The sequence below is a fragment of the Ischnura elegans genome, chromosome 6, assembly GCF_921293095.1.
Source record: "Ischnura elegans chromosome 6, ioIscEleg1.1, whole genome shotgun sequence".
NCBI classification, from domain to species: Eukaryota; Metazoa; Arthropoda; class Insecta; order Odonata; family Coenagrionidae; genus Ischnura; species Ischnura elegans.
This window is the reverse complement of record NC_060251.1, coordinates 75707537-76652732: the sequence shown is the minus strand read 5'-3', so window position 1 is coordinate 76652732 and position 945196 is coordinate 75707537. Positions and strand designations below refer to the sequence as shown.

Here is a 945196-nt window from a genome sequence, read left to right as displayed (position 1 = left end):
TTAGTAATGTACTACGCGTTTCAACCGTCAGGTCATTTTGTAGTATAATGTAGAAGGATCACATTGTACCTACTTGATAATAACCTAAGGGTCGAAACGCTTGATACATTATTAAATAAATTAGTGGAAAATTTTTTATCTTTCTTTTTAATTAAATCAGAATTTTCATTCCACTATATCTCACCTGTCTCAATCACTTTCATTAATTTGAGGCAATAGTGCTTCTTAGTCGTAACTTGTGCGAAGGAGAGCGTGAAAGGTTAGTGGTTAGAGCACTTGGTTGCTGATCGAAGGTTCCATATTCAAGGCCCGGTTGAAGTTTTGCCACAGCATAGGCATAAGCCTCGAGGGAAAAGATCTTGCCACCGTATCCTGAATGTGTGAGTGTTACGGCGGCTTGGTTCGGTGTGAGCTCTCGCCTCAGTCATCCAAAACCAACCTTCGGATATCATCACTGAGTGAGTAAGTGGCGTGACCGCGCCGATTTTGACCGTTTATTTATCATAAACTACTCTCATTTGTTCATCTCAAATAACGCGAAATAGCTTGGGACCATTTACCTACTCGTTGAAAGTCCTGCTGTTGGTGTTTTATTCCATATTCAGTTATAATCGAGACATTCAGATCATAGCGAATTTTCAGTAACCTCAAGTGATTCAGGGTGCAGCTATTGTGTAGATACGAATCGGCAGTTATGTCTTTTTATCAGCCCTTTCTTGACGAGATAAACTTGGAAAATTAAGATTATGTTGTCTTTCAGGTGGTGCGGGCCGCATTGGTGGGAATGTAATGGCGGTATAGACTAACTCGAAAAAATTCGTGATACATTACAATTAGCGGGGATAGATTCAGGAGTTGAAGATACTTCAGCTAAAGGTGTTTAATTTTTCAGGCTTCAGTGGTGGTAAGAATACAAAATCAAAAGGCCAGCATAGCAGAGCAATGTGGTTACACGTTGGATACTTGAAAAACACTCTCAATTTTGGCTCAACGCAATCTGCCCGGAAGAAGAAAGACCTGTAGTGCATCGCAGCCAGCCGAACAGAAGCCAAAGAGCGTCACCAGGTAAGTTATAGCACATTTTCTTAGGTCTACCGTGCAGTAGCTGATTATTTTTCACCCTCGCCGTAGGTAAAAAATGCAGTAGAGCCTGAGGAAATAATATTTCCTCGTGAAAAACAGAAGGTTCTTGCATTAACCCTTTATCGCTGTCTTTTTTTTTACTTTATCCCTTTTTGAGCGTTGTTTGAATTACGATTCTTTTTTGCAATCATTGAATTCAATTAGGTTTCTGTCTCTTAGAAAAATACGTTCGTCTAATTGAAATCTCCTGCCGTTTTTTTAACGTCTCGCCTCCAGGAAACGTATGGGTGTTCTTATGGAAACAATTGTTTGGCAGTAACCACTCGTGGTTCACTCTTACTATTGCCTTTTTTTAATCGGGGTGTTGTTCATGGACAGTAGTAGCTCTAAAGTTGACGCCTTATAAAAATGCCGATATTATTATTTTATGAGAAACTACTGCTTGAATGTAAGTAGTCGTGTTCTGGACATATTTTAATTCTGTTCATTGCGTATTTTATGTATCTCCTGCACCCTCATTCGCTATTTAAACTGGCAAAATAGCTGCAAACGGTTTTAAATATCAATTTATTTATCAGATTCAGGCAATACCTACAATAATTTACTGTAATAATATAGTTTTCTCTCACAATTATTATGCGATGTTTTCATTCAGAAGGTGAAAAATGCCGTTTTTTCCTATGTTATCTGCATCAATTATAGGCACGATAATATGCTCGTTTTGCAATAAATTTGATAATGCGCATTTATCTGAAGTTCCTTTTCCTGTAGGACGCCAAGAACGGATACAGGACTCGTCGAGGGGCTTATTAGAAATTTTGGTGCTTCTGATGACCATTGAGATTTGGATTTTATTTAAATAAATAAATAAAAGATCGTAGCACTTTTATTTATTTGAATATGTCTAACTTCCACCAATTGAAGCCTGAATCTGTTGAACTTATTTGAATTTTACTTGAAACAAAACGGAGTTCTCATTAAGTGTTGATGTTAAATTTAGAATCCACCGGAATTAAATGTGGTTTAATATTAGAAACCGTCAAGTTCAATAATGTTTCTTTATCAAGCCAACTTAGTATCACGAAGCCTTTTGGGGGATGGTATATCCCCGTCGTCCATTCACCGTCTCTGTAGAAGACTCTTATATTTTTATTTTACTAAGGCCAGCCAGGTATGAATTAAATGTTATCTATTTTTTTGCCGTGAAACCTCATTAATGAGAGGAAAAATTAATCAACTTCTGCTCGTGATCAGTCCAGCGTACGAAGCGAGCGGACTGGTACAGGAGGCGGATCGTGGTCCGGAAAAAAATGTGGTGACATGGGAGATGGGCCAATGATCTGATTTGGCCCCCGTTAGGTCGACGTTTGATAAACGTCCGGCGCTGTGAGGTGTAGCCAACCAGTCTCATAACTCGGGCGCCTAAAAACGTTTAATTTAAGATTTCGCTCTCCTCCCGTCGCTATAAACCAAAAGCTTCCCTTAAAAACCCTCCTCGGTTTTCCGGACCCGACTATAACTGCAATTTCTGGTTCCGAAATCCGTTGTGGGGAGAATGAGAAGGAGACGTGAACCCCTCTTCTCTCAGCCTAGAGCTAAAATGTATAATATCCGGTTCCTTCAAAGCGATCCGGTCTAAATACGTGGCGAGAAGGTAGGAGTAAAAAAAAACAATAATAAAGATCAAGGAAGGAGTTTGAGGCGACTCGGAGGCATTTCGGTAACATTTTTTTCTCGGTTGCCGTCATGGTGGGGGTTGGTTATATTGAGTCCGTTCTCGCGGCAGTTAGGCTACAGAATTATTGCAGACCTCCAGATAAAACGAAATCCAGGCACTTTCGACCTGGTACATCCTCGGCGTTAAAGGACAATTGGTTTTTTCACCTCGAAGTCGACCGCTGCTGGTGTGATCCACTCTCTCTCGCTTGATGATGTGTGTTGTGGATTTTTAACCCGTAAGGGAACTTCGCCTCGTCCTAAAAGGGTGATAAATTGTCATGGCCGCACTTGTTCGGGAAGAGAAGTTACCGCATACTCCATTAACCCCGGCGTGAGTGGACATTGGCTTTCCCGTCTCCTCAGGAGGGGGGAGTTTGTTGGGCTTCTCCAATGTGGTGTGCACAGCGTGGTAAATTTCACGGCTTGCCCAAAAAGTAGTTTTGGTTCCTCTCGGATCATTACAGGTGGAGAGGTTGTTCGAATATTTTTCTTTCGTTTCAATCCTCAGAAAGTGTCTAACTCTGGATTGCGAAATATTAAGTGGGTTCTTTGTGATGCCTCTCGGGCATTCCAAGTGATTTTTACACGCTAGAAAGTCTTTCTCTGATTTTGCTCAAATTTGGAGTATGCAGTAACCCTCATAAGTAACCACAGTCAGTAAAAACAATCGGTAGATTAAAAAAAAAAATTACCATAAAATTACAGGACGCCAAAAATTTGAAATTTATTGGTATTTATCTTCATGTGCACGCACGCTTGTAACACTATTTGTAATATAGGTACGGAGTTTTAGTGTACTAATCTAAAGGAAATAAATGGAGCTTTAAAAAATGATGCTAAATTGCCTATTTGTATGAATTTTCAAACCATGGGCCATGCACTTCAAAGTTATATCTTGAATATACCATCATGATCCTCAGTTTCAAAAAAAATTTATGCGCATTATTACGAATGATTTTCATACCAAATTTTATAACCTACCCTAGAGATATATCGGCTCCTGAAAAATTGTCATGGGAAAATTAAAGAGGCACGGCGGGTATCAGAATTTTTAAATAATATTTCTAAAATTCACATAACTATGAGACATGTGGACGATCCCAAAAACATTAAATTGATTTAAAAAATGATAAAATTAGTCGTCGTAGTCGTCAGGTCTTACGCTATTACCGCATCCTTCGTCAAGTTCTTAGAATGCATGCCTATTTTTGCTGGAGTATCATCTGGAGTAAGTCATTAATTCCTGAGAACACTACTTCTAATGAATCTTGTGGTTATTAAATGTCAAAATAAAAGCCTTAAAAGAAAATTTGGCGTAAATAGCTCATGATGATGAAGAGTTAAGAGATTTTGGTGAGGGATAAAAACATCTTTCATTTCCTGGTAAATAAACAGTTCAGCTCAACCCTTGGCCTCTTAATAGTCTGATGACTATGAGAGAGAGGACAATAAAACGTTTTAGCAGGTAATTATTTTAAATTGGGGCTTTAAAACTATTTCTTCCTCGGAGGAAAATAATTTCTTCTGTTTTTATCTCCCAATGACACTTGCTTCCCGTGTGATAGCATACATGCCAGGTTATTCACTGTGATTTTTACTTTGATTGTCGGAGACTACATTTTTCTTAACAGGGAGAGACAAAAATTGTCCATCAGTCTTGGAAAACTGCCCCAACGTTACGTAATTATTCAAGGTTAATCGCTGTTAAGGTTAATGTCCCTAAAATATTATTTGACTGCGGAAAAGGATTTCAAACGGTAGAAGAGCAGCGTTAGCATGGTATTTTCATGGAAGTACATTTAAGTTGCACCTGGCCTTTTCTTTTCAACTTTATTTACACAAATGTGTTATTTCCATGATATAACACACTTTTAAATTGCGTCATTGCAAGCCATTCCTGATTTTATTCATATGCGTACATAATTAAAAATCAAATAGCCAGATTAAAACGCCAAAATTCATAAATCACTGGGGACAATATACCTACTTGAGTGATAACCATAACCGGAAAATGGCTGGCTCCTCATTTGCAGCAGTAAAAAGTAAGGCAGGGATTTTTGAGGCGTGCGTTTGTCATTCATAATTTACAATTTTTAATTAAAAAACAACAAAGAAATATTTTTGAAGATAATCTATCATCAATTATTGGTAAATTGGTATATTCACTCTGAAGTAGATCAAAATGTAATGAAGCTGATATTAACCTATATAGTATTATTTTGGGTATACACCCAAAACATAAGCAAATACCATTAATAAATAGCGTGTCTTCGGAGTACCCGGTTCTTATCATTTCCTGCCGTAACTGTACGTAGTCTTGGTATGACTGATTTTGTATTTTCGTCCATCCCCTCTATATTAATGGAAAAATCGATTTCAATTAGAGTAGTAAATCGAAATTTGATTGTCAAAGGTCGAGGAAATCGCGATCAAGATTTGAACTTCGAGTTTCGATCCAAAATCGATTTTTCAACTTCGATCTTGACCGTTTCTTTTGATCTCAGCGGCGGCAGCACTGGCCTATGATAACGTCATCCTTCCCACGTGAAAGGCTTTACCTCTAAGGCCGGTGGAATTGGAAAGGCATACCCTCGATTATCAAGAAAGCATCTCAATCAATTAACCTTACTTGAAACTTTAATTAAACCCCAATGGTTCCAAGCGGTCACCCCAAAATGTTAATGTGCGCTCATTTGTCAATTTTTACCACTAATTATAATTCAAGCATAAATTTTTGGATTTTTTCTACGACTCAAATGTGTATTTTGCGTGTTTTTCTTTTGAATAACAAACATTTTTTGGTACAAACTGTTATATTGTGGACCGTCGATTTTTTCGATTAATAGATCGCTTGGTTCAAATTTAGATATTGTTAAAAAATCGAGGTTTTAAAAATCAATTACTTGCAGAATCGGAATGAATTCTATGTAGTTTTTTTAAGACTTAAATACGTATTTTGAGCGTTTTTCGCATTAAAAGTTAACATGTTTTGATGCAAACATTTGTTTTAAAACTGTCTATTTTTTCGATGCATTGATCCTTTGGTTCACATTTCGATTTTGGTTGAAAAGTGGAGATTTTAATTTCGATTAAAAATCGATTAGGTGCTCGAAAAATTGGCTAGTTGAAAAATCGATTTATCGAAAAATCGGTCAATCGAAAAATCGATTGCTCGAAAAATCAACTGCTCGAAAAATCGATTGCTCGAAAAATCTATTGCTCGAAAAATCTATTGCTCGAAAAATCGATTTTTCGAAAAATCGATACCGACTGACATTTTTCCATCACTCTATTAGCGCACTACAACCGAATCGTTCAGAAATCTTCCTGTCCCACTCACGACCAGCAAACTAGCTTCAAATCTTATCTTCTTCATTTGTTTCTCATCCCGACTCCTTATTTTTCATCCCCTTCCACTTCTCCAGCTTCCACAGGTTCCTCGCCCTCCGCTGACAGTCTCCCATCCCCCAGCCTCCTTCAATCCCTTTAGGCCTAAACACTTTCCCATCCCAAATCACTCCACTTATCTCCGAATACGAGCCACGCCGACTTGAATGACGGCTTCCGAAGGAATTCGTAGCACCGAATACCGTGTTTCGTCTTGCACGTGTGTGTGTGAGCCTTCTTCGGTCGGCTGGAAGAAAATATTTTTTTTCTTTTTTGGTCAGGTGGAAAATTTTTTCGGAAAGTACCCCACAAGTCGTCCATTCATTGGATATTATTCGACTGCCCATTCTGAGCGTTGTGTTATTTCCTCCGACCACGATTTCATTTTTCATACCATCGTCCGCTCGAGGAGAAGTGGTTTAAGGGGGAAAAACGTCCGCGATTGTCTTTTATTTTGGGGTCTGCTTCTATTTTCGTCGATTTCTCGGTTGAAGGCTTGAGTACCTTGCGGTTATATGAGTTTGCGGTGTGAGGAACTGACCAGGATTGGTGGTCTTCGGTAATGGCTTAGCAAGAAACGACTCCGAGGGGGAATGTCAGAAAGAGTGGCTCTTTGAAAAATGCTCTCCAAAGTAAACTAATTGGAAAAATTTTTTATGTAAAATTTACGACATATTATATATATATATATATATTACCACCCCCCTAGAGCTGAAGGACTTGGAACAGGCATGCATATGGGCTTTCCGTGCGTTTTCTGGTCCAGGAATCAACCGCGCCCATTAGAAAGAACAACCAATCCCCGTCCACCGTTTTTCCTCCCTCCATCTTAGCCCTCTCCCTTGCACCCTTCCTTATGCCCTTTCCTCACTTTCCCTCCTCTTCTCACTTGAGAAAGATGGGCTGCGTCCCATCGAAAATTTGTAAAAACAACCTTTCCCCGTAAGTTCCTCACTTTTATTTTATTTTTCGTTTTTCTGTCAATTTCTAAGTTTTTTTGTGTGCCCACCCTAGGGCAAGAAGAAGTTCCTTTACATTATTTATATATATATATATATATATATATATAATATATATATATATATATCACCTCATTGCTGATAAACAGTTTCTTTAGCGTGCTCATAGTAATATTTCGGTGCCGACGGGCTAAAGTCCTCGCCTGCCAAACAAGAGGTCGCGGGTTCGAGTCCCGCCTGGGCTGGTTTCCCCTGTGCAGGGCATAGTTGTTCGTGTACGAGCAATCGTTAAATTTGTTGATTACCCCGATATAAAACGGCTTTATTCGGTGGTTTGGGAGTACAATGAAAATTAAATAACGATACCCCCAGTTGATGGAGATTATGGAACGGCTAATTTTTAAGTGACTCGTATAAAATCATCTTGGAACCATAATATATTTCCAGGACCCATAGAAACGTAAGTATAAATGAGATATTTTTCCGGATGAATATGTATGGGATTTCGTTCCATCTCAGACAATATAGGACTTAAGTAACTGTTTGATGGATCACAATCACACTATTTACGCTTGGCTGAATTATTTCATACATATTCAGGCAAAATGGCTGTTGTCTTGGCACCTTCCGCGACACGCCTATACGTCTATTGTGCCATCTTGTGGGGTTAGGTGTAAATGTATACATGATATTCTTTCCAACTCATCGAATTCATGGTACTTCGATTGAAATCTTGTTTTAATCAAACGGTTATACTGCAGCAACCCAATTTGGGGTCGCAGTACCTGTAAATAATCTCTACGGAATCCCTCCACTACTGCCGGAATTTCAACTCAGACTATTCGAATAGGACGCCAATTTACTTATCAACCCGATGCCGTTCTATGCATTTGCTCAAATGGTTTCTCAGCTCAAGAAGGATGAAATCCCTTTAATCCCTTTACACTGCTGACACTTTGGTTATTTCCTATGGTTGGTTACTTCACGTGAATACCTTCACGTTCCTTATTTTAGTTCAAATCGGCTCGCACACCAATATTTTAAAAGTATGGCTGTATAGTGATAGTTTAATATAAATATACCCGCCTTTCGATCAAAAGTCAAAATTCAAAGATTGATTTGACTGAGCTCTGTACTAAGCTCTCCTATCAGCTAATCTGTGCCTATTTAAGCATTTTTTTCTCCTTTATATCATTAATAACTTATCCTTCGAAACTCACTTGGGGTTTCCACTCCTTGTCTTCATCTGGTGTGAACGTCTCGTGATGAGGCTCCTGAGTGGCCTTCTTCAGATTGTTTTTTGAAGGTTTATGTTTTCCTCCACTCCTATGAGGACCTCTTAATTACCCACGTGGTAGTAAAAATGCCGTGCCATGTCCTTTAGACTATGGACCTGCGAGGACGTAGCAACTTGCTTTCTGCAACTCTAGCCTTGTTCCTCACGGGGCACTGCAGTTATTCCTGTTGACCGCCGCACCACCGAGATCCGTCGCGTAGTACATGGTAGGCATCTATCCCTACTTCTACTTAATGACATCATGCCACGGTTAAACATTCAAAGCGTATGACTGAGAGCGTTCCCCCGAGCGTTGAAATTTCGTCGGTGTAATTGCAGCCATTACCTCCTGCTGAATAAAATAATGCAGAAGAAAAGAAATAACACGATATACTGCAAGCTCTTCCTTCCCGTTTCGAACGATGCCGTCAAAAGTACTGTCTCTCTTTCGTACCATCTTGCGTTCTGCAACTCTGACCCTATTTCACGCGTGGCACTAAGGTTATTTCTGTTGACCGCCGCACCAGCGAGATACATTGCGTAGTACATGGTAGACACTCATACCAAATTCTAGCCCATGACATCATGCTACGGTCACGCATTCAAAGTGCATGGTCAAGCCAGCTTTTGCCCTGGGCGTTGAAATTTCGTCGATGTAATTGCCGCCATTATCCCCGGCTGGAAAAAGGATGCAGAAGAGAAGAAATAACTCGATATACTGCAAGCGCTTCCTTCCCGTTTTGAACGATGCCGTCAAAATTACTGTCTCTCTCTCGTAGAAACTTGAGTTCATACTCCCTATTTCCCGCGTTGCACTAAGGTAATGCCTGTTTACCGCCGCACCAACGAGATTCGTCGCGTAGTACATGGTAGGCATCTATCCCTGATTCTACTTAATGACATGATGCCACGGTTAAACATTCAAAGCGCATGGTAGAGAGCGTTCCTCCTGGCGTTGAAATTTCGTCGGTGTAATTGCAGCCATTATCTCCTGCTGAATAAAATAATGCAGAAGAAAAGAAATAACACGATATACTGCAAGCTCTTCCTTCCCGTTTCGAACGATGCCGTCAAAAGTACTGTCTCTCTTTCGTACCATCTTGCGTTCTGCAACTCTGACCCTATTTCACGCGAGGCACTAAGGTTATTTCTGTTGACCGCCGCACCAGCGAGATACATCGCGTAGTACATGGTAGACACTCGTACCAAATTCTACCCCATGACATCATGCTACGGTCACGCATTCAAAATGCATGGTCGAGCCAGCTTTTGCCCTGGGCGTCTAAATTTCGTCGATGTAATTGCCGCCATTATCTCCGGCAAAAATTGCCAACTACTCATTAAGTCAATCTGCTAATAAAGCTAGAACACACAAAATATGCTGTTAAAGATACTAAGAAAATCCGGAAGCATGCATTGAGGAATACTTGGTGAAATCGTGCTTCGGTAACGCATTCAAAGCACATGGTTGAGGCATCGTTGCCTTAGGCGTTGAAATTTCGTCGATGTAATTGCCGTCATTCTCTCCGGCTGGTAAAATGATGCAGAATAAAAGAGATAACATGATATACTGCAAGCTTCTCCTTCCCGCTTTGAACGATGCCGTCAAAAGTACCTACTGTCTCTCTCTCTCTCTCTCCCATTTTCTGAGACTCCTTGCGGTGTGCTAACAGTTAAAACTTATGAGCGGCGACAGCGTCTTCGTGTCAATGGCACTCCGGGGAGAAAGACACAGCTGATTCAGAGTCCTTTTAAAATGTGGCCCGTCTCCTCACCCGATGTCTCGTCTTTCTTCCCTCTCGCCAGTCCGGGCACCCCAACCCATTTGCTTTCAAACGCCGTGAACTCCTCACACCACGGCAGGCCTCCTGCTACCACTGCTCCTCAACTACGATCCTGCATGCTGTCTCCCTCTCCCCTTTCCTTGCCCACACCACGCCTCTAATCGTCAAATTTAACTTCACGAGGGATTCCAAATGGACGTGACACTTCTCCTCACGCTGTTCCTCTATCGCGTCCATCCATAACCTCCTGTGTCCTGCCCGTCCGGAGCTCTTCTGCTCGGTGCTGTAAGCGGCCAAGCCTAACTCTTTCGTCTCTGCTCTTTTCTCGTTCTATTTCTCTTATTTCCACAAAGCTTCCTCTCAAGGATATTCTTTTTCAACTATCGCTGTTTGACAAAATCCAGATATTAGATATGCCTTAGAATAAATATCGTGATTGAAATAATAACTTTCTTTTCTCTTCTATGCACACTTAATTTGCAATTTTGGGCACTGTATTTTCTTTATACGTTTTGTATTTTTTTGCACTCCAGCAGTTGGGCGAAAGTGTATTAGTGAAAAAATATTTATGCACCGCGGGCCAAATAAAAATTCAAAATTTGGGATTATTTGTGAATGAGTGAATCGGCAACCCTAAAGTGAGGCGAAAGTCTTAAATTATCAAAAGTATTATTTGATATTTATTTCTTGTTTGATTGCATGATGAGTAATTAAAATTTTAATAATAATAATAATAATAATTATTATTATTGCTTAGGCAACCAACCAGTAACCGTGCTACTTACTGAGTTATTGCAAAGCAAATTCTAGTTTACGTAAATTTTAGTTATTAGTATTAAAAATTGGCCAAATTACGTATTCAACTTTCCATAGACGAAGTTTTAAGACAGCATAAGCTGACAATTAATAGTTCTTTTGAAAAGGACACATCACTCCCAATCGATATTTTGTATTTTTTCTGTTTTCGTGACGTGTTGTTCATTTAACATTGGGGTTAATATCCTGAAATTTTCAATTCATATTGATTGGTGAGTTTGAAAATTTGGCATTATCTCTGATAGAAAATAGTCTAAGAAAATACTTGGGTAAACTATTCAAATTACAAGTAAGAGAAAACGTTGAATGGGGTCTGTTGTACACCTCGGAAATTTCAGATTATGAATGAACACTACGTCATGAAAAAAGATCGTCCGAACGGAAGGGATGAGTCTCGTTTTATAAGACGCGTCGTCAATGATTATATTTCCAATTACAACTTTCCTCGCCATTATTGATTTGAACACAGCTTCATTTCAGTTTTTCTGATGTATTTTGCTTTCATTGAAAGCATGTATTTGGCAATAGCTCAGAAGGAGTTTATTTTTCTCTGACCCTCTTCAGGCTGTGTGCGGCAAGCATTAGGGATTCAGTGCAGGATTACACAATCCGCGAGCTAAAAATACTAGCGGAAGCGGCACGATTCGTAAAAAAAACTACTAAGATCGAACAAAAGGGATAAAATACCTTTTACACACGAGAGGAGCTGCTAGAAGCTCGAATGCTACTGCTTGGCTTTGATTTCTTGCGCTGTCGAGAATTAATACATATCAAATGACACGGAGAATACCATCTCAGGACAGCACTTTATTTACAAGGATTCGAATTCCGTCGGTGGCGGAGATTTTTCATAAAGTGCTCGATCCCGACTTGCTTTGTGAAGGGCACTTCGAGTATAGCACTCCCTTCGTTATAATAGACGTTGAACCCTGGTCCTCTTGTCACCTTTCGTTATTGGTGTGGGAGCAAGAGGGCTTCCCACCCTAAGGATCTGGGTTCAAAGCCTGGAGGTGGCAGAGGTTTTTCAGAGATTACCCGATCCCTGATTGCTTGCTGTGTGGTGAGAACTTCAAGTATAGTACTCCGTCCGTAGGATGGGACGTTAAGCTGTGATTCAATTGGCGCCTTCCGTTAAGAGCAGACTAATGATAACACTGGGTTTCTCTCCAACATTACTTGCCCCTCCCTGGTGGTGTAATGACCTCTGCTGTCGGTTGCCTCCTCAAAAATAAATTTACACAAGACCATTGCGTGGTGATTTTTGAGCAGTTCATGATCAGCCATGTAAAAGTGAGCAAAACAGATGCAAATATTGGCTAAAATAATCGAAATCTCTAGCATACCATTTAGTAAAGACTTTCTTCTGTTACATTCAACAAATAAATTGAATAAAAATACTAACTAAAAAGTGTTTATGAATTTTGAAAGTACAGGGTGTTTCAAATAGAATATACGTATTTCAAATGCATATATTTATTTAACTTAAATATATATGAATATAAATTAATCTTTAAACACATATTTACGAACATCTCAAGTTCATATTAATGAAGTTCTATGTGTCCTACATCAGCGACACGAACAATATCACATCGAGACTCTAATTCCTCCCATATTCGGGCGAGCATGTCCTTTTTCACAGATGTTATGGCAGTACGGATCCGATTCTTCATCTCTTCCAGGTTCTGTGGGAGTGGTGGTAAATAAGCGTTGTCTTTAACGAAACCTCAAAGGAAGAAGTCACAGGGTATCGAATCCTATGACCGTAGAGCCCAACTGAGACGTGCTAAGTCGTCAGCTCCTTGACAACCAATCCAACGGTTCGGTAGAGTTTCCTTCAGATATTCACGCACTTCGCGACTCCAGGGAGTGGATACCCCGTCTTGTTGAAAAATGAAGTTGTCTTCGTGCTTCCTCGGATACAACCGAGGCGCAACGATCGGTAGTTTGGACAAAATAATACTTTGAAATACGTATATTCTTTTTGATACACTATGTATTTTACGTATCTATGTCTAGGCATTAATGGGTTAATAATAACTGAAGTCATCCGTGGCGACTCTTCGTCCTCGTTCTGTTGCCTTCTCCCGCGTCTTCGTCGCCGTGTCTACCTTTCCTTACCTATCGTCGTCATTCCTCGGCGCACCTACTTCCCCCTCCCCTTTCAGCTCGCCCAACCCACATCGCCAACTCCCCCTTCATCTCCGATCTCCTCCTCTCCATTGACCCGCCACCCATCTCCTCAGTCGGCTGGGTGCTGCGTTGCCAAGTGGAAAGTATTATAGGTGGGGGACCTTGCGTCAAGACGTTTGTGCTTATACGTCGTGCCGTCGACTCGCATCGCACGCGCGTGCTGTATAATGAGGGATTGGGTAGAAAAAAAAACTTAACATCTCGGAGATATTTCTGGGATGGGTTGTGTCCCTCCTTTCTTAATTTTTCTCTTCTTTTCACTTTCCAAAAATAAAAATATCAAGGAAGCAGAGAGAGAGAGGATGAATGAATATATCCGTGAATACATTTATGTTAACCACGGGACTGCTTCTGGGTTAGTTCACGTGAGATACGTATCTTTTTTTGTGGGGTACCGGGTCTCGGTGGCGGTGGGGTAAAATCCTCGCCTGCCAAACCGAGGGTCGCGGGTTCGAGTACCGCCAGGGTAGGTTGTCTCTATCCGTGGAATGGATGTTCTTGTGACTTTAAGGGCCAGTTTTATAATATCTGGTGAACGCTAATCATAAGATGAAGTAGCCCATAGTTTCATCAAGAGGTGTTTGAAAGTACTGGTTAGCTTCTGTATAAGATCAGGCTTCCAGCCAACCAGATCTTTCAGCCACCACCAGATAATTTAGAAGGTTGCACCACCTCATGGGCGTACCCAGAATCAAAACTAGGGGGAGAGGGGGCAAAACTAGCTGTGGTCGTTCAATTTGTAACTTTTTGCTCTGAAAAGGGTGATGAAACCAAAATTATAAGGAAATTATGACAGCAATTCATTAGTTTTTATAATTATTTGCTTGAATTTTTTTATTATTTTAGTTCCATTTCTGATACTAATATCATTTTTCTTCAAAATTTGTTCATAACTCTTGTTTTGAACTAAATTTATTTTCGCTTCTAAGGGGGGGGGGGGGGCAGTTGCCCTCCCTGCCCCCCGTTGGGTACACCCATGAATCACTTAATGGCTAGTGCTGACCAGACATTATGAAACTGGCTAGGTTAGTTAAATAATATGAAAATCCCGGTGTAAAGGCCAAATAATGGTGTTCTGCTTGGTGTGGCGATTAATAAATAACGAGAAGGATGTAAAATGGACTTTTTATAGTTAGAATGAAAGGAAGTGGTAGTACCTTATGTGATTTGAAAAGCTATATAGGTATGTTTCATAAGGGATAAGGGGCTGTCGGTATGATTCGCAAACTTCCCCGTGAGAACTTAACCTTATCCGGTAGAAAAACTTTAGTAACATCTTTGGCATCTTACCTATGTGATAAACCATTTCAACATCATCGATCTCTTTTCCCATTCCTGAAAATTCTTAGGATAACTAATTTAGAGAGCTTAGAAATTAATTAGAATATGAAAACCAGTATTTTACCGCTATTTTGATTATGCTCAAGTTGTTCACGTAACCCATGCATAGAAAAACGCTTAATATATGAGATTCCCTTCCCGCCTCATCTGTTCCTGCTTTTCACTTTCCATAAAAATGTAGCATTGAAAATGAAAGTGAGAGATATAAATGATTAAATCAATGAATATGTGCATTTATGTATCCGCTCTTGAGTTTTTCACTGAGAATGAATATATCATGGAATGTAATGGGATGCCAAGGGTGTGGATGCCTTTTTGGCAAGATGTTTTTGTGTTTATGTAATTTCACCGGGATACGACCAAAAATTACCATTAGAGATATAAACAGCAAGAAATGGATGTATCTTGAGGTAATTAAGTCGATGCGTAGGATCAGTTTCATCATCTTATGGCGAATAAAGTGGAATTACTCGCTTTTTATATAAGTGGTCAATTATTTATTGAGACGACAAACATTGTATCTAAATAATTTAATCTGTGTGTATGCAGAGTCAACAGTGTATTTGAAAGTAGTTTCGGAATAAATTATCATGCGGATATAGGAAAATTGCATCTTGACATCTCACCTGTAGATGACTTTATGGGTTGTGCAAACATACTTATCGTAATTAGAATTAGTATCCTACCGATTAAGTTAGGTTTCCATGGAGAACTAAGAAGATTTATGACAGCCTCCCTTTCCTTGACGTACTTCCCTCTACAACTCACAGTAAGGCCTACTCCCTTTCGATATGTCTAAAAATCCTATTCCCTTCCTTCCTATCCCTCGTTTACCCAACATTCTATCCTCTGACAGCAAGGGCGTACGCAGGATGAAAACTAGGGGTGGGGGAATCCATGGTTGTTCAAGTTGTTGATAAGATTTAAGCATGGGAAAGGTAATTGAAATCACCACTTTAAGGAAACTGTAACAGCTCTTTGCTGGTTTTTAAAGTTATTTCCTTGAAAAATTATTATTTTCCTTAAAGATATTTGCGATTTTCGCTTCTACAGGGGGGCAGCTGCCCCCCCTTGTTCCTCGCTGGGTACGCCCATGTCTAACAGTGTTAAAATCCCCTCCCCGCTAAGTACTCCCTCCATTCATACCTTGTATCTGCTTCGTATCTCATCAATAATTTGCCTCTCCTCATCCACCATGTCCAGCACTTCGTCGTTTCTCTTCCTCTCGGTTCTCTTCACCTTCTCCATTGTTTACTACACCCGTTCTCGTAATAATTTTCAATAATAACGTCTACTTTCCAGAGACAAATTCAGCTTTAAGTTTAGTTACTTTCCCTGTATCAATCCATATGATTGCGCCCCTGACTCCAGTCACTCAATATGTTCAGTTTAGAACGATGTACTGCCGGAAGAAAAATTGGACGGAGGAAGAGAGGAAGTTCATGAGTGAGATCTACATCACTTAAGCCCCATTCGCTCCTCTTTGCCTGCTTTCCTTTGTGGAAAATATTTCACCTTTCCTCGCAGAGGATTAAAATGCCTGTAGATGATTAAATAGCTATAGATTATTTAAGGGTGGTGCTAATATTTTTATCGTAATAACTTTTAATAATAACATCAATTTTCAGAGAAAAATTCGTCTCTAGTTTAGTTACTATTCAGTCTAGCTTCCACCCTTACTTCAAGTACCTATTACAATTTAAAAGTACTCCAACCATTAAGGTAGGTTTGAATGGTGCACTTAAGGAGAATTCTGGTAGCCTCCTCTTCCTTCATGTATGTCTCTCTTCAATTCACAGTAAGGCCTACTCCCTTTCATTCTATGCTCCATATAACGGCGGCCCTGACTCCAGCAATCTCCGATTTGAATGCATTCAGTTTCGAACGATGTCCTCCAGAAAAAATAGCGCGGAGGAAGAGAGTAAGTTTTTGAGTGAGACCCACTTCACTAAAGTTCCATTCGCTCCTCTTTGCCTGCTTCCTTTTTGGACGAATTTTCACCTTTCCTCGTACTCCTCCTCCCACTCCATTCTCCTCTCTCCTTCACAAATACTCACCTCCACGCTTATCCGAATCCTTGCCGAGAAGTCATGTCACCTGCAACTCCTCCGCACTTATTCATTCCACGGAATTCTTCCTGGGTCGAGTTTAATTTCTTTTTTTGCCGCGCGAGGGAGAGAAAGGGCGAATTCAATGCCGAAAAACATTTGTTAGTGACGTGGGGCCTTCCTTCTCTCGCGCCACACTCGAGACCTTTGATGAAGAGCCGCTCCCAGGACATCTGTCCCGTGAAATCTATTGAACGCGTATCTCTTCCTTCTTTCCACACCTTGCTACCTTATTTTTAATATCATGGGAAACTTGAATAGGGGATAAACTTTCAGTGTTTTGCAAATTGCAAAAACGGGAGAGATCAACCTACACAGCAGTGAGATAATTAGCTCTTATCGCAAAATTACAATTAATTAATTACATTTACATAGTGTAACGAAATATTCAATGCCAACGTGCAAAAATTATTACTTAAATAAATTTTGAATGTTATACGATTTACCTTGTTGAATTTCTAATGTTACTACCACTATTAGTACTTACTAAAATACTACTTTGTTCTTTTGAATTATAACAAGCTTTGAATTGATTACAACTTGAGTTCCTTGCAAATTTTATGAATACACAAGTTGAGATAGCATGGATATGGGACCACACTTCATCAGAGTCCGATATAGGTTTCAGCATGGTATACCTTAATCAGACAACAACCTGTCGGGTTGCTTAGCCTAAGGCGCGGTGGTGGGAATAATTTGAGAAAAAAATATGGTGAGTAATGAACAAGGATGTTTGGGATTGGATTAGTTCTGGGGGTGGTCGCGTCAAAAAGACAACATTTTGAACGGAGAGTTTAAGGTGGAGAGTTTCTGGAGGTTGATAGTATACGATGAAGGAGATATGAACAGGAGTGACATACTCGATCATTGTAAAGTTTAATGGGGCATTTCTCAATGCCAAATCCTGCTGATTAGCCCAATTTACGTCTTTTGTGGCTATAATTAAAATATAAGGTTATAAACTACACTAATGTTGCTCCTTACATTAATGTTAGCATATTCCAGAGGATTCGCCATTAAAAAATCTCAGCGCTCTTTCGCTCTGATTTTAAAACGCCTCTTTCTAGAATTTATGACATTAGAGGTAACATACTGATTCAGGTAAACTCTAAATATTTCCAAATGGTTGTTTTGTATCAAAAAGTATTTTGCCTGATGTCGTGGGCCATATAATAACACCTTTTTTATCAACACCATTAATGAGCTTGGGCAGATTATTACCATAAATTCACCGTATGAACTAAGTGTGGACTAACGATTTAGTTATTTACGTTTGCGCATTATCAAGTACTGTTCATCGGAGAAACGCCGGAGCCAATTTTCTGTACAAAAATTATAAAAAATCACGCACATAATTTTATGGATCTAATTTTAGTTTCATCGCTCTACACGATAACTTACCTAAAATAAAAATCCATAACATAAAACGGCCCGACACCCTTATCCTTTCTATTTTCTCCCCGGTATCGTTGAGACTTTAATGTTTACCTGCATAAAAATCCTTTTCCACCAAATTTATTAAAGAAATTTACGAGAACAGGATACCATTGATTGCTTTCGTTCTCTTTGTTCTTGACATATGAGCATTTATTTAATTATATTCTATACCCTGTATTTATTTAGAACGTATATGAGTGGCAGAGGATTTGATGCAATTGATTAAGAAACCTCCTTTGAACACGCTCAATCGTTTTATCACCATATATCACTATTTCTTTCTTCTCCACTCCCTCCATGACCCGCGCAGTCTTTTTACGAGGGCTGTGCTCCTCGAGTGCGTGGTGTGTTATGGTATCTCTCTCCCGGCCTGTCCTTTTTTATCTTTCCGCGTCATCGGCGAACTTTTGTGTCTTGCCCCGTCTGCCTCCTGTGACGGTGCCCGTTTAAAATGGTAATTGTTGACACACTGCCGTGTCATGAGCTCTCCCTACTTGCACATCTCTTGTTTCTATTAGGCCTGGATTCCGAAGCCTTGGCCTCCGGTAGGGAGTGTTCGTTCGGCGCGGCTTTAAAGAGGACAGTTACGACCCGTTCGGGTAGACAATTACCGGATGTAATCACGGGCTATTTTGGGCGAAACGTCGAAAACGTCTTTGTCGCGAGCAACGTGCCTGATCTTTGATGGATTGTGATTTGAATGCGTGGTACTGTTATTTTTAAAGTAATCTACTGTTAAAGGTAGGTTTGTATGGAATATTTGCGAAGTTCTATGATAGTATCTCTTTCTTTCATTGACTTCCTTCTTCAATTGACTTTAAAGGCTGTTTTACAGGGGGTACGTTCTTGCCCAATTTGACGTGTGTACAAAGGCGCAGGCAAAATTGCGTCGTGAGAAGCGGTGAATTGCTGGAATACAAGCGAGACTGTGAGGACGTGTGATGATATAGTAGCCCATGTTCTAATTCCGTTCGTGCATTCGCACCATTCCACGCCTTAAAGAGTAATTAATTCAGTTTTAACCTGAGCAATTCTGATCCCTGTATAATATAGCCTAAAGTTTTACTCCATTTCATTCTATCTAAAAATCCAGTTCTCTTTCTTCCTCTTCCTAGTTAACCCAACATTCTTCGCTCTAAGAATATTTTAAATAAAAGTCTTCTCTCTAAGACTATTTTAAATATCTCCCCCGTTCATCACTGTCCATCCTAACTGTCTGTATTTTTTGTATCTAATGAAGAACTTAATGTCCGTCATGTCCAGCACTTCATCACAATCCTAAAATTAATACTGCCGCTATACATTTTCCAATTTTCCAAGCTAAGAGGGTGGTTTGATAAGCCTATGACTTCTTGAGTAAAATAAATTTTTTCGACAGAAAAGTGTTTTACTTCTGTATCAACATAGACTCCTTTTAGGCCATACACTAAGTTCAACGTTTTTTCAACTTCATGATTTGTTCTAAATTATAGCATTTACCAAGGCCCTCAAAATTGACGTTTCTTTCATTGACAACCTCTTGGTTCGACCCAAATATCTTACCATATAGCAATTTTTTTATATTTGGAAACTGAGATTAGTCGCAGAGGCTTAATTTTGGAGAATATGCTGGGTGGGTTAGCAGTTCGTAGCTTAATGTATGGATTTTTGCCATGGTGACTAAACGCGTGTGACTAAACGCGTGCACACGTGCATTATCTTGACGGTACAGTTCTTTTTTATAATTCAAATATGGTAGTTTTTTCCTTCAAATCAATATCGAATCTATCCAAAAGCTCTGAATAGTGTGTGTCATTTTTTCCTAAATGAAAATAGTATATTTGAATGGCGTCTCTAGCATCCCAAAAGCTGTGGCCATGACCTTGTTGGCCGATAGACCCACATAAGCCTTAGACTCGTACGTTCGCCCACAGAAACCAACTTTCTTTGGTCTCTGCTGTATTGCGATGGCTTATGTTTCGTCCTCGGTTACGAAACGGCGAAAAAACGTGTTCGGATTGCATTTGAAAATCGCCAAGCAGCATCGCACGCTTTTTCATGGCCAAATATTCATGTAAAATGTGAAATAAGCGCTCATTTCTAACGTCACGATCCCTTTGGGGCGTCCTGATCGTTCGACGTTACTTGTGCTGGTACGACCACAACGGAATTCAGTAAATCACTTTTTCATCATTGAAATTGATGGCGCAGAGTTTTCATAGTATTGAACAAGTCTTTTCTTGGTTTCGGCGACAGTTTTTTTACGCAAAACATAATGATAAGTTAGTGCACGAAATTCAATTTTTTCCACTATCGTTAAAATTCGCAAGGTTGACCGTTTTACATGGCTGTCAAACGCAATATAAACTACTTAATTAGGTCAAAAATTTCACAGCTGTTTACTATAAGAGATGGAAACTAACGGGAGTATTGTTTTATTAATAGCTACTACGTGATAAATGCAAAAAGTCACTTACTTATCAAACGACCCTCGTGTTTACTTCAGTTCCCTGAAAATGTTTTCTCTTGTGTCCTTCATCTGTCCCAAATGTGCTGTTCACTCAGTTTCATTGAACTTTATTTGCTAAATTTTCCTTCGAGATTTTATAATTAGTAGATTTTATCATGGGTATTATAGAGATAAAGACCTATGTTCCATTTTATCTATGAAATTTTGTTATCTGCTTGCTGTAATGTGTGCTATTATTAAGAAATCACGCTCGAAACCTAATTTTCCTTGAAGTTTATTGCAAGCTTCGTTCGTGTCAAGAGAAAATCACACCCGATGAATATTGATTTGCGATAGTATGGGCAACCTTTGGAGTCCATTTTATTGGTCAAGAGGGTTAGTCACGAACGGGAGACGTACCCACTCTGAAATTGACTGACATGCCTTAAAATCGAGCGCGGTGTGGGATGGAGTCTATGCGAATTGACGATGAAGCATCTTTACTCATTGTTGAGTTTCATGTCTGACATACCATGCTTTCTAATACATATATATATATTGTCTTTTGGTGTATCTCCCTCGCTGAAAGCCCATTTAAAATGCATCCTGTGTGAACCGCAACTGTAGGTGATCTTCAAGTGTCTTTTGTAAGCCTCTAATTATTATCTTCAGATCAACAAATTTAGACCAATTACACGGAATTAAGAATGGCTGCCAAGCTCCCTCCGGATTTGAAAAGTTTAGTGTCGTAAATTCTTGTCTTTGATAAAAAGGGGAACCAAACTTACCACAATGACTTGATAGGCTGGTTGTAAGGATATCTTCAATGCCGTGTGTTGCGTATTTATACATGGGGATTATTTCTTTATTAAAATATTCTACCTATTAAGGTACGTTTTCATGGAGATCTTAAGAAATATTCTGGGAGCATCCTCTTCCTTCATGTAATTCCCTCTTCAATTCTTAATAAGGCCTCCTCCTATTAATTGTATCTATAAATCCTAAAAGATGTCTCCTTCTCGGCTTCACCTTGTCCATTTTTCTCCACTCCCACATTTAGAACGCCCCCAGTCTTCCCTCGTCCTCCTTCCTAAGTTTCCAAGTTTCCGAACCATAAAGCACTACACTCCGTATCATATTATTCAACAACCTTTTCTTTAACTCTTACTTAACGATCATCACGTAAGCTCCTTCCTGTTCACGGAAGCCCCCTTTGCTAACGCGACTCTCTTCCCGATGTTTTAAAACAGTATCCGTTAGCCTCTAACATGCTAACTAAATAGTTGAACTTCTTTATCGGCACAAATTTTTTTTCTGCCTACTTTACTTCGATTCGAGGCTAAAGGAAAAAAAATGAATAAAAATACGTATTATGAGGATAAGACTAAGCCTCGTAGATGTTAACTTCACAGCATGGTATTTCTCCATATATTTATAATTGCACAGACGGAATTTTGGACCAGGGGGAGTCTGGCCCTCTCAACATCATGTTAATTTGCCCAAAAAAGGTACGAAATCTGTACATTCAAGTACAATGAAAACAAATAATCTGTTGTCAGAGGCTAATAGGGTGGTTTCCTTCATCAAAGAAAACGAAATGAATTGATTGCTATTCGTTACCCACCATTAGGGTATTCATGATACACAAATTATTTGGTTTTAGAAATCCCAGTTTAGACGAATGGCAATGGTCAATTTTATCCTCATTTGAAAAAGGCTAGATTGGCGCCCACGCGATGCCACTCCACGTGACGTCACAGGGACCTAATTTCTATACGAGTAGATAGGAGTTTTACATCGTCTGAAATTACCAATGCATGCATGAGTCACAGAGCTCAGGGAAACATCTCTTAATAATCACGTATTAAAATTGTCTAAGGTCGGAAAGTTTCCTTCGTTTGATAAGGTATTAATAATCCATATTTAAGCCAAGCGCCAACCGCTAGCAGGGTACTCTGCTACCTGCTAGCAGCCTGCGTCGTATCAGCGCACAAGCTTCGCCTCAAGGTCACCTCACAGGGCGGCAGAGGGAACCAGATATACGTCACACGGACTTTTCCCATCATTCCTAATTAGCCGTCGCGTTTTCGCGCGCTTGAAATTTTTCACTTATCGTTTAATCGCGAAAAATAGGTATCGTCATTCGAAAATCTAAGAGCGTGAAATGCGTACTCCAGGAGTAATAATCTATCGATTAAGGCAATAAAAAAGAATAGGAAATCACCCTATTTAAGCAAACAGGTACTCTCACGTTTCACTTGGGGGTATTTCATAGCCACTTTAACCTCCGGCAGAATTGCTGTCCCCCCCAACATAAAACTCTAAACTTCGTATACGTATATACATATGCTTTAGTGACTAAGGCTGTCAACGCCCTCGGCGGAGGGATCGCGAACTTTTGACTCTTCGGTCACCGCCTCTTCGAAAGTGGTCCCCCACTCACTTGGTCTGGGATGTTGCCCGTGTCGCCGGGTTAATGACTTGTCACCGCTCCTCAGGGCGTGTCCGTGACTCCCTACGTACAGACGGACGAAGCCGAGTTTCAAAAACGGTCGAAACGTCTTCTGACGAAGTTCACGATCGAGATGAACTGCTCGGTTTTTATAAAAAAAAAATCATTTCATTCTTTAAATGGGTTCTCATAGTGATCAACATGCTTTGAAACGATCCAGTTGCCGTAAAATCCGCCGTGGTATTGTGTTCCGTGGACATGGTATGTATATCACTACCGAACGGTTAAATAATGTGTCAGTAGTTTTCGTATTTGCGGCAGTGATGGAAATCCAAGATTTTTTATTGGTTGTTAACGTGTATGAATGTTATTTTCGTGTCAAAATTTTCTTTAGAAATTTTTAACTGGTAATTGCGACGGATAATAATAATTATTCAAAGCTAATATTCTTTATAGTCCATTTTAGAATCTATGTTAGTTATATAAACCTAAGGTATTAAGCATATTTAAATGAATTTACTCGTTTTTTAAATTTAATTATTTGAGAAAGGACGGTATTCTGTAAAGGAGAGTTATTGTCTTCAATTTATAACTGAATATAAATTTTTATGTTTTATCCAACGCATTCTCCGATTTTATTGCTTAGTTTGTTGCTTGATATTTCAATACATTGTAAAGTTGCCACGATGTTTTCATTTCAATGTTGTTATTTAGGCCTTACAAAGTAATACCATTTAGCTTATCTATACCGCATACTTATGTAGAATTTATAAAAATCGACAAATAATAATTAAAACTATTACTAATAGGTACAGTTTCTTCTCCTGACCTTCCTTATTATTACAACAATGTAGTGTTTATGATCTTGGAGTATAGGTCATACTCTAAGATCATAAACACTACATTATTACTAATAGGTTAATTATGGTTTCAAGAAAATCATTAAATAATGAAGATACAATTAACGATGGTTTAGGTACATGTTCCAAGTATATTTTACGCCCAAAATATGTAAGTAATTGTAGTTACTTATCCAATATTTGTCAGTCGTGTTCCTGATATTTTTTCATATCATTATCTAGTTTGTGATATTTTCTTTGACTTGCCATGCTTCCTCAAGAAAACTCTCTCGCATTCATCTTCAGAAAATACCCCACGTTTTCTCCTTTTCCACGATTCACTCCTACTTATTTCCGGTCCAAAGCCATGGGCTTTTTTCGGGAGCCAGCTTGTCTCCCAAGATCCGAATCAATTGTGAATGCATAATGTATCAGCGCATTAAATCCGTGAAAATGAAGACGGTCGGGTCATCGCGTTCAGGTTTCGCTCCATATAAACCTCACATAAAGGGAAACACCGCTTTGAAATGCACATAATTAATGTGGTTTGCCACCAATGTACCCTACTTACCCAACCGCCTCCACCTCTTCGGAAAAAACAACCCTTCCGAGTCGCAATCAAACTGTAATCGCTCAATAAAAAGAGCATAAAAGATGCAAATTTCTCCTGAGTGTTGGGAAACGAGATTCTGTTTTGAGAAACCTATGGCGTGGCGTGCCGTACCGACTTTCACCTTGAAAACGGTCCGTGACGATTCGCCAAGCGAGCCGCTTAGTCATCTTAATTACCCCCGAAAGAGTTCAATTAACTCATGTTGATACAGAACGCAAATAGGGTGGTTTCCTATTATTTTTTTATTGCCTAGATCAAAAGATTATTACTCCTGGAGCACGTATTTCATGCTTTTCGATTTTAAATGACGGTATCTCTTCTTCGAAATTAAATGAAAAGTGAAAATTTTCAACCTCGCGAAAACGCGACGGCTAAGTATGAATGCTGGGAAAACTCCGTGTGACGTCGTTCTGGTTCCCGCTGCCGCCCTGTGAGGTGACCTTGAGGCGAGGCTTGAGCGCTGATACGACGCAGGATGCTTGCAGCTAGCAGAGTACCCTGCTAGCTGGTAGCGCTTGGCTTAAATAAGGATTATTAATACCAAGGCAAATGAAAGTAGTTTTGTGTAATTTTAGTTAAACTACAGACCTTAAATGAAAGCATTCATTTAACACGGCTTTCAAATGACGCTTAAAATACCCCTTAGTTTTATATTTTGTTGACATTGGAAAGAAAGTTTTTGGTAATCGGCATTACTCGTCATGTTGCATTAATGAAGGGTGTGCCTTACTTTAGCAAATTTTCAATTATTCTTAGTATTAAAAAAAATAATAGCTTTTAAACCCCAAATCCTACACACCACACAGCTTCAAACCATAAGAATGCTCTTTTTTTAAACTTAAGTTTCTTTCACTCAGGTTATACCGCTAAGGTGTTATCAAGGATTTCTTTCATCCATGCTTTGGCTTACGAAAAACTTAATGACTACTTTCCTCAGTCCTATTCAAAATATTTTTCAGCACCTCGCTCACTAAAGCACACGTTTTTTAGCTCTTAAATGAAAAAAAAAAATCAGTTTAAGTGGCTGCGTTGTTTCGGAACCTGTCCGTTTTTGTGAAGATTATGTTACAGCCTCTGCTTTTAACGGTTTCTGCCAATAATGGAGTCGTATTTCACTCGGAGGAACTCAGAAGAATGAGACATTTTTTAAACCATTTCTAGCAGGTAATTTTTGATATTTTTCGCTTGCAGTCGTTTGGGATCGTAAAATATTAAGGGCTAGCTCGATTGAGCCCACGGAAGATTGGGAGAAGCTTTTAAACTGGATTCCCGTCAGGACCCTCGACGAAATACTGTAAAAAAAACGAGAAACTGGAGATCGTTGAACTTATTTAGTTCAAGACTTTGCCCATGTGACTGTACGATTCGTTGATTTCCAGCTAGTGATGATGAGACACGATGCTAATATAATGAGTCGTTTTATGCTGGGAATAAATCTCAAATAACACAAAGGTACAATGTAGGTATATCCTCACTTAAGTACTTTCCTTTGCTTAGATTTATATTCGTGTTTCCACATTTAACTTCAGGTTGATCGAAAGATAAATCTGGGGTACAACTTATTATTTAAAATTTCACTGTTTTGTCATTATATTTAGTTAATAATTTATTAGATTCTCGTATGTACCTGAATGTAGTGTACCTAGATAGAGAATTATTAATTTTTGAAATTAAAAATGCTCTTTATATTCGAGTTTTAGTCGCTACATGTGACAACAAAAGATACAAATTAGGTACCAAAGCGACTCGGCTATGTCCCCTCCGCTATTTAAGATTTATGACAACACTTAAGTGAGATTCGCACCCACGATGTAAGTTTCTTACGTAACTGATCATTCCCTTACGGGCTAATGCTTTCACTTTAAGTACGTATTTCTCTTCTTCGACATCCTTCATTACCATTTCCATCCGAGGTTTGCCTTTTTCATAGTTGCTGTCCACCGGTTATTCCAAGATTGTCTTCATCAGACCTTATGTCTCCTTTATCTCCTAATGTGTCCGAATATTTTTTCTCGTCTTTTTTATTAAATAATACCTTATTCTGTCTACCTATTATTTTACCTTTATCGTGACTCATTCGTTCGATCAATTTGAAATTTATCATACTTATATGTAATTTATATCCTGTCCTATGTAACTAATTCGGGGCCATTCTTTGTCATTCATCCTTTCCACTTGTCCTTCTACGATTGTTTTCATCAGGCCATCATGTCTCATACCGTGGCCAACTAAGTTGATCCTTCTCCTCCGAGAGGTTTTTGGAAGAATTCTCTTTTCTCTCACTCTCCTTAGGCCAACGGAAACCACCAAATTATTGTCCCGAGGAATCGCAACTACTCCAATTTTAAAGAATCATGCATGGTGACTAGTGCTCCATGACAGTGAATTTCATTCATACTCCCCTTCGTAATGTACTTTTTTATGATAGCGGTTCTTTCAAGTTTGCTGGGTCCCATGAGGCGCCTCTAAGGATTGTCAACGGTCTCCTCTTGGATCGTCGCCCTTTTCGACACGAGCATTTGGGAAGGTTCCATTGACAGCCGTCTTTACGAGACCACCAAAAAACTTGAGACCGGGGTAACGGTGCTCGGGGAGTTCTGAAAGTTGCCCCGTAGGAACTGCGCGTCCTGGCGCCACGTTGTCTATCTTCCCCTTAAATTTGAATAAAAGTGCATTAAGTGAGGAGTAGGAGGTAAGTGGAAATGCCAAATAAATGTCTGGGTAATATGGGTTTATAAATAGGCTTGGGTTTTATAAATGGGATTAAAAATGAGGTTATAATTAATATGGGTTTATTTGGATATTAGCATGATAATAATAGTTTATTTATAGAATTACTTACGTGAAAATGGAATGATTGTGATTCAGTTGAAAAATAGGCAGCAATCTTAAGCCCTTATGCATATTCATGTACAAAATGCTGGTAGTTACTGTTTTTAGAGGATAATCATGTTGACTTTAATTTGTTGGGATTTTTATTAAAAGCTTCAATAAATACTAGTGGTAATTTTGTATTAGAATTTGATTTTTATATGTAGACGGCAGGTGTCCTAACATCCCCTGCCACACGCCACTCTACATATATAGATGAAGCATTTCATTTTACAGCACGAATAACGCGTCCCTTTCCAATTCGATTAATTTTCCGAATATCGAGCTCCTATTCTCTGTTTATTTTTTCCCGTGGTTCTCTTTTAAATGGCAGGTAATGAAATGATATTTTGTGATTTGTAATAAACGTAGAACCGTGAAATAAAATGTAATTATTAAATATGGAGAGCACAGCCATCACTACCCGAATAAAATCATTTTAATCCTTCCAGTGCATCATGTTTCATGAATTATGAAGTATTTATGTATGCTATATATGCTTAAGCATTTTTAAGCTTTCATAATAAATATATTGTTCCTCTAAATTGTGCTAAAATCATGAAAATCCTGTTTCGAGATACACTCATCATTGCGCGGTTTGGCGTCGAAAGTTCATGACGAGCTAGACTCGTCATTACGGAGCAAGGGGTTAATGATTGCACTTAAGACTTTTCTTTGAGACCGAGGCCCACGATGGTTCCTTGAGTGGGAAACTGGCTAGAGGAGGAAAGCGTGGAGATGAGCGAGCGGTTGTTTTTTTTCCTCTGGGTGTTTCCTGGGCGCATCGGACGGTCGAATGGGGCCCATGGGAAGGTGGGACAGGGCGGGGTGGGCACGGCGAGAGAGAGAGAGAGAGAGAGGGAGTTCAGTTTTGGAGGTTAGGTTAGGCCGTAGGGTGTGCCGACGTTTTAGGGAGGTGTCGCCTTGGTATCTTCTCTTTTTCCTCTGCCTCAACCATCCACCTCCTTCCCTCCCCCCTGCCCGTGTGGAGTGGTACGCTTTTCCGTCGGCTAGAGGGAGTTTGGGCGGAGGGAAAAGGGTGGTGGAGCGGTAGGGTGGGTGGACAGGTGGGGTGGAAAGGCTGGAGATTACGGGATAGACTCAAGAAACCAGTCGGAATCTTCTTATATTATTATTTTTTCTCTTTTTTATCCTCTCCACTTCCTTTCCTCACTGCCATCTTTTGCCTCATCCCATCCAGTTTTGTCTATCTCTATGAGCTGGAGACAAGTGATGGTAAAATTTCAGCCGGAATCGATTTTTCGAGTGATCGATTTTCAATCGAAATTTGATGTTCTTGCCTCATCCCATCGTTGGAGGCTAATTGTGGTAAAGAGTCAGTCGGAATCGATTGTTCGAGTAATAGATTTGTTATTGAAATTAAAAGCTCTAATTTTCGACAAAAATCGAAATTTGAACCAAAAGATTGATTAATCGCAAGAATGGACGGATGTTGAAAAAATACAGTGATAGACTCAAGATTCCACTCGGTATCTTCTTATATTATTATTTCTTCTCCTTTTCTCTTCCACTTCTTTACCACACTGCCATCTTTTGCCTCATCCAGTTTTTTCTATCTCTATGAGCTGGAGTAAAGTGATGGTAAAATGTCAGTAGAAACGATTTTTCGAGTTCTTGATTTTTAATCAAAATTGAAAGCTCGACTTAATAACATCAAAATTTGAACCAAAGATCTATTGAAAACTATCATGATTTGGTACAAACTGTTTTATTTTAGAACAATCGATATTTTTGATATTTTTGCCTCATCCCATCGAGCTTTGTCTACATCAATGAGGTGGAGCCTCTCTGGAGACTCAAAGACGAGGTTCAATGGGATGAGGCAATAGATCAAAAAAATAAAAAAATCGACGGTTCTTAAAAAAAAATAATTTGTGCCAAAACTTTGTGGGTCTTGAGATGTAGTTCAGGTCAAGTTTTAAATCCCTCTCTAAGTATAAGAATTGCGAGGCATTTTTCCGTAAGTCAAAAATCGAGTTTAACTTTCGGAAGGAATCTGGTTGGTTTCTTACCAATAAGGAAATATGTAGCTATCCTTGATTCGCCGAAGATTTCTTTATGGTGAGCTAACAATAAAAGCTATGGGTGGATATGTCTTCCATTCTATTATGTTGATGATATTTGCCAATGATGCTTGTAATAGGTACCTACTACAGTGGTAAGGAAACAGTGGATCAGCATGTGGCAGAACATTATTTCTAATATTATCGCTATTACCATGTTTCACAGAGTCTCTAATATTTAGTGCTCTTACAGGAATACTTTTACGCTACTTTTCGTGACTTTTCCAATGCTACGGAATATTATAGTATCAATGAGGTTAAATTCGAGGATTCATAAATATTTAATAGAGGTATCAACCTAGACAGTAATTGTCAAGGTGGTAATAATTTCAGTTCAGAAATTCTAACCTAGCTAGGTATTTTTCTAAAATTCCACAGAATAAACTGGATTGCATTCATTTTATTGGAATGGAATCCTTAATATTAGCCCACCAATGGGTCTAGCCTGTTCCAGTAGGCCAGTCGTATTTTGTCTTTTTTGGTGATGCAATGCATGTGTTATCATTTTGAAATTTTCAGGATGTGTTTAGCTATCCGTTAAAAGTAGTGTATCTGTTAAAATATGTCTCAAACTTAAAAAAATAACAATTTAAAATGTACCAGGATGAATTTTTCAAATTTAAGATCCAGGCAAATGATGTCGAGGGTGTATTTTATTTGCTTTGAAAATTTTGAGGCAATACGATAAACTTTATGTAATGGAAAAATACCAATCCAGCAGGATTTATACGTTCTCCCTTTCGTCTGTTTTTCGCCAGAGCAATCAAGTATAAACCGAGGGCCAGGGACGTAGACAAGGGGCGGTGCTTCGGGGGCTTCAGCGCTCGCCAAATTTTTTTTCCCATATGGCGAATACCCAAGATACATACGAAGAGATGGCCACAAGTCTCGGGAATTTTATCCTCGACACTCCACTTTCCCATATAGTTACATTTCAAAATGATGATGCCAATAATCGACGATGAATTAAACTTTCATGCTTATGTAAATGAAATACATTGCTGATTTAATGAAACTACCGGTTTTAAATTGCGTGTGAATTTGCAACAAAGTACCAATATACAGCATAATAGTAAATACGCATGCTACTCAATCAAATGCTTGGCAAAGAGCCTGCCACGTGTCGATGTACAATTACTTCCGCTTTAATAACCTATTCTCATGGCCATTATGAAGAATGAGAGAATACAAGACTAGACACGTGTAGTCGAACCTTGGACTCCTATTCTGAGAAATCCTTCCGCCGGTGACGTAGCGAGGGGGAGGATCCGGGGGTCCAGACCCCCCAAAAATATTGAGACGTGCTAAAAAATAAATTAAGGACGGAGCAGGGGAAGTCTACAAATAATCAATTAGCATACGGCTGTTGAAAAGGTTTGTTTTTTGTATAAATTATTATTTATAAAACGATACGTTTTGGCTCGGCCGCTTGTCTAGTGCAATGGTGGTTTTTGTATAGCTCGGCGATTTTTGACTGTGGGCTGTACATACACTGTCTTAACCCATTATCTTTAATCTCATAATATGCTTAAAAATGAAGAGATGTCGTAATTATCTGGGTGTACATTTGCATATCTATCACCAATGTTACATTTTTCCACATCCACATGAGATTAGAAAAATTTTCGCTTTAAATTAATTGATGTAGGTACAAGATTTCGCCTGAAATCTTTAATTTTTAAGAGACCTCATGTGAGACCTATCGGAGGTGATGGGTTAAAAGAAAATAAATAATTGATTTACTATCTTAAAAGAAAAAATATTGAAAAATCATGAATTTACAAAAAAGTTTTTTGAAAAACGAAGTTTTATTTTTGACTACGAGAAATTTTAATATAACCCCTCAAATATGAAATAATATTGAAAAAGTATTGACAAATTATAGATTTATAAAACCTTTCTTTGAAAAATGAAGATTTTTGGTTAATGAAATGTGTAAAAATTAGTTTAAAACCGTTTCAAGTCGTATCCCGGTCAAGACAAATGATTTTTTTGAATGTGAAATGTTCGCACATTGTTCAAAATCCTCTACATAGTACCCTGTTTTTCAAAGCTTTCCCCCCTGGTTTTGAAACCCCCCCTCCACCGAAGGAAATACCTGTCTACGCCACTGCCTTCCGCCTCCTCGCGGCTCATCTTCAGACTCAGAGAATCCCTCCCCATTTTTTCGTCCGTGGGCGCCGTCATCATCAATGGATGGGTGGAGGAAGGTTTGGGCTGGCGGAGAAGAGTGGGGGAAGGAGGAGGTAAGGGAGTTTTTGGTTCGTAAATGGAGGTTGTTAAACCGTGAGCCCAAAGAGACGGGGATGGCTTAATAAACCTTCCTCGCCACCTGCATCATTTTTTATCATCTCGTCTTGAAAATAAATTATCCAGTGGTATATGACCGCAAAAGATGGGAGACGGATAAAAAAACCGTGGAAGTAATAATATTAAGATGCGTCAATTTTAGGGGCTCATCACGGTCCGTAGGATGGCCGGCGAGATCACGTTAGTTGATCGGATGGTCACGCTTAACATCACTCTAGTCTCGTGTCAAATGATCCGGGTTCGAATACTTGGAGCTCAAGGGGAATCATGTTGTTTTCGGTGCCATGCGTAGAATAATAGTTTGGAGTATGGGGTAAGGAACCTCTTTTCATTCCGTCGGGCGTGTGTTTAACTTAGGGTGAGGCAGAGGCGTAGCCAGGAATTTCGTTCGGGGGGGTCCAAACCCAAGGGGGGATATTTAAAAAAAAAGTCACTAGGTATAGGGTTTTAAAGTAATTTTAACGCTTTTCACTATAGAAAAAAATTCATTTCTCAAAGAAAATAATTTGCAAATTCTTTATTTTTCAATATCTTGTTTTCTTTTATGAAGCAAAGTAATCTTGATCTTATATTTCGGGCAGGGGGGATCCGGACCACTGGATCCCCCCTTCGCTACGCCACTGACGTGAGGTCGAAAATACTAAGATTTTCACGTAAATGTTTCGTAAGTAACTATTCAATCTTAAAAATCTAAAAATAGTTACTTACTATTTAGGTGTATGAGTCGCAAGATATTTTAAAAAATTCTGAAAGCTTAGTAGCGCAACCGGAATTAAAGAGTTTAGATAAAAAAGATCATTCTCCCTAAGGCGAATGCAAATCACACACATTGGATATTTATTTCGCAATGAAAGTAAAAAAATGAGTAAAAATAATTGATGATCATGATTGATCGCGTCGTGCACATGTGAAATCAGTAAAAAAATCTAAATTATTTCAAGAATTTTATACATTGTAGCTTTGTTAAGTAAGTGCATGCTGTTTAAATCCAGCAATCTAAGACTAATCGTTATTCCAATTACGAGGTATCTTTAATTTACGAAGCTGCATCAATGTGTGTGGGAAATCTGTGGAAAAGCAATGGTTTTATATCTATTACTTTTCATTGTGAAACCTTTTCTGAACAAAACTTCCCGAATTCATTATTACCATAATTAGAGATGCGTGAAAATCGCAAATGTGATAAATGCGATATAGATGCGATGTGCGCAAATAAATGCGACTTAGAGGAGATGACTGGACTTTTATGATGTTTTTACGCAAATGTGCCTTTTCGACGGCAAAATTCGTACATTTTGTGCCGAGCGCAGTTTAAATGCTACGCCGACTCTCACCACTTAAAACATGTGAGCGACTGGCCAGCTGCTAGTTGGCTGGGTCTCTACGCGGCCGCGAACTACAAGTGGGCGCGGGCAAGCTACAACTCCACCACTTCTTATTACTTAATTTATTAGTGTTCTACGAGATAATTATTTAAAATATTCTGTTTTTTTTTTGTTATATAACTGTGTTTCACTACATTTTATCGTCATCTACCTCATTATGAAAATAAGAAATAGACGCTACAAAATGCAATAAACTGTTATTGAAAGTGCGATAAAATAAAAATGAAAGTGCGATTTTCACGTATCTCTAACCATAATTATTATTATAGTATTCTACCAATTAAGGTAGGTTTCCATGGAGTATTTAACCCTTTGCGGTCCAACGTCGAGGCTGGCTCAGGTCTTACTTCGAGTTGAGCTCGACATCAACGAGAAGCGATTTATACAAGGGCAATGTTTCAAGAGATTACCTGAAGTGAAGAAACAATTTATAATAACCTACATTTGGAGTATGCTTCTATACGGAAGTGAGGCATGGACAATGACCGAAGAGGAGAAAGCAAGGATAGAGGTCTTCGAAATGTGGTGCTACAGAAGAATGATGAAGTAAATGACTGAGTTGGTAACGAAGAAGTCCTAAGAAGAGTAGGAGAGAGGAGAAGCCTCATGAAAACCTTAACAAGAAGACGGAACAACCTTATAGGCTACATCTTGAGACATGATGGCCTGATGAAGACAATCGTCGAGGGACAAGTGGAAAGCAAGAACGGAAAAGGAAGACCTCGAACAAAATATATGGTACAAGAAAAGAAGGATGTGAAAGAGAAGAAATACGTAGGGGTGAAAAGATTAGCTGATAGGAGAACTGAGTCAAACCAATCCTAGGATTGTTGACCAGTGATGATGATGATGGCCTGATTTGCCGTCAACTCGAAGTTCGACCTGATGCTACGACAAGCCTAGTGCTCGTAGCACTAGACTGGTCGAGCCAGCCTCGACGTTGGACCGCAAATGTTTAAGAAGTGATCTGGGAGCTTCCCTTTCCTTCCAGCACTGCCTTCTTCAATTCACTGTAAGGCCTACTCTCTTTCAATCTATCTAAAAATCCTATTCTTTTCCTTCCCCTCCCTCGTTTCCCTAACATTCTACCCTCTAACACTATTTTCAACATCCCCTCACCGCAAAGCACCAACTCCATCCATACCTTCTGTCTCCTCCGTATCTCATCTAAAAGCTGCCTCTCCTCGCCAACCATATCCAGCACTTCGTCGTTCCTTTTCCTCTCCGTCCATTTCACCCACTCCATTCTTCTCCATACTCACATCTCGAATGCCTCCAATCTTCTCTCTTCTTTCCTCAGTGTCCACGTTTCCGCACCATAGAGAGCTACACTCCAAATCAAACTCTTCACCAACCTTTTCTTTAAACTCGTACATAACGATCCTCTCAGAAGCTCCTTCCTCTAACCATAATGTATACTGAAAAATACCGGAATGCCATGGCCAAGGTAAAGTAATTAAAAGGAAAAAAAAGTGATGTGTGCTGTGTGAAGCTATACGCCATGGTATTGAATCCCCTTAATGCTTCGCCAAAAAAAATACTTTTCATATCCGATTCGAGATACCATCCTGCGACCTTTAGGTGTTCATGCCAACGCGATAATTTCCATGAGTTTCTCGGTCGGAGACTAAATCCAAACGCCACTTATCATAAATGTTGCGATTGAGCCAAGGTCATCTCCCGAAACAGCTGTCGTTCCGACGTCTACAATTTCAAACATTTTCGAGCTAGTGTATTTCCTTTCCAAGCGGCCGTGTTTTAAGAGGGCACCCAGAGTTTGCTATACATGTTCACGATGACGTCTGCCGGACAGGACGTAAAAGAGAGTTGACCCCCCGGAGTTTTTGACTCCTGACAAGTTTGTTTAAGAGGTTGCCGGGTTTCACGCCCCACCCCATTTCTCCATCCTGCTGCCCTATTACCCCCTCCACTTCCGCCAGGACCCAGGCTGGACGCGGGTTGACCTTTCGCCGTTGACGCGCCACTCGGCGATAAATTACGCCCGGGATCAATTTAAATCATACGCCAGGGGACCCAGGAGCCGTAAGAAAACATGTCCGGCCGTCTTGGGTTCGAGAGAAACACAATGTTTGGTGCGTTGACCGTGAAAAGGCGCTGTTTTCCCATTTTCGACGGCCCAGGTGATGAGATTACGTCTTTTATCAAAGACAAACGCTGAAATTGGGACCTCATTGCTCATTGCATACTGCCAGTAAGCTAAGTAAATTGTTTTCCTTTGGGTTCATCTTCGATGGCTATGTTCAATGTTGTTCGAGAATAATATCCCAGAGCCTAATTGTAAAAAAATTATCGTGAAAAATATGTCAAAATTATTTGTTGGGAATTTTTAGTTTTACTATACCATGTCATTGCTTCAACGAGGAGTCCAGTGACCAAGTTGATAGAGGGTTTTGCTTCTGACCTCTACGGTTCTAATTCTAAAGCTCCCGTGACACAACCCCTTTCGGTGTGTTGTAGTCCTGGGGAAAGAAATACGGTCTAGAATGTGTGTAGCATGGAGCGAGCTCTACCCTCATCTATCCCAAGTAATGGTCTTGTTTATGCTCTGAGTGAGTGAGGAGATTTTAAAAATTAGCTTGCTTTAAATGCAAAAATCACGATAAGGGAACTTAAAATGGCTCTCTTGAGCCGTCCATCTATTATACTGAAATATCAAGAGTAAACTCTATTTAAGAGTAAACTCTGGCATTTCTATAATTACTCATCTTTTTTAATTCATTGCTAAGAGAGATTAGCTAACTTTTTAATGATTTATTTAAACCGATTTAGGTAGGTTTACATAAAGTCAATCACCCTGACTAATCCAATCTCCAAATTGAACTTCCCTCTTCAATTCACAGTTGGGCATATGCCCTTTCATTCTGTCTAGAAATCATATTCTCTTCCTCCCACTGCCACGCTTGCATTACGTTCTTCCCTCTAACAGAGTTTTCAACATCCACCACTATTATACAGAGTGTTTTTAGAGGAATCTGCAATACATTAGGAAGTGGTGAAGGAGACGGTTTTAAGCATTTTTTGCCCATAAATACGAGGTCTGAAACAATTTATCTCGAAACGGGTGACATTCCGCAATCGTATTGTGGATATTCGCTCAAAGCTTTCGTTTAATTTAGCTCCAAGATTAATTGTTTCAGACAATTATGATCGCTCGTTTTCGTCCAACCTTAATTATTTAATGTCCTTAAAAATCCAGAGTATTGACCCATTATCCGCGTCATGCAATTTTTTTACACAACCAGTAGCGTGCGGTCTGGGAGACCGCAATAAATTAAATAACCATGAAATGTTGCATCGCAATTTTTATTGCTTATTTTAATGCTTCATTAGCTGCTTAAATATTCTAAAACTTGAATTTAATATTATGTATTAGCAATACGAACCAATTTTTCAGTAAAAAGTATTATTGGAAAGAGAATATAAAAACTGATCTCAGAAACACTTGAGTTGTTATAATCGTATTTTAGTATCAATATTCCAGTTTAAACAGTTTCAAAATACTCAACCTTCATCCAAATACATACATCAAATTGCAAAAGGCTGTAATAATTTCAACCTGCCATATCACGTGAAAATTTCTCAACGCAATTCAATACTAAAGAGTTACCTAGGTGAGAACACGTGCTCTTTACACTAAAACAACTCAGTGAAAACTGAAGAAAATTTAAAGGCAAAAGAATAATAATAAAATTGATAACAAAGGTATTTTACTATTACGTATTTTCTTAAGCAGTGCCAGAACGGCGTTCGACATTATGACACCACTGGTGATCTCTCCATTCAAACCCTATCTCATCTATAAATTTCTTCTCCTCGCTCACCTCTTCTAGCACTATGAAGATGTAAACATTGAGATATCGCCTGCATGTCTGTTGGTTTCAACCGCTTATTAGCCTCGATTTCCGTCAGTACGTCCACCGAACATGCTCAAATGAGCTTCAATTGATTTTCACAATTTTTGTGCCTAATCATTCCACCCAGTCCGGACGCGGAATTAACATGACCGCTCAAAATAAATGGCGGGGATAAGTTTCCAAGTCCCACGCCCCGACTCGAGCCGTTGATATCGTCCCGTCCGGAATATCTCGTCACTCGCTCGCACTCACCCATCAATTAAACGTGGGCCGAGGGGGAAGAAATGAGCCTCATCATCGACATTACACAAATCACGAGTTCTCTTTAAAGGGATATATGACTGTGAAATAACGACCTCCGGTTTGTTTTGGACCGTCTTCAGTCGTGGGGAGGAGAAGAGGTGTCCGTCCACAGTCGGCCAAATTGCTTGGTCACGCAGGCCTCCATCCCGACTCTCCCTTCCAACGTGGTCTCTCTACCACCCACCCACTTCTAATGCCTCCCTCAACCTCTCCCCTCAGTCTCTCCCTGTCTTAAGCCTCTTTACCTTTTTTCCCCCTCCTCCAACGCTTTGACAAATCGAGTTGGACGTCATCCAACTCATGCGAGGCTATAGGCGGACCTCTGGCGCGCGGAATTCCACGGTGCAGACAACGGCTCGCGGGGAAAATAAAAAGGCCTTCGTCGGTCCACCCGGTGGTGTACAATGCTTCGCGTAATAGGCACATCCAACAGGTCCTATCAGTCTACGACTCGTATCTAGGTATGCCGTGTTCGATTAGGAACATAACAGGTAGCGGGTACAGCACCTTCACTTTCCTAAGAAGTTTAATACCTAATAATGCTATGAAAATTTTCTTGTATTTCCGACGTCTTCCGTTGTCAATAGTTACCACAACGATTATTTTTTTATCTTAAAAGAAATTTTGGATTCTATTTCATATTGATCACTTTTTCATTTCGGTCCATCACAACTAAGTAACTGTTGTTTACCAGATTGAATTATGTAGACGTAATTGTCCTTTAATTAATTTTAATCCGATCCGGGTTTCAATGCTCTTAAATTTCATCATCATCATTAGTCAACAATCCTAGGATTGGTTTGACACAGCTCTCAATTCCTCTCTCCTATTCGCTAGCCTTTTCATAGCGAAATATTTCTTCTCCTTTACATCCTTTGTAACTTGTCTTATATAACTCATTCGGGGCCGTCCTTTGCCCATATTCCCTTCGACCTGTCCTTCAACGGTTGTTTTCATCAGGGCGTCATGCGTCATAATGTGGTCAACAAAGTTTTCCCGTCTTCTGCTTAAGGTTTTTAGATTACTTCTCTTTTATCCCATTCTTCTTTCTCTCATTTTCTCGTTACTTACACGATTGATCCATTTTATCTTCATCATTCTTTTGTAGCACCACATTTTGAATGCTTCCACTCTTGACTTCTCTGCTGCTGACCTGGGAAAAATTTAAATTTAATGAATAGAAGAAGAAGCATCTTAAATGTTAATTATTGTTAATTCAAGACGTTTAATGCCGTCAGCTGAGGTAACCTTTTCCCATTTCCAGATTAATTTGACCCAGAGACATAAAAAGATTCATAGTTTTGTATTTTACCATGTGCATTGAGTTCCTGACTTAGTTCTTGCCTTAGTCGATAGGTAGCTTAACTGTCTTCACTCCTGAATCAAGGTTCATAAAGGAACCAAAATAAAATAAATTTGTAGCATAAAATCGAGAACCGTTTGAAAACGGTACTCTAAGTGGTATTTTGTTTGGGGTACCTTTGCTCCAACGCATGGGTCAGCACTAGATTTATGTGTTTTATTTGACTGGGTCAATGAGTTACCCCAATTCAAGGTAATTTTAGCCCAAATTTTCGAAAAAACTTGTTATTGATATTTGTTCGAAATTTTTGAAAAAAAAAATTGTTTTTGAGTTTCAAAAACAGCCTTAAATTGAAGGTACGTAACCTATTAATAATTTAATCACTTAATATTTATTTTTTGCTAATTTCAAAGCTTCGATCTTGTTTTTTTCCAAGAAACTATGACAACTTTGGCCACAGTTACCCCAGTTGACGGTGCCTAATAAAACTATAAACCTTTTTTTGTATTTCCCACGTCTGTCATTGTCAATGGTTACCACAATAACGCTCTTCGACGCTTTTAATTATCATCGGGTTGTTTGTTTTATCAAAATTGTAGTCTATTACAGCTAAGCAGCCTTTATATACCAGAACGAACCAATTGCATGCAATTTTCTTTCAAGAAAATTTTAATCCGATACGGGTTACACTGTTACCACATCGTCTTCAGATTATATGCGCCATGTTAGCCTACTGCAATAATTGTATGCATACATTTTATTATTCCACCAAAACACAGTCTCCTCTGCCTTCATAGTTACCTCTTTTTCAACTTTTGCTGCAATTTCAGGTGCCCTCTTTCTGTAACGAGAGCAGATTTTTTCCCTAAAAGGTCGCATGTAGAACATAGTTGTCTCCCTCGAATAGAGCCACGCTGTCATAGTGAGAGTTCACTTATCTGCTCTTTCTTTGAGAGGTGCAGTAGGTTTCATTAACATTGAAATGGGAGTCAAAGATGCCATAATGTCACTGAGAAAATATCAGTCTCAATCATTCCACCTGTAAGGTTGGCCGTATTCGTCTGATTGAATCTCTTTAACGATACGTTTTGGAAACCTACTGGTCTTTTAAGTAAGGCCAAGATGAAAAAATATACTTGTGCGTTTATTTTTTTACAGAAACATATCCTTGGGATGCATTTATTTGAAAATGCAGTGGATTGGGGGATCAATGTGGATAGATTGGCACACCAGTTTATGGAAATTCACTTTAGCGAAGTGATTTTATGCGATATGATAATTTTATTCAACGCAGTGTTCATTCACGCGAATTTTACGAGTTTTAACGTTCGCATACGTTAAGAAATAAATCATAGCCGTTTAGTTGGGACGAATTATTCAAAAATATATCTCCCAATGGGTGATAGTACTTCCTAAAATTATCTTTCTTAACAGTCACGAAGGAAAAGCCCTAATTAACATGAGGAACTAAAGTCTATAATTGAGGAATTTGTCATAATATTTAATGAGGTATAGTGCTCTTAGATAACCATCCCTCCGGTGTTCGTGAACGCTGGTGTCTATATCACGAAATAAATGCAATGTAACTGCATTACTTTTTACCTTTATGACTACAGTGCTTTAAAGACATTTCTAAGAGAATCACATCGGTGGTATGGGCTTGCCCTCGTCCTCTTAGTTGAAGTGGGTCATGGGGCTTGGCGTAAGATGAAATTTCGCCAAGGTTGTTGACGGAGCGCCGGCGCTAGTCGTGTGCACGGTGGGTCAGTGATCGGCGCACACTTTCCTCACTTACTGCCTCACGGCTCACGACTTGTGTAATCACGACTCTGGATTCTGTGGGCTGCACCGATGAGACTTGGATAAAACGGTTAATTACTGCTTCCTAAGATAAAGCAGTACTCGTTATCTTGGAAGGGCAACGACCCGTGCCAGACTGCTACTTGGTGCAATTTTAGTTGCAATCCGTTTTGAAAAGTAGAAAAATACTATGCCCTATCAATTTTATTGCACTCAGTATATTCGTCTGGTATTTCATGAAATTCATTGATCACGGTTTAAAGTATTAGTGTCGTTATTGCGAACCTCGTGGTCGGTGTTTGAATAGAATATTTGTGGTATATAAAATATGCAATTCCTTTTTTGGGAAATCCTCTTAGCGACGCCTGAGGGATTCTCGTTAATCATTGCTATTTTACGGGAAACTTACTAAAACTGTAAGCCATCACTTAACTGGTGGTGACTTGTAAATAAACAAAATATTTTTTAAGTCTTCAAACTTCTAAGTTATACTTCTAAGTAGATATTACATTCTTCACTAGTCTTACTTATGAACAATTATACTCATTACCTGTATTATTTTTCTGATTGCTAATTTTTTTCACATTATTCTGCGCGGCAATTGCGCGTTCTTAAAGCTTTCCCGATAAACTGATGGTCCATGCTATTTATCGTAAGTGTGCCATAGCACAATATTAGTTTTTAACACACTGTTTCTTATCGAGACTCATACTCTTTGTTCATAGTTCTTGAACCAATCGATGCTTGATACTAGTTGTGCGTCTTCCATCACATTCTGTGGTGGTGCTTTGGTTCATGCTTCATTAGCGCTTCCAACGAAGAAAAATACTTTCTCCTGCTGTCTTTCTTGCTTAAGGAAAATTTTGGTTTCTATTCCACATTTATCTCTGTTTCATACAAGTATTTACTTTGAATTTTTATTCTATTTTAATTTTGAATTCTCGCGTCACTTCTTCTTCTGTTTTTTTCAACTCCTTATGCTATTTGGAATACTCTGAAATATTGTATGCGAAAAAAATTTACCTACACCTATTTATCCCGATATATATAGACATTTTCGTTTTCACGGAAACAAAGAAAAAATATCCATTAGTTCATTTTTTATTTCCATAAAGCTATGGTGAAGTAGTATAACCTCCAATAGACTCTCGAATGATTAAGTTTAGTTAATTATTGGCTTAAGTGAACATACCTTGTAACAAGCAAAACCGAATACCATATAAAGCTGAAATAATAAATATATGCGGAGATAGCAAATCGATTTTCTTGGCAATCATCTACGGAAAGGAGAACACATCACGAAGATAGAGACACTTCACCTAGACCTCATATGGTTAATATTTATTTACCTGCCTGTAAATAATTATCGGTCAAACAGAAAAAACAGGTTTTGAACATATTTATTGGTTTAACAGGTTTTAATCCATCGATGGCCCAGACTGAGTGCATTATTCTCTCTATCATTAATTTCACTATCTATTAAGAAACCGACTCCTGAATTGTTTGTATTGCTGTAATTTTCTCGTCTTCAGAAATTTCCGATTGAATTACTATCTTTCTACACATGAATACCCATCTGACATAACGTTAATGAAATGAAAAACTTTGTTGTAATCCGATTTATTTTAAGGCACGGCTAGTTTCGACGTAGCGGCTCATCCTTGGGTTTCTGATGGGATATCATGTCTGACGCCGCTGCATCGAATCTAGTCGTATCTGAAAATAAATTGGTGGAATACAAGAAAGCTTTTCATTTTATTAAAGTTAAAATGAACTTCCACAAAACTGAGCCTGAGACAGTAGCAGTGGCGGATACATATGGGAGGCGCAGGGGGCGCCTCCCACCCTTGCGGGGCCACCTTCATTGCCGAACATTGCAGAACCAAAATTGTACCTTTTTTGTAGCATAAGATGGAATTGTCTTGTATATGTGTATAATCTGTTTAGATATAACTTTATTGAACTTTGCATGTAATTTGATTATTTTTCATTGCAATAAAAGTATAGGTAGATCAAAATATCTTTTGCGTATTTTCTTGAGTATCGAGTATTTTCTGTGTCCGCTACTGGACGGTAGAGATAATCTATCTGACTGACTGCTTGACATTGTATACTATGGATATGCTGAACTAATATCTTAAGGTTTTTGGAACGCGCCTATACCCACCTATTCTGAAATAGCATGTCTTACTATAAGGAGAACCAACCGACCATCTTTCTGCGAAGTAATTTTAGGCGGAGTCCATTGTTCCGCCAGTTGAAGGCGTAATTGCGTATAGCTCTCCTCTAGAAGAATGAGAAAAAAAGGCCTGGCTTATGTGACATAATTGAATCAAGAGGCGGTGTAAATCGTTTCTGAATTGGGGAAAGGGTTATCAACGAGTTAACTCAAGGTGAGTGACTGGGGCCACGTTGGTCGTGTACGGCGCCGCGAGGGCCGCACACGTTCCCCGCCGGAGTCGACCACACCCCGCCCGCTTTTCCCGTCCTGCCAACTACTCCCTTTGTCACCTATCATAACTCCTCTTCCCTCGCTCATAAACTGTTCACTGCATCCATGGGCAGATGTGAAACGTCTAACTCCTCCAAACCGCAAAGAATTTCACACCGAGTCGTCAACTCTTTGTAATGTCCCTGTTGTTGCTTTGGAGTTAATCGCTACGCCCCTAATAAGCAACACGATTATCCTTTATACCGTAACCTAGGTTATGTCAAAAAAGTTTTCATTGAATGTATAATACGGTAAATTCCAGTTAATTGGCGCATTTACACTCTTCGCGCTTCTCCATTAACATTCCTAATTCAGCATTACTCAGTCTCGAACGTATGCTGAAGTGCAACGAAGAAGACTGATTCAATATTAATGCATAATTCATCTGTTACCTTTTATGTAAACTGTAAGTATAGCAAAATGCAAAAATAAAAAAGAATATTTTTCTTTGGAAATCTGAGAGTAGGTTAAAAATTACACATTTCTCATGTCTGGGAACCTGTGAAACTGAAATAGAATACGTGATCATCGTTATTTCAGCGAAGAGAGAAATATACAAATCGATTTGGTATATTGTTTGAATCATTGAATGTCTTTGCGTGAATGCTGGAGAAATGCAACCAATGAGTCGCGCGATTAAACGGCTATTTAACCCAGTCGACCGTGGGAAACTCAAGATAATTTCTTAAATATGGTGTGCTCGTAACATAAAAACATTTTCTGTGAAAATTAGAAAGGGTGCTTTTATTCATTAAACTATTTTACATATGACCGATTGCAATATGCTTCTTTTATCTTTCATTCTACTAAAAATTTCTTCATTTGATATTCGGTTAGTCCACTTAAACCCATCAGGCCATAGGTTCATAATTGGCCCAGCAAAACCGAAAAAGCTGAACCTATGATATAAGGTTTTCAAATAAGAAAAGTGAACATTGATGAATCTCACGACTGGACGACGGCAATCACCCAGCGCACTAGTCTTTTTGCGGAAATCCTGTCGCCGGCGAGGTGGCTGCCTAGTCGACGACTGTCACGAATCTTCAAGGAGGCAGGCGCCTTCCCGCCCGCGGGGTGCAAAGGTGCGGCTCCTCAATCCCTCGGGATGGGTGGGGACGGGAAGGAAACGAGGAGGAAATGTAGGAAGTTGCGCAGGGATAGTGCGTGATCAATAGAGATGGTGGAAGCGAGATAAGGCGATAATAATACACCCATCCGATTGGGATCCCATGCGTGCATGAGGTGAGGGGATGGGAAACGCAGATTGCATAAGCCTGCAGCAGCAGTGGTGACAGTTGGCGCCATTGGCCCACGCTTACTGTCACCGCAATTGCGAATTGGTGATGCTTATTGAATGGGAGGATGTTAGGGACACAACTGCAATATTTATTACGCCAAAATATGCCGTTATGACGATAAGGGCTGAAAAAGTTTTCAACCCTCAACAGGAACTTTGCGCAACGGACTCGGATAGACGCATATTGCCACCGCAATTTATAATAGGTAATGCTTCTTGAATAAGAGGATGTTAGGGACACAACTGCAATATTTATCGCGCCAAAATATGCTGCTACGACGATAAGGACTAAATTTTCTTCAACCCTCAACATGAACTTTACGCAACGGACCCAGGCGCTAAACGCCACGCAATTGCGAATAGGTGATATTTCTTGAATGGATCAATGAATATTTATCGGGCTACAATATGCCGCTACGTCAATAAAGGCTAAATTAAAAATGTATTCAATACTCAGCAGAGTATTACGAAATGGAATCCGTTAGATAATCAAAATTTTATATGGGAATCACGATATTTTTTCTGCCGGATATCATGTCTGTCATAGATACGATAACTGTATAACTGAGAGCTAGGTTCCGGAAGACTAATATGGGTTAAGTTTCATCACTTCACGGCATAAACTTTCATTGAAGTAACTACCTAATACGATTCAATGCTATTGGTAAATGATGGGGGTATTTTTCTTCTCCATATCTATTTAATTTTAATAACTTGCAAGACCAAGGAGTAAAAATTAATTTCTTACTTCATTTATAGCATTACTTGCATATGTGATTCTTTCCAGGGGTTACTTTGCACATAATTACATCATTAATAATGAAAGACACTTTGTTACTTCCACAAAATTCACAGTTTCTATTTAATTACCGGTTTCGGCTATAACACCATTTTCAAATACTATAAGTATTAGTAATTAATAGTATTTGAAAATGGTATAATAGCCGAAACCGGTAATATAATAGAAACTGTGAATTTTGTGGAAGTAACAAAGTGTCTTTCATTATTAATATGGAGCCCTTCCACCACGTAAATGCTTCAAGTTTCGATATAATTACCTACATCACTTAAAAATGATATGAAAAAAATATTTATTTATATCGCACTGATTTGGTCCTACTATTTTTTAAGAAAACAAATGAAATTTTTGGTAGTAATCTATTCACGCTTTATTTTGAGGATTTTTTTATATTAATTTTAAAGCTTTATACTATTGTCAATTAATTAAGTCTAATGAATTAAGTCAATAAACTAAGTCAATTAACTGACTTAGTTTATGGACATAATTTATTTGACTTAATTAATGACTTTAGAAATTTTAGTCTCTCAAAATGGAATCTGGTGGCATTGGTTTGTTTTGAATAAAATATTCAACTAAGTCTCATCATGAGGTATTAATTTATTGTGAAAAAAATTCCACTGTAATATTTTTTTGACCTGTCAGGCATACCAAAGATGACATCCAATGAGAGATTGTTGCGAAATCACAGAATTAAGTTATTCATTTCGATTTTAAATGGTTTTTAGGATTGCCTACAACTTCGCGAATCAATCAATCTCCTTGACTACATCCTTTATATTAGTCCTGGAACCATTTCCTGTGCCTTTGCCCGAGTTTGCCATTCCCCCTTCCATTAGCCACTATGTCCTAGCTCCGGCTTCCTTCCCCGTCACTCCTCGCCGACATCCCCTCAACTCATCAGTCACTTCTGCCGTAGTTAACCCCACCTCCGCGCGCCCTCGGACCCTTTTCATATTACGCCGAGGACGCAAATCGCCCTTCATTCCGTCGACTGAAAGGAAATTATTGCCGCACATCGGAATGAAAGATTGAACATAGTCACACCATAGCCACGGACATTATAGCAAATGACTTTAGTTGTCGCATCCAGCCCCTTCTTTCTCAGACTGCAAGTGATCCTCGGCTTTCTAACTGCATACCAAGCGGTCATTTGTCCCTTTGTTTCCGATATTAACTCGTTTGCGAGTTTCAAGTTTGCTCTGAGCTAGTTGAATTGTCCTTAGTTACGATCTTCTTCTTAATTTGAAGGAAAACATATCGCCCATATAATTTTAAGCTGAATTTCAACATTTTTGGTAAATATATAAGGTTGATAAAAAAGGGATAATAACTTTTGATGGCATTGAAAATTTATTGTAAATGGTCGGTATTTTGTATTAAACACACTTGGCATCATATGTGTTGTACATTACACGTTGTATTTCATCTTACGGTCAATTCAGTTATGATATTAGTACGCACAAAATGATTTTTTTACGCACAATTTTTTTTTCTCTCTAGGTATTTTGGTTCTATGTGTTTTCATTACCGCAGTTTATGAAATTTGAAGTTAGCCTAAACACAGGCTCATTACCTTATAGGCTTCCTTACTTCCTTGAATGGATATGATAACCTGTAAAATTATCTGTGCATGGAAGAATAAGTTATATTATATTTTAGTATCCATTTGGAGTTTGAAATTTAAGTTGTACTACGCTTTCGGTTAATTGCCCTCCAGTTTTGGAATTAAGTTGCCTGTGAGCTATGTATGCAATTATTGTTAAATTACTCGTAGTTTCATTTCTTTAAGGGCGTGAAGATATTTCTTTTAAGAACTGTTTACAGCTGCGTTTTTATACTTTAACATTCAATTTCTATCAGCGTTTCAACTGATATGGACTCTGTCAGAGGTCACTTTTTAACACAACTTCCATCCATCGTTTGGGGGTAAAAAAATGGATTTTTCAAAAATGTCATTTTTCGAATCTAGACCATTTGATGCGCCGAGAAACCAATTTTCAGACTTCATAATTTTGGCCAAATCGTGCAATCTCATGAATTATTATCTCGATAACGGAGGGAGACACGGTGTTGCGTAATTAGGTTCAACAAAAATCGTAAGAACTGTCAGAGTGACCAGAAAATACCGCAGCCCCTATACCCAATGGGCCTGGTGGGGACAGAGCCACCCAGCGAGTAAAAACATTTTGTAATATACAATTAATTTTAGTATTTAAACTCGTATAAACCCCTCAGCGTACTTTACCTGTATCCTTGATGTTCACTCGTCAAAGCGCTAAGTCCCCATGCATTCGCGAAGGACGAGGTGGTCTAGGAGAAGGAGCTGGGGTGAGCTCTACCAAACTAACCTTATGGTTGGATCACGGAGTTAGTGAGTGAATATCATGTTAATGAACTAGTCCAATAAAAATTAACTATACTTACTCAGTTAATGGTGTACTGTTGTCTTAAATTAAAATTATAAGGTTATGTAATATGGATAATGGCATTTGAATAAGACCATATGGTATTTCCCCAAGTCCTCTTTTTATTCTTTCCATTTATACATAATTGTGATTCCATAAGTCCATTTTGATCAACTATTTGCTATAGGGAACTGTTCGGAAATAGTAATTAGATTTCAGATCCAGAAAAAAATTATCTCGTTGATCGGTAGAAAATATTTTTTTACGTATTTATAAACTCCGAAGATTTTAAGCGGATGTAGATCAGTAGAGTCGGACGGAGATGGCTCTTTTAGTTTGCCCGACGAACCACGGAAGAAGATTGTGGAGACTACAAAACCAAGAGGATTCGCAACTCTTCCTTTCATCGCCGGCACCACAGAAAATTTCGGGAGAATTCTCAACAGACACGACAAAACACCGAGATACTGTGATTTAAAGAAGATGGGCCAAATTCTTCCAAAATTCAAAGACGCAATCCCTGATTTACAGCATGAAGGAGTATATCACATCCCATGAAGCTGCGGACAAAAATACGTCGGACAAACTAAAATTGCCATCTCCGTCCGACTGAAAGAACACCGAAGGACTCTCAAAAATAAACATATTGAGTAATCGGAAGTAGCAGAACATGCGTTCAATAATTTTAAACACAAGATTGAGGAATCATGGTTCTGGCCAGGGGCGATTTTATTTTCCTTGCATCATTCGTGAGGCTATTGAAATCGCAAAATCAACAGAAAACTTCGATAGAGATGATGGACACGCCTTAAACACTATCTGGAAAAGACTTGTACGAAAAACAGAACGCCAAAAATCGAGGTCCTCGACGCTGATTGGTTGAGCCACCGGTTGGCCACCCCGAAGGTGGTACACATAGCGGGCCATGTCCATCTATCAGACCTGATCTGAAGATGTGACCAGCATAGGCCACGAAACGTCATCTGGACTCAAATTCAACGCTGCTAACCCGAAAAGCATTGGAGAGATATGCAATCCAGCGCCGCGAAAGCCTCAAGCGGAAATATGTGAAGTCATTCTTTGTCACTCATATTGCGGTATTCTCGGCCACCCACAGCATTCCAGATCAGCAATGCCCTTCACTAAGCCTTCACCTTGTTCCCGCCCTTATTGCATTGTCCACTTCGATGGTATTCACTTCTCTTATATCATTCTCCTACTTTGTCTTTACACTTCACACACAAACGATTCATTCGTTTCTCATTTATCTATTTATTACTCCCACGATTATTTTAAAAAATTTTGATGTGAAAAATCCACAGAGACAAAATCATTCGCCTTTCTGATTCGGATTCTGGTCAAGGCGAATGATTTTTTCTCGATGGATTTTTCGCACAATTGTGCAATGCGGGTGACTTCCGTAAAAGTTATCACCGTGGCTAGTCCCAGTATACTTTAAACTAAAATTTTGATGTCAATAAATGATGAATATCAGGTGATGTAACTCTAGCAGCGATTTATATTATTAAACCTCTGCTATCCATTTTCAGAGCAATGTTATGAGGGCTTGCTAAAAAACCATGAAAACAAGTTTCCAGCGTTTCGACTCGAAGAGGCTAACATTGTCGAGGGAATATGTCAATTCTGGGAACCAATGGAAACGAGTAGGCTAACCAAATTGGTTTTTGTGTAATGTTTCGTAGCCTGCCGCGTGAACGGCGTTGAAATATATATAAAATGCCATGAGAAAAAATTCCTCTGGTCCTGGATTCGAACCACGGACCTTTGAATTTACGGCCAGATCCTGAAAACCAGATCCATGGGTCGATTCCCAGCTCAGGGGAATTTTTTCCCATGCCAATTCATGTAGGTACACACTGGTTTTATTTAATATAACTTGCATCATGTGTTTTCAAGCTATCTCAATATCTATCGAAGATGAGTAGAAGCACATATGACAAGAACAGTTTTTATTCTGCATACCTCTTCTTAAGTATCAAACTTACAGATGACATACGTGAACAAGTGGAACGTAGCGGCCCACTAAATAGAGCGCTGGGCTACTGATTAGAAGTACTCGCGCTCAGAAACTGAGTGTATCCTTAGAAATTCCTTAACAAATACCTAGTGGTGCGAGGTGGCAGCGTGGAAGTAGCTTGCTTCCTTAATCTGTGATTCCAAAAACCTGTGGAAAAAACCTCAGGGCTTTATCACTGACTGAGTGAGTAAGGTTTGCTTACCGTAATATTACTTGTAGTAAGGATTTATTATTATTAAAGTATTTTACCGATAAAGATAGGTTTTCATGGATTATTTAAAAAGATTCTGGCCGCCTCCCTTCTTATTTAATATACTTCCCTCTTAGATTCTTAATAAGGCCTACTCCTTTTCATTCTATCTAAAAATCCTTTTCTCTTCCTACCTCTCCCTCGTTCACCGATCATTCTACCCTGTAACACTGTTTTCAACATTCTCTCCCCGTTAAGTACTCCCTCCATCCATGCCTAAGTAAGGATTTAAAATCGGAAAAATGATTGTTTCCATGTTGTCCTTCGGTATGCAGAAGCGTACACAATTTTCATGTGTTTTTAGCAACGTTATTTAAAAAGGTATGACCAAATCTCCAGAAACTGTCCCTAAACAACATAAATCACTTCATTTATCCCTTTTCATATACTTGTCCACCTTTATTCCAGCCGTGAGACGACTTCCTTTCTCCCACCCTGGAATTTCTTCATTCGTTTCTTCCCGGGCGCTCTTTCTCCTTCGTGGAATCTCCTCCTTTTATTAAAAAAACTCGAGAAGTGTCGCCCAGCCCCGTCCTCGCCTACACGTTGGGCGGTGGACCAGGGCGCCGAGGCGATGGTTGCCAAATGATGTGTCTACTCCCCACCTCGCTATATATACCCATCCAAGTGGCGAATGAAACGGCCGGGAACACACGAAAATAATGGCCAAGGTGTGGACGTTTAAAGCGATCGAACAGCATCGGAACATGGTCGTTGTCATAACGTTACACCCATTCATTTCGTTTTCCTCCACTCCGTCACGATCTTTGTACCATTAACCTGCATATCGATGGCTGAGTTCTAAAAACACGTATCTCAAAATTTGACCGGTATGAGTTAATACTGCTAATAAACAATAAAATTTAAGCAAAAAAAACCTCTTTGTTTGCAAATGTACATGATTTTCAGTTTTATGTATTTTTGGTTTTTAATTTCAATTAAAATTATGTACAATTGAAAAATAAATCGTTCTTTTGCTCTCCTGAAAATTTGCTATTTTTGAGATACGTGTTGTTAGAACTTAGCCATCGATATGGAGAGCTGAGAAACATATTGGTGTTGGTCAATAACTGTTGATTTTGAGATTTCCATGGAAATCGGCTCCAAAATAGTCTATCAACTCAGAAATACAATGGTGCAAGTCACGGTTACACTTGGGACCGCCAGTTTAGTAGCACATGCTGGGAGCCCTCAGCACAGTTCTAACTACTTTGTAAGTTATTATTTAATTACTGAAAAACTTTGGTATTTGACTTACACCGATGCGTTTTGAAGCCCTCCATATCTCAACTATCCTTTATCTCCATTTCATTGACGAGTCTGTAGCCAAAATTTTTTGAAGGCGATTAATGGGGTACATAAGCTTTTGCTGTGATGTGAAAATAGGTTAAAAAACAGACTTTTACTCCTTATGGCTGATCTAGGAAATATCAATCTGGAGGTATAGCTATTAAATATGTTGTCCTATTTAATCAGACATGATGGCCTGGTGAAGATAATCGTCGAGGGGCATGTAGATGGTAAGAAAAAAAAACGAAGACCTCGGTTAAATATATGTATATGAAACAGAAAGATATGAAAGAGAAGGAATACATAGGAAAAGGTTAGCTGTTTGAGAGCTGATTGGAGAGCCGTTTCAAACCATTCTTTGGACCGTTGACCAGTGATGATCATTTAAACACACTTAATGGTAGAGTCTTATACACTGATCGAAGTGATTCCGATCGGTTGTAATTCATTACGAGTGGTTTACTAATCGATTGCATTTTTTGTGATTGAAATGATCTATTTTCCGACGATACACACAAGAAAGCCCCAGTATCGAGTCGTCGGAATGAAAATCTTAAGCAAAATAATTCCAATCGCATTGCCAACTGCTCTGAATCAGCCATGTGTAATGAAATTGTTCGGTATAATTCCGATAAGTGTCAAGCAGAAACTGATTTTATCATTTAAAATCTTTGGTTACAGTTGAAACCATTCCAAACCAAAGAAGTGTTTTATGAGAAATTCCATTCATAGATACCTTAATTTCATCACGGAAGTTCACTGTTTGATTATTTGCTTTCTTTACAAGGTATATGATCGTTGATCTTTACCTTCAGTTTTGGAGAAAGTTAGCTGGGCGCAGAGTAAAAAGAGTAAGGGAGTTATTGAAATAATTGATAAGGAGAGAAAACTGATAAAGAGATTAGTAAGTCGAAGAATTGAATGTAGCGAGTACTAAGCGGGGAAGGTATGCTAATGTCCTTGGTGTTGGGAATTAATTGGATCAACGAGGTAAAGGGAGAAGATTAGAATTCATGGGTAGAAAGAAGAGTAATAGACCGTAATTTTAACCGAGGGTAGCTTTTCTATGATAGAAAGGGCATACACCCGGGGTGATACGTAAAGTGCACCATTTAAACCCATCAAATCTTGCAGAATATTTACTTTGACTTTATTTACATCAGTATCATTTCTTTCTCGCAATAATAAGGACTAATACGCTAAGGAAAGTATCTAATTATGAAACTATTGTTCTAAGTCGTCGTCTATCATTGTCTCAGTAACATTTCTTGCTTTTTCTAAATGTCGTGTGTCAAATGTGCCATATGTGTATTACTTAAGATGAACTATACTATAACTAGTCAGCTTGCATTAGATTTTACCGTGATATACTGCAAGTTTACCTTTATACCTGAAAATTAAATATCTTTTTTGTTGCAAATCATTTTAAATTGCTTGGTTCCACTAGCTTATATTCAACTGGATAGAATATTTTATCAAAATTAATGTCATATAGATTCTTTTCAACTTTTGTGAAGATTGATCATTGAAATTGTAGAGTTGGCTGGGAAATTTAAATTCCTGGTTCGCAATGTACGATATTATTATTGGCAACCTTGCAAGCCAATCTCTTCAATGACGGTTTCCTAGCAACCCGCTTCTACAGGGGCATTATCCTCTCTCCTCTTCCTCTGACTGACGCTAGACTTATAATATCGTTCCACACCATCGCTTGCCATCGTGAAAATAGTTCAGTTCAAACTCATGAATCGGTAAACCCTGGAAAGCGGAACGAATGAAGCTTCATGTTATAGCTCCAAGGGCGGATCCCTGGGCATCTCATGAGTGTGGGTGTCAAAATAGAAAGGTGGGAATGGGGATGGAGAATTCTTCTTCATTCCGAGCTCTCTCGCTTCTAGACCAGAAGAGAACCATCGTTCCATAACGAGGTACGTCATCTGTTTTAGACCCTCGGGCACTCCTTATCCTCTTCAGACCTGAAAGTCTATCTCACGAAGAAAAATTGCGTTCCCCTCACTTTTCTATAGAAATAGAACTGAAGGATATTAATCCTCTTAAAAAATGATTATTTTGGTGACTATGATCCGTACTATTAGTGACTATGATACCTAAGAATGATGCAACAATTACAAGAAGAGGGTTTTATGCAAAAATAAAATGCATGCAAAATTGCATGCACAATTGCATGCATTCAAAGTATTGATGTTAAATAAGGTCATGTTCATGAAATCAAGTAAACTAGTATGAATAGATGACATTCACCTTTTCTAATGCCAGTCATTGTAGAATAAAACCGAATCTGGAATCTCTACTCATCAACCACGGTTGATAATAAAGAGAGAGATGGTAAACAGCTGAGCATCTTCAAGCGACTTAGGTATACATAGCATATGATACAAGCGGCGCTCAGCACTTGGATCACGAAACTCTATAAAAAAAAACCAGATGTATCATGTATGATACACTGGAATTGATAGTTTGGGGCGTGATTTTAATAACGACCAGTTTCGTCACTGTATGATATCTTTAGATCCAAACACAGGATACAAGAAGAGTACAGATAGATACTGATTAACATACTCAGCTGTTTTCCATATCTCTCTTGAATATCAAGCGCAGTTTATGACGAAAGATTCTAGTTTTGGTGTTATTTTATAATGAGTGATATTACAGAAGGTGAGTGCCAATTATTCCCACTATTGTATTTGATTTCGTTAACATAACCTTATTCAACATCAATACTATGTACGTATGCAGTTTTAATCTTTTTGCATAAAACCCTGTTCTTGTAATTTTATTTTTTATTTATTTATTTCCAAATTCCCCGTAAACAGCACATTGTGGCCTTTTACAACGGGTCTTCAACATTAACAAAGTACAGCACAAACATTCATGCCCTGGTTAGGGATCGCCTACCCAGGTGGGATTCGAACCCACGACCTTCGGATTGGCAGGCGAGGACTTTACCCCATCGCCACCAAGGCCGATAATTGTTCCATTGTTAATTTTATTGTAATTTCTGTGCGAAATCGTCAGATGCAAATAATGTTACAGGGAAAGTATCTATCTGTACTCTCCCTATATCCTGTATTTGCACCTGACGCTGTCGGACAGCGACGAAAATGGTCGTTATTAAAATCATTCACGTGAAATTTACAAGGTTTTTTTTATTCAACATGGTGCACTGGAAGTGAGGAGGTTATTAAAAGATCCCATCGCCAGATTTCATCTGTTTTTATCCTCCCCAACAAGCGTTTCCTTTGCCAAACCACCTTCATTCTCCCTCGCTCGCGACTCAGCCCTGCCCATGCAGAACACTTGCTATGCCCACGTTATGTGCAATGATTTTTTCCGTTAACCCGCGGTCCGCTCCGTCCCGCTGGTCTCGATTTTAATCAAGCAGCACATCCGTTACACGTACGCAGGTGAATATGTTTGAAACAAATGACGCTTGAAGCGCAGCAGTCGTACTAACTCGTGGTGAAGGATGTGGAGGATATTTCTTTTTCGTGCCAGTTGGAGGATTGTGTTGATGCTAAGGGGATTCCGTAGGGGACAAGGGACATGTTTTATCCGTCTGCTTTCTACCCCTCAATTCGTCTCAGTAGGGGTGTAGCGAGGGAATTAGCCGTTGATTTTAAAATAAGCACTCATCTCTTTCGAATTTATCATTTTTGTAACATTATGTATAAAGAAGTATAATCAAAACTTAAGATGCGCAATGAGAATTTGTTGCCATATTCTAATATTTAATGGCTCTTGATTTTCGATAGGAAAATGATATTTGTTATCTACCTACCTATCCGGTTGAAAGTTTTTTTTAATGAAACACTCATCACCCGCTAATAAAACCTAGTCCTTGAAATGAATCACAAAATCAGACCGCAAATTGAAAAAAAAGAGTACCCATACAAAATGTACTGAAGACAAATTTTAGCAAAAGCCATTTGACAACTTTATATTTCCAATCAATCCCGTTATAGTTGAGGTATTTTACAATATTTCTCATTTTTTTAGGCTGAATAAAGAAAGCATTCTTTTCGACTTGTCTGCCTAAGGTGGTGAAATTGGCCAGATTCAATTGCACTATTTTTTCCGGGAGAATCTATCTTTCTACCGCGTCAATCCTTCCTTTATCTTCTTTGCGCCGCCTCCTCTTCGCAGAAGCGGATTGTGTCGTGCTGTGAGCTCCGCAGGTGCGCCCACCGCTTGAGGAATGCCATCAGCCTATTCCGCGCTTTTATTAAGCCGGTGAATTCGACGGTAGGAGTAAACGTCAGGCTTCAATCTCCTCGATGGATGGCTGCCCTATTGTTGTCCGACCCTCTTCTCGTTTCTATCGTGCGGCTCCTGACGACCAGGTGCTGCATACACGTCTTCATCCGATCTTTGCAGCATCAGCTTACCAACGTTTTCCTATTTATCAATGTTCGCGTGTCGTTTACCGAATGCACTCCTCATATTAGGGATGTTTTAGCTCGTATGACTCGTAGACACTTGGGAGTATCAATTTTGCTGCACTATGATGAATGGGTTTTTATCACCTTGATCAATTACCAGAGAAATGTTTATCTTGTATTTTGACTAATGGTTTGGAAAACCTATGATCTATTTTTGTCGACTACATGTAGCTCAGAATTCGTTTTGCGATTGCTTTCATTCTATTTTTGTAAGTAGTACATGAATCTTTGGTCAATGCATCTCTCAGCAACTTCTTAGAGATGATTTCAATGGAAGAGGAATACATGCATTAAAGATTAGCTTTATTACAGCATCCTGCACGTTTTATGTTGTCAAATCTACGTTAGTGCGTTTACTAATGTATTGAATATACATTTGTTGTATTAATTAAATTCCAAATGGTATTTTTATCTTTATGTGTGGACAATAGTGTGCCAAGACACATTACGATTAATTTGTAATTATTTAAATAAGTTCCAACGCACATTTGGAAATAAAAGTTGGCATTAGGAAATTTTCACGAGAATTTTAATATGTTCACGGCTTCCAACTGTATGTGTATCGAAATTTTTTAATAGCAAATGCAAGCAGTATAGATGTTGCTGAATGACCACCCAGAAAAAACAGGAGAGGCGGGTTTTGAAGTTATTAAAACGATAAATAGCTATTTAAAAAATAAATTTAGCATAAAATATTATTTCTCAATCAATACCTGGACTACGGTATGTATTGACCTACGATAAGTTTCTCGTTGCTTATCGGTGAAATAATAGCTCTTTATGAATATTTTGAAATAATGATGCTGATGATTACTCGATCACCGTTCCGTAATGTACAAGTAGTAGAGCAGATTAATGTGTAGGCTGTTGGTGGACGGTATGATATACCTATCTTGATTCTGCCACTTCGACTCACCCTTCACCTTTTCCCCACCTCAATACGAGAGTGTCAATTTCTCAACAGCTTCTAGCGATGCTAGGTCAAGGCTTAGCGGAGATGTTGGCTGATACGGCACTGCATATACCTAGTGTGCAGATGCCCTAATTACACATGGTCGTACCTATATGTCGGGTACAATCGTGTTTCAATAGAACTCCCTCAATTGTCCTTAATTACATTGGTAAATTATTTATCTGGATAATTATTTTATCAATAAATAAATATGAATTAAATAGTTAGGGAATTGAAAGAAGATCACAAGTAAAATTGAGCCATAGTTATGCGTTTTCACGGAGAGGTTGTATCTCATGTTACCTATCTGAATTCTTGTGGAGAAATAATTTCTATTATAAATACAAAATGCTATTTTGGCTTTCGATATGTAGGTATAACACCTCCGCACAACCATTACGCTATTACCCTAATTTGAGGAAGAGGAAACCAGTTTTTACATGTCTCGTGCAATGATCCAAACCATCCTTTGAAACTGGGGTGTACAAAAACCACTTTTCTGTCTTTCTATGTAAGTTCTCAGCTTCTCAGAAATGGCAAATAATACTTCAGCCACCACCCGCTCACTCCTTGCTCAGAGTTTGAACCCAGAGGGTGAATGAATGGTGGAGGCTGATATTTTGTGGAAATTCATTTTAGGATATGAAGTAAATACTTTGCACTTTTTCTCACAAATATTCATTTAAAAAGGACTCAAAAATTTTCACTGCAATGTAGCATCATCAGCACTAAAGTATGGTTATTTTTATGTTGTGATTTATTCCAGCATGGTTAACTTCTAAGTTGGTCCTGATGATACTGCATTGCAGTGAAACACGTTTACTCCTTTTGACATAAATATTTATGTGGAAAAGTGCAAAGTATTTTACTTCCTAATACAGAGGAGAGGCGAGGGCAGATCTCACCACAGACAAAGCCTCTGGCTTATAATTTTTCACACATTCAGATTGAGGGTGTCGTTTCCTTTCCCTGGGCCACTTTGCGCTTCGAGGATCTTTTACTTGAGGGTGTCCACAGACTTCAGCCGTGATTTGAACCCTGACTTACAAGGTTACCTAGCTTTTTTAGACATCTTGCCAGCCCAATTTCATCGGCTTTAGGTGTTGAGTGAGCGACCTCAATACCACTGCTCCATGAATCTTACACGGGCAGTCTAGAGAGTCATTTTCTTCGCAGGGTCGACGTCATCCGCGAATTCCATTGTCGCTCGATGGGTGTCATCGTGGAAGCGCGCTCAATCGCTGAGTAAGGAGGCGCCGGCATATAAGGACGGGGCGTTTCCACACTTCGCGTCTCTCTCTCTCTGCGCTGTCTCTATGGCGATCCCCGCTGCGCCCTTGTCGTCCGTCTCGCATATTTCCTCTCGCTCACTTGGGAGAGCGCCAAACTTAAATGCGTCTCCGGGATCGATCTGGGCGCCACCTCTCGGCAAGGATTGGAAAGAGTGATGACTGTCCTCTTCCCTGGAGGGTAAAGTTGAAAAAAAAAATCAAAATTCTCACGATTGAAAAAGATCGACGATGAAAGGTTTTTCACAAGTGGACGCTGTTACACAAATTAAAAAAAAATTAGATCACGTTTCCCTGAAAGCCAGCCTAATCCACTTGAATTTTTATGGTATTATATGTAAAAATCAATTAATTCGGCTTAGAGTTGAAATCACTCTTGCATCGATAAAAATTCGAAAAAAAAGAAAATTATAGAAAGCCCCATGGCATTAAGGATTTATACTTTCCATGGAAATAACAGAAAATAATTGGTAGAATACGTTTACGTGTGCACCCGTAAGTGTACTTTTTAATGGAAAAATTCCAGAGAGGTAAAATAAAATGCCTTTGCCGGGATTCGAACCCGTAAAACACGGAACTCGAAAAATAATAAATTTAATTTTTATTGAAAGCAATTTGTAGTATTTTTCATTTAATCCACACATACAGAAAGTGCTATTAACCAAAATGAGCACTAAATCATAATATGTATAAAACATCACAAACATGAATTGTAAATAGGTTTGAACAGGTAGATTTTGATACTTGAATAGAAAAAAACGGCAATTTTTCAAAGATGCTATTCCAAACATGGGACTAGTTTACCCCTATTACATGGGGGTAAACATGGGGGTAGTTTACCCCTATTACTCTCTCTATTAGACTAGGATGACTGCTGACTTTCTGGCACCACCGAAGAAATTTTTTTACTTCTACAGTCGAATTATTGAAAATTTCCGTGAAAATATCCATTCTTTCTTGAATGAAGTGATATTAAAAATTTATTGCGACTATCATTCTGACATTTAAATGAGTTGGGAGAGAGATCTGATATTGAATTCAAAATTTCAATGTTTCAGAAAACGAAAAAAACCCTGGTCTTTCGTCTGGCCCAAATTTAGCTATTTAGTTTTTAGCATAAAGAATATTTGGCATGTTGGCTTTGCTACATGAATCAAATTCCATGGAAAGTTCGGTTTACATTATGAAATTTATAATTGTCACGTTGTATGCTCTTTAGACCTTTTTCTGTACTTATTCTTGATACATCGATGTTATAGCGAATTTATGTGGTTGGGTAACATGTAGGTTTCAGAATCAGCTTTCATTTACGATGCATACCCTATGTTCATGCGTGATTTTTTCATTAGAGATCGTGATATTAAAGGTAATTAAGGTAAACGAAAAATTATTTGTAACTTATATTTTGTTTCGGTTGCTGAATTAGGATTCGCGAGAGGCTTGGTGGTTAAGTGGTGGTTAATATTACTAAAGCAAATGAGAACATCATCTTAAAAGAGCACAAGATTCCCATGTCCATGAAAAACAATAAAATTAGGTTTCAGTATGAAACGTATAAAACAATGTATTGAACATGTCAGTGAAATCTTGCGAAGGCTAATTAGTGTCATTCATAGTACTTTGCTTTAAATATAGCTCTTAATGCAGCTGGTTCTTTTATATTTTAAAGGAAAACATGCCAAAAATTCACGTGCACATGTTGTACCGTAAATTGCCTCCATTAGCGAGCTGTGTGAGGTTCTAAAGACTTCAAACTCAACTGTGGCCTTGAAATAGAGTATCTAAAAATTTTGTGCCCTCCTTGTTTTGATTTCAACCTTCCAATTTCATTTTTAATAAACCCCTTCCACTTCAATTTATTTTCTTAATGCCGTGGTTCTATCCTCTATTTATGTTTTATGTGTTTCTTTTTTAAATTGAAATGTAGTCAGCGAAAATATTTTTCTAAATTTTAACTCGACGTTGAACAGTGAAATTAAAATTGATTATTATTTCATATTGTTCACGAACGAACCATCTTCCCATAACGAGAGCACAGGTATCGCTACTCGTATAAAATCATTTAAGTCCTTACAATGCAGGGGTAGATCCAGGATTTTTTATGGGGGGGCACAAGGGTCTGACAGGTCTTCTAACATTTGAGGTTAAAAACAAAATATAACAATTACTGTGGACAATATTCTCTTTGTTTTGATATTAAAGTTATAAATATTAAATCAAATAATTGAGGCTCCGTAAAAACGAAATAAAACGAACGTAATGACAACCGTGTTAAAAATCATGTCTATTTTTTAAGCGTCTGGGGGGGGGGGGCACGTGCCCCCATACCACCTATCCCTCTGAATCCGCCAATGTTCCAATGCATCATATTTCATGATGTATGGATTATTTATGTACTATATGGATGTTTTAAATTTGTTAACTTTTAAAATATCTATATTGTCCCACTAAATGGTGCAATAATTATGAAGATCTAATGACAAGCTACACTTGTCGTTGCGGTATTTGGATTCGGAAGATCATGGCAAACTAGACTCGTTATTTCAGAGCAAGGAGTTAAGAGACAAACTAACTTTGAGGTCTGCTCATTTTGAATGCATGCTCTCCGAGGGCGTGAATCCAGCCGTCCTCTGCCTCATTTACCTGGCGGCTTGGCTGGAGCGAGAGTGAGTGCCTGGCCCCGCAGAACCCTCAGGCGACGCGCGATAGACTACTCCGACGGTGCAAGGGCGATATTCTGTTCACTCTCGCTGTGATTCCCATCGATTGGGTGCGGAGCGATCGCCGCTTTGTTTACAAGTCACTCACGGACTGTATCGCTGTTGGCTCGCTTTACGGCGCTGCCCATTTGATCGACTCGCTGCTGCATTCCGTCAATCAAGGTGTCCGCCTACGATTCGAACCGTATACCATCTTCCTACAACATCTCTGATGTATTGTTTCGCGAAAGATATGATGTGAGATGATAGCCTTTTCAAAAATATAATTTAAATATCATTAAAACGAAGGGTGTATCCAGTACTTTATTCTGGGGGGAGGTGCACAAGGGTCTGATAGGCAAATGGTCTTCTCATATTTGAGATTACAAACAGTATAAAACTGTTGATTTATAAAATATTTTCTTTATTTTAATATGAAAGTTGTTTGGATGAAACTATATCATTGAGAATAAAATCAACTGATTTGGGCGTTACTTGGTGGAACGATGAAATGTTCATGGTGAAACAAACCCAGTACTATTCCACAAACTTTTTATTATTAGCTGTCGACTAGTTTCGACGTTTATACCGTATATTACTTGATAGTGCTGGGTTTTGTTTCACCATGAATATATCATTGAGGTTCCGTAGAACACAAAACATAACGAACTTAATGATGATAATATTAGCAAACTTATCTAATTCTTTGGCGTCTGGGGTGGGGTCAAGGGGCCCGTGCCCCACTCCTTAGTCTTCCTATGATAATAACTGATAATTTAGTTTAACCTTTATCGTCAGTGCGGCCACAAAAGAGATCACCTCATGTTTTCGTTTATGGCCTTGCGATCCCTTTAGGGACCACTGAGACACACTTTGTTTAAAATCGGCTTATAATGAGTTTCGTTGCTGAGAGAGTGTAAATATTTTTTTAGGCTCCTGGAATGACACACGCTAAGATCAGAAAATAGGTTACCCTTGGAATTTGACTTAAAGCCGTCCTTAAATGGTTAAGTAATAGCAGTGGGCGTGATTTGGTGGAAATCCTTTATTGTAGCAGTTGAAGGAATACAAACCTTGCTTTTTCCACATGATGACCATGTCAAAGTTTTTATTCCTTCAACCCCTACTATACAAATACTTTTATTAATCATAATAATGAGTCAGTGTTTCTTCAATGAATTGCTTTGCTTCTACTGCTTGGAAGCCAGTGGTCCATTCTTCAAAATTATTAACTCTAAAATATCTGCAAATGCCTACTCGTTAATATTCAATGTAGAAAATACTGTCTCATAAAGTAAATAGTAGACTATCAATGTATTCGTAAAAGTATCAATGTTTTAATAGCTTCAAAGCTCTAAAGAAAATTCCAAGGGATATTTTTGGTTTCGGTGAAATGAATTATTTGAAGCCAAAACTGTTACTATATTCACAAAAATAGGTCTTTTTTATTTCTGGTAGACATTTGCCCATTCAAAACTACTGAGATTAATGCATTTGTTCATATCTCCTGCATTGCTTGTTATGTGAGCTATTTGCTATAACTAGCCTATTTTCGGTAAGTACTTAAATTAATTCTGATAGCCTAGCATAATCTATTTTCTAATACAATTGCAGTTAGTGACTATGTCTCTAGATGTATCAACTTTGCTTTCAATGAAAAAACCAGATTTGAAGCATAATTTATAAGGACAGTTATGGTTTTACGTATGATTATTCCTTTAGGGCTCATTAGTAACCTTCGCAATCACCATGTCAAAAGTTTTTCAGCGGTATCCATTCGGTAGCAGCCTTCAACCGTCATAAATAGACACGTAAGATGCGACGAATGACATTCGCAATGCCTGATGACTTGGTGGATTCTACTGTACAGTACAAGCAGCCTACCTGGTCAAGAAGAGACATGTCACGATGAATGAAATGCACATTAGTCTCTTTGCCATGCCTGAAAGAAAAATACGATTCGAATATGTGTGACTCGTCTAATGGCCTTGGGATAACACACGTCCATTTGGCATTGACTTGGCGAATCTATTCGCATTACAAGTTTCGGTGCTAGCGGCATGAGATTTACGTTTTTGAATCAAAAGTGCCGAGCGTTGGTGCATCGCGACATAAAAGCGCAACACGTGCCGCAATCGAGTGACGGAGATAGAGCGACACACGTGGTACATGGGAGGAGAGGCAGCGAGTGGGATACGGTGAAGTGTTTGTGGGGAAAACTTCGTAGGAATGTCTAGGATAGAAGACGTCACGCGTGACTTCTGCTGCCACTAAATGACTCATTGAAGTGGAAATGTATTTAGCCTGCTCGCTCCATGACTGGGTGACATCTTGAAATTATGTTCGGTAGGTAGTATGGTATATCATGGCCGCATTCAAGTATCTTGTGACGTATGGTATAGAGTGTTTAAATAAGAAGATGTCACGCGAGACTTGTGCTGCCAAGAAATGACTCATTGAAGTGGAAATAGATTTAGCCTGCTATCTCCATGATTGGGTGACATCTTGAAATTATGTTCGGTAGGTAGTATGGTTATCATGGCCGCATTCAAGTATTTGGTGACGTATAGTATGGAATTTCTAGATAAAAAGACGTTACGCGTGAATTTTGCTGCCAATAAATGACTCATTTAAGTGGAAATGGATTTAACCTGCTCCTTCTATAATTGGGAGACATCTTGAAATTAATTTTGGTAGGTACTATGGTTTATCATGGCCGCATTCAAGTATTCAGGGACGTATGGTATGGAATGTCTAGATAAGAAGATGTTACGCGTGACTTTTGCTACCAATAAATGACTGACTCATTGAAATGGAAATGAATTTAACCTGCTCGTTCCATATTTGACATTATGGACATCTTGAAATTATGATCGATACGTTTTACGGTATATCGTGGTCGCATTCAAGTATAGTGTGACATATGGTATAGTATGGTATTCGGAGGAGGACACCAACAGATGAGGTCATTTGCAACATGAGGGAAGGATGGAGAGAAACCCAGCGTTAGCATTAGCCTGCTTTTAAGGAAAGGCTCTCATGGGACATAGCTGACGTCACATCCGAGGGACGGAGTTTTGAGCTTGAAGTGTCGCTTGAAATATGTACCACACAAAACACAAGCAGGGATTGGATAGTCTCTGAAAATTTACTTCCTACAACGAGATTTGAACTGAAGTCCACGGGGTGGGAAACCAGCAATCTAGCCACCTTACCAAACCGATCCTGTGACATATGGTTTGCTGGAACTACATGCTGAATCAAATATGATGAATTCTTGGAATCACGTATTCTAAATTATTTTAAATATCAGAATATGACAATTATCGGGCATGATAAAAAGTAGGTACCTTAGAAAATTGTGCGCCTTAAAATTTTTTACGACCTTGGTTTTGAATGCACTGCAATCATTTTATAAGAAAAGCTTTAATTACAACTTTTTGAAAACGATTGCAGTATAGCCGAATCTGAAATTGTATATTAATTTTTAAGTGTGATATTTACTAAGATAACCTTTCGTCATATCTGTAACAACATTTCACTAAATCCCGACTTCAATCATTAGTTTTATTTGAGAACTTTATCTCTTAATATGAATACAACCTTTTGAATTGCCGGTTTACGTGCAAATTTGGGACTTAGAGATCCGTCTTGCAACATTTAACAACCGACGATATTTGTGAACTTATCTTTAGATATTATTTACTTCCATTTATGTATTCTCATCAATTGCATAGCAAGTATAAAGGAACTTGGGCATGAGGAATTGGTTCTAAAAGTAAGCAAAAAGAAAGAATGGCGAGTGAAAAATTGGTAACAGATTTTTTTAAATTTATTAAGTTGTGAACCGCTTGTAATTCGGTGGACGAATGCCTGATATGCTTCATCGATTGATGATACTTATTTTAGAGCGTGGTAGAGAGGATGATATTTTTGAAATGACTAGGTCACACAGAAAATTTAACGAAAGAGATATTTCCTAATGTGTAGGTTTAGCAAATGTTTATTAGCGCATAAAATTAATGTTGAAAGATCAGAAATCAAAACAACGCTGAGATAAGATTTTATGATTTTTTAAGCCAATAGCACCCCTCACCACATGCTAATGGAAGCGAACAACAAGATAGCATGTGCATGCTTTTTGAAATGCTGTGATGATCGTTATATTTCAAACATAATTCTCAAGATTACATCGGTAATCCCATCTTTTTCTTCTTAAGATCAGCAGCATTTTCAATTAAACGACATTTTCGTGATTTCACAGTACATTGTACTGCATTACACGGGTCTTTTTCAATAGTTACGTCGATAGTTTATGCTGCGATCCTTGTTATTGCCCGTGAAATAGGTCAGGAGCAGATTCAGTATCAATTTGGGGGGTTCATGATCCAAATCCACACTCCCTTATGTCCAATGAATGGGGCACATATTATTTTATTCTTCAGTTCATTATGTACAATAGTGAGGTCTACGCTCTACTTAAAGTGCAACTCAAATTTTTCTCACGTTTGGGAATTGTAGCCATGTATTTGCTTATAACTGCCCTTTGCTCATTTACAAGAATACAAAAATAATTAAACTAATTACAAAAAAATTGATAATATTTTTGGGGGGGGCATGCCCTCTGTGACTACCTTACCCATTTGTTCATCTTTTTCATCTATTTTTCAGCATAAATTCGCAGAAAAACCTTTTAATATACAGGAGTGTAGCATAAGTACCATTAAATTGACTTCGCGTGAGCACGAAGATGAACCGTGTTGAATACTGAACAATGTTCACGGGAGGGAAACCGATGTCTCTAGAATTATCAGCTTAAGTTCTCTCCCCGACAACTCTCATAATTTTCCCTCCAGTGGAAATGAAAAAAATGCCGAGTGAATAATCACCCACACTTAAATTCCGATTTTTTAAGGAATAATCTTTCCTCATGGGCTTCCATCAATTTCTTTGCCCGTCGCTCAATCTTCCAGCCCGGAAACGATCCTTCCAGTCGTGGGTGTTGTTTCCGAAAAACCAATCATTTATGATCGGTGGGGACGGCCGTTGTCGCCAGCGCAAAACCAAATCCCCGCCCGCCCTCCTCCACAACCAGCCAGCCTTTGAATGGATGGGAGGCCGAGGGAGTTGGGAGATGTAGTTTATAGAATGGGGAAGGTGTGGAGAGGTAAAATGGGGTAAGGTCGGAAGGAGACACAAGGTCATAGGGAATGAGTTTTTGTGGGTGAAAATTTTCCATTTATGCTGTATTTCATTTATGCTTTGTCTGAGAATCATGCTTTAAGGCCGTTTTACACGGGGCACGGAATTGCGCAGGTTAGAGCTGCATTAATTTCTAAAATGGCGTGGAATTGCGCGAATGCAGGAACTAAATTAGAACAGGGGCTATTTTGCCGTCTCGCATCCACGCATTCTCGCATGTGTTCGAGCAATTCACAGCTTTACGCGACGCAATTTTGATTGCGCCTTCGCACGTACGTCAGATTGCGCAATTCCGTGTACCGTGTAAAACGGCTTTTAAGCAAAAAAAACTCATATTTTGAAATTGACTACCCCATATTTTCCTGTGCTAATTAAAATTAGAAGAGAGCAGTGTTTGAAAGATGCGGAGGCTCCCAGAAACCTACTTTAATCGGTGGAACACTTCAATAATAAATAAAAGTTATTAATGATAGCAACTCTAGTTTTTAAATGTCATACCATTTCCATCCATATTACTTTGAGTATTGGACGTTCATATGAATGACCATTTCTCTTTTGAATGGTGTTTTTTTACATATGCACATACTGAGGTTAGTAAATATAAAGTAAAAAGTAGCGTAAATAAAGTAAGAAAACAAGTAGAAATATTCCTGCTGGCTTTACAAGCATAAAATAAACACATTAGGATTATACTTAGCGGATTCGAGTATTATTAGTAGAATTTCGGAAATTGAGTAATTTTGCGAAAATTTTCCGAGATTAAGAATTTCAAAAAGAAAACAAACCGTCCAGTTTTAAGGAATTACTACGCAGAATTCTACTGCTTGTATGCTGTAACCATTTTTTCACTAAAGCAGTGTGTTTTCATGTATTGTGTAGGCCCTTATGAACATTTGCATCTATCTCACATTGCAAGATTTCACCTTAGTTTTTTTTTAGGAATAAAGTTTTAATTTTGAGGAACATAAATTTTAAGGAATTTCTGCGCCATATGACCTGAAAATGTATTTTTAGATGGTAATTCATTAGTTTTAAAAGAATAATTATTTGTTGCATTAAAGACAAAAATGACCATTTGGGAGGAATGGTCCCTTCTTATGAGATTTGGGAATACTCCAATAGCTCACTCATAGAGGCCGGTCGACTTCGAATATGAGCATTAGTAACTCGCATAATTTTCATTAATCCATCGATAATCGCTGTAATTACAATTATAATTTGGATAACTTACAAACTTGCAATCAATGTGAACTGTTATCTTCGGGTAAGTGAGGGAACGGTGTAAAGTCCAGGAGAGGAATAAATTTTGTTACTCAGCTGCTGCACGTGATCAAAAGCCCGATTGACGTTGTTTTGCTCATTGACCACGTGCCGCACGTCTAGTTCCAGTGTAGGTAATGGCACCAGAGGAGAGACTCGATCCAACGACCTCTGCGATAGCAGGTGGACCTAACTCACCAGACTGCTTCAGCCAGCTGCAGAGTGGAGAAGTGACTGGGGCTGGTAGAGCAAGAAGGATAACGGGAAGTAAATTATATAATGCCGATAAAAAGTTTAAAAATACTTTGCTCGAGCGGAATGGATTGAATGTACTAATTGAATTTTTGCTATCAAAGAGCTCAGTACATGACGAGAAAAGAAAATAAATTGAACTCATCTACACATTAATAATATTTGAATACATTTTTGTTCGTCATAATTTATAATAATTATATTTTAAATAATATTGTAGTATTGTTGCGATGGATTCCCTTCGTTTTTTGTTGCATTAACTCCAACAAATTGCTGTAGCCGGTGGAGTTTTATAGGTATAAGAAATAACAAGAAATGGAATTATGTAATCATAGGAATACAATCGTTCATTTAATTGCCATCCATGTGGAGTAGCAGTAATGAGTCGTGTTTGAACAGATATTCTGCAAAATTCCGTTATTCCGTTTCACAAGTTTGTTCCGTTGGGTTCAAATGTTATACCTTCCTTGCGTCTTTCTTCCATCCCAATGATATTCTAGTTTATTGTCATTTTGTTACGCACAGTTGCTGCCGTTTTACTTGGCGCACTTTCAAATTATTCAGTCCCGTTTCCATTATTCTATTTTTACTCGATAAATAATGGTAAAATAATTTATAACATGTATTCAAGGTATTGAAGATAAAACAGAGACTAATTTGTGGCTATTTCGTTTTCTTTGTGTTTGAAACAGTGATAGAACTCTGATTGGATTATATATTAATTCCTATTAAGTTTTTGTCGCCCAAGAAATGCGTTCATTAGTCAAGGGAAGGATTTTTACAGTAGATTTTGGTTGAAAGAGAAACCATTGATGAACAAGGTAGAAAAATTCCAATACATACTTCGATCAAAAGACAATTTCCATTGAATCCACACTAATTCAGGTATCTGTTTTTAAACTAGAGTTCGATCATTACGGTTGTGTCAGCAGAGAGGCCTTTAATGTTGATTTTCAACATAAGCAGAGAACGAAATCGATTCTATCGCATCATTCCTGAATCAATCTTTACCTTATGTTTGATTTGGAGAGCAAGTGTTTGTCCAGGAAAATGTTCCAGGCTTATTCCAAAAAAGAACCTAAAACAGCATTTCTGTCTGAATTATCCTCAAGGTAGATGTATCTAGAGATACAATCGTTTCGCTGGCAAATGGAGAATGTGTAGGGAGTTGACGTAATGACAATGTTCGAAAAGCGAAGATGCCGTGATTTACTGCACCTCTGTGACAATATTCAATCGCATCTTGAACTGAATCCCTGAGGAAGTTGTGAGGGAGGAAAGTGGGAGCCATACAAGCAAATATGCTGAATTTTTGTCAATGATCCCCTAATACTACATCCCATGATAGTTAATTTTTCGGATTAGATATCCTCATGCTTTTTCAGGTCGTCACGAAAAATAAAATGTGCATATGTACGCACGTTTAAATGTGCGAAATATAAAATGTGCTTTGAGGTGCAAAAGGAGACTTGTCATAGAGGATAAAAGCACATCACGAGAGATTTAATATCGGTTGATCTAACCGATTTATCCCTTTCAACAGTAACCTTATACCAGTCTTGTTAATATCATCTGTCATATCTTGAAGTTGCGATGCTGAAGGCTTGTTTGAATGCCTCCCATAAAAACGATTCGAAGCATAATAAATAAATGGTGGTAAAACTAGTCGCATATCTTATCGTGAATTGGTTGAAATAAATTGATATCTCGGTCCAATCAAGTGGTTTTTCTACCACAACAGCTCAGTCCTTCAGTGTTTAATCGCGACAGGAAATCGTAAAATTAAAACTGCTAGCATTGATGATTAGATCTATTAGAATTATTAATATTGGTAAGCCAAGTAAGGGCAGACTGGGGACATTTTGTTGCTTATATTTTTTATACTAATCTGTATTAACTTTACGAGTCAACCATGGTGCTATTAAAGGTGATTTGACTTGAATTACTGCGTTCATTTACCAATTGCTCAATATGTTGTAATTGATAAGTTAAATTCGAGTCAAGATACCTACGGTGTTCGAATATTTTATCAGTTGTTTTTGTCAAAACGGCATTTATTCTATGGTATGGTATGGTTTATACATTTATACTATAAAAAATTTCACATTTATAAATAGCCTAAATTTTTCCGAACCGCGGTACTTTTGATTTTCAGTCGATGAAGTGTAATTATGAGAGCATGCTTTTGAATTTTCATGAAAATAATTTAAAAATAAAAATTTCATTTATTTACATACAAAACTTGGTCCTTCTAAGCCATAAGACTTATCAGAAGTTCCCATTTCTACTAAACAGTGGCATATTGCAGGTATAATATTTAAAATTCCAACGTTATAAGCAAATTCAACAGCAGTAACATTGCACTAAACATTGTAGTATCATTGTAAACCAAAATTGGGGAAATTAATATTACTTATAAATAACACGTAATTTCAAGACGTTACAGGTTCACAGTTTCACTAGCCATCTATTGTTGCACTTTTCTTTTAATTTCGGCAAAGGATTTTAGATCTCACAGTCTTTTTGGCTGCGGAGGTCAATTTTAGGATTTTTTTTACCTCTTGCCTGGCGAATTCCTTAATTTTCCGTCAAAAACTACTTGTCTATTCAAGAGCATAGTAGCTTGAGGATTGAGTAAGGAGGACATCTGAAATGAGCAGACTTGTCTTCTTTGACGATTCTTGAATGGGCCAGCGCCGCTGCAGTGCGCGACATGTCGCTCGTCCCCTTGCTTCGGCTACGCGTGGCCATCGTCCTTGGGACATCGCCGTCGGCGAGACGCATCGTCTTGTCTATCCGATGACCGACGTTGCTGGAAATCACGGTGCGGACGTTTGCTTTCCCTCGCCAAGTTGACAATATCGCGATTCCCGCCTGACCAACGATCGTCGACTAAGGCCTGTATTTAACGTAGCCTTATGGAAGAAACACGACTGAACCCGTTCGAATAACCCGTTGACAAAAATTTTTCAGGAGAGAATTTATTTTATGAAAACAAATAAATGCAAGATTTGCTAATGCACCGCAAATAATAAGATTAGTAATTGCTATTTACTGATGTCTTTTTTTATTTTTTTACCTTAATTTTTTATGTTACTTATCGTCTCGGAGTCAAAGAATTATATGCATATTTATTCGGCAACGTTTCGATATATAATTTATATCGAAATTTCTTCGGTAATTTTTTAGTAAACATTCATTAAACCAAAATGCTTCACCAGTAAACAAATATTTGCCAAAAAACCCTGAAGAAGATAATAAAAATATATCGAAACATGGCAAATACTTTTGCATATAATTCTTAGACTTATACTCCGAGACGTTAAACGGCATTGTTATTTATGCACTCAATGAGAAATTTATTACCATCGCTGTATTATACCATAAATACTTATCATCTCCGAGTCAGACAAAGCTCAAGCCCAGATGATTGACGGTGACAACTATAACTTTAAAAAAATTCCTATCTCGTCTCTAGGATTGATCTAGAATAATGTATAACAATAAGGCAGTATTACTTTTCAGAATATAGTCCAATGGCGTATTGGAGATCGAACCTGATGTACTCAAAGATTTCTGTCTTCAAATCATGTAAGAGTTGAATAGCGTCTCTCCTCTGTGATCACTGTATTTCCTTCACATTTCACGTTATTCGCTGTATCAGTTTGTAATTTTCCCGTACTGTGTTGATACTGTACCAGTTTGTAATTTTCCCGACTATGTTGATGATGTATCAGTTTTTAGTTTTCCCGTACTGTGTTGGTACTGTACTAGTTCGTAATTTTCCCGTACTTTGTTGATACTGTACCAATTTGTAATTTTCCCGACTGTACTGATGATGTATCAGTTTGTAGTTTTCCCGTACTGTGTTGATACTGTACCAGTTTGTAATTTACCCTTAAATGAAAGTAGAAGTTAAAAAGATACTTGAAGTTGTGATGATGAGCCTATTAACCAATAACGGTTAAGCTATAAACTCAACAAAACCAGAAGCACAAAAGGCAATGAAACATTAAAATTTATATTTTCCTATTCAATATTACTTCAAATATTTTACATCAAGTTCCCTCAAGGTAACGTAATACTGCTCTTTTTATGTTTTATTAATGTCCATATTATGCTACACATTCGAATTTTTTTTTCAAAATTCATTTTTTTGGCATATTTTTTCATAATTTTAAATTTTTTAACCGTAATATTTTAGAGCGGATGGCTCGTAAAGATTGAGATAATGTTTTTTACTATCCTCTTTCAACAATGATAGGAATATATGATGAATTTTATGCTTTTTCAGGCGATTGAAAGTGCAAAAATAGGTCAAAATTACTTTTTAAAAAACATTTTATAAGCTACCAAAAATTGACCGGTAGGAAATCACTACGAGTTCGATCGTTCCTGACTGTTTTCATCGCCCAGAATAAACGCTTCACGCGGTGACACCACCTATCATGGACCTTGTTTACAAAATAAATCCCCACGGAATTTAAATGATCGTGGTCTCATCGACAAATCCAAACATCTGCTCGGCATTCAAAGCACAGAAGAATGACAATACGGCTACATCAAGGCATCTCGGAAACGGTGAGGTGGCTCTCCTTTGATTGGCTGCGGAGATCATGAATATTCAATTTGCCCAGTTTTTTTTATCCCTCACCCGGAAAGATTAGGCACGAAAACCAAACACGTCGGGATATCGTTACCTTACGGTGAGATACTGCTCCTCGTCGTGTGATTGTTAAACGAAGAAGAAATGCTTCTGTGTGAAAGGCATGGACTCGTAATGACTTTGAGGTGTATTCGCACATCAGTCGTCGCGTGCTTAGAGGTTACCAGCCGATTGCATTACGGGTGTAAACATGCTAGTGGGGACGATTGGATCATCAAAAAGAGCAGTGAGTCATGAAAAGTTGAAAGAAATACGACTAATAAACTGTTGGAATAAGTTTGACTTTTCAAAGAAATGGTTTACATATCAAAAACAAAAAACAGATGTAATAAAAAAACAGACATTGATAACCTCAGTAAAATTTATTTTTATTTAATCAATCAAAATTAATGGTAACTAGGTGTGGCAATACCTTAGTAACACAACATCAATAAATATGTACAAAGTTAAGAGGTATGTCAAAATTTTTTGTGTATTCTATTATGTTCTTATATATATATATATATCCTAACTCCCCCTCCCCATACACCTCTCCCCTTACCCCTCTTCTCCCTCTTCCAATCCTCTCCTTTCCTCACCATTCATACTTCAGCTGACGAAGAAAAAAAAGAAAAGTTGGACACGATAAAGGAACATACATATGGGTATCACTAAGATGACTGGAGTTTCGCTCTGCCTTGAGGGAAAAGAATGACTCATTTGTTCGATAATTTTTTTAGCTTCTGTCCTATTTCTGTTATAAAGATTATTTTCGTATTTTTTCGATTTATTTTATCAATCCAAATTATGTGTACCGCGGAATGGTGGAGAAGCATTTTCATCTTCTCAATCGAAGTAAAATATTCAAATGGAATAAAAAGGTTTCAAATAATGATCATATTTGTCCTGCGTCTTAAATATCAGGGATCTGTTTGAGAAGAAAAAGAGAGAAGTTTATATCTAAATTCAAAGAGAGGTGACTTATCTCACTTAGAATTATCACCTTTCGAGGTAGAACATATGATTAAAAATTGCATTTCAACAATTGAAAAAAAAATTTTTTATATTAGCAATTAAGGATCATAAGTCCAAAAATTCATGAAATCGCAGAAGAACGTGATAGTAAATGAGTTTTAAATTTTGATTTTCAATATGGGTATGAATGGCCTACTCCGTCCTTCAAGATATAATTAAAGGGTAGGGGGCAAACTGGAATGAATGGCAGGTATGTAAGAGGGGTAAATGGGTGGTGTATGCGAGGAGTAGGGATTGGATGGTGATTTGATAGACGAGAGAGTATGAATGAAAAACTCTTTTTGCGGGAAGAGCACAGGGAGGAAGGAGTAGGGAGATAAGACGAAGGAAATAGAGGAGGAAAAGATGTTGGAGGATGAAGAGGAGGAGAGTTGTAAAGGGGGAGGGATGGGTTAAGAAGGGCGGGACACAGGTAAGGTGAAGGCTCACGGGAGACGTGGCAACGTCGCAATGTAAGGTCGAGAAGGAGACGTCGCGTCGCGGCAGAAGTAGGAAGGCTGGACGAGGTGGGGTGGACGGAGAGTGAAAAAGAGACATTGAGAGGTAGGCAGCCAAGAGTACTGCATTTTGGGAGAGAATTTTTTTTAAAGGCTGGTTTAAAGACAGTGATAATCATGTAGAACTACAGCCATGTAGAATTAAGTTAACCCTGGAATTTACCTGCGTGCCTCAGTAGCGGATCTTAGGATGGGAGAGGAAAAATTCATTCTCTCTATACTCTCCTCCATTAACAAATCCAAATAAAATATGAAGTATACATATTTTATTTAAATATACATCAGAGATACTCACTATTAATCTAGAGTGGGAGTAAAATATTAAATCAAAACAAATAAAATATTAAATATATATATTGAAATAAAGGAAAATAATTAATTGTCCCAGTCAGGCCGTAATTTTACCCTCTGATTTCTCTCTTTTTCCATCTACCACAGCACCGCTGCCCTCATCTTTTTCTATTATATGTTCCTATCCCTTTCTTTCTTTACCTGGATTTATTGCCTGAATTTATTTATTTATTTATTGAAATTAATATACGCATAAAATATATATTTGAAAATATTAAAATATTTAATATTTTATTTGGTTTGATTTAATATTTTTACTCCCGTCTTCATAGTAATAAACCTAGAGGTATATTTCTTCATTGTGTCCATTTTTTCATGATTCACCAACCTTTTCGATGATCCAATCATCCCCGTTGGCATGTTTATATCCGAAAATATTTTTTGCTGAAGCTAATTAAGCAGTGGAGCCAGTGATGCATAGATGACGTGCCAAATTTGACCTCCAGTTAAGACCCTCTTTAACGAAACGAATGATAATTATCTTCATATAGTATGTGGCATCTCACACCTCATACATTTGATTTAACTCCTAATCATGGGTATAGATTCCATATCGTTTAAACTCATTGGGGATCCCCTACTATGATGATTGATGTATGTTTCCTTCTATCACTTATACCAGTTAAGGAAAACATTTTTGCTTTGGCTAATTAAGCAGTGGAGGCAGGTGATGTATAGATTACGTGACGAATTTGACCTCTGGGTAGAGAGCCTCTTTAAAGAAACGAGTAAATAATATTTTCAACGAGTATTTGGCTTCTTGCACCTTATAAATTTGATTGCACACCTAATTATGGATACGTATTCCATACCTTTTACACTCTGTGGAGTTCCCCAATTATGATTTATATATACACCTCTTACTTGTACCAGCCAATAAAATCGGTTATCGGTGAGCTAAATTAAATCAATCGTACCAATTAAGATTTTAGTCGGACTAATTTATTCCAAACTATTTTAGGTACATAAAAAGGGGGTTTATGTATGTCCTCGGATATTAAATGAAAAAATGTGCCATTAAAAACGTGTAAAACTAAAACAAAAAGAAATTAAACTGATTTCCGCCGTCACAATGTTGTCTTTTAGCAAAATAATATTTTACTATCTATCATAAAATTAATGAGAAGTTCTAATAGCCTACAGAAACTCAAACAGTAGCTACGTTACCATGACTTTTTCATTATAAATCAAGTCCTTAAATATTTTGCACACCAAAATCATGAGAATTTTGACCACTTCTAGGGTGACCCAATACTTTAAACAAAAAATTAAAAGAAAAAGAGCATTTTCAAACATCGTTATTCATTGGTGAAAAGATAAGCTATAACAAATCAGAAATTTAGAGATATTATAATTATTTTTTCCTAAATATAGTTACTAAAAGAGTGATTTTATTTGAAAAAATTTCACGTGAACGTGAAAATAAAACGTATTGCATTTAATACGGATATATTTGCAATTAGAGGTTATGTTAAAGGTAAACATCACAACTTCGTATTGTAGATACTTCGCAATCCAATCTGGGTTGGAAACTGCATCAAACGAAGATGTATGTGTACTAGAGTTTCCAATTCTCCTCATGTTTCAATTCCCAGTTACGGTCGCATTGAAACTAAATTGATTTGACTTCAACTACAGAATTTGAAGTTTTTGTTTTACTTTTATCGCGATTCGTATGGTAGGTAAGTATATAAATTTAAATCACAGTTATGATAAAGATAAGAATTACGCCTTATAAGGCTCACTGTGGAACGTAATGGACCCGATCCGAATTTGAAATAGTTACATACGCAGGTAAACTATGCTGAGACACACGATACCATTAAAAATACCCAGTGAACCTTGCAAAGGATATTATTAATTATTTCAAATAATATATCTTCCAAAAATATTGTTCAACATTCACTTAATGAAGATCTCCAACCGTGATTTGCCGTTAGAATGATGGGAGACGGCTCTTTGCCTCTAATTCACTGAATATCAAAAGGTGATGCCTAATCTGCGAAATGCCTTCTTTCGCGAGCGTTACAAACGTGTGACGCTAATTTCTCCCAAGCTGAACGGAACTCATTTTTATGAAACCTTTGCAGCGAGTCGGAAAAGAATACGGAGAGGAAGTACAAGGTGTATGTAGTGTTCATGTCGGAGGTAAAACTCGTATTTGGCGGAAATCTTTAATGACCGGAAAAGCCGAGGTGGCTGGGCATGTTGTCAGGTGTAGTGGGCCTGACCATATTCGGGGGAAGGAAGAGAGATTGAGCGAGGTATCCGAATGTCTTGTCTCCCTTCCTTTCCGCCGCGGAGTGTGAAGGCAACCGTTTCATGAGAGTGTGTGTCAGTGGTAGATAAAACCTTAGTTTTGCCCCGATATCAAAATTTTTCTATTGGATAGGGTCCTTCACTAGGACCAGAAATTAAAATTCATCAAAAGAATAAAAAAAATGGAATGGAAAGGTAAATTACGACGGCAAAATAATAACTGCGAATCTGTGTTGCCACTGCAAACTATGATGATTTTGGGGGACCACGTTTTAATTCCAAAAGTCTATTAAAATGGTTATAAATCCTGCATCTCGATTATTTAAGGCTATTATATGTCTTTATTGAGATATCTCCGCTGAAAAATATGATTCTCCTTCTCTAAAATATTTAAAAATATTTAGTTGATTTTTATATAAAATAATCGAAAATTTCTGGCAAAAATGATTGATTTTCGCATCAATATTGGCACCCGTTTTATGAGGGTATGTGTGTAGTGGCAGATAACACCTTAAGAGTTGGCCCAGCATCATAAGTTGTCTATTAAATGGGGTCCTCCACATACACCTGAAATACAAGGAGGGAAAGATAAATTACGATGGCAAAAAATATTCGTATCTGTATTACCGCTTACTGCAAAATTTGATGATTTTAAGGAACGTCATTTTTAGTCCAAAATTCGATTGAAAAAAAAGTCATAGATTCTCCATATTGATTATTCAAAACTAGAATTCGTCGTAACTGAGGTAACTTAGCTGGAAAATATGACCACATCTGCATAAAGGTATTTAGAACTATTTTGTTGATTTTATTGTCAAACAATCAAAAGTTCAGGAAAAATTGCTGACAAATATGAATTTAGAATCAACAATGAAAATCATCACACCAGCAAAAACAATATGTACCATTTTAACGGCTATTTAGGAATAATTTATCTTACATATACGGATGAATAACCCATCTCATTATAGCGGGTTCATTTGAGTTAAATCCGAGGAGGAATTTGCAGATAAATATAAAATAACTTAAGGGCAACAAACTTTAATTCTTGCCATCATTATCTTGTAACAATTCTTAATGCAACAACATATCACAAACGATGTGGAAAGATAGCCTTTTGACAGGACTCAAGTTCAGCGCGAAGAGAAGGTGATGTATTAGAACTACCGTAAAATCCGCGAAAGATTGCAACCAGAGTGACTACCTATCCAATCTTGTTCTCGTATGATGGATACTTTCCGCTCTCGGCCTTCATTATCTTTAACCTTATCTCCATCCTCGATTTTCCTTCAGAGACAGTTTCCTAGCTGAATTAGATAAAACGCGTTAAACAGGTTTGACGCCCATGGGTTTTCTTTTGAACTCAATGGAAGAGAAGGCTTACGTGTGGAGTTATCATCGCAGCCATGTAAAACTGAAAAAAAATGTTGCGGTATTCTTTTTGGTGTTAAAAAAATATGTCTATCAGTCTTAATTTTTTCCGACGAATTTTAATTGAATGACTTCTCAAATAGAGGCAGCAATAGTAGTAAAATTTGAAAATATTAGTTGGCTTAGACAGTTGTTAAGCCTTAAAACCAAATACACTACAAAATTAGTGCCAAGGAATGGGGATATGTGCAAGCAAGGAAGAGTCACGGGTAGTTAGGAGTGATGGGCTGTATAGAATAAAGAAGATAGTCTTTCTGCTGAACGATTAAAGGTACCGTAATCTTTTTACGCCTTATCATTAAAGAATACGTAATCTAATTAGGTTTAGTAAGGTCTGAGCTACCGACTCCGGACAAGGGGTTTCATATTCGCAATGCAGTTTTCAAGAAGAATTTATCGGACATGTTTATTTTTCCTGTTCCTCGATTAGTAGTCAATTATTTAAAAAAAATCAACATATTGATTACCATTCAAGAATAATAGTTGGCTATTTTAACCACCAGATTTCAATTCCTGTGAGTTTAGGTGGTGTATTTTAAGGGAACAAAGGTTACCGCTTTTAGCTTAGCAGCAATATCTAATAAATTCATGTTATTGTTTTCTCACATGCTTGATTAAAGGAGAGAAACTCACTGTCATTTATGATTGTCTATAGCAATAACATAGATGAGGGTTTACTCCGGATAACTCAATGCTGGGCTGCTTGTTTTGAGGCACTATCAAAAGCGTCTTTTCTATTTAAAAAGAATACATAATCTGTGATGGATTCATTATGGAGTAAAAGGTTCATGCAATGATAAAGTTATGTTAAATGAGTGCATAAACATCTCATATATCGTCTTTCGCTCGTAGGAAAATATTTGCTTTAGAAATGATTATCCACAAATTCTTCCAACTTGGAAAAACAATTATTAGGACCATTGTGTGCTACGCAGAGCAAGCAAAGTGGGTGAAGACCGTGAAAACACCCTAAGGTGATCTATAACGTGCATGACAAATCGGCGATGCTAATTGAATGGAAAAGAAAAGGGACACAGAAAGGGAGAATGGTCTGAAAGGAAATTGAGATTGGCAGTGGGACGATACAAGAGCTTTTGTGAGGTAGCAAGCAGCGGGCATCGCGGTAACCAGGGGGGGGAGAGGGCTGAGTTGAAAGGTGGAGTAGGAGGGAGGAACAATCTGTCCAATTGTTCGAATGTCTGATGTCTACATTTTGCACGCTTCCGTTGACTGACCGCTTAGCGCTCGGGATGTGCCTTTTGATGAATGACTCCAGCAGGCTCATTATGCCCTCGGAAAAGCGAGGAGGGATGGGCGGGCGGTGAGTTGAGGACGCGAGCTACAACGCACAGTCATGCTGCCCAACTCGGCCCTCGTTCATGAGAGCCCGAAAAAAAGCCCGTGACAAGACGGGCCAAACGATCGTCGGACGCCATCTGCCGGTCGAACGTCCTGGCTTCCCATGAGGTGCTGAGATGTCCCGGAAAAATGATTTGGTCAAAATGCCTCGGTCTGGCTTATTTGATAAAGTCGCCGTTTTTTAATGAGTGGCTGACTTGTGTATGCGTGAAGGCTTATTATCTACGTGGGCGATATCTTCGGCCTCCAATGTGAGTCCCGAGCAGTTCGAAAATTCTACAGAGGAAAAAAGCATTTGCCTTTATGTATTTCCCCGAAAATTACAGGAATAAAATCTGCCATTAAAACTGCAAAAATAATATGAAGAGAAATTAAACTGATTTTCTCCGTCACAGCAAAGTGGGTGAAGACCGTGAAAACACCCTAAGGTGATCTATAACGTACATGCCTTTTAGCGAAATAATCGTTTGCTACCTAGCATTAAATTAATGAGAAGTTCTATGAGCCTGTGGGAATTCAAACGATTTCTGCAAACAACAAAGTTCTAGGTGCCTGTGGGAGGTCTTACGTTTGGAATTACGTTACCATGAATTTAACATTAAAAAAATCAAATATTTAAATATTTTGCACCCCAAATTCATATGAATTTTGACCACTTCTAGGGTGACCCCATACATTTAACAATAAATTTAGAGAAAAGGAGGCTGTTATTTTCAAACAGGGTTACTTGTATGGTTTCGACCTTGGTCCCCCGATTCCCGGTCGAATTCTTTTGCCAGTTAGACTACAAAAGCGTCATTCGCCTCCTTTCAAATTTGTGGAGTTGCTCGGTAACTTGTTAAGCACTCGACGGGTGATATGGGAATATGATCGGGTTCCAATGCCGGTGAAGGCGAAATATTTATTTTCTCTGTGGAATTATCGCATATTTTTTGCATTGCGAATGACTCCGTAAAGTTATCACCATGGCTAGTCCTGGTGTATGGAGTCCCGATCGTTAAAGTCTCTGGCATTGCCGTGCATGGCGGACTGTCGTCTTTTAGGGAGTCTAATGTGGGGATTTGAATTGGCGATGGCACGAAGTTTTCGTGATCGAAGCGTATCAGTTTTGAGGAAATCATTGAAATTATCATAGCCACGACTTCAACATTTCCCACGATATTTTCGAGCATTAAAAGGTAAAGAATTACTGAAGTAGTACCCTATTCAGTGAGGTCTATGCTTGGCGAAGCCCCTAAAATTTTTCTTGTGAAGTTTCTTTAAAATCGTCATTTTTTATTCCTGAGGTCTTCAAGTTTTCGTAGCTACAAAACTTTGAGGAAATTTTGAGGCCGCAGCTAATAATGTTTCCGACCGTGAAATTTTTAAGGAATTTCATGAAAGATGTTGATATTTGTTTTGCGGGAGACGCCGTCCGCGTAGATATTTGGAATATTCGATATTCAGGTAGTTGGTGATATCAGAGCCATTGAGTTCAGCGCTGTTGATTCTCTACCAGTAGATTTTTTGTGCCTAGATTATTACCTAAGGGGATATTTTTTCTGTTGTAACTGAGGCCATCGCCGAGGGTTAGATTATTTATTCGTTCTCTGTCCTGAAGATTGGGTTCAATATACGCCAGATTTTTTGATTCTTTTCTGCAGAAGTCAAATCTTAGATTAATGCCACTCGGAGGGCACTTCAAGTGCCGAATGTGCTTTTGAGCCGCAATTTTTTAAAAATAGTTCCACAATTGCCCAGAGTTTCTCTCCAACAATTTTTTTAATGAAAATGACCGAAGCTGCCAGTGAATTTCTTCAAAAATGAACATTTCTGTGAAGGATAATTTTGACAGAAGCTGTATTGAAGGCAAATCTAGAGTCTGAATGGCTAGTTGCATTATTTTAAAATTTACTACCTCCATTACACCAAGAAACAGCAGCTTGTATCTCGCAACATTTCTTAGCCTAATAAACGATTAATGGCTGCAAGGAGCAACTTAGTATTAATGAAATAATTCAACGTCGTACTCATTAATGGCTAAGGAAAGAGAATGGTCGTAGAAAAGAATTAGGTGGGATAACGTGAAGGTGTAATTGAAATACGATGAGAAAAAGGTGATTAGTTAAAGAAGAAGAAAATCGACAAAAGGAGACAAAAAACGTACTCACTCACATAGCAGATTTTCTCTAAGGAACGTTAATATCTCAACTCGCTCACACATGTAGAGCGTTCATGGGTTCATATGCTTAATCATTAACTTTAAATGCGGATAGGGGCATATTCAAGACTTTACCGCCTTTTTCTTAATGCTGCAATATCAAGATGATTACACATTCATAATAATTAGTATAGAATATATGCATTCTACCCCGCGATGCACATCGATGAGTGAGGTGCGGAAGATATTACAACAACAGCCATTTACCTGCATATGTTCTACAAAAGTAGGTTTTGCATCGGTGGTGTGATTTGATAATGGCTTCACTTCAATTGAAGTCTTTTGTTGTTTTAGAGAAAAATTAATTCTTTTATCTATCTGATCAGCGAGAATCTTTCTTTATTTTCGTTTCTATCAGACCTGTAAAAATGGTTCAGTTAAAAAATGATTTTCTCTGCCGCAGTAAATGGTATGTCTTCTTAAATACTCAAGCAATCTAAATCCACCCTACGAGACTCCAGCAGCTCCCAACCTAATTTGTAAAAACGCATTGCTCTCTGTTCCCAGTACCTTAGGAGATTATCATAAAATTTCAAGAGCAAGCCAAGATAGAGATAAAGAGTTTCCGTAACACCTTAACACTGGAAAAATTTCAACTAGTTCAAGAGTTTCCAAATTAACAAATCCTTCCTCTTTTGAGTAAGCATCATAGCTCCTATGGGTAACCACAATTCTAATCGATATGGTCACTGAACGTATAGGATTATTCTTTTAGAATTCTGAGAATTTGAAGTTAGGATGGCGGGGATACCACCCTAAACACCTGCACGATTTTATTCCCGAGGAAAGTGAATAAATGACCATTAAAAAAAGGTAGCTTTTTCAAGCCTGATAAATGACTTTTATATTGAGTTTTTTTCGTCGTTTCCTTCTCACTCAACACTTCATTGTCCTATTTGGTTGGAGGCCAATGGGATTGGGGAAGTGGAGTGGGAAGGAAGTAAGGAAACGGAGAACAGTGGAAGGGGTGAAAGGAAACTCCATTCCCGCCATTTAGGGGATGCCATAACTTGAGACTCCGAATTTTTTTTTACGACTTCGCCGCCTTCATTGTCATCTATTTATTGTGGACGCGTAAAACAGTTCGGTCGATGAGAGTTTGGGAAAGTGGTGATGGTATAAAAGTTTCGGGAATCGTGACCATGAGTAACATTGGTGTTCCATTTTTTTTCGGCGAATGCTTTTCCTACTCAAAGATATAAAGAAGGGCATCAGAAAGGACTATCCACGGGACGGTAACAAAAGAGTGAAGTCATGTCTAACCGTGGTGGGAAATTTTCTCATGATGCTCAATGATGTGGATATAGAGCATGGTTGCTAAGCTTGGGGAAATCCTCGTTGCAGTCAGGTACTGCTGACGATAGTATCTTTTTAGTATACTTTTAAATAAAGTTGAAACTGTACATGAATCTAATTGATCTCTTGGATCGACTAATTGTGGTAGTATGAATTTGTGTTCAGATAGGTTTATGAGTGATTCTGATTCTTAAGAAAGTTTTTTTTGAGGAATTGTTATGCATACTCGGATTCATACTATTCTTAATTTAGCGCAGAAAAAATATACGTTATTCTTACTTAGAAATTTCTGAGATGATTTTATTCCTGATAAAGATTATATTCTTCTTTTACCGGGAGACGGGGAAGTCGCGAAGAATGTATGAATAGTGAAGAATGCGTCGGTAAGACTTACGTGGACGGTTCGAGTAGGTCAAACTGGCTCTTTCAAGGCACAGAAGGCATAGGCAATACCCAATTGTGAGCTTAGTGGAAAATGTAGTTGCTCGCGCTGGCCGTGGGGACCGACTTTAGAAAGTGACTGTACAATGGGCCGGCCCTTATTTTTCAGAATTGCGAAAAGTTATGTTTTCCTGGTCTCAAAATGATCCAAATGAGGTTTGTATTCGCGTGTTAAAACTTGGTTACTTTAAAATAACGGCAACCCGTGCCCCAAGGGCCCTAAGTACTAAGGACCCTCAATTGAGTTTTTTGGGGCCAAAAAAGCGCTATTCCTATGTAAAACGTAAAAGTAAAGTCCTTGTTGTTCTATTCTTAAAATGAACGTCACGTTCAGGATAAAGTATTTATTTCACCACTTTTCTCCTTACATCCTAAAAAACTTAGCACTTCCTATCCTTTGCACACTATACAGAAGAACTATCTCTTTCTCTCCACAGTGATCTATATTCGTAAACTGACTGCCCCGTTTCTTCTTCCTTGAATATCTCTATCTACTATTGAGGCCCTGGAGCCCTGCTCATTCCCTTCATTCCTTTATAATTCATAGACACAATTGCATCACATGCTCATAATATTTTGTACATAAAGAGCACTTTGGAACAAAGCCTGCTGGAATGGTTCGCGGCCGTATGGCGGCAAAAAATCAAGGTTTAAGGGGTCTGTACCCAGTACATAGGACGGCGTTAAAGGGTTAAAATTGACATTATAGGCTTTAACAACATTAACCCTTAAACAGCGGAGTTTTTTTTCGGAGTTTTATTATGTTTTTCCGTTAAAAACTGATTGATTACCTCCTAAGGATTCAGATAAACACTTAGTTTTAAAATTCTGTTGATTCGTTCTTGCTAGAGGGGGTGTGCCCATATGGGCACGCTAGCCGTTCCGGCCACCGGTCTGCATTCTGCAGAAGAGTCGCTCGAACCATCATAATTCTTATTTTTACTGCGTGATACGCCATATATTTTCGCATTTACCTATAGTACTTCTTTTATTTGGCAATTTGAAGTAATTTCAAGTCATTATACTATATTTTTTTCGGTTTAAACATTTTTTTGGCTGTCCAAAGATCTTAACAGTATATAACACAGATTTGAAAACAGTTATTGAATAAAAAAACACGTTATCGATGAGTTTATTAACAAAATTAGTCCTTTATTGCTGGTAGAGTTTTTGAATACTATATATTGGGTTTTCAATTGCCGAGTATTATAGTTAGAATTTCATTGAAGGCAAACACCAGGGCACTTAGCACAGTCTGAGCGCGCGCGGGAAGAATATTCTTCATAAGAACATCGGCGTCTATGAAACGGGACAAATTGGTTATCCCTGCCATCATACCTTATGTCATCAGACTGGCTATGATTAGTTGCACTTGATAGGGAATATTAAATACGACCACCAGCTCTGGAAAAGGTACATTTTCGTTACAAAAACACTCGTGCAATCTCTCGCCTAAAGGTTTACTGCGGTATATTTGAACCAGAATTTTCCATATTGATCCAGACATTTACAATGACAGCATCAAGGAAATAGCTTCATGTGGACCATCACCATTTTTTCCTCTGATAGCATTCCTGTACCTGTTGATATTTTGATCCGTGAGATCAGTTCCGCCTATCTAAATATTGTATATAGAGCTGCTCTGCCACTGCTGGCTGCCTAACTTGTACCATTTTTGAGGTAACACGCGGGAATCTCGTGACCTTTGTGAGTGGGTGTACACATTGGCAAGGTGACTTGACAGTCACTACCGAAAAATCATTCTATCTAACAACAACAATATTCCATTTTTTCTCCCGTGCGAAAGCATGGGAGGAGCGGGGCCGCTTAGCTAGCTGTTTTTTCGACCTTTGAGTATCCTTTTTCTCACAACTGTTCCAGTAGCCTCACATCCTTGAGATTTTAACTGACTTATAAGAGGAAAGCTAGTAAACCTATTGTCAAAATAAATGGAAAAGATTTATCGCTTGCTCTAGTAAATTGTCCAACATGATAAGCAAATACGAAGAGCATTTACCTACGAATTTATGGTAGTTATTTTTTTCTTCAGCACTCAGTCCCTGCTATATGCTGAAGTCCACCAAGTAATCTTGAGGAGCATTCAAGCACTATATTTTAAAGCCGAAACTTATAGTTTCACCCCGTATGAACTGTTTGTAGCCATGATTACCAAAATATTTTATCATGGATTCATCATGTTTTAGCTTTCTCATCCTTAACCCTTCCACCATGCACTTGATTGTTGGGTATGCATACCAGTGGTAGAAAATAGCCCTATCATTCTTCATACTGGATAGTTGAGCAAAGTATAACGCAAGCACCATGAATAAAAGTGTTGAATAGTATAAAATGTATTTTTGTACTAAAAATTAATGGAAATATTACAAAAAAATACAGCAAAAAATATTGAAGTCGTTAAAATGGAGTGATATAAGAAAAAAATGAAAGATTGACAAAAAATTAGCGTTTTACATCGAAATTATTTGATAACAGACCCAATAATGACGTTTGTAGCGAAGGACACCAGCCAAAAAAGACACCCCCGGCTACCGGCTAGCGTGCCCATATGGGATCATCCAAAAATAAATTCAAATTCCTTGTTTCATACGAAAGATATCACAATACTGGCAAAAGAAACCGAAGTTGACATCATTCATTATGAGGATAAGATTAAATACTTAGCCGAGTATAAAAAATAAAAAGGAAAAAAATCGCATTTACTGAAGACATTTCGCCATTTTTCCTCTTTTTCCACCTCGAATAGAGTGAGTAAGAATACCCATCATGCCACAGTCAACTGCTGGTACAAATGCTGGCCGTAAGCACACGAACCGAATAAAGTGATACATTGTAATCATTTTTGGAGAAAACAGCATGCTCTATAATGTTTGGGTCGGAATTTATACGAAATTATTTAGACCACTGCAGCTGTGCCCATATGGGCACGCTAGCCGTTCAAGGGTTAATCATGACACAAGAGGAACAACCTATTCAATACTGTACCACTAGCATGTAAATCTTGTCACCAGGAGCAAAGTCTTTGCCGAGGGAGGGGAGGGGGTGGAGGGGAAGTCTCTAATAAGTGGTGCGGGACGTACCTCAGCGGTGCCGCGGTGCGGGGTGGCGCCCTGGGGGGGATTGCATTACGACGGACGATATCTCCTAAACGCTTAGAGATAGGTTAAAACAAACAGAAAATCGGCCCAATGAGCCTTTACTTTTACGTTTTACATAGAAATAGCGCTTTTTTTGCCCCAAAACACTCAATTGAGGGTCCTTAGTACTTAGGGCCCTTGGGGCACGGGTTGCCGTTATTTTAAAGTAACCAAATTTTAACACGTGAATACAAACCTCATTTGGATCATTTTGAGACCAGGAAAACATAACTTTTCGCAGTTCTGAAAAATAAGGGCTGGCCTGCTGTACATGTAAATGAACCTTGGTGCTTATTATGTCATCGTGATTTTTTAGCTAAGGAAGGCCATCTCTTTGAGTGAGAAATGGTCCAGAGACTTTTCTTTATACGACGCTTGTAGGCAGTGGAACACTGTCGGGAGATGCGGCTTACCCGTGCCTTGGGCTTAGAACTCTGCATCCCTCTCGGTGCGAATACCCGCCGTCATTCACAAATCACCCCCTCCGTTGCCACCGCCACCCTCCTAATCCACTTCACCCTCATTTCCCTCACGGCACCCTTATATCTTCTCGGCCCACATGAACCCCTCACTCTGATCGCGGTTTTTAAATGAATTCCAACCCTCCTCTGCTGTGTGAACCCCTCAACCTACCCCACTCCCCTATATTCTTCTTTTTACGAATAACCATCCCCCAGAGATTCAAGTATCGATGCATCAAGCCTCACGATGTTTTAGCCCAGTGCATTGAAAACTCTTGCTGTCATAGAACGAAAAAAGAACCACAAGTGTCAATTTTACCTCAGTACGGTTTCTTTCCCTTCCTTGAACAGCTAACAACTACTGTAGCTATGTATTCCTGTTTTAAAATACGTAAAACAAGTCGAGATTGTCTATATGATGATATACAACTTCTTTTAGGAAATAACTTGGAATTTCGATAAGGAGCTATACATGCTTGCATCACACTAATGTATTAATTTTGACGGCATCGAAGTAACGATATTCTAGGCCAATGTTTCAGCCATACCTAGGCTAAGGCGCAATTGAAATGCTCAGTATCAGAATGCAAGAATTGGCGATCGCGATAACTAATATGGGGACGATAACTACCGTCATTTCGGGTGCAACAAAAATATAAGGTTTCACAATGCTCAAAAAAATATTGTGATATTTCGGATGTTATTTCTTGATGTTTTACCTGGTGGCGATTTTTACTGAAAGATAAATAAATGTGTATGATCTTGGGTAGGGAGTCATGGAAAACATCAACCGGTGGAAAACACAAGAGACTTTTCTGCAGATAAATTAATGCATTTCATCGCAATATTCGTTATGGTATTTTTATCGAATGCGGTGATTTTAATTTTCTATCGGGTTCTGCACCATAACTTTCCTCGGACCACTGTGTAGCGTCAGTGATCAAAAATAATTATAGAATCCCCGAGATAGTTTAATATCGTAATATTTTTCAATATATTGCCAAGACTTGGGCCTATTCTCCCGTCAGAATACTCATACTCAGTACCTCAGCTGTCTTTCCTCAAGTCTGCTCCATGCCCCTATTCCCAGTTCTCCCATCCCCTTCAGGACCATTGTCTTCCGCTCCCCTCACCATTGCGTCACCCCTAGGCACCGTAGATGCGAGTAGGGAAGGGTGTCCCGTCCTCTTTAGGGAATAAGACTATTCGGATCCTCACCGGAGCTCACACACTAACAATTTTTGTTCGTCTCGTTTCCCATTAAAGAAAATTGGCCCGTTTAAGTCGACGTCGTAAGGAGGAAAGAGAGGTTGAAGTGGAGGGGGTTATTTTTTCCTTCTTTTTCCTATTTTTCTTTGCTATATATGCCTTTAGTGTGTTCCCTCTCTCTTTCTCTCGGTATTTTCCAGAAATTTGACACTTATGCATACTTGTCTTATAGTTTCAGATGTTTTACCGCAGATGATACTCTCACAGGTTGATGTTGTAAACGTCTAGGCATCGTTTAAGTTTTCTGAAACGGTAAACACTGGTCTCATAGAAGTTAGAACAAATATTAATGACTACGACCATGAAATAATATTTTCATGTATCATGGAAGGACTGACAAGTTCAATTTTGATATTAATTGATCTTGTATCACTGTACGTGACAAATAAGTTTTATCTAAAAGTATTTTCATTTTTTACCCATGGTTTGACTTATATAAGCAATGTCTGCAAAACTGATGGAGAAACGTGATTTTTTAATTAACTTTATCGGTAAGGTTGCTTGATTTTTCTTGGGGTCCATCTTAACCATAAGTTTATGTTTTATATAAGTGTTAACGTAAAATCTCTATGCTACTGGGAATTCAAAGAATAGTCATCTTTTATAGTAACTGAGTGAAGTACAATTGATTTTGTTTTTATATTGATGCATCATAATTAATTACTGTATTTGTGAATTTTCACATAAATCTGTAAATTTTAAATATAGTGTTCCAGCTACCTTGAAAAGGCCTCACCACTATTTATTTCCATTTTTAAAAAGTTTCCACAAGATTCAAAATAAGTAATTTTCACATATGTCGATGAAAAGGTCATTAATGGGTGATTATTTTAGATGCTAAAAAATGGGCTTTAAGGATGTGGGTAATTTAATTTAATATGGCGTATTTCTAACATTATTTCCTTACTCAAAATATTTTGAGGCAAACATAGCAAGATTGTCATTATTTGAGTGCGTGCCATCCTCCGTGAATGCATTATAGCATAGAGACTCAGATGAATTGGGAGAGTATGAGTCTAAATTTTTATTTTCAACATGTATCCTAAGTTACTCTATCCGCAGAGATTTTTATTCAATACGACATACATATTCTGATTGCATTATGCATCTGTATCGTACAGGCAGCGCTGTGCAAAACACTAAGGGAGGCCTTAGGTGTCTCTTTTTCTTTTCTCTTTCACAAGACTCCTGTCTGTTACGAGCCTGCGAGGCGGAACCGGTCTGTTTTAGGAATTCAAGAGAGTTATGTAGTTAAAGAAATAATGAGTATATCAATTTATTAACTTCGGTCGAGGTGTAATTAGAGACAATGGTTCAAATATCCATCCATCCATATCGTAGGTGGTCTACAGGGAAAGTATTGACCAAGTGGGTAGAATGCTTGGCCACTGCTCGAAAAGGCAGGGGACCGATACCGAATGAAGACTTCAAAGCAAACAAAAATCTCTTAAGTTTGAGGTGGTCCAGGGTGATCTCTCTAACCTGAATAAGTGGATTTTTCACGCCCGTACTTAAGTCCGGAGTGACATCTACACTCGTATGTCCATACCTACGCTGCGTTCTAATTGAATCACTGACAGAGAATGTAAAACTTTACGACTTTCGTGTTTATTTCTTCCGGTTGATGGACGTGAAATAAGAGTTTTTTTATATTTTTTACTTCTTTTTGAATGTATCTTAACCTTAAAAAATCATCTTGGTTGCAGTTACCTTCTCCACGAGTAGAGGAAATCGATGGCAACTAATTAGTTATCCTAGAAAACATGGATACACGCCACGTAATACTAAGGAGAGCTACCTCTTTTAGACAAAAGTCATGCCAATCCATTTTCAACCACGTCACGTTGACTTCTTCTGGTTGATGGACGCGAAGAAAGAGGTATTCTATATTTTACATTTATTTTCTTTAATATTTCTTCAGGTAAAAATTTCACCGTTGTTGCATTTGCTCTCTCCACTTCCTGAAAAATTAAATGCCAGCGAAATATTAATCCTAGAGAGCATTGATAAACGTGACGTAATACTTGGGAGACCTACTTCTTGGAGCCAAAAGTCATGCCAATCCTGTCGCAGCCATGTCACCCTCCAGCCAGTCTATCTTCGACCCCACCCACCTCGCACGCTTCTCCATTCAGTAAGACTGCTGTCCGCAACGAACCTTAAAAAAGCAGCAGCCGTCTCCAGTTCGGGGGTGGGAAGTCAAAAAAGGCGGGGTGATGGAGTTTAAGAAGTAATGGGCTTGTCGAGCTATTAACTACGGCAGGGGTATAATGAGAGGGAATGGAAGGAGAGGTTAGGGAAGAGAGAGGGTGGTATATGGTCCATGCCCGAAGCGGAGGAGGAGATGAAGGAACAGAAAGTCGTGAAAGTAAGGGAGGACCGCACCCTCAGGGCAAAAGGGAGACACGTCAGGGGTTGGCGCATGGAATTCCTGCCGTGCAGCGTCGTGGGAGGGTGATCCCTTAGGGAAACGGACGTATAGACCGTTTGAAGAGTGGAAGGGGACATTGCAATTTTAGAGGTGGGTTGGTTAGGGGGCTATTGAAGCCTTGGAAAGCAGAATGGGACGTGAGGCCAGTAGGGGGTGGATTTTTTTCACCCTTGAAACGACTATGCAGCGTACGTGGCACAACCGAGGGCAATTTTTTTTCTTAAGTCTCCCCGCCGTTAAGGGTGGAGGGTTCTCGAAATTATTGGTTCCTTTTTTTTTTAAAAGAGGAGCACGTCGGTGGGGGTGAAGTGGCTTTTAAAAAATCGTACTTTCCGACTGAAGTCAAGTGACGATGGTTACTTTATCGGATGATCGCGTGCATCCACTTTTGAGGGTGGACCTTCATTGTTGGGTACGCCTATTTCAGTCGTGGATGGTGCTACGAAGCCCTCAGTGCTCATATATGTCTAAAAGATGGACGCCGCATAAAGTACGGGATTATACTCCCAGGAGCCTAAAAATTTCGATTCCTTGTAAGATTCATTTAAGCTCATTATCTTTAAGTTTTCAGCTTGGCATAATAAATAATTTAAAACTTCATTCTGGATACATTAATTTAACCTAATAATGTATGTTCAGATGAAATTAGGTCCTTTGACCACCATGCAATGTCACATTTAAGCAAGCACTTATTTAGTGACACATTTTTACTTTTGGAGGATATTTTAGATCAGGATATATTAGCACAGTTTTCCAATATTACATTCAAAAGCAAAATGGATTTTCTCCTACTTCTTTAGATGCGTTGATAGTTATAAATTGATATTGTTTATGTTAATTTACCAACATATTCAAGATGACTCTAAGGGGAACTATTAAAGTCAGGTTTTGCTTGAAAGGCTAGTTATAAATGAAGTAGAATATGTAGCAGTATTTCTGAATATTAACTATGGGGATGTATTTTTTTCATAAATTGTATTTAAGAGAAAAGGATGAGAAACTTTGAGGAGAGTAGGTATTGTTCCAGAGATCTGGGAAATAATTATGGTAATAGCGGTGATATCATAATAAATGAATTCTTGTAAATAAAACTTGGAGAGCTCAATGTGTTACTTGCATTGTTATAAGTGACTTAGTAGTATGCCATGAAGCTTTCTCTACCAAAATAATGATTTCCTTTTTGCCGATCCATAATGTAACACACACATCAGGTGAATAACCATTATCTGCCAGAAAATGATCTTGCATGGCGTAATTTTTCTCTCTCTACTATTTTTGGAAGTGTCAATGATGTTTTATTCACTGCGTAAACAGGCAGAGTATTATGTTTAATCGTGGCAGTAACTTTAGCAAAAATGTTGCTGTTGCTGACCTGACTTGGATATGATTTATACGTGGTGAAAATAAATTCATTGGAAATTTTCAAAGCAGTTATTTTCACCACTCATTCCATGTTCTTTCGCTTTTGTTTCATTGTTTTATTCGTTAGGGGAAACATTTCTAAATATCTAAATTCATTAATAAGAAATATAACTAAATAGCCTCCGAATTCCACGTATTTACGTTCACAGAGCTATTTGAAAAGTTCGCAAGAGTCACTAGCTGCAGTGTTGTTCCTATGTTGTTACATTTGATCTTATCAAAATTTTTACTTGTAAATGTCGACATTTTGATTTCTAGTAAATTCACGTGACTTTTGTGTGATAATCGTTTTCACCTTAGATTTTGGTGCAGCGTAAAAGAAGAAAAACTAATCAAACGGAAAATATTTTTAAAAACTTCGCTAAGTTCTGTAGCGGGGTCGGAAAAATGAGAAGAATTGGCCATCATACTTTGGACAGGAGCCGTTTAAGAATTCGAGGACCCATTCTCATTTTTATCTTCCAAATGAAGAGGGGCCGTGACATATGGTTTGACATAAAAAAGAGTTCCATTGGTCATTAAAAATTATTGTATATGCCGAGGGAGATGGGGATGGTTTCTTTGGGGCGAAATAGGGTCGGTGATCGCTCGATGGGACCCGGAAGAAGTAGCGCGAGTTGATGATGATGAGCGGTTGGCAGGGGGTGCCTCGGTACGAAAATAAGTTGCAATGGTACGTGTGCATGGCGAGGAATTGTTTCTGGCGTGTTGGAGCGAGGAGGGGGGAGTTTAGAGAATGGGAATTGGGTAAAAGGGAGGGTAGTGGGTGGAGGAGGGTGTTGTAGGAGGAAGAGCGCGTAATTATTTGCCCCGGTGGGAGTAGGGGAACAGTCACACGAGCGAATTTCATCCCGCGTAAGGGAATGAACCGTTTAAAAATGATTCTCATGGGAGAATAGGGTAGGGCGGTAAAGAGAGGGTGGGAAGACGGTATAGAGAGGGGGAGTTGATGGGGAGAAAGCAGGGTTTTCTTTCCCTGGAATGGGTACAGCGAAGGGGTCTCTCGCGTCAAAGCTGCTTCTTCCACCTTTTTATTGCCCCTTATTTCTCCTCCCCATAGAACCATATTCCGCTTTCTTTGCCTGCAGAAGGCAATTTTTATAACACCCAACCCAGTTCTACCCCCATCCCAGTCGTGTCATTCTGAAGTAGTTTTATTTTTCTTTTATCAGAATTTTTTGCTGGTAAATCTTATACATTATTGTATGACAATAAAGAATATTTATAATCGATAATCAAAAAGTTTAATAACTAGAAATCCAAATATATGCGATTCCTGAAGCGTCGTAAGCATGGTCTGAAGTAACATAATTTTTCCTTTATCTTTTATAAGATTGTTTTTGTGAATCTTATTCATTTCATTATTTTTTACAATTAAGAAGATTTTTCATCAATAAAGATTTGTTTTATAACAATAATTCTAAAGATTCAAGATTCAAGATTTTTAAAGCTTTATGAACAACGAATGTAAGGCTCTAAGGTAGGAAGTGATAACCAGCAGCAGGTAGAGAAATTGGCTGTGAATATGTCTAGGGGTTCCCATCTGGTTGTGCACGGCATTTTTGCCGGGGTTTCGATGAACTGCAATTCGTGAAATCGAAACTACTATGAGACTCTTCTTGCAGGTGATGATGCATATATATCGAATCGAAATTTCGGCAGGATAGGAGTGCCTTACCCGGTGGGATGCCCTAGTGACATTCACGGCGGCCACTGTTCACCTCCTTCTTTAGGCAGACAAATTTAACAATTTCGGCAGCACTTTAAATGAAAACGGAAACAGACGTAAGGACAATAGAAAAAGAATTCCCTCAGAAAACTGATCTGAGTGTTTGTCATCTGGCTTGATAGGCTTTACGGCGGGGAAACTTGGGCGCTGAGGAAAGAGGAAGGGAAAAGACTGGAGGCGTTCGAGATGTGGGTGTGATGGAGAATGGTGATAAAGTGGACGAAGAGGGAGAGAAACGAGGAAGTGCTAGACGTGGTAGAGGAGAAGAGAACACTTCTAAGTGCGATACATATAGTATGCAATAGATTTTTTAGATTTTGCTTTAAAATTTCAGCAAATTACAATTTACAATTTCAATTTACACCGCTGTAAAATTTCAAAATGCAAATGTAAATTGTTCATGTAATAATACTATAATAATACTCAACATTATATTATTTGATGCATAAAAATTAAAATTCAAGTACAAAAACCACTGATGAAGGCATCAGTAATGAATTATATAACAAAAACGTGCATCAACACAATTAAATGATAATGTACATTTTTTTGACCCCTTAAGTGCCCAGATGTATCTTAAGATACGTATAGGATTAAGTACTATACAAATGTTAGAGATTTTTTAAAATATTTTTTCGCACATCAGGGGTGATGTCTAATCATAATTTAAGCCAAAAAAGTAAATTATTTTGAAAAAAATCTTCTGGGCATTAATGGGTTAATGAACAGGTAAAACAGTGGTTAGCGGGGATGTAGTTTGTTGACAGTTTTGTTTTTGAACAAAGGCTCATGGTCAAACCTTGAATGAAGCTATCCTACAACCCTAGCATATATCCTCGCAGTTCGAGTTGACCCGGAGGAAGGAGCTTCCTAGTCACCCTGAATATGTGAAAGCCGCTCGTCTGCCTTATCCTAGTGTCAGTTTTAATCTCACTGATTCAACCAAATCTTGCGCTGAAGAATGGAGAGTGTGACACTGTGTCACACTGTGACAGCTCTGAGTGAGCGTGTGGCGTGCTTCGCATATTGTTTTGAAGAGTGTTTTTGGGTTGGAATATCAAGCAATCAACTGAAAGCCCTCGCGAACCTCAGTTCAATTTTTTCCTGGAATCTATGGTATATTATATTTATTCAATTCAAGGTAGTAGATCTATCTGACAGCGCTAGATATTTACTGTACTGCTAAAGATATATAGTGCATGTAACTAGTAGAAAAAACTAAAATATGATTGTTCTTAGAGGTGACGAAGTTTATTGCATGGATTAGAAGATGAAAATTTACCATTTTAGTCGTGAAGTGCCTTTACTTAAGGAAAAAATACCTCTTGTTGACACTTATCATTGGCCGTAAACAGTTTGGAGAATAACACCAAAATACACGCGCTCTTGTGAAGCTTTACTGTAGAAGCCATTATTACTGTCTTGCTACTACTAATATTCTAACAGCTTAAATGGTAATTTTTCTTTAGATTCCATTGAGTTTTACATTATAATAGCAATGAAAATCAATTTGAACAAAATCTTTATTTTTTTAAATTTGGGGCTTCGGCATTTCGAAACGGTTTTTCCACTGTTTATCGGTTTAAGTTAATATTCATGGAGCATGCTACTTATCAACACAGCTAGTCCATGGAATATAAGACGTAGATTTTCCCTCCGTATTAATGACAGAAAGGAATCAAAATCATCGGGTTTTCCACCGGGTAATTGGCTCTATGACTCCCTTCATGACATGGAGCCAATTACCTGGTGGAAGACCCGATGATCCTTTATGCAACTTGTCCATGTCATGTTATCCATTAATACCATTGAAAAATATATTTATAATAATATGTCCTTCATAATTAATTTTTTGTAGCATGTATCAAAATAGCCTAGTATATTTCATCATTACAACTCACTCCCACGCCATTCTTAGTTTCTTCCGCATGAGCCCCAACTATCATGGAAATCCCACCAACTCGAAGCGCAAAAATATTTCTCCGCTTCTCCTGTCGATTCGATCTCTCCATCTCCCGCTCTCTCCATTATCGACTTGATTTATTGTCCCCGTTCCGTGATGAATTACCCATCGGCGACTATTATTTGTCGCATAGCTCATCTTAAACGGTGAAGGGTCTCATTTTCATTTCACCCCTTCCCTCCCGCGGCCAAGAGATTGCGAGATTCCACCACGGAATGTCGTACACTTTTATATAAATATCGAGAAGAGGCACAATCCCTCGCATCGAGAGAGCTCGATGAGGTTCCTGGAGGAGAAAGCCGTGCCTAGAGCGTTCAAGGCCAAGAATTATTGCTATCGACGCGAGGGCTTCAATGGCAATGCGCCTGGACAATAATAATAATAATACCGGGAGCTGCCTTGTCTCCGCTGAACCGAAAAGGTAGGTAGGTAGCGCGGTGTTTCAAGACATGTTATGCCTACCTGCTTACCGAGGGAACGTTTCAACCGTCCAACCGGTTTGCAGGTGTTCCGCCAGGCATGTTGTCAATGGAGAAATGAAGTGCTGACTGGGAGGAAAAAGGAAAAGAAAGAATCGGTGCTTGAATTTGGATCAGTAGCAAGATGGAAAGATGTATCATGTCATTTTTAATTGGTTCTTTGGGATTGGATTTGTTTTTTTTTAACCTTTTCTTCCGTTTGCCCTTGTATTCATTCTCGCGGATGAACAGGCACGTCATTAAATGATACCTAGTCTGAAGTAATGCAGGCCAAGCGTGAGGCACAAATCTGCGAGTAGATTTTAATCTGGAAGGAGATGCTAATATTTGCCCCTCTTATTCCTCGAGCGGCGGTATAAAGTAGACGATTACATTTTACTTGCATATGCTTTTATGTGGTATGAATAGAATGTAATGGTTGAATCTCAGTAGCCAAAAGTACGAGCCCTAGGATGTTTGCAATCATAGGATGTAATAAAATGGAATGCTTTTTGAATGCAATTCTGTTACTTAACTATTCCTTCCATTTTTAACGATTTATATTTTTCAAACCCATGAAACAATTAACTCTATTTAAGGATACTCCTTTATGCTGTAGTTTGAGTAAATTTTCCTAATGAAGTCATTTTCTCTCTTCTGCAGAGTCCTATGATTTCCCTCTCATCTCTGCCAGAATTATTTCCATAAACTTTCTGGGTAAGTTATCATTTTATTTTCATTTTCAGTTTCAATCGAATATAAATTTGGAAATAAATCAGACTCCATTTTCTTTGCCTCTTACAGCGTCTCAATTTTTATTGATAATTTTGCATCTTATATCACGTATTTTTCATATTTTGGGATACAAACTTATTGTGTTGCTAATGAGGTTAAAAATCATTGCAAGTAAGTAGATAATAATGTCCGTTACGCTGCTAAGTAGAAACTTATATCACCCGCTGATTAAATCTTTTTGGTGGATTGCCCAAAAGTATTTGTTTCTGGAGTAAGAAATTCTTTTAGTTTTAAGTAGTATTTTTTCGCATGAGATGGAACTCATTTAATTTCTTAGCATATTCCGAAACGCTTCGGGTATAGATCTCACGAGAGCAATTGACCGAATGAATATCATCGTCTCATTTCCCATGATTTATCATGTTATTCAACATTAATTAGACAACGTTGAACGTTGATATATACATATATCGATATTTGTTTTAAGTTAAGTCTTTATATTTTCAAAACTTATTTGTGATAAGTACCTAAAATTAGAATTTTACCTGCGTTAAGCTCCGCTCCTTAATTTGCAAATATTTTCCTTCGCGAGCATCCTACAAATTATCCGCAATGAAATTCCATCATTCAAGACTAGGGAACTCGTTAAAAGTAATTTTTGCAGATAAGGCTCCTGTTACAAATATAATGCTTTTGATTGAAATTATTGAGCTTCTTGATGTGGATTTCACATTAAATAAATTATATCTATGAATTGTTATGCATTGAGAATGTTTTGTTAAAATTGTGAAATATCCCTAACGTTTCATATAAATTTTATTGCATTCAATTTTTAATGATATTATCCTTGTGCCATAATTTTATAATCGTCATGAGAACATTATGAAATTCATAAATGTTACTGTTGTATCAAAATAAAAGGGTTTAAATTTTGACTAACTTATTCTATGGGTTGGTATTTAATCCTCTATGTGCTGTATAGAGAAATTAAAAGATTACGAAAAATACTCAGTTAAAATAATATATACTCGTTTTGAAGGAGTGTTTTTCGTTATCGAAATGGAGTACAACAAATTTAACCTTGATACGTTTTACATTTGCCACAGGGAGTCTTCATAGAGCTCTCTAGCCATTGGTTTTGGTCTTGTTTCTAATTTGAACGAATAATTTTTATAGTAAATACAAGGTTTTTGGGCTATGTCTCCGCATCAATTTTCGGGTGGCCACAACGTTCCCCTACCGATGCTAGCCGCTTTTTAATGGGAATCTGATCGCAAATTGAAGATAATTGACGTAGCGACATAGCCCAAAATTTTTTTAGCTACCATGACGAGCTTCCGCGAAAGTTTTAGCAAAGAATAATATTCAATCTATCCCAAGTTATGTGTATTTTTGGAGCTTATTTTCATTTTGTCCTTTGCTCATCATGCTGTAGGTGTACTAATATCGGAGATATATTTTCACTGGGTTTCACTGAATCTCAAGTCGTCAAGGTTGTGCAAGTTTCTTAGTTCCCTAAGAGCAAAACAGCAGCTACTCCTTTGCGTGCGGTAATTTTCTTCTCGGAGGTTAGCCAAGTATTACTTACATCCGCTTGTCAACTGTGGGGAAACATCATGACCCGGAAGGCCTCAACACCCATTGGCGTCCCACTTCATTCCGAAGGACCTGAAGTGGACGACATCATTGCAGTCGCCTTCATGGGAGGGTGGAGAGCCTGAAAGAGAGGAAAAGAGAAAGAGAGGCAGTCGTATGAAATATTAACTATTGTGGAGGGTAGTTGTGGTGGAGACTTGTCTTGGGAGAAGTAAAAATGCAGTCGTCCTAGCGGCGCGACGAGTTTTCCCTGGCGTGGTGCGGACGCTGGTCTCGAGGCGAAGCGGGAAAGCCTCGAGAAACAGGTAAACGGCCTCTCATACAAGACGCAGAAACCACATGACGGATGAATCTAGCGTTTGGTCACCCAACTGCAATGAATCTCGGCTAGCAGGTTAAGGCCAGATCAGGCACTAACGCAAAATCAACACTTGAATGGATTTTTCATGGGAAATACTATTAGAAATATTCTCATATAAAATGTCCATTTAAAAATAGATAAAATTGCTGGAGAATGAATTCTCTCATACTCAAGTATTGATGTTATTCGTTAGACGAATTAGATAGGTGAAAGAAGAGCTTAATGACATCACTGTGAATTTTTTTGATCTGGAAGTTATTTTTTAAGCTAGAAGCGATGTGTCTTGCAAATTAAACTGCAATAAATTTTCAGCAGTAAGAAACATTGGGTGTCAACACTTGAATAGGTTTTTCTTGGGAATGCTTTTAGAAATATTAAGACATAAAATTTCCAATTAAAAATAGATAACAATTGCTGGAGAATGAATCCTCTTTTATTCAAGTATTGTTGTTATTAGTAAGACGAATTAGATAGGTAAAGGAAGAGCTTGATGACAGTAGTGCTAATCTTTTTATATGGAAGTTTTTTTTTTAATTAGAAGCTAAGCGCCTTGACCATTAAACTGCTACGATCTCAATCAATTCTCAGCAGTAAGAAATATTGGGTGTGAACACTGGAATAGGTTTTTCCTGGGAATACTTTTCCAAATTTTCCGATATAAAATCTCCATCAATAAAATTGCAAAAAAAGTGACCTATGACTGGAGAATCAATTTAAACTATCTCAAATATTCATAAGACCCGTAAGATGGATTGAATAGTTGAGGGAAGAGCTTGATCACAGGAGTGTGGATTTTTTGGTCCGGATTTTTTTTTAAACGAGAAGCGAAGCACTTTTCCCATTATACTACAGCCCTCTCGAAAAATGTTCTCCAATAAGAAATATTGGATTTGTGAAAAGAACGATTTAAGCTTTGGATGATAGTCCAGCAAAGGAAAAAAATATACCCGATATCTTTGAATTTAACAGCAACTTGAATTAGCTATATTAAGTCCAGCCTTGATGAGGCTGTATCGTTAACTATCATTAACTAATCACATAAGCTGCAGATTACAGAAAGCTGATATATTCGTTGCCTTTAAATTTAAGTAAATATGCTAAGTCATGAGTAACTGTTTTTAGTTTAACCCTACTTCATAATTAATGAGAGAATATTGAATTGCAAACAATTAAAAGCATCAAGTACGTCGCTTATAGATTGTGAAGCTGTTTTCAGATTACTATAATGGCATGCTATCGGGTGAAACATTAGTTGGTATAATCCGCACATCAATCATAATAGAGGAATGAAATTCCTTGTGATTTCATGCCTCCTCAAGAATATTTTTCTGGTTCATCCACTCATTGCTCACTCCCATTAGTCCTCGTGGAAAATTTTGCGAACCATCTTGGCTTAGGTCTTGCTTTCGATAACTTGGCTTAAAATGGCATAACTGAAAATGTGAGAGGGTATCTACAGTCTCACAACAAGTGAAAGCGGCTACATATAACTTGGTATGGCCATAATTAAAGAATATAACTTTTTATCTTGAACACAGCCAGTACGAACGAGAGCATTAATACCTATTTATAGTCAAATGCACATTCAAAAGTTTTCTTAATCGATTTAATTATTGACACATTATCTGCGCGGTGATTAGTTGAGTTTTTTACCAATGGTTCAAGAGAATATTAAGTTAGGTTAAGCCATGTTAAGTTTTTTGGAACGGAACTTTAACCACCATCTCAAATAATAGTCACCTCCTCAATGCTGTCATATACCTTCTCCTTTTCATTTTCCTCTGTAATTATTATTATTATTCATTTCATTCACGAAACGTTTTACTTTCCAAACATTCAAACTTCTGCCGTATTATTTGAAAAAAAAAATTCTCAAAAGAATGATTAGTTAGTTTGGTTAATTTGGTATTTCTTTTGAACCACGAAGTCACGGTGTAACCTCGATTGAGTACAATGGTCTCCAATACTGCGCGTCCGATTGGAATAGCAGCGTTGACGTGAAAGGCAATGAAAAAGCTTCCCGCTCGCTTTCCCGGGCCCGTATTAATTAAGCAAGTCTTCGGTTCCTCGACCGATCGCGGTGCAGCCGTTCTGATGACGGAATGTCACCAACCGCCGCTCTTTCTCCATTGTCACCCGTGACCCTTTTGTCCCACGAGTGACACATCCGTTCCCTCGTCTGATCAACCTCCACCCCTTTATGCCACGGGGTGCCCCCCACCCCCTTAGATACGGGGTAGTCCTCACCCCTTCCGCCATACATAAGTAGACAAAAGTAGAGTAGAAAAGACATCAATGAGAGATTATGACGGCGTTAGAACTCACAAATAGATTAGATGACTCGTAGTGCAGCCTATTAATTTATGTATGACTTAATCCATGTTTCTGAATTTTATTATTATTTCCAATAGCATGTGGTAGTATAATATGTTAGCAGGCGTGACGTTTTTTGTAAAGTATGGTGTGCATGTAGGAGTCCAATTGCATGCTGCATAATGCTGATTGATCAACCCTTGAAAAACACCTCGCTCGCAGGGTATTATGTAGGTGTAGATACGTAATTTATCGGCCACGTTCACATCCTACGGCTGTCGCAGGGCGAAGCTCAACCCATTCCTATCCCTTATATTTCTGGTATTGCTCTAAGAGGAGGCTATCTGCTGTTGATGAGACGCACAGATAGGTTTCCAGGCTGTCCTCCGGGTCAATTATTCTTCGCGACGGCATTTTCACTCGCATCCGACGCTTCAAACCTGAAGACGCCTGCTGCAATGCCGGCAAAACTGTTGTCGCGGAGAGGAATCGATGCCGAGGACAACCCGGAAGCCAAACTGCACCCACTGAACCACTCCGCGGAAGCCTCGATCAGCATTTCTAAATAGGACGTTTCTCTCAATTTTAGGGTAGACCCATATCAATTTTACCTATTCTAAAATATGATTTTTTACTCCAGTTATTTTTTAGATAAAATATTGAAATTTAAATTAAATTTTGAAGTAGGTCTAATCCCCAAAAACCCAAACAGGAATTATTACAGACGGATTCTGCGCCTTTCTTGCCTCCTCATTAAGCATTGCCTTTTCCAGCTGAGAAAAACACACATCATTTCGTATAATTCAATACTTTCCCGGCGAATGGAATGAATGAACTTTGGAAAAGCCTTGAGAATGTGCAACGAGACGGAACCTGAAACGTAGGATGCCTCATTTTTTCTTACCCTCGCGCAAACCCGAGAGAAGTTCATTCATTTAACAATTACATAATTTCCATGATGTGAAATTTTTGTGGATCTCACGATTAATTAAAGTCGCAATTCCTAATGACTGGTCGGATATCGGAGTACTCCAGTCCGTAGCCTATATTTCCTGGGACAATGCACGCTCCTCCCTTGCTGCAATTTTTATTTGAAACCGTTGGTAATGCCAACTGTCAGCCACCCATCCTTGCCCTCGTTCCGCGAAAGAGTATGGCAATATTCAAACTCCCACCGACAATGTCAAGAACTTTGGAATTCTCACGCCCTCTTGATCCCCAAGCCATGGTGAGCACCCCCTGCCCATGCTTAATGGACTGAGTCCTCCCACCCCACGCCCTTGCAACCTTCTTAATAAAGCCCTTTCCCCATTCCCCGCCGTGCTAGTCAGGATCTCAGTCCCCCTCCTAACCCTTTTTCCCTCCTTTATCCAACGCAATCCCTTCTCATTATTGCCTCCCCGCGCGGCATTCCTCCAGCGCAGGGTTGGGGGTCCCTGCTGCGGGGGTACCCGTCCCCGCCAAAATCCTCCAACCCCTTATAGACGTTCGAAATGGGCGAAATTTTTCGTGGATGAAGGGGTGATGAAGGGTGCCTGGGGGAATCGTATGGGTAAGACTCCTTCGCGGCAGGAGGTGGGAGGAGGGGTGGTGATTGGATGGGGAATTTAAAGCCTTTTGGCCCGGGATATTTATATGTGTGTGTTCGTACGAGTGTGAATCTGCATTCCCCCACGCAGTGAGACGTATTCCGGCTGTTCCGACTGTTACGGACGACGAAAGGGTTAGATTGTCGTCTCATGATGGGTGAGGGGAGTTCATCGTCGAGTTTAGGGTTTCCGACTCGTCCCAGCCAGCCTAATTAACCTCCAATGAATGGTTCACTCCGTTGTCCTTTTTATGGAATGATTTTTGTAGCTTGAATAGGAAAATTGAAGGACTTTTTCAGCTCTTATTTCGTGATTTTCGTACTCGCAACCTTGCTTTTATTTATTTCTATATACCCATCAGTGAAATGCAAAACATGTTGCTTCCGTATAACATAATATAATAGGGGAGAAAAATTCCTCTAAATTATGCAATCACCATATATTGTCTTGTAGAACATATTATAATTAAGTAAATAACATAAATATTATCAGCATTAAAATTACAAAGATTAATTCCAAAAAAATAAATTTGAATATTTACACGAAGCTACAAAAGATTCTGCATCATTTCTATTGTACATTATTGATGTTGGTATAATTTCCATATTTAAATTGTGACCAAGGAAAATGCAATTCCTTCGCGCGGTGAGACGTACCTATTCTGGCTGTTCCGGCTGTTACGGACGACGATAAGGGTTAGATTGCCATTTCATAATGGGTGGGGGGGAGTTCATCGTCAAGTTAAGGGTTCCCGTCTATATTCAAGCCGGCCCAATTAACCTCTGAGGAATGGCTGAATGTTGTCCTTTTTATGGAATGATTTTGTCGCTTGACCGGGAAGATTATAATGATGATAGGAATTTTTTCGCGCTTCGCTCGTGATTATGACCCTTACTACGTGTTTTTATCAATATTTAGAATATATGCATCTAAATACTGCATGTCTATCAGTAAAATTATAAACATGCTTTCGTAAACTGTTGTTTATTATTTAAAATATTATATCTTAAATATGTCATTAATATATATTGTCTTGCTGAGCATTTTATAATTGGGAACATGCATGAAATTTGTTCACCATGCTAGTAAGTCTCACTGAATAGAGAATTTTCTCACAAGTCCAAATATATAAGCCAAAACTCTCCTAGTATTCCACAAACGTCATTAAATGCTAATTAAAAGTGCTCAAATATCGCTTGAAGTCACGTGACCTGGAACGCCTTCTGACGTCATCGGACGGTACACCACTCGCTTCGCTAAGAGAGTAGAGCGGCAGAGCCTTAAATGTAAGATATCGAAGTAAAAATTGCAATTATTTTCGCCAAATTTGCGTTTAAGCACCTGTAGAGACCGATTTTCTATCCATTTCCTCTGTCCGTCATCGGTGGATACCGTGCGGTGACGTAACGCTCCGATGACGTCGTTTTTTCAAGCAGCCGATGAAGATTAGTTTTTAAAGACTCATAACTCAACTAAAAACATTATCCATCCGCCAGATTTTCTGTGAGTACATTTGAGATTGGCACCTTCTTATTATAGTACTTTTAAAAAATTGTGCATGTTCCCCATTAATGAAACAACATAAATATTCTCAACATTAAAGTTAAGAAGATTATTGAAAAACAAATAATAATTTTGAATTTTTACGCGACTACATTAGTTTCTATAATACAATTTTATGCGTAGTTCATTGTGAAATAATATCCGTATTTGAAACAAATTAAAAAAAAATCACGAGCATTGTGGTCAACGAAAATGCATTTCCTCCACGCAGTGAGACGTATTTCGGCCGTTCCGACTATTGCGGACGACGAAAGGGTTAGATTGCCGTCTCATATAAGTTGGTGGGGTCCATATCGCCGCGTTTGGGGTTTCCGTCTCAGCCACGTCGGCCTAATTAACCTCCGGTGAATGGTTCACTCCGTTGTCCTTTTTATGGAATAATTTATTCGCTGAATGGATGTTGAAATCGAAATGTCGGATGTCGAAAAATGGAAGGATTTTTTCCCCACTTTGTCCGTGATAATCGTACTCGCAATTTTGTTTTTTATCAATACCAACAATTTGGGCATGTCCTCAAGTCCTACATACTCTTCAGCAAAATTTAAAACATATTACTTGCGTAAAATATGTTTAAAAAAGCTAAAATATTCCCTAAATAATGTTATCTCCAAATCTTATCTTGCGGAGCATTTTATAATTAAGTGAATTGCATACATATACACAACATAACAATTGCAATGGTTATTGAAAAAATTAATAACTTGGAATATTTATGCGAACCTGCATAAGTTTCCGTTCTTGAATTTTTGCGCATTATTTATGCTGATATAATTTCCGTATTTTAAAATATTTAGACGGTGGCCACCCACATGAATTGTGAAATAACTGTACGGAAAACAATGAAATCATCGTTCATAATTCGATAGCAGTAAAAGTACATTAAGTATTAGTTTTTATGATTTAGAAATAAGGGTGTTTCAATTTATAACTTTCAAATATAATTACATTTCTTGATAGCTCAGATGAGATTATCTAACCATAAAAAGCGGTCTTAATAATTAGAAATTCCCATAGCTTGAGATCGGATAATTTTTTTGCAGTTATTATTTTACGTTATATTGTAAGAGAAGATAAGGTAAGATATCGTAGTAAAGGAGCATTTACATGCTATTAAGCACTGCAAAGGAGAAAACGCTCCTTTCCCGGCCAAACACTTGGAACATTATATTTTCCCGGAAATGTGTACCTACATACCGCAGCAAATCCGTTATTTAAAACCAATTTTGTTTGTTAAATCACTTTGATTTCCGAAATCAAAATCAAATGCATCAATTATCATCATCAATTCTTTTTGCTTTCGTAGAAGTGATTTTTTCCGAAATTATGCTCCACCCAGTGGTATAAATGCTAAAAAAAGCTAAATGCTTGCTTTACATTTTTTACCTCGCTCAGTGTTTATTGTTGAGGCATAATAAATGTCGTCTCAGCCGCTTCTGGACGGACCGAGACGTCTCCAAGGTAACGGGAGAGGGGAGGGGAGAGTCACCTCGCCTGAATTTCACTCCTAATCATCTGATTGGCCAATTTCGTTTTCGTAGTTCCTCATCCCATGTTGTAATTTCATCGCGCGGCAGAGGGGGAATAGATTTGCCCACTGGCTTCCTTGTCATAGGCGTACCTAGCGAGGTGCAGCTTCCCCCCCAAAAGCAATAATCGCAAAAGTCTTTAAGCAAAATCAGTACTGAATTGAAACTAAAGTATTCAACAAATTTTCTTTGAACCCATGAAAAATTATAAGTATTAGTATATATAAAGATATATAACTAAGATAAAACTATATTTTCAAGGAAATAATATCATAAACTAGTGTCATAAACTTGGCTTGCCCCCCCCCCCTCTTAGACTATGGCTTGCAATCCCCCTAGACCATGGCTTGCCCCTCCCTAGTTATGATCCTGGCGTTTCTTGAAAGATCTAAGGTTTTCCCGGCGAATAGACTGGAGGAAGAGCTATCGGGTTTCCCCTCCATACCCCTTGTTCCTTGTCACCTTCGGTCGGTGTCTCTCCTTTGTTTTGTTGCGCCGCCGGATTCAATGACCTTTGACCCTCGCGGAAACGTCAGCGTTTATTTACTTATTAACCTTGCCGTGTCACTCAATAATATCAAATTATTTTGTGCATTCAACTCTACTATGCAGTTGTACTCTACGTGTGAATGGAGTTATCATGACATATAGCTTTTTCGTATTCAACGCGGAAATGATTAAAAGACTATGAATATTTTGAAAATTCTGCTTATATTCGGTAACTCGATCATGCAAGTATGAATGGACCGTCACAGATGAAATATCGATGTGATAATTGAACGATACGATGAGAGTAAGGAATGTTCTTTGTTGTTTTGCATTTGTACCAATTGTCATTTTAGTAACGTAAAATTTATTCGCAAGGAATTTTACGACCTACATTTATATTATATATTTAAAAATATATCGTGGTTCCGTTTGTCTGGTCATTATTTGTCTCTAATAAGTATATTTTTTGGCATTGCTTTGTTCCAAGTGAAATTATACGTGATTATTAGAAAGTTTGTAAAATTGAATTTTTTCTTTTCCGTCGGTTTTCATTTCTTACTGTTAGTTTCAATTGAAGTGCGTTTAAGTTGTGGCGCGGATGGAAAGCGGGGCGATGCAACATTCAACTTGGTGACGATTTAGCATGCTGTGGGTGCAGTTTATACACGGGCTCGATAGTAGGTTAATCGAGCAAACATGTCAGAGATGGGAACTTTCGTATGGGGCATTGGCATGGACACTGTTGATTTCTGGCGAGGTGCTCAGGAGCGGGCCTCCGGTGCAGTATTTGGGGGTGAGTCATAGGTTCTGACTATGGGCGGGATGCTCGGGTGCTGAGCGCATGCATACCTTAAGGCTTTCCTACTCTCATGTATGACTAAGGTGCAAGGTCTGGATGGAGACTCCGGGTGCTGTGCTCGAAGGCAGGGTGGAGGCGCGGTGGCGTAATTTGGGTGCGGGCTCCTGGTACAGGGTTTGGCTTCAAGGCTTGGGTATGGGCGTGGGTGCGGTTCTCGGGTGCGGGGCTTGTTAGCGGGGCCTGGATGAGGGACACGACTGAATGTTTTTCTCGGATACGTAGCTCGGGTGTTGGGCTCGGGTGTGGGTCAAGGGTGCGGGACTCCGTTGCGGGGCTCCGGTGTGGGGCTCGGGTGCGGGACTCCGGTAAGGAGATCTGGTGCAAGGCTCGGGTATCGGCGTGGATGTGGAACTCGGGAGTAGGTCTCAGGTGCGGATCTCAGGTGCAGGACCTGGGTGCGTGGCTCCTGTACAGGGATCGAGTTCGGCACTCGGATGTGGGACACTAGTGCGGTATTTAGGAGCGGGAATTGGGTTTGGGGCTCGGGTGTGGGCTCGGGTGTTGGGCTAGGATGTGGGCCTCGAGTGATTGTTTTTCGGGTGCAGATTCGGGTGCATGACTCGGCTGCGGTCTCGGGTGCAGGGCTCGGTTGCATGGTCCCGGGTTCAAGGATCGTGGCTAGGGTTGGGGCCCGGGTGTAAGTATTGGATACGTGGCTGGGGTACGGAACACGAATGGAGGGCCTGGGTGCATTTTCAGAGATGGCGATGCATAGATGGACATCAGAGCGATGGTTCCAGGTGCGCATATTACTTATACAAATAATGCTACGCATAAAAATTCATGCCGTACATAACCAAATGCAGATCTCGCGATTTTTACAAGTGTATTTGTAGCTTCATACCAAACAATACGTACCCGCGTTCGAATTTTCCTTTCTGCTGATTTTTGTTCATACATGTAATATTGCATATTGTTTTTACACTGAAGGAACAATCACTGCGATCATTTTTCAAGCTTTGCACCCACCGCTGAAGAAATCAGGTCCTTTTAGAGGTCGGATCAGTCATGCTCGATTGGTCGTTATATCGATTTATGTTGATTTCCAGGCTTCACTTTTTTCTTGAAATTTTCATTGCATGTTTAAAATGGCTCTTGTCAAATATTGCCTATGATATGCGCTGAAACATCAACTGTGGAGATTCCCATTGTATGCCTGGGGAAAAATCTTTAGAGTGTTCACAGGTAGCTATGAAAATAGATTGCGAGATTCACGCAGTATCCTGTAAAGCCAAACGTTCGTGGTTTGACTCCCTGTCCAGGGGTATATATTTCTCGTGACGATTAATTTGAATCGCCACAATATGTGTAGAATATGAAATTTTCATGTTACTACCAGCGCGAGGTTTTTGAGATTCAAGCATTTCTTGCAGCGAAGATACATCATTACCTCCGTACCTGTCATATTTTGGCCTTTTAGGTGACTTATTATTCGTTTTGAATTTTATCGCCACGTTTCAATTTTCAGGGTACTGAGAGTTAACTTTTTCCTCTACCCGTTTCTTTTGTTCATATAATTGTATATCTGACAATTCTAGATGAGATGCAGAGGAGACAAATTATATGATGGAGCGAGAACTCAACGAGTAGGGGATGCTGGAAAAAATGTTAGAGGGTAGAATGGTTGGTAAACGAGGGAGAGGTAGGAAGATATTAGGCATTTTTAGATAGAATGGAAGCGAGTAGTTCTTACTGTGAATTGAAGAGGAAGTATATGAAGGAAGAGTATGCTGCCACAATTTTTATTTAGTATTTAGATATTAGGCATTTTCAGATAGAATGGAAGCGAGTAGATCTTACTGTGAATTGAAGAGGAAGTATATGAAGGAAGAGTAGGCTGCCACAGTTTTTCTTTAGTATTCCTTTGAAACTTAACTCAATGGGTAGTATGCTTTAATAATCAATATTCGAGAAAATATTGCTTTAAAAATTTCAAATTGGAGATATGGAATGATGTTGGCAATGGTATACCGTATATTTTTTTTTAATTTCGAGATGATTTGATGGATTTAAAAACTCCTTGCCAAACAAGACTCATTGATCGGTAACCAGTTAGGGCCGATTGTATCCATCATGAAAAATTTTAGGTGAAAGGTAAATCAATATGTAGACACTAGGCCAAAAAAAGATGTCAAATAGCAGTGATACGTTCTCTTCATAACTTATTTCCAAATTTATTTCCAATGGGTAACTCTAATCCCTTGATATGCAGTAGGTGCCGCTATCCTATCACCGCACTCACATTGGGATTCGGTTCTCAATTAAATGGCTCTCTCTTTCTTTTGGATAGAGAGCGCATTGGGAATTAAGTATAGCGACTCGCCGTCCCTTGGCCTTGGAGCAGATGTTAGGGATTTCAGTAGCAAGGTCTGGGATCATCGAATACGATTCCTGAACGCCTTCGCCGGGGAGGTTGAAACTCTCCGAGGTGAGATCAGATTGGGGATGCGTTTTTATGCGATTCTCAGTCACGCCTCGTTCTCTTGTCATTCTTACCTTTCTCTTCCATTCCCAAATATATCCTTTTGCTCTTGCTATTCCGCAAATAAAGGCAGAAAATTAATTGGGCCATGTGGCCCTGCTGTGAAAGCATTTATATCGTTCTGCGTCAACTCTCGAACAGGTTGAAGGAATAATTCTCGGGTGTACCACCGGGTGTGTTTTAGGTAATTGGTCCCAACTTTTCAAAGGCTGAGTCTGACATCGTCTTCAGTTGTAGAATGTGGAGCCAAATTCTTGTCGGTATTTTATTCATATTCTACCCCTGAAGACGGTGGTAGACTCAGCTTTCAAAGGGGATCAATTGCCCAAAACCACACTCGGTGTGAAATCCGAAAATTATTCTTTTAAAGCATATGCCGGGAGAAGCTCAAATTCTAAATCTCGAACAGATTTTAAAGCTTGTGATGATAACTTGTGGAAATTGAGGATGTTCATATAATAAAAAATCTCTCAATTTTTGCAGTTGTTTTAGTTGAAAAACATATTTTTTGGCAAGGTCATTGCCATTCAATGCGTGTTTTTTGTTTTACAATTAGATTGAGATGGTGATTTGGATGATAAACTACTGACAATCTATTATTGAGATTTAGACATCATTTAGACATCATAGACAGATATATTCGATAAAAAGGCATAGGAAAACATTTTGGTCATAATTATAACTGTCATAAATTTATTCTTTTGGAACAATAGTGCATATTTTGATAAAAAATTTGATGAAGAGATCATCGTTGAGGCCCTTGAGCGTGGGATTTTGTCGAAACTCGACCCGATTATGCTACCATCCAAAATATAATAAGTCAAATTAATGGAATTATGATTGGAATTTTGCGCAGTTTCCTTCTTGAATACATTGCCATTGTAATGTCGCCGTCTGGCTTTAGCAGATCCAGTTATAGGCGTAGAGTGATCGTCATTCCATTGTATCAACCTCGGTGGTGATCCTTCTCTACCTTACCCTCGCTCGTAGCGAAACTCTTTAAGACAGGGATCTTCAACCTTTTTTAATTCTTGGGACAAAAATCAATTTAACATTGTCCAGTGGGGCATAATGCTCCACGTCACTTTACCACCACATCAATAAAAAAACATTATTTCAAAGCTCAATTATATTTATTAGTTAAAAATTACAATAAATCAATGCTATTTTTGACATTTTATATTTTTGACTAGTGTATCCATATTTGGTTTTATATTTGTTATTGATTATTATATATATTGGGGCCACATGAAATTAGCCGGTGGGCCTCATGCGGCCTGGTAGTCGCAGGTTCAAGACTCTTGCTTTAAGAGGAGAACTAAACTTTTGCCTGCCTCGGAGGAAGAACCAACGGCCCCGAGAGAACCCTTAATCTTTCTCCATACCATCCCCATCCTTCGCCCCCTGCGACCTTTCTTTATCCTAACTCTCTTTCTTACTGTCCCCTCTTTTCTCCCACCAACCCAACGCGTTCCTATCTCCCTCCCCCACCGCCAGGAGACGTCGCGATCGCCATCTCCTCCTCCCTTTCGAAAAATCGTTCGCACTTTTTCGCCCACAATCTTCTGTTCTATCGCATCCTGCATCACATCAGCCTCGCATCCGACTCCTCTATTTCTTCTCGCTCTATTATCTGCTCCGTAACTCTTCCTCATCCCTTTTAACCCAGCTCGTGCTGTTCACAAAGGAGCCATACATAGATTAAAGCCACGAAGAAAGACCCCTCGAGCTATCCGTGGCTAATTAAGGCGAGAATTTAATTACGAAAGCAGGAAAGTCAATTTGCGGAGGAAGGGAAACTGAGGCAGGAAGAGATGGGTTGGATTCGCTGCAGCAGAAATCTCTCAACGCCGTCTATCGGGATTAAGAGTAAGCACGTGGGTGGGGGGAGGGAGGGGGTTGAGGCGTATAAGGAAACGATCTCTGGGTAGTATGGGTGGTTGGGTGGTTGTTGTCTTAATTCGAGAAATGGGGAAAGGATGAGGAGAGGATTGCTGGAGATGGTTGTGCTACTTTCAGCTGATATTTAAATTCCCAAATGGGAGATTTTAGAGGCGTTCCGATAAACTGAGTGAGGATACAAGGCTTTGAGGGAAGGATAAGCGTCGGAAAAGCATCAGGGCTCAGTCGAGAGTGTTTCATTGCTCTAATTCCTGGGCTTAAGACTGATTTCGATGACACGAAGACGGGTATAGCTTTTTAATATCCATTTTATCTTTAAACATAGAATCTGACATAATTAGTGAAACAAATGCCTATTGAAAGGCTTAAAGAGTATCGAATTGATTTATTATTTTTTGGAGAAGGTATCAACAAATTCTGGAAAATGAATCCTTATTGATCGTTTTTTCATTGAATATAATTTAAATTTATTCAGCAAATCCTTTATAAATAAGTATTTTCGCTAATATTTGAATGCAACATTCATATCATGGAATGTGATACATTTACTAAAAATTTGTCAGAATAACATTTATTCATATTTATCAATGATAAGAATATAATATGTTATTTTGGATTGATAATAAATAATTTGATAAAAGTTTTGATTCGCTAAATTTTTATAGGCGTAATTGGGTATGGGATTTTCCACCTCGGCATGGTTTTAGCTCAATGGAAAGGTATATTAGATTACCATCGCAGAATATATTGTCAACATTGTCTCTTACTTTTTCTAACGTGCAACGAATATACTAGACTAACAGCAGACATTCGTTAATAAGTATCACTACATTCATTATCAGGTGGAAAATTTCCCTCATTATTTCGACACTCAATTTTGCAAAATATAAAGTCCAAAATTTCTTTTAAATCTTTTAATATGCCATGAATTTACCAAATTATCGGTAAGTATGGGTTACTCAGTTAAAATAAATATATATTCAGGCGGAAATATTCCCTGATTATCTCGATACTCAATTTCAATGGGTGGAAATTTTTCTATCTCCTCTTTTTACTTTTCGAAGCCAACCCCACAGCGACTAAAAGCGAGACAGTTCGGATCGGAAGGTCGTAGGTCCAACGGGTCATCGGGGGACCTTCTCCTTTTCACTTCCCTCAGTAGTTTGTCGCCCTCGAAGTTCACGACACTAGAGGTCAAGGCGGAAATAGGGCACAGGAGTGGGAAACACTGTCTGTTCCGCCCGTTTGCTCTCGTCATAAGAGGTCTCCGGTATTTTCTTCACACCCATCCATTCTTTACCGGCTCTTTGAAGAGGCTCCCCCTATGGGGGTTGGGAATGGGAGCTGGAGAATGGGTATTGGCTCATGTCAAAGGTCACTCTGGGAGGGAAAAGAATGAGAAGCCACCGTGGGTCTTCCTTCTCTACCGGAAAAGTGGTTGTCCTATCTCGGAGCCATCACCACGTGACCTCCCTTCCTCTTCCTCCCTCGTGTCCCTCCCCGAGATAGCTAGCTGTCTTCTTAAAACTTCCCCAGTGTCACGCGGAGAAGACTCTTCTTAGTTTATCACAGTGTGAAGTCAAACCTGGTGCCTTTAGTACCTGTCGACCTGTCCTCTTTTTCAACATCGTTCAATTGTGTCTCCTCTTTGTAGAATTTAAAACAATGTCCGGTAGGAATTTAAAATAATGTAATTATTCCTAAAATGCTTTCCGATTTGATGGGCTTATCTTATATGATCGATGAAGTGCTGGGGGCAGAATGTATGGATGGATGGAGTATTTAGCGGAGAGGATGTTAAATAAGTGTTATAGGGTAGAATTTTGGGTAACCAGGGGAGAGAAAGGAATATATTAGAATTTTTAGTTAGAATGAAATGAAAAAAAAATGCGATTTGAAGAGGGAAATCCATGAAGGAAGGGGAGACTGCCAAAATACTTTCTAAGAACTCCATGGAAACCTGCCTAAATTAGTTGAATACTTTAATAATAATCTACGATATTTTGGGGTTATTTCCCTAACATTTAAAAATATAAGTTGTAACTGTGATTAAAAAACATTAGCAGTCCAATCAGATATTTTTTTTGACAAATCACTTTCTTTGTACATCATTAAAGCTACCAAAGACATCAATACACTTTTCTCGATGAATAGATAGTCTGCTCTATATGATTTTTTGTTTAAAAAGATTATAAATATGCCATTTACTGCCATGTACCCATAATAAGTTTCCGTTCCTCTAATTCTGGATATTTCCCCTTTTCTATAGTCATAGAATAAGTTTTTGTTCCTTTTTAGTCCAAAAAATTGCGGAAGTGGCGATTACTTCTTAAGAATTCTTTGATGTTACTTTTTTTTAGTACTAATTTTTATGATCTAATTAGATGGATTGGAGGTGTATTAATCTTTCATAGGGGTTGCTTTCGCGTTTGTGACGTCATAGCGTTGTTAATTATTTCTATCACAGGAAATATTTTAAGTACAAGACATTTTATTTGCCTTAACAAAATCACATTCCATAATGTAATTTGAACATATGATTAAGATAAAGGATTATTAGCTTGAGATTGATTAGGAAATAACTCTTTAAAACCATGTATAAGCATATATTTATGATAATCTATAATATTTGTAATCATTTTTTTGCTATAGCGTTCAAAAACATATATTAAATTTTCTTTTATATAGTACGAAAAAAATGTCATTTTCGTCATTTCTTTTAGTGCTTTTTGTGTGATCGGAAGATGACATCCGATTTTAATAATTCTTTTTTGTTTTTCTTGTAGTAACGTATCGCAACTTTTCCGCGGCGACACAGAATTTGCATTTTGATTTTTTCGCACAGCCCTTGGAGATCGGATAGTTCACTTATATACAACTACTTTTTTTATATAAAGTGACCCGGATTTCGATGAGTAATCATAGCCATGCGTTAATTATGAAGGTATTGGTGTAAGTAAAAGTAAACGATCCAAGAAACCACATATAAACACAATGGAATACTACATAGAAATGAGTGGGTGAATTATGTAATTTTTGACGATTAGAAAATCAATTTTGGGCTATCTCCTTCTTTCCACTGAAATAATTAAGAGCAGTGGCTTAACTATGGGGGGGAGATGGATCCCCCACCCAAAGCCTCAGAGAGTAAAAAAAATTATTTATAACTTTTTTCTAGTTCTGGCATATAATAAATGACAATACGATATTTTGAGGCAGGTAATTTTTCAAACATTTTACCAGATTTTGCCTGAGGGGGGAAGGGCCGCCATCCCAGGCCATTCCGTCCCCCCAGAAATAGTCCTCGTTACGCCACTGATCCAGATCATATATCCTCATCATGTCCTCTAATAATAACTAGTCCAGAGTACATCTATACAATATCATCGTATATCTTGATGCTGCACAAATTAAAAAATACCGATTTCCTCCAAGCTTGGAGGTTGATAAGAGTATTTTGAAATTTCACTCAGATAAATATTAATTTGTTTATATAAATGCATTTTCTCTTGTTTTTCTTCGCCGTTCGAATATTCGCGAGTTCTAAAATGATTTTAATATTTTCCTTTTTGTCATGTTGTTTTTCTCCGCATTACTCGCCAACCTTAATTGTACATATATATTCACTGCATTATGCTCTATTAATATCCCATGGGTCAAATAGGCCTACGGTAATGAAGTGCATTGCTTAGTATAAACCACAGTGCACTGTAACAGTTAAACATGCATGATTGTAATTTTTTTCATAAATTTATTTTCACTATAAATCCCTCTTTCAGTTTATAATGCCACAGTGGCCATAAGGCCTATGATAATATAGGGAATTGGATAGTATGTACCGGAGAGAACTGCATCATGCAAAGTTTTTCTTATAGCAATCGCTCAGGATTAATTGTACGTTATTGTATTCAACAGACACGTTCTTCAGTCACGACTAGGTTACGTCAGAGTGCAGTCCTGATCGTCCCTGACACCCCCTTCAAACCGAACTGGCGAAAGAACAGTGTTGTGCCCCGCTCGCCACCCCAGCCAAAGCTGCACCACTCCCCCAACCCCTACCGATTCCATCAATCATATTCCCTCGTCGAACGGTGCCTTTTGGAACGGCAGCCGTGGGGCAGAAATTGTTCGGTCGAAAAGGAAGGGGAGGGGGGTTTTTGCTGGGCGTATATCGCAACCCCCTTAGCCCCACTCCGCCTGTTTGCACCCTGGCTTAGCGGGCGACCGGACTTATCTGGCGGGGGAAGAGATGGGGGGAGCGCAGTGCATTGTGGCCTTATTTGTGGGAGTCGGGGAGTGTGATGAGGAAGTTTAAGGCTTTCGGGTTAGGGTTATACCGGAGAGAGAGGCTTGCACGGCCCGGGCCCAGGCCACAATGAGATGGGGATCACCATCATTCCGACTCCCCCAATACCTCCCCTTTCATGGATCACAGAACCCCTTCCACTTTCATACGAGGGGGCTGACCACAGGACCGGCATATAGCACGTCCAGGGCGGGTTAAGGGAGAAGGGAGTCGGGCGAGACTAAGCAGATAAATCAATGCCTCATACCCCCCTTATCCCGGGACGAAACATTCAGCCTACCCCAACCACCATATCTCCCGTCTATGCTTTGCTATCTATCATCCGAAAATGTAGCCACCCTTACGTTGCAACGAGGACTTTTCGCGTGCACACCCCACCCCACACTCCCGCATCGTGGCGCGCACACGCTGAGGGTAGTCAAAAGAGTGGGGGAGGTTTTGGTTTTTGTGTGTCGGGTGTTGTGCGCGGGAGTCTAGGGGGCTCTGCACCACGTGCCGGCGAGTGGCGATTCACTTTATTAGAGCGGGGCGCAGTGTAGACAAACTTATTTTAGGGACGACCGCCGGCTAACAAAGGGGCCATTGTTGTCGACGCTTAATTCTTTCCCCGTCGTGCGCTTAAAAGGACCTCAATGGCCGGGCTGACGTTTTGACAAAGCAGTTAGCTAATACCTTTCCAATGAAGCGAACGCAATGCCGCCGGCCGCGGAAAAAAAGGTTTGCTTCGTCATTCGGATTTTCGTTTCGTTTTTTTTTTTTTTTGAGGCTTTAAAGGGATACTTTGTTAGGGGTGAAACGGGTTAAATGCACCGCACCGGTAGACTTTAGGTGGTTCTATTATTTTTATTTTCCTCACCGCTTGTGTCGATTTGGTCGATGCCTTCACTATTTCACTGAATGGAAGAGATAGTGAATGGGACAATTGGCGAGATAAACGATTAAATTAAAGACTTCACGTAACCATGTATTTAGAACTATAGGCCTGGTAAGTTTCTACTACGCTGAATAGTAGGTTCCAAGTTAATTCGTTTACGAAAATTTCAACCACTGAAACCGTTTTTATTTTCAAGGAATGAAGCTATGGACTCGGTTTGGCCGATGCTACTCCTCTTTTGCTGAATGGAACAGATATTGAAAGGGATAATTGAAGAGAAAAACGTTAAAATTGAAGACTTAATCATGCGTGTGGCACAATACGTCTGGTAAGTTTTTACGACGCTAAAGAGTAGATTTTACGCTAATTCGTCTACGAAAACAGATTGAAACCGCTTTTTGTAATTAGGGGAAGAATTTTCAAGAAAAATATGGATTCTCGATGACCTATGTGTTTTGAGCTCAACGGAGACTTCTGACATGCAAATCCTCGTATTATTTTCCTTCAAAGTTATATACGTCATTGAGGTACAGTAGGAGTAACTATAGGTCTAGTAGCTATAGTTAGGCTATTGTAAACTCAGTTATAGCTTGAATTTAATAATGAAAAAATGCATTAAGTATATATTTTTTTGGTGAAGTATCTTTTAAAACACCACTTTAACCCGTAACCAGTGACGTGCAATTCTTGTTAAACTACCAGTGACGTGCGGTCTGGGAGACCGCAATAAATCAAAAATTCATAAAATATTGCTACGCGATTTTTACTGTTTTTTTAATTTTTCTTTGAATGCTTAACTAATTTAAAACTTATATTAAAATTTTTACACTCCCAATGCGAACCAATTTGTCATAAAAAATTGTGATTTGAAGCAGGATAAAAAAACTGATGCCAAAAACACTTGAATTATAATTATTATATTTATGTATCAATATGTCGCCAGATTCAAAAAAAGGCCTTAAATGTTAAAGTTGGAAGGCTAAGTAGTAAGTAGCCATGAAATTTATCCCGCTTATTCCTTTTCTTGATGCATTCTTAGTATGTGACGTGCGGTCTCACAGACCGCTAATCGATTTCAATTGCAAATTTACAGAAATTAATAAAAGGAACGTTAAATTTTAAGAGTGGGATGTCCTTGTTATGCAAAAATTTTAAGCTAACGAGAATTATAAATATTTTCAAATCTTAATTTTGAAAATATTCATAATTTTAGAAACGCAGCGGTCTCTCAGACCGCACGTCACCCGGTTAAGGGTTAAGCTACTTGTATAATATTAAATTACTGATGCTGTATGGATACCGTCTTAAGATTAATCTATGCTGTGGAAAGTTTTGGGTGATAACCATGAAGGATTAGTGGATAATTTCTAGATTCCCGGCTAGTATCGGACGATATTTTAAAATATTATTTCCTGAAGTTTAATCAACGTTTAAGCATTGATTTCTTCCGCATGATAATTTGAGAGAGCCAAACATGCATGAGTCTGGTAAAAGTATTGCATATACCAAACACCTCTTCAAATCAGAAATGACATGATCACAGCTGCGTATTTGGGATGTTGGAAACGGTCGTAATTAATAGCTTCTACTTAGAGATTTCAATAACTGAATAAGGTATATTCTAGGAATAAAATAACAAAGCAATGGAAATGAAGTGAGAAGGAAAATATTGCGGCGTCGAAGAATCTTTACCGGTTATAGTACTTGTGTAATCATCCGGCGCGGTATTGTGAAACTTCATTCTTCATGAATGAAATGTGATAAGCACACTATACACGTCCAGGATGATTTCCTGTCAGTTGATGGTATGATATTCATTAAGAATTCACGGATCTAGGATTTGATTAATGCATGTTTTCTTCTTCCAAAAATAGCAAATCATGGTATTTCAATAACTTAAGAGAGTAACTTACTTATTATCTTTGATATTGGTTATAATAATAATTGATTTTTCTTAATATTCAGAAGAGGAGAAGGTGGAAATAAATTGTATTGATCCTAGAGCTATTTTGGATTCACAGATATGTTAAGATGTTTCCAATTTTGCTAATTACGAATGTAAATAGACTGACACTTTAGCTGGGTGAACAATAAACTATTAGGTCAGCATTTTAGTGACTGGAGAGCAGAAAGATGAAGATGATAAGGATAGGATAGGTCGGTGAAGGTGATTTTAATAAGTATGAAATATGCAGGTAAATCATTCGCGCAGGAAAGTACCTGGTTAAATAATTGCGGAAGATGGTTAGATAGATAAATGCGGAAGCTCTATTGTTAAAGCTCAAATTAAAAATGCGATTCATGGATGTGGCCCCTACCTTGTAGAATATCATCATATATTGGATTTATTGGGACTTATATTATTATTTTCTCGTTTTCTTATTCATTTTCTTTCGGTTGTATCTTCGTATTTGTTGTAAAAAGTAATTCGTTTATAACTGACTTCATCTTATAATTTTCAGAGTAGAAGTAGTGGATTTTAAAAAGTTTTTCTCTGTATCAATTATTATTCAATTTACAAGGAAATACTTGGTTAAAAATTTCAAATTTGATATATTGTGAAACTATGGCAAACGTCCAATGTTGTACCCAGCAACTTTTAAGATAAAAGCATTAGTTTTATGCGATAAATACGGGACGATAAAGATGGGTATATCGGGAGTGATGCGTTTTTCTGAAATTGTCCCCATTTTAATTTCAGAAGATGCTTTGTAGGTGCTCTCTTCCTGGCACTCAATGCTTTAATTTAGAGTTTACTTCAATGTTAAGGGAGTACATTGGAAAAGAGTCTGATTTTTTAAATTTTCATTAAACATATTTGCGATCGGATGGAGCTGTAGTAAAAGGAGGGTCATTGAGTGAGGTAGTGGAAGAGAAGTGCTGGAATAGAATGAAGAAGCTTTTTGGCGATCAGATAAAAAAATGCTGCTCAAATATTATTCACATTAACTCAAATATTGACGCATAGCTTTCTTACGTGTTTTAAGTGTGTCGTGTGGCAGTAATTATGTTAATATTGCTGATGTTTTGAATACAGTGATTTTTTTTAACAAGTACCTTACCCGCTTATTCATCACGACTTTATTTAGAGTATAGTTCCTTGAGGCGAGATTTGCGGCGGTTACAGTGTTTCTTCCCAAATAACCTTTCATATTTTCATATTGCATGAATTATGAAAGTATACTTGAATCGAAATATTATCGCAAAATAATTTTTATTGCAAGACTAACACTTAAATTATGTGCATCGGCAAATAAAGCACGATGTCGCTTCAGTCTAAATTAGAAACTGAGATATCGTCTTCATTCTTTCCCACATAAAGACGTATTGGCCCAATCAGAATTTTCTTCGCTAGAACGGACACCCTTAGCATAAGCTGTGACCCGCCCCTGACGCCTTTACTGCCAGTTCCGTCCATCTTGTCCAAACCCAAGACACATTCTTTCCAGAGAGATGCCCCAGCCTCCTTTTATCGCTGCAAACCGTCAAGCTTAAATATCTCACACACTCTTCCTTCCTCTGTGCGTTATACTGTCTATTAATTTGAGTTTAGTTAGGCTTTTTCAGTGATATATTTAATCACCCTGATCATTACAAATGCGATACTTCTAAACGGCAATAAAAGTAACGTAGTCGCGCGTTACTATATATTGCCGTTTAGAAGTATCAAATACGTAATAGAGCTCTTCGAAGTTTTTTGTAAGTTTTTTTTCCAGTGATTGCCGCTGTCAAGGGGAAAGTAAACTATGCAATGATATTTTTCATGCCTATCCCTCATTGATGCATAAGTCATCACTGGTACTCTTCCAACTCTCTACCTCAAGTAATACTAATCTATCTCTTACCCTTCTATACCGTTCTTTCCGTCTTCTTATCATTCGACGGTTGTCTTCATCTACACGGGACTGTCATGTCTAATGGTGTGGCCAATGAAATTCTCCCCTTGTCTTACCACAGTATTCAGATGACTTTTCATTAATCCCTTTCTTCCTCGCTAACTAATGTAATAAGGAAGAAAACAAATTGTTTTAAAAACAAATCGCATCATCATTTTTCTTATATATCAAATATGAATTTTGTGCTTCCCTCAAAATACCTAAATTTAATTAGGATACGTAAATATCTCCTAGTGGCTATAGCAAGGATCAGTGACTCACATACAATTGAGCATCGTGTATTTCAGGTGTCTTGTGTTTGATCCCAATCCCGGGGGCTAAAGTTCATATACCAGCTATAAAAGATTTTTTTAAGAATACCAATGTCTGCTTCTCTGCTGTGCATAACATACTTGAAATACACAATAAAGTCCTTTAGATGGAGCAAGGACTTACGCTAAGTCGAATTTGAGCAGTCAATAGGGTAGTTTCCTTCATCAAAGAAAACGAAAGGCATATTGATTGCGATTCGTTACCCACCATTAGTGTATTCATAATACACAATTTATTTGGTTTTTGAAATACCGGTTTTGACGAATGGCAAGGGTCAAACTTTATCCGCATTTGAAAAAAGGCCAGATTGGCGCCCATGCGATTCCACTCCACGTGACGTCACAGGGACCTAGTTTCTACACGAGAGGATAGGAGTTATACATCGTTTGAGGTTACCAATGCATGCATGAGGCACAGAGCTCAGGGAAACATGTCTTAATAATCACCTATTAAAACTGGCTTAGGTCGGAGAGTTTTCTTCGTTTGATAAGGTATTAATAAACCTTTTTTAAGCCAAGCGCTACCAGCCAGCAAGGTACTCAGCTACCCACTAGCATCCTGCGTCGTATCAGCGCTCAGAGCCTCGATCAAGGTCACCTCACAAGGCGGGAGGGGGAACCAGAAATGCGTCGCACGGACTTTTTCCCATCATTCCTAATTAGCCGTCGCGTTTTCGCGCGCTTGAAAATTTTCACTTTTCATTTAATCGCGAAAAATAGATATCGTCATTTAAAAATCTAAAAGCGTGAAATACGTACTCCAGGAGTAATAATCTTTCGATTTATGCAATAAAAAAATAATAGGAAACCACCCTATTCTTACAAAGCGTGCACTATAATTGTATTCCCGTAACGGCTGGTTTCTTGACACCTTGCGACACACGCTTATCGAGGCAGCTATTAGACTAGCATGTATCGTACAAGGTGTTTCAGGAGAAACTGGCAATACTTCCGGAGGTGGTTGGAGGAGTTTGATTAATCTCAAACGGGCGATCTTATAGTGGATACTCGCTCAAAGCCTTAGTTTAATTATGTTCAAGGATAAATTGTTTCAGAAAATTATAATCGCAAATTTTCGCCCAAAATAATTATTATTCAGTGCCCTTAAAAATTCAGAGTATTAAATGAATTGTCGAAAAGGCTGGATAACTTGGTAACTTCAAAGTGGATCCAAAAAATGCTTTCATTGCCATAGCTTAGTGACCACTAAGGAATTATGACCCCATGTTTAAGGGTAAAAAATGCATTGTATCTCCCCTACCTCCTCCTGAAACATAGCAGTTTCCACCTGAAACGCCCTATACACAAATATATCTCCTATGAGGATTCATTCTTTAAAATATAATCCACCCAACCTCCTAAGAATTACTTTCTCTGTTTGTCGCTGTTTATAGCTGGTATGGTATTTGGAGGAGGCGACCGACAACTAAGGTCATCTGCGCTATAATGGAAGGAACCTTCTGTCTCTTCCGTGCGCCCGGCGTCAGCGTCGGCTCGGGGTCTGCTCTTAACGAAAGGCGCCAAGGGACCACGGCTTAACGTCCCATCCGACGGACGGAGTGTGGCGCTTGAAATGTCCTCCACATTGCATTAAAGCAGGGATCAGGCAGTCTATGAAAATTCTCCGCCACCACCGGAATTTGAACCCGAGCCCACGGCGTGGGAAGCCAACACTCTAGCCACCACACCAACCCGATCCCCTAGTTTATAACTTGGGCGCTACTAAGTTTAGCACTGCGCTACAAAAGAGGAGGGTGCGAGGTGTAGGAGGCAAGAGTTCGGGGAAAAAAAGAGATGGATAGGTCTGACGGGAAGGGTGAGAGAAGAAGGAAGAAAGAAAGAAAGAAGGAGGAGTAGGTGTAGGAGGAGGAGGAGAGATTGGAAACTCTCGTGCGAAGGGGCTACTGGACGATGCTGGTCACGGATTGCGAGCTACAAAATGGAAGGCAGTCAAACCTCCTCCTGACAGTACAATACCGTTTTGGGAGGTTGCAGCTCCTTCATGCCTGAGTGACTTAGAACAGAAGCCTGTCTTGGATTGCGAAAGAAGAAGATTGCGGGCCCGTGCAAGGAGAAGTCGTGGCGTAGGGAGAGAGATAGCTGGGTGGCGCGAGAAGCTAGTCGGGTGGACGTGTGGGAAAAGTCAGTCGGGTGGGGGAGTTTTTGTTATTTGTTTTCTTTCTTTTTTACTCCTTCTACTCCAAGAATAACTTTGTGGCGGGGATGAGGAGATAGATTTGCGGGCTGATCCTAAAAGCTAATTCCCATGGTAGCGAAAGTAGTGGGATGAAATACCCGGAAAATATCCTAAATTTCACTAACTCATTATTAAATTTGTGGTATTCCATTATAAGATTTCTGGGATACCATTTCTTGAAGAAGTGGTATAAGTAGCATTGTTATATCCAAGAAAACTTTTCCTACATTTGTCGACCTCGTGGTAGAGGGGATAAGTTTTCGCCTTACGCAGCGAAGGTCGCGGATTTGAGTCCCGCAAGGATAGGTTGCTCCTATCTAGGTAGTTGATGTGTGCGCAGGCCTCATTGTGCTGTTTTCGGGGGTAATTGAAATTTATAAAAAATAGCGAAATTCATCATGATCACATGCCAACAATCTTCAGATTGTTTTGATGCTGCCACAGTGATTTCTCAGTTAGCTCCCTCATATCTTCCTAAATTCAACCGGATGGTTGATTTGAATAGGTACGTTAGAGTTCACCCCGATCTAAGGCTAAAATTCCAACAATTAGAGTACAGGGCTAGTTCCTTTCCCTGCACCAATTATTACTTACTTAGAGGGTATATTTTCAAAATTTCTATATTTATACTCTGTCAGTATTTTTAGGGTGGCCAAAAAAAGTAAATATGATGAGAAACTACTTTATCGAAACGTTGCGTTTCTACCAGTTCAAATATTTTAATGATAATTCCCATTACAGACAAAATTATTCTACTCTATTTGTGGTAGGTAATAGAGAAAACCTGTGGGACGCCATCAGCAACAAATATTCAAATCAATGATTTTATTACTGGGAACAAATGCTGAATATTGAGTTCAGCATTCTTTCGGGCTGCATCCGCGTCCGTTGTTGAAGAACCACAACAGTTTCGCCAGCTCTCCTGCCAGCGTCCTCAGGTGAAGGATGAAGTGAAGCTTGAAGCCCTCTCTTATATAGTCAATTTTTGGCGCCAATTCGGTGGATTTCTTTCGACCAATCAGGGAACGTCCTCATATTTGCGTCGAATATACCTTTTCCACGCGCTGTGCAAAGGATAGCCATCCTCCCTGCTAAAGTTCGCTGGTCTTTTGACTATCTCAATGGCCTCTCTTATTATTCTCGGGAAGTACTTGTCTTCTCTCGCAATTATTTTGGCGTCGTCAAATAAGATTGAATGCCCGGATTCACTCCAGGCGTGCTCCGCGATGGCAGAGGCTTTGAACTGTTTGTTTCTGGTCGCTCTTCGGTGTTCGCTCATACGGGTGTTCAGCGCTCTGCATGTTTCACCAATGTACCATTTACCGCAAGAGCATGGCACTTGGTACACGCCTTCGGAGAGTAGTGGTGAAATTCTGTCCTTGGGCCCGGGTAGGATGTCAGCTATCTTAGTGACGCAGTTGAACCTGGTCACTACATCATGCTTCCTCAATACTCTCGCGATTTTCTCAGACGTCCGAGACGTTTTCTTTCGCTGAACACTGAATCTTAATTTAAATTTTAAGTGTTTCGGCTATATTAGCTGTACCTTATTAAAGGGTTTCTTCTGTAATTCACTTTTCTAGCGGTAAGATTGAATGTGGTGTCTATGAATTCAATAAAAATCCATGGAATACATATATTTGGCAGTGGTTTCCAACGTCATCTACATATCTACGGTCCATTATATAGCTTCCAATAAACCACTGATCCCTAGATGCGTTATTTTAACTAATTTAGTTTCTGGTGTCCTGCCTTAGGTACTTTTTGTACAACTCAAGAGAAAATAAAAATCTCTATTCAAATGCGGTTCCTGCCTGATTAAGGAACACTAGAGGGCCGAGATGTGTTGGGTCAAAAGTGAAAGACTGTGGAAAAAAGAATTCTCGAACTAACTGCTTCCATGACACGAATATTGCCGCCATTATCATTGCAACGTATAATACGCTTTCCCATTGTTTCCCCGCGAAGGTCATCATTTTTATAATGAGACCGACAGGATGGGGCACAGGAAGACTGTTAACACGGGTAACGAGTTGCAAGGCGGCAGAATTCTTACTCGGAAGAATTTCCAAAACAAACTGACCTAAGGACTCGCTAAAATAAGGAAGTGGTATTTTGCGCCTCTGTTGTGGACATTTCACGCTCAGTTTTAATATTTTTTACTCTAATCCAACATGCATAATGCCTTCTATGTGCTAAAAAGGACGCATAAACTCCGCTCAACCTCTCGTATTTTGCCTTTTTTCGTCACGTATAGATTCTTTGAAATGTAAGTTATTATCTTGAAAATTTGTAAGTGTATCTAGTATATCTTTGCCAGCAAACGTTTGTGTTTAAAATATGAAAAATCATCCGATCTATTGCTTAGGTCAAATTTTATTTTTTGAATCACCGGACAGTGGTTAATGATGGTACATTCTAAATACCTCTGCAAAGGAAATAAATTAAAAGTCTACATCATAATTTTATCTGATGTAAAATTTTCATATTTTAAACACATACTTTTTGACTAAGATCAACTCGATACGCTTCCAAAGTTTCAAGATTATAACTCTGTAAACAATCAACACATCACGCGTGAAGACTCGATAGGCAAGAGTGATGCGTCTTGTTGAAGTATTTAGCCACTCCGACATTCTTTTACCTCTCTTTCCTTTACATATTCTTTTTCTTCCGAAATATATCCACCCCTCGTACCTAGTACTTTAACCTCTTAGAATTTTCCAAGTCAGAATTCTAAAATTAGTGTGCATCCCTCACGTCATTCTTATGTCTTGTATCTTCACATTAAAATAGTCTTTACTATCAAGCATATTGTTAAGGCCGTTTTACATGAGGCATGTACTTGCACAATCTGACGTGTGTACGAAGGTGCAGTCATAATTGCGTCGTGTAAAGCAATTAATTGCTAGAACACATGCGAGAATGAGTGGACGTGAGATGGCAAAATAGCCCCTGTTCTAATTTCGTTCATGCATTCACTCAACTCTACGCCATTTTAGAAATTAATGCAGTTCTTACCTGCGCGATTCCGTGCTGCGTGTAGAACGGCCTTTACACAAGCAATAATTTCAAGTACATGGAAGTTTTTTTTCCAAAATAAACTTTACGCCGTCTGGGAACATATTCTTTTCCATGCATTTTTCGCTCACGCATTTTATTTTAAATTTTTTTATGTAAACTCTATCATCGATGATATATTTAACATCCGTCGTGAAATTAATTCCCGATGGTATTTTTTCTCCGGCCGTTAGAGTGGATAAAACAATGCGAGGGAAGTTAATATCATCCGTTAGGCTAGTTCAGCAGAAAATACGTGGCCTTATCTTAAATTTAAAATTGCCCGTTACGTCTGGAAAACTACAAGTTCTGTATCTTTCCATCCCATGGTAAGGTTACACACCGTCAGTCCGTCATTGAATAATTTGGCACGTCAATATTATATTTGCCATGCCAATTGAAGCTGCCTCTCCTGACCCACCATGTCCAGCACTTCGTCCTTCCTCTTTTCTATCCACTTTATTTGAAATGTACGTGGAATTGTGTTATTCTACGGTAATTATAGTATTAAATCTGACCAGTATGTTATGAACCCTAAGCCTACATATTTCATTGTATTTAATATCGAGTCCAGCCTCTATTTTATAAAATCTAGTCCATGTGTGTGGGGAAGAATAGAGAAGGTGAAGTGGACGGAGAGGAAGAGGAGCGACGAAGTGCGGGATAAGAATGCAAAGCATGGTGGATGAGAAAGAGCAGCTTCTACATGAGCTACGAAGGAGACAGAAACCTTGGATGGTGCGCGTATTTAGCGGGGAGGGGATGCTCAAAGCAGTGTTAGAGAGTTGGATGCAGAGAAATCAAAGGGGAGGAAGGAAGAGATTAGGATTTTTAGATAGATTGAAAGGAAGGAGCCCTTATTGTGAAGGAAGAGGAAAGGAATATGGAAGAGAACATAAAATATATGGAGTCGACCATACTACTTACTGAATGCTTCATGGAAACCTACCTTAATCGGTAAAATACTTTAATCTATATATATAAAAGAAAGTCGAAAATCGTGTTAGTTAGAACACTTATAACTCGAGAACGGCCGCACCGATTTCAATGAGATTTGGTTCTTTGGATTCGTCTCAGGCGGGGTTAACATATAGGCTATTAAAAAAAGGATAATTTCACAAAAAAAATTCATCTCTTTCCTATGGACATGCTTTTAGGAGTTATAGTAACACAACAATTGATAAGTCGGTCAAAACTACAAATTAAATAATTTGTTTTGTTTTTACCACTTTAATAACTGAATTTAGTAACAATATAACATTTTAATTACTAAATATATTCAAAATATTAATTAAATTGAAATTACATTTAAAAAATTTAATTCGAGCTAATTGTAAGCCCAGCCGTGGCCAAGCTCGAGTTGACACTTCACTACCGTGTTTGTAAACAAATCTCCAAGCAATTGTTGACAAACGGTAATGTCCGTGTTCCTGTCGAGGAATCGAGTAGTTTTAACTCATTTCCTTGGAATGATTGCAAATTAGTTTCAGTGAGCTCATCAACAAAGAGTTCCAGAATATGATTGATCACCAAAAGAATCAAAGATGGTTGATTTAGCGAGCAAGAACGAAGATGCGGATGACTAAAACGAGGTAAATTCAAATAGTTCGTACTTTGCATGAATTCGAATCTTTTAAATGTGTAACAAACGAAGACGAAATCACCAACTACCTATCTGAATATTTTAAGTCCTTGGACATACCCAGCTTACCAAGGCACGATTTACAGAAAAATGTAGTTTCTGTGTTCATGATCTTTCGAAGCCTAAACTAACCATAACTATCCAACGGAACGTGTTTGGTGTTTAAATAATTGGTAATGAATGTGATTTACGCAACTTCACTCAAAGGAAAATTCAAAGGTGAGGAAGTCCTTATTCCGTAGACTCCATTATCTCAACTCATATGCCCTTTTGAGATTAAACGTATTCAATTTCCAATTCGTGTTGCATTCGTAATAACGATTAAAAAATCTCATGGTCAGTCTTTCAGTTTTTGTGTTGTTTGTGCTCATGTGCTAATGAAAACCCATGATTTTCTCATGGTCAATTTAACGTGCTATGTTCACGAGTCGATAAACCATCCTCTGTATTTCTTCCTTCGCTTCAAGTGCGTAGCTAGGATAGGGGGTTTTGGGCGCAGCTAATACCACGGGTCTGTAGGGTATAGAAAACTCGCTAAGGTAAGCGGGAAGTGTGGGGGCACTTCCCCCAGACATTTTTTTAAGATAAATGGTTCAAAATAGTGGGTTTTGCGTCTGTGTGAATAGTTGAATATGTTTTGTTTGTTAGTCATCCGTCCCCCTAATATTAATAACAAAATCTTTCATATAAAAATTCTCTAAGCTCTTGGGGGGGGGGGGTTTATCCCCCAAAACCTCCCCTCGCTGCGTCACTGCTTTGCTTCGCTATATTTATTTAGCTTCATCCGCTTCATCTTGCGCCTGATAACAAAACAAAACTGTTGTTTCTCAGAAGGTGCTTGACGCAAGAAATTAAACCCGAATGTGTAGAGCTCACCGTGGTGCGTTTACGCATGCAGTACGTTTACGCAGTGCATTTTTTTCAAACAGAGATACTAAAACTGGCGCGCCTTAAGTCATTTAATGCGAATGCTGCCTCATAGGGGCTTTTCTTGCACGATTTTGAGCATCAGTCAAGCGTCGGTCTGGGGTCGTGTCAACCTGCCCCCTGAATGGGCCAAGTGTAGGCAACAGACTTGGACCTAAAAACATTTTTTTACACCTAATAACGCAAATAGCCAACAACCGAATGCGTATAATTTTTATTTCATGAACTGCTTTATTAAACCACAATTCCCAACATTTCTTAAGCTAAAACGTAATAAAATTTGCTGAAAAATATCCGCGTAGACGTGCTCCGATCCACCCTATATAGATTCAATAAAGAAAATGTCCTTCTGACAAGCAATTTTGGTACTCATTTACGTAGTTTTATTGAATTTGTATCCTTATTTCATTATAATAAATTAAACATGATTAAAAACGATACAGCCGCTCTTGATTTATAAATGGTGTAAGTAAACTTTAAGTTCATTGATTGTTAGGCGATACGAAGTTCGCCGGGTCAGCTAGTAATAATATAATTTGTAATTTACGTGCCATTTGTGTGTTTCCTCCGTTAATTATGGCTTTCATTCTAACCTATACATTATAAACACTTAGCCTACATATTTCATCATATAAAATCATAGTCTATGAAATTCCTTGGAAATTACTTGCCCTCTGGACCTTCACTGGCTGCAGGTGTGCGCGGCACGAGGTCCGGGGGATGAAGGCGATAAAACCGGAAAGGTTTTGGGGAACAGGGGAGGTCCGATGGGAGTGTTAGAATTCGGCAGTGACGTCAACTTCCGCCGTCCGAAGGAGACGTGCTGTCTCTCCTTGTCCATCTTCTACTTGACCTCTTCCCGTTCAAGGGTTTTTGATGCGGTTGGTTGGATAAGTGGGGAGGTGACCGACTGTGCTTTGACCAGTGGCGTAGCGAAGGATTGTGTCTCCCGAGGAAAATTGGAGGTGATGCAAGTAATCAAAATCAAGGGCAACTGGGAGATGTCATGCAATTTGGAGCCAGTCAGGCAAATTCGAGCAAAATTCGCTAAACTGTCAGAGAAAAATTGGATTATGGCGAAGGTCGATGAATTGGTCAGTAGTCAATGCAACCTTACGTGCGCTAGGACATATCCATGTAAACTCGTCTTGTTTTTATAATTAAGCCAAACAATTTGGTGGATAATAGCTTCTTTGGTGTAATTTGTTGCTCGAAAGATCCACAGAGAAGAAATCATCCGCCTTGACCAGGATTCGAACCCGGATCCCCCGATTTTCTGTCGAGTGCTTCAGCCAGTTAAGTTACCGAGGCGTCATTCTTCCCTGTGGATATTTTTTTTCTCTGTGGATCTTTCGCACGATTGTGTATTGCGGGTGACTCCCGTATAAGTTATCACCGTGGCTAGCCCCGGTGTACTTTAAACTAATTTATTGCTTTTCTTTTCTACTCAACGTTTTTGATGTCTGAACTTTATACTAATTAGTTTAAGTACTCTACCGTTCTTAAGAAGATATATTCTACGAGAGAACGATTTCCAGGAAAATCCTAATTATTTAGGAAAACATCTGGCAGCACAAGGAAATTTTCAGGGAATATGCGATTAAAAACTCAATGGGAAATTGATAAAAGTGTTTTATTTTAATAATATTAAAAAAACATTATCTATATTTCATCGAAATTAATTCTAGCACTCGCGCAACCCGTGGATAAGAAAACATATACGGGTATGTACCCAAACTAGGCATGAACATAGGTTTTAATACTTCGATATTTCCAGCTCTTTGTCAATGCTGACATTTTCATTGCACTAAAACCAGTCGCATCTTAGCGTTAGTCACTCGGAAACATGTTAAATGGTGAGTTTCTTACGTTTTATTTTTCCTTAGCACCTTTGCTATGAAGTGCCTTGCACAAGCTCTTTTTCAGAACGACACATACACTCTTGTAATATTCTAAAATTTTAAACCTCTCTTTCATAAAAAATTAATCACAGAATACGCTGTTAACTTTTGAAAATCCCGCGGCGGGGCGGCAGATGTCACTAGCGATCTGGGAGGAGTTGCAAAATAGCACCACCGATGGGTGAAATTGTTTCGTCGAGATGACGACTAGGGAAGTGAAAGAGGGCCGCGGGAGACGGACAAGACGTGGGTCAAAGGGTTCCGCGAAGGTTGCGTAGCGGGGGCCGGGGAGTCGGAAAACGGGAGAACAATTGACAATCGCATGATTGTTCCCGCTGGCCGGCCGAGTTCTTGAAACGTATAGCGCTCGCAGTCACGGACGCTCCGTCATTGGCTCGCTTTCCATTATAACTTCACGTCCAATGCCGGGGCTTCTTCCTTCATATAACCCCACCTCTGCCGACGTCCAGTTGTTCCTGCCTCTTGTTTACATATGGGTACAACGCAAAAACAGTGCGCGTGCACCCACTGTTTTATATGCTTAAGGTTGTCTGCCCACCACTGATGGCAAGCTAAGAACTGTGACCTGATTTGGTGCTATCCTGCCCTTCGGTCCGGCCTTATGAAGGCTCCAGTTGGGGCTACTTATCCATTGTGAGGATTTTATTGGCCGGATCTTATGCAATACCATTTTCATGAACTATATAAATCTTTCTGGAAGCGTGGTTGCATAGTGGATTGAGCGATTGGTTACTGGGATAAGGGTCCTGGGTTCTATCCCTGGGCCTTCGAACGATTTCTGACGAAAGTGTCCACGGCGGTCCAGCTATCATCATAATCTGAAAGAGTGAAATCACACATCTGAGTCTTGGTCTAGGACGAGATCTATCCTCACCTATTCAATAGTACTCTTAGGGCTGACTCTCTGAGTGATTAGCGATTCTACAACCAGAATGTTGAGTCAAACTTGCTAGTATGTCAGATTCAAGGGGAGGTATGGAAGACAATATACTTTTTGATTGGGAGGCTAGTTCCCTGTGCTGTGCTATTTTACGAGAAGATATACTTAGGAATACTCAGGGGCTTCAATTAGATAGAGAACCTGGATACTTGAACAGAACCAGTGGGAAATTTTATTTTGTGTGGAACATAATGCAAATGTAATTGTTGCAACTGTTCCCATTAAGTTTCATTGGGAAACAAAGTCAGAAATTAAACAAAAGAGGTGAAGTAATTTTAAAGCATGAATCTCATTATCCTAATTGAAAGAAAAAAGTCAATACTATCAGGGTCATGGACTAGCTGGCCTGTCTGAAGGTCAAGTTTATTATTCCGTCGGTGGTTGAGATAAAAGACATGTCACGTAAGAGGTAACTACATTAGCGTTCTGCGTTAAATGTTTCACGGCTATTAATAGTATTATTAATTTTATTACTATCAATAGGTTCACTACACTGTTTAATAATCAAGGTATTCTATATTTAATTTTCGAAGTGGGATTCCTTAAAACGTTTCGTTGATACCTACATGGCTATACGTACTTCACAACTTTTTTCAAGCTTGGTATTTTTAACTTAAACTTCTCTCACGTTTGTGACTTGCACTCCACACTCTTACACTTATGCACGCCATTCACTCCTTTACAATGATACAAAAACTATTAGACCAATTAAAATCAAACATTTTGATGAAATTTGGGTGGGGAGGGTCTTTACTCCTGAGAACCCCCTAAATTCGCCCCTGCCGTTGTATTTCCATCATAATAACCACTTGCGCTTACTACGGGATTAATCGGATTAATGGCTATTCCTTGATTCTCATATTAATAACATCTTATTCCTCTATTATTTCAAGTTTCCTCTATTCCATATTCCTCTATAATTTTATATTTCCCTTGTCGATAAATGACTGTTGAATAAATATCGCTTTATAGTTTAAGTTCAGAGATATAGGAACTCTCAAAACAATGAGCATTTACAAATGCTTTCGGTCTTGTGAATCATGCCCGACTTCTCCAAAAAATGAAAAACCTTACTTTTCCTGCGCAACAATAAATTGGTTCCACTCATACCTGAATTCCATTCGGAAATATCTGATCTATTTTGTACAAGTTTATTTTGTGACCTCTTTTGTATATGTAATATTCATCTTATGTTCTTAATGGACAATTTGTCCAAGAACAATAAATATTATTATTATTATTATTTTTTTTTATTTTGTTCTTTAATTTTCTTCAGTTTTCACTGAGTAGCTTTAGTGTTAAGAGCACGGGTTCTCACCAAGGTAACTCTTTACTGTTGAATTGGGTTGAGAAATTTTCTCGTGATATGACAGGTTGAAATTATTACAGACTTTTGCAGTTTGATGTATGTATTTGGATGGAGGTTGAGTATTTATTATTATTATTATTGTGAAGGTGAACTTGCTCCAAAGTAGGCAAAGTTGGTGAAATGGACCGGTCACGTCATGGAAATGATTTTTGGTATGCATTCGGCAAAACCTACAACGATTACTTGAAAAAGGGAAAAATTATTATAGGAGAGTGTCATGCATCATTATTGGACCGAATGATGAAAGAAACCAAGAGGAGAGTCCTCATTTGAGTCAGAAAAAGTTCCTTCTTCAACAAAAATATGCACGGTTAGATAATTGTGCAGATTCAATTGCCAAAATTAGGAATTTTAGCTCCCTTAGTTACAAAATTTACTGCATACATCTATTTTTGGCCTCCGATGAGCTTTTATTGTTTTATAATTTGAATAAATGGCTTGATGGACAAAATTTTATGCCTAAGGAGGCGGTCATCACCCAAGCTAATTTTTATTTTGAGGAGATCCCGAAATTCAAATATTTGGACGGGATAATTGCTCACAACAATTTATTGTGTTGAAAGGAGGCTTTGTTGTAAAACAGAAAAAAAATTAAACGACCTTTTTCTTATAACTACCTTTCTCTTATAACTAATGGAACGACCCTAGTACATGCTTATTTAGCTCTCGATCACAAGATCGATTAGTTGAGGTGCGAGGGGATATTTTCAGTAACAACTCTCTTTCACTATATCAGGTCTGACTTAGTGGAAAAAAATTACAGAAAATGGTTGATTTCCTCAAAAATTTAATGTGCAGCAGGTGAGCCCAATATTGGTGAAGAAATTAAATTTGTGTGGAAATTCACGATTGTTTTTTTTTTACATGAAATTTACTTGCAGTGACATTGGTATGCGTCACTGTGAAATTATACGCCTAGCATCAAATAATAAAAAATTTGGAGGTGTAAATTGGCAAAGTGATAAAAAAAGAGAAAACTATATTAAAAAGTTTTGTATGGGTTAATTTTCACGAAAGCCTCACGTGCCAACCAGATGACTCTATCAAGCAATTTCATAACAATAAAAGCCTGCGGCTTACTAAAGCTATTTCAAAAACCTGCCTTAGGATTCCGGTGTAAATCATTTGAATCTTCACCTTGAAGCAGCGACATAAAGCGACAAGGATCTAAAGGGAGTTATCCCCACGAGAAAGAATCCGCCCATTAATGAATGGGCAACCTACCGTGTCGCCGTCATCTTGTCATTTCAGTATTTTAACGCGACACTGGGTTATTTTCAGAGACTCGCCTTTCCGAACGATGTCGGGTCATGCTCCTACTCCTTTTCTCCTTCACATTTTTTTTTCTTTTTCGTCTTTCGAGTGCGCAGCGCCTAGCATTCAATTGTCTCCCCCGATGACGCGTCGTTTCGCTTCCCATTGTTTCGCCTGATCAGCATACGCAACCCAGAATCATGCCGCAGCATGCCACTAATGCTCCAATTTCAACCATACTTAATGGTGCCCACAGACGGTACCGTGACTCCGAAAGCACACCTGTCGTCTTTCTGGAAGGTGTGCGTTGAACAGCTCATTCCAGCTGGGAGTTTAAAAACTGTGTCCTCCGATTGTTCTAACTCAACTGTGCCACGTGCGCAATAAGCCACAAAAAAATGTTTTTTCCTGTCTCTTATTATATGGAATGCTTTAGGAAGAAGTGTGAGAGGAGAATTTTCCTACTGGAAGGGTCTTTTCGAGTGAGGAGGCAAGATTGTTGATCCCAATGTGTTGTATTATAGATTCAATACGTTTTATGCATGCATGTGCAATGATATAAATACCCCCATAATCCTTCTATTGGATAGGTTCATAAATTGCCTTAGTATAGTAGCATAAATTAAACACCCAACGGTGTGTTTCAAGGGTGATAGAGGATATTGTGCCAAGCTAAAAACATACCTTACCAAAGTAAATAAAACGAGAATACATTATAAGATATACAAATGTGAATTTTCTAACAGCGGCAAAAAGTTACAGTCATGTTTTCAGAATCATGCCTTTACATTATTACATAATTCGCTAGCTGACCCGCCGCCTCTTGCCACCTAATAATCAAGTATAGTTTCACCATTGATAAATTAAGATCGGCTGTACTGATTTTAACAATTTTTTACTTCTTACAATAAAATGATATAAAACATTCAATAAAACCGCAAAATTATGGATTAAAATGGCTTATTATAAAAACATTTTCTTTATTCAATCTACATCAAACAGACAGGGGGACGCATACGCGGATTTATTTCAATGAATTTTCCTAATTTTTGTTTTTACATCGGAAATTTTGACATTGTGGTCTTATAATAAAATAAACATTTTATACAGTTGTATTTATTTAGTTGTTGGGCTGTTTGTGTTTTTAACCGTAAAAAAAGTTTTGAGGTCCAAGTCTGATGCGTGAGCTTGCTCCAATCTTGGGGCAGGTTTACGCAGCGCCAGACTGATGTTTGACTGAAGCTGAAAATATCTTGAGTATAGCCCCTACAGACCAGAATTAATATGCTATGACTTATGGCGCTGTGGGTTCGGAAAAGTACACTGCGTAAACGTGCCCCGGCCTACCCAAAACATTCGGCTTTATTCCCTTGAGTCAAGTACCTTCTGATATGCAACGCGCGAGAACAAATAAATCGTGAACGGTTTACTAATACGTGAACATGCCACACATATTTGATCATGAAAAATAACATTGGTATTCCAACACAAACACTCGCCTTATAATTTGTTGATCGTCATCGCGAATGCAACACGATTGGAAATTGAATTTTTTTAAACTCTAAGAACATATCGGTTACTTCCTCGTACCTATATTTTCATTTAGTATAGTTGCGTGAGTCGTATTGATAATCAGTATTTTATTAACATCGAACGCATCGAATTTCATCGCATATATGTCGTTGGTTTAGACTTCGAAGCATTATGACAACCAAGCCAACCTTCTTCTGTTTGTTGTGCGGTAGTAATCTAGGCACTTCCAAGAATTTTAAAAATACAGGTGAGTAGTTGGTGATTTCGGCTTCGTTGGCTACATAGTCAAAATATTTGAGTGAAGGCAGTGTACCAGCGATTATATTATGAATTTCGAATGTGACGTCCTTTGAAATCCATATCTTTGTTTTTGTCCGCCAAAATTGCTCGCCATTTGTTGTTTTTGTGGTTATTAATCATGTTCGGGAACAATGTGTTGATGAGATCATCTTTCGATGAAGCGATGTGATAAAAATTCTTCGTCAGAAATACGGCCATTACCAATAGCCAACAATTGCTTCGAAATTTGTTTACGCACCCGGTTGCGACATATTTTTTGACGACTAAATATTATGTCAGATTGAATGCGTTGCGCGATTAATTATAATTAGATAAGTTTTATTTGGCTAGCAGCTCAATATATATTCAGTAAATTGCTTAAAAACATGTTTAATTGAATTTATTTAACTCTACACCCGTTGAACTTGATTGCTAGTATTATAAATTTTAGGTTAGAGTCCATTAGACCTCAATGAGGTCGGCATTTTGCCCGCTTAGTTATTGTGATTCAACGAAGAGGCTAGGCATTAATTTCCGTAAATTTGTAAATATTTTGGTTACTTAGGTTAATGAAGCATGGCTGGGGGGCAGATGGGGCAGACTTCCCCGGGCCTCAGAGTTTAGTGGTCGATAATTTAAACTAATAAAAGTTCAAATGCCATTTCTTTTCAAGGGCGGGGTTCCTCACACCCAAATACTACCACGGGCCACAATAAGTCTCTGGGCGGCCCTTAAATGTGGTATAGTGGTACTTGAAATATAGTAAACAACTTAAATAAGGCTGGAAGAGTTAGGAATAGATTGCCTTCCTGCGAATCATAAATAGCTAGCGCTTATTTCGGAGAGAGATACCAGCAATTATAGTTTTTTGGTGAAAATAATTATACATAAGTCTGTTTTGACTCATTTCCGTTTATTTCCCCTTACAATTAAATGGCCTTAAGTGTCCCAATAGAAGCTTTAGGCAATAAAACTCTTCCGTTTCCTATTTATTTACTCGTTATCTTAGTTTTATCTAGATCTAGGCGATTGTTCCAGCCTAGTAATTAGGGAATTGATGACTTAATTAATACTGATGGAATTCATAATGAGATACTTCATTCGCTAAGACCAAGGAGCTAAAATAATAACCTCTCTCACCTTTATAAACAAGTCAATTAAACTGTATACTTCTTAATCTAACATTTTTCTTGGACTCACCCGATATTATTTAGCGCTTCACAGGGAAGTTACAGCAGGGAAACTAAAAAATTATCCGAGTTATCTCCTAAAAACGGGTTCCTTCCGCCGGTCAATCTCAATCAAGTAAAGTTTATCTTTGCAGGTTAAGGGCATGTCATATTCAAGCAGCTGTTTTTGTCGTTTGTTTTTCTGACGGAATTACATCATATCATGAGGCATCAAAGTTTGTGTTCAATCCAAAATCAGATCTTTCACGATTATAGATGTAGCAGGTGAACTCAAATGAGCAAATAGAAGCTTGAAGTTGACGTCATGTGGAAGACTACAGAGCGAAGTTGCTTCAAAGCTCACCAAAGCGGATGATAGTAGGAGAGAAAACTTCGTATGAAGAGGCGTTGCGATTGGGATTAACTCCGCGTGTCTCCATTGCCTCAGACGACAGTTTTGCGGTCATTGCAGACGTCTTCTTCAGGTATTCAACTAACCTTTATGGCCGCTTTAGACGGGGAACGTGCGTGCACAATCCTACGTGTGTACGAAGGCGCAGTCAAAATTGCGTCGTGTGAAGCGGTGAATTGCTAGAACACATGCGAGAATGTGTGGACGTGAGATGGGAAAATAGGTGGGAAGGTTCATGAATTTGCGCAATTCCACGCCACTTTAGATATTAATTCAGTTCTAACCTGCGCTATTCCATTCCCGTGTAAAATGGCCTAAATAAGCGGACTGCTACATCGGCAAAACTGTCGTCCGATCAAATGAGTACACGCGGAGTAAATCCAGGAAGCAACGGCGCGGCGTTTCAAACAAATCATCCCGCAAAATCCTTAACATGTACTACCTACCCTTAAGGAGTAGGTTAATCGCATGATAAGACGATGAGGAAGGTAAGAATTGTGAAATTTTTGAAGTCTTACGAAGTGTTTGATTTTCCATTATTAAATTTTTTACTTATATTAGTTTCGTGGAGTATTTGATAATTTGAAAAGAATGTAATTGATTCTGTTAGTGATGTTTTTCGGGAATTCCCCGCGTACTTAATGAGTTTGTTGCCCAACGTTTCGTAGCCGCTTCTAGTCACTTTTTCTGAGGGAATGAGGATCCGCAGCAACCACGAAACGTCGGCCAGCAAAGAGGTACGTGGGACACTCCTGAAAATCATCATCAGCAGCTGCAATCACCCGTGAAAGCTTCAGCAAAGAAATGTAATTGAATTTATGTGAAAGTTTTCAAGGGTAAAACTGAATATTTTCAGCATTGATTCATCGATTATCTTAACAATTTATGTTTTGCTTACAGTAAAGATTTAATATGAATGGAGTCTTAGGAAGAAGTTAGTTAAGCAAACAACTTCGTACCTACTTAGATTTTTAAGGAATTCTAACATAAAAATCCTTCTACTTCATTCGACGGAAAGAATCACTTATAATTTAAAGATGGTTCTTTAACCTGTGAAATCATTAGTAATTTATTTGTAAGTCGTCACCAATGGTGAGTAGATGACGATTTAATCCGGCTTTGGCTATGGCAATTATCTCAGGGTCATTTTACATAGCATAAAAATCCTAAAGAATAAACACTGAAGGGAAATTAAAACGACCATAGTGTATGATTAAGTACGATGTTAACACAGAGGATAATACAATAAGTACTATGCATTAAAAAATATTTATCACGACTCTAGTTAATTTAAATTATATTTGCTCTGGGGGAGGAATGATATCGAAGTATTTGAGCTACAGATCAAGCTAGTTGAGTAGATAATGTCCATCCTTGAATGAATTTAATATTTTATTCATCACCTTTATTGAAGCTCTCTTGCACTTACATGGTGAAGTTAATGATTCATCCACGAGAGTCGAGCGAGGAATTTATTTGCCTCCTCTTCAGCTCATGATCGTGTTTTATATCGGTGCAATCGATTTAGTCCTTCTAATCAGTTATTCAGTTTTTTGCTCCGCTCCATATCCGCTCTAAAATCTGATCGACGTGTGCCTGGGCGAGGAGTAGTCGTCGTGTCCTTTAGTTGACATGGCAGGAGTATCCGTGGAATTTTTATGGCCACGCCTCGAGTGATACACTCGCAACATTTCAGCAGATTTGAATCCGCGATGCGGACCGTTTCAGCTGAATGCCAAAGCGCATTGATCGTGGAGCGATAGGCTTACGCCTAAGCGTTGTGAGGATATAGAGTTGACATCTCCGCGCATGTTGTCGACTAGGTGAAGTATTCACACCTCTTCTCTGTTTAAAAAAATAAAAAAAAACGCGCGAATACTTATCCATCTATTTTCTTGATATATGTTTTTTTATCACATCGGCTGGCATGGCTGCTGTACATGTCTACCAGCTTGATTTGTCGTGTATCCTTAAGGTTCAAATCCAAGCTGAATGGAATCGATGACATTCTAGATAATTTTGATTTCATTGGCATTGCGAATGAAATGTTTATTGGAAATATTAACAATATGTGTGTGCTGTTTCACTTTAACTGAACATTTGAGCGTTAGTATTACTTATATATTCTATATCACGGTGTTGCATTTTCATTTGAAAAAATCCTTTATTAGAAAACACCAGGTGAACAATTATTTCTTTGCCGTTGTAGAATAAATTTGGCCAATGGCGGTAAATTATGCGATGACTGAACAATATTAGTTTTCCCTGTGAATTATTTCGCTCATGTCTTTATACCGAAAAAAGGGCACGAGTTGGAACAAAGGTGAATTAAAGGATGAAGCTCATTTAGTAGAAAATAACGTGGATGATAATTTAAATTTTCAAATCGTACACATTGCAGCTTTGAAATCGGATTTCTTTTCACATTTTTTTCTGGCTTTCAATCAAATAGGATGAGTCATTTTTATTGTATACGAAATGCACTTACGGTCTATATATCACACACTTGGTGACCATCAATTACGCACAGTGTCAAGTAACCTATAATTCTTATGTTAATTCGTATTTCGGAGATGCGTGCGGAAGTGTTCCTGGGAGGCAGGCCAGGTAATATTTACCGCAATGTCCCAAAGCTGATTTTTAAGTAATTCTACCTGTAAATGCTTCCAAGGAGGCTTAATGTGCGGCGTATAACACTTTGTCCTCCTCCTCAATGGGCGGACAATACGAAGAACTGCCATTATTACATTCCTGGGCGGTGGGTAAATATGAATAAGATTGCAATAATTGATCTTGTGGCAAAAGTTTCATATTTTCGGTATAGCACTGCATAATTACCGTCATCAAAGGAAACAACACCATTGATGTCAATATAAAGCATGCCATTTGATGTAATTAATGCGCTTTTTCTTTCAATGATTCATCGCACTCTCAAATAAACATCAAAATACCGTTGGATCCCAACACACTATTCACAACTCTGAACCGATTACCTCTTTTTAACATTTTTCGTGCTATGGGAGTATAATTAGGCCAACGGTCCAAGGAAAAATCTTAGTTTCTCATTTTTAACAAAGTGGCACTAACCTCCAAACAAACAAATTAAATATTCAAAAGAAAAATCATTCTTCAAAATAAAACCAAACACTCATGCCACGCATCAAAGGTTGGTTGTGGAGAAACAACAAAAATGTATTGAAAATGGCCAGCAGTGGGGAATAGATCTGTAGTACTAAGGTCAGCACTGTATGTGTTAAGTTTGAATCTATTTCAGCGCTAAATTTAAGAATGAAACCTATGCCAACCGAAGTATCGTGTAAAGGGGTATGTATAGAGTGACAGAATCCTTTAAAGATGTTTTTCCACAGTCTCCTCAGCTACTGTCAACCCGGTCGAAGAGGAGCACTCCTCAATGCTTCGAATACTTAGGCTCTCACGCTGTAGATAGAAGGGGAAAATATTACAATCCCGAAGAGCAGCGAGGCACAGACGCACTCAGCGCGCTCTTGAGCGACGCACAATCGAGATTTGCCCCCGCAACTGGAACGGAAGAAAGGTCCCAGGGTTCGGTATCCACCCCCATCGAAAGATTCGATTCAAGAAAAATGGATTTCTCGTGTTTGGCCTCCCATACATATATGCATTCTCGTACATACAGCCACGTAATATTATTTTCTCCATCACCTCGTATACCCCCGCGTGCTGAGAGGCACTCCGAAATGGAGCATTCTCCTGCACCTTCTCGGTCACGCTTCGAATACACGTGTCTGACTGAGGAGTGAATAAAAAAATCGGGAGAGAGAGATATATATATAGAGAGGGGCAATGTTACCGCCCACGCGCCCCTGGACCCCCGCTTCATCAATACTCTCTTGTGCCGTCCCTGCCTGGCCACGCACGACCGAACTTCAGACTCTCGCGCTGAAATGTACGTAGTGAGCAAATGGAAGAGACTATTCTCTCGCAAGCTCTGAATCATATATTTTTTTCGTTTAATAATGGTCCGACCCCACTCCCTGAACCTCGAATTTTCCCTTGAAATAGTAATTTTTGTCCTCATCTCTTTCTATCTAATTGTAATAAAAATTTTATCCGAATGGACTTTCCGGTATTGGTATGGTATTTTATCTAGATGCACATACTACCACGTTAGCCGCTAAAAAGGCGCACGGCAGGGGGTATTAGGGCACCAGCTGTTTATTATGAAAAGCGAAAGCTCCAACAATACTACGACTAGCATTTATTAAAGCCTTTTATGGCTCGGGGGAAAAGAAATTCTCATATCTAACCGTTCGGCAAAATATCTCTCTCAATTTATCGCTTCTGTCGGATCTGGAAACATGGCGGGGCTTTAATTTGATGATCTCTATGCAGACAGTGTATGTCATGGAGGCGACCGATAGCTGAGGTTATTTGTGCCATGAGGAAATGTGAGAAAAATCCGGTGTCGGCATTCGTATGCTATTAACAAAAGGCACCAAGGGCACCACGGCTTAACGTCCCATCCGTCGGACGGAGTGTTGCGCTGGAAATTTCATCCACACATCATTCAAGCAGGGATCGGGCAGTCTATGAAAATTCTCTTCTACCGCCGGGATTTGAACCCGAGCCCATGTGGTGGGAAGCCAACCATCCTGCTGCAACACCAACCCGATCTTCAATGAACTTTTCTCGGGCTTGACTCTGGAGAAGACAATTGAAGTCATCTAAGTTGCTGACTTCAATTTTCTCACCAGGTTTCATGCCCAAGAAACATTCATTCGTGGTATTTGCACGGAAAAATATTGAATCATGAATAATAAAGATGCTCATAATTTTAATTTATTATGTATTTTGCGGATTTTAGGACCGAATTAAGGACACTTAGACATGACTCAACTACAAATAGCCATTTCCTTAGCGGTGAAAAACCGATCGCTGAAGAATTCGAACGAATTCTTAGTAAAACAGTAGTTGTATCATCTTACAACCGCCGAGACTGGTCTGTAATGTCAACAAGTGAAATACGGAGTGGCCAGGCTATACATAAATCGACATATATCCGATATTTTACCCATGACCTGAAATAATGTATGAAACGATTGTATTTCCACTTCCTGAGTTTAGGCGTGGTTGCCTGAGTAAGAGAACTTGGCTACTTATTGAAAGTCTCGGTATTGAAGCCTTTGGACCCGCAAAACTTTCTGGCGCAGAGAGATGGTTCAAGGAAAGGAACAGGCGCTCCACTATTCATTATACGAAAGTGTACACCTGTGGAATACCTCAGGTGAGCTTTCGGTTTGAAACACTGGCAACGAGTGATGAGATTTAGTGTATAGATGTATGTGTTGGTATTTTAGGCGATATATTCGTCCCATCGACTTTTTGTAGCCAATTACCAAATTCCCCAAGTAAAGCAGTGTTTTCTCTCTGTAACGATAATCAGAACATTGAAAACACGCTAAAACCTGGTGCTCTTTCTGGTTTCTGGAGTAAGTTTTATATTTTAAATCGTTGAGAGACATTTGAATTAGCTACCTATTTACTTTGCCAGCCTCGAATGATTTTGTTTAGTCTTAACTATGCGTTTCATTTCAGTCAGTAATCTCAGAAGCATCAGATTTGACTTACTACAAATTATGCAAAGGAATACGTCAGCTTAAAAAAGCTTATTGATGTATGTCACTCATTCATCATTACTTCTCTTTGGCCTTAGGGTAAGGTAATAAGTGGAGAGTGGACAGAAGATGAAATGACTCTCATTAGGCCTTTGCTTTAAGTTTCCTAGAGGCCTCAAGGATGCTTCGGTCACATCTATTCCTACTCAATTTGTTTCCTTGAAATTATTTTTATCATAATTACATTTTTCTGTCCACTTTAACGCTTCTCTCAAGCATGCTCAGACCATAGTCTGAAAGTGACGACTATTATCACTTGCCCTAAAATGTATTTCCTTTCCTGAAGATAAATTTTTCCCATAGATTGTCTAACAATAATTATTTTAGCTGAGAAGCACTTGTGGTGAATAATGTGGAAAATTTTAGTTTTTGCCCAACAACTTTTCAATGCATTGATAAAAAGACAATGATGAATTGAGAACACTGACAAAACACATGTTAAATATTGGATTTTGCACGATAATGGAATTGGGAGGTCAAATGATCTATATATCCAATTTGAATAAATCTTCCACAGAACGTACTGGTGCCAAAAACTCTCAAACTTGCTGAAAAAATCTTCTAAAAAAGGTAAATTTTTAATGAGGTGCAAACGTTTTTTTGAATTATCACTTTGGGCACACATTGTATATACTAGGGCAGAATACCTCGGAGTTATAGAATACCAAATGTGTTAACGCATTGAAAATCATTGCCATTGAGAGTACTTAAAACCTTTTTAAAAATATATCCTCTTATAATTTGAAACGGATTTTTTCATTAAACTGTATTGAGAATTTGAAAATTTTAAACGAATCATTGAATATAAGTATAGGGTAGAAAAAGACCTACCTACTAAGTATAGGGTAGAAAAAGACCTATCGTGATCATTAGGTAACCTATTCCTTCCATTTATTCAATGGTGAAACTGTTCCTTCATTTCTTTTGATATCCGTACAACTTCATGCATGAAGATAACTGCAAAAAATGCTGTAATGATGGGAAACGGTTCACGTATTGCTGCTTCCAACTGTAGCCAAAATTGAAAACGCAAATCCTAGTCTTAGGTAGCGTGTAGTATTGGAGGCGACTGCTCCATTTCAATATCATTTACCTATTATTAAGGCCGTTTCACACGGGGCACGGAATTGCGTAGGTTAGAACTGCATTAATTTCTAAAATGGCTTGGAGTTGCGCGAATGCATGAACGATATTAGAACGGGCTATTTTGCCATTTCACGTCCACGCATTCTCGCATGTGTTCTAGCAATTCACCGCTTTACACGAAGCAATTTTGACTACGCCTTCGCACACACGTAGGAACGTGCCCCTTGTAAAACGGTTTTTGCGAAGACTGCCCTTACTTTTTCCTGGTCTCGAGTATTCGATGCAAGTGGACTACATATAGGGGGCCTCAGTCCGTTGTGTTGACTCATACTTCTCTCGCTTTATAATTGGTTTCCAAAAATTTCCGCAATGTGGTAATGAGAGAAGATCGACTCACATAGTTTAAATTTTTGCAGTAGAGAATATGCAATCGAAAGGAATAACACTCACTCACTCACTTCCGTGGCTACTCATATCCAAGTCGATTTTTGACTCCGCTAACAAATTGTCTCCAAACTCCTCTTTCCTCCGCCATGTCAAACTCTCCCCCAAGTCTTTCAATGTCTTCAAGCACTTGGTCAATCTATCTTAGTCTTGCTCTCACTCTTCTTATCATTGCGTCCTCATCCCTTATTTTTACATGAACAAGCCACCTCATTCTCCTTCTCCTTATCCCACGGTTTCGGGTTGGAGTGGTGGCTGGAGTGTCGGCTTCCCATCCTGTAGGCTCGGGTTCAAATCCCGGCGGTGGCAGAGAATTTTCAGAGACTTGAATGCTGTGTGGATCGCAAGACAGGCAAGCAGCAAATTCAAGCGCAACACTTCGTCCGTCGGATGGGACGTTAAACCGTGGTCCCTTTGGCACCTTTTGTTAAGAGGAGGCTAATACCGACGCCAGGTTTCTCTCCACCCTTCCTTACCTGCCCTTCCCTAATAACCTCAGCTATCGGTCATCTACTCCAAAGACCATACCATTCTTATCCCAGCCACAATACTTGATCTTCTGAACAGGTTCCTGAGCTATCTATTTATCAGTATTCCTTCCTCGCTATTTTATTTTCATATGCTATCATCTACTTCTGGTTTTTGATTTTTTAGAGTCCATGCCTCCGTCCGATGCAAGAGAACTGCTGTATTATGACTGTGTATTCTAACTTTGTATTTCTTGACAGGAGTTTACTCTTCAATAATTTTGATTGGCTCCAGTAACATCTGCTAGCTGCATTTAACCTCATTTTCTCTCTCCATCTATTTTATTTTGGATGCTGATGGTAACTCCCGAATAATATAGTAATATATGTACTAATGTACAAATGGAACCTTAATAAACACAGTAAATTTTATTCTGTGGAATATTAGTTGTGGTCAACTGCCGAAATTATGGCTCATTTTTTCGTGACACTCTCTCCATTAGCTCTTCCGTCAGTGTCGCGAGTGGCGCATTTTTCAAACCCATCTTAATGCACGTCGGCTGACAGCACATTTAGCAAACAACTGTGAGCAATTTAATTTTTTGTTAAATTCGCGATTTGACCAATCAAAAGAGCAACATCTTTTTATTATTCATGAGAAAACTCACTGGGATCTGGGTGACCAGGAGGTGGAAAGACATCGACGTTTGTGGGAGTCGCTTTTCGTCGAGTCGTAGCTAGCAAAGGAAACCGCCTGGTCGGGAGGAAATGGACGTTAGCAAGGAAGAGAGAGGAAACCCTCTAATGATGATGCTCTTTTCGGCAAAGGACTCGGACGAATGGAATGGAATAATTTCGCTCCGGCCTCCCTTCTGCTAATTATATCCCGGCTTAACTCTTAATTTTGCGCACGCGCCGCCAATTTCTCGTTCCAGTTTGATTGCTTCAGTGCGGCTGTCAAATAATTATTGACTTTTACCGTTGTATATTTTTTTATGATGCGCCTGGGATACTTAAGTGTCACAATCAGGACGTATTATTATGATGTGGAAACTTTTTACTAGTCCATGTTAAATGATATGTTTTATTCGGTCAATTAGGGTGCCAGTGAAAAAAGAAAAACGCTAACCAGTGTCATTTGCGGCACGCTCTCTGCACGAGTTTGCTGACCTCTGATTAAAATGAAATCGGCCGGGTCTTCTTGGATATTTGCATACGTTCCTCCACAATTATTGTTCAAAATGAAATGACATTCAAATTATTTTAATGTTTTCATTGGCGTGAAAAGGGTGTCATTCATTCTGTAAGATTAGATGTAACAACGGAGAAATTTCTCTACCTTTCCGGCTTGCACGTGAAATTATTTTGTTTTTTATGCATGTAATTTTTTTCTGGTGAGTCCAATCATCCAAAAAGAGTCAGTATTTTTACTAAATCGTTTGAAGCAGCTGATGATAACTTTTTGTTGGTTTTAGATGTGGAATTTTAAATGATTGTGCTTTATATCTCAATGCCATTTACTCGCGTAAAAAACTGTTTCTTCCTCATGGAAAAAAATTTGAAATAAAATATTGATATTGAGAAAATATCATTGATTTTTTTCATATCATTTCATTCATTCATTAGTAATTAGTAATTAGTAATTCATTAGTAATGCAACCACCATGATTTATAATATGATTATCGCATCAGAATTGGAGGCCATCTCAAGTCTTAGGCAATTATGGTTCGTTTTTACACGTAGATAAAATTCTAGTTTTACACGTTACTCATAATTTATCCAAATGCGATAAACCTAAGCGATACGTGGACGCGTATTTTTTTGCCAAAACGTTTATAATATGCCCTTCGACGCTTGCTTAAAGTGTGACTTACTAATGAGATTGAAGGTATTATAACCATTGCATTTTTCAACCGGATGAAAAAAAAAATAGGTTCAATCAGAAGATATAAGTGTCTTATTATTGCGACCTATCCTAATCATAAATATAATATTCACCACCAATCACCAATAGTAGACGAAATTTTGGCCTCAAAGGACTAACGTAGAAAAGTTCTCATACCTCAATTGGACGATTAATAAATGGAATAGCTAATTTATATTTAACCGAAGAAAATGGTACGCATTTTGTAAAAGCCTACTGGTAAGGGATCGCCGTATCTGCTTTTGATTTAGTAACTATTCCTTTACTATTATATAAAGCCTTATGCCGTGACAGTGAGAAAAGTACTGCTATTGATTTTTAAGGCTTTCAAGGAAAATCGGTTACGGGTAGTGATAGTGAATTCACGCACGTCGGTCCTCTTTGTGGGTTACCAGCAACATACTTTCATATCATACAAAATACACAATTCTTGAGTGTTCATTAATCAGATGCAATGCAGATTTTGCCTCTGAGCTGCTTTTAATCGCCTCAGTATGGTAATTAATCGTGGGTTTAATCAATTACCAATGTCTTGCCTCTGCGCAAAGCTGAAATAAATGGTTCTCATTGCCACCTAAGGCGGCGTTTCTATTCCCAGATGACAGTTACAACTCTTCCTGGAGCCCCGTGCATTGCCCGTGCACCGATAACCTTCATTTGCTTTCAACTCCTCGAAGTTATAACTTTTTATTTGTGAAGGTTTCAGGTCACAACATTTTGTTTACTGTGCAATTAATTCTCACTCGCTGTTTCGTAACGTTTTCAACTTTTTTGTATTTTACCGCCGCTTTGGTGCATATTGATTGTTAATGCTTCCTTGGCATGGTTTTATTTCAAAATTATTATATAATAGCACTTGATTAGTATTTATATCTGTATACCTTAGTGTTTAATCAATCAGTAACATCAATATGCGGCGGTCACTTAATCTCGATTACGAACTTAATGTCTCTGAGCAACAGATATGGTAACATCACGATGTGTATTACAAAAAGCCAACTATCATAAGTTTTATTCACAAACTAAGGCGAAACATAAATATTTGCATATGCTAACGCTCAGCTTCTCAGTTACATGGAATAATATTTGCATCAAGCGTCTTAGTTATAAGACCTTGAAATCAGGAAAATATGTTTTTGCGCTGGGTCATAGTGAGGGATTTAAAATTCTCCGGACTATGAGTCGAAACCTATGCCCTTTATAAATAGAGCCCTTTTTAATATCCGTGACAATTTTGTCGACTTCCACTGTGTAATACATTGCCCTTTTACATCAAATAGGAATTATACCGTACCGAAGTGATAAGTGTAGGACTTTGCATTTCCGTTTTTATTTTATTTTAAAGAAATTTAACCACATACAGCATATGCCATTTTATAGTGGCCAGGTAACAATACATAAATTAGAGGACGAAGACGCAATATAACATGTAGAAAACAATAATTACATTTACAAAAACAAAAGGACAACAAGAAACTGCAGTGACAGACTACTTCGGTGACAGATAGGATAGGGAAAGGCTTATGAAGGATTTCAATGGAAGTGCAAAGGGGTCGATGTGTGGAGGGAGTGAGTTCAACACAGAAGTAATGCGGTAGAAAAACGAACGTTTAGTGAGTGAAAGTCTAGGAATGGGCATGTGGATTAGGGGATGAGAACGGGTAGGGCGGGGTGGAACTTTAAAATTGATAAAAGAGAGCAATGCTGGGCAGTCGATGGTGGAATTGAGAATCTTATAAATAAGTTTTAAATCAGCTGTGAGCCTATGGGTAGTGAGATTAGGGATGAAGAGGGAGGAGAGAATAGTATTAGTGGACATGTTGCGTTGAAAGGTAAATGACTTTAATTATCTTGCTTCAGCAAATTAGATATAAATGCTAGGTCGTACCTTGACAGTAAGCCTTACATAATGCGCTGCTGTTTTTTTGTATCCTCGTAAAGGCTAAAACTTGGTGCCCTAATACCTCCAGCCTCGCACCTATTGAGGTGACTTTTCTGGTTTGTAGATATAAGTGTGCAGTTGCCAGGCGCTCTACACACTGGGCCAAAAACTGTGTCAGAGCGACCGTAATTTGCAGCGAAGCAGGTACGGGCTGGTGACTTTACTTTCGTAGGGAATGCTCCGTTTTCTGCTACGGAGCGAGCTATTCCACCAATATTGTTTGGAGACCTGTGTTTGGAATATCTTTGGAATAATTGCTCGATAATTTGTGTGAGGGACCAGTCTTACCTTTCCAGAGTTAGTAAGGAAGTAATTGAAAAAATATCTTCTGGTGAGTGCGTGCCATTAACTCAAACGGAGGAGGCAAATGCTTAATAAAATATATGCAGTGAACACAAAACACATGCATATTAACTAAATAGCGCCGGATTGTGACCGAGTTTAAAAATTTTCGGACAATGCTAAAATAATTTGGGGAGGATTTTATTTTGTTTTAAAGTTTTTGCGAACGACGAAGTGCAGCACATAGTGGGTAAGGAGGGGCAGCTTCTATATGAGATACGGAGGAGACAGAAAGTATCGATGTAGTGAGGAGGGTTGACGACTATATAATTGAAAACTTTTTCCATTTCCTCATTCATCGCCTGATGATGCGACCTGCACGCAGTGCTCACTCCATCTATAGATTTCGACGACTTTCGGATGCAGCTGCGTATTGCGCGTTTTCATGCAAGCTTTCGCGGCCATTGCAGGTCGCATCATCAGGAGATGAATGAGGAAATGGAAAAAGTTTTCAAGACTCTGGTAATGTTGAGTCTTGATAATGCTGCAGTGCAGCGAAACATGTCGACTGTAGTTTTCATAAAAATGTTTTATGTGGAAAGTGCAAAGTGTTTCACTTCATATCTAAACCTGTAGATCTGTCCCCCAGTGCTGGCCATGTTACATAATTTTGTGTCATTTCTTAGCAGCCAACCTTTGATGCGAGGAATAGGTGTCTAGTATCATCTGAAAGAATTAATTTTGATCTTGTTTTTTTCATTTGTTTCTTTAGAGGTTGGTAACAATTTGTTAAAAAATGGATTTGAAATGAACAATTTGTTGGATCCCATTGCATGCAAAGAGTTAAATATGCCACTTTTTGAACACTAAATGCTGCTATTAATTTGTAGTAATAGTAGTACCTACCCTGCAAGCCAACTCAGGGTGTTTGGCAGGTGGTTATCAATCACCAGCATGCAGCATTCAAGGGGATACCTACATGCACACCGCACGGCCATTAAAATGTTACGAATACTAACAAATTATATCTCCGCATTCATGCGTAGTCAAAAGTTGCCAACTAATTATGAAGGTATTCTGCCTATAAAGCTAGAGAATGCGAAAAATGTTGTTAGAAATACTTGGAAAATTCAGAAACATGCGTTTACGAATTGCGTTGATTTAGTGGGCTACTCTACAAATTAATTAACCTATTAGTAAGTCCTAACGCAAAAATCGAAGCATTTCACGTGGCTTAAAATGAAGCCCATTGCACACAAAGTGTTGGTTTACATATTTTTTCTTTAGCCGGCCGCAATTCGCTACGCTGCAGCGTTTGAAGCGCTGCAGCGCGCTGTATTTGTAACTGTGAGACAGTTATGTCACGATATGCAGCTCCGGCTGGTAATCGGTGTTTTGAGTTTTGGCGTTAGTGTGTTATGTGGTTAATTTTGTAAATTTTGTATCAACCTACTGGCTGTGTGATTGCTCTTTTTGGCCGGTTGTATTTTAAGGGTGGGTTTTCTTCATAGTTCCATGATGGTTGTAGTAGCGTGTTGTGTGTTCTGTTTAGAGAGTGTTCGAATGATTTGGCTATGTCGTGTAGGCATTGCGTAATTATTTTAATTTTGAGATTTTGGTGTAGGTATGTAGTTGTTGCGGACGAACCAGGGGGCGCCCGTAATTGTTCTCGGAGCCTTGTTTTGTATTACTGTAAGATTGTGTAAACGGGTGTGTGGAATAGATCCCCAAGCCGGGTATCCATAGGTAAGCCGGATCATTGCCGTGTATAAATTTTTTTGGTGTTCAAAGCTAGATGGTTCATTTTGCAGGTCTATATAGCTGTGGCTCGTCGTGGGCCCGCGAAAGGGTGACTGCGGAGAGGTTTGTTGCGGGAGGGTGAGGTGGGGATCCGGTGAACAGGTGGGACGGGAGATCTCGGCCGTCGTCGTCGGCGGCGGTGGTAGGCGTGGAAGGCGGTCTTGATGGTCGAGGCAGACGAGGCGGCAACCGCGTCCCAGCGAGTCATGTGGACGGGGGAAGGAATATGGGGGGGGGAAGGGGAGGGGGATTTCACCTCGGAGATATCTTTAGCTCCTCCACCTCCCCTCCCACAACCACACGGAGAAGAAAACCCCTCCCATTTAAACTGCCTCCTCGGCACATCAAGTATCGGCCGGGAGTAATTCGGTAGCAAAGATGGCCTGCCCACCTCAATCTTCTGCGGCCCGCTCTCCGCTCCCCTACCCAGTCCTCCTTCTCCTCCCCCAACCCCTTTCCCGGCATGCCTCACCTTCAGAATCTCCCCACCCCACGCGAGCCTCCTCTTCACCCCCACCTCTTCGACGCGAGGAACGTGAAAAGACAAAATAGAAGGAAAGGTGTATCGGAAAGGCATTACAAAAAGGCTGACAACAACAGCGAGTGCTAGTGGTTTTCCTTCTCTTGCCACTCTGCCACTATCTTCTTCTTCCTCCTCTCTCTCTCTCCCCGCTACCTTTTTTCCTTTCCTTTTCTTTCACTCTCTTTCTCTCTCCTCCGTATCATCCTCATCCTTTTCCTTTTGCCCCCATGTCAGGAGTGAAAAGGAACGACCAGGAGGAATACATTATACCAACCCCACCACCCCAGTCTACCTCTTCCCCTCGCTCCAGAGTTAAGTTTTACACTCGACCTTCTCCTCCTGAACTCTTTCCACCTCCCACGCTATCATTCTGCCTCCCGAAGGATGTTTTCTCATTTTTTTTCCATTTAATCTTTTTCACCCCTTCTTTTATCCGCGTCATTTTTTTATGCTTATTTCACAACTCTCTCCCTCTCTCTCTGCCTCTCTCCATATCTCTCTAGTCTCCTATCAATCTTTTTCCTTTTCCTTGTGTACCTGCCGTGCAGTTTCCATTCTGAAATGTTCATTCTTGACACATATGCGAGACCTGCTTGCTGCCGCATAATTGAACGGATGTGTAAGTCTTAATTAAAGGGTTATATTGAGGCCATATGGTATTTCGTGCCAGAAAATATCGTTTTTGTATACAGATCCAGGAAAAAATTAGACTTTCTAAGGCTTCTATGGTTATGGTATTATTGTGCCACCTTAACAGTTGTCATTAATCAAACCACATCCGTGTCTTCAAAGGGAGTCGAAATCACAAATTTGTAATTACGACTACGGAGATTATGATTAGAATCGACTAAACCATGGAAATAATGATTAAATTCGAAATAATAGTTATTTCGGTAAAAAAATATAAATACTTTTAAATAAATTTAAAAAATTAGAAATAAGCACTTAAATGAAGAAAAATGGAGTTAATGGGTAAATTCAACAATTGAATTTTACCTTATTTCAGTAACATTTGGAGAAAATTTATTTTTGGTTGACTGTAGATCGAGATTAACGAGTGAGCTTCACGCTGTAGTCCGTGCGTTTCATCATCGTATGCTCATCAGGTGGTGAGAATAACATTATATTGCTTTACTATCTATCTCCACCTCAGATGTAATGGCCTTTGTACTTGAGGCCCAAAGAAATGTTTTAGGCATTGAGCGAGGCATTGTCGTAATTCCATGAGGGTAATCCATATACTGATGATACTAAATGTTACCTCTCCAATAATATCATTTGCGTCAGATATTTCGCTGTACTAGGTGGTAGATAAATTCATGAATCGCAGTTCCGAATAGGGTCCTGGTGATGCCGGAAAAAAAGCCAACCGTTGCATGTGAAAAACGCGGCCTAGAAAATAAACTAGCTAGCCAAGTGCAAACATCAAAGTATCTCGAATTTTAAAAAGAATTTAGCTGAAAATTAAAATTTGGCGTAAATGGAAGGTACTCCCTTCTCGAGGCCAACTTTGTCTGGTGAGACTTGATGAGACTGCAATTAAGTGGTAAATATTAATACTCAATTAAGATAAATTGAGTGAGCTGACTATTATTTTTTGCATAAATGCTGCTCGTATTTGAACGCTATAGCCTGTCCGAGAGGTCTCCCATCAGGTTTTGTGTCGGCAGGTAGGTATGTGTTGAATAACGTTTGTCGCTTGGATAATTAACGCCAGACACTACAGATAGGAAAACTACGGGTAAGATCGAAAAGAAATTGGAAATTTCTATCAATTACTATTGAATTTATTTGTGATTATGACTACGGATTTAATGATAAGAATCGAAATACGATTTATTTCTGCAAACCAATCTTATAAATACTAAGCCTACACTGATGATGAAATAGATATAAGCACTCGAATAGTGAAAAATGCAAGGAAAAGGTAATGTCTACTATTGCATTTCACCTTATTTAGTTAACATTAGGATTATTTGTAATTTTTTTTTGGTTCGCTGTAGCTGGAGGGTAAACCAGTCAATATTTGCTATGGATCACCGAGTGGGTAACGAGTAGGTAAGGCGAAGAAGATTGGGAGAAAAGAAAAGTCTTCAAAAAAGCCTTAAACAGAATTAGTTTAAAGTATACCGGGACTAGCCGCGGTGATAACTTTTACGGGAGTCACCCGCAAACTAGTCTAGAGCGAACACCTCTTTGTGTTCTATGTCCGGGCCTGCTCTCCGGCTGTGGCGCTGTGCGCACGATTTGGACTGCTTGTGCCATCATATGCTCAGCAGTCCAGCAACATCTTGTCCGGTAGTGTCCGAAAATATCCACAGGGAAGAATGACTCCTCGGTAGCTTAACTGGCTAAAGCACTCGACCGGAAATCGGGGGATCCGGGTTCGAATCCCGGTCAAGGCGAATGATTTTTTCTCTGTGGATCTTTCGCACCTTAAACAGAAGATGGGGCAACTTAATTGGCCACATTATGAGACATGATGGCCTGATGAATACAATCGTAGAGGGACAGGTAGAAGGGAAGAAGGGCAATGGACGGCCCCGGAAGAGTTACATAGGACAAGTTATAAAGGATGGATAAGAGAAGAAATACGCAGCTATGAAAAGGCTAGCGGATGGAAGAGAGGAATGGAGAGCTGCATCAAACCAATCTTTGGATTGTTGACAAATGATAATGGCTATTGAAAGACACTAAATTACTGGTTGGTTTTATTCAGTGGCTGGCAAAGTCAAAAACACTGGAAACAGCTGATTAATGAATTTGAGAGCAGGATTTCACCCGTTACCGGTGGTCTGGCCTATGGACAAAGGCTGGAAAAAGTCTGTGGGGGCACCTCCCTCTTAGTCAAAGCTCCAACTTGGTTTTGTATCTAAAATAATTAAAAAAGTTTAATATTTATTTGTTGTATCGTTGCCTATTTATCACGACTTTATATCACTACTATATATTCTATTTACGCATCTATAAGATATTTGTTATTCAAATATACAAAAAATTGTCTCGATTGTTTTCTGAAGGTGATCCCAACCAATCAGCAAAAGCCTCAGGGGTCACCTTATGCTCTAACCTTGTTTTGTATTAATTATATTTTGAGTCTCACATTCCTAGCTCGCGATTCTTTGTAAAACCGCATTACCTCGGTCTTGTTGTGATTAATCCTCATCCCATACTCCTCGCACCGTTCGTCTAACGCTTCCACTAGAGCCTGCAGTCCCCACGCTGAATGTCTGACGCCTGGTCATCGGTAAGTTTCGCAGAGAGAGATATGGGTATGGAGAATAATGGAGAAGGTGAAATGGACAGAGAGAAGGAGAAACGACGAAGTGCTGGATATGGTGGGTGAGGAGAGGCAACTTTTAGATGAGATACGGAGGAGACAGAAGGTTTGAATGGAGCGACTACTTAGCGGGGAGGGGATGTTGAACACTGTGTTAGAGGGTAGAATGTTAGGTAAACGAGGGAGGAGAAGGAAGAGAATAAGATTTTTAGACTGATTGAAAGGGAGTAGGCCTTACAGTGAAATGAAGAGGGAGGTGCTTGGGGGCAAGGGAGGCTCCCAGAATGCTTATAAAGTACTCCATGGAAATCTACCGTAATCGGTAGAATACTATAATAATAATAAATTGTTTAAGGATCAATAAAATATGCTATTATTAATTTTAACCCGTTATTGGTGGATTACAAATATAACTTATCATCATATGTAGCGAAGGAATAGTTTTAATTTAGTCGATCATTTCATTCAAATCTTTTGGTTGTGTTGGCAACCTTATATTCCCCTGCCATTCACCATACTTCTAATCATTTCCCACTCCATTCTACCACCTCAATGCCCACTCACCCCCTCTCCTCCCGTCCCCCCACCTCCCTCATTCCTCCGAGATGACAAGAATCTAATAAAGACTATAAAACATGCGGGAGTGGGTTAGGGTAAGATGATGGAGGGAGTTGGTTGAATCTCCCGTAGGAGTGGGTAAAGGTAGGTAACCTATAGGAATGGGGATGTGGGGATGTGGGGGGGGGGGGGAGAAGGAAGGAGTCGGGAAGATTGGGACCGGAGATGAAGTACGCTGCTACTGGTCGTGGCTTTGGCTCTTCTGGTCTTGACCTCTTACGAATTGCTTTAACGACTACCGACTGGATGAGAGCGGCCTCGCCAGTATGATTATCATTTTCGGAAGCTCGAAAATCTTTGTCGAACGAAAATTAAGGGTCGGGAAAAAAATCGAGAAAAAAAGGAAAGTGTTTTTTTTGTGAGAGCCATTTTGCGTCCGAGACAGATTAGGTATTTCCTTCCTAAATTTTTTTTTCGCTTGGCATTCGTATAATTATAGCGCAGTTGTTTTTACGTTTATCGTAGGCGGTGTTTAAGTTTTTAAAGCTAGGTGAATAGGTTACGCAGCTGTTAGAGAGAGGGCCGAATTGAAAATTAACCCGTACGATCTTTCCCTCATAATGGATTCATTTCGTCTTTCATTTTTTTGTCGAACCTACGAGCCAAAGAAATTAGAGCGATCAAGATATGGAGATAGGGGTCAGAACCTGATGTTATCAATTTTGCTGCCTTGACGAACTCTTTTCCGGAAAATGTTCTTGCGTTTCATTGCCCAGTAGCAGCTCTCAAACTTTATTAAAACGTTAAAATTTTCAGTTCTTGGGAAGATAGCGTGTAACATAAAATCATTCGATTGTGTTGATTGATATGCAAACAGCGGTTAATCCGGCGCGTGGAAAATTCTTCATCTTTGAAATTAATGCCGAGTTGAAGTGGGAGCTTATCAGCAAGTGTATCCTTTGCGAAATGAGAAGGGAAAAACGGGAATTTTTCTCCTTTGGTCGTACATGATTATGAAGATTAAATTTTCTGTGAATAATTTCAAGGTACGAATTTCGTTTTATAGCGTTTTATAGACTCTTTGCTCTTTGAAGTTGCTCCCCTTCAATTCCTGCTTGGGTTATTACCTTCTTAGTAAAAGGAAATATTTCAAGCGATTTAGTACTCATCTGTGTTGAAAAAGAGATGATTATTAAATGTCATACTGGGGTGGCAACATCCTGGCAGGTGATCATAGATTATTACCTTCTTCTTGAAAAACATTGGATAAGTTTACGCACTAATTTTTAGTTACATTAAATTGAAAAATACATAAGAAAAAATAAGGTGAAAATCGTACTCGTGATGAACATTTACTAATTTTGATGGATAGTGAAACTTTAAAATACTCACACAATCTTGACCTACAAATTGAGGTGGTGTGATGAAGCAATTCGTCAAAAATATTACGTGCATGAATCCTAGAAGTGAACATGATGCTTTTTTTCGTAACTTTCAAGCAATTTTATAGTTAATGCACACTTAGTTTAATAGTTAACGCACTGTTTGTATGTATGTACAGATAACATGGTGCCTGATTGCTTCACACTCAAACAACTGCATTTATTGGCAGTTCATTTTCAGCAGAAAACATAATTGAGTAAAAGCGATGAAAATTGGAAATACACTGTATAATTTTCAAGACTAGTGGACTAAAATGATACAGTGTATTGAAATTGGTCGACCATTAAAAGTTAAGTTGTAGAATGCGGAGGTGTTTATTTTCTTAACTTAAAACGGAATTCTGCAAGGCAACAATTCAGTGCATTAAATGTGTCAAGGCGGGATGACTTCGAAAATGTGATATTAAAAGGCTTTTTCACTTTATACGCATATTTTATATTGTTGGTTCCTACTGTATGGTATACATGACATAAATCCATTGAAAATAGTTAGGCCTATTGTAAAAGTGGTAATTTGCAGTTTCAACTCTTTTACCGGTTCATTAGGCGATCGATTGAAGGTGTCCTAGCCTATTGGGCATGGTGATTGTCTACTGAACCGAGTGTACTGGGTTCAAAGCTCGAATCATTCATATATAATCTTCGCTACGTGAAGTTTTCCAGGAAACTGCCCTGCCTGCCCGCCTGTTGGGAATGTGTGAAATTCACTATTGTGGATTATCAAGGAGAGAGCTCTACCCTAATCCGTCCAAACATACTTAATCATTGAGCTAGAGGGAGGCCGTTGAATACCTCTTGATATATCCACAGTACTTTTCCTAAATACAATATGTAATGTTTTTCACGTTCCATTCACGAGAAGAAAACCCTCAAATTCCAAATGAATCAATGTCTAGCTGACGTGTATTGAATATTTTTATATAGAAAAGAGTATTCCATCGGAATGCATCAGCTGATAAGGGGCATAAGTCCAAGCTAACGGCTGCAGTCCGATGTCAGCTGAGCCCACGGGCGTCCCATATAACCTTTCTCATTAGAGTACCGCCGTATTCATATATATATATATATTCCATCTCACGTAGAGGTAATTAAAATTCGCCACGACCAAAAGGCTTCAGGGCTTCTTCGCCCGCGCTTCGCTTTTGACAAAGGCCGACACGCAGGAATGCGGGCACCCAAGCGTGATATCTTTCCTGTAAAAGACGGCGTCATGTGAGACGTCGGCTCCCGGGAAGGTCCGGTTTGCTTCCGCCACAACACCAAGACAGGTTCCCGGGGAACTGTAATATACAAAAGTGCACTTCCCCCGCCGTTTGGTGAGCTCGGGGGGATCATTCGCACGTCGTTGCGACGGAAGTTTGGCATGATACGATGCTCATTAATTCCTCGACGCTGCGTTTAATTGCCAGTCACTTCCGTAGGATGCTCAACAGGGAAAGACGGTCGGAAAAAAAGGAAAAAAATAAGATGAGGAACGTGCGACGAAGATTTGCGCCCTTGACACTTTAAGGGTGCACGAGGTGCATTAATTCAGGGGCGTGCACCAACGTGATCACACGAGAAAAAATAATAATAATTGCGGTCACGGTGGAATGCACCGGAAGCATGTGGAAAGGTATGAATCATACGTGTTAGGACATAGCGACGGATGTAAAAGTCTTAAAGCGCATCCTGAGCACCGTCAAGAAATGGAAGTTTGACCCTAATATCTGTTAAGTCAATTTAAAAGTTAAAAAAATGTAAATTTCCACAAAAAGCCTTTTATAAATTTCGTAACGACTAGTAGTAGCACTTAGTAGGTGATTTTTGTTTTTAATTTGTTGATATATTTTTGGATGTAGAGTTTTAATCGTTTTTTATTCAGCATGGACGTGGAATGTCTTGATAGAAGTCTGTCTAAAATACTTAAAAGTGTATAGAGAGTTGATCAACGCTTAATCTGCTCGAATTCCAACATACTGAAAATGAAAAATTACTAGCAATTGACCACAAAAATGGAAAAGGTATCATGAATACAGCCTGTTCGGACCTAATCTCAGGTAACATTTGTTTACATTGCTACTTTTGCTGTATTATGGTAATAAAACTTTGACGTTTGGTAATCCTTTGAAAATAGCATGAACCTATGCCATTTGGTGAGGCTACGTTCAAATTTTACTATGATAGAAAATCAGAGATTTTTCTAAAATCTATTGAGCGATCTGGGATCATTACACACCTTTTTCATTTAGGCTGGGAGTGCCTAAATATACGGAGACTATGTGATGTCCTTAGATTGATTGCTTATTCAAGAATGGATACATGTAAGAGCGACTTGGTGATCATCATCTTTGAACAGCATTACTATGCTAGGTCAATAGTGTGAACATATCCAGCTAATGATCCAGACATAGTCCAGGATCAAAACTAGAGGTCCTAGGGAGGGGGGTCAGCTGCCCCTCCTGCCCTCCGCTGGGAACGCCCATGAAAATATCCCTTTTGGTGAGGCTATGTACAAATTTATAATTAAAGGAAATCATAGCAATTTTTCTTAAGCCCAGCGAGCGAACGGGATATTATACAATTGAAAAATGTGTGGGACAGAATAATAGGAAGGCAAGGCGTTCGCGGAGAATGGGGAAGATAACAAAGTACTGCAAAGTAATTGCTGAGAGGAATTGTTGAGAGTATCTGGGCAAGAATGGAAGATAAGCTGGATGGGCGAAGGATCGGATAAAGTAAGCCGGGATAGTAAAGGGTGCAGAGATTGTGCGTTGAAGGCGGCAGTAGGGACGACGCGACGTGAAGCCTGAGGTTCCCGGCGAGGTGTCCTCAAATAAAGGTTTGGCCGGGAGTGAGGAAGTGCTGGAATGTGTTTATTGGGGCGAGATTGATATTATCGGATCTCTCTCTCCGACTCGGGCAGCATGGCGGGAAGGGAACAGGGTGAGCGGGAGTAGGGGAAAGATGTGAAGATACGGTAAGGTAGTGATTGTTTGGGGTGGGAAGGTGAAAAGGTACTTGGAGGAGGGATAGTGCCGAAGAATGCACCAGAAGGTGGAAGAGAAATCTAGGAACAGGAATGATTCGAAGGAAATGATTTACTAGCAAAGATAGCTGCAACGAATTATAGGGGATCGTCGAAATATGATTTGATGCTCTCCCGGCGAATATTGTGTGTAAACTCTTCTCGGAATTCCACTTGATTTAATTATCCATATTAGCCAACTTTTCAAGCTCCGACACGAGGCTCATCTTCAGGGCTGTTGAATGTTGTTTTATTAAATCTCTGTGGGAATCCTGAGAAGAGTTTACCCTTAAAGGGGATCGTGTTGGTGTGGTGGCTATAGTATTGGCTTCCCACCCCGTGGGCTCGGGTTGAAATCCCGGCAGCGGCAGAGAATTTTCAGAGACCACCTTATCCCTGCTTGAACGTTCTGTGGAGGATATTTCAAGCGCAGCACTCAGTCCGTCGGAAGGGACGTTAAGCCCCTGTCCCCTTGGCGCCTTTCGTTAAGACCAGGCTAATGTCGACCCTGGGTTTCTCTCCACCGTTCCTACTATTCCCTCACGGCGCAAATAACCTCGGATGTCAGTCTCCTCATCCAAATACCGTACCATACAAAGTCTGTGGCGGTTGCGTCCACAGGTACTTTTGTGGCGGGCGGTAGTAAATATCAGCTCCTACGTCAAATGGTCACTGTCGGTGAAAATGGCCTCAGAAAATTGAATCACAGTCGTTATTAACAGCAAAAATTGAGCCCTAAAATATAATTAAAATATAGAATATGCATACTGAGTACATTTTTGGGTATTCATGATCTCATTTTGAGCAGACTCAGTGTCGTCGTCGTGTCAGTTATTAAGTTTTTTCCTCAGACTAATGCATGCTATATGTCTTTATTTTTTATTGCATTTGAACTCTTTATAGGTAGCTGCAGACATGTACATGCATTTAAAAAGAAATAATAGAACATTATAAACACTAATAGGAGATTAGAGAATGGATAACGCAGTAGAATGTATAAGCAGATTAGAGGGAGATCTATCTCAATCGAATGAGTGAAGTCTAGGATCATGAGCTGATACGATTAAATTTCGAAAACCAGATATAGTTTATTCCTTCTTAAAATTACACGTGTTTTATTAATGCTATTTGTGTCTTTGCTTTTCTCTTTAATTGACGTATGCACGATTTATTTGTTATTATTGCCTTCTTCATGTGTTCCCTGTAAATATAGTCTCCTCACCTGCCATATAATTTAACTTTTCAATCACACACTAGTACAAAGTTATTTCCATTTGGTTTTGTTATCAAATTCACGCTCTTACATGCAACTCAGTTATCCTAGGCATAAAGTCTGTGCGCATCCTCATTCTGCATAGACCGGAAAGAGGATGGATAATCGGAGGCGCCTGAATTGTCTATCTGAGGAAGATTAAAGAGTGAGTTGGGTATTGATTGAGAATGACGAGGAATTATGAAACAACGGATAAAAAGCGAGTGAGTCTTAGGTTGTTTCATAATGCGCGGGATAATGATGACGAATTTCCGCCTGCATGTGGTGACAAGTACAGCATACGGTAAAACGGCACTACCTGGGGGGTCAACTACGGTATCTTCGTTTCAATGATAGATATTCACTCTCTCTTGATTTTAAATGGATATAAAATTAAGGTTTATTTTTCTTGAGGGGAGAAAATTTAAGAAATATGTCGGCATTCCGTTTTTCATTTTAACAAAATAATTTAAATGACAAATGTTTTGAAACTCAATCTGCATTTTGTGATTTAATTGGATAGGCGTATTAAAATAAAAAGTATGTATTTTACCATAGTTTATTAACGTAAGGAATACGTGAACATTTCAGGTAGCCCAAGATAATTGTAATCTTTAATTAATTTACCTTACATAAAGCATTGGTGCTCATCTTTTCACCTCAAATTATAATTCATTTAAGGTGGGGGAGAAATTTTTACCAGGCATTGGTGTTGCGTTTCTTCGTAACAATAAAATTCAAGTCTCCTCCGCCGTTTGAATGAATTGTAACGACTCAATTATGAAGGAAAATATACATCAATAAGCTAAACTCTCATTTTAAAAAACAAATGAAAACGTTAGGGTTGTTTCCCTGTTTTTATGAGCTTGTTTTCATTAGAGTTTTGGTTCATTTTCTCGATTAGGTAGAATCTTTCACTGAGGCAAGGAATCGTAAGGAACGACCAACCAAACAAGGTCCACGGAAAACACCGAGAAGTGCTGAAAGCGCGGTGACACGCTAGGCACGAGTTCATTACGTCGTCAACCTATCTAAAGAAGGGTTTCAGGGTTTAAGTCGTCAACTTTTCGCGGTGGATACTTTGAGAATCAAGCGACGGATCGAAAACCGCCAAATACAGGTCTATTTATTTTTCTAACCTTATAATGATCAAGGAACCTGGATGGCGTAGTGGTCTGCGCAGTGGCCCGATATATCAACGAAGGAAATGGTGGGTGAAGAGAGGCAGCTTTATGATGAGATACGAAGAAGATAGACGGTATGAATAGATAGAGTACTTCCCTGGGAGGGGACGTTGAAAACGTTGTTAGAGGGTAGAATTTTGGGTAAATGAGAGAGAGAAAAGAAGAGAATAGGATTTTTAGATAGATTGAAAGGGAGTAGACCTTACGGTGAATTGAAAAAGGCAGAGCTGGAAGGAAACGGAGGCTCCTTGATTACTTCTTATTTACTCCATGGAAACCTACCTTAATCCTTAGAATACTATAGTAATTATATTGATTTGTTGACATAATTATCTGTATCACAGTGATTAGTTAATCCGTGACGTGTTTGAAAGACGACCATCAAATGTTTGGACTTTACAGGACAAATATTTTAAAACCAAATTTAGCCAAATTGATTAAACCGTTTCCTAGTTTTAGCTAGACAGATAAACAGCAATTGAGTTTTGCTCGTATAGATGAAGGTGATATGACGTTCACGGCAGTGGTAAAACTATGTAGGGGGATGAGGAGATGTATCCGCCCCAAATCCTCACAGAAATCAAAAATATTTTTAAAAAGGTTTCATGGATTTGATATAAAATAACTGCGTCTGCTCAAATTTGAATTTTAAGTGCCAAAATGATGTAAAATGCATAACCAGGAATTTCATTTTTCAAAAATTTTCCTGAAACCGCCGTTTCCTGAGGGGCAGCCCCCACTAGCCCCTCTCATGCCCCCCAAAGCCCCATCATCCCCCCAAAGCATATTCCTAGTTACGCCACTGGTTCGCGGAGTCATCTAGTCAACAACAAAATAGAATTTGCGAACGAAACCGTTCTTTCAGCAATTCCTTTTCCCTGAATTTGCAAACCTTAGATCCTCTTGAGACCCCCTCCTCATCTTCTCAGCTATTCCTTTGGCCCTTTATCTGTACCTTTGTCTCCCATCCTCAGCGTTTGATCCAACCCTCAACTCCCCTTTTCGTATCTTTTCCCTCTCAGACCCGGCCCCCCTCCCTCCACATCTGGCCTGCGCCGAGCATATCCTTATCTCCGCCGCTTTTCCTGCAATTTGCGCCCGGGAAATGGTACGAAGCCAATGCCCTGCAGGAGAGAGAGAGAGAGAGGGAAAGGGGTAGTGGAAAAGGCTCAGGACATCGGACGGGAGAAGTCGAGTGAACGCAGTGCGGTCCTTTCCTATCTCCAACCCACATCCCAACTCTGAATTGCATCTCGATCTCCTTCAATTAAGTTTTTTTTTTAATTACGGTGTATTCGCTGCGAAATTCATTAACTTTTGTTCGGAGGAGAGTACGAGAATAGACCCCACAACAGACACGACTGTAGGAACGCAAACGATCGTATGCAAAAGGTGTAGATGGATTTATTTCGCCAGAAATATTTAGATGTATTTGTGCATTTAACCCTATATAACCCAATGTTGCTTCTAAGCAACATCAAAAATGGATGAACTTTTAGCTCTATTTAGGAAATATCAAGTGATCAAAAGTTCCTGAAGTTCAGGGCAAATATTTGAAATTAAATCTATTATTATCTATTTTTCTGAAATTTGGCCTTAACTCCAGGAATTTTTTATCATTAACAAATAGAAGTCAAGACTGGAAATATCTAAACCACCCATTTTGTCGTGTAAATTTTAATAACGAAATATTTAGTTGCCACGATAGTTATAATTGAGCAAAAAAGTTTTCAAAATGAAAAATCTTGAAAATCGATTTCTCCCAGAATAAGTTCTGGGTTAGAAAGAGTTAAAGAAATTCATGCGGAATGAAGTTCATGGAGTATTTGAATAAAATACATTATTGTTGGAAGGAAAATTAAAATGGCATAGCTATATTGGCTTAAAAAATAGAAGCTATTGAGCTGTCGTATATTACTTTATTGAAAACACTGGTGTCATTAGGGTATATGATAATATAGATCAAAATACCTTCTCAAAATGAAAACTGAGTTAACAACTTGAAAAAGGCTGAATTTACTTATTTTGGAATTTAATAGAAATGTGCGTACTTCAAAATTATAAATTGAACTCGGCTCTCTGCTAATCCTTTATTTGTTCCACCTAGCAATTTTCTGCAGTGGTGTGTAATAGTATGTGAAATGGCACTATCCCCATGCAATAGGTGGTAATCTAAATGAAGGAATTAGCTTAGGAAGGTTAGAATTAAGCGATGGATAGGTAAAATAAGTATCCTGACTATCACGCTGGCTGCAATATCGAATAAAATGGTATTGTAATGAGAATACCAAGAGAGAAATGAATGACTAAGCAACAGCTTGCGAGCAAGAGCTAATTGCAATTAACAAGAATTTGTATTAATATATTGAAATATATGCTCTCCACAGAAGTACTCTCTGTACATATCATTCAATATGTACATGAGGGATATGATACTACTGAAGCAACTGTCTCTTATATTTTTGTCGTTGGTTAGATGCATACATGTATCTCCTGTTACAATAATTATACACTACCCTTTCAATATACTCAGGGTTCCTGACAAGGGCGTACACAGGATCATAACTATGGGGGGGGGGCAAGCCAGGGTCTAGGTGGGGCAAGCCAGGGTCTAGGTGGGGCAAGCCATGGTCTAGAAGAGGGAAAACCAAGTGGTGACATTAGTTTAGGTTATTTCCTCGAAAAAATTGTTTTATTTTAGTTACATATCTTATATTAATGCATATCATTTATCGTGGGTTTGAAGAAAATTTGTTGAATACTTTGGTTTCAATTCACTACTAGTTTTGCTTAAAGACTTTTGCGATTTTTACTTCTAGAGGGCATCTGCCCACCTGCCCCTCGCTGGGTACGCCCATGGTTCCTGACGATGTAACCTGGGTGCAGACCCTGACAGTAACCATTCTATGAAAACCGGATCGTGTTTTTTCAAACATATTAATGAAGTTAAAAATGTTTATTATTTCATTTCCAATACTGAATACCACGTTCGGAGCCTGCTCGGCGCCGGTCTCGCTGCTATCGTATGGTATGGTATGGTATTTGGAGGAGGCGACCGGCAGCTGAGGTCATTTGTGCCATGAGGGAAGGGTATGGAAGGAAGGGTGGAGAGAAACCTGGCGGCGGCATTAGCCTGCTCTTAACGAAAGGCGCCAAGGGGACCACGGCTTAACGTCCCATCCGACGGACGGAGTGTTGCGCTTGAAATGTCCTCCACACAACACTCAAGTAGGGATCGGGCAGTATCTGAAAATTCTCTGCCGCTGCCGGGATTTGAATCCGGGCCCACCGGGTGGGAAGCCAACACTCTAGCAACCACACCAACCCGATCCCCTCGCTGCTATCATATCCCGCCATAACGACTAAGCCCCGCATATGACTCGGAGTATGTGTATGAACAAGTGTGGGAGTGAGGGGTCGGACCTGCGTTCGGTGCTACTGTCTGCGGCGGACACCAACGGCTGCGGTCGGAAGCATATGAGGGGTTGGGGAACAGGCGGGAGGGGATGGGACTATGGAAAGGGTTGGTAGTTCTCGGAGTGCCGCCTTGCTGGTGGGTGGGCGAGCTGGAGACGAGTCTTGTGAGAAAAGAGGCGAGAACGAGTTGGACCACCGCTTCTTTCTCATCCTCCCCCACCCCATCTGCCGGCCGCTGGCCTAACTAACGCTTCTCGCCTCTCACTCCCTTATAAAAAAGAACACCCCCCCCCCCCTTAACCACCTTCGCTAGCTCGCTACCACCAACCACTCCCATCCCACTTCTTTTCTCTGCTTCTGGGCTTAATTAATGGCGAGAGAAAGAAAGGAAGAGAGAGAGAGGCTCGAGCTCTTCTTTTTTAACCCATTCCACTTCTATAAACCCTTCTGCCTGTACCCCCTCCCACCTTTTCCATTCCTCAGCCCGAAAAACCCCACCACCGCCTTCTGCGGGGAGGGAAATTCTCTTGGAATCTCCCCTCCCCCAGCACACTTGTCCCACCCTTGAGTTCCAGTTCATGTTAAGGTCTTCCCCTCTCTCTATATATACTCCCTCCCAGTAGACCATGCCGGGGAAAAATCTTCCCCACACTTCGTCCCACCCCCGAGTTCCTCGCCGTAATTAGGAACCCGCCCATGGCTGCCTCCTTCCCCAACCCACCCACCTTCACGGACTGACCACCTCACAAACAACGTGGAGGTTTCATTCCACCCCCGTCCACTTCAAGCCCCCTCTATCTCTCTCCCTCATTGCAAACACACACTTTTTCCATTGCTTTAACCTTAGTCTATCGAAACTGTCGGCCCTAACCGTGCCGAAATCCTAGGAAAATAATAGAGTAATTTCCTTCATCAAAGAAAACGAGAGGGCGATTCACTACCCACCATTAGTGTATTCATAATACACAATTTTATTGGTATTAGAAATCCCAGTTTAGACGAATGTTAATAGTCAATTTTAACCTCCTATGAAAAAGACTAGATTGGCGCCACTCCACGTGACGTCACAGGAACCTAAATGTTATACGAGTAGTCAGGTCGTCGGCCCTAACCGTGCCGCTTTCCAAGGAAAATAATATGGTAGTTTCCTTCATCAAAGAAAACAAAAGGCATTGATTGCGGTTCATTACCCACCATCAGTGCATTCATAGTATACAAATTATTTGGTTTTATAAATCCCAGTTTAGACGAATGTTAATAGTCAATATTAACCTCATTTGAAAAAGGCTAGACTGGCGCCCATGGGATGCCACTCCATATGACGTCACAGGGACCTAGATGTTATACGAGTAGTCAGGAGTTTTACATCGTCTGCGATTACCAATGCATGCATGTGGCACAGAGCTCAGGGAAACATCTCTTAATAATCACTTATTAAAAATGCCTATGGTCGGAAAGATTCCTTCATTTGATAGGGTAGTAATAATCCTTATGTAAGCTAAGCGCTACCTGCTAGCAGAGTATTCTGGTACCTGCTGCTAACCTGCATCGTAGCGGTGCTTCATCATAGCCTCGCACCAAGGTGGCCTCACACAGAGGAAGCCGGAACCACAGGGGCATTTCCCCGCATTCATACATAGCCGTCGCGTTTTCGCGCGCTTGAAAATGCTCACTTTTCATTTTATTGCGAAAATTAGATATCGCCATTTAAAAATCTAAAAGCGTGAAATACTTACTCCAGGAGTAATAATCTTTTGATTTAACAATTTAAAAAAATAGGAAATCACCCTATTATCGTTGGTATTCTGGTGTGTAGCGATTTACGAAGCGGAAACTTGGAAGCACAGAGTGGTGATGATGAGAAAAAGTTCGTTGTTGTCGTCACCGTTTGGATACTCTATGCATATATTTTTCGTCACTCAGTCTTGACTGAAGAGTCTGATTTGGGGTGTAACGAGAGAAGAGAGGAGGCGTTCGAGACGTGGGTGTGGGGAGGAATGGAGAAGGTGAAGTGGACGGAGAGGAAGAGGAACATACATCTACAACATCTACAAATTACCCTGCGAGCCACCTCTAGGGTGTTTGGCAGGGGGTGATCAATCACCAGCATGCAGCATGCATTTGGACTCCCACATGCACACCACACCGTCCAAGAAACGTCCCGTATAATAACAAACTATACTAAGTACTATATGCTGTTAGAAATAGAATATAGAATAGAAATTCAGAAACATGCAGTAAGTTTTACATAGGTTAGTAGGCTACACTACAAGTCATGCAATCTATTTACGCGTTCTATTGCTGCCGTTATAATCTCTTATTGATCGTGGAAAAAATGACATTCGGAATCTGTCTGTTCTGCAATGTATCTCTCTTATTTTATTTATATGATCTGATCTTCCGTAGTACGTTGGCGTCCGCAAGATATGGTTAACTTCGTCAGAAAAGACACTGCTCTTGAATTTATCTAAAAGGTTTAGTCTATTTTTCAATCTACGGTCCGACAGAGATTCCCATCCGAGTTTATCTAAGAGGTCAGTTACACTAACAAGACTATCGTAACGACCTTTCACATACCTGGCAGCTCTTCTTTGCACGCGTTCTAACTCTGTTATTAAGCCTTTTTCATGAGGGTCCCAAACACTGGCAGCGTATTCCAAATGTGGTCTAACGAGGGAAAAGTAGCTAATTTCTCTCACTTTGTCGTCGCACTTTCCTAATATTCTTTTAACAAAACCCATTTTACGATTAGCTTGACCGGTTATTTCTCGAATATGTTTATTCCACGATAGATCATTATTGAGTCTAACCCCTAGATATTTCACAGATTCAACTGCCTTTAACTGCGTGCCCCGAATGACATAGTTACGCTGTAGGGAGTTATCCTTCTTCCAGAAATTCATTACGACGCATTTTTCCAAATTTAATTCTAACTGCCAAGCATCGCACCAAGCTTGGATAGCAGCAAGGTCATTCGTTAGTTCATCTATATCTTTGCTGGAACGGATTTCTCTGTAAACTACAGCGTCGTCTGCAAATAATCGTAACTTACTCTGCACTACTTCGCCAATGTCGTTTATATAAAGAAGGAATAGGAGTGGGCCAATGACACTACCCTGAGGAACGCCAGAAGTCACTCTAACCTCATTGGAGACTGCACCGTCTAATACTACTCTTTGGACGCGGTCGCTCAAAAATTCTCTAATCCAGGAAATGACATCTTCGTCTAGACCGTAAGATTTCAGTTTTATTATTAACTTTCCGTGGGGTACTTTATCAAATGCCTTTTTGAAATCAAGAAAAATCGCGTCTACTGGAATGTTGTCTTCCCCGGAGACTAAAATATCGTGGGCGAAAAGCGCTAACTGAGTTTCGCACGATCTGCTTTTCCTGAATCCATGTTGATTTCCCATTAATAAGTTTTGCGCGTCTAGGTGTTTCATTACCGAGCTGACTACGATGTGTTCAAGGACTTTGCAAGAGATGGACGTTAAAGATATCGGCCTGTAATTAGATGGCTGTTCCTTGTCTCCACTTTTAAATATAGGCGTTACATTAGCGATTTTCCAGTCATTAGGTACTTCGTGTTGCTTGATGGATTTACTGAATATTAACTGCAAGTAGGGGGCAAGTTCTGAGGCTAGTTCTTTATATACGCGAGAAGGGATTTCGTCTGGACCAGGTGATTTATTTGGACTAAGCGATTTCAATATATTTTCTATTCCGAGCGTACTAATGTCAATAGCTGGCATCTTATGTAGACAGGGATTGTCATCGGTCTCGGGTGAGTTTTCAGAAGGCTCCGTGAACACGCTCTTAAAGTAGGAATTTAATAAATTGGATTTATCGTAACTGCTTGTCAACACATCTCCATTGTCGTTTCTCAGCGAACATACGGTAGATCGTTTACCTTGAACTTCCCTAACATATGACCAAAATGCTTTTGGGTTATCCTGTAACTGCTCTACTAGTGTTTTTCTTTTAAAATTCGTGAACGCATTCCTGAACGCTTCCTTCGTGGCGGCTTTAGTCATCCTATATTTTTTAATTATTAGCTCGCGTTCATTAGCGTATAAATCCGTGCTGACTTTTTTCATTTTAGCATGACACGCTCTCTGTCGCCTCAATGATTTTCTCACTTCCGCGTCGTACCATCTCGGTTCGCTGCCTTCTTTTACTATTTTACTAGGGATGTAGCTATTTATTCCCGAAGTTACGAGCGAAAGAAAAGCTTTCCAAGTATTCTCTACATTTAACTTTAATACTGATTCTTGAAACTCGGGGAAAGCATTTTTCATAGGACTCTTAAACCCATCAAAATTAGCTCTTTTAAAAATGAAAACTTTACGCTCTTTTTTAAAGTTTACAGCGGTATTTAGAGAAAACTTTGCAGTTACTACCCTATGGTCACTTATTCCTTCGACAGTGCCAACGTTTATTACCTGATGTGGTATATTTGTCGCTAATAAATCAAGAATATTTTCTCCTCTGTTTGGTGCGGATGCTATTTGAAACAATGAATTAGATGTGAAAGTGTGTAATAAAGCCTCGCAGATCACTTTATCCCTCCCACCAGGAATGAAGCTATAAGTTTCCCAATCTATAGAAGGTACGTTGAAATCTCCACCCACAATCAAGTTTCTTTCAGGATACTTGGATGCTACGCTGTTTATTTGATTTTGAAAATCCAACATTGACGTTATATCTGAGTTAGGTGGTCTGTAATACGAACATAATAAAATAGTTTTGAATTTTGGACATTTAATTAAACACCACACAGATTCAACGCTGGTCTCAGTTACGGTTATCGCTTGGCTGACGATTGAATTCTTTACAGCTATAAAAACTCCGCCCCCAACTCGATTAATTCTATCTTTCCGATAAACAGTGAACGATTTTGGGAAGATCTCATTGTCTGAATCATCATCTGTTAGCCAACTTTCTGTTCCAAAAATGACGTTACACTTCGTACTATGAATTAAATGGTGGAATTCGGGAATCTTATTTCTTAAACTACGGCAATTAACCACAGCCACGATTAAAACTTCGGAAGTAGTAATATTGCGATTCGGGAATAATTCTGATTTGCTTTTGTCGAATAGACTATTCACAGGCTCTATACCGCTGATAAATGGAAATGCATGTCTTATTGACACACTATCAAAATGACTTGAGCCTTGACTGCCTTTGAACGTGTTGCTCGTCTGACGCTTCTCGTGCTTAAATGTAATACCTGAAACGCTGATTTTTCTCTCTACTTCTCTATTCTCATTTCTGGAAGAATCTTTGTCTGTGAAAAGTTTTGAACTTACCCCTTTATTTTTCAACCCACTAAGATATCTACACTCTGCCCTACTCTCTACTCTAAAAAAGACCTACAGTGCTCAAATATGCTACTCGCTACACGACTAGCCGACTCGGCCGTGTAATGGACTCCCGAACGGTTCAGAGGGATCCGACACGATCGGATTGCCGGCCTAAGGTCCACGAAGGAGGCTCCGATGTCCGTGCAGAAACGACGCAGCCTCTGGTTTATGCCTTCCACTCGGCTCCAAACCAGAGAACCACGATCGATCCTCGGGACAAGACTACAAATCGAAAGCTCAATGCCGACTCCAATGGTCCCACCCACCCGCTTCACTTCGGAATTCAGATCCCGGAGGGAATCTAGAATTTCCTCAGATCCACGGAAGGTGGCATCATTGACGCCGACATGAGCCACGACCCGCAGTCTGGAGCACTTCGTGCCCCGTACCGCCGCACCAACCGCCTGCGTCACCTGAGGAACACCGCCACCAGGGATGCACCATGACGTTACACGGTCGCTTACACCCTCGCGGTCTGCCCTCTCCCGTAGAAGTGTTGGAGATGGTGGGTGAGGAGAGGCGGCTTCTAGATGAGGTGCGGAGGAGACAGAAGGTATGAATGTAGCGAGTACTTAGCGGGGAAAATGGAAGAGTGTCACTTAGAGATTAGAATATTGGGTAAACGAGGGAGACGAAGGAAGAGAATAGGATGGTCGAAAGAAAGGAAGTAGGCCTTATTGTGAATTGAAAAGGGAAATAGGTAAAGGAAGCGTAGCCAGCCAAAATGCTTGTTAAGTTGGCACTCCTTGGGAATCTGTCTCAATTGGTAGAATACTTTAATATTAATTCTAGTGTCGGGAGCCTTACGGTGCGGAATCGTGGAAACACTGATTGGGGAAGATGAGAATAAGTTGGAGATGTTCGGGATGTGAGTTTGCTACTATCTCTTTCATATTCTTGATTAGCAACTTTCTATCTTGATGGCTAAAGTTATGTCCTTATCTTGATTATATGCCTGTGTATTTAACACTGCGGTGGTATGTAAATAGAATGATGGCCGAAAACACATGGAAAATTTTCACCTTATCGGGGAATCGAACCACGGACCTTCAGTGTTTATTTCTTCCTTGGTGGCGCTGGCCGAGCCTGAATATCTTGGCCAACAAATTGGGCTGCATCTGGGGGAATTTGACTTATTAACTCCTCGCCAAAAACACTAGACATGAGAGTATCCTCGATAGCTTAGTGGATTGAGACTGCCCGAAAAGCAGAATGTCCGTGGTTCGATTCCCGGTCATGGTTAATTTTTCCATGTGTTGTCAACCATCATTTCATCTTCACGTACCGCAGTGTCATCGTCATTTGATTATATTCCTGTCTCTTTGATTCAAATTATATCTGTAGTTATGTTTGAGTATTTGCCTAAGGCGATGTGTGTGAATGTGACTTATATATTACCATAAATGAGGAATTAAGTTATGACCATATGTATGTGCTATATATGGGTATAGCTTGATTTTTGAAACTGATTGTAGGTAGAACTAGACATGGTTGGCCAGAAGAAGAGACTTCTGTTGGAGAGAGTAAGGTGAAAAAGGGTTTGGATTGGTGAAGGGTGTAACAAGCGAGGTGAGGATTATAAAAATAGAATTAGGGGGAACAATATTACATGAGCAGGGAAGGGGTAAGGGATAATGTGTTGTGGACGGAATGGAAGGGTATAGGCCTTACAGGGTATTGCAGAAGAAAATTTCATTTGGGAATGGGTGGCTGACAAGGGGATTCCAAAAAAGCACCATGTAAACCTATGCTAACCGGTTGAATACCTTTAATAATAAATCTTTGTATTCATACCGGCTTTGTGTCAATAAGCCATTAATCGTACATTCCAATGTTCAATAACGCTCTGCACCTTTCTCTCTCGCATTCTTGATAAACAACTTTTTTCTGGAAGTCTTAAGATATGGTCGCAAAGTCGCGTGAGCAGCTTGAATTTCTTCAGCGGAATCCTACCTCACAGTCGTGTGGCTTCCTAATGAAGGAATACAAGCGCTCTAATTGTAATAGGGAAAGTGTTGGGACTGTTTGGCACTGTTGTTTCGAGGGATAGGATAATAATCGTCTACATTGATATGGAATCATGACGATGGGGTACTTAGTTTGCATCGGAAATTTTATTAGCCGGAGTCACTGCTACCCGTTGGGTAAGGCTGGCTTGAAGTTGATGTTAGCGTCTGATAGTTTTATGTAAAACATGAAGGTTAGTATTGCGTTTATTTTTTTCCTAAATATTCTCCGTTCCTATATAGAAATGAAAATAATAAATTATATCCAACTCTACAGTTGTATGAAAATCATGGTATTTCTGCAAAAACTACCACGTTGGCTTTGGACAAGAAAATGTAGGCCAATAATATTTTACGGATATTTTTTCATCGTAAATTATGTGTAGAATAGATTTTTTAATAAATTTATAATATAAAATGAAGAATAGCAGGGATACCTATAACAATTTGTGAATATCTAATTGCAAAATTCAAATCACTCTTATTTCATTCAAACGAGTATAGAGTTTAAAAATATTTGATCGTAAAAATATTTCCCAGAATAATCTTATTTTAGATACTTACCACTATATTTGTTAGCTTTTTGGTTTTAGAGCATGAGATAAATGTGTATTATTGTTCGACCCTATTTATCATCAAGTCGAGCTGAAATTTTCAGCTAGCTTGAAATACTCACTCTACCGTTGAAATATACCAGGCTATTGTATAATACAACTTGATGCATTTGGTGTTATCTGGCTATTCTATGTGGATATGGAATTGCACAGATAATGAAGTAATTCGGTATACTTCCAAATAAATAATGGAAATTAATCTGTTGTAGAAAACTAAGTTACTTATTCATTTGGAAACGTAATAACTATGCCTGATAAAAACTTGTTTTGCAAACCATTTATTCCTGAATAACCGTTTTACTAATTTTGGCATAGATATTTTACATTGCAATGACAAAGTACTTAATTTAGATTTTATGGAAAAATTCGAAATTGCCAATAGCCCGGATGGACTTTGTAATGACGTTTTATTGTGTAATGACTCGCTTTTGTTAAAGTTAAGCATTCCCATGACGCCAAAATCCTGACCTTCACTCAAGCTCCACTTGTATGTTTTCTGTTATCGGCCTTCATTCATTTGTTCACCAAAACTGTTTCCCCTCCCACTTCCTTACACCAACTCCATATGCCCCCACCTCCTACCTTGGCATGGGTAGAAATACTGAGAGAGTGCTGGTTGTATCACCTCGAAAATAGCACATTGTGTTGAAACCTGGGTCGGTTCTGGAGTTCTGGAATTAAAAAGTGTGGAAATTACCACTTGTGTCATTTTATCATGGATATATCGTACTTCCGAAAAATCGAGCTTCAAACCATTTTGTACGGTAATAATTATGGTTTGAAAATTTCCTACTTTACACAGATTCCATGGTCGACCATAAACATTGCAACCATCTCAACATTGAAGGACACAGGTTTTCAAAAAAAACAAGTGTTGCTTCTCAAGGGAGAATGCAATGTAAGGGAGAGAAGAAGGTTAGGGAACTACTGCGTCAACTTGACTTTAAGATGCAAGGGAAAGTGTCCAATATGATGGCTCCGCTTAAGGGAAAGAAGAGATGGTTGGTGAGGAAAGTAACCCCTCCTCTCCCCTCTCTCTGCAATCTCCCCCCGCAACGAGACCATCACACCCTGCGATGTATCTAATTTTTTTCCTCTCTTTTTGTCTCATTCCACGCCACCATCCCCCTCCTACCTCCCTCCCCTCCCCAACGCACGCTGTCCCCACCCACCTCCGCACACCATCGACTCGCATTCCATCCTACGAGAACCCCAAGATGGAGATGGGATTTTACAATAAAATGCCCTTCGGTTAAATCGCACCGACTACTCGTAACTCAGATCCTCACCCCATTTTACTCCCGTTTTCTCCCTCCCCCACTCCCCAACGCACATCTCATGGAGATGGGACGTCCTCCAACCCCGCCCCCTTTCGTCCAATTTTCATTTTTTTTATTCCCTCTGAACCTCCTCTTTTCTCCTCCCATTTTCCACCCGGTGGCAAAGCCACCCACCCGTGCTCCCTGTCTTACGCCTTCTTCATTACCATGCAGGACCGTGGACGGTAGGCCGAGAGGGGTGGGGGGGTTTGACCAGTGGGATGGGGTATAAGGCGAGACAAGGCAATTGCGCGGGAGGTGGAGAGGGGGAGGAGGGGAAGTAAGAGAGTTCCTCCCCCATTGCTCAACCGATCCCTCACCCCCCCCTAGCTGTTCTTCTCACCTTCTTCTTGTCCTTCCTCGTCTTGGGCCGCGCTCCTGGTCACTGTCGTCTCGATCTCGCTTTTCTTTCTTTTCCTCCGGTACAATCACACAGTCTCCAGTCCTGAACCCTATTTCAGTACCAGGTCCAGGCAACCAATTATTATTTTACTTAGTAATCTACCCACCTTCTAGGAATATTACGGCAGCAGTTCAAATGGCAAGAGTTCTAAGGCGAATCTATGTGGGTGTTGAATTGAACAACTGAAGCAGTTATTTGGTATGCTTACAAATAAATAATCGAAATAAATCTCTGGAAGATAACCAAGTTACTGTTTCATTTACCTGCGTAATTATCGTGGTGTGCAAATTTTTAAGTCCAAGATTCTACTATAACTGATTAACATTGCAACCATCTCAAATTTGAAGGGCGCAGGTTTTCCAAAAATAATGATTACTCTTTACGCAATGAACCGCTTCTCGAATGTATAAATCTGGTATTTCAAACCAAAAAGATATTATACACAGCAGTTTTATGCTAATCCAGACTTGCTGTTCTTCTCGCTTCCTTCTTGTTCTTCCTCGTCGATTGGGACCGCTATTTTGGTCACTATCGTCTCAGATCTCTTCTCTTTCTTTAGCTTATTTTACCTACAGTACAACGGCCTCTGTACTCTATTTTTGGGATGCGTTCCGTGCAACCAATTATTATTTTACTAAATTTTCTAGTGATAGAGGTAGTCTTAGGGTCGTTTTATTCGGGGCTAGAACTACATTTCTTTCTCAATATTGCTTGCAATTACGCGAATGAACAATTGAAATTAGATCTGAGGCTATTTTGCTAACTCACGTCCATGCATTCTCACAGTAGTTCCGGTAATTTGACGATCTTCAATTCAATACCAGCAATTCTTCGAAGCAATTTTTTTCTGCGCCTTCGTAAACACGTAAGATAGAAAAATTACGTGCCCCGTGTAAAACGACCTTTAGTAACACTGCGGAAGCAGTTCAAATGAAAAAAATGCGTGAACTCATCAATGTACCCAAGCAATGATCTTGCACTACGAACCAAAAAGATATTATTCACGGCAGTGGTTAGGGAAATCCTGACTTGCAGCGTCTCTAGTCCTGAATTCTATTTCAGGACCAGGTGCAGAAAACCAATTATATTGTTTGTTAAATAAACTACCGATTGAGGTTGTTTTTAGGAACACTACGCCGGCATTCCAAATTGAAAAAGGTCCAATCTCCTTAATGTACCCGCTCTTCGAAATCACTGATCTTGCACTACAGACCACAAACGTATTATACACGGCAACGGTGTGAGCTGTTCTTCTCAAAAAGCTTACTTTCTGTTCTTACATTACTTCTTCTGTACGGGAAAAGACTCCCGTACAATCGCAGTGTCTCCAGACTTTTACTCTCTTTCAGGACCAAGTTTTGGGCGACCAATTATTAATTTACTATATCCCACATTATTTTACGATTTAAATTGTGTTTGCTATATAAGTAACACTTTTTGAAGTTGAGATGGTGAAGAGCTAGTGTTACCATAAAATTCTTCCCGGTCCTAGCTGAAGACTCACTTCCCCAGCAGTTGGCTCATTGCTTCCCAGGAGATGGGCTAGCGGAAAGACTTCGCACAAACAGTAGAAAGACGAATTGAGAACGCCAACATCACTTCAGAGTGCTAAAACCTCCTAAATATTCCCAACTTGCAAATGTGATCCTTATTTAGGTACAATGCTTAGCTGACCATCACTGATCTACTTCAAATGAGTTGGTTGCTAATAATTAAGCTGTACTTAATCGTCAGTATTCGTTGCGCGCAAGGAATATTTTGCGATTTTTTATGTTGAAGTGAATTTTACTGTCTCTAAAGATTGCTTTTTTTAGATTTTAGAAGTTCTAATGAGACCATTTCCATGATGCTTTTTGTCCTCCAATATCAGTAATTTTTTAGTTTTAATTCTCACTTTAAGGAAGAAATAATCGATTAATTTTTCCGGAAACAAAGAGTAGTAATGATATACGTGTGGCTTTTGTGGGGTAATGGAATCATAAAAATAAATTATTCATCCAAAGTTTACTTTCGCCCATAATTAGCTCTTTCTGAATAGTATCATGAAATGATGGTGTTTTTAGTGTCTAATTTATTGCTAATAAAAAGACGCAGGTACTTGAGATAACTATAATTCAACTGCATGGAAACTGTTCAGTAGCTGAATTCGATGTCAATATCATTTCCATATTCCAGTTTCCATAACTTCTTCATTTTTAGAGTAACTGTATAGACATGTCAATTTTCCTCTTACTTAATCAACTTATATCTATCCCATATCAGCCTTTGACTGTGGCCAAACTGCACTAGAATTATATTATACTCAAGTTGGCCGTACATTTTTTATTTAATCATTATGGATAGGTATATGAATTATAAAATGATAAGCATGTTTATAGAATTCAGCAAATAATCAAAATTGAATACACCGATACAAGCTTATTTCCATGCATATTTCTTGTATCATAAGCTCTCATATTAAGATTCAAAATTAATTCACCAGGGGTTATATAATGAGGTCACTATTTCTTTCTTTCCTCAGTGAAAAAAATAGAGATATTTTAGTGGCCATTTAATAGTGCCAATTATGGATATTGATGGAATTTTGTAAAGTGTTTTTCTATCGATTTGAAGCGTTTTACGAGTAAATTTGAAATTTTATGAGACTCGAAGCTGCGTAAATGAATTAGGATTTCAAATCAAGAGCTCTAAACATGCCAGAAAAATTATAAGGGAGCATTAATTTTGACTAAGCATATAAGCTAATTTATATGAAGTATCTCATTTTTCACCAATTTATTTCCTTCTAGCACTCACAGATGCAACATTTTAAGTCGGAATTCACTTAGAAATTGCAAAATGGAAAATAAGAAGTCAAAAATTGCTTTATATGTATTCATAGTTTTATTAAAATAAATTTGATAGGCTGTGGGGTAGCCAGGAATTTGGTTCGGGGGAAGGGAGTCAAAAACCAGGTTGGAAAATTGGTGAAAAACAGGGTGCTAAGTAGAGGGTTTAGAATTAATTTTATCACTTTTAATAATCGAAAAGACCTTCATTTGTCAAAGAAATCTTTTGTGAAGTCGTGAGTTTTCAATATTTTGCTTTCTTTTATGAAGGAAAGAAATTTTTTAAAAATATTTTTGGGGATACCGGATCTCTCGGGCATCCCCCTGGCATCGCCACTATTGACAGATATATATTGAATTTCCAGCTCTGATTAACTATTAAATAATTTTATATATTTGCCAAATATTATCTGTAGTATATCATTACTAATATGGAGCCCTTCCACCGCGTAAAAGCTTCAAGTATCGATTTAAATATTATCTGATTATTATTTTCTCGCCCTCTGTTTTAAACTGAGGTATTCTTTTTCATTGCAGGTTTTAACATATATTTTTACCTTGCGTGATAAACAAGAAACGTTTTCACTGTATCTTGTGGATCCTGAAACATTATTTTTGCCATATTACTTGGAAGGCGTTGAAAGAACTCCCTAATCGAAGGTAAGCCATCAAGAATTTTATTCAACACCTGTACCATTTCTTTGACACCTTTATTGCGGTGAAATGCTTAATATTAACATGCAAAGTGGTGAAATGAGAAATTAGCTGTAACGCGAAGTTTGGTATTTGACCCGAGATCTCGGATGTTGAAATCGCTTGGTAATTACATTTTCAATTCAAAAACTGATAATCTGCAGACCTCATCGATGATGTATATTTAGCATAATTTTAGGTTAGACTATGTATTTTAGTTAAAATTGGCGTTTGTCAGTTTTTTTTTTAAATGATCGTAAGGAATTCTAAAGAAACATCCCTGACGAAGTATTCGTAGATACATATTAACAGCCTTGAGAATATAGGTTCTATTTTTGTGCCGATCCTACCAATTAGGTCGACAAATTTTACCAACAGATGCTCCGATTGCAGGTGCTTGAACCAATTTCAGCATCTAAAAGCAAAAGATGATTGTAATTATTTTTTACCAAGAATAAAAATGATGGAAATGTTACACAATCTAGTTGAAAATGATAATAAGCTCCAATTTTAATCAAGTTAATCAGTTTTTAGTGACGTATATTCCATTTTCTTTTAACCTATTAGTCTCAAGATGAGGTTTAGGTGTAAAATTTGTTCTCTCTGTCTTAAAATTTACCTTAAAAATATTGCTAATTCTAAGAAGATGACATTATGGATAACTCAAAATATACCGTCAAATGAGTTTGGACCACCAAATAGGTTATGGACCATCAAATGAGTTTTCAAATTATAAACACCTTTCTTTTTCGGATTTTTCATATTTAAAAAAAAAATATGCATTTGAAATCTAATACTGGGTTCTTCATATATATGGCAAATTTTTGGCTTAACTTTGCGTTGTTACGAATAGAATTTCCGGCAATTTTAGTCAATTTCTTTACATTTAAAATGGTTCAACAGTATGTCTCTTTTCAGTTTTTATCTTAACTGAGCTGCAATTAAAATTAAAATATAAAGCTAATAAAAAAATTATGCGCATTTCGTTTGCTTCATAAGTAAAAATCTCTTGCAATAAGCTCTTGCAAAAAATATAGTTTTCAAACCAAAACTTTGATGCAACCAAAGAATAAATAAATTTAACAATTACTCCATACCGACTTCGAATATAAGTCATCCTGTCACTCGAAACGGAATAAAAAATTTGAGTATCAAATAAGCTGCTCATGACAGGTGGCTTCTTGGGAGGCACTATTTCTTAATTATGGTTAAACAAGACTAAAAGTTTTTTAAGTGGTAAAGCAGTATATTTGTGAAGTAACGTTGTTTGCAAAAGTTTAAGGCAACAAAAATCTCCGTCGCCACATGAGGTTCATTTGAAACTTTACCACATTGAATTTGTTAAAATGTTTCTACATCTACATTTAAATGATACCCTGCGAGCAACCTCTAGGGTGTTTGGCAGGGGGTGATCAATCACAGGCATGCAGCATGCAATTGGATTCCCACATGCGCACCACACAGTCCAAAAACGTTACGTATACTAACATATTATACTTCCAAATTCACGCATACGCAAAACTTGACAACTATTCATTTAAGTAATCTGCCGATAAAGCTAGAACACACACAACATGTTACTATATTTAATAATAAAATCCATAAACATGCATTAAGGAATATGTAAGCTACACTATAAGTCACCTAATCTATTTTTGAGTTATAACGCTGCCGTTGTAGTCTCTTACTGCTCATGGAAAAAAACGAAATTCTGAATCTATCTGTTCTACAATCTATCTCCCTTATTTATTGCTATGATCTGATCTACCGTATTATGTTGGTGTTCGAAAGGTATGGCTAACTGCAATGGAAAATACACTGTCTTAAATTTATGTAACGGGTTTAGTCTATTTTTCAATCTACGATCTAATGAAGATTAGGTTTGTGTTGATATTGAGTGTGTGGTCGTAAGGACACCCAAGATTTTAAGCCGCCTCAAGTGTAAATTATCCGTGGAAAATAATTATAGTATGATGCTTGTTATGTGGTTTGCCAAACCGCACCCGTGGAAACACCCACGGAGAAAATGAGAGTGCAAAAGATTGTAAGGAAGCGGCAGTCAGATAAGGGGAGCGAAAGGGAAGCTTCAGATAAGAAGAGGTTGAGTGAGAGGAAGAGGTGGAATGAGAAGGGACGGGAAGAAAGGAGTGAAAGGACAATTTTATTGCACTCTGGGACATGTCTTCCATGTGAGGACGTAAAAATAAATTGCGGGCATAAAGCAGCATCTTCGGCATTGAGGGAGGGAGGAGTAAACTTTTATTGCAGATCGAGAATGGCATGGGCATAACAAAATCTGATAGCTCTTCCTTTCTAATCCAAGTACAGTATTAAGCGGCATAATTGTAGAGCGTGCTCCTCATTGTAAATACTGACTAAGAATGGTAGGAGCCTTCATCTATTAAATTTTGTTTCAATTTTATTTTAATTTTGTAGAATTTACTCGAGTTGAAAAATTGCTTTGAAAGTGAAATGTTATCTTTCTATTTTTTCTATTTATTTTCTCTTAAATTTCGGTTTAAACGATTGAGAATCTGTTCTTTGATATGTTTTCGCAGAAGAAATGTACACATATTTCTATCTATATGTGCATATAACAATATCTGCGCTTCTCTTCTAATTTTTTAGGCACTGTAATATTACAAGGATTCATCTTACGCTAAAGTTTATTGTCGGTACCACTGTTCAACTTTTAGCAATAAATACTCTTCTGTCACAGAGTTCTTAATTCTCTAATTGCTTCTCTTAAATCCCGGTTATAATATGATAGAACTGAATCAATATTCGTACATAAACCGTATGATCCCCTTTTTTTCCTAAAATGCTTCAATACTCTTTGGATACGTCAACTGGAATGGTCAATGACCATATTTTATAATATCACCATGCCAAATATCCGTAAAATTTTTTACATGTTTTGGATAAATGGTATGTTTTTCCTCTAGTTTGGTTTTCATGGCAATGACGGCCCAGACAATGACCTCTCTCACCAATTTTTATTTAATGTTTATTTTAGCACTGAAAAATAAAGTGACTCATAGTTTCCAGTTTTCCTACCAATAGACTAATACTCCTTCCGATTCGAATTCTCCGATTCCTAATCCGAGCTATCTCAGTTCCCCTCTTAGCATTGTTATTTCAAAACATTTCTTGATAACGATCTTTTGATAAGTAGGTACTTACATAGTTACTTGCAATTTCGCATTTAATAGCACTAACTCTGCAGTTTTTCCTTACTATTTTACATCTGCCTATTGGTTTTTGAAAAAAAAAATGTTTTCATTAAGTAAGCAATTGTAAGATTTACGACCGCTACTGGTCCGTCAGAGGAAGTACAGGGAACAGAATTGAAAGATTTTGTGAGATAAAGACCATTCTTTTATTGATCCCCAACTTGATGTTGCTCTCTCTACATCTCGCACTTGACTCCCCGCTGCCAAGCTGCTTAGACTCCCAAGTCCACCTTAGGCGTCCCCACGTGATCGGTATTCACCTCTCCGATTCGTTGCCATCGCCGTGGCATGTGAGGCTCGTAGGTCGCTGATGTTGCAGTACCTATTGGTGGGAAAGGAGCGACCGGAAACCAGAGGGATGTGCAGGTAAGGTGCAAGCAGAGGAAAAGAACGGAGAGAGCGTGGGATGCTTAGGTAGGTTCCTTCAATATGAAGAGCCAGCATCCGGTCTCCTACATCGCCTTCCCGCAAAACAAAATTGGACACACAGTGGACAATTTTTTTTTAAGAAGACATTCAAGATGAAATACCACAATAAACCCAACACTCAATAAAACGTCTGTAAAAATCATACAATCCCGTAATACATAATCATTCCGACCCTTGATCAACAATACAAAGATTAAATACTAATAAACCCAGCATCAACAAAATTTCATTAAACAATGTTCAATCTCACAAGACACAATTTATTTCTTATTATTACGCGGTCGTAGGTTATATGCACCTTCGGCTCTCTCCTCGTTCACCACACTTTCTGCTGGCACATTTACACTAACGTCTTCGTTCTCTGAGCGTGGTCCGGCTTGGCCAGCCGCTCGCGACCTCAAAGGGTAGGGAGAGCGCGCGGGGAGGGTTGGTGAGATAAGGGAATTGTCGTCTGCGTCGGTGCTCCCGCAGTCTCCGCGGCCTTCCGCGGAATGTGCTTGCGCACGGAATGGGGAAGCAAGGACGTTGGTATCCTCTTCGCGGTCTTCTCTGGGATGTGCGTTCTCTTCCAGATTATCACTCTCGCTGGTCAGGGGACTCGCTGGGGGCACTGATGAGGTGGAGGGATAAACAACACTGGGAAGGGGAAAACAGGGGGGGTCTTCCACACTTGAACAGGGCGCACAGCTGGCTCCTTCGTCCTCCGTCGTCTGGGTTTTCCGTGGGCGCCCTCGACGTCGCTCCTGGAATCTGCTAGTTGAAGTGGGAGGGGAAGTACCATGATATGGTTTAAGCCTATTTTTGTGTACAACAACATTTCGAAAGGGAAGCTTCAGCCGCACATTTGTGTCCGAGAGAACTTCAATCACTTCGTATGGCCCCCTCCATGGGCAATGAAACTTCTTAACTCGGCCTGACTTAATTTGGGCATCACTCAAATACACATACTGCCCACACATGTACTTCACATCCCTGCATTTTTTATTGTACTGAATCTCTCGTGTTCTCTGCGCACTCCTACAACTATTGCGGCACTTCGACCTCAGATCCATCAGGATTTTCCGAAGACCCGTAACATAATCGCCGACAATCTTTTTACTCTCTCTGTCCAAACACTCGAAAGGGGTTTTCATTGGAAACCCGAATACAACTTCATGTGGCGAACATGTTGTACTACTATGCGTGCTACTATTATATGCTGTAGTTGCATATTGGAGTAATACATCCCAGCTATTGTTTTTAGAGTTTACGTAATGGCTAATCATAACCGCAATTGTTCGATGAACCCTCTCAATTCTCCCATTGCATTCCGGATGGAAGGGTGTTGTGCGTAACTTCGTAATCTTCAGTAATTTACACATATTTGTAAACAGTTCAGACATAAAATTAGATCCCTGATCGCTCAAAAGCTTACTTGGCACACCAAATTTCAAAACCCACCTATTCACGAAAGCCTCAGCTACAGTCACTGCCGACTGATCCGCCAAGGGGACCATGACCAAATACCGCGAAAAATGATCTAATATGGAGAGAATGTATCTGTTTCCACTCTCCGTCACGGGTAGGGGTCCTACCACATCGACCGCTACGAAATCAAAAGGGGCTTCGGCTTCAGGTAGCTTCTGCAAAGGCGCTCTCGTTCTACCATACGGGCTACGGCGATTGCATGACACACACTCTTTCACCAACCTTTCAACATGCGCTCGCATTTTAGGCCACCAATAGAGAGATTCTATTCTATTGAATGTTGACTGCGCACCTGCGTGGCCAAACAAAGGGTGCTCATGATACTGTCTGAAAACATCTAATCTCATTATCTCCGGAACCACTAGTTTCAATCCATTACGCGTATCTTTGTATAAAAACCCTCCCTTTTCTTCGAAACCTTGTGATGAACGCCACTGTTTACACTGCATATCCCTTACTTGCATTTTTGCTACGTCATCATCAAATATGGTGTCGACGAGCCTCACTTTACGACTCAAACAATCCGCGTTCAAATGTTTCTTCCCCGGTTTGTGAACAACGGAATAGTTATATTCGCCGAGCTTTAACGTCCATCGCATCAACCTACTAGAGGGGTCCTTCATACTGAAAAGCCATTTCAATGCTGCGTGATCTGTCACAATTTTAAAATTTTTCCCAAATAAATAAGGCCTCCAATGCTGAACACTCCAAATGATCGCCAGCAATTCTTTTTCAGTCGTGGAATAATTGATTTCCGCGGTATTTAGTTGCCGAGATGCATAGGCTATTGGATGCTCCTCTCCCGCGACCTCTTGTGATAAGACGGCCCCAAGCGCAAAATTACTTGCATCCGTGGAGAGAATAAAGGGTTTGTTAAAATCAGGGTATACAAGCACAGGGCTACAAGTCAGTGCATCCTTCAAAACACCCATTGCGTGTTGACAATCCGGTCCCCAGATAAACGCTGTCCCCTTCTTCAAAAGCCTTGTAAGGGGCCTGGCCAGCTCGGCGTATCGATCGACAAAGCGTCGGTAATAGTTGGCTAGACCGAGAAAAGATTGCAACTCTTTCACATTCGTTGGGGTTGGGAAGTTTTTCACCGCATCAATCTTTCCCGGGTCGGGCCGCACACCCTTTTTCGAAATAATATGGCCGAGATAATTTACCTGTTCTAAGGCAAAGTGGCATTTTTCAAATTTTAATGAAAGTTTTGATTCCCTCAATTTTTCGAAAACTCGTCTCAATCTCTCGGAGTGTTCTTTAATTCCGCTACTGAATACAATAACATCATCTAAATATACTAAACACTGTAAGGGTTTTAATCCGCGGAGCACTCCGTCCATCATTCGCTGAAAGGTAGCAGGGGCATTTCGCAAACCAAATGGCATTCTAGTGTATTCGTAGTGCCCACTCTCGACAACGAAACCGGTTTTAGGCTGCGATTCAGGGTGCATGGGTATTTGATGATACCCGCTGGTCATGTCTAAGGTCGTGAAATATTTACACCCCCCCAAATAATCAAGAGTATCGACGATATTTGGAATCGGATAGACATCGGGTGTTGTGATGGAGTTCAATTGCCGAAAATCTACACAAAATCTAAAATTTGGCTTCCCATCTGTGGATTTCTTGGGCACGATAACGACTGGTGATGCCCATGGGCTCTCACTAGGTGTAATTATCCCAGCCTCAAGTTGCTCTTGCACAAATTTCTCTACCAATGGCTTCTGATGGTACGGAGTGCGGTATGGGCGACGATATATGGGCTTTACCTCATTAGTAGGTATGTGGTGGTACGCGATATCTGTCGCAGGTAGATTTTCCTTATGACTAAAAAGGTCACAAAACTCCTCCAGAACGGGCCTCAACACATTCACCTCATCAGGCGATAGGTGACTTAGCTTGTCAGCAAAATTTAATTTATCGGTGACATTTTCTATCGTCCCTAATTGGCCAACTCTTACCACATCACTTTCGCCCGCCAACCCTGTAACTAGCTCGTCTACCGTAGCCAATAACGTCCCCTTTGGGAAATTCAATTCCTCTGTCCCAAAATTCGCCACTTGAAAGATAACAGAGTTATCTTCGCCTACGCTGCTCAAACTACGAGCCACGGCACACCCCTCAACATCCGGAATTATGGGTTCCACAATAACTTCGCGACCCTGAAAGGAGGTTTCACTTACAATTGTTGTTCTAATTATTTTTTCGCTACGCGGCGGCACAGATATAGGATTTGCTAACCTCAACTCTACATTTTTAATAGTTTTTTCGTGTCTTTTAGAACTACTGTCCTTCTTATTAGGGCTAATCTCGTCCTTCAGGTCCTGTTTCTTCTCTACTAGTTCCCCTGTTAATGGCCAACTATTTTTGCCAACAAAAAGTTTACTCCCACTCACATCAATTGATGCCCCATATTTCTTAAGAAAATCCAAGCCTAAAATCCCGTCAAATTCTGCAACTCGCTCAACCACTTGCATATTTACATCATACTTCACTGCCCCCACAAAAAAGGTCACTTCTTTCTCCCCGTAATTCCACATTTTTCCCCCAGCAATACCCAAAATTCTGACCGCAGGTGCTCTGATTTTGTCTGTTCCACATACAGCGCGCCTGATTAGGGAAATCTGAGCCCCCGTGTCTATAAGCATTTTACATTTTCTTCCTAAAATATTAACTACTGCCACCAAATCGCATGAATCCCCCCTACTGCCCACACGAGGTAGGATTACACTTACCAGGGGCCGGATTCGGCGGCTCTTCCGGCCCCAGCGCCGTTTAAATCTCCCGCCTGTTGGACCCCGCTGCGGCTCCTACAATCACGGGCCAGATGATCTCCCCCTCCGCAGATAAAACAGCGCCTTCCTCGGCTGCACTGCTTGGAAAGGTGACCGGGCTGCCCGCAGTTGAAACAGACGCGCTGGCTAGGGGCATGGAATACTCGGCGGGCGGGTGGTCCATCCCTTGGTCCCTCCGCCGGCCTCCTCTCAGTCTCCTGGATCCGGATGGCGTTAGCGATGGCAGCATCGAAGGTCTCAGGGGCAGTCAGTCGACACTGATGGCCAACCTCCCCAGTTAGCCCACGTAGGAACGTGTCGAGCGCCCGCTGATCCGCCTCGACACGTCGCTCCGCCACTCGTTCTGCCGGGCCCTCAGTGGAGTAGGTTCGCGCATTTATCGCCCGCACTCGGTCAGCGAATGCCTCAATGCCTTCGCCCGGTGACATGCGGAGGTTCGACAACACCTCCCGGAAAAACCGCGCGCTCTTTTTGGAGCGGTACCGCGCCGTAACGAGAGCCTTAAAAACTTCGTACGAGTCTGCCTCGCGGCATTCGTCTTTACTACGAATGAAAATATTAGCGTCTCCGAGCATACGCAGCTTAGCGACTCGCAATCTATCGGCATCGGACCATCCACCGAGATCTGCGATTCCCTCCAACTTTGAAAAGAAGGCGTCGACATCCTCCTCGACTTTTCCCGAAAACTCGCCAACCGCCGTGAAATATGCGAGCTGTGGTCGAGTTTCTGTCGCGGTTGCCGCGCTGTTATTCTTCAGCCTCTTATTTTCCGTTTCGACCACGCGGAGTCGTTCGCACAGTTCGTTCATGGCCTGCTGGAGCTCCACCTCTCGTCCACCTAAACTGATTCGAGAAGACATGGTCTTATCTTCTGATATGTATCCTCCTCTGACTAAAATCCGACACTTCTGACACCAATGTAAGATTTACGACCGCTACTGGTCCGTCAGAGGAAGTACAGGGAACAGAATTGAAAGATTTTGTGAGATAAAGACCATTCTTTTATTGATCCCCAACTTGATGTTGCTCTCTCTACATCTCGCACTTGACTCCCCGCTGCCAAGCTGCTTAGACTCCCAAGTCCACCTTAGGCGTCCCCACGTGATCGGTATTCACCTCTCCGATTCGTTGCCATCGCCGTGGCATGTGAGGCTCGTAGGTCGCTGATGTTGCAGTACCTATTGGTGGGAAAGGAGCGACCGGAAACCAGAGGGATGTGCAGGTAAGGTGCAAGCAGAGGAAAAGAACGGAGAGAGCGTGGGATGCTTAGGTAGGTTCCTTCAATATGAAGAGCCAGCATCCGGTCTCCTACACAATAGCATTTAATTAATATGAAATAGAAATAACCTTTACGAATTTAGTTCAATTTATGATGGGCAGATTTCTCTCTTTGGTTGAAGTAATACTATTTAAGTTTTCTGTGGAGATGACCGAGTGAGTTGGTCAAGTAACGAAGGTTGCAAAGTTCACACCCTTTGGACACACCCTGCACCCTTTTTCAAATCGCACGCGGAGAAAAGAAATTTATTTATTTAGTTATTCATGTACCACCGAAAATAGCAGCATTGGCCTTTCACACCGGGTTTTCGACTTAACCATTAAACATAAACGAACATCCATGCTTAGGATAGGGATAACCTTCCAGGGCGGGACTCGAACTCGCGACTTCTTGTGTTGCAACCAAGGACTTTACCCCGCCGCCACCGTGGCCGGAAAATGTATATACTTTAACATTTCTGAGCAAGGAATTACTCCGTCCTCGACCAATTCTCATCCCCCTGATGTTTCCTTCTACTCCTGCCCGTTACTTAGGTTCTCCTATAAGCCAAGCGTTCATGTTTGAAAGGTCTAGGGGCTCAGGAAGTCTCATAAAAGCTATTACATTAGAAACCCATTGCGATATATACAAATAATTATTTACTTGCTCATTTAAAATACTCATTATTAAGATGTATGATAATAAATTTAACCATTAGAATGAAGACAATACAGAGTTTCTTATTCTTCTATTCAATTATCGCCTGTGATAATATTTACCTTGATAATAACGATTTAAAAGATGAAATTTCACTTTCTTCTTTAATGTCAACAATAGGTTATTATATTAAGGCTAGATGGCGATACTTGGTGGAACTTTGTGACAGGAAACATAATAAAACATTCACTATTGTTTGTTCCACGTAAATTTACCTAACCGACCAAGGTTTCAACATTACACTATGTCATTTTCAAATGTGAAGATACACAAATTTTTGTTCTTAAAATTCTTCATAACTCGAAAATTTGTGTATCATCTCCTTTGAAAATGACATTGTGTAATACCGAAACCTGGGTCGGTTAAGTAAACTCCTATGGAACATAAACAGTTTATCTTTTGTTATGTTTCCACTAGGTTATCCCATTGGTAACCACGGCATTGCATTTGAAAAAAGGAAATTTGGGTTCATATGCTGTTGACTACCAACAAGCAAGGTTCAACCCCCGTTGCCGCTCTCGCCTCTTCACTCAGGCACACTGTTTTCACACGTTCTTCGAGGCGACCCGCTCTTCCCTGCGTCATTATGCAATACTCCCTTTCGCCCCGCACAATTTTCTCACCCTTGCCGCATTCACACCACGCCATCACGATTGTCCCCAACGCCTGTTCCTACCCTAAACGGTACACTTAGCACTCTCATTACCATCACAGCATCAAACTCTTTTTGGGGGATAAACCCCCCAGAGCTCAGAGAAATTTTTAAGGTTAATCCATTTTACTTAATTGGATCAGTATTACTTATAGCATAGTGTTAGGATTAATCAAATATCCCTCAGAAAGCCGTAAAACTCGCCATTTTGAACCATCATTCCTAAAATTTTCTGGAGGGCTCCCGCAACTCCTGCTTACCCTGACGGGTATGCAATACCCCCACACCCCTAAGTATTACTTGCGCCTAAAACCCTCCTAGCCTCAATGCCTAGCTGCACCCCTGCTCGTGACAGTGCACGACTGCAAACAAGAGCTGTTTTTTTCTCATGGTTAAATTTTTTGGGAGCGTGGTGGCCCAGTGGGCGGCGCGTTTACTAGTCGGAGGGTCCGCGTTCATATCCCAGCTTAAGCTATTGGATACCCCAAAATAAAAATCTTCGCAGGGAATGGAATTAGCCTTCCTGTGGCTCTATTAGAGGTGGTCTATTGAGTAGAGCTTTGGCCAACTAACCCAAGGTTTCAGAGTTCACAACCTCTCACCTACCACAAATCCTCGTTTTGGATTATCTCAGGGGAAGAATCTTCCCCCCTTCAAGCATACCTGACTACAAATAAGTTATTGCATTACTGATATGTACAGCGCATATTCTTTCAGTCTGCACTGTTTTAAAATTCAATAATAATTTATCTTCTGTGACCCATTCATAACTCCTCCAGCTTCAGTACGTGAGAGTAGAGCGTTGCATTCGCACACCTGTGGCATAGTATTGAGTGAGCCACCGACCCACCTCACGGCAATGAGTAACAGAAAATTTAAAATATTCTTGATTAGTAATTAGGTGTTTTTGGCAGTGTGATTGGTATTTGGGCCTCTGTGCGTAGTATTATCATTCTTATGAAAGCTTTAGCCTCCCGAACAACTAATCCTCTGAGTTTGAGATGATCCTTCTCATGTACTAAATATATTTAATTTTCGCTCCAGTAATTTAGACCGAGGTGAATTCTACCCTCATGTATCCAGAACAACCTCAGTGTACAAACACGGAGTAAGTGAATCCTTTAAAGTTTTATTATTTTTACCCCGGTCAACTCGAAGGATTTTTTTTTTTTTAGATTTTCCGCGCAATTTTTGCATTGCGGGTGACTTTCGTAAAGTTATCACTGTGGCTATTCCTGGTGTACTTAAACTATTCCTTATACCATTTGCCTATAGTTGAACACTCATACCACACTAATCCTACTAGTGCTATGTAGCCCGTGGAAAGAAATAACCCACGTGCACTTCTCTAGCTTATCTAAGCAGGAGGACCTCTTTACAGATTACTGATGTTAAAATTATCGAATTTTTAGATTAATACAGAAATTTGAAGGTGTTATTTTTTTAATTGCACTCTGATCCTATTCATTACATGTATTCCAAAAAAAATCTATCTCTATCTTTGAGTGTACTTATTTTGATAAACATCAGGACGCAAAAACGGATGACTACGAGGTAATTGCACCCTTTATTTTTCACCGCAATCTAAAAAAATTATGCATAATTTTGCCTTGGCTGAAAGATGCATGTGGGATCCCCAACGTTCAACGACCGTGGCTTTCCACAGTGGGAATACTTAGCGGATCATGCCGCGTTGGTACTCACGTGAGTTAGAATGTTATCTTCGAGGTAATTTTTTTCGGGGTGAAGTTCTCATTTAATATCATATAATTAAGGGAGGAGTTACAATTCATAATATTAAGTGGTTTTTTCTTACATTTTTTTCACCTCTTTAATTAGGAAGGGCTAAAAAGTTATTCTCAAATTTAATACGTCCAAGGTATGAGTAATAAGACCTTGAAGTCCTCATACTTAATATATACTTCACTTTTGGCCGTAATTTTGTGAGATGTGGGAAGCTAGACATTTTTATAACTGTCCAGCAAGATGCAAATAGTACGGTGTTTTTTTTTGTCTTGGATTTAAGGATGAAACAATAACTAGCTGATTTTCTGAGAAAATGCTTGCGACTCAGATTCCGATTTTGTCAGGATTTTTGATAAACTAAAATTGGACTGCAATAGCTGAATTTGCAATAATTGCATTGAGAAAAAATAACATTTCCCGCTATGTCTGTTTCATTAACTCTTCAAATAAATTATTTTTTCGCATATGTTGTTAGACCATGGAAAATGACTTCACGTAAAATTTTTTGTAAAATAATATTTAAGTGCACCTTCATATGGTAAGAGAACGATTCGGTATTATAGTTAATTTTTATTTTTCATCACTTGGTCTTATGATAGTATGGATTAGGGATTGTAAGTCTCTCGTATCATCATTAAAATACCAACTACGATAGTTTTATTCTAGAAATCGACGTTTTTAATGATTAATTTATTATTCTTTATCTCATATCAACATAATTTTATTTGCCTTGTTGCCACGACATGAATAGGGACTGTTGATTGAATTAATAATCCGTACGCATATAAAACCTATGAGTCTTATTACTAGAAAAAATGAGGGATTTAATAAAATTGAGAGAGTTTAGTAATACAAGTAGATTCAAGATGGATATGATTTACTAAGATAGCCCTAAGCGGTAAACGGTAGACAGCGTGAATGGCACGTAATTATATTCCTCATTTTGGGAGGGCTTTACCCGGAAGCTCCAGGTTTCTGAGTATCTGTGAGTCGCTAGATATTACTAAAAATTTCTTAATTATTGCTGCTTGTAGTCGCTTGATGAATTTCGTTTTTCTTTCCATTTTCGATGCATTCCGATCGCTTATTTCCCGTTCATACCGTATCTGATAGGCTTCCAATCAGTGGCTCCCAGCGTGTAACACGGCAGGGGCCATAAAGTCGTCACGTTATTCGAAGACGCGTCGAATTTAATTCGAACACCCGGTAGGAGTGCGACTGACAGACGAGGACGCGGGAAATGGCGATTTTGGATTCGTGTTTTATGGAACGGAGTCGCAATAAACGAAAGATTCGCCACTGGGAGCCGTTGCCATTTTAACTCGCCTCCTCCTTTCCTCCGGGATGTCTCCAAGTCGTGAAAACCGCGCCTCTTCGGAGAGTCAACTGCTATTCGAGTGCCATAATTTCGCGTGGGCCGGGTATACGATTGCACCGTGGATCTGTGGGTCCGTCGGACATTGGCGCATAAAACCTTTGAGTAACGGCGGAAGATAAGCCGCGGAAAGTGACGCAGGAAGCAACGAAGCAGGCAAGGATATAAATGCGTAAGAAAAGATCCTTTTCCTTTCTCCGTGGACACTTTCGTATTGGTATGCTCTTTGTCCTTCTCGAATTCTGCGCTGCGCGGAATGCCCATTCGCGGGTGCCGTTTCAAGATATTTCTCCAAGTTTGAATGTCATATGAAAGTAGATAATTGTGGGAGGAATGGCGGTCAACCATTAAGATATTGATGTTAGGTATTAGCTGAAGCAATCCCAAAGATTGATACAGTTAGAAAATTAAAAAAATTATTTTTAGGTAAAGTAGATTACAAATAGAGCATGGTATTATGGAGCTGAACTTAGTTACAGTGTTCTCCACCAACGCATTTAAAGTACTGACCATTCTGCCACTAGATCCGATTCCATCATTTAAATCAGTCAATATCAGTCTTTCAATCTCAAAATGGGTGAGATTACGCAATAGTATTATTTATACTCGCTCAAAGCTCTCGTTTAATTTCGACCAGAGATTGTTTCAGACATAATAATGGCACACCGTCTCTAACCTTAATTATTTAATATCCTAAAAAATGAGGAGTATTAACATAAATGTCGAAAAGACTGGATATCCAAGAAAAGCCCTTCTCGTGGCAACTGCAAAGTACATCCAAAAAATGTTGTGTTGCCATAGTTCAGTAACTAAAGAGTTGTGACTCCATTTTTATGGACAAAAAAATGCTTAAAAATGTCTCCCCTACCACCTCCTGAATTATTGCAGATTCCTCTTAAAAGATCCTACACCTATATATTTACAATACTCATCACTTTTGCTTCAATTATCTTGATATAACTAATTTAAATCAGTGAGGAGAATATCACTATTCTGGTGTTAGGTGAACAATCCCTTTTTAGGTACGGATCAAAAGATTAAAGTGAAAAAATGGACGAATTGGGGTAGAGAAACGATGGCTGGGTGAGCAAAAGACTAGGATAGGGAAAATTTTTGTCGCAAATATTTGGCACTTGTACGATTCCAGTTGGTTGTTAGGCGGAAGAATGTGCTGAGAAGGACCACATTAATGGGAGTCTACACCACCCGTTCCCAGCGGGGCCGACTCTTGATCATCGCCCGGCGATTTCGTCCCACGCCTTAAATCTCCTCCTGTTCCCGCAGCGGATATCAATATAATATATCATTATCATTTTATATCTTCCTCCTCTTTGTTATCGATTTTTATTTTTCCCATCCGCGCATTTTTCCTCACACCCATTATTCGGGTGCTCGAAAAATGGTGGGACCAGAAAGGAGTAGAGTAATAAGGTAATCGGTAAATCGTGTGGATTGGAGGATGAGAATGTTCCGCATTCCTTATTTTTTTCTACCCTACTGGTATTATTATTTTTTCACCGAAAATGAAAAGGAGGATGGATCGACGGAGGTAGAGTAGGGTTATTGAGGTGGGTAGAAGAGATATCTTGAGGAAATTCTCTCGGCCAGGAGAAGAGCCGGTGGGAGGATAAAGGGAGGTTGCTGTAGGATGAGGAAGAGAGGCGGGAAGAGATAGCAGGGGCAGCTCTCTCGGAGGGTCGGCGAAGGAAATAGACTCTAAATTACACGTTTGCTGAGATTGAACAATGTACGGTAGCCACTTATAGGCATCCCACTCATCGTCTTGCCCACCTCATAATATCCCCACCACTCTCAACCTCCCCATACCATCTCATACTCGTTTAGACCCTTACTCCCCGTACCACCACCCCTTCCTTCCCCCTCCCTTCCCCCTGATTTGATAGCTAGCATCTTCCAACCCCTTCTCTCTTCCCCCCACAGCTCCTCTGCTAACCTCCCAGCCTCCGCATCTCATGTGTTTATCCCCCATACTCCCGAGGAAAACGTTTTCTCCTCCCATCGGCTGCCGGTTCTACCCGCTATTACTCCGCCAACTACACTCCCTTGCCATCTTATACCTATCTCTTCTCCTCCTCCTCCTACCCCCGTCCATAACTCATCCCCACTCCCTCCCACTTCGTCCCATTCCACCTATTTTCTCTCCCATTCCGGGCATAACTCCCCACACCACTTCTAAGAATTCCCCCGACTCCGCGTAGAATGTGGTCCGGTGTTTCATCGCGGGATAAGACCTCCAGGGTGCATGATCCCTGATCTTGTAAGGTCTGGGTTCGAATTCGTGTTTCACGGTAGAATTCTTGAAGATTAAAAGTCAAAATTTCCTATTTTTTAAGGGAAATTTTAAAATTAATGCAAAACAATCTTAATCTATCAATGATCAACGCTCTCAATGATTTGATAAGTCCACGATTTTTTTTACCTTGTGCCCATATGTCTTTATCTTTATTCATCCACGGCGAGGATTGGCCCTCGCAGATGTTGTATACAACATATTTATAAAAACATTCGATACAACGAAACATACAAAACATGTACATTGGATCAAAACATTAGAAACACATACATTACAAAGATTACATTAATAATAAAAGAGAAGAAAAGTCCAGCTCAAAATATTCATGAATTGAGTACAGTGGATAATTGCACAGCCACTTTTCCAGCACATTTTTCAGTCTTGTGATGCACACTGATCTGGCTTTGCTGGGTAATTTATTAAATAATTTTACTCCCAAATTGTCAGACTGGTTGTTGGTCTTAAACAGCCTACAGTAATTAATGTTTAGGCTATTTTTAGCCCTAGTGTCATGAGAGTGGATGGTGGATCGTATGGGGTAGGTTTCTAAGTTATCTTTAATGTGCATAATGCTGCGAAACACAAAGAGGCTGTAGATGGTGAGGATATGAAAGTTTTTAAAAATTGGCCTGCAGTGGTCACGTACCTAATACTGGATTCGTGGTCGATTTCCAGTTCAGCTAATTAATAAACTTTACGTTTTTTAAGGTGATGGGGTATGCAGGAATCGAATTGTCAACAAGTTTATCCTTCATTCCAAGAGTTTCGTATCATATGCATACGAAGATTGTGAAAATGCCTGATTTATGGATGCATTTGTCCCCACTATTGACCACTCCGTTCCATTCCACCTATTTCCTCTCCCATTCCGGGCATAACTCCCCACACCACTTCTAAGAATTCCCCCGACTCCGCGTAGAATGTGGTCCGGTGTTTCATCGCGGGATACGACCTCCAGGGTGCATGATCACTGATCTTGTAAGGCCTGGGTTCGAACGAAAGGATTTTCGAAGAATTTAATTAACATCAAATCTACTTTTTTTAGGGAAATTTGAAATTGAACGGAAAATAATGTGTATCAATCTGCCGGATTTCAACCTTCAGGGTGCATGATCCTGATCCCGCGAGGCCTAAGTTCGAATTTGTGTTTCATCAAAGAATTTTCGAAGAATGGGACACATTATTTTTTAATTTTTTGGGAGAAATTTGAAGATGAACGGATTGCAAACCTTAACAACCAGTGTGCCAACGCTTCGCCTTTGAGCCCATGATGATTTGATTTACCACTGACTCACGTGTAATTCTAGATTCACGGTTTAATATTTAATTCTTTTAATCAATAAAATTTCCTTTTTTTTTAAGGTAATATGAGGTGCGGGAAACAAACTCGCCCCCCCAACACTGCGACCAATTCCACCTATTTTCTCTCCCATTTTGGGCATAACTCCCCACACCACTTCTAATAATTCCCTCGACTCCGCATACAATGTGGTCTAATGGTGTTTCGTCGCGGGATTCGACTTCCAGGGTGCGTGATCCCTGATATCTGGAGGTCTGAGTTCGAACCTGCTTTTCATGAGAGAATTTTTGAAGAATGAAACCCAAGTTCCACTAATTTTTTAAGGGAAATTTGAAAAAGAACGCATAACTATCTATATCTTCTAATGTTCCTACGCTTCGCTTTTGATAAGTCAACATGAGGTTCGACCTCCACGGTGCATGATCCCTGATATTGCAAGTTTTGAGTTCGAATTCGTGATTCATGAAATAATTCTAGTAGAATAAAACACATAATCCACTAATCCGCCTTTGCTGAGTCAACGCGGGGTTCGGCCTCCAAGGTTCTTGACTCCTGATCTCGCGAGGTCTGAGTTCGAATCCGAGTGCAGTGAAAGAATTTTCGGTGAATTAAACATATAATCCACCAATTTTTGAAGAAAAGTTTGAAAAAGAATGCATAGCAATCACTCTACTAATGAACCAAAACTTCGTCTTTGATGAGTCCACGATGATTTTATACACCACTAACCCACGTGTAACGCTGGATTTATTGTGGAATACCTAATGCAGTTAATTGATAAAATTAACGTCTTTTGAGGTCAAAGCGTGTGCAGGAATCAAATTATCGACAAGTTTACCTTTTTAACTTCGGGAATCATATCTAACACCTACGAAATCTGTCTAATTCTGAAAAATTCCTGTTTTATGGATGCATTATTCTCCTCATTCTCATATCACTCATCATCATCATCATCATTATAATGAGTCAGCAATTTGGAGGTTAGCATTCTGCATCTCTCCACTCCAATTTCCAATCAAATTATTTTTTATATTTGCATATTTCTTCTCTGTTACATCTTATATGTATAAAATAAAGTCGAAAATCGTGTTAGTTAGAACACTTATAGCTCGAGAACGGCTGCGCCGATTTTAGTGACATTAGGTTCTTTGGATTCGTCTCAGCCCCGGATAACATATAGGACATTAAAAAATAGGAAAAGTTCACAAAAAAAATTCAACTTTATCTTAGAGATATGTTTTTAGGAGTTGATTGTTAAGACGGTCAAAAAAATAAGAATTTTTTCGTTTTTACTAATGAATTGACTGATCTTTTTAACAATATTTAAAAAAATTTAAGGTTCAAACATGTTAACAATATTAAAGTAATATTAAAATAATATTAAAATAATTGAATTAGAGGTAAGCTCAGCTCGAATTGAGTTGTCAACAAACACATAACTACCGTGTGTGTAAACAAATCTCCAAGAAATTGTTGATTATCAGTAATATCCGTGTACTCTGAATGAATTCAAAACTTTTAACTTTGTAATAAACGAAGACGAAGTCACCAACTATCTATCTGAATATTTAAAGTCCTTGGACGCACCTGGCTTATCACGGCACGATTTACAGCTAAAGGTAGGCTCTGTGTTCATGATCTTTCGAAACCTAAACCAACCAAAACTATCCAACGGAACGTGTTTGGTTATTAAAAAAAACTGATAATGAAAGTGATTCACGCCACTATACTCAAAGGAAAATTCAAAGATGAGGAAGTTCTCAATCCGAAGATTTCATGATCCCAACTTATATGCCCTTTTGAGCTTAAACGTATTCAATTTCCAATTCGTGTTGCATTCGTGATAACGATTAACAAATCGCATGGTCAGTCTTTCAGTTTTTGTGATGTTTGTTCTCATGTGTCAGTGTAAACCCATGATTTTCTCATGGTAAATAATATGTGGTATGTTTACGAGTCGGTAAACCATCCGCTGTATTTTTTCTGTCGCTTCAAGGGCGCCGCTAGGAATTAAGGATAGGCGCAGCTAATACTGGCGGATCTGTAGGGTATAGAAAACTCGCCAAGGTAAGCGAGAGGTGTGGGGGGCCCTCCTCAGACATTTCTTAGGATAAAAGGTTCAAAATGGTAGGTTTTGCGGCTGTGTGAACAGTTAAATACTTTGTGACTCATCCGTCCCCCTAATATTAATAACCAAATGTTTTATAAAAAGATTCTCTGAGCTTTTGGGGGGATTTTAACCCCCAGAAACCCCCCTCTCTGCGTCCCTGCTTCGCTTCGCTTTTTTTATTTAGCTTCATTCGCTTTATCTTGCGCCTGGTAACAAAACAAAAACTGTTGTTTATCAGAAGGCGCTTGACGCAAGACATTAAACCCGAATGTGTAGGGCACACCGTGGTGCGTTTACGCATGTAGCACGTTTACGCAGTGCATTTTTTCCAAACAGAGATACTATAACTGGCGCGCCTAAAGTCATTTGATACGAATGCTGCTTCATAGGGGCTTTTCTTACACTATTTTGAGCATCAGTCAAGCGTCGGTCTAGCGTTGCGTTAACCTGCCCCGTGAACGAGCCAAGTTTACGCTACGGACTTAGACCTAAAAACATTTTTTTACGGTTAATAACACAAATAGCCAACAACTGAATGCGTATAATTTTTATTTAATCAATAAACTCTCATTTAATTTATAATAAATCAAATATGATTAAAACGATACAGCCGCTCTTTATTTATAAATGGTGCAACTAAACTATAAGTTCATTGAATGTTAGGCGGTACGAAGTTCGCCGGGTCAGCTAGTCTTAAATAAAATGTCCTCTTTCACTCATATTGGGGCTGACTTTGCCTTCCTTTCCGTCCACTTGACCTGTGATTTTGTCCATCAGCCCAGCATGCCTGTTGATGCGGATGATTACGTTATTCCACCTTCGTTTTTAGGTTTTGAATTGCTTTTCTTACCTCAATGTATTCCATGAACTTCATTAGTACTCTCTGTACCACATATTTCTTCATTACTCACACGGTTCATCCATTTAATACTCATCATTCTTCTATTGCATCATACCTGTTCCAAATACTTCGTGTCTTTACTTTTATGATGCACATGTATATCACACCAATAGTACATCTAGATATTTAATTATCTACTGAAGGAAGAAACTGCCTGAAGACTGTTGTATTGAATCACTGCAAAAACTCCAAAACATATGGGCCAAAAACATTCCGAGCACATGGCTTCAATATCCATTACACCGCTGTGGTGGGTACGTCTTTTTATTTATCACTTGAAGCTAGTGGAAATGCCATTTTAACATTGATATAAAAAATTTAGCCACTATCATGATAAAGCACGTAATTGTGCATCGTGACCCTCATGTCATAGGCCATATTATTAAAATACTTCTGGTTAATTGATCTAGTTGTTTTCGTCTCGCATGGAAAAGTCTTCCATTTCCAGACCGAACAAAACAAGCGCTAATTACCAGGACTTTCAGTTGACTCCCCAAATAACCAGCCATCTTCAACGCTCTCATTTTCGTCCTGGTTTGACCAGTTTCGCATATACTTAACACGCATGCATGCAACGTGAGTGATTCCTCTCCGCTTTCAATCAACGTTATCCCTATGTTATCTGCAGATCTCTGTCCCCTTTACCGGGTCGTTTAGCTAGGCAGACTGCACGGCTTCCCACCTTCAAGGTCGTGAGTTTAAGAAAAAAATCAAATGATTCTAGTATTCCTTTCCGAAACTTCTCAAACCGGGAATGGGTTATGCAAATCGGGAGTGGGTTATGGAAACAAAAACTCATCCGCGAGTGGGTGAAAAGTAAATGAGTGTTTATATTTTATAGTAATGAGTTTTAAATAAAGATTAACCTTTATAAATGGAAAAACTGTTTCATAACTAGTGCTTATGAGGTCAGGACAAGGTGAACAAAATTTCTGCAAACAGTGATCGGCGTGAAAAATTTTCATTCCAGCGCAAAGGCAAAGATTACAAAATTTCTTGTGAGAAATGGCAGAAGTTTTTCTGGTGCGATGAGTATACTAATTAATTATCTTAATACAAACTTTTTCCATTCCTTAAAAATAATACTATTTCACATGAATATTTCAAAAGTGAAATAATGCGCATAGGGTCTTAGTTGTTTCACAGAAAAACAGCATTTTATTGTCGGATTAACTTCATGTGGACACAGTAAACTGCATAATTTGAGGCAATTAATTGTCTAACCAGCTATCGTTGAATAGGAAGTCTACTTTGACTAAATGATATGAATTTCACGCTGTTGGTCTGGCCTTGAATTCTTTTTATCTTCCTAGCCTCGGTTTCTTTGGTGAGCTCAGTTACAGTTATCTCAGGATTATAGGTATTATAATAACCGCAAGGGTATCTGGTCAGTAGCCACCGTGTTATTAATTATCACCATGAATAGATTGCTTGATTATTATTTTCTCGAAATGGCTTCATATTTTCCGGGGATGGTAACCTGTGCGAGCGGTTTCCCTACCCGTTGTTAATATAACCTTTTAAGCTTGACCGTACGATGAAACGCTGATAGGTTTCTTTCGATTTATCACGGCCCGGCAGCGGAGCACCTTAGTGGTGAGATCATTTGCACTTTAACCCTTCCTCACTCTTGTCTGTGGCTGTTTAGCTGCTCCCAAGCATTTCCAGGATTAATAAATATTTTTTTCTCGTGAAAAGTACTGGTATGTTATTAATTACTCATTTTTCTCATGAGAGTACTTCCAGATATTCTCCGTTAACTAACCGGGCAGCGCATCAAATTACGCTTGCAAAGGACCATGGATTGAGTTTTTGTAGTCACACAATCACACTTACTTATTGCTATTAAAGTTAAATTTTTCCCGAGAGATATTGTCGAACAGCATATCAAATTAAGTTGATGGTTTGAGGCGTTACTTTATGGAAGTTGCTCATGATGAATGAAAATTCTAATTTGTTTTTCCTCATATATTCACATATATTATACCTGGAAAAACAAAGTACAATTTTCATTCATCATTCAGCATATTAAATGATAAAGTATACCTATGAGTATGATATATTTGCTTATAATTTACTTCTTATAAGGCATCACGAATTTTTCTTTTACCAAAATAATAAATCAACGTTGACTAAAATTTAAATAGTCTTTTCCAATTGTAGCAGTGAATAGGAAGCGCCTATCGTGGTACTCATGCAGCCCTTGGAAAAGAAAGCAACAGCTTTGATATTAATTAGATTTTCGTAGTTTCCCCATCTATCAATCTAACTTCTTTTGACTTCCCCATTCATTTACTCTGTTTAAGCTGCTTTAAAGACTTTGAAATTATTCGTTTGAAAATATCAGAGACTAAGAATCACGTTGCAGTTAATCCATTCGGTTTGATACGCTCTCATCGACAGCTAGAAGGCTACACCTTTTTTTCTCCTGAACATTTGGAAGTTTTTTTTTCCTCCAGCAGGATCTTGCAACCAGGAAAAGAAAGCATGGGAAAAAATCGAGTCTTTATCCGTCACACATCTCAGCAGTGTGGAGAGTCTCCACGGTCCGCCCCTATCCCCATTTGACTCCCGCTCAAAACCCTCCCCATTTGACTCCCTACCAAAACCCGCCCCATTTGACCCGGAGCGCGGCGCAACTGCTTTATTTCGCTTTATCTCCACTCCCTTTCATTTCATCAACTTTTTCGAATCCCCATTTCCTCTTCCCATCCTGGAAGCCGTGGCTTCCTATCTCGCCTCAACATCTCTCATACTACTCCCTTCCTGCTTCTGACTGTTCCTACTCCACTCTACCCCCTCCCTTATCCCTCCCACCCACAAAATCGTCTCCTTTGCCTCCCGCTAACCTCACCCGAACCTCCCATCAGTCTTTTGACGGTCTTCTTAAGCCTCGCACCTCTCCTGTCCAAACCACCCTCTACTTCTGTCTGGCTGCTCACACCCCCGGCACCACATTTTGAAGGCTTGCTTTTCCTCACTCGCAAGACTTTATATATACCACCATATTGCCACAATCTTGCTACGTCCAGCAATTTCTGTTACGTTTATGAATTGATGTAGATTGTCTACGGTTGGCAATATGTAGTTGGTGATTTCCAGCGATAGTTGTTGAATTATATGAAAGTTTGGAATGAATAGGGTAGTTTCCTTCATCAAAGAAAACGAAAGGCATTGATTGCGATTCGTTTCTCACCATTAGTGTATTCATAATATACAAATTATTTGGTTTTAGAAATCCCAGTTTAGACGAATATTAATGGTCAATTTTAATCTCATTTGAAAAAGGCCAGATTAGCGCCCATGCGATGCCACTGCACGTGACGTCACTGGGACCCAGATGCTACACGAGTAGTTAGGAGTTTTACTTCGCCTGAGATTACCAATGCATGCATGAGGCATAGAGCTCAGGGTAACATCTCTTAATAATCAACTATTAAAATTGCCTATGATCGGAGAGTTTCCTTCGTTTGATAGGGTATTAATAATCCTTATTTAAGCCAAGCGCTACCTGCTAGCAGGGTACTCTATGCTACCGCCATGCTCGGCAGCAAGAAGCCTTCATCGTAGCGGTGTTCATAGCCTCGCACTCAGGTGGCCTCACACAGCAGCAACCAGACGTCACACGGGTTTTTCCCAGCATTCATATTTAGCCGTCGCGTTTTCGCGCGCTTGAAAATATTCACTTTTCATTTAATCACGAATATAAGATATCGTCATTTAAAAATCTAAAAGCGTCAAATACGTACACCAAGAGTAATTATCTTTCGATTTAGGCAATTAAAAAAATAGGAAACTACCCTATTCCTTAAGCTTAGTTATTCCACAGAATCTTTTCTGAAATCACGGCGGATGAAATTCAACAGTCAATGTCATCTTTTGATGACGTTGGATGACAGATGATGACGTTAACTGTTGAAACCGAAGTCGTGATTAAATAACAAAATCTGTAGAAAAACAAATTTTAAGTCATTCATTCAAAATAGATTTACGTAGCCGATTGCCAATAGTCATTCATTTCTAGGATGAATTATTTGATTTACAATTTTTCCACATTAACTTCAATGATCGATGGTACACGATTTTCAATTGTAGCCACTTTTCAATTTGCCAAAAACTACATGGGGCATATCCGTATTTGTTAAAGGTTAAAAAACCATTCACAGGAATTTAGCGGGCAATTTTCCATAAAATCACATCTCATAGAATACCCGAATATAGAATAACCAAATTAGTGCAGTCTTTATGGCTGAAAATTTTACGTGCATGATGAGTAACTTACATATTTACACAGAGATAAACACTCGTTTGGTTCCGAAATTTACGAAGACCGTGGAACGACGTGTCATGAGGTCGTAACAGCGCCGCGGCGGTCGAAGTCGTCGGTTGACAGTCGGTGTTCTGCTTACGTCGATGGTTATGAAATATCAATGGCTAGATAGACTTTCGCTTGTAGATAGGGGCCAATTTCAGATCGATATTCGGTAAGGTATAAACAATTGGAAGGCCATACCCCTACGGCTGGAGATGGCCAATCGCAGTTTATCTGATCTTCCATGGCAAGAAGCCATATAAACTGCAAAAATTGGTTTAATATAATGATTTTTGTAGCCATCGGCAATACTTTGATCAGCAGTAATTGGGTGGCCTTAGAAAATCGTATGATTATCGTCAGTCTACCAACCTTCAACCTAGGTTGACCTTCCAATAGCAAATTCCTGTACGAAAATATGTAAAAGGTACCTTGATCTAACAATACCAATATTTGTAACGAAAGCACTTTAGATAGAAAAGATAGAAAGATTATTTATTATTCTAGGACTGATGTCCTCTAAGAACAAAACAATTTACAAAGCATATATACATACTTCAATATATTTGCTCAATTACTCATTGTGAGCAGTAATAGAGAAAAAAAAAGAAAAATATTATACAATATCCAATCAATGATACAAGTTTTATACAATGTATACAACGGTAAGACATACAATTTACAATCAAAATTACAGCGTGGTGGTAAGAAATAAGCTATAGACCTTTGACTTAAATAATTTCAGAGACCGAATGAATTTCAGAGATCGTTTTCAAAATCAGAAATGAACCCGATCTTGGGTAGTCGGTAAACAACACATAATAGTAAATTGGCAGAGTTAAAGAGGAAACATTACATTTCACGCATTGCGTATTACGATGTGCAACTAAAAAAAGAAAGTTGATGGAATTCAATTTAGTGATGAGTTTATAAGATTGATAAAAATTAAATCACTCTTAAGAGGCCATGTATATTTGTTGGATCCAATCGGAGTACAACGAAATTGCGTAACTAACTTTCCCTCTGCAAAATTAACAATAAAACCCATCTATGAAGAAATTTTTGACGTCTTGATTAAAAAAAACTGTCTTTCGTAAAATATTTGTCTAGTTTAGAAAAAATAGAATGCGTGCTTCAAGTCTAAGGTTGATTAACACTAGAACCGCGGACGGGACTTTTTTGTCCCATCGCCCTTTGCAAATGTTTGCCATTCATGTACTAGTAGTTTGATTCCTTTGATATTTATTGAATTTTACTCATTTTTTATGCTTTTTCGAATGGTTATAGTGAAAATATTGTACGATGTTTTGTTCGCGATAAAAACGACGATTTACCTAGAACCGCGGGATGGGACTTTTTTGTCCCATAGGGGGAAAACATACTATTTCAGTTTTTTTTGTACACTTATTTTGTATTTAGCATAATAACAGTTTATTACGAAGGGGATCGATGCACAGATACCGTTATTCTGCCAGTTAGAAGCGCAGAAGGGAATAAACTGTACACTGCGCCGGCCGCCTACTCACGCAGCGCCGGCCGCCTCACCTCTGCTCGGCGCGTCTACAGGTCTGAGCTTGCAACTAACACGTCAAAATAAGTTTACTGTATTCCTAGTAATACTTCATAAAACGTTTTAAACGTTACCTTAACACGTGTTTTGTTCACGCAAACCACAAAAAAACCGTCAATTATACTTAAACATGACAGGATCAACGTATTTTGTCAATGGGACAAAAAAGTCCCATGCCGCGGTTTTGGTGGGGTTGGAAAGTTCAGCGGTTCTAGTGTTAACTTATCTCCTAATATAAGGGAGGTGCATCAGGTCAACAACTACATACACTCAGCCTACTGGTTTTTCCTATATCTATATTCAGGTTTCAAATATCGAACGTTGCCCGCCATTATATCTTTTGATCTATCCTCGCCTCCTATTTCTTGTCTTGTTTTCTTCCTCATTCACTTTCTTATAATCTCCATTCTGCCTACGTATCCGTCTGTGTCAATTATGTAAAATAGTATGGGAAGGTGTTAATGAAATGCGATGACACTGTCTGCATTATTGAGCTCCCAGCAAAATTGATAATTACGGTATAATAATAACGTATCATCTTAATTTGCTAAGCTAGGTCCCTTTCAATGATAAGAAAAAAAACTGAAACCTATATATTGATACGTCAAAGGCAAACATGTGCTGTGATGAAAAAATTCATGACAGTTGTTTTCTAATGTGTCATTGCAGTATATGCACATTCAATGATTATTTTACTCACTTGCTCAATCGTAGGTTGGTTTGGATAGTTTAGAATCGAGCTCATTATGACAGACTAATCCAACTAATAGCTAGCAGAATAATATATGCCGTGTGAAATTCACACTTTTCAGTAAGCAACCACGCCTCTCTTTATAGTAATTTGCATCATCATTCGCATTGGAAGAGTTGATGAGGATATAGAAGAGAACTGCATGATTAGGAAGAGATTAGCTGATAAGAACACCAAGCTCCATGAAACCATTGTGATGACTGTTTACCGGTGATGATTATTGAAGATTGATCTTGTATTTTTTCCCCTTATGTTTCAGGAGTGTAAAATAAGGAAATCCTGTTTATTTCTATTCCCTTATAAAATACACTAGGTCGGTGAAAAATACACATTCAGGGAGTGCTTGAAAAATGGTCTGATACCTTCACTCCATCTGCCTCGTAGGTGTAGGGAGACCGATCTATCAATTAATTTTCTATTATTTAGTGTTTTTTGCTATTGTTGACCATTATCTTTTTGTTTTTTTCTGTATCTGATGACCAGGAACGCTAGGAGAATCAGGCTTTTTAAGCGATTGTTAATGTGTTTGTTTTGTCAGTAATGAAAATAACTAACTCTGAACATTTTCATTGGTGAAAGCCGACGTGAGAGCGAAAATTCGCCTTTGTAATACCACTTTATTCATTTTAAAAATATATTAAACAAAAATTGAAGCAGCAGTTATTAAGTGTATTTTTTATTTCAAGGAGGCCTTAAAAAAAAAAGAAATTTGTATTTTTTTTACGTAATGGAATATACTGTGGCCAATTTTTCCAACGCAATAAGCCTATGATAAAATCAGTGGGTGATTTAATTTGTTTGTGATTGGTCAAATACTGAAATATCGCTAATGGAGGATTCTTACCACTATTTCTATGTTCTTAAAGTATTAGTCAATCAAATAATACTTGTCAATATTTGGACTCGGTACGTCAGAGATCTTAGGTATGTTGGTATTATATATTTAATTAAAAGACTCCTCAATAAACTGCTTTTTTGTGGTAATTAGATATTAATACTGATTTGATCATGCCCAAAAAAAGGAGATCATCATGAATACCATTGACGAAAATTAAAATGTGAAATTTTGACTAACACGTGATTGCAGCTTGTATCTTAGGAGCATTAATGAACTCAACGACTTCTAGCTGTAAGTCCACCTATATTTAAGTACAGCCCAAATTATAAGTTCAATTTCAATTTCATATGCAATAAAAAGCTAGCCATGTATCCAAAAGCGAAATAATAGGTTCGAACATTTTTAAGGTAGCGGCTTTACCATTGTTTACACTGGTTTCCCATGGCATGCCTCCAGGCTGAAGCCCTCTCGAGGGAGTAATTTTTTTGTTAAATCATCGTCCGAGTTCTTTGTAATGGTAGTCTTTCATCAAAATGGGTTATGGCATCATTTGAAATCTTTCGCCTTGCATCTCAACTGCCACTCGTCTTTGCATGGCCACTCCTACAAACTTGCCCTCAGGGATTTCTCCGGTAGGCGTGGGAAAGAGCTCATGAACGTCTGCTACACATCGAAAGCGTGATCGGCGTGAATCACATGGCTTCAGTATTGGCCGTAGTCGTAAAAATACTGGAGACTCAATGGATCTTTTGGAGCAGCGTTGTCCTCGTTAGGTCGATGCGAACAGCCTTAAATGACGGTAATCTGGAGATTTGGCGTCATAAAACATCACCCACCTGAACTATTTCCCAGTGAAAAGAATGGTCGAATAAAATGCGGTTTCTAGGCATCACGTGAGAACTCAAATCGAGCATGACTTGGCAGCTTCTAAATGTTGAGGATCTCACGAAGGATATTTTCCAAATAAAATTCTCCATGTAAATCTAACTAAACGGGTTGAAAGTCATAAAGAGATGTTCTATACTAGATTCATAAAGAAGCCGTTTATCAATTAATTTGGAAAACCAAACTGAAGAGCACTGAGCAGATTTTATTTCAAGTGGTAATAAATTGTACAACTTGGGGTCCATATACAGAAAGCACCTCTTGAACAAAGTTATGTTAGCTATTGGCAGCTTAACTCTACAAAGACCACGGATGCTGTACCTGGAGATTCTTCCAAAAAGTATTGTTTTATAACCACTTCTTACAAAAAACTGTTTTAGAACTTTAAAAAAATACAAGTGCCTTAATGGAAGCAGATTCCACGATACTAAGAGAGGGTATAAATTTTTAGACCTATTTTTACCTTAAATACCTAATTCTAATTATTTATTTTTGCAGTAAAAACAATGGATTTAACGCATTTATATATTCAATTCCCCAATATACGATATTCTCAACTTTGAAACGAAATTTCATTTAAATGTCAAAGCCTCTCTCTCTCTTGTTATTATTTCCAATTTTAGGGTTTTCCGTAACCATCTCAAAATAACTTCTGGTTTCACCAACCCGAAGTCAATCTTAAGGCTCACTTTCTGAAAATTATAAATCTGAACTATCAATCGAATCACGATTCTTGGGTCCCTAAAGAAAGTGCACCATTATCATAGGAAACAAAACAACGTAGGGCCTATTATATTTCCCTGGAACTACAAACTGTCTGCTTTCATTTTCAAATGCTCAGTTTTCTTTCTTGCATTCATTCACTTTACAGTGGTTTTCGCGGGTCTGTTCCTTTACAGATTATTTCACAGGTCCTTTTTATTTGAATTAATTTTGGTTGTTGTATGGAGAATCCAAATTACCTAAAAAGTATTTTAACTTCGGCGTGAATGGAAATAACATTTTCATTAATTATTTACTTGTTGCATGATTAAAGCAAGAACTCTCATATAGTAGAAATGGTAATCTCATGTCAATATACTCATGTCTTTTAACAAGCACGCCTCGGGGTCTTAATTATTTCTATGCCTGATATGTCATTTGAATTAAAAATTTTCCACTTGAGAGCTGTGATAACCTTGGTAATTAAAAAGGATCCCATCACTTCTTGCTGCATTACTCATTTTATCGTAGAGTGTAATCAACGTTCACTTTAGATTAGATTCTCAGAAAGTGATTAAATTTATTTCAGTCTTGGATATGTGGCATACTGAGCAATTCTAACTGATGCATAATAATGAAATATTATCGTGTATTCACGTTTTTGATATTTTTATCTCTGAAACAACTTATTATTCCACGTGGCGTTTCTATTTCAACCTTGTACTCAGTATGGTTGCGTTTAATATGAGAAAATACAAGTTCGGCAACAAATACTCTGTGTTTTTTAAGAAAGTAAAGTGTGAGATTAAGCTTAGTCATGATTTCCCCTATATTTTCTGCACACAAAAAGCATTTTTTTCTTAGTGCAACTATATCTTTCGTACTGTAGGAGAGTGATATAATAAAAATAGGCTGGTGATAGTAACAGCACACTGTTTTTGTTCACTCTGATTTCCATTACACCTTTCAATTCAACGATAACTTCATGATTAATGTCAAGAGCCTTTGCACCCGCAATTTTTTACGCCACTCAATTCGTCGTGGAAACATTTGAGCAAAAAAATACGTTTTGATTGATAATCACTATTTTTTGCTGATTTCAACAACTTTTGACAAGTAGCTGCCTATCCCCTCTTTAGCTGTTAACTATGGACCTAAGAAAGCTTAGATTTAAGGGCATTATACAAAGGGATCTTGTTGGAATTTTTTGCGCTTGCATGGGTTTCAGTCTAATTCCCTTCTGTTGCAAACCGTTATAGCTAGTTTGAATATGAAATCCTTTTATCTTGAATGCGCGAAAATTTTGCGCTGAAAATGGTGGCCTTAGGTACACCTGTGGGTGGCATCGTGATCCAGAAGATGCCCTAGAAACGAATTTTATATTCATACGTATAATTTTTTTGTCATTGTAATTTTTTGCGAAACAATCTTAAATTATCCGAATCCTATCTTGATTTTTTTATCCTGACACTCTTTTCACTGGCGTACATTTTACTTTACTTTCAAGCTCATACGTGGAGTGCGAGTATTCTTTTCTTTAACTCCATTAACACCCGAGGATGTTTTTGTAATTACAGTATTCAACGTACGCGAACATTCATTTTTTATCGAATATTAAAGTATTTTCTGTTTACAATGATACTGTTTTGTGATGTGTCTGCATTAAGTACAGCCTTGTCATAAATCTATTAATTTGATTTGGGGGAAATATGGAGTTGAAAGCTAATAGTGTGACTATTGGTTCATAACGACATAAAATTATTTAAGTCTGCTTAGATCAGTCATTCGTTGTGTTTAGTTCACTCTTTAAATTTACTAATGGAAAGGAAGATAGTTTTGTCTATCGGAAATAATAAGTGTCATCTACTATGATCGAATTCAACATTGACGAGCGATTTATGCTGTGATTGAAAGGCTGTAGGAGTAAATGGTAAGAACGGAAAAGGAAGACAATTGAAACTAAAACAATTGAATAGAGATCAAAACCAATCTTAGAATCCTGGCCAGTGATGAGGTGTCTATTACTTTATTTTTTTCACTCCCCTTTGAATTACAATGGATACCTTCCGAAGATATATTATATCATTTTATTTTAGGACTTTTCAGTGAATTGAATGCTGAGAACGCAATAGTTTACCATGTACATCGCAAAAAAATATTGTATTGTTTGAAATTTCTTATCACGGTCATTTTCGTCTCAGAGGAGCATTTTCAAGTGATACGAGGCATTGCCATTGGATGGCGCTTTGAGTCGTAGGCAGCTGTGAATGTATGACAATGTGAAATTGTTTTGTTTAATATGCAATGTTTTTCTGATAACTGAGAATGCTATCCAAGTACTAATTATAAAGTCCATATTTGGAAAGGCCTCTTGATTGGATGGTGTAAATGTGTAAAGTAGTTTAACTTATTTGCTACCAATCGAAGGTAAATTTTGGAAAAAATTTAAGACGGGATTTCATTATTAATGCCTGACCAATGGGCTTAAACAAAATATGTGGAACAGCTAAAGAAGGATTTGAAAGACAAGAAATAAGTGGGTTTGAAAATATTACATAACGAGCATGATGCGCCCGCTCCCAGTGGGCTTCCCCCGCTCTTTTCAATGCAGGTCCACAGAGGGATAGGTGCGTTTCTAATTTTAAAACGTAGAAAAAAAGGCAGGGTCTTATGTACAAATTTAATTGGAATGTTCAGGTACAAATTGAGGTCAGAGGACCTCTTTAAACACAACATTGGAAGTAATAACACTCCCCTCCGTTAAACGCATATGATGGCTCATACTTACGTATCAACAGGAGACTTGAATGTGGAATTAGCCGCATTTTGATAAAAGTTATTTAAAGAATGGGAGATATTGTTGCAAATGAACAAATTTATCAGTTTGTGCGCCGTTAACGTCAGGAATATTTACCGGTTTTTGGTTTTATATTTTATTTATTTTTTATTTTTTTAAATTTAAAAACCAATTTTAGGAAACAATAGCAATATTTAGGAAGTATGATATGCCGTCGCATGTTCTCTGATTAATTCTGTGCATTTTGGTACTTCATTTGTAGAGTTTGGTTGCTTATACGTTGAGAAAAAGGTATCTATACAGTAGAAATAATATCGAAGATAGGAGAATTAAATGGAGAGCTGCGTCAAACAAATCTTAGGATTTTTGACCAGCGATGATGATGATGATGATGACAATCCTGCTCCGATGCGCTCCTCGCTTCCTCCTCACGATTTTGCATCCTTTCACCGCCAACGTTCGATGGAAATGTCCCCTTCCCCTCTCTCCCGCCCCTCCATCTCTCCATTCCCCCTCCCCAACCCGCTCACAAATACACCCGCGACCCTCTCACTGTCACCATGACATCCCAAACCCAACCTCATCTAATCCAAAACAATCGAACCGGAGGGAAAATTGGAATTGACAGGCGAATGATGAGATTTCCCTTCTTGTCACGCCAAACACCGCCAAGGCTCTCGTTTTCTGGGCGTGCACCGCCTACCCACCTCACGTATCAGGGACAGGGGGTGGGAGAGAAAACGCGAATATGAGGCTCACCATAAACCCTCCCGTAGGCTTTCACATTTTTGTCGGATGAATTCTACATCCTCTCTCGTCTTTTTCTTTTTTTTTAGCTCGCATCACGGAAGCAGCGGTTGTCCTATTCCCTTGTTTCCCTCACATCAGTCATTTCAACATCGCTCGCACTTTTTTTTGCGCTGCGGTCCAATCTACACTTCTTTTCCTCATGCATATTACCCACCTTCGCTGCCATATATTTCCTTTTTGGAGCTATTCTTAATGGCTAGTTTAGTTGGGCTCATTTTTCTCGTTGTAGCTTAGGAACGAACTTATCGGAACATTTTGAACGGGAATATTTCTCACGTGATACATGTCGGCTTATTTTCGGGTAGAGGCCTAGCAACGTTGACTCATCGGTTCCCTTGAGGTCATCGAAGTTTAGCAATATTAGGCGTAGACTTAGGAGGAATGGATGATAATTAGGGTGGTGCGAAACATATCAAACTTGTAATTTTTGGTTGTTTTAGTGAGGAAAAGCTAAAGATATGTGAGCATATTAAACGAGAGGGAATAATTAGTATGAGTGGATCAATTTTTATACCGTAGCATTGAGCTAGCTATCGAGGGAGTTAATTACAATTATTAAAAGAAACTGAGAAACTTGATGTATTTCTAAAATTTGAACGCTTTGCGTGATCAGAAGGTGTTTTAACATTGGAAGTTTTTCTTGTTCTCAAGTTATTTATCTATCGCTATTTTTACGCATTATAGCCACAAATAAGTACCTACAATTTTAATATTTTTTACACTACTGTAGTGCCACTGTTCATGCTTTTACCGCGATACTCTTGTTTGCTGGTTGAAGTTGGCAGGCAGGCACGGTAAACATGAGGTTTTCAAGATGGACCAAGAAACGTTTTTGAGCCAGGGAACCTGGTGAACCAAATACCTGTCATCTTCCAACCTGATTAATATGGAGGGTTATATCAACGTATTCAAATAAAATAAAATTAATCAAATGCTTAATTATAAGTAAGACATAGAGGAAATGCGAAATGGAGGTGAGTGAAGATAGGATTTTTACCAATTGAAAAATGGATGAGGTCTCAGTATTTGATGGAACTTGTGTGGATGGGCGCGGAATAGAATAAAACTTCTAATATCGGAAAGATCGAATAATCGAAAAATCACCAGCAAAAAAAGAGAATTATTTTATTTATTGATGAAGAAATCTCGATTTGAAAGATGGCATGAATATAATAATGGAATGGATAAATATGCTCCGTATATATAAGTTAGGCATCTAAGAAACATGTCAATTTTAAAGTAACCCGTGAGAGATTTTGCTGATATTATATAGAGCAGTGGTAGATGAGGTTCATGTTACATCATTTTTTATGAACGCACTGGAGCCATGAAACTTATTCTTGGAAAATTTTATAATTTAATATTTAGCCACCTTTTTTGGAATCCAGTCTTATATTTTCCACAAATTAACGCAAAAGAAGCTTGCACAGAGCTGTCATAAATCCACCCATATAACAGTATTTATTGCCCTAATAAGCAGTTCGTTTATTCCGTTGTTTCATTGGACCAGCATTTCCCATCTCATTCGTACATTTTTGCACGACTGCGGTGGCACTCCAATCAACACCCATCCGTCTCCCACACGATTTATCATCTCTCAATGAAATAATTCTTATTTAGAATACGAATAGCTCATTTCCGAATTAGCATAACTAATGAATAAGGCCCTGCGAATTCAGAGGAATGTGCATTGTGCCTCATATTTGCGAAAGTAAACTTGGGTGCCTCCACCATTTTTGTACCAACCTGTAAGGTCCACCATATAATTTAAAGAAATAATTGTCTCGACATTATCTTTAATGACTTCGTATAACTCTGAACTCCTTTTTTGTTTTCTGAGTTTCAACCTTTCCTCTCACGTCCTAACACCCCATATTTTTTCTGATGTCGTTGTTTCCCTGTTCCATATTGTTAGCCCCTGCTAGCGCAATTCAGTGTGACTTCCTGGATCGAAAAAACTTTTTATGACGGTATTGTTCACAACCCTTCTGTTTTCCCTTTCGTGCCAGTTCTCAGTAATTCGAGCGGTATTTTAGGGGTAGTGGGCGATCGAAAGAGCTGTGATATCTAAATATCGGCATTGAGTGGTGATGACTTCATTGCTACCGGGAATAAATCGTATTGTGATTGAAATAAGGTGAAGCCTCTTTCGCTGAAGAATTTACGCGACTGTTCGAAGGAGGAAGCCAGTGTTTTATTATTATTATCATCATTGGTAATCCAGTAGCATCGCAAACTGCCGACTCTGGAAACTGTTCACTGGAATTAATAAATAGGCTTCTCTACAATACTGCACTGAATTGGTCTTATTATTATTTTAGGTATTTTCGGGCTATGGTTGATTTACATGGAACATATTACTAAACATCCGGTTCCTCTCCCTTTTCACATTGAATTTTCTTCTTCTGTACGGCATAAGGCTCTTTATTCTTCATGCTGCGTGGTGTTTTATTATTATAATCATCATTAGAAATCCAGTAGTACCACTTACTGCCGAATCTGGAAGCTGTTCACTGGAATTGATTAATAGAATTCTCTGCAATATTGCACTCGATCGGACACATTCTTATTTTACGTATTTTCAAGCTAAGGTTGGTTTACATGGAGCATTTTAATAAACATCCGGTTCTCCTCCCTTGTCACTTTTAATTCTCTTCTTCAGTACGGCAAAAGGTTCATTATTCTTCATGCTTCGTAGAATACTATTCTCCTTCTCCTCTTCCCTCGCTTACCCAGCATCCTTCCCTTTATCACGTTCTTTAGCTACTCCTCTCTACTAACCTCGCCTTCCATTCAAACCAATTTTTTTCTGCTCCATTACTCCTCATGATGGTTTTTACCCTCACACACCATGCGCATCTTTTATCCTTTTCTTTTTCTCTCCATCATGGATATGGTGGGTGAGGAGAGGCAGCTTAAAGGTACGGATGGAGCGAGTACTTAGCGGTGATGGGACGTTGAAAACAGTGTTAGAAGGTAAAATACTGCGTAAACGAGGATAAGGAAGTAAAAGAACAGGATCTTTAGATACAATGAAAGCGAGTAGGCCTAATTGTGAATTGAAGATGGAAGTATGTGAAGGAAACAGAGGCTGCCAGAATGCTTCAATGTACTTTTTATGCTTCAATATGCCAAAGTACTCCATAAATACCAACCTTAGCCGGTAGAATACTTAAATAATTCTTCTCTACTGCCATATCTCAAACTCCCCAGTCTCTTCTCTTCCTCCCTCCTATGAGACTGAATTTCGATAGAAATATAATTATTTAAAAGGAATAAATCATTTGAAATAAATGGCTACAATATGTTGTTATCAGTTATGGGTAGTATTTCGCTTTTTATAATTGGTTTTTCCTGCCAATACGCTACGCGCTTTCCAAGACGCGTATGGATGCTGATTTTTAAATCTTTATAGTCACGTATTTCCATTATCTGGTCGAATCTCTTCTTTAATTTGGCACACTGCCTTTCTCTTTTCATCATATCTATAAACACTAATACTGCGTTGACTTCTTTCCCCTTCTAAGTTTATCTCTTAGTCTCACCAATGCAAATGTTTTATCAAATTCATAACTTTCAATGTCCAATTAGGTTTGTTTGTCTTTTTTAGGATATCACTTTTTAGCAAAGAGAATTTCATTACGAAATATATCATACGATCGATCAAGTTGCAACTCCGCAGCTTGCGAAATATCCGATGTTAGCCGACATTTCTCTTACAATAATATCCACAAATGCGGAATTTTAATTCAAGTGTATCTGTAGCGGTGATTTTACCTGACACAGGAGGTGTTAAACTGCAGTTAATTCGCTACATAAATTTAAGAAAAGATTAATATAAGCGAGGGTGATGGAAATGAAAACGGCATAGTAATTTTCTACACATTTATTCACCAAATGGGTTTCGACACTTAATTTGTTCAATTCACGGGTGCAACTCTGTAGGCGTATATTTTGATAATAGGTGTAAAACCGGTTGGGTAGTAAATGTTTTATGGAAAATTGCTTACTCGTTATTAGCCCCAGCATCATAGAGAAATTCAATGAATTTGAGCCGCCAACAGTTTAATTATTCACGATGGGTTCGTGAAATATCTTCTTTCACGAAATTTCATTGATTCATTTAATGTAATAAGGTATTTTTCGACTAGTCATTACTTTTTCTGGAGCTGCCAGTTCGCCAAAAGAAAAAAAAATATTTTGAAATTATATGGAGTTTTCCTGTCCAATTGCTTCAGAAATAATTGATCGAAAATATTTTAGGGATACAGAGTGAAACAATGATTTTAATCTTAAACAAGATTATAAGTGTAATATTTCAAACCCTGCCGCGTGAACGGTGGTGAAATATACAAGAATTGCCATGAGAATGGCAATCTCATGGCAATTCTTGTATAAAGATTATAAGTGTCGAAAACATGTCGTGTTGATCTTCGAGATTAAATATATGAGAGCTTTGAGTGAGTAACAACAATACAATCGCGCAATATTACCCATTTTGAAATTAATTATTTCATTTTTATATTATTAAGTATTATGGCGCACTTTCGTCCAACCTTCATTATTTTATGTCCAAAAAATCCAAAGTATTAAATTAAATGTCAAAAAGGCTACCCAAGATACTCAAGGATTCCATACAACAATCAGTTACTCCTTTAAGTAGACTGCATGAAACTAAATGAACAAATTTTCCTCATTGCCATACTATAAATAATCTTAATAAAAATGAAAAAGGGGAACTCAGAAGCCCTGGCGCAGGACAGGTAGTTCCCACGGCCTTAAATTGGAAATCATATTACGTGGTCTCAAGGCTCAAACCAACATTCAACCGAATATTAACAGAGCGAAATCAAGGAATACGGGCTTAGTGGCGTGATTTTTTCTTGATAGACATATCGTAAACAGATCTGATGCTCATTGACCTCATTTCTTAAATGAATTGATTAAAAATTTTCCCACGGTCTTTAGCATTTGCTCCATACCCATTTCGTAATTCGTAACAACGAGGGATCAGTTTATGAATGCAGCCAATGGAAAAGATATTTATTTAGTACGTCAGATATTCCTCTTCTTTCAAGGAAGATTGCTTACATTGAACAAAAAAAGTAGTGCATGAGTGATGTTTCTTCTGGTAACACTTTCTTGTTAATTGATTTATTTCCAGTTCCCCGTAAATAGCACATAATGGCTTATACATTAAGGTACAAACACTAACAATGCACGACAGAAACACCCGTGCGCAGTATAGGGACTATGCTCACAGGCTGGTGTCGAACCCGAGACCTTCGGCTCGGCAGGCGAGGACTTTAACCCACCGCAATCGGAGTCGGCAAATGCTATTTATTTTGTAAATAATTTATTCTATTCAAAAATACATAGGATTGTTGGTGAAATAATTTATGTCAAGAGTGGGAGGGGGTACAGACCGGAGTGATTCAGAAAATACTTCATATAAGCTTACCTTAAGCAGTGAAATAAATTAATAATACTAAAACTAAAATACTCTGTGCGATTCCTTTAAAATTTTCATCAACGACTAAAGCGTCATTTTCTTGAATCGGCACACCAAATATGATACGATTGTTACATCAGCAATGATGGACGATCATAGCTGTCGGTTCCCGATACCAAAACCGATACAACAGAAGGGTTTTATCGTTGTTTTGTTGAAATTGTTTGTATTAATTTTAAATGGTTGCTAATTCAGTGTGAAACGATGTACCTCAAAGCGACCACAGACCATAGGAGCCCGGTATTCAAGATTTTTCTCCGTGTCCTGAAGTGTTTAGTAATGCCTACACGGCAAGAGCGCTAATGTCTTCGCCAGAAAAACCAACGGAAGTTTTGCATGGAACAATTTCTTTCGAGAAATCGTTCACCGCCTTCCAACCACGTGTTATCAAAGATTTGTCCCGACGAATGATTACAGTGCTTCTTGGCCCAATGGCTCGAAAATAATGCAGGGAGGTACCACGCCGTCTGACAGTTCCCGGAACTACATTCATTGTGTTAATCTCGCTGGTTTCTTTCAGTTTTTTTTCGTCTGCACAAATCACATGTATCCCTCTCCTCATCCCATCACTTCCTTTGCGTTGTTCTTTTGGCTTCTTGAGTTCTCAAACTTAGACAAGAAAACGTGCCGAAATAAAGTCATTTCAACTTTTATTGGCTAGAGTGCGGTCACGACTCGAAGATAAACTTTTATTTTATTTCTTTTTTTCGCTAAACGTACAGTTTCAGCTCATTCTATGCCCTGTGGATAAGCCATAAATGTAGGCATATTTTTTTACAATTTTCATGACACCGTTCGGGTAACAATAAGACAATTTTAACTCAAAAGGTAACTATGCTCTATCCAGAACAGTAAAAATTTGGATTACAATCCTGTGGCTACTGCTGAGGCGAAAGCATGGGAGCTTAAAATCCTGAGCTAACGTCGGACCCAATATAATTCCATTGATATTCAAATCATTTTGGAGAGGAATGGATAGTGGGCGTTTGTGGTTTCAATTTCGTCGGCATTTAGTCGCTTTTTCTTCGATCATTCACCGCGGCCTTATATGCTTGCCATTTGTATTTTATGGCCCACGATCCGTGGCCACACAAACGCGTATGGAGTCATCGTAGCCGTGGAGCTACTGGGATACACAACGCTGGGATCCATACGGGTGCTCAGGTGGTGGCTCGCAATATTGCGTTCTCACGCGCATCTTTTCTTCAGTTGTTTATCTTCCCGCGAAAATAAAACCGTGGGCTGAAGCCACGGGTTTTCAACAGGGTCAGCATCACGAAAGGTGGGAAAAGTTGGGAAATCATTTAGCCCGTTCAAATGAACTTAACTTGGCGTAACTTGATTTATTTCGATCCAGACCAATTATTATAGGCAATTTTTTCATTGTTAGCATCAACCGTGCGTCAATCTTGCAATCAATTTTAAAGAATTTACGGTAATCATTTTTATTTCTCTTCACGATGGGCAGAGGTTTTGGGATTTTAAGAGGAGCTTGCCCCCCCCACCCCCCCCAATTAAAACGTTAATTTGTCCGAAAAAGGTAAGAAACCTGTGCATTCAAGTGCAGTGGAAACAAAAGATCATCAAAAACTAAAATAAATTTAACCTGAGTTAGATCTTAATATATTTTATTTAAATAATGCAAGCAAATTTTCCAGAAAAACTTATGGTAAGGATTAATTATTGAATACACTTTTCAGGGTTTTTCAGGGTTTCACTGGGGGTTGTTTCATAGCCTCTAAACGCCAGGATGGATTGCTGGCCCCTCCAGCATGATACGCTAAACTTCGACCATGCTGCCAATAGGAAAAATTAATTTCTTTGGTGCTGAATTATTTCAACATTTTTTGAAGTTTTATTTACTAATGACTATACAACTGATCATAATAATAAAACTAGTTATATACTGAACGCACTTTAATAAACATTGATAATATTTTAATTCTCGATTCTATCAAACACACACAGTGGTGGACACACGGAGAATAATGGAATTATGTGGAATGATGGTGAAACCGGGAGCTTTGGCCATGTATTGTGTTAAGACTATGCTGAGGAGAATTTATTTTAATTTATTCTTAAATTATCCATTTTCTTTGTCCAAAAATCGTACTACAATATAAAGTACAAGGAGAAGAAGCCACAACAAGAAGAGCTGTATAACAACATTCAACCCTTCGCCGATTTTTGAACTAAGAAAATGGATAATTAAAGAAAAAATTCAAGAGGATACTTAGAACATATAGAAGCCCTGAGGATGATTTTACATAAATCGAAACGTTGGCTATAACTTGGTTTCAATTTGACCTAAACTCCATGAAACATCATTAAAAAAAGGTTATTTTTTAGCTTTCTTCTTTATGGATTCACCAAGCAAAGTTGTTGTAAACAAGGAGCCATCAATATAAATTCAAACTAGATGCACACGACCCTTTTTCACGCAAACTTTTGAGGATTTACTTTACATTTATATAGAAGCTAAGCTGAAGCTATCATTTTCCCCCTATTTCTGCTATATTTAGGCTCAAAACTTCCGGACCTTAGATGCATAATGTTCAGCACTGAGGTACAAAGTAAATTGGCCGTATAAAGTAATTGGTAAATTGGAAAGGAAATTAAAAATATTTTAAATCCTATTTCTTAGGCTTTACTTAGTATTTGGCTCCTATTGCTTCTATTCTTCGTTTCATCCATGTCATGACAGTCATGTGCCTTTCACGACTAAAAATTTTACTCCAATGCGTACCCAAAAAGGATCGGTGCATGCTGTGTAGACATTTTGCTTCAGTAAAAAAGAATAGTATTCAAATCCATTTACGAAAGACCTAACATGATTTTCCGAAAGAAGCTTCTCTGTCCATTCGTGTTGCTATCGGCAAGTATCTCCTCAAATTTCGGGTTCCAGTGGTGGAAAGGATGGCAAAAAGTGTGGCCAGAGGGTTTGCGTGCTCGCTAACTGTTGCGATTCCCGCGTAATTGGTGTTCTAGCGGTGAGTTTGAGAAGAAGGCGAATGTGGGATGGACGGAAATGCCATGAGGAACGAGGTTTTTATTGTTCCCCGCGGTCAGTCCTTCAGTTTCATTTGATTGACGTGGGTGCTTTCCTACTGAGAGGATGCTGTGGATAAGTGTGGAGAGGAATTTGCTGGAGGAATTGGTGGCACCACAAGAAAGATTCGTTGGTCGAATTAAATAGTATAACAGCATTTAATATGTGTTTACGTTTAGGTACCATACATGCTAGCATAACTAGGTTCCTATGCTCCCGTTCATTTAACGTGATATTTTGACTTCAGTTGTTGAAGAATTTTAGTAGTTCCATAGAATTTATTGATAAGGACACATTAGTATCGCTCCTATTCTATCATTATTTCTTCTCGGCGAACTACTTGTTTTAAAAATACCTTTTTTTTTAGTTTTTAGTTTCCTTTCTTGAAATATCCTGGGCGTGGTTTCGTTAGGTCCATGCCATCATTTGCCTGTAACTCAAATTTGTAAATTTTACCTCAGTGTTTTCTTATATGTAAAGTTTTTATTACTAAGGTATAAGTAAGTGCTGAAAAGGGTCTAACCTTCACGGCCATAAATTACAAGACAGAACGAATACTCGGGACAACGTGTTAGTTTTAGATTACTTGAGTAACTTAAAGTATTCCTTTCGGAATGCTAAGGAGAAAATCATCGAAGAGCCAATGTGCATATCCACTTTTAGCAGAACATTGTTAGGTATCCTTGCAAAGCAAATGGTAAGCCAATAAGATCCTTGTGTATTTTGGTCGTTACCAACCGCAAAAGTAAACTTAAATCCAAATAGAGTTGCAATGGTATCGGAAACCTACACGTTAACAGCTCCAGAATGATTTGCCTTCAACAAAGTACAGTCTTTTATGGTTTTCTCCACGGGTCTCCGAGGAGCTCCCCTTCTTATAGAACAATACTTAGGCATGTTGTACCACCACTGAAAGCAGAAACGATGTTGTAAGAGAGATGTTTCGCCGAACGGAAAGGTGTAAGATTTTCTGTATTCTCCAGTCAATGAAGGACTTAATAAATACTTGGTGGAAAAACTCAGGCAGTGAAACCTCTCAGAACCTGCTGTTAAATGACTAGGATCCCCGTAAAGGTTTACGGTTGGAGTCGTTACACACGCTACATACCTACTGAGGTGGGTTGCGATATAGCTTGTAGATTCAGAGCACTGGTGAACAAGATGAGATATAGATTTTTGTCTAAAGGTCGTTTTACACGGGGCTTGTCATTGCGCAATCTGACGTACGCACGAAGGCGCAATCATAATTGCGTCGTGTAAAGCGGTGAATTGCTAGAGCACATGCAAAAATGCGTGGATGCGAGACAAAATAATAGCCCCTGCTCTAATTTCATTCATGCATTCGCGCAATTCCACGCCATTTAAGCAATTGATGCAGCTCTACCCAGCGCAATTCCATGCCCCGTGTAAAACGACCTTAATGCTCGAGTCACTCATTTTTTCTGTCCCTCAGAGTGATAGCTCAAGCTGTAGCTTTTTAGGGACCAAAGAAATTATCATTCGACTTATCATTTTCTGAATCACGAGATCGTTTTCAACGTCTCTTTTTCCATCACTTATACCGTCACTTTCCGTTATGACAACTCTCGTTCAATAAAAAGCCAAGCGTGGTGTTACAATCGGTATCAGCGGCCGTGCTCTCTGACAGGCTGGAGGACGGTGCCAGCGATGGCTTCAGCTACGGAAAAAGGGACGTGCCGAATGATGGAAAAAGGGATAGAATTTGCATCCCTCGATCCATCGTGGAAAATGATCGCGAGAAACGGTCATCTATTCCATTACTATTGGAGCGATCGCTGGATGTGTCCCTCTAAGCGATGGAAAAAAATTATCGAGTGATTCAGGCTTAAAAAATCTGAAGCATGCCCATGTGAAATTCCACTGTACTTGAAAATATAGGGGATCGGGTCGGTGTGGTAGCTAAACTATTGGTTTCCCACTTCGTCGGCTCGGGTTCAAATCCCGCCGGTGGCTGATAATTTTCAGATACTGCCCGATCCCTGCTTGAATGTTGTGGAGGGCATTTGAAGAACAATACTCCGTTCGTCGGATGGGACTTTAATCCGTGGTCCCCTTGCCGCCTTTCGTTAATAGCAGGCTAATTCCGACGCCGGGTTTACCTCCACCCTTCCTTACCCTTCCACCTTACCCTCACCTCTCCACCCTTCCTTGACGGCCTCGGTGGCGCGTGGGTAAAGTCTCTGTCTTCAACTTAGAGGTCGCGGGTTCGAATCCCGCCTGGGTGGTTTTACCATTATCCAGGGCATAGATGTATGTGATTGTGAAATAAGTCAATTGTAAGAGAGGGCTATCCAGTCCTTAATTCGCTTGTGAAATAAATACGACATTATTATCATTACTTTTTTTTTAATTTTCCGCAGCATTTTTGCTGGTTTTAGGTGAGGTACGGGTATCACCAAGCACTCTCGTCTTTTTACTCCGTGTTGAAAATTTTTCTGACAGTCCGACATGTATTTAAACTTCCTGCTTTTGTATTTATTATTGTATTTATTGTACTTATTATTATTATTATTATTACCTAACCTTCCCTCATGGCGCAAATGATCTCAGCTGTCGGTCGCCTCCTCCAAATACCATAACATACATGAAAATATAGATTACAGTTATGCCAGCAGGACTCCCTTAGGCAGGACTATAGCTCTCACAAAATCCCTTAGAAGTATTGATACTCTTTTGGTAACCTACTGTTGGGACTTAAAAGAAATAACCTGCAGTTGCTGAGGTGATAAGGCTGGTTGAGATCGTTAATGTACTTCTCATCTCATCACCTTCCCTCCACTTAAATTCCATTAGAGCCTGCTGCTCCAGGAACCGGAAATACTTTGGAATCAAAGAAGTCAAATAAAAGTTAAACTCCTGGCGTTGAATAGCAATAAAATCTTTTGTAGAGCTAATGGCGGAAAAAAATATTATTTGCCTCGTGGAAAATTTGTCATTCAGCGTTTACTACTTCACTCTACTAATTTGGGGTCCAGAGGAAATAGAGAGCCATATAAATTCCTCAATAAAACTGCAGAGTTCCTTAATGTTGGCGCCTGTTCCCTCGCTTGTTTTAAAAATACGAGGAAACTATGTCTCATGCTCCATTCTCTAAATTTATGATTGCTTAAAACTTTGATGGCAATATTGACGTGGTGTATCCGTACAAATTTGCCACCAAAAAAATTATCTTAATAATATACATTGTTCTCTGAAGAGTAACGATTTTGTAATTATATTTTTAACCAAAACTAACAGCCGAGTAATTAGTACCGAAGTGGATAAAGAGAAAAGTAAATGATAGTTTCGAAATGCATCTTGGGTTATTGACTAGGGTCTGGTTATAAGAGTGCCAGCCATAATTTTTTTCAGCCATCATGTTTTGAGACATTCAAATTTGAAATTTTGGTTAAATCCATAAATTTTTTTTTGTTATATAGCTAACAATACAATACATTAGCATTAAAACTGAATACTTGAATGTGAAATCATATGATAAGTTTAATCATAGGTAAACTTATGTGGCTTCTGTATTTTGTTTGCCAATCCAGTGGGGCCAAAAATGATGATTGCCAATTTTTTAATTCGATCCATTCAATTTCTCCATTCCAAAGATATTTACCCTCTATCCATTAAGACATTTCAGAATTAGCTGGCAAAGCGTAGAAAATGGAGCTATTAATCCAGTTGAAGAATTCTAGCATATATTCAACGAAAAAAACCTCAAATCTTTCGTCAATGACCGTTTCCATACGCTCGGCCCTGATGTGCGTGTTTTAAATAGTGAAAGTTTTCACTCGGAAAATCGTTGAGAAAGATAGAAAGAAGAAAGGTTTGATGAATACGAGGAAAAAGCTGAGCATATTGTGCAAATACGATCAACATCATGCATGACGCCCCGTGATGCTGAAGGTTACTCCTGCTTTTAATCAAAACTTAAATCTTAAACCTTGGATTACTGCAGAGGATAATGAAATCTCCGTGACGAGCTCCGGTGCACGCTACGTAATGATGACCCTCAAGGGGTCAAGTTCCTCTGGCTTCAGTCGGAAAACACCAGACAAAGCCGAGATCACGTGCCGACCAAAGTTTATTACCGCGGCGAATCCGGTGTAAAAAAAAGGCTTGGAGATGTGAGGATTTGAAGAAGAGAGAGAGAGGAGTAGGAAGGTGTGACGAAGAGCCGCCTGGGTGAGTGGAAAAATATGAGTAAGGGTGCTAAGTCAAATGCGGACGGGTGGGTTAAATGGGGTGGTGGAAATGGAAGACGAGGAGAGAGGTAATGGCCTGAGGGAGGGCGGTGTCACCTCAGGAGCCTAAGAACAGCAGGAAGGAGGGGTCCCAGGGAGGTGAGACAAAGGGAGGGAGGGATGGTGGTGACAAAGGTGGGGCAAGAGGTGTCTGAATGGCGGTGGGGACTTGGTTGTGTATAGGGATGAGGCACAATGGGTCTATGGCAGGGTGGCCACTCAGGAAATGATATGAGGATCTTTGAAGCCAAGGGATACAAGTGCAAGTTCTATAATTGCGGACATTAATGATTGGTGGGGTGCGCAACATTATTGTTGCAAAGGGATACAAGTGACCACAGGCGGATTTAGGGGGCACGCGTCCCCCCAAATCTATAAAAATAAATGTATTTTAGCTCACTTCAAACCTGAAGAACCTGCTGCAACGCTGTCGTAGGTAACTATCCAACGAATGTGAATCGACGCGTAGGACAACCCAGAAGCAAAGTGAATTAAGTACGCCAGTTAATGAATTACTTGACTCATATATTACGAAACAAAAGAAAACTGTCATTATTATATGTGAAACTTATTAAAATTTCCATATTAATAACTTTTATGTAAAAAATATATATTTCATAAAGTGAAAATATATTGTTTTCAATCCCAATTATTAGAAGACCGTTTGGCTGTCAGACACGCCCCAAAAATCCTATATTAGCCCTTGCATGTGACTCACTGGTTAGTAAAAATATATAGATTTAGTGATTCACTAGTATTCCTTTGCTACAGCAATGTTGTGAAGCCCATAAACCATTATGCGCACTTATCTTCAACAATATAAAAATTGCACTTGCTCCCCTTGGCTTATGGGGCACTCATACTGCAATCAATATTCTAGTATTCATATTAAAGTTTTTAAGAATGGATTTTCATTTCCACCGGAGGGTGGTAACAAAGGTGAGGCAGAGGAGTCTGAATGGTGGTGGGGGACTGACTTGTGTTTGGGCATGAGGCATAGTGGTACTATGGCAGGGTGGCCGCTCAGGAAATGATATTATCATCAATGCTTTAGCATTGATATTTCAGGTTTTCAACAATGGATTTTTATTTTCCCCAGCCATTTAAGTATTATATTTTCCTCGTTTATAGCATTATTTGGGGTGTATTGAAGCCTTGTGTTTAGGCGCTATCATGCAGATAATAGGGAATATTTTCGATAGTTGATATTTTCGTTCTACAACTGATGAAATTAGTTAATTTATCTTGTTTTCACTGTACTATATGTTACTTGTTTAGTCCTAACATGGAGGAAACTTAACTTAATTTCAATGGAGGAAAGATAGAAGCTGGGATTTAATATTTATTTCAGTAAGGTTATTTTTATTAGAATTATTATTATTACAGTAGCGATTTAGGTAGGTTTCCATGGAGTACTTGAGAAGCATTCTGGGAGCCTTCGCTACCTACACTCCTCCCCTCTTTAATTCAAAGTAAAGTCTACTCCCTTTCATTCTATGCTAAAAGTCCTATTTTCTTCCTTCCTCTTCTTCGTTTACCCAACAGTCTTCCCTGAAAGAATTTCCAACATCCCCTTCCTAATCACTCGCTCCATCAATACCTTCTGCCTCGGATTAGAATGGATGGGTAAAATCTAATAATTGAAATAACAAATATGTGATTACTTTAAAATGCAGATATTTTCATTAATTATCGTTGTTTCATTTGTGTTAAAATGGAAGGATGTTTGGTACAGGAGACGAATATTATGGATAGAATTAAACATCGTTATCCTTATTTTGAATTAAAGATAGAAATAAAAGATCGGTGCGGATGGTCGAAAGGCCAGGCAGATTCGTATAAAGCTTCAAGTTAACCTAATCATCCGTAGTTATGCCTAAAAATAAACGACGGCATACATATTTGTGAAATATCAGGATGTCCAGCAGCATGTAATGATTATAGGAGGTATATTACCGGTTGAGGTTTGCATGGTGTATTTTGTGCAGGCTTGTCCTTCCTTCGGCATTCCTCTTACATCCATTATTTAACTTATGTCTGTAACATTCATATGCATTAATCCTAATCTCTTTTCCCCCCTAACACGCTGACCTAACATTCTCCTCTCTCTTACATAGTATTTGGAATACTCTCCTCACTTTTGCTCGCACCATCGAAACCAGTTGTCTTCTCTTTTTTCTATTCGCAAAGTTTCCTCTCCTCCTCCATCATGCCTTGCACTTCCTACTTTTTTTCTTTCCTTCTTTCTCACCACCTAGACGAGATACGGAGGAAACAGAAGAAATAGACGGAGCGAGTTCTAAGCGGGGAAGTGATGTTGAAAAAAGTGTTGGAGGGTAGAATGTCAGGTAAACGAGGGAGAGGAAGGATTACAACAGTATTTTTCATCTACATCAACATAATACCTTGAGAGCCACCTCTAGAGTGTTTGGCAGGGGGTGATCTATCACCATCATGATGCATGATGCATGATGATGGTGATAGATCATGATGCATGAATTCCCACATGAACACCACACGGTACACAAAACGTTACGCATACTAACAACAACTTGCGAATTACTCATTAATGTTTTCTGCCAATAAAGCTAGAACACAAAATATATTATGTTAGAAATAATTAGAAAAAGGGATCAGTTACACTAACAAGACTTTTATTTAGAATGACGAGGGATAGGTCATATTGTGAAGAGAGAAGTACATGAAGGATTGGTAGTCTGTCAAAATGCTTCTAAGGTACCCCATGGGGACGTATCTTAATCGGTAGAATACTTTGATTGTCTTCCTTATCCCTTCCTCCATATTCTCAGCTCGAACGGCTCCAGTCCCATCTCGTCCTTCTTTCTCAACTTCCCAATTTCCATACTGTAAATCGTAACGCTACAGAAATGACTTTCTCAAAGTTTTCGCATCGTAAAGCGCTACGCTTCAGGTTTTTTCTTTGATTAATAGTAATGCATTCTTCAGCCTAGTATGCTGCTGCTCTCAATTTAGCCCTTTCCCAAGATCGCTCTTCAAGAAACATAATCACAGACACCTACACTAATATTCTATGTTTTACAAATTTTTTTAATGGTGTGACCAAGGTTTCGACAATGTGCACCGTGGAATTATACTAGGTTTTGAAGACTGACAGGTATAGTATGGAATCCTGGGTCAGACCATTGAAAAAAATTGTGGCACATACAGGATTATTGTACCTGTGATTAAGTTTCACAGTTCCACCAATTATTGCAATCCACCCTTAAGATGATTAGTTCCTCAAATTCCCTGATTATTCTCTTCCTCGTTTCCAGATAATCCTTCATATCGCATGATAAAGATTGAAAGTGAACAACATCAGATTTAAAAAAATATAATTCAACTGCTTTTATTATATTTTAGGATTTTTCCCTATTTTTTCCTCTTACTTTCAAGTTTATCTTAAGGTTAAATTCGAAGATTCCGGCGTAATAAAGTGCAAATTTTCCATATTTGGAGTAAATACTTGCAATTTTCCACGATAATAATCAAGGAAAATTGCGCGTTATTATTTAAATATTTCTTTTCTTGGCTCCCTAGGATTTCCTGCGTGTGTGGCCCCCCTGCTTTAGGATGAGGCGTAAGACATTTTTTTTCCGTTCTTCACCTGGGAGGAGAGAGCTCAAAGAGGCGACACATAGGGGGCGCGCGCGCGCCAGCCTCCTCCCACCGCCCCCCTAAGGTCTTAGTCGTCCTCGCGTAGGGACCTCGACGACAATGGAAAAGGCGTGTGGGGATAATGATTGGGAACAATGCGGGAGTGACTCTCAAAGAGTTCCACGCCCACTTCCTGCCAGCATGGTGAACGGAGTGGAGAGAGAGAGAGAGTTGGTGCGTGAGCTCTCTACGGTGGTGTGTGGTGCTGCGGGAGAAGGCGGAGGTGTATGAGGGTGAGGTATTTGAGGAGAGCTGGCTGCGACCTCCACCTCCCAACTCAGAATCATAGGCACCCGAGAGACAAACGCGTTATGTCCCGTGGTACGTGTCGACCGCCAACCCCATTTCCCCCCACCTTCTCCACGTCCGTCATACCGCCGCGCCGCCTCTACCGAGCGCCCGCGACGCTCCCAACCCGCCGCCGCGGTCGCTGTACGTGCCCACATGGGCGAGGTGGCGCGGGCAAGGCTGCAGGATGGTTTCATACCTAACTCCCCCCCTCCATCCTGCCTACTCAGGCCTTGCACTCTCGCCAACTAGTATGAGAGGTCAACTTTTTCGACATCGGGGAACAGCGAAACAAATGATAAACAAGATATCGTACTGCCCACAAAATATTATGAAGTTGCTCATGAAATATATTTCGATTTAATGAGATGTGATGCTTTGCCGGCGAATAATTTGGGTAAAATTTTTTTCGAGACTCCCATCGGGTCAAACTCTAAATTTTGCCAACGTATCGAACCCCGACTCGGGACCCATCCTCAGGGCTGCTGCATCTCGTTAATTAATCGTTATTGTCGTTATTTCATAAAACGACATTCAGCAGCCTTGGGACGAGCCCCAAGTGAGAATCCCGAGAAAAGTTTACCCACATGTTTCGATTGCCTTGCAATCGTAATCAGGTAATGGCACTGATAGGTCCCATCAGGTACTGGTGATGATAACAACCCAATCGAAACTCGTGTTGTGAGCTGTCAAATAAAATTTTATTGGCCCTAAGGTATCTTGAAAATAAAACATGGTGTTGATAAATTATTCAATGCCAATTTTTCCTGATTTTTTGCATGAGAAGAAATAGGTACTGAACGAACCAGTATGCGTTTGTGAATAATGCACACATAGTTGTTAGATACTGCGGTACTATCCACAGTAATATCGCGGCTAATTTATTCTGTTGGAATATAATAGATTTATCACAATCATTATGTGTTCATCATGTACTACCTTGAGAATGCAACGTTAATAATGATAAATGTATGCTTCATCTGGTCGGTTAATTTACGAGTGTGAGTAAAATTATGTCCTGGCATTGGATTTTATCCCAATTATTTAATACACAATTAGTTCAAACTATAAAAACGTTTTACTTATCCATCACCATATTCCCTTCAATGACACATTGATTTAAATAAAATGGGAGATGTGATTTTTCGATCGAATTTCTCTCCTTCTGAGATAGCAGAAAAACATAAATTCCATTCCCGAACTGCTACGGAGCAGGCACTGCTCAATTCTTTGCAATACTTGTGAATGCAACGTTACCTACCTAGGTGTTTAAGTGACCATTCTGGGGAAAAAATAGCATTTACTGGCTTAAACATTTACCATCACTTGATTCTTCCTAAAAATTGCGCTATTAAACAAAGCTAAAACCATTTATTGATTTGGAGGTGTCTTCGAATTTCCTGTTAGTACCTTATGTTTTTTTGGTTACTGTAGTATCTTGCATTCAATTTTCTGTTTTTGTTTTAATCAGAATTTATCAATTACTTTGTTTTTTTTTTCTCACCTTTTGAACCTTTGAATAGTAACTAATATATAATTAGCAGTTGGTTGTCTGCTGCGCCTGAATTCTAAAAAAACTCTGTGCTAAAATAGCAAGCATTCCAGTTCAAGGGAAACAGAGTGTAGGCATAATTGTCTAGCTTAGCTACTCGAACTCGGGAGTGCCTCAATGCAAACATAATAAGTAATTGATTTCGCGCTGACTGTAACCTGTAACTGGAACTGGACACAATGGAAGAAAGCTGTATATCTTCCAGGTTAACAGAGAATTTTGTTTTGAACTGGTGACCACATGAACCCGATTTGAATAGACGCAGTAATGGTAGTAAGGGGAAACGAATAACAGGAAATATCACCAACCTTGAACACCCCTCGATTTACTGCTGAATTTATGTAGGTAGAGAGTTTATATTGGTCATTCAGAATATCTTCATAACGATCCTATTCAATTTCTCTACAGCACTTGTTTGGTCTTTTCCTCATCATTGAAATATCAGTTTCGTTTTGAATTATTGGTAGTACTATAGTTATAAGTTGGTAATTTCCCTTATTCTGTGAGTCCCAGATAAAAGAGAAAACCAATCTTAGATTCAACACACGTCTTATATCATTCCTTAATTTATTATTGATTCCTTTATGCTTTTTATATACTACGTTCATCACGTTCAAAGTCTCCAAAATCTCCCTTCTCATTCTCTTTCGTTGATCGCCGTTTTTTTTCCTTATACGTACATTTTTTGTTTTCGTCGTGTATTCTCCTTGCTTGGCATACATGATTACTTCCTTTGATTTTGTTGTAATAGGTGTAAATACCTGGTCCCCAAGTAGACGCACGAGACATGAAAGGAAGACATCACGATCTCTCCCATTATTTGTACCGTTTGCCATGCTTGCAGTGAGTGGAGAGTTGCTTCAAACCAATGTAAGGATTTTGGACCAGTGGTAATGATGAAATGACGGGGCAAAAAGGGACCAATATGGGAGCTGAGGATGCAGCGAGAGAGGAGAAAATTTTCCTCTGTATAGAATTTGAATGAACATTTCCGATAAACCTCGAAGATAACCACGTAATATGAATCTGAAAAATTCGCATTCTGTGACTTTTTATCATTCATGAAATGGTAATATCGATAATATTGCAGCTACTTGGTGAGTTATCACTCTTTTCTTCATTGTGACTTGTGTAAAAAGTATCAGTATTATTTTCAATTGCTGTTAATCACATGCGTATATTACTTAACAATGATCAAAATGTATGCATTTTGAAGAAAGTTGAATAGTTTTCATTTATTTCCACCATCTCCTGATGTTCACATTAATTAATTTATTAGGTATGACTGTAATTTTATTTTTCCAACCAATGCCATTAACTTTACACCATCCTACTAAAAAATTATAGCTGGGCCAATCATAGTTCTCCAATGCGCCTGCTTAAGAGGCAAATAGTATACTATAACCCAATTTCTGAGCATTCATTTATTTTCCGGATGTTGCGTTTTTCTATAAATAGTGGATAAAACTGGTATTAAAACTCAATCATCAGGAATATAGCGTGGAGAATGTTCCCAACGTCTCATTTCGGTACATGAGAAAAAGATACGGAATGGCACGCTTATAACATTCGATGTTGTGACTCCAGTCACATCCATTGCTCTTTAGAAGGCTCTTCCGCACAGGTGTCGCGGAAAGGATCAGGTTGTAATTCTGACGAATGTAAAATTTAATAGCCCATAATATGGCCGTTAACTTAGGACACGAATCATTTTCCAATTTGTCAAGGGAAATTTTCCAGCACAAGGGGTCACATACAATAATAATTGGTATCGCTTAGCACTTTACCGTCATTTTCGCATGACAGTTACTAAAACATCTTCCCACTCTAGCGTAAAAAGATTAGATAATGAATTCTGACAGATCTCTTTCAGGTATTTGCAATATAAGGTATTTTGGAGCGCATTTTGCCAGACGAGCAGAGCATTGAGGTGCTGCATGAATGGTCCCCGGTTCATATTCCGCAGTATGCATTAGGACAGCCCGCAAAAAGTCCTCGAAGTGCGAGGTGATCCAGATCTAAGGAATTGGCCCATAAATGTGTGTAAAAGTAAAATGTGAGTTTCGGAGGCGAGTGGCTTTGTCCGGGGTGGGCTCTAGTTTTCCGAGTAAACTCACTGAGTGAGTGTAGTATAAATACTAGGCTAATAATAATATTGCTTGGGAAAAGTGTATAAAGACTGGGTAATTACACTTACTACCCGGGAAAACCTGATTATTTTGCCCAGAATTTTTCGATTTGAAATTTTTTTTTAAATTAACACAAAACAGCACAACACAGATCATCCCGTCGAGAAAACGGTTCATATGGTCGAGCATGTTACAGGACTATCTTTAACAGGACTAACTTTAACTTAAACATTAACTATGCAGCAATTGGTATTTTTTTGAACAGTAACAACTTACATACTTTGATCGTCCAACGTGTCCATTATTTCACTCCAGAGCATCATTAGTTTCACACTCAAAGTTTTGTTAGTACAGGGAACATAATGTGAAAATCGGCTAAACCCCTTGGGGAGTGATGTTTAAGTGCATTGGGCCTTCAAATGTGCAAATGCTGTGCTTCGCTAGAATTCTTGTTGGTGCAGAAGAGAATAACAATGTTTATTAAATTAAAGTGACAATTGTACTCACTTTGATTCCTGGAGCATTATGATGGAAACTGACTTAGAGTTTTAATATGAGGCAAAACAGCGTGACTAAATGTCGCAAAAAGTAAATAATATTAAATGAATGACTCAATGGTTTTATCTCAACCCTCGTCAAAATTCATCATAAGTTATCACGAATATGACTTAGTACTAAAGTAATTGAAGCTGGCGCGCATGAGTCTTTGATTAAACATTAACTCCTTATGTAGGATACTCAATGCTTAATTTTCCTGAAGAAAAATTTTACAACTCTAATTTTCCCCAGTGATATTCCTAACTAAATTGCGGTATAACATTGGATAACCTTCCGTGCTTTTCGTTTAATACAATCATTAATTCTGGTATTCACCTGTTAAATAACTCCATGTATATATTGATTAAGAAAGGCAATTAACAATATCATTCCGCAACTCGAATGAAATATTTATGGATTAATTTCCGGTAGTAGTAACTTACAACGAGCTTTTGTAACCGTGAATTGAAGGAATGGACCACATCCTATTTTGAAACTGGAAAAATATAGCCACAATATGTTTATGATAGGACGATGATTCAATGCATTTAGCTAGAATTTTATAAATTGGCTCTAAACACAGGGCGATTACCAACTTTGTTTATTCTCTGCACTTAGTTTCCTTGCAATTTATCTCGTAAAAATAGAAAAGATTAACATAATTTAATGATATGGATGACGTTACAACAGAGGTTGTGTGAAATTTTATGTGCTTTTAAGGCATGCTGAATGGATTCCTGGATCCCCTGCCACTATGCCTCCTTCAGAAGGGCTACTCATTCAAAACACCTCATATAAAAGTTCTCCAAGAACAAATGCGAGACATATAACATCATGGGAACACTAGGAAAGATTCAACACTAATCTCCTACTTAATCTTTTTTTCCTTTCAGGAAATAAGAGAAATTTTCTTGTATTTGTTTCATCCATGTTTACATAGGCTCTTTTTCAGTTAGTAATATTTCGCAGGTTTTTCTCTCCTCCCTTCTTGGGTGGGGGTTTTTCAGCAGTGATTTTTTCCGATAAAGACAAATTTCATAATCCTGAGTTTTTTTCCCACGTATGTACACATATTTTTACAGTTGGTAAATGTATCATTCATCACTCTGCATTTTTATGTTTTTTAAAGCATGCTTCTATGACTTTTTTTTTCGAATTGGACTGCAGTTAATTTCAACTTGACAATGTATTCCTCGACAAATATTTACTGCAGACTAGGAGTTTGCCGGAATATGCAACTTTCTAGTCCCAATTTCGCCAAGCATAGGCGAATAATTATTGTGTGCTTAAATACCAGACCACCATTTGAGCCTTTTGGGCTTTAAGCAAAAATATGTTCGCATTTAAGCTACATATCAGAGGCTAATAGTGATGGTAGTAATTAGGTTATTCCCACGTTTGTTCACGTCTTTTTACACTTGATAAATTTAATATTTCTTTTTATATTGTTTTTAAAAGCATAACTTATGTCTCCTTTCTTCGAATTTGAAAACTTTTAATTTGAAGAGTAACTTGACAATATATTCCTCGGAAAACATTTCATGTATGACGAGGGGTTAGATGGAAAATTGAGAGATTTGGACTTTCTCGCCCAACAAAGATGAATTATTATAACATGCTAGAAATACCAGACTAAAATTTTGCTTTTGGGCTTAAACCCTCCTAGTGACACGGTCCAACATTTCGGCTTTTACTTCTCTGCCGAAAAGTGCCACGGCTTTGATATAAGTAGTAGTTCAAATGAATAAAATAAGCAGCAACGAAATTGAAACTCCTGAATTAAAATTTCAAGATTATTTTAGTTAAAAATCTGTATCGTAAGATCAAAATAATAAAAAAACAGCATGATGATGTATCAAAAAATGACTCAACAGAAATTGTTTCTGTAAGTTGATAAATTTTATTTAAATACCTTTGGAAATTCTCGCCAATATCACTCCAAGTAAGTGGCACTGAGATGCTGAATAGCAAAAATGACTTCACATTTTAGCTACATGTCAGAGGCTACGGTGTTAGTAGCTGTACCTATATATGCTTATATATCTGCACGGAAAGGACTCGCAAAAATGGGCCATAAAAGTGAGAGGCAAATGAGCATGCATTAGCGCCTTTTTTTTCGGGAGGACGGCGTCAAAAATCAACGCGGCAGGCATTTGCATAACTGTACGTATTAATTACCTCCCGATATGAGGACGGCCAATAAACGCCCTCGACTACATAAAACCACCAGTTGTTTCTCGGTCGTAAAAAAATGGAGCCTACCCATCCCTTTTCCACCACCCTTTAGTGGGATTGAATCAAAAAGGGCACATTGATTTTTATCGCTTATGACCATCCGCAGTCGAGAGGGACTGATGGCCATTTTCCCCGAGTTGCGACATACTTTTCCCCCGCAAACAAACGAAGAACACAGTGGGCTGACCAAAGTGAGCCCGGCTAGGGGATTACAAAGAGATTATCGCAGCCCAGAACCCCCACTACTCTTATCCCGTTTTTTATTTCATCAATTTTATTTAAAATTCATTTTTACGACGACCCACGAGCTGGTAGAACCTTCATCATTCCTTGGAGGTTAAAAAAAAAAATAAAAAAACCATCTTTCCACCGTTTGCTACATCTCTCTCTTACACACACAATCGTACAATGTTCGCCATCCGACTATCACTCCCTTCCTTTATACCACAACACTTTTATCTTCTCCCACCATCTCCATCACTTTCTTTCCATCTTCATATCTAAATGCATCCCACTCCTTCTTCTCGTTCTTTTCGTATTTCTTTTTTTTATATTTTAGGGTTTTAAATGGAACCGATCCACTTGGCACCTGTTTGATTAGACCACCATAAACGCTAAACCACCGCGCAGCCACCAAAATGAACGACTTGCTTTTTTTAAATTTCTTTACGATCCACCAATCCCCCCCTTCTTCAACTCAGAACCATTAAGCTTTATTTTTTTCTACGTACATTAACCTCACCTTTCACTCTTCTCTTTCTTTTACAACATAGACAAAAGCTCAGGGCCACGTCCACGGCCTTTTCCTCACCTCACATCCTTATCTAGTACTATCTACGCTAATTTTCCCTCATATCGATTATTTCTGTCTGGTCTATCAGGAACTAGCTGAAGAGCACAATGATAAGCGTTAACGCCTATAAAATATATGCTTTGGGTTTATTTTTAACACGAATAAGGATGGTCAAATTTCACCCGTCTTGCATGGTTGAAGGTCGAAACCAAGAGAAAATACTTGCTTGATACATACCTCTACTCTCTATTCACATATGTCGAGCCTAGCTACCTGAAGAATTTTTTTTTCTTTCAGAAATGATAAGTCCTACATTTTACTAGAATGGCTTCTGATTTTCCCATCACCTCCCAGCACAGAACAACGGCTTATGAGAAATATTTCTCTGTTGTCGGAGCACAACTATGGATTAGTATTACATAGGATGGGAAAAACTCTGTATCTTTTTCTGTTTTCGAGAAAAGATTTTTACGATATACATATAAACTCTTGAAAACGTATAACTTCATTTGATTCTTCTTCCCTTTGATTTTTTATGCCATTTTTCCTTGTAATGTATCAGCCTACGCCTATATTTTCCATTAATAAAATTTGTGATACGTGTGAGCTCTTTTTTATGTTAAAACTACATCGAATTAATGGACAATGTCAAAGAATAATAAATCATATTATTATTATTATTATTATTCGATGTCTCAATCACCTCACCCCATTCCCTGAGATCTTTTAACACCTCTTTTAATGCCCAAATGCGAGAATCACTATTTCAAAGCGAAAGCTGAGAAATATTTTTTCTTCTCTTTCCCCTCGTGTGGATTGCTGCTGTTAACACGTCTGTTCTCCCAGTATCCTCTTCGGCCTCTCTCCGTTCTGCCTTTAATGTCTCGTGCTCGACGGCTCCCCGCGATTACAAGCGTTTCCTAAGCCACCGATGGTTTTCCCATCCTCCCCCCCCTTAAAGGTCCTCTTTCCCTCTCCACCTCATTCATCTACTTCGCTCTTTATTTTTTTGGAAAAAAATCCCTTTAGGAAAGAGGTGGATTAGCGAGGAATCGTCTGCTCGGTTTGTTTCTCCCATTATATGGGATATATATCCTCCCCCAAGCACAAGGCCTTTATATTCCATTACCCTTCCCCCTTTTTTTTACTGTCAATGTTCTCTTTCTTTTGCCGCTGAAGAAGAATTGAAAATTTGTAAAAGTTAAGCTTTGCTAAGTAAAATACTTTTTTCACAATTGATTTTGCTACTTGATCGATTGAAGAAATTCGTTTGAATGTAATCCAAATAAATGAGCGTAACCAAGTCAATTTCGCGCGTAACAGCCAACTATCTAATTATTCCTTAAATTAATGCACCACATTCCTAAGTAAGCTAGGCCAAAACAGGCCTACCACTCCTAAGTGCATAGCTAGGCTGTCTATATTTCTAGGATCATCACTCAAGATTTCTGTTAGATGATTGGAAAATAACCAATAATTGGAGTGAGTATTTATGCATTGGAAAACTAAGGCTTTTTTATTTTATTTTATTTTATTCCCAAACCACCGAATACAGGTCTCATTGGCCATTTTATGTCGGGGTATTTAACAAATTTAACAATTGCACGTAACGAACAACCATACCCTGGATATGGGAAACTTACCCAGGCGGGACTCGAACCCGCGACCTTTTTTGGAAGGCGAGGACTATACCCCGCCGCCACTAAGGCCGGCTTTATTATGATCATTAAAATAAATTTCATTGGAAGTGTGATCGTATCCTATTCTCCTTCTTTTTTTATCTTTTTTTGAAGACACTCACTTACATTTTATGTATTTCCCACGACCCTAGGATGTATTCGGATGTATTTGTAAATTAGTGAATTTTTAAAAAGTCATTCTACTATTTCATTTTCAATGTAAAACTAAAGTTTTAATACGAATATTGTCTAGGATTGGCAGAATAAGTATTACTCATCATTTATTCCATGCCATGAAAATGTTTACTCCTTTGGCAGGGTTTATAATCTAGCAAGTGTACTATGTGACGCATGTGAAAATAATAGTTCAATAACCAATAGATGGTGATTTTGGCAACTGCCGACGAGTATTTTTATGGCTTGCCCTTCGCAACCTTTTCACTAAAGAGTCAAAGTAAGCAATGCCAATATTAAGTAGTCAATCATCTTCTTACGACATTTTATACTGGTAAGAACGATGTAGCCACCGATATCATTACCGGACATCTTCATTGTGACTAATTACGAAAAATACGAAAGCGGACCAAGGGTTTCAGTACTTTGGGGATATATAACTTGAGTCGTTTTTACCATTATGTATGTCTCATGAGTCACACGGAATCATCTTTACCAGCCTTTTCCTCGAGGCATTTTCTTCCCCAAATCCTCATCTCACCTATACACCCAGCATTCTTGCAGGTGCGCAGCCGAAAATAATTTAATGATGGCACATTTTTTTATGCTCACCGGTTCAAGTGGGGCAATTTATCTGAAACAACGATGAAGTCGGCTTTTTTAAAAAAGGAGGTATTCTAGTTGACAGTGATAGTTACCTAGACTAGTTTTAATTCTGTAGAAGCTGAGCTGCGCTTCATGCACGAAAAGTCTGGCTATCGCACTCTTCTTTTTGAAAATCCCTTATGGACGTTTCTCCGGAGCGATTTTTGAAAACCCCCAGCCTCATTCCGTATAGTTTTGGATTACAATGGCATTCATTCTACTATTTCATTTTCAATGCCAGACAGATTTTTGACAGATTTCACTTTTTTGGCTGTAGTTGAAGTAAAAAATTAGCCATTTCAACTGAATTTGTTTCGTTTTTACCATTGACGACTGGAGGTTAGCTTATTTATTTATTTTTTGGAGTTAATTGTTTTTAAATCACGCAGTTTTTCACATGTCTGCTATTTTAACACTGGAAAAAAATGCCATTAGAACATCTCATAAAAATTTAAAAGAATTCAAAATTTTTTGCATTAGCCTAGTGAATGATTAATGGAAGAAATATATTTTGAAAGAAATAATTTTAATTAAAATAAACGAGTCTTCATATCACTCGAGTTTGACAAAATTTTGTTAGAAAACTAACTTTTTTTAGAGGTTACATCATTTTAAGAGAAAACTAATCTCGATATAATACCTTGCATTCTATTTCATTTCGAATAAATACTTTTACTAACAGGTACCAAACTCATATACCCGTAATCGCTTTCCCTCGCAATTTTATTGCCCTATAGTGTCATCACAATTTTAGTGAATTGAAAAATGATGTGGAAATTTTATGTCTCAATCTTGTCGAGGGAAAATATTGACTTGCTATGTAGTGAGTGAACTTGGAACAAGCACACAAGATAGAGCAAGGTATAAAAACATTGATTTATTGCCAAAGCATATGTGGAGATAACTTCAAATCGGTGCTATACATGAGCAGAAACTCAGCATACAAGCAGATCAATTATGTTCATGTCTCCTCCGAATGAGGTTGCGGTTACGTTTTAGAATGTAGCCTGATTGTCATCAATCACTGAAGCAAAGATAGAGGATGACACACGCCATTTTGACCATCAATCATCGATCAACGACAATGAAATAATACAATCTTGTTGATCGATGTAAAAATAAAAGAAATGATTAGTATTACAGCAGCCTACAAGTAACGCAAAATATTCATCTGAATAATGATGGATAGCAGCAGAGAAAGGGTAAGGTCTATATTTTTATGCCGTTAATTGAATAAACACTTCAAAAGGCTTTCTTCAGGGTTAAAGATTAACTGGTTTTTAAATCTGTTGATGTTTAACGCTGAAAGATCCATGTTTGGTCGACCTCCATACCTCGTTATTATAACGTTAAACCTATATTATATCACTCCAGAAAGATATATTGTGGGTATATATGTTTTCTCGTAACCTCCGTGGAAACGCAAAAATAAATTTAGTGCGGTCAATGGAAATATCTCATTCGATAGATGTAAATATAAATTTTGTAGAACACATTTGAAAGTATCTTGAAATTTTATAAGAATTTTAAATGGCATTTTATTTCTGTCGTTAACATTGCAGATATGTGACAAACTGCACTACTTACAAGCATTCGAATTAACAACTCACAAGAGATATTCTGATCATTTTTCCATTTTTAAATCCATCCAACTCCATCATTAGCTTTCTCCTTTTGGACATTTAGGTATGAGTTTTTTTTTGTCTTCAGCTGTTTATAACATTTTCCGATTTTGTTTTAATTTCCCTTTACCAATGCACCGACTCCGAGTAATGTATTTATCCTTAGCAGTATTACTCTCCGTACATTTTGTAGCCTGCCGATCATTTTATTTTTGGTTTCATCCGTGAAATTTCATCACTCATTTATTTCGTTATCAACATATCGCAAAATGCTCTTTTTTGTTCTGAATTTGCAGTGCTAACTTCGTATTAAAAAGTTCTCCTCGCCTACCACCACCTACAGTATTTTGGGCCCCCGCGCACTGGCTTTTAGGAAGCAACTATTTAGTTGCTTTGTGGAAGTTCAAGACACGGGAAACACACGCCTCGCGCACGGGCGACTTTTTGTTGAACTCGATGAAAATCCGTAAATAATGGAAAACGATGAAAGCCCCTCACTAGTTATGCTGATCCAAACCAAATAGTGATTCATTCCATTCTATTTATAACCTTTAAATATATACGTTACATGGATACACCTTTATTATTATTATAATTAAATAATTAGTTACAAGTCGACCATGAAGTCGGGTGGTGACATAAAGTTAGGTAGTACATTAAGACACAATAAAATACATAAACCAAAATACAAAACAAAATACTAAGAACCAAAAAAATTTTAAAAAGCCCTCAAAATACCATATTTTACAAAATACATGTCCTCATATACATAGCACCAAATCAGCAAAAAACAATACGTGTCTACATTTACATTGCCCTCAAAATCCATTTTTACACAATACTATACGAAGGCCAAAGTAAAAAAGACAAGAAACACCAAATTCAAAAAATATACGTTCATAAAGCCCTCAAAATTTAATTTTATTTATTCTATTGATAAATATAGTGGCGTGAGTTGGAAAGGGCTCAGAAAATATATAATGCGCTTTATAAATGAGTTCTTCTTTCAAACGATGTTAGTCACTTAAGCCCTCTCAGCTTTTTTATTGACTGAAGAAATGCATTTGAATTTAATGCATATGATAAAGCGCAAGCAATCTAATCCCGCACGTAACTTCAAACTATGTAATTATTCCATAAATTGATAGTCATCATCAGTGGTCAAATATCCTAAGATTGGTTTGACGTAACTTTCTACTCAATTCTCCTTTCAGCTAATCTTTTCACATCTACGTATTTCTTCTCTTTAACATCCTTCTTCACCTGTTCCATATATTTTATTCGAGGTCTTCCTTTTCCATTCTTGCCATCTACTTGTCCTTCGATGATTGTCTTAATTAGGCCATCATGTCTCAAGATGTGGCCTATAGGTTGTCCCGTCTTTTTATTAAGGTTCTCTTAAGGCTTTCCTTAACTCCTACTCTTCCTAGGACTTCCTCATTACTAACTCGGTCGATCGGTCGGGATTTGATAATTAAATTGATACAGAAATGTACCAAGTAACGTAAGCCAAAACTGGCCATCACATGGAAAACATAGTTAGATTGTCTATATTTTTAGAAGCATCACTCAATACTTAGATGATTGAATATTAAGAAACGTTCTTACGGCGACTAGTATTTCATGCAATGGGTGAGTAGATAAGTGCTTTAGGGATAACTTCCTTCATTCACTTTTTCACAATGTCCTCCCTGGAGGCAAAAAAATGATCACTCACCTTCGAATAGAATGGGAGTGAACCGCGTGCTATTGAGCCCTTGCCTCCATTCATAGATGCGGCGGCGCTTATGAATATGGCGGAAGGGGGAGGGGAGGGAGGAAATGAGGCTTGGAGAAAAAGGTTTGGGTGAGGGTGACTGTGTTGCGTAAAGGGGGGGTGTCTTGAGCGTGGGCGTCCAATGTTGTCGGCCTGAGAGGGTCTCCCCAACCCCTCCCCTCACCCACCCACCCCTTGGAATGTATCCGGGCGAACACCTGTTAGGCGGGGCGCACCCTATCCCCCCTTCCCCTTTAACGTACCGACCTCCTCCTCTATCCATTACCTGCACCCAGCCTACTCTCTTTCTCTTTCGCTCATCGTCATCTAACCTCCTCTTCTACACCGCAACTATGGATACAACATCGGCATCGATGTATCGAACTAGCGATTTCGATATAGCGAAAGCATCGGGTCAGATAATGAGATGATTATAGCTCGACATAGCTAGAATATTTCTGTCTAGGGCTGCATCTAAAATTTTCCGATTTCTTTTTATTCTCTGTTCGGCATCGGTGTTTCGAACTAGCGATTTCGATATAGCGAAACCATCGGGTCGGATAATGAGATGAATGTAGCTTGATAAAACGAGAACATTATAGTCTTCATCTGCTTCTAAAAGTTTCCGATTTCTTTTTATTCTCTCTTCGGCATCGGTGTTTCGAACTAGCGATTGCGGTATAGTGAAAGCATCGGGTCGGATAATGAGATGAATATAGCTCGATATAGCTAGAACATTTCAGTCTTCATCTGCTTCTAAAAATTTCTGACATTAATTTAATACTATATTCCCTCTTTTCAAGTGCGCCGTCGAGTATCGTATTTATGTATTTATGGTGTAATCGAGTAATGCACTTAAGGTGGTGGTATGGTATTTGGAGGACGCGACCGACAGCTGAGGTCATTTGCGCCATGAGGGTGGAGAGAAACCCGGCGTCGGCATTAGCCTGCTCTTAACGTAAGGCGCCAAAGGGGCCACGGCTTAACGTCCCATCCGACGGACGGAGTGTTGCGCTTGATATGTTCTCCACATAGCATTAAAGCATGGATCGGGCAGTCTCTTAAAATTCTCTGCCACCGCCGGGATTTGAACCCGAGCCCGCCGCGTGGGAAGCCAGCGCTCTAGCCACCACACCAACCCGATCCCCCGTAATGTATTTATTCTTAAGAATATTATCATGCATTTTGTGGCCTGAAGATTACTTTATATTTGGTTTCATTCCTGAAAATTCACCACAACTTCATTTCGTTTTCAATATATCACAAAATGCCCTTTGTTTTATTCAGAAATCGCACTGTTCACTTCTTATTGGAGAGTAATAATGAGAATAATTAAGAGCCTGTTGTGGATTACATCGTGGTCTCGGACACACTGGTCCCACGTCCCTAAATTCGTAACTGAACCATCTTAATAGAGAGGCCTTGCACGGGATAGTGGATGAAATGAGATGGAAATGAAATAAGGATAGCTAAATAGACGATGAGTGAGGACAAAATTTGACAATTTTGCATCGAAACGGTACTCCAAAAGTTGCCTCATTTGGCGTCAGACGGAGGGTGCTAGACCACTCGCAGTTAGCAGGCACAATAATACAAGGTACATCAGATACATATTATGAGGGGTTCGATTTGTAACTTCGAGAATGTATTACTTAATGTATTATTGATAGGAGGAGAAACGAATTCCTGCACCTATCCGATCGATAAAATATATCTCTTCTATGGCGTCCTAATTCACTATCGAATGGCTCAGTTTTTTTATCGTTTTGATTTTATTACTTTATAGCTTTATCATGTTTGTATTTTATATTGGTCGTTTTGCATTGTTGCTATGAAGTACAACATTGATAGAACATGTAAAATAAATGAACATTATTGCGGGCTGGTACGATAGTAGAATGCAGCTAATATGGCGTCCTAATTCATTTTAATATGGCTTAGTTTTTATCATTTTGATTTTATTATTTTATAGTTTTATCGCGTTTGTATTTTATATTGATTGTTTTGTATTGTTGCTATGAATTCATTATGTTCAAAATATGTTTTGTTGTCAATATGTCGGCATCTGTACCCCTAGGAACCTCTCTCTACTACACAGGAACAACAGCTCTACAAAATATGCGGAACAACATTCATTAAGACGAAGTTTTTTGCCCCATAGCCACCAACATTGTGTGAACGGTGTATGAGCTGTCAGTACCTACTTTTGAAAATATCGAAGCATCAGCCATTCGAACTTATACGGCCGATATGTCGGCATCCGTACCTCTACCATACTCTGTGTGCTACTCAGGAACTAGTGCTGGGCAATGGATGTGGTGTAGCATTCTTTTTTTTTGCCTGATAACTGCCAGCATTCTGTGAAAGGCGTATTTTGAGCGGTCAGTACTTTTGGAACATCAGAGCATATACCTCTCGATGTTTCATTGGCTTTATGTCGGTATCCGTACCCCTAACTCCCTCCATGTACAACAAAGGAACTACAACTCTACAAAGTATGTACAATATTTATTAATTCGAAGTTTTGACCTCATAGCTACCAATATTGTGAACGGTGTATGACCGATTAGTACTTTCGAGAATATCGGAGCGTCGTCCAATCGATGCTTTATGGCCAATAATTCGGCATCTGTATCCCTTCCTGCTTCTGTCTACGACAACTCTACAAATTATTTGGCACAAAATTCGTTGACGCGAGGTTTTTGGCCTCATTGCTGCCAACGTCGTCGTGTGAACCGTGTATGACCGGTCATTCCTTTTGGGAATACTTATCGAAGTTTCGACCACTCAATGTTTTATTGCCGATACCACAACCTCTTCTGTCCGCTCTCGACACAAAAGCCCGGGGACATGAGCTCTACCTCCAACTGCCAACCTGCACCTCCTTCCCCTTCCTTCCTTGACGTCTGTAATTAGCCAGGCCTCCACCCCGCAGCGCTGTTTGTCTTCCCTTCGGTGGTGAGTGGGTCTATCCCATGCCACATTCTATCTCTCCACGCAACCTCATCCCCCCCACTCCTACACCTCTTATCCCTCCTCATAATCTCTCCTCGCCTCATCTTCCGCCGCTTTTCCGCTCACCATAACAATAACCTTGCCCACCGCACCCACTCATCTTCACCCTTCAAATCCTCAACCCTCCCTCCCTAGTTCCCTCTCTCTCTCGTTGTCTCCAGCCGGCACCTTATCACTAGGCGTATTGGGGCTAGTGAAATCAGACAATGTCTATTTGCAGGAATAGAAGGATCAACAACTTTGCTATTTCGACAGAGTAATTTATTGACACCGACCATGGTTTCGTTACAGAGTAACATTATCAAGGTGTAACATTATCAAGGGGTCGGTGTCAATAAATTACTATGTGGAAATAGCAAAGTTGTTGATCCTTCTATTCCTGTGATTATAGATTTCCACCAAGTTACGCCCGCTACTATCAATTATATTAATCAATGTCTATTTATTTATTTAAGTACTTTGCCTATTAAAATAGGTTTCCATGGAGTTCTTAAGAAACATATCCTTCCTTCACGTACCTTCACTCCTCCATTTCTTTTTATCTAAAAGTCCTATTCTCTTCCTTCATTTACCTCGTTACCTAACATTCTACCTTTTATCACTTTTTTCAACATCCCCTTCCCGCTCACTACTTCCTCCATCCATACCTCCTGTCTCTTGAAATTGCTTCCTTCTATAGAGAACTCCTTCTATAAATAGTCGTTGTCTCCAGCCGGCTACTTATAACTAGGCGTCTTGGAGTTGGTAGATCCAGTCAATGTCAATGACCAAAATTTACGTATCGACTGTTTGCTTCTTCCGTGGAATATACAATAATGATATTGAATTCATCAGGTAGCGCTGTGTCCATTATTTACCTGTGCGCACTTCCTTGCCTGGACTATTGTCATCTCTGCTACCGGTCTCATCAGAAAGCGAATACAATTACAAATGCAATTACCATAAAGGTTATACAATTTTTATTAAAGTATTATACGGATTAAGGTAGGTTTCCATAGAGTACTTAAGAAGTATTCTGACAGCCTCACCATCCTTCATTTACTTCCCTTTTCAATTTACAATAAGGCCTCCTCCCTTTCATTCTATCTAAGAATCCTATTCTTTTCCTTCCTCTCCCTCGTTTAGCAAACATTCTACCTCGAACATTTTTTTAATCATCCCGTCACCACTAAGCACTCCCTCCATCCATACATTCTTTCTCCTCTTTATCTCACTTAGAAGCTCTCGTTTTCTCCAGCTGGCTCCTTATCGCTAGGCTTCTTGGAATTGGTAGATCAAGTCAATATCTAAATTACTTATTAGAGTACTCTTAAGGAAGGTTTCTATGGAGTTCTCAAGGAGCCAGAACTGTAGAATCCACATTGATAGTATCATAAAGGAATTACCCTAGGCTAAAGCGCCTATGAGCGATGATGAACAATTCTTTAAACCATAACTAAAGAACTAGCTAGAACATCGGATCGTTGTCTCTGGTACACTTGTTCCAAGTCTCTAAATTTACAATTGAACGACAATTAGATAGAAGCTGCAGGGGATAGTGGAGAAAATATAATGGAGAACAAGCAAGAAGAGCAAAATGGAAATACTTCATGTATTTCCCCCTTCAATTCTCAGTAAGGCCTCCTACCTTTCATTCTGTCTAAAAAATCCTATTCTTTTCCTTAGTCTGCCTCGTTTACCAAACATTCTACCCTGTAACACTGTTTTCAGCATCCCCTCCCCACTCACTACTCGCTCTATCCATACATTCTGTCACCTCCATATGTCATTTAGAAGCTCTCGTTGTCTCCAGCCTGTTCCATATCACTAGGCGTCTTGAGATTGGTGGATCGAGTCAATATCGAAGTCAAGAAAAAAAGAGGGTAGACTGTTAGGAGAACATTGCTCAGGAATGGGCAATTTCCTAGAAATAGAATAATTATGGTGGAAATAGATGATCATGCGATGAAAACAAAAAATATGAGAAATATATAATAAAAATCCAAGAGTTCACATAAAGAAGAAAACTCGGTGAAAAGATGAAATCAGCTTTAGAAAAGGATTAATTGAGGGGTGATCAAAGTTTTTTCTGTGGGTACTAAGAATGAATGAAGACTATTTTTCCACATGAGAATTTTATTGCTGACCTTTGAATGAAGCTTTAAGTACTGATTACTTAGTATGATTATTTTATACTGACGCAATGTATTGGAGTACTAATACACTCTATTTAACATCTCCAAAAATAATTTCTTCCCTTTCAAGCCTTTCCGTAATTCCTCAAATACGCGAGTGTCCTTGTCAGTCATCTTCCAAAATAACCAACCAGTAATAATTAACTCGCTAGCCCCACCCACTCCCCATCAGCAAACCCCCATTACTTTCGTTGTCTTCCCGGTGTCCCCAGCCGGCTTCTGCCCGCCAGGGACTTGTTTCCGAGGCGGCACCGGTTCCTTGTCAGTGAAGTTTTTTATGGTTGTCCACCTTAAGTTTTTTTTATGCTCTCGGGCATTTAGACGCGTGCGAGTCGAAAGCGTAGCGGGCCTTGACTGCGGTGGGTGCTATCGTCTAGTCCGGCAGCTGAGATCATCTGAGCAATATAGAAAAGACGGCTGCAATATGAAAGGCCGAAAAGCTAAGGAAAAAGTTCGGGCATGATGTGCGACTTCACCATCAAACTCCAAATTATATGTTTCAAACGTGATAAATAAAAAGAGTGTGAATGTGAAACTGGCGTGACTGTCTCTCATGCGAAAGGAATTGTGTGCCTGTCATTTTCGCGAGCCTTCAGTTTTTATTAGATCGATCTGGAAGTTTTTAAATCGATAGTCCGAGACGAGGAAAGATAATATCTTCGTTTCACATGTTAATGAATGAAATGTTTAATGTTTTTGTTTGTTTTACATTCTATTCTGTCTATTGTAATTATTTCCTTCCAAATTTCATTTTTTTACTCTTACCTGAACTTCTTTACAACCTAAAATTTCCTTCCAGTAAAATATCGCGGTATATCGGTTTGTGATATTGATATTTCGAGATATCGTGATGTTTCAGATATATTTTGATACATCTTACTTTACTTCATTCATTCACACGACGCCTTCAGCGCAAACATTCAAATAAATTCAGAGGTAAGGAAAGAAAGGGATAGGAGCATATATTAGAAAAAGGACGAGGACAACGGTGCTGTGGTAGATGGAAAAAGCCAGAAATCAGAGGGTAAAAATGCGACCTGATGTTTCTGTTATTTCGCTATATCGTGATGTTTCATAATTTCGATAAGTCGTGATGTTTCCGGTATTTCAACATATCGTGATGTTTTTGATATTTCGATATGTTTTGATGTTTCTGGTATTTCTTGGTATCGCGATGTTTCAGAATTTCGATAAATCGTGATGTTTCCGGTATTTCAATATATCGTGATGTTTCCGATATTTCGATATATTTTGGTGTTTCTGATATTTCGATATATTTTGATGTTTCTGGTATTTCTTGGTATCGTGATGTTTCAGATATTTCGATATATGGTGATGTTTTTTCTATATTTCGACATGTCGCCCTATTCTTACCCCTTCTTGGCACGGGGCTGCCTGCCTCTCCTTCCCCCCGCGCGACTCCGCCACCTGCCGGCGGGCCACCGCCGTCTGCCGCCCCACCCACCGCACCCGAGTGCTCGCTTCCTTTTGTTCTCCGCTCGTATGTAATTACTTGAGCGCGGAATATGGAGCGTCGTGGGGCGAATGCCGCTCCCCTCGCCCACTCGCGCCCTCTCCCGACAATAATCTCCTCCGGGTTCACAATCCGGTTGAAAGTCGACCCTGTCGCCGCCTCCCTCGTGGGAGGATCAGGGTGTCACCAAACTCCGCAATCCACTCTTCCGTCGCCCCGCATTGTCTGAGCGTTGTAGGCATGAAAGAAAGAAGAACATATTTCCATATCCACAACTCACATGACCCCTTCCCTCTACATCCATTCGGTCGATAAACCTTGTCTATGATAAAATTGGCCTCTGTACCTACTGAATTTTTAGGTAGTATGAAAGAGAGTAGGTCTTATTCTGAATTTAATAGGGAAGTACATGAAGGTGGGAAGCCTGCCAGGATGCTTCTTAAGTACTCCATGGACACCTACCTTAATCGGTAGAACACTTTGATAAAAAATTGAATTTGAATCATTAATGATCTGGTTATTGCTATCAAAGTACCACCACCAGTTCTACCAATTAATCCATTAGGGCATGAAGTTATTTTTGTTGAATATTAACGAGAAATTAATCATTATGACTTAAAGATTTCATTTCACATAAATCATGTAACTATAATTTTAAACAAATTACAGTTCTATGCATACTGTCCCCATTCGGTACATCGAACGTCATTTAACTGTGGAAATTAGGTAATTCTGCATAGATTCAGATAAATTTAAAGCTGCTTTTAATTTTTTTTATGGAAAATTTTTCAAATCACATTGGCTTCTGTCCCTTCCAAATCGGAATTCCCTTTGGGTCTATTAAAATAACTAGGTCTTCTATATTTATTATTTATATCATCTATAAATCCTATTCTTTTTCTTCAAATTCCTGTTTCTCTTCGTTCACCTCCCTTTTTCCATACTCCTCCATGCTCAAATCTCGATCTTCTGTAGCCTTTTCTCGTGCTCTTCCCTCAGTTTCCAAGTAAAAGGTTTGAAGTGCAACACTGCAGTTCAGACACTTCACTAACCTTTTATTTAACCTCTTGCGTAACGTAAATCAATTGATATGATTAAAAAGTAGAATTAGTGGATGTTAGAGGTATTACGAACAAATGTCGCAAAAGTTGCTTAATGTGCGAGATTCAGTATATGACACTAAGTGGTCGTTTTTGTCAAAAATAACTTCTCACTTGTGAAGAAGATACCCCTTGGTCCTGTTTCATTTAGCCTAAAATTTTTGAAATCTCTGCTATATGTCATAAAAACAGTTGTACTTGCACGGAAACAATAAACAACCGGTAATCGAAAAAGTGTCTTCGAAATGACTTTGAAATTTCTTCTGAGGCATAATGTGACTGACTTTTTCTACTTTTCTTGATGATATCATTTTCGTTTAGCCTCGTAAATTATGTTATTACGTTAACTTACGGTAATTAAGCAGCCCATTCCACTTGCCTTTTTTATGACTGCTCTTAAACGTAATTACTATTTGACAGTTTCCATAGTGTGAAGACCAGCGTTTTTTTCACCCTAGCAACTGCTCCTTGAATCACATTCATCGAGCAAATTTGGATGCTTTTCGTGATTTTGTAGCTTTCACCCCATTATGTTTTCTTTGTTCATCTTACTCTGTGTACTTGCTCTGTGTCTTATTCCCATATTTATTTCTGGACAGATAAATTTTTACACTTCGCATGCGTGATATCCTACCTGTCCCCACGTTGTCGTCAAGTGAGGAAGGTAAAAGGAAGTAACAAAACGGGTTGAGTTTCATGTGCAGAATAGACAAAGGAATGCGTGCGCATCCGAGGGGGCTTTACTGTTAAGGTACGCATAATGTCTTCATCGCAAACCAGCAAAGCGGAAAAGAAAGAACTTTAAAATGCGCTGGGAGATTCCTTAAGTGACCAGTAACATCGGGGCAGCCGGTATGACAAAGCTATGTGGACTCCATTGCGGTCACTAAAGTGGGATTTGAGTTGGGAATCAGTGGCACATGAGGGGGGGTTTTGAGAATAAACCCCCCCCCCCCCAGAGCTCAGAGAAATTTTTAAGTTAAGTCCATTTAACTTTATTACATTAATATTACTTATAGAATAGTGTTAGGATTTATGAAATATCCCTTAGAAAGCCGTAAAACTCATTATATATCCTAAAATTTTTATTGTGAGGCCCCACGCACCTCCCGCTTACCCTGACGGGTATTCCGTGCCCCCAGACACCCCAGTATTAGTTGTGCCAAAAACCCCTCCTAGCCTTGATTCCTAGATACGCCCCTGTTTGGAATGTAGTGACTTCTCCGAGCAGACAAAAAAATTAGATGGGGAAAATACGTTACTTTTCAATGGATGTATTTACGTTGTCTTCGTATAATATATCTTAACATTAAATATTTATCATAACTTTTTATCTACTTATTTTCCTAATCGCATTTTTTTATAAAAATGAGAGCCTGCTGGAATGAGATGCTTTGAATTTCAGAGATTCAGGTGAAATAGTCTGTATTTAAAAAAATGTAAATGGTGTTGAAACAATAAAACAATTCATCGTTCAAAGTTACAAAGTTTATCAACTTTTGTAGTCTTAATCAATATTTTTTTAATTTCAAGGATGAAAATTAACTCATATATTGTCAGCCTGATCACGTGTTATTCTATTAAACAATATTAATAACTATCTATATCTATTCCCAAATTCTTTGCTTAGGGAATAGAGAGAATGAGTGTTTTCTTATGTGACTTCTAATAAGCGAAAACATAGTAGATGAGAAATTCATAAATTCACTACTTGGTATTTCATCCTGTCGGATCGTAAATTGGCCGTATTTCTTGACTGCAAAATAATGCATGCAATACGCATGTTTATAATTTTTCCGTGCTCTATGTAGATACGCATGGGTCAAGTATTAGGCTTGATAAAGCCCCTAGTGCTTCTTGATGCTTCCAGTATGACTACGATGATGATTGCTGGCGAAAACACAAACGTGAGGGGACGTCTTTGGTTGAGAACTCTCGTGAGATCGGGATAACAAGTATTTGAGTGTCAAACAACATCCTGTCGCAGACGTCATGATTGATGAGTCAACATTAAAGTATTGTAATGAATCTGAAATCCCATGCGTTGTAAATTGTCATGAGAGGTCCTCGCGATGAAAGATTTGAACGCATAATAATTACTGTGGACAGAGTGGACAGAGCTCGTTGGAGGGAAAATTCTTGAATAAGGTAATATCTATGCTAAGTTCTTTTCATAGATAATTTTTCATTCTTGTTTGACTGTCAGTCCGTAAGGAGGTACTGAGGGAATAAATAAAGGCATTTAATATAAAGTGACGGGTGATCAAGCATACAGTTTCGATCATATGATATGTTTGTTCCTCCGTATAAATTGAAGGTCTTTTTTGGACATTTTGAAGTTGAGGGGACTAAACACAAGCGAAAAATTATATCAGTAGACTGACTTATTTTGTTAAGTTTCCGATGATAAGAACAGTCTCATTCAATTTCGTATGTTGAATCAAACCGAATTGGAATCACCAGTTTTTGTCACATCATTTAATACTTGACATGTTGAGCCATACTAACACTCTCTCCTCGATCTTAATTTGAAATAAAGCGATGAATTTTTTCATAAAATTTAACACGAAGAAAAACTAATTTCCTGCTTCGTAGCGAAGGAGAAATTTGATTTAAAATGAATGTGAAATCCCTCGTAAAACATACATAATGGAAAACTGCTTTACGTGTCTTGTCGCTGATATTGATTGATTCGAAACTTTTTGCCATTTTTATGATAACTCTATTATTATATTATATCCTATGGAGCATGGAATGAAATCAGAATGATATTTATTTTAATAGAATTGAATACTATTCAATATATGGTTACGAATGACGGATATTTTCCAATTTAAAATAAGAGGAAGGAATTGCCTCAGTTTCGTCGGTATGCTAGGAGACGTTGAGTTAGTTATTCGAGGTTTTTATAATTAGTTATTTATTCGAACATGAGAGTAATTTCGAGGTGTTGCAGTTGTAAAATATATATTTCATAGCTTATTTTGTGGATAAGTTAGATAAATTTTAAACTTTAACTAACGAATGAACATTAGGAGGACGGATTAGACGCTATGAATCTTCTATTATTTACGTAAAAAGATACGCCATTAGGACCTGTTGTCCAAAATTAACCCAGACGCTGACTTTCTGGTATTTGTATTTTCACAGGAGGGTCCCATCTTGATATGCAAGGGGCTTGACATATGAGGAGTGTAGCTACAGACGCAGAGATTGCTATTCAAGACTCCATGAAAAGTTTGGATTTCGGCCACCAATATTTTTCATAACAGCGCATCTACCGTTTACATGGTCAAAGAAAAGATATTACTTATAAAAGAATACGATCAGAGTAAATTGTAACTATTACTTGACCCTCGAGTACATTATTTGCCTGTCATAACAATATGCGACAAGCTTACATATCAATTATTATAACCGTGGGCTCTTCAAAACCTGCAGGAAATCCAGAAACCGGCAGCGAAAATGTCTAAATATTCGATCTTTCTGGTAGGCGACTGTTTTTCCTCCATAACTCTTCATGTTAACGTCCCTCGTAAACTGCTTCACGTTTTCCTTCCACCACTTTTCTCCATATTCTGCCCATTAACTACGCCTACGATATTTTCAACAGGCTGTAGTAAAGCTGTAATAACCAATATATTTTTCTCTAAATCCCTCAGATCTATCGTCAAGTAGATTTTTCATTGTTCATTTCTAACTCTTCAAGCGGGCGCATATTTTTTCGGCAATATGATCGTAATTATTCTACGCCAGAATTATGATAAAAGTTTGTAATTTCGTCTTTCTTTTTGTGGCGTTAATTGTGGGTAAATTATGTGCGGAATAGTTAACCAAATACATACTACTAATATTTTATGGAATCTCGTGCTCTTTGAACTCAAGAAGCGGCATTTTATGTAATAGTTTTCATAATTGATTCATGACAGGTCCCGTCGATTTAGCAACTTCTCTTATCCCAATTTATTAATATTTACTGCACGCTTAACACTGCGAGGATGGAAGTCTTGCCCTGCATATAAGGGCCAAGAATTTTTTCTTTCTCTATAAACTACAGGTAGAATCCTACAATCTTCTAATATTTTGCACAGAGAAAATTTCATTTAAATTCTTAAAATGCTCTCCAAAAAAAAAAAGATCTCCAACTCCCTTCACATATTTAAATAAAATCATTTGTTGATCAACTCCTTCGGTAGAAATTTCTATAGCCATGCTACTTCCTTTATCTTCTAAGTTAATACTTCCATATGTCTTTCGAATCTTCTAACACTTCTAATTTCCGTTTGGATCGAGTTACAACTTTTTTAACTTGTGTAATACATTTTAGCTTGTTATTTCTTTGTTTTTGCGGAAGCTATATCATTTTGGTTGTTGGGTGATTTTAATAAACAAATTATTCATGTAAGAGATAAATTGACAAATTAATTTGAAGATTATATATTAATTTTAATAGTCTTTTGAAGGCTATGAACGCTTTTTTATTGGAGAATGATTATAAGTAACATATTTCTTTTAACTTCTATCCATAGTAAGTAGGAAGGAGGTCTCTTTGGGCAATCTGAAAACTAGGATATTTTGAGTATTATTTTCTTCGTATCGTACAAATTTGATGGTGTGAAGTACTTCAAATAAATTTTATGGGCAAAGTTGTTGTTGATACTTTTTAAGAACACTAGAAATGATCTTATGCTTCATCGGTTTTACCCTCATAACAATCACAAATTTCACGACAAAGTGATTCTGGTTAACATTCTAAAGAAAAATTTATCTTAAAAAAGTTGAAAAATTTTTTCCTTAATATTTCTGATTTTATTAGATATTAATTTAATTTTACTTTTAATTGTCTCTTCTGGTCAGTGTATCCTCTATAAAATATCGAAAATATCTCTCAAGGCTGTGAGCTTCGGCTTCTACGGCATTTTTTTTGTAAGCTGTTTTGCGTAACTTTTCGTGTTTTCTCGTGTTAAATGCCGCTTATTTGCCCTAACCACCACCAACCAAACCCTCTCGTCGTATCTCATCATGCGACTGGTGTCTTTTTCATCGTCCCCATACCAAAAACATCTATGGAGCTCGCCTTCAGAATTCTACCAAATTGGACCTCTCCCCAAAGCAATATATTACGTTCCTCGAGGAAGAAAGAGTCGTATCCGTGGGCCATGTCATTTCACTGGTGTTCGTAAAACCATCATAGATTTCCCTTATATTTCATGTAAATTTATGAAGATTTGAATGAAAGGCTTGAGATTATCGAGCTTTGAGAATGTTTCTAGGTAGGTTATCAATGTATAGCTCAATCAAGACGCACCTCTGATGAAGTCTGAAGATCTTATAATACCACAAAGTATCCTAATTGATTTTAAAGTGTATCTCTAAGAAACCAAATGACTTAATTTGGATAGGATAAACTTTAAGTCTCATAATTCAGTTACTATGTTATAAATTTGATAGGAGTTTTCACAGAGTGAAGAATACATATTATATGAAGTAGCTACGGAATGAAGAAATTAGCCAACGTATATGACCTTTCTATTGAAATGACTTAAACGAGTTTTACGCTGGTTTAATGTTAACGGACTTGACTTCCTGTAAATTTATGAATAGAATGGTATCCTCCTGTAAATTATTACTCCACTGCTGAAGTTAATTTTGTCACTGATACCTACATTATTTGGCCAATGTTGTCTTCAAGTGTTTAATAAGTCAGCAATAAAAATGAACTCTATACTTTCTTGGACTTATTCAAGGTTTGAGATTATAGAATGGACTTAAGTTGGAGATTTCTCTCCTCATTTCGCTTTAAATTGGTAATAAAATAGCGAATCAGTAACTGAAATCTTGAGCGTTTTGGTAAACCTTTTTTTTCTCGCCTATATAGGTAAATTAGTTGACAGTAACTCACTTTACGCAAACTGAAACTGAAGGAAAGATTCTTTTATATATTAATTCGGCGAAACGATGAAGGGATATTGTCAATGTTTCAATAAAGCCATTTCTTAAAAAAAACATGTTTTAATAAATGAAATTTTCTTTTTCTCAGCAAAAAACTGTGGAGCAATCAAGTCATGGGGTGTAATAGAAGGTGATGCATGAGCTGTAGAAATGATACTATTCTTGGACGCCAGGTTTTATTGCATTTATTAGTATTTTTATTGTGAGTCAATATCCCCTGAGCTTAATAATCGCTTCCAGTGAGTCGGAAAATAATAACAGGAATCACATTACATCAGGAGTGAAGAAGCAGTTTTATGTTCAAGAACCTTTCCTACCGCTTTGAATGCCTCGAATTTCCTTTTTTAAACCCGTAATAATGTGAAGATGAGTCGTATACAAACATATGCTTAGAATGGAGAATTGATCCTTGGGATGTTAAAAGCACGAAAGTTTGAAAAAAAATGTAGGAAGCAAAAAGATACAGTAAATATTCTCTCCAAGGAAGATCAGAGGTGATCTCTTTACAACGGGCTATCGATGTGAAATACCAAGGTATTTGTTCCTCAGGTTCATTTCCTAGGTGTTGATCGCGTTAAATATATTAATTTTTGTAAATTCCTGGGTACAATTGACTTGCTTGGTAACTAAAACCCGAAATTCTTACTCTTACTCTGTGGTCATTCAAGTACAGGTCGATATTTGGCCTCCCAAACAAGTTGTCTTCAGACTCCTCTGTACTCCGTAATGCTAATCTCTCTCCCAAGTCTTCTCGTGTCTTCAGCCTCTTGGTCATTCCATCTTAACCTTGGTCTTCATTGTAGGCACTTTCCTTCTGGTTGACGTCTCCATACTATTCTAATCATTGCATCCTCCTCCCTTCTTCTTACACTACCAAGCCACCTTATTCTCCTACTTCTTATCCCAGCCACAATATCTAGTATTCTGTATAGGTCCATGACTTCTCTCTATTTCAGTACCCATTCTTCAAATGTAGGCAAATGTAACCTACTCAATACTTCATTTTCAAATACTATTAGCTTCTTCTTTGTCTGTTTTGTTAAGGTCCATAATTCCACCCCATATAAGAAAACTGGATGTATTATGACTGTGTATATTCTAATTTTTATATTTCTTGCCAGGAATTTACTCTTCAGTAAGTTTGAATAAATAAAATCTTAAATGAACTTCTTGAAGTACCACCTTCACGATTCACATTAGGTTAAGATAGAGCAATATAAATAAGGGTATTCTGTCCACCAGTCAGTTGGCGCATAGATAAAATCAACGCCAAGCCTAATTTTTCTCAGCATTTGGCGTTTATCGTTTACCACTTAGATAAAAAATAGTAGAATTTCACGAATTTATTTATGCAATTCATATATATATTTATGAACTAGTTCCATAAAGTAATTATCTATTATTCGCGATTTAATGAAATGTGAAAAATTTCAAGCGCGCGAAAACGCGACGGCTGGGAAAAGCCCGTGTGACGTCTGGCAGCTGCTGTGTGAAGCCACCTTGGTACGAGGCTATGAACGCCGCTACGATGCAGGCTACTTGCTGCCGAGCATGGCAGTAGCGTAGTAACGTAGGCGGTACCCTGCTAGAAGGTAGCGCTTGGCTTAAATAAAAATTATTAATACCCTATCAAACGAAGGGAACTTTCCCACCATAGGCAATTTTAATAGGTGATTATTAAGAGATGTTTCCCTCAGCTCTGTTCCTCATGCATGCGTTGGTAATCTCAGACGATGTAAAGCTCCTGACTATTCGTATAGAATCTAGGTCCCTGTTACGTCACGTGGAGTGGCATCGCATGGGCGCCAATCTGGTCTTGTTCAAATGAGTTTAAAATTGACCATTGCCATTCGTCTAAACTGGCATTTCAAAAACCAAATTACTTGTATATTATGAATACGCTAATTGTGGGTAAGGAATCGCAATCAATGCCTTTCGTTTTCTTTGATGAAGGAAACTACCGTATTCATAAATTAATGGTTAAATTTTGCAATCGAACGCTTGGGCAAGACGTTAATAAATGCCAAATATTTCGGCCGACTTCATTAAAAATTAAAAACTTCGTTATTGGTGAATGATATTCAGAATATAAAAAAAATACAGTTGTTAGAGAAACGATCCATTTAAAGTCAAAAGCGCTCCAAATGTCGCCCAAATCTTAAAAATATCGTTAAGTGTTGAAGGCTATAACACGAAAAATGCCTAACGTCATTATTTAAATTTAATCTGGAGAAACTTATGAGAGGATCGCTATGTAAGAAAGTAAAGAAAACGTTCGTGAAGAGTTTGATCTGAAGGGTAGCGCTTTACGATGCGGAAACGTGGGCACTTAGAGGACGAGAGAAGAAAGGAGACGTTCGAGATGTGGGAGTGGAGAAGAACGGAGAAGGTGAAGTTTAGAGATAGGAGGAAAGACGTAGTGCTGGACATAGTGGTTGAGGAGAGGCAGTTTTTAGATGAGATACGGCGGAAACAGAGATTATGGATGGAACGAGTAATGAGCAGAGAAGGGATGCTAAAAACAGTACTAAAATAATATTATCTAAACGAGAGAGAATAAGGAAAAGAGTATAATTTTTATATGGAATGAAATGGAATATATCTTACGGTGAATTGAAGAGGGAAGTACACGAAGGAAGTGGAGGCTTCCAGAACGTTACTTAAGTACGATATGGAAACCTACCTTAATCGGCAGAATACTTTAGCAACTAATTTTGGGGTCCTTTTTTGGGTAAATTATATTTATGAATACGCTACCCACTGAGTATTTACCCGGGCCAACAATCATCATGAGTGACAGGCACCAGTTCTCAAAGTGAGTATGGCTCTCTTTCTTGCCTTCCATACCTCCTGAATATTCTTCCTCTCTCTTACGACTTGGTCAGTCCTTAGAACCCACTCATCTTTCGCTTTTAACGCGGTCTTCCCTTCCTGATTGATCTTCTTCATTCCGCTATCCCAAGCCAAATAGATTACACTTTCACTCCATTCATAATTTATGGGCGCTATATATTTGGACCGCTCCTTAAAAAAAGAAATATCTTTACCTTTCTCTTTACCTCTTCTCGATGAGAGGGACCGAGGGGTTCCGACCATCCCTCTCCCCTCACCCCAAAGCTTACATTTCCTCTCCTGCGGTCAGCCGCATTCCCTCCTCTTAATAAACAGTCCCACCTCACTCCATACGGAATGTATTTCTCGCACGGGGATGCAACACCCGAAAAAAATTTTCTCGAGCCTCCCAATGTTTCTATTTTTTTCAGGGGCATCGAGTAGATACTTCAAGGGGGTAGGCTTGCAAGTACGCTGTTAAAAACAATTGCCATGGTATTGTATGTGATTTGTACGATGTGATTTCAGCAGCCCAAAATAAGGAGTAATGGATATCACAATAATTGAGTAAATACAATTTTACGAGTTAATTCAGTGTGTCTTTAGAAGGCATCGATTTTTTATCGATGTCATCTAAACGTAAAAATTTTATCTCTGCCATAGTGATTATGAGGCTAATTTAAATAAGAAACATGGAACATAATGAATGTAAATTTGTTTATCGACTGATTTTAGACAAAAATTAAATGCATTATTTATTTTTCAAACCAAATAACATTAGTGATTATTGAAAATTATTGGAATTATGGAAATGTAAAAGTAATAATGCAAACCGTTTGTTATTTTTTCCTGATTTACGTGATCACCACAACTGAAGAAACTATGAAGCATGCCTGAAAGCAATGACTACTTACTTCCTTGCCTTAAAATACCATATACGTTGTAATCGTACAAGAATTATGCTCCGAACAATGGCAAAAAAGATATTATTTTGCAAATCCGATATGTACGAGGTGACTTCAGTAGCCGTAAATAACGACTTACGAATATCGCATTCGTTCAGTCAAAATAATCACATTTCTCTTTACCGAGTCAACGCCTTGGATAGCAATCGGGACGTATGAAGTTTGGATCCCATCACTTGGGTGGTGTTGGAAAGATATTACGATAGATAAGGAATGTTATCACACGCCAGTAAGTAGTAATTATTATCAGGCACGCATAAGAAGGTATCTTGAGTTGTGATAATTACGTACGAGTATATTAGAAGTACGAATCAAACATTTGCGTCGTTAGTTTTATATATTGCCATAATTCGAATAGCTTAAAATTACCAATCATTATTTTTTTAATCAAGCATAAAAATTCTTTCAAATTACGTGTTCACGTGCTCTATATGTTTCTTATTTTGTTACACGCCTACTCCACTGTGCTAGAGATAGAAACTTATTAATCGATGTTTTTAAACGGTATCATCAAAGTGAAATTCTCAAGTACAAAGTGAGGGAGCTTGTAATTAATTTGTTCAACTCCTTTTTTGGTGAAGAGACTCTGTGGGACTAGCATACCCTTCTCTCTCTACGAGAAAAAAATGTCAGCAGCTAGATTGATAGCGCGCTGGTTCCTCATTAATTGTAACGGGCGTCGTAAAAATCCTATTTTCATGGTTTGTAATACATCCTTGGCGTAAGCGCCTCCTCTAAAGAAAAATGTGAATGCTAGAGAGTCTGAAGTCCACATCATACAACGATAAATTAGGTTTCAAAGTTTTTTATTAGTAATTAATAACGTTATAACGTCATCCTTTTTTTCTTGGGACGTCCGAAGGACAGATTTATCCTTATAAATAATATCTCAGGATTAAAGGTCATTTAAATTCCGGTAGCATTCATTATATGAGTCCTTCTAAAGTGAAAACATTTATTCTTAATTGCGGCGTTTTAATTTTTTGTGTTTAGCATCTTAATGATTCAGCAGGATATTTTGATTTAGCGTTGATTTATGACGCAAAAGATTAGGCACTTCGTTTTATTTGGCATAAAATTCGTACCCGTAAACAGACATAATAAACTTTCTCGACCACTATTATGGAGTCGTAATGGCGTAATCGCGGTAACACCCAGTAATTTCCTTTGCACTTAATGGCTCATGGATTCCATAAGACATTTGATATTAGTATCATATAATGCTTAAACTACCTATCAAAGTTTTACGCGGAATTAAGGTGAAGTCAATTCTTACTTAAATATTACGTAATTTTTAAGATAGATATATAAAAAATAGCTTTATCTCTCTAGGTTATGTAACCATACCTGTCAATTGTTCTATGCATTATCCTTTCTCTTTAACTTATATCATGCATTGTAATAGCATTGAATTTTTTACAGCTCATTAAATGCAATTTCGTAATATTACGATCGTAGTAATATTAATTTCCAATTGAAATTTCTTACTTCAAGCTTAAGAAAATCAAATCAGATTTTGAAGCGATGACCAATTTCCGATGAAATTTCGTGAAAAAAATTATCCATCTTAGTAATTTGTCTTCCTTAGACCTGTCCACTGAGGAGCCTTACCAAAATATATTACTTACCAATTTTTTTGCTTTATAATAATTAGGGATGGAAGGATCCAGTAGTTTTTTCGGATCCGGATTCGGATCAGATACTTCATTTTCCAAGCCGGATCTTGCGGATCGGATATTTTCGGATCCAAACGCATTTTCATATTTCTGCTATTAAACGAAGTAATTATTCAAGTACTTTCCTTCATAAAAGGAAACAAAATATTGAAAAATCATGAATTTACAATAGATTTCTTAGAAAAATGAAGTTTTTTCGATTATGAAGGGTGTTAAAATTAGTTTGAAACCCTCTACTTTGTACCCTGTTGTTTAAAAATTTCCCCCCCTGGTGTTGGACCCCCCCCCTAATGAAGACAATGATTTATGGTCCGTGTGATTTCGGAAAAAAAAACAAGGCACGGGCTGATGGACGGCCGAGAGTAGTTTCCTGAAATCTGCGACGTAGTTACTTTCGACGTGGTTATTATCCTACGACGCTGAGATTCCCCCGATGATTGTTCAATCTCTTTGGGAAGAGTCACACTATGTGCCAGTCGTATTTTACCTTTCTTATTTTCCACAGCTGAATTTCTGCTACGTAACTTCGGATCCAGATCCGATGTCTTCCGCGACTTTGGATCCGATGTATTCGATGAAGGGCAATATCCGCGGATATTTGGATCCGAGGTATCCGATCCGACCATCCCTAATATTTATGATAATTAACTTTCTTTCACTGCGCTCCCAGGAAAATTTTAAGACTCTGTGCTGGATACCAAAAAGAGAGACTCTTTTCATACAGAAGGTATTTTGATTGACTAGTGCGTTATTATATCAATTTCAGGGACAGAAATTTTTCTCAGGTCTCACACCGAGGAAGGTCCTCCATATCTCCTTCCGGCATTTTGGGTGTGCAACTCAGCCTTTGTCCTAAGGGATTAGAGAATCCAATGATTGTAATAGGCATGATTAGGTTTAATTAGTATTTACTGATTTCAAAATTAATGCCAAATAATATTCTAGGTGTTCCACAGATGGTGGAAATTTCAAGGGTATCACACCAACTAAGGTCCTCCATATCTCCTTCCGACGTTTTGGGTGTGCAACTCACCCTTTGTCCTAAGGGATTAGAGAATCCAATGATTGTAATAGGCATGATTAAGTGTAATTAGTATCTACTGATTTCAAAATTAATGCCAAATAATATTCTAGGCGTTCCACAGATGGTGGAAATTTCTAGGGTAACACACCAACTAAGGCCGTCCATATCTCCTTTCGACATTTCCATTTGCAACTCGCCCATCTTCCTCATTGTCTCCCAATTCGTCTTGGATTCCTGAATCCCTGAGGACGATGGGTGAGTTGCGCATCGAAAGGCCGGAAGGTGATATGGAGGACCTTGCCCGGTGTGAGACCCAAGAAATCTTCACTGCCATTGCTCGCCTTGGGGAAGAAAACAGGCAATATTTATAATTTCAGCAGTTTGGTGCATGGGGTGAAGAGAGTTAAAAGGGAAGTTTTGTTCACGAATAACTGGAGTTACTATTGTACCAAATACCTCATTTAAAAATCGTGCAAATTCCCTAGTGGATCTACACGGCAAAACCTAGGTAGCATAAATAAAAGTTTGTTTCATAAGAAAAAAGTATACTTCCAGCAAAGTGTCTTTCACAATGAGTCATGCTCGATGTAAATATTATTTCCTAACCTAAGTCCCGAATCGCCTTGCACTGTCATCTGCAAATTAAGTAAATCAGATCAGATTAATTAATTGATACGCAATTTAGATCAAATTTTATAACTAAATTATCCACATTAGAAATTTGATTTCATCAGTCCTGAGCACTTCAGCAAATTTTTATTTTTACACCAATTTTATTCCAAAGAGATTATTAATTATTGTTTTAATATTTGATAATATTTATACCAAAATATTTTTTAAGTTACAATACTTTCTGTTTCTACACCCCAATGAATATTTTAATAAGATTTGTAGAATAAAACAAAAGAAAGATTTTTTATACAGTACACAGGTATTTTGATTGACTAGTGCGTCAATTTATTTTATTTTTATTTAGTTAATTCAGAGAGATCTACTTGGTAAAACCGAGGTAAGTAGCAGAAATAAAAGATTGATTCATAAGAAAAAGTCCACTACCGGCAAACTGTCTTTCACAGTGAGTCATTCTCGACGTAATTATCATTTCCTAACCTTAATCTCGCATCTCCTTGCACTACCGTCACCAGGTTAGTGAATTGAAAAGATCAGATTTGTAACAAAATTATCCATCTTAGGAATTAGACGTCACGAGTCCTGTCCATTACAGAGCTTTAGCAAATTTTATTTTTTTTACCAATTTACTAGCTTTATAGTTATAATTATTAATTTTCTATTTCTACACTACCAAGAAAATTTGAAGCAGATATGCTGCGTACAAAAAACAGCCGATTATTTTAGTGTTGGTATTTTGACTGAGCAGTAAACTTTTTGCATGAATAGCTAGAATTACTTTAGTACAAAATTTCTAATTTAAAAATCGTGTGAATTTCCAGGTTTATCTACTCGTTAAAATAGCACGCAGGTACCCGAGGTAGCAGAGACTAAATTTAATTTTTATTTTACTCCTAATCCTCCTGAATACAATTCATTTTGAACATTTAACGTTGGGATGTTCAACAAATTTAACAATTACACGTACACGAAAAACCATACGCTGGGTAGGGTAAATTTACCATGGCGGGACTCGAACCAGTGACCTCTTATTTGGCAGGAGATTGCAAGTACGAAATTTGATTTAAAAGACAAAAATTCACCATCGTCAAAATGTCTTCCGCTACGAATCATGCTCGATATAATAATTACCTACTTGTTAACCTTAATCCCGCAATTTTAGATCAAAGTTTCTGCAAAATCATTCATATTAGAATTTGACTTCATGAGTCCTGACCCCTTGAGAAAATTTTTATTACCAGTTTATAAGTTTTAATTATTAACTTCCTGTTTCTACACTCCCAGGAAATTTTTAAGAAGATATGCAGAATACACAAAAGAGTCGTTTTTTATACGGTACCCGGATATTTTAATTGACTAGCGCGTCATTATACCAATTTCAGGGAGTTGGTACATGGGATGAAGAGAAATGAAAGGGTAGTTTTGTGCACGAATAGTTGGGGTTATTATGTAAAAAAAATTAATTTAAAATCGTGTAAATATCCAGGTGGATCTACTCGGTAAAACCGAGGTAGCAGAGATAAAAGTTTGCTTTAAAAGAAAAAAATCACCGTTGACCAAATGTCTTTCGCTATGCGTCATGCTCGATGTAATTATAGAACTTTATCAGAAACAAAAGTTTGCTTTAGAAGAAAAAAAATCACCACCGACAAAATGTCTTTCACTATGAGTCATGCTCGATGTAATTATTATTTTCTAACCTTAATCTCGCATCGCGTTGTACTACCTTCCGGTGTTTTTTTTAGAGACCACCCCTTCAAAAATCCCTCCAACTCTATTCGTGCTTTTTATTTTATGCGGGCCCTCTCTTTATCATCCCCTCCCATCTTCCTCCTGATTCCTTCCTCCGCTGCCTGTGGTTAACCCCACCTTCCGCCGCCTAAGGCATTTTAATCCCTCCACATCTCACCCGCGCCTCTCCGCACCTTAATTTTCTCAATTTTTCTTCAACACCACAAGGGTCCATCCGATTCATCCTCCCCGGCAAATATCTCTTCGCTATCTGTTTCCTTTCCTACATGGTTCCCTTCGAAGGAATGAGAAAGAGATTGAAAGCTTCGGCCAGGTGACTGATAGAAAAAAAATATCATCTATATGAGGATTTCCACCACAGATGTCTTCTGAATTTCGACAACCAGTAGTATTCCACATGGAAGGAAAATGTCCACAAATGTTGTCACCATTGTACTCCATGTTATGTTTTCATTGTGACACAGCTTGCCGTAAAAGTGGAGAGGAAGGTGCATAATATATACTAGTTTCCTGAACCTCATGTTTTGCTGCAGTTAAATCGATTTCGTATTATTTTTTTGAAGTGAGGAAAGAAAGTGAGAAAATTAAATAATAAAAGTTCTACTTGCCTATATGATTCGCCTTGCTACACTCTTTTGCTCATTCCCGTGATAAAAAAGCTGGACATTAGCATAACATAAGTTAGCTGCACGAATAAGTTCAATACATAAGATTTCAGTATATCTTCTTCATTTTATTTAAATATTTTTTGAAACATTATACAACATTGTCCAAGCTGCGGGCAGGAACTTGTTCATGTAGTAATTTTTTGATCAGGTTCTTTTGTAACAGAAAGTTTTAATGCTTTTATTCAGTAAACTTCATGCTATCGCTGCGGAGCGCATAATCAATCATGAATTCTTTTCCCTTGTACAGTTGAAAAAAATTACTTTAATAGTTAGAGCGATATTAAAAAGCAAAATTAGGACACACTTCATGAGGAATCCATGTTTTTAAGCTGTTTATAAGCTGATTGACAAATTGTATAAAGCTAAGACTGTTCTAAGCTAATTTTCAATAATTCTAAAGTAGCATATGGACGTTTTTGTTTTTTACCTTTACCAGATACGTTATGTAATCGCACCGCTCGTATACATTTTTCTTGTAAAAAATCTCCATATTATAAAAGCTGTGTAAATTTCTTCAGTATACTGGCAAACACTGCCATAAGAATCCTTTGATTGATAAGGATTGAAAAATTCAAAAACTATTTCGTGAAATGCCCCATACTTTGAGGACAATCAGCAAAGTTCATACGTTTGGAAGAGCTTGTTTTGAAATTTTCATGAAAATGTCTTTCACTCCTTTTCACGGGGAAATATCTAAAAAATTGAGATAAATTTAGTGGTGGAGCCTTCTTAATATAATATTCACCGGCCGCCTTTATGCCAACTCATCCAATACATTTTCTAACATAAGTATAAAACAAAAAGTAACATAGATCTATCAAAGAAATCACAGACAGTTGCCGGATGGTGAGACGACTTCCCATTTCACGCTATTTAAATGAATCATTTTGGTCGAGTTGAAGTAGCTCGTAGGGGATGACAATTTTAGGAGAAATTAGATAGAGATAGATAACCTGCTAAAAAAAAGGAATGTGCTGAGGCAGAAGAAGTATGGGGAAGAAAAATTATAAGATGAATATCAGTGAACGGTGCTTTTTGGGGGTGATAGGAGACGTTTCTGCGACAGATCATGTACACTTAGGATTTTTTTTGTGATATTTAAAATGATGTTGTTTCCATAGCAACGTGGCCTCGGAGATACGTTGCTTAATCCCAAACAGTCTGGATCCAAGTTCTTTAGACATTTCCTAAAAAATCCTCGTTATTCATGATAGCTCATAAATATGATCTTTCCTCCGTACCCTGAGCGTGAAATTCAACACATATTGTTTACAACGGGGTGAGACGGCGGCGTATCATTTTCGCTGTTATACTTAATGCACCACTGGGAAATAATACCTTGTAGCATCTATGAAAATTTGGGATATCTTACAGGTTTGCGGCGGGGTTCTTAAAGTCGTAATTGGGTGGTCTGTTTCTAGGTTTACTTCAATGAAAATTTACGTGACGGTTTGGATGTTTTGCCACGCCAACGCCTGGAGGATTAGGATTGTTTATGACTTCTTTGAATCATAAGTAACTGCACTCGCCTTGGTTATAATAGTATTGATTGTAATACCAATCATTATTTCTTGGTTTTGAAATTGACTGGTCCTACTTAAATTAGGAGCTCTAGATATATATTTCCTTTAATTAATATTAGGTTTTGACATTTACCGCCATCACTAACCTTGCTCTTAGCAAGAAGACTAGTACACTCTCTAGCGCTGTTTTGCTTGATGGACAAAGGAAACAATACCTAGTCACAAGAGCCTCTGTCTAATGGCCATGAAAAGTAGAGGTATAGCTTAGTCATGTGAATAGTTGCCCTGTAAGCCAAAAGGGAGGCGGTTTGATTCATGGCTCACTTTTCAATGCTAATTTATCTGGAAAATGTTATCATCATTATTGGTCAACAATCCTAAGAATGGTTTGACTTAGTTCAACGCTCAATTTTCTTATCTTTTCCAACATATTTCTTCTTTTTCACATCCTTCTTTACCTGCTCTATATATTTTGTTCGATTTCTTCATTTTCCGCTCTTGCCATCTATTTGCTCCCAGACGATTGTCTTCATCAGCCCATCATGTCTCAGTAAATGGCCTGATATATAGTTATTAAAAAGTGTAGTTATTTAGACATCATGTTTATTACAAACTTTATGCTGTCTCATATTCTACCTTAAATTGAAGTTCCTTTGAAGATAAAGAAATAAGCAATGCGTAATATTCGTGGCGGAAGAGCATTGCAGCGTCCATTGTACTCACCTTGTCCTGGCCCTAGTCCCTCGAAGATTGTCTTCATCAGACCATCATGCCTCAAGATATGGCTTGACGCATAGTTAGATAGTGAAGTTATTTAGATATCCTGTGCATTAAAAATTTTATGCTGTCTCATATTTTACCTTAACATGAAGTTCCTTTGAAGATAAAGAAATGAATATTGCATAATGGGCCAAAGGGAAATATTCCTAGTCACAAGAACCTCTGTCTAATAAAATCAACTGATTTGGGCGTTACTTAGTAGAACGATAAGATATTCATGGTAAAACAAAAACCAAGTACTGTTCCACAAACTTTTATTTTCTGTTGACAAGTTTCAACGGCTATAGCGTCATTATCAATACAAACAGTGTGTCTTGATAATGAAACTAGTCGACAGCAAGTAAAAGTTTGTGGAACAGTACTTGGTTTTTGTTTCACCATGAACTCTGTCTAGTATTTATGAAAATAAGGAGTCCTGTACAGCTTTGTAATATGTGCAGGGGTCCTGAAAACCCCTAGAGTGGAGTTTGATTCTTAGTTACTTTTCAACTCTAATTCGTGTGACAAATTTAATGCTGTTCAATGTTCTCCCTTAAAATGGAGTTCCTTTCAAGACAAAGAAACAAAAATGGCATATTATTCGTTGCGGAAGAGCATTGCCTCGTCCATTGTACTAACCTAGTCCTGGGTTTTAGTTGAGGTGGGGGTTTGACGAGCACCAAGAGCGCTTCTGCCCAGCGCCACACATTCCACGGCACCATTCGAACGCTAGAACGGCGGAGAGTTGGGAGAGAGGAAAAGAGAACAAAAGATGCCTCTCAAACGACCGTGATGATAATAATAATAATAAAAACGGGGAGTGGGTTGGGATTGCCCACCTCGGGGAAGGTAGGGGGGACCGGGTGGTTTTCATCGTTTTTTCGTGCGCTGGGTGGAAGAAGAAAGATCTCCTCTCCCTCCTTGATGTCGGTCCGGTGGCGAAGCGGTAGCATATCGCCCGAGGGCGCGAGACGTAAGTTATGAACCGGCAATCACCCCGCTCCACACAGCGCGGCGAAAAACCCTTTTCCCTTCGCTTATGTAAATTCCTTTCCCTTGGGGCTCCGAGAGCGACCGCCCCCGTCCATCCGACACAGCGTTCGCCTCATACCATGCCATGTATACCGTGCTCTTCCTTTCCATTCTTCGCCTCCTCTCCTCCTATTCTTCCCTGTTCACGCTCAACCTTTCGTGCACATCCACCCATAAAGCCTTTATTCGTGCACATCTTCTTCCTCGTACACCTCTTTGCTTGTTCTCCTATTTTCTGTGACCTTCAGTCTTACGGCGTGATATATATATCTGCGTCTACATACTACCCCGCAATCCGCCTAAATAGGAATGTGGCACCCATCTACACATAAGAAGCAAATGCTCAAAAATATGTTTATGCATATGGTGGATCGTGTCGAGTGGCATTCTTCCCATCCCGAGATGCCAGATTTGAACCCCGGTTTTGCTGATGATAATATTATACTTCATAATTTATTTATTTATTTCTTAAAACCTGGAGTCTATCACTTAGTGTCATCTTCAGGCAGGCGTCACTGTTTGAATTTTTCATGACGTATGATTTCTCGCAATTTATGTATTTTCTTTAAAATTAATTGTTATCTTTGTAGTTATTAATATATCATGTGTATCTCTATCATTCTAACAGATCCCTGCTGTTGGCCATTTTCCTCACCAATATAATCATTAGATTTCAGATGTATAACCATCAGCAATGTCTCTTCTTTTCCTCTCTCTTCCGAATTCTTACTCAACCGATTCGTTACTTGTGCATTTGTTATTATACGGCTTTTTCTCTTGTGCTACCGTAATTAAGCGGAAGCATTGATCGCACCACGCAAGATTAGATGATTAATTTTGGGGATCGCGTTGCTGTGGTGGCCAGCGTGCTCTTCTCATTCCATGCTGTGTACCGTGCTCTTCGTTTTCCTACTTCGCCTTCTCCCCTCCTCCTTTCTTTCTCTCTACACGCTTAACCTTTCGTGCACATCAACCCATAAAACCTTTCCTCGTGCTCATCTTCTTCCTCTTACACCTCTTTGCATGTTCATGTCTCCTCTTTCCCTGACCTTCAGCCCTACGGCGTGATATATATACATGTAGCGGATCATGTCGAGTGGCCACCTTACCATCCCAAGATGTCAGATTTGAGTTTTGTTGAAGATAATATTGCACCTCAATATGATTTATTTAAACTTATTTTATTCAACTCAATTGATGGGTGAAGAAGCTAAGGGGTATAAGTTATTTTTTCTCAACAGAGTCAAGTAGAGTGAATTGTTAGAAGAAATACACAAAACTTGGTTGCCAAGGGATACTAGTGTCTCTCTGTTCTGTGCTGACATCGAGTGGAAAATCAAATTCACTACTAAACATCTAGTTGATCTCGTTTATTTTCTATACCTAATTTCTGTACCTAACTCTGTGTAGAAAAAAGAAATCACTTGTACCCCTTGGCTTCTCACCCACTCAATTGATTACTTTCTTAAGATGAGGCGTCTATCACTTGATTGTATCTTCAGGTAGGCGCCACAATTTGATTTCATTCATGATGAGAATTTATTTCTTTTCTCCAAATGGAATTGTTACTGCGGGGGTTATTTGAATATCATTGGTGCCTTTATTATCCTCACATATCTCTGCTGTTGGCCATTTAACCAGTATAATCGTCAGATTTCAGAAATAGAACATCGAACAATAGAGGATCCTCAACTTAGTCTCCATATGTGTTGCCACCCACCGCGCTTTTAATTTGATTATTTAAGTCACCACTAGGGTCGCTGACGAGCATAGAGATCCGAATTTCACGGAAAAATAAGCTATAATCGATGTGCTTTACCAAAATTTACATTTATGAAGATGTGATCTATCAAGTCGTCTTATCTAGTTCTGGATAATTGAGGAGTCCGTGGAGGCCCAATTCTTGACGGAAAGAATCGTTCATTAGAGTTTTAATGACAAATAACCACGTGAAACGGATGCAAGAGGCTGTGAAGTAGCGGAGAAGCGGTGAGGCGTCGGAAGGAGTCAGTGACGTCAGTAACTTATCAGCCGGATCGAAAAACGGAAAAATACGGTCTCTTTGTTGTTCAAAGTATATCGCAATGTTATAAATACCAAGAATGTAGTTCGCCAAGATAAAATATTTGCTTTAGACGGTTTTGAACCCGGATCTCTTAATTACCGGTCTGGTATGGTAGTCAATGACACCACAAAGCTATCTCCTCAGAGCGAACTTGAATAACACGCCTGACTGGTAATCGCGGGTTCGAATCCTGGTTAAACTAAATGTTTTTTTCATGTTAAACTTCATTCCTGGTGTATATTATGTTGCACCCATGCGCGTGACTGAGTACAAAGTCGCTCGTTTCTTTCAGTAAATCGCAATCAAAATTAATATAAATAATGATGAACGAACCCTTTGTCACATGGAATCATTTGGCCAGACCATTATTCTTTTATATCTTAAAACTTGTTGTACTAAATTTTTGAGTCATTTATCCAAGAATTCCGGTAGCATAACTACTTGGAGCAAGACAAGGGGAGATGAATTATCAGTGACCTAGGTGAGTGGTCGTCGGGACATGTTTGGATTTGAACCTAACGGAGAAACGAGGAGCTGATCTTGCCACAAAATAACGGAAGAACATCGAATCATGAGCTTCCGAGAACGTATACTTAGCTTCATGAGTTACTGCACCAACGTTTATCGTGCTCTCTCTCCATACCAGAGTTATGAGTGATTGCAACATCTTACCCTCAATAAGGTATCGGAAAGAAGTATCCCCTTGGTTATCATCAAGCATCTTATATTTTTCTTCACTACTATTTGATAATTATTTCACCAATTTCACAATTATCTGGTAATTAACACGCCATGGATGCGCAAGGCAAGCTAATATACGTCTGTTACCAACCATGGTATAAAATCTGTATTTGCTTGGAAAAAAATTCTTTCAATTATAAAATTAAATCATTAAAACTAGAGACTTTCTTAAATCAAATGTTATTCTTCCGCAAAGGTTTCTTTATTTTCGGTAATTGCGGTAGAAAGTGTTATATTTCATGTGAAACTCTGCTTTAATTTTTCCTAAATACCATAAAGATTTCTAATTATATTTGTCACACATGATAGGACTATTTCAGGATAATCCTCAAATGCTGGTGATAATAAGAATAAAAGGTATCCATATTCTTGCTACTGCAATTTTTTTGTATTCGCTCTAGTCCGCCCCCATATTTTCTGCGGGGTTGACAAATTAAACAACATTAAATTCCCCAGTAATGCTTGCATTTATTCACAAGATCTTAAGAAGTGGCATGGAATGTAATATTGTGATCTACGGTACAGCAAACTGAACTGCGATTTATGGAACGACTTCAGAAAAAATATGGCTTTCTTTCATTCCATTTAGACAACATCACATTTTTTTCAGTTTAATCTTTAACCATTCATTAAAACTTAACTACTGAAAAAAATTTCCTGAGCACTTAGGCTACCAAACAGGGCCTTCCATTGTTAAACATGAGATGTATTCGTAGCTGTCACCAATTAAGCAGCAAAGTATGGAATAATGAACCACGTATTTTAGCGAATTAAGTGACTGGTAGTGCAACTTAAATGGAAATGTGACTTGCTCTAATATATTTTTACTGTCAGAAATGTTTGACGAGGTGATATTCACAGTAGTCACTTAACCGTGTAAAATGACATTAAATACTCCTTGCTTAGAAGTTTTCTTGCCTCCCGTAAAGGTTTTCTATTTACGATAAGTTGTGTCACGCTACGTTGCATTTCTTAGGTCTAAAAGAGAAGCTTGAGAAGGAATATGTATTTAATTTTGTATATTGGAAAATCATTTACGCATCTATCTGATATTTTGAATAGCTTAAATGAGATTGCCTTCGAATTCATGCCATGAAAATAAATTACTGAGCGTGGACGAGAGGTTGAAAACAGTATTTGAGGATAGATTGTTAGGTAAACGAAGGAGAGGAAGGGAAATAATAGGATTTTAGATTTCTAGAATGAAAGGGAGTAGGCCTTATTGTGAATTGAAAACAGTATTTGAGGATAGATTGTTAGGTAAACGAAGGAGAGGAAGGGAAATAATAGGATTTTAGATTTCTAGAATGAAAGGGGGTAGGCCTAATTGTGAATTGAAGAGGGAAGTACATAAAGGAAGGTGAGACTGCCAGAATTATTTTGAAGTACTCAATGGAAACCTACCTTAAACAGCATAATACTTAATAATGAATAATAATGTTTATAATAATTATAATATCTTCCTAAGCACACATTTGAACAACGACATGCTCGTGTAGAATGGTGTTTGGCTACGATACTGTGAATTGAAGACAGAAGTAAATAAAGGAAGGGGTGGCTGCTAGAATGCTTCGTAAGTACTCCATGGAAACCTACCTTAATCGGTAGAATACATCAATAAATAATGATTACAATAATTACCTACACACACATTTAAACAACTTTTAATTCCCGTGCAGAACGGCGCTTGACTACCGTATTGTGAATTGTAGAGAGAAGTAAATAAAGGAAGAGAAGACTGCTAAAATACTTCTTAAGAACCCAATGTAACCCTATCTTAATCGCTAGAACACATTGATAAATAATAATAATATATTATGCACACATTTAAGCAACAGCATTCCCGTCTAAAACGTCATTATACTCCTCAATGCTCAGCGGTTGCTTTGGTTACCTTCGTACGGCTCGCGTTTATGCCATAGCTCTTTGAGAGGCGGCATACGAATCATGTGCTCCATAAAGAATGAATAGCTTCCGTTCGGTTGAGTAGTGGCGGCACGCATTGGAAGTGGGGGGGGGGGCGAAGGAAGGCTTGAGGAAAGATGACGTATGGCGAGCAGGAATGGCTATTTAGGCGGGAGAGAGGATAAAGGGGGAGGTAAAATGGTAGCGGGAGAGAGAAGGTTAAATCGTGGCATGGAATCGGGGGTTGGGACAAGGAGTGGACTGGGATGAAATAATGATGGGTGTAGAGGTGGAGTTTATACGAGACCGTGGGGTGAGGTAGAGGATGAAGTTGGGGCAGGTGAGGTTGGGTGGAGGAGGCAAAGGCCGATAGGGAAGGGCCGTGAAGAATGGATTGGTGGATGGAGCATAAGGAGAAGAAAGATGAAGAAGGTAGTAGCGGAAGAGCAATATATTTATTCAAAAAAATCTGTTGGAACGGCCGAATGCAAAAAAAAAATGTTCGCTGGAATGCATGAATCGTTGCAGCCACGAATCGTGATGAGATGGCTACCGGGAAGGTAGAACCGGTATTTCCCGGTAAGCAATATCCACGCGGAGAGGGCAGAATGTTCATCTTTTATCACAGGATGACAAAAGGATGTGTTAAGAGCCCAGGAATTTAGATGTGTTTGTATCGAGTACTAACACATCTAAATTCCTATGTATAATATGGTACTTCCTCGAAAATTGAAGAAGTATTCGAAGTAGGCCAATCTCAAGCGATCAAATCTCTCTCAACTTGAACCTATATTTTTCTCATTTCGCATTAGCATCCTAGCACATTCCACCACACGCCTATTCAAAACGTGTGAAAGGTAATCAGTGGATTTACCATCGGGGAAAAAAGTAACATATATTGTGCCGTCACTATCGCGCAGCGGAAAAATAGGTTTCCTTTAAATGTGGTTGTTTTTATTTTGTCAATGAGGGAAATAAAACGTGGCAAACCATTCCATCTAGGAAGGATGAATCTTTGCAGCCGCAATTCGTGATGAAATGGCTACCGGGATGAAAGAACCGGCATTTCCCGGTAAGCAACATCCAAGTGGTGAGTGCTGTATGTTCAAGTTTTATTGCAGTAGGACAAAAGGACGAGTTATGAGGCCTGGCTCTCGGATATTTTTGTTCGGTGTGAATACAGTCCAACCCGGAAAAATGAAATGCTATAAAAAACTGGGTCGATCTCAAGCATTAAAATCTCTAACAGCACATGCCCATTTCATTTGTAGTCGCGTAGGTATAGGTTAACGGCTGGTGTGTCAGCACCCCTCCATACGACTGTTGAAGTGGCTTGCAGGGTAGCCTGTGAATATGGTGGCAGAGTAATCAATTCCCCTAATTCCGTTTTTCGATTTTGAGAGTTATGGTATGAAATTATTGGTGCCTTTGCAGGTACTTTCAAGTACAGGAATATGAGAGCCAGAACCAGATATCGAAATTAAATCAACAAAGTATCATTGATTTCATGAAGGTAGAAGTATTTTTCTGCGTTAATAATGACCAGACATGCAATTTTTAATTTTCACTTAAAATAAACTAAATTTTTCTCTAGGGTAATTTCCACACGGAATTTTTTTCAAAATGTGTTGTTCTCATGAAAATTACATTTTTTTTACATTTAACTTCATTAGAAAACGGTTAAGGTCATAAAAATATCCTCGCGAGTTTCAGCATTGCTCCATGCATGTAGACAGTGGACGTAACTTCAATAATAATACTTAATTCTTTAGTGCATTTTTGTGTCAATTTTTCTTTGGCTACAATAAATTCAAAGTTTCTTTGAAAATTCTCCTTATTTTAAAATTATTCGTATTGTCTGTAAAAGAATGCTGTGAAATCATATATTTTATATTTTAAATTGCGTGTACAATGCGTAACGTGGATGCATGATTTTACGTCGGTCAATGGTTAAGGTCCAACCGTGCGCCTAGTTTTAATGACTACTGCTTATGGGCATGGTCAAAGTGTTTGGGAGCCATTAATAAAAACGGCTTTCGTGCCTCAAGTGGTAGTGGCCGTAAGGCCTCCTTTTCTGGCCAGTTAGTTGGTCTATATCTGGCTGGGTAAGCCAAGTAGTTGATTCTAAAAAAAACATCATGAATAGAGAAGGCGGCAAGGAGTGGTTCACCTTGAGATTGATTCATGAGATCTACGACCTACGCTGGAAAATCAATCTTATTTTTTTCATGCAGAAGTTTTACTTTGGATTCCATTTTGACAAAGCGGTTGACATTCTAAAGTAAACCTTTTGGATGGAAAAATGTTTAAATCTTCGTCGTAATTCGTTACTAAAAAGTTTTGAATTATAATTGGCCGAATGCAATTTTTGACTTCGATTACATAGCTCGAAGTTCTTATCTGACATCGAATATTTTGTTATTTAATTTTTTATTTATTATGTATTTCAGATTTTCCGTCTATGCACACCTTTTTCTCTCAGTATAAAATATATTTTAGAAAATTACGGACCGTATATACAATTACGCTGAAGATATGGAGCTTACGGAAAGCATTAATGCATTTTTGAGTATTCGACGTATAGTTAAGAAAAAAATAAGAAAATATTGTAAAAATGATTGAAGGCGGTGTATCGATAGTGTTCCAGAAGACAAAAAGACAAAATCCTTTCATAGCTTTCACTGTTACGAAATCATAACATCCCAAATTATACGTATGTCTATCCGTGAAGCATTAATCTAGAATTTTATCAATTGATTTAATATAGACCGTATAGTTGCCGTAATAGTTACCGCTTCAGCCACCTTAAGCCGGATATGATTGCGCAAGAATAATAAAAATAATAAAGTATAAAGTTATTGGTCATGTGGCTGGAAGAATCAGGGACTGTGTCGCATGGCATAGCTTTAGTTGATTTTACTTACCGTACTTCATGATGTTGAGTGCCTTTTAAATACATCATTTTTATGGGATATTTCTTTTTACTTTTCAGTCGTAGCTCAGGAGTGATTGTTTCTTTCGCCAAAGAATTTTTAAGGGAAATGGACCCAAAATTCTGACTACAGATGTTACTCTGGTGAGTCCACCACTGCTTTCAAATTTAGTCTTTGATGACATGAAATATTAACAGGAGCTGCCACTGATCCATTTGTGATAGCAAAATAGGGCTCATGTATCTTTTACGCAAATCAAGATATTTGCATTCGATGACACTATCTTGTCATCTCCGTTGCATTAGAATATGGATCTCGGAACTACCAGAGATATCAGAACGAGATACTGGTGCACAAGTGGTCTCCTTTTTCACAGTAAAACTTTATTCTAGTACTATTCACGCCACTCAAAATTGCGCAATAGCTGCAAGAGTGGGTTAACGTTGTCAAAGCGAAGGGAAAATGCTAGTCGCTGGCATTCCCAATGTGATTCATGGAGTACAATAATTTTAATCACCACTCAGAAAGTATATCCGCAAGAAATTAAAGTTTTTACTTTTTCTATCACCACTATCATAATATCTAGGAAATTGTACGGAATTATTTCTTTGCCCGTCAAAAAGAACAGTATATAACAAATAGTTATTAACTCCATTTGTATTTTCTCATTTAATGATGACACATTTTCTTTGATTTCTAAACACAGTTTAAATCAGTTGTAATGCGTTTAGTTTTATCCGGTGGAACAAAAGTTATTATGACATGTCAACAATATTTTATTTTCGTATTTTATATGATCGGTGTTTTACCACATGCCTAAAGAGCTTCGACCTTCCCCACAAAATGATCGTTTCATGTGATAACCATTATTCCTTATCATGGTGCATTACTTCTGAGTTAAGCGCAGGTATTTAAAGATTTAAACGATTATTTTTTACTTCACGTTGTCCGTAAGTACACCATTTGCCATTTCATTAAGGTCTACTGCTTACCAAAAATAATGTGAAAATTGTTTTCTTCTCTTATTTTATTTCCTTAATCATATCATATATTTTTTGTTGAAAAACAGTATATCGTTATCCATTCTCGGCTGCTTCATGAGTGGAGCATATTTTAGCTTTCTTGGGTGCTTCTTGACTCTGTTGTACTAAATAATATCACCACCACCACTTCGTGGAAACGCCATTTATTTTTCATACGAGCTAAAAAACATGGAAATAAGCACCACTGTAGGAATAAGTCAATCAGTGATCTCCAAATTAGGTCAATTTCGGTGAGGGTGAAGTCAGGGTTCACGTGATTTGAGAATTTACTCTTTTCAACCTTGGTCACTTTTACAGAAACTTGCTCTTCTTTATAATTCCTCTTAGATCACTCTGAAACTATGAGACGTAAATTTTTGGTGTATTTTTTATGATGGGACTCTCTCATCTACTTCACCACTGTCTCCTGTCTGCTCAGGGTCTCAAAGAGGCGCAAATCGTCGCTGTAGACTTTTCTACAACATATATTCATGCAATTGCGACTCCAAATATGAAGATATCTCGTGGTGGATGCAAATATTCGACCTTTACCATCGAATAAAAACCTCCTGTATCACTGTATTTTTGGATAAATTCCTACTACATTACCTACTTAAAATGATTTAAAATATTATGAACTTTTTCACTAATGTGCGCTCGTAATAATGGACAAAACTCAAGCTATATTGAATTGTGTACTCATATTAAAGCAACAACAAACTATAACTCTTACAATATAAATGCACTGTTGAATAGATTTTTTTAAGAAATTTAGAGGGCCAATCGCAGTTGTTACTTTTTGAAGGTAACACTTCCCGCCAAGATAAAGTGTAGTGTAAAGGGATGCATCAATCCCGATCACCCGGCCTTTTTTCGTGACTAATTACTACAAATAAAGGTATGCCATTGATTTGAGATTTTTATTTTACGTGCTCTACACCTTTTTCAATATTTTCCCGTGCCTAGAAAATTTAACCTCGGCATTTATTTTTCCCAGTTTTTCGTGAACGTTTTATTGGCTGGGGGAACTTTTACTCATAATCAGATGTTTTTCTATCGCCTTCAACCTGTCGGTTGAGTTGAGTTACCCACCATTTTGCCCGCTTGCATTTGTCTTCCTTTGTATTTCGGTATTGTTTCATCCAACATGAGCTCTTCTTGTCACCAAACTTAGGTTAACTTCGGGCCTCATTTTTCATTTAATCTTAAGAGAACCTCTTCGGGTAATTACCAGGTATTCGTCTTCAGTTATGAAATTTTTTTAGGAGAGATGAGGACAATTGTTATCTGAAATCCACTCTAAACATCCTAAAAATTTCAAGGTGATTAAGAAAGGTAGAGGACCTTACCAGAGAACAGATTCGTCTTCAGATATGATATTTTTATCTCAGGAGAGATGAGGACAAGTGTTAACTGAAATCCACTACATATAACAAAAAAGCAAGGTGTTTACACAAGTTTTAAATCAGGGATTCGTCTTTAAAAAAACACAAAATTCGACTGGTCGAAAGGGACATGCTTCCTTTTAACCCTTTCTAACCCAGAGCTGCTTCTGGGAGAAATCAAATTTCATATTTCATTTTGAATGCATGAAAATTTTGCACTCAATCATAATTAGCATCGAAGTTAAATATTTTCGTCTTAGACTTTACAGAACGGATTATACATATAATAATAAATATTTCCTAAATATAACTGAAAATGTATGCATTTTTGATGTTGCTAAGGAGCAGCATTGGGTAATGATGGATCAAATAGAAAAAAGATGGGTCAAAACGTCCAGTTCCTTTCTTTCGGACTCCGGGGGAGCTGAAAGAGGAGATAGCCTTTTATACAGACAGATTACCCCATGGAGGAGGAGCTTCGGGGAATGGTTTTCGGTCGAGAAACATTGGGTAAATGTACTATATAGGGGGTGACCGGAGATTGGTGTGATCGCTTCGCGTCCCTTTTAAGAGGTGGGAGGGGTCAGTTGGGATTGTCCCCTTGACTCCTCAGTGTCCTGCCCTGTGACACCCAAGGAGTGACAATAAGGGAGCCAGCTCCCAGGGTGGGGACGTCTTACAACCCTCGCAGTTACTTCCTATCGTATCGGGGACCCAGTATGAGAAGCCAAGTGGGCGTTTGGGAGTCGGGACAAGGGCATGGCGTTGATCCCCCACTCGTAAAATATCGGGGTATCGATGGGAATCGAAGCTTTTAAGGGTTTTTGTCCGTGTGGGTGTGTGCCCACAGGAGAATCAGAGGGTCCGAGTGAGGGGGTGGTAATAGCCTTTGGTCAACGTTGGTTGACCTTTCTTCCCTTCTCCCGTTCCAACTGAGACGTTTACGTCTTGAGAGAGATATTTTGTGCAAGTGGGGGGATCGCATTGGATTGCTTGCCAATATATGTACCTCTATCTTCGATCTGAAGTTTTCTTTTTCGTCGAAGAGTGAAGCACTTTATTGTGTTGTAGGGTTGAGACTCAAGTGAGAATAGGGTGGTTTCCTATTGTTTTTTTATTGCCTAAATCGAAAGATTATTACTCCTGGATTACGCATTTCACGCTCTTAGATTTTCGAATGACGATATCCATTTTGCGCGATTAAACTAAAAGTGAAAATTTTCAAGTGCACGAAAACACGACGGCGAAGTATGACTGTTGGGAAAAGTCCGTGGTACGTCATTCTGGTTCCGGCTGCAGCCGTGTGGCGCTACGAGCGCCGATACGATGCAGGCTGCTAGTAGGTAGAAGAGTACTCTGCTAGCAGATAGCGCTTGGCTTAAATAAGGATTATTAATACCATATCAAAGGAAGGAAACTTTCCGACCATATGCAATTTTAATAGGTGATTATTAAGAGGTGTTTCCCCGAGCTCTATGACTCATGCATTAATTGGTAATCTCAGACATTGTAAAACTCCTATCTACTCCTATAGAAACTAGGTTCCTGTGACGTCACGTGGAGTGGAATCGCATGGGCGCCAATCTGGCCTTTTACAAATGAGGTTAAAATTGACCATTAACATTCGTCTAAACTGGGATTTCTAAAACCAAATAATTTGAATATAAAATCCACCTTGATAAAAAATTTACTTAATGAAAAAAAGATAAGCGCAGCGATAAAATTACTGTAGATTACGGTTTTTTGGGCCACTAGGTAATGAGACGCTTATTTACGGCAGATTTGCAGTTAATAAAAATTCCTATATGTTTTCCAGTTAACTGGAACATGAAGCTGTTTTAACGGCCTCTCATCAACGATGTTGCCGGTTAAAATCTTGAATAAATTCAATTTTTTAACACTATTATCCCATGTGTAATATTTCTAAACCTGCCGCGTGAACGGCGGTGAAATATAGAAGAATTGCCATGAGAAAAATTCCCCTGGACCGGGAATCGAACCACGGACCTTTGGCTTTCCGGGCCACTGCGCAGACCACTACGCTATCCAGGTTCATTAATATATTTGCCATGGGAATTAATTATATTAATTATTTATTTATTATTATATTATAGTAATAAATTATAACTGCCATGGGAATTAATGAACCTGGATAGCGTAGTGGTCTGCGCAGTGGCCCGGAAAGCCAAAGGTCCGTGGTTCGATTCCCGGTCCAGGGGAATTTTTTCTCATGGCAATTCTTCTACTCTATTATCCCACTCTATAGCGTAATGTTCACAGCTGTTTTATCCTGGACACCTATCCTCTTTCATCGTCTCTATTACCGCATCTTAAAATAAATACAACGTTTACTGAATGCTAGACTGAAGGCTTACACTACGAATATTACAAAATACGATCCTCAAGTCGGCCTCAAAAGGTGTAGTCACCCAGTACGCATTTAAATGGGTTTACAGAAATCACCACTCGCGTCTCTGACGGGCAATTTGATCCGAGTTAAACGGAGAAATGATGCATAATTACGGGTATCTACCGAAATTTATGCACATTATATGATGTTATCCATCATATTCATAAATTTTCCAATCTATTCCTTGTAATTACTAACATTTTAATGCGAAATATTGGAAAAAAAAGTGTATCTCATTGCACTCATTACCGCGCCGCGGATATTTTTGAGAACCTATTAAAATGCGACCGAAGTGGCAACAGAAATCAGCCTTCTGAGGGATGGATTTGGGCCTCTATGCAGTCCCCTTGGCTTAAACCTTCGCAGAGAGTCACATTCCTGACCATGTCTGGCCCAGGGTCAACCTTCTTAGCAGAACCAATCAACCCACCTTTGACCCTGCGGGCATTCACCGGCACAGAAACGTCGCGCCGACCCCTTGGGTGTAACGTAGGTACACAGCCGAAGGTCTTGACGGTCCAATCTCGGTGAAAATCGCTCTACACCTGCCCAGCGGGCGGGATCGTCCCAGTTCCGGAAGGGAGCAGCCAACCACCCACCTTTTAATTTGGGGGTCCTCTGGAGTGTTTAAGGTGGCCGGCCGGGGGTTGAACCATCCCCGGGACGTGGGTGAGGCAGCTTTGGGCGGGCAAGGGGGCGTGTCCGACAACAGACGATCGGAATAGCCCAGGTCAGAATGGAATCCGAAGAATTTCGACGGGTAGGTGAGGATGATAGGAAGCCCTGTCTGAATGTGAGAGAGGTGGCAGAAGTAGTTAATAAGACCGATGGCCTCCCTCAACATTAAAAATTTGACGGGGTGTATAACTTATCGTAAAAATTAGTGCGTAGTCCGTAGGAAACGTGTAAGAGGCTTGCTAGGAATCGAAATTTCTGCGCGTAGCAACCATCAGAACGGCATTAGATTTCCGTCTCGCTGCTGTGGTCGAAATTCTTGGAGAAATAGCCGCCGTCAGCAAAGAATGTAAACTAATTCTTACATTCCTTTCGGACACTGTATCCAATGAGCTACCGAACCATCAATTTCACAGATGGTAGAGTGGATGACCTGTAACTCTCGCCGGTGAAGCCAATTAATAACCATTTTCTCATATATTTCACGGACCTAAAGACAGGTAGACCTTATAGTCTCACAAGTGATCAATGGCTTTTATTACTGAATACCACAATTGATTACTTCATTTTTTTATGCAATGAGAATGTGGCACGTGCATAGAAACTGAGGGTCGGCAATATAAGGATGCAGTTTTATAATTTGGGCCAAAATATAATGCTGCGATGAATATATGTATTGATTTTACACGATTTTTACAGAAAATGTATACTTTCTGATGAGCTTTTGTTTACTATGATAGAGGAAAACCTAAGATCATTAAAAAAAATGGCTTCATCACGCATCAACATAAATCAATCACAAATGTTGCATCTGACCGAAGGGTAAGTTATGCTTTTCATCTTGTGAACAAAAGTAATGGGAAGGTATACTTTTAAGTGCACTTTTAAGAGCTAATACGCTTACATACCATCAAAAGGGGAAATTAAACTCTTGCGTTAAGCAGCATGAAGACACAAGCAAATTTATTCATAATGTCTCATAATGCGATTGAAAAGACGAATTAGTGAGAGTAGATAGCTTAATCTAGGAAAACGCTCGAATTTGCCTTGCTTTACTGGGTGTTTCAGGAGGAATTTGCAATACTTTAGGAGGTGGTAGGAGAGAAAATTTATACATTTTTTTCTCCATGAAAATGGGGTCGCAACTCCTTAGTTACAGAGCTATGTCAACGGAAAAATGTTTTGGATACACTCTGCTGTTACCATGAAATCGCTTTTCCTTGTGTACCCAGCCTTTTCGACAGTTTACTTAATACTCTGGATTTTTAAGGACACTAAATAATTAAGTTTGGACGTAAATTTGCAGCTATAATTGCCTGAAAAAATTAATTGTTATCTTAATTAAACGAATGCTTTGAGGGTGTACCACTGTATCGATAAAACGATCTCGCAATCTCTCCCATTTGAGGTTACTTGTTTCAGAAAAATATCCTCTGTGTAAAATATCTCAATTATGCTATTATTCCTCTGTACCTCTCCTCGCTCGGTTAGCATCCATCCATCGTTAGCCTTAATTTATGATATTTATTTTTTGTCCTCTTTTTCCGCCCGATAGTGTCTTAACGTACGTACAATGCACCTACTTCTCCTTCTTTCTATAACTATTCCATTTCCGCACACTGCCTTTTTCACCAAGCCTCCCTTGCCCCATTAGTTTCACCCCATAGTTGATTATTTATTTCCCTATGCATCATTTTACCCATCTCCGTGTCCACGTTCTTCCACTTCCGACGATCTTAAAATTATTTTACCATTTCCTCCGTTATGCACGGCTTGTATATCCTTCTACTCTCAACGTAGCCAATTGACTTCTTCACCGCTTTGACCATTCCAGTTTTAAATATTATCTCACCCTTCCTATAAAGCTTGAGTATTCTAAATCTCTTTGATACAATTTTCCACTAGTTTTTGATATTCTCTCCGCATGGTCCCCTTCAGAGCTTCTATATTCCATTTCCTCGCCTTTTTTTTCAATAGTCTCTTGAATCGTTGCATTTCATAAACACTTGGTTGTGGTTGACGTAGCATCCGCTGCAGGGAAGCTGGGCGAGTTTTTTACACTATTGTTAAACCTCTGTCTTACTATGATGTAATCTATCAGATATCGCCCCACATCTCCTGGAAATTTCCATGGGTATAGCCAAAAGATTTCTGGAGAATACATTAATTTTTACAACTAAAGGTCACCAAATATTTCAAAATAAGATCAGTAAAGCAGTACTGGTGCGTCCTATTAAGTGCTTATTACTCAACGGCAATGGTTCGAAGAAACAGCCATTAATTCGCACGGGACGACTTCTAAACAATGATGCTTTCCAACGCTGGGGTGGCGTGCGTTTCAGGATCTCAGTGCGACACAGCCCACCGATAGGGATGTGCTGTGGGAATGGTCGAGTGCTAGATGGAAGAAAACATTAGTGAAAGAGGGGATTAAGAAGATGTTTGGTAGTTGGGGAGAGTAGTGAAGACCCAAGCTGATTTAAAGGGGGTGAGTGTTCCGGTCTGTTTGCTTCCCGGATGTTGTTTTTAAGGTTTTACTCTGATCGGCCGTGGGGGGCAGTGTGAGAACGGCAAGTGATTGGGATGCACTTGCGGGGAGAGAAGCAATGGGGCAAGCGGGGAAACGTATTCGCCTCGGGACATACAGCGGCGGGATAATGGGAATTAGGTGACGCATTCGGTGGTTCCCCTTCGGTGAGAGAGCGAGGGAAAGGGTTTCGTATGCGTTCGATAAGAAGTAACATGCACGGGGGAAGTGACCATAGGGTTGATGCAAATGAAATACCCACTGAAATATTGAATACTAGCCTTTTAATATTCATCCGAGTCCCTGTGCTGAAAGATTTAAGCGCAGGTATGGCTTAAATTTCCCATTGCTGCAGAAAGCAGTTGTCTTCTCACTCAGAAGTTCCCGGCTGGTCCGGATCCAGGCGTGGGTAAATTTGTGGGACGAGGCTCATTTCGGGAAGCTAAGGCAATGTGGTATACTTTGAGGAAGGAGGATGAGGAATGATAAAAGACGCTCGAGGTGTGAGTGTTGAAGAGAATGGAGAAGGTGGAGTGAACGGAAAGGAAAAAGAACGAGAAAGTGCTAGGCAAGGTGGGTTTATATATATAGAGGAGACCATTGTTAATACTTACCTATCATCATCACTGGTCAGCAATCCTGAGATTGGTTTGACGCAGCTCATCATTCAATTCTCCTACCAGCTAATCTTTTCACACCAATGTATTTCTTCTCTTTCATATCCTTCTTAACCAGTTCCATATAGTTCATTCGAGGTCTTCCTTTTCCGTTCCTGTCATCTACTTGTCCCTAGACGATTGTCTTCAGCAGGTTATCATTTCACAAAATATGGCCAATAAGGTTGTTCCGTCTTCTTGTCAACGGTTTTATGAGGCGTCCCTTCTCCCTTTCCTCGTTACTTGGTGAATCCTTTTGATCCTCATCATTCTTCTGTAGCACTACATTTTGGAATAAAAAATGTACCTCTTACTTTTTAAATGCTAATTTTTGACAAACTGACAAATTTTAATTAAGGTCTTATGAGTATAAGTAAAAACATTCTGGATAACAATCAATTTTTGAAGCTTGACAAATGCTTTTAATTGATAAGGAAGCTTCCAGATAAGATATGGTAGTGGCTAAGAATTTTTTTGAAGGATTGAGTATATAATGGAGGGGGAATGCTAAAAAACAAATACTCATTTCTTTCCTATTCGCGTACCTGAAAATAGGTGCTCAACGAAAGATTGTTGCGCTGCTGGGTCGCAAAATTTGTATTAATTTCTTAAGTTATAACCTCAACTCAATAATGTGGATGTCGTGATATCTTGAGTTGGAGCTGAAATTCAAGATTCATCTACATCTACATGATACCCCGCAAGACGACTAAAAAGGCGTGCGGAGGGAGGTGTTAGAACACTAGCCGTTTACATAAAAAAGCGACAGCTTGTGCTATTGGGACTAGCTTTTATTAAAATTCTTTTAAGTTCGGGGGAAAAACGAATTTTCATACCTATCCAAATTATGATTTTATTAGCCTCAATAAAAGAATTTTTAATTGAATTCGAGGGAAGGTATTTCCTCTCTCTTCCTTGGTTTAGCGATTGCTCCATGAACTGTGCCTGATACCTTTGGACGACCATCTTCTTCGCACAAAACTTCATAGAACATCAAACGCCATTCATTTATATTTTTGTGTGCATATTTGCTCTTTTTCCTCACAGGCCACCTCCCCTCCACTCCCCTTCACACACTTATATACAATTAACACCTTTACTATTTTTTCTTCGTGATTGATATTTATTATGCATCCGACTTCCCATGATATGAGTGTCAAAGCGTAGCTACACAACTTTCGTTGGGCCAGACTTATGAGTCCGTTTTTTCAAAACGTCTTTACAGAATGGCAATGGACGTAGGTGTATATTTGAAGATAGGTAACGTCAGTGAATCCTGGAAATTATGAAATATATGGAATCTTATTACGTTTAACTTCCATTCGGTAGTGCGGTCAACTGTTTTTTTTACCATTCCTTTTTATTACTTACATATATGCGCAGTAGCACAAGCAAGAAATGTAAGTTCAGAATTTATGATTCAACCTGTAGGAAGGAAATAAAATGGCGGATAGATGTTGACCGATAAATGGAATGTTTGAGACCGAGAAAGAAGAGATAATATTTCTTGGCCATGGTAAGGGCTAGGTAACGTAAGCTTTTTGATAAGAATTATCGACAAACGATTATTTTGTTTCCTATAAAGACCTTCACGGAGTCGATTAGTGAAAGTAACTGTTTTTTAGGACTTCCTCAGCTTTTTTCCTATCACTAAACAAAGCAGACGAAAAAATGTGAATTATCATGTAGGAAGACCAGAAAATCCGTTTTTATTACGTATTGTTTTCGTTTTGTAGTGTTTCCCATTTGATAACTAATTATTTTCTTATTTATTGGCGACTTATTCAGACTACAATGCCAGAAATTATTTATAAAGTGTATCCTTAACTTTTTCTTGATTCTTGAGGTGACTTGCACGATTACGATCACGAGGCACGAGAAGCTCCGTTTTTGAGCGTGTACTCAAGTAGAAGTCATTGTTCTCCATTTTTTGGGTCACTGAGGGTAAAATGTCTTTCGAAACATTTGTATCTAGACGGGTATAATAAGTGGATATGTAGCCCTAAATCTCAGACAGTTGAGATAGCCTGGTGAACAAATGGTTATATGTGCACGACCCTCATTTTACCTAATGCCTTTTTCTTAAGTTCAAACCATATTGATGTCACTCGATTTGGCACATGTGACAAACAAGCCAACAAAAAAGGGTCAGTACGCGCATCAGCGACGCCAGGAAGACAGGCATCTCAATTATAGAGAAAAATATCGCCACGGCACCGTCACAAACCGCGGAACATAATGAGGCAGGTCTCATTTTATATGCTTTTGGAAAGTTTATTTCCGACAAATAACCTATCTATTTTCTAAATTGTTTCAAAAGAGTATATTTCATGCAAAATTGGGTTTTCAGCATATGAAAATACAGACGAAGCTGTTGAAGAAGCTGGTCTATGCCAATAGATTGAAGATTGAAAGCAATATTTTTCTGAGTAATAACATGCCTTAATTTCAGTAGCCTATCTTTTATTTCAACCGACGGCTCTCAGTTTAAAAAATTTGGCATCTTCCAAAATCGTATAGCATAAACGAATTGTTAGTCATGTTTACGATCTGTATAACTAGTATAATGCCTATGTAACGTAAAATATAAGGTCTTTACAAAATTGATGAGAAATTTATTTGCTAATTTATATACTTTCCACAAGTGACACCCTAACGGTCTATAGTTAAAGACATAATTACTAGTAGCGGGCGTAAGTTAGTGGAAATACTTTATCCTAGAAAAAGAAGAAATAAAAACTTGGCTATTTCCACATGGTAATTTATTGTAACCGACCATGTTTTCAACACAGTGTAACATTGTCAAGGTGAGTAGTTACAGGTAAATTGAGCAGTAGGTATATATAGAAAAAAAATCGCAATACCGTTTTACTCGTTGATGAATCCGTTTCCTTTCTGCATCTTTTCCCTTGGGCGTGCACGTTTAGTTCGTGATCGCTCTTTCGAATCTATAGGGGTAAACTGTGACTTGTCTTGTAGTGCATTTCAATTTATTTCCAAGGAGGAATTTTGGACGGCTATTTTACTGATTTCTACCCAATTGAAGCTAATTTCTTAGCCTTACACCACCTAAGCGCTAAAAGAAAGGATAGGATGCACTTACAAATGCACTTTGCAATTTTTTTGCTATGTGTACTGCTCAATTTACCTGTAACTACTCACCTTGACAACGTTACGCTGTAAAGATATAAGTTGACATTTGAAGAATAGATATTTAATCCATTTTTCATGGAAATGAATTCTATGGCTTTCTTTATTAATCAAAGGACTCCTTTCATGCGCAGAACTCTGCCAGTATAAATGAGGGTGTAAATATATGAATTCATTTGAATATAAATGGGCATTGACCCTGTAAAGAGACTTTGAAAAGATCATGCGGGGGAGATTATTTTCAAGGTAATAAATGTCAGGATTAAGCGGTGAATATCCCAAATAATACTCAAGCTCTGCAGTTTTTCTCCACTTCTTCAGGCCACGCCTACCCTAATTGGGAAATCACTAAATTGGAACTGGTTCTTTTTCGCACAGGGTCGGCTTGTATTCTGATTCGTGAGAAACTTGTGGCGTGGGAAAGGGCGTATCTTTTCCTGGTCAAGGTATCACGACATCGTTCACTAAAGTTACGTACTTCATCTTCACCATGGGAAATTCCTCATCCCAAGAATGGGGCTTTGTCCCTCTCAGCATAAAAAAACCGTCGTGTTTGAGAATTATAGAAAAATGTTATTTTTTGATTGGGTTGGCTTCCCACCCCTTTGACCCGCGTACAAATCCCGGAAGAGATTATTACACTTCTCAGCAAAAAAATAGGTAGTTAAAAAAATGCACGGCTACAATTTAGGGTGTTTCTGGCTAATTTTGGGTCGCTGAATCCGAATATGGACTCTGTTTTTTTCTATCACCCTCCATTTTTACGCAACCCCTAAATTGGGGAAAACAACCCCTTATCTAAACTTATCGCTTTTCACGGGAATTTTACTAATGTTGCCTGCTTCTGATTGAAAAAAACTGACGTTTTAAGGCTATCGGGGTCAAGAGAGAGAAAAACTTCACTGGGGTTGTAAAGGTTTAGGGGGTGAAAATTGAAAAAAAAACTTTAAAAACATTAAAATAACCATTTTTCTTCGTTTTTTATGACATATGATATGGTAGCTAATGGAAAAGTTTTTAAGGGATGAATGCATTGTTAACCCCACCTATTTTGTAAAGGATTAATATAACATAAAATATAAAAGGGGGATGAGAACTTCTAGGAAAAAGGGTGAAGCACAACTTCTAGGCTCGCATTTGCAGCAGTGGAATCTTTTGGCCGATACTGTCAATGTTTCTTACTACAGAGGCAGATAGTCAACCTTCTATCAATTTTTTTCATCGGATGATGAAAATGATGATCTGATTTTCTGCACTTATATTGAAGGAATGATGAGGGAATTAGCGATTGATAATGGTCCAGACCAAAGGTGGCTATTCATTGACTCGTCGAAGACAAGTTTAATGGTTGTTTTACTGAACAACGGCCACGATTTACCTTCGGTTCCTGTTGGATATGCCACTTTTTTAAAGGAAAACCATATTCCAGATTTTTGTGGCAGATCTTTATACCACCTCCTAAACCCCCTTCTATACCTTTTGTATACCCCCTTTCCCCTCTTATATTTTATGTTATATTAATCCTTTACAAAATAGGTGGGGTTAACAATGTATTCATCCCTTAAAAACTTTTCCATTAGCTACCATATCATATGTCATAAAAAACGAAGAAAAATTGTTATTTTAATGTTTTTTAATTTTTTTTTTTCAATTTTCACCCCCTAAACCTTTTCAACCCCAGTGAATTTTGTCTCTCTCTTGACCCTGATAGCCTTAAAACGTCAGTTTTTTTCAATCAGAAGCAGACAACATTAGTAAAATTCCCGTGAAAAGCGATAGGTTTAGATAAGGGGTTGTTTTCCCCAATTTAGGGGTTGCGTAAAAATGGAGGGTGATAGAAAAAAACGGAGGTCATATTCGGATTCAGCGACCCAAAATTTGCCAGAAACACCCTAAATTGTAGCCGGGCATTTTTTGAACTATTTTTTTTTGCAGAACAGTGTTATTTCTTAGACTGCCCGATCGCTGTTTGAGTACCTTGTGCAAGTTCAGCACTCCATCCTTAGGATTGTACTTGTGGTCCTCTTGGCTTCTTTCAATGCGGACGCCGGGTTTTTCATCACCCTCCCTCCTAACCCTTCCCTATGGCACAAACGACTTAAGATATACTGTTCAATTTGACTCAGCACCTGGACTTTTTTAGGCCATAAAAATAATGATATCTCCTTACTCTGGTTGAATATTAGTCTTCTGTTTGCCCGGTGCATATTGGAGAGACATTGACCATGTGCAATTATTTCAGCAATGCCATTGATAAGATACGAGTAGGACAAAACATTATTGCTGGCACTTCTAACAGTTTTGACGACAATGCCTAATTACTGGAATTCCTTGTAAATATGCTGGTAGAGCAGCGATCTGTGGGATTCTATCTGGATATTAGCTAAAACCGCTCCTTTTTTCAGTGCCGACATAAAAAAAAACAAAATTTATTTGGCGAACAAACAGGTGTAGGAATTCGTTTTTCTTAGAAACAGTGCATATCTCTGATAAACGCTGATTCACTTTCAAGCAATCTCATCGCAACCCACTTAAATCTATATATATGCTCTCTCCTCGCATGGGATAATAGCCAATATTCTATCACTCCTCACCGCACTACTATTGAGGAGGCCTGTGTGTTTAGTACCTAAGTAGATGAAGTAAGTAAAAGGTCTTTATTGAAGCTGGCTTGGACTATTTCAATAAATTTTTCATTAAGAATATTTTTCGATAATCCTGGTTTCGACTTTTTTGCTGGTCTCCCTCAAATATCTAAACAAATATCATTCACGCATTAGTTAATCAGATACGACGGGAAACTAAATTATTTTGCTTCGACTGTGCTATTAATAAATTGAGAAGCATGACATGGTTTCTGAAACCAAAGCCAAAATCAAGTTTAATTTTATAGTGGCAACATCTGATAAAGCTATAATCAGAATTTTCTAAGTAATTAAAGTAAAATAATGTGAAGTATCACAATTGTGTTTTTATAACGCATGAAAGTGAGTAATTTCCACGACACTTAACCTGTAATCTGATTATACGGCAACATGAATTTAAATTGCCTAAATGCTTTGAAGGTGTTTCCCAACCAAAATGGCATGGAAAATGCAACGGATTGGAGTGTATTCACCATTTAAGTAGAGCTTCAAATGGATCCATGTTTTTCAAAAGCATCGTGTCTATTTGAATCCGTCTCGAATATCTTTTCCACTTGCCCTTGGTGTGACTCAACTCGTATTGTAATGCCCCTCCCCCTTTTGCTACTTACTCGAACCCTAGCTGTAAATCCCACCCACAACTGTTAGCTGTACAACACGCTCGAAGCCTCTCATTGATATTCCTTCCACTCCAAATCCCCCTGCATGCATCTCGCTCTCAATGCGGTGCGCCTATTTTTATGATGCAACCTCTGCTGGCAACCATCGCGTCCTTGTCCCAGAGTGCATCGGAAGGACGGGTTGAAATGTGAATAGCCCCCTCCGTCCTTTCGTCTGCTCGGCCATTACCACGCATTCCTCTTTCCTTGGCATGGGCAATATTATAAATTCAATATTGCAGCACTACGATTTTTCAAACTATATTTTTCTGATACAATTAATCGAAAGTAGTAGCTTGAACGTGGTGGAGGAGGCTTCATATTATCAATGATGACAACTGGCTAACGCGCCTGACTCGCAATCGGGATGTCCGGGTTCGAATCCAGGGTAAGTCAAATATTTATTCATGGCAAACTTCATCCTTTGGTGTATTTAACTTTGCACCCGTGCGCGTCACTGCGTACAAAATCTTTTGTTTCATGCAGTTGAAATTCGTCGTCGCCGACCATCGGCAAAATAAAGGTTTTTTTTTCACTCTGAAAGTGGCTAATAATAAAATGTACGACCTTGTCTCATGTGCCACAGTGTGAGCTTGTGACGCCAACACCTTGTTCGGTATATCCCACCAGATCTCTCTGGGGGAATGGCTTGGTGGTGTAACTGGCTAACACGCCTGACCGGCAATCGGGCGATCCGGGTTTGAATCCCGGATAAGTTAAACATTTTTTCATGGCGACCTTCATCCTTTGGCGTGCTTAACTTTGTGACATCCACATTTTATTTAAAAGCTCCCTATTGTTACAACCATACGTATATTACGTTACATATTGCATACTTATCTTTCCATTAGAAGGTTTCCATTCCACGAAAAAATGTTATTTTTATAATAACCAATTGTAAACTTACAATTTGAATTTCCTTGATCATTTGTTCATAACTAACTTATTGTGTTAGTTCCTCGTAACGACAGTCAAAAGAAGTCATGGATGTCAACTTTGAAAAAAATCAATTCATGAGAGTGTCACATCGCAGCATCTTAAATTATGTAAATATTTAATAATAAATAATATTTCATGTGAAACTGTATATCAAAAGGCGGGTGAGAAGTTTAAAATGTTCGTAACGTAAGAAGGAAGGTTTTCTCTTATTTCACACTACAGCACTTTCAGCGAAAGGAATGGGGATAACTTGAGCAGAAATTCATATTTTCTTATGATGAATCTTTTTTGGCTTTATGAATAGGCACGTGCAAGTGAAAAACAACAACTGGAGATATCCTCACGTGAAATAATTCGCTGGCTCCTCATTGAAAACGCAACCCTGAAAATAAAGTCACCAAACCAATGTCATTGAACGATAATGTTCAACGTTTGTTATGCGTAGCATAACTTCTCATTCTCATTGACAGTTTTTAATGTCATCAGCTTCAATTTATGCACTTTATCAGCTTGACTCTAAAATTGATTATCAACAATCAATTTTAGAGTCAAGCATTTTTTTTTGAAAAACCACATCCTGATTTGCCTATTTATATGCAAATCCTAGTCTGAAAAAACTATTGGTCCCTTCGTCTTGCCTATCTTGGCGCACGAGTGTGTAATTTGCATAAGCACTTGATTTTGTGATTCCTGCTTAGGAAGCGGCCCTAGCAATGGGAATACCATTAACTTTTTACGCCCTTCTCACTTACCATATGCCGTCAGTTTCTCTTCAAAAATTGGTCTTTATACCGTCCATTATTTTCCTCGATCTCTACCTAGTGGACTGCGTAGTGGAGGCCCACTTTGATCTCATCCAAGGCTGATTTCTGTTGACCCATCGATCACATTTTAATCGGCTATCAAATATGTCAGCGGAGCGTGGATGAGTGCAATGCGATCCACTTTTTTCCAATATTTTGCATTGAAATGTCAGTAATTGCATGGATTAGAATGTAAAAGTTATGAATTTGATTGATCACAACCATCATGCATAAAAATTTTCGGGTAACACCCCTAATAATGCCTTATTTCCCCGTGATACTCGGATCACTATGTCCGTCAGCGACACGAGTGACGACTTTTGTAAACCCATTTAAATGCGCGGTGTGTGACAACACTTTTAGAGGCAGAATTGAGGAACCTCTTTTGTAATATATGCGATCCACCTTGCTCTTTCGTCTTGTCTCCGCTGCGCCCTGTGTGAGATAGCCGCCTGCTGTTTGCATAGCCTCATCAAGTATTCTTTTTATCCTCACATAGTTATCCTCTTCGGACCAGAGGTACACACGCGTGAACCTGCAATTATTATCAGTTTTTGTAATTATAATCCTTCTAGTGTGAATTTGTATCATTTAAACCCGCCGATGCACTTCTTTGTGCCTTGCATAGTACACGATTCTGCCACTACGTGCCTCATGTTTTTTGTTTTGCATTCGTAAAACAAGATGGATGACACAACGGCAATCAAGATTAGTGTATGTATTCAGCTGTTTAAAAGAAATAAATAATCATAAAATAAAATAAATAAAAATGATACCTTATGTTAGCATGATATGCAGAAACCCGGATCGTACTATTTAAAATAAAGTGTGGAATAGAACAAAGTATTTTTATTTATTTATTTTTAATGATGAAGCAGTTCCATAAAGTAACGCCGGAGACCGTGTCTTATATTAGAATTAATTAATGTTTATAAAGATTATATCATATGAATAATAACAAATTATTCTTGATGAGAATCATTTATTTGTATTATAGTAGTGCATAAAAATACTGTCGTAAAATCCCAAGTAGCACATATACCATTCTGTAAAATATTTTTAAATAAATATTTCTTTCAAATTTTACTCTGATGTTATTGTTTCGCTGGTTGTGAAAGGAGCCTGAAACATTAATAAAATAGCTCAGAGACTCATGGGTCTGAGGATGTTAAATATCCCCTGTGCCATACACCCTTCCTATTTCTGTGTAGTACCTCAGAGCATCTTCCCACTCCTCTCACTTATTTTCAGTGGCATCGACTCCATGGGACCTGAGGGGTCCCGAGCCCCCCCAAAAATTTGTTATGGTTATGAGGAAAAAATATGCCAACTTGTCGATTTCCCCGGAGTGTCCAGATATCGAGATTCGAGTTATCAGGGTTCTAATGTTCATCATATGACTCTTCTAAAATGCTTAAAAAACTCACAACTTATAAAATTTCCCGGTGCAAGACCTCCAGTTTAGGACCCCCAATATTTTTTGTTAGTCGGCATTCCTCGTTGTTTTCTCTTGGTTTTCCGAGGTTTTCTCCCTCTTCTCTAATTTGCTCGTTCTACTTTTTCTAGGATAGGCTAATAGAGGAACTAAGTATATACGTAATAGGTATGACATATTGGCAACCAGTGGACCCTACATGCCCCGCGACGCGGACTTTCGTGTCCTCCAGTCACGATTCTTATTAACTCACAATCGGTGTTTAGAGTAGGAGGTTTGTAGGAGGAGTCAAGGGTAGAGCTCACTTCTGATCAATTCATAGGCTTTTGGTGCCACAAAATTCAGGTTCAGTGGGCTAAATCTTTTTCCTCGACTTCCTGCACTCCAAAGTTATTTGTTTCTCCCAAGATTTGTACCTTGGACCCCCTACTCTCAACCCAATGCTCTCTTTTGAAGTGTCCTTCACAAGGCACTGAAGTAGGGATCGGACAGCTTCTGAAAAATCTCTGCCACCGCAGGGAATTGAACATGGTCCGGCTGGATTGTAAGCCAGAACTCTATCCACCATATCAACCCGACCCTTCGCTTACTCGGTGCACGCACCTGACGATCTGGCACTATTTCAGACTATATTGAAAGTTTCTCTGGAAGGTTTGCACGATAAGTGCATTCAAAGGTGACACCGGGAAGAGTTCAGTTATGGCTATTTCTCCGATGTACAAAAAATGGTAGTGAAATTAAAAAATATCGAATATCCAAACATCAAAATACCAAACACTAACAAAATAACAATATAGCAATAACAAAAAATATAGCAATAAATTATAAAAATTAAAACAAAAAATATTCCATGAACGGATAGTAGCTATGATGGTGAAAAAATCGATCAATAAAAAATAAAAATACCTCTCTCTTGTACCAGTATGAAAAGTATGGAAAACTAGAATGCTTGATGTGATCACGATATTTTTTCTACGACTGACCATCGTCCATTTTATGTCATTTTGACCCAAATTTACTGTAGCAGAACAGCGAGTGGTCAGGATGACTCGTGTTTTTGTGCAAAACGACGATAAACTTTATTCTTACCATGTTCGTGCAGTCCCTTTATTCCTCGTCGATGCTCTAATTCACCCGTGCAATTAATTTTACGGCCCTACGCTACCTCCACAACCCTCCTCTCTTTTTTTTCAGTCCCTTCCGCATGGCACTAATAAGTTATTCATCGCGCCCAACGGGCAAAATATGACCGACGCCTAAATTTGCATCCCAATCGATTCCCGAATTTGTAAAACAAATCGGCTTGCTGGACTTTCCACATCGTACTTACCAGGGTACGCTGTCTAACCCTTCCAAAATGACTCCTCCGATAGCCTCAACTCCGAGGAAAAAAAAAACATTCTGACTAACTTAGCCATAAAACGACTCCGTGAGGAGGGTTTCTTCTTCATGACTGATTCATTTCAGTTTCTTTCGTGTCCTGTCGTGGTCTTGGATGCTGAAAGCATTTTCAGAAGGAAAACTGCTGCGTAAGCAGAGAAGAGGGAGAAACAGAATAGTATTTATATAGAGAATAAAAGGAAATAGTCCATTACGTGAATTGAATAGGAAGGCTGTATTTGGGGGGCTGAGTTCTGTGGTATATTTAAAAATGTTGGTAAAATCACTCTGACAGTTTGAATGCCTTTAATAACAATATATCTATCCGTTTCATCAGGTTGGCAGAGGAGGAACTAATTAACCGGAATAAGATCATAGTGTATCTACTTAAAGTACGGTACATCGGAGAGAGATGGGGAGAGATGGACCCAACTGTAGGTTGACGAAAAAAAGACTTATTCCTATCGTCTATATGCCGTCTAAATACTTATTCCTTGGCTGAGTTCTTCCTTCCTTCCCTAGTAATTGCCCTTCAAGAATATAATTGAAAACACTTTCTAGTGATTTTCATAGGACTTGGTGCATAGTTGTTCCCGGTTTAGTGATAAATTATTTAAATCACGATTATATATACTTCTATTTGTCAATCAGGTGAATTTGGTGATAAGGAGAGGAACGATGAGCCAATAAATTTTCCAAATAAATGGATGTAGCCGCCGGAATACGGCCGCATACGGCCATGGTCTTTTGATTTTTGATTTCCACTATTGCAGCATTTTACTCCAAAGCCATGCCCTCGAATATCGAAAATCGAGAGAGCGACGCTAGCTCTTATTAGAGCTTAATGACGTCCATCGCTTAAATAAACGATAGTAAAAATAAAATTTAAATTGTATTTTAGGAAATGCACTCTCAGCTCTCAACCCTATTCAGTATTCTTTGAGTGAAAAGTAGACTGTTACTACGCTAGCTTGCTCTGTAAACAAACTTGTCGAAAACCCGTCGTGAAATGGTCATACGTGAACTGAAGCATGTATTTTGCTGGCAAAAAATGCTTGTATTGGGAAAGTCAACTTACTAGCATACTAAGCCTGCAATTAAACATTCGCTCGCTGGAAATTGAGTGTAAATGCTAGCAAATGCACTCATGTCGTCTTCTCGCGTCGTCCAAAAGCCGGCGAAGGACACCAGCTATTCTACGATAACACCAGAATTCCCAAAAGTCAAACTTCGAAATACTTCGGCGTAATATTAGACAAACGTCTCACATGGGCCAGCCATATCAAGACGCTGGCCGACAAGTCCATCGGAATCCATGCTGCATTATTCCCTCTACTAAAATCATCGTCTCCGTTGGCTCTAAAAACCAAACTTCTCCTGTATTCCTCAACCATTAAGCCGCTGCTAACTTATGCTTCGCCAGCTTGGTTACATGCTAGTGCATGCCACTTAAAGAAAATCCAAACGTGTGAAAATAAGATAATCGGGAAAATAATAGGCGCCCCTTGGTTCGTCAGCAACCGTCAAATCCTCAATGACTTAAAAATTTGCCCAATTTTGCTCTCACTGAAATCAGCTCTGACGCAATTTCATAAATCCATTTAAAAAAACAGAAATAGTTTAATAGAGAATCTGTGAGACTATGACCTTCCTTCCAAATCCACACATAGATATCCTAAATCAGCCCTTTCCCTCTTCCATATTCCTTTCCCCACCTAACCTTTCAATGCCCGGACTGAAACTTTTCTTCAAAAAGCACAACTTTAGTATATAAGCCAACCCCGTTCCGGAAACACCAGGAAGATAGCTGATTGGCTGGCAGCTTGGACAGAAGAGTACAAAGAAAACTCCGCTTGGCTTGGCTGGCATTCGCTCGCGTGCTGTGTTATATTTCTGTAGTTGCAACGTGACCTTGGATGGGGCGGATTTAGGGGGATAACAGGAGTAATGTCCCCCAAGTTTTATTATGAATGTATGGTTTTTACTATTTTAATAATATTTATCCCTGGATCAAGCCTTCGTATTGTTTACGTCGGGCTAATTTAAAATTCCAAATGTATATAAAATGAATTTGTAAAACAAAATTACGTCCTTTATGGTATTTTAAATATTTTTCCAGCTCCTTTATTCAAAAGATTGTGTTATATATTATTGTAAAAGTATTTATTAAAAATATTTCGATGAAAGTTTGTTTAAATGTTAATATATACATTGACTATAATAAAAATTTGAGTTTCTTTGTTCCAAGCGCAAAAATAACCTGATTGGAAGGTAAAATAAATATAGTCGTCAAAATGATGAAGGTTTAGTGACCACGTGAGTCAGAGCCAGGTTTAGTAATCTAGGGTAAAATTGTTTATGCCACCCACCGAATCCTTCGCCTACCTCCTCTACTCCGTTCCCTGAACTCGCTCTACCCGTAGTTCATATGTATGATATGTATGTATTTATGCCCCGACGTCATGCTGCCTGGAGAGCGGAATCGATCTAAGGATGAAATATTAATACAATTGCATGACCATCACAATTCAAGGCATTCACATTACCATTGCTAATGCCACGTGGAGAGGAGACGGGAGGGGGAGTTTGAATGGGGCCGGATCCGAAGTACGTAGCTGGGAGGGGGAGGCAATAGAATGGGGTCCCTTAGGGCCGGAGTGGTGGGGGGAGGTGACGTTCAAAGTGGAGGGGGTGATGACAAGGGCTGTTGTGTGCGAGTGTGAACGTGGATAACCCTGGGGTGGGGGCGAGGCGAGGAAGTGGCGTTAAGCCCAGATTGTTTGGAAAGTGGTGGAGGAAGAACTTCAGAGGAAGAGGATAGGTAAGAGAAAGAAAGGATTTTTGCCTGAAAATTTCTCTGTACAACGGTTAATAAAGGGGTGTTGACCATTACTCTGGGTAAATACTCTATTGGAGCTGTTGAAGTTGCTTCGGGTTTCCCATCGGATGAGGTTCTTCATCTTTGCCGACGTTTCGATTGCCGTGTCGTCCATCGTCATCAAGCCCTGATGACGATGGACGACACGGCCATCGAAACGTTGGCATAGATGGAAAACCTCATCCGGTGGGAAACCCGAAGCAACTTCAACATCATCATACGCCGGGAAAACCTCAGATCTTTCTTCACTCTATTGGAACGTCTCTACGTTATTGAGAGCTTTACTTCTCAGCCTTATTTATCAAGATTTAGGTACGTAATACATTAATTACGGTAGTGTTTTAAGCACATTATTAATCTTATTCTTTCTTCTGAAGTTTTCACGCAGAAAATATTATTTATGTGGCACATATTACCCCCTAATAGGACTTTAAATCTAATATAATAATATTGTAAGCGTTCTAAGGATCAAAGGTTGGTTTTTCTTGATACCATTTGCAAATTTTTCCTAACGTATCTAGAACAAACGACCTTGAACTCTGTTTTGTTCCATTCAAGCCCTTTGGATCAATTATGATGTTGAATTGCCCTCATTGAATTTGTTTTTTCACGAAAAATATACGTTGTAAGAAGTCATAGAAAGCAAAGTAATTTCTGCATGAGGTGTGTGTAGACGTAAAAATAAAGGTCACGTAAGAATTCGCCACTTTTTTTGCCAATTAACAGTATTTTTTTTAACTTAAATAAAACCCAGTTCAGATCTTTATGTCGATATTATGTATTCAAAAATTTTATTTTTCTCTGTCGTCCACATAATGCATTAGGGTCTCGTTAATTTATTTTCAAGGTCCTCTAACTAAGCATCAGTTTACATATTTAAATTTATGAGAGAGAAAGGAAATTCTTTCACTAGGGCTTATGAGACGAGAACTTTCAGGCATTGCGGCATTAAATGCGGAGAGCAGGTATATCGGACCATTAACCCTTTTAGACAGGAAAGCTTAAGGAGAAGGGACGTTATCATCTGCATAATTCCCTCCGAGCTACCTCAAGGATGTTTGGCTGGAGTGGGTTTCACTTACGTGCACGGAACTGTGCGAACCATTGTCATGGGAAAAAACCCTCTTAAACACAAATTGGTAAACGCAATGTGTGAGGCCCCTTCAATCATGCATCGCTCTCGGAACCACGTAGAACTACAGGATATATACTGAATTAAATTTATAGAATGACAAAACTTATAGATAAACAAAATGATTTTACTGCGCACAATTAGAATAACATCTAGACCTACGAGGTACTGTGGAAGCCACCATTTGGGTGTGTGGCACGGGGTGAATTCACAGCAGGCATACAGCACTCAACCTAGCCTTAAATAAACACACGCTCGCTGAAATGTCAACGTATATGATGATAATGATGCGCTTAATTTATTAACTGAACGGAAGAGGACGACAGGGGATAAATATAGAAGGAATGTAGCAGTGAAAAGAAAAGTATGTTTTCTGTGACTTTGACGAGAGAAGCAATTCAATCAAAAGAATTTTGGTCCCTAAAACTCCCTGATAATCTGGATTGAGAATGGCATATTAATTTTTAAGGGTTACATTATATTTCTTTTGCATTAATTAGGGTGTCATATCTCCATGCTGCAGCGCCATACGACCGTACCCGAAATAAATAGATACTATTCGGTGCGTCATGTATAAAAACCCTCATCAGCTGTTCAAAATGAATTTGGGCTCTTCGCTTTGCGCATGGTAAAGAACTAATATCGAATAACACTAATTTATGGAAACCTCTACGGCTCATTTTAATATTTTTGAGGGTATACCACTCGTAAAATTAGGTTTACCTGGAGCATATATCGAATCATTCCACCTGGCTTCCTCATCAAATTAAACATTCCTCTTCCATTCCCCTTAAGGCCCAATCCTTATACCTATTAAGCTTATTATCTTCTCCCTCTTTCCCTATTAAATCGAATTCAGTTAACCAATTGTTTATAAAATAAGTTATTTGGATTGTTTTTCTATGTGTAGGTTCGTTATTTAGAATTTAGGCATGGGAAAAAATGAGAACAAACTTGTAAACTTTCTTTCCCTCTCTCTCTTCGTATACTTTTAACCCTTTCGAACGTAGAATCACTGAGAAAGATGAGGAAGAGTCGGTAATGCATGGATGAGGTGGTGGGGGTGAGGAAGTAAGGAAATGTGTTTGAGGGAGTTCCTCGTAGAAGGGGGGGTGGGCGTGGGTGCGGGCAGGAGGGGGAGGGCGGGGGATTGGAGTAGGCCGGGGGCGGAGGAGGGGGGGGAGGATAGTGAGGCAGGCCCCAACCGTATCTCATTCATACTTTTGCATAAAGAGCAGGTTCCGTGGGAGGGGGGGGGGGGAACGGTTGGGGAAACCAGGCTTAGCATGCAAAGACCGTAGACACAACGCTATTTCGCCTGAGCCTTCCCTCCTCTCTCTCACTCCAGGCCCGAGAGAGAGGGAGGGAGAGAGGGGGGTGTTGGAGGGAGAAGAGGGGAGTGGGGCGGGGGCACCAACTCCCAGCATTAGCGGTAGGGATGCCCGGTAGTCATCGTCGTCTGCTGAACCGGGTTAGGAGCATCTTCAACCGACTCCCACAGTCCAGGCGAAGCGTTCGGTTTCGTCAAACTCTTTTCCCCCCCGGTTCGAAAAAATCGTGTGCACGCGTGGTCTGCGTAACGTCACGCGTGACGCCGTGTCTAACGGTCCGGATTTTCGCGTCCAAGTCGCCCCCCTCCATCCGCTATATCAGTGGTATCGTGTTTCCCCCTCCCTCTCTCTCTTTCCCCTCTCTCTCTCTCTCTCTTGATTCCCGCGGATTTTTCTTTCCGTTTCGCTTTTGTTTCAAGCTTTCATTTATATATCGCTTCTTTCAATACGGTATCTATGCGTTGAAGTTCCTCCAAGTTTCTCACACTCCTCTTTCTTATTTCCCGCGGATTCTTCTTCCCGTTTCGTTTTTGTTTTTTTTTTTCGCGTTCATTTTTTTCGCTACCTTCGTATTTTTTTCTCACTCCACTCCTCGTCACTTTCCCCTTCTCAGTGTCTTCTTCTCTTCCTTCACCCCCCCTCCAATCTTCCCCCTCCCTCGCCGAATCAGATGTTTTCTTCAAGTGTGGACCTTGCTCCATTCAAACGGAATAACACCCCCATTTGGCTGCGGCAAAATCTCTCGCTTATTTATCACTACTCGCGTTACGCTTCTGTGAACGAACCGGTATGTCACTCGATACCGTCAAATGTGATTCCCGCCTACCTCAACGGCTGCTTGTCACTTCAGTGTCCGTTTCTCCAACGGAAAGTGCCTTGAATTCTCGTGAGCGAGCTGTTCTGTGACCATCAGGCTGCTTCCTTCCATCATGCAATGCCCACTGGGAATACCAGAAGTGCAAAACCCATGGAGTTACCAGTGTTTCGGTTCATACAGTCGACCGACCACCATTGTGATCAAGTCTTCTATCGGAGTGCTCTTCGTGTGAGTTGCAGTGCATTTTCTGTGCCAATAGAGGACCTGAAATCGTATCATCTTCGCAGTCACCGCCTACATGTGTTGCGAAGGGTCTGAGTAAGAAGAGGAGGTGGAGTAATCAGCTGAACTGAGGGGAGAATGGAAGGGGAGGAAGAATGGGCACCACCACGCCTCCTCATCAGGACCGAAGACGGAAAGCGGAAGGCACGGGGGCGTAGCCACCACCACAAAGAAGTAAGCAGAATATAATAACATTGGGTGAATATAAGCGTTGCTCTCTCAGGTGCTTCTGGGTTTTCACCACTTTCGCTGATTGGAGTTCACAATTGTTCCTCTGGTAATACCAAGTCTTCAGGTCACCTTCGGGATATACTCTGCGTACATTCATTTCAGTTTACATCAGTCCTGCTTGTGTTTCCGCTACCTTCTTCACCTTATAGTCCAGATACCAGCCTGAAGGTGACCTAAAGACGTTAGTTGGAATACTAGAGATATTGTCACCTTCTTAGTCAAAATAGGCGTTTTACCTCTTGGGAACCAGGGCCAAACCTAGGCCAAGGGTTTTCGAAGTGGTGGGAGGCCATAGGTAATGCAGATCTAGGAGCAAATTCCAATCTTTTCTAAGATCTAATTTCAATGTTAATAGTTTTTTGCTGGATGTAGAAATTGATGCATCGCAGTCCTTCGTGCCACCTAACATGCCTAAAAAACTTGGAACGGGGCTATTGTTCTTTTTTTGCACTCACAGACTTGTGCATTTTCTTAGTAAAAATTCCCAAATTATGCAGTGCAGCTGCTGCTAAACTTCTGTCAATGCATTTTTGTGTACACTTATTGTTTTCGTAATTTGGATCTTGCTTATAGACTTTTTGTATTTTGGTGAAAACTAACCCAAAGCCACGTCCATAATTATCCATAGGTTGCCTTGAATAGGTAATATTTTGATATTCTTTACGCACGAATCCTCATACCAGAATAAAAATTACCTCTGATGAATATACTACGAGTTTAACTTGACTGGTGGCCCCCAATGAATTCGCTTAGTAAATGGAGTTGAGAAGGCTAGGTAACCTCTGAAAGAGTAAATGATTGTAAGGTTGTCACGATTGGAATTCGATGAATTTCTGTATTTGTCTAATGCGTCTTGCATAGATGCAGAAATAATATATAATAAATTTGCATAGACATAAAAAGTGTACTGTTTGAGTTATTGGCAATATTTGCAGATCTATTTGTACTTATAGATTTTTCTAAATATTGATACTCTTAGTAGCAGTTTTTGGTTTTGTAATTGGAACTGAATTTTTAAACTACATTACCAACGTGTTAAAATGTTAACATAAAATGTTAATGCTAATGTAAAATGTCTAAAACTTCATACTTATATTTCGGCTACATCACTCTTTCCTTAACATGACGGAATTTTGTAAAAACGATAGACATTTTTTTCTAATTATTTCATAAGATTGTTAACCTTTCAGTTTTCATTCTTTTTTAAATTTTTTCTTACAAATAATATCATTCACTGTCTTGTTTTTCAGATTTTAATCGCCATATCAAACATTTTTAAACCTTTTTTTCACGATTGTTTTAAGGACCTAGATACATTCCCCTCGTATCCTCTCTTATTTATGCTGCAATGTCTAATCCATTATTCGTTGTTGTTTAATGACATTATTTTCATTCTTATTTCATATTCAAATGTAAGAACTGGATAAAGATGGGCTGCACTGGTCTTTTAGAGCTTCTATTCTAATCGGAATATATTATAGCTGCGAAGGCTGTGCTCACATTAGCAATTCTTGTTCAGCAATGCCTATTTAAACTTCGTCTACAGCATTTCATGGCTTGAAATACTCAATTTTCCATAACTTCTCTTTCCTCCAACCCACTCTTCACCCTTCAGTAAGGATTTTCCGCAGAGAAACTCGAATTTCTCTAGACTATCCATGAATTGTAAATAGGCACTCCCAGCTCCAATCTCCCTTCCAGATTCTTTGTTTCTCTTTTCTCCGTTGCATTTTATACTTTTAAATAGCATATGATGTGTCTATTATCATGCATACAGAATTCTTGACGAATTTAGAGCACCAAGTCTTACTTAATATTATTATTATTTTATCTTAGTTTTATTAAATAAAATTTATGTTAACGTTATCAATGAATTCCATGTCATTGGACTTTTTATTTATTTTCGAAAAATATTTTACATCCATTCCCACAAAAAATTCACTTATCCTTTTGGTGAATGATTTTCAGCCAGTAGCAACTCGGAATATATGGAGAAATGATAATAGCCTTCCTCTGAGGCAGCTTTGCTATTGAATCTTGTTGAAAGTCAATGGAACGGAATTCATTATAATGGCTGTTTTCTGAGCAACACCGTATTTTAACGCTGTTTTCGAAAGCAGAAGCTTTTATACAACCCCCACTCCCCTCCTCCTCCTTCATCCCCCCTCCGAGGGTGAAATATATCGCTAGAGCCTCCTCTCATTAAGTCCAATCGTTTTTGTGAATACTTGAATCTTATGAATAGTGCATAAACGCCCGGCGGAAGGGGTTGGTGAGAGGGGGGCTTCATTTCCGCTGCCTCATCCGAATTCGTCCACCGTCTCCACCAAGACTTCTTCTTTCCTCAAAAAGCCGCTTCCTCTGCTATCTCCTGTCGTCTCCCTACTATCCTATACCCCTCCTCCTCTTACTACCCCGACCGCCAATATCCCTACGCCCTGTTCTGCAATTCCGATTCACACCACCGTATTCAAGCCCTCCCCTCTCTCTCGCTACTCTTGAAGCGACCCCGTTTCGCACGCATACTCCCTCCTCCCCTTCTATCTCGTACCCCCTTCGTACACCGCAACTTCGTGTCTCTTCCTGAGACCATAAAGTCCCTCACCCATTACCCACCCACCCAACACTTTCCCTGCATAAACATTAGGCACGCGATGCGTCAAATTGCCTTCCCCATTGCAAGTTAAATGAGACTTATAAATTATGTAAGTTTCATAGAAAGTAATAGAAAGTAACATTAAAACCGAGAATATTGTGTAGTAACATTTTTATCTTGGCCATAAAAATTTTATAAACGTGGAAAAATGCAAGTATTTATTTCAATATGAAAAATTGTGCTCCATTACCTACCCGAAATTTATTACGACCTAGGTTTCAATATCAATTCATTATATTAAATATGTCATAGTAACGTAGAAACCTGGAAGATGATGCAGTGAATTTAAAAACTAGGTCGTAATAAATTTTATAATCGTGGAAAATTGCAAAACTGGAAGGAAGGGTAAATTGCAAAATTGCAAGGGAGAGAAGTATGTATTTCAATATGGAAAAATTCTGTTCCTTCACGCTTGAATATTCAGATTTTTTCCGTACATTGTCATGATCTCTGATTTCTATTCCTCTGGGCCTACATCAGTGTCTGATTTGGCTATTTTAATTTGATTTCTAGCTAATAGAGTATTTTCTAATGAATGTAAACATTTTACTTTTGTGAATGATTAAAATACCCTGTTATGACCAGGGTCATCCGTGCTCAGCTTTACATGGGCATGTCCAGAAAATAACAAACAATTTTCTCAGGTTAAATCTATGGTAATATCGTAAGATCCTCTTTTGATCTACTTTCTCCCCGCACCTTTCCTTAGAGACTGCAGCTTTGTGTCCCTTCCTGAGACCATAAAGCCCCTCACCCATTACCTTCTCTCCCAACACTTTCTATGCATAAACAGGCACACGAATCGTCATTTCGTTACCCATCGCAAGTTAAATAGGGCTTAAAATTGATGTAGGTTTTCGTACATTTAGTAATAAATACTTTTTCTACAATCTTGAATATTATTACGACATAGGTTTCAATTTTTCTACATTCTCTTAAAGATGATATCGTAACAATAAAACTTAGGAGGTAACAAATTTTATAACCGTCGAAATTGAAAGTATTTTTTCAATGTGGAAAAATTCCACTCCATTACGCTTGTGACTTCGGATTTTTTTCGTAAATTTTCTGTGAGCTAGGATTTCTACTTCTCTGGGCCGTCATACGTTTATGATCTGGCAATTTTAATTTGATTTTTTTACTTGCTGGAGTATTTTCAAATGAATGTAAAAATTTTACATTTGTGAGTGATTAGCGAACCTAGTTATGAATGATCCTAGGTATCCATGCATAGAGTAACATGGGCATGTCAAGTAAAATAAAAAACAGTTTTCTAAGGGTTATTCTATGATGTTAATTCTTTGGGCTCCTATTTTGTCTAGTTTATTCCAGCGCCTTTCTTCATAGACCCTCTTCTCGCCCTGGAACCATGAAGTCCCCCACCCACTTTCTACCCTGCCGACACTTTCTCTTACACTACATAAATTATGCACCTGATAATGACACCTAGATGTCAAAAACAGGGTCGCAAAAAAACAAAATGTACGTGAAAAATACAAAGCATAACCAACTTCGTGCCATCTCCTTGGATTAGCACTGGCGAGAAATACCGAAAAGTATTTTAATTAAACGTAACATCTTAGAAAAAACATTTTTGTTGTTTTTTTGGTTATTTACATGCAATTTTTTTAAATTTCACTCATATCATATAAATTTTAACGGTATAACTAATCCTGATTTTCCTTCAAGTGCTTAGCTGCTGAAAAATTGTAAATTTTAACAATCAAGTACCCTAAAGCCGATATTTCGTGTGTGTAACTTTTCGGCTGAGAAGGAAAAACCGATATATAGTCCCGCGGCACTAAGTGGGTTAAAGCAATTTCACAATTTAACAAATTAACTGTCTCAGGATAAAAATACGATTGTATCTTCTTAAGCTCTCTATCTCCTCATATCTCGCACATCCCATCTTTCTGCATTCCCTACAAATCTATGTATCTTCCTGGAACGATTTATACCCTTACCTTCTGCCCCCTTCCACTGTCTCTTAATAAACATGAGGGCACGCAATGATGTCCAACGCGATGCATTGCCCATCACAAGTTGTTAGGACTCATAACTTTCTTTCGGCTATTTATATTTCGCCTTTATCCGACGAATGGCTAATTTAAAACTTACAGTGTCATAATAAAGTTCAAGGGTACTCAGATGTAACATTTTCCTGCATTTGCCTGAATCTCAAATGTATAAAGTATAATACTACGGAAAAATTCTAAAATTCAATTGGCAATGTCATACAGGCAAATGCTAAAAAGGGTCTCCTCTGTATAGTGCGATATTTTATATAGTTATATATAGTTTAAAAAGAGTAATTATTCATGAGAGAAGAACGTTTTTGTGGCAGAGATACTTTTTGAACTTACCTACGAAATGAAATGAATTGAATACAAGTATTGAACTTACGAATTTTTTTCGGGCGTTGATTAAGCAACTCGTATTTCCATGATTTTGGGTCTATAATACGTATGAATTAGTATATATTTCGACTTGCATTTTGACAATTATAGTGTTCCGAAACATGAACTAAAAACATTGAAATTTTAGTTTTAAGAATAAATAGGTGATATAAGTATGACAGCAATTGGCCAAGAACAGATTAACGTAGCCTCAGGATTGGAAAAATAAATAAAAATATCAGGCAAAATTTTAATACTAATGGCGATTTCATCTTATGTTTTGTCACGTAATTTCTTTTACCTTGAGAATAGAACACGAGTTCACTGTGGAAAATGGATATTGTAGTTAGTTTAATCATAGATACCCGAGAATTTTCCTTTCTCACTGTACTTCCTTTCCATACAACGTCATTCCGCACCTATTCTTGTAGCCTTTAATTCCCACACCCACAGCACTTCTAGCACTTTTCCTGCATAGGCATGCTGACAGTCATTATCAACTCATATAGGAAAACAAATTGCTGCATATACCGTAACTAATATACGCAACTCGGTTTAATTTACTCCTAATAAATCTTAAGGTACTAATTTGGCTACTCATATTTGCTTTTCCTGTTATTTAAAATTATTTAAAAACATATAAAGCAAATTTATTGCTTTGATGAGCAAAAAGTATGCCTAGGCATAACCAGCATTTGTCACGTACGGAGTCACATGTACTAATCTGTCAAAAAAATAAAATTGTCTAGTGTTAAAAATATTGTGGCACTCGCCTATTCCCATATGCTGAAACTATATCTGACCGTGTGATTGGGCGTATGGGAGAATTATGACCCGGTTCCTATATGGTGGATAAATTCTCTAATATTTTCCGTGACCTCTTCCCTCCTTTCTTAAATCACTTCTATCTCCATACACCACAACTCCTGGTCTCCTCCTGGAATCGTGAGTCCCTCACCCGTAACTCTTCCGACACTATGCACCAACATTAGTAATTCGATGGGCCTAATTGAATCGCCAAACATACTATATATATTCATATATTTAGTATAGCTTATATATTGCATCGATTTTCCCAAAATCTTCTCCAAAAAACTTCTGTAAATTCATGCCGTAGGGCCATAGAATTAGAATAAATCCATATAATTAATAATGAAAGCATGTTACCTGGTAAGCAAAGATTCCAAATAGGTAACCCTTAAATTATTTTTAGTATCTATAATATAATGTATCGTTTCAGGGCGTTAATTATGCTATATATGCTATGCTTATATTTTTTGATGCTCTTTTGAAGAGTCTCAAATAAAAATTACTAGCAGAAAATACTTAACTGCATGATTGTACGAGCAATCGGCTAACCCCTAACGTGGAAAAAGTTTGCCATTCACAGCATCATATGTGGTGCAAAATTCCACTGGTGTTGGCAATGTTATCCAAAGTCTAGTTGCTCACCTTCACCTTAAGAACGGAACTCGTTTTTAATGCAGAAAATGGATATTGTGGTCCAGTGAATAACAGAAACCTTCTTTCCTTGTTTCTCCCATTTCTTTCTTTTGCAATTGGATATTTTATCAGTGGAATTTTCACATGTTATGTACACATGCGAATGGCTACGTAAAGGCACGCCACTGGCTATTCCGCAATAATTTCCTTGAATGCCATCACATGGGTACCATTTTATTTAGAAAATGAATTAGATTTCTCAAGGTGAATATTTGGTCGTAGTGTCTATGTTCGGTGTTTCATCACTTCTCTTTGTTGTTAGGTAAAAATCGATTTTACTGAGAAACGATGGCAAATATGGGCGCTTGTTTCCAGTAATTAGCACGCACTCTCTGTGACCTTTAACCATTGTACCGATTTTTCGTTTCCAACCTCATCTCTCGCACCGTTTTTCAAAATCTGTTGCTCTCTGCCTCTTCTGGGAACCATAATTCCCCACCTTTCTTAACATTTTCTCTTCATAGACGTTAAATTGGCTAACCGCTTATCACAACTCGAAGGAAATATAAAACCCATTGCTCCACAGACAAGGTTATCCTATGCAATGGAGTATGGAGAAAGAAAATTTTTACTTGCACAATCTATCACGTACAAGAACAAAAAAATTTTTGATCGATGTGTGTTTCCATAGTTTTATTCCACTGATATTTCTATATCCTTCCTCGGTTGATGTAATAATTGAATATTTTGAATTATTAAGGAGAGCAAGTAGTGCCGATCAAACAAATTTGGCATAGCAAATACCCGAGAATCCATTCCACCAGTTGCCCTTTTTTTCTCATTTCAGTGCGAAGTTCATACAGACATTGGCTTATAACATTTCTTAAAAATGTTAATTACGTGTATTCTGCCACACATACTTACTGGATCTTTCAATCGCTTACATTTTAGTCCTTCTGACCTTGCAAAGATGCTTCAAGTACAATCCCATTCCAGGCGTAAAAATAACTTTTACTAACGCCAATATTCAAACGAAAATGTCTCCTTTAAAATAAAAGTATCCTTTCAACCATTAACCAGCGTCGGTCGGGAAACATTGGGGCACCCAAAAATTGACTCGGCGACATCGCCCAAAAGTTTTTATTGAACATACTGCTCATGCTTGAGATGAAATCCATCATGAGAGCTAAAATTTACTCTACTGGGTAAATCTACCGATCAATTGAGACATGCTTTATGACGGTTTATTATATGATTGATCTGATTTGAAATGATTGAACTGATTTGATGAGCGTAATGATTAAATAAATTAGTCGCGATATTATTTAAAATAATTCCACCATCTGTTACAGTTACATATTTTCAAGTTAAAACCGCAGCATAGTTTGCTCACGGATTCGTTCGCGTGCACTGAATCAGGAAAAATCGTAATGATACTCCGCGTGTGTTACGGTACCCGATTTGAACTTTATAATGGATTTAAATGACGAACTCTGTGGAACAGCCTTGATCTTTTTGGAGGTGAAATATAAAGTACTGCAGGTTCATCTCGTACAGTAAGACTTGTGCGAAAAATCCTCTGAGAAAAAAATGAGTCGCCTTGACCGGGATTCGAACCCGGATCCCTTGATTTCCGGGCGAGTGCTTTATCCAGTTAAGATACCGGGAATTGGACAGTTTGAGGACTATTCCAGACAAGGTGATGGACTGCTGAGTATCTGCTGAGGTATATGATGCGACAAGCAGTCCAAATTTTACGCACGGCGCCACAGCTGGAGAGGATGCCGGAACTTTGGACACCAAGACGTGTTCGCTTTAGACTAGTTTAAGAATACCGGAACTAGCCACGGTGATAACTTGAAGTCACCTGCAATGCACAACTTGTGCGAATCAGTCGGAAAGAATTTCAAGTAATTAAGTCTCCTGCATACTAACTTATTCATTAAACTTTTCCGCATTTGCAGCTTTTTCTGCTCGATGCTGATTCGCCAATCCTCAAGCCTTATTCTGCCGTTATTTCTTTTATAGTGGTATATTCTTTAATAATGGTAGCTCGTTTAGCTTGTCTTGTTATTATTATATTTGAATTTCTGAAAACAAAAGAGATCATTTCTCATACTATCATCCTTGACAGCTATTAATCCTATAATGGTTTGACGAAGCTCTCAACTCTGTATGGTGGTTTCCTATTTTTTTATTGCCTAAATCGAAAGATTATTACTCCTGGAGTACGTATTTCACGCCTTTAGATTTTTAAATGACGATATCTATTTTTCGTGATCAAATGAAAAGTGAAAATTTTCAAGCGCGCGAAAACGCGACGGCTAACTATGAATGCTGGGAAAAGCCCGTGGTACGTCATTCAGGTTCCGGCTGCAGCCGTGTGAGGCCACCTTGGTGCGAGGCTATGAGCGCCGATACGATGCAGGCTGCTAGCAGGTAGCGCTTGGTTTAAATAAGGATTATAAATACCTTATCAAACGAAGGAAACTTTCCGACCATAGGCAATTTTAATAGGTGATTATTAAGAGATATTTCCCCGAGCTCTATGCCTCATGCACTCATTGGTAATCCCAGACGATGTATAACTCCTGACTACTCGTATAGAAACTAGGTTCCTGTGACGCCACGTGGAGTGGCATCGCATGGGCGCCAATCTGGCCGTTTTCGAATGCGTTTAAATTGACCATTAGCATTCGTCTAAACTGGGATTTCTAAAACCAAATAATTTGTATATTATGAATGCACTAATGGTGGGTAACGAATCGCAATCAACGCCTTTCGTTTTCTTTGATGAAGGAAACTACCCTATTCTCTTATCGGCTTTCAACACCGACATAACACTCCTGTAATAAATCCTTCACCACCTTCTCTGGGTATTTCATCCGTGGCTTACCTCTGCTGTTGTTCTCTCCCATCCGTCCTTCAACGACAAATTTCATCGGACAATCGTGTCTTAAGATGTGACCTATTAAGTTTACTTGTTTGTCCTTATACAATAGTGTTACCTTTATTATTCCTCCTTAAATAATTTGCACTAGAAACTGTGCTCCTTGGTTGTTTAACATGTTATCGTATGTGGCATGAAGGTCATTAGCAATTTTTTATCAATACGGAGGAGAAAAATTCTACCATTTGTTTTTACTGAAGCGCAATCTCCATCAATAGGAATATATTTATCTCCTGTCCGGTTAAAACTTGGTTGCCGCTGAATGCGAAGAATTCCAGCGGCTGGTAGGGAAAGCGACTGTGGTGGGAGAACCTAGGAGGGGAGGCTTAGCGCTTCGGACTGATTGTGAATCATGCATAGGCCCTGAATGTATTCAATCCCAAAGCAAAAATTTAAAATTTTAATTTTAACAATAGTGTAGGAAGAAGTACTCTATGAGCAATTATGTTTTGAGGAAGTACCGGTAATCCCGGAATTCGTACATGTCCAAATCCGACAAACGCGCAGGTGCCACCAGGTTGTGGATTTCCTGTACACAATCCAACCTTTTGACCTAATACTCCTGCCGTATTGCCTCTGCGTAATCCATCTTGCGAACGGGTTGGCCTCTTATAATTGAACGTCTACGGCCCATGTACGGTTGAAATAAAATTAATTCCTCTAGGCCTTACCCTTTACTGGGCTTAAAAAGTCTCGTATGTTATGGTATTTGGTGGAGGCGACCGACAGCTGAGGTCATTTAAGCCATGAGGGAAGGGTGGAGAGAAACCCGGCGCGGCGTCGGCATTAGTATGCTCTTAACGAAAGGTGCCAAGGGGACCACGGCTTAACGTCCCATCCGACTGACGGAGTGTTGCGCTTGAAATGTCCTCCACACAACACTTAAGCAGGGATCGGGGAGTCTCTGAAAATTCTCTGCCACTGCCAGGATTTGAACACGAACCACCCGGGTGGGAAGCCAAAAATCTAGCCACCACAACCACCAGATCCCGCTTAAAAAGTCCTGAGACAGGAGAGACAAGGATAGGGTGTAGGAGGGTTAGTTAGAATCCTTAGTAATCCTTCCTAACTTCCTAGCACTCAAGCCAGTAAAGGGTACGGCCACGGTGAATTCATTTTCTTTCAACTCTTCTTCCTTTTTCCTTCTTTTTTCTTAGGTGACTCCTGCTCATGCGGCCGAGTCCCTTGCAATTATCAGCCTAAACTCATGAAAATAAGATATAGGTACCTTCGGGTCATCAACGGGAGAGATGGTCGGTTATTATTATTTTTTTTTACCGCCCCGAAAACAGCTCATCAGGACTTCTGCATCGGAGGTAATAACATGAAACAGCTACTATAAAACACAACCATTCCCTGGGTAGGGGCAACCTACCCAGGCGGGACTGGAACCCGCGACCTTCGGTTTGGCAGGCGAGGACTTAACCCCTCCACCACCGAGGCCGACAATGCTTTACCTTATCTGATCATAAGTACTGAACTTTTAACGTGACACCATCACGTTGACTACAGTTTTTAAATAATAATAAGTTTCTTTATTTTGTGGAAGTTCTATTTTGTGGCCCCGTCCCTATAAATGTTAGGGGGATGGAGAATTATCAGATCAATATTACGTTCAAGGACCGGCGAAAATGATTAAGTTCTAAATGACGCACGTTTCAGTATCTCACCAAGGTGAATATAAATGAATTGATTGAATCCTATTATTTAAGAACATCCTTGACAACCGCTCGATGTCCAGAAAATTTCTCCGTGATTTTTGTTTTTTTCGAAATATTTTTGGACCTAGTTAAAATTTTTGGAATTGGGGTATTTTCAAAAATATATGGCAAAAATCTAGCGGACGAGGAGCTGCTAAAGACGCACTCTTCTTTTCTTGCAGTGCTGAAATCTTCCCCCGTCCTACTCCAAAATAACTTTTTCGATGACACTGACCAGGACAACGGAGAGTTATTGTAAAATATTTTGCTATATAAAATGGTTTGAGAATGAAATTTCATCTTCAAATTGAAAATCATTTCAAAGGTTCCAAAATCGAGGGAAAGCCTGATTGTAAAAAATTCTCGTTATTCACCAAGATTGCGACTGGCGTGCCTTGCATCGACGAAAATAAAATATATAGGCGGAGCGGATTAATTCTTCATATTTCCAAAGTTGGAACTCCGTTCTTTTATTATTCTAGGAAACATTAGAGTATTGCTTATAAACCATTTCTCTGAGAAATAGAATAGGTAAGATCACTGTTGGGAAAACACATTGAGTAAGAAGTTACAAAAACCCCACGTTATAATTCTATATTTTCTCCGGAAATATAGGAGCTTCTGAGAGGATCGTTATGTAAGAGTTTAAAAATTAGGTTACTGAAGAGTTTGATCTGGAGTGTAGCTCTCTACGGTGCGGAAACGTGGACACTGAGGAAAGAAGATGAGAGAAGATTGGAGGCATTCAAAATGTGGGTATGGAGAAGAATATAGAGGGTGAAATGGTCGGAGACATGGTGGGTGAGGAGAGGCAGCTTTTAGATGAGATACGGAGGAGACAGAAGGTATGGATGGAGGGATTACTTAGTGGGGAGGGGATGTTGAAAATGGTGTTAGAGGGTAGAATGTTAGAGAAACGAGGGAGGGGAAGGAAAAGAATAGGATTTTAGATACCTATATTAAAAGGGAGTAGGCCTTAGTGAATTAAAGAAGGCAGTGCTGAAAGGAAAGGGAGGCTCCCAGATCACTTCTTTAATACTCCATGGAAACCTACCTTAATCGGTAGAATGCTATAATAATAATCCTGTCTTCGTGGCATGGACATGACTTGCAAACGTCCCAAAATGCGTTTCACAAAATAGTAACTGTTTATTTATCCCCTACAAAATCTATTCATTTCTTTAACTCATCCCTGCAATTCCTTTTTTTATTTATCGATTTTTATTCCTCTGTTTGCAAATACCATTCGCGATGTCTCTCTTTCTCTCTGGCCTAGTGTGTGTCCCTTGTATCTGATTTCCTAACTTTTTGTAACCATTCTCCCACTCTCCGTGTTTCACTTGAAGTGACTGACCCGGTTCATTCTGCAATTGACCCTAGCGCTCTTTGAGACAACACGAAATTTCCATTAACTCTCGCCATGTTAACGTAAATAAAATGGACCAATACTTCTTTTTCATGGACAGTGGCCAATAAAAAATGCACTTCCTTACATTCACCAGATTTTATTTGCCCCAAGATCCTTTATGTCTTTTAGGATTATTTTAAAGAGACCTGTTCACCCTCTAAATTACTTTAATTGCTTTTATACCTGTTATTTTTTCATTGCATGCCATGAAAGTTGTATAAATGTCCTGGTTTGATGAAATTAAATTTATTTACCTTAAGGGTATTTGTACATTTTGGGTTTGCACGAAACCACAAACTTAAGAATCCATAAATTAACTTGTCTTGAAAACTTTACCGTTGCCTCCTACGGTCCAAGCAATTCAATCGGTCAAAATAATTTCGTATCAACCATTTTTGTCAATTAATTGCTGACGTAAAATAGCTACAACAATAAATGAAAGTAGCCGATTGATGTCTGAAGCAAGAAACAACAAGCTCCTGTGTTCTATCTCTACCATCGATGGTAATGAGGTCTTTAAGTTCGATTTCGCTATTTCGATAATTTTGATTTGACATACTTAATATTATACAAGGGATATTTTATAAGCATTTATACTCTTAACTTAATTTGTGTGGCAGTAACGGATCTTCTTTATCGATATTTAGAATGAGAGCGATTTCACTCTCAAGTTTATAGTAAAAACGATTCCGATCAATAATTATGCTATCCCCCGGAAAGGACTTTGAAAATGTGGTCGTGGGAAAAAAACTTTTCTTGGCCGTTACAGATAATACCATGCCATAGTACTGTGTTTCATTAAGCAATTAAAAATGTAAGATTTGTTATAGTATGCGGGTTGGTGTGATTGTTTGGCATCTCACTCATGAAAAAATTTTAATCGTATCCTCATTAATGCTACCCCTATCGGAATTAATGCTAAGTTTCGGTATCATCGAAACTTGGGATTGTTTAAGATTTGAAGAGAACAGTGCAGCATACGAATACGGTAACTAAGAAGTGAAACGAGGAACTTCTTCGTGGAGGTCTGCGGAAATGCACGAAGTTAATCGCGTTTCTTTGCTAAGATATGCCCCTAAACGCGATAGCCCTGGTACGGGGGAAAATGAAAAAAATCTATACATGGAGTGTAAGATTTCACTTTTTCCCGGCGTATGATGGCGGTGAATTCTTCTCGGGTTTCCATCCGGGTGAGCTCCATCTCCATCGCTGCCGACGTTTCGATAGAATCCTTTTCTATCGTCATCAGGGCCGATGACGCGCAACACGACATCGGCCCTGATGACGATAGAAAAGGATTCTATCGAAACGTCGGCAGCGATGGAGATGGAGCTCACCCGGATGGAAACCCGAGAAGAACTCACCGCCTATACATGGAGTATATTTCCCACATCAAAGCGTTTTTGTTAGAACAAGAGCAGCAGCTATCAAAATACTTCACACATATTTACTTTTGGTCTATCACTTATCAATTTAATATTTTGATAGAATTTCTTTAAAACGTAATTAGAAATGTATACTCAACTTCTCAACTAACTGTTAATGAAGACTGATGTATTAACTATAGAGAATTTGTGGAGACTGACATAACAATGGTAGATGCTTTACTGTCTTATTAGTTGTAAATGAATGAAGTGTTCCCAGATTTTATTTCTTTTGCTATTAAATGGTATGATGTTTATATAGAACTTCGTAAATAAATTCAATAACAATAATGTGATAAAAATTTTGAGGAACATTGAAACCAATATTGGAGACTTTATTATTAATTATAAATATGAGTTTATTTTAACGCATTGATTTTTCACAATTTCTCGAACTAACCTTCGTTTCATTACTCATAAATGTCTTTTTATCCAAAGTTATTTTCGTCCAAATATCGTTACTATTTTAACATCTGATGTGCCCCACAATAACTTAAATTTTTCTGTTTTCAAGATGGTGGCCAAAATATAATATGGTACATGACTTTATTGAAACTGAGATATAGTATATTGCTTCTTACTCTTGAAAGTAGGAATTAATAAAAGGAATCACGGCGTTACTTCTGATCCACCCCGTGTCTCTGTTGTCTGATGGTCCTCATAGGATTCCCCTACTTTCCTCTTTAACCCCCTTCTCTAAAAAAGCCCTTCTTCCCCCACCAAACCCATGCCTCTCCCCAACCGTTCCAAGCCTTGCGGGAGATTTTCAATATCGTGGGACGCAGGCGTGCCGACAAAGCTGGCGCCATCTGCACCATCGGCCTCTTTTGTGTCGTGTTGCGCGTGTTTTGTGGTGGAAGCGGATGCTGCTGGCGTCGGAAGGGGTGGTCGGTGAGTTGTCCTTCCGTTATCCTCACGATGGACGCGAAAGATTGCAAGTTTTGTGGCTCAGGCGTCACCAAAAATTGTGACGAAAATTGGGAAAAAATACCCGGAACTAGTATTTCTATCGTTTATAATCGTGGAGTTACGGTTTATTTAGATCATCAGAATATTATGTAATGTATAAAAGCTGATTTATCAGATTCCATTTGCGTTTAGAATATATCTTGAGATTTATCCACGAAAAGAGATGATAACACCTAATAGCTTAATTGTTTTTAACCAAAACTTTCATAATTTTACTTCTAGTACGAGAAATCTACATCTACATAATACTCCGCAATCCGCCTAAAAGGCGTGTAGAAGGGGGTTTTAGAACACCAGCCATTTGCACATAAGAAGGAAGTGCTTTAAGTAAATTACGATTAGGATTTATTGAAGTCCTTTATGGTTCATGGGGAAAACGAATTCCCAAATACGAATTCCCGTTCTTAAAATGTCTCTCTTAATTTATAGTTTCAGTTGGACCTAAAAATATAGTGGGGCTCTAATAATATGTTCTCCGTGTCGCTTTTAAAGATATTCATTCACATTGTTCAAGCAATCTAAGCCTAGCGCGCAGCCTCCATGTCTACAACGGCTCCCAGCCTAATTTACTTAACATCTGGGTATCAGTGTCTGTACGCCCGTAGCAGTTTTCGACGAACCACGAAGCCTTCCTTTGTATTTTATTCAGTTCGCGGATTAAGTATTTCTGCGATGCTAGCGATAAAACTCTTTCGGAGTTTTGCTGCTGGTAGAAAAGTTAATTTATTTGTGGGTGATTAATAAGCTAGGTCTGCTCCTAAAAGAATCATAAAATAACGACGAACGATGTATCTTTTGTAATTTGACTAAATCCTGCTTAGATTACTACTTCTGTAGACATCAAATGTATTCCTTTCATTAATGCTCGTTGTGTTATAATTTAAATTTTTTTATTAAGCTTAACTTTTTTTAGGATAGACAGGTCTGTGGAGAAAATTAAGAAAAAGCTATCTAGCATTCAAAGTTTTATTATTTTCCGTTTAATTTATAGGTAGTTGACTGATATTTATTACGAAACTTTATACCACTCAATAAATGTGACTTATTTATTGTCATTTGATTACGGTAATGTACAGTCATCATTGCATTAATTGTATCGAACACTAATGTATGAAATCCAAAGCCTGATTATTTATATCGGTTTTAGTTTTTATATTGCGGCCATGAGGACACTTCTATTAGAGGCTGCATAGCCAGTAAAAGATGGTGCTTTTTCAAGTATTAGGTGATTGACCTTGGGAAGTTCGAATAAGATTAAAGTTACTCGAACCTGAAATATTATCGACGAGAGAAAAATTTATCCATACTAATACCCGTTTAGATAATTGTAACTGTAATTTACCAAATGGATGGGAAGATGAAATCATGCACAAAATAAAATCTTTCATTTTTATTAAGTAACGTATTGCAGAACAGGGTCTTCCAGGCTGTGGCTCCCGCTCGTCTTCATTTTCTGCAGTATACCACATAACAGATGAAAAAGAATTGAATTTTTTTTCGTTGACCGTGGCGCACCACATTGTCTCTGCAGTCACTACCGATTGTTTAGATAGGGAGCAGATTGCTATTGAGTTTCATATGAGAGCTGCATACGTCCAATACGTGGAGATTATCGAAATTGGAAGGCATCGAAATGCAGGACTCCGGCAAACGCAATGTGAAAGGCTCGTGTTTGAGGCAATTATGGAATGAAGACGCATAAATCACGTCAATCTAGCTGTAATAAAATATTTTTGCAAGTTTTCTTCAACTACACCCCGAAAACTACGATTTATAAAAATTTTATAGACGAGAAGAGGAAACCGCATATTGTGGGCATAATAAGACGTAAACATAATAACCTGTCGTTTTTCTTACTGCCCCTAAAATATCTCTCACTTCTTATTGCGAACAAATATTTATTTCTGCATTAAAACTATTGTTTACGTTTTATACGATTCAAACCAAATATCTAGATAACATTATTTCTCGATATGCTCACGAAATAATTTCCCAATGGAATATTTTTTTCAGATAAAAAATCATAATTCCTTTTCTTCATATTTTAATTTTCCTCCCACACTCAGAATTATAAAATTTTGCTGATAACTTTTAACTCTAATAAGCATACGCCTTTGGAAGAATTGATAAGTCACTTACTTCTCAACTTCGACCCCTTTTGGGATAATCCTTAAAAATGTGTCGCCATCTTCCTTTTGTAATATAGAACTTCCAGATCAACCTTAATCAGTGCTTCTCGGCTTTCTTCGATTGACTGCTTTGTTTTTTATTTTTTGGAAGGGGATTTCAATCTTTCAAATCGTGTTTGGTTCCCTTTGGCATGAGTAAAATCACTATTTGCACCACTCGATGAGGTCAAATTGGCTCTTTGTAGACACTTAAAGTACGAAACAATACGTCAAGGTCGAATTTGGATTAGTACGGAGACGATTACGCTCGTTTAGTGAGTTTAGCGCCGGACCGGCTTCATAAAACGGTAGCACCTTAGTTGAGTAGATGGAATATAAAGGTGCATTTACATAAATGCGTCTGAGCAGAGAAACGACAATAAAACCAAGGAGATTATCTGTAATTATCTTTTGTGGGTCAACTAACCCAATTCTTCCATTTCCTCTGGGAGTTAATTACTCTCATACACACGTCATTTTCAGCACGTACAGGATATGATACTTTTCATATAGAGACTTACATCTGGCCGACACATCATTCGCTGCGAAACACAATGATAATACTAATAATAATAATTTTAATAATAATAAACCATCGTTGAAAACGATCACTGTAAGATTTATTATGACCGATCGATTATCACCGATAAAACAGTCCATAGCAATACACCTGATCTAGTAGTGCAAGATAAAATTCACAATGAACGCACTTGATAGACTTTGTCGTACCTAAATCGCATAACATCAACAGCCTATACCAACAAAATGGAAAAGTATGAAGAACTTAAAGATGAAATTATGAGATTATGGAACTCAGATAAAGTACACATAATACCAATCATTATATCCGCCTCAGAAATAGCGCCTCATTCAATCCATCAAGGTCTTAAAACTATTGGACTGCCGAAAAACTTGTTCATTACAATACAAAAAGCAGCAATTTTAAATACATGTCTGACTGTCAGGAAATGTTTCAACGCAGGGTAAAAAGACGAGAGTGCTTGGTGATACCCGTACCTCGCCTAAAATCAGCTAAAATGCTGTGAAAGAATTAAAAATAATAATAATAATACGCCTTTATTAGGCGAGATTGAGACTAGAAAGTCCCATCTTATTACTTCTCAATCTTCAAGTCTCTGAAATTGTATGCGCAAGAATATTTCTCCCTAATTTCGGATAAAATAAATTCTTAAATAACTACAAGATTCACGCAAGCAGCCATGTTGGTGAATTTCACTTGTTTCGCGCGTCGAAAGTTGAGAAGATTTCAAATTCGGGCGACGCTTCTCACGCGAACTCACGCGAATTACTCCAGGCTTCTGATTAGCTGAAGATTCCGTTTTCGCATATCTTCGAATGAAACGCGTCCATGAAAACGTACCTTAAATAAAATATCCTCCCCGTCTTGTGAAGGAAATGACTCTTAATGAAATGACTTCTGTCACTTGCTTTTCCTGGAACCAAAGAGCTTAAGCATTCAAAATGGGAAAACATTTGTCTAATTCTATAAAATAATCTATCTTACTCAATGCATTGATAATAAAAAATAAGTATTTTTGCCATTTTATTGCATCTGTATCCGTGAATAATTTCATATTAAATATTGCATATTAAATAAGTTATCTTATCCAAAAATGCATGCTATTATGAATTGACGTTTATCAAGTTTTTGGTATCGTACCAGCACCTTAACGTACTTAACGTGCACCTTAACTGGTGCACCTGCACGACTTTCGTTTACCGTCATGTCGAATAAGATGGGCGGTATGAGGGAAAAGGCGAATATGATAATCTCAGGGAAATGGTGGGGTTATATTATATGCGTGTGTGATGAGAAACCAACTTATCGCGGCACTATGCTTCTCTCGTCAACCAGTGGTTAGATCGCGAAATGAAAGTGCTGGAGAAATAGTTTTAGGTGTTCTTAAGGGAAGTGTGACAGGAGTCCTTGGTGTGGACAGAAATTAGTAGGGCTAAAATCGCATATCTGTTGTCAAGCTGTCCTTCAATGCCCTCTTTGAGTTGAAACAAATTAGTATAAATAAATACTTAAAAATTAACCCACGACCGTTTCCTTTTGAGTCTTAGTCATGGGATTTTTGAGATGAGGTGTTAATTACACAAGCCAAAGGAATATTTTGGCGGCACCTAGATGGCTCTGCTCATCATCATTAGTCAAATCATGTAATATTTGTGTTGAATTATCGGCAGTCCATAGGAATCAGTTTTTAGTCTCCCGTCCCGGTCTTTTTACTTTTACTTTACGTTTTACTTTTAGGTCTGTGGGATTAAGGGATATCCATGGGGGCTACGACAACTTAGCAATTGTTAATCAACAAATAATTTTTTTTCGCTAGCATGTGAATTTTTTTATGATTTGAAGTTTATTCTTGCTTTACGAGACACAGATATTATCAAATAAATTATTACATGAGGCAAAAACCTATCAAAGTATTAACTTTTTCATGAAGAAGATATTAAAATGAAGATCAAGGTCCTGCTAAGTTAAAGGCTTGTGGTTATTAGGTTCAACCACAATCAATGTCATTTTGATCAATCTTAGTAACTCCGATTGCGGCATCCGTCATTCATGACCCACGGTCAAACGGCGCTCTCGTTGAAGTGCGGATCCAAAGACGGAACGAGAATTGAATAAGAAAGGGTATGCAAGGGTATGTATGGCAGAGCTGCCTCTCGACTAGGTGCTTCTTATCCATCCGCACAGGGGTTGCAGTTCGAAAGGAGTTCGCCGGAGATGGAGGAGGAGAATTTTTCCCTTCTTGAGGGAAGTGTGGCAGGAGGGGTGTGGACAGGAATAAAATTGGGGTGAGGAGGTGAAGGAAATAAAGGGGGATGGGTACGTCTCGATGAGTGAGTCTGAGGGTGGAGTGGGTGGAGAATTTCGTGTGTGTGTGTGTGTGTGGTACGCAGTGTCGCTGACTCAAGATCGATAAATGCAAATGAGAGGAGGATGAAGATGAGAGAGAGAGGGTGGGAGGATGCCGTTCAAGGGAGGGTCCAGAGGGGTGCGGGGGAGGGGATGGGCAGGAATAATGCGCTGTGGGGACGGCTTGGGCGTCTCTTCTTCCCAACAGCCCCTCGATACCGTCTCCGCGGTCTTCCTTCCACCACACATCCCACGAACGTCTCTACCAAGAGAGTCCCCACCATAGAGGAGGCTGAAAAAGGAGTTTTTTACAGTCTCCCTGGACCCCTGTGTAAAATTTTCACCTTATTTAACCATGTCGCAATACCTAGGATCTCTGTATAAAGGTGAATGTTACTCCGGTCAGTGAAATGCCCCGGCATCAATTTTTTTAAACTTCAAATTCTCTTTTATATCCTAAAAACCAAACTACAGATATAATAACATAACATCTTATATAAGTGGTTTGGAAGCCAAGGGGTACAGGTGAATTCTTCATTCTAAGCACAGTTAGGTACAGAAATTAGGTGTAGAAAACAAACGAGACGAATTAGATATTTGGTATAGTGCATTTTATTTTCCACTTAATGTCAGCACAGAACTGAGACTCATTCGTATCCCTTATTTGGGAACCAATTTTGTGTATTTCTACTAACAATTAACTGTACCTAACTCTGTTGGAAAAAAATCACTCGTACCCCTTGGCTTCTCAACCCCCTTTTAAGAATAATATATCGCATAATTTTAAGCAGGGAGATAAACGGGTCGAGGAAAAATTACTTAGCCCATTTCTAACATTTTATCTTGTCGTAGCTTGAATTATTATGAACCTGAAAAATTAATGCCAATTCTCTCAACGTGAGTGACAGGTGTAGTGGTATTTTGAAAAGATATCACTATGTCAGTCACGCAAGATGACACTTTTCCTAAATTTTTTTACAGTGAACGAACCGTATCGACTATTTAGTCATAAAAAATACACTGCAACAAAATTGACTCGCGGGTGTATGCCGCGTGGAGAAGTGCTGTGTTGGAGGTGGGTAGGAATAATGCCCTTTGGGGACGGCTTGTGCGTCTTTTCTATCTCCAGCCCCTCCATACGGTCTCCGCGGGATAGAGTAGGCCTTCCTTCCACTACGCATCCAACGAAAATCACTACTAAGACAGTTGCCACGACAAAGGAGGCCGAGAAAGGAGTTTTTCCAACCTTTCTGGATCCATACGTAAAATACCCCGTTCACAATATTTTTACTTTGCGTTGTTTCACTTATTATGTACCAGAAAAATGAATGGCAATTCTTTCAACGTGAGTAACTGTGACTGGCTAAGTAGAATGGTATTTGGAGGAGGCAACCTACAGTTACTATTATTTGCGCAATGAGGTAGGGGCAGGTAAGGAAAGGTGGAGAGAAACCCGGCGTCGGCATAAGCCTACTCTAAACGAAAGCCGTATGGGGACCATAAATCAATGTCCCTTCCGATAGACGAAGTGTTCCTCTTAAGATGTCCTCCTCACATCATCCGAGCAAGGATCTGGCCGTCTCAGGAAATTCTTTGCCACCGCCCGGATTTGAATCGGAGTACATAGGATGGGAAGCCAACACTAGCCACAACACCAACCCGATTGTCGGCATGAAGGCATTTTGGAAGTACCTACTTCATAATTTTAATCAAAAAAGATGGCATTTTTACTCAAATCTTTACTTTTGAACCACCCTTTTTGACTGTCACTTCACCAAAAAGTATACAGTAACAGACTTGAGATTCGGCCCTTTGCTGGTCACTTGATCATCCGTAAAAATTGGTCATAAAATGCCGGTCCAAATCTTCTGCTGCATCACGCCGCAATTACTCGAATGCCATCATGTGTCATGAAAGCTTCAATGTATAATAAGTTTGTTCTTACATAAAATTGACAATAAATTAACATTGACTTGATTTTGAAAGGAGGTACTGGACAAAATTTTCGTAAAAATCACTAACCTGTACGATTGAAATTAATTCCTTCAATCATAAATAAAATTTATTTCGATCTGCAATCTGTTTTCTAACACCTATGAGAGTCATTAAATATCTCGATGGACAATAATTTCTTCATTTCCACTGGTAAATTTAAGAGAAATTTGAAATTTTCGCAAATAGTATTATCCTAATGGAAGCAACGCCATCATAAGTTGCTCTGAACCAACGAATGCTCATTTTTGTGTTTTCAACTCTCTGTTTTGGCCGAATTACTGTGAACAATTATATAGGCTTGAGGGGGGTAGGAGGCCTACAATGCAAGGGGCCATTCTAGTTTTACATCAGTTGATTTTTGTCTTTTTCCATCCCTCGTTCTGCTTAGTAATTTTTTCCTAGACCCTTACCCAATGAATAAAATTTATGCTATACACTATGCTTTAATTATTTTTATTATATATATTATTTAAAAATATTATTTTTCTGCAATTTTGTTAGCAGGTAATATATGCAAATCCAGACTTAAAATTCCTTTTTGGGGAGGTTCATTTTCCAGAGGACCCTTCACCTATTGTCAGAGATCCTGGGAATTATGACATAGTTTTTCAATGTAAAATATCAGTACGGTTCGGTGGTGGTGCTAAAGAAGCTGCCCAATTTTCCATATTAAATTATGATCTACATTTAAACACTCTTGAATAAAACCTTGGAGCTATATCCTCCGACATTCGATTGATAGGCTCTTTGTAATAAAATTGCAACCAGCGATTTTAGGCTTTTGAGATATCGACTAATTTATAAGCTCTTCTTTTGCGAAATTAGAGAAAATAACCGCATCAAATTAATGCGATTCAATGGGAATGATATTAGTCATAAGGCAGATTTGTTATTAAATAAAGTGTAAGTTATAAAAAAAAACACCCTGCTAACATACAGAAGGCATGAGAAATCTGCCTAAGTCCGTTAATTGAGATAGATAATGAAAAACATATAATTTTTACGCAATATCTGTGAGGTTTTGATCTGTTTGTAGAAGAAAAATTATTTTCTTCATTTGTACTCAACTATTTTCTTGCGGTTTATGTTGTTAACCTGCGGCATTCTCAAAGATAAGGACATTCCAGGTGCATCAACCATGAAACTAGATGGTCGGAGGATCGTGCCAGAAAATACATGAGCCGTATTATCGTATGTTATCTCGTCGCAAACTTGGTTTCGTGGTTCTCCTTAAGCGCAAGGGCAGCGTGGTCGACGCCGCCCTCCTTGGTTAAGTTCTGGGCAGTGACTGCCAAAATTGTGTGTCACCTCGCGTTAGCCTAGCGGTCGCGAAGTCATAAGCCCCCTGTCACAAGTGTCATCGCGGTGCTCCTACTTTGGCCGCAAAGGGTTCTGACGTGGCCAGCCGTGGCGTGAAACTAGTGGCACCCATAATTTGCATACCCTTTTTATTACTCCCGGAAACAAATTGGACCAAGGAGGACTCTGAATATTCCACGGGTTGTTTATATATTGGGAAAGGTGAAGTGATGCGAGCAATGATGTGATACTGGCCAGATCAAATATGTGATTTTCCAGTACCGAGGTACAGGCATTGTTATTCGTAAGGTCGGAAGGCTTGCTTCATTGCGCTTTTGCTCTTTATTAAACCATGTATCTCCGATCACCTTTGCTGCTGTTATTTATATGATGATATATCAATATATATGTTAATGATATTTTTGAACTCTCTTAGATGTGACCTCAAGAAATTAATTTCATTCGTTTCTAGTTTTCTTCTGATTTTCTGTATTTCTTCTCGTCTGATGATGATTGATATGCTTGTCAATTTTTGTCAAGTACTGCGAATAGTACATGTAAGTATTTAATATTTCATGCTGTATCAGTTCCTACGCCTTGACCAATAATTTTCCTATTATTGCCTTCCTTAAATAGTATTTGTCAAAACAACTTTGTAATTGACGAGGAAAATTCATTATCTTCTTAATTGAGTGTTAAGTTGCGGTCTTCGGTGATTCGTAGATAATTTGCGTCATACCTGTGGGATAATTACCGGGCATAATAGTCATCACATTTTCTTTTTTTCATCCTGTCTACTATTTAGAGATCATTTTACAATGCATTGTATGAATTAATTTTGATAGTAAAATCTACGAAAATGCGAATTAAAAAAAATATTAGATCTGATAAAGTAATAGTTTTTGTACCATAAGTAATAAGCACCTCGCATCAAATTTTAGTTTATCGAATTAGAGTTTATCTTAATTATAATCATTTTTAAACTATTTTTGTCTCGTTGGAAAAGTAAAAAAATGATCTAAGCATGGGAATCATAGTTTTCAATCGCAATGCGAGTTTTTGACCAACCTGATGCTAATTTATGTTTCACCATTTTGTTACTCAACGCAAGGAAAATTCTGTATTTCTTGATCTCACTGGAAATAGGTTATCTACATTTCAAATTGTAGATCATGTCATTATTTGTTTAGACCTGCCATTTTAGTGTTATCTTGCATGGCTATTTTGTTTCGCGCTCTGTTGGAAACTTTGAAGATAGTGTTTTTTCCTAAGAGCTAAAACAGCACCCCAAAATCAAGTACATCAAATACTCATATCATAATCATTTATTTGTCTTATTAATGCGAGAGATCTATTTCCGTCCACTTAAAAATTATATTCATAGCCAAATCAGCGTTTTTATCGTTGAAATATTTTGGTCACTTCTGTGCTCTCTATATACCCCGCGGAATAAACATCGGGAGAATGTTTCTTGAAAAAGATTTATTGACTATATATATCATTTTAAACTAATATGAGTTGTGCGTATTGTAATAACTTAATATCATCTTGTCCAATTTTATCCCTGGGGGGATTCGATGTTATCATGTCCTCTCGTGTCGGTGGTTTTGGATAATTCACGTTGCGGCGTGTTCTCATCCAAATATTCCATGTCAGCGGTTTAATTATTTTCTCGCTAATCCTGTGGCGTTTCACGCTTTTGTGCTTTTCAATCTTTCGCTCCCATCGGAGTTTTGTCAGTCACGCCTCGGTTCCTTCATTTTTGTCCCGACGCGCTCCCCCTTCCCTCTCCTCTGCCGAAAAAAATATCACCCCATCCAACCCATCACCCCAACTGCTTTCTCCAGATACACCATAGTTAGGCTGCCACAAAAATATTTTTCCTTACTAAATATATAGCGTCCAACTATATCTATAAATTTAAAAATATTCTATTTGTCTGTCCGCTATGTGTTTCCATACAGCGGCACGGATTGAGACCAAAGTTAGTACATGGGTGAATCTCATGCACCCAACAACCATAAAGCTAATTTTGGTTGCGATCAACGCGTCTCATGCGTCGTTTTCTTATTAGAGTCTGCTACATCATGTCATACAACTTCTGCGGTTGGGCATCCTGACGGCTAGGCACACCTATTGACACGCTCTAAAGGAAAACATGAAAATCCTCTATGAACATGGTTTCCAGGTTCCAAGTATCCTACATCTCTGGGTACTATCCTTCCCGAGAAACGCCAGGTGATTTGCTAGTATTCATATAAGTTCCTTCTCTTTAAAGTGACGATGATAATAAAATTAGGCTGGTGATTGGACTACATTTTGAGTTATCATGAAATTAATTCTGTGATCGAAATTAAATCTCTTTAGTTAGTTGAATATGGCGAAAGGTCTGGATTGAACAGCTGGAAAAAATAAACAGCCGGATTTAAATGTAAGGATATAATTTTCTTCATCCTACGTGCGTTAATTTTACCATAAAATCTCGATGAACAACGTCTTTAATCGATTGTTGGTGTAAAAGTTTTTGGTTTGGTATTTCTCTAAGTGACCAGCGAAATCAGATTGTATGCTCAAAATTTGACCGTGTCGAATTGCGTTTTCAACCCATTAAAAATATGAAGACTATCGTAAAAATATTACCCCATTCAGCTCATCATCCCCACCTACTTGCTCCTCTGGATGCGCCATAGTTGGACTGCCGACTATATATTTTGTAAAAGTTGCTTTTGTTAATATTCGCGATAAAAATTAAGCTTAACCTGGTAGTCGGACTACAATTTGAGTTATCACCAAATAAATTTTGCAATTGAAATCTTTCCTGTGTTATTTGAATATAGCGCAACGTCTGTTAAAATAGCTGGGAAAAATATCTCATTCTACGTGCTCAGAACATTAAACTCGATGCACACCGTCTTTGCCCAATTGCTAGTTTGGAAGCTATGCTTTGGTAATTCACAGCAAAATCAGCTTGATTTCATAATATTTGACACCGCCAATTTGCGTTTTTATCCCATTCATTAGGAAGAATAAGATGGGATTTACAAGGTTCACAATTAGATTTTATTCGATAGTGAACTGCATATTTTCCTCCGGTAGAACCACACTTTTCAAAATTGCCAATCGCATTCTCCGCGCCCCCTTTTGCGTTTTTCTCAGGTCGTCAGCCGCTGATTGAGAGCACCTTGTCTCCCCATATGCAACAACTGGGCTATTCTCATCCGGAAGTTCACAGATTCAGAACCACAAACACGTGCGCACAACAAGTCAACAAAAAAAAGGAGAAGTGATTGAGCAACGGCCTACCTGTCCGCATCTCTCCATATATGGCACGAGTAAAATATCAGAAAAAGTTGTCTTTGCTACCGATAACCGCAATGTCTGCCATGAAAATTAGAAAAGAAAACGAGCTTAATCTTGTAAAGCAGAAAAATGTGTAAAAACCTCTTACGACATTTTCAAACGCCCCGATAAAGTACTGGTCATGGTGGGTGAGGAGAGGCAGCTCCTGGATAAGATTCGGAGGAGAAGGAAGATATAGATGGATCGAGTTCTTAAAGGTCAGGAGTGATGTTGAAATCGGTGTAAGAGAGTAGATTTTTGGGCAAGTGAAGGAGAGGTTGGAAGAGAATAGGATTTTTTAGATTAATTCTGAGGTAATAGGCCTTATTGTGAATAGGGTAGTTTCCTTTATCAAAGAAAACGAAAGGCACTGATTGCGATTCGTTACCCACCATTAGTGTATTCATAATATACAAATTATTTGGTTTTAGAAATAACGGTTTAGGCGAATGGCAATGGTCAATTTTTATCCTCATTTGAAAAAGGCCAGATTGGCGCCCATGCGATGCCACTCCACGTGACGTCACAGGGACCTAGTTTCTATACGAGTAGATAGGAGTTTTACATCGTCTGAGATTACCAATGCATGCATGTGTCACAGAGCTCAGAGAAACATGTCTTAATAATTACTTATTAAAACTGGCTAAGGTCGGAAAGTTTTCTTCGTTTGATAAGGTATTAATAATCCTTATTTAAGCCAAGCGCTACCAGCTAGCAGGGTACTCTGCTACCTGCTAGCATCCTGCGTCGTATCAGCGCTCAAAGCCTCGCCCCTAGGTTACCTCACTTGCGGCAGCGGGAACCAGAACGACGTCACACGGAGTTTTCCCGGCATTCATACTTAGCCGTCGCGTTTTCGTGCGCTTGAAAATTTTCACTTTTCATTTAATCGCGAAAAGTAGACATCGTCATTTAAAAATCCAAATGCATGAAATACGTGCTGCAGGAGTAATAATCTTTCGATTAAGGCAATAAAAAAATAATAGGAAACCACCCTATTCAAGAGAGAATTCCATGTAGGGAGGGGAGACTGCCAGAATAATTTCTAAATACTCAATTGAAACCTCCTTAAATAGTTTAAATGCTTTAATAATAACGCAACACTGTCGAATATTAGGCAATCAAGGTGATTTTTCTGATGTTTGTCAACTAATTTCATTGCTAATACTGAAGAATTTCATCCGTACTTATACTTTCCTAAAAATTTTTAGGACACCCTAGAACCCCATGTCTTGCTCTATCGTCCTCATCCTAATATGCTAAAGTCTCAATTTCCACGCGAGCTTCATCTTGAACCGCCAAAATACGACTCAGTTTGAAATAATTGCTGCAATTTACTTGTAAACCTTCAGTTATTGTGTATCCTCGACGGTAGAACTTAAAATGTAAGCACCTTCAGAATGTCTACTCTGCATCTAAACCGCGGTAACATAAAGTTTTTTTAGTGTTGGATAAACTAAGTTTATTTTTCGTACACCAAAGATTATCGACAGGAAGACGAGTCAGGCCACTTGAAGTAAGGCGTTGTTTGTTCAAGTCTTCGTAGTCTTTAGTCCTGGAAGTAAGATGCATCTTTCCTGCAGCAGACTTGGTGTCCTTACTGACTCGAACGGCCCCCGTTTTATATCCTCCTTGAAAAATGCTGCCGCATCTCCTCCCTCCATTGTCTTCTTCTTGAGAATATGAAAAGGGTACCCTTTCGCTGTCTGAGGAGCGGAATAATGGGGAACAGAGAAGAAAATTTAGTGAGCTGTAAGGGAGCGTTGTGTTGCTATGCAAGGGCTGGATGAGGAAATGTATGACTTCGATCAAGTGTCAAATTGGACGGAATCTTTCCAAAATATATAAAGCCTATGATCCTTCAAGTTTGTAATTGCCCTTTTCAAGTAATATCTTGAAACAGGAAAAAAGGACATTTGAATATCTCTAAAAACTTTGGGCCAAGACGCATCTATTTCGGTTATTAGTTATTTTTTAACAATTATTACACGTTTAAACGTAATTTTTTATCTTTAAGATTTCAGGGTATACAGAGTGGACCTCTGTCAATATTTGCGTGTTTGCTTGAAAATTTTAACCTGAGTATTTCTCCGAGGTTTTTTTCAAAAATATTCGTACTAGAGATATATGTTGGCTGGAGTTCTTTCTATATACCCTGAAAAATTCAATTGAACAAATAACATAGATTTAAAACAAGAACTTATTTGCGAAAAAAAAAGACTACGTTCGTTTGCAAGAGAGTGATACGTCCCCTTTAAAAGATTCTTACTTTTCGTTTGACAGAAATTTTTTGGAACGCAGTAATTAATTTAAAATCATCCTGAAATTTTTGGGTATACCGGGTTGATTCCTGTAAAAAAATACCCTATTTCAAGTTTGAAAATATTCCCTTGGTATTTGCTCGGCGGTAATATTTTTTTAATACTGGAGAAATCATTTCTGACTGAGAGGTAAAGATCATTTCTACATGAATGTAGAAAATCTCATTAAATTATTTAGAAGATTGGCACAGTGGTATTTAGTATATTAAAATAAAATAAATCCGTCAAAATATATGAATAATGGAATCGATGTTTTGCAATGAATGTATAGTGATGAGATCCTGGTGTTAGAATTAAATAATTTGCTCATTGGGTCATTCAATGTTTCGGTAAAATAAGTCGATTGCGAACCTTTCTTTCTTTTCTTTCACCAAGTTTGCACCCCTTTTTTCTAGCTTGAACAGTTGCAAATAGTTCATGGTGATAAAATTTCCATTATGAAAAAAATTAAAATTCCACTTCATTTAGTTTTATTTTTAAGGCGATCCAGGAGTTGATATCGATTTGATCGTGCTAAAATTCCTGTTAAAATTTGAATTCGTAACTTAATTTTATTTCCAACTTGGAAATATGTTACACAATTACCCCTAACGTTGTTCACTTTGTACACTAAGGTTTCTCGGGTTTGCCACCGGGTAAATGATTGCACGTTACATCAATTCTTCATTCACAAGATCCCCTGAGAATGAAGAGCAAGCCGCTCTTCGTAACGTGGGGAGACATGGAGCCAATTACCCTGTAGCAAACCCAGGAATCCTTTCTGCACTTGATTCGCCAGGAGAATCTAAGATCTTACATTGTCCGCTTTGTAATGTTTCATTAATTTCATTCAATGAATTCTTTCATTCGATTTGTAATTTGCTGATGAAACAAAAAAAAGCTTCACAATTTATTTATTCCTACGCTCACATTGTACTCTCGTGGGAATGTGAGTCACGTTCATTAAAAGAAAAAATATCTATATCATTCTCCTAACTCATTCTTCCTTAGCCCCTCAACACATCGCCACCCGAGCCCTACTCCCATGCTGAAGGAGCAATGGTCTTAGGTAATGCTAGCTGGGAGTCAATATGAGTAATGATGTTAAGCGTAACGAAGAAAAGAAAATTGACATTAACGGCGAATCTCCTTCAAATATATTACCTTTCATTGAGTTTGCAACCTTTTTTTCTAGCTTCAACACTTTCCAATTGTTCAAGGTACTAATAGAATTACCCTGTAGCAAACCCGAGAAACCTTCCCTCACTTGAAAGGCTGGGAGAATCTAAGATCTTACACTGTCCGCTTTGTTTTTTTCATTAATTTAATTCAATGATTGCTTTCATAATTTGTAATTTTCCGATGGAACAAAAATAGCTTCAAATTGTATTTATTCCTACGCTCGCATTGTACTTTCGTAGGAATGTGAGTCCCGTTCATTAAAGGAAAAAATATCTATATCTATCTCCTAACTCATTCTTCCTTAGCCCCTCAACACATCGCCACCCGGGCCCTGAAAGAGCAATGAAGCCAAATTCCGCACGTCATGAGATGACTTCCCCTCTCCCTCCCAGCCCCTCTCACTTAACGAGTGTCTTGCCTCCCCCATGACAATCTCCCCCTCCCCTCACCTCCCTCCCATCCATCCACAGCTCCCAATTCCCCATTCCTCATCCGCAGATGCCATACCTCCTCACACTCCCCACCTACGAAATATTTCCCTCACTCCCCGCTCCCTTTCAAACTCCACGGCTTCCCCCACCCCTACCTTCCCTCTCCATCTCTCCGCCTCACATATATCTTTGTCCCTAAGCCACCTTCTTGGTCCTTCCTCTCTCATACCACCCTCTCCCACTCCGCCCCGAAAGGAAACCTCACTATATTATCCCATTCATTCAACGGTCTCTCAGTCTTCAACGCTTCCTTCTCTTCCCTACGACCATGGTTAACTCCCTGCAGTCGACCCTCCTCTCGGGCGTCTATATACCCATCCCTTTCGTACCGCAAGCGGTTCACTAATTGCTAGATGATGTGAGCAAGCCTCTCTTTTGGTATTCGGTAGCAATTTGACTTGGGAAGTACAAAGGAATGGATTTTCGCACGACGTTTGGTCGGTTATTTGGAGGATTTATTCAACTGAAGGGGACTCCATAGAGGAGGCCCATTTCAATCATACACAATGTTGATTTCTGTTGCTGCTTCGGTCGCATTTTAATTGGCTTTCAAAAATTTGCGCAGAGCGGTGTTGTGTGCATAACAATCCACTTTTTTACAATACTTTGCCGTTTTAATAAGTGTAATTTCGAGGAATAGCATTGAAAAGGTATAAGTTTGATGAATGAAATCATCATCGATCTACCTTTCACTTGACACCCCTGATTATACCTTATTTTCCCACGACACTCGGATTAATTTGTTCGTCAGCGACGCGAGTGGCGACTTCCGTAAGCTCATTTAAATTCGCGGTGAGCAACAACACATTTTGAGGCCGACTTGAGGATCCTCTATTGTAATATTCGTGATCCAACTGTTGAGGTTCTACCGGTTGCATGCATACATATGGTCCCAATGGTTTTAATCCAATGTGTCGTAATCTATGAGGAAAACGTCTTTTCACCCTAAATGTTGGGAGATAGAGAGAGGGGGAGGATGGAAAGTCGGAGTGAATATTGGAGAGGATAATTAATATACTATATTAATACTAATATAATATATGATATATTATACTACCACGAAGTTAATAATGAGTTAGTGAATTCTAAAATTTGTAAATGCTCCAACAAAATTACGGCTAGCATTTATTGAGGTTTTCTTTATCGTGCGGGGGAAAACCGTGATCCTTTACCAACCCGTTCCGAAAAATATCTTTCTCTATTTACCATTTCTGTAAGACTTGGAAATGTAGTGGGGTTCATGCGTGGGGAGTAGCCTTCGAGCCTTTAGTGGATCCCAAATTAATTCACTTAACATCTGCGTAACGCTTTCTGAACACCCTTAGCAGTCTTTGACGAATCGCACTTCTTTCCTTCGTATTTTCTTTAGCTTCATGGATTAAGTCATTGAGAATTTGTGCGAAGACGGGATAGGGAAAACAAAAGTCATGAATGAGATGGAAAATGTCGCAGTTTAAAAAGGTGGAGACGCCAGGCTCAACGATTTCTTTCTTACAAATGCGTGAGTACTTAATCGTTATAATTCTAAACTTCCTTAAATCCATTCTCCCATAGTCCGGTTTGCCCGTAAAGTCAGCCTTCCACAGGTGTCTATTCCCCCCCCCCTTCCCACACTCCGCAAGCTGTTCACTAATTGCTTGATGATGTTCTCAAGTCTCTCTTTCAAAGCACGCATGTGGGCACATTTTTACTTGCTTCTGACCTGAGAAATAAATTGTGGTTCTGTCGCTGTTGGTGGGTCATTTGGGGGTCGACCGAAAACTGAGGTTATGTGTGCGTTGAGTGATAGGGTGGGAACTGCGGTGGAATATGGTAAAGAGCATGCATTACGTTCTTGGCAAAACAAGGTAAGAAATGTCTGTTCAATTTGTTTTGGCATTAAAGATGTTGGAGTCAATACTCTCAAGAAGAGTTTGACTCTTCTTTTAATTCTCTCTCTCCGGTAAGGAACGTTAACTTCTATGGTGAACTTAAAAAAACATCTAGCGCCTTCCGCTCCCTAACTTATAGGTGCTATACCTATTTATCACCCATGTTATCATCTCCTTCATAACTACGTTTACTTGCGCACACCTTTACTAAGGTGTGTCTTAATAATTGTTGTTGGTAATTTTTATAATTTGACAGACAACCAGAGTTTTATAAAAGCTAATGCTCTTTTGCTTACCTATGCTTTTTATGAAAATTTACGCATCGTCATAATAACAATGTTTTTTAGAGCTCAATTTGTCTTTTGTGACGCTAAAATTTATGGATTTTTAGAGTATCATATCACCAAATCTTACTTTATAACACTTATTCAATATTTTATCTCTACTCTTATTGTATAAATCGTCCAAATGCTATTGAATAATTATATCCATATTCTTGTCTATCATAAACAAATTAAATCATAGCGTAAGCTACTGTCTTATTTTCTTACTGTTAAGTACTCTTTTCTGTGCTTAACTGCTTTTTCTTAATACAACTATTAGTGGTCATAAATACCTGAACAAACTTAAAGACCTGAGTACTCATGGCTGCAGTTACTTAAGAGTACTTTGAGCATTTAAAAACCTTTTGCATCAAATTGAATTCTCTAATAGCTATTTCTTCTGCATATCTACATTTTTTTCGTATAATGTTTTCCCCAAGTATGACTTCTCCGCATAGGCTCCACACCCACCCGTTTTTTATAGCCATCTCCCTTCGGAGCCTCGCTCACAACCGGTCCAATATGTTAGGAAAGGCGATTGATTCCCTGCTCCCCTGCTCGGGGCAATTAATAAAGTTGAACCGCTTTATTGCGTCATTCAATAATTATTTGGTGGCTCGAAAAACAGCGTTTTTCTTAATCATCGGTGCCGAGGAGCACGGTAGCTTCGTAATTCAGGTAGGGTGACCTGTCTCTTAAGATCGGTTATCCTCCGTCGAAGTGGGTTTTCTTGGGTCCTGAAATATTATCTGAAACCCATTATGGAATAATTATAACTGGGATTTTTTTATCCTGGTTCTTTTAATAGCAACGCCTGCTTTATCTTAAGGACAAACCATAAATATTTTTTACATTCCCTAAAATCTTTATCTCGTTAACTTTAATTTTCTTCAGCACCACTAATTCAGAGAGTGAATATAGTAAGCAAATATGCTTACTTTTACTGTACAGTAAAATAATTAATATTACTCAAAGCGTGGTATAATTCCTATCAGACTAGGGATGTGCGAGTAGTACTTTCTTATCTCGAGTCAAGTCGTGTCGAGTGTGGTAATTCTTGAATTCCTAACAGCAATGCATAATGAAAGAAAATTGAACATTGTTTATCCACATGAATATTTATTTAATCTATTAATTTATCTAAACTATTATGTGATTAAGTAAATATTTATGTGGAAAAAAGTTCAATTTTCATTCATCATGAGTTAATTCCACAAAGTGACGCCTCAAACCACCAACTTCAGCAATGCATGCTCCAACATATTCCCACTTTTTTCCAATCCCTTCGCGAATTTTCTATTTTGAATGCCTAGCTTGATGTAAAAAGGAAAAGACAAGGAGAAAGTTGATGGTAATAGAGTCAAAATTAGGAGAAGAATGAAAAATAATGTTTCTTAAACAGTAACATAAGTGCAATTAAAATGAATCAACCTCTAGTAACACGTAGTCCATGTATGTATCCAAACTGCTCAGATGAAAACTCAACAAAGATATTTTTACTACTGTAATTAATATTGTATGCGTAAATGTTCCATGTAACGTTTGAATCTTTCAAATTCTCATGCAGGAAAACCAATTGTTCTTCATGCTCAGGCAGCAGGTTTTGACGTCTATATGTTACAGCATTACTGCCTGCAGGGAAATGGCTTTCGCAACACACTTGTGTAGCTGGAAAAGTACTTTCTTTCCAAAGTTTCAAGGTTTAGGAACCATGGGAAGTTTTATTAAAAGTTATATCAACGATTTATATGGATCTTGAATAATCATCGAATTTTAGTGAACGAGCGAACGAACTATGGAACTTAACTTTAAACACCGGAAAAACCGGCAGTGCCCACTAAAACATAAAAGTTACATTTTTTCATAGAAATCCTAACAATGTTTACGTATTCCCTCGGCGTTTGAGTAAAGAAGTACTTGACTGTTACGTGTACAGAAGCTGACACTCCTATGCACTAAGGCATTAGAACGACTTATCGAATTCATAAACGAAACGAACATCCCTGTACTAGACTTATATGTTTGTAAATATCTCATGCTACATTTTAAGGCTATTATCACTGCACTGGGCTAACATTATTTTTGTGCTGTATTTGCTGGCATTATTACATGCTAAAATTGTTATTTTTCCTCCGCTTTTGGAAAGTTTAATATTTGGATAATATCTCCTTGGGTACAGCGAACCAATTTGCATCTTATTTTAGGAGGATTTGGTCAGAATCCTCACTTCTTATTTACATCCCAGTAAAAATTCAACCAAAAAATCACTTAATATCATAATAAACTTAAAATGAAACTAGCCATCGCAGTCTTGAGCATACTACCTGATTCTTTAAAAATTTTATCACAATACGAATCAAAATTGAATTTATCAGGGAGAATTGCAATGTATGCATAAGCGTTTTTGGGGCGTCCTCCGGCATCGAGGTTCTTGTTACATGCATAACTATCCACATGTTACAAGAAGTGTTGTCCACTAAAACAATGAGTAATTGACGGACGTCTATCATCTAACTTTAGAAAAAATAAAAGGTGAAGTAATTTTTTCTGAGGTTTAATAGCTTAACGATCCAACACTGCCTAGGAAAACAATATTTCTCCAGGTAAGGAAAAGGGTGAGAACTGCTTCGTAAGGCCTGACTGCTTTTAACGTCCGCGTGTCATCGAGGGAAGTGGAAGGGCGAAAATGGATTAGGAGGGAAACTGGGAAGAGGGGGCAGAGATGAATGACTGCGTTGTAAAAGGGAAACCCTGTTGGAATGAGGATCCAGCGACCCCACTCCACAGCAAATCGGTTAATCATCGCAACTCCTATTAATAATCCGGGAAACAAGTCAATGCTTCATGAGGTAATATGTTACATGGAATTATTGGGACAAAACGTAAGTGAGATTTCCGAATTCTCTTCAGCAGTGGTGTAGCTGCATCTTCGTTAATGCATCAGTCAGTGGCGTAGCCAGGAATATCGTACGGGGGACAAAACGTAAGTGACATTTCCGTATTCTCTTCAGCAGTTGTGTAGCTGCATCTTTGTGAATGCATCAGTCAGTGGTATAGCCAGAAATTTCGTACGGGGTACGTCCAAAACCAAGGGAGCATATTTTTAAAAACAGGATACCATGCAGAGGGTTCTAAATTAATTTTAACACTTTTCCCAATCGAAAATACTTCATTTTACAAAGTACTTTTTAAATTCATTATATCTCAATATTTTGTTTTCTTTTAGGAAGCAAACTAAATGTGTTCAAATCTTTCGGGGGGTCTGGACCCCCCCCCTCGCTACGATCATCAGTTTTCCAAACAGAGTTAATTACTTCCCTCGCCAAAATTATACAATAAACTTTGGCTATAAGTATATTGCTTTGGCCAAGCTGAGTTTGTTAATAAATTGAGAGCCTGGTTGTTTCGTCACAAGAATGTCGAATTTCCCTTTGAGACAGTTACTTAAATTTCCTCAGCAAGGATTTTACTGGTTTATATTAATTGCGTGTAATCTTTTATTTTTAAATTTAATTTAATCACAATTTTTGTTTAATAATAATTTCCTATTATTTTATTTTGTTGAATTTTGTAATGGCTATTTGAGTTATTTGTTCACATGCTCTTTTTCATTGTATAAGGACACTTGTTTCTGTGATGAATCACAGATGATGTTTTAAACTTATTTATAAAATGTACTGTCAAGCACAAACTTATTTTCGTCGAATGGCAACCCCTACTAGAGATTGAATCCTCTGGGGTGCTTAATTTCACTGTTTGTTTATGTATTTAAGTGAAATTTTTGGGCAGTGAAATAAATATCGTTATTATTATTATTATTATTATTATATTTTTCCACAAAATTTACTTGGAGGTCTGCCAGCGTCGGGCCTTGCCAAGACGCTGCCTCAAGTTACAATTCATTTAAAAACAATCTAACTGTTCTACTTGTAGCCAGTATTACAGATTTTTGAATGTTATATATTGTGTTTCTTTTAATTTTTAATCTTTCAATTCCAAAATTGAGTGATGAATGTATTATTCCTGTTGATGATATTACTATAGGGATGATGGTGACCACGTCCTGTTTCCAGATAGTTTTTATTTGCCTTGCGAGGTCTTGATATTTTTGTTTCTTTTCCTCGTATTTCTTCTTAAGGTTGTGATCAGCCGGAACTGCTATTTCAATGATAAAGGTCTGCTTTTCTTTTTTTTATCCAGATTATGTCCGATCTGTTATGCTGGACAGGTTTGTCTGTGTAAATTGTGTTGTCCCAGTATAATTTGTGATTATATGTATGTAATTATTTGTATTATTATTATTATACTCGCCACATCGTGCGAAAACTAGACTGATTTTTGAATGATCACCCGTCTAGATAAGATTTTCTTGTAATAATTTTTTTTTGTTGAAGAAATCATGATGGAAGATCCCAAAAATATTTATTTTATTACTCTGCATACTAATATCGTAGGTATTGAAATAAATAATCGTGGACTTGACAGCAGCATATCTACCTTTGAGGGGTCAGGGAAACACCAAAAAGGAAAAATAATTTGCCATAACCGCGGTTCAAACCCAAATCTCCCGAATGGCGCTATTTGCTTCACCATTTGTGCTATAGAGGATTGTTTCCCTCTCTGGATCGTAGTTAATCGCAGTGTCCAAATATAGGTCCAGGAAAACTATTATTACTCCACGATAAAAACACAAATCGTAATTTCCACACTTTTAAGTCTATCTAACTCAAATATACGTCGAACTTCCACCTAATCAAGCCTGAAACGATTTTATATCATTACTCGATGGAAATTTTGAACTATTTTCTTTATTGAGAGTAGATAAATAGCAGCTACCTCTTTGTATTGCCACCGCACTCGGCACCTTTATTTCTATATTTACTCAGGCATTTCTGATCCTTCTCATAAATGTGGTCTAAATGATCCTTTTTGCATATTTTCCTTCTTTATTTTTCTCTTTGAAATTAATTTTACCTTCATAATTATCCTAAGTGTGACAGGTTTTATATCCCAGCTAAATGTTACTATTTATCTGTTGTTTCCCCGTCATCGGTCTGTAATACGAGTTTATTTACTTTTGAATGTAAGTAATACGTTATTACTTTAAAAGAAATATATTCCCTTACAAATACGGGGTTTAATTTAGGATTATTTCAGACTCTAATGACAACCATATTTACGGCTTTGTGTTGGAGCGAATTATTCATCACTATTGGTAAACATTAAGTTGAAAAGAGGGTATCATTCAGGTGAAGGTATTTAATGCTGAGAAGACCTTATGTTTCTACTCATTTGGCTCCTTTGGCTCATAGGTTTTAATTTTTTTGGATTTCGAAGATAGTGGCAGGTTTCGTAATTTTTTTATCTTTTATCTACATAAAACCCTCTATAATTCTTCAGGCTACTAATAGTCGCAAGGAGGAACGATTCATGTTAATTGTATATCACACTATGTGACTCAGTAAATGATAAGGTGATATGATTTACTAAAATAGAATTAGAAGTATGCAATGATTGAAAAAGTAAACGCCTATAGATGGCTTAATCATTATTGAGACGAAGGGAACCGTTAAAATGGATATCTTATTTCCTCAGAAGAGATTTGGGTCTCAGATTGACACGCAAAGTTTTCCACAGGCTTTCTTTCCAATTTCGGAACTATGGTTGGGAAAAACGGACATCATATTTCTGTAATCTAATCGAAACACAATGCGATTCCGGTTAGTAGGTAGAAATTTTGTACTTAAATGAATGCCTTGATGTTAAATCACCCCTATTTCAATCAGGGATGTTGCAAATGGTGTGTGGGGGTGTTCGAACCCCCTAGAACTCTTTGAGAAATACGGTCATCAGTGTACCCCTCTAAATAAACCCTATCAAATTGTACCACCTCTCAACTCTCCATGCTACCCCCAATTTTTTTATATCTATGATCTGGAGTTAATAGTTAATAATAATGATTTACTTACTACACGTAGGTATCCAACTTATGCTACTGTAAGGCATTTCTGCACAATGAATTATTTCAATTGGTGGTAGTTTTATTTATGCTTGTGGATATTTAGTTTTGTGTGACCTACTATTTGAAACAGAAATAAAACATGAGGGAAGACCAGGTTCACTTGTATTTGAAAGCCGGCCAATTTTTTGGCCGCAACATAAATAATATTTCATGAGGGTTCATGAAGGCTTTCTCTAGGCCGTGAGTCGTGCTGCGCATGTACAACTCGAAACATACAGTTCAAATGATGCCATGAGTTGTTTCCTGACGTGAAAATATAAACATTGTTACATCATTGGTCTTGCTTTACCTATGTTGGAACCATCTCCTTCGGTGGTGAATTTTTAAATGTGTTGTCGTATGTTATCGAAGAGTGGAAATATCGATGTCTAGTTCTATCGACCGAACTGTCGATAATGATATGATAAATAAGCCTAATTTACTCCTCGAACTTTACTTTAGAAGTCGACTACTACGCTCAACTAAAAGTGTTGTGAGTTACTGCGAATCACTGCTAATAGAGTTCGTATCTATTTAGGCCATGTTCTTATCAATTAGTTGCAGCAGTTCAACTTGAAACGCAGTAGTAATCGATGGCTATATATATACTGGTAAGTCTTGATTTGTTAACGAAGGAAAAGAAAATAATGTCAGATTGTTTTATTTTCAATTTATGCTTTGTGATGGATCAATGGTAAGCCAAAATTTAATTTCTTTTTTTTCATAAAGAAGTAAAGATAAAATTATATCTCCTTCTATTTTACAACTCCATTTATTATTTACTTATGTCACCACGAAGGATATTAACACTGTTGGGACATTTCTGTATTGATGATAGTTGCGAGATATCGTTTTGGGCTTCTATCACTGATATTAAAAGTATGGGGTGATGGTCGATATGCACCGCGCAAGACAGCATTTGAAGCCAGGCCGAAGCTCGTCCAGGTCCTCCAAGCTTGGCCGACTCCCAGGTGCGTAAATGAGAAAAAGAGCAAAATACGATGGAAAGGATTGTCGTCGTGACATTTTATTATTGTAGTATTTACCGATTATGATAAGTTTCCATGGAGTACTAAAGAAGCAACCTGGGAGGCTCCCTTTCCTTCCAGCACTGCCCTCTTCAATTCACTGTAAGGCCTACTCTCTTTCAATCTATCTAAAATTCCTATTCTCTTCCTTCCTCTCCCTCGTTTACCTAACATTCTACCCTCTAACATCGTTCTCAATATCCCCTCCCCGCTAAGTACTCGCTCTATCCAAACCATCTGTCTCCTCTGTATCTCATCTGTAAGTTGCCTGTCCTCACCCACCATGTCTTGCACTTCGTCGTTTCTCCTCCTCTCCGTCCATCTCACCTTCTCCATTCTTCTCCATTCCTACATATCTGTGCTAATGCAATTCGCTCTCTGAAGTTCTTACTACTGTATCCGTTTTCCTCTAATGTGCTGCGTAAATTGTTGAATTTCTCAACCTGCTCAAGCTTCTTCCCACTTACTTTTATCTTGACTGTCACATTCCTGGCTCGCGATGCTTTACACAGCCGCATTACCTTTGTCTTTTTGTGATTAATCCTAATCCCATACTCCTCGCACCGCTCGTCTAACGCATCCAGTCCCCTCGCTGACTGAATGATGAGAGCCTGATCATCCGCGAACCTTACCGATTTAAACATCATTTCCTCCCACTCAAACTCCAGCCATTAAGGAAGGAAAAGTAGTAACTGATTTGTTGGACGATATTTATTAGATTTAATTGCAATACACCTCTTCTGGTCCCAGCGGGATTATCAGGGAATAAGGGAAAGAATTTCGGGTCTTGCGAGGGCGCAGACCAACAAGTTACAGATTAGAGAGAGAGGACTATCCCGCTATTCGGATTCCCTGTATTTATATGGCATGCGGAGGCCGAAAGGGCGAATCGTTGGTAAGAGATGAAGTGAAGCCTAGCGATTAGTGCGCGGGTTTGACAGGATATTCTCACTAACAGCCCCGCTACTGCTCTCTATCAACCCCTCGCGACAGATAGAACATTTGAGATTAATAAAATTGATACATGGATCAACGTATTTGATCTTTCAAGTCGCAGCCTTATCCAAATTATAAGAGTGGAGAAAAATATCTAAATTCGCGCTCTTCCCCATGCATTTAAATGGAGCTAAACTATTAGAGGTCCATCTCAAGATAGCGTGATGAGTAATTTCATAGCTTCTCTCGGGAGTGGGATATAAACGTTCCGATTTTTAGAGCTCGGTGGCTACTGCTACAGCAATCTACTTCGATGTGGAAACCAGGCCATTTCGATCAATGAAAATATCAATGGCAGGTTCGATCAATCCAGCATTCGAATAGGCATATTGGGAAAGGGTATCAACGTTCTATTGTTCGGATTACCTACAGTGGCTTCTTCTAAACCAATCTACTTACAGTTAGACAAGGAAACCAGGCCCTTTCGATCAATCGAAATATCAATGGCAAAGTTGAGCAACCTAACATTCGAACAGGCCTAACGGGAGAGTAAATCAACGTTCCATCATTCAGGTACAGTGGCTATACTATTAATCCAATCTACTTGGACGTGGAAACCAGGGCTTTTCGATCAATCGAAATATCAACGGCAGGTTCGATCAACCCAACATTCGAACAGACCTAGCTGGAGTGGGCGGATGTTTGGGTCGTGGGGGTGGGTTGTGAGGGTTTGACAGAATAGGGGGAGGAGGGGTGCTAGCGAGACAATGGAATAGGACTCAGGAGGACACACTCCCCTTCTTCATTCTTCCACCCCCCCCCCACCATACCCCCGCCAACTCCTTAGGCTCGGCCATGGGCTGAGGGTTGGAGGGGGGTTTGGTTATGGCGCGGTGGCTGATGGGAACGTGGCTGCGGGAGGAGGAGGAGGAGGTGGGGTATGCCGTGGGGTTGATGGGGAAAGGGGAGTGGGACGATGGGGAGTGGTATAGGGAGCTCCTCGGGCGTGCCCAGACTCTGAGATTAGCTTCGAAATGTACGGTCTCCGTTTCCAGCTCGCCACCCCTTACACCCCCTCCAATACCCCATCCATTTCGTCTTCAACCCCTCTCCTTCCATCAAGTCTCCTCCTTTTCGGAGATCTTGATGCTCCAATAAGATCCTGTTTTGTTGCCTAATGCACGTTCACACTCGCGAAATCACGCTGGGAAGCCCATATACGCGCTATGGGCTAGATTACGACGGTTGCGATCCGGAGAAGGGCTCGTATTCGAGAACTCGAAGCGTGCTTGTTGTCATGTTCAGTGGGTGGTTTTAGTCATCCGTATTCCATAACGTCAAACCTTCGGTCGTGTAAATAGACGTCGAATTGATAATGTCAATCGAAGCTCTGTTGGATTTAATAATCATTTAAAATATTTTAAAGGTTTACAGCATTTTATTTATTTCATTAAAATCCAAAAACAGTAAATAAGACCTTTTACATTGGATTTGTGGACAAATAGTTAAATAATAAAATTTAACAAGAAACAACAACAGCAAATAACACGAATTAAATACTCTCAGATATCACGTATGTATGAACGCCTCAACCGCTCCTTTGTAATTTAGGAAGGGCGGAAGAAGGAGCTATTTAAAAAAGAAATTTCCTGATAGTGGTTGTAAATTATGAGATTGATGATGTTATATCAACAGAAGGTGCTTTGATGGAATTGCAGGTAAGAGGTAGCCGGTAGGTAAGTAAGTTCTGAGTCACAGATAAACGGTGGAGAGATAGATGGAAAATAGAGGACTTCCGTATTTTACAGCACTATTTAATTTATTTACGACCGGTTTCGGCATATTAGAAGTGACTTATTACGTGTCTAAGGTTTTTAAAGGAATTTATAATGTAAGTAATCGGTGGGTGTGATGCCGTGTGGGAATTTTGTCGAAAATTCAAAACCTTTTCCTGAGGAGTCTTGAGGGGTTTGTCTTAGGTCACTTAAGACACGTGCCTCAAAGGTCGCGCGGTGTATGCGTCACATGCGATGGAAACCTCGAAAATAAAAGTAAAGTTTGAAAAAACGTATTTATCAGTAGTTGAAATCGGCGAAAAGTTTTATTTCGTGATATCTAGAGATTGAGTTGTTTTTTTATTATCGTGTTGGTTATTTTTACCGCCTGCCTGCTCATAAGGCTTAAGTATAAAGAATGAATTTTCCTTGCTAACGAAACTAATTACGTTTTTATTTATTATACATGAAAAATACGAAAACAGCACTATATTCGCCTTTTAAATCGTGGTTCTTCAATAATGTCACTATTGAACGTATAAGAACATCCATGCCGTGGTTGGGGGAAACCTACCCAAGGGGGGCTCGAGTCGAACTCGCGACCTCTTGATTGGTAAGCGAGGAATATCAAAGAGGACAACTCCTAGCTGTTAAAAACTTTTTTCGGAACTCGAGTCTATTTCTGCATGGAATGAGTTCATTCCTTCAATTTCTTTTTTAAAACGAGTCCCCAAAATTTGTTTGTTTGAGGCATCTAACAATGAGAATTGACTTGTAATCTTATTAAGACCACGTTCCTCTTTCAATACAATAAAGTCACTGCCTATGTCGATTTTATTTAAAAACTTATCTCAGAAAAAGGTAATGAATTAGTGTTAAGTGTTCAGGACTAATATAAAAATATGAATTACATAACTAAATAATCAGTAAACGAGCCTTTGCAGGTAAAAATAGAGTGTAATGAAAGAAAAATATAAAAAAACGGTCCAGGAATGTTTTCTCAACAATGCAGAGTAATCACAATTCACACCTCCGTGTAATGGGGGGTGGCTCCTATAAGGTACCCCGCTGGATAGTCCGTGACTCCCAACTATAAATGGTGATAATGGTGGTTGAAAATTGTCCATTCGATTTCATCATTCTGCCATCCATCGTCCATTTTATTGTCGTATGAGGAGATATTGCAGCCATTTTAAGTATTGCATTTCTCCTCGTAGTAGCCTATTGAGATTTTGCAACGCGTTGTTGTCAACCTGTCTTTATTTCTTAAAAGTTTTCCCATACCTGTTTCCTCGTATTTGAGTTGACTTATGCCAAAATAATTATAATTATCTTAGGAATAAATTCTCATGTTAATCCCAATAGAAATAGAACTTTAGCGCAGCGAATAAGATACGCTGCTCGATCAGTGGTTTGTACCCTTAAGTTCTTCCAACAGACAGCTTATAATTTAGGGTCTTCTCTAATTTGTTAAATATTTACTCCTGTAAAATAATCCATATTTGTTGTATCAGTAGGAAAAATATCGAATTTGCGTCGAAAATATGGATTCGATACAGATTTATGTTCATTATAGATCATTTTAATAACTTATATTCTAATATGTCATTTATTTCCCTTCTTAATTCTCTTTTACAGTTTCAACACCATGTCATGTTCGAAATAAGAGGCTTGAGGATTTGCAATGGAATCTTCTGGTTACAGCTCACACGTCGCTTTCAGGAAATGGAGTGAATGGTTTGTACGATTTACATTAGCTACAAAAATGCATGAAATGAATGGTATGTGTATCCCATGCTCGTTAACTTCTCATCATACCCAAAGTAATCTCTGCAGAAGGGATAGTTAATATTTTTAGGTGGCACCAATATATCACTATATGTAATCGCCTGCTGTTCTCAATAGTTTACTATCGTAATTATTATAACGCACAGGAGTTGGGAATTTTTAATCCGTCGGTCTAAAAATGAGTTTTAGTTTTTATTAGAATTTCTTGGTATTTACGGGTTCTGAAAAGGCCAGGTGGACTCCGCAGTTGTTTGATACCGTCAACAAAAGATTAAATTCTGTGCGCTGATGTTCTGTGCGAAGTTGTATTAAAACCTTTCACCATCAAAGCCATTTAATGACTTTATTTGCATAAATACTTGCCAATTCATCAGTTGGCATTACCGTCAGAAATTATTTCATCATCAAACCGTATAGTGCTATGACCGGAAGTAAGAACAACATAGTCCCTCAAGAGATTATGCACTGGTAATCATGTCCGCGTCATGGAGAAACATGTAAACTGTCGTGCAAAAATTGCATCCACGACACCTATTCCCGTGATGGAGAAAGTGTTAAAAATTTGTGGAGTGGGATGTAAACAGTCTGTTGAAGTACATTGCTAAATTTGTTCTTACTATCTTTTTTATAAATATCAGCGTTTTTGTTGAATAAACACACAAATATATATTTAGTTTACTTGCTCAGTATCTTTATCCTCATTTGGCACAGCTAGTTTTTATCTTTTTCGATGATATACAATTTATTGCTTGCGGATGCTGTCGATTCTTGTTACTCCTTGAAATCATATATCCTTTCTGTCTTGGAATTCTTAAGTACATACTGGTGGCATTAATCTTTGAACGGGAAGAGAAGCTCTGACAAAGAATTTTTATTGTCTCCGATTGGTGTCACTGGCTTTCTACTTGTAAAGTGGTGCTGATTGATCAAGAAGCATAAATGTCTTTGATGGCTTGCAATTTCACCCTCAAGTATTTCAAATGGTTGTGCGTGTTGCAATGAATGGGAGCGTATCCTTGTTTATTTTGGCATGTAACCTGGTATAATAAAAATGCCAGCTGATATTTTTTCTTGAGCACTGTATGCCATATACTTTCGAAATATTCTCGGAGAAACTTGACCTTTCAACCCGTCTCTGAAACATCCCCGAGTAACATAAGTACCTTCTTGGATTCTACTGCGAGTGTTATGAGACACTCTTGGAAGAGTTTCGAAATCCTTCGCCTAGTGTAATTCCCTGTTATCGGTATCTAAGAAGATAATCACACTGAAAAACCTGTCATGTATTTATATGAGGATAATCTATGGGAGTTTTTGGAACACAGGTAGAGTAATAAACATCTATACCCTTTTTATTGGTGATATTATTTCCTAAATCCTTTCTTTGTTGTTATAGAAAAAAGTATTCGCCAGTTAGATAAGGTTTTTCTACATTTTTAAATCTCATTTCTAATTCTCTACTTTTTTCTGTATCACTGGTTTGATATTCAGCTTTCAAAGTAAAGTTTAATTGGGTATTACTGACGGTATTGAATTATTGTATATTATTTAGTGTGTAGAATTGGTGAACCTCAACTAACTCAAATAAGTAGTTGTGTGCTGATTTTATACGGCTATGATGACGCGTTAATACTATCGTGGCAACCTTCAAACCGCTTACCTTATCACATGGTGATTGATGCCGATAGTACCAGGGTCATTTTAGCATTTTCATTTTTCAATGTAATTCTTCTATTATGTTAGCTACATGAGCAAGGGGAATCATAGAAAATTATTTATTTCGAGGAAAATATCTTAAATTTCATGTGCAACGTTATTGTACCAGAAGACACTCCAACAATATTACAGCAATTCACCATATTGAATGAAGCCATTTTTTAATCGACTTGAGTCATTTAAAAACTACCATTTTTTACGGAGCGACCTCATACAAATAGCGACATTGATTGTTTCTCATTCCAGATGAAGTGCATAAGAATCAATACTGATATAATCAACTGATGTGTTCGCTTTCTCATTTACCTTCATATTCTACAGCATATTTTATGTATGCATCGAGTTTTTTGCTATGCTTGACAGGTGAAAATGTAGCATCATTTTAATTCTGATGTCGTGTTAGTAGAATTAATTCATGTGGTATATTTCTTATTGCACCACATTTAAGTTGGATTTTTGGAATCGGTGTTTCTTTGGATGCTAAAATTACAGCTCATGTTGGCGTGCTATTGGATGCTATGAATTCCAGCGTTTTGCTTCTTCAGTTGTAGGAAGATTTTTAATAGAAACATATTTTAAATATTTCAAATAAGAGAACAAAACTTTGTAAGGTTGACTTGCATATTTAAATAGTCAAGGCCCGGGTTTCGTAACGTAGTTACATCTTCGGGTTTCATTATTTTATTTCCAATATGGAGAAGTTTCTCATAGTCTAGCCTGAAGTTATCAATTATATATTAAATATTGCCGTTGATTTTGGAAATGGGTCACTCAGATGAGTGTAAACATCATTGAATCAATAGAGACAGATGCGAGAAGCTTGTTGAGAATCTATGACCCACTCGGATAGTGCTCGTGACGTCACTAAATGGTTCGATGAAGTTGTAAGGCCGTCGATTTTTCTCCGTGAATAGCTCGCGACATTGGTTGAGAATCGAAAAACGGCAAATAACTGCATCTTCATTTTCCAAGTAACAATGGCAATTTAAAAAAACGGTATGTGAGAGCCTAATAGTGTAATTATCCACAAAGGCCGTTTTACGCGGGGCATTTATTTGCGTAGGTTAGAGCTGCATTAATTTCTCATTACGGCGTACATTTCCCGAAAGGACGAAAAAAATTAGAATGGGGGCTATTTTGTTACCTCACGTCCATACGTTCTTATTGCATGCGTTATAGCAATTCACCGTTTTACGCGACGCAATTTTGAATACGCCTTCGTAGAACTAGAAAGATTGTGCAATTACGTGCCGCATGTCAAACGGACTTAAGAATTCTATGTCATGTAACTATGGAGGAAAGTAGTCAGAGAAACGGTCTCATGAGTTACTGGAAGAGGAGCCAGCTTTGCTGTGACGCATGTGGAGGAAATGACAGTATAGGGATATGCGGAAAGATTAGCCTGAGTTATAAATGAAGACAGGGAGGAGTAAAGGGGAATAAAAGGTAGGTATGTGGAAAGGGACATTGCAAAGTGAGGGAAAGGTTGGATGTATTACGAATGGTCGGGTACGGAGAGACTATGGACTCAGGCACGGCGGCATGTGTGCTGGGGCAAGATGAGGGAATTCCTGATACGAACATCTGAATGGGATGGGGCTGACGGCACAGGGTAGATGAAGGAGGAGAGTGTATGAATGAAAGGGGTATATAGAGACAGCAACACAGCGTTGGTGATGCTGATGCGAAATACACTTAACATTACCTCACGTCTCCTCTGTTCGCGCTCAAGGTATATCGAAATCCTCGAGTTGGACCAAGGTTAGGAACTGGCCCTCCTACCTGGAATATACTACATCTATGCTGTGTTTGGCGGAGGGGGATCAATTACCAGCACGTAGCATGCAAGAGGATTACCACATGCACACCACGTTGCATAAAAAATGTTGAGCATGCTAACAAAGTATATTTCCACTTTGATGCAAAGGAAAATATTGCTAACTACTTATGAAGCAATCTGCCTTTGTAGCTAGAACGGTATTCTCTATCCTCTAGCAGTGTCTCTACTTCTATAGAAGTCTCTCCACTGATCTAGAAGCCTCTTCTAGACTGAAAGTCTTTTCTGCTCTAGAAGTCTCTACTATTCTGTCTGTCGGTGCTCCATGACCTCTAGTGTCTCTCTACTACTCTAGAAGTCTCTACTACTCTGTCTGTCGGTACTCCATGACCTCTAGTGTCTCTATACTACTCTAGAAGTCTCTGCTACTTCAGGAGTCTCTAGTAGTTACTGTAGAAGTCTCTATCATTGTAGAAGTCTCCTCTACTCTAGAAGTCTCTACTACTGTAGAAGTCTCCACTACTGTAGAAGTCTCTGCTACTGTAGAATTCTCTGCTACTGTAGATGTCTCTACTGCTGTAGAAGTCTCTACTGTTGTAGAAGTCTCTACTGCTGTAGAAGTCTCTACTGCTGTAGAAGTCTCTACTGATGTAGAAGTCTCTACTGCTGTAGAAGTCTCTACTGATGTAGAAGTCTCTACTGCTGTAGAAGTCTCTACTGATGTAGAAGTCTCTACTGCTGTAGAAGTCTCTACTGCTGTAGAAGTCTCTACCACTGTACATGTCTCCTCTACTCTAGAAGTCTAAACTACTCTAGAAGTCTCTACTTCTCTAGCAGTCTCTTCTACTCTAAAGTCTAGTACTATCTGGCCTCTAGAGGCCTCTGAGGTAGAGTCAGTTGGAGTCGTAAGAGGTGTGGTGTTACCGATTTTTCTGAGGGGGATGGGTAGTGTGTCATGGAAGAGCGAGCAAAATTAGGACCCCTTAATTCGAAGCCCCGACTTCTCCGAGCGCACGCGCTGCGGGCCCAATTGACTCCGGAGACCGAGAGGGGAGGAGTCGGAAGGTCACGAGGGGTCAGCAATGCGACGACGGTGTCAATGGAAAGGCGATGAATGAGGGTGTTGGAATGGGAAGAGAAATACGTGGATGAGATCGGAGAATGTGGATCACCCACTTTTTTTTAAAAGGGCGGGGTTTTTGGTGTAATTTAGGTTCGTACAACAACGATGGCTTAATATGATGTCTCGCTAACACGAATAAAAAAAGTGCCTCTAAGCTTCGTTTTTATTTTATTTTTCCTTTCACTCAATGTCAAACTGTATTAAGTTGGTATTCGCTCCTTGTATTAATGCATAAAAATATGGTGGTCTCATCAACAAATCTCAATATATGTGTTAGTATGATTAACATTGCATATTTAAGCCATGATTATTGTACTGTAATGATTATTTATATTTAAAAATAGTTGAACATTCGCTGCTATAACTTTTTCTATCTAAGCACCACAGATCATTACTTTTTTTTAATAAATGTATCGGCTCCTTCATTAATTTTTTCACTGCTGATAAATATAGAATCCTACATACCTATTTTTGATTTTCGATCTGCTGCCCTCTTCCCTGAGCTACTAGCTGAGATAAATCGACAGCCTTAGCTCTTTTGGGGATAAGTTGATGACATCACTCACTCCTGTTGAGGAATACTTTGCCTCCACGCTACTCCGCGGACTCAAGCCTATCTTCCTCAAGTCGGTCAAATAAGTCTTGCGCATTACATCGTTGTTTACACTCTTGTGAATGACTCCCCTCGATAAAAGACGAGTAAATGAGCGAATGAGTGGAAATTCTATTTTGACGTCGCCAACTCATGAAAAGTGAGCGGTCACTGTTACGCATGCTGTTTAGATTATATGGTTTTAATATATTTGATTTCACCAACCGCGTATTTGAAAAGGTTTTGCAAAGGTCGCGAGCAGGTAGAAGTCTGAAATTCACGGAGAAATAAGCTGCCATTAAAACTCTTAACCAAAATTTATGTTCGCAATGATGCGATACATCCAATTGATAAATACCCAATGTTGTTTCTCGCGATCAGCCTTCAATAGGTTGGACTCCTCTATACAGTCCCCTAGCCTGTGAGGATCATCCTGAATACGATCGACATCTCGAAGCGCGCGAACTCCTCTCGCCTCTTGGCCGAAATCGAGTCGACATTTGATTGTGTTTGCGAATGAATGAAATTGTCAAGGATGAATGGAGAGAAGAGAGTGGGGGCGGGCCGAGGGGGTGATCTCTACGCCCCTCCCACCACCCGCCATAGCCCCACGGAACGCACCTGCAGTTCCAGGACACGCCGCCCGAGGGCTCTGTCGTTTGGCGTGAATCACAGCGGAGAGCGGCCGAGGAAGGTTTTGTAAGGCGACTTCCGAGAGAGAGACAACTACTACTCTCTAAGCCGCAACTAACATATGGCCGCGCGGGATGACATATTACCTCGGGAAGTTCATGTAGCAGTTGTTTAACTAGACGGATGAGGGGTGGAAGAGTGTTGGGATGGGGAAGGTTGGTGGAGAATTAAGCGGGAATGAGGAGGAATGGGATTGATGAAGGAATGAGGGGAATGTTAAAAAAAGAAGCGGGAACGGCGGTGTGGGTAGCGGTGTAGAGGCTGGTGGGTGGGCGGTTTTGGCGCGGTAAATGTTTCCTCCATTGGCTATTTTTGTTTCGCCATTGTTTGCTGGATTTTCTTTCTAAGGAGTTTTTCCCAGTCGTCCCCAGAACAGTCGTCGCTACTTTCGAAGTCCCACATTCCCTCTCGCGTCACTCTACCTCATCCCATCGCATCTCCTTCCTCACTCCACTCCCCGTTCCCTTTACGAGACGACCACCACCCCAAACTCCTAAAACCCAACCCACACTACACACACATTATTTTTTTTTTATCATTATATATATTTTTCCTTTTGTTTCGTCCGTACTGAGCTGTCTCTTTCCCCTCCCCCTCTCCACCTCCTCCTTCCCAAGCCCCTTGTGCTGAAGGGAACAGCGTGGAATACGAATTCATTCAAGTTGAAGGGGAAAAATCAAAAGCGTCGCGATGGCATGGTCGTTTTGGACCGTTGGTGGGTGGTGGTTCGGTGAGGAGGTAGAGTGGGGGTCTCTGGTGGTAGAGAATGGAAGCTGTGGGATGGGGGAGGGGGATTGCGGGGGAGAACAATGGACTGATGGTTGGAGGGTGAGGAGAAGGAGGAGGGAGTAACTGGGGAAGGGGGGAGTTGAGTTTCTTTCTTGCCCGTCGGACGTGACGTGGTAGATGGGGACGCGTAGATGTCGTCCCCGGTCTTGAGAATGGTATCCTTTTCGACTCCCCTCGGCATTTCCCTCTTCTCTTTCCCGTAGACTCGCAAGAGCTTGATGCCCGAGCCTCAAGCCCTTGGTCGCTCCTGATCCGTTGCGACAGCTCCGCTAGGTAGACGCTCCTTGGCAGGAATCGCTTTATTCCACGTGTTCTAGATTATCCCCCTGCCATTATCCATCGATTATGTCGTCTGTTACATCATTAGAGTAGGTTGGGGGAGTTCGAGTTGTCCCATTGATCTTGTGAGGCCCCGGACGCCGTGGTCGGTGAACCAAGTGTGACTGTAGAAATATTCTTATGTTGCAGTATAAACCTTTAATCGTTTTCCTAGTTAATATATCAACTACAAATGGTAATTTACATACTGAAACTACACTATCTATCATGGCTTTGACTTTTTGTGTCATTGTCAAGGTGTCACTCTGTCATATAATGCCGAAACCATGCTCGGAAGTGTAGTTTTATGTTAAAGCGTGAAAATTAGCATTTGTAGTTGATATTTTACCATGGATATATCTCATTTCCACCAACCTGACACGATTCTATACGTTTCCTACTGTTCATGTTTATAATATATCATAAAAAATACGGATTTGGATTAGGATTTTTTTATTGTACGATAGGTGTTGCAAAGTTAAGATATCAACGGAATCACTTGATACAGTGTACCTGATGATGCACTATGTTGGCAAAATCTGTAGGGTAGTGCACATATGTCAGTTTTAAGAATTCTTTGGTCGACACGAAGGTACTATTGATTGTTACGATAATGGATACATTCTACCAAGTTTAGCATGTATTAATTTATTTTTATAACACACCTCAAATATCATAATTTGCTCAAGATGATGCGTATTTTTTTGCTTCATAAAAAAGGCATAGGTTGAAATATAAGCAAATGTAATGGGAAAAAAAACACGGAAATTGGAATTCGTGGTGGCGATGACTCCATACAATTTTGAATCCGGGTAAGTTTTCATTTATTTGTTTTTTTAAATCCTTTTCTACATTGAGCCAAGATTTGTTTTAATGCGTGTTTTTATTGAGGTCAATTTTACATGAATAAAATTTTGATGAAAATACTTACGACAAAAATTGGCCGGGAAAATTTTCGTCGCAAGTATTTTCATCAATAATTTATTCATGTAAAATTGACCTCAATAAAAACACGCATTAAAACAAATCTTGGCTTTTTAGGCGAAAAAAACTTGTGCAAAATATTTCAGTGGAATATGATGATGGTTAAATGATGACGTTCCCCGCTAACTATTTTCCATTTTATTGGATTAAGTACAGTGGTAACATTTGGTGAGATACCTTAGATATACCATGATTTGCTGAGGTGAAGCTATCCTGGTACACTTTGTTCACGCTGTTTAATTCTTATATAGAAGAATCATTACAGAACCATTACCACCTCTTTTCCATTTATCAGGGTTTTCTTACTGCTTAAATTGAGACTTTTCTCGCTGGTTTGTTCTAAGTACAGAAGGCGCATTTTGTACATATTTTGATATGTCAAACGCTATATTTCAACATCATTACTATTGAATGCATTTTACGAGAATTGCATTGTTTCAAATAAGCAATTTACTCCCTTTGTATAAGCGGAAATGATTTCATAATCTTGTATAACATTCACATCGTAGTTAATCTTCAGTTGCATTCGGATCATTAGTCTATTTATGCAAGGGAATCATCAATTATCGTGAATTGTTCTAGATTTAAGTGAGAAATTTCGGGTATCTCAAGATTAGCTTGCGGATTGAAATTCTAAGGACAGTCCAGGTGCACGAGAGAGAAACTGTTGGCAGAATGTTGATGCCGGAATTCCTTTTCCGCTTATAGATGCCAGCAGCAGGGTCTGTAATTGGGAATACTCGACGAAACATGTGCCAGAGGGTCACATAAACTGGGCAACTTGCTACAGGCCAAGCGACACATTTTCGTCAGCGATGGCAAGTGAAACAAAACGAAAATGTTTCGTTTCGACCCGGAGGGAAACGGAAATACAAGGCCTAGGTTTAGTTTCGTTCCCGCACGAAATTAAAATCACCAAGGAGTTTAGAGATGTGGAACGAAATTTTACTCTCAGGAACGAAAGTAAATTAATCGAAACTCCGATGCTCATAGTTAAGTGTAGATCCCAAAAGTTGAGTGGAGGGGGATAAGAGGGAATGGTTTCGACCCTTTGCGTTTGACATATGTGTAGAGAGGTTAGAACATCGAGCTTAAAAACTGAATGGCCAGTTTGTGCTCACCGTTCTCCTGTTAGTGTTAAAAATACCATGCATCTAATCGCGGTAGGCCGAACCTCCACCTCATTCAATCATACTTCGTACTCGGTGTGTGGGTCGAAACTAAACTGTTAGAAGGTGAAGCACGTGGTCCATCCGGTGCGAAACATTATCTACGTTTCGTTTCGTCCCAGAGTTTTAGTTTAGTTTCGACCCAAAGTAGTCGTGACTTCGATTTAGTTTCGACCCTGAGTTTAGCTCCCCGGGTTAAAATCCATTTCGTTTCGTTTCTACATTTCGCTCCTGGAAACAAAACTATTGAAATTTTACTGGTTTTGACTTTCGTTTAGATTATATTGCCATCCTTGATTTTCGTACAAGTTTGAGGAATTGGTTTACGTTGCTAAAAACATTTGGATGCAGCCAATTTTTAGTCCTTTTTATCTTCACAAGATGGCATTTGATTTATTTTTAAATCCCGTTTCATTTATGCCTACGATTTAAAAAAATTGGCTCCCTGGAATATGTAGCTGAACTAGAGTTTCTTTTTTGTTTGATGCTGTTTTTCTTTTTTGCTGCTTTTTGTTTCTGTCAATGGAAATGAATCTCATGGCCGCACAAAAAGTTTTGATATTTGATATTAGGGCACTACTTTGAGGTTTTTAGCGTAATACATACGCGTGGTGTAAAATTTATTTTTAGTTTTAATTAGAGAAATCAATAATTCCAGTGGTTTGACTCGAAACATTCTTCATTGGCTCAGTTGAGGTTTTGAAATATCCATAATTTCACCTACACAAATAACCTTGTATGCAAAGCAGAACACATAAAGGTGAGAATAGAAATTTTATCCACTTATGACCCATAGTGATATTCTGAATAGTTTTCAATTGGCAGCCATTCTATTATTTTGACAGTGCCGTGTGCAATTATGCCGAAAGTAATACGAGAATAATTTTATGATTCATTTTTATTAGAAACGTTTGCAACTGTTACAAGGTGCCTATCTCCTTTTGATGTGGTATCAGTTTCCCCCTTCTCCCGGCTAAAACAATGTCATAAATTATCACAAATGGTTGCGGCCGCATTATTATTTTTCCTTTTTGAACCTCTAATTATTCCGAAGAATGAGTTGACTGAGAATGAGAGAGAAGAAGAATGAGAGACTCCTCGGAAAATTGTTTCGTTATGTTGTACCATTTCGTCTGTTGCTTTTATTGCATGAATTTTGTGTGAAAAAGCGTTTCAATGAAATCCCAGCAAACACAAATTGTAACCGATTTTAGTGCCAATTGTCTGAACTCAATGGTTGGTAGGTATAGTATTTAGAGGAGGCGACTGACAGCTGAGGCCATTTGCGCCATGAGGGAAGGGTATGGAAGGAAGGGTGGAGAGAAACCCGGCGTCGGCATTAGCCTGCATAACGAAAGGCGCCAAGGGGACCACGGCTTAGCGTCCCATCCGACGGACGGAGTGCTACGCTTGAAATGTTCTCCACAAAAAATTCAAGCTGGGATCAGGGATTTTCTGAAAATTCTCTACCACCGCCGGGATTTGAACCCGAGCCCACCGGGTGGGAATCACTTTAACTACCACACCAACCCGATCCCCAATATATGTATTACCAAAATATTTAATTGGTTTACTAAAGACAATCATAGGACCGACGTACTTAAATATCTTCACAATCGCAAGCAGAAAGTTTACTGGACGTAAATAGGTTCAGCACCAAGTTATACAATATTAGGTAAATTTATTATTTTATTTTCATTTTCGTACTTGCAGCGATTTTTTCAACCCAAATTAGTGATGTTGTTGACAGTATAATTGAGCGGTGATAGGAGTGAAAACTCATTCTCCCACAGTTTGCCGCTGGAAATGCTTTTCCTAGTTAAGCCTTCCCCCATCACGCCATAAGAGTGTTGTCATGAAAAACAATCGTAACGAAAATTTCTGACATAATTTTAGAAGCTTATTATCAAATTCTCGGATGGGTAAGGGTAATCGCGAGTTGAATCTTTCGAGACCAGTGTCTTGCGTGCACGCTGTGATTTTTAGGATCGCCTCTCATCAGATACGGAATCTTGATAGCACGTCATTCAACGCTACAAAACGAAAATATTTCTGTTTTCATTGTGAAACGAGGGAGGGAGTGGGGAGAGATGACTTGATAAAACCATGTCGTAACTATGCAGTAGTCCAATTCCTCATCCTCCGCTGATGAATAAATCTTATCTGCTGTGCAAAATCATCAAGAATGTATTGTTTTTTTAATTTTTTTCCCTTTGAAGGTTCTTTAAGTCGGTTCCAGACTAGCTTTATCTTGACCTAGCGCCATTTTGAAAAATCGTATCTTCTTCTCCTTGACCTGATATGTCTCAGACTTTTGTGAATATTTTAACGATTTTCTTTTTCATTTTTTGTGCGTATTTTAGTTTTCCTTATCAATATTTTTATCTTTTTTAACTCAGTAAAAATATTTTGTTACCAGCATGATCTAAATGTCACAAAATTCTTATATTATTGTAGACAAACCTTTTTTCTGAGCACGCGTTGAATTTTGTTAATATTTAACGATTTTCTTTCTAATTTTTTGAGCGTCTTAAAGTTCTCCTGATCAGCATTTCAATTATTTTTAGCAGAGTAAAACTATATTGTTACCAACATGGTCTGAATGTGGCCTCAGCCATATATTATTGTAGAAAACACCTTTGTTTCTGGGCACACGTTGCATATTTATCGCCAGCGTCCAACTCAATGCGTCTTGAAAGGTGACTGAACGTCCGAACACAACAGCTGTACTTGACGTAACTTGCATGGTTATTACTCTAATTGACGTATTCCATGAATTAAATTTCAAAGCGCACATTAGACATGAATTCTATTTTAGAAAGGAATTTTGATAGCATAAATTAATATCCTTACCACTGGGTATTTCAAAGGAAAATTTAAGGTTTTCTATGTAAAATGAGTATAAGACTTCCAGTGATGACGTCGTAAGTTGTTGAATGGCAAACGATTTTCTCAAGATTTCAACTCATAACTAAGCTTATGAAAACGCAAAGTTAAGCTTATAAGAACCTTCGATCATGCATGTGAATATATGTGCGCATACGTTACGATTTTTGGACCAGTGTTTTGCTCTAGTGGCGCATCTACTATTTACCAGATCAACGATACGAGTAAGGCTTTAATTGTTAATATTGATATGGCTTTAATAGGTATCATTTTAACCATGGCCACGAGACTAATGCTTGGCTTTACCTAGGTGGCGTTGACTTTACTCTCTTATTTATGTAATTCGGTAAAGCTGCATCATTACACCATAGCAATTCACTCATGATAAAATCACTAATTTGTTTCTTTGTCATTCATATTAAAAGTATATTTCAGCGAAATATATATTACTTCATTCACATTCACACGGCGCCTTAAGCGCAAACATACAGATAAATTCAGAGGTAATGAAAGAAAGGGATAGGAAAATATAATGGAAAAAGGACGAGGACAACGGTGCTGTGGTAGATGGAAAAATGCAGAAATCAGAGGGTAAAAATGCTACCTGACTAGGACTACTTCCGTAGAATACCTCAAATATCACTTTAATCTCGCTTCAGTTGCCACTAATTAAACCGAAACCCCGCAATATACCATTACTGGATAGTTAATTTAAGCAGCGCGGTAGAGAGGAAATTGGACGAGAAATTAGAGTATTCATGGAGCGGTCTCAATGCTTGAATTTTTAGCTCTTTATAACCATATCTTAAAACATGCAATTAAAGTGAATGCAACGTTCCGTCAGATTCTTCTTATGTCTTTATTAGGCTCTCAGAGTTTTTCATGCATGAAAATGACAGATTGGGAATAATTCCATCCAAACTCCGCGTGCAGATTTAATTATTCTGATGGGAGAAATAATCTTACTAGATGTTTATGAAATCTTTGATGAAGTGTGGAATGAATCGAGGCTCCTTATAGAATTGCACGCAGGAATGAATATGGTAAAAAATTAATTTTTTCAGATCATAAGTGTTTTTTAATGCCCTGGAATTATTTCACGGACTAATGATAAATTTCACTTTTATTCATTGTTTTTATACTATTTTACAATGCATCAGGGTATTTATAATATAAGTTTTTCTACTACAATGCATATATTATTGTAAGTAAGTGGTCCATATGAGAAAAGATATTAGAGTAATTTTGACTGAATGAAAAAATTATTATTTCTTGAACGTATTCCGTATGCACGAAAACAGATTATAATTTTTTTACCTACTCTTTATGCTGCAGTATAGGTAAGTATCGTAATCTTTTTTTTCATAATAAGAAATAACCCAATTTCATCAAAGACAGATAGACGATTATGATAAACATATGTGTTCCAAAACAATGATTTATCAATGCTTTATAGCAAGACAATTTAATTTCTATTTTAATTTATTTTAATTTTAAGGACCGAATACTAATCAATAGATTGAATGCATTTTTTGTAAAATGCATGGATTTTTCAAACTTTGCTTGACCTGTTGAGGGAGTATGCCACCAATTAATCTAAGCTTAATTGGATTAAACGGATGTTAGGAGGAGAAGACATTATGATAATATGATGGTTATTAAGCATGATATTAAAGCATGGTTAAAATCGGCTCTTTGTTTAGTAATCTTGGGTTTGGGCATGCTTTTAAATAGGAGAAGCGCCCTTGTGTCAACAGTTTCGTATTTAATTTAGCTTATTCATCCGGTATGTTTGTTTCAATTACACTCATGTGGACTAAAATATATGGGCATCTGTGACTCCTCAGTGCTTTATCCTGTTGTTATCCCTATCTTAATGGGATTTTTCCCCAACAGCTAAAGAACCTTAGTTAAATTATTCAACCAAAATTTTTCGTGTTGATAATAACAATGAATTCTTCATTTTTGCTTCCTTAAGTTCAAGTTTTATCGCAATACTTTGCAGAGTATTTTTATTCCATGTTTATGAGACTTTATCCATTAATATATTGCCTCTACTTTGTATTATACTTGATTTTTACTCTTTATAAGTGTTTGAAATTTTGTATTATTAAACAGTACATGATACTAATTCTATTACTTTCAATAAATATATGATGTCGTACATGAGTCCGAATAGAATAACAGCCTAATGCATGTTCACCTGAATAAATTGGAATAATTAATCAACCACGAAATTTTGTATGGGCGTCAAAACATTATCTACATAACTATTTCGTACCAGGAAAAATTAGTTTGGATAATTTTAATAAATGAATAATAAATAAATTTTCTTTCTATATATTTCGTAATGCTTCGTAAGGAGAAATAAAACATACACTAAATTACAGAGAACACTGAACTAAATAAAGTAAGTTCTCAATATCACTATGATAATAGTTTATTTTACTTCTTGGGTGGTATAAAATTAGGAAAAAAGTTCGTTTCAATTAAATATTGGTTTAACTATACTTATAACAAGAACTGTTTTTCTTATTGAACAGGATAAAAATGAATGGTTCATCAAAATGAACAGCTAAACCCACCTTTTCAATCAGTGACGCATCTACAAATCAACAAAGTGTTGAATGTCATAACATAGCCAAGAAGTGATGAGATTATGTAATTGTATTACTTATTGCTATCCTCCGCGAATAGCTAGTCTCACATCAGTTCGCTTCAATACACTTGAACTTATATGCATTCAATATTTTCGGTGGAAACATGTTTTAATTTTTATCCGTTTCTTTTCTCACAAAGATATCTTTATGCATGTTTGTGATGCCCTCAAAATTGCATCAACTATTGCACAAAAACATAAGAGAGAAACTTCATGTCAATTTTTATTGAGCTTACTTGATGATCGACAGCGGCGATCTCTTTTGAAACCAGTATCTGTATGAATTACTACCAGAATGGGAAGAAGAATTTTGAACGCTAATTTTGCTTGAAGAAGGGTGCGTGACTCAGTATCTACACGTGATTGCCTTAAACTTCTGTTTGAAAAGCACTACTTAATTGAAAATTTTGTTTTCCCGGTCGATATGAATCTTTGATGCGGCGACCATTTTCTATGGAGAAGTAACTTTCTAAACCCTGGCCCGTTGTGTGCATTCCGTAATTATTATTCTTTGTTCTGGAACGGCGGGATCGTTTATCAGAGCTAATTGTCGGAACATCTCAAGGCTCAGGGACTTCGATAAAATCTCCCTCTCACTCGCTATTTTTTTAGGGACACGGGAGCACTACTCGCGATGGGGTCATGTGGTCGTTCGTGATAAGACACGCTTGGTAAATCACGTTCTATAACGCGCAGTTGTTTTTTTTTTGTTTGCTCAACAGTTAAAATGGTGGATGACTCAGTTTTGGTGATGATTTTATGATTAAAATATCATAAAATTTACAGCTAACATTCTATCTGAATAAAAATATCCAATGCACAATACGTGAATGATTTCGATGTTCATTCGCAATGAAATCATTAATGCAAAAGGTATGGAAAACCGTCACACAGGATTTTGAACTTGTTCGCATGTTTTTTTTACTCTGACCAGATTCTCTTTGGCGTTTGATGATTGGATACACACGGTTGCCATATAAAGAGCTAATTTTCGGGGCGAAAAAAACATTTGATATACATGGAAATTTGTATGAGTTCAAGATTTAAAAACATTTTGTTGGAATGATGAGTAGTGCTGTAAATATGCAGATAATTATCTGTTTTATTTTGTTAATCACTGTGTTATAATCTTGATAGATGGCTCGAGTTTTTTCACTTTCCTTGTAAATTGTTTGAGTTTTTTCCCTCACGAACTGGTGTTTCAGACAAAGGGTAATGATGGAAGTTTTATAGTGGGCGGTCGTTTTTTGTGTGGAAATAGCAGGATAAGCTATTGGCATAGAATTTCAAGAGAAGATGGCAATTTTGAGCCGAAGCTATGCGAGATGCTTGTGCTAAGTACTCAAAAACCTTTAGCGCTGTCGATGAATATAAAAATGGAGCTTTTTCACAAATTTATCTTTCTACCATTTACCTAGTGACAGGTGAAATCCATTTACTTTCGGAGATATCAATATCCATATTTATTTGCGCACCATAAGATGACATTGGTAAGCGCAGATACCTAGAGCCCTAGGTGTAACCGATTTTAAAACATACTCGGGAAAAAACAATACCTACCCATATTGTGCAAACGGCACTAAAAAGCCTTATTTGTATCCCATATTTACTGGCAATATTTTCATGCATAGGTTGGAATTTCAATTTATAAAATACATTGGCAAGCCAGAAGATAACCTGCGAATTCAATTTATATTAGTAAACAGTGAATATCTTAAAGTAACGTCGGTTATACATGATAAAAAATATACTTCAAATTACCATTTGAAGTTTGTACTCTATCGCATTTCCACCAATTCATGCCTGAAACAATTTCATATGTAACGTCGGTTAATTTCAACGGCACCATTTTTCATGAATTGCAGGTTTTAATTATTACGCAAAGTCTTTCTGAAGATATGAATATATATGCTTACAAGGGGGTATCCAGGATCAAAACTAGTTGGGGCAAGCCGTGGCCATTCAATTGTAACATTTTAGCACAAGAAGGTTAAAGAAACTAAAATTTTAAGAAAATTGTGACAGCAATTTATTAGTTTTTATTAATATTTGCTTGGATAAATAATGATTTTTATTTTAGATCCCTGTCTTTAACGTATATCATTTTTCTTCATAAGGAAATTTCTTGGAAACGTTCGTATTGAACTAAAATTGAAATAAAAACTTATTTTCGCTACTAGGGGGGCAGCTGCCCCCTCCTGCCCCCCGCTGTGCTCGCCCATGTGTACTTATTTCATGCCAAGTACAGTTGTGTTTAGCTCAACCTAAGTTTTGTGTATTCTCGCGATTTGATCTGGAGAATTTGTAAAATACCTTGGTGTACCAGAAGACAACAGGCGAATTAAATATATACTAACAGTAGAAAATAGTGAATATGTTCGAGTTACGTCGGTTAATTTCAACACCACCACCTTTCTTGATTTGCGGTGTAGAATTATCATGCAAAGTCTTTCTTAAGACTACAAACATGATCAGTTTATAACGAGCACGGATGTGTTTTTGCGCATCCTAAGTTTAGGGTATTCTCACAATTTGATCTAGAGTTTTAATTTTTCTAATGCGGAATCAATTTATTGTAGTAAACAGCGAACGTCTTCGAGAAACATCGGTTAATTGCGACACTACGATATTTCTTGAATTGGAGTGTATCATTATTATGCAAAGTTTTTATTTAGACTACACATATAATTAGTTTATGTCAAACACAGATTGTTTTGCGCATCCTTAAGTTTTGTGTATTTACTCGCGGCCAATCGGCGTCTGCCGGTTGACGGCTGCGCACTCGGCGTTTCAGGCCCGGCGGTAAGAGCGGGCTCTCGGGGAACAAAGGAAGCCCCATCGCCGCTTCAATCTACCAATCCCTACGAACGCTTGCGTCTCTGGTTTCTCATGTATGGGTATCACCATTTTGTGAGCTGCGATGCACTCTTGCCGCTCATCAACCTCTTACGAAGTGATAGTCACTCGATATTACGTTTCACTCCCGTAAGATTGCACACATATGTTTAACGCCATTGCTTAGGCTTATACGAGAATTCCGTCTCGAAACTCGGACGGAATTGATTACTGAGTTGTTTTCCTAAATTGTGAATTAAATTTTCATTTGAAGAGTGCCAAGCAATGAATTCAATTGAGTTGTTTTCCATAGTTAGCGGGAGTCTGAGCTTATGTAACACTTTGTTATTGAATAGCGCAACTTTGTTGTTGCATTAAAGTCAATTTAATAATTTACTCTTTTCCTCTCGAATATAATTTTTTTGAGTAATTAATGCCTAACTTTAGATACATATGGTAAATCTGAAATGTAACGGTAGTTAAATAGGGAAGTAATTACTTTGTCGCGGTTATTGCACGTGTCAGATCAATTATCCTCAATTATATCCAAATGATGTAAATATCTTTATCTATTACTTATGCATTCTGCCAAAGCATTTTTTTCTGGAAGATGTTATGTTTAACGTGTTGTGTCTACAACAAGCATATTATGAATCTTTCTACTTAAAAGACATTGCCTACAGTTCGACGTTAAATATACAAAGAGTGTCTCGATGTTTTCAAGGATTTCAACTTCATCTGAGACACGAAGGTTTTAATTCCTTTTTTTTTAATTGATGTATTGTAAGTGTTTGACTCAGCATTAAGTTCAGTTTATAAATTATCAGTAGGAAGGAAATAAACTGTGACCGGGTGAGTAGGTACAGAGTTTGTTTACCTCTAAAATTTGTGGTTTTGTAATGTGCGAACTATGAGAGTGCTTTTCTAATTTTACCATTGAAAACGACATTCATCCCAAAACTTCTTATATCGTTGCTTTCCTTGCAAACATACCATCTCGTTTATATGTAATGTGGCTTAATGTATGTGAGTTTTACTGATTTAAAATGAAATGTTACTTAAAATCTTGATAAATCGAGAAGACTTATAACTCTCTTGAACGACTATATGGTCGATAGATATATGCCTATGTTTTTGCAATAACTTTCAGTGATATTAGAAAACAATGAGACAGTCTTTCGCCTGGTAACGCCAAAATAATATCTGAAATCAAATAATAAAAATTTTAGTCATTCTTTACATCATCTTTGGATTACATATATTCAACGTCATTGTTATTAACTGAACAACTTATAATTGTATGCGTTATATTTATCATTATTTGATTGAGTATTGAAAATTATTATGCTCAAAGGTAAGGGTGAATGGTTTTTGATGGTGATTAATTCTCATTTTGTAACCGTTTGATCCCTGTGTCATCCTGACATGGTATTCATAGGATAGACCATTTCCATTTTTTTGCTTCAAAGGATATTCAGCAATCAAATTATTCTCTAAACTCAACAAAATGCATGGAATAATTTCAGGACAAGTTAGGGATTGTCATGCATCCGCTTCTGGTTATTTCAGGAGACAGCGCCGAATTTACATGCAGCTGTCGATGCTACGCATCACCTGTCAAATGAGATCCAAATGGCGTCCAGTGACTATCAGAAAGAAGCTATTTTTTGTGAACTTTGCGCATGGGCCTTCAAATTAATTTAGGAATGAAATTGAAAAAATTCTGAAAACGTTCTATTTAAGTAAATTAGCTGTAATAATTGTAGATGAATTACTGGTATTCTCTCTCATGTGGAGATACATTTACCACCCTAGTCAGTACATTGGTATTTTTGGTTTAGTAATTTTTCATGCAAATTGTTAGATATTGTGTATATATGTAGCATTACATTTATCCAAATGATTATTTATCAACGCTTCTTGCTGTCTATAATAGATAATAATATAATTTAACAATTTAAACGGCGTTAGTATGCATATGTTGGGCATATTTACGCAGCCTTAATTGAAAATTTTTGACATTTGGTGTTACTTATTATATGTTGTGGATAAATTCCAAGTCTTTAACTCAGAACGAGAACGATGTGATGTATTCAACTACTAATGAGAGGTTATGGAATCATTGGTCAGGTATTCCCTTAAAATTGCAATTCCCCTATCGATTCCCCATAAATTTGAGAAACATCGGAGTGTCCCCTGTAAGATTTAAGAATGTCAAGTTTAAGAATGGAATCTTACCCCTCGAGAGTCATAAATAAAACAAGCGTCGTAAGGCAAATGCACGTTGAATCTCCAATCAGTGGGGCAGATAGTTCGGTCGCAGTCAAAGGCGCGCGTAAAAATAGCGACAAGCTTCAAAGATTTGACTGAATTTTTGTCTCGTGTGTTTGGGAGTGCGAGGCGTCGTGGAATATTAAAGTGGATGTTGTCTGCTGTTATGTCTCCCGGCCGAACGCGCCGCCACCGGCGCCAGACTTTGCACTCCTTAGAACCGTGTCCCGGGGATAGGGTTATTTGAATAAAGGAGGAAACCCAGAGGGAGAGAGTAGATCCCTTGGTTAACCCACGGCTTGTGAAGTAGGGTCGCGGAGACCTTAAAACATTACTCTGTCGAAAAATTGTTTGGCCACGCCGCCGTCGGTTCCCCCACCTGCCAATACCTGCCTGCCATCGATTTGTGGGAAAATGGAGTGAGATGATGGCGAAACAAGCACCTATTCCGTATGGAGTCGCTTCAGGCTTGACTCAGTGAAAATAATATATATCCATGAAAAAAATATAAATAAGAAATGGTAATTTCCATACTTAAATAAATAACTTCACTACCTACAATGGTTTCAGCACTCTATGAACCTCGAAACGTTGTGTACCTCTATGAATATCCATGGCACACTGTGTCGAAACAATGGCCTGTAGTAGAGTTATATATTTTAGTGTAGAAATTACAATTCGTTATTTAAAATTTATACTGGAAGTACCTCTTCCACCTATTTTGATTCATTTTCGTTGTTTAGGTATCCATGAAGTTTAAGTTGTACATCACCAAGAGCCCAATTCAACTCTTCTCACAAAAATGTTAGCCTCGGAGTTTTTTTTCGATTTGATTAATTTCGTAGAAAATATGTTTTGATTGTTTTATACGCCTTTCGCCCTCCAGAAAACATGATAAATTCTGTGTGATAAATTAGTGATGATGACGGGTAAATTTCTCATTTGAAATCGCGATTTTATCACTATATTATGAAATATAAATTGATCTTAAATCATTCACATTTATCGAGGCATTCCTACCAGTCAAGCTTATTTGTAAATGTTGGGCCTGTGTATTTTATATTTAGTAACTGCCGACCTTTTTTTATAAATTTAATGTAAGTTTTTGGAATTACTTGAGAGTATCTACAATTATATTTATTATGTCGTTCTTAAGAAATTATTGGACGCAAATAATTTCATCTTCGTGGCTCAAATACAGGCTGATAATTCTGAATGCATCGACTTAAATTATCCATTAGTGTCACTATTTGGTCCATTTGCTTGCATGAATATATTGCGGCATTGCTAAATTTAACGGTTGAATACACATGCGTCAGAGGAATATAATTCTACAGATAATGCTGATATACTATTTAAAGACAAAACTTTCTGAGTAAACTTTTTTTAGTATCCACACCTAACGGAAAACCTTATCGATGTCTATACGGTTAGCGACTGAAAACCATTTTCTGAATGTGCTCGTTCCCCAGGTAGAAATATAAATTTTAAGTGGTTAATTTTTTTCGAGTTTTATTTGTTTTAGTGCATTAAAATAGAACAAATTTGTATATATTTTCCGTGAGTAACTATCACTAGTGCAGCGCCGTCGTCTCGCTGAATCCCGACCATTTTCTCGTTTCTGAGGTGGCTTTCATTCCCATTGTCCATCATAGCGGATATTCTCTTTCCTTCGGATTGATAAAAGAAATGAAAGTAAATAAAAGACTCGTGTGGGTAATACGAGTATTGAACACGAATGGCGGATAGGTAGGTACCGACCGAATCCTCTTGTGACGCCCGAACAAAAGCTCATTTCTATTCCGAGAGTTCACCTATACGTACGGGAAGGAAAAAGAAGAAAAGAAAAAAAAAAACAAATCATAAAAAAGTCCCGGATCATGGATGGAACTCTCCACACTGGATCCGTGATTGTGCGTGTCTATGTCTCCGCAAGCTAGTGAATGTGTGTGAGTGAATGTAACGTACGCAGAGAGGTTTTCATCCATCAGCACGACGCGGTGTGGTGGCGGGAGGGGTTATTTTAGAGACCGCTGCTGCCACCTATCCGCCGTTCTGCCTACCGCATCGTTTCGTTTCCCGCCGCCTGGTGGCGGGAGGCGCTGGGAGCACTCTGGTGGAGGGGGAATCTATTCTCTCTCAGCAGCACCGTGAGAGGTCCGTCCACAGCGGAGGCAACTCGATGACAACTGCCTGGCTGGCTGCGCTCTCTCATACGCAAGGATAAGGACCCGAACACACACATGGCGAAAAAGCTTCCCCCACCACGATTCTACCCTCCAATGCTCCCCCTACAAGTCTCCACAGACTCAACCCGACCTCTCTCTCTCTCTCTCATTGACACCCAGACTCGAATCCATTAATTCTCCGATACTACGGCGTCCTCTCCCCGGAAAGTGAGGAGTTTGCGGGCATTAGCATATTTTGGGGGAGAGGAGTTCGAATAACAACAGTCGTGGGGTGATCAGTGATTTCTGTGTCGCTCCGGAGTGCGAAAAATACTCATCAAAGCTTTCGGGAATGATATGTTTTTGTTTTTTTTTCCTTTTCATTGGGAAGGAGGGGAATGATGGAGTAGGCATGGAAGAGTAATGTGGTGCTAGTTCGTGGTATAAATACGAATAGCTTCGCGAGATGCTGATTAGATTCTCAAAGCATTAGTGACGATTAGGATGGAATTCCGACTTTTTTCTCTCGTATTGGTGCGAGGTTCTGTCCTTGAAATATGGCAATTTTTTGTATTTGTTTCCCATCTTTGCTTTCATCTTCCTTGTGTCACTTTCTATCTGCAAACCATTTTAGAACTGCCATTAAAGCTTAATGAAGTATTTTTTTTTCCGAAACGCGCTAAATATTATATTTGTAGCGATTAGCTGCTAAATAAGTTCTAGTTCCTACTGATATTTTATATCTGCAAACCATTTTGGAATTATCATTAAGTCTTAATGAAATATTATTGTTCCGAAACACGCTAAATATTATTTTGGTAGCAATCGGCAGCTAAATAAGTCCTCGTTAATGCGTCCATTCAAGCGTTATAAATTTTGAAGAAAAAAGAATTTTACATTCCGAAAAAAGGTGGGAAAGACAGCAGTGTTGGTTTCCTTTTGCTAAAACCTTTTGAAGAGTTTATCAGAATTTGCAAAGGAAATGTTTTGAATCTGAAGTTTAAAGTTTTTCCGTATACAGGATGCTTCAAAAGGATTTTGCAATACTTCAGGAGGCGGTAGTGGGGAAAATATTAAGCATTTTTGTCCATTAAAATGGGGCCGCAACTCCTTAGTTACTGAGCTTTGGCAACGGAAACATATTTTTGGGTGCACTTCATAGTTACCATGAAAATAGTTATTTTTTGTGTATCCAGCTTTTTCGAGATTTTATTTAAAACTCTGGAGTTTTCAGGTCATTAAAGAATTAAGGTTGAAAAAATTCCATTATTTATCTGAAACAATTAACCTCAAAATGGGTGACATTGAGCAATCATATTGTTGATACTCGCTCAAAGTTCTCGTTAAATTTAACTCAAATATGTGTACTGTCCTCCAGGAGCGCAGCTAAAGCTTAAGACTAGGGGGATTTTAGACCCCCCAATTGGTATGGAATACCCGCCAGATGCGGGGGCCCTCCCCAAGGAAAAGTTAAATATAATTGGTTCGTAATGATGAATTTTACGGTTTTCTGAGAGATATTTTATCAATCCTTACACCCTTCTATTAGTAATATAAATCCAATTACGTAAAATGAATTAAACTTAAACATTTCTCTGAGCTCTGGGGAGGGGGTTGGTTTATCCCCCATAATCCCATCCCTCGCTGCGCCTTTGCTATCCTCTGACATTCAATTTTTCGATGTAGTTGCATCTCATGAGGACAGCCTATAACCGGCGAGTTCTTCAACTTACAGCATCGTAAAAACAGAATATATAGCTGATTTAATTAAATGCACGACTTTCCATTGCTTACGAATAGACAGCTAAATTTCATCGTATATAACCCGCATCCCACCCAAGCTCCCCAAAAAAAATGTTTGTCTGGCTAACAATGCTACGTTTTTCAATGCAATGTTTTTGCGTTGAATTGACTTGGGATAACCCAGCCTTTAAAGTGTGTGGTCGCACTTCTATTTCAAACTAAATTGTGGCCACCGGCTTCATTGTTCGCGCAATGCTCTAGAAGGAAACGGAAAATTGGCATATTACTCACTTCATTCATCCAATTAATATTTTCCCAGTCTTTTCCTTGCGCGTCTACATCTCGTTATGAATTTAGCATGAGTCACGAGAGTACTCTTCGTCGCAAGCGAGTGTGTACGCAAGGCTTCCCGGCTGGCAGTCCGTATTTCATTCCGCGTAGGTTCTCATCGTGGCCGAATCAAACTAATCGGCTTTCTAAGGTGACGGGGGTGGGGATTTTCCATGGAATGTGGTGAGGGGTGGTATTAGAGGAAGCCAGGTGAGGTAGCTGGGAGAGGGGGCGCACATAGCCGGCCTCTGACGAAGCCCGATCAAGAATGGGAATGTCTGGCACGTGGAAGAAGGTGTAACATGGGAGAGGAACATAAAAATGATTCTTTAGTGGCGGCCTTAGCATAAATAATGGGCTCTTGGCTAAAATTACTCCCTCGGGAGTGTTAAGTTTTTATTTTCCTGTTTAAAATTCCTGTAATTTCGATTCCTAGTTTTTGTGTTTGCTCGTTGGAGGCTAGATGTTAGAACTTTCGCGTTCCATATGCTGTCAATTATCGATTGATAAGTGTTTGGGTTAACCAGCGTATTGTGGCTTAAAAGTCGTAAACGTTTCTTCCCTTCTGCAACCTTTTTTAAAGGACACATTAGTCCTGAATAAGTCTCCGGGAGAGGGGAAAAACGTTGACCATTAATAAACCAAACACGTGGGTTAACCAAAAAATTTATCAATTGACGTTGGAGTCCATTGATGATGATGTTTATTATTTTGATCGTTGTTCAACGGCATGTTGGATAGGTTATTTTTTACATTAGGGAAGTACATTAAGGGAGTAGAGGCTGCCAGAACACTTCTCAAGTACTTCATTTAATAATGAAAAACAATTTTTTACTTCATTTAAACCTACCTCAATCGGTAGAATACTCTAATAATAACTATGACTTTAAAAGTTGGTCTACATGACGGGAGAGTCGTCTCCGTGTTTTTCCCAAGCCGTCCCTCACGTATTGCTTACGCGTTATATGCATTTGAAGATCAATTTGACTTGAAAGGGTTGTGAAAACGGTGCAATTTGACCACGTTCTTCTCGCTTTTAGACAAAGCTTCATTTCAGAGACAGATAACCCTCGCTTGACTCCCTCCCTAAAGCTCCAAATATTCCACCCCGAAGAAAGCTGTGAAGCATTTACGGGTTTGCTGAGAGTTCCGCACTAAACGAAGAAGCTAGCGAAACATATTTTGAAGGTCGCTGTATAAGCGAAACCAACACGAATGATACAGGCAGGAATTTCATTACATTGCCAAGATGGGGTTCCAGTATTTTTCATACTCCTTATCGTATGGTGAAAAATGCTTTCAACTGTAGATGAGTGTTCACGGTATTTTGTTGTCATGCCTTATATCACAATGCACCTTAAATTGATATGCACATTTTAATGATTTGATATAAATCACCATTTGTCTCCAACTTCACCTGTTTCGTCGGCGTGGAACATGTGAATGTGATGATACATTCATTTTCACATTTTTTTATGTGTGAGCCGTAGAACAATCGATCATTCTCAGCAATTTATTTTTAATTTACATTATATTATTTCATTCCAGGGATTCACCCCTATCTTATACTAGTTCTTCAATTTCCCTACGGTCGGTACATGTCTGAAGTGCCTGCCCGATATCGTCTGGCGCATAAAATACGACGCGGATATGCTAATCACTTGTAAAATAATTCAATACATGTTTTATCGTTGTCGTGGAATAGAAATTTCTCAAAATCTCACCATATTCAGATGTACACATATCCATTGAATTTTTATCGATACATTTCGAAATATGTTAGCTTTCTTTAAAAGGGTGTGTTCCTCTGTTTATCTCCTCCCGAGGCTGAATAGGTTCAGATGTTACTTCTCGCCTATGTTCTATGCCTATTCCTATTAGTGAAATCATTTCACTGTAACATGAATACTACTATATAAATAAGTATGATTTTTATTCACTATTTTCCATATTCAATATTTTAGCGAACTCAGTAGTGGATATTTAGACATTGGGATAAAAAATTTAGAGATTTCTTACTCAACTATAGGAATATTTTAATAGAGGGACTACGCATACTGGGCCTTGAGATCACTAATTTTTATTAGTTTTTGCGAGCGTGTTGATTTTTTAATGCATGAAAATGAGGAGGAGACAAGGAAAATTCCTCCATTCCAGAAATTACAGGGCGATTTGTGGAGAAAGCGGTAAGACAGAAATGGGCTAACACATGGAATTTCCGTTTGAAGTCAGGGAAATTCCGTTTTCTTTATAAATACGAATAAAAATAGTCATCTTGAGACAAAAATTGGTAGTAAATATTGATTCGAAACTCGCCATACTCGTGAAGGTATTTGATACAGTCAAGTCTTCGATTTGAAGAGGCTGGTAGTAGTGCTGGAGAAACTGTTGTCTTTGCCACAGCAACCGACGCGGTTGTAACGAAGATTTTCAGGTATTTCCCAAGATAGTGTTCGAGATGTTCACAGGTTTCCGAATGTAAGATTTCAGCATTTATTAACGGTTCTGTGATCACTCCGTGGTTGAACTCGAAAGCTTTTTTTTTAATAGGATGGGGCAGCGCTGACCCCAGAAAAAGATACAGTGGTGTTATTAAAACCATATCAATGGTTGGGGGGCCATTTGATTTCCCTGTACTTCCTTGCACAACGATAATTTCTGAATTCCATCTCGGGACCCTTCTCTCAGTTTTTATCACTATACTCACTAAACGACCAAGTTAGATTCTTACCAAAACAATGAAAACTTCAGAAAAGCTTGTGACGTTTGTACCTTTTCATTCAGCTTCCTTTCTAATATATTCCTAGATTAATTTACTTTAAGTTCCTTACCGGCGAGAAGGTTTGAACTGAGTATTGAAGCAACTTAGGAGTGCTTAGCTACGGTTACTGTTACTTGGTTAGTGTTTGGTTACTGTTACTAGGGTTGGTTGATTAGGGGTAGTTGGTTGGATTACTGGCTCTCTGTGGTACGGTCTCATTTCTTTGGCGATATCGTTACTCATCTTAATGTAACGGTGCATGCCGCGAGGTGGTGAAATGCATCGTCCAAATCTATTAAAATTTGTACAATTACTTTTTTTATTTAAGGTATTCTAAAAATTTAAATGGGAACATTTTGCAAGTATTCCTGAAATCCATATATTTTGAGTGATGTGATATGATGATGCCAGACCGTGAGATAAGTGTGGTGTTGGTTTGTGCAAGCGTGTAGATGTGGACGTGGCGCAAAAGATGAAGGCAAGCTCGCTGTTTGAAGTGACAGGCTTGACGGTTTGGGGGCAGAGGGGAAGATGGAAGCGAAAGTAAACTGGGAGCAAGTTAAAGAAACGGAATTCCCGAACGCCGCCACCATTTTGACGCGCTGGGGCAGGCCGGGGTGGAATATTGTGGGGGCGAAATAGGCGGGGGTTGGGGTTGCTAACGAAGCGGCGTGGAACGGGGGATGAACCGTGAGGGGGCGGTTTGCGGTGAAACCTTGAGGGGAACTGACACAGGAGGGAGATGATAATGTGAACGGAGGGGAAAGGGTAGGCGGGAAGGAAAGGAAGGGGTATATATTGTGGCAGTATTAGCAGAGGTGCCTTCACATCACATGGTCACATGACGTTAACAAAGGGGTGTTCAAAATTTTAGCTCGCGTCGATCAAACCATTCAGCTCCATTCAGGTTTTGTTCGAGTGAATAAAATTCATGTCAAGTTATAAAATGATAATAATAAATAGATAAAATTTAAGTCTTCTAATAAATAAAATTCTCGTGCCAGAGTTTTTGTTACTAAACTCCTCCAAAACGGCTTGACCGATCCCTATGATATATTGTGTGTATATTCAGTAGGTCTGAAAATAGGACGTAAACTATTTTTTATTATTCCACAGGGCCCAGGAGGCCCTAGAATGAGCCCTCAATCTTTTCCATAAGGAATTCATGTCATGTTTTTTATTAATGCCTGCAGACCTGTTTCTTTTGCATATTTTATTAACGGTAATGGTCACATATAGTTAAGCATATACCATTGAAAATAAATATAAATATACATTCTTAATGTTGCATTCGAATTTCGTTTTCAACCTGATTTACGATGAATTTTGAAAAAAAAATCATAAAAATACTGAAATTTTAGCGTTTTTGGGCCCCCGCGCACTGGCAACTTTAATCACCGGCAACTAAACAATTTAATCACCCAAGAGTTGCTCGTTACCGCGCACTGGCGATTAAATAGTTGCCCCTCAGCTCAGTTTACAATGGATCTCGTGAAAGCAAGTTGTGTTGTTGCGCTCATTTTGAGACAGCGAAAAAATAAGCAAAGGAACAAAAGGTTTTGGGTACAGTATTTGTCCTTGAGGACTATCCTCTTTTTAGAGGATTTTACATAAACTATACTGTACGTAAAATTGGTAGGAGAACTTTCGTTTAATCTAAAATGTTGTTGCCTTTAATTCCAATTCATTTATCAAGTTTTTTAAAAATGATCACAAATTCAATCACCTAAATATAATAGATATCTCAATCAAATTAAATAAATCTGGTTTATATAGGTACCAGGAATGATCTTCAATAGCTTTAATCGTAAATTGGGCACTAGAGAAGCTGTGAAAATGGTGGAGTGGCTATTTAATATGGGACCAGATATCAGGGAAGATATACATCCATCTAGTTATACATGGAAAGGAGACTAAACTATTGAAAAGAAACTATGTTGGATCGAGAAACACATGAGGAGGAAACTCAAGAAAATTAAATATGACGCGAGCTAGGACGGATTGGGATGCAGTCAGTAGCGTAAATATGGGGGGTGAGGGGATAATTCCCCCCCAAACCATCGGAGAAAAAAAAAGATATTTACAAAATAACCTAGTATTGAAATAAAATAACTTTATCTGCTTAAATATAAATTTTTAGCGCCAAAATGATGTGAAATGTATATCGAGGCATGTCATTTTTCAAAAATTTTCCCACCCCATGCCATCTCATCCCTCCCGCCCCCAAAGCATATTCCTAGTTATGTGTCTGGCTGCAGTACAGCATTCTTTGGATTGCCATCACGATTTCAATACTGTGGAATCTTTGGGTATACATATTGTTTTCTTGTTTTTGGTAATCCTCTGTTCAGAATCACTTACTTATCTTTGACATGTAAGTACGATTCCTCTATTATATCCATGATAAATTTGAATGAATTTTACATTATTTCCGCCTTATATTAATTGTAATTTGCTTCGTTCAAACAACTTTCATTTTATAATGCTCACTAGTTTTAAAAAATGTGAAATTTATAAGAACCTGAAAAGAACCTGAACCAGAAAATAAAGAAGAACGTTAGGATTATATTTCAGCATTAAATTTTCAACGAAAAAAGTGGTTCTATGGAGTAACCCACACCTGTGCAGATTAGCTCCAAATTCGCTGCAGGAACGATTGGCGCCGCCTCAGTCGAACTTAAGACTCGATTTTTTGCATGGATTGCCGAATCTTTCCGTAAGGGTAAATGACCGTTGGTTGTGAATTTGTGGCTTCCAAATACAATCCAGAGCTTGTTCAATAAATTTAAGTACCGCAAATAATCCCAAAAAGGTAATAGGGCCAGAGCAACATTTGCAGTAAAATTGAGAATTAGGAAGAAAGAACGGGAGGAAAAAAGTAAAAGAAATGGTGGCGTCGAGTGAAGGTGTAATGCACATACCGAAGCGGGAGGATACATCAACCTACCCAATGTGGTTTTTTTTAATAGGAATCCTATTTCAAACAGCAGAAATGATTGAAATAATTGAAGGTGACGACTTGAACGAAGAAAAGGAAATGAATCAAGATCAGAAACGTAGATGGAATGCAAGAAATTCCAAGGCCCAACAATATATAGTCTCTACGATAGAGATCCGTGGTCCACCATGTAATATGCTGTGAAGCAGTGGTAGCTGGATAACCAGAAAGAAGAAGTATAGGAAGAAAAGAATTTCGAAGAATCTCAAGAGTATGAAGAAAATGTAATGAAAGGAATCAAATGAAGGGAAGGTGTAACTATGTAAGTAAAACATTCTGAGGTAGTTGTTTATTTACATAATGCAAGTAAGTGAATTTGTAAATATATGGCTTCCAAATACAATCCAGAGCATGTTCAGTAATTAATATTACCGTAAGTAACCCCAAAACTTAAAAACTATGAGATCTTTGCAAAACGCGTCCAGCAAAACACTTTCCAAGATGCGCTCCGAACAAGGGCCGTCAAGCAACTGAAAAGTTGCCAGTGCGCGGGGTTGGGTAAGCATCCACGCGATCTATTCCTGCCGGCAACAATTTAATCACCCTCAGAATAGGTCCGGACGCAATTATTTAGTTGCGGCAACTAAAAAATCGCCCGTGCGCGGGGCCGCAGTCAATTTCGTGTGTTTCATTTGAACTTCCACAAAGCAACTAAATAGTTGCTTTAAAAAAGTTGCCAGTGCGCGGGGGCCCTTTGTCTTATTGTCCCCTTGACGACCGTCAGTATTGTTTATGTTGTTTGTAATCTGTTTCTAAGTTTATTCACGAAATACATCCTTTGCTACAGTTGTTAAATAGTTCAAGAAGCTTTCTGTCACTCACTAAAGTTTAGGGCCTAAATCGTTTTCGGCCATTATCAACGCTATCATACTTAATACTTGCAAAATTTTTGAGAATCATTTTCAAACACTTGCCTTCATTCCATGTTGAACATACGGCGATGAGATCAACGATTGCTTGAAATCTTCGCCACTGTGGCGTTGTGTTAAAATGGTGCAGCTGAAAGTAAATACGCGCGTTCAAATGCTTCAAATATATATGCTGAAACATTCCCAATACACCTGTCAGATATCGGCTATAGAATAAAATAATGGATGCATAAAAGTGTCGAACAATTTCTCTTCAATCATAGATTCGTAAAATTCTTTCATTGACTAGATTTTTTCCGATATACACACAAACTACTGGAATCATGAGTGGCTGGTGGAAAGAGCCATTTTAGCAGCAAAAAAAGTGGCATTCAACGATTTGAAAGATACGACAGTTTTGCCCGGGGACTTAGTATCATGAATATCTATCGATACAGTTTGCGACAGCAAACGAAGCTGTAAATTTTCCTAAGTCTCATGGCCAAACGATGACTATTAGTGGCGTAGATTTAGGCACACCATGTTCTTCACACGGACAATTATAAGTGGCATGTTCTCGCGTGGGTAAAGCATCGAGTTTGTTTGAGTAGGCTAAAGATGGTCTCAATAAAAATATCGTACACTGCATTGCACTAAGAGACTATGTTTATTTTTTAATGTCGTAATTTATGACAGAGATATACTTTAAAATTTATTGATGGAGATAATGAAAGTATAATGAATTCAAAAGATGAATGCTGATGGGTACTTCCGCGGAGTGGTGCAGCATGCGCACTAACAAGGTTTTCGGGTTCACCTACGCTTCGGTTCATCTTCGTGACGACAGTTTAACCAACGTTGCAGCTGGCGTCTTCAGATTCGAAGTGTTCGGGCAAAAACCTGCATCAAACACTTCGAACCTGAAGACGCCAGCTGCAACGCCGGCGAAACTATCGTCATGAAGATGAATCGACGCGGAGGTCAACCCGGAAATCAAAAGGTGAATGTTTGGTGTTTAATTATTTTTATAGGTCGTCATATTTCACAACGCACCATTCCTCTTTCAGTCATACACCACATCCCAACATACTTACAATAGAACTACTCCAGAAATAATTTATTTGGCAAAACAACGTTCGCTGGGTCAGCCAGTTATAATATAATAAAATAATGTTTTGTTTTTTTCCGGAGAAAAATGGCAGTGAAGATTTCTCGGGTCTCAGACCGCGTAAGGTCCTCTGTATCTCTAATCAACGTTTCTACGTGCAACTCGCCCACCATCCTCTGGGATTCAGGAATTTAATGACGTCCCAAGCTATGACAAGTCACTACCAACATCTTAATTTACTGAATCCCTGAGGACGATGGTTGACTTGCACATCGAAACGACAGAGGGAGATATGAAGGACCTTATCCGGTATGATATAACGGCTGTGTCCTAATTGTAGAACATGTTTGTCGGCAGCGAAAACCTTAACATTAGAGTCAATAACTATTTGGCTTCCAGGATGAAGATTTGAAACCATATAGTTTTTCGGGGAATTTAATTGGTAGGTAGTGCATTAAAAGCAACGAGATACCAATAGTTGAGATAATTGTATCTCAACTAATGTTATTGTAATAGTTTTCTCATCCTAATGCATTATGTTATGTAACTGAGTCATTCCAGCCTAATTTGACCAGGTGTTTGCCCCTTTCGGCCAAATTTAGCGAATCGTATTCACTTGATTGGAAAACGAAAACTCATTTAATGGATGCCACGCTATATAAAGTGTTTCAATGTTTTCAGGTTTCAGATCCAAAAGGTTTGTCAGGTTCTTCACCAGCCTTTAATTTCCAAAGGAGAAATTTTAAAGAGAAGGTGACTGACTGTACACGGATATGCTACGGCATAGCGGTCCAAATGCTAAAAAAAGTTCAGTGTTTTCCAACGCTATGGATGAAACCCGTTTTACAACTACTCTTGATAGCACATATTGGTCCTTCCTTGCGAATGAGGAACTTGCATGGGTCGTAGATTGCTCTAAAAACTATTTTGAATAAGTCAAATGAATACATTAGCTCGCAAAAATACCTTCAGTTTCTCCATTCAACATCAAAAGAAATAAAAAAATTGCATTTAAAATCGAGAAAAATTTCTCTGAGCCGACCACTGCGCGAAGACACCCGAGCGTTGCCGAGGCCAGGCGTGACGTCATAGGTGCCTAAACAACCGTGGGGAGTAGGGAAATACGCTGAGCGCTTGGAGTAAAATTTGTTTTGAGGGAGTATTTAGCCGCTAATCGTCACTTTATTTTGTTCTGTTATTCTTGGGCAAGTTTTCCTATTGCTATTGTGCCTAGATTATTACTTGGGATATTAATAATGCGGCATCGGGATGATGAAGTACAAGCGTTTCACTTCGTGTGTTTTAGTTATCAGAAAAATGGATGATAACGTTGCCACTCGTTCGAATAGTACACCTGAAATTCATCTACGTCTACATAATACCCCGCAAGCCGCCTATAAGGCGTGTGGCATGGGATGTTAGGACACCAGCCTTTTTTTAGGACACCAAAAATTGATGCCATGACCCTCATGGAATTTGTTAAGACAAATTATTGCTATACGTTGGCGGCAAATCGAGTTGTGAAAGAAACTTGTAATACAGCAGGATAACGATCGTAAGCTGTGCTGTTGACATTAGAGTAAGCTGTGCTGTTGAATTTGGCAACGCCGGATTAGCGGAGAAGGTATTCCTATCCGTCCTACGGTACGAATTCACAGCAAAACAGTCTGCACACAATTCACAAAACAGTCTGCACAAAACAGTCTGCTACAATAAAAAATATAGCGGGAAATAGGCAAATACTCTTATCAAAAACTGGATGTCACTGTCACATTCTTATATTCATCACGTACAACTTACAATAACAGAACTCGTTATGATGAATACAACTATTTATTCACTGATTTAAACCCTTAAATTAACCCACACAAGTGACACAGGTGACATTTCTCACTACTATTCGTTGAAATAATGGAATAACAAACTTCACACACAGTTTTCATTTCAATAGCGTGATCGTGAAATATCATATCTACGGTGAACAACGGAGATTAGCACGCCACTGACAATTTTTACACTACTGTTAGAAATTTATCGATAGCGTAATAGCACTTTTTACAATTCAATCACGATGGAACACTGATAACTCTTGGCCGATATTTTTCAGCCTTGTCAAACTTTGTGCATTACAACCACTGGCACTGTGATTATTAGCAGTAGCTTAACGGGAGATGTCACGTTGAAAATAACACTATTTTGGCACAAAAATGTTTCTAGATGTCTCCAATCAGCGAGCAAAAGTTGCATTGAATGGAATTCACCCCATAATACAAGCACAGACAGTCCTGAACGACGAATTCTCCGGTACCTACGAATAAACGGATGAAGTTATTGTATATAAAAGCTAAGCGGACATCAGTAAACATCAAAATCCTTCTAATTGCATACTTAAATGAATTATATGCCGTCGATAACATCAACTTACAATTAACGTATCTCCCTTCCAATGGCCGTGGCTCAGACTCCTACAACGATGTTATTTAGGTATTATAGAATTTTTGGTTTAACTGCTCCAGTTTTATATTTTATGCCCGTACTCAGATATTAATATTATAAATAATGCAAAATATGAGGGCTTCCAAGCCTCTATCGTCGGATATTTATCTTTAAATATAAAATAATCAACACGTCTAACAAACGAAGCTCTCACAACTGCTGGCAACTATTACAAACAATCACAACAATAGCTTCGCGTGATGTTTAGGCACCTTTGACGTCATCGAGGCTTCGTCGGCAGTGGCTTGGGGGTGAGGTAGTTTTTCCCGCGCTTTAAAATTCGTAATATTTATCATTAAATATCTCGCGAAGGAAAACTCAGATAAACATGCGGTTTTCTTTGTTGTATTCAGAAAATAATTTTCTATCCGCCTGTGAAATAAAAAAAATTCATGCAAGTTCCCCATTATTTTATCCTTTTATCCTGTACCTGAATTGCAGAAAACTGCGATAGCCTTAAGGCGTAACATAAGTTTCTGTAGGAAGGAAATGAGTGTAGGGGGCCGCGCGGTTGAGAGGGAAGGGGGTAGATTAATTTAAGGCTTAAGTAATTTAAATAAAGGCACCCTATGAAAATATATATTTAAAATGTATGTATAAAATTTAAAAATTTAAGCTGCACGATAGTAAAAGCATATGGATAGGATTTACTAGGATAGCTCTCAGCGGCGGGCGGCAAACACCTTAAACGCCAAATATTTTCCTCATGTTAAAGGTTGGAATGGGCTCCATGTACTTCTCTATTTCGTCCCGCCAGAAAGTATAGTGATGAAAAAATGTCGGTGAAAATCGTTTATTCGATTAATTAAATTTTAATCGTTAGAAAAAGCTCGAATTTACCACAAAAAAACGATATTTGAAGCGAATGATCGATTAATAGAAAAAATCAATGGTTAATAAAAAAACAGTTTGTACAAAAACAAGTTTATTATTCATTCGAGAAACTCTCAAAATGCACACTTGAGTAGCAAATCTATTTAGAATACATGCATTAATGATTAGTTTTAGGGTCACCGCTTGGAACCATTCGGCAAAGGTTTTTAATAAAGATCAACTGATTGAGATTCTTTTGTTGATGTTAAAGGACGTACCTATCTAATTTTGCTGGCTTCAGTGAGAAGTATTTCACCTGGGAAAGATGTAGTTATAATAGACCGGTAGTGACATTGCTGAGATCAAATGAAATGGTCAATATCGATGTTGAATAATCGAATTTTGATCGAAATTCAAATATCATGGCTTGATACAGATTTCTACGATCTATGACTATTAAAAATCAATTTTCGATTATAATCTAAATCATTTTTTCCATCAGTTATATGCTCGTAATTTTGCCTGTGATACTATTGATAAATATGAATAACTTTATAATTGACTACTTAACTTTTTCCTGGTGTATTGACTCCTGGTGATTAGTAAAAAACCTTCAAAATAGTCCTCGGTGCTTACCATGCCTAGGGTGCTCATTGGAAGAATTTTTCGGAAGGGAGCTTAGATACCACCTTTTCCGATTCCCCTGCTTTCTTACGCACCATTGCGACTATTTTCGCTGCAAGTTCGTTGTGGGCTGGAGCTTCGGGAGCGAACGGGCGGGAGAAGAAAAGAGGTGACTGTCACGGATGGAGACAGACGGACATGTGGTGACGAATGGGTCGAAATCCGAGGGAAAAAAAGAAATTCCAGTCTTTTCCAGCGGCGTGGAGGAGAGCCCTTGGGGGATAGGGAAAGAAGGGGGGGGGGACGTTGCCCCCGGGGGCGGACAGGGGGGTCTTGTGTGTATCTGCTGAGGCGGAAGGAGAGAACCGGCCGGCCCCCGCGGAACGGAAGAGTGAACAGTGAGGGGGGGCCAAGGGGTGCCCCCAGGGGCACGAGAGGTGGTTGACAGAAGAGGGGGGGGGGGTCAGGGTTGAGGGGTGAATTTCTGGGGGGGAGGGGTTAGGCCTGATCAAGATAGTGCAGTCTCCCACTCCTCACTTGAGATGTAGTGGGGAGATTTGAAAAGGTGCGGGCGTCGAGGGGTTTGAAGTGTGTCCCCGGGCCAAAATTGTCACCCCGTCGGGTTCATTAGTTCCGTATTCGATTTTGGAATCGTAGGGAAATCCACGTGACTAGTGTCCCAAACATTTTAAATTATTTTACCATCAATAGCTTTTAACCATTTTTTATTAGCGATTGCGAGCTTAAAAATATTATTTACGTAATTTATATTCATCCTCAATACATATTTCAATTTAAAAGAATTAAATGACAATAGAGTTCTCCTTTTTTTACAGATCATAGTTTGAGCTAGACTTGAACCAAATTTACAATAACTTGACATGGTGTAGCTTGCATTGCTTTCTCCCTTTCAATCGGTGTTCACGATGAGAAAGTTCAGCTATTCTCAGCTTATGGTTTCCATTAGTCGAGTTAAGCCAGTTTAAGTTGTTATGAAACAACTCTTCTCAAATTAAAATCTCATTTTACCGACTCGATCCAAGTAATGTTCGTAAATGGTTCGTAAGGCTTGACTCACAGACTTTTTCCCTTAGCTTTCTTTACAAAATACCAATGCAAACCACTGCTTTCATACTGTTTACATTCTCATTTGAGATGCGTATTCATATCATGGTTTGCAGCCGATTCTTTTGTGTTTCCCATTCACAACGCGACTAATGAGAAATGCTTTACCAGTGATCGGGGTCAAGCTCCTCATGACTGAAAATGTTAGCTTTGATGCTGGGACCAAAATTATTTCCGAGCAACGCAACTTGAGCTTAACATGATCGAAGATACACAGTTACAATCATTTTAATACTTGTTAAATCTTCTTTTCCACCGGGCATCCCTGAGGGCAATGGTAAAGGTAGCTTTCGAAACGTCGGCGACTACAAGCTACTTACCCGGTGGAAAACCCATGAAGATTTCTCCAGTATCAAACGCCGGGAAAGAACAAAATCATATATCATTTCAATAGTTGAATAGGAATGATGTCGGTTGAACTATACTTTTAGATGGACGGTATTTCAGCGTATCGTATCGTCTATCTCCTCCACCAGTCGGCCGAGACTCGAGTGGACCTCCCACAGACAAACCCTGCCACCTTACCGCTTTTTCAAAAACCCTGCGTGGTATCGCTACGATAGACTTCTCCCTCTCCCCTCCTCCATCTCCATGGCAAGCCATGACCTCCCACTCCATCTGCATAGCCGCGAAAAATCCCTCCCAGTCACCTCGGGCTAAGGGAAGGAGAGAGAGGTTCTCTCTCGACACACCAGACTCCCCCTTTCCAACACCATTGTGCCCTTATGTCACTCTCCCGCTACCTTCTCTTGACTGGGGAAGTCGTTTAGCGCGACTGCTGCCGTGGTTTGTCAAAGAGGAATAGAGAGGAGAGGGAGCTTTAGAGTCGTGGGACGCATATGCGGATTCATTCCGGTCGTGGGAGTGCAATGAAACAAATGGGCCGCGCGACAAAGGAAAGACTGGTGCCCCGAGCGATGCCGGAGTTGCTGGGCGCGAGTATAAAGCGGAGCAATGTCACGGCGTGAGATGCACTAAGCCTCTCGCTAACTGCCTCCTTGTTGTCCGTCGCTACCGGCGAATTAATGGATTGGCCTCGACGAGAGTAGGGCGTCGATTTGCATTCGGGGCTACCGCAAGGGAGACGGGAACTGGAAAAAAAGTTGAGTGTAAGTTAACGAGTTGTAGAGTTGCTTTTAAGGGAGAAATTCTTTCGATTCAAATCGATTCCGCACGTCACTTCGTTATATTTGATATTTCTCAATAAATAAGGTGGTGATAATTTTTTATGAATACTCTTCAGTTAAAAATACGATTATGGAAATTTGAAACGAACTGAATAATCTCAATACTTTAATGGACAAGCCATAGCCAAGATTCTCGGGAAGTAGTTAGATATTTTTTTGTACGCACAAATGATCTTGGCCGGGCAATTTCCCAGTACCTCAACATGAAAGAATGGATCACGTATTTACATAATATAATCCTCTTTAATATGCGGTTTGCATAAAGCCCTACTGTAAGGGAAACGAAAACTGAATTTATCCTAAATCTTCTTCAATTTCAAAAAAGAAAACGAATTATAAGTTATTGCACTTGGAAATCGTTATTAAAATTTTCGAAGATAGGCAAAGTCCTGGGCGTATAAGTAAGAAACACTTTTTATGGCGCCAAAAAATTATTTTAGTAATTTCACAGAGCCAATAAAATAATTTCAATATTTGAATAGTCATTCTAGACAAGATTCCCTGTTAGTGACTATGATATTGATTTTTTCATCTAAAAGAACGGTAAACATAATATTTACTTCTATATAAGACCATTATCGGGGACTATGAATTTTCCGCTTGCGCACTGAATTATGTGCATAAAAATGTATTTGTTAAATTGTTCTGCTGATAATATTCGCTTCTCCTAGTGATTCAACCTGAGGCCTGAGGGTTGGTTTAGATATGTGATGGTAAGGCTCAATTCAAACGAAGCCACAGGCGTGAAATACCAAATTTTCAGAGGGTCTAATTCCTATCTCTTTGCCGCCTCGCACTTCAAAGATTTTATTTTAATTTGGGGGTTATCCGAAGTTTTAGGACTAAGTTCTTTTATGTATCAGAGACTCTTCGCGCAGCAGCCCAAAGCTCTTCCCCCTTGGCCACCACGTTCCTCCACTTTTGATTGCCTAAAATAATACATAAATATTTAGAAATTTTGGACGTTAATTATCACTTTTTCTCAATTATCGAAATGATAGTACTTCGCGCGTTACCATTACAGTCGTTTCTGCTTCAAAATTGGCGAGAGCAGTTTTATCAATAACAAACACTTTGTTACTTCCACAAAATATTGATAAAAATTTCTATTTCATCTTGTTCAAACTTCAAGACAAGGATGAAGGAACTCAAGGCGTACTGGAATAGCAAGGATGATACGTCAGCTTTCGCCCGGCACCTCTTAGAAATGGGGCACCAAAGCAGTTTAGATCCAGAAATACTTCATTTTACCAGTAAAGGAAGGAGTATGGATGCCTTGGAAATCCGGGAGATAGCAACAAACGGAAACCTTGTTAACGACATAACCTTTCCCAACCCATCCCCCTTATTACTGATCACCCTCCGAAATCCCCCACCCCAACCCGAATGACAAACTTTGATTTCCCCCTTCCCTTCCAGGAATTTATCAACCCCAATCCATTAACAACCATAGTATAAATAAATATGTCCCCTCCATATTTATATATTTTCTGTATTAAATAAAGGTGTAGCAGCCGAAACAGGTCGATTAAATTGAAATGTTTATAAATATTTTGCGGAAGTAACGAAGTATCTCATAATGTGGAGCCCTTCCACCACGTACAAGCTCTAAGTTTCGATTTAATGGCGAGAGGAGGACCATCCGATCAACTTGAGCACACAGATGACTAGAATGGCAGTTGACTAAACTCTTAGACAGTACGAAAACGGTTTAAATTGGCCAGACAAAGCACCAAGGCTCTTTTAAGTTAAGTTCCCCACTGCGGCGCACTGCTGGGGGCCACGAATCTTTGCCCCGCTCTGCCCCTGCGTCCTTCGCGCTGTTCGCATGCCTTCGGGGATAGCCCGAGGCAGAAGGCGGGGACTGCGTGCCATGTCGAATTTCGGGAACGAACACACACAGATGAGTCCCTTCCCCTTCTTTACTCCAACCCTCCACTTTTACCCGCAACGCAATGTGTCGCGTACTCCTCACAGTCAGCGGTCTCTTCGGTGTACGCCTCGCGGGCAATGTCGTGGTCGATTCCCGAGAGAACCACAATTGGCGCCTGCCTTTTCCCCCCATTCTCAATTGCCCCAAGTCTTCTCTGTTAAAACCCCTATTGTGTTCATCCCATCTTCCGGCCGAGTGAATCAGGCCTATTCTTCTCCACCCTCTCTTCAAATCTATTGCAATCTTTCTTTCCTTTCTAGTTCCTATCAGTTCCTCTCTCTCTCTCTTGCTGCCTTTACATGTTATCCCAGAGAATGACATTTGTTGGAAACACAAAAGCAATGAAGGTTACGTTAGTTTCAATGATTTGGACTTGTGGTGAATTTTTGTTAGTCAGCAAAGTAATGTGAAGTTGCCAGGAGCGCGTTCAAACTCGCACCTGCTTATACTTTTTATTATATTACATCTCCAGTTTGTCTAAATGAACTAAATCCTTTTCCATCGCTCAAATACTTTCAGCAATTTGTAAGTTCATTGGAATTGATTCTCTAGTATTACGAACAAAATTCGGGATACATCTCTCGATTGTGGTGTGCAATAATTTCATAAAAATAGATAGGATTTGAACTTTTCTTGATTTAGTATGGTGTTTTTAATTTTTTCGTCTCTGCCACAGGTTTGTAATGCCTGAAGTTCGCTGAGCGTTAACCATGTGGCCGCAAGTATTAACACTAAATATCTCTTTGCTTTACAGCTTCTTAATTTTTTTGTTCAGTACCTTTATAATTCGGACCCCGATGGGAGAAAATGTTAGAGGATGATTTTTTGGAAAATACGTTTAAATATTCCTATAAGCGATTTCGCATCATAGCAAAGTTTTGTTCATCATGGTTGAGTAATAGTAAATTGTAATGCATTAATTCAAGCTGAGCCCGAATCGCAACGATCTTATATATCAGTCCTTCTTTTATGGTTATGGGTCTTTGATCCATGCGATGCACTCCTTTTTGCCATCGCTTTATTTCAATATGAAACTCGATTGAAGGGATGCTTTTTTCTTCTCTTCCATGACAGAAGCTTTGAACCATTAATTACCCTTGGTGCTGCGCGAGATATAAGAATATTCCTTGAAAATAATTCTCAAGTGAAACTGATCTTTCACATGACTGACATTGGAGCATTTATGACCTAATTCAAATTTGTAATATGAATTAAGTATGTTGCCTTGTGAAAAAGGTGGCATATATCTGCTGATGATCTACCTATCATTATTGCTGTTTAAAGTTGTTGATAATTTTAAAACTTTCAATGGAAAATATAGTAAAAGACATCTATCATGTTAAATTGATTAACGGGGACCCGCTACATTTCAATATTTTTAATGCTTCCCGAGAAAAAATCATCGCAGTTAATCAGAAAATTTTGAGTGTCATAGTGGTCAAATACACAAGTTGCATCAGCATAAAATATTGCAAATATATTTTAGCCTTGTAACATGAAAGATTAAATCTTTCAGGATTGACGCTGCGATGCCGAAATTCGGCGGACCGCGTCGTAATTGTGAAAAAATTACTTACAATTAGTTTCAAGTTTTAATATGTATTCATTAATACTGTAGCTAGTCCTGAGCAGAGATGTTAAAATCGGGGCCAAAAAAATACTAGGCATGCGAGGCAGGGAACTGGATAGGATAGAGTTAAAGGTACGAGTCCATATTGTGAATTAAAAGCGAAGTAAAATTTGGGATAATATACAGTCCGTGTTGATTTACGAAATACCTCAAGTAAACGTACCATAACAGGTAGAATACTTTCATGGCAATTGTTCAGCATTACATCAGTCTATTGGGGATCGGGTCGGTTTGGTGGCTTCCCACCACGTGGGTTCGAGATCAAATCTTGGTAATGGTAGCGGATTTGTTGCGACTGCCCGATCCCTCCTTGAATATGGTGTGGATGGCATTTCAAGCGCAACACTCCGTCCGTCGATGGGACATCAAGCCATGGTCCCTAAGGCGCCTTTCGTTAAGAGCAGGCTAATGCCAACGCCGGGTTTTTGTTCTCTCCAAACTTCCATTTATACCCTTCCCTTATGGCGCAAATGACCTCAGCTGTCTGTAGCCTCATGAAAATACCGCACCGTATATATCTACGTCTTCATCATACTTCTTCTTAACCCGTAGATGTTTACGTCTTCATCATACTTTCTCTTAATCCGTAGATGCATTAATTTCTAAATAAGTACCTATTAATTATGAAAACAATTTTTCTTTATAATATATATTCAGAAAGGCTTCAAGTAGTATATTTCAATTATTCTTTCAGCTTTTTTTTAATTTTTACGGAAAAATGATAATATTTTTCACACATGATACATTATAGTTATAGAGAACTTTTACATCAAATGGATATGCATAATAGATTTGCCGATTTTCCACAAAACGTTTTCAGTTCACATATTCATTGAAAACTTCTCATTGGCGCCAGTACTTTTACTGATCAATGACACGTTCAGGTAAATCCTTTTACTCGTTTATCATGCGGGGAGCTGACTTCCTTCAACACCTTTGGCAAATTTGCAACCTACTTACTGCTTCGAGAACCACATAGTATAACGACGGGTTGCATCATATCTGTTACACCATGCGTCAGAGAGGAAGAATTGTGCCCTTCAGAAATAACCGTTAATGAGTGTAATGAAAAAATGATATATATGATAAAAAATGCCGTGAAGGGTTAAAATATTGATGTTTTTACCAATCTCTCAAATTTTAACCAGCCGAAGGGGCCTCTTCATCATGGGACGAAGTCTCTCCCCCACCTATCTCGACTGACAAGCGGTTTTATTAACCGTTTCACATCCCCGCCATCAAAACCACTTCCAAACTAATGAAACACTCGCGTGCGTCGAGGGCATGCCTTTAAGTGGATCCGAAGAATCACAACCTACCTCTTCCCTCTAACTCCCTTTGCATCGTGGCCCCCAACATTCGAACCCCTGTGGGATCCCTGATGTTTTTCAAGCAGAGCGAGAAATCCCTAGTTTAATATCCGTAAAAAGCTTTCCCGTGTTGAAGTGTAAGGGCGATAGCGGATGAAGAGTGCTATGCAATTGACGGGAAGCTTTAGACCGGGGGAGAAGTAAGTCGTGACACGTGCCATCCATAGCGCCTCATAACGCGGTGCCACTCCAGGCTTTTGAAAGGTTGTGCTTCCTTCCTCGTGCCACAAGCTAACTTCCATTCTCGTTGAGGGGATAATTGAATCATTCGTTTTGGGAAGGGGTGAACTTAAAATTTTTAGGGTTAGGTCACGGTTTTACCTGCTACAGAATCATTCAAAGGTCATTTCTGCTTTCGCATATTTTGTACAGGAAAATGAAAGTCCGTTTTTTAATGGCATACCCGTGAATGAGAAGAATTTTATATAATACAGTATGGGTTATAATGATTTGTTATTTTTTTTAAGTTTCAAATTGTGGGGCATTCTCTTAATTTTTTTCTTGCCATATTTCATTTCGAAAGGTTATTGTTCCTTTCTCGTGCCATAAGCTAACTTCCATTCTTGTATAGGGGATAATTGAATCATTTGTTTTTGAGAGAGCTCTAATTAATTTTTTTTCGCTTGTTCACATGTGTAAAGGGTTAATAATAATAATTTTGTCTTTATTTGGCAACTGAATTTAGGGCTACACAGTCCTTGGTTACAATAAAGCTGATGGACACGCACATACGTCCATGCCCTGGGTGGGATAACATTTACCCATGCGGGATTCGAACCCGTGACTCCTGGATAATGAGGCAAGGACTTTACCCCGTCGCCAGCGAGACCAAGGGAGGGTGTAGTGGAACAGTTTTACCTTATAGAGATTAACTCGAAAGTCGTCTCTGCATTCGCAAATTTTGTGCAGGAAAATAAAAATGCTTTCTTCAACGCATACCCTTGAAAGAAAATAATTTTATAAAATGCAGTAATTTTATATAAATGTATGGGTTATAACTAATTGTGCAATTATCTAAGTGTTAAAATGTGCGATATTTTCGTGATCTTTTTTACTTGACAATTTTCATTTTGAAAGGTTGTGCTTCCATCCTCTCGCCACAAGCTAACTTCCATTCTCGTCAAGGGGATAATTAAGTCGTTTGTTTTGGAAAGATGTCAACATAAACATTTTTCTCGTGTCTTCTTATGAATAAAGGGTTGGTGTAGTGGAAAATAATCACCTGCCACTGAATAACTCAAATATTTCTTCTGTTTTTGTAATTTTTGTTCAGGAAAAACGCCTTTCTTCAATATATACCCTTGAAAAAGAAGTTTATATGATACGGTATGGGTTTTAATGACTTATTTTTTTAGGTGTCATGTGTGAGATGTTTTCTTGTACAACTTAAAAATTAAAACCAATACTTTATTATTTAAAATTCCTTTTCTTCAAGGGTATGTCATTGAAGAACGGATTTCCAATTTCCTGAACAAAATTTGCGAAAGTAGAGGCTACCTTTGTGTCATTCTATGGCAGGTTAAACTGTTCTACTACACCAACCCTTTACTCATAAGAAGCCACGAAAAAAATTAAGTTGACCCCTTTCCAAAAAGTTTCTTCTGAGTAAAAGGTAGGGTTACTAGAACCTGCCACCTGAGGTCAATCTTGCTTTCGAAAATTTTGAGAAGGAAATTGTTCATCCGTTCTTCAATGACATGCCCTTGAAAAAGAAGATTTTTTTAATAATTCCATATGGTTCAAAATGATTTGTTAATTTTTTGGGTAATTCTATTTTTGGGATTTTTTTCTTGGAAAATTTCATTTTGAAAGGCTATACTTCCTTTCTCGCGCCACAAGCTAGCTTCCATTCTTGCCGAGGGGATAACTGAATCGTTTGTATTGGGAAAGGGTCGACTTTTAAAAAATCGTGGCTTCTGACGAGTAAAGGGTTGTGTTACTAGAACACTGTTCTAAGAACAGCTTTGCCTGCCACAGTATAACTCCAAGGTCATCTCTGTTTTCACAAATCTTGTGTAGGAAAATGGAAATCCGTTCTTTAATGATGTACCCGTGAAAGAGAATTTTTTTTTATATATTACCTTCAACATCATCATCATCATTAGTCAAAAATGCTAAGATTGGTTTGGTGCAGCTCTCCATTTCTCTCTCCTATCCGCTAACCTTTTTCTAGCGACGTATTTCTTCCCATTTGTAATACCTTATCAGTTATAATAATTTTTAATTTTTTTACTTGTCAAAATGTGCATATCTATCTTGATTTGAGATATGAAGTGAAACACTTTGCACTTTCCACATAAAAAATTTATTGCACTAGAGTCACATAAAAAATTTATTACACTAGAGTCTATGTGGAAACTTATGTGACTTATGTGGAAAGTGCAAAGTGTTTCACTTCATATCTCATAATGGATCTCCACAAAGTACCTATCTGCCTCATCCATCCAATTCTATCTTGATTGATTTAATCAGGATATTTCTCTGAGTTGGTCATCATTAGGCATATTTTCCCTTTATATGGATATAATACGCACTTATAAGTATCACTTTACTTATGGGGCCACTCAAACATCAGTAGGTTTTTGGCCTCACCAAAAATATATCGCCATCTTTCTCTTTCTTTCATCCATGCTGTCTCTGCTCTCAATTTTTTTATGTCCTTCCGCACTTGGTCCTGCCATCTCAGCCGAGGCCGTCCCACAGATCGCTTCCCTCGAAGTAAACTTTCTGATACCATTATTAGAATTGAGTCCACATCAATCCTCTTTACATGAACATCCCATCTTAGCTTCCTACCTTTTATTTGAGTTATTCTATCTAGATCTTTATATAGTTCCCTAAGCTTTTTGTACGTCCTGATCCTCCACAAACCATTTTCATTAATGGGACCATAGACGGTTCTTAATATTTTGTTTTCAAATAGCATTATATTCTTCTCTTGATTCTTAGCTAATATCCAAGTTTCAGATCCGTAGAACCGTAATGTTAATTCTGAAATAACATAATTTGGTAGCATGATTTAGTAATGAGGAGCGTGGCTGGTGATCGAAGAATCTAAAGCTCAAATTCATTCTGGGTGAAGCCTTTAGATACCCCCAAGCAAACATCCTCCAAATGCGAGACAGCCCTGGAAAAGGAATTCTCCCCCTACCATGAATGTTTCATATTCACTCATATCTATTTGACTTATTATGCGGTGACCACTATCCTGACATATCCAAACCTGCGTTCTAGTTAAACAATTGACTAAGAGTAATTTATTGATGAGTTTCTTCAATGTATTGGATAAAAGGTTTTTTTATAAAAATACGTTATTTTGAAAAAGTAATAAGAATATATTGATGTCGTAGAAACCGAATATTATTAAGGGTTATTGCCACCTGGCCAGAAAAACTTTCTGCTATATTGTTGCCAAATTATTACTTCTTTAGAAGTTCTACTATGAAAACGACTCTCATTTTTGTGTCCCAATCCAGTAGCCAGCTCTAAGTTCAGATTGTATTCCATTATCGACAATACAACCATATTTGAGTTATTAAGTAGTGAATTATAAAAATTATGTCAAACCACATTACCTGCATGAAAAGAGTGCAGTGGTCATCTGAGTTGGCTAGATAAAAGTTTTAATAAAAATAAAGGGAAGAGATTTGCAAATTATATGCACCTTCAATATGCTTGTTTAACTCCATGGATTTCGTCTATTATGGGAAAAACGTTATTTAAAACTTGAATTCTTTTAATCGCCTAGTTTCAAACCTCCCTCCTCCATCAAAAAGTTTGCCACGATTATAAGCCCAGCCAATGAAAAAAATCCTTTCCTTCATATGTCGAAAGGAAACCAGCAGATGAGAGTTGAGTGTCCTTAGGGATCGACCCTTTTCCCTTCTCCCGTGGGACGACTTTGGAAACTGATGTCGAAGGGCAGGGAAAGGCACTCAAGCTCTACACCTTTTCTGTCACTTGTCGCTACTTAACTGTTCAGTGGGACCATCTGTTCAACCTGCCGCCCCCATCCATGGTTTTTTCAAGTGATATTCTTTCTGTCAAATGATAGGTAGTTGTAGGTAATCATTTTAATTTTATTTGAATTAGATCTTCTTGATTTATCCTCATTTATCTTTCCAGTATAAATAAGGCAATAAAGCTCGTTATTACGTTTAATTGATTTTATATGCACATATTTTCAATCCCTGGGCGGTAAAAAGCCCATTTATTCAGGATTCGAACCAACGACTTCAATATTAGCAGTCGAGTATGTTACCCCATCGCCGCTGAGGTCAGCAATGCAATTATTTACAACAACTCGTTGATTGACTTGATTATCTGTATTTTTGATCGTAATACTCTGTAATGCTGTTCATATTTCTTATTTTTTTTGCATTAACATCGAGGAACTAATAATTTGATCCACTCTCTTCCGAGGCGTGCATTCAACTCATCCTAGTATATGCTTTCATTTTAGGTCTTAATATATAATATAGTTTACCAATCATTAATATGTATAGTATGTGAATTGCTGAACTCGAAAAAGAGGAATTTTGGCATAAGGCACCATCTTAATATCGCAATCCAAAAGAGACTGTGAAATTTTGAAAATGGGAATTCATCCCGTTGGTACTATATGCCTATTTAGGTAGGGTTGTATGAAGTAATTACGAAGAACTGAAGCATTCCGCATTTTTTCGTACACTTCAATACTTCAGTCGCATAAAACAAAAAACTATTAAGTAATACGTTTATGGTATTTTCATAGTAACCCTTGTAGGTGGTGATTTTATAAAATAAATTGTTGGCTTAACGTTTTTGTTTTTTAAAATTCTACTCGCTATTTCTTCATGAGTTCTTGAAGCGAGTGGACTTATCTTGTTACGTTATGTTATTGTATCACAATTTTAAAGTACATTCAATCATAATTTTTGACTACTAGTAAGTAAGTTTTTGAAAGAAATGGATCGAAATATTTAAATTTTGTAGTTCTTTCGTCAAGTTCAATTTAAAATTATCGATTTAACATGAATGGATGGAGACGGCACGGTGGATATTCACTGAGGAAGCAACTAAAACCAAAGATATCTTATCATTTAAATAACTAATACCAACCATTTCGGGACGCTAATGTACACAAAACTCCGCGGGCCACTTCATAATTTATGCTGAAACCTCGGGCAATGTTTGGGTCTGGTTCGATCGCCCGGAAGGGGGAAACTGAGGACTTCCGGTGTGCCGTAAATATTTATTTTGAGAAATTCTCCTCCCCCTTTTAATTTATTTCGTCGTGTTTGTTTTTAGGATATTGGTTCGGCCTCGGGGGCAATTAATCGCGCTTTTGCGGGGGCGCCATAATGCCTTCAACTGTTTTCTCCTTATCGCCATGACGCTAACCCCCTGCACGGTCACTCACATCCTATTCTTCATACGGTTCTTTCGAAACCCTCCCTCGATATATATTTGCCCCTCCGCCAACCCCTGCAGGCTGCTGGGCACATATAAATCCACCCTCTTTAGTGGGACAGCCGTTCGCGAACACCACCCTATCAACCCCGTGCTATAGGTTCCGAGACTGTACAGATGTGGATGCGTTTGGTGCGAGGGGGGGGGGGGTTGCATCTGGATGGACCCTGGGGGTGGAGAGATAGGGGGTGTCTCGCCGGGGTACCACAAGGGTGCCCCGTAGGACCCCTCCTCTTTCCAACTCCCACAAAGCAAAGGGTGGAAAGCGGATTTTCCGATCCGACACCTTCGATGTGAGAAAGCCCCCAAACGCTCCGGCACCCTCCTCCTTTTGAACCCCGGCCGCCTCACACCACGGTATTGCTCGCGGACCAAAAAAAAACCGTAGTCCCCGCTACGCAAACAGACATGCCTCCCTCACAATGGGTTCCAGAGTTTGCGGGAGCTATTTTATATCGCCTTATGCAACCCGCCCGGCTTTTTCAGGAGTGAAAGATAGGAGAATATCCAAAATAATGCTTCAGTAAGGTTTCTTTCTTTCCCCTGTCTTCCAAGCGTTGTATGTTGAGGTCAGGTTATATTTCGTGCAAAGTGCATCCAACGATTCACAGCTATGCGTTTGAGATTGTTTTTTTGGCTTGATGATATGCATTTGGCTTTCGGGCACTATTTTGATTTGCTGTAAGGAACTCCGCTGTTTGTTAATTTTCGTTAGGGGAATAGTTCGATTTGCTTTAGCTACAAGCATGATTTTATATGATTTTAAATATATTTAGAATTCTCTATATTAGTGTCAGATATTGAATTTAAAATTTTAACACTTTCGGCCCTCTGTTAGTGTAATTCATTTTGAACTCGAATCAATCAACTAGGCACCCTCTATTTTATTCACAAATTGTCTTTGCTAGACACTAGGTTTCGTCAAACAGTAAACATGATCAGGTCAGGTCATGGCCTGATTGTGGTCGCCAAGAGGCGAACCAATCGTCTATTCAAGACAAATTAAGTTAAAGTTGATACCGAAGTTGATTTTTTTAGTCAGCTTTCCATCGAAATATTTGCCATGGATTTTATTTGCAAACGTTTTTCCAGTTTTGGCCGTAAGTAATGCCGGCTGTTAACCTAACAGTGGAAATAATCATTTCCCAAGGATTCAGGAGATCAGGCATTAAGGCTTGAGAGAGTCCGCTATTTGACAAAAACGGATGTTGGTCGATGTAACATTTTTGCGACAAACTGTGTATGAAATTTATATTTTAACCAGCTCAGTAAAGAAACGGTCCCAAGGCTTTTGATTAGCTAACTTTTCCAGTTTAGGTTTACAGTAATTGTTATTAAAGAATTCTACCGATTAAGGAGGGTTTAGATGGAGTACTTTATAGGCATTTTGAAAGCTTCACCTTCCTTCATATATTTCCCTCTTCAATTAACATTAATGCCTACAACCTTTCATTCTGTTTAAATATCCTATTTTCTTCCATCCTCTCCTCGTTTACCTAACATTCTACCCTCTAACACTGTTTTTAACGTCCCCTCCCTGGTAAGTATGCCTTCATCCATGCCTTCTCTATCCTCCGTATCTCATCTTAAAGCTGCCTCTCCTCACCCACCATGACAAGCACTTCATCGTTCCTACTCCTCTCCGTCCACTTCACTCTCTCCATTCTCTTCCACACCCACTCCTTGAAAGCCTCCAGTCTTCTCTCCAGCGATATTAGCAGTTTTCCTTAGTCGCAATTTTTTAGCTTTGTCCTCACACACGCGTACTGTTCTGATGAATCGAGCACTCTATTTGTAGTTACTCAGGGAACGGGACTGATGTTTATCATGAACTCCTCATCTTTGCACATCTCTCATTTTAGAGATAAAATGTGTATGAAGAGCGTATTTTAAATCCGCTTTGTCAAGAAACTTCCCCAACAGGCTTCATTAGCAAACTTTAACTTTAACTAATTTAATAATTTTCCAGTTTCGGTTTCCAGTGTCATCAGCGGTTTCCAAAGTTACCAGTTTTTAACTTTGTCCTCACACGCGCACTACTCTAATGACTCTAACGATCTGTTTGTACTTATTCTGGCAATAGGACCAATGTTCAGCCTGAACACCTCATCTAGCCTTGAATATCGTATTTTCCCATGGACGTGACGCCGTCGCGTCGGTGTTACGAAACAACAATAATGGAGAACTCCAGGGGGGATAAAAAGTGGAACAGTGGGGATTGGCCATATATCTCCGTGTTGGGTGCGTGCGAACGGCGGCTCCTCACTTGCCACCGCCAAGATATGTGTGTGGGGTTGGGCTTATCCCGCCTCCTATACTCACGCCCGGTTGCATTGCGGTGGGCGTGCGCGTCCCTCCGCTTTGATCGTTGTCTCTGGGACACGCGCAATCACCAACAGACCTAGCACGCCTGTCCGGCTCCACTATCCACTCCCCATCATACGAGCGCGCGCTTATTTATATAAATGTTCCGGGAGCGGGGTGGCCGGTGTCAGGTCCTCGCTTCCGCGCCTTTCCTTTGGCGGTTCGACGAAGCGGAAGGGCACGCGACTCCCGGGTGCGGGACAAAGGCACCCGCGCACTCCATCCGTCGTCTCCCGCCTAAATCTCTTCCTCACTAGCGCGCGGCATCAAGATCCTGACGACCTAATAGAGAGGTGCGAAGATTTTATTGAGGTTGGGAGGTTGGGGTAGTTTTCCAACGCCTCCCATTAATTACACTTCAATGTTCAACTATGGTAGAGGACGAGATACGGCGGAACGAAATGACGAATTGAAGTAAATAACTCTTTTCTAGAGGGCACTTTTTAAGTAAGTTTGTTAGCAACCAAGTAAATTTCTAAGTAACTATATAAGTTTGTAAGCACTATGCCTAAATCTATACCTCCACATTGTGCGTCATCAAGATCCTGACCCCTAAAAGAGAGGCGCGAAGATTTTATTGAGGTAGGAGGAGAGAATTTGAGTTTTCCAGCGACTCCCAGCACGCACATATCAATGTTAAACTGTATTAGGAATGGCGTCACTTAACGAAAACGATTTAACATAATGAAAAGTGAAAAACTTTGTAATTTCACATGAATTTCTGACTGCACGACCAACGTGTCAGCGTGGCACGCATTATCTGGTACATTTGAATCGAAGATAGAGAATGTCTGTCTTTCAATCTTTCTCCATACGTCGCGATGTCGATACGTGTAATGACAAACAAATTTTGCCATTGAATATTCAGTGCAACGTACATAAAAGCTTAATTTACTTATGTTCGCATCGAAGTATCCCAGGAAGAGGTCGGCTTGTAATCAGCGTCAAAATATATTAGTAAAAGTGTATCGCCTGTGTAATATGTAAAGTACTAAGGAGAGAGGCGCGATTAGGGAAAAATTGATTCAACCAAAACTAGAGCGTTATCTCGCTACTACACTGATTTGGTCGGAGATTTCTAGAGTATCTTTCTTCTTCTTCCGCTATATGTATGAATTTCCTTTCCATCTTGGAAAATAAGGAATTGAAAGGAAAACAAGGCTATAGTCCATAAAATTTCGGCACCCAAATCCGTTTCTCTAGCAAGTGATGGCTTATAATTTAGCGTATCCATATTTTAGGACGGCTTGAGGGGTATTACGTACGTTTTAATGAGCGTATAACTGTGATTGGCGGGAAATTTTCTAAGGGTTCACGCTGGTTGATAACTTCCATGATGGTCGAATTTTCTTGGAGTTAGACTCTCATCGTCAATGGGTTTGCAATTCGAGACTCAAATCACCGATGGCGGCGCTGAAGGCGATGACGTCATTTGCCAATGTGGCCGGCGCATCGAGGATAGTGTTGTGATGATAGCATTTGTGTAATGGGATGAATCCTCAAGCCCCAGCATAAAATATGGAAGAAATTGTCAAGGAGATTTTTCTTGGTTTTGAGGCGGTATTTCGATACCTAAGGGAAATGACATATTCCAATCAAGATTCAGGAAGTTTTAAACTATAGCTGAAATATCGACATCGAGCTCACGCCGATTACACAAAGGTTTTTTAATGACCATGAATGCGTATCTCCTAAAAAAAACACTTTTCTTAGCTGGGTAGACAAGAAAAAGTGCAATGCATTGGATACCTAAAGCGCCTAAAACCCTCAAGCCTTCGTCATTGTAAATGATTAATTATAGTTCTGAATGGAAACTAAAAGGCATCACACATAAATATGAATGCATAAAATATATTACTTACCACGTTATGATAGATTAATACCTAAGACACAGCATGAGAAATTATAAAATACCCAACAATGCCAGCAACCCAAACATGCCAATTTTTCAACGTGGTTTTATGAGGTACCTAACCTGCTTGGTATCCTCTGAGCTCTACTTCGGAATTCGGCCTGTAGTCAGCGTCTCACTTAATTCGTCTGGAACCTCAAATAGGGTGCAGGAACAGAGCAAGACTTTTATCGCTTTGAAATAGACTCACCATAGAGTACGTAAACCAACGTGATTTTGAAAATCGTTTTAATTTACGCCATTTCTATACCATCCAACATGGAAATTCATGGCCAGCTTAGAATAAATTCGTCATGAAAAACACATTTTGCTGGAATTTGATTGGAATTATCAAGTGCGTATGCTGCCAATAACTCCATCAAGCTATCTTTCTCTTGAAAAAATAATTTAGATCGGGTTTCCTAGGGAAAGGTCGTGGATATCATGTTATCGTGGTTAGATAGGAGTAAAGGCTGTGCCCGTATAAAGACAAATACTCCACTTTGCCATAATTTAACGACGGTCGTGTTACTAATTTCTGCATGTTATTTGGGCAACTACGATGTTAATATTTTCGTTGATACTTTTTTCGTTTGGCGTTTTATTAAGTGTTTTCCTATGATACTTGTAAGTATGATACAACGGTTGGTCTAAAATTTTCAATTCCTTTGCGAGCGAACATAATCCTTTGAGCCTTCACCTTGTTTCCAATATATGTGACATCGATATTTAACTTAGGAACGGTAAGCGGTGGCATATTCATGGAGAGAGATTGCTTAGGCTCAGAAGAAGGCCTCATTTCCGCTCCGGTACATGACCCTGGTGAGAGCTCATATGCACTTTAGTGGAGGGGGCAATGTCACCACGCTATATATATTGCACATTCTCATCCCAAGGGGACGGAAAAAAGTGATGGTCCATTTGGGATCATTTGTTCCCCTCGTCCAGCGGGTGGCCTGCACCTTATATGTCCTCCATTTGCACTCTCCCCACCCCTAGTTACGGTAAGAGCCCATCCTAGAGCCCCCCTTTGGCCCTTATTAGCTAACAGCCTCCCCTCTACACCGCACCCGCTAGCAAAGTGGCGTTCTCGCCCGTAATGCACTGCGAAGACAACCAATTTATCCCTGGATCATTTTGTTTCCTTACCATTACTCTCCTTTATTTCAATTTGAATAGTCCTATTTCCACTGTTATTAAACATATTGTTGTTTGCGTCATTGTTTTGGCATTTTTCCCTGAAGTACGCGTTTTATTTTACCCGCCCTGTGTCTATCATCTTTGTCATCTAGTATTCCGTATCATTTGGCAGTATTAAAGGATTAGTAATTTTATTTTTCTTAATTCTTACTTCATTTACGAACTCGTTAGCTACAGTTACTTATTTAGTCCTCGGAAATATGGTATCTATCCTTGCAAAAACTTTAGGGAACCCAATTCCTAGAGTTTTCTCTAAAAATATTCGTGCCAAGCCATCATTTCAAAGATGTGGTTTCCAACTAGTAACCGAACAGTCTCATGTGGTCCTTCAGAGCCCTGGTAGTGGTCCTTCGTTTAAATGAAAAAGTGGCATATGATTCAATTTGGTTTTTTTCAAGGTAGTAAATTCTGTAAATACTGATGAGGAGTACAGTTTAGGATAGCATTGGTCCTAAAATTTTAAATTTTAGCCTCATTGATCCCAAGCTATGTGCAGCTCGGGAACCTTTGTTAGGCAATAGTTAATCCTAACGATTTGCTTACCTGACTGAATGGTCCCATGTTTCTTCGTCCTAAGAACCATTGTTTAAAATGACTAGTTGAGCAATAATGCTGGGTACTCATCAAAAGGTACAAAAAAAATCATTGGAATTAGGTTTTGATTTTATCTAGTATTCATGTTTTCTCTAGTCAGAGGCATTATATATGTCTTTTACATGCATTTAGGTTTTTTATTCCACGATTTTCTTCGGAGATGAGTAATGGTCGTAAAGGAGGGAAGAGGGAAATATGATAATATTTTTTCAGTGGAGGGAAGTTAAAGAGGAGACATGGCGAGACGCGACGTGGGAGATTTTGCAAATCACGTAATGGGCAGTGTTTCCCTTGATTCGCACGAGACTCTCGGACAGACCATCTCCAATGGCTTTCCGGTCAAACGATACGCGTCTGGATAGTGAGAGTGGGTGGGGAATTGGAGTGTAGGTAAGCTGGAGGGAGGAGGTGGAAAGCGGAGAGATTATCTTTGGGTGTCATGGCTTAAAGTCTTGTTCACGACAACTTAACTCAACATAACTTAAGGCTTTACTCAGTGAAGCATATTTCCATTTCTGAAATTAACATGAAACATAAACTGCAACTTTAATTGCACCAAATAGCATTTGCAAATAATTGTTACAATGGTTTATTTTTTTACTATCACGTACTAAAGTTATAGTAATTAAACTGTTTAAGAATGACGTTTTTCCATGAACAATAAGACACTATGACGGTAGCGTTAGAACTCACAAATACATTAGATGACTTGCAGTGTCACCTACTAACTTGTTTATATCTTAATGCATGCGTCTGAATTTTCTTTTTATGACTAATAGGATGTTTTGTGTGTGCTAGATTTATTGGAAGATTACCTTGTTGAGTAGTTGGCCTCTGCATGAATGTGGTAGTATAATTTGTTATTAAACATAAAGTTTTTTGTACCGTACGGTATGCATGTGTGAGTCCAATGGCATGCTGGTGATTGATCACCCCCTGCCAAACACCCTAGAGGTGGCTCTCAGGGTATTATGTAGACGTAGATTTACCGAGGCCGGCAACTTATAGGTTAAGTTACGCCAAGTTGCGTTGTTGCGAACGGGGCCGTACTTCAGCGGGCGAGCGCTGGATGAGGATCGGTGTGGCAGCATCGTTTTCATCGCTTGCCAGAGCTTTTATTTCGCTTCCTTTTCATCTCTCACTAAAGCTCTTTCTTTATGGCCTACCCGGGTCGTTCCCCCCTCATCCCAGCCATCGTCACCGGAGCCTTCGTACCCCACCTCCTACTTTAGCTTCGATCCTTACCCCCCTTCCCCTTGCACCCTCTATAGCGAAGTTTACAAATGCCTCGGAAACCGGACCAGCCCGCCAAGAGAAGCGCTATCGCATGCGGCGTTGATTGACCACCGTGGAGTGCGAGCGTGCTAGAGAAGCGCTGCTTGGATCCTGGTGACGGTTAATGCTAGTGGTCGCATTTGCTTCGGTGGTGCTTGTCATTTGTGCAGAGGGGAATGCGGGAATGAGAAAAGGGATGTATTGTAGAGCGCTATCGGCTTAACTACTTCTAAATGTAGGAACAATAATAATGACACTCATTGACACTTGAAATTTAACATCAAATAGTAAATGATCAATGTAGTGTAACATATTAAAAAGTTAATATATAAACTAAAGAATTCCTTTCATCCGTTTATAATTATGTCTTTAAAAAAATATATAATTGGTCCTGCTAAGTCCGTTAGGGCTTATCAGCGGGTGACAGTTTTTCAGTTCATCTGATGTATTGAATTATCATTTTGATGTTCTTAATAAAATTGCTCACTTTTATTATAATATCATGTTTTTATTTTATCGCACATTGTACAGTTGATTTATCTGATTATTTATTTCAATAGCCATTCCTTTGCTTGTTCCTTGATTAATATTTTAGTAGTTTTGAAGTTCATTACACATTGATGCATCAAAGTTTTCATTTTCCACAACAATTATGTAGTAAGTGAAAGATATGCAGTTAAAAGATTTCATTGGAGAGTTGCGTGGTACCAAATCTACGGATTGAAGACTGTTGATGATGATTTTAATCAGTGTATGCTCATCATCGTCATCATCATTGGTGAACAATCTTGAGATTGCTTTGATACAGCTCTCCGGTCAATTCTTCCATCATCTCATCTTTTTAGACCGACGTACGTCTTCCCTTTCACATTCTTCTTTACATGTTGCATTTATTTTTTCAAAGTTTTCCTTTTCCGTTCTTGCCATCCACTAGCCCCTCGACGATTGTCTACATTTGGCCACCATGTCTCAGGGCATGGCCTATAAGGTTTTTCTGTCTTCTTGTCAAGGAATTAAGTAACTAATCCTTGAACGCGCATCGGATATATCTTGTATGTGCGAGAGGAAAATAAATCACAATGTGGGTTGCTTGTGTCATATTCTCTCAAAGTATAACGTTACGTATTCTCGCGAACGTTGGTTGTAAATTAGTTTCTCTGTGAGGTTTGGGAACTGGCTATCATGTAATATACGGGAACTTGATAGCATAAAAGATTCTTGTCACTGTGAATTTGTGAAATTGTGGAGAAGATACGGCATAGATAGAGGATTGCAATGGTTCGAGAAAAAGCAAGAAAGACACCCTAGAAACCGTGTCAGAGGAAATGACTTTAGTTCAGTGAGGAAGAGAATTGAATTTATAGAGAAAACGAAAAGGAATAGGTGCTACTCGGAATAAAAGAGAAGTTGATTTTGAGATGGAGGTAGGATTATTCGCTAAATTCCCCACGCAAATATACTTTAATGAGTAGAATACATTACTTTATCATTTGATTTTTATTTTTTGACATATTCCTATACCACTGAAAACAGCACTGTTGGCCTTTTCTATCGGATTTTTTAGCTTAACGATCAACGTATATGGACATCCATGCCCTTGAAAGAGGCAACCTACTAATCGATACATTAATAATTAACAATACATTAATTTTATTTTTATACAACTAACGATTGGGCGTTTTTTGGAGTCTAACTACTTACAAAAATAACAAAACTTAGTCGAGAAAACGAGTCATACAACTAACAAAAAGGTGTATTTTGGAGTCAACTCCCAAATGGACGTCATTAATGTATATTAAAAACAAAAGCGGACCCAATACGCTTCCTTGCGGGACCCCTGATGTTACCGCTATCTCCATAGAATATCCTTCACCTACTCTTTCCCTTTGGGATAGGACAGGTGAAAAAAGTCGAGAGACATGCGCTGAAAAACGCATGATGTAGGATAACCCAGGACGAGACCCAGTTACTGGGGCTATCGCAAGACATTGCTGAAGTCATCCTACACCTACTCTACCTTTAAAAAATTCCCTAATCCATACTTTAATCCTACCACCTATATGCAGCCTACTTATTTTCCCTCTCAATTGAACGTGTGGCACTCAATCAAAAGCTTTTTTGAAATCAATGATGACAGCATCAATTACTCTGCCCTGATCCAGGACTTCAGCAATGTCTTGCGATAGCCCCAGTAACTGGGTCTCGTCCTGGGTTATCCTACATCATGCTTTTTTCAGCGCATGTCTCTCGACTTTTTTCACCTGTCCTGACAGTCCCAACAAAATTTGGCGGTCGCATGATTACACGAAAGATTCCCTGGGCTCCACGTATCACGTATAACATTCCAGCCAGCGTGCGAACCGCAACCGACCCACGGCTACACGCAAGCCATCCTCCCACCCCTCCTGATACAACTCCCGACAGCCCGTGGACCCATCCTATCCGGTCTTTCCCTTTCACTTTTTCCGTCCCCTTCACAGCATCGCTGGAGAACGCCATTGCACGCAGTGCGTTGGGGAGAAGGCCACCCCATCGCCCCGTCCGGAACTGTGACCAGCATTAGCTTAAATTAACCGTTGCGACTGGCTACGCGTGCCTCATTTCAACCCCCTCATTGCCCGACGACCCAACTCCCCCACCCCCACACGTCAGACCATCCCTCCCGGTGACTCTTATATATTTACCATCCTTCCCCACCCCCTAGCCATAATTTTTTTTTCCTCCGTTCCCCCAGGTCTCCACGCATTCGTTCCCTTCTCAAACCCGGCACGATTCTCCCTTTCATTCCCTCATCCCCTACCCCCGCTCCTGTCCCATCAAAACCCACCCCTTTTTTGCATCACCACGAAACGGTGTTGGCCCTATTGCTGCCCATGTGATTCTGTTCTCTTCTCTATTGGTATCATAGGTTTTCATGAAATTCGTTCAGTACTTTTTTGGGACTTGGATATTTTACTGTACTGATTCATTTAAATGCTCTGGTAATAGGCCGATGACACCGAAAACTATTGCCCACCGCAGCGGACGTGCTGTACATCGAGTCAGCTGGAAACGAGTCTGTGAATCTCTCAGAACACACCAGCTACTGAATCAAGTTCGTCCCAATTCCGCTCGCAGATCACCAAATCCTCTTCTTAAGCATCGCCATAGGTTTATAAGTCCAAAATCTTCTAATCTTTTTTATGAACGGGAACACTTTGGCCCACTTTCTGATGTAAATTCTATGGCATGGTATTTTACCTTCTGATATTTATTCAGCGTGAAATGCTGTAGAATTTATATTAGCAAGTAAATAAATAGTGTTAAAAATACATAGAGTTTCATCAGCAAAAACACTTATGCTTTCATCTATATCTTTTCCGCAAGGTCCCTTTATAGGCGTTTGGAGGGAGGCATTTGGACATCAGTCGTTAACTTTTTCGAGTGTACTAAATCTCTTTGGTACACGCAACGAGAGATTCAACAACTAGATGTTGACCTAGCTTTTATTACATCTTCGTTGTTCGACGGAAAAGTAATCCTTATGACTATCCTTTCCTAAAAAAAATCTCTTATTTTATCGCTGCATTCAAATCTTGAAATATCGTACGGTTTGGCGACATTATTCTCCATGCCACTCTGAAATATATCTTTCTTAAGTGCTACAGCTATCAAATTCTAAACTTTGCACGTAGGCTTCAAATCTTTACCAACTCCGGCCTAATTTGCTTGAAATCTTAATGCATGCAAGTAAAGCTTAAGGCATGTCAGTGAGAGAAAAATTGTTCATAATTTCCATAAACACGTAGGACTACAAAATAGATACTTGTGAAAGAGTATGATATGAGTATACAATTGAGTGAGACATGTAATTCAAATTTTCTACGGTGTTTCATGTTGTTATCCGAATTTTGGCTGCTTTCCGAATCCACCGCGTGCTTTTTTGTCGGTAGTTCTGTTTTCTGTCATTGTTTATCGTAGGGGTCGCATCTAATCAAATCAACCTGTCTTCCCCGATTGAAATACTCACTAACGACTTGTGCTATCTTTTAGAAAGTTAAAATGTTTAAAAAGTAAGCCCTATACAACCTACCTGACTCAAAAATTTAAATACTTGTTACTTTCTTATACTTAAGGTGAAGGAAATTATTGACAATAAGTTACCCTGAAATTTTCAGGTGACAGAGTAATTTTTAAATCAGTAATACTTCACCAAAAATACAATACGACCGATCGCAAGAGAGTGATACGTCCTTTGAAGAGATACTCGTTGATCTGCTCAGTACTGCTGATATTCTGGACTATTGTTGTATCGTCAGTTGTCATTTGATTTCGAACTAACGACAAAACTATTGGTATCAAGGTATCTCAGAGTGATTTTTTTCTATTGACCGCATGAACTTCGTCACTGATAATGGTCTTATGCAATAGTTACTGTCACTTCGACACGAGGGCTTCCCCTTTTTTTATAACCTTCTGAGTTCAATATCGTCATTAGTCATTATTTTTTTCTGCTCGCCAGCTCAGCGATGACTCCTCTGGGCCCTTCAAACTCCGTATCCCACCGCTTGGCTCGCCTTCTGTGAAATTTATGTGTTAGCACGGATGAGGAAGCTCTATATGTCTCACCCGACAATGGACTCCTCGAACAATAAGCACTTGCGCGTGAATACTTGCCGGGCTATGTGGAGGAGGAAATGAGTTGCCGCTCGCTTCTTAGGAGTATAGGCTATGTGAGTGTGTTCCCATCTGAACATGAAGAACGTGTTTTCTAATAAACTTTGTCGGAAATCTTTAGTGCCGGGAGTCGAAGTAGGGGTTTTTACTTGTCTACTGGAAAATTTAATGGCGCAAGCTTAGTGCTATCAGCAATGTCTCCGTACAGATGCGGCTTAAATGTGTGGTAGCCTTTCCGATTTGGTTGACCAAATATATTGATGGTCGTGGGTTCGAATTCCGTCAATTTTTTCTTCAATATTTTATCATGGCTTTTAACCACAATTTATCCATATTTTACCTTAAAATTGTACTGGTTTAAGTTATTAAAGCACAGCTAGTTATTGCCAATCGCTATGACTCCTTTATCGATATTTCCTAAAAATTGTTCAAATAATAACAGCTCAAAAACGTTAAAATGAAGAGATAGCGTAAAAATAATTTCTATATCAGGTAAAGGTGATCAAAATCTAAACGATTTCAGATCATTTTTGTATCAAATTTGGATGAAATAACGACGTTATTAATTTCTTTTTTCGATTAGGGACCCCTGTGCGGCGCTCGCGCTGGTAGTTCGATGTACGTATTGGACGAGGAAATTGCGTGATGCTGTCCAGTTCTGAGTTGAAGACTATGAAGATGCTATTAATAGGCCATTTTTCGTTTTTGCTCTGATTGAGCATAACATTTTAATTTAGTCAATGGAGATTTCTTTATATTTCTTACTTTGACGAAAATGCTGATATGATTATGAGAAATAATGTAATTTGTGGAGCCATTAGGTAACTCCTTGCTTCGTCGTATATGGAATAAAAATCTTATTCTTTTAAAATCAACAAACACATCGAGGATGTTGACAAATTAGCGCCACATATTACCCCCCATGTGTTTTAATATTAATTCCGCCATGGGTTTTGTGAAATCTTCAGTAAAAACCTAACGGTCAAAATGCACTTTTCAGTATTTTATTTTTTCTTTCAATCTTGGTATATTTTTCAGGAAGAGAGGATATAGGATTAGGTAACATTAATTGCTACTTCCTCCACGCATATAATCGTAGCATGCAATGCATATTCCAAATAGATAAAAAAATTCCATTTACTTTTCTTAAATATTAAATAGCCATTTTTAATTGGTATATGGAGGTATCATTTTGCCCCTAATTTACTCTTACATATGATAATGTTGAAAATAAGTTTTAGTTTGCATTTCATGTGCAGATCTAGTGGACGGAATCAAACAGTTGTGGTAATTTTTCCCCTTTTTCTTTAAATTCTCTCTATTGCCAGCTCCATTTTGAGAAATTTTCACTTTTTATTATCGCAAAAAGACGTTCCATAAAATAATCTAATTGTGAATTTTGTCTGCCTTCGGGGGTATCAACCCCTGAGCAAGCATAATATAGTAAGTACGTCAATTATTGTCCACTATCTGCCCGGAAATGAAGAAAGATCTAGTTTTTCACAATAAATCAATTGTGTTTATTTTTCTGCAATCTTCCTCTGGATGAGCAACTCCATCTCCGTTGACGTTGTGGCTGTGACTACAAAGGGGCCTCATTTATTATCCTCAATATGTTTCAATATCAATTCCGTCGTCATACGGAATATCGAATTCCGAAGGGTGATCACCGAGTCGGTATTCGTAGCATCGGGGATCGGGATGGTTTGGTGGCTAGAATGTTGGCTTTCCAATGGGTGGACTCGGCTTCAAATCCCGGCGGCGGCAGGGAATTTTCAGAGACTGCCCAATCCCTGCTTGAATTTTATGCGGAGGACATTTCAAGCGAAATAATCCGACCGTCGGATTGGACGTTAAGCAGTGGTCCCCTCAGCGCCTTTAACTAAAAGCAGGCTAATGCCGACGCCGGGTTTCTCTCTATCCTTCCTTCCACAGCTTCCCCTCATGGCGCAAATGACCTCAGCTGTCGGTCGCCTCCACCAAATACTATGCCATCTTAACGTCGGCAGAGATGGCGTCACTCACCCGGTAGAAGGCCCGAGAAAATTTCACGAAGTGCCCGGAAATGGTTAGTTTTTATGTAGAATAGATCCCTGTGTTTACCATGGTTGATCGATGATTCTCAGCGCTTTTCCTGCATCGCTGAGTTGGGTGCAACCTGAGATACACCTGTCATGTCGGTGCTAAAATGTATAGCTACCACCCGACTCTTGAACGCACGGTCGTAAAATATTCTCGCTCCAACATCAGGCATCCACTCTTATTCCTGAACGGAGGGCATAAGAGCTTCATTGTTTATTATCGGCTCGGCTGCTGTGGCGTGGTCTTGCGGCCGGAACACGAAGACTGTGAAATGTACTCACACCTGTAATGCAACGATGCGTCCTTAAAATTTTCGGTCGTAAAGCTCGCAGTAAAATACTTAAAACCCTTTATTTGTCTGTCCACATGGAGTACAGTCATTTCCTGTAGCAGAAGAGTAAACAAAGGGCATTGGGAATGGATCGAGGAGAGTAAAAAGGATATGTGAGACTTGGTAGGAGGACTAGCCATTGGAAGAATCAACGTATGCTAAGAATAGAAAGAGGTGTGCTCAATGGATGGAGCTGTAGACTGCTTATCGAGGGATTCTGGTTTCAAATCTCGGGTGAAGTCTTCGGAATTCCCCAAACAATATAATAGTGGAAGTGAGAGGTGGCTCAGGACCACCTACCATAAATGTGTATCTCCTGCCTATGGTTTATTCTCGGGTGAGCTGAGTGAGATTATGTAAATGAAATAGAAAGATATAGAACGCATATAACTTATTCACTTCTTGGCTTGAGATGGCTTTAGGAGCGGAAATTTATGTCTCGAAATCTTGAAATTCTGTTAAAATGTTATCTAACGAGTTCTAACAATCGAACAATTAAACTCTGGGTAATTTAGGTCGAACTTATTTAAGATATTCACGACTTTAACGAAAACATTGATTTGTATTCATACGTTCTCCATGTGTTTATAATTTGCTTTCGACGTAGATTTTAGTTGCACAGTTTAAAGTTACTTGCTGTGGGACATGGCCTTCAACCATTTACTTTTAATGGCTACATGAAAGATAAATCAGAATGGGGAAGTCCACCTCCGCGTTGGCCAAACAGGCTTCCCGTCGTATCTCACATTCGTCACCTGCTTCAAAATACTCGGTCTCTCCGGCTTTAACCTCCATATCATCATTTAGTACCACATACTTTCATAATTGCAATGCATGCATTAAAATAATTTGATTTTTAGGGACTGAGTGTTGCTTATGAAACCTCTACGTATCCAACTTGATGCTGGATAAGATTGTTTTAGGAATTCTCGCAGCACGAAATAATGCTACGTAATGCACATTGCCTTCTTGCTTATTGCCTACGTTGCAAAATTCCCACCTTAGTGTTTACTTAGCACGAAAATGGCTGCTATTAAGTACTATTCTGAATTTTAGGCATGGTACAATTGTGTCCCTGTTATTTGAATTACTTATTGTCAAGTATAAGTATGTTTTGCAGATTTCTGGAAAAATGGTTAGAAAAATAACCCAACCCAACCATTGGCCCCTATGGTAAATTTTTTTCCTTGCCTCCTTCGTATGCCGTCTTTAGAAGTATTAATTAGCTTGGAAAATAAGACTACGATGAACTCTGTGGCGGTGGAATTTTTGTAACTAACCTCAAAACGGATTAAAAAATTTATGAAGCCATCAATCTTTGAAAATCTTTTTTTTTTCAGTCTAAGAATTTCTCTGTTCCTATTCATTCATTAAGTTACCTACATATTTTCTTATGGTCCTTGTTCTTGCCAAGATTTGCCAAAAAATGAGGTGGAAGGACTAAAGGGAAAATATTGAATAAAAGATGACGGGAATCCGGAGCCAAATTAATTTCGTGGAAGAAAACCAAAATTCCTGATTCCCGTAGACTGGTGACCGTCAGAAAAGCTATCGATGCGGTAATTTTTTGGGGTTTCATTGAATCTATTGGAAATAAATGTGGTCCTTTCTCGGCAAAGAGAGGATATTTACTTATATTTTCTAAATAATACAGGCTCGTAAACTTTTATTTTTATGCGTGTGAATACTTTCCTTCTTATATTCGTGATATTTTCGGAAAATTCTGCTTTAATAAGTTTTACTTCTATCCTTTTATTTGATAAATTGCCCCATTATCGAAAATTAGGTATTGTAAAGTCGTCTACGCCATTAGCAACGTAAAAAATATTTCGTAAAACATAATGTGGTCGCATAAGCTACTAATAAAATTTAACCCATATTACTTGCGATGCAAGAGATGGATGCCGGAATTTTACCTATAAATGACGCAAATACTTAATTTATAACAGAAACTGTTTGGTGATCTGATTATTAAGACTTTTGAACAAAAATCTGTTTTTGAAAAAATGATAAAATGTATTTGGTAATCTTTTAACAAGCGTGGCAGCATTAAAACGTTGCAACTTGCAGCACATTCCCACTGAGCTTCTAATAATCATTGAATCTAGATGTAATTGAGTCCGTTTTGCATTGCATGAAGCTTTTCGGAGATATTTCTGTATTCAAATCGCGCAAGTACCGTTGAATCAATTGTTTTTAATATTTTAGTTAAAGACCTAGATTAAATTGAGAAAACATTTTAACCATGATATGTGTGCATTAAAATTCGATTAAATAGCCCGGAGAATGGATGATTCACCCCAGTTAGCTCCAAGCCAAGTGTATGGAAGAATCCAACCGAATTCACGGGCAATTTCCGCTTGAAAATGAATTATGTTTGCGGAGTCCGTATAATTTTGTTTCCGTGGCACAAAAATAATACAGTTACATCGTTTTTAATCCTCGTTCAGACGAAATCGCTATTCTGCTAGTAAAAATTTTTACGAAAAAATCATTGTTTATATTATTCAACTGACCCAAAGCCCCCTTTTTTACATAATATGCTTGTATCAGTTTGTGCCATTGACATCTACTACTTCGTTGGCGAGATGCAATTTGCAGTAATCCGCTGCCATTGGTTGGATATGCGTTTGCCAGGTACATCAGTAATAGTGCTTCATCGCCGTCAACCCTCGTGAAAACCTACGCGCTATTATTCCGCTATTATCAAATGTTACGAAAAAATCATTTCTTATATTATTCAACAATGTCCCCATCTTTGACATAATATGTTTGTATCTTTTTAGCGCCGTTGTCATCTCCCACTCTGGTGGCGAGATGCAATTTGCAGTAATCCGTAGCTGTTGGTTGGACATGCGTTTGCCAGGCAGTCTGATTTGCCGTGTTTGTTGGAGACGGAGGAGCAGGCGGAGGGAGGGAGGGGTTGGTACACAAACGCCGCCGGCGGTGTAGGTCCCGACGCGTCACCGTCCCATATGGCGACCCATGGTATGGTACACGTCGGTTTCCCCGGAAGGGTGTAACCGGCGGGTGTTGTCGGCCACGATACGGTGGCACCGCCGGGGTTGCTTCGCGACGCTGCCGACGCCCGAGATGTGACGAAGGGAGGGAGTCTAGTGGGTGGGTTGGACGTATCCTGGGAATGACATGGGATTTTGCGGAATTTGGAAAAAATTAAAAATCGCAGAGGGCGGCCCTTCTGCTTGAGTGATTCTAAGCCTAGGTGTATCCATAGTATGGGTATATATTTATTGAAAATGTTGGCCGGAAAACAAATAATTGATGAATGAAACTCCTGTAGGCGTCATTTAAAGGAAAGATTTCATTTTGAAATAAAATGTAATTGCACTTTCCCACAATAAATCAATTCGTACGATGCGTTTTGGCTCATAGAGCCATTATCTGGTGCAAGACATTGCAGTACATAAGAACATCACAAGTTAGGTTTGTACCAGATGATGGATCTGTAAGCCGTAACGCGTCGTACGATTTAAATTATTGCGGAAAAATGTAATTACCCATTATCAATATGCCGAACTTCAACTATGTAATGCCTGAATCAGTTGACCTTATTCGAAAGATTTCACATTTAATTTGATAATGCTTTGTATATCCTACAGACTTTGCATATATCGGTATTTGCATATTTGTTTATTTTAGGTCAAGAAGGTTTTGAAGCATAACTATGACGGAATGTAAATTGTATTATCTAATTTATGCGTGATTATTTAAAGTAGGTAAATACGTTGCGAAACCATTAACTTTTTAATTGCGATTATTTGCGTGGCATTGATTATATGAAAGCCTTCCACTCCCTACTATGTGCAAATTGTTAGAACTGAATTCTTCATGCGGTTCATGTATTTGTATATATCAGGGACATTTGAAGGATTTCCCCTTTACAAATCTAATTCCTTCAGCTACCTCTTTCTCTTATTCCTTGTGTTTTAGTTTACCTCCCCCTATTAGTTATCTTTTGGTCTTCCTCGAACAAATTTTCCATCATTTTTAGTTAATACGCAATTACTGATATAGTTAAACCACCGGGTCCTTCCTCTAGCGTGGAAACTCCTAAGAACCATTTCTTTTCGCATTCCTCTGTAGACCTCTAAGTTTTAATTGCCACCTCCTTCAATGCTTTTCTCGTTTATTTTATGTTTTATATACTTGTGTCTAGTAATTCTGAAGTATGCTGGTGATGTTCTTAGATTGGATGGATTTCGAATAGCAGCCGATAAGTCTTCGATGAATGAATCAGTATTTTTCGAAAGGAGTTAAAAGTTCCTGGCCTAAGACGTTAAATGATACATTGCAGAAATATGTGGCTGATTCGATAATATGTCCTAGTTACCCTATGTTATGCCCACATTTTTTAGCTGAAAGAAAATAAACTCCCCCAGGCCTTACTCTTTGCTGGGCATAGAGGTGGGGGATGGGAAGTTAGAAAGATGACAGTGGGATATTACGCAAAAATTAAGCTAAAACAATATGACGCAAACAATGGCGCAAGCTCACTTACCTAACTGATTTGCTCAAAGGAACTTTCCGCGTAGGCCTCAATTATACACACACTCAGATTTGCGAAGCTTCCGATTAAGCCAGTGGCCCACTAACACCAAAGAAAGACACAAAAAATATAAAACTATGAAAATCACGGTCACATTCATCCACTTCGCGGATTTTCTCAAAGGAACAAATTTCCGTAAAGAGCTGTAGATCGTTCAATAACCTCTATCCACATTTTGACTTTTCTTAGTCTTTAATTAGTGCATAGCTTCCTTGAATGTTATGTTTCAATACTTCTTCACGAAACGAAGAGATCTCTACCAAATTTTTTCCGAGAATTTGACTCTTTTTAGTCCGATTATTATTTTATCGGATCGAACCTCATAAAAATTTGGGTTCTAGTTTGTTCTTCCCTCCAAATTATATGCGGATCATTCGTAGACTTTGAGAGGTGGGGATAAGACAATAAGAGGTTGAGGGGAAATGGCGAGGGATGCTTTGTGGGAGGAGGGCTGAGAATCAGGAAGGTTGTGGCAGCATACGCGGATGTGGAAGCCACCCCGACGGCGGCCGCATATGTCGTGACAAGCTCAAAGTAATGGAGAGAGGGGATCCCGTGGAAGTGGGTGGCTCGGGTCGGAATTCGAGAAGAAAAAGTGTAGGATATTGGAAGGGTGGGGAATATCGGAGGATGGGCAGGAGGACGGTGAGTGGTAGCCGCGCAGGGTGGACCATTCCATTTCACCGCACAAAATGTATCTCATCTCCAGAAATGACCACGAAGAATAGGCGTCTGCTAAATCATAAATCATATGCCTTTGGAGTTTTGGCAGATTTCACTGACCTGCAAATTTCCATGTTCTAACCATTGCTTGAAATTGTGGTGCAGGTTTTAAGAAGGCAAATCGAGCTGGCTAATCGAAATTCATAAAAGCGAGAGGTACAAGCGAAAATTTGTATAAATTCTTATAACATTGCCGTGGCAATGTATAAGAATGTATAACATTTTAAAAAGGTTTCTACAATTTTTTCATAGGGGACAGTACAGGCTACACATAGGAGTCATTTCTATCACATAATTTTTCACTTTATTCTTCCGTTTGACAAACTTCATCAACTGCTTCTATATTTCACCCGGTGTCTTCCTTTCGTCCTTACCAGTAGTGCTCCAATGATTTTTTTAAATAGACCATCGTGTCTCGTGATGTGACTGATTACGCTGCCTTCTTTTTCACTCTGATATAAAACATTTTTCTAGACACATATCTCTTTGTAATACTTCTAAATTATCCATCCGATCAATCAATTTTATATTCATAATTCTTCTATACTGCAGCTTATCGAACGATTCAACTTTGCTTTCTCCTCAGCTCTCAACGACTATGCCCCACTGCCAAATAAATGAGAATGTTGGAAATGCGACTACTGATGAATTTGTATCCATGCCGAGGCTAAATTCTCAGCTGAGGTTAGACTCGTGTTTTTTTATAATACCCATTATCGCTTGAGTTATTCTGCTGAGTATTTTCTGCCTTCTTCCTCCATCTTCAGTCACTCGTCAACCCCTTCAGCACCTACTCTTTTTCTAGTAGTTTACCGATATTTTTAGTTTGTTATTTCTAGTATTTTGTAGATATTTTTAGTTTATTATTTCTATTTGTTTATCGATATATCTGCTTTCGTTGTGTAATCGCTTAAAATGCTCTGTCGAGATGTGTAACTAGTTTTCATCGCTACTCATCGATTTCCATGATATAAGCGCGTTAAATTTGGATGCACCATTCGTCATGTTTTCTCACGTTGATGTTTGTGCGAGTTGTGTTAAAAAAGAACGGGAATATAATTTTGTTTTTAAAATACATTTATTTCTTCGCCTGAATTATTGTTATTGCCTTCAAAATAGTCCGCGTTAGATGTTATACACTTGTTCATGTTCTTCTTCCAATCCTCCAAACGCATCTCAACCTTTCTTTGGAATAGCCTTTAGCTCTGTCAGTGATTTATTTTAATGTCGTTTATGCTAATAAAATGAAGACAAGAAAACATTATCATACTTGATGGACATGTATACCAAGATAATAGAAAAAATTGGCAATCGGACTCTCCAAACTCACGAGAAATTTTAAAATTTAGTGCCTTTTATTTTCTGAGCATATCTCGTAGTTTTGGGAGCTTGCACACGTGGATTCAAATTTTTAAATCTGTAAACATATTACAATGTGTGCACAAATATGCCAGAAATACGAATAATTTACATTGCCTATTGTCATTTTAATTTCTTTTAACACGAATGGATGTTGTCGATGGGTATACAATGTTTTCGTACACGAAGTTGAGGTAAAGTGATTTAGAATTCCGTGATTGCATTATAGATCTACATAACCTAACAGATTTTTTTCCTGTTTTCAGGTTTAGTATATGGAAATATTTCGTGGCATGATCAACTCTAGAAAGTCATTCCGGAAATTGTGGATGAAGAATGTAACTAAAATTAAAAGGTAAGTTGCTTCAAAAGTAACCCAGAAATTTCAGTTGATATTTTATATATAAAATAAAAATCAGGTTTGTTATGATTACTTAGAAGTATCAATTTGAGGCAATATTCCTTCATTAATTTGAGCATCGAGTATAGATGCCTGTAATAGCAATGAATGGACAAGGAATAATAGTTTCGTTTATCATAATTATAATCTCGATATAGTCCATTACTGCCTCTTGCACATAATTTTATTATTAAGCGCTTTGAATGTTGAAAATAATATTTCACGTAATGGAGCGTTCGTTTTTTAAAACTCTTGAAACTTTAGATAAAGCTGATGATAACTCCGTAAAGGTACGCCGCTCCACTGGGTGGTGCACGGTAATGTTTAGAATCTGTATGTATTCGCTCATCTCACCAGTTCTAGTACTAAACCAATACAATTCATTGATTCCAATCCTTTTCAAACACGTATTTGCTTCCCTTTGATGGCAAGTTATTTTATCCTAAGTGGTATCAATGGATGACATTTCATCGTACTATTCTATTCCTCATAACCTAAGCCTACTCTATCGCGTCTTAAAGAAGGCTACTGATGAACTTATATTTTGGTTTTTGAATTTATGCCTTAGCAACGGCTGCTTGCCCCTAATAATAGAAAAATAAAAATTAAGGATGGTCGGATCGGATACCTCGGATCCAAATATCCGCGGATATTGCCCTTCATCGGATATATCGGATCCAAAGTCGCGGAAGACAACGGATCTGGATCTGAAATTTTAAATAATACCTTCAGTGAATGTAACGCCCCATAAGGGTGGAAAGAGTTTCGATTCTATATTCGAATGCGCCGTCGCATGCGATTCTTGTCCAACTCATGAACCGTTTTGTTTGAAAGCTCTCGCAGAGGTTACGTAGGAGAATTTCAGCTGTGGAAAATAAAAAAGGCGGAATACGACTGGCACATAGTGTGACTCTTCCCAAGAGATTGAACAACCATCGGGGGAATCCCAGCATCAGGATTTGAACATGTATCCGGCTCCAAAAATCAAGGATCCGATCCGAATCCGGATCCGAAAAAAGTCCTGGATCCCTCCATCCCTAATAAAAATTAATTCAATCTCCGATCGTTAATTAAAAGGTCCTCTTAGTGATGACACCACACTTGGCTGGGATGATGTAGTGAACTCGTATATTGAATTAGTCTCTATTAGCGTGAAATGCGGGATGGAAGGGCATCTGTAACTGATTTAACTTGTACTCGGTGATGTTAAAGGGCCCCACAAGAGCTTTCCACCTCACTGAACCCGTCTTCCTCTATGAAGAATCACTATTGGGCTCATTTCGAAAGCATAATAAGAAGACTGGCTTGGTTGAATTCTCTGTTGAAGTATTTGCGAGTTGGAAAAAAGTTACAAAAAGGTTTAAAGGCACGATGAATTACTCCCCTTTTCTTTTCAATATATCTCCCCACGTCTCCCGTTTCCATTGTCATGGTGATCGTCGCTTCATCCGTCTTCATAACATAATTGCGCCCGCGCACGGGGCACATGAAATCGTTCGCCCCCAGGGTGTAGCCAGCCTATTGGCCCCCCGCGGCCAAGGGCCGCACGTCGTGTTCACCGCCATGCAACCTTGACTCTCATTTTAATCCGAAGGGGGGTAATGAAGCCACAATGAAGAGGGGGCCCCGCCACCCCTTACGCACGCGTGCATTTGGGCCGCCCCCCGGTCACGCCACACCCCGTCTACCCTCTCTCTCCCTATCCTTCCGACAATCCCTTTATTTCCATTCCTCGCACCTATAGCCACCCAGCGTATTTATGGGGTGGTTGACGCGGTAACTGCCTGATTTTAAGGAGATTCGAAAATAAGATAAATTAAACATGCATAGGAGGATAAAAATTTCATTGGTCTTGAGTATAGGACTACAAGTTTGGAATGTATATTTATCATATTCGATTAAATAATTACATATGGTTACTAAAAAAATTTGCTTTTCTTTTCATGAAGGAAAATTATTTTTTATAAATAATAAAATTCCAATTAGTGTCTAAACTAAATTATACTTCTCTTTTCTGTGGTGTTTTAATTTGCTCAAAGTATACATCTATCAGCGAAAATATGCTCATAACATTTTCGCCAATAAAACTTTTACTGCGAATATTAACAATTATATTTGTCCTGTGGAAGGAATGACTATATGATTCCTTTTCTAGTACTGATGCATGATGTGTGAGCTTGTAGTTGAGCTGTTGCGGTCTACTGTTCTTAAATTAATTCTTTTCAATTTTAGGTGATCATTTCTTAGGTTTTCCAATCCAAAAGGCTTGGTTTTTCAATTTTTTTGATCAAATTAGCTAAACGTTCTTCAAGCCGTATATATTTTATGTAACATACATCATATTAATTTTTGATAACTTTTATTGAACTTTATTTTAGAACAAAAATTGACTATTGGCAGAAACCTTCGTTCTATGTAACAGTAAAATCATTTGAAGTACTGGAAAATTAAAGTAGGACTTTTTGCAATTGCATAGGCTCAAATTTTATTCGTTGAGCGATTAAAATTAGTATAATTATATATTTATCTACTATAATATTGAAGCAATTTAATTCCATTATGAAGCGTTCGCACGTATACCATTTTAATGATTAATTACCAAGCGTTTGAACATTGTAACAATGGTCATTTAACAGTTTTTTGATAAAATCAGCTGTATTCGAGTTTCTCCGATGTATTTATTAACGATGTCCTCGAAATTATGGAATAATTTCTACGCTCCGTAATAATTTAAAATGCTTGTCTTCAGCTAAGGGCGTTGGATCTCAATTTCGGCGTAATGAACCCGTTCGTCTTCCCACATAAAGCCCTCCCTCCAATCCTCCCGCTATTAATCGCACCGCACCAAACCACCACCACGGGGCTTGCCTCCCGGCGTGCGAGCACGGCCTGTATAAAGGCGGAGTCGCCACGAGTCATTTAACCTCTTCAATGAAACCATTCTGCAGTCACACTCCGGAGCGCGGCCCCTCGGGCCACCCTCGCCTTGTGCCCCATCACGCGAAAGAGCTACCACGGCTGTCAAGTCCCCGACACCCTTTCAATGTACCACCCCTTGGCCCTGCATCCCGCTGAGAGACGTCCAAATATTTCCACTCTCGCGCCTAATCCTTTCTCTTGAGGAGGTTGATACGAGAGGCGAAATATCTCTCTTTCATGGAATTTTCCATAATCAGTAGTTCACCCACGTTTTACAATTGACTTACGATGGATTTGATGCACGATTTAGTCCGCGCTTTTTAAAATTTCGTTAAGTAATTTGATGTTGTCCATTCATTTATTATTGCAAAAAATTCTACCGATTAAGGTAGGAGTGGAGTTCCATGGAGTACTTCAGACATATTCTTCCTTCCGCATACCCTTCCTTCATGTACTTCCCTCTTCAATTCACAATAAGGCCTACTCCCTTTCATTCTAGAAATCTAAAAATCCTATTCTCTTCCTGCCTCTCCCTCATTTACCTAATATTCCACCCCCTGACACTGTTTTCAACATCCCTTCCCCGCTAAGTACTCCTTCTATCCATACTGTCTGTTTCCTTCGTACCACATCTAGAAGCTGCCTCTCCTCATCCACTACATCCAGCACTTCGTCGTTCCTCCTCCTCTCCATCCACTTCACTTTCTCCATCCTTCTTCATACCCGCATCTCGAACTCTTCCAGTCTTTCTTAGATCTCTTTTTTGGGTATCCACGTTTCCGCACCGTAAAGCGCTGCAAACCAGACCAGACTCCTCATTACCCTTTTCTTTCTTAACTCTTGCATAGCGTTCTTCTCATAAGCTCCTTCCTGTTCACGAACGCCTCCTATGCTAACGCAATTCTCTTCCTCATATCCTTACTGCTGCACTCGTATTTATTTATAATCAGTGGAAATTTCATAGTTACAATGCACGATATTTCGTATTATTTGGCTCTGTCACCATCTCTAAATGGATTGGCGCTGATGCTCTAGCCACAGATTCCATGTCCCGATTATTCCGATGCCCGCGATGGAATTCACTTTACGGTTGGTCGTCCGTAACTGATTAGTATCGTATCGCTAGCGTGTATTGTAAGCTACTACATTTTACGTGGTCACCTAAAGGCAAAAGAAAATTATTTACGTGGAAGTATTTTTGTAAATTCTATTTAAAAATCCACGTATGTACACGGAACGTTATGTGGTAGCTACTCTAATCAGCACAATAAAAACGTTCATTATTGCCAGAATATATATTATAACCATTATCAAAACTTTTCCAAATGGTAGGATTAAGGTTGATTTATATTTTGCGTCCAAATCAAAAAGATTACATAATACAGCACCACGACGGTAGCCGCTCAAAAATATCACTTCATGATCTCTAAATATGAGTAGGTATGGGTTCAAATTACTAAATGTTTCATTGTTTTCTTAAAAGCAGACGTGATGGCGTAATGAATAATGGAAAATTTATTGAAAAGCCCGAGCTCATTTGGGAGAATATGTACCTTTCATTTTCATAATTATTCTCAGAGTATACCAGCTTTATATCAGGTTTGTGCAAGTACGTCATAAATAATTAAGCATTTATCAGCATATTTTCTGTTCTCTGATAAGTATTGCCGCAAAATTCCGTAGGTATATAAATCATGTTTTTTTAGGAAATTTATCACAGAAAACCTATCGTTTTTGTGAGCTGCAATGGATGAATTTAAATTAAAAACTTATACTAAAATATTTTCATGAAGATGACTTATACTTCGTCGCGCAATAACCTTCTTTATGTGGTACTCTAAGCATCTTCGCCCTCACGAATTCTTCCCCCATTCTTCTTCACTCGAGCGTCCACGATAATCCCCAGATTTGCGCGGATTTGAGAATCCCCTAATGAACGACCTCCCCACACCACCACAGGACGCGTCGCCAAGAAATGAGACAAATGACGATCGCGGAGCGGCGGGGTGTAACGTTTGCCTGGGTTGATGGTGTGCGTTAAGAAGGGAGTTGCTTTCGTCCGGATGGCTGGCTGGTGTGAGGGGAGAGGAGGATTTCGACGTCGGAAGAGCGGAAAGAGTGATCAGCGGATCAGAAGAATGGGATTGTATGACTTCTTGCCGCGTCCCAGACCCACTAGCACCCTTCTCCCCCCTCATCTGAGGGATATCAGGGTCTTCCTTGCCTTCAGAGTCCACGGTTCACATCTTTTAATAAGCTCCCCCAAATATTCGTCTCCCCTCATACCAAACTCCCTGCTGAAGAAGGGGCGAAATGCTACGAAGCCGCGTATTCGGTGAAATGGGAAAAAAATATTTAATTCTTTCCCCTGTCATCCTCCTTGCTTAGGTTTTTCGTCTTAATGTGCCCGTCCTGGTCTTACATAGTGTTTTATGTCGGATCCGCTTAATGTAGTGGAAAAGTCTAATTCTCAAGGAGTTGAAACATTGCTTTATACGCGGGAGAACTCTTTCATTAAATTATCTTTGAATCCCATTGAGTGAATGTAGAAGTTCATGTTCAATTTGAGTGTAACTATTTTCATGGTTCATCAAATTTCTCTAAGATAAACTATTTTGATCAGTGACTTCTATATCACTTTTTCAAGTGAGTTGGTAGATTTGATCTCTGTTTGAAAGAAAAAAAAACACACATAATATGCCTCCTAGCTATAGTATTCAGTTATGTGTTCTGAACGATAATTGAGTAGAAGATGGCGAGATTATTAATGAGCGATGTCATCTGCATACGTATCAAACCTAATTTTTTCTCTTGGTAATGATGGATAGATTTAATTGATAGTTAATTTTCCTGTGCCTGTGCACGTCACATTTTTGTATGTTCACGGAATTTTTCTACGTGAACTTTTTCATTTCCACCATTATTTACTACTTCACTCCACCATTTTCATTAATTTTAACGTTTTTGTGTTATATAGATCACAAAGGATTATAAGTTTTGGAAATAAATAAAAAATCATGATCGATATATGTCCCACTGTGAATATCCACTTCTGGAATCTGAAATCCCCTACCTAAAAAATGAATACCTAAAAAATGAAAAGGATTGATTCATCACGTGTTGCGATTATTGTCCAAACCGAACGTTTCCAGGAATTTGATCACCCTGTGGAAGGATTCCATGACAAGGCATTCGATATTTCGGTATGGAGGACGATGGAGAAATGTACAGAATGCAAGGAGGTTGAAATACACTGGAGGGAGTACCACTGGTTTCGAGTGGGCAGCAAAGTGTGGCAGGAATGAGGGTGCTTGGGCAGCAAAAGCACGCCTACTTTGACCAAAGCATTGACAATACCATAAGGGTCAATCCTTACTATTTGGTGATATATTTGGTCATAAATCATGAATAAATTAAAATAAACTATGGAACACGCACTGTAAACCTTTTTTTCGTACTTCATCGGTAGGCTTCGTGAAGCTATGTCTCAAACATCTTTTCCCTGGAAAAAATTATTATCTATAACCACGGTTACGTACTACCACCAGCTCAGCTGAAAATACATTTTATGAGTGTAAACTAGTCATTTTCTTGCACTTATTCTGATATTTTACTTTATTTTAGCCAATGGAAATCTATTAGAGTACAAAAGTATAATTTCTAGGATTTCCCCACCAGTAAAGTGCCTAACAGGACACAGTTTATGCATCAATAGAAGTATCGCGAATAAAGGGAAAACTTTGATGACAATTATCGGATAAATACTTGTTATTTAGGTGGCATTTTTCACTAAATGTAGTGCATTTTCAGAACAAAACTGAGCCATCTTAATATATGCGGTGGAGACTTAGTCAAAAAATTTCCAAACCAAGATGGTGGAACTTTGACCACCGAAGCGTTGTGTGTGAGGATAGAAACTTAGAGGAGATAAGGTGGAGACGGAGGGTTTGGAAGGAGCGAATACTAATTTGAGAAGCGTACTTAAACATAGTATTGCAGTGTGGAATGTTCGCTAAGCGAAAAAGGGGAGGAAGAGAACTTGATTTTCAGGCGAAATGCAATGCCTCGATGGGAATTGAAGATGGTAGTTAAATTTGAGGTGTTAGACGAGTTAGACCGGAGCATTTACCTAAATACTCCATTTAAACCCACCCTTCCGGTGTAATACCATTAATAATAACCCAGATATATATTACGTTCGAGGTACGGAGGAAGCAGAAGTTAAGGATGGAGGGAATACTTAGCGGGGAGGGTATGTTGACAACAGTGTTAGAGGGTCGAATGGTAGGTAAACAAGGGAGTGGAATGAAGAGAATGGGATTTTTACATAGAATAAAAGGGAGTAGGCCTTATTTTGAATTGTATAGGGAAGTACATGAAGGCAGAGGAGGCTCCTAAAATATTTCTGAAGTACTCCATGGAAACTTACCTTAATCGGTAGAATACTTTAATAATAATTGTGGTAATAATTTCCTTGTGTTAAAATAAAACTAGTGTTGTCATATTGAAAAAAAATAAATACTTACCTCAAGTCAAGTTATGCAATAATGGTAGTGGTGATAATCTCGGTGGAGGCGGGGTAACGCCCTCGCCTGCCAAATAAGAGGTCGCGGGTTCGAGTCCCGCCTGGGTTGGTTTCCCCTGTCCAGGGCATAGTTGTTCGTGTACGTTTACTTGTTAAATTTGTTGAATACCCCGATTTGAAATGGCCAAAATGAGCTGTATTTGGTGGATTGAGAGTAAAATAAAATATTAAATTAGGGTTCTTAGACTAATACACTTTGAGTTTATAACCTGAACCATCAGTCATCTTGTATTTTACATCACCAACCGACTACGTAAATTTCAATTTTTTTCGCAGACGGTTGGCAACTCAGGTTTCGGGAGGAGACTACACGAGTGAGGGTTGGTCTTTTGGTGGGGAGGTGAGTCGGAGAATATTTTTCGGGATAAGGAGAAGGGAGGGAGGAGGGACCGCTGAGACAATACGGAGTCGAGCGAGACAAAGAACTGTCCTCTCCTTATTCTTCTTCCGTTCCGAGAACTTTTGTATAGCGTCGAAAGATTTATCGCCGTCCCCCCATCCCCTTTCGCCTTTTTGGGACTCTCTCTCTCGGGAGAGGAGAGGCGGTGTGGGTTTGCCAAGGAATGCAGGAAGGAGATGAGTCAGACGAAATGGAGGGGGGGCGATGCTTAGGAGGGGGTTGGGTAGGTTCCGCGGAGACAACGGAATGGTGGAAAGGGTAGGACAAAAGGTAACTTTTTTGTTTCATTTTTTTAAGGGGAGGTAGGGATGATACGAGACGTCTGCGGTGACACTTGGGGGGAATGGGGTGAGCGTTGGAGGAGTTGGGTATGGTGAGTTAAGAGGGAGACAGGTGAACTTGGAGAAACAGGAGTTGAAATATGATTTGCGGGATCTTTACTGCTGTAGAACCAGGAAGAGAGGCAACATAGTGATAATAGAATTTGGTCATATTAGCTATGATATCTGTTCTATGACCACTAACCCTTAATATTGCACCGTTAACCTTCTAGTGGTAAGAGGAGACAGGTGAATGTGGAGTAACAGAAGTTGAAATATGATTTGCAGGATCTTGACTGCTGTAGAACCTGTAAGAGAGGCAACATAGTGATAATAGACATTAATCATATTAGCTATGATATCTGTTCTATGACCACTAACCCTTCTTATTGCACCGTTAACTTTCAAGTGGTAAGAGGAGACAGGTGAATGTGGAGTAAATGGAGTTGAAATATGATTCACGGGATCTTTACTGCTGAAGAAGCTGGAAGAAAATCAACGTGAAGGTAATAAAATTGACCAGAGTCGCTATGATATCTTCTCCATGTCCATTGATCCTTAATATTGCGCGGTGACCTTCTAGTGGTGGTGCTAATAGGGGACAGGTGAATGCGGAGTAACAGTTAATGCCGAATCATAATTCGGTTTAATACTTGATGTGAGTCTAATGATTTTTGGGAATTTATTTATAAAATAATTATTCGCTAACAAGAATATTACAATTTGCTCCACAGAAATTGCCTTATTCCGTTTATTTATTCATTTTGTTTCGCACTTGGAAGTTGGACTATTCTTGGAACAAAGCTTCGTGGAGGCATTCAGGATGAGCATCATGAAAGGTACGGATGGCGTCTTTGCACACGAAAGGAATAGGATTCACGTCCTATTTTGATGGAAATCCCTCCGTTCTGCAAAAGAAAAACGACAACGGATCCGAACCGAGAGCTTAAGAGCTCAAGTACCATTAGGATAAATACACTGCGTGTAGGGTATTTTTGGGGTAATTTGATTTCCATCTCACTTATTTAAATCGCGAGTTATTTTTAAGAGCTGTTGCTGGAATAATTACGGCGAAATATTGAAGTAAAAATTGAAATAAATATCCGATTTGATTGAAAAATCGAAATTTTAAAAAGTCTTTATTTTAGCCACCCTGGTATTTTAATGAGGTAATGTCCTAGGATATGTTTTGTTGCAGGAATTATACCAAATAACAAATTTGAATCTGGTTTAAAGAGCTTAAGACAGCAAAATATGGTTTTTGGGAGCCTGTGAAATTTTTTTGTGTTTTCAATTATTTCATTGGCTGATCATTAAAATAAATAAGAACTCTTTAGGGGGTTAGGTGGTAAATTGACCGAATGAAATAGATTGCCTAAGGACATTTTTCTTCCATTTTTAATTAAATAATGTCATTCATGGATGTATTTTCCGCTGTAGAAGAATCACCTCATATGCTGAATGCATTGATTGCCTCTTGTTGCCTCATTCATTTGCTTTTTCCGTCACAAAATGTGATTATCTATGTTTTGTGATGGTACATTCAGGGGGTATTAATTGAAGAGAAGAAACACTTCAAAGACGACGCAAAACCTTGAAATTTGAAATGAGTTGACTCACCATGAAATTTTCTGGGTGAATGAATTCAATTTTTAGATGAGATACGGAGGAGACAGAAAGTATGGATTACTTAGCGCGGAGGGGATGTTGAAAACAATGTTAGAGGGTTACTATTACCAACCCTGCTATTCCTCGTTTACCTAACGTTCTAAAGTCTAAAATTATTTAAGCCTCACCTCCCAATTTAGAACTTGCTGCATTCATACCTTCGCCACACCCACATCCATACCTTGGCCACGCCACGCCACACGGGGCACGTGCCCCCCCCCCCCCCCCATACGCCCTAAAAATGTGCAAGATTTCATACGGTCCCATTATCATTGCGTTCGTTCTGTATTACGAGGTATCCTTGTGTCCCTCGCCAGAACAAAATCCTGGATGCGGCCTTGCTTGTGCCCCCCCAGAAAGAAATCCTGGATCCGTCCCCGTTCCTCAGTGTCCACGTTTCCACACCGTAAAGAGCTACACTCTAGATCAAACTCTTCACTAACCTTTTCTTTAAACTCTTACACAGTGATCCTCTCATAAGCTCCTTTCTGATCATGAACGAATGAATTTCTTTTCCAACGCAGTTCTCTACCATATGTCATAACTGCTATATTCGTTTCCCCTCTTATGTGCTGCCCAAATATTTCAATGGCATTTAATTTCTTTACTTGCTCAATTTTTTCCCCACCAACTTTACCCGTGAGTGTCACAATCCTAGCTACCGTTGCTTTACAAAACCGCATAATCTTGGTCTTCTTGTGATTAAAATCATGCTATACCCTTTCAACGCTTTATCGACTTGTGGTGATTGATAAAAACTAGTGAGATCGCCGTAGTTATGAGGAGAGCGGTGGTGTGTGGGAGTTGAAGGCGACGCGACAGGCGGGCTTGTGCAATCAATGGGACATTAAAGTCACACAAAAGGACTCTGACTAGGGTGGGTCTGAGAGACAGGAAGAAAAGGACCCGAAAAGGATTTACAATGAATGGGAGAGAGGTGAATTGGCGGCAGGATTTTGTGAACGGCTTGAGACTCGCATGGCTTTTTGGGTGGCCGATGGAAGAGATAATGGTGACACAATGGGGCCCAACGTTCTATAACGAATCGGGAAATCCCTCACTCGCAGCTGTGGCGACGGTGAAATGCCTGTAAAACACATGGTTATTTGTGATATTTTGTTTTTCAATGCTGTGTCGGATAACTTTTCCATGTACTAATTGGCGGTACTTAAGGTGAAGGAAAAGGGGAACCTAAAGTGGCCAGACGTCCCGGTTTGGACCGCTTTTGAGGGCGTCCCGTCGGTTCCCGAGAATTCTCTGTAAAGTTACGGTTTCGTGCAAAAGTTATAGGATTTATGAATTTATGATAACAGTTTATAACAGACTGCGTAACACAATAGGTACGGAAGAAAGAGTTTAGAGTTTAGTAGGTCAAAAAAGGAAAACTTAAAAAATAGAATGATTATAGTAAAAATAATCTTTGTTTTGATTTAAAGTGATGATTTGATGGTTTGAAAGCCCATTCCCATGGAGTAAGGCTATAGGTTTCGGTCTAGGGCAATACATTAATGGCCACCCTAGATGAAGTGGACAGAGAGGAGGAGGAACGACGAAGTGCTGAACATGGTGGGTGAGGAGAAGTACCTGTTAGATGAGATACGGAGGATACAGAAGGTATGAATGGAGGGAGTTCTGAGTAGGGAGGTGATACTGAAAGAAATATTAGACTTTAGAACGTTAGGTAAACGAGGGATAAGAGGGTAGGTAAAAGGATTTTTAGATTGAATGTTGGCTAAATGTGAATTGAAGTGGGGAGTACATGAAGGACGGATATGCTGTCAAAATCCTTCTTAAGTACTACATGGAAAACTACCTTAATCGGTAGAATACTTTTATAATATTCTTTTAAAAAGCCTTTGCCTCGTGTAACGTAATTATTTTTATGGAGAGTGTTGGCGGCCCAGCGTTGGACTACTGATCGTAGTGTCTTGGGTTCAAATCTCTGGTGAATCTTTTGACAAATCCTCGAAATCCTTGGTACGAGTAACACAGAGCACGTGGCCGCATATCACGCTGCCGCGAATATGTTGTCTCGGGCATACGGGGCTTTTCTGTTATGTTATTTTCACCGTATTGCTAATGTATTCTGTAAACTCTGGATGTCATCGGTCCCACTGTAGTACGCTAGGGTTGTCGGCATTGAGGAATGGAGACGTAGAGAAGTAAGGATGCAGAAGGACCATGGAGAACTGGGAAAGAATAGGCAAAAAAGGGACGAGATTGATGGCTGACGGGCAGGAGGGAGGGTGGTCCAGGGCGTACGGGTGGGTTTTGGGGTGGAGAGGGTGAGTTTTAGTATCCCATGGGGACGGTCGATGGATTTCAATGGCAAGCTTTGGTGAACGAGTCTCCGATCGCATGATGGATTGCCTTCGCACAACAATGTAGTTTCTTCTTCTTTTTCTCCTTCTCATTTCATTCCGTGTTCCACTCCCCCACACACGATGACCCGCTCCTCGATCCGCTCCCTCTAACATTCGACCCTATAGTCTTCTCCCATTCTCCTCCGCGAAGGCGTGTAATGACTTGCCTCATGGAGCACACGCCACGTTAATGAAGGATATCGGGGTGGAAAAAGTCTTTTATCTGAGAGGGGGAAAGAGAGGCGGAATCATGACGGAAATTCTGAAAAGATCTGAGAGAGGAGAAGGAACGGTTGTGTCACGCGTTGGGCCCTTTCATTTGATGCGATTGGTGATTTGTATCCCGTTTGAGTTAAATTCGCCTTTTCACGTATATAACGACCATTATACTTATATCATAATTTGATCGAATAGAATTATCGAACGTATCATTAATTTTCGTTCGCCAAATTTTCTTATGATCAGCTTTTAATGCGTAGTAATTTATGGCTTTAGTTCCATTAAAATGTTAAGGACATGAGTCTAATTTTATCTTGAAAAACAGGAAAAATTAAGAATAAATTAGGGAATGGAAATTTAAATATTACCGTGAATTATTTCTTTGAAATATGGTACTCGTACTGATCCTTGCCTTCTTACGTATGAGCTAACAAATTACCATAAAATTTCTCCGGTGAACTTCTTATGTTTTCGTTAAATTTTCTTCCAGTTCTAAATGCTCATTAAGTTATCGGCTTTGGTTTCATGGACATGTTAAGGCTGTATATTTAACTTTATGCGAGATAACAAAGAAAATGCAGACAGAAATTATAAAATTGAACGTCTAGCATTACTGTGCAGTACTTCTATGGTAATTAGTACCCATTACTGATTTTTGTAATGCATTGCTAGTTGGTTGTATGCGAGCATTCTATACTTGGTTCAAGGCCATTGCAAAATTTCTACGTGATTGCGTGGCAATTTAGTTTGCCAAAGCAATTTCCAATCTCAAGAGTATTATAGCACAGGATTAAATTAGTTTATCTTATGGCTATCGTGTGCTTATCATGTAGTCTGAACCATATTTATAAATAGAATCAAATACATGTCATTTAAATTCTCATATACAAAGATAACTACTCTGTTTTCGTTGTCAGTTCTTTAAAGTTTTAGGGTTAATATTTAATAGCAGTTAAAAATACTTCTATGAATTGCGCAGAAACAAAAATTCCGTAAATTAAATTTTAAGTAAGTATGAAATGTATGGATGTACCAAAGGAATTAATGCAATAGTCAAAACACTTAAGATGGATATGAGAGCGACCACCCTGCCATCTCAAGGGGGTGAATCAATTTTTTTTATGAAATCTCGATAGATTGATGTCTTTTACCTGGCTTTAATGTTAGAAGTTACTGCTTTACCGTTAATGTTGATGACAACTTTGATCAATTAGTCCGTTAGGATAGCGATTGCGAAGAGAGAATGAATAGATTGAACGCTGATTTATCTATTTATTTAATCTATTCGAAGGAAAATTTGAAACCGTTTAACTTTCAACGCACTGCAAATTGATTGTAATGGAATATTACCAGAGGCAATGTTGATTTTATCGCACGAAAATAATGTAGTTTAGATAAATTTAATCATTTTTTCTCACATGCCTGAGGCGATAAAAAATTCTCTTTCGCTGCTGTGATTTCTTTTACTATTTCACATTTTATTTCAAACAAACGAGAGCGAAAACTTCGTTATTTCCGATAAATTGAGCGAGAAAATTTTTCACTTTATTTATTTAAAATGTAAGCACATTTCAAATTTTGCCTGTCTCCTTGGCGGTGAGGTAAAGTCTGCGCCTGCCAACCCGAAGGTCGCGGGTTCGAGTCCTGCCTGGGTGGTTGCCCCCATCCAGGGCATGGATGTTTGTGGTCGTCCTCCGTTATTGATTGTTGTAAAATCTTCCCTGTTGTAAAGGCCTGTGTGCTGTTTTCAGGATGATGAAAAATAAATAGTTTCGCCTGACAGATTCAATCCAGATTTTCTTCATAGTTTTCCCATATACCTCCAAGAAACGTTTCGGCAGTATCGGCGCATTTCTGTGTTGGCGATAATTGCGACTTGTCTCTTTTGAATTACTCTCTTATCGAGAATGGTAGTTAATAATACCTGTCGTTTTGCTCACTTTGTTAAATGGTGAAAATTATTTTGTAACAACGCGTTTCGAGGTGTAGCTTCATCCTGAGGCCAAATTATTTCTAGCATCAGAGTGAACGGTGGAAAGGTTGTATCCTCATCTGTTCATTCAACCTATTCATCTATAGAAAGATGGTGCCGGTTACTTGGTGAGTTGTTTAAACACTGACCTTGTATCATACAGGCCTTTAAAAATATATTTATAATAAATGCATGATCTAGTAAAAATAAACCAGTGGTGTAGCGAGGGGGGAGGTCTGGGGGTTCCGGTCCCCCCCTCCCCTCCGGAATATGAAAGCACAAGTACTTTGCTTCATAAATGAAAACAAAATATCGAAAAATCATGAATTTACAAGAAATTTATTTGAAAAATGAAGTTTTTTCGATTATGAAACATGTTAAATTAGTTTTAAACCCTCCACGAAGTACCCTATATTTTTTAATTATCCCCCTGGTTTTGGAACCCCCCCCCTCTCTCCCCGAACAAAATTACTGGCTACCCCACTGGGATAAACACCATTTATGCAATTCCAACGGAGATATTAATATCTGTTTGTGCCTTCATGAGGTTTTTCATTTCCTATGATTTTTTAAATAAGAATCGCATTGTAACTTTTGCTATAACCACATAGCCATTTGTTCATAGTCCACTCGCAGTGATCTGTGTAAATAAATGAATTCTACATAGTCCACCACGTCCAGGATACCTCAGTTGAACCTTCTGTCATACCAGTCAACTTCAACTCGTAAACCAAGATTTGCCTCTGGGATGGGACTCTCTATTCATCGGCAAAGCATCGTAATAAATGCTACAACGCATCTTTCCATTTCTCCCCAGCACATATGCGAATGCGGGCCATGCGTTCATCCCCACGCTTCATGGCGGGACATCATGACCGATTCCCTTTAAACACCAGTACGGTAAAATATATAAATCGGAGCGGAGGGATGAGAACCGATAGAAAGTGGCGGGGGAGGGGGGGGTCAGTGCACAAAAAAGAGGGTATTGAAGCAGGATTTGAGGGGAATAAAAGATAAGGGGTGGGAGACGCAGGAGGGGGGGGGCAGGGTCACTCCTTTTTATCGCGATAGGGTGACGCGAAGGTGTCGGGCTCCCTAGATCGTAAAGGGTGTGACCCTGAGGGGTACATGTGTGTCGCAGACTCTCTGGCTAGCTTCGGGCTGCGTGCTAGGCTTTCGGGAGCAAAAGGAGCGGGGAAGAGTTTTGCGGTGCATTGTGGGAGTGCTGGCAATTTGACGGCAGTTGCCCGTGGACGTGCTGTGAAAAGGGCTCAGAGTGACGAATGGGTGTTGCTCAGTGGGGAAAGGGAGCGGGTGGTTGGCCTGAGGGTGCAGAGACGGTGCATGAGTGTGAGGGAGAGAGAGAAGGTGGCCGGTAGATGGCGGTGCGATATGAGGAGAAAGTTGTCCTGCATTAAGGGTGGCGGGGGTACCATCGGCGTGTTTACCAAATTTATTTGTTTTCTATATTAATCACTCACTTAGTCGCACCGTTTTTTCAACCAGGAGGTTGGTTTTGATATTCAAGGGTAAAGCTCATCCGGAACTAAGTTAAAAGGCCTGTGAAATTCACGCATCTTTTCATCCACAAATTCACACCTAAATTTATTCCAGTTGTTGCTTTTAGGTGAAGTGAAAGGATAGGTAGGAGGACATAGGCATGACATAGGAGCTGTAAGGATGTTATTTGAAGAAGCTCCCCAACTCGGCCTCTTACTATTTACGATAAGCTGAAAAAAATGTAACAACGTGCTTCCACGAAGATTTGTTACCTTTTTTTACTCAGTGTTCATGTCAATATATTTTATAAAAATCTTTGGCAACGGTGAGTGAGCTAAAACATTGGTTTTGTGGCGCTGTTGGACCTTGTGCAAGGGGAGCTGGCTTATTGATTTTTTTTTTAATTCAAGAAGCATATCAATCTGTACAAATCACAAAACTCAACTTTATGTAACGTGTTCCTTGGGGTAAAGAAAAAAATTGCATTAGTGGGCATAAATAGGTTTATAGCTAGCATTCAGCTTCTAAATAAAAGGCCTGTACTTTTTTGTTTTTACTTACTTCACCTAAATGCGACTGAAAAAAATTTACTTTCGTGGTAACCTTGACGCTAGCTTGCCTGCGTAAAGATACGCGACGGCGATAACTACCGCTTTTGTGCAAATGAGCGGGGGAAATATCTAACGGGACTATGCCTTTGAGTGGGGCGATTAAATCTCTGTATTTGGAACAATAGGGAGGATGTGGAAGTGGGTGATAGGGTCGATGAAATGTCTAGTGGAATAGGCTGAAGGACGCTACCTGGTGCTGTAGGGAGGTAATAATGATGGGGATTTAGCAAAAGTGAATAACCACTGAGGGTTTTCATCGAATTGGTTGAAGTACACTAAGAAACCCAGTTAATGTAATTCTGGTGAACATTTCAAATATGCCTTTTTATTTTCTTATCTATCTATCTATTGTTTTGCCACAATTTAAGTTTTAGGGTATTCGATTTTTTATCATAAATTGTATGCAGACTCTTAAAATTATATTTATATAGCTAAAAAAAAGATGTCTTCGTTTTCAAAATTTTAGTAAATAAATTAATACAAAGCGGACGATACATTGCGTTACAAATTCGATGTATGCTCGCTAAAACATTTCTTTTTTCTTTTACTTGTAGGTAAAAAATGTGTCTTAGTTTCAGTAAAATATATTGAACATGATATTTTTGGGTAAAAAAGCTGATGAGGGTGTCAATTATATTTTTATTTTATAATCACTGGCATTACTTATACCTTTTCAATGCTGTGTAAACCTAAAGGTATCTTTTATCATTACAGTTTTTTCTGCAGTGGCTACGTCAAAAGTTGAAATGAAGTTCCTAAATTGTCATGCATTAATAAGTGAATGCGCGATAGGCACAGATTTTTTATATCTACAGGTGTTCACCTGAACTTGGCGGAGGGCAAAACTATGGATAGAAATTAGGAGGTTTTGATGGACATTGCAACAAAGACACGACATGACAATGTACTTCTTCAGTTACCACAAGAATGTAAATATTCCATTCTCAATATTCGAAATAAAAATCCCCATGAAAGGCAAAAATTACCCTATCGCAGTGAGCAGCTATTTTTTAACTCAAAATTTTCATTCAGTTGTGGTGCATTTTACTTTTAATTTATGATAAAATCCAAATATATGTAGAATGTTTGAATTAATTTATAATTTTAGCAATACTAGTTTCGTAAATCCTTATGTGAAATGTCTTAACCTGCCAATCATGGGTGAACGGACTTTTTGTATGGAAAAGAAATTTAAGATGTTCGTTCAAAATTAATAGCGGATAAATAATTACAATTAAGTAAAAATGATCCGGTTTTCGAGAGTTTAACTAGGCAAGAATAAATTTTTTGTGTTCACTGTCCATCCTATTTTTATTGGCTACTTTGTGGATCAGATAGCTTTGAGAATAGCCAATTTAACGTTTGATTAAATTGAAGTTTTTCGAAAAATCATACGATGAGTGAGTAACATCAAGATCAAGCACATGAAATTATTTATTTATTATGTATTATTAATACTTTTTGCTGTTAGTTCCTTTTTATTTATGCTTTAACTTAATGCTTTAATTTTTTTTCACTTTAAAGATAACATCTAATGCTGTTTTTCATTCAAATGTTATTGCGCCACCAAATTGGCTAGCTGCCATCCAGATCCCGGTGTATAACTCTTTAAGTTTCTGTTAAGTGCTTGCCTTTCGGCACGGTGTGACCGTCACCTGAGCTCCTAAGGATAACCATGAGGAGCACCCCCCTGCTATCCCAACACAGCACGTTAGCTACTAGCTTGTAAAACGTTAGGTACTCATTTGTACCTCGTCGACGTCTTTTGAATAACAAACGCGGTTGGTTTCACGTCGGGCATGGTGAATTTCCATTGAGGCTACGCGTATTTAGGTACTCCCCATGGATCTTCACGTCAAAGGTCTGGTGTAGTGTATGGTGGCCTCTTGAATTATTTATCTGAATTCATTTGTCCCTGTGTATACTCAGCGGAGGTCATTTGGTGGGTAGTTAATCTCTCTATAAATGCACAACTTAGCTTGAATGTTTTAATGCACGTGTAGCTAATCAGTGTCTCATATCAGATTAGGTGTACAGTTCACTACCGAATTTATTGTTTTTACATCTCTTTTTAGTTTGATCGATTTAAATTACAATCAATCAAGCGAGGACTTATTGAAATTATTAATTATATGTTATGTTATTTCGCAAAATTGTTAGTAGAATAAATAATTCCACAAATATTTATGCATTACCTCCCAATATTTATTTGAACGCTAGAGATATTATGTTGATGATAAGACGTCTTTTGATGCAATATACCAAGGTTTTATGTGACGATTACTATCATATTTCATACTCTATCCTTGTAAACATGCTTAAAAATCAATAATTCTACGTGAATTTAATTGTTCCACCCTATTATTTTTTGTACGCGAGAGATATTATATTGGTGGATAAAACGTCTTTTGATTCAACATGCCGAAGTTTTCAGTGACGATCGTCATTTTTTTCGTCCTCTAACCTTATAAACATTTTAGCAAAATCAATAATTCCACGTATATTTAAATATTGCTCTCTAATATTTATTTTTACGCTGATGAGTAAGACGTCTTTTGGTGCAATACGTCGAGGTTTTATGTGACGGTTCCTTTTATTTTTTATATTATATCACAGCCGACATTATGATAAATTGGTGAACGAGCCCTAAGTGGAATAATTACACATAATTACAACACAAGAGATGCTGAAATTTGACGGTCAGCTCGCTAAATTTGGCCGTAGGAAACTAAAAAGGTGAAAAGCGGAAGCGGTAACAGCTGCTGGTTAAGTTTAAAGGTTTCTAAGTTGATTCACTGGCGGTTGGAAGTCATCCCAATCCCCTTAGCACCATCCTCACCGTAACCCTGACCCCAAAATATACCCTTACCCCCACGCTTTCCCCTGGAAACATGGTTCGCGGGTGGTTCGTTCTACAAAAGGGGTAGGGGTGGGGACGATAGGGTGTGTAGGGGTTGTGGGGGGGGGGGGAAGATGGGGCGATTCCGAAACCCTTTCATACCCCTAACCCCTTCTACCCCCCTCCCCCAATGGTTCTTTCCGTCCCATTCATTTCCCATGGACCCAAACTGCAGATCCCCGCTTAAAGCGTCCCTTTCCTCGCCTCCGTTCTGCTCTTTAGGGATCGGATTTAGGGGTCACCAGGGTACGAGATGGGAACGGTGGGATGAGGTGGTATCGTAAGGGGTATTGCGCAGCGGTAGGGGTCACATTCGGATCGAAGGGGGGATAGCCGTCTGAATCGGGCTGAAGAGAGAATGGGTATCGAGGTTTTTCGTTGTAGATGGAGAGCAGGGTGAGGAAAAGGGATATATGTATAAATGTAGGTGCAGAAAAGGGAGTTTTAAATGGGTTAATTAATAGTGGTTCCTCGCATCTCATTTGCATGGCTAGCTGTGCAGAATTGGAGAAGGATCTGAAGGTGGCGGTTTGGCTCTGAAGTAGTCGAGACTATGGCCCCTATCTTTCTCTCTTGAGGGGTGGCGTATCGTAAGGTGGTGTAGATAAGGCAGGCGGGCCGCTTCGGTCGGGGTTGTCTGGTGGAGGGAGTCGGTATTAGATAAGCGATTGGCCACGGAGGTGAGTCTGCATAGGGTGATGTGCATTTCCCTGGCGACGTCTGAAAGGACCGTCTATCCAATTAGAATTTCCTTTCCGTAAGGCTTTAGTTCCGGAAGAGTCGGTCCATTCCTTTTGAGCTATTATCTTCTGAGGTTCTTTGGGGACATTTCACGCAGTCAGTGTAAACCAGAACGGTGGGTTCATGTGATGTAGTAGTCACTTGACATCCATGTCTTTTAGTTGGGTTCAAATTATCTCAATTCCTTAGAATTTTTTATCAACTTTCCTCCTATTTAATTTTAACTAATTCAATTTTTTCCATTTCTTAGAGCTTAATTTATATAAAACAAATACATTTACCGGAAAAATTCGGTGGAAATTTTTGATATTTAACGTAAAGAAAGCACTTGTCAACCATAAGTCACCACCTTGAAAATTATTTTATGCTCCGAAACCTGGGTCGGTATAAATAAATAAGTGTAGAAGTAGACAAATGCTTTCATTTTGTTAGTTACGTTATAACGCCAACCACTCATTATGAACATTCATTACCACCATTATGTAAATTGTGTTACCATTATTTTATGCCAAAAGGAAGTGCATTATTATCACTCATCTGAGCTGAGATTGTTTTGACACACCTTTCCCCTCAAGTTCTCTTATGAGTTAATGTTTTCGTACAAACTCATGTTTTCTGTCTCGTATCCTTCGTCACCTACTCCATGTATCTCATCCGGGGCCTTCTTTTGTCTTTATTTAATTCTTCGATGACTTTCTTCATCAGGCCATGCGTTTCATAATGTGAGCGATACGTTGTTCCATCTTTTTCTTGGGTTTATCAGTCACCCTTTGTCTTCTTCCGCTCATCTTACTACTTACGTTTTACTCCAGATACCAAACCATGTAATCTTTAAAGAGTTTCTGTAGGATTACCATTTAAATAATCACTAGCTTGAGCACCGCTACTGCAAGAAATTAAATTGAAGCTAGTAAAGGCCATATTTATATTAAAATCAAACTTTTTCATAAGAAATTGGTTCAAGTGTTTTCATAAAATAATTTTTTTACTCTAATATATATCTCAAAAATGTGCTTTATATCCAAAATAAGAGCTTGACATTTATTACTGATTTTATATAATATTTTGGGTAAAAATACATAATTATGTGGCTAATACTTAATGTTATCGAAGGCTCTAACCAGTTGAACTAATTAATGCATATGTTTTCGTATATACTCTAATAGACATAGTTTTCCCGAAGTCAATAAATAACTATTATTTCAGAAATAGTTAGAAACCCTTAATCCAAACGATAGACAATACTGGTGTGGCATTGACAGTGTTCCATCTCTAACTAACCTCTTTACAATCCTCTTCCGTTCGCTACGAAATCAATCCGAAAGAGAAGAGATGATGGGCCATCATACGCCACACGGCCGTCCGGAGCCAACGGCGATATTTGTGCGCCGACAAGGCTTTTATTGATAACGCCATCATTACTCCGCCTCCCACCCAACCATTCCCAAAGGATTGGTCGAAATTCCGCCGGGCCCCGAGATATGGAACGAATGACCGTTCGGGGAGGGGATATTGTTAGATTGGGGAGACAAAAGGAGTTCAAGTGATTCACGCCCCAATCCAAAAGCTGTGTTCATCTCCCCTACCCCGCCCCCCTCGACACCTTTCAAATGGAGCCAATCTCATCTCCCCTTCTCATCAGCGCTTCCAAAGCGGCCCGCCAAAGGCCCACGGGAAGAGGGAATGCCCTGTACTCATTCCGTGCTGATAATCTAGTCCCAATGGTCCTATGCTTCTTTGTTTCCTCTTTGCCTTTTGCAAGAGATTTCCACCCCCTTGCATGCTGTAGCCATTGCTATCAATCTTTTCTCTCCTCATCTCGTTTCCATTTATTTGCTATTATGCGAAAGGCTATATAGGGAATGAGCGATAGTACACCCATTGAAATAACCTTCTCTAATTACTTGCTATAACTACGATCAATTTTCTAATCCACATGAAAAGTTATTCACACTACATGACTCATTTTTATGCAATGACAACTTCTCAAAAAATATTTGAGGCCATAATCATTTCCATCTTGATGGGAATTGATTTCCAAGATTTAGTTTTCCGAAATCATTTGAGCTTATACAATTAATTATTAACATTACCAATTAGTATAATTGGTAATGTTAATGATAGTGTCCCTAGATGCAACTAGGGACACTATTGGTTTTAAAAATATTCTAGTAGGCTAGTATTTGTAATTTTTGTGCACCAAGTTTTTATTGGGGCCAAAGGGTTCATTTATGTTGGTCTTGAATTTGAAAACAGAAAATAAAAAGTGTTTATTATACATACTTCCTCTGAATAATAATGTTGAGGGCCTAATTCACAAATGAGCTGTCTAATACCTGAGGTTAAATCATCTCAGTCTAGTCTTTCAGTTCGGAATGCTGGGGCCAGGTACGAAGAACATGATGTACCTTTTCGTGAAAGGAAATCGGGGAGTTGTTGTGAAAGTGAGGACCCTCGATGCGTGGTGTTGTAATACAAGCACCCCATCAGTTATTTTACTTGAATGAAAGATTTTTCTTAGGCCTTTGAAATAAAACTTTCAGCTATCGGGAGTTTGGGCTCAAAACGTAGTATATTTTCATAAATAATATTTCTAGTTTCTATGTTCATTTTTCATGAATTCATTCAATCTCTGAATCTTAACCATCAGTATGTACACCATTATATGTTTCAAATTTGTATCAATTCGGTGTTAATTATTTTTATGGAGCCCAATCTTACTGTGTTAGTAAATGCATTTGAGAGCTAGATCGTAAAATTGTATTAATTTCTTGAACAATGAAGACCCCATTTTCTTCGAAAACCTGTTCAGTGTTTACTAATACAGTGGGACTATTTTCAATAATCAGTAGCTCATATCAATTTATGTTGTCACGTTTTATCTCCGGTGACTCTTAAAAAACTCCGGTTTCCATTGATCACGTTTCCTTCGAATGTTCGTCTTACCCACCTACTACAAACGCGACCGCCGATTCAATACAAACAGTGATTCACCGGAAGTGGGATCAGAAGCGGTAGGTGTAAAAAAATCATCGGGTTTTTTGCCTTGCGTACCCAAACGTATTTCCCACCGACTAGTCATGATTCCTTTGTCTCTCTGGAGTCAAAAGTTACGTCATTAGAGCCTACTGTCAGCGCAAAAAAGGTAAAACGCTAAACTTTAAGCATCTTCATAAAATCCTGCCAAAGCTCCTTAGGGTCATTTCAAATATCGTATCTTTCATTGTTTATTCCACTACAACATTGGATCATTAAACATTTTTTAAACGTAAACGTTTAGGTCCCATTGTCGAAAGGGTGAAACAACACGATTTTCGTCTATCTGGTTTATCGTCGTTTTGATAGAGTGCATTGCCGCAGGGGATTTTCTTCTTTTTGGTTTATTATAAGAAAGAGGAAAAAATAAACATTTCCTTACATGTAAATCTTGGAAATATTTTTTCATATTGTATACGTAACTGCGATATTCATTTTCTTTTCTATGCCTCGTAAATTAAAATGTAACTTTCGGCCTTTCAAAAAAAGAATGGGTAAAATTTATTTTTTAAATAGCTTTTTGTAATTCGAAGATGTCGTTCTCAATAAAATATTATGCCCGAGACGAGATTAAAAAGACGACCTTTTCGTCTTTCTCATAGTTTTTCGCGTGTGTTTCTTCACTCTTTCGACCGTAGAAGCTAAACGTTCACGTTTAAACAATTTTTAATGATTCATCGTTGTAATGGAATGAACAATGAAAGAAACGATATCTGACATGGCCCTAAGGAGCTTCGATTGGATTTTATACAAATGCTTAAAGTTCAGCGTTCTACCTTTTTTCCCCGATAGTAGGTATGAAACCTATATGAATGCACCTCTTCATATGATAATTATAAATTCACCTCTCAACCGAGGTTGGCAAATGAAACGAAATGTTTCGTTTCGGCACGGAGGGAAACGAAAATACGAGGCCCAGATTTAGTTTCGTTCCCACACGAAATTAAAATCATCAAGGAATTTAGTTTCAACCCGGGACGAAACTATACTCCCAGTAACGAAACTAAATTACCAAATCGAAACTGCGCTGCTCATAGTTGAGTTTCTAACCCAGAAGTTGAGTGGAGTGGGATAAGAGGGATCAGTTTCGGGCCGTTTCATGACAGAATGTAGAGAGGTTAAAACATTTAATTCAAAAATCGAATGGCCAGTTTGCGTTCACCGTTCTCTTTTCATTGGTAAAAATATGACTGCCTGATGTACCTAATGGCGGTAGGCCGAACCTCTACTTCATTCAACCATACTTCGTACTCGGTGTGTGGGTCGAAACTAAACAGTTTGAAGATGAAGCACGTGGTCCCTCCGGTGCAAACATTAGCTGCGTCTCGTTTCGTCCCAGAGGTTTAGCTAGTGTCGACGCAAAGTAGGTTTGACTCCGATTTCGTTTCGATACTTAGCCTAGCTCCCTGGGTTCAATTCTTTTTCGTTTCCACATTTCGCTCCCGAGAACGAAACTGGTGAAATTTTACTGGTGTTGACTTTCGTTTAGTTTCGAATGCTGCTCGAATGCTGAATCCCTGCTCTCAACAACTAAATTCCATGCAGCTCCTAATCATGTACAACAAAAAAATTCCAATGCTTCAGAATGTTTTAATGACTCTACTGCAGTGGCGGCGCGTGCGTATACGCATGTTAGCAAGTGCACACCCAAAGATGAATGAATTATGAAAGAAAACTATTCCTTTGCAACGAGAAGGATAAAAATCCTGTCTGCATATGCTAGAAACATGAACGCTGCAGCTATCTCCTTTTCGAATTCACCGCTCTACAAGTGTGCGATCCAGTGGCATCGCGCCGGGCCAAAGGCATTGGCCGGGCGCATTTTCGGTCTATGCGATCGCTTGAGGGTGCTCTGGCGGGGCGAAGTATGCGGGGGGGTATATGCAGTTCAAATGGGTGATGGGAGCAGACTCAAAACGATGCGAGTGCGCACGCGCATGTTTTTGGTGAGTGACTCGCAGGTAGTGTAGTGGTGTAGCCGCCACGTACACTACCTGCGCCCAGGATCCTAGTCCGTCTACAGAGTCATCTGTATGGCCGTTTTATACACTACTTCCTCATAGGGTGTAAGGAAAGGAGAATGAATTTCGCCTACCGTCACTTGTAAAGGCGTGTTTAGATTAATTATTTTCAAGCATGCTAATATTATTTCTGTTCATGCAATTTTAAGGTTAGAATATGCCAGTGATATGTTTTGCTTGCTATGTATTCTATTACGACGAAATATGATGCTCATGGATTAGTATTAACATAATATAATTAAATCATCCTATATCTGCTCTAATGCACACCCTAGATAAATTACCACCAGCCGCCACTGCTCTACTGAAAACTATTTTAGCCTAAATAATTCCGCTAGAATAAGTGGATAACTTTAACAGAGAAATTGTATAGCGTTTTACAAATTATTTGTAATTTTAAGCAATTAATTAGCACTTACGTATGTCAAAAGAAAATAGGGGCTATCATGTAAATGTTTTCGGAGCTTTAAAAACTAATATGCACCGTTAGTGTTGCTCTGCATCTTGTTGGTGGACATGAATCGCAATTTTCTTGCAACAGCAACCCACAGAGTGTAATCAAAAGTTAGCTAGGTATTTTCCTCACGTTTGGTTTCATGGGTCACAGAGGATTTGGGCGAATGGCTTTTACTCTTTGGATGTTTCCACTTCACTCTATCTTTAGCTATTATGATGCGTCCCTTTCATTTTATTATATATTTTAAATAATAATTCTTGCAATGGATTCTTTTCGTAATTTTTTTATCCGGCAAGTACGCATGGTATATTCTGTTACCTATTCTAATTAATTTCCCACGATCGGATTCAAGAAGTATTATTTGATCGTGACGTGATTTTTCCAGCAGAGTGCATTCTCCAAAGTTTTTCATCATGATGGGTAACAAAAGAATAGCATTTAGGTGGATTCATTTGCTCATTTAAATAGGAGCGTCCTGGTTTTCATAATATAGTTATATCTTCAAGCGATGAGATAACCTGACGATTTAACTATCTTTTGAAACCCGGGTCGTATCTATTAAAAATGCAGCTGAACATACCAAAGTTTCTATTATTCAATTTTCCATAATGGAAAAGGTTAATTGTAAAACCTGAAATTATCAGTTATATTTTCTTCATTACTAACATGAACTGTTTTAATTAGGTATAGTATGCTGAATCTGCTGAAATATCTGTGTTTGGTCAATCTCAGAAAACTTTTCTTTCATTCTGATTTATTTTTTTATTATATTTATTTATTTTTTAGTTTTCCCATCTAGAGATAGCGAAGAGTCATAACAAATTGAATATCAAATATGTCACCCACCCCTTGGCGATAGACTAAGATATATTTGTTCTCTAACCTCGAAAAACCTGGCAAGCGATATCGCTTCATACGACCGCGTTTTTACTACGCAGAAATTTATGAATGACTCCCAATGGCTGTGCGAATGCTCCTTGCAGAATCGATAAGCATGACCCGCCGATAAGCGACTCCGTGCGGGAAAACAAACAACTGGGGCAGAAAGAGAGTGCAAAACTGTTAGAGGAGGAAGTTTTCTCGGATGAAAATTGATGCAGCAGACACAGAGCGTTATGGGAAGGCAGGCAGAGAGGGACGTGATAGGAAGGACTAAGAGGACGATATAGTTGAGAGTGACTGCGAAGGGAGTTTATATTTGTTTGGAGAAAGGTATACTGCTTTTTAAGAGGAATCTGCAGTGCTTAAGGAGGTGGTAAGGGAGAAATTTTAACCATTTTTTGACCATTAACATGGGGTCCCAATTCCTTAATAATTTTCATTCCTGCTATTTCAAATGAATGAATGATAAATATATGTTTTGTCACAAAAAAAACACGTAAATACGTCCGTTTTCTACTTATTAGGTCATCCGAAGGGCACAATTCAGGAATTCTTACAATTGGGCACAAAAAGTGGGTGTAGGAAACTGATACTGGATATGGAACTGAGGAAAGGGAGCGGCGGAATGGGGTCGGGGAAAAAAAAAGTAACTAAAACTGAAAACTATTAAATTTTATGTCACAAAAAAAAAACTTTTACAAGGTTTTTCAGGAGGAAACTGCGATGCTGTAGGAGGTGGTAGGGGAGGTATATTTAAGGATTATTTTACTATAAACATCGAATCGAAACTTCTAAGTTACTGAGCTATGGCTAAGTAAACATTGATTTACATTCATTTGGCAGTTACCATGAAAACGATTTTTTCTTGGGCATGCAGCCATTTTCACACCTCATTTAATGCCTTATTTTGAAGTAAATTTAATTAAAAATTAAATTAAATCAAGGTTGGATGGAAATGTGCGATCATAACTGTGTGAAACAATCTCAAAATGGGTGAGATCGCCCAATCGTATTATTCATACTTGCCCAAAGCTCTCATTTAATTTATCTCCAAGGTTAAATGTTAACCGCCTATGAATAGATTTCGCTAAAATACCTTTTGCTTCTCTTTGGGCATTAATGTGAAAGGAAATAAAATTTTAAATTCCAATTAGCAGCATGAAAATAATCGCTATCATTCTAGTCAGCTAATCAGACCCATGACGTCAATGATATGATCTAGGTTTTTGTTGTTTCAGACTTAGTCTCATGGGGAGAAGCCTATGTATGCTCTTGAATATATTTCCGATGGTTAGAGAACAAAGGAACCAGTATGATAAAGATTATCCAAGAATTATATTCAAACACGGGGTCAGTGTTGAAAATATCATTTCTTACACTTTTTCACATTTCTTACACAAATAAATTACGATAGCAATGCAAACGTTGCAACAAGCAAACTTGGTCAAAGGGTGGCTACTAGGTAGTACTGGAGCCAGGATGATACTAGGATGGAGGAAATAATGATGTCAAGTAAACTGGTGAGAATAATATTGATGATGCAGTATTTATAACATCTTTGCTCTGAATCGAACGATACAGGAGATTCTGGACTCGCTGTTAACATTGCTGGCATTTTTTGATTTTTGCAGAGCTAAGGATGTTGTGATTCAGGCTTCATGTTTGAGTTTTTGGGTCAATGGTTGAAAGGAGGTGGGGACTTTAAGAGCAGGAAGGGTGGGATGGGTTGCCATCGCAGAAGGGGTTGTATCATAGCACACACAGTGTTTGTGTGCAAATATCGTCGGCACTTGCCTTTTTATTTGAGCACCCGACACGCGGCGCCTTTGGAGAGAGAGATGGGGAAAGAGGGGTGAGTATGGATCGGAAAAATACGAGGGGATATTTTTGCTGTTAGGACTATTATATTTCTGTACGTAAAGGAGGGGAGAGTATAAATCGAACGGGACGGTCCAATCTAATTCAGCAAATGCTAGCTTGGTCGAAGGAAGATTTCGATAGCTGATGAAAATTTATCACCTCTAACACATGAAAGAGGAATCGATAACCATCTAAATATCATGATCTCCCGATATGCAATGGTCAAATGATTGCAGATGGACATCCAATTAATGACGGCCAGTCAAGTTCATTAAGTATATCAATCGATGATGGCCATAGTCGGTGGCAAACTATTTTCAATGATCTATTTATGTATATCATAAAATCTCTGGGTTAAAATATGGTGGTTGTGAACATCTTCATATTAGAGAACATTAAAATATTCATCATGAGCATCGTTTATAATTAGTGACATGAATAGATAGACATATTAAGCTGGGTTTAGTTGTAGACATTGACCCTGAAAAAAATTAGCTACGGAATCTCGATATTTATTTTAGCAGTCATGTTCCTTGTGAGCCGAAATCATTCGTGAACGCAGAGGTGATAACACAAGAGACATGCTGGCGGCGAAACAGACTATTTTTATTTATTGTAATATGTGAGTAATTATACTCACAAATGTTCGTCTTACTTAAAATTACTTCACGAATTTGTCAATACCTCCTTCTGAAAAAGATACCGTTACAAGATTTCAAAAGCTGCTAGTTGTCTCTATGTTATCATTTGAAATATATCCATTTTAAATTATGCCACATTCGCATTTGAATTGTGAGTAATTCGCTAATCAATCGAATCAAAATCGTCTTAAATGTTTCGTGGCGTCTGCGTAGCCGCTATACTCACGAGTTCTGCGCTTAAGTTGTTTGACTGCTATTGCTGTCAACTATGATGCGTAAGCCCAGCTCGAGGTGCCAAGAAACATGACAAAAACGCGGAGAGGAAGTTCGCTGCAAAGGAGCTGGAAATGGACGTTAAAAAGTCTGTGGGCGACCCGCTGAGGTAGGACAAAGGAGCGACGGGGCGCGCGTTGGCGGGCGGCGGCGGATCGAGCACCGAGGAGTCAAACGGGGGAGTAGAATTGGGCGGGCGGAGTAGTGGGAGAGTCGAATTGGGCGGGCTGAGTGGTGGGGATTGAATGGGTCGGGGGAGAAGCCCTTTCTATTTCTTGCTTTATCAGCGCGACTACATCGAGTGTGTCTCATAACTGTGTATCCACGGGGGGTGGTTTGGGGAGGATGTGAGAAGACCCTCTTATTTCTTCCGCCCTTAGCCCCTCTCTCTCCCACACGCAACCCCATCACTTCAAACCCCGTCCACCACCGCCGTAGGAAAAAGAGCAGCAGCCTAACCGAGCACACACATTTGACTCAGCTCCCCTCACTCCTATTTTTCCAACCAATTCGCCCCGGAGATCTTCGCGAGCGATGCGAAGGAACTTATTTCTTTTTTTTTATTCTTCCCAAAAATATGAAGGCAGTCGATTTCCCGTTGTGTATGCTTGGTTCTCTCTTTCTGGTTCTTTTCCTTCTATTGGACCGCTTCCAAAAGGGATGTTATCCCGCCATGTATTTATGCGTGAGGCTCAAGTTTGGCTCGAAATAGATAAAAAATATGGAGTTGGTGCAAGTGTAATTCAAGGAAAACGTATCGGTCTGGGCAACAATTGCTGCTTTGTGGAGAGAATTAGATGTAGGGATTTCAGTGCCATTATTATTTCGTTCCACTGTCCTTGGAAGAAGTGCGACATTGTTACTCAGAAGTAGGTGACTGCCCAAAAATGTCCTACTGAAAGTCACTATATCGAAGAAGTTTACAGTAATTAAACGCCAAGCGATGGAGCATCTTCATCGTTGGTACACGAGATGCCGTTATTGGTACATTTTGTTAATTACTGAGCCTCCTTCACGTAATTTTCCTGCAAATTCTGCAAGGATAAAGAATATCTTAAAAAAGTAAAACACATATGAGATTTTAACATAATTTCCATTAAAAAATGAGCATTAAAAATTAAAGTTATAAATCAAACAAGAGATATGAGTGGTACACTTGGCCTAATTATCGCAGGAGTATCCTAAATGAATGAGCCATTGTGCTGTTGTCTCAGTAACTAAGGTTAAAATTTTTCTCTTGTGTGATTTTTCTGCACAGTTTTTGGATCTTATTAAGTTTTTTTGTTTCTCTGTTCCCTCTTTCTCTGTAACCCCATCTAAATAGTCACCTTTAAATTTACTAATTGAGCAGTTAATGTTTTTCACTTTTAATTATTTGTACCCCTTTTTCCAGGCCGTCCTTTATACGATCCATAGTGAAGTGCTTTTCTAGTCTAAACTCCATCTCTTGCAGCAAAATCGAAATACTACCTTGCTTTTTCATTTTTCGCTTAAATTAATTATCCCATTAGTGACTGCTTTGCTTCAAAATTAGGGTGGTATAGCGTAGCTTCCTTTTATGAAGACATGAAAGGAAGCATGTCCATATGAGATATAATATATGTCTCTTTGTTCATAACAATATCTAAGATGAGTGCACAGAATTTTTTTGGACCATTTTTGTTAGCAGGTACATCTTCAGATTGAAAACATTAAATATCAATGTCTATCAATGCAGAACACCATTATTGCAACTCCGTCTTCCATATAATTTTATATGGATCTATGTACCGACCTTAATATCCATCTCTTAAATCAATCTTTTTATCACAAGGCAACAATGAATGTCGATTGGCATTGTTGTTTTTCACCCATGGGTATTACGAGAACTGTTAACTTGGTTTTTTTGCTCAAAAATCATAAGTTAATAAGTTCTTGGATCAATCAAGAACAAAATAAATTGCTGGAAAATTTATGATAAGTCTTGAAGCACACTGCTAGCAAAACTACTTTGTAAATACGTTCATCGATTTTTCTAAATTCAAATGTTTTCAACTAAGAGATTAAAAATATACATTTTATGCTACAGAAGATTTTTTTCTCAACTTATGCTCTGCATTTATGCAGATGGTTGCTGCTGGTGAGATAGGTCAATTTGTTGATCCATTGATAAGCGAATGTTCAAGTTCATAATATCCAGCTTTTTTAGTAGTTCTGTAATTATCAATCTCTGGAAGGTCTTTTTCCTTTTGATCTAGTTTGTTTCAACTGTCACTCAAAAGACAATTTTCCTTTACGTTCCATCAATCTCACATTTCTTTTCGGGCGTTTTTTTTCCCTTTCTTTCCATTCCCGATTAATTTAACCCGTCTTGCTTTCCTAAACCACCCTCAGGTTCCCGCATGTGGCCCGCACCGCAGGAACGACAGCGTGTAAAACAAAAACGAATCTCCCAGCGTGCCCGCGTTAACGTCGGACGGGGAAAAGTCTCTGGAAAAAAATCCCGCCGACGTTCATTGGCGCTAGTTGTCATTGCATCGAAAGTAATCATTGGGAACAAGTCGAAAGAGTTACATGCGTGGGAGGAGGTGGGTTTTGAACGGAGGAAATTATGGCGGAGTGAGGAGGGAGACGACCCCAAGCTCTGTACCAGGGGATATATTTTTTTTCAAGCAGAGAAAGAAGTCGACAAATAGCAATCAACACGGGAAACTATTAAAACAGACCCAGGGACACAAGCCGCTTTCACTTGTTCCAACTTTTGCAGCCCATTTGGTTTTTCCGGTCAGTGCGTGGGGAGGGAGGAACAGGATCATGTACGGTGTTAGTGGTGGGAGAATTGTCCGTGCGTAGTTTTTATTCCCAGAAGCTGCCTTGTCCGCGGGCCAATACCTCCTTTTATTTGCGTATGACAACTACCTCCCCCACGCCTACCACGATATCCCCCGCAAAACCCATTCCATGGTCCAACCGATCGCAGTCCCGAAAACACTCCCAATTTCGTCGTGTTTATGAGATGGGGAAGCACGGGAAAAAAATCTCCAATTGCAAAGCGTCGCATAATTAAAGTGCGTTAATGGGCGGTGAAGAATACACGTAACACGAGTGGCGATAATAACAGCTGGGTCACGTGTGTCGCTGAGGTGAAATTAACAACCCATCCTTTTTTTGTTATTTTTTCCTGCATTCCGCAATAAAAAAGCCGGTTTTTTTTTCTAAAAAATCTGTATCGAAAACGATCGGTAGTCTGAGACCATTAACGGGGAAGCGAGAAGAGTGTACTGCCCAGTTACATGGATGTGATAAGAAAATTTTACAAAGTTTTTGATACATAATGTGTCCTTCAAACGGCAGCAATGAAAATGGAAAAGTGTGGGTATAAATCAAGATTACCACCTACGTTATAATATTTTGTGAGTGCAATAAAAAATCATTTAAGACTGGATAGGAAGATTATATTTGTGAGTAAAATTAGCAGTAAATTCCAAAAATTACATTTTTAATAATACATTACTAAAAATAATGCTTAATATAAAAACAGTAATAACTCATTGCTTCCACAAACTTGTGTGTAGCCATTTACCGCAATTAAATAGAAAAATAGCAAAAATCTATACTAATTACTAATTTAAGTACTTATTGAAAAAATGATAATAACTATCTTAAACCCGCGACTAGCTGGAACAAGGATTTATTTTTAGGTGGATTATGAATGAACTGCAATTAGAAGTATAAAGTTGGTAAGAAGCACAATAGAAAAAATATTTAAATAATTGAATTTCAATTTTTATTGCAATTATGTTATTATTATGTTATTCTAATCATTCCTTACCGTTTGGATGCAGCATGAAGCTCTCATTTTATCTGAAAAATTATCAGTCAAAACTTTTTCTAATCATGCACCATGTGTTTGGTGCAATTTTTACCTTATTGAACTTATCTCTTGGAACAGCAACCATCTTAATGCATGCCATAAGGAATTACGGGCGATACCATAATACTAGGTAGTAAGAAGAATATTCTTTAATTTAATGAGGTGATCACCATCGTAATTTTATGAGTGCTTGAATTTTCTCTCGCGATGAAGATGGTTACCCATGTGTAATGAATAGGTATTCATTATTGAATATTGTCATTAGTTATTATCATGTCGAATGCGCGTATTACTAATTTAAAATTTATTTAGTATGGTTTAATATTTGATCCCATCTGTTTAGAAGCGATTAATTAAAGGAAGCCAAGTTTTTAATTAAGAAAGAAAATATTCATTTCATAAAACTAATGAAATGGGACCAATAGCAATCGTAGGTTTTTACTTTTGGCAACGTCATCTTGACGCAACAATGATGCTTTCCCCAACGTTTTTCATTCTTAATATAGTAAGGAAGATAGGTATCGATGGAGACACATCGCATACCCTAAATTGCAATGGAAAAGTGAGAGAACGTAACAGATCGACCGCAAATACTGCCTCAGATCCGTCTGCTCAGCCCCACGGCAGCGAATCCAATAAACCATTCCATAAGCTCTGGTAATTTTCGGCTCCGAGACGAATGTTCAGTGTGGTGATACGCCTCCTGTAGCTTTCGAGGCTGGATTCTTGTCAAATCGCGCAAAGATCTTAAAACGGACTGCAATCTTGAGATCTAAATTGATGGTCCTGCTCGCGTAAGAGGCCAAAGGATGGACTCTCCGAGCAGAAAAACGAAGCATGCCACCCACTTTTCTTCTCATATCTCCCTGCTTCGCCCGTTATTGCCTTGTTTACTCTTCCGCCCCAAAGAAGAAGAGTTCTTTGATGGAGTTGGCACGTGGACGGATGTACCCATGGACGCCTTGATACGGGGCCAGAGTTGTCGTCTCCCTTCGCATATTTATTCTGCTTTTTTCGCTGTGCACGATGGCTCACTGAACCTCCCTTATGCCGAGCTCTACCCTTCTTCTCTGCGTAAGTGCCACCCACTGCAAAAGCAGCTGTATATAGCTTTGGTGTTAAGAGAATTAAGTGGACTCTATGCGTTACGTTATAATCTCACATTTAATAGAGGATGACATCACAATACAGCAATGGAAAAACTCAGAACATTTTTTAATAGATTTTCCTTGGGGCAGGTTGCATCTAGACACAGCCGTTCGGTAGGAGCGATGGTAGATCTGCTTTCACATTGCAACCAAATGAGCGGTGTGGTTACCATAATTGAATTCATTGTTATTAGTCTACCGAGATGAGGGTATAGATGACACATCGAATCACAACTAAATCCTCTGTCAGGTGTGGAGCACAAGGCAGTACGACCGAAATGCCTCCGCTCGGGGGCCTATGGGGCCTGGTCACTATCAGACCATTACAAGTGAGTAACAATAACTAGACTCCACAATTCTAATGATTGAGCTTTTCACTCAAGTCCTCTTTTCATAGTGAAGAGAAATGCGTTAAGTATCCTGGAAATTAAGGGTGAAGAATAAAGAATTCTGCATAGGTTGGCATAGAAGTCAAAGGGAAATTAAGTGCCACCAAGATGAAAAAGTTCTATCTGGCGGTAGAGATGAAATTGGGACGCCCTAACTTAATGAAGTAGATATTTTGGGTGTGGTTGGGATAAAATATAGAAATATGAACGAATGTGAAAAACAATGTGACTACTATGTGATGTTGAATGGGTTTGCATTTTTCACATGAATTTGATATTTTCCCCCAAAAAATTGAACGAACTGCCAGAAAAAGTAAAGTTAGCACACGAGAATCAAACTATGCGTTAGGTATGAGATAATTAGGTATCGTAAAAACGATGAGATGATCAAAGGCGTTTCAGAAATCTCAGAAATATTGAAATATTGGCATTTATTGCAACACTGTAAATAATTCGTTAAACCAAGCCATAATTATATAAAAAGTTCTCAGTCTTTAGGCTTTACAGTGTTGGGATTGCAGCATATAAATAGATTAATTGCACTTGAAATTGAAATATTTGCGTATATATTATGTTCTAATACAAAAGCGCTTTTTACAGTTATTTTGTCTATTCCAGGTCTCTTGTGACATGCTCCAAAGTCGGAGCAAGAGAAGAAAATAAGTGGCCACAACATAGTGCTCAATGACGAGAGAAGGACACAAATTGTGCATCTGTAAACGAGGTAAGCATCTTTCAGTATTGAGTCTTACATCTAATTTTAAAATGCAAAGAGAAGCTTTTATCTGGAAAAAATTCTATCCCGAAAGATGCTGGAATGGAGTGACTGAGAACGGAGAAGGTTAAAGTGGATGAAAAAGGAGTTTGACTGGAAGAAGAAGGATTTTAAAATGTAGATTTATGCACCGGAAAGTCACGCAATTCGGCTGGGAAACCGCAAGATGCCATGTGACTCTACATAATCGACTTTCATGGCTATCTAGTATATCTCTTTTTTCCAATCGAATTACGGGTCATTAACCACTTTGCACGTCGGATAAACTTGGTCTTTAGCACACCTAATGAGTCGATTGCAGCTGATCATGAAATCGAAGAGTCGTGACGGTTTGTAGACTTCTTGAAGAGAGATTTGTGTGCAAACTGATTGATCTGATGTCTATCGGTCACGATCACCTCCGTTTTTGGAAAGGGATACCAAAGAAACGAAAGAAAATTCCTTACGTGGGGCCTTCTGCCGTGAGTTGTGATAGCACTGCGGCTTCCTGTGGAGTCCTCAAGCACGTTGAAGCTCCCGACGCGTGTGTTATATTTGCATCAAAGTGGAGTTTATCTGGAGGGAACGACTGGCATCAGGAGACCTTGCGCACGCTTTTGGCCAGGTGGGTTGCTTGGTCCGATAAAGATTGTCTGAGGGAAAGCTAGGAATTTAGTCGTGCGCTTTAGTGTTTTGTCTAGGTATAAAACCAGAAATCGGTGTCGAAACCAATGTATTTTCTGCTATCCACTTTGTTAAAATATTATGCCAATTGGATGTGAGTGTCGACGAATGGATTAATGGTTCATTTTTAATTCAATTCAATGGACTAATTCATTCCTTCGATTAAAGCTAAAATTATTTCCAGAATTTTAGTGAGGTTAGCGAATAATCAGGCGTTTATTAGTCAAGCTGCAGGTTGCAGTGCATGCACTAGGCAAGCGTTGCGAGGAGTATGGCATGAGCACGAATATCATCAAAGACGATCCTCAAGTCTGCCTCTAAATGTGTTGTCACCCGCCGCGCATTTAAATGGGTTTACAAAAGTCGCCACTCGCATCACTGAGGGACAAATTGATCCTAGCTTCACGGGAAAATAAGGAGTACATAGGACTATTAACCAAAATATATACACTTGATGATATTATCTATCAAAGTCATAACTTTTCCATGCCATTACTGCAGAATATTGGAAAAAGTGTATCTCATTGAACTCACTACCGCGCCGGGGACATTTTGAAAACAGATTAAAATGCGACAGAAGTAGAAACAGAAATCAGCCTTATTTGTGATGGAATTGGGCGTCCTCTATGCAGTCCCCTTCGGCATAAGAATCAACCACAAGAAGGCCAAGGTTATGCGGCTCTGTAAAGCATCGCGTGCAAGAAATATGAGACTCATGGTAAAAGTGAAGACATGCCCCAAAGAATAGAAAGGCCCACGCCCACTCCTTTTAACCAATTCCTGCATGGTAATGCCTCACCAAATTTCAACTTTTTCTCTGTAAAACAACTGGGCATAGACATTTCGTTTATGATTGATACCTTATCTCTATGTTATGGCCAATTATCGCCGAAATAATCTTAAGATATTGGGAATTTTCTTGATGATACCATAGCTGGTAATGGATTTGAATAAAAAAACGTTATGATCGCTTAAAATTAGCAAGCCCTCAAAGGGTCACTGCATTAGGAAACTTGCTCTTTGCTATTCATTGGGAGTATGGAACAACTTAACTTAAAGAGTTTTGAGGAATGTTCTAAAAGGCTTGAAAGAAAGCGTTGATATAATTGCCATAAGGCATTAGTATCGCAGGCGTGGGAAAATCAAGTTTCCTCGTATTGGCAACTTTTTCCAGGTATTACTAATTGGGTCCGAGGAGTGTTGCTAAATAGGCCGTTGGCCGGGCCGGGAATCGAACCACGGACCTTTGCCTCTCCGGGCTACTGCGCAGACCACTACGCTATCCAGGTTCTATAATTCCCATGGAAATTATACCGAGGCTCATGGTACTAGGTGTTTGGCACTCGCGGTCCATCAAGGATGGCAACGCGAGGGAGCCTCGTTATACTTGCCATGGGCATTAAAGAACCCTGGATAGCGTAGTGGTCTGTTCAGTTGCCCGGAGAGCCAAAGGTCCGTGGTTCGATTCCCGGTCCAAGGGAATATTTTCTCATGGCAATTCTTGTATATTTCATCGCCGTTCACGCGGCAGGACTAGAAATATCACCGGTATGTGTAGGTTTAAGGCGGGGCCAAATACACTTTCTGATTTCTGTTGATCTTTCCATTTCTGGCCCCCCTTAACACATCCTTTCCCCAGGAAACCTCTCAGTCAACCCCTTCTTCCGCATGCGTTTCCATAGACTCCCTATGCTTTAACAACCATCGCGAATCATCGATCGCATCCGAGTTCAGATGGCTATAAATCACTTTCAACAATGAGACTTCCTTCCTTCCGTTCTGCACCCCCTCTGCCATCCCTCTCCTTCCCCTTATCATTCTATATCCTTCCCAGTCTTTGGTCCCCTTGCTTACCCTGCCGCACCCCCATGTAAGATTCAGAATGACGTCGCTATATCCTCTTCTTGCTGACACCCGTATCCTGCTAAACATCCTTTTCTTCCCCTAAACTCTTTCGGTACTTCCTGATGACTCGCCTCCTGCATCAATGGCTCCTTATCCCTATTTTTTAAATTTTTAATTTGTTTAAAGATTTAAATACCTTTCTATGCATAACTTACGTAATGCCCTTAATATTTTCTGAGTAAAATATTAATCAATCCTCAATAAAAACTCCGGTATGTATAAAACCCGTTGGTATACCCTATAGTTAACTAGCCTCCGTAAACGTATACTGTGAAATGTAAAAAACTTTATTATTCCACATAAATGTGATACTTTCGTCTTGAATTCCCACCATCCGGCCTTGTGATGGCATTCTATGCGTAAGAGTCTTATCTGGTGATGATGACATGCCAATTCAAACCCTAGGTAGAACAGTATTAAATATATGTGGAATTAATTTTTTTTACATTTTATTATGTTGAGTCGATTCCATGAAGTTGCACCCAAAAAAAAACATAAATGTAGCTGCGGTAAATGAGAAATTTGGAATACGCACGCGAAAATCCAATATTAGATTAAGGTCTGGTTTAAATTTTAGCGATATATATGCTTTTCAAATTTTGACCTTTATAATTGAGGATGTTTATAGGTCAAGAATTTTATGGTATCAAGCATTACTAAGGTCATTAAGTTGTGAAGGTAATCCTAGGATTAATTGACGGCCAATGATGATGACAATTATATTTTTATTAAAAATTGTTTAACCATGTGACAGAAATTAAAATAACGTAAATAAATTTTATTAGGCTAAAATCAAATTTATAAGTTCACGAAAAACTAATTCCGTTTCATATCTTGTGTTTTAAAGTCGTTTACCATCGACACGTATTTCCGTAAAACGGGAAATTATTACTCAGTGAATAAATAACATTTATCTTCCTCGGGCTTACTTTGTAAAACCTTTTAATGTAAGGAAAGGAATAAAACTTGGTAGTTATCTGCAACACACTACACGGTTTAATTGTCTTTAATCGGTTTTAGCGTCTTACCGCCATTTTTAAGATGCTACAATAAATATGGAGGCACATCTGTCTTTCTCATTCATAGCTTACAATAATGAAGGGGCAGGGTTTAGGAAGGAGGTACGTCAACGGAAGTTTGGTGAACGTGGAATTTTCAGTAAAGGAGTGAAGTCAATGCTTTGAATTATTTGAGGATGAGGAGAAGGAAGAAGGAACTTACGAAAAGTAGAAGTGAGTTCGCGGGAATTACACGCTGTTTAGCATGCTTTTATATGTGCGTAAGATGACATGCTCCATTTAAAGGGTTTCAATCAAGTCCAGCTTTGAAACTTTTTCCCCATCATACAAAACGATTGGAAAAAATCGGATTCATAATTATTATCAAGTAACCGTTGACAAACCTGCAATTTTTACCTTGGTTAATTTGGAATTTTTCATGCCCCCAGATTCTAACTTTCTATTAATTCTTCTTGAGTTGGCCAAGTAAATTGCATTTATTTAAATCTGGGTCCAAGGTACAACAAATTTACAAGTATTTTGGGGCTTAGAAAATAATGAAATTTGTATAGACGTTGGCTAAGAGTTAAAAGTATCATTATTTGACCAATTTACAAGAATATTAAAAATATTTGTGATACTAAGTGATCAAAAGTCCTATGAAATAATCTAATCATAAATTTTAAGTGGTTTGGGTGGTCGGAAAGTGTTAAAAATGCCGCGGTGGTCGGGATTTTTAAGAGACTCCCCGATCACTGCCTTGATGTCTTGTGAGAGGCACTTCAAGTTCAGCACTCCTTTTGTCGGATGGTCTTCTTGGCGCCTAACGTAAAAAGAAGGATAATGCCGACGCCAGGTTTCTCTCCATCCATCCTTTCCTAGCCTTCACTATGGAGCAAATAACTATAATAACATTTTTTAACATTTAACAAGTTTATTTAGAACTATATCCATGATTAAGTAACTGTGCATCAATTTTAAAAGTTTTTGATTTTCGAATCGATACATGCATAAAATAAAAGAAAAAAGATTTCCAATTCAAACAAATGGACCCTGTGCAGACTGCCGATAGTATGGACTCAATTCAATACAACGATATAGTCAGCAAAAGAGAAAGATCACACTGCGATGTAATAGAAACCATTTCACAATATACGCAATACAGAATATAATGGTTGTACTGTGATTTAACAGACCCAGAACTGAATTAGTCTTTAGTTAAAATGGTTAGCAAGAAAAATGAAAATGACCACAATTTTCGATTGAGGAAGCAACCGACATCTATTATCATTTTCATATCATCGTCATCATCTAACTTTAATCTTCTGTGTATAGTTATAAAATTTATTCTTTCTCAGCCTTATTAATCAACTCCTCGAAACGCATTAGGACCAACGTGAAGTAATATATATTGCAGAATCTCGCCTCCCCTTGGAGATCGGCCCATATCCTTCCATCCAGCCTTGGCATTCCCTCCCCCTCGTGCAGGTCGCCCACCAAATCCGCCACAATACATCCATCATCACATCTCCCGTACCCCACCCAAAGGTCTAACCCCTCCAGATCCCAGGGTCTCCCAAGCTCTTGGCATCTCACCCTATCCCATCATTCCTCTACGGCGTCCTACCTCTATCGTCCCTAATCCTCCTCCATCCCAACGACTCGAGCCCATTTTTTACATGCTCTAGTGTTGTTTGTGCGTCTTGCATACAAGATGGGGTATGATAATTTTTTATGCAATCTCATTAGATTTTCCGAATCATTTGATCTCGATCATTAGGTTTCCTGCGGATTTTTTTTTCGAATCATCATTCGTTTGTTGACAATGAGATCGTTGAGTTGGAGGAATAATCATAATAGTAATAAGTCAAGGATTCAATTTTTTTCTTATATAAAAGCGTGGTATCTAATGCCCAGTGCCCACTGATGTGAAAATTTTCTCTTCATGGCTCCTCCAAATTCCCACTAGATTTATTATACGGTAATAAAACTTCGTTTTGACTGGGGCTGATTATCATTAAAACTCCAGAAAAAATGTGATGCTTGTTTCGAAAAGGATACCTCACCCCACACTATCTAACCGGCATCGAAGGTTTTCACCGATTGACTGTAAATGTATTTTTTTACGGCCGTATGATCTAATCCATTGGTTCAACTGTAAGCAGTGAGTTCAAGCTATATGTTGTTCGAGGCGATGTTCAATACGCTGGAGTTCAGCTTATCATTTTACCCGAAATTCACATTGAAATCAGAATTCCCGCCAACAAAATCAATGTAATTATCCAAATCTTCATATTATTTTACAGTCCAAAATCTTTACTTACCACTTTTTTCGTTATTCTTCATCTCTTTTATCCGTCATATATTTTTCATGCTCCTCCGGTCCGAAAACTCAGAAAATGCAGAAACGAAACAAACACAAAACAAAAACATGAAGCCTGTTTTAATCCTCAATCCGCTTCATACACTCTATGGTAACACGTAATCTGATGCTCCATTTTTCGAACTTCACAATTAATATATCAAACGACATGTATCACACGACGAGGAAATGAGGGCTGGTGTACACCACATTTAAGCCAGATTTACGCGCCGAAGTAGATAGCTATTGCTGTGTCTCACTAGCGACATCTCACTATTATTATCTACACAGGAATGTCTCCAATCCAATACTTGAAATCAATCGAAATAAAGTTATCTGTAATCATATTTTTCCTTGGTAGTTTAATAAAAATTGCCGCTTGTGATACATGCGCAGCCGTCGACTCTTACTACGTTCAAAGCTGAATTGCTTCGGCTTAGCTGATTGCTCAAATCAAGATCTCAATCGATTCGCACTCTCTTTGCAGCGATCCACAGTCGCCGCTCACACGTTGTATTCGAACCTAACAGTAGCCTGCTGTAGCAGTCATCTTTGATGTGTAAACCCAGTTTAGGACAATGAACGTTTCTCGGTCCTCCGTTCGAATAAAAACTCATTCGTCGCCAACGTTTCGAGGAACGCGTTTTTCATCGTCTTCAGGGCAGTATTGCTATATTCATATTACCCTGAAGATGATGGCAACGCGCTCTTCGAAACGTTGGCAACGATGAAGTTTTTAACCCTAACGGAAGCCCGAGAGGTGCTCATTGCCAACATACGCCGGGAAAGAGTCTCTTCATAAACCAGCTTGGGATTGTAGTACTATGAATGATACATTCAAAAATAGACTTTACTATTCTCCAAACAGTTTTTTTAACTCTACCGGTTTCGAAATTTTCAAGTTATTTCAAGAGGTAACAGAACAGTCATTTTACGTGTGAGTTCACTTCGTGGAACGGTGACATGGTAGATTCAATGAATTTTGTTAAATACCAAAAGAAATTACCGATTTCGACCTTTTCAGGTCACCATCAAGATTCACCACCAGTTCTGTTACCTCTTGATAATGACCTCAAAAGGTTGAAACTGGTCGAAAGTTCAGTTTCCAGAACAGTTACGTCATCTCTTGATAATGACCTGAGAAGGTCGAAGCCGGTCGACAGTTCAGTTATCAGAACAGTTCTGTTACTTCTTGATAATGACCTGAGAAGCTAGAAACCGGTAGAGTTTTTCGTAGGCTGTTATGACGTCGCCAAACAGATCATCTGACTCGGCCTATGCGTCCATTTGCGATTAGTGAAAAAACCGCTTATTCTTCTTACCCGCACTATGCCTCTTGCCCGGGCCTCTCCTGTATAACAAAGATTTTTTTAAATCTATCACCTCACCATTCCACCAAGTAAACACGCGAACCGTTGCTTTGATAGTTTGAATGAAAGTAAAACGTAAGGAACCCATCCAAAAATCCGATTCTAGGATCCAAGTTTCTTCTCTACTCTTTTCTTTTCGCTACAAGGATACGCACCCTCGCAGTCTCAATAAACTTCCCCCTTCCGTCTCCGCGTCTCGAGTAGGTACCCTCTCGCTCTTGCTCCTCATCCCCGAAATCCAGCCTTCGCACCCCCGTCGCCCTCCCTCCCTCGCTCTCGTCCTGATTTGCATTCGCCGTGTGCCGTCGCTGGAGCGGAGGCAGGAGGAAGTAATCGATAGCGCTTCCATTAGGTGCCGTCGTCGGTGTGGAGTCAGGGCCACGGTGGCAGAGAGGTGAGAAGGACTTCGCGGGAGAACCCTGCCAAGGAGGCTGGGGAGACGTTGGGGTTGGAAGATGCTGGCCAAGGAGAAGTAGAGGAAAGTATCCAAAGGGACAGAATTTTCACTTGGATGAAAATATTATCAGGTGTAAATAATTAGATTACATAGGCGTGAAGATTAACGTTCAAATAGTAATATCTACTACTTTTCATCCATTTTTGTAAGAAAAATCTTTGAAACTTTGTGTTTATGTTGACTTGAGCATAATATAGAGCAATAATATGTATATCCTACTATCAGAAAAGCTTGACGGAGTCACCTCGTGGAATTTTGAGAAGTGGAAGGAGACATGATATCCAATGGGCCAGAATTTTCACTTGGATAGAAATATTTTCAGAAATATAACTTAGGTGGTAGAGTAACGCTCGAATAGTAATATCCGCTATTTTTCCATTTTTGCGTGAAAACTCTTTGCAACCCTGCGTTTCTTTAAACAAGTGCATTATGACGAGTCTTTGTAGTATATTTGACTGTGAAAAATGACTGGTGACTTCATTTTGAGGTAATAATAAATGGTTATTATAGTTAATGCTTAGTATATTCTGCTCTTTATTGCTAACAAATATCAACGAAGAAAGCATTAACACACTTCAAGTGACTGTGAACTCAAAAATACGCTTCATTTTTTACATAAAAAAATGAGATCGGATTAGTAGGTCATACGCCGGCTTAAACTGACTGAAATGAAAACAACGTCGCGTGCATCGTATCATCTGCCTTACTTTCAAAATACTATCTTCTAGTAACCCACCTTATCAGTTCTTAAGATTTGCCTGGAAAAGAAATATTCATTTAATACTTACCAGAAATCACATCTTTCATATTCATGTCCCCCAACATAAAATTTCTCACTTGAATACATCTCTTATGGCAGAATATAGAATTCACTGCAAACTATAAACAGAAACTTCACAGTAATACGAGTATTTAAGACAAAATTGTACAAGTTGCTCTTGATAGTTCATGGCATTTTCCAAGCATAATCAGCCATGTTGATGTAATGGCTTATTGATTTGAGGAGGAGGAGAATATATTTTTGTATTTTATTATTTTTTCCCCTCTTCTATTCTTGACCTTGTTTAATACATTTAATAATATTTTTGTATTTTTTATAGAGTTTTGATATGGTTTTACTAGTGTTGCGTTTTTCTCTTAGGCCTGAAACTATTGTTTGAATAATTAGTGGATTTGTTCCCAATTATTACATGTAAGAGGTCATTTTAAACGGTTGGATTTCCGGAATGCAAGTTTTTGCATAGGTATACATTTTTTCTCCTTTTCTGTGTTTTTTCCTTTTTCTTTGTATATGCACTTAAACCTTTTTTTCGGGGTTGATTGTACCTCTATTATTACATTTTCCTGAATTGTAGTGTTATTGAAAAATATCTTATGGAACAGAGAAGCCCTTGATAGTAAATGAATTGAACTTGAAATAATTCATGAAAATTTTTGACTCATGGCTAATTTTCTTTCCATTTATCATATTAATTTTCTGCGGTTATTTTCTGTTTTCCCAAAAAGAACTTTTAAAAAATTTTAACACCCAAAAATGCGTAGATATTTGGTCACACACTTAATGCAATGATCCTATGAGACAAATGAGTGGAGGATATTGCCCTAAGTTTTCATTCACGTGGGTTTAAATGTAGACCATTACTTAAACGAGACCGTTGTGTAGCTACCAAGTGTTACCACTTAATCATGCTCCTACTTTACTAGAGTAAAACGCAATACCTACGATCTCTGTACGTAGGTGAAGGTTGCTTTGGCCTAACGGGCACCCCAAAATGATATCTCTGAATTTTACAAATGCATTCAGAAATAATCTTGTAGAAATATTAATTTTGCGTAGACCAAGTGAAAGCATCTCATGTCTTACATAATTGTTTGCAGTGAGGTAAGAAGCATCGGCATTTCATTGTTTGGAGCCTTACAGTTACCTTGGAGTTAATTTTATTCACTTACCTTAAAAAAATATTCACTTACCTTGGAGATTATTACACAATCAAAATTTTGTATGAATATTTTCCCGGCTTTATAGCAATGGCCAGGCCAAATACATAGAATATGGTATTGATAGTTTTAGAAGCGCAGGCTATTATCTGAATTTTTTCTATGTTTGAGCCAAAGGCATTTGCAAATCTTCCCGTGCAGTCGAAGTGTCAGCGGCAGAGGGAGGAGGCCGAATTTGTGGATTAGGGACGGGTGTGAGACGTTACAAGGGAATGGGAAGAGTAGAGAGGGGAAAAAGATATACACAGGGGTCTAAAATACCCCTTAATGATGGGGAGTTTTGGAGTCTTGTGGGGGAACAGGACGAGCAATGGGAAGAAAATAGGGGGAGATACGACTGTCCGTCTCCACTTGGCTGGCGATGGGATATTTCAGACGACTCGTGGGTGAGCTGTAAGGTGGAAATAGAAAGATAAAAAAGTAAACAATATCTGTAAGGAACTATCCAGAGTGCTTAAATCACCTATCCACGCTCTGAAGCCGTACGTAGTGGTTCCACTTCTCTTGACCATTGTCGTATAAGCGATTAGAGGCTCGCATATGTTCGGGATATCGTTGCTCTCGTCCATTCTTTCTTTTTGCCGGTAAAATCTCTCTTTGAAATATCTTGGTCTTAGATATCCACGCTGCGAATTTTGAATTGCATTTCATCTCAATTTTACGACTGTCCGTCTTCACCAAGCTGGCGAAGGGATATTTCGGACGAATAGTGTGTGAGCTGTAAGGTGGAGATAGAAAGATAAAAAAGTGAGGAACAGTATCTGAGAACAGAGTGCGTATATCACCTATCCGCGCTGTGAAAGCGTTGGTAGAGTGCCCTCTCGTCTTGCTCATTGCGTTAGAGGTAATTATAGGGTTGCGTGTATTCAGGATATTGCTGGTCTCGTCCGATCTAATTTTATTTTTCTTTACAGGTACTGGGTGATATTTTCCATGTAATTCATTGTATTTGTAGACACTCAGGTTTACATTAGTTCTCTCAGTAGGTTTTCGCAGGTTTTTCACGCCCCCCTTCTTGTGTGGGCGTTTTCCTGAAGTGGGTTTTTTTTTCCAATAAGGACGACAGTTAGGTTTCCTTAGGTTTTTCCCACGTTCACTAACATCTTTTTACAATTGGTCAATAGTAACTTTGTTAACTTATAATTTTGTTTGTTGATTGATAATGGAACTTCTATTTATTTTTATGTAATTTCTCTGCATGTAATTTCATGAGCAACTTGACAATGTATTTTACTGCATATATTTCATGTTTGACGAGGGGTTAGATGGAAGATGGTACTCTCTAGTCCCAATCTCGCCCAATAAAGACGTTTATTATTATTATTCTCTTTTCCGGTAAAATCTCTCATTGAAACGTGTTGAACTTATTAAATATCCACATTAGGGTTTTAGATGTCATTTTATATCAATTTTATTGCTTTAACCTATATCTAGGAGACAGATAGTATGGATGGAGGGAGTATTTAGCGGAGAGGGGATGTTAAAAACAGTGTTAGAGGGTAGAATATTTGGTAAACGACAGTTAAATAATTAAAAGGAAGCATCCCTTCGGCTTCACTGGCCTTTTCTGGTGCCATCTTATCCGCTTAAAATTGTGTTATCATCATGAAATTCCCACAATATTTAAAGGAAATTCAGGCCAATATTTGGCTTACCTCAAATTTATACCCAGTACGAGGATTATGTTGGCTTCGATGGGTACGTCCAGTTTGCTATTATGAAGCGCAGCCCTATTCCATGGAGTATGGAGTACTTACATCCAAGGTCCATGGATTTGAAGGGAGTTTATTTAGACTAAATTTATGCAATAACAAGTCACCAAAATAGAAAAATATCAAGTATCACAGGTGAAGAGGGAGTGATATTTCTTTTTACGGATTCATAACATATTCAAGGTTCTTAAATCCTCAAATTTTTTAGAACTAACATGTGGATCATGTTGGATTCGCACAGGGTGCTTACAGTTGGGCATTTATTTGTTTAATCTTGTACCACCGAAAACAGCACTATTGGCCATTTACATACATTTTTAAATTAATAATCAAAGCACACGAACATCCTTGCTGTGGATAGGTGGGATTCTACTAACACTGGAAATATCATACCGGTCCCTTTACACTTGTGCCATTTGCCCCATTCGTGAGTTTAAACTCACAATCAATTACGCTGAAGAGGTGGTCTATGGAACTCACTAGGAGCTGCCTCATTACCAGGGTGTATACGGAAATACACTGGGCAAGAATTGAGGATCGTCGTCGTCTTCCCACCCACGTAAAACTCGAACCCGCGACCTCTTGTGTGGCAGGCGAGGGCCTTATCCTGCCGCCAACAAGGCTAAAAAAATTGATGTAAGTACTTCAGTATTATAAATCGCAGCCTTCTTCCATGGGATATGGTATACTTCGAGTCTCATGGCTTCGTAGGGCGTTAATTATAGTAGCCTAAATTTTATGGACTAAATTATCAAATTAGAAAAATGAAACATGTTAATATGGAGTAATGCTTCCTCTTAAAGAATCACGGTAGTTTAAAGTTTTTTTTAACTCCTTCACTGTTTCTGACCCAGCACGTGAATCATGTTAGCTCCGCTGCGCTGGGTGCCTACAATTGGGTACTGTATAGCGAAGCCATCTTCAAAGGACTATGATATAGTTGTATTCTAGGTCCATGGCTACGAAGGGAGTTGATGTAAGCCTAAATTTTGCGGAGAAATAGCCCACCAAAATATAAAAATATAACACGTCAAGAGAGAGTTATGCGTTCTCATAAGGAATCGCAGCATATTCAAGGTTTTTCAAATACCAGCACGTGGACCATGTTGGCTTCACCTGGATACCTACAATTGGGTATTGTGTAGCCTTCTTCCATGGCTTATAGTATACTTATATCCAAGGTCCATGGCTACGAAGGAAGTTGAAGGAGTAGTGCGAGGGTGGTAATCTTCCTGCGGGGCGATGTGACGTGGAGGGGGAACATGTTTTGTATGGTGTAGTGTGGGTTGCCTGAGTCACGGGTGCAAGGTTGTGTGGGGGGATGGTTGGAGCCCTCATGCAAGATTCATGAGGCGATGCCATAGGGTTTGGGGGGTGAGAGAGGAGGGTTAGGGTAACGTAAGGAGGGAGGAGGGAGAGGGTAGTATATGGGTAGTAGTGGGGGTAGGGAAGGGGATGGCATAGTCGGATGGGAATGGAAGCACAGACGTGGTCGGTTCGACTTGCACGCTATAAGGAGGAGACTGGAGCACCATGAAGAAGTATACTCCTCCACAAAGAGCAAAACAGAGAGGGAGGCGAAAAAAGGGGGTAGAAGGATGTTTTACGAACTTAAACACCAAAAGAGAAGGAAGCTTTGGAGTGGGAGGAATAAAATATTACGTTTTATTGCACCCTTCCCCCTCTCCTTCCGACCATCCAAAGGAGCGCCGAAAGAGAATACAGTTTTTCACTCGGGCGGCATTGCATCATCGGACGCGATACAAATGGACAATGAGATGTGTGGCTGGGGTCGTAAAATTAAAATAAATTGCACCCACGACTCGCTACGTAATAATTCAGGTGGGGAGAGCTAATCACGGCAATTGTTTGCCTCAGACCGACTCCTTTCCCCACGATTCGTTCAATTGTTACCGCGTAACACCGGAGTGGCCAATCGATTCACACTCTTATGCAAACAAATTATTATGATCCACTATAGGGCCATCAAAGACTGGGCGTGGTGCAATGGCACAATCATGATCAAAAAATTTCACATGATCCACTAGGAAGGAGAGAATCACCTTGGCGGCAGACGATGAAACATATAAACATTTAAGGATTATTTTATTACGAGGTTAGTTCGATTAGTAATTCAGCACATTTTTTACGGCCAATTTTGGTTGAAAAACCTTGGAATTTCTTGTGCAACACTTTGGGGCGAAATCTTACATTTATACCTTCCTCATCTGCACCTGCACTTGCATGCAGTGACGCAGGGGGGGTTTGGAGGATAAACCTCTCCCACAGAGCTCGGAGAAATTTTTAAGTTTTATCTATTTCACTTAATTAATATTACTTAAACACTAGTGTAAGGATTATTAAAATATCCTTCATAAATCCATAAAACTAACCATTTTGAACCATTTAAAATTCCGCAATTTATTAATCTCTCACCTCCAGCATAGCATGGCGAATATTCCATACTCCCCCAGACCCCTCAGTATTAGATGCGTCTAAACCCCCCTCCCCAGCCTTAAATTCTAGTTGTGCCCCTGCTTGCATGAACAGAAATATTTTCATAGGAACTCTCATTTTTTGCGGTAACTCTGAAATTGTTACCTCCATCTTCTGCGCATGCACTAATGATTCGGCCTCTTATACCTGAATCTATTTTATCCCAATTCTCCTCCATAACCCTCGCAACCGTGGCTTTCGCGTAAGCACAGTTTTAAAGCACGAGTTTGCCGGAATGGGATCACGCCACAAGGGTAGCATTCCAGTAGATCAAGGTCGGCCGCAGAAGCACTTCGAATGGGTCTGCTCACTCCCGAAATGGTTTTTATGGGCGATTCTCACGGCGGCGTTCTACGTCGACGTGGATGCGATCACTTTTGTTTCGATCAACTCCCGCGTGTTTCCAAAGGGGCGCGCGCCTCTTCAAGTATTCATGCTGCTCGCTCGGCAACGCACCTCTTTTATTTTGTCACCCATCAAAAACGACCTACCTTAAACTTTCTTCTCGTTCCTCTCCCAGCACACATTTCGGGAGCACCAAAGAATGCCCACGTCACATGCGAAGGTTTTCGTTACGTGCAATTCACTAGTAAGATAGGTTAGCTCTTGTATCTATGGTATTTTGATAGGGCTCCTTACCACGGTAAAAAGGTCCGCTTAAGAGTATCACAATTTTCCATTTTTTTGCTTAACCTTAGTGGTAGTGAAGTTAAATTTTTAAGGATGTTTAAACATAAAAATAAATTTAAGCAGCCGTTACGAGTAACTGTTCATTTTATTTTTGATTAATAGGAGAAAGATACTTAAGGCATACTTGATACTTTTTCCATATTTATCTCATACTTTGAAACATTTTCGATTCCAAAACTGATATTTGAAGTAATAGCTCTTCAATTGCTCGCAAATAATAGCAATACAAGCTATAAGCGAATAATAGCAACAAGAAATATATAGAAATGTTGGTATTTTACCGTTCACTTTGATAATTATGCATTGCCACATTTATTAATAGAAGCTACATTTAAGTGTAGTTTATACACTTAAGCTTAAGTAAATTTCTATATTTTTTACTAATTTTTCAAGACACTATCGACAAAACTCAAAATATGGGTTGCTTTTTTCTAAACAAAATTTTGTGTGCGGTTTTGCATAGTTTTAAGATTAAAATTGAAGACCAATCGCTACAATTACTTTTCGAACGTTTTGCCTGCAGCTCAAGTAATGTGTGCCCACGTCGTATTTACTTCTTTTTTTAGGACGTAACAACTCTTGAAATCCAATACTCTGCGTAAGCACTATGAAAAAAAAATATTTATGTTGGCAATTTCTTGCCGTTTTCACCATAAATTTTACATGATTTTCACTAAGGCATTGAATTCACGATAAAAATAAACCTTGGTGTATTTGTTTACTTTTTGCTATTAGCAGCTGAATGGTAATATTGATGTCAAAACGCCTTAATTACATGAAAATGGCCGTAAAGTTGGCTCAAAGATGAAAAGTTTAAACTTAAAAATAAATTGTTGAGTTATCTTCTTTCTGTGCATCCTAATTTTCTAAGCGTCTGCTTTCCAATATGGAAAAAAATTATTTTTAATAAATATTTTTCATAATTCGCACGTAATATTTTCCATAAAAATTACCTGTGTTTAAAATTACGCAATCACATTTCATGTGACTATTATCCAAAAATAAATGGTTAGTTTAAAAAATAAAGTAAACAAAACACACTCACATCTTCAGAATCTATCACTTATTAATAGTACGTTTTAATTCCATGCCGGCATTATTATTTTCTTTTCCATTTTTCCAAAGAGATGGGAATCAAAATCTCGAGTCAATGGCATATATACCGACCTCCGAGTCTCTAATTTCTCGATCATCACAATCAAGATACGTGCCGATGCGTTTGACAGGCGGAGCGCCTTCATTAATTCCGGCAGACCGACCGAGGAAGGGCGAAAATATCCTCGCAGAAAGGCGCCGATGTTTGCGTCGCACTCGGGGATACGCGCCTGCGACCGCCGCGACATCTGGCCGTGGACTCGATGGAATGGATGCGCGCGCGGTGCATCCTCCTTGCTAAAAGGGGAGATTCTCACGTACTCCTCCGAGAGCTCATTGGTTCCCTCCCCGTCTTCCCCAAGGGGGGGCCGCAGAGGTCCCCTTCGGCGCCTAAACCCCCCTGCCCCACCCTCCCTACGGGCCTATATCCCATTCGCCGCGTCCGTGTTAGCAGCGGGCGTTGCCATGACAACGAAGCGCGGCGTCGCGTGGCGCTCTCTCCCCTTCTCCACCCCCTTCTCATCAACTGTTCCCTCCCTTCACTCGTTCCCAGTGCAGGCAACAATCTCTACCCGTCGAACGCGCCCTTCCCTGCCCGATTGCTTATTTTCCGTTATCAACACAGCAGTAATGAGATGTACTGCAGGAATAAATTAATTTCACTTTCAAAGCACCGCGTGAAGCAAGCTACTTTGTTCGTAACCAGGCTCAGGGGTCAAAATTTATATGTACCGTTGATGAAGTTCGCCATGATGGAATATGACAAAAATGAAAAAAAAAAATTGTGCGGAGTAGAGAAAAAGTTTAACACGAAATTTTAAACCAGGATAGCTAGTGACAGCAGAACCAAAATTATCAATGTTGTTTCGGAAGAAAACGTGGCGTTATTAATCTCCAGTTTAACGTAGAATGCTTTGCTCGCGACGACGTATCCAGGACATTCGGCAACAGGGCAAACGCGCGGGCATTCGGAGCGCTTGGCTCAAAGTCTCTGTAGTTTAAAAAAGCTGCGTTTTGGACCTAAAAATCATTTATAATTTAATAATAATGATGGCATAAGCTATCTAGGGTTATTTCGTGATACAATTTTTCTCCTCCTTTTATGATAAAAATGTAAAATAACGACAAAGTAAGGTTTCCGTTTCCGACCGTGGCTTAGTAAGCACGACCTCCGACGCATGTATGCCCCAGGGTGGACCTGTGACGTTAACACTTTGTTCGGCAATACCCATCCCGAAGTTCGCTCTGAGAAGATGGCTTGGTGGTGTAACTGTCTGACACGCCTGACCGACGAAAGGGGAATCCCAGCTAAGCCAATTTTTTTCATGGAGAACTTCATCCGTGATGTATATACTTCATCGATTTTTTCTTCATTAAATATCGCACACTTTGAGCTACTGTTACAGCCGCAACAACTAATTTCTTCTCATAGGGGATACACTCCTGCCGCCCATAATATTATTTATGAAAAGCTGGAGTGGCGACGGAGAGAAAGAAATCGTGATAGCCTACAACAGTGGGTATATGACTGGAGGGTGCAGAGATAGGAACTTGGCGAGGACTCTTTGTTCACACCGGCCGAATTTCGTGCTGTGCGGATTCAGGACTGTCAAAACATTACTGGAAAACTCGGTTGGCCCAAAAAAAGGAATCGAATCCCATCTCCTTTGATAGTGAATGTGGTATGCGGTCGGCGATTGGCTAGAGAACTTTTACTTATGCCAATGAACACAAAACTTTGTGCTTCGATAGGCGGGGGCTTATAAAGAAATTGGCTTAAAAATTCGAGTTACAGCTTACTTAATCAGTTATATTTGATGGCTGGGTCAGTAATGTATGTTCCACTGTGATATCTCAAAGATAAAACTTGTTTTACATACTGCCGTCTAAATGTTTCTGCCAAGAAATTTAAGACTATAGATTTGTTATCATTGTGTATATTTTGCTACCTGGGCAAAATAGGTAAGTTGAAATATTCATCTAAAACAAATAATGTTTCGAAAGCTTTTTTAATGCCTACATTACCGCGAGTGCAGTAGGTTTGTAATTATAAGATTTTGTCTTCTGTCTAGAGGTTGGAAGTCACGTATTTAAACCTTTTTCATTATTGACCAATAAGGTTTCCGAACAGAAGTTTCCACCGGCGATGGTCTTCGTGTCAATACCAAAGAGTTATGCAACTCTTCCCAGTCATTTTTTAATTGTATCCTCACGGCCTCTATCTTGCAAGCGTATCTTCTCTTACCCCTTCAATCTTACCCTTCATCTTCATGGTATTCCACCCTCTGTTGCACTACCCTGCTACATTCAGAGACAGTTGAAGGAATACTGCTACACTTTTGTTCAACCAATTAATATTCAATTAATACAGACGCCTCTAAAGAACTTTTTAATAGTTTTGCAGACAAGAAATTAAATGAAATCACTGAAGTGTATGTACGCACTCGGCTTAGGAGGGATTTCTTTTTTAATTGAAAATTAGCACGCTGACGACTGTGGTGATTAAAGCGGGTATCATCATCCCAAATGGGCTTTTTTCATTTTCATCCCCTGTTTATTCGTCGGCAATTTAATTATTTTTTACTCTAGAAAGAAATTGTTTCTCCCCTGCTGTGAAGATCACAAAAACATATCAAACTCATCAGGGGAGGCTCTTATAATTATCCTGTAATTTGCGTATCTTAATTTTTTTAATTTTCATTGATCGTGGATTCCGTATATTTTCATGCACTAAGACACCTATAAAATCTTTCTAATAGCAAGATAGATGTTGTAATTGTTGTAATTTGTTCAAGAAACTTATTCAAAGAACTGTTCAGTTACTTGTGTTCAGCTTTTATGTTCAATTCCTCAATTTTCTTTCAATATTATTGATTTAATTGAAAGTGAATATTGAGTTTTTATTTATACTATTATTTATATACCATCAATATGTTACGAGCGGCGTTAGCTTTTTCCGTAATGAGGTTTTACCATCTCCACAGATGAGCTGTGTTTTAGCAGAAAAAAACTAAAGCTGCATTCACTATAATTCAATGCCATCGTTAATTTCTCTAAGCGCAAATTATTTTTCATTACTGTCCTTCCTAGAATTTTTCAATTCTCTTATCTTCCATTGTCGTGGACGTGGAAAAATAAATGAAATCGAGCGAGTAATATAATCCAGGGTTAGTTAATGACAAATGAGGTTTGAATATAAACCAATATAATTGCTCAGCTGTAACGTTTACATGTTTACTTTTATTTGATTTTATACTCTGAGTCATGAATGATAAAATATATTTATTAGGGGTAGGATGCTGTAATTGGAAATAATCTCTGCACAGAATCATAACTCTCTCATCCAAAAATCTCCTTAACTGCCAGTTGCTACTCACGATTACTGCTCTCACTCATTGAGTAAGCTGTAGAAAAAGAAAAGGTGAATCAAAAGGCAAATTTCTATAACTGTGAAAGTTCATTTTCACTCTGTTAGGAAAAAGAAAGCACGTAATAAAAGTACCCGGGTGTACCTTCATCAACATCAGTAAGGGAAAAAACATAGTATTCCTTGAGTAATATGAGATAATGGCAAGGAATACAATATCATATGCTTTGCGATTCCGTTTCATTTTGTCCTGGTCATCTCGAAGGTTGCTTGCCTACCACCGGGTCCATAATTGCAGATACTACGGACTCAGTCATGACTAAAAGGTTTTGAAATCTAGTTCGGTTTTAATGCTTCGTGGTAGATGAAATTGAATCATTCTTCCGTAATGTTGGTATGATAATTTTCCTAAAATATGATGAGATTCTTTCCCGGCGTATTAATTGAGTGAAGTCCTCTCGGGATTTCCACCGGTTGATTTGATTTATAGGTACCAACGTTTCAATGAACGCCTTGTTCATCGTCCTCAGGGTGAATAATAATTTTCCTAGATACATGTCCGTGAGACATTAAGCTCGGTTTTAATATGTATCCTTGGATTTAATTGAGAGACTCTTTAGTACTTTATTCAATTAAATATTATAATAAATGAATTTCAAAATTTCAATCCGGAGACGAAAGTGAAGTTTGGTTGTAATAAATATTTTGAGACCTTTTGTTAGAGAAGTAAGGTTCGGTTTTAATTTTATTTTGGTAAAATTGAACCATTCTTTAGTCATCATAATCAGTGAATATCACAAATCCAAGTTTGTGATGATAATTTATCGACGCCAGCTAACAATTTCCGAAGGTTATTTCTGCTCCCCACGTCCCGAAAGGTGTCTCCACCAATTTTTTTAGGTTCGAAGCGAAGAAGAAAGCCTTCTCTTCTTTCATATTCCGACTCCATAGGCAGCCGTGCGTGATATCTCGGGGCGCATTGGAAATGAGAAGAGATGGAAGAGGAAGGAAGAGCCGAAATATGGCAGTGGAGAGGAGACACCCGGGGTGTGATATTAGGGAAGACGGGAGGGGGGAGTATGTGTCGGGTTATTTTTTTATTTATCACGAAACTGAAGACGAGGGCGGCGGGGCGTGGTCCATTTGGGTCCTCAAACCCCGGCCGCGAGATCAGAGAGGACAAGCATGCTTGCCGCGGCGTGGCGGATAAATTAGATTTTGGGATTGTTTAGAAGAGGATTGGGTGGTCGTCGACCGGGGGTGTTGGCAGATAAGGATGCGATGGGGGTTTGATGGGGGGGGGGGGTAGGGGATCGCAGCGTGTGCCCCTAGGGAGTGGGGTATTACTCTCCCTTTGGCACCCGCCCCTCTCTCTCTGCCCCCCGCAATTAGGACCGGCCTCGGCTAGGGGTCTTGCCGGGAGTTGAGTGAGAACAGCCGTACCCTCAGTTCCAGCGTAGGTCCCTAGATACTGGTCGCCGAAACGTGAATCTGAGGATGGTACATTAGGGTGGTCCTTTTGTTTGAGGTTTTCGAATTTCTTTTGGTAAGCCACCCAGATTTATTTCATTTGGTTAGAAAATAATATTTTTGCCATCGGTTACCGGGAAAACGTGCCGCATCGCTCTTAAAGTTTATAAATATTGGTATTTTTGCGTGTTTTTCCGACATAGCTGAAGATAATGTCACTATCAGAGTTTTCCCTCACGTTCCTGTTTTTTACAACGACTCGTTACACAATTTTTGTGTATTGCCTCAAATAAAGTTCGTTTCCGCCCTTTTTTCCCGAGATAAATAAAATAAAAAATAAAACGGTGGCCGAGAAAGAAAATTTTATGTTATAATTCTGCTCCCTTGGTGAATAAGTGTAACGGCCCCTGATGTAGTGAATATTAGGAAAACATTCAACGCATCGAAGCCATCGGAGTGATATTTAGGGTCTTTGGGACCATCGGCCGTCGGCAAAGCCTTTCTAAACGGTGAATGGGTTCTCCACACAGCGTTGTGTAATAACTTTGGTCATCCCTGTTTTTTCCCCTCCTCGCTTCCACACCTCGGCACTTCTCTCAGGACTCCCATCAGTAATGTCACACCCCCCAAAAGTCCACCCCTTCCAATTTTCCCTTTAATCCACGGACACCTATACCCTTTTCCCTCCCCCATAACGTTCCTTTTAGCCTCACCGCCACCCACGCCACTCCGGCGCAAATGTATCCGGGCGTTTGCGGCCGTGTGATGTCACCGCCTGTGTTTTCGTCATCGCGTTATTACGTCTCGTGTGCTAGCGGATCCCCTTTTGACTCATTATACCCACCAACACCTCTCTCTCCCGGGTGTGTGTGTGAAGCAGTGAGGCCTTTTCCATATCTTTCTCCACCCCCTCATGCTTACCGACACGCCCACGGCGACGTCCTCGTCCGCTTTTCTGCCTCCAGTCGTCCTCATTTGGGTGACAGTGTTCCGCGATCACGCATACTGTTTCTCCAGCTCCCTTTCTCCCCTTGTTTTTCTCTCTTTTGTGACCAAATTTTGTCCGGCTACGTATGTAAATTATTATTTCGCGAACGAAGCTGAGCTAACGTGGGTTTCCGCCGCTATTTGGGTAGAGCTCTCCATTGAGAAGTATTTTTCCTTAATTGTGGTTGGCAGTAGTTTCACCAAAAGGTACTGATGGCGAAGACCAAGATGGCCTCTCTAGAGATCGTTCAAGAATGGCGTACACAGAATCGGCGAGAATACTGCGTTGTATGCGGCAACGGAAGCTAACTATGTATTGAGTCCAACCATGCATTGAGTACTCCAGAAGATGCAGTCTTGTATTGTGGCAAAATATAGCATCAAGGAATTATTCCCGGTAATATATCCTGGTACTTTAAATAGTCCTGCAATCGTATCTTCGAATAGGGACCAAAAGGAAATGTTCTCCATCCAAAGATGTAAAGCTTGGGAACGTCAAATTCTAAGGGTTTTGAAGGTGATTTGGACAAGTTGTACATGGGAATGGATGACCTCTTCAAATTGACAATTGATGTAGCTCCAATCTTTTAGGATATATTTACACTCTTTCGTCATCGTGTAGTTAACCATAAATTTATACATGCAGAAGAGCAAATTTGGTGGGCTAATTTCTAGTGAATCAATGGTAAGCAGGTCGCATAGCTGCAGGACTACTGCACCTTTGAACTTCGACATTATCACTTTCTGCCGGAGTATTATCGCAGAGACACACCTCGGTCTTAATTATTCTCGTATTTTTTTATAAATCTGGTACTTTAAACCGAGGTATATGGCTAATATGCTGTCTTTTCTCTGGCTTCCCTTCCTTGCCCCTACATTTTTTCTCTCGTCTGCAATCCATTTTGCAGTCTGTAATCCACTCCTCATTGGAGTGGAAATCACATCATTTAATGAGTATACCCCGAGGGCAGTATCACCTCTTTGCGTTTAATATTTTAGTGTTTGAGGTTATTTACATCTGATCGGGTATTCTATTGCGCCTAAACCTTTGAAGATATCGCAATTTATGATAGCGAGTCGTCCTCCACTCCTAAGGTAGGGATGTAGATATATTACATATTATACAAAATAAACACTAAAAAATGAAATGGCATAAAACGCTATGAAATATTCAAATCCTACTTCATATAAGGCGGATGTCACTCCTATTATTTGGAATCTAGGTGCCAAATATAACCCTTGGACAAGTTCAAAAATGCAGATCCTGAATGTTCCAGGAAATATTGACGCTATATTTTTTTGTAACTGCTCTAGACTTTTCCATTTATTATCGGGAGAAATGTCATTCACACAGAAGATGATGAACGAGATAGCCTTTGGAATGAGAGTACCTAAAAGAAACTTCTAAGAGTGGGAAAACCTGAAAATTATCTCATATCGTATTTTCAAGCTTTCTGAGGAAAGGTGTGAAAAGTTGAAAAGTCTTTCTCCACCCCTACCTCTAATTATTTCCAACTCACTCGCAGTGCAGCGTTAGCATCCTCTGCTTTTCTTTCTCTCTTGTTGTCCTAATTTGGGTGACCGTCAGTCTCGTTACCTCTCTCTACTCTTATTTTGTGCCCTTAATATTTTCGAACAGCATATTCAACTTATATAACTTTCACGGGTTTTCTCTTCTCGTAAGGCAAAACTATCCGAATGAAATATTTTTCCCTTTCTCTGACAGCTTTTTTATCGGAAGCAGTGAGTGTCTGCAGTTTTCAGAGCAAGTGATAGAAATTTCTTGGGCGCTATGCTAAATCGGTAATAGCTAAGATCGTCCCTAAAGAATAGGGTTATATTCCTCATCACAAGGCTGAGATGTAAAATATTTTGTTCCGCATCCTTGAGATTTAGCCCGGGAAATTTTATGCTGACCTTGCAATGTTTTTAGGCTCGGTAAGTTCAGTTCAACAGCTTCAAAAGTTTTGACTCAGTGGATGCCCCGGAGAAATTTTAACAGCACAATGCGAAGTGTAAGCTCGAGAACTAGTTCCTGTACGTGGCATTAGAACCTCTCATAATTTTTTAATTAATTAATGAAAATTTGCACGTTTGCCAAATTTTAAAATGGAGAATCTAATGAAAACCGTGGGCTCTGATTTTCTATTTTTATTTCCTTTTTATTAAGGCTTTTATACTAAACGATTCATTTTGAGGACTTTAGTGGACTAAGCTTTCAGAATACCGCTTCCTTGCAAATCTGATGGGAAATAGAAGAACTCTGCGAGGAAAATATCGTTTGTTCTGACCTTTTCATTGAGTAGGGGTAAAAGCCATTCTCTACCTCGGTGTACTTTGCTTTCCGAATCTACCGCAGTACCAGTTTTACCTTCCGTTTTCCTCTCTCATGCTGCTATCATTTGGGTAGAATAGTGTCACGTACACACACTTAATTCGTCTCGTCTCTTTCCCCTCTCTTGCGGTCGAATTTTGCACAACCACGTATGGAAATTCATGCGTGTATGAAAAACATGCAGTCCTGGTTTCCCGCCACCATTTTTTGATTCATCTTTCATGCGGGATATGTTTTAAACCTTTTGTCGTGGTTCTCCTCATCAGAACCACCCTTTTTGGGCGCGCACTTACGTTTAGGGTTTTAGGTCTGTATTCTGTATGAAAAATTGCTAGTTAGATACGCGGATGCTAAGTGCTAAGTTTTGTTTCCGTGAGCAATGAGGTGCAGTAGTCATTCAGAGTGACACAGAGACCTTGATCTTAAAACTACGATTTTTAAAATTAGAATTGGTAAGGATTACTGCATGCTAAAAGTCATCGCGCGACATAACAATGGCTTATAAGTGGTTATTCACGCAAAATATTCAGTTACTGTATACGAATAATATGCTTTGATAATATTACGTATCTTAGAAAATACATACATTTGGATTTGGTGTTGATGGTGCAGAGATTTCTATATAGCGTGCGTAAATCTCACGTATCTCCAACATTATTGGATAGAGGGATTTGATTGGCAATAGAGGCAGTCCTATTAGTAGCGGTTGTGTCGTGAGAAGGGTGGGCCTCGCAGAATATAGATGCAGAATCACATGAAGGAACAAGACTTGTTTTGTTTGAGATGGGAGCAGCTTGTTTATATCGGGGAGTTGGATTTCTTCCTGGGCTGCAGAGCTCTAGGTTGGGTGATGGAAGTTCATCGGAGTATAAAAGATATTTTAATGAATCTAGAAACAAATATTTGAAGGACTCATCTATTGTGAGATTATTAGTAATTCATAGCTTTTAATTTTTAGAAAATACAAGTTAAATAAATGAAGTTGACTTTATTTTCCATCCTTCAGGGATGCATCGCGGCTGTGAAGAGGCACTGTCTTTCAAAAGGACTTACATGGATTCCTGGTAGGTGAGTACGCTGCTAAACTATGTTATTTATATCAACCAGCCATTTAATTTCACAGCATTATTTACTTTTCGTCTTCGATGTGGTATTAATTATCCTTCAACGGAACCTTAAAGTGTCAAAATAATCTGAAAGTTATCTTACACGTATCTTAGCATCCGGAATTTTCCCATAATTGACACATTTAATCAACGAAAATCATAGTTATTTTTTTATGAATTCACATAATTGCACGCGTTTATTCTTTCTGAAAATAAATAATTCAATTATATTTTATGTATGTAGTAAAATGTGAGTACGGCTAACAGGTACGTAAAGTATCTGTTAACCGTTGGGAAAGAGTTTTTATCAACGCTTTCTAATCCCAATTCGATTATAAAAAAGAAATCCACTCTTATTATTGTGAAAGCCTTTATTTATTTGTACTTACAGTTTACTCCACGTCGTAATAATCTGGAAACGCCGCATGTCGAATCATTATACAATACCACGAAATTATCTTTGATATCTTTTGGAAGCGGTCTTGTCGTGCGAAGGGTGTGTGTCGCAGGCTACAGATGCTGCATCCAACGAGGAAACGTGGCTTGGTTAGTTCGAGATAGGGTGCGGTGTGTATGTTGTGGGGAGAGTTGGCTTTTTTTCCATAGGCGGCAGAGCTGTTGGGTTGGGTGGCAGAAGCTCATCGGAGTGACAGGAATCATTCCGTGTCGTGGGCACGGGAATCGCAGATTCGCTTTCGCCTTTCGGAGAGGGGAGAGGGAGGGAGTTTGGTGAGACAGCGAGGCGTCCGCGTTGAAAATGAGATTTACGGACTCCGCGTCTGCCGCCCCGACACCCCCTCCCCCTACTACTCCCGGAGTACACCCCCATTCGCTACCTCCCCCCCAGCGCCCTAACCATTCCACCCGCTCCAACTACGAAACTCTCCACGCAGATGAGTTCGGTGACTACTCTGCGCAGTCGCCCTTTTGGTTTTCGCGGACGGATGCTATCATAAGATATACATACAACTTTTTACACACATACACAACTTAAATGCTTTTTTTTCATGTCATATTTAACATTTTTGCTCCATTTCTAAAGCTATTCTACCTGCTGAAGTAGATAGATTAAGAAGTGAACTTTTTTGTATTCCGTACAGTTTTCATCTTAAAAAAAATCAATTGGTTAAGACCTTTTCACGTCATAATGAAAAGGTGAAACTTTTTTGCAATAAATACTCTGTGGGATACAAAAAAGTTTACTTTTTAATCTACTATGTCACCAAGTGAACTCGCCAACCATTTATTTCATAACCTAAGGTAGGTTTACATGGAAGAGGTTGCGAATTACTCCGACTCTGTCCCTAAATTGAATGACGTGGTTGTTGTAAGTAACTTTAATATTTAATTCGTCGCAATTATCCTGAAGTGATTTCTTGGCACATATTTGTTTGCTTTTTATGGATCCATCGGATTCTCTACTTTTTTAAGCCTAACGATTTAGGATGTTTACGATTACGAACATATTCAATCGATTTGATGATGCAGAACCGTTTTACTCCATTGCTCTGCTTCATTAAGGTGGTTATACTGTTCTAGGGAACGGTATTTTGACGTATTCGACCTCTTAAATGCCTTTAATTGGTTTCAAATAGTTTATAGCTCTGCGGCCATTTGTGTGGTATCGATACTCGCGGTGAGGACAGTTTTGTGCACATTACGGAAGAAGGTAAAATTTATCAATTACGGATGGCCAATCTTAGCACCTTTAACACTATTATCGAATCGATGGTTCGCTAGTTCACTTCGTGGAATGGTGGATTCAAAAATAAACTGTTAGATTCCAAACAGTATTTATTAAAAACACAACCGGCTTCGACCTTCTCACGTCATTATCAAGAGGCAAAAGAAGCCTCTTGAAAATGTACCTGAATTAGTCGAAACCGTCAGTGTTTTTCATAAATTCTGTGTGGAATATAGCAAAATTTATTTTTGAATCTATCTTTTACACTTCTAGTTAGTTTGCTATGTGCGGGTCATATGTGTCAGTATGTGTGCTCCTTTGGTGCCGTTGATTCCACCGGAGTTTTCCCACGGCATGGTGGGAAAAAGTTCTGAAATGTGTATTGGGGTGAGGTTTTTTGAGGGAGCTCGTGCATGCTAAAAAAAATAAATATGAAAGGGAAGGCAAAGAGGGAGTTTGTATCGCATCAGGACGCAGGTTGGTTTTTTGGGTGAAAAATGTGGGATCGGTCATGGTCGAATCTGGGCAATGTATAAATAGGATTGGGGAGGCGTTAAAATCCACGGAAAATACGGTGTCACTCATGAGACTAAAATCACCATAGGAAATATAGCGTTTACTTGCACAAAGGTCTATTATTATTCAAGTATTCCACCTATTAATTTAAGTTTCCATGGAGTAATTAAGATGCAATCTGATAGCCTCACCTTCCTTCGTGCACTTCTTTAATATAAACGAATTCAACTTTTAAGAACAGCTAAAATATATTCCTTTTATATCCGCGGAGGAAATAGATCAGAAACAAAGAAATGATAGTATAAAATAACAAACACTACGAAATAAATATGGTAAAATTATACGTTACCCTTAATATGAAGTATTAAAATAGAATTTTATTCATTTTTTTCAAACTTTCCGATTTTCTTTCTAACAAATTTTAGAGCATGACATAGTTCCTCAGTTTCTATGAGTTATGATGATTGTGCATATATATCTGTGTTGATGCTTTTTATGTAAAGGTATTTTACTATATATATTTTTCCTTGATTGATTAGATAATTAGTATTAGGTATTACTGCTTTTCCTCTTCTATTCTTGACCTTGTTTAATAACTTTTTATGATGTTTCATGGAGTTTAAGAAAATATCTTATTTTCTTTCTTTACGAGAGTTACATAGTATTTGATGGTGCGTTAAATATTCGAAATGCATCAGCGTAATTTGTTAAAAATAAACAGTATATTTTCCGAGCCTACACCTAAACTCCATGAAACATCATAAAAAGTATATATAATACATATATTTATGGTATAAAGGATTTTCATAATAGGAAACAAAATATTAATACGAGGAAGGAATGTACCGAAATCGGAACATCCGAATTAAAACGGGGACGAAGTGAGGTCACGTTGGATAGCGGTTGAAGGGGGAGAAGGTAATGGTATTACGAGTTATCGATTATCAAGTAGAAGTAAGGTTATGTGATAGGTCATGATGCAACGCAGTGTTTGAAAACAATAAGAATATGAAAAATAATGCAGCCAGGGCATTTTATCTCGAAGCGATTTTAAAAATAACTTGTATTGTCGTGGTAAAAAAATTTGATTTTATGTGAAATGATTAAATATGTATTTATCACCTTATATCATATAAAAATTAATTTTTATTACGCTCTGTATGGATGATCAATTTTTGACATTTTTTTATCTGTAGGCAAATTTATAACCCTTAGGTGGGGGATTATTTGAAGTGTAGGCCGGGGAACTCATGCTTTGCCACTTTCCACGTGTTGACAACCTCTTTATAGTACCTGTCGTTATATTGGGTCTAGTATGTTTCATAACTTCACATTTACATTTATTGGATATCATTAAATTTATATTTAAACCTGAAAATGGTAAAAATGTTGTAATTATTGGCCAAACGTATGCAAACAAGTTTCACTAGTCAAAGGACTTTAAAAAAAAGCTTACCGGTAAAAAGGAAATTCTTACTTTACGAGAATGTGGAATGCTAATGTTGATAGCCACCAGTTATGAAAAAGTGCATACTCTTTGGAATTATTTGATCATTTAGGTCATACTTGGCATTATAAGGTCATAAAGGGCAACGCGTTTCTAAAGCTTTCGAGATTTCTTCTTCAAGTCTACATTCAAGTGGCTGAAGATTAATTTTTGTCTTTGAGTAGAAGTGAAGCGGATGACAAAACCATTTTCCGAAAACGACTGTTTAATATGACGTAGATACATAGAATGGAACACATTATACGTTTTCCTTGAGCCAGTCCAGAGCAATATACTTTATATTATAATATTTTAATTTCTTTGGCGAACAGGCGACGATTTCAATAATAACTGCATTAATTGTACTTTCTTACATTTTTACCTTCTTTATTTTTTATTATGCATTCTTTATCTCATCAAACATGAGTAATAATTCTTAATGATAAAATAAGGGAAGATTTTATTCTTAAATATCTTTTTCCACATAAAATATCTTATTTTCTTTCTTTACGAGAGTTACATTGCATTTGATGGTGCGTTAAATATTCGAAATGCGTCAGCGTAATTTGTTAAAAATAAACAGTATATTTTTTTCGAGCCTGTCCACGGCATAATACTTTTTTTACCAAAAATAGTTTTATTTGCTCAGACAAGCATGCGTGATAATAATAACTGCGTTTAGTGTACTTACTTGCGATTAAATGTGAGGAATTCCTAAATGATACCAAGAGGGAAGATTATATTTTAAAGTATCTTATTCCATGTACGATATCTTACTTTCATTACTTAAGAGAATTTTATATTATTTGATGAGCGATTATGATGGATAAATTATTTGAAATACGTCAATGTATTTTGTAAGAAATAGTTAGCAGTTTTTCCAGTCATCCCAATAGCGCCCGTGGAAGATTAGACGGGAGTGTGCCTCCTGGATCCTTCACTGGAGGACGCTAAGAAATGCGATAGACGCGAAACTGTTTTGTATACCTTAAAACATATCCGAAAAAGGTATGCGTCACCATCGGTAGAACTGTCACGGTAACCTGCAAAGTAATAGATAATTTATTTATTTTAATTCTTTCCCAAATCACCGAATACAGCTTATATTGGTCATTTTTAATGTGATATTCAATAAATTTAACACGTAAATGAACAACCGTGCCCTGGATAGGGGAAACCTAACCAGGTAGGACTCAAACCTGCGACCTCTTGTTTGGCAGACGAGGACTTTATCCCGCCGCCACCGAGGCCGGCACGTGCGTATGATGTGCGCTTTCCATGAATGCAGTTCTTCTCCTCACCAATGTACCAACGCCAACCAACCATCACCTCGCCCTACGCTGCCTCACAAACCGCCCCACATATGAAAAGACACGGCGCACGCACACACAAAGATACACTACCCATGAACGCGGGCGCTATCCCAATTACGGACGACGGAGGCCACCATTTGAAAATGTAATAGAATTATGATATGAATGACGGGGAGGGAGGCGAAAGGGTGTATGAAGGGGAGAAGGGGGTGATTTTTTATTTTACTGGGGCAAGAGTACCGAAGGTGAATGGAGGGGGGGGGTGGTAGAGTTAGGTAGGGGTTTCCTTGGACTCTTTACCGAGGGTGGAAATGATAGAGCATTTGCGGGCGGGAGGATAGAACCCTCTCTCAGTTTTGGCACTGGTGTTCGCAATGGCGTCATTGAGGGGTTTTGAAATGTATTTAAAGGGGAGGGGCCGGTTTAAAGGCTGGCAGGGATGCCAGAGCGGAGGGGGAGAGGATTTTGTCCGATGCTGTCTCTCCACCCTTCCCTCAGTGTGTGGGAGGGGAGGCGTGGATTGGGAGATATTGACGCGTGAGGGGGTGCGGAAATGTGTGCGGTTTGTTAGGGCTGCGAGCGTGAAGGAGGGATGATATGGTGACTGGCATCGCGGGGATAGAGGAGGTTCGGAGAGTTTTGGAATGAAAAGGGGGCCTAAGGATTTATTTGTTTGTAGAAACGAGGGTGTCCGGACGACGCGACGCTGGGTAGAGTGAAAGAAAGCAACTAGAAAATGCGCCGAAATTTACCATTTAAATGAACCATTAAGGTTGGCATTGAGGTGGTTGAAGATCCAATTCACGTCATTAAGTAGAAGTGAAGAAAGCAAATACAACATTACTAAAAATTTACCGTTTGATACATTTCCGCCTAGAAAACTTTCTGCTAGTGATTGTGAATATATTTTGGTACTTTGCTTCTAAGGTCGTCCTTGGCTATCCAGTAAAATATTACGCTGATACATCAATGACTTTCTTCAGAATCATCCGTAGCCATATAGCCACAATTGGTGGTACTGAGGTCACATATATTTTTGCTCCATTTCCACGTTTGACTTTTATAGAAAGGATAAATATTAAGACAACGCATAATTTGGGATGAAGTACAGTAAAAATAATCTATACAATTCCATTTCCTGTTTACATTAATGATAATTGAATATAATTTTCAGACAGTATGCGTATATATTGAATTTCCATTAGACACCCATATTTTTCCGTCAGTGGGCTTTTCTTAACCGGTTTCAAAAATGAACTAATTAGTAGATTAAGTTATAGCAAGCTTCAAAGAATTACTTTCAATGTATATAATTTTTCTTTGAGTTACAGGCTATGTTGTGAAAAAGGTATATTCTTTAGGGACCAATTATAAGAATAGATAATTAATGATACAAAAAGCTGAGATGCTATTAGAAAATTGACAATACCTGCCACATAAAAAGTCTTATTATCGGTGGTACTTGGATTTCATACTATTGGTTTGCATTTTCGAACTACCGATGTAGTACAGTCCTATACTCTTGCACCGATATACCAATTGACCAATACTGTTGGCATCGTCCTCCACAGCTTCCCAACCCCAGTCCCACATATGAAGAGATTCGGATTGCAAAGGATCCTGCATCAGTCGCGTCTCCAACCAAATACATCCTTTGAAGTGGATGGACATTTCTAGCTCATAGTAGGCTCGAAGTGGTCTGTGGAAGAACTCGCCATGCGAGCTCCGCAAATGAGATTATGAGATTCTCGAAATCCGTGACGAGTTTTGGTCTGAAATCGATGATTTTGCCAGAGTGATCGCTGACGTATTAACGTCAGGCTGTTTCCGTATCACCCAATCGTCAAGTTTTTCAGTTGGTTCTCTTCAGAAAAATGTGGTTTTCATTGTCTAAGATGTAGCACAAATTCTTGTTGTAGTGTTGGCCAGACTAGGAGGACATTTTATTTAAGATTCGATGAACGTAGAAAATCATTTTTAAACTATGACGACAATATTATTTTTGCAAAACGTTTATATGGTTATACTTGTGACAATCCATCTGATTTTAAGTTGAAAATTTTACATGAATTTGACAAATGTCAAAAACTGGATTTGATGGGAAATTTTGAAATAGGAGTGTATTCTAAGATGTTTGAAGAAGGTGTGGTAAATGCCGATGATTAACTCATCTGTCCTTAGGGTGAGAGTCCCCCCCCCTTTAAAAACCTTGTCCGATGACCCTAACTAGACCTCTGACACGTAAATGAGTACCCAACTTAAACCTCCCTCCATTTCTACTTATAAAGTTTACTCCACCAACTCCTCCAAGCAATATATATACCAGGCTTGCTGCTTTTTATTCAGACAGCTCTTGATTATCACGTGAAAAAGTTTAAACCGGTTGAGAGAATAAAAATATGTGGAAAATTACTACAACTGTTTGCATAACTAATATCGATGAATTTCCACAAAATGAGCTCGTCAACAATCGATCTGGAGACCGATTATATTTATGGATGTGTGCTTCTTTTTTGCTACTTTATGAGCAGATTACATTCCTCCACGCCACTGTTGCAGTTCTTTTCACTTCATAGCCTAAATTTCGTACGAACAGTATGGAAATGTGGAATACTAGCCGAAGCAGGCTTCCTTAGACTCCATAGCTGTTTTTCCCCCACCATAAAGTTCTAGTAACATGGTTTCAAGAGAGTATCCATAATTTCGAGCGAAGGGTATGCACATTCTTCTTAGAGCAGTCAAAATTGGAGCTTTGCCCAAATATTTGTTATATCCAGGTCACTTCATTTCTTGCAAAACCGATAAATTGGTTATTCACGCTCGGAAAAAATCATCATTCACGGAATAAATAACCTTTGAAAACTCCATTGAATGGGGAAATATAACGAGTATTAATGTTTCAGACCAGTGGTTCTCTCCTTCAACTTATATTCCCGAATGCCACGTAAGGCAAGACCTTTTTATGTTAAATTTTTATTTAAATTCTTATTTTTAGAAAATTTGGTTTTTGTGAATTCTCTTACATGAGACGATTGTAGATAGATTTTTAATACACCTCATATTTACATAATGTGAACAGTATTGCAGAATGCTTTTAAAATAAACAGCTAAGATTTTAAAATATGTGTCTCAAAATTGAATTAATTTTTCTTATAACATTGTTTAACTTAGCATCTACAGTAATATATATCTCCTCCAGGAAGTCAAGTAGCATTTGCGACATCGAAATTTAATTATTTACATCTGCAGTATATGGAGTAGCCTTTTCTCATGGTTTTATATACTAAATTGTTATGCCAAAGAATTCAACAAAGACTTTTGGCCAATAAAATATTAAATTTTTTCTATTCGTAACCGTGGAAAAATATCGGTGGAACAAAAACTATTTCTCTGACCCTAGAGGTTGTCGTTTTGATGTTTTTTTAATGTTCATTGCACCCTGAGAGATATTTTTCATAAATTGATTTAGTCCTGATAATCCTTCCTCCCTGCATATTATTTACAGACCTCGGTACATATTCTTACCCATAATTATGTCAGAAATTTTACTCCGTTTGCGATCGCAGAAAATCATGAACTCAAAATTCACTCGTTCCGCTATTTAAAATTTGAGAATTATTTTTATTTTCTAAATATACTTTTGTTATTTTGGCGTCAAAAGTTACAGTAACTGTCAACTTATACTCCAGGAAATTGAGATTTGTCAGCTTCAACCGTTCTCTTGAATATCAATTACTAAGAAAACGTTTTAGAAGTACCGGTCTCCAAAATTTTCCACCCGTGAATGAAGGATACTGCGGACTTCTGCACTCACGAGTAATGTATGTTATTACTTCGATTCTGCCCGCTTACTTCTCCAGGAATATCGTTAAATTCATCTGGGAATTCAACATTTGTCTCTGATAGTACGTTCATTGTTGGCTTTCTTTAGAGATCTAACTGCGTAATCGGGGTTTTCATTCGTGGTTCATTACCCTCATCGTGACCTTTCAATGTACATATAATTCCTTTACTCTCCATTCATAGAGGAGATTTTGAATTTCCACTTCATTTATTTCGGAGTAATCTTGAGAGCAGTTGTATGAATATTATTCATTGGAATGTTCCGAGTCCGTGGTGAACTCAATTGTTGTTAGAACTTTTTTAATGAATATCTTTCAGAAATATGCTTGAATTTATACCTACTGCAAATCAATTTAAAGAAAACCTCTTTCCTTGCTATGATTATATTCACTCAAGCCAAACCATAGTTCGATTTGAAGCTGTGAGAGTTACTACTATGAATGTGGGAGTTTACCTTCCCAAATATTCGATGGTTATCAGTCTGAGGAATTTGATGGCGATCATATAATGAACGACACGATCGTTGAGTGTAATTCTTTGAGGAGAATTGTTGGACAGAAATTGTGACTTGCTGAAAAATTGCAATGTATGCTTACTCGCGGAATTACATCATTTTCTAGTTTTCTTGTCGAATTTTTATAAGTTATAACTTAGATCTTTATAACTTACCTGGTTTTTCACCGGGTATGTAGTTGCCACTGCCCCCGACGTTTCGACGACCCTGCCTACCATCGCTCTTATCGTCACTGAAACGCCAGTGCAGTATCAAGCACTCATCCGCAGGGAAAACCAAAAAAATTCGTATTAATTATGACGTCTGGTATATATCATTTGTATCCGGGGATTAATATGCCATATTAAACATTTGACCTTTCAATCCGAACCGATACGGTTCGTCACCGAATTTCAGCATCTGGCATTCCAGCCATATTTGCACTTAGCTGGAAATGTAGGGAAGGTTACGGACATACCAGGCACCGAGCTTTGGGGACTTTCCACCCACCCAAGATTTTTTCCCCTTGTGGCGACTGCCCGCTATACATATATCATGGAGACCACAAGCCCAGGGCACCTTTCCTCCAGCGCTCCAATTTTCGATATAGTCTCGTGTGATAATGTGAATCAATGGTTTACGAGTTCACTTCGTTGAATGGTGACATGATAGATTAAAAAGTAAACGTTCTTTTATTCCACACAGTATTTATTTTTAAAAAATTACCGGTTTCGACCTTTTCAGGTCATTATCAAGAGGTAAAAGAACAAAAAGAAAGTTTTATACCTTTTCTTGATCTCTTGATATTGTACTAAACAGGTGAAATTGGTATAATTTTTCTTAATAATAATATGTGAAACATACTAGGATTTATTTTTAATCTATCTTTCATTATTTCTACCAGTAGCCAAAAGATGAATCAAACTTTCAGCATTTTAGATTTAAAAATTTATATTTGATTCACTAAAATTTATGGTTTTTAAGCGTGCAAATAGACAACAAAACTCAAAATAGGGTACCCGTATACAAATCAATTTACCCCGAATCGAATTCTGACTGCGAATCTGGTAAATACGTACATATTTTACATGTACTACATCACACATGGACCTGCCCGTGTACTTTCACGCTTACTTCCCCCTTTTTGATGCAACTGCCTACTCTTTCCTTCCCCACCTCCACAAATACAGCCGTACCTCCCCTTGTACTTCCCCCACTTTACCCCCCCCCTCCCCCCCTTGGCCCAGAGGTATCCGGAATGCGATTACAGACTGCACATAATAGCCAATTCCGTCGAATAATCAGGTTTGCCCCACTCCAGAATTTCTTCCTTTTTTTATCACACCGGATTGGATTTGGACGTGCTGCGGAGCTAGACAAAGGGTATGTCCCGGGGAAGAGTGGGCAAAGAGAGTAGGGGAGGGATATATTGTGGGGGGGCGGGGGAGGGGGGTTGCATGCCCCGAGGGTTACTCTGTGGGATGGGGGAGGTGCCGAAAAAGATGTGTGGCAGGGGTTGTGAGTGTGGGTGGTTGAATGGGATTATTGGAGTTCGGGCGAGGGAGTGGAAGGGGATAGGTTTTTTCGCCGCGCGTGGAGGGGATGGATAGGTGCGGTATGATGGAAGTGTGCGGTTGGAAAGTGGGGTTATACGAGTGTGGGGAAATTGAGACGCGGATGGGGAAAGACGTGGTGTTTTGGAGGGAGGGACATATCGGCGGGAGGCCGTGCGCAAGGAGGAACTGTGGCGCGCGCGCCCGTTGGCTGCATGGGATTCTAACACTTGGAGTGCTGAGCTTGTAAAGTCAGGGATCGCAAAAAAAATCTTGATTTTTCCATTCATTCACCCGTATTAAGGCACTGCAGGAACAAGCTCGAATCCCGGCTAAGTCAAATATATTTTCATGGCGAACTTCATCCTTCATGGTGTATTTAACTTTATACCCGTGCGCGTGACTACATACAAAGTCACTTGTTCCTGCAGTGCCTTAATCGAAGGTTCGGATTCAAATAATCCATTTAGAAATACGAGTTTCGGTACCCTGCAAGATGTAAGGGAAATATCTGTGTTTAATATAATAATTATCATAATTATGTATAATAATAATTATATTAGTAGCAAGATATAGATTTTGGCATGTTGAGGGAAATATCAGTATTTTTGCATGCATGACCCAAAATTCGTTGGTATAGAACCTGAATTACAAAGCATGATATAATGTGCATAATAAGAGAATTATTTCTTATATGTCATGAATAGTGATACGTGAAAATCGCATATGCGATAAATGCGATATTGATGCGATACACGTGAATAAATGCGATATAGGCTCGATGACTGGAGTTTTATGATATTTAAACCGCAAATTTGCCTTTGCGATGGCAAAATTCGTAAATTTAGAGCCGAGCCCGCCTATAGCTACGCCACTGGGCGTAGGGCCTGACTGCTTCATAGATGGTTACATGTATTTTCATCGGCAGCTACCAGAGAGGTTGAGAGAGAACCCTTGTAGTTTCTGCGATGTTAAGCAAATATTTCTTGCCATCTTCCAAGAAAAAACTGAGTTTGGTAATTCTGCACTCCATGCAATCTGAACACCAGTTAGCATCGTGGATGCAGAGAGGTTTTTCAGCCAGTACAATCTAGTTGTGACTGGCAGACGCAACCGGAAGAAATTGCTGAAACTTTTTTAGTGTTGTTGTTCAACTAGTTTGAATGACATTCAGGCTACTAATATCATTTTTAATTATTTACTTTATATCTTATTCCTTAATTTATTACTGTTATACCCCATAATTATTTAAACTATTCCATATTCATACAAATGAATGTGTTTCATTCCACTTGTTGTCAACTACTAGTGATACATTATGGATATAAAGAAAAAAATAGATGCTACAATAAGCTACAAACTGTAATTGAAATTGCTGTAAAATTAAAATGAAAGTGCTATTTTCACGTTTCACTAATCATGAAGCATCTTTACTTTTAACTGTAGGAACGCAAACGTAGCTTACCTAGTCAGTACTAGGAGTTAAACTGTAGCGGTCTTTGAATAATTTTAAGCGAAGTACTTGTAAAAATATAACCGTATGGTAAAGGTTGCTAAGCTGTTGCTGCGGAAAAAGCTGCTCTAACCCTATTTATTATCTGGAAAGATAAAATTTTTGTTTTAACATTTTTATGCAACGGTTACGCCGCATTTGAATTTTTGCATATTGAAATAAACAAATTTAATACTTAGGATATTTTTCAGTTCATAGATACGTATGCAAACTAAACACTGCTAACAATGTAAAAATATCCACGTCAGGACCTATCCCAGGAACACCTGTACTCTGACCCTCCACTTTTTGATATTGTTAAATTTATTTTATAATGCCTGTCAATGACCAACGATGAATTCAACTTTCAGCATTATTCAATCGAAATTTGTAGGTGATCTATTCACAGGGATACCGATGCAAATGAATGGGCAACAAAATATCAGAGTATGCAACCCGCTCAATATTTAAGCTCCCAATTGAGGAAATTTCGGATTAAGTGCCTGCGTCTCAATATAATATCTCCTGCATAACTATACAACTACATACCTGTCGCCGGCCTCCTAAGGCGTCAGTTACCCGGCAATAGTCGCATTAGGTTAATGGAAGCCAATTGGAGAGCAATGATGCCTCCTGTGACCGACGCTCTATCAAGCGGAGTATTGTTAAGATTACACTTGGAATAGTGGAAAAACTTGACGTGGTAAAAGAAAACGAACAACAGTTTTCATATAAGAGTGCCTATATTCACTTAAAACAGCACAAAAAGTTGAAGACAACAGATAATAAGTTAAAAATTGTTACCCAGTATCCTGTAATGCCTTTAACACAGTATTTCATTTCGCTATAAGATTTAAGCGATTTAAAGATTACAAAAGAACTTGAAATCTCCACGCATATCTTTGAAAGGAGTCTTTATTTAATTTTTATTGAAAACAGTATTGTTCATGAGAGTAATTCACTCTTCTTTATTAAAAATATACTTTGTATCCAACTCGCATTTATTTAATCTCTCATGGGAGGTGTTAAATCGTCTCGGGCTCTTACCGCAAATTCTTTAATACTCAAGTGTAGACAATTTTTTTAAAATATTCACCGAGAAAAATTCCCACGCTATCATTACATAGAGCAAATCACCGTCATTACAGAATAACAATTATGAGATTGGTTTGACGCAGATCTACTTTCATATTTAAAAATAATTTACATGCCACCAAAAACAGCACAGTTTAGCCTTTTACATCGGAGTAAGTTTTAACATTTTAACAAATACACATCCACGAGCATCCATATCTTGTATCACTTTACTTTATCAAATTTACGTACTTTTACATTCTTCGATAAGAGTATAATTACTCCGGTATCCTATTTCTACAGATGTGACTTGATAAGTGATGTTGTAGTTCGATGGGAGATCGAGAGTGGTGGTTTTTAAAATATTCACCGAGAAAAATTCCCGCGCTATCATCCCATAGGGTAAATCATCATCATTACAGAACAACAATCATGAGATTGGTTTGACGCAGGTCTACTTTCAATTTTTTTTAAACAGTACCGATGCTTTTTTGCTACAAGATACAAAAAGAAAGAGTGTGACTGTACCTAAGTTCGTCGGGGAGGGAGATGGAAATGAGTTGGTAGAGTTGTGCGAGCGTCCTGGGCAGCGGAGAGTGAGTTTACTAACGATCCATCCGCCCCCACCACCGTACGTCCACGAGGGTGTCGAGCATGGCAGCAGGGAATTGCGTTTGAGGTCGGTCGCGTGGGCTGGTGTAGCTAGGTAACGCGTGCAGGCGAGTTAGTGCGTCAGCAGCCGCCTGATCGTGTATGATCGTGTATCTCCTGCGCTTTCCTCCCACTCCTCTTCGCCAGAGCCGTGCCGCGGAGAATTTCATCTACATCTACATACTACCCCGCCAACCCCCTAAAAAGGTTTGCGGCAGGGGATGTTAGAACACCAGCCGTCTACATATAAAAAGCAAATGCTCAGGCAAAATTACGAAAAGCATTTATTAAAGGCGTTTATGGTTCGGTTTAAAAACGACTTCTCATATCTATCCGTTCGACAAAATATCTCTCTTAATTTATCGCTTCTGTGGGTAGTGGAAGTATAGTGGGTCTCTAAGATGATGTTCTTCGTGTTGCTGCTAAAGAAATCTAGTCTCCATTGTTCAAGCAATCCAACCAGCCTGGCGCGCAGCCTGCGAGTCTCTAGCGGCTCCCAGCCTAATTCGCAAATTTCTGGGTAACGCTTTTTGTACACCCAGTTTTTGACGAATCGCACAGATTTATTTGTATTTTATTCCTTTATACCTTTCATTTCCGATCTTCATCTACTCCTTACTCACGCCTTCGTTTACGTGGACAGTAGATGCGGTGCTCATCATAATTAGTCAACAATCCATTATTTGACGCAACCCTCCATTCCTCTCTCCTATTCGCTAGCCTTTTCATAGTGACGTATTTCTTCTGTTTTACATAATTTATGACCTGTCCTATGTAGCTTATTTGGGGCCGTCCCTTGCCCTTCTTCTCGTCCACCTGTCCCTCTACGATTGCTTTCATCAGGCCATCATGCCTCACTATGTGGCCAACTAAGTTTTCCCGTCTCCTACTTAAATCTGGGTTACGCCAAATCTCAATTTGGCATTTCCCCTCATTATTACACGTTTTCTCTCTTAAAATTTCTTTTTAACAATAACACTATTCCATTCCGTGTTTAACCCTCACCCCCGCCCTTTCAACCAGTCCTTTACCTTTCCTATCCTATTCCTCTCACTGTCACTTGTGTACTTTGTGTATAAATGTATGATGCATGCAAGATCAGTCACCTGACGATGTAACCAAGTTACGAAACCCGGGTCGTGCCCATAATTAAATAACAGTGAACCTTACAAAGTTTTATTTCCTTACTTCCTACAATTATCAAAAATAAACTATTTAAAACATCAAACCTAGAAAAACATATATTTACATATAAATAAATTAAATCTAAACCCAAATAACGAGCGAAATTAAATAGATGTAGGTAAATTAAATGAATAAAATTGGATTTTGACAAGGCACGACGTTACACACCAGAAGTCAAGCTTCAGCGGGCCAAACTGGGGCCTCCTCTATGCACTTCCCTTACTTGCGGCGATGAAAATCCCTTTCATTTCCGCTCTTCATCTGTTTCGCCCTCACGCCTTCCCAACTCCATCTACTCTCGCTCAGCGGCCCCGCCCATTCCAATCCATCCCATCTCATTTTCCCCCATCTTCGGTCGATCTGGTGCGGCGGCCGCGTGAGGGGAGGCCAATCCTTTGCTTATTAGGTCCGTCTCCTTGTTGATCTCGGCGCGCGATCGTCAAGGGCCTTGTTGGATGGCCGATTAATCACGGCCTGGTGCTCGCGCGGGTTTTGATGTTACCCTCGTGGTCGAGCGTGTCGGGAGGGCGAGGGAGTCAAAGCAGTAGCCGTCCGTGATCCTGTGACACCTAAAGCATGGGCCTCGCATTTCTGGAAGCTGGAAGGACTTTCGCCCTTGTCTAAATCTGACGTCATGGGACTGCATAGCCCATAGCTTAGTGTATAGGGTTAACCCATTATAACCCAATGTTGTTTCTAAGCAGCATCAAAAATTTATATATTATATGCTCTGTTTGGGAAATATGTAAACTACGTATTATTTTATGTTGTTAATTGTAATTACGAAATATTCAGCTGCCACGATAATTATGATTGAATGCAAAATTTTCAATTTTTCATAATGAAAAATCTTGAAATTTGAATTCTCCCAAAAGTGGCTCTGGGTTAGAAAGGATTAAGAGGATGCAGTGCTCATGATCAAACCAGAGCATTTCATGATTTATTAGTAATTTAAAACACATAAAAAACAAAATTAACAGTGTCCGGCGATATCTAGTGGAAATGTTTGATCTACATGAGAATAAACTAAAATGGTAAACTTCCACACAATATTTTGTGGAAGTTAACGATTTTAGTTTATTCTCATGGTCATTAAAAACATCTTACAAATCCTGGATGCATAAATCTGATCGCTGTTAACATTTTACCACCTCATATTTGAAAGTAGATATATCAAAGCAGTAGCCGTCCGTGATCGTGTGACGTCTAAAGCTTGGGCCTTATATTTCCGGAAGCTTGAATGACTTTCGCCCTTGTCTAATTGTGACAGTATGGGACTTCAAAGCCCTTGTAGGCTTAAGAAGACCCAATGCTCCTGCTCTAGCAGAATATTTCGCGAATCACAACTAATTCTATAATCATGTAAATATCTTAAAATATCTTGCATATATTAAGATCGTTGTTAACATTTTTCACAAACTCAAATTCTAAAATAAATATCCAAAAGTAGTAGCCGTACGTGATCCTGTGATTTCTAGAGGATGAGCTTCGTATTTCTGGAAGCTCGACTGACTTTCGCCCTTGTCTAATTCTGACAGCATGGGACTGCAAAGCCCTCATAAGGTTAGGAGAATGAATCGCTCCTGCACTACAAGTCTATTTCGCAAATAATATCTCAGTATTAACTCATTATTACACTGTAAAATATCCAGGGTATATAAAGTAGATCCTCTTTAACATGTCTCACCATCCCATACTTGAAAATAGAGAGTCAAATATTGATTGAGATCAATGCCCTGGAAATTATAAAATAGCGGTCTTATTGGTCGAAGAAAACAGAATAGCACTTTTTTTCACAAGTTTTACTTTGGTACTAGGCGTTTCAACCGCTAGTTCATCATCAGGCATATACATACAGGTTCCTATAGGTTCAGTTATAATATGCCTGATGATGGCCTTGTGGATGAAATGCATAGTACCATGGTAAAACTTGAGGAAAAAGTGCTATCATATTTTCTTCAACCAATATGTATTCTTTCCACTACATCTCGCCTGCCTTATTCATTGGCGATAATAATTTTGAACGATTAATTCTTCGAGAAAAATGACAAATTACAATCGATAGGGATGGAGTGATTCGTTCTCGTTAAGAGTTTCTCCCTCAAGAAAAGTAAATTAAATCATTAATATTATTTATCTTCATCCTCCTGCGTAAGTAAGTTCATACGAACCAAGTACACAGATTTCATTCATTTCCCTCTCATAAGAAAATTGACATCTCTCTTATTTATTAATCGGAATATCATTTCACTATATCTCGCATGCCTCAGTAACTTTAATAACTACAGCACCCTAAAGAGCAGAGCTTTAGAGCGTCGGCAGGAGAACCGCCAAAATCGGAGCTGTGAATGAATGGGAAACACTATCAGCTCCGCGGGAAAAAGAGATACAAGTGTACGTCAGACAGGAATGAGGATAGTGGGTGTCAGAGGGACACCCTTCCTTCTTCCCAACCCTTTTTTTTCTCCAGCGCGGAGAATCCCTTATCGAGACCCCCCAGGGAGGTCGAGAGGCACGATCCCGCAATTGAGGACCCCAAAACAAATGCGCGATGCCGCTGCAGACAGTGGAATGCTCCTCTCCCGACACTCCTATTCCTCTCTCATTCGCTAGACCTATCACATCGCCTCTCTCTCTCTCTACTCACTCTCGGCCCACGTTCCCTACAAACGAGCACGCTTCCCAACCGGCGATTATTCCGCAAACCGCTCGCCACGGAGCGCTGCTGCGACGCTCGCTTTTCCACGTTTTTACCGCCATTCCCTACCACCCCCCAGACAAATCCTCGCCTTTATCTCATTCCCGTTGGGATGTGCTCCGAACCCTTCGTGACCGAGTCGCGTTGTCCTCTCGGACGGTCTAAACCTAACCTGTGGTTCAGCGCCATCGCTACTCACTCTCTCCTGCTCCTAATTACTATCCAATTATACTACTCGTACCCTGACGTATGATCATAGGATTCCCTGGCGTATTAGATGCAGAAAGGATTTTCAAAATTCAAGAAAAAAGCCGGGTAAAGCAGAATACGCAAAAGGCTTAGTATTTGAAGTCATTCCTAATCATTCAGTAGGTTAGCACCACATACGTACAGTTTCATTCATTTACAAAGCTACGTCTCTGACAAAACAGAGTTAAAAATTACACTTATATGATGCTCTTCATTACAGACTGTCTAAAGGCGCCTATTTATTCCCTGTATAGTTGTAATTCATCGTGGTTACTTTGCGAATTAACGTGCTTTTACCATCTATACTACCAGATAATCACACTGGTGATGACTGTCCGACGCTGATAGCAGCTATTCCGCGAGCGGTTAAATTTTTTCCACGCACGGTGGTCCCATCGCATGACGTTCGCCGCGTTTTTTCTCTGCCATCTCTCTTCCTCCAGCTCCGACTCACGTCACACGGGTCAGCGTCGAATATTTCACTTTCCGCCATCATCAAGCCGTGTCGCCTCGTCCTACTACTCTTTCCGCGCCACGCTGCTACGCGTGTTTCGAGTAAAATGGGGCCGAGGCGTAAAAAGAGGCCGAGGTGTAGCGATCGTCGCGCTCTGTGTGACATCAATGGTAAAAATCGAGGGCTGGCAACGCACTCGGTTGTCCTTGCGTTCCTCTTGCGTGAAACTTTCGATCCGCGTCTTATCGCGATTTTCGAGTCCACGGTCACAAGTGCATACTCGCTTTATGGCGGATGAAGAGCCCTGCTAAATGAATGTGGATACCTATAGAGTGGCCCAAAGTTTTTTAAAGTTGCATTTGTGGGTACACGTTTTGGAGTAGTTTCATTTTTTAGACTAACTACAGGTAAATAAATAAATTTAAATAAATAAATAAGTTAAATAACTTGGTTATACGACCGAAACGATTTTGAAAATTTGAGGCGCAACCGCTCAGAAATTACGTGATATTACATAGTTTAATAGAGGCTAACGTAAGATTTGTCTGGTTTATACGGCAGGGATTGCATTTAACAGAAATAAACACAACTTTTGGTAGTAAGAAATGCATTTGCTAGGAGATTTTTTGGTTTTTAAGGGAACAAAAACTACTAATTCCAGGTTTTACCACACCCAGGAATTTACATACGACGGACTCAATATTAGCCACTCTCTCTCACCTTCTTCTTTTGAAATTTATATATCCAAATACAGTCTATGGAAATTCAGATACACTTTCAGAGAGTGTTATTGGCCATGTTTATATGTTACATGACATTTGAACCTTGCAACTTGATCGTATCTTTAATTTTGAGACCACTCCTCAGATTCTTTGGCGAAATATTTGTTTAATGCCTGAAATATCGAGGAATGATCAAGAAATACTGAGATCTAATAGGAAGAGGAAAATTGGGTATAGGGTTTTCCAAATCACCATTTAAGCATAGATTACCCATCGTCCTTATAATTTCTTGGAAAGATTAACGTTCTGTAAAAAAAAGCAACCTTCGTATTCTGGCTGATACTTAAAATATGCAAATACATTCCGTACATGTCATTAATGTTCGATACATTATTTTACTAGTGACATGACTGCCCGGTAGAGTTTATTTTAATCGACGTCTTTAAGTCGCCAGATGTAATGCAAGCGAAAGAAGGGGCGGATCCAGGATTTCTTTCTGTTTTTTTTTCTGAATTTGATTTTGTTCTTGCGGGGGGGGGGGGGGGCACAAGGATACCTCGCAAAACAAAACGAACGCAATGATAATGGGACCGTATTAAAATCTTACATATTTTTTAATGGTCTGGGGGGGGGACGTGCCTCCGTGACCCCTCCCCCCCTAGATCCGCCTATGGCCGAAAGTTTTGCAGTCAACAATAGCCTACCCAAGTAGCGAGAGGCCGAAAAATGGAGTGAATGAGAATTATATATTACTTCAACGGAAATATTTTTTTGGGAATGGACCATCTCAAATATTATGAACTAAGTTGGTAGAAAATACGTGGACTCTCCATACAGCATCGAAAGATAAACTTTGTGCATGATTATCAGCAAAAATTTAAAAAGGTTATCACACCTCACGTAGGTGACGGAAAAAAAGTGGTTGGGCATAATGTAAGGCATGATGGTCTCATGAAGACAACCATTGAGATACAAGTTGATGGTAAGAACGTAAAAGGAAGGCCAAGGAAAAAACAACACAGCACAAGAATAAGGAATTAATAAGAAATAATATGGAACAAGAAATTGAGGAAGATGGGCTGCGTACCATTGAAAATTAGAACAAACTATCCCCTTTTCCTCCATCTTTTTTGTTAATTTTTTTCCCCAAGTGTTTTTGAGTTATAAGGATATTGATAACTAATGTGTACCTGAGGAGATGACTTCGTCCAAAGTGAATTTTTAACACCATTATTATTTAGAGAAAGAAAGTACAATTAGCCTTGGCCAAGAACCTCCCGAAATAATAGGTTATAGAATACGTTAATATCACACAATTCAAAAAAGGCTATTCGGGCTTCCAGCCGGATAAGCATCAGATTTTACATCATACAATTCACTCTCACAGGCATATTAACTATTGTAAATATAGTAATATGGCAACAAAAACATGGCTACTTATTAGTCCTTGCCTCTTGCTAGTTATTTCTCCCCTACGAACAACACTGTATTGGCAAGAACCAACATATACATTTAAAACTAGGTATAAAAGCGGAGGCACTTCGGTCCACGTATTTGGTGGACTAATATTTTCTCTCTATCCTCCTTCCGTAACGATATTCAATGGTTTTCGGTGGTCCAAGGGGCACACACTGCTCAACGTATCCGCATTAACGCATTCCCTAGCGTCCCTTTGAATAAAACAGTCAAAATTTTACTAAAGATAGTATTTGGGGATCCATAAGCCCACAGAAATTTGGTATTTTCCATGGTAAATTTTCCATATTATAGTAATGAGTAGCGTCAGCTTAGCAAACCAATGTTTGGGTAAACTTTCCAAAATTTGATAAGGAATACTGCACTTTAGTGAGAGTCAGCACAAAAGTATAGCTTGTACATAGACAAAAATACACCTTAATTAGCAAATTACCATGCTTGGTAAAGTTTTAGATTTCATGAAGGTATTTTCCTCGTCCCTTCCCTCCTTTTCATCCTCGCAAAAAAAAACAATGTGTGGGTGAGATTCAACACACAGCTCAGGGAGGCATCAACACGGGCACCACCCCCAGCGTAATTGATGAAGCTACCCGAAATAATTTATCCACCCCTTCCTCTTTTCCTTAAGAATATTTTGATTGGTTGTCTGGGGACTAAGGAGTGCATAAGGCTCCACGTAGCCACGATAATGTATTTCACTCGGTTCTCTATCCCTATCTAATTTTTTTTCTCCCAGCTTCTGGAACAGAATCTTGGTGTGGGATGACGAGGCATTCCTCGCTAACCTCCGACGGAAACACCAACCCCTTAGGGGATATTCCGAGTTCCCCAGCATCCCTACGACACTCCCCACCTTACACCACACCTCGCTATCAAACCGCTCGCCCCCCCCCCCCCCCACCTTACCAACCAACCCCGGCAAGCACCTTGGAGCTCTCCTCCGCGGCCACCCTCCGGTCGGGGCATCCATCTTCCTCGGCCGCCATCAATCATTCCACAGCGCCCTCTCCTGGCACTCTTACCCCTCCACACTCCCTCTGAGAACAGCTCCCCGTGTTTACACTGGCAACCCGTTTGTACGCCTGCGTTTTCGTATCTCCTTCCTTGAGAGATGTGTGGAAATAGACGCCAAGGAGGTGAGGATAGCTAGCTGAACATTACGGGAATCTGGTGTGAAAAAGGTTGTTCGTTGACCAAGAGCAAGCTGTCCATGAATCGGGGGACAGTTAAACGCCTAGGGCGGAAGAGGAGGCTGGTAATAATGAGCTACTGTAATGCAATAATATTCGTAAAAAAGATCTTCGATAAGATGTCTCTGAAGCCTGACTGGATAAATTATTCTTGGTCGATAAACTGATTAGGTGACTCGTATAACAATAAGCTAGCGCTAAATAAAATAGAATATTTTCAAGCTAAGTAAATGATAACTCCAAGGTTAAACCGGGAAATTACTATTAACGTATTTATCGATTAAGGTAAGTTTCCATGGGGTAGGTACTGATGAAGCATTCTGGAAGTCTCACCTTCCTTTACTTACTTTCCGCGTCAATTCAAAAAAAGGCCTACTCTTTGTCATTCTTTATAAAATATCCTCTTCCTTCCTCTCCCCCGTTTACCATACATTCTACCCTCTAACACTGTTTTCAACATCCGCTCCCCGCTAAGTACTCCCTCCATCCATATCTTCTGTCTCCTCTGTATCTCATCTAAAAGCTGCCTCTCCTCACCCACCACGTCCAGAACTTCGTCGTTCCTCCTCCTTTACGTCCACTTCACCTTCTTTATACTTCTCCATGGCCAAATCTCTTTCACCTGAAGTCTTTTCCCGTCCTTCTTCTCAGGTGTCCATGTTTCCGCACCGTAAAGCACTTCACTCCAGATCAAACTTTTCAGAAGCCTTTTATTAATACTATTACATAAAAATACCTTCTCGTAAGCTCATTCCTGTTCGCGAAAGCCTTATCTTATCTTAAGAGTATTTTAAGCAATACATTTTCCTGTTGGACGATTAATGGCATTAAAAGAATAATATAGCGTAATTGACTTGATGTTATAAGCGCACAAATAGCATGCTACAATATTACAATCATAAATAAAAATTTCAAACAAGTATATTGGTATAATATGTACCGGGCAGTCACTCATGAAATATTGTATCGAAGGATTTTTGACCGGTATTGTTCGAATTTTTGTATTTAGATAGAAAGTAAAAGTTTCGCATTCGGCTCAGGAGCTGCTAACCTGGAGGAGAAAAGTAACTGATAACATCAGGAGTGACACATGAATAGTGGTTTGGTCTTATCCATATAGAGCTTGCTTCAGGAGAAATCTTTAACACTCTAGGTGGGGGGAGACATTTCTAGCATTTTTGCCCATAAACTTGGGGTCACAACTTCTTAGTTACTGAGCTGTAGAAACGCAAACATTTTTGTATGCACTTTCCAGTTACCATAAAAACATTTTTCGAGGGTATGCAGCCTTTTCGACATTTTATTAAGTATTTTTTTATTTTTAAGATTTTTAAATAATTGAGTTTTTACCAAAATGTGCGGTTGTAATTTTCTGAAACGATTGTTCTTTGAGCCTAATAAAAAGAGATCCTTCAGCGAATATTGGCGATATGATTGCGCAGCATCACCCATTTTTAGTTTTTTTTTTGTTTCAGGCAGTTATAATTGCACATTTTCGTCCAACCTTTCAATGTCCTTAAAAATATAAAGTATTGAATAAAATGTCGAAAAAGGTGTTCAATATATTTAATCATAGGTCTCTCTTTTCCGTTCATACCATCAACTTATCTCTAATCAGTTGTTTTCACTAGGCCATTATGCCTTAAAATGTCCTCAACTACTTTTTTTGTCATCAAGGTTTTAATGATATCTTCTTTAAAAAATTGCTGAAGCAATTGATTCTTCACTCCATTTTGGGCCTCTCGCTACTTGGGTTGTTGACGACAGTACGACGTTTCGCTAGTATTACCACTGGCGACTTCGAAGATTAAATAAAAAATACTTCGACGGTCGAAGGATTTTTAACCGATTCTCCAAAGTCGCCGGTGGTCTGTCGCCAACTGTAAGAGAACGAAGGATTTTTGACCGATATTGATCGACATTTTGGAATAAAGGTAGAATATAAAAGTTTCGCATTCGGCTCATTCAGCTTCTAACCTGGAGGAGAAAAGTAACTGATAACAGCAGACGTAGCACACGAATGGCGGTTTGGGTCTTATCCATATATATGTATGTCTTATCCGCCGATGCAGTCTTCTTATAGCCAGCGCCACATCCATCCAAGGCGGGGCCATTGTTCCGAGGCCTCAATCACTCCTGCCCTCTTTTCCTCCCGACCAATCCCTCCAGACTCCGTTCCATCTCATTGCACATAACGATCTCCTTTTCTTCTCTCTCTCTCTCCGATTCACGCAGTCATCCCGGTTCGGAGACGCGAAGATGTAGGATCGGATTGGCCATTCTTCAGATGAAAGTCGTCCGGGTACGATTGTAAATCTCCAAGGATTGCCGTCGATGTTCCAGCAGCGAGACTTTCGTACGCGCCGTCGGAGGAATGCTATTCGAGGCACTAGGACTGGCTTGGTTCTTCGGACAAGCGGACTTTGTTTGTGGCCGGCAATTAGTGGTACACATTTCAACGGATTGCGCCCTCTTTCGCTGCGTGCTCAGAATATGATCGTTGCATCGACTGACGTGAAGAGAAAAGTATCAATTTTAATTCATCGCATACTGTAAGGATTAGTTCCGCGGGTAGAAAGAAGTACATGACTTGATCGGGACTCGGAATAGGATTGCTCTTACACCAGCCAGAAATGATTCTAGCTACACATGCGAGTCCTTCCTAGCATCATTAATTAATAGGTGAGAATACCTACGCAAAAAAATTCTGCACTGGTCAACTAAGATTGGTTTGCGCTGCTCTCCACTTAGTTCTCTTATCAGCTAGTCTTTTCACACCGGCGTATTTTTACAATTTCAAATCCATCGTAACCTGCTCCATATATTTTATCCGAGATCTTCCTTTCCCAAAAAAACTTAATAGATTCAAATAATACGAAATAATTCACTCAATTTTTTGGCTACTCTGCGCTTGGATTGGCTATTTTTGATTACGATTGTTTCACTACTAGAAGTAGGTAATGCCATTGGCGTCTTCTGGGAGAAGGATTTTTGCTAATATCAATCGACTACATGGTAAAAAAGATATAAATGACATTCCGAATAGATTTTGTTAAAGTAATCGGCTGTTCATCCGTACCAGATGTGTGCATTCTTCGGTTTAATTTTTAAATTAAACAAATATTGAAATGTAGGCTCGTCCTTATTGAAGAATTATTACTTTCGGGAACTATTTATTGGCTTAAGAGATTTGTACATAAATACTCTACACGATTTGTAGCTGAATTAAAGATGGATGAAATGATTTTCGTCAAATTTCCTCCACTTTACAATAGAAATAGACTTATGATGCATGTGTATGCTTTGAAAATTTCCTGGGAAATAATATGAATAAACCGTCCTCGAGCTAGAAACTTGATGAGAAAATAAGAAGTTATCGGGACCAGATAACGAGTTTTTACACGAAACGTCAGCTCCTTCTTACTTGGTTTCTTGCCTTATGTAAGTTTAGTATGGTGTTTAAAGTCTCATTTTCTTTTAAAACATGAAACATTTGAAAAATTTGGATACACTTTTGCATAAAAATTAGGGAAGTAATCTATTTCTAGTCGTTAAACCCCTTAGGTTTTATTGAGGAATTGAAGATGCCCAATGCTCGTCTAAATATCGTTTTTTCAGCATTAAAATCATCGTTGCACCCTCATTGTATGTACCATGGGATTGTGGATCCTTAAGACACCCATTGAAAGCTTATGCGAGATTTGAATGATCCTTGGGGAGGATGTATAATAAGGTCCCCTTTCTCTTGCCTACGTGGGGAGGCCTTCCTCCAAAACCCTCGTTCGGGGTGCATGATGGGAGAAGAAAACGTTAGGTTGGAGAGTGGAGGGGTTGGGGTACGGGCCCAGAAGAGACGCCGCGCGCGGTGAGGACACAAACTAATTAATTTACCAAATTAACGCGTCTGTAAACATTGAGAGCAGAGAGAGAGAGAGAGAGAGAGAGGAAGTTTGAAGGGGTTGTGGGAAGAGGGCAGCACCTCCTTATTCCCTCTTCGCCGGAGAGACTTCGCCTTCGTCGCACTCCTCGCCCACGTCTCTCTCTTCCACCCCCGCTTTCTACCTTCTTTTGTCCAGGGTCGCCATTTTCCCTTTCCATTTTTTTCGAGTGAAGACTGTAAATTTTTAAAACCAGCCTCTCATTCTCTCAATGAGAAACAATATTTTCATTCAAATTAAACTTGCATTACATCTATATAACTCGTTTTTTCGAATAGGACTTCATGTAGTCAACTCAGCATATTGAAATATAATTTTTGTAGCAAATTTAAATGTAAGCAACAAAGATTTTTTTACATTCCCCTGTCTTTCATAGTATCAGTCATTAGGGAAAAAACATTTCAGAACGATGTTTAAAAAAATACGTTCGTATTGTCAGGAGCGCGTAGTTAAGGAAATTTTAAAGAAACGTTTTAAATAATTCATCAAAAAACTGAATATTTTGGAAACATGATCATGTACTTGAGGAGTGAGGTTAACCGTTTCATTAATTATATCTTTCCCAGACAAAGCAAATGAATGTTTACCTGATTCGAAAGTGGAACTTGATTTACACTTAATGACAAATACGATAGGGTTCTGATGCCTTACTTTAACCCAAGTTTGCGATAAGGAAACAATTGAGTCCAAGTATTATCTAACACTAGAAGCAATAAATTATCGTTTAGTTCGATGATGAGAACAATTCAGTTTAGAAATTTTCGTATATATGGCTGTAATATAAAATTACATCTGATCACTTAAAGTAACACATACATGCTTAGCTTTTTACAACTATGAAAAGAAAAGTAGTTTTTCTTTACTGTGCTTTATCCTTGCTCGCGAATATTAGCTTCTTCTTTTTATTTCTCTTTTAAACATACGCAGATATGATAACCACGGCCTTAATGTTGCTCCAGAGGTCTGTTTACAAAATCTCATGGATATATCTCGTCCCAGTGCATTGATATTAGAGCTTGCTCCGAATCTCAATTTTAAGAGTGCCACAACTCACTCCCTCAGTCACTGAACTCGAACATTAACATTGGTTTCGATTGGTGAGGGTTTTAGTTCAACCCGGAATAAGCCTTGGACGAGTGATATTTGTGTATCATTGATACGGTGCCAGTTCCATCCCATAAGTATGCTATCTCGCACTTCGAGGATATATGTTTCCGGATTTCTCGAACTTTCAATCAGTACTTGAACCTGGAATTCTTCAGTTTACATTCAGGCATTCCAACACTAGGTTACCAAATCTCTTTACGAAAATTAAGCATTGATCCGGACAATGAAAGCTACACAACTTTCATTGTCCGGATTCTCTCACTCCTGTGCTGTGATGGCTCCTTTCTGGAATACTGTCTTCTAAGCATTAGTTAGGTGGCATACGTCTTTCCTGTTAAAATTTCTTGACGTTTTTGTCATTACTATTACTAGTAACTATTATTGCTGTTAAAATTTTTTTCAATGGCTTCATATTCCTGACTGTTGGCCCCTATATTATTTTCAGCGACCAATGTATAGAATAGTACAGACTGTACGATTTTATCCACACCTGGCAGTCCTGCCCTTACCACCCTTGTTCACCCCCGCCGTACACTCAAGAAGAGCACCCTCCGACAACCCCCACGGAAAACTGAGACCGTACCACCCTCCTTGGCGCAATCACTGGGATTTACTCCTTCGAACGCCAGGGGTGTACGTACCTACGCACCTCCCCTCTTTCCACCCCCCATTACTTCACCACATCTGAGTCAGAGTGGAGGGGGTTTGTGCTCCCATCCGCACCCCATAGTGAACTCCCGCACCCTCCCGCACCCTTCCAGCGCTCCTCCGCACACCCCACTAGCCCCGTCTTCCTCTGTGCGCTGAATATTCATGAGTGAGATGAAATGGTGCTTTGGGCGAAGGGTGTGGGTTGGTTTGCAAGGGGATGACGGGCGGTTGTGAATCCATCTCGGACTATGCCACTCCCATCCATCCGACGAGAGCTTCCTTCAATATCCTCGGAAGGGTGGCCGCAGTCTTCGCCACGTCTCCTTCTGCTTCTGCACCAAGCCCCCCCCCCAATACCTTGGGACTTTTTCCTCCCCCACAGTTCTTCCGGAGGGCTCCGCGTTTGTTTTTACAGAGTACCGAAAATTTGGATTTTTCGGAACGAGAAAGTTCCGAATGAGCGATCTGATGTTATTTTTTCCTTCCACTAATACTTCCATTTTAACTCTTCACTAACTTTTTCTTTAAACTTTTACAAGACGATCTCATAAGCTTTTTTCTGTTAATGAAGGTCTCCTTTGCTAACGCAATTCTCTTCCTGATGTCCTTACTGCAGTATTTGTTTTTCTCTAATGTGCTGCCCATATAGCTGAACTGAGAAGGTAGAGCAATTCAACTATTTCCGCAGTACTTTTGAGGAAAAAGGACACAGTAGTAAGGAGAGCAATAAGAAAAGATTTTTGGATCGAGAAAGATACGAAATTATATTATTTTTTAACATTTCGCTTCTTCCACTATTTCTTCCATTTTAACTCTTCACTAACCCTTTATTTAAACTCTAACGTGACAATTCTATCATAAGCTTCTTCATGTTCATGAACATCACGTTTTCAAACGCGTTTTTTTTCCCTTCCTGCTGTATCCTGCTTACTGCTGTCCTAGCGATCCTCTCATAAGCTCCTTCCTGTTTATGAACGCCTCCTTTGCTAACGCAGTTCTTTTTCTGATGTCCTCACTGCTATGTCCGTTTTCCTCTAACGTGCTGCCCAAATAATTGAATTGAGCATTTAGTGCAATTCAACTATTTGGTGAGCACATTAGAGGAAAAAGGATACAGCAGTTAGGAAAGCGGTTAGGAAGGAGTTTTAGATCGAGAAAGATACGAATGAATGAACTGATATTATTTTATATGTTTTATTTTCCCACCAATTCTTCCACTTTAACTCATCACTAATCTTTTCTTTAAACTCTTACCTAACGATTATCCAATAAGCTCCTTCCTTCTCATGAACGCCTCCTTTACTAACGCATTTTTCTTCCTGACGTTCTTACCGCTGTATTTGTTTCTTTTTTGTTGTTTCTGTTATTTGCTCTACCTGTTCAAGTAAACTATGTACTGCAGGAAAAGTTTAATTGAGCAGGTGGATGAATTTAACTATTCGGGCAGCAAATTAGTGGGAAACGGATATAGCAGTGAGCACATCAGGAAGAGAACTGCGATAGCAAAGGAGGCGTTCATGAACAAGAAGGACCTTATGAGAGGATCGCTACGTAAGAGTTTAAAGAGTCAAATCTGGAGTGTTGCGTTTTAAAGTCTGGAAACGTGAACACTCAGGAAGGTGGACGAGAAAAGACTAGAGGCGTTCTAGGTGTGGGTGTGGAGAAGAATGGAAAAGGTGGAGTGGACGGTAAGGAGGGCGAACGGCGAAGTGCTGGACATGGTGGGTGAAGTGAGACAGTTTCTAGAGGAAATGCGATGGAGACAGAAGGTATGGATAGATTGAGTACTTAGTGGGGAGGGGATGTTGAAAACAGTGTTAGGGGGTAAAACGTTGGGTAAACGAGAGAGAGAATAGGATGTGAATAGGATTTTTAGATGGAATGAAAGAGATAAACGTCATTATGATTTAAAGAGGAGCGTAAGCACTGAATGGAAACCTAATTTAAACGGCAGAATACTTTAATGTTAATAATTTCTTCCACTCTCTGAGGAAAAGAAAAATAAGAACGCGCATGAGGGCGCAGTTTTCAACGGCCGATGCCAACATTAAAACTCCCGAGTTACTAGGGTTAATGAAAACTGCGAAGTAATTACTCACAAATAGTTTTTATGAAATTCCTGATACCTCTCCTGCATCGTTGGCATTGAATTTAAGGGAATTAAAAAATAATTACCAAAACAAACACTAACTTCGTCGTCAGCCAATCAGTCCCGACATACTTAATCATGTCTTGATTTCAAAATGTGCCTCTTCAATCTCAACCCCATGCGTAGATCCCAATGATTTTATCTCCTCTAACGTCTCGCCTTATCGATTGTCCATGTAGTGCCATACCAATTCTTTGCAAATTAACCACTTTGTGTTTTTCCGAGTTTTTAGATTCGCTCAAAAATTTTATTTGATGATTATTTATCAAATATCACTGCATACCTGTCTCCCAAGATACTTATCTATTGCCATTGAAGAATTTAATATTTTCCTATTGAATGATTCGAATGAATTCTTCTCGGGTTTCCTACCGGGTTAGGGTCTAAATGTTCTAGTAGAACGTTTCGTTCATTGACTTTCCCAACATCTTCAGGGCTTATGGCGTTGGGAAAGTCTCCCAAACGAAACGTCGGTCTACAACATGCAGACCCTAATCCAGTTGGAGACCCGAGAATAAATCATTGAGATCCATCGGCTTTGTGCACGAGAGGTTGTTTCATTTCCTTTAACACCAATAACATTCATCCGCTGAGACCTTCCTTCATTTTACTCTTCAGGGCCATGTGTCGCTGAGCTGTTTTATTTATATTTCAGACTCCTTTCATGATAAGGGGGATGGAAAAAATAACATCAGAGTGAAATTTGAAATAAGTATTTACTAACAAATATTTTACAGTATAGTTCACATATGTGCACCTTGCCATTCTACGACAATATTTATTTGCACTGCCGTAATACATAGAAATTATTCCCGTCAAGATTACTTTATGGTACTTTATGTTATTTAAATGGTAGCCACATACACAAATTGATTACAAGTTATAATATTTCCTGGAGTTTAGGTCAATGTAAACCACATTGACCTAACCTAAACTTATATTAAACAAGGTCAAGATAAGAAGAGAGAAAAAAAATATCATTTTGATTACACGATCAACCAAGTACCCACGGCAGCTTGTGCCACTATCAACGTGCCGAGACCTTGGTAGGTCTAGTTATTTGAAGCCAAATTCCTCATTGTTAATCCTGATACCATCAAACAAGCATATCATTCCTAAGTATCTTTCTCGATTATAGTACCATCATACATGAGAGTTTTTGTATTTTCAGAGAAATTCTTCTTCTTCTTCTTTCGATGTCTCCTTGCAATTACCTCCTTAAAAGACTGCATCCATCCAAATCCACTGCATGTGAAAGTGTATAACCTCAATCGAAGTGCTAATTTTTTTTCCTTTATCTATGTTGTGAAGGAGAACTGAGCAGTATATATTCCTCATTTAGCTATCCCTTTAAATAACTTTAAAGAATGGCTTCAGCATGCATTGCAGTAACATAGACTCTCCGCAGGTTACCTTGATTATAAAAATTCCTGCCATGAAGTAAATGCTTTAAATACAGAAATATTTTAGTATTTATATGCATTTTACTATTAATATCATAATATATTTAATGAATTATATATATTATTTCCTCTCAGTAGGGAGAAAATCTTTTTGAAGTAATATCAGAAGTAATATCATGCAGAGTAAGCTTATAAAGCTTATGATGAGTGGTACGAAAAATCATATTCATCCTCCTCTAACGCATTTATTGAGTTTCGAAGAGTCTCAGAGTTTAGAAAAATACTGGTCGGTGCTTACGTGTTTAGGGCGATGAAACATTGAGGGAAGTTACCAAATGAGTTTATTTTTACAGCACAGACAAATCTCTTGCTGTCTCTTCCCTCTCCCCCATGTTCTTCGCCATTTTTTTTATTCGCCCACAGATCTTAGAGAAGTTCCTCAAGGATCCCTTTTTCTCTCCCTTTTTCTTTAATGCTGAGGGCGGGAAGTGGAAACCACTCCCCCTTCTTCTTCGCCCTCACTCCACTAGCTCTTTGGCACGGCTGCGCCTCCCATCCGCGCTTTGTTTTCGGGGCCCCCGAAGTGACGATTTGCATAATCAGGATAAATGAAATAACGCGTGTGGGAGGGCGACCACTCCTTTTCATTATTTTTTTTATATTTTGTTGACAAGGGTACGTTTTTGTCGGAGTATTTCAAATGCGGCACTCTGAAGATAAAAGAGTGTATTTTTGTTGAGGGGACTGAGCAACGATTCACGCAGAATTGGAACGAGAATCTCACGCCTCGCTGACCACGCAGTTGTGTGTTGTCGGGAAAGAGAGAGTTGCGGTGGATTTGATGCTTCCTTTAGTGTCGCACCGGCTTGGATGTCCTTTATCTTTATTTGGAGTGTAAAATACCGGGGTAAATGCCTGACATCCATAATATTTGAGTGTTTAATTACACTTAATAATAAATGTCCTAATCTAATTCATCAATGATATTTTTTATTTCCTCTCAGCAGGGAGAAAGTACTTTTGAAGAAATATAAATGCCCATACAGAGTGACCTAACAAAGCTTATGATTAAAGTCAACTTTTTGCGGAAAGATGTGGTGGAACAACAAATCGAATAATAAACAAGATTTCATATTGCCCACTAATTTTATTATGGTGCTTATGATAGGGTACAGGTACTGATGATGATTGTGTAACAGTCGAAACACGTGTAGTAAGCTGTTATAATAAAATTAGTGGGCAATGCATTACCTTGTTTGTCATTAAAGTTCATGAGGGTTGTTGCAAAATTAATATGCATCCCCCTGTTGAGAATGTGGAAAACTATACCGGTGTATAAATGTAGGTACATATATCCAAATTACTGTTTATATAACTTAATCACATCATCCAACGTCGAAGAAAATGAATCGTGATTATAATCACTTGGTCACTTTGTAAAGAGTTTATAATCCATAAATTTCGTTGAACAATAAATTTATATTTTTCAAGCATATTTTTAATCTTTTGGTTCTGGAACACCACAGTGATTTTTATCCGTTTCTTGTGTTGGATTTCCACAACAAACACTCGTCAACTTTCGATCTGAATTTATTTTACCTTTAAATTCTCCAATAACTTATATAAGACATATACGAACAGACGTAAGTGATGACTCCGCAATGCAATTTTAACAATAATCCTGAATAATCTGAAATATTTCCTATCCATACGAATTAATAATAACCTTTTACATAAAAACCCTTGATTACGTGGATACGTTTGTTCACGTCATTGTCCGGAACATACATAAACACACGTAGGAAGACGGTTGTTCTTACCTGCAAAGATATTGCTGCTGATTTTTTCACAACTTTCTCTTTCCGATACATCGTCATTGATCGCTCTCTGCCACATATTCTCTCTGAAAATGATACCATATAGCAGTTCCCTCCAACTTATGCTATATTTTATAATTATATTTATTTTTTAAAGCACTCTTTCTTTCGTTAAAATTGTAAAAGTTTATTTAATAACTCTGTCTGTGCGGTTTAAGACATAAGTTCCCTGAGATAGAAGCCAAATGTTTTCGTGAATGATCTAAGGTTTTCCCGGCGAATAGCTTGAGGCATATACGAACAGACGTAAGTGATGACTCAGAAATGCAATTTTAACACATTCCTCCAGTCTATTGTTTTCGTTATTGATTGCGGAGCCAAGATGCAATTTTTTGCATGCAACGTGAATCGTGCAATCACTAGTCATCAGTTAAATTTACCATCAATATTATCTCTGCGGATGTGATCACGGAGCTTGAAACACCTTCTTCGAAAACATCTTTTTTCAGATCTTCTAATGCACTTATTATGGGCAAAATAAACTGAATTTCATGGAAAGTTCACTTTGCTGTTGGATTATCGTTCACGTTTTCCGGAAATCTCCACTCCATAATAAATGACCTCACATAAAATAAATCATGTTAAGGGATTGGGATTAACCAACTCACTTAGAGCTGCATAGATTGCAAGTGACACGAGATATTTTAGTGGTGGTAGAAACATGTAAAAAAAAAACATTAAATATCCTTCAATGAGGCAGCCTTGTATCAGTTGCACACATTTTCGTCTCCAGCACACACACAGCACATCACAAACTTTGTCCTCTTGCGCACCTTGCACCGCAAAAATTTTTCTCCCTGAATATAATATTTATTTATTATATCTCCAAATCCACACGTCCGTGCGGGAAGCCATACATTTCCGATGCGTCCTGAACAACGTAGCTTGAAAAACCATTACGTTTATGTATGCGATTAATGAACTCGACGGCCTTGCGGTACACGTATAGGAAAATAAAATCGAGGAAAGGGCGACGGACAGCGCTCCTCTAATTCTCATCAGTGGTCTGGTGGAGAGGGGCCCGTTTCGCGCTCTTTCATTTGGGGTGTCAACAGTGGCAGGGAAGGAAAAGAGATAAGAGAGATGGAGATACCGACTGACTAACTGTCATAGAGAGGGAGGCTGGAGAGGACGAAGCGGATTGCTAAAAAAAAATAACGCGTCAAGGGACGGACGAGAATGACTATCACACGGGATGATTTCTGTCATCGACAGCGACAAATCACTCTGGGTAGTTCCGCGCGACGAAAACTCGAAAAACAAGAGCGAAAGACTACACTGGCAGTCAAGCCGCTTGACACGGGATCCCAATAATGGCGGGCAAATCATTCTTCCCTCCCCTCCCCACTCATCTCCGTTCCTCTTGGCGGGAAAATAAAGGGAGCGAGGTACAAAAATGGCGCCCAAACACCATCCTCTCTCTCTCTCCCTCTCTCTTTTTTCATTTCTTCCGTTTATTTTATTACGTTCCCTACACTCGCCGACAATCATTCCCTTCGAAACCGTCATCTCATCCACGTCGTCCGTATAAACGAGAGCCGTCCCCACCCTCTCACCCTTCTCTTTTCAACGAGTGCCTTTACACAAAGCAAACAGAACCTCGGACACGTACGGTGATTTTCGTCCGCGGAAGGGAAGGGGGAGAGAAAAAAAATTCGAGCATCGAAATCGCATGTCCATTGCTTCGCTTCCGTCTCTCCACTCCCCCACGACTTGTCCCTATCTCTCTCTCTCTCTCTCTCTGTTATGGAATGGTGAGCGAACGAAAGGGAGTTGAAGAAGAGAGGAGTAGGAGGAGAGGATACATTAATTCTTCGGTGGCCGGGAAGAGTGAGGGAGAGTTTAGCGTTTTGTGGTGGCAGCGGCGAGGATTTTCGTCTGGGCGAGTCTCTCAGTGCGGGGCGAAAGGGAGATGAAACGGCATTAAGATTCAGCGCTCGAGAGTGTGTTGTGACCTCGTGAGCGCCCGGAATGCCCGTCACGCCGTGTTTACATAGCGATGATGGTTGCGAAGCGGGCAGCAAAACTCCCCGACGACAATCGATCGAAAAGACGACGACGGGTTTTGAGAGTGGGAGACGAAGTCTGGCGGGAGGGGTTACGAAAGGCTTTTTCACATCGGGGTGTGTGAGTTCCCCAAAAATCTCCTCAAAATATCCCACCACCATCGCGAGTTTTCACTCTCCTTCCCTCTCTCTCTCTCTGCGTGTAGCGAAGACCGCGCTCTGATACACGTGGAGCCCTCTGTCGTGTGAGCGGAGTAACCTCGTCGGACGGCTTCCATTTTGTTTCGGCTCCTTGCCAGAAGGTCGCTAGCTGTCGGGCGTGGAAAGCGATTGGTCCGAGCGCGACCGCCCCCTCTCCCGCCTTCTCCGCCCCCAAAACGTCTCCCTGCCCCCACTCCTTTGCCGGCTCGACCCCAACCCTCCACAACGCCCACGCCTTTTCGCTTCCCCCACTCCTGTCTCCCTCCACCTTCCCCTCTAGGAGTGAAATGTGATTCTTGCTGCGTGCACGGCGGCGCCACCGTCCGCGCCGGTCTCGCGTGTTGACGCGTGGATGAATGAAGGCGGTGTGTTGTCGTCAGAAGGCAGGCCGACGTCGAGCGGTTAACCGCCTGTTTTTTGTTCTTCCATCTCCCTATTCGTTTTGCCACCTTACACATCTTCTCCTGCATTACCTGGGGACTCCATTTTTCTTACAGGATGAGATCCACGGTTTCAGCCTTTCAATAATGATTTTTTTAATTAAAAAATGACCTATAACTCCCGATTTTTTAATAAACTGTACATTTTTCTCCCTTAATCTACATTACATCCAAACAGGAAAGCAGAGCGCAGTTTGATGACTATATCAAGAAATGCCAAGCTCTTTTTTTCGATCAGACTTCTTATTGTAATATAATTATTATAATGAGGAATGGTGAATAAGAATGGCAAGAAAAGATTGATATTTTATTCGAAACTGAGTAGACAGCAGAAAAAAGAAATATGACGAATAGTTTCCCATTGGATATCCATGAGTAAGGTTACAATCCTGGAAAAAGTAACAGAGACTCTCGCTACCTAACTGCGACTCTCGCTATGGGTTCTAGGAGTGGAAATATTTCCTCTATGCACCACGATTACATGGCAACGAGAAGGAATGTACGCCTGATTACGACAGCATAGCTCTCGATAACATCAAGTACCTACTGGTGATGACAGAGGAGAAGATCGAAAGGAGAAAATAAAGTGGAAACTTGAAATGCTGGTGCTAAAAATATATCCCTAAGGTAGTTCTACATTTTTCCTAACATTTTCGGCCAATTTATTTCCATTGAGGAGGGTAATATCTTTGCTTAGTTTCCGCTGAACTCTATTCTCAGCTATCTAAAATATTCCTCGGGCAGAAACATTGAATGGCTGGCACCATCAATACATGGCCACCATCCGTCCGTCACACCGTCCACACACAGCCATTCATTTCTGAAAACTTTAAGACAGAAATATGACGTAAGTTACATTCAACTATTGAATACATCACTGACAGCAAACATACTGATGGGTTTAAGACAGTGGAAATCATTAGGCGAAACGTTCATAATATCGATGAATAATACTTGAGAGGAAATCTAAACTATGTTGGTTCATGCTTCCCCTGTGAACTTTAGTGCAGGTAGAGCAATTTGGATTCGAAACCATTGCATTTGCCTACCATTTTTCATCCTCCTTCTACGTAAGTGAAAAAATGCACCTAAAGGGATCATTTGCCGTTTGTCATTACTTACTTCTACCGTAAATCAGACTATGACCTGGGTACGAATATCGACCAGTCTTAATATTCCTTTCGTGCATACTGTTGTGGTGGTCCCACGAATCCACTCATTTCCATTCAATACAACACTCACGATAAAGAATTGATAAGACTGTAATAAAAATTTTCCCAAGTATTTACTTGACTTACGCTACAATACCGAAGGGCCTCGCAAATAGAATTTGGCTATCGCGCAACAAAATTGAACTGCCTGTTTACATTTACTTCGAGCGTAAAACTTTGCTTCGATCGAATGATAATTCCGGGTAAAGCTATTGGTCGTTAAAATGTATGATGCTTACCCGAAGAACGATGTAAGTGAAAATCTCTCGGGTCTCACATAGGGATGAGTTCGACATGACTTCCTCCAACGCTTCGACTAGCGACCCGCCCATCAGGGATCCTGTGAAAAAGGCAAATGTTGCAATGAGCGGGAAGGTGGTACCCGTGAGTTTGAAGCAATGCAAGTCATGAGGCTAAGTATCTGAGAAATCACCGGCCGAGTTGCGGGTACAATTGGGGAAATAATGAAAGGGATGCGCCCACATTGTTCGGTCGGTGCAGTGTATGGAAGTTATACGCACGTGGTGCTGAGATGACAAGATTAGTAAATTTCTCATGGGCATTTTTATTCTACCGGCTACATAGCTAAACGAGGTCATGCTCCAGATTATATAGCTCAAAGAATATAGGGTCGATGAATATTGCCCATATGAAATTGACAAAGTTTTAATTCCAACATGAACCAAATTCACTTTGTCACACCGTAAGCCATTCATTTTTATGTACCCAAGCTTACCCTTATCCCTGGTAATGATGGTTGGTTCGCTCTTTGAAACATTGGTGGAGGACGTAGATAACCTGACCAAGAGAGAAACGCGACAGATTTTCACTTATACCATGAGCCGCCGTCAAAAATGCTGTCTGTGCTCTAGGCTGGACTTCAATCTAACGGATGACGGTTAGTTTTTCGATTATTGAAAAAAGAATATTCTACCGAATAGAGTTAGTTTCCCTGGTGAATTATTCGTAATACCTTGGCATGTTTCCCGTCTCAAATTGGATTTCTCTCTTCAACTCCAACCTTACTCCTACTCCCTACGGCCTACCTACTCCCTTTCATGCGACATTGCGGACTTGCCGTTTGGAGCGGAGGCTGATACTGCTGTATACCGAACAATACATATAGCACAGGGGATATACGTTTGCATCGGTCGTTCGGAAGTACTTTGGACTTGGCGGGCAGGATAGGAACAGGAAATTTGGCGAACGGCAGGCTTGCGCAGGAGGGAGTCGTGAAAGATTGCATCCGTTCCCCCAATACCCTATCGGGATCCCGGCCGGGGGTCGAGCGCACGTCCCTTTGGACCACAATGGACCGCAGAGAAACCTCCCCAACCCCTGCCCCCCTTTTTTAGCGCTACCAACACCACCCCCATTTCTCTGTTTGCCCAACTAATCCCCCGCGAAGGGCCCACAATGGGACGCTCTGCCCCCCCTGGCTGATAGGGGCGGCTCCCGGACACACCCCCGTGAACAATGCCCTCCTCGGCCCCTGTCCCGTGTGCGTCGCGTCGGCGTGACGCAAACGTGGGGAAGGAAGCCGAGGGGCGCAACGTATTAGTCACGGGTCGCCTTCGAGTGTGGGAGTCGCGTAGTGGGGCTCTCTCGCGAAGCATTGTCCCCGTCGGTGTATTCCGTCTAGGGAAACAGACCACCACGACCTAATATTCACGGATACGGAAAAGTATTGAGTGTATAATTGTTGAAAATAACCTGCAAATGCCCAAAATGGTAAGAATAAGCATATCAAAAGTTAAATCAGTGCTCAGTCTTTTTAGACAGCGAAGGAGTGATCTATGAGGAATTTTATTCTCAAGGACAAATAGTTAATCTATCTATTAGTTAGCTATCAGTGGTGTAATTATGGGGGGGATCTATCCCCCTCACCCCCCAGAGAAATAAATATATTTTATTAAAAACTATTGCCTAGTTTTGCCTTATAGTAAATTTTAACGTTACCTTTTAATGTAACCCAAATTTAAAGAGCTAAAATTATGTAAAATGTCTTTTAGGGCATGTCATTTTTCCAAAATTTTCCTAAAAAGAGGGGTCTTCTCATATTTTAGATTAAAAACTAAATACATCAATTACTGTAGGAAATAATCTCTTTATTTGATATAAAAGTTATTAATATATTAAATTAAATGATTGTGCCTCCGTAATGCACAAAATAAAACAATCTTAATGATAACCATATTATAAACCTTGTCTATTTTTTAAGCGTCGGCGGGAGGGGGGCACGTGCCCCCCTAACCCCTATCTGCATATGATCAGAATGAAAAAAGGCATCTCCGTTTACTGGCAAATCCATCTCGACAACGCGCCTTCCCACAACGGGCTGCGAGTCCGCGAGTTCCTGATAAAACATCGAGGTTCAAACGCTGCCCCACGCCTCTATTGTGCTGAAGTTGCCCTAGCAGACTTCTTTCTGCAACCTCAGATTAAGGTAGCCCTGAAATGAATCCATTTTTCGGCCATATAAGAGAGACAATTAGCCGTAATGAGGAACTTGCGAGAGGTCCTCGAAGAAGCCTTCTTGGGGACGTATGAATGTACGAGTCGCTGGAAAAAATATAGAGCCCAGGCTCAAGGGCAGTACTTAAAAGAAGTTTTAGGATTTGTGCAAATATGTTCTATAAATTTATTTTAAAAAAATATTTGCATTGCTTTCGGAACGCACCCTGTATGTCAAAACTAGACAATAGTTTAAAATTATATTTTTATTTTCTCTGAGGCTTTTTCGGGGGACTTATACCCTCATCCCTCCCATAGTTACGCCACTGCACTGAAAAAATCTTCTTTTTCGTGTAGCCTTGCAATTTTGTTAAAAGAAAGCTGTAAAGTTCTTGCAAAAACTTAACTACTTCTAATCCGATAAAATTAATATCGTTGCTGCAGCAGCAGTGCTTTTAGCAAAACAACTGCATCAAGAAATAGTTGACCGCAATTGCATGTTATTAAGCGGTCCCCAAGCGGGAAACGTAGCATATTATCTCAGCTCGGTGCGGTGCCCGAAAGGACAAGTTTTGATACCCCTCTTAGACCCAGCATATGTTAGGGTAACTAAGAAGTTCCTAGCGTAGTGAAAGTTGTGTACTGGCAAAGCAAAAATTATTTCTTCCCATTCGTGAGGAAAATAACATTTTCTAACATGTGGCACCGTGGAGTAAGGGTTTAGGTGAATCTACCGGTTCACGCTTGGTATTTCAATTGTCATAATAGCTATTCTACCGAATAGGTTACATCCACATAAAACCCTGCTAGCCATCTCTAGGGCATTTGGCAGGGTGTGGTCAATCACCAACATGAAGCATCCGAGAGGGTTCCCACATACACACCACACGGACGTAAAAATATTATGCATATCAATAAAGGGCAATAACATGTATTAACTACGAAAAAAACAATACATGGCTATTTCATTTCCTATCCGTATGCGGTTTTTTAAGGAGAAATAACAAAATACACCTACACTGTGTATACTTTTTAGAGCAGTTTTCTATACTTTAATTAAAATATTTCCGATATCATTCAAGTTACTGTATGCTAAACGACATTTTTTATAATTTAAATTGGGAGCTTAAATATCATGATATTCATCCTCCCGTTAGTTTGAATGGAACTTTTCAACCCAACTTGAGTTTCAGTTGTGATTTTAAATTGTTAATATTAAAAAATATTAAAATGTTAAACAAACATGAGAAACTAAAGTAATGTATCAATCAAATCCGAGATAAACTGCAAAGATATACAATGATAAGGTAAGAGTCAAAATGACTCCATTCGGTAGTTCTAGGAGTGGTGTCAATACCGGTATTTCTAGTGTCAATAGCTAAATAATGTAATTCAACAATTCTTCGTATATTTTTATCGAGATCCAACTTTCTTCCTTGACTTTTCATACTCATGAGCCATAATCCATCCAATGATCCATTTATTGAGCCTGGCAATCTTCCCTTTCTCATTCCCCTCTTCTCCTTTTGAGAAATAATTTGCTTAGGCGACACACTGCGCGCGGAATGACTCGTTATCAGCGCCTCTCAATCACGCGAAAATAACAAGGTGTTCCTGAGACGTCGAGGTGCGGGAGCCCATTAACTCGGCGGTTGCCCGCGGAGGGCGTTGAATGGGATACGCTGTCTCCCTCTGCGTGAGTTCCCTGGGGATGATCACGGGCGTGTAGCGAAGCTGTGGCGAGAGAAATTACACGCCCGCGCATCTACTGGAACTTACTCCACCCCTAGGGGCCTGAGAGTAGTTTTCAGAATCTCAAGATCGGGCTAGATAGCCATTGACTATAACAAGATTGTCAAGCTGTATCCTGTTTCTGGATAAAGTTCCCTCGGGATGCCAGCCGGGCGAGAGAATCTATCTGGCCCTGTTACTAGACAAACCGAGATAACTACATGCTGTTAATTCGTCGAATAAACTCCAGATCTGTTTTCTATTTCTATTCTAGGGGGTTGTGAATTTAGAAGCCATCTTAGAGAAAAGTATGTTTAGTAAGTGAGTAAACGGTAAGAGGAAAATAGGATTTTAAATATTATGAAATTATTCTCCAGTTTAACGTAGGTTTACTTAAAGAATTATGATAATTACCTTCTCAAATTGAAATTCAATTTTCAATTCACCATCAGGCCTAATGCTTTTTATTCTAGCTATAAATTCCATCCTTTATTCCCAGTTCACCTAATGTCCCTTACCGCAGTTTGGACATCCTTTACCCCCTCAGTACTCGCTCATTTTTGTCTCCTCCGGCCTCTAGATATTTTCTCATATTGCCCACTGTGTATTACATGTCGTCGCTATCATCTTCTCCAAATACTTCACCTTCTCCTCCACACTCACATATCGTAATCCTCCAACAGGTTTCGTTCTCTTTCCTCAGCGTCCATGTTTCTGAACCATAAAGCACTACACCATGTCAGGCTCTTCATTTCCTTGTTTCACACTTACTTATCGCTCCTCTGATTACCTCTTTAGTATGAGTGTCTTTTGAGGGTCGCAGGTTGTGGGATGGAGGGTTTTATGGAGAGTAGAATGGGTGGAGAGCGTATGGTCAGTAAATAAAATATGTAACGAATTCCAATTGTTTTACCACATCAATTTTTTTGCATTAATTTTGGATATTTGTATTCGCCTCTGCTGCAACTGACTGGGGTACATGTCTATAGGTATTTAGAAACCACTTGGTGAGGAATGTGTAGGCAGAGGTAGAGATATTCTACTTTGCACCTGGAGGAGAAGTATGTTTGAAAAGAGTTTTAGGAACTATCTTGCCTCGACATTACTGCGGATTTTTTTTTTCGAATGATAGCCCCTCGTGGTGTTTGTTATGCTCCTCTACTTAACTCAATCTAACCAATCCATCGGCTGATTGATCTTTTCAAGTATTTTCCCAAAACATTTCTTGATTGAAGCTTTCAGATAAGTTAAATTGATTCCTCCTGACTACTCATATCAAGGAAGCATTCAGAAACGTATGAAGAGGAGAAGTTATGCTCAGGTAGTGAAGAAAACGCTTTCAATTGATGCCATCATAAAGCCGTTTGTAGGTCATTTAGGGTACAACTACTCATTTCTAATGGAAGCAATGCTTCTACTCCCATATTCTGCTCCTAGTTAATGTCTCCACATGGCTCATGAGCGTTTAAACGTTTATTCAATACAGAGCATAAACAAGAATATGTAATTGAATTGAAAGTTTAATTAATTCGATATATATATAATTTGAAAAATTAAAAGAATTGATTCACTGAAAAATGAGGCGTTTCATTGATTTAATTACGTGTCATTTTTGGAGGAGAATTAAATTGAGAAAAATACTATTTATATTGATGCATATTTGTAAATCTAGATCATGCCCAGAAAGAATGAGTTCATCTCCTTCGGGTAGATTCTCGGTTAAAAATTGTTTTAACCGTTTTTTCAGTTTGATTCCTTTAGATACAAGTGCAACTAGATATAGACCAGTTAAAAGTATACATATTTTTCTCATCAGGAATACTTTAACCACGGCGACCATCAAGAAAGTGGTGAGGGAGTATATATCGTTGAAAACAGTAACACAATTTATGTGCGAGCCCTAGCTTGCAAGGACGTCTAGCTGGCCAACTGTGGAGAGGCAAGAGCTAGAATGCTCGGTGCATCAATGATATTTCCACCCCCATACATCAGTGCATGCTGCAACTCCAACCCATCACGTATCACCCGACTCCCTTTTCCCCTTCGTGAACCTCTGGGTGTTAAGTCGTCGGCTTCGTGTCACCGTCATCCTTACCCGTCGGACCACACGTTGAGTCGGCGTTTAAGCTTTTGGCACGAAACCTGGCGTTGAGAAGAAAAGGTGTGAGCTTTGAATCTATGAGGAGCCAGATCGACGATATTTTCGAGACGAAGTGTTTGGGATATTTACCCAAAGTTCTGGAGGGGTGATCAGTATTGGCTTAACGAATATCACCATAAAGGTTTCCACATTATTCTGCTTTCTTTCTAAGAATACAATTCATATTCTCCAATTGTTTCACTTTTACTGTGAAATTAAAACCAATATCGCTAACCTTTTTTCAGATTTATTTATTTTCAACTTCCCCGTTAACAACACATACAGATCTTTGCAAAGGGAGTTCTAACATCAATAATGTACAACGGAAACACTCATGGGTCACTTTAAAAATGGCATCACCCGCAGTTGCGTTACATTAAATTCTCGATCGTTTATTTCCCCCGTGTTGATGTAGGGGAATGGAGACGTTGAAGTGTAAAGATTAGAAAACGGACGAAGCATTGCAAGATACAGTTTGCGAGGACAGTAAACTTCTATGGGAGACAAAGGGCTTGGATGGAGCGAGTACTAAGCGGGGAGGGAATGATTAAAACCATGTCAGAGAGAAGAATTTTAGGCATGCGAGGGACGGGGAAGAAGTTAATATTTTTTAGATAGTTCGATACCTCCACTGCAAAAACGCTCGAAAATCGCCCAACAAATCAAGTCCACTCATCTAGTAGCCCAACAATACTAATCCGCTCAGCTGGCAATAGCCGGAGCATAAACGCTCATCTCCAATTCTCCAAGCTTCGGAGGTGAGCGTTCATGCTCCGGCTACTACCAGCTGAGCGGATTCGTAGTGTTGGGGTACAATATGAGCGGACTTGATTCGGAGGGTCGTTGTTGAGCGTTTTTGAAGTGTTGTTTCCGATTTTGTTATCGAGTTGTTTCCGATTTGGGTAATTCCCAACACTTATTACTTTACTTCAATTTATACTTATACAAAGTGTTTCAGGAGGACTCTGCAATACATGGGATCGCTACTCCTTAGTCACTGAGGTACCATTTCTTTGGATGCTTTTTGCAGTCACCATGAAATCTATTTTTCTTGGATATCCAGACTCATCGAAGTTCTTTAATTTTATCGATTTTTTATGGAAGCATAAATAATGAAGATTGGACGTTATATTGTAGCTATAATTGTCTGAAACATTCGATGTTAAAATGGGTGAAATTGTGCAATCGTATTTTTGATATTCGCACAAAGCTCCTGTTTAATTAAGTTTGTGGATTAACGTTTCCACTAAATTATAATCGCACATTTTCGTCCAACCTCTATTACATAATTCCCAAATCCAGAGTATTAAATAAAATTTTGAAGAGGATGAAGATCTACGAAAAACTGTTTTCATGGTGACAGCGAAGTGCATCAAAAGAAATTTTAGCGTTGCCATAGATCAGTAACTACGGAGTTGCGACTGCATGCTTATGGAAAAAAATGCTTAAAATTGTCTCATGTACCACCATCAGAAGTATTTCAGATTTCTCTTGAAACACTCCTTATAAAAGTTCTTTCCGATGCAAGTAAATCCCAATATTTATCTCTTCATTTTAATCCATATTTACATATTACCTCGTGAGCCGCCTCAGTGGGTTTGTTGGGCGGATGGTTCATACATGATATAATTTCAGGCTGGAAAAGCGGTCCGTACACCCCAGCAAGGTAAGAATAACCGCTTCATACATAGATTTATGCTACTGTGTGTGTCGGACCACACGTTGATACGGCTTTTGAGCACTTGGCACGGATCCTAAGGCTGAATACAAAAGGTGTGAACCTTGAGTCGTAGGGAAGGGAAAAAATTGATTCGGCGAACGGCAATCTGATTCGTGAGGCGAAGAATCGCTGCGATGGCTCTCGTTGCAGCGGAACATCTAGTGATATCATCTTCGGCGGTAGCGGAGGGAATCGTGAGCGTAGTGTTGGCCTGGGGCGCAAATAAGTATCCTCAGGCGAATCGTGGTTAGGTCGATTTTCAAAAGATTACAATTTCTCATCTATCTTGTTCGTCTCCTCGCCGGGACGTGATAACTTTGCCGTTGGTTGTTGCGTCTCATGTAGGGTATTCCCGTTGTTCACCGTCTCATTATTCATGGCCAGTTGGAGTATTTTCACTCTGCTAACGGAAATGTAACCTGAGGCCTCAATTTTGTGATGACTATTATTTTAAAATTACCTTGGATGATTATTCCTGCAACAGATTTTAGAGGGCTTTTGAATAATTTTTACTCCTTAATATACTATTAAAACCTTGAAAAAGTCGTTAATAATCACCATATTCCTTGAATTACATTAAAGAAAGTAAATGTATAGCATGCTTTGCTTACAAATTCTTGCATATATATTAGTTGAAGTTGAAATTTTTCAGGTAAAATACAGCAATGCGTGAGGAAGAGGACCAATATTATTATTTTTCTGTCACTAAGGTCCTATAGCCAGTATCACTCCCAAATTATTATTCCGAAGAATAAATAAATACAATGATTAACGGATTCCTGATTTTTACTACATAAATTTATATTTCGGCACCAGTGATATTGGGTCCATATTTTTTTTATAAAAATCCTCTCGATTAATTTTCTTTATAATGTTGCTATTTAAATTATTGCAGGTGAACGTCGGAAACTCTTATGTTAAAAGCGGTAGATTTATTTGGAATTTAATACATGAGTTGTTTAGAAAAATCCCAAATTTTTGGAATGTTTAGTAATTTTACTGCAGTACATAAAAATTTTAAATAAAACTGCCACATCTAAGATTCCACCATTTAGTGTATTTTATATGCACTAACTCGTCTAAAGAACAATTCTAGGTAGATATCAGACTGGAATATTTCAGTGGCAATATAAAAGACGATTAAATTCAAATAGATGTAATGTTACGTTACCCGCAGTAACGAAGTTTCTTCGTGACGTAATATTGCGTCATTAGCACTCATAGGGGCTTTTGCCGATGTACGAACCAAATAAGGTATCGGATTTTGAAAAGATAGTATAGGAAAGATATTGAAAAGGTGGTATATAACATGTGAGAGGTTGAAGTTCACCTGAAAAAAATTTAAATAATAACATAGGAAGCAATTAATTGAGAGGATTTATAATAAAATACGAACCCAATATCAAATGAATGAATGAATGAATGTAGGCACTCATTAGGATTGTCGGTCTGATTACTGGTGAATTTCTGGCTAGTGTGGATGAATTCTTGACTTTTACACTGATGGTTGCCTCATTTTTTGCTTGGTACCTGAAAATATTGCCTATATTCAAGGAAGTTCCCGTCCATTAATTTTCAGTGGTGTATACTTTGCGGTCATTGTTGATTGATATTGACAAGTCAGTCCCCTAGTCTTAAGGCCTGGTTACACGGTACATTAGAATGGACAAGAATCTGTACATTTTTCTGAATGGTTTTCTGAACAGATTCTTGTACATTCTCATGGACAAGATCCACGAATGGGTGGTTACACGGTACATTTTTTCGGACATTTTTTCGTACATTTTTTAATGCGCAACAAATTATTTCAACTTCAAATATAAACCAATGGGGAACATGCAAACTTTTTTAAAAGTACTAGAATAATAAGATCCTTACCTCAAATAGACTTGCCGAAAATGTCGCGGATGAATAATGTTTTATAGCTGAGATATGAGTCTTTAAAAATAATCTTCTTCGACTGTTTGCAAACACGTGACGGAGCGTGCGCGCGTTACATCACGGCCTGGAATCCACTGATGACAGACTGAGGAAGTGGATAGAAAAAATGTCTATTTAGGGACTCAAACGCAAATTTGGCGAATATAATTGCTGCTTTAACGTCAAACTTCGGATTGTGAATATAATGGGTTGCCAAGGCGTTGTTGAAATAAATAAAGGCGATTGTTTGGGGGGCTTTGGAAAGATTAAATTAAAATAAGTTGATTGCAGATTGTGATCTACGTTACACACCTACATCATTTGCTTAATGCAGTAAGTATATTGTAGCATGGACCTTCAATAGAAAAACGTGTGAAAACCATGTAAATAGTGTATCCCATAAAACCATATAAAGTGCCCCGACGTCTAGTACCTCTATTTACTCGCCGGAGAAGTTTTTTGCTTGTGTTCGAAGGGACAAAAATAAGAGTAATGAGTGGTTGATGATTCACAGAATGGAGTCAAATACATTATCTATATTGTCAACGGGATATCCTCAACGTAAGTACACTATTAAATCAGGGTTACCGCAGGATTTTATCAAGTTACTTATTTCACTTTGTAAACAACTCTAAAAATGCACCTATCATTCTACCCATTGTAGGATCAAATTATAAGGAAAGTGGCTGTTTACGAGAATAAATACTGATTACGATTAAACCACGGTGAAAAATAAGGAATGTAATGGGCGGCCGGCCGCTCGTCACAAGGAGCCCCTAACAAGGAATATTCTCAAAGTGTCTTTCGCCGATATCGTTAAAATTTTGTTGGATAGTAGTGTTCCATAATAAAAGCACATTTTCAAAATTTCTCGTGCCCTTAAGCCTTGTGATATAATAAACAGGTCATAATAAAGGCAGTTGAATTTTATACTTGAAAGCGAGTGTGTCGTGATTTCTCTCCATCCTTCTCCTGTGAATCGGCGCACGCTACAGGAATATACGAGAAATATGAGGCTTTTGGCAAGGTAAATTCAATATTTATTACTGCGATGCCCATAACGTTCGCTGCATGTCAACGCAACACCTAAAATTTCGACTCGCTTTGCAGTCGGTCTCGATTCAAAAACAGGAACTTGAGTAAATACAGCGTAAATAGTACTTGAATCTTATTTCTTTGCCTATCACATGCTTTTTATGACCTTTTAACGATCATTTGGATCTCAATCTTGGACATTCTCGCGGTTCATACATTCAGCGCCTTTCCATCTGATCCTTCATTTTACCCATCCCCTTTTCTTGTGTTCCATTCTTTCGCTACCTATATCCAATCAGTGAGATATCCAAGTCAAGCAAGATCATATCAAATCGAAATAACTATCGGGGCCGTACGTAAACAAAGAAGTCGCCTATACAAGCCAGATGAAATGAATGTGTCGTTTTCGTATTCTGCCACCAGGTGACTCTGAGTTCAAATTGTATGATTGTCTGAATGAAATTAGAGCAGGCGTTCAGAAATTCATACATTCTTACATTTTGCGTGGTTACACGGTGCATTTTCGCGTTCATTCTGAGATTCAGACATTCTCACATTTTCTTGTACATTCTCATGTACCGTGTAACCAGGGCTTTAAAGACGAGGTGATTGACTAATCTTCTGTCTACTCAAAAATTTTTAAAAGATTATTTATGTTTTAAACTAGTAATATGTCAGGCAATAAGGCAAATCAAGATCAATCGAGCGGTAGTAAAGAGTCCTTATTAGGTGGAAAATAAATTTTGAAAAGCAATTACTGGATGGTCAGCCTGGTATAAGGGTATCCAGTTGAGGTGACCGTAATGATAGCAAACCTCCCAGGGGATGACTTTCTTACCTATCCTGAGTTTCCGCACCCTCAACCCTATTCTACCTTCAAACCTCATCTCTCCTTATACCGGCACTACGTTATAATAACACTGATGCCACCATAGCATAGGGATCTTGGTTCTGGAGGGGAGGAGCGGTGGAGAAATTGATTGCCGGAGTGTGCCGAGATGCTCCCCCGGCAACTCCCCTATCCCCCGCGCGGTCAAACACACACCCTCATTCCCCGCTCGCATCCACGCAAAAAAGAAACCCGCACCCACAAAACCCCACCCCTCAGCCTACCCACAACCCAGTCCATTGGCAGTATGAAGCGCAATCAATCATACGGCCCTCTGCGGTGTTGAATTGGGGGCGGATATGGAATGAGGGAGGGGTAGGCCCCCACGTCCCCTGTTCGTAATATCCCCTCCCAGGCTCACAAACTACGGTTGGAGGAGGGGGAAGGCATGATATGTAACAGACCTATTTCCAGGCATAATGAGCATTGCAAAAATATGCGATATTGTTTAGGGTAAATAGATGGTGCAGGAAAAATGCACTGAGGCCCTAGTTACGCGAGGATACAATTATTATGAGGACAATAGGCGTACATAGGGTTGGAGGGGGGGCACGTGCCCCTCCCCCGCATATGCTTAAAAAATAGACAAGATTTTTAGTACAACTATCATTACGTTCGTTTTGTTTTTTGTATTACGGAGCCTCAATCATTTAATTTATTATTAATAACTCTCATGTTAAAATAAAGAGAATATTTCTTACAGTAATTATTTTCTTTTTTTCAATCCCAAATATGAGAAAATTTTTTGCCTCTCAGGCCATTGCGGAAAATATCCTGGAACCGTCCTGATGAGGTCGTTCACGTGGACCCGAAATTGCAGTTTATCAAAGGAATTCGGTAAATAGAAAGGGAAATTAGTAACAATGAAAAATTGTGCTCCTTTAATAACTATCGTCTAATAAATTAAAAATTTAAATTCTCACAAGTTTTGCCCAATTAAGATCAGTTGGTGGCATAATTTTCGGCTCTGCATCGCGTTCTGGGGGAACCACTCATTGAGGAACTGTTGTACAGAGTGTGAAGAGCAATGAACCACTTGAAGAAAAGCGAAATCAGACATTTTTTCACCGAATCTCAACTCTCTTTTAATTCCTACCCCAACTTAGTCGTATTATTAGGTTCAGTATGAGTGTACACGAGGGATATACTTTGGGTTTTACAGTATGTCAGTCAAGAAAGTAATGTTGGATAAATAAATAAAACTTTAAGTGAAAAAGAATTATTTGGCTCATGAAGGTGTGGCAGAACAAGGTGGAATTAGTAGTGTATTCTTGGAATCAGAGAGAAGAGTGATTACCTACTGACAGGCAAGTAGTTGTTCATCGAAGTATGATTAGTCGAACGGAAATTTATTAAATAAAGGGATTGCAACAGAAAATTGGTTTGAATTTAGTTTCAGTCACACCATGAAGTTACCTTAGCCAGAAAAATTATATTTTTTTTTAAATCTCAATTACCAAATATATTTTGTTATTTACACCAATTAATATGAAATTGCTGTATACAAATTTATGGCTTTCTTCAAATACGGTCGTATAGAATCGTTTTTTTAATAAACTGATAGCCTCGTGTGTTCCCGAAAAAGTTATTATCACTTCATGTTTTATATCTCTGAAACGATTTTTATTTAACATTTAAATGCCAACAGGTTTTTGTTGTTAATCGCTCTCGAAAATGGGCATATTGTTTTTCGTTAGAGAAATATTTCAAAATATTCGACCATGCATCGTCTATTCTCAGGCCCCTACCTTCAATCACAGTCCATTGAAGAAATAAAGGGATTTAGCCATTCTAAGGTGGAGAAGATTTTTGAAGGATAGGAGAAGACTTGTGGAGCAGTAAGTCGGTGGATTTTACTCATGGGCAAGCTATTCGATACAGAATGAAAAAGGATAAGAATGCTTTGTGACAGGGAAGGGGACACAATGTGTGTTGCGGGGCGGGGGACATTGGTTCGCAAGACCCGTCCCAAAGAAGAAACGTGACGCAGGGGATATTATTGGACCATTAAGTTTCACTGCGACGACGTTGGACCATCGCTAGGAGATGAATGGTGGTGTCATCGAGATTGGGATGCTGGGTGGAAAGCCGTGGAATAATGGGATCAATGTGCAAGGGAACAGACGATGGAATGAAATGAGCACGTTGCGATGAGAACTTTCGTCAATTTTTTACGTTCGATTTTGATTTTGGCAAAAAAATAAAAAATGACGTATCTTTTTACATTTTTTCATTCAATGCCTGCTTCTCAAGCTATTTCCGTGGAGAATTCGAAGTTTTCAACCTTAGTATGGGCAGGAGTAAGCAGTTATTGATGCCACACGCTGTTGCTGTCTACAAGAATAACCTACCCAGAGATCCACCTCAAAAAGTCCCTGGGGAAGGCTTCATCTTTGAACTTTCATGAGAATTTTTAAAAATTGAGTCTTTTTGTGAGAGTTTTGTCTGCCTAAGTTGGACACATTATACATTATAGTCCTTTATTATTCTGGGGAAAGTGAATTATTGTACCCTATCATTTTGGCATATTTCCACTCTCATTTTATCCTTAATGTCAGACCTGGAAATATAGTCCTATTCTAAGGTGATGTTCTTAGTGTCGTTCTAAATTATATATGACCTCATTGGCGAATTCAGGGGGGGTGGCACGGGGGCACGTGTCCCTCCCCCTCCAGACGCTTAAAAAATATACATGATTTTTAATACGGTTACCATTACATTCGTCTTATTTTGAGTATAACGGAGCCTCAATCAAAAAATTTTGAATTAATAACTTTCGTATCAAAATAAAGAGAATGCATTCTTCACTATTTGCTGTACTTCGTTTTTAATCTAAAATATGATTAGACTTGTCAGACCCTTGTGATCCCCCGCCCCAAAAATCCTGGATCCGCCCCTGAATGATCTTAATCGACCGGGTAATCTGAAGCCACTGTCTCGCAATGCAAGCTTCCCTAACTTCATTCTCCAGGTGAAAATTTGAGGACTCGGGTATTTACACAAAAAATAAGTGGGCGGCTTTTTTATTGTTTAATCTAGAGTGAAGTGAGGTGGACTATTTTTGTTATGTTAAATCAAAATTATGTTTTTTATGTACGGAATTGATATATTCAATTGCAATTGCGGATCGGAGTCAACGATACCATATGAAGCGAAGAAAGTGCAGAATAGTGAGTTCGGGATTTCAGATACGGACAGAGTGCATATTCTTAAGGCATTCTGAAAGGTTATTAAAATAAAACGCTAAGCTCTGCTCCCTATAGTTTTGTGGCTGTCTGAATCTGACTACCTTAGTATAACTTTAATACAATGAACGAAGCCCATCGTGGGTCTTACCTCAGTAGCTTGGAGGCCTCGAGAAAAACTATTTCCATGTATTTGAAGGACCGGAAAATGAGATGTCCTCAATGGGATACAATAGTAATTCACCTTAGGAAACTAATTTTCATAGCACCCGATGACATAGACGAATTAAGACATTGAAATACAATAGCTATCTGATGCCCAGGAAAAGAGCAAAAGATATAAATCTTAGTTAAATAATCTTGTTTATTTTATTAGAGTCGTATAAAGTTGTATTTTTTTAAATTAAACCTAAAAATAGGAAAAATAAGGTTTACGAAGCTTCTCTTTTTTAATGTACTTGTTTTTATAGTATTTAAATGGTAGAAAATTTTGCGTAGTTTTTTATATTGTTTTATTCTCCACATTTATTGATATCTGTATCAGGTTTGTGCAACACCACTACTTTAATGTCCAATTTTGTTTGTTGGGCTCTTAGACACGTCGTCGTAGAAATTTCTTGGATCTAACGGGTCGGGACAAATTGTCTCGACCTCGCTTAGCAACTCGAAAGAATAGGAATAATTATGTGAGAATAATGGAAATAGAAAGAGCAAATAAGGAGTCGTCCTCTCTTCGAAATAGTAATGTATCATGCGCGGGAAAGAATTTGAAAGTAGACTTGAGTAACCAAAAGTAGTTTTCGAGGGTATTGCGAGATAATACTCAGCAGGTAAGTAACCAATAATAATTAATTAAATATTTACATCAAATACGTTTTCCATAAAAATAATTTTTTGAATAAACAGCTATAGGTTAAATATTGGAAAATCATCATGTACACAAAACTTACTTCTACTCAATTTGACGGTTTGTTTATGTTGATTCCAGAATGAATAGAGCATACTTCAAGGACGCTCATCGCAATGTGCTTAACAACAAAATGGAATGAACTACTTTTATTGATATTTCATATTGAAAATTATCACTTATTCAGCTAACGTATGAAATACATTTGGTTCAAGAAATGTCTACGATTTATACATTGGTGGATCCCTGAACTTGATATATATTATGTCTTCTTTATATTCTGAAAATGGTACGTCCATCCAAATGTGACCGAAAATTGAATTTGATTACGAATTTTACTGAGGTTGGCAAATGGTGTTCATATGATTATAGGAAAAATTGTCCGGTGAGCACCCTGAGCGAATCGAAAAAATTATTTAAGCTTGAAGTTGTTTGGAAAGAACGAATCGCTCCCTCAACGGATGCGTAGCTCTCTCATTTGTGGAAAATAATTTTTCCCGTTCATTGGCAACGGTACTTTAACGCTCGTCCAGGCCTTTTTTAATATTCACGTGAAATTATGTTTTACGCAAGATAAGATTTAGGCCCGTAGACAGATGGATGCCCATATTTGGGACCAAGTATGGATACTTTATTTTTACCTTTGCACTGATCGCAATCGGTCGCAATCAATTTTTCCTGGTATCAAGGGCGTATCCAGGGTCAAAACTAAGGGGGGAGCAAGCCTTAGTCGTTCAAGTTGTAACTCTTTAGCACATAAAAAGTTAATGAAACAAAAATTTTAAGAAAATTATCACAGTGATTTATTAGTTTTTATAATTATTGTTGAAAAAATAATTATTTTTATTTTAGTTGCCTTTCTTATTAATATCATTTTTCTTCAAAATAAATTAGTTCAAAACTTTTGCTTTGAACTAATTTATTTTCACTTCTAGGGGGGCAGCTGCCTCCTACCAATCGCTGGGCCCATGCCTGGTGGTGAAAATTACTCGGGCCCCACACCGAGTGAGGTCCTTCATATCTTCCGACTTTTCGATGTGCAACACGCCCATCTTCCTCGGGAATTTAGGAATTCAATCTTGGATTTCATTAAATACCTACTTTTGGAATTCGTAGTCGCCTATTGTCCTCAGAGATTCAGAAGAGAAGCACATCGAAACGGCGGAAAGAGATGTGGAGGACCTTACCCAGTGTGAGACCCGACAAATTTTGACTGCCATTTAAGTATACCGGGACTAGCCACGGTGATAACTTTACGGAGTCAACAGCAATCCACGAACTGTGCGAAAATTTCACAGATAAAAAAAATTCAATCACCTTGGAAGGGATTCGAACCCGGATCCCCCGATTTCCGTTCGAAGGCTTTAGCCATTATTGCTGTTTCGCCAGTGAAGTTAATGCATGGGTCGGCAACGTAACTAGCTAAAGTACTCGGCTAGTAACCGTGAGATCGATGTTCGAATCCTGGTCGAGGCAAATGATTTTTTTGTCTTTGGAATCTCCGCACAATTCACTGTCATTGTTCACAGGGAAAAAACCAGGCATTGCATCGGTCTTGCCCCTGTTCTCACAGGAAAGAACAAATTGGCTCGACCACGGTTAACACCTCGAAGGAATCAGAAAAATTACTTCGGTGTAATAGAAATGGAAAGAGAGAATGGGAGAGGTCGCTCTCTCAACGGATACGTAGTTGTCTCAAAGAATTTTTCCCGTTGATTGGCAATGGTCGTGTAATGCACGTCCCGGGCTGTATCCCACCTTTTGCATCGCCTCGGCCCGCGTCCAAGGCGCCAGAGTTGCATCTTTATTCGCGGCGGGGATGCACGGTCCCACCGTAAACACTCATGGCACGTAGTCCGTGCTGTGCGCATAGCCGTGGACCCCACCCCATTCCGCAGTCTTATCTCACGGTCACCCCACACCCCTCACCCTACCCGATCGCTCCTATCCCGTCGTCCTTTGAATTAACATCTAGCAGCTGCAATCCATCCAATCATCGCGGAGCGCGATAGGTTTGAATCCCCGCCGCGAGTGGATAAGCATCGAAATGTTATGCATCGCACACTTTTCTTCCATCCCTCAGCCTCCGTCGAGAGAACAATGCTAAGGTGTCCCGGGGCGTGAGAGCCTTACCATCGCTTGGAGGCTGTGCGATGCGGGATAAAAAAATATGGACGGAAGAGTACGTAGGTAGGTTGATGGAATAGGGAGATTTTAATTCTTCTCGATACTTTAACAAGTTGACGGAATGTGTATTCGCACCCTGAGAGTCCAGTGGTGTCATGGAAAAATTAGCAATGCCGGGACGCACTTTCCTTAACTTTTTTTTACGAGTGAAATATTCCATTGTTTTTTTATTACCAGTTACGTCTGCATATTTGAGACACCAAAATTGATAAAAGTGTTACTTGACTATTATGTATTTTCTTAACCAGAGTCAGAACGGAGTTCCGGCACATTCCGGTACCATAACACCATTGAGAATAGGTTAACCTTATTTGCATGACTCAGTGGAATAGTCATAGTTATATATGCCAAGGATTATTGTTATTAAAGTATTCTACCGATTAAGGTAGGTTTCCATGGAGTATTTAAGAAGCATTCTGAGATCCACTCGTTCCTTCAAGTACTTCCCGTTCAATTCATAATAACGCCAGCCCTCTTCCTTGTTATCTACCTATCTAAAAATCTATTCCATCAAAAATCCTATTGTCCTCCTTCCTCTCCCTCGTCTACCTAACGTTCTACCCTCAAACACTTTTTTCAACATCCCCTCCCTGCTAAGTGCTCCCTCATTCCATACTTTTTCCCCTCCGTATCGTATCTAGAAGCTGTCTCTCCTCACATATACAGTCGAATTGGTTTGCTTGCATGAGTGAATTATGAAAAATATATATTCCTCTCTGTTGTTTCCCCGTTCATGAACATTTTAGTGCAAGCCTGAATGTGCAGTAGTAAGTAAAAATTCATCCCTTAGGAATTTACCTCTGTGATGTCTTTTGTGCCATGAAAAGTAATGACTGGTTCTGAGTTTGAAATGGACGATATATTTATTTTATCAGTGGTCTTTGTGTTGCGGAAATTAAAATTATGTACTGCTCATGCTTTGTCAATGGTTAACTGTGAATTCTGAAATGCATGCATATCTTTACTTGTATCCGCAATAGATACTTTGTTTATGGCATTCCATTTTCCCAGAATGAGTATACGACTGAAGTTGGCAAATTAGAAACCTTTTTTTGTGAATGTAGTGATAGGCTTGGACGTTGACAGCAGCAGAGAAGTAGCGGTGGAAGCATTCAAAATGTGGTACTACCGAAGAATAATGGAGACAAAATTAATCGACCGTGTAAGTAACGAGGAAGCGCTGAGAAGAGTGGGAGAAAAGAGAAGTGCTCTAAAAACCTTAAGCAGAAGAAGCTACAACGTAGTTGGCTACATTATGAGACATGACAAGCCTGACGAAAACAATGGTAGAAGGACAGGTGGAATGGAAGAAGGGCAAGGGACGGCCCCGAATGAGTTATATAGGACAGGTTATAAATGTTGTTAAAGACAAGAAATACGTAGCTATGAAAAGACTAGTGGATATGAGAGAGGAATAGAGAGCTACGTCAAACCAATCTTAGGGTTGTTGCATAATCATGATGATGAGCGATATGATTAGTAAATAATATTCTTTACAGCCAATGTTCGTGATGATTTTTACATATTTAATGCTTGAAATTCATCTTCACTAATCATTTATCCTTTATTCATCTTAATTTTTTTTAATATCTCAGACTTCTCTGAAAATGATACCGTGTTCATTTGATTTCTTCACCTCACATTTCGAATGAATTTAGATTATTCTCTAACAATAATTTTGCCCTCTAGGAAAAACTTTGGAAGAGTAAAGAAAGATTGCTTAGTCCATTTCTCTCCTGATTATCTTAAAAACATGGGAAATTGTTATCTCGATGGCGATTCTCTTTTGCGATGGATATTTCTTGAACGATATGCGTTTTATACCGAAATATGTTATTTTTCGCAACTCCCAGACACTGCCTTTACTAGAGAATACTCGTAAAAACAAATATATCATTTTCAGACTCGGTCGTGTATTTGCTTCGACGTTTCTTGATGTAACATCAATCACTGTGGCGTTTGAAAATGATTTATTTTCAGACTGTGGTGTCGCGTGGAAACGGCCACCCAGAAAGCTTTGGTGGCATATATAAATGCTTACTGCCGCCCGTTGCATGCTGCATCGTGTACAGAATAGCCCTCAATTGATAGGAAGAATAATATTGCTCGAATGAACTCATTGAGTCACACCTCATCTCCTTGTATTCTATGATATTTTCTCTTTTGCAAGTAAGTAGCAATCGCGCTGACCAGATATTCCAGAAAATTCATGCGCTTTGCTTGATGATATATCAAACAGCCGTAAAACATTGCCTACCTGTTGATACTTTTTTTGCTGTACACATTTTCTATGGGCGTTAAAGGATATTGTTTTTACTTCAATTAGTTATTCGGTTAAAATGTGTCTGTACGATTAAAACCGTTTCTAATACGATTAACTATTCGTCTGACGAATAAATTTTTCTTTAATTATACAGTCTTATTTTCAAATAATTTTTTCTCGAAAACTTGTATCGTAAGCTCTTATAAAGTTAATGAATTATCGGTTTTTCTCTTAGACTCCCATAAATAGCTTTCTACAAAAAATGCCGTAAGCAAATATTAATAGTAAATGTTATCGCCAATTCCAGCATTGAAACACGACTTCAGTAGTCAATGAGAGGAGAATGGCGGTTGCAAGGGAGGATCCAGGATTTTTTCCTGGGAGGGGCACTAAGGTCTGACAGGCAAACGGCCTTCTCATACTTGGGATTAAAACTTACAGGTAACAATTAGTTGCAAAATGTACCCTTAATTTTATTATAAAAATTATTAAAATGAAATATTACTAACTTTTAACATTACAACATAAGATTTATTAATATTTGTACAAAAAAATCTCGTCCATTTTGTGTTCCCCTCCCCCATACATGCGCTAATGGTTTTTTGGATATCCAAGCGTGGGTGCATTTGAAACGCAGTGATAACTAAGAATGAGGAAAATAAAATGGAGGAACCATGTAGGTAATGAGGAAATGGTTAGGAGAGTGGAAGAAAAGAGAAATTTCTGAGAACCTCAGGGAGAAGACAACTTACTTAGCCACATCATGAGGCATCATGGGGTGATGAAAACAATCGTAGAAGGGCAGGTGGACTGAATGGTTAAGGGGGGCCCCGAATGAGTAAAATAGAACAGGTTGTTAAGAATGTGGAAGAGACGAAATACGTCGCTATGAAAAGGCTAGGTGATAGGAGAGAGGAATGGAAAGCTGCGCCAAACCAATCTGAGGATTGCTGACAAATGATGATGATGTTTAGAAGTAGTCATTTTTCATATTTGTTGAACATTCGCAAAATACTATTTTGCTCAAGAAGTTCTATGCTATGAGCACTATGCCTTACGTAGCTTGTAAGTGAAGGAGGCTATTCCTAGTGAAAAATGGCATTGAAATAATACCAAGAAATTCAATCAAATTATATGAACCCATTATTCCATAAGACAGACGAATACATTTTCTTGGTTAAAACTTATTTTTTGGCAAATTTGTGCACGTTTGTTGGAGAATTTTTTTTTATTGATGCAGGTTTTGCATATATTTTCATCGCGTTCATTTAAAGCTAATTATTTCACGGTAAGATTTACCAATCTTTACTTGGTGGTTTAATCAATGAGGTTCGTTAAGCATAGTTTAGCATCGAACACTGTTAGATAAATTGGATTTCCAGTTTTGGTCCGTTCGATTGAATTTACAATTTTTAATTCAATATTTATGCCAACACTATGATGCAATACTGTCTTTTATTGCGAATCTTTAAATTTTGAATTAGCGCTATCGCAAGGGAAGTAGAGAAGATAGAGATGATTTTTTCACCCTGCTCCCCACAATCGTTTTACTAATACGTCGATGAATCAGATTATGTATTTAAATCAAAGATGTACTTAACCCATTTTAACCCTACGTTGCTTCTAAGTAACATCAAAAATGTACATATTTTCCGCTCTATTCAGAAAATATTTAAAATACGTGTTCTTTTGTGCTGTAAAGTTTAATGGTGAAATGTGTAGCTGCCACAATAATTCCGGTCGAGTAGAAAATTTTCACTTTTTCTTTAGGTGAGAAGTCTCGAAATTTCATTTCTCCTAGAAGCAGCTCTGGGTTAGAAAGGGTAAAAAATAAAAATACTCATAGAATTTTGCATTTAGTAGCAAATAGATTCAAGAAACAAACACATAGTGATAAGTAATGGAGTAAAATTGTGTATTTATGCTATATTACTGTGTTTTGAACTCCTGTCCCTAGTAAAAACATTTTCTAAATGGAAAAAACTTGACACTAATAAAATAATGAAATAAAATGATAAAATAACACTAATAAAATAGGAATAGAATGGTAATAGACGGTCGCAAAATAGTGTTTTTTCCTGATTATTTAGGTCGATGTATCTGTTTCAATGAGTACAACCTCAGAAATGTCGTCCATGGTTATAATTTTTTAGAAGCAATGGTGTGAATAGTTGACACTTCCCTGCCTATTAATTCGCAGGATAATAACGACTAAATATAAAAGTTATGGATTAGGGATGATGAAGGCCAAATGGAAGAATTATAAAAAAGAGCTTCGCGGAAAAACAGTCTATCAATCAGTGAAAACCTAAGATATCAATTAAGTGTAATCGGTTTAAGTTCTTGCAAAGCAAAAGGGGCGTTTTTTTAAATGGGGTGAAATTGGCAATCCTATATATTTTTCATTCATTTCATGAGGAAACATGAAGAATTCGTCAAAATATTTCTGTCTTATGTTTTTATATGATTAAAGCCTGCTTTATTACTTACTAACTTCAATATAACATTCCTTAGTTCACTTTTAAATTATATGCCAATTTTTATTCAAATACCCAAGGTATTCGAATTCAATGCTCCATTAATGATAAAGAGGACTTGAGGGCATATCTTTAAATGGTGAGGACGAAAAGCGTGGAGTAACAGTTCCTTACATGATATAATAACTCTACAGTTCTAATCTTAGGATATTAATGCAATAAAACACTACATATTACGAGAATTTTCTTTACGCCGGCTTTTTCTTTATTGCGTAGTAAAACCTACTAGGGCAAACACGTGTAATAACAATGATCATTTCTTAGGTAGTAATTTCATCTCAAATAAATAAGTAATAGAAGTAGATGTAGTTTATTGTTAAAAATCGAGAATATATGTTTACACAATGTTAAATTTGTATCATATGTTAAAAATGACTATATCCTTGCAGGAACTAACTCTCATCAAAGAATCCGTAAGTTTCTACAGGAGAGTAATTCACTGTAATTGATTTTTCGGATAAAATTTCACATTTTTGTCAATAAATGCCCCTTTGATATTCTCAAAGTACAATATAAATTATGTTATCTAGTTTTACCTGAGTTTTCACTTTATTGAGCAGGATGCTCACTCGCTTTTCATTATGTTGCTAATTATACCTGATTTATATTATGAATGAACATCTGAATAAGCATAAAATCTATTTTTATTCTTGCTTCTTATTGCTCATAGATTTAATTTCCCAGATCTTAATCTTTGCGTTGGTGGAACTACAATAGATAAAGCGCTGTTTGGTGTGTAATACATTAGTCGGCATTAAGCACCACGAGACCAAGGCTGTGTTCTATCCACGCTTTAATGACAATACTACTGATTTGTTATATAAGTAGGGGCGAAATACCATGGCTGTGCAGGGACAAAATATTGAATTAGATCAGGCTGGGTATTTAGAAATATTTTCAGTCCATTCTATTCGACTCGGATTGGAAATTCGTAGAAAGAGCAGGCAGTGCAAACGTTTAATGCGCTACCTACTGTGAAAAGAAAAATAGAAATGGTACAGAGGGATTGGATATGTGCGTAGAATAGTTGTGAAAAGGGGCGTAAATGCGAGTTAACGCGGGACTTTAATACGCGCATTAAATGCGCGAAACGACACCGGAGCACGGGAGCACGGAGACCGCAAAACCGCCAGCGAATAACAAATAACCGTGAAAGAGAGGAAGGGATAGGTGGGAGTCATGACGGGTGGGGTAGAATTGGGCAGTTTTGGAAGGGGTAGTCGATTAGATGGGAGCGTGGAAGTTTTATGGAGTGAGTAAAGAGAGGATTGAAGATAGACGAGGTGTGGCCTAGGTACAGATGGGTTGAGTTGGGGGTGGGGCTTGATAGGTTGAGATTTGGTTTAATGGGGTGAGGTAGGTGAATGGGTGAGGATGGATAGTTAGATGGGGCCTCGCTAGACGGAAAGAGAAAGAGGGAGGAAAAAATGGGTTGGGAGGGGGTAGGGTTAGTTGAAGAAGGGGTTGTATAGGCTGGGATTTGGTCAAATGGGGTGGGGTAGTTGAATAGGTGAGGATGGATAGTTAGATGGGGCAATGTTAGATGGCAAGGGAAAGAGGGCGAGATAGTATGGATTAGGAGGGGGTAGGGTTAGGCAGGGAAGGGGTTAAATAGGTGGAGATTTGGTCAAATGGGGTGAGGTTGCTGCATAGGTGAGGATGGATAGTTAGATGGGGCCTTGTTTGATGGTACGGTAAGGAGGGGGGAAAGCATGATGCTGGCCCTCTTTCCACCAAATTCTAGTCCACCGCGGCCACATATCCGTGATCCAAAAAAAAAGGAATAAAAAATACGTAAAAACTTCTCTCGCTCTCATTCCACAGACTCTCTCATTCATTGAGCGTTCCCCCTCCCATTTTTACTCCGCTTTTCCCGCCCATTCCAACGTACCACTCCGACCGCCGCCCACCCGCCACTGGCCGCAGAAAAACCAGCCTCCCCGGCCACTCCGAACCCAGGAGCGGTGGCCCACGCAATGCCGCTGCAACTCACTCGTCTGTCGTCCGTAATGCAGTTCCCAGGCCACGAGCGCATCGCAACGTTTTCACCTTTTTGCAGCGCACAGCCTCTGTGCCACCCCAATTTTTCATTCCACCCCACTTCATCGTGTGGTTCGCTCATCCCCCTCCACCAATGACACTCCCCCCACTTAAACCTCCAGTTGTCCCTTCCACCGCCGGATGTCAAAACTTTCTCTCCCCCTGCCCAACCCTGAATCACACGGTCGTGCAGCGCAATGAGAGTTTTCCATCCCTGTAGTTTATTTATTATTTTTCTCATCAATGTTCATATTTTTTTGCTTCGCCGAGAACGAAATAATCTTTGTCCAAGTTTTTTCTCCAATTTTTTACCCCTTTATTTTTCATCCCTTTTATTTGTTTTCTTCTAATATTTTCGGCTACCTTTGTCCGATCGTGATTTTTCAATCATCACCAATGCCTTTTCCAGCGATGGTTTTCTTTATTTAAGTAATCTCTCCACGTGCTTAAAAAAGTTTTTTTTCGCATGACTGTCGTATGGGTAGTGTCTTGAGTTTTGCGAATTATCCGTCTTTGACGAGACGTTAGGGTATTTTGCGGCTGATTCATTTGCGTTTCTTTGTGATATTGGCCGATCTAGCAGCAATATTATCAAATATAACTTCAATCTGAAATTTTAAGAGGGAAAAAACTTGGCGATTGAGGACTGCTACCATCCGATCCTGTGAAATTAAAAAAATACCTGTGTAAGGATAGGATATTTTAAAATTCACATGCGAATCCCGTAATAAAAATTCATTATTGAAAGTGTAACTTGATTGTCTTTTCCCCAAATAAACATCAAAGATTTTTACTCGAAAAATGTTTTCATATCCTCGAATTCGGTGTCCATACGTAGTTATACAAAACGTTAAATGCACACTATAAAGCAAATTAGTCCCTTCTAGTAAGAAACCAATAGTTATTAACTGTTTCCATGAATGTACATTTTTGTTGCTTTGAGTCAACCGATTTTCGAACGAGTAAGATAAAATTGAAATTTTCATGGAATACTATGAAACTCCTTGCCTTCTGTTTTTGTCATAGGAGCAGATTAGAGTGCCAAACGAGTGAAAACGTTTTCCTATCTCTTTCTTTATTTCGCCCTTTCTCCTATTTGTAAAAACTGAATTTATTGTATCGGTATAATTTGTAATTTCGTACTTATCTAGGATCCATCTTTATGAACTTTACCTAACCTACAGATTAATCTTTTCGTATCGACATCTCGATGAATTTCCTAGCAGTGATCTCCATCTTAAACTTGAAAGACATAGTTTAATAAAATGACAAGTTTTCCACTGTTTTACTACATTATGTCCTTCTTCCAAATTTATACTCAACTTTGTTTTTGCTCCTTCCAATAAAGGCTTTAGACTGCATAATTGTAAAGCATAAATGCCTTCCCTTATTTTCTACCAAAAAGGTCTCCTCCTCCTGAGCATAGCAGTTGCCCTATTATTTTTTTATTTTGAAATCTGCTATACATTTTTGATGAAACCTCTTCTCTTGTCAATTTTACAGGGTTAAATTTCTCTGCCATTGCAGGATATCCATCGTATCGGCCGGAGTATGAAAGTCTATAGGCTTTGAATGCGGGTGCATTGTCTTTTAGGGGGAGGGCCTTCCGCTCGGTGAGGCATGACTTAATCGCCAAATGAATTAACCGTGAAATCACTGCGGTAATGTCACCCGATAATCAAGCCAAAGCTGCCGGAAGGAAATGAAGAGAATTATGTACGATGAAACGCCGCGAGCGCAATGTGTGCGATGCAAACAGTCACCTCCATCACGTGGACAATCTCCCTCGAGTGGCTGGTCATTTTTCCTTCTTCGTCCCTCCCGGACGTAGCGTCCCAGCTGTCTGACGAGGAATACACATTCCAGATTCTGCACTATCCCCACCTTTAGCCATTTTGCCTCAGTAGCATGCCGCTTCCCTTATGTCGTCGATGAGGAAGTTTAGTTGAAGATATTAATAATAACTTCCCTCATAATTATAAAAATTGTTGTCATGAAACTAACTTTTAGAGCATATATCACTCTCGCCTTGTGGATGTCTATTTAGTAATTTTCCTCTCTAGTTATTGATATAACAACGCTAAAATCTTCAAAACTTCATCCTTTATACAGAAAGTCAAATTCATAAATTTCACATTGACCGAATAATGAGGAAAACTATTCAAATTTGAGTTGCAGGAAAATATTGAGAAGGCCGGAAAATTTTTTCCCCATGAAGATGTCGAAGAAATTTGAATAGCATGAGACGCCACGAAATAAAAGACCTAGCGGGAGTCATAACTCTTAAACAAATAATGCAATTCAGATTTAAAACTTCAAATAGGGCAGAAGAAGTCATAATTACTCGTTATTTATCATCATCTGGTTTTCTGTCCTTCTCTGGCAGGTCCCAAACAACAAAGTCCTCTCCGCATCTCACCATTCTCTTCCTCAGTGCTAAGTTCATGCCACTACGGAATACCTCCATCTTGTTATTAAATGCTACCTTTCCCATAGGTAATCTTGTCTTTATATCTGTACCAGTCCTCCAGTCTTCAGTCGGCACGCTTCCTAAATATCTATACCTTCTCAGTTGTTCTATCTTTTCCCATTCATTGATTCATTGATATTCATATTTCCACCACCATTTACTATCATAATTTCGTTTTCACAACATTTACTTTCATTCTATAGTCTTTCATTCCTTCCTCTAAACTTTTTATCATTCTTTGAAGGTCCCGATTGTCATCAGCAAGAACTAGGAAGTCTATCATTTACGGCAAGTAAAAAGACCTATTAGGGACATCTCGTTAATTAGGGAAATAAAAATTAGATCCTTGCTTTTTGAGGAAAAAAATTGTTCCCATTAAATTTAAGGCATTTTTCCTTTTGGAGAACTTATCTTGAGATAAATTAAAGAGTGGCAGGGGCCCAGAAAGAGATGTATTTAGAAAGGTACTATATCATCACTTACACATGAAATTTGGATTTTTTAAGTTTTTTGCTGTATGCATTTGGGTCTTGGGAAGAGTTTATGGTATTTTGAGGGAAAATTTAGCCATTGGTGATCATACCGAGGGAATGCCTCCCTATAATATCTATGAATCGGAAAACATAAATAGAATAGAATAAGTCATACTGAATCAATTTACTTTACAGCATCTTCTAAACTGCTAATTTTAAAGCCTTATTTACAACTTTTATATTCACTGCAAAGCATTTAAAGTACGGAATATTTTAAGGTAGGCGTGGAGATAGCTTGCTCTGCCGAGAATGGTTATTCCTGATTGTATTAAAAATAAAACCACGGAAACACGTTATATTTTCACGTCAACTGTTTGCGTTTTAAGTAGTTATTATGCGTTGCCACATTTCTCTTTGAACCTGCACTCTGTATGCCCTTTCTACATTCTCCTCTTCCTCCTATGACCCCACTTTTATTTACCTTGTTCCTCATGGCTTTCATTTGTCTACTCTTCTTCTCTAGTCCCACCATTCCCGTGGATCCCACTACCACCAGCTTTCCCTTCTTCTGTTCACTTTCTGACCACTTACAAAGAGTTCATGTGCGAGTGAAGAAGTTTCAAATTGAAAAACTGAGGGATAGTACGAAGTGAATTTTATTTCATTTCTTTTGTAATTCCTCAAAGTTGTGATGTGACATAGGTAATTCCATAGGTTTAGTTAACATAGACCTAGGCATTGTTTACATCTACGTAGTAGGCATGATGAATGCTGTTATAACCGTACTGGAAAGTTACCATCGAGGGAATTATGGTATATTTTGGATGTGTGATACACTAGACCCTCGATTTCCGGCGGGTGAGACTTGCGATGGACTTCATTTTACGGTATTGTCATTTAAACGCACTCTTTACAATTTCAAATTTCGCCCATTCTGTCACAATGTCATCAGTTACGTAATTAAACCTTACTACACCTTATCGAAAACTGGAGGTATTGGAGATGTGTCTATGCCGAAGAATGGAAAAGGTGAAGTGGACGGATAGGAGGAGGAACGACGAAGTACTGGACATGGTGGGTGAGGAGAGGCAGCTTTTAGATGAGATACGGAGGAAACATAATGTATGGATGGAGCAAGTACTTAGCAAGGAGGGGATCTTGTAAACAGTGTTAGAGGGTTGAATTTTGGATAAACGAGGGAGAGGATGGAAGAAAATAAGATTTTTATATAGAATGAAAAGGAGTAGGCCTAATTGTGAATGGAAGAGGGAAGTACAACTCTTTTCTCCCTCTTTTGCTTACCCAAAGTTATGAAAATAACACGATTTTGGCATCACCTCCCCCGCTTAGTGCTCACTCCATCCAGACCATGAGATAGCACAAACCTATTCCGAATTTCCTTATCGCTGTGCCCGTTTTCCTTTAATGTGCTGCCTAAATTGATGAACTGCGCCTCCTGCACCACTTTTTGCCCATCTTCTCTCAAGTTTAAGTCGTAGTTCCAGGTGAGATGACTTATCCATCATAAATAAAAGAGATTTAGCAAACTCCTTAGAAAATTTTTATTCACTGCACGACGAGTTTTGATGCTTTTGCATCATATTGTTAGTCATCAGTTGTGACAAACAGGCCAAGGTTAACATTATGTAAACGCTTCTTTCTTTACATGGGGCCAAAGGTATTCAATTTAATACCTGCTAAAATAAAAAAATAAAATTTTAAATAAAATTTTAAGATTCACCAAAGACTGACTTTTCTCTCAAGGAAGGATTGAACATTTATTTTGATATTATTTCTTGAAAACACTTATGTAATATTTACTACATTGTTTTTTTGGCATACATTTTTGTCATTTGATGGTGGCTCAATTCTGGTCTTACAACCCTGAAGGCCACTTAAAATTTTTTATCCTTGTTATCAGCTATAAAATCAAAATGTAGGAGTAAAAAAATCATTATTATTATTATTATATATTCACCTCTTTTTTTGTATTAAGCCTCACTTTCCTTGCTCGCGATGCTTCATAAAACCGTTTTACTTTGGTCTTCTTGTGATAATTTTCCATGCCATATTCTTAGCACCTCTGATCTAATTAATCTATAGTGCCAGCAAACCTTTTCTTCGACTAGCTAATCAATGTCTGACCATCCAGAAATCTCACCGATTTAAACATTATCCCCCCCCCCACATAACTCCCGCCTCTAACTCGTTCCACTCCTTATTTTTTCCTGCTCTTCCCTTCCATTTTTCCTTCGACGATTTTTTTAGCAGGTAATCGAATAATAATGAATGGCCGATAAGTTGTTTCGTCCTCTTCCCAATATTTTCAGGAGACCTTCCCTCCCATTTGTGCTAGTGCTTTCCCACTTTCTCTCCCATCTTTCTTAGTATTTCTGTATTAATCTATCTATCTATTTTATCGACATCATTCCCCTGTAATATATAATAGGGTGGTTTCCTATTACTTTTTTATTGCCTTAATCGAAAGATTAATACTCCTGGAGTACGCATTTCACGCTTTTAGATTTTTAAATGACGATACCTATTTTTCGCGATTAAATGAAAAGTGAAAAATTTCAAGCGCGCGAAAACGCGACGCGTAAGTAGGAATGATGGGAAAAAGTCCGTGCGACGCATTTCTGGTTCCCCCTCCCGCCTTGTGAGGTGACCTTGATCGAGGCTCTGAGCGCTGATAGGACGCAGGATGCTTGCGGGTAGCTGAGTACCTTGCTGGCTGGTAGCGCTTGGCTTAAAAAAGGTTTATTAATACCTTACCAAACGAAGAAAACTTTCCGACCTTAGCCAGTTTTAATAGGTGATTATTAAGACATGTTTCCCTGAGCTCTGTGCCTCATGCATGCATTGGTAACCTCAGACGATGTATAACTCCTATCTTCTCCTATAGAAACTAGGTCCCTGCAGGGGCGGATCCAGGATTTTTTTCTGGGAGGGGCACAAGCAAGGCCGTACCCAGGATTTTGTTCTGGGTGGGGCACAAGGATACCTTGTAATACAAAACGAACGCAATGATAATGGGACCGTATTAAAAATCTTGCATATTTTTGAGGGTCTGGGGGGGGCACGTGCCCCCGTGCCCCCCCCCCTGGATCCGCCTATGGGTCCCTGTGACGTCACGTGGAGTGGATTCGCATGGGCGCCAATCTGGCCTTTTTCAAATGAGGATAAAATTTGACCCTTGCCATTCGTCTAAACCGGTATTCCATAAACCAAATAATTTGTGCATTATGAATACACTAATGGTGGGTAACGAATCGCAATCAATGCCTTTCGTTTTCTTTGAAGAAGGAAACTACCCTATCCTATCCATTTGGATATGAAATAATAGAGAGAAATACTCAAATGTTCAGGGTGTGGTGTGGGAAATTGTTTTTTGTACACCTGCATGGTGCGTCGCGATTATATTATGAGGCTGTCTGAAGGGAGTGGGGTGATTTATTCCATTTTATTAAAACATTATTCTGGTTAAGGTAGGTCCTATTTTTCCACTTCTTTCCCACTTTCGCTCGTATCCTTCTTAATAATTCTGAATTAATCTATCTATATATTGGATCCATTGGATCTTCATCATTCTTCTATAATACTTAACCATATCCAGTAAAATATGAAATACTAGAGAGAGATACTCCAATTTTGAGTGTGTGGTGTGGGGACTTGTTTTGTGTACACCTACATGGTGACGGGAGGTGCGTCGCGATTGTTTTATGAGGCTGTGCGGGGTGATGGGTGAGCGGTGGACCACCTCCTCCACCCTCCCTCCACGCCGTTTGCATGTGTGCGGAGAGTTGACGCTCGTCTGCGGCCGCCGCGCCGGGGGCCCAAACGAGCGGCTCCGTGCACGGTCACTGGTCACGTCCGCGGCGCCTCCCCCCGCTCCTCCCCACTGCTTGCCGATCCCCCGCACCCACTCGCTGATCCCGCTCCGCAGGGGTAAGGTAGGGGGTGGGCGATCCAACCCCTTTCATGACCAGCACCCAGCCCACTCAGCGAATCAAAGTGGGATGGGCTGATTCCGAGGGGGTGTGAGGCGAGGGGCGAATCCATTCCTACGCATGGAATTTTTTCATTTCTGGAACGGAAATTGACATTGAATTCTCAATTTTAACCGTCCGGTTAGTGATTTTTACCGTGAAACGTGATTTGCCATGTGAAATAAGAGGGTATGGGGTTATTAAAATATTTGTGCATTCGCATGGAAACAGTGATTAGATGTTTTGGAAACAATGGTCGAATTTAATTCACATTAGAGTCTCCGCGTATGTATTTATGGGTGCAATAGCAAAACGGAATACGGGAAAATCAGGTATGACATACGGAAGAGATTCGGGGAAGCAACGGAGGTGTTCATGAATCCAAAAGAGTTGATGAGAGGATCGTCATTTAATAGTTAAAATAAAAGGCAGAGTTGGGCTGATTCTACGATGGGTATCAGGCGAGAGGCGAATCCATCCCTCTTATGGAAGTTTTTATTTCTGAACGGAAATTGGCATTAAATTCTCAATTCTTAACGTCTTGTTAGTGTTTTTTATCAGTTAAAATTAATAGAATTTGAGAGTAGGGTGTTATAAAAGTATTTGAGCATATGTATGAAAACAGTGATTAGATTTTGGACGCAATTTCTACGGATGGAATTTTTGACTTCCGGAGCGGAAACTGACATTGAACAATTCTAAATGCCTTGTTAGTTATTTTATGATAGTTAAAGTGATTGAATTGGATGGTATGGTGTTATTAAAATATTTTTGCATCTGTATGGAAACAATTATTAGATTTTGGTCATAATTTCTACGCATGAAATTGTGGGTTTTGGGAACTGGATTTGACATTGAATTCCCAATCCTAACCATCCGGTTAGTGATTTTTACCGTGTAACGCGAGTGACAAAGCGGAATGATAGAGTGGGGGATTATTAAAATATTTGTGCATTTGTATGGAAACAATATATAGATGTTGGTCAAAATTTAATTCACATTTACATTTTATGCATTATATGATTTTATGGGTGTACTAACAAAACAAAAAACGGGCACGGTATGCATGGACTAAGGAAGAAATTCATGTTAGCAACGGAGGTGTTTATGAGTTCGAAAGAGCTGATGGGGGGATTGTTATTAAATTAAAATAAAAAGCTCGAGAAGTCTTACCTACAGTCTAGCGATTTTGGGTGTGAAAGCATGGAACTGAAGAAAGATGACAAGAATAGACTGAAGATGTTCGAAATGGAAGGTTGAGGAGGAAGAAAATGGTAGAATAAGATGAAATGGTCGGAAAGGAAGGGGAAACATGAAGTGCATGGTGAGCGAGTAGAGGAATCTTCCGCATGGAAGACGGACTAAAAAGAATGTCTGGATTGAGAGAGTGCTAAATAGTGGGATGATGCATAAAACCGAGTTGGATCGAAGTTAGCCACGAGGAGATGGGGAGATAGGCGTAAAGATTAATAGAATGAAAAAGAACAGGCCTTACGCGGAATTGAAGAGGGACAGGGGTGGATCCAAGATTTTTTCTGGGGGGTACTAAAGTGTGACAGGCAAACCATCTTTTCATACTTGAGATTGAAAACAAAATGAAACAATTACGAAATATTCTCTTTATTTTAATGTGAATGTCATTAATATGAAATTAAATGATCAAGATTCCGTAATGCACTAAATAAAACGAACTTAATGATAACTGTATAAATTTATTTAATTTATTAAAGTCTGAAGTGGCACGTGCCCCCCTCTAAATCCGCCAATGAAGAGGGAATCTCAATTTGGGGATTGGGACAGACGGGGTTGATTCGCAATGTGTTTCACATAAAAATACTATTACATACATCTAAACCGTTGGAGCATTTTAATTATAATATTGCGTATAAATTGTATCAATAGTTTATCATTAAAAGAGCATTCATGATCATTATTACTCTGTACCCAATTGGAAAGGTCAGAATCAGATGGAAGAAAAGGTGAAGTGAAGCCAAACGTCAACCCTAATGTATGTTTAGTGATTTTCTGGCTTAAAATGTGACTATATGGAATAAGGTATTAGAATGATTTTTCATATTTTCGTTAATTCTCATTGTAGCAATAATGTTATGTTTTCTAATGCAAACCCATGTAAGAATTTTCTGCATGAGTATATATGGGTCTCCAGGGTGGTAATTCTGTTTTTTTTTCCTGAATGAAAGTGTCCACGTTCGGAGAGCTGTTGAGTCTTCGAATGAATCGTTCAATGAGTTGTGAGTCAACTCATCGTTCGATGCTACAACGATGGATCTATGGAAACGAAAAGTTCCCGAGGAAATGAGCCGTTACTCGCGCGCGGTAGGTGGTCTATAATTGAACTTCCAAACAATATCCGTATATGGCTAAACCCTTGTCGATGTCCGAATTCATGAACTAATTTGGAAATACAGAATAAGCCAATGTATGATAGACATGGTATACCACCACAATAGTACCCAATGGCATATATCAGTATCCGAAATGTATGGTGACACTCAAATTGAATGTTATGTCAGGAGAAGTCTATTTTTCTTAGTATGAAATTTTATTTTTATCCCAGATACGTAAATTTACCTTAAATTCTTAATTCTAACGTGAGGTTCGTGGTTTGTGTAATGAGACAACCCGCTTAAAAGCTTAAAAGCCGTTTTTTCCTTAAATTCTCAGAATTGTATTTTCACACTATCATAGCCATCAGCACCTTATTGTATCCGTTTCAAACCCGTCATTATTATTTTCCATCACATGATATCTAAAATTTTCACATTTTTGGTCTCAATCGTTTTATTTCCAATATTTATCACTCCTTTTATAAATGAGTTCATTTTCAGTGCTTACTTACTGTTTTCTGCATATACATCATTTTTCTAGTCTTTGAAATTATCGAAGTTATTGACGGATGTGAAATTTTTTAGCCCCATTTCTTACTTTTTTAGCGTGTACTAAATCTTGCATTTTTCTATCATTCATTTTGCTATTGAGTCGTGGAGTCTCAGCAAGGATAACTCATTTGCAGTGTAAATAGTCAAAGATCACGAGGATAGTTCCCTAATATCTCGTTTGGCTAAACCTTTGTCCTCGACACGCCCGATTTTATTAACCCCAAAAGGACTTTCTTCGTGCTAACGCTAAACCATTTCATACTCAACACTACCACGCAATATCTTGTTCTGGTACTACTAACTGAAACACTATTCTATGGTTTCCGCCTAAACTTTGTGGAAGTTGTTCAACAGATTCAGGCTTCAATTGGTGGAAGTTAGACATATTTAGGTAAATAAAAGATCGTAGCACTTTTATTTACTTAATTTGAGACTCTTTGAGAGTGGCTTTTTAGAAAACAAGGCCGTATATACTGCCGAACATACTATGACAAAACACCGCATGATAGTGCGAGTTGCTATATCATATAAAAGCCATGAAACAAATTGTGATAACAGTTAGATTTAAAGTAAGTTTACATCGGCCATAACTAATATTAATAATTTTGTTATTTTCCAACCAATCCGATCCCGACCGCCTCGTTACAACCAACCGAATTGACCACCCTAGTTCCCTTGGCAACGTTTAATCTATTCCTCCCGTCTTAAAACTTCGCACTCCACTCTAATACCATCATAAGAAATGGTGAAATCTATCACTACGCGCTTCCCGAACAAAAATCCCAATCCCCTAAAATCGCCTGCTACACTCACAAAGTGGTCGTTTTCTTTCTTCTCATGCTTTTCCCCTTCTCATTCTTCAACATCCCAATTTTTATCTATTGTTTATTACCCCTTCTATCCCTATTTATCTATTATTATTAGATTGCTGCTATTATTATTATATTATTTTCCACGTTTTTCACATTACTTATCCATTCAGTCTATGTGTACACATAATGCAGGAGTTTTAGTTGCATTTATTTTTTTTCGATTATTCTTTATCCATTAGTTGTTCTTGTAAGTGTATTATTTTGGCCGTGCTCCCATCAAAGTCTTAAGGACTCAGCAGTTCATTATTATTTTTATTAAATGATCAGCGTGGTCATCAGGTAGTTTGGAAGTATTCAAAATTTCCACAATTTTCATTCATTAATACCGCCATTTTGTTTGTCTTGACGTTTTTTATACTCATGGGAGTGATTTCTATTTGATTTTTTTGCTGTGAAATTCTCAGTCACTAAGGAAAGCATGTCCTAAACTTCACTAGCCGATATGATCCCTAACCCATATATGTCCGTGGAGGTTCCGCTGGTAACCCTTTTTTAATGTTCTACCTTCACCTGAGGACAGCCATCCTCCTCTTCAACCTATGGGAGTGTATGAGGTTCCCTCGGCTGCGGCAGAAGCTACGTTGGGCAGAGCAAGTGATATAACTCCTAAAGGCTTAGAGAGCACGAAATAGCGATGCAATCTCATAAATGGGACGCATCAGCGGTCGCTGAACATTACGCCTCCAGCCCTCTGCATAAAATAATTTTCAACCATACACGAGGCCTTCGATATCTGGTGCTACAGAAGAATGATGAAGATCAAATGGATCGACCAAGTTAGTAACGAGGAAGACCTAAGAAGAGTAGGAGAGAAGAGAAGTCTCATGAAAACCTTAACAAGAAGACGGAACAACCTTATGGGCCACATCTTGAGACATGATGGCCTGATGAAGACAATCGTCGAGGGACAAGTGGAAGGTAAGAACGGAAAAGGAAGACCTCGAGCAAAATATATGGAACAAGTAAAGAAGGATGTGAAAGAGAAGAAATACGTAGGTGTGAAAAGATTAGCTGATAGAAGAACTGAGTGGGGAGCTGCGTCAAACCAATCCAGGATTGTTGACCAGTGATGATGACGACACAGGCATTGGCGAAGACGGAATATTACCATCCACGCTTTGTGCGTGAAGCCGTCGGAATAGCGAAAATGCAAAAAAAAATAGGGTGGATGAATTTAACTTCAGCCGCATATGGATAGGGTTCCTGACCCATTCTAGTACCCAACCGCCATCGCTTTTTGTGGGAAATTCAAAATGGGTCAACAATACGATAACGAATCCTATATAAGACCGGGGCGAGAACATTTTCCCTCTCATACTCTCGAAAACGCTCCCAGTAGGAGGAGCGAAACGTCGAGCAGAAAAAGTTTTCAACGCAGCATTTCCCGAAAGGAACTTACCACATAGGTAAAGGAAGCTGCGAAAATCTTCAAACAAAAAAAACCCTTTTACCATTCCAACTTCTACACTTCTGGGCTTCCCTCATTAGTCATATCATATGGTATTTCAATACTTTGCGTTCAAGTCTCCCCCACCCAATTGACTATCCGAGTAACCCTTTCCAACCCTCTCATGATCTTAATTCTTACTCTCCCACTCCCTTTGGTAATAGCAATTTTTAAAATTTTCCATCATTTTTTTCAATATTTAATTATGGGTATATAAATGTGTATTGTCAAAAAAATTCACACAAAGTATTCACACAAAAAACAAATTTGCGTCATTTTTTAAAACTCTAATTTATAGAATTAGTTCATTATTGTAAAATGAAAAGAAGACTGCACATTGGGAGGGTAGAAAGACCGAGGTAAACTGCGAAATGATCGATGTAAACCTACCAAGACCGGTAAAATACTAGTATAAAAAATGTAATGATAGGTTTTTATATGGAGTTTTGACGACAGGGAATTAGGTGAGGTCCCATATCAGCGGGGTTTTTTGGGGAGCTTTTGCAGCGATCTAATTTATATTTGAGATCTGGCCCTTCTATGCATAACAATAGTAGAGCTTTTGACGGATGGTCCCAAAGAAATAGGACGTTCCCACCCGTATCCCTCAGCCCATCCCGAGGATGCGGCCTCTATAAATTATATTTAACCAATTTTAAAAGAGAAATATAAGTGCATTTTAATTTATTTCTACGGAAAGGTGTATTGTCAAAACAGTGGAAATTTACTGTTGTTGTCTACTCACTACATATACCTGAATTGCCATGACAAAAAAAACCTCCCTTAGACCGCGAATCGAAACGTGGACCGACAACTTATTTCTACAACTTTTACAACGTTTTGAATTTTTGCATGCGTTTTGTTGATGTTTTTACTCTTGGGAGTAATTTCCTGTGGGATTTTTCGCAGTGTAATTACATTTACATGCCTCAATCCGTGGAAAATAACCCTGATCCTATTTTTTAGACCATGCAATCCCTATTATGGTCAAGACCATTCAAAATGTCCACCGTGGTTCCGCTAGCCACCCCTTAGCTATTTGCCACCCTCCCCACTTGGGGGGCACCCCTATCGCGTGGTATCGCGACACCTCACCGTTCCAATTCTCTATCCACTTAACCCCTCTCCCCCTCAGCCCACGCTGTGGTCATTTCTGACCCCTCCAACCCGCCATCCCTCTCCCGCAGTGCCCCCACCTCCCCGCGGACTTCGAACGTCGAACGTGATGTGCATAAATATCGGGGAAGCGCGAGGCGTCGCTATGGAAACGTGATTCTCCCCTTCATCTCCTCTCCCCACCCCTTCCCACGGCTCTCCTCTCTCCTCCAATCCGGCAGGGCTCTCTCCACCGACCCAAATCCAACATCCCCACCTCCCCTTCCCTCATTCAGGACCGTGTTCTCCCACCCTTTCCCTGAAACCGAAAACTTCCCCTTCCATTTCGCCTCAAAAAAATCGCAAATTTTTTTTTTTTTTTTTTTTTTTTTTTTTTTTTTTTTTTTTTTTTTTTTTACCCGCCGGTTTCGGTGCTTGCGTTCTCTCTCTCGCTATCACCCCCCGCCACTTCTCACCACCATCAAAACCCCTCGCGAGGTTTTATTTTTTTTGTTCACTCCACGCTTCCCAATGCTTCGCCACCATGCTCTCCGTGCGGGCTGTGTACTTTTTTTCTCCCCCACATATACCGTCCGAATACCCCCCCTCCCCCACTCCACCCCAGGTCGGAATGGACAGAAAACCGTGTTTTTGCTCCTGCACACCGCTTCCATGGGAATTGTATTACGTGCGTTAAATGCACGTTCGTACGTACCCACGCGTCCACTTTCACAAAACGCTGATGCGATCTTTTAATAGCGTTTCTAGAATATACTCTACGTACCTACCAGCGGATATTTCATTTGCTAACCTAACAGGGCACTAACGAGCAGGTGTTTTACTGGTTCTAAGTGTAATGGTGAGGTTGAAATTGCTTCAGCAAGCGTTTGTAGTGTCATATACTTTTTCTGCTGCCTAGTATTTCGATGGAATTGTTTCTGGATCTCATGTTTTTGATACATGATATTCGTTACATGTACGCTCGCAATTATCGTATCATCAGTTTTTGCCATGGCCAGAATTTACCTTATCATGACAGGCTGTATTCTTGGATATCTATCATTTTGCTTTAGGTTGATCGTATTTCCCTCTGATATACGTTGCAAATATTTAAAGCAATATAATAATTTCATTTCTATCTCTGTATAACAATTTCATTTCTAACACTTCTAAGTTTGGCATTTTGAATGTATATGGATGTATCAGGCTGATGGAGAAGTCATTACTTCTCAAGCTCTCAGCTTTATTTTCCCGTGTGTGTTTCTTTTTGTGTGTCTATGTTTAGTGATAGTGGCTTGAACCATTGATATATTTATAAAATCCTTGATTGTATGGTCGGTAATGTAAAGGGATTTCATATGCCACCAATCCCACTTGGCTTACTTCTAAAATCTGAAAATTAGTCTTTTAGGGGACCCTTTTCCATCAAATTTTCGATAATCTCTATTATACCTTCGCGAGATGTAAATTTTGCAGATAATCAGAGAAACACCAATTCTTCTCAGCGAAACCGGCCAAAAAGGCTTCATCTTTTTTTTCTGAAAATTGGGACATCAATTCTCATCGATTTGAGCTAATGTACTTTGCCTTAGAAAAACGAGGTGTTTTCCTCTAAATGTGAAATTCTACTTAAATTTTATAATCTAAATTGCCATTTTCTTAAGTCTATCTTCTGGGATTAAAGTTGGATCGAATGCCTGGGCAACATTTATCGTATACAAGCCAATGTGAAGCCCTCTCTTATTTATTTCTCAATTTTCTCTGCATTAAACTGCAATGTACTTTATTTTATTCAATATTCCCCTGATGTTCTTTAAAGGCGCCGCCAATACCTAGAACATGTCTGATTTTATACCAAGAGCATCTACCTGTGGTCTCTTTCTAGATCTCTTGAGCACTCTGGTATTTCATCATGGTTACCGTGAAAAGTCTTTCGTAACAGACTTCTTTATCTTTAAATCAATAGAGGAATTGAAACCAATTATAATAACGCGTAAAGTAGAAAGAGATTGACGTAATAAATATATTTTACATCCTCAAATACCGCACTACTAAATGTGAAACTTATTCCTTAATTTCATCCTACGAATTGTGTAACATGTTGGCAAATACAATCTATATCAGTAGATGTGTCGTAAATAAATTTTATCACGGGTTTTTAGAAATTTAGGTAATTATTTCTCAAGGAATGTCCTCGTATTTAGCTTCCGTCCGTTAATATGCCGGTAAAAATGGATTTTATCTTTGAGAGGTATTTAATGTGGAAAGTGAATATTCGCCACTGCTGCTAATCCTAGTATTAGTCCATTTATTAACGGTACCGCTCCCCTGAAATTGGTAGTTATAATGAAGCCCGCTATTTCTTTCATTCGCAAGCCAGTTCCTTCATTTCCCTAATGAGTTCCAGGCTACACCTTCTAAGAATGTTAATGTAGTGTTTACCCTCTCCTTTCACGTTGCAATACCTCAGCCAGTTTCGTGAACTCAATATGTGTTGTAAAGGTGAATAAGTGACTCAATTATTTTACAGATGACGTGTAACATATTTTATCTGTATCTATATATATATATATATATATATATATATATATATGTATTAGCTTAAGATATTATATTGGCATATAAAAACATCAAATTTTCAATACATTGAGAGGATTGCAGCAGTAGATTCCTAGTAAATATTATGTGCTTAGTGGGTTATTTAAAATTCAAAAGCAGAAGGAGATCGTTCTATCGCTATTTCATGGTAGCATCCGAGGGAGATAGAATTCATTAAGTTGGCACCGCTATCTTCCAATTTCGATGCCGGTATCCAGTTCACGGTAGGGAGACAGCAGTGCGTAGGCGGGTCTCCTGCGGAGCGATTTTGCGATCTTATCTCGCCAACGCAGCCGCTCTTAACTCTCTCTTTCTTACTATCTCTCTCTCCTTGTCTTCACTTCGGCTGCCGCGCCCAATCTCGAAGATCACAATCGGCATTGACTCCTGGCGGAACTACAGTCGAGAAATTATCCTTAGCAAGAGCATCGAGAAAAATGCGAGAAACGCCATGTCACGCGTAGAATGACAGTAGAAGGAGATGATTTATCAAGCAGAGTATTTTACTCTGCGCGTTCCTCATCCCTAAATTAACGTTCTCGTCTCAGTGTTTCCATGCTTCCCTTCCCTTGATTTTCTACAAGCTGTTTTCAGGAGGTATCTCCAATACTTTAGCAGCTTAGGCGAAATAATTTTAGGCTTTTTTTACATAAACATGGGGTCGTAACGCCTTCGTTACTTGGTTATGGCAACGGAAACATTTTTTAGAGGGGATCGGGTTGGCGTGGTGGCTAGAGTGTTGGGTACACCCCGTGGGCTCGGGTTCAAATCCCGGCGGTGGCAGAGAATTTTCAGAGACTGCCCGATCCCTGCTTGAATGGAGGGCATTTCAAGCGCAACACTCAGTCCGTCCTATGGGACGTCAAGCCGTGGTCCCCTTGGCGTCTTCCGTTAAGAGCTGGCTAATGCCGACGCCGGGTTTCTCTCCACCCTACCTTACCTTCTTCCCTTGGCGCAAATGACCTAAGTTGTCGGTCGCATCCTTCAAAGACCATTCCATACCATACATTTTTGGATACATTTTGCAGTTGGTACCTGCATCCAAAAAATGTTTGCGTTTCAATAGCTCGGTAACTTAGGAGTTGTGACCCCATGTTCATTAACAAAAAATGCTTAAAATTGTATCCCCTACCACCTCCTGAAATATTGCATATTCCTCCCGTAACACCATGCAGTGAATAGGTATGTAAATGGCTCCGGTTATCACGTTAAAATCAAGCCGTCACTGTTACTGTCGATGGCTAGTTTATTTTAACTTAAATGAATGGCAGTTATTAATTGAGAGAAAAAATGTTTCAACGCTATCTGTTTTTCATTTGTCTTATTTGCTGATATAAAAATTAATTAGGCCTTCAAAATTCTCAAATTCACTCAATTAAGCATTCATCAAAAAAATTGATAGATATATTTCAAGGTATTTGACTGAAGGCATAACATATTATTCTCAGTTTTCAACTTCTATTTGTTTAACTTATTTACACAAAGGTATGAATTCGATCGGTTTTTGACGAGTTTACTCCGGGGAAATTCAAGGTAAAAAGATAGAAACAGCTCTTGTAAAATTACAGCGGCTGTTTCTATCTTGTCTAAGGTAAGAGTTAACTCTTAAAGTCTCTTTATATTACCCGTCAAACCATAGCCAGTATCAGGGAATCCATTCTGGTTATGGTGGCATCATAACTTTCGGATTCTTAGGCTTTCTTAATAAATCAATTCATTGTTATTATTTCGCAAGTCAGTGATAATTAAACTTTGGCTGCTTTGATTTTCCTGATCAGTATTCTGTGTATTCATTGCTATCTATTTGTGAATTGCAAGTGCTAGTGGGGTATTATTGTATTCCGCAGCTTATGAGTGGGCTATACGTTTAAGTTATTGTATGTTCTGAAATCGAGGTCCGAATCACGGTGATCCAAGACGAAAATTGAATTAAAATCTGTAAAACGACTATTTGTCAGCTAAAAATCTTCGACCAAAAGGAAAAATATTGTACCTGCTATGTGTTTGCATAAAAAATAACCTTATTTGCTCATTGATTTGTGACGGTGTAATTTAAAAGGAAGGAAAAAATATGAGGATTCACATCAGCTATTAAAGTGGCTTATGTGCTATACGGAAGTGGATTTTTTTACTACGAAAGCCAACATAAAATGTTCTTAATTAAAAGTGTTTTGTTTGTTTATCATTGCTGTGTGTTTCTGAAAGCAAGTTAGTTACCATGTGCGTTAGTTTTCTATGCCAGAATATGTAATAACTGGATTCTTAAAATTGAATGCTTAATAAGATAATAAATTAATCATTAAATTGAAATAAAAAAATGTATCATGTATTAATAGCGCCACTTCTACTGGAGCATTGCATGATGTTAGCCCCAAAACAAGTTCATATAGGGCGCCAATACAATCCACTGCTTTTATAAAGGCCGTACTGTGATTGTGTATGAGTGGAATAAAGTTATATTATTAATCCTTTTCCCTCAGATCAATCAAATTCTTTTGCGAAATTGTGATGGTACGCAAATACGATGATGTGCGCTAATTTGCTATGCATTTATGATAGCTGGATTCTTAAAAATGAATTCACAAATAATAATAATTAGTAACTTGACGTGAATTGAATTAAAGAAAATTTTCGTCATATATCGATAGCACCAGATCCGCTGGAGAAATGAATGATGCCCCAATACAAGTTCAAATGGGGTACGTGTGTATTCCATTTCGTAAAGGGTATAGTGTAGTCGGATATGAGGTGAAACAAGTTATATTAATATTAATTTTCTTTTAGGTCCATCAAATATTTTTACGAAATTGTGATGGAGATGCTGGTGGAAATGTGGTAATCGGCTTATCAATTGACACATCCTTGGCCACCACAGCACGCAAGTGTAATCTCGAGCCTCGGGATAAAGTGGTGAGGGGTAAATTTAAATCCATTCCCGTTACAGCGCTTGAAAATGCTCGACTGATAGCACGTTGTGTGCGCCGCTTAATAAATTGCCCCCGAATGCATGCGGTGCATAAGTCATCGGCAATGAGGTCGTGAGTTCGAGTCCCCCTCCCGTCCTCTTTGCCTCTTCCCATCGCTCTCATGGATACGGTGAGAATAAAGATGCGGGATTCGCTAGTTGTCACTCATAGTACCATCGCACATTATACATGGTTTACGCCCCGCGACATAAAGCGCGCTGATATTTGATACTCACTCAACTGCCAGACGAATACGTGAGAGAAAAGTAATTCGTGGTGTCGGGATCGAAATGCTGCTTCCCTTGGACCAATGTACTCAAAAAATAACTGTACAGCTGAAATTTGTATGCTTGCGGCATTAGTTTTCACTAGCTTCGTTTTTATCATGCCGTATTTTGCTAGTTTCAGAGGTGGGTTCTTGGGTAAGATTGCCTACCATATTGATATTAACTTGCTACTGTTTTTAGAAAAGCTATTTATCAGTTCATTTGTGCCCACTTCTCCTCATGAAACCCCGGAATGCGTGGCAACACCTTAGTTTGTTCATTTTTTGACCAGAAGTATCTATCCCTTTGTTTTTGTGATAATTGTCTTGCGAGCATTAGGAGTATCAAACAGTGTACTATGATGAGGTTTCTTCTATCTATCTACATTCCATCCCGTTAATTGCCTAAGTATGCGGGTGGCGGAAGGTGCTTGGACACCAACCGTTAGCCAGTTTGAGAATGGTAAAAAATAAAGTTGCGTTTTTGAGAAATTTGACCATCTGGTTTCAAGCTAGCACTATTTTATTCCTTTATATTTTTGGAGAAATTGGAATTCCTTCTTTTATAAGAAAAATATCTCCCTTAACTCATAGTTTCTGTTGGACCTCGAATTTTGTAAAGTTATCGGATGACGTTCTACGTGTTAATCTGAAAAATATCTTTCCTTATATTCTGAGTATGTAGTGGCTCCAAGCCTAATTTTATTAAACTACGTTTCTTCACAGTAGCAAGTAGCTCGTCGTTGATTGTTGACAAGTTATACTCAAACATGGTTTAATATATCACGTGAAGGAATCGCGGCCGCTCTGTGCCGCATGCTGAAGGTTCGTCAAGCTCATTACCTCTTCTGATTACGAGGTTGAAGAAAATACTCTCGAACGTAATTTCAAAATAATTGATGATGAATTAATTCCGCAATTATAGAAAAAAATATCTCGACTCACGGTTAATTTAGATTTCCATTGACTGATTAGAGGTCGTATAATATAAACCACCACGTCGAGATTACTGACTTATTTTGATCAGGTATGAATCGAACTGAAATCAAGTCTGATTTGAATATGTTAGGTCTGATAAGGATTTAAATCAGGCCTGATGTAGTTTGTTTAGATTTGATCAAAAATTTAATTCGGGAAACGAGGTGATAAAAACCCTATAATGGTATGCTTTGAAATCTAATCATGCTTCATATAAAACCTGACCCCGTCTGACCCGACAACTTGACCAGGAGTGATATCAGCTCATTACTTGATCAACATTTTAGATAGGTAGAGGCTAAGCTGAAACTCGCACTCTCGTTCATTTTCACCACTATCCCTCTTCGTTGACTTCCGTGGTATTATTCGTAAACTGCCGTATTCTTCCATTCCAATGACATTTAACAGTGTTCTTTCTTTCATTCCAATTCCATTGTTCAATTCTTCCATTCCAATAACATTTAATTCATGATGAAGCTAACACGGAGCATTTAGGAATCACCGAGGTCTGTGCCCCCAATCAAATTGGGACCCTAATTTTTATTGAAAATATGGCTTATTCCCTTTCATTCTAGCTATTAGTCCTTTTCTCTTGGCTCTCTCTCGCTTGCCTAGCATTATTCCCTCTAACACAGCGTCCTCTACCTCTAAGCTTAGTACGCGCTCTATCCAACTTCTCTCACCTCCGAATCTCACTATAGTTTTTTGATCGCATGTACTCTTAATTTTATTAATGCCTAATTTTTAATGGCTTATTTCCACCATAAAAAACTATAAATGGTAATTTTCACGCTCTAATACAAAACTCAACTACCGGCCATGTTTTTAACATTTTTATTTAAGCCATTTTCAAGGTCCTTAAAAATGACTTAATATGTTAAAACCATGGTCGGTAGGTCGAGGTTTGCATTAAATTTTGGAAATTACCATTTGTAGTTTTTATCATGGATATATTGAACTTCCATCAAGTAGAGCCTGAAACTATTTTGTAGGTGCGACTGAATTATTCTGCATGTTATCTCCTTTTTACAATTGGAGGGCATAGAAATATATTGGTGAAAGACAATTTTTGTTGATTTTGAGATAATTATGTCTACCGACTCCAAAATAGCCTATCTACCAAAAAATAGAATTTTGCAACTCGTATTTACACTGAGGACCGTCAAAGAGCAGCACATATTGGAAGTACTCAATGCAGTTCGAACTTATTTAAGAATTATTGTTTAATTATTGAAAAACTTTGATTTTTGACTAACACCAATGTGTTTCCAAGCCTCCAATAAGTGCTTTCTTATTTTCCAATCGCCACACCAGTTCATACTATTATCTTGTTAAACATTTCAGTGTAGACTCTAGAATTCCTTTCCGGGACTCTGGAATTCCTGAGTGGACTCGTACGAGCTAATAATAGCACCAATTGTGCACGGCGGTATTCATTTATGCCATTCCCTGTCGGCGAGTGATTCGACAATCCCCTTGCGCAAAACCTATCTGTTGCTTATTGGCTCATGCTACTCGTGTTGACTCTTCGGTATGCGTTGATTTGGAAGGCAAAGTAAAAGACGAGGAAAAGGGTAGGAGTTGGGCATGGAAGTAACTCAGAGCACGCTTCCGGTTGACACAAACCACACGGTCTAATGACCACGGAACAGGTTTCTTCGGAAGAATAGCGCGCTGCTTGTTCGTGAGCCGCTTGAAAAATCTCGCGACTACAGATTTCATCCTCGGCTGTGGAGAGGCTCGAGCCGGCAAGCAGCGTTCACTCCGCCGTCGCATGTTTGAGGAGAAATGCGTTTTAATTAACTTTTTAGAGATCAGAGTCGACGACCCGTCGAGCGCGTCCCTGTCTCTTTCTCCCCCGATGAATGGACTCTACCCTGTTGGCACGTTGATGATCGCATTCTCGGTCGCTGAATGGTACCCTGTACTCTAGTATCGTAGCTAGAAAACGAATCTAGAGTTTTATAACCAATAAGCCTCTTCATCATCATCATCATAAGTTAAGAATCCTAAGGTTTGTTTGACGCAGCTAATCAGCTCTCCTATCAGCAAGCCTTTTCAATGCGACGTATTTCATCTCTTTTACAACATTTATGTCCTGTCCTATGTACCTCATTCGGGGCCGCCCCTTACCTTTCTTCCCTTCTATCTGACCATTCACGATTATTTTCATTAGGCCATGATGCCTCATAAGGTGGCTAACTAACTTGTCCCGTTTTCTCATTTAGGTTAATTACAAGACTTCTCTTTTCCCCCACTCTCTTTAGAAAATCCTAATTACTTACTCGGTTTATCCATTTTATCTACATCATCCTTCGGTAGCACCATATTTCGAATGCTTCTACTATTGACTTCTCTACTGCTGTAAACTTCCAAGCCTCGCTCATATAGAGAAACGTGCTCCTTATGTAGCGTCTGATGAATTGATTACTTATTTCTATGCTTATGTTTTCACCTGTAAGAGATTCTTCTTTTTGTAGAAACCTTTTATAACAAATAAAGCCTTACAATACTTTATCATGGGAATTCAAAAACCTTAGTAGCGTAAAGCCCGAGGAAATTTCATGAATCAATATGCACTTTTTTATGATTGGGTTCAAATTTCAACGTCATCGCCTGATTTTCATGTGCTATTTATGAGTTCCTTTCCCTTGGACTACAACCTTGCCGCGCTAGAAAGACTTTCAAGTTCCTATTACCTCTAGAGCTGATGTGGCGGGATTTATTCTAAATTATTCCCGGTAGGGCCACCCATGCCAGGTAGGTCGAAAGGTAGGAGCGCGACCAAAGGTAGTCTACGTGATGGTAACACGTGAAAAACACCGTTGGAATGGAAGTGGGAAACCCTTACAACTATCTCTTCCCTGAAAACATGGAGTGCATTCAAATCGATTACTTCACTGCAAAAACGCTCAACAATCACCCACCGAATCAAATCCACTCATCTAGTAGCCCAGCAATACGAATCCGCTCAGCTTGCCGTGTCCGGAGAATAACCGCTTACCTCCAAGCTTGGAGAATAGGAGATGAGCGGTTATGCTCCGGACACTGCCAGCTGAGTGGATTCTTATTTTTGGGCTACTAGATGAGCGGATTTGATTCGGTGGGTGATTGTTGAGCGTCTTTGCAGTGGAGATATCGAATGACCCTCGAAATTTCATCGAACGGGACCCGTCCGCAAAGGGCGGATGTCGGTCACGGTAGCGAGGTCGGCAAGGTCCTTGGGGTCATCAACTTGTGAAATTCTTGCAGAGACTTTTCATGATCATTAGCAACAACAATCAAGAAAAAGGACCACACCCTAGTGTTCATGAAATGCAACGTAACATTCAAAAGACTGATGAGGGTTAGGAAGGCGAGGAAATGAAAATTAGAAGCTCTGAAGGGGACCATTAGGAGAGAATATAAGGAACTGGTGGAGAATAGTATCCGGGAGATTAACAGTACTCAGAAAATAGAGATAGGGTGGGATAATATTAAGGCGGTAATAGTCCAAGGGGCGGAGAAGTCATTTGGCTACGTTGACAGTAGAGAGATAAACAAGCCGTGGATTACGGAGTTAATGGTAAAAGAAATGGAGGAGAGAAGGAAGTGGAAGAACGTAGACACAGAGCAGGGCTAAAGAATGTATAAGGAAATAAATGATCGATGACGGCGTGAAACTAAGAGGGCGAAGCAGGCTTGGTGGAAAAGGCAGTGTGAGGAAACGGCAAAGTTTCAGAAGGAAGGAGAGGTAGCCGAGTTGTACGCCGAGGCTAAGTGGCTATCAGGGAGGCAAAAGAGGTCGAGCCATGTCTAAAATTAAGGTTAAGGAAGGAAGGATGCTAACCGAGTGAGAAGAAGTACAGAATATATGGAAGGAACAAGTGGAGTATTTTTATGACGGAAGGAACTGGCCGGAGAGATTGATGGAGGAGGATAATCCTGGGCCGGGGATCTTAGATGCGGAAATCGAGAGAGCCCTTCCTGATATGAAGGCTAGGAAAGTAGTTTGGCGTGGACAATATTCCGTGTGAGCCTCTGAAAAATATAGGGAGGGATAGTAAGAAAAGGTTTATCGAGCTAGTACACAGGATCCATGAGGATGGTTGTTGCCCGGAGGATTTCGTGAAGACGGTTATAATTCCACTACCGAAAGAGATGAAAGCTGTGGAATGCGGAGATAATAGGACTATTAGCCTACTATCGCACGCGGCGAAAGTGTGGATGCGTTAGAGGAGAGTTACGAGGAGTATAGGATGAGGATTAATCACAAGAAGAACAAGTTTATGCGGTTTTGTAAAGCATCTAAAGCGAGGAATTTAAGACTCAAGATAAAAGTAGATGGGGAATAACTTGAGCAGGTAGAGCAATTCAACTATTTGGGTAGCACATTAGAGGAAAATGGATACAGTGGTAAGGACATCAGAAAGAGCATTACATTAGCAAAGGAGGCGTTCAGGAATAGTATGAAGCTTATGAGAGGATCTTTATGTAAAAGTTTATAGAAAAGGTTAGTGAAGAGTTTAATCCGCAATGTAACTCTTTACGGTGCGGAAACGTGGGCACACAGGAAGGAGGACGGGAGAAGTCAGAAAGGAATCGAGATGTAGGTGTGGCGAAGAATGGAGAAGGTGAAGTGGACGGAGAGGAGGATGAACGACGGATAGCTAGACATGGTGGGTGCGGAGAGGCAGCTTTTAGATGAGATACGGAGGAAACAGAAGTTATGAATGGAGCAAGTACTTAGCAAGGAGGGGATCTTGAAAACAGCGTTGAGGTTTGAATTTTGGATGAACGAGGGAGAGGATGGAAGAGGGTAGGGTTTTTACATAGAATGAAAGGGAGTAGGCCTTACTGTGAATTGAAGAGAGAAGTACGTGAAGGAAGGGGAGCTTGCCAGAATTCTTCCAAATTACTCCATTTAAACCTATCTTAACCGGTAGAATACTAAAAAAATCGAATAATGAATTGCTTAGTAGCAGATTCAATTCTCTGTATTTTTGAAAAGTATTCTACTACTACCGGCAGAGTTAGATACGTCGGCGTTTTTTAGGAGGAATCTGAAATGCTTCAGGAGGTGGTAGAGGAGACAATTTCAAACATTTATTGTCCATAAACATGGGGTTGCAACTTTTTAGCTACCGAACTATTGAAATGAAAAAAAAATTTGGATGCACGTTACAGTTACCGCGAAAACGAATTTTCTTGATTATCCAGCCTTTTCACTTTTTACTTAATACTCTGGATATTTAACGACATTTAATTGTTAAATTTTGTTGAAAATGTGCGATTATAATTGCCTGGAAGAATTTACTCGAAATAGGTGAGATTACGCTATCGTATTGTTGATACTCGCTCAAAGCTCTCGTTTAATTAAGCTCAAAAGTTATTTTTTATACAATTGTTATGGCACATTTTCGTCCAAATTTAATTATTTGGTGCCCTTAAATAGCCAAAGTATTAAATAAAATGTTTAAAAGGTCGCATGCCCAAGAAAATCAGTTTTTATATACCAGTTGTATAACTCCAAAGTGGAATCAAAAAAATGTTTGCGTCGCCGTAGTCATTAACTAAGGAGTTTCGATCCAACGTTTATGGATAAAAACTGCTAAGAATTGATTCACCTTTCACTTCCTGACCTATTGGAGATTCCTTCTGAAACGACCTATGCATGAATAATTTTCGAATCACCCCGCCTGTCCCGAATGCCGGAATTAAATTCGCTATAAAGTTAACTCCGTTTCATTATGTCATTAAATTTTATTTTGCTCCTCTTCCTTTGTCGTCTATTATACATACTAACAAGATATATCATGTACCTTGTCGATACCTCTGCTTCCAATACTTCCAGTTTCTCCATCCATATTTCATATCAACTTTTTTACGCATAGAATTGATAACTGGGAAAAGCTGCTACCTCACTTCTGCTCATAAGAATTTACAAGATTCCTTCCCGAGTTTACCTATGATATTTAACTTGATAAAGAATACTTTGTCATTAGACTTCGTGAGGCATGTTTTAAGTTCGGTGACTACGCAAAGTTGCGTTCTTAAGGCTTATATAAATATAACGACGCATAATATGACTAAGCGATCTATTTAATGTTTTAAGTATTAATTATATCAAATCATTCAATAACTTATTTAGAAAATATTTGATTCTATTTTATTTTATTTCAATAGTACGAGCAATTCTCGTAATTACCTTCTCATTGATGGATTTTTTCCTTTCAGAGTTTAACTAAACTCCTCAAAACTTCGGTATTTGGAGCCACCTCTGGTTTAAGTGATGTGGTGGAGACGTATTCTTCTTGTTTATTTTTTTTAATTTGGGGCTGAAATGTGACTTGGCGCAAGGGAAAAGTGCCTGTGTTTTTCCATCGTAAATTAGCATAAGCATACCTCACGTGCTGCGGCTGAAATAGATAAGTCCATTCCCAAAATAATTTAACGGAGGGGATAAAGGAGGAATATTTTTTATGGAAACAAACTGAGGGACATATTCATCTGAAATTATTCGTCTCACGTGCAATGATTCCACTTGCATTCTTTTCCTCTTCTCAGTCGTGAAAGGGATAGTTTCCCTAATCATGACAAATATGGCTCATTTCCTGGTGAGTTGAAGAATACTTGAGTACCAGGATTTAATGCCTAGTATGAGTCATCTTGAAATGATGCGGTGCCACATTTTTCTTTTTGTATTCGTCGCACGCAACTTAAATGCAGGGCTGCATAAAACGTCCGCGAATGAAAAAACAATGAGCATTAACTGAGCAAATGCTTTCATTGCCGTGAGGCTGAAATGTTACGACTTGCATATACCTTAATGTCCGTTGACGGAGTTCTAAATGCTAAAAGTTTGTTGAGAGATGACAAAGGTGCCATTTTAGTTCACGAATTCAGTGAAACGGGCAAGCGGCTTGCTATGTAGAATTTTATTGCCTACTTTGGAAATTATCTGGCCATTTCATGAGAAGAATTTCCCGAGGAACTCTGAATGAGTTTTGCTCATAAGAATTTTCTAGATGCTTATTGCGTCATTTTTCTACCTTTTCCCAACCTTTTTTTGAGGGTCACTATGCGTTAAAGAAATTAAAATCAATGCTCTCAACTCTTATTTTTTTTCTTTATTAGTGTTTCTTTAATTAGTATTACCAATTCCAGTAATTTTGTCTCGATGCCCATTGTTCAAAAAATTTTATAAGGAAATCGTAGCATTTTCATTGAAAGTGCTACAGTAAATTATCTTTTTTTATTATTTTTATTCTCACTAGTTAAGAAAGAACTATTAGCTGGGGATATAAATACTTTTCTAGAATAAATCTCGCTACTTATTATTAACGCATATATTGTGGGATTCTGCTTCATAGGCTGGATAATTGGACTTCTTAAATGCAAACTTTTCAATATCATATTTCTCGGTGGTGTTGAATTAAAATTAAATGTGACTTAAAATTCATTCATATTCTTCTCAGGAGAATAGGAGACCACGAATGATCAGCCCAGAAAACGCAGCGAAGAGTTTTTCACCAAGTGCCTTGTTAACATCAAATCCCAGAGGACCTTATGATTTAATTGATGGCAGGGTTGGCGTGGCTATTGGTGATTGTGGTGATGCATACAAAATGTTCAAATCATTGCGTATGTCGTAACATGACCAGGAGGGAAATTCAGTCGTAATGAGCTCAGCCGGACGAAGTAAACGATGAAAAATATATAATGCAATGTTTTTACCTCTCGAATGCTCTCAACAAATGTAGCAAGAAAATCATGTATTCTTAAAACAGTGGGCCAATAAATTCGTAAAAGTAGCGGCTAAATCGTTTTGAGGCAATACATTTTTGCCAACACTCCCTTACAGTTAAAATGAGAGGCCTTGTTTATTTGAGTTCCGATCGAGGAAGAATTTCTTTGTGAAATAATCTAAATTACCATTTATTTAATAGGAAGCTTTTTATCTAGAAGAATCGGATTTTATCCGACAGAAAAGATATTTTTAATATCATCCTTCACAATCAAGAGATCATGGTAATTTTTTCTCCCCTTGGAATGGTTTTCTGGCAGTACTCGTGTGGACTATGTATACATTACATCCTTCTAATTCATCCTGTTGCGTGGAAAACTTATGGGGGAAGCACCGTTATTCCCGCATAAAATCGCCTCTCAATAAAAGCACACTTATCAGTCATGTACTGTCTGTAATCGGATGCATCTTCTATCGTGACACATCAGCCGCGGCTCGTTTTTTTTTATCGCTCGTCCCACGGGATTTGAGGACATTTATAGGCGTTGCTGGTCTTCGTCCTTGTTCTTCGTGGAATTCGAACTCACGACCTCGAGCGAGCGATTCCGCTCACGCTCCGCGTCGTGTCAAGGGATTCCACCTCCGTGACGAGTGTCGATAAATGATTGATGCGGCACGAGTGGAAGAAGGCGGCTCGCTAGGGGTTCCGAAGGGGACCACGGGAAAACGACCCCTCCAAGGATTCCACAGAAGCTGCCCGCAAATCCACGACGTTCTGCGTATTTTTTCCCCGACTCCCGCGTCGCGAATATCTTGTGAGAGCTCCACAACGGCCGGCCCTCGTCGCATTTTCTCTACGAGCTCGAGAGTTCGAACTCCTCCGCTTCGAGGGCGTAAAAGCATCTGCATATTTGCCTTTTTTACTATTCAAATACTAGGTAACTCGCGCAAAAATTTCGCACTTTCACGCTATCAGGGAATTATTATGTTGAGAAAACGGTGCAATTGCAATGCGTTTTAAATGGAGAAGAATTTGTATCATAAATTAACTCCTTTATAATTCATTAAAATTATAATAAACACTCTCTCTTATGCATAAAATTTGATACCATTCTCCCAGATGTAGCTCTGTGTTAGAAAATGTTAAAGAGGGCTAAAACAAGATATTTAGCCAATAATGTGCGAAGAAATAAGTACAACTTTTTGCAGACAGTTACCAAATTTATTTCACAAAAGCATTTGCCCTTAACTTTAAATGAGTTTTATATTGCTTCAATCTAGCACCTGTATTCAGAATTATGTTCACACAAAGAAGTATTCGATGTCTGACCTTCTTGTTATATGGAGGATATAGACCGCCCGACATGAAATAAGTGATTTGCCGTAGATTTGTTAAATATTATTTATGAATAGACTATTTTTTTCTTATAAATACCAGGTCCAATATCTGTTAAATATGGGTCCAATATATGTTCTCTGGTATTCCTTTCTTTCATCCTCCTTGAAATTTTTATGGTCTTCTTCTGGTAACTTCCGATTTTACTCCATTGCACTTCATAATAGCATGGCAAACACACCATGTGCCTCTGTGTGAGAGTATTACATTACAATGTGGTCTTCTAATGGCTTTAGAAGAAGCTAACTGCAATTCCATCGCCTTCTTCGAATTTTCTCGTCGCCTTTTCTGATCTCACATGAGTTCGCCCTCGCTTCATGCGGCTTTTGAGGTAGCTATAAGAACCATTTACATGTCATAGAACTGTTGACTTATAAGTTCAAAGTGAAGCGGGGAATGAGAATAGCACATAGACAAAGACTAAGGTTGGGGGAGGAAAATCACATGGAAAAGCCATATGGTCGTTACTAATTAACATTAATTAAAATAAAATTTTAGGATTTGTAAACTACTCGCTCATTCAGAGGTTTAATTTGTATGTAGGTATAGGTTGATGAAGGTAGATCAACCTGCAAGTGCGTTTGCACATATTTAGGGTAGAGGAGTCACTGCTTTTTCTGACCCCTTGACCGTCTCGTTAATATTTTGTGAATATAAAATTCTCGTAAATACTTCTCCGCAAATATTTTGTGAGAGCTCACCCTTGCCCCGTATAGCATTTGAGATGGTGCTAAAAATCGTTAAAACCCTTACATTGTTTCATCCACAGTTTAAATTTTGTGATGACAGCATTTTTCTGTAATTCCCCCACTTATACTACCAATACCACTTACCTTAGTTGCTAAACGCACGAATGGCACGGACTTGCTCTGCATTTTTCTAACACTCATCAGAAGTTTACCATGCGAATATTATACAGCATGCTTTTTATGCAGATAATTTTACTCACCGTGATAAATACGTATTGGTTACACATGATTAATTTTGTCGTCCATTTTATTCGTTACACAGACAATATGGAAAAAATGATTCCTGTCGAAGAAGAGTAAAAGTTAAAGATAATTTACTCGATAAGATAAAGATAATTTTTACGGATAGAATCATAGTATTCAACATCTATATATATTACATAAACCTTTATTCCGCCAATTTTGCAGATATTGAAGCCTTTTATTAGGATTTATGGCGTTTAGGAGGGATAATTCTTGAGTAATCTTAAATAAATTGAAAGGAAGATGCAGCTATCTTACCTCGATCTGATGGTTCTTTTTTTTTTCTTGCGCAATGTCTAGAAGCCTACGTCAGGTGAAGTGTTGACACTTCTTCCCACCTCGTACTTGATTCTTATTCCTTCATTTAACCTCATCTATAATTCTCTCCCATACTGCTATCTCTGGCCCTTCCTGGTTTCCTCATTCTTTGCCTTCTAATTAAATTAAAACCTTGTTCAATCATAATCTCTCTACTTCGGTCAGAAATTTAGCCCGAAAAGGAACCGTAACTATCATAAATGGAAAAATTATTGTGCTTTATGGCCAGTTATTTTATTCCCTCCTCGGTCTCAAATTTGTGAGTTTTTCTGGATAAATTATAAAATACTTTACATTGACCTCTTCAGACCCTAGGTAGATACACATGCACCTCCACTTTTTGTATTATTATAATCATTCAAGTGTGAATTATTGTCGTTTAAACCAGCCGCTGCACTTTTTTGTACCTTGTAGTACACGATTCTGCCACCACATGCAGCATGTGTTTTGTTTTGAATTCGTAAAACAAGATGGATGACACGATGGCAAGCAAGATGGGTGTGCGTCGTCAAGAGTTTTCATAATGCCATGTATTCAGTTGTTTAAAACTAATAAATAATGTTTTTAAAGCTTATATCGATTGAAAATAATGAATGAGAATAAAGTATTCTATTATGAATAATTTCTTTGCATTATCGTAATGCATAAAAATATTGTCGTACAATACCAAGGTGCACATATGTGTACCACCCTGTAAAATACCTGTTGATAAATATTTATTTAAAATTTCACCGTGATTAAAAAAAAATCACTACTCCGATCAGCAGAGTTTTGTAACGATACCTTCTCTAACTTCTGTACCTCCTAAAAGCCTGCATAGCCGTCATTTCTGATTTTTCTCGTGAATTAATACCAAATCCACAATTTAATTCAAATTAAGTTACTCTTTGCATCATCCGTTTATGTTTTTAAATTCAAACATTCACAATAACAGCCCATTAGTCAAAGAAAAACTTTTCTTGGTAAATACTTTCTGAGCGGATTTTTGCCATATGGAAAGCCATGATTTCAATTTTGTTCTTGAACTCCTTTACGTATGGATTCCGATTATTATTGATTTTCATTAAGTAATTTATGTGCTCAATTATTTCCTTGAATTAAAATGTATTTATATTTAATTTTAAGGAATTTGTTAACTCTGTCATATTTTAATCTACTGTATTTCTTTAAAGTATTTGAAACTGAACAAGATTAAATATTAGAAACAGAAGAAATCATTCTCCTCAAATACCTACAAGGCGGAATTCTGCCATATAAAAGTCTTAACTTCAATTTTCTTCATCGATTCCTTCATATATAGAACCTGATTATTATCGATTTTCATGAAGAATTTTATGTACATACTCAATTAATTCCAGTTTAATTTCTAATGTATTTTTGTATAATTTTAATGAATTTTGTTAATTCCATCTTATTCTTAATCTACTTTTTTCTGATTCATTAGCTTCTCCGCTTAGCTTAAGTAATTAAACTATCGTCCTCTTCCTCCTCTCCTTAACCCCTCATTCTTTCCCTTCCCTCTCTGTCCCTTTCGCCTCCATTCTCTCTCCACTGTTTTGTTCCCTTCACTCAAGCCCTCCAACCAGCAAGCCCACAAACTCCCACTACTCCCTCTCTCTCTCCTCTTCCCTCTCCCTCTGAAGGTCCGACACTCAGCCACACTCTAATTTGCAACGCCATGAAAATGCATGAGGTGTGTTAACTCCGCGTTCCGGGTTATGATACAGTTTAAAGCGGTGGTAATTGGGGGCCTCCAGGACCCCCTCCCTCCCTCTTTCTCTCTGGTTTCCACCCCTATTTCCCCCTACCCCTTTCTCCCTCCCCCCTCCTACGGCCCTTTCCCTTTGCTCACTTGTCACACGCGGTCCCTTTCCAAACCACCGCCGCCCCCACCTCCTTGGCCATATCCCCATGGTGACGGCGCAGCTTGTGTGTGCAAAGTCGGACGAAACTTTAGTAAGGCCGTGGAAGAAGTGAAACGGGATGATTGGCTAGGTGGACAGTATGCTTGTTCTCCGCGTTAAAGGGTTTTTTTCATTCGTGGTAAAGGGTGAGACGCGGTACTAATACCAGAGATGGAAAAAGTTAATTAAATTGCTCAATATTTAAATACCTTGAATGCGGAAGAAATATATATTCAACTAATATAAGTACTATAGCCCGGTCACAATAGACATTGACCCCAGAATTTTGGCCTGAACTATTTTTATCGTAAAACTAACTGTTTGGCCAAAAAAAAATTTTTTCGACCTTTGACCGATATAAAATTCTTTTCACACCTGGGATCGATTGGGACTTCTTAGGATTCATTAGATTGGTATCCTTCACGTTCATATAAATTTTTAGCCGAATTGGAATTAATGTAAGGGAACCCCTATGTTTTTTTGACCGGGTTAATAGTAGCGGATGTGACTTGGTGGATATGCTTTATCGTAAGATTAAATCTAACCTTTTTACACATGGTGATTTATTTTTTCCGACCATGGTTTCGTTACGGCGTAAAATTTTCAAGGTGAAGACGAAAATCAAGGGAATTGATATGATGTAACAAAATAATGGTCGGAAAAAAATAAATCACAATGTGTAAAAAGGAATTTTATTATTCCTTCACTACGAATATTTAAAACTGTTTCTTTCGCAGATTTACAGAAAATAGTTTAGGTTACTTCTTTCGGTATTCATAAAGCTGAAATTACCACGGTGTAAAACGTGTAACGTAATTTCTTTAAATGATCTACTGGTTATATGGAGTGTTAGATAGCTTTGATTGGAAGACAGTATACCTATTTTACTCTCCTATCAGTTTTTATTTCTTTTGCACTATAGTTCAACTTTTGGATCAATTCTCTCTCTCAGCTATACATACAGCTATATATACAGCCAAAAACTCTGTTAAGACGCTCTTTTCCTCCGCATTCCTATCTTACCTAACATTCCACTATCTGTCTTGGTTTTTAGTGACTCCTCTATCCATCTTACACCTTCAGAATACATTCCACGTTACTTCAATAAGTTTTCCCTCCTCATTTGATATGTCTTAAGCCATTACACGATGCATTTACCCGTGCAAATAGACAAATATTTAGACAAATGCACGGACAGATGCACGAAATTAGAACAGGGGCTATTTCATGGACATGCATCCGTATGTTAACGCAGTTTTGAATGTTGTCACGGTGCAATTATGATGTTGAATGTGTTTTTGCGCATGCACACGTTGTGTTTAATGCATCTCATAAACACGCCTATATACTGACTAGTACCTTTTTGTTTCCATCCGCTATTCTCCATATACTCTACCAATAACCAAGATTGATTTTTTTTCAATCTGTTCTTGCCGAAGAAGGGGCGTGCCTCTTTCGTGCCTGGCTGTTGGTCTCTTTGTAGTAACCAATTCATTAGAGACAAGCTCCAATTAAACGATATGTAAAGAAGGGTCCAGGGACCGAGAAAGATGCCAGGTGGAGCCATACGTGTGATGTCTGAGGATTGTGGAAGAAGCCGGCAATGTTCAAAAAGAGTGACAACTGTGAAAGCGTAGCCAATGAGTATCAGGCGCCATGTGCCAGTGGATACATGTCCTTTAGGCGCAAGTAATCATGCTTCGACACGAGGCGGTAAATTAGAAAATTTGTGCATGATGTGTCGTTGTACTCCATTGCAGGGGCGCAGCTAGGAATTTAGGCTAGGGGGGTTTTAGGCGCAACTAATACCGGGAGAATTGGGGGGTATGGAAAACCCGCCAGGGTATGCGGGAGATGCAGGGGCCCTCCCTCAGAAATTTTTTTAAGATACATGTTACAATATGGTGAGGTTTACGGCTTTTTGAGGGATATTTTATAAATCCTTACTCTCTTTTATAAGTAATATTAATCCCACTTTGTAAAATGGGTGTAACTTAAAAAATTCTCTGGGCTCTGGGGGGGAGGATTTATCCTCCAAAACCACCTCGCTGCGCCACTGTTCTTTAGAACTTGCAATAAGACGATTTGGCTGGTGACCATACCATTCATAAGCATTTCAACATTCCACCTTTCCATGGTTATTGTTTAAAATAGCTACTTACATAGCAGAAATATCCCTTTGTTAATAGCATTTTTTGGAGGTAGGATCAGTCAACGGCTTTACTCGCATACTTATTTTAAATAACTGTTTTCTAATATTTAATCTGAAGATCATTAAGTATTTTCCCTAATGGATTGATAAAAAATCGGAAGCTGATTGTATATATGTTACATAATGTTTACTACTTCATTTCGCATTATTTAAATTCTGAAAGGTCTCGAGGATTGTTATAACGGAAGTAGATGCACGTATACATTTTTTTTACTGTACCAAATAGATGGATGAGCAGCGATGACAATGCACGGAACGGTTCACTGTTTTAGAGCACACCTGACCCGACTAAAATACGCAGGTTCCCCTACCTACAATGAGAAATTTCGACGCCTGAGCTCATGGGAGGAACTTGCCGTAAGAGAGCAAGTTACTAAAATGGATATGTTTTTCATTCTCATGAAAATTCCGAAATTTAATCATCTAAATGTGCTGAATTATCTGGATATTACAAATAACTGTCTTTCTATATTTTGTGGAAATTGCATTAGAAAAGAAATTAAATTGGCTCTCTCTTGGATGGTGATACTCAGGGAAAATATTGATTTGTGCTGTTATATAAATGTCATTTTCACAAATATCTGAGACAATTTCCACCATGCCTTCAGAGTCATGAAAATAAGTCACGAAGAGAAGTAATGAAATAATTAGACTATTCTCGTTTCCCGGCTAGATGTTGAGTTATTTCCCACCGCAATGATGCGTGACGTAATCAACAAAAATTCTGATATTCAAATCAAAATGCGTTACTTAGAAGCGCTTTATGCAAAACATTTGAAATAAATATAAGTTGACACTTAACGAAAAATTACCTTCACAGCTTTGGAGTGTTTTTAGAATAAAAATGATTAGCTTGGAGTGGACGCCACGAATGACTCTTACCCACAAGTAACAGCAAACTACAGTACGCAACGTATTGAACAAAAATATTACACAAGTTCGCCTCTAAATTTGTTGTAATCCACCGCACACCTAAATGAGTTTGCAGAAGTCGCCACTCGTGTCGCTAGCGTACAAATTGATCCGAGTTTCACGGAGAAATAAGATATAATTATGGGTGTTTACTGAAATTTATATATATGATGATGTGATATATCAAGTTCATAATTTTCCCATGCTCTTCCTTGAAATTGTAATCATTATACAGCATAATATTGGAAAAAGTGGATCGCATTGCACTCTTCACCGCGCCGCGGACATTTTTGAAAACCCATTATACCTAATGCGACCGAAGTGGCAACTTAAATCAGCCTTCTTTGTGATGGAATTGGTTCTCCTCTATGCAGTCCCCTTGTTATTGAAATTGATTAGAGATGTTTCGCGGCCACATCGATATCTTATCCAGATTATGGCTCTCCATTCAATTTTATTTTCATGCTAGTATTCATTTCAAGATGTACTTCTTTATAATTTGATTTTCTAGGACAGATATTTCTCCAGAAGTGAGCGAATGTAAAACTTCATTTATTGGCGACGAAATTTCATTGGCGACGAAATTTCTCGTTCATACTATTTCCATTTATTTATACCTATTCCACCGAAAGCAACACTATCGGTCTTTTATAACGGGGATTATAACTTTACAATAAAACGTAGATGAACACACCTTGGATAGGGGCAACCTAACCAGGCGGGACTCAAGACCGCAACCTCTTGTGTGTCAGGCAACGAATTTACCTCAGTCGCCTCCGAGGTCGGCAAATTTCATGCTAATTTTACTGCATATTCGAAATTGATCGATCTCCACGCTAATTTTTGCGGTAATTTCACTAGTTTATACGCTATTTTTTTCCTTCAACGCCACCATTCACCGTAGGTACTCGTTAAGGCCGTATCACACTAGCGACTGCGACCGCCGCTGCGACCGCGACTGCGGCTGCGACTGGCCCGTCGACCAATCAGAGCGAGGCAGTCGACGCTGCGACTGCGACTCAGAAGAATAGCCGGTCGGCTATTCTTCTGAGTCGCAGTCGTAGTCGCAGCCAATCAGAGAGCTATTTTTCAATCTCGCGCGCTTGCGGCATACGTGTTTGTTTTGGTTACCGTAGCGAGGGAAGCTCAAGAAGGTTGTGAGATAACGCTGAGATAATTTCGGATTTTCAAAGTGAAGATGAAAGCCCAGCATATTAGATATTGGACCCGAGTACACAGGTGAGTAATAATGAAGTACGTTTTAACATATTTTAGGAACAATTTCAACAATTGCTGCTGGGCTTCCGTAAACAAACAATCCACAAGCAGAAACATTCATACGTGCGCATGCGCGACCGTGGCGTCGGCCGCAATGTGTGATGGGGTGCAGTCGCAGCCGCAGCCGAAATCGCGGTCGCAGCGGCGGTCGCAGTCGCTAGTGTGATACGGCCTCTACACGCTACATGCTAATCGTTCCCTCATAGATACTGTATTGCTATTTCTTTCTAGAAACCAGCCTTTACTGGAAATTGCGCTACTTTCGGCTCGAGTAGCTGAAAATTTTAATCGGTTATTCATTCTTACCTATCTAAACCAGGAGTTAATTACAACAAGGCCAAGGTTATGCAGTTTTGTAAACCATTGCGAGCTGGGAATGTGAGAACCAAGGTAAAAATTAGTGGGGAGAAACTTGAGCTGGTAGATTAATTCAACTATTTTGGGTATTGACATTGGAGGAAAATGGATAGAGTAGTAAGGACATCAGGAATGGAATTGCATTAGCAAAGGAGAAGTTCGTGAAGAGGAAGGAGCTAATGAGAAGGAGAGTATCAATAAAAGGCCCCCGAAAAGTTTGATCTGGAGTGAAGCGCTTTACGGTGCGGAAACGTGGACACTGAGGAAAGAAGACGAGAGAAGATTGGAGGCATTCGAGATGTGGGTATGGAGAAGAATGGAGAAGGTGAAATGGACGTAAAGGAGGAGCGACGAAGTGTTGGACATGGTGTTTGAGGAGAGGCAGCTTTAAATGAGATACGGAGGAGTTATGAAGATATAGATGGAGGGATCTTGAACGCAGTGTTAAAGGGTAGAATGTTGGGAGTAGGTAAACGAGGGAGGGGATGGAAAAGGATAGGATTTTTAGATGGAATGAAAGGAAGTAGGCCCTAATGTGAACTGAAGAGGGAAGTACATGAAGGAAGGGAAGGATGCCAAAATGCTTGTGAAGTATTCCACGGAAACCTACTTTAGTCGGAAGAATACTTTGATTATGATAAAATTTGGCTCCAATAGCTGGAATTCTTAACCGATCATTAATCCTTACCCATTAAAACCATCCCTCTGATAAAAGCAGCAGGTGAGTTGTAAGATATTTACTCGAGCTTGAGAGTGAAGTGACATACGTGATAGTGAATAGGCGCGTGCCATTAATTCACTCACTCCCAATCGCTTATTCCGCTGAAATTCAATTTGCTTAAATTATTACGGTCTGCTGGTGCAAAGGAAGATTTTACCGCACAGCTATGAAAACTGTGATATTAAAAATCCCATTCGGCTTGAATGGAATGAGAAGTTAATGCGTGCGTAACGGGCAATTACTCACTTAAACATCTCATAGTATCTTTCAAGCTATTTCTTATGTAAATAGAATTCGGCGCGAGCCATAATAGTTTAGCGTATTTAGGTTTACTCATTGGAACGCTTGAAATGCATGCGAATACATTTCCATAGATTGATGCTTATCCTGGATGGAAGGACGATTAACTGTTCATTTTGGTGGGCTTCAACTTCAAAAGATAATTCTTCTATTTTGACATTTTTGTGATATCTAGACCCTTTTTTGAATCACCATAACATTCAACTCCTTTTCATACGTACAATTTCATAATCTTATCTAAAAATGCTATTTAAACGTATAAAGTTCTTCATCATCTGAATATAAGGTCCTATTTTGATTTCAATTTATGTCTCAACAATTTAATTCATTATTATTATCATTTTAGCATCCTAGATAATTTTGGTTGCATGTAAAATAATTATTTGGTTTTATATATGAATACATCACATGCGTGACACCGCGGCATCTACTCCTCTAACATTGAGTTTCTCTATTAAATTATTTGGAAGACCAGTTTGCTTCCTCTACTTTTTCAGTTAATTTTAACAAACTATCCCCTCTTTATCTCTCTCCTTTTTACAAATGCCTCCTTTACTGTGCCGCATGGATTTGGTCTTGATTAGAATAATTTTTATTCCATCTTGTTCCCATTTTTTACACAACGTAAGGTCAGTGCCTGCAACCCTTTCGCCGAAAAGATGATCATCCTCGTGCTCCGCTGATTCAGGAGAAATCTTTGAACTTTTAGTGAACTCACTCATTCTCTAGGATATCTTCTGTTTACACGTTGAATGACTAAGAGAAGATAAGGTAAAAATATCAATAAAATCAACAGATTTAGGCGTTACTTGGTGGAACGATGAGATATTCATGGTGAAATAAAAACACAGTACCATTCCACAACCTTATATTTTTGCAGTCTACTAGTTTCAACGTTTACACCGTCATGTCACCGACGGTGTAAACGTTGAAACTAGTAGACTGCAAAAATATAAGGTTGTGGAATAGTACTGTTTTTATTTCACCATGAATAAAAATATCACTTATACACCGAGGAAGAAATTCGCAATAAAAAATATCTGATTTACCCGGTATTTGAATCCGAATCTCCGGATTAAGTATCCCAGCCAATTAAACCACCAAACATCCATGTGCGTAACTTCGAACAAAGTAACTTGTTTCGTGCAGTGCTTATCAGTAAAACGCCTAGATAACTGACATTGCCTGCAATTCATGTCTTTATTGTTTATTATTTAAAATCTAGTCATTGAAGAAATGACCGTTTTCATTGGTTCTGTCATATGCACTTTTATGACAGAGTATATTACATATTTGAAAAAATTATATCCAATGTTTTACTTTTTTTAAATCTATAAACCACCCTTATATAGAATCTTGTGGACAAATGATTGAGGAATATTACTGCAGAGGAATGGGGGAACGAGTTTATAAGTGGCAAACCAACAAAAAATCGAAGCCAATGAGTGGCTTGGTGTTCCGTAAAATAAATCGCCCCGCCTAATGTCGAGTGGGCTAGCAGGTGGTTCGTGAAAGAGCAACTTAGGAAGATAAAAAGTTGAGAGCGATGTTGGTTGGCTTGGGTGAGTTTTGTAGGGACTGGTTTTGGAATGATTCCACGGTCGCAGCTCTCAACTGGACACGCACTGCTACATAGAAAAAGGCGGAAAGATAGCACGGAGTAAAGTTGAGACGCATAGACGATGGCAGCGGTGGATAAGTCAAAGGTAGAAACATTTGAAATGCGGTGCTTTTGAAAAATGGTGAAGATGAAATGACATTGTGAGTAATGAGGAAGTTATAAGAATAGTGAGAGGAAAAAAGTCTTTTTAATACTTAACTTTTGAAAAAACTGGATATCTTAATCAGCCAAATCATGAGAAATGATGATCTAATACACGCATAATGAAGACGACCGTACAGTAGGAATTAGTATGGAAGAACGGGAGAGACGGGAAGACCTCAAATTATTTATTTGAAATATGCTTTAAGCATGTAAAATGGAATAGGTACTTGAATATATAAAGGCTAGCTGTTAAGAGTATTAATTGTAAAGGTGTGTCAAACCAATCACAAGATTTTTGACCGCTGATAATGTCGAGTATTTTCTTCATGGGTATGTTCTGGAAAGGGGATATTTGCGTACAGACAATCGTTGGAGTGGAGTAAGGAGACAAGTTCCTCGATGGAAATCTAACAAAAAATTATGTATACCCGAGCTTTCAAATATGTGGCTATTACCGCCTTCCGTCGATTGAGGTTGTAGTGTGACACCACTGTGAAGGTAAAAAGTTACGAGGGTAGGCTCGTGACTTCTCGATCGAAAAAATTGCCTTTAGCGTTTGCTACTGAAAAATTATAATTATTGAAGTCAATTATCAAAATTTGGCCTCACAGGATGTGGAAGATGTAATCCTTATATTTTTATGACAATGCTTTATCCAGCAATTTGGGCTAGCTTAACCCCTATTCTCATGTAAATTGAGTGATTTTGCTTCAATGAGAGCATTCATCAGCAGATAACTAAGAACAGTGTGTGTTAACATGCCTACGTTTTGTTTTTATCATGATTATTATGAAGCAATTATGACGTTCTTTGTAAAAAATACTCATTCTCTGGTAATTATCAATATCTTTGCTCTTCTTTGTCAACTATAGGTACCCATAAAAGACAGTTTTAGAACTCAGATTTTCAATTTCTATTAGCATGGGAAGCTTGATTTTGGCTCCCTCAGCCGATGGAACATTGATTTTAAAAATTTCGAGAAAAATTACATGCACTTCGTTCTCCCATCAAACCCCTTTACTTGAGCTTACAAACTAATGAGCTAGGGGGATAATCGATGGGACAGGCTTGGGATGAATTTCGTGGTCTACGCCACGAATATTACAGAAGAGGATCCTACAGTCGGCCACTAAATGTGCTGTCAATCAGCGCAGCGGACATTAAAAACTGTTAAAGCCTGTATGACACTTTCCAACTTATTGGCCAATAAATCGGAAGCTATATTGTTTAAATATTGGGCGTTACGTACTGTACGACACGAATCGATATATGCACCAATATTGGCCGAAATAGTGTTTTAATGTCCCTCTAGAGAACGCCATTGTATTTCGATGATTTTACGTTGCATTAGCATTCGTGTGATTTGTACGCTTCAAACAATAGTGAAACAACTTCTTTCGTACACATTTATAAAATTCAAGCGAATTTTCGGGAAAAAATGTTTTACAGCCAAACCTGATATTTGCAAATAGCTTCTTATTTTGGCCACTAGGAGTCAATATAACTGACTTCTGATTGGAGATTGGCCGCGAGAAAGAAGAACCTGTTCTAAATTCGAAATTGGGCAAGAAATTGCGTCCAATATCGTGAAAAGGATATTGGACAAGAAATTGGTGTGTGTCAGTTGGACCACAATCCAATATCCAATAGAATGGTCAATAAATTGTAAAGAGTCATTCGGGCTTGTAAAGTTGTCACTCGCGTCGTTGATGGCAAAGCAATCTAAATTTCACTGGAAAATAAGCTAAAGTTAGGGCTGTTAATCAAGATGCAAATTCTAGATGATATAAGCTATCAAATTCACGACTTGTCAATGATATTAACACTCTTACTATATTAATACTAATACTCTTTTGCGAATATTGGAAATGAGTGGGTCACACTGCAGTCGTCGATGTGCTGTGGGAATTTCTGGAAAACAAATTAAAATGCACCATTAGGGACGAACAAGCTTCTTCAGGATGGACTGGGGTCTCTTTATAATTAAAGACACATAAAGGACTGCAAGAACCTCTTTTGTAATGTTCGTGGTGCGGATCGCGGAATTTATCTGAAACCGTTCGAACGATCATTCCCCTTGCTCATCCGTCGTCCATCTAAAGGGGATTTGTATGAGAAACGAAGTGCATAAGGTCAGCACCTATGGCGGATTCAGGATTTTTTGGGGGCGGAAGGGTTTGACAGTCAAACGGTCTTCTCATATTTGAGATTAAAAACAAAATACAACAATTACTGTAAAAAGCATTCTCTTTATTTTATATGAAACTTATTATTATGAAAGTAAATGATTGTGGCTCCAAAATACACATATCAAAACGAACGTAATGATAACCGTATTAAAAATCTTGTCCATTTTTTTAGTATTGGGGGGGGGGGGGGGGCAGGTGCCCCTGTGCTCCTGTCCCCCAAAAATCCGCCTATGGTCTGCACCACGCACAGCTACTTTGAAAAAGGTGAAAAGCTCGAGGTACGTACGGTGCGACGGCGGAGATGAACCTGCCATCTCTCGGGGGAGTGGTGAACGACTCGTTCTGGCGTCAGTCAGGTGGCGTTTTTTTGAGTGGTAGTGGGTGGAGGTTCCGCTGTCAGCAGCGCCACGCAGCCGTGGAATACCGCGGGCGGAGCAAGATATGGCGGTAAAGGTGGGATCAAGATTCCATCTCCTCTCTCTCACTATACCTGTACGTTGTGGGATTAAATGGCCGAATGGGTGGTGAACTTCCGGTCTAAAAGGCAAGGGGTGTGTGCATGGATATTAAGCCAGAAGGGGGGAAAGCAGATGGACAGCGCAGGTTGAAAGGGGTTCACTTGCAAGACAATCAATCCACGTCCCGACGGGTAAATCTTTCAACCCGATAGCTGCGAATGCACCGTGCAGAAACATCCGTCTGAAATGATCGCAGAGGTTACTCGTTGACCCTCTAAGAATCTTGTTTGGCATTGTTTTCTCTTTTGTTTTTCTTCCGTTAGCTTGCCCAAGGGTTTTTGGGCTGCATCCCGCGCTAAAAATAGGATTTTGATCAAGATTCATGACATTGGGCTTTTATAGAAAAAATTCCAAAGTTTGTACAACCAAGTATTATTAAAAAGTAATAAATAAATGTAATAAAGAAAACTTTATATAAAACATTTTATATAAAAAGTTCACTTTGGGCAATCACGATGGAAGTTATGACTGAGCCAAATTCCTCAGTATCTATTGAAGAGGGACATCGTAGGTGTTTTCAATAATAATGTGCGTAGAAGGAACCCATTACACTTCCTCCTAAATAGCGTAGAAATTTACAAAACGTAGCCTAAATATTCTGTAATTATGTCATAAATGCAAAGGATTTACTCCAAGTTACGTCTGAAAATATTCCTTGGATAAGAATTCTTTCAAAACCTCTTCAGATGCATATTGTAGTGGATGCTTCCTTAAGTAGCTATTAGTTCATTTTCAGTGTCATTTCATTGTTAACCAGGTCTTAGCGACAGGCGCCGATTGGACCATGGTATTTTCATCCTGCCCGACGGTTGTTGTTGTTGGTTGAAACGTTCATTCATTCAAACGTTCTTTATAAATTATCTTATATGGGATTTCTTAAATTCGTGATTCTTCAACTATTTCTGTAGTACACGAATAGAAAAAGATTAGTTTCCGAATGTTTACCAATTATCACATTCCGTTTATCAGCAAAGGCAATCTATTAGAATAATCCCTTCCCTGAAAGAATCGTTAAGAATGGAGATTTTTTGTGTCAGTCATCTCTCTAGTCTATTCACAATTCGACAGTAATCCTATTATTCTCTATTCAGTGATTGAATTTGGTACTGCGCTTGGCATTTCATGGCATCAATAACTCTGCGATGTCGTGCTTCCATTATCGAGTTTTTTCGTGGTTGAATATAGATTCATTATATTCTCACCATCGCTTCTCCCATTCATCTATATTTCAAATATAGAGGTCCTACAATTTAATACCCCTGAGTATGAGTTAAACTTTTGAAATTTCCAATGTATCGCTGCGGCTTCTAAAACGAAATTTCTCTTTCCATTCCAGTCTGAGGTGCATCATCGAAAGTTTTTCCCGCATCCTGCAGCAAATTTTCTAAGGAGCAGGTGAGTGTAAATGGAATATTTTTTTACCTATGCCATGAGTTTAAAAAATTATAGAAATAAAAAATAGAGTAATCTCAGCAGAGATTAGGCTACACGTTTTTAATCAATAATGATGCAATTAATTTCTCCATGGTTGATGCATTCCTCGTTTTCCAAACTGCCGACTTTTGATTTTCTTGTTGGAATAGCAAATCAAGAGCCCTCGCTGCGTTGAAGTATTAGATAAATGCGAACGAGATTCAGTGGTGATTTAGCTACTAATATCCCACCCAAATATTCAGTCCTTAAGTTATGAGCTATTGAAACTTTTATCCCAGTATCATCGGATGAGTTCAGCAGTGTATTGGAAATGGACTAAATTGGAAAATTACCCTACTATCCTACTACTTGCCCTACTAGCAACACTTTAATTTCAGTGTGGTATGGGGTACGTGCCAACTGTTGAGTTGTGAGGATTTATGTAAAAATTTAGGCTCTTTTGTTAGTGATTTAGCCGTAACTAAAGGTGCCAATTATGGTCCTCGATTATTCTTGAAAGAAGTCGACATCAAATTGACATCTTTTGTGCCATTCTGAAAGAAGTGCGTTCTCCACTCCTCAAATGACCCAAAGCTCCAACTACAGCAATTTTTTAATGACTTGTGATTTCGGGTGTGAGTGAGTGAACGGCCCCACTCCCGGAGTAGACGGCCGAAGTTATCTATGTTCCCTTCTAGTAAAGACAGACCGCTCTTGATATCGCGGGGCAGTAATTAGTTCGCACGGGGTTGGTTGCCGGAGTCATCGAGAGAAGAGAGAGGGTTGGGCGGAAGGCGACTGCCGTTTCCCTTCTGACGGAGCGAGAGATAGCAATCGCTGGAAAGAAGGTCGTTTCATCGGACGACCGAGGCAGTCGCCCGTCGTGAAAGAGAGGAATTAACTCACCGTAACCGCTGGGCGGGTTGGATGGATCCCGAAAGGTTCCCTGGACGGATAAGAAAATTGCGAGGGGCAACGAGTTTTTCCAGTTGTTATGGGAATCCGTCTTCTTGCCCCGAAGGGTGGGAACGCGAAGCGCGGCCCCCGCGCTATGACCGTCTATATGACCGTCATCAGGTCACTCACTCGAGGAGAAGGAAGAGAAAGGCCAAGTCCCCGCCGCGGTGTTCATTTTTTTTTAAATAAATTGCCTTACTATCCCTTGAGACAACGCTTTGTAGCGTAACCGCCGTAAGTGGGTTCACACGACATCTGTATTATATAAGTAGGTACTTGATAGAGTGATGCACTCAAGCGAAAAGTTGAGTATTTTATTTCTGTATGCTTATACCACCTAAAAAGGCACCATTGGCCATTTGCATCAGGGTTTCTAACTTGATAATTACACGTACATGATCAGCCATGCCCTAAATAAGAGCAATCTACCCAGCTAGGACTCGAACCCATGACATCTTGTGTGGCAGATCGGGACTTTGCCCCGCCGTCACCGAAGCCGGCAAATGACCAGCAACTGTAGTTGATAAAAGTAGCTTTAGCTAGCACACCCAAATTACGGGCAACTGTGGTTAATAAAAAATAATTTAATTCCTTTGGCCCAACTCTACATCCAACAGCATGTATTATGTGCTTGAGTGAGTTCTGCCCTCAAGAGAGAAGTCAAGACCTTGCAAGTGAATCTCAACTGTAAGTAGTTGATAAAAATCAATTGCTCTAGCCCAACAGTACCAAAGTCACGCTTAGGATGTTTTAATCGGTAACTATATCAGGAACTCTCTTATTTTTCTATTAATTTTGGTATTCTTCTGGTTAAAGTAAGTTTACATGCAGTACTTTTCGAATAAAACCGTCGGTTCCCCCTCCCCAACTTGGTCTACCCTTTCCAATGAAAAATAAGCCCTAGGCATTTGTCTCTATCTGTAAAACCTATTCTCCTCCTTTTTCCATTCTCCTTTACCAAAAATTCTGCCCTCTCAGCTTCAACACTTACTGTCTGTAGAATGTCCCAGTAAATAAAATGCTATTTTATTCGTCCATTCGTATATTAATTTGTCTCGATCAGTGACCTTGTCTAGTACTCCTCCATGTTTCTTGTCCCTCTATGGTAAAATACACAGGAGAATTTATTTAATTTTCCTACCCTGGCTGAGGCCACGATGACAGAGCCAACGATGTAATTTTTTTATTTATCAACAGCCTTCGAGCCTCTTCTTGTAACGCTTGTATTTTAATAGCCAGTAAGCACAGCCTCTGTAGTATGTGTCCTTGACAGAGTGCTCTTCTCTAGCGAGAAGCTAAAAACTCACTCGTGACCAAGAGCTGCAGTTGATAATTATAATCCTATTACTTAGGCCCATCAATACGATATTTACATAGTGTTCGATCCATCGATAAAACCTTTAACTATTTCGTATTCCGTATCCGAATTTGTTGGAATACCTAATAGAATACCTTTGGTGGCTTGCCTTTCTCTTACTTTCTTCCCTGGTTGAGTCAGTACGACAGCGCTTGTGACTGTTTTTTTTTATAATTAGCTCTATTAGCCAATCATACAATGCTTGTAGCTATGTGTGTAACTACTCTACGCCTAACCGCATAATATCTCTAATTTATAAGTAATAGAGTTCTGTTACTGTTCTGTAAGTTGATATTACAAAAACAATGAGCAGCCAAATCAGGTAAAAAATAAAATTTTCTCTTTAAAATTAACCTTTCATTTATTTCAAAATGTGGCTATTTCGTCTTTCTCGTCTTTCCATTTGTCTTAAGATATTACTTTATTGGCCATTTCATTTCCTTTTCTAGTTTGAAGAGCGATGTTATCCAGTAGTATTGGAACTGGCTCAATTAGGCTATCGGTTGTAAATAGTATATTTACTTGAAAACTTTCCTTCTTTATTGAACCAGTTGCTCGATGAAGCCTGCGGTACAGCTTTATGTAACTATAAGCATATAATAATAATCAAAGCACCCTAAAATCCTTTCAATATTTCACCAAGAAGCCCCGCAAAATGTAAAAAAATTAAAGTTAAAAACATTTACAGCTGTATGTACCTGGGAGAAAAAAATTATCGCAGAGCCCTGAACTGTTTTCAAGAAATCTCTAAAAAGTCCCTCAAAATGTATGAAAAATTTTCAAAACTTTACGTAAGTTTAAAATTAAGTATTTTTCATTAACCGCGTAAACAAGGTAGAGCGTCCTTTTGACGAAGGTGATTGACATCTTCCCACTCGCGGAGAGGAAGCTACTATTGGGATTTCGTTTCCCCAACCCCCATCACACGGAACGTTCGTTATGCCGTTTGATATGTATTACGTCCGCCCCCGGGGGCGGTGGATCTCCCACTACTTGGAGAGTGTTTGTGTGCTCTCACCCTAGATGGCAGATTGAAAGTCGTCGTCGCCGTCACCTTCCCTGTCGAGTGGGCGGTGAGAGAGACGGATTATATCTGTTCGCACGTGAGCAATATATACACGGGGCACGCGTGAAATGGATTTCACACGACACCCACCCAAATACCCCTGAAGAACTGGGTGGGGTGGTAGGAAGGGGATCCCTTTCCATCAAGAAGTTTGGCGCTAAGTGTGTCTTGGAGACTCAATCCAGCCTCTCTCTCTCTCTCCCTTATGCAAAACATGCCTTTGCCGACTTCATTCGGGGGGTATGGGGGACAGGGCTGGGTGTGGAATGGTTTGACGTCCACGGAGGCGTTAACAGGAGGCTTCTCCAGGGGTGGATAAGAGATGGGCCCTGGCAAGTGTGAGAGGTCCCTCTCTCTCTGGATATTTAAATTTTTTTTTTTTTTCTCTCTCACTTCTTTCCCGATTCCGTGAGAGAGCACGAGGTTAATGTCGTCCTCTTTGACTTACCCTTCTCCCGACCCTTTCAGGAGGAGGAGGACCGGGTTTTTAATCTCGGGATTCGGGGGTTCTCCGTATATGTACCTACAAAACTCCTCCCCCTATCCTCTTACCTTCCACGTGCCCAGCTTCTATCTCTGGTCCCTCTCAATCTCCCACTCATACGTAATCTCTGCCGCATCCGACTGCCGATGGACCAATTCCTTCTCATCCTTCCAGCAGGCTTTTCCTCCGTCAATACAATTCACTCCCTTCTGAACAGATATTAGGACAGGTGACATACCCGAACGGTAGCACAACTCATCAATTTTAAAAAGTTTGTAAGATGTTTTGATATTCTAATGACGGCATGATCGGATTTTTATGTATTTGACAAATCTTTCAGCGGCAGTATTTATAAGGAACGTGTTCATATATTACAGTTGGTTCCGGTATGATGCCTGTGCACCATCTCTTTTGAGCGAGCACATAATCTCAGGCCTATTTTGGGAGCAAAAATCCCTACTTTCCCTCCGGCTACAGCCTTTTCTCACTCTGGATCTTTAGACGGATGATATATCTGTGCGGCAACGCAAATCATCAATTTTTAAAAGTTTCCGTATATTTTGATATTTCAACGAATGATCGATCGTATTTTTGCCGTCAGAAATTTCAACGACAGCGTTTCTGAGGTAGGGCAATTAAAATTGCTGATTCGAGTACGCTGCCCGGACATCATGGCTTCCCAACATCGCAACAAATATTTCACCTTAGTATAATGCAATCCATTATTTATTTAAAAACACAATATAAGTTTGATAACCCAATTGCGCCAAGTTCATTTTATTTTACCACATATACTTCACCGTCAGCGTTCTCCACTCATGTCTTCCCTTGTTTTAAAGGAGCAATGTAAATAAGTCTTCATACCTTAGGAGGACAATTTTAGGTTTTCATACCTTCCTTAATTCCTGAGGAAATGTTCAAAACTGTTCTTAAAAGGGAAAAAGTTATTGAGAAATTGTGCTAAAAATTGTTATAATATTTGTTTTTTTTCCCGGCGAACAGTAGCAGTAAAGTTTTCTCGAGGGCAGGGTCAGGTCCTCCATATCACCTTCCAACGTATCGACTCCTGGATCCCTGATGACGATGAACGTTGTTCATCGAAACGTTGGAAGGAGATATGGCGGACCTGACCCGGTGCAAAACTAGAGAAAACTTTACTGCAAGAAATTCATTTTGAACATTGAGATATTGTCAATTTGAATCTATTTCATCGGACTTGTTAGTGGATATGTTTAGTTTTAGTGATTACCTTAGCATCTATTTTCAGGCTTATCACCTTAATAAAAGCGAATTTGAAACTCTCTTTGTTTATAGTAGTGAAAGAATATTCTCTTTTTAAGATTTGGTCATGTATACTTTCAGTGTAGGTACCTTTCATTGGCTTTTTTTCATTTCAGTCCAATGGGTGCATCCCGGCACGCCTAATAAGGGTCGGGTTGGAAAGAGGCAGTCTTTGGCCGACTATTGGTCTGAGAGGAACCCCACCTCTGTGAATTTTGGGTAATCCATATAGTCTTGGTCGCTTGGCGGCAGATTGGAACAGGTGCTTCTGTTCTTCCTTTGGGATTGATGACTTCTTTATTAATTCCCTGATTAACGAAATATACAGAAAGCCCACCCACACTGACCGCTATCTGAATGCTTACTCACACCACCATCCATCCCAGAAGGCTTCACTGGTGGCAACACTATTTCACCGCGCTTACAAACTCTCGGATGCAGAATCACTGGCCAAAGAAAAGGAACACCTGATGAAGACCCTCAAGAGGAGTGGATACAACAGAGAAATGATCCTGAAAAGGACTGCGCAAGTAGAGAAACGTAACAGGACACTAGACAAGGAGATGCAACCAAATGAAAAGCCAGAAACATACGCTACCATCCCGTACGTCGCCGGCACAAGTGAAAAGATCTCTAGACTCCTAAAGAAGAAGAACATCGTCACAAGATTCAAATGCGTGACAAAAATAAACCAGATTATCCCAAAACCGAAAGACAAGATTCCAAATAATCTCAACGAAGGGGTATACCGCATACCATGCTCATGCGGTGAAGCATACATCGGTGAAACATGCAGATCCACGAAGATCCGCCTGCAGGAGCACAAGAGGGCCACGCAGAACAAGAAATTCGACCTCTCAGCAGTTGCCGAGCATGCATGGAGTGAGCCTGGGCGTAATATAATATTTGACGAAGCGAAAATCATCGCTAAAGAAAAGAGGTATTACCCCAGGCTGATAAGGGAGACAATTGAGATCATCAAAACGCCCAAAAATGTTAATAGAGAAGACGGATACAATATAACCAACGCCTGGAAGAGAGTGTTTAGAAATTCAACCAATCACGGCGCAGCAGCAAGGGTAACCGGCCATCAACACCGCGGCCGCCAGGAGGGAGAGCTATATATACGCGGCAAAAACACGGAAAGCACCACTTCGACCTGAAGACGCCTGGTGGAATCCTGGCGAAACTGTCGTTACCTCTGACCACGAAACGCGGCGATAACCCGAAAATGGAGAAATCTACTAATCTCCGTGTAAATCTATCATAACTGTTATAAAAGATGTAATAATTTCTTTTCTCCAATTCTTTTTAGGACTTCCATGCTATCGATACTTGGTATGCATCATATAAACAGGGTAGTATCTATTTGAAGAAGCGCCTGAGGAACCTAGATTTGGAGGTATATATCTGCTTGCATGAAATCCAACATGAGCTTTCTTCCTTACTTTCCCGTCCGTAACTCACGCCACGCCCACTTCATTATGATCACTTCTCCTATTGGCCAAAAGCTGTTAATTTATATCGCGTAATCTGCAAACCTCGACCATTTCGTAATTATTCAATTATTCCCGCGCTTTCTTCATTCGAGGGAAAATGGGGTCGGTCCGTTACACCCTATATAGCCCTACCTGTTTCTATTTTATCACCTAATGATCGGTCGAGATATTTATCCCCGAGTCTTGATTTTTCTATCAATCCGTCCCGATCTTTCACCCATCCTTCGGGCTCCCATTCCCCATTCTATCCTACACTCTAAAGGTTCCTCACTTTCACCTACGTCACATTATGTGACGCGTTTCCGCTGTCCCGGTAAGCCATGCTTACCAAAGCCAGCCAGTTTACATTGATAGATTCTCGTGCATATTCGTTTATGCTGTATGTGCAGTGTGTTGCTTGTGTTAGCAGAAACTTGCAATATGTCGGCTATTGTATTGCGGCCCCCATAGACTAACGAAAATATTGTATCGCTAACCAAATATCGACACACTAGTCAAAAGTAAAAAATTTCATAAATCGTATTCATTGATTTAACATTTTAACCGACAAAGATTATTGCAATTTGAAATTATATTTTTTTGATATGGTGGTAAAGTGACGTGGAGGATTGTGGCCCCCTGGACTATATGAAATTGATTTTTGGCCCATGCATTGAAACAGGTTGAGGACCCCTGAACTATATGATAACATGATTGCGTATTAATCGTTGAGTACCTTGCTCCATAGAACACAATTAGTAATATTTTATATCGATAAATTTTTTAGTCATTTTTTTATTTTCCCTTTTCAAGTGATTTTCGATTTGCAATAAGCATTTTTATAAACTACCTATCAATATCAAAATACCATAGTATTAAAAATATCAAAGTTCAAATATAACATCAAAAAATATCATATAACAAATGGAATTACATTTTTTTAGTATCACTTTGTAATTTTTTTTCATTTAATTGCAATTATTTTTTTCTGAACATTTGTCAATAGTAACACAATTGAAAATTAAGAATGATTGCTGGATTTTTGGCGCATTGTAACGTGGAAGATTACTCGGGATTTCCACCGGGTCAGGTGCTCCATCATGCGCTGAAGACGGTGGACGACTCGATCTTCGAAACGTCGACCATGATGGAGAACCTGATCCGTTGGAAAACCCGAGTGTCCTTCCACGATACAATGGAAATTTCTTAATTCTTTAAGAAGGAAAGACACGGGAAAAACTCATAGAAGAGTTACCTTATGAGGCAGTATGTATGTTGTTGAAATTGTTCGATCGTAATTTCAGATGTCTGTTAGCAGTGCATTATTAGTTGCTCCGAGCTCGGAATATAAACCTTTCACTAGCTTGTTGATAAACTGCTTGATGGTGGGGAGTTTATGAGGGAAGCTTCCTCACTTTCACCAGTTGGTCAACAATTATTGTTCTCAGATTCGACCTCTCCATGGAAGCATGGTTCCAGTGATCACTAATCAAATATTTAAAAATATTTTCAAAATGATGGCCGAGTAAAATATTAATACGTCAATTCTGGATATTTAAGGTTATAAAATAATTACTTAAGGCGAGACAAAAATGTAGGATTATAATTTTCTCAAACAATGAATCTCAAAATGGCTGGGATCGCGCAATCGCATTATTGATATAAGCTCGAATCACTCGTTTAATTAAGTTCAGAGATTTTTTCAGACTATTATAATCGCACATTTTTGTTCAACCTTAAATATTCAATGGTGTTAAAAGTCCAGAGTATTGAATAAAATGTTGAAAAGGCTGGATACCCAAGAAAAACCGTTTTCATGGTAACTGCAAAGTGCATGCAAAAACATTTTTCTTCGCATTAGCTCAGCAACTAGGGAAGTGCGACCCGATGTTTATGGACAAAAAAAGCTTAAAATTGTTTCCCTGACCACCTCTTGAAGTATTTTAGATTCCTCCTGAAACACTCTGTAAAATGAAAATACGGAACCATAATCTGTATTAGTTTGACCGCATGCCCATTCATGATTTCGCTAATGAAATGAATTCAAATCTTTTTCTGATCTTGCTTCTCTTCTTCTCACCCTTAAGGTAGTAAAAGTGCCTCGGTACAAGTGGCAAGAATTTGATGAAACTTTGCTCACATGTGAGAGGAGTATGAGCAAAGGCATTCTTTGAAATACGCACTTTCAATGCACCAAAAAAAAGGGTTTCCCACGAGTCGTTTTTGAGATATTTGATGGTAAAATTAGGATAATTTAACATAGGCTCTTATGAAGAAATACTATTTTTTCGAGCTGGCGAACTGTTTGTAATAAGAAGTTGTGAGCCGACACTGAGTAGAAGAAAATGTTTGTGACAAATCTAAATATGTGGAAAGAATAAGTTCATGATGAAATAAGAAAGATATTTGCAAAAAAAACGAATGAAAATGGCAAAAGTGGCTGGGAATCTCTGGTAAAAACATCGCAAAACGAAAACCACTACACCGATTTCGCTGAAATTACGCAAATATATTGAGTTTTCCAGCTTTAAATTATGTTTTACATATATTCTGTTCATATAAATATATTTATTTAAGATTCACCGCTTGGATTGTGAATATTAAGTTAAAGTGTGTATTCAGCAGTGTAAAATTGCACTCATATTTCATTCCTAATTATATTTTTTTAAATGTTTTCTGGTGACTCTTTTGCGTAAATAATAGGTAGCCCGAGTGCATCACGTGACTTCGACCGATGCCGCTCAAACAATCTTAATCAGTAAGTTTCTCAAATTGACGAAAGCGAACGTCTTGTTTTCAGTAACAATAGAGACTCGATAGCTATCCGGTATGACTGCTGGTGGCCATGGATGATGAATTGGCCTCGGGGACATGCGAGGTGTTTGGGATCATAGAGGGAAGCAGTTGGGGAAGGAGGAATACTGAGGAGTTTATGAAGGAGGGGAAACGAACTGAATTGTAAGGAGTGAGGTTTCGGAGATAAAGGCGAAGGGGTGTTAGGAAGGCGAAGCCCTTGCTTGAATGCCCGGGAGGTAGTTGGCTGTTGTCGGAGCCACGCATACATACGCCCCCGTCTGCAGCATCCCAGTGATGAATTGCTGTTGCTGTCATGCTAGTTGCCCAAGGAGGGATACTCTGAGGAGTAGATTGACGAGGCGAAAGATTTTGCAGCTATGGCGTGCTGCTAAGGATAAGAGGTCACAACTGCGCGATTCGAAGAATAGTAAAAAAATATTTAAAAAAAAATAATTTGCCATTTTTGGCTACACTTAAGAAATTAAAAAAGTAAAAAAGGAGTATGTATCATGCGTTTCAAAATGACTATGTTCTTAAGAGAAACTTTTTGGTGTTAAGGTGAGCTTTTATGGAGGAAGTTTCACGACTACGCGATTCGAATAAAAGAATTTTCGCGTATTAAAAAATATCATTCAAGTTTTTGCGTAAAAAAGAGTACGCGTAATGTATTTCACAATGTGTCCTTAAGTGAATACTTTTACGGGATAATGAAGATGACCTTAGCGGTATTTTCATGTAACTTTTACATGCTCATAAACTTTTCATGTATGAAACTGCCATTTAGTACCATGAGTCTCGGTACTATTGCCAATGGAATTCGAGAACCTCTATATCGTAGAGGTCAGCGAATTGTCCTGGAATGCCGAAGTCCAAGTTCGATTCCTGGCTCATGGGAGTTTTCCCCATGGCTATTTATATAAATTTCACCGCCGTTTACGCCGTAGTATTGAAATAGGGTAGTTTCCTTCACCAAAGAAAACGAAAGGCATTGATTGCGATTCGTTACCCACCATTAGTGTATTCATAATATACAAATTATTTGGTTTTAGAAATACCGGTTTAGACGAATGGCAAGGGTCAATTTTATCCTCATTTGAAAAAGGCCAGATTGGCGCCCATGCGATGCCACTCCACGTGACGTCACAGGGACCTAGTTTCTATACGAGTTGATAGGAGTTTTACATCGTCTGAGATTACCAATGCATGCATGAGGCACAGAGCTCAGGGAAACATGTCTTAATAATCACTTATTAAAACTGGTTAGGGTCGGAAAGTTTCCTTCGTTTGATAGGGTATTAATAATCCTTATTTAAGCCAAGTGTTACCAGCTAGCAGCCTGTATCTTATCGGCACTCATAGCCTCGCCCCAAGGTCACCTCACTCGGCGACAGCGGGAACCAGAATGACTTCACACGGGGTTTTCCCAGCATTCATACTTAGCCGTCGCGTTTTCACGCGCTTGAAATTTTTCACTTTTCATTTAATCGCGAAAAATAGATATCGTCATAAAAAAATCTAAAATCGTAAAATACTTACTCCAGGAGTAATAATCTTTCGATTTAGGCATTAAATAAATAATAAGAAACCACCCTATTATACACAGACGTGATATACTTCAATTACAACATTCATTTGCAAACGTCTCTTATATAATATTCTTTATTCAAAAAATTACATAAATTAAATTAACCTTATTTGTTTACACATGTAAATGCTCGGGAAATTTTAGTAATTGTGCTACAACACCAGGAAAAGCATATAATTATTTACGGAAGGCAGTCTGGATACAAGTGCTATTACCTTTGAGGCTTCCTAAAGCTCCGAGTTATTTATACTTAAATATTGTTAGTAATGATGGAGTACACATACATTATTATTTAATTACTTTCCTATATCCTTATCTTATTACCGCCTTCTTATCTTCTTTCTATACAATATACTTATACTATATATGTATCCAATATACTTATACTCTATCCCTAAACTATAATAAATATATATTTTTATTATTAATAACTATGTTACATACTTATCTTTTTACTGTCTTCCGATTTTCTTATCGTATAACTATACTTTACGCGTATACTATAAACTTAAACTGCATACGTATGCTGTATACCTATACTTTACACCTATACTATATACTTATGCTAAATATGTATATCATATACTTATGCTAAATACTTATACCATGTACTTATGCTATATTAAGGCACTCACTCAGCGCGGGATATTTTAGCTCTCGCCCGAAGAGCGACGAGAACTAAAATATCCCGCGCGGAGGTGGAGTGACTGAAAATTAAGGGTGATTATTCACTGGCGCTCTCGCAAGCCGTGCGTGAAGCTATGAGGGATGGAGGGCACGCGGGAAAAAGTGCGGCGTTAAAAATGAGAAAAGCGGACGGGACGAAAAGATACCGACGGCACGGAGCGCAGCAGCGAACATTTCCCACGCGTCCCGCGGAATGGTCGGACGTTCATTTCGCCGACAATTCTTTCAGGAGTGCAGGAGCTCGAAATTTGATACTTTTTATGAAAGAGAACGTGCAAACGAGGAGCGTGGAAGTTTTTGAGGGACAGGCGGGTGTCGGACACTTATTACGCCTACCATTAAAGAGCCGCTTCCAAAAAAAAATCTTAATTGGAAATGTGCGAGAAGTCCAGTTGCCGAGTCGGACCCACGTGAAAACATTCAGGTTAACACGACCGCGCGCTGACAAATAGAATTACAACTATAAGGGCCGCGTGGCCTCAGGAATGAGCGTAGCATTATTTTTTTTTACCTCCTCCTCATGATGTTCCTCTCCAACAGCTCTCTGTCTCTCTTCCCACCACTCGGGACATAACACACGCAGTAAAATTAACGAGATTGCCGGCGCACGGCGGGGCGGGAAGGGAGAGGCATGTTTACATTAGATGTGCACGAGGGGAACAAAACGGCAAATACAGCTCCCCGAATTTACATTCCCGCTAATGTACATAAATTCACGTCCGCGTAAAAATATTTACCCCGCGCGACATGCAAAATAAGCCGGACTGAGGGAAGAGCGTGTATAGAACAGGGTGGCCAGGGTGGTAGGCACGAAAATTCTAGAGTTTTTCACGGTTTTTCCGAGTATTTTCCCCCCGTAATATGTTGCAGCAAATTTTATTAAAATATCGGGACTTCGTTTAATTTCTGTATTACTGCGGAAGATTGTAAAATCGGTGGCGTGGTAGCCTCGTGGATGCAGCAATTGTCTGCTTATAAAAGGATAGCATGTTCAAAAGCCTTTGTACTCCACAAAATTTTTTTTTTAATTCCTAGTAAGTGCGACGTGGTTCAGAGAAACGAAATGGCTCCCTACATCGAATTTGAGGTATCACAACCCTTTCTCTTCGTCTGAGCCAGATGCTATGCTTTCAACCAACCTTGTCAAATCGCTTTTTGAGTGAGTGTGTGTGTTTTGTGCGATATCTACGATTTTTATATATTTGAACTCAAAAGCCTGTATTGAACCCCTAAAGTGATCAAGTGGCAAGGATTATTTGGAGACATTGAGTTTTATTAGCTTCACGCACACTATTATCATGAATTTTCCCAGTTCTTAGGTATATGTATTTAATTCAGAGTTGATGAGTCAGTAATAGAGGGAAAGTAACTTGCTATCAATTATATGTCAAAAGGAAATGCAATGTCGAGGTTAACCCATGAAATGTGATAATTATTGTGGTTTAAGCAACCCACAATGAATTATAAGCTCTTTTATCTAAGAATGGCATCAATATGGCATAAAAAGATTGGATTAAGTATCAATGTATTCTAAATCATCATTGGATTTATAAATAAATACCCGGGATGTGCTTGAGAAAAATGAAAAACTGACCTAAATCAGAGGTTAAGGTAGAGGACCAATTATAGTTCAAAATTACATATAGCAGTTCTTCTAAGCATAGCATTCATTTTCCTTCCTGTAGTGAATTAATAAATATTCTTCCAATATTACCTTCCTTTATTCCCCGGAGTATGATTAATTTTACTCTAAATCGAGAAATTTCAGATGATTGCAATGAAAAATGAGCAGTTAAATTTGATTTTGAACCTGATAAATGATAGCAAATCATCCCAAAGATAGCCATCCCTTTTTTATAATCCCTTAATCCTAGTTTTAAGTACAGTTTATCTCTCTACATGTTACCCTAACAATTGGTTAGAATGAATGAGTTAACAGTGACATTTATTAGAATATGGATACATGATTTTTAATAAACTTTGTGTGATATAATTTCTCGGTGTCCGACAGTATTGATAACGTGCAGTATCGAAACAAAATGCGTACATGAAGTGCTACAGATGGTGAGTGAGTAGAAAAACTTCTCGGAGAGATAAGGAGGTAACATAGGATTTGGATGGAGCGAGCACTAAGCGGAGAAGAAATGTCAAAATCCGAGTCGGAGGGAAAAATATTAGGCAAACGGGAAAGGAGGAGGAAGAGAACATTGTTACAACAAAGAGTTTATTGATAGAACCAAACCGAAGTGGCCTTGTAAGGAATTGAAATGGGTATCCGATTGGGGAGTGGAGACAGGGTTGGGTATTTCAAAAAATGCCCCCTGCTTAACCTACCTTAACCAATAAAATACTATAATAGTTGGTAGGGATGGACGGATCCAGGATTTTTTTCGGATCCGGATTCGGATCCGATTTGGAGCCGGATATTTCGGATCGGATATTTTCGGATCCAAATGCATTTTCAAATTCCTGACGCTGAGATTCCCCCAATGATTGGTCAATCTCTTGGGAAGAGTCACACTATCTGCCAGTAATATTTAGCCTTTTTTTATTTTCCACGGCTGAAATTCTCCTACGTAACCTCTGCGAGAGCTTTCAAACAAAACGGTTCATGAGTAGGACAAGAAATGCATGCGACGCGACGGCGCATTCGAAGAGAGAATCGGAACTCTTTCCACCCTTATGGGGCGTTGCATTCACTGAAGCTATTATTTTAAATTTCGGATCCAGATCCGATGTCTTCCGCGACTTTGGATCCGATGTATTCGATGAAGGACAATATCCGCGGATATTTGGATCCGAGATATCCGATCCGACCTATATATCCGACCTACCATCCCTAATAGTTGGTGATTACTTGTAGATATAGTCTTTTGAGACGTTTTGAAAAAGTGATCTTTCATTTTTTAAGAATGTCGATTCTACTCCCTTTAGAAATTTAATTAAGTATTTTTGATACTCTCTGATGTTGAGGAATACGATTTAATTATGAGGAAAATGCTATGATCTGTGGGGAAAATATGCTGCTGCTAAGCTTATACTTATGGTGTGTATCTCATTCTAGCCCCTAACTTTATATGCGTGAGAAATATTTAGTTTTTCCACTATTTTAACGTGACATGACATATCCTGACCGTTTTTTGTACCCTATCACCTTATAAGATTTTAGAATGCTGAAATCTAGCTATGGCAAATATTTGCCGCATTCTAGCGCAAACCTAGCATTGGGAAACTGTAGCGGAAAAATTTTTACAGGGATTAGCGTATAAAACGGTGTACAGAGGGGACGCTTCTGGATGAGGTATTTCCAAACTGCGGAGATCTTGAAGGGGTATATTCAAGGGTTCCGGAGCGTCTCCTGGATGATCTCGGAAGGAATAAGATTGATGTCTTGGCGCCCATGCATTCCGTTTTGTCCATGCTCTGCAACACCTCCGTCAAGACATCCTCCCCCTATCTCCTGGTCACTATGTATATCTTTTGTCCAGGGGTCTATCCCTTCGGATATGCGACCCTTTTCTCGGACCCCTCTCAGACCTTTCGTCGCCTCTATCTGCCCCCACGACCTGACCCGCGTTTCTCCGCATCGAAAGCTCGTTCATCATTCCTACTTCCGGATCATCCCCAACCCATGCTCTCAACTCATCCTGCCAAGGATTATCCTAATGTGGTCCCATATCTCAAACCCCAGTCGGATCCATCTTATTTACCTATTGGTACTTCAGTACGATGTCGATACACTACTCTATTTGCTGTTTTTTTCTAGGCGTCAGTTACTTGCAGCCCGCTAAATAACTAACTATTAATAATTTTTATTGGTTATGGGTGGTTCCATTGAAGGATTTAATACTAAAATGAGTCGTATATTATTTACACTCACTATCACAAATTCTAAGATTGGTTTGACGCAGCTCTCCATTCCTCTCTCTCCTATCCGCTAGCCTTTTCGTAGCTACGTATTTCTTCTCTTTTACATCCTTTATAACCTCTCCTAGGCAACTCATTCGGGACCGTCCCTTGCCCTTCTTCCCTTCCACTTGTCCTTCAACGATTGCCTTTATCAGGCCATCATGTCTCAAAATGTGGCCAACTAAGTTGTCCCGTCGTCTGCTCTTATTTACTCTATATTGTATACACTATTATACTATACACTATTATATTATTTACACTAATATAATGATCTATTCTATTATTACTAATGATTGAATACACATTAAGGTAGGTTTAATAGCATTATTGTGTGCAATACTCCGATCTTTCTTCCCTCGTAACTATACTTCTCTCTCATATACACAATAAAGTCTATTACCTTTCATTCTATCGATAAGCACGGTACTCCTCATCTCTTTTCCACGGATTCCATACATTCTGTTCTCGAACATGGATTTTAACATTATTCCCGCTCAGTACTCGCCTTACTCAAAGCCCCAGACTCCGTATCCCTTGAAGAATTTTCCACTCCTCACCTAGCATTTCATCGTTCCACTGCCACTCCGTCCACTACACTTTCTTCGTTCTCATATAAACCCAAAGTCGAGCGAATCCATTCATTTTTAGTCGTTTTTCCCTAGCGTCCAAGTTTCTGCACCGTATAGCGCTGCACACGGCATCAGAGACTTTAGTAGCCTATTATGAGTCTCCAACGTTAAGAAAATATATGTTGTGAAAGTAAAAGTCTTATTTTGTCTCGCGTTAACCTCATTACATGAGTGCAAGGCTTATTTGTGTAGTCAAGAACGTATAGCACCCTTGATTGCTGACCGAAGAATCCTGAGTTCAAATACCGGGTGTGAGCCTTTGGACACCCCTCGCAAATATCTTTGATCAATGGAGAGGAACTGCCTCCCGCTCTTCCGTGAATGTGTGGTATGCACTCGAACCCACGACCCTGAGGATAGCATGTCGATTCTTTTACCTTGACGCTTTCCCACTGAGGTTGGCAATGAAGATAGATCACGGGTTAGATCGTATTATACAGCAAAATGAGGTGAATAGACATAAACATGTGGTAACAACCTTATTTCGCTCTCTGTGCTTTCATAAATACAATAAAACGCTTCGGTATCAATAATTGTGTGTTTTGTCTTGTGATACAGGTTGATACTCCTATGAGGAAGTAATTCACTGTTTCTTGTTGTTAATTTATCATTATATGAATATGAATAATACAGATGATAATAAAACGTTTACATTAATCAAGGAATCATTCAAATTTAATGGTTATTGATTCAATGGATATCTACCGGACGAAAATTCTCTAATGTAAGTCGAATTTCATAATTGGCATCTATCCCTCTTCCTACTGTTTAAGCTAAGGCTGGGAGAAAATGGTGGATATAAATCTCCAATGATAATTAATATTTATTTATTTAATTCACAATTCCGGGGTAGTAACATATGTAATTATAATTTTTCTCCTCCATATTCATTTCTTATCATTATTTGGAGGAATATAATTAATTGTGAGGAATACATTGTGATCCTATTAGAAAATATTCCAGTGCCATGGTTTACTTAAAATTAAGGTGTATGTCAGTGGTGTAAATATAGGGGGACAAGGGGAAATATCCCCCCATAAGAACCGGAGAAATCAAAAAAATATTTAAAACTATGGTCTAGTTTTGACATTTAATAACTGCATCTGTTAAAAGTGAAAATTTTAGTGTCAAAATGATGTAAAATTTATTTCCAGTTATGTAATTTTCAAAATATTTCTCGGGCCCTTCGTTACTTGGAAGGGGGGTCGCCACCCCAGGCCATCCCATCCCCCCAAAGCACATTCCTAGTTACACCAAAGGATTACATCTCATTCTATCTCCTTTCTATTTGTATATATTTTTATTTACTATTTTTCACTATTTTAATATAATACGACATATCATGACTATTTTCTGTACTCTTTCGATTTAGAAAACGTCTACCCCCCACTTTGGTAGAGTCATAAGAAAATACATCCGAGAGGATGATTAGATGTAGCATATGATTGATTTGGAGTAGATTCGGTAGCCGGGGCTGGTGTTAATTAGTTATTTAGTGCGAGTTTAAAATTTTTGAAGAAAATTACCGCTGTAATCTCAAATTGGAATTCATTTTGTTTAATGTTTTTACACATCTGCATTTCCAAGATGTCTTGCCGAATTTCCCAGACGTTCGCGTTTTTTTTCGGGTATGACTGATGATTGGAATTCATTGCACGCCCTTTCTTAGGAATTTCTTGGCCCATAATCCTTCTGCCGTGGTATTTTGAAGATCTTATCGTAAACGCCAATTTTGGTGGCACACTCTAAGTATGTACTTAAGGACTATTATTTCGAAAGGCTTTAATGGAACAGGTTTGTCATTAAAATTCAGCGCAAGTCGTTCATAATGCTGAAAATGCACCTCCAGATGTATTTCACCGTTATCTTACTCCCTATTATGGCTCTGAAATTTCTCTTCCATTTTAAGTTCCATTTGCTGATTCTCTTCTCAACGGCTAAGTTTTTTATGATTCCTCCATATTCCTCGTTAACGCACAAGCATTTGTTTTCTTGTCCATTCGGAATTTCGCGCCTCCTAGTTTTTCCGACAACATTTGTCTTCTTTGGCCATAAATTCTTGTTGATGATCTTATGACACCAGTCTGGGAGCACTCATAATGGGACACTCGTTTCACGACTTCATTTTAATAGACTCATTCCACTCCAAACAATTTCTCTTACTTATGCGATTTATTTCGTAGCCAAGGGGACTGAATAGAGGAAGCCAAATTCCATCCCATAGAAAACTGATTTCTGTTGCCACATAGGTCGTGAAATATGTTTTCAAAAATATCCGTGGCGCGGTGATGAGTGTAATACGACCCACTTTTTTTCCAATATTTTGCAGTACAATGCTTGTAATTACGAATAATATCGTTAAAAAGTTATAAATTTGATAATTAATATCATCATGAATGTAAATTTCGGTTAGTACCCGTAACTATACCTCATTTCCCCGTGAAACTTGGATCAATTTGTCCGTCAGCGACGCGAGAGGCGACTTTTGTATACCCATTCAAATGCGCGGTGGGTGAAAACATATTTGGAGGCAGCCTTGAGGTTCCTCTTTTGTAATATCCGTATTCAAAGCATTGAATTGGGCGCCCTTGCGGAAGAATTAAGTACTTCATCCTTTATGTGTTAAAGTCAACTTTTTACGGAGAGAGATCGTGGAACAACATATCGAATGATAATCAAAGATATCGTACTGCCCACCAATTTTATTTCAACAGCTTACAACACGTGTTTCGATTGCTATACAATCATCATCAGTGTCAGCTGCGGCAAAGTTGATTTCCGATGGCGTTTCATGACCTATGCTAGCTACGTGTGGCTTTATGGTCAGCATAAACCACGAAACGTAATCGGAAATCGTCTTCGGCACAGTTAACCCGGAAACTATGGAGATAACTGAAATCTAGCGTTGCGAAAACACAAGCAGAAATCATCATAAGGCCCCCTGAAACTGAAAGGTTTTTGTTGATGTATAAGCAATCGAATCACGTGTCGTAAGCTGTTAAAGTAAAATTAGTAGGCAGTAAGATATCTTTGTTTATCACACTTGTTGTATTAAGTATTAGTTCATTCCACCAACTTCGCTTTATTACTTCGCAACATTACTTCGCATCTACCCAGTGGCCTAGTCAGGAATTTCGTTCTGGGGTGTCCAAAACCAGGGGTGAAAAAAAAAATCAGGGTACAAAGTAATGGTTTTTAAACTAATTTGAACACTTTTTATAATCGATAAAACTTCATCTATTAAAAAAAATACTTTCTAAATTCATAATTTTTTAATATTTTGTTTTCTTCTAATAAGTAAATAATTGTGTTTTATATTTCTGGGGGGGGGGGTCCGGACCCCCCCGGACCTCCCCCGTAGCTACAGCACTGCATCTGTCCCCTTTCTACATACCCCTGGCCCCCCACATCTTCCCTCCTTCCCACTGGTCACATCCCGTTCACATTCCCCAAGCAAACCAGCCCCATACTCCTCCCTCAGCCTTGTAATTTTTTTCCTTTACTCCCCCCCACTCGTCGGAAGACGTTGAATTTGAATTTTTCTTCTCGCTGGGCAAACTCTCATCACTATGCAACCGACTCAAACCCTCTCCACTTCAACCCCCCAAAAGGCAGATCCCTCAGCATTTCTACCCCCTCCCACCCTTACACTCAACCCTAAACCACCGCCACCCACACCCTGGCCCTCAATTTTCTCCCTCTATACTTTTTCATTTCCCCATATATTCGGACATTGTTTGGACAACACATGACGTCAGGCGGGAGCTCCCTAGTCGGCCGTTTTGACGGAGTGATGGTAACGTCCGTTATGGGCGCGAGAAATGTTTCTCTCCGGCTGGAAATTCTTGTGCATGGTAGAAAACTAGGTATATGGGAGATTTCGTGGAGGCTAGGCGGTAATGTCTCTCGGGAGAGGACTGTTTCTGGCTGATGAAAAGGGAGCTAGCGCCCGTGTTGAACTTTAAACAAGTGTTGTTAATCAAAATATCAACTTTGTTACTGATTGATTTCCCCGGATTTTCACTTTAGCTATATTTGTCTTCATTTTATAATTTTTCAAATAAAAAATGATTCCACTCAGATTAGAGTAAGAAATTCAAATATTGCTTGGTGTGAAAAATAAGTACCTGTTGTACCAGAAAAATTGAGTACATGTTACCGTGGTAACTTTAGTGTGTGATTGATATAAATTGCTTGCAATCACAGCTTTCTCTTTACCCATTTAGGTTACAGATTTATGTACAATTTTTGAGACGCGCATAATTAATTTGTAACTATTATCTATAAACTAATACTCCAGTTTCCGCGCGAGTTATTATGACATTCACACTGAAGTCTTATGCTTTTTGCTCGAACACGATTTAGATGTTAAACTCGTTCATTCATTCTCATTGTCATCACACTTTCTGTTTGTGCCACATTATTTTTCCCCAGTGGTGGAATGATAATCTCACAGTCCAATATGGACGATTCCTGAGAGGATATTTTAATAGTCCCCTAAAAACAAACGCTAGAGTTGATTAATTAGATACAGCGAATGCGCCCGGTCATCAGTTTCATTCGAATTATGGAAAATAAAATTAGTACACTCACTAAGGTTAACCATACTGGTACAGTCACCATCAAAGTTTTTCGGTCAAATTTTCGGTGCCATTTCAGCTTCTCGGGGAATTTTAGTTTCCTTTGCTCTTTTTATTTTCCTTGATTACTCACCGAAAATATTTCGTTTCCTAGTGAAGGTATATGCACTCAGAGGGAGATGTTACTTGCAAATTGATTATTCACTGAGCTAAATTAAAAAGATTTGTTATCTATAAAGAAGTACTAAATAAGTGAACGGGTACAAATAAATTTACGAACCAAGTTTTCGCGTCGGGAAGTTGAACTATTAAAAATGATCACCAAAGTTACACGTTTAATCTACTATGCCAGCGCAAATGCTTGCAGCAGAAGTTTTATAATACTTAAAATAAAAAATAACAGCGGAAACCGGGGAAAGTACAGTAAATACACACGAATTAATCATTAAATCCGACATAAATCGAAACAGAAGGATCAAATTGCAAGTAACATCTCCCTCTGAGTGCATATATCTTCATCCGGAAACTAAATATTTTTGGTGGGTAACCAAGGAAAATAAAAAGAGTGAGGCAAGCTAAAATTCCTCGAGAAACAGAAGTGGCGCCACAAAAATCGCCCTAAAACTTATGAAAGTGACTGTATATCTATCTGTACCACGATTAATCAATCCCGTAGTGTGATATCCAATTCTACTGATTATCTGGATGGCAAATAGTCTTACGTAGAACCATTCGACCATTTCTTATCATAGTGGTACTACGGCAAAAGAATGAAAAGTTAGATCAAGGATTATAAAGACAAATGAGGAAGTTCTTCGCTAGGTGGTTGCGATTAGAAAAATCATTTGAAGGCAAAGAGTTTAAATTACGCATGCAATGATATGCAATTTTCACTATTCCTACATGATTTATGTGCTCGTGTGCTTTTTTGCTCGCAATCAGTGTACCTACTATTACCAAGTGTAGTTTAATCTTACGAAGTACACTATATTTATTTTCCGTTATCTAAGGGTGTCATATTTTTAAGCCTGAAGGTATTACCAATACTTATTTAAATCGTGTCTTGTGATAGCTTGAAACATAATGAGACCCTGAGATAAATGTTTCTGATAATGACTTCCAATTAGTTTTGAACACGTAATGATATGAGTGTGGATATTGTGGGGTGGAAATAATTAATTTTATATTCAGTTTATATTTCCGTGGCTTGCCATTAAAAAATGTTATTCTATGGATGAGATAAAAAAACGCTTCATTTTTTCCACCTTTCCGTCAATAAATCGGCTAAATAAGGCACTTCCCGTCCCATACCTCCATTCCCACCTAGTAAAGGTATTCGAATATTTCCCTACTTGATTTTAGTTCCATTTGGAAGAACGGTAGCAGCGAGATGCGATCGTAGAAAGAAATTCTAATTGCTGTATTTATTTAAATGAGGCTTGTCATTTTTATGAGCTCCACCCACTGGTGTTTCATTAGAATGTTATATCCCCAATCGAGAGAAAGATAGCTATCAAACGTAGTAGTCGGCCGTGTACCTTACCTACATGGGTGGAGATCTCTTCTGGATCGTGTAAGGATTTTTTATTTCAACGGAAAGTATTCAATATTACCCATGAGTTTCTTTGTATTTTTTTTTCATCTTTTATTTTTAATGGCGTCGTTTTCCTTGTATTCCGTGTAGTTTCCTCGCAGTATCCAGGCCATCGCGAGGCTCACGTCGCATGGAATTGCCTTAAAAAGTATCAAATTATATTTGATAATATATTCCCATAACAACACTTAATTAGTACTCAAGCTAGTATGATTTTTTTCATCATAGGTATGATACTGTCTTCATAAATTCCCCAAGTAGAACCTAGCAGTCAATGGCCAAGCCAGTTTGCTCGTAGTAATGGTTACGATGCGATCATCAGTAGCTTGCTCTAGTTTACATGAACTTTAATTTTAAAAATACGTAACGCACTAGGGAACTTATCAAAATTTCAAGTTTTCTTCTGTGGCTCTATGGGCGGTGAAGAGCATTGCAGGCTCAAATGCAGATATTCAAACATGGTTTCAACCATATATCGTGTCATATAGTCCTTAAAAATAACTGTTCATCAAAATAGCAACTTTGGTAGGCAGTGATTAGTTTCTCCGGCTTTTCATTTTGGTTAAAATTGCGTTACTTTTATGTTTTCTTAATAAAAAATGAAGAGTAAGAAATTCAAATAATACATCTTAGAGTGGAAAGTAGGTACCTTATCAAATAGTTGAGAAGATGTTACCATGGTAATTTTACTGCATGGTTGATATGATTGACACATGTTGTTTTCAGTCATAGTTTTTTCTTATTAATTTAGGTTTAAGTTTTATGTAATATATTTTACTTGCGAATAATTTATGCATTACTATTGCCTATAAATTTGCCTCCAGTTCCCGCGTGAGTTATTATGGCATTTATACCGGAGCGTTATGCGCGTTTTTCGGGCACGATTTATGTGTCGAAATAGTTCATGCATTCCCACTGTCATCACATTTTCAGTTGGTGCCACATTATTTTCCGTTACTGCGGAATGATAACCCCACAGTCCAAGGAGGGTGATTCCTGAGAAGATATTTTGAAAGCCCCGTAACTGCTTGTTGACGTGCACGGGAACAAAAAGACTGACAGGGTGACAAACCTGTGCCATTAGCCTTTTTTGCGTAAGTTGAATAATTCTTGAAAGAGAGCGAGACATGGAGTGGAATGAAAAAAGAGGATTATACACTGGGATGCTATAAAAATGGAGATTGGTTGAAAAGAATTCATTCAGACGGATAGGAAGAGGAAGGTCGAGATGAAAAAAAATTCAAATGAGAAAGTGAATCAAAGTCAAATTAAGTCTCACTAGCTTATGTAGAAAATCTAAAATATTATCAGAGGTGATAATTTTATCTTCTCTTTACCCAACCTTGTCGCAGATACTAACACGACTATAGAAAAAAATTAGTGTGATCAAATGTACATTTACGATATTTCATTGAGTATACTGTTAATTCATAGTAGGAAATACATTCTGATGTATAGCACAACGAGAACTGAAGTTACGAACGTTAATGAATTTTCTGGTATTTGAAAGATTGAAACAGTGCTAGAATTTAAACAAGCTGAAACAAGTACGTCTATGCCAGTGTGCGCTTTTTATTAACTTCCTCAACCTTGGTAGTACGTGGAAAATTAGTTCACATAACCATAAAGATTACAATCACTTTTTTATTTCTCGCAACTATTTTCTAAAAAAAATAATATAGATGTATCAGCACATGTGGTGGATTTTTTCCATCATGTATGAATGAGAGTATTCTGATTCCCCTAACATGGTCCATTTTACTCCTGAAAAAACTCTCAATGTGTCCTGTGTTTAGTGATATTGCCGGGTGTAATCTGCAAAGCTTCTTTCATTCATTGATGTCTGGTCACATCATGCGGCATGGTGGTCATATGACTGCATTCGTCGTAAGATAAGTGAATAAGAAGAAAGGCAAAAGAAGTCCCATAATGAGCTACTCATGACCAGTTATTCAGGGTATAAATGAGAAGAAAGATGTACCCAAAGGTTTGCCGATATGACACCGGAGTGCTGCTTCTTGTCCTGTATATGACCGATGATAGTATATGATTATGGTACCTATGTGATGAGTTGAGAAGACAAGGGATACAAGTCATTTTTTTCTAAACAAGTTAGCTACAGAATTTTATAGAAGAAGTATACAAAAACGTGGTGGCCAAGGAATTCGAGTGAGTCTCTCTCCTGTACTGACATGGAGTTGAAAATAAAATGCACTACTAAATATCTAGTTGAACTCGTCCTTTTCATTATCTAATGTCTGTACCTAACTCTGGTTAGAAAAGATATAATCCTGGTACACTTTTATCCCTTAGAGATTCTTAATTCACCTCATTAGAGATTGATAATACAATAAAAATCAGGCCGTGTCGATATATGCGTCGCCATAGCTCAGTAGCTTAGGAGTTGCGACCTTAAGTTAATGGACAATAATGCTTAAAATTGTCTCTCCTACCACCTCCTGAAGTATTGAAGATTCCTCCTAAAACACTCTGTATTAAAAATTTTCCCACATTCGGCAATAATAAAAAAATATGGATAAGCCAATGCAATTGTTCATCGCTGCAATCACTGAAATCTATCGCATGCAATTGATGTAAGGAGAGCATTCGACAATGAAAAAATATAGTGAACTTGTTCATTTAATTGTTCATTGCTTGAAAAGGACATGCAATGTACGCAAGAGGAAAGTCACGCAGTCCAAGGGATTTTGAAAGGAAAAGGTAAAAAGTAAGTCGTTTGCCGGAACGCTCCAAGTGATACGGCGTCAAAAAAATCTTGAGAGAAAGTAAAGAAGGGTATAAGTTTTTCAATTCTTGGGATGAAACTTTAATACTGAGACTATGTATATTTTTTTTATCAGGGCCCGAGGAACATAAAACGATGATAGATTATTTCCCCACTCCCCTTTTCCATCTTGCGAGTCTCGGGGAGGGAAGAATTCGCATTGCAAAGTAGAAAGCCGATGGCCGCTCCCTTTCCAGATTAAGTGGCTCCCCCTACCCTCGCTTTCCGTCGCTTAAATATTTACCCAAAGGAATGCATTAAAATAGCCCAACTCTCCTCTCCTTCCTCCATCCCCTTTTCCACCAATCCTCCCCCGCACTCCACGCCACCCCTTGGAAACCTCCCAGATCCGCACCCCTCGTGGACCCATGGAGCATCTTCAGAACTCATCCTCCATCCCCAATGTTACAGCTGCGTCCGCTATTGAAAATTCTTACTTCTTCCCGCCTTTTCTCTCTGGTCCAGCAACGATATTATCCAATAGAAACATTTTCATGATTTTAGTTCGAGTTTTGACGTAATATCCCTTCAGAATCATGTAAATAATAAAACAAAAAACAGGAATTTTGAAAAAACCCTACAACATAGAGGAATTAAGAAGTGGAACGACCTACCTGAAGTTATTTTTAAGATCTTCACTGAAAATGCGAATTTTTTTAGGAATAAGTGTCGATCACTTATTGGTTAGTTACAAAGTGGTTTAATAGGGAGAGTGTGAAATTGGGTTAAATGGGTCAATGTTCATTTGTTAGTTTTATTATATTAGAATTAATGTATTTAATGGACTGTTTGAAATTGGTTTATTGTTACAATTGGGACAATGCTAAATTCTTAGTAGTATGATATTATAATTAATGTATTTTTTTACCATAGGAGTCTTTTCTGTTTGTAAGCTTTGCACTAGATAGGTACATTTGTTATTCATGTTCACCAGTTCTTATCTTCCGCGTCCTCACTCGACCTCAACTGACTATATTTTATCAAGTACTTACTCAAACTCGCGTAAGCTTCCGTCAACTGCGTGTTAGCACTGTCCGCCTTTACCATGTTTGCTTCATCTTTCGTCATTCACCTGTCTGAGGAGCATCCTGACTTCGTATCTTTCACTGCATTCCGGATGCTCAAGTCTTATATGGCATTTAACCGGCTCTTCACCACCGGAATCGAAAGAAGCTCGTTTACTTTCTATGCCCAGCTCCTCATGACTTCGTTTGGATGGATTCTCTGGTGTAAAAAATCTTGTTGGCTGTGGTTGACGCGTAAAAGCACTTCGGCTCAATGAACACTACCATTTACTGTCTTTGGTCTTCTCCACCATATGATCCATTCAAGGCTTTTCCATCCGTACCTTGGGTTATACTATGCGTTTGCCTATTGTCACCTTCCTGTTGCTATCAATTTCATAGGTTGGCCGTATTTGACCCTGATTTATTAAATCGCATATTTACCATTTCTGGAAGATGGATATATTCATTTTTTATATTCGAAACAAGGTTCATCCTTCTTTTCCTCTCCGATTGGGAGTTGTCCAAGAGTTTGTTCCAAAAACCGAATATATCAAGTGAAATGCAAGCTATATAAATGGAAAGCTGTTTTTGTTTATTTGTAAAATCCAGGGATGGAAAATAGAATTTCACCTTGATAGAGTAATGTTTCTGTCATTAAGTCACTAATTCCACTATCATCTATTTTATACGGTCGAATCTAGCGTGACCGTGGTGAAATAGGAAGACATTCATGCCTTTAACTTTTTTAAGAGGAATCGGCCATAAAGACTTACGAATTGTATTTATTTGTATTTTTTCGGTCCATATTGAAAATATTTATGTTTACGTTATTAGGATTTGGAGGTTTAATTTTTCTTTTGGTTTAGACAGATTATTGGAAGCACGTTTTATGTTCCAGAAAAGATATCTCATAAGAAGAACATTAGCCACCTTTTGGGATATTTTATTCCTTGAGATACTCCGGAAGCAGGAAATTTTGAACTAACAATGATGAAAAATTATTTTATTTTCAATAGAAATTTCACTTTTGATCTTAAAAGCATATTTCAAAGCAACATGTTTTACCACTTAATTAATCATAACAACCTTCATTCCTCGAACTCAGATTAGACTGCTTTTCAATTAATTTACAATAAATCTCTGTTCTTTTTCGTCTTTTATTGCCTCTAATATTGAAGAAATTAAGTAAACGATCGCAAATTCTTTATATTTCCTATTTATCTGACTATTTTCTCTAAAAAAAGAATTTTTCCATAAGGAATTTAAACTAAATTTTGCGGCCATCTACAAATGCTATACTATCAGTCTTTCATGGATAAGACGGTCTCTCCACCTATTGTAGCTCATTGGAAACAAGCGCCCGTTTTCTTTCCTCGGGTCTCAGCCGGCTTTTGCTTTACTTCCTTCTTTCTTGGTTTCTTCTGCAATGGTAAATTTGCTCTCTTCGAGCTTTTCCAGCCCCCACTGTCCGTTTCTCTTCCCACTTTCTTCCTGGTAATGAACCTCCTCCACCCGCCCACCTCGCGTTTCTTACTCACTCCACTACGAATACCTCCACCCCACCCCTCCATCACATTTAATGCTCACCACTCCCCCAACTCCTGTCTTCATTTGGTTTCCTAATCACCTGGCTCCTTTTTAACATAAGTCCCTGCTCCCTCTCTCTCAGCCGGAGGCCCTTTTAGATCCGGAGACATTGCACAAACACCCGCTTTCCGTGAAATTATGGATTCCAGTGGCGTAATTTTGTTTACTCTATCATGCTTTTGATTTCTGTCGCACTTTGGTCCGGGTCTAATCAAGAGGCTTGCTTTATATAAAATGTAACTCGGATATTTTGGCAATGATCAGCCTCCATGTAAACAAGTTAAAATAACTTAAATATTATTCAACACTTCAAGGGGGACGATTATTGAGGTGGACTCAAGTAGTAGTTCCACTGAGCAGTACCAGGGTCTTTGTCCTATATCCCACTAAAGTATTGGCAGTTTTTCTAAGGAATGAATTATTAGTTTATGCATGCTCGAAGGCACCAGCGTGTGAATTGGGAGCGATAGAGCCATATGACGTTATGGCGCAGCTTGTCGTTATTAAGATGGATAAAGGTAGTTGTTCCCCTGAGTAGCATCAGGCACTATGTCCCATATAGCATGAAAAACTTTAGCAGGTTTTCCTAGACATGAATTATTAGTTTCGTGTATGTGCAATGGCACTAACGTGTGAATTGGCGGGGAAAGTTCATGAACCGCATAATGCATTTGAGGAAATTTTGTGACCCAACGCCGCTAAATCGTTGTAATCGAATTTTCCGTCTCTCCCAAAGGGTTATGGCCCTATCTGACCTTCTGTGATTTGCTGAAATATTCTGCACTGCTAAGTAGCTTAAAGGCTTTTTGGGATACGGTGGTGAAAGATGCAATTGAAATTCGAGTGAAAGAAAAAGTTTTAACAGAGACCGAGGGTTCCAGCTCAGCCAATCATGGAGCTCAATCATTAGGCGCTTCCACCAATCACATCCGGTTTGACCCCTGGGCAATCTTATGTAAGCCCGGAAGTTCGATTCCTGCATCAGACTGCCTGATGACGATGAGCAACGTGGTCTTAGAAACGTTGGCGGCGATGGAGTTTTTACTATTTCTTACTAATATTTTATAGGCTATATTATCCTCCAGAATATTTAAAGTTTGGGCATTCGATCTTACTGTAACCATTGTTTAAGTCTCTATGGTCTTATATTTTCAGATTAATCCGACTATCTTCAATTTGGTCAAAGTGATGTAGGTAGATTTAAGATATTTTAGATACTTAATTTTACTTGTTTTCAATTAATTAAATCAGTGGTACTCATCATTTTTACCATTTATCGATTGAATTAGGCGCATACCTTGATGAGAATATGTAATTATGAAAGTTTTCAGTGTCCAGTGAGAATTGTGGGATCAATTTCAAAGGTTAAATTTTAAATGCGAAGATAGTTCATTGTATCTTAACTCCGAACCCCAATTCTTAACAAAATATTACTTCTAATTGTGAGTGTCATGCCCGTTAAAAAGTCCATGAATTTTCACTTAATAATACTTGTATGAGGATTTGTTTTACTAGTAGGTTTTATTTATTTCAGAGAAAAATACTGTCTAGTTATACACCCAAGCAACACTTAGCATTCACCTTTAACCTCTGTTTTTTCAAGTGTTTTACACTCTCATTTCAGCGATGATGGCTTTTGTATTTGTGAAACTATACGATGTTTCACTGTCTAAATTGAGGTTGTATTTGAAAAATTTCTTTCGAAAGCAAGGTTTTGAAGCTTTTCTTTCCGTATTCTGATAGTAGTTGTGCCTCGGTCCGCAAATTATACCTCATGCTGGACAAGTTCCATTCCTCTTTTGAGATGAGTAGAATATCTTCCCCAAAGTTACACCTCATTCCTTTGTTTCACTTCGATTGTTATCGCCGTATTCAACTCTTGAGGCCACCTTCCAGCAAATCCTGCGGGCTTTCTCTAAAATTTCGAACTGAATAAATTAACCTTGAATTTTGTTATCCCCTAGCTTGCGTTATCTGAACGCATCTTCACACAATACTGGTACCATCAATGTTCGTCGTTATCTGGATTTCCGCTGATTTCTACTTTCTTTTGTTGTTCTATGACAGGATTTCTTCCATAAGTCTTCACGTCTTTCCGCAATGTTTTGAAATGGCCGTTTTCACCAAGCTTTCCGGAACGGATAACTTAGTTCCTTAACCTTAAAAACGTCACTGAATAAATAGTTTTATTTTCTTTTGTGGTCTGACGTTACAACGCCTTTGAACTTTGTTTCTACGATGTTCAGGAGTTTGGATGCAATACTTGTTCAGTATAGACCATATCTATTCATGACATTTTTGACTGGCATCATGGAATCCATTATTAAATTTAAAGACACAGGGGACACTAGCATGGAAATACAGAGTAGGAATGAGAATACGCCGAGAAATATCGGAGACATTCAACAACAGTGAAGTGCTGAAAGCAGTGTGTATTGAAATTCGCGTGGATTTTATGGTGAGGCCACTTAGGTGATTTATTAAATCACCTTTGAAAAAACGGAAAACAGTGGTGTATATTTTAATTTATTTGTAATGGACACTTTTATTTACCATTAACACAAAATGATTCTTCATAGACTTTTGACGATTGACGTCATGGTAAGCAACTATAATGCAGTTATGATGCCCTTACTATCGAGAGGAAAGCATTACGCTATTAATGAAATTGTAATAAGTATGCCTTATTTTTTTAGATGAAGTGTATCCATTTCATGGTACATATTCTTGATTAAGACACTTAAAATGCTACGTTATGTTCGGTTAACGCATAAAACATTTTTAATTCTCAACTAATGAAAGCTATATTTTGATATCTCCACCTGTGACGATGCAAAATGTTTCGAGCTCACTGAAGAAGCTTTTAATTAGCTGAACAGGTGAATTCATTCTGGCTAATTGCTACGCATGGATCACTGACGAACGAGAAAAACAATTTTCCTATAAGGAAAACAAGAGTGTTTCGACAGTTGGCTGCGAAAAACAGCGACTCAAAACACTTACAATGTTGAACGTTAATGGGGTGGATCATTGGATTCATCTCTTCGTTAATTGTTTTTCACGTTTAAGTGTGTCGTATAAACCAGTTGTCATTTAATGGCTTTTCATTGAAGTGCTTCATTTTAATTTGTTGATCTTCAGCTATCAACTCAGTTTCAGGAACATATATTCTTTACCTTTTTTAACTAAGCTCTCGTCTGCTCGAGAATTCCTGTACCATTTAATGGCAATGTGAAAAGAGTGGACAATTCACAGACAATTAATATGTATTATATCAAGAAACGTCAACTTATTACGAATTTTGCAAATTACTTGAAATGTTAATATCTCTACGTGGTAACTAGATATCAACTATCTAATTTTGTGGAGTAGGCGTTGAAAAATTACTGATATTTTATTATTACTGATATTAGTTATTTCTTCAACCAGTCTAATGCTTGCTGAAGTGGAATTTGATTCAAACTTGTGGCTGAAATAATGTACCACATTAATAAGAGTAAGCATAGGGTACCTTTGATGGAAGCCTTCGCGGAGTACTATGGATTGAGTTTTCCGGGTTCTCTTCTATCACGGTCTTGTGTCCTGACGACATATTTCGACGGAGTTGCCATTACCATCTTCATGACCAATGCACTGTTGCAGACTGTGATTTTTCTCGTAGGTATACGCAATGGCGGATCCAGGATTTTTCTGGGGGAGCACCAAGGTCTGACCGCCAAACGGTAATCTTATATTTGGGATTAAAAACTACATGCAATAATTACTATACGAAATATGCCCTTAATTTAAAAATAAAAGTTATTGATATGTAAATATTTCTAACTTGTATAGTAAAATGTAAAATGAATTGATATTTTATTTAAAAATTTTAAGCGTTTGGGGGGTACGTGGCCCCCCCAAAAGCCGCTTATGGGTATACGCATTACTTTTTCTGGGATAACATCGTTTCGGCTTGCTTTCTGTTTTCATTGAAAATGCCGAAACCATTACGTAAGCAGTGCGGCGCTGTTTTTTTTTCAAAATCGCCGTGGCCTCGTTAGAATTATCGTTATGCTTCAATACCACAATGGGTGGTAACATATCTTTATCCCTGCATCTCTCGAGAAACACCAGACTATGGGGTGCCAATTAATAGTACCTTTTGTAGACCTGGTTGAATGCCATTTCATTAAGCCGTGTTTCACTGTCACCTGCTGTAGAGTGTCAAGCGATTAAAAAGGGTCTATGCACTGAAGGAAGTAACCGGCGTAATTAGATGTTTTTCAATTAAAATTGTCCAAAATGTGCGAATGAACGCATTCATACTTGCTGAAAGGAGAGAGAGTCTTAAATTGCAAATGATACTTGGAAAAAATGGAATGTTATCTATAGCTTGTAATTGGGGCTAGCTGCCATAGAAATATACCTCATCAGTATAATTAGTATTTATGAGAAACATTTGTGATATCTCAGCTGAAACATTTTTTACGATACGTTTCCGTTTTGATGGTCACTAAATAGCTCAAAATTTTACGCCTATGTAAATATTTATTTTTTTTATATTTATTGATTCATTCAAAAACATTCAAAACGGCGTAGACAACTTAAAATCAAACTTTAACAAATATGAACTATAAAAAAAAACTATAAAAAGGTTGTTTTAAAAAAGGATTCAGAAGATGGCTCTTCGTAGATGCCTCTTGAGTGATCTCATGTGCATTGAAAGATCCAGGGAAGGGTGAGTAGTCGAAATGGTGTTGAAAAAGATAGGGAGTCTATAAAAAAAAAGATCTGTGAGAGAGAGAGAGACAGAATTTAGGTTGGTGTAGTAGGTGATTATTACGAAAGGAGCGGGTGGGAATGTGGAAAGAAAGGGAGTATTTATGAGGATCGGAACTTGCCATTTAAGGAATTGTATATGAAAGAAAGATCATGAAAATTCCTTCGAGAGGATAGTGGGACCAATGAAAGGGCAAGCATTACTTCAGAGCGAGAAGAATTACGGAGGTGAGGAACGCGGTGTCCAACTACTGAAAAATATATTACTGATAGAGGAAGTCTGGAGTCTGATGACCTGAATGGATATTGGATTATGCGGAGAAGGGATTGGAGAATAGGTAGGAAGCGAACAGATGGCATGTAGATCGGTAGGACGTATGCTGATCTGGGGGAAGTTATTTGGAATATAAGTGCTGGAGGATCGATAGATCGAGTTCCCTTAAGAGCTTGCCTAAACTGGTGGAGCTCATTTCTTGTTAAGATGAGAGCAGCTTTCAAATTGCCCTACCATCTTTCTCTCTTGCACTTAAAGCCATATAAGTAATGTGCTGCGGTATTTCTTAAGCACACTTGGCGATTTCCATTGTGAACGTATTTAAGAGGAAAAATATATATTAATCAGATTAAGGAATGAATTAAAAATACATTTGAAAAGCCCGAGTCCGCTCGGATTTCTTTGAGATTTAACCGTATCTACAAAATCAACCCTTTTCGTTGTAGGGAAAAAAACCTCATTTCCTCCCCATTCGCATAGTCACTTCCCCTCTCACCACTACCTCATTTTTTGGGCATTGTTACCTCATACCCGTCTCCATTGGTTACGTACACCAACCTCACCCCAATTTAATACCTTACCCGTCCCATCCACGAGTCGGCCAGGTCCCCAGTCAAACAGACCACCAATCCTACCAACTTCCCATCCTCCTCGCAACCTCCCACTCATCCCAACCTCTCCAACTTTACCTTCCCCTCCACCCTTTCTAAAAAAATAACCGCCCCATCCCCCCTCCCCCAAAAACCCACCCCTTCCAGACCCACCCACTAGGCCCTCTCCAACATTCCGTCCGTATAAAATTATCATAAATTTCCTTACATTGGAATAAATTTATGGCAATTAGCGACCTTGGCTTGCATTGTTTTCGATTGGCATCGAACGAGACGGGCGGAAATCGCATAATTAGGCTACGGGAATATGGGAAGGAAGGCAGGGAGCGGGAACAGCGGGCTGCACCGGGGTTCTCCCTTCCCTCCTCCCGCATTCAAAAGCCCCGGGAGTTGGTCGGTTTGAATGGGGTGGCGTTGGGGGTCGGGCATGGTTGAATGGGGGTGCACGGATAGGGTTGAATGGGGCATGGTTTGGATGGATGTGTGCGGTAGCTACGGAAAGGGCATGGGTTGCCCTGAGATTACTGGTGTGGGTGGGAGTATTACTAACCCATGGCCTCGTTTCCTCCTGTTCTCCATTTGTGGTCTCTCTCCGTGTTCCCTGTTGCCTTCTTCGTGCTCCACCATTTCCTTCTGCACTCTGTGCTCAACCCTACTCTCACCTGTCAATTTAGAACGGTTTCTACTTTGTACAGTGTTTACTTTTTTCTCACACTGAATATTGGTGTTTGTTATTTATTTTTGCTAGTTTTGGGTTAAAAACCACATCACAAGTGTGCATGTGTTCAAAACATGGAATACCGAGAAACTTTTGTTGGGATGTCCACACCTCTGTATTGTCGGTCATTACTTTCTCACATTTCCCTCCTATAATATATTATGAAAAATATTTGTTATTACTGCTAACATTCCCGTTTCTCATACTGATTATAGGTACTAGTAATGTATTTTTAGGTCCTTTTGGGTATAAAACCACATCACATGTGTTCCAAGCATGGAATATCGGGAACCCAGGGGAAACCTTCGTTGGGATAGCCGGTCTTATATATGGTCGGTCATCCCTTCTTACCTTTCTCTCCTGTTATTATATATTATGAAAATTATCGGTTATTATTATTGATATTTCTGTCGTACTCCTCGCATTCTTTGATAAGGCATCTATCAACCAGTGCCCAAAAAAACATTTCGCAACCCGGAAACCTGATTCTTGATTATTTGTAAACTTCGCTAATTCGTCCATACGCCCATTCGTGAAAAATTTGTCGCACTTAAAAAGATGTGTGTTCTCCATCACTTTAAAATCAGAATCTAGTGCTCTGGGCTCCCTAAAAATGTTATCTTCATACGTATTATACTGACATTGCAAATGTACTAAGTATGTCCTAACTTCTAAACAATGCAACAACGCCTAATGAGTAGCCTGTAGTCTCCAATCAGTACCTATTCCCTTATACCCAATTCGCAAAAGCAAGCCCATAACAAAAATTAGGAAAAGCATTCAAGTCCTTGCTACCTTCCAAGTTCCTCATTGCTAGGGTCCTCCTTACTATTCCCCTGTCCAGGGATGCCGAAATCATCGCCCCTTAATTCTCCTTTTTCCCTGTTTGAGCTACATTATTAGTATCCTGCACCACATACGGCCTTTGCATCGTCAGCGGAATTAGAACTGCCTATGCCAAATCCTCCGGTCATGATCCACTATCACGGAAGATTTCGCGATCCCATCAACGAACCCAATACTCTTCATAAGCATCTTTTGATTCATTATTTCCCTTGCCTTTGCATATTGTAGAGTATTATCGTATATTATTATTATTAAATAATTGGTTACAAGTCGACCATGAAAGTCGGGTGGTAACATAAAGTTATTACACAATAATATACATAAACCAAAATGCAAAACAAAATACTTAGTACCACAAAATTTTTAAAAAGCCCTCAAAAAAAAACATTTTTACACAATACATGTCCCCGTATACATAGCACCAAATCAGCAAAAATACAATACATACCTACATTTATATTGCCCTCAAAATCTATTTTTACACAATAATATACTAATACCAAAGAAAAAAAGACAAGAAACACCAAATTTAAAAAAATATACAATTACAAAGCCCTCAAGATTCAATTTTATCTATCCTTTTGGTAAATATAGAGGCGTGAGTTGGAAATGGCTCAGAAAAAAATTCTTCCGGTAAGCCATTCCAATCCTCTATCCCCCGATGTAGGAAGGAAAATTTTAGTCTATCTGTCAGCTGCCTTGGGGCCTTAATCTTATAATTATGATCCCTCCTCCCTAGATAACTTGGTCCTTTTAACCGCTTCGTTCGCTCCCTCCACGCAAGATCACCACTGTTAGTTTTAAATACACACTTCAAGCATATAATGCATTTTATAACATTATTACAATCCAATCAGATTTTTTTTAGGAGATAAGGCTGTGTCAGTTTTTGGATGTTGTGATAGTAATCCGAGAGAAGATGTTGAGAAGAATTTTAGATTTAAATAGGTAAGTACGTTAAATAATCGTGGAATGGAGAGGAAGAGAAAAGCATATATGGATATAATGAAAGAAATGTATGTGAATTCAAAAGGGAAGTTCAAATTGTGGAGGCAGTAGGCTAGGATTGTTAAAATATTGCAGGCAAACCTACATCAATCATTAGTATGTCTGATTGAGAATAGTGGTGAGTTACTATGTGGCAAATGTATTGGAAATACAGTCATAAAAATTTAAATGTAAAGGAGTAACATTTCTATTTTCCTTTTTCCTACAGTTGTTAATGAAACCTACAGTTATAAACGTATTTCCGCGTATTTTGACCTTTCTTGGTCATTATTTATCAAAATTGAAGAATCTAAATCTTTTAGCACTCCTATGCAATCAGAAGAACTAAGCGTGATGGAGGGGAGTTTTTACGACGCTAAAAGAAACACAAACATTATTTTCCATTATTATGATTTATAATCGTGGGAAATTGAATTGTGGATTTATACACCCACTTTCTCTCAACGTTAACGTGTAGCGTTACGTTCACTGTCAATTTTTTCATTGGCTCAAGAACACCATTATCTATTAGCCTTTCATAGCTGTGGCTTTCCCTTCCAAATCCATATGTACAGTGGATATGGCATCAATACTTCCCATCAAACTATGGATCCCCGGAATTGGACATCTTGAATCATTTAGTTTTAAGTTTTCACATTAAAAAATCAAATAGCATGAGTGACATCCGCTCCTAAAAAAAATCACCATATCCTGGGTATTTCAATAGATATAAATTGATTTTAGCCATAACTTCCATAATGCTTGAACTTATTTCTCTAGCGTGCTTCATAATTAGAAAAACTAGTGGAGGGAAATGAATTTTTTCAAGATTATATAGAGGAACAATGTGTCAGCCAAAGAGGTTTACTTAATAGGAATGAGTCAAAGACAGGATCAATTTGTATGAGTGTTAAGAAAAGGTAGGGTCTAATTTTGAGTGTAGCGCATTGCGCTGTAAAAGCGTAAAAACTGAGGAATTGAATTCAAGATAGGATTGTGGAGGAGGAAGGAAAAGCTGAAATCAAGTGAGAGAAAGTAAAGTGACGAAATAATAGACATGGTTGATGAGGAGAGGGAACTTTTAAAGGAAATACTGAGGAGACAGATGATTTGGGTGGAGCAAGTATTAAGCGGGTATATAAGACTAAGGACTATTGTTTGGTAGGTATATAAGGATGAGGGAGGAGGAAGTTAAGATAAATATATAAAATGAGAGGAAATATGCCTGTCTGAGCATTGTAGGTATAATTCGGTGGGGTGAATGGAATAATGGTTCATATAAACTTACCTTTAATCATCATCATCATAAGTCAACGGTCCTAATACTGGTTTGACGCAGATCTTTATTCCTCTCGAATCTGAGCTTTTCCCGGTAAATAGCGTGGATGAAAGCGAAGGAAAGCGAGGCTGCTAAGAAGCTTCGCTTTCTCACTACGCAGCGATACAAACTTCTGTATGCTGCGATGAGTCTCCTCCCCGTAGAGGCGAGTAATGAAGAATCTGAGCTCGCATACAGAAGCTTCTTAGCAGCCTCGCTTTCCTATTGAGATGCCGAGACTAAGACACTATCCCAACCTTTGTCGCAGTGAAGTCACCCATTCGGTCACATGCCGTTGACCGGATCCTCCATCGGACATCCCGTGCCCATCTCCGGGAAAGAATCCACGATCAGAGACCACCTAGGTGAAGGAGAAGGGTATAAATATCGAAACACCGCGACATCGGCATCATCAGCCCTGAGGATGTTGGGAAAGTCTCCCAACGAAACGTCGGCCTACACCATGCAGACCCTGACCCGGTTGGAAACCCGAGAAGCTTTCATCCACTTTATTCCTCTCTCCTATCAGCACCCTTTTTCATAGTGACGTATTTCTTCTCTTTTACGTCCTATGTAGCTCATTCAGGGCGTCCCTTGCCCCTCTTTCATTCCACCTGTCCTTCTACGATTGTTTTCATCAGGCCATCATGCCTCATAACGTGACCGACTAAGTTGTCCCGTCTTCTCCTTGAGGTTTGTAAAGAGTTCTCTTTACGTTCTTCTCAGCTTTACCCAATTACTTACTCCGTCGATTCATTTTATCTTCATCATTATTCGGTAGCTCCACATTTCGAATACTTCCACTCTTTGACTTATCTACTGCTGAGAAGCTTACATTTACCGGCATAAAACGTTTAATATGACTAAAATATTTATTAATTAACCAAATCTCACGTAAAAACGATATCACATAAAACAAAATGAGTTAAAAAATTGATTTATCACAATGAATCACCATTTGATGCATATCTACAAAAAAGGAAATGCCAGGTCATCTAAAAAAAAACAATACTTACCATAGCTACTACATAGTGTAATAACAGGATTTCTTAAATTACGATACGTATAGAAGTTGTTTGTTTCTAAGTTTGGTTCTAAAACCTCTTTCGTTATTGGGCCTCATCCATATAATCACTACATTTATTTATATTTAAGGGTATATTAAGAACGGACTAGGTAACTCGTGCGAAAATTTCGCTCTTTCACGCCATCAGGGAACAAGTATGTGAAGGGAACGGTGTACTTGGTTTGAATAGAGAAGGGGGTGTATACTGTATAGTACTTGCTTTCTACCGGTTTTCTTGCTAAATTATACAAAAAATATGAATTCAATGCAGGCAAGAGAGTTTGGTATCAGTAGAAACAATCATGACATCTGGAAATGAATAATGGCACGTAATTAACAAAACTTCTTTAATGATAATATTAGAATAAATAATGTCGTTTAACATGTTTCATACTTCGTAGATCTTATTTATAATAATTTTTCGTGCTCATGTTACGTTTCTTTGGTTTAGTTATGGATTTAACGTTTTTTATTACATTTATTATTTTTTTTAACTTTAGAATGAAACATTTGTGGAGTTGATATGCCTTATGCGAGAAATTGATATGGAAATGTTGAAACTTTTAAGGCAAATTAATGAGTAAACAGTTAAATTTGAGATTGAAATGTGTTTTTCGTCAAAAGCCGTCTATTTAACGTTTAAAATGATTCCTCAGTTATCTTTGTAGGTGCAGTATTAATGGAGCATATGCGTAATATGTAATCCGTGCAAAAAGTTCTCAATTTCACGCTATCAAGGAATAAGCATAGTAATTAATATAGTCTTGGGGCACATTTCAGGTAAATGAAACGCAAAATGTATGCCAATGTTTTAATATTTTCGTATATATCTTTATCATGGCTATGAATAATTGTTGCACTAAATTAATGCATGAAGGGATGGCCGATTTTAACAATGATATTTTTTACAATAATAAAATATAAAAAGAATGCTATTGTACATAAATGAAAAAGAGAAGGCAAGGCTTTTGAATACCTTATTTACACTTTGTTTATCGGTTGTAGCTAGGCTAGTAAAATATCATGGCTACCATCAATTTGGGTTAATCCAATCTTTGGATAAACTCTTAAGTCAAACAAAATGGTTAAATATTAAAATTTGAAATTGTATTTTCGTGGAGGTTTAAAACGATAACTCATTTATCACTGTAGGTGCAGTACTAACGGAGCATATCGATGGCTAAGTTCTAACAACACGTATCTCAAAAATAGCAAATTTTCAGGAGAGCAAAAGAAACGATTTATTTTTTAATAGCATATAATTTTAACTGAAATTAAAAACCAAAAATACATAAAACTGAAAAAGAAGCATACATTTGCAAATAAAGGGTTGTTTTTTGCTTGAATTTTATTTTTTATTAACAGTACTAGCAAAATTTTCAGATACGTGTTGTTAGAATTCAGCCATAGATATAAGGAATGGCAGTAAAATACCTTTCTGTATTAATATGATATATGACATTTTACGTCGCTATTTATCCTACATAAAATTTAAAAAAAGAAGGGGATATTATTACTATCCGCCACACTTTGCATCCGCGAAGTTTCCTTTTCCGCATTTCAACTCATTATATATATTTTTCCGCCTTTCGCCCCCCCCCCCTCCCCACCCTTCCTCCATTCCTTTGATCCCTCATTCATTCATATCTCTCCTTTCCCTTTTTATCGCTTCCTTTCCATCACTACTCTTTATGCAACCCACTTACAACCCAAATCTTTCGTTCTTCAGAGCCTCTCCTCCTCATTTATATAAATATGCCGCCCCCTTTCCTCAAAGCACCCCCTGCCTCTCGTATTTTTTCTCTTCTAATCGCCTTCTTCGACCATGCGTCACCCTCTATCCTCCTCCAACCCTCCTCAATCCTCGTTACATTTTTTTAATCCTATAAAAAAAAATAATGAAAGAGTTCCCGGGAAATAACTTCCGCCTCCCACACCCCAACTTCTTCCGTCTTTTACATTTATGTATGTTTTGCCCCCCTTTCATTCTTTTTATTGAATTATTTTTTTCTCTCTCTCTCGTTTTCCAGTTTTACTCGAAATGCTGTAGGGGTGTGTCCGATACATTTTCACCGATTCTTTATATTAGTGAATTAGCCAATGAAGTAATGCACAAAGATATCGTACTGTCCTCGTATAATTTCATGAACTCTACCACACGTGTTTTGATTGGCTTGCAAGGGTCCCTGAAGAAGAATTGGTATCAGAGACTGTGAAATCAAAATTATGTGGCTGTACGATATCTTTGTTTGCCATTTCATATGCTGTTCCACGAGATCTCTCCGGAAAATTTTGAATTCATTCAAAGTTACCTTTGCTGGGATAGAGGTATTAGTTTTTGGTCTAGAGGTCATTTAGAGGGTATTTTTAGGCACCGTGTTTTTGAAGGTGGGATTCCTGGGTGTTTCAAGAAAACCTGAGGGATAAGAGGCCTAGTAAAATATTATAAATAATGATTTTTTTTAATCAACCAAGGACGAGACATTAGCGCACCCATGCACGGCTACCTCTAAAACAAATATTATCCGCAAAAGAAGGTGATGTCTTGGTGATTTAACCCTTCCGTGACTGTGTTGGGTAATTGGAGCTGAACCACTCTGTCGTTATTGAGGTGACGAATGAATTTTTTACATTTAAATTGTTTTTGAAAACTTCATTTTTCATTGGTGGGGTATCCGAGTTACCCCGCACAGCTATTGGCGGGAAGAAAAAAACTTGTTTGTTTTATGAGTGCAGGGATAAAAGTTGGATGCAATAAATTTTATCATATTATAACTTCAATAACGCCAATATCCTACATGATGGCACCTTTTGTACCTACTTTTTTTCATAGCATGTAAGACCATGTACAGTTACATTAGCAGAATATGAAAGATTTCAGCTATTTCGCACAAAATCAATGTAAAAACCTAAATGTTGCCCTCAATGTATTTATAATTTAAACGAAACAAGGTACCATGATATCATTTAAAAAAAGTGCCTTGGTGTTTAATTTCAGGAATGACTAAAATACAGCGCATAATATATGAATTATGAATGGGGTAAGTGAGACATCCCACACAGTCGCTCGTGTAAGTTTTCTAGGCACAGTCACGGAAGGGTTAAGTAGTGGACTACCTGGCACAAATTACGGTAGACCCTCATGGGAATCCACGTTAAGGCAATTGAACTTTTTTTGTACTTGACGATTTTATTTTCCGAGAACATTTTACTGTATCGGGATGAAATATAACTGAAAGATAAACCCGTATTTCAGTAACCCCTTCTTCGATTTTCACATCGCCTGCAGTGGACCATATTCCAAACTCGTCACCCAAAAAAATAAAACATTAACATTACATCTTGGGTCTGTAGGGAAGAAGTCTCCAGTTGCTGTATTACCTGAGTATACTTGTTTAAAATTCGGGATTGGCTCCTATCATACATCTAGGGTTGCTGAAGCCAGGCTATCATCAGGCATTTGACGAGTACTCGAACATTTTCTGTTCTCACACGAGCTCAATAAGATATTTTTTATACTTTAATTAAGTTCTCTAGTTAAACACTGAAATTGAAAACTTACCATCACTGATCCAATTTAAAAGATTGTTTATACCTAAAAGTATTTTTACGACCCAGTCATTTCCGATGCATTTCACTGAGTACATTAACACCCAAGGCAAGATTATACCGTTTTACATATTTAAAATTTCCACTCAGTCGCCAACAACTCATACTTAAACGTCTTAGTGAATATCTGGCCAGGAGAATTGGTTTAGAATCCAATTGAAGGATCCAACGGATCGATTAGAACATTCATTCGATGAAAGTATAACTCTTCCGGGAAAAGTTACAAGTAACAAGGCTCATTCATTCGTCTTAGAGGTGGTTGCTTAAATTCCTTTTTGGTAAAAAATGCTCACTTAAGATGTGAAAGAAACATTTTGTGAAAAAATTTGATCAAAGATATAAAAAATACCAGGTATGTGAACAATAAGAGGTAGGATCTCGCTATACTATATTTTGAATGACAAACTATCTATTACTTTTTAACCTAAAATACGTTATTTAAATGAAATTAGTACTACATTTATTTGCTAAATTTGGAAAAGTTCCTTAGATATTGAAATGTATTCATGAATGATCTGCCCTCAACATGCATTGTAATTATTTATTCGTATAATAGTATCTGTAAAAGTGATATTTTTGAAAATTTACCAAATATTTTTGAATTTTTATACTTGCTTTGAATCGCGTGTTGATGAAGAAAACTTGCAATCATATACCTACAGAAAAACTTCTATTTTTAACCTGTGTTTAAGTAATTTGGTCCCACTACCAGAATAAATCTATGACGAAGATTCCTACTTGTTTCCCGGTACAACCTTTGTAAGTATTTTATTTTTTATTTTCAAGGCAACACTTTGGAGCCAAGACAAAGTTGTCGGTATCTATAGATCATTATTTCAATAACATGATAATGTGTCGATTGAGGCCTTGAATTGGAACGAAAGCGATAGTGCGGTCTCTGTAAGATTCACTCCCTCTCAACCGAGCGTATTTAGACTTTTTCCGTGACTTTTTACGCATTCAAAGCATACGTTATAATCTTAAAATACTTAGTGAGTGGAGAAAATGTTTTCCTGTATTATCAATATTAAACTTTTACACCTGAGGAAATAATGAGTCAAATTTCTAACATTTGAGGCACAGGAAAATGCTGTCAGCCATCTAATTCTTCCAAAGTGAATGAAAAGTTCAATGATTATAAAATTTTAAAGCATTCGAGAATCCTCCCCTTCCTTCAACCACTTCCATCTTCAATTCACAATAAGGCCTAATCCCTTTCATTCTACCTAAGAATCGTATTCCTTTCCTTACTCTCCCTCGTTTACCTTGCATTCTACCCTCTAACACCATTTGCAACATCCCTTTCCCGCATTCTGTCTCCTCCGTATCTCATCTAAAAGCTGCCTCTTCTCACTCACCATGTCCAGCACTTCACCGATCCTCCTCCTCTCCATCCACTTCACCTTCTTCATTCTTCTACACACCAACATCTCAAACGTCTAGTCCTCCTTCCTAGTGTCCACGTTTCCGCAGCGTAAAGCGCTCCAGATCAAACTTTTCTCTAGCCTTTTCTTTGAACTCTTATATAAAGATCCTCTCATAAGGTCCTTCCTATTCATGAACGCCTCCTTACGCAGTTCTCCTCCTGATGTCCTTACTGCTGTATCCGTTTACCTCTAACACGCTACGCAAATAGATGAATTGCTCAACCTGCTCAAATTTTCCCCGCCCACTTTTGTCTTGAATCTCACATACGGAACTAACGATGCTTTACAAAACCGCATAACCTTGGAAAATACTTAATTTTGAGGTACAGAAGAATTTTGACAGCCGTCTTAATAACCTCTGAAAATTCCAATAAGTTATCATAATGTTTAAAGAAAAATTTCTTCTCAATGATAGTTCTAGTGACGATGTCTAAAGTATCAAGGCGATATCATTGGGAGATGGAAAAATATCGTTTGGCCAATGTATCGGTTGCCATAGTATCGGTCCGACCCATTTTTTTCCTCACACTCTTGTCCTCGTCCCTTTTCTTCATCTCACGCTCTTCCTCGCGCGACATTATTTATGCATTCAATTCCATTTTACGGGAATTTCTCCGCCTCGCTCAGAAAAACCGCCCCTCACATTTCATTTATCAATCCTCCTTCCTCCTCCTACGCGCCAGTCCTCAAATTTTCTTCGGGGCGACTCAGAAAAACCTCCTCTATCTCTCTTACTGCTCGCTATATCGCACGCCTTTGCTTTCCCCAGCATCTTGTCCCTTCTACCCACCCAGTCCACTCCCATTCTCTATCCTCTCTTCATCTTTTCACGGAGAACCTCCTTCTCCACTTCGCCCTCTCCTACGCTCATGCCTCTCTCTTTGGCGTCTTCTTTTAATGCAACTTGGACAGTAAACTTTTACTTACACGAATCCTTTTTTTACATTAAGCGACCCGTGAGTGGTATTCCGCATGGATTTTAAACCTAATGCCACTCTGAGAAGACTCCATGTAAAATCGAAGGATCCGATAGATCGATTAGAAAGATTCGTTGAAATGCAACGAGTGAAATGGTGTGTTCGTGGAGCAGACGTGAAGAAGCTTCGAAGTCAGGAAGAACGAACATTTAAGTTCCTACCGAAATATCAAAGATGTTAAAAGTTTTCTAAACACTTGATATTTAACTGCTATAGGTGTGATTTTAAAATGAATATTTAAAAATTATTCAGCGACCGCCGTGAATTAGATTCTATAAGGTGGAATATTTAAAAATGATTGTAAACCAGGACAATATTCTTAAAAATTAATATGTTTATCCATCTTTTTCCCCTATTCTGGCATCCTTTTCAAAATTCATCTCTTCCTCCGTTAGGTAACTAGTTTACAATAAAAAGATAAATACGTAATAACCTATGCATCATAATGATGATTACTTATCGAAACCCGTAGAAAAAGCCGCCTTATGTAAAAAAGTAATGAAGGTAAAAGTTTACTATCCAAGATATTTTTTAATGGAATTCCACAGAGATAAGAATGAGTGTGAATTTTGTCTTCTTTAAAGCCTACAGGAATGAAATATCTTTATCTCCTCCATTATGAAAAGAACTGATACGGTTTTCCTGAGTTTTATTGAAAAAAATATCGTTTATTATATCAATTATATCACAACTTGCTCATATAATATTTATTCTACTTTTAACCTATATAACCTAATGTTGCTTTTAAGTGACATAAAAAAAGTATACATTTTCAGCTATTCAGGAAATATTAAATAGAGAATTTTCACATTTTCCTCTTGAGTATTCTTGAAATTTATCTTCTCCCAGAGGCAGTTCTGGGCTATAAAAGTTTAAAAGAGAAATTTTAAATCTTAATTTTTTTGACGAAAAATCAATAATTGCCCAGATACATTGATGAGCTTTTTTACGTGAAAAAATTACCTGCATAGTAATACTTTTACCGTATGAATGGTCAAATTTATTTGATGAATCCTTCAATTGGATCATAAGCTAATTTATTTAACGAAAACAAGTATTGTCAAAATATTTTCATGATCGTTATTTCGTGCATGGTGGACACAATTATTTGCATATTTTATCCAAGGAATAGCAAAGGCTAGTCTTCTACTAGATCTTAAACCAGTCTGATTTCGTTAAACTCTGTAAATTATCATTAAAAACGGCAGACAACGATATCTTCGCTGATATGTAACTTTTATTTAATAAAATTGAAAAAAATAATTTGAATTATTGAATAAATATTATTTAAATAATCCACCGGTCAATTTAAGGTAAAACGGAGGATTACATAAGTCACACACTCTTGTTAGCCAAAGTATAGCCTATTCACAATATGCCATTAATTACTTTCATATTTTCATTTGTATTCTCATTGAATATTAGCGAAACACCCAATGTCGGCATCCCCTAGTATTTCTGGTTTTCTCTTGATATTTAGTAAATTTATGCATTTTTTCGTTCGCGTTTCGTGAAAAGAAAATTTAGCACATCAAGAATTTATTACCTTATCTCCGTTCGTGGTGAACCAAGAGTCCTGTGAACGTTGTATTCTATTTTTAATATCCACCCTCGCCTATCTACCAGCTTTAACTGAAACTTAAATTTACCAGCTCCTTTCTATTCTATCTACACACCAAAAGCTGTATTTGTCTTTACATTAAATATAGCATCATCGTTGGTCATTTTTATGACATTCCATCATTATATTTTAACCTTAAATCTTATCTCTGATTTTGTTAAGTATCACGTCTGCACGGTTATTTTGTTGTTTTTCTACAACAAATTTTCCTTATTTCCGACGAAAAAGATAAGGTAAGACGGCAATATCCTCGTTTTGATGGCTAATGCACAAACTTTGTTGTCTGAGGAAAGACTTCGTGGAATGTGCTTGTCATTGTGAAACAAAAGAATAAAATTTGGAAGTACAAAGTTACTGCTTTTAAATCACACCATTGTACTCTTCTTATGTACTTAAAAAGCTTCCGTTTCTCCCAATTTATCGAAAGTTAACCACCTTTCTGATATTCCCTCAATATATCCCTACATTTCATTTCCTATACCCTACATTTAAAAAATATTCATTATTCGTGGATCTCTCCATTTTCCGGGTTTTCGCCGCGATTCGTCGTCAGAAGTGAGACAACATTATTCATTAAATTTTACATTTCCATGGCGTGTCATACTTTACATTTTAACATATTTAGTATCGAAAAAGGATTGGAAAGACAGCTGTACTCCGTGTCTTTGCGGGATACCTATCCTCCTTAGTTCGACAATTGGACATATTTGCCGTATTTACCTACTATTCTATTACTTACCGTATATATAAATTATGTTAAGGCAATTGTTGTTAGTTTCCATAAATGCGTTCGTCACTATATTCATCATTCTATTTACTTTATTTGACTTGATATTTCTCAAATTTATGCAGTATTTTTGCCCGAGCTTCGTGGAAAATAAAAACATGGAGTATAGTAAGCCAAGACTCCTACCTTATCTACGTGCTTGGTAAACCTTGAGTCCTTCGTGCGTTCCGTTCAATGTTTGACTCCCCACCCTCGTCCATCAATCCCCATCTTCCCAACTTGGAACTTCTCTAAACCGTCCCTATCCTATCCACTCCACAAAAGCACCCCATCATTCTTTTTTCCTCCTCCTCCCCAGAGCGCTAGAAGCGAAACGTCGTCGTAGTCGTCTGCAAACAACGGCCTTTTTTTTATATTTACTGCTCTCACCCTCTCTCTAGGACGGCCTCCTCTATGCCCCCAGCCACCTCCCCGTGGTCCTTCTGGATGACTCCTAGCAGACCCCCGCCCCCGGTATACCGGAAAACTGACTTCTACGCCTCCTATCACTCCACCCCCAACATCTTTTCATTCCGACTGCCCCCTTCGCAGTTTCCTCCCACGCCCCCACGTAATACACCCCTTCCTCCGCGTGTCTCTCGTCTTGGCCTCCTCCCCCTCCTCCGCCACCGCCCCCCCTAGGAGCGGTCGAGAGTCTTTCCCGCCCCCGGAGTCGCGCATGCCCGGATTCCGCCCTTTAAGGACGCTCGCCGCCGCACAAGTCCGGCCTCTCACCGAGTCGCGGGCGATCCCTTTGGCTGGCGATGCACGTCTGCGCAAGGAGGGCTCCTCCTTGAGAGCGCCTCCCACTTTCTCACTGGAGAAGAGGGGGTCTGCTGTGTCTCCCTCATGGCTCTCTCCTTCCCTCCAACCCTCCTCGACGGAGCGGGGGTGTGGGACCTTATCCAGTAAGGATTGGACGAGGTACTACCCGGAATTTTACGTGAGCGTTACGTCATTAATTCACATGCCATCTGACGCTGGATCAATTTAACGGAATATGCCAGAAAAAAATGGTGCGTTTTTGACATAAACATCATCAGCAATTTTAGTTCATACTGGTATCAGCTATTCAGGGTTAAAATTTCGTTGCATAATTTTTTTCCATCATGTATAACCCTCAGAATTCAACAATGAAAATTTTTATGTCCTTACGTCTTATTGTTAATAGAGCTTGGTTAACTAGTGGGTAGTGCTGTTAGAAGGATTTGAGTCGTAAATTTGGTGAGATTACTAAAACCTAAAACTTACGCGGTCTATGTTTATCATTATCAATGTACAAAGACTTTATAATGGTCACCACTGGCCATTTGATAGTCTTGAAGCTTGTTGCTACCAAACTCCATCAATACTGACATGTAAAATTATATTTGACAATATATTTCCTCGATATTATCGTGAACGTTGTGTCACTATTTTCACGGAATGTGTCAGAAAAGTATCGCTATTGTACGTTACCATCAGAATTGCATTCATGATATTTTATAAGCCCTTGCGTCTTAGTAGAGCTAGGTGAACTACCTAGTAAATAGCTTAGACAAGGATTTGACACGAAAGTATGGATTGGACTAGGCATTGCCTCTGAATTCTTGTGAATGTAACGACACAGCCTCAAATCATGTATCTGAATAAAACCTTTATAATTGTATTCCGTGGAGTTTTCTTGGTCCTTATAGGCGAAATACGGCGGAGACAGGTGATATGAATGCAGTGAGTATTTAGTGGGGAGGGGATGTTGACAACAATGTTAGAGGGTAGAATGTTGGGTAAACGAGGAAGAGGAAGGAAAAGAATAAGATTATTAGATAGAATGAAAGGGATTAGGCCTTTTTGCGAATTGAAGAGGGAAGTACATGAAGGAAAGGGAGGGTGCCAGAATGCTTCTAAAGTACAATATGGAAATCTAGCTCAATCGGTAACATTTTTAAATAACTAACGTCTAAGAAGGTTTGGTTGCCTAGTCTTTTAATGCTTGGCTAATTATCAAGATATCGTGAGTAACCTACTGTTGTTTGAGCGAGGAAAGAAGCCTTATCCGGCATGGATTCCACGATGTACTGCCTCGGCTCGCGTCATATCTTTAATGGCTATGTTGTGATAGCGCCGTAAAAAGCCTGAAACCTTCATAATTGCATTAAATGCAATTTTCGTGGACCTTTCGCTTCAAATGAGAATCGCATACTAGTAAATAGAGCACTTGGGTGAATATTTTACCTCTAATTGAAAGATTTGACGATATATGCGTCTGAATTTGCGTAAATAGAAGGTCACAACCTCAAAGCATTTTCGTTAACGATGCATAATTTTTCTGATTACCGATTTCGTAAAATATTTCATTAAATATAACCTTCATAGTTTTATTCTGCATCAATTGCTTCCTCCCGATGTATTAGGTGAGCGTGGTAGCCAATTGGTCAGAGCTACCGGGTAAAGGTTTCGTGAGGTATTGCCTCGGGATTTTCGTAAACTTTGCGTCATAACTTCAAAGAAAATTTCGGAAAATAACATTAACAATTACATTCCGTGTAATTTTCTAGGCCCTGTCCAAGGGAACTAGAGTAGCCTTAAAATTAGAGCGTTTGACAGCTTATTCAACCTTGGTGAAAGTAAACTAAGCTCTTTCTCCTTCATTAATACTGATATAGGGCACCATTCTATGATGAAATTTGGGACATAAGACTAATTTTATGTAGGCCCATGATATGATATTCTAAGAGAGCAGATTTTTCTATTTAAAATTTACATATTTTCAAAAATTAAGCTTCTGTTACGAGCTAAGATTCTGTGCTCATTGTATTGTACTCCTCATCGCAAATAAAAAAAGACAGAAGCTTAGATTATAAAAACGCCAAATCTTCTTCTTCAAACACGCCAAATCCTCCCCAACCCCTTTCTCAAAGGTATAAAGGTGATGTCCAAAGTAAATACTGCAGAGTGGTTATGAATTAGTTTATTTATATATTGATTTAAATTTGAAAAATATTTTCTGAAATATATCAAATATTTAAAAGAATCTAATCATAAAATTCGCCTTATCTAAAAAAGTAGAGCTGTTACATAAAAACGGATATCATATTTGGATTCAGCACCACACATATTGTTAATATCAGCTCAAAAACTGCCGGCACCAAAAAAAAAAAAATTTTGTTGGCCTGTGTTATCTTCGTTAAAAATTACAGATTATGGAGAGAATCACCCTTGAGAAATTTAAATTTATGTTCTTCGAAATAACTCTATGTGCATGATTTCGTTTTTTCATGAGAGTGATTAGGGGATCGCCAATGAAAGTTCTATGCTAATTAAGTTTTGATCATAAAAAACAATTGAGGAAATGTATAGTCCTCAGGTTAGACCAAACTTTATGGTGGCTTGCTTTCAGTTTGTTATTTGTTTTGAAGCTTTTTATAATGATGTCGTTTTATGAAAGCATTTGAATCATTACTAGATTATGAAAAATATATCAATAAATTGTGGTCATATATCAGCTTCAGTAAAACTCTCTCCTTGACCGGCACTTCAAATAGCAGTTGATGGAACACGCAAATAAATATTTCGTTGTCTTCGGCCTTCGAATTAATATTTATATAAACATTAGTATAATGCCTCGAGCGTTCTTGATTCAAAGGTGTCATTTCCGGCGTTTCCGATTTTTATCAAGAGGGGGATGTGGGTGCCGTTCAGGGGCACGCTATCCGAATGCAGATTTCTGAGAAGGAAAAGGGGGGCAGCATGTTGTCTTTACCGTGTCTCTCACTTCCCCTATCAACAACGGCCCCTTAAAACACTCTTCCACCACTTTGGCGCCCTCCACGTGTCCCTAATCACTTGATAGGTATCGCATGCCAAGAACACACACACATACTCTCCCATACTAACACCGTGTCTTTCAAAATAAAATACACGTCCCTCACAATCTTCATCAAAAACAATCATCGCTATCTCCCAAGATCTTCGTGCCTTATTACCACCTCACATTTATTATGCGCCACCACTTTTTTACGCACGCTGATTAGCATATTATCCCAGCGGTAATGATTAGTTAATTGTATTGTCCAGTTTTTTTAGTAGCAGGCGATAAGATTTGTTGTGGAAGTTTTTGGCGATTCTCGACAAGCATTATCGCAAACAGGAATTTTTTAATAAATTTCAAAAGTAATTTTAGTATCCATTTCTCGGCCGGTAGCACACTCACTCATATACACGATAGGTGTCTTTCAAATTAAATGGTCATCCCTATTAATCGAAAACAATTATTGCTATCTCATACGAAAATTGAGCATTTTTACTACCATAAATTTATTAAAAACCCTAATTTTTGTCCTTGCCGCTCAATAAGATATGATTATATGATTGCGATACTCTCTCATTCGTGCGGGATAATAATTTAAACTTAATTTATATGTGGTGACCGTTCAAATTTTATATAGGTACACTGGAAGTGACCCACGTTATGGCTTGGCAAAGTTGTCTTATGGGCTTTTTTCGGCATGAGAAAAGTTTGGAAGAATTAAGAAATTACCTCAATCTCTCATATACTACCTACCTACTACCTAACTACCATCTCTCTTTTATTGCACAATTTTAATTTCATGGATGTAGAATATTACAACTCCTGATATGCCCTAGCGATAATCGCAACATGCTTTCTCACATTCTGAAAACGCATCCACCTCCGATGTTCTATGCGTGTTTCTCCAGCATCAGTAGACACACGTTATTGAATTCTATGAAACTTATTTGGACCGCTTTGCGGCATTATTGATAACTTGCAAAATAAAACCTATTCATAATGGGATATTAACTAGATTTTGTTTTCTCCTGCAGGTTCAAAATTTCAAGACACGGATGGATATGTATTTAATTCAAGAAATGGTGTCATCGTTGCTAGTGAACTCTTGTAGCTGAATGAGTGAGTACCTACTCTTTCTTTACAATACTGAAAAACTATACATTAAGGATGACTTGAATGTATTTGGTCTTCCCTTTGTAAAATCGACTAAAAATATGGATAAGCATAAAACTATTGGCTCTGAAATTTACTAAGGCCATCCTTAGACCTCGATCTTAAGATACTGTTTGTATGCTTAATAATGTGGCAGTAAATACATCACCGTATATAGCTATGTGTTTTTTGAATGATTTTCTGTAGTGATCACAAAATTACCACATATAGGTAAAATTTGAGAGTTAAAGGCTTTACTTAATTGCCAATAGTGGCCAGTGCCTTTCCTTTTATACTCATAAAAATAGAGAACATTTTCAGCTTTCCCACTTCCTGGTGAAAAAATTAGCTTTTGCAATTTGAAACTGCATTATTAATAAAAAAAACTATTTTTTTCCTTTAAAGTTTTGGAAATGTTTCTATTTTTCTTAGCGTAGAGATTTGTTTTTCATTCTTCTTGAATCAAGCTCTCATCAACTCATAATTACGATTTCATTAGCTTCATCTGTTTTTGGTCCAAATTTAAACAGCCAACTTAGCATTACTCTTAAGAGTTGGTGCAAAAACTGGTACCCAATCATTAATTGAATAAAATCACCTCGAGAGGTCTTTATTTCCTGCATACTTAAATTTCTGAATGACCGAACTTGAGTTTGACCCTAAGCAAATACAATCGCCTTACTAGAAGCTGATCAGGAATCCAGGCGTTAAAGCTGTAACAAGTTTCATCATTAGAAACTTCTAATAAATAACACATTATAATAAATAAGCTATATCTTGACTCGGGCTAAGACGTTCTTCATCTGAAGAAAATGTTCAATTGACACTAAAATTTAATATTGAAATAGGAAAATGTTAGTTTAATGAATTAAAAATAAGATTTGGATAGGCTAACCCTGTATATTAATTTTTCATGGGATGCTAAATTTAGCGCAAAAAACTTTTCATGAATGAAAGTCAAGATAATTTAGACGTCTACTAATTATGGACATTATTTAAAGCCACAAAATAAAAGGGACGTTAACTTAGAAGTTACAAAAATTGCGCCTGAGTAAAACGAGTTTGTTTGTGATTAAAACACTTTTGATTCATGAGCGGTTTTCAAATTGTGAATGATCAACCAAATAAATTTAACATTGGCTTTCGGATACATTTTAAATGCTAAATAAATTTTGGTATTTCCCTCGTTCTTAAAAGCGAAATCAGTGATGATAATTTGATTTCATATTTATTGCACACTGTTGTTTATTTTGCAAGAATTTTTCGCTCTTTCCAACATAATGTGGCATTAAAAGCAAATTTAGACTAATTTAAAGATCTTTTCATCTTTATGACTTATTTAGGCAATATAACAGATGTTAAGTCTTGATTTGACTGAAAAAAGTACCCTCATCATCACATCATTTGGAAAATCAATTGAATGGAAAGCCCGGGTGTATAGCAGGTTACCTACTTAGTATCTTCAATGATTGCTTCTGTGCAACCGTAGGGTATAAGTAAATCATGAAAATAAATATATTCATTTTAGCTTCATACAACGGTATACATTTTGTATTAAATTAATTTAAAATTACGAAAATAGTTATTTTATATTCTATAGTGAAGAATAGTGGGGACGGATTTGTATGAAACATTCATTCCTTGTTTCTTTCTCCAGTGAAAACCTAAAACACACCACACTCTATTTGCGTGAACTTACCCTCATAACCAATATTCATCATTAAGAGCATTGTTTTGACGCAGTTCTCCAACTTCTCGTTCATTCTTTTAACACCTACTCTTCAATTTAACTCCTTTCATCATCTTTTTCATTTCTCTTATCCATGGTTTTCCTTTATTTTTCTTTCCTTCAAAGACTGTTTTCATTACACCATTATGCTTCACTATTTGGCCAATTAAATGAATTTGATATATAAGTCTTCATTTTTGTAATTTGTGTAAATAATCCTTATCTTCGGTAGATTTGTGCTTAATCTTTCTAATTTTGAAATCAACGTATCTTAGAGTGAAAATTATGTGTATGTTTGAGTAGATAGACATCATGCATGGATTTCATTTCAATCAATGGGGATAAATTACATTTTAGGGTATAAAAATTCTTCTGCGTCATACAATTACAGCTGAACACAACTTCTCGCATTTGTAATTTGCTATTACGGTTGACCCATCTTCATCCTAATAAATTATATTTTAGGGTATTAAAAAAATTAAATTAACCGGTATCACACAATTAATCTCCACTCAACTACTCTCATTTGTCGTCTACTGCCACAGTTGACCCGTCTTCAACCTGACGACTAAGCAAATACTGACGTATAGCCGGCCAATTTATTGCTGATGAATAATGCCGTGGAAGTAAACTCCGTCCTTTTTACGACTTTTTCCTACCTCCCAATTCCTTCCATCCACTCTCCGGATAAGAACTCTAGTTCATTCTCGTCCTATCCAACGTTGGCGATAAAAAATAACAGGGAAAGGAAAGAATCTCGATATTTCTCTCCTTGGTACCTCCCACTCCACTCCCTTAATCCTTTTAGCCGTCTCATTTTCATTATTCATGAAAAACAGAGAGTTGATTTTTCACGGGAGGCACGCGCTCCCTTCTCCGTGCTCCATTGCATTCTGGCGTGTCCCGATATCACATGCCGTACACCATTGTCACACCGTGTCTTTGCCTGCATGACTTGCTGCCTCCATTGCGACGCGACGTCTCTCTTGGACAAAGCATAAGACGTGATTGATTATTCGGGTGGTGAATACTGATGTGGGCCAATTATTCCTCAGTGTGTATGGTATTCTCATTTCCCGGATTACTACAATTAATACCGATGAAATCATTCATTATGACTATGTGGAAATTAAAAAAATAATTCTTTGGGAAGTCCATGATTTTTTTATTACTACACTTTTTTAATTACTGCATTCTGGACATTCTTTCGACGACAAATTTCAAAAATCTCTCGACATTATTATGCAAAAGAGTAAATTTGAGCTGTTTCATATGGTCTGTGCGAATGATTAACTTATTTAGCGTGTTACTTACGGGAATTTAACTCTTCGGCTCTAGCTAGATAAGGCGCGCAGGGAACGAAGAGCAAAGTGTGTGCAGGACGCAAGCAGGCCGTGATTGTTGTCTGCAAGCATTCGGCATCGCATCGTTTGGGGCATAGCGAGTGGTCTTATTCCACGCTAAAATATTTCATTCCTGGAAAACATTGCGCAGATGTAAGAATGAAGTGAATTTGGACCGGAATTCCTGTTACGTTATGCTTTTAAAAGCTGTTATTATATTTACGGGTATTAGGTGACCTCTAACTGCTAAATAGTAGGCTTGACTTTTATTTACTTTAATTTCTAATCTCCATTTCCCATTCTCAGAGGTTCAAATCAACATTTTGAGTTTTACCACTAATATATTGTCTCATTTATCAGCAGATTGAGGAGGCACGTTGGCCAAGTGGTTGCTAAAATACATTCCTAATCGTAAAGCAGATTTTTATGACATTTTTTAAGGTAAATTAGTTACATTGAAATTATAAAATGTATAAAATAGTTATAGGTACTGTTGAGTGAAGCCGCGGCGATACTTCGCAGGAAAGTTAAGCATATTTATTCAGGTTATTTCCAGTGGCGGCACATATAGGGGGGCGAGGACTGCGCGCTCCCTTTGTGGGGCCACCCGCATTGCCGAAAATAGCAGAACCACAATTGTAACTATTTTATATCATAAGTATTAGCTTTTAATCATTTTACTCATTGTCTTGTGCATGGGCATAATCAGTTTAAATAATACTTTTTTAAACTTTAAGTTTGACTTGATTATTTTTTTAACACGATAAAAGTATAGGTGGCTCAATATATCTTTTGCGCCCCCCCCCCCAATTAGTTTTTTTCTGTATCCGCCACTGGTTATTCTGAAGCATAGCATATTTTACTCAAAATACTGCATTAAATAACTAATTTTGTAAGCAGTCACGTGCACAGGTGCTAAATATAATATTCATCTTAAAAAAGTCATTCAAGCTATACCCTCACCTATCCAAAGCAATCTTCGGGTTGAATCACTGAGTGAAAATAATATGTTGATGCATATTGTAATTTAGCCAGTATTTATTCATGTAATGGCCAAAGTTTCGTCACGTATACCATTGTAATAATACTACACAGTTCTCTTCGTTATGGGCAGCATAAGGAGTTAGGGGTATCAGTAGCTGAAGGCAGCCCTGACGTAGAATATTAGACATAAAAATATTTCTATATTGTTAATCGTAGAACGATATGTAGAAGAGAAGAATGGCAGGGGACGGCCCAGAATAAGGTTATATAGGACAGGTTATAAAGGATATTAAAGAGAAGAAATACTTCGCTATGAAAAGGTTAGCGGATAAGAGAAAAGAATGGAGACCTGTGTCAAAGCAATCTTAGGATTGTTGACTAATGATGATGATGAATCTAACGATGGCATAAAGTACCGAAACCGTGGTCGGTGGCTGGACTTAAAAACTGACGATATAGTCCCTGCCTTTGTATCCATTATTTCACCAAAGATACTCCCTTCAAAATTGTGGCGAAAGATGATGCGTGCCAAAATCTTGATGCTTTCATCGGAAAGAACACTGTATTTCAATCAGAGCAGGTTTATGAGATGCAATCACGACTTATACACTTTTTTTCTTCCAATTTATCCATCAGTCAGATTTGATTCGATGGTGACGCTGTAGTATAAATACGCATAAACATTTTTCGATGGGTGAGTGAAAACCATCACTAATCCTCGAAATCTTTTAAGGTTAGATTTTCCAGTTTTCCATGATTCCTTTAGTGGAACACTACTGCTCACATGAAATCTATGAAAGAATGTTTTCATCTGTGCGCGCTGAGGAATCTAGGAAATTCAAGCGGCTCTGATAGTTGGCAGCAAAGAAAGACAATCACAGGGAGTAGAGAGAAGTCGGCCTTACCTTACGCAGGGGTGGGAGGGCTGTTGATTGAGGGTATTATTATTTTTCCACCGCGGCAGAGAGGGCAAGCCACCACCCCCTTCCTAAAGGCGACCGGCCAGGGCCGTGTCGCTCCGCCCCGGAAGGAAGAGGGCAGAGGGCGGAAGGGGTCCTCGGTTCCGGTGCACGCGATACCCCCGCGTGATTTGTGTGTACGGGTCGCGTCGATGGGGGAGGAGGGTTGTGAGACATTTGCCGGAGGTGGCAATGCGTGCCGAGGTTGGCATACTCCGAAAGACATTTGGCCTCCTTTGTGTGGATGGGTGGCATATTCCACCCCTTTTGCCGGCAAAGAGGTCGGGGTGGGGTAAAATACAGGCCGAAGAGTGCTTGAAACACAAAATACCGCTCCAAATGTATTTGAAAAACAAAATGTAAAATACCTTTAATTTTGGTATTTCAAAAAAAACTTCAAAAAAGAATTTGAAATATAATAAAACAAAAAATAATATAATAATGCAAAAAATACAATATGAATGGAAACTAAGAGATCTTAAAAAAATAACCTGCCTCGGTACATTATGAATTGTTGCAAACACGGAATTGTTCCTCACTGAAGCATAATGTTACAGAAGCGTTATCAGAGCTACTTCAAAAGTATTTTACAAATGTATTTTTTTATTTTATAATGGGAAAATATCAAAAATCGGTATTTGAAACACAAAATACGAGATACTCTCAGGTCGTGTGTTTTAAATGCCAAGTAGAAATTGCAAATTTATTTGAAATACTTAATTTTTAAAACTTGTATTTGAAATACTTCCCAGTCCTGAAAGAGATATACTACATGGCGTTTCCAAATGAATGCTACGTAGGATGGAAGATGCAAGAAAGAAATGATCAGAAGAATAGCTAAGGCGAAGAAAGCATTCTACCGATAGAAAGAACTACTTACAGCGGGAAGTATAAACGTAACAGTAAAGAAAAAAATATCGGAATTATATTTGGAGTATGCTTTTCTACGGAAGTGAGGTAAGGACAATGGCAGCTGTGGAGAAATCAAGGGGCCTTCGAAATGTGGTGCTGCAAAAGAATGATGAGGATCAAATGATTCCACCGAATAAGTAAAAAGGAAGTTTAAAAAGAGTAGGATAGCAGAGAAGCCTCATGACAACATTGATAAGAAGACGGAACGACCTTGAAGGCCATATTTTGAGACACCATGGTCTGATGAAGAAAATAGTCGAGGGACAAGTACAGAGAAGGAAGACCTCGAACGAAGTATGTGGAACGGAAAAAGAATGATGTGAAAGAGAATGATTATGTAGAAGTGAAAAGATAATTGAGTGTAGAGCTGCGTCAAACCAATCTTAGAAATTTTGACCAATGATGATAATGATGACAAGGTATTCAAGTGAGAATTTTTCACACTTGAATACCTTGACCATACCTTTCATCACCTTGCCATACCACATGACTTACAGTTTTCTGATACATACTACAGTTAAATAGGCATTTTTTTAATTTTAACTAAACGCCGTTAATATGAGCACTATTCGTCATTCATACGTGGTTATACAATCCTAAGAATGTTACTCTATGTAGCGTCCCTCCATTATTGCCGTTCACGAGTTAGTTTCACCCTGAAAGTATTCCTTTCTTTTTGTATCTTTGTACATCCCAAATACTTGTCTCTTGAGCTTCTTCGAGAAACTTTACCTTCTCTCAACCCTTCATTATTATTCTCTGTGTCTAATGACATGGTCATTCTCAGGATTCCTTCTCTGATGCGCTGAACTCTACTTTCTTCTATTCTTCACTACAACTCGTTCCTCATCCCATCTGTCGGTTTGGTATTCAGTATCATCACCGAGCCATCACCAAGTGTCTAAGTCACTCGGCACAAAACTAGGCTACAGGCTATTTACTCACTTACTTTGATCAGTTTCTCAAGGGTATTTGATTGAACGGTTGATTATATTTTTCCTTAAGTCTGGTACGTTATGCAGAAGCGTAGGTACATCAGCATTTTCACAGTCCCATATTAGCAATTGTAGAATTCTCAGACGAACGGAAAAAAGATCTGGGGATTGTGGCTCAATACTACTTTTGTTTTCGATGTGTAAAATGTTATTATTAAATGTCACTTCCAATTAGTATGTATTATATCTCTTATTTTAGCCGACTCATTCTACGATTTATGACATATTTTTTCACGGAAATTTGAGACCCTTTCGTGTTCTCGTATTATTTATCAATATCGATTAATTTCATGCAATTTTATGAATCTAACTGGTAATGTATGATATACATCAAAATTTTAAAGCTTTTCTCTTATCTGGAGGGTTGATTTGTTGCACGGAAAGGTGAACTTTGCGGACGAGAAAATGATGGAATTGATCGCGGTATAAGTGCGAGGAAGAATTTAGAAGACGAAAGAGACGAAGTGGAAAAACAGTGACATGGTGGACGAGGGGAGGACATTTCTAGAAGAGGTAGAGGGTTTGGATGGAGCGATTACCATACGGGAAAGGTATTTTGTTAACCAAGTTTTAGGTAAAAATGTTCAGTAACTGACGAGGGTGAAAGAAAAGAATAGGATTTGAAGATAGAATGATGGCATTAGGCTCTTACGGGAATAGATCTCGGAGGTTCATCAAATTTTACGTTTGGAGCCACAATATGAGATAAAAATTAAATTTTGTTTACGTCAAACTAAATTTTTCTGATGAATGCGTCAAATTTCATGAAAATCGCATATTTTTATGTGCCAAAAATAAGAGATCTCAACTGGCACACACAGATTAATGGGGAAGTCTTTACAATGTAGTAGGGAGAAGACAGTGAACGTGGTAGTTGGCAAAAAGCTCCATGTAAACTAACCTAAACCGGTGTAATACCGTAAATTGATAAATAACGTTTGTTTGCTTAAAAATTTCGATTGTAAGAACAAGAAAGTTTGAGGGTCATGACTGTAATGAGTTGCAACATTTTTGGCGAGTATGAAAACCAAAGATAAATACATTTTTGAGTCAAAGAATTGAGGTACTCTGCTTTCCTGTAAATTTAAAGTATTCTTAATGCTAGGGTATGGTTATATCATGTTCCGGTTGACGCTAACCAGACATTATACTACCGGCCTTTAGTACTTTAGCTTTCCAAAACTGGAATTATATTTTTATATTTTGATTTTTGTAAACGACCTGATTTGCCTTCTTTGTGTTGGGGAGGAGGATGGTGAATACCAGCCTTTTGGCCACAAGGAAATATAAGGAAACACTTCCCCTGCGGTATACGTCTCTAGGACTGATGACGGGGTCGCGTCACCGGGTCGAAGGGAAATTTCCAGGTCGCCGCATACATTTTTTGGGCGTGATTTGCATTTAAATTATTCCCCTCTCAATCAGCTAGATCAAAAGAAGGAACCTTTGGATTTATGGGCAGTAGGAAGTATGCGCCCAAGAAATAAGAATATCATCCTGAAACGAAAAGCATGCGATAAATCTTATCCTCTTTAATGGTGCCGTGAACAATGAAATATATATTATATTTTTGCTATCTAAGAAAATTTATATTTGTCAGATAGCCCTTATATAACCTCAATATTTGCTATGGGCAAAATAATAGCACGTGATATACTCGCCGACACCACGCAATCGGAAACACGTTTGTTTTTAAAAGGAAAGACCCCAATTAAAAAATAAAATATCACTTTCTATAATTTTTATTGTGCAGGCAAATTTAATAATTTTTGTTTCCTTAAGCAACCATTATTATTGATAACTTCAGCAAATTCAGGCTTCAATTGGGGAAAGTTAGACATATTTCAATAAATAAAAATTATTATTGATATTACATTGACCTCTATCTAACTTAGTATTTTACGGATGTTTTAATGCTGAGTTAGTTGAATGGTTAACTATCTATTGAATATTACGGTTATACTAGTTCTACCTGTCATGCATAACTTTAGTTGACCGTATGAATTTTAAAAAATTTGTTTACTGAAACATTCTTGCCAATTTTTTAAATTTCTTTGGATTTAATTCTTAGTCTTCGTAATATTTTTTTCATAAATTCTCTTCTTGTGTCATTCTTTGGTAAAATACAGCGTTTTGTGTTATTTTGTTTCAAGTTTTGACAGGAATAAACTTTTTCGGAGTTTAAAGTGTATTTTTTGGTAAGGGAAGTGAGATATTAGCACACTTCCCTGCAGTTAGGAATAATGCTATAATGAGAGGCTAAAAGAACGGACTTCACCGAAAAATAGGCGTATCTTTATTCCTATGTATTGATAAAAGAAAGAGTCATTTATTTCGATGAAATGATTTAATTTTTTGTCTTTGAAAGTACTTTTACTGAAAATAGAGGGTTTCTAAAACGTTTTACTAATGGCTGAATGGATTAACTGACTAATTGTTTCCATTAATTTTTGTTGCGCAACGTATTTGCCAAAAAATCACTCATTTTCTAAAACAACCTCACATTTTTTTGAGAATTCCAATGCGTACGGTCAATGATTATTGTAATAAAAGTAGATTTCTAACGATTAGTAATGATGAGTGAAGATAAAAATACTTTTCTTTTCTGCTCTGTTCAGTTTCAAGCTTAAATTAATAACAGTTCTTATTTTCAGCAGTAGTAAAATATGTTCTATTCTTCTTTGTTTAAAAGGGGAATGGAAGATACTAAATCCATCACAAAATTTTGATCGGTGGAATTTTATTGCTATGTGATGAATTATATAAAAATTTTAACGGCATCCATTTAAATTTTGCCGGATGGTTGCCGTTTTTATTATTTACCATTTTTATTTCTATCAGAATTTTTACATAGTTACTGTGGAAAAGTAATTTTCACTTGCAGAATAGTTCTTGCCGGGTTTTCTCCTCAGTACACCATGAAGACTTAAGTACGATGATATTAATTTTGAAACACCCTATCAAATGAGATCGCAATAGTAATTTGCTAGAGAGGAAGTAATTTTGTTGGTATTATCGAACAAATTGCCGAAAACTCAAGGAACTCGCGAACTAACAAAATCGTTGGCAAAGCTATTAGCGCTCGCTTAGTACGTACTTTCTTCCCACGACTTCACTTCATACTCGAGTTCCGCCCCCTCCCCTTCGTCATTTCCCCTCCCCTAGTCCCCCCCCCCCCTACCTTCCACCACGCGCATTCCTACCCCCTCCCCCGTATCCCACAGCAACACTCCTCTTTCCCTCCATATTACCCCCTCCACTATCTTTTCCAATTCCCCTTTTTCTCAGCAGTTCTCCTTATGCCGTCGGTTTCGGTCTTATCAGCGCACCGCATCTCTCCGGACGCGGAAAAAGGAAGCATTAAGCGAATCTTAAGGGGAAAAAAGCAGGGAACGTCGCCACTTTGGCCGCAGAGGGAGTTGGATGGGTGGCTTGCGACTAGGCCGACTCCGTTGGCCCCGAGTTGGTCGTGCTGAAGTTCTAGGATGAGATGAGGGTAATGATACTGGAGGTCATAATGTAAATTTTCGTAAAATTGCTTGTTTTGGAGGGGGATTGATAAAAAATAACCTAGAGAATTTGGCATGGAAGTGGGCGGGAGTTTTGGATGTAAACGCTTTGCATCTTAGGAAAATTGGATATTATTCAATACTTAAAGTAATCGCGCTGCCCACTTAATTATAATGTCGCAATATCTACTACATTTGTTTCAATTGGCGTACAGCTATCATCAGGTACATCATTATGAGCCATCCAGTCATATGATCATTGATACATGTGTAGTAAAATTCGTGAAATTAAAATTAAGTGAAAAGTGAACCAAAATCGCGAGATCTCTGCGTGTCATTAAATATGCTGTTCCACGATATCTCTCAGGAAAAATTTGTCTTTTTCAAGAAAGAAGCGCGGATTTGTTAGAGACGAATCTACGAGTAGCCACCGGAAAGAGCATGTAAATTACGAAATTTTCACGCATGAAAAATCATTTTCAATTGTCGTCATTTGGTTCCGGATCCACCATTTTGTTTCAAGAGCTATTCTCGTTTAAATACCAGAGTATCATCTATAAATCCGCAGAGCAACATGATGCCTAGACGCTGAAAGAGGTAGTATACCCCGGGTGAATTCCGGAGATTAGGGGTCGAATTTTTTCCAATTCAAATGATTTTTCTTGCTTAATTAATTAATAGTTAACTAAAATGCTAAATTTTATATTAATTTATATACCCCTTCATATACCACTTAATTTTAATTTCGAAAACGCTACTTCACAAGTTTTGTGCTATGCACATCAAATGGGCCTCTATGCACTTAATAAAATACTCATTCTAAGCTTAAGAATTGTTTCCCGTGTACTTAAAATAAGATTACACAAAACACAAATCTGTCCCGTTCTGATGTATGGGAGCCAATCATGGACCACTCGGAACATAGACCTGAATCGAATAATTATATTTGAAACAAGAGTGCTGAGTAAAGTTTTTCGCCAGTCCTTGATTTAGAAACAGGAGAATGGAGAAGACGACAAAGAAAAGAACAAAGCAGTATCTATGAAGAGCAAAGCATTATGAGGGTGTTGAGGAGTAGGACATTGTAATGAGCTGGACATGTGGTTACAATGAGTGGGGAAAGATTTCCTTAGAAGACCATGGATATGGCAATAGAAGGAAGGTGATCAGTGGGGGAGCTCGCGAGGGATAAATAGATGGAGAAAGAGAAGATCTGCAACACCCAGAAACCTGGCCGAACTGGCGGAACATTGCAGATGATGGAAATGAATGGAAAGTGGGAGAATGGAAAGCCTTAGTTGTTCCATCACGCGGTCCTCTGGGTATGATCGGGCAATGTAAATTAAGTACTGCACGATTTTCTATTGGCTTGCAATTTTCATCAGGTGCATTATCATGGGTACCTGATGACCCATGTGGATGCACCTGATGATAATGGCAAGCTAAACAAAGAAGTAGTAGAGTTTTTGAAATTAAAATTAAATGGCAGTACGATATCTTTGTGATTCATTTAATACGCTGTTCCACGATATCTCTCCGAGATAGTTTGACTTATTCCAGGAAGTAAGTGCGAATTTGCAAGAGACGTTTGTGTGATGAGATGTCCGCAAAGGACATCGACGCATAGAAGTCCACACAGATAAAATATTTAGAAATAACCGAGATTTGATTCCAGATCTCTCGAATTATTTCAGGTGTTGTTTTCATTTACATGCCTTTCTATCATCTATAACTCCGCAGTTTAAGAAGATGCCTGGATAGTTTAAGTTGGAGAATACCCAGAGCAAATTTGGGAGATCAAGGGTCGAATGTTTGTCAATTCAAATTATTTTTCTGATTAGAAAATGGAAATAAATATATTTTTATAAATTTTAGTTTTTCTTAAGCAAAACCTTCACTTTTAATCCAGCAAGTACGAGAGGATTGTTGACAACTACCTCGTCCAAATTATTTTCGGCCCACGTCGATAATTGTGCAAATATTTGTGTAGCATCTAAGTCATTTGGATTTAAAGTCATTTCAGAAATTCAATTCTCTCAACTAGGAATTCATCGATCCTAAAAATAACTACATACTTGGAATTTCACACATTCCGTATCGAGCTCGCAGATCCACCTTTTGTCATCTCTCACTCTTTCTCTAGAAAAGTTTTCGATGACTTGTGTACCGCAAAGGAATGACCTAGGACTAGCTTTTCTTGAATGTTACCACAGAATTAAATTTTACCATCGATAGATTTTGCCGAGAAAGTGGGAACGTTATTTTCCAAAAACGATCGCTTAAAACTGATGCGTATACCTTATGCGACTATCGTTAAAAATGAATTTCTTCCAATCACCAATTTGATATATAAAAAAACGAGTAAAATGTCACTAATTTCTGAATTTTTCTTATTAAAATATTAGTTTACACCTTGAAAAAATGTGCATTGAATTTATAAGAGCTATGTTTCTTCGGATTAACTTGAAACTAAATGTATCAAAAAATTAAGAGCTGAAAAAGATAGGAGTTGCGACCTGGCCATACTTTCTCGCTGAAAAAAGTGAGAATAACATCATTTTGATAAAAATGGCGCTGCAATAAAGTCTTTGAAGAAGTTATGATTTTTAACATAACATTTTTTAACATTTTTTCATAAACTATGATACCCAATCAATCACCTATTCAGTGATTCAACTCGAAGGTTGGTTGCAATCGATCAGAGTACAGCTCGCCTCAGACTAAACTGCATGCTTTTCTGGATTGGGAGAGTAACTTAGTTCTTTTCCATGGACCTTGATGGTGCTGGAGGATTGAAATAACTGAAGAACTTATGGAAATCCAAAAGGCTTAACCTGGGACGCTTCAGTTATTAGCATTGCAGGTTACTAGGCTTACCTCACTTAGGCAAACCTAGCTCTCTTCTTTGGGTTGAATCACTGTGCTGCATAACGAGCTTCGGTCGATTTAAATTCTTTCGTTATGTAAAAACAAACTGAAATTATTGCTTTTAGGGCTGTATTCCATAACATTACCGAAGGTTTGATCCTGAATTGAATACGACTCGGCTGCGTTTTTGTTATTAGGAGACTTCACTCAAGTCCAAGAGGCTGCTCAGACTATCTCCACAGTTGGAGAGTTGAGTGTCAACTCAGATTGAGTCCCCAAGTTTCGAGATGTCTACTATCGCTTCACGTTTTTGAAATGACATATCTTTCATAAAAATACTTCGTCGATAAATATTGCTCTCCATGAATGCTAGTTTTTGATGAGTTCACTACTATAAGTGAAAACAGTTACGGTGTACACATCATCTTGTAATTTTCACTACTGAAAAGTATACGGTTGCCCTTGCTTATGTGAGCGTGGTGGAATTTCGCTTCCATAATACAAACTCGAACGCAACTTGTGTCTTAGATCTGAACAGGGGTTAAAGGGAGGACTAAAGATTGATTCAGATTTTTTTCTATGATATAATACTATGTAATACATGTACGTACTTACTTCAATTCAAATGCTGTGCCTAAAATGTTTATATGTTAGCATGACCCTATGTAAATGATGGTAGCCAAAAAAACAGGTTGTCCTTAATGGCTACCTAAAGTTACTCCGTTTTATGTAATTAATTCTATTCTGTACTTTTTAATTTTTTTGGAGTAATAAAACAATTATTTATTTATTATTTTATTATATTTTGAAACATGCCTACAAGTATAGAACAATTTCATTGAGGCAGTACATTTGTAAGGATACGTAACATTAGTGGGAATGAAGTCTTCGTATTGAATTCAGTAGTAATATCCTTAAGGAGGGATAGAGCATGAGGAAAAAGTGTCGGAAGCTAAAGCGACGGGGGTGGTGTCGGGAAAGGGTGTTGTAGCGGTGGGAGGAGTGGAGACGGTCGGTTTGAGTCGGAGCGAGGAACAATAACGTGTTTTCCTATCTGCTGCATAATATCGACATTACCGCCCTCTGTCATTTTGAAGGGCGAATTAAAATATTGGTCGGAGGAAGTTTGGGTGGTGCTGTTATTCTTTTGTTTTTTTATATATTCACGTTCTTATTCTTGGGTCGGCCATTTCGTGCCTCAATCGCCTTTTGCTCTCTTTTTGTACGTTCCAGTCTCAGCCTATGCTTCATTATTCTCCCCTTCCCTTTCATACTTCTCTGTCGCCGAAAAGCACACACTAAATCTAAAACTCAGAGTACTCAAAACTCCTGCGTGAGATATATCTTTGACATCACATATTGTGAACACATGTGACACCATATTTTGAAAAAAACTAAGATAGCTAAAAATAGAAAATAGGCGCTTTCTTCATAAGGCAACATTAATTTAAAATTTAATAACAACACAATTTCCCTCGTATTTACACCGACATGTACAATATGATGCTAGAACAAACTGACGTCAAACACGCCGCGCCGCATTGAAGAACTTTACTTGCCGCAATATGAAAAATCTGTCTACTCCTGGTCTTTCCATACCACCTATAGCAAAGTATAAAGAAAGAATTACCATGAAATATTACGACAAGTACACTAAATCCTCTAAGTGAACTAAATATTGTACTGCATAAATCCAGGTGTTTTTGTGTACTTATACATTTTCCTTCCTGTTAAATATTTCATCGGATCCTATGATATTGGTTCATCATGCAAATCTTTCTATGTACTACTTGTTGACCCTGAGATATGTAATCATGTATGTCCCTAAGGGACACACTTCTCCCAGAGTAGTATATTTCATTTTCTATTCTAATTCAACTCTCTATGGCCACTAGTACCATCAATTTTGTTTGCCTCTCACATTCAATAACCCTTTCAAATTACTAATTCTTTCCTGCGTTTCATTTGGTAATACTACCGAAAACTTTATTATGCTAATATTATTTTTCTTCCTTTGTTCATCATATATGGTGAGTGCATTGGAGAAGCACGCAACACTAAAAAAAAACTGGCAAGGAATTGACACAATGACGATGTAACTGTCCTAAGGGGACTCAGTGTAGTAAAAGGGGAACGTTTTACCTGAGTTCGCTGTTTAATTAGGAGATAGAAATTATTTTATAGAATAATTCAGAAATAACACAGAACGTGAATCGACCTTTATTTGGTAAAACAGATGCACAACCATCAGACCGTAAAACTAAAAAAAATTATCACTTCTTGTTAAGATTTGGAAGTTAAAAATTTTTTTACCATGCTTAGACCTGGAGGAGCGGATTAAAAAAATGATTTATCAATCAGATGAATTGGAATTCAATATCAGCAAAACTACCTAATGGTTCATAGCTGGGCTCTAAAAATATAAAAACGCTTTAGACTGAGATCATGATGGAAATTTGAACTGATACTTACTTTTAACTGAAGCCGTTTAATAGCTTGGTTGATGTGTTCAGAGCGATTTTTTTTTAATTTTATTTGATCTTGGTACGAGAAAATATTGTGAAATTTGTTTTATTAACATCCTCAGATGTGAATGAAATACATCCTCAGTCGCGCTAATCGTATCGTTTATCAGTCTCATCTCTGATGAATGAGACAACTCTCTAGCCTTTTCGCTTTCATATTATGACATGAAAGGGGAATCTGTACATAATCTAATTCATATATGAGATAATTTAGATATTTTCCCTTTCCATTTTAATATTTAAAAAGGAAATGAGCATGTATTTTCTTCACAATCCCCAAATTACTGGTTAATATTTAAGGGATAAATGAACATGCATTAACAGCTGTACATCCAAACTGAAACTATTAAAGATGAAATATTTCCATACATAAGCCATCTATTTAATTAATCTGTGTAGTGTAAGATATGTTACTTCGAAATCTAAAGAAATGCTAGATCATCGCATTGTTCGTATTACCTTCCACAAACGTCTGTGCATCAATGATCATTTGTTAAGGAGAGTAAGTTGCTTGCAATTCCGTCTTTATTTAGTTAGAATGTATAGGTAATGTTTCTCGTAAGGGCAAGTTTGTAATTCATCGAGTATTAATCAATCTATCACGATTTTTAGAACTTATCTGCTACGTATTCTTGGCCTTAATTGCTCCAAATTTGTATAATTATTGTTTACTTACTTCCTTTCAACGCCTGTCGAGTTAGTGTGATTCAATGCTCTATACATCCATATTACTTTCAATTAGATTTTTTTAAATTTTATTTTGAAATAATATTTTTCTAATTTGAGTCCTATTTTGGTCGATCGCCTATTCCTAATTAAATACTGTTCCATTGCGTGATCGATATCACAAGAATGTTCGGACTATATCACATTATGATGATATTTTTATCTTAAGGCATGCACGAGTTTCAATAAGTTCGCGTTGGTTATTATTTATTCAACTGTTTCTATATTTACGAAAATGGTTATATTATCAAATTTTTACAATGACACAAAGTATTTTTACTTGTTATTTACCGTCTTTATTTACCGAAAAAGAACCTGTTCTACCTAATTTCATGTTTTCCATGGTAGCGGAATAAGAGACGAAATGAGTAGGTATTTGGTATTCGTGCATCGTAAAAATGTCGAGAATAATGGTAAGCAGATGCTATTTGAATGCTTAAAATCTAGCAGATTAACCATTGAGGACTTCACATTGGCTATATTAGAATAATTCATTTCTAAATCACGTTGAAGATCATTCTGTTACACGTGCCTTCACCTGAGAGGTGCATAAATAAAGACTTGCTTTGGAGAGAAGTGTGTGTTATGGTTCCGTATACCTATGCTAATGACTTCGTGCTGCTGTAAAAGCGAGAGCACGTTTTGCTGTATTATTGCTGTATTGTAAACAAGAGTCCAACCTAAGACTTTTATGTGCCCTTTTTCATTTCAAAAACCGTGGCGAAGGATGAAATTTAATGCTATGATTTCACACAAAATCCTTTTTTTTAATGTGCCTTTGAAAAATAATGTCTTAATAAAGCGTGCTTAACAATTTGTGGACAATTTTAATTTTAAGGTAAAAATTGTTTCTTACCATCTGTATCATACGTTTTATGTAGTATAAAAACAATTGCATTCCTTCTCTTTGATAACTTAATCAACATTTAAATCGAAGGCTAGGCGTAACGTTGTGTGTAGCTTATTTTTGCTATTATATACAATAAATGGAAAACTGTCAGCATCATGTATTGTACGAATGAAAATGGTATAAATACTCTGATTATATGATCAATAATTTCTTATTTTGTGCTGTTAACATATATCCCATTGAAAGGTCAATAATATCATCCAAACTTTTTTTATTTACAATATCACTTATGCAAGAGAGTATACGTCTAATGTTATCTGAAGAAGTATGTAAAGAAAACTTTGATCGATCAATTACTCATTTTGCGTCATTACAATAGCTTTATATACACGCCTGATTGAGTTCATGGCAGCTTCCAGTGAAAATTCATTCTCAGTGATAGATTTTTCAAAGGTACTTTTATCTGAAGAAGTATTTATAGAAAACTTCGATCGATCTATTACGCATTTTGTGCCATTATAGCAGCTTTATATATTTTTTCAGAAGCCCGATTAAGTACATGGCAGCTTCCGGAGAAAATTCATTCTCACTGATAGATTATTCAAAGCTAACCTTGGCATTATTGCTACAAACCTATTATTAAACGGAAGCCTAAGGAGAAATTAAACAGGAGCTGACCGTTTTTTTTATTTTCCATTATCTTTTGTTTCCTTTCGTAACTCGTGGAAAGCGGTTTTGAATCCATCTCCCAAAACGCGGAATCTGTAGAAAACTGTGGCCAAGCAATTAGCTCATTTGGCGCCATTAAGGCAGAGGCTGAAACGGCAGCAGTTTAGAGGCCTAAAATGAATTAGCACCGCGTAATAACACTCTTCCGTCGCTCCGGAGGACCATCGATGTGCCCAGAAAAGGAGGAAGCAAGCAAGTCCAGCCCTTTTCCCGCCCGATCTTAAACGCCTATGAATCATTGATGAGCCACTCAGCCGCTGCACAGTAGCTGGCAACCTAATCAACCCAAAATAAAGGGTTTAGATAGATCATCGAGTGCCGTCATCTTCAACGTGATCTCCCACCTCACCCCACACATAGATAACCAATCATCTCTCGCTACCACCCCATTCCTCTCCATTTAACCCCTCCACCCCACCTCATATCAAACTCCTACCTCTCTTGCCCCCCAAAAAATAATCACACGTTTCTTCGGTCCCTGTAAATTCCGATTAATCAATGTTTGGGAGTGTTTTTTTTCTCCTCCCCCTCCCTCCGGGACGCCCCGTTATGAATGCATAATGCGTTAGTCATTAAGCCGGGGCCTCGGTTCGGCCGCTCATTAGCATACGCCACCACAATTATTGGCCGTTCATCAAACCGCGACAGCGGGCAGTTGGCCGTGGCGGGACCCGGGCCACGACTTCACCCACCGCGCGCGCGGGCCCCGCCTCGTCCCGCTGCGGCGCGTCCGGGTAACCCTCGTGCGGCCGATCGCCGAACCATTCCGCGCGGGAAAAGGGCCATCTTCATCATCTATTTTTCACGGTCGTGGGCAGGAAGCGTACCTGCAAGAGGAACCGTGACCGCCATCGCGTGGGGATGGAATAGACTATTTGTCAAGCGGTGTTTACACGCAGTGGAGAATCCGAAGGGAATGCAAGTGGGGGAGGGGATACATTCCTCTGCTTCCCCGAGACGAAAAATACATCCAGTCCATTGGTGAGAAATGACATGACTCTCCATTGTTCCAGTGTGGTAAATCATTGAATGCATTTATAAATGCTCTTTTTAGCGTGCAAAATGCAAGTCTATTTATGTTTTAAGTACTTGTTTCCACCCCTGGAGACTTGGCCCTGGATACTCCAGGCGATGTTTGTACCTGTACCAGTTCCTGTGTAAGTGAATAAGGCCGTTAATCATAAGGCCTTGCAATTTAGTCATCATGGGCATGCAGTCATTTACACGCTCCACATGACATATTAATTTACCTAGATCGGAATCAAGTGGTTGGAAATTAAGAGTTCACGACGAAAGTCTCATTATTTTACGAAACAGTGCTGATGTAAGTACATGCATACATCGCGAAAATAATATGAAAGAGAAAACACAATATTTAATTCAGTGAGGCTAGTTCAGGAATTCCTTCAAAAACGAAATATTATGATTTGGGTATTTGAATTTTACCAAATTCCAGCACTGAGTTCCACCCATTATTCTGCCGAGATTTTCCTGAAAATTTGCATACGATGTAACTTCTTTAGCTTTTAGGAGCTAAGTTGATCTCTACTCCTCGCATTGAGAATTAATTCTTTCAGTTTTTCTATATTTATTTGACTCGTGCATATAAAAAAATCGGTGTCGCAATACGGTTTTCGTTGTTAATTTCCCCGCGATGCAGATTAAAGCTAAACTTTATTTGCTATAATAAAAAACGGGAAAAAGATTTTCTGTACCAGTAAATCTATCATTGTACTTACGGCAAAATTGCATATAAATATATGTCTGTTAATCAAGTCTAAGATGCCGCCTCAACAATTGGTCAAGTAAAGCCATATATGAATGTGGGAACGACTTCTGAGGGACAGAGACCGTCTTTCTATCAAAACAATCTGTCAATTATTTATTACAATTTATATAGAATGCATGAATAAATAAAAGCTAATTGCTGCTGGTTGATTACTTAGATCTATCTCAGGATTTGAAGATTTCAGTCGTGAACAAGCTGTAGAAATGGTGGACCAAATATTCATCATATGAGCGGAAATTATTTAATGGAAAGAGAAGTTGTCTAAAAGACTGCAGGAACAAGTGACTTTGTACGCAGTCACGCGCACGGGTGCAAAGTTAAATACACCAACGGAAGAAGTTCGAAATGAATAGAAGTTCGAACTCCGTCCATCCAAATCCGAAGTTCGCTCTAAATAAAATGGCTTGGTGGTGTAGCTGGCTAACACACCTGACCGGCTATCGGAAGATCCAGGTTCGAATCCCGGCTAAGTCAAATATTTTTCATGGCGAACTTCTACCATTGGTGTATTGTGTAAAAGAGATATTTTGGTATAAACTCATTTTGCAACCCATTTATCGACAAGGTTTTATCTATCTATCACGTGTACCCTTTGCCGATTAAGCAGTGGCTCCAAATATTAATTAAATCGTGTGGAAAAGTACAATAACGTTTACATTATTAAGAAACAATCAAGTGGCTCCAAAGCCTGGAGGGCAGTTAATTAATGGGAGCTGGTCTTCTCATGGGGCGTCCTATCATTCGAACATTGTTAGCATCCATTCATCATACTGTCTCTGAAGTATGCCGTTTATTCCAGGTATCGCTACCGTGCTTTCAAGGTGTCATCTTGGTCTCACGTGGAGTGAAGGGAATCTGCCCCGCCGAAAGATGGCTGCTGACACCCGCCCTTTGGCTAGTAGAATTTATTAATACAGGAAAAGGTAATTTTGCACTAGCTGATAATCAGGATGGTGCATAGAAAAGAGCTGGGAGTATGATGGGTGTCATCATCATGCGGTGACATCGTCATCGCGCTCATTGAGTGTGTGCGAGTAATAAGTACTTCCTCAGTTAAAAAAAAATTGGTCATTATGAAAAACTGAAGAAGTGCGTTACATTAACCGAGCTATTAAGAAAGCAAATTTTATTACTATCCAGATATCCTTCATGAGTTTAAGCTCCTACATTAATACCGCATTTTTATCAGTGGTTCACTGTACCTCGCAAATGCAGCTAAAAAATTTCAGAAAAAAGCGAGATTGACTTTTTTCAAGGCTGGCGGTTGTTATTTAAAAAATTAATTTTATAATATCATTTACTGTTCTAGAAACAAGAACTTACCAATAATGGCAACAAGCTTGAAATGCAATGGTGTCTGTCCTTAATTAGTGTTTTGAAGCTACAGACTGGAAAGTAGTGACATACGAAAAGGCACACTCAGGCTATGAAATATATTTCAGTGAGAATTGTTTACACCTTTTTCACTGTTCTGCTGAATAATCTGCCATTTTTTGACAACTTTACGGAATAATTATTGTCCTAAATACTTTATTCAAACGATAGAATATTTTTAAATAATACAAAAGGCAAAAATTAATTACATCTAGGTACGTTTGTTTTACGCAGGTTTTACAATCTAATCTTTAACAGCAAAAATGCGATTCCCATTTTTAACCATACGTGTCCTATTATGGAGATTTTTGCTCATTTTCATTCAGGAATAAACTCTACGCACGTTTAATGTATTATTTTGGCGTAAAAGTATTAAAAAACCATATTTTTTGCTGCTTTTAACTGTAGTACTTATTAAATAACCGATTATTACGTGAATAAAAAAAGATTAATGCCGGTAAAAACAAACTGAACTCCATGCAAAAGATAGAACGGAGATTTAGACGAGAGAAAAGGGCAATTTGATTTATTTTGTCGGTCCCAAACAATATTTGTGGGAAAGCAAAAAAAAATTATGCTGGGTACTTGAGCCTCTGTAGACACCTCCCAGGCTACATGCCGGTAAAGGTAACAAAAACCTGGAAAAGAGATAAATGCAGTGCTACAGTAACACAAACCGTATGATAAATGTGCGGTTGTGCAGTTAAAAATTCAACCTATTTTTCCCGTTCTTTTCATCCTTTGCTGGAAACCCCAGCGAGAGATATCGGAGCTGAATCGAGGGTAGAATAGGTCTGTAGACAGATTCTCCCCCTCTTCTAGATTTTCTTCTTATCCTTCGGTGGGCTTTGTTGAAGTCCACTGCGGGGGTACGCTCCACCCCACTGTTCCACTTAAGGGGATCGTTTGGATTTCAATTGCCAAAATGTCCATCAACTTCGCCTCCCTGTTTTCTTACTTAAACCCTCTCACCGTACACTGAGTCTTTTTATGCTACTTTGGGAGATTTGTGTTCCCTCGATCGACAATGGAGAATTTAAGGCCATTTGCGACCGTTCGCGTAATTTACGTGAGGCTGATGCTTCGTGGGGCAGGGTAGTCTTTTATGTCAGGGTTTCCGTCGTAGGGATTACGGTGCTGGTTCTGATCGCGGCAGTAAATAAAATGGGTTTTAGTTCGGAAGAAAAGCCGGAGACGTATTTACTTCCGAGAAGAAAATCCCTTTCTTGGTCCAAACAACAGCTTTAGACCAAAGACATGAACTAAGAATCGCAATGTGACCCAACCGATTTTCCAATCGGTGATAAGTCTCTACCCCAGATGAATGAATGAATTTTTCGCCTAAGCGGTTAATGAGAAAAGAGGTTAGGTTACTATTTTTCTCCTTGGTTTTGCTCCGTCTTCGTGATAATAAATAAACACCTACGTTGATGCAAGGTTTTCCAATTGTAAAAAAATATCTGTGTTCCTATATGACACCCTGCGACGGAGTTAAAACGAAATTCTTTATATACTCATCGTTAAATCTTTCGTAGGTACTCTTCGCGGCAATAAAATTTTTTATGCTTTTTCGATGCAACAATTTCAGGGTGACTCAAACGGTTCCCAAAATATGACGGTTGTTTTGTTAGAGTAAAATGGTGACACCCTAACTTTGATACGATGACATTTTAATTGCATTTCAGTGAGCCCAAAAGATTTCATTTCCAACTCTAGATTATACAGCTTACCAATTAATGAATTGCATTTCCCTCCATTGATTTTCGGGTTAACTGCGTCACTCAGACCTGATCTGAAGATGTGACCACCGAAGGCCACGAAACGTCATCAGAACTCAACTTCGACGCAGCTAACGCGAAAAGCAATAGAGAGAAATGCAATCCAGCTCTGCGAAAGACTCAAGCAGAATTTTTTTAAATGAATTGTTTCGTTTTATGCATTAACCACTAACTAAAATCAATATAACGTCTAATTCATAAAGAAGGTATTTTGACTTCATCCTCAGTATCATTTTCCACTATTTTCTCCTCCATATCTTGGTTATAAGCTGCCTCACCTCACACACACATTGTCAAGATTTGGTCTTTTCTATTCCTCTCCGTAAACTTCATTTTTTCCATTATCATCCGTACCTTCACATCGAAAACCTATAGTTGATTATCATCCTGCTTCGTAAGCGCTCATGTTTCCGCCCCATGAAGCGCTACATGCCCGATGAAACTCTTCGCTAGCGTTTTTTTTAATATCTTGAATTACGCTTCTCCTAGCACCTCGTTTTCTGACGAAATATTCCTAAATAAACGGTTAAATATATAGAATTATATGGCATACCTTTCCAAATAGTATTATAATTCAATAATGGGGCGAAAAGATCTTTATGAAAAAATGTTTTAATCGGCGCTTCGAAACGCCCATCTGAAATTTATTTTTCCATCACCTCCTTCAACCGCAATGAATAAAGGCAAAATGAAAGATAATAAAAAATGTTTAGCCTTAAACCAGCCTGCCCAATGTAGTAAAATTTTCAGTTTTTTTATGAAAAGCACCGTCTATCTATTCATATTTCAATCCTATATTACCTAATGTAATGGCGTATTGATTATAATTATGTTTTTGACTTATATAGATTATGAGGAGCTTTCAGAGTTGAGTCATGGGATAAAAAACTTCTCCTTTTCATCACTTTTTGATGAACACGTAGGTGTGCATCGAATAGTCCGTACTTTCAAAGTAATCTATACCTAAACGAATGATGGAGAAACAAAACTTATGAGGCTCTGCTTTCCTTAACTTCCAGTAGAAAGAATGCAACGTTTCCATTTGGGTTTCCGTGTATGGGGATACTCGCGGATGCAGATTAGCAAGCTATTTCTCGTGAAGTATGAGCGGATTAAAGAGAACGGCTTATGGTCAGCCACCATTAGCCTTCGCAAAAAGAGATGGGGAAGTAGTTCTTATGGCTACCAACATGGGAATTGTGCGATAGCCAGTGAAGATTCACGTAGTAAATCCGACATTTTTCAGCGGTGAGCCTAAGGAGTGTTCTACGTGAGTGGACTGCTGAAAGAGCGGCATCGAGGAACTCTAATTTGGTTGCTGACGAGAAGAGGTGGAGCTGGGAAAGGAATATCTAAAAGGAATTTTTTAAGCTATTCATTTGCATCATGTTTCACCTTAGAGCATTCATCGTCATCCCAACTCTCGTTATTAGCTATATTGCATTCTTCTGAATCCGAATATATTCGCAGTATATTCATCGCATATTATTTTGCGGGTTAATAGATTTTTGATTCAGGGTTTAAGCTTAATTTTTGAATGAAGCCATCGTTTCGGTAACGTTTCGTTCCAGTGATGAAATATCAGAACAGAGAAAGGCAAGATTAATTGTCTATATTTTCATTATAAAAAACTTGTTACGTGTGTAAAGTGACTTTGTTAATTATAATTTTTGTTCTTTTTACACATATTTTTTGTTATAAATTTATTGTATAAATTCGGGCTCGGAAGAATGCCAAAGTAGAATGCAACATAACTAAATTTTCTCTTTCGCCATATTTCATGCAGTAAGTATATACAATAAGCCAGTTATTTTGAATTTAGGTGCAGCAATAACTCTTGATGTATAAGTTTACAGCTGCCAAATATTTCTCAGAAAAAAATATTACAAAATGAGATATGCAGTTACTTTCGCAGCCAATATGGAAGTTGATCCGTTAAGTAAAGGCCTACATACACTCACGAACTAAATCATACATTTCGCCGCAGCGCGAAAAAGTAGTCTTTTACTTTTCATGATTGCTAACCAATAGCTATTATGGCAGGTGAAATAGCTATTAAACCATTAAATTATAATAAGAAATTATAAATATAGAATTATAGACTGCACATTTTTGCACAGTAAAAGGAATAGCAGTGCGACAGAACTATTTGAGAATCATCATCTATTTGAGAAGTATAATTTTCATATTTCCCTCAAATTTCTGAGTAAATAACTTAATTCTATTTATTTTCTCATCTCTTAGAATTCAACTGACTGATGATAAATACTAACTCTCAGAAAACCTTCTTTCACCCTCAAAACCAAGCCTTCTTATGGACCATCATTTTACATCATCATGGTCATTTATAATATTTTCTGAACTCTGGATCTTTTTCATCGTTTCTGCACATTTAAACTTGAAGCTTCACTTTAAACTTTGTAAGGCAAGTAATGACTGTTCGAGTAGAAATGAATTCTACGAATTTTAGGCTATTTTACTCCACTTAGATATCGGGTATTGATATCCTAGCACCCACTGTAGACAGGCCTATGATCAAAGATATAACTTATAGTTATATTAATTAGTAACGGATAAAATGAGAAAATTCAGGCAATGTGAATGAAGAAAAGGGGTTTTCTTGCCGGAAGAGTACTGCGAGAGACGTTTAAGGCGCTTAGGGCAGGAATGAAAGATGAAGTGCAAGTAAGGAATGTTCGAATAGAAATTTATTCTACGAATTTTAGGCCATTTTTCTCCAAGAGGTCGGGTGAGTATATCCTTGCACCCACTGTAGATAGGCCTATTGTCCAAGACACAAAGTAATGTATGAAATGAGACGATACAGGTAATAGGAGCGAAGAGAAGAGGCTTTCTTGCCAAAAAAAAGTACTGAGAGAGATGCTATAGGCGCTAAGTGTAGGGGGGAAAGAACGTTGAAGGGCAAGTAAGGAATGCTCGAATAGAAATGTATTCTACGCATTTCAGGCCATTTTACTCCACTTAGAGATACGTCACTTAATACTAGCATCACTATGGAACGCTTTCAACACATCTCACCTAAAACAATATCTTTTACTTTGAAAATTTACTAATTATACTAGATTTTATGTTCTTTAGGCTATATTTACGCCCCTTGGAGATCCGGAATGGATATCCTTGCACCCACTGTAAACACTCCAGTGCACAAAGATTTAAAAATATAGTAATGGACAAAATGAGAAAAAACTAAATCTAGACAACGCCAATACACTGAGATACTACTTAAGTATAGAATGAGAATATAAAGGTAATGGGGATGAAGAGAAGGAGCTTTCTTGCCGGAAGAGTACTGAAGGAGACGCTTAAGGCGCTTGGTGTTGGGGGGAAAAGAACGTTGAAGGGCAAGTAAGGAATGTTCGAATAGAAATTAATTCTACGAATGTAAAAGGGTAGGAATGGGGTGGGGAAGGGTGGGATTTTCTCTGGAGGAAGAGAGAGAGAGAGAGTACGTTAAGGGTGGTTGGGGAGGGGAAGGAAGCTTGGGGCGGGAGGAAATGCCGAAAGGGGAGATTGGCGCAGAGGGAGGCCAAGGGAAGAGATAAAGAAAGGCCCAGGAGTGCATTTGCATTTCATCTCAAGGATATGGCCCCCTAATCAGCCATTAATGAAAATGGCGATGGGAGGAAGGGGGTTGGTGAGGAGTGATAGAGGGAAAATATACTGGAGGAGTCCGGGGGATGGGAGGAGGCTTTGGGGAAGGCTTTTTTTTTAGGAAGAAAAAAAAAAGGCTTAAGGGTTTTCTTCAGATTTGCACGAAAGCTGTTCAAAGTGCCTTTTTTGGACTTGCCATCCCAACTCCTTCCAATCTTTTTCCCTCCTCCCCCAACCCAAAGGCAAAGCCATCTCTCCATCTACCCCCTTCCTCCTCCTTCCAGCTAACCTTATCCAAATTCCTAAAGCCAAGTTTTCTGAATTCGAATTATTTTTCTCAAGGTTCGTACGACATGCCGTTGTCGCTTGTCCTATGGGTACTTGCGGTCGATAAGAAAAAAAGAAGTAAGTTTTTCACTGCTCCATTCCAGTGGATTTGCAGTCTGGGGTCGGGATTAAGTCCGTTTAGAGAGATAACTGTGATGTGAACGGGGATATTGTTTAATGCTTGTCGTAATTGCCTCTTTCCTTAAAATTTTATCACTTCACACGGCTATAGAAGTCGTTATGTCTCTCCCGAATGTTAAGTCGTTTTACTTTCGCTCTGATCTATCTTTTACTGGCATGGCTTGTCATAGGATTATTTATGCTTATATCATATTAGATTCAAAATCATGTACTTTAAAAAAATCATGAAGGGTAATTTTAAATTCCGTAGCATTGACATGCTATTTTTAACCTTAGCGTAAATGGATGGAACGGAATTGAGTATAGTGATTGAGACTTAGAGAAAAATAAAAATTATATGTATTCATTGTAGGCAAAAGAAATCTATTTCGTGGAATTAATAATTAAAATTAAAATTGATAAATTTTCCTGTTATTTTATTTTCGCACCACGCCTATCTTTGTTGGATGTAAAGTTTTTCAATTTCTAGGTGATACGTTTCGTTCGCAAATATGATATGGGAGAATAATTGTGCAATATTTTACTCGTAATCAATATTAAGAATTTTCACTACATCGTGCCACATATAGCACTCTTGGAATTTGTGGGTTCTGCTAATAACTTTGCCTTTTATCCATGTGCCCTGAGCGAGCATGTTCAACAATCAGTACGTCCGCCAAGTTTGATGCAAAAATTGAATGCAAAGAGCCCCAAAATAGGAAATATTTTATTGCCATTCAATAGACTAATTGGCAAAAATGGGTTTACAAACCAACTAAGTGCTTCTGTGAGCACTTCATTGGCCTTCATTAAAGGTTTTGATTGCATATTAAAGAACCTTTGCAATTGAAATGTTAGTCTCAGAACCCAGAAGCCATCGTATGGGAAGTTGCTATCCGAGAAATCTGTTACCCAGTTTTTTTGTCTCAGTATCAACAACTTCAAAGTAAAGATAGAACGTGGAGATAAAAAGAATGCCTAGTCGGGAATGAATCATCTGATTTTGAGCAATGTTTTTTTAGTGTTGCGTTTGTTTAGATATTGGTCGTCGCATGAAATTCAATTGCGTTTCGGTTAGTGCTTTGGGAATTAGAGGGCTTCTATTCAATCCATATCACTGAATTTTACAAAATTTCAATTTTTGATTGAATCCGTGTCATTATATGGACATTCTTTCATTACATTGCTAAGATATGAGATATCTAACTTTTGAACTAGAGAAAAATACTCTCTCTGCTAAGTAATTAATCAGTAAGTATTGTGCATAAACTGCATTTTCTAATTCACTGTTTGGTTCATCCATTTGCATAGCCTTTTGGTGCTGTAATCATTGTGTTTACCCTGAAAAATATTCTTGAAAGTTCTTTATGATTTGGTTATGTTTTACTGATAAAAGCATACCAAATATTTATTATTTTTTCTATGAAGATTCCGGTTGAATCTAATAACAAGGTTAATTAATTGGTAATAATGCTATTTCAAGTTTTTAAATTTTCCTTTTAGTGAACTGATTTATAAACACGGTATAGCTAGTCCAGTTATCGTATATGCATTATTTAAAATCAATTTTCATAGTTTTAAACTATATTAAAGCTGCAATTGTTTTTTAACCTGAAGTCGCAGGCTGACCTTATTTATCGAGTTTCTATCTTATAATATCATATAAAGATTTAAATTCATTTCTAATTTTCACATAAAATAATTCACGAAAGCTGTGATTTGGCATATGTGTTGTGTAGTCAGATTAAATTCTTTCCGCGAAACAATATCCTCGTATAATTGATGAATTGTATCTTACGTATTTTAAGAAAATAAAGTGATTAGGCAATGCCAAAAGTTAGTCAACATATAGGTGTACTCTAGGCAATCAGGTAATTACCTCTAGCATTAAAGAAATACCAATAAAATAAGTTAGTATACGAAATACTTTAACCTTATCGTCATGGATCATTTGAATTTCTATTATTTGATCGTAACATGGAATCTATTTTTAATCTAGATTTATTATGAAATATTTTCCGTCAAATCAACTGAATTCCGTAATGTTGCCGGACTAATCATAGTCTCTAAGGAGAAAGTAGTTCAAGGTGAACGATCTTGGGAGTCGATGACGGCTCGTGGCTTTTGCTTTCAATACGGGAAGAGCTGCATAATTCATAACCCAGATTTATGGCGCTTCACTTTCGGAATTGAGCAATATTTCGCCTCTTCTGCTCACAAAAAGTCCCTACAAAGCTGTCGCATGAATTCCTGGGCAGCTATTTGTTTATTACGGCAATGTTAATGGGAGAGAATGTAATGAAAGTATTCACATGGTATTTTTTTCCTCAGTTTTAGTTCATTTCATGCTTTATTTATGTCCTGGGAACGTACGGTAAGCACTCAAAAATCATCAGCACGGCTTTTTGAAGTGGCATTTTCTTTAAGAAATGCGGAAAATCTTGAACCCTTTGTTGTGAAAGTCTCATTATGTCCCGGCATTAGTTAATAAAGTTTTAATCTATGGAATTAAAATGGAATCGTTGTTTTAAGTATCCCATCATCACTGATCCTATGATTGTTTTGACGCAACTCTCCGATCAATTCTCCTATCAGATAATCTTTTCACACATACGTTTTTCTTCTCTTTTACATCCTTCTTAACCTATTCCATAGATTTTGTTCGAGGTCTTCCTTTAACGTTCTTACCATCCACTTCTCCCTTGATGATTGCCTTCATCAGACCATCTTGTCTCAAGATGTGGCCTATGAGGCTGTTCCTTCTTCTTATTATGGTTTTCATGAGGCTTCTCTTGTCTCCTACTCTTCTTAGGACGTCCTCATAACTAATTCCGTCGATCCATTTGATCCTCATCATTCTTCTTTAAATATCTAAGCAGATTTTTTATGAAATTTGATTCTTAATAAACGATTTGCAGGCTGTGACGTCATGGCAAAATTAACAGTGCTGGGACGCACTTTCCTTAACTTTTTTATAAATTAAATATTACTTGTGTGTTTTTATTATAATTCATTATATACATTTTATTACAATTTTTTGTTTTGGTTACAAATGTATGTGTTAGAAATTTTTAGGCAACAAAATTAATAAAAGTTTTATTTGACTTTTATGCCTTTTGTTTACCAATGCCGGAACGCCGTTCCGGCACCATGAGACCACTGATTTGTAGCTAATATGATCCTTGTACCACAGCATGAGGTTCCAGTTTCATTTACATCTCTTGTAAGTTTAACCGATTCAGGCGTGATATAGTGGAAGTTCGATATATTGAAATTAAAGTTAGTTGCATTTTTTTTAAATTATTCAATGCATTCGACGCGTTTTGGCTTACAGAGCCATCAACTAGTAAAAGACAAGAGCCATCACTGTATTAATTAAATAACTGTGGAAGACTGCAACCTTATATGTAAATACACCTCTAGTCTTAAAAAGGATACAGGGTTTTTCATAAAGAATATAACTATTTCGAATGCATATATGTATTTAACTGTAAGACGTACTAATATGAAACGTAATACACATATTTACGAACCTCTCAAGTTCATTTAAGCATACCGGGACTAGCCACCGTGATAACTTGACGGAGTCACCCGCTATGCAAAAATTGTTGAATCGTCACTTTACTCTCAAGTTCAGATTACAGATGTTTAATATGTCCTCCATCAGTGACATGAACAATATCACATCCATATTTAAAGTCCTCCCTTACTCTAACAGCATTTCGTCACTGATGTTATGGCAGTACGGTAGTTATTCACATCATCAAGGTGCTGTGGGAGTGTTGGTACATAAACATTATCTTTAACGAAACCCCGCCGGGAGAAGTCACAGTGTGTTGTTTTAGGCAGTTGATTTTGAAGGACTACGGGGGAAAGCAGTTTGAATTCATGCGAAATTTTCTTCAGAAATAGGAGAGCGGTCAGAACTCTTTCTTTTTCGTTCACATCCTGTATCTACAAACTGTCGATACCATCTACGAAGTTTTCACCCGTTTGGAGGATAAATTTTTTACCTCAATTTTAAACGTCTTTTCACTGTAATCACGGTATTGCACTTTGCAAACTCGAGGACACAAAATGATTTCTGCAGCGTGGTTGCCAGTTCAAACAAATGACGATTACAGAGCTATACAGAGGACAACTAACATCTTTTGGCTATTAATATAAACTATACTATGCATTCGTTTCTCCATTAGCCAATCTGAGGCGCGGCGATTGATAGTTTGGGCAAAATAATACTTTGTAATCCGTATATTATTATCGAAACGCCCTGTATTTATCTGGATGCTGAGGAAGAAAGGTTCAGTTTCATCTAAATGTTTCATGGATAAAGTCATTAAGTTTCATAAACATTACTTCTAAGAAAATGTCCCATTCGCATTTGAAATAAATGTGAACTCCATTCTTAGCTGGAGTGAAACTCGCTTGTACCTTTACCGCTGTGGAGAAAACGGTAGTTATTGATAGAATCAAAAGTAACAGGCTGAGCTACTGGTACTTGCAGAGGGATTTCCTATTTGGCAGTGGGAGACAAAACGCGTGATTCGCAAAACGCTCCATATTAACCGGTGGAATATCGTTTATGATAATAAAAATTAGGACAATGTGCATTTATTGATGTTCGGTTGTAGATGTAAATTGAAATGCAAATGAGTGCACGGACCAGTTTTTATATATATAATTGAAAATTATTCCTAATGAAAAGAATGTTACAGAAGAAAACCTCTCCTGAGAAAGGCTCCTCTCAACCACTCCTTCCTTAGCCTTCTTACATGTCCCATATGACCTACGCTATTTGTCCAAATATCTAGCAGGAAAAAACAGAATGGACAGTCGTAAACATCATAAGTCAGATGTATGAAGATTGTTTTACATATCTGTTTACTCCGCTCTTCCGACAAACAATCTTTCCATACTAACATTTTTTATCACTTTTAAGTCCTTAATAACTCGCCCAATGTAACTCATGCGGGACCATTTGTTGCCTTTCTTTCTATCCACTTACCTTCCCATGATTGTGTCTATCAGGTCACCATACGTCATAATATATTCATTAAATGGATATCGGTAAAGAAGCTGTGCTTACCTAGTCCTTACACACAGGATATGATTTGCACCTAACACATTTTTTCCATTACTTTCACCACATCGTGGCCTTTATTTTCCTTACCTGCAGTCTTTATGGAAAAAATAATTTAAATATACTTCCAAACTTTATCTGGGGAATGGTGACGGACTAGCCAGTTGTATATATTTACGGAGTCACTCGCAAGAACACGCTAAGTAACCAAAATTTCGAAGAGGAAAATTCATGTGCTTTGCTGACCTGTATTTGAACTCATATCCCTCTTAGAAACACCAGGTATTCTGCCACTTGAATAACCTAGGTATCTTCTTCCTCTTCAGAGTTTTGTCAGCTTGTTATTACAAATTGGTGTATATACCGTATACACAATGCCAAAAGGCTGCATGTTTGTGAGCACGGAAGCTAAAGCCAGAACCATTGGGATAACATGGAAGAGGCCCTAGTGCGTCGTGCAGGAGCTAAGATTATTCTGCCACTTTGTTCACATTTTAATCAGTTTTCACATCTTTTCGCATCTCTATAGTATGCGCAGAGTGATCTATTTAATTACAAACCTTGCAATGAAGTATTTGAATTCGCAGAGATAAATTTTAATATCGATTGATTTTTTATCTCAAATATAAATTTTGATTAACACTCCTTGTTATAGATTACTTCCCTGTAAAATCTGGATCACTCTAGCTTTGCGAGTTGCAACTTTGGTTAATTAATTTGAATTCAAGGTGTATTACATCAAATCTAGCGTCCGATTGAAGAATCTCCTGTCGTAATTTTCGTGGCTAATACTATGAACGCAAGGGCGTTCGTTGTAAATAAAGTAATAATTGAAATGAAATTGTAATTAAGTCATTGAATTCGAGAGGAATATCTGTGACAAGTTTTAATAACGATCGATTTCATCATTTCGAACATAAATTTCGATTAAGAACCCTATAGATTACTCTTCCGTAAAAATCGGATCACTCGAACTTTGCGAATGGCAAATTTAGTAAATTCATATGAACGCGAGGTGGATTACAGCGCATGTAGTTGGCTTCCTGAAGAATCTCCTATTGTACTATTCGTGGCCAAAACTTTGAACGCAAGGGCGTTCACTGTAGATATAACTCAAGGAAATAACCTCCTACTAGTCACTGTCGTACGTTCCCCAACTCCCGGCATCCTATGCGAAACTCCACCGTGGAAAAATATGGGCATCTCCCTCATTTTTTTAACCCCTCTCAGGAGGTAAGGGTACGTACCATAGGAAGGGTAAGAGGGTGATTTGCAGAGAGAAGGGTTGGGGGAAGGTTGGGGTTTTTCAAGTGGTTTTCGGAAGAGTTTCAGTACTGGAAAGAGTAGGGAACGTTCCTGACGAAGAGGCGCAAATGGCGGCGAGACTCGTCGAGGGGTTCATAAGCGAAAGAAGGAAGGTTCCACAAGGGGCGCGGGGGTTGGAATGACGGATTGGGGGAACAGGAAGGGTGCGTGCAAGAACAAGGGGGTCTTGTATATAGAGAGGGTGAGGGGGAGATTCTCTCTGCGAAGGCGGTCCCTGATTACGACCGCCCAAGTGTTTTTATAATTCCTTTTCCCTGACTTTGTCGTATTTTTTCGTCCCTCATCACCCCACGAGAAATCCTTAGCGGACTTTCCGCCCGCCCCAACCCCTTTCTTTTATTTTTTCGTTATTTTTTTATCCTCTAGTGCTTGTACAGGGATCTGCACAACCTTCGTTTCGTTTCCTTCTTCCTAACTCGCCCTCGCAAGTACTCTACCCTTTCCAACCCTAACGCTCCCTCAACACAACTCATCTATCTAAGAATCCTGCTCTCTTATCCTTTTTTCTCTCCCCTTAAGGATTAAAAAGGTGGTGTGAAAAAACAATATACATGTCATTTTCATGACATTTTGAAATACATACTTAATTTTTTTTCCGTACTTCATCAACCGACGGCCACAAAATAAATTGGCTTTCCACTTTATAATTTTTGGAAATTGCATTTGAAACTCCGCACTTGTACTTAGTCACTGAGGTAAAAATTGTACGAGAAAACATGTTTGTTAATGATAAAATAGGAGTTGTTCTAGCAAAAAAGTGATAATTTTCGTTCCCTATAAGGATCACGAATGAAAATAAAATTTAGACACCGCGCCGAATCTCTTTGTGTTATTATCAAAGTTTTTTGTTTTATCATTTGACTTATTAGTGTAGGAATTCTCTAATTCAATTAATATCAAGTTTGCTACATGAAAATAGCGTTACAGTTGGCTGAAATAGCCTTAAAAATTGTAAACTTTAAAGGTTTTTTTATTAATGTCCATTATTCTTGCCTATATTACTTTTTACCATCAGAGGATTTCGTCATTAATGTTTTAAATACGACCGAAAAGTGTTGTTGTGAATTCTGTTTTAACGACCTTTAGCAGGGTTGGGTTTGTTTAAACCCTATCATGTTGCTATGACCAGGGGTGCCTTTTATATGTGCACTAGGACGATCCTTGTTTGTCAGGATTGGGAAAAGTAATGTTTTCCTAGTCTCAAAATGATTTAAACGAGCTTATTATTCACGTGTTAAATTTTGGTTACTTTAAAATAATGGGAACCCGTGCTCCAAGTTCCCTAAGTACTGAGGACCCTCTATTGAGATTTTTGGGGCAGGAAAAGTACAACCTATATGTAAAGTGTGAAAGTAAAGCTCTTTAGGGCTGAAGTTCTGTTTGTTTTGGCCTATCTATAAGCTTTTACGAGATATTTTCCGTCTTTACCATATTGTGCACTCATTCTATCCGACCATCCTATAGTCAACTTCTTGTGGAATCATAAACGAGATACATTTATTTTATTATTGATTATTATTACACCATTATCGCTCACTAACTTAGTACCTTATGATGATTGTATAACATTCGGAACACGTGTAGTAAGCTGTCACAATAAAATCAGTGGGAAATACAATGCCTTTTTTATCGTATAACCGTCCAAGGTATATATGGAGCCTCCTATAGTGAATATAATGATACAACTTTTATAAATGCCGTTAAAATTTTAATAATCCACAAGTAAAGGATTATAGCAAATAAGACTACCGTAAATAGTGATTTTTAGGCGCATAATCGAAACGATTAGATTAAAGACTTTTAAATTGATTATTGATCAGGGTAAAGACATTAATTTTACTGTAAACAGTCATCATTCACTTATTTTGGCCATTAATGCGATTAAATCAATCGTAAAAACTTATTTTACTCCTTATAGTTTTGCTTCTCTTGAATTGCTGGGTAAACAGAAGAATCCCTCTTCCAATACATTCTTCCGCCGCCAAGATTCATTTTCTGACAGTGCAAATGATGCTCACAGAGCATTTCCATTTCCAGCAGATGCATTCACAGAGCTATTAGCATTCGATGTGTATATTTACAGTGTTTTTGCCTGAGGATTTACAGTATATATGCATGATGCATGTGGTATAGATTTAACCTAGAATTTTCATAGCAAACATATTTTGTAAACCCTTCACATCGTTCACTATTGCTGTAAAGGTATGTGAACTCGCACTTCTAAATCATGATTTATGTTTTCGGTTCAGCAGTGGTGGGTAATGATAGTAGGAGGAAATTTAGGGAAAAAAATCTGAGTCTCTCCTCCAAGTTCTCCAAGAAGTTGAGTGAAGGGCTTTTGTTGCTAGTATTTATGCAAGTACATTTTCGTTTTCTCGTAAGTCGCGTGCGCTAGATCCACACCTCTCAAATTACAGTCTACTGTTGATAAAATAATGGGCGTTAGAATCGTACTGGCCATGGAGGTTGCCCCCTGAATATAGGGTTAATAATATACTTTGTTCCGCTCTCTTGGGAAGTGTAATAAGTCATGACTTTTTGCCGTAGGGATATTCAAAGCAGCTAAATGAAGGTATCCTGTCTGAGGAATCACTAATGCCAATATTGAATTGAAAATTGATGGTTAACTGCAAATCATTTGAGTTTAAATGTTACATGTTTCCACTTCATGGTTATAATGCGTGTTTACTATGGGGATTCCATTTATTTCTCAAGCTTTCATGAGCGTCTAACGCATGTTGTAAATTATCAGCCGTGTATGTAGGTATTTCTGCGTAGGTAGTTTTTTCTCTCTTTGAAAAGAATTTTACGCATATATGGGGCGAGAATATTTCAGCCGATTCCTTTAAATTCTGAGCTTTCACGACTTCACAAACACAAATAAGGTTGTGGTGCATTTGAAAATCTCTCAACAAGTTATCCAGTTCTAATAGCTAACGAAAATTTCGGAATGTTCACGGAAAGGAGGGTACGAATAGACAAGTAAGTCCGCAGTGAGAGAACGTAATTCAAAAGGTATACCACCTGCAATTATGAAAAATATTTAAAATATTTCCTTACATTTTGCCAAGTAAAATCAGAATTTTCATCTAGTCAATATATTTGAACTTCGTATTTTGCCTTTTGGAAAATTAGCGTTTACTAAAAAAGAGTTAGGAGAAAGAGTCCTTGAAGCTTGACAAACAACGCCTAAAATTTTCCATTTCATCCATGCAGCCCTAAAATTGAAACTCCAGCATCTTAGGGAAAAAAATATTTAACTACACCTACTGATATAATCGAAATGAAGGTCATTCTATTCTCACGTCCTTCCTGGTTATCGCTTTAGAAATTGAAAGAGATGAGATGCAAGTTGATGGAACTCTAAGCCCATTAATTTTTGAAATCTTATTTCTACACTGTGTTTACGATCGTTAGTAAGCGTAAATCGTCTTTCATATTTCTTCTGTCCGTCATTAATTAAATCACGCAGGAAAAACATTTCGTGTTACGATTCATTGGCTCTCCTATCAATGTGAAGTACGTTGTCATCTCTCAATAGTATCTGAAAAAACTTCAATTCTCTTGTATCCTTAATCACTCCCCCTCATGACAAAGATCTGAAGCATTTTAATGGATTTTTCAATCCGTCCTAACGAAATGAAAATGCGAAGCACCTTCGAAGAAAAAATAATATGCAAATTAATTTCCTTCCCTCATTTTATTCTTTGAGGAAAAAAATTAAATGCAAATATCTCGGAATTAAGAAAGGAAGAACTCAATTGCGGGTCAGTCAATCCTCTTGACGAGTTTCTTCTTTTATTTAAGTGGACCGCCCCCAAGTTGGAAGCGACAAGAGTTGTCGTTGATTCCAGAAAAATGAAAAGATCTCGCCCCGACCCTCATTTCCAGCCTTTTTCCCTCCCAACCACCCACATTCAGAAACATCCACTCTCATCGTGGAGTTTTTTTTACAGCTGACTTAATATATGCTTGAGGGAGCCTTAATGCCTTTTGATGTCATCAATTTTCAACATTAAATGGATTTCGTGGTTGAAATATTCTAAATGTATTTATTAGCACAGCGCGTTGCAACATTGTGACATCTTTAAGTACATGTGTATATTTTATTCTATATGTATTTGATTTTGTATTTATATGAAAGGCCACAATATTTTTCGGAAGGACTCAATCAGCGGCGCAGTGATAGGGGAAGGGGGTTTCGGGGGATAACCCCCCCCCCCCAGAGCTCAGAGAAATTTATTTTATATAAATATTTTAATGTTATAAATTTTGTAATGAATGTTAGGGGGGACGGATGACTCACAAACTAAACATGAAACTAGTCACACAGCTGTAAAACTCACCATTTGAACTATTTATCCAAAAAAATTTCTTGGGGATGGCTCCCTAACTGCCCGCTTACCCTGGCGGGTATCCCATACCCACTAGATCTTTCAGTATTAGTTGCGCCTAGAATTCCCCCTAGGCTTAATTCCTAGCTGTGACCCTGGACTCATTACGCCCATTCGACCGCCGTTTATAACCGTTGTAGTGCGGGAATGTTTTTATACATTTTACTCAAAAATTTTATAGCTACCGGGATATCTTGCACTTTCCCTCACCAATAGAATCGCTAAGGGACTTCACTTTACCAGACCAGCCCTATTGGCAGGGGGTGTCTCCTGCACAGGGAGTCTCTTCTGTACTGGCTGGCAGCTAAAATCGTGAACTCCCGCAGCAAAATGGTTAATGACATATCACTCTATATAACTTGTGCTATCATGATCTGCCACACAATATGCCTGTATTTGAAAATTTTATGCCAGAAAAAAAAACTCATGCTATCATGACTTGTCACACAATATACCTGTAAATGAAAATTTTATCTCAGATTTTCTCAAATTTAGAATTCTAATATTTTAGATACTAGAAAATGGTGAAAATGGTCTTCTCTATGTTCCTCATAAATTAAGAAACCCTACTTTTCGTCACCAACAATGACCTAATTACACCAGGCAGTAAAGTGTTGCTCAAGATACCGTGGCTCGTCGTGATATTTTTATAAAGTAGAGTACTTTGGAATTAATTGTCAGCTAGTCTCATTATCATGCAAAAAATAATAAAAGATTTTGATTTTTCAAGCGGGCCAAAATAATCAGCCCACGTTTCCAGTGTAATCACTTAAATTGACTCTGCAAACTGTTTAGCTAGATCTGAAACACACATTTTGTTAACGATTATTCGTATTATATAGCAGTTTTTATGCTTTTTATCATATTTAAGATATATTCACTATTTTCTCAAAAAGATTATATGAAATAATATTACCATAAAATAGTAAATATTGTCTAGTGTTGATTATTTTATGATATATGCGATGTATATACCAGACCATTACTACCACTCCCCACCCGAAAACCCCGTTCACACAAGGAGTTACCTTGGTGTTTCTTAATATCACCCACACTCGTAAATGAAAGTATTCTACAAATCTTAGTTAAATGAAGCATTGCAATATTTCCACTTGATTTATTCAAATAAAACGCGTTCCGTTGTTGCAAAAACGTTATCAAGCTTGAATCTATATACTTTTATCCATATTGATAGCTTTTTAAGTTTCGTTCTAAACTGGAAAAAAGAGCGTAATTCAAATCAGGAAAGTTATTAGTTGAGACAACCTCAACTTTCTCTTGAAAGTAGATATTTGCAAGAAGATGGTTATGTCAACCGAAGGACATAAAAACTATCGCAAATCTTTTGAAAACCAATTTCACGAAGGATAAGGGGTTTGTGCTTGATTGCAGGAATTTGACGTGTAATAGTCTGGCAGTGAAGATTTCTCCGGTCTCACACCGGGTAAAGTCCTCCATATCTCCTTCCTACATTCCGATGAGCAACTACAATCATTGGACTCCTGAATCCCCGAGGACGATGGGCGAGTAGCACATCGGAACGTTAGAAGGAGATATGAAATCTTAACTGCCGTAGTTTACCAGAAAATAAAACAAAAATTGCGTCATATGTATATTTGTCTGGTTCAGCAGCGTAACTAGTATTATGCATTGTGGGGAATGGGACGGACGGGGGTTACGATTTCCCTCCAGGCAACGGGATCCGGGAATTTTTTTGAAAAACAGCATGCCTGAAAATATATTTTACACCATTTTGGCACTAAAGATTTAATTTTAAGCAGATGCAGTTATTACATGTCAAAACTAGACAAAATTGTTAAATAACATTAAAATTTCTCGGTGGCTTTGGGGGGGGGGGGTAATAGTAAACTTACGATAAGTTACGAATTTGTAAACAGGTCTTTATACCACATAGTTACGCTGAGTTAAGTCAAGTTGTAGTGAACGAGGGCGAAGTCTTTTCATCCTCACCCCACTTCCATCCCGTCCACGGGAAATTATTGATTTCACCGAGTTTCCATTTGCATTTTTCTTATCCCTTCCCCATACCCTCTATTACATCCACTCCCTCGGCTCGAGTCCCTCTCCGCTGTCCCCGAAAAACACTACCCTATCCATCTCTCCGGAAGATTTTTTAATGCATCACCCACTCTCCTCCCTCCAGCGATTGAAGAGGTTCTTTCCCTTCCCACACCCACTCCTGTTTTCTGCCTATTCTCTCTTCTCTTCTTATCCGGAAGAATTGAAAGAAGGTACAAAAAGTCCAACCGAATCAAGCGTGATATAGTGGAGGTTAGACAATATGAAATGAAAAGTATCTGCACTTTTTTCACGATTATTTGATGCGTAAGACGCATTACGGCTCACAGGGCCGCCATCATCTCGTACAAGACTAAAAACTAATACTTTTGTCTAACAGTGGAGTAATTATGAGGGGGATGAAGGGATAGATCCCCCCAAAGCTTCAGAGAAATTTAAAAAAATATTTAAAACTATAGTCTAGTTTTGACTTATAACAACTGCATCTGCTTAGAGTTAAAATTTAAGTACCATAATGATGTAAAATGTATTTCCATGCATGCCATTTTTCAAAAATTATCCCGGAGGCCCTGATGCCAGGAGGAATGGATCCCCACTCCACGCCCCTTCATATCCCCCCAAAGCATATTCCTAGTTACATTGATTGAAATCCAATTTTTCGGGGGATATATCGTGGAACAACGTATTTAATGGCACACAAAGTTATCATACCGTCCATTCAACTTTAATTTGACAAAATGCTACTATCTATTAATCAATAGCCTTATATAATAACTAATCCTACAAGAGGTTATAGCGATAGCTAGGAAAAGCGGTTGATAAAAACTGGTAACCTTGAATATTAGAAGGTAGTAACCTATAAACCAGAGGCGTGCACTACAAGTAACTGCACGCCTCTGGCCTATAGGTTACTACTACTCTTAAATGTCACAAGATTTTTCTTCATCTTCTATCATAGGCAGCAAATTTGACAATATATTTCCCCAATACGACTCGTATATGTGGTAATGACCGATTCCTAGTTTCTCTTCGTGTAGTAATTAACTCAAATAAAAATACAACAAATTGCCGTTGCTATTATCAAAAATTTAATCACAATTCATGAAATTCCGTATGGTGGTGGTTATTTTCTTGAGTCGCGTACTTTACGTACTGAAGATGAAGTTAGGCAGATGGAAAGGTTTGCTAAGGTATTGAGGGGATGTTCGCGGGATCAGGCAGGACTGGTATGAGGTGATGGATGAGATGAAAGGGGAGGGGGTTGTATAATTTGAGATGGTAGCGCCAAAAAACCCCTCCTCCTCCCATACCGAACTAACAGTCATCCCCCCAACCTGCCGTTACCAAAGCCTTCCTTCACTTTTTCTCTCTGAGAAAAATCCTCATCCACTACCACCCCCTTCTCCTCCACTCTTCTTGTCTTTCTTTCTTCCACCCTCTTTCTGTGCTTGTTTAAGATCCCCTTCCTTGAGAACCGACCGCATCTCGCGATATCTGGCTCCACCCCCAGCCTACCTCCCTCACCCCTCGCGCCAAACATCTTTCCGTCATCGTCCTTACTTTTCGACCGAAAAGTTTTTCGAGCGGTAACAAGATGTGTCTCTTCCCCAATTTTTTTTAGCCCAACATCCCTCCCACTACCTACTTCAGCAGAAGAGCTCCACATTCCTCCGGCCCTTAAATCAACAAACTGGATCCTTCGCGCCTGTCTCCATCTTCTTGCCTATCTGCGGTCGCAGCAGATCCTCAGAATCTCGAGTGCTACGGAGCAAAGATGGAGGGAAGCTGATGCGGCGTCCGCAGAATATCAGACGTCTCTCGGTGAAATAATGGTGGGCCGATGTGCTCGAGATTCGGGTCAATTGTTCTGGATCGTACGCCTGGAGACTCTTTTTTTTCTTCTTCGTAAGCTTTTAAAATGTTCGGGTCGCATCGGGACTAATTCGTCTCGCCATGTCGTCTCGATGTCTTGTCGTTGATGAATGAAGACGAGTTGACAATCGGACAAGAGAATGGTACACTTATTTCTCCTGAGATTTTTGGGGAGATAACTTCAAATAATGTCATCCGTTGACTGCCTGTCGGTTGAGTCGACAAATAAATCACCTCGCTATTACCTGAAAATTTCCGAATATACTTTTAGGATCAACTCTATTTGGTACAGAGCCGGTATTCTAAAATTATTGATTATTCCTTATTTTGAGTAACTTTGCGGAAAAGCAGCTATGAACGCCGATCCATGTGCTCAGCTCTATTTACTTCTGCCTCGATATGAAAACGGTATTTTTTATGTTTCATTGGAAATTATCAAAGGTGACGTCTGATAAAACTTGTTGATTAATATGGATTGTGAAGGTTTTGTATTCTGTACGTAATATTATATGGAATATAACCATTGAACCTTATTGCAAAAAAACTTGTTGGGCATATAGAATGTTTATCAAACATTTTTTGTATTAAATTGTTCTGACTATGTACTAAGAATATTGTATGCTCTAAAATGTCAAATATTTTAACCCTACTATACCATTTTCCAAACTTTTTTTCCAGCCACCATCGTCGACTGACACGTATCGTTGGAGTAAAGTGTCAGAATTATGACCAGTATGGTGAGTAGCCTTTGATAATCAACTTTTAATTTTAACAAATTTTAAATTTAAATATGCTAGTGTGTTTGTATCGCTATAGTATGTACTCTTCGTATCAGCAAAAATTCCTATTGGGAATCTAGCTTTTACAAATTTCGGGAAATAGTACATGAATCAGGATTACTTACCAAGCGTATCATTCATTTTCCTGATTGACCACATTTTTTTCCGAAAGAGGTAACTTATCACCCGAGAAAATGGCAGCCTTATAGCTGGTTTAATGATGATAACTATGTATATAGGAACAAGCTCTAATATTAGAAAAAGGTAACTTGATTTCAAACAGAAAACTGCAGTTCTCAGAAAAAGGTAAAATGAATAAGACATGCTAATAAAAAATATAAAGAACACTTTCGGATTACGCCGGAACATTTTCACGGATTAGTGTCGGCTAACCTGGCAAGCGGCCGTAAAGAAAATCGTAGTGGAGTTCGGATTGGAGTAAAACGAAAGGCGGTGGACGGATTAAGGCTGGGCTACAGACATATATATATATAAAAGGTGAAGGAGAGGGGCAACTCTTGTAAGAAGCTGTGGATTAACGCCCGGTGGGTACGGATGCGGGGGAAGTCTTGAGACGTTGGCGGGGTATGAGGGTACAAGGTCCCCTGGGCAAGGGTAATGGTGCGAAAGAGGTGGGACCCACACCCGTTGAAGAAGAGAGCTCTTTGGAGTAGAGGGGCAAGGGTTCGTATTGGTGGGGTGGGTAGTGTTGACGAAGTCCCTAATGGCTGCCAGGGATTACTGCGAATGACCGGGAGTAGGCGATGAAGCCGGAGAGATATCCAAAGACTCGAGAGCACATTTTAAAAGTGGCATCCACAGCCATTGTCTCCCCTTCCGTTCCTTAGAGGTGCTATAAAGAGTCCTTCTAGCTTGCTCCCGCTAGTTTTACTCGTCCCCGTTGAATCTGGGTATTAGTTCTTAATGACTACCTCTTTTTTTAAGGGCTAAATACATATAGTCTATCGTCTCCTGTATTACTTTGATGATCTTTATGGGTGTTATGAACCCCACAGTTGCAATTCGCTGGGTATTTATTAATTAATAATATTCCAACTATAAACGGTGTTTCAGGAGGAATCTGTAATATTTCAGATGGTGGTAGGCGAGACAATTTTAAGCATTATTTGTCCATAAGCATGGAGTAGAAACGGTTTTTCTTGGCTATCTAGCCTTTTCGGAATTTTATTTAATACTCCAGATATTTAAGTGCATAAAATAATTGAGGCTGGAGTAAAATTTGCGATTATATATTTGACTGAAACAAATATTATTTGAGCTTAATAAAACGATAGCATTGAACGAGTATCAAGAGTACCATGGGGCAATCTCAAACAGTTAGAGATAAATTACTGAAGACAATTATAATTGGAAAATTTCGTCCAACCTTAATTATTTTATGTCCTTAAAAATCCAGATTATTGAATAAAAGGTCGAAAAGGCTGGATACCCAAGAAAAACTGTTTTCATGATAATTGCGAAGAGTGTAAAAAAATTTATTTACGTTGCCATAGCTCAGAGTCCTCGTATTTGCGACCCCATGTGTATGGACAAAAACTGCTTACAATAGTCCCCCCCACCACCTCCTGAAGTATTGCAAATTTCTCCGGAAACTCCCTGTACGTATGCCAATGACATGCGTAATTATCGAAAATTTTCTCCATTTCCCTCGCTCTCGCATTTTACCACTTTCCCTTGTATCTGTGCATAGGTATTTTTATGGCCACCCCACCTTAAAACCATAATAAGTAATCATTTCAAATATTTTCAAATTACCACTTCTAAGTTCCGCACTTCATTCCTAAAATCATCACCACCGGCACATCCATTCGAGAAAAAATGACACTGTAATCTGAAGAATCGTGCCAAATTTTGTCCAATATTATCTTTTTTCATGATAAAATCTATTCCAGGGATCATTTGTTCATTATTGTGTTATTTATGTCTTAAATTTTAATTTTTGTACCTCACTTCTAATTTTATCACTAACACCTTTTTTTTTGGTCCTAGATCCATAGAGAATATATAATCATTTATACATACAAAAAAAGTGCCTTTGGTGATCTGCCTGGGTAGTTAATTGGGGAGTGTGAAGAATTATTCGGTAAATGTAATTTGTCAGTATTTACCCTTGTGTATAACAATGTCTTGGTTATTTATATTCCCACGATGAAGCCACTTACGATTTTGTGAGTTAGGCGTTAAAGTGGAATATTTTTTTAGGCATAGACGATTCTTGCTAATTCATTAGATTTGCTTAAAAATGGAGATTAGAAGAAGTGTCTTTGCTCAGGATTCTGTGGATAAGATCTTGGAACATTGGCGGTGTAAAAATCATCTACGTAATGTATAACGGACTTCACTTTTTATACTCTCTCCACCAAATCAGTATTTCGCATCCACTACTCCTCGCCAGTTGATCTAGTATTTATTCTCATCTCTGCATGATCCAATCCCCGTCCAATCCACTGATACCGTTGCTTTTCCTCTGTATAAAAACATCTATGTTCATCGAAGCTTTTAATGATCTGTAAAGCTGAGACCGAGTGAGGGGGTTTTATTGTTCAGTCGTTGCTTTTCTGCTGAATTGATTCGTTTCATTAATGAAAGTGTTTCGTTGGGGAGCAAAAGGGTAGAGAAAGCTGAGAGAGCTTTGTCTTTCGCCTACCCTTTTTCATCGTAGGAACCTAGTCGTTCAATGGTGTTCTGCTCTCAGCCTGATAATTTATGCCAGTAATTAAATTCCACGCACTTGGATATATGAAATTATTTTATACATAAACTATAGATATTTCTAGCTACCATTTTGTGATTGTTTTGGAGTAAAATTAGAGTTTACAAATAAGTATGAAATTAAGGGTTATGATTGAAGGAATAATCTGATGAATTTCAGACGAGATATGCACGCAGAATCGTAATGAAAATAAAATTTCCTGCTCTACTATTCCAGACCCTAAACTGAGGCGACTTACTTCATTTGAATGAAATAGAGTGGATCTATCAATTGAAGTGCGTAAACCACCATAACGGCAAATAGCTGAGACATGCTACAAAAAACTCAATAAAATTAGAGCAAGATATTAATATTCAATTCATTTTTGTGACGAGTCTTCACGTTATTAGCATTATTTTTATAGCATAAGTGGATTCCTACTTTTTAGCGTTGGTACAATTAATCATTCGACTTAGGGGCGGGTTTATAATGCCTAGTTAATGCTAACCATATTATTATGCAGTCTTTATCTTTATCCTGAGTCGGCTGAAAGTTCTGTCTAATATCAGATTTTAAGTCAACCAGAATTTTCATGGAGCGTTGAAGCAGTGTATCAGAATTATGACCATCATGAATAGTACTCTATGGTGATTAAACCTTAATTTTAACAATTTTTTGAAATTTTTGTGTATTTTTATGACTGAAATTTTGTACTCCTAGCATTTGCAAATATTTTTATTTGGAATATATCCTTTTTACAAGTTTCAGGAAATAATATCTGAATCAGAAGTGCTAATCAAGCCTTATTTCCTGATTGGCTAAAATTTTGTTCTAAAACGTTTTAGAATTTTTTAGCGTAAGTGGATTCCTACTTGTTGTCGTTGGTACAATTAATAATTCTACTCAGGGCCGGGTTTCGTAATGCCAGGTTCATACAAACCATATGATTATGCAGTCTTTATCTTTACGAATTAATCTCGTCTAGTCGGCTGAAAGTTCTCTCTAAGATCAGATTTCAAGCCAACCAGAATTTTCATGTAGCGTTGAAGCAAAGTATCAGAATTACGACGAGCATGAGAATTTTCAGCTACCGCGAGATAAAGTTGAAGGCTGTATCAACTTATGGTTAGCCAGTTGCGGAAACAGAAAAAACACGAGGGGGGGGGGGCGCAGAAGATATCTTGAGTTACCTTTGCTTTTATCCTACCAAAAAAAGTCAAGTTTGATTGAAATAGTTTAAATTAATCAAAATGTTAATGAAATTCATAACGCACATATTCAAGGCAATGCTATCTATGTGAGTAAATGAGGTTCTGCAATGTTTGGCAATACGGGTGGGCCCGCAAAGGAGGGGGGGGACGCTCCCTACGCCCCCCATATGCATCCGCCACTGTGGTTAATGCTTACCATGCATTACGAAACCGGTTCTCAGTCTCTAATGATTTACGTACTTCAAATGTGATTTCCTGAAGTTATGAGGTGGAAGGGATACAGAGAGGAGTGATTTGTGTAATGTTTTGTGTACCCCTATCTCAAACACCAGGATAACTGTAACAATAAATGACGCAGCAATTCATTTACTGGCGGAAATAATAATGATTTCATATTTTATTTTTGTTCAAAAACGGCCAATGACTGTAATATCTTTCCTATTACGCACGGATTCTTGTGAAACATCTCTACTGCACACTTCAATAAACCATTATTAAGTAGAAAAAAACATTCACTAGGTAAGTAATTGATATTCAGCTTAGTTTTACAATGCAGTTTCTAGAACCAAGGTATGAAATACAGTTTTACTCTGTCACAAGCAAATACCTCTCAAAAGTAAGATTAAATAAGTAAAGTTTCATTATTACGTTCTCCAAGGAAATCAACTAAATAGTCCATTGAAAGTAAGCAGCATAGTGCAGGGATAGTAGGAAATATTTTTTTCCCCTTACGCGACATTTCTGGCCAAAAATGTATCAAATTATGTTTAAGTGAGACAATAATAGGAAAATTATTCTTTTGTTGTTTCCATTGATGAGAGATTAATGACTTCCAGCTTTGAGCTATCGTATTGTTCATGTAACACGGACTTGGCATATAATTAAGTCAATTTTCAATGCTAGTTTCTATTGGCCAAAGTACTTCATCCACCTTAGGCTATGTCAGAAGGATTCATGATTTCAGTGTAGCACGGGTTGCGCAGATACCGCGGTAGGAGGAGGTATGGGATGTGGGTATGGGATGCGGCGACGTGATTGGTGGCGGTCGAACCTCTCTCTCCAGGGTCCGGGCACGGTTCTTGGGTTCTTCCCCACCATTTAGACCAACGCAGCCCGAAAAGTAAATTTTCAATTCCGCTCCACTCCTCTTTTATTAAGCCTTACATTCCGACTCCCACATCCCCCACCCACCGCCCTCCTCTTCTCTTTACATAAAATACACTTTTATTACGGCAGTTGGCTCCGTCTCATCTCCATCTCGGCCCGACGAGAAAGACTTAATTTTTCCGTTCTCGCCTCTCCCACTTGGATTGGAGAACGGGGTGCTCGGCTTTTTTTCATTCCAAGGTTTTTTGAAGGGGCGCGGTGCATTATGGGGCTGTCCGAAGTGGGGGAATAGAAAATAGGGGGAGGGGTTAAGACTTCCTTAACACCTCCTCTCCTCCCACGATGCCGAAAAGGGGTTCTTGCGCCCAGGGTTTCGGAGAACGGAGCAAGAGTCTTCTTCTGGGTAGGTGTACCCCAAGGGCACTGTTTGGGGTCACTCCTCTTACAACTTCGGTGTAAGCGGATGATGGAGGGTAGAGGGCTGGTGATGCGAGTAAAAAGGAGGTTTTAGGAGTTGAATGGACAGTAGGGAAATTCGGAATGTGTGTTTTTGGCCAAAGTGAAGGGGGGGAAGTGGAGGGTCAGGAAGAGGAAGGGAGACTGCGTTTCAATGTCTTTTTTCGCACGCTTCAAAAAGGAAAAGGAATAAAAACTCCCTCTTCCTCGTCCAGCCCACCCTTCCCTATTCCCCTCTACAGTCTGAATAAACATTGCATCTCCTTTTATTCATCCATCTTCCCTTGACCGGACCGAAGAGCTAGACCGTTTTCATTTCGCAGCGGCCGAACGGTCCAGGGCGGATGTTAAAAAAAAATGAAACACTATCCTTCCCTGGAGGAAAATATCGGACGTTGGGGGACCAGTGGCGACGAGTAGACCAATTCCCTGCCCCCTTCCCCTTGTAGTTCCGCATTTTTATAACATTTTAAGGCGTGGGAGTAGAGGAGATGAAGGAGGAAAAGGAAGGCCATCCTTTTCCTCGTGTTGGTTTTTTTTCTTGCTGAGGAAGTCGGGGTATAGTGGCGGCGAGTTCCAGAGGAGCGGGTAGGCTTGGATAGAGAAGCTTCTGAATGGTGATAGTGGTTCGCGCCAATACGAAGGATTCTGTCCCCTTAAGCAGATGGCAAGATTTTCTTCTCTCTCATTTGAATTCCTAATATTTGAGTTACAATTAACTATAAAACAAATTGTAACTACGAAAGTAAGTTTTCCATCTCAATAAATGTAATACGAGCTGAAAATGTTTTTTTTTCTTGGAACAGAAACCTCTTTTCTTGGAACAGGAACCTCTTTAATTAAAAGTTATTATTGGTTGTTAAAAGGTAGTGATTGATACAACATTTTTCTGGTATAATAATAATCTCGTTGCCAATTTTATGATTAAAATGTAGATTTAGTCCTGATATTATTTAATAATTTATTTGTTTTTTTGTCGAGATCCTTAAGAGCCTAGTTTCTGAGGGATATTTGTTCAGTTTTGGAAAGACTACAAGAATGTATTGTTAATGTGTCACCCCATGTGTTGTTCCACAGCCACAAAAGTGACTGTTTAAGCAGTGCTGCTTACCAGTGTATAGTTTTGAAGAACGAAAGAAATTGAAATAATTTTTCTCTTCTGCATGAAGGTATTCAAACGTTTATTTGTCAGCTCGAAGTTTTTATAATTTTTCCCATCTATCATGAGTATTTCACAAAAAAATTATATTAATCATTATAAAAATCGTTGTGGAAGTAGATTTTTCTCTGGTATTCATTAGAATTAGAACTATATAAGTTAACAATGATAGACCTTGATTTCAATGGAGCCCTACGCTGTGAAAAATCTACACGATAAAAAACTATTCATAATGTCGGCTGAGTTCAAGTTGGGTGTTGAATCTGAGGTTGTTGGAAATGCATTGCTTTGGGATACGTATGTAATATTGGGCATAATTGAGGTAAAATGTTGACAGCATATTTTTTTCTTTGAAATTCTAAATAAGTATGAGAGCGGTAGAGTATATCTTGTGCATGGCACGAAAGTTTTGAGGCGTGTAGGGTCTGTTTCTTGTAAAATGAATGGAAAATATATCGCGAGTATTTTCTACGCTAAATAGTTCGCCACCCCTGACAAGCTACCACCCGGGGCGCGCCCCCTCCCTCCTCCGGTCCACGCTACACCACTGGTGGTGGTCCCTCGAGTGAATATTCTTTTTGCCAACCGGAGCAGAGTGGCTTTTTTTTACCCGAGAGGGCGCTAGTGTGGGGGGTGGTCCTGGCGCCTAAGTCTCCCGGGCTGGAGGAGTTTCTGGGATGGCTTGGATGTGGGTAGAAGAGGGTTTTTTTTCCCCCAGAGCTTGGAGTGGGGCAAAGATTCCACTGTTATTTTCCACAGTTTGTTCTCAAAGCTCATGCATTTTTTCATGCGGCCCACCGCCGGAGCACCCGCTGCTTTCTCATCCCGCCTCTTGAAAAACCTCCATTTCATCTCCGACTCGGCGTTGCTCCGGTAGCGACCCATCCGAACATTTCCCAGCACCCCAGCTCCTCCTCCTACAAGGTCCTCTGACTCCTTCAGCCCACCCTTTCTCCAGTTCTTCACTCCCTTTTTATTTTCGGCAGAACACCACCATCCCAAAAGGCCTCTCTCTATCTCATCCCTTCTGCACGGACCCGTGGATCGCATTATTCCTTCCCGGGCCTTTTCTTCCTCTAATTTGTTTGTTTAAATATAGTGGTCCGGGAGCGTTTCGGGCCGAGTGCCCGGGCACTAATCCCGACAAATTGATGCGTCTGCGGAAACTACTTAGAGCGGGGAGGTCTCGTGTGTGTTATGAGGCCCATCGTCTTAAATTGTTTTCTCAATTAAGGTTTGCACAATGCTGAGTAGGTAATGCGTAAGCAAAGCTGTCGTAAAGTGTACTCATAAAGGTATATATTAGTCTTTCATTGTGTGCAGTGCAAGAATGTCGTCTGTCATAATGGTTCATGCATGAAGACGAAAGGTGGCGTTACGCTGTGCTGAAGGATTTTTAAGATTTGTCATTTCGTCTTACATTGTTTTCTTCACTGATTTTACACATGACTCAGGCAGGCCTTAATGTTACTTCCAACATGTCATAATATTATTTCTTCACCATATCTCATTATTCTTGATTTTGTTCCAATAGTAGTTAGCTAAAACCTCTCCAAATCAATTTTTGAAAGACTAATTGGTCTTACTTTATTTTATTTGGCCGATTCCTTCATTGAAAATTTAAGGCACAGAATAAATATGATGCGAACCAAAGTGACTCGAATTTAAACGGATTACCGGGGTCTTCACCGATTCACTTAAGTGATTCTCGATATTTCAAAATTGAAGCACAGTATAGTAAAATTTGAGGTGATTTGCTTTATTTCTTTATCTAAGTTACCAATCAAACAACCATGCCTTGTACCATATGAATCGTTTAGGCATACCATTTATTGCACAAGAGAAACTTTCTCTTATTTAATTTTTGACAACGCAGGCACATGGATAATTCATATTGGTCGTAATACTTGTTGGCCCTGCAAAAGCTATCCACTTGGGAACTAAAATTTCACTAAGTGATTCAGGTTAACAAGGTTCTTTTTCTCTTCACAGTTATCTCATGTATCGCAAATTCTTTCCCTGAATGCGCATGCCGTATGTCCTTTTAACCCTGAGCCCCATTCATACACGCTCAGGAAAGTTATCTTAAAAATTATGGCAAATTCCGTTTTAATTTTAGGGGCTCATTACATTTAGAGTCCTCATGACGCTGCATACGTTACAGAATACATTTGTTTTGCATTTGTAATTCTAACTTGTGAGGTTAGTAGATGGAATGTGACTTTTCTGCCGAAAGACGTGGCCGTGAGTTACAATAATTCTGTGTCCTTTTTCCTCCAGTATTCAACTTTTTTCATCATTACTTTTTACACAAGAAATAAATCAGACTTGCCTATTACCTCGTTTTACCTCAAAGATTGGTTATTAATCCCAGGCGTTTGATAGTAATTTTTAAAATAAAAAGATGGTGACTCAACTGCCAAAACCTCTTTCTAAAGAATCTATCGTTACAGTTATTGTCAAATTTACATTTTCTCATTGAAAACATCATTTTTTAGGAGAAAAAATATGTATCACACATGGTGTTATACATCAGTAGATGGAGACATACAAACACTGGAAAAATGTGTTTCTAAAAAAATCTATTTTTACCGCTATAGTCAAATTACTATTCCCTCCTTGAAAGCATCATTTTTAGAATTTAAAAAAAAGGTTTTAAGTACGAGTTGTTTTACCTTAATATTTTTAACTTATCCGTCTCGAATTTCTAATCGTGAAAAAGGATTCTCACGGTATGCGTTCAAAATTTTTTGTCTAACTGACTTCAATTGATTTATTATTCATGTGAAATTTCGTACGCTCATTACTCATTTTGAAGATGCCTAAATGTTAGTCGAGAATATCTGCAATCTTATCGTCCTATTAATACCTTTCTTTATTGTGAAAATGTGTCTACAAATTAAAACAAATCTAATCTCTATGAAATCACGGTGATTTGTCGGAAGAAATAATGATAGCTATGTATAAATAATAGGCCACGCGGCGAGTAACAGGAGCGCGCCTTGCACCATATGGTAATAATAATAATTATCTTCTCCAAGATATTTTAGTTGAAAACACAGAAAGAGCGACTTCATAATTTATTGTAAACGGCGATACTCGACAAATTATAGTGGTCATATGGAGAAAGCTCATCTAGCTTATCAAGATAAACCCCTAGCTTGGTGGTTGGTTTTTTTTTCTATCGAGAGATATGAAAACCACCATGTTTCCTATAAAGTAGATTTTACGATCATAGTTTTTGTTGTGACAGTATTAATATGTTAATTATCATACCGCCAAAAACAGTATACGGCCTTTTACGCTGGGATTACGTGTTAACGAATTTAACGTACAGAAATAACCATACCCTGGATAGAGGCAACCTGCCCAGGCTGGACTCGAACCCGCGACCTCTTGTGTGGCAGGCAAGGACTTTATCCCGCCGCTAATTACTTGGCCTGGTTATAATTTGGTCGGTTTCACATTGTCAACTTAGGCCAAGTTAATGTAATGTTATGAACGGGTCGCTAACCTTGGTTTATAACCTACATGCTTACTCGATTGGCTTGTATTCATTTCTCTAGACCGGAGACACATCTAGACTTCATCGGATGACTTCACACGCTCGGGTGCCATTTCATATCCAGTTCATGTCCCGAATGCGACCACTCTCCTGCCGTCATCCCAATCAACCGATCGTCCCACTTCTATTTCCTCGCGAAGTCGAGTCATCCATGAATCGACCGCGGCGTGAGAAAGACTCCCTTATCCCCTTCCTCCGCGATGCAATCTTCCTCCTCCCCACGTTACCTCCTCTGGCGGACGATCCCTCAATCACCGGAGGATCTCTCGCAGACTGCCTGGAAATGTGTTCGCGATTAGGGGCCGCGCCCGATGGCCGGCCTACGTGACTCGACCGGAAGATCGGGGCAAGAAAACCTCGGTCTGCTCGTCCCGCCTTCCAATAAGGCATTTCTACAGAGGCGAATAACTATTGAATGGATATGTATCACTGTCCACATTACCATCATCGGTATAGAACGTATGAAAGGTTTAACTCGTCAGCTTTGACGTGGTGGAAATGCGACATATCCATGGTGAAATATAAACAAAAAATGGTAACTTTTTCTCACTTCTCACTTTTATATAGAATTTCGTAATTTGTAAAACTTGTAATTTCTTTTATTAGTCTGAAATGTACAAATTATATTAAATTCTCATATTTTGGTTTCAAAGTTCCTAATTTTTTTCTGTCAGGTTATTGTTTTTTTTGTTTATGAAGTTGAAACCCGAAATGTAATATAAATGGTATGTAGGATAAATGGAACCTTCAGACAAGGCTAGGAACGACCAAGTTGTATTGGCTAATAAAGGCAATCTATGAATTAAAAAAATACACTACCGACCATGGTTTAGACTCTCGGAAGTCATTTTCCAGGTATGACATTACGCCATTCTATGGCATAGAGTGTCGAAAGCATGGTCGGTAGAGGAGTTTTGTATATTAAAGTGTAGAAATTACCATTTTTTTATATTTTACCATGGTTGTTGTACAGAAGTTTAATTTAATGGAAATTCGGAATATCCGATTGATGGCCCTATCTCCAGTTGTGGACGAAGGTCATCAGTTTCATGTAATTCTACTAATATACTCAATCTTTGTCTTTATGTGTGCACTCTGTTGCTTTGGTAATGCGCCTAAATACCTTCGTAGTATGCTGCACCCGAATACGCAATGCTGTCTTAGCAATTACCCATTGGAGATTAGTTATTGTGGCTACATTGAGGAAAATACTTTCACTGATTTCGATGCTTAACAAAATCGAAAGTAGTTCAAGATGGCAGTCTGCCCTCGATGAAAATATTCTTTCGCTCAATTAGAGACATTTAAAAATTGTGAGGAGCTGATGAGATTAATGTAACAGTTACGACTTTAATGTAACGGCTAGTAAAGAGTGTGTCGGGATTGAAGCGGTTTACGTTTTGGTAACGTGATGGGTTCCGGGTTCTCCGGCGGCGCTTGTCGTTTGTTTTTGACAGCACACTCAGAAGCCATCCTGCAATAGTTTTCAGGTCGAAAGCAGGCGAAAGAAGAAAGCAGGATGGCCTTTGAAATGTGGCTGCAGAACCAAGAATTCGGATGTCATTATGAGCATCGCCTTGGAAATGTGAACGCTCAGGAAGGTGGACGAGAGGAGACTAGAGGAATTGAAATGGTGTAGAGGACTGGAGGAATTGGAAATGGGTGTGCAGGAGAACGGAGAATGTGGAGTGGACCAAGAGACGGGGAACGAAGACGTGGTACACATGGCTGGCAAGGGGCGAAAAATCTAGAGGGCAGAATAATTAATAAAAGACAGGCATTTAATTTTTTAGCCTGTGAAGAAGGAAAAAATAGGCAAATATGAGAAGAAGAAAGATGGCGAGGGCGTTTTACTTCATTTTCTTCCATGCAGTTAAATCCGTTCCTGTCAAATTTAGAATATATTATGTGCGACTAAAAAATTAGGAAAATGGAGTGCGGAACGAATTGATTGAATTAATCAAACTGTGGAGGAGAACGGAGAGTGTAAATTGGACGTACAGAAGGAGGGATGACGAAGTGCTAGACATGGTTGGCAAGTAACATTATAGATGACAAGCCCCGAACGCAGGGCCAGAGCGGAGCTATTTTTGAGCGGGGAGTGAAATTCAATGTAGAGTGACGTGTGAGAGCACAGAATCTAAGTTACGCATATCAAATGGATAGGAAGGAAAAGAATGGGAATCAATAACAGTATGGGATAAATAGGAGTACACAAAAGTGTGTATTGAAAAGAGAAGTATAATTTGGTAGAGGAGATAGATTGGTGTAGGTTCTTCGAAAAATGCTTCATGTTAGCCTATCAACCGGTAGAATAATAGTAACAAAGTATGAAGAATTGAAAGAGTAAATTAATAGATCATGGAAATCAGGGAAAGTAGTACATATTATACCAATTATTATCTCTGTCATTGGTGTAGTACTTCACTCAATGCATCAAGTCTCAAAAACATTAGACTGCCGTTTCTTACCATACAAATAGCGGCAATTTTAAATGCATGTCGCATTGTCAGAAAATTTTATAATCTCGAGAAGAAAAAGACGAGAGTGCTTGGTGTAACCCACACCTCGCCTAAAACAAGCAAAACTTCTCTCCGAAAATAATAATAATAATGGAAATAATAACCATAATGATAATTTAAACATATTTAACTATTGTTAGAGCACTTATACTTCTTAGCCAATAAACTAGTCAGAACTTCAGATTAGTCAGAACTTCTTCTGAGAACGCCTATCTACATTCCTCCTCTTCGGTCCTCCATTTTATCCAGTGATCTTCCTGCGACCCTTCTCCGAAGGTTCTGGAGATGCGGTGATGAGATTGACAGTCAGTGGGCGTTGGATGCGGCCCGCGGTCCTTTTGCTCCCGTTTCCTATACAGCACCGCCCCCAAAGGCGGTAGGAGCTCAACCAAGAGTCTTTTTGAAGTGCGACCCCACGGGGGGATGGGCGTTTGCAGCGGCCACCTCGTTCCGCTGGCTTATTACTGCTGGGTAATGGCGGGACGTCTCCTGAGACTCCCGTGGGGACCAGTCACCGCCCCTCGTGTCGGATATTTTCTGTCCTCCCCAAGGTCCAGGAGTGTTTTTTATGTCCCTATCACACTGACATATCGCGTTTCTTCCGCGTCAAGTAATTATTTTTGACGGCATATATTGGGCGACTCCGTTTTTTATCTGCGCAAGCATTGAGAATATTTCTATGTGACAAACTATTCTATACAAGTGCATATAAAAAATACGATCCGGATTTGATAATAAAGTATCATTATCAATTTCATTGGCGTCTTCGCCTGATCAAGGTACTTGGGCATTGTAATCGAGATCTTATTTTTCCAGTTTTATCTAGTTGCGTAAATTTATTATGCCTTTTTCATGCAAAAATATGAATAGTTTTATAGTTATTGTTACTATTTTTCTTGTTAATATTCACATCCACGTTATAAGGTTTTTGTCAAGACACCGGGCAAGTCCTGATCTTTTCCTTTAAGTAGATATTATAAACTGGATTATCATATTCATTTTTTTCTAGTTATGTGGAGACTTTAAGTATTTTACGCTCAGATTACGAAACAGTATCTACACACTGGGTAAGTTAAAAATTGCAGTGGTGTATTATGGATACAATTGTATGCAAGCATCAGTAGTACAGTAGTTTTTTTTATTTACCCTGGCTCAATTTTCTTACTTGAAAGTCTAATTGGTCAAAAGGCATCGTTTAATGCAATATGAGGCATAGTTGTAATATAAAATAAAGGTCATCTTGAAAGTTTATATACGGTATAAGCATTTTACTGATCACAGTATCAACCAGGAGAATACTGGTCTCACCGCTTGTCAACTTGATATCCCATTGCTTGCTATTAATGTAACACATGTTTCGGTAAGATAAGATGGCTGAAGAATTCCACATTCATCATATCACGTCAAGCATTGGAAAACGTTCATGAATTTCCCTGAATTCATCAGTCTATATTGACGAAACAATGGGCTTCTTTCATTGACGTCCTTATTGAAATAAGAAGTACGAAACATCCTCTTCATTATTGAGGTAAGCTGAGAAGAAAGTCGATTGGATTCGGTCCGTAGATGGTTCTGTCTGGTTCGGCAGTTTTCACAAAACGCCGAGGAATCAATTGAAAACCATCCCGGTGGCCGACAGCTGCGATTCCGAAGACATCTCATGTCGGCAAGTCGCAACACTCCTTACGGTCCATTGTACCTGCTTCCCTTCCTTTATGACATGAATGGATACCTCCTACGAAGCCTATTGACATTCGCCGCTTGCTTATGATCCTGTTTCGCTTGTGCGGAAATGAAGTTCGCGGGACTCAACTCCGTTGCAAATGAGCCAATGGAAGGAAGTCGGGAAGAGTCGTTATGGGATGGCACAGCCTCAGCGGATAGGGTACAGATAGGAAAGTAATGGCAGCGGTTGGCCCTGTAAGTGTATCAACAGCTTTGCAGTAACAATTTAAGCGTAAAATGTGCAATATTATGGCGAATATTTTGAGTTTTTTCAATAAAGCCATGCAAACGTCAATAAAAAATTCACGAAATATCCGTAAGCATTTAAAATGATTTAGTTCCTTTTATAAACGAATTAATGCATACTTTTCTCTATTAGCGATGAAGAACTTGTATTTTCAGAGCAACGGTTTCATTTTTTCGGGCCAACTTTGCATGCTATAAAAATGGGGTGAAGTGTTAGATTTAAATCAATATTGCCCCATCTTTAAGGTTAAAATGAACAATGATTCGCAATGACTGTAAAAAAAATCCAATATTATCTTCGAAAATTGTGAATTATTTAAGTGCACCATGGCAAAGGTTAAGAGCGAAATGGAAATTCGTGATGGCATATAGCGACGCCTTTCCCCGACATGGTGAGCTTCCTTAAGACGGAAGTGGGAAATAATTAAATGCGGATGGAAGAGATGCAGCGCGGAATATGGAAGGAAAGAGATAGGATGCTGGAAATTGAGATCCCCGGGGAGTGTTCGCCACGGAGCTGGCCGGGGTAAAAATAAAAAAAGGACAGCTCCACATGAATGAGGTCCAGGGGCCAGACCTTCGTTACGTTTCGTGTAATGAGGAGTCTCACAGGGATGGGATGTGTGTGGAAAATAAACAGCATCAGGAAAGCCCCCCCTCGTATGGCGTCCGTATATGAACGTTAAAATTTTAAAATCATTTTTGCTGCATTCCCTCAACTATTGATGACTTTACTGTGAGAAATGTTTGCATGCTTGGAAAATTGTTCTCGTGATAATAATAAAAAAAGCCTCCGGTTTGTAGATAAACCCGAGCGGTGCATTTTAATTGATTTTACTATGTATGCAATGCTCTTTTATTCGAGATAATGCATAAGTTGGCAAATATGCGCGAGGTTATCCGTAGAGATGCTTGCCTATGCTTGGAGATCAACAAGCATTTAAGGTAACACTGAGAGTGTTCATTTAACGCTATAATCATCATCACTTCATCTCATACATCAGTGGACGTAACTGTTAAAACCTAGAGTTGAACATGTATGCATTTTGATATGTATTTGACATGTAAGTGTGCGTATATTTTGTTTTGTTTCTGAGTTACAGTGACTATTTTTGCAAGTATCATCGCAAGAAAAATGCTAAATAAGGAAATTTTAACGAACAGTATTTTCATCAGAGGTTATAACACCTCACTTATACAAATAAGAGCATTTTTCTTCGCATGTAACATTTTAGTGTAAAATGTTTATGGCCTGTAGCTGTTATAGATGTATGGGCATTTGGAAGGTAAATATATGTTTTGTTCTATTTCTATAAATAGATCGAGGCCTTGGAACTTTTTTCTTCTTTATTATGAACTCAAAATATTTGAAACCTATGTACGAGTAATGATATCATATCCACGTGTAAGGAGGCAAGAATGTCAAATGGAAGTGGTATAAATTTTTGAAGTCGGGCAATAGAGTACCTTTTCCTTTTATGTCAAATTCGAGCGCGATTTTACCCATTAATTGAACTTGCTGTTCTGGAAATGGTGGTATTCCCTCTTAGTACCTTCTCGAAATACTTATTGAGAAATAAATATCAGATTGAACGGAAGGTTTTGACGCAGTAGAGTGGGGAGAGGCAGTTTTGGCGTCTTTCTCCCTAACAGGAGTGTGAGATCTATGTGCAGCGGAGCAGTTGGAAGAGACCCGAGGTATGGAGCGGTGGTTCGGGAGAGGGCAAAGAAGGGTGCAGGAAGGTATATAAGGGTGCCGGTGGGTGGCAGAACGAAAACTGTGTGGAAAAGACACGATTTATATTCTCTTCCTCCAGATTCCCCCTGAGATGATTCGGCAGGGTTTTTTCGGGGGTTAGCTTCTCCACCCTACCAAGCCCGTCACCAGGATCACACGGTCCCTACCCCCACCCACCATGTGTAGCTTTTTCCTTCTTCTCTTTGCCATATCGCGTGGAAGAAATACACAAGGAACGGCTATGCAGGGGTCGGGGGATTTAAGGAGCCCTGTTCTACGTTTCTTTTGCCGCTACCTTCTCCGCTCGGCTCCCCAAAGCCTATAGAGGTGTAGCAGTAGAGGGCTTACCTTGTTACTGGTCAGGGCTCCCGCGCCGCAGTGGTCCGAAAGTTCTAGGGCATGTGCTTTCCACCATCCATTACCAACTTCGAAAAATGTACTTATCTTAGGGCCTGGTTACGCGATACATTAACACTTACGGGTTTATGTCTAAATGTATGAACGCGAGAATGAACGCCAAAATGCACCACCCGACTTGTGCAAATGCATGCACAGAAAATAGAACCTGTTCTAATTTTGGTTCATGCATTCGTACATGTTCCGTTCCAGCCCACCAAAATCATTCACGCAAACGTACATTAACTTGTACGTGTTAATGTACCGTGAAGCCAGGCCTTTTCTGACAGGAATGCATTAAAGGAGATAATAACAATGATATAGTAGAAAATTTTATCTGTTTCAAAATGAAACTTTTTCACAGTTACGGAACAAGAAATCATATCTTCATACAGGCAGCACACGCTGATGTTATTATCAAAAAAGGCAATACATTTATCTGCGAATTGATTTTTTTTAAATGGATGAAATGAATGAAAGAATAAAAACATAAAGACTATCAAACATCGTCAAGCAGTTATAAAAATAATATATAAAAGCAATAACATAGGAGATTAATTTAACGTTTTATTGGTCATGAATCTGTCCACTATGTAGCGTTTTGCTTGGAGTGAAATTGATTTATTTTAGTTTCAAAATAGCCAAAACCATGCGTTTCCTTAGAGATAAATATTAGATAAGATATAATAATTAATACGACTACCGCAATTCTGCACATATATTTTAATGCACGACCAGTTTTTCAGCAAAGTATAGCCAAATTAATTTTTACAAGATAGGCGTCTTAAATACCCGAAGTTGGAGGTGGTTGTTTTGAACACCATTCATTAATTGTACAGAAGTAACACAATATGATCACGTCATTATATTCTGCGTAGGCAGAATCATAATTCCCTGAGGTATGAGTTAATAATGTTTTCAGGGTAACATAAGATTAATTATAATCAGTCAATTAATTTTTTTATTCTAGTATTATCAGATACAAATCTATGCAGCGTTTCATGCAGAATACGAAGGAAGCAACCTTATCTATCCTCAGTTCTCGCTCGATTCTAACTTTTCTTCCCCCCTTCCTCTCCTCTACTCCCCCGCCAAGTCTAACACTTCATAATTAATTTTTTTCCGACATCGTCACCTTATCCATTCTCCTTTACAATTTTATTAATGAAATCTATCTGATTTATATTCCATTTTCTAGAATTATTTTTGCCATACGTCATCGATTCATCAATGAAATGATATTTAACGTGACAAAAGTTTACTATTTATAGCATAATAGATTAAATCATAAATCTCCTTTTAAGTAATCTCTATCATTATTACGCCGTGATATAGAATAGCATAATTCTTTCTCCATCAATCTCCACTTCACCTATCTGTCCTATCTATCCTGAATTAGCGCAGCCTCCCTCATTCCCCTCCGCATATCCTGATTCACCCACCCCCTTTATCTATCCCTGGCCGGCATCAAACCGATCCGTGAGAGGAGGGAGGGAGGAGGTCTCCTCGTTGCCGGGAGCGAGGCGAGGGGTTCCCCGGGAAAGGAAGGATGAGTCTCCCCTCAAAGGCCTTTCCCACCCCTTTCGGAGTCCCGCCCACACGGACGCACCACCACCTTATCTCTCTCTCTCTCCTTCCCGGCGCACCTTGAACAGCACGCCTACCTCCCTTCACTCGCGGCGGCCGACCCACCTCCTTCGTCCGCCGCCAACTCCTGATACTCCGCGCTGCACCCCTCGCCTCCCATCTCCCGCTGCAGCGCCACCTCTTCCCTCTCATTCCGTCCGCTCCGCGAAGATTTTTGCTATCTAGGAATTGCTCTCTCTAGCCTAGGTTTTACGTCTCCTCGCAAAAGGAAACAAAAAGGTAGAGTCGTCCTAGAGTCTACCTCGTGCCTTCTGCTAAACCTTCTTCCTCGAGTTAGCTTTTCCACTCAGTTTGCCAGGCTTATTGAAGAAACGTGGGCGAGTTTTCGAATCCTTTGTTTAAATGAATAATATTTTTATTTACTTGTCTACTGTGTAATCTATTTTATTCGTTAGGTTTAAAATTATATATTTTCAAAGTGTAATGATCTAAAAATTAAAAACAATAGATGAAAAACGAGCTGAGAAAGCCATTGATGCAAATATTCGAATTGTTTTTCTTCTCGTCGATAATTCTTTTATCTCTTGCACGGTCAGGAGCCAGTGAAAACATACTTCAGTCATTTTCATAAAAATCATTAATTTATTAGGCTAGGTTATTAAGTTCCATAACATTTTTATTAGGTAAAGTTTAAAGGCTTATCGAAAAAACGTGGGTTAGTTTTCAAATTATTTCTTAAAATATCTTTGTATTTTTAACCCACTTGTCCACTATATAACCATTTTATTTATTTGCGTAAAAATAATATATATTTTCAATATGTGATGTTCTTAAAATGTAAAACTAGAGAATAAGGTGCTTAGCAACTGATTAAATATTCCAATTGTATTCTTATCTCGATTATTCTTATATCCCTAGCACTGTCATGTACCAGCGAAAACATACTTCAATGATTTTCATAAATAGCATTAATTGATCGGGTTACGTTCTTTTTTTTCCTGATCATATTTAAATGACACCGCAATAGATTATGTCAAAAGACTAGTTGAATCCAGTTTTGAAATTATTCAGTAATAGTCAAGGAGCCACATTTATCCTCTTCTGTCTCACTGCATCGCATCCGTCGGGGTTATTTTCTGCCTAGAGATTGCTTGCACTGGCCTAGGTTTTGCATCTCCTACCAAAAAGGAACAAAAAAGGCGTCTCCTTCTAAAGTCTCCCGTAGTCCGCTTGCTTTACCTTCAGAAACCCATATCCAGCAACTTCGTCTCCTCGTTTCCGAGATTTCGGAATCGAACTTTGCGTTTTCCGCTCGGAAACGTTTTTATGCTATCCATTTACTGCATTGTTGAAAAGCATCTTGGTATTATAGCTTTCAACTGGTACCGCCTGTAACTTTATTTGATTCCTAACTACGCGCATAATTATCCATTTCCCTTAATTTTTAGTACACCTACCTTGCCAGTGTTGTAAATTACTTGTGGCTTCTTACCAGCACCACTTTCGAGGTAAAAATATTCCATAACTTACCAGCTAGCGCATCAATTTCCAATCCCGAGAAACGGAAAGTCATTTTCAGAGACCCTCCGTTATACCGGCGGCTCTCGGATGAGTTTCCGTTACGGAAAGCTCGGATAGACGAAGCTTAGTGGATAGCTCATTCCGAAATTTTGGAGTCTTTCCGAGAACCAACCACGAAATTTCCGAGAGATTGTCACAGTGAATAGGGCTCCAGGTCCCTACCTCGAATTAGCTTTTTCATTTAGAATATTTCTTTTAAATGGTTTATTGAGAAAACTCGGAAGATTTTTCAACGGCTAAAATGTTACTTGGGCATTTGTCATTAACTTATATACCATATTCTATTCATTTTTTATTTTTTAGCGTTGATAACGAAGGAAGCAGCTGTACTGGAATACGTTAATAAAATAGCTATAAGAAGAAGCTACTTCTTAATTGGCGCTACGGCCTTTTGTCAGATTTGACTACCATTACAATCTTTGTCCACTTTTCTCTCTTAGTAACCTTCTTTCTTCATCTTCTTACCCCCGAAGTACCCCCTACTTTAGAAGCCCCTGCATCCACTGCGTCTTGCCACAAGAGCAAGCAATGAGAATATCAATATTTGTTACATTCCTTTCATATATTCGTAATACCTCGCATACATAATATTATTCCTAGTATCTGAGATACATACCATAAATCTTAATCCTATCACAATATATTCCGAGGTCTTAGGTAAGACAGAAATTACTTCTAAGAGAAGTAGACAACTCTTAGATAGAATAAATTCTTGCAGACAGGATGGAATGAGACGGAAGTGGCATATTGTGACAACTACATTATATGCGGGGACTTAAATGCTGATCACTTATTGAACAAAACTCATTGAACGTGTGGTGATAAGAAAAGTAAATCGTTCGTAGCCATTCTCATCATTACAAAATCTAAAATTTAACTTAAATAATTTCAGAGAAGTCGGGAACATGAAATTATTTAACATATTTAATTCAAATTATTCAAACTCTTGTACGAATAAAACGTTTTCACAATAGGCAACTTAATAAAAATACACTAGGATCATTAAACTTAGCCGTTAAAAACTCCTCCGCGTTTTCTGACGAAATCTAGTAAAAGAAGCAACCCGAATTTAGAAGCTAACTTAAGTAGGAGACTTACAGATAAGGCGAGTAAAAAAGATCCCAGCGGCAGACCACACTCTAGGTAGTAAAATATTTTTCCTTATCTTCTAAGAGAAGATGCATTAACTAGGCTTGAGAAATCTATTTCTACGGAGAAAAATCCCTCTAGCAGCGAATAAAGTGATGCGGAAACGTTCGCCCAATCTATAGCCGATTGCTGAATCAACATTATTTGATTTAATAATTACCGCTTGGCACCACGATGCTTTCATCAAAATCCTCAGCCGGTGCATTGTTTTAGGTAGGTTATTATATAATTCACTTTCATTTCCAATAGCATTAATATATAACGATAACAAATCCATGGATAATGTAATTCCTCTGATTTCAATTAATCCCGTTCCCACTGACCCCTAGCAAGCAGCCTTATCTTCTTCCCCTTCCTCTGCCTTCGCCATACACATTAATCTCCCTTGACCCTCGCAGTTCTTCACCACATCCTCGGCAATAACGATCCTTTTACTCCCCCGAACTTCAATCCACACACTCGGTGGATGATTTATTGGAGGCAATCGTATCCGACCGCTCTCATTGACTGCGAACTGTTTCTTTCCTCCTCCATTTTCATGACTTTCTGGAAACCCAGCAGTGCAACTCGGAGAACGTAAACATATATTATCCTCCCTTTCCTTGCCCTCTGCGATTCCTTGTTTCGGCCAAAAAGAATTCGGAAGTGGATGAGTCGCTGCGACAAAACTTTTTGTTCGTTTATTATTTTTTTCATTTTCCCACCAACCCTTTTTATTGTTTTATTGTGTTTCGAGCTGTAGATATCCTCCGATAAGACCAAGAGATTATCTTTTTCATCTCTCAGTTCATGCATTAATGTCCCAGGAGTGAAGGAAATTGAAAGGATCCACTCCATTCTGGAGAAGTTTCTATTTTTACTTATGATTGGTGCGCACATTGGACTTAGAGAAATCGCAGGCGTATTTATGACTTTTGGCATGATTGCTTACGTTGTTCAATGTGGGCAATGAACCATTTCTAGAGTCATACACTTAAAAAGCTCGATAAATCATCGTCAACAATATTGGTTTGGCATAGCTCTCCACTCTGCTAACCTTTTCATATTCACGAATTTATGCTCTTTTTCATGTATCCATGCTATCTTTCATACATTATCCCATATAACATCCTTTACCTTTGTTCCCAATTATTGGTCATTTGAAGATCTTTCTTAGTAGGCCAGCTTGGCTCATAATGTTTTTGCATTGGAAAAGGGTTTAATTATATTCCACTTTCGATGAAAAATTATTTCAGTGGACTAGTATTTAAATCAATATTATCATTTTACGATCAGAATAGTATTAATTACGAAAAAAACTCTAATAGGAGTTTAGATATATCTCATGATTGATTTAAAATTAATTATTCAGTATATTGAAGGATCCATGCTACCAAAAAGATACTAATCGATTCCTCGTGTGGTGCAACCATTGTATTTCCTTCTTTTACTATTCTTAGAAAAAATATTTCGAGTACGTTCCCTTGCCTTCGTGTGATTCTTAATTACACTATCGTACTTCAAACTGAAAAATACGTGGAAGGATAAGCCGTTTTAACGATGATACTTCGAATTATTCACTGTTTTCGCCGGAATCACGTAAAACGGAGAAAAAGAGGGCAGAAAAGGCAGGGTGCAAAGATACTCCTTCCTTAGCAATGGTATTTATCACACATATTATCTCGGAGAGAAGAATATGGGGCAGTGTTAAAGGATACTTCTTTAAATAAGCAATAATTTCCATTGGTCAGGTGTATATGTACGCCTCGATAGTGCCTGCGGAGGAGGGAGTGGTGGTCCATCTGCTGGTGTCACTGGACATGGGTCTTCATCAGATCTTCGTGTCTCAAATACTAGAATATATAATAGAGGATTGTCAGGACAGAAGAATATTTCTTCTAAGTATGCTATCTTTCAGCAACGATCAGCATCACACGGTGCGTCCTAAAAAAAGAAAGTAAGGAAGTTTAAGTACGACAAGAGTGGAAGTGCCCTTTTTCGCGGTGATACTTTTTCCTTGTATGACCTAATGGTGGATAGGTAGAGCAGATTAATATCTCTTCGAAGCATACTTTCTTTCAGTTGTGGTGTTCTACACACAAAGTGTCTCAAACTGAAGAACGCAAGGAAGTAAGGCAGAGGAAAAAGGTTTTTCTTCGGAGTAGGTGCAATTTATTTCATGAAATATTAAAAAGGGGAGGATTTATTTATTTATTTCCACACCTCCGAAAACAGCACTATTCGGCCTTTACATCGGGGATTTCGATAACATTCTAACAATCGAAAAGGCACAAACATCCATGCCCTGGATAAGGGTAACTAACCCAGGCCGGACTCGAACCCACGACCTTTGGTTGGGCAGGTGAGGACTTTACCCAGCCGCCACAGAGACAGGCAAGGTTGAGTTAGTAGTACACAGAAGCAAAAAAATATGTCTTCGAAGTACACACTTTTTTCACCATTGGTTTTTATCACGAAGTGAGTTACAAATGGATGAGGATAAGGATGAAAAAGAGAATAGGGCTGAGTAGAAGGATACTTCATTCACGAAAATAGGTTTCGTAAAAAATAAAAAGTAAGATAGGCAAGACAGAAGGAAGTTTCTTTGATGTACACTTTCTTTCAGCAATGGTCTTCATCACATAAGCGTCCTGAATAGAAGAAAACGTGAAAGAATAGGCAGGTTAACACGCAGAGTAAAAGTATACCTTCCCAGTAGGCTTCCGCGGACATTATGGCGGTAGGTAGCGATTCCTCCGGGTTTCCTCCCGTGTTAATTCATTTTTGGAAAACATCAAAAATGGATAAACGCGGAAGGATACCCGGAATAATCGCTGCCTAGAAGTATGCTCTGTCGAAGTAAATACCTCTTCTGTTATATAACAAAAAAGGATTGATAGGACAGGATGTTATTTCTTTGAAGTAAATCATCTTTATCTATCAATGGTCTTCACCACTCAAGCGTCCTTGATGGAATAAAACGAGAAAAATAGACCGAGTATAATTCATAGTGTAAGGATACTTCTTCGATGCAAATACCTCTTCTGTTATTAAACATTAAAAACGATAGACAGTAGCAGTGGTACATCTATGGGGAGGGCTAAGGGGGCTATGGCCCCTCCCCCTTTGGACATCCAATTTACACTAGATAGAATGGCAATTTTTGTTCAGACCCGCAGCAATACTTTTGGGAGTTTACCCCATACTTAGCCCCCCCGTTGTCCCTATCCTGGATCCGCTACTGGAGAAGAGGAAATTTCTTTGAAGTGAATTATCTTAATGTAGCAATTGTATCAAATCAATGTTTAGCGAGTTCACTTCGTAGAATTGTGACGTAACAGAATCAGATTTATAAAAACAGATAAAATAAAAGGTCAAAACCGGTTGAGTTTTTAATAAATACAGTGTGGAGTATAACAAAGTTTACTTTTGATTCTATCTAGCAATGGTGTTCATCGCACAAGTGACCAAAATCGATGAAAACGAGGAAAATGGACAGCGTGTAAGGCATAGTTGAAGAAAAATTCTTCCAAGTAAATATCCCATCCGTTGTAAAGCATGAATAATAAACTGGAGGCAATTTCCTTGAATTACATTATCTAAATCTAGCGGCGGTATCGAATCAATGCTAGCGAGTTCTCTTAATGGAAGGGTGATATGAAAGTAAACTTTATAATATTCCGCACAGTATTTAAAAGTGCGAAGACGGTGGAGTTTTTTTTTAATAATGAGTGGATTGTAGCAAAGCATATTTTTTATTCGATCTAGTGATGGCCTTCGCCACACAAATGTAGCAAATGGAAGAAAATTAGGAAAATCGGCAGGGTATAAGGCAAAGTGACAGAATACTCTTAAGGCCATTTTACACGGGACCCGGAATTGCGCAGGTTAGAACTGCATTTATTTATGGCATTACATGGCAATTAATGGCATGGAATTGCGCAATTGCATGAGCGAAATTAGTACAGGGGCTATTTTGCCATCTCACGTCCACGAAATCTCGCAATTGTTCTAGCAATTCACCGCTTTACACGACGCAATTTTGAATGCGCCTTCGTAGTCACGTCAGATATTGCAAAACCCGTATAAAACGGCCTTTAGAAGTAAAAACATCTTCAGTAATAAATTATAAAAATGATACACTGGAGGTAAATTTTTCGAAGTGAGCAATCTTTTTAAAGGGTTGATCTTCATCACAAAACTACATTGTCTACATTTAGCAATGATCTTCACCACACAAGTGTCCCAAATCGAAGAAAACGAGGAAAATGGACAAGGCATAGATAGTAGGAGGAAATTTCTTCGAATAAGTTACACTTTCGTTTGGCAACATGCAAGTTCTGTCTATGGAGGACGGGATCTTTGAGTGGTGGGTGTAGGTACCTGCAGGTGGCACCGGCCCCTCCTCCACCAATACCGCAAATGCTCCTTTGCCATCCATCTCCAGCAGAGGGAGCTATTTCTCTTTCCTCCCTTCCCTTCACCACCAATCCCTCCTCCCTCCCTCCAACCATTCCTTAACTCCCTTCTATGGCTACTGTATAATTTCTCGCCTTTAACTCCCTACATTGTCCCAGAGGGAGATTTATCTGCCATCTATTTCAGGGATGCCCTCTCATACCGCCCCCCACTCCCCTTTTCGACCTCTTCGCCGCCTCTTCCTTGCCTTGTGTCGCGTTTTTTCCTTCCACCCCCGGTCTCTTGCCTCTCTCCACCCCCAGGAGGCCCCCACACTCTTCCCCGCCCCATTCCACCGGCACCCACTTGTAACCCGCCCTTCTCTCTCTTTCTTAGTCCCCTCGAGCGGAAGGAAGCGAGGGTGCGGGCCGGGTGTGTGGTGGGGTCTGGCGGCTCCGAGGCGCCCCTCTTTCTGCACCCGGCCGCACCACCCCCTGCAATTGCCGTTTCCGCTCCTACACAACCTCCTGTCTTCGCCTAAGCGTAGTGTGGGTATAAAGTACTTTGCCCGAAGAACTTTAGTATTTCACTCGCGCAGAGATTCAACCCAAATGAAAGATAAGTTTCCTGCGTGATTCGGTGGAAATCTTTGGGGTTTAAGGTAATGAAAGTATTTGTCTATATCCACCGACTCAGGTATCGGCACATAATGCCATTTTCATCTTGAAATCAATCACCTTGTGTTTCGATTGAAAAATACCATATTTTCAATTGAATACTCAAGAAAAAATACCATAGATTTTCTTTTTAACGGATATTTGTGCTAAACATTATGCCGTCCTTAAATATTTTTGTTATTATTTGATATTTTACTGGCCTACAAATACTCTTAGATATTGTTTGTAAGCCACAACTTTAGGCCTAATTCATATGCAAGTTACAAGGAAGACTCACTAATCCCCTTTCCCCTGGGTATATTTCAGAGATGTAGATGCATGGCGTAATATAACACAACCCTCGTAATATGTTTCCGACAGGTGTTGGTGCATCATCATTGCTTACAAGTTGTAATTGATGGAGATGTGCATATCTCTTCATATTTTGCTGTTGATTTTTCTATGAGAGCTTCTTGTTGGATATTAACGATTCTCAGAAGGATTGGTTTTTAGGATAGCTAACCTGAAAATTTCGTAAATTTATATCTTTTGCACATGGATTTGCGTGCAGTCGGCGTAAAGGGGTTCATTGCAACGCTACGGAGGGTAAATATGAAAGTAACAACCGCAAATGGTTTTCTTTATCCCCTATATTCTGTGTATGAAAACTCTTTGCGGCACTCTATTTTCAAATCGTAATAATAATATTATTGAATATATACAGCTAAATAACAACTTTTTTATATTTTGGTCAAATCTGTGGAGACATCATTGAAAAATCCCTGAAAAACCATTTGAAAATTCAAGAATGTAGCTTTATCTTCATTAATGACGAATTCTTACTCTTTGCATTCGCTGTAATATTTTGAGGTTGAAACTATGACTAAGTCCAAAAATTGGGGAAAACCATTAGCTCTAGGTTCCTTATCTTATTATTCCTCCGTATCAACACAAAAATGACCAATTTCTCGTAATAGATGCACAAATTCAACCCTCCATTTGAATGAATTGCACTAATTATGAAATCAAAATAGTCTTCAGCGACGCTTTTTGCTGGCAAAATGTAACGTCCTACGTAACTCTACGGAAAATAGTATTAGATACGGATTTACAAAGGGTAACAAGTTGATTTCTTCCACCATGCATCTTTACCTTCACCAAGCCTACCGCTAAAGAATGTAGCAAAAGACCTCCGATTCTTCTGGCCGGTAAAAAATAATTTTAAACTAGTAAATACAAATAATGAAGGAACTTCTCAATTTGGGTTCAGTATATATAATGGTACTGCCATTTAGACTCGAGTCTTGGGTAAGACAAAATACTTTAATGCCCATCATTATTTAATGTCCACAATTACTATGGGATCTCGCTTTTTGTGATCACTGTACAGTACTGTGATTCCTTGGTTTTATTTCTATCTTAATTTTTTTAGCAACGATGATGAGAAATTCATCTTAGATATCCTTCAAATAGCTAGATAATTCAAATACCTAAGTACGATAAGCCCAATTCCCGTATTAGGTATTCAATGAATGAAGTCCCGAGGGTGCCAAGGGGTAATCGAAGCAATACCTCGCTCCTCCTACGTGCATATTGAATCGGTACACATGCTCGATACTCGCCTAAATTTTAAACTTCACTTCGGACTTCATTATTTCCATCTGTAAGAAGTGGAAGTTGCCTTGGTACTCACCAGCGTTTTTTTCTTACCGGGTGTATGTGCAAAACTATCCGGTTATTTATGAATCTTCTGAACATATCCAGAGACATAAATACCACGATATTTAATGTTACGTCCACTTCCAGGTCTCCCTGCACCCAAAGGGTGATCTGTCAACCCCATTTCCGTCTACGCATTATGTGATACCTCGGCTAGTCTAAAATGAAGTTGTTCTATTAATATTTATTCTCTCTGTCTGCACCCCAAATATTGTGAGACACTGCTCAAATATCTGTAATCACTATAGTAAAACGCTTCGCTAACTGGCCAAATTCAATATTAAAAAAGATAATAACCAATGAATTAACTTGTGATTAATGGGAGAACAGATTATCAATTAAATTAACTAAATTGGAAACTTCACTTCCGACCGACGGACTTTTCTTATTTTATTTTTCGCATGTTCTTTTCGGTCGTATTATATATTTGATCTTTAAGTATTTCTACGAGTTCGAAACTTGAAATTTTCAGGTTGTAAAGAGTGTAAATGCCTCTCAATTACATGAAAATCACATCTGGGAAAGTATTTTTTTTTAATTCGTTAAAAAACTTGAAAATGTTGGAATGGGAACATTCTGCATACCAAGCAAATTTCATGGTAACTTCGTAAGTTTTGAGCACGTAATATGTTTTGGAAAACTGACTCGTCGATAGTGAGTTTTGCGTCCCTTTATTACATCTCAACGTAGTGTGCCTGTCCCAACATGGCAACATGTGGATATAACGTTAATTTGCCTTGGATTGTAGTTCTTTAAGAATTAAATTCAAAATATTTGGATTACATTCCGGCTATTTTTTTACCATCGTTAGTGCTATAGTTCCAATGAATATGAATTATTTTTACTTGTTTGAAACTTAAATATCATCTTGAAAATTTCAGGTTGCAAAGAGAATGGCATTCAAAGACAGAAAAATCACTTCTGAGGAAATACTGAGGAAAATATTTTTATGTCTATAAAATCTTAAAATATTGGTAAAGGGTACGCTCTCTATACCGTATTAATTACAAGGTAATAGCGTAAATTTTGAACACATCTGCATACCAAATGAATTTCAAGGTAACCACGTAAGTTTTAATCACGAAAAATGTTAAGAAAAAATCTCATCTTTTTCTGTAGTTGAACGTCAGGCATTCTCTTTGCATCCTGAACTTTTTAAGACACTATTTAAGTTTCAAACAAATAAAAACGAATAATATGTAAGGAAAACTTGCTCGTCGAGAGTGGGTTATGCATCCTCTTCACCCATCATAAAAATGCTGCTTATAAGTAACATCAAAAAGGAATACATTTTCAGCCTTAATCAGAGAAGATTTAAACTACATGTTCTCTTGTGCTGTAAAGTATAGCTACCACAATAATAGTGATTGAGTAAAAAATATTCAATTTTTTTAGACGAGAAGTCTTGAATTTTAATTTCACCCAGAAGGAACTTAGGGTAAAAAGGTTTAACATGCCATCATGTAGATATAACTGCATATCGATGGCTAAGTTCTAACAACACGTATCACAAAATTTGGCCGGTTTGAGACAGGTATCTTAAACAAAGTGTAATGACATTAAAAACTAAATTCAAGCAAAAAGCAACTCTTTGTTTACAAATGTATGCTTCTTTTGTAGTTTTGTGATTTTTTTGTTTTTGATTTTATTATAAAATTAAAAATATAAATAATTTCTGTGCTCTCCTGAAAAGTTGCTATTTTGAGACACGTGCTGTTAGAACTTAGCCTCTGATATACCCTTATTTTTGACTGAAATGGAAAGGTCTTCGCTTCAAGCTTTATATTTTTATCCCCCAAATGGCGTCCTTATTCTACTCAATCCATTCTCAACATCCTCCTCCTATTCTTGCACTGGAAAATTTCCATCCGCCAACCCAACTGCCGCCTCCACTCCGTCTTTTTTGTCTTCTCCGTCCTGTTTCTTCCGCTCTTGCCATTCGTCATTTTCCCTCTGTTCTTTTTTCACTCTCGAGTGGTTAGGCCCTCAAGAGTAGATATATATTATAAGAGAGTTCAAGGTGGCCACGCAGTAACTTAAACAGAGGCTAACACCGAAACGCCGACTTCAGTATTACTAAGGGGTAATTGAAGGAGTTGGTAAATGAAGGACTTATAATTCGATTTTCTCAGAATACTGATATTTATACTTCTTCTTAAGTGATGAACTTAATGTAAGTATTGAAATAAATACTTGCAATTTTCCACGATGATAATATTTATTACGATTAAATGTTTCCACTATTATTTATGGTGATATGAAATTAATATTTACAATTCCAAGTATTTACTTCATTGCAAGTATTTCATAAACGCTGAAAATTGCAAGTATATATTTCAATATGGAAAAATTCTACTTCATCTCGCTTAAATCTTCGACTTTTATTAATGTAAATAAAACTTCCAATCGAATAAACTTGATGAAAATATACGCTACAGCTGTAGTCAGCCAATCAGACATTCACATGATCTCGAATTTTGTCATTTCAATATTGTAGAATCCCATCCCCATAGTCAAAAATGTTTATGTATATATTTTTTTCCATAAGTTCGGCCACCCACCACTTCCCAGCTATTATCTTAGTACTGCAGAGTACGAAATTGGCAGATGACGTAAAAAATCTTTTTAAAGGTTTGACGCATTTTGTCTAGAGGTATTTTATTAAGAATTGATTCGATTATTCATGGAAACTTCCTTTTTACCATTTCCTAATTCGGACGTCATGCGCAACAAAAGTCTTATGTCGACAGGAAAAGCAGTGAGTTTTAATGGCCATCGTGTAAGTCATTATCGATCTTATTGGGTGGTTGTTTTAGAACTAACGAAGTTTAATACCCAGTTCAGAGTCATTTTCTCATAATCCCAATGATCATTTACATAACATCTGTTTAGAATTTGCCCTTCATGTTCACCAGCGTAGCAGTTAGTTACTTCTCTAGAAACTGATCTGGAATCATATAGCATGCGCTATTTAATTACCAAAAATCAAATCGTAGCAAACAAGGATTACTTTTAATAAAAGGAATGAATTTTGTGACTTGTTAGAATAGCAACTCGAACAAATTATATCTTGCTTAATATCCTTGGTTGTGTAAATTAATAATTGAATGCACACGTTTTTCTTTCGCGTTATCTTAAACTAGTATCAATTAAAAATGTTAAATTTACAGTATTATCAAATCTTTTCTCTACTTCGACAGGAAGAGCATTATATCGTATATATAAATCCAAATTACTGTATGTTATTTTAGTTCCTTTTATTAATTGGTTAGAATGGCGCGCATGGTCAGGCAAGAACGTTATTTTAGTGTATTTTCCATATTCATTAGCGTAAATTTATGGTTATCTTCAACGGGAGTTGGTGAACTTAAGATTTTCAACTTGAGGTAACAGAGTAAAGAGGTTGCTTGTTGCATTGGAAATTGTAAGATTAGACTTATCTTCGTGGATTATAACAGCTTTTTTAAGAAAATGAGAATACTTTTTTGACATCACCAACGTTTCAAACTCTGTTCACTTATTGTAATTATCTGAACTCTGCTTTGGAAGATGTTTCTTCAATAAGGTCCTCCTTTCTCCTCGGTTAATGTTTTTCCTTCCACGCCATTCCGTGATTTGTTTTCCCTTGTGGTCTACAATTCAAGAAGTAACTTCTTGCGTTTTACTATGTAGTATGATTTTCTACAGATTTTACGCCCCATTTTTCTTTCAGGTACCGAAAATAGGCCCACAGTGAATGGAATTAACCCCCCTACCTTGACTATTTTGGTGTAAAAATGCCTGTATCTCAGTTAGGGACGAGCTGTACCCTTAACAGTTACAGCTAGCCCACGACTTTTATTTTTTCACTGAGTCACATGCAATTTCCTTCTCTGTGGATTTTTTCTGCGTCCTTTTTGGCTCGCCAAAGTGCAGTAAACAGTAAATAGGCGAGTGAAGTAACGCCGTTAGGAGGAAGACTAAATAGTAATAGTATTTATTATATAGGGTGCATCGGCAGCTAAGACCACTTTGAACCGCGTACTGGCTGGAAAAGAGAAAACATAATAATAATACCTGTAAAAAAAACAAGTCCGATCTTATGATTGGAAAAAAAAACTAAATAAATAAAGACTATGGCGCAGCTAATTTTGGTATGTAATGCTATTTTTTATAGGTTGTATCGACAGCTAAGGTACATTTATCTACTTATTAACTGGAAAAGAGAAAAATATTCAATAATACTAATTTAAAAAACCAGTCCGATCTAAAAATATGAATGGAGAAAACTAAATAAATAGACTAAGGAGCAGCTTGGTAAGAAATAGTATTTTTTTAGGGTGTATCGGCAGCTAAGACCACTCTGCACCACTTACTGGCAGGAGAAGAGAAAATATAATAATACTAATAAAATAACAAATCCGATTTTAAAACGTGATTGGAAAAAACTAAATCCACTATATACTAAGACTACAAATAAAGACTGAGGCGAAGCTTCACTTCAAGCCTGAAGACGCCTGCTGCAACGCCGGTGAAACTTTCGCTCGATGATAAATTGTCGCGTAGGACAACCCGAAAGCCAAGTTGCGCCTGTTGAAACACTCCGTGGAAGCTTCCATCAACAAAAATAAAGACTAGATAAATAAAGAAGGGAGAATAAAAATGCTCCCGAATCTTTACTTGGCTGACGCCCTCCCACCCCGCCCAACCCGCCCGCTTCTACCAAAGTCACCACGCGGAGCAGAATATCTGCCGAGGGTGGAGGTTTTCGGGATGAGGCGAGAAGATCGCGGGAGGTGGGGAATTTTCCTGGGCACGGCTTGCGCGTGGGGTTTGGGAGGCGCGGGTTATACTCGGCAGGGGGTTCTGGCGGGGATGGGAGATCAAAACTCCTCGAGGTGTGCGGATGTAGCAGATACTACTTGGAGGGATCTCCCCTATGGAGAAAAAAATAGCGAGGAAAAGAGAGAGAGAGATGATCATGGTGAAAGGAATACAGCATCGCGCCCAATAACTTATGGATACTGATGACCGCTCGCAATGAAGCGGACGATTCCACGAGGGGAACGGGGAGGCGAGGGTTGGGAGGTAGGAAGTCAAGGAAGATTGAAGTATAGGGGAGTTCGGTTGGGTGGGAAGATTTCTTAGCGTTGGAGGGAAGATGAACGGGAAGAGAATGGGATGGAAAGAGGTTGGATAAGATGAAACTGCAAGAGAGAGGGCCGATGTAAAAGAGAATGGAATGATTGCTGTTGGCGTAAGAGTGCAGGCGTTAGTGGGGGAAGGCACGGTGGAGTGGTTTGGGAATGGGATACTTGAGGCGGATGGGGAGTTCTTGAGGAGTTGGGAAGACAATGGGCTCTTGAAATGATCTTATTCCTCCTTCCAATTCTTCCGAGGAGAGAAGAGTGTTAGTGTGGAACCGTCGGGTCCAATCACTCCCACTTTTTGAGTGAGCCGATTACAGTTTTGCTGCAGAGGGAAGGGACGGGTTTAATAAAGATATTGCGGAAAGAGCGAGTTGGAGATATTGAATGTTTCAATTCCTCCTCGACGGACGTTATCTCTGTTGGGGCGATGGAGACTTCAATGCCTGCATAAGTTTATGGGATGGTGGGGAGTGAGGACCAGATGAATTCAAGAATTCTTCATTCGATTCAAACTTTCGTTTCTCTTCAACATGAGCAGAGAGACTTTTGGGGAGTTTGTTCGTTGTATACCCTATCGTGGCAAGGAGAGGAGAGCAGACTACCTCAATGACTCCTTTGAAGTTGGTTAAGTGAAATAGCAATTCACGCAAAAAGAATTCGATAAGATTTCTCTTTCGGCATGATGAGATGAATTGCTATGCAATTTCAATTGCACGTTTATTTCGTTTATAATATTTATAACATTTGAAAATGTAATTTCTCTTGACAGAATAATTAATTTCTAGATTAAATTACTTCAATACATTTTTATCAGAATTTTCTTTTTCTTCCTTTCAAATTTTAAGTGATGGAAGGATATCTTTGCAAACTTCAATATGCTGGTATTTGCTAGTTTATGCGCATTTAGTTGTGATTGAAAGCTGTTTTCTCAAGGATTTAACTCACATTTTCTTGATACATGAGATTTTTACTCTAGGGGAATAGTTTGAGGAGGAGCCAGTCCAATTCGTAGAGACCTTATTATTGTGCTGAATTCTTACTCGTTCTTATTTGGTTTTCAAAAGTTTCCTCAGCACGGCAATGAGTGCAAAGGGATAGCTTTATATTCGGGCGGTGAAGTACATTAAGTAATGTGACAATATGCGAAATGAGAATGGGATAAATTTTCTCTTTATGAGTATTTGGATGAATTGTTTTGGAAATTCAATTAAATTTTAATTCCGAATATAATTTTCAATTACTGTACATTTTCATAAACCAATGATTTAGTTTATAGGTTAAATTATTTAAATTACTACAATAGCTCTTTCACCCCTAGAAATTTTTCGTTGTTCTTACAAATTTATAACAATAGAAATTCAATGTCTATCCAGTGTTCAATATGTTCCTGGTTCAATAAAATGGTATCTTTTCGATGATATCCGAGTTTTATTTTACATATGGTACGCATTATTTTTGGCATCTACACTTAAAGGGAGGAACTTACGGTTTTTCCCTTGCGCTCGATCTAAGGAGGAGTTGGGAATGCGGTTGGATGAGCACGGAGAAGTGCAGGGAACATTGGATCCATTGAGAGGGATGAAATAAGATGGCGCATGGGGAATCCTTGAAAAAGAAGTCCACTCCTTCTTCCACGCTTTTTGAGAAACGACCCAATGGGATTGGAGTACCCCTCTGCTTGCCTCCTGCACCCCCCACAGAGTCTGTTCTCCTCTCCACTCGACGTGCAAATGGTGCGCGATGACCCCTAAATAGCGTCCGCTCCCGCCGGGCGAGAAATCCTTCGGTCACGAGGCCGTTGATCGTCATGCGCCCGGTGGCCATCTTGATGCTCCCTCTCTAGGCTTTTACGTTATATTTCCAGTTTTTCGCACTCTAGGCTCCGTGAGCAGCATGGTTTGGATGTGTAATGTTCATTCTTTCCGTATCCAGCGATAAACATCTGCTTGACTTGTCTTCACTACCTGAAGTTATTGAAAAGAATCAGTGGAAAATTAAATCCTCGAATCGTCAAGCATGTACCCTCTACAAATAGTTGCCCATTTTTTATTTTTAATGTTCTATTTCTGAGTAAATATCAACCTTGTAATGGATTATTCTGATTTATAACGACTCCTGGATATCTTCACATGGCAGCCACCTTCGTAACATAGTTAAAACTGATAGGCATTTTTCCCATCACACGAAGGGATTTTTTCATTGAACAAGCTACCTGTTCTTTACTAAACAAATTATGCTCAATTGCATCTTAATCCACCTTGCCACCTTGATATCATCTCTATTATACTGTTTCATCCACATCAATGGGATTTTTATTTCGTTCCAACCAGTTTTTTCTATCGTTCGAAAAGAAACAATTGACGTTGCTCTGTTTCTTGAGAATGTATTCGCCAAATCTTAGATGAAAATACATCCCTTTAATTGTATTTTCTGATATTTAGCATTTAGGTGACTTAGGGTGATGTTTAGGTGAAGGTATAGTTATAAGAGTGACAATATTTATCATGAATGTGGTAAATGCTAACTATTTTATGATATACAAATTGATTTTACAAATAGAAATGCAAATGTAAGATATTTATCATAGACTCAGTATTCTAGGTTTTATATGCTTCAAATTTTTTGGCAAGACGAAATGAAATATCATGTTGTGATTGGTGTAATATCATGCTGACTTGGACCAAAGGAGAAAGATACTAAGATTTGATGTATTGTCTCGATATATTACCCATTCTGCTGTGTAATCCACTCGCCGAGTAGTATACTTTATACGGCATATGGCAAGTCAGCGCAAAGCTCGAAAGCCATGATAACTTAGAGTGTTTTCTAAGAATAAGAAGGCTCTCGGCGAGATATGAACTCGAAGAGATGGTTGCTTCAGAAACCTTGGTATTGCCACCATTCTCCCGTCTATAAAGCCTTTGATCCATGCCTCTCCCCCTTCTGTCGGCTTCCCGGACTGTGACACGGCAGATTTCTGGAACCCCTCGAGTCCCTATCCCAAAAAGAGTTTCCATGGTGATTCAACTCGCCTTCCCTGCGCGGTCCATTGCGTCGTTGGGATGCTTTTTTACGAGGTCTTGCGTTCGTATGAGAGGGGATAGGAGGAGAAAAAAGACTGCGGGTGGTAGGTTGTTTTGTGCTAGGGGATGTAATAAAAGGGGGGGATGCAGGACACCGAAGCTACGGGACATCATATTTTTTATATACCTCATTGCTAGCTTTCATCTCCACCTCTTCCCATATCGCTCGTATTCCTCGTAATGTTCCACACTTCCTCGTGCTATCGACACCTTCTGCCTTCCACTGCTCTCCGGCGTGTACGCGTATCCCTAGAAATACGGATGGGTCGTTTTGGCAAGAGCGCCATGTTCCAAATTAAATGCAGTTGATTCAAGTTGATTGAAACATATCGGGACAAGCGCACTTTGCACCAATCAAGCAGCTACTCCAAATGAGGGGAACTATCCCGTGTATGAGCATATATAAACGTTGAAATAATGAAACGAAGGATAAAGAATGTTTTTAATGCAAACTCATCACTCATTTGTTGTGCGTAAATTCCATAGAGAAAAAATCAATCGCTTTGATGGGGATACGAATCCGGATACCCCGATTTGCGATTGAGTGCTTTAGCAAGTTACGCTACGTTTCAAGGCGACTTTGGTTTCGCTGTGGAAAATTCCTAGTCAAGGTGAATGATTTTTTACTCGGTGGAATTTTCGAAAACTTTTGGCATTGCGGATGAATCCGTAAATGTTTCACCGTGGCTAGATCCGGCATACTTAAATGATTCGTCTATTGTTCCATTTTTCTGAAAATTTCTGAAAATATTTATTTTTGCACATAATTTTCCGGATAAAAATTTGAAATGCATGTTATACCTAGACGGACCCAATTAATTTTAACCCATGACTATTCTCTTCATTGATGTGAAGTTAATCTCAATATCCTTCTTCTTCAGACCTCAATTTAAAAAACATAGATATATTAAAACGCATCAGAATAGGTTTCGATCAACATTTGTAAGCTATTCTCCGAATGAGTAGCCTCTCCTTTTGAGGGTTACACAAATAAAATAATTTTCATTTAATACTGTATTAAGAAACGTCAAAATGTCTGCGTTGCATTTTCGATTCCTATGTATTGTATTGGCTGCGTTTATATACTTTTGATTGGGAAATACACGGTAATTATTAAATGTAGTTCATTGATTCTTATAATGAAGCGTTGATAAATAACTCGAAGCGGTGTCAGTGTGGGTATTCCTTGATGGTTGATGTCTTTAACGAGCGTTATAATTTTACTTTTGATTAATTCATAAATGCCACATGGATTCGGCATACTTCCATATCTCATTTATAATTACCCGTGAGAAATAAAGCCTACAGGGAAAGATAGGCTAGTTGCGCGCCTCAAGTTATTAATAATATTTTAACCTCTTCGTTCTTAAGGCAATTTCCGTTTTAACCCTCAGAAACCTCAAGCCTACTTCTTAAAATTTAGTTTGCTTCATAAATACATTTTGTAAAGTTATTTCTTGAAATAGGCTGCAGAAATTTTGACCTAGTCTTCATAACATAATGTTTTTTGAACGAAAACAAATTATATTCTTTTAAATTGTAATATATTTTTTACATTTTCATCAAACATTTTTATGTGGGAATACACCTGCAGCCGATGCGGTGGTACCTAGAGCCGGTCAAGGCGAAAACCGAAAGTCGATATATATCGCACCAAGTGCGTCAGCCGTGAAAGAGAGCAGAACGGAAGGTGAACAAGCATAAAAGTGCGCTGGTAAGAGAACAAAGGTGACTTTCTAGCGGGAGATCTCCGCATAGCAAGAGGGACGAAGAAAGATGAAGAGAAAAACTACCGTCTAAAAGGAGCAGAGAGGTAATGGGATGACTGGGGTTGAAATGTGCGTGGCAGAGTCCCATGCAGGGTTTGCAAGGGGAGAAGCGGGTACTGCATCGGGGGAAGGTGGGAGAAGTGTGACGAATGGGATCCAATGGCTTTGCGGACCTGAGGCGACGGCGTCTCACGAAAGAAGCGGAAGTCGAGAGTCCAAAAGGGAGGCGGCGATATCCACCCGCGACTGTTGAGTACATATATATAAAGAGACGTGTAAGGCTCGAGGGATATAAATGTGCTCCGCAGGAGACTGGATATGACGCTAATGTATAAAAAAGTGAGAAGAAAGAGGAGTTTTCTTAGAGTTTGCCTTTTGTCGCCTCGGTCCTTGACGTCTACCAAAGCGATGGATGGACTTGCTTTGGGTAAGGGGATGTTTTTATCTCGGGAGATGTCCTACAACGCCTGACCGAACGACGAATTCCCCTTCTCTACGATATTAGGAGTAGCGCCAGATTTATGGTGTTCTTCGACAGCCTTAGTCATCTCAAAACGGGCGTAATCTCGGCTCTCAATGGTAGTTTTAGGAGAAAAACACTTTTTCATTTGGGACCGTTTGAAGAAGTGTGGTCAGTTGCGGGTTATGATCTCGTTAGAAATATTACTCTGAGATACTAGTCAGGCACCGACAAATACTTCTGGAACTCATCAATTACTGGTCAAATTTCATATTGTAAAAAACTATTCACAGCTAATGGATTAACTAGTGGTTAAGGGGAGAGTGTATTAATCAATTAAATCAACTGTTCAAGGTTGAACTTTACTCATAGGTTACCGAAATTTCACAATTTTCACGTTTGAGTATAATATTATCAGCAAGCTTTTTTCACCTTTACAATGTAGAAGCATTTTGTTCTTAAGGTTACTTTTTATGAAACGATGAATTTACCTAGTATTTCTGGATCTTTGGTATGTACTCATAGTTACTGATACTTGGGTATGACCGTAATCCTGATTATTTCCATCTATGAGGTGTAGATATTACTTTTTGCTCCTACCAGCGATTTTTCTTATCATGTGTATGTGGAAGATTATCCGTGTATTTATGAACCTTCTGAACATATTCAGATTCAAATACCACGATATTTAATGTTACGTCCACTTTCAGTTCTCCCTTCATTCAAGGGCGATTTGTCTACTCCATTTCCATCTACGCTATTTTCCATCTGCGATACCTGGCTAGTCTTAGAGGAAGTTTTTCCATTCATGTTTCTTCTCTCTGTCTGCCCACCAATACCTGTGAGGTACTAGTAAAGCACTTGTAATCACTAGTAAAACACACTGCTAAATGGCCAAAATCAAAACAAAAAAAGCATTAATTACTAATGCATTTACTTGTGATTAATTGGAGAACAGATTATCAATTAAATTAACTGATTATTAAATTAACATATTCAGATTCAAATACCACGATATTTAATGTTACGTCCACTTTCAGTTCTCCCTTCATGGTTCTCAATGACAAGAAAACAACAGCAATAATTATAGGGAGCAATTATTTCTTTTCCCATTTAGACCATGAAAATCTACCAAAAATAAGACTTGGTAGCCACAATATACCTTATGAGGAAACGGTAAAAAACCTTGGAGTCATATTCGATCGAACCCTTAGCTGGAAGCCTCAAACAAATTATGCGAGGCGTAAATTTTTGGGATCACTGCATCAACTTGTCAGAGCCAGAGAAATACTTACACCCGACATACGAATTTCATTAGTTAAAACACTAGTCTTCCCTCACTTGGATTATTGTACAGCCTTATTCACTAACCAAGACGACGCAAACAATAACAGACTCCAATTGGCCATGAATTCGGCAGTAAGATTTATTTACGACTTAAAAAAATGGGACCATATTAGTAACTATTACAACCGCCTTAACTGGCTTAAGTATAAAGAGCGTCGCACCCTTCACATAATAACTCTAGCCTTTAGTGTCTTAACGACCGGTTACCCGCCATACTTGTACGAGAAATTCGTTAGAAAATCTGAGGTTCATAATATACATACCCGTAATCATAACATTGACCTCCATATTCCAAAACATCACACGCCTCATATGAACAAATCATTCATAGTAACCGCCTCACGAATATGGAACTCTCTCCCAGCCCAAATAAGAAGCAGTACAAACATCAATAGGTTTAAACACAGCACATATGGGTTTCTGAAGAATGCCTCCTTATCCCCAAGTTAAATTTCTTTTGTTTATGTTCACTTTCTTATGTTCATATTTATTGTTTATATTCACTGTCTTATGTTCATATCTCTTGTTCATATTTCTTTTGTTTGTCACCTTAAATTTTGTAATTAGTGTGTTATATCTAAGTGCGATTATTTATTTTTTTGTCGAAAATATTGTATTGTTTTTTTTTTCATGCACTAGGCGATATGCACTGTTCACATTTGTCTGTATATGTATATATATTTATTTACTTTTTTCTTTTATTTATCTATCTCAATGTGGAATGTAGAAAGCTGTACTTATATTTTCTCATGGGCCCCAGTGCCTACGAAAATAAACGATATTATTATTATTTTATATTTTTTTATGTTTTCACAGCATTTTTGCTGGTTTTAGGCGAGGTACGGGTATCACCAAGTACTCTCGTCTCTTTACTCTGTTTTGAAAAATTTTCTGACAATCCGGCAAGTATTTAAAATTGCTGCTTTTTGTATGGTAATAAACAAGTTTTTCGGCAGTCCAATAGTTTGAAGACCTTGATGGAGTGAATGAGGCACTACTCCTGTGGCGGAGATAATGATGGGTATTATGTGTACTTTATCTGATTTCCACAATCTCTTGATTTCATTTTTAAGTTCTTCATACTTTTCCATTTTGCTGGTGTAGGCTGTAGTGATATTATGCGAATTAGGTACGGTAATGTCTATCAAGTACGTTTCATTGTGAGTTTTATCTTGTACTACTAGATCAGGTCTATTGCTATGGACTGTTTTATCGGTAATAATTGAACGGTCATAATAAATCTTACAGTGGTCGTTTTCAAGGATGGTTTTAGGTGTGTACTTATAATAAGGAACTCCATTTTCTATGAGTTTATACTTCAGAGCTAATTTCTGGTGTATGATGTTGCATATTTGATTGTGACGGTGCAGGTAGTCTTTTTGAGATAAGTTAGTGCATCCACTTGTGATGTGCTGTATCGTCTCAGAGGCATTATCACATTTTCTGCATCTGTCATCCAATAAATTTGGGTTTTTAATTATATATTTTTCATAATTTTTTGTTTTCACCACCTGGTCTTGTATTGCGATCATAAATCCTTCTGTTTCTGGGAAGAGTTGCCCATGCCTGAGCCATGCGTGCGATGCATCTTTATCGATTTCAGGGGCCTCCAGGGCATGAGGGTGTCTTCCGTGAAGGGATTTAGCTTTCCATATTGACATTTTACTGTCTATAGTAACAGTGGTTTCACTAACTTGCATACTTTCGTCAGATAGGTTTAACGGTGTGTATTTATTGTCTGCGTCACAGATAGTTCTCAGGAGATCCGAGGTAGATTTCTTGCTGAAAAAATATTTCCGTAACTGAGAAAGTTGTGAGTTGTGCTGATTCTTGATGTCTACGATACCCCTTCCACCAAATTTTCTGGGCAACGTGCTCCTCTCTATGTTTGAGCTTTTATGGAGCATATTTTTCTCTGTCATTTGGGATCGAATTTTTCTTTGTAGGTCGTCTAGATCTGTTTGTGACCATTTGATTATACCAAAGGAGTATGTCAGGAGAGGGATGGCAAAGGTATTAATTGAATTAGTGAGGTTTCTGCTGTTCAATTCCGTGCGAACAAGTTTCTTGATTCTATTTTGGAATTCAGTCGAAAGTTTTTGCTTTATCGTAGAGTGGTCTAGTCGTCTTGCTTGTTGGAATCCTAGGTATTTATAGGTGTCTCCCTCATCCATGGCCTCTATTATTTGCCCATCCAGTAGTGGAATATCATTCCTTTGTACTTTACCTCGGAATATTGTGATAGTTCTACATTTATCTATTCCAAATTCCATGTTTATATCCTTAGAAAATATTTCAGTTAAACGGACTAATTGATTTAGATTATTATTAGATCCTGCATATAGCTTGAGATCGTCCATATAGAAGAGATGCGATAGAGTGTGGCATCTTGGTTCTTTTCCTTTTATTTTGACTCCATATTGAGTATTATTCAGGAGGTTTGATAGAGGGTTTAGCGCAAGGCAGAGCCATAACGCACTCAAAGAGTCACCTTGAAATATTCCCCGTTTGATTTTGATATTATTCGTCTGCAAAAGACCCTCGTCAGTTTTTATGTGCAAGATGGTGCTCCATTTTTTCATCACAGTATGGAGACATTTAATAACTTCTGGGTGAATTTTATAGATGTTTAGTACTTCAATAAGCCAGGAATGGGGAACAGAGGCAAAAGCTTTTTTGTAATCTATGTAGCAACTGTGTAGGTTCCTATTCTTTTCTTGTATTTGTTTAAGAATAATTGAATCAATTATCAACTGTTCCTTGCAACCTTTGCTTCCTCTGTGACACCCCTTTTGCTCTTCCGTAAAAATGTGGTTCTCATCTATATGGTTGTTGATGACTTCTGTTATGCAAGAGGTGAAAATTTTATAAAATGTTTGTAGACAAGTTATCGGTCTATATTTTGATGGATCGTTACATGCGACTTCTTTTGGCATTAAATATGTTTTACCTTCCATTAAAAAAACTGGAATATTTTCTGGAAACTTCAAAAATTGGTTTATATATTTCAGTAGATGCTTATGGCAGCTGGTGAATTTTTTGTACCAAAAGTTGTGTATATTATCACTTCCTGGACTTTTCCAGTTATGGGTTCGGCTAAGAATTTTTTCCAGAATTTCCATTGTAATAATGGGGGGAAGCATAGTTTCTATGTTTTCCGCTGCTGTTCTTTCATTTCTCATCCAGGTTGCATTTCCATTATGGGATGTATCATTCGACCAAATATTTGACCAAAATTTCTCCACTTATTATTATTATTATTATTATTATTGTTAAATTTATACCCTTAGCTAACCGACAGCTCACAACTTTAACGTCATGGACGTACCCAGGAGGGGCATGAGGGGGCAGCTGCCTCCCCCCCTAGAAGCAAAAATCTCAAATGTCTTTGAGGAAAATAATATTTTTTCGAGCAAATAATTTTTAAAACTAATGAACAGCTGTTACAGTTTCCTTAAAATGTTGATTTTATTCACCTTTTCGATTCTTAAATCGTACCTACGACTAAAACAGCCATAGCTTGCCCCTCCCCCCCTATTTTTGATCCTGGGTACGTCCTTGTTTCACGTTATGGGGGAAAAATTTGCTAGTTTTTATTCCATTAACTTAATGTGGAAACATTTCGTTCTTAAGGTTTCTTTTTATTTATTGATGAAAGTCTGAAATAATCTGGAAGTTTTGGGTCTTGAATAATCATCCTTCGTTAATCATTATCGAGTATGGCCATGTAACTCATTATTATTTTCATCTGTAAGAAGTAGAAATTGTCTTGCTACTCTCCAGCAATTTATCTTATCGGGTGTATGTGGCAAAAGTATCCGGGTATTTATGAATCTTCTGAACATATCAAGAGTCATAAATACTACGATATTTAATGTTACGTCCACTTCCAGGTCTCCCTGCATCCAAGCGGCGATCTGTCAACCCCATTTCCGTCTACGCTTTATGTGATACCTCGGCTAGAGTCTTATAGGAAGTTTTTCTCTCCATATTTCTTCTCTGTGTCTGCACACCCATATGGAGTCGTTTCCTTTTTCCAGCACGCTCTTCTGCATCTCTCGCAAGTGAATGTCTTCACCCTCCCATGCACCTTCCCCTCCAGGCTGTGAATCGCACGCGCAACTGGGGGAGAAAAAACTTCTTGAGTTTTATATGCGAAGGGGTTGCTGACCCAATGGTTCCTGGAGGATCGTTCGTTGGTGGAGGTTCTGAGGCATTGCACATCAATGGTGCGGAAGGCTACGAGCACTCCACCATGAGGAAAAGTTGGTAGGTGAGAAGAGAGCACCTTATGGAGACGTTTTCTCTTATCCAAAGACCGCGAGAGAATAAATATTTAGTCTACAACAAATATAGATATATTACAGAATAAATATAGCAATACCTTATCCACGGTATTACTGGACTTAGCGTAAGTTTAGGATAATATATTGTGCATTATTGAATACGGATCATCATTGTAGAAATGCAGAGGGAAATGAAACCGTTGTGAAGAAATCAGAGATTTATGCTGAATAAATCTCAAAGTGAAACAGAACATATCTCGTGCAATATGTAGGGAAATAAATTAAGCAGAAATGATGTTTTTGCGTGTTGAAATATGTAAAAAAATATAGTAACAAAGGTTCAGATATTTTAATTTCGAAGATTAGAAATTTTGCTATGATGATCTCATTCCACAATTAGTGACTGGCTTTATTTGCAAGTATATCCATTGTCTTATCTAAGTTCTTTCTCTATTTAAGGGTCCTAAGGCTTCATGGCAGACCATAGCTACAAGTTTGTCTCCTGGAAAATACTTCTTCCACCTATTGTTAGACTTCTTGGTAAGTATCTATCTTAACATAGTTTTTACATATATAGCAATCGACGTGATATTTTGATATTGTGTTTTATTTTAAATGATTTTGTAATTTAAATTCCATTCTTAAACTTTAGATACTTTACTTTGGAATAAACTTCCGTAGTTGAAAACTTGTCATGAACATTTTCCCCCGACGGATGATTGGAATTAATTACTTTATTGAATAAATTATCCCTCAGTTAACTGAATTCCATCGAATCTCTAAAGTTTAAAAATCTCAGTTATATTATTTTGGAATGTCCTTAGCTTAGGTTTATCAGTTGAATTTACTGTTAGATAACTGTATAAGTAATACTATGAATAATAACATTATGGAAGCTAAATTTTTAAATTGATTGGCATTATTTGGTAGGCTGTCGGCTAGAGGTAGTTAAGATCTCAAAACCACATTAATGAGTTTTCAATTTGCCAATACGAAGATGATAACGTACTTATCATACGCCGTTACACATATTAAGACGTTTCGTAACCGGAAGTGATGAAATCAACTCATAGAGAGTATGAAAATCTTTATGCTCAAACTACCAAGCGTGCGACAGTAACTTGAACTTTCAAATTTTAGAAGCACTATTAGAAACACATGCTTTGTATTTTTTTAAATCTTTTTAACACTCAATTGATTAAATTATTTGGTAGTATAAGAGTGAATGTGATTGATCGAGCAAAAACAACTGAAAATTCGGCTTTACCGGTCAATAAAATTGTAAAAAAAACCGTTTCATAAAAGTATAAAGTAAACACTATCGAAAAACGTGTTCAGAGGATAGAAAATATTCTGAGAATCGCAAATTTAAGGTACTGTATCACGCTTAGTAATTTGAGTATTAATAGTTTCCATACTTTCCATAAGTTGATTTGATCACTTGAGTTTACGGAACATCTTTGTTCGAACTGTCGTAGTTATGAAATAGTACATCGCAAATTGTCTGATTGCCAATTGTCGCGTTTACGAGTTTTGTGATTACGAACTGTCCGTTTACGTCATGTCGGTTACGAAATAGCCGTCTAGATATTAACGTGATACCAATGAAACGCTCGAATTTTTCAGTAGCAGTAACTTCCGCTGCATTTTTACGTGGCGATCAGCGGTTATCATTTACTTACAACTCACAATCAGTAAGACTTGGTCTCCAATCTAGAAGGCTAAAGGATGGGTAGCCTGTAATATTGCTATTAAATATTCTCTAACAAATTATTCCACCAATTTCATTCCTGCGACATTTATTGGTATCACTGTCGAATACTGGCCATTTTACAAATTTCTACGTATTCTCGTCCATTGTGTGATTTTTATCAATAATTGTTATGCATGAACGCTTCATTGCTTCATCGCATTTAATGGTTTACAGTCGAATGGCTTCGAATCGTAAAAAATTGTATAGTAATGATTCAAATGAACATCGCTCAAAGCATATTATCTGCATTAATTGACAAATAACCTAATGAATACTGTATTGACAAGATAAAATGAGGTTTAAGCAATCAAGTATATTTAATTCACTTCGTTGCACAAATTTATTGCAATGCATTAATGATACGCTCCAGGTTTAATAAATATTTATTTACGTTTTAACCGACTACCTTTTGTTTAAGTGATGTAAATTCATGTTTTGGCCTGAATGCAATATATTTCTCCTCCTCATCTTATGATCATATTTAAATTACTGGCGCTTATTCAGTCGTCATAATCGGTGAATTTTTAGTAGGAAATCAAAAGCAAACATCAATATTCAATAACTGCTGCGCGTTTGTATGTCGTTGCTTACAGTTTTTCCCTAGTAGGTACAAGCGTCATATTGGTATATAATAATATACTCTTACTCGGAAACTTACAAATTCTGACACAGCAACTATGAAGAGGGAGGTGGTATATCGATTGATTTTTCTGCTAAAATTTAGGATAGTTCTTGAAGTAAACATTCAACTATTTAATGATCTTCTAATGATTTAGATACCAAATTAATACCTAATATTTATACCTAATATAAATTATTTCAAGTCAGCTGAGGTATATATTTTGTTCTTACATAATGTACTGTTAATTGGGAGAAATCGGGAATTTCAGGAACCACATTAGTATCAAAATTATTAAGATCTTAGGTATGGTGGCACTGTGGTATTGCTATGCTAACGTTGAGAGTATTTCATGAATCAATTTTCACCCTTTCTGTTCTTTCTGGGGGTGAGAATATATTTCAACTCTTCGTGTAACGCCAAAATAATTTTATACAGCAAAATCTTTCTTTTATGTCTTGCCCCATTCTCATTTAATATTGCTAATAAATGAGGTTTAAATTCAAATACCGCAATGCACCAAATCTGATTACTCAGGTAATCGTTCATGAGTAAAACTTCAATGCAAATGAAGTGTAATATCAGAGGGAACGAGGCTTTCGTTATTTTATTTTGCTATCTAGGACTTACGAGAATTTTTTTATACCCTTTCTTTCTCCATTTTGCTCATACATTTTTTAAATAAACTGTGAAAAACATTCACTATTAATCAAACCATTGGCCTTGAAATATTATTTACAGAGCACATAAGTAAACCCGTTATTTCATTTGCTGTCTTGGAGATCTTCAAAATGAAAATCTTTAATGTTATTTATGCCAAAAAAAAGTTTACAGACCTTAACGTATTCATTGCTAATACGAATTCCTAAATGGGCTTTTAATAAACCATACTTGGGGCAATTATTGTGAAGTGCTGTTCTTCAAAAGCCTATAAAAATGGCAGCATTCTTGGACATTCTGCATTTCAAATCCAAAATCTACGACTGAGAATCTGTCTGAATGCCAATAAATTTTAATCAGTATGTAAATGATTCCATAATTAAATAATATGGAATCTTGTTTGGACATTAATACATTGGATATACCACCACAAACTGCAGCGCCACATCTGATATTTTATTTATATCATTTTTTTGAAGCTGGCGATTAAAGACATATGAATTGGAATGGTTGAATGATTATCATGCACTAGATTTTTCATAGCAACTTCCGTCTCTTGGGTAAATGGCAGGGCGTTCCGTGAACACCCTATAATATATTTATGGTTCAAGGAAGGGCTATGATGAGCTTATATTTCTTTCCTTTTGAACCGGTGACGTCGAAGGTCCATAAACGCCCTTTTTCTCGTACCGTACTAATACCACCAACGGATAATTTATCACCGAGCTACAGGCACTCCATGTGATAATGAAGTTATCCTCAAGCTACCCCAGGACCCAACAATACGTCGTTTGGGAAGGTGCCCAAACACTTCCCCATTGTTTGCTTCTCGTTCCGGCGTCAGAGCTGAACTCGACCACGTCTTACCTCCTTATTCGTCTCCGGCCTCCCACCAGAGGCCAAAAAGGAATCCTCAGCGATTCTGAGACAAGCGCTCAAAAGGAAGAAACGCGTTGTTTCCCCTTTTTGCTTTGAGTCCTGATGACGTTTGAATGACCTGTTTTCCTTCAAATAGGTGATGTAAGGAGATTTAATGCCGGGGAACATAATTTGGAGGAGTAAGCTGTATGTTGGAAGTACGTAGAAATAGCTTTTGTTTCAAGTAGGTTTATGACGACTTTTTATAATGATTACAGTAATTCGTTACACAATTTTGTCATAAATGAATCTTCAAGAATAAATTTAATTGATAATTGTGAATTTTTTACGTTTTGAATAGCCTTTCATGTATTTTTTGAAATGGTAATTTTAAATGGTGGCAGGATGCTGATTTTCATTTAAATTCTTAAAATACGAAAAATGTTGATCCTTCAGATCCAAAGTGTAGTGGCTATTACTTTATCGTCAATTAAATGTACATGAAATTATATAAATTTTCAAATGAATAGTCTCTAAATAACGGAGGTTACAAAACAAATTGATCTGCTCTCTGGCAATGTCGATCCAAACTTTTGTCTTCAAATAATACAACGAGTTTTCTAGGGTAAATAGAAAATTCTGTACTTAATTGATTCGGCGACGAATTATCGTGGAAAAAACTCTGTAAATATCCGTTATAGCCTTAGTTTTTCAATTGATACTCTGGAGAGGACCCTATTTACTCTGCGAGGAGGGGGGAGTCATCATTATGGTTAGTTAACAGTCGCGAGATTGGTTTAACGCATCTCTCAGCTAATATTTTAACGTTTACTATTTTCATTTGCATCCTTAACCACTTGATATACGTATCTCAAAGGAGGCTTTCCTTTGCCGGTCATACTTTCCTTGTGTTTTTGTATTGCCTTTATCAAAACTTCAAATTTCGCAATGTGAGCGAATATGTGATGCCATTAGTAGTGTCATATCCCTAATTTACTCCACTGTTCCTAAGACTTCCTCATTGCTGGCTTCTATCATCGGTGCAGTGCAGTTCAAGGATGATTTTGTACGTATTTCTCTTAATGATATCCGTTATTAACTCCTCAAGACATATAAGGCTACCACGTAGTGTGCGAGTATCTAGCAGCCTCCGTCTTTAATAAAGCATAACACCACATTTCGAATTCACGTTGCAATTCATGTTTTAGATGAAATTATGACGAATGGCGTTGAAAATTTTACTCATCATTGAAACACCCGAATTCAAATGCATGTCTACTCGAACAGTCTGGTTGTCAGAATTACAAGACAGACGAAGGGAGGAGTATCTTGCTCGAGAATGGCTGATAAGAAACAAGATTGTTTTCTTTTTAGTTGATAAATAAGAATCGTGTTTTAAATGAAATGTAAACGAATCACATGGAAAAATTTACCTATCATTGAAACACCCGAATTAAAACGTACGTTTGTTCGAACAACTAGTTTATCAGGGTTGCAAGACAACAATAGAGGAGTATCCTGCTCCCGAATACCTGATGAGAAATTGCCATCGAATTTATGCTGATGATCATAATCATAAAGAATAACGTGGAAAAATTTACTTACAATTGAAATATCCGAATGAAAACGTACGCCTAATCTAACAGCCTGATTATCAAGGTTTTAAGACAGAACGAGAAAAGAGTATATGACTGGAGAGAACGAGATAGAACGAGAGAGGAGTTGATGAGGAATAAACGTCACATTCATGCTGTGAATCATGTTTTTAAAGAAACTTAAACGAGTGTAATGGGAAATTTTTCTGTAATTGAAATATCCGAATTAAAACGTATGCCTTATCGAACATACTTGTACCTAAAAGCTTGTATCAGGGTAGTTTCAACTAATTGCATGAGTAAAGAATTGCAAGTTTTATTACTCAGTGGTACAAGGTGAAGTCTGTTTTTTCCTAGGTAAAGGTAGAGCTTACCTCAGACTAGGTCACAGCAGATTAGGTTGAACAATATCAACGTTTAGGGTTTATCCAAGAGTTTATGTCGCGTGAGTCACGACTTGTTGCATAAGAAAATAGGTGCAAGTTTCTTCATGCCTAAAGGTGATTTTTCCTAGGTAAGGGTCGACTTTACCTCAGATTGTCACAACAGATTGGATTTTACAGTATCAATTTTTAGGACTTATCCAAAAACTTGAGTCATGGGAGTTACGACTTGGTGAAGATTGAATTTTACTATATCAATACTGAGGGTTATAATATAGACCGAGAGAGGAGTATCTCGTTCCCAAATGGCTGATGAGGAATAAGCGTAATAAAGTGAAGAAAGGATAGTTGGAGAGAGAGAGAGAGAAGAAGTGGAGAGAATGTCATGGGGATAAGATTGGGGGATAAGAAGTAAGGGAGAGGAAGAACCTCATCCCTTGGGGAAGGGTGGGCGCCGCCTGGTGCCCATTAGCACCCGATACATACTCGAGAGTTTATGGAGCACCCTGCCGACTCCATTATGGAAATGCGAAGACTCAGAAACAGCGAGCAACTCACTTTGCAACTCACCCCCGCTCCCGGCTCCCCACTTTACCGTCCCGTTCCTCCCCATAGCTCCCCCGCACCCCTTGGCTTTCCGACCCCTCTCCGCCCATAGGCCTCTTCTTCGCGGTTATGCAGTCACCACCTCCTCGCTCCTCTCCCGCCCTCAAACACTTCTCATCCGACGGCGGCGGAATGGATGCTCCTGCCGGCGAACTTGATGAGCGGGAAAGAATGGGCCAAGTGCCGTGGAGAGGGGAGGGAGAGATATGGGCTGCCGGAGATGTATGGAGGAAAGCGAAAGGTGGTGGTCGGATGGATCTATACGCCCAACCTTATATATATACTCGCACATATAGCACTCATAGCCCTACCGACATTTATCTGGTGCGTGTCAGAGGGAGTTACGACTTGGTGCATAAGAAAAGAGGTGCAAAGTTATTTCAAGCCGAAAGGTTTTTTCCTAGATAAGGGTAGAGCATATCTTGGATTGTCACAGCGGCTTAGATTTTACGATATCAAAATCGAGGGCTTATCCAAAAGCTTGTGTCATGGGAGTAAGAAAAGAGGTTCAAGTTTATTCAAGTCGAAATGTTTCTCGCCTAGGTAATAATCCACCTCAGGCTAAGTCACAGCAGATTATTTTTTCCAATATTAATGTTGAGGACTTATCCAAGAGCATGTATAACGGGAGAAGGAAAAGAGGGAGTTAGTTCACTCACTGGTTCAACACGAAAGGTAATTTTACCCAGGTTGGGGTAGGGCTTACCTCAGACTAACTCACAACAGATCATACAATTTCAATGCTTAGGGCTTATCCGAAAGCTTGCGTCATGCGAATTACGACTCAGTTCAGAAAAAAGAGGTGCAAATTTGTTCACCCAGAGGTTCAATCCGATGGATGGTTTTTCCTTGGTATGATATGCTTAGATAGGTAAGCTTACTTCAGGATAAGTCGCAGTCGATTGGTATATCAATATCAATGTTGAGGGCATTTTTGAAATAAGTAAATTTACTCCAGAAAAGCAATTCAAATGGAAAGCATGAGATTTATTTTATATCAGGTCAGGGGGTGTTCAAGAGGAAAATGTTTTATTGTTTTGCAAAAATATAACTGTATTCCAATCCTTGACAAATAAAAAGTGATTTCATATCAGCCATAATTTTTGTGGTCTAATGTTGACACGGTTATTTATTCTATTTATTTTTTTGGTCACACAGCTTTGATCCACTTCAAAAATTCTTTTTTCAAAGAATTGCCCATACGTATCGAAGATTGGTTATTTTGGTTCGTTAAGATAAAACATTCATGCCGACAGGTTGAATGGAATGAGACTTTGAGAACTTCTTCGGCCTAATTTGCGTTTATGTTTACGCAATGCCCTCAGGAGAGGGAAAGGCCATTTTGATTATTCATCAGATCCATTGGGTTGAATTCGTGTTTTTAATCACCCTTCTGGGCTTTCATGAATGATGAAATTTTCAACAGGTACATTTTTCTACCGAAAGTCCCCAAGGTTTTTCAAATATTTATAGAATCGAAGTATAGCTTTTGCCTAAGAGCATTTTTTTGAAACGCAACAGGAAGTTGTTTTTAAGTCCTTCTTCTGGCTTTTATTATGACAGCAAAAGCTTGTAAACTGTGCGAGCGTCTGTATTTTCGCTATCCTTCATTTTGCAGTCTTTGTCTTTAACCTTCGTTCGTTTGATGGAATAAATTTCTGTAAATTATGAAGTTCGAATCCTTAGGTTAAGTTGTGGTATTCAGGCTGCTGATGCTACGGTAATAATAAGTAATTATGGCACAGATGTTTATTCCTCCACGCCTGTCTCTACATCATTATAGTAACTTTGCCTTATCAATTCCCTAAATTGGCGTATTTCATTCTTCAAATTGCCCCTCTCCCTAGCTAGTTCCTTCAGTTTCCTGATTTTTTCTTCCATATGGTTTTCTTTATCTACCTCAAGGACTTAGGTCTTTAATATTACTTTGCATTCTCGCGCGTTACTGCGAGCAAAGTCACTTTTCATGTAGTACCTAGGCTTTTTTTATTCTCGGGAAATATTACCTTCCATTATATTTTACTGGTAATTATTGTGTCCTATGGCATAGCCTATCCGTATTATACTTTTCTGGCGTCTGTAACCCCATAGTTCTCGTTCCTCTCCTATTATTATTTACCCCACCTCGTTTCTCGCCCTACCAGTGTATTTGATCTCATCACCCGTCGCCCGCACCAGGTTTGAAAAGCTTTAATTTTATTTTGGCCAGCTATTCCAATGGTTCGCATTTCCGTTACCAATTGAGCCACTATCCACTCGAATTTTTTAATGATTTCACAAGCTGTTTCTTGATTTTTGATGGCGATGCTTCCTTTTCTCAACTTTTATTCTCTGGGAGTAGTGTAGCGGCTTTTTTGTCATGTATGCTCAGCTTTTTATGTCTTAGTTTGGGCTATACGATATGATACTTTTTATCTGGTGTGCTTCTTTCATCCCAGTTATTTATGCTAGGAGAATAATTCCACATGCTTCAATCTCTATCCTTTGAGATAGATGCTAGATACTCTCTCTCTCGCTTTCCCGCATCTAAATATCTTGGTTTTCTTTTCATTGATTTTCATCGTACCTTTCTGTCTGCAAACGCTCTTTTCTATTAAGACTTCCCTCTTCCATTAACTCCCATTCCAAATGTGTTCCAAATTTTGATCTTTTTTTCATCCCTCATCCATCTTGCACCATCTCTATCGTAATTTCCCCCCCTACTCCTCGCACTACCTCATGAAGTCTACCATTCTTTGCCATTTATTTGTAAATGCTGTTGAATATTATTTTGTTCACTGTTGGTTACGTTTTGCACAATATTAGTAAATTTTTCTCTTGCTATTGTGAGTCCTCTGAAATTGGACTCGTGCTATTTTTGGATTGCATTAAATAAATAAAGAAAAATCGAACCACATTTTTTTCTTCCATATTTTATGTCATATCTGGTCTTATTTTCCGTTTGACATGATGAGCGATCAATTCTCTCTTGCTGCTCGCTAGCTCTTTAGCATTGGTCTGGTATGGTAAGGAGATGACCTTATTAAGCCCGCCGTTGAGGAATGGGATATAAAGGAAGGATTGAGAGAAACCTAGCGTCGCGTCACTTTCATTTTGGGCACTTTCATATTCTCCATTATCCTACACTGGGCGAGAGAACATCTTTAGCGGATGAGCCTAAAAAAATTTTACGTCGAAAGTCAACCTTCTAGATTTATCGGGATAACGCTTAGAGCCAAATGAAGCAGTTCCTCTTCAGTGGTTACTCAGCTAACGCATCCACATAGATTCTATCCATGTGAATGCTTTCACCGTACTCTTACTTCGTAACTAAAAAAATCCTGTTACCTTAACTTCAAACTGCTATATGGATAGATGATGCCGCCTTTCTGATGGCATGTTTCGTTGTAAAGAGCGGCAGATAATGAGTAATAACCGGATTATAGAGACATAATTTATGTGTGTAATATTTCTAAGCCTGCCGCGTGAACGGCGGTGAAATACACAAGAAATGCCATGAGAAAAAAAAAATTCCCCTGGACCGGGAATCGAACCACGGACCATAGGCTTTTCGGGGCACTGCGTAGACCACTAAGCTATCCAGGTTCTTTAACTTTCATGGCAATTATACCGAGGCTCATGTTAGTAGGTGTTAGGCCCTCGCGTTCCATCAAGGATGGCAACGCGAGGGAGGACTTCCAAGAAGCCACAACCGGTTGAGAGCCTCAAACCTGCGCTAAAGCCGCGCAAAGCGGTGTGTGTAATATTTCTAAACCTGCCGCGTGAACGGCGGTGAAATATACAATAATTGCCATGAGAAAAAAATTTATATTTCTTTTTTTTCTCATAGCAATTCTTGTATATCATTTATGTGATTTTGGGAAGAATAATTTTCAACGATTCTTTCGTAGCTTCACACAGATTATGTCGAAAAATATTCTTACGTTATACATGGAAGAATCTCTAAACCCCCAAGAAACTCATCACCCATTATTATTGAACTTTTTGTAGCATAAATTTGTATTCGTTTTTCTTCTGTGCCGATTGATAAATTAAATTGATTGAACATTTGACTTTGTACCTGCTGATTAGTAGACTAATGGTAAATTTCAATCTTTATGCCCTTATTCCAATTAGCAATTCAAACCTTTCAATTGCACCAATTAATGACTCCGTTAATCAGCCCTTAGTTATTTGCTTGTTTTCAAGATCAAACTTAGGAAAATATTAAAATTTCTAGCGTTATTCAAATAAACTGCTGCTATCTTTGCATTTTTTTACTCCAATAAAAGGTTTATACAACAAATTTTTATCGATACTTAAAAATAGCGCTCTTCTAATGTTTGTTCCTGAAGACATATTCTTTATAACATCAATCTACAAGAAGAATCTATTTTATTCGGTTGTTCATATTGCATATGCAGCTTTCACATTCATTTAAGTCATTATAACGGGAGTTTCTCCCCTATTCGCTTGCTATAAGGAGAGGAATATGTGCTGCGTATTAGCAGTGCTGTATATAGTTGCTAGTGGAAAAGTTTATGACCTCATTGGCGATTTGAGAGCACGAGGAAGAAGGGAGAAAGTTCTGCACCGCCTGAGGTAATTGGACGCAAGCAGCAAGTAACGTCAACGTACAGCAGCCATTTCCATGAAAGGGTTTAGAAATACGTTTTTGTCTGCCGATAGATTGAGAAGTGGATAACGGGTTGAAAACGCAAGGTAGAATAGAAGTATGGGTATAAAAAAACAATGCTTGAATTACAATTTACCAAAAATTAAAGGATATAGAGAATAAAAAATTTTAAGTATTCATTAACGCAAAACTATTTCTCAAATAAAATGCGATTCGGAGTACCTGGATTTGAGAACTAAAAGAGACACAGAAAAAAATGCGACCCCCATGAAAGTTTTGTGCATCTTTTTCGTGCAAATTTTTCTAAATTCTTGACTAATATTTTTACCTGGCTAAAAGGACTAATGTCCGCACAGGGCGCATTTGTTTGAATTTTTATTAATGTTTTTCTTTTTTTATTTTATGAGTATATCAGTTCTAAAGTGTAAACAGCTGAACAGTTATGTTCTCATGGGCCTAGTTCTCACGAAAATAAATGAAATCATTATTATAACAGTTTCGATGTCTTTATTTCCTCTTTTGAATCGATAAATCTAAGGAACTTTGTACCCTATGTACTATTACCAGGGAAGAATGCCCAAATTATGTCACAAGCAATGAATTATTATTTCATGAGCGGATGTGTTTCTACGTTTTTAAGTTAAATTATCAACTCTATTGATTGTAGACTAGGAAATCAACTGTGAAGTATCAGTATCCTGGCAGGTAAATGATTCATCTTGTGTTTATGAAGTGAAAAATGACATTTTTTCTTGGATAACCTTTTTTCCTTATGTAGGTTTTCGTAGGTTGATGAACGTGAGGCCGGTCTTCCGGCTTTTTTCACCGATTTCTCCGTGTTCCTTGGTGCTTTAAAAATTAAAATACTCGATATTATATCCAGGAACAGTGCTCACTAAATTTTATTCAATTTCTTTATTTAAAATAAGAGTACTATTTCTCGTAGTTGGACCCGAGTGGAAGGTCAATGGTGAATCTATTTTTTAACATTGTATCCTTTCCATTTTCTGTCACCCCAGCTCCAACGCCATTTCTGTCTTGTCAACAAAATGCTAATCCCTCTAGTTTGTCGTTTTGCCCTATAATCATTCTCACCTTATGTTTATAATCACTCTATAACTACGCCAGCCCTTCTATTATCGTAAATATACATTTTCTACACTTCTTTTGTAATCCTTCGCGTGGAGACAAATCTGAAAGATCAGGTTTTACGGGTTGAACAAGTTTTTTACGTTTCTTCGGACTTGATTATTCTGAAAAACGCGGGAATAAACCCGAAATATTATCATATTTAATTTATCCATTATATTTCCTTGGAAGACGATTATATTATCTCTACATTTTGCCGTATTCCATGCCTAGAGAAGTCAAACTCTTTTACTGTGTAGTCAATGGCAGGTTGATAAACGTAAAGGAATGTATTTTTCTGGTTTTACTCCGCATTTTTCCTTATTTTTCCCGGACAAGTAGATAAGAGATATGCGGAATTAAAACAGGAAAAAATGATATTTCGGTTACATTCGTTTTTTTTCATCTATCTTGGGTAACCCAGAAACATATTTTTGTGAAAAATTTCACAGAGAAAAAATCATTCGCCTCGACTGGGATTCGAACATGACTCTCCCGATTTTCGGTCGACTGCTTTAGCCAGTTAAGCTACCAAAGCTGTATACGAGGTCTTAGTATAACAGACTGTCCCACTGGTCGTGTGTCATTTTTTACCTCTAATTTTAATAACTTCCCCTCGAGCAATATTCTTGAAAACTGGCATACTTAAGGGGAAGGCCCTAAACTTTGTTGAGTCTAAGCAAAATGTTACAATTTTGACTTTTGCACTCAAAATTTGGATCCCAGCCAAAATTTTAAATTTGCTTTATGGGGTTTCAATTTTTAAAAATTCGGGGTAGAAAAAAGTCGGAATTTCACTGACCAATATCTCAACTCTTAGGTTTTCGGGCACGAGGAAACCGAAAATAGCACTTGTATTTACGAAAATTCAACCTTTTACCCAGTAAGTTCACAGCCAAGGTTTTATGAGTGGCGAAAAGGAAAGCATACCAACGAAGGAGCCGATCCATTCCAGGTTTAAAAAGGTGCCCTATTCAGTGGTACAGTTCAAATACCCGCTTAATCTACTAATTGACCTCCAAAGCTAATTCGGAGGTCAAAGGTTGTAGAGGTAAATGTCAGGTAAATAGTGACAACCAAGTTGTCGAACCATTGGTTTTAAAGGGTGTCCAAGTCAATTGTGCAGTTCACAGGACCGTGTTCGAAAAGACTAGACCGGGCAAGATGGTGTTGACTGCTGAGCATATTATGAGGCCGGTAATCCAACTCATGCGTTGCGGGTAACTCTGTTAAGTTTTAACCGTGGCTAGTCCCGGCATACAAGGGCGTACCCAGGAACAACACTAGGAAGGGGGTAACCCATAGCTGTTCAAGTTATAGGCAAGATTTAAGCATGGAAAAGGTGAATGAAATCAACATTTTAAGGAAACTGTAACAGCTGTTTATTAGTTTTTATTTATTAATTATTTGCTTGAAAAAATATTATTTTCCTTAAAGACATTTGCAATTTTTGCTTTTAGGGGGGGGAGGTCAGCAGCAGTGGCTGCCCCCTCCTGCCCCTCGCTGGGTACGACCATTCCGGCTTACTTAAATTAATTCGATTGCATTCATTGTTTTTCATCATCAACAAATTTTTAAGTGCGTTCGTTGTGTTCGAAATGAAGATAGGCATGAGGCTAATGACGAAACCATTTATTCGCACCATGTATAGGAGCCATTTTCTGCCATCTCCCTCTCCCCCTGCAACCATCATTCCTGCCGCGTCACCAAAGGTGCTAATGACTCGAGTCTGTCGTCTCGCCCCTCGACAATGCCTTATCCACCTCCCTGCCAAAACGGCCCTGGCCTTGCGCTTCGCCCACCAGCCTACCAGCACAACCCGCGGAGGTTCTCCACCGCCCCAAGTTTCCACGACACTTCTCTCCCGCCAACGACGAGAGCAGAGTACCCCTTTACCTCACTCCATTCCTAAGAGAAAACCCTCCCACCTCCTTGAAGCTCTGCTGCCACGATCTCCAAACTTGCCAGCCCTGCCATCATCTCCATTAATCCATATTTAATTCGGCCCCCTTCCTATTTCACCCCTTACGCCATTCAACCCCTCTTTAACGGGGACGGGGTGGGGGTGACGAAAGGAGTGGGGGAGTTTTGGGTAAGCAAGGGAAGGAGGGGGTGGGTGGCTTTTCCTTCCCCTCCATCCTTCCAGAACCTCCTCATAATTGAAAATCGGCCCACCCCCTTCTCCGCCCGCTTCTCGCATACATGTATATCCTATGGTCTTGTCCGCTTGCATACATACATACATGAGGCGGGCGGGGTGGGAAAGAGGGAGTTAGATAGAGAGATGTATTCGTATTCAGAATGAGCCGAAGAATATATTACCGCCAAAGGCTTCGCTTCCTCTCCTCCCCCCACCACCAAGCCTTTCCTCCTCCTCCTCCTCCACCCACTTCTCCTCTTCCTCCTTCTGCCTCTTCGTCCTTCTCTCGTTTCTCTCTTCACTTTCTCCGTCTTCATCCCTGTCCTTCATTTAGGTCTCCCAACACTTTTCAACGTGTTTCCCTTTTGAGAATCATTTACCCCAATCGGTCAGTTCTTCATTAATTCTGATGCTTATCAGTACTATTTTGTCTTTTTCTTCTCCTTTCTCTTCACTTTCTCCGTCTTCTTCACACCCCTTGTCCTTAATTTGCGTCTCCCATCATTTTATACTCAGTCTCTCTTTATTGGAATTATCTGCCCCAATCGGTCAGTTCTTCATTGATTCTCCCTTTACTAATACTATTTTGTCTTCTCAATCTCGCTTTTCTTCACTTTCTCCGTCTTCTTCACTCCTCCCTGTCCTTCATTTGCGTCTCCCATCACTTTTCGCCGTGTCTTTCATTTGAGAATCATTTATCTTTATCGGTTAGTTCTTCAGTAATTCTTATGTTTGTTATTATTATTTTGTCTTCTTTTACTCATCTCTCGTCACTTTCTCCTTCCTCTTCAATGCTCTTCTTTTTCCTCTTTTCCTTTTGCCATAAATTTTATTCTGCCCTACTTTTTGCAAAAATTATTTTTAGTAATTTTATTTCATCGTAATAAGTTATCCATTTCGTCTCCTATTTATTGCGACATTACTCCTTTACATTACATTTCTCTTCATTTTTTCCGTCCCTTTCAGTGCTTCTGCAATTCATTTTCTTCTGCCTTACTCTCCTCTACTGATTAAATTCATGAAAATTATTTTCTTCCATCGGCCAGTTCTTCCTTTTCTATCCTCTAATTTTCTTTCCCCTTCTAAACTTCTTTGCATATCTCTTTACTTTCTCTGTACTCATAACTGTCTTTGTTTTTATTTTCTACTCCGACCATTTTCCCCTAATTCCTATCTTTTTCTTAGAATTTATTGTCATCCATCATCAACTATTTTTAATTTTCTCCACCTCCTACTTTCTTCTTCATCATGCTCTCATACTTCTTTGCAGTTTCTATCAAATTCATTGATTTCATCGTATACTTGCCCTGTGCTCCTGATTTTTCTTTCCCCACCTCTTCTTTCTTTCTCCGAATGAGCCATACTTTCTTCCATCATCCAAATCTTAATTTTTTGTCTCCTTCTTTTCCATACAATTTATCCTGTGTTCGCTTGGGATCCTTCTCGCATTTCTATTTCTTTATCCATCATCTAAGTTTCCCTCTTGTCAAGTATTTTCCACTACTTCTCAGACATGGCCAAGCTTTTTGTTTTGATTTTTTCATTTGTTATTTCTCAATTGTTATTTTCTCTTCTTGATTCAGTAATATTCCATGTTTCCCTCTTATTTCTTCCCATTATAATTCGGACATGAGATAATAGTTTTTCGTCGTCTAATTTTACTACATCTCCCGTTCTCATATTCATTCAAGCACTGCTCTCATCTTCGCTCATTTATTTTACTTAGGCTCCTTCAGGTTATTTATTTTCCTTCTAGTCAATAGTCTAGTCAAAACCCTTTAGGTCATATTGCTGAATTTTATTGTTCGCGGAAACGATATAGAAAATCCAGGAATTTAATCTTTAGAAGAATTTATACATACCCTTTTTACCATTTAATGTTTCACTATAGTTTTTCTTTGTTAGACTCTGATCTGTCGATTTCCATCCAAGATTTCCAGGTTAGCCCTACCATGGAGTTTTTATTCCAAGCTGGTGTTCAGTTCTAATGCTGTCGTGGGGAGTAGAGAGGAGACTAAGGAAATCATCACTTCAGATATGAATTATGTACTTTTTTAATCGTTTATTTCCTTTTAAATCCTTCTTTATTTCTTTTTTGGATCAATTACACTAATTCTGCCGATTTTTCAGGAGGTTTATATTCTTCCAATTCACTGGGATTTGTCATTTATTTTGAAAGAAATTTCACATGGAAGTAATGCATTGTCAGGAGAGGACTTGGTACTGTTTCTCCTTGTCAAATCTCCTCCTTGCCCCGGTGTCTCCCCGCTTATAACAATGCTTGGGAGGCTGTGGAAGACTTATTTGGACGGAGTTGACCATATTTTATTCTTAATTGCTGAAGGCCTTCGCACGAGGTCAAACGTTTTTCGCCACTCCGCGGTTCGCGCTTTACAAATAAAGCCATAGACGACTCCGGGAAGAGGACAGACTGGATTGGGGCGCTTCATGTCTTTCGCCACGAACTGCATTTCATTCTCACTTTCTCCTCTCTCTCTCTCTCTCCTTACATCTATTTTCTCTCTCCCTCCTCCACCTCTCCTCTATGTCTCCTTCTCTCTTTCCTTCCACCATCTCCAAAAGCCCTCCTCTTGCTTCCTCCCCCGCCCACACTTCGACCTGAATAACGGCACTTTAAATTGTATGAAAGTTACATGAGCAAGCGCTGGTTAGTTTACAAATGAATACAGCGATTGAAGGACTTATAATATCAATGTACCTCCCCTCCAAACCCCTCCCCCTCTCTCCAGCCAAATGTCCCTCCACCCCCACATACAACCCCTGGAGGGTTCTCGCCCTGGGTACTCCACATCCCCCCCCAAAAACCCACCCCATCCTCAACCCCCCCCCCCACCTCCCACCCGGTTCGGTCCCGACATCCTTCGGAACCCACACCCCTTTCCAGAAGGCTCCCACACCGCTCCCACCCCCGTTTCCACCGCCTCCTCCAACTCCTCCTCCTCCTCCTTCCCGAATAGCCATATTAACTTGATAATTAGCCGTGTTAGGACTTGCAGATGAGAGGGAATGGAGGCGGGTAGAATAAGGGGGGGTGTAGCGGAGGAGGGGGTTGGTGGTGGGGGACCCTGTGCACTGAGCACCCCTCGGTGGGGTGGGGGGCCGAGGAGGACAGGGGAATGGGGAGGAGAAGAGGCAGCTATGGGCGGCGGCGGCGGTGGTGGTGGCTCGAGGTTTTCTCCCCAACTGGCTGTGACTTACATATAAAATGGAGGCATTCTTGTTGCGGCAGACGTGAAGGGAAGACGTATTCGCGAAGGGCTCCTCTCCCTTTCGTCAATGGGACGATGTAACGGTCGGACACCCGCGCGCGCCAAATCCCCGAAAACCGTCCAGCCCACGGGTGGCGGGGAGATCTTTGGCGCGATGCCGACTGGAGGGTTACCAGAAGGTGCTCTGCCCTCTGGATGCGCTGGATGGCGACCAAAAGGTCTGGGAAAGGCTTAGTACCCTCTGGGAACCTTTTGGGACCTTCTGGTAACCACATTGGATTTGCCAATCTCCTCGAAATCGGTGACCCTCAAGGGTTCCAGAAAGTCCAACACCATCCCACCCTGTGATGACCATGGAAAAAACTCTCATGGATATGGCAATGTCGGCCAATGGTCTTAAGGGGTGGCTTTCAAGTGTTTCAGAAAGTCCTCCAATACTTCTACCTAAGATCATCACCAAAAGGGAACCCTGATGGATATGGGGACACCTTGCAATGACCTGGATACCACCTGTTTGGATTGGCCCCCCGTTACCGCCTGCAGCCTACTCGAAAGTGAAGATCACTAGAGGACGTCCATCAAGATCTCCCGCATCTTCTGACCTCACACCCCATATCATACCGGAAGTTGCCGCGGAGGAATCCAACATGGCGCCGGGGCGCATCGCCCCTCCTCTTAACGTTCCCGCCATGCGGTCGTCTTGTTTTGGAATGGTGTTCAGAATTCGAGTGATGGTGTGTGTGTGTGCTTGTTCTGTGTCGGATGCGGATTATATATATAATCAGTGTTGTCTGGTGCCTTTCCCCACGTCTGTCAGCCACGCCCCCTTTTTCAACGGTCGTGTCGCGTGCTTTCCCATTCGTGTGTGCCGGCACGCGCAACCCACGCCGTCGCCAGGAAGATGCTGTCATCGCCTCGGAGACCACGATAAAGATGGGGGGGAGTGGAGACGGGAGGGGTAGTTTGGCTGGAGCGTCCTGAAAAAGGCCTTTGGATCTCGTGAGGTCTTACCTGCAATCTGCGAACTTACAAGTCTCCCTTTTCTTGCTCTAAACTCTGAACCGTAGAAATGGATTAGAGATTATCCAACCGTCAACATGCCCTTGACAACAATTTTGAATTTTTTAGGCGCATTTCACTAGAATGTCTCCTATGCACGGAAAATTGCGTTATTTACCTGATAATTAATATAATAGACTAAATGAATTAATCTCCTTTAGTCTAAAGTATTCCAGATAAATTTTAGCCTGTGAACTTTATATTCCGAAAATTTTTATCCACATGATTCTTTATTTTTACGTAGCATTGGGAGCTCACATTTGGGTACAGTTAATGGTGTAGGGTACACTTAATGGTCGAAAATTGGTATAAATAAGAATAAAATAATTATTTCACTTGTAAGCGGCTTATAAAGGCTGCGTCATCAGTAGGAAACTTCTAGTACAAGTACGACTCCTAGTCGACGGTTAGAGGCGGCTCTGCGATACTTCGTAGTATTTCTCGCCCTCGTGGTGGTCACGTGGTGACGTCATTCTCGCGTTTTACGTACGAGTGTGGGTGGGGTGGGAAAGGAGGTTATAGTATTGTGGGGGTGTTGAGGAAAGGTGTCGTTTGGGGGGAAATGGGTAGGAATGGATGCTGGGAATTGGCGGGGGGTGACAGGAGGGGAGTTATGGTGGTAAGGGGTAAGGCGTGTGGAAGTTATTTTTGGGGTATGGGGGTGATTCGGACCACGGAACGACCTTTCCCCCCCCCCCCCCCCCCACACCGTGTTCAACCTCCAGCCACCTCCCCCCCTCCCCTCCCCCCATAACCAGCCCTAATGGCGAACCCCTTCCACTTTTCCTTCATTGTACGAGCTTCCCCCACCCTTCTCTCTGATCTTTTTTCCGTCCCTTTCCTGTTCCTACCACCTTTTTCTGTGAGCCCATTGGTATCAACACCTCTTCCCTCTCATTTATCGCCTTGTAGTGACTGCGGTTTTCCCCCAAACCCCTAGCCTTGCCGTCGAACGTTGGGCAGTACTACGTTGGGTTCATCTTTAGTAGTAGTGGTGTCAACAGAGAGGAAGGGAAAAGTGAGACACTTTACTCGTGTTCTTTTGGGGATCGGGTTGGTGTGGTGGCTAGAGTGTTGGCCTCCCACCTCGTCGGCTCGGGTTCATATCCCGGCGGTGGCAGAGAATTTTCAGAGACTGCCCGATCCCTGCTTGAAAGCTATGTGGAGGATATATCAAGCGAAACATTCCGTCCGTCGGATGGGACGTTAACCCGTGGTCCCCTTGGGGTCTTTTGTTAAGAGCAGGCTAATGCTGACGCCGGGTTTCTCTCCACCCTTCCTTAACCTATCCTTCCCTCATGTCACAAATTAAAGAAGCTGTCGGTCGCCTCCTCCAAATACCATACCATCGTGTTATTTTCGATGTTTTTAGCAATATGTGCAATAGATTAATTATTCTCAACTATTACTTAAGAATTTTAGTATATATATATCAACTATCCCAGTAGAATTTTATTTTCTCCCGGCGTATAGTTTGAAGGAAAAATGTTGGGTTTCCCATCGGATGCGGTATTGGGTAATTTCTTTCCATGCTGTAATGGTTGAGTCTGCCATTGTCTTCAGGGGTAGAATCTTTACGGTATTTTTAATTTTTTTGCTCAACATCACACCCGGTGGTTAACCCGAAAAATTTTCCTTCACTCTATTCTAGTATTTTACAAACAAATTGTAAAAATTGCCGAGACAAAGAACTGTACACTATTCAACCGGTAAAGAAGGATTTGTAAGAGAAGAAATACGTAGGTGTGTAAAGATTAGGCGATAGAAAAATTTATTGCAGAGCTACGTCAAACCAATCTCAGAACTTAAGCTACCTTAACAATAGTGTTGAGCGTTTTTCCTCGTAGGCTACTGCAGCAGCATCAACAATGGATACATTTGTGTTAAAAACATTTGTGCCATTACTTTACATTAAATTTAGTGATCTGAAGGTTTTGGTTCAAAAAGCTAATTTGAAATTTTATCAGTTTTGTGACAGGCGGATTTTAAGGCAATTTAAAATAATTTCTCCTTCATTTTAAATATGCAATCGCATAAATTTGAATCTCGTTACACGATTGGAGTCATTTGATATTATTTAAACAGCTAATACCGAATACATGTAAAGTATGTTATGTTATCTTCCTTTCCTACGGCCGCCGGTCCCCATATTTATTAGTAAAGGTCCAATGCCTAATGTAGTAATCAGCAAAGATGGGCGAGCAGTAAAACCTATTTGGAATGATACATTTTAAAACCTATATATGATTAGTTTTTTACCATTTCTCTTTGCTTTCATGGTTCCATCGTGCACTAGTGAGCCAGTAATTTTATTCCAGTCACCCTGAATCATCTCGAGTAAGGAATATACTTTTTTTTAGAAATTATTTCATAATTACCCAACCATCCTTCTTCACTTTTGTTTTATATTTTTTCTTAAAATGGCTTACTTTTATTCCCATCAAACGTAAATGCATAATTTACGATGATATTGCAACAGGGGATGAATTTTATGCCAGTAATCTTTTATCCAATAACAAGCTATCCTTCTCATTCATTGAGAGCTGAAATAATTCCGCAGCAATTACTAATAAAAATAAATTCGTGTCCGCCGGAAGCAAACAGCAATTTTGAGGTGGTAGTTATTGATAATTAATGCTGAAAATTTCACAAATTGCATCCTTATGCTGGATATGTTAAGTAGGTAATATTCTACTACTACACTTGCGTGACCAACAACAATTTACCAAAGAATATGGCGTGAAAATAATTATCTTCACTCTTGAAAGGAAGTCTTCAGGTGCCTGAGGATGAATTGTGTTTTGTACATCTTTGCGCCGAATGAACTCTTTGCTTGCGCTATGTCGCAAAAACCATTGTTCACAGTAACCTTCTGGCTTTAAAAGTGTCGTCATATGAGATTTTTTATGAAAATGTTCGGTGTCAACATACCTTATATCCTCGAACAAAAGCTAAAGGTTTTACTGCGCTGCTGTCATTTGGTTATTGCATAAAGGGAAACCATTCGTGTTATACGGAAAGCACTTTAATAAGATGTGCTGACATAATTAGACACAAACATTGAAATATGGATTATGTTTGCAAATGTGAAATAATTGAGTAAATTGCCATGGTAACATGCCTCTAACTTGAGGTAATGCCTATCCCGTGAGACTTCGATAGCGTAGTGTTTTGAATCCTGGTATTGCTTAATTTGCGGCATTCTGGTGGTTTTCTGTAACGTACATGTTACAAAACCGTAAAATTTGATTTAGTATTAAACATTTTTCCGAATCATTTTCCAGCGATAATGCAACCACATGGCAAATTCGGTGGTATCACTTATGAAAATGCCTCTGTTAAAGTACAAAATTTCAGTAGGTATTATCATTATACGGCATAATAGACTGTCCCGCATAATTTATTCGGGGTTATCTGTCGTCCTTTGTCCTTTCACTTGACCTTCGAAAATTGTTGTCATCGGGCAATCATGCCTCAAAATATGGCCAACTAAACGGTTCTGCCTTCCTCTGGGTTTTTGAAGATCTCTCTGTTCTCACATCTTCTTAGACTTCGTCATTACTTCCTCGGTTGATCCAAAATATCATCAAGAATGTGATACTTCCACAAAGTTATTCCTTGTACGGCTAAATGTATAATGCTCAATTCCTTTAGGTATTTAGTAATGAGTGTCTTATATCAATCAGGAAAGTTCATCATATATTCTTTCGCAAAATTTTTAGCCTTTATGACATCTTACTTTTAATGCAGTGTTATAATATCCTTCTGAATACACTATTTTTTCTCCTTGCTTCTCTTTTCCACCGCATGTATCGCTAGCTACTGGGTGCTTCTTTCTCCCATCCAGTCAAACAGGTCGTCGGTTGCCCACGGGCACTTACCTCAAGGTCTTCATGATTGTGAGGCTGGATTCCAAGCACCTAAAGAACCCATCTCTGCAAAGTTGAAGTTTATCATACAAGATGTTTTGCTTAAAGATCCCGTTTTTAATGCCTCACACTTAATCCTGATATATATCAAGTATATTTTTCCTATTTGACTTCCGTTTAAGGCGCCGGATATTATTGGCTAGAAATTCCGCATTTTCTATTGTTCCATGACTGCATATAAACATAAAGAGACCAATTTAATAGCTATTAAATCAATAGTATAAAAAATTTGAGATTCTGAGGGTAGTGCGAAAATCATCAACTGATTTTAATTACAAATTTTATTATATTTTTAAGATAAGTGTTTTCCTAGTTGTAAAATTCAACGTGAGATTCAAAATAATGCATGCGAAAACGAAGTGATCATTTATTTGTGATATTTTTGGAATTTATCGAGAAATGTCAGCAAGACATATGTTCACCTAACAAGTCACTTGAATACAAGCGTTACTGATCATTTTATTGTTTTTATCGCACTGATTTCCTATAAGACTCTTGCTTGTTAGTTTAAAATTTGGAACGGATTTATTCGTCACATTCGAATTCTGCCTCATGGTCTATTTGCTACTGGTAACATGTTTCTTATTGTAAATTTTCTTTCATCCATTCTTTTGATAGACCATGCCTTTCTTGGAGTTTTCCCGATAATGGCATACACCTATTCATAATATTGATCATATTTTTCCCTTGTAGCGGCTTTTATGTAGCTGGAACATTGAATGATATTTGATGACCATCTTTCAACTACCTTACATATAAGGTGTTAGTTGTATTCCAATATCTAAGTACTTTTCATCAACCAAAATTTCACTTCATTTCTATTTTATTTTCTCCTATTTTATGGCATATAGTTTGTTTATCTTGGTTCCATCCGGACTTTACTTCATGCAAGAAAACTAGTTCACATGACTTTGATATAACTTCACTCGTCTTTTCAATTCAGCTTAATAAGTGTTATTTTTCTAATATTTTTCGTTAACAGCTTCAAATATCTCCCGTTTTTATTGCGTAATTCTATATTATTCTTGACTACCTCCTACACTTCTGTGTGATTCTTGGTTTCGTGTCGTGTAGCGCTAGGTACTGGAGTTCTTTCTAATATTATTGTGATGTGAAAAATGTGAACAATAGTTACCAATTTTGATTCGATCTTAACTTGACGAAGAATTTGGGAATCTTGTAAATTCAGCCAATGAATTTGAGAGAAATGACTAATGATCAATTGATGCACAAAGGTTAAGAAAAATACTTCACTATTCCACAAAATACAGTTTATTGTTATTTTGTGGAACAGCGAAGTCTTTTTCTTAACCTTTGTGCATCATGAAGGAGTTCCACCATGTTACGCCAACCACCATCGCATTTAATCATCAATTGTTTTCACCATAGTGTGATTTAATTGGTTATTTTTATTAATTGAATGTGCAAGGGATGCATTCATAAAGGGGTAATCCGATACCCGAATTACCGATTTTTCTCTGAATATGTATCGATATATACTGTGATCAACTCAACTTCATTGGAAATGCAGAACATCACCAATGACCTTACAAGTTCATTTGATTGGCAATGACTTGGTCAAAAAAATATTTGCCTTTGTAAATTCTGAGCTATAGGAGTGCACACCTATTGTCGTTGGTATTTCATTATCAGTTACATTTTGCAAATAGATTTCTACGGGAAGGAAATATAGTTACAACTAAATTTAAACTTTAATATTTAGTTATAACCGCACCCTTTCTTCACTCCCCACACAAGAAAGTTTGAAAAAGATAGAATTAACTGACATAAATACTGGGAAAGTTTTCGGAAACAAAAGAATCTATGCTTCAAAAGTGATAAAATATTGTCTTTTTCCTTTTGTACGCGATTGATCTGAAGTAGTACTGTTTCATGGCTCCCCTCGCGGAGCTAGATCCTGCTAAAATAAATATAAACTTGTTTATAAATGAAACTTTTCTTGCCAGCTCGCATCGCCACCGCTCGCATGAAGTTGTTTTCTTCATTGCATCGCTCGTGTTGCTCCATTGAGGTTCGCTTCTTACCATGGGAGTTTGCATGTCGGGAGCAGAGGTGAATGTCACTACGCAAGGTCCTTCGCGAGAAGCCGCGAACCTTTTTGCTTTTACTTCGAGGAGTAGGCCAATGTCGGAGTCGGCTGCGTCCCACTCCCTTGCATTGTTTAGGCAAGAAACACTTGGCGCGGATCCGAAAGCGTTTGACGTGTATACGAAGGAGGCGACACCGAATTCCTAACTTCCCACCCATTAAGGAGCGTCCCCAACTTCCTTTAGTGATTAGGCGGGCCCTTAGAGTCGACGACGCCACGCCGGTGAAATGTCCGTCTGCATCAGCAGTGAGCCCATGATTCTGCGATACTCCGGAACTCGCCCTGCCTTCATAACACCCTTTATCAATTGAGTCTCTGAAAAGTACATTTTAAAATCTAAACTCAGTTTCATTCGGGTAAATATATTTAATTTTTCAAGAGTTTAAACAGATATGATTATTGGTCTTTTAGGGATTATTCATGTGTATGTGTAAGGAGTTACGTAAATATATGTGCAATATCATTAGAGCTAGTAATTTGAAAAAATTATAAAATTGAGTCGACATATTCTGCAAAACACTAGCGTACCTCAAATCCATCTTTCTATATGAATAAGATCCATTATTGTTCAGCGTTCATAGTATATAAATTGTTAAATAAGATAGATGTGCGCTATTCAAGACTTTCACCTTACCGAACATAATCCTAGAGGCCTTCGTCTTTGCAAAAACTTATTTTGGCTTAAGTAAACTTAATTTCCATGCAGTGGGTGGGCAACACAGGAGCGTATTTGTGGATCGTATACGTTGCAAAACTCATATCCATTATTGGCGTGATAACATTTTTGCATTATTAGGAATTTTACGGATTTTATGATACCTTCTTGGGATTTACTATGCACAAATAATATTTTTAGTGCTCATCCTTCGCAAGCGTTCACAACGAGACAGAGCCTAAATATAAGATAAGCATAATTAAACGTAAACGGTGCACGAAGCACAAAGATCTCTGTGGCACGTCCATGATACATATATTAATTATTGAAGAGCTTGAGTATTTGTATTTTGAGGTTTGGATCTGATAGGAAATGCATAAGTAATTACCTAGGGCTATGCTCTGCAAATTCAATTTTGAATTTTTAAATATTGCAGAAGGCTCTAAGACATAGTGTATTCAGTTTTAGGCAAAACCTTCACGGCCACTGACATTACCTTTCGTTCTTTGAATTGTATTCTTTCAAAGCAATCACTTACAGTCATCTTTCCTTTATATATTTGCGGAAACGAAGAATATTGGTTGAGACAGAGATAGATGAATACTTAATCCTTGATTTTTTTCTCCCAGTATCATGAAACCAACAAGTAATTCCATATGCAAATTACATGATGTTTTCAATCCTTTATGCGTGGTAACAAGGTAGCCTTATATTTTTTCTCATTTTCATTTAAATTTTGAAACCATTGGCTACTTCATGGATTAAGTTTTTGCTGGTATATTACTCCACGGTCCATGAGACTAGGAATATCATATGTTTCATATCTTCAAGATTCTTTTATGATAAACATGGGTTTATTTTATTTTTCAACAGCGTTTATACTAAAAATAAGCTTCTCACAGCAACACTTTCATTATAATTCCCCCTTCAAATTACAAAAAAATTATAGTTACTTGTAATTCAGTGAGTTTCTGCATACATATCAGTCGTAAATAACAATATCATTTGGAATCAAAATTCTGCCTTAGGGTGGGTCAATGGGAGTAATGGGAAATATTTTCGCTTGCATCCTAACAAACTTCTCAAATATCTTATTTTGTATTTATATTACAGAATTTAACGTTCTGAGGACTCTCTTGCATCCCCCTGTAGTAAATTGGATGGCAAAGTATCCGATTTGAATCAATAGTCGATGAGCTTACCGGGTAGAATCGAGATCTGATTCTAAAATTACTTTTTTGTATTCCTCAATTAATTCCATCGATTCTGACCTTCTCACATATCACTCACTCATATTTTTAAAGCTGACACTAACTTTGTTCTAAAATTTTGCTTTATTTCAAGAAGTTTAATTTTAATTTTTACTTTCTGCTATTCAATCCTCATTATAGGAGATTTTTTAAATCATATTAACGTAAACTGAGATTTATTTACTTTAAAACAACTTAAAAACATCTAAACCGGTTGTGAGTTTTAATAAATCAACTATAAAATGCAATGAACTGTTGTTAAATCATAGATTGAGAACTGTTTTTAGATCATATTAACGTAAACTGAGATTTATTTACTTTAAAACAACTTAGAAACATCTAAACCGGTTGTGAGTTTTAATAAATCAACTATAAAATGCAATGAACTGTTGTTAAATCATAGATTGAGAACTGTTTTTAGATCATATTAACGTAAACTGAGATTTATATACTTTAAAACAACTTAAAAACATCTAAACCGGTTGTGAGTTTTAATAAATCAACTATAAAATGCAATGAACTGTTGTTAAATGTGTCCGTCAGGTTTATCCGATACAATTTACATATATATTGTAGGAAGATATTAATTGAAGGAGTGAGAAGCCAAGGGAAACAAGTGATTTTGTTTTCTAAACAGAAGTACAGAAATTACGCAAAGAAAACAAACGAGATCAACTAGATAATTACTAGTACATTTGATTTTGCGCTAGGTGTCAGCACAGAACAGAGACTCACTCGTTTTACTCGGCCTGCATGTTTTTTTATGTTCCTTCCATCAATTTCTGTGAAGAGCAAACTTAGTGCATGTCCACAGTAATTTTATTTGGTACGACGCGTTTCAGCGACCTTACTTCGCTATCATCAGGTATAAAATGGCATTTTGTACCTGATGATAGCGAAGTAAGGTCGCTGAAACGCGTCGTACCAAATAAAATTACTGTGGACATGCACTAACTTTGCTCTTCATTTATCATTGTATCATTATGTTCCACAAAATCTCGCCGAACACCGTTGAATACATCAATTTCTGTGCCTAAATGTGTTTAGAAAATAACACTTGAACTATTTCGCATCTCACCTCCTCATTTGCTAAAAATAGGAGAATTTTTTAAATGATATACGTCGATAGGATGAGTATCCACGGCTTTAAGGAGCATCTGCGTATTGCGATTTGTCACGCGAGCTTTCGCGGCCATTGCTGTTCGCTTCATCAGGTAATGAATAAGAAATTGGAATATGGTTGTCAATTAATATCATCAACCCGTTGACACCAATGAATCCCGCTGCGAAAGCCTACGTTTCAAGACAGTATAATCGAATATCATTTTCATGTAGATCAGGATGAGATATATCCGATGCTGTATTATGGGCGGCATTCACTCGGTCGCCTCAGCGGGTACGACGCCCGCGGATTCGGAGAATCTCCCGCCGGCCGGACCACGAGGTCTCCGCCGGCCGCGTCCCGAACGGCGAGGCACGGCCGCCGGTATGTCCCGCTTCAAATCCACCTGCCTCCCGCGACCCCCAGGTGCTCTCAACCACCCTCTCTGGGGGCCAGTACCCCATACCACGATACCTCCCCCAACAGGGGCCCACCTTACATCCCATACCGCGGTGGTAATTCAATGCATCGTGACAGACTCGCTGAGGAAGTCGACGTGCTGCATTGTTCCCTTTGTCACATAAATATCCCCGCTTTCCCTGTCCCGAGTATCCTACCCCCGGTCATCCCTGTATATCTCCCGAACATCTTCCGCGTGTACTCCTCTTGTACGTCCGCTGGGGCTCCCAACCGACAGCTCCCGGTCTTTCCCGTCGCGTGTGAGATACGAATTCCGACTTTCTTTTGTTTCGCTGTCTGCGTTTCAGTTGTTTTGCTCACCGCATTCATCCACCTCCTCACTTGGCCCACCACCTCCTCTTCTCTTTTGTTTATCCTCTCTTTCTTTCTGCACCCACCACTTCTTTATCCTTTGTCGTCGTCCTCTTTCGCCAGCGCGGAGACTTCGTGGCCGGCGATAAGGATACCGTGCACGCGGGCCAAATCGATAGACGGTCGGGGCAGGATACATATTTCCGCTAACCCTTTCCGCGGGTCAAGATAGGGCTGAAGCCAAACGGGGGACACGGGGTTGTAGGGATTGGGGGGGGGGAGTTATGCGAGGGGTCCCGTGCATATGTCATCCCTCTCGTGCTGGTATCTGCTGCGGCCCCGAAAGGGATGTTGTGACAGTGGGTAGATGTTGCGGATGAGATGCAAGTAATTCGGTGGAGGGTACGAGAAAATCCATAACCAGTAGCACCGGGAGCGCCGGTAAATATTTTGGGCCGAGATGTAATGCTGCAAAACATGTTGGGGACCGAATTTTCGTCGGTAATGCGTCGATTTCCTTTCAGCTGTGTTTTTTCTCTTAATACTGTCTACAATTTATTTCTTAGAGTACTCAAAACGAGTCCATTTGTCCTGTTTAACAGCTATGAAAGTAATATAATGATTGGTTTCTCAGTTAATTCGGCGTTTACTCATTTTATGTGGACGCGCGTTTTCGGGTCCAAAGATTTCAGGAATAAAATTTAAAAATATTGAACCTCAAGACGGGAGCTGGGACCCGCCCGAAATTGCCGTGCACCAAAAATGATTCGACGCGGAATTAACCTGGAAAACAATCATCAATTTAATCACCGCGGAAGCCTCCGAAATAATTTTATGAAGTAATATATTGAATCCATGATTACAAAAAAGGTGCCGGTCACTTGGCTACAGATTTGGGTAAACCTTTTTTTATATCATTAGGGCTTTTTGTCGGTGTCGCTTTGACTTTTTCTACAAATAATTATTGTGCAGTGTTAAATATCTATTCATAAAGAAAATTTGAAATAATGGCCTATGTAGCTTTCTTTGAAGATGTAGGAATAGATAAAGTGGTCAGTCAGAGTGAAAGCAATACCGTCACTAAAACACGAGCTTTTCACCGCTCAAGGGTTAATTATAGACATCTCGTTTCAACCGTTTATCCATTTGAGGTGAAGTTGCCCTGAGATTTTAATAAAAACTCGACGGATGCATAATTTTCTTGCACGCAGAACTTTGAATGTGTTTCAAAAATATTTTGGAAACTTAGCCATAAAAATTGGAAAATGGAATACTGAATCGTGTTTCGGCCGAAACACAAGTAATTTCGTGAATCGTAAACAAATATCCGGAACTCGCAGCCTAAGAACATTATAATAATATTTTATGGGATCCACCGTAATGTATTTTCACCTTATAATTTTGGGTTTTTTTTTTCGTAGAAAGTTCAATCATATTGGAAAATTTTAATGCCAATCCATGAATGTTAGTATTTAAAATCTGAGATTTTTGGCGATATAGAACCAAAAAGATGCATAATTGATCTTATGTATTGGCAACTTCCGCTGTTAAAGGATTTTTGACACTGGAAATGTTCTGGCGTCTCCAGCCTTCAAGCCATGCACCAATTTGACACCATCAAGACATTTGAAAATTTACTCTACTAACACTTAAGTGCGAATTTAGTTTTACTCCTTGTGAGATAGTCTATAACTAACAGGGCAACATTTTATAAACGAAATCGGAATGATATCCAATATCATTTTTATTTACGTCTATTACATAGTTAGACTTAGAGAATGTTGAGACACTCACATAATTTTTATTTAATATAAAATCTTTTCTACTAATATTGAATGCTAGAAGGTTGCTATGGCAATTCCGTAAAGAGTTTATCTGAGGCCAGTGTTGCGACCCCCCCCCCACCACCGGCAATGGGGGACCCAGGGAAATGTTTAAAAAATGACAAGCCTGAATATGCATTTTACATCATTTTGGCACTAAAAAATATTTTTTCAAGAAAATATTTTACAATGTCCCCCTTTCAATTGGTGGTTTATTTGTGAAATATTCTTTTTTAGCGTTAAGTTAATTGAAAATTTGTGATAGGAGCTTTGAACTGAGAATAATTATCTATATACGACTTCGCTTACAATGAAAAATCTCATTTATTGAAGAAATGATAGAATTATTGGATGTTATTCGCCCGACTTCTTATTAAGATACCGAAATTCAAAGTTATTCATTAAGATCTTTCTTAAATTTATTCGAGGGAGGGAGAAAGATATTGTTACCGAAACTTTCAATTGTTATGAGCTTTCTTTCCAACTCTAATACAAACGCATTGTCTTGAACTATTTGGCTGATTTTATCATGAAAGGAATTACTCTCTTCCCATCCCTGCATTATCTTTTCCGATTTATTCAATCAAATTTTTATTATAACATGGGATATTTTTTGATAAAAACATATTTTACTTCTAGGTATTATATTACATGCGCTACTCTAGAGAGCACCCTTGTTAGAGTTGCAATAAATGTAAAAAAAAAGTCGCCCAAAACCCTGGAATTATGTGCATGAATTAATCCGTAAATCCATTAATATCACAAAGTATCATATTTAAAGGTATCCCAGCCTCATTGCTAAAACATTTCAAAGTTTTTTTAAATATAAGATTAATATTACTCTGAAACGGAATCTACTGGAATTCTGTCGACATTCATAACTATTCCCCTGAAAATTTTCCTTCCTCTATAACGTTACCTTTGAAAATCGTGCGAGTGAGTAATGGATATTTTTATGGAAAAACTTATTTTAAAAACATTTTCAAAATCTGCGGTAAAAAATATTGCAGTATTCATAATTTTATTGAAAAGTGGCTTAAGGTTTATTTTTCCTGAATGAAGCCCATTCTTGCCTTCAATACTTTTCACCGTTTTTTGGCACGAGGTTGAGTTTGAGGAATTGAATCCATTTAATTCGTCATATCCATTTTTTGCGATAGCAGAAACGAGTTCTTTCATGTTGAAATGCTTTTTCTTGAGGCATCCAATAGTAAATTAATGAGAATTTTCCACACAAAAAAGGGTAAAAATCCCTTTTTTTAGCAGAATTTAGTTTTTTTAAATGGGTACTCGACTGATGAGCGAAACTATCTTTAGAAGTAAATCGCGTTCACCATAATTTTCCTATGCATGATTAATTGTAACTTTAGTTTGTTAGAATGTCTTTAATCGAAGTCGTTTTGTCATTTGTAACTTTAAAAAAAATATGCTACCAATTTGCCTTTTGGTTTTCCTATTGCAATAATTTAGGCACCGTCATCAATCATTGGAGCTCCATCACATTGGTAGTCATGTTTTTATAATCTTTCATTCTTTTTTTAAAGAGTGATGTAAATTTATGCTCGATAATTCTTTCTCTCCTCCGGTAGTTAAAGTCAGCATGAAAAACGTGTATGCTACATTATAAAATCAACTTGCATTAGCTTGAACCGATAAATAAATATTATGACATATCCAAAGATATTCTTGCGACTAACCTACCTTTTGCGCATAGCAGATTTGTCCAACGGAATCATTTAACTATACTTACAATGAAAGATGTTAGTGCAGGCAAAAAATATTTTCATAGTTTGAAATACTTATTTTCTCTTCTCTAAGATCCAGACAAATTGTTTTCCAAATGGTTAAACCGTGAATAAATTTGCTCGCCCTTCAGTTAGTGGGGAGAGTTTGGCCACTGCAATGAAAAATCTTTTTGGACTTGATTTCAGTACTTGAGTTTTCCTAGAACGATGATAATCAGAGTTCGATTGGAAACTTTCCATGTAATTCTTTCATCCGGTCTCATTACCCCCTGTACACGCAAATAGTAATCTTTTGTTTATTTGAAAAGCTAAATCTTGCACTAAAATTTGTAAAATTTTAGCTTGGAATTGGATGGATCTTGGAATATTTGCCTCGTAAATATTTTTATACATTTTAATTTTAAATAAATTTGGGTAAAACAGATTGAAATATTCTGCATAACCGTGAAATTTTACCAAAGTGTGTATATATAAAGTTCTCTCTCCTTCATACAATGACATGTGCAATTGTGTGGATGAAAATACGTATAACCCAAGTAATACTTTCTATGACTAACGTAATAGGCATAAATTGCGGAACCTTGGAATGGCAAGAACGCTTTTAAAATTCTGATGAAAATAGGTTCCTTAAAATTGAAATGCCTGGTAAGTTCTCTGTTATTCCATAGCTCAAAAATAAAGATATTTTTTCACTCTCCCCGAGATTATGTTCACGTAATTTCCGAATTATCTAAAGCGAATAGAAGGCCGGAAACGTGAATTAGAGAAACACTTGGAAGGCATTTTTCAGCTTTGTTTCCCTATCCAGCCGATTAAGGCGTTTGGAAACTACAACTGTGATTATGGTCATTGTCTCTAGAGCGTATACATTCTCTCCCAGAGATCGAAAGATACCTTTTTAATCCAATCCCTCAATTTCACGCCATTTGAAATAATGGTGTCATCGGCTCCCCCCGGCGTTTACCACCTAAGGGTCGGAGCACACGCAATTCTTCTTCAGCTCCATCCACCGAATTGATGCACACACTGGCGGTTCGACGCAACGAAATAGCAGTATTTACTGGGCTATAAGGACCACCAGTGAAATAAAACCACCCTAAAATTTTGTTTCGGAGAATATATTCAGCTATGCATATTTTCTCGAAAAGCCTGGGTATGTTTGGTACCCAGGAGTGGCGCGGAATTTCGGCTACCTTGAGGAGGGAAGTTTTTATCCGCTCTTACCGCAATGATTTTCAGTAGTGATAAATGGTATCCATATTTTTTTAGCCATTTTTTCTGAGAAATATTACAAAATTTTAACTAATTTTTCATTTCTCTTCCGATTCATATTAATCTTATTGAACGAATCTTCTGATGAAATTTATTCACTGAGTTAATTTATATTTCAATACCACCGCGTGGTATTAGATATTTTATTAGCCATCTCAAATGATGTAACATCTTTAATTTTCGGCATTTAATAGACTGAAATACCAATTCAAAGGAGATTTTATGCATGAATAGGAACTACTGAGAAATTTGGAAGCATGAAATAGTATCTCCCTGGAAACATTGATCAAGGCATGACACAAAACTTTCGCCAAGAATACCAGTGATTTGAAATTTTCTTCTTCAATTTCTTTTTATCGTTCAACTATGAGAATACAAAAATAAATTGATGGAAATTCAAATAATGGAGGGTTAAAGGAGACGTAGTAGCCAAATTTTACTTCATTTCACTTTTACATCTGTTTTATTCAAATCTATTATTCATGACTACAGGTAAACTTTGGTTATCTTGTATTTTTAACATTGAGCCAGGAATTTATGGCTAGTAATGACGTATATTTGACGGTGAATTTGTCGAAATATTTATAGGGGAGTAATTCAGGCCAAATTATCTAGATCACATTCCACATCTATACACTATCCTTCAAGTCCGCTTCACACGGCTTGTGGCGGGTGGTGTTTAGGATACCAGTCAGTGGCGGATCTGTGGGGGGGGGCTAAGAGTGATATACCCCCCCATGGGTGTCTATTTAACAATAGATAGAACGGTAATTTTGTTCGGACCCCCACTACTGCTGAGAGATTACCCTCACTTTGCCCCGCCCCCTTCTTCCTATCCGGGATCTGCCAATGATACCAGTCGTTTACAAAATTTAAATGCTGCGCTTTGGAATTTCCTCTGGATTTTTCTAAAGCCTTCCCAAATACCTTAGAATTATGCTCAATCAGTATGGCATTAATAAATGACGAAAACCAGAGAAATCATTTGGTAATAGGCATCTTTGATAGTATAATCCTGAAATCTGTAGTTGACCGGTTTGACTTGGATTGAATTTCCGAAATGAGACATTAACGATTTTATTAGGCGCAAGCCTATACCTAAGAACTAGCCTAGCACCTAGCCCCAGCAAGTCTCTAGCTGCTTCAGCAAAAAATTATAATTGTAAATAAGGTAAATAAGGTTTTGTCGTGAAGAGATGATCGGGTCGCTCTAATGATTCCTTTATTTAGGCGTCGAAGCATGAATATATAGAAATGTGTGCGGGGGCGGTAGGCGTTGGGAACAACAGCGGGGCGCAATTTTGCCGGAGGTGGCGGCGGAGGCGTGGCCGGAGGCGAGGGAGAGGTCGCCGGCGGAGGCGGGGGCCACGCGCCCCATTGTATGCCTTTCTCATTCTTGGGGCGGAAGGAGGCGTTCGGCCCCGGGCGGAAGTGCTGATTGCAGGGCGAGATGTTAGCGCGGCCTGTGACGACGGTCTCGTACGCGGTATATACGGGGAAGGTGGGACGGGCACGTTTTAGTATATTTTTTTAAGGGAAAGGCACGCGTTATTTTTTTCCCGAGGGAAAAGTGGGCGGAGGCAGACCTTGAATCCTATAAGGCACACGCTGGGTTTCCACCTCTCAAGAAACTCCTCAGAGTAAATAAATCGCTAACTGCAGAGAGGCAGCATGTCCTAGTTGGACGATTTTTTGACGGTTGGACGAAAATTTCTAGCCAACTCTATTAAAATATTTTACTTACTTTATTTGAATATATTCAAGTTCCAAATTCCCATCCATACAAAACAAAATCATTTAAAAAATTAGGCTTCACTAGGTTTTCTATTTCTCTCCTGTAAAGCTAGCCAAATTGGACTTGATGCCTTTCTGCAGTTAGCGGTTCCAAAATGAAATGCAAAACCTCTCAAAGTGGCTGCTTAGTAGCCAAAAGCCGAGTTTAACATTAAAACCAGTAGTTCATAAACCAGCATTTAAATCACTACTTGATAAATTTTGGCTTATGAATTATCAATAGAAGACACTTTGTTACTTCCACAACATATTTTTTTTAATTCCAAGCGTGTTCGGCTGTTACGCCATTATCAATCATAGTAAATATTTTTTGTACTTTATAATGGTGTAACAGCCGAAACTGGTCGGAATTTTTAAAAATATATTGTGGAAGTAACAAGGTGTCTGTATTGATAATATGGAATTCCTTCAACCACGTACAAGCTTCAAGTTTCGATTTGGTTTATGAAAATAATAGGGTATTCATTATCAGCTATCTTTCATTTATCACGTAGTTGAAATTAAAATAACTATGGTAAAGTGCAACTGCCATTCATTTCAATATCTATTTTATAACTCGTAGATGACGTAAAGTTATGGTATAGGAGAGAACGGTAAATCTCTGAAATTTTGAGTGCAATGGCATCGAGGAAAATATTTTGTGTTACTAATACTCCAAACTCCCAGTATTCAGGCTAGCTTCGGAAAAATATCTCGTTTGCAATGTTTAGATATCAGGATCAGCTTATTCTCAATTCTTCTAAATTTGTCTCGCGAAAAGAATCAATAAAGTACAGAAAGCCGTTTTTAAATAATTCGAAGAAAATATATAAAATTGGTAGCAGTAAAAATATGCATAGTTTGGGAATAAGTTTTCATAGTTTGAGTCGCAAATATGAGTGAAAGTAGTTTTAGTGAACAGCACCATGAAAAATATTTGAATTAAAATTGAAATAAAATATGAGAATTACTTACGAGAGTGAATAAATTGAAAATATTAGTTCATTTGTTTAATTTCCCCCTAACAATCAAAATTTAGTACAAAAAGGATGGAGTTCTTTGAGGAGAAATAAAGGGACCCTCGGATGGCAGTAACAATAATTCTGGAAGTAATTTCTCATTCTGATATCCTATGAAATAGTTGTATTCAACGGTGTTTGGCTAGATGTTGGGGAACATATTGCAGTTATAAATGAAAGTGAAAAAACTTTGCGAATGCCCACAGTATTTATTCAAGTACGACGCGTTTCAGCGACTCATCGCTATCATCAGGTATGAAGTAGTGCATAAAATACTTAATAAATTGTGTTACTGTTTCATGTGAAGCTGGTGCGGACAGTACACTAACATACATGACATATCCAATGATACAGATGTAATTTTTACGATACTACCGGCGTATCAGGCGCACAATGGATTCTTGGGTTCTTCACCGATCAAGTTTTGCAGACCCATTATCACCTCCATCACGTACAACAAAAATGCGGGAAAATCAGAACATGTTAAAGTCAATCAGGTTACACCTGACCGATGGACGGTTTTTACATATACCGGAACATATAGAAAGATAGCATTCAGTAGATCCCCTGAAGATGAAGAACAAGTCTTTTCCTCAAGATTCTTCGAAACTTCGGCAGGCATGCATCCAATTACCCGTTGGAGAACCCTAGAATTCATTTGCTCCTAAATAAAGAAAATTTTAATAGTAGAAAATTTTCCATAGCTTTACCTTACCGAAATTATTTGAGTTTCCACACTTATGCGCCATCATCGGCCTACGTATTCTTATTCGAAGCACGCCTTACAATTTCACCATAAAGATAAAACAATTGTGATCTCCGAAGGGACTTCAGTGACAAATCGGAGAGGGGAGAGAATGTAATAATACTTTCGTCTTCCTTTTAGAAGCAGTCCTGATGGTGGCACGTTGGCCTTGTTTTCATTGCATAAATTTTTGGGTGGTACGAAATTACGCACTTTCACATTATATTTAGCAATATGTTCGACTCACATATATGAGTACGTTTCAATCATACTAAGCTTAACTTTGTTGACTACGATAGTATCCGAGAATCCCATCGTTTCTGCAATGATAGAGATGTTTACAGATTACTGGATTATACATATCTACTAGGAGGAAACCACAGAGTTTCCACCTCCCAGACCACTACCACCCTACGATCTCGCGTCTTTTCCCTGTCACTCCTCCCATAAACTCAGCCCACAGTTTCATAGTCTCTTCACTCCCCCATTGGACTCGGAAGTCCCCTCAAAATCAAGCCGTGAACTCCCTCACTGTGACCCCCAACCCTCTATGCGTCACTCAGTCCGTTGCCGCACCGTGGCAACCAGATTTCAGGCTCAGATACATTCCTAATGAGTAGGCGGTGGTTACGAGGGGAGGGAGGGAAATCCTCCTTTTCCATTCCCTCTTTATGTATCTCTTCCCCCAACGGTTACAGTCAGGGCTAGAGAGGGTGTACGGAAGAGTGGCAGAGGAAATGCATGTCATGGAGGGAAAGTGGAGAAGTTAAAAGGGGTTGGTTGCGTGGTATCTCATCACCCCTATTCCTCCCCCGACACGCCCTGTATCGAAGAAGAATTGAGCTGAGTAATTTCTTAATAATTGTTGCACACGCAGGGGATGGCGCCCAGATTTTTGCCGTTATTACTCGTAATGACACCACTGTTCTTAAGGCCGTTTTACACGGTACACGGAATTGCGCAGGTTAGAGCTGCATTAATTTCTAAAATGGCGTGGAATTGCGCGAATGCATGAACGAAATTAGAACATGGGCTATTTTGCCGTCTCGCGTCCACGCATTCTCGCATGTGTTCTAGCAATTCACGGCTTTACACGACGCAATTTTGATTGCGCCTTCGCACGTACGTCAGATTGCGCAATTCCGTGTACCGTGTAAAACGGCCTTTAGAGTCACCTAAAATAATCTTTAATGGATTGATAGCCAACTTTTGTTACAATTGTTGCACATGCAGGGGATGGTGCTTTGATTTTTTCTGTTATTACACGTAATTTGATGCGTCTATTCCTTGAGTTACTAAACGGAATCTTCAATGGTTTGGTAGTTACAACTTCTTATACAAAAAAAGTACGTGGCACAAAAAGTTTTAGGATCTTTGAAACAAATATATGGGAATTTAATATAATTTGTATAATTTCGATTAAATTAAGGGAATTACAAGTTTACAGTTACACTTATCAACCATTCTTTCACTTTTCTTTTAATGTCGGCCAAGGATTTTAGATTAAATATAGCCTTTGACATACAATTGAATGTATGAGGTAATACAACATACTTCAGCAGTCTTTTACCATAAATTTTATTGAAATAACAATAATAATAATAGTAGGGAGGAAGCTAAGGCAGCGAATTTGAAATAGGAAAAAGCATTCAAAATCAGCTCATTTGGTAAACTGAATCCATCGTGAGGCGGGGATCTATTCAGCGTAGATTACTATGGAGATGGAGTACCAAGTTCCTCACCGATCTCATTCCATAGAACACCTTACCATAGTCCAGATCGTTACTCAAGTTTTGCTCATGACTCAAACTCGACTCTGTAGTCACGTTGGTGTTACGAGAAATCTATTGAACCCCAGAGCTCTCTTGTCCATACTCCGCTGCTAATAAGTTGAGTTCATACTCAAATTGAGTGGCCAAATTCCAAGACTTCCGCTGCGGCGCTGTCATCTCACATTTTAAAATGAAAATTTTCTCGTAAAAATACTTACAATGTTGACATTTTTAATGAGCAGGAGACGATGAGTGACGGGAGTTTTGGAAATTTTCTATTTTACGTATTAAACGACTGAACGTAACCACAGTTACTCCAGCTCAGGTGAGTTGAGTGAAATTATTTTTGAAAATACGAACTCAAAAATTGAATTGCGTCTCAAGGCCGTATTCTAGAACGTCACTCATGTTTTGAGCACGACTCACACTTGGCTCTGTTGCCACGTTGGTATTATGAGGCCTCACTCAAATCGAGTCTTCAAGTTCCAAAGTGTCCGCCAGCATGGCCTCAAGTTTTAAAAATGAAATATCTCTCGTAAAAATGCTTACTTGGGATTACTAAAGTCGCCACTCGGACAAAGTGGTCCGAGTTTCACGGGGAAATATGGTATAATTAGGGCTTTTAACCGCAATTTACATACGTGATGATGTGATCTATCAAATTCATAACTTTCCACTGATTTCTCTCGAAATTACAAAAATGATACTGCAAAATGTAGGAAAAAAAGTGGATGGGATTTCACTCATCACCGCGGCGCGGATATTTTTGGAAACCGATTAAAATGCGACCGAAAAGGAAAGAGAAATAAGCCTTCTATGGGATGGAATCAGGCCTCCTGTATGCAGTTCCGTTCCCTTTAGATATGAACTACTGAGGTTGAGTGATAACTTAACATTGAGTCTGGTATACGGCCCCAAGTTCCACACCGGTCTCATCCCGGGAAACACCTTGACCTCCGCCCCGTGGAGTGGGATAGTCGCCGTGGGCTGGCGCGAATGTCTTCCTGCAGGGAGAAGAGCCATCCGTCGCTGTCTCATTTAATGCTCCCTCCCTTTTCTGCTCCCTTGACCACCGCCGCCATTTGACTCGTACACCGCGACTCTCGAGCCCACCTTTCCCGCATCCCACACTCCCCCTGTCCCATAACAGACCACGCCACGCCACCTGCAACTCTCACGCCCCCCCCCCCCTCCCTTCCTTCCCATGATCCTCCTCTCCGCTCGGACGGCCGTGTCCGTCACTATCTCGATGCATGCATTCCTGCCATTCTTCGGCCCTTTGACGGAGAGTCGCGCGCTCGAAATAAATGCGCGGGACTGGACAGGGAAAAACTCATACGCGGTCGCGCGCTGAAGCACACGCCGGACTCTTTTCAAGTCTTTTATGACCTGAGCCGCTATTTCCAATATTTAGCTTATTTCTATGGCGTGTATGGCTCTTTATTGTGGTTTTAATTGCGTACAATAGTATAAGCGTCCGTTTTTTGCTTGCTTCCATTTGAAATAGCATGAAAAGTTAGCGGTAAGGTAAATACTATACTGAGTGCGGTCCCTTTCAGTGGGCCGTAAAAAGTGCTATGATACAATTACCGATTGTTAGTGATCTTCATGTTTAAGCCTGAAATGAGGTTTTCACTCCCGGCTCCCATATTCCATAAAGAAAGGCATTCGGGGCATGGTTATTTTGGTCAATAAATATGATAAACAAGTTACATGCCGGGGAAAAGTGATTACATGAAACGATCGATCTTAATTTAAGCGACCCTCGAACAATTTCATAGAACTTATAACTGGTTTGTACTGGAATCGCGTTATTGAAATTCATTCGAGTATAAAAATCTTTGTTTTCAATTAAAACCAACATTTTTCAATCGTATAAGGAGAACGTTCGCTCGTGAACAACTAAAATTAGCCTCGACCCGTGTTGGTAGGTAGCGTGTAATCAAAGTGTAGGTATAACTAATATTAGTCTCAGGTCCTGATGGTAGCGATAAAAAGTGACTATACTTGACACTTCACCGTTCAGTTCTTCACCGTTTCTTCAAACATTTAAGTTCTTTGGCATTTTAATCTTTCATTTGCCGAATGTGCAATCAAAATTATATTGTATCAATGGCCAAAAAGACCCATTGCCTCCACGATTCTAATTTTCACGAGTTTAAACTTTATACATGTACCTGAAACTTTAAAAAATTACTTTCTCATATTCCTTTTTTTTATATGTACGTATTTTTTCATTTGAGGTACAAGTGAATGTTGGCAAAGGCCTACCATGTATAGAGTGGTATTTTCAAGATAATACATTTGGTTTTAAAAGAGTAATACGTCAAAATCAGTGACAAAATACCTCCGGATGATAGGACTTGCTGCATTCTATTAAGATTCCATTTTGAAATCGAAACTTAGCAGCTATGATTGCACTAATCCAAAATGATTCCAGGTCTATTTCTTGATGGCATAACACTAGGTACATCATCAAAACGCCTAAATGGGATTTATTATTACAAGTTCCTGCTCCCTTTCGTCAATTTGGTGTGTTCAATGTGGACTGGCATGGGGAGCTGGATTAAACACTGGTATTATACACGCGCACAAGCACACCTCAGGGCGGCCTTAAGACCCCCAAGGTGGCATTGCTTGGGAAACATACTTCCCCAAGTCCAAAGCTACTTATATGTAGTCGAAGAGTCAAAAGAGGCATCGGAATCCGAAGCGCGCAACGAGTCTCTTTTTTCTTTTGGATCGTTCCGAGAATTACGCAAGTGTCCCCAGAAGCTTCTCTCTCTCTCTCTCTCTCTCTCTCTCTCTCTCTCTCTCTCTCTCTCTCTCTCTCTCTCTCTCTCTCTCTCTCTCTCTCACTACCGTGAAGAATTACGCAATTTTGAAGTAAGTGCCAAAGGTATGCGTTTCAAATTAGTTTCCGAATGATTTACTATGGATAGGAACTCTTCAAAGGAAATGCAGAGAATGATAAGATGAGATCTCATTATACTATTTGATAAAATTTTACCTTTTAGAGGGACATTGTGTAAGACACATTTTGAAGACTTTGTACACTGAGGAGGAAGAGCATATTTCATAGAGAATTAGTCCACTCTCATCAGGCTATTACAAAAAGCTTGTTTGAAAGGTGGAACTTTATTTTCTGTACATTAACGTTATTGGCTCATTTTTTTCTCATTACGCTGGGGGTTTTCTTCCACTGCTACTTCATCATTTTCGTGTAATTGCGGAAAAGAGGAATTGGAAAATGTTGACACTGCCCGTTTTGTAAGTTGCATTTATTTCAATTCCATATAAAAAATCCATAAAAATTGTTATTTGATGGGACTTTTTCGCAATATCTAAGTGCGTAATTATAATGGATTCAATATTCACATAGGTAATTTTGTTGAGGTCGTTATGGTATAATGATGAAACCAACTGTGTATTAAACCACAGAATATTTTGTTCGGCACTACTAGTACCGACGGTGCCACGACGTAATACCAGGCACCATGACGTATTATTCGATACTAGGTCTACCAAATGAAAAATTATGTCCATTGAAACATAGTTTGCTTTCATCATTATCATTACGTAACTACAGCCTTGCGAGTAACGAGTGTCGTTTTTGGTTATGCCTTGTGGCTTGGAATAATCTCTTAATAAACTTCACTGTGAGAAGTGAGATTTTGGCATATCGGAAGATTTTATTGTCAATTTTAGAGGCTATTCTTTTAAAATCCGGTTTCGTTAAACGTAATAAGGTCATCATTGAGGACATCGAATTATTCGTTAGATCTTGATGAGGAGGCAATGCGACGACCCTCAGTGCTTTAAGAGAATTAAAATTAGTGGAAATGGGATTTATGGATGCGATTCATACTGTTCCTAAAAAGGCAAGCTAAATATTTTTCACTGCTAAATAAATGCTTTTTTTGTTATAAATTCTGGCTTTAGGCTAAGGTATTTGCATATGAAGCTAGTGATAATAGCTTTCAGCGTTAACGCTAACCAATTTCACAGCTTTTAAGCGCGAATTAATTTTTTCGACGCCTTTCTGATTTCTGCGTAATATTTTACGTATAAAAAGCATTCGTCGAAGTAAATTAAATTCCATTTTTGAGCATCGTTGATTCAAATTCGTACAATAAAGCATTTGTTATCTTTACATCTCATATTCTTTGGAAATTTTGATTCAATATTCAGGGAACTTTAAAAAAATCTTGTTCGCCAATGTTGATGTAAATTTCGATCCGTTTTTTGCTTGATTCATTCTGAACGTCCACTTTTTTCCTACTACTTCTCTAGTTAATTTTCAAATCAATAAATATTAAGTCGAAAACATGGTGTTTGGTGGAATATAATTGAACTCTTCATAATGGCGTTATTCTGGCGTTACACATAAATACTTGTTTTAGTGGGTAGATGCATTAATACAAGAAGATAATTGGGCTGTAATGGTGCGGAGATATTTACTCGTTCTTACTTTTGTGATTACACTACCTTTGCTGCTTTCCCATGTAAGGGAAATGCAATTTGCCACTGCAAAATATTACATTTCAGATAAAAACATTTATATACCCCTCTTTCCCAACATAAATCATGGAGAAAAAGTCCCTATATTACATAAATATTCGAAGTTATGACTTCTGCATAACTATTTTTGCAAAAATCTCATAAAAAAGCCTCGGGTGACTTAATTTTTATTTAATTTTTTGCAAATTTTTGCAAATTTCTCGTTTCTACAAAAACTATAATTCTCGTGTGTTTTGTTAGCTTTTGATATGTGAAAGCATTAGTAAAATCTCTATATAAACCTTAATATCACTCAATATAATATCCTGCCAACTTTTTCGGCAGTTTTGACATTCAAATAAAAAAAATTAAACAATTTTGTTACTTCAACTCGTAGTAATTTTGCATTATAATGGTGGCGCTCCACTAATGCGTGCAAATCGATACAGTATTCCATTATCATACTTTTCTTATATAATTACACTGAGTTTCTTTTCAAGTCTTATCCTCAGTCTTTCCTCAGTTGTTACCGCAGTGTTGTTACCGCAAGTTGTTACCGCAAGTGTTGAAGCATAAATTTCATATGGTTATCCATCTACACCGATGGTTCATTTTTTCCCTGTTAGATTGCAGTTGATTTCGCCATGAAGTGACATAGACACAAAAAAAAACTATGCCCAGCAATGTGAGTAACCTGCCCATTTTCATTCCCAACCGCCACACTGTGAAATTAGAGGCAAAAAGTCCCCATTGATGAAAACAACGCTGCCTTATGCCGCAGTTCCGCTTTGCGGTGACATCTGCAAGGCACTCATTAGCACCCGAAAAGATTGTCGAGATAATCTCGCCTTCGCTAGCGAGAGATGGCCCCCCTTATTGTACATCGGCGTTACTAAGGGGGGTTGGGTAGCTCTTTCCCCTGTTGCACCTGTCTTCACAGCTTAACGTTCTCCCCCTCAGAAACTCGCTGCATGCTAGAAGTAAAAAGGCCAACGGGCTGGGGTAAGGTGTTCGTTTGGGCCATATGACCATTCAGTGAATGTGATCATCGCATGCGTATCGTTGTATGAGTAGGAAAGGGTTTATAATATGATCGTTATATAGGTAAATAACCAAGGCCAAGTCAGCGACGTGCGGGAATAGAATCACCCGCAAGTACGTAAACTCCAGAGTGAAAAAATTATTTGCAGTGAGCAGGACTAAAGTCCTCCAATTCGGGAGACCATAGTTCGAATACCGGAATTTTTCTTTCGATTCTTTTTAACCCAGCCATTTTTCCTCTCTAAATGTTTTAGCATATTTCACGGTTGTTTTATAGATTTCAAGGAAAAGGATAGCTAAGAGTCTGATTGAGAGTATAGGAGTTCGCGGTGCGGAAACGTGGAAGTTGACGAAGGAGAAGATTAGGTGGAAGGCGATACAAATCAGAATATAGAGGAGAATCGAGAAGGTGATGTGTGTGGAGAGTGCAAGACATTAGTTTATTAAAAACTTCTTAGAAGCCGTATGTTTTGCCTTCATTCTAACGCTACTTCCATTCTAGCGTTTCAAAGCTGGCCAATTGGTGTTCCACAGTTTTTCAGTTTTTACTAAATTATTAAATGGCGATATGTGCTATGCTTCTAACCAGCTTCCTCACATCAAGGCTTTTTGACTCATTTTTTAGCAGCTTTTACTGAAGTCGAAATGTATTGTTTAAATAAAAATGGCGCTGGGGTAAGCGCAAGAAGCAAAAAAAGTGGTAATTTAAATTTGCATTCATCGATTTTCCCATTTTTTACATCAATCAACAAGTTTCAGCTCAGTGTAAACTCAGAAGTTATTGAAAGGCCAACTGAAAAGGTCTTATCTTCTCCTCTACGACTGGTCTGTTTTGTCTTCTTCTGTCGCACAAAACGTATCCATACCTTACGCCATTTTCTCAAAACTGAAAAGCGTACGTAGAACAATTCTTTGCTAACGTTTGTCAAATCCGAAAAATTTTCTGTAGATTTTTATCAGACGAGAAGAATTAAATACATAGATACAAATCTAACGAATAGAGTCTACTTTATGGAACCTCAAATTTTAAAACGCGGGATTAAGTTTGAGACCAGAGATACACCACGGATCTAGCGAGGGTTATTATTTTCCATAGATAATACGATTGAGTAAACGGAGGGATGAGAAAGATATTTCTGTAAGTCAATTTCTGTCGATTTTGAGTTATCCATGGCAACGGACTGATAAAGAGTCTATATTCCTAAAAATACAATGGTGCAAGTCATACTTACATTTGGGACCGCCAGGTAGCAGCACATGCAGGGAGCCCCCAGCACAGTTCCAACTTGTTGGCGAATTATAATTTAATTATTGAGAAACTTTGATTTTTTATTAACACTAATATGTTTATTATTCCTCCAAATGACTCTAATTGCATTTGCTGAGATGTAACGTCTTTTAGCAAGACAGAAACCGTGACAATTAAAATTCTCTTGTCCTATAAAAGAGGCGTTGTCCCTCTGTCCCTTCCCCGTTTGCTCTAAGTGAGCGGGGAAAACCGTCAATCAAGCACGTTCCCTCTCCCCAACCAATTCCGGGTAAAGTATACGCTCCCTCCCTACCAGAATCCTCCCCTCCGCCGGAACACCTTCGAAATTTATCACCTGCAATGAGGCGATGTTTAGAGTGGGGTGGTGAAATAAAAACAGCCGAGTAAGTACCTCGCTCCACGGAAATTAAAATGCGGTCGTATATACCTCGGATCAGTCGTTTCGGATTCGTGGAGTGAAAATGAAGGAAGAAATGTAATAAATCTGCGAAAAATAATCTGCGTTAAGAAGGCTTAGCTGCAAATACGTAGTTAAATAGAAATGTATTTTTAAACTTTTTATAAATCCACATTGAACGGGCTGTGTTTACAATGGTAATCTTCGTTACTTGCAGAAAAGCGAGATCAGATGTAAGTCAATGAATGGAGAAATATTCAAATCAGGACAAATTCCATGTAAATATATTGTATTTGTTGTATTTTATGCTAATTGGCTCATTTTGACGTTTACTGCCGTTATATGATCGCCAAAAAAATAAATTTGAGCTGAATTTTTTGATTAAGATGAGTAAATTAATTACTTAATTGCAACACAGGGCCGAAATCGTAAAATTTTCGAGTGTTTTGGCATATAACTGTGAATTTCCGTAAGGTAAAATGAAAAACCATGTATTGGACCGCCTCGTAGTTTTCTCGGCGTTACAGCCGTTTAGAGAGCGCAAATTCCCACTCGACTGAACTTTCGTGGTGACGCATAACTTGTTTAATACATACGCTATCACCTTAAAGTATTCAGGGAATAGGTATCGTGTACACAGTGCATTCAGTATTTCTCTTGATCTTAGATATGAAAGTTTGATCTCAGCGTTTTCCCAAAAGTAAAATTGTTACCTATATTTGATAGGAAAATGTTGACACGGGTGTACTGAATATACCCTAAAAACTCCAAGGAGGTAGCGTGAGTTTATAACGAGTAATACATTCATTAAATAGAGAATTAAAATACGAGTGATGGAGTGGAAACGATTCCTCCTCTTAAATTTTGTCGTAGTTTCATTACGCATGGCGATATTTGCTCACGCGTGGGTTGAATTTCTTCTTTTTATCCTCCGCACTCCCTTCCTCCCTTCCCCATCGCACAGGTATCTCCCTTCTCCGCCACTTGTGTCTCATTGTCCGTCGGGGCATATCCTCGCCTCATTATGCCCAGGTGATTGATCTCCGATGTTTTTCGCGTGCCGAAAGCGGACGGCACGCGCCGCGGCTCCAAGCGGAGTTGTCGGCGTTCTGCCTTACCGACGATTGCCTCGGCGGTCGCCGGGAGTTCCAGCGATGGACGAGGGATAAAAATCCCCCTTCAGCGACAACCACGCCCGCAAGTGCCAACAGAAATGTTCATTCCGTTCGGATAAGCTGTTTCGATCCTTGCACGTGGCAGGTCAGATTTCGTCGCTAGATAACAGAAGCCGTTATTAATTCTTCCGGAACACAAAAAAATGTGTACACAGGCCTTAATAGTTTGAATTTATGTCTCCTATTACGCCACTATGATGTTTAAAAGATAACTGCTAACCAGTTAACTTGTATTCCAGTGGTATTAATGTGTATCAAATTATTAAAGAATCCTCATAATTGAAAATTTTCGTGCGATGTAATCCTATGGTAGACACTGACGTAAACTATCGAAAATGACACCAATATATTTGTCTGCCTTTAGCCAAAGATCCAAGCACTGAGCAAGCATTGCGCATATGATGTGGAAGGTACTTATGTTGAAATCACTTTGAATACCATGCTGGTTGATATGGAGCCGATGTCGTGGGAATGTCTTGTTTTAGTTTAATTTGTACATGCCTTTGATTTTAATCTAATAGCTACAGAGTTTAATAAAGAAGAATTATCCAACGATGCGAGTAACTATTTTTTAGGACTATCAAGCCCTCTTTTTCTTAAAAAAAAAACGCAAAAATAAATGACTCTGTTACAAATATTGCATCAGCAATATGATATGACGCCACTTTAGGTATAGTCATACTCCAAGTCAGGAATAATTTGAAAAGTGATACAAGCAATGGTGTATAACCTTCCATTTTTGACAGGGGTTCTATCGTATTGTCAAACATGAAGAGGATCTATTTTGTAAAGTAAATAATTTGCTTTCAGCTCGTGCGCAAAGATGAGATAGGTGCGCAGCAGTACATTTGCTCTGAATGTGTTCATTTTTTCCCTGATATGTGTATTTATCATTGTCATTTGTAGACCATTTGTGTCAACGCAGAAGATAAGTTGCGTGAAATATCGCCCCAGTCGTTAGGGGAAGTTTATTTTTCTTTTACTACTTTTTGTTCCTATTCGTATAATTTCTCTTGGGGGGAAAGATCATTATGTTTTCTCTGTTATTAGATTTTTGTTATTTATTGGCTTACAGAACGGTTTTATTCCGAAAAAATCATAGCCTGTAATGCAATTGTCGCCACGTGCCACTTCAGTCACGCCAAGTTTAAGTAGAACATGCCAGGTCTTGTCAAAATGTGGCTCATTTATCTTCTCAATTCTCTCTACTCTTCTACTTGCCGTTGTTGTAAACGACAGTCTGGATGTCTAAGTCCAGGCATATTTTCTATGGAAGTTAAACTTGCATAAATCTTGAAAATATGATGCTGAATTATGGTCTAATGTTTATAATATGGATGATAAATCAGAATGTATTCACTCAAGATTGATCAAATGCATGAATTAATATTCATATGTATTTCACTTTTTTGAAAATCCATCCGTGGTTTTATGCGATTTTTTTGCTTACTCTGTTTTTTTATTTCTTAAATTAAATTCGTCTCTTCCTTATAAAGTTTTTCACATTTATTATTTTTTCGTGCTTTTTTCTTTGAAATTCGGCCTCCATAGTATGTTTTATTACGGAAGTTATGATGACTCTCTATTCTATAATGTGAAATGAGGCTACTGCAATTCCGTTGATTGTGTTGAAAATGGCTTCACATGCATTGTGTTTTTCACTATGACTTGATGGTATTAATGTTGCTTTATTGCCTCTGAGGAGCAAATCTCAATCGATTGCATATATGCTATTTGATACTTTAGGGAATAAAGCAATTTACTCGTCTTCTATATTCCTTTCGTATCGGTGATTAATATCACGAACCAGGCTGTTGCTACTGACCGTATCCTTTGTGTTTTTGTGATTAATACGGATCTGCAAAGGAATACATGTAATTACGAGTTCACCCTCTTGAGGAGGTTAGTCAGAGCGACGAGTATTCATTTTTTGGCAGTAGAATTCTATACATGAAAGCCTCCTAAATCTGAATTTTGGTTGCAACGAATCTTAAAACCAATTTTTGCGTATCAACCATTGAACTCGGTCAAAACTTATACTCCCTGAAAGTCGATAAAAATAATACCTAAAACTTATAATTTTGGATGCACACATGAATTACATGTATGTAATATATCTGCACACATTGAATATTTTTATATGAATTCGCTCAAAGTTATGTACTCGCTTTAGATCTAATTGCTTACTTTTGAACGTTTGATTTTCTCATGAACCTATAGAGTAGGTCATGCAGGGGGCAATCTTGAATTATTTCTTATCTTTTGTGATAGTGAAGTGTTAATGTGAGTTATATATAAACGATCTCTATCCGTAAAGATTCAATCCATGCATAACCACACAGAAATGACATCTTTCAATTATATATTTTCCGACACCTACGCGCAATCGATTTTGATTGATCATTTATTTTTCATAATTGATCGACGACTTTAAGCATATGTTGATAGCTAATGGTCTGGTTTTGAAGCCTAAGTTGAATACGTGAAAACGAACGAAATATCTCGTTAGCATGAAGATTATTTGATCCACTGAATACAGTGGAACTTGGTTATAACGTAAACAAAGGGACCAGAAGATTTTTAACGTTATATCCGAGTGACGTTATAAAAAAGCAGCCTTAAATCTGAGTGAAAGGGCAAAGTAAAAACGCAAATGGTCTGCAATATGCAACACTGTTTATTGAAATCTACTGGTACATTGAAATATGTGTAGTAAAAAAACGATAATAAAAAAATGATATTCACAATTAAATATTGCGAATATTAACAAAAGAGTTGCATCCCGTCACCAGCTCAACGTCCAACTTGTGACCTGTTTTTTCTTTTGATGTTTCTACGCATGGTTTCTATGAACTTTGGGACATAATACAATCAAACTACCACTTTTGCAACCTAAGAATCGCACAATGTTTGCCGCTATACCCGAGCGTCTCAATATTTGTTGACGATATAAACGGGTTTTCGTACAACATAAAATGTTCAATTTTGGCTGGTCTGTATAAAATGTGACGTTAAACCCGAGTTGACGTTACAGCCGATGCCGTTATAACCAAGTTCCACTGTATACATAGAAGTGATTTCTTTTCGAAAAATTTGGACAAGTCATCCTATAATTAACGTATATGCCGCCGCAATAATCTCCTCACCAAGTTTAGTCGAGATCAGTTGTTGTGAACCGACTTAAAGAATCCTCTATCCTAATATTCCTGGTTCTTGTATAACCGGCCGTAGGTAGCATTTTCTTGGCTGTTCCCTGCATCGTCTTATTCCCGGGGGGTCCTCTTAATCCACTAAAAGCGCCTCCTGGACAGCGGACGCCCGCACTCCTCGGAATCGCGTCGTAAAGGTCTCCCCGACTGTCTTCTCCCGCGTCGACGCTGCTTTTTATTGCTTGCCTTGGATCTTCCAGCAGCAGCACCCTCTTCCATCGCCTCCTCCTCCGTCGTGCGCTCCAAGTACATTCAACCCACAAAGTTGGGGGAGAAGCGCTTGGACTCATTGGGTTTGTAAATGAGGCCGCAGCGTCGCAAATCAATAGGTGGTCCCCCCCTCCCAGTTATGCTCGGTCTTGAGGCTGGTCCAAGTTCAGAGATGTGGGTAGGGTACATGCCCAGTCGGCCATGAATGAACTTTTTTCCGGAAAGGTATCAACCGTTTACTTCAAAAATGCCTATTGTAAGGATCTCTAGCATAGAATTCTCATACTAGTGTGCACAGTAATTTAAGAACAAGTACTTGATGTGACTAAGTGCAGTGTTTGCTGTGAATTGGCGCTTATTTACTTATTTTTGGTTCTAGGTCACACATGGACTGCAAAATTACGTGAAGTAGACCATATAAAACCTGTTATTGGTATTTTACTGCCATTTTTACCTAAAAATTGAATTTTTTATTTTCAACCAACCTCAGAAAATCACCAATTGTGCAACCCGACGCATTACTTCACAACACTATTTTTAGAGTGTAGATCATCATGCTTAGACACCATAAAAAGGACACATAGAAATGACCTGAAAGTTGTTGCCTCAAAAAAAAGAATTTAAGGTTACTTAGCATGTGCCTCTGCTCCTAATTATAGTTTAATTTTAGGCACAGTAGATACAGAGTGGCCAAAATGGGCTCACTAATTTGGACAATACACTCTCTTTTAGAGGCCTTTTTTCCGCCAATTTTAATTTTAAAAAGGTAATAGTGAAGTTGATAGTCTGAGGCGTTACTTTATGGAAGTTGCTCATGATGAATGAAAAATTTTTTACTTTGTTTTTCCACATATACTTTATTACCACGCGACCATGGTTTCGACGCACTGCGTCATCATCTGGCGATGGGTACAATGAAGATTCTTCTTATACATAAACCAGAGTAGTGGGGGGGGTGGGTAATCACGACCCACTACTCTGGTTTATATATACCCCCCACTACTCCGGTTTATATATAAGAAGAATCTTCATTGTACCCATCGCCAGATGATGACGCAGTGCGTCGAAACCATGGTCGCGTGTTAATAAAGTATATGTGGAAAAACAAAGTAAAAAATTTTTCATTCATCAGGTAATAGTGAATTGTATTCACTCCTCTTAAGACCACGAATGCAACCTGGAATCATTTCATTATCTCTAGTACATAAACAAATTTCATCGATGAGCACACCGTTGTCCAAATATTACCTATTCATTTCTTAGCATTCGTCAAGACCAAAAAACTTTTACATTGCCCGTATTCGATGCCTGATATATATCTTTGGTCAGCAGTAATTGAAAATGAACTGAAAATGATTGGCAGAAGGATTGTTCGATCAGAAAGTAGGTGTACAATAAATGTAAGCAGTACGGAGAAGCAAAGATCTCTTTCATCTCTAACAGTGCACATGCATTATATAAACCTTCATCATCATTATCATCACCATTAGTCAACAATCTTAAGATTGGTTTGACGCAGTTCTCCATTCCTCTCTATATGTAGCTTAGGGATTCGATGCGTGGATTCATGGTGAACCACTATTTTTCTTATAAATTCTTCTAATGCACAAATATTTTCTATGCAAAGAATTCGTATTCGTTTCATTTGTCCAAACCACATTGTCACTAGAACAAACTGAAATACAAGAATGGGCTTTATCCATACTCACGCGTCAGATCCTGTGTGAAAATATTCCTGTGTGAAGGTGTACATAGCTCAACCTCAAACAGAGTTACCTTTTTATAATAACATCGATAAGATTTTCGGATGCTACATTCATTATTTCCTAGGATTGAATTATGATTTCAGCGATAATTCTGGAGGAGATAAATCTCTATTTTCCCACGAAGCAGAGAAATTTGTGAGCGTTGGATTAACTGTATCTTGCGTGAAAGAAGCTAGGCATTAATTACCTATCAGTCACATCTGTTTAATTCGTTTTGTCTTGCTTATGGATCTCATTATCTTCCTGTGTTTCGCCATTTAAAGTGTAGCGTGTTTTGGGCTTAAATATCTCATATCTGTTAGATTCGTGTTGGGACGAATGAAATTGAAAGGGAAGTGGCATTGTAGGGTCAATTAATTTTTATTTTTCCCTTGAGGCATTGCCTCCATGTTTTTATAATGCCATCGTGACTAATTACTGATTTTGAATGAAGATCTATAGTTTTCCTCCTATCTGCCAGGAATCAAATGTGTCCTACCTAGCGAGCCTGACATATTAGTGCTAGAATTGATTCACCCTTCTAACCTGTATTTACTTGGTTTGCGTACCCTCAACCTTCTTTGCAATATTGCTTTCACCGCCTCCTATCAATCATACATTTCTAACTAGAATAAATTATATGAATCAATTTCGTGCTTACACACAATCACAGAACTTTTCACAATACGTAGGTATTTATGATGCAATCGATTGTTAGGCAATGCAATCTAGGAAGGAATAGTACAGAATTTTTAGTGAGAATGAAATGCTGTAGGCCTAATTGTGAATTGAAGAGGGTAGTCAGTGAAGAGAGGAAAGAATGCCAAAATGTTTAGTAAATTTTCCATCCAAACTTACCTTAATCGGTAGAATAATTTAATGATATAATAATATCTGTTCGCTCGGCAAATCATCCCCTTTATTTAATCGTTTCCGTCGGAACTAAATATATAGGTGTCGTGAAAAATTACTCTACATGTCGTTCTGAAAGGTATATCTTCATGAATGCCTCAGCAATCAAAGCCTAACAGGTAGGGTTCGAGTCGAGCGGCTCTCGGCATAATTCTTGCAGTATCAGTCTAACACTCTTTGTTCACCCATGGCAGTTTTTCACGAATCGGAGATTTCCTTTGTATTTTTTGTCTGTGGATTTACTGAACCGGGTCCCATATGCTTTCCGATGTGTCTAGTGTCCAAAAATAATAGCGTATTTAAGTCGTTTGGAACTCATGAACATAATGTACAGCCAATGTCGATAAATTCGTTTGTTTTGGAAGTTCAAGAAGATAATTGTTGACATCGAGTTTATATTATCTTTGCTTTTGAAGCAAGTGCGGCATCATCCTTACCTTATTCACTCTCCGTAGCGGCTCCCAGCCTGATTCTTTCAATAACAGTACTATATCAGTGAAACACTCTCAGCTCGTCCGTTCCGGTTTTTGAAGAATCGCGCAGATTTTCTAATTATTTTATTTAGCTGGTGTATTAAATATTTGTGAACCGGGTCTCATATGCTTTCCGGTTTATCTAGTGTCTAAAAATACTAGCATATTTACGTCACTTGAAACTAATAAACATGTCTCAAACTGTAATACTAGGACGGGATTTTTCCATGCTCATGCATCAGAGCCTGTGTGAAAATATGAAGGTGAATTTACTTCAACCTCAAACCACATTCTCTTTTTAAAATCATATGGAAATAGTTTTCGGATGCTAAATTCATTATATCCTAAGATTAAGTTGTGATTTTAATCCCGGCTAATGTGTTTGCTTTGAAAGTTCAAGGAGATAAATGGCAACATCGAGTTTGTACTATCTTAGAGTTCGAAGCAAGTGCCAGTTTAATGCCCTATATTTGTCTTTGGTAGTTCTTGAAGAATCACTAAGGTTTTCCTTGTACTTTATTTTGTTCGTGGCTTAAAAATTTCCGAACCGGGTCTCATACACTTTCAGGTGTACCCAGTATCTAACACTTACCGTGCTGACCTTATTACTGTAGATATCTACCCCAGGGTGGGCCATTTTCAATACTTTTGCGTTATTTCTTGACAATCAACCTTTGATTCGGGGAATAGGGGTTTGGTATCATTTCAAATAATGAATGTTTATATAGGTAATGCATTTGATGGCTGTATATCAATTGTTTACACTTTTTATTGTGCAAGAACCGTAGGTTTTCATTGCTACATGACATATACAGAAGTACTCAAAATGTGTTATTCAACTCATCAATAAATAAGAGCAAAGTCTATTTTTATTAAAATACTCTTCCTAATGAATGTTGCTTTGCTGCTAAGGTCTTAAAAAAATGCATGAATTTGATAAAAATGGCCTAATTTTTATAAGGGCTTTTAAATTAGTAACCGGCGCTCAAAGTTTTAAAATATGGCAAACCACGGCGGATGATGTAGTATTACGCCCATATCACGTAAAATGCAAAAAATACTTATAAATTTCCGTCGCTTGGTACTCATAAACATGTGAAAGGTACGGCAAATGCCGTCAAATATGTTTGCTTTGGATGTTCAAGTAGTTGAATGGCGGCATCGAGTTTGCATTTTCTTAGCGTTTGAAGGCAGTGCGGTATTATCCTCACCATATCCAGCCAACCGTCCTGTAAAAAGGCGCAAATGACCCCTGTCGACCGTCGTCCATGTGAACAACCAGCACACTCTTCCCTCAACTTCCCATCCTCCGTCTCCCTCTCTTGCAGGGCAACCAATTGTTTCAAGCCATCGCGACGGAATCCTTCCCTCTCAACCCACGCACCGCTGCCGCGAAACGACCCAAGTGAATCGCTGTAATTTCATTCTTACCGCGGTCAGACACCATGGCCACGATATTGCGATATTAGCGTTCTGGCAATTACTCCAACTCATCCTATCCTTTGCTTTTTCACTCCCCTCACTTCTCTCTCTCTGCGCTCTTCCGTCCTTCACTTGTTTTTTTTACGTCGTTCTCTCTCCTTTTCCTCAAGCGTTATCGTTCCTCGATCAAGAGCATTTGCCGGCGCGGCATCTGTTGCCGCGTCGCACCGCGTAATGATAGCACGGCCGACGGGCCTTCCTCGGGTCGACCTAATCAAAAAAGGCTCACAACGAGTCAGCTCATCGTGAGGGGGAACCACCGGCAGGCCGTATCGGTTTGGTGAAGTACGACAGCGGGTTAAGACGCGAAGCAAGTTGAAAATTGTGCACTTGTTTCATCATCATGAGTCAACAATCGGAAAAAGGGTTTGACGCCAAACATCTAGTACTACGAGCCGCGGCATCACGAATATTACGTAAGAGGATCTTGAAGTCGACCTCTGAATGTGTTGTCGCCCGTCGCGCGTTTAAATGGGTTTACAAAAGTCGCCACTCGTGTCGCTGTCGGACAAATTGATCCGAATTTCACGGGGAAATAAGGTATAATTAGGAGTATTAACCGAAATTTATAGATATAATGATATGTAGTATAGAATTCAGTACTTTTCAATGCTATTCCTCGCAATGAAAATCATGATACTGAAAATCATTAGAGAAAAGTGGATCGAATTGCAGTCATCACCGCGCCGCGGATATTATTGAAACCGATTAAAATGCAACCGAAGTAGCAGCAGAAATTAGCCATCCATTGGGATGGAATTGGGCCTCGTCCATACAGTCCCCTTGCTCGGTACAATTTTCATTGGAATTTAGGAACCTGAAATGCGTTTAGGTCAACACAGTGGCTCGGAAACCCCATAGTCCGCGGTTCGATTCTCGGGGAGTCCAGGGGAATTTTTTCTCACGGCAACTTATGTAAATTTCACCGCCGCTCACACGGCAGAATTGAAATATTACACATTCCCACCATGTGCGGCTTAAGCGCAAACTCGAGGCTATCAACGGGTTGTGGTTTCTTTGAAGTCCTCTCTTCTTCGCGTATACGTCCTCCGGTGGACCACGAGATCCACCGGAGGACGTATACGCGAGATAATCAGACCCAATAAAAATCTATGAAAAGTTAAAACTATCTACAACTTCATCATAGATACTGAATCTATTCTAAAAACGAAGCTAATCAGGTTGTAACACACAGTAATTTATCAATTCAATCATCTGTTTGTGTATGGTCCACCAGCAGAATAGAATATACAAAATATGATTCACCTGTTAAATAGATAATATGAAAATGACACTCATGATGTTGCAGTCAGTGGCATTTTTTATACAGTTCCAGGATTTGTTTGTCTTAGTCAATACAAAAAATTTTCCAGGAAATAAATTTTTTTAACTGTTATAGAGACGTAGAATTGGTTAGTTCCTCATAATCTCAAAACTTCTGGTCCATAAACTAATGCCTAATATTAGTATTATTTTTATGACATATCAGTAGAGATTACGAGTCCACGCGTAAAGATATTTATGATATTCTTCTAATAATTATCACAGCTTTTCACTTCTCAGATGCGCTCCAATTAAAAGTTATTTCGTGGTAATAAATTCTATCGAGAGAGAAGTGACGTGTCGGACAATTTCCCGGAAACTATGTCCGAAAGTTCAAAGCAACGAGAGATTTTTGGATTGCTGTAGGGCATGCAGGCCACTCCTAATCCGCCGGGTATGACGGAAACATCTCTCCGGTAAAAGTGATGACCTCGTATGAAGAATCGCCGTATTATTCACCTGCCACTCGGCACCAGTAACAACAATTACAATGCATGAGCCCTTTTCCGTAAACAAATACGACCGAAGATCCCTACATTTTTTTCATTTCCCATCTGAATCTAAGTCAGATCGCTCACCCATTAATACCACGAGAACTTTCCGCCTCTTTATTTTTTTTCAATTCATTCTTTCCCTCCATTTTTGTACAAGAATGGCAAACGTCCCCCACACGTCGTTCATCAACCCCGATTTGCATTTTAGATTTTCCGAATGCATAAACTCATTAAGGATTCGTCTTCGAAGTAAAGGGTGGGCTGTGGGAATTTTGTGAGGGGTGAGGTTGCGACTCCGTAGTCGCCTCCGGGTGGGTTTGGCCCTCTAAGCACCCCCTGCGCTAGGTGAGAGGCAAACGAAGGGTGTCTCGTTTACATTTCCAAAAGCTGTACCTTTCCAGGATTTACTCTCATAACCTACTTCCATTATAGCTAGCATAGATAAATTGTTTGTTTCTTGAAATAGCTCTGAAGAAGGTTTTTACGAATCAACTCAAGCATTGCTATAAGTAATATTATTCCTATTCCTTGGTATTGACCTTGAGGTTTTAGAAGAATAACTTAGATAACCGACTGGTTAGTGTAGATAGCTTCCTGCTTCTTGAATTATGCATCAAATTTAGGTTCAACCGCTACCCACCTACCCGCGTTACATGGGAGGCAAACATAGGGTGCCTAGTTTACATTTCCAAAAGCTTTACCTTTGCAGTATTTACTCTCATATCTATTTCCATTATAGATAGCATAGATAAATTGCTTGCTTCTTGAGTTATCACTGAAGAAGGCTTTTCTATTACGAATCAACTCAAGCATTGATATCAGTTAGAATATTTCTGTTCCTTGGTATTGGCCTTTTTTAATAGTGTCATAGATAGCCTGCTTTTTAGTGTAGGTAACTTTTTATTTTTTGAATGATCCATTATGTTCAGAGGCTTGCTTCTTGAAAATCTTTGAAGAAGGATGATCTATTACGAATCAACTCAACAACTGCCACCAGTTAGAATATTCCTATTCATTGTTATTGGCCTTGAGGTTTTTCAATATTAACTTAGATAACCTACTTTTTTTGTTGGTAACTTCTTGTTTATTGAATAATTTATTATTCTCAGGTGCTTGCTCTTGAAAAATATCTGAAGAAGACTTATCTCTTACGAATCAACTCAAGCATTGCTATAAGTAATGTTATTCCTAATTCTTTGTATTGGTCTTGAGTATTTAGACGATTAACTGAGATAACCTACTTGTTAGTGTTGATAACTTCCTGATTCTTGAATATTCTATCATACTCAGGTGCAACCGCTACTTGTAATATCATGTCAGAAATCCAAGGACTGGTTGAACTTAGTTCTCCTCACCGATTTCCTACCAGCTTATTCTTATATTCATCTTTTTTGTACTCTTTTCCATCTTTAATAACCTGTCCCATGCAACTAGTTTGGGGCCATCCTTCGCTTTTCTTTCATCATCTTCTTAAGATTTTTAGAACACATCTCTTGTAGCACACTCTTTTAAGGCCTATCGCATTACTTACTCGGTTGATTCATTTGATTCTCATCACTCTTCTGTAGTACCCTATTCCAATTGAATGTTGATTTCTCTCTGCCATCAGCCTTCATGCCTTGCTGACATTATGACACACGTGCCAGTCGTAGCATGAATTTCCACCGCTACTACTGAATGAATTCAAACCCTGTAACCTTTAAATCTTACTTTCAAATTCTGTTTGAAGCTCGAATATACTCTCTTATAAACATTCAATGGAGCTAGTATAGATTACTCTCTGTTTCTGAATGGCTGCGGGCATTTCTATCACTACTGTAAGTGCTAATCGATTCAGCAAAATAAATGATTTAATTATTTTCATCCATTTAGTTTGAGGCTTGGGGAATTATAAGGATTTCTTGTGATAATCAATCTGCTCTAATCACGTCGATAACTCTATTGAGTGATGTTTCTATTTTTTAAGTTTCATTTTTATGTATTTATTTTTTAGATATTGTGTGATGTCAGATTCTGCCACTTCAACCTTGGTCACTTGCGAAAAAGACGAAAATCGCTATACTTTAAAGTTACTCTGAGATTCTCGTGGTTTTCATATTTGGTTGGTCATATATGGGGATTTATTTCACTGCGTACCACCACAAGGGCCGTCTGTTGGGTTACCAGCTCCTCTTTCGGTCGCTGTAGGGATCTGGATACGTTACACGAGGCTTCTACGGAGACGGCTGGAATATAGCCGGGCCAGCTCCGTGCCCAGGCCGCTTGGTAGAGTTTAAACTCCCACCCGACCATCGGCCTCGCCCCTGTAAATCTATTACGTATCGTCATTTATGGAAATATATTCGCGGCGGTGGGGACGTGAGTATAGAGCATTGTCCACAGGTGGCTGACTGCACTCTGCCCCTTAACTTTCCCCTTATTCACCAATGCACCTTCCAGCCCCCCACGCAGGCAAGGGGCCCGTTCAAATTGCCCAGGGTGTTCGTTTTTATCCGCTGTGAAACGATCGTTAAAAATATTTTTCGGGTCCCATTAACCGCACTTCATGCAGGGAAGACAGCTGACTTCTCCTCTGAGAGTGTATGGCGAGGTCCTTGTACTATCGTTTTCAATAATATGTAGACACCCGCGATTCCCACTGTGGAGGTGGGTCGGTAAAAACTTGGAGGGTTGGCACATGAGGCATCCTGCAACCTTTGTCTTTACGTCGAAAAGACAGAATGGACGCGGGTGCGACCAGGCTAGTGGAACTGGAGTCAAACTTCAGGAATAAAAGCTTTATCGGAATGCACTGATGAAAATTACGTTCACGCAAATATTAGGCCGTCGGAGTGTTTTCTATCGGGCTCAATCGCGAGGTTTTTCCTCTCTTTTGATACGTATTTGTACTCACAATAAATACAGAGAAACTAATATTTGGTTTTTGGAGGGTGATAGTTTGTTCAGACTTTAAATATATTATCGACCAATTCGACAAACTGTCACTTTCGAAGCCATAGTAAATTTAATGATGAGAAAAATGGAATCAATAGCGGTGGCTCTTAATTTCGGTTACCAAAGAGTTCAAATCTATTGTCGCAGCTGAAACGGGATCAATTACGAATTTGTTAGGTTCAATGACTGTTCTTCCATTTACCACTGACAATGAGTTGAAGCCCGTAGGTCTAGAATTCTGAGGAATTAGTTCGTGTGTGAAAATTATGTCCTCATATATCCGAAAGAGATACCTTTTAGTTTTTATATCATATAATAAATTAAATAGGTAACGAGCATAGGGACTTTTTAATGTATATGAATGAAGCAGTAGACATTCAATGGGGTGTAATAGATATTAAGGCAAAATTTATGTAGAAAAAAAATTATTTCGCTCTTTGGGGTTTCTTGTGCATTACGAACATGAGATAAAAATTTATGTAGAGTATGATATCATTCCCCAATTAGTATTAGGCCACCTTTACTGGCAAAAAAAATATTTTGAAGGCATTATTTGCGCATGTGTAGCTGATCGCTAAACGGAGTTCACTTCTCGCTTTTCCTTCGAGACGTTTCATTAGAGAGTCACGCTGAGTGGTCACCATTTTCCATCGATTTCTCGGAACGTTGCGGTAGATTTCTGCCCATCAATCGCAGGTGGAGGATTTGATATCGGCATTTCTTTCCGCTTGCGCTGCTTCACCGGGCATCTGCTCGGATATCTCTCGGCCGATGAAGCTTCCCCTGCTGCGGAAGACGGTAGCGCATCGCCTCGGGACTTAGAATCCGCTATCATTTCGGTCTCGCCGTGGGCTGGTTGTCTCAGCTTATGAGACGTGGAACGGGTTAGACAAAAACTAACCCGATGAACTTTTGTCGTTTGAACTAATTGTTTTATATCTGGTAGTTTAGGTTTTGTTATCATCTTGAATCATCAAGAAACTAATATTTCTCCTCGCTTTTATTCAGAGGTGTCACCAGATTGATATTTGTGCTATTACCGATAGGTAATGTAATTAAGCTCTCGAATATGCTTCAATGTTGTTAAATGCGTTGTGTAGCCGAAAATAAATTTCTGGGGAAAAGGCGATGTATGTATTATTATAATGAAAATGATCATAAGTTGTTTTTATACGCTATTAACTGAAATTCCAAAACTATTAGTATATCAGGATAAAATTTTTGGAAGAACAGTGGGTAGTGCCTGACTATATCATCGACTTTTAAAGAGCTAGGTGATCATTTATTTCTTTTGACTTTGACCCCACTCTCTTGTTTAGGGAATAGTACCCATTACTGTCGTATAGAATGGAAAATTGTTTGGTCAGTGACAGGTAGTGCATGACGTAGTGTGGTGATGGCTTTATGCCTATACTTATTGAGAGATTTTCAGAGCTATTTCCAATTCACCGAGTCCTAAGCTGTGAATATGATGAAGACTGAATTACCTATCAAGAACTATTTAATTGGGCTTCAAATGATTCTGCTTAGTAAATTAATATATATGGATGCATGGTGTTACTCAATAGACATTATTAAGTGAAGGCCGATAATGGCCGACCGTGCAATGGATGATTACGGTTTCCCTTCAAGATGGACAGTTTCAGTGAGTCCTGAACTGCATACAAAAGTGTTTGTATGCATAATTATAATGTGATTTATTGGATTCAAATCAACTATGCAGAGTCAAAAGTGAAAAAATGCTAGAGCAAGTGCAAGAGTAGACATATTGACTGAAAACGTGGTTTCAGATATCGCTCGACTCCTGAAAAAGTTTTAATGAATCGCTACGAAGAATGAATGGTGACTACTAACTGTGATAGATACTGTGAAATTCTGTAAATATTAAATGTATAAAATATTTTATCTTAATAAAATTCCTTTTTACCTCAACATCTCTGCATAAATCCCTGCATATTTTTTTAAATAAAATTATCTTTTGTCAGTATTTGTTGATTGATTTGCAGCATCTAAAATTAGCATTTGCCTAAATTTGATACTTTAATACGATAATTTTTAAGTAATCTAAGCAGTAGTAAGGTAAAATTATTTATTTTTGTGATGTGCACCGATTTTGCATTGTTGCGCTTAATTACGCCTTTTACTCGACTGTTCAATTTTGAAAAATTATTTTTGTGCAGTTTTTTCAAAATATAACGATTATTTTCGAAGCTTAATTTATTTTCTACATACGTTTTACACAATTACACAGCTACTTCTTTCAATGAAAAATAAATATTTCTTCTGAAATGAAAGAACTAGTATTAATAGCGAAAAATTGTGGCAATTACATGAATTGTATAATCAAATAGCCGTTAAAAAACATCAAAAGATCGATCATAATTTCCGGTAATGTTACTAGCTGATTGATACCTATGACATCTATTAAGTCTCTTTTTTATCACCAAATAGTTTTTGTATATAGCATAATGTTTAGGGGGGGGAATAAAATTTTTCACAATCATTGTCAATATTTGTCAAGCTTTGATCTATGAGAATGGAAGTCACGTTTTTTTTTACATTGGGACGCATGAAAAATGAACTTTTAGGTTCCATGAATGCAATTCCAACGTCTCCTACGGATGAAAACTTTTCCATGACTTTTACAAATGGTGAGAATTTACAAAGAAAAAAAGATTTAGAATTCTAAAGGAATACCAAGAAAAATTATTCGCGACACATTGATAATGAAAGGGAATGTGATTTCCACCACGTGCTGTCTTGCACACTCCGTGGAAACGAAAGTGTTTACGATGAATGTTGCATGCTTTGTGCCCAACCATGTGAATATAATAGGTTTGGATGCTTTCAGAGGAAAGTTAACGGTTTCTTGAATTATTATCGAGTCCCTAACCCAGTGGAGTCGGAAGGTATCTCATGCCTTGACGCCCTACTGCATTATGTATGCTCATATGAACAACTCCATTTGTCTGCGCCAAGAGAAAGACTTGAATACACCACGGTAGATATTTCATTCTATAACATGTTTTCGTGCCCTTTGAGCGGTTAACGCAAATATAAGTTTTTTTTTACGCGAGCACATCTTAACGTTTTGCCATTAAAGACTGTAAGATTTCGATTTTATACCTACGTCAGAACTGGGCACTGAATGAAAAGTAATTATGCAAAGAAAACAACGGAAGAGTCGTATAGTGGATTTCCATTACTTCATCCGTTATGCTATGAGTCAGAAATTTGAATTTCTAACTGAGCGGATAGTGAAAACGAATTAAGCAGATATCAAACCAAATTTATGGCTTCCATTTAGATTTCAACTGGTCTTGGAATGAAAGTTTCCTTGAGATTTGCTATTGCTGCCCGTGTTACGTGTTAAGGTCAAGGTCTTCTGCATTATACAAACCGCGTAATGGTTTCAAACGTCATCCTGCTTGGAGGTGAGTGGCGATTGACGCATTGCTGTCATTTTATGCACGGAAGTTTATATCGTTAGTGTAGCTACTTTCAAATGGTCAACTATCAAAATATCGATCACGCCTCGTAAATGTTTATCTGTTTTGATGTCTTCACGATTCATAAAATGGGATTAAGAGTTTTTTCAGTTATATTTTGTTCATTTTATTCGCCTGTTGGTTGGTGAATCAAATCTGTTTCGTCATTACATAATGGGATGATTTTATGGTAGATTTGGATGGATTGATAACAAGGTGGATGATCGTGATATGAAGCAGTTATGGTTTTAAAGCCAGTATTGACATGGATCTAGTCACAGCAAAGTTTCCAAATGATTCCATATTAAACATTAAGCCACTAATCGCCGCATAATGTATCATTGCAGAAAATGAGTCAAAAACGTAAACGCCACACCCTTGGCCAATTCATATGTAAATATATACATTAAAAAATGAATGTAACAATTTGAGTTCCAGGCTCTCTTATTAGAGTGGTGAGTAGTCAATATCATAAACTGCTTTATTTAAGTGACCAAAATACGGTGTGGTATATATGCATTACGCCATGTACCAAAATCCCATATAAATTGCTCGGTGGTAGTACTTAGAATACTTAGAAACAGAGAAAAATTGATAAATTCTGGTTTTCAATTCTTGGGGGAAGTTTAACTCAATTCATTAACGGATATATAAAAATGTCAAGGGGGCGCAGAAGATATTTTGAGCTATCTATATTTGTCGTAATGAGAGATAAACAAGTTGCATGCATAGATAGTCTTATTTAATCTGATTATATGCATATACAAGACAATGCTATCTAATGGTATAAAAAAGTTACAATTGTAATCCCACAATGTTCGGCAATGCGATCATCCCCTGCCCCTCCTCCCCCATATGTATCCGCCACTTGAACACAATTGACACAATTGAAATCCCTCATCATCATTCACTATGCCATTGATATGAACTAATAAAGGTGTTATATGAAAATAGTGGGCAAAACTAGAGCGTTGACTTCATGCCATTCCGTAAAGTTAGCAGGATAATTTCTTTCTTGGCAAGGAGCTGGTTTTGACTAATAAAAATGGTTAAATATTCATATATACAATCTCACTAGCATAAATGGGTGATTTAGTTGGTAGAGGATGGAAAAGTGGTTTGGCAAATTTGTGTAATGGGTATACTTAAACCGCCTCTGTCCGTTTTGTAATGCTGGCTGGGATAAAACATTATCTATCAAATAGCAAGTCTTTTGCCATCACTATGTCGTAATACTTATATAGAATCGCATAAGTATTCATATGTGATGAATGCCATTTAGTGAGTGGAGAAAACGGTTGAATATTGGGTTTCACGAACAAAATCGAATCGGTAGGTTCGATCGATTCAGTAATCGTGGCATGTAATGAATATCACCTTCCAAGCTGTTCACTTTGACCAATTTTCTCGCAAAAAATATCCATTGTGGATCCCACAAGCATCGAGGCATGAGAAATGTAAACTAAGGGCTGCAAATAGCATTTGAAGTAGTGGTTTCGTGGTTCACTCGCGAGGGATTGAGTTCGCCTTGATTAATTATGTAATCTTCACTTTATTAAGGTCGGCGTACGTCGAGTGACCTGTGTGTCTTCATTCTAGAAACCTCGACCTCCGTTATCCGCTTTCCTCCTCTCTGGAAGACCACTCATCTGGTTCAAGTTCACCAGAATCGGACGTTTCTTTTATTCATAAGAGCTCCCCACCTATATTTGATTGGATTCAGGTTGATATCGGGGCGTGTACGATCCGACAGACTGCAAAAACGAAGCGTAGGGATGATAAAAAAGCAAAAAAATGCGAAGAGCTGTTGCATCATAGCCTTCGCGCGTGGATCTTGGCTCGGATTAATGTTTTTCCGTCGCTTCGATTAACGCGAATGCTGTATTGACAGTGCGTCGAGCATTCAAAGAGCCTCGTCTGCATAGTGATGCTGCAGGGTCGCGCAGTGCGTGGATTCGAACCAAGGATGTCTGGGAAAGAGGGCGAACGAGAGTATGAAAACGCTCCCAGGAAAAATTGGCGTTTCTACGTAGCATCCGTCGAATGCAATCGTAATTGTCAGGAGTGATCTCAACGAAGGTGTCTCCAATTTATCAAAATTGCATAAAAAATATCCTGTTCTCCAGGATGTCTCGGTCAGTTTTTCAATTCTCAAGACTCGATACGCATAGAGGGATTTGAGAGGACTCAATTTGAGGGATCATTAAAATTAAAGAAAGAGCGAGGGATACGTCAAGTGAACAAATATACCCGGCCCCGAAGTTGATATTCAGGAAATTGTACCAAAGTTCATGTGCAATAGAGGTGCTAGGCGGTGGGAGAGGTTGTAATTTGTGCAATTATTCTTCGCTCTTTATTTTTTTACCAAGACTATCAATTGTTTCCATATCTTCACGCATATAACGAAGCTCAATTTTTCTTCATGCATGTAATTGATGGAATTCGCGTTTAAACCTTTCACAGCTATGTTTTTTTTTTAATCAAACCAACGCTGATACTTTTTTGTTGAGAACTCAATAGGATTCCAATTGAATGAAAAAGGGAGGAGTTTTTATTTAAATCTGCTTCTATATACTAGCGTTATCACCGCTATTATCACAATTACATCTTGATTAAGTCACGAACTCGAGTAAACCTTTTTTAGGTCATAAAAAAACTAGTAATGGTAATTTTTTCCCAACATTTCTTCGAAATGCCATAATATTTAGCTAGCAGGAACGTGCGATCATTTTCAAGCGCTAATACGCAAATTCGTTTCTGTTGGCTGGGATCGTCGCTAAGGCAACTGCGGCCTCTCAACGGATTGTTGGCACGCCGCGCGCCGCTGTCTAGGTTCCCGGCAGCCGCGACTCCCACGGCCGAGAGGCTGGAAGCGTTGCCCGGGCTCGCTCTTCTCACGCTCCCCGAATGTCCCACCGTCCGTCGCTGGGGAGTCGCGGCCATCCTTCCGCGCCAGAGCGGACGAGTCAAGTCCGGAGAAAGGACGTCGTAAAAAAAATTTGGACGTGCATCCGAGAGCAAGTAGTGTGTTTAACGAGTGGCTGGATATCACTCCTCGACACAAATCTCACGCACTTGCTCCAGGAACGGGGTGAGAAACCGCTATTTTTCCCTCGATCACCAATCGATATAGACGACTGCCAATTCTATTTATCGGTTTTACGGCCTCGTTCCGTAATATTCTGGGTACTTTTCAGCTAGCTGTGCCCAGAAAACGTAACTCTCAGCTCACGCATCGTTTGTTTCTTATCCAATAATTTTATTGTGCCTAAGATGTGCAGAGTCATAATTACAGCCTATATTTCATGAATATTAGGTGCATAAGATCATTAGTAATTTAAAAGGGGTTGATGTGATGCGCATCGCATTTCCTACTTTTTTCCTATCCCTGAGACTGGTTTAAATTTTTGTCTCAAAAATACCCCTCCACAAGCCTAATTCGACACCGTTGTTTTATTAGGTAAAGTACTTATGTGACCTTTATATTAGATCGGTATGTTGATAATTTTTCATTGATATTCCTCCGGTAAAATTCACAGTAATCGTTTTTTTAGTTAAAATTCTTGTGATTTCGAGTTATTCAATGTGTTCATATCATCACCATAAATGTTGCAAATATGTCTTGATTAATATGCTAACTCGTGTTAACTTAACTCGTAGGTTATAAAAAAAGTTGTGTTGAAAATGAACTCTGGGCAAATGGAGTAATAAATAGAATGAAATCAGTTAAATATGCAAATGTAGTATTTTTATTCGTAAGAGATTAAGACTATATCAAAGTACTAATTGTTATGTAAAACTTTAGGTAACGCTGAGAAACTCGTGTATGGAATTCATGCTTTCAAACTACCTTACAATCTGTGAAGAAGATGACACATATTTTATATTATTACCAATTATGCATTGCATTTATTCATTGGGGCGTCCCTTCGATACCACTCCATTTTGTCATACATTTTCAGCTCGTAATGTCAAAATGGCGTAAGGTAGTAGCTTTATACATAGAATTTTAGATAGTTTATGTTTTACTAGCTTTATGCGTGGAGTGTAGAATAAGTGGAGCAAACCAGTCGGATTAAATATAATTCAAATTAATTTAAAATAATATCAATAAACAATCATCGGCACTTGCAGTATTTTCAAAGTTACGGACGATATTTAGAATTCAATTCCCTTGCGTATAACAAAGATCTCAGTCTCTACGGTCTAAAGGGATTTTCACAATATACATTTTAACTAATCATAAATTTTCCGAAAAACGTTTCAAAAGAAACATTTAACAAGAAGATTCTTCATAATTGAATTCAAAGTTAATCCACCAAATCAAATTAACATAAACTGCTCTTTCGATTATAAAATATTAATAATGAATATTAGCTCTTCATTTGATATAGAAATGAGTGAGTAAGCTGTTAAAGGCCAAAATTAATTTGATCGTTTTGGCTCTTTCTGCGTCGTGCAATTTTGAAACATTGTGTAAAAATGAAAAGTAAGTGCTCAATTTATTCCCAGAACAATTTTTAAGAAATCGATACTTGTGATTCATTTATTTTCTCAGAAATCAACTCCATGACCATTGTATTTTAACTTCATTTATATTACAGAATAATTTATTTAGTGCGTATGGGATCTTACATGGTTAGTGTCGAGCGTTCAAGTCACCTCTTATTTATTTGGGTTTTTACCAGTTATTCCTGTATTTTTTGCATCCAATTACATTGGCTATTGTTTTTATAACTTTATAGTATTTCCTCATACTTTTATTTGTACCACCTCACTTCACTCATAATTTGAGCTTTTGCTTTATCTTCTAACGTGAGCTGCGTTGATGACTGTGAGCAAACAGAAATCCAGGGAGGTTGGGATCATTTCTCTAAGTTTGAAGCTTAGTTTCAAGTCATAAAAGAGAGCGCATAAACTTTTTGGAATCGATTCAATATAATCAAGTGAATTATAATGCTTTAGTTTATTCATCATATTTTTTTCATACCAAATCATCCAAAAGTATTATAATTTCCTGATTTCCCCAGTATCTCCAGCTAATCGTGAACAAATATGCACCCAAGTCATAAAATGCCGTAACGATCATAGGAATGCAAATTGAATTTTCACGGTTGAGAGGAAAATTGAATGGATTTTGTGCCCGGATAAAATTAAGTATTGATGCGTTTTTGGGTCGGCACCCAATGCACGCATAAGAACGACTTTCCCACGCTACCGGAGGTGCATTCCCCTTCACCTAATTGATTTGATGGATAGCAATGGGATTTCCGCGATGACGACGCCATCTCTCGTTGACCCCACCAACTGTGGACAGCAGCCCACTTCATTCCCTCTGAAATGCTGCCGATGGCTCCGCCTGGTGGAAGTGAGCCTACTCACGATACTTGAGGGAGAGGGAGGGTTCTAAGAACTATGAAAGAAGATACCTTCCGAGGTAGTAGGCTAGGGCTTGTAGCAGTGGCGTGTATTGATTAAATATATCCTGGCACAAACACAAATTTTATTATGCATTAATAGGGAAAAAGTAAGCTCATTGAGAAAATCTAGAAAAGTTACGCTCATACATCCCCTACCCTCCAAGTGCTCACTATACATACCTTCTGTCTCACCTTTACCCTTATAATACATGATAAAATTTCTTTGTATTAGAGTATATAATCCATATACCTACACCCCTGCTATAAGCCCTTTTATCATTACAGAACTTTACGGATTAAGGTAGGTTTCCATGGATTACTTAATGAGACACAATGTAAGGTTAGGTAAATTAATTTTAAATGAGGAGACGTCACGATATTTTATGCTTAAACTTAGTGTGTAATTAAAAAACGACGTGAAATGATACTTCTAGATAGAAAGGAATGACTATAATAGCTCTTGGTTGCATATTTTTCCTCGTTTAGCGGAACATATTTGGAAAATCAAAAGATATGTTACTTTTGAATGACTTGCAGTGGAAACAATTCTTGATGCATTATTATTAAAGTATTCTACCGATTAAGGTAGGTTTTCATAAAGTACATTCATGAGTACATATTACAGTCAGGTACGCTTATTGGTACATAATGAAGGGCACAATCTAAGGTTAGGTTAAGTAATTTTTAATAATGATGAATCACGATATGCTATACTGAAACTAAGCATGGAATTAAAAAAAGAAGAAAAATTATATTAGTAGATATATAGGAAGTACTTACTACCATAGGTCTACGTGATGGATAGTAAGTTTCATTTCGGGAGGACACAAATCCGTGGGTCCACGAGTTCCACCCCATTTACGCCCCCTGGCTCATTTACGCCGCCTGGTCCTTCTTAACTAGAATATGACATTATAGGGGAAGTGATGACACTACCATTTTAAGTCCTTATTCATTGTGGCTGTCCTTCCGAGGGAACGTTTTTTCAATAAAAAATATATCTACGCAATTTGGGCAATTTGGCAAGTTTATATGGAACCAACTATTCGTCCGGATAACTTCAGGGGTATTGGCGCAGGTGAACATTAATTTATTCTTGCTTCCAATTTAATGGGAGAACATAAAAGCAATAATTATGATAATTATTCCTTAAACTAAAATATTATTTTTTTATTTTACATACACTATTCAAACCGATTTTTTAATAAATTAGTTTGCTATCCCTTTGTTTTATTATTATTTTTGATTGAATTTTTACATTTTGTTTGTTTATTATATTTGATTGAGATTTCTTTTATCTTCGTGTGCTTCCCAACAGTTTGCAATAACTTTGAGACTATTGAGAGAAGTACCTTATTCGCTCCGTTCATTAGAGACCCAGAGTACATGAATTAATTTATTTGCTCTTTGGCTCAATAGCTCCTTCATTAGAAATTATCAAACGAAAATCTGATAGTACTATGACTCATAACAATTACGTACAACAAGTAATTTTGTATTACATTTACATTGAATGTTACCTCCGAGCGAGCAAACAATCATTATCCTTAGGAGAAGAATTTTTACCTCCTCACCAGTCACAGTGAAAATCAGGTTCTCAATTCCGTGAAAGGAAAGTTCCAAAAACAATTCAAGGGCTTGAAGGACTTAAATTCACCTCTCATTGAAATTAAATACTGAAATTCTGATCTGCATCTCATATTCAATGTTCTTCTCTGTAAATTAGCAAATAGTTTTGATATGAATTGCTATTTTAATAAAATTACATTTATTCATTCATTGCACATAGCTTATTCCTTTTCAACGTGCATATCATTTAAATAATAACCTTGTTATATTCTATATTTTTCCATCGTCGCTACGGAAGATACTTACCATCTCATTAACACTAATGGAGGAGTCAGACTTATTTCCCTGGGAGGAAAGTGCCTAACGTTTTTTCCTTATAGATACCTCTTTCGGAATTCCCTTGGCTTTTGTGACAGTTTGATGGTATTTATCCAGATATGCAAAGCGGCACTGCAGTAAACTGCATTATAATTTTTGAGATATTCGTGTATTCTTCTAAATTCTCACATCATCATCTGAATAGCAAGAAAGGCATCGAATGAGATACTCGAGTTAGGATTATAATTTATGAATTCCGACCTTCAAATACTTTCCATTAAAATTTCAAATTGCTGATACCATGTTAAAACTATAAACATCCACCAAAAATCAGCATTGTGTGCCCAACACAACCTCTAAATTTGTTCCTTTGCTTACAGTGATTATTCACGTGTTTTTCGGCTGATTTTGCCCATCGTTCATGCCTTCGCCCAAGAGCTGTCATGGTTTGAGAGATCGAAAAGCCACCAATGTAAATTCGCTCACCCTTCGAGGCTAACAAGAAAAATATACCGTGACATAAACAGTCGAAATTTTCGTGCGGGCCTTCTGGTCCATTGGAGCACAATGAGCGAGTTATGGATGTTGACTCAAAAAACACGCTCATGACGCCGAAGCGTGAAATTCGTCTTCTCATTGGAAGTTTTCGAGACGTATTTTACCGAATCGTTTCTTTGTTTTCCGTGGTCTCGCTGCGCAAATATTTACTGTTTTTCGGAAAATTCGGGCTTCGCTGTTCCGAGTGAGCCGAAATTTGCCAAGAATATTCAGAAATTTGGAAAGAGGAATGAAAATAAAGGGAGAACATTTTTGAAAAAAATATATTGATTATACGTATCGATTTCAAAACTATTTTTTAACTATCAAGTACATTTTATGCCGAGTATGTATTGCAGTTAATAACGATTTCGAGTTTTTATAATAGCAAAGACTTGAGACAACGTCTACATATTTCCTAGCAGAAATTTAAGGTATATATAGCCTATAATGTGTCATTTGAGAAAACAAATAACATGACACTAATTCTATTTTATTCATGGCCTTGTTCGATCAAATCTTTAATTATAATCAGAAGAACATTTTTCTTTGAAGTATCTACCATTTATTATGAATTTTATTACTTAAGAGAAGATTCTCTTGTAATATGAATAAGAAGTCCTATCAAAGCTATTCTCCATCTTCCTTTCAATGGAATTTAATCTTGCCTTCATGAAATGCTATATGTTGTATTCGAATATTTATCAAACTCAGAGGTGTTTAACTAGCTAAGCACCGTACACAATTATTAAATTGTAGTTCATATGAGATTTTTAGCTATCTTCCATTCATTACATATATAAGAATTTCTTTTTAAGTTCCATTTTAAAATTTCAAAAATAAAATAAGAGATTGATTAATAGGTCACATTTTAGCAAAATGTGTTCATTGATAAATTAATTTAAATATATTTTCTGCCAAAACCCTTGCATGAAGAAGAACAAGCTTTAAATTTTACCTTGGACATTTCGTGATATGCATGATTACGGTATCAAAAACGTTATTTTGACATTGGGTCAATAATTAATGAAATATTACATAGTAATATGACATTCAATGAATGATTCTCGGTTTGAAATGATATAAAAAGTTCAGAACCAATTAACTATCATAAAATGGTCTGCTTTGAAAATTCTTCCAGTTTCATTAGACTTTTAATATCAAAGATAATTTATGACATTCTCCCTTATTTAATCGAATTCCGTTATTACATGCTCCCATGGATATATTGAACTATGCATATGCAATCAAATGTATAAAATTTATGGAGAGCAAGGGCATTCGACGAGTTTTTTATTGGACTGTGATTTTGATTTTCAATTCCCATTGGGATGAATTAAATGTATTTTTACCAAAGATATTGTGTATAACTGATGTTTTATTTACATATAATTCTAGTTGCTTAAAATGAATATGAATTTAGAACTACATAATAGCAGTCTTTGGAAAAAGTAATAGAATTATTTGCTTTAAAAATAAAATTTTGATTTGAATTCGTCAATAGGGATATTTTTATTTTATTTTGGTGATAAGGAGTCATGACCTTCATCATATGGTACCACTTGAGTTGAAATTAAACCTAAGTAATTCTTTTTTCTGCGAAAAGAGAATTGCTCAATGAAAATTTCTGCGAACATTTTCCTTAGGCAATAAAATTGCGACTATGCTCCGTGCATTTTCATTTGTATTACGCTTGAAATGCACTTGCATACCCAATGATATTGACAAAATATCCCTTGAGCGGCCATCTGGCGTATAAAGTACGCCAATCTTCGAAAACCAGGAATTTCAACATTGCACGAACATTCTGGTCTAGAATGGCCTCGTGTATTCTTACAAAAAGTAATAAGGACTCAGGGGAGCCTAGCGAGGGTACAACACACCGGTGCCGGGACCCAGTAATGCAACTGATACGCCCGATCACCTGGGGAGGGGGAGGACAGGAAGGAAAAAGGAAAGAGGCGCCGCCACGAGCCCGACGACGCCTCTGAGGTAGGGAAAGGGCTGGAACGGATGGGACGGGGAAAAACACTATAACGGTATAGAAGCGAGAAGGGCGCACTAGCTAGCGAAACCAGGAGAAGCCAATACTGTGCCAGCGATTTTAGAGGATTATCCTATGAGTTAGAATAATCCAACGATCAAATCGCTTACAGATGGAATTTCAACCACTTTTATTTAATGGAAATGATCCTTTCTTTGTATCCCTGACATTAAGATGAAGCACTCTGAAAATATGACATCATAGTTCAAAGCTAAGTCAATCAGTAGACTTTATCAATGGCGGCAACATCCAAACATTTACCTAAAGTTTGATAATGAAGTACATTGATAAATTTCAGCCATGAGCCTTATTTACAGTAAAATTGTCTTTGGCATATAATTTTTAGAAATCCCAATCAGGAAATTAGGAAATATGTCCGTTGCATGAGACGAAATCACTTAATTTTCGAGACGATTTTAGATGAGTTGATTTATAGGTAAGGTGAACATTAGGTAAGGTCTAAACCTTTTCTGGCACCAAATACTTGCGATTGGGAGTGGGACATAATAAGGTAAGAGAAGACTAAAGCGGAGATTGCAAACAAAACGTCTTGACCTGTTGCCTTGGGGGCCATTTTGGTTCATATTTGTGACGTCATTACGCATGCGTGGAAGTTCCGCAACATACCGTCGTCGCTGTTTAGTGCTGAAATTAAAGATGTAAGCAACTACGTAACCGATCCCCTTACCCCGCCATACTTCTCCATAACCTTTCGACACGCAGTTCATGCATCTCCCTCCGACTGATTACTTCCTTGCATCCAGAGAAGGGAGAAAACAGCGTAAAAGTGATTTTTTACTTGAAACGAACATTTTTCATTTATATCTATATCGTCACATTTGAAAAAATTAAAATTACAATAGCTGTTATTCGAGCCACCGCGTATTAGGGGCAGCCGGTAAAAAATGTAGAAGGACAAAACCCAGTCAAATAAATGCTGGTAATACCGGGACAAGTGTCGGTGGTATTCTCTTAATGCTTAAGTTTATGTATTCAATGTCTTAAACGTCGTAGACCAATTTTTTACATAAAGTTTTCCTCTTTATTGAGCTAATACAGAGTATTTTTCCTCTTTCATCGCCTCTTTTACCACTTCTTAGCTATAAATACACGGTCCCATGTGTGCAGGATAAGTTAAATAGGCTAATATTCTCAGAAAATTTGGAAATGATATCACGAGGTAATTTTCCACAGAAATTTTCTTAATAATTATAGTTAAACTAATAGATAAATATACATTGATGCATTTCAATTCTGAAATTGTCTTCTTTGTTACATTCCAGCGTCTATGCATGCATATTTACGGAAATCGTAGGATAAATGGGGTAGTCACTTATTTGGGGCAAAATATACGGATCCCAAAGTGCTTTAGTTAACCGTATTGCGCTCTAATCTATGAAATATACTAATTTCAACAGAAATTATTGTTACCTCCTGGATAATTGTCTCATGATAAATTTAGATCTAATTCGAGTAGATTCAGGACCTTCGCCCCTGCTTCTCGAAACATATGTCCCCAGTCACATCAGTGGTGAATGGATATATTTCATTCCCTTGGCCAAATGAGTGGGCTACAATGCGTTTGGACGCATGTTAAAACTAAACATACTGTGCTCAATTTGAGAATTACTTTAAGAAACATTCACCATACACAACGGTCATTCGTATCTTTTAATATTCGTACCATTATGGGATTATTAATAACTAAATACAACTTCAAAAAATGTAATAATTAACTGAATTATTCTAGTTTCTTCATTTAGTTACCTACCAATAACCGCTTGTAGACGCAATCATCGAATTTCCGGCAGCGGACGATGCTACCGGAGTTCCAAATAGAGCTTGGAGATGTTCGATATTTCAGCAGTTGCTATGCGGCCATTTAATTACTGTTAGCATTTAATCTCTCATTACCAGTTTCAGACTTATTTAGTTTGCCGTAGTCATGTGGCTTTGTCATGATCTAGTAAAGGAATTGACTCTTACTGTAAAAGTTGATTGCCGTCAACTTAGTTACGTGTCGTGGGCTATATAATACAAAACAGGAACAGCAGGATAAAGGTCAAGATGAGGGTAGTGCTCGAGATAAGCTGCTGATTAAGCAAAAATTAAACATCACCCAATTTTTAAATCTCCACCAATAATGATGATTGCGAAAGAAGTGTATCAGCTGAACGGTCTTTTAGGAACTGCTTATAAGGTCTCGTAATTGGTACTAATGCTTTTCACCCTCTTCAAATATCAGAAGAATAAAAAAACATGATGTATTGACAAGGTATTAAGTATAGGATATTGTAAGATATAATGCATAATTAGGTATTGTTAACACCCAATTAGATTGTTATAGCATGTTTAACTATGAACGAAAGAGATGCAGTTCTCAATTAAGAATACACAATTTTATGTTGTTGGTCAATTATACTATTCCAACAACCCCTTTCGCCTCACGCCTTTTTACTCTTATGAGTACATGACTGAAAACATGGCTTTGAATAGAACATTTTAATGCATTGCATTCAAAACGTCTTGTTAGTATTCCATTGTGGCGATCTTTTTTTTTAAGACTGAAAAACAAGATTTATGGATTCCTACCTGGGACTTCACATTGAATAATGGCTGACCACAAGACCGGAATTCAAGGCAATGAAGATGGAGGCATCCAAAGTTGACTTAGAATGTAAGAGATAGGAATTGAGTCATTACGTTGAATTTTGCCGAGAAGTCATTACTTTTTGAGTACCGACTATAGCCAATTAAATTTGATATCCATTAAATTTCGGGATTATACAACCCAATTTTGTGCGTAGTTTTTTGGTTGAAAAATATTTACGCGTAAAGCTAATGCGATCGTAGAATCTAGGCATAATTATGTTCCTAATACGAAACAGTAATATTCCTAATATTTTTTTGTGATTGGGAAAACCAAAGGAAGCTTTGTAATAATTTATCATGAAAAAGTTAAAATAGTATTTCCATTATTGACCTTGTAATTTCATTTCCAATTTATTTCATTTATTAAGCATTTGCTCTTAATGTATGAGCGAAATTTAGAAGGCCATTTCTTATCTATCTTAAAAATTACAAAAGACGAAAAAAAACACTTAAATCATGAGTATTTCTTTAAATACTCATCCTTAGTGAAGTATTGAGCAGAAATTGCGGTGCACTTAAGCTTTTTAAATGATATAATACTCATTAAATTGCCTCTTTATCCATGAAACAACTAGAACCTCGAAATTTTGCCGTCCAAAATTATACAACGAACGAGATAAATAATAAATAAAGTTTTTGAAGCGAACAGCAGCTGTCCTCCACGGAAAACAATATCCACGACTACTAAACACACTTTGCACGATATCCTGAAACTCAATTATGCTCAGCGTTCCTCTGAAACTTTACACCGAGTGACTAAAGTGATACGTACTTCTCCGAGATTATTTTTTTCTAGAGTTGACGCTGGTAAGGAGTGGAGGTTTCTAAACTTCGCCGGAGAACAAGGAAAATTACGTTTGGTGACTTGAGGAAATAAAAATTCAAAATAAAAAGCAGAATCAGACTGAATACATCGAAATGTTATAAATAAATAGGCACGAAAAAATATAGAAATGACGACACAATTGTCAGACATGTAGAAGTGGAAGGGGACTGTAAATTAAATTAGTAGAACAAGGACGAGGAATGGTTAAGCATGCATTGGTGGATGGGGGAAAAGAAATACAAAACGATGGCAATTTGTAATTGCATCCTAGCGGAAGCAGGTATACAGCAAGCAGAGGAAAATTCAAGCAAGCAAGTTACCGAGGGTATGGGTTTCCTCCCTTTGAGTGGACGTATTTGATCATTTTTCGCGATAAATTACTTATTATTATCATCTTATTATATATATATATGTGATTATTTGTCACCTCCAAAGTCTCAGGGTACCTGCAGAGAGTTGAAATTTTCCTACATCTCGAACAATTTTTTTACATCTTATAAAGGACGGAGAAATGTTCAAATTTGAGAAATAGAAAAATAGTGTGGTCTTTTATCTCCATTGAGAAAAAATAATATTTGAACCTCTTTGCTCTCTGCACTATTCTGAAGAAAAGGTATAAAAACAGCTTAAAAACAGCTGGTTATTAACTTGTTGAGCCTGATGAAGGACTGCCTGATGAAGGACAAGGAAGAAATTATTGATGCCTTTATGTTCTCTCTTAGATGTGTCTTTGACGGACGATTACAGCTTAAAAATAGCTGGTAGACTATAAGGTGATTTATTGGCAGTAATTTCTTCTCAGGATTTCATCCGGGTAATCTCCTCAATCTCTATCGCTGCTGACGTTTTGATGAAATTGATCGTGGAGATGATATCCCGAGAAGAATTTTCTGCCACCTCCGAGAAAAGTGAAGTCCTACATAGCTGATTAACCTGCCGTCGGGCGCAATGGACCTGACAAGCACAGTGCTAGTGTTTATCCGTGCCACTGTGCGGCATAGACCATTGGCGCTTATTGTTGCTGTTTGTTTTGACACACTCCATACAGCCTTTTGCTTTTCGCATTTATGCCGACAGATCAGTGGTGGAGTATTTAGTATAGGTAAACGAAATATTCACACAATAACGCAAAACAAAATCATTATTAGGTAAATAAGATAGCAAAATAAAAAACATTGATCTTATAGAAAATACATATGCATGGTAAAATACATTGCATATAATAATACTGAATAGTCTAAAGAGCACTTTAAATCGCACCTTGCTGGATCGGTCCGGGGCCAAATGCCGACATGTAAAGGGTATATATATTGTAAATAAGACATCATTTTGCAATAAGACATTACACTAATAATGGTTCTTTAAACTTTAAAGGTGTACCACTGAGCCATGCTAAATTTAATAATGTCTTTTCATATGTGTACCAGTCAGGCACTTTGCGCCTAAACTCAGCAATTACAATATTGCACCTGATGGAGGGTTAATTAATCAACTTAATGGCCATATTGTGTGATGACACATCGGGTTTTAAATAAGGTTTAATTTCATTTTGCTAATTTATATTCCACGGGGAGGGTGAATATTTGAACTTTTCTGTTCGCTAAACTACTTTAAATGGATGGTGACAGTTAAAAAACCACCCAGTCGCGAGTTAACTACCCATTCCTGAATGGGACCCCCTTAAGGCGGATAAGCAGGAATGATGGTAACGCGCGGGGGAGGAAGTATATCCCGGAGGGTTGAATATTTTCCGGGGACCGGGGAAAGAGTGCCCTGGTATACCGGGGGATGCTGGCGGGCAGCGTGGGCGGGCGGTTGAGTGAATCGAAGAGGAAGCTTGGCATAACTGACTGTATGGGTGCTGCTGGACAATCGTTCCGCTTTTCCAAACACACGCACACAAAATCGCGCGGATCCCATGCCCTCCTCCTCCTGCCCGCAATAAAAATATCCCCCGCTGTCCCCCTCTCGCTATCCGGCATCTCCCCCGGCACCCTCCCCTCCATTACGCCATGCACATATCCTGCACGCTTCGACTGCTCCATCCCGCCTCTCTTCGCGTACATACAGCCCACACCGCCGGGGTCCATAGATACCTCCTGCTCCTGATACCTCCACCGTGGCTACCGCATTTCCAGTTTTCAGCTTTAGAACCTGCATCATCACCACATAACTTTCCTATTGGATAGAATTTTTTGGCGAGTTCACTGATTTTCTTTAATTAATAATTAATTACCTGTAAATTATGATTATTATTTGTAATATTTCGAAGCCAACCCCGTGAACTGCGGTGAACTATACATGAATTTCCAAGAGGAAAACCTAATATCTAATACCATGGGCCTAAGATCTACTAACGCCCATACAATTTCCATGGGAAGTCAGAAAACGGGGTCTGCGTAGTGGTCCAGAAAGCCAAACGTCCGTGGTTTGATTTCCGGTACTGGAGAATTTTTTCTCATGGCATTATATATATTATTATTTTAAATTTATTCAACCGATTAAGGTAGGTTTTCATAGAGTACTTAAGAGGCATTGTGGCAGCCTCCCCTTCCTTCATGTAGTTCCTTCTTCAATTCAAAATAAGGTCTACTCCCATTCATTCTATCTGAAAATCCTATTCACTCCCTTCCTCTCCCTCATTTAACCAACATTCGACTTTCTAACACTGTTTTCAACATCCCCCTCCGCTAACTAAGTGTTCCCTCCATCCATCTGCCTCTCTTCGCGTACGTTCACCCCCCGCAGTTTCGGAACAATATCGTTTTCTCTATGAAACCAATGTCTTTTTTCTTGAGGGAAGAAAATTTTTAAATTGTCTCCCCTATTTTGCATGAACTTCGCATCATATCCATCATCATACTCATTACTATAAACTTTCCATGTGTAGTACAAAAGAGGAAAACCATTCCACATGTCAGATTGCTTTGAGAAATTACAGTCCCTGTCGTTGCAAGCAAATGCTTTCATTACCTATCTTGATAATGCAGATTTTGACGAAATCTTTACTTTTGCGGCATCTCTCACACTTTTCCCTTCATTAAAAACTATCGTTACAGCTTCCAAAATGGTACTATTTGGCACTGGTACCATAACAGGATATTTTCCTCCAGTTATGAGGCATAATTAACCAAAACTAAAAATTAAAATGCCTTATAAAATAAAACTTAAAATAATGAAAGCGCTTGGGAAGAGTGGGACACTGACCCATTCCTCCCATATATCTGATGGCCCAAACCTCCCTTTTGTATTTCACATGTATTATTAGGCAATAAGAAGCAGCTAGATGATATTAAAATTACCAATCATACACCCAAAGGACATGCATTTTCATTAGTGTTTCCAGCGAGAGAAAGTCATAAATAAAATACTTGGAATTTAAAGCAAAAGCATCTCACAAATTTACCAAAATTGGTATGAAAACCGATATCCACTTCTTAACTCACATTCACAGAAGTGAGCCAGGAGCCATTTTAGGAGGAAATGCAGTTACTGTTTCTCATGTATTTGAGAAAAGTAAAGACTAAAAAACTTGATTTAACATAGGGAAATTTGGACTGTCCCATACCTCCCACTGTCTCATTCCTCCCTTGTTTCCCATAGTAGTAATTCCATACACCAATCTCTAACCTCTATACGGTCGTCATACGCACAATCCAACCCACGTACTCCAGATCCAACCCTTTCCTCCGTTTCCCTGCCATCCACCCTCTCCTCGTACCCCTGCATTGACCCCCCTCAAGCTGTGGAAGCGCCCTAGCGTGCAACAGCATCCGATTCAGCGAGCATCCCCCGCGGCGCGCAGGGTGAGATAAATAAAAAGGAATGGAAACAATGTTTTTTATATATTTTTTTTTCTTTTCCTACCCCCCCGAGGAATCACCCAGTCCGCGCCCTCGACGCTACAGTATCGCCTGCCACCAACACCCACGGGCAATCCCCATTCTATCCCATGCTAATCCACCCATTTTTCGTGGCCTGTTTTCGTTTGATCGTTCATAGGTTTTTTCCGTCGTTTTCGCTCATGGCTACGCCACAACTATATTCTCCACGTGTATCGAAGCGTGTGCGTAGTCAAGAGCGCGTGAGATATCCTATCCCCAGCTATTGGCTGGCAATTTCAACTGGATGCACGCGTATTCGATTATCAAATGCAGCGCACTTGTGAATTGACGAGGACGATTTTTCCTCTATTTGATTAAAATTTTCAAAAAGAAAATGTTTTGCAGTAATGGTTGAGACCATGGAAATTACTGTTGTCCTCTCGGATTCCGTTTGAATAGTTTGGGTTATTGATGTGTGGTCATTGATACAGTTTCATCGAGGTTTTAGCTATCGTAAATGGAAAGGTAAAACTGCACAGACGCTCGCATCAACGTAAATAATTCGATGTGCTTCCATGCATTCAGGGGCAGGCTTTATACAAATAATACCAGCATTGTCGGAGTGGAACGCATGAATGGTCATGTCTAAAAGAAATAATTACTTGATAGTGAAATTGCATTGTATGAATATGATGCATAGAGAAGGATTTGGTTGAGTTGACAAAATGTATCTGATTTTTATGTCTAAAATTTCTAAAGACTCACTATAATTACTTTTGTTATTCTGAAATGTATATTGATACAAGGGTTCATGTGCTGTCTTCCCTGTATTTTGTAATGCAATTATCGCTAATTACATAAGGAAACAATGTGTTATTTTTTTATTATTCCAAGTTTTGAAGCCCATGTGCATATTTCCTTAATCGTAAATATGAAAACATTTTCTGTTAACAAATCATTTTGCATCACGGTTGATTGAGTGGAATTTTTATGATTTTATTGTCGCTAATTTTTTGGTCTGAACATAACCTGAGGCTTATTTTCCCTTACCTGAAGATGACGATGAGAAGAGATCCTAGCTAACATGTGGAAATGGCAAATTGGAAATATCTTACAATGGCCGTTATTCATTTTTATCATTTGCAATGAAATAAAGCTCTACTGCATGTTTATAATAACCTGCTATTATTAGAAACTTAGCTAAGCTTACAATAAAATAAGTGTAAATGCGTTGAGTTTACAATAGCAGTCTGTATCCTGAATAACTTAAAACATTTTTGACTGTATCGATAATGTAAAGCCCATCGTTTACTCCCATTTTACGTTAGTTAAACTGTGGTGAAAGCTAATGACGAGGCCTCTTAATATAAGATTTTATAACGCCCCTGGTTATTTTTCGTTAATTTTGGTGTAATGGCGTAATTTTGGCGCTAATACCTTTTTATCTTGAAAACTTTCAATTTTGGATGAAAATGTTTTCGAAATAGAATAAAAGATATGTTACCAAGTCTCTCCCGTGTAGTTGACTTCATAAGATTTTTTATGAAACACTACCTACAGCTAAAAGAAGGACCGATTGGCTTGAGACATAATCAATCATAACAGAAGACAAGGAATAATTTCCCCATAGACTCATTATGATGACTTGCTAAAAAGGAGTGATTAAAATTTATTAATTTTAAGGAATATGCTACCCCCAAATGAGTTATATAGGACAGGCTATTGGGGAGAGATGAAATACTTCAGTGAAAAAAATTATTCAGATAGGAGAGTTGAGTGGTGAGTTGCGTCAAACCCATATTCGGATTTGTTTTACTAAAGATGGTGGAAATAGTAATATTAATGAAGGTGGACTGAAGTATAGGGTGAGGTAGGAACTGTGGATCGCCGTAGGCCAGATAAGAGGAAGACCGGGTGTTTCGGCCATGTTACAAAGTATCAATTGTATGATAAACACACTGAAGGAAAAAATTGAAGGATAAAATTGGATGGAAAATTGGAAAGGAATGTTCGGATGAAATTTTGAAAGAAAGGTTGGAGGAAAAATTCTATAGGGCGCCCCAGTGAAAGTACTCGGAGCAGATAATGACGGACACAAAGAAGGAGATTATCAGAGAACTAAAGAAACAAGATGGGGAAAGGTATAAACGGAGGGTTGCGATGTACCAATCTTAGAATTGCTTAACTATGAATGGATGAAAAAATGAATCGTAACTGTGGGATCTCATGTGCTCTAACGGTTATATACGACCCAGTCAGCCATGAGAAACGCCAATTCTGTTTACTTTCCAAATCTATAGAGTATCCCAACTTTTTTCCTTCGCACGTGTCCTATCCACCGCCCGCAAAACATTTCAATAACGAAAAGGGGAAGTCGGCGGAAAATAGCGTATGCTCTAAGCCTATTTTGCTGAGCCAGCCAGATAGCAACCCCCTCTGGAGGTCCCTTTCGCTTCCAGCAACAAACCAACCCCCGAAGTCCACACCTCCGCCAACCATGGACGTGCCGTGGTAGGGAGCGTTTGAGGGTGGAACCACCCTGCTTTTCATCCGCCTTTGGTGCACACCCAAATTTCGCCACCCCACTCCACCCTCTGCGTACTCTCCCTTTTTCTGCAATGTTTGGACTGCCCAGCCACCCGTGCCCAGCCTCTCCCGCCGCTGTTGCTTCGTCCGTCGAAATAAACCAATTCCTCTCCATCCTCCCCTTCCTTTCATAGCACATCTTCCCCTCCCTGATCTACCCTGCTCTACTCTTATGTTTACCTTCCACAGCCTACCGCTGTATAGGCGAATTTAGTTGGGGGCACATGCCCCCCCAGATGCTTAAAAAAACTAGTCAAGATTTTTAATGCGTTTATTATTACGTTTCTCTTGCTTTGTGTATAGCGGAGCCTTAACCATTTCATTTCATATTAATATCTTTCATGGTAAAATAAAGAGAATATTTCACTTAGTAATTGTTGCATGTTGTTTATAATCTCAAATATAATGATACCGTTTGCCTGTCAGGATATTGTATCCCCCTCTCCCCGAGAAAAAATTCTGGATCCGCCCTTGTACCGCTGTGTACCCCGAGTGATCTACTTATGATATATCGACACCTACACCGCACAAACGCTCAACATCGCCCACATCAAATCCGCTCATCTAGTACCACTAAGACTACTATATGAGCGGATTTGATTCGGTGGGCGATTGTTGAGGGTTTGTGCAGTGGAGGTATCGATATGAGACGTTTAAGTTTACTTTAATCTCAATTATTATAGTTCAAAAACAATAGAGAGCCACATTTGTTCCGTTATTTGGACCGTCTACTTCTCAAGGTATTCATACTGAACCCATTTGCAGATAAACTGATGAATTTTAGGCCTGGAAAATGAAACAACTTGGCACTCTAGCACACCAACCCGATCCCCACAGTTCTCTCTGTTTAAGTTAATGAGCCGACATAACTGAGTGCTGAAAAGTGGACAGCAAATTTCGCATCTCATTATTTAAAAATAATGAGCTAACGAGGAACTAAATCTTCTTCATACTAGCGTTTGTCCCGCGCTATTGTAGGGTCCGCTCTTCTGCTAAGTCTTCTCCACTAGGCTCGATCCTGGGCGTCTACTGGCGTGGCGTTGACGGTCTTCATGTCTACCTTAATTCTGTCGAGCCAGCGCATCTTAGATCGTCCTCGCGGTCGGCGTCCTTCAGGGCTCAACCGCATTGCTGTTCTGTTAACGAGGAGCTAAATGAGGAAGATATGTTTCGTAGTACCTATCTTTCCCTTATTTCTACCATTTTTCCAAGTCAGTACTAGATGCGATAAATTTTTACCCGATCCCGCCACAGAGATTTGATACTTCGGTCATTCACGTAAATATACATGCCCCTCAACACTCTTGACCGTTATGGCAGGAGACCCTAACATATACCCAGGCTATTAATGTTACACGACATATTTTACACCCATGAAGACCAATCGTAATATGGTTTTCAGCTTGATGTTTCGGGTTGTTCATGCGCTGTGCGACTATGAGTCTTGTTACACTACAGTCATTGGTCCTGAGTAGCCTCCTCATCATTCCTCATCCATCCAATTATTTCCCCTAGCAACCTATCCGTTTATATGACTGAAGCTTTGACCCTTGGTCAATCTAAGCACATAAGGCCCACTATCAGTGATATCTATCTTAGCTGTTCGTCTCATCTGAATCTCCTCTACGAAGCATCTACGCGCTGCATAAGTCAAATTTTTGCATGCTCCTTCGGCAGTCTTTGGCAGTATCAGAGGTAGCCTTTACTCTTTCTGATGATTGATCATAAAATTACGGGCAAAACACAAGAAAATAAATAGTTACCTGATGAATGCATAAGTAAAGTTTCGTAAATAGGGGATATGGTACTAACATATTTGATTTTTTTAATGCTGATTTTCCAATATTTTACAATAAATACTACTTTACACCCAATTTAGTTAGGCCGATTTTTACTCTAAATACTAGTTTAAATCCATCTTTTCCTTTCTGTTGTTATTTGATTCGACTCCACGATATTTATATACCTCAGGGATTGCTTTTAAATATCTGCATAGAATTGGAAGGCTACCTATATGGCTTATTGTTTTAGACGCATTTTAGTGGCTGTTAATAATAAATAGAAGTTGAATTACTTCTCTCGTTGTTAAGTTCTACAGCAGCATGGGCTCTTTATTAATACATGCTCTTTATTTTTATGCTATGGTAAAAATTAGTGAGCTCTTACGTACTAATATTGTTCATTACGCAATCATTTTGTTTCAATGGAAAACTATTTACAAATACGTAAGGAAATGTTGAGATCTAATTTATTTAATTATCGACAGTGCCCTAATTAAAAAAAACTTAGGAAAATGAGCATTTTCTTCTTAATTGAGATCATTTTCAAATTATTTACTATGCCCAAGTTCTAAGCAACTCTAAGATTTAATTCCATAATAAAAATTGTGTATAATGGCAGAATTTTTCGAAGCACTGTGGGTGTCATTTAAATTTTCATAAAAAGTTAGTCTTATAATTTTATTATTTATATTATAAAATTATAATATAATTAATTTTATATTCTACATACCAATAAAGATTTTATTGACCTGAAAATTTTCATCTTCCTATTTTGTATTTTATTGATAACAGGTTCGATAGACCACATATTTGTAAATGCCATTGAGACGTGTAATTTTATCCCTTGAATGAAAAACAAGGTACTGTTTTCTTTCGATTCGGGTTGAAACACGTATGGTCGTGATAGGATCCCAGTCTTTTGTTATACTATCAAATTCATCACGTAGCATTATATAAGAAAATATTGTTAGATGCCTTTCAATATAATTAATATACGTTTACATTTAATGATTTTGATATTTTAGCTTTAGCGTGCCCACCCTGTATGAGGAATTCATCTGTGTAACAAACCTCAATTTATTTTTACCATCAATATTTGCGGAGAGGAATTGTGAAGCTATTGCAGGAAAAAATATATATATTTGGTCGTGTAAGATCGTCGTTGGCAGTCGTGCTCGCAAGCTATATTCCTCTCTAAATTTCTTGTTTACAAATGTTTGCGTATACTGCGAATGTGCTTGGGTAGATATCACCAATAATCGATTAATTAATTCCCTCCGATAACCTTTTTGAACTGGAAAAAAAAGATATAACAGCGTCCACCACCAGCTATGGAACAATGTTTTCTTTGATTGTTGTGCAAAATGGAATGGGGGGCGCGAATTTTTCACTTAACCCGGTGTCGCAAACTCATCAATTCATTTGAGACTCAAGCATCGTAATTTTAAAATCCGGGTCGCCGTTTTTTTTCGCAGCCGAATCAACAAATGAACGTCGGGCGTAAACAGGAATGGGAAAACAAACGCAGCGTTCCCGAGCGCAGGGGCGGATTCGGCTTCTCGCCTTATTGATTTGAAAAACAAACGACCGGAAAATATAATCCAGCAACAGTTGCACAAATATTATGCGACGTTTGTTTAGAAAATTAATTCAGTCGCGCAATAATAACCCTTCGCTGAAATGAAAAAAAAGAATGCGTTGCGGGATAATGAAAACCGGGAACCGAAGCCACTGTTGGAGGTTACGAGCTTCTCGTCAAGATAAACAGCAAATTATGAGCCGTTTTGTGTTTTTACGTTATTACTCAATTCGGACGATCATGCTGCCGCGCCCAAATTCCCCTGTTTTCCTGTTAATTCAGTCGCAGACTACTTTTAGCCAGCCAACAAGAGATAGGTGGCCACGTATTAAGTTTTCCTTGATCCCTTTTTTGCGGTAAATAGTATTACATAGTAGGAGACTACATCGCAAAAATACTGAGTTAATTATTCATGAGTTATGATTGAACAAGGTTTTAATTTTATTAACCTGATATTTATAAGTAATAATGATGTCTCCTATTTCTGTTTCAATATTCCTTAAACATTTTAATACATTATTTTAATTGAATTTAATTGTGATTTTTGTTTCCTGTTTTCATATAATAATGGAATCCACTGACACTTTTGATGGCTTACAAGGGCAAGATTTGTATTAGTGGAAATAAGAACATTCTTTCTTTCAAAAAATTCCTGCCATCAAATATTTTTTTCGCTATCTACTCATTTATGATTTTTCGGCCATTTTTGTCGCGCATCACCTCAAGTTACATTTACAGGAAATAATTAAACGCATTATCCAACTTAGTTTTTAGCACTACCTAAGAATCATAAATTAATATCCATCGCCCAAGGTGCTCTATGCTTGAGGATCGCTTGTGTGTGTGAAAGATTAATAGTCAAAATTTCAATACTCAAACATAATTTTTGGAATCGAGTAAAACTATTCTTTTCAGCAAGAAATCGATTCAATAATTGGTGTAATATGTACACTACTTTTTCTTTCTAAATAAACAATGAATTAGCTTAATAAACTTTATCATAGTACTTTGATTGTCTTTGAATGTAAATCAGTACAACACATCGTGTGGTTTTATTTATCGAAGTATACTCTCATTACAACTGGTGTTTTGAATTTGCCTTTCAACTATTCAATCTCCAAGTGCAAAAAGAAATATTGTGTTTATATCTGCGAATTATAGTTGCTTTACATGAATGTATCAGGAATATATTGTTTTAAGATACGGAGTTAACACCAAATTTATGACAGCAATTCTATCATATTTAGCAGAAAAAGTTGTTCGTGAGTGTATGTGAGATATCCCGAATTCGGTAAGGGAACGGCAATAATTTAATATTTTCATCTCCTAATATTTCCTCCCATCATTCTCACCTCAGACTTTTGGCCGAAGCCTTCGAATTTCATCTCTGAATTATAAACACCACTATTTTGGTCAACTTTTAATTAACTATAGGCCTTCGTAGAGATTGCTTTCTTAATTGGAATAATTTGCAATTAAATTGCAATTTTGGAGGAAGAATCATCGATGTCATGCAAAATTAGCTGCAAATGTTTTCCTTCTGTGTCGGTAGTTCCACTTTTAATTATTTTCGCCAGAAATTGGGCACTTAGCTTTCATTGTTATTTGACCAAGTATGTTCTGAAAACTGAAGAAATTCATTCGGAGGCGTAATCACACATATCCGATTGCCTCCTAATTTCCTCTCTGAGTTAAAAGGTGATTAACATTCCTCCAAAAACACAATTTTGGGCTGCATTCATTCAAAGAGGCAACTGCTGGTACGAGAATCAACCAACTCTTTTAAAACGTTCAAATTAAGACCACAAATTGAGAAATTTCGGTTGTTTCAGATGATTGAATGCGTTTACTGAGATCATCATAATCGTTTACAACATTCATCTCCGATGTAATCACATAACAACAAAACATTGCCATAATATCCCAAAGTTAATTGGAAATTATCTTAGCCAGAACTCATAATTAAGTTTCAATCAATTTCGAGTTTCATTGTAAAAACGTGGTGCCCATTGGCGTAGAAAAGAGGAATTCGCGACCCCATATGCAAAAGACATATTCAAATATGGCTGTAATATGGCACGTCTTCCGCGAACTATTTAAAAAGGTGAATCTGCTGAGGCATATTATTCTGAGACTTAAACAATATCAATACACCCTCTATCCTTTCCAAACTGTTTTGTGTGAAATACATTGCGTGTTATATGGATTCTAAAAATTCTAAAAATAATTTTTCATAACTTTCTATTGATTGAGGCACAAGCAAAGACAGAAGACTATGATAATAGTGTATTTACCGCGCTTTGTAATAAGAGTCGCATTATTTTCTGTCAGAGTTTTACTCATATTTCTTCAAGTTATAGCCATTTCGCCAATAGCTCTAAAAATGCAAGCGGATCGAAACGTGAAAAAGACACTGCATAGTAATTAAATTAAAAATCCTTTGGTTGTCATCAACTAAGTCAATTTTTTTCCAGACATAACCGTACTTGTTTGAAAATATGTTAAACGATCCCAAAAGCCACGAAAATGAAATGTAGTAAATATTTAATTTATATTAAACTTCGTTTAGTAGTAATGGTACTACTGAGGCACTCGAGTATATCTATATAATTCACATAAAAAATTCCATTCATGATCACAAGAAAATATCCTACCATTGCATTGGACTCCTTAACCGCTCTCCATGCAGTAAAATTTCTATCGCTTGTAGATGAAGAGTTTGATAAATGAGAATAAAAAAAGGTTAAATCTATGCTAGTTCGTAGCCAAATGACTCTAAAGCCGAAATTTTTCAAATTGTTCAACGGGTAGGATAGGTTGCTAGTTTTTCCAAGGGGTGAATTTAATTCAATAGCGAAATTTTTTATCGCAATAGTAGAATCAAACAGGGCCGGATCAAAAGTGGCCCGGGCCCTGGGCCATCCACCAACCCATAGCCACCCACCAAGCGTGAGCCTTCCGCTAATATAAAGGTAAATCTCTCAAAATCGGAAAAACAGAAAAATCTATCATTATTAGAGGATTTTTAGTTATGCTGGGTTTGTTTTTTATTAACATATAGTCGTCAACATTGCCTTTAATAAATGGTTAACGTTGCTGATAAAAATCACTTTATCCGTTGGTGTTGTTAATGTAGGTTTGAACGCAACCGGTGGTACGCCTTTCCTGTTATTACGTTCCAAATTGCAACCCCTTGAAGCAGTGGGAAGTGCTTGAAGGAAGGGAAGGCTGCTAGAATGCTTCTTATGTACTTCATGGAAACCTACTTTGATCGGTAGAATACTAAAAAAATAATAATAAACTGGTTCGCCCATTTAATTCTATTTTGGGAAATTGTTGGGTGATTTATTTTTGAAAATGAAGATGTCCTTATTTTTTCGTTTTCTGATCCGTCGCTCACTCATCAAGTTATTTTCTACTAACAAATGCGAGGAATTTAACACTTCCATGAATAAGTTTATGACGTCACAACCTAAAAAATAATTAAGTCGATGAAAACCAAAGGATTTTGCAATAAATAATTATGCAGTCTATTTTTTTACGTTGTGGTCAGCTAGAATTTTTAAAGCTATTGGCGAAAAATCAGTAACTTACAAAAAATAAGACGAGGAAAACTCTGACAGACAATAACGCGACTCATAATGCTAATAAAATTAAATGATTGAGGTTCCATGATGCACAAAACAAAACGATCGTTATTATAAATGTATTAAAATCTTGTCATTTTGTTAAGAATCTGGGGGGGCACGTGCCCCCGTGCTCTCCCCCTAAATATGCCTATGCTTCGTGACTTAACGTTAAAAACATAATTAAAGTTCACAAAAATAACTTAGTTGATGAATACCAAAGGATTTTGCAATAATTAATTATGCAGTGCATTTTATTACGTTTTGGTCCACTGGCATTTTTAAGACTATTGGCGAAATATCAGTAACTTACAAAAAAGATGAAGAAAACTCCGACAAACAGTAACGTGACTTATAACGCTAATGAAATTAAATGATTGTGGTTCCATAATGCACGAAACAAAACGGTTGTTATGATAACTGTATTAAAATCTTGTCTATTTTTTAAGTGTCTGGGGGGGTCACGAGCCCCCATTACACCCCCCCTAATTCCGCTTATGCTGTGGGGGCTTGTGTTTTGTGGGCACGGAAGGAAGTGGAGTGGATGTGTTTGAGTATGGGAGCCCACCGGAGAGAAGTGCCTGGATGTAGGTGGACGAGACGAAATCGGAGAGAGGAAGACAGAGAGGGTTGGAGACGTGGTAGCCCGGGGAACAACCGTATATTGCCACCGTTCTCCGCCATGGCGGAGGTATTTATGTCCTCTTTGTGTGCTAATTCGTACACGGTCGTGAGGTCCAAACCCTGCCCCCACTGCCTCTTTCATATTCTCCTCTCTCTTTCTTCCTCTTCTGTCTTCCTCGTCCCTTTCCTACCCCAACTTCCCATTCTCTTTCTTCCTTCCCCTCCACGGTTAGCTCTGTCCGTTTCCCGTATTTCAAATCGACGGGGCAACCTTTCAAAACCCACCTCCCACTCTACCCTCCCGATGGTTCAGCCGACGATGTTCTGCTGCCATTGCCTCTCATCCACGTACTTGTCACAAAAAATACTCGGGCATTTTACCACTCTGAGTGGGTAACCGAAATTCTTAAATATCGGAGTATGGAGCCGGTATAGAACTTGCATAGAGTTGTGTGACGAACTAATGTGAAATTTATCTAAAATCTGCAAATAATGTTTCGTTTGATTTATTTTGCATTGTTCAATTTTGAAAGTAGTGAAGTAATGCGACGCATCTGCTTCTCAAGACCAAACTTGAAAAACTCTTGATGGAGTTTGTTTTCGGGAATTTCTGCGTAGGTAACATTTTCTTACTCAACGTTTCACTCCTCCTACTGGGAGCATAAGAGAAGCATAATTGATAAAAGATGCTGTGAAAATCTTCACACAAAAATTTGTAAAACTCTTCATTGTAAGGTTCGAAGACATACTACAAAAGCAAACACCGATTAGATGGTGATGAAATGTATTCCACCAGTAAACCGAGCTAGGAAGGGCTTCAATAAATTTTAGATTGAACTCAGCCAAACCAAGCAGTGTGGGTACCTATTTTTTTTCTTATGTAGGTTAACGGCTGGTGTTCTAACTTTTCCTACCATTCGCTTATTGAGGCTTCATTTAGAATGTATGTTGAAAACTCATCCTTGCATTACTTTTCGAAAAATTGGAATGGAATTTCCTTTAAAGAAAATCGTGGTTCATTTAAGGCCTCTTCATGTGGCATAATAAACTAAAACATAATCGCGATTCAAATTAAAGCTATCAATTAAGGAACTAAAGCTGAAAATAAAGTAAAAAATACACACTCATTTGGTCATTTACTAAGTGGATGGGTAGAGCGGTATCATTCTTAATGTCATTGATGCTTCTGTCCTCTAAGTCACATTTTCTAAGTCACATTTTCTAAGTCACATTTTGCTAGCACAGAATTAGTATTATAATTTTTTAGTCTTCTAAGGTGCACTAAGTCTGGTTTTTTTAAATAAACTTCTTTTTGTGGCGCCTTAGGTATCTACTGAACGAATTCAGCTTACTGTTGAAACGTGCTGTTTGAAATATACAAAACATTTATTTTCTTATATCTTTTGCATGTGAATTGCAATGTATAATAGCGAAAAATGTGTTAATATCGGTAAAAGCTGTAAATAATTTTTCAATTACTTTAATTGGAATAGTGCAATATTGAAAATAGTGAACTGAAGTGATGCAATGAACTTTTCAGAATCAAACTTGAACAATATTCCGTTGCAAGGTTCGAAGACACGTAAGCGAAAAGGCCAATAGGAATATCAAATTTACCATCTACCAAGAGTATCATGCCACTTCCCTGCGTATCAATTGGAAAAAAACACTCTTGCTCTGTGCTTATCAGGTTAATTACGCCCGAAGGTAAATAAACTGTACATCATCTTGTAACACTTAATAGGTTCTTCATTTAAATGCGATTGGCAGTTTCTATTTTAACTTTTTACATCGATTATTTCATAGCCGCCAATTTTATGTGCCCAAAAAAGACCAGTGCCTTCTAATCTTCATTCATATTACTTGTGCTTCGATGCTTGGACATCCGGATAATACTAATACCCTGTAGATCGCGTATTTCCTAAGCTAGCTTCCACCAAGCTCTGTCCGACTCTGCTTCGCTGTCACTATTTCGAAGTCGTGAGCGTCTCCCACCGTACCCAAATGGAAGCAGCTGCGGAATCCATATGCCTCCTCCACTTTCTCTTTCAGTTCTGCTGGTTTCTTCCGTGGAGTGCCTTCTATTGGATCATATTTTGCGTGACTGATATTAGAAGCAAAGTGGCTATGCATAGAATAAGCGACGTCCGTCGAGCAGAAGCCTAATTCATCTTGCCAAGCAGGATTTAATTTAAATCACTTTTAAAATATGTCCACAACGCAGTGATGAGAACAAACCGAAGCAAATCCTCTTTATTTCCAATGTGGAATGATTACTCGTGAGAAATTGTAGTTGGAGGCATTAGGTTTTACTAAATATATCATCAGAAGCATATTTTTTTCTTTTCTTTTTTTTTAACAAAAGCCATAATAATGGTTTATTTCCTTGTGCAATTCTTATATCCGATTCTTCATCGACGAACATGGGTACTTACGTGAGTACATGTAAATATGTGGCGGGTGACAATCGTGACAACACATTTAGTGGCCGATTGGAGAATCCTAGTGGTAGATCAACTGTGTTACAACCCATCACACGTTCTTCATCCAGTATCTGTTACCTTTTTCATCGATTGAAATAGGTATCATTTGAATTATCAAGCATTTAAAAGGGCAAATGGTTTTCGTCTTCGAGGGTTTGTTGAAAATCATGGCCCAAGGGAATTAGATGAGATCGCATCCCAGAGGAACGTAAAGGTTGAGGAACGTAAAGTCAATGTTTCTAATTTTTATTTCGTTGATTACCTCCAACTGTTTATTCCTAGTTCCTTTTACATTTCGAATTCCGATATTCATAATCTGTTTCTGTTGCTTTTTTCATTTTCCATCCGGTCTTTTCTCCGGCTTTGTGCTGAGTTCTTTTTAGCTTGTAATTTTTTTAATCTAAGTGGAGTCCACTGTATTATCCCTTTTCGGTGGACCGCTTTACTCTTTCCCGTTTTCCCTGATCCTGTTTCCCACAGGGGTTGGTTATTCTTCCACAGGATGGCACAGATTACCAGGGCTCACCACGTGGAGGTAAGGATGAGACTAATTGATGTTAGCAAGTTACAACATCGCATATTACGCATTGGATCTGTAGAATCTCTTTTTTCATTTTTTGAGTAAAAAAAAGTATGAAGTGTGGAATAGTGAGCTTTGCGATGCATGGTATCATTCCCGTTGAAAAAATTGTCATTACATACTTAGTGATTCTCCCGAGAGCAATAGATTCTAGAGCAATTATATGTTGTTTCCTTTCCCTTGCTTTTGACTAATCCGGAAAAGACTAGTCTGAATCTATACTCCTCTACTTTATCAAATAGTAAAAAGTATCTTATATCAAAATTGTGGCTTGCAATATTTTATAACGCGTACACCAATCGAAAGTCTCCAACAAGCATGCCCTTTCTCTTGAACGTAATCCTTTCTTCATCATTTGAATTACACTTACTTTTTCTAATGTGTTCATTTCTTTCATTTTTAAAGCACCTTTTTTATCAGTTATTTTTAGGCCCAATGGAGTAATTAAAATATAAAAAGGAGACCAAAGATAATTAAATGGATTGAAGTTTTTTATTTTTTTTTCCTATAGCATTTCTTTACGCAAAACGTAATGGAAATATCTTGGCTACCTTTTGGGTAATTTTTTATATTTCATGTACCTTGATTAGCCCAAAAATATTATTGGCCAGCCCAAGTCAGGTGTGTGAACTTCCTCCGGGACAAGTTCGCACAGCCCTTAAGTCAGGTTTACGCATCTTAATATTTAGTTTTGGGGCATTAATTATATACTTAATATTGCATGCCAGTTTTATACGATGAAAATTTATTAATAAATAGGTAGATATGACGTAATCAAACTCTTATAAAGGCCTAAAAATAGTGAAAATATTAGTGAGTGGCATATTTTTGTGTTGATTTTTTTGAGAAACTACACAGGAGAGATCGGTTTTAATAAAAGCAAGGTTATTTTTAGTGACAATAATTGAAATTTGCAAATTTAAACCTATAACCATGAGGAAATTTCAAAATAATCTATGCAATATTAATTTAACATGGCAAAACAGTGTGTATACGTATCCCATCGTAATTTTTTCTAGTATTTTCTAGTAATTTCAAAAGAAGCTTGATGATTAAAAGTGTTGCGACTTACTTATTAAATCCATGATTGATGCGGCAAAATATTTACTTTTCTGGCTAAAAATTGGAAACAAAATTCTCAAGCTAACACATTTTAAAGTATGGACCTATAAAAGTTAGAAAAGGGCTCTTCAGGAGATAGTATTAAAATATTATGACTTGTGATGATCTCTCCGCTTATTTTTTTTAAATTAAGTGTGCGTAAAAGTGCCTCGGTCGCGCCTACTGTTTAAACTCAACGATAACGGATCTATGATGTCAGAAATACGTGATTGTGGTCGAAACTACATGAAATTATGTTTAAAATTGAAGAACAATTCTAGTTTAAATTTTTTTCCCATGACATCTCTGCAGCGTGTTATCTCTTTAGAAAATCGCAAAGTTTTCCTTATCTAAGAATATGAAGAAGCTTTATAGAGCACCAACGCCGAAGTTAAGTTGCGAAATGAAAAAGCATGATTGCTCTGCTGCGACACTTTTCGTCCGGATTGCGAGCCCCCATAAGGACAGCTTCCTGCCTCCAACCCCTCCACAGACAACCATACTCCACTCCTCTCCGTGTAAACCAAAAAACCTGAGCTACCCATCACCAACAATCCTGGCAGACAGAAGAGGTGGTCGACAGCGGTCGTTTTGTTTCAAACGGGGTTGGATATTTTGCGAGGGTGGTAAGGATGACCAGTGGTAAGAGAGGGGAAGGGAGAAGGCATGGACACTGGAGGGATCGGTTTACCCTTGCCTCCATGGATGTGTTTGTTTTGCGACACGGGTCCAAATTCGGTAGCCGGTTGTAGCTTTTTTTCTTGGGGTGGGAGATGGAAAGGTGGAATGGGAGGTGAATTTTTAGAGGAAGGCATGAAAGAGCATTGAGGACCATCACGTGTGTGTGTGTGTGCGTTGGAATTGGAACGGGGAAAGAGGAAAACCCTTTAGTTTCAGGGAGGAATAACGGAGAAATAAAAATTGAAGCATCATTGTGAATCTGGCGAAGGCATGGGTGGGCCAGAAAGCAAAAAAAGAAAACAATACTGTCGTCTCGCAGTCGAAATGGACGAGAGAGGTTTGGGGAACAAGTTTGGGGTCCTGCCTGGTCTTTCTCTCGTCTGCCTCCCCACACTCCACCACCGTGGATCGGTAAAAGTTTTGGAGGCCTGGAAGCTCTCCATCCGTGGCTGGAAGGTCTTCCGGAAAGACGCTGGACCAAGGGTACGGGGGACAGTCGTGAGATCTATTATTTTGTTTATTTTTTTTGGTCGTGGAGATGGCAGCGAAGATGAAAAGGAAGAGTAAAGAGGTTTTTTTTTTCTTCTTTCTTTGCTGGCACAGGGCATTCTGTTTATTTCGACATGTCGAGATGCCTTTTAATGCCTTGCCACTCGGCGGACAGATGATGTGGATTGAATACTTTATCGCCTCGCCGTTTTCAGTGTGGAGCCATAAATACCCGAAGGTTTAATGGCTGCGGTAGCGAGAAAAATGCAATCGGACACGTTCTCTATTGTACTATGTTCAGGCTTGGTAACTAATGTTTTCATTTCGCGACCAGGCATATATCCTGTGTAGAATGGCATTATTTGTGAAGACAATTGAGTTGAATCGTTCGAGTAACTACCCAAAGTGGACGAAGATATTAAGTAGTTCATTGACTGAGGCCATAGCCAGTCATTTTTACGGTTAATGTGATAAAGTTAACTCGGATGCACTTAATATAGGTGAAAAACTTGACTAAGTAAGGAATTTTTCTTTTCGACAACAATTTGACTAGTATAATAAATGCCGCTAACGGTAATGTTTTCCAAGTACTTAATATTTTTCTCCTCTGCAGCACGTGTAACTTATCTAACTGCTGTATTGGCGGGATATTCCATAACAGGCTATGATTTTTCTTTATTCGTTAATTATTCTATCAAATCCTCGGTACTTGCGAATTTTGAGTCGTTCTTTAGTAACCCTTTTTTTCATTTCATTCCATGCCATTATAATAATTATTAGTTTCCAAATTGTTTTAGAAGTATTTGAATCAAAGCTATCTCGTTGTAATTTCAAACAATCACGCAAAAGTCTAGAAAAAAACATATATCATGAAATGTGTAGTTTCTTAACAACGATAAATCAAGACCGTTTGTAAAAAAGCTATTCGTCGTGACCGTTAAGATACATTGTGACCGCTGTGGTTGAATTTCATCATTCACCATTGAATTTCCGCTTTTTTCCTACTTTATTTTTTTATCTTCATCTTTATCTTTTGTCATGTGAGGATAATTTATAAGGTTTTACTTTCTTTTCAATCAATAATTTTTTAATCTTTCTAAACTAAATTGAGTGTTCAAAAACTGAGTCATTAAGAATTCCATGATGGTACGGAAAAATTAGAAAATCTGGTAATTCATCACACTTTTAATGTAACTTGATAAATTTCAACTATTCCCGGTCATCGTCAGTAGCGCATTTTGCTGGTGGTTAAAACTTCAATGGCAATGCGGGAAGGAAAGGCATGAATTTACAATGCTAACGGAAAATACTGGAAGTAAGGAAACAAAACTTTGTAAGGTTCACTGTTATCACCTTACAAAGTTTTATTTACTTACTTCCAGTATGGAGAGGTTTCACTAAGTAAAGCCTGAAGTTATTAGTTATACTAACGGAAAATGTTTGAACGAATCAAAAAATGCGCTGTGCATTTTTTCAGTCAACGACCCTCAAACCTTCTTCTCCCTTCTTTACCGAGTACCGACGCTGAATATCGATCACGGGTACTTTAGGGAGACTTTTAATGCGCACTCTGATTGATATATTGCTCTTAGATAGGGAAATTCTTTTAATATTATATCTTTAGCAATCTGCAGTGTGATTGCCGGGTTAAATAATTAATTGGCGAATGAATGAATTGATTCTCTCCATTCCTGAAAACTGCATTAAAATGACAGACCATAAATGGTTAAAACCAAACGAGTCATTATAAAAGATTTTGAAAGTTATTTCTATTTTATCCTCTTCTATTTCACAGTAAGGCCTACTCCCATCCCATTCCATCTGAAAATCGATCTCTTTTTACTTGGTCCGCGCTTACTTATTTTTGGAGGACGGATATCTTCATGCTGTTTCTGAGCTGGCCGCATTGAGATGTTAATGAGATATGTGCTATCTTTTTTCTGCAACTGTAAATTGTAGTAGGGACTTTATGACAGTTCGGTACGGTTGTGGTGCCACGCATGGAGAGGGGATTTAATGTGCCTGAGGTTTATCACCATTACGCTTTGTCAGAAACAACAATCTTTCCAGTTGAAAGTGACAGCAATTGAGGGAACTCCATGTGAAACAAATACCAAAGCAATATGTATCTATCCAATTTCATCATCATTATCGTCAAAAGTCATCAATCCTTAAACATTTTGACGTAGCTCTCCTCTCAATTCACTATTAGCTCATCTTTTCAAGCCTACATAATTCTTATACTTTATATCCTTCATCACTATCTCATCCATGGCCTACCTTTAGTGATCTTTCCTTCCACCTGTACTTCTACGGTAATTTTTATTGAAACTTGGTGTCTGATGATGTGGAAGATAAAATTGTCCCTTCTTCTAGCCAATATTTTCAAAAATTCTCATCTTGCCCATTCTTCGTAAAACTGCCCAATTATTCTATCTATCGCGATCTATCCATTTGAACTTCATTATTCTTCCGTAATACCACATTATGATAGACACAACAAAATTTAAAGCTTCCAACCTTAATTTTTTTCTGCTAAAGAAGCAAATGAAACTATGCTTTTCCAACGGAACTCATTCATCCCATAATCGCGGAATTTTTCCATCAAGTCTGTCTATGTAGATAACCACTTATCTGCGCCACGCGGCTTTTGCAATGGAATGAAGATTGCTCAGAAGCCGGTTTACGGAAGAGGAGATGAGAATCTGTGACTACGCTAGGCAAAGGCGTACCCAGGATCATAACTAGGGGCGGGGCAAGCCATGGTGTAGGGAGAGGGGGACAAGCCATAGTCTATGGGGGGGGCAAGCCATGGTCAAGGGGGGGCAAGCCAAGTTGTGACATTTTAGCAAGGAAAAGGTGAATGAAACCAATATTTTAAGAAAAGTATAACAGCGCTATATAAGTTTATGAGATTATTTCCTTGAAAAAATAGTTTTATTTTAGTTACACATCTTATACTAATACATATCATTTTTCGTGGGTTTAAAGCAAATTTGTTGGATACTTTCGTTTCAATCCAGTAATGATTTTGCATAAAGACTTTTGCGATTTTTGCTCCTAGAGGGGGGGGGGCAGCTGCCCCTCGCTGGGTACGCCGATGACGCTAGGGGAAGAAAGGGTTGGGTAGGTGGAAGTATCGAAGCGAAGCGAGAGTATACGATCGGAGCTGAGCAAGTCATGCTGACAGGATGACGGACAAGAGAGCGAGAGGAAGGGGTGGTGGGAGGGGAGAGGCTGCAGATTGAATAAGTAGTGACAGCGAACGGGGAGTGGGATGGGTACGGCGGGTAAGGCGGGAGTGGGGAGGCGAGTGGATTGTGGTGTGGGTGGGAAGCTGGGCGAAGATGCAGGAAGAGAGGGAGACAGGTGAATGAGAAGGTATGCGGGCAAGTATGGATGGGGTTTATGGAGAAGGCGGCGCGGGGATATCCAATGGACTAGCTCTCCCTCAGGTTGAGGCTGACTTCTAAAGTCGGGCATAGGTCTGCAACTTAACACTTACCGTGCCGACCTTAGTACTGTATATCTTTACCCTATTTTCAATACTTTTGTTTTTTTCTCATCAACCAACTTTTGATGCGTGGAATAGGTGTTTTGTATCCTTACAAGGAATGAATTTGGACTTTTTTTTTCATTTGAGGCTGACTTTTTACATCGAGGTTAGGTTTGGAAGTTAGCATTTACCGCGCCCATTTTAGTACTACCGATCTCTACCTCAGTGCTGGCCATTTGAAATACTTTTGTATTTTCTTATCAACCAATCTTTGATGTGAGGGATAGGTGTTTGGTATCATTTCAAAGAAATGAAATTTACTTTTATTTTTTTATTTGTTGATTTAGAGGTAACACTTAATTAAAATATAGCAAACTACGATTTTTATATAAACGGATGGAGTAATAATACGCACATAGTACGCAAAGGGTTAAGGGGTCAAACTACGCCGGCGTAAAGCCTAAAATATTCGAACAGTAGTAGCGATTGGTCCAATACTTTTTTGTAAAATCTCAATGCAATCATGTATTTATTATACATATATTTAGTAATTAATTCAGGATATCGAGTAGTATGGTGTGTGACCTCAACTCTTCTTCACCAACGTTTCGAAATTCGTATAATATATTAAATTAACAGAGCTTCATATGAAGAATATTCAGTCTACAACTTTCATAAAACATTCAAAACACAGAATTCATTACCTACTGTATTATCAAATATTCTTTGCAAGTATCCCTTATGATGAAATGTATTACGTTCTGAAAAGTTTTGTGAGAAGAGATTTATTCCATATACTGACCAATACCTGAGATCTTGAATGAATTATTGAGTAAGGGGTCGAACACAAGAATGCTATAATTAGTAGTAAGATAAACTAAATGTGATAAATATGGTTACCCATATTTTTGAGATTCTTTATTTGATGTCACGAAAGAATTAATCATTTTCGAAAACTCTCGAAGTGATTTCATCATTGTAACTTGTTATTCAATTATAAAGTGATGCCGACTGTTTATATTCGACGATGAAGAACTTATTTGCAGCTGTTGTGTGGTATCTTCAGTTTTGGGGTCGAAACCAAATATATGTACACTGGGAAACAAGTAAAAAATCGTGATGGCTTCTGCGACGCATTTTGCCGAGGTAGTGAGCACCTTAAAATATAGTGTTGATCGAGCTCATGGCCAGTGTATCAAGTAAAAAGTTTACTCTGAAACTTAAATTATTAGATCATAAGAACTGAGCTCGAAAGTCAGATTAAGTTATGTTTTAAACGCGATGTTCTTCGACTGCATTGAATATTTGGTTTCTTTGCTGTTGATCCCAGGTAATATTCAAATTTTCATCTAATAACTGTTGAGTGACTGAGGAGAAAAGACTCCGGTAGCGCCGGCATAGAATTCAAAGATCGTTTCCGTAAATTATTGTCCTCAGCTGATTATGATTTTATGAAACAGATTTTATGCTTTTCTCAGCGCTGCTCATTATAAGGTTTTTCATAATTCCTACCAGGGTAAATAGTCGTAGAATACAAAACCGAAATTCCTGCTAAAATACCTTTGTACCTCTCCACGCTTAATCTAAGAAACACTTATAGGTAGTGATGGTATTTAATCGGCAATTAAATCGCTTCTATATTTAAAAACTTGAAAATCAAAGGCTGAATAAATACGCAAAAACGTGGTCACAAATAGCGCATTAGTTAGTTGTTATCATTAGGGTTGTATGAGAAAACAAAAGGTTGTCAAAGGAGAATATTATGTTATTCTATCGTGGTGTTTCAGCTGACTTATCTGGGTAATAGTGGGGTACGATGAGCGTTCGGTAGTGGTAATGGGTGAGATAAGGTTATATTCATTCATTTCATGATGGAATAATATGTTTTCCACGATCATTGACAAACCAAAAGTATGTTAGTGAAGGCTGCTCGGGTTCTCCATCGGGTAATCTCCTCCATAGCTACCGAAGTTTCGGGTCGTACCCCGAATCGGAAAACATCAGATCACATTTCAAAATGATGGTCTTTGGAATCGTTATAACAAACAGAAACCGTATCAATATGAGCTATTCAAAATCTGTGTTCAGTATAGCGTCTGTGATGGTAAAATTATTGGCATAAAGGTAGGTAAGGAAAATTCGTGAGTGAGGTTGTGGGCGGAAGGCACAAAATAAGAATAAGGAAAAGAAATGGCCAAGGTTGTGCGCGGTAGGAGATGTATAGGAGGGTGGTTCTCGGTGGTTCTCACTGGGCGGAGTGGAGAAGGCGGTCAACCCGGGGCTGTCTTCTTAACCACGGCCCGGGATTGATTTACTGCCGATCGTGGCGTGCATTCGTGAGCGAACGTGAGTGTGGGCTACGTTGAAGAGAGACTCTTTCTCTCTCTCTCGAACAAAGGAATGCTGGAAAGCGCCTTTTTTCATCCATTTCCCCTCCTCTTTCTCTCTCTCCATTCCTCCTTCCTCCGTACCGTCCCGAGCTCGATTTGGAGATTCAAAGAGTGATTCGGAGTGTGGAATGGGAGGAAAAAAAAGTTGTGTGGATCTCTCCGCGTGGGAGATGGGGCGTTAAAGTCTGGGTTTTCGACCACACGGTCCGTTGGGTAGTGGACAGTGAAGTGGTTTGGGAGGGCGGTTCTAGGGTAGACGCTTCTTCAACTATTCCGCATATGCAGCTGTCGTAGACTCTTTTTAAGTTTGCTCGGACGTGAATTGCCGGCTGGAATCCTCCTCTCCGGAGCGTGAATTTCTAAGTCTTCCTGTGATAATGAAGCCATTCTCGAGCCATCCGTGACTCGGATCATGCCTACCGGTGTTCCATTCAGTTTTGCATCTTGCGTCCTGCAAATGTGAGCGTTCGAATTAAGAAATCGATCGACCGCATGTCGCTTAATGGGGCAATGCTACAAAGGGACTGCACATCCTCTGTATATATATCTCTCGTTTCAATCAGTGACGGAAGTTTTTTTAAATGGCTGTATAATTGTACATCACTATCAGTCTGTCTTTGAGCCTCAATCAGCGAGTTCAGATATAGCAGTTGAATTATTGAAGCATTGATTAAAATACCAAAATTTTGGCTTGAAATCTATTTTCCCCTTAACACTAGAAGACTGATGATTGACTTTTTTCGACCTCTGCTTGTGACGCCAAAGAATTAATTCGATGATACCATCACTCATCTTATAAGGTTGTTCCCTGCTTCCACTTTTTTGCATCTTTCCTCTTATTAAAACCAGGAATTTATTTACGCATCATCAATTTCATTGCGAAATACATATTTTTCGGACCACGTGAATATTAAAAAAACTCTAACGAATTATAAAAATAAATTTCTAGCTTTTTGGTTATTGAACACTGACTATAATGATCAAATTTCACTCTTATTTTCATAGAATCATTAGTGAAGCTTACCGTGGCAAAGCAAGTTTGGACCATATTGCGAATATTTCCGGTCTATTTCCTCTTCCACATCTGACATCGTTTTTCAATGCACAATCAAGCGTACTTCCCCTTCCCCTAATTATTCTTCCGTCTAACACGGATTTTATCATCCCCTCATCGCTCAGTACTCATTCCATCCAATCTGTCTATCTCCCCTGTACCTCATCTAAAATTGACATCTCTAAAACCTCGAATTACTCCAATATAGGGCTATATTTCCAGGTAATAAGCAAAGAGAAAAGACCAAACTGCGGCGACATAAGATGTTTATAAAACAAATATTCTTGGGAAAGTTGGAGTAGATATACTCCAGCAGAGAAGTTGAATAGATTCGAGAACTGCACTTGGCTATTAAGGCTATTAGCTCCCTAGTCGCGATTAAAAATTCATATTTCATTAGGATGGACACCTCCCTCTCAAGCTATGCAAACAAAGAAGGCAGCACAGTTGGTTCGTGCTCTTAATAGATAATTCTTTATCGATTCTTATCGGCGAGACAGAGAGAACCATATGAGAGTACGTGTCCCAGTCTTCATGAGTCCGCTACGGTTCATGACTTCTGAGGGCTTTTCATGAATTAAATATTTATTTTGAGTCTCACCGTCGGTGGTGGGCGGAGAGAAAGGTGGAATCCAAGAGATGTAAGTCCTTCGAGCTCTCGTAATGCCGATAGAGTTAAGTGCGATTGCATTCTCCCCAAGGACGGCAAAATTCAAAGTGATGCACTGTGTGATATCGGAGCAGAGAAAATGAAGAAGTAAAAGAAAGAAGTTTTAACTTTTTTCAAGGCAGAGAATTTAATGACTACGTGGATCGAGTCGATCAAGCATCTTTAAGTAGAAACAGGTGCAGTCATATTTTGCTCATCGTATATAATGCACGAAGTGTGTACTTATATATATATATATAAGATGACATAATAAAGGTTTGCTCGGAATTAATAGTTTCATATAAATTTATTTTTTATTGCATTACAACTGATAATACAATTGTAATACTTGGTATAAACCCTGAATATGAAATCAATTGATTCGGCTTCGAGATATACATCCCTTGAAAATTTTTGACGTTTTTTCTACATTTAATGATGAATTTGTCTCCACAACAAATATTGAGGCAGCAATTACGCATTTGTACGAAGAACAAATAAATTTCTTTCCGCGCGCTTTTCGATACTAAGGCATCATTTTCAAGTACATTGATTTTACCGGAAAATGCCCAGTATACACGAGCTATGGGCGAGGGCTTTTATTGATGCACTCTTAAGATTTTAATTTTTTTTCAAGTTTTTAAAAAGCCTATTTTATTTTTAATCGTGATGAAGTTACTGTAAATTTACTCATTTAAAATTTTTATAGAGTTGTATTCAAAATATCCTTCGCCTTGTACGCACCCTAAATAAAAAATACTACTAGTAGGTTTTGAATGGCTCTCAAATGGGTTACATCACCTGTATGGTCTAGAAAATAAAATCTCTTCCTAGCAAAGTGAACGTTTTTTGAGCCTAGTTCATAAGTCAACTTGCACGTGTAGACAGTGGCTATGATGCGCTATCTGGGAACTAATCCCTTCCCAGTGCTTCCCACCTGCTGTCCTTCCGTGCGAGTTGATAATAGTCGACTATTTATAGCAGTACACCTTATCGTATAAATCACGCTTTAAGATCATTGATTTCTTAAGGGATTGTTTTTAAGACTAATATAAGATTTAAATAAATTCTAATCTGTTTTATCATTACAAAATCTTAAAAATATTGAAGAATATTAAAAGTGGATACACCCTATCCTGTCAGTGTGTAAGAAATAGTTAATATTACCACAGTAAATTACATTTTAGAAAAATAAATCACCGGAAATTCTTTAATCAGACGTATGATGGGTTGAGAAAAAGGCCTTAGAAGGATATATAACTTGAATGAGTTCCAAAAAGAAGATATATTGATTTTCGTTGTGAAAACATTTGGTATCATTACCGTTACTATCGTTTGGTATCGTAACCGGTACCATTACTACCGTTGCCAGCCAGTTCAAATCTGCCATAACATTCATTACAAAATAATTCCATTCAATTCGAATGCCGAATAGAATGCAATTGTGTATAAACGAAATGGGTTTTTCAGGAAATCAAGCGCAGCGGAATCTTTAGTTAGATGTAGCATGCTCAGAGGACTTATCAGCAAGTAATCTGACACCTGAATTGAGAACTGAATGGCCAAGGATCAGCTATCGAGGTCCGTTGTTACACAATTAGCAGCTGCAATACAATAGGTATACCTATTCCTTTGCCTGATTTCCTCACAAATCTTCCGCCTGGTAGAAGATATAATTGACCAGGTGCTCCATTAAATCAGTAAATTCATAATGATACCTCACAATTATCCTCTCTCACATCTTCAGATAGGAACTGAGATAAAATACCTCGATTCGGCATCCGGAATGCTTCGTGAATGGCGTTTCCGAGCATCTGGCACTGACTAGCAGAGATTAAAATCTTAAACAGCAGTGACGTCGAAGCTCGTAAGGCGGAATTGCAATAGAGCCAGGTTCTCTGAGTCCCACCCCAGGAGCCAAATGATGGAGAATACAAGTCTGGCCATGGACACGGGTGATTATTTTCTTATGTTTGTATTATAGAGCTAATACCAACCTTAGATCATTTAGAGCTTCTGCTAATGCAAGGTTGCTTTCAAATTCTGGAGTATAGTTCGTGATTATGTTTAAAAAAATATAGGACCCGTAAGAGTTTCTTAATACATGCATTATAATTATTACTACACGTGAAGGAAATGCATTTATCCAAAAGTAATTCCTTTTTTTCAGTAATACTTATTAATTTGGTTGTTTATTACTCATAAATGTTTCGTTGATATTAACAATAGAACGGGATTCATCCCGCCCCCCGAAATTTTTTACCACATGACGACTCCGCTACGCTCAGGAGATGACTAGTCTAGGAACAACCTAAATTAGATTTCTGCGAAACATTGGTTTGAAATTTTGAAATTGGTACGTATTTGAATTTGAAGAAAAAACAATTTTTTTTATTTCTCACAACTTTTTATTATATGATGCATCAAAAATATTATATTCTAATTCGGATACTATTTTAAAATGTCGCTTAAAAGTTTAAAATTTTGGCGGCACCATCCAGCGTAATACATCATTGTTGCGTCCATTCTGGAGAGAAGAACTATTTCTGAAATGAGACGGCATGCAAGTTCCTTTAATTTAGGCCAGACAATCAGCATTTCCGGATCTCCCACTTTAGGATGCAGTATCCTGGAGACAGTATCCCTTTGAAACGGGAAATTACTTTATTATTTTTATTCTTATTTTCTATCTTTTTAGAAAATTTGAAATAATAGCGATTATAGCACATTTATTATTTTTTAAATTTTTTCACCTCTTAAATAACTGTGCGCGCGAATTTTTGGACTTTTATTCATTGATTTGTCTTTAAAATATCTATTTTAATTTTTTCAATGCCTGAATTTGTTTCGGAGGTGATAAAAAAAATATTTTAATCGTCAATTGACCCTTGAGGGTCATGTCCAGGGTTAGCAATTTGTGGAAAAGTATATTTATTCATGCTCTAAGCGGTAATATCGGCTTAATTTTATACGGATTAGGGTCCGATTCCACCTTCTTATCTTGCTAGACCCTTTCTTGCTCCATGCCTGCAAGGGACTTCGAAATAACCTCACGGAAGCAACATAAATTTTTAGTCGATTTTGTTAGTGCATGTGTCATTTTATTCAACGCTTTTGTTGGAAAAGTTGAAGGCTTTGCAACGATGCATGAAATGACATAACCAAGGATACAGAACGTTTTTCAATGAAAGGTTCATTTTTATGAGAGCAATGTTAAAGCAATGATAACAATTGATACACAGAAAACGGAATTAATTTTATTGGTTTAGCCTTTCATTTATTTCATACACGCGAAGAAACCCACGGAACATTTCCAGCATTTCCGTGTGAATGGCGTTCGTTCACTAGTTTCACGCATTGGTAGAGTATTGTTCGCACTTTCTAGCTACCATTTTGTTAGTATTGTTTATAGGGTTGCATTAATCGCGGATGACAATTATCTTTTCCATTCTTACTCTTTGTGGGAAAAAATCCTCTCTTTGAAATCAATCGATCTTAGTATTCCTGGAGGTAACTTCTGTACTGCACCGTCAAATATTCGTTGTGAGTATATCTTATGATGAAATAAATAATACTCTAAAACGTTGGCTGAGAAGAGTTGAAATTTATTTTACTGACCGACACCAGATGTTTTTAATAAATTCTTAATTAAGAGGTCAAACCAAAGAATACTGTAAATATATTGCAATTCACCGATATTTTTTTGTTTTGTATATGCCTTCGCGAAAGAATATGTCAAAATTTTGAAATATCTGAAAGCAATTTCAGTATAGAATTCAACTCTTTATTCATTAAACAAACATCATGTATACATTGGACGATTAATGACCAATATATGACGCTGATGAGTCGCATCTTCATTTCTGGAGCCGAAACTAAATGAAAGTAAGTTGAAAAACAAGAGAAAATTTTGATGGGAACCCCACGGAATATTTCCAACATTACCGTATAAATGGTGTTCGTTCACAAGTTCCCCGCCGTGGTAGCGTATTGCGCGAACTTTCTAGCTACCGTTTTGGTAGTAGTGTTCATAGGTTTGCATTAATCCAGGGTGACAATTTCTTATCCATTCTTACTTTTTGTGTGAAAAAATACTCTTATTGAAACCAATGGATTTATGTATTCCTGGAGTAAACTTCGTAAACCTGATTGTGTGTGTGCTTGGGACCTAAACGGAAATTTGTCCCCTTGGCAATATGCTTGGTGAGTGAGTGAGCATGCACGTTTGTTAGTGTTCTTGTGTTTTTAGTTCAAAATCTTTGTATTTCACCCCATTGAGAGAGTACTAACTTCCAAACTCCCGATCCTTCTTTTCCTGCCGCTTTGCACCCAGTAAATACAGGGTTTCAAAAGGAATATGCGTATTACAAAGTATTGTTTTGTCCAAACTTGGTCCAAACTATCGATTGTTGCGCCTCATTTGTTTTCGAGGGTGCACGAAAACAACTTCATTTTCCAACAAGACACAAGAACAAGCACCCCCTCAATGGAGTCGCCAATTGCGTAAATATCTTAACTCTACCGAACCGTTGGATTGGTAGTAAAGCAGCTGGCGACTTAGGATGTTTCAGCTGGGCTCCACGGTCATCAGATTTGACACCCTGTGACTTCTTCCTGTGGGGTAAAGACGTTTATTCACTCCCATAGAACCTGGAAAAGGTGAAGAACCGGATCCGTACTGCCATAATATCAGTAACGAAGGATATGCTTATGTCTCATTCACATTACGATTGTTCCAGCGATTGTCGGAAGTATCGTGCATTCACACGATGATTATTGAAACATATGCTGTCCTCTAGTGCTGACATCTAAAGTGAACGGGAAATTGACGGTTAGCAAAGCTGTTGAGGTATGCAGGGACAAGATATTACTGTGTTCAACGTATATTTACCGAATAATTTTTCTTCCGCCCATATTCTTACATGACAATTCCATGAAAAAAATAGAGCTTCACGAGCGTTTCGTCTTTCTTTTGTCGCTTCCATTTCCGGTCTCCCAGCGCCTAACCATCGTAAATTGGCAACGTTCGGAACTAGGTGAACTATTTTCAGGACATGCATTCACACGGCTAGTTCGGCCAACTATCGTTAGGACGATCGCGTGGACAATCGTAATGTGAACGAGGCATTACCCGAGTATGGGAGGAATTATCAGTATCGATGTGATATTGTTCGTGTCGCTGATGGAGGGCTTATTGAACTCCTGTAATCTAAACTTGAGATGTTCGTGAATATGCGTGTAAAGCGTCATAACAGGATCGCAACTTCCGGTGTAGGAAAAAAATGGACAATCGCTACTTCAAAGTAAAAAAAAAATCTGAGAAGTTTAATAAATATATGCCTTCGAAATGCGTATATTCTTTTTTAAAACAACCTGTATTACGGACTTGGGGGATTAATTATTTTAATTGCTGAAGTTATATTCCAAATTTACAGATTTTTGTCGCTTTTTAGATATCGTGCTGGCTACCCAATCTAGCACCTCCTGACTCAGTTGCATTTTTTATCCACTTCAATTTGATAACGGAATGCCATCATGAATTGAGAACGCTTAGAGTGCGCTGCCTACTCTCTGTGCTTGGGTGAACTGCTTGTGCAGAGTAATATGGGGAGGGCGAGTCGGCGCCGCGACAGATGACAAGCGATATGCGATGGACGTTTTTCCAGTATCACACGCGGTGCGGACTCTGTGGCGGCGGAAGGAGGCTAACAGGATCGGAACGTCCGGTGTAGGAAAAAAAATGGACAATCGCTACTTTAAAGTAAAAAATCTGAGAACCGCGAAGGTACTGGAGCGGAGAGACGTAACAGCATCCCAGGACACGACCGCTTGCGCTGGGGCGGAAGTGGTCCTAGGAATCGTGTAGGAGACCGACTCAAGGAGGTTCCGACGAGAAACGAAGGGAATTTCATTTTCATATTAATTCCTAAATGTGTCCTTGTAATGAAATAAACTTTAGTCAACGTTTTTGGTACATACCCCTAAGAACAACAAATGCATTAAGTAATATAAGATTGTTAGTTAATACTAGGTAAAAACAACACTGAATAACCTAATATATAACATGTATAATGAAGAACAGATATAATTCCATACTCTTGAAATAACCGTAACATAAAGTAAAAATGAATATTTCGATTAATGACGTAGCAGATATTTGTAACAGTTTTTCTTAAAAGATTACACATTCGGAATTTTTTTGGAAAGTTCATTCCATACAACGGTGGATCTGACGACGAACGATTTTTTGGAACATTGTAGTTCTATGGAAAGGTGTATAAATATTAGACGGTTCACTCTACGTTATCATAGTTCTATTTGTAAGCGCTGGCTAAATGATTTCAAGTAAATATTTCGGTGTTTTGTTTTTGAACAGAGAAAATAAAAAGATACAAAGAAGGTATTTCCGCCGAGATGATATATCTAGCCAGGTTAATTTTTCCCTGTGAGGGGATATGTGTTCATCCTAGCGAAGGTCTAGGATGAATCTGACACATGAGTTTTAAAGCCGTTGCAATTTTACATTCAATTCGCTAGCCAGATCCCCAAGGATGAGGAAAAATTGCCAATATGAGGAAATATTAATGTAGTGATTAACAACTTCCTGATATGTAGAGGCAAATTTTTTTCGGCTACGCTGCTCAATACTAATAATAATAATGACACTTTATTGACCATAAAGATTATTAAAAGGCTTTCTATGCTACACTTCCTGTAATTTTCATTTTAATATAAGATTCTGCATAGGCTCTTATGAAAATCTGGCTGGTGACGAAGTGAGCGTGACTCCCCTGGGTCAAAATTTGATTTTCTAATTTTTGTGTCAACTTTTGTACAAACGTTAACAAATAAAAAGTCGAGATGAAATAACGTCAATAAATATTATGCGTGTCGAAACATTATTGTGGCTGTCATTGTCATCATATTGTGATTGTCATTTTTCGAAGAGGTTTCGATGATAATGGGATAAATTAAAGGGTCAAACGAGTAATGAATTGATAAAAACTCTGAAACGATTTTTTTGTTGCCTGAACCAATTTTAATTCGGCCTCAAGCTACTATTTACAAATGTATTCACCGAGGATGCCGCCAACCCTGACTTTAATACCTCTTCCTTATCTCTAAATGAGAAGAATGGAAAAGGTGAAGTGGACGGAGAGGAGGAAGAACGACGAAATACTGGACATGGAGGGTGAGGAGAAGCAGATTCTAGATACGGAGGAGACACAAGGTATGAATGAAGTACTTAGCGGGGAGGGGATGTTGAAAACAGTGTTAGAGGGTGGAATGTTAGATAAATGAGGGAGGGGAAGGATGAGAATAGGATTTTCAGATAGAATAAAGGGAATAGGCCTGAGGGTGGTCCTTATTTTTAAATTTTATTCAATATATAATATAGCATTCATTGTTATAATGATGAAGTTTACAGTTTATCTTAAGAATTTTATGCTTTTACCATGAGTGAGAATGATTAACAAAATTTTAGGGCATGCAACCCGCGTACCACCCTAATTGTCTGACTGGGGTGGCGCGCGCTCACTCTAGGTGCGATATCTCGGGAACCAAATGACAGAAATGTAAGAAAATTGAAGTGCCGGTGTCCATTGGATGGCCTTTATTAAGAGAAAGTACCTATTGAAGTGATACTCTTCAAATGTCTAATGAGTCGTTGTATGTGACAAAAAAGTGATAGAATAATCCGAGAGTGACATAATATTCACTTATGTCCGAAAAACGCCCAAAAATACCAAAATATCAAAACTAAAAGTGCGATGTAGCGCGTTTTCCCGGTATCCGATTGCTAAAATAATTTTCACGGTTTATTTTCTCACCAAATGGAACAAAACTGTGGGGCGTCCCAAAAGAAATTCGAAAACTTTAAAAATAAGGACCACCCTAGTAGGCCTTTTTGTGAAATACATGAAGGAATGGGAGGCTCCCAGAGTGCTTTTTAATTACTCCATAGAAACCTACCATAATCGGTAGGTTACTTTAATAATAATAATAATAATAATGAAAATGACCCAATATTCGTCTCTCGATACAGTCTCTTTTGAGAGGACGATGGAGCATGGGGAAAATCGGGTGCCCGGGGGGGGGAGGGGCGTGGTGGAATCCGAGTCTCCGCCACGCCACCCAGCAGGACGCCACCCCTTCCCGCTCACAAGTCCACAGTCCGTCTTCCACCCCCACACCACCGGCCAAACCTCTTTTATCCGCATGAAGGGGAGCGTAGCCGGTTGCCCATTTGAGAACACCTGTTTGAAATCTATATGCAGGGGAGGTTTTCCAGCCGGGATGGTTTTGCTTTTCTCCCTCTTTTTTTTTTCCTCCGTTTCCTCGGAGTTCTCTTCGCAGGACACGATCAGGAGCACGAAAGTGATGGCCGGACTGCGACTGTCCCTTCCCCATACATCTCCCATCGGCTCGCTTTATCCGTTTAATCTCATCGTGCTCCTCCCGCATCTCCGGAGCTACTGGGTTTTATCGTTCCCCCATCTCCTTGCGCCGCTTCAGTTTCGCTCCCGCCTCCGCGCGCAGGTCTGGCAAAAATATAGTGGATCCTCGTGATCGAAAAACTTATTCAAACCCTAGTTTACTCTTCAAATTTGGCTGCTATAGTAAATTTATTTTTACCATCTTGAAATTTTCTGGGCATGAATAGGAATTTATTTTACTGTATTCTCTAATTTGAATGTGCTACCTCGGTATTTTTTCAGACATATTTTTTTTATTTGAGGCACAGGCAAATGTTGATAAATTTTTATTTAATGTACTCAAAGAATTCAAGATGATAACGCAATTCTTACATGTGTTACGCGTCTAACATCACAAAAAGATATAGTAAGATCGGTCGACAGGGATTGATAAGTATTTGTTTCAACTATCAGTCTGGAATCGAATGTGCACATAGAATACGAAAAGTATAAGAATCTATTGATTTATTGGAGATGTTCAATCAGATCAGAACTTTGAAGGTGGTAGAAATCAGTGATGGTTGATACATAGGCAACATTTTTACCTACGAAATAGAAGAATGTTTACATATTTTTCTGTTTTTAAATTCTTCACGCATGAGCAACAATCGAAAACCAAAATTATGTATATTTTTTCATAAAGATGAGGAGATGATTATCTCCTTCAGCACTGAATTATTTTTGCTTTTGCGGTGTCCGAGCTCTTTTACAGTTCTGTGCTGATACTAGTAGTGAGATATCGTTTTGGAGCATAACAGCCAACCTTAAAGAGTTACCCCAACTTAATGGCGTAGTCATGAAGAGCTAGATTGAATAATTTTATGACAATAAAAATCTATTAAAACTCTACCCCTATATGTATTGGTACTATACTTCCGTTCATTGCATTCTTTGAGAAGTGGCAAAATCCTGTAACGGGTAAAAATCATCATAGGGTTTGTCATATTAAAAAAAATATTCTACCCAGCCTGTGTATATTGGATGGTCATTACCAATAGAAAGTATCTATTGTCAAACGGTACTGCAGGGTTTCATCTTTTGATAACGACATTCGAATTATCAAGAGCTTTATTTTATTTCTTATATTAAGTATTTGACGTTATTGACCCTCAGGATGGAAAGTCTTCTGGTGGTGGTTGAGGCCGTCAATTTTCCTTGAGAGATCATTTCAATGCGAATATAAATATTACAACAGCGTACAAACAATTTATTTTGCGGAGAAACTTTTATAGGTAATTCTGTAGCTACTTTACTTATTCCATGTCATTTGGGTGTATATTTTATCGAAAATAATTTAATTATTAACTAATTTATATTCTACTCCATAAGAATAAAGGCTGAATTTTCGTTGTAAATTTAGAAAACAAGTCGGTGATGTGTAGCTTTTCGGTTTAATAATGCATAAAAATGTTAGCTAACTAATAACCTTTTTACTCAGCAAAATATTCAGAGGGGAGTTTTGATTTTTTTTTTACTTGAAGTGAGTTTGATTTGAGTTTCCTTTTATTTGAAGTGATAAAGCTCTCTTCATTTTACAAAACTTAAATATCTTCCATAATGGGCAAAAAGGTTGGGAGAGTGTCAGTGGTATAGCCAGGAATTTCGTTCGGGGGAAAACAGGGGGGAAAAAACAGGGCACCAAGTGGAGTGTTTTAAACTAATTTTAACACTTTTCATTATAAAAAAGCTTCCATTTTCAAAGAAATCTTCCGTAAATTCATATTTTTTCAAATATTTTGTTTTCTTTCATGAAGCAAAGTAAATGTCTTTTTATATTGCGGGGAGGGGGGGACCCCATGCACCCTCTCCACTCGCTACGCCACTAGGGGGTTTGTGGGAAGTTAGAAGGATGTCTTTGGGGTGATACACAAAAATTAAACTGAAATCTTAAGTTCAAACTTTACGTTTCCAATCCCTGCCTACCACGTCTATATGGTCTCCTCAAAATACACAAAAAAGATTATCCCATGAGGCCTATTGCATCAGCCATTAACTCTCCCACATATATTCTATCTAAATGTCTTTCTAAAGAGTCTATTTCAATTTAATTGTTGTGTATCACCCCACTGTCATCCTTCTAATTTCCGACCCCCCCCCCCCCCCCCCCAAGTGGTTCTTCATCTGCCATTATCTATCATTCCTCACTTTTCAACAACAACAAGGATCAAATAAGGCCTAAAAGTTGGCTTCCTCAAATTCATTTTCCAATATTTTCCCCTTTTTTCGATGACGTCTATGATTTGATTTTATTTTTGCTTTTGCTAATTAAATTTTGTCAGCCAAGTAATTTATTTCACTGCTTCCTTTAGACGACATTTAACGCACTCCAAATCATCTGCTAATTTTTATTTCCCAGAACCTCTTCCATTTTTTCTTTGCATTGCAAATTTTGATGAGAATCTTTCTATAATTTGATCGGTCGAATCTTCTTCGCTATATTTTTACAGTGCATCAATTAAAAAAAATCATTAAATCATATATTTGTACTAAGTCTCGATATCTGTCTCGGAGTAACATCATACACCTGATTCTAGAAAAACTTCATCTATATAGTGCACTAGTAATCTTTTTTCCACTGTCAGCTTTTCTAATAAATATGTTTGGCTTTTCTGCTATATTTAACTTTAATAACAACAGTGTTCTAAAACTCGTAACATACTCAGTGTTCGCGCAATCCGGCCCGAAGGTGGCACAGAAGAAATGCGCGCGGGGACGTGTGCCCCGGGTTATGATGAAATGAAAGGCGAGGACACCTTCAATCGAATTAGGTTTATTCGCGCGCAACTCGCGGGGAAACGCACGCCGAAAACTCCGCGTCCACACGCTCCCGGCTTTGGTGAAACACTGACTAACACCCACGCCGTCGGCGAGGGCATCGATGCTAGGGTAAAAGGGTTACTGACCCTGAGTAACGGCACTCTCTCACTCCACACTCCAAAAGGGTGTGAGTCGAGTCCCCTTGGCGGAGACCAGCGGAGACCAAGAGAAAGGGGGCCGAAAGGGACTTCGCCGGGCCTTGGAAAATCCCGAGTGCGACGACACTCGCCGCAGGGGAGGGGGGGAAATACCCAACATTCCGCCCGCCTTGAAAAGCTGTGATTTTCAATAAAGAGCGTGGAGCGTGTGGGGGAGTGCAAAACAAACAAACACATACATCATATACACATACATGGAAGAAACACATAAATAGATAACTGCCAAACATAGTGAGAGCCTTTTGATATGAAGTCTCTGTGTCCGTGATGAAGGCTCACTTTCATTGCATGTGGCATGTTCCACATAAATACAAGTAATGAAAAAGGAAACTGAAATATCACTCGATATTTACACAAACGACACTTGATGAAATCACTGACACTCTTACTAATAAATTATCACTCACAATAATTCACTAGTATACTTGATAAAAAATGTCACCTCTTTACAATGATAGCTGAAAACAAGTCTATTAAATCATGAAAGTTTATGATTAAACAAGATTCTCTCAGTCTGCAAATAAAACTTATACAAATGGAAATTTTCAAAAATGAAATTCAACGTTCAAATTTTAGCTTTCCTCTTTAGGCAAGCGACAGAGTTTGTTGACCGCCCGCCGTATTAGCCCGGCAGTCGTTCTTACAGTTGCCACTCTCGAAACCCCATCCTCACCGGGGTGGAGCTGCACGATGCGACCGAGGCTCCACCGGAGAGGGGGTAGATTGTCCTCCTTGATAAGGACCAAGTCGCCTTGCTGCATGCTGGGTGCCTCTCTGGTCCACTTGGGTCTAACCTGGAGGCTGGACAGGTACTCCTTGTGCCAACGAGACCAGAAATGCTGTTGCATCCTGGTCACGTGCTGCCATCTGGATAGACGATTGACGGGGATATCAATCATATTTGGGTCAGGGATGGCAGTGAGTGCGTCGCCAATTAAGAAATGGCCAGGAGTCAATGGATTGAGGTCATTAGGATCTGATGACATTTGGGTAATTGGTCGGGAGTTAAGGCACGCCTCTATCATAGTTAAATAAGTGTATGTCTCCTCATACGTGAGGGATGCGTTCCCAACAATTCTCCTGAGATGATATTTGAGTGAACGGACAGCCGCTTCCCAAAGGCCTCCAAAGTGGGGTGAACGAGGAGGAATGAAATGCCAATTGATGCCTTGTGAGGATGAGTAGTGATGAAGTCTTTCCTGGTGTGACTTCGATGAGAATACTTTCTTGAGATCCTTCAATTCCCGATTCGCCCCCACAAAATTTGTGCCATTGTCTGAATAAATGTCGCTGCACTTTCCTCGTCGAGATGTGAAGCGCTTTAAAGCTCCCAAAAATGCTTCTGTCGTCAAATCCCCCACTAATTCAAGATGCACTGCCTTGGTGGAGAAGCAAACAAATACAGATATATAAGCCTTGATTGGCTGAGATCCTCGACGACGGCTAGTTTTGACATAAATGGGGCCGCAATAATCAACCCCGCACCTTAAAAAGGGGCGAGTTGGTTCAAGTCTTTGTCTAGGTAAATTGCCCATTAACTGTAGTACAGCCTTAGGGTTACTGCGAAAGCATCTGGTGCATTGATGTACGATCTGACGGCAGAGATTTCTTCCACTTAAAGGCCAGAAACGTTGCCGTATTGACGAAAGAAGCAGTTGCGGTCCAGCGTGAAGTTGCCTGATGTGTTCTTGCATCACGATCAATTTTGTAAGATGATGTTTCGGGGGCAAGACAATTGGATGCTTCTGACCATAGGAAATGTTAGAGGAACTTATTCTTCCTCCCACCCGGATCACGTTGTTTTCATCTAGAAATGCATGCAGCATTTTCAAGCTTGATTTGCTGCTAACTTGATTTTTCCGTTGAAGGTCATGAAGCTCATTAAAAAACACTTCTCTTTGAGCTGCTTTAATCAGCTGCGTAAGAGCCGCCTCTATTTCTCCAGCCGTGAGCTCTCCCGTTTTCCTCTCAGTGCGTGACTTTGAGGCGTTGTGTCTGAATCGCAGGCAATAAGCCGTTACCCTCTGCAATTTGGATAATGACGAATAGCGCTGGATTAATTGGTTCACCTCCACTGCAATTAAAGCGGTGGCCATTGGTCGTTTCTCGGGGAGCTCTAGCATCTCAATGAATGATTCTGGCGGCCATTCATTTTCATGTCCATTCATCCAAGGCGGTCCTTGCCACCATGATGCCATCTCGTGCAATTGTTGTGGGGGAAGCCCCCTGGAAATGTGATCCGCTGGATTGTCCACTCCTCTGATATGCCTCCATTTGCATTTACTTGTGGGCTCGTGGATCTCGGCAACCCTGTTGGCGACGAAAGTCCTCCAATTGGATGATGGTGCCTTCAGCCATGAGAGGACCACTGTAGAGTCTGACCACAGAGTAGGGCTTCCCGAAAACGAGAGTGATGATGAGACCTTATGAATGAGGTTTGCGAGGAGTACTGCTGCGCAGAGTTCTAGCCTGGGAAGAGTGGTTTTCTTCAGCGGCGCCACTCGCGACTTCGAGCATAGAAGACGCATCATGAATTTTCCATCTGATTTGATGGACCTGACGTATACAAAGGCACCATATGCGGATTCTGAGGCATCACAAAAGCCGTGAATCTCATAAACACTGCAATTCTTCGCAATAACGCGCCGGGGAAGTCGCAAATCATTTAGGCATCTGAATGATTCACGGAAATCAAGCCATTTTGAATGGAGCTCCGCAGGAAGTGATTCATCCCATTCCAATCTGAGTTCCCACAGTCGCTGAAGGAATATTTTTGCCTTTAGAATGATTGGTCCTATAAGGCCCAGAGGATCAAATATCCTCGCAAGATCGGAAAGAACTGATCGTTTAGTTACTCGGGCTTTACAATCGAAGTTCTTCGTGTCGAAATGGAAGGCATCCGCGTTTGGATTCCAAAGAATTCCCAGGCTCCTGATGGTGTTGTCACCTTCCGGACGAATCTGATAAGATGCCTCCCTGTGGTTCAATGGAATTTTCTTCAGAAATGCGGAATGATTAGAGCACCATTTTTGAAGCCTAACACCTCCTCTTTCTAGCAATGTGATAATTCCTTCTTGAACTTTCTCAGCCTCCTCGATCGAGCTGCTGCCTGTGAGGAGATCATCAACGTAGAAATCTTTCATCGCCACTGATGTAGCGCGAGGATCACGATGCGATTCTTTCCTTGGTGGATGGTCCTCTTCCTCTACGACTAACTCCATGTGCCCAAGATCTCGATATTCCTTCATGAATGAAGAATATGCTAATTTCCTCTCCTCATCCCTTTGAAGTCGCTTCTCAATCATCATAAATCTGCGATTGGCGATTTGCTCAGAATCTCTAAGGTGACTGATGTCTCCTTTGATGGGTAGTCTAACGATGAAGCGCCCATCTGCCGCTCTTGTGGTGTTTTTCTTGAAATGTTCTTCACATTTCACCTCTTCTGCTGAGAATTTTGAAGCAGGTTTGCACTCCTCCAATTTCCAGAAGTTTTTTACCTGATCTTCCAAGTTTGTTTCCACGCTAAAATGGCATGATGATGACGATGACGCTGTTGACACCTCCACCTGGCATGGAAGACTTGCTGTAGTGGACTGTATTTGTGTCGAAGATGGAATGAATGGTGTTGAATTTGCTGATAGATTTATTTGCGGAAGCTTCACGGGAGCAACATCGTGGCCCTTTTCTTTTGATTTTATTGTGGTGGGTGATTGTATTATTTGTTCGGCCTTTGAGACGGCATCAAAATACGCGTCTTCGAATTCCTCCCACTCTCCGTCGCCTCCCGCATTCAATAATTCGATCACAGATTGCACATCTTCGAATTTCTGCCAAATATCCTTAAATTTCTCCAGGCGGAGACGCAATTGATGGATCCCATCAGGAATCTCAACTCTTTCCACAAAATTCTTAAATCTAGTGACTCTAGCCTTGATATGCCCGCGTTTTATAATTAATTCTTTAATTTTCTCTGCCATCGCTGAGAAACGTGCCTTAATGGGTCAATTAGCAGTGGGGAAATGACAGGAAAGGGTATGAACTCACTGCCTACCTTGTGCTGCGATGGCTGCGTAGTGATGCTGCGCTGCTGGTGCGCCGATGCCACTGCGGTGACTGCTGTGTCCTCCGCTGGTTGGATAGCACATCTCTGGAGATGCTGATTGATGAGTAGTGCTGATGGTCCTCTGCTCTGAAGACCCCGATTTGAGTGTTTGCCGGGAGATGCCTCGCGATGAAATAATCTTGCGCCGATGCACAAAGATTCCAATTATGATTGCCGATCACTGGTGTGATCCGGCCCGAAGGACCAAAAATGTTCGCGCAATCCGGCCCGAAGGTGGCACAGAAGAAATGCGCGCGGGGACGTGTGCCCCGGGTTATGATGAAATGAAAGGCGAGGACACCTTCAATCGAATTAGGTTTATTCGCGCGCAACTCGCGGGGAAACGCACGCCGAAAACTCCGCGTCCACACGCTCCCGGCTTTGGTGAAACACTGACTAACACCCACGCCGTCGGCGAGGGCATCGATGCTAGGGTAAAAGGGTTACTGACCCTGAGTAACGGCACTCTCTCACTCCACACTCCAAAAGGGTGTGAGTCGAGTCCCCTTGGCGGAGACCAGCGGAGACCAAGAGAAAGGGGGCCGAAAGGGACTTCGCCGGGCCTTGGAAAATCCCGAGTGCGACGACACTCGCCGCAGGGGAGGGGGGGAAATACCCAACACTCAGGTTATCCCCACCTTACATTAGCCTAATTTCCGAAACGATGTCTTCGCATATTATGGTTTCCGATATTTTATCAAATTCATCCAACGTAGATGCAATTTTTACAATCGTGTATATTCCTTGGCTCCCAATACACTTCATCTCTGGGAGCCAATTATTATCTGATGTCTATTAAATGGATACTGATTCATCGTATTTCCACCAATATCTTCTCTAGCCACCTGTAAACCCCAATCGATCTCACTTTCCTTTTTAAAGATTTTTTATTAACTTTTCCTTTTGTTTGTTAATTGATTTTCAACCTGCTACTCATTGTCGGATTAGCTTGAAATTTTTCACACTTTCTTTTTCAAATTTTGAAACTTTGCTCTATTGTGCTCGACTTAATTAACTAAATTTCCATATGGAAAAATTATTTAAAATTTTCTTAATAGAAGGCGTAAGTTTATTCTAGACTTTTGACAATGAAAGTTGTCGAAGAAAACGATTTCAAGTCCGAATTTTTTTTTTTTTTGCATTCACAATTAGTTAAAATTCGTAAAAAATAATTAAGTTTTGATAAAAATACGCTTTTCCAAAAACAGTAAATAAACTCAAAGGACTTTAAAGTAGAAAACAAGCTTTTCATCAACCAGAGAAGCGTGGGCGCTGATTAGGTTCAAATATTAATAATCCTTACCTATCTGGCGTTTCGACACTAATTTCTAGTATACCTAATCAGTACTACCCTTTATTCTCCATGTGATGAAAAGCTTAACTTATACATATTTCATACTGTTTTTGGAAAAAGCGTGTATTTTTTAAATATGTTTTATTTCAGTTTTGTTTCTTTTGTTAAAAGTTCATCACACTCGACCGACGCACTCCCTTGTGTATTCTCCGCCCAGTATACTCCCGCTTTATGACTATCATTAGCTTTGGATGACTCCTGATATCCTTATTGATGATGAGAACACACTGCTGATTTTTAAAAATGATTTCATATCTTACTTAATTAAATTATTATTGTATATACGGCTGAAGAATCAAATGCTATCACAGAGCTACCTAGGGCATTTCTAGACATCCTTCCATTTACGCCATGAGCGTGAGATAAAAATTAAATAAGTCTCCTTACCTATACCGAAGGAAGAAAAAAGATGCTTGGACAGTACGTAAAATAATCCTTGTAAACCTACCATACCTTAGAGGTATCTCGACGCAGTTTATTTATTTTTTAGATTTAAGTGCATAACCATATTTTATACATCGAAAGAAGAAAAAATTTTATCAAAATAAATTACCACCATTCATTCGTAGCACTCCTCTAGAGCAGGCAAAGGGTCTCGATTGATCGAGTAATTAACGCGAAGGATATTCTTTGAGGGTATATTGATATATGATCGGTAATCAAGGGATGAGGTGGAAGAGAGTAGAATTTTCAAATAGAATCAAAGGAAGTTCAAGTATTAAGGTATTGAAATGGTCCAATATTGGAGGGGAAAGATGCTTGGACAGTACGTAAAATAATCCTTGTAAACCTACCATACCTTAGCCTCTTCCACTTCAATTTATTTTCTGAATATCGCGCTCCTATCCTCTATTATTTTGCGTGGTTCTTTTGAAGTGGAATAGTAGGCAACAAAATATGGTATTTTGTAGTTAATCAACGTAGAACAGTGAAATAAAAATTGATTTTTATTTCTTATTGTACAGTATATAGTAAAATACATCGAGAACACAGCTACCGCTAATGTTCGTGGTGGCTTTCGGGAAATACTGTATAGGTAACAATTATCTGCTCGACGTTTCACTCCTCCTACTGGGAGCGTTTTCAAGAGAATGGGAGGGAAACCGTTCTCGTCCCGAGCTTATATAGGTTTCGTTAACCCATTGTTGACCCGATTTGAAATTTCAAGGAAGGCGATAGCCGTTGGTCATTAGATTGGGCCAGGAACCATCTCCGCTGCGGCTGACGTTATATCCATCTTCCCTATTGAAGTTATTTGGCCTTTCCGCTTTCTTGACGGATTCACATATAAGACGCGGATGATATTCTTCCGTCTTCGCCAATACCCGTGTAGCGTTAAACGCATTTTCCCTCCCATTCTCTTGAAAACGCTCCCAGTAGGAGGAGTGAATCGCCGAGCAGATAATGTTACCTACGCAGCATTTCCCGAAAGCCGCCACCAACATTGATAAAAGAAGGTGTGGAAATCTTCATACGAAACCAGCTACCGCTACTCGTATAAAATCATTTTATTCCTTCCAATACATCCTACTTCGTAAAATGAGTTCTTTATGTAGATTATGATTGTTTTAACACTGTTCAACTTTCAAAAAATGTATATCGTTCTCCAAAATAGAGCAAAAATTATGAAAATCTAATGACGAGCTGCATAAGTCATTGCGCGATTAGCCATCGGATTTTCATGACTCGTCATAGACCCGTCATTTCATCGCAAGGGGTTAAGTGACAGAATGTACAAGTAAATTGAATTCATTGCGCCAAAGGATTTAGCGAATAATAGTAGCTGACGCACAGAGCCATGTACGCGTCATTTCTCTAAACTTCGTAAAGAACCATATGAACTACATTTCTCTAATCTTCTTCATGCTGGTTATATAAGCTTCGTGGAGATCTCCCATTCATTCATGGTTGCCTTCCCTTCTTCCCTCCCATCTCTTCCCTGCTATCATTCTTAACATTCCCTTCCCTCCCCACCAATCCGCTCCTCCTCGCCATCTGAATTGCAAGAATGTGACCCATTCATTGACGTCCAGAGGTCCAGTAGCCCCTCTATCTCCACAAGCCTCCCCTCTCCCACTCTACCTCACTCGACTCACCTACCCCTCCTCCTCTCCAAACGCATGTCCACGCAAGTTATTCCATTTAAGGCGAGCCCTCGCGTGGCCAGGTAGGGAACTAACGGGCCAAGGAAAGGACCCCGCCGGGTGGACTGGGTGGTGGTGGGTGGAGGAGGGGATAGTTTTGGCCACTCTTAGACTACGGGCCTGGGCACCTGAGCTCAGGTGTGCCCATATGGTATAGTTTAATTTGGACGATTACGAACGAAGGTGAATTTGACGACAAATAACGAGGAAAATCCTTCATGCATTATTTTTGGAAATTATTCATATCAAATTAAATCACACTTAATAGTTTCCTCAGATATTTTATTCAAACGCCTATTGTGATTTCGTTTGAGGATCAAATTTACGATCGTTAATTATAATAATCACTTAATGTATACTTACAAATATCACCAATTACAAGGTTTATAATAATGTCAAGTACGGAGTACATAGATGAGGTATTATGAAATAAATAATATGACTAAACAAAGAAACTATAGATACGGATTCAGGTTAAGTGAGTAATCTACTCTTTAGGCTTCTCTACGAATCACATAAGATATCGCTACCTGAATCATTCTCTAAGAAGACATTAGCCGCGCATATCATCCAGGTAAGTAGCTTGAACCGCGTGACGTCCACCCTGCCGTACTTACATCGAAAAAGTGGAGCGTGTCTTGTTCTTCGGGTAGGAACATAAATGTTGATTAAGCTAGAAGATAGCTATTGCCAACTGCCCCAGTTAACTTCAGTCATCTGTCAAAATAGTTCTAAGAACGATAACGTTAGCCTTATTTCTCTTTGCATAAACAGGAGAAATTCTGAAGTACCTGCATAAGTTGTGGTGGTCCCTTTCGGTGAAAAATGGTGCATGACTTAAACCATTTAACAAATCTCACTTGCATATGTTGAATCCTAGCTGAGTGAGTCGCATAATGAGAGTTCCAGAACTCGAGAAGTCAATAGGCTTTGGAACAAAATGCTCGGCCTATATTTCTAAACATGATTACGGCGCTCAGAAGTTAAAACCGCGCTAACAGATTTAATAAAAATCTGACGAAAGTATAAGTGTTTTCCTATCCAAGATTGAAAACGTATTAAGGGGGTAAAATTTTTTTATAGGATTGAATTATAGTTTATTTTCATGCATGAGTATATTATTGATTGCGGTAGGTGCTTTTTTTTAATTTTCGTGGTTGACTATGCATCTTTTTTTTCTCATACCACCTGGAAAATCGGTCAATAGCAAAAAAAAATCTTGATCTAATGAATTCTCCCCCACTCGGCAATTACATCTAGACATTCTGTATAATGATTTTCATATCAGTAAGCATTTTTTGTACATAGTAGCAGTTTCCTTAATTAATGAACTTTTTATGCCAAATAACATATTCCTTCTTGCACATCCACAATGTTGCATTTAAACAGTGAGACAGTTTTTCATAAGAAAACTATCTCTCTCTGTGGGGATTTATTTCTGGTGCTAATGCCGATATAGAAAAGCGAATGAAAAGCTTACTTCGAGAGCTGCTTTTCATAATATATTTAATTTTTTTCTTAATACTATCTCATAAAGGTGCTACTTCTAGATTAATCACTGTTAAGCACTGCAAACGAAAACTCTTTTTCAGAAATGAAGTCAAAACTGCTCGTAGTTACAGAAAAAAAATCCTCTTTCCTTTCATTTTTCAAAATATCGCTCCCACTACATCGGTCGTATTTTTTCCCTTTTCCTGACGGATCATTTGTCAACTCTTACTTTGCACCTTTCGATTTCAAGGGTACATAAAGTAGGCCACCTTTGTATTGTATCTATGGATCAGTCCACCTCAGTTTAGGATGCTATGAACCCTTACAGTGATATACTATAATGAAATTTCTGGGTGAAGATGAACAACAATCCATACAAAAATCCATAAAACATCCATAATCCATTAAAACAAAAATCCATAAAATTTAATATACTAATATTCAAACCATTAAAATATTTTTCAACGATATTAAGGGACTGGGCAAAAATCGCGGATCATCACTATTTGAAAACCATCAGTTTTTGTTGTTATTTCTAATTTTCAGATGTTCGTTGGTTGGTGACCAAATATTTTTATTTTTGTTTACCCTGTGAAACAATACTCTTCTGATCTGATGTTAATTAAATAGTGTGTCTTGAGCTGAAGTCATATTTTTCACTTACACCAAATCAGTGTCTTCTATGACTTCGCGTTAAGATGCAAACAGTTTTTGGTAATAGCCTAAGGCAGATAAAATTGAATGAAGTTTTGATCATACTAGCTTTGACTTTATTGATATTAAATGTCTTAAGCCAAGTCTTATCCATGAAATAAATCCAAATTATTTTTATAAAATAACTAGATGGAGAAATGTAAGAATTACATGATTGCTTTTGTCAAAACAAGAGTACCGTAATGTCGGAAAGGAGAAGCACCAATGTTTATTTCAAAAACAAACTATAATAATCATTACGCTGTACAAATTATAAGTTTTGAGGAGAACCTTCTCCCTTCGGGTGTCGATACTTTTCTATGAGTCTGCCGCTCCTGCTGCTATGAGTCTGCAACCATGTTCCAAGGGGAATCGCCTCCTCCAGTTAAACCAGCACATCGTTAAAAGGTGCTGAATCGGCCATTCGGCTTATAAGATAAAATAAAAGCTGAAAATTTTAGCTCTCAGAAAATACTACTTTAATGTTTTTCTTTATTTTAGATTCAATTAATGTAAATTAAATTTAATTTATGTGTATAAGCGTAAGTTTTTAAAAAGTAATAACTTCAGGAAAGTACACTTCTCAGAAGGGAGTCACACGTCTCTTTATTATGTCCATTGATATAATTCTTGACGAATTTGCTTTAAAAATAACATGCATTTACGCCTTAGTGCCAAGAATTAAAAATTTTACGTTTTTAATTTTTTTAAACTGTAATTCCTTGCTTTCTAGTAGAGACATTATCCCAAAGTTAGACATCAAGTGATATCAGAGTTATAAATATCGCATAAATCACATTTTCTATAACGGTTATGACGAAGTAGATGTTCTGGATATTAATTAGTGATACTAATACTTGTGCATTATCTCCTTCGGAAGATAACCTTTTCGCTTTATGGTGTTTGTAAAAAGGTGCCGACTCGAAATAAAAATCCTGCCTTCACATTAGTCGATTAGTGTTATTCATAGCAATTTTTCACGTCGACGCAATATAAAACTTCTTATCTCTTGCCTCATGATGGAAACTAATCGTCATAACCGCTGCACATTAGTAGTAAATCCATATTTCTTATAATAATTGTAGAAGTTAATTAATTCATTGTTAATCAATAGAAACATATTCAGTGTTATCATGCATCTAGTCTTTATTCCACAGATTTACTTACTGAGCAACGGTTAGTGGTGTGATGATATGAGCATTAGTAAATTATCAAATTTCTATTGTGTATGTGTGCCAATTCACCAAATTTTATAGAATTATATGTGACGAATAATCAAATGGTTGATGGTTTGATTCCAGCTGTGGCCCTTCTATTCTGTATAAAATTTAATTTCCGATCTTTGAATGGAATTTCAAAATAATTACTATAATAAATTGAAATGATATTGAATTGGTAAAGTACGGATTATTGCACGATACTGCAAGATTAAAACAGTTTATTAAAGAGTGGGCGACGAGCTGTACTGAGGAATCGATCTATCGACCTTTACCATAATAGCTTGACACTATACACTTAATTACAGGCTAATTGAGATTGTATATCATCGAGAAATAATATGTTGTATTTAAAGTTCCTAAATATATTTGGAGATAGGTTACGCGACACGTTCCCTATTTTTCCAGAACATTTGAATGCCCTCCCTCCTTACACTTTTCATTGACTTTATTGCAGGTAGTCATCTCCTGATACCCAGTTAACCAAGACACTTTTTTCTGCTACCTGGACTGGAGCTGTATTCCTGGAACGAGAAGAATGAAGCTCAGTAAGTAACTTGGAATGATTATTGCATAATCATTGCTTGATGCATTACTTCTCTCTGATGGATAGTTTTGGAAACATTTACATTTTTAAATGGAAATTACCCTTAAAATATCTCCTTTTGTATCCCAACACCTTCAAATCATTCATACATCTGGGTATAATGACTGATACGATAGGAGTCCGTGTCAACTGCAGATAAAAACATATCGTGACCCAAAGAAAGATGTAATCTAGAGTATTTCTCTTGTGCTCACAGTTCATATTCATGGTACGTAAAATAAATATGAAAGGTAACATAAAGACATAAAATGTACTTCAAGGTTAATTGAATCCTAGGAGATTTCGAACTCCATACTCAACTACGGTGAAAGTCATTCGTAACTGTGAAAATTTACCTTGTGCCATTGAGAGATTCTAATAGAAGCAGAATTAAAGCAAATGACGAATAATAGTGGAATTACTAAGTACTTAACTGGTAGTAATAGTATTTTTCGAAGCATATTTGAGCAGGCTAAACATAAAGTTCTGCTGTGCTTAAGTCAATATACGTACATTCTCACCAATATTTCAAATTTCAAAGAGCTTTAAAGAGCAGAGAAAACATCTTAGTTACGGAACTCAAAGTATGTAATATTTCGTATTTTTGCTCTCGTCTTCACTCCTATCAATCATCTCTCATTTTTCAAATATTAAGTATTTGCAAATGGCCTAAATTGCGAATCTATTTCAATTTAGTAGTCGGTAATGCGTGTCGAAAAGATTTTCGGTGTGAAAATACCGTTCAATTAACATTAGTGCTGTTTTGTAGTAATTGAAACGTACAGTTGTCTCTTTCTGATGCAACATCTATGAAACTAAGGACAGAAAATACCTTTTCAATAATAGTAAGTAGAAATCCCATATGAGATTTTGCTCTCATAATTATTTTGCGTATAAACTGTGCAACCAAGTTCATTTCTACGTATCTAACAAAATCACCAGATTTATTAAGAAACAATAAATTACTTTTAACTCCCTGACGTCTGAATATAGACTCTCTATAGGAAATACTTTCTTTTCAGAATATCACATAAAACCACTTAAAGCCAGTTATCTATATTAATTGAAGTAGAATGAGGAAGTGTATAACCTTGGGGCCAATCGCCAGTAGTTGTTCTTTTTTTTCAATTTTCAATTGCTGATGAACTTCAAAAATTTATACCATGTTGATTAAAATGCCACGCTCTTCAATTAAAATAACGTTTTTCCCGAAAATCATTAATTCCATTCATCAACGATACTCAATCATCGCCTCGTTAAATTATTCGGCAACTTGCGTAGGAACACAGCGATGATTTAGGGTTAGTAGTCGAGATAATGAAGGAAAATAGGAATGGGATGTAATTCTACATCTACATCTACATTATACCCCACAAGCCGCCTAAAAGGCGTGTGACAGGGGATGTTAGGACACCAGCTGTTCCTTAGCTCTACAAATGAACATTGTTTAAATCCGATGATAGAATTTCATAGTAAGATTGATCAGTAATTCCACGATAGATGACAGCGTCATGACCAAATAAACGTATTTTACAGCTAATTCGGGAGCAGAGGTCATTAATGTATATTATGAACAAAAGGGGGCCGATCACGTAGTAAAATTGGTGCGTTGAGTTCCGCTTGAACCCATATTGATGCATTACGAAAAATATCATTACCACTGGATTGGTACGATAGATGACTTTCATACTAGACTCTAGATGACAGTCAATACTCTTCTTCGAATTCTTTCATGTCGTTCCATGTAATGGATCCAGAGGACTGAATAGAGGCCCAATACCATCCCATGACAGGTTGATTTCTGTTGCCCTTCCGGTCGCATTATAATCGGCTTTCAAAAATGTCCGCAGCGCGGTGATGAGTGCAATGCGATCCACTTTTCTCCTATATTTTACATTATCGTTTTTGCAAATGCGAGGATTAGCTTTGAATATTTACTTATTTGAAAAATAGCATTATCATAAATGTAAGTTTCGGTTAATACCCCTAATTATAACTTATTTCCCCGTGAAACTGGGATTAATTTGGCCGTCATCGACGCGAGTAACGACTTCTGTAAACCCATTCAAATGGGCGGTGGTCGACAACACAATAAGGCCGACTTGAGGATCCTCTATTATAATATTCCTCACCACTGGATTGGTTCAATAGAAGACTGTCGAACTAGAATCTAGATGGCAGTCAATACTCTTCTTCGAATTATGTCATGCCGTTCCATGTCATGGGCAATGGTTTTTGCTTTTGTTTCACGAAGTTTTGGCTCAACTTGAACCCAAATAAACCCGCATTAGTGCCAGAAAAATATTTTTCATGGCTTTATAACTATGCGGCCAAATTTCCTGAAACAATGATACACATCCACATTGGCACATATCTGTGATTAACATTCCGCAAGCCAAATTTTCAGTCTATTTTCACCGGCTGGATAGCAAGTATATATATGGTAATTATTTCTCTCGATAAGAAAACTACTGTAATCTTGAATACAATTTTTTTCCTATTCGGAGTTAGTAGTCGTTAATAATATAAAAAAATTCAGCAATTAATAATGTCACAATTATATGGATAATGCAAATTAATTTCATGCTTGATCTAATATAATTCAAGCTCTGATTTCATGGATAGATAATTAATAATAAAATCGTAATACTAATAAGAATTATAATAATTTTTTAAAAATGTAAACTGAAGTCCACAGTGATCAATTAAATTAAGTGTTATGATAATTTAGAATACGTTATAAGTCAAGAGTTGGGTCAAGATTGGGATTTATGAAGATGAAAAAATTGGTATGCGTTTTGCAAAATAGAGTCCAATCGCATGCACAATTAAAAAATTAAACATCAAAATAAAATTATAAAGCAACTACCATTAATGGAGAGTTTAACAGGCATCTGAATGTTATAGCTTCAATAATGAATCCAATTCCATCTGGTTCAAATGGCTAGAGTACAAATACCGCTCCAGTCAACTGTAACTGTATTTAATAAATTATTTTCTCAGACGAACAAGACATAAGCTCGTTTCATTACACAAACGGTATTTACGTAATTTTTACGTCAGGTGCATGCACAATACTTTACATCAGCTTACTAGTCTACGAAAAAGTCTACCAATAGATTCGTTATACGTGGCTAAGTTGGAAAATCCAAAACCACGTGATTTACCCCTACCCTCCACCTTTTGATACTTGACAGTATATACCTACGAATGTCTAATTCAATTCTTTGAAGCAGCGGCGAGTTCATATTGTAAAGAGTAACTGTGAATGTTATTATAGGATTAAATTATGAGTGAAAGAGATTGGATAAGATTGTTTAGGCTTACCCGGAAAATGAGGCTTTACATATCTCACAATATTCAGTTTTCTCAAGGTCTGAGCTTTCACTAAGGCACAACGCGGCCATGTCAACCACCCTGTTCAGAACTAGTAGCATGAAAATTCACAGCAATTGCTAGCATTTTCGTCGCAATGAAATCATAACAGGTCTTGGAAGTATAATTCGCCACTCGAAAGTGAAATTAACGTAAAGTTTGCGGGCTAAATAGAAGTCTGAATTCATAAGTACTTGGATTCATGCCTTCTGAAGCTGTATCAGTAAAATTATGATATTAGGGGACCATTGGCATCACCATCTTCTTTTTCTCGATTTCAAGCATAATATTTACGTCATAGGCGTGCAGGCTGCTTTACGATCCGTTCGCAACTCAAAGAAAAAGAGTACATATTTTCTTGTGAAATTTTGCCTATTTCCTGACCTTATCCTTTTTATCCGAAGAAAAAGTTAGGAATGAGAGACTATTCTTTTGGATACTACGATTTAGGAGGGACCGGCAATAATATGATAGTTACTAGTATACGCTTTCTTTATAATTTGTAATCAATAAGAGAGATTTCGGTGGAAGCAGCTGTGGTATATTGTTATTAAAGTATTCTACCGATCAAGGAAGGTCTGATTCTGCCGATTGAGCTCTTACGAAGCATTCTGTCATCCTCTCCTCCCTTCATGTATTTCACCCCTCAATTAACAATAGAACCTAGATACTCTCTTGCATTCTATCCAAAAATCCAATTCTCTCCCTCGTTTACCTAACATTCCACCCTCTAACACTGTTTTCAACATCCCCTCTCCGCTAAGTATTCACACTATCCACACCTGTCTCATCCGTGCCTATCCTCACCCACAATAAAACGACATGTCAAAAAGAAACTCCAAAAATCTATCCACCTAGGATCTACTTAACGGTTTAACTCCAGTACTCATACGACAAAGACTGACGCAATGGTGAGACAAAAGACGAGAGGAAAGAGACGCCCAAGAAACAAAAGAGTTGAGTTTGTTCTCCCACCGCCACCCAGCGACAATCACCACATTATCATGGGTGCCGACGGCGAAGCAGGGCGGGAGACCCCATCGACCCTTCAGCCATCTCAAAGCTTTTCGCTCTAATTGGAAGGCACGCATTTGTCGAGTGATGAAGGGAGGAGGGAATGGCAGGGGCGGGGTATGGAATCGGAGCCAGAGGTAGTGACAGGGAGGGAGACAGCACATGGCCCCATTAGATGAAACTTCGGTAATACGATCCTTGAGGGTCCAACAATGACAGTGTTTTGTTTTGAATGAATACTATAAGGAAATGGCGCATGAGAAGCTTGCATACCAATGCGGATGTTGAGATGTAATCACTACAAATTACAGCATGGAGCTGTATTGATAGGTAAATGCAATTTAGATGATGGGACTAAATATTAAGTACCTAAAGTACAGTTAGAAGATAGCATATTCAAATTTTCACGTCAATTAGCAATTTACGTCAACTAAATATTAGTCGACGAAACGCTAAATATTCTATTGCGCTATGAAGTATTATATCATGTCCTTTGGCGCAAACGATTTTTAAATTCCCTGGTCTTACCGAATGCAATACTGTTGCAATTAAGTTATGGATACATGCAATAGTCACAGTAATTAATAAGTAACTAATATTTTTTATTAAATACGCAACCTCATTGCTTGGGATAGTCCTGATTTTTCTTCCTTTTGCTATATTTTGTTTTTCTTACTTATGTTGTTCCTTAAAATACAGCGCAATAGAAGATTTTGTGTTATCATCGGTATAATCAGTGTGAAAAGGTCCTACAAAAATTAATTTATTTATAATATAAAAATAATAAGGAGCTCTAGGTAGCTTATGTGGTTAAAACCATTGTGGAAGATACCATCCTCAAATTTAAATGCAATGCTAGTCACAAAATATTATTAATTCTTTTATACAAATATCCCATTAAATGTCACACGTGACAAAAACATAGCGTGTGAAGAAAATTTATGTACAATTGGTGAGATATAGAGCCATACAATAAAATGCAAAATTTGTAACTTTTAATACCAGAAATATAACCTTTTACCACAAAATATGTAATTGAAAAATTTACATGTTTACATTAATATTCACACACATACATCAAAAAAGAACATTTATATCATTATGGGATAACAACCAATCTTTAACCTTTCTACAAAAATTATTTCTGCTCTTTTAGTGTTAAATTGGACTAGGTGCCTATGTTATTTTTTTTTAATTAGGCCCTAAATAAAGAAATGATCTTTTAAGTAAAGAAAATTTATTGTCAGGAGGCACCAGATTAAGCCTGAATTCACTCTTTAAACCCAATTCAGGAATTTATCTAGGTTCCATCGGATAAAATCCAGGGAAATAAATTATTTATTTTTTATCTACCGCCAAATTTCATCTCCCGCTATCCCCACCGGTGAGCCCACCTTCACAATTCCTGGAAGTGCCACATGCTGATTGGAGTGGCCACAGACGCAATTCCTTCTAATCCTACGCCCACTCGCAAGAGGCGGAGAAGAAAATACCCCGAACTTCTTGGAGGGGGACAAAGGATTCGGGAGCGGATAATCTTACCGGTCGATGCACACACGTGACGGCCGAAGAGAGCCGGGTCACCACGAAGGTCAAAATGTGGGAAAAGGCTAGCGCGCATGCGCAGAGACGCAACCCTAAAATGACCTCCCACCCCACCCCATGCACTGCACATCTCGAAATGGGAGTGGCGATATACCGCCACGGTGTGGCTAAGAGAAGGGAAAAGAATTAAGATGGTAGGTTCGCGACTGCGTGATACAAAGGAAATACTTTTCGCGTATTTTAAGGAAAATAAATTTTCGGAAACGGTCGACAACCATCGAGGTTAAAAGCCAAAATCAGGGTACCACTAGTATGGATATTCTAACCCTTGAATGTTAAAGACATACTTTTTCAGTTATTTCACCGACCACTGTGCCATTTTCATGTAATTATCTATCGTGCTTTTGCTTGAATTCCAGCATTCATCAGCAAATTACTGAAATACTGATTGAAGAGACTATATGACATTTTAATCACAATTCGCGTGGTGTAGAGAAAACCAAATAAGCGTTTTGTTTAAATTACGCGTATACTCCTGAGCCTCTATAAGTGCCGCAAAAATTCTCTCTATGAAAAGCAATACATTCTGCTTTTCTGTCGGTTAACACCCCCAAGATAGGAATTTTTCTTCTTCAGGAAATTCCGTAATTTGACTATTCATGATTGGTAACCCTGTGCGATTGGAATTATTACTAGCACTCATATTTAAAATTAATAATGTGGATTTTTAATTGTAACTCGGAAAGACTAAATTGTTAGGCGGTCAGTGAATGAATATACAGATAGTAAAATCATGACAGTTACACGAGAATAGCAAATCTCGGGCCAGTCCCCTCAAGCTTCGACTGAAGAGGACGAATTTGCACGACCAGAACTTTTTGCCATATTTGCGATTCAGTATATACTTGTTCAAAACTTCAAAACGCTGTCGACATGAAATTTTCATAGTGCATAGAAAAAGCCCATTTTAAGGTTTACTTTTATTTCAAATACAAAAACTATAGCTTACAAGAGAATGCTGACTAAAAGTTTTACAATTGATGTACAAGCAAGCTCTGACAAAGATCATATGTGCATAAAAAAATATAAGTTGTAACATAATATAAAAATGAGCGTTACAGTGGGAAAGGTGCGTCCACTTTATGCGGCAAAGTGTGAAGCCTGCTTCACTACGTCTTGATGTTAATTGGCTTCACTTAGGAGATGAGAAATAGAGCAAAAAGTGGCTCCTATGAAGTTAAAGAGGTGTAAAGTAAGTTGAGTGTATCTCAATCTCCCATAAGCTACGCATATTAGGGGCCAAAATTTAGCGAACTGTAAACATGAGGGCATTACCCAGCAAGAGTCGCAAAAACTGACGCAAAACCTTTGAAAATCGAGTCCATGATCGATTAGAGGAACAGATAAAGGAGGAAAATTTGATTGTTTCGACTGGATTATGGTAACCCAAGTTACGAAGGGTTCAGATAATGTTAATCGGGCTTAAGTGGAATTTAATTCCAACGAACTATCACAAAACGTAAACTATACCAAAAACAATACTCTATACAAAAACTTTTTATTTTTTCAGGTTTAAGAATATAAATATTATCTCAGTAAAAATTACTTGCATTGATTTTACTTTTGCTGATTTCATTAATTACCAGAAACTTAACTTGGTAAGAGTTTACTGATACACAAAAGGCAATACAAATTGAAATATAGCAGCCGATTTCTTGACAACGATCATGGCATTAATGCATAGCAGTGCAAGGGCGTACCCAGGATCAAAACTAGGGGGGTGGAAGCCATAGTTGTTCAAGTTGTAGGTAAGATTTAAGTATGGAAAAGGTGAATGAAATCAGCATTTTAAGGGAACGGTAACAGGTCTTTATTAGTTTTTAAATTATTTGCTTGAAAAAATACTATTTTCCTTGAAGACATTTGCAATGTTTGCTTCTATGGGGGGCAGCTGCCCCCTACTGCCCCTTGCTGGGTACGCCTATGTAGCAGTGTTAATGAAAACAGGAAGGCACGGAAATAATTTCCGCTAGAGATCACCCTGCGACCAGAAAAACAAAGAACATTATTTCAGTAGTAACTAGGGATAGCTAAAATACCATAAAAATAATCAAGATAACCTCCTACTTTCAAATTTTATTCAGTGATGAATTTTTGTGACATATTTTCCTCGTAGCGTAGATCAAGGAATTCTGCTTTTTTTGGTTGGATAGGTTTGCTAAAAATTACATCTTCGAACCTCGTAGTGTAATCACATGATATCTCCTTGCGTTACTGGGTTATAATGAGCCAAATTACGAAGAGTTAAAGTGATGTCAACTAGTTGCATGAGGAATATCATTCTAATGAACTAACACAACATCAATTCTAACGATTATTTTTTTTATTTTTCCAAACCAGGTTTATGAGCATAAATATTACCCCTACGAAAGTTTTAAACCGCATACTGTAATCAAAAGATATCTCTTTACGCTGCTATGATCGAGGTCTCTCTATCATTTCAAGACGCTGAAGAGAGCCCTCTGCTCCCACTATTTTCCTGAATCCCCACTTGAATCCCGGATTGGGTTATAGCATAGAGTAAGTATTTACTTACTCTATGGTTTTAGTGGGCCAAGTTACGAAGGGTTTAGATTTATTTTGCCAAACCAGGTTTCAGTACGTAAATATTACCCCAACAAAAATTACGTCTTTGAACCTCATACTGTAATCACATGAGATTTCCTTACGTTGCTGTAAACGAGACCCCTCACTATCACATCCAGACGTTTACTTCCCCCACTCTTTTCTTCCCCACTTGAATCCCAACGTAGAAACCGGTCCCTGCCATTGGTCCGCTCGAGTCCGCCCTCTCCCTCCCCCCCTCCCGCCTCCTCAAACACGCGAGCCCTCCCACAAAGACGCCGACGAGACGAGGGAAGAGTGTGAGGCTCTGTGCGGGAGCGCCGCGAAGATGGGCCGGGCCTGAGGAAGGCTGCCGAGAGGGGAGAGAAAATCCTCCCTCCGCGAAAGATGCCGCTCGAGACGTTCCTCAGGCCGCCAGCATCCGTTCCCGCCCACCGCCAGGCTGAAGATGATAAGAGGACCCGCCCACCGAAGGAGCCCGCCTCCCTCCGTCCTGCAACGCTCCACCCCCACTCGAGCAACCCCCACCGCCCCCGCGCCATCCCCGGGCCTCTATACCCCCCTCCTCCTCCGCTCTTTCCGCGGCCCAGCACTTGCGTGCAAGACTTGGGAAGGAATTTCTTCGGCGATAAAGAGGAAGCCTTGCTAGAACTCCCTAGCCCAACGGAGCAGCGATCCTTTGTGCAGGATTGGGGAAACGGGTCGAATATATATTTTTTCTCTCCTTTGAGAGAAGTGTGGTGGAAAAAGGTCAAGGGGTTGTATGATGGAGTGTAGATCCAAGGGTACTTTTTGCCTCGCACAGAGGGAAGCTACGGAGTGCAAATAGTCCCAGTGGGCACTCATCCGCAGCCTGACCGAGTCCTATTCCTTCATTTTTCACCTCTCGGACCTGCACGCAACCTACATTTTTGTCTAGATCTTTCTCCCAAGGAGCGAACTTGAATTATGAACGAATACACAATTAGGATGAAGAGCAAAGATATATATTTTTCTGACTGAGGTGGGCTGTGAGGTAATTTTAAAATAAGAGACAGAAGCGTACATTATGCGCGGCCAGCAAAACAATTTTTCTTAAGCAAGAGTGGCCTGTATGTTAACACTAAGCTTAAAAAAAGTTTTGTTGTCATCATGATAACTAGGGACATTGTGGAAATGGCCAGAAAGAACAAATATCATTATGAATAATTACAAAATCACAGTCTCAGATAAGATTTTAAAAATTCCGGGCGAAGCGCAAAATTATGCATTTACTTTAGGAAAAAATTATTGTCATCTTGTCAATATTGATACTACCATACTTGGTATGAAAAAGCTTAAATGAAATAATTTTGGAACTTTTTCCTAGTTTCATTAAGTTGCATGAAATTCACAGATTTAAAATATTAGAAATCAGCATATACTTATGCTTGAAATATGTGTAAATGTTATTGCTAAGATGTGTTAGAATTTTGAGGAGAAGGACCTTAGACACGCGTCAATGTAGCCGGAGGTGAGAACCTTTTTGAAACAAAATAGTGGTCCACGAAAAACCAAAACAGACGAAAGCACAAATATTTAACAAAAATTTTGTTCGGTGCTTCAATTATTTACAGTTATCCAAATAACCCCTTACTTAATTAGTATCCAATTTTTTATATTTTTAAACTTCATTTGCCATTTAGGTAAAATGCCGGAAAAAAGAGATTCACTATCGCTTCCGGTAAACCTCGGCATTACAACTCTGGTTCATTCGTCGCTAAGGATTAGAACTAACTCTAACACTGGCAAGCAATATTATATTAATACACAACAATCGCACTGGGTGGTAAAATAGTCATTAATTTGAAATGGCGACCGCTTATGGCAATCAGAATACGGTATGTAATTATACCTGTCATCAGTGAAGATGCACAGCACTCTATGGTGGTTGAATATCCCGTCACTTGAGTGTATTTAATAAAGACATAAGATGGGGTACCTTAAGCGGGTGTCGAGAATTACATCAATCAGCATAAGAAAGTGGAGCCGATTTAAGTCCAGGTCTGGATAATACTGTCCCAATGAGGATTGCAAGCCAAGTAAGACGCCAAGTTCCGACGAGTAGGGAAAAGACCCGCAGCTGGTTTGAATAACCCAATTAGGCAGTGGCTTCGGTCAAAGAAGGGGAAATTGCGGAGCGTTAATTTCATTGACAGCAAATAATTTATGGCTCAGCAAAAAACACTGAGAAGCACAAGTCAAAGCTCAGATGACTCGGTTCGATGGTCAAGAATATGATTACCTATGTGTAATCAACCCTTTAGTAGTCAATACACGAACATACTTGAAAATGAGCCGTAAATCCGAGTATAAGGCTTCAATGGAAGGCTAATTCTAATAACTACACTACTTAATGGAGAGATATTGCATCTCAGAAGGCATTTTCCTTTCAAAGAACATTTCCTTGAAGTGCTCATCAGCACACCTTACCATTTTCCGGAGTGGAATATCATAGAAATTATAAAATGGTACTGCGAAGAGCTTCAAAAACATTAACATTAATACTGTGACGTATTACCAAACGAATGAGTCAATTCCTACAACCTCCATCACTGAGTGCGTATAAATAAATTGAAGATTATGGAAACATATTACATATTACAATACATTATTGACGAAGATTACAGTACAAGACCTCAACACAATGGTGGACCACTTTTTCTGAGGTACGATTTCAGGTGACTCACGCCAATTGTCGAAAATAAACTTACGTATGCTAAATGAATACTCAATGTTCAATTTACATGAAAATTAGCATTCAAAATACGAAAAAAAGTAAATGAACCCTATATTTAGCCTTCCATAGTAAGCTGGTAACCAAACTAGCAGAAAAGGTTCATAACTAAAATTAGTAATACCCGCTCGTAATCAATGCTATCTTTGATACTTCCGACCGTTTTATAATAAATTCTGCGAAAGCAAAATATGAGCATTGAAAAAGGCTCATTGTAGTATAATTAATGATATTGCGTGTATGTACCCTTTTACACCAATTGAGTCAGTGCTAATTCAATGCCTATTTGTTGTCCAAAGGGCAACTTCATTTCAAAACCTAGCTACGGAGAATTGGTAAATAATTACGCAAGGTATATTTTAATGAACACACTTTATATCCAATACCAGTGTCGATGTAACAAGACGCCTGTGGTCATTAGGCCAGTAACATTTCAGCATACATGACTTTGGTTTGTCATACTAACAGTAACTTCTATAAAAACGCCTCATTACGAACGAAATGCCGAACAATCTCCCACACCTTTTTTATAAGAGAAAACAGCCACTTGGTATCCAATGCTAGTGTCGCTGAAAAACGAGCTATAAATTACCCTAGCAATGTGTCAACTTTTTCAATGAGCTATGTTTTCGGACATTCTACTGCAATCAACCAAATCAATATTTACCGTTAACCGTGATAAAAAAAAACGGAAACAACTTTAAATTGACGTCAAAATCTTTGATTTATTGAGGAGCTTTCCCTCAAAAGATTCTATCACGAAGGTAATATCGCACTATGAATCCGTAATGGCTCTCCCGCCGAGATGAGAGAGAGCAGTCTTTCTCATCACCAGATTATTTTTTCAGAGCGCTCCTCATGAAAAAAAAAAGTCGGTGGAGATAACCGAAAGCTTCCGAAAACAGTTCTGGGACGTTTTTTTTTTTTACCTCCACCTCAACCCTACGATGGGGAAAACGTCAATTCGTCAATAATATTATTGACTCTGGCCCCCAGACGGTAGGTATATGTATAATGCATGGCGTGGCTACCGAGTATGGAGGTCTGGGACTGTGGGGTGGGGAGGAATACGGCGGTTGAGATGGTGTGGACGTGCGAGGGGTTGTGGAGACGAGAGTCTCGTAGTAAGAGGGTGAGAATATGGTGGGGGGATGAATGACGGGTAAGCTAAGGGTAAGGGGTGAGAGGGGGGTACGCTCCGTGATTAGAGCACAAACAACGTTTGAGCAATACGCGTTAATCTATGACTCCAATCTATGACTCCGCGCGTTGCCAGGAATTTGCCCCGGGAGGTGCTTTTGTGTAAGTCGGGTTGCGTATAATTTTATTTTTCACCAATTCGCACGTAACGAAAAACCATGAGTATCATTTAAAAAAAAGCTATAAAATTCGTTTTCGTAGTGCTGAGGAGTTATTCATAGTTTTTAACGAAACGACGCCGTAACGCCGTGACTTGCCCCCCCCCCCCCCCTTAGACGTTTGTACCGGAAATCCACGTGTTTTTTTTCAAAAACGTTCAACTTTTGGGATAGAATTATAGATATGTTTATTTCAATCAATATATCGGTGGCAGAAATTATAAAACATAACCGAACAGAAAAACGTAGAGTCAGAGAATAGTAATCCCTTGGAAGTTTTATCGCGGGCATCCGCCACAAGAGGCCGCAACAAAATTTTGGGGGGACTGAATCCCCATAACACCGAATCCTAACTACGTACCTGGTCTCGAGGTTAGGTGTTGTCTACCATACAGAAAGGTCACTAGATGTGTTAAAAACTGTGTACGAGGCCACGAAATATTCATCACACCCAATTTTTATTTACTCTAGAAAGGAAACTACTTGTCTAAGCCCAACAAATGCAATAAAATATGAGAAATATTTTTCCAAATGGAAATATATATAGTAATTCGTTTTTTTCCCTAATCAAATAAGCTCTATAATAAATTCTAATTGGGAAAGTAGTCAAATATCTCCCTAACGCATTTTATATTTCAATTTATAGAATTTTATCCTTTTTATTTAGGTAACGGCTGGTTTCCCATCATATCCAGCCACACGTATAATGAGTCGGCTGGCGGGATAGCTAAATTAAGTAAATGCTAATTAGTTACCCTTAATTTATTTTTACGCACACTTTATTGACAATTTATGGTGTGGAAACGTGTTCGATAAGAAAAGAGGACTAGAAAGGACTGGAGGCATTCAAAATGTGGGTGAGGTGGAGAATAAAGAAGAGTAAGTAGACTGAGATGAAGAGTAAGGATGAAGTGCTAGACATGATAGGCGAGGCTAGGAAACTTCGAAATGGAATACGGATTAAGCAAGGATTGAATGGAACGATTTACTCGATTGGGGAGGGGAGCGAAGACCATAGATTAATGGATGGAGTGAAAGGAGGTAGGCCTAGTTGTAAATTGAAGGGTTAATTCCAATTTGTAAGGGAAGACTCGCCGGCATATCTCGCAGAATGATTTATATACCTACCTTAGGTAAAAGTAGACTTTTAGCAATACCCAAACTATACGCAATACCAATGTAATGCCAACAAAATGTATTGTACTTCTGACATTACGTATATGACCTTGGCTTGTTACTCCCGAAGTAACTTTTTTATGCTGCCCCTCATCGCGGAAAAAATACCCAGCAAATAACACTGCACCAATGTTTTACGGACACATCCATTTTCTATTGAAAACCGAGCTTTCAATTATCCTACCATTGCGTCACTTTTGTTTTTATACGCTGTATGTAGAATTTCACAAAGTTTCAGGACGATTCTGAGCGAGTGAAATTTAGAAATACGGAGTCGGCACCGGCAAAGGCATAAATGATATTTTCGCATAAATGAAAAATCCATTTTATCGACTGTCTACATAAACATTAGCTGAGTTACTATCCTGAGATCAATGCAATAGCAGTGGACTAATGACAAATGTTACTCCCGACTGGACCTTTATTTGCTTTATAGCTTGGTACCTAACTTAAATGAAAATGTTATCCAAGACGATTACCAACTTACCAAATGCCGATAACTACGCTATAAGTCGTAATTACAAGTGTGTTTGGTTGTCATATATAGGCCAAGATTGTTAGCTTATGTAATTTTCAATTTTAGGGTAGGATCAATAATTACGGTTGGTAGATGAGAATCTGGTTAAAAAATAACGAGAATATATTGAGGGGGAAGTATGACGGAAAAACTTAGGATGAGGGGGAGAGGAATTCGTGTTTGGAACTTTCGAGAAATGTGCGTTAATTTACGCCTAGAGTAGAGGTGAGAGCCTACCAAACAGCAGTCAGGCTGATTTGCAAAATTAAAATTAGCCAGTAGACCACAAACCATACATTAAAGGGTCCTGAGTTTGGGTGCAAGGAATTCTGATATTCTTGGTCGAAAGGTACTGCATTGCTGTATCTTAAACAAGAGAACTTCCATGTCTCTTTTAAAATTAATGGGTAATTATTATGTTAAAATAATAATTATTTGAAAAGCAATTATTTCATTTCTCCTGAATTGAATATAATTGAATTTTAAATAGCTTAAGTGTTTGGTTGACAGGCGGTTGTTTACAAATGGTGTGGGGGAGTTTTATATAGTTTTCAATGGAATATCAGACTAAAGAGAGGTGTCTGAAAATTTGTCTTCCGCAGCTACCATTTTTTTCCGCTCTTGCCAGCAATAAGCGCATAGGGACACTTGAGAGTTTTTGAGCTACCATCATTACAGTAAATTCGTGGTAGAAAACCAGAACTCAGGCTTTTCTAGGAATATTTCTCTTCATTACGTTCGAAATCACGGAAGCTTAATATGCGGGAGCAGACAGGTGGTAGGACACTCCGAAAATGAGCAGGGACCCTGATAGGCACTACCTAGCTGTTGAAACCTGGCTTTGCGCGATAAATATATTGTGGAATTGTACCAATATTTTATATTTACCGGTAAAATCAGCATGAGAGGTACGGAGGATGAGGCAGGCGTGTCCTTTTCATTTCCCCTGGTAAATCAGATATCAAACGATGATGATGACCCGGAACGATTACTTATATACCAATTATGGATATTGGAAGTTTTATAATATAATAATAAGTATAAAACCCTTAAGAATAAGAATACGTTGATATAACCCTTCCTCATACGGCAATCGGTAGGATTGTAATACGTCTTAGCATGTGAGTGTATGTGATTAAGATACATTCTGTTACTGAAAGTGTCCCTCATTTATCCAATTTTTCTTGACATTAAAATCAAATTACGTAAAACTAATAGCGTCTACTTTTACTTCATCGCTGAGATTAATTGCGAGATCTAGCTACATTCCTTGCTCAGGAATCGCTATGAAATGATTGATGACAGGGGCTCTAGTGTCCAAAAAAAGTATTTCAAATCAACGCATCTAAACTGGTACACGTGCGTCACGACAAACTTTCTGAAAGGAACTAAGGAATTTTATAATTACATATCATGAAAGAAAAGCATGAGAAAAGACTCGTGAGAATATAATATGTATCCATTATCGTGTACACCGCACTAGTATGTACCGTTACTGCTAGCATGGGGATAATTACAGAACTATTTCTTGTGTGAGTTGCCGACACGGCAATTCTTTATCGGAAACCTATTTCTTTAGTAAAATAAAATATACGTTCATGGTATAGGAAGATGACTGATCCCTACTCCGAATTGGGTTACTCATTAAAACCAACAAACCAAACCAAAGCAGAACCATCGTAGGTAAAATTCTCCGGATCGCCCAATAGAAAAATCGAGGAAATAAGGGGTATTTTAAAAGCTGAGAAATCGATCCAAAAACTTTACATTTTTCTAATTTTAAGCATTGGCTTAAATAATAATTCACGGTGCTTGACCCGATTCTCGTTGGATAAAACGTATTTCTTATATCTATTTCGTAAATGTATTTCTTCTATATTTCTATCGCTATTGGCTATTATTATTATTCTTTATTCCACAAGATTTACTTGGAGGTCTGCCAGCGTCGGGCCTTGCCAAGACGCTGCCTCAAGTTACAATTTATTTAAAAACAATCTAACTGTTCTACATGTATCCAGTATTACAGATTTTTTAATATTATATATTGTGTTTCTTTTAATTTTTAATTGTTCAATTCCAAAATTGAGTGATGAATGTATTATTCCTGTTGATGAGATTACTATTGGGATGATGGTGACCACGTCCTGTTTCCAGATAGTTTTTATTTGCCTTGCGAGGTCTTGATATTTTTGTTTCTTTTCCTCGTATTTCTTCTTAAGGTTGTGGTCAGCCGGAACTGCTATTTCAATTATAAAGGTCTGCTTTTCTTTTTTTTTAATCCAGATTATGTCCGGTCTGTTATGCTGGACAGGTTTGTCTGTGTAAATTGTGTTGTCCCAGTATATATTATTTATTTATTTATATTTATTGTTATTATTGTTATTGTATTCTACCGATTAAGGTAGGTTTCCATGGAGTACCAAAGAAGCGATCTGGGAGCCTCCAATTCCTTCTAGCGCTTCTTTCTTCAATTCACTGTAAGGCCTACTCCCTTTCAATCTATCTAAAAATCCTATTCTCTCCCTTCCCTTCCTCCGTTTACCTAACATTCTACCCTCCGACACCGTTTTCAAAATCTCCTCCCCGCTTAGTACTCGCTAAATCCAAACATTCTGTCTCCTCCGTATCTCATCTAAAAGTTGGCTATTGGCTGTAACGGAGCAAATTCGGATTCGTCCAATTTTATATAGAATGTTCCAAATAAATAATATTTTATATCGTAAGTTAACACTTTGACTGCGACTATTCAGGTGCCGTATGATCCAAAAATGCGGAATTTTTTTTTCTCGCCAACAGGTCTGAAATTGGATGTAATGAACAGCCAGTATCGCCAAACTAAAATTTTCAATTTTTTTTCGGTAAAATTAGATAATTTATTTTCCACGTCGATCGACGTGGTCCGCCGTTGACGATGGTCCGTGGTTATGCAACCCGCATCACATGGTGTTGTGAATTCACTAATGCTTAAATGCATCTTATTTAGACGCTATATATGGATTATTTAAACAATTAGATAGTTAATTTGTATTGAATTACTAGCCTCGTACCATTTACTGAATATTTGAACTCGGAATCCCATCTGACTTTCTTTTTTATCGTACATTTTTTACACAAAACATTTTTGGACGTTCACCTTAGCTTGGGGGAATATACATTTTGATGTTGATCTTCTGCACATATTTTAGGTAAATACCGGTATTAGGTACTTTTTATGCCTAGTCTCATTATACTTACCTTGGAAACCAATCTTAGACCTTTAGATCTTTTATACTCCCCACTTGAATGGTTATTCACTCGACGGTTCTTGAAGAGTGGTGGAATAGAGTAGAGGTATAATACTATTTATGCACTCCTCTATGGTGAAAATAAAGTAATAAATTGGTAAAAGTTTAATTTCTAGGATAATATGTATTTATCTCGGATTTAGATTAACAATTTGCATTCTTAGCTAATAAAGTAATAAAAATTGAAGGACTTTTACAAATTGTTTATCAGGTTTTATGACCATTAAAAAAGAGATCGTCAGTAAATATACAGGAATATGATAAAAACACTCACATAAACAAACAAATCTGAAACATATCCTCCAAGCATGATGCACGTAATTTAATCCATCCTTCCGTGAAACACTTTGAAGCACTTTTCTAGGCAAAGAGGAGGAGTTTCTGCGCAATCAGGGCAGTGGTATATAGTTTGCTGGCGTTTTCCTTTTTTTGTACGCACCCGGCAGTTTTTTGTTTCCTTCTATCCCCTTTAGTTGTCATGGGGTTGAACTTGGGAAAGTGCATCTCTAGTGGTTGGGTATTTATTTGGGAAACTATGACATTTTCCTGAGTCCGGCCAAAACTGACAAGTTTTCCTATAATACTGAGTCTATAACTCTGTAGACTCATTTTCTCTCCCTTTGAATAAATTTTGTACAGCTGAAAGCTGTTTAGTAACATTATTTGCACTATATGGAGAGCAACCTTTTTATACCAACGCAGTGTCTTTTTTGAGGTTATGTGGTAGGACAAGAGTTGATCTAACACCACCCATGAATTTATTATATTCCCTCACCGCTTCTGGAACCCACCTTTCAATTTTTCTTTTGCTGACACAATTCACCAACTTTCCCGAGTGCTGTGTACTAATCATTGCCACCTCCCTTTTGTCCTTCCATTTTAGCACACAAACCCCATCGTCCGACCACATTTCCACCACTTCTCCATTGTTTATTTTTTTCCCAGTAACTTCTGCGGTATTACATTTCCGATTACTCCTCAACGTGCCAGTGCACAAAATTTTATATGCTACTGAACTTGCAACAATGTCCACACTGGTGAAGTAGTTGTCCATAAATACAGTGTCCTACTCCTCCATATGCCTGCAAAAGTTTATGAACAACACAGCCCGCGTGCCCAAGTCCTCCCTCGGAGTTTTCCCCGGCTCCAGTGTAAACGAAAATTTTTGTGACTAGGCCAGTGGGTTCAGCCAGCATGTATAGCTTTACACCGAACTTATGTTTTTTTTCCTTTGATGTACTGCCTGAAAGACAGTCGCCCCCTCCATAAAATCATAGACTCGTCAATACTCAATTCTCGGGAATGGTAATATATTTCATCCATTATGTCATCAAAATGATTTAACAGCGGCCTTATTTTCTGAAGGCGGTCACATAAACGTGGTTTTTGTGTCCCTTCGGCAGGTGCAAAATGTAATATTCTTAAAATTATTTGAAACCTGTCCCGAGACATGTGTGAAGGAAAGAAAGGGATGTTATAAAACTTGTCTTTCCGCCATTTATCCTGAATCTGGGATATTTGGATCAGTCCAATGTGCAGTGGTAGCCCCATAAACACGTAAAACTCATCCTTTGTGACAGGTTTCCAGCATCCTATGCGTGCGCAAGGAGATAGCCTCTCTTTCAAGAAACGGTCCGCGTTATTATTTGTTTCTTGAATAATTTTTTCTACTATTTGGTCAGTAAAAAGCAGACGAAAAAAATCCCGTTGGGTGTCTCCATTTGGTTTCACTTTCAAATTTCTCTGTCCAGTGAAAGTCATTTCCGGCAATGCGGGTGTTTCCATAGACCAAGTGCGGTCAGTGCGGCGCGCGTGGATAGGCAAACCCGGAGTCACAGTTGAGCCATGGGTTAGGGAACTTGAGGAGCTATCACACATACCTATGGATGAATCTTCGAAAGCGTCATCATCCTCTGGATACACGCAGTCTTCGGATTCGGTGCTACCATCCATAGGCGGATCCAGGGGGGGGGGGCATGGGGGCACGTGCCCCCCCCCGCCCAGACACTCAAAAATATGCGAGATTTTTAATACGGTCCCATTATGATTGCGTTCGTTTTGTATTACGAGGAATCGTTATGCCCCACCCAGAACAAAATCCTGGATCCGCCCCTGCTACCATCATCCTCCATATCGTCGCTACTCAGAAGAAAGCTGTCATCACTGTCCTCTGAAATATCATCTTCTAGGATCACTTCAATTTCTTTTTCTGGTAAATTTCTATCTGTGTATACCGAAATTGCAATGGTTGAAGGCATACCTACATTCGTTGACAGAATAAAATATATTATATAAATAAAAAATACACAGGAGGTGCAAATTTTAGCAGGCAGATACTTTGTCATCAATTTTTGAAAAATGTTTCATTTTCTTACCTAGTATTGATAAAGAGGCATTTGAAGGACCAGCTGGAGACTCTTTGTTTATAGAAACAGGATCCAACGACGGATCAGAGCCTAAAACGTTAATGCAAAGAGTGAAAGAACTAATCGTTTGCTAAGTGTTTCCGAGCGATCTCAAACTGACGAAGGAATAAAGCAATAATTACCTGGAGTTGATTGCACTTCACGAGTGGATGACAATTTGTTTTTGGCAATCCTTTTTTTTTAATTTTGTTTCGATGATTCCTCTAAATAGAAAATTCGCTTTTGAGAATAAGCACTGTACACAAACTATAAAATAGGAAAAAACTTAGCTAGACATTGAGGAGATATTTCTACTTGACGTCTTCTTTTCCCCATTGTGGATACCACTGACCTAATGTACTTGAGCTAAAATTGCACTCCCCGATATCAGAACGTCTCTCCTCCACGTTCACGTCTGTTCTGCGTTATCGAATGTTATATCTTCAGGATAATTTTCAACCGTGCCGTCACTTGGTAGTACATTGCTTCTGAGTTGTTGCTCACCGAGTAGTAGGTCAGAAGCACAGCTAATGTAGCAAAATGTTGAATCTGTCGTGTAGTTATCTGATTACAACACAGAATGTGACACCATCAAATGTTTCCTTTATGACGTAATGGTATCCAGTTCCAGAAATATCAATTACAGCGTATTTATACCGACGTCCAGTCTCCATATACTCATCTTTCCGTTTCAGGTCTGAATATATTTTCGGCAACATTGCTTCTTCATCACGGTAGAATTATTTCTAACGAAGTTTCCACTTAGTATTCATTGTGTACCGATGGGTTCTTTAGCACTCATAACATAGCTGTCTCAACTACATCTGAGAAAAAACCTCCACTATATACTAATGATGGCAAAAAAAGATGTGCCGTTGTCTCTAAGAGCATCAATGTTTATTATTTATGTATCAGCATACCACACGGTATGAAATGTTCGTTAATATAAATAAAAATTGCATAATATTTCATTTATAAGGTTTATTACGGATTTTAGGGTAAAGAAAATATGCGAAGCGCCAAGTTCCTCGCAAAATGCTTATATTTAATCTGAAAAGAGACCATAGGAAAATGATAAAAGTAACTCAAGATAATGATAAACATAACTTTCAATCTAAGAAAGGCATTTTGAAACGGCTCCGAATATATGATGCCTGGACCATAAAAAAGAAGAAGAATAAAGGACATGTCGGTATATATAGAAATAATACAATTAGAAGCCATATCTTACGAAAATGACTGAGCACGTCGATCGACGTGTTCCGCCGCTGGCAGAAGATCACGACCACGTCGATAGACGTGCTCCGCAGTGAACGTGTTAAGTAAATTTAATTAATAAAAATTATTTTATTTTCCGGATCCATTTCAGGAATCATATGGAACGAAAGCAATGCAACAAGCGTCCAACGAAACGCGAAGCGAAGTAGTTTGCAGTGGTAGTAATGGTGAGGAGGTGGAAGAAACGGTGACGCAAGGCTTTTGGAAGATTTTTGTTGAGTAGATATATTTAGCTAGAGGAACTAATAAATTTATTTTTACGACTAAAAATTTTACCTGCGTACATCAGTGCAACTTGAAGGTGGTTTTTAGCATGACAGGAGAGCATACCAAGCATTGGTCGTCCGAAATAATTACTACTGATCACAAAGAAAAGTTATCTTACTTCTCTGCTCCATGAAAAAATAACATAAAAAGATGGAGAATAATTACCGGACAATACACTTGCGCTCAACCTCAGAAAAGTAAACTGAAACAAAAAAATGTGTTGCCGCTGGAATACAAAAACACGTTCGCCGAATTTATGTGCGAAAAACGCCACCTAATGCCAGCAGACTGATATAACGCATGATAGCATATAATGTTGATACGGAAAACACCCTATCAAAATTTTCGGTCAACTTTTGTGGGCAACTATTCAAATATAAAAAAGCAAAATTAAATTGAAATTGACGCGAAAACTTTTTATCGGTTTCAAATAGGACAGGAGAGCTTTTGGGTCGAGGTTTACTAACAATAATTCACTGAATACTCCTGTACAAGACACTGAATAATCATTCAACCTTTCTTCAGGCGCAATATTGGAATTGCTTAGTTCAGACGCAAAGTGCCTGACAGGCACAGATGTGAAAAAAACATTATTAACCCTTAGCATGACTCAGTGGTACACCTTTAAGGTTCAAAGCACCATTATCAATGTAGGTGAACACTTGCATGTCTTTCGGGCTATGCATGGGCTACTTAACATGCGACATACGGCCCCGGACCGATACAGCAAGATGAGATTTAACGCACTCATAAGACCATTTAGTATTATTATATGTAATATATTTTAGCATATGAATTCTATAGGATGAATTTTTTTTATTTTGCTAACATATTTATCTAATAATGCCTTTATTTTGCTTTACTGTACCATTATTTTTCTTAGTTATGCTGAATAATGCGCGACTGATCGGTCGGCATTAATACGAAAAGCGAAAGGCTGCATGGAGCGTGTCAAAACAAACAGCTATAATTAGCGCCAAGGGTCTTTGCCGCCTAGTGGCACGGAAAAATAAATAAAACACTCGCTCTGTGCCTGTCAGATCCATTGCGCCCGACGGAAGTTTAAACGCCATTAAATAATTAAGGATCCTGCGCAACACAATTTTAACAATTACACCTTGTTATACCTAGGGTTCCGCTAGTAATAATGGGGTGGTTTCCTATTATTTTTTATTTCCTAAACTCCTGGAGTACGCATTTCACGCTTTTAGATTTTTAAATGACGATATCTATTTTTCGCGATTAAATTAAAAGTGAAAATTTTTAAGCGCGCGAAAACGCGACGGCTAAGTATGAATGCTGGGAAAAGTTCGTGTGACGTCAGTCTGGTTCCCTCTGCCGCATTGTGTGATGACCTTGGGGCAAGGATGTGTGCGCCGCTGCGATACAGGTTGCTAGCAGGTAGCATAGTACCCTGCCAGCAGGTAATTTTGGCTTGGCTTAAATAAGGATTATTAATACTTATCTTATCAAAAGAAGGAAACTTTCCTACCATTGGTAATTTTAATAGGTGATTATTAGGAGATGATTCCCTGAAGTCTGTGCCTCATGCATGCATTGATAATCTCATAAATTGTATATTATGAATTCACTAATTGTGGGTAACGAATCGTAATCAATGCTTTCGTTTTCTTTGATGAAGGAAACTACCCTATCGCATACCTCGGTATTCACTGCGGATACGACTCATAAAAATAAACGTCATGCTATGTTAACGGAGTACAGTATTCTTCGTATTATGTGTTATGAAAATAAATCTTTCCAATTCTATATACCAGATGTTAAGTAATGATCCTATACATCATAAGCTCAAGTTTGAGCACACAATCGGAAGTAAGAATGGCAATTCAATATAGTGATTACTTCCTGCACGTGTAAGACGTGTTTTCTTGTTTAAAACCAAACTATCGTTTTTTTCATTTCAGGTGATCCAAGTATATTGCAAGAAAAGGAGAGGGAGAAAGTTGCATCTATAATTCTACAATCAGTACCAGGGCCAACAACTGTTCTATGAAGCAGATATTTTCAGAGTGTTACACAGTGGTGTCAGAACGTGACGGAACGTCGTTGAGGCACAGGTTAACAGAAGAGAAAATACTCTAATAACACTTTTATCAATTTTAGTGCCTCAAAATTTCTAGGATAGACACTCGTAACAAAAACAAAATTTATTTTAAAATGTGCGGACGTAACTTGTAATAAAAAAACAAAGAGTAATATTTCACCTGTAAAAAAAGTTAAGGAAAGTGCGTTCCGGCATTGCTAACTTTGCCATGATACAACTGGTGTTACAGGCATTTACGTTTAATATTGTAGTCAACTGATGTATGAGAATATTATTTTTTAACCAATAAATTATCAACTCTTACACCAATTTAAGTTCATATTAAATAAGTACAGTCGCCGCAACTTACCTCACAGCGCGGAAAACAGCCGCGTCAAGTGGGTTTACCAACTAGTGTAATGACGGGACATCGGGGATTTAACAAAATTCAGTATCACTTGACAATATTTTTTACCTTTTTCATCCCTAGCGTATCAATATGTTAACAATCCCTTGTTTTTCTCTCTGTAACCAACGCGCCAATTCAACACAAAACATTTAAAAATTATATACAAATGACAAAAAATGAACTTCAGAAAATGAATCACATAAAAAGAATTAAAACGTATACAATATCATTTTTTAAATGATGTCGTTTATTCAAAGAACATGCATCACGTGTAACCAAGCCTTCAGTGATGTTGATGATGATGACATATTTTTAAGGCAAGAAATCCTTAGCTTAGCCATAATATTTTACTAGATTGTGGTAAGTTCCATCTATAAGCTAATAATTTCTATGGACGCTGGACCGTTTGTTGGGACTTGTGTGGTGTGGGAAGAATGCACCTCATCTCCCAACAATTCCTTGGTAACCTTCAATATTTCATGATTACACATAAATATCAAGTTCAACATAAACATAAAATTAATAACAGTATTAATTTAACATCAACTTAAATATCAAACTTTACACATCGTTACTAGGTGGTTGTAGTTTTCATCAATAAGCTAATAAAGCCTATGGACACTGGACCATTTGTCTGGACTTATGAGGTGAGGGGAGAGTTTCAGAAAGGGAGTGGGATGAAATCAGGAAAGGTAAGAGAGGAGATGGGTCTCTCTCGTAATAAGTCCCAGGATAAAAGGGTTGCGACGGATAAATTAAATCTGAGAGGGGATCTCAGTTAGATGAGAAAGGATGAGATGGGGTTGTTGGCAGAGCCAAAGTTTGCCTCGGACAAAGGGAAGGGGAAATTGATTGTTCTAGCGGGATTTTAAGAACGAGGGGTCTAGACTTCTCCAAAAAAAGAAACTCCTCTCTTCATTAAAATCTCTTTCCTCTCCGTTTTATTTATTTCACGGGAAAATTCTGACCTGTTCCTATCTGTCTTCGTGCAATTTTTATGAGGGGAATCTTTCCTCTCCCTAAGTAAGAAGACTCTTCCTTTTCCTTCTCCACATCCAGCGACACCAACCCCTAGTCATTTTTATTTCCCTACTTCCTACCCCCTTTTCCATAGCCACCCCTTTCTCCCCAGGGCGAAGCAATTCTTTTAGAATGTGGTTTACGCCAATTTTTCGAAGAGGTGGAAGGATTTTTATTAAGCTCACCGCAAGACGTAGTGAGGGGTCGCTCCTCGTCGCTATTCTCCCTCGTGGTAATGACAGTGGTGAGAGGCCATTACTTTGAATGCTGGAGAATGCATTTCTTCATGCCATGGGACAAGGCACGTACACGCCAAGTATATTGGGAACGGTAATACATGAGAATTACATCATTTCTGAAGAGCAATAACTATAAAGATTTCATCCAGTAATATACTAATAAATAATTCTCTAAAAAGGTAATAATATTACAGGATCAGGAGGTATTAATCAATCTGTAAGGTATGGAAAGATTCCAGTGACACAAGGTGCAGTAAGGGGTATCCTTTTCGCTGTTCTCCCTTGTGATAACGGCAGTGGTGAAAAGTCATTATCTTCGAATACTGTAGAAAGCATTTCTTCGTGCTATGAGACAAGGCATATGTACGCCAAGCATATTGGGAACTAAATTACATGATATTTACATAATTCATGAGGTATGATGACTATGCAGGTCTCATCCAGCAATATTAGGATATAAATAATTTTGTAAAAAATAATAATACCGCAGTATGCGGTGGTATTAATCAATCTTGAACGCTTAGAGATGCCAGTGTCACGAGATGCAGTGTGAGGTTTCTCGTTTGCGTTATTCTCTCTTGTAGTAACGACAGTGGTTATCAGCCATTATCTTCGAATACTAGAGAAGGCATTTCTAAGTGTTATGGGACAAACTCCAACCATATTTGTGATCAGCACACATGAGAATTTCTTTCTTATCTCTTCTCTCCTATGGACGGAGAAATTCACTTCCGTAGAGAATCATACTCCAAATGTAAGTTCAAACCTACATTTCTTTTGTGACTGGACCAAGGCACATCGAAGAGCGTTAGAAAACGTTTCCTGCATAATGATCATCAATATTGTTGCATGCAAAACGAAATAGGTAATTGTTCGCAGTAGAATCCGCAAAAGAATTAAACCTTACATTTTTCTCCCCAAAAACACAATTTAACTCCCTTCAGCGGAAGTAGAAATTAATAAATAAAATTAATCCATGTAACAATATTATAATAAAGTATTATATATAACTTAAAATAAGATGTATGTCCCCATAATTGATTTATAGGGTAATTAATATAATAATCAATAATGCTGCATGTTAAAACTTCATTGAATTTCTATGAAAATAACTCAGTGAATTATCACACATGTTTATTATTTTAATATTAAGATATCGCCTTATAAATACGAGAGCAAAGTTTCCCACACTTCCTTACATTATCAACAGCTCCAGCAACAATGACAAAGTTAATACCTGCCTTCCTGGAAAATGTGTCCCACCCATTCCACCAAATCCAATATAGTTTTCAAATTATTGATTATTATATTATTTATATTTGTATTATAATGGCTTCTCAGTCTGACAGGAAATGACTTCATAACGCCGTAAATAATGACGGTAAGAATTACAAAACTTCAACTTGACAAAGAGAGGAACTAGGGCATATGTAATCCATTCGAAAACACGGACATCACCAGTCAAAAGAAAGCCTTCCTCGCGTGCGTTACATGAAGGACCGACAAGATAAGTTCTGTGTAAATCTCATCCATTGGATTTTCAGGTCGTAAATACTAACATCTCATTCGGAATCACAAAGAAAGAAAGAATACCCCAGCTCATTGAAAGACCTAAAGAAATTACTCGAAAAATGAATTCTTTACATTCCGACTCATCACTGTGAACACCAAAGGTAGGGATGTAAATTTCATTCAAATACAGAAAAACCTTAGAGTCAGGGTAGCTTCAAGGTATCCGCGAGAATGTTCCAACATTCTGTCCGTCCACCTCACTTCCTTGAAATTCATACACCAGAAAAAAATATTTCCATGTGGCATAACTTATTCCTCAGCGAAAGTGGATATCGAGGAGAAGGTATGTACGTTATTCAAATGTCGTCGCTTGTCGACTTTTGAATAACGAGGTTTTATGGCCAGTTCAGCGCAAAAATGACACAAATAGATTTTGAATTATATGATTTTTCTCGAGCGGTTTCCCTCATGATTCAAAATTCAAGAGGTCATCATACAAATAACACTTCAATAATTATTAAAAATATTGTTCCTTCACAAAATATTTTGCTCCACGAAAGTATTTATACGTTAATTTTTTTATAGTTAGCAATCGCTAACTTAGGCTATCGCATAAATTAGTGACTCTCGCCACGATTTTAGTAACATCTTCTAATGGCCAGTTAAAAGAGCCTGTAGCTAAGCATTTTCGAAGACAGATAAGGACTAAAATCCCAGGTTTGAGAACTAGGCATTATGGACTCTTCGCAATAGGATTCTTATATCAATTAGAAGCCGCGTTGCTCTAGAAATCCATAATGAATTGAGGCTTCAGAAATAAGGGGCAACGAGGAGAGCCAGGTAAAATTTAGGAAAAAGCCTGGTGATTTTTGCCGCAAAGAAATATTGCATGTAGACCGCATCACCACAAATGAAAACAATTTGAGGGTTATTAGAAACAAAACCAAGAATGGATCTTGGTTCAGGATAGGATTTTATTCCCTGAAAGCTAATTATTTTCTTGATAAGGTTTGCACTGACAAGGAATAACTTTTTTATCTCAAATAAAAACTGAACTAAACTTTTTAACCTAACTTAACTTTTATGTGAGAACCTTTTTCATTGTCCTACCAGGGGCCCAAATGGTATGGATCTAACTTGCGTCATATATTTCTCGTTGTAGAAAAATATTTTAGCTCCCTTTGTACGATTTAAAGATAATATTGAGCATCCGTTTGATTATTGCTCATCATCATTAGCCCTATCGTCTCTTTACGCTCCACCATTCACTATAAAAAACGTAGCCAATATATTACTCCTGACTTGCATATAAATGAAGTTCCTACGGTGTAGGTGGCTCCTAACACGCAACTAACTCCTCCTAAGTCCCATCCCGGAATCAAATGACAACTTGTAGATGAGATAGCCAAAAATACATAAATGATGATAAAAGTTAAGAACAACTACCATTATTGATAACGGCTTCCGGGTGCAGCTGCGTGTTGCGCTTTGTCGTGCAAGCTTTCGCGACCGTTGCAGGACGCGAAAGCTTGCACGACAAAGCGCAACACGCAGCTGCACCCGGAAGCCGTTAGCAACGATGCCTCTCGCAGCGAAAACCTACGTTCAAAACTACCATTATTACGACAGTAGCACCTATTCTATTACGCGATTTTAAGGAAGGTAGGTATAATTAGGACCACATTAATCGTACTTTTTCTGTATATCGGCAAGGGAATCAAAATGACCTCAGATATCGACGCACCCTTTAAACAAGATTTCTACTTTCTACTATATCGGCAAGGGGAGGTCGAAGAGGAAAACAAATCTCAGTATGGATCAAAATCGCCAATTTTTTGTGTGCGTTACTTTTGTGAGAACTTGCAGAAGGCTTTTATTATGAGAGCATATTTTCCAATGATTAGCAGTGTTTGGTTGCAGTTAACTGAGACAACAATAACCAACCGCAAACATCTAACAGAAATAGAGAAATAACCTACATTTTGCGTTTGAAGTCGCTGGCAGAAGGAAGAAGCGACAAAGGAATTATCAGCAGAATATCCAAGGCGAAAAGAGCATTCCTCCAAAAGAAAGATATACTTTCAGCGGGAAATTTAAACATAGAAGTAAGGAAAGAGATTTTAGAACTTACATTTGGAGTATGCTTCTATATGGAAGTTAGGTATGGACAATGACAGCAGCGGAGAAATAGGGTACAGGCCTTCGAAATGTGGTGCTTCAGAAGAATAGTGATGATCAAAATGATCGACCGAGTTGGTAATGAGGAAATCCTGAGATGAGTAGGAGAGAAGTCCCGTGAAAACCTTGGTAAGAAGACGGAACAACCTGAAGGCCATGTGCACATCTTGAGACTTGATGGCCCGATGAAGACAATCGCCGAAGGACAAGTAGATGGCAAGAACGGAAAAGGAAGACCTCGAACGAAATATATGGAACAGGTAAAGAAGGATATAAAAGAGAAGAAATAGGTATGTGTGAAAAGATTAGCTGATAGGAGAATTGAGTGGAGAGCTGCGTCAAACCAATCTTAGGATTGTTGACCAGCGATCATGATGGTGATAGAAGGTAAATTGCTCAAAAATATTTCGTGTAGACATAACTTAAAACGTAATATTTCAATGTCCCTTTATCACTAGGACAAGGAACTAGGATATAGAAAACAAAATCATTTGGATTTCAGAAAAAGGAAAATTAGTTTCCTCTACCATGAACATTCCCTCCTAAACCGAATCATTTAGTTCTGGAAAACCATAAGGAGAAGAGGCATAGAAGATACGAGGCTAAGGAAGAATATGAGAGAGCGAAAGAGAAATAGAGGAAGGGGATTCCTCGGGCGGCTGGCGAGGAAGGGATCCAGGGAGTGGTCTCTCTCCCAGGCGAAAGATATTAAGGGTTTCGTAATGAATACACCAGATGCCGTATTTTTGCAGTCTCCTTTGCATTTTGATGAGACCGCTTGTCTTAAGGCTAGCGGGGTCTTAATAGGGGAGAGAGGGAGAGAGAGAGAGGCCAACAGATACTTCGGGGATTTCGAGAACTCGTAGGGGTTGAAGGAAGAAAAACCCAGGGGCGGCAAGAGTTTTGAGGGGGGGGGGGGAGTGGAGGGGTTTGAGGAGGAACAGGAGGAGGGCCGGTGTATAGGAGTGGGGGAAGGCAGAAAGCACAAGGGGTTACACAAGGAAAATGAACCCTTGGTGCTTATATTCCTCAAAGCAGCGTGGTTTTTATTCGGTTAAGGGAAAGAGGACGGGAAGCAAGAGCTGGTTTTGCCACGGTGGGAGGGATGAATGTAGGGAAGGGTAGGAGAAAAAAAATGAAGGTCCCAGCCCTCTTTTTCGCTCCTCAAAAGAAAACGAATTAAGAAACTTCTACTTTTGAGGGCTGGAAGGGATTGCAGTGGAGAGTGGGTTGGAAAGATAGGGTGGGGGATGCTCGGAATCGAAGCAGGTGGAAAGGATATTGTTAGGGGCGGGGTGTGAGGGATGTAGTAGGGTATGGGGTGGCGCGGTGCATGATGGGTAGGGGGGATGAGAAACGCGGAGGGTTGGGGTTGGACATGCAGGGGGATTTACAGGGCGACTGGTCGCACAAGAGAGGGAGAGGTTTGTGGTTTTTTTCTTATATATATATTCCGGGAAATTAATAAGGTTTGTGGCTGGAAGTAGGTGCAAAGATGACTGAGATGAACGACGCAATAATACTGTCGACGCCCAAGGATAATGTGTCTTCGAGAGGAGGACGGAAGGAAGGAAACGAAATCACTAGTCGTGAGGAGGAATAGAGGTTCCTTACTTTGGACCAATTGTCATCAATCTCAACAAAACTCTCGTGTCAATTTTCGAAGACCAATTCAGAATGTATGTTTCAAATAGAATGTGGCATAACTTGGTTGATTCAAATCAATTTATTTATTTATTCATAGACCACTGAAATTAGTATCATTGGCCTTTTGAATCAGGTTTTTTAAACTTAACAATGAAACGTACACGAACATCCATGCCCTGGATAGGGGCAACCTACCTAGGCGGGACTCGAACCCGCGATCTCTTGTATGGCAGGCAAGGACTTACCTCGCGGCCACCGAGATCGGAAAATTAAAAAAAATAATTCGATCCATTTTTTCCTCATGATTCTTCTGTAGCACCGCATTTATAAATCCTTGATTTCTCCGCTGATGTCATTTTCCATTCCTCACTTCCGTGGAGAAGTTTGAATGTAAGTTCAAAATCCAAATGCAAGTTCTGACAAACAGCGATGCCAACAAAAATCTCCAGCGGAACAGTAGCTTTGTTTCTTTCGTCTTGCCCTGTTGGATGCAGAACCTCTCTGAAGATGAGTCCACCCACCACAGTCGCACTATTCTCCGGTTTGTGACCTATCAAGTTTCTGACGTTGATAGCCGCCGATTGGAAAAGAAATTTCGTTGTTTCTTGAGAAAAGAGTTGGCTACTTTTCCATAATAATGATGCTAATGCCTTTCAAGTCATCGAGTCCCATTTAAAATGTATGTAAAAATAATTTCAATGTCTTTTTCTTATTTTAAAAATACACGCTGTCTAGTGCAGGTTTTTAGGAATCATTTTCTTGAATTCATTGCCCAAAGAATAAGGTTAGCGTCTTACGTGATGGCGTGTGGTATATGAAAAATCATCGAACTATTGCAAAAATAATTTGAAAAAAGCCCAATTTTATAATGCCAGAGATGTTTATTACATACACGATAAACATACCAGTGGATGAACTTGGCCCCGAAAAGCATGAGTGACAGGTAAATCCAGGTGATATGCGTTATGATTTTTAGATGGACAGCTATCATTCATGAATCGCTTATTTATTTCAATATACCGAGAAAAATCCCTATGAGGTGTAAATGTATACTTCAAGACCTTTTTTGAATAAATATAACCGAAGCCTTAATAACTGGTTTGGTTTTAAGTATATAATGTCATAAATATTTTCAGCGTTTATTTTAATTAGGGTATCGGTTTACTCCCAGATTATCATTCATTATGCATACCATACAAGCTTTGCATTTACCCAGCTAACATCACCAGTCACGAATTACGCTGAAAAAATAAGGGTATGCCGAAACAGGTATCACTGTATCCAACAAGATCGTGAGACTACATTCGGATTACCAAACCTCGATCGAATTTTGAAGGACTTCGAACCAAAGGTGAGGGAGAACCAACCCTCAAAGCCATAAATTCTTGAAAGCTCCAAAATTATCATTAACCATACATTCGAATAATTTCATCTAACTTACTTTGTTGCAGCCGAAAAAATAGACCTTAACGTACTCAGTGTACGTTTGTAACGTACACACTGTACACAATCATAAAATGTATCAGACGTTTTAATGAAAAGGATCACAGAAGTAATAATGCGATGAAATTGGAAAAAAAAACTCGGCGAACGAATCGTTTACGAGAATATCTAAGGTTTCCATCGATTAACATCTTTATCCTGAATCTTACCCGTCCAAAGATACTGAAGCACAATTCTCAGTGTGTAGTGCACAACACCTTGGAAATACCAAATGAAAAGCTTAATCGACCACATCTCAAGAAATGACAATCTGGTGAAGACAATTGTCAAAGGGTAGATAGAAGGAAACAAAAGATTGTAGTCCAATACTGGCGATGACTTTGAGGATATGGAATGTTTGAGGAAAGGGGAGGGTAAGTATTATATATTACCCAGTACTAAGGATGACGTAACAAGACATGGTGTTGCGGACCATAGTTACAAGCAACTCCTTGCGGCCCACCGTGCATGGCCCGCTCGTAGCTCCTCCTTCTCATCCGACCAAGCCCATGTGTATGAATCTGAGCTTGTCCAAGCAACGACCCAATCGAGATGAGAAGTGGACCCAAAGGGAGCCGGGTGGTGACGGGCCAGCCAATTACTCGAGGCCCCCGTCCAAGTCAGCGATGCGTACGACTGCGCTTCAGGAGTTGCCCTCCGCCCAATACTAGGGGTCAAAGGTGAGATGGAGAGTAGATTCTAGGACATGGAGGGAAGAAGAGCAGCTTCGGCTAGGGCTTGTGGATGAGGAGTAATATTAGCGGCCGAGAAGTTGACCGAACACGTAAATTTCAAAATGACGAAGTAACAGTTCATTACATAGTAAGCGAAAAACAAAATTATTGAGAGAGGGAAGAGAAAGACTTTTATCGAAGCAAGAGGAGGTACCATGCAATCAATCGATTCGGCTTTAACTTTGTGAAAATCCATGTTGAGATGAAAAATAAACAACCTTGATAACTTTTCACTGGATTTTTTTTTACTGATACGACGCGTTTCAACGCTGAGGCGTCATTTTCTAGTACTCAGCGTTGAAACCCACTCTAACCCACCTTACGAAACTGCACGATTGTTGCATAATAATTAACCACAAGGTAGACTAAGAGCCAATAATCAACTTTTATTCTGTAACATCTACTATTTTACTAATTTGTGGAATTTTTTAACCACACAGGGACTTTGGTGATAGCAGTAACTCATATTGAGTTTATGTACGAGTTCATACTTCCAACGGTTGATTAGATGGGCATGAATTCAAATTTTTGGCAAGAAGAATTTAAGACATTTCTAGTGATACATTGCGATCTGTTTTACAACGATTGTCTCTTACTCAAAAGAATTTTCTTATAATTTCCCAATTACAATTAATCGACTACAACGGGAGCTTATTAACGAAAGTGAAATGCAGGGCTGGAATTGAATATCTTTCACTCCACCATGAATTATAGCATTACATTTTATAATAATATTGATGAAAATCCGATTTTTCCTCCTCGTAGCCCCAATAAGACACTTAAATGAAAATTCACTTTGCACAATCCGCATTTTTCACTATTTACCGACCATGAATTCGGCGTTACCAGTGGCGTAGCCAGGACTTTCATTCTGGGGGAGGTCCAAAACCAGGGGAGAAAATTTTTGAAAAACAGGGTACTAAGTAATGGGTTTTAAACTAATTTTAACACTTTTCATAATCGAAAAAACTTAATTTGCGAAATAAATACTTTGTAAACGCCACTGGACATTACTACGTCTAAATTAAGTAAATGGTATAGTATAGCCGAAATTACGGCCTGAAATAAGATACAGAGGACTGTACAAAGTGAAATTCCAGTTTCTATCACGCTGTTCCGCCGAGAAAAGCTCTAAAAGTTAAACAGCACTCCTTAAGACTCCCACACTAAACTGACACTGCCATTGGGGAGGTTGAAATACCCCGTCATTTCCAAACTGCGCCAACGCTTATTCAATGTGGCCACTGAATTAATGGTAAAAACCCCTCCGGGAAAACTCCAGATACCACAGATAACCAACGAAATCAATTACATTAAACGGAAGAGCTCCCTCGGCCAAACCACGACTTTCGACTAACCAGGAGACATTCCGGATGACTGATTCTGTGGAAGACCCGCGTAACCCATCAAGCAAAAAGCCGCCGAACAGCCACAAGTGGACGCGTCCCATTTGACGACCAGTCGGACGGATAAAAATGACCCCAGCATTCGGGACCATACCCTTGGGCGAAGAAAGCTTTCGCTTCCGAGCCATTGCACCGGCCCGGAGCTCTTCTCGTTAACCGAATAAAGTCGAGAGCCTGTGGGCATTCGTATCCTAATCAATCTGGCACCTCTTTAAGTGCTCCGCTTGCGTAGGGATAGCCAAGGGGACGTTGCAGTTCAGTCCATCGCTGATAAGAGACTCGCTTCATCTGCTATCTGCTCGTTTGAGGGTGGAGCGGTCGTAAAGAGTGAGTGGACAGGTCCAAGTATGCCAGCTGGCGAGTCGTGGTGGCAGATATATTGGTCATCTCCCCCTCACGCAACCTCTGTTTGCAGTAGCGGAGTCAAATTCTGCGAGCTACACAGTGAGCTACGCTTGCCAGCCGACAAGCCAATCAACTAGATAGACGCCCATAAATGTGGTTGTTAAGCGCGATGAATAAAGGTGAAACGTCTGATTTGAGGCCATTTCAAGAGAGCGTCTAGGCCTACAAAAAATTAGAAATACGAAAAAATATTTTAAATTTTTTTCAAAGCTTCCTTTCTCCTCGAAAGAATAGGTCAGCATGATAAAACTAACTATTATGTAAATTGCAGGGCTGAAATTGCTTACTTTGAATTCGCTGGTTTCAGAGTCATCTGGACATTTTTTTCCTCGTGTAAACTTAATATATATCATGAACCAAAATGTTTGAGCTAGAAAATTATAATGTCTTAGGGTAAAAAACATAAATATATTTCACTTTTTTAAATAAATTAAGTATCAAAAAGTGTCAAAAAGATCTTGATTTTTTTTTACAAGAACACGTACCAAAACTAGCACGGCTGATGCCTTTTTTTCGATGCTGGATGTTGTCAGATTTCAATGATACATGTGTAAAATACCAGTAAAGCTATTTCCAGAAAAATGATTTTTAATAGCTTAATGCATTATTGATGTAATTTCCAGCAATATTTTTATAAATTGTTACATATATATCACATTCGTAGCAAAAGGTATCAATTGGACGAGAATAACTAAGAGGGGAGGATCATCCTTCAACGGTTTAAATCTTTAAAGCATTTGATGCCATAACGAGGCACGGTTTGGGTAACCAAAGCAAATACCTCCTCACAGAATTTTTTGTAAGTTTTTTTAAGAAAAAACTCACAATTGTCATTAACAGCCAAACATCGGTACGAAGAAACGATAATTTACAAATTCTGGTTATAACTACTATAAGTTTTCCATTTTTACATAATATTACATAATCATCAGGTACATTATCTTTTCAAATCAATGTATTCACGCACAAATAAATCGCGCAATGAAATATCAATATTCATAATGTTTCGTCCTGATTGGGAGTAAAAATTTAATATAGTATTTCCCCTATGGTGAAATTTCAAATTAGTTGAATATATCAATTATTAAAAATACAAGCTTACGCTAATTAGTATGGGTTTCCAGTATAGTACGTAATAGTCTATACGCACCGTAAGCGCTCATAAAAATTTGAATGTGTTAGAGGATGTGCTAAAAATGAAATGCCGACTTCCAACAGCAAGAATCACGAGAATAATTCAAATGTTTCATGTTCAAACTTAATTCAGAATACCATGACATCAATCAATATGGATTTATTGCGAGCAATTTGACTATTATAATTTCAAAATTTTATACCAATCACAACGGAAAAACCTCCTCGAGCGCCAAATTAGGATTAAATATGCAATATGAATTATCATAAACAAAAAAGCGATTTTACACGGTATAAATCTATGGATACAAAGTAAAAATAGTTCGAGATTAAAAAAGCTACACCCACAAAATTGATTTATGCTTCCAATTATGAGACAAAGGGAGTGTGTATAAACATGCACTCAGAGAGACCATAATTTTAATAAAATGCTCCCTAAGTTCATTAAAATAAAAAACGCAAACACGATCCACTGTATGTAAACTTTTTCACGTAAAAAATAAATTAAAAATTTATCACTACCAGAGATAATTCAAGATCTGCTAATGAAGAAAATTGCAATTTTGCGATTTTCACGTGGACGTTGCTCTTTCTTTCATTCTAAGATGACAGAAAAGTTCCACCACAGCTAAATTATTTCAACTATTGAAATGAATTAATTTATTATCGCTATCAAACGGTTGGGGTGCATAATTAGTGAATATTATGAAGCATGGGATACCTATATCAGAGGACAATGAAAATAATCTCGTGATAAAGGTGCTACTTTCATAGTTAAACACATGCTATGACATGAAAATGATAAATTAATATAAAGTCAAAAATACTACTTAATTTACGAATAAACTCGACAAGGAGTTTGCAAAGCAGTGGAAAATTTTTGTTGGAATCATACTATCCTTTTATGAGCTGTAAGTGTATAGCAAAATAGTTATATCAAACTTGATAGTCAATCATGCAACTGGATATCAAATTTCAAAGAAGTTAGCCACGTAAATAGACTTTCATAATTTAAGGAACCGAAATAGCGTGCATCAAAAATACTACATCTTTCTTACCAACTCTTCCTCATAACCGTCTGCATCCCATTCAGAAGAAATTCCAGCGCCTCCTTTTTCCAGTTTCCCCGAAGGGAGGGAGTCAGTTTCCTTGTATGGCGATAACGTCATAAGATTGTCTAATAGCTAAGGGGTCGAGCAGGTTGCTCCATCATTCGCTGGCGAAACCACTTTGTTTTCTTTGGCTGCTCTAACACATAATATTTGTGATGACTCGATCATGACTACGATTTTCCTATTCCAATTCATTTGCAGTGCGGTTTTGAGACTTTTTCTTCTGCAAAAAGTTATAACACTAACACTAGGGTAGCACTTAAGCAGGCCTATGAGATATTTCATTTTCCGAGAATCTCCATTAAGACTTGACCGACCTATAGTTACTTACTCTACCTGAGGGATTGAACAGCATTTAATAGAGTCAGCCTGCCAAAACCCAATCGGTAATTAAGTTACTAAGAAAACCATCATTAAATCATCGTATGGTGGATTATTTTTACACTTAAAAAGCTACAGGCCTGGGGTTTAGGACACCGTTCACGCTGACAGAAGAAAGTAATAGTGCAGTGGAGGATCAAGGGGAGGGGCGGCTGCTCCCCACATCCCCTCCGTCATTTCTGGAAAAATTGAAAAGACGGTCATTCTTGGCCGATTCTCAAATGAGATTTTTTATTTTATCAGCTCAGCAAAAAATATTTATAATTAACTGATTTATATCTGAAAGTAACTTCTCTATGCATATCGCACGTTAGATATTATTCCGAGGGGGTAATGCACGCTACCAAGGCACCACGGAAGGTAATGAAAAAAGAGAAAGACGATGGTATGATGTTAGGATAGTATCGCCTTCAGAATAGCATGCTTTAACCGATCGTCCTAGGCCTACCTACGAGAGCTAGCATAGAAATTACCTACAGCAGACCTCATCTTAGGGCTAGAACACGAACGAAAAAGAGAAATAGACAAAGAAAGCGTTAGAACTCAAGGCGTTAGATTGAGTTTTTTTCCCTTCTCTTGGCCTCTACATATAATTCTGATTTACTGCCTAGGAGTATAGGTCTTAAAGAATTTAATATTCGAATTTTTTTGCCAAGGTTTCGGCATATTTATACACCATTAGGGCTATGAATGAATATGAGTACAAAATTTTGATACATTAAAGGTTATAACAAGTTTTACCAAAAAAAAATGAAATATTTCACCCAATTTTAAAAATGTGCAATGAAGCTTTTAAAATTTAACGTTGTGGAGGCAAAAAAAAAAGAAAAACAGTTGAGCCATTTCAAGGTTCCATATCCTTACAAAATTAACAATTATATACCAACGAAGGCCTCGTGTCGAAAGAAGTTTATGAAGACGAAGAAGCAATATTCTTCGAAACGTCGGAAGACTTGTAGCCAAATACCCGGTGGAAAACCTGAGAATCCTTTCTGCACTTGATACGCCGAGAAAATCTAAGATCTGAAATCAATCGCACATATTAATTTCCCAGCGTTACGTTTTCTGTCGAGGTTATGTGTCCCATCATTTGATGGCATGGACAACGTTCCATCGCTGATGAAGACCGCGGCAGAACCCAAGGAGGGCTCCTAGGCGACGCCTGGGGAGGAAAAGAAGAGTCGGCCGAGGGCGGGAAAGAGGAAACCAAGGGTGGAACCTCCCACCGTAGCTCCTCTGAAAACTCTCCAAAGGGCGGAAAGAGCGAAGGGATGGTTTGAGGTCGACTAAGGAGCGGGGTAGCGTTCCGCTGCGGTGTGCGCGCAAGGTCTTCGATATGGGGAGGAAGGGGTGTACACTTGTGTGAGGGGGGGAGGGTTACTCCAGCAGTGGGGGTGTACAGATCTTCTCTCCTCGCCTCTCTCATCTGCAATGCAAATGCACTCGAGCGGCCTGACGAGCTAGACTCGATATCTCGTGAATATGCAAAGGGAGGGGGGTCTTTGGGAGGGGACACTGGGGGGGGGGGTGGTTCTAAGAGTGAGGTGGCGTATGGGGAGGGGGTTAGAAGAAGGGGGTCGCAGAGGGAAGACCGTGTACTCCCCAGGCTTGAGATTTGCACGAGGCGGGTTAAGAGAGGCGTAAGCAGGCCACTGGGGTGAAAGGGTATCTCCGCATGCCCCCACCACCAGTGCCCTCTAGCGGAGGAGGAGGAAGGTGGTCGTGGTTGGAGAGCCCTCTCTAGAACACGGTGTGGCGTGGCGGGGCTTGAATCGGCGTGGTGGGGGTGAAAACGGAACATCCCACACCCCGTGCCACACACCTCATCCTCTGGAGATACTCCCGTCATGCACCACTTCCCACCTCCAGCCCAGCACTCCTCCTCAAACCTACGGAGGGAGACGCCGCCTTGTCAAATAAACTCCTGCTCTTAGGTGGATTCGAACCTTGTGGAAGGGGAGCTTCAAAAGACGCCTTTGTGCCTGATGCTCTCGACCCTTCAATGCCTTGGGTTTGCGTGCGTAGCGGTCTTTCCCGCCAGCCCGGTCTCATTTTCCCGCCCAGGCTAGGCCCCATTCGACCTCCTTACTGCCCCCTTTCACCCCGCGGGAACCCAGAGAACCTCTCGGGCAGCCCTTTGGTCCTTCGCCTTATGTTCTTCGCCACCCTCCCACCTCCACTGACACCTCGGCTGGGCCTACCCTCTGATGCCTCAATCCATTACTCATTTCGCGCCGATGGAAATATTAATTCCAGAAGAGACTTAGCAGCTCTAAGAGGTTTTTCGGAGTTATGGCAAAACGTGCGAAATTAGGGGCGAATTTTCAGTACATAGGGAGGTTTTCTCGCAAAATCATAAATAGCCTACTTAAGTACCTAAAAATAAGTCAATTATTCAAATTTCATCTTCAAGAACTTTGGAAAAATACTCAAATATACTACTAACCCACTATTTTAAGTTTATTCTGCAATGAAGTTTCACACAAACTTATCAACTGTTTTTCTACAGTCAAATTTCTCATGTTCGGACGTGCAAAGTGTCAAAATGTATCACCGTTTACTGTTCATCAAGAACTTAGGCTATGATTAATTTCTTAGTGCTGATATTTTATGTCATATTATCACTAACTTTGACTTCCGCCCTTCAGTATCGCCAGAACAGACTAATTCTCCGGCATTATTTTCTCGCAAAACCCACAGTCCAATGGGTTTCCTTCAATATGAGAATGAGCTTATTGCTTAAAAGAACATTTTACCCAGCTTCCAGCACGGCATCATTATTAATATGAGTCATTAAAACTTCGTGAAAATCAAAGATACTATTATTAACTTGGTGCCTGTGGTTACTAGTATTTAATGATATATTTGAGAATTTTTTTCTATTTACCGAGTTTTCTGCGATTATGGTTACACTGTAATTTAATATGGCTGAGCCTGTAAGATTCAATAAGTTATTACCTACTCCATAGAACTCATTCTAACTTTTCTCTCACTCTCCGTATCGACTATAATTTTATTTCTGCTTCTTCACCCCGCAAGAGTCGGTTACACCTGTCGTAGAACCCTTTATCATTCCTACCAACACATTCCCCAATTCTCCCGCTCTCACAGCTACCAATACCAGTTTACTGATGCCTCAAGTGATCAGTAATTTTGTGTCGATGGACATATTTTCCCCAGATCTCTTGAGGACACTTAGAACTCAAATTTATCCACATTTTGTACGCAATTAACGGTAAATCTTGAATTAATGAAGATGCTTTCCTCTTGAAATGAAACCATCCCATAATCTAGTCTCCTCGTAAAATAAGTCATCACCTACAATAGAATTTAAAGAGCTTACCCAACATTTTTTTCTTTATACTCACATCACACATTTCTATATCTACTGTTATTTCAGTTTCTATAAGATCAAAAACATAGGATTCACTCAGAAGTCTTCCATGTTAACGTTTGGGCGCTATTAGAAAACGAGCGTTGATATTTTAGAGGAAATTTGCAATGAAACATTAAATCAATCTCATAGCATGGTAAGGACCCCGTGATGTTCATTTTTGACTAACTTGATTGAGCTTTCTACTTACTAACCACAGACCGATGACCACCCCGTGATATCCGGAATTTTCCGTGGGATAACGAGTGAAAACACTCTTCACCTTGAAAAAACGTAAGGTAAGTACGGAAAGAGTTCTGGGCTCAGTGTGATAGTGAGTAGACAACTGATGGTCTTCTGATATTCGACGGCAAACACATAATAATCAACCACGCGTTTGTCAGGTATTTGCATGTGATATAGAAAAGCAATGCGATGAATAAGGAATGAAAATACCATACAAAACGATCATTGTAAGGTCGTTTATCAAATCGAGGTGTGAATTCACACTCGATTGGCTGTTTTAGCATGTAGGTCCGCGTGAAAAATAAATGGCAGAGCCGAGATTTAGCCAACGTTCCCAAATTTTGGCATAATGTGCATGCCTCCATATTTTTTTTCTAAATTGCGCGATGAACTGCCATAGTTTTAATTGTTTTGATATCTGATGATAAAAAAATGCAATAAGATTGTTCCTTTCATGTTAGGAAAACAAATTTTCTTCGAATCCGCTTTTCTAGGAAATTCACCTTTTTCCAGTGTGGTGAATTTTATTCATTGATCGGAATTATTACAATCGTTAGTCATTACGAGAAATAGATTCTAAATGTATGGCAAATCAATCGAAAATAGTTTTTATTGGATATTATTCGTTCTCACGAATCAATGCAAGGAATTTTCTGGTTATAGGAATAAAAAAATTACATTACACCTTATTCCAATTCCGATGTCAGCAACTCTAAATCAACAACTCGTAAAGATAACCGATCAGTGTGATTCCGACCAGTGTCAAGCACCCTCTCCTGCCAGGTGAGTGTAGCGGACAATAAGAAGGCCCCTGATGGATGAAATCCAATAAAAAGTTTCAAATAAGGATTCTTGTGCGGGCGTTTTCCTGCATTGGGTTTTCTCCTATGAGGACTGAAGTCAGTATCCTAAATGTTTTTCCTACCTTTTTTTACATCTTTGTACCCTTGGTAAATATAATTTTATTTAATTTGAATTTTTTTGTTGTTTTTTGAAGCATACTTCTGTATCGCTTTTGTTCCAATTTCGCTACGTTTAGTTTCAAGAGTAACTAGACAGTGTATTCCTCTGCAAATATTTCATGTATGACGAGGAGTTAATCGGAAGATATGATTTTCGAGTCCAAATCTCGCCCAATGAAGACGAATTATTATTATTATAAAGGTGGTTATATCACACGCAGCCAGTATAAATACCACTATAAGAAAATGCAATGAAATGCATCCATGGTTAGAAATTGCCATTAATTTCATTTTTTTGAACGAGGGTGTGTATCTCGACTATGATGCTGTCATTCTCTCAGTCATTGAAACGAACCGAAGAAATTTCTCTCACCCACCCAATTTTTAATTGCTAAGGTAGGACTCGCCCAAGTTAAGAAATTTGATTTGGAGTGTGAGTGTTAATTTTAACTCTTCCATCGGTCGTTTTGTAAGCTTATTTCCTCGAGTGTAGCTCAATCCTGTTGTATATAGGGCAATAATACATGAGATAATTGCAGCTTCACATTACCACCCCTAGACAGCTTCACTGCCGTCACCACATAGTAAGGGAGACTCGACTGCCGATGTCCTAGAAATCTGAAGGGTGACACCACTCATAATCTTTGAAACTCCATTCTCTCCCCATACCATGAACATTTCCCTCCTCACGCAATTCCTTTGATCGAGACGCAATAATTTTATAAAATAGACAAGGTATAAAAATGATCCAATGGTGATAAGATTCGTAGAGAAAAAACTGGTAATAAGATCCAACGCAACATTTTTATAAGAATAATGTTCTTCTCTGTCGTAATTCTTGTACAAAAAGCAAAATAATTCACCCTTTCCGTGATGCTGATAGTTAGGAGACACACTTAGGCTAAGTGGACAGTTACTTTCAAGCTCCTGTGACAATGTTGCAGGTTCAAATTTGGGCTACAGCCACTGAAGATTAGGCATGATATCTCAGACCTCATGTTCTAATTCAGAACAGTGAATGGCATTATAGACTGCTCCGATTTCCTGGGGAAGGCTAACATTAAGATACCTGTAGGACCATGTTCAAGGACAGTCTTCACCACAAAATACCAACCTGTCATCTATGCCTATAACTGTGGCTTGTCAAGACTCTTTCATCTTGGTAGAGATGCAGCATTATAATTTAACTTTTTTGAAAGTAGTGCTGTCAAGTTTAAGGATGAAATTAGCAAATTATTGTATTGAGATTGGATTCATGTATATTTGAACCAACTCATTATTTCAGTGTTGTTTTATATGATTGCAACCTATATTAACTATTTATTGCTTGTTGAGTTCAGCTATTTATTTTTGTATTCTTCCAATATTTTATGGATATATATTGCATTTTTGCTATGTTTCATAGACTAGTATGCTTTTCGTAAATAGTGAATCCGTTGAAAATAAATAAATCTGGTTGATGAAATGCCACTAGCTCATTTCTAATGAAAGAGTCCGAAAGCGGTTGAATCACCCTCGGGCTGCAACTACGAATATAGCCATAAAATGAAGATATATAAGGCATATAAGTACGTGGGTACGTAGGATAAGTAATTAAATCTTTTACTTAAAGCGTCTTTGCAGTATTTTTCCCTAGCAGTAAAACTAAGCAATGAAATTACTCCCTCCCACCGATATTAAATGCTCTGATAACACCCGCCCAATGAAACAAATTACTTCTGAAGTGTTCATTTCAACACTCCCAAGTTTTATAAGGTAATATCTTCGAGTGGAACTTAATCCTGCTGCCTATGGGACAAGAATACATGCGATAATTGCAATGACAGAATTTCCACCCCTCACACAACCTCCATCTCAGCCTTATTCTCCTCGTCACGACGGAGTTAGGGAGACTGACTGCAAAGTCCTCGAAATCTGACGAGTGAGACTGCCCATAATCCTTTAGGCCCTACCCTCTCCACACCGTAAAACCTTCCCCGCTTCAACCATTTCCTTCGACAGAGACGTAATCCGGGCACGGCCTTAACTCCAGGGTTGGTTCTGGAGAAGGGGTTTGAGAGCAAGGGGTACCGGTACGAAGGAGTGGAAACCCTCCCGACCCCTTATACACCCTGAGTACACCCCGGCCATGCTGACGACGACGTCATTAGGGTTTATAAAAGGCAGCAGAATATGATTGCAAACATTTAGACTCTTCTGTCAGCTCTGAATATTCATCGAATCCCCACCCTTCCTCCACCGGCAAGCCACCTTGACTTAGCTCTTCCCTGCCCCCTGCAACCCCATCCAACCCCGACCCTCCGTGATTGTACACCCCCAGGACCCTGACTGACTCCCTTCGCACCCCCCCACCCCCCAACCCTTCAAATACGACTCCTTCTCCCGCTAGTGCGAGAGAAATCAAGGAAGCTCCCTTCCTCCGAGATTCCGTCTATAAGCAATGAAGGTATCATCAACATTTCCTAAATCCCGTTTCAAACGCATGGGAGAAGGGAGGGGAAGGTAAGAAGAAAGGGTTGCTCCGCCCATAGCATCATTGAAATTTTTGGGAAATGATTGAACCGACTACTCTCGCTGATTGAAATAGAAATACTGTGGGAGCAATGGTCGGAAGTTCACTGGATTCAATCGAGGCATAGCAGCAAAAAAATTCTTTGCATTCCACGATAAAAAATTACCTCCGTTTCGATCTTTCTGTACAAATATCCCGTGAACGAGAGGGTGACGGCCCGAAGGATAGAACGTTGGGCTACAGATAGGAAAATCCCGGGTTCAAACCCTGTCTGAGATCAGTATATAAAAAGTACTTACAATCAGGGGCGCAGCCAGGAACTGAGGCTGGGGGGGTTTAGTTGCAACTAATACCGGTGTGTGTGGTGGTATAGAATACCCACCAGGATAAGTGGTAAGTGCGAGATTAATAAATTGCGGAATTTTAAGATAAATGGTTCAAAATGGTGAGTTTTACGGCTTTCTGAGGGATATTTTATTAACCTTTACACTATTCTATTAGTAATATTAATCCTATTAAGTAAAATGGATTAAATTTAAATATTTCTCTGAGCTCTGAAGGGGGGGGGGGGTTTAACCCCCAAAACCCCCCCTCGCTGCGCCACTGCTAAGTATAAGTTCAATTTAGAGTAATTGTAATCCTTTATTACTCGATTAGCCGGAATTTGTTTTTTTTTCGAGACGAATCACTTAAAAAAACGTACGAAATTATCTTGAAACTTACCTCAATCAACCTCAGGGTTGAATTACTAAGAAATCAAGTGAATATCATATATATGTATAACAATGGAATGCAGTGGAGATTCATTTGAAAATCACAGCTCTAACAAAAAAAATTCCTTCCACTAAAAGGTGAATCAAGGGAAGGAACTATCCCCGATATCTCGGCTTAGTTTGGCGTTGGATCTGCCCTCACTAGTCAAAATCAACCTTTGGGTTGGGAGGACTGAGAGAATGACTTCAAAAGGTAGCTACCTGTCGTAAGTTTAAATAAATCAAATAATGAATATAAAAATTTTTCTTTTTACTATCACTATACGGCATGTGTATTTCATAGGTAAAACAATAAAAACACATAATAACATTCATCATCATTTATAATTTTGTCGGCGTCGATGGCGGCGAGGATAAGTCCTCGCTAACCATAACCTAACCATACCGAAGGTCACGGTTCGAATCCCGCCTGGATATGTTTCCCCTTCCAGGACATGGATGTATTTGATCTTATGTTGTCAATGTAAAGGCCTCACTGTGCTGTTTTCGGGGGCAATTGAAATAAATAAAAATAAAATGAAAAATAAATAAATGACAACTACTAATTCAACAAAAACTATTTTACCTCCTTAAAATTATTTCTGTCGGCGCCAAAAGCTACATTGTACCAACTCCAACAAAGGATCAGAAACACCAGCACAAGTGGGGTAGCCTACAATTCCGATGTCGATACGATACTTCGGTATGATTTGCCAGCAAAATAATTGAATGGTAAAAATATAATGAAAAATATTTTCTATTTACGATTTTAGTCCTTAAAGTCAAAAACTGCATAAGATGCACTAAAAAGTAAAAAATAAGATTTTCATCGCTTGAAGAATAAAGGGTGGGTGTTCGTAAGATACTTTAGAAATAAGTTAGGTAGGTCTGATAGGTCAGTCAGAATTAGCGCTCCAAGTAATGAAACATTTATTTTTTTACTTTGAAGTGCATTGTATACTATTTTTGGAAAAAAAGGAGTGTTTCTTTTAATCCTTTTTATCATTTTTTTATGTTCTACATTTTAGTAGTGAATCGTGCAATCGATTAAAACACAGCTGTTAAAGAAATGTCAGCCAAAAAAGTTATAACTAACGCCATCTACTGAGAAAATTTATACCTCTTTTTGAATTTTAATTCCATTTTTGCATTTTATAATTTATAAATATTAGAAAAAATTGCATCCTTATCCTTTATAACTCAATTTTATGCTGATCCTCCAAACAACTTTGTGTGGGCCCCATTCAATAGACTACTTATATGAAATTCGGTTGAGTCATATGTATAGCCCTGTAAAACATATCCACTTGTGAGATCGAAAATTAGAGGTACAAATCCCAAAAAGGAAGTATATAGGTATATAGAATATCCTAAGCTACGTAAATCTAGAGTACATTCATGTATTTGCATGTTCTGTACTCAAGCACAAAAAAAACAGCTGTTCCTTACATTATTAACAAATACTATATTAATTTTTCACGTCAAGACAGCGCTCTAGCTAGACGGTTTTTGGGTGAATAATTTTAACGCGAGACCATTTATATTTTACACCCTTTCGTGGGCGTACAAGTGCGGTGAATCTACAAACACCGCTCTGCAACGGTTGTATTATCATAAAGAACGACTAAAATTACTCCAGGTAATACTATGCTCATCGCCAACGAAAACAAAGCATGTGCCGCGCTACCAAGTGAGATTATTTCGTGCTGTGCCCAGTTTAAAAGACCGAAACGCCCGGCACAAAACACAGTTACGCCAATTAAAATTAATAAATTAAATTCAGGGAGTGTGTGGTGTATCTGTCTCGCGGGGATTGTGCGTGGCGTGTTTCGTCCGACAGAGGAGCAGAGAGAGACAGAGAGAGTCCGGGAACTTTTAGAAGGGAAACGGTGAAAAAAAATATATATAGTTATACGAGGCAGCGTGAGAGAGAAAGAGAGAGAGAGGAAGGGGTTCCCAGCGTTGGCGAGCGATACTTTTTAAACGCGAGGGAATGACGCGCGCTTTTTGATACTGTCCAGCTCCGGAAAATGCGAGGCCACTAATTTATTCTGCCGGTTCCCGCCAACTCTCCCCCCTCTTCCCTCCGCATAGCGTCTAATGGCGCCCACATACAGTCAACCGCCACCCTAGGTTCCCGCCAGCCGCTACTCACCGCCGCTCACCCACCTTCTCTTGTCCAATGGCGCCAACATTCACTCAACCCGACTCCATGGCAAGAGTTGCATTCCCTTCTACCCTTTCCCACTAAATTCCCGTCCCGGCCTCCTACACCAACACCTACAACTCTTTGTTCTATGATGGCATTTCCACTTCCCTGCTGTCCAGTTGCCATTTCTAGAATTCCGACTATGATTACTCTAAACCATCTCAAAAAGCCATGTTATACGAGTTACCGAAATGTATTCTCCGAAGTATGTAGTTATTCGTGTTTGAATTTATTCGACAACGATGATTGCCATCTTATTTTCACTTGAATCGTCATATTTGACAATTAAGTTTTCCCGTTGTCTTTCTAATCAAGAAATGGATTGCAAATTGGTAAAATTTATACATATGAATGTCTCTTTCCAATACATACATTTCCAAATTGTCGGCCATCTTCCTATGCCATACATTTTGGTAAAAATATGAGAAAATACTATTATGTAGCTGGTTTTTTTCCCAAACCAAATACATTGCAATTCAAACCACAAAGCATCGACGTCAGCTCGAGGATTCATATCAATATTCTAACAGCACGTAAAGCTATGGCTATTTCCCAATTAGGCAACAAATTATGAAGACGAAGATTAAAATTTTCTGCATTTTAATCTCAGTCTATACTATTTTAAGCTTGTTTACGTAGCAATTTACTGGCACATTAGATGAACGAGGGTTTCTTTGGTAACCTACCGGGGTAATGGCTCCATAAAACCAACGTCCAGGAAGACATCGAGCCACTAAATCGAAATTTTACCCAAGAAAAGAATTTTTCAAGCCATTACTGCCTGAGATATCACCTATTTCTTAATTTTTGGTGGTTATAAAACTAGGAAACATAAATTGTTATGTACGTTATGTATGTAAAACGTATGTATGTAATGTTAAGATTTATTAATAATTATGTTTTTTTATTATTTAAGGGATGTAACTGTTAAGGTAGATTCAAATGGAGCATTTTGCGAGTAACCCCATCCTGTCTCGTTAGACTTCCCTATTCAATTTGCAGTGAGGCCTACGCTTTTTCAGTCCATGCATGAATCCTATTTCCTTCCTTACCATTTCATTAACATAACATAAATCTTAACTAATAAAACATAATTGATAAATCCGAACGACGCACAAATATCTCTACCCATTCATAAAATTTTTAACAGGTGATATTCTTTTCATGTACTTCAAGTACTATAATACCCCTAGGGTAATATCAGTAATGCCTATGTAAATTTTTAGGAAGTCATGAGATCGTTTCAGGCCTGACGTGGAGGAAATCTATAGTAAAATATAATCAACAAATGGTAATCTCTGCAGTTTAATGTGTAACTCCACTGTGGACCATGGTTTCGACACACAGTGTCATTTTCAAAGCCTTATTTTCGACACGTATTTGCCATTTTTAAGGAGTTCTTCATTAAAGTGTGGAAATTACCATTTTTTGTTCAAACTTAATCATGCAGGAAGTTGGTAGTGACATATCGACGGCTAAGTTCTAACAACACATGTCTCAAATTCGGCCGGTTTGAGATAGGTATCTTAAACAAAGTTTAATAACATTAAAAAATAAAATGCAAGCAAAAACCAACTCTTTCTTTGCAAATGAATGCTTCTCTTTCAGTTTTAAGAACTGTTGGTTTTTAATTTCAGTGTAAAAGTAAAAGAAATTAATCGTATTTTAGCTCTCATGAAAAGTTGCGTGATTTTTTAGATACGTTTTGTTAGAACTTAGCCATCGATATGTTTTTCGAACTTATCCGATTTTATCCGCCGAATAGTTGGAAGACATCATGAAAAGCTTCGCGTAAACTTACGTTAGCTATTGTAATGCCTTCTATAATTGTTCATACTTAGCGATAGATTTTGACAGCTTTCGCAGCCATGGTTCAATTCTAGCATTTAGGATGAAGCAAGGCAAGTCCCACAACCCATCCTCCCTTCTACCCACCCTTCCATACACAGCGTCCATTCCCCCCCGCTCCCTTCGCCCCCTCCCCACGGCACGGGGTCCGGTCCCGGCCGCAATCGTGCACCGACCATTGCTTCCGAATTTATGTTTCCCGGAGTGACCTTTGCTCCGCTTTTGCCGCGGTCCATTCCAGCGGTCCACGGATGTCCAGCTCATAACTCACCGGTCGTCGCGGTATCTTCCGGGGCTCCCGTGCGAGGTTGGCGGTGGTGTGGGGTCGCGTTGGATACAGGGGTAGAGGTAGAGGGAGTGGGGCGAGTAGAGTTAGCCGTCGCTTGAAAGCATTGTGGGCACGGTTGGCTGATGCGGAACCCACCACCCTTCCAACACAAAAAAATGAACACAAAAATAATAATGGGGGGGATGGACGAGGGGGCTTACATGATACAGGGGTCAAGTTCAAAAATGATAAGGGCGGAGGGAATAAAAACTGTTTTTAAGAGCATTTTTGCGATTTTTTTAATTCCCGCAAAAAGGTCCAATTATGATTGAAAAACGATTTAGTTAAGTTATTTGGGCTAATTTGTGGTCCAGCCCGTGGCCAATTACTATTGATACCGGTCTCTTTTCGAAATTCTCCATTAACGAATGCGTCAGTGCAGTGGCGTGGCCATTGGTGAGGGTGAGGGGACCCCCCTCTCCCCCGAAAAATCAAAACATAATTACTTTGCTTCAGATAATGTAAAAAAATATTAAAAAATCATGAATGTACAAAATATTTCTTTGAAAAGTGAAGTTTTTACGATATTTAAAAGTGTTAAAATTAGTTTAAAACCCTCTACTCAGAACCCTGTTTTTCGAAAATATTCCACCCTGGTATTGGACCCCCCTCCGAACGAAATTCCTGGCTACCCCATTGCATGAGTATCTATTCCGTGCCCCCACCTCTTTCATATGGGTACTAGGTTCTTCGCGATTGACTTGGAACAAAAAACTCCTCGAAAAAAACTCTGAATTAAATCTTGTTGAAAGAGCTGGCAAATTTAATGGACCCTACAGACCCTACAAGTTTCAATAATAACCTATGATTTTTCGGTTATAAAAGACGATTATGGTACTGAATAGGGATAAAACATGAACAAAAATTTTTATGTTTTCATTCCAGAATTTTGGGCACAAATTTGCTTTTATGCGCCTGTATATCATGATGTTTTCATTCAAAATTAATACATCCATCGTTATGATGTTATTTCAGTTTACCATATTGAATTTTGCGTGTTAAATACGCTTTTTTCATATGCACATTCTAATTATATACGGCGAAATCACTTTCCAAATTCTAAAGAGTAAGGATAACGTTCAAAAGTTTGTAAATATTAATAAAGAAAAACTTGAAGTATTTCTACTTTCGATTTACTAGTCCGCAAAGCATGCTCTGTTTAATAAAATAAAATTTACATGTCACCGATGCTCATGCTGTCCTTAAATAGCGCGTAAATACGAGTCATTCGTTATGCATTAATAATTGCAGTTAGTTCCTCTGATTTTGGATAGGCATGTGGCCAGTATTTGTTTCGGTGGTTGCTGAATCCAGTCTAAGTCGTAAAATATCAATTTTCGAGCCATGCCTATAAACCAAGATTTTGATGACTCTTTGCAAGCCTTGGATAATTTTAAGTAAAATGATCGTAAAAATAAACCATTTCTAGCGACCCATGTTTTCATAATTTCAATACATGTCATTCAGCTAAGTGCCTCTTTCATTTTATCCCTTGTAATAGGTATTCTTAACTTCCATTGATTTTCTTTATTATTTTTTTCATTTCCTTTTACTGCTGTCAATAATGTATTTCTTTTGGAGATACACGTATAGTTATCTCCTCCTCTCCGTTATTAACTTTATCGAAAAAATATATGACTGGCATTTCTTAACTTTTAATAACCTCATCATCATATTATCACTGATCAACATTCCTAGTCCTTCAATCGATATTCTTATCAGTTTATCATTTCATATCCAAGTGTTTCTTCTCTTTCACATTTCTTTACTTGTTCCATATATTTCATCCGTTCTTTCCATATGTTTGTACTTCGACGATTGTCTTCATCAGTCCATCATGTCTCAAGATAAAGCCGATTACGTTGTACCGTCTTCATGTCAATGTTTTCACGAGGCTTCTCTACTCTCCTACGCTTGTTGGAACCTCCTCATTACTTACTCGGTCGATCCGTTTATTCCGTATCATTCTTCTGTAGCACCACCCCAAATATAACTTATAATAAATTTTTTTCTTACATCTATGGCTCATTTAAAAAAAAAAATAGTCTTTAAAACGCAGTTTTCATCCGCCCTGCAATCCGCCTCGCTAAGGAGTGCAGCTCTTTGATTTTCTCTAATTCTTTCAAGTCCTAACTTATTATATGGAATAGCCAATTTTAACCCAATAGTGCACAGCGTCCGATATATAGGACGCGCGTATTTAATTTTTTTCTGGGCTCTAATTGACTTGCGCTACAAATTTGATACTATATTAAGTTCAAATGGATATCTTTCTTCACCGCCCCGCTAATATTTTAGTTGACTCTATGAATTTATCGGCTTGAGAAGCATTTATGTGAGACATGGCATTGAAAGAATTTTCAGTCACCCGCACGGGGTAAGTAAATTATTTTTTTACTGTAGTATTTTGCTCAGTATGTTGATAACTTTTATCTCATTTTTCTTCCAAAGATTGGTCTTTTTATTTTCTATATTATCAAGGTTTTCCGTATATTTTGAATCTTTAATCAACGCTGAAAACTGACTGTCCGATATATCGGAAGGGCTGTACTATTTAAACTATTGATTTAAAAAATTTAAAAATTGCAGAAATAAGTTAAAATGAATATTATTAACCAGAATAATTACTTTTGAAATAAATATTTGACAAAAATAACATTATGCGCTAATGGGTTAATGCAAGTCGTTCAGCAGAGTGCCTCTCTCATTTTATCATTTGTAGTGGGTATTCTTATCTTCCATCGATTTTATTTGCTATTTCTTTTCCTCCAAAAATGGCGATTTTAGTATAAAATGCTACCACCCGTCTATTTAAAAAGATGATATTTCCGTATCAAAAAGGCCAGGACGTCGATTTACATGGTATTTCTTTTGTTTGATAGTGAGTTCGTTTTTGTAATAATTTTTCACGGCAAGGATAGTAACATCAGCTCTCATTTAAACGTCGTATAAAGCTGGAGGTAGCCGTGTTACCACAAACGTTGAAAAGGAAACACCTATGAGTGCTTTTACAATACTTATATCGAATAGAGGTAATTGAGACTTCTCAGTGAATTGGCATGCACTATAAAAAAATTCTTATTTATAACCTACGCGTGTTTAAGGACAAATTTTTAAAAAAATGAAGGAAAATAAAATATCCGGAATGCTAAACTATTTTTATCACAGCGCCTACATGAAGAAGAAGGAGGAAAAAAAATCAAGGAGTAAAAATGTCTTCGTAGCTGTGAAAATATTAAATTTTTATAATTAATATATAATTTTATGTATAATGGATGTTCTTTGGGACTCACGATTTAATTATTTTCATCAATAAGTTAACTTCAGCTAGTTAACTTCGGAATAGATACTAAGAATGGCTTTATTGCAATCGTGACATCTCTTATAAGAAAATGGTATACAAACATAAAAATGGCATCATGCTTAGCTGCAGCCATTAAATTACCGAAAGATTCAATTGTGAGGTTGTAGAAGCAACCGGAGAAATTATTAAGCAGTAACCCTTTTCCTTCAAGATAACTTTGCGGCGTGGTATTCACCCGAGACGCGAGAAAAAAGAGGTAAAACCCAACGCAGTCTATTATATACGCTGCCAGATGTGTCAATGAGTGGTTGGAATAAGGTTGTCTGAACTGTGATTTTTTCAAAGTCTCTATTCTTCTCCGTCCTTTTCATAGTGGACTCACAAACATTTTCACGCACTGATGGTTGGTTTCTAGGTTAATTCCGCGTCGACGTCCTATAGTTGGAATGGATGAGATTGTGTTTGCGTGAACGTCTTCGGCCCGTTTCATCTAACGGAACTGAGTTATTCGCTAATTTTCATCTCCAAAGTAGCTAGAGTATTGATGATCATTGTCTTGGCCGTGATCGGCCCGTCGTAACTCTTTGTAATACACAATACTACTGCTATAGTCTAAATAAGATGAGGGTAAGACGCTCCCTTTAAAACTTTGATGTAATTTTGAGTATTTGTTTTTGTATATTATATAAAACACGATTATAGTAAAAATTATTAATTTCATAAAATGCGTGTGAAATATTATAAATATTTTAGTGAACTTGATCTGTTTCAAGAAAGAAACAATTTTTTTAAAGCTCTGATGTTATTGGTGGATTATAATGACTAACTCCGACGTAATGAATGGATTATATTGTCTGTGACTGTATATACACGTGTGCATATATTTATATACTTTGTATTAATTGATTTTTCTGTGTAATTATGTCATTGGGAAAAGTATAACATCAGCAAATAAAAAATGACAGAAGGGTACAGAGGCGGAAGTCCGCCTCATTCAATATTTCGGAAATCATTCTTGCAACAAGTAATAAATATGAGAATGGAACCCCTTTCGTATTTCCAGTTCTTTTTGGGAAGTCTCTAAAAGTAGGCAGAGAGAAGATGCATAGTACTTATGATATTTATTATCAAATTCATATCGTTCACCTCTAGTTTATTTTATGCGATGATAGTTGTAAACAGCTTGCAAAATAACATTTGAAGTTTTCCCCAAAATCCTTCGATATAAGCGGAGACAAAAACCCATGAGGCATCAGTTACGGAATGGTTTTCATAATCCTCTCGAATTGCTGAGGTCACAAAGTCGAGAAAAACGCAATTCTCGAAGAATAATTACTCAAGGCTTTCAAAATGTAGTATCTCTGGCCCCAAATCTCATATTTAAAATGCAGAAGACATAGCGAAGAAATGCGCAGGGGTAGGGAGCAATTTGGTGAACCTTAAAGGATACTGTGGAGAAAGATAAGAGTGGCACTACTAAATAAAAATGATACAGTGGTTGATGGCTTACCAGAAGGTTTTCCTGGGAAATCTAGATGAGAATCAGCAAAGAAATATTACGAAAATTAGTCCCGGAATCCCGATAAAAAGTCCTGCCGAATGATACAAAGTACAAGAAAAGTCTGGAAATAGTTAACAAAATTTATTGCCAATCATTAGACATTAAAGCACACAGTTTATGTGCAAACATAAAGTTTTCTAATTCCATTACATGAGATAAGTAATGATCTTTTATTTCTTTCGTAACGCTAGTTCTCCAAGCACAGTAAAATTTAATTTATTACCAAAAAATATTATTTTTAGCCATTGATTTGCACACGACTCATTACGTTTTTGTTTAATACTCATTAATATGCGTTACGTTTTATGCTTTAACTCGCAGAAAGTCGCAGGGTTTACTGAGAAATACCCTGGGGGACTGGGGAATATCGTTAAGAACCAGGGTTCACCCAGACTTAGATTTCAACCCCAATTGCTGAGTTGCGGACGATGTTAAGACGCCAAACGTCAACAAAAACTAGATAAAAATAGTAAAGGAGAATCTCTTTTCGAGAGGGATCAAAAATTAATTGGATTCCATTATTGTTCGGGTGAATCGTGGCAACAGTAAGACTCACGGAGTACTGAACGAGCGGAGTACAGTACTTGTAGCAGGGGCGGTCTGGGGTGATAGGAAGCCCTCGGCCGGGGCTCCTGATGGGGCCCTGCTTCCCGGGGGACTATGGGGTCATCCTCCGGAAAATTTTAGGAAATTGCATGTCGGTAAATACATTATGACGCTATTCTGGCTCTTAAATACTTCATCAAAGTTAATAAAAATAGCAATTTCGTAATAAAAAATGTTATTAAAAGGGATAATTTTACAGCTTATAAAAATCAAACATTTTTTATGGTCCCGTTATCTATTTGGAGAAATTTGTTCCTCGAAACTGCACTGAGCCTCTAAAAAATAATACTTTCGAATAATCGTTTCAAAAAAGTGTCAGGATCTCTTTTATGATCTGACACATTCATTTTATTTCTTTATTAATTTGTTTATTTATTTATTTATATATTTATTTATTCATATAATCTTTTTACACTGAGTATGTTGCAAATAAAGAAAACAAATTAAAACTTTGAATTTTATGATTGCAAAAAAACTTTGATTCAAGTAATCTGAGTCTTTTTTATTACACCTTTCTTATACGCATCACTTTAGACGAGAGGATTGCGGGTCCTCCCCAAGCACGGGGTCCTCGTCGATTGAGGACCAGCCGACCTGAACAGACCGCCCCTGACTTGAAGAACCATACACTGGAGCAGGGGTCAGGATGGGTCGGGAACCAGAAACCATTCCCTTGGAGTGGAAAGATAGCAATCTGTAGAATCTGAGTTTTTCCCGGCGTATGCTCTGCAGGAATATTTCTCGGGTTTCCCACCGGGTGTCGTATCGGGTTGTAGTTCCCAACGTTTCCATGACTAAGTCCTGATGGGTTAACCCCTGATGACGATGACGGACTTAGTCATGGAAACGTTGGGAACTACAACCCGATACGACACCCGGTGGGAAACCCGAGAAATATTCCTGCAGATAGCAATATAATTACCACTCCTACGCGATCCTCTCAAACTTGGTGGCATGAACTGTTGTCCTCCGTAACTTCCACGCAACCATTCGTTTTCGTCGTGATACAAAGGTTAAATAAGAAACGAGAAAGTGAGAATACAAACATAGACGTAAGGAAACAATTCATCAGATGCTACATATGGAGTATGTTTCTCTATGGAAGCGAGGCTTGGACGTTGACAGCAGCAGGGAAGTCAAGAGTGGAAGCATTCGAAATGCGGTGCTACCGAAGAATGATAAAGATAAACCATTTTATCAAAATAGATTGACCGTGTAAGTTACGAGGAAATGCTAAGAAGGGTGGGAGAAAAGAGAAGCCTCCTAAAAACCTCCTTAAGCAGAATACGCGGCAAGTTAGTTGGCCATATTTTGAGGCACGATGGCCTGATGAAGACTATCGTAGAAGGACAGGAGGAAGGGAAGAAGGGCAAGGGACGCTCCGAATTAGTTACATAGGACAGGTTATAAAGGATGCAAAAGAGAAGAACTACGTCTCTATAAAAAGGCTAGTGGATAGGATAGAGAAATGGAGAGCTGCGTCAAACCAATCTTAGGATTGTTGACTAATGATGATGATGATGAAGTGTATAAATGAATTACAATTTATTTGCAATAGTTGGGAAGAAAATTAGCCGGAGTTCCTAAGGAATAGCAGTCTTACGTTCCCGACAAGGCCGGGGAGATGATCGGGATTGCTCGTCTTGCCTTCTGGCTGAGGAAGCGGTGGCAGTCTGACATTCGCCGACTAGGCCCAGAAGAGGAGGGGTGGAACTGGTCTATTGTCAATTGTATGTACAGGTATATACTTACATATCCAATCAGAGACGCAGCGTTACAGCATCGTAAATCGTAATGCACTAATTCTTGATGATGTAACACTAAAAATGAGAGGTTTACAAAAATATGCAAAAAGCTTTACGTGATTTTGGCACCACACCCTTGGCGAAAATTGCTGAAGAGGCGTCATTTATATTCTCCAATGCTTGATTGCGCACACTACTCTAGTAGTCAGTGCTCTTCTCTCTATAAGATTAGATGGCGTATTTGAGACAGGAATAAATCTTAATGACCTTATTCTTCAAATAATGACGTTGCAATAACATATGCAGTCTTGCTATTAGTCGTTGGTGTGAAGGTAAATTTTGAAATTTTGAAAAATTGAGAGAAACTACTCTGAAATTGCTACGAAACTGAAATTCGCCTCGTTTCTCCGTGAAAATAGCCCATAACGACTCTCCCCACAACAGACACCGCCATACTAAACCTCTCAACCAAACCATCGCTCTTTACACCACCCCTTGCTTTTATCTTCCGTGGCCCAGGGGCATTTCTTCCCAGAGACTTAAGTTTCTTGGAAAGCCGCACCTCATCGCTCTACTCAACCCCTGCCCCTCGGGCAATCTATATTTATATGAGACACCACCACATTCCCTCCACACTTTATGCATTTTTCATGGAGCCGAGGGGCAACGGCACTTAACGCCTCGCCGAGTGATAATTACATATATATCTTTATAAGGGGTGAAAACTTTCCCTTTGCGCCAGATATCCCCAAGCAGCCTTCTCGACTCTTTCCGTTTCTCGAGATACCCTTTCCACTGTTCCCTTCCCACCCTCTACTCCCTTAACTACACCCCCACTCTCACTAAAGTATCACTTCACAAAAGAAACTTCAGGCATTGCATACTTATAGCAGGGGCCGGCAACTTACGGCTACCGAGCCGCAAGCGGCTCTTTCGGTGTCAAATTGTGGCTCTTTCGATTTCAAATTGCGGCTCTTTCGATGTCACCTTATGGCTCTTTCAATGTCAAGTTGCGGTTCTCTCGATATCAAATTGGGGCTCTTTCGATGCCATATTGCGGCTTTTTCGATATCAATTTTTGGCTCTTTCGATGCTAAATTGTGGCTCTTTCATTTTAAATTGTGGCTCTTTCATTTTAAATTGTGGCTCTTTCGATGTCAATTTGCAGCTCTTTCGAATTAAAATAGCTACCTTCCAGTTCAATGCGAAAAATGTAATTATTTTATTTTCAAAACTCAAAAAAATATTGCAAGCAGGGTAAAAACCGTGAATTTATGAAGGAGAGATGATAAATAAACCCTATAACAAGTTTGTCGAAAGCCAAAATAAAATACTGTCAGACGGTTTGGCTCTTTCGTGTCAAAATGTGGCCGACAACTGGCTCTTACTCTGAGGCCATGATGGAGTACTCACCTTAAGTTACCGACATAATGTACAAGATCGAATGTTGAAATAGTAAAAAAAAATGCACGAATTAAGGGAGTAGAGTCGCGACTGCACGATCCAAAACATACATTTTTCGCTCATCTGCATGATGATTATTTGTGAGTCGAGAATCGAATCATTGGACATATAAAACCTGACCCTATGGGAAATCCGAGAAGAGATCAAGCTCTTTTTGAATCAATAACAAGCTTTTACATAAGATGGTATCCTTCCAGAAGCGCAGCCACGGGAAGAGAGGTTTTCGATCCTCCAGCCCCCCTAAATATTTTCTCTTGTGGCATCCGCGATGATGAGACTACTAGTTCAGGGGCATCTACCCTCTGACTCTCCATTTTTATATGCAAGGTGGAGAAAATTTGTATCACGAAATGTTAAACCTGGATAGCTTATGACTGTAGGAACCAAAATAACAAATGATAAATAGGTAGAAAAGTTTTATTAAAAATTACTTATATTAGGTCGAAAACGCACCATTTTTAAACTGCAGAAACTTTGAACCGAGAGCTCTGATTGGCTACGAGTTTTCCTGGTTGCCGGATGCCTAGGATTCATCCCGATCCCTGGCAGGCAAAGCATTCGTAGTCATAAGTTGTCCAGAGCATCCTTATACACGGCAAACTCGCGGTCAATCGGAGAGCTTGGCTCAAAGTTTCTGTAGTTTAAAAATGGTGCGTTTTCGTCCCAATGTTTTCCTTTCATGGCTCCTTTTCACCGGGGAAACAAAAAAAAAGTCAGAGAGAGTCAGGTCAAGACTGTAGGGAGGCTAGGGTACGAATTGGGTGTGGGTCCTGGGGCCGTATTCTGTATTTCGTCGGTACCGCACCGGTCGGTTTCCCTTCCCAGCCCACCGACAGCACATCATTCCGTACCGACGACGGTTTCCATACCGACGACGGCTAATTCAGCGATTCAGTATGGTCGTCGGTATCAAACCAGTCGGTACGGTTCCCCCTCCTTCTCAAACAGGGAAAATCCGAATATATCCGAAGTTAGAAGTCATCTAACGTGTCTCCACCAATGAAAGAAGGGTAAAAACAAGTGAAGACTCATTGGCACAGTTTGTTGTCGTCATTCTCGATCTTTTTATTTTCGGAAATTACGACTTATTGCTAGATTAAGATAAACGATATTGGATAAGTTGTTAACAATGCTTATATAATGTGTGGTAGTAATGCTATACCTACAGAATCGAAGGAAACAATATTACAACATCACAATAAAGTTTGTATGTGATGGAGATTGTTGTTGCTGGAATGAATTATTGAAACTATCCTTGAGATCGTAGTTTCTTTTTTTAAATATTGGTTCCGTATATTGCTATTTATTCATGATTTGGTAATATAGTTGTCATTAAGTAAGTTCCGTCTAAATGTTATCAACGGAAGGTTATGGCATTGGCACCGTAGCAGACGAAAATAACATACCATGGAACGTGAACGTAGGATTCAAAAGCAAATGTAAATGTCATATTAGAGGAACAAGTTAGGAAATTGTTATAAAAATATGGAACTGGGTGTAATTAAAAGAAGTGTAATGACGAGGAAGTAAAGAAATTGTGATTGGGTGAAATACATATGTTTAAGTTGCGCATTCCAAGTGAGAGAAAATGATAATATTGCGGTAAACCTCATACTTATTAACAAATATCTTCTTTTATCGCCAAGGGAATCAATGGCTGACGATAAAATGAAATATAGTTGCCTGTTACAAATGAAAGAAACAGATACCGTTGTGGCAAACTTCATACTTAAATAAAAAGATCTTATTTCTATGCCGAGAGAAACGCCAAATGATGATTGAGTGCAATAATAGTTGCCTATTCAGAGTGAGATAAAGTGATAACATTGCGGCAAAACTCATATTTAATCAAAAATATCTTTTTTATGTCAAAGGAGCAAATAAATGATGATAGAGTGAAAGAAATCCTATTACAAGCGAGTGAAAGTGGTAACATAAATGAGAGAAAGTCATTATATAGTGGCAAACCTCATGTTTATTAACCAATATCTTATATTTATGTCAAGATAATCAATATAGATGTTGACACAGTGAATTATAGTGGCCTATTCGAAGGGGCAGAAAAAGATAACATTGCAGCAAACCTCATTATTTACTCGGTGATGAGATAAAAACAAAATAAAACGTTCAATGCGCACCATTGATGCAACACATTGATGAAACCCACTAGTCGGTGGCCGTACCGACACCTTTTTGCTGTCGGTACGGCTACCGACGATCTCTCGCCCTCACGTCGGTGCCGCACCGATCGGGTTCGTACAGAATCGCACGACTTCTTACCGGGAGTCGGTGTGACGTCGCACCCGACGAATCGGTGCCGCACCGATCGGTTTGGAGTTACAGAATACGGCCCCTGGTCAGGATGTCGTTGACAATGAAGGCGCTGTGACTCGGCGCGTTGTCGTGATGAACTTTCCATGAGACGATGTCGCTTCGGTAGCTTGCCACCCTCCTTTTCAGTCTTATGAGATCTTTCGGGTAGAAAGTCGGTGAAAAGTAGCCATGAAAGCATCCAGGCGCATGTGACCTCAGCTCTAAAGATCATTCCGGTAAAAGCCTTCTAGGATGCCTTCCAGGTATGGAAACGCCGTCTCCACAAGTGTATCGACGCAAGAGGATGCTATTTTGAAGATTTTTGATTTTTCGCACGAATATATTAGTCTTTCCTGCTATCGTGTGAGTGTGTATCTTTCCTTTCATCCTTGTGTCCTCATCCATTCCTTCTGTTGGTGAGTAGTGAGCTGCCCTAGTGCCATCTATTGGTTACTCTTGTGGGCTAAAGCAAAGGGAGTTTACTGTGTATAAACGCCCGCCGAAATCATAGAAAATTTAAGTGTCATGGTAGCGCAACTGGTAGAGCACCTGGCCGGCAACCAGGAAGTTCTGGGTTCGAGTCCCAGTCAGGCCGCATTTTTACCCTCTGATTTCTGGCTTTTTCCATCTACCACAGCACCATTGTCCTCGTCCTTTTTCTATTCCATGTTCCTATCCCTTTCTTTCCTTACCTGTGAATTTATTTGTATATTAGTTAAATGATATTTTATGAATTTGGTCGCATTACTTATGGAACGCACATTGTATATCCGATTTATTGGAAAATATTGTTTTCTGATACGGACTAACCTACAAAAAATTAACAGCCTAGGCTACCCGCGTACTACTTAAGTCCCTCGAAGCAAATTTATGGCTACGTTCCTGTATCTGTCAAGGATGAGAAGTGAGAATAGGAAACACCTAGTGTGGATAATTGAATCCTTTCCTGCTAATAGCGCCACTTTCATCCAACTGACGTAAATACTGACTTCAATTACTGGAATCATGCTAATACATCAACAAGTATTTCGGTGACGCGTGTAAATATATTTGAGTCATGATTCACTACGGTACGATGAACATAAGCTGTTTCTTCAAAATAACCCATTTATAACAGCAGTAGTCAACAGTTTCACTATGCTGAGGCAAGTACTACCATATGAGCTAGCGTAAAAATATGGGGTTTCAAAAGTTTTCTCCGGGAAATTATTTCTAGAAATAATATACCGGAGTGTCTATTTTCATGGTCGCCCGTGCAGTTAAATTATTATATTTTGAAAGTCATGAAAATGAAACGTACTTCATCTCTCGCAAAACTCTCCTTAATTAAGACAATAGCATCCATTATTAGAGAAATTTTAAATCTAGGTTGTTTACATTTTTACAAGCATATTTGCAGGAAACTTATCGTGAAGGTTCCTGAATATTAAAATCGTATTCATAGAGGTAGAATAAATATCATCTTTCTGGCATATATACCAAGAAATTTTTAACGCGTAGTCTTAAGAGGCATGAATCGAAAGTCCCCAAAATTATGTAATCAAGACAAATTCAACAATTAATACATCTTCTATCATTGAAATGACTTATACCAATTTAAAAGTCGGAAACTGTCGTCAAAGATTCAACAATGGGTTGCGTGTCGTAGGTAAATTATCATTTACACATGGTCCTTTCTCGCAATTATAATGGTTTAAGGCATCTGGCGTTAGCGAGCAACACCGAAGGACACATGTGCGACAGACAAAAGACAAGGAAGGATGAGAGGAAGGAAACCCGACTTCGGAGCAAGCTCTCTGGTTAAGGCGACCAAGGGACCATGGTTTCACGTCTCATTTGATGTACTGGTAAGAAGGGCAGTGGCATGGCGAGAGGGGAGGTCCGTGGGGTCCTGACCCCACCCTCGAGACATAAAAACACAGTTACTTTCCTTCATAAAAGAAAACAAAATATTATAAAATCATGAATTTACAAAAGATTTCTTTGAAAAATGAAGTTTTTTATAAAAAGTAATAAAATTAAAATGAACCCCTCTACTTAGTACCCTGTTTTTCAAACCCCCCCCCCCTGGTTTTGGACCCTGCCGAAAGAAATACCTGTCTACTGCACTGATGAAGGGGGCTGGTTTGTTTCTTTAAAATTGTAAAAATGATGGTGCAAATTTGCATGTGTGTTTCTTTTTGAATATTTTGGGATAAAATGGAAAAATTTTTAATTCAACGACATTGTTAACTTGACATTCAATGTAATTTTAACGCGTAGTGTTGTAAAGGGTGACAGCATTGCCGCATTTTTCGTTCATAAAATTATTAAGATATATATGTCCACGTAAGATATAATACTTGTCGTATATTTTTTTAAACTAGCCAAGAAAAATCAGCTTGAATATCAAAATTTTCAAAAAAATACCTTACCTAACATTTTTGTTGGTGTAACGGACAAGAATTAAATCAAATCATGTTTTAAGGAAGGTGTAAACATAAATATAATTATGAATTAATTTGCTGAGAGTCCCAACCTGTAATTAACTACATAATTAACACGGGACCTAGAATATTACTAGTATACATTACAAATATAGTTCTCGGAGACTAGCCATTGCCGTGCCAACCGCTAGGATGCATCCACCTTGCTCGACCAGTCAATTTTATGACTTTTATCAAAACTTGAAATTGCTAACTTAAAACTTTAGCTATCGCAATTAAATTTAATATAGATTAAAGTTTGGCTCGTACTTAAAACTTCAAACATTCACTTCAGTAACTTATCGGATGTAAAATTTTGGTAAATATTATTAGATTCTTATCAGCTACTTTCATTTATTATTATTGTATATCTTTATCCTGTTGTGGTCCACGATTGGAGTTGTGTTGCAAACCTAGATGATGGCAAATAAATTTGCCGAGACGATAACTTCGCTCTAAAATCATATCAGAGCGTGTAAAGTACACCCTTGTCAGCATTTTACCACAGCCCATTTATATATTTAAAATGAAAATTTTAATTTTAGATTCAGCACATTTTTAATAGTCTACACAGCAAAACCTGAAATTTATAAGAAAAAAGTAAACATTAAAAAATTAAAACACACCAAAAAATACAAAATAATACCGTTGGAGCAGGAGTGAAGAGTCGTCTTAAGTCTCTCCACACGCTACATATGAATCGTATGTTCTCTAAATAAAACTCTCCAACCACGCAATGCTGCTTCTTACATAAATAGCGCCTATATCGGCCCAATAAAAGGAGAATCCGAGCAAAAAAAATCAGAGTGAATAATGGCGGGTTTCAGCGATGGAGGGGAACCTGATGAGTCCGGTTCCAGCGCAATAAAGTCATTAGATCCGACTGTCCTTCCACTCAATTCTTCCGACCCCTCTTTTCCTCGCATCATTAGGTAAGACCGCTCCCGTATCTCCCTACGTCTCCATGACCTCCCGCCAAAACTTTATATCACACGCACGGTCCCTCGCTCCAATCTACCCCGCCGTAGTTCCCCCACTAAACTCCTCTTCCTCCCCTCGCTGCGCGCAACCAAAAAGAAAAAGTCCAATGGTTTTTTTTCCTCACTGCTTTAGATACGCATACACATCCATCCGCCTATATCTCACAACGCATCCATTTTTTCCCGACGTTCTTTTTTTTATTTGTGCCGGGGCCCCATTCAACCGCTCGGCGGGGCTATGCAGGAAGTGACGTCACAGCAGCGCCCCATGCATGCGCACCACCGGAAGCTGTGCGGAAACACCGGTCGTGTGCCGACCCCTGCAGGCGGAAGGAAGAAGGCGGCATTCAGAAGAGGGTGCCACGTATAGGGGGTCGTGGGTGAAAGATAGCTTCCTCACCCCTCACCCTGTCACCCGCCTAGCACTATTGCACTGGTGAGGGCAGGAGTAGCCCTTTGGAGAAAGGGTGAGGTACAGGTTGTCAAACAGAGAGTGTAGAGAGTTTTTAGTCTTCAATACGTGATTCCATGCGGAATGCATCGGCCGAAAATTGATTGAAACTTGTCCGTAATAAAGCACATACTAGAGCAAATCTGAACCAATCGCTACCACAACATGAAAAAAATCATAGAACCCATGAGCTGTATGTCGGACCTTGTGATAAATATCTTAGCAATCCCCAATTTTACAAAATAAATTTATTTTTGATGAGGTTTAGTTCAATATCAGATTTCGCATGGCCTCAAAAAATGACTGGAACACTTCTTGACAGAGCGGATATAAAGTCGTTTAGTTGCCTGAACTTCACTTTTATTTTTCCAATATTTTCCATAACGGTGATACAGGGATATTCCACGAAGTGAATCTTTAGATAAGTGTGTTACGCAATGACGTTATTTATTTTTGATTTATCAACTCATTAGCAATATTATATACCTATTTAGATTTCTCATAATAAGGAAAGAAGTGGGATTTGAACCCATTCTTGGATATACCCATTTGGACTCCGAAACACTCCAAGTATTTTTTTAACATAACCACGGGAATTAATTTTTGATTGATTGAGTGACGGCAAAAAAAAGTCGAAAAGTGTAAAATATAAATCACATCCTTCGTGGGAAATATATTTCATACCAGCTGCAAATAATATCCAATGCAAATCGAGCAATGAACGTGCAATGAGCATCCGATAAAAAAATGACAACCGTGGAAACATAAGGTTTAAAACATTCCCAAAATAATTAATTCGAAAGTTGAATAATTAATTCAATATTTTGAAAGCGCTATTTTATAAAAACGCTTTCATCACAAAATTTGTTATAAAAGCCATTTTCCGCTGAAGACTCCATTTGCCGAATGAAAATCAATTAATTGCATAAATTATAACTCGTTCATCCGAGGAAATGCCTTTCACAACAAGTCAATAAAAATTTCGGACAAAATGAGAATTTTCGATGGTTTTTCTTTCCGATCGAAGCACAATAACACTCATAAATGCTTCACTTATTCGCTCGTCAACAAAGTAAACGAATTTCAAATTATACTCGCTGTTCGAAAGAACCATACCTCTTAGCACAATTATTATTCCTTGATGTATCGACAATAGATATCACGGATAGATCGTTACTACCGTTACCACTGGACGTTATGGGATACCATCTGGAATGACCGAAGACTTCAAGTATTTGTAATTAACACCATTAATAGTCAACATAAAAGAGAGGAAGATATACAAATAAGATTAAATTCTGCTGCAAGGTGTTACTGGAGACTTTCAAAATTATCGAAGGGTAAACTCCTGTCAAGAAATACAAAAATTAAATAAAAAAGAATTACAAAAGTTCTCTTGTTTGGGGCGGATGTATGAACCCTTATGGAGGTATGAAATTAGAAACATTTGAAATTAAAATTTTGATAAAAAACACGGGCCAACATTTGAAGAAGGGGTGAGGAGAAAACTGAAAAAAAGAGAGCTCATGACCCTGTACAAAAGACCAGATATCGTGGCTGCGATAGGAAGTAGGAGAATAATGTGGCTTGGTCATGTAAGAAGAGGGGAGGAGGATGCAATGATAAGGAGAGTGTGGAGAGGTCAGCCAGAAGGAAGGCGCCCACGGGGAAGACCAAAACTAAGATGGAATGACCAAGTAGTTGAAGAAATGGGAAGACTTGGGGGAGAGGATGACATGGTGGAGAGCAAAGGAGTCTGGAGACAACTTGATGACGAGGCCAAAAATAGACGTTTGATTTGGGTTTGAATGGCCACCGGAGTAAATAGGTAAATACCGTAGCTACTGTTATGACAGTGAGCATTTTACGGGAAAAAGTTTTAATTAATTGTATTATTGGTAATTAATAGTAATACTGGTATAGTGCAATAGAATACCCGAAATATTTACAGGTATATTTATTAAGCACGTGCAGGACAACTTGTGATGAAATACGTCACGAGAAGAAACCGTAGACTACATTTTTTAGAAAACCTTTACTTTTACACTATAATAGTGAAATAAACAGACAATTTAACTAATGCAATCCAAAATAGTTATCATCTACGTTAATAGTACTCTTGCAACTCATTAACAACCGCGGAATAATTTCTGTGGTTTTCCACCAATACCTGGAGATATTTAGCATACTTGAAAATCATACTTAAATAAACGTTTTAAATAAAGTTCTATGCTTAATATTCCATTTAAAATAAAGGTTTTGTATTTTATCAAAGTATTTCATACTTGTCGCAGTATCAACATTACTGTGAAAAATAAGAATATTTCGGGAGGGTTTTCGCCTTGGCTAAGTGACTGCAAAATACTTCACCTTTCACTGTTTATATTCTTGACGATTACGCTTACGTTATAGAATTTCCCGAGTTTACATTTTTAAACAGCAAATATTTTGGCAATGGAGGCATGGATATTCTTGCAAAGCAAAAGTTCACACTCTCTTAAGTTTCGGCTAAACTGGAACACAAACCACACATCAGAAAAAAACAGACTTTATTGCTTTAAAGTGATACATGCTGGGGCTATGATCACGTTAAAATTAGTGACAAAAACAAATGAATGACGTACCAAAGGAAAAATTAAAAGAATCCGCGTAGACAGTGTTTCCTTTTAAGATTATTGCCGATAGAGATCTGGAGGACTTACAGCCATCAATTTTCCGTACGGGAAAGATATTACTATTTTAAACTTATACAATTTCTATAAAAAGGAGCTATGAATAAAAAGATCAAATAAATAATTTAAATAAAAAAACATTAAAGGTATCTAATGAAGGCTCTCCTGTAAGAATTCCCCTCGTCATGATATTGGAAAACCAAAATTTCCAGTCCTTTGCCGAGGAAAAATGAAAAAACCACGTGAAAAGACGAATGTACCCCCGAACAAATAAAGGAAGAGCCACTCCTTGCAAAAACGAATAAACTAATGTTTATTCTCAAAAAATCAAAATATAATCAATAAATAAGAGAAGGAACAGCAAAAAATGGGTTGGGGAAAAAGAACATTTTATCTTAAATCAAGTAATGCAATTGTAGTACCAATTTTTTTTACCCTACCGTGACTGCGCGGGATATCTCAGTTACCCCAAATTATGTTAATAATGAACAATTCTTTATTCTGTCCCTTAGATATTTTTTGTATTTGAGCTCAACAACTTTGTTGTTATTTAGGCAACGAATTATTTTTTCTTAAATTTGAATTTTTTTCCAAAACTTCAATTTTTAGTGGTGGAGTAACGACGTTAACCCGCACAGCTGTTGGCGGGAGGAAAAAAAACTTCATTGTTTTATGAGTGTAGGGATAAAAGTTGAATGAAATAAATTTAATGCATCATAACTTCAACAAAGCCAATATTCTGCATAATGGCATATTTTGTGCTCGTTTTTTCATAGAATGTTAGTCAATTAGCAGTTACAATAGCAAAATATGATATATTCCTGCCATTTCGAACAAAATTAATGTAAAATTCTAAATGTAGCCAACAATGGATTTATAAATTATATAAAACAATATATTATATCATTAAAAAAGAGCCATTGTGTTGAATTACAGGAAATACTAAAATACAACATATAATTTATGAATTATAAATTGGGTACCTCACATAACGCACGCAGTTGTTTGCCTAAGTTTTCTGCGCACAGTCACGGAAGGGTAAAGAAAAGAAAATGCAAAAATCTATGAAAGCGATTCCACATTCAACCAAGCGAAAGAGCCATAAACTGTAAAGCAGAAATCAAATGACCAGGATCATGAAAAAATAACTTAAAAACCTGATTGCTCTGAAACCATACCAATCTCACTCACTCAGTGATTAAACGATAAGGTTGGTCACGTGATGCTTCATGAATCTATCGTCTTCTTGCAAATTATTGTTAAAAAAGATGGACTGATTCCTAGCTAAGAGAAAATCGAGCTTCTTTCCTAATTCCTAATTGCCGAAACACAAGATGACTCAGAGAGATATTGGAAAAAAATACGAAAAGAGAGTAAGTAGAAAGTTCCCTAATCGAGGCAAATCGAAGTATATCGAGTACCACATATTAGGCACCACAAATCAAATAATTTCCTTACAGAAAAAATATTAATTACCCTAAATTAATGTGTGCAATTCTTGATAACACCATCTTACTCATAATAATCCACTAACCAATCCCAACTATGCCAACTAACGGCACAAATTTAGGTACGGTACTATTACGGTAACATTTATGACTACATATCTGGGACAGCTAGATCAATGCAAGTTAAATCAATTAATTTCGAATAAGGGCACCACGTAATATTTTATGCATAAAACCAATTTTATACAATAATAATTAAATAATAATAATAAATAAAATTGAGGAAGAAGATTATAAGAGTTTCACATAATTGCTACCACCAATCAAAACATATCTTTTCAAAAAATGTATTAATTACTATGTCATTCTTGTGTTACTGATAAAACCATTGATTTTATGATAATGTACATGCCAACTACCACAGATTAAGCCTTTACAGCAGCATATAAGATTATATCTTTGGGACAACAAGATCACTTCAAGGTTAACTCCAGTAATTTCGAATTAGGCACCACATAATATTTTATGTATAAATCAATGTGACATGTAAGAAAATCGGGAAATAGAATCAACAGATAGAAAGTACTACAGTAGAGCCTAAGTTGTGGGCAGCTAAAATTATCCTCGTTAATGAGAGGAGGCTTATATATACGCCCTTCTATTATTATAGGGCTAGGAAATTTGTCATGCACGAGTTTTGGCCAGCCCAAATAAAAAATAAGTCGGTTAAGAGAGAGATATTGGAACAGGAAGCCTAAAAAAAATGGAGAATAAAAATGGAAAGACTCCGTATCGAGACGATTCGATATCGAACCAACTGACAGAAGATCCACGTCCTCGCAAGCACAAATCAAATAATTCGGATCCTCATATCATTCCCTCTGTTTCCGAAAAAACCACCACCTTCCGGTCGCCAGGAACTCCCACCGTCACATCTGTGCTCACACTCCCCCTGGTGGAAGGACTTGGAATTTCGGGCAAAGGGACAGATGGAGCGAAGGAATAGTGAAAGGGAGTGGAGCAGATAGGAGGGACCCCTTTTGGTGTCGCAGGGGGAAAACATTCGAAGCAATAACACATCCCCGCAGAGTCGCACCGTTGGGACAGAGATTGCGGAAAGGCTAGAGGTGGGCGAAAAAGATGAAGGGTTGACGGATAGCGAAATTGAGGGAGGAACACAGGGATGTGGATGTTGGTGTATATGGGTGCGTTCAGGGAGCTCGCGCTATCAGCACTACACGCTTAGTTTACCGTTCGGGAACGCTTTTGGCGCTCGCTACAATGAAGCTCCATGAACGCGAAAGGCGCGTTCTTTAAGGTAGTTGGAGATCCGCGGTAAAAATGACAAGAATTTGATGAAACTTTGACCACATATACTTTGAAATACGCCCTTTTAATAATACAAAGAAAAAAGGATTCCCAAGTGCCGTTTTTTAGATATTTGATGGTAAAATTAGGATAATTTAACATGGACTCTTGTGAAGAAATATGGTTTTTCGAGCTAGCGAAGCTGTTTGTAACAAGAAGTTGTTGAGACGGCACTTATTAGAAGCAAACTTTTGTGAAAACTCTAAATACGTACGGAAAATTATAAGTTCATCATCAAATAAGAAAGATATTTGCGAAAAACTGCCCGAAACTGGCAAGGCGGCTGGGAATTTCTGGTACCAACATCGCAAAACGAATGCCACTACACCGACTTCGTCTAAATTACTCATATATATTTAGTTTTCCGGCTTTTACGTACTTCTTTCATCTTTTTTTTATAAATCTGTCGTTTATTTGCGCTATTTTTGTATGATTTACCACTTAGATTGTAAATATTTAGTCAAGGTGCGTCGTCAACGGTTCAGTTTGCATAGGCTCAAAGCATGGTGAAACTAGTTGAAATTGACGACTAAAAATACCTTTAAAAATCATTTTTGACGTTCGCATTGTGCTGAGATGCGAAATTGCGCTCATATTTCATTCCTAATTATGTTTACTTTTGTTTTAATTTGTTTTGGGGACTCTTTTGCGTAAATAATAGGGAGCAGTTTGCATAGTTTTGTAGTATAGTGCGTAGTTGCGAAGCATGTTGAAACTAGTCAAGTTAAGGACTAAAAATATCTTTTAAAAAATCATTTTGGATGTTTATATTGTGCTGAGATGCATAATTGCGCTCATGTTTCATTCCTAATTATGTTTACTTTTGTTTTAATTTATTTTGGGGACTCTTTTGCGTAAATAATAGGAGCCCGAGTACATTACTTGACTTCAGCCGATAACGAAACCTTAAGGTTGAAGTTACTAATTAATTTCCATCCGGCCTAAAAATCAACCCACGGCAACCATGGATGCTGGAGAAAAAGAAAATTTTTCAAAATCTCGAATTAAAAAAAAATGATGGCGGCATAAAAACATGAATAACGAGAGCGAGAGATAAGAAATTCGGGAGGCGGTCGGAGACAGTAGAGTGGAAAATGGAGGAATAAGAGAGAGTTGACGTTGCAAGATAGGGATGTTCTGGCGTTTGGTTTTCGAGCATGCTGCCTCAATCTCCTTTTTCCCCAACATCTCATGACATTTTCTTTTATGGAAATAAAACGCTGGAAAAAGCTAGAGCGCGGAGCCATCCAGCGGGGAGCGAAAACTTTGTGGAAGTTTTTGACGAGAATCGACGAGGTGGTCCAGAGCGGAGTGATAACTTTTTTCATATTTCATCTGGTGGAAGAAGATTCTAACATCACGTTATATCCATCGCCAGTCACCCCGCAATAGATCTCTTCTCTCGACTGCCGAAATGATGAAAACAGTACGACATTTCACATCAAATAGAATAGTGGCTAAGTAATAAATCTTCACACTGGAATATAAACCTTAACGCTATATTCAATTTATGCGTAGACTATTTTTATTCACGGTTGTTCCATAATTTTACACCCTTGTCAATCTTATTCACTCAGTGATTAAATCGCTAGGTTGTTCTAGAAAGGTAATGGTAGAGCTTAGAAAGGGTAGTTCGGAAAATTTAAAAAGGAAGATATTATAGAAAACCCAAATATGTACACGATTACACCAAATGTGGCACAAAGACCAGGAAAACGAATTTGAAGGAGAAAATACAAAATCCTCTTACTCTGAACAATGAAAGACATTTATTGGCTAATTTCGAAGGGAGATTTTCGGAAGAGATTTTTTTTTAATAAAAAATATTTTGTAGGTGCACCCAAAAGGCGAATATAATTTTAGAAACAAAGAGAAATAAAAATAATACGGAAAAAATGTATATTAGCAGTCTCACATAAAACAAGGATAGCGCATATGTACTGAGGCCTTCAATCGAAACTAGACCAGTCTTAAGAGGAGGGAGGGAGACCAAAACACTGATGAGAATTCACTCTTGCATTATATTGTACAAATACGCTGCCAGAATGCAGTGATCCACGGCATGACATTCCTAACTAATTTTCAACAATTTGACTGTAGCTTTCGATTCTCTAATTAGGAGGATTCATGCAGTATATCCGAGGCCGAGATTTTTCATAAATTTACCGCATGAACTTCTGTCGCAGCATACTCAGTAACCCATAACAAGTCACGAAACTTATTCCAAGATTGAATTTATTTTGTCTCACCCGTACCCAATTTCAATGAGGAAATTTTTTGTGAAACTGATCGTTTTCCTGTCAAAATATGATATCTGGACTTGAGTATATCGATAATAATAGTGAAGGTAAGGATAAATGAATTAGGAAAAATATAATAGCCTAGTAACTTCTGGAAAGGTATTATTTATGAATCCAATTTCTCTTATGCTTAAAATCGAAGGTCGGTCAAAGCCATCGGTCACCTTCTCCAAATACCATACCTTTAGCCATGCTATAAATATTGCATACGGAATTCTCCTCTCCCGCAACTGCATTGATTCCCGCCGGTCGCCGTAAATAGTGGCACTCCAGTTGCTAGGACACTTGTCGACAAACGTATTAGCCCGCAAGAGTTACGCTAAGTGGCGAATTTAGTCATTTAATCCTAAAACTTAAGCCCGTAGATAGTTGAAATGAGCTTAATTTTTATAAATAAATGATAAATCGCCGGGTAGCGTACCTCGTGTGGGCTAATACGTATATTAATAGGTATACTGGCGACAGGAGCGCCACTATTTACGACGACTGGCGGAAATCAATGGAGTCGCATGAATGGAGAATAGTGAGGCCTCCTGTAGTAATATAGACTCCAAACCGTTAGCAGTGAGGAACGAAGGGAGAAGGGACTTCGAAGGGCTTCACGAGATGGGCGAGGAAAAGAAACTTCGTAAGGAGATATGGAGGAGGCAATAGGTTTGGATAATAGTAACTAGATGGATCAAATAGAGAAAGGAATAACATGTAAGAGGGAAATAATTTGGGTAAGGTGTGTAGGAGACGGTGGGGAATACAATTTATTAATAGAATGAAAGAGAATAAGCCTTATCGTTCATTAAGGACTATAGGTCAACTTGGGAATAAGGGAAATAAGGGAATAAGGGATGAGGTGGTTCGCTAAATGCTCCTTGTAAACCTAACTTGACCGGTATTATTTATCTTTTCTAACAAATTAACAATTCGTTGAAGGTTTGAGGTAGTGAGGTGGTTAGAGTATTTTCCTCCCACCCAAGAGGCCCGGATTCACATCCCGTAGGGACAGAGATTTTTCAGAGATTGTCCGAACTCTGTTTAGGTGCCTTGTTGGGGGCAGTTCAAGTACAACACCTTGTCCGTCGAATGGGACGTTAAGGTGTAGTCCTCTTGGCGTTTTTGTTAGGAATAGCCTATGCCGACGCCGATTTTTCTCTCGACCCTCCTTCACTACCGTTCACTTATGGTGCAAATGACCTCAGCTGACGGTCGCATCCTCGAAATATCACCATCCTCCCCGCTGCTTAGGCCAGCTTTGTCAAGTATCAAGTGCAGCGAATAGATGAGAGAATTAAATTTCAGTGAAAGCAATCAACATCAATTTCAAAGTCAGCAATGAAAATTGCTAGCAAGAGCTCGCCGGTGCCACGACAGTCGGTATTTTAGTATTCACCAAGCTCAAAATTGTTCCTTTCCGAGCATATGCACCCAGCGCAAATAATATACATTCAATTCCAATAATAAGATACTGCGCATGAGAATAATTGTAAGAAGGAAATAGCAATATCCGAAATCACTTGAAGAGTAGGGCTCGCTCACTGTGACGATAGGAGTTGTTTTCGTGTCGTTAATTTTCATTGCAGGTTTAATTTTGACTTAATGCAGTTTTTGAGACAGAATTTGCAGACTTTCAAGAAAATTCATTTATTAGTGTTTTATTTCCTAGCTTTTATCCATTCTCCCTTGTGCAATAGTTGGGGTTTCTATGTTTGCCTCTACCGGGTATTGGCCCATATTTGCTACCAGGTAATGGAGTTTGCCAGCATACAGGTGGATGGAAGGGAGTTGTAGAAGCAGCGATAGGTAAAAGCAGAGCAGGGTAAATGTGCAGAAGAGATGTGTTCACTTTCCGAACTTTTTCCATTTCTCCTCGCACAAAAGTTGGGGTTTCAATGCTTGCCTCTACTTGGTACTGGTATAAATTTACTACGTTGGTACTGACACATATTTACCACGAGGTAATAATATGATTTATCGCTCTTGGAAATTGTCCATTGGGAACACATTGTGGTTGTACATAAAAGAAGAACTCAAGATACACAAATATAAAAATTTATGAATGGAAAATAAAGGCATTGGCGGATGCATTACAGTGAAAATTACGCAAAAAATAATAGAGAAGAAGTATCAAAAGAGAAGTTAAGCTGAGTTGTTTTTCGGTTAACATACAGTCGTTAACATTGCCTTTAATGAATGGTTAACGTTGCTGATAAAAAGCACTTTATCCGTTGGCGTTGTTAATGTAGCTCTGAACGCAACCAGTGGCTCACCTTTCCTGTTATTTCGTTTAAATTGCAACACCTTGAAACAGTGGAGACCCACCAAAATGGGCCCCGGGCAACCCACATCCTAAATCCGTACCTGGGTGTGTGTACACTTTCCTAACTTTTCCATTTTTCCTAGTACAAAAGTTGGGACTTCCAATTTTTGCCTCTACTTGGTACTGGCACATAATTATAACGAGGTACTGCGGTGTCCCGACGTAACTGGGAAAGTATAGGCGGAGGGAAAGGAAGTATGGAAGGAGAGATAGGTAAAAGGAGAGCAGAGAGAGAGAGAGGGTAGATGTGTAGAAGAGATTACAGAGAGGGAGAGAGAGGTTATGCAACGGGGTGGAATGGGAGGACAAAGGGAGGTGGGGGAGGAGGGGAAACGGGGGCGGGGAGGTTAAGGGTCGAGTGGGGAAGGGGAGGTAGAGAGGGTATGTGGGAAGGGAAGCCCTCGCTCATCATACTTGGAAATGAGACGGTGTCACACTCAATATGAACCTCATAGCAACCGCTTCAAAAAAACCAATAACACACGCTCTGGCTGGAGGGGAGGGAAGAGTAGGGTTGGGGTTTGGAGGGGAGGGAGAGGGCGTATGGAGAAATTGGAAGGGGTGAGGGAAAACTTTTGGACGAGGTGGAAGGCAATAGTGCACGAGGCTAAAGGAAGACGAGATGACTAAACCCCAGTTTGCGGGAGAAATCAAAATCAAATTATATATAGTTTAGAGGGCGTAAAACGTGCAAGTGAGGGAAAAAATAGTTGGCAAGGGTAAAATCTGAGCTCTTCTGAGACCATTAAAATTATTATTATAGTATTTTACCGATTAAGGTGGAGTACTATACTAAAGAAGTGATCTGGGAGCCTCCTTTTCCTTCCTGCGCTGCCTTCTTCAATTCACTGTAAGGCCTACTTCCTTTCAATCCATCTAAAAAATACTTTTTTCCGAAAATAATTTCCTGTAAACTATTACTTTTATTAAAAGTTAAATAAAGGGTCTCCAATGGCTGCAAAATTTTCCACCTCTCGTCAAACCAGAACCAGAAAACCCTCCTGTGGTAGTTTATGGGAATATAACTTCCTCGCCAGGGACTACCACAGTCCCATGCGTACCAACAGAGTGGAAATTTTTGCAAGGCTCTAGGGACTTCGCTAAGGGAAACTTTGGTCCTTCGTAGAGTTGATGGGACCCCACTAAGGATGTCAGGTCATTACCACAATCACACTTCTGCGGTGGTTTACCTTTAAGAGAGTCCCTTTCTTTAACTGATCAGCCATTGAATCCTTGGAGCTGATTTACCTTAATTCAATACTTTTATGTTCGGATATCTAATAAGCAGCGGTTTCCTTCACTCGATAACACTTACTTCATAGTTAAAATTTCTGGTTATTAATGGCTGTAAGGTTGACATTCGGTTACACCGGAGCCTTTAACTTATGAATAATAAATTTAAAAAGAAAATGTGGATGTCTAGCGGGGATATCGAAGGATATCCCAAACGCAAATAAAATCAAACATTTCGGAATGATGAGCCGAAGAGGAAGTACCTTCATCAGAGACATACGAACGTAAAACCAAATAATTTAGGGCTGAAGATTTTGCGAATAGTGTTCGTACAAGTTGCATGAAATCACAGAATATGGCCAATTAGCTGGAAAAGTGGACGGGATTGGGAATGCCTTTATAGATTTAATCATCACCAGTGGTCAAAAATCCTAAGATTGGTTTGATACAGCTCTCCGCCATACTCCTACGTATTTCTTTTCTTTCGCATTTCTTTACTTGTTCTATATATTTCATTCGAGGATTTCCTTCTCCGTTCTTGCCATATGTTTGTGCTTCAACGATTGTCTTCATCAGGCCATCATGTCTCAAGATGTGGCCTATAAGATTGTTCCGTCATCTTATTAAGGTTTTCATGAGGCGTCTCTTAAATTTAACCCGAATTAAATATTAGAATGAAATTAATATAATTTTAGAGTGAAATATATTCAGAGAAAATCGAGCCCTGACTACTGTCTATTAAATAAATGAAGCATTTACTGGGAAAACCCATGATAGAGAACAATAGAGTCATCAATACTTAAAGATTCTAGCTTAAGTTACGAAGGCAGAACTACCATATATCGTACTTCCTTAGGTTTGGTAAGCAAAACCCCATGAAGGTCTTAATAACAACATTATCAAAATAAGACGTGTCTAGAGCTATGGAAACGCAATAAATATCTATAGAAGATGTTCAAATGGATAATAGGAAGGAATAACTGTGCAAAGGCAGCTGGGTCCTGAAAAAAATTAAATTGAAAAAATAAATATAAATAAAATTCTGTACGAAATGACAGTTTACTTGTATTTACCACGTATTATTAATAATTATGGCGTTCACTCTGATAAAAAAGCAATTAGGAAGAGCACCATGCACTACGAAATATATTTGTTTCACTTCACTCCACTGAATAGCCGTATGCAATGTGTAAATATACTTTCTTATTGGAAGTCAGGAGAAAACCAAATACAGCGCGCTGTAGCGTCACATAGGATGTAAAAAAAGGTCATGGAGGCTACATGAAACGGCAATGAAGAATTGAGATTTATCCCCGGGTCGATTGTAGGAGTAGAAATCATTGCTAAAAAGCATTAACTTTCTTGTGATAATATATTACACCAAAAAAATCCAACGTTTTTGCTTGCATGCAATCATGTCTCACTTTCTACTGCGACCAAAGCATGCGAAATTCGTCATTTGTGTCAATAACTCTTCAGGAAGATATACTAGACATAATGTTTAATTGGAATGCCAATTTTGACGAAAACACTGACAGATAAGTATCAATTACCACTCCAATACGTCTTCTCATTCTTTGATTTTGACCAACCAAATTCAAAGGCCTTCCAAGAACTAAGAGTTTAAAGAATAAATAATTTTGTCCCGCTTGATGTGCATAATGAAACACTTAGCATTACAAGGATGAGTTAAGCTTAGCGGAAGTATCGTAGAATTTCGACGGATGTTTTTAGAGTGGTATTTTATGATTGAAGAAAGTATTCTGAGTATTCTAAAAATGTGAAAAATAAATCAATTATCTTCTACGAAGCATTCATCTTTAAAAGTGGAAGTTGCCCTGCCCTTCACCTCCTTCAAGCCAAATAATTTTTCCGTTCAGGCACCAGCGCCTCTACATTGAATGCTGTGGAACTAAGCCATAAATACGCGCGATGGAAGGCAAATCCCACCTACCACCTCAACGCAAATATTCACGAGAGAAGTATAGGCAAGAGCAGTCTGAAAAGCCCGCTAACCCGAACCTCAGTACGATCGTGGGAAATTGAATAAAAGTTATCGAATAAAATACTTATGGATGTAGTTATGTTTTAAAAATCCTGATAGTTCTCCATCCCTGTTAAAGTCTGGTTACACCACACAAACACGTACCAGTGCACGTCTGCTTGTATGAATGATTTTGGTGGACCGGAACGGAACATGTACGAATGCATGAACCAAGTTAGAAAAGGTCCTATTTTCTGAACGTGCGTTTGTACATTTTGGCGTTCATAGTATAGTATATGAATCGCTAACTGTAGATAGAAAATCATGTCCAAGTTGGACGATTTATATTTTTTTTGTTTAAGTTGTTGCTAGGTGCACGACTAAACGTTTCCTACTAAAAGGAAACATGTCATGCTAATAACACTGAGCATACGTTCCCATAACATGTTTCTTTTTGGTAGGAAACGTTGAGTTTTGCACCCAGCAACAACTTAAAGAAGAAAAAAGAAAATTCTCCCAGCTTATAAATGATGCCTTTCTGCAGTTAGCGATTCATATAGACATTAACTCGCACGTAAATTAACTATTAAGCATAAATTTATGGTGCTAACAGGCCTTTAAAATGAATTTAATGGGAATAAAATTTCTGATGGGATCAATAGAAATTAAAACAAATTCTGTGCAGCGAGACCCAACGATTTCATCCAGTTCAATCTAGGTCCCAGAAGCCGATAATCTCCCTTGCAATGTGCAATCTCTGAGCTAACAACAGCAACGGCGAAAGAATGCGCAAGAAGTACAGGGTTGAATGGGCCGGGGGAAGGTTGAGGTGGGGTAAAATAGGGCGGAGGCAAAGTGCGTGGGAGGAGGAGGGAGTTAGCGAGCGGTGGCCAATTAGAGAAACAACCGCAAGCACGCCGACCGACGAGAACTCGACTCGACTGCGCTCCCTCGATAAAATAAATGTTTGAACTAACCGCACTGCCTTCGTGAACATGCCGAGATGGCGAGGCCCATCAAAACGTCACAGACATTTTTCCGGCAGCAAAAATGAGGTTTAACGTCATGTTAACAACGATCTTGATTCTCATGAGACATGCTTGAACAAAAAAGAGTGGGGTGAATTATTTGCATAACTCGCAAAATAAATGCCTCGAAACCAGATCCCTCGGGGTTACACTACCGCCAAGTGTTTACTCTCGGAGTGAAAGGAATATGGAACCTGCAGTGACGATTTATTTTACAGAAAAATACCCTATGAAATATTATTTATTAATAACAAATGCTACGAAATTTCGAGACAATGTCTCGTAAAAATAGATATGTTTGAAAAAATAGGGTAGGTTGAATATTATTAAAATATCGGGCTTTGAGTAAGATAAAAAGCTTTTACTTACTGCATATAATGTGCAGACAATCGCTAAATATCAATACTATTTTATCTAGTAAGCATTCTACCGATTAAGATAGGTTTTAATGGGGTGTTTAGAAACGTTCTGGCAGCCTTCCCTTCCTTCATGTTTTTTTTAGATTTATGTAGTTTCAAACTAAGGCTTATTCCCTTTCTTTCTATCTTAAAAAAATCTATCCGATTCTCTTTCTTCCTCTCCCTCGTTTACTCAACACGGTGGCGTCATCGATACGTCGCGACCTGTGGCCGTACAGTAGAAAAGCAAGGATATTTTTTTAACTACGTTTACTGAAATAACTCCGGTTCGAGGTAATATCCCAAGCAGTTTGACACGTATCAAAGTACCCAGCTAGCTCTTCAAAATATTATTTCAACATTTACACAATCTTTAGTGTAGTAGAGATTACTTATAATTATTAAAACCATTCAAACAGCGATCGTTACCTACCAGCATTTTCATCGTATTCACTTGATTACTGGTCATTACTTACCAATACTTTTCAACTTCGGGGCACACATTTATTATATTGTAATGTATTCGAACGACGCAATTGTAAATTTTGATCGGAACCAGGTAGTGGCATGAATCTGTCAAGTGACATTTGAAATTCCGAATTTATAATATTTTGAAAAAAATTGCTCGAGACTGTATTCAAACTTTCAATATTCGAAAGGTGATATTATTTTGACAACTTAAAAGGCATAAATCGTTCATCAATATTTTTCCGTTTTATCACCCGCGCTTTTGTTTTCACAAGGGTGTCCACCGTAATTTTAGGAATTATTTCCATTACAATACGCAGTCATTGGACCACAAAAATTATTCATTTCAAATGTATAAACAAAAATACAGCAATCATTTTCGGATTAAAGTGAAATTTCAGTAATTTAAAAAGAACATGAAAGAATAACAGGCGAAGGTCATTTAATAATCCTTTTCGAGTCATCAAAACAAAATTCCCTGTTGCATACACGAATAGTTTTTAATTGGACTAAAAGATAAGGCATGTGACAAGAGCAGGACCACCAAATTGAAAGCTATAAATATATGCTGTGGCTTTTTGCATTTGAAAAATTATCTACCAGCCAATCAGTTCCGTGAAAACACAGTGATCACTAAGTCAATGGATCCCAGATCGATTTCAACAACTATGCGTCATTTTTAAGCGAAACTGCTTTTTTCCGAAATATATTCGTTTCAAAATGAAGAGTTCGAAAATGAGGGAAATTTATCGAAGTAAAATTGACTGATTTTAATTTTATCTTTTGATGAAAAAGTTACAATTTTTTATCCATGAAAGACTTTTCAGTAGTAAAATTGTATTTTTTGGTCTCAAATTTCCGATAGTATTTCTCAACATGATTTATTTCTTCAAATTTTTCGCGATGGAAACGGTATGTTGCGGTTAGCGTTCTTGTCTTAACGTCAGCAATTTCCGCTTGTCTTCCCTCGTAAGGAGGCGCAGGAAGTTGGAGAAGAAGGTTTTCATCATCCAGCATTCGAGTTAAATTTATTTCTGTTTTACCCCTGAGTTAAATGTATGCTCTGTTTACTTAAAATTTAAACATGAGCCATGCAAGTGTACTTACTTGTTACTGTAATGCGTACATTTCCTGACGGAAACTTTTTTTATATTTCGCGATGTGTAATTGATAACATACTTTCGTTTTTTACTTACGATTGAGAGGCTAAAGTTGAATAATTTCTTCCATTGAAAATCTTACATCCAATCCATAGACACACCAAACTTTTGCTCTTGCGGATTTGAGTTGAGACGTCTGATTAATTTTTAATTATTGTTTGATTTGTTATTTTATTTCCATGTAAGCTATTTTTAACGTTTTAAATTTGTTATAGCTCGGGTATATTTTCAGTTGTAAAGTCGTTGATGAAGATGAGAGTGAATTGCTGGATTTGGGAATTGAAAGCGATGCGATGATTTTGCAAAGCTTGACATGTTTTAAGATTATTAAGTCTTGAGTCACCTTCAGTCCTTTACATAAGACTCATCCTTTCTGAACCCAGAGCTGCTTCTGGGAGAAATTAAATCTCAAGATATTCTCATTTTAGAAATGTGAAAATTGTTAATCAATCATAATTAATGTGGCAGCGACATATTTCGCCATTACACTTTACAGCACAATAGAACACTTATTTTATATCTTTCCAATAAAGTAATCATAGTAAAATCATCAATCAAAGTAATAATCTGAAAAATATAAACAAATATGTCGTGCAGCCCACTAATTTTATTTAACATCTCACCACTTGTGTTCCGATTGTCTTACATTCATCATCAGGTACTGAGTATAAAGGCAATCGAGGCTAGGGTTATAATGGGTGTAAGTGTATAATGGGAATAAAATAAAAAGAGATAATGAACAACCCTTTTGAACCATAATAACGTAAAATGCTATAGATGACGTCCACCTCGCTCATCATCTAGCATTTGTAGCTCCACCAGCCACGTCAGTCCTCCAACAAACCTCCATTTCCCTAAACGACGAGATGACATGCTCTTAAGGCCAAAGTGAATGTCCCAGCTCACCCTCGAATCCCATGCAAGGCCGCAGATTGTCCCATCACGCGAGATCCTCGATAGCAAACACCCGAATTTTCAACTCCCAGGGCGATTGATACAAGAACCCTGGATTGACGGAAGGATAAAAGGAAGATGAAGGGATAGACATGATGAGTGAGGATAGGAGACTTCAAGAAGTGATAGAGAGGCGGAGGCGGAGGGTATGAAAAGATCCTGTACACTGTACATAAGGGTGAGGGTTACCATAAAAACCGTAATAAGAGATATGATGTCGGATAAGCGGGGAGAGGTAAGGAAGAGAAAAGGCTTCATGGATTATTATTAAGCTATTCTACCGATTGAGGTAAGTTTCCATGGAGTACTTAGGAATTATTCTGGCACCCTCCGCTTCCTTCATTTACTTCCCTCTTCAAATAAAAAAGGCCTAATCCCTTGTCTTTTATATAGAAATCCTAGTATCTTCCTTCCTCTCCCTCGTTTACCCAACATTCTATCCTCTAAAACTGTTTTCAACATTCCTCCCCGCTAAGTACTCGCTCCCTCCAAACCTTCTGTCTTCTCCGTATCTCATTAAAAGCTGCCTCTCCTCACCCACCATGACCAGCACTTCGTCGTTCCTCCTCCTCCTTCTCCATTCATCTCCACACCCACATCTCGAACGTTTCCAGTCTTCTCTCGTTCTCCTTCCTAAGTGCCCACGTTGTGAACCACAACTGTGAACTCTACATTCCAGATCAGGCTCTCCACTAACCTTTTATTTAGACTCTTACAGAACGATCCTCTCATAAGCTCCTTCCTATTAATGAACGCCTAATGGATAAATAGGGAATATATGAAGAGATCTTCATACCGGACTGAAGAAAGAAATACTGCTTGCATTATTAAGGCAAAAGCATTCACGTCAATTTTTCAGGACGGGTCATAAACATGAAACATTAGAAAATTTGACCAGATAAGATATGAAGCTTTCGAGACTTGATGCTGGCGGCGCGGGCGGTTGCTAAATATCAAATAGGCGAATAGGTTGGGAATAGAGGTCGTGTTCCTTAGAATATGAGAAGAAAGAGAATTGAGGAGCGCCTTAAGCCATAGAAGGACCCGATAGATAGGCTACGTTACAACACTTCATTTACGTGATAAATATAATGGAGGGAAAAATTGAAGAAAAATTCCCCTGAGGAAGGATGGAGACTCTGGAGCTTGGGGTCAGTGGGGTAGCCAGGAGTTTCGTTCGGGGGGGGGGGGGTCCAAAATAAGGGGGAAAATTTTTTCACAATAGGGTACTAATTAGAGAGTTTTAAACTAATTTTAACTTTTCATAGTCAAAAAAACTTCACTTGTCGAAGAAATCTTTTGTAAATTCATGATTTTTCAATATTTTATTTTATGAAGCGTGGTCAATTGTTTTTTTATATTTCGGGGGGTGCGGACCTCCCCTCTGGCTGCTTGGGGCAAATAAACAAGGGCACAACGAAGAAAACGTAAGCAAACCGAAGGAAAAAGTGTATTAGTAAGGAATGGTATGACTGCAGTATAACAATTTTAGGAATGGAATATTGCGAATGAATCACTCGAAACTGATGAAACCAGTCAGAACTGTAAAATAATCGAATGTCATTTTTACCTTTAAAAAAATAAGAATCACCTAATTGATCAATCTACTCAAAGATTGTTCCAGAGGGGATTTGTTGTTTGTAACTTCACAATGTCTATCCAAATTTACTCATATATTCTCTTATGACAATAAAAAAATCTCCCTGAAATAACCTGATGAAGAAATATTTAACTAATATTCTGACATATTTTGAACAATTTACGAATGTAAGTGCTTCACAGTACTGTGTTTGAAATAAAATGAGTCTGACGTCTATGCTGGCAAAACTACATTCCAAAATCATACGTGGAAAGTATTCCTTTTGAACCGGAGAGTCTCGAACATAACTCCATAGAATATCATATTAAAATCTCATCCTAAAAAAAGACGATGATCCAAGAACTACTTTTCTAAGTTGTTTATTTTGCGAGAAACTTGAGGTGCTATTTTTCATTTGACCAACTTAATTTGGCTATTTAAGTATCTCAGGCATCTATTCTCATGTGATAGTGAAAGAAAAACTCCCTGGAAAGATCTGATGAAGACATATTTAAGTAAAATTTTGACACGTTTCGCTCGTTTTAGGAATCTAATTGCTTCATAGTGAGGTAGTAATAAGTTGAAATAAGAGAAAGTTGACATTGGTGAAGAAAAAAATATAAGACGCGGGAGAAGAGACATTGGGAACAAAAAAGAAAATGAGAACAATAACATGAAAAATGGCATTACAAAGGGCTTAAAAATTTGGCGAAATTACCAACTTAAAGGTCTTGAATACGGAATATATGAGTCATCCTCATTTTTTGCACCTTAATTTTTCTTTTTTTTTACCTAAATAGCTATCTATGTCGGCAAAACTTCATACCAAACTCAAACTGGGGGAGACTCGTACAAGCGCTATACACGGCTACACCTAGACATCCATATGAATGGTAAATAATTGTCACTCACAAACAATAGTCATTGCCATTGCATTGCGCAACCCTAACATAAGCAACCCTATTACTTTAAAACAATATAACGGCAGAGGCTTGTTGTTTTTAACTTAAAATTGTCCATCCTAATATACAATACTATTCTCATGTCATAGTAAAAAGCATCTCCCTGAAACAACCTAATAATGAAATATTTAACCAATATTTTGAAAAAAATCCTCATTTTAGGAATCTAAGTCCTTCATGCTCCCGCGGTTGAAATAAGAGAGAGTTGACTTTAAAGAGGAAAAAAATATGAGACGCATAGGAGAAGAGGACATGGAAGACAAAAAAGAAGAACATGAGTGAAAGGAGAAGACGGTGGAGGAGGGTACAGGAGAGAGGAAAGAGCAAGGTGTGGGTTGGAAAGGGGACAGGGTTAGGGGCATCCTACCCCTGCGAATCCCCACCCGAAATCTCCTCAACCGCGTCGCTCAAAACGGACGACTCCCCAAGTGTTGTCAATGGGATTTCTGCATAATTAACGTAGCCTACGCTGGGGTACCCGTTGAATATGCAAACGTCACTGCAAGACCCACTCGTGAAGGTGGTGGAGAGATATTTGTGGAATCATTACCGCGACAAAGGAGGAACGAGGAAACAGAAAGGGTTTTGGGACGAGAAAACCACGAGAGAAAGGCAGTGGCGCAGCCTAGGGGAGACGAAGTGGAAGCAAAAATCACGCTTTAAAAAAAAACAAATTTAATCAACACTAAGATAAATACTTTTTAAATTGAAATCTGATTATTGAGGTCGAATAAACAAAGATATCGCACTGCCCACTAATTTCATTAAACAGTTGTGTTGTGAGGTGTTAAAAAAATTAGTGGGTGGTACGATATCTTCATCTTTCGGTATGCTGTATCACGATATCTCACCGGAAAGAGTTGATTATATGAAGCGACTATCCCGAACGAAACAAATTCTTAAATAAATATAATATAACTTTCTGGACGCCGTGGGTCAATTTACTAACAATATTTTACCTATTATTTGTGAGTGATAATTCTTTAATATCGATACGGATGTCTTGGTATTGCCGTGTATGGTGCTCGTATGATTTTGGAATGGAGTTTTGCCAACATCGAGGAAATTCGTCGAAGTAAAAAAAATGTCATGTAGACGTACGGCAGGTGAAGAGTGGTTAATTAAAATAGGAAGAAAAATTGCCAAGCATACAAGCGTTACATACATATTAGATTACGTGATACAAATTAGCTTGATCTAGGACAGCCAAATATTCATAAGTTTTTCAAAATAAAACAAAGGTTATTAAATGTAAAAATGTGCAATATGCAATCAGATATCACTTAATAGTTTTAAAATGTTTTTTTAGTTAAGCATTGGGGTAAGGAGTAGCACGAATTGTTGGTGAGATGGACTGTGACTTTTTTCTAAACGAACTCACTTCCTCAATCGTTTAAAGATGGTAGGATAGTTTATTATAGATGTGTGCGATTCTATGGCAAGGACTATTGTTTGTGAGTGATGACTTTTTACCGTTGATATGTCTTGATGTAGCCGCGTATAGTGCTTGCATGAGTCTTCCCGCAATGAGTTTGGCATGAAGTTTTGCCAACGTGGACGACAGTCATTGAGGCAAAAAAAGAAAATTTAAGGTTCAAAAAATAGGGATGTAAGTACTTAATATTCAAGTTGATAATTTTTCCAGCTTTTTAGCCTACTTTAGGGCCATTTTCATGTTTCTAACTTGATTTGGCTATTTCTTCAAAAGAAAATCAATTATTTCGGTGAAGTATATTTTTTTATCGTGGTCAGTATGGCATAACGTAAATTTAGTCATTTTAACGTCAAGATGACAAATGTTCTACCACTTATCATCATTTTTCTCAAGCTTAGACAAGCCATACAGCCATAAGCGCCATTAATAATTGCGTGTTTTGAAAAGCAATATCTTAAAGTTATATCACAGACGTGTCTGGACGTGAAGTAGCTTAGCTGACAATGAGTATTTATTCAACTTTTCCGCAGTCGTTAAATTTTCAATGATACCAACAAAAATTTGATAAAAAATTATTTATTTTGAAAAATTTAGATAGCATTATATGCTGAAACCCGGGTCGTGCTATTTAAAATAAAGTGTGGAATAGAACAAAGTAATTTTATTTTATTCTATGATTTTTTAGTATTAAATTTTATATAAATTTTATAATTTAAACCCTTCAGTACCAGAGTTCCTTTGCTCAGTAATATTTCACTTAATTTATTAATAAATTCGTATTTCGTACGGGGGAAGCGGCAGTAAGCTCCCAACAGGGTCGCGTAGCGCCAAAGGAGAAAGGACGAGAGGAGAAACAGCTGACGGATGGCGGGCGATGTACAGAGACCCTGAGAAAAGAAAGAGAAGACCAGGGGTTTTGTTCTGCAAGGGTATAAAACAGGACAGCGGCTTGTAAGAAAACGTGGTGGGAGGTATGACAACGTCCCTGCAACGTTGTTTACGGGCACGTCAGGAGCACGAGCTTGGACTGCCGAGGACAAAAGAAAAGGACATGGCGCATTGTCATGAGAAGCGACGTACCAAAATACATCAGTGGGCTTAAAAGAAATACTTCCAACCCCTCAACCTTTGAAGCATCACCCTAGAGAGGTTATCTTTAGGACCCCGACGGCTAAATTTAACACAGTACGTAGAGTTCACGATGGAATAATTGTCACCACACTGAAGCCAAGTAAGAGGAAATATTTACAAAAGCACACAAGCTGCGCAGTACTATAAGCTAAGACCACTTTTGAAACCCAAGTTTTAGTAAACTATAATGGAAAATGGAAACAGCAAATGAAATACTTTTAAATATATTTTGCTAAAATCCTGAAATACTAAAAGACAACCTTCTTTTTAGTATCACTTTAATGGAAAAAAATTGAAAATTATTTCGGATTTACCATTTCCATCTTGATTCCAAGAGCAGAAACCTGGAAGAGTACGACGTCGAATGAAGTCGGTTACTTAAGAAGAAGACAACGTTCACGACGATAATTATTATATAAATGAGGATGATTAAAAAATGTATTTTTGTCGCTGTTAGTATGGTTTATTTTTGCCTATGTATATAAATATTTAGTGAATTTTTGTGTAAAAAGGTAGTATGTAATTTTACTTTTATTCCTATTTATACCCATAAATTTAATTTATAAGCATTTCAATGTTATATGGGGTGCCTTTAAGGGTTGAAAAGTTGAAAAATGAAATTAGTAAATGTTTTAGGCAACTGCATTCTTAAATTAAAACACTCCAGCCAATAATTTATTTTCCAGGGCAAATAATTTTTCTTACATTTACCCCTAATAACGGTTGATTTTTTTAGGGTTTATTAATTATGAAATCATGCTCTAAAGCATTCTAAAAAAATATTATTCAAATAATCCCAACTAAATTTTACCCAAATTAAGTTTTAAAATGCTGTTATAAGTTTTGGCATTTAGTGTGTTTTCACCCCTAAAAAATAAAAAGCGCCCATCGGCATAATAAAGATTTTGAAGTAGAGGGCTGGATTAGCCAAATTCCAAATTTTTATGCAACTTGTTTCAGTTTGAAAAAAAAAAAGAAATATTTTGCACTTTTTCGAGCTTCATTTCCTGGACTATAGTGATTATTGTATGGCTTGCCAATGATTAACGAAAGTAGCGATTATCAAAATTCCGTCAATTTGTTACGCATCGATTCTGTTGATATTGGGTCATGTGACAAAGGTTAGTCATAGGTTTATTCCAGTTGCATGGCCCGTACGACCGGAGTCCATGGCCAAATAAATTGCTATGTTCACTCCTGGAATCCATCGTCTTTTTGATGGACAAACGTAAAAGCTAGCGAAGAGGATTGTGTATGCTTGTAGGCTGCAGGGAGGATTGGACAATGGGCTATAAGAAAATGTCCCGAGTCACAATTGTACCTTTCGTCCGTACAGCGAACCCTAACAAAACAATTTGGATGTTGGGATTGTTTTGGTCAAAGGAATGAAATAGTTAGGATGGTAGGGGTCAAATTGACCTCAAAAATTGGCCAGTGGCACCAACCTTCGTCGCTATTTTAAAGGCCGTTTCAAACTGGGCACGTACTTGCACAATCCGTACGAAGGTGCAGTCATTATTGCGTTGTGTAAAGCGGTGCATTGCTAGAACTCATGCGATAATGCATGGACGTAAAATGATGGGCGTACCCAGAATCAAAACTAGGGAGGGGGAGGGCAAAACTAGCTGTGGTCATTCAATTTGTAACTTTTTTGCACAGAAAAGGTCAATGAAACCAAAATTTTAAGGAAATTATGACAGAAATTTATTAGTTTTTATAAATATTTGCTAGAAAAAATAATTATTTTTATTTTAGTTACATGTCTTATACTAATATCATTTTTCTTCAAAAGGACAATTTGTTCATAACTTTTGTTTAAAACTAAATTTATATTCGCTTCTAGGGGCGCAGTTGCAACCCCCTCCCTCCCGCTGGGAACGCCCATGTTAAGATGGCAAAATAGCCACTATTCTGACTTCGTTCGTTCATTCGCGCGATTCCACGCCATCATGAGAAATTAATGTAGTTCTTCAGGTCATAACCTGCGTAATTCTGTACCCCGAGTAAAACGGTCTTTAAACTATTTGGATAGTGTAAAGACGCAATAAAGCATCATTAATTTCAATATGGAAGAGAAACCAGACTTTTTGGTTGCGTACATCGGAACCTATTCAAGCATAGATGCATCACCCAAAAAAGTTATCCCTCAGGAGGTCCAATTGTACAATGGCGAAAAATATTAACGCAAAGTTCATTGGCGTCTGGAAGCGGCAGCTCTCATACAACCGGGAATTTTAAAAACTATATATATCTCTTATACCGGGGAAATTAATCATATATGTCGCAATATAGCAAAACGTAAAGGACTACGAAATACGAAATCTCCCCCATATTCTCCGACGCATGTTTCGACCACGTTTCACCTAGAATGGAGTTTAAACTCATCGGGACATTTGTGAACATAGCCGACATATTGGGAGTTAAACTTCCGTTTCGAACAATCGTTTCGGTAGTGTAGTGGGTAAAGTTTCATGCCACGATCCACAGGTTCTACGGATAAAATCCCAGTGATAGATAATAGGGTGGTTTACTATTATTATTTATTGCCTTAATGGATATATTATTACTCCTGGAGTATATATTTCACGCTGTTAGATTTTTAAATGACAATATCTATTTCGCGATTCAGTGAAAAGTGAAAATTTTCAAGCGCACGAAAACGCGACGGCTAAGTATGAATGCTGGGAAAAGCCCGTGTGACGTCTGGCTGCTGCTGTGTGAGGCCACCTGGGTGCGAGGCTATGAACGCCGCTACGATGCAAGCTGCTTGCTGTCGAGCATGGCGGTAGCGTAGAGTACCCTGCTAGCAGGTTGCGCTAGGCTTAAATAAAGATTATTAATACCCTATCAAACAAAGGAAACTTTCCGACCTTAGGCAATTTTAATAGGTGATTATAAAGAAATTTTTCCCTGAGCTCTGTGTCTCATGCATGAATTGGTAATCTCAGACGACGTAAAACTCCTATCTACTCGTATAGTCTAGGTCCCTGTGACTTCACGTGGAGTGGCATCGCATGGGCGCCAATCTGGCCTTCTTCAAATGATGTTAAAATTGACCAATAACATTCGTCTAAACTGGGATTCCTAAAACCAAATAATTTGTATATTATGTATACACTAATGGTGGGTAACGAATCGCAATCAATGCCTTTCGTTTTCTTTGATGAAGGAAACTACCCTATTCGTTGCTGCACGCACAACGTGGACATTTTTCTGAAATTTAACACTTCGCAAAACCTAGTCCATTACTAGCCCTAGCACGAGTTCCAGGGGATGCTGAATGGCTAATGAATTCTTACGCGCTAATTCATTTGCTGAAATACAACTCCTACCTTGTGCACCTTTCATAACCATCTACATATGTACATGCAAACCACGTTGCCGTGGCTCAAAACCTCCCGACTTGCGCGTCATATAATGCGAATCCTCCCTTTCCCGACACCATGGACGTTTTCCCACAGACCCCCCTTAAACCTTCCCACCCTCTCCCTCCCCCCCACGTCCCCTTCGCAACCGCGCACTCGTGAGCGCCAGGGTCACCCTCGGGGGTAAACACCCCGAGCATAACGGAGGAATGGAAAATAAACAGGAGCGAGGGAGAAAGAGGGATACGGGAACTGGTGTGGAAAATAATGCAGCGAAAACAGCACGGCAGAGTGAGTTCCAGTTCAGAATCGCCTCATTCAAAATCCCACCCCCAGCGCACTATCCCTTTTCCCAGTTTCCAGCACGCTGTCACATTTTGTCTTCTCCAGCGCCCAGGGTGCACTTCGTATGACTCTATCCTATAGGTACTCTGGTACTTTCAATTCACCTCACTACGATAAGTACCGGTTAAAACTGGTTCCCATCAGTGGCGCAGCGAGGGGGGGTTTTTGGGGATAACCCCTCCCCCCCCCCAGAGAAATGTTTAAGTTTAATTTTTTTAACTTTTGACTTAACCATTTTACTTAATTGGATTAGGATTTCTTACATAATAGTGTTAGGATTAATCAAATATCCCTCAGATAGCTGTAAAACTCGCCATTTTGAACCATTAATCTTAAAATTTTTCTGGTGGTGGGCCCCCACAAATCCTGGCAGGTATGCAATACCCCCACACGCCTAAGTATTAGTTGTGCCTAAACCCCCCCCCCCCTCCCGCAGCCTTAATTCTCAGCTGCGCCCCTGGTCCCCATGGATGAATTTGGGGTAGTGGTCACAGGGGTCATGACCTCCCCCACAATTTTTATTGAAAAATTTTTAATTTGTTGTTAATTCAATAGTTTTTGTATCCTAAATTGTATAAAAGTGTTCAATTCTAATTTTCAATTAGTTTAATAGATTTTGTATCCTATATTGTCCAAAACTGTTCAATTTCATCTTTTGTTAAGAGGAAAATTGAAATTTTTGGCTCAGCATAAATGGGTATTTTAAAAAATTTTACACAGGAGAATGCTCCTCTCACCCAAGAAGTATTCCATTCTTCCCTGACCCAGGTCCTGAACCTCCCCCCAAATTTGATACTGAATCCACCCCTAGGTTCCATGGTGAAATCACAATTAAATAACCATGATATCCTTGTAAGGTCAGACTATGAGCACCTATATGTTGTCATGTATTAGTGGGGTTGCGTTTGGCTGTGTTTGAAGACATGCAACTTGTGTATGTTATGGTCCAAAGGTTTTTCTTGATATTGAAAGGAGGGTATTTTTGAAAAGTTGAGTTAAGTTTTCAAATAATTCCTTAGTATTAAAATTGTCGAAAGATGGTGACACGTGATCAACTTTACACTCTGTACTCTTAAAATCGTCATCCCCACAAAGTAAGTTCACACACACATGGTGCTTATAACCAAGGCCGCAACTTGGAGTTTTGTCGGGGGGGGCAAGATAATCTTGCCACTCCCTCTTCCCTGATTGCTCCCTCATCCTCCCCCACCACTAAAATATAATTTCTCCTTGAACTATTTTATAAGATGCAGTGCTCGGAATTACACTCCGAACTTTTGCTATTAAGAAGTTTTATTAATATTATTGATTGATCACTTATAAATTTACTGTTGAATAATTTGATTAGAGAAATTAAATAATTTTTTTTTTCACTTTACAAATTTTGCCGGATGTAACATTTGCCTTCCGGGATAGTTGCCCCCTAGCTCTGGGCCTGCTTATGATTTATAGGCTTACCTTATGACTTACCTCTAACTTAAAAAGCCCCAAGCTCGAGCGGCTAAGCAAAGCAGATTGCATGTTGACAAATTTTCTTTTACTTCGCCCAGCATGCACTAAGTACTGTACTTGTCGATTGTACTGTAATTTCTTACTTTTTTTGCAATTTGGAATGTTAGGCTGACTGATCAACTCGGCGGTTTCCGACATTTTGCGTGCACTTGCGATCACTTCCAGGTTTGATCAGCTTTCTCTCTTCAGTCAGTAAAAATGGATCATCAGCAATATCTCCGATAAATAAGTACATATTCAATTATAAAAATACTTAATAGCATAGGTTTAGTTGCTATAAACCTAAACTTCTTTGAGGAACTTGGATAAACGTAATTCTTCAAAAGCCACTGTCACACTCACAACACCAGGGGCGCCGACTTGTAAAAAATATTGGGGGGGCCCATATCGGAGGTCTTGCTCTGGGAAGAGGTTTAATTCAAAGTGTGTCGCAGCACCGAAACACTATCATGATTCACACCACTTGTTTTCAGCTAACCTGCCTTCTACCGTATTAATTATTCGTTTAAACTCATTACTGAATGTTTTTTAAAAGGTAACTATCCTCAAGCATGGGGAAAAAAATTACTGATATATTTTTGTGATTTCACAAAGCATAATATAACTTAATTATTTTCTTGAATTATTGAGGGGGCTCGGCCCCCCCAAACGAATCTTTGAGGGGGCTCGGGCCCCCTCAGGCCCCATGGAGTCAGCGCCACTGCACAACACTATGGTTAATGGCTATCCTAAGGAAGATCATTTGCAAAAGTGTATGGGCCAGTAGCACATACAAAAAAAACTAGGGGAGGACGCAAAATATTTCTTGAAAATGTATCAGAATGTAAAATAAGCCTCATGCAAAGTGTGAGAATGCTTCATTTAAGCTGATTATACACATATACAAGATAATACCATCATATGATTCAAAAGTGCTACAATTGTAGTTCTGCTATGTGTAAGACAATACAAGTGGCCCACAAGGGGAAAGCGCAGGCCCCCTGCAACCCTCAGATGTATCCAACTCTACATGATGATACAAAACTCAAATCTCTATGATTTTTCCTCACCATAGGTCGTTTGGAAAAAAACTATTAATGTCGTATGTTAAGCCAGAAGGTATCTTTGTAAAAGGTATCATTAGAATTTTTTTATGTTTTTCCTCTCGTTATGAAACTTTCGTGTTTGTTCGATATTCACTGATCACCTTATCTTCCTTCCCCATAATGGCTGGCTAGTAGTAACACACTCCATGCGGTGATCCTTTCAGTGGCGGCTCGTGAGTCAAATGCCTGGGGGGGCGCACTCCACCGGGCACCACTCCACTTTTTTAATATTTCGTGTATTTTATTAAGTTTTTACGGCAATCTAGGAATAAAATTTAGTAATGCCATATGTTCCGTTTTTTTCAACAAAAATACCTAGTTTTCCTAATAAAGCTTGATTAATAAATACTAAATGCGGTAGACTCTCGTTCATGCGGATCCGCTTAGTCCGGACTCTCGATTATACTGATCAATGATCTTGAAGAATAAAAATATAATTGCTGCGATATTTTGCAAATACAAACGAAAATACGTAACTTTAGGTTTTAGCGCCTACATTCTTCGTGCGGATATGCCCGCAATACACTTATGTTGTTCGTTTTGCAATCATAATGCGTTATTTGTCAAATCTATTCGACATTTGCAAAGATTTAGGTAGAAATGACACTTGTAACACCTGAGGAGGGAGGGGAGTGTCACTGACTTCCACTAGGCAACAAACACTACTAGAATGCGCGCGCTTTGCTATTGTAGATGTAAACTTTGATTGCGGTGTTCGCGTTGCTTCTTGAATACAGTATGATTTAAAATCAATAATTAAATATTTCTCACACATTTTTAACAAAATCTGAAATACTCACATGCCTTTAGTTATATTGCACAAGTCCATCCTTCTTTCCTTTTGTCCAGCAAAGTGATCAATTACACGTTCGTTGAAATCAGCGCCGGACAACAATTTCTTTCCGATTGAACACATAGCAAGGGCACTAGTCTATAAATAAACAAGGGACGACACAAAATGAGCCGACAAAAAATACGACCAAAAAGAACAAGGTGCCAGGACACAGATTTGGGGACAATTTTTCCCTATATTTCCCTAAAACAAAAACGAGCACTGTTGATTAATTCAAAATTGTCTTCTTGAATGTACACTTAGCACTAAGAAACTTCTTAATCGGCAATTAAGCACAGTTAACTCCTCAAAAATGATGTCTGAACTCATTTCACTCCGTTCTTAAGGAGAGTCTTGCGTTACTATAAGGAAGACTCAAGGGAGATAGAAGTCGTGGTCCACAAATGATGATTCAGCTGAGGGACGAATTTAAGGTCAGCAAAGGCACTCAAGCAAACAAAAGACGTCACGCACCATCTCCTTGAGTCTAAGATTCATATGTGGCAATCACACGGAACGCCAACGGGTCGCACTTGGAATAACCATGTCTTCGAAATCATTGCCATGATATAATAGAAAATAAATTCTAGATCGTAAAAGAAGACGGCTCTGAACCACAAATAGAAGCTGTAAGGATCTCCGCACTGATATGAACTCTTCGAAGCCACTTAAATCAGACCCAAGTGGACATTTTCCGTCAGACAGCTACCGCTCTGCCACTGAGGAATTAGGTGAACATGAACTAATACAACAAGGACGGCTAGAAAAATGATGAACCTTCACACAAAAGGTGCATTGTACGCGAAACTTCTTGACATTCATTGAATGACTCCATTTAAAGTCACGTTTACGGGTTAAATCATGTTTAATCCTTCACACTATCACGCACGCACCTATTTCTTAAATTATAAATCAGTTGGGAATGTTAACTGATTTTTCCTAATACTGCAGGTCTTATGATAAATTTATCTGAAAAATAGGTACCGCATTTCTAATCATCGGGAAGATATGAATACATTGTTCAGGCCTAAACATTATAACATTAGTTTCCCCAAGGTTCTTGAAATTCGTAATCATAACAGAACTGTGGCAAATACTCGAGAATAGTTTTCCTACGTCAATACGGCCTTTAACTGGTTGGATTTTATGTGTTCCGGAATTCAAACACCCAAAAACGCAAGCATAATGAGATAATTTATTTTCTGTAGCAATATCTACCAGTAATTAAAAATTAAAATCGTATAACTACACCCAGTACAGTGACCATTCTGATTCCGTACGTCCCTTTTCTGTGGCAGCACCAAGTAGACGCCAGTTTATACGCCCGCCGGCCTGCGCAGCGATGTCAACTCACACGTCGCTCTGCGCATTCTCGGACGACGTCCCAAGACCTCCATAAGACACAACGTTAGACGCGTCATAGCACCAGCGGCCCCCACCACTACCACTCTCCATATAACTGCATGGGGATGGATTGGGACGTTCTGGCCAGCGCCCCACGGCTACAAATACGAACTTCTCGCGCCATTTCTTTTCGTGTTTTTCCAATACTTTCGATGTATGGGACTGAAAAAACACTTTGATTAATTAGATGTTTAATTATAAATTAATGGATATTTATTTTTTTTACTTTTTTAAATATTTGGGAGGGGCGGCGTCCGAGAGTCCTTATGGGCAAGCCGCCACTGGATCCTTTACCCACTGTGTATCTCGCTGAACAATGACAATCAAAGCATTTAGAAGGAGTGTTATTATTATTATTATAAGGGCGGTTTTTTTTAAAAGGTTTAAAAGTTTTTCATCACCACCTTGTTTTATTCATCAATATATCGTTATTATTCTTTCATTTTCTTCCATTTTCATTCATTCATTTTTTCCGTTCAAAGGTCTTTTCCATCGCCCTTCCACTCTCCGAGGGGAAGGGTCGCGCACAGGGGAGGTCCGCCAAAGAGGCTGGTTACCTTAACCTTGGACCCCATCCCTCCGCGCATGAGGCCCCCCCCTCCGAGTGGCGATGCTCCAGTAAGACTCCGCCCTTATTATTGTATTCTTTCTTTTATGGCTCCATCCTCATTTTCAGTATCATGTATCCGGATTCTACCTTTTCCTTTAGAAGGAGTGTGAGTAGTCGTCCGCCAACGGCAACAACTCAGGTCAAGTAGGGCAACTAACAGGTTTACCTTCTTACACGTTGTTTTCGCTGTGGGGTTACAATCCGCAAATCTCGAAGATTTTTGCTTCGACACCTCATTTTTTTCCTTAAAAATTGCATTTTAGATAAGAAAATGCATTTATATAATCATCATTATATAAATGAAGATGATTAAAATTTTTATTTTTATATGTGTTTCATAAGTTTTATTATGTCTTTATGAGTAAATATTTAGTTTATTTTTGTGCATATAAACATGTGTATAATTTTACTATTTCCCGATTAATGTCTATTAACAGACTTCATAAAGATTGAAATGCTATATGTGGTGGTTGTTAAGGGTCAAAAAGCTGAAAAATGAAATTAGCACATATTTTAAGCAACAGCGTTATTTAATTAAACCACTGTGAAAAATAATTTAAATTTTTTGAGAGGAAATATTTTTTTATTTACATTAAACCCTAAGGGATTAAATATTCTAAAATTATGTTCCAAAGCATAAAACAATCATTATTCCACTAATCCAAACTAACTTGTACCCATACTAAGCTTTTAAATGTACTTGAATGAAAAATTTGCAAGGTTTTACACTTTATTGTGCTTCATTTCTTGGACTATAATAAATGGTGCAAACTCCTATTTATAGGAGCATTGACCCCCTAAATGATGATACATGTCCAGGACAACAGGTTTAGAATAGGGTACTATGTATATCCCGGTGACAGAAAAACTCCTTTTAAATTCCAAGGACAAGATTCTGGAAATGTGTGGTGTGTGCTCCTTAGAGTATAAAGAAAACAGTGGTGTCATGTGGGTCAAACTTGTCACAAATTTGCTGCCAGAGCAAAAAAGAACATATGAACTATACATTTACTAATGACCCAATATCAGGTTTTGGTAAGGGTGCAATTGAAACTGGTCACCAATATAATTTTTAACCTTAGGTTTTACATGCTATTAACAAAGGTTTTAAGCTTGATTTCTAAGGGAATTTTGAAATTACTATGAGACAAGATGTCCCTAATGCTGTGCTTTTAAATTACACTACAATTTTTAAATACAGTATAAAATTCACTTATAACAAATTTCGGTGGACTATCTTTCTACTTTGTCAAAACAGGATTTCATTACATACATAATAAAGGATTTAGCCCCATACATCACAGGATTGCTGGCTAATATTGCCTACATTTTAGCAAAAGATACATAACAGTAAACCATTGTCCCACCCTTTCCATCAAATTGTTGTAAAGGGAAGGATTTAAAAATCAATGGTAAAACTATACATGGTGATGGCCATACGTGAGAACAACAGATGATCAGGTAAGGAATGGTTATGTAGCAAAGACAGCCTTAATTTATTTACTGGGGAGGAAATAATTCTCCAAGGGACCAAAGAATAGTT

At 38.6% G+C, this 945196-nt stretch overlaps 1 protein-coding gene and 1 long non-coding RNA gene across 2 annotated transcripts; one reads left to right on the top strand and one right to left on the bottom strand.

Annotated features, from left to right (window-relative positions):
* Nucleotides 1–184856: 184856 nt before the first annotated feature.
* LOC124161401 lies at nucleotides 184857–187243 on the bottom strand (the record flags this gene model as incomplete). Its single annotated transcript, XM_046537719.1, has 2 exons — nucleotides 186324–187243; nucleotides 184857–186027 (listed from the first exon to the last, which is right to left on the bottom strand). Coding segments are annotated over exons 1-2 (2091 nt in total), but the record flags the coding sequence as incomplete, so codon positions are not given.
* A 113421-nt stretch (nucleotides 187244–300664) lies between these two features.
* LOC124161020 lies at nucleotides 300665–871403 on the top strand. The gene is made up of 11 exons (XR_006865300.1): nucleotides 300665–301840; nucleotides 346077–346175; nucleotides 415932–416020; nucleotides 451441–451546; nucleotides 476509–476570; nucleotides 582656–582714; nucleotides 634317–634401; nucleotides 676954–677012; nucleotides 721495–721575; nucleotides 847520–847610; nucleotides 871173–871403. It is a non-coding gene; the product is annotated as an uncharacterized LOC124161020 (long non-coding RNA).
* Nucleotides 871404–945196: the final 73793 nt, after the last annotated feature.